At 43.4% G+C, this 1,153,433-nt stretch overlaps 1 protein-coding gene across 1 annotated transcript; it reads left to right on the forward strand.

The window, feature by feature from the left end:
- The first annotated feature begins 268,621 nt into the window (after positions 1-268,621).
- On the forward strand, positions 268,622-784,510 carry SHISA9 (shisa family member 9). Its single transcript, XM_073647698.1, has 4 exons — positions 268,622-269,413; positions 385,704-385,831; positions 718,123-718,275; positions 778,849-784,510. The coding sequence occupies exons 1-4, from the start codon at positions 268,896-268,898 to the stop codon at positions 779,379-779,381; spliced, it is 1,332 nt and encodes a 443-aa protein (XP_073503799.1). The 5' UTR covers positions 268,622-268,895; the 3' UTR covers positions 779,382-784,510.
- Positions 784,511-1,153,433: the final 368,923 nt, after the last annotated feature.

Raw genomic sequence — 1,153,433 nt, forward strand, 5'->3', positions numbered from 1 at the left:
AGTCTTGAATGCCGTCTTCCCCTCGTCTCCCTAGCGAATGCGGACCAGATTGTATGCCCCACGAAGATGGAGCTTAGTGAAGATCTTTGCGCCTTTTAGGCGGTCAAACAGCTCCCAGATGAGAGGCAGGGGGTGCTTATTTTTGAGGGAAATCTGGTTTAGGCCTCTATAGTTGATACAAGGACGAAGAGAGCCATCTTTCTTTTTGACGAAGAAGAATCCTGCTCCAACCGGAGAGGTGGATTTCTGGATAAATCCCCTAGCAAGATTTTCTTCAATGTGGTCAGACATAACATGGGTCTTGGCCAGCGACAAGGGGTAGATTCGCCTGCGAGGAGGTGAAGCACCAGGTATTAGGTCGATGGTGCAATCATACGGCCTATGAGGTGGTTGTTAGTGATGAGCGAGCACTAAAATGCTCGGGTACTCACTGCTCGGTTTGAGCAAATTGGAATACTCAGGTGCTTGACCCGAGCAACGAGCCCAATGTAAGTCTATGGGAAACTCGAGCATTTTTCAGGCGGCTCCCCCCGGCGGTCTGCAAAGGGACTAAAAATTGTCCCAAATCGATGGTAACAGTGCTCAAATGACATGGGAACAGCATGGGGAAGACCCCTGGAAGCATTTCTGACTCCCAGGTCAGTGATGTCAACAACGTTGTCAGAGTATTACGCCACTTTTACGGATTCACAATAAAACATACAAAAACAAAGCCAAAATGGATTTTCCTGGGAAATATATTAAGGAACATCCTTTCCAGGGTAATTACTTGTATATAAGGCAAAATAAATAACCAAAACCAAAAATACTCCTCCACACCTTGGGCTATGTTCACACGTAGCGTTTTTGATACGTTTTTGCACTTTTGCATTGCTTTCAACAAAGACAAATGCATTCACTGGGAAATGTCATTTTAACATTTTACAACCTTATCTGGCCATGTGGTGTGTGACACATCATCAGACACATGCATACAGTGCTGAAATGACATGGGAACAGCATGGGGAAGACCTCTGGAAGCATTTCTGACTCTCAGGTCACTGCCTAAAAGTGTGCCCATCATAAGTGATCCTTAGCGCATGCGAAGATGCCTCCCGTCATTCACCTGTTGTTGCAGACTTGCAACAATCACCGTCCACGTCCTTGTCCCAGTGCAGCGTTAAGTTTTCCCTACCCCATTCCTTGGAATGCAAGCGCAAGTATGCAGGCAGCCACCCACCCACCCACAGGCTGCAATACTATACTGCCAAATTTTTGACAGCTGCTTGCACTTGAAATGTGGCCTTTTAGGCTCGTGGAGGCGGAAGCTTTTCATAACCTCATGCCGGCGGCGGCCAGGTGTCCATACTTGGTCCCCAGCCGCCACTATTTCTCCAGGTATCGCCTCCGCCTTCCACAAGAACGGGTCCCACAACATTACCCATGCCCTCCCCAGTGCTCTTACTGGGAAGGACCGCCTAGCCACAAACACATGGACAGGTGATTGTGGCCAGGGACGGTACGGAGCCAGTGCACAGCTTTTTTTTCTGAGAGTTATATTTAGCTCGGTGAAAGGACTGGCATAGAGGTAAACCGTATCTACCCTGGGTGTCATTTCTCCCAGGAAGTCCTCTAATGCAGCTTGTTGCAGAAGCAATGGCAGCTCGCCCAACATCAACTCACACTTGTCGGTGGTGCTTTGACACACAAACATCTCTCTTTGCGCATTTAATTTCATGAATACAGAGTTTGACAATGGGCTGATCTGCAATGCGGTTTAAGAAATAACATGCATAAGCATGTCCGATCTACATTAAAAAAGCAGCCATAGAGTGTCCGGGAACCTTCCCCCACACTTTTCTTAGCCAGGGCTGCTTCTCGGCAGGGTTGGACAGGCCCACCAGAGAACGGGAGACTCCTCCGGTGGGCCCTGGTTTCTCCTTCAGGAGAGTTCATAGTGCCGAGGTGAGGCCATGATGATGATAGAGGCCACCATCTGCTTAGTTTTCTGTTACTTGGAATGCAAGCGCAAGTATGCAGCCAGCCACCCACCCACCGGTTGCAACACTAAACAGCCAGATTTCTGGGCAGTTGCTTGCACTTGAAATATGGCCTTTTAGGCTTGTGGAGGCTCGGTCCTCAGCCACCACTATTTCTCCCGGTATTGTCTCCGCCTTCCACAATCACGGGTCCCACAACATTACCCCTGCCCTCCCCAGTGCACTTACTGGGAAGGACCGCCTAACCACAAACACGTGGACAGGTGAATGTGGCCAGGGACCGTATGGAGCCAGTCCACAGCTTTTTTTGCTGAGAGTTGTATTTAGCTCGGTGAAAGGACTGGCATAGAGGGAAACCGTATCTTCCCTGGGTGTCACTTCTCCCAGGAAGTCCTCTAATGCAGCTCGTTGCAGAAGCAATGGCAGCCCATCCAACATTAACTTGCACTTGTCGGTGATGCTTTGAGACACAAACATTTTTCTTTGCGCATTTAATTTCATGAATACAGAGTTGTACTGATGAGCGAACGTGCTCGCCTCTACTTGGTACTCGCCTGAGCATCATGGTGCTCGACAAGCTCAGCGAGTATTTCCGGGTTGCTCGGGCGGGAACTCAGGTCCCCTCCCTGCATGTTTGGCGCTCTTTAGAGAGCCAATGAACATGCAGGGATTGCCTTCCATGCACAGTAATGCTGTAGCTATGTTGGTTGTGCGCATTACAGTGATTGGCTAGCCACACAGTGTCATCAGGTGTATATCAGACCTGGCACCGCCATGCTCGGCCCAGTCACTCCGGATCAGACAGTGTAGGGAGAGCTGCTGCTGTGTCAGGGAGAGATTTGCTTGTGTATTAGGTAGTGTAGGGAGAAAAACCGTACATTACACATATCCATCTTAACAAACAGTCCTTTTGAGTACTAACTAATCCATCTGCAGAGATATCAGGCAGGCAGTGTATATAGGCAGGCAGGCAGTATATATATAGCAGATTGCAGTGCACATAGCACAAGAGGCTCCATTCCAGTTCTGTCGGCTGCTGCTGTTAGATATTTCTGGAAATAGGCCCCGGTCTCAGGGGCCAGGAATAATTTTTTTTGCATCTTAATCCTCATTATTTGCTTAAAAAGCAATCCACAGAACACGGTTTTTCTGCGCCATTTGCTTGTTGGCACTGCAGAATACAGCCAGGTCCTTTCCATATTACAGCGCTAAAAATCCATCTATTTAAAACTGCGTTTTCTCCGTCACACGGATTGCATATACGTTTTCAAAAAATACTGCCATTTCTGGCCTCCATTAAAAAAAAATTTCAGTGTGTCAGTGAAGCAATTGACACAAGATTGCTGTTCACAATAGTTACCTACAGGCCAGGTATTTAAAACTGTGTTTTCTTCATCACAACGATCACATATACGTTTTTAGAAAATACTGTCATTTCTGACCTCCATTAAAAATTTGTTTCAGTGTGTCAGTGAAGCAATTGACACCAGTTTGCTGTTCAAAATAGTTACCTTCAGGCCAGGTATTTAAAACTGTGATTTGTCTGTCACACGGATCACATATAAGTTCGCTCCAAATTCATTCATTTGTAGTGAGCGTAGAAGATATTGTCCTCCATTTAAAATGGGCAAGGCATGTGCAAGGTACGGGGAACTGGACGTGATGGTGATGGTGCATGCAGAGGCCGAGGCCGTGGGCAAGCTGAAATTGTGCCACAACAAACACCCACATCTTCTCGTTCGACCTTCCTGTCCCAATTAATAGGGGACCGCAGAAAACCACTATTGAACACATAGCAGTGTGAAAAGGTTATTGGTTGGATAGCAGATAATGCTTCCAGTCACTTAGCCACCACCACCACCACCTTGTCTTCCACATGGTCACACAGATCACATATACATTTTCAAAAAATATTGCCATTTCTGGCCTCCATTAAAAAAAAAATTCAGTGTGTCAGTGAAGCAATTGACACAAGATTGCTGTTCACAATAGTTACCTACAGGCCAGGTATTTAAAACTGTGTTTTCTCCGTCACACGGCTCACATATACGTTGTCAGAAAATACTGCCATTTCTGGCCTCCATTAAAAATTTCTTTCAGTGTGTCAGTGAAGCAATTCATAGCAGTTTGCTGGTCAAACTACTTACCTACAGGCCAGGTATATAAAATTCTGTTTTCTCCGTCACACGGATCACATATAAATTCTCTCCAAACTCAGTCATTTGTAGTGAGCGTGGAAGAAACTGTCCTCCATTTAAAATGGGCAAGGCACGTGGCAAGGGACTGGGAACTGATGTTAATGGTGCATGCAGAGGTCGAGGACAAGGCGGTGGGCAAGCCGAAATTGTGCCACAACAAACACCCACATCTTCTCGCCTGACCTTCCTGTCCCAATTTCTAGGGGACCGCAACACACCACTATTGAACCCAGAGCAGTGTCAAAAGGTTGTTGGTTGGATAGCGGATAATGCTTCCAGTCACTTAGCCACCACCACCACCACCCTGTCTTCCACACGTTTAAGTCTCAGTAGCCGTGAGTCTGGACCGCATATTCCTCACCCTGATCCTTCTTCCTCCCACCATGCCGAGTACCCAGAGACAACTGATCCCACACTTGGACACTTTTCCATTTATAGCTGTTCACTTTTCCATTTATAGATTCGGGCCTCTTGCCTGGTCCACTTGAAGCGGGGCAAGAGGAGATCGCGTGTAGCGATGCACAAATATTTGAGCAGCCACGGTCACACAAAGGCGACGGTGGGAAAGTGTCACAAGAGGTGGACGATGATGAGACACAATTGCCAGAAAGTCAGGAGGAGGACCAGGGTGCGGAAGTGGAAGACGAGGTGGTGGATGATATAGTTACTGACCCAACCTGGCAGGAGGACATGCAGAGCGAAGACAGCAGCACACAGGGGGAGCGAGGCAGAGCACCACAACAGGCAGGAAGAAGCAGTGTGGTGGCTGCAGACAGAAGGCAGGCAACCAATCCCCGTAACACCAACATGAAGGAAGTTGCCAGTACAACTGTTAGGTCTTCCCGAGTCAGGTTGTTTTTTAAAGACTCTGTTGATAACCCCAAAAAGGCCATTTGCAACACCTGCCAGGCCAGCATCAGCAGGGGTGCCAAAACAACCAGCCTGACCACCACCAGCATGATCAGGCACATGGCAGCAAAGTACCCGACTTTGTCGGCCGAACCACAGGGTCCAGGAACAGTGTCTGCGGGTGGCACCATTGCTTCTTCCGCTGTTGTGCATGCAAGCCAATCCCCTGTCCATGGTGCATGCGAAGATGCCTCCTGCCCTTCACCTGTTGTTGCACACTCTCAAGTAGCAGCATCAGGAAGCACATCCAAGTCCTTGTCCCAGCGCAGCGTTCAGTTGTCCATACCCCAGTCCTTGGAATGCAAGCGCAAATATGCAGCCAACACCCCACAGGCCACACTACTAAATTCTCACATTTCACGACAGCTTGCGCTCGGAAAGTTGCCTTTTAGGCTCGTGGAGAGGGAAGCATTCCGCAACCTGATGGCGTCGGCCGTCCCTCGGTACTCGGCCCCCAGCCACCACTATTTCTCCCGATGTTCCGCCCCCGCATTACACAAGCACGTGTCCCAAAACATTAGCCGTGCTCTCAACAATGCAGTTACCGGTAAAGTCCACCTAACCACGGACACATTGACAAGTGCTTGTGGGCAGGGACGGTACATCTTGCTGACGGCACACTGAATTAACATAGTGGAAGCCGGGACCCAGTCGGACCTTGGGACGGAACACGGGGTTGCCCCCACGGTCTACAGCTCCTGCACCTCATAATCCTCAGCCTCCTCCTCCTCTTCAGCCTCCATCTCCGAAGTGACCACATCAGTCACAAGCTGGAAGTACTGCAGCACTGCCTTGGCCAAGCGGCAACAGGCTGTGCTGAAGCTAATATGCATAGGTGAAAAACCACACAATGCTGAAGAGTTGTGGACAGCTCTGAAAGAGCAAGCAGATCTGTGGCTCACACCGCTTAACCTACAGCCAGGCATTGTCGTGTGTGACAATGGCCGGAACCTGGTGGCGGCTCTGAGGCAAGGCGAGCTCACACTCGTACTATGCCTGGCCCATGTGCTTAACCTTGTGGTTCAGCGGTTTCTCAAATCCTACCCAGAGCAGCCGTATCTGCTTGTTAAAGTACGCCGCCTGTGTGTCGATTTTAGAAAATCAGCGACAGCTTCCGCCGCCCTTGCAGTGTTTTAGCAGCATTTGCAGCTTTCAGCTCACAGACTGGTGTGTGATGTCTCCACGCATTGGAACTCTACACTGCAGATGTTGGTAAGGATTTGTGAGCAGAAGAGGGCAGTTGTTGAGTACCAGCATCAACAAGGCCATCGGTATTCAGTTCAGACTCCACACATAATGCCTCAGGAGTGGACATGTATGTCAGACATATGTACCATCCTCCAAAACTTTGAGGACTGCACCAAGATGGTGAGCGGCAATGACGCCATAATTAGCGTCACCATCCCGCTTCTCTGTCTCCTGAAACGCTCTCTGCTCACAATCAAAGAAGATGCATTGCATGCGGACCACGATGAGATGGAGCAAGGAACCATATAGGGTGATTACACACAGCCAAGCCTCATCTCATCCCAACGTGGATTGGGTGACAATGAGGAAGAGGAGGAGGAGGAGGAAGGACAGTAGCTAGTTTCATGCACTATAGCCGGTACTACCTGCACAGTTTTCATACCGTCTGTTCAGCGTGGATGGCCAGAAGACAGAGAGGAGGAGGAGGAGGAGAGCATGGTCAGTGATCCTCTTGGTGAGGACACGGAAGTCTTGCCTGTTAGCAGTCTGGCACGCATGGCCGAGTTTATGTTACGCTGCCTTTCCCATGACCCTCGCATTCTCAAAATTTTGGGTGAAAGTCATTACTGGTTGGTGACACTTCTAGACCCACGCTACAAGGAGAATTTTATATCTCTTATTCCTGAGGCGGACAGGTCTACAAAAATGGGGCTGTACCAGAAGGCCCTTGTTGCGGAGCTATTAAAAAAATTCCCATCTGAAAACGCTGGCGGCAGAGGGCACACTTCGTTGGACAACCAAGAAGTACAGGCGAGAGAGACACAACTTCAATCCAGCAGAGGCAGGGGAACACTGTCAAAGTTTTCTCAGACCCTCCCATCGGACAGGACCCTCTCCTTTCTAATGGGAACATGTCGTACCTTGTTACTGTGGCCCTGCTCTGTGTCTTTAAATGCTTAGTGGGGTATTTCCTAAAATTGTCAGCCGTTGGACTCACTGCATGCCCTATAACTGTATAGCAGACCCTCTCCTTTCTAATGGGAACATGTTGTACCTTGTTACTGTGGCCCTGCTCCATGTGTCTTTAAATTCTTAGTGCTGTTTATACTAAAACTGGTCAGCCGTTGGACTCACTGCATACCCTATAACTGTATAGCAGACCCTCTCCTTTCTAATGGGAACATGTCGTACCTTGTTACTGTGGCCCTGCTGTATGTGTCTATAAATTCTTAGTGGGGTTTTTCCTAAAATTGTCAGCCGTTGGACTCACTGCATACTCTATAACTGTATAGCAGACTCTCTCCTTTCTAATGGGAACATGTCGTACCTTGTTACTGTGGCCCTGCTCTGTGTGTCTTTCAATTCTTAGTGTCGTTTTTACTAAAATTGTCAGCCGTTGGACTCACTGCATACCCTATAACTGTATAGCAGACCCTCTCCTTTCCAATGGGAACATGTCGTACCTTGTTACTGTGGCCCTGCTGTATGTGTCTTTAAATTCTTAGTGGGGTTTTTCCTAAAATTGTCAGCCGTTGGACTCACTGCATACTCTATAACTGTATAGCAGACTCTCTCCTTTCTAATGGGAACATGTCGTACCTTGTTACTGTGGCCCTGCTCTGTGTGTCTTTCAATTCTTAGTGTCGTTTTTACTAAAATTGTCAGCCGTTGGACTCACTGCATACCCTATAACTGTATAGCAGACCCTCTCCTTTCCAATGGGAACATGTCGTACCTTGTTACTGTGGCCCTGCTCTATGTGTCTTTAAATTCTTAGTGGAGTTTTTCCTAAAATTGGTCAGCCGTTGGACTCACTGCATACCCTATAACTGTATAGCAGACTCTCTCCTTTCTAATGGGAACATGTCGTACCTTGTTACTGTGGTCCTGCTCCATGTGTCTTTAAATTCTTAGTGGCATTTTTACTAAAATTGTCAGCCGTTGGACTCACTGCATACCCGATAACAGTATAGCAGTCCTCCTCCTTTCTAATGGGAACATGTCGTACCTTGTTACTGTGGCCCTGCTCTATGTGTCTTTAAATTCTTAGTGGGGTTTTTCCTAAAATTGTCAGCCGTTGGACTCACTGCATACCCTATAACTGTATAGCAGACCCTCTCCTTTCCAATGGGAACATGTCGTACCTTGTTACTGTGGCCCTGCTCTATGTGTCTTTAAATTCTTAGTGGAGCTTTTCCTAAAATTGGTCAGCTGTTGGACTCACTGCATACCCTATAACTGTATAGCAGACTCTCTCCTTTCTAATGGGAACATGTCGTACCTTGTTACTGTGGCCCTGCTCCATGTGTCTTTAAATTCTTAGTGGCATTTTTACTAAAATTGTCAGCCGTTGGACTCACTGCATACCCTATAACTGTATAGCAGACCCTCTCCTTTCTAATGGGAACATGTCGTACCTTGCTACTGTGGCCCTGCTCTGTGTGTCTTTAAATTCTTAGTGGGGTTTTTCCTAAAATTGGTCAGCAGTTGGACTCACTGCATACCCTATAACAGTATAGCAGTCCCCCTCCTATCTAATGGGAACATGTCGTACCTTGTTACTGTGGCCCTGCTCTGTGTGTCTTTAAATTCTTAGTGGGGTTTTTCCTAAAACTGGTCAGCCGTTGGACTCACTGCATACCCTATAACTGTATAGCAGACCCTCTCCTTTCTAATGGGAACATGTCGTACCTTGTTACTGTGGCCCTGCTCTATGTGTCTTTAAATTCTTACTTGGGTTTTTCCTAAAATTGTCAGCCGTTGGACTCACTGCATACCCTATAACTGTATATCAGACCCTCTCCTTTCTAATGAGAACATGTCGTACCTTGTTACTGTGGCCCTGCTCTGTGTGTCTTTAAATTCTTAGTTGGGTTTTTCCTAAAATTGTCGACCGTTGGACTCACTGCATACCCTATAACTGTATAGCAGACCCTCTCCTTTCTAATGGGAACATGTCATACCTTGTTACTGTGGCCCTACTCTGTGTGTCTTTAAATTGTTAGTGGGGTTTTTCCTAAAATTGGTCAGCAGTTGGACTCACTGCATACCCTATAACAGTATAGCAGTCCCCCTCCTTTCTAATGGGAACATGTCGTACCTTGTTACTGTGGCCCTGCTCTGTGTGTCTTTAAATTCTTAGTGGGGTTTTTCCTAAAATTGTCAGCCGTTGGACTCACTGCATACCCTATAACTGTATAGCAGACTCTCTCCTTTCTAATGGGAACATGTCGTACCTTGTTACTGTGGCCCTGCTCCATGTGTCTTTAAATTCTTAGTGGCAGTTTTACTAAAATTGTCAGCCGTTGGACTCACTGCATACCCTATAACTGTATAGCAGACCCTCTCCTTTCTTATGGGAACATGTCGTACCTTGCTACTGTGGCCCTGCTCTGTGTGTCTTTAAATTCTTAGTGGGGTTTTTCCTAAAATTGGTCAGCCGTTGGACTCACTGCATACCCTATAACTGTATAGCAGACCCTCTCCTTTCTAATGGGAACATGTCGTACCTTGTTACTGTGGCCCTGCTCCATGTGTCTTTAAATTCTTAGTGGCGTTTTTACCAAAATTGGTCAGCCGTTGGACTCACTGCATACCCTATAACTGTATAGCAGACCGTCTCCTTTCTAATGGGAACATGTCGTACCTTGTTACTGTGGCCCTGCTCCATGTGTCTTTAAATTCTTAGTTGGGTTTTTCCTAAAATTGTCAGCCGTTGGACTCACTGCATACCCTATAACTGTATATCAGACCCTCTCCTTTCTAATGGGAACATGTCGTACCTTGTTACTGTGGCCCTGCTCTGTGTGTCTTTAAATTCTTAGTTGAGTTTTTCCTAAAATTGTCGACCGTTGGACTCACTGCATACCCTATAACTGTATAGCAGACCCTCTCCTTTCTAATGGGAACATGTCATACCTTGTTACTGTGGCCCTACTCTGTGTCTTTAAATTCTTAGTGGGGTTTTTCCGGAAATTGTCAGCCGTTGGACTCACTGGATACCCTATAACTGTATAGCAGACTCTCTCCTTACTAATGGGAACATGTCGTGCGTTGTTACTGTAGCCATGCTCCATGTGTCTTTAAATTCTTAGTTGGGTTTTTCCTAAAATTGTCAGCCGTTGGACTCACTGCATACCCTATACCTGTATATCAGACCCTCTCCTTTCTAATGGGAACATGTCGTACCTTGTTACTGTGGCCCTGCTCCATGTGTCTTTAAATTCCTAGTGGCGTTTTTACCAAAATTGGTCAGCCGTTGGACTCACTGCATACCCTATAACTGTATAGCAGACCGTCTCCTTTCTAATGGGAACATGTCGTACCTTGTTACTGTGGCCCTGCTCCATGTGTCTTTAAATTCTTAGTTGGGTTTTTCCTAAAATTGTCAGCCGTTGGACTCACTGCATACCCTATAACTGTATATCAGACCCTCTCCTTTCTAATGGGAACATGTCGTACCTTGTTACTGTTGCCCTGCTCTGTGTGTCTTTAAATTCTTAGTTGAGTTTTTCCTAAAATTGTCGACCGTTGGACTCACTGCATACCCTATAACTGTATAGCAGACCCTCTCCTTTCTAATGGGAACATGTCATACCTTGTTACTGTGGCCCTACTCTGTGTCTTTAAATTCTTAGTGGGGTTTTTCCGGAAATTGTCAGCCGTTGGACTCACTGGATACCCTATAACTGTATAGCAGACTCTCTCCTTTCTAATGGGAACATGTCGTGCGTTGTTACTGTAGCCATGCTCCATGTGTCTTTAAATTCTTAGTGGGGTTTTTCCTAAAATTGTCAGCCGTTGGACTCACTGCATGCCCTATAACTGTATAGCAGACTCTCTCCTTTCTAATGGGAACATGTCGTACTTGTTACTGTGGCCTTGCTCCATGTGTCTTTAAATTCTTATTGGGTTTTTCCTAAAATTGGTCATCCGTTGGACTCACTGCATACGCTATAACTGTATAGCAGACCCTCTCCTTTCTAATGGGAACATGGCGTACCTTGTTACTGTGGCCCTGCTCCATGTGTCTTTAAATTCTTAGTGGCGTTTTTACCAAAATTGGTCAGCCGTTGGACTCACTGCATACCCTATAACTGTATAGCAGACCCTCTCCTTTCTAATGGGAACATGTCGTACCTTGTTACTGTGGCCCTGCTCCATGTGTCTTTAAATTCTTAGTCGGGTTATTCCTAAAATTGTCAGCCGTTGGACTCACTGCATACCCTATAACTGTATAGCAGACCCTCTCCTTTCTAATGGGAACATGTCGTACCTTGTTACTGTGGCCCTTCTCTTTGTGTCTTTAAATTCTTTGTTGAGTTTTTCCTAAAATTGTCGACCGTTGGACTCACTGCATACCCTATAACAGTATATCAGACCCTCTCCTTTCTAATGGGAACATGTCATACCTTGTTACTGTGGCCCTGCTCTGTGTGTGTTTAAATTCTTAGTGGGGTTTTTCCTAAAATTGTCAGCCGTTGGACTCACTGCATACCCTATAACTGTATAGCAGACTCTCTCCTTTCTAATGGGAACATGTCGTACCTTGTTACTGTAGCCCTGCTCCATGTGTCTTTAAATTCTTAGTGGGGTTTTTCCTAAAATTGTCAGCCGTTGGACTCACTGCATACCCTATAACTGTATAGCAGACTCTCTCCTTTCTAATGGGAACATGTCGTACTTGTTACTGTGGCCCTGCTCCATGTGTCTTTAAATTCTTATTGGGGTTTTTCCTAAAATTGGTCATCCGTTGGACTCACTGCATACCCTATAACTGTATAGCAGACCCTGTCCTTTCTAATGGGAACATGTCGTACTTTGTTACTGTGGCCCTCCTCCATGTGTCTTTAAATTCTTATTGGGGTTTTTCCTAAAATTGTCAGCCGTTGGACTCACTGCATACCCTATAACTGTATAGCAGACCCTCTCCTTTCTAATGGGAACATGTCGTACCTTGTTACTGTGGCCCTGCTCTATGTGTCTTTAAATACTTAGTGGGGTTTTTCCCAAATTTTGGCAGCCCTTGCAGTCACAGCATGGGCATTACCACTATAGCAGACCCGCTCCTTTATAATGGGAACATTTTTTTTACTGAGACCCTCCTCTATGTCTCTTCAAAGGGTTATTGGGTTGCGTCCAACTTTTTGGCAGCCCTTACAGTCACTGGATATGCAATTACAGTATAGGAGACCCACTTGTTAATAATGGGACAACAAAGCATAGCCGGCTGATGGCTTTCTAACAATAGCTAGGGCCGACAGCTGGCGTTTTAAGAATAGTAAGGGCTGTCTGATATTCCTATAAAAATTGGCTTTATTACTTTCAGAGTCCCTCCATCATAAATAAAACAGGATGTGTCTGATGATGTCACACACCGCATTGCCAGATAAGATTGTAAAATGTTAAAATGACATTTCCCGGTGAATGCATTTGTCTTAAAAAAAAAAGTAAAAAAAAAAAAAAAATAGGATCATTCTTCAGTATATAAAACAGCGTCACCAATTTAACCTCAATGTAATCACATTGTTCAGCTCTTGCACCTCCTCCTTCATCTCCGAAATGACCACATCAGTCACAAGCTGACAGCACTGCAGCACTGCCTTGGCCAAGCGTCAACAGGCTGTGCTGAAGATAACATGCTTAATGCTTAATTGAGAAACCATCCAGTGCTGTAGAGTTGTTGAAAGCTGTAACACAGCAGCCTGATCTGTGTCTCTCACCGCTGAACATACAGCCAGGCATGGTCGTGTGTGACAATGGGCGGAACCTGGTGACGGAGAAATGACAGCCGCAGTAGATACGGTTTCCCTCTATGCCAGTCCTTTCACCAAGCTAAAGAATATGGCTGTGGTGAAATACAACTCCCACTGAGAAGCTGTTTCAGATTGAAAAACATTGTGCCCACCAGAGGATTTGATTCTGATTGCTAACCTTTCTCCCCCGCTCAAGAGCCCCATAGCAGCTGCAAAGTTAGCGCTATCAAGAACTCTCCTGAGGTAGAAGCCAAGGCACACCAGAGGATTCTCTGGTGGGACCGTCCAACCCTGCCAAGAAGCAGTCCTGGCTAAGAAAAGGGTGTGGAAAGGTTCCCGGACACTCTAGGGCTGCTTATTTACTGAGGAGGAAACACACACAAACACGGGGAGAACATACAAAGTACTTGCAGATGTTGTCCTTGCTGGGATTTGAACCCAGGATCCCAGCGCTGCAAGTCTTCAGTGAAAACCACTGATCCAATGTGCTGCCATTCACCCTCTAATATCTAACAGGCTTGAGAAACTTGCACCTACTGCCACTCTATCTTTAGCTCCTTTGTGAGAAAATGTATTTGGGCAGCCACTCAGTCTACCAAATAAAATTCCTGAGAAGGAAATTGGGGATGGCTTCGCTACTGGTACTGGGGGCAGTGCTAATACCATGGCGACGTACCATAGTTTGCTGGAAATATTCCAGGCTGGTAGGTGGCAAGCAAATTCCCACAGAAAAGTACCAGTAGTAATGTTCAGGGACCCGTGCTTGTAGAAGACGGAGCAATAGTGACGGCTGGGGACCGAGTATGGACACGAGGCATGAGACATGTGGTTGTGAAAAGCTTCCACCTCCACAAGCCTAAAAGGCCACATTTCAAGTGAAAGCAGCTTTACAGGACTTCCTGTGAGAAATGACACGGTTTCCCTCTATGCCAGTCCTTTCACCGAGCTAAATACAACCGTCAGCAAAAAAAGTTGTAGACTGGCTCCGTACCGTCCCTGGCCACATTCACCTGTCCACGTGTTTGTGGTTAGGCGGTCCTTCCCAGTAAGTGCACTGGGGAGCGCAACGGGTAATGTTGTGGGTCCCGTGTTTGTGGAAGGCGGAGGCGATACCGGGAAATATAGTGGCGGCTGGGGACCGAGTATGGACACCGGGCCGCCGCCGATATGAGGTTGTGAAAAGGTTCCGTCTGCACGAGCTTAAAAGGCCACATTTCAAGTGCAAGCAGCTGTCAGTATAGTAGTAGTTGGCAGTATAGTATTTCAGCCTGTGAGTGGGTGGGTGTAAGGCTGCCTGCATACTTGCGCTTGCATTCCAAGGAATGGGGTAGGGACAACTGAAGTCTGCAGTGGGACAAGGACATGGACGGTGATTGTTGCAAGTCTGCAACGACAGGTTCATGGCGGGAGACATCTTCGCATGCGCCAAGGATCACTTATGATGGGCACACTTTTAGGCAGTGACCTGGGAGTTAGAGATGCTTCCAGGGGTCTTCCCCATGCTGTTCTCATGACTTTTCAGCACTGTATGCATGTGTCTGATGATGTGCCACACACCACATGGCCAGATAAGGTTGTAAAATGTTAGAATGAAATTTCCTGTTGAATGCATTTGTCTTGGTTAAAAGCAATGCAAAAGTGCAAAAACGCATCAAAAACGCTACGTGTGAACATAGCCCAAGGTGTGGAGGAGTATTTTTGTTTTTGGTTATTTATTTTGCCTTATATACAAGTCATTACCCTGGAAAGGATATTCCTTAACATATTTCCCAGGAAAATCCATTATTGTTTTGTTTTTGTATGTTTCATTGCGAGTCCGTAAAAGTGGTGTAATACTCTGACAACGTTGTTGACAGCAGTGATCTCGGAGTCAGAAATGCTTCCAGGGGTCTTCCACATGGTGTCCCCATGTCATCTGAGCACTGTTCTCATCGAGTTGGGCAATTTTTAGGTCCTCTGCAGACTGCCGGGGGGAGCCGCCTGAAAAATGCTCGAGTTTCCCATAGACTTACATTGGGCTCGTTGATCGGGTCGAGCACCCGAGTATTCCAATTTGCTCGAGCCGAGCAACGAGTACCCAAGCATTTTAGTGCTCACTCATCACTACAGAGTTGGACAATGGCCTGATCGGCAATACGGTTTAAGAAATAACATGCATAAGCATGTCCGATCCATATTACAAAAGCAATTATAGAGTGTCCGGGAACCTTCCCCCACACTTTTCTTAGCCTTGGCTTCTCCTTCAGGAGAGTTCATAGTGCCGAGGTGAGGCCATGATGATGATAGAGGCCACCATCTGCTTAGTTTTCTGTTACTTGGAATGCATGCGCAAGTATGCAGCCAGCCACCACCCACAGGCGGCAACACTAACTGCTAGATTTCTGGGCAGCTGCTTGCTCTTGAAATATGGCCTTTTAGGCTCGTGGAGGCGGAAGCTGTCCACAATCTTATGGCGGCGGCGACGGCGTATCCATACTCGGTCCCCAGTCGCCATTATTTTTCCCGGTATCGTCTCTGCCTTACACAAGCACAGGTCCCCAACATGACCCGTGCCCTCCCCAGTGCACTTACTGGGAAGGACCGCCTACCCACAAACACGTGGACAGGTGAATGTGGCCAGGGACGGTACGGAGCCAGTCCACAGCTTTTTTTGCTGAGAGTTGTATTTAGCTTGGTGAAAGGACTGGCATAGAGGGAAACCGTATCTACTCCGGCTGTCATTTCTCCGTCACCAGGTTCCGCCCATTGTCACACATGACCATGCCTGGCTGTATGTTCAGCGGTGAGAGCCACAGATCAGGCTGCTGTGTTACAGCTTTCAACAACTCTAGAGCACTGGGCGGTTTGTCAATTAAGCATTAAGCATGATATCTTCAACACAGCCTGTTGCCGCTTGGCCAAGGCAGTGCTGCAGTGCTGTCAGCTTGTGACTGATGTGGTCATTTCGGAGATGGAGGAGGAGGTGCAGGAGCTGAACAGTGTGATTACATTGAGGTTAAATTGGTGACGCTGTTTTTTATACTAAAGAAAGATCCTATTGTTTTGCTTTTTTTACGACAAATTTTTAAAACAAAGACATATGCATTCAGCGGGAAATGTCATTTTAACATTTTACAACCTTATCTGGCAATGTGGTGTGTGACACATCATCAGACACATGCAGTTTTATTTATGATGGAGGGTCTCTGAAAGTCATAAAGCCTATTTTTATAGGGACATCAGACGGCCCTTACTTTTCTTAAAAGGCCAGCAGTCGGCCCTTGCTATTGTTAGAGAGCCATCAGCCGGCTTTGCTTTGGTGGAACTTCTGTGCTGCGTTGCAAGGAGGGACCAGAGGGGCGTGACTAAGTATCTACTCGGCCTGACCAAGGTCGCACGGCGGCTCAGTCAACTCCGTGAACATGGGAGCGACCGAGCAGAGGGACCAGGTGCCACTCTGGGACCGACCTTGTATGAGAGCAGGTGACTCCCATGGGTCAGATGGCAGGAACTGACCGGTACTGCGGATGAGCACGGCAGGCAGGCTGACGGGTGGTCCGGGTAGACAAGCAGACTGATTCGACTGGTAGCCAGATGGGTGCTCCGGGTAGGCAAGCTGGCGGGCACAACGGGAAACTGGCAAGTGCTCCCAGGTAAGCAGGCAAGCGGGCACGGCTGGTAACTGGCAAGTGCTTCCAGGTAAGCAGGCTGGTGGGCACGGCAGGTAACAGGCAGGTGCTTCCAGGTAAGCAGGCTGGCGGGCACGGCAGGTATCAGGCAGGTGCTTCCAGGTAAGCAGGCAGGCAGAGCCTATAAGACAGACTGGCGAACTGGACTGTAGACAGACAGTCGGGCTGGATAGTAGTCAGACTGGTGGACTGGACTGAAGAACAGACTGGCGGACAGGACTAAATTGCCGAGGACCTGAGGGCTGAAGCAAAGTAAGTATAACAGAGCAACAACCTTGCACGGGCACCTCCATATTGGAGGAGGTGCCTTTTATAGAGAAAGTCCTCCGGCCATTGGTCGGGGACTTTTTAGGATGGCGCACAGTGCTAGGGAAGCTGCGTGCACCAGCAGCAGCAGGGAGGCCGAAAGACCCAGGAGCAGGACCGCGGTGGTAGGGGGGGTGGCAGCTCTGCCTGGCAGGGGGCAGAGACGCCGATGCTACAGTACCCCCCCTTTATGCCCCCTCTTTTTTAGGCCAGCAAGTAATTCTTTAAGAATAAGAGGGGCATGGATGTTCTCCCTGGGTTCCCAAGACCTCGACTCCGGGCCAAACCCCTTCCAATCCACCAGAACAAAGGTTTTTCCTCTTACCCTTTTGGTGGCCAAAATGTTCTCTTCCTCATAGACATCCTCAGCGGAGACAGGCGCTGGAGTGGTACCAGGATCATCAGAAAAAGAATTAAGAACAACTGGTTTGAGGAGAGATACGTGGAAGGAGTTGGGAATGCGTAAGGTGGCCGGGAGTTTTAGCTTGTAAGCCACGGGATTGATTTGCTTGAGAACCTCAAACGGCCCGATGAACTGCGGACCCAACTTATACGATGGTATTTTGAGCCGAACATGTTTGGAGGAGAGCCAGACCCTGTCTCCCGGACGGAATTGAGGCAGATCCAGACGTCTCTTATCGGCATGTTTCTTCATCCGCTCAGAGGACAGAAGAAGTGTGGATCTAGTGTTCTCCCAAATGGTAGAAAATTTGCTGACCAGAGACTCCGCGGCAGGATTGTCCACAGAAGCGGAGACGGGAAATGGAATCCGGGGGTGTTGGCCGTAGACCACAAAGAACTGGGATTTGGAAGAAGACTCATTCTCATGGTTGTTATGGGAGAACTCGGCCAAGGACAGGAGCTCAGCCCAATCGTTATGGTGAGCATTGACGAAATGCCGGAGAAAGCTGGTAAGGACCTGGTTGATACATTCCACTTGACCATTGGACAGGGGATGATAAGCAGAGGAGAAATCCAGAGTGACATCCAGCAGCTTACATGTAGCTCTCCAGAAGCGCAAAGTGAACTGAACCCCGCAATCAGACACAATTTGGAGGGGAAGGCTGTGGAGACGAAAGATGTGATGGATGAAGTCCTTAGCCACCTCAGATGTGGACGGAAGACCAGGCAGAGGGATGAAGTGGGCCATTTTAGAAAAGCGGTCAGCGACCACCCAAATGACAGTACAACCGGCAGAAACAGGGAGATCCGTAATAAAGTCCATAGCTATGTGTTGCCACGGGGCAGAGGGTACGGGTAAAGGCAGGAGACAGCCGGCGGGAAGATGCCTGGGAACTTTGTTACGGGCACAGGAAGAACAAGCCGTGACGAAATCTGCAACATCCTTGCGTAGAGAGGGCCACCAGTAATGCTGGGCGATGAGCAGGAAGGTCTTCCTCTGGCCTGCATGGCCGGCTAGTTTGGACGAATGACCCCAGAGAACCTTCTTACAATCCGGAACAGCTACAAAAGTCTTACCGGGTGGAAGACAAGACAGGTCAAGCGGGGCGACGGTCATTACTCTGGAGGGGTCGATGATATGCAGACGCTCCTTCTCTTGGTCGGAGGACAGGAATGAGCGGGATAGAGCGTTGGCTTTAATGTTCTTGTGTGCAGGGCGGTAATGTTGACTAAAGCAGAATCGGGCAAAGAACAGAGACCACCTGGCCTGACGTGGATTGAGTCTCTGGGCGTTTTGTAAAAAGGCTAGGTTTTCGTGGTCTGTGTAAATGATTACCGGGTGCAGAGCCCCTTCCAGCAGGTAGCGCCACTCCTCCAGGGCAAATTTGATGGCAAGCAGCTCACGATCTCCTATGGAGTAGTTGCGCTCGGATGAGGAGAAGAGCTTGGAGAAGAAGCCGCAGGTTACCATTCTTCCGGATGGGGATTTCTGGGTGAGCACCGCTCCGGCTACAGAGGAGGAAGCATCAACCTCCAGGAATAACTGCTTGTTGCAATCCGGACGGTGCAGCACAGGGGCGGAGGAGAAGGCTTGTTTTAGGGAGACGAAGGCCTCCTCCGCTTCGGAAGTCCATTCCTTGGGATTTGCTCCCTTACGGGTGAGCGCGGAGATGGGAACGGTCCGGGAGAAGAAATGAGGGATGAAGAGGTGGTAATAATTTGCGAAGCCCAGGAATCACTGAATCGCCTTCAAGCCCTCCGGTAGGGGCCATTTTAAGACAGCAGAAACCTTCTCGGGATCCATCCAAAGACCAGTCTCGGAGATAATATATCCCCGGAACGGAAGGGAAGTGTAGCATCAGCGTCTCTGCCCTCTGCCAGGCAGAGACGCCGTCCCTCTCACAGCCGCGCTCCCTGTCCCGCGTCCTCCAGCGCTCCTCTTCCTGCTTCTGCTGCCGGCGTGTGCAGCTTCCCGGACACTGTGCTTAGGGCATACTTGCACTCCCTTCCTCTTAAAGGGGCTGCGCACGCCGCCCTAAGGAGTCCCCGGCAAATTGCCGGAGGTCCTCCCATATATAAGGCACCTCTTCCAAAATGGAGGTGCCCGAGCAATAGTTGATGCACAGTGTTCTAACCTCTGCTTCAGCCCTCAGGTCCCGCTGCTAGCCTGACTACTAGTCCTGCCCACCAGCCTGACTATCAGTCCTGTCCGCCAGCATGACTACTCTTCAGTAGTGTTGAGCCACCCCCGTAGTGTTCGGGTTCGGTTTGGTTCGTCGAACACCGGGATGTTCGAGGAACTGTTCGTCGAACTGTCCGTCGAACACCTTAGAACACCGTCGAACACCGTTTAAACCAATGGCAGGCAAACAAAAACACATAGAAACACATAGAAAACACCTTCAAAGGTGTCCAAAAGCTGACAAACTGCTCAGAAGACGCTCTCTTTAAAAAAGCCGGCCGGCAATTCAGCAGCGGCATACACCGGTACCCGACATTTTAGACAAGAAGGAATAGAGCCTCACACATAGATTAGATAGATAGAAACATGTCAGTCACACATCTAAGAAGCACAGTGACTGTGTTGCTTACTGTACTTGTCATTTAGTGTAAAGGATTTATTTAAAAAAATAATAGTGTTTTCATGCACCATCTCTTTAAAAAAGCCGGCCGGCAATTCAGCAGCGGTACCCGACAATTTATAACAGAAAGAATAGAGCATCACACATAGATATAAACATGCCAATCACATATATAATAAGTACAGTGATAGTGTTGGTTACTGTACTTGTCATTTAGTGTAAAGAATTTATTTAAAAAAATATTAGTGTTTTCATGCACCGTCTCTTTAAAAAAGCCGGCCGGCAAATTCAGCAGCGGTACCCGACAATTTATAACAGACAGAATAGAGCTTCACACATAGATTAGATAGATAGAAACATGTCAGTCACATATATATGAAGTACAGTGACAGTGTTGATTACTGTACTTGTCATTTAGTGTTAAAATAAAGGATTTATTAAAAAAAAAATTGGCGTGGTGATCCCCGTAATTTTAGTCTCTAGCGGAGGTTAAGCAGACGGCTGGGGCAGATGTTTGAAGCCTGGGAAGGGGGTAATACCCACGGAGCTTCCCAGGCTACTAATATCAGCCCCCAGCTGTCTGCCTAGCCTTTACTAGCTATTAAAATGGGGGACCCCCCCAAAAAAATGACGTGGGGTCCCCCCTATTTTAATAGCTAGCAAATGCTAGGCAGACAGCTGGGGGCTGATATTAATAGCCCAGGAAGGGTGCCATGAATATTGGCCCCCTCCCAGGCTAGAAACACCAGCCGTCAGCCGCCCCAGAAATGGCGCATCCATAGGATGTGCCAATTCTGGCACTTAGCCTCGCTCTTCCACGCTGCCCTGGTGCGGTGGCAGGGGGTAATAGGGCTGGGGTTGATGTCAGCTTATAATGCCAGCTGACATCAAGCCCATGTTAGTAATGGAGAGGCGTCTATAAGACACCCCCATTACTAACCCCATAGTCAAAGTTAAAAAAAAAAACACAACACCCAGAATAAAGTCCTTTAATTGAAATAAAGACACAATCCTTTATTGTTCTAAATTAAACTCTACTTACCATCACGCCCATTCCAGCTGAAGCCAACGATCTCCTGCAATAAAAGAAAAATAATAAAGCAACCTCATCCTTACATTTCCATGGTTCCCACGACAGCTTCAGCTCTGCTACATCGAGATGACAGGCTGAACCGCAGCAGAACGCTGCCATCCAGCCTGTCATCCCGCAGACACTGAGAAGCGCAGGCATGCTTGCGCTCCTCAGTGTCTCTCTGTGACGGCATCCAGATGAGCCGACAATGAACTCGGCTCACCTCATGCACGTCACTGACAGCGTGGGAGAATTCTCACGCTGAAGCGCTGAGTGCAGGAGAATTTTCCCACGCTGTCAGTGACGTGCATGAGGCTGATATTTAAATTTGGCGCACAAATCGGTGATTGGTCGCGGGCAGCGTCCGCGACCAATCAGCACGGTAGTGTTTAACTTTGGCGGCAAGAGCAGTGATTGGTCGCGCGCCAAGACCGCGACCAATCTCCGATTTGGGCGCCACATTTAAATATCGGCCGCGACCAATCAGCACAGCGTTGTTTAAATGTGGATCCAAGATCGGTGATTGGTCGCGGCCGATATTTAAATGTGGCGCCCAAATCGGTGATTGGTCGCGGTCTTGGCGCGCGACCAATCACTGATCTTGCCGCCAAAGTTAAACACTACCGTGCTGATTGGTCGCGGACGCTGCCCGCGACCAATCACCGATTTGTGCGCCAAATTTAAATATCCGACCAATCAGCACAGTAGTGTTTAACTTTGGCGGCAAGATCAGTGATTGGTCGCGCGCCAAGACCTCGACCAATCACCGATTTGTGCCGCACATTTAAATAGCGGCCGCGACCAATTGGATGTCAGCGCCGCTCCCCGGTCCTCCCTTCACACCCTAGCCGCATGGATGTCAGCGGCGCTGCCTGTGCGGATACTTCCGCTGCGAGAACCCGGGACATGAGCGGGCGCTCGCAGCAGAAGTATCCCGACCCGCAGCGCCGCTCCCCGGTCCTCCCTTCACACCCTAGCCGCTGATGTCCCCACAGTATCCGCATGGTGTTACAAAGGTCCGGACATTTGTGTTAAAAATCGCTGATTGGTCGCTGGCGCTGCCCGAGACCAATCACCGATTTGGGCGCCAAATTTAAATATCCTCCGCGACCAATCACCCATCTTGGCTCCACATTTAAACACCGCTGTACTGATTGGTCGCGGACGCTATTTAAATGTGGCGCCAAAATCGGTGATTGGTCGCGCCCAGCGACGGCGACCAATCAGCACAGCGGTGTTTAAATGTGGAGCCAAGATTGGTGATTGGTTGCGGCCGATATTTAAATTTGGCGCCCAAATCGGTGATTGGTCGCGGGCAGCGCCCGCGACCAATCAGCGATTTTTAACACAAATGTCCGGATCTTTGTAACACCATGCGATACTGTGGGGGCATCAGCGGCTAGGGTGTCAAGGGAGCACGGGGGAGCGGCGCTGCGGGTCGGGATACTTCTGCTGCGAGCAGTCGCTCATCTCCCGGCTTTTCGCAACGGAAGTATCCGACCAGGCAGCGGCGCTCCCCGGTCCTCACCAATACGATTAGCTGATTGGTCGCGCTCTCCGCACGCGACCAATCAGTGATCTTGGCGCTAAAGTTAAACACCGCTCTGCTGATTGGTCGCGGACGCTGCCCGCGACCAATCACCGATTTGGGCGCCACATTTAAATAGCGGCCGCGACCAATCAGCGAGCTTGGCGCCAAATTTAAACAACGCTCTGCTGATTGGTCGCGGACGCCAGACGCGTCCAATCAGTGAGATTGGCGCCAAATTTAAACAACGCTCTGCTGATTGGTCACGGACTCCAGCCGCGACCAATCAACGAGATTGGCGCCAAATTTAAACCCCGCTCTGCTAATTGGTCGCGAATGCCGGCCGCGACTAATCAGCATTATTGGCGCCAAATTTAAACACCCTCTGCTGATTGATCGCGGTCGCCGTCCGCGACCAATCAGTAGTATTGGCGCCAAATTTAAACCCTGCTCGGCTGATTGGTCACGGTTGCCGGCCGCGACCAATCAGCAGTATTGGCGCCAAATTTAAACCCCGCTCTGCTGATTGGTCACAGTTGCCTTCCGCGACCAATCAGCGATTTTGACTCCAAATTTAAACACCGCTCTGCTGATTGGTCGCGGCCGGCGATTGCGACCAATCAGCATTGTTGCCGCCAAATTTAAACACCGCTCTGCTGAATGGTCGAGGTCGTGACCAATCACCATTATTGGCGCCAAATTTAAACACCACTTTGCTGATTGGTCGCGACCACAACCTATCAGCATTATTGGCGCAAAATTTAAACCCCGCTCTGCTGATTAGTCGCAACCGCCGGCCGTGACCAATCAGTGATATAGTCGCCAAATTTCAACACCGCTTTGCTGATTGGTCGCGGTTGCTGGCCGCGACCAGTCAGCGATTTTGGCGCCAAATTTAAACACCGCTCTGCTGATTGCGCCGGGTCTGCCGCATACATATTCTAGAATACCCGATGCGTTAGAATCGGGCCACCATCTAGTTTCATGAAATAATTAAAAAAAAAATTGACGTGGGGCTTCGCACTATATTTGTGTCCAGCCAGGTACAGCAGGCAGGAACGGGCTGCCCCCAACCACCAGCTGCCTATTTGTACCTGGCCGGACACAACAATATAGGGAAGCCCTTTTTTTCTTAATTATTTCATGAAATAATTAAAAAAAAAAAAATACGTGGGGCTTCGCCCTATTTTTGTGTCCAGCCAGGTACAACTAGGCAGCTGGGGGCTGGAATCCGCAGCGCAGGGAGGCCCAAGCTTTCAGGCCCCACCCGCTGCAAATTGCAGTCCGCAGCCACCCCGGAAAATGGCGCGTTCATAGAAGCGCCATCTTCTGGCGCTGTACCCAACTCATCCAGGGCCCTGGTGCGGTGGCTCACTGGGTAATAAAGGGGTTAGGGCCAGCTTGGCATTATCAGCTGGCCCTAAGCCCGAAATTCATGGGGTCACGCCAATATTAGACATGACCACTATGAATTTCTAGTAAAGTATTTAAAAAAAACACAACACCCAGAAAAAAGTCCTTTAATTGAAATAAACACACAATTCTTTATTGTTCTAAATTAAACCATACTTACCGTCACACCCATTCCAGCTGAAGCCAACGATCTCCTGCAATAAAAGTAAAATAATAAAGCAACCTCATCCTTACCTTTCCATGGTTCCCAGACAGCTTCAGCTCTGCTACATCGAGATGACAGGCTGGACCGCAGCAGAACGCTGCCATCCAGCCTGTCATCCTGCAGACACTGAGAAGCGCAGGCATGCTTGCGCTCCTCAGTGTCTCGCTGTTACGGCATCCAGATGAGCCGAGGTCATGTCCAATGAACTCAGCTCACCTAATGTACGTCACTGACAGCGTGGAAGAATTCTCCTGCACTCAGCGCTTCAGCGTGAGAATTCTCCCACGCTGTCAGTGACGTACATGAGGTCAGCTAAGTTCAATGGACATGAATGAGCTCACCTCATGCACGTCACTGACAGCGTGGGAAAATTCTCCTGCACTCAGCGCTTCAGCGTGAGAATTTTCCCACGCTGTCAGTGACGTGCATGAGGTGAGCTCATTCAAGTCCAATGAACTCGGCTCACCTCATGCACGTCACTGACAGCGTGGGAAAATTCTCACGCTGAAGCGCTGAGTGCCGGAGAATTCTCCCACGCTGTCAGTGACGTGCATGAGGTGAGACGAGTTCATTGTCGGCTCATCTTTATGCCGACACAGCGAGACACTGAGGAGCGCAAGCATGCCTGCGCTTCTCAGTGTCTGCGGGATGACAGGCTGGATGGCAGCGTTCTGCTGCGGTCCAGCCTGTCATCTCGATGTAGCAGAGCTGAAGCTGTCCTGGGAACCATGGAAAGGTAAGGATGAGGTTGCTTTATTATTTTACTTTTATTGCAGGAGATCGTTGGCTTCAGCTGGAATGGGCGTGGTGGTAAGTATGGTTTAATTTAGAACAATAAAGGATTGTGTCTTTATTTCAATTAAAGGACTTTATTCTGGGTGTTTGTGTTTTCTTTTAACTTTGACTATGGGGTTAGTAATGGGGGTGTCTTATAGACGCCTCTCCATTACTAACCTGGGCTTGATGTCAGCTGGCATTATAAGCTGACATCAACCCCAGCCCTATTACCCCACTGCCACCGCTACAGGGCAGTGGGAAGAGCGAGGCTAAGTGCCAGAATTGGCGCATCCTATGGATGCGCCATTTCTGGGGCGGCTGACGGCTGGTGTTTCTAGCCTGGGAGGGGGCCAATATTCATGGCACCCTTCCTGGGCTATTATTATCAGCCCCCAGCTGTCTGCCTAGCCTTTGCTAGCTATTAAAATAGGGGGGACCCCACGTCATTTTTTTTGGGGGGTCCCCCATTTTAATAGCTAGTAAAGGCTAGGTATTCCGCTGGGGGCTGATATTAGTAGCCTGGGAAGCTCCGTGGGTATTACCCACTTCCCAGGCTTCAAACATCTGCCCCAGCCGTCTGCTTAACCTCCGCTAGAGACTAAAATTACGGGGATCCCCACGCCAATTTTTTTTTAAATAAATCCTTTATTTTAACACTAAATGACAAGTACAGTAATCAACACTATCACTGTACTTCTTATATATGTGACTGACATGTTTCTATCTATCTAATCTATGTGTGATGCTCTATTCCTTCTATTCTAAATTGTCGGGTACAGATGCTGAAATGCCGGCCGGCTTTTTTAAAGAGACAGTGCATGAAAACACTATTATTTTTTTTAATAAATCCTTTACACTAAATGACAAGTACAGTAAGCAACACTGTCACTGTACTTCATATATATGTGACTGACATGTTTCTATCTATCTAATCTATGTGTGATTCTCTATTCTTTCTATTCCAAATTGTCGGGTACCGCTGCTGAATTGCCGGCCGGCTTTTTTAAAGAGACAGTGCATGAAAACACTATTATTTTTTTTAATAAATCCTTTACACTAAATGACAAGTACAGTAAGCAACACTGTCACTGTACTTCATATATATGTGACTGACATGTTTCTATCTATCTAATCTATGTGTGATTCTCTATTCTTTCTATTCCAAATTGTCGGGTACCGCTGCTGAATTGCCGGCCGGCTTTTTTAAAGAGACAGTGCATGAAAACACTATTATTTTTTTTGATAAATCCTTTACACTAAATGACAAGTACAGTAAGCAACACTGTCACTGTACTTCATATATATGTGGCTGACATGTTTCTATCTATCTAATCTATGTGTGAAGCTCTATTCTTTCGGTTCTAAATTGTCGGGTACCGGTGTATGCCGCTGCTGAATTGCCGGCTTTTCATGTTTCACTGTTGGCACTGTTCCCATCGATTTTGGGCAATCACTGTAATGCCACAACCACCATGGCTGTGGCATTACAGTGAGTGGCAGACAATCCCTGCATGATTGGTGCTCTAAATAGCGCCAGACATGCAGGACACGCTTTTGGTGCACGAACAGTTATCGAACATAACCTCGAACAGCCGAATTTTTTGCAAATCGTTCGGGTTCGTCGAACAACTCGAACACCGCCCAAAACAGCTCGAATTTGAGATTGGCGAACAGTTCTAGTCGAACACCGCTCATCTCTACTCTTCAGCCCGACAGACTGTCTTCCATTCAGTCTGCCAGTCTGTCTATGGGCCTCACCCGCCTGCTTACCTGGAAGCACCTGCCTGTTACCTGTCTGCCTAACCGGAGGCTCCTGCCCGTCACTTGCCGTGACCACCTGACAGCCTACCTAGAGGCTCCCACCTGTCACTTGCCGTGACCACCTGTCTGCCTACCCGGAGGCTTCTGCCCGTCACTTGCCGTGACCACATGTCTGCCTACCCAGAGGCTCCTGCCCGTCACTTGCCGTGACCACCTGACAGCCTACCTAGAGACTTCCGCCTGTCATCCGCTGCCTCTGCCAGTTCATCTACCCGGACCTCTCGTCAGCCTGCCTGCTGTGCCCATCTGCAGTATTGGTCAGTCTCAGCCATCTGACCCGTGGGAGTCACCTGCTCTCTTACAAGGTCGTCCCCAGAGTAGCACCTGGTCCCTCTGCTAGGTCCCTCCCTGGTCACGGAGTCGTTAGCTGCCGTACGACCAGGGTAGGTCTGGGTTGATACTTAGTTACGCCCCTCTGGGTCCCTCCATGCATCGCTGCACAGAGGTTCCACCACCCGGATCCGTAACAGGAAGACTGCTCGAAGAGACATTTCTCAAATTTTGCATAGAGATGATTCTGCCGGAGCCTTAGCAGAAGCTGACGAACACTCCTCTGGTGTGTGGGCAGATCCAGAGAGAAGACCAAGATATCATCCAGGTACACCACTACGCAAGAATACAAGAGATCTCGGAAGATGTCGTTAACCAGCTCCTGGAAGACGGCTGGAGCATTACAGAGACCAAAGGGTATCACGAGGTATTCATAGAGACCGTCCCGGGTGTTGAATGCTGTCTTCCACTCATCTCCCTGGCGGATCCGAACCAAATTGTACGCCCCATGAAGATCTAGCTTGGTGAAGATCCTCGCGCCTTTAAGACGGTTGAACAGCTCCAAGATGAGAGGCAGGGGGTACTTATTCTTGATGGTAATCTGGTTTAGGCCACTGTAGTCGATACACTGTCGTTGTGAGTAGTGTTGAGCAACCCCCGTAGTGTTCGAGTTCGGTTCGGTTCGTCGAACACCCTTGTGTTCGCCGAACTGTTCGTCGAACTGTTCGTCGAACACCTTCGAACACCGTTAAAACCAATGGCAGGCAAACAAAAACAAATAGAAACACATAGAAAACACCTTCAAAGGTGTCCAAAAGCTGACAAACTGCTCAGAAGACATAACTAACACATGGAAAAGTGACAAGTACATATAGTCATGCGAAAAGAAAAGAGTTGGAGGAGTAAAAGGAGGGGGAGACACAGATATAGGCATGTCATGCCCTTCTAAAATCCAAAAAGTGAGAAGCCGACAAGGCCAGTCCGTTCCTGCCCGTGCCACCTCCGTGTCGCCGGCCAGCCCCCCTCTCCCAATACTGGTGCTTGTCCGCTGGTGGGTCGAGCGAGCCCCCTGTGGTGGAGGCAGGTCTAAGCTTTTTAATTTAAATTGTCTCTCTAATTTGAATGAATACACTTTAAATCCTTTTACAAGGATCTCTTGGAGGGCAAGTCTCATGCTAGCAGCCGCGTAATTCCAGCTATAGTAGCGTCCAGTAAAGCTGCTGCAGTTAAAAAGCTTTTATAAAGATCGAGCTCGGCGGTCCACCGCAAGGCGTCCTACCGCCAGTCCCAATCCCTATGCCTTGGGGTGCCTCCTGATGCTCTTCACTGAGTATCCCGGGGTCCCGAAGCATTTCCTTTGAAAAAATTAAGTGTCCAAACTACAGGTGGTGTAGCTTGCTTAACAGCTGGGATAATCCGCTGACTAGCAGACACTGCTACTAGGCACAAAGTATTTCCTGGGCTAGATGCAGTTAAAAATTTGTAATTAGATACTCTCATTGGATGCTGAGAAAGCATTCCATAGAGTCTCCTGGCACGCCATATATTATTCTCATAAAAAGCTTGGGGTAGGGGTCTAGGGGACCCTTTTATAGCCAAAATCACGGCCCTGTATCGCAATACGTCACCTAGGCTGAAGATAAATGGAACTGTAGCACCCCGAGGGCTTAGTTGCTACAGAGGTATTGCACCTCACCCAGAGGTGTGATATCTCACTCTCAGGTAAGGATGGAGTGTGGATCAGGACCCCGACACCTGCATGCATTACACCACATTGCCGTGGGGCAGGGCGACCAATATGCCTCTGAGATGGGCACGACAGTCCCTGTCTCTGGGTGGAGTGGGGGGAGGGAACACTGAGGAAGGGGAACCCTGTAGTGCAGGAGCAGGGAGGAAGCAGTTCCTGGGTGCATTGAGAAGGAAGTATAAAAGGTGGACACCATCTTAGTTCAGTGCAGAGAAGTCTGAGCAGAAGTGACAGGGAGCAGGGGCTCTGCATGAGCTCTGCTCCGGAGGCGGGCCTAGTAACAGAGGCCCAGGCCTGGAAGAGGGAGAAGGAAGGAAGAGGAGCGGAGAAGGCTCCAGGAATGAGGACCGAAGGGATCCCAGGGGTGCGGACGGGCGAGTCGCCACCGCACGCCCGAATCCACCTGCGTGGAGGGGTCAGGCCAAAGGGGGAGACCGGTCCCCGAAACTAGTGGAGGCGGGAAACGACCCTCAGCTAGAAACCGGAGGCTCTGACATTTTATGTGGCGCAGCCCCTCGCTACACCCTCTAGGAAGGCACCACATAGGGTCAGGGAAACTGGCGCCAAGTTTACCAAGAGGAGGCCCGAGGCAGCCGGACAGAAGCGTTGGTAAGAAAGGCCAGACAAAGGACACACAAAGGGGGTCCTGTGAAGCGCTCCAAAGTTATCTGGGAGTTGTCTGAGCCCCTCACCTGGTGAGCACAGTACGACGTGGGCAGCCGTTACCTGCAGAAGTGGTCTGGATAATAAGAACTGTGAGTAAAGGCCCTGGACTGCATCACTGACTCCGTGTCATTACTGCTGCTGCCCTGCACCATCACCCCCATCCTCCGCATACACTGCCCTGAGGCTATACTCCTCCCGTGGGGAGTTATGCTACGCTCTGCTGCACCCACAACACCAGCCTCAGCGGTCTGTCCTGCAGCGGCGGTTCACTCTGACCGCAATCCACGGGTGGCGTAGTCGGACATTTAAACATCAAAACCACATAAATAGTTCTGCCACTGGTTTGACCGCCCTGAGCCACGGAACCGGGTTGCCGCCACGGAGACTACAACCACCAGCATACACTAAAAAGGTCCGGCTCTGGGTGTCCCAAGGCCCAGGGGGCGCGTCAGAACATTTTCATCACCTTTCATAATCACCAGTGGGACAAGGCAGGGATGTCCTCTGTCCCCTCTCTTATACATCCTAGTGACGGAGCACCTGCTCTCATCAATTCGCCATAACCCCAATATTAGGTGGATTGAGGTGGGAGGCACCGAGTACAAGTGCTCTCTATTTGCTGATGATGTCCTAGTATATATCACTCAATCACATATATCCATCCCTGCTGTTATGGCTGAAATAGATCACTTTGTTACATGGTCAAATTTTAAAATCAATGCAGCGAAGTCTGAGGCCCTCGATGTCTCCCTCCCAAAATCCATACAGGATTCCATCCAGTCCAACTTTCCCTTTGCCTGGCCCTCACAGGGTATCAAATACTTAGGAATTCCTATTCATAGAGACCTCTCCCGTCTATGTTATCTTAATTTTGGGCCCTTTATTGAAAAACTTCATACAGACCACGGTTGGCAAGTTAGAACTGTAAGATTCACTACGTGAACCACTGGTGTTTTGTGGAAAAGCACATGTACACTGTGTTCCAAATTATTATGCAAAAAGTGTTTAGGAGTGATAAGGGAAGAATTTGTTTGTTTATCAGTTAAACTCATTGATGGTGATGTGTGTCAGGGCTCTTTATATCACTGTAAGCAATTGCAGACACCTGTGCTAATTAGTTTGGCAGGTGTGTCCAATGAAAGGCAAGACTACTTAAGAAGGCTGTCCCACATTATTAAGCAGCCTACATTTTCTGCCAAAATGGGAAAGAAAAAGGATGTGTCGGCTGCTGAGAAGCAACAAATTGTGGAGTGTTTAGGTCAAGGCATGACTACAATCAACATTGTGCGATGATCAGGATGAAGTGTCTTGGCAATAAAGAAGTATGTAGCTGATTCACAGTAAACACGTGTGCGTGCTGATTAGGGCAAATTGAGGACTCTTTCCTACAAGCAATTACGTCAGGTTAAAAGAGCAGCGGCAAAAAAGCCTTGTCATAGCAGCAGACAAGTTTTTGAAGCTGCTGGTGCCTCCAACGTCCCCCGAACAACAAGATGCAGGGTCCTTCAGAGGTTTGCAGCTGTGCGTACGCCATCCTGTCGACCTCCTCTATCCACTTCACACAAGCAGAAACGGCTCCAGTGGGCCAAACATTACATGAAGACTGATTTCAAAACTGTTTTGTTCACGGATGAGTGCCGTGCAACGCTCGATGGTCCAGATGGATGGAGTGGAGGATGGCTGGTTGATGGACACCCCATGCAAACACGGCTACAACGCCAACAAGGAGGAGGTGGAGTAATGTTTTGGGCTGGAATCATGGGGAGAGAGATTGTCGGCCCCTTTAGGATCCCTGAAGGGGTAAAGATGAACTCCATAATGTATGTGGAGTTTCTCAAACAGCACTTCCTGCTATGGTTCAAGAAGAAGAACCGTGTATTCCACAGCAAGATCATTTTCATGCATGATAATGCACCGTCTCATGCTGCACATAATACATCTGCATCTCTGGCTGATATGGGCATAAAAGGGGACAAACTTATGCTGTGACCCCCATGCTCCTCTGACCTCTACCCCATTCAGAACCTCGGGAGCATCATCAAAAGGAGTGTCTATGATGGCAGGAGGCAGTTCATATCTAAGCAACAGCTCTGGGAGGGTATTCTGTCCTCATGCAAAACAATTGAAGCAGAAACCATCCAAAACCTGACAAATTCAATGGACGAGAGAGTTCAGAAGCTCCTTTCGAACAAGGGGTCCTATGTGCAAATGTAACATCACCTAGAATAAAGTTTTGAGTTGAAAACTGTTTGATTTCAGTTTCTAATAACCTGCTAATGCTTATAATTTCAAAAATGACCATTTTTTTGGTCTTTATTAAAATGAAAAGGTTGATCGAAGAGTGTGAGGGATCTAAGAGTGTGGCAACCCAGTAGTCAGGATTACTTCGAATTCTGACAATCTGATGGTCAAGTTGAAAGTAGTGCAGCAAGAAGGCACTTATATGTCTTGCGCATCTCGGATCCCCAAAATTATTTTCCGGGCTAGATGCAGCTAAAAATTATTATTAATTTTAAATCTGGTGGAGCTTAGTATAGATGGCCTTATAGAATCAGTACTGCACACTGCTACAAAGCCCAAATTATTTTCCAGCCAAGATACAGATAAACATGATTAGTAATTTTAAATCTGGTGGAGCTTAGTATAGATGGCCTATTAGAATCAGTGCTGCACACTGCTCCAAAGCCCAAATTATTTTCCAGCCAAGATACAGATAAACATGATTAGTAATTTGAAAGCTTAAAACGGTTGGTGAGGTGATTTTAACAAATCATCAAGCTTTTACTCTCCCCAGGATGACACAGGGGTAGAAAAGTCGTTTCGGATCCATGATTTGTTCATCTTTATGAACGTGAGTCTGTCTACATTATCAATGGAGAGCCGCGTGCGCTTATCTGTCAGCACACCACCAGCAGCGCTGAACACACGTTCAGACAGAACGCTGGCTGCGGGGCATGACAAGATCTCCAAGGCGTAAGTGGCTAGCTCCGGCCATTTATCCAGATTGGAAGCCCAAAAAGAGCAAGGGTCCAGTGACACAGTCATGGCTTCAATGTTTACTTGGAGATACTCCTGTACCATCGTCTCTAGGCGTTGACTATGTGTCAGACTTCTTGTCTCCTGTGGCCTTGCAAAGGATGGGCTAAAAAAGTGGTGAAATGATTCCGCAAAATTGATGTTACCAGCAGATACTGTGTTTCTGTTACGGTTTGAGTGCTGAACACTCGACGGTCCCACGGTTGGCAAGTTGGAACTGTGAGATTCACTACGTGCACCACTGGTGTTTTGTGGAAAAGCACATGTAAGATTCTGCAACAGTCTCTGCTGATACTCCTGCATGCGTGCATCCCTTTCTATGGCAGGAATAATTTCTGCAAATTTACTTTTGTACCGGGGATCTAACAGTGTGGCAACCCAGTAGTCAGGATTATTTCTAATTCTCACAATTCGAGGGTCATGTTGCAGGTAGTGCAGCAAGAAGGCACTCATGTGTGTTGCGCATCCAGGAGCACCAAGTCCCTGTTGTGTTGGTGGCGAGGTAACAATCATGCTTCCTTCCTCTGTCCTCTCCCCCCAACCTCGCACAACAGAAATGTGATCAAGGTCTCCCTCATCTGATGAGTCTTCCATCAGTTCGTCTTCCACTTCTTCCTGGGCTCCTGCACCTTCCTCACTTGTTTGGCTGCTACCATGTGCCCTGGTAAAACCATCTCCCCCACCCTCACATGCCTGCCGCCTTGGTGCTGCCGACCGTCTGGACCTTGCAGATGTTAGCCCTTCCGCATACAACTCCTCCTCCTCTACTTCCTCCACCTCCTCTTGTGCCACCACCTGACTCTGAATTCTGTTTAACATGTGCAACAGCATGTAAATCACCGGAATAGTCATGCTGATAATGGCATCATCAGCACTAATCATCTTCGTCGCCATTTAAAAACTGTGCAGAAGGGTGCATAGGTCCCTGATCTGAGACGACTCCTCCAGCATGATTTGCCCCAGCTCTGGATCTCGTTGGCCCAGGCTATACGTCAGAACGTATTGCACCAGGGCTTGTCGGTGCTGCCACAGTCGCTGCAACATGTGCAGAGTTGAATTCCACCGGGTAGGCACATCGTATTTTAGCCGGTGAAGTGGCAGGCCCAATGACTTCTGTAGAGATGTAAGTCGCTGAGCTGCGGGATGCGAACGGCGGAAGTGAGCACACAGCGACCGTGCCCTCTGCAGAAGGCCATCTAGTCCGGGATAGTGGGCTAAAAATTGTTGGACAACCAGGTTCAACACGTGAGCCATACAAGGCACGTGTGTGACATTGCCCCGGCGAAGGGCCGCACCCAGGTTTGCAGCATTGTCGCACACGGCCTTCCCTGGTTTCAGGTCCAGTGGAGACAACCATTCATGAAATTGGTTCTCCAGAGCTGACCACAACTCCTCAGCTGTGTGACTCACATTTCCCAGACATTTCAAAGTAAAAACCGCCTGATGACGTTGAGCCCTACTGCCAGCATAGTAAAGAGGTGTGCATGATCCCTTCTGCGCAGCTAGAAAGCTTGTGGCATGACCAGACAGGCTTTGGGTGCAGGTGGAGGACCGAGAGGAGGTTGAGGAGGCAGAAGCAGTGGAGGAACTTCTAGATAAAGAGGATTGACGCACAACTCGTGGGGACGGCAAGACTTGGACAGCAGCCCCTTGTCCTGCTGTCACCATAGTTACCCAGTGCCCAGTCAGCGACATGTAACGCCCCTGTCCATGCCTACTCGTCCAAGTGTCTGTGGTGAAATGCACCCTGTCACACACAGAGTTTCTCAAAGAAGCGGTGATGTTGTGTGCGACATGCTGGTGGAGCGCAGGCACACCTTTCTTTGAGAAGTAGTGCCGACTGGGCATCTGGTACTGGGGCACTGCGACGGACATAAGGTCTCGAAAATCCTCTGTGTCCACCAGGCGGAAAGGCAGCATTTCTGTAGCCAAGAGCATGCAGATGGTGAAATTCAACCTCTTAGCTTTCTCATGGCTAGGAGGAAATGGTCTTTTACTTGTCCACATCTGAGGGACCGAGGGCTGGCTATTGTGCTTAGACGGGGTTGATAAGGGTGTCACTGGCAAACTGCCAGTCTGTGAGGAAGATGCAGGCGGACATGTTAGGTTGCCTTGATCCAAAGGTGGTGCTATCGATGTCGGACAGCGCTCAACACCAGCTGGTGTTACCACCTCCAAAGAAAATGATGACCTGCCAATCACGCTGGCTGTTGCGGGTAAAGAGGTGGCAGGTCTGCGTCCCAAAACAGGTGTGACTGCTGTCCCCCCAGTCACAGAGGATGAAGAGGCCGCGGATGCACAAGATATGGCAGACGGTGGTTGGCCCAGCCGGCTAGGCCGCATTGTAGCACAGTGAGCTTCCCACTGCAACTTATGCTTCATGTCCATGTGCCGGTTCATGCATGAAGTACTCAAACTATGTATTTTTTGGCCTCTACTTAGCTTTTGCTGACAAATGATACAGATAACACGAGTTGGGTCATCTTTATCGATCTGAAAAAATGCCCAGGCTATGCAAGGTTTAGCACCCATGCGACCTGAAGAGCCACGACGACTTGTGGTGAGAGGCAGAGTTGTGTTTGAGGATGCGGTTGTTGACGTGCTTCCAGTACTACGTCTCTGTCCAGGAAGGCGCAACCTGACCTCGTCGTCACTAGCATTCTCCTCCACCTCCTCTGCTGACCTCATCTCTTGGCTGACTGTGGGTTGACAGCAAGTGGGATCTCCAACCTCATCATCATCACCCTGTGCGTTATCACACCCGTCGTCCTCAGAGCCAACCTGTTCCTGCCCTGACAAAAAACTAAAGTTGTCGCTCCAATCAGGTAGTTGAGTCTCATCATCGTCTTAAGAATCATAGAATCATAGAATGGTAGAGTTGGAAGGGACCTGCTGGGTCATCTGGTCCAACCCCCTGCTCAAAGCAGGATTCACTAGATCATCTCAGACAGATGTCTGTCCAGCCTCTGTTTGAAGACGTCCATTGAAGGGGAACTCACCACCTCTCGTGGCAGCCTGTTCCACTCATTAATCACCCTAACTGTCAAAAAGTTTTTTCTAATATCTAATCTGTGTCTCCTCCCATTTAGTTTCATCCCATTGCTTCTAGTCTTTCCTTCTGCAAATGAGAATAAAGATGATCCTTCTACAATGTGACAGCCCTTGACATATTTGTAGACAGCTATTAAGTCTCCTCTCAGTCTTCTTTTTTGCAAGCTAAACATTCCCAAATCCTGCAACCGTTCCTCATAGGACATGGTTTGCAGACCAGTCACCATTCTGGTCGCTCTTCTCTGAACTTGCTCCAGTTTGTCTATGTCTTTTTTAAAATGTGGTGCCCAAAACTGTACACAGTATTCCAGATGAGGTCTGACCAAAGAGGAGTAAAGACCGATAATGACTTCACGTGATCTAGACTGTATGCTTCTGTTAATACATCCCAGAATTGTATTTGCCTTTTTTGCTGCTGCATCACACTGTTGACTCATGTTTAGTCTATGATCTATTAGTATACCTAAGTCTTTTTCACATGTACTGTTGCTTAGCTCTATTCCTCCCATTCTGTATATGCTTTTTTCATTTTTATTGCCCAGATGTAGTACTTTGCATTTTTCCCTGTTAAAAACCATTCTGTTGGTTGCTGCCCACTGCTCCAGTTTATTTAGGTCTTTTTGAATCCTCTCTCTCTCTTCTCTAGTATTAGCTATCCCTCCTAGCTTTGTGTCATCAGCAAATTTAATCAGTTTACCCTCAATTCCTTCATCTAAATCATTGATAAAGATGTTGAACAATACAGGTCCCAGGACGGAGCCCTGTGGTACCCCACTTGAGACATTCATCCAGCTGGATGTGAAGCCATTTACAACCACCCTTTGAGTCCGATCACTAAGCCAGTTATGAATCCACCTAACAGTTGCCTGGTCCATTGCATACTTGGTCATTTTTTCAATAAGGATGGTGTGAGATACTTTGTCAAATGCTTTGCTGAAGTCAAGATATACTATATCTACAGCATTTCCCTGATCCACCCAGTCAGTGATTCTGTCATAGAAGGAAATTAAGTTAGTCTGACATGACTTGTTAGTTACAAACCCATGCTGACTCTGGTTAATCACTTCATTCTTATCCATGTACTTACATACATGTTGTTTAATAATTTGTTCAAAGATCTTTCCTGGTATAGAAGTCAGACTCACCGGCCTATAGTTCCCTGGGTCCACCTTCTTCCCCTTTTTGAAGATAGGAACAACATTTGCTCTTCTCCAGTCTTCTGGGACTTCTCCTGTTCTCCAAGAATTTTCAAAGATTATGGAGAGTGGTTCTAAAATTTCTTCTATGATCTCCTTCAGTACTCTGGGGTGTAATTCATCTGGACCTGGAGACTTGAACTCATTTATGTTAGCTAAATATTCCCGCACAATCTTTCTGTTTACAGATAACTTTGATTACTCTATTCCTTTAAAAGGACAGTGAAGATCAGTTGATGTTACATTTTCTTTCTGAGAGAAAACAGATGCAAAATAGGAATTAAAAAGTTCGGCCTTCTCAACATCCTCTCTTACCATTTCTCCATTTTCATCCTGTAAAAATCCTATAGCATCTTTGACTTTTCTTTTACTTTTGACATACCCCCAAAATCCTTTTTTATTGCTTTTGACATCTCTTGCAAGCCTTAATTCATTGTCAGCTTTAGCTAACCTGATACGTGCCCTACAGGATCTGCAGACTGCATTATAATCTTCTTTAGATATGCCTCCCTCTTTCCATTTAATAAACATTTCTTTCTTTCTTTTTAGCATGTGTTTAAGTTCTGTGTTCATCCATCCTGGTTTCCTTAAATGCTTCCCATTCTTCCTACTTTTCGGGATTGTTAACGATTGTGCTTTGAGAATCTCATTTTTAAAAATTTCCCATCCTTCGTGGACATTTTTGTCCTTAAGGACATCCAGCCATTGGATCCCTCCTATTCTCTTTCTGAGTCTCTTAAAATCTGCCTTTCTAAAATCTAACCTTGAAGTTTGAGTCTTCACATGTCTTCCTCCTCTAGTTATCCAAAATTCTATAATAGCATGATCACTGCCTCCTAGGGTCCCAGCCACCTTTACCTCCTCAACCATTTCCTCCCTGTTTATAAGGATTAGATCCAAAGTAGCAGATCCCCTTGTTTTCTCCCCTACCTTTTGGAAGATAAAGTTGTCAGCAAGAGAGGATAAGAATTTGCTTGACCTGTTAGTTTTACTTGAGAGAGATTCCCAACAAATGTCTGGATAGTTGAAATCTCCCATGACCACTACGTCATATTTTTTGGAGAACTTGGTCATTTGATACATAAAGAGTTCATCCATATCTTCAGCTTGCCCAGGTGGCCTGTAGTAAATGCCTACAATGGTGTCCTTTCCGTTGTTCTCTCCTTGTATTCTTACCCAAACAGTTTCCACAGAACTCCCAGTCTCTGAAGCTTCAATCTCTGTGCAGATATACGCTTTTCTAACATACAATGCAACACCTCCTCCTCGTTTATCAAGTCTGTTTCTTGCAAATAAGTTGTATCCTTTTAGCCTTTTATTCCAATCATGTGTATCGTCCCACCAAGTTTCAGTGATTCCAATGACATCATATTCCTTTTCCTGCGTTAGTAGTTCCAATTCTCCTTGTTTGTTGCCCATGCTTTGTGCATTTGTATAAAAACATTTTAGTTTGTGATTGGTTTCTCTTCCTCCCATATTTTTATTATTTAAATTGTTTTGTCTTTGTTCTTCCTTTCCACTTCCAGTAGCAGAGATCTCAATAGTATTTGTCAGCTGTATGGCTTTTTCTGGCCTTTTGCTTCCCTTCCCACATTGTTCTAGTTTAAAGCTCTCCTGATGAGTGTAGCAAGGCGACTTCCAAATACATGTTTTCCAGTCTTCGTAAGGTGCACCCCATCTCTAGCAAGTAGTCCATCGTATAGGTAATTCATTCCGTGATCCAGAAATCCAAATCCTTGTTGACGGCACCATCGACGTAGCCAGTTGTTCACCTGTAGAATCTTATTCCACCTCATTGTTCCATGGCCATCCACTGGGAGGATGGATGAGAAGACCACCTGCGCTCCCAATTCTTTCACTTTCTTGCCTAAGTCTTCAAAGTCACTGCAGATGGTTTCCAGGTCCTTTCTTGCGGTGTCATTTGTCCCCACATGTATTAGCAGGAATGGGTAGTGATCTGTAGGTCTGAAGAGTCTTGATATCCTGTCAGACACATCTTTAATTTTTGCTCCTGGAAGACAGCACATTTCTCTTGAGGTTATGTCTGGTCTGCAGATAGCGGCCTCTGTTCCTCTTAACAGGGAATCCCCCATGACCACCACTCTCCGTTTTTTCTTCACATCATTCTTCTTTCTCCATCTAGGAGGATTCTGAGGGCTTACAAGGTTATTCATTGCTGGCAAAGTCTTATTTTGCTGTATTTCTTCATGGTTCTCCTGTGTGAGAGCCTGGTACTGGTTCCTGAGCAGTATGGGTGCTGACTGCCTCTCGATCCTCCTGCTTCTGTGGGTCACATGCTTCCATTCCTCTGTTTCGTCAGGTGCAGTTCGAATTTCTTCTCTTTCTGAATCATGAAGAGATAATTCTGCTCTGTCTAAGAACTCTTCACCTTCCCTAATGATTTTCAAGGTAGTTAACCTCTCTTCTAGATTTCGCAACTTTTCCTCCAACAGGGACACAAGCTTGCATTTCTGGCATGTGAAGTTTGGCTTTTCCACTGGCAAGTCTGTGAACATGTAGCAGGATATCCAGCTCACCAAATGGCTCCTGGACTCTTCCATGTTCTTATTGTTAATGTTCTGAAAACAGTGAAAAAAGCTTAAAAAAAAAAGCTTCAAAAGGCGCGCGCCAGTAGGCGCGCGGTTTACCGATGTCCTCTTTTCAGCTCCAACAGCCAAAATCCAGTGTTCTTTGAGCTTGCGGAGACTCTTCACTTACCCCAAAATGCAGTGAGAATATGCAAATTATCTCCTCAGGACTCCTCCCCTGGTTTACCGATGTCCTCTTTTCAGCTCCAACAGCCAAAATCCAGTGTTCTTTGAGCTTGCGGAGACTCTTCACTTACCCCAAAATGCAGTGAGAATATGCAAATTATCTCCTCAGGACTCCTCCCCTGGTTTACCGATGTCCTCTTTTCAGCTCCAACAGCCAAAATCCAGTGTTCTTTGAGCTTGCGGAGACTCTTCACTTACCCCAAAATGCAGTGAGAATATGCAAATTATCTCCTCAAGACTCCTCCCCTGGTTTACCGATGTCCTCTTTTCAGCTCCAACAGCCAAAATCCAGTGTTCTTTGAGCTTGCGGAGACTCTTCACTTACCCCAAAATGCAGTGAGAATATGCAAATTATCTCCTCAGGACTCCTCCCCTGGTTTACCGATGTCCTCTTTTCAGCTCCAACAGCCAAAATCCAGTGTTCTTTGAGCTTGCGGAGACTCTTCACTTACCCCAAAATGCAGTGAGAATATGCAAATTATCTCCTCAGGACTCCTCCCCTGGTTTACCGATGTCCTCTTTTCAGCTCCAACAGCCAAAATCCAGTGTTCTTTGAGCTTGCGGAGACTCTTCACTTACCCCAAAATGCAGTGAGAATATGCAAATTATCTCCTCAAGACTCCTCCCCTGGTTTACCGATGTCCTCTTTTCAGCTCCAACAGCCAAAATCCAGTGTTCTTTGAGCTTGCGGAGACTCTTCACTTACCCCAAAATGCAGTGAGAATATGCAAATTATCTCCTCAGGACTCCGCCCCTGGTTTACCGATGTCCTCTTTTCAGCTCCAACAGCCAAAATCCAGTGTTCTTTGAGCTTGCGGAGACTCTTCACTTACCCCAAAATGCAGTGAGAATATGCAAATTATCTCCTCAGGACTCCTCCCCTGGTTTACCGATGTCCTCTTTTCAGCTCCAACAGCCAAAATCCAGTGTTCTTTGAGCTTGCGGAGACTCTTCACTTACCCCAAACTGCAGTGGGAATATGCAAATTATCTCCTCAGGACTCCTCCCCTGGTTTACCGATGTCCTCTTTTCAGCTCCAACAGCCAAAATCCAGTGTTCTTTGAGCTTGCGGAGACTCTTCACTTACCCCAAAATGCAGTGAGAATATGCAAATTATCTCCTCAGGACTCCTCCCCTGGTTTACCGATGTCCTCTTTTCAGCTCCAACAGCCAAAATCCAGTGTTCTTTGAGCTTGCGGAGACTCTTCACTTACCCCAAACTGCAGTGGGAATATGCAAATTATCTCCTCAGGACTCCTCCCCTGGTTTACCGATGTCCTCTTTTCAGCTCCAACAGCCAAAATCCAGTGTTCTTTGAGCTTGCGGAGACTCTTCACTTACCCCAAAATGCAGTGAGAATATGCAAATTATCTCCTCAGGACTCCTCCCCTGGTTTACCGATGTCCTCTTTTCAGCTCCAACAGCCAAAATCCAGTGTTCTTTGAGCTTGCGGAGACTCTTCACTTACCCCAAAATGCAGTGAGAATATGCAAATTATCTCCTCAGGACTCCTCCCCTGGTTTACCGATGTCCTCTTTTCAGCTCCAACAGCCAAAATCCAGTGTTCTTTGAGCTTGCGGAGACTCTTCACTTACCCCAAACTGCAGTGGGAATATGCAAATTATCTCCTCAGGACTCCTCCCCTGGTTTACCGATGTCCTCTTTTCAGCTCCAACAGCCAAAATCCAGTGTTCTTTGAGCTTGCGGAGACTCTTCACTTACCCCAAAATGCAGTGAGAATATGCAAATTATCTCCTCAGGACTCCTCCCCTGGTTTACCGATGTCCTCTTTTCAGCTCCAACAGCCAAAATCCAGTGTTCTTTGAGCTTGCGGAGACTCTTCACTTACCCCAAACTGCAGTGGGAATATGCAAATTATCTCCTCAGGACTCCTCCCCTGGTTTACCGATGTCCTCTTTTCAGCTCCAACAGCCAAAATCCAGTGTTCTTTGAGCTTGCGGAGACTCTTCACTTACCCCAAACTGCAGTGGGAATATGCAAATTATCTCCTCAGGACTCCTCCCCTGGTTTACCGATGTCCTCTTTTCAGCTCCAACAGCCAAAATCCAGTGTTCTTTGAGCTTGCGGAGACTCTTCACTTACCCCAAACTGCAGTGGGAATATGCAAATTATCTCCTCAGGACTCCTCCCCTGGTTTACCGATGTCCTCTTTTCAGCTCCAACAGCCAAAATCCAGTGTTCTTTGAGCTTGCGGAGACTCTTCACTTACCCCAAAATGCAGTGAGAATATGCAAATTATCTCCTCAGGACTCCTCCCCTGGTTTACCGATGTCCTCTTTTCAGCTCCAACAGCCAAAATCCAGTGTTCTTTGAGCTTGCGGAGACTCTTCACTTACCCCAAACTGCAGTGGGAATATGCAAATTATCTCCTCAAGACTCCTCCCCTGGTTTACCGATGTCCTCTTTTCAGCTCCAACAGCCAAAATCCAGTGTTCTTTGAGCTTGCGGAGACTCTTCACTTACCCCAAACTGCAGTGGGAATATGCAAATTATCTCCTCAGGACTCCTCCCCTGGTTTACCGATGTCCTCTTTTCAGCTCCAACAGCCAAAATCCAGTGTTCTTTGAGCTTGCGGAGACTCTTCACTTACCCCAAAATGCAGTGAGAATATGCAAATTATCTGCTCAGGACTCCTCCCCTGGTTTACCGATGTCCTCTTTTCAGCTCCAACAGCCAAAATCCAGTGTTCTTTGAGCTTGCGGAGACTCTTCACTTACCCCAAAATGCAGTGAGAATATGCAAATTATCTCCTCAGGACTCCTCCCCTGGTTTACCGATGTCCTCTTTTCAGCTCCAACAGCCAAAATCCAGTGTTCTTTGAGCTTGCGGAGACTCTTCACTTACCCCAAAATGCAGTGAGAATATGCAAATTATCTCCTCAGGACTCCTCCCCTGGTTTACCGATGTCCTCTTTTCAGCTCCAACAGCCAAAATCCAGTGTTCTTTGAGCTTGCGGAGACTCTTCACTTACCCCAAACTGCAGTGGGAATATGCAAATTATCTCCTCAGGACTCCTCCCCTGGTTTACCGATGTCCTCTTTTCAGCTCCAACAGCCAAAATCCAGTGTTCTTTGAGCTTGCGGAGACTCTTCACTTACCCCAAAATGCAGTGAGAATATGCAAATTATCTCCTCAGGACTCCTCCCCTGGTTTACCGATGTCCTCTTTTCAGCTCCAACAGCCAAAATCCAGTGTTCTTTGAGCTTGCGGAGACTCTTCACTTACCCCAAACTGCAGTGGGAATATGCAAATTATCTCCTCAGGACTCCTCCCCTGGTTTACCGATGTCCTCTTTTCAGCTCCAACAGCCAAAATCCAGTGTTCTTTGAGCTTGCGGAGACTCTTCACTTACCCCAAACTGCAGTGGGAATATGCAAATTATCTCCTCAGGACTCCTCCCCTGGTTTACCGATGTCCTCTTTTCAGCTCCAACAGCCAAAATCCAGTGTTCTTTGAGCTTGCGGAGACTCTTCACTTACCCCAAACTGCAGTGGGAATATGCAAATTATCTCCTCAGGACTCCTCCCCTGGTTTACCGATGTCCTCTTTTCAGCTCCAACAGCCAAAATCCAGTGTTCTTTGAGCTTGCGGAGACTCTTCACTTACCCCAAAATGCAGTGAGAATATGCAAATTATCTCCTCAGGACTCCTCCCCTGGTTTACCGATGTCCTCTTTTCAGCTCCAACAGCCAAAATCCAGTGTTCTTTGAGCTTGCGGAGACTCTTCACTTACCCCAAACTGCAGTGGGAATATGCAAATTATCTCCTCAAGACTCCTCCCCTGGTTTACCGATGTCCTCTTTTCAGCTCCAACAGCCAAAATCCAGTGTTCTTTGAGCTTGCGGAGACTCTTCACTTACCCCAAACTGCAGTGGGAATATGCAAATTATCTCCTCAGGACTCCTCCCCTGGTTTACCGATGTCCTCTTTTCAGCTCCAACAGCCAAAATCCAGTGTTCTTTGAGCTTGCGGAGACTCTTCACTTACCCCAAAATGCAGTGAGAATATGCAAATTATCTGCTCAGGACTCCTCCCCTGGTTTACCGATGTCCTCTTTTCAGCTCCAACAGCCAAAATCCAGTGTTCTTTGAGCTTGCGGAGACTCTTCACTTACCCCAAAATGCAGTGAGAATATGCAAATTATCTCCTCAGGACTCCTCCCCTGGTTTACCGATGTCCTCTTTTCAGCTCCAACAGCCAAAATCCAGTGTTCTTTGAGCTTGCGGAGACTCTTCACTTACCCCAAACTGCAGTGGGAATATGCAAATTATCTCCTCAAGACTCCTCCCCTGGTTTACCGATGTCCTCTTTTCAGCTCCAACAGCCAAAATCCAGTGTTCTTTGAGCTTGCGGAGACTCTTCACTTACCCCAAACTGCAGTGGGAATATGCAAATTATCTCCTCAGGACTCCTCCCCTGGTTTTCTTCTTTCTTCCTCATTGTCTCCACCAACAGGAGTTACAGTTTGGGAATGAGGGTCTACATAATGGTCAGAACCTTCAGCGTCTGGTCCTGGATCTGACTCATAAAGATTCTGGGCATCAGTGCAGATCATTTCCTCGTCTGGATTCACAGAAGCGCTGGAGCCGACCTCTGATTCCCAAGCTATAGTATGAGTAAACAGCTCTGCAGACTCAACCATCTGTTCTACCTCATACTCAGACGGGCAGCTGGAGATTTGGGAGCTGTGAGGAAGCAAGTGCGATTGGGGTGACACCTTTGAGGACTGGAGTATTTGTGATGTTGAAGTTGATGTGGAGGAGAGCCCACTTAAAGGAGCACTTGATATTCGTTGAAGCACCTGCTGTTTTTGTGCCTCATCTGGAATTTGCAACCTGATGGAGGTCAGTATAGATGGACTAATAGACCAAGTCCCACACACTGCTAGAAGCCCAAATATTTTTTCAGAGCTAGATGCAGAAAAAAATTATATTGAATTTGCAACCTGATGGAGGTCAGTATAGATGGACTAATAGACCAAGTCCCACACACTGCTAGAAGCCCAAATATTTTTTCAGGGCTAGATGAAGAAAAAAATTATTTTTAATTTGCAACCTGATGGAGGTCAGTATAGATGGACTAATAGACCAAGTCCCACACACTGCTAGAAGCCCAAATATTTTTTCAGAGCTAGATGCAGAAAAAAATTATATTGAATTTGCAACCTGATGGAGGTCAGTATAGATGGACTAATAGACCAAGTCCCACACACTGCTAGAAACCCAAATATTTTTTCAGAGCTAGATGCAGAAAAAAACTTTTTAATTTGCAACCTGATGGAGGTCAGTATAGATAGACTAATAGACCAAGTCCCACACACTGCTAGAAGCCCAAATATTTTTTTCAGAGCTAGATGCAGAAAAAAATTATATTCAATTTGCAACCTGATGGAGGTCAGTATAGATGAACTAATAGAACAAGTCGCACACACTGCTAGAAGCCCAAATATTCTTTCAGAGCTAGATGCAGAAAAAAATTATTTTTAATTTGCAACCTGATGGAGGTCAGTATAGATGGACTAATAGACCAAGTCCCACACACTGCTAGAAGCCCAAATATTTTTTCAGAGCTAGATGAAGAAAAAAATTATATTGAATTTGCAACCTGATGGAGGTCAGTATAGATGGACTAATAGACCAAGTCCCACACACTGCTAGAAGCCCAAATATTTTTTCAGAGCTAGATGCAGAAAAAAATTATATTCAATTTGCAACCTGATGGAGGTCAGTATAGATGGACTAATAGACCAAGTCCCACACACTGCTAGAAGCCCAAATATTTTTTCAGAGCTAGATGCAGAAAAAAAATATATTCAATTTGCAACCTGATGGAGGTCAGTATAGATGGACTAATAGACCAAGTCCCACACACTGCTAGAAGCCCAAATATTTTTTCAGAGCTAGATGCAGAAAAAAATTATTTTTAATTTGCAACCCGATGGAGGTCAGTATAGATGGACTAATAGACAAGTCCCACACACTGCTAGAAGCCCAAATATTTTTTCAGAGCTAGATGCAGATAAAAATTATTTTTAATTTGCAACCTGATGGAGGTCAGTATAGATGGACTAATAGAACAAGTCGCACACACTGTTAGAAGCCCAAATATTTTTTCAGAGCTAGATGCAGAAAAAAATTATATACAAATTGCAACCTTATGAAGGTCAGTATAGATGGACTAATAGAATGATGCTATGCCCAAAAGGTTTTACTTCACTAGGTGCAGTAAAAAAATTGGTATTCTATACACAGGTGGTGTAGCTTGCATCACAGATAGGCTACTCCACTGACTAACACACTCTGCAATAGGCCAAAAAGGATTAGCTTTGCTAGATTTAGCCAAATGCTGTGAAAAAAACTTGCACAGCACTGGCACAGACCTGCCTGTCAAAAACTGATAGGAACTGATGTAACTTAGTCCTGAAAAGGACTGCAATTACAATTAGTCTTTACTCCCAACCTATCTATTTAAGAGCACAGACCTGCCTGATAAAAGTCGTAGGAAATGCTGTAACCTAGTCCTTAAAAGGACTGCAATCACAACTCTTCCCTACTCCCAAGCTATCTGTAGATTTGTGCGAAAATTGGCTTTAAATTAACAAGGTATAGCGCACCCAGCAACAGCGGTGCCGTCTAACACGCAGCTGCAGCAGTGAGAAAATGGTGGCGACGGGGAAAATGGCTGGGTCTTATAGGGCAAGGACATGTGACATACACTGCCAATGACACATGCCCTTGCTTGTGTGAAAAAAAGCAGTTCGCTCCGTGTGTGCTCTGCTGATAGGCTGACAGATTGCACCTCCCCACTGTAAATGCAGGAAAGAGAAAAAAAAATGGAGATCTTCATTATTCCTGCAGAGATCCATCCCCTGCCCCTCCCCCCGCCCCGCTAAACACTCAAACTGCGTATTAACATTAATTTTCAGCATTACTGAGAAAAAATCCAGTTATGATTTTGGTCCACGAACAGTTATCGAACATAACCTCGAACAGCCGAATTTTTTTCAAATTGTTCATGTTCGCCGAACGGCTCGAACACCGCCCAAAACAGCTCGAATTTGAGATTGGCGAACAGTTCGAGTCGAACAACGCTCATCTCTAGTAGTGAGCCGTCTTTCTTTTTAACGAAGAAGAATCCTGCTCCGGCCGGGGAATTGGATTTCTGAATAAATCCCCTAGCAAGATTCTCCTCAATGTACTCAGACATGGCCCGGGTCTCAGCCAGCGACAAGAGGTAGATATGCCCGGGGGAGGAGATGCACCGGGTACCAGGTCGATTGGGCAATCATACGGCCTATGGGGTGGTAGAGTCTCAGCCTCCTTCTTATGAAAGACGTCCGCATAGGACCAGTAGGGTGGCGGCAGACCAGGTAGATTAGCCGGAGAAGACGGAGGTCGAGCCAGACGAACCGGAACCAGGCAGGTCTCATGGCAATCCTGCCTCCAACGGAGCACCTCAGCAGATTGCCAGTTCAGGACGAGTTCATGTCTCTGTAGCCATGGTAGACCTAGCAATAGGGAGTGAGAGTCCGGATAGCACATGAAAGGAGATCCTCTCCGAGTGCAGCATTCTCACCTGTAGGGTTACTGGCTGTGTGACGAGCAAGATGGTCTCTGGAAGGAGTCTCCCATCCACGGAAGCGACTGCCAATGGTTCGGCCAGACATTTGGTAGGAATCTGATACTTCTCCACAAGGACCTGAGAAATGAGATTCTCAGCGGCTCCGGAATCCAGGTGGGCGGTCTCAAAGAAGCGGGTCTCACCATTGGAAATAGAAACAGATAGAGTCAAGGACGGAGAGGATTTACTCTTGCCTAGGACGACCTCTCCCAGCGGTCCTAGACACTGGAGTTTCCCGGCTTCACCAGACAGGAACGGATCAGATGTTCCTTACTGCCAGAGTAGAAGCAGCTGCCCTCGGCTCTTGGCGAGACTTGACCATCATGGTCTGATCAATATGCATGGGTTCGGGCAAGCGTGACCGGGGAATTGCTGGTTGGGAGGCAAGTTTCTGGAATACAGGAGTGAGACGAGGAAATCTTCTCTCCCGGGTAGTCTTCTTAACTCGTTCCAAGAAACGGATGTTAATCCGGGTAGCTAGCTACACCAGGTCGTCCAGGGTGGAAGGGATGTCACGACCGGCTAACTCATCCTTGATCCGTCCGGAAAGACCCTCCCAGAAGGTAGACACCAGGGCCTCGTTGTTCCAGGCAAGCTCAGATGCGAGGGTACGGAACTGTATGGTATACTGGCCCACAGTGAGACTCCCTTGGCGAAGACGGAGAAGAGAGGAGGCAGTAAAAGTCTTTCGTCCGGACTCATCGAAGACCTTTCGGAAGGCAGTGAGGAAAGTCGGAAGAATGTACACCAGGGGATCCCCTCTCTCCCATAGAGGGTTTAGCCATACCAATGCTTCCCCAATAAGGTGAGACATGATGAACGCCACCTTGGCCCGGTCGGAGAGAAACTGACGTGCCAGGAGTTCAAAGTGCAGCATGCACTGGTTTAGAAAACCCCGACATAAGACGGGGTCATCACCAAAACGTGGAGATGCAGAGAGCCGGGGACCACGGCTGGATGCCATGACACTAGTAGGCTGAGGCGCTGCCGGAGCAGGTGCCGCTCGGCTAGAGACGGACACAGGTGGGATGGACAGCGTGTCCAGGCGGGAGTTGACAGACCGCAGGTAGGTCAGGATAGTTTCCTGTTGGGATCTCTGACAAGGAACCTCCTGGTACAGGTTTGAAAGAGAAGGAGCCTGGGAGCCACCAGGTTCCATGGCCCGTGCAAACTATTACGGATCCGGGTGGTAGAACCTCTGTGCTGCGGTGCAAGGAGGGACCCAGAGGGGCGTGACTAAGTATCTACTCGGTATCTACACAGCGGCTCAGTCGACTCCGTGAACCAGGGAGGGACCGAGCAGAGGGACCACATGCCACTCTGGGACCGACCTTGTATGAGAGCAGGTGACTCCCATGGGTCAGATGGCAGGAACTGTCCGGTACTGCGGATGAGCACAGCAGGCAGGCTGACGGGTGGTCCGGGTAGACAAGCAGGCTGATTCGACTGGTAGCCAGACGGGTGCTCCGGGTAGGCAAGCTGGCGGGCACAATGGGAAACTGGCAGGTGCTCCCAGGTAAGCGGGCAAGCGGGCACGGCTGGTAACAGACAGGTGCTTCCAGGTAAGCAGGCTGGCGGGCACAGCAGGTATCAGGCAGGTGCTTCCAGGTAAGCAGGCTGGCGGGCACAGCAGGTATCAGGCAGGTGCTTCCAGGTAAGCAGGCGGGCAGAGCCCATGGACAGACTGGCAGACTGGACTGTAGACAGACTGTCGGGCTGGATAGTAGTCAGACTGGCGGACTGGACTGAAGAACAGACTGGCGGACAGGACTGACTTGCAGAGTACCTGAGGGCTGAAGCAAAGTAAGTATAATAGAGCAACAGCCTTGCATGGGCATCTCCATATTGGAGGAGGTGCCTTTTATAGAGAAAGTCCTCCGGCCATTGGTCGGGGTCTTTTTAGGATGGCGCTCAGCCCCTTTAAGAGGGAGGGAGCACGAGCGCGCCCTAAGCACAGTGCCAGGGAAGCTGCGTGCACCAGCAGCAGCAGGGAGGCCAGAAGACGCCGGAGCAGGACCGCAGCGGTAGGCGGGACGACGTCTCTGCCTGGCAGGGGGTAGAGACGCCGATGCTATAGCTTTGTTGTTCCCATTATTAACAAGTGGGTCTCCTATACTGTTATTGCGGATCCAGTGACTGCAAGGGCTGCCAAAAATTTGGTCACAACCCAATACCCCTTTGAAGAGACATAGAGGAGGGTCTCAGTAACAAAAATGTTCCCATTATAAAGGGTATTGTGGTAATGCCCATGCTGTGACTGCAAGGGCTGACAAAATTTGGGAAAAACCCCACTAAGAATTTAAAGACACATAGAGCAGGGTCACAATAACAAGTACAACATGTTCCCATTAGAAAGGAGAGGGTCTGCTATACAGTTATAGGGCATGAAGTGAGTCAAACGGCTGACTAATTTTAGGAAAAACCCCACTTGGAATTTAAAGACACATAGAGCAGGGCCACAATAACAAGTACGACATGTTCCCATTAGAAAGGAGAGGGTCTGCTATACAGTTATAGGGTATGCAGTGAGTCCAACGGCTGACCAATTTTAGGAAAAACACCACTAAGAATTTAAAGACACATAGAGCAGGGCCACAGTAATGACAAATTCCATTTAGAAAGGAGAGAGTCTGCTATACAGTTATAGAGTATGCAGTGAGTCCAACGGCTGACTAATTTTAGGAAAAACCCACAAAGTATTTAAAGACACATAGAGCAGGGCCACAGTAACGACAAATTCCATTTAGAAAGGAGAGAGTCTGCTATACAGTTATAGGTTATGCAGTGAGACCAATGGCTGACCAATTTTAGGAAAAACCCCACTAAGAATTTAAAGACACACAGAGCAGGGCCACAGTAACAAGTACGACATGTTCCCATTAGAAAGGAGAGGGTCTGCTATACAGTTATAGGGTATGCAGTGAGTCCAGTGGCTGACCAATTTTAGGAAAAGCCCCACTAAGAATTTAAAGACACATAGAGCAGGGCCACAGTAACGACAAATTACCATTAGAAAGGAGAGTCTCCCATAGTGTTGTCCTATGCAGTTAATGCAAGGGCTGCCAAAAATTTGGAGGCACTTCAAGGCCCCTTCGAAGAGACGTGGAGGAGGGCCTCATAAAAAAATATTCCCATTAGAAAGGAGCGGGCCTCCTATACTTGTAATGCCCATGCACTTAGTGTATGGGCTGACAAACATTTACCCTTGGGGCGTATAGATGAACATACTGTATAAATTTTTTTTTTTACGGGCATCATAAGCACCCTTTAAAAAAATTATGTGGGTGTTGCATCACGGACCATGGTAACTCTGGTGATATGGTGGTGGAGGATGAGGAGAAGGAGTAGGACAAGAGGAAATAGCCAAAATCAGGAAGCGAATACCCATGTCTGGGTGTGAAAAGGTGCATGGGAATACACCTCCCAAGAAAAGACACTGGATTTGAGTTATGTTACGCTGCTATCATTCGGTGGTGTTGAGAAGTCTGGCCCAATCCAGCCCTTGTTCATTTTTATAAGAGTCAGCCTATCAGCATTTTCAGTTGACAGGCAGACGCGCTTGTCAGTTATAATTCCACCAGCGGCACTAAAAACCTTCTCTGATAAAACGCTGGCAGCAGGGCAGGCCAGGACCTCCAAGGCATAGAGAGGCAGTTCATTCCACGTATCCAGCATGGATACCCAATAATTATAAGGCACAGAGGAATCACGGAGGACGTTGGTATGGTCGGCAAGGTACTCCCTCAGCATCTTCCAAAACTTTTCACTTCTTGTGAGAGTACCCCACGCCTCAGGGCCTGTGCGATGGGAGGGTCTGAGAAAACTCTCCCAGAACTTTGACAGTGTTCCCCTGTTTCTGCTGGATTGAAGTTGTGACTCTCTTGCCTGTACTCCTTGGTTGTCCAATGAACTGTGAACTCTGCCGCCAGCGTTTTCAGATGGGAATTTTTTCAATAGTTCCGCAACAAGGGCCTTCTGGTACAGCCCCATATTTGTAGACCTGTCCGCCTCAGGAATAAGAGATATAAAGTTCTCATTGTAGCGTGGGTCTAGAAGTGAGACAAACCAGTTATGACTGTCACCCAAAATTTTGAGAACGCAAGGGTCATGGGAAAGGCAGCATAACATAAACTCAGCCATGCCAGACTACTAACAGACAAGAATTCTGTGTCCTCATCAAGAGGATAACTGACCATGCTCTCCTCCTCCTCTCTGTCCTCTGGCCATCCATGCTGAACAGACGGTATGACAGCTGTGCAGGTAGTACCGTCTATAGTGCATGAAACTAGCTCCTGTCCTTCCTCCTCCTCCTCTTCCTCATTGTCACCCAATCCACTTTGGGATGAGATGAGGCTGGGCTGTGTGTAATCACCCTGTATGGTTCCTTGCTCCATCTCATCGTGCTCCACCTGCAATGCATCCTCTTTGATTGTGAACAGAGAGCATTTCAGAAGACAGAGAAGCGGGATGGTGACGCTAATTATGGCGTCATCGCCGCTCACCATCTTGGTGGAGTCCTCAAAGTTTTGGAGGATGGTACATATGTCTGACATCCATGTCCACTCCTGAGGTCTTATGTGTGGAGTCTGAACTGAATACCGACGGCCTTGTTGATGCTGGTACTTAACAACTGCCCTCTTCTGCTCTGAAATCCTTCCCAACATCTGCAGTGCAGAGTTCCAACGCGTGGGGACATCACACACCAGTCTGTGAGCCGGAAGCTGCAAATGCTGCTGAAACACACGGCAAGGGCGGCGGAAGCTGTAGCTGACTTTCTAAAATGGGCACACAGGCAGCATACTTTAACAAGCAGATCCGGCAGCTCCGGGTAGGATTTGAGAAACTGCTGAACCACAAGGTTAAGCACATAGGCAAGGCATGGTACGTGTGTGAGCTCGCCTTGCCTCAGAGCCGCCACCAGGTTCCGGCCATTGTCACACACAACCATGCCTGGCTGTAGGTTCAGCAATGTGAGCCACAGATCTGCCTGCTCTTTCAGAGCTGTCCACATCTCTTCAGCATTGTGCGGTTTGTCACTTAAGCTTATTAGCTTCAGCACAGCCTGTTGCCACTTGGCCAAGGCAGTGCTGCAGTACTTCCAGTTTGTGAGTGATGTGGTCATTTCGGAGATGGAGGCTGAAGAGGAGGAGGAGGCTGAGGAAGATGAGGTGCAGGAGCTGTAGACCATGGGGGCAACCCTGATTGACCTAGGGCCCGCAATCCTTGGCGTCGGGAGGACGTGTTCCGTCCCAAGGTCCGACTGGGTCCCGGCTTCCACAATGTTAACCCAGTGTGCCGTCAGCGAGATGTACCATCCCTGCCCACGTGTCCCTGGTTAGGTGGACTTTCCCGGTAACTGCGTTGTTGAGGGCACGGCTAATGTTTTGGGACACGTGCTTGTGTAATGCGGGGACGGCACACTGGGTGAAATAGTGGCAGCTGGGGAACGAGTACCAGGGGACAGCGGCCGCCATCAGGTTGCGGAATGCTTCCGCCTCCACGAGCCTAAAAGGCAACATTTTGAGCACAAGCAGTCGTGAAATGTGAGAATTTAGTAGTGTGGCCTGTGGGGCGTTGGCTGCATATTTGCGCTTACGTTCCAAGGACTGGGGTATGGACAACTGAACGCTGCACTGGGACAAGGACATGGACGTGCTTCCTGATGCTGCTACTTCAGAGTGCACAACGACAGGTGCAGGGCAGGAGGCATCTTCGCATGCACCATGGACAGGGGATTGGTTTGCATGCACAACAGCAGAAGAAGCAATGGTGCCACCTGCAGACACTGTTCCTGGACCCTGGGGTTCGGCCCACAAAGTCGGGTACTTTTCTGCCATGTGCCTGATCATGCTGGTGGTGGTCAGGTTGGTCGTTTTGCCACCCCTGCTGATGCTGGCCTGGCAGGTGGTGCAAATGGCCTTTTTGGGGTTATCAGCAAAGTCTTTAAAAAACAACCAGACTCGGGAAGACCTAACAGTTGTACTGGCAACTTCCTTCGTATTGGTGTTACGGGGAACGGTTGCCTGCCTTCTGTCTGCGGCCACCACACTGCTTCTTCCTGCCTGCCTCCCTCCCCCTGTGTGCTGCTGTCCTCGATCTGCATGTCCTCCTGCCAGGTTGGGTCAGTTATTATATCATCCACCATCTCGTCTTCCACTTCCGCACCCTGGTCCTCCTCCTGACTCTCTGGCAAATGTGTCTCATCATCGTCCACCTCTTGTGACACTTTCCCACCGTCGCCTTCCTGTGACCGTGGCTGCTCAAATATTTGGGCATCGCTACACGCGATCTCCTCTTGCCCCGCTTCAAGTGGACTGGGCGAGAGGCCCGAATCTATAAATGGAAAAGTGAACAGCTCTTCAGAGTGTCCAAGTGTGGGATCAGATGTCTCTGGGCACTCGGCATGGTGGGAGGAAGGAGGATCAGGGTGAGGAATATGCGGTCCAGACTCACGGCTACTGAGACTTGACTGTGTGGAAGACAGGGTGGTGGTGGTGGTGGCTAAGTGACTGGAAGCATTTTCCGCTATCCAACCAACAACCTTTTGACACTGCTCTGGGTTCAATAGTGGTGTGCTGCGGTCTCCTAGAAATTGGGACAGGATGGTCAGGCGAGAAGATGTGGGTGTTTGTTGTGGCACAATTTCAGCTTGCCCACAGCCTTGTCCTCGGCCTCTGCATGCACCATTACCATCACGTCCAGTTCCCCGTCCCTTGTCACGTGCCTTGCCCATTTTAAATGGAGGACAGTATCTTCCACGCTCACTACAAATGAGTGAGTTTGGAGCGAATTTATATGTGATCCGTGTGACAGAGAAAACAGAGTTTTAAATACCTGGCCTGTAGGTAAGTAGTTTGAACAGGAAACTGCTGTGAATTGCATCACTGACACACTAAAGGAAATTTTGAATGGAGGCCAGAAATGGCAGTATTTTCTGACAACGTATATGTAATCAGTGTGCCGGAGTAAACAGAGTTTAAAATACCTGGCCTGTAGGTAAGTAGTTTGAACAGCAAACTGCTGTGAATTGCTTCACTGACACACTAAAGGAAATTTTTAATGGAGGCCAGAAATCGCAGTATTTTCTGACAACGTATAAGTGATCCGTGTGACGGAGAAAACTGTTTTAAATAGCTGGATTCCAGGTGCTGTTATATGGAAAGGACCTGGCTGTATTCTGCAGTGCCAACAAGCAAATGGCGCTGAAAAACGGTGTTCTCTGGATTGCTTTTTAAGCAAATAATGAGCATTAAGATTCAAAGAAAAGTATTCCTGGCCCCTGAGACCTGGGCTTTTGTATAGAAATATCTAACAGCAAAAGAAGGCAGAATTGGAAAGGAGCCTCTTGTGCTACATGCACTGCAGTCTGCTATATACCCTGCCTGCCTATATACACTGCCTGCCTGATATCTCTGCTGATGGATTAGTTAGTCCTCAAAAAGACTGTTTGTTCAGATGGATATATGTGTAATGTACTGTTTTTCTCCCTACACTACCTAATACACAAGCAAATCTCTCTCTTACGCAGCAGCACCTCTCCCTACACTGTCTGATTCCGGAGTGACTGTGACGAACATGGCGGCGCCAGGTCTGATACAGACCTGATGACACTGTGCGGCCAGCCAATCACTGTAATGCCACAACCAACATGGCTACGGCTTTACAGTGAGTGGCAGTCAATCCCTGCATGTTGATTGGCGCTCTAAAGAGCGCCAAACATGCAGGGAGGGGACCCGAGCTCCCGCCGAGCAACCACGGAAATACTCGAAGAAAGCCGAGCATCTCGAGCAGTGAGATGCTTGGGCGAGCACCGAGCAGTAGCGAGCATGGTCGCTCATCACTAGTGGTAGTGTCTCTGCCTCCTTTTTATCAAAGCCGTCCACATAGGACCAGTAGGGTGCTGACAGGCCAGGTAGGTTAGCCGGAGTAGACGGCGGTCGGGCAGGACGAACCGGAACCAGACAGGTCTTATGGCATTCCTGACCCCAACGGAGCACCTCACCCGAGCTCCAATTCAGGACGGGCTGATGTCTCTGTAACCAAGGTAGACCAAGCAAGAGGGGATGAGAGAGACCGGACAATACGTAAAAGGAGATCTTCTCCGAGTGCAGCATTCCCACCTGAAGAGTTACCGGCTCAGTGACCAACAAGATGGTTTCAGGGAGAAGCTTTCCATCCACAGAGGAAACTGCTAAAGGATCCGCCAGACGTATGGTAGGAATCTGAAAACGCTGCACAATGGCCTGTTGAATGAAATTCCCAGCGGCTCCAGAATCCAGATGGGCAGTCTTGAAGAAGCGTCTCTCACTACTGGTAACAGAAACGGGCAGAGTCAAGGGCGGAGAGGAAGAACTCTTGCCTAGGACAACCTCTCTGAGCAGTCCTAGACACTGGAGTTTCCCGGTCTCACCGGGCAGGAGTAGATCTGATGCTCAATATTGCCACAGTAGAAGCAACTCCCCTCGGCGTGGCGGGTCTCCTGGCGAGACTTGACCATCTTGACTTGGTCAATTTGCATAGGCTCTGGAGAAGACACCTGGGGGAGTGCTGGTTGCGAGACTGGACTTTGGAGGATTGGAGTGAGGCGCAGAGGTTTCCTCTCACTGGTTGTCTCCTTAGCACGTTCTAGAAAACGGATGTCAATCCGGGTAGCTAAAGACACCATGACACCAGGTCGTCCAGGGAGGGAGATATGTCAAGACTGGCTAAGTCATCCTTGATCCTTCCAGAAAGCCCCTCCCAGAAGGTGGACACCAGGGCCTCATTGTTCCAGGCAAGTTCAGATGTGAGAGTTCGGAAACGCACTGCATACTGTCCCACAGAGAGACTCCCTTGGCAGAGTATGAGAAGTGAGGAGGCAGTAGAAGACTTTTGTCTAGGCTCATCGAACATCTTCTGGAAAGCCGCGAGGAAAGCCTGGAGATTGGACACCAGAGGATCCCCTCTCTCCCACAGAGGGTTAAGCCACGCCAACGCCTCTCCGGTGAGGTGAGACATGATGAATGCCACCTTGGCCCGGTCGGAGGTGAGCTGGTGTGCCAGGAGTTCAAAGTGCAGGTGCACTGATTTATGAAGCCCCGACATAGGACAGGGTCACCACCAAAACGTGGTGGCGCAGAGAGCTGGGGTCCAAAGCCGGGTGCCACAGTGCCACTGGGTTGGGGTGCCGCCGAAGCGGGTGCCGCTCGGTTAGAGGCGGACACAGTCGGGATGGACAGCGCGTCCAGACGGGAGTTGACTGTCCGCAGATAAGACAGGATAGTATCCTGTTGGGATCTTTGGCGAGAGACCTCTTGATACAGGTCTGAGAGCCTGTGCAAACTGTTACAGATCCGGGTGGTGTAACCTCTGTGCAGTGATGCAAGGAGGGACCAGAGGGGTGTAACTAAGTGCCTACCCCGACCGACCCTAGCTACACGGCGGCTTAGTCAACTCTGTGAATCAAGGAGGGAACGGGAAGGTGAACTGTGGCACCCCCGAGGGTTCAGTCGACACAGAAGTACTGCACCTCACCCAGAGGTGTGGCATCTCATTCTCTCAGGTAAGGATGGAGTGCTGCCCGGGACCCTAACACCTGCACCCAACACTACACTACTCCAGACCGGCTGGAAGGGCAAAATGCACTGCTTTCTGCTGGCCCCGTCCCTGGCTGGAGTGGGGGGAACCAAAGTGAGGGGGAACCAAGTAGTGGGTGTGGGTGGAGGACGTAGAGCAGGGGAGCACTTGAAGAGGAAGATATAAAAGGGGGAACCATCTTAGAAACAGGGGGCAGTCAGAGGAGGAGAATCGAGAGGGGCATAGGCTCTGCAGTAGCTCTGCTCGGGAGGCGGGTCTAGCCTGTCAGGCCCAGGACTGAGCGAGGAGTGTGAGCAGGAGAAGGGCTCCAGGACCAGAAGGGATCCCAGGGGGTACGGTGAGTGCAGGACGGCACCCGTATGCCAGAATCTGCTAGACGGTGGAGGGATCAGGCCGCAAGAAGGGAACCGGTCCCTGGACTAGCCGAGTTACTTTAGGTCTCAGCTAGAAAACCGGAGGCTTCTGCACTTTCAAGGTGCAGTTGTGTCACCCCAGGCCTGGGTGCCACAAATATTAAAGGCTGTGTCTGAGAGCAGGAGGGAGGTTCCCTGGTCAGGGACAATTAGCATACAGCACCTCCTGTCCCAGGCCAGTAGGGGGAGCAGGCTGCCCCTATAAAAGCTGGAACTGAGGGCAGGGTTAGAGAGGACTGGACGACCTAGCTCAGGACTGAGACTAGTCCCAGAGAAGGAGGGACAGTTGAGCTGTAGCCAAGGAGTCCGTGAGGCAGTGGAGAAGCTGCGAGTCAGGGACAGAGGCGACGAGAGCCGGTCCTGTCTGAGAGAATCACCACCGGACATTGGGGTCCGAGGCTGTCAGGGTTGCAAGCCCTGCAGCAGATAACCAACCCGCAAGGGATTTCAGGTTCCTTGGCCTAAGAAGCCTGGAGGCTCCGCCACACAGAGGGACCAGTACAGCACGGAGAAGTAACAGGTACCTAAGGCCCGAGTCGCAAGCCATACAGGCGAAGTGCACGGCCAGCTCAGGGATGTGGGCTATCACACCACGAAAAGGGGGATAGTCAGCCATGGCAGAGAGAGAACGGTAGGCCTTCACACTCACCCTGACCAGTGGGGCTCGCCCGAATGTTCTCAGACACCCAGGCCCATTCCTACCCAGTACTCCTGTTGGGTCATTAGAAATACCTGCAATAAAGACCCTGGACTGGTTGAAGCGGTCTCTGAACTCTGATTATTGTGGCCTGCACTATCACTCCCAGCATTCACATATGCTGCCCTGAGGCTGCACTCTTCCCGTGGGGAGTTATCATATCCCTGTGCTGCACCCCAACATCAGCCTCAGCGGTCTGCCTTGCAGCGGCGGTCATCCCTGACCGCAATCCATGGGTGGCGTAGTCGGACATTCATAACCCTACAAATAGACTGCCACAGCATTTGGTCTGACCACCCTGAGCCACGGGATCGGGTTGCCACTACTACCCCCATCATCTCACTGAAGCCCGGTTCCGGGTGCTCCACGGCCCAGGGGGCGAGTCAGCTTTGGCGTAGTCGGCAGGATTGTGACCAACCCGCCACAAACGGGTATTGCGTGCCTGAAAAAGACTTTATACTAACCTGAAAAAGAGATTTTCCGCCAACCGGAGCCGTTTCCCGCCATCTTCAGCCATTTCCCGCCATCTTCAGCCGTTTTCCCGCCAACGGGCGCCATCTTCGGGACGCTGCGCGGGAAGAAGAGGGGCGTGGACGTCCAAACTGCGTTAGACCTGAAGCCCCGCCCTACGCACCGACGCTGCGCAAGGTCCTGGAAGGAGAGAGAGCGACGCTGACGTCACCAGGGCGCGACGCAAGGTCCTCGCCCGGAGCAGCACCAGCGGAGCCGCGGCCTACGGAAGAGGATCAACGGAAGGTAGGCCACGGTTAACTAGGGGGGAGGAAGATGACGGACGCGGAGGGACCTTCTACCACCAGCGTGGCTGCAGCAGCGGTGATGCCGTTCTCCATGCCCTACATACCCGGAGCAGCCTGGCTGCCCCAATACTCAGGGGAATCCCATACACTAACTGACTTTAAGGAAAGACTGCATAGTTTATTTGAAGTTTATCCCCTGACAGAAGAACAGAAAGTAAGCATTCTGACGGGGCAGCTAACCGGTGCAGCCCAGCGGGAAGTGAAATCATGGGCAGATGAGGAGAAAAGGACTGTAAAGGACATTCTGACCCGGCTCCAGAGTACCTTTGATACCCGCACCTCAGCAGAAATCAAAATGCGGTTCTATGGCTGTAAGCAGCGAGCCCAAGATAGTATCAGAGACTATGCCTTGAACCTACAAGAAGCTCTGGGAGCAATTAAACAAGCTGACCCTGGCAGCATGCATGACACCGATAAACTGTTGACTGACCAGTTCATAGAAGGTCTGCTGTCCAGCGCCCACAGAACCCAGCTGCGCCTCATGGCCCTACAGAACCCCGAGATGACTTTTGCGAAGTTCAAAGATAGGGCCATCCGGGTGCTTCGAGAACCCGCACCAGGTGGTGCTGTAGCTTCCCGGCGCCCTGCCATCACTTACCACCAGGGGGCGGCGCCCTACCCCGCAGACCTTGTGGGGGCTGATGCACAGGCCCTAAATCCATCCCAGCCTGCAACCCTGCACCATCAGGACCAAGAACTAACAAAGAGTGTGGCTGCACTGACCAGGACCGTACAGTCATTGCAGATGGAACAGTCAAGACTAATGAAGTTGGCTTCCAGTCCGGAGGATGTCCCATGGCATCGACAGAGGAGGACCCCGTCGTTCAGAGGGAGGCCCGCCGACCGTTACACCGAGGATGGACAGCCGATTTGCCGCCGTTGCAGGACACATAGCCAGGTACTGTACTTTAAATGGGTCCGACCTGGGGCAGAGGGCCAACCCCCAGGCATAAGGTCATCAGGCCCGTCTAATTGGCGTGATAAGTACATGGGGGGATGCCCGGTCTTACCCGTAGTGCTGGACGGTATCCCCATGAGTGCACTACTGGATACCGGGTCCCAAGTGACTACCATCCCCTACGTACTTTTCAAGCAGTACTGGAGTGACACTGATATAACACGCTATCCAGACGATGACTTAAGCATCATCGCCAGCAATGGCCAACCCGTGCTGCAGGTGGGGTTTAGAGAGATGACTATCAAGATTGGTAAGGTTGAACTGCCGGCACAGGGAGTGATCATTGTGGACATTGACCGTCGTGAAAGTCACCCTAAAATAACCTTGGGTACTAATGTGATTGAAAACTGTCTTTCAGAAGTAATTGTGATTTTGCAGCAGGTGGCGATGAATGCGAGTTCCAGCCAACAGAGGGTCCTCCAAAAGGAGATAAGAGCCCTGATGAGACGGCAACAGGTAGAACTGTCTGGTGGTGAGATCGGTAGAGTGAGGATGAGCGACCCGTTCCCCATTGCCATGCCTCCCAAAAGTGAAATGATGATCTGGTGTCGGACTGCAATCGGGTTAAGAGGGAGAGACTACCAAGCCATGGTAGTACCCGTGTACTCAGACAGCAGGCCCACCTTTTTGACAGCCAGGCGGGTGGTTGATGTCCGCCATGGAAGGGTGCCCGTCTGGATCTTAAACATCGGGGAAAGGGAAGTACACTTGCCCCGGTATGCTACACTAGCCAAACTGTTTGCCATCGAACACAATGCTATCAGGGTCGTGGAACCCTTGCCTCCATCTCCCAGGTGGAGGATAATGGCTCCCAGAAACACAAGGAGGACTGGTGCCAGAAACTCCATGTGGGTGCTGACTCCACTCCCCTGCACCAAAAACAAGGAGTCTACCGGGTGGTTCAGGAGTACGAGAGAATTTTTAGTAAGCACCCGCTAGACTTCGGCCGAGTAAAGGGAGTAGAACACCACATCCCCACGGGGAGCCACCCACCAATAAAAGAGAGACACAGACCTGTACCCCCTGCACATTATCAGAACGCAAAGGGCACGCTGAGAGAAATGAAAAAAGCCGGGGTCATTAGAGACAGCTGTAGCCCCTGGGCAGCCCCCTTGGTTCTGGTAAAAAAGAAAGACGGTACCATGAGAATGTGCCTGGTCTATAGACAAATCAATCGTATCACCCATAAAGACGCGTACCCGTTACCTAGGATAGAGAAGTCTATAGCCGCACTAAAATCAGCTAACTTCTTCTCTACTTTGGATCTTACTAGCGGGTACTGGCAGGTTCCTGTGGCAGAGGCTGACAAGGAGAAGACCGCCTTCACGACCCCGATGGGATTGAGCGAATTCAACTGTATGCCCTTCAGGCTCTGCAACGCACCAGGGACCTTCCAGAGGATGATGGAATGCTGTCTAGGGCACCGAAACTTCGAGACGGTCCTACTTTACCTGGACGACGTGATTGTCTATTCGAAGACTTACGAGGACCATCTAAAGCACCTGGCCGAGGTGTTCGAAGCCCTGGCAGGCTATGGCCTGAAGGTGAAACCCTCAAAGTGTCACCGGTTGAAACCGAAGGTCCAGTACCTAGGACAAGTGGTGAGTGCAGAGGGAGTAGCCCCTGACCCCGACAAGGTTGGTTACAGCCATCAAGAGCTGGCCAAGCCCCTCTAACATCAAAGAAGTGAGGCAATTCCTCGGGTTGGTAGGCTACTACCGAAGGTTCATCCCCGGGTTCACAAAGATGGCAGCTCCAATGCAGGACCTCCTGATAGGTCAATCCAATACCAGAAGCCAAAAGCCACCCTTCATGTGGGACAAGCAGGAAGAGGAGTCCTTCCGCCAGTTGAAGATGGCCCTAACGGGGGATGAGATCATGGCCTACCCCGATTATGGCCAGCCTTTTATCCTCCACACAGACGCCAGCAATGTGGGGCTGGGAGCCGTACTGTCACAGAACCAACAGGGCCGAGAAAGGGTGATCGCGTACGCCAGCCAGAAGCTGAGGCCCACTGAAAGAAACCCGGAGAATTACAGCTCCTTCAAGCTAGAATTCTTGGCAGTGGTGTGGGCCATCACAGAACGGTTTAAGCATTACCAGGCCTCCGCAAAGTTCACTGTGTACATGGACAACAACCCGCTAACACACCTGGACAATGCAAGACTAGGTGCCCTAGAACAGCGGTGGATGGCCCGGCTATCAAATTATGACTTCACCATCAAATACCGGGCAGGCAGAACCAACGCCAACGCAGACGCCTTATCAAGAATGCCCCACCTACCTGAAGGAGAAAAAGACTCGGAAGAGCTGGAGGAAGTAGAGCTCCCTGCGTTCCCCCGGTATGGGGCCACTCAGTATTCTCACCGGGTAAGAGACAAAGACCTAACCACCGTCATGTTCAACCCCTTACCCCACCACGGCTGGGCTGAAACGCAAGATAGTGACCCTGCAGTTCGCCTGGTGAAAGACCTGTTAACCCAGGCAGACGCTAGCCCTGGCCCAGACGCTCCAGAAGAAGCCAAGCAGTTATGGAAGGAGAAAAGCAGGCTATTCCTCTACGAGGGTAAGCTGTGCAGAAGGCTTGTCAATCACCGGACGCACGAGCTGACCTGGCAGGTAGTGGTCCCAAAGCGAGATGCAGCAATGGTCCTGGAGGCCTATCATGACAGAGCGGGACACTTCGGGTGGAAGAAACTAGAGTTCCTACTGAGAGAGCGGTTCTACTGGGTCGGTATGAGAGGGGCCATAGAGAAGTGGAGCAGGGACTGCGGCCCATGCCACCTCAGAAGGAAGAACCATACCAGCCGGAAGACACCCTTGAGGCCCATCGTCACAAGGCAGCCTCTTGAGCTAGTAGCTCTGGACCATGTAAAGTTGGCTCCAAGCCGGTCCGGCTACATCTATGCCCTCACGATTGTGGACCATTACTCCCGGTTCTTGGTGGTGGTCCCGGTTAAAGACCTGACAGCCCAAACAGCGGCCAGAGCCTTCCAGCAACATTTCTGCTGTCCACACGGGTATCCGAACAGGTCTTGACAGATCAAGGTCCAGCGCTTGAGGCTGAAGTATTCCAGGAGTTCTGCAACCTCTACGGCTGTAGGAAGATCCGGACAATGCCTTACCACCCGCAAACCAACGGGCTGTGTGAGAAAATGAACAATATCGTCATTGATCTCCTCAAGACGTTGCCCCTGGAAGAAAGCAGCCTGTGGCTGGAGAAGCTGCCAGACCTGATCGACTTGTACAACCATATCCCGGTGAATGCTACAAATTGCACCCCGGCTTACCTGATGCGAGCAAGACCAGGTAAGCTGCCTATAGACCTGGAGATGGGAGTCCTGACACCCGAGGACACCTCCCCAGACGCGGACTGGGATACGGAACGGCGGCTACAGTACAAGAGGGTACAGGAGAGTGTGGAGAGGAGTCTGGCTCAAGCGAGAGAAAAGCAAGAGAGGCTCTTCAACCAACAGGCCCCTGCTGGTCCCCTGGAACCTGTTGAGGAGGTCCTGAAGCGGAAGAGAAGGCTTCACAAGCTGGACGACCAGTGGGAGAGAGACCCGTACACAGTACTGCAGTCCGACCATGACAACCCGAAGGTATGTGTGATTACCAAGGATGGAGGAGAAACCACTAGCACCGTCTCCAGAGACCACCTAAAATGGTGCCCCGAGCAACTGCAGAGTCCAAGTGAAGATCAAGATGACCTTGAGCCCGCAGTGGACAAGGAAGAAATGGTCAGCACCGTTCTTGGAGAGTTCCCCTGGACCTCGACTCGAATAAACGATGCGATAGTGGTACCCATCCTACACTTCCTTCAGCCTACCCAGCAAGAGCCTACAGGAGAGCAGGAAGAACAAGAAGGACAAGCAGCCCCAGAGGCAGAAGAACCCATGCCAGCAGCCCAGGAGAGTCAACCCTCTGCTGACAGTGAGCCTGCCATGCCTGCGGTAAGCAAAAGGACCCGCAGAAAGCTGCCTGCCCTGCCTGTAAACCCAGCTAGTAGCTGTACCCTAAATGCTAGTGGGGAAAGCCAGGTTAGACCACCACCAGACAGTGGGTTACGGAGGTCAACCCGGAGCACTAGGGGTCAAATGCCAGCTCGCTGGAAGATCTAAAATGCACAGTGTATATATTTAATGTTTTATGTTTGTACCCTGGTTATTAATACTGTTTTCCCAGTTTTTCTAGATATATGGACTAACAGGTTATGAACTTTGAGTAACCGGGACTTCCTTGTAAATATGTTCGGAGCCTAACCAAAGGAGTGAATAAAGACTGTCAAGGACTCGGGGCAAGGACAGACCCCCACCTGGTTAAGGCTCCCGTTGTGTTTGTGAAATGGACACCTGGTCATGGATCATACTGTGACCCTCTTCTTTTGTTGGTGATATGGACACCCGGACACGGAAGCGCCGTGACCTTAAGGACAAAAAGCATTTGTATATATGTTATGTTATTGTTTATACCCTGTATTTGGGTTTCCTGTTTAGTCCCGGAGTACTAAATTTTACTAGAGGGGAATGTGTCACCCCAGGCCTGGGTGCCACAAATATTAAAGGCTGTGTCTGAGAGCAGGAGGGAGGTTCCCTGGTCAGGGACAATTAGCATACAGCACCTTCTGTCCCAGGCCAGTAGGGGGAGCAGGCAGCCCCTATAAAAGCTGGAACTGAGGGCAGGGTTAGAGAGGACTGGACGACCTAGCTCAGGACTGAGACTAGTCCCAGAGAAGGAGGGACAGTTGAGCTGTAGCCAAGGAGTCCGTGAGGCAGTGGAGAAGCTGCGAGCCAGGGACAGAGGCGACGAGAGCCAGTCCTGGCTGAGAGAATCACCACCGGACATTGGGGTCCGAGGCTGTCAGGGTTGCAAGCCCTGCAGCAGATAACCAACCCGCAAGGGATTTCAGGTTCCTTGGCCTAAGAAGCCTGGAGGCTCCGCCACACAGAGGGACCAGTACAGCACGGAGAAGTAACAGGTACCTAAGGCCCGAGTCGCAAGCCATACAGGCGAAGTGCACGGCCAGCTCAGGGACGTGGGCTATCACACCAAGAAAAGGGGGATAGTCAGCAAGGGCAGAGAGAGAACGGTAGGCCTTCACACTCACCCTGACCAGTGGGGCTCGCCCGAATGTTCTCAGACGCCCAGGCCCATTCCTACCCAGTACTCCTGTTGGGTCATTAGAAATACCTGCAATAAAGACCCTGGACTGGTTGAAGCGGTCTCTGAACTCTGATTATTGTGGCCTGCACTGTCACTCCCAGCATTCACATATGCTGCCCTGAGGCTGCACTCTTCCCGTGGGGAGTTATCATATCCCTGTGCTGCACCCCAACATCAGCCTCAGCGGTCTGCCTTGCAGCGGCGGTCATCCCTGACCGCAATCCATGGGTGGCGTAGTCGGACATTCATAACCCTACAAATAGACTGCCACAGCATTTGGTCTGGCCACCCTGAGCCACGGGATCGGGTTGCCACTACTACCCCCATCATCTCACTGAAGCCCGGTTCTGGGTGCCCCACGGCCCAGGGGGCGAGTCACAGTCGCCACATCCGCACCTAAGTCGCCGAAAAGGTCATTAAGTAAGATCCGGGAACTTCAAGTTGCCCAGAGGGATCCCAAGGTACCAGATCGGGACTTTGTTTGGCGGGGCGCAGGGCAAGAGGGAGAGACCCAGCGCGGGAAGTCGGCTAAGAAAGGAACATACAGAAAGGGGTCCCGTTAAGTGCTCTTGAGATACTTGAGGGAGTGCTGAACCCCTGCTTGGTGAACGCGACGTGGGAGGCTGTCACCTGTACAGTGCAACCTGAGGAACTTAACAACTGTGAGTAAACTCGGACGACTGCACCCCACTGTCTCTGTCAGTTATTGCTGCTACGCCATCGCTCCTGCACTACAACGCCCAGCATCACCATTTACACCTACACTGCCCTGGAGCTGAGCTCTGCCTGTGGAGAGCCGCACCAACCCAGCTGCACTAACATCTGTTCCAGAGGACCTGCTCCGAGCGGCGGCTCATTTTTGGCCGCATGCCACAGGTGGCGTCACGAGACAAAATTGTTATTCATCCCTTGAAGCAACAAACCCCTTTTAAAGAGTGACCCCAGGGTACGGGCCCGGGAGCCGACTGCCGTGACATCCCACAGAAGGTCAAGCCCTGGGTACCGAGTTTCCCCCATATCCCTCTGGGCGAGTCAGAACCAGGTGCCACTCTGGGACTGAACTAGTGTGAGAGCAGGCGACTCCCACGGGTCAGATGGCTGAAGCTGACAGGTACAGTGGATGAACACGGCTGGTAGACAGACAGGTGATGCGGGTAGGCAAGCAGGCGGGCATGGCTGGTAGCCTGACAGGTGATCCAGGTAGGCAAGCCGGCGGGCACGGCAGGTAAACTGACAGGTGATGAACGTAGGCAAGCCGGTTGGCACGGCAGGTAGACAGGCTGGTGGGCATGTCTGATAGACAGGCAGGCGAGCACGGCTGATAGACAGGCTGGCGGGCACAGCTGAAAGACAGGCTGGCAGGCACTGGAACCTGAGGCTGAGGAGAGTGTTAGCACACAAACAACAACCTTACACAGGCACCTCCATTTTGGAGGAAGTGCTTTAAATAGGAGTGGTCCTCTGGCCATTGGCCGGGGACTCTTTAGGACGGCATGCGGCCCCTTTAAGAGGGAGGGAGTGCGCCCGTGCCCTAAGCACAGTGCCTGGGAAGCTGCATGCGATGCGCGCACCCCGGGCAGCGACAGGGGAACTGAAGGACGCTGGACCGAGACCGCGGCGGTGAAGGGAACGGCATCTCTGCCTGGCAGGAGGCAGAGACGCCGATGCTACACGTTATTTCTACATTTTCAATGTATGTGGTTTTTCTGTGTTATTCCCATTTCTTTGCTTGTCGTACTTAATTGTGAATTTTCTTACAGGGACAACATCAGTAAAGTTTTTAGTGAGCTTTATGGGAAGGAGTATTGACAGTGCAGTCAGCCAATGACTGCTTTTCGGAAAGGCACATATTAAGGGGAGGAGCTAACTGTTATGGGGTGGTAAGATTTGAGTCAGTCAGAAAAGGATGGTGATGGCAGCAAGGACTGGTATGTGAGACTGTGACAGGAGACAGACCTCTAGAGGCCTCTTACACTGAGGTGTAACTGAGTGAGGATCTCCACAGCGAGAGAACCTAAAAGCAGCCAATATCACACTGAGAAACTGCCTGTCTGCAAGTGTTCATCTGTAAGGAATAGGCTGACCCGTATACCTCACACCTGTGTATAGTTATCCATGAACATCCCTGATTTGCTATGCTGTCACACAAATTCGCTCCACACTAATTACAATGCTGAAACTGCGGCTACATGGAGAAAATTAGCTTATTTTCTCCCAGGAGCTGCCGGCTTTAAGTCATGGAGCGGATACAATCAATGCTCACAGCACTGCTCACTATACTGTAGTGGTTGTAAACACACCCCAGCACTTTAACAGATGTGCTTCAGAGCTGGCTGTCAATCAAAGTCCCACAGCTTGTTACAGCCGCCACTCACAGTATAGTGAGCGGTGATGTGAGCATTGACTATAGTTGCTCCATGCATTTTCCCATGACTGAAAACTGGCAGCTCTTGGGAGCCGCACTTTCAGTAAGGTGGCCAAGCATTAGTAGAACACAATTTACCTGCAGATTAACCCTATATCTTCAGGTAAATAGAGTTTTCTGAGGTGACCAGTTCCCTTTAATAACCATATGTTTATTAGAATTAAGAAGTCCTCTGGGCATTCCTGGTATAGAAGGATTCTGATGTACTCATGACTTAGGCACACAACTTCTAATGTCTATTAACAGAATTATCCAAGAATGCCCTAATTCCCTTAAAGGGTGCCTGTCACATTTTAAAATAGACCCTACCTTATTAGATGCGTCTAACGAAATCCTGCTTCTGCTCCATATTTGGCTGTAAACCTGCACTGCTTCAATCTCTTACTGCCAAGCTGTGGAAGTGTGCTGTTCAGCTAATCCTCTGCAAAGGCTTTCAGCCATTACAGGGACATTTGCCAAATGTTATATGTCTTAATTCATTCATTTGTCATATATAGATATGATGGTACAGTGTTTGTTGTACTTTGCTGCCATCTACTAGCCATTGTTATAATATGTGTGGTAAAGCGACTTGCTCGGATCTCACAGAGGCAGACACAGGAAACACGTCTCGGGTTAATTTCCTGTAGGTTTATTGGGATAAGGCATAAATCTCAGCAGGGTTCCACAAAATAAACATGTCCTCTCCGGGATAATGAAAAGCAAAAAGATAAAGTATAAAGGGGTTTCGCCCGCTCCGGGTAGCATAATGAAGTTTCACCAAACAAAAGTCCTTCTGTGGAACTCTCTGGTTTCCACACACACAGTCTGGAAACTTCCTTCTCCAGACCACACACCAGAAAAAAAAAACAGTGACTGAGCATTTAACTTACCCAGCCACACTGAGGTGGAGATATGGTGAATGATCTCTTGACCTTCTCAATGTCATTCACAAAAAACACTCCCTTTGAAAATAGTGGTTTAACCCCTTTCTGACGTGTGACCTAATAGTACGTTATGGTGACCTGGGCCGATTGGACTAATGACGTACTATTAGGTCATATGGCAATCGCGCCCGCACACAAGCGGTGCGATCGCCGCCGGGTGTCAGCTGATAGTCATAGCTGAAACCCGGTGCTATGTGTCAGGAATGGTCCCGCACCGCTCCCGGCACATTAACCCCCTCAATGCTGCGATTTAAGTCGATTGCAGCATTGCGGGGGCAAGAGGAGGTGATCGTAATACTCACCTCCTCTCCCGACCTCCAGCGCTGTCTGCTGTGGCTTTCCGGATGTTGCCATGATGACCCGATGTCGTCAAGACAACATCCGGGTCACCAGACAGCAGGAAGATATCTTGGTCATGCGCAGTGCATGACCAAAGTATCTTCTGCATCTGCAGTGCTGACAGTCTGAATAGCACAGGGATGGTGCTCCATCCCTATGCTATACAGGTGATCAGAATAAAAAAAGTGAAAGTACCATAGTGGGACAAAGAATAAAAGTCCAAAAAGTGTTAAAAAATGAAAAAAAAAATTGTAAAAAGATAAAAAAATAAATAAAAAAATAATCCACCAAAAATAAAAATATAATGTACCCATCAATGAATATTGTTATGAAAAAAAACAAAACAATAAAAGTACACATATTTGGTATCGCCGCATCTGGAACGACCTGACCTATAAAACTGTCCCACTAGTTAGCCCCTTCAGTGAACACGGTAAAAAATAAAAATAAAAAACGAAGCAAAAAACAATGCTTTATCATCATACAGCCAAACAAAAAATGGAATAACACGCAATCTAAAAGATGAATATAAATAAAAATGGCACCACTGAAAACGTCATCTTGTCCCACAAAAAACAAGCTGCCATACAGCTCCATCAGCCAAAAAATAAAAAAGTTATAGCTCTCAGAATAAAGCGATACAAAAAAATATTTTTTTCTATAAAATATCTTTTATTGAGTAAAAGCGCCAAAACATAGAAAAACAATATAAATGTGGTACCACTGTAAACGTACTGACCTGAAGAATAAAGCTACCTTATCAATTTTACCACACTCGGAACAGCATAAAAAAAAAAAAAACAATTCCGAAATTGCTGTTTTTTGTTTATTCTGCTCCCAAAAATCGGAATAGAAGGCGATCAAAAAATGTCGAATGCCTGAAAATGGTACCAATAAAAAAGTCAACTCATCCCACAAAAAACAAGCCATCGCATGACTCTGTCGGCTAAAATATGGGAAAATTACAGCTCTCAAAATATGGCGATACAAAAACTAGATTTTACAAAAAAATGCGTCTTTTAGTGTGTGACAGCTGTCAATCATAAAACCCGATATGATTCTGGTATCGCTATAATCGCACAGACCCGAAGAATAAAGTCGTCTAATCACTTATACCGCACGAGGAACGGTGTAAAAAATAAACTCTAGGGTTAGGGTTGCGTTAGGGTTAGGGTTGGGGCTAGGGTTAGGGTTGGGCTAGGGTTAGGGTTGGGGTTGGGGTTGGGGTTGGGGTTAGTGTTGGAGTTAGGGTTGGGCTAGGGTTGGGGTTAGGGTTAGGGTTGGGCTACGGTTAGGGTTGTGCTAGGGTTAGGGTTGGGCTAGGGTTAGGGTTGGGGTTGTATTAGGGTTGGGGTTAAGGTTGGGATTTTTTTCAAAGGTAAAAAAAAAAAGATGACGATATAGCGACTAGTGTTGAGCCCAAGTGCTCGCTACTTGAGTTTACATCGGGTGCTTGGGTATGCACTGAGTATTGCGGGTGCTCGAGTAACATGCTCAAGTCTCCACCCCATATGCTTCATGGCCAAAAAAACCTTGTGGGGATTGCCTGCCATGCACGAGCGATCCCGCATGTTTTTTTTGGGTGTCTAATAACCGTGAAACATGCGAGCGGGGATTCGAGCTTGTCACTCGAGCACCCACGATACATGGTACATACCCGAGTACCCGATGCAAACTCAAGTAACGAGCACTTGTGCTCAAGACTAATAACAACTTATTCAATATGATGACCTAATGTTATCAAATTCTGTGTCGTACCTCTGGTTTCAAAATGTTCACTATACCCCTTGATAAAATGGGTCACTTGTGGGGGGTTTCCACTATTTAGGCACATAAGGGACTCTCCAAACGCAACATGGCGTCCGCTCTCAATTCCAGCCAATTTTGCGTTCAAAAAATCACACAGTGCTCCTTCTCTTCTGAACTCTGCCGTGCGCCCAAACACTATATTTTCCCCACACAAGGGGTATTGGCATACTCAGGAGAAATTGCACAACAGTTATTGGGGTCCATTTTCTCCTCTTACCCTTGTGAAAGTAAAAAAAATTAGGGCTAAAACATAATTTTTGTGGAAAAGTTAGATTTTTTTATTTTCCCTGCTCCATGTTAAAAACTTCTGTAAAGCACTTGGGGGTTCAGGGTGCTCACCTCAAATCTAGATAAGTTCCCTGAGGGGTCCAAGATGGTGTCACTTGTGGGGTTTTTCCACTGTTTAGGCACATCAGGGGCACATCTGCTAATTATTCAAGCAAATTTTACATTGAAAAAGTCAAATGGCGCTCCTTTCCTTCCGAACCCTGCCTGCGCCCAAACAGTGGTTTTCCCCCACATATGGGGTATCTGCTTACTCAGGAGAAATTGCAGAACACACTGCATGGTGCAATTTCTCCTGTTACTGACGCGCCCCCTGGGCCGTGGGGTACTCGGTGCCAGGCCGGTCGATGCAGGGGATGTCACGGTGGCAGTATCCTGGTCCTTGACCCAGGGCGGTCAATAAAAGAGGATTTATAGTTTTTATGTTTAATGTTCGTGATGCCACCTGTGGTATGTGGCTTTATGGAGCAGCCGCTGCGGAGCAGGTCCTCTGTGTAGCATCGGCGTCTCAGTCTCCTGCCAGGCAGAGACGCCGTCCCTCTCACTTCCTCTCTCCCCGCTCTCCTTCTCTTCCTGCTGTCGGCGCGCGCAGTCCCCCGGGCACTGTGCTTAGGGTGCCCTAAGGAGTCCCCGGCCAATAGCCGAGGGTCCTCCCATATATAGGGCACCTCCTCCAAAATGGAGGTGCCCGAGCAAAGTTGTTGCACAGTGTTACTTATCTCTGCTTCAGCCCTCAGGTTCCGCTGCTAGCCTGACTCCTCGTCCTGCCTGCCAGCCTGTTATCTGCCCATTACCTGCCGAGTCTGCCAGCCTGCTCACCTGGGAGCGCTCACCTGTTACCTGCCTGTTACCTGCCGTGTCTGTCAGCCCGCTCACCTGGGAGCGCTCGCCTGTTACCTGCCTGTCACCTGCCGTGTCTGTCAGCCCACTCACCTGGGAGCACCCGCCTGTTACCTGCCGTACCTGTCAGCCCGCTCACCTGGGAGCACCCGCCTGTTACCTTCCGTGTCTGTCAGCCCACTCACCTGGGAGCGCTCGCCTGTTACCTGCCTGTTACCTGACCGTCCATCTAGAGACTTCTGCCTGTCACTTGCCGTGACCACCTGACAGCCTACCCGGAGGCTCTCGCCTGTCACCTGCCGTGTCTACCAGTCCATCCTCCAGGACCACTCGTCAGCCTGCCTGCTGTGTCATCTGCTATACCGGTCAGTCCCAGCCATCTGACCCGTGGGAGTCACCTGCTCTCTTACAAGGTCGTCCCCAGAGTAGCACCTGGTCCCTCTGCTCGGTTCCTCCCTGGTTACGGAGTCGTTAGCCGCCGTACGACCAGGGTCGGTCCGGGTTGATACTTAGTCACGCCCCTCTGGGTCCCTCCTTACACCACAGCACAGAGGTTCCACCACCCGGACCCGTAACAGTTTGCTCGGGCCAAGAAACCCGGTGGGACCCAAGCTCCCTCGCTCTCTGACCTATTCCAGGAGGTGTCCCATCAGAGATCCCAACAGGAAACCATCCTAAACTACCTGTGGAGTGTCAACCCCCGCCTGGACACACTGAATGTTCCACCTGCGTCTGCCGCGAGTCGTACGACTCCTGCTCCGGCAGCGCCGCTGCCCATCAGTGCCATGGCATCCAGCCCCCGTCCCCGGCTTTCTGCACCTCCTCGTTTCGGAGGCGACCCCGCGCTAGCTCGGGGTTTCATAAATCAGTGCACCCTGCACTTTGAACTTTTGGCACACCAGTTTCCCTCCGATCGTGCCAACGTGGCCTTCATCATGTCCCACCTCTCTGGAGAAGCACTGGCATGGCTGAATCCCCTGTGGGAAAGAGGGGATCCCCTGGTGTCCGATCTGTCGTCTTTCCTCGATGCTTTCCGGAAAATCTTCGAAGAAGCTGGATGAAAATCCTCTTCAGCCTCCTCTCTGCTTCGTATCCGCCAAGGGAGTCTCACCGTGGGTCAATATGCCATACGGTTCCGTACCCTCGCTTCTGAGCTCGCCTGGGACAACGAGGCCCTGGTGTCCATCTTCTGGGAGGGCCTTTCCGGTCGGATTAAGGACAAGTTAGCCGGACGGGACATTCCTACCACCCTGGATGATCTGGTGTCGCTAGCTACCCGGATTGATATCCGTTTCCTGGAATGTGCTAAAGAGACTACCCGGGAGCGAAGATTTCCTCGTCTGGCTCCTACCTTACAGAGACCTGTCTCTCAATCAGCCACTTCCCTGGCACGCTCGCCCGAACCTATGCAGGTCGACCAGACCAAGATGGTCGAATCTCGCCAAGAGTCTCGCCGAGCCGAGAGGAGCTGTTTCTACTGTGGCAGTATGGAGCACTTCATCCGTTCCTGCCCGGTGAGGCCGGGAAACGACAGTGTCTAGGACCGCTCGGAGAGGTCATCCTAGGCAAAAGTAAATCCTCTCCTTCCCTGACTTTGTCTGTCTCTATCTCCTGAGGAGAGATCCGCTATTTTGAACTTGCACACCTAGATTCCGGAGCTGCTGGGAACCTCATCTCCCAGTCCCTGGTAGAGAGATATCACATCCCCACCAAACCTCTGGCTGAACCATTGGCTGTCACCGCCGTGGAACGAGGACTTCTTCCGGTATCCATCCTGCTCGTCACCGAGCCTATATCCCTGCAGGTTGGAATGCTGCACTCTGAGAGGATCTCCTTCCATGTGCTTTCCGGTCTCTCTCACTCCCTATTGCTGGGTCTACCCTGGCTGCAGAGACATGAACCCGTGCTGAATTGGCCATCCGGCGAGGTTCTCCGTTGGGGGCAGGAGTGCCATGGGACCTGCCTGGTCCCTCTCCGCCCGGTTCGCCCTCCACTCACCCCGGCTAATCTACCCGGTTTACCGGCACCTTACTGGTCCTATGCAGATGTCTTTGATGAAAAGGAAGCAGAGACACTGCCACCTCATAGGCCATATGATTGCCCGATCGACCTGGTACCTGGAGCCACTCCACCCTGTGGGCGTATTTACCCGTTGTCATCGGCCGAAACCCGGGCCATGTCAGAGTACATCGAGGAGAATCTGGCTAGGGGGTTCATCCGGAAATCTACCTCCCCGCCCGGAGCCGGATTCTTCTTTGTCAAAAAGAAGGATGGCTCGCTACTTCCCTGTATAGACTATAGAGGACTCAATCAGATCACGGTCAAAAATAAATACCCCCTGCCACTCATCTCTGAGTTGTTTGACCGCCTTAAGGGCACTAGGATCTTTTCCAAGATGGATCTTCGTGGGGCGTATAACCTGGTCCGAATCCGTCAAGCAGACGAGTGGAAGACGGCATTCAATACCCGGGACGGTCACTACGAATACCGTGTGATGCCCTTCGGTCTCTGCAATGCTCCCGCCGTCTTCCAAGAATTGGTCAACGACATCTTCCGTGATCATCTTTACTCCTGCGTGGTGGTGTACCTGGACGATATCTTGGTCTTCTCTCCGGATCTTCCCACACCCCGGAGGGATGTTCGTCAGGTCCTGCTTAGGCTCAGGCAGAATCACCTCTATGCAAAATACGAGAAGTGCCTCTTCGAGCAGACCTCTCTTCCATTCCTGGGCTATGTTATCTCCCAGACAGGCTTGTGAATGGATCCCGAGAAACTCTCTGCTGTCCTAAAGTGGCCCCGTCCTGAGGGGTTGAAGGCGATTCAGCGATTCCTGGGCTTCGCCAACTACTATCGTCTCTTCATCCCGCACTTCTCTTCCCGGACAGCTCCCATATCTGCGCTCACCTGTAAGGGAGCAAATCCCAAGGTATGGTCGCCCGAAGCTGAGGAGGCCTTCCTTTCCTTAACCCTAGAACGCATGACCATAAAAATCTACAATTTCACATACCTGGGGCCTTTTAAGCCAGTGTGCAAATAACATGGAATAACTCAAACAAAAATGACAAACAACTATATACCTGAGGAATACCTAGAGTTTCAAAATTCTAACTAAAGTAATCTTGCAGAAAATAGAAAACAATTAACAGGGCGGGCCTGCGAGGCCCCAGGTATGCATTCCAGGGTTAAAGCAAGCTTTCTCCTCTGCCCCAGTACTGCACCGTCCGGACTGCAACAAACAATTCTACCTGGAGGTTGATGCTTCCTCCTCCAGAGCTGGAGCGGTGCTCACTCAAAAGTCTTCATCCGGGAGAATGGTAACCTGCGGTTTCTTCTCAAAACTCTTCTCCTCGTCTGAGCGCAACTACTCCATTGGAGATCGAGAACTGTTAGTCGTTAAATTGGCGCTGGAGGAGTGGCGCTATCTGCTTGAAGGGTCTCTATACCCAGTGATCATCTATACAGATCACAAAAATCTGGCATATCTCCAAAATGCCCAAAGGCTCAATCCGTGTCAGGCCCGGTGGTCTTTGTTCTTCGCCCGCTTCGACTTCGTCCTACATTTCCGCCCGGCGGACAAGAATGTCAAAGCCGACGCCTTGTCCCGATCCTTCCTGTCCTCCGATCAAGAGGAGGAGCCTATGCACATCATCGACCCCTCCAAAGTGATGCATGTGGCCCCCTTGGATCTTACTCGTCTTCCGCCCGGTAAGACGTTTGCAGCAGTACCAGATCGTGAGAAGGTTCTTCACTGGGGTCATTCTTCTAAACTAGCCAACCATGCTGGCCAAAAGAAGACCTTCCTGCTCATTACCCGGGATTACGGGTGGCCTACCCTGCGCAAGGATGTGGTAGACTTCGTCTTGGCCTGTTCATCCTGTGCCCGCAACAAAGTTCCCAGACATCTTCCAGCCGGTCGCCTCCTGCCTCTTCCTGTACCTGCTGCCCCATGGCAGCACATTGCCATGGATTTTATTACTGATCTCCCAGCTTCTGCCGGTTGTACAGTCATTTGGGTGGTCGCCGACCGCTTCTCTAAAATGGCCCACTTCATCCCTCTGCCTGGTCTCCCGTCTGCATCTCAGTTGGCCAAGGATTTCTTCCATCATATATTCCATCTCCATGGTCTACCTCTCCACATTGTGTCGGATCGAGGGGTTCAGTTCACCTCACGTTTCTGGAGAGCTACCTGTAAGCTACTGGATGTCACCCTGGATTTCTCCTCCGCCTACCATCCACAGTCCAATGGCCAAGTGGAGTGAATCAACCAAATCCTTACCAGCTACCTCCGGCACTTTGTTAACGCTCACCATACCGACTGTGTGGAGCTCCTACCATGGGCCGAATTCTCCTACAACAACCATGAGAGCGAATCCACTTCGAAATCCCCGTTCTTCGTGGTCTACGGTCAACTTCCTCGGATTCAGTTTCCCATCTCCGCCTCGGTGGACAACCCTGCCATGGAGGCTCTTGTCAGCGAATTCTCCACCATTTGGGAGAATACCAGGTCCGCACTTCTTCAGTCATCCGAGCGGATGAAGAAACATGCTGACAAGAGACGTCTGGAGCCGCCTCAATTCCGCCCGGGAGATAAAGTCTGGCTCTCTTCCAAACATGTCCGACTCAAAATACCCTCCTATAAGTTGGGCCCTCTGTTCATCGGTCCATTTGAAATTCTCAAACAGATCAATCCAGTGGCCTACAAGTTAAAACTCCCGGACACCTTACAGATTCCCAACTCCTTCCATGTATCTCTCCTCAAACCAGTTGTGTTTAACTCTTTTTCCAACAATCCAGGTACTCCTCCTGCTCCGGTTTCCGCTGAGGACATTTTTGAGGTAGAGAACATTCTGGCCACTAAGATGGTAAGAGGAAAGACCCCTTTTCTTGTGGATTGGAAGGGGTTTGGCCCAGAGGAGAGAACTTGGGATCCCAGGGAGAATATTCATGCACCGCTTCTCCTTGAAAGATTCCTTTCTGGCCTAAAAAAGAGGGGGCGTAAAAGGGGGAGGTACTGTAGCATCGGCGTCTCTGCCTCCTGCCAGGCAGAGACGCCATCCCTCTCACCTCCTCTCTCCCCACACTCCCCGCTCTCCTTCTCTTCCTGCTGTCGGCGCGCGCAGTCCCCCAGGCACTGTGCTTAGGGCGCGCGCGCGCTCCCCCCTCTTAAAGGGGTCGTGCGCGCCATCCTAAGGAGTCCCCGGCCAATAGCCGAGGGTCCTCCCATATATAGGGCACCTCCTCCAAAATGAAGGTGCCCGAGCAAAGTTGTTGCACAGTGTTACTTATCTCTGCTTCAGCCCTCAGGTTCCGCTGCTAGCCTGACTCCTCGTCCTGCCTGCCAGCCTGTTATCTGCCCATTACCTGCCGAGTCTGCCAGCCCGCTCACCTGGGAGCACTCGCCTGTTACTTGCCTGTTACCTGCCTGTTACCTGCCGTGTCTGTCAGCCTGCTCACCTGGGAGCGCTCGCCTGTTACCTGCCTGTCACCTGCCGTGTCTGTCAGCCCGCTCACCTGGGAGCACCTGCCTGTTACCTGCCGTATCTGTCAGCCCGCTCACCTGGGAGCACCTGCCTGTTACCTTCTGTGTCTGTCATTCCGCTCACCTGGGAGCGCTCGCCTGTTACCTGCCTGTTACCTGACCGTCCATCTAGAGACTTCTGCCTGTCACTTGCCGTGACAAGCGGTCCTATGTGCAAATGTAACATCACCTAGAATAAAGTTTTGAGCTGAAAACTGTTTGATTTCAGTTTGTAATAACCTGCTAATGCTTATAATTTCAAAAATGACCATTTTTTTGTTCTTTATTAAAATGAAAAGGTTAAAAACTCTGCTGTGCATAATAATTTGGAACATGCATTTTGAGTGCAGTTTGAGTTTTTATTTTTTTAAAAATATACTGTTATCATAGGCAGTTTGTACAAAAACCTTTCAGTTGTACTCTAATAGTTATTTGACTGGAAAATTACAATGACTGCAATTCATATAGGTAATTTGGGAAAATCTGAGAAAATATTATTTGCATAATAATTTGGAACACAGTGTATGTACACACACACACACTGCCCCTCTTCAAAATATATACACACACATACTGCCCCTCTGAAAAATATATATATATATACACAAACACACCCTGCCCCTCTGCAAAATATATACACACACATACTGCCCCTCTGCAAAATATATATATACAGTATATACATGCACAGATACTGCCCCTCTGCAGAATCTATAATATAACCGCAAATGCGTCCCTCTATCCGAAGCCTCTATAGACTGCACAAGCGCGACGCGCCTGGGCAGTCTGGCTCCAGACAGAAGAAAACAGCTGCCGTTACAGGTGAGAGGGAGGAGGATGAGGCCAGGGTGAAGGACTGTGGTGCCGGAGATCGCGGTATGCGGAAGCGCTCACCGCATACCGCTATTTCCAGTGCCATTAGGTTACATAACTCGCACTCCGGTGAGTCCGGAGGAGGAGTGTGGCACCGGAGTTCGCGCCCGCGCGTAGCGCGATCTCCGGCGCCATTTTGTTGAAGACAAATTTGCAGTGTGCGCTGCAAGGGAGAGGGGAAAAGGTGAGCAGGAGGGTATTTTTTTATTTGTATGGAAGGGCAGCACATTACGGGATGGGGCACAGGATTGGGACAGCACATAAAGGGATGGGGGCAGCAGATAACGGGATGGGGCACAGGATGGGGGCAGCACATAATGGGATGGGGGCACAGGATGTTGGTAGCACACAACGGGATGGGGGCACAGAATGGGGACAGCACATAACGGGATGGGGGCACAGGATGGGGACAGGACATAACGGGATGGGGGCAGCACATAATAGGATGGGGGCATCACATAACGCGATGGGGTCTGCACATAACAGGATGGGGGCGCACATAATGGGATGGGGGAGCTGGATGGGGGTGCACATAACAGAATTGGGAAGCAGGATGGAGGCGCACATAACGGGATGGTGCCGCACATAACAGGATTGGGAAGCAGGATGGGGGGCGCACATAATGGGATGGGGTGCACATAAAGGGATGGGGGCACACATAACAGGATTAGGAAGCAGGATGTGGGGCGCACATAATGGGATGGAGGCACAGAATGGGGCACACATAACAGGATTGGGAAGCAGGATGGGGGGGCACACATAACAGGATGGGGCAGCACAAAACGGGATGGGAGCAGCACATAACAGGATGGGGGCAGCACATAACAGGATTGGGAAGCAGGATGGGGGGGCACACATAACGGGATGAGGGCGCACATAACAGGATTGGGAAGCAGGATAGGTTGCACATAACGTGATGGGGCGCACATAACAGGGTTGGGAAGCAGGATGTGGGGGCACACATAACAGGATGGGGGCGCAGGATGGGGGCATCACATAACAGGATGGGGGCATCACATAACAGGATGGGGTGCAGGATGGGGGCACAAGATAGGGGCAGTACGTAACAGGATGGGGCACAGGATGAAGCACAAGATAGGGGCAGCATGTAACAGGATGGGGCGCAGGATGGGGGCGCAAGATAGGGGCAGCACATAATAGGATGGGGGCAGCACGTAATACGATGGGGGCACAAGATAGGGGCAGCACGTAACAGAATGGAGGCGCAGGATTGGGGAACAAGATAGGGGCAGCACGTAACAGGATGGGGGCACAGGATGGGGGCACAAGATAGGGGTAGCACGTAACAGAATGGGGGCACAGGATGGGGGCACAAGATAGGGGCAGCACGTAACAGGATGGGGGCACAAGATAGGGGCAGCACAAATACCAGGATGGGGGCAGCACAAATACCAGGATGGGGAGCACATAACAGTATGGGGGAAGCACATAACGGGATGGGGCAGCACATAATGGGATGGGAGGCACTGGATGGGGGCAGCACATAGCAGGATTGGGAAGCGGGATGGGGCCACATATAACAAGATTGGGAAGCAGGATAGGGGCAGCACATAACGGGATGGGGGCGCACATAACAGGATGGGGGCTGCACATAACAGGATGGGGGCGCACATAACAGGATGGGGACAGCACATAACAGGATTGGGGAGCAGGATGGGGTGCACATAACGGGATAGGGGTGCACATAACGGGATGGGGGTGCAGGATAGGGGCAGCACATAGCAGGATGGGGGCGCAAGATGGGGGCAGCACAAATACGAGGATGGGGGCAGCACAAATACTGGGATAGGGGCAGCACAAATACCAGGATGGGGGCAGCACAAATACCAGGATGAGGAGCACATAACGGGATGGGGGGCGCATATAACGGGATGGGGGCGCTGGAAGGGGGCAGCACATAGCAGGAGATGGGCATACATTACAGGATTGGGAAGCAGGATGGAGGGCACATAACAGGATTGGGAAGCAGGATGGGGGTGCACATAATGGGATGGGGGCGCACATAACAGGATTGGGAAGTAGGAAGAGGGGCACACATAACAGAATTGGGGAGCAGGATGGGGGCAGCACGTAACAGGATTCGGGAGCAGGGTGGGGGCACAAGATAGGGACAGCCCGTAACAGGATGGGGGGCAGGATGGGAGCACAAGATAGGGGCAGCATGTAAAAGGATGGGGGCGCAGGATGGGGGCACAAGATTGGGGCAGCACGTAACAGGAAGGGGCGCAAGATAGGGGCAGCACGTAACAGGATGGGGCGCAGGATGGGGGCACAAAATAGGGGCAGCACGTAACAGGATGGGGCACAAGATAAGGGCAGCCCATAACAGAATAGGGGCAGCACAAATACCAGGATGGGAGCAGCACAAATACCAGGATGGGGGAAGCACAAATACTGGGATAGGGGCAGCACAAATACCAGGATGGGGTAGCACAAATACCAGGATGGGGAGCACATAACGGGATGTGGGCGCATATAACGGGATGGGGGCGCTGGATGGGGGCAGCACATAGCAGGAGGTGGGCACACATTACAGGATTGGGAAGCAAGAAAGAGTTTCCAGTTTGTCAGGGAGTGCTTCCAGGTGATTCATTACTTACTCCAAATCTTTCAGGAATAATCCAGTTTATTTTTATACAAACAACGCGTTTCGGCTATACATAAAATTAGCCTTCATCAGGTAAAATCATAATTGTCTTTTAAGGATACATTTATATAGAATAAAAAGAGGAGGAGGAACTAACCCAACCCCTGAATCAATTTTCATCAATTTAAAACACATGTGCACTTCTAGAAGGTATTAAGCAGTTAATTAAAAGTGAACTCTATATTGATTTAGAAAGGGGAAAAAAACACATCACTATATATCGTTCTTTCCTATTCAATAAAAAAAAAATTCTCTATAAAATTAATAAAATTATTTGTCATATGACTCCATTTACTATCCTATTTTCTACTTCACTGATAGGGGAAAAATATTTCTCCCGATTCTAGAATATAAAGATGTCATCAATATTAAGAACTCCCTTTTTTATCTTATCTACTACATCACCAATAAGGGAAAAATATTTCTCCCAATTCTAAGGTATAACAAATTTCTCACCAATAGATGAACCAGTATCTGCTGGGATTAGAACTTATACATTTAGATTCCCCATATCTACAATACTTGCGTATTTACTCCATTGAGCCACTCGCAGTTAGAGTCTCTGGCTGCTTAATTTTTCTTTTTATTCTCTTTAGCTTTTCTCCCTCTACCTCATTTACGAGGTTTGCAGACTTTGATTTTTAACCCCCAAAATTTAGCGGTATTATATGTTCTCTAATTTATCATTGAGGCCGTCTGGGTACAGAGTCCTCAATCTGTATATCCAGAAGGCCTCTTTTTTATTTAACTGTTGTATCCTGTGGGAAACATCTCTAGGGAGCTGTTCAATCGGTGTCAAAGTAACATTGAATTCTTTTTTATGTGTTAGCAAAAGGTGTCTTGATAGACTATGGATAAGGAGACCGACTCTGGCATTGTGTCTGTGGCCATTCAGTCGGGTTCGGACCATTTGTGTGGTCCTCCCCACATACTGGAGGCCACAATCACAATATATAACAAAGTCGCTTGTACATGTCAAATATTATTCTATCTGAAATATTTCACCTGTACTCTTGGAAACTATTTGTTGTTGTTTATCTGCTATATTATAGCAGCACTGACTTTTTTTCTGGTTGCATTTATATACTCCAGGATTATTCACCTTTTTTGAGCAATTGTGGGTTTTCATGAAGTTTTTCAATCGGCTGGGAGCTACCATGTTCCTTATTGTTTTTCCCCTTCTAAATGTCATATTGGGGAATTGTGGTAATACATTTCGTAGCAAGGGATCTTGTTTTAAGATATACCAGTGTTTTTTCAAGATTCCACAAATTTTTTCATTATCTTTATTATACGTTGTAATGAAATTGAGCTGCCATTTCTCATTAGATTTCAGGTGAGATTTAGTTATATCCATGACAGCATTTTCTCTCACGGTTTTTTCAGTGCTTTTTTTCTAGTATTTTCAAGCGCTTTTTTCAAACATTCACCCTGAGTTTTTGCTAAGTTTACCTTATAAGCTTGTTCTATTAGGGTTTTTGGATACTTTTTTTCCCGAAATTTGTTAGTCAGGATCTTGCCTTGTGTTATATATAGTGTTGAGCCACCCCCGTAGTGTTCGAGTTCGGTTCGTCGAACACCCGTGTGTTCGCCGAACTGTTCGTCGAACTGTTCGTCGAACACCTTCGAACACCGTTAAAACCAATGGCAGGCAAACAAAAACACATAGAAATACATAGAAAACACCTTCAAAGGTGTCCAAAAGCTGACAAACTGCTCAGAAGACATAACAAACACATGGAAAAGTGACAAGTACATATAGTCATGCGAAAATAAAAGAGGTGGAGGAGTAAAAGGAGGGGGAGACACAGATATAGGCATGTCATGCCCTTCTAAAATCCAAAAAGTGAGAAGCCGACACGGCCAGTCCGCTCCTGCCCGTGCCACCTCCGTGTCGCCGGGTTTGTGCCAGAGCCGCGGTGAACCCTGATGGCCAGCCCCCCTCTCCCAATACTGGTGCCTGTCCGCTGGTGGGTCGATCGAGCCCCCCTGTGGTGGAGGCAGCTCTAAGCTTTTTAATTTAAATTGTCTCTCTAATTTGAATGAATACACTTTAAATCCATTTACAAGGATCTATTGGAGGGCAAGTCTCATGCCAGCAGCCGCGTAATTCCAGCTCCAGTAGCGTCCACTAAAGCTGCTGCAGTTAAAAAGCTTTTATAAGGATCGAGCTCGGCTGTCCACCGCAAGGCATCCTACTGCCAGTCCCAGCCCCTATGCCTTGGGGTGCCTCCTGATGCTCTTCACTGAGTATCCCGTGGTCCCGAAGCATTTCCTTTGAAAAAATGAAGTGTCCAAACTACAGGTGGTGTAGCTTGCTTAACAGCCGGGATAATCCGCTGACTAGCAGAGTCTGCTACTAGGCACAAAGTATTTCCTGGGCTAGATGCAGTTAAAAATTTGTAATTAGATACTCTCGTTGGATGCAGAGAAAGCATTCCATAGAGTCTCCTGACACGCCATATATGATTCTCTTAAAAAGCTTGGGGTAGGGGTCTAGGGGACCCTTTTATAGCCAAAATCACGGCCCTGTATCGCAATACGTCACCTAGGCTGAAGATAAATGGAACTGTAGCACCTGAGGGCTCGGTTGCTACAGAGGTATTGCACCTCACCCAGAGGTGTGATATCTCACTCTCAGGTAAGGATGTAGTGTGGATCAGGACCCGACACCTGCATGCATTACACCACATTGCTGTGGGGCAGGGCGACCAATATGCCCCTGAGATGGGCACGACAGTCTCTGTCCCTGGCTGGAGTGGGGGGAGGGAACACTGAGGAAGGGGAACCCTGTAGTGCAGGAGCAGGGAGGAAGCAGTTCCTGGGTGCATTGAGAAGGGAGTATAAAAGGTGGGCACCATCTTAGTTCAGTGCAGAGAAGTCTGAGCAGAAGTGGCAGGGAGCAGGGGCTCTGCATGAGCTCTGCTCCGGAGGCGGGCCTAGTAACAGAGGCCCAGGCCTGGAAGAGGGAGAAGGAAGGAAGAGGAGCGGAGAAGGCTCCAGGAACGAGGAACGAAGGGATCTCAGGGGTGCGGACGGGCGAGTCGCCACCGCACTCCAGAATCCACCTGCGTGGAGGGGTCAGGCCAAAGGGGGAGACCGGTCCACGAAACTAGTGGAGGCAGGAAACGACCCTCAGCTAGAAACAGGAGGCTGTGACATTTTATGTGGCGCAGCCCCTCGCTACACCCGCTAGGAAGGCACCACATAGGGTCAGGGAAACTGGCGCCAAGTTTACCAAGAGGAGGCCCGAGGCAGCCGGACAGAAGGGTTGGTAAGAAAGGCCAGACAAAGGACACACAAAGGGGGTCCTGTGAAGCACTCCAAAGTTATCTGGGAGTTGTCTGAGCCCCTCACCTGGTGAGCACAGTACGACGTGGGCAGCCGTTACCTGCAGACGTGGTCTGGATAATAAGAACTGTGAGTAAAGGCCCTGGACTGCATCACTGACTCCGTGTCATTACTGCTGCTGCCCTGCACCATCACCCCCATCCTCCGCATACACTGCCCTGAGGCTATACTCCTCCCGTGGGGAGTTATGCTACGCTCTGCTGCACCCACAACACCAGCCTCAGCGGTCTGCCCTGGAGCGGCGGTTCACTCTGACCGCAATCCACGGGTGGCGTAGTCGGACATTTAAACATCAAAACCACATAAATAGTTCCGCCACTGGTTTGACCGCCCTGAGCCACGGAATCAGGTTGCCGCCACGGAGACTACAACCACCAGCATCCACCAAAAAGGGTCCGGCTCCGGGTGTCCCAAGGCCCAGGGGGCGCGTCAGAACATTTTCATCACCTTTCACAATCACCAATGGGACAAGGCAGGGATGTTCTCTGTCCCCTCTCTTATACATCCTAGTGACGGAGCACCTGCTCTCATCAATTCGCCATAACCCCAATATTAGGTGGATTGAGGTGGGAGGCACCGAGTACAAGTGCTCTCTATTTGCTGAGGATGTCCTAGTATATATCACTCAATCACATATATCCATCCATGCTGTTATGGCTGAAATAGATCACTTTGTTACATGGTCAAATTTTAAAATCAATGCAGCGAAGTCTGAGGCCCTCGATGTCTCCCTCCCCAAATCCATATAGGATTCCATCCAGTCCAACTTTCCCTTTGCCTGGCCCTCACAGGGTATCAAATACTTAGGAATTCCTATTCATAGAGACCTCTCCCATCTATGTTATCTTAATTTTGGGCCCTTTATTGAACAACTCCATACAGACCACGGTTGGCAAGTTAGAACTGTAAGATTCACTACGTGAACCACTGGTGTTTTGTGGAAAAGCACATGTACACTGTGTTCCAAATTATTATGCAAAAAGTGTTTAGGAGTGATAAGGGAAGAATTTGTTTGTTTGTCAGTTAAACTCATTGATGGTGATGTGTGTCAGGGCTCTTTATATCACTGTAAGCAATTGCAGACACCAGTGCTAATTAGTTTGGCAGGTGTGTCCAATGAAAGGCAAGACTACTTAAGAAGGCTCTCTCACATTATTCAGCAGCCTACATTTTCTGCCAAAATGGGAAAGAAAAAGGATGTGTCGGCTGCTGAGAAGCAACAAATTGTGGAGTGTTTAGGTCAAGGCATGACTACAATCAACATTGTGCGATGATCAGGATGAAGTGTCTTGGCAATCAAGAAGTATGTAGCTGATTCACAGTACACACGTGTGCGTGCTGATAAGGGCAAATTGAGGACTCTTTCCTACAGGCAATTACGTCAGGTTGAAAGAGCAGCGGCAAAAAAGCCTTGTCATAGCAGCAGACAAGTTTTTGAAGCTGCTTGTGCCTCCAACGTCCCCCGAACAACAAGATGCAGGGTCCTTCAGAGGTTTGCAGCTGTGCATACGCCATCCTGTCGACCTCCTCTATCCACTTCACACAAGCAGAAACGGCTCCAGTGGGCCAAACATTACATGAAGACTGATTTCAAAACTGTTTTGTTCACGGATGAGTGCCGTGCAGCGCTCGATGGTCCAGATGGATGGAGTGGAGGATGGCTGGTTGATGGACACCCCACGCAAACACGGCTACAGCGCCAACAAGGAGGAGGTGGAGTAATGTTTTGGGCTGGAATCATGGGGAGAGAGATTGTCGGCCCCTTTAGGATCCCTGAAGGCGCTAAAGATGAACTCCATAATGTATGTGGATTTTCTCAAACAGCACTTCCTGCCATGGTTCAAAAAGAAGAACCGTGTATTTCACAGCAAGATCATTTTTCTGCATGATAATGCACCATCTCATGCTGCACATAAAACATCTGCATCTCTGGCTGATATGGGCATAAAAGGGGACAAACTTATGGTGTGACCCCCATGCTCCCCTGACCTCTACCCCATTCAGAACCTTTGGAGCATCATTAAAAGGAGTGTCTATGATGGCGGGAGGCAGTTCACATCTAAGCAACAGCTCTGGGAGGGTATTCTGTCCTCATGCAAAACAATTGAAGCAGAAACCATCCAAAACCTGACAAATTCAATGGACGAGAGAGTTCAGAAGCTCCTTTCGAACAAGGGGTCCTATGTGAAAATGTAACATCACCTAGAATAAAGTTTTGAGTTGAAAACTGTTTGATTTCAGTTTCTAACAACCTGCTAATGCTTATAATTTCAAAAATGACCATTTTTTTGGTCTTTATTAAAATGAAAAGGTTGATCGAAAAGTTTGGGGGATCTAAGAGTGTGGCAACCCAGTAGTCATGATTACTTCGAATTCTGACAATATGAGGGTCATGCTGCAGGTAGTGCAGCAAGAAGGCACTTATGTGTCTTGCGCATCTCGGAGCCCCAAAATTATTTTCCGGGCTAGATGCAGCTAAAAATTATTTTTAATTTTAAATCTGGTGGAGCTTATTATAGATGGCCTAATAGGATCAGTGCTGCACACTGCTACAAAGCCCAAATTATTTTCCAGTCAAGATACAGATAAACATGATTAGTAATTTGAAAGCTTAAAACGGTTGGTAGGGTGATTTTAAACAATCATCAAGCTTTTACTCTCCCCAGGATGACACAGGGGTAGAAAAGTCGTTTCGGATCCATGATTTGTTCATCTTTATGAACGTGAGTCTGTCTACATTATCAGTGGAGAGCCGCGTGCGCTTATCTGTCAGCACACCACCAGCAGCGCTGAACACACGTTCAGACAGAACGCTGGCTGCGGGGCATGACAAGATCTCCAAGGCGTAAGTGGCTAGCTCCGGCCATTTATCCAGATTGGAAGCCCAAAAAGAGCAAGGGTCCAGTGACACAGTCGTGGCTTCAATGTTTACTTGGAGATACTCCTGCACCATCGTCTCTAGGCGTTGACTATGTGTCAGACTTCTTGTCTCCTGTGGCCTTGCAAAGGATGGGCTAAAAAAGTGGTGAAATGATTCCGCAAAATTGATGTTACCACCAGATACTGTGGTTCTGTTACGGTTTGAGTGCTGAACACTTGACGGTCCCACGGTTGGCAAGTTGGAACTGTGAGATTCACTACGTGCACCACTGGTATTTTGTGGAAAAGCACATGTAAGATTCTGCAACAGTCTCTGCTGATACTCCTGCATGCGTGCATCCCTTTCTATGGCAGGAATAATTTCTGCAAATTTACTTTTGTACCGGGGATCTAACAGTGTGGCAACCCAGTAGTCAGGATTATTTCTAATTCTCACAATTCGAGGGTCATGTTGCAGGTAGTGCAGCAAGAAGGCACTCATGTGTGTTGCGCATCCAGGAGCACCAAGTCCCTGTTGTGTTGGTGGCGAGGTAACAATCATGCTTCCTTCCTCTGTCCTCTCCCCCCAACCTCGCACAACAGAAATGTGATCAAGGTCTCCCTCATCTGATGAGTCTTCCATCAGTTCGTCCTCCACTTCTTCCTGGGCTCCTTCACCTTCCTCACTAGTTTGGCTGCTACCATGCGCCCTGGTAAAACCATCTCCCACACCCTCACATGCCTGCCGCCTTGGTGCTGCCGACCGTCTGGACCTTGCAGATGTTAGCCCTTCCGCATACAACTCCTCCTCCTCTACTTCCTCAACCTCCTCTTGTGCCACCACCTGACTCCGAATTCTGTTTAACATGTGCTCCAGCATGTAAATCACCGGAATAGTCATGCTGATAATGGCATCGTCAGCACTAAACATCTTCGTCGCCATTTCAAAACTGTGCAGAAGGGTGCATAGGTCCCTGATCTGAGACCACTCCTCCAGCGTGATTTGCCCCACCTCTGAATCTCGTTGGCCCAGGCTATACGTCAGAACGTATTGCACCAGGGCTTGTCGGTGCTGCCACAGTCGCTGCAACATGTGCAGAGTTGAATTCCACCGGGTAGGCACATCGCATTTTAGCCGGTGAAGTGGCAGGCCCAACGACTTCTGTAGAGATGTAAGTCGCTGAGCTGCAGGATGCGAACGGCGAAAGTGAGCACACAGCGATCGTGCCCTCTGCAGAAGGCCATCTAGTCTGGGATAGTGGGCTAAAAATTGCTGGACAACCAGGTTCAACACGTGAGCCATACAAGGCACGTGTGTGACATTGCCCCGGCGAAGGGCCGCACCCAGGTTTGCAGCATTGTCGCACACGGCCTTCCCTGGTTTCAGGTCCAGTGGAGACAACCATTCATGAAATTGGTTCTCCAGAGCTGACCACAACTCCTCAGCTGTGTGACTCACATTTCCCAGACATTTCAATGTAAAAACCGCCTGATGACGTTGAGCCCTACTGCCAGCATAGTAAGGAGGTGTGCAGGATCCCTTCTGCGCAGTTAGAAAGCTTGTGGCATGACCAGACAGGCTTTGGGTGCAGGTGGAAGACCGAGAGGAGGTTGAGGAGGCAGAAGCAGTGGAGGAACTTTGACATAAAGAGGATTGACGCACAACTCGTGGGGACGGCAAGACTTGGACAGCAGCCCCTTGTCCTGCTGTCACCATAGTTACCCAGTGCCCAGTCAGCGACATGTAACGCCCCTGTCCATGCCTACTCGTCCAAGTGTCTGTGGTGAAATGCACCCTGTCACACACAGAGTTTCTCAAAGAAGCGGTGATGTTGTGTGCGACATGCTGGTGGAGCGCAGGCACACCTTTCTTTGAGAAGTAGTGCCGACTGGGCATCTGGTACTGGGGCACTGCGACGGACATAAGGTCTCGAAAATCCTCTGTGTCCACCAGGCGGAAAGGCAGCATTTCTGTAGCCAAGAGCTTGCAGATGGTGAAATTCAACCTCTTAGCTTTCTCATGGCTAGGAGGAAATGGTCTTTTACTTGTCCACATCTGAGGGACCGAGGGCTGGCTATTGTGCTTAGACGGGGTTGATAAGGGTGTCCCCGGCAAACTGCCGGTCTGTGAGGAAGATGCAGGCGGACATGTTAGGTTGCCTTGATCCAAAGGTGGTGCTATCGATGTCGGACAGCGCTCAACACCAGCTGCTGTTACCACCTCCAAAGAAAATGATGACCTGCCAATCACGCTGGCTGTTGCGGGTAAAGAGGTGGCAGGTCTGCGCCCCAAAACAGGTGTGACTGCTGTCCCCCCAGTCACAGAGGATGAAGAGGCCGCGGATGCACAAGATATGGCAGATGGTGGTTGGCCCGGCCGGCTAGGCCGCATTGTAGCACACTGAGCTTCCCACTGCAACTTATGCTTCATGTCCATGTGCCGGTTCATGCATGAAGTACTCAAACTATGTATTTTTTGGCCTCTACTTAGCTTTTGCTGACAAATGTTACAGATAACACGAGTTGGGTCATCTTTATCGATCTGAAAAAATGCCCAGGCTATGCAAGGCTTAGCACCCATACGACCTGAAGAGCCACCATGACTTGTGGTGAGAGGCAGAGTTGTGTTTGAGGATGCAGTTGTTGACGTGCTTCCAGTACTACGTCTCTGTCCAGGAAGGCGCAACCTGACCTCGTCGTCACTAGCATCTTCCTCCAACTCCTCTGCTGACCTCATCTCTTGGCTGACTGTGGGTTGACAGTAAGTGGGATCTCCAACCTCATCATCATCACCCTGTGTGTTATCACACCCGTCGTCCTCAGAGCCAACCTGTTCCTGCCCTGACAAAAAACTAAAGTTGTCGCTCCAATCAGGTATTTGAGTCTTATCATCGTCTTCCTCATTGTCTCCACCAACAGGAGTTACAGTTTGGGAATGAGGGTCTACATTATGGTCAGAACCTTCTGCGTCTGGTCCTGGATCCGACTCATAAAGATTCTGGGCATCAGTGCAGATCATTTCCTCGTCTGGATTCACAGAAGCGCTGGAGTCGACCTCTGATTCCCAGGCTATAGTATGAGTAAACAGCTCTGCAGACTCAACCATCTGTTCTACCTCATACTCAGACGGGCAGCTGGAGATTTGGGAGCTGTGAGGAAGCAAGTGCGATTTGGGTGACACCTTTGAGGACTGGAGTATTTGTGATGTTGAAGTTGATGTGGAGGAGAGCCCACTTAAAGGAGCACTTGATATCCGTTGAAGCACCTGCTGTTTTTGTGCCTCATCTGGAATTTGTAGCGATTGGCGTGGCCGTAAGAAAGGGATCTTATCACATTGTCCGCTAAAAGAAGTAGACATTTTAGTTTGGCTGGAAGATGGTCTTTCTTCTGCAGATGTTACTGTTGCTTTAACACCTACCCCACGGACACAACCTTTTTTCCCCTTCCCAACACGCCTATTCCCCTTTCCACCAGCAGCAGGCCTTTTTCCACTCATTTTGGTGGTTAACTAATTCACAACTCTGGAGTTGTTTGCACAAAAAAACAATGGAGAGCTGAGTGGCCAAACTGTGGTATTAGGCCAAAACTATTGGCTGGGTTAGATGCAGAAAAAAATATATTCAGTTTGCAACCTGATGGAGGTCAGTATAGATGGACTAATACAACAAGTCCCACACACAGCTAGAAGCCCAATATTTTTTCAGAGGTAGATGCAGAAAAAAATATATTCAGTTTGCAACCTGATGGAGGTCAGTATAGATGGACTAATACAACTAGTCCCACACACAGCTAGAAGCCCAAATATTTTTTCAGAGGTACTGTAGATGCAGATAAAAATTATTTTTAATTTGCAACCTGATGGAGGTCAGTATAGATGGACTAATACAACAAGTCCCACACACAGCTAGAAGCCCAAATATTTTTTCAGAGGTACTGTAGATGCAGATAAAAATTAGTTTTAATTTGCAACCTGATGGAGGTCAGTATAGATGGACTAATAGAGAAAGTCCGACACACTGCTAGAAGGCCAAATATTTTTTCAGAGCTAGATGCAGAAAAAAATTATATTCAGTTTGCAACCTGATGGAGGTCAGTATAGATGGATTAATAGAACAAGACCCACACACAGCTAGAAGCCCAATATTTTTTCAGAGGTAGATGCAGAAAAAAATATATTCAGTTTGCAACCTGATGGAGGTCAGTATAGATGGACTAATACAACAAGTCCCACACACAGCTAGAAGCCCAATATTTTTTCAGAGGTAGATGCAGAAAAAAATATATTCAGTTTGCAACCTGATGGAGGTCAGTATAGATGGACTAATACAACAAGTCCCACACACAGCTAGAAGCCCAAATATTTTTTCAGAGGTAGATGCAGAAAAAAATATATTCAGTTTGCAACCTGATGGAGGTCAGTATAGATGGACTAATACAACAAGTCCCACACACAGCTAGAAGCCCAAATATTTTTTCAGAGGTACTGTAGATGCAGATAAAAATTATTTTTAATTTGCAACCTGATGGAGGTCAGTATAGATGGACTAATACAACTAGTCCCACACACAGCTAGAAGCCCAAATATTTTTTCAGAGGTACTGTAGATGCAGATAAAAATTATTTTTAATTTGCAACCTGATGGAGGTCAGTATAGATGGACTAATAGAGAAAGTCCGACACACTGCTAGAAGGCCAAATATTTTTTCAGAGCTAGATGCAGAAAAAAATTATATTCAGTTTGCAACCTGATGGAGGTCAGTATAGATGGATTAATAGAACAAGACCCACACACAGCTAGAAGCCCAATATTTTTTCAGAGGTAGATACAGAAAAAAATATATTCAGTTTGCAACCTGATGGAGGTCAGTATAGATGGACTAATACAACAAGTCCCTCACACAGCTAGAAGCCCAATATTTTTTCAGAGGTAGATGCAGAAAAAAATATATTAAGTTTGCAACCTGATGGAGGTCAGTATAGATGGACTAATACAACAAGTCCCACACACAGCTAGAAGCCCAAATATTTTTTCAGAAGTAGATGCAGAAAAAAATATATTCAGTTTGCAACCTAATGGAGGTCAGTATAGATGGACTAATACAACAAGTCCCACACACAGCTAGAAGCCCAAATATTTTTTCAGAGGTACTGTAGATGCAGATAAAAATTATTTTTAATTTGCAACCTGATGGAGGTCAGTATAGATGGACTAATACAACAAATCCCACACACAGCTAGAAGCCCAAATACTTTTTCAGAGGTACTGTAGATGCAGATAAAAATTAGTTTTAATTTGCAACCTGATGGAGGTCAGTATAGATGGACTAATAGAGAAAGTCCGACACATTGCTAGAAGGCCAAATATTTTTTCAGAGCTAGATGCAGAAAAAAATTATATTCAGTTTGCAACCTGATGGAGGTCAGTATAGATGGATTAATAGAACAAGACCCACACACAGCTAGAAGCCCAATATTTTTTCAGAGGTAGATGCAGAAAAAAATATATTCAGTTTGCAACCTGATGGAGGTCAGTATAGATGGACTAATACAACAAGTCCCACACACAGCTAGAAGCCCAATATTTTTTCAGAGGTAGATGCAGAAAAAAATATATTCAGTTTGCAACCTGATGGAGGTCAGTATAGATGGATTAATACAACAAGTCCCACACACAGTTAGAAGCCCAAATATTTTATCAGAGGTAGATGCAGAAAAAAATATATTCAGTTTGCAACCTGATGGAGGTCAGTATAGATGGACTAATACAACAAGTCCCACACACAGCTAGAAGCCCAAATATTTTTTCAGAGGTACTGTAGATGCAGATAAAAATTAGTTTTAATTTGCAACCTGATGGAGGTCAGTATAGATGGACTAATAGAGAAAGTCTGACACACTGCTAGAAGGCCAAATATTTTTTCAGAGCTAGATGCAGAAAAAAATTATATTCAGTTTGCAACCTGATGGAGGTCAGTATAGATGGATTAATAGAACAAGACCCACACACAGCTAGAAGCCCAATATTTTTTCAGAGGTAGATGCAGAAAAAAATATATTCAGTTTGCAACCTGATGGAGGTCAGTATAGATGGACTAATACAACAAGTCCCACACACAGCTAGAAGCCCAATATTTTTTCAGAGGTAGATGCAGAAAAAAATATATTCAGTTTGCAACCTGATGGAGGTCAGTATAGATGGACTAATACAACAAGTCCCACACACAGCTAGAAGCCCAATATTTTTTCAGAGGTAGATGCAGAAAAAAATATATTCAGTTTGCAACCTGATGGAGGTCAATATAGATGGACTAATACAACAAGTCCCACACACAGCTAGAAGCCCAATATTTTTTCAGAGGTAGATGCAGAAAAAAATATATTCAGTTTGCAACCTGATGGAGGTCAGTATGGATGGACTAATACAACAAGTCCCACACACAGCTAGAAGCCCAATATTTTTTCAGAGGTAGATGCAGAAAAAAATATATTCAGTTTGCAACCTGATGGAGGTCAGTATAGATGAACTAATACAACAAGTCCCACACACAGCTAGAAGCCCAAATATTTTTTCAGAGGTAGATGCAGAAAAAAATATATTCAGTTTGCAACCTGATGGAGGTCAGTATAGATGGACTAATACAACAAGTCCCACACACAGCTAGAAGCCCAAATATTTTTTCAGAGGTACTGTAGATGCAGATAAAAATTATTTTTAATTTGCAACCTGATGGAGGTCAGTATAGATGGACTAATACAACAAGTCCCACACACAGCTAGAAGCCCAAATATTTTTTCAGAGGTACTGTAGATGCAGATAAAAATTAGTTTTAATTTGCAACCTGATGGAGGTCAGTATAGATGGACTAATAGAATGATGCTATGCCCAAAAGATTTTACTTCACTAGGTGCAGTAAAAAAATTGGTATTCTATACACAGGTGGTATATCTTGCAACACAGATAGGCTACTCCACTGACTAACACACTCTGCAATAGGCCAAAAAGGATTAGCTTTGCTAGATTCAGCCAAATGCTGTGAAAAAAACTTGCACAGCACTGGCACAGACCTGCCTGGCAAAAACTGATAGGAACTGATGTAACCTAGTCCTGAAAAGGACTCCAATTACAATTAGTCTTTACTCCCACAACCTATCTATTTAAGAGCACAGACCTCCCTGATAAAAGTCGTAGGAAATGCTGTAACCTAGTCCGTAAAAGGACTGCAATCACAACTATTCCCTACTCCCAAGCTATCTGTATATTTGTGCGAAAATTGGCTTGAAATTAACAAGGTATAGCGCACACAGCAACAGCGGTGCCGTCTAACACGCAGCTGCAGCAGTGAGAAAATGGTGGCGACGGGGAAAATGGCTTGGTCTTATAGGGCAAGGACATGTGACATACACTGCCAATGACACATGCCCTTGCTTGTGTGAAAAAAAGCACTTCGCTCCGTGTGTGCGCTGCTGATAGGCTGACAGATTGCACCTCCCCACTGCAAATGCGGGAAAGAGAAAAAAAAATGGAGATCTTCATTGTTCCTGCAGAGATCCATCCCCTGCCCCTCCCCCCACCCCGCTGAACTGCGTATTAACATTAATTTTCATCATTACTGAGAAAAAATCCAGTTATGATTTTGGTGCACGAACAGTTATCGAACATAACCTCGAACAGCCGAATTTTTATCAAATTGTTCGTGTTCGCCGAACGGCTCGAACACCCCCCAAAACAGCTCGAATTTGAGATTGGCGAACAGTTCGAGTAGAACAACGCTCATCTCTAGTTATATAATCCTGTTCACTACTATTATTTTTCCTTATTCTTAAATATTGACTAAATGGAATATTATTCTTCCATTTAGTATAGTGTGCACTGTTATAATGTAAATATCCATTGATGTCTACTTTTTTAAAATGTGTTTTTGTTACTATTTTCTTTGTCATATGTGAAATCTCTAAATCCAATTAAACTATTTTTTCAGTGCTGATAGTGGACGTAAAGGAAATACCCCATGTGTTTTGATTCATTTCCCTCACCAGCAGATGGGCTTGTTCTATATCCCCCCTCCAGATGATTAATAAGTCATCTATAAAACGTTTATACATTATTATGTTGTCTTTGTATTTTTCTGAATTAAGTGGGGATAGGGACTCGAATAGCCCCATAAATAAATTTCAAAACTTGGGGCTACCCGAGTCCCCATTGCGGTACCATGCTGCTGCAGGTACAGTTGTCCATCAAACTCAAAGACATTATGACGCAAAATGAATTGCAAACCAGTCAGAAGGAATTCTACTTGTTCATCTGGCATTTATTCATTTTTCTCCAAATAAAATCTGGCAGCTCTTATACCCAAATTATGTTCTATATTTGAATATAATGCTACCACATCTAGGGTTAGAAATAAAAAATTCTCCTCCCAATCCATTCCCTTCAAGAGACTAATGAGGTGGTTCGAGTCTTTCAAATATGAGGGTAGTGATTTGACATGTGCTTGTAAATGTAAATCCAGATAGTGTGACAAACAGCTAGTGAGAGAATTAATCCCCGAAATAATAGGTCGTCCAGGTGGATTTACGAGGTCCTTATGGACTTTGGGGAGATGGTAAAAAAAAGTCATAGCCGGTTCTTTGTTAACTAAAAATTTTTTCTCTCTTTTTGTTATAATGCCTTTCTCAGAGGCCTCATTCAGAAATAGGTGATATTCTTTAGAGAAATCACCAGTAGGATCCTTTTCCAATTTTTGTAGTATTTTCGATTGGATAGTATTTTAACTGCCTCACTGAGATAATCCTTCCTATCTTGGATAACAGTACTTTATCAGCCTCTCTAATTATTATTTCGGTGTTCTCTCTTAGATTTTTTAAGGCTTTTCTTTCTTGGGGGGGTAATGTTATATTTAGCATTTTTTTGCCAGTTTTTGATTTCTTACATAGATTTTTAAATTTTTTTATCTTTGCTCTTTATTTTATCAATAGTATCCAACTTACAGAAATCATCACCTACTAGAGATAAAAATGTTTCAATATAACTACCCCTATGATGTATGGGATTAAAGGCAGATCGTGGTTTCACTTCCATATGTATATATGGTGTTTCATTTGTTATCCTTGCCGTTTGTTCCAACTCTTTCTTATTTTTTAAAGCAATGTTTTTGTCATTTTTCCCTTTATTACGATCTTGCAATACAAAGTGTCTTTTTAGGGTAAGACACATTATATAGTGATTAAGATCAATAAAAAGCTCAAAATTATTGCTATGTTGTGTGGGGCAAAAATTTAGCCTTTTACTCAAGACCTTTTCTTCATCTTGTGTAAGTACAGTGGTGGCCAAAAGTATTGTCACCCCTGCAATTCTGTCAGATAATACTCAGTTTCTTCCTGAAAATGATTGCAATCACAAATTCTTTCATATTATTATCTTCATTTAATTTGTCTTCAATGAAAAAACACAAAAAGAATTGTCCTAAAGCCAAATTGGATATAATTCCACACCAAACCTAAAAAAGGGGGTGGACAAAAGTATTGGCACTGTTTGAAAAATCATGTGATGCTTCTCTAATTCGTGTAATTAACAGCACCTGTAACTTACCTGTGGCACCTAACAGGTGTTGGCAATAACTAAATCACACTTGCAGCCAGTTAACATGGATTAAAGTTGACTCAACCTCTGTCCTGTGTCCTTGTGTGTACCACATTGAGCATGGAGAAAAGAAAGAAGACCAAAGAACTGTCTGAGGACTTGAGAAACCAAATTGTGAGGAAGCATGAGCAATCTCAAGGCTACAAATCCATCTCCAAAGACCTGAATGTTCCTGTGTCTTCTGTGCGCAGTCTCATCAAGAAGTTTAAAGCCCATGGCACTGTGGCTAACCTCCCTAGATGTGGACGGAAAAGAAAAATTGACGAGAGATTTCAACGCAAGATGGTGCGGATGGTGGATAAAGAACCTTGATTAACATCCAAACAAGTTCAAGCTGCCCTGCAGTCCGAGGGTACAACAGTGTCAACCCGTACTATCCGTCGGCGTCTGAATGAAAAGGGACTGTATGGTAGGATACCCAGAAAGAGCACACTTCTTACCCCGAGACATAAAAAAGCCAGGCTGGAGTTTGCCAAAACTTACCTGAGAAAGCCTAAAACGTTTTGGAAGAATGTTCTCTGGTCAGATGAGACAAAAGTAGAGCTTTTTGGGAAAAAGCATCAACATAGAGTGTACAGGAAAAAAAGAGGCATTCAAAGAAAAGAACACAGTCCCTACAGTCAAACATGGCGGAGGTTCCCTGATGTTTTGGGGTTGCTTTGCTGCCTCTGGCACTGGACTGCTTGACCGTGTGCATGGCATTATGAAGTCTGAACACTACCAACAAATTTTGCAGCATAATGTAGGGCCCAGTGTGAGAAAGCTTGGTCTCCCTCAGAGGTCATGGGTCTTCCAGCAGGACAATGACCCAAAACACACTTCCAAAAGCACTATAAAATGGTTTGAGAGAAAGCACTGGAGACTTCTAAGGTGGCCAGCAATGAGTCCAGACCTGAATCCCATAGAACACCCGTGGAGAGATCTCAAAATGGCAGTTTGGAGAAGGCACCCTTCAAATATTAGGGACCTGGAGCAGTTTGCCAAAGAAGAATGGTCTACAATTCCAGCAGAGCATTGTAAGAAACTCATTGATGGTTACCGGAAGCAGTTGTTCGCAGTTATTTTGGCTAAAGGTTGTGCAACCAAGTATTAGGCTGAGGGTGCCAATACTTTTGTCTAGCCCATTTTTGGAGTTTTGTGTGAAATGATCACTGATTTGATTTTTGCTTCATTCTCTTTTGTGTTTTTTCCTTGCAAGCAAATTAAATGAAGATAATAAGATCAAAGAATTTGTGATTGCAATCATTTTTAGGAAGAAACTGAGTATTATCTGACAGAATTGCAGGGGTGCCAATACTTTTGGCCACCACTGCACATGCGAGGACAAGTTGAAGATTTTTTGAGAGGATTTAGGGGAGATTTTATTTTTGAAAAAAGACCCTTTTGTTGAGTTAGTTATAATAAACTGATTTTTTATCTTTTTTGAATTGGACTCTTCTACCACCCCTGCAGCCCCTGGTACTTCTTTTCTTTTTTTGGTGGGCTATAAGTGTGGGGAAGAAGCTGGTTATTTGTCTTTGAGCAGCTATTATTTCAGGGGATATAGTCTCCAAATTCTGCGGCAGAAATTGAGCTATAGGTGTTAAGGAGGGGGCATGTAGGGATTTGGCTACTATTTTGGGTACTAATGTTTCTAACAGAGTGGGAGTTTGGAGAGGGCCTATTTCTAAAAAAGAAATCTGTGAGTTAAGGGATGAATGAGATGGGCCCAGAGCTTGTAAAGCTGTAATGGAGGGTACATTTGTCTCCTCAGTACTATGTGTAGTAAAGATACTAAGATCAAAGGAACATTCTCCCTCATTTTTCTCAGTATCACAAGTTATTGTGTTATTATCAGGATTAAATATCTCGCAGTCAGGGATATTTTTTAAGGAAAATTCTGAATTAATTATAGATGTGGATTCAATATTAATATTTTCATCTCCTATATAGTTGGAAGAAGGCATAGGATTATTACAATTTTTAGTTGTTTTATGTCCTGATTTATAGGTAAAATCAGGTCTAGATGGATTATAGAATTTATTTTTTGGTATAGCCCCCAAATTTTTATTAATGACATTCGTATTCATTCTTAAATCGATGTTTTTCTTATTAGAATTTGCTCTTGCTATTTTAGAGTTGTAAAAGACTCGTAGAATATCTACTGTGTCTCTTTGTTTTTTCGATAGACCTTCAATATTCCCTAATGGTTGTAAGTAGTGTTGAGCGATACCTTCCGATATCGGGAAATATCGGATCGGATTGGATCGGACTAATACCCAAAAAGTATCGGATATCGCCGATTCGGATACCGGAACCCAATGCAAGTCAATGGGACAGAAATATCGGAATAAAAATAAACCCTTTCTTTCCTTGTAGGTTAATTCTACATGAAGGAAAACAACTAAGAATAATGTAGAATGTATTGGGGGAGGTGGGGGAGACAATAAAGGCATAGAAGTTTAGCCCAATCAAATGGAATAGCAGGAATTAATATATTTTTTTTAAGACGTTCGGAGTTACAAAGATGTTGACTATGTTAAGCTTTTTTATATTTTGTCAGATATTTATGTTTCACTACTTCCATGCTCTTCACCTTCTTTTTTACTTCTCCCACACTTTCTCCTTCATCATCCTCAGCATCAGCATCTTTTTCATCAACTTCTTCGTCACCTTCTTCATCTTCTTCTTCTTCACCTTCTTCGTATTATTATTTTTTTTTACATTCTTCATATTCTTCTTATTCAACTATTATTCTTCTTCATATTCTACTTCTTCATCTTCTTCATATTCTTCTTCTTCATCATATTCTTATTTGTGACAGGCATTCCTGTAGTTGTTATCTATAAAAGCTTGAACATTACACCTTTCGTTCTGCCCGTCACAAAAGATTTACAACAGGATTTGTCCGCATTCAGTTTGGCCTGCAGCAGCAGGTCTTTTTCAGGGGCACCACAAGGAGGAACGGACTCACCCCCATACACTGCTTAGTCATCTTCTGCTTATAATTTAGATAATATCTTTTGCTCTGATTTTTAGTCTTATGCTTAATGTTCTTCCGTTTTTTGTTCTGCAGCTTTTTGTACTTCTGCTTCTTGGTTTTCTGTCTCTTGTTCTTCTGTATCTTGGTGGTTGTCTTCTTGTTCTTTGTCCTCTTGGTCAACTTCTTCAGGGTCATCTTATTGGTCTTCTTCGGGGTGGTCTTCAGGGTCCTCGTGTTCAGGGGCGTCGCCTTCGGGGTCCTCGACTTCTTTGGGGTGGTCTTCAGGGTCGTCGTCTTCAGGGTCGTCGTCTTCGGGGTCCTCGTTTTCTTCAGTGTGATCTTCAGGATCGTCGTCTTCAGGGTCCTCGTCTTCTTCGGGGTGGTCTTCAGGGTCCTCGTCTTCTTTGGGGTGGTCTTCAGGGTCCTCGTCTTCAGGGTCGTCGTCTTCGGGGTCCTCGTCTTCTTCGGGTTGGTCTTCAGGGTCCTCGTATTCAGGGTCCTTGTCTTCGGGGTCCTCGTCTTCTTCGGGGTTGTCTTCAAGGTCCTCATCTTCGGGGTCCTTGTCTTCTTCGGGGTGGTCTTCAGGGTCCTCATCTTCGGGGTCCTCGTCTTCTTTGGGGTGGTCTTCAGGGTCCTCATCTTCAGGGTCGTCGTCTTCGGGGTCCTCGTCTTCTTCGGGTTGGTCTTCAGGGTCCTCGTCTTCAGGGTCCTCGTCTTCCGGGTCCTCGTCTTCTTCGGGGTGGTCTTCAGGGTCCTCGTTTTCAGGGTCCTCGTCAGGGAGATCCAGAGTGATTACCAAGAACCATTTCAAAAAGCTTGTACTTGGAAATGTAGCAGAAGGTACAAGAAGGCTGAGGAACTGCCGAGAACCAGCTGATGGTACTGGAACCCGGATGTGTAGCAGAAGGTACAAGAGCCAATGGAATTACCGAGGACCAGCTGACGGTACTGGAACTCGGTTACTAAGCAGGAGGTACCTGTGCCAGAAAGCACTACCAAGGACCAGCAGACGTTGGTGGAACTTGGATACTGAGAAGGAGGCACCTAAGCCAAAGGCACTGCCGAGAACCAGCTGATGGTACTGGAACCCGTATGGGTAGCAGAAGGTACCCATGTAAAAAAAAGTTGCAAGGCCGCGAGCCGGCCGCAGTTACCAAAACCCACAGTCCTACAGGGGGTGCTTGTCTTATTGGCACTATGGAACAAGCCTTCATTGCCAGATCCTGCAGCCCACATAGGAGTCACCTAAACTGCAGGCACCATAGAGTCGGCTAACCCGACCGCAACACGACAGGACAACGCATTGGAGGCAAAGTGACGTTGACACTATCCGGAAACAGCTGGCGTGCTGGAACCAGGCTGGGCAGGAGGGAGTACCCATGCCAAAGACACTGCCGAGAACCAGCTGGCAGTCCTGGAACCTAGGGTAAATACTAAAAACAGAGTGGAGCCAGAGGCGTAATTGGAGCAACTTTAAAATCTGTAGTAGTGTGAATGTGGACAGAGCAGGAGAATTTGCCGGACACACAGCAGGGGAACAGCTGACGTTACTGAACCCCAATAACACTGCAACAAGCATTGGATGTGCAGACAGCACTTCTGAGCAGCAACTAGCGGTATTGGAGCCCAGGGTAAATACTAAAAACAGGGGAGCCAGAGGTGTAATTGGAGCAAGTTTTAAATCAGTAGTACAGTGGATGTGGACAGAGCAGGAGAATTTGCCGGACACACAGCTGGGGATCAGCTGACGTTACTGAACCCCAATAACACTGGAGCAAGCGTTGACTGTGCAGACGGCACTTCTGAGCAGCAACTAGCGGTATTGGAGCCCAGGGTAAATACTAAAAACAGAGGAGCCAGAGGTGTAATTGGAGCAAGTTTTAAATCAGTAGTACAGTGGATGTGGACTGAGCAGGAGAATTTGCTGTACACACAGCTGGGGATCAGCTGACGTTACTGAACCCCAATAACACTGGAGCAAGCGTTGACTGTGCAGACGGTACTTCTGAGCAGCAACTAGCGGTATTGGAGCCCAGGGTAAACACTAAAAACAGAGGAACCAGAGGTGTAATTGGAGCAAGTTTAAAATCTGTAGTAGTGTGAATGTGGACAGAGCAGGAGAAATTGCCGTACGCACAGCAGGGGAACAGCTGACGTTACTGAACCCCAATAACACGGCAGCAAGTGTTGACTGTGCAGACAGCACTTCTGAGCGCCAACTGGCGGTGTTGGAGCTCAGGGATAATACTGAAAACAGAGGAGCCAGAGGTGTAATTGGAGCAACTTTAAAATCTGTAGTAGTGTGAATGTGGACAGAGCAGGAGAAATTGCCGTACGCACAGCAGGGGAACAGCTGCCGTTACTGAACCCCAATAACACGGGAGCAAGTGTTGACTGTGCAGACAGCACTTTTTGAGCGCCAACTGGCGGTATTGGAGCTCAGGGATAATACTGAAAACAGAGGAGCCAGAGGTGTAATTGGAGCAAGTTTAAAATCTGTAGTAGTGTGAATGTGGACAGAGCAGGAGAAATAGACGTACGTACAGCAGGGGAACAGCTGACGTTACTGAACCCCAATAACATGGCAGCAAGTGTTGACTGTGCAGACAGCACTTCTGAGCACCAAATGGCGGTGTTGAAGCTCAGGGATAATACTGAAAACAGAGGAGCCAGAGGTGTAATTGGAGCAGCTTTAAAATCTGAAGTAGTGTGAATGTGGACAGAGCAGGAGAAATAGCCGTACACACAGCAGGGGAACAGCTGATGTTACTGAACCCCAATAACACGACAGCAAGTGCTGACTGTGCAGACAGCACTTCTGAGCGCCAACTGGCTGTTAGAACTCTCCTGTTAGGTTTTTTCTATCTTGCTTGTCACATGACCTTTTTTGCCTATTTAGTCCTGCTCCGCCCTCCTGGCCTTGCTGGACTTCTTTGTAATTTCTACTCTTAAGCTAGCCTGGTGCTTAGTTACCTTTCTCTGTCAGTTTAGCTAGGTCTTCGGACCTTTTATGTTCTATGTTGTGTGTTTGTCTTTTACTGCTACAATTTCTTCTAGGAGGTGTCCAACTTTATCCCAGTCCCTAGTTCTTGTAGGGATCCCTCCCTTGCATCTATAGGTCTTCGTACAGACTAGCCAAGGACTTTAGTGGGTCTGATCGCAGGATCAGGTTCCCCGTTACATTGTAGGGATCTAGCTTAGTTCTATTGTAGGGACAGATCTCCTTTCTTTCCTTAGTGCTTGTAGCAGATCATAACAGTAAGTCCAGCCCAAAAATATCTCTAAGGAAAGACTTCCAGTTTCCATCATGGTGTCAGTTCAGGATTTGGCTCAACGCCTGCAGGGACTCTCTCTGGAGATGGCCGAGCTCCAACAACACGTGAGTAGCTGTTCTGGAGCACATTTTGTGGAGCCAAAGGTACGTTTGCCTGATTTGTTTTATGGTGATCAACAAGAATTTTTTTCCTTTAAAAATGCTTGTTTGTTGTATTTTCGTTTGAGACCCAGATCCTCTGGTGATGAATCAGAGCGCATAGGGTTCATAATGTCACTTTTGCTCAAAGAACCTCAGGGATGGGCCTTTTCTCTGCAACCTAGTGATCCATGCTTTAGATCAGTGGACAGTTTTTTTTCTGCTTTGGGTTTGTTGTATGATGATCCCGATCGTGTCTCATCAGCTGAGACTGAATTGAGACGTTTGAGACAGGGATCAGGTAATGTGTAAAAATATTGTTCTTACTTCCGTCGGTGGTCTGCCCAGGTGGGGTGGAACGATTCAGCTTTGAAAAGTTTGTTTCTTGCGGGGCTAGGTGAAAGCGTTAAGGATTTTCTGATTGCTTATCCCACACCTGGAAACTTTCAGGAGGCAATGCAATTAGCTATACGGGTGGACAGGAGACTGCGTGCAAGGGTTAATGAGAGTAAATCATCTGCCATGTCAGCTCCGAGTCTTGAGAGGGTCTGTACTGACATTGGAGAGCCGATGGAGATTGGGGCTATGGCACCCCGCTCTCAGGAAAAAGACCGCAGGTCTTCTGAAGGTTTGTGCATTTATTGCGGGAAATCTGACCATTTTATTAAGAACTGTGTGCTTCGTATGAACAAAGAAAAAAAAAAGGTTAGTTACGCCCGTATAGCTTGTTTAAATACTAAGGGTGTATTTCTTTCTGCTACTACTGCTGCTCAGGAAGAATTAATTGAATTTCGGGTATTTGTGGATTGTGGTTCTACTCTGAATGTGATTGATGGGGGATTCTTGGAAAAACTTAAATTAAAACCCAAACCTTTGTCATCCCTTATTGCTGTGGTTTCTGTCGATGGCTCTCCCTTGAAGAGTGTTACTCACAAGGTCTGTGAATTTCCCCTCATTATTAATGGTCTTCACCAAGAGAATTTGGATTTGGTAGTATTAAATAATTTGCCTTCTCCAGTAGTTTTGGGGTTGCCCTGGTTAAAACTGCACAATCCTGTACTGGATTGGTCTACCAATGAAATTAAGTCCTGGAGCCCTAAGTGTTATGACAAGTGTTGTAACGGACGTATTGCTGCGGTGGAAAAAGGGGAATTACCTGTACCTATTCAGGATTTTTGGAGAGTTTTTTCTGAAGAGGAGTCACAAATTCTGCCTCCCCATAGAGACTATGATTGTACCATTGAATTTGTCCCTGGAGCGACTCTTCCTAAAAGTCGTTAATTTAATCTTACTATTCCTGAGAGAAAGTCTTTGGAGGAATACATACAGACAAGCTTGGCCGCTGGTCACATTAGGCCTTCCAAGTCTCCTGTGGCTGTTGGATTTTTTTTTGGTAAAAAAAGGACGGCGGTTTACGTCCTTGTCTGGATTTTCATGAGATTAATAAAATTACTGTACGCATTCCTTACCCACTGCCATTGATTCCTGATTTGTTTAACCAGTTAGTGGGGGCCAAGTGGTTCTCTAAAATTGATCTCCGGGGGGCATACAATTTGTTGCGCATGAAGGAGGGTGATCAATGGAAGACTGCTTTTAACACTCCTGTGGGTCATTTTGAGAATCTGGTTATGCCTTTTGGTCTTACCAATGCTCCAGCATTTTTTCAGAATCTTATTAGTGACATCCTTAGACCTTTGATCGTCAAAAATGTGGTTGTGTATTTGGATGACATTTTGATTTATTCACCGGATCTGGAGTCTCGTTGGCGGAGCGTACGTGAGGTATTGCAGTTATTGATTGACAATTCGCTTTTTGCTAAGCTGGAGAAATGTGAGTTCGCTGTACAGAGAATTAGTTTTTTGGGCAACATTATCTCCAGCGAGGGCTTTGAGATGGACCCGGTGAAAGTTCAAGCTGTGCAGAAATGGCCTAGGCCTATTGGTTTGAAATCGATACAGAGGTTTTTGGGTTTCGCCAATTATTACAGAAAATTCATTCAAAATTTTTCTATTATTGTCAAACCACTGACGGATCTCACCAGGAAAGGTGCTAATGCGGTTCAGTGGACTACTGAGGCCATTGAAGCTTTTGTGTTTCTAAAGGAGAGGTTCAGCTCTGCTCCCATCCTTATGCAGCCTGATGTGACTAAGCCGTTTTTGGTTGAGGTTGATGCTTCTTCGGTAGGGGTCGGTGCGGTGTTGTCTCAGAAAAACAAGGATGGAGTACATTCCTGTGCCTTTTTTTCAAAAAAATTTTCTGAGACTGAACTTAATTACGATATTGGTAATCGGGAATTGCTGGCTATTAAACTCGCATTTGAACACTGGCGTCATCTCTTGGAAGGTGCTGAATTTCCCATTCAGGTTTTCACTGATCATAAAAATCTGATCTATCTTGATGCTGCCAAGCTCTTGAATGCCCGTCAGGCTAGGTGGGCACTTTTTTTCTCGCGGTTTAATTTTTCCCTTACTTACATCCCGGGTACCAAGAATGTTAAAGCTGATGCTTTGTCTCGCAGCTTTTCTCCCATGGTCGGTGCTGAGGAGGAGGAGAGCATTTTACAAGAAGGTGTTGTGATTGCTGCTTTGGACTCTGTTTTGGAAGATGAGATTCTTAAAGCACAGGAGAATGCCCCATCTAACACTCCCCATGGGAGGTTGTTTGTGCCTAGGACCTTTAGGAGAGATTTGTTTGTCGAGTGTCATGAGTCTCGATTGGCAGGTCATCCAGGAATTTCTGAGACCAAGAGACTTGTGGGTCGCAGTTTTTGGTGGCCTGGATGGCAAAAGGAAGTCATTAAGTGGGTGCGTCAATGTACGGTGTGTGCTAGATCTAAGTCTTCACATACTCCTGCAGCGGGGTTGCTTTGCCCTCTGGAGGTTCCTAGTGCACCTTGGACACATCTGGCTATGGACTTTATTACTGACCTTCCCCCCTCTGAGGGTTTCACGGTCATCTGGGTGGTCGTGGACCGTTTTAGCAAGATGTGTCACTTGGTTCCTTTCATCAAACTGCCCTGCGCTAAGACACTCGCTAAGGCCTTTGTCAAGGAAATTGTCAGACTACATGGCGTTCCTACTGACATTGTTTCGGACAGGGGACCTCAGTTCGTGGCTCGTTTTTGGCGTGCTTTTTGTGACAGGTTGGGAGTTCATTTGTCGTTTTCATCCGGATATCATCCTGAGTCTAATGGCCAGACAGAAAGGAAGAATCAGGATGTTGAGCAGTTCTTGCATTGTTTTGTGGCAGACAATCAGGAGGGGTGGTCTGAGTTTCTGCCACTTGCTGAGTTTGCTCTTAACAACCATACATCCTCTTCTGCTGGTTGTTCGCCTTTTTTTTGTTGTTCTGGGAGACATCCGTCTTTTGGATCATTCTCCAAATTGGTATCGGCTGTGCCTGAGGAGGAGAGTTTTTCCGGTGATTTGGAGAGAGGTTGGATGGATGTACATGGTAATCTTCAGGAGGCTAACAAAAAATCTAAGAGGTACTTTGATAGGAAACGGCAAGAGGTTTTGTTTGCTATTGGTGACATGGTTTGGTTGTCCTCTAAGAATCTGCGGTTGAGGATTCCTTCTAAAAAATTGGGTCCCAAGTTTGTAGGGCCCTTTAAGGTGCTTCAGGTAGTTAACCAATCTGCTGTTAGGTTGGAGGTTCCTACCTCCTGGAAGATTAATCCGGTGTTTCATGTTTCTCTGTTGAAAAGAGCTTATGTGTCGGATGGAGACGCCTCTGCCACTGTTCCTCCGGTGGTGGAGGACGGGGAATACGAAATTTCCCGCATCCTAAATTCTAGACGGTATAGAGGGAGTTTGCAGTATCTCGTCGCTTGGAAGGGTTTCGGACCCGAGGATAACTCACAGGTGAGGGCGGATGATGTTTCTGCTTCCAGACTTGTCAAAGCGTTTCACAAGAGGTTTCCTGATAAGCCTGGGCCTAGGGGATCCGGAGGATCCTCATAGAAGAGGGGGTACTGTTAGAAGTCTCCTGTTAGGTTTTTTCTATCTTGCTGGTCACATGACCTTTTTTGCCTATTTAGTCCTGCTCCACCCTCCTGGCCTTGCTGGACTTCTTTGTAATTTCTACTCTTAAGCTAGCCTGGTGCTTAGTTACCTTTCTCTGTCAGTTTAGCTAGGTCTTCAGACCTTTTATGTTCTATGTTGTGTGTTTGTCTTTTACTGCTACAATTTCTGCTAGGAGGTGTCCAACTTTATCCCAGTCCCTAGTTCTTGTAGGGATCCTTCCCTTGCATCTATAGGTCTTCGTACAGACTAGCCGAGGACTTTAGTGGGTCTGATCGCAGGATCAGGTTCCCCGTTACATCGTAGGGATCTAGCTTAGTTCTATTGTAGGGACAGATCTCCTTTCTTTCCTTAGTGCTTGTAACAGATCATAACACTGGCGGTGTTGAAGCTCTGGGATAATACTGAAAACAGAGGAGCCAGAGGTGTAATTGGAGCAAGTTTAAAATCTGTAGTAGTGTGAATGTGGACAGAGCAGGAGAAATTGCCGTACGCACAGCAGGGGAACAGCTGACGTTACTGAACCCCAATAACACGGCAGCAAGTGTTGACTGTGCAGACAGCACTTCTGAGCGCCAACTGACGGTGTTGGAGCTCAGGGATAATACTGAAAACAGAGGAGCCAGAGGTGTAATTGGAGCAAGTTTAAAATCTGTAGTAGTGTGAATGTGGACAGAGCAGGAGAAATTGCAGTACGCACAGCAGGGGAACAGCTGACGTTACTGAACCCCAATAACACGGCAGCAAGTGTTGACTGTGCAGACAGCACTTCTGAGCGCCAACTGGCAGTGTTGGAGCTCAGGAATAATACTGAAAACAGAGGAGCCAGAGGTGTAATTGGAGCAACTTTAAAATCTGTAGTAGTGTGAGTGTGGACAGAGCAGGAGAAATTGCCGTACGCACAGCAGGGGAACAGCTGACGTTACTGAACCGCAATAACAAGGCAGCAAGTGTTGACTGTGCAGACAGCACTTCTGAGCGCCAACTGGCGGTGTTGGAGCTCAGGGCTAATACTGAAAACAGAGGAGCCAGAGGTGTAATTGGAGCAACTTTAAAATCTGTAGTAGTGTGAATGTGGACAGAGCAGGAGAAATTGCCGTACGCACAGCTGGGGATCAGCTGACGTTACTGAACCCCAGTAACCCTGGAGCAAGCGTTGACTGTGCAGATGGCACTTCTGAGCAGCAACTGCGACGGTCTGTAAGTACACCACCTGCGGCACTAAAGACGCGTTCCGATAATACACTAGCAGCAGGGCAAGCTAGCACCTCCAATGCATACTGGCTAAGCTCTGGCCATGTATCCAGCTTACAGACCCAAAACTTGAAGGGAGAAGAGCTGTCTGGGAGTACACTGAGAGGGCAAGACATGTAGTCTGTCACCATCTGACGGAAACGTTGCCTCCTGCTGACTGGAGCCGTCTGTGGTGGTGTAGACATTTGTGGCGGCGGGGACACAAAACTTTGCCACATTCGGGCCATACTGGTCTTGCCTTGTGCTGAGGCACTGCTTCTGCTCCCGCTTTGTGCAGAGCTTCCTCCACTGCCTCGACGCACTGAGCTGCTTTGTAAAGCACTAGCAGCACTGCTCTCGGTTGGAATGGAGAACATGATGGAATGCACCAGTGCGTCTTGGTACTCCCGCATTTTACGCTCCCGGTTCAACGGTGTTATGAGGCTTTGTAAGTTGTCCCGGTAGAGAGGATCTAGGAGGGTGAACACCCAATAATCAGCCGTGTTCAGAATGTGGGCGATGCGGCGGTCGTTTCTCAGGCACTGCAGCATCAAATCAACCATGTGCTGCAGACTGCCAACTGGCCAAGAAACACTGTCCCCTGCTTGAGGCGTGATCCCTGCCTGCTCTGCATCACCCCACCCTCGCTCTAGATACTGACTAGTGTTGAGCATTCCGATACTGTAATATCGGGTATCGGCCGATATTCGCGGTATCGGAATTCCGATACTTAATTCCGATACTTTTACAATATCGGATACCGGAATCGGAAGTTCCCATAATGCCTGCGCTCTGCAGTGTCTGTGAAGGATGACAAGTTGGATGGCAGCGCGATCCAGCCTGTCATCAGAATGCCATCCCAGCATGGGAGAATTCTCCTGATTGTTTAAAAGCCGGCGGGCGGTATAAAGCCGCCGGCTTTTAAACAATCACACAGCCCCATACTGCTTCCCCGCAGCCTCCCACCCCGATCCTCCGCTCCCCTCGCCACCTCCCATCCCGATCGTAAGTTAGGACCGGGCGGGGAGCGCAGCTCCAAGGAGCGGGGAGTGAAGGACCCGGGCGGGGAAGCCGGCAGTGAAAAGACTTCACCGCCGGCTTTCCCGTTCTGTGCTGCGCTTTCCCGCCGGTTATTTCAAATGAACAGCTGAGGTATCAGCTGATGCCGATCAGCTGTTCATTTGAAGTCGCCGCGTTGCCCTCAGAGGGTTCATGTGAGTTCATGCTTGACTGCATGAACTCACATGAACTTTCCCACGGCCGCACAGGTCAGCCTCACCTCCCAGACCATCAGCCCGTCATGATTAGTGTGTGTGCGGGGTGTGTGTGAGGGGTGTGTGTGCGCGGGGTGTGTGTGCGCGGGGTGTGTGTGCGCGGGGTGTGTGTGCGATATTTGTGCGGGTGTGCGCGGTGTCTGTGCGATGTGTGCGGGTGTGTGCGGTGTGTGTGCGTGCAGGCAGACATAGGCCGATGTGACACTACTACTCCCATCGGCCTATGTCTGTCCCCCGTCCACTCGTGCCAGCAGGATCAGCTCGATGGGAGCAGTAGTTCCCATCAGACTGATCCTGCTATATAAATTGCCCTACTGTGTCCCCAATAAATGTTAAATACATGTCATTGGTGGCCAGTGGTTACCTAAAAGAAATTAGTTCATACATTACCTGTCCCCGCCGATCGCCACCTAAAATAAAGTAAAAAATAAAAAACTACACCTATACTCACCTAGACACCTAATTCCCCGAAGCCATCGATCTCCTGTAATAAAATATAAAATAATAAACCACAACCTTATCCTTACCCCTCCGTAGCAGTCCACGAGTGTCCCACGAAGATCTCCAGTTCAGAGCAGCCACATAGAATGTGACCGCTCTGAACCGCTGCCGCCGCTAGAATGACGGGGCCGTAAGGGTTCACCGGAGTTCAGGCAGCGCTGCTCCGGTTAGCTCCTTTACGGCCCTGCTGTATCGTGAGAAATTCCCATGGTACAGCAGTGCCGTAAAGGAGGTCTCCGGAGCTGCGCTGCCTGAATGCACTCCGGTGACCTCAGTCAGTGGCTCCCGCTGCCGGGAGCGGACGTGTTCCCGGCAGCGTGAGCTTACAGCAGCCATGCACAGCTGTCACCATCTCCAGATGTGACAGCTGTGCATGGGAGATCAGCGCAGGAACGTGGACAGGTAACTATTATTTTTAGTAAACTAAGAATTAAATAAAATTGTGTGTTTTATTTCAAATAAATTATTTTTTTCTGGGTGTAGTGTGTTTTTTCTTTTTAACACTTTGTAGGTTAGTAATGGGGGTGTCTTATAGACGCCCATCATTACTAACCTGGGCTTCATGGCAGCTGGCGCTGACATGAACCCCACCACTATTACCCCCTGCCACCGCACCAGGGCAGCGTGGAAGAGCGAGGCTAAGTGCCAGAGTTGGCGCATCCTATGGATGCGCCATTTCTGGGGCGGCTGACGACTGGTGTTTCTAGCCTGGGAGGGGGCCAATATTCATGGCACCCTTCCTGGGCTATTAATATCAGCCCCCAGCTGTCTGCCTAGCCTTTGCTAGCTATTAAAATAGGGGGGACCCCACGTAATTTTTTTTGGGGGGGTCCCCCATTTTAATAGCTAGTAAAGGCTAGGTATTCAGCTGGGGGCTGATATTAGTAGCCTGGGAAGCTCCGTGGGTTTTACCCCCTTCCCAGGCTTCAAACATCTGCCCCAGCCGTCTGCTTAACCTCCGCTAGAGACTAAAATTATGGGGGATCCCACGCTATTTTTTTTTTAAATAAATCCATTATTTTAACACTAAATGACATTTGAGGAGTTAATAAAGATGCAGTCCCTAAATTATTATTTATTTTTTAATTAATTTTTCCCAAAACTTTTGACGTGGGCTTCGCCATATTTTTGTATGCCAGCCAGGTACAGCATCCAGCTTCTATGAACGCGCCATTTTCCGGGGCGGCTGCGGACTGCAATTTTCAGCGGGGGGCAGAAAGCTTGGGCCTCCCTGCGCTGCAGATTCCATCCCCCAGCTGCCTAGTTGTACCTGGCTGGACCCAAATATAGTGCAAAGCCCCACGTCAATTTTTTTTTAATTATTTCAGGAAATTCATGAAATAATTAAAAAAAAATTATGTGGGGCTTCGCCCTATATTTGTGTCCAGTCAGGTACAGCAGGCAGGAACGGGCTGCCCCCAACCACCAGCTGCCTATTTGTACCTAGCCGGACACAACAATATAGGGAAGCCCTTTTTTTCTTAATTATTCCATGAATTTCATGAAATAATTAAAAAAAAAAATACGTGGGGCTTCGCCCTATTTTTGTGTCCAGCCAGGTACAACAAGGCAGCTGGGGGCTGGAATCCGCAGCGCAGGGAGGCCCAAGCTTTCTGGGCCCCACCCGCTGCAAATTGCAGTCCGCTGCCGCCCCGGAAAATGGCGCGTTCATAGAAGCGCCATCTTCTGGCGCTGTACCCAACTCATCCAGGGCCCTGGTGCGGTGGCTCACTGGGTAATAAAGGGGTTAAGGCCAGCTTGGCATTATCAGCTGGCCCTAAGCCCGAAATTCATGGGGTCACGCCAATATTAGACATGACCACCATGAATTTCTAGTAAAGTATTTAAAAAAAACACAAACACCCAGAAAAAAGTCCTTTAATTGAAATAAAGACACAATTCTTTATTGTTCTAAATTAAACCATACTTACAGTCACGCCCATTCCAGCTGAAGACAAAGATCTCCTGCAATAAAAGTAAAATAATAAAGCAACCTCATCCTTACCTTTCCATGGTTCCCAGGACAGCTTCAGCTCTGCTACATCGAGATAACAGGCTGGACCGCAGCAGAACGCTGCCATCCAGCCTGTCATCCCGCAGACACTGAGAAGCGCAGGCATGCTTGCGCTCCTCAGTGTCTCGCTGTGACGGCATCCAGATGAGCCGAGGTCATGTCCAATGAACTCAGCTCACCTCATGCACGTCACTGACAGCGTGGGAAAATTCTCCTGCACTCAGCGCTTCAGCGTGAGAATTTTCCCACGCTGTCAGTGACGTGCATGAGGTGCGCCGAGTTCATTGGACATGAACTCACCTCATGCACGTCACTGACAGCGTGGGAAAATTCTCACGCTGAATCGCTGAGTGCAGGAGAATTCTCCCACGCTGTCAGTGACGTACATGAGGTGAGCCGAGTTCATTGTCGGCTCATCTGGATGCCGTCACAGCCAGACACTGAGGAGTGAAAGTATGCCTGCGCTTCTCAGTGTCTGCGGGATGACAGGCTGGATGGCAGCGTTCTGCTGCGGTCCAGCCTGTCATCTCGATGTAGCAGAGCTGGAGCCGTCGTGGGAGCCATGGAAAGGTAAGGATGAGGTTGCTTTATTATTTTTCTTTTATTGCAGGAGATCGTTGGCTTCAGCTGGAATGGGCGTGATGGTAAGTATGGTATAATTTAGAACAATAAAGAATTGTGTGTTTATTTCAATTAAAGGACTTTTTTCTGGGTGTTTGTGTTTTTTTTAAATACTTTACTAGAAATTCATGGTGGTCATGTCTAATATTGGCGTGACCCCATGAATTTCGGGCTTAGGGCCAGCTGAAAATGCCAAGCTGGCCTTAACCCCTTTATTACCCAGTGAGCCACCGCACCAGGGCCCTGGATGAGTTGGGTACAGCGCCAGAAGATGGCGCTTCTATGAACGCGCCATTTTCCGGGGCGGCTGCGGACTGCAATTTGCAGCGGGTGGGGCCCAGAAAGCTTGGGCCTCCCTGCGCTGCAGATTCCAGCCCCCAGCTGCCTAGTTGTACCTGGCTGGACACAAAAATAGGGCGAAGCTCCACGTTTTTTTTTTTTAAATTCATGAAATTCATGGAATAATTAAGAAAAAAAGGGCTTCCCTATATTGTTGTGTCCGGCTAGGTACAAATAGGCAGCTGGTGGTTGGGGGCAGCCCGTTCCTGCCTGCTGAACCTGACTGGACACAAATATAGGGCGAAGCCCCACATCAATTTTTTTTAATTATTTCATGAATTTCCTGAAATGATTTAAAAAAAATTGACGTGGGGCTTCGCACTATATTTGTGTCCAGCCAGGTACAGCAGGCAGGAACGGGCTGCCCCCAACCACCAGCTGCCTATTTGTACCTGGTTGGACACAACAATATAGGGAAGCCCTTTTTTTCTTAATTATTTCATGAATTTCATGAAATAATTAAAAAAAATAAATACGTGAAGCTTCTCCCTATTTTTGTGTCCAGCCAGGTACAACTAGGCAGCTGGGGGATGGAATCTGCAGCGCAGGGAGGCCCAAGCTTTCTGCCCCCACCCCCCCGCTGAAAATTGCAGTCCGCAGCCACCCCGGAAAATGGCGCGTTCATAGAAGCTGGATGCTGTACCTGGCTGGCATACAAAAATATGGCGAAGCCCACGTCAAAAGTTTTGGGAAAAATTAATTAAAAAATAAATAATAATTTAGGGACTGCATCTTTATTAACTCCTCAAATGTCATTTAGTGTTAAAATAAAGGATTTATTTTAAAAAAAATTGACGTGGGGCTTCGCCCTATATTTGTGTCCAGCCAGGTACAGCAGGCAGGAACAGGCTGCCCCCAACCACCAGCTGCCTATTTGTACCTGGCCGGACACAACAATATAGGGAAGCCCTTTTTTAAAAAAATTATTTCATGAAATAATTAAAAAAAAATTGACGTGGGGCTTCGCACTATATTTGTGTCCAGCCAGGTACAGCAGGCAGGAATGGGCTGCCCCCAACCACCAGCTGCCTATTTGTACCTGGTTGGACACAACAATATAGGGAAGCCCTTTTTTTCTTAATTATTCCATGAATTTCATGAAATAATTAAAAAAAAAATGCGTGGGGCTTCGCCCTATTTTTGTGCCCAGCCAGATACAACTAGGCAACTGGGGGCTGGAATCCGCAGCGCAGGGAGACCCAAGCTTTCTGGGCCACCCCCGCTGCAAATTGCAGTCCGCAGCCGCCCCAGAAAATGGCGCGTTCATAGAAGCGCCATCTTCTGGCGCTGTACCCAACTCATCCAGGGCCCTGGTGCGGTGGCTCACTGGGTAATAAAGGGGTTAAGGCCAGCTTGGCATTATCAGCTGGCCCTAAGCCCGAAATTCATGGGGTCACGCCAATATTAGACATGACCACCATGAATTTCTAGTAAAGTATTTAAAAAAACACAACACCCAGAAAAAAGTCCTTTAATTGAAATAAACACACAATTCTTTATTGTTCTAAATTAAACCATACTTACCATCACGCCCATTCCAGCTGAAGCCAACGATCTCCTGCAATAAAAGTAAAATAATAAAGCAACATCATCCTTACCTTTCCATGGCTCCCACGACAGCTTCAGCTCTGCTACATCGAGATGACAGGCTGGACCGCAGCAGAACGCTGCCATCCATCCTGTCATCCCGCAGACACTGAGAAGCGCAGGCATACTTCCACTCCTCAGTGTCTGGCTGTGACGGCATCCAGATGAGCCGAGGTCATGTCCAATGAACTCAGCTCACCTCATGTACGTCACTGACAGCGTGGGAAAATTCTCCTGCACTCAGCACTTCAGCGTGAGAATTTTCCCACGCTGTCAGTGACGTGCATGAGGTGAGCTGAGTTCATTGGACATGACCTCACCTCATGTATGTCACTGACAGCGTGGGAGAATTCTCACGCTGAAGCGCTGAGTGCAGGAGAATTTTCCCACGCTGTCAGTGACGTCCATGAGGTGAGCTGAGTTCAATGGACATGAACTCGGCTCATCTGGATGACGTCACAGAGAGACACTGAGGAGCGCAAGCATGCCTGCGCTTCTCAGTGTCTGCGGGATGACAGGCTGGATGGCAGCATTCTGCTGCGGTCCAGCCTGTCATCTCGATGTAGCAGAGCTGAAGCTGTCGTGGGAACCATGGAAAGGTAAGGATGAGGTTGCTTTATTATTTTACTTTTATTGCAGGAGATCGTTGGCTTCAGCTGGAATGGGCGTGATGGTAAGTATGGTTTAATTTAGAACAATAAAGAATTGTGTCTTTATTTCAATTAAAGGACTTTATTCTGGGTGTTTGTGTTTTCTTTTAACTTTGACTATGGGGTTAGTAATGGGGGTGTCTTATAGACGCCTCTCCATTACTAACCTGGGCTTGATGTCAGCTGGCATTATAAGCTGACATCAACCCCAACCCTATTACCCCCTGCCACCGCACCAGGGCAGCGTGGAAGAGCGAGGCTAAGTGCCAGAATTGGCGCATCCTATGGATGCGCCATTTCTGGGGCGGCTGACGGCTGGTGTTTCTAGCCTGGGAGGGGGCCAATATTCATGGCTCCCTTCCTGGGCTATTAATATCAGCCCCCAGCTGTCTGCCTAGCCTTTGCTAGCTATTAAATTAGGGGGGACCCCACGTCATTTTTTGGGGGGGTTCTCCCATTTTAATAGCTAGTAAAGGCTAGGTGTTCAGCTGGGGGCTGATATTAGTAGCCTGGGAAGCTCCGTGGGTATTACCCCCTTCCCAGGCTTCAAACATTTGCCCCAGCTGTCTGCTTAACCTCCGCTAGAGCCTAAAATTAAGGGGAACCCCACGCCAATTTTTTTTTAAATAAATCCTTTATTTTAACACTAAATGACAAGTACAGTAAGCAACACTGTCACTGTACTTCATATATATGTGACTGACATGTTTCTATCTATCTAATCTATGTGTGAAGCTCTATTCTGTCTGTTATAAATTGTCGGGTACCGCTGCTGAATTGCCGGCCGGCTTTCTTAAAGAGACGGTGCATGAAAACACTATTATTTTTTTAAATAAATCCTTTACACTAAATGACAAGTACAGTAAGCAGCACTGTCACTGTACTTCATATATATGTGACTGACATGTTTCTATCTATCTAATCTATGTGTGAAGCTCTATTCTGTCTGTTATAAATTGTCGGGTACAGATGCTGAATTGCCGGCAGGCTTTTTTAAAGAGACGGTGCACGAAAACACTAATATTTTTTTTAATAAATCCTTTACACTAAATGACAAGTACAGTAAGCAACACTGTCACTGTACTTCATATATATGTGACTGACATGTTTCTATCTATCTAATCTATGTGTGAAGCTCTATTCTTTCTGTTGTAAATTGTCGGGTACCGGTGTATGCCGCTGATGAATTGCCGGCTTTTCATGTCATTCTACATTATTCTTAGTTGTTTTACTTCATGTAGAATTAACCTACAAGGAAAGAAAGGGTTTATTTTCATTCCGATATTTGTGTCCCATTGACTTGCATTAGTTTCCGGTATCGGAATCGGCGATATCCGATACTTTTTGGGTATCGGCCCGATCCAATCCGATACGATATTTCCTGATATCGGAAGGTATCGCTCAACACTAGTGTTGAGCATTCCGATACTGAAATATCGGGTATCGGCCGATATTCACTGTATCGGAATTCCGATACTTAATTCCGATACTTTTATAATATTGAATACCGGAATCGGAAGTTCCCATAATGCCTGCGCTCTGCAGTGTCTGTGAAGGATGACAAGCTGGATGGCAGCGCTCAGCTGCGATCCAGCTTGTCATCAGAATGCCATCCCAGCGTGGGAGAATTCTGATTGTTTAAAAGCCGGCGCGCGGTAAAAAGCCGCCGGCTTTTAAACAATCACGCAGCCCCATACTGCTTCCCCGCAGCCTCCCACCCCGATCCTCCGCTCCCCTCGCCACCTCCCATCCCGATCGTAAGTTAGGACCGGGCGGGGAGCGCAGCACCAAGGAGCGAAGGACCCGGGCGGGGAAGCCGGCAGTGAAAAGACTTCACCGCCGGCTTTCCCGTTCTGTGCTGCGCTTTCCCGCCGGTTATTTCAAATGAACAGCTGAGGTATCAGGTGATGCCGATCAGCTGTTCATTTGAAGTAGCCGTGGTGCCCTCAGAGGGTTCATGTGAGTTCATGCTTGACTGCATGAACTCACATGAACTTTCCCACGGCCGCACAGGTCAGCCTCACCTCCCAGACCCGTCATGATTAGTGTGTGCGGGGTGTGTGTGTGTGCGTGTGTGTGTGCGGGGTGTGTGTGTGCGGGGTGTGTGTGTGCGGGGTGTGTGTGCGGGGTGTGTGTGCGGGGTGTCTGTGCGATGTGTGCGGGGTGTGTGTGTGCGGTGTGTGTGCGGGTGTGTGCGTGCAGGCAGACATAGGCCGATGTGACACTACTACTCCCATCGGCCTATGTCTGTCCCCCGTCCACTCGTGCCAGCAGGATCAGCTCGATGGGAGCAGTAGTTCCCATCAGCCTGATCCTGCTATTTACATTGCCCTACTGTGTCCCCAATAAATGTTAAATACATGTCATTGGTGGCCAGTGGTTACCTAAAAGAAATTAGTTCATACATTACCTGTCCCCGCCGATCGCCACCTAAAATAAAGTAAAAAATAAAAAACTACACCTATACTCACCTAGACACCTAATTCCCCGAAGCCATCGTTCTCCTGTAATAAAATATAAAATAATAAACCACAACCTTATCCTTACCCCTCCGTAGTAGTCCACGAGTGTCCCACGAAGATCTCCAGTTCAGAGCAGCCACATAGAATGTGACCGCTCTGAACCGCTGCCGCCGCTAGAATGACGGGGCCGTAAGGGTTCACCGGAGTTCAGGCAGCGCTGCTCCGGTTAGCTCCTTTACGGCACTGCTGTATCGTGAGAAATTCCCACGGTACAGCACTGCCGTAAAGGAGGTCTCCGGAGCTGCGCTGCCTGAATGCACTCCGGTGACCTCAGTCAGTGGCTCCCGCTGCCGGGAGCGGACGTGTTCCCGGCAGCGTGAGCTTACAGCAGCCATGCACAGCTGTCACCATCTCCAGATGTGACAGCTGTGCATGGGAGATCAGCGCAGGAATGTGGACAGGTAACTATTATTTTTAGTAAACTAAGAATTAAATAAAATTGTGTGTTTTATTTCAAATAAATTATTTTTTTCTGGGTGTAGTGTGTTTTTTCTTTTTAACACTTTGTAGGTTAGTAATGGGGGTGTCATATAGACGGCCATCATTACTAACCTGGGCTTCATGGCAGCTGGCGCTGACATGAACCCCACCACTATTACCCCCTGCCACCGCACCAGGGCAGCGTGGAAGAGCGAGGCTAAGTGCCAGAATTGGCGCATCCTATGGATGCGCCATTTCTGGGGCGGCTGACGGCTGGTGTTTCTAGCCTGGGAGGGGGCCAATATTCATGGCACCCTTCCTGAGCTATTAATATCAGCCCCCAGCTGTCTGCCTAGCCTTTGCTAGCTATTAAAATAGGGGGGACCCCAGGTCATTTTTTTTGGGGGGGTCCCCCATTTTAATAGCTAGTAAAGGCTAGGTATTCAGCTGGGGGCTGATATTAGTAGCCTGGGAAGCTCCGTGGGTTTTACCCCCTTCCCAGGCTTCAAACATCTGCCCCAGCCGTCTGCTTAACCTCCGCTAGAGACTAAAATTATGGGGGATCCCACGCCATTTTTTTTTAAAATAAATCCTTTATTTTAACACTAAATGACATTTGAGGACTTAATAAAGATGCAGTCCCTAAATTATTATTTATTTTTTAATAAATTTTTCCCAAAACTTTTGACGTGGGCTTCGCCATATTTTTGTATGCCAGCCAGGTACAGCATCCAGCTTCTATGAACGCGCCATTTTCCGGGGCGGCCGCGGACTGCAATTTTCAGCGGGGGGGGGGGGGCAGAAAACTTGGGCCTCCCTGCGCTGCAGATTCCATCCCCCAGCTGCCTAGTTGTACCTGGCTGGACACAAAAATAGGGAGAAGCTCCACGTTTTTTTTTTTTTAATTATTTCATGAAATTCATGGAATAATTAAGAAAAAAAGGGCTTCCCTATATTGTTGTGTCCGGCTAGGTACAAATAGGCAGCTGGTGGTTGGGGGCAGCCCGTTCCTGCCTGCTGTACCTGGCTGGACACAAATATAGTGTGAAGCCCCACGTCAATTTTTTTTTAATTATTTCAGGAAATTCATGAAATAATTAAAAAAAAATTATGTGGGACTTCGCCCTATATTTGTGTCCAGCCAGGTACAGCAGGCAGGAACGGGCTGCCCCCAACCACCAGCTGCCTATTTGTACCTAGCCGGACGCAACAATATAGGGAAGCCCTTTTTTTCTTAATTATTCCATGAATTTCATGAAATAATTAAAAAAAAAAATGTGTGGCGCTTCGCCCTATTTTTGTGTCCAGCCAGGTACAACTAGGCAGCTGGGGGCTGGAATCTGCAGCGCAGGGAGACCCAAGCTTTCTGGGCCCCACCCGCTGCAAATTGCAGTCCGCAGCTGCCCCGGAAAATGGCGCGTTCATAGAAGCGCCATCTTCTGGCGCTGTACCCAACTCATCCAAGGCCCTGGTGCGGTGGCTCACTGGGTAATAAAGGGGTTAAGGCCAGCTTGGCATTATCAGCTGGCCCTAAGCCCGAAATTCATGGGGTCACGCCAATATTAGACATGACCGCCATGAATTTCTAGTAAAGTATTTAAAAAAAACACAAACACCCAGAAAAAAGTCCTTTAATTGAAATAAAGACACAATTCTTTATTGTTCTAAATTAAACCATACTTACCGCCACGCCCATTCCAGCTGAAGCCAACGATCTCCTGCAATAAAAGTAAAATAATAAAGCAACCTCATCCTTACCTTTCCATGGTTCCCAGGACAGCTTCAGCTCTGCTACATCGAGATGACAGGCTGGACCGCAGCAGAACGCTGCCATCCAGCCTGTCATCCCGCGGACACTGAGAAGCGCAGGCATGCTTGCGCTCCTCAGTGTCTCTCTGTGACGTCATCCAGATGAGCCGAGGTCATGTCCAATGAACTCAGCTCACCTCATGCACGTCACTGACAGCGTGGGAAAATTCTCCTGCACTCAGCGCTTCAGCGTGAGAATTCTCCCACGCTGTCAGTGACGTACATGAGGTGCGCCGAGTTCATTGGACATGACCTCACCTCATGCACGTCACTGACAGCGTGGGAAAATTCTCACGCTGAAGCGCTGAGTGCAGGAGAATTCTCCCACGCTGTCAGTGACGTACATGAGGTGAGCCGAGTTCATTGTCGGCTCATCTGGATGCCGTCACAGCCAGACACTGAGGAGTGGAAGTATGCCTGCGCTTCTCAGTGTCTGCGGGATGACAGGCTGGATGGCAGCGTTCTGCTACGGTCCAGCCTGTCATCTCGATGTAGCAGAGCTGGAGCCGTCGTGGGAGCCATGGAAAGGTAAGGATGAGGTTGCTTTATTATTTTTCTTTTATTGCAGGAGATCGTTGGCTTCAGCTGGAATGGGCGTGATGGTAAGTATGGTTTAATTTAGAACAATAAAGAATTGTGTGTTTATTTCAATTAAAGGACTTTTTTCTGGGTGTTTGTGTTTTTTTTAAATACTTTACTAGAAATTCATGGTGGTCATGTCTAATATTGGCGTGACCCCATGAATTTCGGGCTTAGGGCCAGCTGATAATGCCAAGCTGGCCTTAACCCCTTTATTACCCAGTGAGCCACCGCACCAGGGCCCTGGATGAGTTGGGTACAGCGCCAGAAGATGGCGCTTCTATGAACGCGCCATTTTCCGGGGCGGCTGCGGACTGCAATTTGCAGCGGGTGGGGCCCAGAAAGCTTGGGCCTCCCTGCGCTGCGGATTCCAGCCCCCAGCTGCCTAGTTGTACCTGGCTGGACACAAAAATAGGGCGAAGCTAAACGTTTTTTTTTTTTAAATTCATGAAATTCATGGAATAATTAAGAAAAAAAGGGCTTCCCTATATTGTTGTGTCCGGCTAGGTACAAATAGGCAGCTGGTGGTTGGGGGCAGCCCGTTCCTGCCTGCTGTACCTGACTGGACACAAATATAGGGCGAAGCCCCACATCAATTTTTTTAAATTATTTCATGAATTTCCTGAAATGATTTAAAAAAAATTGACGTGGGGCTTCGCACTATATTTGTGTCCAGCCAGGTACAGCAGGCAGGAAGGGGCTGCCCCCAACCACCAGCTGCCTATTTGTACCTGGTTGGACACAACAATATAGGGAAGCCCTTTTTTTCTTAATTATTTCATGAATTTCATGAAATAATTAAAAAAAAAAAATACGTGAAGCTTCTCCCTATTTTTGTGTCCAGCCAGGTACAACTAGGCAGCTGGGGGATGGAATCTGCAGCGCAGGGAGGCCCAAGCTTTCTGCCACCCCCCCCCCCCCCCGCTGAAAATTGCAGTCCGCAGCCACCCCGGAAAATGGCGCGTTCATAGAAGCTGGATGCTGTACCTGGCTGGCATACAAAAATATGGCGAAGCCCACGTCAAAAGTTTTGGGAAAAATTAATTAAAAAATAAATAATAATTTAGGGACTGCATCTTTATTAACTCCTCAAATGTCATTTAGTGTTAAAATAAAGGATTTATTTTAAAAAAAATTGACGTGGGGCTTCGCCCTATATTTGTGTCCAGCCAGGTACAGCAGGCAGGAACAGGCTGCCCCCAACCACCAGCTGCCTATTTGTACCTGGCCGGACACAACAATATAGGGAAGCCCTTTTTTAAAAAAATTATTTCATGAAATAATTTAAAAAAAATTGACGTGGGGCTTCGCACTATATTTGTGTCCAGCCAGGTACAGCAGGCAGGAATGGGCTGCCCCCAACCACCAGCTGCCTATTTGTACCTGGTTGGACACAACAATATAGGGAAGCCCTTTTTTTCTTAATTATTCCATGAATTTCATGAATTAATTTAAAAAAAAAATGCGTGGGGCTTCGCCCTATTTTTGTGCCCAGCCAGATACAACTAGGCAGCTGGGGGCTGGAATCCGCAGCGCAGGGAGACCCAAGCTTTCTGGGCCACCCCCGCTGCAAATTGCAGTCCGCAGCCGCCCCAGAAAATGGCGCGTTCATAGAAGCGCCATCTTCTGGCGCTGTACCCAACTCATCCAGGGCCCTGGTGCGGTGGCTCACTGGGTAATAAAGGGGTTAAGGCCAGCTTGGCATTATCAGCTGGCCCTAAGCCCAAAATTCATGGGGTCACGCCAATATTAGACATGACCACCATGAATTTCTAGTAAAGTATTTAAAAAAACACAACACCCAGAAAAAAGTCCTTTAATTGAAATAAACACACAATTCTTTATTGTTCTAAATTAAACCATACTTACCACCACGCCCATTCCAGCTGAAGCCAACGATCTCCTGCAATAAAAGTAAAATAATAAAGCAACATCATCCTTACCTTTCCATGGCTCCCACGACAGCTTCAGCTCTGCTACATCGAGATGACAGGCTGGACCGCAGCAGAACGCTGCCATCCATCCTGTCATCCCGCAGACACTGAGAAGCGCAGGCATACTTCCACTCCTCAGTGTCTGGCTGTGACGGCATCCAGATGAGCCGAGGTCATGTCCAATGAACTCAGCTCACCTCATGTACGTCACTGACAGCGTGGGAAAATTCTCCTGCACTCAGCACTTCAGCGTGAGAATTTTCCCACGCTGTCAGTGACGTGCATGAGGTGAGCTGAGTTCATTGGACATGACCTCACCTCATGTATGTCACTGACAGCGTGGGAGAATTCTCACGCTGAAGCGCTGAGTGCAGGAGAATTTTCCCACGCTGTCAGTGACGTCCATGAGGTGAGCTGAGTTCATTGGACATGAACTCGGCTCATCTGGATGACGTCACAGAGAGACACTGAGGAGCGCAAGCATGCCTGCGCTTCTCAGTGTCTGCGGGATGACAGGCTGGATGGCAGCTTTCTGCTGCGGTCCAGCCTGTCATCTCGATGTAGCAGAGCTGGAGCTGTCCTGGGAACCATCGAAAGGTAAGGATGAGGTTGCTTTATTATTTTTCTTTTATTGCAGGAGATCGTTGGCTTCAGCTGGAATGGGCGTGATGGTAAGTATGGTTTAATTTAGAACAATAAAGAATTGTGTCTTTATTTCAATTAAAGGACTTTACTCTGGGTGTTTGTGTTTTCTTTTAACTTTGACTATGGGGTTAGTAATGGGGGTGTCTTATAGACGCCTCTCCATTACTAACCTGGGCTTGATGTCAGCTGGCATTATAAGCTGACATCAACCCCAACCCTATTACCCCCTGCCACCGCACCAGGGCAGCGTGGAAGAGCGAGGCTAAGTGCCAGAATTGGCGCATCCTATGGATGCGCCATTTCTGGGGCGGCTGACGGCTGGTGTTTCTAGCCTGGGAGGGGGCCAATATTCATGGCACCCTTCCTGGGCTATTAATATCAGCCCCCAGCTGTCTGCCTAGCCTGTGCTAGCTATTAAATTAGGGGGGACCCCACGTTATTTTTTTGGGGGGGTTCCCCCATTTTAATAGCTAGTAAAGGCTAGGTATTCAGCTGGGGGCTGATATTAGTAGCCTGGGAAGCTCCGTGGGTATTACCCCCTTCCCAGGCTTCAAACATTTGCCCCAGCTGTCTACTTAACCTCCGCTAGAGCCTAAAATTAAGGGGAACCCCACGCCAATTTTTTTTTAAATAAATCCTTTATTTTAACACTAAATGACAAGTACAGTAATCAACACTGTCACTGTACTTCATATATATGTGACTGACATGTTTCTATCTATCTAATCTATGTGTGATTCTCTATTCCTTCTATTCTAAATTGTCGGGTACAGATGCTGAATTGCCGGCCGGCTTTCTTAAAGAGACGGTGCATGAAAACACTATTATTTTTTTAAATAAATCCTTTACACTAAATGACAAGTACAGTAAGCAACACTGTCACTGTACTTCATATATATGTGACTGACATGTTTCTATCTATCTAATCTATGTGTGAAGCTCTATTCTTTCTGTTATAAATTGTCGGGTACCGCTGCTGAATTGCCGGCCGGCTTTTTTAAAGAGACGGTGCATGAAAACACTAATATTTTTTTTAATAAATCCTTTACACTAAATGACAAGTACAGTAAGCAACACTGTCACTGTACTTCATATATATGTGACTGACATGTTTCTATCTATCTAATCTATGTGTGATTCTCTATTCTGTCTGTTATAAATTGTCGGGTACAGATGCTGAATTGCCAGCCGGCTTTTTTAAAGAGACGGTGCACGAAAACACTAATATTTTTTTTAATAAATCCTTTACACTAAATGACAAGTTCTGTAAGCAACACTGTCACTGTACTTCTTATATATGTGACTGACATGTTTCTATCTATCTAATCTATGTGTGAAGCTCTATTCTGTCTGTTATAAATTGTCGGGTACAGATGCTGAATTGCCGGCCGGCTTTTTTAAAGAGACGGTGCACGAAAACACTAATATTTTTTTTAATAAATCCTTTACACTAAATGACAAGTACAGTAAGCAACACTGTCACTGTACTTCATATATATGTGACTGACATGTTTCTATCTACCTAATCTATGTGTGAAGCTCTATTCTTTCTGTTGTAAATTGTCGGGTACCGGTGTATGCCGCTGATGAATTGCCGGCTTTTCATGTCATTCTACATTATTCTTAGTTGTTTTACTTCATGTAGAATTAACCTACAAGGAAAGAAAGGGTTTATTTTCATTCCGATATTTGTGTCCCATTGACTTGCATTGGTTTCCGGTATCGGAATCGGCGATATCCGATACTTTTTGGGTATCGGCCCGATCCAATCCGATACAATATTTCCTGATATCGGAAGGTATCGCTCAACACTACTCAACACTAATACTGACTACTAAAGATTTGTGTACCTCCCTCCTCTGGACAGATGTCTTCCTCCTCCATTGACTCCTCCTCATCCTCCTCACAAAGTGTCCCCTGCCTAGGCTTTTGTGAGGAACCACGTTGCGCAGACTGTAGAGAAGCAGATGGCATTTGTGACTCCTCATCCTCCACCTCTTCCAAAACCTCATCCCTTAGTGCTTGCAGTGTTTTTTCAAGCAGGCAGATAAGCGAGATAGTCATGCTGACTAGTGCATCATCTGCACTCGCCATCCGCGTGGAATAATCGAAGGCACGCAAAACGTGGCAAATGTCCTTCATAGAGGCCCACTCAGTGGTGGTGAAGTGTGAACGGTGCGCACTGCGACTTGTTTGCGCCTGCTGCAGCTGGTACTCCATTACTGCTGCCTGCTGCTCACACAACCTCTCCAGCATATGTAACGTTGAATTCCACCTGGTGGGTAGGTCACATATGATGCGATGTTCCGGAAGACGTAATCGGCGCTGCAGAGCTGCAATGCTCGATCTTGCGTTGCTGGAACGCCGCAAGTGAGCGCACTCTATGCAGACCTTGTGAAGCAGTGCATCAAGATCCGGATAGTCCCTCAAAAAACTCTGCATGACCAAGTTGAGCACATGTGCCAGACATGGGATGTGAGTGAGGTTGCCTAGGCCGAGAGCTGCCACCAGATTTCGGCCATTGTCACACACTACCATGCCTGGCTGGAGATTCGCTGGCACAAACCACACGTCGCTCTGCTGATTGATGGCATTCCAGAGCTCTTGCACTGTGTGGCTTCGATTCCCCCCAAAAATTAATTTTAATACGGCCTGTTGACGTTTGGCCACGGCTGTGCTCATATCGGTCATCATAACAGGTAACCGTTCACAGGTCGATGTGGAGGTAGACCGTGACGGCTCCTGCAGCGCTGATTCAGAGGAACTGGAGTATGAGGAGGAGTCAATGTGTACAGACTGGATTCCTGCAATCCTTGGAGTTGGCAGAACACGTACAGCGCCACTCTCAAGATCTGTACCCGGCTCCACAACATTTACCCAATGGGCAGTGAGGGAAAGGTATCGTCCCTGTCCATGCTTACTGGTCCACGCATCGGTGGTCAGGTGGACCTTGCTACTGACGGCGTTTTGTAGCGCATGTTTAATTTTTCCCTCAACATGCTGTTGCAGGGCAGGGACTGCTTGCCTGCTGAAATAAAAGCGGCTGGGCACGTTGTATTGTGGGACTGCCAATGCCATAAAGTTACGAAAGGTGTCAGTCTCCACCAGCCTGAATGATAGCATTTCAAGGGCCAGTAGTTTAGCAATGCCAGTATTCAGAGCCTGTGCTCGGGGGTGGTTTGCCGAGTATGGGCGCCTTTTCTCCCATGCTTGTGCTAACGATAGCTGTAGTGGTGCTGTGGGTGGAATTACACTGTGTCTCTGTACAACAGTGCCAGAGATTCTTCCATGGCGATCCTGTGAGGAAGCCGAACCAGCTGTGTGCGAGCTGGAGGAAGAGGCTACAACACGAGCTGAAGAGGTGGTAGGTGGCGCTGTAGGTTGGCCTAGGTCCTCAGTGTGTTTTTGTAACTCCACCACGTGCTTGGTCCGCACATGTTTCCACATATTTGTGGTATTGAGGTTGCTGACACTTTTCCCTCTTTTCACCTTCTGATTACACAGCTTGCATTTGACCTTGCATTTGACAAAGCAAATGTCATCTGCAACTGTGTCAAAAAAAGACCAGGCACTGCAAGTCTTGGGAGCGCCTGCTTTGGATTTTGGAAGAGCCATGCTCCTAATGGGTGCCGAAGTGGAGGCTACAGGCAACCAAGTCTGCCCCCTCCCTCTCCCTCCTTTTTGGGCCATTCGGGGAATCTCTTCCTCAGAGCTGCTCCCACCACCTTCCTGTCCCTCATGCCACGATGGGTCAAGGACCTCATCATCTACACCACCCTCTTCAAACAACTGCTTCTCCTGGGTAGTCTCGACAGCACAGTACGTACCAGAAAGTGGCACCTGAGTCTCATCATCAGATGTGTACTGAGGTGTGCTGCTGACCATAGGCACTGGCCCACCCGCCTCTTCAGATTCAGAGAGACAAAATGGTTGCGGATCACTGCATACTACCTCTTCTTCAAATTCTCGAATTCTGCTTGGCTGGCCCCCTCTTTCCAAGCCAAGAGATTTAGAGAACAGAAGTAGAGATGGCTCCTGTCCAGGGCTCTTTGACTGCCTGGGCAATTTGGCAGGTGGTGAAGAGACAGATGGGTGCTCTTCAGTGCTCAGGACCTGAGAGGATCTGGAACTAATTGAAGTCGATGCGTTAGCTGCCATCCATCCGACAACGGCTTCAATTTGGTCCTCCCACAGCAGTGGGGTACGGCTAGCTCCTACAAAGCTGCGCATAAAGGACTGTTCCCTGGTAAAACTGTGGGATGCTGAGTCACTGGTGCCCGCAGCAGGCACAGAATCCCCACATTCTCTCCCTGCAGGCACAGAATCCTCACGTCCTCTCCCTGCAGAAACTCGACGCCCACGCCCACGACCATGACCACATGCCTTACTCCCTGCCTTCTTCATCTTGGTAGACTGATAAAGATAGGCAGAAAAGTACTAAGGGCTTAGTGTGCTTATTCCTGAACAGCTGCTAACAGGTATAAGAAACACTAATTTTATAAAGTGTGGACTAGACTTTAATATGAGCTAATGTGGCCTACACAACTGTAAAGTGGAGTGTTTGGTGAACTTTATTTAGGTTTTTTTTGTCACAAAAAGACACTGGATGTGCCCAAAGATGTAATACCAATAGTATCACAAACTTTTTGTAGCTATTACAATGTAGGAAGGTAACCTACAATGCAATAGATGAGGCTACAAAAAATAGGCTAATACTAATCTGGCTGGGGCGGCAGGGCACAATGCTGCAGAAAGGCTCCTCTATCTACTCCTATATAGTGTGTTTGGAACCAATGTAGCTGAATACGGATGGAACCACCACACTAATAAGAGATATCAGGAAAAATTATCAATTAGCAAAAAAGGATAATGTATGAGGCAGTGATGCATGCTGAGCGCACTACAACCAGACGTGGCTGAAGCACACACTACAGCGTGAGCTGCACTCACACACACAGACCTTGCAGACAGCGGTGAACAGTGCAGATGCAGTGCACTGTGCACTAGCGCTGCAAGACAAAAAAAATTCTCTATCTACTCCTATATAGTGTGTTTGGAACCAATTTAGCTGAATACGGATGGAACCACCACACTAATAGGAGATATCAGGAAAAATTATCAATTAGCAAAAAAGGACAATGTATGAGGCAGTGACGCACACTGAGCGCACTACAACCAGAAGTGGCTGAAGCACACACTACAGCGTGAGCTGCACTCACACACAGAGACCTTGCAGACAGCGGTGAACAGCACAGAGAACTGTGCACTAGCGCTGCAAGGCACAGCGATTTATAAAGTAGCTTGGGTAAAGCAGAATAGAGCAAATAGGTAGCTAAAACTGTCCCTCAGAACAACAGCGTCCTATCCCTAACTGAATTCACAGCAGAGTGAGCTCAAAATGGCGGCGGCGGCTTTTATAGTGCATCATGACATCATTTCAGCAGCCAATCACAGCCATGCCATTTGTTAACATGCCTACATGCCTAACAGGATGTGCCCACACTTCTTAGGATCCTCATTGGCTGAATAAAATGAAACTGGCTCATTGCATTATGGGAACTTCCGATTCCGGTATACGATATTCTAAAAGTATCGGAATTAAGTATCGGAATTCCGATACCGCGAATATCGGCCGATACCTGATATTTCAGTATCGGAATGCTCAACACTAGTTGTAAGGTATTCTTATTATTAATCATATTAGTTTTAGAATTATTTTTAGATTTTTTATCAGATGCGATTTCAAACATATCTCTCCGTAGTTTTTTAGTTTTTGTTTCCATTAAATTATTTTCATACATTTGAAGGTTACGATTTGTATGCTCATTTATAGTACGATAATAAACCAATTTTTCATACAGTTGCAATTTCTCCATTAGTTGTTCACATATATCAGTGGCTTTTATGGGGGGCGCACAGGATTGGGAAGCAGGATGGGGGGTGCACATAACAGGATTTAGAAGCAGGATGGGGGTGCACATAACGGGATGGGGGCGCACATAACAGGATTGGGAAGTAGGAAGAGGGGCGCACATAAGAGAATCGGGGAGCAGGATGGGGGCAGCACGTAACAGGATTCGGGAGCAGGGTGGGGGCACAAGATAGGGACAGCCCGTAACAGGATGGGGGGCAGGATGGGAGCACAAGATAGGGGCAGCACGTAACAGGATGGGAACGCAGGATGGGGGCACAAGATTGGGGCAGCACGTAACAGGAAGGGGCGCAAGATAGGGGCAGCATGTAACAGGATGGGGCGCAGGATGGGGGCACAAAATAGTGGCAGCATGTAACAGGATGGGGGCACAAGATAGGGGCAGCACATAACAGGATGGGGGCAGCACAAATACCAGGATGGGGGCAACACAAATATCAGGATGGGGGCAGCACAAACTACCAGGTTGGGGGCAGCACAAATACCAGGATGGGGGCAGCACAAATACTAGGATGGGGGCAGCACAAATACCAGGGTGGGGGCAGCACAAATACCAGGATGGTGGGAGCACATAACAGGATGGTGGGAGCACATAACAGGATGGGGGCTGCACATAACAGGATGGGGGCAACACATAACAGGATGGGGGCACAGAATGGGGGTAGCACATAATAGGATGGGAGACCATATACCAATAAAAATGCTCGCCACCCGGGCATAGAACGGGTTCAATAGCTAGTATATATACACACGTGGTCAAAATTGTTGGTACCCCTCGTTTAATGAAAGAAAAACCCACAATGGTCACAGAAATAACTTGAATCTGACAAAAGTAATAATAAATTAAAAATCTATGAAAATGAACAAATGAAAGTCAGTCATTGCTTTTCAACCCTGCTTCCACAGAATTTTAAAAAAAATTTAACTCATGAAATAGGCCTGGACAGAAATGATTGTACCCTTGAAAATAATGTGACAAAAGGGACATGTTAGTTAAATCAAGTTGTGTCCACTAATTAGCATCACAGTTGTCTACAATCTTGTAATTAGTCAGTTGGCCTGTATATAGGGCTACAGATACTCGCTGTGCTGTTTGGTGACATGGTGGGTACCACACTCAACATGGACCAGGGGAAGCAAAGGAAAGAGTTGTCTCAGGAGATTAGAAAGAAAATTATAGACAAGCATGTTAAAGGTAAAGGTTATAAGACCATCTCCAAGCAGCTTGATGTTCCTGTGACTACAGTTGCACATATTATGTGACCCAGGGGCGGAACTACCGCCCATGCAGTCCGTTCATTGAATGGGGGCCCCTAGGGAGAGGGGGCCCCTCCAGCCTCCAGCAGGGCCGCCATCAGTGCATGACTGCCCTGACTCCAGTATGGGGCCCAGCCGGTAGGGGCCCCCTCGGAGCCCCGTTGGGGGTCCCCCTCTTGTGCGTCTCTCTCCTCATGGGGCCCCCGGCCCCATGCTAAGCGCCGGGTCCGGGACATCTCAGCACTGCGCTGCTGCGGCAGCGCCTTCATGATTCCCCTGACTTCCGGTCATGTGACGGCGCCGTCACATGGCCGGAAGTTAGGAGAACCTGGTGTCAGCGATTTGGACGAGCGCCAGGATTCTGCAGGGATCGCATGGGGGTAAGTATAACAAGTTTTATTTTTTTTTAAATACAATTAACTAGGAGTGGGGGGAGATGAGAGATGCACATGTGGGGGGGGTGAGAGATGCACATGTGGGGGGGGGAGATGAGAGATGCACATGTGGGGGGGGAGATGAGAGATGCACATGGGGGGGATGAGAGATGCACATGGGGGGAGATGAGAGATGCACATGGGGGGGAGATGAGAGATGCACATGGGGGGGAGATGAGAGATGCACATGGGGGGGAGATGAGAGATGCACATGTGGGGGGGGGAGATGAGATATGCACATGTGGGGGGGGAGATGAGAGATGCGCATGGGGGGGATGAGAGATGCACATGGGGGGGAGATGAGAGATGCACATGGGGGGAGATGAGAGATGCACATGGGGGGGGATGAGAGATGCACATGTGGGGGGGGGAGATGAGAGATGCACATGTGGGGGGGGAGATGAGAGATGCACATGGGGGGGATGAGAGATGCACATGGGGGGGAGATGAGAGATGCACATGTGGGGGGGGAGATGAGAGATGCACATGTGGGGGGGGGAGATGAGAGATGCACATGTGGGGGGGGGGATGAGAGATGCACATGGGGGGGAGATGAGAGATGCACATGGGGGGGAGATGAGAGATGCACATGGGGGGAGATGAGAGATGCACATGGGGGGGAGATGAGAGATGCACATGGGGGGAGATGAGAGATGCACATGTGGGAGGGAGATGAGAGATGCACATGTGGGGGGGTGAGAGATGCACATGTGGGGGGGTGAGAGATGCACATGTGGGGGGGTGAGAGATGCACATGTGGGGGGGTGAGAGATGCACATGGAGGGGGGGTGAGAGATGCACATGTGGGGGGGAGATGAGAGATGCACATGTGTGGGAGGGGAGATGAGAGATGCAGATTTGTGGGGGGGAGATGAGAGATGCACATGTGTGGGGGGGAGATGAGAGATGCACATGTGGGGGGGAGATGAGAGATGCACATGTGGGGGGGAGATGAGAGATGGACATGTGGGGGGGGAGATGAGAGATGCACATGTGGGGGGGTGAGAGATGCACATGTGGGGGGGGATGAGAGATGCACATGTGGGGGGGATGAGAGATGCACATGTGGGGGGGATGAGAGATGCACATGTGCGGGGGGTGAGAGATGCACATGTGATGGGGGGATGAGAGATGCACATGTGATGGGGGGGATGAGAGATGCACATGTGGTAGGGAGGGATGAGAGATGCACATGTGGTGGAGGGGGATGAGAGAGGTGCACATGTGGTGGAGGGGGATGAGAGAGGTGCACATGTGGTGGAGGGGGATGAGAGAGGTGCACATGTGGGGGAGGGGGATGAGAGATGTGCACATGTGGGGGAGGGGGATGAGAGATGTGCACATGTGGGGGAGGGGGATGAGAGATGTGCACATGTGGGGGAGGGGGATGAGAGATGTGCACATGTGGGGGAGGGGGATGAGAGATGTGTACATGTGGGGGTGGGATGAGAGATGTGCACATGGGGGGTGAGAGATGTGCACATGAGGGGGGATGAGAGATGTGCACATGGGGGGGATGAGAGATGTGCACATGGGGGGGATGAGAGATGTGCACATGGGGGGATGAGAGATGTGCACATGGGGGGATGAGAGAGGTGCACATGTAGGGGAGGGGGATGAGAGATGTGCACATGGGGGGATGAGAGATGTGCACATGGGGGGAGATGAGAGCTGCACATGGGGGGGTGAGAGCTGCACATGGAGGGGTGAGAGCTGCACTTGGGGGGGTGAGAGCTGCACATGGGGGGTTTGAGAGCTGCACATGGGGGGGTTTGAGAGCTGCACATGGGGGGGATGAGAGCTGCACATGGGGGAATTGGGAGAAAATGAGCTGCACATGGGGGAATTGGGAGTAGGGGGATAATGAGCTGCACATAATGAATGTGGGGTGGGGGAGAGTAAATGATGATGGGGTGGGGAGAGCACGGACATGATATAATGAATTGGGGCAGGGGGTGCATGTAAATAATGAATGCGGGGAGCAGGAAGTATAGAGTAGGGGGCGTTGCGGATGCAGGAGTGTAACTGGTAACAAATTGGCGGAAAGAGTAGAGGTTCTAATTAAATTATATATTAAGTGCCTATTTACAGTTAATGGGGGCACCGTGGTGGATTACAATTTATATTTGGAATGGTAGGTTGTATAATAACTAACCATATATTGATTTTGGATGCACGTCTGTATTCAGCTGCGTAATGTAGAAGTTGGGGAATGTGCTCTAGATAACTGTGTTATTTTATGCAGAGACGAGTCCTGGCTGGAAGATGTGATGGCGGTCTGTGCTGGATGAAGGAGAAAAGCGTAGCTGAAGGACTTCACCTAGAGACGTCACCAGTGAGTCAGTGTATTACATGTACACTTACGCTATATACTATGTACCGGGCTCCTGTGTATATTGTCACTGGTGATCACTGTATTACCTGTACACTATATACAGAGCTCCTGTGTATAATGTCACTGGTGATCACTGTATTACCTGTACACTATATACAGAGCTCCTGTGTATAATGTCACTGGTGATCACTGTATTACCTGTACACTGACACTATATACAGAGCTCCTGTGTATAATGTCACTGGTGATCACTAGATTACCTGGACACTTACATTATACATACCATGTATAGAGCTCCCGTGTATAATGACACATATGGTAATATTAGTAATGTGGTGGTAATATTAGTAATGTGGTGGTAATATGTGGTCTGGTCATGGTGTGGCAGTTTTTCTCCCTTCTGTGTGGCATTATTCGGTCACTATGTTGTGGTAATATGTGGTCTGGTCATGGTGTGGCGGTATTCCCTGTATGTGGTATTATTGGTCATTTTAAAAAAAATGTATATGACACATTCCCTTAAAGAAAACTAAATAAAAATATATCTAAAAAGAGTATTGGATATTTTAAGAAAATTTTAATAGGTTAGAGTAGGGCCCGGCCAGAAGAGTCTACCTTATCGTGGTGGCGGCTTTAAAAATCTTTGGGCCAATACAAAACCTGCTGGCAATGCATGTGGCGCCGTCACATGGCCGAACGTCAGGAGAACCTGGTGGCAGCGACGTGGACGAGCGCCAGGATTCTGCAGGGATCGCATGGGGGTAAGTATAACAAGTTTTATTTTTTTAAATACAATTAATTAACTAGGAGTGGGGGGAATCAGAGATGCACGGGGGGGATGAGAGATGCACGGGGGGGATGAGAGATGCACAGGGGGATGAGAGATGCACAGGGGGATGAGAGATGCACAGGGGGATGAGAGATACACATGGGGGGGTGAGAGATGCACATGGGGGGATGAGAGATGCACATGGGGGGATGAGAGATGCACATGGGGGGGATGAGAGATGCACAGGGGGGGGTGAGAGATGCACATGGGGGGGATGAGAGATGCACATGGGGGGGATGAGAGATGCACATGGGGGGATGAGAGATTTACATGGGGGGATGAGAGATGCACATGGGGGGATGAGAGATGCACATGGGGGGGATGAGAGATGCACGGGGGGTGAGAGATGCACGGGGGGGATGAGAGATGCACGGGGTGGGATGAGAGATGCACGGGGGGGATGAGAGATGCACGGGGGGTGAGCTGCACATGGGGGGATGAGAGATGCACGGGGGGGATGAGAGATGCACATGGGGGGGATGAGAGATGCACGGGGGGGTGAGCTGCACATGGGGGGGATGAGAGCTGCACATGGGGGGGTGAGAGATGCACATGGGGGGGTTATGTTTACATAACTTTGTTGCCTTATGAAGGGCAGGGGGGGGCCCCCAAAAATTTCTTGCACAGGGGCCCACTACAGTCTGTGTCCGCCCCTGATGTGACCATTGTGGGTTTTTCTTTTATTAAACGAGGGGTACCAACAATTTTGACCACGTGTGTATATACACATACACACTGCCCCTCTGCAGACATATAAACACACACACACTGTTCTTCAGCAAAATACACACTCACACACATACACTGCCCCTCTGGAAAATACATATACACACAAACTGCCCCACTGAATAAAGCAGTTCCCCATCCCCACACACTGCCTCTAGCAAAACTAGATCCATCCACAATGATGCATTTAATGTTCAGCTCCTCCTGGAGCTCTTACCAGTGCCCGTGCTCTGTCTGTTCCTCTGCATTGCGGCCCCGGCGCAGGCAGCGGTGTGATGAGGTCAGTAGCTTGATGCCGTTATCACACTGCGGCACGTCGGACCCTGGGCTGACATACGCTCCTCTGCCTCAGTCTCGGCATAGCAGTGTTCAAATGTATTTGTGTCTAAAAGACGCAAATACATTTGAACATGAGAAATCAGTGGCGTGCGTGCGGCGGGCCTGGCGTGCATGCCCACAGAGAGGGGTCTGAGTGCCTGAGTTCACCACCGTTGCTCTACAGACTGTACCAGTGCACTGCACCTGTGCAGTGTGGCCGCAGACAGAAAGACACATCCACATCCCAGACAGGGAGGAGGAGTGTGGTGCCAGAGATCACGGTATGCATAGGTGCTGAGCGTATACCGTGATGTCCTGTGCCATAAGCACATACTGTCCCGCGCCATGACCACATACCGTAATCTCTAGAGAGGCCGGGGGAGGAGTGTGGCAACGGAATCAGCGCCTGTGCATAGCGCGATACCCAGCGCATAGCGCTATACCCAGCACCATTTTATTGAAGACAAATTTTCACAGTGTCTTTAACAAAATGGCGCCGGACAGCACGGTATGCGCGTGCGCTTTCTCTGACGCCATTTTGTTGAAGACACTGCACATTTGTCTTCAATAAAATGGCTCCGGATATCGCGCTATGCACAGGCGCTGATTCCGGCACCATACTCCTCCTCCGGAATCTCCTGAGATCAGTGTCACCAACAAAATGGCACCAGATAGTGCGGTATATGCAAACGCTGATTCGGCACCATTTTATTTAAATAGTGCAGGGGAGCTGTGGAAAGGTGAGTAGGAGTGGTTTTTTTTTATGGATGGATGGATGGGGAGCATATACAAGGATGGGGGAGCATATACCAGTATTGCGGCACATATACCAGGATGGGGGGTAGCATATACCATGATGGGGGAGCATGTTTCAGGATGGGGGAGCATATACCAGGATGGGGGACCAGGATTGGGGAGCATATACCAGGATGGGGGAGCATATACCAGGATGGGGGGAGCATATACCAGGATGGGAGAGCATGGACCAGGATGGGGGAGGATGTACCAGGATGGGGGACCAGGACTGGGGAGCATATACCAGGATGGGGGAGCATATACCAGGATGGGGGACCAGGATTGGGGAGCATATACCAGGATGGGGGAGCATATACCAGGATGGGGGAGCACATACCAGGATGGGGGACCAGGATGGGGGAGCATATATCAGGATGGGGACCAGGATGAGGGAGCATATACCAAGATAGAGGACCATATACCAATAAAAATGCTTGCCACCCGAGCCTAGAACAGGTTCAATAGCTAGTTACAATATAACTGAAAATCTACATATTAACTTATGCTTCATTCATATCATTTTAATGTGGTTTTTACTTTTTATCCAGTTTAGTATTTACACTGTTATCTGATAGGATGCCAGTAACGGAATAAAGAGGGTATGTAATGCCACTGTGTATCCATTTCTCTATGACCATGATTAAGGCTGTATGCCGAAACTAGTCGGTCGTGGCTCCATTTCTCTGTAGTCTGATCTGCTATTTGCTATCATTCCTGGTTTTAATGTTTTTGTGAAATAAACTTAAAGTTTTACTTACCTGAGGATGTTTCAATGGAGAATCTACTTTTTTCTACTTGCTGCTGCAGCCTTGGCGGCTCCGTGTGCTGTTCCACCTCGAGGCATAGGTGTTTTCATCGTTGGTGAGCTGACTTCTCCTGTTTTCTTTTACGTGTAAGAAAGAGTATAAAGTTTATCAAGCTCCCCTGCCATTTTTTTTGCAAACAACATTTTCATAAATATTGAAAAACGGGGCTTGAATCAAGCCATGCTACGACATTTATAGTTCATATATAAATCTATTTGTTCATCCACTGTGTTTTGGGAATATGGCACATCTCTTTGTGGACGGGTAAATAGAGGCAATACATTTGATGCCCAAAGAGAGATGTCACATTGATAATCAAGCAAGTCTAATGTTGACCGGTGGCAGCACTTACTGGTGGATGTAGTTCACTGATACTGTACCATCTTTTGATCATGACTATTCTTCTCTTTGTTGGACATGTCACATGGAGCAGAAGCAGCCGCAAAAGAGAAATGGCTAACGTCAATTGAATTTTAGACTTTATCCACATCTTATCAACAAACTGCTCTGTTACAAGCAAAGCCTCCATTTCAGGACGGTTGCAATCATCTCTAATAGCAGTCAGAAGTTTCACAGCAAGCAAAACAAAAATAACACAAAATCAATCATAGACCAACTGACACGCACAATATATCAGTCCCAGCTGTCTCCCAGGCTGCTTACAAGCTTTCCAAAATGAAATATCTCTCTTTTGCAACCTTGTGGCAACTGGCGATGAAAAGTATGGTTGATCTACATTTCAAAATGTGAAAAAAAGCCAAGGCTAGCACATACAATGTTCACAGTCATTTACTGCTGCTAAGCAACATTTTCCAAAAATTAGCACAAGTTTTTAATTAAAACAGTATCATCAGAACATAAAACATAATATGTTCAGAAATAAGTCAAAATGGGCCCATATAAATCAACTGGACACTCCAAACGTGGAATATAACATCGAGAACAAGGAGCAAAATAGTCCACCAACAAAAGTATGTTAATCTTTATTGAATCGTAACAAAAATTAGGCAAACACATCTATATATATAATTGTCTTATCCCGTCTGTCTGTCTGTCTGTCTGTCTGTCTTTCTGTCTGTCTGTCTGTCCAGGAAATCCCGTGTCGCTCATTGGTCCGGACGCTGTCTGTCCAGGAAATCCCGCGTCACTCATTGGTCCGGCCGCGGCCAATCAGCGACGCGGGATTTCAGAAAAAATATGGCGGCCGTTAGCGGCTCATCTGCCGCACGGAGGTCAGCGGCGATGCAGCCGGGAGATAAGCGGCGCTAGCAGCAGAACTACCTCGACCGGCGGCGCCACTGACCTCCATGCGGCTAACGTCGGGAGATCAGTGGCTTGGCCCGCTGATCTCCCGACGGCAAGTGTGAACAGAGGACCGGGGAGCGGCGCCGCCGGTCGGGATGCTTCTGCTGCGAGCAGCCGCTCATCTCCCAGCTGCTCGCAGCGGAAGTACCCGCACAGGCAGCGCCGCTCCCCGGTCCTCACTAATACGACGCTGATTGGTCGCAGCCGCCAGCCGCGACCAATCAGCGATATGGGTGGCAAATTTAAACGCTGCTCTGCTGATTGGTCGTGGCCGCCGCCCGCGACCCATCAGCGATTTGGGTGCCAAATTTAAACTCACTCTCCAGTACTCACTAACACGGTTCGCTGATTGGTCGCTGCAGCGACCAATCAGCGATATTGGCGCCAAGTTTAAATACCGCTGTGCGGATTGGTCGCGGCCGCTGCCCACGACCAATCAGCGATCATGGCGCCAAATTTAAACACCGCTGTGCTGATTGGTCGCGGCCGCGACTAATCACCGATGTTGCTGCAAAATTTAAAACCCACTTCTGTGATTGGTCACGCCCAGCCAGCTGCGATCAATCAGCGACTGCCGCAGCACGGCCGCAAATTGGCGCCGGATTTTAAACACGCAGGCCACCGTCGGGAGATCAGCGGCACTAGCCGCTGATCTCCCGACGGTAGCCGCATGGAAGTCAGCGGCGATGCAGCCGGGAGATGACTGGCGCTAGCCGTTCATCTCCCGGCTACTCACACCGAAAGTACCCGCACATCAACGCCACTCCCCGTTCTCAGTAACACCGGTCGCTGATTGGCCGCAGCCGCCGGCCGCGACCAATAAGCATTATTGGCGCCAAATTTAAATACCACTCTGCTGATTGGTTGCGGTCGCCGGCCGCGACCAATCAGCAGTATTGGCGGCAAATTTAAACACCGCTCTGGTCATTGGTCGCAGTCGCCGGCCGCGACCAATCAGCAGTATTGGCGCCAAATTTAAACCCCGCTCTGCTGAATGGCCGCGACCAATCAGCGATTTTGGCGCCAAATTTAAACCCCGCTCTGCTGATTGGTCGTGACCGTGACCAATCAGCATTATTTGCGCCAAATTTAAACACCACTCTGCTGATTGGCCGCAACCAATCAGCGATTTTGGCGCCAAATTTAAACACCGCTCTGCTGATTGGTCGCGACCGCCGGCCTCGACCAATCAGCGATTTTGGCGCCAAATTTAAACAACGCTCTGCTGATTGGTCGCGGTCGCTGGCCGCAACCAATTAGCATTATTGGCGCCAAATTTAAACCCCGCTCTGCTGATCGGTCACGTTCGCTGGCCGCGACCAATCAGCATTATTAGCGCCAAATTTAAACCCCGCTCTGCTGATTAGTCGTGACCGCCGGCCGTGACCAATCAGCGAAATAGGCGCTAAATTTAAACACCGATTTGCTAATTGGTCGCGGTCGCCGGCCGCGACCAATCAGCGATTTTGGCGCCAAATTTAAACACCGCTCTGCTGGTTGCGCCCCGTCGGCCGCATACATATTATAGAATACCCGATGCGTTAGAATCGGGCCACCATCTAGTAAAATACATATATAGGAACAAGATAAATAGTAGATAGACTCAGGTATTGAAGGGATGGGGTCCACATAAATTATAAGGGCAGGGGGAATAAATCACCTGAAAATATTATAAAGTGCTAGTGCATCTATAGTGTTGGCACATACTAGTATACGTATGATACAGCTATACTCATTTGAAAATACATACACAATGGGTAACTATTACTAACTAATCAATATAGCAATCTTGAGTATATGTTGATACATACAACATTGTAACATTGCAGTGTAAAGTAATGTATCTAAGTAAAGACCATACTGCATGAATCACCAGGTTAAACATTCATATCTTCCCCAGGGGCTGCTGGTATGGTATTCCAGAGGGGAAGACATGGGTAAGAATGGGTGAGAAATTAATTTCTCACTTGTCATCTGTGTGCTGTCCGTATGCAATCTGTTTTTTTACTCAGCAGCTATTAATCTTTTACAGGAACATTTACAGTTCCCTATGCTACAGAATTCGAAAAAAGGAGAAGCACTCATTTATAATAACAAATTATCTTTCTTCAAATATAAACAGACAGGCTTGATAAAAACACATTAATGCCTTAACAACCGCAGATATGCATTAAAACGGCAGCTGCTTAGTCCCTCATTGCCTTTTTAAATAAGGGTATAGCGCCCCGCAGAGTCAGAAAATCTCCGGGGTCTCACCTACTGGGGGTAGCTGTAACCCTGGAGAACATGATCAGGACTGAATTTTTTGACTTTGGGCGGCAAATTTAAACGCTGCTCTGCTGATTGGTCGCGGCCTTGAAACATGTGGTGCGAGCACTTGAGCATGCCACTCGAGCACCTGGTGCATACATGGTGCATACCCGAGCACCCGATGCAAACGGAGTAGCAAGCACTTGCGCTCAACAATTGTGATGACGTATTCAATATGACGACCTAATGTTATCAAATTCTGTGTTGTACCTGTGGGTTCAAAATGATTACTATACCCCTGGATAAAATCCTTGAGTTGAGAGGTGTCGTTTTCAAAGGCCACTTGTGGGGGTTTTCCACTGTTTAGACACATCAGGGGCTCTCCAAACGTAACATGGCGTCCACTCTCGATTCCAGACACTTCTGCATTCAAAAAGTCAAATGGCGTTCCTTCCCTTCCGAGCTCTGCCGTGCGCCCAAACAGTAGTTTTCACCCACATTTGGGGTATCGGCGTGCTCAGGATAAATTGCGCAACAAATTTTGTGATCCAGTTTCTCTTTTTACCCTTGTAAAAATAAAAAATTTGGATCTAAAGTAAATTTTTTTTGCTATTCATTAACTATTTTGTTTTAAGGCCATAAAAATTAAAAGTTTGAAAATTGTGAATTTTTTCAAATTTACGCCAAATTTTCATTTTTTTCACAAATAAATGCTAGTCATATGGAACAAATTTTACCACTATCAAGAAGTACAATATATCATGAAAAAACATTCTCAGAATCAGGGGGATCCGTTGAAGAGTTACCACAAAAAGTGACACTGGTTAAAATTGTAAAATTTAGCTTGGTCATTTAGGTCAAAATTGACTCCGTACAGTGACCTGTTGAAGCGCTTATATGCTCGAAACAGCCGTCGTCTATTAAATGTTCCACTGACTCCCTGCCTTGCTGTTTTAAAGAGATGAAATAAAGAAGAAATTTTAATCTACTGCTGAGCGCATGCTATATTCTTTTATATGATGTGCCACTGCCAGGACTCTGTTTTCAAGCAAAGCACCCGGTTCACAAGGGAGAGGTGTTTGTTCTGCTGAATCAGAGGTTGTGTAGGTGTGTTTTTTCTATTAACTGATATCTCTTATCAATTCACTTTCATTATTAACGTCAATGTGATTATTGCGTTTTATGTAATTTTATACTATATAAATCAATGCTTTTTATATTGTAGATATTTCTGATTAAACAGTTCAGATCTCTGAGGTTGCAGTAAACTTTGTATACGTAATTTCACTTTTCATTTTTTTCACCAGTTCAAGTGAAGATAAGAAACTTTGTAATATATCTCATTTTTAGAAAATGCTTCTTTCTCCTCTTATCACTCACTTCTTCACAAAATGAACTAATCATTCACTCTCAAAGACTGTCGAAGTCTGTCTACTGTTCTCTCTTTAGTTAGGAATGAAATTACACCTGGTGCTTATAGGAATCTATGGAGAGGGGAATGGGAGATGCTGGAGACAGAAAGAGAGAGCAAATAAGGAGATACTGCTGAGGTTTCTAGTGATTAGAATCTGCAGAAATAACAATACACGTTAATGGCCAAAAATTGTGTTATTGCTCATGTACACAAACACACAAACCACAACTTAAAATAAGATGTCACCTGAAAGTGGAGTTACACCTTAAGGCCATGTTCACACATTCAGTATTTGGTCAGGACAACTGAATAATAAGAGAGAGACATATGAACTTGTTAAAATTCTATTTATTGAGGTTTCCTAAAAACAACTAATTCTTAAAAGTAGAAATTCAAAATTTCCATCCATGGATATCCACAGGGGGTAGTAGAATCAGGAGGGGGTCCAAGGATGGATGATTCCCTGTAAAAGATGATATTAGGTCGGTATACAGTGACTATATAGAGAGTGGCAGATGCAAATAGGTATAGATTTACCTGTTATTGATAGAGGTCGGCGTATACAGAAGTATTTTATTTGAGGCAAGTAGTCAGATGGTGCGTCCTATTAAGTACTGATGTAAAATACTGACCAAATACTGAATGTGTGAATGTGGCATAAAAGGCGGTGTCAGTGTGAAGTCTTTCCCTTGCGGAGATTTCGATGTTTACCATATCAAGGATCAAACAGAAAAAATGTCGTCCTAAAACATCTTTGCACGCAATAACCAATATCAGTAATTCTCATTTTATAGCCTGAGTTGTCCTACTTTTTCACTTCTTTACATATTTTTGCATTTTTTGAAGGCAGCTAAATGGAATGGCATGCAGTATCCTCCGTTATCCATGTCCCTGCATTACATATCCCATAGATGAACCTAGATGTCAGCTCTTTCAGTCGAGATATACACATATTTAGTGTTTTATACAATTCTTCGCTTCCTTCATTGAAGGCACTCGGTTCATGACACTCGGTTCATGTCCGTACCTATCCATTGTGACAAAGTCACTGAAGAGGAGATATGTAGCACTGAGATTGTTAGCTCCAGTAATATAAACATATGAAAAATGTTCCAGCACACAAAGTGATGAGGGGTTAATCCTGTAGAGATGGAGGAGGTGAGAGGATAAATTTCCAGCCTTTTAGAGCATTTGTGTGGGGTGGGTCTGGAGGCACTAGCTCTGGAGCTGTTTTGTCATGTGAAGGAAAGCTAAACCTTGGGTTGTTTGTTCCTGAAGCGGGTGAATACCCAGAGCAACAAAGACAGTGACAAACGTTAAGTTTTGTTTTTCCTGTTAGTCCGGGAAGGCCGAGTTTGTTTTTACTAACATTGCTGTGGTTTATGCTGTTCCCTTAATAAACCACAAAGGAAGATTTAAAGAGACAGTGTTCCTGTGTTTACCTCTATGTGCAGCCGAGTGAGGCAATCTACCACACAATATACAGGAAACAGCTAATAGGAAATGTTTGATGTTGCAGATTTTCCTTTTTTTTTTCGCTTTATTTTTTGTTTATTTTCATTTGTCTTTTATTTTGTTTATTTCATCCTCTCATTCTAAGAACCACTTTTTTCTTTTTCTTTTGACACAGCCATACAAGGGCTTTATTTTAGGGACAACGTGTAGATTTGAAAGCCACCCTTTAATTTATCATATATTCTACAAAAACAATTTTTTATGTGTTGGATTGTGAAAGAAAACCTTCAATTCTCAATGACCTAGTAACTTTTTTTTCTGTGGTTGGTATGATTATGGCAGTAAGACATTTTTAGAGCCTTTTTAAGTTTTTCTGCTTTTATAAACAAAAAAATCTATTTGCTTTGTTATCTTAATTTGAGATCTATATTTTTTTTTATTTTTCCGTCAATAAAGCGGTATGAGGGCTTTTTAAATTTTGGGGTACATGGACATTTTTTTTTATCATATTTTTTCATTTTTTGGAGGAAGACGAAATGAGCGAAAGATGTCATTTTTTTTAAGTGTATGGTGTATGGGTTAAATATGTTATATTCTTAAACTCTGGACTTTTACAGACACAGGGATACCAAATTAGTCTATTTATTTTATTTTATTAATTTTATTATTTGTAGAATGGGAAGTTGGTTTGGTAATTTACACTTTAAGGTTTATTTTTAATAATTTAATAACATTCTTAAACTTTTTGTTTACATTTTTTTCAGTCCACTAGGGAACCTGAACCTGTAACCACTTCTAAATTGAAGGGTATTGTACATTTAACAATCTCTTATGAAGCCCTGTATGTGTTAGTAAACCACGACTACCCCACAGCATTCCACAATTTTTGTATTTTTGTCTAACCATTAGATGATGTAGTCCCTAAAGACCATGGCATGTAAGAGGTTAAACTGAGGCAGCTTTATTCACTACAGTTAAGGGCAGGAGCTAGCTGTATAACACAGCCAACACCCACCTTGTATAGAATGGCCTCTGCTCTTGTCTTGACTTGAGCTCTTTCCATACACTGGGACCTGACATGGGAGAGATTAGATACACACAGCTCAAAAAAACTCAAGGGAATACTCAAATATCACAGTATAATAGTCAAGTTAAACTTCAAGGATATCAATCTGTCCAGTTAGGAAGAGTAAGCAATTATGAATCAATTTCATCTGCTTTGATGCAAATGAAGGTGACAACAGTCGCACGGGAGAGACTGATGAAGCTGCTATTATCGAAGCCAAAATGCCTAGCATGGACATTAAGAATAATCAAGATTTCCTGATTAAATAACTTAATTGTTCAACTCTATTGAGCATTGCCATGACACAGTATTTCACCATATCGATTGCTACTATATGCACACTGATGATCATATAGGATGGTCCTCCATGTTGGACAAGAGTGGCTTGAATCGCTTTATATGCACTTTCTAGTGCAATGTTTGCATTGGAATTGTGCCCATCTGGGAAAGAACGGTTCAAGGTGAGCGTACTACCTTGCTGTTTGTTAGGCCAGTAACAATATACTCTGTTAATATAGTGAACTTAGCACAATCTTTCTCTTCCGCTTGCCTTGAGCTTTAGGGCATATATCTAATTCCTTCAAATTCCCTAAAAGAGAACCTGGTTTTGCAGGTTGTGGTCATAGACAAATACTTTGTCTTTATCATTCCTGATTGATTCTTCATAGATTTGTTTTGCTAGTGCCCTTGTCACTACTGGTAGCATGAGGCGGTGCCTACTGCCTATTCAGGTTGTATAGGTAGTCCAACTTCCCTAGGATGGTACATCCATATGTGCCGTCGCAAGAAATTTTGCTGTATCTACAGCACAATCTCAAGAGCTTGGTGCAGATTCCAGGACATGGGCCTTTATATGAGGAGAACCCGATGGGGATGCAGAAAGTCATCAACCCAACAGCAGGATTGGTATCTGCTCTTTTGTATGAAGATGATCAGGAGGAGCATTGCCTGATCATTGAATAATGGGATCCAGCTGCTTCAAGTATGCATATTTTTAACCAGTCTCTCAGAAACAGAATTCATGAGGGTGACATGGGAACCTATCATTTGTAATGAGACCTAAGTTCACAGTCCAGCACAGCTTAATTGCCATTTGCCAGAATTGTCAGGTTCCCATTTGTGCCGCGTTCTCTTTACAGATGAGAACAGGTTTACACTGAGCACTAGAAATTAGAATTTTTTTTTAAATGCAAATTTGCCGGCTTCACCGAATTTTCACCCAGAAGTCGCTTAGCTGCAAATAAGTTTGCGGGAATATCAAAACTTTAAAGCTTGTAATTGTGTGTGAAAATACATGTGAGGGAGCAGAGAATGAGGACCCTGCTGACCATAAAAGCTTACACTCTACAGAAGAGACAAACTTATCCAGTGACTCTGGAGATGTAAAATGACTCTGCTGAACAAACAATGCTCCACTGGGAACCATTGATCTATGATGTCCCAGGTACTGACCACCATCGTACAAGGGTGTGATAATCCACTAGATGTCATAGCTACAGGGCACTATGAGGAGACCCACGCGGTCACATAAAATGACACTAGCCTGCTCTCTGATGCTTCAGCAGTGTGGAAAATTGTGATGGGGGAGTTTTTTTTTTTTACGAACCGCGTATCAAATCTCAATATGTTTGAATTCAAGCAAAGCCATGAATTTCAGGAAATTCGACTTAAATTTGTTCCTCCGTGGATTGATCTGCTCATCTCTTCTGACCACATTTGACAGATGTGAAAATCTAGAGATGCAATGGTGAATGTTATCTAGCTTGCCACATCATCCAGCAAGATCAGTTGGATGGTGGATCACTGATGGTCTTGGAAGAGGTGCAAACCTCTACATAGACAGACTATGGTGAATAAGATGACGCGCCCCATGGGCCGTGCGGGGGATGCCCGGAGCCAGGCCTGTAGATGCTGGGGGTTGTAGTCACCGTGGCGGCGACCGGGTCCATGACCCAGGGCAGTCAAACCAGGGTAGTCTATGTGTATCTGTTTTAAATAGTTCGACTACGCCACCTGTGGGATGCGGTTATTGGGAACCGCCGCTGCGGAGCAGTCCACTGAAGCTGATGGTGTGTGCAGCAAGGTGATGTGACTCCCCACAGGAAGAGTGGAGCTTCAGGGCAGCGTGTATGGATGATGGTGGTGATTGTGCAGGGCGTTCTAGTGCTGTGAGTGCTGGCGCTGCAAGGAACACAGAGACAAGATAGTGCAGTCCCAGGGTCTTTACTCACTGTTGTTGTAGTTCAGATTACAGGTACCAAGCAATCTTCCCCCGTCGTGCTGTGAGTACTCAGTGAGGGGTTCAGTCCACCCTCAGGTATTTCCAGAGCACTTATCAGGACCCCGCTCTGTGTACCTTCCTCTGGCTTCTTCCTGCACCTCACACCCAGCGCCACTTCTATCCGGTACCCTCGGGTCTTGGCGGGCGATGTATGTTCCGTCCCCTGGGTCCTTTGTGGCTACCTTCTTAGTGCTACTGGTGTGGACTTGTGGCCTGCAGTACTTGAAATGCTGCAGCCTCCGGTTTCTAGCTGAGCCTTTGTGGTTTCTCTACTAGTTGAGGGATCCGGTTCCCTGTTCTGGCCTGACCCCTCTACCTCCTGGTAGCAACGGGCGTACAGGTGGCCTTCTGCACGGCCCGTACCCCTAGGGTCCCTTCACTCATTCCTGGAGCCGTCCTGCTCCCTCTCCTCTCTCTCAGGCTCAGGCCTCAGTGCTAGGCCCGCCTCCGGAGCAGAGCTCGTGCAGAGCCTCTGCTCCCTGACTTCTCCTCAGTCTGTCTGACTGGAACTCCACACACTGACTGACTGACTCTCTTGAACCAACTCCACCCTGAACCAAGATGGTTCCTTACTTTTATACCTCCTACTCAAGTGCTCCCAGGATCTACATCCTCCACCCCATCCACTACATAGTTCCCCCTCTCTAGGTGGTTCCCCCCACTCCAGCCAGGGATCAGGGACTGTGCTCTCCCATAGGAGCAATCTCGCCCTGTCCCCCGGAAATGTGGTGTAGTGAATGCAGGTGTTAGGGTCCTGAGCCATACTCCTTCCTTACCTGAGAGTGAGGGACCACATCTCTGGATGAGATGCAATAACTCTGTGGCAACCGAACCCTCAGGGGCGCCACACACCCCCCTGGTAAAACACAGCACGTCCGCGGGCTGAAACAGAGTAAAAGACAAATTTTAAAGACTTGCAAAATTTTAGGACTCGTCCGCATATAAGATCATAAACAACATTTCTTCCCTTTATGGGAGGCATACTTCTTTCAACGTTACTGGTTACGCTATACAACCATTATAAAACTCTCTTCTCATATATAAAACATTTCTTTTGCATATAAAACATTTTCTCATATAAACATTCTTCACACTTTGGCATTTTGTCATATAAAAAACAATTTTCACATAAAATCTTCAAGTAAACTTTTATCAACCGGTCACAGCAATGTCTGCAACCAGGCGTCCATTTTTCAATAAGGTGCAACTTGTGAACACGAATATGAGGGACCCATCCCAAACCCTCAACGGAGGCCCTGGGGTGGCTGCAGGGCTTAGACGATCCAGATGCTGGACCTCGTCTTCGGCCACCTCCAACGGGTTTTTGTTCTGAGGTCACTCGTTGTAGTTCTTATAAAACCAATAAGGGGCACCTCAAAAGGTGCAACTATTTACAAGAAGCGCCTGCTCCCAGTCCTCAGCCGGTCAGTCTTTGGACCCGTCACGGGTAACTAGGCAAACGGGTGAAAACACAAACGGTGAACCTGCAGTGTCCATTCTGCATGGGTACTGGTTACTACTGGCAGTCCTTAGTAGTATTGCTCCCTCTGGGGAGGCTCTAGTTCATGGTAAGCTGACCCATCCGGGTCTTCAGCTTCATACTGGTAGAAGCCGTGCTCTTCTTCCACCTTGTGGACATTTAAGGCATACCAGCCTCTGACTCCTTTGTGACGGGTATAGGTCAAGATGTCTCCGGGGTAGAGGTCCCTATCAGGGTGACCTGCTTTTAGGTGGGACTCCACGTCCCTCCTGCTGACGAACAGATCAATGTCCGTCTGCGGGTCCCGGATGAATCCCCATTCGGCCTCTAAGTTAAATTTAACTACAGTCCCTTCTTCCCTGGGACCGTGGGTGGCTTTGTGGGACTGACGGGCCCGAGTTTTCTCCTGCATATTCTGGGCCTCCAATCTCTCCCACCGCATGCGCCGTGAGCTGCGTTATTTTTCAAATTGGACCAGCTGCTGGCGGCAGAACTCCTTGCGGCGGGCTGCGGCTGCCCTAGTCTCCTGGGAGAACCCCATCAGATCCTCCCCAGCAGGGTCCCACTCAAACTGGGCCTCCTCCTCCGGTATTTGGGAGATGTCGGCCAGCTGCGAGGCGGGCAGGAGTGAGGGGCACTGGTCTTCTACCTCCGCGGACCAGTCCCACCGGCGGAGGCGGTACATCCACTCGGCTGGTGGGGAAGACGGCTCCTGTAGGGGGCCAGAAGCTGGCTGGATGCTTCCAGGATCTGGGGAGCATGCTGAGCGGATGCGCCTGGGGCTTGTAGGCCTTGCGGCGGGGCCTGGAGAGGGCCGCTGCTGATGACGCCCGGGGTCAGAGCGCGCGGCTTTGGGCCTGGGCGCGGGCTGGTGGTAGTAGTGCCCGGGGCTGGAGGGCTTGATCTTGGGCTTGGGCGCGGGCTGGTGGTAGTAGCACCCGGGGTCAGAGGACTTGGCTGCGGGGCTTGCTGCGGGATCAGGAACAGGCCGGTGCTGGCAGTGACCGAGATCAGTGGCTCCACCAGGGGGCCCAGGAGCAGGTCGACGCTGGAAGTGCCCGGAACAGGGAGACTCCTCTTACCTGCTCCCGCGGCCGCTCCTGCATCACGCGTTACCTCCTGGCGCTGGTCGGGATCCGCGACGGCTGGGGTACTGCCGGTACTGGGCAGCGTCCTCTGCTGCCGGTCCGCCATCCTCTGCTCCATCTCCCGCTTCCACCCGGCGATGGCGTCACGCTGGGCCTTCTCCATCCTCGGCCCAGGTCTTCCATCCCGGAGCAGAGGAACTCTGAGTCCTCCTGGGGCAGCTTTGCCACGAGCTCCTCCAGGGTGTAGGGTGCTGCAGGCTGCAGCAGGCCGCTGGCTGGGGCTACGGTACTGCCGTCCTCCATCTTCTCCACCGGGTGCGGTCTGTCTAGACTGATCCAGACCACACCCTGTCTGCTAGTTTTCCTCTCTCCCCTCCCCTGCTGGGGGCTGTCCCAGGGCAATTTTCGGCGGTCCCATGGCAGCCTGCTGTCGGTCACCTTCAGGGTCAGCCGCCCCACCTTGATGGACACACTTGCATACATGACCAGTGCTGTTTGGGGCGGGCTCCGCTTCTGGCTCCATTCTGGGACCTGGCCCACGATGGGAGGTGGTTTCTTGTCGTCTTTTAGCATGCACATAATGGCGCCCGTTCTTCTGGGGCGGGTGCCACTTTCAGTACAGTGAAACAGTCTCTAGGCGCGCGATACCCGGTGATAACGGGTTGGTTGCATATCCTGCCGACTGTGCCAAAGTTGACGCGCCCCCAGGGCCGTGCGGGGGATACCCGGAGCCGGGCCTGTAGATGCTGGGGGTTGTAGTCACCGTGGCGGCGACCCGGTCCGTGACCCAGGGCGGTCAAACCAGGGTAGTCTATGTGTATCTGTTTTAAATAGTCCGACTATGCCACCTGTGGGATGCGGTTATTGGGAACTGCCGCTGCGGAGCAGTCCACTGAAGCTGATGGTATGTGCAGCAAGGTGATGTGACTCCCCACAGGAAGAGTGTATGGATGATGGTGGTGATTGTGCAGGGTGTTCTAGTGCTGTGAGTGCTGCACAACTGCAAGAAACACAGAGACAAGATAGTGCAGTCCCAGGGTCTTTACTCACTGTTGTTGTAGTTCAGATTACAGGTACCAAGCAATCTTCCCCCGTCGTGCTGTGCGTACGCAGTGAGGGGTTCAGTCCACCCTCAGGTATTTCCAGAGCACTTATCAGGACCCCTTTCTATGTACCTTCCTCTGGCTTCTTCCTGCACCTCACACCCAGTGCCACTTCTATCCGGTACCCTCGGGCCTTGGCGGGCGATGTATGTTCCGTCCCCTGGGTCCTATGTGGCTACCTTCTTAGTGCTATTGGTGTGGACTTGTGGCCTGCAGTACTTGAAATGCTGCAGCCTCCGGTTTCTAGGTGAGCCTTTGTGGTTTCTCTACTAGTTGAGGGATCCGGTTCCCTGTTCTGGCCTGACCCCTCTACCTCCTGGTAGCAACGGGCGTACAGGTGGCATTCTGCATGGCCCATACCCCTAGGGTCCCTTCACTCATTCCTGGAGCCGTCCTGCTCCCTCTCCTCTCTCTCAGGCTCAGGCCTCAGTGCTAGGCCCGCCTCCGGAGCAGAGCTCGTGCAGAGCCTCTGCTCCCTGACTTCTCCTCAGTCTGTCTGACTGGAACTCCACACACTGACTGACTGACTCTCTTGAACCAACTCCACCCTGAACCAAGATGGTTCCTTACTTTTATACCTCCTACTCAAGTGCTCCCAGGATCTACGTCCTCCACCCCATCCACTACATAGTTCCCCCTCTCTAGGTTGTTCCCCCCACTCCAGCCAGGGATCAGGGACTGTGCTCTCCCGTAGGAGCAATCTCGCCCTGTCCCCCAGAAATGTGGTGTAGTGAATACAGGTGTTAGGGTCCTGAGCCATACTGCTTCCTTACCTGAGAGTGAGGGACCACATCTATGGATGAGATGCAATAATTCTGTGGCGACCGAACCCTCAGGGGCGCCACAAAGACCCATGATGAAATTTTCTGACCTTACATTGGTCTTGTGTGTCCATGGTTCCTCTTGGTGTGGGAAAACGCCCGGCCACATGTTTAGTGTGTAGACAGTTCATGGATAATAAAGGCATTCATGTCATTCACTGCCCCATGGATCTAAATCCAATCAAGAACCTCTGGTCATTATGTATCAGTACATCCAAAACCTGGTAATCCTGACTGTGGGTCCACCAGATTTTAAAATCTGATTGTTAGAAGTGCTTCTGGCAGGTTGACAGTATTCTTCCTGATGCAACAGTATGACGCATAACCCTCACCCACTACTGGAACATTCTCCTAACCCAAAAAACAGGGTTCCAATTGAATGCTACCCTCTCAATTGAAGTCCACAGAAGTTACAGACATAAGCTTCATTAGTATCTGGAAATCAGTGACGAGGTGTTAGTGTATTCCATAAATACTTGATATACAGTGCATAAACCTGCACAGAAATATATAATATATAAGATGATTAATAATATACAGATTCTACAGTTGAAATAAGCAAAAATACAAATCACAGTTGAAAAATTGTAGAAAATCACCAGGGGAGCATGTAGAAAAAAACAAGTTCCTCATTTAAAATGTCATTAATAGGAGCCTGGTGGACCTAATTTAATCTTGGAATGCTAATGAAGCTCAATGGTAGTTTTCCCTTTGGCCTACTAAGTAATGACAGCAGTTTACCTAGGCAAAATGGAGGCAAAAAAAAGAATTATACAATGCAAAACTATATATGAAACTATGAAAAATAATTTATGAAAAGTCTCTATCTTACAATGTGGAAAAGTCTTAAATGAATATTAACATTTCTTATTATATACATCGATAAAATGTGTTGGATGCTTGTCGAGCAATCATTAATTGAATCCCACGTAGACTTTACTTTTCAGGAGTTGGCAAATTACTGTAGACTTTAGATGCCGGTAAAGCCAATACAGGAGACAGACAGATCTAAGATTTTGTGTTGATAAATTTCTCAAGATTTCTTTATTGTGGTCAGATCATTGCTCTAGTACAAGGCTCCAAATTCCCTATATACACATTTAGCTAAATAGTTAAAAAGGTCCTTATAAAACATTATTATTTAAAGCAGCAGCATGGGGCACGTTAACATGCGATGCTCAGTGACAAGCTATGCATTTTGGTTAATATTGCCTGTCACATACTCCCAGATGGTGAGACTGCATCAATATAATAAGGGCATTGCTTGATGTACACAAACTTCCAAAAAATAGTGTGAAATCCCCAAGAGAGAGTGCTGCTTGCCAAATAAATGTGAATAATGACAACGAAATAGATAAGAACGTGCTATGTAATGGAATATGTATAATAAGACCATACAACTATGACAGAATTGACAAACCTTTGTGCCACAGCTGGATGTAAATCACTCATCTCTTAACAATTCAGATGGCCAGACAGGGACTTAAGATTTATTGCGTAGAAGATATAGTTTTTCATGCTTGGCCAGCAGATCTTTAGTTATACAATATAAAAAGCACACAGCTAAATATACAAATAACAAATAATAATACAAAAAATAACCATTTACAGATGATCTGGGAAAAAAATAAAATATACAGTACAGACCAAAAGTTTGGACACACCTTTTCATTTAAAGATTTTTATGTATTTTCATGACTATGAAAATTGTACATTCACACTGAAGGCATCAAAACTATGAATTAACACATATGGAATTATATACTTAACAAAAAAGTGTGAAACAACTGAAAATATGTCTTATATTCTAGGTTCTTCAAAGTAGCCACCTTTTGCTTTGATGACTGCTTTGCACACTCTTGGCATTCTCTTGATGAGCTTCAAGAGGTAGTCACTGGAAATGGTCTTCCAACAATCTTGAAGGAGTTCCCAGAGATGCTTAGCACTTGTTGACCCTTTTGCCTTCACTCTGCGGTCCAGTTCACCCCAAACCATCTCGATTGGGTTCAGGTCTGGTGACTGTGGAGGCCAGGTCATCTGGCATAGCACCCCATCACTCTCCTTCTTGGTCAAATAGCCCTTACACAGCCTGGAGGTGTGTTTGGGGTCATTGTCCTGTTGAAAAATAAATGATGGTCCAACTAAACGCAAACTGGATGGAATAGCATGCCGCTGCAAGATGCTGTGGTAGCCATGCTGGTTCAGTATGCCTTAAATTTTGAATAAATCCCCAACAGTGTCACCAGCAAAGCACCCCCACACCATCACACCTCCTCCTCCATGCTTCACGGTGGGAACCAGGCATGTAGAGTCCATCCGTTCACCTTTTCTGCGTCGCACAAAGACACGGTGGTTGGAACCAAAGATCTCAAATTTGGACTCATCAGACCAAAGCACAGATTTCCACTGGTCTAATGTCCATTCCTTGTGTTCTTTAGCCCAAACAAGTCTCTTCTGCTTGTTGCCTGTCCTTAGCAGTGGTTTCCTAGCAGCTATTTTACCATGAAGGTCTGCTGCACAAAGTCTCCTCTTAACAGTTGTTGAAGAGATGTGTCTGCTGCTAGAACTCTGTGTGGCATTGACCTGGTCTCTAATCTGAGCTGCTGTTAACCTGTGATTTCTGAGGCTGGTGACATGGATAAACTTATCCTCAGAAGCAGAGGTGACACTTGGTCTTCCTTTCCTGGGGTGGTCCTCATGTAAGCCAGTTTCTTTGTAGCGCTTGATGGGTTTTGCACCTGCACTTGGGGACACTTTCAAAGTTTTCCCAATTTTTCAGACTGACTGACCTTCATTTCTTAAAGTAATGATGGCCACTCGTTTTTCTTTACTTAGCTGCTTTTTTCTTGCCCTAATACAAATTCTAACAGTCTATTCAGTAGGACTATCAGCTGTGTATCCATCAGACTTCTGCACAACACAACTGATGGTCCCAACCCCATTTATAAGGCAAGAAATCCCACTTATTAAACCTGACAGGGCACACCTGTGAAGTGAAAACCATTTCCGGTAACTACCTCTTGAAGCTCATCAAGAGAATGCCAAAAGTGTGCAAAGCAGTCATCAAAGCAAAAGGTGGCTACTTTGAAGAACCTAGAATATAAGACATATTTTCAGTTGTTTCACACTTTTTTGTTAAGTATATAATTCCACATGTGTTAAGTCATAGTTTTGATGCCTTCAGTGTGAATGTACAATTTTCAAAGTCATGAAAATGCAGAAAAATCTTTAAATGAGAAGGTGTGTCCATACTTTTGGTCTGTACTGTATGTATATATACAGTATATATATTGTTACACATGTGGTTGTGGCACAACTGTGCCAAGGTCCGGGGAGAGCCTGGAGGGGTGAAACTAAGCAAAAACCTGGTTCTTCACTAGAGCCCCTGTGTGGTTAGACTTGAACCTAGGTGGACGCCAAGTGCTACACCAGGACAGATCCCATAGCCGTGGAAGGTGACCCCCAAAGGGGCAGGAAGCAGGACCGGCCAGGAACTGGAACACAAGAGGACGTGTGGTAGGTAGACAGGAGAGATACAGGAACGTACAGGGTTATTCAGGAACACAAGATGGCCTCAGGTGCAGGATCACAGGTGCAAATTCAGATTGGACTGGTGAGGGTAGCATTATAGGTACGGACAAGGCAGATCAGGTTCTGGACTGATTCCGTGTTCTGATGCTTACTTTGAGCCCTACTTTTTGGTTCAGTTTCAACACATTGAAAAGAGAAGGCTCAGTCAGTCACTTAACCAGTTTGGATTTCAAATGCAGCCTTCAATAAATGATGGATATTATCTAGAATACCATGGCAGTGCTGGATTCCTTCTTCCATTAAAGGGGTTGTTCGGCATGTTAACATTTATGGTCTATACTTAGGATAGGTCATCAATGTCAGATCGGTAGGGTTGCGACACCTGGCACCCCCATTGATCAACTGTTCCCGTGGTTGGCAGCAGCTGGATGTGATTAGTTTGAAGGTGCACAGCTCTGTTGACTGTATAGTAGCCGTGGCAGCAGCTGGATGTGATTAGTTGTGAAGCTGCACAGCTCTGTTGACTGTATAGTAGCCGTGGCCAGATACAGCATATCCATCACCTATTCAAATCAATGTGGGACAAATGTGCAGTACTCGGCCGTGGACAATATCCCGTCGACAGAGCGGTGCTGTGCAGCTCCAGCACTGAGCAGTTCCACCCGCTGCTGACACCGGGAACAGCTGATCAGCAGGGGTGGGGTGGTTGCACTCCCACCAATCAGACATTGAGGACCTAACTTGAGGATAAGCCATCAATGTTAATGTTATGATCTGCAACATGAACTAAGGAAAGATAGGGGATGGCTGTCCCTACAGTAAGACTAAGCTGAATCCCTACGATGTAGCAGGCTGCCTGTTCCTAGCAAACAGACCCGCCTTAGTCCTCGGCTAGTCTGAATGAAGACCTATAGCATAAAGGGAGGGGTCCCTAAAAGAACTAAGGACTTGGACAAAAAATGGGACACCTCCTAAACAGAGAAGTAGTTGCAGAACACAAAAAGACAAACTGACAAAAGGTACTAGGGGTCCCAGAAGGACCAAGCGAACTGACAGAGAAAGGAACAGAAGCACCTGGCAAGAGAAACAGTCAAACACTGAAGTCCAGCACAGCCAAAAGGGCGGAGCTGGAATATAAAGGCAGATGGTCACGTGACCGCAAAACACAAGATGGAAAAAACAAACAGGAGGGTTCTAACAGTACCCCCTCTTTTATAAGGATCCTCCGGATCCTCCAGGCCCAGGCCTATCCGGAAACCTCTTATGAAAAGCTTTAACAAGCCTAGGAGCAGAGACATCATCCGTTCATACCCAGGAGTTGCCTTCGGGACCGAAACCCTTCCAGGAGACGAGATACTGTAATCTTCCTCTATGCCATCTAGAATTCAAGATACGAGAAATTTCATATTCGCCGTCTTCCACCACAGGAGGAACGGTGACAGTGGCGTCCCCATCAGATACATCAGCCTTTTTTAACAAGGAAACATGAAACACAGGATTAATCTTCCAGGAAGTAGGGACATCCAACCTAACAGCAGACGGGTTAACAACCTGAAGCACTTTAAATATACCCACAAACTTAGGACCCAGTTTTTTAGAGGGAATCCTCAACTGCAGGTTATTCGAGGACAACCAAACCATGTCACCCACAGTAAACAAAACCTCATTACGTTTCCTGTCAAAATACTTCATGGACTTTGTTAAAGGGCGAGCTTCCCTCCAAAAATATCAGTAATTAATGGGGGAACTCTCCTACTCCTCTATTGAGGTCCAATATTAACTATCAACATCAAACTTGATTATTAATAATTAATATCCACTAACGTTATCTGTGCCTTATACTATATACCAACTGAGACAAAACCGTGTGCTAATAAAAGGTATTTATTACACAAAAGTCTACAGTTAATATACTACTATTTATCCCACTAACACAGTACACAATAATAATAACAATATATAATTCCCAATTACCTAATTTCCACCCATGTTTCCTAATCACTCATGCAATATCAGCCCACCCAACTATACAAACTTTCCCTATATATATATACAGATACAAGGATAGGGTTAGTACAGAGTATATAGGGCTAGTAAGTAAAGAGTTACAGGGGAAGAGAGATACTCAGCCATGTTTTGTGTCCATCCTCTCCAAGTGTCCCAAGAGCAAAGAGGCCAGCACATGAGTGCTCTGGGGTTTTATGTCCAGCACAGGAAATGATGTATTATTCCCCGCCCACTGGCTAAGGTCTTTGTTCATGTCCAGCCATACTCGCAAAACCTGTTTTAGTACATGGCTGGACATTTTGTTGATCCTGCCCCCAACAGCAGCAAGCAGACTGAAACACATAAGGAGATGGGGGCCAATATATACATGTATACTTATCTGCAAGCATGGCTAGTATGTAGATACATATATACATGTACAACCTAGGACACTTCCCTATACAATCCCCCTGTTATCGAGAACACGACAATGAAATTTGAGGGAAGTGTTGTACTGGGATTTATTTGCCTACTCAAGCCCCATTTATAAGTTGTGACAGTTCAGGATGGAATGAAGTATAATACTGCACTTAGGTACCTAGACATCAGCCATTACGGCCATCAACTCTTCCCTGCCTTTCACCGTAATCCAACGTATCCCTCCACAGAATACACTCTGCTTCTTTCTTGAATCTTTAATCAAAGTCTTATTGTTGTTAAAGTCTTTTTGCTGTGGTCCTGTCGTTGCTAGTCTTCAGGTATCTGCCTACCCCAAAGTCGTCTTGCTGGTCAGACTCTGGAATGGCTTTACCCTCAGTGTATAGGTTGGCCCGAGTCACTATCCTGTGTACACCCCTCACCCTGCCAGTCTTTCTAGTCCTCTCCCGCAGCTTGCTTCTGCGGGGTTATGAGTACTCCAGGCTGGCTCGCCATTGTTAAAGGGCAAGCTTCCCTCCAAAAATATCAGTAATTAATGGGGGAACTCTCCTACTCCTCTATTGAGGTCCGATATTAACTATTAACATCAAACTTGATTATTAATAATTAATATCCACTAACGTTATCTGTGCCTTATACTATATACCAACTGAGACAAAACCGTGTGCTAATAAAAGGTATTTATTACACAAAAGTCTACAGTTAATATACTACTATTTATCCCACTAACACAGTACACAATAATAATAACAATATACAATTCCCAATTACCTAATTTCCACCCATGTTTCCTAATCACTCATGCAATATCAGCCCACCCAACTATACTAACTTTCCCTATATATATATACAGATACAAGTATAGGGTTAGTACAGAGTATGTAGGGCTAGTAAGTAAAGAGTTACAGGGGAAGAGAGATACTCAGCCATGTGTTGTGTCCATCCTCTCCATGTGTCCCAAGAGCAAAGAGGCCAGCACATGAGTGCTCTGGGGTTTTATGTCCAGCACAGGAAATGATGTATTATTCCCCAGCCACTGGCTAAGGTCTTTGTTCATGTCCAGCCATACTCGCAAAACCTGTTTTAGTACATGGCTGGACATTTTGTTGATCCTGCCCCCAACAGCAGCAAACAGACTGAAACACATATGGAGATGGGGGCCAATATATACATGTATACTTATCTGCAAGCATGGCTAGTATGTAGATACATATATACATGTACAACCTAGGACACTTCCCTTTACAGACTTCTTGTTAGCCTCTTGAAGGTTGCAACATACATTAATCCAAACTCTCTCCAAATCACCGGAAAAATTCTCCTCCTCCGGCACCGCCGACCCCAATTTGGAGAACGAACCAAAAGACGGATGTCTCCCAGTACAACAAAAAAAAGGAGAACACCCAGCAGAGGAGGATGTATGATCGTTAAGAGCAAATTCTGCGAGAGGCAGAAACTCAGACCACACCTCTTGATTGTCTGCCACAAAACGCAAAAACTGTTCAACATCCTGGTTCTTTCTTTCAGTCTGTCCATTAGACTCAGGATGATGACCAGACGAAAATGACAAATGGACTCCCAACCTGTCACAAAAAGCACGCCAAAAGCGAGCCACAAACTGAGGTCCTCTATCAGAAACAATATCCGTGGGCACGCCATGGAGCTTGACAATCTCCTTAACAAATGCCTTAGCAAGTGTCTTGGCGCAGAGCAACTTAATGAATGGAACCAAATGACACATCTTACTAAAACGGTCCACGACCACCCAGATGACAGTAAAACCCTCGGACACAGGAAGATCAGTAATAAAATCCATTGTGAGATGCGTCCAAGGTGCACTAGGAACCTCCAGAGGGCAAAGCAACCCCGCAGCAGGAGTATGTGAAGCCTTTGACCTAGCACACACAGTACATTGATGCACCCACTTGATGACTTCCTTCTGCCATCCAGGCCACCAAAAACTGCGACTGATAAGTCTCTTAGTCTCCGAAATTCCTGGATGACCTGCCAACTGAGACTCATGACACTCCACAAACAAATCTCTCCTAAAGGCTCTAGGCACGAACAACCTCCCATGGGGAGTGTTAGATGGGGCATCATCTTGAGCATTCAGTATCCCATTCTCCAACACGGAGTCCTATGCCGCCACCACAACTCCTTTCAGTAAAATGCTCTCCTCCTCCTCGGCACCGACCGTAGGAGAGAAGCTGTGAGATAAAGCATCGGCTTTAACATTCTTAGTACCAGGGATATAGGTAACAGAAAAATGAAACCGAGAAAAGAAAAGTGCCCACCTAGCTTGACAGGCATTCAAGCGCTTGGCAGCATCCAGATAGATCAAATTTTTATGATCTGTGAAAACCTTAATAGGAAATCTAGCACCTTTCAAAAAATAACGCCAATGTTCAAATGCGAGTTTAATAGCCAGCATCTCCCAATTTCCAACATCATAATTCAGTTTGGTTTCCGAATTTTTTTTCGAAAAGAAGGCACAAGGATGTACTCCACCCTTGTTCTCCTGAGACAAAACTGCTCCGACCCCCACCGATGAAGCATCGACCTCGACCAAAAAAGGCTTGGTCTCATCAGGCTGCATAAGGATAGGGGGAAAACTGAATCTCTCTTTGAGATACTCAAACGCTTCAATGGCCTCAGTAGTCCACTGGGCCGTATTCGCACCTTTCCTGGTGAGATCGGTTAGAGGTTTACCAATTACAGAAACATTATTAATGAATTTCCTGTAATAATTGGCAAAACCCAAAAATCTCTGCATAGATTTCAAACCAATAGGCCTAGGCCATTCCTGCACAGCCTGAACCTTCACAGGGTCCATCTCAATACCCTCGCTGGAGACAATGTAGCCCAAAAAAATAATTTTCTGCACAGCGAATTCACATTTCTCCAGCTTAGCAAAGAGTGAATTATCACTCAATAACTGCAAAACTTCACGTACACTCTGCCAATGGGACTCTAGATCTGGTGAATAAATCAAAATGTCATCCAAATACACAACCACATTCTTACCAATCAAAGGTCTCAAAATGTCATTAATAAGGTTCTGAAAAAATGCAGGTGCATTGGTAAGACCAAAAGGCATCACCAGATTCTCAAAATGACCTACCGGAGTGTTAAAAGCAGTTTTCCATTCATCACCGTCCTTCACTCGTAACAAATTGTATGCCCCCCCCTAGATCAATTTTAGAGAACCACTTGGCCCCCACTAACTGGTTAAACAAGTCAGGAATTAACGGCAATGGGTAGGAATTGCGTACGGTAATCTTATTAATTTCACGAAAATCCAGACATGGACGTAAACCCCCGTCCTTTTTTTTAACAAAGAAAAATCCAACTGCCACAGGCGTCTTAGAAGGTCTAATGTGACCAGCAGCCAGGCTAGTCTGTATGTATTCCTCCAAGGCCTTTCTTTCAGGGATAGTAGATTAAACAAGCGACTCTTGGGAAGAGTAGCTCCCGGAACAAACTCAATGGCGCAATTATAATCCCTATGAGGAGGTAAAACGTGCGACTCCTCCTCTGAAAAAACCCTCCAAAAATCTTGAATAGGTACAGGTAATTCCCCTTTTTCCACCGCCGCAATGCGACCATTACAACATTTATCATAACACTTTGGACTCCAAGACTTAATCACATTAGTAGACCAGTCCTGTAAAGGATTGTGCAGTTTTAACCAAGGCAATCCTAGAACAACCGGAGAGGGTAAATTATCTAAAACAACCAAGTCCAAAATTTCTTGGTGAACTCCATTGATAATGAGGGGAAATGCAGCAACCTTGTGAGTAATACATTTCAAGGGAGTGTTATCAATTGCAATTACAGAAATAGGTGATGACAAAAGTTTGGATTTCAATTTAAGGTTTTCCAAAAACCCTTTATCAATCACATTAAGTGTTGAACCACAATCCACAAATACCTGAAATTCAATCAAATCTCCCTGCAGAGTAGTACTCCCAGAAAGAAATACTCCTGCAGAGCGTAAACAAGCTATACGGGCGTAACTGACCTTTTTTTTTTCTTTACTTAAACAAAGCTCACAATACTTAATCAAATGGTCAGCTTTACCACAATAAAGACACAATCCCTCGGCGAACCTCCGGTCTCTTTCCTGAGAGTGGAGTGACATCGCCCCAACCTCCATCGGTTCTCTGCCGTCTGAGCAGATTTTCTGGGGACTAAGAACTGACATTACAGGAGTCTTTACCTCATTCAGCCTGAACCTCAGCCTCCGGTCCACACGAACAGCTAATTGCATGGTCTCCTGCAAAGTCTCAGGTGCAGGGAATGCAATTAGCAGATCCTTAACCCTTTCACTCAGACCAGCAAGAAATAAACATTTCAGCGTAGGATCATTCCATTTAACTTCTGAGGCCCATCTCCTGAAGTGTGTGCAATAATTTTGAACATCATCTGACCCCTGATTCAAACGCCTGAGTTCTGCCTCAGCAGATGAGATTCGATCAGGATCATCATATAATAGCCCCATAACAGAAAAAAATTCTTCAACAGACCTTAAACACGGATCATTAGGTTGGAGAGAAAAGGTCCACCCCTGTGGTTCATTGCGCAAAAGTGACATAATAAAAACCAATGCGCTGTGATTCATTCCCAGAGAACCTTGGTCTCAAATGAAAATATAACAAACAAGCATTTTTAAAGGAAAAAAAATCTTGCTGTTTGCAATAAAAAACATCAGGCAGTCCTACCTTGGGTTCGACAAAATGCGCTCCAGAGCAGCTACTCACGTGTCGCTGAAGCTCGGCCACCTCTAGAGACAATCCCTGCAGGCGCTGAGCCAAATCCTGGATGGAAACCATACTGATCCCCGAATTTTTTTCCTTTTAGTTTTTTGGGCTGGACTTACTGTTATGATCTGCAACATGAACTAAGGAAAGATAGGGGAAGGCTGTCCCTACAGTAAGACTAAGCTGAATCCCTATGATGTAGGGGGCTGCCTGTTCCTAGCGAACAGACCCACCTTAGTCCTTGGCTAGTCTGAACGAAGACCTATAGCATAAAGGGAGGGGTCCCTAAAAGAACTAACGACTGGGACAAAAAATGGGACACCTCCTAAACAGAGAAGTAGTTGCAGAACACAAAAAGACAAACTGACAAAAGGTACTAGAGGTCCCAGAAGGACCAAGTGAACTGACAGAGAAAGGAACAGAAGCACCTGGCTAGAGAAACAGTCAAACACTAAAGTCCAGCACAGCCAAAAGGGCAGAGCTGGAATATAAAGGCAGATGGTCAGGTGACCGCAAAACACAAGATGGAAAAAACAAACAGGAGGGTTCTAACAGTTAAAATCCCAGAAAACCCCTTTAATCATTGCTATGCATCTGTATGTTAACACAGTTAACAGACTACAAACAAACTGTTGTGAAGGTGACACACTCACACATAAGTTAAGCCCCCGTCTCACATAGCGAGATCGCTAGCGAGATCGCTGCTGTGTCGCGGTTTTGGTGACGCAACAGCGACCTCACCAGCGATGTCGCTATGTGTGACACTTTGCAGCGATCAGGCCCCTGCTGTGAGGTCGCTGATCGCTGCAAAGTGTCCTGGACCATTTTTTGGTTGTTGGCCTCCCGCTGGCCAGCACACATCGCTGTGTGTGACCAGCAGGACCAACGATCAGGCTGGTATCCATGGTAAACATCGGGTTACTAGGGGCACGCGCGCACTTAGTAACCCGCTGTTTACCATGGATACCACTCTGCTACGGTGCGCGGGAGGTTACCGTTCACCTTAGCAGAGTCGTATCCATGATAAACATCGGGTTACTAAGTGCGCATGTGCCCCTTGTAACCCGATGTTTATCATGGATAAGACTCTGCTAAGGTGAACAGTAACCTCCCGCGCACCGTAGCAGAGTGGTATCCATGGTAAACAGCGGGTTACTAGGGGCACACGCGCACTTAGTAACCCGCTGTTTATCATGGTTACGAGCCTGCTCCTGCTTCAGCAGCAGGCTGGTAACCGGGAGCAGGACATCGTGGAAAGATCCTTTCCACGATGTCGCTGCACCCCTGATCGCTGGTGAGCCTGCCTGTTTGACAGCTCACCAGCGATGTATTAGCGACGCATCGCTTAGTGTGACGGGGCCTTAACAGCAATCAGAAAGACCTATTACAGAAAGAAACTGCACCCACACTCTACTAGTCCCTGTACGGACTAGACAATCCCAAGCCACACATCTAAAAACACCATCTCAGACCTGACTCCCTAAAAGGCTGTCAAGGGGTTTCTCCTGAGGAACAAGAGGGGAGGCCGTAACACACTGATAACAAGGGAAGAGCAAAGTGTGCAAGTGGACACTAAGATCCAGGGTGAGAAGACTAAAAGCACGTTCATAAAGGGGAGAGAGGGAAAGCAAAGAAGAACCAAAAATAAATGAAGCAAGAATAACCTCCCAAAACTGTAACTGTGGACAAAAGAAAAGGTGCTGTAAAGGTAAACAAACAGACACTCAGAAGGAAAATCCCATAATAGGGGGGCTGGAATTCTATAGCACAAGTCCACCAAGAAGTATAGCTAGAAAGAAAGTGCAGTGAAGGGTGCACATATAAAACCCCACCCAGAATGTTCTAGGGTAGACCAAAACGGGAAAATAAGAAACACCTGGAGAGGAGAAAATCAAGAAGGGAAAACAAAGACAATAGAAACCATCTGCATTTGGACAGGGAAGAAAGGGCAATAGCTCAGCAGACAAGGCAACCGACCACGCTGCAACAGGTCACCAGATCGAATCCCCAAACCAAGCCATGACACAATCTCTGTCTGAGTGATCCTGCAATCATACTTTCTTACATATGTCATTTACTGTTTACTAAATTGATAATTGTTGGTGAGGCAGAGTGATGGGTCTGTTACTGCATGATCAGACTATGCAGGGTTTGTTTGTAGTTTCTTACCATGGACAGTCTCCCCAGCTAGCCAGTCAGAAATACCCTGATTGCCCCCCAAACCAAGAAGTTTGAAAGCTCTACATTTGGTTTGCCAGGAAACTGAACCCCTTGAGAATAGCACAAGCTGTGGCAATGACTTGTAGACATCTTTCTTTGTCAGCAAGGGTCCTAAAGGCTCATTCAGACATTCGAGTAAATCAGTCTGAAGTCTGACCAGATTGCACGGACTGGCCATGGCTCTCTCAACGGGAACATGACAGCTTATTGGATTTTTATGAGGCTGTCACACTTGGGTCGGGAGATCCACAATCAATCTGTACATTAACAGGCTGTGCTCGGACCGGTTGCCACGGACGTCTGAATGAGCTGTAAGGGAGTGCTGTACCTCCCAAAGTATTTGCCCATACAGTACAGACCAAAAGTTTGGACACACCTTCTCATTTAAAGATTTTTCTGTATATTCATGACTATGAAAATTGTACATTCACACTGAAGGCATCAAAACTATGAATTAACACATGTGGAATTATATACTTAGCAAAAAAGTGTGAAACAACTGAAAATATGTCTTATATTCTAGGTTCTTCAAAGTAGCCACCTTTTGCTTTGATGACTGCTTTGCACACTCTTGGCATTCTCTTGATGAGCTTCAAGAGGTAGTCACCGGAAATGGCGTTCCAACAACCTTGAAGGAGTTCCCAGAGGTGCTTAGCACTTGTTGGCCCTTTTGCCTTCACTCTGCGGTCCAGCTCACCCCAAACCATCTCGATTGGGTTCAGGTCTGGTGACTGTGGAGGCCAGGTCATCTGGCGTAGCACCCCATCACTCTCCTTCTTGGTCAAATAGCCCTTACACAGCCTGGAGGTGTGTTTGGGGTCATTGTACTGTTGAAAAATAAATGATGGTCCAACTAAACGCAAACCGGATGGAATAGCATGCCGCTGCAAGATGCTGTGGTAGCCATGCTGGTTCAGTATGCCTTCAATTTTGAATAAATCCCCAACAGTGTCACCAGCAAACCACCCCCACACCATCACACCTCCTCCTCCGTGCTTCACGGTGGGAACCAGGCATGTAGTGTCCATCCGTTCACCTTTTCTGCGTCGCACAAAGACACGGTGGTTGGAACCAAAGATCTCAAATTTGGACTCATCAGAACAAAGCACAGAATTCCACTGGTCTAATGTCCATTCCTTGTGTTCTTTAACCCAAACAAGTCTCTTCTGCTTGTTACCTGTCCTTAGCAGTGGTTTCCTAGCAGCTATTTTACCATGAAGGCCTGCTGCACAAAGTCTCCTCTTAACAGTTATTGAAGAGATGTGTCTGCTGCTAGAACTGTGTGTGGCATTGACCTATTTTCTAATCTGAGCTGCTGTTAACCTGCGATTTCTGAGGCTGGTGACTCGGATAAACATATCTTCTGAAGCAGAGGTAACTCTTGGTCTTCCTTTCCTGGGGCGGTCCTCATGTGAGTCAGTTTCTTTGTAGCGCTTGATGGTTTTTGCAACTGCACTTGGGGACACTTTCAAAGTTTTCCCTATTTTTTTCACTGACTGACCTTCATTTCTTAAAGTAATGATGGTCACTCATTTTTCTTTACTTAGCTGCTTTTTTATTGCCAAAATACAAATTCTAACAGTCTATTCAGTAGGACTATCAGCTGTGTATCCACCAGACTTCTGCAGAACACAACTGATGGTCCCAACTAGTGTTGAGCGAGCACTAAAATGCTCGGGTGCTCGAAGCTCGGGCCGAGCTCATCGTGATTCTCGGGTGCTCAACCCGAGCAACGAGCCCAATGTTAGTCTATGGGAGACCCGAGCATTTTTGCGGCGGCACCCCCGGCAGTCTTTTAAAAGCCTAACAAGTGCCCAAAACGATAGTGACAGTGCTCAAATGACATGGGGACAGCATGGGGATCGCCCCAGGAAGCATTTCTGACCCCCAGGTCACTGCTGTCAACAATGTGGTCAGAGGTATTAAGCCACTTTTACGGGCTCACAATAAAAAGTTCAAAAATGAAACTGACACGGTTTTCCTGTGAAATATGTTAAGAAAGTTCCTTTCCAGGGTAAAGACTTGTGTATAAGGTAAAATAAATAACCCCCAAAAAAATACTCCTCCACACCTGGGCTATGCTCACAAGTAGCATTTTTTATGCATTTTTGCACTTTTGTATTGCTTTCAACCGTGACAAATGCATTCACAGGGAAATGTCATTTTAACATTTTACAATCCTATCTGGCCATGTGCTGTGTGACACATGCATGCAGTGCTGAAAAGACATGGGAACAGCATAGGGAAGACCCCTGGAAGCATCTCTGACACCCATGTCACTGCCTAAAAGTGTGCCCATCAGAAGTGATCCTTGCCGCATCAGAAGATGCAGACTTGCAACTATTCACGTGCAAGTCCTGGTCCCAGGGCAGTGTTCAATTGTACCTCCCCCATTCCTTGCAATGCAAGCGCAAATATGCAGCCAACCAACCCACCCGCAGGCTGCAATACCATACTGCTAGCTTTCACTTGAAATGGGGCTTTTTAGTTTGGAGGTGGCCGAAGCTGGCCACTACCTCATGGCTGCTTCGGCAGCGAGGTATCCATACTCAGTCCCCAGCAACCCGGCGGCCGGGTGTCCATGCTCAGTCCCCAGCCACCAGGGGCGGCCGGGTGTCCACACACGGTCCCCAGCCACCTGGGGTTGGCCGGGTGTCCATTAACGGTCCCCAGCCACCCCTATTTCTCCTGTTACCTTCCCACACACTTTTCTTAGCCTGGCCTGCTTTAGGGAAGCATTGGAGGAGCCCTCCAGAGAACTAGACTCCTCTGGTGGGCCCTGGCTTCTCCATCAGGGGAGTTGAGAGTGCCAAGGTGAGGAGCATGATAATGATAGAAGTTAGCATCTGCTTTGTTTTCTTGGAATGCAAGCGTAAGTGTGCAACCTGCCACCCACCCACCCCCAGGCTGCAATACCATACTGCTAGCTTGCATGCACTTGAAACTGGGCCTTTTAGGCATGTGGAGGCAGACGCCGGCCACCATGTCATGGCTGCGTCAGCGGCCTGGTTTCCATACTCAGTCCCCTGCTGCCCGGCGGCCAGGTGTCCACGCTCGGTCCCCAGCCTCCAGGGGGCGGCCGGGTGTCCATACTCGGTCCCCCGCCGCCCCACGGCCGGGTGTCCACACACGGTCCCCAGCCGCCTGGGGGCGGCCGGGTATTCATAAACGGTCCCCAGCCACTCCTATTTCTCCTGTTACCTTCCCACACACTTTTCTTAGCCTGGCCTGCTTTAGGGCAGCATTGGACGAGCCCACCAGAGAACCAGACTCCTCCGGTGGGCCCTGGCTTCTCCATCAGGGGAGTTGAGAGTGCCAAGGTGAGGAGCATGATGATGATAGAAGTTAGCATCTGCTTTGTTTTCTTGGAATGCACGCGCATGTATGTAGTAGCCGCTAGGCCTGAGGTGGTCAGCGTTTTGGCGCATATCCTACCTCTTCCGAGGATTGCTGGATGTTTTCCTGCTACCATCCCAGTTCTATGACTCCCGTTAAAACAAAGCTTCAGGTGATAAATGATGGATGAGGTGGTGGTAAAGGAGAAAGAGCAGTAGGAACAGGGACCATTCACATCAATATCAGGCCAGTCAACCACACATGTCTTGTAGGATATGTTTCTGTACCAAAAGGAGCGGTTCGGCTACACAGTTATAGGGCATACAGTGGGTGCAATGCCTACCAAAAATTTAGAGGCACTCCATTGCCCCTTGGAAGTGACATGGAGGTCAGAGGGCCTTAACTAAACCATTTTTTCCATTTATAGCAACTGGGTCTCCTGTGCACTGTTGGCCTAAGCAGTGAATGAAAGGCTTTCCAAAAATTATGAGGAACTGCAATGCCCCTTGAAACAGAGGTGGATTACAGCATACTAAAAACCTTCTACCCATTATTGGGGAGTGGGTCTTCCTTAGTGTTCGCCTATGCATTGAAAAGCAAAAGCTGACTAAAATTAGGAGGAAATGCAATGCCCGTTGGAAGAGTCGTGGAGGCCGCAGTAGCTTAACAAGACGGTTTTAATGCCCCTTGGAAGATACGTGGAGGTCGCAGTAGCTTAACATGACGGTTTAATGCCCCTTGGAAGAGACGTGGAGGTCGCAGTATCTTAACAAGACGGTTTTATTGCCCCTTGGAAAAGTGGTGGAGGTCACAGTAGCTAAACAGGATGGTTTGAATGCCCCTTGGAAAAGTGATGGAGGTTACAGTGGCTTAACAAGAAGGTTTTAATGCCCCTTACAAGAGCCATACAGTATAGCATCTTAAAAACATTATTCCCATTATTGGGGAGTGGGTCTCCCATAGTCTTTGCTTATGCCTTCCAAGCAAAAGCTGCCAAAAATTAGGACGGAGGAACTTGCAATGCCCCTTACAAGATCCATGCAGTACAGCATATTAGAAACATTATTCCCATTATTGGGGAGTGGGTCTCCCATAGTCTTTGCTTATGCCTTCCAAGCAAAAGCTGCCAAAAATTAGGACGGAGGAACTTGCAATGCCCCTTACAAGATCCATGCAGTACAGCATATTAGAAACATTATTCCCATCATTGGGGGGTGGGTCTCCCATAGTCTTTGCCTATGCCTTCCAAGCAAAAGCTGCCAAAAATTAGGACGGAGGAACTTGCAATGCCCCATACAAGAGCCATGCAGTACAGCATATTAATAACATTATTCCAATTATTGGGGGATGGGTCTCCCATTGTCTTTGCCTATGCCTTTCAAGCAAAAACTGCCAAAAATTAGGACGGAGGAACTTGCAATGCCCGTTACAAGAGCCATGCAGTACAGCATATTAATAACATTATTCCCATTATTGGGGAGTGGGTCTCCCATAGTCTTTGCCTATGCCTTCCAAGCAAAAGCTGCCAAAAATTACGACGGAGGAACTTGCAATGCCCCTTACAAGAGCCATGCAGTACAGCATATTAAAAACATTATTCCCATTATTGGGGAGTGGGTCTCCCATAGTCTTTGCCTATGCCTTCCAAGCAAAAGCTGCCAAAAATTAGGACGGAGGAACTTGCAATGCCCCTTACAAGATCCATGCAGTACAGCATATTAGAAACATTATTCCCATCATTGGGGGGTGGGTCTCCCATAGTCTTTACCTATGCCTTCCAAGCAAAAGCTGCCAAAAATTAGGACGGAGGAACTTGCAATGCCCCATACAAGAGCCATGCAGTACAGCATATTAATAACATTATTCCAATTATTGGGGAGTGGGTCTCCCATAGTCTTTGCCTATGCCTTCCAAGCAAAAGCTGCCAAAAATTAGGACGGAGGAACTTGCAATGCCCCTTACAAGATCCATGCAGTACAGCATATTAATAACATTATTCCCATTATTGGGGAGTGGGTCTCCCATAGTCTTTGCCTATGCCTTCCAAGCAAAAGCTGCCAAAAATTACGACGGAGGAACTTGCAATGCCCCTTACAAGAGCCATGCAGTACAGCATATTAAAAACATTATTCCCATTATTGGAGAGTGGGTCTCCCATAGTCTTTGCTTATGCCTTCCAAGCAAAAGCTGCCAAAAATTAGGACGGAGGAACTTGCAATGCCCCTTACAAGATCCATGCAGTACAGCATATTAGAAACATTATTCCCATCATTGGGGGGTGGGTCTCCCATAGTCTTTACCTATGCCTTCCAAGCAAAAGCTGCCAAAAATTAGGACGGAGGAACTTGCAATGCCCCATACAAGAGCCATGCAGTACAGCATATTAATAACATTATTCCAATTATTGGGGGATGGGTCTCCCATTGTCTTTGCCTATGCCTTCCAAGCAAAAACTGCCAAAAATTAGGACGGAGGAACTTGCAATGCCCGTTACAAGAGCCATGCAGTACAGCATATTAAAAACATTATTCCCATTATTGGGGAGTGGGTCTCCCATAGTCTTTGCCTATGCCTTCCAAGCAAAAGCTGCCAAAAATTACGACGGAGGAACTTGCAATGCCCCTTACAAGAGCCATGCAGTACAGCATATTAAAAACATTATTCCCATTATTGGGGAGTGGGTATCCCATAGTCTTTGCTTATGCCTTCCAAGCAAAAGCTGCCAAAAATTAGGATGGAGGAACTTGCAATGCCCCTTACAAGATCCATGCAGTACAGCATATAAGAAACATTATTCCCATCATTGGGGGTGGGTCTCCCATAGTCTTTGCCTATGCCTTCCAAACAAAAGCTGCCAAAAATTAGGACGGAGGAACTTGCAATGCCCCATACAAGAGCCATGCAGTACAGCATATTAATAACATTATTCCAATTATTGGGGGATGGGTCTCCCATTGTCTTTGCCTATGCCTTCCAAGCAAAAACTGCCAAAAATTAGGACGGAGGAACTTGCAATGCCCGTTACAAAAGCCATGCAGTACAGCATATTAATAACATTATTCCCATTATTGGGGAGTGGGTCTCCCATAGTCTTTGCCTATGCCTTCCAAGCAAAAGCTGCCAAAAATTACGACGGAGGAACTTGCAATGCCCCTTACAAGAGCCATGCAGTACAGCATATTACAAACATTATTCACATTATTGGGGAGTGAGTCTCCCATAGTCTTTGCTTATGCCTTCCAAGCAAAAGCTGCCAAAAAATTAGGAGGAAATGCAATGCCCGTTCAAAGAGTCGTGGAGGTTAGAGTTAATTAAAAACAACATTTCAATGCCACTTGGAAGAGCTGTGGAGTTCAGAGTGGTTTAACAAGATGCTTTTAATGCCCCTCAGAAGAGACGTGGAGGTCCCAGTAGCTTAACAAGACTGTTTTAATGCCCCTTGGAAAAGTGGTGGAGGTCACAGAAGCTTAACAAGATGGTTTTAATGCCCCGCGGAAGAGATGTGGAGGTCGCAGTAGCTTAAAAAGACGGTTTTAATGCCCCTTGGAAAAGTGGTGGAGATCACAGTGGCTTAACAAGACGGTTTTATTGCCCTCGGAAGAGACGTGGAGGTCCCAGTAACTTAACAAGACGGTTTTAATGCCCCTCGGAAGAGACGTGGAGGTCGCAGTAGCTTAACAAGGCAGTTTTAATGCCCCTTGGAAAAGTGGTGGAGGTCACAGTAGCTTAACAAGATGGTTTTAATGCCCCTCGGAAGAGACGTGGAGGTCCCAGTAGCTTAACAAGACGGTTTTAATGCCCCTCGGAAGAGACGTGGAGGTCGCAGTTGCTTAACAAGACTGTTTTAATGCCCCTTGGAAAAGAGGTGGAAGTCACAGTAGCTTAACAAGACAGTTTTAATGCCCCTCGGAAGAGACGTGGAAGTTGCAGTAGCTTAACAAGACGGTTTTAATGCCCTATGGAAAAGTGGTGGAGGTCACAGTAGCTTAACAAGACGGTTTTAATGCCCCTCGGAAGAGACGTGGAGGTCCTAGTAGCTTAGGAAGACGGTTTTAATGCCCCTCGGAAGAGACGTGGAGGACCCAGTAGCTTAACAAGATGGTTTTAATACCCCTCGGAAGAGACGTGGAGGTCGCAGTAGCTTAACAAGACGGTTTTAATGCCCCTTGGAAAAGTGGTGGAGGTCATAGTAGCTTAACAAGACGGTTTTAATGCCGCTCGGAAGAGACGTGGAGGTCGCAGTAGCTTAACAAGACGGTTTTAATGCCCCTTGGGAAAGTGGTGGAGGTCACAGTATCTTAACAAGATGGTTTTAATGTCCCTCGGAAAAGACGTGGAGGTCGCAGTAGCTTAACAAGACGGTTTTAATGCCCCTTGGGAAAGTGGTGGAAGTCACAGTAGCTTAACAAGACGGTTTTAATGCCCCTTACAAAAGCCATACAGTACAACATCTTAAAAATATTATTCCCATTATTGGGGAGTGGGTCTCCCACAGTCTTTGCTTATGCCTTCCAAGCAAAAGCTGGCAAAAATAAGGACAGAGGAACTTTCAATAATGGCATCACGGACCACGGTCACCCTGGTGATATAGTGGTGGTGGAGGCTGAGGATAAGGAGAAGAAGATAAAACAGCCGAAACGAGGAAGCGTATACCCATGTGTGGGTGTGAAGCGGTGCATGTGAATACACCTCCCGAAATAACACAGTGGATTTGACTTTATGTTACTCTGCTGTCATTTGGTGGTGATGAGAAGTCTGGCCAAATCCAGCCCTTGTTCATTTTGATAAGGGTCAGCTTGTCAGCATTGTCAGTTGACAGGCGAGTGCGCTTATCAGTTATAATTCCCCCAGCGGTACTAAAAACGCGCTCCGATAACACGCTAGCGGCAGGGCAGGCCAGGACCTCCAAGGCGTACAGAGCGAGTTCATTCCAAGTGTCCAACTTGGATGCCCAATAATTAAAAGGCACAAAGGAATCACGGAGGATGCTGGTACGGTCGGCAAGGTACTCCCTCACCATCTTTTGAAACTTTCCACTCCTTGTGAGAGTACTCCGCGCCTCAGGGTCCATCCGAAGGGAGGGTCTGAGAAAACTGTCCCAGAACGTTGACAGTGTTCCCCTGCCTCTGCTGGATTGGAGTTGCGTCTCTCTCGCATGTACGCCTTGGTTGGGCAATGATCTGTGACCTCTGCCGCTAGCGTGTTCAGATGGGAATTTTTTTAACAGTTCTGCAGCAAGGGCCTTCTGGTACTGCCCCATTTTTGTAGACCTCTCCACCTCAGGAATAAGAGAGTGAAAGTTCTCCTTGTAGTGGGGGTCTAAAAGTGTCACCAACCAGTAATGACTGTCACTCAACATTTCGACAACGCGAGGGTCACGGTTAAGGCAGCGTAACATAAAGTCAGCCATGCGTGCCAGACTGGTAACGGGCAAGACTTCCGTGTCCTCACCAAGATGACGACTGACCATGCGCTCCTCCTCCTCCTCCTCCTCCCCCCTGTCCTCAGGCCACCCACGCTGAACCGACGGTATGACAGTTGTACAGGTACTACCGTCTACAGCGCATGATACAAGCTCCTGTTCTTCCTCCTCCTCCTCCTCCTCTCCCTCATTGTCCCCCAATGCACGTTGGGATGAGATGAGGCTGGGCTGTGTGTAATCGACCGCTACGTCTTCTTGATCCATCTCATCATACTCTGGCTGCAATGCCTCCTCTTTAAAACTCTGCAGAGAGCATTGCAAAAGACAGACGAGTGGAATGCTGACGCTAATGATGGCGTCATTGCCACTCACCATCTTGGTGGACTCCTCAAAGTTTGTCAAGATGGAACATATGTCAGACATCTAGTTCCACTCCTGAGGTCTTATGTGTGGAGTCTGACCTGAATATCGACGGCCTTGTTGCAGCTGGTACTCCACAACTGCTTTCTTCTGCTCACATATCCTTTGCAACATGTGGAGGGTAGAGTTCCAACGTGTGGGGACATCACATACCAGTCGGTGTGACGGAAGCTACAAATGCTGCTGCAACACAGAAAGGGCGGCGGAAGCTGGAGCCGACTTGCGAAAATGAGCTGACAGGCAGCGTACTTTGACGAGCAGATCTGGCAACTCGGGGTACGATTTAAGAAACCACTGAACCACGAGGTTAAGCACATTAGCCAGGCATGGTACGTGTGATCTCGCCTCGCCACAGAGCCGCCACCAGGTTACGGCCATTGTCACACAAGACCTGGATGTAGGTTCAGCGGTCTCAGCCACAGATCTGCCTGCTCTTTCACAGCTGTCCACAACTCACAAGCAGTGTGAGGTTTCTCACCTAAGCTTATGAGTTTCAGCACAGCCTGTTGCCCCTTGGCGGAGGCAGTACTGCAGTGCTTCCAGCTTGTAACTGATGTGGTGATATCTGAGATGAAGGCTGAACATGAGGAGGAGGAGGAGGATGATGCGCAGGAGCTGTACACTGTGGGGGCAACTCTGACTGACATAGAGCCCGCAATCCTCGGTGTGGGGAGGATGTGTTCCGTCCCAAGGTCCGACTGGGTCCCGGCTTCCACTATGTTTACCCAGTGTGCCGTCAGGGAGATGTACTGTCCCTGGCCACAAGCACTTGTCCACATGTCCGTTGTCAGGTGGACTCTCCCAGAAACTGCGTTGTTGAGGGCACGGCAGATGTTTTTGGACACGTGCTTGTGTAGTGCGGGGATGGCACACCGGGCAAAATAGTGTCGGCTGGGGACCGAGTACAGAGGGACGGCCACCGCCATAAGGTTGCGGAAGGATTCCGTCTCCACCAGCCTAAAAGGCAGTATTTCCAACGCAAGCAGTCGTGAAATGTGCGAATTTAGGACTGTGGCCTGTGGGGCGTTTGCTGCGAATTTCCGCTTTCATTCAAAGGTCTGGGATATGGACAATTGAACGCCGCGGTGGGACGTGGACGTGGACGTTGATGCTGTTTCTTGAGAAACTGCCATAACAAGTGAAGACTGAGAGGAGGGGGCATCTTTGCATGCAGTATGGACAGGGGATTGCCTTGCACACACAACAGGGGGTTCTATTGCACACACAACAGCGGAAGAAGCAGTGGTGACACCCGCTGACACTGGTCGTGGACCCTGGGGTTCACCCCACAAAGTTGGGTGCTTTGCTGCCATGTGCCTGATCATGTTGTTGGTGGTCAAGCTGGTAGTTTTGTCACCCCTGCTGATGCTGGCATGGCAGGTGGTACAAATGGCCTTTTTGGGGTTATCAGCAGAGTCTTTAAAAAAATTCCAGACTCTGGAAGACCTACAGGTTGTACTGGCAATGTCCCTCGTGTTGGTGTTACGGGGAACTGTTGCCTGCCTTCTGTGTGCGGCCACCACACTGCTTCTTCCTGCCTGTTGGGGTACTCTGCCTCCCTCACCCTGTGTGCTGCTGGCCTCGCTCTGCATGTCCTCCTGCCACGTTGGGTCAGTTACTAGATCATCCACCACCTCCTCCTCTTCCACTTGCACACCACGATCCTCCTCCTCACTTCCTGGCAAATGTGTCTCGTCATCTTCCACCTCTTGTGACAAATTGCCAGCATCGACTTCCTGTGGCCGTGGCTGTTCAAATATTTGGGCATAGCTACATGGAATCTCCTCTTCCACCACTTCAAGCGGAGCAGGCGAGGGGCACAAATATGGAAATGGACCAGTGAACAGCTCTTCAGAGTGTCCAAGTGTGGGATCAGTTGCTGTCTGACGACACTCGGCATGGTGGGAGGAAGGAGCATCAGGGTGAGGAGGAGTATTCGGTCGAGACTCACGGCTACTAAAACTTGGCCGTGTGGAAGACAGACCGGAGGTCGTGGTGCCCAGGTAACTGGAAGTATTATCTGCTATCCAATTAATAACCTGTTCACACTGATCAGTTCGCAATACTGGTGTTGTTCTGTGCTTCCCTAGTAATTCGGTCAAGAAGTGGGAGCGAGAAGATGTGGCTGTTGGTTGTGGAACATTTTCACCTTGGCCACGGCCCCGTCCTCTGCACGCACCATCACCAGAACGTCCAGTTCCACGTCCCTTGCCACGCGCCTTGCCCATTGTAAAGGAAGTAAAATAGCTTACACTTGCACTATCAATGGAAAAAGGGTAATAAAAAGTAGATTAGAACCGTGGAAGAGGAAAACCACAGTTCTATTTCTCTGGCCTTCACCCGACTCTTTTAAACAATCTGAACAATCAAGGAGAAACTATTACTGTTTTTCTTTACGGAAAAAATACCAAAAGCTGAATAATAGAGATTTTTTTACCGTAGAATGGCAAAACCACAGTTATTGTTTACTGGGGTATACCAGACCATTATAAATAGATATATTTGTGGCTGAACAGTGAGCGACACACTCAAACAGTTTTTTTTTAAGGTAAAAATGGCCCAAAAGTGGATAATACAGAGGTTTGAACTGTGGAACTGCAAAACCACACTTCTATTTCTCTGGCCTTCACCAGAATATTATCAACAGATATATTTGTGTCTGAACAAAGGAGACACTATTACGGTTTTTCTTTACGACAAAAAATGCCAAAAGCAGGATAATACAGAGATTTGACCCGTGGAACTGCAAAACCACAGTTCTATTTCTTGGGCCTACACCAGACTATTTTACACAGTTATATTGGTGTCTGAACAATCAGGAGACACTATTATTGTTTTTCTTTACGACAAAAAATGGCAAAAGCAGGATAATACAGAGATTTGACCCGTGGAAATGCAAAACCACAGTTCTATTTCTCGGGCCTACACCAGACTATTTTCAACAGATATATATGTGTCTGAACAATCAGGAAACACTATTACTGTTTTTCTTTATGGCAAAAAATGCCAAAAGCAGGATAATAGAGATTTTTTACCGTGGAACGACAAAACCACAGTTATAATTTACTGGTGTATACCAGACTCTTTTAAACAGATATATTGGTGTCTGAACAATCTGGAGACACTGTTACTGTTTTTCTTTACGGAAAAAATACCAAAAGCTGGATAATAGAGATTTTTTACTGTGGGATGGCAAAACCATAGTTATAATTTACTGGTGTATACCAGACTCTTTTAAACAGATATATTGGTGTCTGAACAATCTGGAGACACTATTACTGTTTTTCTTTACGGAAAAAATACCAAAAGCTGGATAATAGAAATTTTTTAACGTGGAACGCAAAACCACAGTTATAATTTAATGGTGTATACCAGACTCTTTTAAATAGATATATGGGTGTTTGAACAATCAGGAGACACTATTACTGTTTTTGCTTACGGCAAAAAATGCCAAAAGCAGGATAATACAGAGATTTGACCCGTGGTACTGCAAAACCACAGTTCTATTTCTTGGGTCTACACCAGACTATTTTCAACAGATATATTTGTGTCTGAACAATCAGGAGACACTATTACTGTTTTTCTTTACGGCAAAAAATGGCAAAAGCAGGATAATACAGAGATTTAACCCGTGGAACTGCAAAACCACACTTCTATTTCTCGGGCCTACACCAGACTATTTTAAACAGATATATTTTTGTCTGAACAATAAGGAGACACTATTACTGTTTTCCTTTACGGCAAAAAATGGCAAAAGCAGGATAATATAGAGATTTGACCCGTGGAACTGCAAAACCACACTTCTATTTCTCGGGCCTACACCAGACTATTTTAAACAGATATATTTGTGTCTGAACAATCAGGAGACACTATTACTGTTTTTCTTTACGGCAAAAAATGGCAAAAGCAGGATAATACAGAGATTTGACCCGTGGAACTGCAAAACCACACTTCTATTTCTCTGGCCTTCACCAGACTATTTTTAACAGATATATTTGTGTCTGAACAAAGGAGACACTTACTGTTTTTCTTTACGGCAAAAAATGACAAAAGCAGGATAATACAGAGATTTGACCCGTGGAACTGCAAAACCACAGTTCTATTCCTTGGGCCTACACCAGACTATTTTACACAGTTATATTGGTGTCAGAACAATCAGGAGACACTATTATTGTTTTTCTTTACGACAAAAAATGCCAAAAGCAGGATAATACAGAGATTTGACCCGTGGAATTGCAAAACCACAGTTCTATTTCTCGGGCCTACACTAGACTATTTTCAACAGATATATTTGTGTCTGAACAATCAGGAGACACTATTACTGTTTTTCTTTATGGCAAAAAATGCCAAAAGCAGGATAATAGAGATTTTTTACCGTGGAACGACAAAACCACAGTTGTAATTTACTGGTGTATACCAGACTCTTTTAAACAGATATATTGGTGTCTGAACAATCAGGAGACACTATTACTGTTTTTCTTTACGGAAAAAATACCAAAAGCTGGATAATAGAGATTTTTTACTGTGGGATGGCAAAACCACAGTTATAATTTACTGGTGTATACCAGACTCTTTTAAACAGATATATTGGTGTCTGAACAATCAGGAGACACTATTACTGTTTTTCTTTACGGAAAAAATACCAAAAGCTGGATAATAGAAATTTTTTAACGTGGAACGGCAAAACCACAGTTATAATTTACTGGTGTATACCAGACTCTTTTAAATAGATATATTGGTGTCTGAACAATCAGGAGACACTATTACTGTTTTTCTTTACGGCAAAAAATGGCAAAAGCAGGATAATACAGAGATTTGACCCGTGGAACTGCAAAACCACACTTCTATTTCTCGGGCCTACACCAGACTATTTTAAACAGATATATTTGTGTCTGAACAATAAGGAGACACTATTACTGTTTTTCTTTACGGCAAAAAAAGGCAAAAGCAGGATAATATAGAGATTTAACCCGTGGAACTGCAAAACCACACTTCTATTTCTCGGGCCTACACCAGACTTTTTTAAACAGATATATTTGTGTCTGAACAATCAGGAGTAGTGTTGAGCCACCCCCGTAGTGTTCGAGTTCGGTTCGGTTCGTCGAACACCCGTGTGTTCGCCGAACTGTTCGTCGAACTGTTCGACGAACACCTTCGAACACCGTTAAAACCAATGGCAGGCAAACAAAAACACATAGAAACACATAGAAAACACCTTCAAAGGTGTCCAAAAGCTGACAAACTGCTCAGAAGACACAACTAACACATGGAAAAGTGACAAGTACATATAGTCATGCGAAAAGAAAAGAGGTGGAGGAGTAAAAGGAGGGGGAGACACAGATATAGGCATGTCATGCCCTTCTAAAATCCAAAAAGTGAGAAGCCGAGATGGCCAGTCCGCTCCTGCCCGTGCCACCTCCGTGTCGCCGGGTTTGTGCCAGAGCCGCGGTGAACCCTGACGGCCAGCCCCCCTCTCCCAATACTGGTGCCTGTCCGCTGGTGGGTCGAGAGAGCCCCCCTGTGGTGGAGGCAGCTCTAAGCTTTTTAATTTAAATTGTCCCTCTAATTTGAATGAATACACTTTAAATCCATTTACAAGGATCTATTGGAGGGCAAGTCTCATGCCAGCAGCCGCGTAATTCCAGCTCCAGTAGCGTCCACTAAAGCTGCTGCAGTTAAAAAGCTTTTATAAGGATCGAGCTCGGCTGTCCACCGCAAGGCATCCTACTGCCAGTCCCAGCCCCTATGCCTTGGGGTGCCTCCTGATGCTCTTCACTGAGTATCCCGTGGTCCCGAAGCATTTCCTTTGAAAAAATTAAGTGTCCAAACTACAGGTGGTGTAGCTTGCTTAACAGCCGGGATAATCCGCTGACTAGCAGACACTGCTACTAGGCACAAAGTATTTCCTGGGCTAGATGCAGTTAAAAATTTGTAAGTAGATACTCTCGTTGGATGCTGAGAAAGCATTCCATAGAGTGTCCTGGCACGCCATATATGATTCTCTTAAAAAGCTTGGGGTAGGGGTCTAGGGGACCCTTTTATAGCCAAAATCACGGCCCTGTATCACAATACGTCACCTAGGCTGAAGATAAATGGAACTGTAGCACCGAGGGCTCGGTTGCTACAGACGTATTGCACCTCACCCAGAGGTGTGATATTCACTCTCAGATAAGGATGGAGTGTGGATCAGGACCCGACACCTGCATGCATTACACCACATTGCCGTGGGGCAGGGCGACCAATATGCCCCTGAGATGGGCACGACAGTCCCTGTCCCTGGCTGGAGTGGGGGGAGGGAACACTGAGGAAGGGGAACCCTGCAGTGCAGGAGCAGGGAGGAAGCAGTTCCTGGGTGCATTGAGAAGGGAGTATAAAAGGTGGGCACCATCTTAGTTCAGTGCAGAGAAGTCTGAGCAGAAGTGGCAGGGAGCAGGGGCTCTGCATGAGCTCTGCTCCGGAGGCGGGCCTAGTAACAGAGGCCCAGGCCTGCAAGAGGGAGAAGGAAGGAAGAGGAGCGGAGAAGGCTCCAGGAACGAGGAATGAAGGGATCCCAGGGGTGCGGACGGGCGAGTCGCCACCGCACGCCCGAATCCACCTGCGTGGAGGGGTCAGGCCAAAGGGGGAGACCGGTCCCCGAACTAGTGGAGGCAGGAAACGACCCTCAGCTAGAAACCGGAGGCTCTGACATTTTATGTGGCGCAGCCCCTTGCTCCACCCGCTAGGAAGGCACCACATAGGGTCAGGGAAACTGGCGCCAAGTTTACCAAGAGGAGGCCCGAGGCAGCCGGACAGAAGTGTTGGTAAGAAAGGCCAGACAAAGGACACACAAAGGGGGTCCTGTGAAGCGCTCCAAAGTTATCTGGGAGTTGTCTGAGCCCCTCACCTGGTGAGCACAGTACGACGTGGGCAGCCGTTACCTGCAGACGTGGTCTGGATAATAAGAACTGTGAGTAAAGGCCCTGAACTGCATCACTGACTCCGTGTCGTTACTGCTGCTGCCCTGCACCATCACCCCCATCCTCCGCATACACTGCCCTGAGGCTATACTCCTCCCGTGGGGAGTTATGCTACGCTCTGCTGCACCCACAACACCAGCCTTAGCGGTCTGCCCTGTAGCGGCGGTTCACTCTGACCGCAATCCACGGATGGCGTAGTCGGACATTTAAACATCAAAACCACATAAATAGTTCCGCCACTGGTTTGACCGCCCTGAGCCACGGAACCGGATCGCCGCCACGAAGACTACAACCACCAGCATCCACCAAAAAGGGTCCGGCTCCGGGTGTCCCAAGGCCCAGGGGGTGCGTCAGAACATTTTCATCACCTTTCACAATCACCAATGGGACAAGGCAGGGATGTCCTCTGTCCCCTCTCTTATACATCCTAGTGACGGAGCACCTGCTCTCATCAATTCGCCATAACCCCAATATTAGGTGGATTGAGGTGGGAGGCACCGAGTACAAGTGCTCTCTATTTGCTGATGATGTCCTAGTATATATCACTCAATCACATATATCCATCCCTGCTGTTATGGCTGAAATAGATCACTTTGTTACATGGTAAAATTTTAAAATCAATGCAGCGAAGTCTGAGGCCCTCGATGTCTCCCTCCCTAAATCCATATAGGATTCCATCCAGTCCAACTTTCCCTTTGCCTGGCCCTCACAGGGTATCAAATACTTAGGAATTCCTATTCATAGAGACCTCTCCCATCTATGTTATCTTAATTTTGGGCCCTTTATTGAACAATTCCATACAGACCACGGTTGGCAAGTTAGAACTGTAAGATTCACTACGTGAACCACTGGTGTTTTGTGGAAAAGCACATGTACACCGCGTTCCAAATTATTATGCAAATAGTGTTTAGGAGTGATAAGGGAAGAATTTGTTTGTTTGTCAGTTAAACTCATTGATGGTGATGTGTGTCAGGGCTCTTTATATCACTGTAAGCAATTGCAGACACCTGTGCTAATTAGTTTGGCAGGTGTGTCCAATGAAAGGCAAGACTACTTAAGAAGGCTCTCTCACATTATTAAGCAGCCTACATTTTCTGCCAAAATGGGAAAGAAAAAGGATGTGTCGGCTGCTGAGAAGCAACAAATTGTGGAGTGTTTAGGTCAAGGCATGACTACAATCAACATTGTGCGATGATCAGGATGAAGTGTCTTGGCAATCAAGAAATATGTAGCTGATTCACAGTACACACGTGTGCGTGCTGATAAGGGCAAATTGAGGACTCTTTCCTACAGGCAATTACGTCAGGTTGAAAGAGCAGTGGCAAAAAAGCCTTGTCATAGCAGCAGACAAGTTTTTGAAGCTGCTTGTGCCTCCAACGTCCCCCGAACAACAAGATGCAGGGTCCTTCAGAGGTTTGCAGCTGTGCATACGCCATCCTGTCGACCTCCTCTATCCACTTCACACAAGCAGAAACGGCTCCAGTGGGCCAAACATTACATGAAGACTGATTTCAAAACTGTTTTGTTCACGGATGAGTGCCGTGCAGCGCTCGATGGTCCAGATGAATGGAGTGGAGGATGGCTGGTTGATGGACACCCCACGCAAACACGGCTACAGCGCCAACAAGGAGGAGGTGGAGTAATGTTTTGGGCTGGAGTCATGGGGAGAGAGATTGTCGGCCCCTTTAGGATCCCTGAAGGCGCTAAAGATGAACTCCATAATGTATGTGGATTTTCTCAAACAGCACTTCCTGCCATGGTTCAAGAAGAAGAACCGTGTATTTCACAGCAAGATCATTTTTCTGCATGATAATGCACCATCTCATGCTGCACATAAAACATCTGCATCTCTGGCTGATATGGGCATAAAAGGGGACAAACTTATGGTGTGACCCCCATGCTCCCCTGACCTCTACCCCATTCAGAACCTTTGGAGCATCATTAAAAGGAGTGTCTATGATGGCGGGAGGCAGTTCACATCTAGGCAACAGCTCTGGGAGGGTATTCTGTCCTCATGCAAAACAATTGAAGCAGAAACCATCCAAAACCTGACAAATTCAATGGATGAGAGAGTTCAGAAGCTCCTTTCGAACAAGGGGTCCTATGTGAAAATGTAACATCACCTAGAATAAAGTTTTGAGTTGAAAACTGTTTGATTTCAGTTTCTAACAACCTGCTAATGCTTATAATTTCAAAAATGACCATTTTTTTGGTCTTTATTAAAATGAAAAGGTTGATCGAAAAGTTTGGGGGATCTAAGAGTGTGGCAACCCAGTAGTCATGATTACTTCGAATTCTGACAATATGAGGGTCATGCTGCAGGTAGTGCAGCAAGAAGGCACTTATGTGTCTTGCGCATCTCGGAGCCCGAAAAATTATTTTCCGGGCTAGATGCAGCTAAAAATTATTTTTAATTTTAAATCTGGTGAAGCTTATTATAGATGGCCTAATAGGATCGGTGCTGCACACTGCTACAAAGCCCAAATTATTTTCCAGTCAAGATACAGATAAACATGATTAGTAATTTGAAAGCTTAAAATGGTTGGTAGGGTGATTTTAACCAATCATCAAGCTTTTACTCTCCCCAGGATGACACAGGGGTAGAAAAGTCGTTTTGGATCCATGATTTGTTCACCTTTATGAACGTGAGTCTGTCTACATTATCAGTGGAGAGCCGCGTGCGCTTATCTGTCAGCACACCACCAGCAGCGCTGAACACACGTTCAGACAGAACGCTGCCTGCGGGGCATGACAAGATCTCCAAGGCGTAAGTGGCTAGCTCCGGCCATTTATCCAGATTGGAAGCCCAAAAAGAGCAAGGGTCCAGTGACACAGTCGTGGCTTCAATGTTTACTTGGAGATACTCCTGTACCATCGTCTCTAGGCGTTGACTATGTGTCAGACTTCTTGTCTCCTGTGGCCTTGCAAAGGATGGGCTAAAAAAGTGGTGAAATGATTCCGCAAAATTGATGTTACCAGCAGATACTGTGGTTCTGTTACGGTTTGAGTGCTGAACACTTGACGGTCCCACGGTTGGCAAGTTGGAACTGTGAGATTCACTACGTGCACCACTGGTATTTTGTGGAAAAGCACATGTAAGATTCTGCAACAGTCTCTGCTGATACTCCTGCATGCGTGCATCCCTTTCTATGGCAGGAATAATTTCTGCAAATTTACTTTTGTACCGGGGATCTAACAGTGTGGCAACCCAGTAGTCAGGATTATTTCTAATTCTCACAATTCGAGGGTCATGTTGCAGGTAGTGCAGCAAGAAGGCACTCATGTGTGTTGCGCATCCAGGAGCACCAAGTCCCTGTTGTGTTGGTGGCGAGGTAACAATCATGCTTCCTTCCTCTGTCCTCTCCCCCCAACCTCGCACAACAGAAATGTGATCAAGGTCTCCCTCATCTGATGAGTCTTCCATCAGTTCGTCCTCCACTTCTTCCTGGGCTCCTGCACCTTCCTCACTAGTTTGGCTGCTACCATGCGCCCTGGTAAAATCATCTCCCCCACCCTCACATGCCTGCCGCCTTGGTGCTGCCGACTGTCTGGACCTTGCAGATGTTAGCCCTTCCGCATACAACTCCTCCTCCTCTACTTCCTCCACCTCCTCTTGTGCCACCACCTGACTCCGAATTCTGTTTAACATGTGCTCCAGCATGTAAATCACCGGAATAGTCATGCTGATAATGGCATCGTCAGCACTAAACATCTTCGTCGCCATTTCAAAACTGTGCAGAAGGGTGCATAGGTCCCTGATCTGAGACCACTCCTCCAGCGTGATTTGCCCCACCTCTGAATCTCGTTGGCCCAGGCTATACGTCAGAACGTATTGCACCAGGGCTTGTCGGTGCTGCCACAGTCGCTGCAACATGTGCAGAGTTGAATTCCACCGGGTAGGTACATCGCATTTTAGCCGGTGAAGTGGCAGGCCCAACGACTTCTGTAGAGATGTAAGTCGCTGAGCTGCGGGATGCGAACGGCGGAAGTGAGCACACAGCGACCGTGCCCTCTGCAGAAGGCCATCTAGTCTGGGATAGTGGGCTAAAAATTGCTGGACAACCAGGTTCAACACGTGAGCCATACAAGGCACGTGTGTGACATTGCCCCGGCGAAGGGCCGCACCCAGGTTTGCAGCATTGTCGCACACGGCCTTCCCTGGTTTCAGGTCCAGTGGAGACAACCATTCATGAAATTGGTTCTCCAGAGCTGACCACAACTCCTCAGCTGTGTGACTCACATTTCCCAGACATTTCAATGTAAAAACCGCCTGATGACGTTGAGCCCTACTGCCAGCATAGTAAGGAGGTGTGCAGGATCCCTTCTGCGCAGTTAGAAAGCTTGTGGCATGACCAGACAGGCTTTGGGTGCAGGTGGAAGACCGAGAGGAGGTTGAGGAGGCAGAAGCAGTGGAGGAACTTTGACATAAAGAGGATTGACGCACAACTCGTGGGGACGGCAAGACTTGGACAGCAGCCCCTTGTCCTGCTGTCACCATAGTTACCCAGTGCCCAGTCAGCGACATGTAACGCCCCTGTCCATGCCTACTCGTCCAAGTGTCTGTGGTGAAATGCACCCTGTCACACACAGAGTTTCTCAAAGAAGCGGTGATGTTGTGTGCGACATGCTGGTGGAGCGCAGGCACACCTTTCTTTGAGAAGTAGTGCCGACTGGGCATCTGGTACTGGGGCACTGCGACGGACATAAGGTCTCGAAAATCCTCTGTGTCCACCAGGCGGAAAGGCAGCATTTCTGTAGCCAAGAGCTTGCAGATGGTGAAATTCAACCTCTTAGCTTTCTCATGGCTAGGAGGAAATGGTCTTTTACTTGTCCACATCTGAGGGACCGAGGGCTGGCTATTGTGCTTAGACGGGGTTGATAAGGATGTCCCCGGCAAACTGCCGGTCTGTGAGGAAGATGCAGGCGGACATGTTAGGTTGCCTTGATCCAAAGGTGGTGCTATCGATGTCGGACAGCGCTCAAGACCAGCTGGTGTTACCACCTCCAAAGAAAATGATGACCTGCCAATCACGCTGGCTGTTGCGGGTAAAGAGGTGGCAGGTCTGCGCCCCAAAACAGGTGTGACTGCTGTCCCCCCAGTCACAGAGGATGAAGAGGCCACGGATGCACAAGATATGGCAGACGGTGGTTGGCCCGGCCGGCTAGGCCGCATTGTAGCACACTGAGCTTCCCACTGCAACTTATGCTTCATGTCCATGTGCCGGTTCATGCATGAAGTACTCAAACTATGTATTTTTTGGCCTCTACTTAGCTTTTGCTGACAAATGTTACAGATAACACGAGTTGGGTCATCTTTATCGATCTGAAAAAATGCCCAGGCTATGCAAGGCTTAGCACCCATGCGACCTGAAGAGCCACCACGACTTGTGGTGAGAGGCAGAGTTGTGTTTGAGGATGCAGTTGTTGACGTGCTTCCAGTACTACGTCTTTGTCCAGGAAGGCGCAACCTGACCTCGTCATCACTAGCATCTTCCTCCACCTCCTCTGCTGACCTCATCTCTTGGCTGACTGTGGGTTGACAGTAAGTGGGATCTCCGACCTCATCATCATCACCCTGTGCGTTATCACACCCGTCGTCCTCAGAGCCAACCTGTTCCTGCCCTGACAAAAAACTAAAGTTGTCGCTCCAATCAGGTATTTGAGTCTTATCATCGTCTTCCTCATTGTCTCCACCAACAGGAGTTACAGTTTGGGAATGAGGGTCTACATTATGGTCAGAACCTTCTGCGTCTGGTCCTGGATCCGACTCATAAAGATTCTGGGCATCAGTGCAGATCATTTCCTCGTCTGGATTCACAGAAGCGCTGGAGTCGACCTCTGATTCCCAGGCTATAGTATGAGTAAACAGCTCTGCAGACTCAACCATCTGTTCTACCTCATACTCAGACGGGCAGCTGGAGATTTGGGAGCTGTGAGGAAGCAAGTGTGAGTTGGGTGACACCTTTGAGGACTGGAGTATTTGTGATGTTGAAGTTGATGTGGAGGAGAGCCCACTTAAAGGAGCACTTGATATCCGTTGAAGCACCTGCTGTTTTTGTGCCTCATCTGGAATTTGTAGCGATTGGCGTGGCCGTAAGAAAGGGATCTTATCACATTGTCCGCTAAAAGAAGTAGACATTTTAGTTTGGCTGGAAGATGGTCTTTCTTCTGCACCTACCCCACGGACACAACCTTTTTTCCCCTTCCCAACATGCCTATTCCCCTTTCCACCAGCAGCAGGCCTTTTTCCACTCATTTTGGTGGTTAACTAATTCACAACTCTGGAGTTGTTTGCACAAAAAAACAATGGATGGTAACCGAGCAGAGCTGAGTGGCCAAACTGTGGTATTAGGCCAAAACTATTGGCTGGGTTAGATGCAGAAAAAAATTATTTTTAATTTGCAACCTGATGGAGGTCAGTATAGATGGACTAATAGACCAAGTCCCACACACCGCTAGAAGCCCAAATATTTTTTCAGAGCTAGATGCAGAAATTTTTTTTATTCAATTTGCAACCTGATGGAGGTCAGTATAGATGGACTAATAGACCAAGTCCCACACACTGCTAGAAGCCCAAATATTTTTTCAGAGCTAGATGCAGAAAAAAATTATTTTTAATTTGCAACCTGATGGAGGTCAGTATAGATGGACTAATAGACCAAGTCCCACACACCGCTAGAAGCCCAAATATTTTTTCAGAGCTAGATGCAGAAAAAAATTATATTCAATTTGCAACCTGCTGGAGGTCAGTATAGAAGAACTAATAGAACAAGTCCCACACACTGCTAGAAGCCCAAATATTTTTTCAGAGCTAAATGAAGAAAAAAATTATTTTTAATTTGCAACCTGATGGAGGTCAGTATAGATGGACTAATAGACCAAGTCCCACACACTGCTAGAAGCCCAAATATTTTTTCAGAGCTAGATGCAGAAAAAAATTATTTTTAATTTGCAACCTGATGGAGGTCAGTATAGATGGACTAATAGAACAAGTCCCACACGCTGCTAGAAGCCCAAATATTTTTTCAGAGATAAATGAAGAAAAAAAATATTTTTAATTTGCAACCTGATGGAGGTCAGTATAGATGGACTAATAGAACAAGTCCCACACGCTGCTAGAAGCCCAAATATTTTTTCAGAGATAAATGAAGAAAAAAATTATTTTTAATTTGCAACCTGATGGAGGTCAGTATAGATGGACTAATAGACCAAGTCCCACACACTGCTAGAAGCCCAAATATTTTTTCAGAGCTAGATGCAGAAAAAAATTATTTTTAATTTGCAACCTGATGGAGGTCAGTATAGATGGACTAATAGAACAAGTCCCACATGCTGCTAGAAGCCCAAATATTTTTTCAGAGATAAATGAAGAAAAAAATTATTTTTAATTTGCAACCTGATGGAGGTCAGTATAGATGGACTAATAGACCAAGTCCCACACACTGCTAGAAGCCCAAATATTTTTTCAGAGCTAGATGCAGAAAAAAATTATTTTTAATTTGCAACCTGATGGAGGTCAGTATAGATGGACTAATAGACCAAGTCCCACACACCGCTAGAAGCCCAAATATTTTTTCAGAGCTAGATGCAGAAAAAAATTATATTCAATTTGCAACCTGCTGGAGGTCAGTATAGAAGGACTAATAGAACAAGTCCCACACACTGCTAGAAGCCCAAATATTTTTTCAGAGCTAAATGAAGAAAAAAATTATTTTTAATTTGCAACCTGATGGAGGTCAGTATAGATGGACTAATAGACCAAGTCCCACACACTGCTAGAAGCCCAAATATTTTTTCAGAGCTAGATGCAGAAAAAAATTATTTTTAATTTGCAACCTGATGGAGGTCAGTATAGATGGACTAATAGACCAAGTCCCACACACCGCTAGAAGCCCAAATATTTTTTCAGAGCTAGATGCAGAAATTTTTTTTATTCAATTTGCAACCTGATGGAGGTCAGTATAGATGGACTAATAGACCAAGTCCCACACACTGCTAGAAGCCCAAATATTTTTTCAGAGCTAGATGCAGAAAAAAATTATTTTTAATTTGCAACCTGATGGAGGTCAGTATAGATGGACTAATAGACCAAGTCCCACACACTGCTAGAAGCCCAAATATTTTTTCAGAGCTAGATGCAGAAAAAAATTATTTTTAATTTGCAACCTGATGGAGGTCAGTATAGATGGACTAATAGAACAAGTCCCACACGCTGCTAGAAGCCCAAATATTTTTTCAGAGATAAATGAAGAAAAAAATTATTTTTAATTTGCAACCTGATGGAGGTCAGTATAGATGGACTAATAGACCAAGTCCCACACACTGCTAGAAGCCCAAATATTTTTTCAGAGCTAGATGCAGAAAAAAATTATTTTTAATTTGCAACCTGATGGAGGTCAGTATAGATGGACTAATAGAATGATGCTATGCCCAAAAGATTTTACTTCACTAGGTGCAGTAAAAAAATTGGTATTCTATACACAGGTGGTATATCTTGCAACACAGATAGGCTACTCCACTGACTAACACACTCTGCAATAGGCCAAAAAGGATTAGCTTTGCTAGATTCAGCCAAATGCTGTGAAAAAAACTTGCACAGCACTGGCACAGACCTGCCTGGCAAAAACTGATAGGAACTGATGTAACCTAGTCCTGAAAAGGACTCCAATTACAATTAGTCTTTACTCCCACAATCTATCTATTTAAGAGCACAGACCTGCTTGATAAAAGTCGTAGGAAATGCTGTAACCTAGTCCTTAAAAGGACTGCAATCACAACTATTCCCTTCTCCCAAGCTATCTGTATATTTGTGCGAAAATTGGCTTGAAATTAACAAGGTATAGCGCACACAGCAACAGCGGTGCCGTCTAACACGCAGCTGCAGCAGTGAGAAAATGGTGGCGACGGGGAAAATGGCTTGGCCTTATAGGGCAAGGACATGTGACATACACTGCCAATCACACATGCCCTTGCTTGTGTGAAAAAAAGCACTTCGCTCCGTGTGTGCGCTGCTGATAGGCTGACAGATTGCACCTCCCCACTGCAAATGCGGGAAAGAGAAAAAAAAATGGAGATCTTCATTGTTCCTGCAGAGATCCATCCCCTGCCCCTCCCCCCGCCCCGCTGTACACTCAAACTGCGTATTAACATTAATTTTCATCATTACTGAGAAAAAATCCAGTTATGATTTTGGTGCACGAACAGTTATCGAACATAACCTCGAACAGCCGAATTTTTCTCAAATTGTTCGTGTTCGCCGACCGGCTCGAACACCGCCCAAAACAGCTCGAATTTGAGATTGGCGAACAGTTCGAGTAGAACAACGCTCATCTCTAATCAGGAGACACTATTACTGTTTTTCTTTACGGCAAAAAATGCCCAAATCAGGATAATAGAGATTTTTCACCGTGGAACGGCAAAACCACAGTTATAATTTACTGGTGTATACCAGACTATTTTAAACAGATATATTTGTGTCTGAACAATCAGGAGACACTATTACTGTTTTCCTTTACGGCTAAAAATGCCAAAAGCAGGATAATACAGAGATTTTTTACAGTGGAACAGCAAAACCACAGTTATAATTTACTGGTGTATACCAGACTTTTTTAAATATATATATTTGCGGCTGAACAGTGAGCGACACACTCAAACTGTTTTTTTTTAGGTACAAATGGCCCAAAAGTGGATAATACAGAGGTTTGAACCGTGGAACTGCAAAACCACACTTCTGTTTCTCTGGCCTACACCAGACTATTTTAAACAGATATATTTGTGTCTGAACAATCAGGGAGACACTATTACAGTTTTTTTTTATGGCAAAAAATGCCAAAAGCAGGATAATAGAGATTTTTTACCATGGAACAGCAAAACCACAGTTATAATTTACTGGTGTATACCAGACTTTTTTCAATATATATATTTGCAGCTGAACAGTGAGCTACACACTCAAACTGTTTTTTTTTAGGTAAAAATGGCCCAATAGTCGATAATACAGAGGTTTGAACCGTGGAAATGCAAAACCACACTTCTGTTTCTCTGTCCTACACCAGACTATTTTAAACCGATATATTTGTGTCTGAACTGTCACAGACATACTTTTTTTTGGGGGGGGGGGATCACCAAAAGGTTAATAAGATGGGTATTTGTACAGTGTGAAGGAGGAAAAAAAAAGAGGATTTAGGTGAAAAAAAAAGGATTTATCCTGGCCCCCTAGGACCTGGAGCTAAGTCCAGAAATTTCAGCAACAGGAGCACAGAGGACTGTAATGCAGCGTTTGCTGGTATAACCATTGCGTCTCCTATACAGCCTGCCTGCCTGCCTGATATTTGGGATGGATATTAGTCCTGAGAAGGACTGTTTGTTTGATTTGGCAGCCTTTACAGACCCAACACTAACTATTTCGCAGTATAAATCTCTCCCTAGCTCAGCAGCGCTTTCCCTACACTAGCTGATCCAGAGTGACTGTGTCCAAGATGGCAGCGCCCGGTTTTAAATACTGGCCCTGTTTTAAAAATGGTCCAAAAGTGGATAATACAGAGGTTTGAGCCGTGGAACTGCAAAACCACACTTCTATTTCTCTGGCCTTCACCAGACTATTTTCAACAGATATATTTGCGTCTGAACAATCAGGAGACACTATTACTGTTTTTCTTTACGGAAAAAAATACCAAAAGCTGGATAATAGAGATATTTTACTGTAGGATGCCAAAACCACAGTTATAATTTACTGGTGTATACCAGACTCTTTTAAACAGATATATTGGTGTCTGAACAATCAGGAGACACTATTACTGTTTTTCTTTACGGAAAAAATACCAAAAGCTGGATAATAGAGATTTTTTAACGTGGAGTGGCAAAACCACAGTTATAATTTACTGGTGTATACCACACTCTTTTAAATAGATATATTGGTGTCTGAACAATCAGGAGACACTATTACTGTTTTTCCTTACGACAAAAAATGCCAAAAGCAGAATAATACAGAGATTTGACCCGTGGAACTGCAAAACCACAGTTCTATTTCTTGGGCCTACACCAGACTATTTTCAACAGATATATTTGTGTCTGAACAATCAGGAGACACTATTACTGTTTTTCTTTACGGCAAAAAATGGCAAAAGCAGGGTAATACAGAGATTTGACCCGTGGAACTGCAAAACCACACTTCTATTTCTCGGGCCTACACCAGACTATTTTAAACAGATATATTTGTGTCTGAACAATAAGGAGACACTATTACTGTTTTTCTTTACGGCAAAAAATGCAAAAGCAGGATAATACAGAGATATGACCCGTGGAACTGCAAAACCACACTTCTATTTCTCGGGCCTACACCAGACTATTTTCAACAGATATATTTGTGTCTGAACAATCAGGAGACACTATTACTGTTTTTCTTTACGGCAAAAAATGCCAAAAGCAGGATAATAGAGATTTTTCACCGTGGAACGGCAAAGCCACAGTTATAATTTACTGGTGTATACCAGACTCTTTTAAACAGATATATTGGTGTCTGAACAATCAGGAGACACTATCACTGTCTTTCTTTACGGAAAACATACCAAAAGCTGGATAATAGAGATTTTTTACCGTGGAATGGCAAAACCACAGTTATAATTTACTGGTGTATACCAGACTTTTTTAAATATATATATTTGCGGCTGAACAGTGAGCGACACACTCAAACTGGTTTTTTTAGGTACAAATGGCCCAAAAGTGGATAATACAGAGGTTTGAACCATGGTACTGCAAAACCACACTTCTGTTTCTCTGGCCTACACCAGACTATTTTAAACAGATATAATTTTGTCTGAACAATCAGGGAGACACTATTACAGTTTTTTTTTATGGCAAAAAATGCCAAAAGCAGGATAATAGAGATTTTTTTACCATGGAACAGCAAAACCACAGTTATAATTTACTGGTGTATACCAGACTTTTTTCAATATATATATTTGCGGCTGACCAGTGAGCGACACACTCAAACTGTTTTTATTTTAGGTAAAAATGGCCCAAAGGTGGATAATACAGAGGTTTGAACCGTGGAACTGCAAAACCACACTTTTATTTCTCTGCCCTTCACCAGACTATTTTCAACAGATATATTTGTGTCTGAACAAAGGAGACACTATTACTGTTTTTCTTTACGGCAAAAAATGCCAAAAGCAGGATAATACAGATATTTGACCCGTGGAACTGCAAAACCACAGTTCTATTTCTCGGGCCTACTCCAGACTATTTTACACAGTTATATTGGTGTCTGAACAATCAGGAGACACTATTATTGTTTTTCTTTACGACAAAAAATGCCAAAAGCAGGATAATACAGAGATTTGACCCGTGGAATTGCAAAATCACAGTTCTATTTCTCGGGCCTACACCAGACTATTTTCAACAGATATATTTGTGTCTGAACAATCAGGAGACACTATTACTGTTTTTCTTTATGGCAAAAAATGCCAAAAGCAGGATAATAGAGATTTTTTACCGTGGTATGACTAAAACACAGTTATAATTTACTGGTTTATACCAGACTCTTTTAAACAGATATATTGGTGTCTGAACAATCAGGAGACACTATTACTGTTTTTCCTTACGGAAAAAATACTAAAAGCTGGATAATAGAGATTTTTTACTGTGGGACGGCAAAACCACAGTTATAATTTACTGGTGTATACCAGACTCTTTTAAATAGATATATTGGTGTCTGAACAATCAGGAGACACTATTACTGTTTTTCTTTACGGAAAAAAATACCAAAAGATGGGTAATTGAGATTTTTTACTGTGGGAAGGCAAAACCACAGTTATAATTTACTGGTGTATACCAGACTCTTTTAAACAGATATATTGGTGTCTGAACAATCAGGAGACACTATTACTGTTTTTCTTTACGGCTAAAAATGTCAAAAACAGGATAATACAGAGATTTTTTACCATGGAACAGCAAAACCACAGTTATAATTTACTGGTGTATACCAGACTTTTTTAAATATATATATTTGCGGCTGAACAGTGAGCGACACACTCAAACAGTTTTTTTTAGGTACAAATGGCCCAAAAGTGGATAATACAGAGGTTTGAACCGTGGAACTGCAAAACCACACTTCTGTTTCTCTGGCATACACCAGACTATTTTAAACAGATATAATTGTATCTGAACAATCAGGGAGACACTATTACAGTTTTTTTTTATGGCAAAAAATGCCAAAAGCAGGATAATAGAGATTTTTTTACCATGGAACAGCAAAACCACAGTTATAATTTACTGGTGTATACCAGACTTTTTTCAATATATATATTTGCGGCTGACCAGTGAGCGACACACTCAAACTGTTTTTATTTTAGGTAAAAATGGCCCAAAGGTGGATAATACAAAAGTTTGAACCGTGGAACTGCAAAACCACACTTTTATTTCTCTGCCCTTCACCAGACTATTTTCAACAGATATATTTGTGTCTGAACAAAGGAGACACTATTACTGTTTTTCTTTACGGCAAAAAATGCCAAAAGCAGGATAATACAGAGATTTGACCCGTGGAACTGCAAAACCACAGTTCTATTTCTCGGGCCTACTCCAGACTATTTTACACAGTTATATTGGTGTCTGAACAATCAGGAGACACTATTATTGTTTTTCTTTATGACAAAAAATGCCAAAAGCAGGATAATACAGAGATTTGACCCGTGGAATTGCAAAATCACAGTTCTATTTCTCGGGCCTACACCAGACTATTTTCAACAGATATATTTGTGTCTGAACAATCAGGAGACACTATTACTGTTTTTCTTTATGGCAAAAAATGCCAAAAGCAAGATAATAGAGATTTTTTACCGTGGTATGACTAAAACACAGTTATAATTTACTGGTTTATACCAGACTCTTTTAAACAGATATATTGGTGTCTGAACAATCAGGAGACACTATAACTGTTTTTCCTTACAGAAAAAATACCAAAAGCTGGATAATAGAGATTTTTTACTGTGGGACGGCAAAACCACAGTTATAATTTACTGGTGTATACCAGACTCTTTTAAACAGATATATTGGTGTCTGAACAATCAGGAGACACTATAACTGTTTTTCCTTACGGAAAAAATACCAAAAGCTGGATAATAGAAATTTTTTACTGTGGGACGGCAAAACCAAAGTTTTAATTTACTGGTGTATACCAGACTCTTTTAAACAGATATATTGGTGTCTGAACAATCAGGAGACACTATTACTGTTCTTCGTTACGGAAAAAAATACCAAAAGCTGGATAATTGAGATTTTTTACTGTGGGAAGGCAAAACCACAGTTATAATTCACTGGTGTATACCAGACTCTTTTAAACAGATATATTGGTATCTGAACAATCAGGAGACACTATTACTGTTTTTCTTTACGGAAAAAATACCAAAAGCTGGATAATAGAGATTTTTTAACGTGGAACGGCAAAACCACAGTTATAATTTACTGGTGTATACCAGACTCTTTTAAATAGATATATTGGTGTCTGAACAATCAGGAGACACTATAACTGTTTTTCCTTACGACAAAAAATGCCAAAAGCAGAATAATACAGAGATTTGACCCGTGGAACTGCAAAACCACAGTTCTATTTCTTGGGCCTACACCAGACTATTTTCAACAGATATATTTGTGTCTGAACAATCAGGAGACACTATTACTGTTTTTCTTTACGGCAAAAGCAGGGTAATACAGAGATTTGACCCGTGGAACTGCAAAACCACACTTCTATTTCTCGGGCCTACACTAGTGTTGAGCCACCCCCGTAGTGTTCGAGTTCGGTTCGGTTCGTCGAACACCCGTGTGTTCGCCGAACTGTTCGTCGAACTGTTCGTCGAACACTTTCGAACACCGTTAAAACCAATGGCAGGCAAACAAAAACACATAGAAACACATAGAAAACACCTTCAAAGGTGTCCAAAAGCTGACAAACTGCTCAGAAGACACAACTAACACATGGAAAAGTGACAAGTACATATAGTCATGCGAAAATAAAAGAGGTGGAGGAGTAAAAGGAGGGGGAGACACAGATATAGGCATGTCATGCCCTTCTAAAATCCAAAAAGTGAGAAGCCGACACGGCCAGTCCGCTCCTGCCCGTGCCACCTCCGTGTCGCCGGGTTTGTGCCAGAGCCGCGGTGAACCCTGATGGCCAGCCCCCCTCTCCCAATACTGGTGCCTGTCCGCTGGTGGGTCGAGCGAGCCCCCCTGTGGTGGAGGCAGCTCTAAGCTTTTTAATTTAAATTGTCTCTCTAATTTGAATGAATACACTTTAAATCCATTTACAAGGATCTATTGGAGGGCAAGTCTCATGCCAGCAGCCGCGTAATTCCAGCTCCAGTAGCGTCCACTAAAGCTGCTGCAGTTAAAAAGCTTTTATAAGGATCGAGCTCGGCTGTCCACCGCAAGGCATCCTACTGCCAGTCCCAGCCCCTATGCCTTGGGGTGCCTCCTGATGCTCTTCACTGAGTATCCCATGGTCCCGAAGCATTTCCTTTGAAAAAATTAAGTGTCTAAACTACAGGTGGTGTAGCTTGCTTAACAGCCGGGATAATCCGCTGACTAGCAGACACTGCTACTAGGCACAAAGTATTTCCTGGGCTAGATGCAGTTAAAAATTTGTAATTAGATACTCTCGTTGGATGCTGAGAAAGCATTCCATAGAGTCTCCTGGCACGCCATATATGATTCTCTTAAAAAGCTTGGGGTAGGGGTCTAGGGGACCCTTTTATAGCCAAAATCACGGCCCTGTATCGCAATACGTCACCTAGGCTGAAGATAAATGGAACTGTAGCACCCTGAGGGCTCGGTTGCTACAGACGTATTGCACCTCACCCAGAGGTGTGATATCTCACTCTCAGGTAAGGATGGAGTGTGGATCAGGACCCGACACCTGCATGCATTACACCACATTGCCGTGGGGCAGGGCGACCAATATGCCCCTGAGATGGGCACGACAGTCAATGTCCCTGGCTGGAGTGGGGGGAGGGAACACTGAGGAAGGGGAACCCTGTAGTGCAGGAGCAGGGAGGAAGCAGTTCCTGGGTGCATTGAGAAGGGAGTATAAAAGGTGGGCACCATCTTAGTTCAGTGCAGAGAAGTCTGAGCAGAAGTGGCAGGGAGCAGGGGCTCTGCATGAGCTCTGCTCCGGAGGCGGGCCTAGTAACAGAGGCCCAGGCCTGGAAGAGGGAGAAGGAAGGAAGAGGAGCGGAGAAGGCTCCAGGAACAAGGAATGAAGGGATCCCAGGGGTGCGGACGGGCGAGTCGCCACCGCACGCCCGAATCCACCTGCGTGGAGGGGTCAGGCCAAAGGGGGAGACCGGTCCCCGAACTAGTGGAGGCAGGAAACGACCCTCAGCTAGAAACCGGAGGCTCTGACATTTTATGTGGCGCAGCCCCTCGCTACACCCGCTAGGAAGGCACCACATAGGGTCAGGGAAACTGGCGCCAAGTTTACCAAGAGGAGGCCCGAGGCAGCCGGACAGAAGTGTTGGTAAGAAAGGCCAGACAAAGGACACACAAAGGGGGTCCTGTGAAGTGCTCCAAAGTTATCTGGGAGTTGTCTGAGCCCCTCACCTGGTGAGCACAGTACGACGTGGGCAGCCGTTACCTGCAGACGTGGTCTGGATAATAAGAACTGTGAGTAAAGGCCCTGGACTGCATCACTGACTCCGTGTCGTTACTGCTGCTGCCCTGCACCATCACCCCCATCCTCCGCATACACTGCCCTGAGGCTATACTCCTCCCGTGGGGAGTTATGCTACGCTCTGCTGCACCCACAACACCAGCCTCAGCGGTCTGCCCTGTAGCGGTGGTTCACTCTGACCGCAATCCACGGGTGGCGTAGTCGGACATTTAAACATCAAAACCACATAAATAGTTCCGCCACTGGTTTGACCGCCCTGAGCCACAGAAACGGGTCAACGCCACGAAGACTACAACCACCAGCATCCACCAAAAAGGGTCCGGCTCCGGGTGTCCCAAGGCCCAGGGGGTGCGTCAGAACATTTTCATCACCTTTCACAATCACCAATGGGACAAGGCAGGGATGTGCCTCCAACGTCCCCCGAACAACAAGATGCAGGGTCCTTCAGAGGTTTGCAGCTGTGCATACGCCATCCTGTCGACCTCCTCTATCCACTTCACACAAGCAGAAACGGCTCCAGTGGGCCAAACATTACATGAAGACTGATTTCAAAACTGTTTTGTTCACGGATGAGTGCCGTGCAGCGCTCGATGGTCCAGATGGATGGAGTGGAGGATGGCTGGTTGATGGACACCCCACGCAAACACGGCTACAGCGCCAACAAGGAGGAGGTGGAGTAATGTTTTGGGCTGGAATCATGGGGAGAGAGATTGTCGGCCCCTTTAGGATCCCTGAAGGCGCTAAAGATGAACTCCATAATGTATGTGGATTTTCTCAAACAGCACTTCCTGCCATGGTTCAAGAAGAAGAACCGTGTATTTCACAGCAAGATCATTTTTCTGCATGATAATGCACCATCTCATGCTGCACATAAAACATCTGCATCTCTGGCTGATATGGGCATAAAAGGGGACAAACTTATGGTGTGACCCCAATGCTCCCCTGACCTCTACCCCATTCAAAACCTTTGGAGCATCATTAAAAGGAGTGTCTATGATGGCGGGAGGCAGTTCACATCTAAGCAACAGCTCTGGGAGGGTATTCTGTCCTCATGCAAAACAATTGAAGCAGAAACCATCCAAAACCTGACAAATTCAATGGACGAGAGAGTTCAGAAGCTCCTTTCGAACAAGGGGTCCTATGTGAAAATGTAACATCACCTAGAATAAAGTTTTGAGTTGAAAACTGTTTGATTTCAGTTTCTAACAACCTGCTAATGCTTATAATTTCAAAAATGACCATTTTTTTGGTCTTTATTAAAATGAAAAGGTTGATCGAAAAGTTTGGGGGATCTAAGAGTGTGGCAACCCAGTAGTCATGATTACTTCGAATTCTGACAATATGAGGGTCATGCTGCAGGTAGTGCAGCAAGAAGGCACTTATGTGTCTTGCGCATCTCGGAGCCCCAAAATTATTTTCCGGGCTAGATGCAGCTAAAAATTATTTTTAATTTTAAATCTGGTGGAGCTTATTATAGATGGCCTAATAGGATCAGTGCTGCACACTGCTACAAAGCCCAAATTATTTTCCAGTCAAGATACAGATAAACATGATTAGTAATTTGAAAGCTTAAAACGTTTGGTAGGGTGATTTTAACCAATCATCAAGCTTTTACTCTCCCCAGGATGACACAGGGGTAGAAAAGTCGTTTCGGATCCATGATTTGTTCATCTTTATGAAAGTGAGTCTGTCTACATTATCAGTGGAGAGCCGCGTGCGCTTATCTGTCAGCACACCACCAGCAGCGCTGAACACACGTTCAGACAGAACGCTGGCTGCGGGGCATGACAAGATCTCCAAGGCGTAAGTGGCTAGCTCCGGCCATTTATCCAGATTGGAAGCCCAAAAAGAGCAAGGGTCCAGTGACACAGTCGTGGCTTCAATGTTTACTTGGAGATACTCCTGTACCATCGTCTCTAGGCGTTGACTATGTGTCAGACTTCTTCTCTCCTGTGGCCTTGCAAAGGATGGGCTAAAAAAGTGGTGAAATGATTCCGCAAAATTGATGTTACCAGCAGATACTGTGGTTCTGTTATGGTTTGAGTGCTGAACACTTGACGGTCCCACGGTTGGCAAGTTGGAACTGTGAGATTCACTACGTGCACCACTGGTATTTTGTGGAAAAGCACATGTAAGATTCTGCAACAGTCTCTGCTGATACTCCTGCATGCGTGCATCCCTTTCTATGGCAGGAATAATTTCTGCAAATTTACTTTTGTACCGGGGATCTAACAGTGTGGCAACCCAGTAGTCAGGATTATTTCTAATTCTCACAATTCGAGGGTCATGTTGCAGGTAGTGCAGCAAGAAGGCACTCATGTGTGTTGCGCATCCAGGAGCACCAAGTCCCTGTTGTGTTGGTGGCGAGGTAACAATCATGCTTCCTTCCTCTGTCCTCTCCCCCCAACCTCGCACAACAGAAATGTGATCAAGGTCTCCCTCATCTGATGAGTCTTCCATCAGTTCGTCCTCCACTTCTTCCTGGGCTCCTGCACCTTCCTCACTAGTTTGGCTGCTACCATGCGCCCTGGTAAAACCATCTCCCCCACCCTCACATGCCTGCCGCCTTGGTGCTGCCGACCTTCTGGACCTTGCAGATGTTAGCCCTTCCGCATACAACTCCTCCTCCTCTACTTCCTCCACCTCCTCTTGTGCCACCACCTGACTCCGAATTCTGTTTAACATGTGCTCCAGCATGTAAATCACCGGAATAGTCATGCTGATAATGGCATCGTCAGCACTAAACATCTTCGTCGCCATTTCAAAACTGTGCAGAAGGGTGCATAGGTCCCTGATCTGAGACCACTCCTCCAGCGTGATTTGCCCCACCTCTGAATCTCGTTGGCCCAGGCTATACGTCAGAACGTATTGCACCAGGGCTTGTCGGTGCTGCCACAGTCGCTGCAACATGTGCAGAGTTGAATTCCACCGGGTAGGCACATCGCATTTTAGCCGGTGAAGTGGCAGGCCCAACGACTTCTGTAGAGATGTAAGTCGCTGAGCTGCGGGATGCGAACGGCGGAAGTGAGCACACAGCGACCGTGCCCTCTGCAGAAGGCCATCTAGTCTGGGATAGTGGGCTAAAAATTGCTGGACAACCAGGTTCAACACGTGAGCCATACAAGGCACGTGTGTGACATTGCCCCGGCGAAGGGCCGCACCCAGGTTTGCAGCATTGTCGCACACGGCCTTCCCTGGTTTCAGGTCCAGTGGAGACAACCATTCATGAAATTGGTTCTCCAGAGCTGACCACAACTCCTCAGCTGTGTGACTCACATTTCCCAGACATTTCAATGTAAAAACCGCCTGATGACGTTGAGCCCTACTGCCAGCATAGTAAGGAGGTGTGCAGGATCCCTTCTGCGCAGTTAGAAAGCTTGTGGCATGACCAGACAGGCTTTGGGTGCAGGTGGAAGACCGAGAGGAGGTTGAGGAGGCAGAAGCAGTGGAGGAACTTTGACATAAAGAGGATTGACGCACAACTCGTGGGGACGGCAAGACTTGGACAGCAGCCCCTTGTCCTGCTGTCACCATAGTTACCCAGTGCCCAGTCAGCGACATGTAACGCCCCTGTCCATGCCTACTCGTCCAAGTGTCTGTGGTGAAATGCACCCTGTCACACACAGAGTTTCTCAAAGAAGCGGTGATGTTGTGTGCGACATGCTGGTGGAGCGCAGGCACACCTTTCTTTGAGAAGTAGTGCCGACTGGGCATCTGGTACTGGGGCACTGCGACGGACATAAGGTCTCGAAAATCCTCTGTGTCCACCAGGCGGAAAGGCAGCATTTCTGTAGCCAAGAGCTTGCAGATGGTGAAATTCAACCTCTTAGCTTTCTCATGGCTAGGAGGAAATGGTCTTTTACTTGTCCACATCTGAGGGACCGAGGGCTGGCTATTGTGCTTAGACGGGGTTGATAAGGGTGTCCCCGGCAAACTGCCGGTCTGTGAGGAAGATGCAGGCGGACATGTTAGGTTGCCTTGATCCAAAGGTGGTGCTATCGATGTCGGACAGCGCTCAAGACCAGCTGGTGTTACCACCTCCAAAGAAAATGATGACCTGCCAATCACGCTGGCTGTTGCGGGTAAAGAGGTGGCAGGTCTGCACCCCAAAACAGGTGTGACTGCTGTCCCCCCAGTCACAGAGGATGAAGAGGCCGCGGATGCACAAGATATGGCAGACGGTGGTTGGCCCGGCCGGCTAGGCCGCATTGTAGCACACTGAGCTTCCCACTGCAACTTATGCTTCATGTCCATGTGCCGGTTCATGCATGAAGTACTCAAACTATGTATTTTTTGGCCTCTACTTAGCTTTTGCTGACAAATGTTACAGATAACATGAGTTGGGTCATCTTTATCGATCTGAAAAAATGCCCAGGCTATGCAAGGCTTAGCACCCATGCGACCTGAAGAGCCACCACGACTTGTGGTGAGAGGCAGAGTTGTGTTTGAGGATGCAGTTGTTGACGTGCTTCCAGTACTACGTCTCTGTCCAGGAAGGCGCAACCTGACCTCGTCGTCACTAGCATCTTCCTCCACCTCCTCTGCTGACCTCATCTCTTGGCTGACTGTGGGTTGACAGTAAGTGGGATCTCCAACCGCATCATCATCACCCTGTGTGTTATCACACCCGTCGTCCTCAGAGCCAACCTGTTCCTGCCCTGACAAAAAACTAAAGTTGTCGCTCCAATCAGGTATTTGAGTCTTATCATCGTCTTCCTCATTGTCTCCACCAACAGGAGTTACAGTTTGGGAATGAGGGTCTACATTATGGTCAGAACCTTCTGCGTCTGGTCCTGGATCCGACTCATAAAGATTCTGGGCATCAGTGCAGATCATTTCCTCGTCTGGACTCACAGAAGTGCTGGAGTCGACCTCTGATTCCCAGGCTATAGTATGAGTAAACAGCTCTGCAGACTCAACCATCTGTTCTACCTCATACTCAGATGGGCAGCTGGAGATTTGGGAGCTGTGAGGAATCAAGTGCGATTTGGGTGACACCTTTGAGGACTGGAGTATTTGTGATGTTGAAGTTGATGTGGAGGAGAGCCCACTTAAAGGAGCACTTGATATCCATTGAAGCACCTGCTGTTTTTGTGCCTCATCTGGAATTTGTAGCGATTGGCGTGGCCGTAAGAAAGGGATCTTATCACATTGTCCGCTAAAAGAAGTAGACATTTTAGTTTGGCTGGAAGATGGTCTTTCTTCTGCAGATGTTACTGTTGCTTTAACACCTACCCCACGGACACAACCTTTTTTCCCCTTCCCAACACGCCTATTCCCCTTTCCACCAGCAGCAGGCCTTTTTCCACTCATTTTGGTGGTTAACTAATTCACAACTCTGGAGTTGTTTGCACAAAAAAACAATGGATGGTAACCGAGCAGAGCTGAGTGGCTAAACTGTGGTATTAGGCCAAAACTATTGGCTGGGTTAGATGCAGAAAAAAATTATATTCAATTTGCAACCTGATGGAGGTCAGTATAGATGGACTATTACAACAAGTCCCACACACAGCTAGAAGCCCAATATTTTTTCAGAGGTAGATGCAGAAAAAAATATATTCAGTTTGCAACCTGATGGAGGTCAGTATAGATGGACTAATACAACAAGTCCCACACACAGCTAGAAGCCCAATATTTTTTCAGAGGTAGATGCAGAAAAAAATATATTCAGTTTGCAACATGATGGAGGTCTGTATAGATGGATTAATAGAACAAGTCCCACACACAGCTAGAAGCCCAATATTTTTTGAGAGGTAGATGCAGAAAAAAATATATTCAGTTTGCAACCTGATGGAGGTCAGTATAGATGGACTAATACAACAAGTCCCACACACAGCTAGAAGCCCAATATTTTTTCAGAGGTAGATGCAGAAAAAAATTATATTCAGTTTGCAACCTGATGGAGGTCTGTATAGATGGATTAATAGAACAAGACCCACACACAGCTAGAAGCCCAATATTTTTTCAGAGGTAGATGCAGAAAAAAATATATTCAGTTTGCAACCTGATGGAGGTCAGTATAGATGGACTAATACAACAAGTCCCACACACAGCTAGAAGCCCAAATATTTTTTCAGAGGTACTGTAGATGCAGATAAAAATTATTTTTAATTTGCAACCTGATGGAGGTCAGTATAGATGGACTAATAGAGAAAGTCCGACACACTGCTAGAAGGCCAAATATTTTTTCAGAGCTAGATGCAGAAAAAAATTAGATTCAGTTTGCAACCTGATGGAGGTCAATATAGATATACTAACAGAGAAAGTCCCACACACTGCTAGAAGGCCAAATATTTTTTCAGAGCTAGATGCATACAAAAAATTATTTTGAATTTGCAACCTGATGGAGGTCAGTATAGGTGGACTAATAGAACAAGTCCCACACACTGCTAGAAGGCCAAATATTTTTTCAGAGCTAGATGCAGAAAAAAATTATATTCAGTTTGCAACCTGATGGAGGTCTGTATAGATGGATTAATAGAACAAGACCCACACACAGCTAGAAGCCCAATATTTTTTCAGAGGTAGATGCAGAAAAAAATATATTCAGTTTGCAACCTGATGGAGGTCAGTATAGATGGACTAATACAACAGGTCCCACACACAGCTAGAAGCCCAATATTTTTTCAGAGGTAGATGCAGAAAAAAATATATTCAGTTTGCAACCTGATGGAGGTCAGTATAGATGGACTAATACAACAAGTCCCACACACAGCTAGAAGCCCAAATATTTTTTCAGAGGTACTGTAGATGCAGATAAAAATTATTTTTAATTTCCAACCTGATGGAGGTCAGTACAGATGGACTAATAGAGAAAGTCCGACACAATACTAGAAGGCCAAATATTTTTTCAGAGCTAGATGCAGAAAAAAATTATATTCAGTTTGCAACCTGATGGAGGTCAGTATAGATGGATTAATAGAACAAGACCCACACACAGCTAGAAGCCCAATATTTTTTCAGAGGTAGATGCAGAAAAAAATATATTCAGTTTGCAACCTGATGGAGGTCAGTATAGATGGACTAACAGAGAAAGTCCCACACACTACTAGAAGGCCAAATATTTTTTCAGAGCTAGATGCAGAAAAAAATTATATTCAGTTTGCAACCTGATGGAGGTCTGTATAGATGGATTAATAGAACAAGACCCACACACAGCTAGAAGCCCAATATTTTTTCAGAGGTAGATGCAGAAAAAAATATATTCAGTTTGCAACCTGATGGAGGTCAGTATAGATGGACTAATACAACAAGTCCCACACACAGCTAGAAGCCCAATATTTTTTCAGAGGTAGATGCAGAAAAAAATATATTCAGTTTGCAACCTGATGGAGGTCAGTATAGATGGACTAATACAACAAGTCCCACACACAGCTAGAAGCCCAAATATTTTTTCAGAGGTACTGTAGATGCAGATAAAAATTATTTTTAATTTGCAACCTGATGGAGGTCAGTATAGATGGACTAATAGAGAACGTCCGACACACTACTAGAAGGCCAAATATTTTTTCAGAGGTAGATGCAGAAAAAAATATATTCAGTTTGCAACCTGATGGAGGTCAGTATAGATGGACTAATACAACAAGTCCCGCACACAGCTAGAAGCCCAAATATTTTTTCAGAGGTACTGTAGATGCAGATAAAAATTATTTTTAATTTGCAACCTGATGGAGGTCAGTATAGATGGACTAATAGAGAAAGTCCGACACACTACTAGAAGGCCAAATATTTTTTCAGAGGTAGATGCAGAAAAAAATATATTCAGTTTGCAACCTGATGGAGGTCAGTATAGATGGACTAATACAACAAGTCCCACACACAGCTAGAAGCCCAAATATTTTTTCAGAGGTACTGTAGATGCAGATAAAAATTAGTTTTAATTTGCAACCTGATGGAGGTCAGTATAGATGGACTAATAGAGAAAGTCCGACACACTACTAGAAGGCCAAATATTTTTTCAGAGCTAGATGCAGAAAAAAATTATATTCAGTTTGCAACCTGATGGAGGTCAGTATAGATGGATTAATAGAACAAGACCCACACACAGCTAGAAGCCCAATATTTTTTCAGAGGTAGATGCAGAAAAAAATATATTCAGTTTGCAACCTGATGGAGGTCAGTATAGATGGACTAATAGAACAAGTCCCACACACTGCTAGAAGCCCAAATATTTTTTCAGAGGTACTGTAGATGCAGATAAAAATTAGTTTTAATTTGCAACCTGATGGAGGTCAGTATAGATGGACTAATAGAGAAAGTCCGACACACTACTAGAAGGCCAAATATTTTTTCAGAGGTAGATGCAGAAAAAAATATATTCAGTTTGCAACCTGATGGAGGTCAGTATAGATGGACTAATAGAACAAGTCCCAAACACTGCTAGAAGGCCAAATATTTTTTCAGAGGTACTGTAGATGCAGATAAAAATTAGTTTTAATTTGCAACCTGATGGAGGTCAGTATAGATGGACTAATAGAGAAAGTCCGACACACTACTAGAAGGCCAAATATTTTTTCAGAGGTAGATGCAGAAAAAAATATATTCAGTTTGCAACCTGATGGAGGTCAGTATAGATGGACTAATACAACAAGTCCCGCACACAGCTAGAAGCCCAAATATTTTTTCAGAGGTACTGTAGATGCAGATAAAAATTATTTTTAATTTGCAACCTGATGGAGGTCAGTATAGATGGACTAATAGAGAAAGTCCGACACACTAATAGAAGGCCAAATATTTTTTCAGAGGTAGATGCAGAAAAAAATATATTCAGTTTGCAACCTGATGGAGGTCAGTATAGATGGACTAATACAACAAGTCCCACACACAGCTAGAAGCCCAAATATTTTTTCAGAGGTACTGTAGATGCAGATAAAAATTAGTTTTAATTTGCAACCTGATGGAGGTCAGTATAGATGGACTAATAGAGAAAGTCCGACACACTACTAGAAGGCCAAATATTTTTTCAGAGCTAGATGCAGAAAAAAATATATTCAGTTTGCAACCTGATGGAGGTCAGTATAGATGGATTAATAGAACAAGACCCACACACAGCTAGAAGCCCAATATTTTTTCAGAGGTAGATGCAGAAAAAAATATATTCAGTTTGCAAAATGATGGAGGTCAGTATAGATGGACTAATAGAACAAGTCCCACACACTGCTAGAAGCCCAAATATTTTTTCAGAGGTACTGTAGATGCAGATAAAAATTAGTTTTAATTTGCAACCTGATGGAGGTCAGTATAGATGGACTAATAGAGAAAGTCCCACACACTACTAGAAGCCCAATATTTTTTCAGAGGTAGATGCAGAAAAAAATATATTCAGTTTGCAACCTGATGGAGGTCAGTATAGATGGACTAATACAACAAGTCCCACACACTGCTAGAAGCCCAAATATTTTTTCAGAGGTACTGTAGATGCAAATAAAAATTAGTTTTAATTTGCAACCTGATGGAGGTCAGTATAGATGGACTAATAGAGAAAGTCCGACACACTACTAGAAGGCCAAATATTTTTTCAGAGGTAGATGCAGAAAAAAATATATTCAGTTTGCAACCTGATGGAGGTCAGTATAGATGGACTAATACAACAAGTCCCGCACACAGCTAGAAGCCCAAATATTTTTTCAGAGGTACTGTAGATGCAGATAAAAATTATTTTTAATTTGCAACCTGATGGAGGTCAGTATAGATGGACTAATAGAGAAAGTCCGACACACTACTAGAAGGCCAAATATTTTTTCAGAGGTAGATGCAGAATAAAATATATTCAGTTTGCAACCTGATGGAGGTCAGTATAGATGGACTAATACAACAAGTCCCACACACAGCTAGAATCCCAAATATTTTTTCAGAGGTACTGTAGATGCAGATAAAAATTATTTTTAATTTGCAACCTGATGGAGGTCAGTATAGATGGACTAATAGAGAAAGTCCGACACACTACTAGAAGGCCAAATATTTTTTCAGAGCTAGATGCAGAAAAAAATTATATTCAGTTTGCAACCTGATGGAGGTCAGTATAGATGGATTAATAGAACAAGACCCACACACAGCTAGAAGCCCAATATTTTTTCAGAGGTAGATGCAGAAAAAAATATATTCAGTTTGCAATCTGATGGAGGTCAGTATAGATGGACTAATAGAACAAGTCCCACACACTGCTAGAAGCCCAAATATTTTTTCAGAGGTACTGTAGATGCAGATAAAAATTAGTTTTAATTTGCAACCTGATGGAGGTCAGTATAGATGGACTAATAGAATGATGCTATGCCCAAAAGATTTTACTTCACTAGGTGCAGTAAAAAAATTGGTATTCTATACACAGGTGGTATATCTTGCAACACAGATAGGCTACTCCACTGACTAACACACTCTGCAATAGGCCAAAAAGGATTAGCTTTGCTAGATTCAGCCAAATGCTGTGAAAAAAACTTGCACAGCACTGGCACAGACCTGCCTGGCAAAAACTGATAGGAACTCATGTAACCTAGTCCTGAAAAGGACTCCAATTACAATTAGTCTTTACTCCCACAACCTATCTATTTAAGAGCACAGACCTGCCTGATAAAAGTCGTAGGAAATGCTGTAACCTAGTCCTTAAAAGGACTGCAATCACAACTATTCCCTACTCCCAAGCTATCTGTATATTTGTGCGAAAATTGGCTTGAAATTAACAAGGTATAGCGCACACAGCAACAGCGGTGCCGTCTAACACGCAGCTGCAGCAGTGAGAAAATGGTGGCGACGGGGAAAATGGCTTGGTCTTATAGGGCAAGGACATGTGACATACACTGCCAATGACACATGCCCTTGCTTGTGTGAAAAAAAGCACTTCGCTCCGTGTGTGCGCTGCTGATAGGCTGACAGATTGCACCTCCCCACTGTAAATGCGGGAAAGAGAAAAAAAAATGGAGATCTTCATTGTTCCTGCAGAGATCCATCCCCTGCCCCTCCCCCCTCCCCGCTGTACACTCAAACTGCGTATTAACATTAATTTTCATCATTACTGAGAAAAAATCCAGTTATGATTTTGGTGCACGAACAGTTATCGAACATAACCTCGAACTGCCGAATTTTTATCAAATTGTTCGTGTTCGACGAACGGCTCGAACACCGCCCAAAACAGCTCGAATTTGAGATTGGCGAACAGTTCGAGTAGAACAACGCTCATCTCTAGCCTACACCAGACTATTTTCAACAGATATATTTGTGTCTGAACAATCAGGAGACACTATTACTGTTTTTCTTTACGGCAAAAAATGCCAAAAGCAGGATAATAGAGATTTTTCACCGTGGAACGGCAAAACCACAGTTATAATTTACTGGTGTATACCAGACTCTTTTAAACAGATATATTGGTGTCTGAACAATCAGGAGACACTATCACTGTCTTTCTTTACGGAAAAAATACCAAAAGCTGGATAATAGAGATTTTTTACCGTGGAATGGCAAAACCACAGTTATAATTTACTGGTGTATACCAGACTCTTTTAAACAGATATATTTCTGTCTGAACAATCAGGAGACACTATTACTGTTTTTCTTTACAGCTAAAAATGCCAAAAACAGGATAATACAGAGATTTTTTTACCATGGAACAGCAAAACCACAGTTTTAATTTACTGGTGTATACCAGACTTTTTTAAATATATATATTTGCGGCTGAACAGTGAGCGACACACTCAAACTGTTTTTTTTAGGTACAAATGGCCCAAAAGTGGAAAATACAGAGGTTTGAACCGTGGAACTGCAAAACCACACTTCTGTTTCTCTGGCCTACACCAGACTATTTTAAACAGATATAATTGTGTCTGAACAATCAGGGAGACACTATTACAGTTTTTTTTTATGGCAAAAAATGCCAAAAGCAGGATAATAGAGATTTTTTACCATGGAACAGCAAAACCACAGTTATAATTTACTGGTGTATACCAGACTTTTTTCAATATATATATTTGCAGCTGACCAGTGAGCGACACACTCAAACTGTTTTTATTTTAGGTAAAAATGGCCCAAAGGTGGATAATACAGAGGTTTGAACCGTGGAACTGCAAAACCACACTTTTATTTCTCTGCCCTTCACCAGACTATTTTCAACAGATATATTTGTGTCTGAACAAAGGAGACACTATTACTGTTTTTCTTTACGGCAAAAAATGCCAAAAGCAGGATAATACAGAGATTTGACCCGTGGAACTGCAAAACCACAGTTCTATTTCTCGGGCCTACTCCAGACTATTTTACACAGTTATATTGGTGTCTGAACAATCAGGAGACACTATTATTGTTTTTCTTTACGACAAAAAATGCCAAAAGCAGGATAATACAGAGATTTGACCCGTGGAATTGCAAAATCACAGTTCTATTTCTCGGGCCTACACCAGACTATTTTCAACAGATATATTTGTGTCAGAACAATCAGGAGACACTATTACTGTTTTTCTTTATGGCAAAAAATGCCAAAAGCAGGATAATAGAGATTTTTTACCGTGGTATGACTAAACCACAGTAATAATTTACTGGTTTATACCAGACTCTTTTAAACAGATATATTGGTGTCTGAACAATCAGGAGACACTATAACTGTTTTTCCATACGGAAAAAATACCAAAAGCTGGATAATAGAGATTTTTTACTGTGGGACGGCAAAACCACAGTTATAATTTACTGGTGTATACCAGACTCTTTTAAACAGATATATTGGTGTCTGAACAATCAGGAGACACTATTACTGTTTTTCTTTACGGAAAAAAATACCAAAAGCTGGATAATTGAGATTTTTTACTGTGGGAAGGCAAAACCACAGTTATAATTTACTGGTGTATACCAGACTCTTTTAAACAGATAGATTGGTGTCTGAACAATCAGGAGACACTATTACTGTTTTTCTTTACGGAAAAAATACCAAAAGCTGGATAATAGAGATTTTTTAACGTGGAACGGCAAAACCACAGTTATAATTTACTGGTGTATACCAGACTCTTTTAAATAGATATATTGGTGTCTGAACAATCAGGAGACACTATTACTGTTTTTCCTTACGGCAAAAAATGCCCAAAGCAGGATAATACAGAGATTTGACTAGTGGAACTGTAAAACCACAGTTCTTTATCTCGGGCCTACACCAGACTATTTTAAACAGATATATTTGTGTCTGAACAATAAGGAGACACTATTACTGTTTTTCTTTACGGCAAAAAATGGCAAAAGCAGGATAATACAGAGATTTGACCCGTGGAACTGCAAAACCACACTTCTATTTCTCGGGCCTACACCAGACTATTTTCAACAGATATATTTGTGTCTGAACAATCAGGGAGACACTATTACAGTTTTTTTTATGGCAAAAAATGCCAAAAGCAGGATAATAGAGATTTTTTACCATGGAACAGCAAAGCCACAGTTATAATTTACTGGTGTATACCAGACTTTTTTCAATATATATATTGGCGGCTGACCAGTGAGCGACACACTCAAACTGTTTTTTTTTAGGTAAAAATAGCCCAAAAGTCGATAATACAGAGATTTTTCACCGTGGAACGGCAAAACCACAGTTATAATTTACTGGTGTATACCAGACTCTTTTAAACAGATATATTGGTGTCTGAATAATCAGAAGACACTATTACTGTTTTTCTTTACGGAAAAAATACCAGAAGCTGGATAACAGAGATTTTTTACCTAGGAACGGCAAAACCACAGTTATAATTTACTGGTGTATACCAGACTCTTTTAAACAGATATATTGGTGTCTGAACAATCAGGAGACACTATTACTGTTTTTCTTTACGGCTAAAAATGCCAAAAGCAGGATAATACAGAGATTTTTTACAGTGGAAGAGGAAAACCACAGTTATAATTTACTGGTGTATACCAGACTTTTTTAAATATATATATTTGCGGCTGAACAGTGAGCGACACACTCAAACTGTTTTTTTTTAGGTACAAATGGCCCAAAAGTGGATAATACAGAGGTTTGAACCGTGGAACTGCAAAACCACACTTCTGTTTCTCTGGCCTACACCAGACTATTTTAAACAGATATATTTGTGTCTGAACAATCAGGGAGACACTATTACAGTTTTTTTTTTATGGCAAAAAATGCCAAAAGCAGGATAATAGAGATTTTTTACCATGGAACAGCAAAACCACAGTTATAATTTACTGGTGTATACCAGACTTTTTTCAATATATATATTTGCAGCTGAACAGTGAGCTACACACTCAAACTGTTTTTTTTTAGGTAAAAATGGCCCAATAGTCGATAATACAGAGGTTTGAACCGTGGAAATGCAAAACCACACTTCTGTTTCTCTGTCCTACACCAGACTATTTTAAACCGATATATTTGTGTCTGAACTGTCACAGACATACTTTTTTTTTGGGGGGGATCACCAAATGGTTAATAAGACGGGTATTTGTACAGTGTGAAGGAGGAAAAAAAAAGAGGATTTAGAGGAAAAAAAAAGGATTTTTCCTGGCCCCCCAGGACCTGGAGCTAAGTCCAGAAATTTCAGCAACAGGAGCACACAGGACTGTAATGCAGCGTTTGCTGGTATAACCATTGCGTCTCCTATACAGCCTGCCTGCCTGCCTGATATTTGCGATGGATATTAGTCCTGAGAAGGACTGTTTGTTTGATTTGGCAGCCTTTACAGACCCAACACTAACTATTTCGCAGTATAAATCTCTCCCTAGCTCAGCAGCGCTTTCCCTACACTAGTTGATCCAGAGTGACTGTGTCCAAGATGGCGGCGCCCGGTTTTAAATACTGGCCCTGTTTTAAAAATGATCCAAAAGTGGATAATACAGAGGTTTGAGCCGTGGAACTGCAAAACCACACTTCTATTTCTCTGGCCTTCACCAGACTATTTTCAACAGATATATTTGCGTCTGAACAATCAGGAGACACTATTACTGTTTTTCTTTACGGAAAAAAATACCAAAAGCTGGATAATAGAGACATTTTACTGTAGGATGGCAAAACCACAGTTATAATTTACTGGTGTATACCAGACTCTTTTAAACAGATATATTGGTGTCTGAACAATCAGGAGACACTATTACTGTTTTTCTTTACGGAAAAAATACCAAAAGCTGGATAATAGAGATTTTTTAACGTGGAGTGGCAAAACCACAGTTATAATTTACTGGTGTATACCACACTCTTTTAAATAGATATATTGGTGTCTGAACAATCAGGAGACACTATTACTGTTTTTCCTTACGACAAAAAATGCCAAAAGCAGAATAATACAGAGATTTGACCCGTGGAACTGCAAAACCACAGTTCTATTTCTTGGGCCTACACCAGACTATTTTCAACAGATATATTTGTGTCTGAAGAATCAGGAGACACTATTACTGTTTTTCTTTACGGCAAAAAATGGCAAAAGCAGGGTAATACAGAGATTTGACCCGTGGAACTGCAAAACCACACTTCTATTTCTCGGGCTTACACCAGACTATTTTAAACAGATATATTTGTGTCTGAACAATAAGGAGACACTATTACTGTTTTTCTTTACGGTAAAAAATGCAAAAGCAGGATAATACAGAGATTTGACCTGTGGAACTGCAAAACCACACTTCTATTTCTCGGGCCTACACCAGACTATTTTCAACAGGTATATTTGTGTCTGAACAATCAGGAGACAATATTACTGTTTTTCTTTACGGCAAAAAATGCCAAAAGCAGGATAATAGAGATTTTTCACCATGGAACGGCAAAACCACAGTTATAATTTACTGGTGTATACCAGACTCTTTTAAACAGATATATTGGTGTCTGAACAATCAGGAGACACTATCACTGTCTTTCTTTATGGAAAAAATACCAAAAGCTGGATAATAGAGATTTTTTATCGTGGAATGGCAAAACCACAGTTATAATTTACTGGTGTATACCAGACTCTTTTAAACAGATATATTGGTGTCTGAACAATCAGGAGACACTATTACTGTTTTTCTTTACAGCTAAAAATGCCAAAAACAGGATAATACAGAGATTTTTTACCATGGAACAGCAAAACCACAGTTATAATTTACTGGTGTATACCAGACTTTTTAAATATATATATTTGCGGCTGAACAGTGAGCGACACACTCAAACTGTTTTTTTTAGGTACAAATGGCCCAAAAGTGGATAATACAGAGGTTTGAACCGTGGAACTGCAAAACCACACTTCTGTTTCTCTGGCCTACACCAGACTATTTTAAACAGATATAATTGTGTCTGAACAATCAGGGAGACACTATTACAGTTTTTTTTTATGGCAAAAAATGCCAAAAGCAGGATAATAGAGATTTTTTTACCATGGAACAGCAAAACCACAGTTATAATTTACTGGTGTATACCAGACTTTTTTCAATATATATAATTGCGGCTGACCAGTGAGCGACACACTCAAATTGTTTTATTTTAGGTAAAAATGGCCCAAAGGTGGATAATACAGAGGTTTGAACCGTGGAACTGCAAAACCACACTTTTATTTCTCTGCCCTTCACCAGACTATTTTCAACAGATATATTTGTGTCTGAACAAAGGAGACACTATTACTGTTTTTCTTTACGGCAAAAAATGCCAAAAGCAGGATAATACAGAGATTTGACCCGTGGAACTGCAAAACCACAGTTCTATTTCTCGGGCCTACTCCAGACTATTTTACACAGTTATATTGGTGTCTGAACAATCAGGAGACACTATTATTGTTTTTCTTTACGACAAAAAATGCCAAAAGCAGGATAATACAGAGATTTGACCCGTGGAATTGCAAAATCACAGTTCTATTTCTCGGGCCTACACCAGACTATTTTCAACAGATATATTTGTGTCTGAACAATCAGGAGACACTATTACTGTTTTTCTTTATGGCAAAAAATGCCAAAAGCAGGATAATAGAGATTTTTTACCGTGGTATGACTAAACCACAGTAATAATTTACTGGTTTATACCAGACTCTTTTAAACAGATATATTGGTGTCTGAACAATCAGGAGACACTATAACTGTTTTTCCTTATGGAAAAAATACCAAAAGCTGGATAATAGAGATTTTTTACTGTGGGACGGCAAAACCACAGTTATAATTTACTGGTGTATACCAGACTCTTTTAAACAGATATATTGGTGTCTGTACAATCAGGAGACACTATTACTGTTTTTCTTTACGGAAAAAAATACCAAAAGCTGGATAATTTAGATTTTTTACTGTGGGAAGGCAAAACCACAGTTATAATTTACTGGTGTATACCAGACTCTTTTAAACAGATATATTGGTGTCTGAACAATCAGGAGACACTATTACTGTTTTTCTTTACGGAAAAAATACCAAAAGCTGGATAATAGAGATTTTTTAACGTGGAACGGCAAAACCACAGTTATAATTTACTGGTGTATACCAGACTCTTTTAAATAGATATATTGGTGTCTGAACAATCAGGAGACACTATTACTGTTTTTCCTTACGGCAAAAAATTCCCAAAGCAGGATAATACAGAGATTTGACCAGTGGAACTGCAAAACCACAGTTCTTTTTCTCTGGCCTACACCAGACTATTTTAAACAGATATATTTGTGTCTGAACAATAAGGAGACACTATTACTGTTTTTCTTTACGGCAAAAAATGGCAAAAGCAGGATAATACAGAGATTTGACCAGTGGAACTGCAAAACCACACTTCTATTTCTCGGGCCTACACCAGACTATTTTCAACAGATATATTTGTGTCTGAACAATCAGGGAGACACTATTACAGTTTTTTTTTATGGCAAAAAATGCCAAAAGCAGGATAATAGAGATTTTTTACCATGGAACAGCAAAGCCACAGTTATAATTTACTGGTGTATACCAGACTTTTTTCAATATATATAATTGCGGCTGACCAGTGAGCGACACACTCAAATTGTTTTATTTTAGGTAAAAATGGCCCAAAGGTGGATAATACAGAGGTTTGAACCGTGGAACTGCAAAACCACACTTTTATTTCTCTGCCCTTCACCAGACTATTTTCAACAGATATATTTGTGTCTGAACAAAGGAGACACTATTACTGTTTTTCTTTACGGCAAAAAATGCCAAAAGCAGGATAATACAGAGATTTGACCCGTGGAACTGCAAAACCACAGTTCTATTTCTCGGGCCTACTCCAGACTATTTTACACAGTTATATTGGTGTCTGAACAATCAGGAGACACTATTATTGTTTTTCTTTACGACAAAAAATGCCAAAAGCAGGATAATACAGAGATTTGACCCGTGGAATTGCAAAATCACAGTTCTATTTCTCGGGCCTACACCAGACTATTTTCAACAGATATATTTGTGTCTGAACAATCAGGAGACACTATTACTGTTTTTCTTTATGGCAAAAAATGCCAAAAGCAGGATAATAGAGATTTTTTACCGTGGTATGACTAAACCACAGTAATAATTTACTGGTTTATACCAGACTCTTTTAAACAGATATATTGGTGTCTGAACAATCAGGAGACACTATAACTGTTTTTCCTTATGGAAAAAATACCAAAAGCTGGATAATAGAGATTTTTTACTGTGGGACGGCAAAACCACAGTTATAATTTACTGGTGTATACCAGACTCTTTTAAACAGATATATTGGTGTCTGTACAATCAGGAGACACTATTACTGTTTTTCTTTACGGAAAAAAATACCAAAAGCTGGATAATTTAGATTTTTTACTGTGGGAAGGCAAAACCACAGTTATAATTTACTGGTGTATACCAGACTCTTTTAAACAGATATATTGGTGTCTGAACAATCAGGAGACACTATTACTGTTTTTCTTTACGGAAAAAATACCAAAAGCTGGATAATAGAGATTTTTTAACGTGGAACGGCAAAACCACAGTTATAATTTACTGGTGTATACCAGACTCTTTTAAATAGATATATTGGTGTCTGAACAATCAGGAGACACTATTACTGTTTTTCCTTACGGCAAAAAATTCCCAAAGCAGGATAATACAGAGATTTGACCAGTGGAACTGCAAAACCACAGTTCTTTTTCTCTGGCCTACACCAGACTATTTTAAACAGATATATTTGTGTCTGAACAATAAGGAGACACTATTACTGTTTTTCTTTACGGCAAAAAATGGCAAAAGCAGGATAATACAGAGATTTGACCAGTGGAACTGCAAAACCACACTTCTATTTCTCGGGCCTACACCAGACTATTTTCAACAGATATATTTGTGTCTGAACAATCAGGGAGACACTATTACAGTTTTTTTTTATGGCAAAAAATGCCAAAAGCAGGATAATAGAGATTTTTTACCATGGAACAGCAAAGCCACAGTTATAATTTACTGGTGTATACCAGACTTTTTTCAATATATATATTGGCGGCTGACCAGTGAGCGACACACTCAAACTGTTTTTTTTAAGGTAAAAATAGCCCAAAAGTCGATAATACAGAGATTTTTCACCGTGGAACTGCAAAACCACAGTTATAATTTCCTGGTGTATACCAGACTCTTTTAAACAGATATATTGGTGTCTGAACAATCAAGAGACACTATTACTGTTTTTCTTTACGGCTAAAAATGCCAAAAGCAGGATAATAAACAGATTTTTTACAGTGGAACAGGAAAACCACAGTTATAATTTACTGGTGTATACCAGACTTTTTTAAATATATATATTTGCAGCTGAACAGTGAGCGACACACTCAAACTGTTTTTTTTTAGGTACAAATGGCCCAAAAGTGGATAATACAGAGGTTTGAACCGTGGAACTGCAAAACCACACTTCTGTTTCTCTGGCCTACACCAGACTATTTTAAACAGATATATTTCTGTCTGAACAATCAGGGAGACACTATTACAGTTTTTTTTTTATGGCAAAAAATGCCAAAAGCAGGATAATAGAGATTTTTTACCATGGAACAGCAAAACCACAGTTATAATTTACTGGTGTATACCAGACTTTTTTCAATATATATATTTGCAGCTGAACAGTGAGCTACACACTCAAACTGTTTTTTTTTAGGTAAAAATGGCCCAATAGTCGATAATACAGAGGTTTGAACCGTGGAAATGCAAAACCACACTTCTGTTTCTCTGTCCTACACCAGACTATTTTAAACCGATATATTTGTGTCTGAACTGTCACAGACATACTTTTTTTGGGGGGGGGGGATCACCAAATGGTTAATAAGACGGGTATTTGTACAGTGTGAAGGAGGGAAAAAAAAGAGGATTTAGATGAAAAAAAAAGGATTTTTCCTGGCCCCCCAGGACCTGGAGCTAAGTCCAGAAATTTCAGCAACAGGAGCACACAGGACTGTAATGCAGCGTTTGCTGGTATAACCATTGCGTCTCCTATACAGCCTGCCTGCCTGCCTTATATTTGGGATGGATATTAGTTCTGAGAAGGACTGTTTGTTTGATTTGGCAGCCTTTACAGACCCAACACTAACTATTTCGCAGTATAAATCTCTCCCTAGCTCAGCAGCGCTTTCCCTACACTAGTTGATCCAGAGTGACTGTGTCCAAGATGGCGGCGCCCGGTTTTAAATACTGGCCCTGTTTTAAAAATGATCCAAAAGTGGATAATACAGAGGTTTGAGCCGTGGAACTGCAAAACCACACTTCTATTTCTCTGGCCTTCACCAGACTATTTTCAACAGATATATTTGCGTCTGAACAATCAGGAGACACTATTACTGTTTTTCTTTACGGAAAAAAATACCAAAAGCTGTATAATAGAGATATTTTACTGTAGGATGGCAAAACCACAGTTATAATTTACTGGTGTATACCAGACTCTTTTAAACAGATATATTGGTGTCTGAACAATCAGGAGACACTATAACTGTTTTTCCTTATGGAAAAAATACCAAAAGCTGGATAATAGAGATTTTTTACTGTGGGACGGCAAAACCACAGTTATAATTTACTGGTGTATACCAGACTCTTTTAAACAGATATATTGGTGTCTGAACAATCAGGAGACACTATTACTGTTTTTCTTTACGGAAAAAAATACCAAAAGCTGGATAATTGAGATTTTTTACTGTGGGAAGGCAAAACCACAGTTATAATTTACTGGTGTATACCAGACTCTTTTAAACAGATATATTGGTGTCTGAACAATCAGGAGACACTATTACTGTTTTTCTTTACGGAAAAAATACCAAAAGCTGGATAATAGAGATTTTTTAACGTGGAACGGCAAAACCACAGTTATAATTTACTGGTGTATACCAGACTCTTTTAAATAGATATATTGGTGTCTGAACAATCAGGAGACACTATTACTGTTTTTCCTTACGGCAAAAAATTCCCAAAGCAGGATAATACAGAGATTTGACCAGTGGAACTGCAAAACCACAGTTCTTTTTCTCAGGCCTACACCAGACTATTTTAAACAGATATATTTGTGTCTGAACAATAAGGAGACACTATTACTGTTTTTCTTTACGGCAAAAAATGGCAAAAGCAGGATAATACAGAGATTTGACCAGTGGAACTGCAAAACCACACTTCTATTTCTCGGGCCTACACCAGACTATTTTCAACAGATATATTTGTGTCTGAACAATCAGGGAGACACTATTACAGTTTTTTTTTATGGCAAAAAATGCCAAAAGCAGGATAATAGAGATTTTTTACCATGGAACAGCAAAACCACAGTTATAATTTACTGGTGTATATTTGCGGCTGACCAGTGAGCGACACACTCAAACTGTTTTTTTTTAGGTAAAAATGGCCCAAAAGTCGATAATACAGAGGTTTGAACCGTGGAAATGCAAAACCACACTTCTGTTTCTCTGTCCTACACCAGACTATTTTAAACAGATATATTTGTGTCTGAACTGTCACAGACACGCTTTTTTTGTTTTGGGGGGGGACGACACCAAAAGGTTAATAAGACGGGTATTTGTACAGTGTGAAGGAGGGAAATAAAAGAGGATTTAGATGAAAAAAAAGGATTTTTCCTGGCCCCCCAGGACCTGGAGCTAAGTCCAGAAATTTCATCAACAGGAGCACACAGAACTGTAATGCAGCGTTTGCTGGTATAACCACTGCGACTCCTATACAGCCTGCCTGCCTGATATTTGGGATGGATATTAGTCCTGAGAAGGACTCTTTGGTTGATTTGGCAGCCTTTACAGACCCTACACTAACTATTTTGCAGTATAAATCTCTCCCTAGCTCAGCAGCGCTTTCCCTACACTAGCTGATCTGGAGCGACTGTGTCCAAGATGGTGGCGCCCGGTTTTAAATACTCGAGGTGACGCTGTGCGGCCAGCTAATCAATATAATGCCCACAACCAACATGACTGCGGCATTACAGTGACTGGCTGGCAATCCGTGCATGTTCATTGGCTCTGTAAAGAGCGCCAAACATGCAGGGCGGAGACCCGAGCTCCCGCCCGAGTAACCCGGAAATGCTCTGTGCTCGCCGAACATCCCGAGTAGCGTAATGCTCGGGCAAGTACCGAGCAGTGTCGAGCATGTTCGCTCAACACTAGTCCCAACCCCATTTATAAGTCAAGAAATCCCACTTATTAAACCTGACAGGGCACACCTGTGAAGTGAAAACCATTTCCGGTGACTACCTCTTGAAGCTCATCAAGAGAATGCCAAGAGTGTGCAAGGCAGTCATCAAAGCAAAAGGTGGCTACTTTGAAGAACCTAGAATATAAGACATATTTTCAGTTGTTTCACACTTTTTTGTTAAGTATATAATTCCACATGTGTTAATTCATAGTTTTGATGCCTTTAGTGTGAATGTACAATTTTCATACTCATGAAAATACAGAAAAATCTTTAAATGAGAAGGTATGTCCAAACTTTTGGTCTGTACTGTTTATGTACATGGAATAAAACACCTTGGATAAGGATTGAATAAGTGCCACAGGTTATTTTCTCTTGGGGTCTATATAAGTGATTTTTTTTACTGCTGCACACTGTTGAAACAATACATGACCCTACTGGATCGCTACTGAGTGGAGATATTTAGGCTAAGTGCCCACGATGCAGAAATGCTGCATATTTTTTACGCTTCTCCCTGGCAGGAAAAACGCATGCGGATTTTACATGCGTTTCTCCCGCCAGGTGGAAGCGTTTGTCAAGCGTTTTTGCATGCATGTCTGCATGCGGGTTATCAAGCGCTTTTCCAAGTGATTTTAGCATCACTTGGAAAAGTGCTTGACAACTTGTTCACACTACATAAATAAATGCAACCGGCATCGATTTATAGTAGTGTGACCAAGTTAATAGTTAAAAAAAGAATAAGAATGGTAAAAAATAAAAAATAAAGATTATACTTGCCTTCCGATGTCCTCCCGGTGTTTTCTCCGCTCCGTCCGGTGTCTTGGGCGGCTCGCGGTGGTGTGAAGGACCTGCAGTGACGTCATTGAGTAACATGTGTCAGGTCACATAACTCAATGACGTCATGGCAGGTCCTTCACAACACCGCGACCCATACAGCAGACCAGATGGAGCAGAGAAAGCACCGGGAGGACATCAGAAGGTGAGTATAATCTTTATTTTTTATTTTAAATTCTTTTTTTAACAGGTTCTATGGTACCTGGGTCTGGAGGAGAGTCTCATCTTCTCCAAACCCGGGTACCATCCGCACATAGAAACGCATATTATCCGTGTGTACAAATGTACTGACACGAATATTATGCATTTCAATGCAAGTCAATGGCGGCAATTACGCTGCGTGTCCGCAAAATTAATGGACATGCTGCGTATTTTTCTGCAATAATAATCCGCAGCGGAAATTTCCACAGCATGTGCACAGCACATGCGGATTATCATTGGGGACCATGGGGCACGTATTACCAAGTGTTTTTTAAGCTTTTTCGCTGCGGAAGTTCCGCTGCAAAAACGCTTGAAAAACACATAGTGGGCACGCAGCCTTATGAAGCCCAAACCTAAAAGGATAGTGCAGTGCTGGTGAGGCAAAAAATTGGTTGCAAATTTGGACATAGCCATGAAGCCCAGATGTCCAACTTGTCCTTTTCTCTGCGATTTGAATAGACCATCTTCTCTCCAATTAATACAATTTTCCAATTTAAGGTAGACTAGACACTTCTTAAATGAAAAGGTGGCAACACCATCTCAGTGTCTTGGAATTAGAAGCTTGTTAGCTTCATTGGAATTTTACAAATCACCAAAAAAAGTAGGTGAACATATTGTTTACTATATTAAAATGTATTTCCCTGCAGTCAACTAATTTACATTCATGCTTGCACTGGTTCTTTTTAACAGCCTAATGTTAACGAATTTATCCCCAATTTTATTCAATGCTTAAAGGTGTATTTCAGTGTAAGCAAGTTATTAACTATCTACTGGATAGGTGATAACTATTAGATCACTACTTGGAACTCCATTGATAGCCAGAACAGAGGCACTTGCACTCCCCATTCTCCCCTAGTCCCCCCACTCATACCTAGCTCATTTCTGCTGCTCCATTCAAAGTTCATGGCACTGCGCAGCCCACAGCTACCATTGTCAGTGCCATAGACTTCAGTGGAATGGCACAGCACATGTGTGACTTCCTGCTCATTTCATTTAAAGAGGATGTCCACTACTTTTACATTGATGGCCTATCTTTAGGATAGACCATGAAAGTCTGATCGGCTGGGGTTTGACATCTGGCACCCTCGCTGATCAGCTGTTATCGGTGCCGGCAGCAGCCGGAAGTGGTAACTTGCGGAGCTGGCCGTCTACTTGTAGTGGCTGCTGTGGGGTACTACACAACCACCTCCTATTCACCGATAACAGCTGATCGGTGGGGGTGCCGGGTGTCGGACACTGGCTGATCAGACATTTATGGTCTATCCTAAAGATAGGCCATCAGTGTAAAAGTAGAGGACAACTTCTTTAACTGTATATGTGGACACTTCTCAAAATTGAAGTTGCAGCATCTAGAAGGTGAAAGTCTGTGGTTAATTCTACAGGATGATTGGAACAACCTCCCTGCCGAGTTCCTTCAAAATCTGGGTGCAACTGTGTGTCTCTATTTAGCTTAGTACCCATTTTGAATACATCTGGTCCCCATGCTGAATGTGATATGGAAACATAAAAAAATGACTAAACTATATGGAACATCAGTTGTGCAGTTTACGTCTCTGTCCAGAGTGCTGAATGTTACCATATTTTTCACAGAGTGTGCATTAGACCTTAGTAGGAACATTTCATGTCTTGCCAGTCAAGGCCCCTCCTTCACCATTTATTTAGGTTTAGATCAACTAGATGGAAAGCGTGTGTTTGTCAGTGATGGAATTTCATGAGACATGTTCCTTGTATCATTAAAGCTGTCTTTCTAATCGACTCAGCAAATAAATATTTAACCACTTATTGCTGCGGGGGAATTCAGTGTTCACTAATCCCTACAGCATAAGGAACTGCTGCAGAAGAAGGTTTTAATACCATGTGAATCATTTCAGCAACTGTAACAAGGATATAACATTGTTAACAAGAGAAAAGCATAAGTCATTTGTTTTATACTAGACTGAACATAGAGGTTACATTGTGCCACGCAAGAATGAAATGTAATGCACTGATCCGCTGCGTCTATAATAACCCTTGCTCTGTTTTGTGGTAAATGGTGTACGTATCAAAATGCCTGTGATAGGGTTTGACAGCAGAAAACACAACATTTACCATCATCTCGGAAAATATGAAATGATAATTTACTGCTATGTGAACAATAGGCATTAATTACCAGTTTTTATGATTTCCATGACAATTTAGCATGTATAGTTATAATGAATATATATATTGCCTATATACATACAATGCTGTGAAAAAGTTTTAGGCAGGTGTGGAAAAAATACTGCAAAGTAGAAATTCTTTAAAAAATAGAAATGTTAATAGTTTGTTTTTAACAATGAACAAAATGCAAAGTGAATGAACAAAAGAGAAATCTAAATCAAATCAATATTTGGTGTGACCGCCCTTTGCCTTCAGAACAGCATCAAAGCATCAATTCTTCTAGTACACTTGCACACAGTTTTGAAGAACCTTGGCAGGGAGGTTGTTCCTGGAAAGCCGTTGGCTTCACAGTGACAGACAGCACATGACAGTGACGTCATGCGCCGCCCGTGCCGGCATGCAGAAGTCAGCTGTCGGCTTCAGCGCTGGCTATAGAAGAGGAAGCCACACATCATGGGAGTGAGAGAAGGTAAGAATAATCATTTGTTTCTTTCTAAAATGTACTGGAGAAGAACAGAAGGGGCCCAGGATGGGGACATTATTACAAGACAGTGTACCTTATTACAGAATGGAGCCCCAGGTCAGGGAACATTATTACAGAAAGGGGCCCAGGATAGGGACATTATTACAAGACAGTGGACCTATTACAGAATGGAGCCCCAGATCAAGGGACATTAGTACAGAAAGGGGCCCAGGATGGGAGACGTTATTACAGGATGGAGGATATTATTATAGAACAGGGGACATTAAAACAGAATGGTGGCCCTATACAGGGGATATTATTAAATAACCTGGGTCATTAGTAGAGGATGGAAGGCATTATTACAGAATGAGGGCCAGGGCGAATGACATTATTACAGGATAGGGGCCAGGATGGAGGACATTATTATTACAGGATGGGAGCCAGGATGGAAGACATTATTACAGGTTTGGGAACATTATTACAGTATAGAGGCTATGATGGATGACATTATTACAGGATGGGAGCCAGGATGGAGGACATTATTACAGGATGGGAGCCAGGATGGAGGACATTACCACAGGATGGGAGCCAGGATGGAGGACATTATCACAGGATGGGAGCAAGGATGGAGGACATTATCACAGGATGGGAGCCAGGATGGAGGACATTATTACAGGTTGGGGAACATTATTACCGCATACAGGTTATGATTGAGGACATTATTACAGGATAGGGGCCATGATGGAGGACATTATTACAGGATGGGGAGCATTATTACAGGATGGGGAACATTATTGCAGGATGGGAGCGAGGATGGAGGGCATTATCACAGGATGGGAGCCAGGATGGAGGACATTATTACAGGTTGGGGAACATTATTACCGCATACAGGTTATGATTGAGGACATTATTACAGGATAGGGGCCAGGATGGAGGACATTATTACAGGATGGGGAACATTATTACAGTATAGGGGACATGAAGGAGGACATTATTATAGAATGGGAGTCAGGATGGAGGACATTATTACAGGTTTGGGAACATTATTACAGTATAGAGGCCATGATGGAGGACATTATTACTGTATGATTGTCCATCTGACCAACATGCTGGTGGGGTCCCAGGTCCAAATTATGCATTGGGGCCCATAGGACTTTACTTACGCCACTGTGTGGGGGCTATATCAACACTTCAAAACTCCTTGTTCTTTCCTATGATGAAGATAGCTCTTAATGTTTAAAGTTGTTGTCCTACTGTTGAATAAATTTGGAAAGCAATCTGACTTCTCCCTGGTGTTATTACATGATGGATACATATCTGCATGTATTTCTCAGCATTAAGGAGACTATTAATTCTGACCAAACCCCCCAACTCCTTTTTGCTGAAATGCAGCCACAAAAAAGCAAGGAGACTCCTCCATGCTTCACTGTCACCTGCATACACTCGTTATTGGACCACTTTCCATCCTTCCGGCAAACAAACTGTCTTCTGGACATCTTCCAGCCATAAAGGGAAGTAATCATGATCTGTCTTTCATCTGCTCAACTTTGTAGAAGAGCTTGGCTGTTCTTAACCCAATGTTCTGCCTCCGACACAACTGTTTCTTTTTTAGCTAATGACTGAGTTTCAACCACCATATGAAAATGATGATCATTATCACCTGTTTGGTATAATTGGTAACTCATACACCTGACTATAATCCTACAAAATCCATGAGTTAGCACAAGTGCACTTAGAAGAACTGATGCGACTTTGAAGGCAAAGGTTGGACTGATCCGATCAAATATTGATCTGATTTAAATTGCTGTTCTATTCATTCACTTTGTATTTTAAATGATAAAAATAAACTATTAACTTTTCTATTTCTGAATGTATTTTTTACTTTTCAGCATTTTTTCCTCTCCTGCCTAAAATTTTTGCACAGTACTGTATGTTATGGAAGTTGTAATTTCCTTATCTCGTCTAAGTTGTCTATTTTGGAGAACATCTTTCAACCAGTTTTTCAAGTTTAAATATCATTGATTAACAATACAAATATATTGCGTTAATTTTCTACTACTGCGTTACAGACTGTATTACAATCAATGACGTTATTCCCAATTCTGTAAACATATGAGCTGAAATCTTCCAGCTTTCCTTGCCTGCTCAATGTCTGCACAGAACCTTTTCTAGTAAATTACATTTTATGTCTGTACAGACAACAAGCTATTGATTTTTTTTTATAATTACAATTAGCAAAATGATTTATACAGCTCAGGTAGTAACTGAGACCTGTCCAAGGTAGGGAGTACAATGTTTTTACAAAATAAGTTAATGTTTTTATACGTATGAAGAGGTGTATGTAATATTTAATGTTTATGTATAAGGCCAGATTCACACCAGGTTTTGGTCTCATTGATGTATATACTATACTTTGTGATGTTTTTGGTTTATATATCAGTGTTCTCTTCCTACAAAACCTTCATATTTTAATGATAATAGTTGTGCTATGTTCATAGTGAACCATCTCATAGCCAGGCTAGGCAGATGTGTAATACAGCTAGCACATGTACGTAACAGCAGCAACTGGAACTAGCTCCAATTGGCAATGTTTGACCATATACAGTGGCTTGCAAAAGTGTTCACCCCCTTGGCTTTTTACCTATTTAGCTACATCACAACCTGTGTTTAAAGATTTTTGTAATCTAATTTGTCTGTGATGCATCAGCACTAAATAGTCTAAGTTGGTGAAGTGAAGTGAGAAAAATATAGGCATAAATTAAATTTATGAGATCAAATAACTTAAAATTGACATGTGCATATGTATTTACCCCTTTTGCAACAAAGCCCCTAAAAATTTCTGCTGCAAGCAATTACTTCCAAAAGTTACATGCTTAGTGAAAGGAAGTCCACCTGTGTGTCACATGGTCTGTCACAGACAGGCCACAGAGGCTGCAACACCATTAAGCAAGAGGCACCACTAACCAAACAACACTATGAAGACCAATGAGATCTCCAAAAAAGTCATCGACAAAGTTCAAGTACAAGTCAGGGTTGGATTATAAAAAAATATACCAATCCCTGATGATCCCCTGGATCACCTTTAAATTCATTATCATCAAATGAAAAGAACATGGTACCGCAACAAACCTGCCAAAAGAGGGCCGCTTATCAAAACTCTCAGCACGGGTAAAGAGGGAATTAATCAGAGAGGCAGCACAGAGACCAAAGGTAAGCCTGAAGTAGCTGCAGAGTCAATGTGGACTACGACAGACCGCAGTGGGACCTTGGAAGGGGCCAATATCCATGAACCTTCCCAGTCTATTAATATGAGCACCCAGCTGTGTGCTTTGCCTTAACTGGTTAATAAAGATAGCGGGGACCCCACGTCATTTTTTAGGGTCTTATTTTAATAACCAGCCAAGGCAAAGCAGGCAATATTCATATCATGTCAATATTCACACTACACAATTTGTTGTCTTCAGGGACAGGTATACAAAAGTCTCTGTTACACCCTAACATACCCCCCCTCTTTAAACATGGTTGTCCTCGACTATAACGAAACCTGCAATACAACAATGTATACCTAAAATGCATAAAATATACTTGCACATTAAATTTAACACTCCTTCCATCCAGGGGCAAAAAGTGACTTTCTACCGATCAACCTGAACCTCGGTCCCACTTGGTTGGGACCCTGGAACACAGAGTCCGAGTTCTTTTAATAACACCCTTTAGCCCACAAAAAAACATCTGCCCAACAGTCCATGGGCACACTCCAGTTTTCTTCAACTCGCCGGCACATCAGGTTGTCCATTTTTCACACGGGTCTGCATGACCCCGGTCCCACTACTTTGGGGACCATACCACAGAGTGTCCAAGTAATTTTCAACTTAATGGCCCATTGGCCAACATAACAACAGCTCCGACATTTCAGGAGCACAGTCCTTAGAGTCCTGACCCATCATGGTCCTTGGGTCATCCCCCATTTTTGTGAACAAAGATCCCTTTCAAAATGCAGAGTGCTGCCCCCATGTCAGGCTACTGTTAGACCTCCTGGCTGCATCTGCTCCTCCACCTGTGCAAACCTGTACTTCCACTCGGCCCGTCCGGGCCCACCATGGAGGGTCATGCCATAAAACCGGCTGTGGCGTTCAACTGGAATCAGGTAACGATAACTGTCCATCAGCACGCTCTTCCACTTGCTTGCTTTCTCTCACCATGGCGCCGTCCCACTAACCTCAGGGTGTACTCTTTCGAGACTCCACCCTTCCCTGGGTGGGGTTAGGTCCGGCTTCTCTGCCCATTTTGATGCGAGTTTCTACCCATTCTCCAGTCACTCGCAGCAATTGGCTGGGTTTTTTCTTCTGCTGCAGCGATCTGTGGCAGGCACCGCTCCCCAGACTCCCACACTGGGCGGAGCCTCCACTTGTTTTCGCGACATCGTCCACCATCTTGGGTCTTCCTGCGGTCACCATCTTAAACATTTCAGGGTTTCCTCTGCTTTCTTGGTGCGAGGACTCTTAATCCTGCCGATTACTCCAAGTTGTAAGGTCATGGTCAAGGGGCAGCTTTCCCATGCCCTGTGCACCTTACAAGAGCTGGAATGTTATAGGTCATTTATGGACATATCACTGCTCATCATTCTGGCATGGCTGCTGATCCAGTCTATAGAGCTTCGCTCTCCGAACACTGCTCCATACACTGGATGAAGAAGATGGGAATCATCATGGGACCTCCATTTGGATTATGGCAGTCTGCTGTGGATTTTTTTTTTTTTAATAAATGGGTGAAAGAGGGAAATTGTTGGGGAGTTATTTTTACAAATAAAAGACTTTTGTGTGTGTGTTTTTATTTCTTTGGACTACTGGGTTACTAATGGGGGTGTCTGATAGATGCTTATCCATTACTAACCCGTGGGCTTGAAGTCAGTGGACATTACATAGCTGACATCAACCCCAAAAACTATTACCGCGATTGCCACCACACTAGGGCAATCGGGAAGAGCTGAGGCTAAGCACCAGAATTGGTGCATCTAATGGATGTGCCATTTCTGGGGTTGCTGAGGGCTGGTGTTATTAGGGTGGGAAGGGGCCAATATCCATGGACCTTCCCAGCCTATTAATATCAGCCTCCAGGTGTTGCCTTACCTGGTTATTAAAAAGAGGGGGACCCCACATCCTTTTTTTTACGGTCCCCCCATGTTTAATAACCAGCTAAGGAAAAGCAGACAGCTAGGGGATATTAATAGGCTGGGAAGGTCCATGAATATTGGCCCCTTCCAAGCAAAATAAGACTAGCTCACAGCTGTCTTTTTACCTCGGTTGGTTATTAAAAATAGGGGGGATCCCACATTGTTTTTTTCATTTATTTATTAACAAATATAGTAAAATACAAAAGCAAGGCACTGCTCCACTCCTCCACTTGGACCTCCGCCTCTTGGTTCAAGATTATTTTATTACATTATATGTTATTTTAAGTAATTTCTCTATATACATTTGTTTGCAGAGAAATTGTCCTTCTCTTACTCCCTTTTTGCTTACATTTTCAGCCCCTAGCCCTTGCTATGACCATTTTACAGTACCAAAGTTTGGGTCCCCATTGACTTATATGGGGTTCGGGTACGGGGTCAAGTTCAGATCAAGTTCTGGTACCCAAACTGAACTTAATACCAAAGTTCGGCCGAACCCGACGAACCCAAACTTCCATGGGTCCGCTCATCCCTCTTAAAAAACAAGAACTTCTGGACTTTCAGCAGTACCCACCTGAGGATAACTGGTCATAGTTTTGCGAAGTCATTGACTGGAGAGAATGACGTTCTGGGCTGAAGTAGACCTAACGGACCTTGACTTTGCTATTGAGTCTTGCCCAAATACGTTTCTATCCCAATGTTTCCTCTAATTGCCAATCACACTCTCAGTCAAATGATACTACGGCTAAAGCCCCTATTGCTTCCTGTGATATCAGGTTAGTTTCATCCATGTTCAGGGCTATGGACATGCCATCACAAACACGTGAATATGTTTCATATTTCCTTGGATGCTGTTTCTGTCATTGCATGTCCCAGCTTCTGAGCATGTGCACAATGGTTCATGGGATTTGTAATTAAAATGTCAGGGAAGCTGGGGTTACTGTTGGGAAGTAACCACAATAAAAACAAAAGTTCTACTAGGGGTTCAACCAAAAAAGGAGAGGAAACAAGAAAATATCAGAAAAGTTATCTCGGGGTAATTGGGGGGAGGCTAAATGACATTTAGGGTAGATTTGCATAATGTTTTGGGTAATGGCTAACCTTTAAGTTTTTTAAGTTTGGATAAAAACTTTATTTTATATTTTCTTATTATGTCTAATTTTATTCAAAATTAAGACAAAACCAGGCACTGTACATGAACATGGCACTGGATATGTATTTAGAGAACTGCTCATGAATTCAATATGATGTCATTTTCTTTGGATAAGGGTATGTGCAGACTATCCGGAGCCGGCTGCGGCCCCGAGGCTGCGGAGAAACCGCCTCTGTCTTCCGTTCATTATGCAAATGAGCGCCGGCCTCTTTTTTTCTTTCTTCACATGCAAACTTTCCCCATAGAGATTAGGTCTATGGGGAAAGCCCGCATGCGGACCCGCTGGAGAAATTAACATGCTGCGGTCTGGAAAGACGCACCGCATTTCAATTTCCGCGGGTGTGCCACAGACGCATAGTGGACATGGGATTTGTATAAATCCCATCCACTGTGCTGTAACATCTGGACGCTGCAGATTGCACGCAATCCTCAGTGAACACTGATCGTGTGCACATACCCTAACTCAGTTTTTCAAGTAACTTTTCTCCTTTATTTTTTTGTTTCACTAACAAACTGTTTTTATCTTCTTTCCGTCAGTCATTTCTATGCATCTCTCAATACATTTCCCATTGTTCACATGGTAACCTGGAGCTTTATTCTGTCTGCTGTCACTCTGTCTTGATTAAACTGTTCACATGACACGATAGCTCTGAAAAGAATTACCATGAAGCCAGGGTGAAAAATGTCTTTAGCAGAGCTTGGTTACAAGAGTCAGTCTTCCTTGGTCTTTACTTGCTGCTCTTTATGTAGCCAGCTTTCCATTTAGTGCTGTTCACTAAAGCTAATGGTAACCACTGCATTCAATATAAGCTTGTATTTAACATGTATATCTTCAGATTTGCTACATTTGTGTCCATCATTCATAAGTATCAGACTATTTACAGAAGCTGGTATTAGTGTTGAATAAATACTTACTACATCTTAAGCATTACATATCAAGATATTACAGATTTTCCAACTACTAGGACTAGATCCGACCACCAAACTAAATACAAAAATGACACTGCAGAAATATTCCACAAGCTACTCTGCGTAAGATGAATTGAGAGATCATTGCCCTGTGGACGATGAGGATGTTTAGTATCCAGTGGTGGTGGCTGCTGGGTTCCTCGTTATCAGTGCGCCAGTAGCCTGTTGATCCCAGGCGATCTACTGGCTGTGTAATCCCTTTGGCTCAGAAGTTGTTTTAATAACATTTGGCAAAAATGCTTTTGGGATTACTGGTGGCATAGTGATCATTGTAATAATTGGTGACACAAGTTTTAGGCAGAATCAGTCAAATTCCGTCCATAATTCTTGAATAAAATAGCTTCAGTTATCTGACAATTTTATTAGGAAGCAATCCAAAAGATATTTCCAGGAGGTAATCTAATAGATATTCCTTAGATATGTTTTGTATCGTAAAGTAGAAAGATTTGGCTTTGTTTTTTACCTGCTGAATATATATCTGTGTCCTGACGGATGAGTCAACATAGAATCGCATTATGGTCCACAAGCTGTGTATCCCTAGTCTATAGGCATTGCACATATTGCACTGGTATTGCATCTGCTTCCGTCACCAGATAATGCCATATTTATTCTGAGGGCAGCAATGGTCTTGTAGAAGATGTCGAGATCAGAAGCTCTGGGCATTACCAGGTCAGTCCAGCCAAATCTGCTAGTGTGGCTGGAACCTGTAGTGCCACCCAATCCGTCAGTATGGGAGCATGTGCTGTTCAGCAGGCGTAATCAGCTCCCTCTTCTGGCCAATGGGACAGCACCAGAGCCTAATTTACCTCCAGCATATTGCTGCCAGTCAAAGTTTATACTTGCTCTGGTTCACTCTGTATATTCAGCCCCTGTTCAGTCTGTTTGATTTCTGTTTCTGACTTGAGCCCGTGTTTAGACTATCCTTCTGCCTGATGATTCTGCTCCTGTACGACACCTCTTGGTATTGATATTTCATGCTGACTATCCTCTGCCAGTCAGCTCCACTGGTTAGCGGCTACTCTGTGGACCCAATCGAGGGTCCACAGACTTTTGCAATCATGTAAATCTAGAATCTCTGTACAGGGGTAAAAGGGTAAACGCCAGGACAAAATCACTATTGCGTTGTCTTTTTCTTCTTCCTACCACCCAGAGATCAATGGTCAGACAGAACATATTTATCAGACGCTTGACCAATATCTCTGTTGTTATGTTTCACATCATCATCCGTCTGACTAGGTCGAGCATCTTTTTTTAGCTGAACTTGCTATTAATAATCAATATCAATAATAGATGGATATTCAATTTTTCTACAATCTTGGACATCATCCTCATTTTTGTTCCATTTTGGCTTCTGAGATGGATAGCCTGGAGGTAAAAAATCTGGATATAAGTTAAAGTTTATCTGGTCAGAAATCAGAGAGAACTTGAGAAAAGATGGTAGTCAGCCCTCATCTGCTAATAAGAGACATTCCAGTGACCCAAGCTGTGGAGTTGGGAACAAGGTGTGGTTGTACACTAGCGATGAGTGAACGTGCTCGGGGATACTTGGATATCACTCGTTACTCGGAGAGCATTGGGCGGTTCTCAATTTCTAACTCAAATCCCCGCCCCGCATGTTTGGCACCTGTTGCACAGCCAATAAGCATGCAGGGATTGCCTGCGAGTCACTGTAATTCTGTAGCCATCTTGGTAGTGGCATTACTGTGATTGGCTGGCCGAATGACATCATCAGGGATTATAAAAGAACAGGCACCATTGCATAGCTCAGTGACAGTTGTTATTGGAGGGAGAGTCCTGTAGTGTTGATACTGGTGCTGAAGCTGAACCATCATGCTAAGAGCCCTTGTCAGGGCTAATCCTTTGCCTTGCTGTTTGTATCACATACACACATTCTGCATTTAGTCGAAGGAGGGAGAGAGAGTTACATCAGCAGGGAGAGTGGCAGAATACAGTCTGTATGCAGGGATTAGGGCTTTGTAGTCCCTTGCAAAATATATAGCTGCGGCTTTTTTTTTTCTGAAAAAATTGAATATATCGTCGTGATCCATCAAGTAGAATGTGCTTTGTGGTACATTTTGGTGTTATAAAACACTACAAAAGAGTGCTGAAATTTTTTACCTTGATTGAATTACTCACTCATAGAGTATTCCGTTGTCTGGGGTACATTTCTGTGCCATATAACACTCCAAAAAAGCGTTGAAACATTTTTCTGGATTAAATTTATCATCCATACACGTTTGCATGCTTTCTTAATACATTAAGGTGGTATTAAACTCCCAAAAACCGCTTTGACTGCTGCAGGTGACCAAAATAAACTTGGTTTCAAAAGACCTCGCAATTAGAAGAGTAAGGCATGCGGTAAGGGGCGCAAAAGTGGAAGTGCTGATGATGGTACACTCAGACGCCGAGCAGGTGCGACTACACCTGTTGCTGGAGCACAAGAAACACACCCATTCACGACACATACAGTGGTGTGAAAAAGTGTTTGCCCCCTTCCTGATTTCTTATTCTTTTGCATGTTTGTCACACTTAAATGTTTCAGATCACAAAACGAATTTAAATATTAGACAAAGATAACACAAGTAAACACTTGTCTTTATTATTAAGCGAAAAAGAAATCCAAACCTACAGGGCCCTGTGTGAAAGAGTGATATCCCTCCCTTAAAACATTAATTAACTGTGGTTTATCACATCTTTGGGAAGCTGAATTCAATTTCCCTAGCCACACACAGGCCTGATTACTGCCACACCTGTTCTCAATCAAGAAATCACTTAAATAGGACCTATTTGACAAAGTGAAGTAGACCAAAAGATCCTCAAATGCTAGACATCATGCTGCAATCCAAAGAAATTCAGGAACAAATGAGAATTGATAATTCATAAGTCTGCAGTCACACAGTGACTGCAGATTTATCGATTTGGACAGGACAAACCATTTAAGCTCAATGTTTTAGTGTACAATAGAGATGAGCGAGCACTAAAATGCTCTTTACTCGAACCAAGCAATTTCTAATGCTCAGATGCTCGTTTTGAGTAACGAGTATAATGGGAGTCAATGGCAAATCTGAGCATTTTTCTGGCAGACCCTACAGGGAGGTCTAGGGGGCAGTGAAAATGTGGAAAAGATTGGAAAAAGTGCTGAATGGAAGGAGAACAGCATGGGGAAGACCTCTGGAAGCATCTCTGACTCCCAGCTCGCTGCTGAGAACAATGCTGTCACACTTTTACTCCACCTTAAGGATTAACAATAAAACATTCAAAATCAATGAAAAATTAGAGTTTACAGGAAAAAAATGTGAAACATTTTTTCCTGTATAATGGCTTGTATATAAGGCAAAATTTAAAAAGGATTTTAAAAAATATAATTTAAGTAAACCAAAATGTATTTTTTATTAAAAAAAATGGAAATTTCAGTATAATTTATGAAGGATGCAAGAAATGACAAAAATTAGGGACTTAGATACACCCTGTATTAGACATGAAGGAGGGCTTCATACACATTCTGCTCAAATTGTAATGTAGTGGTACTCATAAAGGCTATGCACTAAGTGCAAATCCTGCTCAAAATTACAAGCAGAGTCATCCATACACCCTTGAAAGCAACAACTGTAGTGCCTCAATCAAATATTGTGAACAAAGTTGTGTTACTCCTACACTCTCTCCTCCATACATCTCTGAACTAATCTCCCGATATATTCCCTTACGTAATCTCTGGTCCTCCCAAACACCTCCTTCTCTCCTCCACACTTATTCATTCCTCGCCCAATTGCCTCCAAGCTTTCTCCCGAATATCCCCCATCCTATGAAATTCTGTGCCTCAACACGTTCGATTTAGTGATGAGCGAGCATATTCGCAAGTACTCGCTACTCACCCGAGCATCTCAGTACTCGAGATGCTCGGAGCTCGCTGAGTACTTGCGAGATGCTTGAGCGGATGCTCGGGACCCCTCCCTGCATGTTTGTCGCTCTTTAGAGAGCCAATGAACATGCAGAGATTGCCTGCCACTCACTGTAATGCCATAGCCATGTTGGTTGTGGCATTACAGTGATTGGCTGGTCGCACAGCGTCATCAGGTCTATATCAGACCTGGCGCCACCATGCTCGTCACAGTCACTCCGGAATCAGGCAGTGTAGGGAGGGGTGCTGCTGAGTTAAGGAGAGATTTGCTTGTTTTTAGTTAGTGTAGGTGTACCAAACTATATTAGAGACACATATCAATCTCAACAAACAGTCCTTCTGAGGACTAATCCATCTGCAGAGATATCAGGCAGGCAGTGTATATAGGCAAGCAGGCAGTGTATATAGCAGACTGCAGTGCATATAGCACAAGAGGCTCCATTCCAGTTCTGTCTGCTGCTGCTGCTGTTAGACATTTCTAGACATAACCCAGGTCTCAGGGGTCAGGAATAATTTTTTTCGATCTTAATCCTCATTATTTGTGTAAAAATCAATCCAGAGAACACCGTTTTTCTGCGCCATTTGCTTGTTGGCAGTGCAGAATACAGGAGGAATGAGGAGTTTGGAGGAATGATGGGGGCAACCTAAATACATATTTCAGATAAGTCCTATTTTTGATCATGTTATTGTCTTGAAAAAGTATTTTGGAATGGAGTATCAGCTTATCGTATAAACTCAAACTGTGAGGGGGATTAGCACTGTTAACCTTGTGAATATCATACTGTAATATGTGTAAAGCATCTGATTAAGGACTCCATATATAGGGTTGAGCCCTTGACATGTATGTGGTATATTGATGCAGTTTGGGAAATAATAGATATGTATTCATAAGTCCCACCTACAATAACCTTCTCATGCTGATTTTAAGATTAGTGACCTATTATGTATAGGCTGTTTTTGTTCAAGTTCACACCTATATATTATATATCATGTAGCGAAAGATTATCGTCTTCAGTAAGAAGGTGTGAAAATAGGAAAAATTAATCATGATGAATGTATATTTCTGCCTGCACTAGGTCACTTTTTATGGGCACTTTATGTATGTTATATTTGTCAAATATGACTATTAAAGATTATCTTTCATAATAAATAGATAAAAGGGCTTTTTGTGTTAGTTGGTAAAAGATATTCCCTTTATATATGGAATCAAGACTTTGTGATCTTATCCAGTGCAGAATACAGCCAGGTTCTTTCCTTATTACAGTGCTAAAAATCCAGGTATTTAAAACTGTGGTTTCTCCGTCACACGGCTCACATATACGTTTTCAGAAAATACTGCCATTTCAGGCCTCCATTAAAAAAAAATTTCAGTGTGTCAGCGAAGTTTTGGACACCGGTTTGCTGTTCAAAATAGTTACCTACAGGTCAGCTATTTAAAACTGTGGTTTCTCAGTCACACGGATCACATATAACTTCGCTCCAAATTCAGCCATTTGTATTGAGCATGGAAGATATTGTCCTCCATTTAAAATGAGCAAGGCGCGTGGCAAGGGACGGGGAACTGGACATAATGGTGATGGCGCATGCAGAGGCCGAGGCCGTGGGCAAGCTGAAATTGTGCCACAACAAACACCCACATCTTCTCGCCCGACCTTCCTGTCCCAATTCCTAGGGGACCGCAACACACCACTATTGAACCCAGAGAAGTGTCAAAAGATTGTTGGTTGCATAGCGGATAATGCTTCCAGTCACTTTGCCACCACCACCACCCTGTCTTCCACACGGTCAAGTCTCAGTAGCCATGAGTTTGGACTGCATATTCCTCACCCTGATCCTCCCACCATGCCGAGTGCCCGGAGACAACTGATCCCACACTTGGACACTCCGAAGAGCTGTTCACTTTTGCATTTATAGATTCGGGCCTCGCGCCAGGTCCACTTGAAGCGGAGCAAGAGGAAATCGCATGTAGTGATGACCAAATATTTGAGCAGCCACAGTCACACGAAGGCGACGGTGGGAAAGTGTCACAAGAGGTGGACGATGATGAGAAACAATTGCCAGAAAGTCAGGAGGAGGACCAGGGTGTGGAAGTGGAAGACGAGGTGGTGGATGATATAGTAACTGACCCAACCTGGCAGGAGGACATGCAGAGCGAGGACAGCAGCACACAGGGAGAGGGAGGCAGAGTACCCCAATAGGCAGGAAGAAGCAGTGTGGTGGCCCCAGACAGAAGGCGGGCAACCGTTCCCCGTAACACCAACACAAAGGAAGTTGCCAGTACAACTGTTAAGTCTTCCCGAGTCAGGTTGTTTTTTAAAGACTCTGCCGATAACCCCAAAAAGACCATTTGCACCACTTTCCAGGCCAGCATCAGCAGGGGTGGCAAAACTAGCAGCCTGACCACCACCAGCATGATCAGGCACATGGCAGTAAAGCACCTGACTTTGTGGGCCGAACCCCAGGGTCCAGGAATAGTGTCTGCAGGTGGCACCACTGCTTTTTCCACTGTTGTGCATGCAAGCCAATCCCCTGTCCATGGTGCATGCGAAGATGCCTCCTGCCCTGTACCTGTCGTTGCACATTCTCAAGTAGCAGCATCAGGAAGCACGTCCACGTCCTTGTCCCACCGCAGCGTTCAATTGTCCATACCCCAGTCCTAGGAACGCAAAGGCAAATATGCAGCCAGCACCCCACAGGCCACATTACTAAATTCCCACATTTCGCGACTGCTTGCACTGGAAATGTTGCCTTTTAGGCTCGTGATGACGGAAGCATTCCGCAACCTGATGGCGGTGGCCGTCCCTCGGTCCCCAGCCGCCACTATTTGTCCCAGGGTGCCGTCCCTGCATTACACAAGCACGTGTCCCAAAACCTTAGCCGTGTCCCTCAACAACGTAGTTATCAGGAAAGTCCACCTAACCATGGACACGTGAACAAGTGCTTATGGCCAGGGACGGTACTTCTCGCTAACGGCACACTGGGTTAATATAGTGGAAGCCGGGACCCAGTCAGACCTTGGGACAGAACACGTCCTCCCGAAGCCAATGATTACGGGCCCTAGGTCAATCAGGGTTGCCCCCACAGTCTACAGCTCCTGCAACTCATCATCCTCAGCCTCCTCCTCCTCTTCAGCCTCCATCTCCGAAATGACCACATCAGTCACAAGCTGGAAGCACCGTAGCACTGCCTCGGCCAAGCGGCAACAGGCTGTGCTGAAGCTAATGTGCTTAGGTGGCAAACCGCACAATGCTGAAGAGTTGAGGATAGCTCTGAAAGAGCAGGCAGATCTATGTCTCACACAGCTGAACTTACAGCCAGGCATGGTCGTGTGTGACAATGGCCGAAACCTGGTGGTGGCTCTGAGGCGAGGCGGGCTCACACACGTACTATTAGACAAAAGTGGATATATAGATCCATAAGTTATATACAAGGAGTTACCCAAATAAATCAGAAACATCTATCATATCTCCCTTTGTTATATCTATAGAAATCACATAGAGTAATCATATAAGTTAGTTTAAATACTTTATTGAACACAGCACACAGAGAACTTTGTTATAAAATATCTTCATTCTGTCCCTAAAAACACCAGTTAAAAATTCCGGGCAGTGTGGTTTACATATATCCTTAAGGCATATGGATAGTTATGGATGCCAATATTTATCACTATATACAGAGTAGATAATAATATATCCCTTCAAAAATACAGGGAGTAGATACAATTCTCTCCAATCAGATATCAGTAAAACTTTTCATGAATAGTAATCCAATATATCATTATATGCAGGATAGACAACAGCATGTTCTTTCAAGGATACAGAGAGTAAGTACACATCTCTCAATTAAGGTATTTGCCATTATATGAAAAAGAAATAATAATATATCCTTTCAAGAAAGATATATATAAGGGATAAATACAAGTCTCTCTAATCAACATTAAAGCATTACATGAATGCATATAGTAATCCAATGTGTATCACTGTATGCAGAGTAGACAGCAACATATTCTTTCAAAAATACAGAGAGTAGATACACATCTCTCAAATCAAATATTAGTAAGACATTACATAGATGCATACCGCAATCAAATATCCCATATTAATCCTGTATATATAAAAGGATCACTATAGTTAGGCATCCAGATACAGACCATTAGCCATAGTGAAGGCCCCACACTGCCCAGCACCCCTACGCGCGTTTCGCGTGTTTGCTTCCTTGGGGGGTACTAGGACAAACTGCAGGCTGATCATATATAGCGATACAGGTGGACTGTATCCTGTTCCACATCCAATTAGGTGATGCTTATTTCTACACAATAGACAATGAGGGGGAGGTCACTCATACAAACCCTGTGCTATAGGGGTATAACGGCGCGTCCATGCTGCCCATACAGTGTCGCCAGCTGCGGTCGGCGTCCCAGAAGTCTGACCGTTCATGCGCGCGTATCAGAACCTCCGATTGGACGCCGAGCACAGGAGGAGAGGTCAGGGTGACACAGCATAGACGCGCTCACACCGGAAGCCATCAGGCGCCATGATGCTAATGGCCAAGATTTTGCCCTTACCTATATTAAGCAGAGAATACAGAGAAAGAAGCATAATATAATCATAATTATGTATAGTTTTCAATCTTTGGACAGTCAATCTTGATATAACTCCATTTTAGGATAATTCTTGTCCTTTTATTTAGAAAGTTTTTGTTGTATAGGTTTTCTTTCCCCTTTTCTTCCTTAATATCATAAATACATGAAGCGTTTTCAAAACTGTGATTGGTATTCCTCCACATGTTGCTGATATATCAAGCATCATCCAAACTATGATCAAAATAAACAGCTAATTAGAAAAAGGGTACAAAGTCTCCATGTTACAGGATATATTTACATGCATTTATTATTGAGCCAAAGTATCCAGTGTTTATTACATTAATTATATTATAATCACATTGTAACCTTATAATTAGCATCAGTTATCGAATGTATTACAATATATCACGTTATCATCATCGCTAAATATATCTAGCTGCTTTTAAAATTAATAAAAAATATATTATACATTCCTATCATGTAGTCGGATATCCACCTACAAACGTAGGTATCCCCAATAGCAGTGTCATGAGTTATGTCAAAAAAGGAGCAAAGCTTATCAAATCATTTAGCCCCTTTGGCTTAACTGTGTCCAGGATAGTAATCCATTTAATTTCCCTTTGTTCAAGTGTTCTTTTTAAATTGCCTACTCTTGCCCCAAGATTAACTTTATCTATACCTCTGAAACGTAGTAGTCTCCAATTGCAGTTATGATGTTCCCTGAAGTGTTTGGGTATATTTTTTAGTGCAGCGATTTCTTCAGGTTTTTGACATTTTTTTGCATTCTTTATATCTTTGACATGTTCCAATATTCTAACCCTAAATTCACGTGATGTCAATCCCACGTAAATTAATTCACATGGGCAAATTGCCCAGTAAATTATACCAGATGATCTGCAATTGATAAATTCAAAAATTTTGAATATTTTCTTTTTTGTTGAGTCAAAGAATTCTTTTGCTCTGTCAATTTGGGGGCAAGCTCCGCATGATCCACCGGAAAAACATCCCTGTGGTTGAGTGGTACCACCAGTAAGTATATTCTGTGGTTTTGGGGGGATGTAATGACTCCTTACCAAAATATCTGTCAGTGTTTTTGATCGTTTAGGTGTTATAGCGGGCTTTTGTGAAATGAACCGATTTAAACCAGGATCAGAGCGGAGAATAGGCCAATATCTACTATGTAATTGTCTTATCCCGTCTGTCTGTCTGTCTATCTGTCTGTCTGTCTTTCTGTCTGTCTGTCTCTCCTGGAAATCCCGCGTCGCTCATTGGTCCGGCAGCGGCCAATCAGCGCCGCGGGATTTCTGAAAAAAGATGGCGGCCGTTAGCGGCTCATCTGGCGGACGGAGGTCAGCGGCGATGCAGCGGGGAGATGAGCCGCACATGCAGCGCCGCTCCCGGGCCCACACTAATACGACGCTAATTGATCGCGGTGGCCGGCCGCGACCAATCAGCGAGATGGGCGGCAAATTTAAACGCCGCTCTGCTGATTGGTCGCGGTGGCCGGCCGCGACCAATCAGCGAGATGGGCACAAATTTAAACGCCGTTGTGCTGATTGGTCGCGGTGGCCGGCCGCGACCAATCAGCGAGATGGGCGGCAAATTTAAACGCCGCTCTGCTGATTGGTCGCGGCCGGCCACCGCGACCAATCAGCTAGATGGCCGGCAAATTTAAACGCCGCTCTGCTGATTAATCGCGGCCGGCAACCGCGACCAATGAGCGAGATGGGCCACAAATTTAAACGCCGCTCTGCTGATTGGTCGCGGTGGCCGGCCGACCACGACCAATGAGCGAGATGGGCGGCAAATTTAAACGCCGCCCTGCTGATTGGTCGCGGTGGCCGGCCGCGACCAATCAGCGAGATGGGCGGCAAATTTAAACGCCACTCTGCTGATTGGTCGCGGTGGCCGGCCGCGACCAATCAGCGAGATGGGCGGCAAATTTAAACGCCGCTCTGCTGATTGATCGCTGTGGCAGGCCGGCCGCGACCAATCAGCAAGATGGGTGGCAAATTTAAATGCCGCTCTGCTGATTGGTAGCGGCCGGCCACCGCGAACAATCAGCGAGATGGGCGGCAAATTTAAACGCCGCTCTGCTGATTGGTCGCGGTGGCCGGCCGCGACCAATCAGCGAGATGGGCGGCAAATTTAAACGCCGCTGTGCTGATTGGTCGCGGTGGCCGAAAATTCTCCTGTACTCAGCGCTTCAGCGTGAGAATTTTCCCACGCTGTCAGTGACGTGCATGAGGTGAGTTCATGTCCAATGAACTCAGCTCACCTCATGCACGTCAATGACAGCGTGGGAAAATTCTCCTGCACTCAGCGCTTCAGCAGGAGAATTTTCCCACGCTGTCAGTGACATGCATGAGGTGAGCTGAGTTCATTGGACATGAACTCGGCTCATCTGGATGCCGTCACAGCCAGACACTGAGGAGCGCAAGCATGCCTGCGCTTCTCAGTGTCTGCGGCATGGCAAGCTGGATGGCAGCTTTCTGCAGCGATCCAGCCTGTCATGTGAATGTAGCAGAGCTGGAGCTGTCCGGGGAACCATGGAAAGGTAAGGATGATGTTGCTTTATTATTTTACTTTTATTGCAGGAGATCGTTGGCTTCAGCTGGAATGGGCGTGATGGTAAGTATGGTTTAATTTAGAACAATAAAGAATTGTGCGTTTATTTCAATTAAAGAACTTTATTCTGGGTGTTTGTGTTTTTTTTTTTAACTTTGACTATGGGGTTAGTAATGGGGGTGTCTTATAGACGCCTCTCCATTACTAACCTGGGCTTGATGTCAGCTGGCATTATAAGCTGACATCAACCCCAGCCCTATTACCCCACTGCCACCGCTACAGGGCAGTGGGAAGAGCGAGGCTAAATGCCCGAATTGGCGCATCCTATGGATGCGCCATTTCTGGGGCGGCTGACGGCAGGTGTTTCTAGCCTGGGAGGGGGCCAATATTCATGGCACCCTTCCTGGGCTATTAATATCAGCCCCCAGCTGTCTGCCTAGCCTTTGCTAGCTATTAAAATAGGGGGACCCCATGTCATTTTTTTTTTGGGGTCCCCCATTTTAATAGCTAGTAAAGGCTAGGTATTCAGCTGGGGGCTGATATTAGTAGACTGGGAAGCTCTGTGGGTATAACCCCCTTCCCAGGCTTCAAACATCTGCCCCAGCCGTCTGCTTAACCTCCGCTAGAGACTAAAATTACGGGGAACCCCACGCCAATTTTTTTTTTAATAAATCCTTTATTTTAACACTAAATGACAAGTACAGTAAGCGACACTGTCACTGTACTTCTTATATATGTGACTGACATGTTTCTATCTATCTAATCTATGTGTGATGCTCTATTCTTTCTATTCTAAATTGTCGGGTATAGCTGCTGAATTGCCGGCCTGCTTTTTTAAAGAGACGGTGCACGAAAACACTTTTATTTTTTTAAATAAATCCTTTACACTAAATGACAAGTACGGTAAGCAACACTATCACTGTACTTCTTATATATGTGACTGACATTTCTCTATCTATCTAATCTATGTGTGATGCTCTATCTTTCTGTTCTAAATTGTCGGGTACAGCTGCTGAATTGCCGGCCGGCTTTTTTAAAGAGACGGTGCACGAAAACACTATTATTTTTTTAAATAAATCCTTTACACTAAATGACAAGTACAGTAAGCAACACTGTCCCTGTACTTCTTATATATGTGTCTGACATGTTTCTATCTATCTAATCTATGTGTGAAGCTCTATTCTTTCTGTTCTAAATTGTCGGGTACCGGTGTATGCCGCTGCTGAATTGCCGGCTTTTCATGTTTTACTGTGAGCACTGTTCCCATCGATTTGGGCAACCACCTCCCCCAATACTTTCTACATTATTGTTAGTTGTTTTCCTTCATGTAGAATTAACCTACAAGGAAAGAAAGGGTTTATTTTCATTCCGATATTTGTGTCCCATTGACTTGCATTGGTTTCCGGTATCGGAATCGGCGATATCCGATACTTTTTGAGTATCGGCCCGATCCAATCCGATCCGATATTTCCTGATATCGGAAGGTATCGCTCAACATTAGTTGCGAGCATTAAAACGTTTTCTCAGATCCGCGGCCTGTTTTTCAAATAGAGCATCGGTTGAACAGATGCGTCGAGCCCTGAGGAACTGACCTGTGGGTATAGATCTAATAACTTGCGGAAGATGTGATGATTTGGCATTTAAAATGGCATTTACAGCTGTATTTTTTCTGTAAATGTCCGTGGATATTCTTCCTCCATCCTCTCTCTTGATTTTTAAATCCAAAAAGTCAATTTCCTCAGTGCTCGAGGCATAGGTCAACCGAATGTTCTGCGTATTGATGTTTAGATTTTGAAAAAATTCTTCCAGAAGCTCTTTTTCCCCTTGCCATATGATGAATAAATCGTTGATAAATCTTACCCACATGTGGACCGCACCATTTTCTTCTGCTGGGAAGGTGATATTATGTTCCCAATACCCAAGGAAGAGGCACGCATATGCGGTCGCACAAGACGCTCCCATTGCGGTCCCTCTCTCTTGTAGGTAAATTCTATCTTTAAATAGAAAAAAGTTGTGTTTTAACACAAAGTCAAGTAAATGCAGAATTAGTTCGATTAGGTGAAGGTCCAGATGTGTTGTTTTTAGGAAAAACTCTACTGCCCTCAACCCATCCTCATGTTTAACCCCTTAACAACGTTTGATGTACTAATACGCGTCTGTGGCCTGGGACTTAAGAGCCAGACCCGTATTAGTACGTCATGGCGATCGCGCGCGCACACAGGCTGTGCGGGCGCGATCGCCGCCGGGTGTCAGCTGATTGTCACAGCTGACACCGGTACTATGTGCAGGGAGCGGTCACGCACCACTCCCAGCACATTAACCCCCGCGATGCTGCGATCGAAGACGATCGCAGCATTGCAGAGGCAAGGGGAGGTGATCGCAGATACTCACCTCCTCTTCCGGCTTCCAGCGCTGTCTGCCGTGGCTTCCAGGATGTTGCCATGATGACCCGATGTCGTCCTGACAACATCTGGGTCACCAGACAGCAGGAAGATTTTTTGGACATGCGCAGTGTATCTCCAAACAATCTTCTCCCTGTCCAGCGCTGACAGCATGCATGACACAGGGATGGTGCTGCATTCCTGTGCCATGCAGCGATCAGAGAAAAAAAAGTGAAAGTCCCATAGTGGGACAAAGTAAAAAAGTATAAAAACTATCAGAAAGTGAAAAAAAATATAAAAAAAAAAAATTGTAAAAATATAAAAAAAAAAATAAAAAAAATAATCCACCAAAAATAAAAATATAATGTACCCATCAATAAATATTATTATAAAAAAAAACAAAAAAAACAATAAAAGTACACATATTTGTTATTGCCGCGTCCGGAGCAACCTGACCTATAAAACTGTCCCACTAGTTAACCCCTTCAGTGAACACGGTAAAAAAATAAATAAAAAACGAAGCAAAAAACAATGCTTTATCACCATACCACCAAACAAAAAATGGAATAACATACGAACAAAAAGACAAATATAAATAAAAATGGTACCGCTGAAAACATCATCTCGTCCCGCAAAAAACAAGCCACCATACAGCTCCATCAGCCGAAAAATAAAAAAGTTATAGCTCTCAGAATAAAGCTATGCTAAAAAATAATTTTTTCTATAAAATTGCTTTTATTATGTAAAAGTGCAAAACATAGAAATACGATATAAATGTGGTACCGATGTAAACGTACTGACCCGAAGAATAAAGCTGCCTTATCAATTTTACCACACGCAGAACAGAATAAAAAAAAAATAAAAAAAAAACAATTCCTGAATTGTTGGTTTTTGTTTATTCTGACTCCCAAAAATCGGAATAGAAAGCGATCAAAAAATGTCACGTGCATGAAAATGGCACCAATAACAACGTCAACTCATCCCGCAAAAAAAAAAGCCGTCAAATGACTGTCTGCCAAAATCTGGAAAAATTATAGCTCTCAAAATATGGCGATGCAAAAACTAGATTCTACAAAAAATGCGTCTTTTAGTGTGTGACAGCTGTCAGTCCTAAAAACCGCATATGATTCTGGTATTGCTGTAGTCTCGCCGACCCGAAGAATAAGGTCGTCTAATCACTTATACCGCATGAGGAACGGCGTAAAAAATAAACTCTCAGGTTAGGGTTGTACTAGGGTTAGGGTTGTGCTAGGGTTAGGGTTGTGCTAAGGTTAGGGTTGTGCTAGGGTTAGGGTTGTGCTACGGTTAGGGTTGTGTTAGGGTTAAGGCTGGGGTTGGGGTTAGGGTTGGGGTTAGGGTTAGGGTTGTGATGGGGTTGGGATTTTTTTCAAAAGTAAGAAAAAAAGATGACGATATGGCGACTAGTGTTGAGCATAAGTGCTCGCTACTTGAGTTTGCATCGGGTGTTCTGGTATGCACTGAGTATCGCAGGTGCTCGAGTCTCCGCCCCATATGCTTCACGGCCCAAAAAACTTTGCGGGGATTGCCTGCCAATCACGAGTGATCACCGCATGTTTTTTTTTGGGTGTCTAATAAACGTGAAACATCCGGGCGGGGACTCGAGCATGTCACTCGAGCACACGCAGTACATGGTGCATACCTGAGTACCTGATGCAAACTCAAGTAGCGAGCACTTGCGCTCAAGACTAATGACAACTTATTCAATATGATGACCTAATGTTATCAAATTCTGTGTCGTACCTCTGGGTTCAAAATGTTCACTATACACCTTAATAAAATCCTTGAGGGGTATAGTTTCCAAAATGGGGTCACTTGTGGGGGAGCTCCACTGTTTAGGCACATCAGGGGCTCTCCAAACGCGACATGATGTCCGCTAACAAATTGAATGGAAAATCGGCTCAAATTGTTAGCGGACGCCATGTTGCGTTTAGAGATCCCCTGCGTGCCTAAACTTTGGAGCTCCCCCACAAGTGACCCCATTTTGGAAACTAGACCATGCAAGGCACCTATCTAGATGCATAGTGAGCACTTGGAACCCTTAGGTGCTTCACAAATTGATTCGTAAAAATGGAAAAGTATTTTTTTTCCACTTTTTCATTTTTACAAATCAATTTGTGATGCACCGTGGGGTTCCAACTGCTCACTATGCATCTAGATAGGTGCCTTTGGGGGTCAAGTTTCCAAAATGGGGTCACTTGTGGGGGTGCTCCAATGTTTGGGCACACAGGGACTCTCCAAATGCAACATGGTGTCCGCTAACAAATTGTCGGCTCAAATTGTTAGCGGACACCATGTTGCGTTTGGAGAGCCCCTGTGTGCGCAAACATTGGAGCTCCCCCACAAGTGACCCCATTTTGGAAACTAGACCCCACAAGGCACCTATCTAGATGCATAGTGAGCACTTGGAACCCCCAGGTGCTTCACAAATTGATTCATAAAAATGAAAAAGTGTTTTTTTTTCATTTTTACGAATCAATTTGTGAAGCACCTGGGGGTTCCAAGTGCTCACTATGCATCTCGATAGGTGCCTTGGGGGGTCTAGTTTCCAAAATGGGGTGACTTGTGGGGGAGCTCCAATGTTTGGGCACACAGGGGCTCTCCAAATGCAACATGGCATCCGCTAACAATTTGAGCCGATTTTCCATTCAATTTGTTAGCGGACATCATGTCGCGTTTGGAGAGCCCCTGATGTGCCGAAACAGTGGGGGGTCTAGTTTCCAAAATGGGGTCACTTGTGGGGGAGCTCCAATGTTTGGGCACACAGGGGCTCTCCAAACGCAACATGGCGTCCGCTAATTATTCAAGCAAATTTTACAATCAAAAAGTCAAATGGCGCTTCTTCCCTTCCGAGCCCTGCTGTGCGCCCAAACAGTGTTTTTTCCCCACATATGGGGTATCTGCGTGTCCAGGGGAAATTGCACAACAAATTTTGGGGTCCATTTTTTCTTGTTACCCCTGTGAAAATAAAAAAAAATTGGGTCTAAAGTAACATTTTTGTGAAAAAAGTTAAATGTTCATTTTTTTCTTCCACATTCCAAAAATTCCTGTGAAGCACCTGGTGGTGTCACTTTTGGGTATTTTCTGTCATAAAGACCTTTCAAAGTGACTTCAAATGTGATGTGGTCCCTAAAAAAGTGGTTTTGTAAATTTTGTTGGAAAAATGAGAAATCACTGGTCAATTTTTAACCCTTATAGCTCCCTAACAAAAAAAAATTTTGGTTCCAAAATTGTGCTGATGTAAAGTAGACATGTGGGAAATGTTATTTATTAACACTTTTGTGTGACATATCTCTCTGATTTAAGGGCATAAAAATTCAAATTTTGAAAATTGCTAAATTTTCAAAATTTTCGCCAAATCTCCGCTTTTTTCACAAATAAACGCAAGTGATATCAAAGAAATTTTACCACAATCATGAAGTACAATATGTCACAAAAAAACAATCTCAGAATCAGGGGGATCCGTTGAAGAGTTCCAGAGTAATTACCTCATAAAATGACAGTGGTCAGAATTGAAAAAATTGGCCTGGTCATTAACGTGCAAACCACCCTCGGGGGTTAAGGGGTTAATTTAGGTATAAAGGGACTCCACGTCCGCAGTAGCCATAATGATATTTTGATCAAAGGAAATATCTTGAAGTCTTATCAATAAATCAGTGGAGTCCCTAATGTAGGATGGTAGGTTTTGCATAAGGGGTTTCAGATAATAGTCCAGAAATTTGCATGTTGGTTCACAAAGACTATTGTTGCCCGAAACAATCGGTCGACCGGGTGGGTCAACAATGTCTTTGTGAACTTTGGGTAGAAGGTATAAAGTTGGTATTACACACACGTACTATGCCTGGCCCATGTGCTTAACCTCGTGGTTCAGCGGTTTCTCAAATCTCACCCGGAGCTGCCGGATCTGCTTATTAAAGTACACTGCCTGCGTGCCCATTTTAGAAAGTCACCTACAGCTTCTGCCGCCCTTGCCGTGTTTCAGCAGTGTTTGCAGCTTCCGGCTCCCAGACGGGTGTGTGATGTCCCAACGCATTGGAACTCTACACGGCAGAAGTTGGGAAGGATTTGTGAGCAGAAGAGGGCAGTTGATGAGTACCAGCATCAACAAGGCAGTCGGTATTCAGTTCAGACTCCACACATAAGACCTCAGGAGTGGACATGGATGTCAGACATATGCACCAACCTCCAAAACTTTGAGGACTCCACCAAGATGGTGAGTGGCGATGACACCATAATTAGCGTCACCATCCGCTTCTCTGTCTTCTGAAACGCTCTCTGCTCACAATCAAAGAGGATGCATTGCAGGCGGAGCACGATGAGATGAAGCAAGGAACCATACAGGGTGATTACACACAGCCCAATCTCATCTCATCCCAACATGAATTGGGTGACAATGAGGAAGAGGAGAAGGAGGAGGAAGAACAGGAGCTAGTTTCATGCGCTATAGATGGTACTACCCACACAACTGTCATACCGTCTGTTCAGCGTGGATGGCCTTAGGACAGAGAGGAGGAGGAGAGCATGGTCAGTAGTCCTCTTGGTGAGGACACAGAAGTCTTGCCTGCTAGCAGTCTGGCATGCATGGCTGAGTTTATGTTACGCTGCCTTTCCCATGACCCTCGCATTCTCAAAATTTTGGGTGACAGTCATTACTGGTTGGTGACACTTCTAGACCCACGCTACAAGGAGAACTTTCTATTCCTTATTACTGAGGCGGACAGGTCTACAATTAAAAAAAATCCCATCTGAAAATGCTGGCAGCAGAGGTCACAGTTCGTTGGACAACCAAGGACTACAGGCGAGAGAGACACAATTCCAATCCAGCAGAGGCAGGGGAATACTGTCAAAGTTCTGGAAGAATTTTCTCAGCCCCTCCCATCACACAGGCCCTGAGGCGCGGGGTACTCTCACAAAGAGTGCAAAGTTTGGGAAGATGCTGAGGGAGTACCTTACCGACCATATCAACATCCTCCGTAATTCCTCTGTGCCTTATAATTATTGTAATTATTCTCCAGGTGGTATGCGCTCCCGGAACACAGTAGGTAGGATGCAGTGATGTATTAAATAACCAAATTTTATTAACATAGCATACAGTGCGTTTCAGCTCTTATGGGCCTTCTTCAGATATTACATTTAGGCTACTACTGCTTTGTGCATTTTATATATAAAAAAGTCAGTGCATATCATTTTTGGGCGTGTGTTTTACCAAGGTTTTAACTCTTTCACTCCCATTTTACCAAGAGCTTTACAAGCATAGAAGTATAAACATTAAAAAAAAAAAAAAAGTTCCAATGTCATGTATAAAATACTGACATATGAATTTTATACATGACATTGTAAATTTTTTTTTTTTTTAATTGGATTCATTCAGATTAGTTTTTAATGTTTATACTTCTATGCTTGTAAAGCTCTTGATAAAATGGGAGTGAAAGAGTTTAAACCTTGGTAAAACACAAGCCCAAAAATGATATGCACTGACTTTTTTATATATAAAATGCGCAAAGCAGTAGTAGCCTATATGTAACACCTGAAGAAGGCTCATAAGAGCTGAAACGCGTTGTATGCTATGTTAATAAAATTTGGTTATCACCGCATCTTACCTACTGTGCTCCGGGAGCGCATACCACCTGGAGAATAATTACATATGTGGTTTCCTATTGAAACACCGCGAGTACTTTCACAAGTGCCCAGGATTGTGCTGCAAATTGTGAACAGGAGGAACCTACAACACTACAGCTAAGCCACCCAGTGGAATTATTGACAAGTTTATTATGACATCAAAAAGGTGAGTGCAACCAGCACTTATTTAATATATATTTGAATCTTGATACTGCACTTAGATTCTGCGCTCTCTCCCCTCTCTCCACTTTTCTTATTTTATATTTTACCTTACAATTATTGGATATCCAAGCATTCACTGCATAGGCCAACACTATGGGAGACCCACTTCCTAATAATGGGAACATTTTCTTTTCAGGAGGCCCTCCTCTACGTCTCTTCCAAGGGGCATTGGAGTAGGTCCAAATTTTTGGCAGCCCTTACATTCACTGCATAGGCAAACAGTATGGGAGACCCACTTCCTAATAATGGGAATAAGTTTCTTCAAAGGGGTATTGGGGTGCGTCCAAATTTTTAAAGGGGTGTTGGGGTGCGTCCAAATTTTTGGCAGACCTTCCACTCACTGATTACGCAATAACAGTATAGGACACCCACTCTTTAGTAATGGGAACAACAAAGCATAGCCGGCTGATGGCTCTCTAAGAATAGCGAGGGCCGATTGCTGGCCCTTTAAAAATAGTAAAGGCCGCCTGATGGCTCTATAAAAATAGGCTTTGTAACTTTCAGAGTCCCTTCTTCATAAATGAAACAGGATGTGTCTGATCATGTCTCACACACCACATGGCCAGATAAGGTTGCAAAATGTTAAAATGACATTTCCTGGTGAATGCATTTGTCATGGTGGAAAGCAATGCAAAAGTGCAAAAATGCATCAAAAACGCTTTGTGTGAACATAGCCCAAGGTGTGGAGGAGCATTTTTGTTTTTGGTTATTTATTTTGCCTTATATACAGTATATGTCATTACCCTGGAAAGGATATTGCTTAACATATTTCCCAGGAAAATCCATTTTGGTTTCGTTTTTGTATGTTTTATTGTGAGTCCATAAAAGTGGCGTAATACTCTGACCACGTTGCTGACAGCAGTGACCTGGGAGTCAGAAATGCTTCCAAGGGTCTTCCCCATGCTGTTCCCATGTCATTTGAGCACTGATCCCATCGATTTGGGCAATTTTTAGGCCCTCTGCAGACCGCCGGGGGGAGCTGCCTGACAAATGCTCGAGTTTCCCATACACTTACATTGGGCTCGTTGCTCGGGTCGAGCACCCGAGTACTCTAATGTGCTCGACCCGAGCATCGAGCACCCGAGCATTTTAGTGCTCTCCCATCACTAGTTTGATTAGCCTCCACATTTGGATCTTTCAGACGGAACCTGAAATCCCATCTGTTCAAACAAGCTTATAGCCTGCCATGACCTTGCTTGCTGCCACCTCAACAACGCCAGAGCTACTGCAACCCCTCAACCTACTGTATCCTTCCCCATTCCTGTAGAATGTAAGCCCGCAAGGGCAGGGTCCTCTTCCCTCTGTACCAGTCTATCATTGTTAGTTCATTTACTGTAAGTGATATCTGTATTTGGTATGCAACCCCTTCTTATGTACAGCACCATGGAATCAATGGCACTATATAAATAAATAATAATAATAATAAAGCTCTGCAGACAGTGCAAAGCCTGCCTATAATTACAAGCAAGGTCATCCATACACACTTGAAGGCATCAACTGTAGTGTGTCATAAAAAAAAATAATAAAGTGTAGTTGTGGTACTTCTACACTTATTAAGGCTTTGCACAAAGTACAAAAGCAGGAAAAAGTGGTAAGTAGGGTCATCCAGTCATTTATAGACCCTGGCTGGCCTCATTCTAATATTGAACATTAAAAAAACTTTATGTGCTGCTGTCAAGTGGTGGTGAGGAAAAGTCGGGGCTAATCCAGGCTTTGTTCATTATTGTTATCAGAGTGAGCCTGTCAGCACTTTCTATTGACAGGGGAAAGTGCCTGTCTGTTATGACCTTCCTGGTGGCACTAAAAACCTGCTCTGACAATATCCCAGTGGCAGGGCAGCACAACACCTTCAAGGCATAGAAGGACAGCTCATGCCAGGTGTCCATTTTTGAGACCTAATAGTTGAAAGTCACTGAGGAATTAGGGAGTACGCTGATTTGGTCAGCGAGGTATTGCTTGACCATTTTTAAAAACTTTTTCTTCCTTGTCAAAAATGCCCGGTCATCAGGCCCTGGATGCTGGACTGGTGTCATGAAATTGGCCCAGGCCTTTGACAGTGTACCCCTGCTTCTGCTGTGTGTCTCCCTCGCCTCTCCTCCTTGGTTGGGCAAGGAAGCTTACCATTTGCCGCTAGTGTTGTCTCATGGTAATTTTTTCAACATATTTTCCACAATGGCCTTCTGGTATAGCACCATTTTAGAACACCTCTCCCCCTCAGAAAGAAGAGATGCAAAGTTCTCCTTGTAGCGTGAGTCTGGCAGGGTGAGCAACCAGTACTCTTTTTTGTGCAAGATTAATGTTATGTGAGGGTCACGGTAAAGGCAGAGGTACATAAAGTCTGCCATATGTTCAAGGGTCACTACAGTCAATACTTCCCTGTCTCCACAATGATGGCTAGTCTCCATCTCCTCCTCCTCCATCTCTTCCTCATTTCCCTTCTGAGCCCATCGACGTAGGAGAGACAGGACGATGATTGTGTGGGTACTAGCCTCTTTCAGACAGCTTCTGTTCCTCTTCCTCTTCCTCAACCTCCACCGCCTCATTGTTACCCAATCTGTGCTGACTGAGCAGACGATATGAGGCTGGGCTGAGTAGTATCTCCCTGGCTCATTTCTTCCTCCATCTCCATATGGTCTGTATGCAAAGCTTAATGTTTAATTGTCAGCACTAACTGTTTAAATAGGCACAGAAGCAGGATTGTTGTACTGATGGTGGAATCATCGCCGCTCACCATCTTTTTGGAGTCCACAAAGTCTTGGAGAACCACAAAAATGTCAGACATCCATGCCCATTCTTCAGTTGTTATGTGTGGATGCTGACCAGAATACCATCGGGCGTGTTGGAGCTGCTATTCCATAACTGGCCTCTGCTGCTCACAAAGCCTTGCCAGCATGTGCAGTGTGGATTTCCAGCATGTGGTGACGTCGCACACAAGTCAGTGAGCTGGCCCTTGCATGTGCTTCTGCAGCACTGCCAGAGCGAAGGCAGCAGTAGCAGAGAGGTGATTTAGTGGCTCCAATCACTGTAGACCTGGATTTGAATCTGACCAAGAGCAACATCTGCATTTATGTTCTTCCCGATTTATGTGGGTTTTCTCCATGTACTCTGATTTTCTCCCACACTTCCCTGTATCTGTATAAGGGATTTAGATTGTGAGCCCAAATAGGGCCAGTGATTACAATTTGTATGTAATGTGCTGAAAAATATGTTGGTGCTGTATACAGTCAGCAGAATAAGTAAATAAAGGGAAAGTATCACAACATATTCTATAAAACTGTGTATGCCGAATTCTGTCTTTGTGTTATGGAACAAAACTACAAGGTTTTGTGGTTACTGGCACTGAGAGCACTTCTTGGTTTTGTAAATTACAGCCAAGAATGAATCAATATTGTTTGTACAATTTATATGTGAAACAAAGATTGAAGTACTGTCGTTGCATCGTGTGCACTTAGAGGAGTGAAAAACAGGATTTTCCTGAGTGACAGTCTTAGCAAGCCAAAAACCTGCGAATGATGACCATGGAAATCAATAGCAAAACAGCTCTTGCTAGAAAGGGGTATAATAATGTAGAGATGTGAACACAGTGAAAAAAAAATATGAGAAATTTTTGAGCTGTGATTTTGCTGTAAAATAAAAATGTCCTAATGGGAGAGAAGTTGCCTACAAATCTCAGATGCATGTAACTTGCATGGAAGTCTATGACAAGTGAGTGGCAAACAGCGATAGAAAATCAAAGACATTTGGAAACATTAGCGACTCTGTGTTGCTGTTGCAGGAAGCCGCAAAATTACACAATTGAAAATCATTAGATGCAGTGTTGCAATGAGATACTGCAATTTCAGAATTGCGTGATGCATGTCGCATGTAATACCAAAGAAAAGAGCCGGAGTATAACTTGGTTTACGTGCAATTATGGTTTTACGCTTTTTTGATCAAAATAGTGTTAACCAAGTACCCTATGTTATTTGCATGTACTATTACTATTTATTTACTACAGGGTGTATATTCATTTCGTTTTTTTTCTTGGGTTTTGTCTGTGAAATGGCCACAGTGTGAACGTGCTCATACACTTTGCACGTATACCAACTTATGCTCAGGCTCATTTCTTAGGTTTTGTTATAGTTTCTTGTACTTTGTAAAAAGTAAAAAATGGGATGGCATTTACACTTTTATGATCAAAATAGTATTCACCAAGTACCCTATGTTATTTAGATGTACTATTACTTTTTTTTTTAACTTACTGCAGGGTATATGCTCATTTTGTTTTTTTTTGGGGGGGCTTGTTTTTTTTAAATGTCACCATGTAACCATAGTATCAATCTGGCAGCAAGTGTTCTATTCCCCTGCAGTGCTACCACAGGGTAAATTACAGCATTTCATTATGTCAATTAAAACATATTGGCTGTCCATATAATGCACTGACATGCTGAGTCCCCCACAGGGCGTAATCATCTTTGTAGCAACTCAGTTTTAGTAAATAAAGGTCCTAATCAATTGAAGAAGACCTGTGGTCAAGTCAAAAGTGGACAGTTTTTGCTTTCATTTTATCCCTGCTGCATCCTTGAATATTCTGTTGTTTTTTTTTTTTATTAAATTGTGATACGGTTCTAGAGATGTGAATCTTTTTATTTAGTGCACCAAAAATGTAATGCATTTTTACATTGCTACTGCACCAGGGTAATCGGGAAGAGCCGGGCAATGTGCCAGAATTGGCGCATCTAATGTGTTTAGCCAATTCTTGGGCGGCTGTGAGCTTGTATTTTTAGGCTGCGAAGGGCCTAATAACTAAGGACCTTCCCAGCCTGATAATATAAGCTGTCTGCTGTACCTTGGCTGATTAACAAAAATGGGGGGGACCCCACATCATTTATTTATTTAAAACCAGGCTAAAATCACCTGCGTAAACGCATTTACAATGCATTTGCTTCTCTTTTAACTGTGAACCACATCTAATGCAAGTCTATGGGGAAATTCCGCATAGAAGACGGAGCATTCCCGCAAGAGAAATTGACTCTGAAACCCGCACCGCAGGTGAGCTTACACAGCATTAAAAAGAAGCACAGTGGTTATGGGATTTCTATTAACCCCAGCCACTGTACTTGTACTGTACAACATATTTTCGTTGCATCCAAACATTAGTAATCCTGATCGTGGGCATGTAGCCTTATATAAGACCCGATAACGCGATGCGGCGGGCCAATCACAGTAATGCTAGTAGCCAACATGGCTGTGCCATTACCGTGTATGGCAGGCAATCCAAGCATACCCTATCAAGTATGGAGCAGTGGTGAGCATGCTCGCTTATCACTAATAAAAATATTTGGGTATGACTCAAATCAGCTCATGCAGATGGATTATTGCAATGCCTGGTGCAAAATATTTCATAACTAAAATATAAATCCTTGGAACTACTGTCCATAGGAGCTTATTACTCTATGTTTGACATCCCTTGTTTCCCATTGACTCCAGCACCCACTATTTAGCTGATAGCTGTGTGTCTTTTTTTGAGAATTGAGAATCTGTTTTTTGAGAATTGTGCTGATGAGACCAATAAACTTATGAGACATATTCATTTTCCCATAAAAATATACAGTGCTCTACTAATTTCCATTACAAATTTTTTAATTGTCCATTGAGACAAATCTGGACACGATGGGGCATATTTATCATTACTGTCTAATTTTTAGTCAGTACAAACAAAAGCCACCTACACATTTATATGGCTGTTGGCCAAACCATGGTTTAGCCAATCGTTTGGCCAGCAGCTATCTTGGCCGTCTCTGCCCAGCACTCCTGTGTTCTCTATGAGAGCTGCTGCCGTCATCTCTAGCAGCAGCTTATCTCACTGAGAACAAAGCGATCATCTACCCTAAACAGACATGTTAGATCTGTAATCATCCGGGCCCCCATAAATATTAGACTCTCAGCTGTAACCATTAATATGTAGGTGGGTAGAAGAAGATGTCGAGTCAAGAAAACATAATATAAACAGTAATGAATATATGGTAAATGTTTTTATTGTTACATGTTTTTATAAAGTTTTGCATTTTATCCTTATGGACGGTTTGTGTCTTGGTTTTCCTTGAGGTTTTACCTCAAGGCCTTCCACAGGGAATGGGGAGGGCTGTCCACTAGGGCAACCATTACAAGGCATAGAGATTGGCATAGAGACAGTTTGCAGCACTCAGGGTAGCATATAGTTAACAGTTTGGGATTAGCCCATACATTGGAAGGGGTTAGATCAGATAAGAAGGGGAAGCACTTCCAGCTTCAAGTCAGTCATGGAGAGTTCTAGTGAGAGTAGCAGGAGTGACAGGTTCAAGCTCAGCAGGTGTAGAGGTGGCAAAGTGTCCTGTCAGTGTCACGTCTCCTATGCAGCATGAGGACACATCAGAAGTTTCGCACAGACTCCGGTGCAGTCCAGAGAATAGGACTCAGAAGAGGCATTGGTTTACATGACTCTTTCCACCCTTGGTGGAGGAGGCCTGTCAGATCAGAGCAAGAGGAAAAGATGGTGGGCCTCAGAGAAACTGTAGTCCCGGATAGGAAGTCCCTGCTACCAACAGAAGCTATTGAGGTGGGGCAGGTCGGGCAGAACGGAGGCAAGATCTGATAGTAAACTGGACAAGGGGAACATCACCAAAAAGGGCCTCTGGCTCAATCTATATGACACAACCGCATGTATCTGAATTGCACAGTAAAGTTGAACCTGTTGTACCGGACCTAAAGTCTCCTGTTGTGTGTGTAGCTGTATCCGGTCCCATGGACAGGGAGGTAAAAAGGACTCCCGTACAACAAGTGCGTACAGAACGAACCCCACAGCACAACCCACACATGTCAGATTCCTGTTTAGAAGAGGGATTTCAGGACAAAAAAAACTCAGCTCCAGCCCACAGGCACCGGCCCTGTGCCCCACTTCAGATATTTACGTGTATCGGTGCTTTAGACTAGACAGACTGGTAAATCTAGAATATTTTAAGGATATCTACTCGATTATTTCCTCTATTAGTACCTTCTTTTTTAGAGTAAACATCTGTTTTTTAGGCATTTTTATTTTGTGCCATATTCATTATGAAGAAATTTTTACTCAAATTTTTTAAGTCTTTGTCATTTTTTATGTTTGGTCAACAATGTGGATGCAGTTTTCATTATGATTTTATTATTATGAGATATATTCGGCTAATTCATCATTTGAAACTTGACACTAGACATTTTTGACACTCAAAATGTTGCAATATTCTTGTGCACTTGTACTCCAGTATCCTATTGGAATCTATCTGTCTCATATTATTTGTGTGAAGTTGAAGACTAATATGCAACATTTTAATGCTTATTGGAAGAGTCATATCACAAGTATAAAATAAAAAATAAACCACCTTTGAATCAGCACAAAATTCATCAAACGCTGTGCACTATTTGGACATATTTGGAGCAAAATACCCCAGGGTAAAAAGAAAGACAACAAAAAAAAACACAAATGATCAGTGATGACGTTTACAACACCTATTAGTTGATTTGCTTTGTGTCAGAAATTTGCAACTAAATGTTGGCACATTTTTTGTGCATGGTGTCACACCTTAGGTCACACGCACCCTTTCATAAAACCTCCACACCTGTTCAGCAAAGTCACAACTCCTTGTAGGAAAATCCATAGAAAGTGTCTAAAACAAATTTGGTGCAGGCAATAAAAGACAGGTTTTTTTGCAAATTATGTTAGAATTCTGAAGCATTTAGATTGATAAATATGCCCCATTGTCATTTATGTAATAATCTTACTCTTTACATACTATTATTGTAAGACATTTTTTCTGTACTGTATCACATTACCAACATTTTGCAAACTTCTTACAAACAAATCCTGAAATCTTCTATGGCAGTCATAGCTGTGATTGACAGATCTCTGCCAAAACAAGCTCTGCGTCAGCATGGGTTAAAATTATTGACATAAAGTCTCCAAATTTGACATAAAGTATTCCAAATGATAAAAACTGACACAAGCCTAGGGGATAAATGTCCTCATGCATACCACCAATCCTAACCCCTCTGTTCCATGCAGATATTGCTTAACATTGCTACGATATGACAAGGTGCCTCTGGTAACGCTGCTCTGAGCATCCTGCTCCATCTTTAGTTTGTTTAATCAGGCCTCCTCCACTCCTAAAATAAACTGGGCTGTCCTTATGTCTTTCCCAAATTAGAGAAAAATAGAATCTGTTCCCCGAGTCACTCTTCTAACAGATTTTTTCCATTTTCCTTCCATTCTTCAGGTTAAATTTAGAAATGATGAAACACTGGCTGGTGAATCACATGTATCTATGTGAGTATTTTTATTCTCATTGGAATGAGAATTGTGTTTTTGTTGCTGGAAATTGCCTGTTTATTGGAAATAACCAGCTCTGCGTATGATTATGAGACCCCTCCTTGTGCATGATCCTCACAGCTGGTAGTTTGCTGGTGGGTACCAGCCAAATGACTGTCAAAGGGCTGACAATATTTACATGTCCAATATCCACTGATTCAGAAGAATAGAAGACCTTTGGGCGTTCAACTGCATCGAACAATAATGTTTTGCACTAGCTCTTTCCTGTGCATACTGGGAGTAGTTGTGTGTGTGAGTGTATACTCGTGTATATATATATATATATATATATATATATATATATATGTGGGTATGTGTGTGCTAAATCAAGAAGGAAACGTCATAGTAATCACGGGATGGATAGACTTGTTAATTATATGCAAATTATGAAAAATATTAAAACCAAATTTTCAAAACATCTCCATTTATTCAGCATGAAGTATGACCACTATGTGCAGAATTCCCTGCACTTACACACCTTGGCTGCTATGAATCAAGTATATTAATGGTTGTCTGAGGAATGTTCTGCCAAGCTGAATGCACTTGGGCAAATCATCAAGATCCACTTCCGGATCCCTTTGGACTAGCTGAACAATGACGTCACAGAGGTGCTTAAATGGATACAAGTCTGAAGATGCTGCAGCCATAATAGCAAGTTTAGGCTATACACGCTGCTCACAGTAGAACTAGCAACCTGCTTCCAGACGTTGTCATCTTCAGAAATGGCTCCTGGGACACTTTGGAGAAATGGCCATAGCACTGGTTCCACGACCAAATCAATGTGGCGCCGAGCTGTTGGTGTACCTGGAATGAAGAAGACTAGAGGGGTCTGGCTACCATACACTATGTCACCCCACACCATAATCCTAAGACTACAACCGGTGTGCTGATCCCTTGTGATGGCCTCTTCACAGCGTTACCATTTCTGGTCTTCAGATCAATTACCGGTTACCATTACATTAAAGACAAAAGTAGTGGCGATGTGGCTGTGCTTGCATGTCTCTCTCCATTTATTTATATAGGAATTCCGAAAATTGCTAATAAAGGGCACATGCCAATTTTTATGCCAGCTTGGGATACAAATCTATGGCACATCTGTGATAGATACCAGCTAGATTAAATAGCTGCCATCTGTCTCTAATTGCTTCGGCCATAGATGAGCTCTGGTCATGGCTGTTAACCATGTAAACGCTGGTGTCATTGTCTGACAGTGGCATTTAAATCCAGCATACGCCTCTGTGCTTGTTTACCGTCTTCCATTGGCTCCCTGTGATGAGATTGCAGGGTGCCAATGGATCACTATTAGTGATGAGTGAGTATGTTCTGTTAACCCTTTCAGCAAGCATGCTTGGGTGCTCGCCGAGTATCTTCAGCATGCTCGGGTGTTACGTTTTAGTCCCTCCGTGCTCATGATTTGCGACTTTTTGACATCTTTAATACATGTGAGGAATGCCTAAGAAACAAGCATTCCTCTCAAGTATTAAAGCTGTCAAACAGTCGCAAATCATGAGCACGGAGTGACGAAAACATAACACCCGAGAACGCTGAAGATACTCGGAAAACACCTGAGCATGCTCGCAAATCTCGAGTAACGAGCATTCTCACTCATCACTAATCACTATGGCTTCAAAGGAGACCAAGATTTACACGGTATTGCAATACTGTGGTATTTCAGTATATAGTATATATGATCAGATGATCAAGTCCCCCCCTTTTCTTAAAGTAATTAAATTTATTGCTAATAATACATGTAAATTAAATGAAAGTAGTAAATAAAAAAAGTGTTTAAAAATATATAAAATATATATACAGTATATATATAAAAGTTGAAATCACCCCCCTTTTCCTCCATTGAAAATAAATAATATAAAACAATTAAAAAAGACACCTATGTGGTATTGCTGAGTTTATAAAAGTCAGATCTATCAAAATATAAGATATAAATATCCAGATCAAAAACTAGAAAAAAATCAAAGAGCCAGAAATGTGTTTTTTGGTCACTACTCCTCCCTAATAAAATACAATAAAAACAGATCAAAATGACATATATATACAAAGATGATATTAATAAAATCATCAGCTTGTTATGCAAAAAGCAAGCCCTCACCCAGCTCAATGAATGGAAAAGCAAAAATATTTTGGGGCTTGAAAAATGGCGACATAAACCAGAAAATGTTTTTTTTTTTTTTTTACAAATTTCTGTTTTTTTTCTCTACTTAACTACTGTATATACACTGCTCAAAAAATAAAGGGAACACTTAAACAACAGAATATAACTCCAAGTAAATCAAACTTCTGTGAAATCAAACTGTCCACTTAGGAAGCATCACTGATTGACAATCAATTTCACATGCTGTTGTGCAAATGGAATAGACAATAGATGGAAATTATTGGCAATTATCAAGACACCCTCAATAAAAGGAGTGGTTCTGCAGGTGGGGACCACAGACCACATCTCAGTACCAATGCTTTCTGGCTGATGTTTTGGTCACTTTTGAATGTTGGTTGTGCTTTCACACTCATGGTAGCATGAGACGGACTCTACAACCCACAGAAATTGCTCAGGTAGTGCAGCTCATCCAGGATGGCACATCAATGCGAGCTGTGGCAAGAAGGTTTGCTGTGTCTGTCAGCGTAGTTTCCAGAGGCTGGAGGCACTACCAGGAGACAGGCCAGCACACCAGAAGACATGGAGGGGCCCATAGGAGGGCAACAACCCAGCAGTAGGACTGCTACCTCCGCCTTTGTGCAAGGAGGAACCGGAGGAGCACTGCCAGAGCCCTGCAAAATGACCTCCAGCAGGCCACAAATGTGCATGTGTCTGCACAAACGTTTAGAAACCGACTCCATGAGGGTGGTTATGAGGGCCCGACGTCCACAGATGGGGGTTGTGCTCACAGCCCAACACCGTGCAGGACGCTTGGCATTTGCCACAGAACACCAGGATTGGCAAAGTTGCCACTGGCACCCTGTGCTCTTCACAGATGAAAGCAGGTTCACACTGAGCACATGTGACAGACGTGACAGAGTCTGGAGATGCCATGGAGAGCGATCTGCTGCCTGCAACATCCTTCAGCATGACCGGTTTGGCAGTGGGTCAGTAATGGTGTGGGGTGGCATTTCTTTGGAGGGCCCCACAGCCCTCTATGTGCTCGCCAGAGGTAGCCTGACTGCCATTAGGTACCAAGATGAGATCCTCAGACCCCTTGTGAGACCTTATGCTGGTGCGGTTAGCCCTGGGTTCCTCCTAATGCAGGACAATGCCAGACCTCATGAGGCTGGAGTGTGTCAGCAGTTCCTGCAAGATGAAGTCATTGAAGCTATGGACTGGCCCGCCCGTTCCCCAGACCTGAATCCGATTGAGCACATCTGGGACATCATGTCTCACTCTATCCACCAACGTCACGTTGCACCACAGACTGTCCAGGAGTTGGCGGATGCTTTAGTCCATGTCTGGGAGGAGATCCCACAGGAGACCATCCGCAACCTCATCAGGAGCATGCCCAGGCGTTGTAGGGAGGTCATACAGGCATGTGGAGGCCACACACAATACTGAGCCTCATTTTGACTTGGACATTACATCAAAGGTGGATCAGCCTGTAGTGTGTTTTTCCACTTTAATTTTGGGGGTGACTCCAAATCCAGGACTCCATTGGTTAATAAATTTGATTTCCATTAATGATTTTTGTGTGATTTTGTTGTCAGCACATTCAACTTTGTACAGAACAAAGTATTCAGTGAGAATATTTCATTCATTCAGATCTAGGATGTGTTATTTGAGTGTTCCCTTTATTTTTTTGAGCAGTGTACTTGAGTATAAGCCGACCTGAATATAAGCCGAGGCACCTAATTTTACCACAAAAAAACTGGGAAAACTTATTGACTCGAGTATAAATCTAGGGTAGGAAATGCAGCAACTACTGGTAAATTTCCCATCCTGGTAAGAATGGCCCCCTCATCCCCAATCCTGGTATGCATGGCCCCCTCATCCCTAATCCTGGTATGCATAGCCACCCTAATCCTGGTATGCATGGCCCCCTCATCCCAAATCCTGGTATGCATGGCCCCCTCATCCCAATCCTGGTATGCATGGCACCCCTCAAACCCATCCTGGTATGCATGGCCCCCTCATCCCTAATCCTGGTATGCATGGCCCCCTCATCCCCAATCCTGGTATGCATGGCCCCCTCATCCCCAATCGTTGTATGCATGGTCCCCTCATTCCCAATCCTGGTATGTTCTGCCAGCATCTCACCTCCGCATCTGAGCAGTGCATGAAGTCACTGCCATGCACCCTCAGACGCCGAGGTGAGGTGCCGGGATATTCACTCTTGTCCACACTGGGACTATGGTCGTGGAAAGGAGTGAAAATTCATTCTCCTTACTAGCACAGTGTGAGTTGCAGCCGCACTTCCTGCAGTGGCTCAGGGATCCTCTGTGCCTCTCTAATAGCAGGCACAGAAGATCGCTGAGTCGCAGCAGGAAGACTCAGCTGCGACTCACATTGCACTATTAAAGAAAATGAATTTTCACCCCTCTCCACTCCCATGGGCGTGGAGAAGAGTGAATATTAATTTTCTTTAGCAGCGGGCACACATAGCAGCTGCAACAACGGCTGCTGTCTGTGCCCACTGCTCCACCACCGCAACCCCCCCACGGTATGTACTGCATATATAAGTATATATAAAGTATATATCCGAGTATAAGCCGAGGGGGACTTTTTCAGCATAAAAAATGTGCTGAAAAAGTCGGCTTATACTAGAGTATATACAGTAAATACAAATCTATACAAGTTTGGTATCGCCATAATCATACTGACCTGGAGAATCATGATTCAGGTAGCTTTTACCACAGAATGCCGAAATAGCAAAGCACAAAAAACAATGGGGGAATTGCATTATTTTCCCGATTTCAACATACTTAGATTTTATTTTTTATTTTTCAGCACATTGAATAGTAAAATGAATGGTGACAGTCAAAACTTCAACTTGTCCTGCAAAAATCAATCCATCATACAGCTATGTGGAAGGAAAAATAAAAGAGTTATGGATCTTGGAAAAAAAGGAGAGAAAAATAAGTGCAAAAATGAAAATTGACAGCAGGGGTAAGGAGGTTTAAGAGGGTAGGTGAGAACAAAATTACTCTTCAAATCCAGCACTGTACCTTGTAGGGAAAAAACCCTAAACAAGATACTATCCATAGCTCCCAACTTTCAAAGAAGACAGAGAGGGACAAACTAAAATTTGAGCCACACCCTTAACCACACACATAAGTCATACCCATTTACCATTTCATCCTACACTGGTCACATACAGAAAATGTTAGAAAGAAAGGCTGTGTTCACACTACTGCTAAACCCTTCTGTTCTCCTGTTCACTTATGGGAAAGCTGACGGGGACTGATTAGTCTTTAGACGCACACCAATGGAACCCCATCATCCCCAATGACTATAACGAGCTCCACCAACTTTCTGGAAAGATTCCCAACATATTGCACACCTAAGTTCTTGTTTTTATAAGTCTACACTCAGACCATCTTAGCCATCTCAGCTCTTACCTTCAGCCATCAGACCAAAGCCTGTCATGACTTTGAATATCACTATGTACCCTGGACCAAAGGCAGCAGGGAGAATCTTAAAAGAGCTGTCTTCATAACTAACTATTTTAAGAGGTTTTCCACCTTTCAACCTTCTGTTCACCATCAGTATGCCTGTGTTAAAAAATAATGAATCAGCATTACTCACCTTCTCCAGTACCAGCTCTTTGCCACCATTCTGGTCTTTGTTTAGAGGCCGCATCGGTGACGTCATGTCTGTAGCAAATGTGACCGCTGAAGCAAATCACTGAGCTGACTAATCCAACATCAGTGCTGAGCCTTATGTCTTCCCAGGGGAAAGCAGAATGGGGACAATTTTTTAAGTGCCATTTTGTCAAACATGTATGTGTTAATTTTTTGTTACTTTTTTTCTGGCTTCATTTATGCTAATTAGGATTTAATCACGTTAATCACATCATTTTTTTACCGATCATCATAAATACATTTTTTACTGTATTGTACTGGTTGTTACAATTACAGGAATGCCAAATATGTTCACATTACTTACTGTTTAGTAATATTTATTAGTGAAAAAGTGCATTACAAAAAGTCATTATCGTAATTGTTTTGAGTATTTTTTAGTAATTTTATAGGTAAAAAATCTCTGACTTTTATTTTACCACAAATATACAGTTATATAGATGTTCTATACAACATTATTTATGCAACGTTATACAACATATGTATACAACAACATTATGTATACAACGTTATGTATGTTCTATACAACAGTACAATGTGCCTAAAATGAAGAGGAATACCATTTTCATATTCAAACATAAACCTCAGTGTGATCCATCACTCAGAATTTCAGTCACGTGAGTCAGAAGGACCAGAGATGAGCTGTAAACAAGAGAAGATGGCGATCGGTGAATTACTAAATGGTTTGAAAAAATTACAGGAGTGCTAAATATGTTCATATTATTTACTAGATTGTCATGTTTATTAGTAAAAAAAGTACACAAAAAATGTCCCATTACTGATATAGGAGATGAGAGCTGCTACTGATAAGATTCTATCTAGACACGAGGGGAAGGAGGAGGGAGGAGCTCTGCCTCCAGCTCCTCCCCCTTCCCCTCTACATAGAATCTCTTCAGTAGCAGCTCTCATCTCCTATCTCAGTAATCTGAAAGTCCGTCTTCACTGTATACAGATTTTACCTGTGGGAACTCTGCCATATACCACGGAATCTGGGAGGTGGAACCTACTACCTATGGAGGCTTGATAATACAAAGGGATTGGCAGTTGGAGGACCACTTAACAATATCCCTCCTTTGCCAGTCAATAATAGGGTTATGAGTGCGAAGCCAAGGAAGACCTAACACAACAGCAGTAGGAAGATCCTGTAAAATAAAAAAGCAAGCCTCTTCCTTATGCAGACATCCTGTGGTGATAGATACTAGTTCAGCAGTGCGATACCCAATACTCTGGGTAAGGGGAGAATTATCAAGAGAAGATAATGTTATAGAAGCATCCAAGGAGATAAGAGGAACCTCTAACTCCTTGGCCACGGTAGCATTTAAAAAATTTATCTCAGCCCCGCAAACAACAAAAACATAACCTTCCACACTCTTACCGCTAAATGTGATAACAATAGGTAAAAGTAATTTCTGTGCTAGGGGTACCTAAGCACCTAACTGGAGATCCCTGAACCCAGTTAGGTGCAGTTGTTTCCCTCCTGCTCCAGACGTGGACATTCACGAACCAGATGGGGCGAGGAAACACATAAAAGATACTGTCGCCAACGCCATCTTTGCTGCTTTGACTCGCGAAAGGTACCAACTCCACAAAGCTGCATAAGTTCTCCCTCAGCCTCAGGACTGGCAGAGGGTATGGATGAACTCAGCCCGAGAGACAATCTTTCCCGACATCTCTCCCGTCTTCTCCAATCAAGTCGAACAGCTAAAGTCATGGCGGCCTCTAATGAACAGGAAGGAGAGTGGTGCACTAGCATATCTTTAATGTGTGCATTAAACCCAGACAGTTAGGTACTACGAAGAGTGGCATCGTTCCACCTAGTCTCTATGGCCCACCTACGAAACTGGGAGCAGTAGTCTTCCGCAGTGAGGTCCCGCTGACACAATGCTTTAAGATGGGATTCAGCTAAGGCCATTCTGGTCGGTTCATCATATATCTGCCCCATAACCATAAAAAACTAATCCACTGACAAAAGTGTGGGTGAACTTGAGCGTAATGAAAATGCCCAAGACAGGGGATCCCGTCTAAGAAGGAAAATAACAAGACCCACTCGAGTACCTTCATTCCTGGAGGAAACAGGGCGAAGTTGGAAATATAATTTGCACCCCTCCTTAAAATTATTAAATAGTTTCCTATCTGCCCCCAAAAAATAAGAAAGGGGCATCTTAGGGGGAATGACCCCCCACTGCTGGACTGGGGTTAGAACTTGCCTGTGTCAGGGGGACCCCCTGAGCCAGGGCCTCGCTGTGCATATTCATGGTGCCCGCCAAATCCTGGAACATTCCCAAAAGACTTTTATTATGTCCTCACACATCCTACAATACCAGAACGCGATGCTCCATAAGATTGGGACAGTCTCCGTGCATGCGTAGTAACTCCGAGGTCAGGACAAAGGCGGCGCATGTGACTGGAGTACCTGCTTCATTCCCAGGTGGGAGCACAGAACCACGATTCCTAACAAATACATGGTCTGTAAACAACTTACAACACAGCAAAGGGAATTCATTGTTGAAAGTGATCAGCCAGGAGAAGGGTAGAACATTTTTTTCAAGGCATTAGAAATACAATGGAACATTGTGAAGATGGTTAATAATAAGTGGCTTAAATTTGGCAAAACAGTGACATTATTTAGAAATAGACATCCCTCAAAAATGTATGAAAAGACAAGAAGAAAATTGGTCAAGGAGCCTATCAGATGACCTACATTAACATTAAAGGAGCTGTAGGAATTTCTGACAAGTACTGGTTCTGTACTGCATGTGACAACAATCTCCTGTATTCTTCATATGTCTAGCCTGTGGAGTAGGATTACAAGACAGAAACATTTTCTTATAAAGAATAACATCCAAGCTTGGCTATGTTTTTCCAAAACTTACATCAAGTCTGCCAAAAGTATGTGACAAACTGTATTATGGTCTGCCGGGACAAAGGTCGAACTTTTTGACTATAATTTGAAAAAGTATGTTTGGTGCAAAACCAAAATTGCTCATCACCATAAGAACACCATACTCACAATGAAAGATGGTGTTTTAGGGCTGTTTTTTTGCCTATTGGAACTGGGTTGCTTTTTGAGATGGAGGAAATTATGAACAGTTCCAAATATCAGTCAATTTTTTGCTTCAAAACCCTCAGGCCTCTGCCAAAAGATAAAGATGAATTTTACCTTTCATCATCACAATGACACTAAGCATTCCACCAAATAATCAGATAAACAAAAGAATGGTTTTCCCAAAAGAAGATCAAAGTTTTGGAATGGCCAGCACGAACCCATACCGGAATCAAATTGAAATATGTAAGGCGACCTGAAGAGGGCGCTGTACACAAAAGATACCCTCACAATCTGCATTGCCAATTCTAGATGTGCCATGCTGATAGACTCCTACCCCAAAATACTGAATACTATCTTAAATTCAAAGGGTACTTAAACTAAGTTTTAGTTTAAAGCACCCCTCCGTTGTTGTTTTTTTTAAATTCACCACAGGAGTAGTATCACTAATGTAAGTTTCCTGTCTGTAGTAGAATACTTACCAGCCGTCATCTTCTGCTCTTCTCAGCGCCGCTCAAATCCTGTTCTGCTAGTTGTGCCTAGAAAGAGGCTCTCATAGACTTACATTGAGAGCTTGTGACCATTAGCGGCGACTTCCGGTCAGTCAGGAGCTGCGATCACAAGATGACAGAATGGGACCAGAGCAGCGACGGGAAGAGCAGAAGACGGCAGCTGGTAAGTATTTTACTACTAGCAGGGAACAGAAATAAAAAAAAATATCTGATAGGTGCTTTAAAGAGGTATATACTGTATTTATGCAACAACATTAATTCAGTTCTTTGCCTTATGACCATAAACCACCATTGAAATTGGACCTTGGAGTGATGCCTTCATTATTTAATACATATCGAGGTTTGGTTTTGACTGGGAGGCTTTGCATCAGCTGTTTTTCAGCTTATACTCATTTATCTAGCCAATATATCTATCTATCTATCTATCTATCTATCTATCTATCTATCTATCTATCTATCTCATATTTATATATCTCATATTTATCTAGCCAATACGTATCTATCTATCTATCTATCTATCTATCTACAGTATCTATCTCATATCTATCTATCTATCATCTATCTATCTATCCATCTACAGTATCTATCTCATATCTATCTATCTATCTATCTATCTACAGTATCTATCTCATATCTATCTATATATCTATTTCATATCTATCTATGTACAGTATATACTGTATCTAGCTACAGTATCTATCTAATGTATCTATCCCATATCTATCTATCCATCCATTATCTATCTATCTATCTATCTACAGTATCTATCTATCTATCTCATATCTATCTATCTATCTATCTATCTATCTACAGTATCTATCTCATATCTATCTATCTATCTCATATCTATATATCTCATATTTATCTAGCCAATATTTATCTATCTATCTATCTATCTATCTATCTATCTATCTATCTATCTATCTATCTATCTCATATTTATATATCTCATATTTATCTAGCCAATATTTATCTATCTATCTATCTATCTATCTATCTATCTATCTATCTATCTATCTATCTATCTATCTATCTATCATCTATCTATCTATCCATCTACAGTATCTATCTCATATCTATCTATCTATCTATCTATCTATCTACAGTATCTATCTCATATCTATCTATATATCTATTTCATATCTATCTATGTACAGTATATACTGTATCTAGCTACAGTATCTATCTAATGTATCTATCCCATATCTATCTATCCATCCATTATCTATCTATCTATCTATCTATCTATCTATCTATCTATCTATCCATTATCTATCTATCTACAGTATATACCTATCTATCCCATATCTATCTATCTATCTATCTATCTATCTATCTATCTATCTATCAGGGTTCCAAGGTTGCAGCCACACCTGGAATGTGACGGGGACATAAAGCCTCTCCGCCACTTTCTATTTTACAACAGGGTTAATAATTCTCATGTTTGTGAAAGCATAAATATTGTCATGCATAGTATTTACAGGGTAGTGATGACCTAGATATCCTTCACACATCTTGAGTCATGTACTGTGAGCATGTGAGAGCACCTGCTGAAATGTGCAGTGCTACTTCCATTGGAAACTTCATGTTGTCTGTCTCTTAGTTCCACAAGTTACTTTCTAGTTACATGATCTCAGTGCAGATCAGACTGCTAGAAGGCTGCACAATGTGTGCTGATTGTGATAAGTGTCTGGAGGATTGTAAACTTTGTGCACATGAAGGATGATTTGCTGCTGCTCACCTTGCACTCACTTAAATCCCATTCCTCCTCATCTCTTGCAGGCTCTCCCTCCTTACTCACGAGCCATGTCATCCCTCCCTCAGTCTCTACTCCTCCTATATCTATTCCTCCCCCTCCATCCTCCTCCTCCCCCATCCCTCTCTCTTTTTACACTACTCTAACAAAGCAGAATCCCCTCTGCTTTCCTCGATTCCACAAGTGCAGAGCAGAAACAGGCAGAGCTTACTGCAATAGAGAAGAGCATCACCACCATCATCCTCATCATCACACCTTCCAGGTGAGGACTGCACTCACACCACCTCTAGCACTGTTGATGGACCTGGTCTGATGGGCTGAGACCTCCTTCTCATCCTCATGGTTTTACCACTTTGGATCTTCCATATCAAGTTAAACTAAGGCAGCTACTTATCATGAAAGGAATTAGGGCAATATTATATTACTTCCTTGTGGATCTTTTTACTTTGCTGTGTGGCACCCAGGGCAAGACTGGACTTCACTTTGGGAGCACTGAAGTGGTATCAGATGTCAACCTGTCTAACCATGGAGATCTAGAGTCTTCAGAGCCTCCTCAGACGGCTGAGGGTTGCAGGGGGTATTTTGATGTCATGGGGCAATGGGACCCTCCATTCAACTGCAGTTCGGGGGATTTTCTCTACTGTTGTGGTACTTGTGGCTTCAGATACTGCTGTAAGTTCAAACAAGCTAAACTGGATCAAAGCGTCTGCACAAACTATGATAGACCTATCTGGCTCCTACCAGGAAAGACACCTCCAAAAATTGATGACCCCATGCACGACCCCACTAGGGATAAAACAAATTTGATTGTCTACATCATATGTGGAGTAGTAGCTGTAATGGTCCTTGTAGGGATATTCACTAAACTTGGACTGGAAAAAGCTCACAGACCTCAGAGGGAAAACATGTCAAGGTATGTCACTCTTGACCGGTCCATCTATATCATGATATCCAATGCTTGTCATTACTGTTGTCCTCAAAACTATCCGATGTAGTCACCCCTGACCATATACTCTAAGGCCACGGTTCACTTTACACCTACAGCTGTCCATTGTCTAGATCAATGATTATTATGCTTAAAATATTTACCAATATTGTATTTCCAATGAAAAGTATCATATCTCCTCAATATTTGGATAGGAGGTTACAATAACACAGATCTGTAATGCATACTCTGTAGTTCTGCACCCGTGTGTATACAGGTTAGTCCAGTGTGTATGATTATCTATTGTAAGCTGTGATACACACACTACACCACCCACACACTTGCTGCCAAAATCCCAGATTTTTAGGTTTAACTGAATCTTACACGCATCTTGGAATTTGGCTCAGCAGCCACAGATCCGTATCTTGAAAATGGAAAGTGCAGCAAACACCTGCTCAGTGGATGTCTGCGTGTATGTAGGTTAAACTCATTCTTCTTGTAGATGTTGGCTGTGTGCAAAGAGCTGTTCTTTTCTACGACGGGGCTAAAGCCATTAATACTGGCATCATGGCTTAATTCTGAATAAAGGATTTAAGAAGCCAAGTCTGTCTTGGCATGTGCATATGTTGCTGGTGGAAGATTGCCCCAATTTTCGTAGGTTACCCTTTCTTGAGCGATGATGATCAAGAGAAAGGGAGCGAGAGAGAGAGGGTGTCCAAAGTGGAGGGCACGGGGATGAGTGTGTGGAATAGGACAGATACATGGAAGGCCAGAGGGCTAGTACATTAGTGTGGACAGGTGCGATGGACGATAGCGAAGGCACCGGAGGAAAACTACAACGCACCAGCAACTGGCACTGAAGGAGATGGATACAGAGGGAGATTGTGTGGGCAGTGGGCGGGATGACAGTTTGGGATAAAAGCCCGTTTTTCCCATCTTCTCGACATTCAGATCATGTCAGTATCTGTGTGAAAACATAACATATTTTTAACTTCTCTGTTCTCTGTGATTCATTATGCTAATCTCAACCACATGATAGCAGATGGAGATGAAAGGGTCTGACTTTTCTCAACGAATCCTAAATTCGTCTATCTATCTATCCATCCATCCATCTATCTGTCTATCTATCCATCTTATCCTAAGACACTTATACAAACAGTACCATAAAGGTGTCCATAGAACTGCAGCTCATTCGGCTGATCCCATTGTTAACAAGTAGTCATATTGACAATCATAGCAACCAATGATCTTTTATGATCCACAAAAATCTATTTAATCAGTTGGAAAATATATACATGCTTCAAAATCCTTCTTGGTCTCTAGTCACTGTTACCTTTCTTTACAATCATTACCAATAAATATCAATAACTTCCCATTTGGGGAAATGCAAGTGTTAAATTGATCATTAGTGAAATCATTCTGATCATTATTTTTACATTCAGGCAACTTTTACTGGAGCATTCGGATAGGAGAAGGTTCTTTTGATTGTGGCCAAATCTGTACGTCTATGGCCATAAACGCATCAAAGGGCTGATGTATCTGACTGGTTCTAAGCTCCATGGAAATGAACAATCTATATTCTGCCTGCGCTGGAAACACATGTGATCACACTAGATCAGCTTAACCCTATGTTGTATGGAGCTAGATAAAATCTTCTAGAATGCTATTTATTAGCCGCCTGAAAATTAACAAACGCTTCGTAAGTTTATAATAAAGTGACATCTATTGTGCTGCAAGTGAAGATTATCTAGATGGCGGTTTTTCCTTCATTCATTCCACATCAATTAAAATAGATCCATTGATTTTCCCTTTAGATTGTTGATCCTATTCCTCCGGGAATCGTTTCCTTTTAGACATTTTGATAAATGCCTTTTCTTCTCAGTCTTACTCTTACCATTCAGGGGTTTCACTGGAGAGGAGAAGGAAATGTGTGGTGTGAATAGTTCTCTGTGGAATAGAAAAAAAAAGCATTTATATAGATGTGAAGTGCAATGGAGTGAGGTTTTCGAAGCGTAGTCCCCAGCATTTCAAATAAGCGTTCTTCCACTTACAAGTCTATTGAGCCTGTCATTGTTCCATATAACCAAAGCCAATGTGAAGTCTTATTGCATCGGAATCCTATTCCTTCGACATCTGGGGCATTTTCAAGTTTTCTATATGTTATTATCTACATGATGGCATTAAGCAAGGGAAACGTAGGGACTTAAAATAATGTGATTGCAGATGGGAAGAAGATCGTCAATTTGGTTAGCATTTAGAGAGCAGAGTGCGCAACGTAGTTAATTAATGATTTATGTAAATTATTACTGACACAACTGCTATGTTGGGCATAAAAGAGTGTAATATACAGCCCAGGTGACACATAAAGGTGATACAAGATGAATTATATCATTGGAAGATAGCAAAACCCTGTCTAATACATTCAATGGAAAATGTCCAGGATCTTCACTTAGAAGGGATACGAACCTAAGGGTGGAAAAGCAACTGGTACTCACTGATCAGTCAATATCAATGCTATCAATATTAGTCATGTGTTATGAGATGTTCCATTTATACCAAAACCAACCAACCTCTACGATTCATAGGAACATGTCTCAAGAAGACTTATTCTTGTGAGTCCAAAAATCTTAAAGTGCCTCTAGATCTAAATTTTAAACAGTTTTAGAACTATATTATAAACTATATCAAACAACTGAAATCTGTTTTACATTTACATTTGTTTTGAATTACATGAAAAAGCCCCAGCTGAAGACTGATAGGTTCAAATGTACATTGAAAAACAGGTTTGGAGTGTGGACTTGGTTTATGACTTTATTGATACCGATTAGTATTCCAAAACCCCGTCCTCGCAGCCCCCAACAGATCATGTTTTCAGGATTTCCTTAGTATTGGACAGGCGAAGGGACCTGTGGAAATTTCTAATGTTTTGATAATCATTTCATCACCTGTTCAATACTAAGGAAATCCTGAAAACATGATCTGTTGGGGGCTATGAGAACCAGATTTGGGAAACACTGATACAGATGAACAATTGGGAGGGAAATACATAGAAAAAGTAAGTAGAAGTATTGGGCATGCTACAAAGCATGAATTCTGTCAATAAACCCTATAATACCTAATACCATTAGTAGATCTTCCGAATCGAATAGTCATTGTGGACAATCACATTCTGCATTGCTGTACAGGAATCATTAACATTCAAATCCGTTATTTTCCCAATATGGCTGATAAACTATCTGTATATGGCTCCCTATTCCAAACATACACACTGGGGCCAATCTTATATAAAGGTAATTACAATATCTGTAGAGCGTATTTTTTGAGTACCTGGTGAAAAAACATTGCAGAACCTAGAAAGTTTACTCCATGAAGAGCGTAAGCAATGGGAGAACATACAAACTCCATGAAGAGTGTAAGCAATGGGAGAACATACAAACATACAAACTCCACGCAGATGGTAATCTGTGGGAGAACATACAAACACTATGCAGACAGTAAGCCATTGGAAAAGATAGTAATTCCATGCAAATAGTAAGCTAAGGGAGAATATACAGACTCCAAGCAGATAGTAAGCCATGGGACAACATACAAACTCCATGGGTCAGCCATGGGAGTGCATACAAACTCCATGAAGATAGTAAGCCATTGAGAACATACAGACTCCATGAAGAGAGTAAGCCATGGGAGAACATACAAACTAAATGCAGATAAAAGCCATGGGAGAACATATAAATAGAAAGACGCTCATAAGCCATGGGAGAGCATACAAACTCAATGAAGATAGTAAACTACTGGAGAACATACAAACTCCATTAAGATAGTAAGCCATTGAGAACATACAAACGCCATGAAGAGAGTAAGCCATGGGAGAACATACAAATTCCATGCAGATGGTAAGCCATGGGAAACCATAGAAACTCCACACAGATGGTAAGCCATGGGAGAACATACAAACACCATGCAGATAGTAAGCCATTTGAAAACATAGAAACTCCATGCAAATAGTAAGCTATAGGAGAATATACGAACTCCAAGCAGATGGTAAGCCATGGGACAACATGGACAACATGCAAACTCCATGGGTAAGCCATGGAAAAGCGTACAAACTCCATTCAGATAGTAAGCCATGGGAGAACATACAAACTCCATTCAGATAGTAAGTCATGGGAGAACATACAAACACCATTCAGATAGTTAAACATGGGAGAACATATAAACACCATTCAGATAGTAAGCCATGGGAGAACATACAAACTCCATGCAGATTATAAGCCATTGAAAAACAGATAAACAACATGTATATGTGTAAGCCATTGAGAACATACAAACACCACACAGCTGGTAAGCCATGGGAAAACATACGAACGCCACACAGCTTGTACCTGGTAAGCCATAGGACAACATACAAACGCCATGCAGATGGTAAGCCACGGGAGAACATACAAACGCCATGTAGATAGTAAGCCATAGGACAACATACAAACGCCATGCAGATAGTAAGCCATGGGAGAACATACAAACGCCATGCAGCTAGTAAGCCTTGGGAGAACATGCAAACGCCATGCAGACAGTAAGCCATGGGAGAACATACAAGCAACATACAGATTTAAAGCCATGGGAGAAGATACAAACGCCATGCAGATAGTAAGCCATGGGAGAACATACAAAACAACATACAGAGAGTAAGCCATGGGAGAACATACAAGCTCCATGTATATGTTATTCTTGATCATATCTAATCCCAGGATGCCAGTCTTGATTAACTTGTGCATGTATTCCTGAGTATTATTCTGCGGAGGAATGATGAAAGACTTGTGGCTGGTAAGCCATAGGACAACATACAAACGCCATGCAGATAGTTAGTCATGGGAGAACATACAAACTCCATGAAGGTAGTAAGCCATTCAAACATACAAACTTCAAGTGAGATAGTAAGCCATGGAAAAACATACAAACTCAATGAAGATAGTAAACTACTGGAGAACATACAAACTCCATTAAGATAGTAAGCCATTGAGAACATACAAACGCCATGAAGAGAGTAAGCCATGGGAGAACATACAAATTCCATGCAGATGGTAAGCCATGGGAAAACATAGAAACTCCACGCATATGGTAAGCCATGGGAGAACATACAAATACCATGCGGTTAGTAAGCCATTTGAAAACATAGAAACTCCATGCAAATAGTAAGCTATGGGAGAATATACAAACTCCAAGCAGATGGTAAGCCATGGGACAACATGGACAACATACAAACTCCATGGGTAAGCCATGGGAGAGCGCACAAACTCCATTCAGATAGTAAGCCGTGAGAGAACATACAAACACCATTCAGATAGTAAAACATGGGAGAACATATAAACACCATTCAGATAGTAAGTCATGGGAGAACATACAAACTCCATGCAGATTGTAAGCCATTGAAAAACATACAAACAACATGTATATGTGTAAGCCATTGAGAACATACGAACAACAGGCAGCTGGTAAGCCATGGGAAAACATACGAACGCCACACAGCTGGTAGCTGGTAAGCCATAGGACAACATACAAACGCCATATAGATAGTAAGCCATGGGAGAACATACAAACGCCATTAAGATAGTAAGCCATGGGAGAACATACAAACACCATGCGGATAGTAAGCCATGGGAGAACATACAAACACCATTTAGATAGTAAGCCATGGGAAAACATACAAACACCATGCAGATAGTAAGCCATTTGAAAACATAGAAACTCCATGCAAATAGTAAGCTATAGGAGAATATACAAACTCCAAGCAGATGGTAAGCCATGGGACAACATGGACAACATACAAACTCCATGGGTAAGCCATGGGAAAGCGTACAAACTCCATTCAGATAGTAAGCCATAGGAGAACATACAAACTCCATGCAGATTGTAAGCCATTGAAAAACATACAAACAACATGTATATGTGTAAGCCATTGAGAACATACAAACACCACACAGCTGGTAAGCCATGGGAAAACATACGAACGCCACACAGCTTGTACCTGGTAAGCCATAGGACAACATACAAACGCCATGCAGATGGTAAGCCACGGGAGAACATACAAACGCCATGTAGATAGTAAGCCATAGGACAACATACAAACGCCATGCAGATAGTAAGCCATGGGAGAACATACAAACGCCATGCAGCTAGTAAGCCTTGGGAGAACATGCAAACGCCATGCAGACAGTAAGCCATGGGAGAACATACAAGCAACATACAGATTTAAAGCCATGGGAGAAGATACAAACGCCATGCAGATAGTAAGCCATGGGAGAACATACAAAACAACATACAGAGAGTAAGCCATGGGAGAACATACAAGCTCCATGTATATGTTATTCTTGATCATATCTAATCCCAGGATGCCAGTCTTGATTAACTTGTGCATGTATTCCTGAGTATTATTCTGCGGAGGAATGATGAAAGACTTGTGGCTGGTAAGCCATAGGACAACATACAAACGCCATGAAGATAGTAAGCCATGAGAGAACATACAAACATCATGCAGATAGTAAGCCATGGGAGAACATACAAACGCCATGCAGATAGTAAGCCATGGGAGAACATACAAACGCCATGCAGCTAGTAAGCCTTGGGAGAACATGCAAACGCCATGCAGACAGTAAGCCATGGGAGAACATACAAGCAACATACAGATTTAAAGCCATGGAAGAAGATACAAATGCCATGCAGATAGTAAGCCATGGGAGAACATACAAAACAACATACAGAGAGTAAGCCATGGGAGAACATACAAGCTCCATGTATATGTTATTCTTGATCATATCTAATCCCAGGATGCCAGTCTTGATTAACTTGTGCATGTATTCCTGAGTATTATTCTGCGGAGGAATGATGAAAGACTTGTGGCTGGTAAGCCATAGGACAACATACAAACGCCATGCAGATAGTTAGTCATGGGAGAACATACAAACTCCATGAAGGTAGTAAGCCATTCAAACATACAAACTTCAAGTGAGATAGTAAGCCATGTAAAAACATACAAACTCAATGAAGATAGTAAACTACTGGAGAACATACAAACTCCATTAAGATAGTAAGCCATTGAGAACATACAAACGCCATGAAGAGAGTAAGCCATGGGAGAACATACAAATTCCATGCAGATGGTAAGCCATGGGAAAACATAGAAACTCCACGCATATGGTAAGCCATGGGAGAACATACAAATACCATGCGGTTAGTAAGCCATTTGAAAACATAGAAACTCCATGCAAATAGTAAGCTATGGGAGAATATACAAACTCCAAGCAGATGGTAAGCCATGGGACAACATGGACAACATACAAACTCCATGGGTAAGCCATGGGAGAGCGCACAAACTCCATTCAGATAGTAAGCCGTGAGAGAACATACAAACACCATTCAGATAGTAAAACATGGGAGAACATATAAACACCATTCAGATAGTAAGTCATGGGAGAACATACAAACTCCATGCAGATTGTAAGCCATTGAAAAACATACAAACAACATGTATATGTGTAAGCCATTGAGAACATACGAACAACAGGCAGCTGGTAAGCCATGGGAAAACATACGAACGCCACACAGCTGGTAGCTGGTAAGCCATAGGACAACATACAAACGCCATATAGATAGTAAGCCATGGGAGAACATACAAACGCCATTAAGATAGTAAGCCAATGGAGAACATACAAACACCATGCGGATAGTAAGCCATGGGAGAACATACAAATACCATATAGATAGTAAGCCATGGGAAAACATACAAACACCATGCAGATAGTAAGCCATTTGAAAACATAGAAACTCCATGCAAATAGTAAGCTATAGGAGAATATACAAACTCCAAGCAGATGGTAAGCCATGGGACAACATGGACAACATACAAACTCCATGGGTAAGCCATGGGAAAGCGTACAAACTCCATTCAGATAGTAAGCCATAGGAGAACATACAAACTCCATGCAGATTGTAAGCCATTGAAAAACATACAAACAACATGTATATGTGTAAGCCATTGAGAACATACAAACACCACACAGCTGGTAAGCCATGGGAAAACATACGAACGCCACACAGCTTGTACCTGGTAAGCCATAGGACAACAGACAAACGCCATGCAGATGGTAAGCCACGGGAGAACATACAAACGCCATGTAGATAGTAAGCCATAGGACAACATACAAACGCCATGCAGATAGTAAGCCATGGGAGAACATACAAACGCCATGCAGCTAGTAAGCCTTGGGAGAACATGCAAACGCCATGCAGACAGTAAGCCATGGGAGAACATACAAGCAACATACAGATTTAAAGCCATGGGAGAAGATACAAACGCCATGCAGATAGTAAGCCATGGGAGAACATACAAAACAACATACAGAGAGTAAGCCATGGGAGAACATACAAGCTCCATGTATATGTTATTCTTGATCATATCTAATCCCAGGATGCCAGTCTTGATTAACTTGTGCATGTATTCCTGAGTATTATTCTGCGGAGGAATGATGAAAGACTTGTGGCTGGTAAGCCATAGGACAACATACAAACGCCATGAAGATAGTAAGCCATGAGAGAACATACAAACATCATGCAGATAGTAAGCCATGGGAGAACATACAAACGCCATGCAGATAGTAAGCCATGGGAGAACATACAAACGTCATGCAGATAGTAAGCCATAGGACAACATACAAACGCCATGAAGATAGTAAGCCATGGGAGAACATACAAACGTCATGCAGATAGTAAGCCATGGGAGAACATACAAACGCCATGCAGATAGTAAGCCATGGGAGAACATACAAACAACATACAGGTAGTAAGCCATGGGAGAACATACAAGCTCCATGTATATGTTATTCTTGATCATACCTAATCCCAGGATGCCAGTCCTGATTAACTTGTGCATGTATTACTGAGTATTATTCTGCGGAGGAATGATGAAAGACTTGTGGCTATAGAAAATGTATTATATCCTTGACAGGTGCACCAGGTTATGTTTAGGTCCTTTTATATGGGCTGACCTGGGGTACTAAACGACCTCCAATCAGATGCTTGTTTGCTGATCCTGTCACTATTTAGCACTACTGATTTATCACTACTACTATTTGGCACTACTGATATATTGGGTATTATTGTACTTTAAATTGTGAATGTATGTATTTATTTGAGCGCTCTATTTTTGTATATGGATTTACATCATTTTTTATCATTAATTGACTGTTTACCTGTCACATGGGTCAATGTGGTCTTTGTGTCCCATACTCCCTTTTTATTGATTTAACCTCATCATGTCTGATTACTAATTAATAAAGATTGTTATTTTGATTTGGCATTTTGCCTCCATTGTTTAGCAGATTTTTGTAATCTATTATCTTTGTTAGCCCTTTATAGGTATTTATTGTTTTCTGGTGCCTGTTAGAAACCCTGTTTCCACAATGTGTGGAAATGAGTAAAATAACAGCAAACCAAAAAATAACAAATATGATTCGAAACTTTGGTCTAAGGCAATGATAAAATGTTGAGTTCAAGTTGTCCGATATCGTACTTCAGATGTAACCTTCACACATTGCTATAAACTAAGAATACGTAAAATAACATACTGAGTGATGTAAGGAAGAATCTTAGATGATTAACTGATTATTCCAAGAATTCTTTTCAATATATTCAAGACTTGATCATAGCAAGAACCATTAACTGTATGTTTACTTGAAAGCAAACACGTTCATGAATAGAAAACTCAATAAGGAGTTTACATTTCTAAGAAAATATTGTGATTTGTAAAAGAATAATGTACCTTGAATGTTCCTTCTCAAGGGGATGTATGCACTATATCAATCTCGTGAAGATATCTCCATAACATCTAATGAAGCTAGGTAGCATGTGTTAAAGAAACAGGTCATGAACTGATGTTTGATGAGTGATGGAGGAAGTATGGACAGAGATGTTTGACGGATAGTGCTCCCAGAGGATTTAATACATTTAATAAAATTAAGAGCTTGAGGTGTGGAAAAAATGGAAAGCCAATGCTCTTCCAGTTGTGATGCCCACAGGATTTCTGTATATTTTATGGAATTCCATTATCTTAATTCCTTATCTTAACTTGAACTCACACAGTCATGAGATGACCCATTTCGAATGAAAAAAAACAGATATTTGATACTTTATCTGGAGATGTTTTTGATATATGTGTCTACTTAGTGGATGCGATGTGAACGGTAGCCTGTCAAAGTTTTTGAAAGCATGTTATTTAATTTGCTCACTTATATCGCTGTGTCACGGGTGTGTCAGATGTGACAGACAGTCGCTCTGGAGCCGGCTGTAGAAGGTCACTGTGCTTGGCATTGCAGACGCTTTCTTGATTCCCTCATCTCTGTAGTATAGTTTTATCCTTCTTCCTTTAGGACCCAGCAGTGACTTCCACCTTCTGCTGCTGATTGACACACCCTTGCTGGGTATTCAAATAGTTTCAGTTTCTCCAGAGAGTCGCCAGTGATAATTCTATGTACCTCTATGTAGGCTTGGGGCATGAGCAGTCGGCTAGTTTCTTCTCTGGTGCCCTTGGAGGACAGTTTGTGTTATCTCTCTGGTGTCTACTCAAGCTAAGCGTATCCCCTTTGTTTGTCTACCATGTTGTCTTTAGTTTGTAGTGGGGCTTGACTAGTGCTCACCCTGTCTCCTCCCTATCTAGGCCCTAGCTCTAGGGACATTCAGGGCTTAGGTTCCTGCTCGGCGATAGGTGTGGAACCTATATAGGGACGATAGGGTAGGTAGGGTGATATTAGATCTGCCTAGGGGTCTCCACTCACCCTTTCCCCAGTGTTTGGGCTTCCTCCCCCTCTTCCCTTCTTGTTGCACTTAGTCTTTCCCTCACCTTGCATGACATGCTCCATCGTATTCCGCAGCGCTTTACATACATCGTCAACACTGTCCCCATTGGGGCTCACATTCTAAGTTTCCTATCAGTATGTCTTGGGAGTGTGGGAGGAAACTGGAGTGCCAGGAGGAAACCCACGCAAACACGGGGAGAACATAAACGCCTTGCCACCAATCCATATATGTTGCAATAAAGGTTATGAGTAAGTAAAGTGCAAAAAATTATTTCTTAAAGGAAATGCGTGAAAATGACCTATTGATTAAATTAGGTTTTTGTGTTGCATATATTTAAAAAAAATCCAATGTTTTTTTTCCCATTTCACAATCTGTTTTATAATAAAAATTAGAAATCTTGCTATTTTTTCACAGGCCACTGGGGCTATTTTAGACTCTAATTTCCTGGTGTTTCATGAAATCTACTTGTACATTTAGCAGCAATAGACTGGTTCAGACTCTATCTTTTGTATTTAAGCTTCTAATTAGTGTGTGCAAAGGTCATGGGCAAAATTGAAAAAAACCTTTTTAATAAAAAAAAAACTGATTTAAACTGTATAGATCATTTTATGGTGACACGTTAACTTTAATTAAATATACAGAATGGTAAAGGTGAACACATCTATCTATTAGACCAGAGGTCCCCAACCTTTCTTACCTTGAGGGCCATATTCAGATCTCAGAGATGCTTCTGAGCTACATACAAAGCCAATCCCCTGCTCCACACATACACATGCACACATCACAGTAGTGACACCCAGAGCTCACCATTACCAGTATATCAACCAATACTTCCACATAGAGAGTACAAATAAGAACCTCATAAGGACCAAGTGCTATAAATTTACGGCACTTGATCCTGGGATTTATTCCTATGCTATTGTAAATTTATGACGCAGAGTTAAAGCTCCTGCAATCTAGCAGGAGCAGGTCAGTTGGGAATCCTAGAAGACAGAAGCAGTTTATTACTACTTCTGTCTTCTATTTGGTGAATACATAATGCTTAATGAGTGCTATGTAATGTACAGAAGCATCCACATTGTCAATGCTCTTGTAGCACCTGGTGATCACATCATTTACCAGGTGTCTAATGGCAAATCAGAGCTGCTCGGTTATAGCAGTCCGATATAAGCTCTGCAAGTGACTTATGCCACTGTAGTGTTATGTATTCCCCTGTAACTGTGGCTCCTGTGGCTGCCCAAGTTACAGTTGAAAAAAATGATCAAAAAAGTAAAAAAAAAATGTTACCCTAAGATCTTTGATGATCTATTGGGCAACAGGTACAATAAAAAAATATATACACATACAAATACAGTATGTGCATAAAATAAATAAATAAAAATGTAGTAAAAGACACAATTGCAAAAAAACACTCCTTTTTTATATATTAAAGAAAAAAAAAACAACCAACACATATTAGGTATCTACACAACTGTAATAACCTAGAAAGATCACTCAATGGGTTATTTGGCAATTTCTCATATTTGTTGCCTGGTTTTAGCCAACACATTAAATACCAGATACTTATGGTTATGTCTATATCTTCTGTAAGACTGTACTGCTGTATTAAGCCACTGGTAGTCATCAAGAGAAAAACTTTGTCCAAGCTGATTCTTATACACAGCGATTTGCTGGAGGGTAGGTCTAAGTGCTTATAGGTACCAGCGTAAAGATATGTAAGCAAAGAGTAAAATATCAGCTATGCCAATCCAGCAATCAATGGGTGATTGCAAGTACGGTAGGTCTCATGTACAGTCATGGCCAAAAGTTTTGAGAATGACACCAAAATTATATTTTCACATGATCTGCTGGTCTCTGGTTTTTATTAGTGCTTGTCTGATGTTTATATCACATACAGAAATATAATTGCAATCATATTATGAGTACCAATAGGTTATATTGACAGTTAGAATGAGTTAATGCAGCAAGTCAATATTTGCTGTGTTGCCACTTCTTCTTCAAGACCTCTGTAATTCTCCCTGACATGCTCTCAATCAACTTTTGGACCAAATCCTGACTGATAGCAGTCCATTCTTGCATAATCAATGCTTGCATTTTGCCAGAATTTGTTGGTTTTTGTTTGTCCACCCGTCTCTTGATGATTGACCACAAGTTCTCAATGGGATTAAGATCTGGGGAGTTTCCAGGCCATGGACCCAAAATCTCTATGTTTTGTTCCATGAGCCATTTAGTTATCACCTTTGCTTTATGGCAAGGTGTTCCATCATGCTGGAAAAGGCATTGTTGGGCGCCAAACTGCTCTTGAACGGTTGGGAGAAGTTGCTCTTGGAGGACATTCTGGTACCATTCTTTATTCATGGCTGTGTTTTTAGGCAAAACTGTGAGTGAGCCGATTCCCTTGGCTGAGAAGCAACCCCACACATGAATGGTTTCAGGATGCTTTACAGTTGGCATGAGACAAGACTGGTGATAGCGCTCACCTCTTCTTCTCCGAATAAGCTGTTTTCCAGATGTCCCAAACAATCGAAAAGGGGATTCATCAGAGAAAATGACTTTGCCCCAGTTCTCAGCAGTCCACTCCCTGTACCTTTTGCAGAATATCAGTCGGTCCCTGATGTTTTTTCTGGAGAGAAGTGGCTTCTTTGCTGCCCTCCTTGAAACCAGCCCTTGCTCAAAGAGTCTCCGCCTCACAGTGCGTGCAGAAGCACTCACACGAGCCTGCTGCCGTTCCTGAGCAAGCTCGGCACTGCTGGTAGTCCGATCCCGCAGCTGAAACAGTTTTAAGATACGCTCCTGGTGCTTGCTGGTCTTTCTTGGGCGCCCTGGAGCCTTTTTGACAACAATGGAAGCTCTCTCCTTGAAGTTCTTGATGCGATAGATTGTTGACTGAGGTGCAGTCTTTGTAGCTGCGATACTCTTCCCTGTTAGGCCATTTTTGTGCAGTGCAATGATGGCTGCACGTGTTTCTTTAGAGATAACCATGGTTAACTGAAGAGAAACAATGATACCAAGAACCAGCCTCCTTTTAAAGTGTCCAGTGATGTCATTCTTACTTAATCATGACTGATTGATCGCCAGCCCTGTCCTCATCAACACCCACACCTGTGTTAATGGATCAATCACTAAAACGATGTTAGCTGCTCCTTTTAAGGCAGGACTGCAATGATGTTGAAATGTGTTTTGGGGGTTAAAGTTCATTTTCTGGGCAATTATTGACTTTGCAAGTACAGTAATTGCTGTTAAGCTGATCACTCTTTGACATTCAGGAGTATATGCAAATTGCCATTACAAAAAATGAAGCAGTAAACTTTGGAAAAATTACTATTTGTCTCATTCTCAATACTTTTGGCCATGACTGTAGGTTCAAAAGGTAAAGCCTATGCTCCTCCAGATGCCCACAGGATTTCTGTATATATTAGGAAATTTCATTATCTGAATCTCCCTAAGGACAGGAAAGCGGAAGGAAATCAAATTATGTGGCGCTTCTCAACAGCTTTTGAGCAGACTATGGATTATTGTTTTCTTCTCTATAGGTAAAGTATATACCAGATATATCAGGTGGAGTTTTCAAATGATAGTCACAAGGGCTTGGATTTTTTTTTCTGAACACCCTGTGGCAAGTCCAAAGTTTTTGGATTTCATTGTGTTTATCGTGTCAGTTTATTATCTATCTATCTATCTATCTATCTATCTATCTATCTATCTATCTATCTATCTATCCATGCATTAATCTATCCATTAATCAATAAATCTATTCATTAATCTGTCTACCTATCCATCCATCTATCTATCTATCTATCTATCTAAAGAACAAAAATGAAGTAGCACAAACAAAAGTGCAGGAATAGATGCCAGCCTAAAAGATGCAACCCACCAACCTAAGACACATAAAAAAAGCAATACAAGTGGGCAGCACCAAGAAGCAAAATTTCATGCATAAACTGGTGTATTTATTCTCCCACCTAAACAGGTGGCAACACTTTGGCTCAAGAGCAAGCGATCTGTTGAGCTGATACGTTGCCACTAGTGATGAGCGAGCATGCTCCTTTAACCCTTTAACCGAGCATGCTTGTTTAACTCTTTAACCGAGCATGCTTTGGTGCTTACCGAGTATCTTCGGCGTGCTCGTATATTATTTTCTAGTCCCTGCGTCTGTATGATTTACAGCTATAAGACAGCCTCATCACATACAGAGATTGCCTGTTTGGTAGGGAACCCTCACAAGTGTTGGGGCTATCTTACAGCTATAAATCATGCAGACGCAGGGACTCGAACATAATATACGAGCACTCCGAAGCTACTCGGTAAGCACCCAAGCATGCTCGGTTAAAAAGTTAAACGAGTACACTTGCTTATCACTAGTTGCTACCTGTTCACATGGACCAATAAATACATAATTTTTGCATGAAATTTGCTACTGAGTGCTGCCCTCTTTTTTGCCTATCTATCTATCTATCTATCTATCTATCTATCTATCTATCTATCTATCTATCTCTCTAAAAATAGAAAAGCAGGAGCAGCACCAGGATTAGGTGGGTGCAGAGCCTCACTGGCAAAAACCAAACCATCCACATAAAAAGTAACGCATGGACTAATAAACTACTGTTTTTTTTGCCTTATTGCTTGGTGTGCTGTCTCCATCCGTTACCTTTTTATCTATTAAATATTTATACAAGAACTCTGTCGTTCTTGCTCTCTCCTGCTCTCTCTTTCTCATCTTCATTTTTATCATCTTTCTTTCTCTCTTATCCCCTTTCAACAGTTTCTTTCTGTATCCACTTCATGATGATTTTTCGGCATTGCATACACAGTGCCCCCACACTGATGTGCCATCATGTACAGTACTCGCTTTGTGCTTCACAGCTGTGTGTTTATTGACCCAGAGCTGCTTCCCAGTACATTTCCCAAATAGCGCACTTCTGTTATATGTTAAATATATGTCTCCTTCCTATTATTGCTATGTTTCATGGAGTAGGTGGCAAAGATACAATATATTGTGTCCTTAGACATCTAAAATATGCATAGAATTGTACATTAACAGCAGAAAATCCCTTCTACATAGATGACATCAACCATAAATTAGCAGCTTAAAGTGGAAGCAGTTGCAGTCCGATGTGGCTTAGTGTACTAGTGATCTCTGAAGCTGCCAAACACAGAAGTGACTCATGTATTTATACCCTCCTCAGCTTACTTTGCTCACTTGTTAAATACAGTTTGGTTACGTTTATGTTTCATTCTCACCATCAACTCATAAACAAAGTAATGCAATTAAAAGCATTGTGAGATTCTCCCCAGCAAACCATTGTGATTTGGGACCTGCTCGAATTACTCAGATACTTCAATATCGATCCACTCACGCAGCTGTTAGTGTGTTATCTGTGGCAAATTACATCAGAGGGTTTCCGGCTCAAATTCCAATTGAAGATTTGCAAAGAATGTTGATCAAGCCGGTGACAATCAATTTAGTTTCCGTAGCCTTTCCTATTCTTCTCCAGTAAGACAGCATGAACTAAACAGAGTGATCATGAACTTATAATTTACCAGCCTATTCTTGACATCTGAAAGTTCTAGATGTACTACAAAGTGCGTCACTACAACTGTTATCATACTTCATACTGTCCAATATTTATGCCTTGCGGCTACACTTCTGAGAGCCCTGCCTCAGAAAAAATCATATTACGGTCACCATTACCTATCTATCATGGAATACCGTCAGGGAGGTGTCTAATTGGCTCCAAATTTATTCAAATAAATGCACCAAAAAGGGAGGTCTTTGAACAATGACTACAGGATGGGCCATTTATATGGATGCACCTAAATTAAATGGGAATGGTTGGTGATATCAACTTCCTGTTTGTGGCACATTAGTATATGTAAACTTTTCCAGATAGGTGGTGACCATGGTGGCCATTTTGAAGTCGGCCATTTTGGATCCAACTTTATTTTTTTAAATGGGAAGAGGGTCATGTGACACATTAAACTTATTGAGAATTTCATAAGGAAAACAATTGTGTGCTTGGTTTTAACGTAACTTTATTCTTTCATGAGTTTTTTACAAGTTTATGACCACTTATAAAATGTGTTCAAAGTGCTGCCCATTGTGTTGGATTGTCAATGCAACCCTCTTCTCCCACTCTTGACACACTGATAGCAACACCGCAGAAGAAATGCTAGCACAGGCTTCCAGTTTCCGTTGTTTCAGATGCTGCACATCTCGTATCTTCACAGCATAGACAAATGCCTTCAGATGACCCCAAAGATAAAAGTCTAAGCGGGTCAGATCGGGAGACCTTGGTGACCATTCAACTGGCCCACGATGACCAATCCACTTTCCAGGAAACTGTTCATGTAGGAATGCTCGGACCTGACACCCATAATGTGGTGGTGCACCATCTTGTTGGAAAAAATGAGGGAACGTGCCATCTTCAGTGCATAAAGAGGGCAACACATCATCATGTAGCAATTTCAGATATCCAGTGGCATTGAGGTTTCCATTGATCAAGAATGGCCCCACTATCTTTGTACCCCATATACCACACCAAACCATCAAGATACGAGATGTGCAGCATCTGAAACAATGAATACTGGAAGCCTGTGCTAGCATTTCTTCTGCGGTATTGCTATCAGTGTGTCAAGAGTGGGAAAAGAGGGTTGCATTGACAATCCAACACAATGGGCAGCACTTTGAACACATTTTATAAGTGGTCATAAACTTGCAAAAACTCATGAAAGATTAAAGTTACGTTAAAACCAAGCACACCATTGTTTTTCTTATGAAATTCTCAATAAGTTTAATGTGTCACATGACCCTCTTCCCATTGAAAAAAATAAAGTCGGATCCAAAATGACTGACTTCAAAATGGCCGCCATGGTCACCACCCATCTGGAAAAGTTTTCCCTCTCCCATATATTAATGTGCCACAAATAGGAAGTTGATATCACCAACCATTCCCATTTAATTTAGGTGTATCCATATAAATGGCCCACCCTGTACATAATTTTTTTTTAATCTATAAAGTGTTGTAAATATCAGTGGATACATTACAAAACAGTGAAAAAAACACATACAAAATAATTGGTGGGTATACCTGGATAATAATATATACACAATGGTAAAGATGCATATAAGGTAATGGCTACAATGACCCAATCAGATAATTTAGAAGCACAAGATGAATACACGATTAAAACATTTTTTGTGTGTCTAAATTAGCCACATAAATTTCAAGTCTGCAACAACAGAATAAAAAATAAAAATGATATTATATGAGTCTTCAAGCGTGCTGAGAGCTTAAATATGCAAGTACATAAGAACATTCATGTATATCAAAATAAAGTTCCTATAGTTCAATGTTACAGCAGCAGCAAAAGAAAAAAGGATCAGATACTGAGAGTCCACATATGTGTTGAGAAAATACTTTGTCCCAGTGAATAAGGTAAGTATTAGGGACTAAAGTGTTATAATGACCGTGGATCATCTATATTTATAACCAAAAATACATAAATGCACAGTGCAAAGTATGAATCCATCTATTCAATATGCATATGACAAAACAAAAAATCTATAGGGTTTAGTAACTAAAGCACATATTTACCTTGGAGTAATCCAGGAGCCCACCACACCCAACACACGTTTCGCCAAGAAATGCTTTGTCCAGGGGTGATTATTATTTATAAATATTATAAATGTATTCAGCAACAGGACATTGACCCCAAATACATAGACAATGTTGTTAAGAACTATCCTCAGTGTATTGAGGAACAAGGAGTTCTGAAAGTGATGATATTGCCCCCACAGAGCCATGATCTCAATCATCACAATCATCAAGTCTGTGTGGGATTATGTGAAGAAACAGGAAGATTTGTACTCCTACATCCCTACATCCAAAAGAAGATCTGTGGTTAGTTCTCCAAGATGTTTGGAACAACCTCCCTGCTGAAGTCCCTCAAAAACCGTGCACAAGTGTGCCTACAAGAATTGATACTTTGATGATGTTTTGAAGGCAAAGGATGGTCACACTGAAAATGGATTTAAAAAGTTTTTCGACGACTTTAACATCGATGACCTATATTTAGGATAGGTCATCAATGTCTGATTGGTGGGAGTGCAACACCTGGTACCCCCGCAGATAACTGTTCCCAGTCTCAGCGGCAGCTGGAACTGCTCACTTACAGATCTCCTCTCAAGCTGTCCCCCTAAGTCAATTTGATGCCTACTGTGATAAACTGTGAAATATATTGTCCTGCCTTATTATGCTTAAAAAAAGCTGTGACTGAGTCTGGCGAAGGACAGGCTGTGGGAGCAGTCATCATTATCCGCATTATCACCATCATGAGAAATGGTATAGATTGTGATGTGTAAGACCAGGGTCTGTGATATTTTTGTACTGTGATGTGTTTGCTTAGCTGTGTATTAAGGTTATGAACGTTGTGCCAATGATTTATCCCAGAAGATGACGATCACGAGAGCTAATTGACCAGCAAGTTGTCCCATGTGTAAACTATAACAATATACTCAATGATAGACACTGGCTTTAAATAATGGTCTATAAAACCAAATATAGTATCGAAAGCAGGAAAAAGTAATAGTAACATCTGAAAAAGAACTAATATAATTAATTTATGTCAAAGACTGTCTGTTACCATCTTACTGAGTCTATTAGTACATGTAAAAATATGTCCATCATACTCTATTTTACTCTTCGTCAGAAGGCTGGCATATTAAGGCCGACATGTTTCCCTAAATAAACTGACAAACATCATCCTAAACTCGATATGCAGCAATATACTGTGCATAAAGCCATCAGATTATGGAAGCAGATGTAGTGATGATAATGCCGCCTTTACACTATGTAATAGGTAGCCGTACACTGTAGGTTTTGCATTTTGTTGTCCTCTACTAGTCAGCTCCTTATTAAAGGGAATTTCTCACCAGATTTTTGCGACCTCATCTGAGATCAGCATAATGTAGTAAAAGAGACCCTGATTCCAGCGATGTGTCAGTTAGATTACTGGGTGCGGCAGTGGTGACACAGAGTTCTTAGATGTAGCATGAAGCAGAGCTGGGAAAGCGAACCCCTCCCACATCACTAATTAGCAGCTTTCTGTATACATTTTATATTGACAGCGAGCTGCTAATCAGTCCTGGGGGCGGAGTTGGACTAAGGCTCATGAGCACCAGTCCGGAAGTGATAATTTCCTGGTGATAAAACCTTCACTGTATAGAAAAACAGCACAAAGCCTAATAAGTGACACATCGTTGAAATCACTGTCTCAGCCCTTACATCCCGCTGTCCTCAGATTACATAGCAAAAACCTGCTGAAATTCCCTTTAATGCATCCAGCCTGCTGGTCTAAAGAGTTTATTAAACAACTGCTGATCGGAAAACATGTTACCGTTTAATGTCGCCAATTGGCTGGTGTAAACCCAAATTAAAGAGGATGTCTGGTCTTCTGATGAGAGTCTGCAGTCACTATATGTGACTGCAGACTTTTGAATCCAAACAGCGTGCACACCACACGCTGTTAGGATTCACCAGTGTTGCCATGAGAGTGTGCAGTCATATGACTGCAAGTATGTGATTTGCATATTTCCGGCCACATTCCGACTAGAAGTGCGTGGCCTCCCTCCATTCCCTTGTATTGAGCAAGGTCAAGCATGTCTAGTTGGCACGTGACCACATGTACGTGAATCGCAATACGGAGAATCCTGACAGCCAGTGGTGCGCAAACTAAGGATTCAGAAGTCTGCAGTAACATAGAGCGACTACAGACTTTCATTAACCCCTTTAAGATTCACGTAGGTGTTATCTTATTCAACAACTGCACCACAAAACCAAACACGGGGTTAAGAAAAAAGTCTTTAGTGCATAAATTACCAACAGCAACGGAAAAACCTCCTGGTTGATATAGTATTGTTCTCCAGTTATGCCTGGGCACCTATATCTGTGCTATTCTTGTTATATTTCTACTTTTTGACTTTGTGCTATACAGCCCTGCTATGATTTGTGTCTGATGAACAACGTGTGTCTGCTCACTGCTGAATGTGACAATTTCTTGAGCGTGGCAGCAATGCTTTATAGCGGGATGACGGCAGCCATGTATCAGGCGCACTGTTTGTAGAATAGGATGTCAGATAGTAAAGAACTTTCTCCTTCAGAATTTAGATTCATCTTCCCCAAATAGTTTAAAAACCAGTAAAAAAAAGATCAAATGCATACTCTGAGGCATAAAAGCATGGCAATAAAGCCAACAAACATCAGTCTGACACAGCATGTGATTACCAAACAGCTTTAATGTTTGACGACCTTCGTGTTTCACTTTGGAGACGAATGAATGAACTATTCCACAAACGATATTTCACTAATAGGCTTTAATTAATCTGAAATGAAGTTAGATGACCTTCAATAAAGACATTTTTTTGGGGGTGCAAGTTTGAGGAGTAGATCACATAGATTCCGACATTTTTAGTTTTCTGCTAATAATGAAAACATATTGTATGTCTCTTAAGATGTGAGTCCAGTGGCGTAACTTGAAGCTCATGGGTCCCAATGAAAAAGCTCCAATGGGGGCCTCAATTATTGCAAGTCTTTAATACTATTGGTCTTTTTATATAGGTCAAAGGGACTTTTTGGGCCCCTTAGGCACCAGGGTCCAGGTACGATTGCAGCCCCTGCACGTATTGTAGTTACACCCCTGCTAGTGATAAGTTCATTATCTCCTAGTCATTTTCAAATGGGTTATCTTCTGATGACCATCTGGGAAATATTTTTTTGATACAATGGTGTGCCAATCTTGCCATGTCAATACATTCTTTACCAATGTAGTAAAAATTGTTAAGCAGTTAGTTTCTTGTTATATTTTATGCAATGCTTCCAAAATTTGAATGCCTTAAAGGTTTTCTGTTAGCAGATGTAATCTGAGTGCAAGATATAGGGGCAGAGAGCCTGACTCCAGGGATGTATCACTTACTAGGCTGCTTGGTACAGTTTTGATAGAATACCTGTTTTATCTGCTGTATATGTAGCAGTGCTATCACTGCTGAACTCAGATTGGCTGATTCCTGTGTGCACTTTGCATTGTTAACAAGCTGCCAATCAGTCGTGGGGGGCGGGGTTACACAGATTAGCCTGACTGGCCTGCACATGAGACCTAGTCAGGCAGTGATAATCTCCTGCTGATGAAACACTACATTGAAACTACAACACACAGCCTAGTAAGTGACACATCATTGGAATCAGGCTCTCTGCCCCTATATTATGCTTTTCTCAGATTACATAGCAAAAACCGGCTATCAGATTCCCCTTAGAGAGTAACCGTTTTTTTCAATTTTAGTTCAGAACTCAACAGTACACAGGCAAATGAGCAACTATATAATATATTTTGGTAGAGAGATCTGCTTCTTTCTCTTCCTAGATTCATCTTTTACTCTCAATCTGTAAAATCTTCAGTGAATGCAGATTTTCACAGTAGTGAGATTTGAGATAACAGATGCTACTTTAAAAAAAGTTTAAATTTTAACTATTGCTTCATGGGAACTTGCAACAGAATGTCTGTGTCTGCCTCTAGCTCTTTCTTCCTCTTCTCCACTCCCTTCTCCAAAGAATATTATTGTAGCAATTGTCATCTCCTAACTCAGTAAGGGGAAAATCTGTCTTCACTGATTCTGATTTTACCACTGAATACAGAGTTTACAGAGTGAAACATCAGTCGGAGAAAGAAGAAGAGTTCTCCGATAAGATATATTACAAAGTTACTTATTTTCATGCGTATTATTATTATTGATTTATGAAAAAAAAATTAAAACAAAAATTACTCTTTAAAGGATATGGACACCTGTTTGGACATTTGTTTAGCTTCTACTTTGATTCTAATAAAGGATATGAAAAGTTTTGGGAGATTTTTTTTCAAATTTTTACTTAAAGGGGTTCTGCAGGAATAGAACAAAAAAATAATTAAAGAAAATATCAGTATAAATAAATTCCTAAATGCATTTAATTAGCAAATCACTGTTGTTTAATTTAAGGAGGTAATCGCGATAGAATTAAAATGGCCACCTGAGGGAACCCTGTCCTAGAATATTAGGACAGGGGCCTGTGAGCATGTGCAGTAGAAGCTCCCCCCTCCTTCATATGTAGGAAGATGTTCTCCACTAATACTACTGGAGATACCAGAGGTGCTGAGGTAAGAGACCTCTCAAACTTCTTTTTTCTTAAAGGAGTATTCCCATCTCCAAGATCCTATCCCAATATATAGGAGGTGTAATAATAATAATATTAGCAAATACCTCCAATTAGAAATGTAGTATAGTTTTTCTGATTCTCTATGTATCTTTCCTCATGTTCAGGCATTGCAGGACCTTAGGTATCCATGTTTTTGACCATTAGCAACTAGCTAACTAACTCTCACTATATCAGTGGATGTAACCATAGATACCTAAGGTCCTGCAATGCCTGCACATGAGGAAAGAGACATATCAAATTAGAGAATAGAATACAGATAAAGAGTAAACACTTGTTAATATGTACAATGCTACTGTAGGGGGGGTATTTTTTTTTTTCGTGAAGGAGTTAAAGGGTTTGCCCTGTATTCTGATAAGCCTGGAATCACTGTATGTGACTGCAGACTTCTGAATCTTTACAGCGTATGCAGCTCACACTGTCAGGATTCTGTAGTATTGGCGGCAAGAGCAAGTGGTCACACAGTTTGCATACATGCAGTCATGTGCCGACTAGACATGCTAAGCCTCGCTCAATACCAGTGAATTGAGTGACACCGAGCACGTCTAGTTGGAATGTGGAGTATGCAAATCACTCTCACCGGCAACACAAGGGAATCCTGACAGCGTGTGGTGCGCACACTGTACAGATTCAGGAGTCTGGAATCACGTAGAGTAACTGCAGAATTTTATTAGAAGACAGGACAACCTCTTAACATATTTCTAAATATATCTGCTTGTAAATCGTCTTATATCTGAAGAGCCCAAATATCTAAGAATCTGATCAGATATTACAATTTCTGCCGTTTAAGGAGTTGTCTGGGATTTTTCAAGATTTGGGGTAGTAAATGATATAAAATTCTAAAAAAGTTTTACTCACCTATACAAACTGTTGCATCACCACTCTGTTGGTCTCTTGCCCTGCAGCAATGATGTCACGTCCATCATTCATATGACCACTGCAGCTAATCACTGGTACAGCAGGTGACCCCTGATGCCAGTGATTAGCTGCAAGAGTCACATGAATAATGGACATGATGTCATCGCTGCAGGACTGGCAGGGGTCTGATTAGGTGAGTAAATGCTTTTTATTATTATTATTTTATGCCTATTTTATGCCCTTAGTCCATTTTTTTCTTTTAATCCCAGATTATCCCTTAAAGGGGGCACAAAGGTCTTGAGGGAATATAGACACATGAATCAGACTGCTAGTTGCACTACAACCCTTGGTGACAACTATATCAACATTAAAGATGAGGTCATCGTGGCCTTTACAGTGTGCCAGATTGCAAGCATGGTAGGCAATAGCCGGCTTTTGAGACAAACTGTGAGGCTTTGAGGAAATCCTATAAACGGATCATTGCTGAAAGAAATTGTATGTTTCCTATGAAGTTTACAATGACTCATTGTTTGCGCTGACACACTGGCACAGATCCAGAACTGCAGGTTCTCTGGATAGATTGTTTGCTTTGAAATTGAGTTTACCAAGTAAGCCATGTCTGACTTTGGTAAGTGAGATGGCACAATGGCATCTCCTGCTATAAGCTATATAAATAAATATATTTTACATGAGGAAAGCAGAAATCTATCAGAGGCGCAGAATTTCACGAAGTCTCATTTACCCTCTCTGAATCTTTCTTGTACATGTATGTAAAATTTGCCCAAGACAATTTTTCATATGTTGATGAATATGAATGTTAACATTATTTTATTCCTTCTTTTAATGATCACCATTCTTCATTGTATATTACTGTTTTGAACAATATGGGCCTAATTCATCAATTGCGGGTTCTTTTAAGCCACTTTTCTTTTTCTATGTTTGTGTTTATCTTTATTTTTCGCTGACATTTTTTTAGTGACAATTTCATCAAAACAGTTCATGAATTTTGCACAGTCAAAATGCTCTTTTTTTCTGTTTTTAAAGGGAACCTGTCACCAGTTTTGTCGCTTATAAACCCTGCCCATCACCTTTGAGATCATAAGAATGAGATTCCTGCAACCCCTTTATGTCCTCAGACGTGCCCCTGCATACCTCAGAAAAAGTGTTTTATACTTGTCCCGCGATGCATATAAATTGCTAGTCTGGACTGATGGGTGTTTCCAGATTGTGATCAGCGCCGCATCGGTCCCTTCAAATGTTATCTCCTCTAGCTGCATGTAAGCTGATGATGTCTCTCCATCATTCACGTAGTGCCCGAATAGGGCACAGTGGGGCATGCCTGCAAAGCTCTTCGATTACACTGAGCAGGCACTACGTACATGATGGAAAGACGTCATCTACTCACGTTTGAACGGACCGAGGTGGCGCTGATCACAATCTGGAAACACCCATCTGACCTAACCCTGCAATTTACATGCAGCGCCGGACAAGTATAAAACACTTTTCATGAAGTATGCAGTTGAACGTCTGAGGATATAAAGAGGTTGCAAGAATCCAATTTTTATGATCTTAAAGGTGATGGGCATAGTTTTCAAGCGAAAAAACTGATGACAGGTTCCCTTTAATCAGTTTTGCGACTTTTAGGTGGAAAAAATCACAAGCAAAAATTGTTCAAACTTTTGGGATTTACATCAAATCACTGAAAGGTATATATTTGCAACAAATTTTGAAACTTTTAAAAAGTTGCAAATGATGAATCAGATGAAAACATGTGGAAACCCTAAACCCTGCCCACAATGGCGAACTACAAAAACCAAACAGGCAAACACTTATAAAATAGACTTAAAAAATGCACAAATGGAAAGATGAGTTTGGCGTAAACAAAGCAAAGGTGCAAAACTCCACAAATGTGACAAACAGCAGGTGCACGTGCAATAATGAATTGGCCCCTATATGTTGTGGTTATCTGCTGTTGTGTGCTGCTGCCACTAGATGGCCCTGTTATATCAGACATATATAAAGGACTGCAGGAGGGAGAGGAGTGTGGAGTGTAGTAGAAACCGCATGAAGTGGTAGGAGATCCTACTGCTCCTACAGATGGCAATGTGTTTGATAAGAAAAGTGGTGAAGGTCACTTGGCATAGATTCAAGGTCACTAAGGCAGCCAAAGAGGGAGAGTTTTCTGCCGAGGGGACTGACTGACTGAGTCCCATTAAAGCCAGGGCAGCTTAGTGAGGAAGCCATATGCCATGGCAGTATCAAGTATGACGATTTTGACTTTGAGCTGAACAGGAGTAGGTTACGAAACCCCAATACCCATGTGTCAGGGAAGGGTAACAATTTGTAGCACATCATATAGAGATATTACCATTGTGATATAAACCGCACCGACTCAACACACTTTCTTCTGAGAGAGAAACTGTAGGCACAACTTGTGTCTGTGTATAACTTTTAAATCCATTACTCAATATTATCTGTTCAAACTGATTTAATTGCCCCTGCACTAAATGAGTGGTCTCCATCGAGATTCCCATTTTTCACCAAATTACGATCAAAGAGTCTGGACCAAATTGCATATTCTCAGGATAATCATAACCCTGCATCAATGGGTCCGTCATTGATATATTTGAAAAGTGGAAGGAGTAAAGTGTTGCGTAATATGTTGGCACCATATAAATAAAATTAGTATTAAGGAGTAGGGTTCAAATGATATCAAGATCTACTAAATCTCACCTGAAATCTCAAACAGTAAAAAGAGGAGGAACCATTGGTGGAACAATTCCTTCTCTATTCCCTGGAACTTATAGTACATACTGTCCTCGATCTGCAGAAATAAGTCTGCGTGCAATTAAAATGATCATGTGAGGAGACAGTTTCATTGGTGCGATGTAATAGAGATCTGCTTGGCTAATTCTCAATAAACCTGTCAACTGATTCCTGCTGCTCAAACCACGGGCAGCATGAATCAGAGACCGGCTCCTGCATTCAAAAAAGTTATTAGTCACTCTGAGATGCTGCAACATTTCAAAGAAAAATATAGTAAAAAACATGTCTTGGGATGAGCTGACTAGTCCAAGAGGCTTCTCCCTGCCCACTGAGCTAGACTGACAAGTCAGGTAGAGAGACCTGTCAGTCCAGCTGAGCTGGCTCCGAGAAGCCAGCAGGGACCTGCCTCTTGGACGAGTTAATTCATCCTCTTGACTATGTAAAACACAGAATTTTAGAACGTGAGAGCCGGCCTCTGACTCGTGCTGCCCGTGGTTTGGGCGCTATGAATCAGCTGCCAGATTCTTTTTAAACTGTAATGAACAAACAGCGGCTATTTCCAGCGGAGATCCTCAGGAGAAACTCCAGTGAATTTGATTATATGATTCATATAATATACAAACAGATATTTCTTAGCTCCTAAAATATTGCAAAGGAAATATTTATTCTGTGAAAGCCATCGCTGATTTCCTTGTGCAAGTTTCATATAAAACACACTGACCTTTATCCAGACAGAACTAATGAGTTTCTCTTATGCAGAATCACTCATGTACCAATTGTACTGTAGCAGCAAACAGCAAAATCCACGCTATGTACTGACAGATACGTGCTATCGGCTAAATATTGCATCGCTTTAACATAGCTGAAGATAATGACATACTTCATATATGCATGTAGCAATTATTTCTTAACTCCATTGTTTGGGGCAGCAGAAATATATAAAATACAGGTTAATACAGTGGGGAGAAAAAAGTATTTAGTCAGCCACCAATTGTGAAAGTTCTCCCACTTAAAAAGATGAGAGAGGCCTGTAATTGTCATCATAGGTAGACCTCAACTATGAGAGACAACATGAGAAAACAAATTCTGAAAATCACATTGTCTGATTTGGAAAGAATTTTTTTTCAAATTTTGGTGAAAAATAAATATTTGGTCAATTACAAACAAGCAAGATTTCTTGCTTTCACAGACCTGTAACTTCTAGTTTAAGAGGCTCCTCTGTCCTCCACTCATTACCTGTAGTACTGCCACCTGTTTGAACTTGTTATCAGTATAAAAGACACCTGTCCGCAACCTCAGTCACACTCCAAACTCCACTATGGTGAAGACCAAAGAGCTGTCGAAGGACACCAGAAACAAAATTGTAGCCCTGCACCAGGCTGAGAAGACTGAAACTGCAATAAGCAAGCAGCTTGGTGTAAAGAAATCAACTGAGGGAGCAATAATTAGAAAATGGAAGACATACAAGACCACTGATAATCTCCCTCGATCTGGAGCTCCACACAAGATCTCACCCCGTGGGGTCAAAATGATCTCAAGAACGGTGAGCAAAAATCTCAGAACCACACGGGGGGACCTAGTGAATGACCTGCAGAGAGCTGGGACCAACGTTACACAGGCTACCATCAGTAACATACTACGCTGCCAGGGACTCAGATCCTGCAGTGCCAGATGTGTCCCCCTGCTTAAGCCATTACATGTCCACGCTCGTCTGAAGTTTGCTAGAGGGCATTTGGATGATCCAGAAGAGTATTGGGAGAATGTCATATGGTCAGATGAAACCAAAGTAGAACTGTTTGGTAGAAACACAACTCGTCGTGTTTTGAGGTGAAATAATGCTGAGTTGCATCCAAAGAACACCATACCTACTGTGAAGCATGGGGGAGGCAACATCATGCTTTGGGGCTGTTTCTCTGCCAAGGGACCAAGACGACTGATCCATGTACATGAAAGAATGAATGGGGTCATGTATCGTGAGATTTTGAGTGCAAACCTCCTTCCATCAGCAAGGGCATTGAAGATGAAACATGGCTGAGTCTTTCAGCATGACAATGATCCCAAGCACACCACCAGGGCAACGAAAGAGTGGCTTTGTAAAAAGCATTTTAAGGTCCTGGAGTGGCCTAGCCAGTCTCCAAATCTAAACCCTATAGACAACCTTTGGAGGGATTTGAAAGTCAGTGTTGCCCAGCGACAGCCCCAAAACATCACTGCTCTAGAGGAGATCTGCATGGAGGATGGGCCAACATACCAGCACCAGTGTGTGCCAACCTTGTGAAGACTTACAGAAAACGTTTGACCTCTGCCATTGCCAACAAAGGATATATAACAAAGTATTGAGATGAACTTTTGTAATTGCCCAAATACTTATTTTCCACCAAAATTAAAAAAAAAATTCTTTCCAAATCAGACAATGGGATTTTCAGGATTTATTTTCTCATTTCGTCTCTCATAGTTGAGGTCTACCGATGATGTAAATTACAGGCCTCTCTCATCTTTTTAAGTGGGAGAACTTGCACAATTGGTGGCTGACTAAATACTTTTTTCCCCACTGTAAGTAACAAGGGTTGTTTCAATATTGCTATTTTGAAGTGCACAGCTCCACTGCTTCCCGGAGGCAGTGCACGCCTGAATGATTGACAGTTTTGGCCAGGAGCATCATTGTACTATTGCTCAAACTGTGCACTCTCCAATGTTGCTAACAGAAGTAGCTTTGCCTCTGCAGCATCAGTGGAGCACAGGGGCACTCTAGGTAGCTAGATCCAGATTTGGCCAGCTTCAGAGCAGTGCTTACAAATTTAGACATGAGCGGACCCGTGGAAGTTTGGGTTTGTCGTGTTCGACCAAACTTTAGTCCAAAGTTCAGTCCGGGCACCAAAACTGTACCTGAACTTGAGCCTGAGCCCAAGCCCCATAGAAGTCAATGGGCACCCGAACTTTGGAGCTGGGAAAAATCTCTCTCTCCTCTCCCAACGCCCGAACTGTAAAATGGATTTTCAGGGGAAGTCTGTTGTTGGAGTTCAGCACCGGACACTAGGTGTCTGGTATGAACCCTAAACTTTACAGTTCGAGTTTGCTCATCTCTACTTATAATCTATGTAAACAATAGCATGCAATCGATGCGCTCCTTGTGTAGAAGACCAGCTTCCACTGTAGACTGCAAAGTTAACCTAAACAGCAGTAAACATTAAAAGAGTTGTCCAGTATTTTTAAAAATATGCCAATATGTTTTAATGATAAATAGAAGCTTCTTTCTAATTACCTCCTGGTGCTGTTTCTGCTTGTGAGCGGCGCTATCGGTGGCCGCTCACAGGCAGCACATGACCCCCCACTGACGGCCGCTCACGTCAAGTGAGGCTTGACTCAGCGCTGGGGTCCCTGCGTTGGCTGCTGGGTTGTGGGCGGGGTTATTCCCCGTGTCACACCCAGCATCCACCACGCGCTTTCCCAATAAATGGGGACAGGGAGAGCGCGCGGTGGATGCCGGGTGTGATGCGCGGGATAACCTCGCCCACAACCCATCAGCCACCGGTGGAACGCAGAAGAGGAGACCCCCGGCTGCTGCTTGAACTTGTCGTGACATCAGCGGATGTCAGAGCCGGCTGCAGCCGGGGTTCACGTGCTGCCTGTGAGCGCCCACAGATATTGCCGCTCACAGGCAGAAACAGCACCAGGAGGTAATTAGACAGAAGCTTCTGTTTATCGTTAAAACACATTGGCATATTTTTAAAAGTATTGGACAACCCCTTTAACATAAAAAATCCTTCAGAGAACAGAGAGGATTTTTAATAAGAGGTAAATTGCAAAGTTTCTTGTTTTTACAAGTACTTTGCAATTTTACCTATTTAAAGATGAAGAGATGCAAATTGTCTCTTCAGAGAGCAAGCGGACTAGAACTCTAGTGCCATCTATAGAAAGTAGCGATCCTAAAAGTCAATATCGACTCTCTAACGAGCCTTGTCGCATGACTTAGGATAAAAGCCAAAACCAAAATCTCAATTTGCAGACATTGTGTTTTGGGGTACTGCCCTTCGTCAGTGCAAAGTGTGAGATCTGGTTTGGCTGGGTGAGAGGCATCTGACCAGAATCCAAGGGATAATGGTAAAAAGCCGCAATGCTCCTTTGTGAAATATGCAAATTGTCTCTTAAGAGAGGAAGAGGACTATAACTCTATTGCCACTAATAAGAAGAAGCAATCCTAAAAGTCAATATTGACTATAAGGATTGTGGCTTAAAAGTCTCCTCACCTTGGCATGCCAGGCTTAACTTGTCTCTCTCCGCAAGTAGAAACGTTATCCCTTGGATCCCAAAGATGAAGCGACAAACCCTTTAAATTGTTATCAGATCGGTTGGTCTCCTCCAAGACTGTTAGTTTCAGCAGCTTCTAGAAAATGGAAACCAACATATAGGCATATTTTATTTATTTATCTAATTATAGGCTGAGTGTTGCTTTAACACAGCGGGGTGGCTCAATTGTTAGCAATGTTGCGTTGCAGAGGTCTTGTGTTTGAATTTGAATACAGGCAAAATCTGCATGGAGTTTGCATGTTCTCCTCATGTTTGTGTGGGTTTCTAATAGGTACTACGTTTTTTTCCCAAACCCTATTTTTCCAGTCCAGCAATAAGTAATTTTTGGCTCTGTGGAAAGTTTGCTGTTGGGCATTATTTACATAAAATAACACAAGCGGCAAAATAAAGGGGAGGAGTCCTGAGGAGATAATTTGCATATTCCCACTGCATTTTGGGGTAAGTGAAGAGTCTCCGCGAGCTCAAAGAACACTGGATTTTGGCTGTTGGAGCTGAAAAGAGGACATCGGTAAACCAGGGGAGGAGTCCTGAGGAGATAATTTGCATATTCCCACTGCATTTTGGGGTAAGTGAAGAGTCTCCGCGAGCTCAAAGAACACTGGATTTTGGCTGTTGGAGCTGAAAACAGGACATCGGTAAACCGCGCGCCTACTGGCGCGCGCATTTTGAAGCTTTTTTTTTAAGCTTTTTTCACTGTTTTCAGAACATTAACAATAAGAACATGGAAGAGTCCAGGAGCCATTTGGTGAGCTGCATATCCTGCTACATGTTCACAGACTTGCCAGTGGAAAAGCCAAACTTCACATGCCAGAAATGCAAGCTTGTGTCCCTGTTGGAGGAAAAGTTGCGAAATCTAGAAGAGAGGTTAACTACCTTGAAAATCATTAAGGAAGGTGAAGAGTTCTTAGACAGAGCAGAATTATCTCTTCATGATTCAGAAAGAGAAGAAATTCGAACTGCACCTGACAAAACAGAGGAATGGAAGCATGTGACCCACAGAAGCAGGAGGATCGAGAGGCAGTCAGCACCCATACTGCTCAGGAACCAGTATCAGGCTCTCACGCAGGAGAACCATGAAGAAATACAGCAAAATAAGACTTTGCCAGCAATGAATAACCTTGTAAGCCCTCAGAATCCTCCTGGATGGAAAAAGAAGAATGTTGTGAAGAAAAAACGGAGAGTGGTGGTCATGGGGGATTCCCTGTTAAGAGGAACAGAGGCCGCTATCTGCAGACCGGACATAACCTCAAGAGAAATGTGCTGTCTTCCAGGAGCAAAAATTAAAGATGTGTCTGACAGGATATCAAGACTCTTCAGACCTACAGATCACTACCCATTCCTGCTAATACATGTGGGGACAAATGACACAGCAAGAAAGGACTTGGAAACCATCTGCAGTGACTTTGAAGACTTAGGCAAGAAAGTGAAAGAATTGGGAGCGCAGGTGGTCTTCTCATCCATCCTCCCAGTGGATGGCCATGGAACAATGAGGTGGAATAAGATTCTACAGGTGAACAACTGGCTATGTCGATGGTGCCGTCAACAAGGATTTGGATTTCTGGATCACGGAATGAATTACCTATACGATGGACTACTTGCTAGAGATGGGGTGCACCTTACGAAGACTGGAAAACATGTATTTGGAAGTCGCCTTGCTACACTCATCAGAAGAGCTTTAAACAAGAACAATGTGGGAAGGGAAGCAAAAGGCCAGAAAAAGCCATACAGCTGTCAAATACTATTGAGATCTCTGCTACTGGAAGTGGAAAGGAAGAACAAAGACAAAACAATTTAAATAATAAAAATATGGGAGGAAGAGAAACCAATCACAAACTAAAATGTTTTTATACAAATGCACAAAGCATGGGCAACAAACAAGGAGAATTGGAACTACTAATGCAGGAAAAGGAATATGATGTCATTGGAATCACTGAAACTTGGTGGGACGATACACATGATTGGAATAAAAGGCTAAAAGGATACAACTTATTTGCAAGAAACAGACTTGATAAACGAGGAGGAGGTGTTGCATTGTATGTTAGAAAAGCGTATATCTGCACAGAGATTGAAGCTTCAGAGACTGGGAGTTCTGTGGAAACTGTTTGGGTAAGAATACAAGGAGAGAACAACGGAAAGGACACCATTGTAGGCATTTACTACAGGCCACCTGGGCAAGCTGAAGATATGGATGAACTCTTTATGTATCAAATGACCAAGTTCTCCAAAAAATATGACGTAGTGGTCATGGGAGATTTCAACTATCCAGACATTTGTTGGGAATCTCTCTCAAGTAAAACTAACAGGTCAAGCAAATTCTTATCCTCTCTTGCTGACAACTTTATCTTCCAAAAGGTAGGGGAGAAAACAAGGGGATCTGCTACTTTGGATCTAATCCTTATAAACAGGGAGGAAATGGTTGAGAAGGTAAAGGTGGCTGGGACCCTAGGAGGCAGCGATCATGCTATTATAGAATTTTGGATAACTAGAGGAGGAAGACATGTGAAGACTCAAACTTCAAGGTTAGATTTTAGAAAGGCAGATTTTAAGAGACTCAGAAAGAGAATAGGAGGGATCCAATGGCTGGATGTCCTTAAGGACAAAAATGTCCAGGAAGGATGGGAAATTTTTAAAAATGAGATTCTCAAAGCACAATCGTTAACAATCCCGAAAAGTAGGAAGAATGGGAAGCATTTAAGGAAACCAGGATGGATGAACACAGAACTTAAACACATGCTAAAAAGAAAGAAAGAAATGTTTATTAAATGGAAAGAGGGAGGCATATCTAAAGAAGATTATAATGCAGTCTGCAGATCCTGCAGGGCACGTATCAGGTTAGCTAAAGCTGACAATGAATTAAGGCTTGCAAGAGATGTCAAAAGCAATAAAAAAGGATTTTGGGGGTATGTCAAAAGTAAAAGAAAAGTCAAAGATGCTATAGGATTTTTACAGGATGAAAATGGAGAAATGGTAAGAGATGATGTTGAGAAGGCCGAACTTTTTAATTCCTATTTTGCATCTGTTTTCTCTCAGAAAGAAAATGTAACATCAACTGATCTTCACTGTCCTTTTAAAGGAATAGAGGAATCCAAGTTATCTGTAAACAGAAAGATTGTGAGGGAATATTTAGCTAACATAAATGAGTTCAAGTCTCCAGGTCCAGATGAATTACACCCCAGAGTACTGAAGGAGATCGTAGAAGAAATTTTAGAACCACTCTCCATAATCTTTGAAAATTCTTGGAGAACAGGAGAAGTCCCAGAAGACTGGAGAAGAGCAAATGTTATTCCTATCTTCAAAAAGGGGAAGAAGGTGGACCCAGGGAACTATAGGCCGGTGAGTCTGACTTCTATACCAGGAAAGATCTTTGAACAAATTATTAAACAACATGTATGTAAGTACATGGATAAGAATGAAGTGATTAACCAGAGTCAGCATGGGTTTGTAACTAACAAGTCATGTCAGACTAACTTAATTTCCTTCTATGACAGAATCACTGACTGGGTGGATCAGGGAAATGCTGTAGATATAGTATATCTTGACTTCAGCAAAGCATTTGACAAAGTATCTCACACCATCCTTATTGAAAAAATGACCAAGTATGCAATGGACCAGGCAACTGTTAGGTGGATTCATAACTGGCTTAGTGATCGGACTCAAAGGGTGGTTGTAAATGGCTTCACATCCAGCTGGATGAATGTCTCAAGTGGGGTACCACAGGGCTCCGTCCTGGGACCTGTATTGTTCAACATCTTTATCAATGATTTAGATGAAGGAATTGAGGGTAAACTGATTAAATTTGCTGATGACACAAAGCTAGGAGGGATAGCTAATACTAGAGAAGAGAGAGAGAGGATTCAAAAAGACCTAAATAAACTGGAGCAGTGGGCAGCAACCAACAGAATGGTTTTTAACAGGGAAAAATGCAAAGTACTACATCTGGGCAATAAAAATGAAAAAAGCATATACAGAATGGGAGGAATAGAGCTAAGCAACAGTACATGTGAAAAAGACTTAGGTATACTAATAGATCATAGACTGAACATGAGTCAACAGTGTGATGCAGCAGCAAAAAAGGCAAATACAATTCTGGGATGTATTAACAGAAGCATACAGTCTAGATCACGTGAAGTCATTATCGGTCTTTACTCCTCTTTGGTCAGACCTCATCTGGAATACTGTGTACAGTTTTGGGCACCACATTTTAAAAAAGACATAGACAAACTGGAGCAAGTTCAGAGAAGAGCGACCAGAATGGTGACTGGTCTGCAAACCATGTCCTATGAGGAACGGTTGCAGGATTTGGGAATGTTTAGCTTGCAAAAAAGAAGACTGAGAGGAGACTTAATAGCTGTCTACAAATATGTCAAGGGCTGTCACATTGTAGAAGGATCATCTTTATTCTCATTTGCACAAGGAAAGACTAGAAGCAATGGGATGAAACTAAATGGGAGGAGACACAGATTAGATATTAGAAAAAACTTTTTGACAGTTAGGGTGATTAATGAGTGGAACAGGCTGCCACGAGAGGTGGTGAGTTCCCCTTCAATGGACGTCTTCAAACAGAGGCTGGACAGACATCTGTCTGAGATGATCTAGTGAATCCTGCTTTGAGCAGGGGGTTGGACCAGATGACCCAGGAGGTCCCTTCCAACTCTACCATTCTATGATTCTATGATTCTAAAGCAGGTAGTTGTTGACATCCACTTATCCATTCCGAACCTGGACTGCAGAATCACTATTATGCCCAGGGACTGGTACTTGGCACTCACTATTCCCACACCTGAATGTCTCTCAAATCACCTTTGGTGCTACATAATATGTTAACGACACTCTATAGAAAAAAATAAGAATAAATACAAGTTTTCCGCAACTAGAAATCCTTTATTAAGAAATATGTATATTGTTTTCTAAATCAAAGTTAAGCCACTCTTCATTAAAAATGTTCTACAATTTTGCTGCTGCGTCTTTGTCCTTTATCTATCTATTTCTTACACATTCCTCACATGTATTAAAGCTGTCAAACAGTCGCAAGTCATGCACACGGGAGTGATTCAAACATATCACCGAGCACGCTGAAGATACTTGGTACTCGCCCAAGCATACTCGCCGAAAGGGTTAACAGAGCATACTCTCTCATCACTACTCACAGCCATTTCTCCTCTGCTGGGTCTTGTTGAATTGGACAGCCTGACAACATATTGTTTTAAATGTGTTTCTGAAGAATATATGAACTTGTATTAATTTTTTTGCATATAAGGCATATTGACAGTTATTGTTGGCACCATAGCTTTCTGCAACCCTGGTGTCAGATTTGGACTGGGTCCTCCAATGCAGAGCCCATTGCAGTGCACCTTTGTCTATAACGTCCATTTGTCTTAACGGGAGTCTGTTATCCCCAAAAAGGCTAATTAAACTTATTATACTGGAATGTACGGGACTTAACTATACAAAAATTATACCTGTAGTATAGATTCTAGTGGCTTAGCTGCCAGAAAAAATATATGATTAATTTAGTATGCAAATGAGGGGGCTTTGGTGCATCCATGGCATGGTCAAGAGCTCAGCGCACCTTTGCGACCCATCACTTTGCATACTGAGCACTCTGTCATATCTTGATTGCTCAATGATTATCTCTGCACCTATGCATAAACACTGCATGAGCCCAGCTGCGCTCACATAGAGTCATTGCAAGCTCTTATCAATGAGTGGCAGCAATAGTCATGAGCCAGCAATGAGAGTTAACACTGACACTGCGTGTATGAGTGGCGTGCAGCTGTGCTCCTGTGCCCAGTGCTCAGTACTATACTTCAGACAGGAGTCAGTGTGACACCCTGCTGTTCACAGGTACCACAGGACACAAAAGGGTGCATGGACGGACTTCTCCACAAGAGGCCCTCATTACATACAAACACCTCCACCCTTCCACCTCATACCACAAGAGGGAGCCGTGATAGGGATATATATATATATGGAGGGTGGAGCCAAGCAGCTCAGTTTAGAGTCAGACAGAGTCAGAGAGTCTGAGAGCGTGCTGACGCTGAGAGCAGAGAAGACGCAGCACGTCTGCTGCTGAGTTCTGAGGGCCCCGAGTGTGGCCGACGGCAAGGAGGAGAGGAGTTGAGGGGGCAGAGGAGCATCATAGGCTCACCCCGAATATACAAACCGGACACCGGGTCCACGCCTACAGGGTCCTTTATACCCAGTAGGGATCAACGGCATACCAGGAGGACTACAAGTCCCGGGCAGACCTGAAGCTGAACCCTTAACAGGACCAGGAACCATGAAGGCCCCAGCGTTACCAGGGACAGTGATTGCCAGCAGAAGGTCCTACCACCAAGCGACAGGTGAAGGAATATCACGACACATAAGCTAGGCCCAGTTGCAGGCTGGCCAGGAGCATACAGAGAGGCAGACACGGACCAGGAGGCCTTATACCCGCTCACTGGGGAGAAGTCCTGAAGTGCACCCATCCTACTGAGTATCCTGGACCGTACCTGACATCCGCACCAGTAAAGGTATTGAAGTGAATCCCTTGTCTCTGTCAGTTACTCCTGCTGCGCCATCCCGCCTGCACTACAAGCCCCAACATCACCACCCACCATCCAACTCTACCCTGCCCCGGGGGCCCGCTCCACCTGTGGGGAGCAGAAACACCTCAGCTGCCATCCCAACACCCCCGGAGGTCTGAAGCAGCGCTGGTAACCCTTACCAGGTACCACAGGTGGCGTCACAACCTATTTTATTTTTATCCAAGTTTCAATCCCCTTTTGGGTTGACCGCCCTGGGCCACGGACCGGGCCAGCCACTGTGACTTATCCCTCCCAGCATCCATAGGCCCGGCTGCCGAGTACCCCATTGCCCCGGGGGCGTGTCACCAGCTATGAGAACGAACACTGACACAGCTATGATCCCACAGTGTCAGTGTGCACTTTCATCACTAGTTCCTATCTACACCCACTGCTCGATAATGTATGATGAGACTGCACACTGACACTGAGCTCCTGCAGTGTCAGTGTGGAGATTTAGAGCAGCTGATTGCCTTCAGGCAGTGCTGACTTGAAGGGGTGTAACATTGTGCTGATCTCTTGGCCTTGCCACTAAACCACTAAAATCTGTTTTATAGGTATTTTTGTTATAGGTGCTAGCTCCACTACATACCTGAATAAATGGTTTAATTACTGTTTTGGGGATGACAAATGCCCTTTAATAAGGAATATAAGAATGTGCTGTCTTAGTGGCAGGCAATTAAGACTTGTTATATTTTGTACATTTCTGAGCATTTACAGATGTTCCCTTCTATGTATAAATGTGATATATATATATATAAAAAAAGCATCAGCTGCATACCATTAATGCTGGGGAAGAATAGGTTAGGAATATGTGTTACAGGCGATATACTGCTAATAAATTACATAAACTGCTCTATGCTATATCGAGTACGGAAAAGGACAAATTCACTTTCTCTGATGATTAAAGTCAGCAGTTTTTATAGCACCTTGGTGTTTTCCAGCTATTTCCTATTCAGAGGACTCTACATGCAGGGGATCTCTGGAGCTTATCACCTTCCTGCTTCAGTACATGACCTCCTGCTCCAGCACTTGATTTTTTTCCGGAATTCATGATGCTGTGGTTTTCGGCTATTTACCGGGATGCCGCAGGGCTATAAACCAGAGACAGTTTCTGGATCATGGCTTTAAAAGATAATGCAAAAATGTATATTAGTACATATAATGGAAAATATTGTTAATACAACATAGGGATATGGCACTGATTATTTATATATAGATACATATACAGTATACTGTATATGCACTGTTCAAAAAATAAAGGGAACACTTAAACAACAGAATATAACTCCAAGTAAATCAAACTTCTGTGAAATCAAACTGTCCACTTAGGAAGCAACACTGATTGACAACCAATTTCACATGCTGTTGTGCAAATGGCATAGACAATAGATGGAAATTATTGGCAATTATCAAGACACACTCAATAAAGGAGTGGTTCTGCTGGTGGGGACCACAGACCACATCTCAGTACCAATGCTTTCTGGCTGATGTTTTGGTCACTTTTGAATGTTGGTTGTGCTTTCATGCTCGTGGTAGCATGATATGGACTCTACAACCCACAGAAGTTGCTCAGGTAGTGCAGCTCATCCAGGATGGCACATCAATGCGAGCTGTGGCAAGAAGGTTTGCTGTGTCTGTCAGCGTACTGTCCAGAGGCTGGAGGAGCTACCAGGAGACAGGCCAGTACACCAGGAGACGAGGAGGGGGCCGTAGGAGGGCAACAAGCCAGCAGCAGAACGGCTACCTCCGCCTTTGTGCAAGGAGGAACAGGAGGAGCACTGCCAGAGCCCTGCAAAATGACCTCCAGCAGGCCACAAATGTGCATGTGCCTGCACAGACGGTTAGAAACCAACTCTATGAGGGTGGTATGAGCGTCCGACGTCCACAAATGGGGGTTGTGCTCACAGCCCAACACCGTGCAGGATGCTTGGCATTTGCCACAGAACACCAGGATTGGCAAAATCGCCACTGGGGCCCTGTCCTCTTCACAGATGAAAGCAGGTTCACACTGATCACATGTGACAGATGTGACAGAGTCTAGAGATGCCGTGGAGAGCGATCTGCAGCCTGCAACATCCTTCAGCATGACCGGTTTGGCAGTGGGTCAGTAATGGTGTGGGGTGGCATTTCTTTGGAGGGCCGCACAGCCCTCCATGTATTCGCCAGAGGTAGCCTGACTGCCATTAGGTACCGAGATGAGATCCTCAGACCCCTTGTGAGACCAAATGCTGGTGCTTTTGGCCCTGGGTTCCTCCTAATGCAGGACAATGCCAGACCTCATGTGGCTGGAGTGTGTCAGCAGTTCCTGCAAGATGAAGGCATTGAAGCTATGGATTGGCCCGCCCGTTCCCCAGACCTGAAACCGATTGAGCACATCTGGGACATCATGTCTCGCTTCATGCACCAACGTCACGTTGCACCACAGACTGTCCAGGCGTTGGCGGCTGCTTTAGTCCAGGTCTGGGAGGAGATCCCACAGGAGACCATATGCAACCTCATCAGGAGCATGCCCAGGCATTGTAGGGAGGTCATACAGGCACGTGGAGACCACACACAATACTGAGCCTCAATTTGACTTGTTTTAAGGACATTACATCAAAGTTGGATCAGCCTGTAGTGTGTTTTTTCACTTTAATTTTGGGGGTGACTCCAAATCCAGCCCTCCATTGGTTAATAAATTTGATTTCCATTGATGATTTTTGTGTGATTTTATTGTCAGCACATTTATCTTTGTGCAGAACAAAGTATTCAATGAGAATATTTCATTCATTCAGATCTAGGATGTGTTATTTGAGTGTTCCCATTATTTTTTTGAGCAGTGTATATATATATATATATATATATATATATTTATATATACAGTGGGGAAAATAAGTATTTGATACACGGCCGATTTTCCAGGTTTTCCGAGCTACAAAGAATGGAGAGATCTGTAATTTTATCGTAGGTACACTTCAACTGTGAGAGACAGAATCTAAAAAGAAAAAACAGAAAAACTCATTTTATGATTTTTACATAATTAAATTGCATTTTATTGCATGAAATTAGTATTTGATCACCTACCAACCAGCAAGAATTCTGCTCTCACAGACCTGTTAGTTTTTCTTTAAGAAGCCCTCCTACTCTGCACTCATTGCCTGTATTAATTGCACCTGTTTGAACTCATTACCTGTATAAAAGATACCAGCCCACACACTCAATCACACTCCAACCTCTCCACCATGGCCAAGACCAAAGAGCTGTCTAAGGACACCAGGGACAAAATTGTAGACCTGCACAAGGCTGGGATGGGCTACAGGATAATAGGCAAACATCTTGGTGAGAAGGCAACAACTGTCGTCACAATTATTAGAAAATGGAAGAAACATAAGATGATTGTCAATCTTCCTTTGTCTGGGGCTCAGGAAACTACATGGGAGGACCTGGTCAATGACCTGAAGAGAGCTGGGACCACAGTCTCAAACATTACTGTTAGTAACACACTACGCCGTCATGGATTAAAATCCTGCAGGGCACACAAAGTGCCCCTGCTCACGCCAGCACATATCCAGGCCCATTTGAAGTTTGCCAGTGACCATCTGGATTATCTAGAGGAGGCATGGGAGAAGGTCATGTGGTTAGATGAGACCAAAATAGAACTCTTTGGTATCATCTCCACTCACCGTGTTTGGATGAAGAAGAAGAATGAGTACAACCCCAAGAACACTGTTCCAACTGTAAAGCATGGTGGGGGAAACATCATACATTTGGGCTGCTTTTCTGCAAAGGGGGCAGGATGACTGCACTGTATTGAAAGGAGGATGGATGGGGTCATGTATCGTGAGATTCTGGCCAACAACCTCCTTCCCTCAGTAAGATCATTGAAGATGGGTCATGGCTGGGTCTTGCAAAATGACAATGACCCAAAACACAAGCCAGGGCAACTAAGGAGTGACTCAGTAACAAGCATTTCAAGGTCCTGGAGTTGCCTAGCCAGTCTCCAGACCTAAACTCAATAGAAAATCTATGGGGGGAGCTGAAACTCAATGTTGCCTGCAGCTGCCCCAGAACCTGAAAGTGGAGTGGGCCAAAATCTCTGCTGCAGTGTGTGGAAAGTTGGTCAAGAACTACAGGAAATGTGTCACCTGTGTAATTGCAAACAAGGGTTTCTGTACCAAATATTAGATTCTGTTTTTCTATTGTAATAAATACTTATTTCATGCAATAAAATGCAAATTAATTATATAAAAATCATACAATGTAATTTTCTTGATTTTATTTTAGATTCTGTCTCCCACAGTTGAAGTGTACCTATGATAAAAATTACAGATCTCTCCATTCTTTGTATGTGGGCAAACTTGCAAAATCGGCATGGTATCAAATACTTATTTTCCTCACTGTATATACAGTACAGACCAAAATTTTGGACATACCTTCTCATTTAAAGATTTTTCTGTATTTTCTTGACTATGAAAATTGTACATTCACACTGAAGGCATCAAAACTATGAATTAACATATGTGGAATTATATACTTAACAAAAAAGTGTGAAACAACTGAAAATATGTCTTATATTCTAGGTTCTTCAAAGTAGCCACCTTTTGCTTTGATGACTGCTTTGCACACTCTTGGCATTCTCTTGATGAGCTTAAAGAGGTAGTCACAGGAAATGGATTTCACTTCACAGGTGTGCCCTGTCAGGTTTAATAAGTGGGATATCTTGCCTTATAAATGGGGTTGGGACCATCAGTTGTGTTGTGCAGAAGTCTGGTGGATACACAGCTGATAGTCCTACTGAATAGACTGTTAGAATTTGTATTATGGCAAGAAAAAAGCAGCTAAGTAAAGAAAAACGAGTGGCCATCATTACTTTAAGAAATAAAGGTCAGTCAGTCCGAAAAATTGGGAAAACTTTGAAAATGTCCCCAAGTGCAGTTGCAAAAACCATCAAGCGCTACAAAGAAACTGGCTCACATGAGGACCGCCCCAGGAAAGGAAGACCAAGAGTCACCTCTGCTTCTAAGGATAAGTTTATCCGAGTCACCAGCCTCAGAAATCGCAGGTTAACTGCAGCTCAGATTAGAGACCAGGTCAATGCCACACAGAGTTCTAGCAGCAGACACATCTCTTCAACAACTGTTAAGAGGAGACTTTGTGCAGTAGGCCTTCATGGTAAAATAGCTGCCAGGAAACCACTAAGGACAGACAACAAGCAGAAGAGACTTGTTTGGGCTAAAGAACACAAGGAATGGACATTAGACCAGTGGAAATCTGTGCTTTGGTCTGATGAGTCCAAATTTGAGATCTTTGGTTCCAACCACTGAGTCTTTGTGCGACGCAGAAAAGGTGAACGGATGGACTCTACATGCCTGGTTCCCACCGTGAAGCATGGAGAAGGAGGTGTGATGGTGTGGGGTTGCTTTGCTGGTGACACTGTTGGGGATTTATTCAAAATTGAAGGTATACTGAACCAGCATGGCTACCACAGCATCTTGCAGCGGCATGCTATTCCATCCGGTTTGCGTTTACTTGGACCATCATTTATTTTTCAACAGGACAATGACCCCAAACACACCTCCAGGCTGTGTAAGGGCTGTTTGACCAAGAGGGAGAGTGATGGGGTGCTACGCCAGATGACCTGGCCTCCACAGTCGCCAGACCTGAACCCAATCGAGATGGTTTGGGGTGAGCTGGAGCGCAGAGTAAAGGCAAAAGGGCCAACAAGTGCTAAGCATTTCTGGGAACTCCTTCAAGATTGTTGGAAGACCATTTCCGGTGACTACCACTTGAAGCTCATCAAGAGAATGCCAAGAGTGTGCAAAGCCGTCATCAAAGCAAAAGGTGGCTACTTTGAAGAACCTAGAATATAAGACATATTTTCAGTTGTTTCACACTTTTTTGTTAAGTATATAATTCCACATGTGTTAATTCATAGTTTTGATGCCTTCAGTGTGAATGTACAATTTTCATAGTCATGAAAATACAGAAAAATCTTTAAATGAGAAGGTGTGTCCAAACTTTTGGTCTGTACTGTATATATATATATATATATATATATATATACTGTATATATAATCTTTTATCACATAGGACTGATTGATTATCATGTTATTTTAGATACCACCACCTCTGTAAGCTGTGTAATAAAATATGGAGTTAATAGACAATGGGGTGTTCGTTAGTGCTCTGTTTCTGAAGGATTGCTGGCCTCTAGGTATACAGTGAATACCCATTTACTGCATGGAGCAAATTAAATATCTAAGGCTATGTTCACATGGAGGTTTTTTATTTACTGCAAAATCCTTCATAAAAACAACCAAACAAAAAAAGTGCTAAAAATGCTTGGGAAAACTCTTCCTATTCAGTTCTATGTGAAATCTAGGTTTAAAAAAATGCCTGGTGGAAAAATAAAGTGCATGTCACTTCTTTGAAGTGGATTCTGTTGGAATCTACTCCAAACTAGGCACTGTCCAATCAAAAGGCTGCTAAAAATGCTTTAGAAAAAAACCCTTTTAAATTTTAAGTTATGGAAAAGAAAAATTACTCCAAAAACTGCCCCCAATAGGAGTGTTTTCTGAATAGGATTCAGCTTGAAAAATTAGTTCTTAACCTGAGGCCAAAACAGCACAGCCACGGAGTTTTCCCAATTGAAGCCGCTTCCACTGAAGTTTTCTTGAAGCAGCTTCACAGTGTTTTTCTGTCACTCTTGCGGCGGTGCTGCCACAACATCTTCAAGATAAGTTCCCTGGAACCAATCTATAAAGGAATTTTTAGTTAAAGAGGTTGTCCCTTTATTTGCAAATGGATGTCATAGGCGATTGTGGGGATGATGAGTGGAGATATTCTGCCCTCACTCTGGAGGACTCAACTGAGAACTTTCAATGAACAGGAGAAGGACTTGGTTATTCTGGTTACAAGTAAGCTGAGCAGCAGTACTCAAGGTCAAGCAGCAGCCGCAAAAGCAAACAAGATTTTAAGATGTATAAAAAGAGATAAAATCCTGCGATCCCAATGTACTGTTACCCCTTTATAAATCACTCGTGAGGCCACATCTGGAACATGGGATCCAGTTTTGGGCTCCACATTTTAAAAAAGATATTCAAAAGTTAGAGTCAGTTTAAAGGTGGGCAATTAGATTACTACAAGGGATGGAAGGCCTCTCATATGATAAGAGGTTGGAAAAGTTGAGCTTTGTTTAGCTTAGAAAAATGACGCCTCAGAGGGGATCTCATTTATATGTATATGTATATATATATATATATATATATGTGTGGTCAGTAGAAAGGACTAGCACATGACTTATTCCTTCCAAAGACCATACTAAGGACCAGGGGACACTCATTATGGGTGGAAGAAAGGCGATTTCAGCACCTAAACAGGAAAGGGTTCTTTACAGTCAGACTGTGGAATGCCGACCACAAGAGGTAGTGATGGCCGACACTATAACAGCTTTTATTCAAGGGCTGGATGATTTCCTCAGTACACATAACATTGTGGGTTATAAATAGTTTAGCGATATAATGTACAATTGGTGGAGAAAGGTTGAACCTGATGGGCCTAGGTCTTTATTCAACCTACGTAACTATGTAGCCATGCAATACTACATTTTTCCTGTAGTGGCCGTTGCAGATGAAAGGTGCCACTGCCTGCAGTCTACAGATGATCGCCAGAGTAATATGGTTCTCCGCCTATACAAGTCAATGGATGGAGCCCTGTGTAATGTGCATTCTCAGAGACTATACTCAGGGATTCCAAAGGACTTGATGGAATGGCCCAGGGTTCACGCGCATTCTGTATTATTCTGCAACGTCTGTTACCAGCCAATTCGAAAGAAGCCCTTGACTTTATATGTTGCTTTATCTAGAAGAGGAAATATTTCTAAGATTATATTATGTTTTATGAAATAATTGGTGCATTATGAACCATGTGAGACAAACTGTGATCAGACTACCCCTTTTCTGTATGTTTCTTGACAAAACACAACTAACTGCTCTGACCTGAAGTGAAGGTTAGTTGATAAATCTTTATGAATTCCCTGTACAATATTTTACTCCGGGTTGCTATGGAACTGCCTGGACAGAAATGTGCTGTGAAAATAAACGATTTATAAATTACATGCACTATTTATTGGGGAAAACTAGAGGAAAAACTGTAGTAACACACTAACCTTGTCTTTGTCGCTCCGTGCTTGTGATTTAAATGAAATTATTGTTTTGGACATGTATATTAAAAAAAAAAAAGAGATTACAACGAAGATTTTTTATTTTATTTTTGTTCATTTTTTTGGGGTTAGAAAGTGTTCTACATTAATAGAATAAAAGGAGAGCATACGTAATATGTAGCAAGACGTCTGGATGGAGGTCTGCTCAGCCATTCTGTTGTTCATAGATCTGTAATGAACAGCAGTTCTTTCCAGAGGGCATCAAGCAGCAATCTCACACTCTTAAGGCTCATTCACACAACCATATTTTTGATCCGAGAGCTGTCAGTGCAGATGACCATTTTTTTTCACTGATCGGATCTGCGTGTGAAAAAATCACAGCATGGCACTAGTTTCTTCAGATGAGACTGACCCATAAAAGTCTATGGGTGTGTGATAAAAAAATCGGATGCCACAGTATAGCATCCAATATTTATGGATACATTGCTATTCTGTAACATAGGAAACTGTAAATGGTCTTGTAAATGATTAATAGCTGCTGTAAAAAATGGATTGTATACGGATGACAAGTGCGAAAAAAAATCATCCCATTTTTCTGGATGAAAATCTGATGAATTTTATAGGCTCAGGTGAACCCCCCATAGTCCTCATTCCAATGTATAATTTTCATTCACATGTTCTATTAATTATTTTTCATAGATAGAACAAACACTAATCATTTTCTACGGAACTGTTCACATGTCTATTTTGGTTATTTTTTTGCAGACCGTGTCCAAAAATAATCCAGGAAAATTTGTTGGGTTTTTAATCCAGTCATGGATTAAGATAATCCATATAAATCCAAGCCAGCCGTGTCTAAACCTTGTGTAGTCCAGTTTTAACATTACAATACATAGGATTGGCTTTGGATTTTTTTTTTTTATACGAAAAAAACACTGATGAAACACTGATGACACACTGACCAAAGACTGACACACTTACCATATACTGATCAAAATCTGATGCCAAACGTTGATCAAAATCAGTCAAACAGGACATCTGAATGAGTCCTTAGGTATACATGGCATGTTTCAATGTAATAACTTTTGTTTAAAGGCTCATGCAGACGTCCATGCAAATCAGATTACGCATGGACCCAAAGTATTTGGTCAGTATTTTCCATCAGTATTTGTAAGCCAAAACCAGGAGTGGGTGATAAATACAGAAGTGGTGACGTGGTTCTATTATACTTTTTCTCTGATTGTTCCATTCCTGATTTTGGCTTACAAATACTGATGTAAAATACTGAGCAAATACTGAACGTGTGAATGTGGCCTTATACATGGACTGGCCTTTGGTCTCCCATCCAGAGGGTGACAGCTTTATGTATTTCTATGAAGCTGTCACACTCGGGTCGGGAGAGCCGCGGTCAGTCTGTGCATTGCGGCCTGATCTCAGACCGATATACACGGATGTCTAAAGGGACATATCATTTCCAATTTCTGTGCCTCGGTTTAAAATATAGTTTAGTCAACTGAAATATTTTTTCAGCCGTTCTGCTAATGTAGGTGTAGCCATATGTCCAGCTCATACTTTACTAGAAATGTGTATCCTTCGAAAGAAATATCAACATACATAAATAGAATACACGGTGGATGGTATGTTTTGTACTGAATATTCGAAAGAGTAATTAAATTCCCTTTCATCAAAAAACTACTATCATATACTAACAGGTCAGATTTATCAAGACTATCTAAAGAAAAACAGTTTTTTTTTTTTATGCTCAACCAATTACAGCGCAGCTTTCATTTGCCAGATAAGTTTATAAAACCAGAGCTGTATTGTGATTGGCTGCTGTGGACAATAAAGACAATTTTTCTTTTAGACGCTTCTGATACACGAGACCCAATTTAATTTTTTTTGTAGGCAAATTATTACCACTAAATTGTGATAATCTGATTTGGTAATTTTGTATCTAGAAACAATTACAACCTTTGAGAAGAAAAACCTCACTGGATTTTTCTGTGATGCGTTTTTAATTTGCTTGTAATCCTTTGCACAGTAAGTTGGTTATGAAACAACCCATTTAAAGGGGACCTGTCACCAGGTCAAAAGTTTTTATTTTATTTTATTCCTGCTGATCGCATGATTGTTCAGTGTTTTTTTTTCTTTTTAAATCTTCCATACAGTTCCAGAAACATGGGCCTTTTATTTGATCAAATTTATATGGTTTTTACAAGGGGGCGTGGCTAATTGCTTCCTTTGTGGGCGTGTCTTTAGGCTTCTCTGCATTATTACCCAATGTGCATCACAGGTTCTCTTTAAAGGGAAGCTGTCAGCAGGGTTTTGTTCCTCATCTGAGAGCTACATAATGCAGGGAAAGAGTCCCTGAACCCAGCAATGTATCACTTAGTTTACTGAGTTCAGCCGTTGTGACACAATCAGAATTTCTAGATTTAGCATGAAGCAGAGCTGAGAAATCTATCCCCGCCCACACCAGGCTCTGTCTGTACATTATCTATTAACAGTGAGCTGCTTATCAGAGAAGGGGGCGGAGTCGGACTGCCAGTTGTGTGCACATCAGACCTGGCAGTGATAATGTCCTAGTGATAAAACCTTCAGTGTAAGTAAACAACAGCACACAACCTGACATGTGACACATCCCTGAATTCTGTGTTTTAACTCCTACCTAATGCGATCCTCAGATTTCATAGCAAAAGCTCCTGACAGATTCCCTTTAAGGTTCCGAAAGACTTATAAAAAGCAAGCAAACTTGTGAACATTTTTATATGGCTTCCAAAAGTCTTAATGACCATGAAATACCGTGATACTATCTGTCATATCGTTGCTGGTCTCTTTTTTTGCTCTTTAAACATAGTTGTCTTCTTTAATTAGCCGATGTTCTTCAAAATAAGATGACTTAATTGTAATATTTTATATGTCAAGTTGGAGAAGAGGCTGCAGTATGAATAATCATAAAATGAGAAATTCTTTCATCTTTAAAGATGTGCTCTACTTACATAGCCTTATTCCTGTCCAGATGATGCAGAGAGAGTAATTAAAATGAAGAGGAAACTTCTGCAGCTTTTGAATAAAATTTGTGTTTATTTTTAAGATTCAAGATCTCTGTTTGTTGTAGTGAATGAAAACATAATTTCTATCTATCCTAACCTAATTTTACTAGGTCTTTGTTCACACATGCCATTTTGTTTCTTTTTTTTTGTAATTGTGCCAAGGAACTGTGAATACAACTTAAGAGAGGATTCACATATAGCAGATTTAGTTGTAGAAATGTGTGTAATTGAAAATCAGTTCCATTCATCTTAATGGGGCTGATTTGGCAGCATGCACATGGATTTCAGCAACTTCCGATGAAAAGAACAGTGGCAGAGGTTTTCTATCACAAAATCAACCAAGTGAGGATCTACCCACTGCATAAAAAAATGTTCCTTGTTCTGGTGTTAAATGGTTTGTCCAGGATTAGAAAAAAGGACAGTTTTTTTATTTTCTAGAAACAGCGCCACATACCCCCATGGGTTACATCTGGTATTGCAGCTCATCGCGATTTTTACAAAATGGAGGTGAATTGCAATACCAAAGAAAACCCATGAAGAGATGTGCTGTTCTACGGAAAAAAAAGGCAGATAATTTTTAATCCTGTAATATATGAGAGAGCAGAACAAGCAGGTAGTTATCACTTACCTGCTGGTAAGTTCTGAGCCCCATAGAAAAAGAAAAAACAAAAGTCCTAGATAACTCCTTTAACTGTGAGAAGTATTAGGTTAAGGGTTGAAGCCTCTCAAGAATCTTTACATTCATTGATAGCAAATGGAAATGAAGAACTTTTCATTATAAAGAAATTATTTTTTATTATCAAGGACTGGAAACCCTTTTCAAAGGCACCAGTGACGAAGCTAGATATTACAGTTTGAGCATACAGTCCATTCCTTCTCCAAGGAATACCACAAGAAAGAACGCAATTCACATCTTCTGAACTATTTATAGTGTTACGTATGTGTAACCTGTTGCATGTTTAAAACGGTGGTCCGATTCCTAAAATGTTCTTTCTAAATATCTATCTTTACACCCTAGCCACTTTTGTAATTTGCCTTATTGCACAATACCCTACACTTCTCCCTATCTATCTAATCCCTAAATGTGTTTTCTTTTACTTCACTTCTGTGATGTTTTGTTTGAAAGGAGTCTCAAATGGGATGTCACAAGAGGCTGGGGCTGCAGTCACTTCCCTGCAGCGTCTATCACAGTGGGTCGTGTTGTAGTGATTTACTACAGTTTCTTGCAATACCCCACTCTGAAGATGTCCTGGATCCATGGTGATAGAAGCTGCGGGAGAGGTGAGAGCAGCGCCAGCACTCTGCTTCTATCTTCACTGCCGCTGCTTCTATCTGTAAAAAGACCTCATCAGGGGGTGAATATTGAAGGAGTTAGTGGCACCAGTGCCACCCCACAGCTTACAGCACTATCATCAAATGAATCGTCATCAAGGGGCAGTGATAGAAGCAGGGTGAGTGACAATTTGTTTCATGGCGGGATAGGAGCTGAGGGGCGATGCTTGTGTCACTCACTGCTTCTGTCTCCACCCTGGACATCATCTTCCACAGAAGATGTAGAGATAGAAGCAGAGTTCTGGCGCTGCACTCACATCTTCCACAGCGTCTATCACCATGGATCCATGACGTCTTCAGAGGGCAGTGATGCAAGAAACTATAGTAACTAACTTCAGTGCCGCCACCTGATGATGTCCTGTTCCAGGAGGGGAGATAGATGCTGTAGGGAAGTGAGTGCAGCCCCAGCCTCCTGTGATGTCACGTTTGAGACTCCTCTCCAACAAAACATCACAGGAAGTGAAGTAAAAAAACTCATTTAGGTAGTAGCAGGATAGGGGATTTTATAATGAAGTTAATTACAAAAGGGATTGGTATGTAAAAATAGATATTTATAAAAGGCATTTTAGGTACCGCCCCTTTAAACTTTCTGCAGAATAACTCAGAACTCAAACATTTTGGAAGAATTAACCATTTCACTTGGAACATACAGCAACTATAATATTTGTCATAACAACACGGAGGATTACAGGACAAACTAACACAAGCAAAAGTGAGAGAAATCCACAGAATGTGACAATGGAATTGCTCTTAAAGTGATGGATACAAGGTCACACTAGAAGGAATCTAGAGCATTTTTCAGATTCCACAAACTGGGGCTCTCAGAGAAAGACTACAATATGGAAAGCAGAACAAAAGAAACTGTTTGCAAAAGGGACTAAACATAAGGTCAAAGCTACAATCTTTGATCTTTGTGCAGATAATTGGAATGACACTGTTATTAAAGTGACAAATAATCAGACACAAAATTGGTGTATCGACTCTGGAGCAACAAGTCACATGACAATAGGTAGAAACTTTTTAATAGAACTTGATTTAAACCCTTCCCTTTACCTCAGAAAATAACAGCTGTGAGTCCCTGCTGTTTTGTCTGTATACTCACTTATCATAAGTGACTTATGCTCTCCACCCCAGCCAGTAGCTGTGGTATATGTCGACCATGAACTGGAGCAGCTCTGTATGGCCAGACAGAGCCATTACACAGTACATAGCAGGGACACATTTATAAGATTATATCATTACATCTAAATATTGAACTTATTATTCCAAGATCTATTATTTAAAATGTGCTTATTCATGGGACAACCCATTTTATAATAAATTATAATAAAAAAAAAACATATTTGGTATTTTCACATCTGTAAAAGTCAGATATATCAAAGTATGAAATTAATTAAATATGTTAAATGCTGTAAAGAAAAAAAAATTGAAATGCCAGAATTGCTTTTTCTGGTCGCCACATATCCTCTCCTCAAAAAATGCAATAAAAAGAGATCAAAATCTACTTAAAGGGAACTTGATAGCTAATGCATGCTGCCTAATCCACGGGCAGCATGTATCAGGCACTGGCTGCAAGATTTCAGCCATGTGTTTGTTTCAAAGAAAAACATAGTTTAATAGTCGCCAGAGACTAAGCTGCATGGAAGACTAGTCAGACAGGGGGTCCCCGGTGGCTTCTCACTGCCGTCCTGGAGTGACAGGTCTCTCTCTGCATGCATGTATTTGGGAAAGACCTATCACTCAAGGGCAGCGGGTAGGGAGAAGCTTCCACAGACTCACCTTTCCGACAAGTTTCCCGTGCGGCTCAGTCCCTGGTGTCCATTAAACTACGTTTTTCTGGGTCCACAGCACCTTTGATTACTACATTTCATGGGATTTTTTAAAATATATATCATATTATAAATTATTGAAATATCAAATGCAAAAATAACGTAAGGAAAACTGTTTTTTTTTTCCAGTGCACATAACATGAAATTATTCCAGAAAGTAGTTTTAGAATACTAGAATGATCCTGATAAAATCTCACCAGAATTTCATTGCAGAAACCATAACAACCAGGCTTCTTATGCTGCTTGTTATCCCTCTGTGATATCACCTGTAAATATGGAACATGTGAACAGTGGCCTGAGCACGAAGCATAACCATTATTTATGCAACAGAAAGCAATATCATCACCATAGATAATATGACAATTAATCTGCCTGAGAACTTTACTTGTGCCTATGACCACATTAAATTTGCGGAATAGCAGAGCTACATGCAATTCATTTTTCTCTAAATACTGTAACTCAAATATAAGACTTAGGTTCATTCTGCAGTGATACATTGAGGCCACAAACTGTATGTACTATTGTGCAGTGCCATACAAACTCTGCCTTTAATGGAGCCATTAATTTCTATGGGACCCCAATGTACCCCTGTATGACTCTAATTTAATATGGAGACATATAGTGGGATGTGGTATGTTCTATCTCTGTATTACAGAAGAAGAGCAATGTTTATAGGAAGGAAAAAATCCATGGCACAATGCATAGGCGCTATACATTGGCACACAGTGTATGCCTCTGTACAACCAACCAATGTACAACCACCTACAGGTTTATGGTTGCAACAATATGACCAACATCTGCTCAATTTTTGGTAAGAAACAAGAATTCCAGCAACATGACAACATTGGAGGTAACTACTATTGCCCTGACAAAGCCACCACCACTCCAACATTGATGTTCTGTCCATCCTTGATAGTTTGCTTTGCTGTTGTGGTGACATTCCCTGCATTCACATGCCTGCTGGAGCCAGATGCTTTAGTGGTGATGCTAGTGACGCGCCCCCTGGGCCTGTGTTGTGCAGGGAATACCCGGAGCCGGATCACTGGGGGTTGTAGTCTCCGTGGCGGTGACCTGGTCCGTGCCCAGGGTGGTCAATTCAGTGGCAGTCTTAGGTAATAACAATGTCCGACTACGCCACCCGTGGATTGCGGTCAGTGGGGACCGCCGCTGCGCTGCAGACCGCTGAGGCTGAGGTAATTTGCGCAGCCGAGTATGGAATAACTCCCCACGGGAGAAGTATTGCCTCAGGGCAGCTAGTGTGGATGATGGGAGTGATGGTGTGAGCGTCCCAGTACTGATGGTGCTGGTGCGGCGATGAAACACAGAGACTTGTGGTGCAGTTTCCAATGCTTTACTCACAGTTGTTATTCTGGTCACTTGTGCACATGAGGGACCGCCTGAGCCGTGCTGCGTTCACCAGGCAAGGGGCTCGACCAACTCCCAGGCAATTCCAGAGCGTGGCACAGGGCTCCCTTCCTTTCCTTTCTCTGGCCGTCCCCACTAGTGACCCACCTTTGTCCAGCTTCCTCGGGCCTTCTCTTGGCGAAACCTATCTCCGGTTTCCCTGACCCTATGTGGTATGCTTTCCTGGTGGATGTAGTGAGGGGTCGCACCAAGATGTGGTAACAACCTCCGGTCTTTGGCTGAGGAATTTGTTGCCTCCGCCAATTTGGGTTCCGGTACCCTGTTCTGCCAACCCTTCACCCTGTATCTCCTGGGCATATGGGGTTCCTTCTATCCTCGTGTCTCTGGGCCTTTCTCTGTGTTCCTTGCTTCCTTTCTCCTCTGTTCCAGTTCCTTCCTTACTTTCCTTTCTGTTCCTTCTCCTCTCTCTTTCTGCTGTTTCTGGCCTCCACTCCAGGCCTGCCTCTGGAGCTGGGCCCAGACTGAGCCACAGCTCCCTGTCAGCCCTCTCTGGATGAACTCCTCTCTGAACTGGCTCAACTGACTACTGTCCTAAGATGGTGCCCACCTTATATACCTCCCTCCATGTGTGAGCCCAGGTGACTAGCAACCAATGGGCTCCTACCTATGCCCAGAAACCCACCCCTATCTGCTCCTACTCCACTGGGTATTCCACCCCCCGCCCCACTCCAGCCAGGGACAGATGCTGTCGTGTCTGCACTTCTGTCTAGTGGGAGCACCGTTGACCTGTCCCTCGGAAATGGGGTGTGTGTGGTGCATGCAGCTAAACGAGTCCTGGTCCACACTCCATCCTTACCCGGGAGTGGAATATCACACCTCAGGTTTGAGGTGCAATACCCCTGTAGCAGCAGAGCCCTCGGTGTGCTACATTCCCCCCTGGTAAATCACAGCACGTCCTCGGGCTTTAACAGAATAAAACAATTTTAAAACATACAAAATTTTTAGAATGCATTCGCATATAAGACATTTTACCAACACTCATCCCTTTATGGGAGGTACTCTTTTTCCTTTTAACGTTACTGATTACATTTTACTAATGCCACCGGAACTCTTTTATAAAATACTATATAAAACTTTGGCATTATTATTTTAGCAGCATATTAAACTTTTCCATTTAAGACATTTTCAAGTAAAACATTCTTGAGCTCTGGCCGCCGTGCAACTTGCGACCAAGAAAAAGGTGCAACAGTCCATTTAATGCGCCTTGAGGTAGATGTTGCGGTTTTTGTATAAAACCAGTAGGGGGCGCTTTAAGAAGCGCAACTATTTACAAGGGGTTGGCCGCTCTCAGTCCTCGGCCAGTGGGGATAGGAGAATGGCTGCTCACAGTCCTCAGCCTGGTTAGGGATTAGGGGCAATTTTTAAACAGTCAACAGTTCACTATTTGTCCCAACGGGGACCACACTTTCACAAACGGTAACAGTTCCATTTTACCGTTTACTGGTAATGGTGTCCTCCTCGCTCTTCCGGGTAGTCTTTAGGTCCGTCCGAACCCTCAGGGTAGTCCATGTCTGGGCGGTACCGCATTTCCTCCTCCGTTAGACGGTGGACATGGAGGGCGTACAGTCCCTTTGCACCCTTGTGCCGGGTGTAGGTGACCACGTCGCCGGGGTACAGGTCACGGCCGTGATGTCCCTCTGGCAAGTGGCTTTCGTCGTCCCTTCTTGTGACGAAGACGTCGGTGTCAGCCTCCGGGTCTCTTATGAAGCCCCAGCTGTGCTCCAGCTGGAACTTTACTACGGTCCCGGTGGCTCGGGGACCGCGGATGGCTTGGGAGTCCTGTCGGGCCCTCCTCTTCTGTTCCGCGCTCCGGGCTTGGAGTCGCTCCTCCCTGATGCGCCTCTGCCGTCGCTCCCTTTCATAGGTGGCCAGCTGCTGACGGCAGCAATCCAGGCGCTGGGCTGCTTCCGCCCGGGTCTCCTGGGTGAACCCCATGAGATTCTCGCCGGCGGGGTCCCATGCAAACTGGGCATCCTCCGGCGGGGGTGGAGCGATGTTGTCAGGCTCCGGGGCCGGGATCAGAGGCTCGCTCAGGGGTTGTTCTCTCCGGAGACGGGGGTTGGCAAACTCCGGTGGCCATTCAAAGGGCAGCCCGTCCGGGCTGGTATGGTGGGCGTACAGGTCTGCACCCAGGGGTGGCACCGCGGGCTTCGGACGGGTGGCAGCGCCCAGGGGCACTCGGCTTTGCGACCAGGCCGGTGGTCGCTTGTTGGTCGCGCCTGGGGGTGGCACCGCCAAGGTAGGGGGCACTGGTGAGGCAGCGGCGCCCGGGTGTGCTGGGCCTTGCGTCCCGGCCTGTGACGTCTCCAGCTTTACGGCGCCCGGGTTCAGAGGGCACATCGCGGGGCGGGGCGTGACAGTGATGGTTGCAGCCTGAGGCCTAGCTGGCGGCGGTGGAGGCATGATGTCAGGTCCGGTCCCCGGGGCTTCGGGTCCCGCAGTGGAGGGTGAGGGCAGGCTGGTGTTCCCAGGGCTTGGGATGGTGGTATCCCCATTACCTGCCTCGGTCTCCGTGGCCTCCTCCGCGGCGTCGTCTGCAGCTGCCGTTCCCTCTTCACCGCACCCAGCGGTAAGCGCGCTGCCCGGTCCCGGCGGAGTCCTCCGCTGGCTGCCTTCGTGCTGCCGGGCCATCTCCTCTCTCCACCTGGCAAACACATCCCGCTGCGCCCGGACCATGCTCCTGTTCAGGTCTTCCAGCGCTGCGCGCGCACTGTCCGGGTCCCTGGGCAGCTGGGCTAACAACTCAGTCAGGCTGCAGGGTGGCTCAGCTTGCAGCAGGCTGTGGGCCAGGGTGCTGGTGGAGTTCTCTGCTCCCTCCATCTCCGGGTGCAGCAGGTCCAAACTGATCCAGGCCGCGCCCGGCCCCACAGTTGTCTTTCCTATCCGCCCCCATGGGGGGTGGTCCTGGGGGCATCTGCTGACAATCACCTTTAGGGGCAGCCCCCCCACGTTGATGGACATCTCCACTGCTGCATTCATGACTGGTGGGGGTGGGCTCCTTCTTTGGCGCCATTCTGGGACCTGGCCCACGATGGGAGGTGGCTTCCTGCTGTCTTTTGGGGCGCACATAATGGCGTCTGCTCTGCCAGGGCGGGAAAAACGGATGAAGATAGCGGGAAACGGTCCAAAATGGCGTCTGATGGCGGGAATAGGCTCCGGATGGCGGGAAACGACTCCGGATGGCGGGAAACTTCTGGAAATGGCGGGAGACTTCTTTTCAAGGTACATGCACAATCTTCTTCAGGCACGCAATACCTGCTTGTGGCGGGTTGGTAAAGATCCTGCCGACTACGCCAAAATTTACGCGCCCCCTGGGCCTGTGTTGTGCAGGGAATACCCAGAGCCGGATTGCTGGGGGTTGTAGTCTCCGTGGCGGTGACCCGGTCCGTGCCCAGGGTGGTCAATTCAGTGGCAGTCTTAGGTAATAATAATGTCCGACTACGCCACCTGTGGATTGCGGTCAGTGGGGACCGCCGCTGCGCTGCAGACCGCTGAGGCTGATGTAATTTGCGCAGCCGAGTATGGAATAACTCCCCACGGGAGAAGTATTGCCTCAGGGCAGCTAGTGGGGATGATGGGAGTGATGGTGTGAGCGTCCCAGTACTGATGGTGCTGGTGCGGCGATGAAACACAGAGACTTGTGGTGCAGTTTCCAATGCTTTACTCACAGTTGTTATTCTGGTCACTTGTGCACATGAGGGCCCGCCTGAGCCGTGCTGCGTTCACCAGGCAAGGGGCTCGACCAACTCCCAGGCAATTCCAGAGCGTGGCGCAGGGCTCCCTTCCTTTCCTTTCTCTGGCCGTCCCCACCAGTGACCCACCTTTGTCCAGCTTCCTCGGGCCTTCTCTTGGCGAAACCTATCTCCGGTTTCCCTGACCCTATGTGGTATGCTTTCCTGGTGGATGTAGTGAGGGGTCGCACCAAGATGTGGTAACAACCTCCGGTCTTTGGCTGAGGAATTTGTTGCCTCCACCAATTTGGGTTCCGGTACCCTGTTCTGCCAACCCTTCACCCTGTATCTCCTGGGCATATGGGGTTCCTTCTGTCCTCGTGTCTCTGGGCCTTTCTCTGTGTTCCTTGCTTCCTTTCTCCTCTGTTCCTGTTCCTTCCTTACTTTCCTTTCTGTTCATTCTCCTCTCTCTTTCTGCTGTTTCTGGCCTCCACTCCAGGCCTGCCTCTGGAGCTGGGCCCAGACTGAGCCACAGCTCCCTGTCAGCCCTCTCTGGATGAACTCCTCTCTGAACTGGCTCAACTGACTACTGTCCTAAGATGGTGCCCACCTTATATACCTCCCTCCATGTGTGAGCCCAGGTGACTAGCAACCAATGGGCTCCTGCCTATGCCCAGAAACCCACCCCTATCTGCTCCTACTCCACTGGGTATTCCACCCCCCGCCCCACTCCAGCCAGGGACAGATGCTGTCGTGCCTGCACTTCTGTCTAGTGGGAGCACCGTTGACCTGTCCCTCGGAAATGGGGTGTGTGTGGTGCATGCAGCTAAACGAGTCCTGGTCCACACTCCATCCTTACCCGGGAGTGGAATATCACACCTCTGGTTTGAGGTGCAATACCCCTGTAGCAACCGAGCCCTCGGTGTGCTACACTAGCATGTTTGGCACTGGTTAGTGATTATTGGCAGTGGTCATGATGTATGTATGTGAGGTCATTACTGCAGGACAAGGAATCAAAGACTGAAGGGGACTTCTTCCAGAGTGTCAAAATTGGAGTGACAGGGGATTTCATTGGTGAGTAATGGTAATTTTTTTTAAATGATCACATCTTATTCTCATTTTTACATTCCTGGAAAAGCCTTTCTGGGCGCAATGGGCACACTGGAGTTGATGTGTAAGGCCGGATAAGAGGTGTTGTGATGAACAAGCTTGGAGAATCAAGAGACAGCACACTTATAATAGTGTTCAGCAAGAGATTTTTCTTTAAAAGGAACCTAGAATCCTAGAATGTTAGAGTTGGAAGGGACGTCCAGGGTCATTGTGTCCAACCCCCTGCTCAATGCAGGAGTCACTAAACCTTCTCAGACTGATGTCTGTCCAGCCTCTGTTTGAAGACGTCCATTGTAGGAGAACTCACCACCTCTTGTGGCAGAAAACATGTCACCAGAAAACACACCATTAACCTGCAGATATGGCCTTAATCTGCAGGTTAATAGCATTATTAACCTTCTCGGCACCCGCACTTAGCTGAACAGTGCAGGGTGTTCCGGTTTCAGTCATGGGTGTGGCGCCAGCACTGGTTCAGTCACCGCTCTGAGAATACATAGCCGCACCCCCAGCCCTGACTGACACCTGGCTCTGCAGTGGGGTCGGCTGTCAGTCAGGGCTTGGGGTGCGGTTAGCTGCCCCCGTGACTGAAACCAGAACGCTGCCGGGGGGGGGGGGAATAAATTTAATTTTTCCCCTGCAGTGTTCAACTATGTGCAGGCACTGGGCAGGTTAGTAATGCTATTAACCTGAAAATTAACCCCATATCTACAGATTAATAGCATTTTTTCTTGTGACAGGTTGCTCCCTTTAATGGAATGCAGGTGGGGGTTATATTCACCCCTGAACAGAGAAGGATCTATGCCAAAAAGCACTGTAACGTAGGACGTAGCCACAGCAAATCCAATGGTGCAAATTTTTCCTTTGCACAGTAAAAGGGAAATCCATGTTGCAATACTGCAGCATAAATTGACATGCTGTGGATAAGAAATTTGCAGCCTTGGTCAATTTCTGCTGTCAATTTTCTCAGTATTCGTAGTTGAGATTTTATAAAATTTCACCCATAAAACTGATACAGTATTAAGCAGTTTATTATCCACCCAGAAAATAATGTAAGTACAGTGGCTAGTGCATCACGGTGGCTCTGTGGCTAGTGAATTCCAATCCCTAGTTCCAATACCACCATGGACAACATCTGCAAGGAGTTTGTATGTTCTCCCCTTGATTGCGTGGGTTTCCTCTGGTTTCTCCGGTTTCCTCCCACACTCCAAAAACATACTGATAGGGAATTCCGATTGTGAGCCTTCAGCTTGAGAATTTTCCCACGCTGTCAGTGACGTGCATGAGGTGAGCCGAGTTCATTGGACATGAACTCGGCTCATCTGGATGTCGTCACAGAGAGACGCTGAGCAGCGCAAGCAAGCCTGCGCTTCTCAGTGTCTGCGGGATGACAGGCTGGATGGCAGCGTTCTGCTGCGGTCCAGCCTGTCATCTCGATGTAGCAGAGCTGAAGCTGTCGTGGGAACCATGGAAAGGTAAGGATGAGGTTGCTTTATTATTTTTCTTTTATTGCAGGAGATCGTTGGCTTCAGCTGGAATGGGTGTGATGGTAAGTATGGTTTAATTTAGAACAATAAAGGATTGTGTCTTTATTTCAATTAAAGGACTTTATTCTGGGTGTTTGTGCTTTTTTTAACTTTGACTATGGGGTTAGTAATGGGGGTGTCTTATAGACGCCTCTCCATTACTAACCTGGGCTTGATGTCAGCTGGCATTATAAGCTGACATCAACCCCAACCCTATTACCCCCTGCCACCGCACCAGGGCAGCGTGGAAGAGCGAGGCTAAGTGCCAGAATTGGCGCATCCTATGAATGCGCCATTTCTGGGGCGGCTGACGTCTGGTGTTTCTAGCCTGGGAGGGGGCCAATATTCATGGCTCCCTTCCTGGGCTATTAATATCAGCCCCCAGCTGTCTGCCTAGCCTTTGCTAGCTATTAAATTAGGGGGGACCCCACGTCATTTTTTTTGGGGGGTCCCCCATTTTAATAGCTAGTAAAGGCTATGTATTCAGCTGGGGGCTGATATTAGTAGCCTGGGAAGCTCCGTGGGTATTACCCCCTTCCCAGGCTTCAAACATCTGCCCCAGCCGTCTGCTTAACCTCCGCTAGAGCCTATAATTAAGGGGAACCCCACGCCAATTTTTTTAATAATAAATCCTTTATTTTAATACTAAATGACAAGTACAGTAACCAACACTGTCACAGTACTTCATATATATGTGACTGCCATGTTTCTATCTATCTAATCTATGTGTGAAGCTCTATTCTGTCTGTTATAAATTGTCGGGTACCGCTGCTGAATTGCCGGCCGGCTTTTTTAAAGAGACAGTGCATGAAAACACTATTATTTTTTTTGATAAATCCTTTACGCTAAATGCAAGTACAGTAAGCAACACTGTCACTGTACTTCGTATATATGTGGCTGACATGTTTCTATCTATCTAATCTATGTATGATGCTCTATTCTGTCTGTTATAAATTGTCGGGTACCGCTGCTGAATTGCCGGCCGGCTTTTTTAAAGAGACAGTGCATGAAAACACTATTATTTTTTTAAATAAATCCTTTACACTAAATGACAAGTACAGTAATCAACACTGTCACTGTACTTCATATATATGTGACTGACATGTTTCTATCTATCTAATCTATGTGTGATTCTCTATTCTTTCTGTTATAAATTGTCGGGTACAGATGCTGAATTGCCGGCCGGCTTTTTTAAAGAGACGGTGCATGAAAACACTATTATTTTTTTTGATAAATCCTTTACGCTAAATGACAAGTACAGTAAGCAGCACTTTCATTGTACTTCGTATATATGTGGCTGACATGTTTATATCTATCTAATCTATGTGTGAAGCTCTATTCTTTCGGTTCTAAATTGTCGGGTACCGGTGTATGCCGCTGCTGAATTGCCGGCTTTTCATGTTTCACTGTGAGCACTGTTCCCATCGATTTGGGCAATCACTGTAATGCCACAACCACCATGGCTGTGGCATTACAGTGAGTGGCAGACAATCCCTGCATGAATGGTGCTCTAAATAGCACCAGACATGCAGGACACGCTTTTGGTGCACGAACAGTTATCGAACATAACCTCGAACAGCCGAATTTTTTGCAAATCGTTCGGGTTCGTCGAACAACTCGAACACCGCCCAAAACAGCTCGAATTTGAGATTGGCGAACAGTTCTAGTCGAACACCGCTCATCTCTATTCTGCATGTTCTATGCACATGCTGCGGATTTTTCTGCAGTGTTTATGCTGCGTACAAAAATCCGCAGCATGTCATTTAGTTTTGCGGAAGCCCCGCCATTGACTTGCATTGAGACGCATAGAATGCGCGTCTGTACATTTCTACAAGCGAATTCTATGCATCTCTATGTGCGGATGGTACCCAGTTCTGGAGGAGAGGAGACTCTCCTCCAGACCTGGGTACCATTGTACCTGTAAAAAAAAGAATAAAATAATAAATAAAGTTTATACTCACCTTTCCGAAGGCTTCTCTCTGAATGCCGGCATCGCTGAAGGACCTTCAGTGACGTCACAGTCATGTGACCGCAGGCCCTTCACCGCTCTGTCTCGCGATATGCCGACAGCCGGGAACCAGCCAGGAAGTAGTGCTGCAGCACATGCCGGGGCATCAGGGGTGAGTATAGCTTTATTTTATTTTATTTTTACGGTCACACTATATAAATCCATGTTGTTTGCATGGATTTATACAGTGTGACCTAGTTGTCAAGCACTTTCCAAGTGATGCTATCGCCTGGAAAGCGCTTGTCAATCTGCATGCGGAAACGCATGTGAATCCGCATGTATTCTGCAGGAAAAACGCATGCACAATCTGCATGCGTTTTTTCTGCCAGGGAGATGCAGAAATGCTGCAGAAATTTTCTGCTTCATTTCTGCATCGTGGGCACATAGCCTTATGCTGCGTACAAAAATCCGGAGCATGTCATTTAATTTTGCGGAAGCGCAGCAGAATGGCCGCCATTGACTTGCATTGAGACGCATAGAATGCGTGTCTGTACATTTCTACAAGCGAATTCTATGCGTCTCAATGTGCGGATGGTACCCAGTTCTGGAGGAGAGAAGACTCTCATCCAGACCTGGGTACCATTGTACCTGTAAAAAAAAGAATAAAATAATAAATAAAGTTTATACTCACCTTTCCGAAGGCTTCTCTGCATGCCGGCATCGCTGAAGGACCTTCGGTGACGTCATAGTCATGTGACCGCAGGCCCTTCACCGCTCTGTCTCGCGATATCCCGGCAGCCAGGAAGCAGCGCTGCAGCCACGCCGGGACATCGTGGGTGAGTATAGCTTTATTTTATTTTATTTTTACGGTCACACTGTATAAATCCATGCCGTTTGCATGGATTTATACAGTGTGACCTAGTTGTCAAGCACTTTCCAAGTGATGCTGTCGCCTGGAAAGCGCTTGTCAATCTGCATGCGGAAACGCATGTGAATCCGCATGTGGATCCGCATGTATTCCGCAGGAAAAATGCATGCACAATCTGCATGCGTTTTTTCTGCCAGGGAGATGCAGAAAAGCTGCAGAAATTTTCTGCTTCATTTCTGCATCGTGGGCACATAGCCTAACTGTTTATTTTTTTTTTTGTGGGCAGCGTGATGGGGATCAGTGGGTGCCATGCATGCCAGGATCAAGGGGTGACATGCATACCAGGATCAAGGGGTGCCATGCCTACCAGGATGGAGGGGTGCCATGCCTACCAGGATGGAGGGGTGCCATGCATACCAGGATGAGGGGTGCCATGCATACCAGGATGGAGGGGTGCCGAGCATACCAGGATCAAGGGGTGCCATGTATACCAGGATCAGGGGTGCCATGCATACTAGGATGAAGGTGTGCCATGCATACCAGGATGGGGGAATCAAGGGGTGCCATGCATATCAGGATGGGGCATCAAGGGGTGCCATGCATACCAGGATTAAGAAGTGCCATGCATACCAGGATCAAGGGGTGCCAAGCATACCAGGATCAAAAGGAGTCATGCATACCAGGATCAAGGGGTGCCATGCATACCAGGATGGGAGATCAAGGGGTGCCATGCATACCAGGATGGGGGATTGGGGTGTCATGCATACCAGGATGGGGATGAGGGCCAAGTATACCAGGATGGGGATTAGGGCCACGCATACCAGGATGGGGATGAGGGCCACGTGTACCAAGAAGGAGGGGCCATACATACCAGGATGGAGGATATTAACAGAATTGGGGGACATTACCCCAATACCAGTGTCAGCAGCAGACCCCCTCCCTCACAGCAGTGCATCATGACCACATTTTTTGCTTAATTTTTTTTCTATTTTCCTCCTCTAAAACCTAGGTGCGTCTTATGGTCCGGTGCGTCTTATAGTCCGAAAAATACGGTAGATTATTTCTTGGCAAACAGGTTTGAGAAACTTCATGTTCTAAAGTCCTACATTGGAGTATTGGAACCATCACATTCTCCAGTATGGCTCCATACGTTGCACCATAAAACAATACGTGGACTATCTGTGGCTCGACTTACCTCTATGAAGCTCTCTGCCTTTTGCCAAATACCTTTAGTTCCAGTTGAGTTGCATAAGCAAGAGCATGAGTTTATAGGCATCAACACATGAACCTTAGTTTGTGACTTAGATGTTGACCTACTCCTAACGTGGGTCATCCATATGAGATCGTTGGAGGTCTGACACATCCCACTGATTATCTATGACTGTCTGCAGTTTTTCTGGAGGCTGGATGTACACAGGGTACAAAGTCAGAACAACACAATTCTGAACACTGGTTAGTGGCCATTCTCAGCTCAGCACTGGACAACCCTTCAAGATTTCATTGCTCTTGTTGATTCCTCCAGGGAATTGCTTGAGAAATTTTACTTAGAGCCCAATAGGTAAACTTATTCATTAATTCATTTGTATGCAGTCAAAAATCTGTTTGCATGTTGCATACCTCTTACCAATGTGATTAGAATAAATCACAAAATAATAGCTATTGTTCAAGAAAAATGTGCAGTATACAATAAGGTGAATTATTTCAATTGCAAGTTATTATTAAGTCTTTGTATATTATATTAAAATAATTTTGCTTAGCTGTGACACCGTGGAGCTGTAATGGGAGACTGTACAAAATAATGATACACTATTTCATTATTTGCATTCAGGTGAAATATACTATTAAATACTCAAATAAATAATCCTATTACCATGCCTCACAAAAAAAAAGTAAAAATAGTGATGTATAGTACAGTATACTCTGATTTGTAGTATAAGGCTTTGTTCACAAATAGCGTTTTTGCAGCATTTTTTTCTGCAGCCATAACCAGCTCTCAAAAAATGCATTCAAAATGCAGATTTTGCTGCTCTTTTGCGGCATTTTTTCAGCGCTTAGCTGCATTTTTTTATGTGGATTTCATGTGTGATTTGTTTACAATTCTTGTTTAATGAAGTTAGTTTTAATCACAAAAAACACTGCAAAAACTCTGAAAGAAATGACATTTTACAGATTAAAAAAAGCTGCAATTTTCAAATTCAGCTAGGGAAAAAAAAATAAAGCGTGTGCATGAGATTTTTGAAATCTCATAGCTTTTGCAGCTTCTTATTTACATTAAAAAATGTTGCATCCAAACATAGACCTATTAGTTACATTAGGTTATTTGCCTATTTATTGCATTTTTGAGTGCTTTTTTTTTTGGTGCATTTTTATAACATTTTTGAAAATGCACTTTTTCTCTCTTTTAGCTGTGTCATGCTTTAACCTCTTTCTGACATTTGTGGTAATAGTACGTTCTTGTGCCCTGGGCCAATTGGCCAGGGACGTACTATTACGCGAAATGTGATCGCTCCCGCACACAAGCTGTGCGGAGCGATCGCCATCGGGTGTCAGCTGATTCTCACAGCTGACACCCGGTGCTATGTGCTAGGAGCGGTGCCGCACCCCTCCCAGCACATTAACCACCGGAATGCTGCGATCAAAGTCAATCGCAGCATTCCGGGAGCTAGGGAAGATAAGCGCCGTTACTTACCTCCTCTCCTCATGATGACATCCGAGTCACCAGACAGCAGGAAATTAGGTAGATCGTGCTCAGTGAGCAGTCTAACTAACTTGTGTGTGCAGGGCTGCAGCCTGCATAGTATAGAGATGCTGCTGCAGCTTCTATGCTGTGCAAGCGATCTGGGTTAAAAAAATAAAAATCCTATAGTGGGACAAAGTGTAAAAGTTAAAAAAGTGTCAGAAAGTGAAAAAAAAATTGTAAAAATATTTAAAAATAATGCTATAAACGTACTGACCCAATCTTAACACACGCAGAATGGCATAAAAAAGAAAAAAACAATTCCTGAATTGTTGGTTTTTGTTTATTTTGCCTCTCAAATATCGGAATAGAAAGCGATCAAAAAATGTCACGTGCCTGAAAATGGTACCATTAAAAACGTCAACTTGTCCCGCAAAAAACAAGCCATCACATGACTCTGTTGGCTGAAATATGGAAAAATGATAGCTCTCAAGATATGGAGATGCAAATACTAGTCTTTGCAAAAAAAAGGGTCTTTTGGTGTGTGACAGCTGTCAATCATAAAAACCCAATATGAATCTGGCATCGCTGTAACCGCACCGACCCGAAGAATAAAGTTGTCTAATAACTTATACTGCATGAGGAAAGGCGTAAAAAATAAACTCTAGGGTTAGGGTTCTGCTAGTTAAGGTTAGGGTTGTGCTAGGGTTAGGGTTGTGCTAGGATTAGGGTTGTGCTACGGCTAAGGTTAGGGTTGGGATTTTTTCAAAAGTAAAGAAAAAAAAATGATGACGATATGGCGACTAGTGTTGAGCGCAAGTGCTAGCTACTTGAGTTTGCATCGGGTGCTCGGGTATGCATCGAGTATTGCGGGTGTTCGAGTGACATGCTCAATTCTCTGCCCCATATGCTTTGCGGCCAAAAAAACCTTGCGGGGATTGCCTGCCATGCACGAGCGATCCCCGCATGTTTTTTTTTGGGTGTCTAACAACCGTGAAACATGCGGGGCGGGGACTTGAGTATGTCACTCGAGCACCCACGATACTTGGTGCATACCTGAGTACCCGATGCAAACTCAAGTAGTGAGCACTTGCGCTAAAGACTGATGACAACTTATTCAATATGATGACCTAATGTTATCAATTTCTGTGTCGTACCTCTGAATTCAAAATGTTCACTATACCCCTTGATAAAATCCTTGAGGGGTCTAGTTTCCAAAATGGGGTTACTTGTGGGGGGTTTACACTATTTAGGTGCATCAGGGGCTCTCCAAACGCGACATGCGCGTCCGCTCTCAAATCCAGCCAATTTTGCGTTCAAAAAGTCACACAGTGCTCCTTCCCTTCTGAACCCTGCCGTGCGCCTAAACAGTGTATTTTTCCTACATATGGGGAATCGGCGTACTCAGGAGAAATTGCACAAAAGTTTTTGGGGTCTATTTTCTCCTCTTACCGTTGTGAAAATAAAAAATTTGGGGCTAAAACATCTTTTTTTGTGGAAAATGTTTGATTTTTTTATTTTCATGGCTCCATGTTATAAACTTCTGTGAAGCACTTGGGGGTTCAGGGTGCTCACCACACATCTAGATAAGTTCTGTGAGGGGTCTAGTTTTCAAAATGGGGTCACATGTGGGCCTTTTCCACTGTTTAAGCACATCAGGGGCTCTTCAAAAGCAACAATTATTCAAGCAAATTTTACATTCAAAAAGTCAAATAAGGCTATGTGCCCATGATGCGGAAATGCTCTGGATTTTCCCTGAGCATTTCTGCATCTCCCTGTCATCAAAAACGCATGCGGATTGTACATGCATTTTTCCTGCCAGGGACATGCGGATGTGAAGCGTTCTTCACATGCATTTCCGCATGCAGGTTGACAAGCGCTTTCCAAGCGATTTTAGCATCACTTGGAAAGTGCTTGTCAACTTGGTCACACTATATAAATCCATGCAAACGGCATGGATTTATATAGTGTGACCGTAAAGAATGTTTAAAAGAAAAAAATAAATCTATACTTACCTTCCGATGGCCCCCGCAGTCTTGCTTCGCTCCGTCCTGGCTGCCAGCAAATCGCGGTACACTGAAGGACCTGCCGACGTCAGCATCGCGTGACCCGTCACATGACTATGACGTCAGCGCAGGTCCTTCAGTCCACCGCGATCTGCCGGCATGGGAGGACGAGCGCAGCGGGGGCCGTCAGAAGGTAAATATAACATTTATTTTTTATTTTATTCTTTTTTTCACAGGTTCTATGGTACCCGGGTCCGGAGGAGAGTCTCCTGTCCTCCACACCCGGGTACAATCCGCACATTGGAACATATGGAATGCGCATCTACATATACAGTGATGCGGAATCCATGCGTTCCAATGCAAGTCAATGGCGGCGAAAACGCAGCATTTCCGCAAAATAATTGGTAGTGCTGCGTTTTTTTCTGCAATGATAATCCGCAGCGGAAATTTCCGCAGCATGTGCACAGCACATGCGGATTATCATTGGGGAACATGGCAGGCCTTCTACCATGCGTTTTTCAAGCGTTTCTGCAGCGTTTTTGCCGCTGCGGAAACGCTTACAAAAAGGCATCGTGGGCACACAGCCTGACGCTCCTTCCCTTCCGAACCCTGCTGTGTATCCAAAAAGTGGTTTTCTCCTACATATGGGGTATCGGCTTACTCAGGAGAAATTGCACAACAAATCGTATGGTGTAATTTCTCCTGTTACCCTTATGAAAATGCAAAATTGGGGGTTGAAAAACATTTTTGTGGGAAAAATGTGAACATTTTATTTTTACAGCTCAATGTTATAAACTTCTGTGAAGCACCTGGGGGTTCAAGGTGCTCACCACACATCTAGATAAGTTCCCTAAAGGGTCTAGTTTTCAAAATGGTGTCACTTGTGTGGGGATTCCACTGTTTAGGCACATTAAGGGCTCTCCAAACGCAACATGGCGTCCACTAATTATTCAAGCACATTTTACATTCAAAAAGTCAAATGATGCTCCTTCTCTTCCGAGTGCCGAAACAGTGGTTTTCACTCACATATGGGGTATTGCCATGCTCAGGAGAAATTGCACAAGAAATTTTGGGGTCCATTTTTTCCTGTTACCCTTGCAAAAATAAAAGAAATGGGCTCTAAAGTAACATTTTTGTGAAAAAATTGAAATGTTAATTTTTTTCTTCCAAATTCCAAAAATTCCCGCGAAGCACCTGAAGGGTTAATAAACTTCTTGAATGTGGTTTTGAGCACCTTGAGGGGTGCAGTTTTTAGAATGGTGTCACTTTTGGGTATTTTCTGTCATAAAGGCCCCTCAATGTCACTTCAAATGTGATGTGGTCCCTAAAAAAATGCTTTTGTAAATTTTGTTGGAAAAATGAGAAATCGCAGGTCAACTTTTAACCCTTAGAACTTCCTAGCAAAAAAAATAAAAAATTGGGTTCCAAAATTGTGCTGATATAAAGTAGACATGTGAGAAATGTTATTTATTAACTATTTTGTGTTACATATCTCTCTGATTTAAGGGCATGAAAATTCAAAGTTTGAAAATTGCAAAATTTTTTACATTTTTGGCAAATTTACAATTTTTTCACAAATAAACGCAAGTGATATTGAAGAAATTTTACCACTATCATGAAGGACAATATGTCACGAAAAAACAATCTCAGAATCAGTGGGATCTGTTGAAGCATTTCAGAATTATTACCTCATAAAGTAACAATGGTCAGAATTGTAAAAATTGGCCTGGTCATTAACGTGCAAACCACCCTCAAGAGTAAAGTGGTTAAATAAAGCTGCTTTATTTTTGATTCTTCCTGATATTTGGCAGCAGAAACACACAAAAACGCATTATGCAATATGCATTTTTTCCCTGCAGATTTTCTGAATTTAATTAAATTCTATGGGGAAAATCTCCACATACAACTCATCGTACCCGCAAGAGAAATTGATATTTTGCATATTTAAAGCACGCACGACATGTCAGTTTACGCTGCATAGAAAAAGCACAGTGGGCAGGAGATTTCTATGAATTCCATCCACTTTGCTGGAATTGTAAGATGCTGTGTTTCGGGAACAGCAAAATTTTGCAGCTTCGAAAACTCAGCAAAACTCATTGTGGGAACGTAACCTTAGTTTTATTTTTGCATTTGTATCTGACACATATGGCTAGCACAGTGGCTCAGCAATTTGCACTGATTCCTTTAAGCATTGGTGTCCTTGGTTCAATTTCCACCAAGGACAACATCTGCAAGGAGTTTTGCATGGGTTTCCAATTTCTGTCATGGTGTGCAACGTTTTCCGGAATAAATAGAGGAGCATAAAGAAATGTTGGAATCTGCATCGTGGTCTAGTATCGGAAGCTAGAAACAAATGTGAACCTAGCCATAGAAGAAGCAAGCATCTGATAAGTTTGATTTCAACTTGTTCAATTAAAGGGGTTATCCAGTACTTTTGATAATGCCCCAAGGTATTTTTACGGTTAAAAGAAGTGTCTTCGTAAGTACCTTACGTTGCTGTTACTGGCTGTGAGCGGCGCTATCGCTGGCATCATGTGACCCCCCGCTGATGTCACGTCAAAGTGAGGCGTGACATTGGTGACACGGTCCCCGCGGTGGATGCTGGGCTGTGGGCGGGGTTACCCCGCGTGTCACACCTAGCATCCACCATGTGCTTTCCCAATGAATGAGGAGAGGGAAAGTGCACGTTGAATGCAGGGTGTGCCGCGCAGGGCAACCTCGCACCCAGCCCATCACTCACCATAGAACGCAGCAGAGAGAGACCCCCGGCTGCATCCGGAACATGACGTGACATCAGCGGATGTCAGAGTCGGCTGCAGCCAGGGGTCACGTGATGCCTGGTGAGCGGCCAGCGATAGCGCCACTCACAGGCAGAAACATCAGATGAAGGTATTTATAAAGAAGCTTCTATTCATCATAAAAATACATTGGGGCATTATCAATAGTACTGGACAACCCCTTTAAAGTTAGGCCAGAGGTGTTTGCAGTAAGGGCTCGGTCAGAAGAGTGAATAATGGGTTTGTGTGCAGTTGAAAGGCACACAAACACCTTATAGCCAGTGCACAAGGCCAATTTTGGAAAAATTGCAGCATGCATAATTCTAGATCATTTTAAGGACCAGAATAGTACATGCAATGTAAGGCCACTCTGCAATGCAGACAAGCACAAGGAGCGGCACAAAGAGCCAGTCAGATCTTGCCCTATTTTCAATATGGCTGTCTGTCACAGGGATGAATAATTTGCTGCATTATGACATACTAAAGCATCGCTGGGATGGAGAGTGTACAGGAGCTGTGCCCGTGCCATCTGCTTTAGGAGTTGTAACATACAGTTGAGTTCCTTTTGCAGAGGCCAGGATTGCAGCTATATGCCATCCAAAACAGTTAACTCCATAAATGCCATGGTCTATACTAACCGCTGCATTTATGGAACCTGACAGAAGAAGAACATCCATCTGTCACCCCATCATTTCCTCACCCCTCCAAATCGAGATATCAGGGTGCCCATGGGCTACAGTACTATAGCAGATGGAAGCTAACAATGGCCTCCAGATCTGTCAATTAGTAAAGAATATTATATTCTTCCAAGGCAGGAGATAATAAGCTGTCTGTCAGTAAAAGACCACATTTTCATGCCTGACTTTTACGTACATGTATTATCATTTTTCTGTAGCTGGAACATGTAGTTATTACTGCTTACGGCTCCATTCACACGTACTTTCCTTTCTGCGGACACACAGAATAAGATTAACATTTCTTTTGTGGAGCAAAGTGAAAAGCATAACATTTAAAATAGTAGAAAACAATAGCTGCCTTGCTAATTTTTTTTCATTATTCCTTTTGATGAAGGGTAAATAAAAATTTGCTAAAAATAATACCCATAGGAAGTTATATGTATGTCAAAATGGTGCTACAGACAAATACAACTCATTCTGCAAAAAAAAAAAAAACCTCATACGGCGTGGTAAATAGAAAAGCTAGGGCTCTTGGCATGCAATGAAGAAAAAAAAAGCTTCATTGTGAACGTCCACAATAGTCCCTACAGCAGTATTCCCATCTTCAAGATCCTATCCCAATATGTAGTAAATGTAATAATAACATTTGCAAATACCTCCAATTAGAAATGTAGTATAGTTTCTCTGATTCGCTAGGTCTCTTTCCTCATGTGCCGGAATTGCAGGACCTTAGGTTTCCATGGTTATGACCACTAGCAACTTGCTAACTAACTGTCACTATATCAGTAGCCATAACCATGGATACCTAAGGTCCTGCAATGCCCTGCTAATGAGGAAAGAGACATAGCGAATCAGAAAAACTATACTACATTTCTAATTGGAGGGATTTGCTAAAATTATTATTACACCTACTACATATTGGTATAGGATCTAGGAGATTGGAATACCCCTTTAATTCTGCGCACATCCAAATGCATAAATTAACACATTATTTCACATAAGTAGAAAAAGTACAACATAATTAAAGCAAATGAATAAACAGCATGACGTCTATCTCAATAATAGATGCCGGGGTGGATTAAGAGTAGCCAGGGCCCCAGGCAGTTTAGAAGGTGTGGGCCCCCCCAACAGGTACCCGATGTATCACGTGACATGTCACAAGATCCCCTTTGATAGATTATGTGATAGGTCATGTGACTAACACACAGATGCTTTGGTCACATCTGTAAATGGAAAATGCTAGAAATTTTTTTCCATTATGTACACAGCCCTATACATAACATAGCGCTATTTATAGTAGAGCAGCGGTGGGAGATTAATTTCCTTGAGGGGCCACATGAGAGACCATGACTGTTGTGGAGCCCCAACCAATAGGCTGAAATTAATTCTGCTCAATATTAATAATATTAACAAAATAATAAACTAAATATATTAACTGTATGACTTAATATTGAGCAGAATTAAGTATACTGACATCCCACTATATACAGTATGAGCCCCCACATAGCTCCCTAGATACAGTATAAGCCTGCACATAGCTCCCTAGATACAGTATGAGCCCCCACATAGCTCCCTAGATACAGTATGAGCCCCAACATAGCTCCCTAGATACAGTATGAGCCCCACACATAGCTCCCTAGATACATTATGAGCCCCACACATAGCTCCCTAGATACAGTATGAGCCCGCACATAGCTCCCTAGATACAGTATGAGCCCCCGCATAGCTCCCTAGATACAGTATGAGCCCTCACATAGCTCCCTAGATACAGTATGAGCCCCCACATCGCTCCCTAGATACAGTATGAGCCCCACACATAGCTCCCTAGATACAGTATGAGCCCCCGCATAGCTCCCTAGATACAGTATGAGCCCCCGCATAGCTCCCTACACACAGTATGAGCCCCACACATAGCTCCCTAGATATAGTATGAGCCCCCACATAGTCCCCTATATACAATATGGCCCGCACATAGCCTCCTATATATAGTATGTGCCCCCACATAGCTCCCTATATACAGTATGCGCCCCCACATAGCTCCCTATATACAGTAGGAGCCCTTCACATAGCTCCCTAGATACAGTATGAGCCCCCGCATAGCTCCCTATAGTATGAGCCCCCGCATAGTTCTCTATAAACAATATGAGCCCGCACATAGCCTCCTATATACAATATGAGCCAGTACATAGCTCCCTATATACAGTATGAGTCCCACACATAGCTCCGTAGATACAGTATGAGCCCCCGCATAGCTCCGTAGATACAGTATGAGCCCCACACATAGCTCCCTAGATATAGTATGAGCCCCCTCATAGTCCCCTATATACAATATGAACCCGTACATAGCTGCCTATATACAATATGAGCCCGTACATAGCTCCCTATATACAATATGAGCCCTTACATAGCTCCCTGTATACATTATGAGCCCGTACATAGCTCCCTTCTCTGATCGACTGTCGGTTCCACAGCCAGCTCAGAGAATGGTCAAATGCAAAATACAGCAGCCTGGGAGACACCTCTGACCACCGCATGAGGTGGCCCGGAGGCACCCCCCTGACGGCTGTACCCAGGTCACATGCTCACCCTGATTCCCCTAGGTATAGCCCTGTACAGTTTATATGACAATACATGACTGGTATCTATAGTATAATCAGGGATGTGTCCTTCTGTCAGAAGCCTCTATAGACTGCGCAAGTGCAATACCTGTGCAGTCTGGCCGCAGACAGAAAGACACATCCACATCCCAGACAAGGATGAGGAGTGTGACGCCGGAGATCGCAGTATGCAAAGGCACCATAAACCCATACCTGTTTGGTCCTGTCATCTCTGGAGAGGCCGGAGGAGGAGTGTGGCGCCGGAATCAGCGCCTGCGCATACTGCGATTTCCGGCGCTATTTTAATGAAGACAAATATGAACAGTGTGGTATGCGCATGCGCGTACTTTGGCGCCATTTTGTTGAATACACTCTTACACTCTGCACATTTGTATTCATTCAAATTAAACAGGATATCGCGCTATGTGGATATGAGGAGCATGGACCAGGGTGAGGGGGGGAGCATATACCAGGATGGGTGAGCATATACCAGGATGGGGGGGAAAGCATAGACCAGGATGGGGGAGCATATACCAGGATGGGCGGAAGCATGGACCAGGATGGACCTGCCTACAGGACCTCACATATCATATATGGAGCAGTATAGTATGTGACGTCCTGTAGGTTCAGGGTTGATCAGTCAGTGTATGATCTGGTCTGCTGATGCCTGTGGTCGCTCTGCTGGGGCTCAGTGTGATTTATTGCAGGACATTTTCCTGCAGATCTGGTGACGTTGGAGCCGATGACCTGGCACTGACAGCGCGACCTGATCTGAAGCAAAGGTCAGACTCTGGCTATAAGTCATACAGAGTCCCAGCAGAGCGGCCGCCGACCTGACACTAAGGGATCCATGTGAACTCATCAGGAGGGGAGCAGCATCCTGCAGCCCCCTCCTTACTCCAGACATCCTGCCCTGGGCCCGACCTTGCATTTGCTATTTACCGCCATCCACTGCTGCACGAGCTCCTCTCCGGCAGGCTGAAGAGAAGCAGCTCCAGGCACCGCTGTGTGACGTCAGTCCTGGAGACGCAGCATACAGCGTGCAGTGCAGGGGGCGTGTCTGCCTCCCTGTGATGTAGCCGGCCGGCATCTAAAAGGTACAGTGCAGTCCCCCAGCCTCTGCAGAAAACATTATAATGAGGATGATATGGCCATGGGCCCCAAGGAGCCACGGGCCCCGGGCGGTAGCCCAGATCGTCCTCATTATAATCCGCCTATGAATAGATGGCATCCTATAGTCCCAGCCCTCTATATATACGACTCAAAAAAATAAAGGGAACACTCAAATAACACATCCTAGATCTGAATGAATGAAATTTTCTCATTGAATACTTTGTTCTGTACAAAGTTGAATGTGCTGACAACAAAATCACACAAAAATCATCAATGGAAATCAAATTTATTAACCAATGGAGGGCTGGATTTGGAGTCACCCCCAAAATTAAAGTGGAAAAACACACTACAGGCTGATCCAACTTTGATGTAATGTCCCTAAAACAAGTCAAAATGAGGCTCAGTATTGTGTGTGGCCTCCACGTGCCTGTATGACCTCCCTACAATGCCTGGGCATGCTCCTGATGAGGTTGCGGATGGTCTCCTGTTCGATCTCCTCCCAGACCTGGACTAAAGCATCCGCCAACTCCTGGACAGTCTGTGATGCAGCGTGACGTTGGTGGATGGAGCGAGACATGATGTCCCACATGTGCTCAATCGGATTCCAGTCTGGGGCGGGCCAGTCCATAGCTTCAATGCCTTCATCTTGCAGGAACTGCTGACACACTCCAGCCACATGAGGTCTGGTATTCTCCTGCATTAGGAGGAACCCAGGGCCAACCGCACCATCATATGGTCTCACGAGGGGTCTGAGCGTCTCATCTCGGTACCTAATGGCAGTCAGGCTACCTCTGGCGAGCACATGGAGGGCTGTGCAGCCCTCCAAAGAAATGCCACCCCGCACCATTACTGACCCATTGCCAAACCGGTCATGCTGAAGGATGTTGCAGGCAGCAGATCACTCTCCACAACACCTCCAGACTCTGTCACGTCTGTCACATGTGCTCAGTGTGAACCTGGTTTCATCTGTGAAGAGCACAGGGCGCCAGTGGCGACTTTGCCAATCCTGCTGTTCTGTGGCAAATGCCAAGCGTCCTGCACAGTGTTGGACTGTGAGCACAACCCCCATCTGTGGACGTCGGGCCCTCATACCACCCTCATGGAGTCGGTTTCTAACCATTTGTGCAGACACATGCACATTTGTGGCCTGCTGGAGGTCATTTTGCAGGGCTCTGGCAGTGTTCCTCCTGTTCCTCCTTGCACAAAGGCGGAGGTAGCGGTCCTGCTGCTGGGTTGTTGCCCTCCTACGACCTCCTCCACGTCTCTTGGTGTACTGGCCTGTCTCCTGGTAGCGCCTCCAGCCTCTGGACACTACGCTGACAGACACAGCAAACCTTCTTGCCACAGCTCACATTGATGTGCCATCCTGGATGAACTGCACTACCTGAGCAACTTCGGTGGGTTGTAGAGTCCATCTCATGCTACCACGAGTGTGAAAGCACAACCAACATTCAAAAGTGACCAAAACATCAGCCAGAAAGCATTGGTACTGAGATGTGGTCTGTGGTCCCCACCTGCAGAACCACTCCTTGATAATTGCCAATAATTTCCATCTATTGTCTATTCCATTTGCACAACAGCATGTGAGATTGATTGTCAATCAGTGTTGCTTCCTAAGTGGACAGTTTGATTTCGCAGAAGTTTGATTTACTTGGAGTTATATTCTGTTGTTTAAGTGTTCCCTTTATTTTTTGAGCAGTTTATAAGCCAAGCATCTCTATCAGCTCTCCAAAACAAATGCATCAGACTACACGAGATAATTAATTTCCAATGGGGAGTGAAAATCGAAGAATGCAATAAATGAGAATATTAAGTAAAAAGAATACCCAAAGCAACAATACATATGTGTCAAGAGAAGAAACATTTCTAATGGGCAGCGGAGTGTAAACCCCACGTACATTGCTGTCCCCTAGTGCTGTATTGTTAGCAGATCATAGGCAGCAGCATTCTAAATGGGACAAAACAATCACAAAACATGTAAACTGGCAAAGGATCACGATAACATTACCATGGGTGATTGGAGAGTTTTTTTTTTCTTTTACTTTTCAAAGTGGTTTTTTTCTGCAGTTTCACCTCTATGGGTGATCTGCAGCAACATTTGCAAAAAAAATGTGGCTTGTTGCAGAATTTATGTAATTTGAACTCACCAGGAAAAATCCTCAAAAAATCTGCAACTGCTCTAGAGAATCAATTGTTACGGGCTGATTCACATTGCAGGTCAATTTCCATCTGGATTCTGAAAGGATTTTATCTGCCATTGGTGGATAAGTTTTGATAAATTCTCATCCACTTTGCTCCTGCTGTGATATAGACAGAATATCTGTAGGCTATGTTCACATGTTGCATTTTTGCAGTGTTTTTTTGCTGCGGTTTTTTTTTTGGAAATTTTCAGCTGCATTTTACAGTACCAGAAAGTATATGAGATTTCAGGAATCTTGTGGACACAGCTTGGTTTCTTCCTGTTTTGTCAAAGAGCTGTGTTTTTGCAAAATGCAGCATGTCACTTCTTGCATAACTTTTTTGCAGCATTTTTCACCCATACAAAGCAATGGGTAGTGCAAAAATGCTGCAAAAACACAGCAAAAAACACAGGTATCAGGTTTTGCTGCATTTTTGGTGCCAAAACTTGAGGAAGTTGAATCAGGTTTTATTTTTATGCACTAAACTTTATCAGCATGCACAAGAGACAAATGTACCATGACAAAAACGCAGAAAAATGCTGCAGAAAACTCAGCAAAAACTCAGCAAAACCTGCTTTTTTGATGTTGCTTCTTTACTGCCAAGAGAGTAGGTTTTGCCTGCTGAAAAAAACGCAGCAAAAACGCAACTTGTGAACATAGCCTAAAAGTTAAAAGTCATGGGAAACCTTGCGGTAATCTGATATTCAGCTCACCCACGGGCCAAGCATCTCCTCTGCATGGACAGTCATGTAGTATGACAAGAAATCAATGAAGAGGAAAAGAAGGTACATCCAGTGAGGGATTTAAAAAAAAATATTTTTTATTGCAAATCCATTAAAATCCAGACATAGAGTAGATGCAGACGCGTTTCAGACTATACAACCTTAGTCGTTGCATACATCTAATGATTAAGGACATATAGTCTGAAATGCGTCTGCATCTACTCCATGCCTGGATTATATTGGATTTGCAATAAAAAAATTTTTAGGATCCCTTGCTAGATGTACCTTCTTTTCCTCTTCATTGATTTCTTACACTAAAGTGTCTCTCAATTCTATTCTTTGTGTTTTTTCCACAAAGTGTATTGATAAAACATATACTAAGAACATATAATGCATATGTTATATGACATAAAAATATTTTTTGGTGTCACTGTAGCAGCACATACATTTCCACTGTTTAGGTGAGCATTTACCATAGGTGTGCTGATGTTTTTGAATGTGGGTCATATCTGGAATGCAATTATAAATAGAATAAATTACGTTAGCTGGGATTCAGTGTAGAACCCCTGATGTGACCTATTACTATGTATAAATAAATTCAAGGTCAGAACAATGTACTGGTAGGGGAGCTTTTTAATCCTACTGTCTGTATAGATCACAAAAAGACATACCTTGAGATTAGAAGACAGAATAGCCTTTTATATTAAAAGGAGTAGAGATATGGAATTTATTACCAGAGGAGGCTCTGTCTGGTGGTGAAGGTAATAACGTCAAGAAATGGTTGGATACCTTTTTTGTAAATGAGGACGTAGAAGGCAATATAGATAGAATTTAAACACAGGTGAGATGATGGTTTGAAGAAAAATCTCATTGCTTCTTAGCATCATAAACAGTTATTTTGTCTACCAGATTCTCCAAAAATTATTTTATGGATTGTATACATTTAGAATAAATATATGCATATACATATAAAATAAATAAGGAAATAATAATAATATACCATATAAACGCAAAAGGGGTAAATTTACTATTCAAATTGCACCATAATTCTGGCTCAAATGCTGCTCCCAAAAACTGTAAGGCTGAGTTCACACGATGCGTTTTTAATGCGCTTCCGCGGCGTTTTTGCAGTTGCGTAAACGCATTAAAAACGCATGGTAGAAGGGCAGCAATGTTCCCCAATTGAAATCCGCATGCATGTCAATTAATTTGGCGTAAACGCGGTGCTTTTGCCGCCATTGACTTGCATTAGAACGCGCCAATTCCGCAAGACTGCATTTGTACTTGCGTAATTGGCGCGTTCCAATGTGCGGATGGTACCCGAGTGTGGAGGAGAGGAGAGTCTCATCCACACCCAGGTACCATTAAAAAAGCTGTAAAAAAAGGATAAAATAAAAAATAAATGTATATTTACCTTCTGGCGGCCCGCGCAGCGCTCCTGCTTGGTTCCCGGCACTTTGCAGTGAGTTGAAGGACCTGCGCTGACGTCAGAGTCATGTGACGGGTCACGTGACACTGACGTCGGCAGGTCTTTCAATTCAAAGTTGCCGGCGAGGGAGAACGGAATGAGCGGGACACCGGGGGCCATCGGAGGTAAGTATGTACACTCTCTCGGGTCACACTATATAAATCCATGCCGGTTGCATAGATTTATATAGTGTGACCTAGTTGTCAAGCACTTTCCAAGTGATGCTAAAATCGCCTGGAAAGTGCTTGTCAATCCACATGCGGAAACGCATGGGGGAACGCATGTGAATCCGCATGTATTCCGCAGGAAAAACGCATGCACAATCTGCATGCGTTTTTTCTGCCAGGGAGATGCAGAAATGATGCAGAAATTTTCTGCTTCATTTCTGCATCGTGTGCACATACCCTAAAGGTGGAGAAGATCTCGAACACCCCCTCTGTAGACTTCTTTGTATTGCCTTGTGTGACCTGTATATATTTGTACACTCCAATAAGGTCCAATAATAATTGCTTCCCAATTATTTAATTACAACTAGAAACTAGTATTCTATTACACTAGTTTCAAAAGTAGGAAGATACAAAAGGTAACCAACATAACTTTAAAATGAATATCTTTATTTCAAACAATTTAAAATCAATGTTAAAATTCCAGGTACTTTCAAATTACAATCACCACCAACCACAAGCTGAAATCATAATGACTATTATAGATTTATACTCCATAGATAAATATTAATACTTTATTGCACCTATCCCCATATCAAAGGTGCAAAAAACCTATAAAGTGCAAATGCCAGATTCTTTAAACTCAATCACTGTTTCGTACCCCTCTGTACCAATGACCATTAAATAACAATTCCATATACAGATAAAGTGCAAGTGCCAAACTCTATTCCAATCCAAGTTATGGAGTAGTCAAGTATACAGCGGTAAGGCCGGGGTCCTTTTATTGGTATCTCTACTGTATTCTCATCTATATGGGTATTGGTATGGAATATATTTATGTTATGCTATCCTGATGTAGGCTGCAGTTTAACTGTGTTCAGGGTTAACAGGGTTATGTTACATGCACGCCGCTAGGTTCAGATAGGGGCGAGGCAGGTTACATAAATTCTTTGGAATCCTGGGGGAACCGTTACTCAGGGCAACCATAGACCATGTGCTGCAGCTTCTCTCAGGCACACAGGGGTATTGACACTCAGGCAGAGACACGTAGGTTGTTTCATTTGCTGACCAGACACACTTGACAAGAGTCCTCATAAAACGGTAGAACAGTAGCATTTAATAAGAAGCCGCACAGCCAGTGCAAGTTAAGTCTTATGAGCAACAGGCTCCAGTGACAAACAGTACAGTTTCCTTAGCAGCACAGCAGTTCACAGTCTTCCCAGTAGTACAGAACAGCACAGTTCTAATGCAAAGGCACATTAAGGAACACAGCATTCTTTACAGCACAGTAAGATGGAGGAGGGGGGAGGGTTTGCTGAGGGAGATGATCCCTGTGACACTCAGGGTTGTGTCTAAATTTTGCTACTTTTGGCGTCCAGTTGGGTTGAGATTTGGAGGGCCTGGGGCGCAGTGGGGGCGTGATGCCACAGCTCATTCATGACGAGCTGTGATGTTCCGAATGCCAGAAATCTCTCTTCAGTCACTACCCCTACCATAACAGTATCCCCAAAAAATACATTGTAGTTGTGATGTCCCTCTTAGTTCCTCCCAAACTCAATATAAATGTCTAGTGATGGGCGAGCACTAAAATGCTCGGGTGCTCGATGCTCGGGTCGAGCACATTGGAATACTCGGGTGCTCGACCCGAGCCACGAGCCCAATGTAAGTCTATGGGAAACTTAAGCATTTTTCAGGCGGCTCCCCCCGGCGGTCTGCAGAGGGCCTAAAAGTTGCCAAAATCGATGGGAACAGTGCTCAAATTACATGGGAACAGCATGGGGAAGACCCCTGGAAGCATTTCTGACTCCTAGGTCACTTCTGTAAACAACGTTGTCAGAGGTATTACTCCACTTTTAGGGACTCACAATAAAACATAAAAAAACGAAACCAAAATGGGTTTTCCTGGGGAATATGTTAAGGAACATCCTTTCCAGGGTAATGACTTGTATATAAAGCAAAATGAATAACGAAAAACAAAAATACTCCTCCACACCTTGGGCTATGTTCACACGTAGCGTTTTTGATGCGTTTTTGCACTTTTGCATTGCTTTCAACAAAGACAAATGCATTCACTGGGAAATGTCATTTTAACATTCTACAACCTTATCTGGCCATGTGGTGTGTGATATATCATCAGACAAATCGATTTTCATTTATTAAGGAGGGACTCTGAAAGTCACAAAGCCTATTTTTATAGGGCCATCAGGCAGCCTTTACTATTCTTAAAGAGGCCAGCAGTCGGCCCTCATTATTCTTAGCCATCAGCCAGCTATGTTTTATTGTTCCCATTACTAAAGAGTGGGTCTCCTATACTGTTATTGCGTATGCAGTGAGTGGCAGGGCGGTCCAAAATTTGGACACACCCTAATACCCCTTTGAAGAGACTTAGAGGAGGGCCTCCTGAAAACAATGTTCCCATTATTAGGAAGTAGGTCTCCCATTGTGTTTGCCTATGCAGTGAATGCAAGGGTTGCCAAAAATTTAGAGGCACCCCAATGCCCCTTGGAAGAGACGTGGAGGTCAGAGGGTCTCCTGAAAACAATGTTCCCATTATTAGGAAGTGGGTCTCCCTTTATATTTGCCTATGCAGTGAATGCAAGGGTTGACAAAAATTTGGAGTCACTCCAATGCCCATTGGAAGAGACGTAGAGGAGGACCTCCTGAAAAAAAATGTTCCCATTATTAGGAAGTGGGTCTCCCATTGTGTTTGCCTATGCAGTGAATGCAAGGGCTGCCAAAAATTTGGAGGCACTCCAATGCCCCTTGGAAGAGACGTGGAGGAGGGCCTCATAAAAAATGTTCCCATTAGAAAAGAGCGGGTCACCTATACTTGTAATGCCCATGCACTAAGTGTATGGGCTGACAAACATTTACCCCTGGGGGGTATACATGAACATACTGTATAAACATTTTTTTATGGGCATCATAAACACCCTTTAAAAAAATTATGTGGGTGTTGCATCATGGACCACGGTCACCCTGGTGATATGGTGGTGGAGGATGAGGATGAGGAGAAGGAGGAGGACAAGAGCAAATAGCCAAAATCAGAAAGCGTATACCCATGCTTGGGTGTGAAGAGGTGCATTGGAATACACCTCCCAAAAAAAGGCACTGGATTTGAGTTTATGTTACGCTGCTATCATTCGGTGGTGTTGAGAAGTCTGGCCCAATCCAGCCCTTGTTCATTTTTATAAGAGTCAGCCTATCACCATTTTCAGTTGACAGGCGGACGCGCTTGTCAGTTATAATTCCACCAGCGGCACTAAAAACCCGCTCTGATAAAACGTTAGCGGCAGGGCAGGCCAGGACCTCCAAGGCATAGAGAGCCAGTTCATTCCACGCATCCAGCTTGGATACCCAATAATTATAAGGCACAGAGGAATCACAGAGGATGTTGGTACGGTCGGCAAGGAACTCCTTCAGCAACTTCCCAAACTTTGCACTCCTTGTGAGAGTACCCCGCGCCTCAGGGCCTGTGCGATGGGAGGAGCAGAGAAAATTCTCCCAGAACTTTGACAGTGTTCCCATGCCTCTGCTGGATTGAAGTTGTGTCTCTCTCGCCTGTACTCCTTGGTTGTCCAATGTACTGTGACCTCTGCCGCCAGCGTTTTCAGATGGAAATTTTTTTAATAGTTCCGCAACAAGGGCCTTCTGGTACTGCCCCATTTTTGTAGACCTGTCCGCTTCAGGAATAAGAGATATAAAGCTCTCCTTGTAGCGTGGGTCTAGAAGTGTCACCAACCAGTAATGACTGTCACCCAAAATTTTGAGAACGCGAGGGTCATGGGAAAGGCAGCGTAACATAAACTCAGCCATGCGTGCCAGACTGCTAACAGGCAAGACTTCCATGTCCTCACCAAGAGGATGACTGACCATGCTCTCCTTCTCCTCTCTGTCCTCTGGCCATCCACGCTGAACAGATGGTATGACAGTTGTGCAGGTAGTACCGTCTATAGCGCATGAAACTAGCTCCTGTTCTTCTTCCTCCTCTTCCTCATTGTCACCCAATCCACGTTGGGATGAGATGAGGCTGGGCTGTGTGGAATCAATCTGTATGGTTCCTTGCTCCATGTCATCGTGCTCCGCCTGCAATGCATTCTCTTTGATTGTGAGCAGAGAGCATTTCAGAAGACAGAGAAGCAGGATGGTGACGCTAATTATGGCGTCATCGCTGCTCACCATCTTGGTGGAGTCCTCAAAGTCTTGGAGGATGGTACATATGTCTGACATCCATGTCCACTCCTGAGGTCTTATATGTGGAGTCTGAACTGAATACCGACGGCCTTGTTGATGCTGTTACTCAACAACTGCCATCTTCTGCTCACAAATCCTTCCCAACATCTGCAGTGTAGATTTCCAACGCGTGGGGACATCACACACCAGTCTGTGACCCGGAAGCTGAAAACTCTGCTGAAACACGGCAAGGGTGGCGGAAGCTGTAGGTGACTTTCTAAAATGGGCACACAGGCAGCATACTTTAACAAGTAGATCCGGCAGCTCCGGGTAGGATTTGAGAAACCACTGAACCACGAGGTTAAGAACATGGGCCAGGCATGGTACGTGTGTGAGCTCGCCTCGCCTCAGAGCCGCCACCAGGTTCCAGCCATTGTCACACACGACCATGCCTGTCTGTAGGTTCAGCGGTGTGAGCCACAGATCTGCCTGCTCTTGTAGAGCTGTCTACAACTCTTCAGCATTGTACGATTTGTCACCTAAGCATATTAGCTTCAGCACAGCCTGTTGCCGCTTGGCCGAGGCAGTGCTGCAGTGCTTCCAGCTTGTGACTGATGTGGTCATTTCGGAGATGGAGGCTGAAGAGGAGGAGGGGGATGAGGTGCAGGAGCTGTAGACTGTGGGGGCAACCCTGATTGACCTAGGGCCCGCTATCCTTGGCGTCGGGAGGATGTGTTCCGTCCCAAGGTCCGACTGGGTCCCGGCTTCCACTATGTTAACCCAGTGTGCCGTCAGCGAGATGTACTGTCCCTGCCCACAATCACTTGTCTACGTGTCCATGGTTAGGTGGACTTTCCCGGTAACTGCGTTGTTGAGGGCACGGCTAATGTTTTGGGACTCGTGCTTGTGTAATGCGGGGACGGCACACCAGGGGAAATAGTGGCGGCTGGGGACCGAGTACTGAGGGATGGCCGCCGCCATCAGATTGCGGAATGCTTCCCTCTCCACGAGCCTAAAAGGCAACATTTCGAGCGCAAGCAGTCGTGAAATGTGGGAATTTAGTAGTGTGGCCTGTGGGGCATTGGCTGCGTATTTTCGCTTGCATTTCAAGGACTGGGGTATGGACAACTGAATGCTGCGCTGGGACAAGGACGTGGACGTGCTTCCTGATGCTGCTACTTGAGAGTGTGCAACGACAGGTGCAGGGCAGGAGGCATCTTCGCATGCACCATTGACAGGGGATTGGCTTGCATGCACAACAACGGAAAAATCAGTGCTGCCACCCGCAGACACTGTTCCTGGACCCTGGGGTTCGGCCCACAAAGTCGGGTGCTTTGCTGAAATGTGCCTGATCATGCTGGTGGTGGTCAGGCTGATCGTTTTGCCACCCCTGCTGATGCTGGCCTGGCAGGTGGTGCAAATGGCCTTTTTGGGGTTATCGGCAGAGTCTTTAAAAAAAAAAACAGACTCGGGAAGACCTAACAGTTGTACTGGCAACTTCCTTCGTATTGGTGTTACGGGGAACGGTTGCTCGCCTCCTGTCTGCGGCCACCGCACTGCTTCTTCCTGCCTGTTGGGGTGCTCTGCCTCCCTCCCCCTGTGTGCTGCTGTCCTCGCTCTGCATGTCCTCCTGCCAGGTTGGGTCAGTTACTATGTCATCCATCCTCTCGTCTTCCACTTCCAAACCCTGGTCCTCCTCCTGACTTTCTGGCAATTGTGTCTCATCATCATCCGCCTCTTGTGACACTTCCCACCGTCACCTTCGTGTGACGGTGGCTGCTCAAATATTTGGGCATCGCTACATGCGATCTCCTCTTGCCCCGCTTCAAGTGGACCGGGCTAGAGGCCCAAATCTATAAATGGAAAAGTGAACAGCTCTTCGGAGTGTCCAATTGTGGGATCAGTTGTCTCCGGGCACTCGGCATGGTGGGAGGAAGGAGGATCAAAGTGAGGAATATGCAGTCTAGACTCATGTCTGCTGAGACTTGACAGTGTGGAAGACAGGGTGGTTGTGGTGGTGGTGGTGGCAAAGTGACTGGAAGCATTATCCGCTATCCAACCAACAACCTTTTGACACTGCTCTGGGTACAATAGTGGTGTGCTGCGGTCCCCTAGGAATTGGGACAGGAAGGTCGAGCGAGAAGATGTGGGTGTTTGTTGTGGCACAATTTCAGCTTGCCCACGGCCTCGGCCTCTGAATGCACCATCACCATCACGTCCAGTTCCCTGTCCGTTGCCACTCGCCTTGCCCTTTTTAAATGGAGGACAGTATCTTCCACGCTCACTACAAATGGCTGAATTTGGAGCGAAGTTATATGTAATCCGTGTGACGGAGAAACCACAGTTTTAAATACCTGGCCTGAAGGTAACTATTTTTAACAGCAAACCGGTGTCAAAAACTTTGCTGACACACTGAAAAAAAAACTTAATGGAGGCCAGAAATTACAGTATTTTCTGAAAACATATATGTGATCCGTGTGATGGAGAAAACACAGTTTTAAATACCTAGCCTGTAGTGAACTATTTTGAAAAGCAAACTGGTGTCAATTGCTTCACTGACACACTGAAGCAAATTTATAATGGAGGCCAGAAATGGCAGTATTTTCAGCGCAATTATATGTGATCCGTGTGACGGACAAACCTCAGTTTTAAATAGCTGGATTTTTAGCGCTGTAATATGGAAAGGACCTGGCTGTATTCTGCAGTGCCAACAAGCAAATGGCGCAGAACAACAGTGTTCTCTGGATTGCTTTTTAAGCAAATAATGAGGATTAAGATCCAAAAAATATATATTCCTGGCCCCTGAGACCTGGGCCTATTTCTTGAAATATCTAACAGCAGCAGCAGACAAAACTGGAATGGAGCCTCTTGTGCTATGTGCACTGCAGTCTGATATATATACCCAGCCTGCATGCCTATATACACTGCCTGCCTGATATCTCTGCAGATGTATTAGTCCTCAGAAGGAATGTTTGTTGAGACAGATATGTGTCTCTAATATAGTCTGGTACACCTACACTAACTAGAAACAAGCAAATCTCACCCTAGCTCGGCAGCTCCTCTCCCTACACTGTCTGATTCCGGAGTGACTGTGACAAGCATGGCGGCGCCAGGTCTGATATAAACCTGATGACGCTGTGCGGCTAGCCAATCACTGTAATGCCACAACCAACATGGCTATGGCATTACAGTGAGTGGCAGGCAATCCCTGCATGTTCATTGGCTCTGTAAAGAGCGCCAAACATTCAGGGAGGAGACCCGAGCTCCCGCCGAGCAACCCCAGAAATACTCGGCGAGCAGTAGCAAGCATTCTCGCTCATCACTATAAATGTCCCCATTATCCATTATGTCCCTTGCATCCCCCATTGGGCCAACACAAATTAACAATATCCTCCATTGTGCCTGCATACATTATTAACATCCGCCATTGTGCTTACACCCATCAACATTGTCCCCATTTGTGCCTCCACACATTAATAGTGTCCACCATTGTACCCGCAAACATAACTAATGTCCCTGCAAACATTATTCATGTTCCCCAGTGTGCCCGCATACATTCATAACATCCCTCATTGTGCCTGCACACATTAAAGGGCCCCCCCTTGTGGCCACACATGTTTATACCATCACCCATTGTGCCTGCACACCTTAATATCATTCCTCATTATGTCCACACATATTAACAACCTTAGCCATTGTGGCCACACACATTAATACTGTCCCTCATAGTGACTGCGCACGTTAATAGCATGCCCTATTGTGCCCGCACACATTAATAACACTCCCCATTGTGCTTAAATTCATTAATAACATCCATCATTGTGCCCGCACAAACTAATAACATTCCCCATTGTCCTTAAACTCATTAATAGCATCCTTCATTGAACTTGCACACAATAATGTCCCCCCATTGTGTTCCCATACATTAATAATGTCCTGACAGTGAGACCCTGTACATTCATGATGCCACGTATTTTGGCCCTACATAATAATAATAATATCTCCCATGTGGCCTTACATATAAAAAATGCTCCTTTATGTTGCCCCCTCATTGCTAATAATAGTGACCCTATAGGTCCATCACATATACCAATTAAAAAAACAACCCCACCTCTCTCTCCCATGATGAACATCTCTGTCACCCTCCTCTGCACTGACATTAATGAGCCAACTGTGATGGGGTGTTGACACCTTCTGCAGCTGTGGGCCTTTGCTAGATTGCTAACATGCAGAGTTAGTGCGGAGCAGGGAGCCAGTGGCTCTCTGCTCTACCATAGTTTTCAATTCACTGTGCTTCCTCTGATGCACATCCAGTTGAAAATATTACTGGTCCCAACTGGCCCCTCTCCCCCTATGGATCTGGTAATGATTTCACCTCCTGCGACCACATTTGTTATGGCTCGACTGAGGAGCATCTAAAATCCAAGACTTCATGAATGTTTCTAATTACAAGTCTATGAAGTCAAAAAAGCAAAGAATGTAAAAGGGATTGAAGGTCTATGAGTCACCAATCCCCCATGATGATGTTCCCCAACCTGCAGATCATCAGCTGTTGCTCTTTAGTTCCTTACATGACCTAATAGCATGTGTTTACCAGGGAATGATGAGTCGTAGTTTTGCAAAACCATAGGGTGGGGAACACTGCTTTATCACATTTAGGCTAGGGTCGCTTGATCGATTTTCTCTTATCTGACAAAATTGGTCCAATTACGCTAATCACACTCTGATCAGACTCTGATGATAGTTTGATCATAGTGTGATCTGATTTTCTCGGATGTGGAAAAAAAAAAGTTTCTCCATCTTCTACATACAGTGTGTCCATAAAAATCGAAATGCACTCGTATGTCAGCTGAGTGTGGTCTGATGTTTTTCCATGGACACATAGACGTGAATGGTTGAATGCCATCCAATTGTTGAAGACAACTCGTGCATGCTGCAATTTTTTTCCTCGGACCGAATCAGTCCGAGGAAAAAATTGAATATGTGCATTGCCTCATTGAATAACATGTGGACGATTGCTATCCATCAAGAAGACCGATAGCAGTCGTCCGGTTATTACGGTCGTGTGCACAAGCCCTTAGATATATTTTCAGTTAAAAATGTGAATTTTTGCTTTAAAGGTCCAACTGATTGCACCGTTCTAAACTTCGCTTAGTCTTTCTGTTGGGTTATATTGCCCACTACTTCATACATTTTCATGGGTGTTTCTTTTTTCCTGTATTTAATCCCAAGAGCTCAGAACAGAAGCCTTTAAAACAATAGTATACACAACAAGGCTCTGCCAGGCTTACTGTAGGGAATTCCCTTTGTTTGTGTGCACTTCATTGTAACCTTTATTTGGACCTACAACTGTATTATGAGCAATTCCCAGTACATACTAGCTAAATGGCAACACAGGCGAGATTGGCAAGAGAGAACCTGGCAGAAGAAAGGAATAATGGAAAAAACAGCCTAGCAAGAGAGATTGTTTTAGGTCTTTCACAGTGTGGTTGCCGAAAAAGATAACACTATGGAAACTGTTTTGATGGAAAATGCTATTTTTAACACATCAGTGCCTGGCTGTTTAGAGCATTGCTGCCATATCAATGGTAGAGGAAACATTCATTCTTCAAAGCTGAGACACAAAACATCCGCTCGACCGAAATGACACGGGTGTCCACGTTTGAATTAATGTAACAGATGATAAATTAGTTCATTGCCAAAGAATTTACGATTGCCCATTTTTTGAATACTGGTGTAGTGTTGCAATAACCTGTCATGCTGCCTTTGAAGCGCTACAATGTGACAGCATGTGACAGGTAACGAAATGCATCCACGACTATAATGTGGTGCCAGCCTGTAACACAATGTATTAAGACTGCGCTATGCTAGCACAGAAATTAAACTTCTCGAAAAAATCAAGGGAATAAAAACTTGCAAACTAAAGACTTATAGTGGGGTTTAGTATGACTTGACGGCAAAACAGTAATAAGGTTTTTTTTATCAGGCAATGTTTATCAGGCGAGTGCAACGCAATTTTAACATGAACTTTTACATAGAGGAATTCTCTATGTCATTTAGACTTAGTTTTCCAAGGAAATATTCTTCATCACGTACAGTATATATATATATATATATATATATATATAGATAGAAATATGCGATTGAGATAATCAGTGCTTTGCGTGTGTAGCTTACTGTACATGTATTTTAGTACAAAATAAATTATTTTCTTAAAAAAATGGCATGAGATCACCCAAAATTTTATTAACCAGCAGAGGGAAAGTAGACAGCTGCAGGCAGATATTTATAGCCTGGGAAGGGGTTAATATCCATGGAGGTTCCCAGGCTATTAAGAGCAGCTCATACCTATATACTTAGCCTTTACTGGTTATTAAAATGGTGGACCCCTCAAAGAAATTACATGGGGCCCCCCTATAATTAATAACCAGTAAAGGCTAGGCGGAGAGCTGCAGGCTGATATTAAAAGACTAGGAAGGGGCTATGGAAATTGGCCCCCTCCCAGACTAAAAACATCAGCTCTCAGCCGCCCCAGAAAAGGCACATCCACAAGATGTGCAAATTCTGACACTTAGCCTACACTCTTCCCACTTGCCCTGGTGCAGTGGCAAGTGGGGTAATAGGGTTGGGGTTGATGCCAGCTTCGTATTCACAGCTGACATCAAGTTTAGGGATTAGTAATGAAGAGGCATCTATAAGACACCCCATTACTAACCCCATAGTCAAATTGTTAAGAAAACTGAATTGCAAAAACGTTTGTTGCGTTAATTGCAGCATTTTTTCACTTTCGCATTGCTTTTTATGGGTAAAAACGCTGCAAAAACACTGAAAGAATTGACACTTTGCAGATTTCAAAAATCTCAAATTCAGTCAGAAAAAAACAAAAGTTTGCATGAGATTTCTGAAATCTAGCCTTTGCTGGTACTGTAAAAAGCAATTTTTAATTTGCATAACAGCAGAAATGCTGTTTGTGAACATAACCATAAAGCTGACGGGGCACAAAAGGGTAAAAGGCTCCTCAACGCTGGACTGAGCACTTAGATACTATGATAGAACACAGCCTCAACCTAGCAATCGCGGGTGCTCCATATGTTTCGCGGCTGTTATACAACCAAAAAACAAAAAACCTTGGGGGGGATTGCCTGCCATGCACGAGCGATCCCCGCATGTTTTTTTTGGGTGTCTAATGACAATGAAACATGCAGGGCGGGGACTCGAGCTTCCACGATACATGGTGCATACCCGAGTACTCGATGCAAACTCAAGTAGCGAGCACTTGCGCTCAAGACTAATGACAACTTTTTCAATATGATGACCTAATGTTATCAAATTCTGTGTTGTACCTCTGAGTTCAAAATGTTCACTATATCCCCCTGATAAAATTCTTGAGGGGTCTAGTTTCCACAATGGGGTCACTTGGGAGTTTCCACTGTTTAGGCAAATTATGGGCTCTTGAAATTGACATGGCGTCCGCTGTCGATTCCAGCCAATTTTGCGTTAAAAAAGTCATATAGTGTTCCTTCCCTTCTGAACGCTGCCGAGTGCCCAAACAGTGCATTTTCTGCACATATGGGTATCGGCGTACTCAGGAGAAATTGCACAATAGTTTTTGGGGTCTATTTTCTCCTCTTACCCTTGTAAAAATAGCAAAAATTGGGGCTAAAAGATCATTTTTGTGGAAAAAGTTTATTTTTCTTATTTTCATGGCTCTACGTTATAAACTTCTGTGAAGCACTCGGTGGTTCAGTGTGCTCATCACACATCTAGAGTAGTTCATTGAGGGTTCTAGTTTCCAAAATGGTGTCACTTTTGGGGGGTTTCCACTGTTTAGGAACATCAGGGGCTCCCCAAACGTGACATGGCATCCGCTAATTATTCAAGCAAATTTTACATTCAAAAAGTCAAATGGCACTCCTTCCTTTCCAAACCCTGCTGTGCTCCCAAACAGTGGTTTTCTCCCACATATGGAGTATCAGTTTACTCTGGAGAAATTGCACAACAAATTGCATGGTGTAATTTATCCTGTTATGCTTATGAAAATGCAAAATTGGAAGCTGAAATACACTTTTGTGGGAAAAATTTAAAAATTTTATTTTTACGGCTCAATGTTATAAACTTCTGTGATGCACCTGGGGTTTCAAGGTGTTCACCACACAGCTAGATAAGTTCCCTGAGGGGTCTAGTTTCCAAAAGGGTGTCACTTTTGGGGGTGTTTCCACTGTTTAGGCACATCAGGGGCTCTTCAAATGCAACATGGCGTCCGCTAATTATTCAAGCAAATTTTACATTCAAACAGTCAAATGGCGCTCCTTCCCTTCCGAACCCTGTAGTGTCCCCAAACATTGGTTTTACCCCACATATAGGGTATTAGCGTGCTCAGGAGAAATTGCACAACAAATTTTGGGGTCCACTTTTTCATGTTACTCTTGCGAAAATAAAACAATTTGGGTCTAATTTGGGTCTATTTGGGGTTTTTTTGTGAAAAAAGTTAAATGCTCATTTTTTTCTTCCACATTGCAAAAATTCCTGTGAAGCACGTGAAGGGTTAATAAACCTCTTAAATGTGGTTTTGAGCACCTTGAGGGGTGCAGTTTTTAGAATGGTGTCACTTTGGGGTATTTTCTGTCATAAAGGCCCATCAAAGTCACTTCAAATATGATGCGGTCCCTAAAAAATGGTTTTGTAAATTTTGCTGGAAAAATTAGAAATTGCTGATCAATGTTTAACCCTTATAAATTCCTAACAAAAAAAATTTTGGGTTCCAAAATTGTGCTGATGTAAAGTAGACGTGAGAAATGTTATTTATTAACTATTTTGTGTGACAAATCTCTCTGATTTAAGGGCATGAAAATTCAAAGTTTGAAATTTTTTTTCACAAATAAACGCAATTAATATCAAATAAATTTTACCACTATCGTGATGTACAATATATCATGAAAAAACAGTCTCAGAATCAGTGAGATCCATTGAAGGGTTCCAGAGTTATTACCTCAAAGTGTCAGTGGTCAGAATGGTAAAAATTGGCCCAGTCATTAACGTGCAAACCACCCTTGTGGGTGAAGGAGTTAAAAACAGGCAGTGAAATGTTTTGCCTCACGAAAAGAATCAGCTGTGATCCCCTGCTGTAATGTCTGTATACTCTTTTGCTTCCTCCACTGCCCAGGAGATGTGGTATGATCAGACCATGTTCCTGTACGGTCAGACACGGCCATTACACAGTACACAGCAGCGGCACATTTATAAGATTATCTCATCAAAGGAACATTTTTTTAAAACACATCCAATTGTGGAACTTATTATTAGGCAACAACCCTACTATCACTATTTGGTCAGTTTTCAGTCAGTATTTTTTCTCAGGAGTGGGAGCCAAAACCAGGTGAGGAACAATCAGAGAAAAGGTATAATAGAAACAAGTCACCAATTCTGCATTTATCACCCACTCCTGGTTTTGGCTCCTACTCTTTAGAAAAAATATTGATCGAATACTGACCAAATACTGATAGTTGGGCCGTGGCCTTATACAAAGATCTGTTGAATAAAATATACTTTATTTATGGGAAAATCCCTTTAACTTTGCAAATAGTCATGATGTAGAATTTGCTAAAGTTGTATACAGCTCCTATGCAATCATATATACCTCCCTGCTTACAGACAATAATTATTGCTTTTTGTAGCCTGATTCTGCACTTTTGCTTTCCTCCATCTGTCTCTACACTCATCCCTACGAATGTAAAAATAAGTGGGATAGATTTGATGGAGCATGAATGTAAGCTCTGATTGCAAATGGTTCGTAGTTTGTATCCATGAAGATACATAGGTCTGCATGGGAGCTGTAAACTCAGCCATACGCAACTCTACTTCATATTTTATTTGTGATGCATTGTAGCAATTAATGAAGGTTACACAAGTGCACGACGCGTTTCACTGGTGAAATTTTGAACATCATTACCTAAAATTACAGCTTCTTTAGCTCTAAATGAAAGCTGCTAGGGATCTATAAATGGCTAATGAGGGACAGGGTTAGCGGCTGTGATGAAGACGATATGTACAAGTATCAGAAGTCATGGATGATGAACTGTTACATAAAGATGGCAGGCACTTGAAGAATGGAGTAATTATCTGATTGTGGTCATGTGTGCATTGTTTTGTTAGAGGTGATCAGAGAAGGGCCCTTCACACAAACTTAGGATTTTTATTAGAAACTTGAATTTTCTGCTTTGTAAAACTTTTTTTCATAAATGTCTCTCAAGTTGTATGTAAAAAGTCAATGTCATTATGTATTTACTTAAAATGTTTCCTTGCATGACTTCAGCATCTAGTCAGAGCAGCTCGACAGGGGACACAGAGTTAGGTGTACAGTCAAATCCCAGCATGGGTTGGAAAACTATTCCCAGCTACAGGAGGTAGAAACACTTTGGTGCTTCTAGAAGAGGCTGTATAGAGACTTCGCTCAGCTATAAGAGTAGCGGTATCCAGATGAAATTCCTACAATACTTTTCTCACAACACTTACAACAAATCTAAAACTTGTAAAAATGTCTAGACAAAAGCCTATACTCATTTATTACTCTAAAAATCCAGCTTAGACAAGGTGTGAATGAGGGTTTGTTGTCATACCACACAATTGTCGACTAAGTTATTGGCCCTCCTGAATATTAACTCTTTCCCGTTGCAACCTGTTTTCACTTTCCTGACCAGGCCCGATTTTCAAAACAGACATTTGTCACTTTATATGGTAATTTCTATGTAAAGCTTCTAGATATCCCATTGATTCTGGAATATATTTTTTTCATGACACATTGCACTTTATGTTAATGGTAAATTTAGGTCATGAAAATATCTTAAATTTTGCAAAAATGTAGAAAAGTTAGCCATCTTTAAAATTAGAATTTTTATTTCCATTAAAAAAAAATAGTCAAACCAAACATAATAGATAACATTTACCATATGTCTACTTTACATCAGCACCATTTATAAAGGTTATATTTTTCTATTAGGATGTTAGAAGAGTTAAAAATTTAGCAGCAATTTTTCTTTTTTTTTCTCAACAAAATTTAGAAAGCCTACTTTGTTAGGAACCACTTCAATTTAAAGTGATTTTCAGGGTCGTGTAAGTCAGAAAAACCCAAACAATTGCAAAAAAACTGCACCCATGGAAGAATTCAAAACTGCATTCAGGGTGTTTGTTAATCCTTCAGATGCTTTGTAGAAATGAACTCAAAGTGAACAAAAAATAGAATGAACATTTAAATTTTTTCCACTTAAATGTTGCTTCAGCCTCAATTTTTTTTCTTTTCACAAGTGGTAAAAAGACAAAACAGACCAAACTATTTTTTGCACACTTTCTACCAAAGGATGCAATACCCCATATGTGCTTGGAAATGACTACTAGGTACACAACAAGGATTGAGGAATTTTTGGAGCGCAAATTTGGATGGAATAGATTGTGATCACCATGTCATGGTCATGAGGTGCTAAAACAGCAGAAAAAATACACAAGTGACCCAGTTTTGGATGCTACACCTCTCATGAAATTCATCTGATTTTGATCCCGCAGGTGCTTTAGGAAATTTTAGAATGCTGTGACATATTTTTCACCCTCTAAAATGTTGCTGTGGATCCAAAGTTTTCATTTGCACAAGGGTTAATAGAAGAAAATGGACCACACGATTTGTAACACAATTTCTCCTGGGTGTAACAATAACCTATATGGGGCCAGAAACTAGTATTCAGGCACAGTGCAAAGTCAGAAGGGAAGGAACGCCATGTTGTAGTGCAGATTTTATTACAAATGGTTTACAGGTGCCATGTCACATTTGCAGAGTCCCTGAGGTGACAGAACAGCAGAATCCCACCAAAAAGTGACCCCCAGTTTACAAACCACACCACTCAATGAATTTATGTAGGAGTGTAGTGAGAATCTTGACAGCACAAGTGTTTCAAAGAATGTATAACATTGGGCCATGAAAATAAAAAATATAGTTTTTCCACTGAAATAAGGTCTTAATACCAGATTTTCACATTTTTTAATGTTCACCGGGGGCTTTAGGTGACAATTTCGCCCAAACATGGCAATACCCCACTACTGTTTGGGCACATGCAGAGCTCAGAAGTAAAAGTGCTATTTGCCTTATATTCTGTAGATCTTTCTGGAATAGAGTGCGGGTTACATTTACAGCGTTCCTAAAGTGCCAGTATTTGGTCAAATGTTCAAGCCTGGTCAGTAATGTAGATAGCAAGAGTATAATACTTTAGTGGAACACTATTACTTAAAGGATCTGGTTACTAAGGTCCACATGGAAGTTCCCATATTAAACCCAGGACAACTTGCTAATGATGGTTGCTGCAATTACCACCACTGTCCTTCTAAGGCTACATTCCCACAATGAGCTTTTGGTTAGTTTTTGAAGTTGCAGATTTTCTACACCATTTCATCACCCATTAAGCAATATAGGCCACTTGCATTTTTTTGAAAATGTGCAGCGTGAAAAACTCACCAAAAACTCATCATGGGAAAGTAGCCTAAGAATCGTAAGTCTGAGCAAGGGCTTGATTCCCAACAAAGTTGTGTGATTTTGGAGCACAAAGGTGAGGAGAAGAAAGATGTCAAAAGCAAGAATAAAAGAGGTAATTCACAGTTTTAGGGCTCATACCCATCACCTTGACAAAAAAACCTGTCCGATGTTGTTCCCGAAAAGTCGGACGAGTGTCATACAAGTGTGATGCGTTTTCCATGCGAGTACAATGCGATTTTTCACACCTAGCATCCGAATGACATGCGAATGCAATCTAAATGCAATGCAATTTTAACATTAGTTTTTACATAATAAGTAATTCTCTGTCATTTAAAGATAGTTTTCAAAGGACATATTCTTCTAAACATATATAGATAGATATAAATATGTAAGTGAGATATATAATCATTGCTTTGCGTGTGTAGCTTACTATGGCGTGGGATTCCCTGAAATTTTATTAACCAGCAGAGGGAAAGCGGACAGCTAGCGGCAGATGTTTATAGCCTGGGAAGGGGGTAATACCCATGGAGCTTTCCAGGCTATTCATTTCCGCTCACAGCTGTATACTTAGCCTTTACTGGTTATTAGAATAGGGGGACCCCCCAAAAAATGACATGGGGTTCCCCCTATTTTAACAACCAGCAAAGGCTAGGCAGACATCTGTGGGCTGATATTAATAGCCTAGGAAAAAGCCCCCTCCCAGACTAAAAATATCATCTCTCAGCCTCCCTAGAAAAGGCACATCCTTAAGATGCACCAATTTTGGCACTCAGTCCCTGCTCTTCCCACTTGCCCTGGTACGTTGTTAAGTGGGATAATAAGGTTGGGGTTGATGTCAACTTTTTTGGTTTTTTTTACAGAGGACATTGGCTTCTGTGGATTATCTTCAGGTGAGTATAAGTTTGCTTTTTTCTTTTTCTTTTTTCCTAAATAAAAAATGGAAAAAGAGGGTGCAGTGTGTTTATTGTGTTTATTTCAATAAAGGAGTATGTGTCATTATTTCAAATAAAGGACTTTATTCTAGGTGTGTTTTTTTTTACAATGTGACTATGGGGTTAGTAATGGGGGCGTGTTATAGATGCCTCTCCATTACTAACCCCTGACCTTGATGTAAGCTGCCAATATAAAGCTGACATCAACTCCAACCCTTTTACCCCACTTTCCAATGTACCAGGGCAAGTGGGAAGAGAGGAGGCTAAGCGCCAGAATTGGCACATCTTATGGATGCGCCTTTTCTGGGGTGGCAGAGAGCTGATGTTTTTAGTCTGGGAGGGGGCCAATATCCATGGCCCCTTCCGAGGCTATTAATATCAGCCCGCAGCTGTCTTCCTAACCTTTGCTGGTTATTAAAATAGAGGCGATACCACACCATTTTGATTTCAGAAATGTATTAATTTATTAATTAAATACACATATAGTAAGCTACACACGCACTGTACTAATTATATACGTCACTGACATCTTTATATCTATCTATTCTATGTATATATATGTATTCTATCTATTCTATTCTGACTTGTCGTGCTGTGATTTTACTGTATGCGGCAGATGAAATGGGTTTTCAAGGAGCTGGGTGCATACAAATCGGAAGGCACTCGCATGGTTCGAGTGGCGTGCGATTTTTTTTTTCTCTCGCACCCATTGACTTGCATTTGCGAGTTCCGTCCAATATATGAGGAAAATCCCAGCATCCTGCGATTTTTTTTCTCAGTCCGATCTCAGCTGAGAAAAAAAATCCCAGCATCCTGCGATTTTTTTTCTCAGTCCGATCTGAGCTGAGAAAAAAAATCGCAGATGAGTAGGCGATCATAGAATAACATTAGTCAGAGTGAAATCCGATTTTTTTATCCATTTTTCTCGCAGATGAGTATGAGCCCTTAGATGGTCCTTGGTCTAGCAGTATCGAAAAGTGCTTTTTATTCCACAACTTAAAAACCAACTTTACCGGTATAGTTGGTTTTTACATTTGAGATAAAGATGCCAGCCCAACGTTGAAACGTGAAATAAAAAACGCTTATCTCTATCGCTGGATCCAGGATCATTATTTCGGTAGCACAGTCTAAAACTGTGAATTGTCTCTTCTTGGAAAGTATCCTGGCGGAGTTCTTCCCCCATGGGGCAGCAGCAACCGATTTTGAGCTTTAACAGGAGTTTTACCTACACAACTCGCTCAGGTGAGCATATTACCTGGATCCATTATATCTTTTTACCATGGTATCACCCTATAGCCTGGTGCACTCTGTTTCTCTATAGCTTTTATCTAAAAGTAAGATTAAGTCGTCCATGGATCATGACATATACTGTACGTCATTGAACTGATTCAAAATTAATTTTATTCCTCAATTTTATTTTTAATCTGATTTTTTTTTGCTGTAATGAATGTAATAATTCATGTTCTGACGATATATTAACAACTTGAAAATATAAAGATAATACATTATTAACTAGCTAATAATACAATCTGTATAATAACCTGCCTGTTATTCCAGCGCATCTCAGCTTACAAAAAACGACTCCATATTATGAGAAAATACAGCTGTATTATTTCTCACATGTTGCATAAAAATTCTGAAGACAAAATCAAATTGAGGCAATCTGAAAGCTTTATGAATCAGAAAAATAGCTCATCAGAAAATTAGCACTGCAGTATACTTGAAATTATTCTGTTTATTTTATTCGAGCTCCGAAAGGTTTGGACTCGGAGGAATAAAATAATGATGAATATGTTGAATAGTGTTTTTTTTTATAAGCATTGGACTTGAATGAACGTAGGTGGAAAATGAAGGGTCACTGGGTAGGTTCCTCTCCATTCTTAAAGGCTGGGTCACACATTAATATTGATGAGTTTATCAGCTTTCACCAAGAAAAGAAGTTTACTTTGTGTATTGAAATAAGGCATTAGTAGAGGAGACCATTACTCTTAGAACCTGCTCAACGGGAATGAGGAGGATGTTTAATTGGATTTACATTTTCCTTGATGTATCCTCATTATATCAAAATGAGCTGCATTAATTACAATGGCTTATGGTTAAATGAGACCCTTTAATATAAGACAATTAGAGGATTTCATTAATTTATTTTCGATAACTAACATTGCTTCAACTATTTGACTTTCTGCAAAATGTTGAGAGGAAGTATTCAAAATCTGCTAATAAAAATAAGAGATGTGGACAATATAGGATACTATTTAAAGAAATCTCTAGGAACTAATCCTCAGAAACAGGTATTACTATGTTGGTAAGCATTTTAAAATCTTAAATGGAATCTGTCTGCACTGCACTAACAAAAATCGAATCGTAAATTCACTGGACATATTTTAAAAAATTACCAGAAATTTCTACATGGTATTCAAGTATTAACCCCTTAATGACCACCAATATGTCTTTTTACTGACCTGAAATATAAGTGAATAGCATCCCCCGATGGGTGAAAATCCAGCAGCTGTCAGTACACTGTAGCAGACAACTTGCTGCAACAGCCATGATCAGTGTTGGCACCAACCATAGCCGTTTACCCCCTTAGATGCTGCTGTCAATAGTGACTACAGCATCTAGATGGTTAACAGAGTATGGGGGGCTCCCTTTTTAACCTCATCGGCACCCTGAGATTATGAATGAGTGATACTGATGTTAGCCATGGCAATTCACAGCCAAATAATGGCCTTACTGTCTGCCGGTTATAGTGACCTGTTCAGAAGTTAGCATTATTTAGGTGGTAAAAATATATTTTTTTCATTCCTGTCATGCCATTTTGCATTAATTCCTGAAAAGCACCTGAAGGGTTAATAAACTACCCGAAAGTGGTTTTGAACATGTTGAGGGGCGCTGTTTTTAACATGGTATCACTTTCTAAAATGCTAACAAATTTAAAAGAACATTTTACAAATGGTGCTGGTGTAAAGCAAAGATATGGGAAATGTTATTTATTAATGTTTTTGTGTGGTATGACTATCTGAATTAAAGGGATAATCATTCAAAGCTTGAAAATTGCAAATTGTTTGAAATTTTTGTAATACTTCTGATATTTTTTGTAAATAAACACAAAACATGTCGACCTAAACTTACCGTTTAAGTGCAATGTGTCACGAAAAAACAATCTCAAAAGCACTGGGTATCATGAAGCATTCCAGAGTCATTACTACTTAAAGTGACTCTTGTCAGATATAAAATATTTGGCCCTGTCAGTAAGGGGTTAATCATGGTCTTCAAGTTTTAGTCAAACATATTAAAGGAGTTGTCCATTATTTGGACAACCATTTCTCATTTCTCATGTTTGGCCCTGTTAAAATAAAAACACCTATACTCACCTTAGTGGTGTCGACACGCGTTCCCGCGGCTCACGGGAGGTTTTTTCATGAGCCCTGTGCCCAATCAGTGCTGGCTTTACTAGCCCCATCTCCGGCATTGCTGTATATAGCACAAGTGAACAGATGATCGCAGCTTCAAGGCCCCTAAAGGGAACTAATAAGTACGGTGAAAATTTTTAAAAAAAAAAAGTGTTTTAAAAAATAAAATAAAAAACGTTCAAATCACCCCTCTTCCCCCATTAAAAATAAAGGTAATAAAAAAATTTAAAAAATTCACATATGTGGTATCGCCGCGCTCAGAAAAGTCTGATCTATCAAAATTTAAACATAACTAACTTGATCAGTAAATACTGTAAATGGAAAAAAATTCAAAAAAGCCAAAGTTAAGTTTTGTTTGTTTCTGTAATACCACAAAAAATGCTGTAACAAGCAAACAAAACGTCATATCTATTCCAAAATGGTATAAAGAAAAAAACGTTGTTTCGCCCCAGAAACTGTAAATCATCATATAACTGAAAAATGAAAACATTATGGGTCTCGGAAAATGGCAACAAAACCCGCAAAAATGTATTTTTCAAAATTAAGATTTTTTTTTCACCACTGAAATAATAAAAAAACTGGACATGTCTGGTATCGCCATAATCATACTGATGAGCAGAATCGTATTGCTACGTCATTTTACCATACAATGAACACCGGAAAAAAAAATTCCCAAAAAACAATGTCATCATTTTTTTTTACAATTTCAACGCACTTAGAATTTTGTTCGCGTTTTCTAGTACACTATGTGGTAAAATGAATGGTGTCATTCAAAAGTACAAATCGTCCCACAAAGAACAAGCCTTCATATTTCTATGTGGACAGAAAAATAAAAAAGTTAGGGCTCTGGGAAGAAAGTGATGAAAAATCGAAAATGCAAAAACGGATATTGTCCGCATGTGGAAGGGGATAAAGCATACATTTTCCTATAGCTTATTCAAACAAGTGTCAGAAAATATATTCATTTTGCTAGACAAAGATTTGGTTGGATACAATTAGCATCTATGTTATAACAGCTTGGTAGTTTCTGCACGAAAATACAAGCTAAAATAATATTATAGCAGAATAATACTTCCTTGTAGATATGATATTATCTAAGATGATAAGCCAAAATGCTTTTAAATAATATTTACATTCTGAAATCATCATGAAATAAATATGAAACTTAACATGAGTGACCATGAAAAAAATATTTTTTAGATTCTGAATTTCATTAAAGGGAATCTGTCTGCAGGTTTTTGATATGTAATCTGACAGCATCTGACAGAGACCCTGATTCCAGCGATGTATCACTTAGTTTACTGGGCACAGCAGTTGTAATAGAATCACACTTTTCTCTGCTGAATGCTGAGCTCTGTATAACCCCACCCACACCACTGATTGGCAGCTTTCTGTGTACACTTTATATAGACAGAAAGCTGATCAGTGGTGGGGGCGGGGTTACACAGAGCAGTTGACCAGGAGGCACCAGACACCTAGTCCTGTAGTGATAAAACACTGATTGTATTGAAATAACAGCACACAGCCTAGCAAGTGACACATCGCTTGAATCAGGATCTCTGTCCTTACATAATGCTGCTCTCAGATTAGATAGCAAAAACTGCTGAAAGATCCCCTTTAATATGTTTTGAATATGGATCTCTCGCACAAACTATGCTCCTCTGGGAAATACTGATCTGTGATGGCCCAGGTACTGACCACCTCTGTACAAGGTATGATCATCCACTAGTTGTCATTGCTGTCGAGGATTATTGGGAGGCCCGTGTAGCCATGCAAAAAGACATTAGCCTGCTCTGATGATTCAGCAGTGTGGGAAATGGTGAAAGTCAAGTTTTCAGTCAATTCAACCCAAACTCGTTACTTTGCAGATTGATCCTCTCATCTCTAATCATTATGGCCCTTTTCAAATTAAAATTCCAAAACTGTAATGAAAATTTCCCAATTTCATAACAGGTCATACATTTCATAGTCTCAATATTGTTATTTCTCTAGTTTGGGCTAAAGTCTTATGTTTTTGATATGTTGCCTGTTTTCCAAATTTTCCTGTTAAAGAAAGCCCATCATAGTGGAAATTGCTTGGATTTACCAGTTAATTGACAAAAGGCACCTGATACTATTAGAGGGCTATAAATGGTTTTGTTCTATAACTATATGACTTACCATTTCCTAATGCCATCTCCATCTACCATCCTGATAGCTTTATTTGAAGTGTTACAACCTACAGCAATTCTAAACACATGGTGATTAGGTAAGTGCATATAATTACAAAATTGCCACGATTGCGTTCCTTAGGCACATTCTGCTCGAGCAATTACAACTAATTGGCAAAACAGATAACTTCATTTTCTCAATGAGATGCAGAAAACTAATGTTTAAATGTTATTTTCTAGTAAATCACTTATAGAAATGTTGACATTCATTTCCAATTATCGAGTAAGATACAATGTGTCTACAACATTCCCAATGAACTGTATCATATAATAAAGAATTCTAACTTATTTAGGGCATGATATGTCACAAATGTCTGAGATGGGAATTCCCTTTAACTCTTTCCCAACATGTTTAATTTCTGTTTTTGCGTTTTCATTTTTTCCTCCCCTTTTTTAAAGGGCCATAACCTTTTCATATAGAAGTATGGGGGCTTGTTTTTTTGTGGAATGAGTTATACTTTTGAATTACCCAATTTAATTTACCATGTAGTGTATTAGAAAATGGGAAAAAATATTCAAGTGCAGTAAAATTGCAAAAAAAAAAATTGTCATTATTTGTGGAGAATTGTTTTTATGGTGTACATTTAGTGGTAAAAATGACCTGGAATACTGTTTGTCCAGGTCAGTACGGTTACATCGATAACAAACTTGTCCAGGTTTTTTATTATTTTAGCGGTAAAAAAAATGTGAATTTGTAAAAAAAATGTATTTTGATTGTGTTACCATTTTCTGAGACCCGCATAGTTTTCATTTGTGGGTCAATGGAGCTATTGGAGGGCTTTGTTTTTGCTAGTCAAGCAGATGTTTTTGTTGATACTGTTTTTCGAAAGATAGGATGTTTTTTGCAACATTGCAGTGACCCAAAAATGCAATATGGGTGTTTTCTTTTTTTTATTTTTATGGCGTTTACCGATCAGGTTAATTCATTTTATATTTTTATAGGTCGGTCTTTTATAGATCTCGTGATACCTTATGTGTGTATTTTAAGTTTTTTCTAATATCTTACATTTTAAAGGTGGAAAAAAGTGTGAGAATCAAATTTTTATGTTTTTTTTTACATTTTTTTTAAAATCTTTTCATTTTAACTTTTTAGTATATTTGTTCGTACCCTTAGGGGATGTGAACCTGCGATTGTCTGATTGGGGGTTTAAACAAAACTCCATAACAGCAGACACAAGGGTCTTCAACAGAACCCTATCATAGCAACCCATAAAATGATATGCCCCTATGCAGACATGCTGTTCATGCCAGTGTCAGAGATAGACAGCGGCATTTCACAGGATAACAGTCACAGGTGGATCTCCACTCCTCCTGCGACTGTAATAGGCCGATCCTGGCTGTGACACGCAGAATCCTATGCACAGAAATCGCGGCTTACACCTGCGCGCTATGCTTTATCTTACTGCGGGCAGAGCCAAAAACATTAGTACGCATGTGCCCGCAGTAAGGCAAAGAATAGTGTGCAGGCACGAGCCTCGATCTCTGTGCTCAGGCACAAGATTTTGGATCCTCCAGGTCAATTAAAGAAGGAGAACAGTGAGCAGCTGCTGGGGGGAGGGATGGAGAGGCTCGAAACCTCGCCCATCATACCGGACCGACGAGATTTCCATACAGTGCGGGAGAACTTAAAAAGTTTTTGGGGGTTATACAGGGGGAGTCAGGGGGTTATTTAAGCATTTATGGACTGCAGTACAGGCACTGAATAAAGTCATAGTTTTAGTTGTTATATAAAAAAACTGGTGACAGGTTCCCTTTAAGTCCATTGACCTTTTGGGAGCACAGGATAAGTCACTCTGTGGGTTCCATGTGGTATAAATGTGTTGCCTTGACCAAAGGTATATTTCCTTTTGGAATGATAGAACAGATAATGATCTGTTCATGACTCCTCTTCATGATTATAATTTTCCTTTAAGATATCTCGACTCTATAATTACATTTTCTGTTCGCTGTTTTAGTAACAGAAGACATTCTATTAGTTCCTACCGGTACGATTCAAGTAATTTATTACATGACAGCAACAATCACATTGTGACATGAACTCCAAGACCTTGCAATTCCTCTCTCTACCATATAATAAATAACAGATCTGAACATTGTGATACAAGGCATACTCACTGCTGGAGAGAACAGGACATAACTTACTGGTGTTTCCCTGCAGATAGTGGACAACAGTGTGTCTAATAGCTAATTATGTGCTTGGATATATCGACCCTGATATTTCTATACTTAGTGGTCGTTTTTGATTATTTACTTGAATGTATGTGTGATTCTGAATGTCATCACTGTGACATTACTGCAATATAGAGACCATACCGTAATACTGAACATACAGAGCACATATCTATTGCATGGTATCCATTAAGGATAATGTATTATCCTTCTGCGCTTCTCTATTATCCTTCTGCAGTGTACTGTGATTTTCACTATGTTTAATAATCTTTTATTATGACTTTGCAGTATTTATTTCTCATGTACTATGACATCACTGCTGAGTGATTATCTGTGTGCTGTGTTATCTCTATGAGCATGATCCTAGTATTGTGATGCGTTTTTGTTTTTTTTCATATCTGTACTGGGACATTAACTACAATATCCCTTTTATTATGTAGATAATTTATGCACTGTGACATCACTGCGTTTGTATTTCTCACACTGTGACATTTGACAGTTGAATGTACTCTTTCCTATGACTTTGCAGTGTGGATTATCCATGTACTATCACTGTGCCTGTTATTTCTGTTGTCTAATGTCACACTAATCATTATATTTATTCACTGTATTATACAGTAATACTATGGGATCTTGATTAATGTGACATAAATGTTTGCATCACTCCTGCACTTATGATTGACTGTGTTTGTTATCTATATAATATGAACTCTTTTATTCCTGTGTAGATTTATCATTGTTTATTATATCTGATTTTGTACTGTCATATCACCATTTCTAAAATCTCTGTATTGTGACATCACTCGATTTGTACTATTACATACCTGTGTTTATTATTCATGTATTGTTACATCCCCATTAGATGAGTGGTGAATTTATCCAAGACTGCCCACCCTGCAAAAATAATGTGGTTTTAATTGCCTCAGAGCTCTTGGACAACTTAGATCATATATTTACATAATGTCTATGGAGAAACACAATGTACTAGAGGCTACAGAGTGGAATAAATCATGTTTTTTTATTTCGGCTCTATGTTGTGGATTTATTAGCATTCAAAATGTTTGGCTCCTCATTAGTTAACTTTTGTTAAGTCCAAGTGGGTGTTATCAGAGAGTTTGAACTGGGGGCGTGTACTTCTTCTACCTGTATGGTGTTGACCAATAATAAGAAGGTACATACAATCAGCAGAAAAAGAACCTAGCCCCAGCATACCTTAGAGAAGGTTTCTCAGTGTATGAGATGTAATCACAAGTATGTCTATTGTGCTTAAGCAACTTGTAATTACTCTGCAGTGATCATTACATTTCACACCGGAGCAATCAATTCTGGGCTACTCCTGTGTGGGATATAATGACACCCTGCTCTGCTTTCACTGCAGAGAGGGTTTTTAATGTGACACATCTAAACTCAGCTGCACGACCCGTCTTCCTCATGCATGAGGTTAGACAAGGAGATCAGAACTGTCTGACATTATACAGTATCTCTCACACACTGAGAGACCTGATCCAGGATATTGTGCGTTTTGTTTTTTCCCTTGAGTGTTGTTGCCTGCTTATGATTGGTTAGAACCATACAGGGAGAAGAAATACACAACCCTAGTGAAAACTATTTGATAACACCCACTTGGACTTAGCGGAAATTATCTCATAAGGGCCCACATACTTTGATTACTAATATATACTTAACGGAGAGGCAAAATAAAGAAAAAAAAACAAAAACATTTTATTCAGCTCTGCATCCGCTATTACTTTGTATGTCCAGTTCATCATGATACATTTGGTGAAAGGTCCTCTTTAAAAGGAACCTGTCATTTGAAAAAATGCTATTAACCTGCAGATATGGAGTTAATCTGCAGGTTAATAGCATTTTGAGCCTGCCAACACTTAGACCCTCACTGCAGGGAGGAAATTAACTTTATTCCTCCTGGTAGCATTCGGCTTTCAGTCACGGGAGCAGCGCTGGCTCGGGTTCAGGCACTGCTCTGAGTATAGAGAGCGGCGGCTGTAATCACACCCCCAGCACTGACTGACAGCAGCTCAGCATTAGGGCCAGCTGTCAGTCAGTGGGGGAGCACAGTTACAGCCGATGCTTTCTATACACAGAGTGGCGATTGAACTCACGCTGGCGCCACCCCCGTGACTGAAACGCAAATGCTACTGGAGGAAAAAAGTTCATTTCCTCCCGGCAGCCAGGCTTTAAGTACGGCCACTGGACAGGTTCAGAACGCTATTAACCTGCAGATTAACCCTATATCTGCAGGTAATTAGCATTTTTCCACATGACAGGTTCCCTTTAAGGAATCTCAACATAGCCTAGAAGAACTATCACAGATTCATGAGAGAGTAACAACTCCTGCTACCCTAGATCTATGCTTCCCCTAAAGGCTCTTTGTAGCCATTTTATTAGACAAAAAGTTAATTCAATCAGTCACCAAAAATGATAAAAATGTAGATGGAACCATTTGGGGAATATACATTACTGAACCTCCTTCCCTGAATATTCAGACTTGACTATTGCAGGAGGTTGGGTTGTTTGTAGAGATGAGCGGTGTTCGACTAGAACTGTTCGCCAATCTCAAATTCGAGCTGTTTTGGGCGGTGTTCGAGTTGTTCGACGAACCCGAACGATTTGCAAAAAATTCGGCTGTTCGAGGTTATGTTCGATAACTGTTCGTGCACCAAAAGCGTGTCCTGCATGTCTGGTGCTATTTAGAGCACCAATCATGCAGGGATTGTCTGCCACTCACTGTAATGCCACAGCCATGGTGGTTGTGGCATTACAGTGATTGCCCAAATCGATGGGAACAGTGCCAACAGTGAAACATGAAAAGCCGGCAATTCAGCAGCGGCATACACCGGTACCCGACAATTTAGAACCGAAAGAATAGAGCTTCACACATAGATTAGATAGATATAAACATGTCAGCCACATATATACGAAGTACAGTGACAGTGTTGATTACTGTACTTGTCATTTAGTGTAAAGGATTTATCAAAAAAAATAATAGTGTTTTCATGCACCGTCTCTTTAAAAAAGCCGGCCGGCAATTCAGCATCTGTACCCGACAATTTAGAATAGAAGGAATAGAGAATCACACATAGATTAGATAGATAGAAACATGTCAGTCACATATATATGAAGTACAGTGACAGTGTTGCTTACTGTACTTGTCGTTTAGTGTAAAGGATTTATTAAAAAAAATAATAGTGTTTTCATGCACCGTCTCTTTAAGAAAGCCGGCCGGCAATTCAGCATCTGTACCCGACAATTTATAACAGACAGAATAGAGCTTCACACATAGATTAGATAGATAGAAACATGTCAGTCACATATATATGAAGTACAGTGATAGTGTTGGTTACTGTACTTGTCATTTAGTATTAAAATAAAGGATTTATTATTAAAAAAATTGGCGTGGGGTTCCCCTTAATTTTAGGCTCTAGCGGAGGTTAAGCAGACAGCTGGGGCAGATGTTTGAAGCCTGGGAAGGGGGTAATACCCACGGAGCTTCCCAGGCTACTAATATCAGCCCCCAGCTGAATACATAGCCTTTACTAGCTATTAAAATGGGGGACCCCCCCAAAAAAATGACGTGGGGTCCCCCCTAATTTAATAGCTAGCAAAGGCTAGGCAGACAGCTGGGGGCTGATATTAATAGCCCAGGAAGGGAGCCATGAATATTGGCCCCCTCCCAGGCTAGAAACACCAGCCGTCAGCCGCCCCAGAAATGGCGCATTCATAGGATGCGCCAATTCTGGCACTTAGCCTCGCTCTTCCACGCTGCCCTGGTGCGGTGGCAGGGGGTAATAGGGCTGGGGTTGATGTCAGCTTATAATGCCAGCTGACATCAAGCCCAGGTTAGTAATGGAGAGGCGTCTATAAGACACCCCCATTACTAACCCCATAGTCAAAGTTAAAAAAAACACAAACACCCAGAATAAAGTCCTTTAATTGAAATAAAGACACAATTCTTTATTGTTCTAAATTAAACCATACTTACCATCACACCCATTCCAGCTGAAGCCAACGATCTCCTGTAATAAAAATAAAATAATAAAGCAACATCATCCTTACCTTTCCATGGTTCCCACGACAGCTTCAGCTCTGCTACATCGAGATGACAGGCTGGACCGCAGCAGAACGCCGCCATCCAGCCTGTCATCCCGCAGACACTGAGAAGAGCAGGCATGCTTGCGCTCCACATTGTCTCTCTGTGACGGCATAAAGATGAGCCGAGGTCATGTCCAATGAACTCGGCCCACCTCATGCACGTCACTTACAGCGTGGGAGAATTCTCACGCTGAAGCGCTGAGTGCAGGAGAATTTTCCCACGCTGTCAGTGAGGTGCATGAGGTGAGCTGAGTTCATTGGACATGAGCTCACCTCATGCACGTCACTGACAGCGTGGGAGAATTCTCCTGCACTCAGCACTTCAGCGTGAGAATTTTCCCACGCTGTCAGTGACGTGCATGAGGTGAGCCGAGTTCATTGGACATGACCTCGGCTCATCTGGATGCCGTCACAGCGAGACACTGAGGAGCGCAAGCATGCCTGCTCTTCTCAGTGTCTGCGGGATGACAGGCTGGATGGCAGCGTTCTGCTGCGGTCCAGCCTGTCATCTCGATGTAGCAGAGCTGAAGCTGTCGTGGGAACCATGGAAAGGTAAGGATGAGGTTGGTTTATTATTTTTCTTTTATTGCAGGAGATCGTTGGCTTCAGCTGGAATGGGCGTGATGGTAAGTATAGTTTAATTTAGAACAATAAAGAATTGTGTGTTTATTTCAATTAAAGGACTTTATTCTGGGTGTTGTGTTTTTTTTAAATACTTTACTAGAAATTCATGGCGGTCATGTCTAATACTGGTGTGACCCCATGAATTTTGGGCTTGGGGCCAGCTGATAATACCAAGCTGGCCCTAACCCCTTTATTACCCAGTGAGCCACCGCACCAGGGCCCTGGATGAGTTGGGTACAGCGCCAGAAGATGGCCCTTCTATGAACGCGCCATTTTCCGGGGTGGCTGCGGATTGCAATTTGCAGCGGGGGGGGGGCCCAGAAAGCTTGGGCCTCCCTGCGCTGCAGATTCCAGCCCCCAGCTGCCTAGTTGTACCTGGCTGGACACAAAAATAGGGCGAAGCCCCACATATTTTTTTTTTAATTATTTCATGAAATTCATGAAATAATTAAGAAAAAAAGGCCTTCCCTATATTGTTGTGTCCGGCCAGGTACAAATAGTCAGCTGGTGGTTGGGGGCAGCCAGTTCCTGCCTGCTGTACCTGGCTGGACACAAATATAGTGCGAAGCCCCACTTCAATTTTTTTTAATTATTTCATGAAATTCATGAAATAATTAAGAAAAAAAAGGCCTTCCCTATATTGTTGTGTCCGGCCAGGTACAAATAGGCAGCTGGTGGTTGGGGGCAGCCCATTCCTGCCTGCTGTACCTGGCTGGACACAAATATAGTGAGAAGCCCCACTTCAATTTTTTTTAATTATTTCAGGAAATTCATGAAATAATTAAAAAAAAATTGACGTGGGGCTTCGCAATATATTTGTGTCCAGTCAGGTGCAGCAGGCAGGAACGGGCTGCCCCTAACCACCAGCTGCCTATTTGTACCTGGCCGGACACAACAATATAGGGAAGCCCTTTTTTTCTTAATTATTTCATGAAATAATTTAAAGAAAATTGACGTGGGGCTTCGCCCTGTTTTTGTGTCCAGCCAGGTACAACTAGGCAGCTGGGATGTGGAATCCGCAGCGCAGGGAGGCCCAAGCTTTCTGGGCCACACCCGCTGCAAATTGCAGTCCGCAGCCACCCCGGAAAATGGCGCGTTCATAGAAGCGCCATCTTCTGGCGCTGTACCCAACTCATCCAGGGCCCTGATGCGGTGGCTCACTGGGTAATAAAGGGGTTAGGGCCAGCTTGGCATTATCAGCTGGCCCTAAGCCCAAAATTCATGGGGTCACGCCAATATTAGACATGACCACCATGAATTTCTAGTAAAGTATTTAAAAAAAACACAACACCCAGAAAAAAGTCCTTTAATTGAAATAAACACACAATTCTTTATTGTTCTAAATTAAACCATACTTACCATCACGCCCATTTCAGCTGAAGCCAACGATCTCCTGAAATAAAAGAAAAATAATAAAGCAACATCATCCTTACCTTTCCATGGTTCCCATGACAGCTTCAGCTCTGCTACATCGAGATGACAGGCTGGACCGCAGCAGAACGCTGCCATCCAGCCTGTCATCCCGCAGACACTGAGAAGCGCAGGCTTGCTTGCGCTCCACAGTGTCTCTCTGTGAGGGCATCCAGATGAGCCGAGTTAATGTCCAATGAACTCGGCTCACCTCATGCACGTCACTGACAGCGTGGGAAAATTCTCCTGCACTCAGCGCTTCAGCGTGGGAGAATTCTCACACTGAAGCGCTGAGTGCAGGAGAATTCTCCCACGCTGTCAGTGACGTGCAGGAGGTGAGCTGAGTTCATTGGACATGAGCTCACCTTATGCACGTCACTGACAGCGTGGGAAAATTCTCCTGCACTCAGCGCTTCAGCGTGGGAGAATTCTCACGCTGAAGCGCTGAGTGCAGGAGAATTCTCCCACGCTGTCAGTGACGTGCAGGAGGTGAGCTGAGTTCATTGGACATGAACTCGTCTCATCTTTATGCCGTCACAGCCAGACACTGCAGAGCGCAAGCATGCCTGCGCTTCTCAGTGTCTGCGGGATGACAGGCTGGATGGCGGCGTTCTGCTGCGGTCCAGCCTGTCATCTCGATGTAGCAGAGCTGAAGCTGTCGTGGGAACCATGGAAAGGTAAGGATGATGTTGCTTTATTATTTTTCTTTTATTGCAGGAGATCGTTGGCTTCAGCTGGAATGGGCGTGATGGTAAGTATGGTTTAATTTAGAACAATAAAGGATTGTGTCTTTATTTCAATTAAAGGACTTTATTCTGGGTGTTTGTGTTTTCTTTTAACTTTGACTATGGGGTTAGTAATGGGGGTGTCTTATAGACGCCTCTCCATTACTAACCTGGGCTTGATGTCAGCTGGCATTATAAGCTGACATCAACCCCAGCCCTATTACCCCCTGCCACCGCTACAGGGCAGCGTGGAAGAGCGAGGCTAAGTGCCAGAATTGGCGCATCCTATGAATGCGCCATTTCTGGGGCGGCTGACGGCTGGTGTTTCTAGCCTGGGAGGGGGCCAATATTCATGGCTCCCTTCCTGGGCTATTAATATCAGCCCCCAGCTGTCTGCCTAGCCTTTGCTAGCTATTAAATTAGGGGGGACCCCACGTCATTTTTTTGGGGGGGTCCCCCATTTTAATAGCTAGTAAAGGCTTTGTATTCAGCTGGGGGCTGATATTAGTAGCCTGGGAAGCTCTGTGGGTATTACCCCCTTCCCAGGCTTCAAACATCTGCCCCAGCTGTCTGCTTAACCTCCTCTAGAGACTAAAATTAAGGGGAACCCCACGCCAATTTTTTTTAATAATAAATCCTTTATTTTAATACTAAATGACAAGTACAGTAACCAACACTGTCACTGTACTTCATATATATGTGACTGACATGTTTCTATCTATCTAATCTATGTGTGAAGCTCTATTCTGTCTGTTATAAATTGTCGGGTACAGATGCTGAATTGCCGGCCGGCTTTTTTAAAGAGACAGTGCATGAAAACACTATTATATTTTTTAATAAATCCTTTACACTAAATGACAAGTACAGTAAGCAACACTGTCACTGTACTTCATATATATGTGACTGACATGTTTCTATCTATCTAATCTATGTGTGAGGCTCTATTCCTTCTTGTCTAAATTGTCGGGTACCGGTGTATGCCGCTGCTGAATTGCCGGCCGGCTTTTTTAAAGAAAGCGTCTTCTGAGCAGTTTGTCAGCTTTTGGACACCTTTGAAGGTGTTTTCTATGTGTTTCTATGTGTTTTTGTTTGCCTGCCATTGGTTTTAACGGTGTTCGAAGGTGTTCGACGAACAGTTCGACGAACAGTTCGGCGAACACACGGGTGTTCGACGAACCGAACCGAACTCGAACACTACGGGGGTGGCTCAACACTAGTTGTTTGTACATTATCCTTGACAATTATATAACATTTATTTAGCATTTTTTTGTTTTTTTATTTGATACTTAATCATTTTTTTCAAATGAACTCAGATAGAGTCATATAATTCTGAGAGTCCAATGAGTGCTCCATTTTTTGGAAACGCTGTAAAGCAAAACCCCAATAGAAAAAAAATCTTATGAAATAAAACTTTGTGCAACATCGAAACCATAATGTAACACTGAATATAAAGGGTACACAGCCACGATAGGTTGCAGGTAAGAAGCATATACATGATGAGAGTTTTCTTTTCATAATTATTAACTAGGAATTTACTTACACATTATTCTCCTTTTCAATAAAAAATAGCTAAACTGAGTTGGGGGGGTATTTCACAGCTCATGCTTCTGTCAGACAAACACCCTTTGCAGAACACAATAGTTTATACAGTATTCTTTCAGCACAATGAGGACAAGTCTGCCTTTATATGGAATCATGCTACACATCATGACAGACTATATTGGTACTACTCCTACATGAACTTTGTTGTTATCATTGCACACACAGGACCTACAATCAATAGGGTCAAGTAGGTCACTAATCCATAAGAAAGAGATCTTAGTAACAAGTGGTTGTCTCCAACATCATATTTGGATGAAGTTGTCCTCTGATGGACCTTTGGGGGACCTTATTTATCAGAGCCTGCTTGCCTAAGAGGATCCTCTTGTGGTCTAATGACCCAGGCCAGTCCAATCATGCACTAAGGGAATCCTAGCTGACATGATAAACATCTGCAGTATACTGCTCTGCCTGAGGGAGTGCTGCAGGGAATTTGAACTTCTGTAGCAGTTATAACATTATACACAAGATTACCTTTTCCCCATGTCCTAGTGTTAATATTTAAATAGTCTATATATTTTCTCACCATAATATATTGCTTTCTGTCAGTAAGAAAGCATTTAGCTTTTAATATAATGTATATCAGTATACTGGCACATGCATCTATTGATAGATTTACACTAATTACATAAAGCTATTCAATATTACTACCACATTAACAAAATGAGTGTTTCATGGCTAAGACCAGAGCAGAACTCAGAGAACTAGAGAATCTTCTGTGCCCGGGGTGGCTGCTACTACCCCTAAAAGACCAGTCCTTTGTATAAAATATTCTGATTCGTTGTGACTCATGTGTCAAGTTATGTTGAGTTTTATTAAATCATGAAATGTGGCTTATTGAAATAACTTAATATAATATGACAGATGCATTGTTTTGTGTTGGAAATAGAGAAAAAAAATTACGTTGGCCTATGAAATTGGGTCAGAACAAATTACATGAATGAGTGTGCAAATAGTGATTATTAGATAATATCTACTTGTCAAATCAACAAAGAGTTTTATGTGCTTTTATTGCGTTATTAACTTTTCATTAAGGTTTCCTTACTTATTTATACTATTTCAGTCCAAAAGAAACAAATGGGTTTTGCTATATTTATGAAACTTTAATTACTATTTATCTATCTATGTATCTAAATAAAAAGAAAGCGCAGCAGCACTCCATTATGGCCAAGATACCTAAAGACAATAAAAACATTTGATCTAAACTGTGTTATCACTCAGTAAGCTTTACTTTAAAAAAATGGAGGTTCTTAGCGCATAAATTGGCCAATTCATGTGTGCCCATCAACCATGGCAAGGTGAACTCCCATCTGATGGGTACTACTCTGTCTACATGACCCTCTTGGGCTACAAGCCTACAACTCTGGATAAAACATGTCCATCTTTTTATACTGTATATATTGTGCAGTTTCTGCAGCTAGCACCTGTTCACACTTAGGATGTGCTGGTCAGTTTTCTTTTTACATATTACTATAGGAGGTTGTAACTGCCTCCTGTCTGATCTTGCACTCTTCCCATTTAACCAGCAGGTGATGTATATTCTATTCTACCAGCCCATTTAAATTCTGGGTGTTTTAGCCCAGAAGTGACATGTTTTGTCCAGAGTTGTAGGCTTGTAGTCCCAGGGGAAGCATGTAGGCAGAGTAGTACCCATCAGATGGGAGGTCACCTTGCAGCGGTTGATGGGCACACATGAATAGGCCAACTTATGCGCTAAGAACCTCCATTTTTTGTAAGTAAAGCTTACTGAGTAATAACACAGTTTAGATCAAATGTTTTTATTGTCTTTATGCATCTTGGCCATAATGGAGTGCTGCTGCGCTTTCTTTTTAGATATATTGTGCTGTTTCTGCAGCTAACACCTGTTCACACTTAGGATGTGCTGGTCAGTTTTCTTATTCTATCTATCTATCTATCTATCTATCTATCTATCTATCTATCTATCTATCTATCTATCTATCTATCTATTACCCCACTGTTCTGTATCTAAATATACCACAAGAGAAAAATGGCATAAATTGGCATTTCAGAATAAGGAAAATAGCAATGTGCCCAGTTCTCATGCAGGTACCATTAGACCTATAGTACTGCCAAAATACTAATGGATCCTTTGGTTAGACCCAAGTTATTAAAAAACAAAAAATTCCAAGACTTTAGCAAAAACAAACCAGCACAGACTCAAATAAAGGAAATAGTGATTATGTGCATGTCCTGTAAGCGGATCATCAGAATTATTTTCTTTGTTTCTCTAAATGTAATGAAGTCTGAAAGAAAATGTTATTTTGTCCATGGGGGGGTTATGCTTCTTTATGGTAAATGGAAGCCTTCAGTCACAAAACACTTTTACCATGGAAAGTCAACCATGTAAACCAGTCATTATACACTTATACATACATGCAGTAAGTTAAAATATTTTGGTTCATGAGCCATTAGGTCATATTTTATGAGGTTACCATTCCTTACACAGGATCTATATTCAAGAAGATGAACTGTTAGCAGAGCTTTTTTTGGTATCATGCATTTACATTATGTTTCAAGAGGTATAAGATAATGTTCACACATTGCATTTTTTTGCTGTCATCTCTGCAAAAACGCATTATTTTGGAATGATTTCCAATAGCGTGGCTATATATATATTGTGGTGTCAAAAGACACAACTTTGCTACAATGTGTGGATGCAGCCTAATGAGATGACTCTCTGACAATCTATACAGAAAAGCTGAAATGTAAGCTGCAGAAAACAGATTTTTTATTCTTAAAAGTTGAGAAAAAATAAAGACTCCCCAAAATGTAAAATAATTTTTTAGAATAAACAGCTAATTTCTGATGGTACATTCTGATGCCCCCAAAGGTTACAGTTAAACATACTTATTTTATTATCTCTAATATAATCTCTCAGCTTTACCAATACTCCTAGGACAAAGCTCAAGGGCATGCTCGCAATTTGGTAACTAAGACCACAATGACAGCAGCATAAAATTCATAGAAAAAATGTAACTCAACTTGAGGATCATTCCCTGATTACTCTACACTTGGTTACTATATGCTGTTGTTTATGTTTCTATATTATCATATCTGGATCACATTAGAGGAAATAATACAGCTTATTAGAGGAATAATACAGCTTTCTGTGTACATAGTATTGTCAGTGAGCTGCTTATCAGAAGAGGGGCTTGGTCGGACCAGGTTGCGTGTGAGCTGTAGTCCAGGCAGTGATAATCCTCTGGTGATAAAACATTCATTGTATTGAAACAACAGCACACAGTCTAATAAGTGACACATCCCTGAAATCTGTATCTCATCCCCTACCTCATGCTGTCTATAGCAAAAACTTGCTGACAGATTCCCTTTCATTGGGACCCCCCCCCCCCAGTTTATAAGATGACTATTCACACTTATAGGGAAATTATAGCAAATGACCTCAAATTCCAATGTATGGATGGAACTAAACGTGTTAATAATCTCTCAGTTGGGCCTTTGTATTTTATAGCAATGCTGATATTAATGACAGTTCAACTTTCTTCTGGTTCTCAGGGCTCTAGCTGACGTGATGAGACAACAGGGCCACTGCTCGACAGACCACATGGAGAGAGATGCAAACCTCGTCGTTCATATGCAGCACTATGAAACCATGCAGTCCCGGCCATCTGCAAATAACTTACGTGAGTCTTATTGCATGACGTGAAGTGTTTGGTTATAGTCCCACAACTGGATGTGTTATCAGATAACTGTTTTATTAATTTCTTCATGTAGTTGAATTTCTCTTCCACTGGCAATTATATAATTGCTGGATCAGAGAAGTATTTATATGTGACATAATGTTGTGGTGCTTTGTGTCCTCTTGGTGGCTTGAGGACTGGGAAGTCAATTGAGGTCATCTTCACGTTGATATTTTGAGCATATCTGTATTTTTCATTATCTGGATTTTATCCTTGGTTGATAACAGAAAGTCCATAACTTAAGTGATTTGTCTCTTAAAGGGAACCTGTCATCACAAAGTGACCTGTTTAAATAATTTTTTAATGTTAAAGAATAAGTAAACCTTTGTAATGTTTTCTTTTTAGATCTGAGCATCTTTTTATAGGCTATGAAGCTTTTACTTTTTATTAAATCCATATCCCACTTTGTATGCGTGTTCAGGCAAGAGTTGTGTGCTCCTGTTACTTGAGCTGCTTACCTCTGCGAGGTGGTTTTAGAGATTGTTGGGGGTCTCAGGACCTGGACTCCCACTGTTTGCAATTAAAAGGGCACTTAAATATATATAAAAAAGTTAGAAAGGTTCAGTTACTCTTTAAATGTGTTTTTTGTCAATTTTTTGTGTGTTACAATCTGTATTAAACAATCATATAAATCTTGCAATTTTCACACTGGCCACTGGATCGATTTTACACTCATACTTCCTTTTGTTTCAAGAAATGAGCATGTACATTAGCAGCAATAGACTGAGACCATGTCTTTTGTATTGAAGCATCTAATGAGCATGTGCAAATGGCATTGTGAAGGCAGCGAGATTGGGGGGAACCTATGTGAATGGTGGATTTTTGGTTATCAGCTGTGTTTAGAGGTGTTACCTGTCATTGTAATCCTATCTGTAATGATACTGAGATTGCTGAAAAGTCGTCTGTAAAACAACAACACTAGTTATGAATCTAAAATCGCTCCAGTGGCCAGTGTGAAAATTTAAATATTTCAAATTTTTATTAATACATATTGTGATATGTAATAAAACATCTAGAATTTTGAAAAAATTACATTTAACGCAAAAAAGTGGTTTAAACAATAGATCATTATCTGAAGATTCATTCCTTTTAAAATTCGCTTGTTTTCTGATAGGAATCTGAATTGTTCCTGAGCTGTTAAAAGTGATGCATAATCAGTAGGATTATTTATCTATATTGGTTTTGCTGCCGTTACTTTAAGTGTATGCAGAATGTCTGGATTCTTCTTGTTCATATGCAGAAGATAATTCTGCCATCTATACCATTTTATAAAATGACACGCAACAGTTTAAAGTGGACTGAAGTATATAGCTTTTCTACCTATATATCTATATGTTGTCACAACTGTATATGACTCCTGATGTCTTGAGTAGGATATGCACAATGATTGCATAGTAATGAAAAAAACTGTAGGGTCAAATCGGCTTTAAAGCTTCCATATTCATTCCACAATATATGTCAACATTGTCAGTAATGCTAACCCCTACAGGTCCATATTACTAACCTAAGTAATAAATTGCAGACGTGACTGCTCTGTGTGCAGCTCCTTGTGCTCGTCCATGTATCCAAGTGCAGGAGCTGCCTGCTATTTACATGCACTAGTCTGGCCCATAAATTGGATTAAAGTAGTTCATGTTGTAATTTTTTCCATTTAGACCATTGGTCATTGTACAGTAGAAAGTTGGCCATGTGCACTGGCACTTTGTTCATAATCAGTGCATATGTTCTCTGTGTGCGGTCTATGGCGCATACAGACAGCACACATTGGTATAATACACGAGCCCTTGGGTATAGGGATGAGCGGACCTGTGGAAGTTAGGGTTCTGGTACCCGACCTTTAGTCCAAAGTTCAGTTCGGGTGCCAGAACTGTACCCGAACTTGAACCAGAACCCAAACCCCTTTGAAAACAATGGAAACCCGGACTTTGGATCTGGAAAAAAATTCTCTCACTCTTTCCAATAGACTTTCCCCGGAATTCCGAACTTTGCGAATCCGTGTACGGAGTTTAGTACTGGACACTAACTGTTCGGTACAAACCCCGAACTTTTAAGTTCGAGTTCGCTCATCTCTACTTAGGTACTGTGGCCACATGTTGCCGCCATGACTTAACCTTTTCCCCGCTAGGGGCAATGACAATTTTTGACAATCTTTGACATTTTATGTCAATTGTTGCCAAGAAATCCATGTTAAAAAAAAACACATTTTTTTTAAATAGTATTTTTTGCCAAATCTTTTCATTTCAATTTTTTCCAAGAAATTCATGTATTTCTTTTTTTTAAATAGAATTTTTTGGCAAATATTTTCATTTTAAATAATGTTGTTTTAGTGCCTGCATTTTTGTATGATGTTTTTATTTAATGCATTAAAATATGTAAAAAAAAAATTATGTGATTTTAGATTTCAAGATTCTTCTTGGAGTCCCGTGATTTGTAAAAGAAAAAAAAACGCAACAAAAGCATCGCAAAACAATAAAAGAAACATTAAAAGTTGTTTTTAACACCCATGGCCAATAAACCAATAGATGTCTTTCTCTAGAAAAAAATGTCACAAACTGGTTCAGAATACAACAGGCCGACAGCATACTGCACAGTGGTGGACACAAATCAAGAGGGCCCATTTGCAATAACAGTACATAGGCCCCTTTATGTGTCTGTGACAAAAGCTGGTTTGGAGGTGGGAGTGGGCCCCTTTATCTTTTGAGTCCCCTATGCGAGGACAGATAAATAAAAACTGTCTAAGTGAAATACTGTCTCTGTTGCTCATAGCAACCAATCACATGGCTGCTTTCATTTTACCAGAGCTGTTTAAGAAATGAAAGCTGAGCTCTGATTGGTTGCTATGGGAAACAATTTTTGATAAATGAGGCCTACTGGTTTTAGTGCATTTAATATTTCCCAATTTGACTTACAGCTAATATGTGTCTGCAGGGATTTTTAATTTGTGAAAAAATAATGGCTAAAAATGCCAGTTTTCCTAAAAATTCTGTTTCTGAAGGCACCAGTTTCACCTGAGCTTAATATGCCTGTGTGAAACTGATGTTATATACCATGTGAGACCGTAGAAATATTTTTTTTCTTCATTTGACTCCATTGATGGGTACTATACTATACCATTTAATTATCCAATTAAAGTACCTTTATGTTTTGTGTAAAATTCATTTTTCCGGTTAAACTTTTTTTATTAGGACTTTATATTAATTTTACCATAAAGGACGCCAATTTTTATTAGTGTCAACAAATGGAGCACATTCTGCAAGATCTTTTACAAATTTGTTGAAATTACTTCAACACCTAAAAAGAATAAATTTTTGCTATTGTGAATCATGATAATTAGGTAATTATGCTACAGGCCTTAAACAATGCCCACATAAATGTGAGAAAAACAATGCATTAAACAACTAAAAAGAGAATTGATAGTAGAAGACAAGGACAAAACTTTTATTTTCTCGGTGCCTATGATGTTTTTCTTTTATCTTTTTTTTTTCTGTTTTGTTGCTTTCCAAGCACTCTACCATCAATTTACGACAGTCCCTTCCATCATCCTGAGTATTTATTAACTACATAAAAGATGGTTCCCCCTGAACTGTCTATCCACATTGCAGCTGCTATGCTACTCAGGTAGTTATACAGGTGGCAAAAAGTTGATAAATAATTTGTTACTATCATTCTAAAATGACATAAAAAAAGACATCTATAAGATGCCTATAAACTGTTAATGGGTTTTTTTCAGGGCTTAAAGGGGTTTTCCCATGAACAAAAGTTCATTTTAATCAATAGATCTTGGAATAATAATAACTTCCACAATTGGATGTGTTTAAATAAAATGTTCCTGTGCCGAGATAATCTTATAAATGTGCCCCTGCTGTGTCCTGTGTAATGGCTGTGTCTGACCGTGCAGGAACATAGTCTGATCAGGCCATGTGCCCACATAGCGTTTTTGTAGCGTTTTTGCGGCGTTTTTACGGCCGCGAAAACGCTTGTAAAACCGTCTGCCATGCAAAGCAATGTGAATGCCATGCAAAACGCAGCATGACCATTTCTACCGCGATTACGCCGCAAATTCGCAGCCATTGAGGAACAATGAAATGCAGCAAACCCGCAGGTATATGTGGATTTGCTGCATTTCAATTAAATTCAATGGCCGTGAATTTGCAGCGTAATCGCGGTAGAAATGGTCATGCTGCGTTTTGCAATGCAATGCGAATTCGGCAGACTACAACTCCTCTTCATGCCAGCTACCACGCGGTGAAAAAAAGAAATAAAAAAGTTAAAAATAAAAAAAACCTGTATACTCACCTCTCCGGTCTCCTCCCAGCTGCGTCCTCTCTCCTCGGCGTCCCGCGGTATACTTCCAGGACCTGCGGTGACGTCATTTAATCAGCTGATAGTCACGCGACCGCTGACGTCAGCAGTCAGGTGATGGTCTCGTGACCATCAGCTGACTAAATGACATCACCGCAGGTCCTGCAAGTACACCGTGGGACGCCGAGGAGAGAAGACGCAGCCGGGAGGAGACCGGAGAGGTGAGTATACAGGTTTTTTTTATTTTTAACTTTTTAATTCTTTTTTTTTTTACTGTAGATGAACCATTTAAAGCATCTAAGTCGGTCACACAATATAAATCCATGCCAGTTGCATGGATTTATATTGTGTGACCAACTTGTCAAGCACTTTTCCAAGTGATGCTCAAAATCGCTTGGAAAAGTGCTTGAAAAAACGAATGCGAAAACGCATGTAAAAACTCTGAAAAAAATGCTTCTCCCTGGCAGAAAAAATGCGTGTAAATCTGCATGCTTTTTTTTTCTGCCAGAGAGAGGCAAAAACGCTCTGCATCAAATCTGCATCGTGGGCACTAACCCTCATACCACAGCTCCTGAGAAGGGGAGAAAGAAAAAGACTATACAGACACTAGAGCAGGGGATCACAGCTGATTTTTTCTGTGAGGTAAAACATTTCCCTACCTGTTTTCTAAATAATATTTTACTTAGTGAGCAGCATATGGTACTTATGGAAACAATGACCCCAGACTGTTCCAGGTTGGCCTTCAGGTCTTTGGATGTTTGACATGGTGTTTTTTCCACCATTCGCACCAACCTTCGAAGACCTCTCTTGTCAATTTTCCCCTTTCCTCCACATCCAGGGAGGTTCTTGACGGTTCCATGCATGGCAAACTTCTTAATAACATTGCACACTGTTGAAGCTGTAATACCAAGGTCTTTGGAGATGGCCTTATACCCCTTAGAAGTCTTGTGTTTGCTAATAATAGCAGTTATGATGTCCTCAGACAGCTCCTTTGTCTTCACCATTGTGACAAAGGAACAGGGCCTACCATGTGGCTTTTTAATTACTCACAGAAAATTACTCACAGGAGAATATCTTTTGTGATTTACCACAGGCGAGTCAAAATGTGTTTCCATACTAAATAAATGTAAAGGGTGCTAATACCAGTGACACAGCAAACTTTAGGTTTTTCTATTGTTCCCTCCCATTGTTTTTTGTTTTAAATTATTGTTTATCATTTGCTCTTTTGTATTTAACACGAGTGCTCTATGCAAAAAAACTTTCACTTGATTCATTTTTTTCAGTAGATATTCCACATTATGTACTTAAACTTCATGGGTGCCAATAATGATGAGCAGGACGGTATGTACTTGGTATCGCCTTAATTATACTGACCTGGAAAATCTTGTTACCAGGTAATTTTTACTGCACAATGGATGCTGTAAAAATAAAACCCCAAAAAGCTATGGCTAAATTGCGTTTTTTTTTTCACCTTTTTTTTGTCATTTTTCCTGATATTATATGATGAACTGAATGGTGACTTTTCAAACAACATCTCATCTCGCAAGAAACAAGCCATCATGCACCTATGTTGGCAGAAAAATAAAAATGTTATGGCTATTTGAAAATGGGAAGTTGCAAAAATGAAAAATTGTCTGCTTCCTTAGGGTGTAATGGGAGTAGCAGTCAGTTCGGGATGTTGTTGAAGGTCCCAACTTGTGGATATTGGTGTGACAATAATAGGTATTTTGATTTATATGTCATTTAATTATATTTTTACACCACTGCTTTAATCGAGCCATCGTCTATATATGTTGCACTGAGAAGTGACATTAAGATCAAGAGTAAGCATGTCTGTAAGTTAGCGGGTGAAAGATACAGCACCTTGTTTATTGTTTTAGAATACGACTGTGCCGTCCATCTGTGACAGAGACAGAGGTCATACATCATGCCTGGCATTACTGAAAATGACATGAGACAGGACATGCATCTAACAGCATCATTTCATTAGGTTCTTTCCTGTCCGTGATATATGTATAGCTTGCAGCAAGTGGTTAAGGTCGGTAGGCACTGGTTGGATATATTATAAATCGGATGATTCTCTGCTTCTGGCGGCATTTTATTCTCTTTTATCTGCAGAAAAATAATCTGTTGAAAAAGAATTTGGGTGAATGTCAGTGTGAACAGATCAGTGTCACAGTGAAGAGATGTTATTAACAACCACTAGAGCAGAGAATAAAACATATCAATATAATCATACAGTGGGCTTTTATACCTCGCTTCTTAGCTTCTGTGTCTGTGATTATAGCCAATTATTAGTTTCAGAGCAAACGCTGGTTATACATTTCATGGACATAATTGTTTTCTTTAATATAAAATATTGGGAAATATCTGTTAGCCATACAATGTGTATGGTACAAATGACATGGAGTAACTCAATAGAACATATGTATGAAAGGGTTTGCGGCATAGCTAGATATTGTAATCTCTATTGTGTGCCACAAGTAAAGGTCGTAACTATAGTGGGTGCAGGGGTTGCACTCCCACCTTGGCCATAGATATTTGGGAGCTGAAAATGTCCCTTTCGCCCATATAAGACCAATGCTATTAACTACTTTTTAACCGTCTTTAGACTTTAAACACCAGTGCAGTTCACATATTACTCTGCATTGATATTCTAAAGGATCATTGCATAGTAAGCAGCTGCATGAGTGGGAAGCAGGCTCTCAAACACAGCCAGACTCCCCATAGAAAAGTCAGAGATTGTTTACTACTATCTCTTCCATCCTGATTAATATGAAAGAGAGCTGTGTATACAGATTAGGAAGCACTGACAGTGCTTCCACCACTGGACCCAGAGATAATGTGATCACCAGGTGCCACCAGCAGCAAGAGCTGCTGAGTCCTAACAGGCCCAGATCAGGTTTACAATGCAGTCAGAGGGCTGAATTTGCCTGTACCTGGGGCTAAAATGCTATCACCAGTTACAGGAAATTCATTTATATAAATAAAATGCATTTGAATGTTGAAATGCCACCGTAAGGCTTTTTATGACCTTATGGCATGCACAGTATGTGAAATTGATGAAAACCTAAATAAATTAATTATATAAAGCAGGACAAAAAATGAAGTTGCTGCTAATCGCTGTTTCTATCTATGCCCCATAGCAAAAGAACCCACATGTCTGATATAATAAAAAATACTGCACTTTTGTTACATGATGATTTAAACATCTCAATGCATATAAAATACTGGGTCCCATCAAAACCATTTGTGAACCATGGCGACCAGTCAAAGCTTAGCTTTCATTATTTGATATGACGAATCTAGTGTGTTCCTAATGGACCTCTTTGGCTTATCATTGGGTCTGTTCCAGTTCTACTCTGGTGTACATCATTTGGATGGTAGGAACATTACATTGCTGCACAAGTCCAGTTGCAGTGTGTACAGGATCATACTGAAAGGGATTTTACCAATCATTAAATTTATCACCTATCCCATGGAATATGTATGTAAAATATATAATTTCTTGGAGTCCAACCTCAGATCCTCTAATGGGTTCAAGATCAGGGGTCCCAGATCGTCCTATGTGAATGGGGCAGTACTGTGAATGATTGACTTCTATGAGACTACCGAATGGTTATTTTCATCAATCTCATTGAAGTTAATGGAGCAGTGGTCAAGCATGTGTAAGAGGGTGATCGGGACGCTCATGCGCCTCTTCCCTCTTAATGCACATAATGCTGTGTTCTATGTTTATATATGAGCATTCATATGATCTAATGTCTTATGGGTTACTGATAGGGTCAGTATAGGTTAGTTCGGGTAGACTATTAGCTTAATAGAAGAAGTAGTGCAGAGGTGGGCACTGTAGCACACAGAGTATGCAGTTATGGTTGGGAAAGAGTTAAGGGGTTTACAAACTGCTCCAGTGTGGGAGTGGCAGGTTTAGTGAAGAAAGGAGTCACTTTTTGATTGCAGGCAGAGTGAGTTGAGTGAGGGACAGTGACTAGTGAGGACGTGTCAGGAGGACACAGGAGAAAGTACAGGAGAAGGGTGTGTGTTTGGCACAGTCTAGGAGTTTTTGGATAACCTTATCTGGAAGGTGAATCCGAACAGTCTAGACAGTGGGGACAACAGGAACAGAAGTACATGGAGAGGTCAATGTGGGAACTTCACCTTACGTGCCAAGACAGGACAGCCTCATCAGGGAGGTGGATCCAAGCAGATCAGGCAGTGGGATAGAGTTACCCAGAGAGCTGGCGCGATCGGCGTTGGTCTTCATGTCAAATTCGGTGTCCGTGTCTTTCATCGCTGGTAAAGTGCCGCTGTATGTGAAAAGATCACATTGAGACTGTATCACTTGTTACTCCCTGTATGTGAGTGTGGCTGCAAGTAAAGAAGTTTTTACGTGTTTAAGCTGGTCTGGTTTTCTCCTTCTGAAGGTTAAAAGACCCAACACCCGGGACGGCGGGTCAGAAGTGACTATGGAGTTCCCCTCCACGGAAGCACCACAACACACACACACCCAGTGATTCTCAGCGTCCCCTTTTTCTGTAGCGGGCCAGGGTGAGGATTTAATCACTGAAACTGACGTGCCACTCGCCACCGACTGCCACCCTGTCCCCTGTTACACATGCATACAGCCATCCTAAGACCATGTACATACGTTCAGTATTTGGTCAGTATTTTACATCAGTATTTGTAAGCCAAAATCACGAATGGAACAGTCAGAGGAAAAGTATAATAGAAGCACGTCACCACTTCTGTATTTATCACACACTCCTGGTTTTGACTTATAAATACTAATGTAAAATGCTGACCAAATACTGAACATGTGAACATGGCCCAATGCTGTGTGTGAATTGTTTAATCGTTTACATTCAATCAATGGACTTCTGAAGAATTCCTTTTAAACATTTTTGGCTAAAAGCTGTATGGGATGGGTCCTTGTATTACCCACTAACTAAACCATTCCAATTGGATTATTTCCTAGACTCTACAAAATTCTGAAAAGGACTTTCTCTTTTTGCTAGTTTAACATTTTATGTGCTGCTGCCTAGAGCACACATCTAGAGCAGAATGCAACATTTAAATTGTGTGAATAATGTAAAATTAAGTAGAATGTCATGTAGCTAAGCCTATTGATGTTGGAGGTCTGCCAACTGAATAGCTGAAATGTCTGTAATATACAGTGTAAGTCCATGTGACATGACATTTGCTAGGGCCATAAAAGCCACTTCTTCAAATGCGAAAGCTGGTAAAATAATTGAAGAATCTCTTATTTTTTTCTGTTTGTGCTAAGTGACACATTGTGGCAAAATAATTACAAAAAGCTTAATGCATTCAGGAGAAAGACTCATGGGGCACACATGAGAAGTAAGTATATTGTGTTTGATTGCTTATCATAATGTGTAATTCCAGGGGAATAATAATAGTGGATGCAGAAGTAAAGTCACAAATGGGCCTTGTTACTTTCGGGGATGTAATGATCCCTATACCACATAGGAAGACAAAAGTATTACAAATGGAACATAATAGGCAATGGCCCTGTATGAGATATTGCATTGGAACTTGTGAGGTGCACGTTACACCCTTGCATAGTTCCATCATGTTACTTTAATCACAGCTTACCAATTCTTTAAAACTTTCATCTGAAATACATATTACACTGTTCTATATATTTCAAAAGTTGTCAGGTTCAGTTATGAAATTAGCCATTTATTAATGATTTTGACCTCCTGAACTCAAATCTGACAATAAAATTTTTTAGTTGGCTCTTGTTTCTATGATATTAGAGAGTTTTCCTTTGACTGCTACATATAATTAATGCATAAAAGTTTCAGTACTTTGAAACATTATTATATTTGCAAATATAAAAATGACAAATATTTTGTTATGACAATTTTCTGACATTTATTTAGAGGAAACTTAGCAACAATTCAAATAACTAAAACATGTCTAAGCACTATTGCGAATTATAATCAGTTACGGAAATTGCACTACAAAATTTGGGTCTTTTTCAGTGACAACTCTTTTTTGCTTGTCTCTTGTACTCCTGCATTGGATCATCTCTTACAATTGTTCAACAGTAATCTGCAAGCATTGACAAATTCCGTTTTCCATAGCCACAATGTCTTGGTGAAATCTCTCACCATGCTCGTTGCTCACTGCTCCGCAGTTTGGTGGAAAAAAAGTCTAGATGTGAATGTAAGAAATTAATCTTTAATGACATGTTACATCCAAGATCCTAATATGTTTTAAAGAGATTTTCCACCAACTCTCCATAGTTATCTACTCTTGAGTTTCCCAAAAAATTAGTTCCCACTAATGTGAATGCTACTCATGGAGCCTTTTCCTTGCCCTGCAACAAACAGAGAAATTACTCATCTGGAAGAAGCTTACAAATCTGAGGTCCAATAAAGACTCTTTCCTTTAACTTTGCTTCACTCAACCTCGATGCAGGACACTTTTACACCCTGGCTGAAGTGAATGTCGGAGAGGCCAGTCTCTTTTTTTGCAGTGATACTCTCTTGCACGATTATCCCATTCATACAGAAGGCAGCAGTACTTTGTGTATCCACCTTGGAGACCAAGTAACAGGGCAACAACTTTTAAGTCACCACAGAGGGGCCAGAAATGTTGGTCATAGTTCATGCACCTCAACAGCTGTTGTCATAGGTTTCTTTCATGTCGACTGCATAGCCAACTGGAATTGAAAGTAGTGCATTAACATTATGCAGCGAGATGGCTTTTAGGCTTATCTTGGACTAATTGATGAAGAGCCTCCTTTCCTCTGGATTATGACTTATCGTCAGTGCTTCCATTAAACTGTTGATGTTGTTGCATGCCACAAGATCGCCCTCCATGAAGAAGTATTGAACAAGATCTTTATCACCGTTGCAGAACAAAGAAATCTGAACATTGCCCTCTAGGAGATTACAGTGCTGTAGCCTGGAACCTACATGCTCAACCTTACTCTTGGGCAGATCCAAATCTCTAACAAGATCATTCTGTTCACTTTATGTTAAAAGGTGTGGTTCAGTTGAGGTTGCTGACAGAAAGTGACGTGCCCCCTGGGCCGTGGGGTACTCGATGCCGGGCCGGTCGGTGCAGCAATTTCTCCAGTATCTCGACCCTCCAAATGGTAACGGCAGCCTGCTGGGCCTCCTCCATCCGCTGGCCCAGCTCCTGTACCTCGTCACGGAGGAAGCTCGTATCCTCCAGGGATAGTTGAGTCAGTACCCCTTCCAGGTTGAGGAGTGCAGCTGCAGGCTGCAGGCCACGAGCCGGAGTCACCGCTTGGTCTGCCTCCATCGTGCCTGCCGGGTGCAGTCTGTCTGCACTTCTGGAGACCCCGCCCTGTCTGCAAGGTTTCTCTTCTCCTCTCCCCTTTCTGGGGCGGTTCCATGGCTGCTTTCTGTCGGCCACACCTGGAGGCGGTTTCCTCAGACTGATGGACATGTCTAACTATATGGCCACAGGTGCATGGGGCGGGCCCCGCTTTTGGCGCCATTCAGGAATCCGGCCCATGATGGGAGTTTTCTTGTCGTCCTTGATAACGCACATAATGGCGCCCTTTCTTCTGGGGCGGGCGCCACATTCAGTATACAACACAGTCTCTAGGCGCACAATACCCGGTTATAACGGGTTCATTCATATCCTGTTCGTGATGCCAAATATGACGTGCCCCCTGGGTTGTGGAGTACTTGGTGCCGGGCTGATCGGTACAGGGGATGTCACAGTGGCAGTGACCCGGTCCGTGACCCAGGGCGGTCAATAAAAGGGAATTATAGTTTTTATAGTTTAAATGTTCGTGACGCCACCTGTGGTATGCGGCTATATGGAGCCGCCGCTGCGGTGCAGATGCCCTGGAGCTGATGGTGACACAGCAGAGTTGGTTCAGCTCTCCACAGGTAGAGCTAAGCTCCAGGGCGGTGCAGTGATGATTAATGAGGTAGATGTTGCTGTGCAGTGTAGTGCAGGGGATGGCGCAGATAATAATTCCAGTGGGGTGCAGTCTTCAAGGTTTACTCACAGTTGTTGAACTCCATTCTACCAGGACCAGGGTAACCTCCCATGCCATCCTGTGTTTACCAAGGCAGGGGTTCAGCAAGCTCCTAGGTGTTTCAAGAGTACATAACGGGACCCCATTCTGTGTGCCTTCCTCGGTCATCTGCCTGCGCTGGCTCTCACCCTCCAGCCTTTCGCCTCACAACCAGTGTCCCAAGCCGGTAGCCTCGGATCTTGTCTGCAACACCTTTTTAGCGATGTAGTTGCGGTTGTGAGCAGCTGCACCCTGAAAGTACAGAAGCCTCCGGTTTGTAGCTGAGCCTTGTAATTCTCCACTTGTTAGGGGTCGGTCCCCTTTGCGGCCTGATCCCTTCACGTCCTTGTAGATTCGGGCACACGGGTGGCTTCCTGCACTTCCCATGCCCCTGGGATCCCCTCACTTCTGGAGCCTTCCCTCTGCTCCCTTCTTCGTCCTGCCAGTCCTCCTGGGCCTCTCACTCTAGGCCCGCTCCTCTGAGCAGAGCTCCTACAGAGCTCCTGCTCCCACTCCTTCTCCTCAGGCTGTCTTCTCTGACTGGACCCCACTGTCTGACTGACTTCCTACAAGATGGTTCCCCTTTTTATACTCCTACTGAAGTGCTCTCCTAGGCTACTTCCTCAACCCACACCCACTACATGGTTCCACCCTCCAGCTAGAGACCAGGTCCTGTGCTCTCCCTTAGGAGCAATCTTGCCCTTCCCTCTGAAGTGGAGTGTAATGGATGCAAGTGTGTGGGTCCCGGGCAGTACTCCATCCTTACCTGAGAGTGGGATACCACACATCTGGGTGAGATGCAGTACCTGTGTGGCGACTGAACCCGCAGGGGCGCCACAAAAGTCTGGGTCGTGAGGGTAAGATGCTTCATGACACCAAGTGCCCTCTTCTTCTTCACTTGATTAGACTGAAAATGTTTCTGGTGCTTTTGGGACTGGCAGTTCTTCTGTATGTGGTGTGGGGCACATTGGAGATGGAATGTTTGGATACTGTACAGTCCATTCTTCTTTCTTGAAACTCCTTTCCTAATGGGGGGCACCATGCAGAAATAGCAATTAGTACTGTGATCGGTTGGTTTTCTCCAGATCATTGAGACTGCAAAAGGCATAGATTGCCTCTTCCCATGAAACCACTGGGTAAGATGTGATGCACATCTATTGCAGCATATGTGTGGAGCCCAACTCTTGTCCTGATCTCCTATTCTTCAGCCAAAATTCAGGTTGTAGGCTTTCCTTATCATGATAGTGAAGTTTCGACTTTGTGACGCAAAAGTGACTTCTCTGTATATGTACCAAAAACTTTGCTAATGCAAGAATGAAGCATATCTGAAAAAACATATAGAAACATGTCAATATGCTAAGAAACTAAGCTAAGAAATCTTAAAACTGTATACCCAACACAGAGAGCATTTATAAAAGTAGGTGATGTAACTGTAATTTTGATTGTCATCGGAGCTGAGTTGGCATTTTTTGATTGGTCACCCCAACATGATAGAATACTGAAGGCTCAATAGACTAAATAGATGATGTAGTAGACTAGTTATTAACAATGCAGTAATGATGATGAAATAATAAATACGCAATTTTTCTCTATGCCTGCATGAATGGTGTCATAAGTAATTACGACCTCCTCTGGAGTTTGAAATTAGAGCCAATCAGCAAATTATTGCATCATATTCGTTTTCAGCTCCATAAAATTAGTTAAGTTCAACTGTTTTCATCTTTGAACCAATTTAGCAGTAGAACAGCGTTATCAGTACTATAAACATATACATTATTCCAATGAAGTTAAACTTTTTCTTCTAAAAATTTTTTTATTTCCCATTGCTAATTTTATATTTTGATGACACTTGTTGGAAGGTTTCATTTCTTTTATTTTTTTTTACCAAATTTTCCTCTTTAAACTAAATTAATGGATTAAAATAGGAGAGTCCTGATGTGGACGTATCAGTTGACACTTTTGGCATTGTCATCAAAGAGGCCAATTTATTATGAGTGTGAAAGCAGCTTATGTTGGCATAGGCAATACAAAAAGATCATTCATTCAATGATTATTGTCTACTAGTACAGCTGCTTCATGTGACCCTTATAAGTCTTTAGAGACTGACATTTAATGGCCTTGGCTTCCTTAAAAACCTTCTAGGGCCAAAAAATCTAGACTGCTAGACTGTACCTTAAGCCGCATGCACTGAGTACATTGTGTACTGCTGTATGGTACCCCAACAGAGTTATCGTCTGCTCGAAGAAATGATCTTCACCAGTTTCAAGCAGAAAATGTGACATGCCCAGATATGTCTCCATATTAAATAGAGAGCATATAGAGGTAAATTAGCATGGCAAAGAAGACCATAGAATTATAGCTCGGTACAACTTTTAGGTGGTACCAAGGAGTGATACAGTGGTACGCATTAGAACCTTGTGAAATTAGTACTTATTAGGATAGGTTCACATAAGAGTATAAAAATCGTTGAGCTTTTCATCCAGAAAAGTGGGATGATTTTTTTTCTCACTTGTCATCCGTATGCAATCCATTGCTTTACTACAGAAGCTATTAATCATTTACAAGGGAATTTACAGTTCCTATGTTGCAGAATTTCAATGCATCCGTAAAAAATCGGATGCTATACTGTGGCTCTGTATTGCATTTGATTTTTTTTGCGTACCCATAGACTTGAATAGGTGATTCTCATCCAGTTTACAGAACAAATTAGTGCATGCTGTGATTTTTTTCACACGCAGGTTCAGTCAGTGAAAAAAATAATTTATCTGAACTGCCCCATTAAATAACATTGGTTCTATTGCTGTTTGCTTTTTCATTGACAGCACTCAAGCCAAAAATATGGTCATGTGAACTAGCCCTTAGTAATATGCATAAGTGCACAATCATAAAACATGCAAATGCTTCATAAAGATTTGAAATGCATTAAAAAGGGTATAGATTCATATATGAAAAAAGAATGGAAATCTCTAGATACATAAAATATTTACATTTGTTATTTTAGGACTGGCAATGTACTGAAATCATCAGGAAAACCATAAAGAAGTTTCATAGTTTCGTAGTTTGATAATTTTAAGGTTGAAGGTAGACTTAAGTCCATCGAGTTCAACCTATAGCTTAAAATGTTCATCCAAAGGAAGGGAAAAATCCCATAGAGCAGATATAAATAGCTCCATATTAGGGGAAAAATTCCTTTCTACTCCTTTTGCAATCAGACTAGTTCCCTGCATCAATGAGCCATCATAGAATCTAGTGCCCATAATCTGTAATATTATATTTATCAAGAAAGGCATCCAGACCCTTCTTGAATTTTAGTAGTGAATCACTCATTACAACATCATGCGGCAGAGAGTTCCATAGTCTCACTGCTCTTACGGTAAAGAATCTGCATCTGTGATTATGATTATCCTCTGTGTTGATTACCCTGCAGAGTTTAGTATCATGTGAAAATATTGTAATTCTATTCTGTATGCCCACTAAAGTTATTAAAATATATGTTAAAAAGAAGGGGGCCCAATACCGACCCCTGTGAAAAAACTGTGACCCAATCTAAATGTGTTCCATTAATTAGCACCCATTGTTTCCAATCACTGAGACAGTTGTTAACCCAGCTAAACATATTTTCCCCTAGTCCCATTTTTCTCATTTTATATCCTATTTTTGAGGGGGTCAACACTTTCATTTTTCAGTTTCTTACTGTTTATACAGTTGAAGAATATTTTTGGATAATTTGTACATTCTTTGGCAGTGAGTCTCTATGTCTCAATCTTTGTTGCCTTGATTTGATTTTTGCACAATTTATTTTTTTCTATGATTATTTAATGCTTCAGCACTACACTCTTGCTTTAATTCTCAAAACGCTTTCTTTTTGTCATTTATTGTGTCCATTACAGCTCTATTTAGCCTTTGTGGTTTCCTCCTATTTCTAGCTTGTTTATTCCCAGAAAATAAGCTAAAGGGGTTGTACTGTCTAAAACTATAAGTCTGCAGTCACTCCATGCATGCTTCCTCTCACATTCTGACTAGACTGAATCCGGCCTTGCTCAATGCATTTGCATTGTGCGAGGCTGGATACAGTCTAGTCGGCATGCAAATCGCTTACATGTGGTCAAGCTCTCTCCTCTTCCAACGCCAGCACTTGAGAATCCTCACAGCGGGCAGTGCACGTGATGTGAGGATTCACGTGTCTGCAGTAATATGGAGGGACTGCAGACTTGTAGTTTTAGGCCGGACAACCCCATTAACACCTATCCGCAGTATATGTGATATTACATTATAGATCAGTTGAGGTCTAAATGCTGGGACCTGCATTGATTGTCAGTAAGGGGAACTTTTATCCTGTTAGAACGGCGTGGCAGTGTACATGCCCAAGACTCCCTATGAATAGACCGGCGATGCCACTCCAAGCTAAGTCCTCCATCATCAAGTATTTGGCCCCCCACTGATCTAGAAGTTATACTACAGATAGATGATAACTTACCTTGACTGGACAACCCCTTTAAGGTATTGCGGTATAATTTGCTGAAAATGGAACATTCAACTTTGTTTTCTCCATTAAAAAAAAAAGCAGAAGCACACATGTTCAGCAATTTCCTCTCATAGAAACATGTATATGTCACTTATCATAATGTTTACTGTGCACATACAGGGAGGTTCAAAAGCAATATACCAATATAACAAGCTACGCCGTGTACACAAATACTATATTAGTTGATTGCCAGTTATTGTTTTTCTGGTTAATTCCTGTTTGTAGATACAATTTGTAAGTTAACAAGAAAAAAATTATCTTTAATTGTAATGAATTTATTAAGTAGAATACGATTTTAATTACATTTTTATTAATGTTACATTTTGTACAACTAGCAGATCTGATATAACAAATTCACAATGTGTCCTGCTTTGCCCTTAGAAACAAGTCAGGTTTCTTGTTGCATTGTCACTGGGAAAATGAAATCTGTGCTCTGCTTACTTCCCATAGGCAACAATATCCACAGTTTTGCTGCAAGGGTCTGTTTCTCTGTTGAATAATGATATTTTTTTCTACATTTACAATGGGCTATATATTGTATTCCAATTTTATGACTTTTTAGAATTCATGTTGTTTGACATATAACCATAGCATTCACTGGTAATTTTTCAGATTCACCTTTTGCTATGACCTTTTTCAAACTGAGCTATCTCTTATGAGAGGAGTGGGTATTTAAAGGGTTGTCAGGTTTAGAAAATCCATTTGCTAATTCTTTCTTAGAGAGTTTTTCATCTTTTGCTCAGGTGGACCTGTCATATTCTTACACAGGACAAGCCATTGATTTCTATAGGAACTGTAATATTTCTTCAATGTGGTGGTTCCTGCAGAGCAATTCAATGCTTGCTCTTTTCTTTAGATTACAGGTGATTACTTTGGGTCCAACTGTAGGACAGCCTGTGATCAGATTATTGTAAAATTGCACAACACCTTTAAAGGCCGCCAATGTGCCCACCTTTACCTTTCTGGGAATTTTAAGCGCATCAGTTTCTCATGATCAATATATTTTCGCAACATATTAACAAAACTCTGAAAGGGCTGCAATTCACATCACAACCACTGCATAGCTACATATAGGCACATATAGCATAAACATCTCCTGACAAAGTATTGCAAAATCATGTTTATTATGCTATTCATCTCGTACCACTCATTGAGGAATATTTTCAGCTAAATAGGACAGGTGAAGAAGGACTGCCTCTGTCACAATACAAATTTGTCTCTAAATGTACAATGATGACTGTACATGCTGCCAATGATAGCAGAATGGCTGGATAGTGCAATGCCCTCAGTCCAGATTCATGTGGCTATGATTTGTGTCTGCAGTCCAACTTAATTGGACAGATGTATGGGATTGTATATAAGAAGGTCTTGGCCATTACCTTTATCAGAAAGGCTTAATTCAGCCAATTAGAGGATGAAGTTTACAGTTGCCTCCCCATCAAGGAGTGGGCACTCTATGAAACGCCCTCAAGGTTGTCCCATTTTGAATATCTCATAGTGACCAGTATTTACAAGTAACCTGTTTCAGTTAGCTTTAAGTTTTGTAAAACCAACTAGTAGATCATTTTAAATGTTAAGTAATAATGTTAAATGGACCAAAAAAAGAGAAAAAAGCAACAAAACCAAAAATATATATGTACTCTATATGTATATATAATGTACATATAATATATATACATATGTATGGACAGTGGGGAAAAAAGTATTTGATACATTGCTGATTTTGCAAGTTTTCCCACCTACAAAGAATGGAGAGGTCTGTAATTTTTATCGTAGGTACACTTCAACTGTGAGAGACAGAATCTAGAAATAAAAGCCAGAAAATCCCATTGTATGATTTTTAAATAATTAAATTGAATTTTACTGCATGAAATATGTATTTGATCACCTACCAACCAGCAAGAATTCTGTCTCTCACAGACCTGTTAGTTTTTCTTTAAGAAACCCTCCTACTCTGCACCCATTCCCTGTATTAATTGTACCTGTTAGAACTCGTTACCTCGTATAAAAGACACCTGTCCACACACTCAATCACACTCCAACCTCTCCACTATGGCCAAGACCAAAGAGCTGTCTAAGGACACCAGGGACAAAATTGTAGACCTGCACAAGGCTGGGATGGGCTACATGACAATAGGCAAGCAGCTTGGTGAGAAGGCAACTGTTGGCACAATTATTAAAAATGGAAGAAACACAAGATGACTGTCAATCTTCCTCGGTCTGGGGCTCCAAGCAAGATCTCGCCTGGTGGGGTAAGGATGATTCTGAGAAAGGTCATTAATCAGCCCAGAACTACATGGGAGGACCTGGTCAATGACCTGAAGAAAGCTGGGACCACAGTCTCAATCATTACCGTTAGTAACACACTACACCATCATAAATTAAAATTCTGCTGGGCACGCAAGGTAGAGACAGCAGACAAACAATCCCTGATATTTTGTATTAAAGTGGGGGTGAAGTCAGGAGAAGGGATGTATAATTGGGTGTCATGACTCAAAGTTAATATCCACGTAAACGATTTTACGACCTATTTCGACACCTATATAGGCAATAGCATTTATCGTTCATGTTTTCCACAATTCAACAATGTAACATATTACTAATTTCCTATACTTAAAGGGGCTGTCTCGTCCTGTAGTGAAAATCTGCAGCCACTCTGTGACTGCAGACTTCTGAGTCCTTACAGCATACGCACTGCATGCTCTCAGGAATCTCCGACATTGCGGGTGAGAGCGGGCGACCACAAGTATGCGATTTACACAATGCCGGCCACATTCCAGCTGGATGTGCTCAGCCTCACTCAATTCACTTGGATTGAGCAAGGCCAAGCACGTCTGGTCTGCACATTACCGCATTTATGCAAATTGCTTCCAGTCAAGTGACTGCACGCTATTGTCAGCAACACCAAAGAATCATGACAGGGTCTGCAGTCACACTGAGACTTTCACTACAACCCCTTTAATATACTTATAAAATGACAACATTACACCTTGTTAATATGAAACAGGTAGGCAATCTAACTCAATAGGGGGAAGAATCAATGAACATAGTTCCAACATTACAACTGAAGTTATTAATTGCAGATGATCAAACCACTTTAAAGATTTGTTTGAGTCATCCTTCAGGCTTGACATTTTCACATTGAGATTGTCTCCAAAGACTAAAGAGGTGGGAATTCTTTATCAAAGATGTCAAGAATAGAAACTCACTTTATTTCTGAATTTGAGTCTCTAGCACTGAGAAGTTTCAACGCAGATTATGAAATGTTTGACTTTTTGAATTAGAATATAATTAGATATTGTCCTTGTTTTACCTTCCCTGACTGGATAAGGATAGCCCCCAAAGTTTTTGCAATGAAAGTTCCTTACAACTGTTCTCTTTTATTGTTTTCAGCTTTATAACTATACTTAATAAAATGTTATATAAACCTGTCAGTGTGTAATGAGCATTAAGAAAAGGGCCAATGAACACAATAACATAACAAAACCTATAGGAGGTAGTGCAAGGCACGCTAATACAAAGTATAAAATGATATAATTTTTATTAAGTATTGATTACAATAGTAAATACAAAAGTTAAGACACCGGAATAACAATGACATCCAGGGGTGGACATACCATTGGTGCAACCTGTGCAGTCGCACAGGGGCCCAAGAGGTAAGGGGGCCCATTTCCACCTCCAAAATATGTGGAATTCTGCATTATGATGAGCTACTGGACCGTAAAGGGCCCATATATTGCTCCTGCACAGGGGCCCTCTTCTGTCTGTGTCTGCCAGTGTTGACATCAAATAAGTAAATGCATAAATCAATGCAAAAAGTACATGGTAACTAAGACAATCACCATATTGCAAACAGATTCCTAAAATCCTCCAGATTCCAAATGGATGTTGCACAGAACATGCTAGTAAACCAGCCAGATCAAGTATCGATAAAAGATGTCAAAAGTAAAGTGCACAGTGGCATATAAATAACCTCACCAGTCAGGAAACTACATCCAACACGCGTTTCGCACCTAGCTTAGTCAAGGGGTGAGGAAGAACTGGACAACCTAGGCTTTTTACATGAGTAAGGATCAAATGATATTAATATTAATCTAGGCAATTAGACAGAACCCGTGTTGGAACCATTTGCTATAATGAGACAGACTGAGTCACTTTGTACTTTGGCCTCTGTTCTAGTAGTTTTACTGTTCTAGTAGTGTCCGGAGACCAGGAAAAGTACAAAGTGACTCCAATTGGCTCATTATACTGAATGGGCTTTATTGAGGTTCCATCTGAATCCCATTTTTTGGCCATTTAGAAACCCCAACACAGTGCTCAGTGTAAAGCACAGTACAATTATAATCCTAGACTATCACATCCTATGAACCTGTAATGATAATCCAAAGGAAGACAAATCAACCCTTTTAAAGAAAAGTCCAATATTAGAGGAACATTCCAAAATATGATACTAAGAATAAATTCCAGATCAGAGTTCCATCTCTAGTAATCAAGTATCTATACCTTAAATGTACTTAATATACTTACGGTGAATATGTTTTTTAAGAAGCCATCCAAAACCTGTTAAAATTAATTCAGTGCAAGACCATTGTTAGGCAGGATGGTGTCCTCCAGAGTACTCCCTTTTATGCACTCCCCTCATGATGTTCCGTATAGTGCCCACAAATTAATGATGTAATGTACAAGTAAATACAATAATAATAAACTAGGGAATGTAGTATTGCTTTTCCATAGTGGGGAATCGGTCGTGTAAACTCAGGGCCAAATGTCACCCAAAGCATCATTTTTACAAACTGAACACATTTTCTATTGTTTTTTAGCGCACATTTTCCTGGAATTCATTTGGCTGACCTCTTTTGAACCTGCTCCAGTTCTCTAGTTCTGCTATATCTTATAAAAAGAAGTCCAAAACTGTGCACAGTAACCCAATTTCCTTTATTCCCTTCTAGTTGAAAACACGTGTATCAAAAATGGAGCACATATTTAATCAACATTTCTTGGCCAGGACCTGCCAGTGTAAACATAAAGGTATATAAAACACATATATGGGGCATTTCACATGCTTCAATTTTTATGTAACTTATGAATTTGGGAATTTAAATTTCCCATAAAAACATAAGGTTATATGCCCTTTTCCCTTTTTTGTGAAGCTTGGTATTTTTTTTATATAATTTTTATGTTTTAGATACGAACTTTTGTTAAGATAACATTTATAAATTTATGAAAATATTTGTAGAAATGTTTTTTTTTAAATGCACTATTTGCCTAAATTCTAAATTAAAATATACCATAGATTTTTAATATATGCCTTCTTTACACTAATATTTGCCCCGTTTTACATTGTGCTTTTCCCCAGTCTGCAGGCAACTGTTTAAAGAGGAATTTTCTTAGTTAAAATGCTCCATTTAGGCAAAGGACTCAGTGTGGCTATAACTACAGACAGCAGCCAAATTTCTAATAGCAGGCAGCCAAATATTTAAAGGGAAACTGTCATGTGAAAAAAGCTGCAGTTATGGAGTTAATCTGTAGATTAATAGCATTCTGAAACTGCCTGGCGCCCTCCCCTAAAAACCCCGCTACCTGGAGGAAATGAACCCGGCACAGGTTCAGTTACTGCTCAGTATATAGAAAGTGCGGCTATAACCACGCTACCGGCTCTGACAGCAGCTCAGTATCAGGGCTGGCTTTCAGTTTGTGCCGGAGGCATGGTTACAACCACTGCTTTCTATACACTGAGCGGTGACTGAACCTGTGTCGGCGTCACCCCCGTTACTGAAACGCAAATGCTGCTGGTAGGAATAAAGTTAATTTCCTCCTGGCAGTGAGGCTCTAAGTGCAGGCCCTGGGCAGGTTCAGAAAGTTATGAACCTGTAGATTAACCCCATATCAGCAGGTTATAGCTGTATAAATCGGTTTCTATTTAGATATCTCATATTTGCTGTCACGCTCCTAGGTGGCGCACATGGTTCATGGACCCACTGTGCCATGGGCCAGACTTACCATGGAGAGGCATGACTAAGCAGCTACCTTGGTGTTCACTGGAGCCTCTAGTGGTGAGGTCAGGCTTGTGCGGCAGGTAGCTGCCAGGTACCACTCCGGGGCGACGTTTGGCAGTAGCAGCTGACCCCAAAGGGCAGAGACATTACGTCTGATCCTCAATAGGGCAGGACGATCACTTGGGACAAGTTCAGACTGTGCCGACAGAACAGCCACCAGGACAGGTTCACACTGTGTAGACAGATCGGCCACTGGAACGGGTTCACATTGTGCCAACAGGTCGGTCACTGGGACAGGTTCCACACTGTGCAGACAGGTGGCCACTGGGATGGGTTCAGGCTATGCCGACAGGATGGCCACTGGGATGGGTTCAGGCTATGCCAACAGGACAGCCACTGGGATGGGTTCAGGCTATGCCAACTGGATGTCCACTGGGATGGTTTAAGATTTCTGGCCTGAGTATTCAGCCCCCAGTGTGGCAGACAGGTACCAACAATGCGGCCATGGGGTACAGATACCGCAGATGCGGTATTGGGATTCGGATCCCACTTGAAGCGGACACGGGTAACAAGGACTAACAGAACACAGGATATAGGATATGGGATACTATAACTGACTAGGGACATACAGTTGCATACACACCAACCAATTAACACAGAACTATAGAGGTTGCTCAGGCACCTCCCAATTGGGGAGGGTGCCTTATATACAAGATGTCTCCCAGCTTTTGGCTTGGAGACACTTTACCGGTGATCACATTAAGTAAATGGCTCCCAACTGTTAGCTGGGGTCATATACCATGTACGCACGCTGTTCCTTTAAGAACAGCGTAGCTTGCGCACTAGGCATGCCACCGGGGACTTCAGCACACACATAGTAGAAGAGGAGGAAGCAGGAGCATTCCGGGGGACCGTGCCAAGGAACTGGGCAGTGAGTAAGTCGGTATCCCTGCATGAAGGGAGAAGGGGACACCATGGCAATGGCGCTACATTTGTTCACAAAAACTTTACATAGAAGTTACAGATAATTGAAATAATTGCCATTTATCAAAAAGTCAAATTTAATATATGCACAGACTTGCTTACCCATAAATACAATAATTCACGGAACATAAAGAAGTGAACTCTAAATTCTGTAATCCACAGATTTATGATTTGGAAAATATCAATTTGTGGACATATTCCCAAAACCAATCAAGTTTTATTTGATATTCTTAAATTGTGAGAATGCAGTTTAAGAAATTCAAGGACTGAAATTCTTGGTTGAAGTTAGCATGGCAGGCTGCAGTGTGAAAAAGCATTGGATGCACAAAATGTGACCTAATTAAAGACCTGATGACCATAAAAATCTGTTTAATGGTAATATATAAGTTTTAATGAACCATGTAACAGTCACTTATGTGGATTGAAACATCATTTCAGACCATATTTAGTGAGTCACAAATTCCACATGTAGTTACGATATGATAACAGACCAAGGCAGAAGTGGACGAGCATACTGCCCTGTGAAACCTTCAGCAGAAGACAGGCATCCGTTTTCCGCATTGTGTGTTATCTTTAGGCTTAAATCCTAATCTCATGCTCACATTTGGATAACTTATTTTGTTTTTTTTAAATATATTGCTTTTTTATTTTGTAATTTGCCATAAATTTTACTCTATTTTATGTACTGCAATGATAAAATGTGCTGACAAATCCTTATCCAGAACATGCAGATGTGCAACTACAATATAGGATTTTTTTGCCAAAATTTTGCATCTACAGGAAGTTTATGACACCCCATTCTAAATCCATAGGCATTAATATGGAGTTAAGTTGGTCTCCTTTCAATTATTACATCATGGGAGAGTGTTTTTGCTGTCTTTAAGTGTTTTTAAGTGTGTGTGTACCGTTATATTTCTTCAATAAAATATAATTAGTATTGTTGATAGTTTGGGTGATTTTCCTGGTAGAATCCCAGGAAATGAGTAACATTACTTATTTCTTTCTTTTTTTTTGCTTGTTTTAAAAAGATATCCGCCTGCATTTTTCCTATTGTATGTAACTGGGGTTGCATATACCTTATTCAAATTCTTTTTTTGCAGATTTTTCTGTGATTTACATGGATTTTGGCACAGAATCTGTGCCGAAATCTGTTTAAATTTGATACATGTGAATGGGCCCTAAAAATGGTACAGATATGTTAATTTTACCAATTGTTTGGCCTAGAAGATATTGAAAATTGATAATCAAATACTTGAGTTACCTAAAATACTAAAAAGACTTAATTTGCTAAGAAAAATCCCCTCCATTTATACCTACTGTGGCTTACAAAAGTATTCAACCTCCCCTCCACACACCCCCAGCATTTTTCGTGTTTTGCTACTTCACAATCTGGAATCTCAGGGTTTGTTTTGAGGGGTTGCATCAGTTCATGTAAAGAACATGCCTACAACTGTGAACATTTGGTTTTATTTTTATTGTGAAGAAAACAACAAATACGACAAAATAACTGAAAACTTTAACGTGTATAACTATTCACCCCCCTAAAGTCAGTACTTTGTAGAGCCTCCTTTTGTGGCAATTACAGCTGCAAGTTGCTTTGGATAAGTCTCTATGAGCTTGCCAAATCTTGCCACTGGGATTTTTGCCCATTCATCAAGGCAAAACTGCTCCAGCAGCTTCAAGTTAGATGGTTTCCTCTGGGGAACAGTAATCTTCAGGTTTGACCACAGTTTCTGAATTGAATTAAGGTCTGGGCTTTGACTAGTCCACTCCAAAATATTTACACGTTTCCAATTAAACCACTCAAGTTTTGCTTTAGCAGTATGCTTTGGGTCATTGTCTTGTTGGAAGGTGAACCTCAATCCCAGTCTCAAATCACTGACAGACTGAAACAGGTTTTGCTCAAGAATATCCCTGTATTTCACACCATCCATCTTCCCCTCGACTCGGGTCCATTTCCCTGTCCCTGCTGCCGAAAAATATCCCCACAGCATGATCCTGCCACCACTATGTTTCACTTTGGGATGGTCTTCTTGGGGTGATGAGCTGTGTTGGTTTGGCGCCAGACATAGTGTTTACCTTGGTGGGCAAAAAAGTTCAATTTTGATCTCATCTGACCACAGCACCTTCCTCCATACATTTGGGGAGTCTCCCACATGTCTTTTGGCAAACTCAAAATGAGCCTTACAATTTTTGTGTGTAAGTAAAGGATTTTTTTCTGCCCACTCTTCCATAAAGGCCACCTCTATGGAGTGTATGGCTTATTGCGGTAGTATGGACAGATACTCTAGTCTCTGCTTGGGAACTCTACAGCTCCTTCAGGGTTACTTTTGGTCTCTGTGCTGCCTCTCTGATTAATGCCCTCCTTGCCCGGGCTGAGAGTATTGGTTGGCAGCCCTCTCTTGGGAGGTTAATTGTGGTACCATGTTCTTTCCATTTGATGATAATGGATTTGATGGTGCTCCAGTGGATCATCAGAGATTGGGATATTTTTAAAAACCCAACCCTGCCTGGTACTTCTCAACAACTTTGTCACTGCTTATTTGGAGATCTCCTTGGTTTTCATGGTGTTGTTTGGTTAGTGATGCCTTTTGCTTAATAGTGTTGCAGCCTCTGTGGCCTTTCAGGAAAGATGTGTATATACTGACAGACCATGTGACACTTGAATTGCACACAGGTGCAAGCATGTGATTTATGAAGGTATTTTCTTGCATCAGAAATTTTTAGGGGCTTAATCTCAAAAGAGGTGAATATATATGTACATACCAATTTTTAGTCATTTGATCTCATAAATTTAATTTATGCCTATATATTTCTCACTTCACTTCACCATCTGATGATGCTGATGCATCACACACAAATCGAATTACGAAATTATTTAAACACAGGTTGTAATGTAACAAAAAGGTAAAAAGCCAAGGGGGATGAATACTTTCGCAAGCCACTGTAAACGTAAAAAAAGTGACTAGATGATGAATAGTTTTTGCATTTCATTTTTATGTGAGGCAATTCCACCTGCAGTGTTCTTTACTCGGGTTTTCCTGGTAAAGGAATAGAATCAATGTACCAACCTGAGTTTTGTCTTGGCTTGTTATATTGGAATAAAGCTACAGTGAATGGTAAATTTATAACAACGTCTCTATAGACTCACCTTGTTGATGAATTTGGTGACCCTTTCAATGAGGTAGAGACTTGATTCGATAGGTGTATGGTGCTCTTGTTGTTATTTTAGTGCTTTAGGAAAATATTTAAGAATGTATATAAGTTGTGCTATAGGAGTAAAGTGATTTTCAATTGTCTATTTGCAAAATTGCTTCATTTTTTATTTTACACCGTTGCAACAGAAAAATTAGCTTTGAATGTGTGTTTGACCTTTTAGAGAAATCTCTGAAACGTTAACCCCATTTTATTATATTTCTTCGTTAACTTTGAAATTGTTTACTGCATTTGCAAATGGTCTAATTAGATATTTATTGAGAAAAAATATATTTTAGCGAAAACAATATTTATACTTGATTAGTGAAGCAGAGATGAGGTCTGTAATATGTTATTGTGTATTGATGCATACAGAAAAGATTATGTGGGGAGGATGATCTGCTGTATTGAAACTAGGGATGAAATTAAAACATTCTTGTTAATGTTAAATACCAAGAAATTACTGAGCCTAAAGGTAAAGGGTGGCATGTGTATAGGTTATTTATCATTCTTTTGTATTTCAGTTTTACTTCTACAAAGCATCTCAGGTTTTCAAATTTTCTAAATTTATGTCATCACTTTTTGATTGGTGTTGGTCCAACCTCTGGGCTCTCCACTGATTCTGTGAACTAAGGGGAAGCATCTCATCTCCGATGACATATTTTCTCTGTGCTGCAAATTTTGGTTTTGGCTTTAATCCTAAGTCATGTGACAAGGCTTGTTAAAGGGTCAATATTGACTTTTAGAATTGTTACTTCCTATTGGTGGCTCTAAAGTTCTTGTCCTCTTCCTCTCTGAAGAGACAATTTGCACATTTCCCAGAGGAGCATTGCGGCTTAAAAGTCTCCCCACCTCAGCATGTCTGCCTTGACATGTCACTCTCCCCAAGGAGAAATGTTACCCCTTGGCTCCCGGTCAGATGCCTTTCACCCAGCCAAACCAGGTCTCACACTTTGCACTGATGAGGGGCAGTACCCCGAAACACAGTGTCTGCAATTTGAGATTTTGGTTTTGGCTTTAATCCTAAATCATGTGACAAGGCTCGTTAGAGAGTCGATATTGACTTTTAGGATTGCTACTTCCTATAGGTGTCACTAGAGTTTTTGTCCTCTTCCTCTCTGATGAGACAATTTGCAAATTTTACAGTCACCTTTCTATGCAGGGGACTGCAATCAGCCCCTTTAGCATGAATATGGCTGCACCACAGTTCCATGCAGCAGATGGCGAGGGCACCACTGTGCAAGAAAAAGAGTGAAGAGCTGCACCATTTCTGTGTCAATTTCATTTTCATGTCAGACATCATTTATCAATTGATGGCTCATCCTAGTGATGTGCCATCACTTTTCTAAGAGATGGAAAAATTCCTGTAACAGATTGTTTTCAAGAAATACTCCAGGATTAAATCTCTTTTTGGTATTTACCTATTAGCAAAAATTAATTAAACAATGGGCTAAAATTTGTTAAAAATCAGGAATAATGTATCAATTTATCTACGTCTGTGTATTTAAATGATCTATTTATCTAGCATTTATTTAGCTATCATTAAAAACAGTTAAAGCTCTTGTACACATTAGATTACAGTCAAATCTACAGCTATAACTCCTCTCTAGAATTGTTACTACAGTTTCTACTCCGACTCCTTTTTGCAGCAATTTTCAAGTTTTTTTGAGACTTTGTAAAAAGTTACAATTGAACGCTAAGTTACACCCACTTTATCTAAAAAGAAAAACTAATGGAAATGTGTAGCAAATGTAAGCACCTCAGAAAGCATTTATCTATCTACAGTGACTTGCGAAAGTATTCACCCACTTGGCTTTTAATCTATTTTGTTACATTACGACCTGTGTTTAAATATTTTTGTAATCCGATTTGTGTGTGATGCATCAGCACTAAATTGTCTAAGTTGGTGAAATTAAGTGAGAAAAATATAGGCATAAATTAAATTTATGGGATGAAATAACTGGTGCAAGCAAATACCTTCACAAGTCACATGCTTGGTGAAAGGAAGTCCACTTGTGTACAATCTAAGTGTCACATAGTCTGTCAGTATATACACATCTTTTCTGAAAGGCCACAGAGGCTGCAACACCATTAAGCAAGAGACACCACTAACCAAACAACACCATGAAGACCAAGGAGATCTCAAAACAAGTCAGGGCCAATGTTGTTGAGAAGTACAAGTCAGGGTTGGATTATAAAAAAGTATCCCAATCTTTGATGATCCCTTGGAGCACCATCAAATCCATTATCATCATGAAAGAAAATGGTACCACAACAAACCTACCAAGAGAGGACCATCCACCAAAACTCTCAGCCCGGGCAAGGAGGGCATTAACTAGAGAGGCAGGACAGGGATTAAAGGTATAACACTCAAGGAGCTGCAGAGTTCCCAAGCAGAGACTGGAGTATCTGTCCATATGACCGCAATAAGCCGTACACTCCATAGAGGTGGTATTTAAGGAAGAGTGGGCAGAAAAAGGCCTTTACTTACACACAAAAATTGTAAAGCTCGTTTTGAGTTTGCCAAATGACATGTAGTAGACTCCCCAAATGTATGGAGGAAGGTTCTGTGGTCAGATGAGACTAAAATTGAACTTTTTGTCCACCAACGTAAATTCTATGTCTGGTGCCAAACCAACACAGCTCATCACCCCAAGAACACCATCCCCAGAGTGAAACATGGTGGTGGCTGGCATCATCATGCTGTGGGTACGTTTTTCGGCAGCAGGGAAAGGGAAAATGGTCCGAGTCGAGGGGGAGATGGATGGTGCGAAATACAAGGATATTCTTGAGCAAAACCTGTTTCAGTCTGTCAGTGATTTGAGACTGGCATGGAGGTCCACCTTTCAACAAAACAATGACCCAAAGCATACTGCTAAAGCAACACTTGTGTGGTTTAAGGGGAAACATGTAAATTTGGAGACTTGTCCAAATGATGTGCAGCTGTAATTACTGCAAAAGGAGGCTCTAAAAAGTGCCGAATTTAGGGGGGTGAATAGTTATGCACACTGAAGTTTTCAGTAATTTTGTCCTATTTGTTGTTTCTGTCACAATGAAAAGAAAACCAAATGTTTACAGTTGTCGGCATGTTCTTTTACATGAACTGATGTAAACCCTCAAAATAGCAGTGAAATTCCAGGTTGTGAGGTAGCAAAACACAAGGGGGTGAATACTTTCGCAAACCACTCTATATCTATCCATCCATTTTTAGAGTAAGTAGATAAAGTTGGTGAATCTGTAAGAAATCATCTTCTTTTAAATAACACTCTAGTCCTTTCTATTGTGAAGCAAAAAGACAAATTGGCTGTATAAATGTAAGCGTTTGAAAATCCGATATGACAATCTTTATCTACAGGAAATACGCATTAATATTTGATGTGGCCATGAAAATGAATTACAGAATTAGATTTGAAAAATCCAAATCGTGTTTGCTAAGCTTTTGTCTTTTGTGTACAGAATCAATAGATCAAAGGCATTTCATTCTAAAAAAGCTCAACAAATTGATGGACTACATTTAAATGAGAATCCGCCAGTTAATACGAGGAAATAATTAGGTCTCCATACAGGGTTCAGCTAAAGGTGGCACATTAGTGCCAGAGCAGCTCTCCATGGTGCTGAAATCTTGCGTGTCACTTGTGATTAATTCATAAAGCTCACTAGTAAATTAGAGGGAACGATCCCACGGAGACCACTGTAGTTTTATGACTTCAGCAATTGTGAAATTATAATTTACCAGTCCTAAATTAGCTTAAATATTTCGTAACCATCATGTTTTAAACAAAAAAAAAAACACAATTGGGGCAAAATAAATAAAATATATGTCCCCTATATCCTGTGTTTGCTCAATCTACTAATATCTTGTCTATATTAATTTAGAAAGCTTTAATAGCTTCTCTGAACTGGTCAAACCCTTGAAGGAGTTGTTTGATGCCACTAGCTTCCTACATTAAGAGGTGAGCAGCGCCAATGATGTCCATTCTACACATGCTTACTGCGAAGTATGTACACCTTCAGGCAGATATGTATAGATGTGACATCATGGATTGCCGATCACCTCCCGATATGGACAACCCCCTTTAAAATGCTGATAATAATCTCAACCTGTTTGAGCCTTATGCATTCCTTGAACACTCATGCATTTACATATTGTAAACTTATGGATGATGCGATTACAAGATTATTTTACATGACCTCCAAAAAAATACTCAAGTGATCGATAAAATAAGCCAACTATAGCATCAAATTCATATATTGGGTGATAACTTTGAACGATGTTCAATAAATGGAAACTTGACAGAAAAAAAAACATCGATCTGTTAAATCATTTGGCTTAAAATGCCAGTGCCAGGCAGAGGCTGCTGGGAATCCAATAAACTGAAGACACATCTGTTGCTTAACTTTGTTGTTGAAATTATGGATTATACGTAGACTTGATGGGATGAAGACCCTTTGCAATGTATGGGTCCTGTTTTTGGTTTCTCATCATCATTTTCTACTTTGGCTGTATAGCTATTATTATTAACAATAACAATTGTATGTTAGGTTTATGCTATGTAATCTGAAAGCAGAATAATGTAGGGTCTGAGACCTTGATTCCAGAAATATGTCACTTGCTGGTCTGCATGCTGTCATCTTGAAACAATTACTGTTCTCTCTGCTGTAGATCCAGCAGTGCTCGGAATTCTGAGCTGTGTATAGCCCCGCCCACACCACTGATTGGCAGCTTTTTGTGTACACCGTACATTGACAGAAAGCTGCTAATCAGTGGTGGGGGCGGGGTTACACAGAGCAGTTGACCAGGAGGCAGGAGACATGAAGTCCTGCTGATAAAACACTGATTTTATTGAAAAAGCAAGACACAACCTTGTAAGTGACACATCGGTGGAATCTAGCTCTCAGCCACTCAGATTACATAGTGAATCCTGCTGACAGATTCCCTTTAATTATGTAATAAACTGATTCTACATTGGAATATAGTATCTTCATTGTTTATAGGTAATTAACATTGTGGTGCTCTATTTACAGCAATTCTCTAATAAACATGAATTGCTTTACCCTGCAGCTGTTTTCCATTGTGCCCTCCATTATTTATAGTATATATATTCTGTCAACAAAAAAGAGTAGAGAACTTGCTCTATTAAGAGGCTAATAGTAATACCATATTTTTCAGACTGTAAGACGCACCGGACCATAAGACGCACCCCAAATTTTGGGGTGGTAAATAGGAAAAAAAATATTTTTTATAAGATGGGGTCCGTCTTATAGTCTGAATAGGTATCTTACCTGGGGGGTGGTGGAGTTATGGGGTCACAGGAGTCAGGGTCCTTCAAGAAACCGTCCCGGCGGAAGTGGAGGAATGCTGCGGACCCTGGATACATGAAGCCGGTGCTCCAGCAGCTGTGAGTTGATGTGGTAGTGGAGCAGGATCGCAGGTCCCTCCGTTCCCTGCCTCAGGAACCCGGCGGCAGCAGAAGAAGTGAGATGCTGCGGGGCCAGTGTCTGACTGGGGCTGGTGTCTGGCTGGGGCCTGTGGCCTGGCTGGGGCCTGTGGACCTGCTGGGGCCTGTGGCCTGGCTGGGGCCTGTGGACCTCCTGGGCCCTGTGGACCTGCTGGGGCCTGTGGCCTTGCTGGGGCCTGGTGACCTGCTAGGGCCTGTGGCCTGGCTGGGGCCTGAGGGCTTGCTGGGGCCTGTGGCCTGGCTGGGGCCTGTGGACCTGCTGGGGCCTGTGGCCTGGCTGGGGCCTGTGGACCTGCTGGGGCCTGTGGCCTGGCTGGGGCCTGTGGACCTGCTGGGGCCTGTGGCCTGGCTGGGGCCTGTGGACCTGCTGGGGCCTGTGGCCTGGCTGGGGCCTGTGGACCTGCTGGGGCCTGTGGCCTGGCTGGGGCCTGTGGACCTGCTGTGGCCTGTGGACCTGCTGAGGCCTGTGGCCTGGCTGGGGCCTGTGGACCTGCTGGGGCCTAGACCTGTGAGCGGCGTTCAGCGGTGAAGCAGAGGAGCCGGGGCTGTGCTTTGGCTTAGGCGGCCATTTTTCCTGTAGATAACGGCCTCAGGAAAATGGCAGGGGCCACCATAAGCCGCACATGCTTCTCTGCCGCCCCGCCGGATGCCGCTCACAGCCTGGCACAGGCCCCCGCTCCTCTGCTTCACCGCCGGACGCTAGCCACTCCAGCACAGGTACAGGCCCCGGCTCCAGCCGCATCTCACCTCTGCCGCCGCTGGAAGACCCTGCGATTCCCACTCCACCACCACCGGTAAAGTAACATTCAGACCATAAGATGCACCCCCCATTTTCCTTCCAAATTTAGGGGAAAAAAGTGCATCTCATGGTCCGAAAAATACGGTATACAGTTGAAACCAGAAGTTTACATACACATATGCATGTTTTTCTCTGACATGAAATCAGAATAAACCTTTTTCGCTTTAGGTCAATTAGGATTACCATAATTTTTAATATTTGCCAAATGCCAGAATAATGAGAGAGAGAATTTTTTAAGGCATTTTTATTACTTACTGCAAAGTAAAAAGTTTACATACATTTCATTAGTATTTGGTACCATTGCCCTTAAACTGAATGACTTGGGTCAAACATTTGGGATATCCTTCCACAAGCTTCTCACAATAGTTGGTCTGAATTTGGGCCCATTCCTCCTGACAAAACTGGTGTAACTGATCCAGGTTTGTAGGTCTCCTTGCTCGCACCTGCCTTTTTAGCTTTGCCCATAAATTTTCAATAGGATTGAGATCAGGGCTTTGTGAAGGCCACTCCATAACATTGACTTTGTTATCCTTAAGCCACTTTGTTACCATTTTGGCAGTATGCTTCGGGTCATTGTCCATTTGGAAGACCCATTTCCGCCCAAGCTTTAACTTCCTGGCTGATGTCTTGCGATGTTGCTTCAGTCTTGCCACATAATCTTCTTTTATCATAATGCCATCTATTTTGTGAAGTGCACCAGTCACTCCTGCAGCAAAACAACCCCACAACATGATGCTACTAACCCCGTGTTTCACAGATGGGATGGTGTTCTTAGGCTTCCAAGCTTCTCCCTTTTTCCTCCAATCGTAGCAATGGTCATTATGACCAAAAAAGTAAAATTTTAGTTTCATCAGACCACAGAACATGTCTTAAAAAAATAAGGTCTTTGTTCCTGTGTGCATTTGCAAACATTATTCTGGCTTTTTTATGTTTCTTTTGGAGTAATGGCTTCTTTCTGGCAGAGTGGCCTTTCAGCCCATGTTGATACAGTACTCGTTTCACAGTGGATATTGACACAATCTTACCAGCTTCTGCCATCATCTTCACAAGGTCTTTTGTTTTTGTCCTTGGGTTGATATGCACATGCCGGACCAAAGCACGTTCATCTCTGGGACACAGAACCCATCTCCTTCCTGAGCGGTATGATAGCTGGATATTCCCATCTTGTTTGTACTTGCGTATAATTGTTTGTACAGATGAATGAGGCACCTTCAGGTATCTTGAAATTGTACCCAAGGATGAATCAGACTTGTGCAAGTCCACAATTCTCTTCCTGATATCTTGGCTGATTTCTTTAGACTTTCTCATGATGCTACACAAAGAAGCAGTGTGTTTCAGGTGTGCATTAAAATACATCCACAAGTGTGTCTCTAATTAGCTCAGATGTTGCCAAAAAAAACTATCATCAGAAGCTTCCAAACACATGACATCATCATATGGGCAGTCCAGAATTGTTTAAAGGCATAGTAATCTTAGTGTATGTAAACGTTTGACTTTGTAGTAGGTAATAAAAATGGCTTAAAAATTCTCTCTCTCTCATTATTCTGGAATTTGGCAAATATTAAAAATTATGGTAATCCTAACTGACCTAAAACGGGAAAGGTTTATTCTGATTTCATGTCAGATATATTGAGAAAAACATGCATATGTGTCTTTTTATATAGTGTATGTAAACTTCTGGTTTCAACTGTATGTAAACTGGATGCAAAGTAGGAGTAACAGGAACACACTGTATGGTCTGGAACCTGGTGTAATGAGTAACAGGAACGCACTGTATGGTAAGGGACCTGGTGTAAGGAGTAACAGGAATGCACGGTATGGTCAGGGACCTGATCTAAGGAGTAACAAGAATGCATTGTATGGTCAGGGACCTGGTGGAAGGAGTAACAAGAACGCACTGTATGGTCAGGGAAGGAGTAACAGGATTGCACGGTATGGTCAAGTACCGGGTGGAAGGAATAACAGGAACACATTGTATAGTCAGGGACCAGGTGAAAGGAGTAACAGGATTGCACTGTATGGTCAGGGACCTGGTGGAAGGAGTAACAGGATTGCACTGTATGGTCAGGTACCTGGTGGAAGGAGTAACAGGAACACATTGTATGGTCAGGGACCAGGTGAAAGGAGTAACAGGAATGCACTGTATGGTCAGGGACCTGCAAGGAATGAGTAACAGGAACGCACTGTATGGTCAGTGACCAGGTGGAAGGAGTAACAGGAACGCACTGTATGGTCAGGGACCTGCAAGGAATGAGTAACAGGAACGCACCGTATGGTCAAGGACCAGGTGGAAGGAGTAACAGGAACGCACTGTATGGTCAGGAATCCTGCGGATAGGAGTAACAGGAACGCACTGTATGGTAGCTGACCTGGGAAAAAGTGTAACAGGAACATGAATGCACTGTATTGTGACAGACCTGCAAGGAATGAGTAATAAGAAAGCATCGAATAGTCAGGGACCTGGGGAAGTAGCAACAGAAATGCACTTTATGGTTGAGGACCTGCAGGGAAGGGGCAGCATGAACTTACTTCATGATTGAGGACCTGCAGGGAAGGGCTAACAGAACATGCAGAGAGGGAGTAACACATAAATGCACTACAGTTGGGGACATGCAGGGAGGAAGTAATACATGCTGTACATGCATAAAGCAGTATTGAGCAGTGCTGTGAGCGGTGACTATAGCCTCTCTGTGCACGCCCCTATGATTGAAAGCCAGCGACTCCCAAGAGGAAATAAGTTAGTTTTTTCCTGTTAGCCACACTTTCAGTAAAACAGTCGGACAGCTTTGATTAACCCTATATCTGCAGGTAAATAGCATTTTCTGAGATGACAGGTTCCCTTTAAGAGTATGAGTCTGAGCTTTTACTGCCATTTTACACTGTTCTGCCTACAGACAGCCAACTATCATGTGAAATCTTGTGCTGGGTTACGCTCAATGGAACAAAAGTAAGCAAACATTACAGCAAATGCCTTTAAGGGGCTAATATGTGCATGAGTGAAATAGATATAAATTAAGTAATATTTGCATGCTGTTAATCAGAGCATTGCAGCTTCTCTACCTTCACAAACCTAGTAAAAAAGCAGGACAATGACTTTCAATCAATCCATTATTCTCCTGGAAGCATAGCGGCCTCTGAAGCCGGTGTAGAAAGCATTCATCTGCAGACTCTCAGGCAATGTTTTCATGTCTAGCTGAGAAAATTGAATTAAATTGATTATTATTGAGTTTTTGCCATTTCATTTCTATATTTTAGTCATCACTCTGTCGCTTGGCCTGTCATTTTTTAATTCCATTTTTACCATATTACAATAAATGAAATGGAAGCGAATGTTTAATATTTATTATACGGCCCGGTTGCCATAGACACCAGCACATAATAGCACTAAACACTTGAGGATTGGTGGTAATGCTGGAAGTACTGTGTAATTATCTTCTCATTATTCTTACTACTTGTTATTTGGTACATTATTAAACTATTAAATAACATTTTCAAACACAAAAATAACCCGGAATGGGTAAAAACATATGCATTATCTTCATAATTAGGAAGGTGGGAACATCATATAATTAACTTCATAATTGTGTTTTCCTCACCCCATGGGTTGGGTGACAATGTTTAGACTTATGCAGTCTCTTTTTAACCCTTTAAGCAGCCAATTTCACCATTTTTTACATGGTAAACTAGTTACCTCATGATAAAGTGGCTGAAGAGCTGAATAAATAATAATATGTTTTTGTTTATTTATTTATTTTTTGTTTCTCCTCACCATTTTGGATGTATTGGCTTCTAAAGTTTTGGTGCTTAATAGGCTAAAAACACCTTCAACCAAGGAGGGAGTTAATAGAGATTCTTCTTTGGAGGCGTTTACTTTTTCTCCTGTATGACGCTGCCCAACCACAAGAAAGCAGTAACATACAGGGGAAAAAATGCAAATGCCCCAGAGATGGTCAGAACAGAATTTTTCAGTGTGATCTGGTAAGACTCCATTGTCTAACCTTATGACACTGAGATCTTCTCATTTCCGACAATTACTGAATTTACAAACTGCGGGAGGAAAAGAGACCTGTGCTGTAATGTCATTGCATACAATGCTCTGGATCTATCCTAGGTATGGGGGAATAAGCATAGATCCAGTGCATTGTATGTGACATATGGAGACCCAAATAATCGTAAGCTATTTAGATCTGCTACTTAAAGGCGATATTCTCATTTATGGAAGCTATCCCTTATCTATAAGATAGAAATAACTTTACAATTGCTGGGGGTTCAATCCCTGGGACCTCCACTGATCCCGAGAATCAGGGTTCTGAAGAACCTGGTGTAAATGGAGCGATGATCAATTATGTGCATTGCTGATCCAGCCTGGCTACAGCTGGCTATGCTATTAAGGATGAATGGAGCAACGGTGTGCATGATCGACCACTGCTTCATTCACATGCGGCTCTTCGGAAAACCTGGTTCTCTTGATCAGTGGGAGTTCCAGCGTTTAGACCCCCAGTGATTGAGGAGTTATTCCCTATACTGTGGATAGGGAATCATTTCTAAAGTTGAGAATAGCCATTTAAAGGAAACCTGTAATCGAGTTTTTGTTACCCCATCTGAGAGTATCATGATGTAGGGGCAGAGACCATGTTTCAGTGATATGGCCAAGGGGTTTCCTAGCATTTAATGCCAAATTAATGTATGAAAGTCAGATGTATCAAATCGGCCTTATGTAAATGTGGCCAACAAGGCTATTTACAAAATAAGGTTATATAATGTAGGAACACCAGTCAACAAGGAAGCAACAATGCCTGTGTCTTCCACTTTTCCAGTCCCTTTACTAGATATAACACAGCATATCAGTTTTTCCTGAGTGTTCCTTTAGGAAAACCAAATGTTTAGCAGTTAAGACCATTAATTCACATTTCAAATGAATTGCGAGGAGACCTTGTTGTGCGGACAGTAATCTAATATATTCTACCAATTGTAGAAATCTATGGAATAATGAGGCTGCAGTGGATGGACTGCCTGCACAGATTAAGTGTGTGGGGGATTCTTGTAAGAGGTGATTTGTACGCGTCACCTATTGCAATCTGTTTATTACGTTCTGAAGTGGAAATAGCAGAAAAGAGCCTTTAGAGCTGAGGCTTTAGGCTAATTTGATTGGCTGCCATAGCACCTTGCTGTGGAGAGCACTTAACTTCTGTCATACAGGAGATTTTCAGTTTGTCTTCTTCAAGTGAATGTGGTGTCAATAGATCAATGTAACCCACCAGCAATTACTTTTAATAATGTGTTGACCTATTTAACCTTCTTTCTTTAGGTTTATATTTTTATATTATTTATTTCTTTTGGGATTTTAAAGGCCACATCTTGAGTGATTAAAAGGTTTTGTGCCGAATGTAATTACTATTATTAAAATGTTAATAACTGAGAAAGGGACCCTTATGATTAATGAGAAATCTTGTATATAATTACCTAAAAAGCAAATGAGGTCCTAGCTTTTTAAATTTTTTTTATAGTAATTTTGATTTAGTCTTGATTTCAAAGTAAGTTTTTGGTGTTTCAAAGGACAACATAGGGGACATTTTTTGGGCTCTAGTGACACCTTCTTATATTCTATTTATCTGATCATCTATCTATCTATCTATCTATCTATCTATCTATCTATCATCTGTCTGTCAGTCCTGTGGGTTTAAAGAGGATTTCTATTTTTTTTTTAAATTAATATCTCACCCTTAGCTTTGGCCATCAAGATCAAATTGTTGACTGTCTAACTTTTGGCAACCTAGTTGTATAATATGGCCGTGTCATGTGACTGTTTCAGAAGCCCTTCAGCATTCCGTCAGAATGAACATCTGCTTTCCTTATCCATGTAGTAAGCTTGCTTCTGTAAATTGAACTTCATAGTAAACTTGGTTCTGCTATCGGATCTATGTAGTAAGCTTGCTTCTGTTTATGTATCTATATAGCAACATGGGTTCTGTTCCTGTATCTATGTAGAAAACTTGGTTTTGTTTCTGTATCTATGTAGCAATCTTGGTTCTCTTTTTGTATCTATGTAGTAAGCTTCATTCTGTTCCTGTACCTATGTAGTAATCTCTTTCTGTTATCGAATCTATTTAGTAAGCTCAGGTCTGTTCCTGTATCTATGTAGTCAGCTTGGATCTGTTATTGAATTTATGTAGTAAGTTTGTTTTTGTTATCATATCTATGTAACCTGCTTTCTTATGTTGTAGGATATAGAGTATGTAATAAGCTTTGTTCTGTTCCCATATCTATATATACACTTGCTTCTGTTATCCAATCTAGTATGTGGAAACCAGCTAGTATGATGCCTCTTATACACCAAACACACAGATACAGAAATTCCTGCTCTTTTTTTCTCTCTTTAGAACATGTTCAGAAGTAGCAGCACCATGGTGGATATTATACAGCAGTATTGAGCATTGTAGACTACCCCTTAAAAGCTTTTTTTTGCCATATCTTCATTCCATAGCTCCAAGGCATATTCGATTCTTTTCACACATTTACAATTGCTCTGCAGTTTTTCCATGGAATCCACTTCTCATTTGGGTCATAAAAAATACACAATGCTTGTAATGGTGCTCTGTAGGAATTATATTTGTGCTTGTCAGGTCTGTTGCAGAAAATACTGCATGAGTTTGGTCTAAAGGATAACACAGCTCTTCTCAGTAGCTAACAAGCCACATTGGCTACCTATGTAAAAAACATTGTTATTGGGGCCTCTAAAATGTTTGAAGTGTTAATCATCATATTTAATATACTCTAATTATACATTATTTATATGAGAATTTTTTTCCTGCTTTCTTTCATACACAGCTGATTTGTTCACAATGTTGTGGTAAATTGTGGCATTATTTCACAACAATAAATGCTGAAATTTCCTTAATTCAGTAACAACGTATTGGAAAACAAAATTGTATCTGACAGCAGCATATGCATCCAATCACCAAGAATGAATTAGCAGATGTTTGATTTTCACAAAAAAAATTATAACTTGCATTTTGATGATAATTTATTGTTCTGTAAATATTATCTACATTTTTACAGCAAAGAGTGAAAATAACATCTAATCATTGCACAAAACAATAAATATATTGTGTAGTGATGGGGATGTGTCCCCTGATATCACTGGACTGACTCCCCCTCGCTACTCCATTGTTTGTGTTTTGGCTGCACTGGTGACATCACAACTACAGTGCGCTTCAACGCTGCAGCCAATCACTGAGCTCGGTGGATTGTGCTATCAACTACAGCAGATGTTACCAATGTAATGTCACCGCTGCAGAGGGAGGGTTAGTGTTATCTCTATTTGTCTTTTATGCTACTATATGATCTGTTGTTGTCCACTTTTTTAAAGGAGGAAGAACCCCTTTGATATATGGATTGCAGTATTACTCAATTTTGTGGTATTTTTCCCATTTCAGAGATTGTTTCCCTAACTACCAGAAAAGTGAATGGAGAAGGTTGCAGACATGTGCAGCCAATTCTCCATTGATTCTCCATGCACTCAGAGCCATGTAACCAGATGGAAAAAGAGGAGGGAGACTTCCATTTTGGAGATGTGTGTGGGTACCAGTGATTGGCAGCAAGGCGTCTACCTGCATATATTTTTCAATTTGGATAAAGACACCAATTTTCCACAAAGCTACTTTGCACATGTAGTCTGTTTGGAGCAAAAACTGAGCAGAAACTCTCCAAATCCTTCTGTAAAAGTCAAAACTCCTCCAAATCTTCCTCTCAGTTTCTGTTCTGGAAACACTGCAAAAAGACTGTGTGCACATAGTCTAACAAAATCTTTCACAACAAGCAGTACACATTACTAGTGATGGGCGAACCCAAACACTAATGTTCGGGTTCTGTACCGGACATCTAGTGTCCGTGCATGGACTCCGAACACAGACTTTTCAAGGAAGTCCGTGTTACTGTTCAGGTTTGGGCTGAACAAAGCCCGAACAAAGCTTGTTGAAAGGCTGCAGCCGCGCCAGAATTGGTGCATCTAATTGATGCCACCTAGAGGTTACTACTATGAATATTTTACAGCCATTTTGCAGCCTGAAGTTCAGGTCTCCATTGATATATATAGGGTTCAGGTCCGTGGTCAAGTTCGGGTCAGGTATGGGTCCCGAGCCAAACTTTGTACCGCAACTTCCGCGGGTCGCCCATCACTACACATTACAACTGCTGGGTGGCCACACACTGGAACATATGGCATACACATCTCTTGACTGCAGCAATATTTTGGGATACGTTAAGTCAAGATATATCTGTAGATGGCCTAGTATCTCATAAGTCATGCTAATAAATGCAACCATTGGGAATTACTTTCTTCATTATCATTTACAGAGGTCTAGATTCACTTGGACTTGAAGGGTTAAACATTTTTGGAATGTTGACATGGCAACAAAATGTTCCTACTTAATCAAGAATACCAGGCTACAACATTAAATAGATCAGAAAGTGGAACGAATAGACAGGCTGGCTGTTTTCTTTCTTGTTTCTATTATGCCACATGCTGAATAAAGAAGCATTTCCCCCCAATGGCACAAATAGCCCTGAAAAAATGAAAGACTAGATAATTTACCTTGAAATAAAAAAAAATCAAAAGCACCAGAAATGTTTCAGATGAAGTCTACTTTATATCTGCAGCAACAAATCAATCTGCTTTACAGAATGTTCTGGATACATTCATACCTGATAAAAACAATAGCGCTACTACTGTAAAGCGTGACACCATGTGCAATATAGAACAAAAGCTCTGGAAAGTCTGTCCAGAAACATCTCATTACATAATAGGCAGATCTGCCGCTCAGCAGCTTTAGAAAACCATATACAGTTGAAACCAGAAGTTTACATACACTATATAAAAAGACACATATGCATGTTTTGCTCAACATCTGACATGAAATCAGAATAAACCTTTCTCGTTTTAGGTCAATTAGGATTACCATCATTTTTCAATATTTGCCAAATGCCAGAATAATGAGAGAGAATTTTTAAGGCATTTTTATTACTTAGTTTAAAGAGAAAAGTTTACATACATTTCATTAGTATTTGGTACCATTGCCTTTAAACTGAATGACTTGGGTCAAACGTTTGGGATTTTCTTCCATAAGCTTCTCACAATAGTTGGTCGGAATTTGGGCCCATTCCTCCTGATAAAACTGGTGTAACTAATCCAGGTTTGTAGGTCGCCTTACTCACACCTGCCTTTTCAGCTTTGCCCATACATTTTCAATAGGATTGAGATCATGGCTTTGTGATGGCCACTCCAAAACATTGACTTTGTTATCCTTAAGTCACTTTGTTACCATTTTGGCAGTATGCTTCGGGTCACTGTCCATTTGGAAGACCCATTTCTGCCCAAGCTTTAACTTTCTGGCTAATGTCTTGAGATGTTGCTTCAATATTGCCACATAATCTTCTTTTCTCATGATCCCATCTATTTTGTGAAGCGCATCAGTCCCTGCTGCAGCAAAACAACCACACAACATGATGCTGCCACCTGCCTGTTTCACAGTTGCGATGGTGTTCTTAGGCTTCCAAGCTTATTCCTTTTTACCTCCAAACGTAACAATGGTCATTATGCCCAAAAAATAAAATTTTAGTTTCATCAGACCACAGGACATGTCTCCAAAAATTAAGGTCTTTGATTCTGTGTGCATTTGCAAACATTAATCTGGCTTTTTATGTTTCTTTTGGAGTAATGGCTTCTTCCTAGCAGAGCGGCCTTTCAGTCCATGTTGATACAGTACTTGTTTCACTGTGGATATTGACACAATCTTACCAGCTTCTGCCATCTTCACAAGGTCTTTTGCTTTTGTCCTTGTATATGCACATGTCGGACCAAAGCACGTTCATCTCTTGGACACAGAACACATCTCCTTCCTGAGCGGTATCATGGCTAGACATTCCCATCTTTTTGTACTTGCGTATAATTGTTTGTAAAGATGAATGAGGCACCTTCAGGTATCTTGAAATTGTACCCAAGGATGAGCCAGACTTGTGCAAGTCCACAATTCTCTTCCTGATATCTTGGCTGATTTCTTTAGACTTTCCCATGATGCTACACAAAGAAGCAGTGTGCTTAGGTCTGCATTAAAATACATCCACAGGTGTGTCTCTAACTAACTCAGATGTTGCCAAAAAAACAATCAGAAGCTTCCAAACACATGACATCATCATATGGGCAGTGCAGTATTGTTTAACCGGTTCAGGACCGCCCACTGTACATAAACGTTGGCGCTGCCTGGGCTCTGTGCAGCGCCGACATTTAAAAATTTTGGGTGGTCCCGCAGCGCTCAGGACCCCCAGGGTCCTGCAAGCGCTGCGGTTCCAGTGCAGAGCGGTAGCTCTGACAGGGGACATCATCGGGACCTGATTGGATCAGGTCCCAATGATGTTAACCCTTTGCTATCTTCTATATGCCGCGATCTATAGTGATCGCGGCATATAGAAGATAGTGAGGGGAGAGGGGGTCGTCAACTTACTTCTCCGACGGCCCCCTGATGTCTTCCAGGACCTGTCGTTGTTATGGCAGCCGGAGGTCACATGACCGCCTCCGGATCTGCCATATATGGTGTCCTGCTAGGCTCAGCCTGCAGCTGAACTTTAGCAGGAGACAGACAGTGTAAAACTGTCAGCAAAGATCTCATCCAATGCAATACATGTCTATTACATTGCATGAGATCAGTGAGTAGAAAAATAAAAATTAATGTCCCATACAGGGACTAAGTAAAAATGTAAAAAAAAGTCAAAAAAAGTTTTCAAACTGTTAAAAAAAATCACAAAATAAATAAAAATAAATAAATAAAATATTAAACCAATAAATTCGTATATTTCTGCAAAAACAAAAAAAGTACACATATTTGGTATCACCGCATCCGAAACAACCCGATCTATAAAACTGTCACACTAATTAATTCCTTCTTTGCACACCGTAATAAAAATAAATAAAAAACGGAGCAAAAAACTATGCTTTTTCATCATATCGCCAAACAAAAAGTGGAAAAAAATGCCATCAAAAAGCAAAATGGAAATAAAAATGGTACTGCTGAAAACATCATCTTGTTCCGCAAAAAAAAAAAGCCGCCATACAGCTTCATACCGAAAAATAAAAAAGTTATAGCTCTCAGAATAAAGCGATGCAAAAAAAATATTTTTCCTATAAAATTGTTTTATTGTGTAAAAGCGCCAAAACATAAAAAAATACAGTAAGTGTAGTATCACTGTAAACGTACTGACCCGAAGAATAATGCTGCCTTATCACTTTTACCACACGCAGAACGGCATTAAAAAAAAAACTCAAAAAACAATTCCTGAATTGTTGGTTTTTGTTAATTTTACCTCCCAAAAAACGGAATAGAAAGCGATCAAAAAACGTCACGTACCCAAAAATGGTACCAATAAAAATGTCAACTCATCCCGGAAAAAACAAGCTGTCGCATGACTCTGTCGGCCGAAATATGGAAAAATTATAGTTCTCAAAATATGGCGATGCAAAAACTAGATTTTGCAAAAAAAAGCGTCTCTTAGTGTGTGACAGCTGTCAATCATAAAAACCCGATACAAATCTGGTATCTCTGTAATCGCACCGACCCGAAGAATAAAGTAATCTCATCACTTATACCGCACGAGGAACGGCGTAAAAAATAAATAAAACCAATTCTTCACCTGCTACTGATTTGTTTATTATGTCTCCCAAAGATCGCAGTAAGGCTCTGCTCACATTTATCCTGCGCTCTGCCCTCAGCACTTACACCAGAGTTTCCTTGTAAATCTCTGAAATACGTGATTCAGACGGAACCCATGACTGAAGATTCCCTGTAATGAGGCAGATATAGGCCACTGTGGATGCCGTCTGGCCTGTGATCCCACGGTGTCAGTTTTTTTAGGCGTGCATAAAAGTGCGGTTGGCCACAGTTTTGTGCACTTCTGAAAAAAGGGACACCGCTAAACAGAGGCCAGACGGAGTCCAGAGTAACTCTGCTGCCTCATTACAGTGAATGGATCCCACAGGGGTTTCATCTGAATTACATCACTTGGAAATTTAGATGGAAACCCCGATGTAAGTGCTCAGCCTTGAGCGCCGGATAAATGTTACGTAAAATGTTCCCAATAAAAGCTTCAACTCAGTCCTCAAAAAAAGCTAGTCCCCACTCAGGTCCATCATCTGTTAAAAATATTCCAAGTTACTGGTAGCAGAAAGGCTCTGGAAAAGTGAAATGGCCCTTGCCCCCCAAAAGAAATTCAGAAAATTTTGTGCTCCCAAATCTAAATGCCTATTCTACAATAATTTGTTCTCCAATTGTCAAATAGCGCTCCGTCCCTCCCAGATCTCGCCGTATGGCTAAGCGGTACGATACAGCCACATATGGGGTATTGCCACTTTTAGAAGAAATTGTGTTACACATTTCGGCACCATTTTTACCCATTGCCCTGTGTGAAAATGTAAAATCTGAGGGTAAAACATTTTTTTGTGGTAAAAATATAATTATGTTTTCTTCACTGCCCAATGGTATAAATTTAAAAATTAAAAAATACTCACTACTTCCCTAGATGAATTCTTTGAGAGGTGTAGTTTACAAAATGGGGTCACTTGTGGGGGTTTCTGCTGTTTCGGCATGTCAGCGACTCTTCAAATGTGACATGGTGTCTGCAACGTATCCCAGCCAACATAGCTCTCCTTTCTCTTCCGAACCCTGCCGTACACAAAAGCAGTGGTTTTCCCCCACATATGGGGTATCGGCGTACTCAGGAGAAATAGCACAACAAATTTCATGGCGCAATTTCTCCTGTTATCCTTATGATAATGCAAAATTAGGGAATGAAAAACATTTTTTGTGGGAAAAATGTGAAAATTTTATTTTTACGGCTCAATATTATAAACTTCTGTGAAGCACCTGGGGGTACAAGGTGCTCACCACACATCTAGATAAGTTCCCTAAGGGATCTAGTTTCCAAAATGGTGTCACTTGTATGGGGTTTCCACTGTTTAGGCACATCAGCGGCTCCCCAAATGCAAGATGGCGTCCGCTAATTATTCAAGCACATTTTACATTCAAAAAGTCAAATGGCGCTCCTTCCATTCCAAACCCTGCCGTGCACCCAAACAGTGGTTTGCCTCCACATATGGGGTATCGGCGTGTTCAGGAGAAATTGCACAACAAATTTCATGGTTCAGTTTATCCTATTACCCTTATGATAATGCAAAATTAGGGATGAAAAATGTTTTTGTGGGAAAAATGTGAAAATTTTATTTTTACAGCTCAATATTATAAACTTCTGTGAAGCACCTTGGGGTTCAAGGTGCTCACCACACATCTAGATAAGTTCCCTAAGGAATCTAGTTTCCAAAATGGTGTCACTTGTGTGGGGTTTCCACTGTTTAGGCACTTCAGGAGCTCTCCAAACGCAACATGGCGTCTGCTAATTATTCAAACAAATTTTACATTCAAAAAGTCTAATGGCGCTCCTTCCCTTCCGAACCCTGCAGTGCGCCCAAACAGTGGTTTTCCCTCACATATGGAGCATCAGCGCGCTCATGAGAAATTGCACTACAAATTGTGTATTCCATTTTTTCCTGTTACCCTTGTGAAAATAAAAAAATTGGGTCCAAAGTAACATTTTTGTGAAAAAAAGTTAAATGTTCATGGTTTTCTTCCACATTCCAAAAATTCCCGTGAAACACCTGAAGGGTTAATAAGCTTCTTGAATGTGGTTTTGAGCACCTTGAGGGGTGCAGTTTTTAGAATGGTGTCACTTTTGGGTATTTTCTTTCATAAAGGCCCCTCAAAGTCACTTCAAATAAGATGTGGTCCCTAAAAAAATGTTTTTGTAAATTTTGTTGTAAAAATGAGAAATCGCTGGTCAACTTTTAACCCTTATAGCTTCTTAACAAAAAAAAAATTTGGTTCCAAAATTGTTCTGATGTAAAGTAGACATGTAGGAAATGTTATTTATTAACTATTTTGTGTGACATATCTCTCTGATATAAAAGCATGAAAATTCAAAGTTTAAAAATTGCTAAATTTTCGCCAAATTTCCGATTTTTTCACAAATAAACACAAATGATATCGAAGAAATTTTACCACTATCATGAAGTACAATATGTCACGAAAAAACAATCTCAGAATCAGGGGAATCCATTGAAGCGTTCCAGAGTAATTACTTCATAAAGTGACAGTGGTCAGAATTGAAAAAATTGGCCCGATCACGAAGGTAAAAACAGGCTCTGGCGTGAAGTGGTTAAAGGCATAGTAATCTTAGTGTATGTAAACTTTTGAAGTAATAAAAATGCCTTAAAACATTCTCTCTCATTATTCTGGCATTTGGCAAATATTAATAATTATGGTAATCCTAATTGACCTAAAACGGGAAAGGTTTATTCTGATTTCATGTCAGATATTGAGAAAAACATGCAGAGATGGCGGGGGGTCAGAAAGAAAGGCATCATGTACCCCATGCAGCTGCTGAGCCATAGGTTGTGGACCTCTGGTTTAAGTGATTAGTGAGGGTCACAGCACCCAGATCACCTGCTCTGTTGTTAACCAACTCCTTTTTAGTCTTTTCTTTTAAGTCCTTTTTCAAAATTCTATTTTCCCTCCCTCTCTCTCTTTTGTTTCCTTAGTTTAATCCCTTGATCTAGATATTTTTTTTCTTTTGATAAGTCATCTCATCTCATTTTAATTTTTCCTCTTAAATCTTTCTCTTTTTCTTTTCATCTATGGCTCAATCACTGTTGGTGACTCCCACTGATTCACTTGCTGTATCGGTGAGATGTGTGTGTGTATATATAAATACATATATATGAGATATTGAGATTGAATTGGTCATATTGTGATTAATTTTGAATGAATGGATTAAAGTAAATTCCCACATTAATTTGACACCATGAAATTATGCCTTTATATTTAAATAATAAATCTCTATAGATATTTCGATGATATAATAAGATGTATTTTTTCTAATAAAAAAATCCTTTTTCATTGGATGAATAATACTTTATTGATATACAATATATATTATGATCATAATAATATTATGTGTTTTTTTGGGTTTTTGTAATATTAATTTCCTTGTTTATTTAATTTATGTCACAGTGTTTGAAAAAGGCCCCTTGCACAGAGCCGAAGCATGCCGAATATGCTATTGTCTCTGGCATACTGCATTTTTGTGGTCACACATGAAATTTCTATCTGCAAGTTGTGTTCTACTAATCACTTACTTTTGAGTGGTTTAAACAGTCTTTTTTGAATTTTTCATTTTTTCAATTGAGATAATCACTCCATGCAAGACTGAACAAAAGTGACACAAGTCTGCCTACCTGTTGTTGTTATTATATCATACATATTTTTTTGAGCTTCAGTTCTTCCTTGTTACCAGTATTTATTCCTGATTTTAATTGTTTTTTTTTTTTTATTATTTTGCAATAAAAATTGTTTTTATGATTATTTTTTGTGTCACTTTTAGTTGATGCCAGGAGATATTTGACACTTTGGTAAGTCTCTGATTCAATATTTGCTATTAAGAAGTGCTACCTTATCAATAGAAAGGACAATTTTTGATATAAGGTATGAAATCTGTTGATGTCATAGCCACAAGGCATTATGGGGAAGCCCGTGTGGCGACGCAAAATGACATTAGGCCGCTCTCTCATGCTTTAGAATTTATGGAAATGGTGCAGAGTAAGTTTTTAAGTTTTAATTAATAATTTTTAATGAACTGCAAATCAAATTTCCAAAAGTTTCAATTTGCATGAAACCGCAAATTTCAGCAAATTCGACTCAAACTCGATCGTCCGCGAATCGGTACGCTTGTTTCCATTTCCTGTACTTCGAAATAATCTTCCATATATATACATACGTATATACATATACAGTTATATGAAAAAGTTTGGGCACCCCTATTAATCTTAAGCTTAATGTTTTATAAAAATTGGTGTTTTTGCAACAGCTATTTCAGTTTGATATATGTAATAACAGTTGGACACAGTAATGTTTCTGCCTTGAAATGAGGATATTGTACTAGCAGAAAATGTGCAATCTGCATTCAAACAAAATTTGACAGATGGATAAGTATGGGCACCCTTATCATTTTCTTGCTTTAAATACTCCTACCTACTTTTTACTGACTTACTAAAGCACTTTTTTTGGATTTGTAACCTCATTGAGCTTTGAACTTCATAGCCAGGTGTATGCAATCATGAGAAAAGCTACTTAAAGTGGCCACTTGCAAGTTGTTCTCCTGTTTGAATCTCCTCTGAAGAGTGGCATCATGGGCTCCTCAAAACAACTGTCAAATGATCTGAAAACAAAGATTATTCAACATAGTTGTTCAGGGGAAGGATACAAAAAGCTGTCTCAGAGATTTAACCTATCAGTTTCCACTATGAGGAGCATAGTAAGGAAATGGAAGAACACAGGGACAGTTCTTGTTAAGGGCAGAAGTGGCGGGCCAAGAAAAACATCAGAAAGGCAGAGAAGAAGAATGGTGAGATCAGTCAAGGACAATCCTCAGACCACCTCCAGAAAGCTGCAGCATCAACTTGCTGCAGATGGTGTCACTGTGCATCGGTCAACTATACAACGCACTTTGCACAAGGAGAAGCTGTATGGGAGAGTGATGCGAAAGAAGCCCTTTCTGCAAGCACGCCTCAAACAGAGTCGGCTGAGGTATGCAAAAGCACATTTGGAGAAGCTAATTTCTTTTTGGAAGAAGGTCCTGTGGACTGATGAAACCAAGATTGAGTTGTTTGGTCATACAAAAAGGCGTTATGCATGGCGACAAAAAAACACAGCATTCCAAGAAAAACACTTGCTACCCACAGTAAAATTTGGTGGAGGTTCCATCATGCTTTGGGGCTGTGTGGCCAATGCCAGCATCGGAAATCTTGTTAAAGTTAAGGGACGCATGGATTCCACTCAATATCAGCAGATTCTTGACAATAATGTTCAAGAATCAGTGACAAAGTTGAAGTTACGCAGGGGATGGATCTTTCAGCAAGACAATGATCCAAAACACCGCTCCAAATCTACTCAGGCATTCATGCAGAGGAACAATTACAATGTTCTGGAATGGCCATCCCAGTCCCCAGACCTGAATATCATTGAACATCTGTGGGATCATTTGAAGAGGGCTGTTCATGCTCGGCGACCATCAAACTTAACTGAACTGGAATTGTTTTGTAAAGAGGAATGGTCAAAAATACCTTCATCCAGGATCCAGGAACTCATTAAAAGCTACAGGAAGCGACTAGAGGCTGTTATTTTTGCAAAAGTAGGATCTACTAAATATTAATGTCACTTTTCTGGTGCGGTGCCCATACTTATGTGACGCGCCCCCTGGGCCATATTCTTTAGGGGAATATCCGGAGCCGGATCAGATGGGAGTTGTAGTCTTCCGAGTGGCTGTGACCCGGTCCGTGCCCAGGGTGTCAAGCTCAGAGTATGTGGCAGTCCTACAGATGTTATAAAGTTCTTAATGTCGACTACGCCACCCGTTGTATTGCGGTCACTATGGCCGCCGCTGCAGCAGGGTCCGCTGAGGCTGATGGTGTTGGTGCAGCTTTTGGTAGTATAACCCCCAACGGGTGGGGTATAGCCTCAGGGGGTCAGGTGCAGAGGATGGGGGTTGTGGTGGTGCAGCATAGATGTTAAGTGAAGACAGAGTCGGGTTGTGCAGTTTAAGGTATTTACTCACTGCTGATGTTCCGGTCACTCCAGCTTCAAGTGACCACCCGAGCCGTGCTGCGTCCACCAGGTCCTGGATTCAGCAAACCCCCAAACAAGTCCGGAGCGTGACCCTGAGCTCTCCTTCTGTCCTTTCCTCTGGCCGTCCCCACTAGTGATCCACCTAGGTCCAGCTCCCTCGGGCCTTCTGTTGGGAGACCCTTGGCCTTGGGTTCCCTGACCCTCCACGTGGTTTGCCTTCGGGGTGGATGTGGTGGGTGGCCGTGGCAGATCCTGCCCACGGCCTCCGGTCTCTGGCTAGGGTGTGCTTTTGCCCCCACCAGTTTGGGATCCGGTACCCTATTGCCGACTCTTCACCCGGGGATTGAATTTGGGTTCTCAGAGTCCTTTTTTTCCCTCTCTGGGTCTTTCCTTCTCTGCTCCACTCTCTCTCTGCAGGCTCATCTGGACCTCTGCTTCTTACTGACTCTGACAGACTGACCCTGATCTTTGATGGTGCCCACCTTATATACTCCCTCTATGTGTGAGCTCAGGTGACCAGCACCCAATGAGCTCCTATCTTTACCCAGGCTGCTCCCCCTATCTGCCCCTACACTACTTGGGATGTTCCACCCCCCTCCCACTCCAGCCAGGAACAGACTCGGTCGTACCTGCACATTTCTAAGTGGGAGTACCGTCGGCCTGCTCCTCGGAAATGGGATGTGTGTAGTGCATGCAGCTTTCCGAGCTCAGTTCCACACTCCATCCTTACCCGGGAGTGGAATATCACACCTCTGGGTTGAGGTGCAATACCCCTGTAGCAGCCGAATCCTCAGGGTGCTACATTCCCCCCTGGTAAATCACAGCACGTCCTCGGGCTGTAAGACATAACACCAAAAACATACAAATTTTTTTTTGCATAAACATATAAAACAACATATATTAGCATAAAACTTTTCATATAAAACATTCTCGTCGCCTCTGGCTCCTCCTCCGGTCACTGTGCAACGTGTGACCGGGTAAAGTGCGACAGTCTTTGGAACTCGTGGCTTTCCTATAAAACCGGTAGGGGGCGCTTTAGGAAGCGCAACTATATACAAGGGATATGGCCGCTCTCAGTCCTCGGCCAGGTATTAGGGAGGAATGACCGCTCTCAGTCCTCGGTCAGTGGGATTTAAGGGAAATACGGGTAATAGTTCACACTTACTGGTCCCAACGGGGACTATATTATCAACAGTAACAGTTTCAGTTTCAGTTTATGGTGCCCCGACGGGCAACTATATACAGCTTCTGCTTCGCTGTACTTAACGACGGCGTCCTCCTGCTCTTGCTTTATGGTTACCTTTGGCTTCAGACCCGTCCGGGTCCTCTTGCTCTTCCTCCTCACACCGCAGCTCTTCCTCTGTCAGGCGATGCACATGGAGGGCGTAGGGTCCTTTGGCACACTTGTGCCGGGTGAAGGTGACCTCGTCCCCGATGTAAAGGTCACGACCTCTGTGTCCCTCCGGTAGGTGGGACTCAACGTCTCTCCTGGTCACGAAGACGTCGCCTAGGGTGCGGTGGTCTCGGATGAAGCCCCACCCATGCTGCATGTTAAACTTTATCACAGTCCCGGTGGTGCGGGGACTATGCGCTGCACGGGGGTCTCTCCTGGCCCGGCTCTTCTGCTCCGCGCTCCTTATTTGAGCTTGCTGTTCCCGGACCCGCCTCTCTCTCCGCTCCCTCTCAAAGTCCTCGAGCTGTTGGCGGCAGCACTCAGCACGCTCCGCTGCAGCTGCCCGAGTCTCTTGAGTGAACCCCATGAGATCTTCTCCAGCGGGGTCCCACTCAAACTGCGCTTCTGCTAGCGGGGGCGAGATCCTCTTTACGGGCTTTGGAGCCGGGATCAGGGGTTCATCCAGGGGTCTCTCTTTCCGGAGTCGGGGATGGTGAAACTCCGGTGGACATATAAATGGCTGCCCATCCGGGCACGTATGCTGGGCGTACAGGTCCTCTCCCAGATGCGGCACTCTTGGTCTTATGGGCGCGGTGGTGTTAGCGCCCGGGTTGCCCGGGCCTTGCGGCCAGGCCTGGGGTATCTGGAAGGTAAAGGGCACCGTAAGGACGGCGGCGCCCTGGGCTACTTGGCCCTGCGACCAGGCCGGGGGCTCCGCGGAGGTAGGGGGCGCTGTTGGTATTGCGGCGCCCGGGGGTACTAGGCCTTGCGACCAGGCTGGTGGTACTTCCTGCTTGGTCACGCTCGGGGTCGAGGCGTGTGACGTCACAGGGGTCGCGGCTCCCGTTTGAGGCCTAGTCTGCGGCGGTGACGTTGCAGCGACGGGCACGGCAGGATAGACTTCGGGCTCTGCGACGGGGAGCTGGGGCAGGTACGTGGTTTCCCGGTTTGGGGTATAGACGTCCCCTTTACCTGCCTCCTTTCGTTCGGCTCCCTTCTCGGCGCCGTCTCCGGCCTTCAGTCCTCCCGCGCCATCCTCAGAGGCGGTCTGTTTCCTCGTCTTGGGTGGCGTGCTCCGCTGACAGGTCTCGGTCTGCTGGGCCATCTCACGGCTCCACTCCGCCAACGTCTCTCGCTGCACCCGGGCCATCCTCCTTGCGAGGCCCTCCAGAGCGGTCTGTGCACACTCCCGGTCTCGGGGAAGCTGTGCTAGGACCTCCACTAGGCCTAGTGGGGTCGTTGTTTCCAGCAGGCTCCTGACCAACGGGTCGGTGCTGCTCTGCTCTCCTTCAGTTGTCTCCAGCAGGCTCCTGACCAACGGGCCGGTGCTGCTCTGCTCTCCCTCTTCTGTTTCTAGCAGGCTCCTGGCCAACGGGCCGGTGCTGCTCTGCCTTCTCGCCATCTCCGGGTAAGCTCCTCCGATATTCTTCTCCAGGCTTCTTGCCTCCGGGTGCGCTCGCTCCAGACTGCTCCAAGCGACACCCATCTTTGTTCTCTCCTTTCGTCTCCTCCCACCTCGAGGGCGGTCCCGGGGCCACTTGGTGACTGTCAGCTCCAGGGGCTGTTCTTTCACGCTGACAGACACCTCTAGCATCACAGTCTCTGTTGGTGGGGGCGGTTTCCACTTTTGGCGCCATTTTCGGTCCTGGCCCACGATGGGAGGCGGCCTCTCACCACCCTCTGGCACGCCCATAATGGCGTCCGCTCTTCCAAGGCGGGAAACCTTTGGAAATGGCGGGAATCGCTTCCCAGTGGCGGGAAACTCTGCAGATGGCGGGAAAACGCTGTTAATGGCGGACAACCGGCTGGAATCGACTGGTGATGGGGTCCGATGGCGGGGACCCTCCGGAACCGGCAGGAGACTTCTTTTTGAGGTAAACTCATTCTTTTCTTCAGGCACGCAGTACCCGGGTGTTGCGGGCACGTAATCCTGCCGACTACGCCAAAGTTGACGCACCCCCTGGGCCATATTCTTTAGGGGAATATCCGGAGCCGGATCAGATGGGAGTTGTAGTCTTCCGAGTGGCTGTGACCCGGTCCGTGCCCAGGGTGTCAAGCTCAGAGTATGTGGCAGTCCTACAGATGTTATAAAGTTCTTAATGTCGACTACGCCACCCGTTGTATTGCGGTCACTATGGCCGCCGCTGCAGCAGGGTCCGCTGAGGCTGATGGTGTTGGTGCAGCTTTTGGTAGTATAACCCCCAACGGGTGGGGTATAGCCTCAGGGGGTCAGGTGCAGAGGATGGGGGTTGTGGTGGTGCAGCATAGATGTTAAGTGAAGACAGAGTCGGGTTGTGCAGTTTAAGGTATTTACTCACTGCTGATGTTCCGGTCACTCCAGCTTCAAGTGACCACCCGAGCCGTGCTGCGTCCACCAGGTCCTGGATTCAGCAAACCCCCAAACAAGTCCGGAGCGTGACCCTGAGCTCTCCTTCTGTCCTTTCCTCTGGCCGTCCCCACTAGTGATCCACCTAGGTCCAGCTCCCTCGGGCCTTCTGTTGGGAGACCCTTGGCCTTGGGTTCCCTGACCCTCCACGTGGTTTGCCTTCGGGGTGGATGTGGTGGGTGGCCGTGGCAGATCCTGCCCACGGCCTCCGGTCTCTGGCTAGGGTGTGCTTTTGCCCCCACCAGTTTGGGATCCGGTACCCTATTGCCGACTCTTCACCCGGGGATTGAATTTGGGTTCTCAGAGTCCTTCTTTTTCCCTCTCTGGGTCTTTCCTTCTCTGCTCCACTCTCTCTCTGCAGGCTCATCTGGACCTCTGCTTCTTACTGACTCTGACAGACTGACCCTGATCTTTGATGGTGCCCACCTTATATACTCCCTCTATGTGTGAGCTCAGGTGACCAGCACCCAATGAGCTCCTATCTTTACCCAGGCTGCTCCCCCTATCTGCCCCTACACTACTTGGGATGTTCCACCCCCCTCCCACTCCAGCCAGGAACAGACTCGGTCGTACCTGCACATTTCTAAGTGGGAGTACCGTCGGCCTGCTCCTCGGAAATGGGATGTGTGTAGTGCATGCAGCTTTCCGAGCTCAGTTCCACACTCCATCCTTACCCGGGAGTGGAATATCACACCTCTGGGTTGAGGTGCAATACCCCTGTAGCAGCCGAATCCTCAGGGTGCTACATATGCACCTGTCAAATTTTGTTTGAATGCAGATTGCACATTTTCTGTTAGTACAATAAACCTCATTTCAAGGCAGAAACATTACTGTGTCCAACAGTTATTACATAGATCAAACTGAAATAGCTGTTGCAAAAACACCAATTTTTATAAAACATTAAGCTTAAGATTAATAGGGGTGCCCAAACTTTTTCATATAACTGTATATGTATATATATATCTGCATATAAAATCAGAAATGAATAATGTAAGCCTAGCACATGTATGATCCACTATCAGCAGACACGTGGATATGTCTGTACATTTACTGCGAAGATTTTAGGAACAAACCCTTTTCCGAATGTCGGACTGATTCACGATGTCCAAGGTAATACTGTTATGAAGGTAAACACTGAGAGAGGCACTCAGGGCAGCCAGGATAATTAGTGGTTTCATGTCTACGATTCTAAGATACACAGCACAGAAATATAACCTAAGAGGTAAATTATATCATGAAGTTGCACAGCAAAGAAGTTAATAATAGATTATTAGTCAAGAAAAAGCCTTAGGTGGAATGTACAAGCACGAGACTGTTATATAGAAATCTAAAGGCAAAAAAAAAAACATTTCTTAAACTAAAAATGTATTATGCTTGTGTAAGTGCATCTAAGACTCCAATGGAATAATTTGACAAATACTATAGGCCTCCAAAAATTCTCACACTACATAGTAACGTTTTTTTTCATGATGACCCTCTGTATAGAAAACAACAAAACACTACTTAGTTAAATATATGATATTGATGCATACAAACCTGACAAAGGCCCAAGGAACAATATTTTATCCCCTGTTGGGTGAATGGAGCCATGTGGATAATTGTAACCTTTTCCCGGATTATATGCTGATTTGCTGCAGTAAATGGATCTCTGAATAAACACACGTAGCAGTGTGAGTTGCTATTATGCACATTTGTTGTCTGTGGTTTTCCACTATTCTGATCATAAGAGGATTTTTCAAAAACAAATTATGACCTATCCCTAGGCGTGTATGAGGCTGAGCTGCAGTACCAGGCTTAGTCACTTATACGGGGATATGCGATGTGTAATGCCAACATTGAAAGTGTTGTAGTGCTACAGCTAGAATCAAAGTCCCATTCTTTTCCTTGGTGGGAGATAGACCATCAGTATGTATTCCTGGAAGACCCCTTTAATTTAAGCCAAACTCAGCCATTTGAACATTGTGAAATCTGTACCAGGACCTTCTCCTGCCACGTCTGCTTCTGTCACCAGGCGCTGCTGTATTCAATCTGTGGGCGGCATTGGTGATAGAAGAGACGTTGGAACCAGAAGCTCTGGACAGGGCAGGCTCTGTCCAGCCACTAAGGTTGGGACCTGCAGTGCCATCTAGTCTGACAGTATGGGTGTATGTCCTTTCCAGCTGGAGTTACCAGCTTCCTTCAACAACCAATTTTAGAGCACCACACCCTACTTAAGCTTCCAGTTTGCTGCTGGAAGATGCCAGATATAGTCTTGTGTGTAGCGCTGGCGTCCCTGCCCTCTGCTAGGCAGGGACGCTGCTCCCCTCACCGCTCTGCTCCGTGCCCGGCGTCCTCTCCCCGCTCTGCTGTCAGCGCGCGCTCCTTCCTGGCGTCCTCCTCCCGCTCTGCTCTCAGCGCGCGCTCCTTCCCGGCCCCTGTGCTTAGGGCGCGCGCGCGCGCGCTCCCCTCCTCTTAAAGGGGCCGCGCGCGCCGTCCTAAGGAGTCCCCGGCCAATGGCCGGAGGACTTCATCATATATAAGGCACCTCCTCCAAAATGGAGGTGCCCGAGCAATGTTGTTTGCACCTGTGTCTCACCTGTGCTTCAGCCCTCAGGTCCCGTTGCCAGTTACCTGCCAGTTACCTGCCAGTTTCCTGCCAGTTTCCTGCTAGTTACCTGCCTGATTCCTGCCTGAATACTTGTTACCTGCCTGCCTGCCTGAGGTCCGACGGTCTGCCTTACAACTCCGGTCAGTCTGTCTAAGGACCAACTTGTCCGCTCACCTGGGAGCGCACATCAGCTACCTGCCTGCTTGCCTGAGGTCCGACGGTCTGCCTTACAACTCCGGTCAGTCTGTCTATGGACCAGCTTGCCCGCTCACCTGGGAGCGCTTCTCCGCTACCTGCCTGCTTGCCAGCCCGGAGGCTCCGTTGTCACGTGCTGTGACCACCAGCTATCTCAGAGACTCTTGCCCGCTCACCTGGGAGCGCATCTCCGTTACCTGCCTGCTTGCCAGCCCGGAGGTCCCGTTGTCACGTGCGGTGACCACCAGCTATTCCAGAGACTCTTGCCCGCTCACCTGGGAGCGCTTCTCCGTTACCTACCTGCCTGCCAGCCCGGAGGTTCCGCCGTCATGTGCCGTGACCACCTGCTATTCCAGAGACTCTCGCTTGCTCACCTGGGAGCACACATCTACCATCTGCCTGCTAGCCTACCCGGAGGCTCCGCCATCACAGGTCGTACCTACCCCTTACCCAGAGACTGCCCTGATCACTTGCCGTAACTCCCTGTCCGTTCACCCAGAGACTGCCACCCGCTCCCTTACAAGGGCCGCCCCCTTGTATAGTAGCTCAGAGGTTCCGCCTCCCGGACCCGTTACAGTTTGCTCGGGCCATGGAACCCGGTGGCACCCAAGCTCCCTCGCTCTCGGACCTCTGTCTTGAACTGTCCCGTCAGAGGTCCCAACAGGAGGCCATCCTGGGTCACCTGCGGAATGTTAATACTCGCCTGAACACTCTGTCTGATCCACCAACAACCTCCGCCAGTGCCATATCTTGCAATCCGGCAGCTCCGCTGCCCACTAATACTATGGTATCCTACCCCGGACCCCGGCTCTCTGCACCTCCTCGCTTCGGAGGCGACCCCGTCCAGGCTCGGGGCTTCATAAATCAGTGCACCCTGCACTTTGAACTTTTGTCCCATCAGTTTAATTCCGACCGGGCCAAAATTGCCTTTATCATGTCCCATCTCACCGGGGAGGCCCTGGCCTGGCTAAATCCTCTATGGGAGAGAGGAGACCCCCTGGTGTCCAACTTGCCTGCTTTTCTCTCGGCTTTCCGGAAAGTCTTCGACGAACCCGGACGGAAGACCTCATCCGCATCCTCTCTGCTACGCCTCCGTCAGGAGGGTCTCACCGTGGGCCAATATGCCATACGGTTCCGCACCCTTGCCTCGGAGCTGGCCTGGGATAACGACGCTCTGGTATCCGTCTTCTGGGAGGGTCTGTCCGGTCGTATTAAAGATGAACTTGCTGGTCGGGACATTCCTACCTCTCTCGATGATCTAATAACCCTTGCCACCCGGATTGACCTACGGTTCCAGGAGCGTGCCAAAGAGGTCACCCGTGAGAGAAGGATTCCACGTTTAGCTCCTACTTTCCAGAAACCCGTCATTCCCTCCATCTCTCCCCAGGTACACTCTCCTGAGCCTATGCAGGTCGACCAGACCAAGATGGTCAAAACCCGTCAGGACTCACGCCGTGCCGAGGGGAGCTGCTTCTACTGTGGCAGTAAGGAGCACCGGATCCGTGCCTGCCCGGAGAGGTCGGGAAACGCCTGTGTCTAGGTTCGCTCAGAGAGGTCCACCTAGACAAGAATAAATCCTCTCCATCCCTGCTGTTGTCAGTTTCGATCATCTACGGGGAGAACCGTTATTTCGAACTAGCCCAACTTGACTCTGGAGCAGCCGGGAACCTTATTTCACAGTCCCTGGTTGAGAAATACCGCATCCCCACCAAACCTCTGGCTGTACCCTTGTCTGTTGCTGCCGTGGATGGGGGCCTCTTACCTCGCCCCATTCAACTCATCACCGAATCCATTACCCTGCAGGTGGGAATGCTGCATTCTGAAAGTATCTCCTTTCATGTTCTGCCTGGACTCTCTCACGCCCTCTTGCTAGGTCTGCCCTGGCTCCAGAGACATGCACCTGTGCTAGACTGGCAAACCGGAGAGGTCCTTCGCTGGGGACAAGATTGTCATAAAACCTGCCTGGTTCCCGTCCATCCCGTCCGTCCCTCTCCTACCCCAGCTAATCTACCTGGACTTCCGATTCCTTATTGGTCTTATGCAGATGTCTTTAATAAAAAGGAGGCAGAGACATTACCACCACATAGACCATACGACTGTCCCATCGATCTGCTACCCGGTACTACTCCTCCCCGTGGGCGTATCTATCCTTTATCCGCTGCTGAGACCCGGTCAATGTCCGAATATATTGAGGAGAATCTGGCCAGAGGATTCATCCGGAAATCTACCTCCCCGGCGGGAGCAGGCTTCTTTTTCGTCAAAAAGAAGGACGGCTCTCTCCGTCCCTGTATAGACTATAGAGGCCTAAACCTGATCACGGTGAAGAATAAGTACCCCCTTCCGCTCATTCCAGAATTATTTGATCGCCTGAGGGGGGCTAGGATCTTCACCAAACTGGACCTTCGTGGGGCGTACAACCTGGTTCGTATTCGTCAGGGGGATGAATGGAAGACGGCATTCAACACCCGGGACGGTCACTATGAATACCTGGTAATGCCCTTTGGTCTCTGTAACGCTCCTGCCGTCTTTCAAGAGTTGGTCAATGACATCTTCCGGGACCTTCTCTACTCCTGCGTAGTGGTGTACCTGGACGACATCTTGGTCTTCTCTCCGGATCTCCAGACTCACCGGAGGGACGTTCGTCAGGTCCTGCTCAGGCTAAGGCAGAACCATCTCTACGCTAAATTTGAGAAGTGCCTCTTTGAGCAGACCTCGCTTCCGTTTCTGGGCTACATTATCTCTCAGACCGGCCTACAAATGGATCCTGAGAAACTGTCTGCCATCGAGAAATGGCCCCGACCGGAGGGGTTGAAGGCCATTCAGCGATTCCTGGGCTTCGCCAACTACTACCGCCTCTTCATACCACACTTCTCTTCCCGGACGGCCCCAATTTCTGCGCTCACCCGTAAAGGTACTAATCCCAAAGAGTGGCCACCCGAAGCAGAGGAGGCCTTTCTTTCCCTTAAACAGGCCTTCTCTTCTGCCCCGGTGCTGCATCGCCCAGATGGCAACAAACAGTTCTTCCTGGAAGTTGACGCCTCCTCCTCTGGAGCCGGAGCGGTACTTACTCAAAAATCATCTTCCGGGAGGATGGTAACTTGTGGCTTCTTCTCTAAACTCTTCTCCTCCTCTGAGCGCAACTATTCCATAGGAGACCGAGAGTTATTGGCCATCAAACTGGCATTGGAGGGGTGGCGTTACCTGCTCGAGGGGGCTCTTCACCCAGTAATAATTTACACTGACCACAAGAACTTGGCTTACCTCCAGCATGCCCAGAGACTTAACCCGCGCCAAGCCCGGTGGTCCTTGTTTTTTGCTCGTTTTGATTTTGTCCTTCATTTTCGCCCGGCTGACAAAAACGTCAAGGCGGACACCTTGTCTCGGTCCTTTCTGGTGTCTGATCTCGAGGAGGATCCGAAACATATCATCGATCCCGCCAGAGTAATGCAGGTGGCTCCCGTGAGTCTAAATCGTCTTCCTCCTGGTAAGACGTTCGTACCAGTACCTGATCGGGAGAAGATCCTACACTGGGGTCATTCGTCTAAACTAGCTGGCCACGCCGGTCAGAAAAAGACCCTCCAGCTTATTACCCGGCACTACTGGTGGCCTAACCTGCACAAGGATGTAATAGACTTTGTTTCTGCCTGTGTGTCCTGCGCCCGCAACAAAGTTCTGAGACACCTGCCGGCCGGCCGCCTCCTACCTCTGCCAGTACCTGCTGCCCCCTGGCAGCATATAGCGATGGACTTCATTACTGATCTACCCGTCTCTGCCGGTTGTACGGTCATTTGGGTGGTCGCTGACCGCTTCTCCAAGATGGCTCACTTCATTCCACTGCCAGGTCTTCCGTCTGCACCCGAGCTGGCTAAAGACTTTATCCGCCACATCTTCCGTCTTCATGGCCTGCCCCGTCACATCGTGTCGGATCGTGGGGTACAGTTCACTTCCCGTTTCTGGAGAGCCACTTGTAAATTGCTGGACGTCACCCTGGACTTCTCCTCCGCTTACCACCCACAGTCTAATGGTCAAGTGGAGCGGATCAATCAGAACCTGACCAGTTACCTTCGGCACTTCGTTAATGCCCACCATTCTGACTGGGTGGATCTCCTGCCATGGGCCGAATTCTCGTACAACAATCACGAGAGCGAGTCTTCCTCCAAATCCCCGTTTTTTGTAGTCTACGGTCAGCATCCTCGGATCCCGTTTCCCGTCTCCACCTCGGCGGACAATCCGGCTGCGGAATCTCTTGTTAACAAATTTTCCTCCATATGGGAGAGTACCCGGTCCGCACTCCTTCTGTCATCCGAGCGTATGAAAAGACACGCTGACAAAAAATGTCTGGACCCTCCTCAATTCCGCCCTGGGGATAAAGTCTGGCTCTCGTCCAAATATGTCCGGCTCAAGATCCCTTCCTATAAGTTAGGGCCTCGGTTCATCGGCCCACTGGAGGTCATCAGTCAGATCAACCCGGTGGCCTATAAATTGAAACTCCCGGCCAACTTACGGATCCCTAACTCCTTCCATGTGTCTCTCCTCAAACCTGTGGTGCTTAACTCTTTTTCCAAGTCTACAGGTACGCCTCCTGCTCCGGTTTCTGCTGAGGACGAGTTTGAGGTAGAGAACATTCTTGCCACCAAAAGGGTAAGAGGAAAGACCTTTTTTCTGGTAGATTGGAAGGGGTTTGGTCCTGAGGAGAGAACGTGGGAGCCCCGGGAGAACATCCATGCCCCTCTCATCCTAGCTAAATTTCTGTCTGGCCTAAAAAAGGGGGGGCCTAAAGGGGGGGGTACTGTAGCGCTGGCGTCCCTGCCCTCTGCTAGGCAGGGACGCTGCTCCCCTCACCGCTCTGCTCCGTGCCCGGCGTCCTCTCCCCGCTCTGCTGTCAGCGCGCGCTCCTTCCCGGTGTCCTCCTCCCGCTCTGCTCTCAGCGCGCGCTCCTTCCCGGCCCCTGTGCTTAGGGCGCGCGCGCGCGCGCTCCCCTCCTCTTAAAGGGGCCGCGCGCGCCGTCCTAAGGAGTCCCCGGCCAATGGCCGGAGGACTTCATCATATATAAGGCACCTCCTCCAAAATGGAGGTGCCCGAGCAATGTTGTTTGCACCTGTGTCTCACCTGTGCTTCAGCCCTCAGGTCCCGTTGCCAGTTACCTGCCAGTTACCTGCCAGTTTCCTGCCAGTTTCCTGCTAGTTACCTGCCTGATTCCTGCCTGAATACTTGTTACCTGCCTGCCTGCCTGAGGTCCGACGGTCTGCCTTACAACTCCGGTCAGTCTGTCTAAGGACCAACTTGTCCGCTCACCTGGGAGCGCACATCAGCTACCTGCCTGCTTGCCTGAGGTCCGACGGTCTGCCTTACAACTCCGGTCAGTCTGTCTATGGACCAGCTTGCCCGCTCACCTGGGAGCGCTTCTCCGCTACCTGCCTGCTTGCCAGCCCGGAGGCTCCGTTGTCACGTGCTGTGACCACCAGCTATCTCAGAGACTCTTGCCCGCTCACCTGGGAGCGCATCTCCGTTACCTGCCTGCTTGCCAGCCCGGAGGTCCCGTTGTCACGTGCGGTGACCACCAGCTATTCCAGAGACTCTTGCCCGCTCACCTGGGAGCGCTTCTCCGTTACCTACCTGCCTGCCAGCCCGGAGGTTCCGCCGTCACGTGCCGTGACCACCTGCTATTCCAGAGACTCTCGCTTGCTCACCTGGGAGCACACATCTACCATCTGCCTGCTAGCCTACCCGGAGGCTCCGCCATCACAGGTCGTACCTACCCCTTACCCAGAGACTGCCCTGATCACTTGCCGTAACTCCCTGTCCGTTCACCCAGAGACTGCCACCCGCTCCCTTACAAGGGCCGCCCCCTTGTATAGTAGCTCAGAGGTTCCGCCTCCCGGACCCGTTACAGTGTGCTCCTCTGGTTTAGTCCCTCTGTTCAGCTCCTGTGTAGTATCTTTCTTTCCTGTTTTGATCTCGGCTTGTTTTACTGACTATTCTTGTATATTCTGATTTTGTACTTTTCCTACCCTTTTGGTTCTGACGCAGCCACCTGACCACTCCTGTCAGCCTTCACCACTGAAAATAAGCTTATTCCTTGGCCCCAGCTCAGGGGTCCCTGTTTAAATCCATATTCCTGCATAGGTGTTAAAGGGTGAAGGCCAGGGCAACTCTTGGGATCTGGTAAGCACAGTGGCTTACACTAAGCCTGTCCGTGGGAGGGATTTTAGAGCTGCCAGGTGACCATTGACAAATAGAGCCCCATTAAAGATATAATTGTAATTGGTACTATCTACTGAAAGTTAGCAAATTTAATTTCTTTGTTCCCATAACAGCCTTGGTGACTACAATTTTTGGATAGAGTAGCAGTATTTTTATTTTTGTGTAACAGAGGATGTTCTGGTAGGCTCAAGCTTTGACATAATAAAATGCTCTAAATGACTTGTCAGTCCCTTGCCACTAGGGTTTCTTTTTCATAGGGTTATTATACAAATACCTATAAGATTATAGTCATGTGTCCTGTAAGTACAGTAATTAAAAAAAAGTTTATGATGCTATTAAAGAGGTTGTCCAGGATCAGACAGGTATATAAATAAAGAAGTAATACTCACCTTCACCAATCTCCTTGCAGATGCCAGTCTGTTGATTAACTAGGTGGACATTTCCTGCCATTTCTGGTGTGCAAAGATAAGACCAAGAAGTAGAGAGCAGTGGAGACAGTTACTGTAAGTGTTGAAAGAGGATCTGCACGGATGAGTGAGGGTGAGTATTGCTTCAGTTTTTTCCTTATACCAGTCTAAGCCCTTTAAAGGGAAACTGTCACCCCCGTGGTACCTATCAGACCGCTAATATGGGCATGCAGGTGATAGAAATGTGAATCTATACTTACCTGTATGGCCCATATTAGTGGTCTGATTGCTTTGTAATACCTTTTTATTAAATTAGTTTTGCCAAGCTCCGGGAAACGCCAAAAAATGCCTGCCTACTAGCTTCGTTTCCATACTCACCCCACCTCCCCTGCACAGGGCCCTGTGACGTGCAGTTCCCGGCTGGATCCCGCGCCTGAGCAGTTTCCTCTGTACAGAAGTCGCTCTTATTCATGCCGTCTGTATAACCTTGTCGAGCAGGGAACTTGTGCGCAGGCATCGGTGAGTCACTCTGTCTTCCTAGCGCCTGCGCACATGTTTCCTGCTGCACAACACTACACAGACGGCAGGGAGAAGAGCGCCGTCCTTACAGAAGAAACTGCGCAGGCGCGGGATCTGGCCTGGAACTGCACATCACAGGGCCCTGTGCAGGGGAGGTGGGGTGAGTATGGAAACAAAGCTAGTAGGCGGGGATTTCTTGACGTCCCCCGGAAGCTTGGCAGAATTAATTTAATAAAAAGGTATTACACAGCAATCAGACCACTGGGCCATACAGGTAAATATAGATTCACAATTCTATAACCTGTATGCCCATATTAGCGGTCTGAAAGGTCCCAGGGGGTGACAGATACCCTTTAAAGATAGCCTGAACAACCCCTGCCGAGATCATCTGCCTCAATAGAAGAGAAGCATGGTAGCATTGCAGTTCTGGGGTCCTGGGCTCAAATCCCACCATGGACAACATCTGAATCAAGTTTGTATGTTCTCCCCGTGTTTGCGTGGGTTTCCTCTGAGGTCTCCAGTGTCCTCAAACATTCCAAAGACATACTGATAGGGAATGTAGATTGTGAGCCCCAGTGGGGACCATGATGATGACATTTGTAAAGTGCTGTGGAATTAATAACGCTTTTAAATGAGATAAATAAATAAACGAGTACACTTTTTTCTATTGTAACAAGTGGCATATCGATACGCTATGACATTAAAACCTAATAGATATAGTTATGATGCTCAAAATGAGGGGCCACATTTCTAGTTTATTGCTGCTCTCCTTCACTAATTTTCCCTGTACAGTGTCATTTCCATCCACCTGTTGTGTGGGAAACTGTGACATGGTCCTATTTGGATGCATAAAGCTGCACTGCAGCACTACTCAGTGGGTGGCCATGTGCCGCTGGGCAGGAGAACAAAAGACTCATTGGGGCCCCAGAGGTGAGACCCTCACTGCATGAAATGCAACTACAGAGCATAACATGACTAGTAATTGCTACTAGGCTCAAAAACGCTTCACCGCCTCAATAAAATATTATTTTAATTATTAGTGAAAGTCAACATATAATGGCTATTGAATATCCATGTACTGTGTAATAGCAGCCTCAGTCCTAAGATAAATCTATTGATTCTAATCATTTATTATACCCATTTTAAGATGGAAGAATGATTTTAACAGTTTTGTGCAGCGGAAGAAGCTCTACAACACTCTTCTTGCCTATTATACTATATTTCTGCATCATTATATGAAATGTATAAAATTCTGGGATGCAGATAAAGAACTAGGCAGCTACTTATGTGGAGCCTCTAGGCAGCAGGTAGGTCACCATAGGTCTAAGACAACTAAAACAACTAATTAGAATTACAGATTTCTGCTTTTTCAGACGTTGCATACATAATATTTGCCATCGCAGCATTTCCTCTCCACTCCACATATACACAGTGTCAAATATGAAATAGGATTTTATGTTGTTTTTTTTTTCTCCTCCTTATTCTGGATAAGTAGTCTCATTTATCTGTGTTTATCACGCAGATACATTTCCATTTTCACAGGATTTGCAGTTTATTCAGGTTCTGACAAGGGAAATACCTTCTGCTAATGTTTAAGGTTGCCATAGTAACTATTAAAACACTTATTTTCTTGACCCTAAAGGAAGCCTCACAAAACTGGTATTAAGCAAAAAAAATGTATATCTTGTTGCTAGGGTAACTTCTTTTTAGGGAGCAGAGAACATATTTGATTTATGCAAGGCTGCAATAATACCAAATATGAAGGGTTTATGAGTTTTCTTTGTAATCCGTGAGTGTCGGAGTGATTTGTGAAGAGCAGAAGCCTCTGTTTAGACCAATAGGATTTTACAAAAGTCTGTGTACACTGTAACCCTGTCTAATGTCCCAGTACTGTGCAAAAGATTTAGGAAGGCTTGGAAAAATGCTGCAAAGCAAGAGTATGTGCATACCTGAGGAAGGCTGGATACAGATGAAATGAGTTGTGTTTTTAAATACATTTTTATTTTATTCTTCTGGTACTCTTTTGGTAATTTTGGGAGCGCCCTTAACCTGGTAACTTCACCCTCATTGCACACTTTCAAAACTCCCTTGGTGGAATTTCCATCAGCACACCAGGTCAGCTGCACCTACTAGATTTATTTCATGCATTTTTAGGAGTTGTGGTCAAATATGCACTACTCCATCAGGTGGGCAAATTCTCTGTTTTTGATTTTAATCTTTCTTTTTTTTTAAATTACTACACTCAGAAAGTGCCATCTTCTCTCCTTTTTCCCTTAAAGGGAACCTTTCGCCAGAAAGAACGCTAATAACCTGCTGTGATGAATCCACACCTCACCACCCCACCTGATGCCACTATTATGTCAGCAGGATCACATGGTACAATCTCCCAACTTGCACCAACGTGATATTCTGCACCACCTGGGGACACGTAAGGTCAGCTTGGCACAGTTTTACACAGACACCCCCTGTCTACACAGGCCCAGGGAGGCACGGGGAGTGAGAGGATGTGGCCCAAGCAGACAGTGACGTGGCACCACACTCACCCACAACCCTGACAATCTGAGAGGCCCCTCTCGCTAGCACCAGTGTAACAGCGCCTGATCAACCCAGTAGGACTGACACCAGTTCCTCGTTTGATATAAGCCCGGTCCGTTAACGAGATTATATCTGCCTAGAAACCAGCCCGGTAGCATGGAAAGTTAAGCAGAAAATACAGATGTCTGGATTCGCGGATTGAGAAAAAAGAGGATCTCAAGGTTAAATTCTATATTTACTCACCTTAAGGGCACTCTAGACAATACACTATATACATAATGATTATATATATATATATATAAAATGGTCAGATATGCAAATACAAATGGTGGTAGTACAAAGTATGCAGGAGTTAAGAGTAAGCTACCAGTCAGATGAAAGGCCTGGCTTGTGGGGGAGAAGCTGCCACATGGGAGGCTTGTGGTTCCTCTGCCTTGACTTCTCATACGATATGTCGTTGTAACCTCCCCGGAAAAAAGCACTAGGCCATGCTTTATATCAGCCTTTAACCCCTTGGTTGGTCACACCTTTTTCCGCCAACAGGATAGTCCTTATCCTCCTCCCCTGGAGGTTTGTAGCTAAATTTCCAAAACCTTATGAAAGATCGTAACTCCCCACTGGCTGGCCCTAGGGCGGCGGTTCTGACACCATCGGATCCGGCCGTGCCCCTGCTATGCATTGAGACCAAACATGGCTTTGCTACCTGGCTTCTACTAACTATTCTATGTATCTCCCTACCCCAGGGTGCTATAATGGTTCAAGACCCAGACAGGTTTTTGCCATGTTCTGGAGATCTCAAAAATATAACCAGTGTGTGGCTATCATGTATGATAACTCCATATTCTTCTTATGAAATCCTATCTGAGTGAACTAAACAGTTACACAGGAAAATTCCCTGTGAATACTAGGTAAGCTGGTGAGGGTGTGAGTTTTGACTTTGCAACTGAGAAGGCTGGACCCCCAGCGGAGCCACGTGTCTTGTTATAGCTACACATCCTTTCAGGATGATTGTAATCTGCCATTACATCCCCCCATCCCTCACACCTGTAGATAAGGGGTTATTCTGCAGGTTAATAGCATTACAAACCTGCCTAGCACCTGCACGTAGCTGAACACTGCGGGGAATAAATAAACTTTATTCCACACATCAGCGTTCTGTCTTCATTCATGGGGCGGCATCGGTGCAGGTTCAGTCACTGCTCTGAGAATAAAGAGCAGCAGCTGTAACTGCGCCCCCAGCCATGACTGATAGTCGGCCCTAATGTAAAGCCAGTGTCAGTCAAAGATGGGGGCGCAGTTACAGCTGCCGCTCTGTATTCTCAGAGTGGTCACTGAACCAGCAGCGGTGCCACCCCTGTGACTGAAGCCGGAACGCTGCTGAGGAGAATACAGTTCATTTTCTCCCTGCACTGTTCAGCTAAGTGCATGTGCAGGGCAGGTTAGTAACTCCGGGCTCCTATCAGAATGAATGGAGTGGCAGAGCATATGATTGATCACCGCTCCTTTCAGACAGGCCTCTTCAGAGCCACAGCGGTTTCACCCCCAGTGATTGGGAAGTTATTCCTTATCCTGCGGAAAGAGATAACTTTGAAACTTGAGAATACCTCTTCAATGATGTTGACTGTATGTTTGGGGTCATTGTCTTCCTGCAAAATAAAGTTGGATCCAATCATACGCCTCCTTGAGGGAATTGCATGATAGAAAAGTACCTGTCTTTCTCAGCAAGGAAACTTAGGGCAGCAGATGCTTGAGACCTGTGCTCTACATTATATGGTGCATCTTGACATGGACAACCAAACGGGAAGACTTTATCAAGGAGCAGAGATGTTGTTCAAAGTGGAGTTTTACCATTGCCCAAATACAGTGAAGGAAATAAGTATTTGATCCTTTGCTGCTTTCAGTCTATAATTTTAAGGGAAGGTTAATTTTAACATTGAGAGAATATAAAAAAAAAATCAAGAAAATCACATTGTATAAATTAGATTTTTTTTTTTGCATTTTGCAGTGAGAAATAAGTATTTGATCCTCTACAAACCATTATGAGTTCTGGCTCCTACAGACCAGTTAGACGCTCCTAATCCACTCGTTACCTGCATTAAAGACAGCTGTCATACATAGTCACCTGTATAAATGACTCGTGTCCACAGACTCAATTAACCAGTCAGACTCTAACCTCTACAACATGGGCAAGACAAAAGAGCTTTCTAAGGATGTCAGGGACAAGATAATAGATCTGCATAAAGCTGGAATGGGCTACTAAAGAATAAGTAAGACACTGGGTGAGATGGAGACAACTGTTGGTGCAATAGTAAGAAAATGGAAGAAATACAAAATGACTGTCAATCGACATTGATCTGGAGCACCATGTAAAATCTCTCCTTGTTGGGTATCCTTTATCATGAGGAAGGTGAGAGATCAGCCTAAAACTACACGGGGGGAACTTGTTAATGATCTCAAGGCAGCTGGGACCACAGTCACCAAGATAACCATTGGTAACACATTACACCTTAAAGGTTTAAAACCCTGCAGTGCCCGTAAGGTATCTGCTCAAGAAGGCACATGTGCAGGCCCGTCTGAAGTTTGCCAATGATCACCTGGAGGATTCTGTGAGTTACTGGGAGAAGGTGCTGTGGTCAGATGAGACAAAATTGAGCTCTTTGGCATTAACTCATCTCGCCGTGTTTGGAGGAAGAAGAAGGATGAGTACAACCCTAAGAGCATCATCCCAACCATGAAGCATAGTGGGGGAAACATTATACTTGGGGGTGCTTTTCTGCAAAGGGGACATGATGACTTCACTGTACTGAAGGGAAGATGGATGGGGTCATGTATCGCGAGATTTTGGCCAACAACCTCTCTCCCTCAGTAAGAGCATTGAAGATGGGTCGTGGCTGGTTCTTCCAGCAAGACAATGACCCAAAACATACAGCCAAGGCAACAAAGGAATGGCTCAAAAAGAATCAAAGTAAGGTCATGGAGTGGCCTAGCCACTCTCCAGACCTTAAACCAATAGAAAACTTATGGAGAGAGTTGAAGCGACAGCCTAAAAAAAATCTTAGTGATTTAGCAATGATCTGCAAAAAGGAGTGGACCAAAATTCCTCCTGACTAGTGATGAGCGAACGTGCTCGGCAGTGCTCGGTACTTGCCCGAGCATCACTGTGCTCAACGAGCTTGCCGAGTATTTGCGGGTTTCTTGGGTAGGAACTCGAGTCTCCTCCCTGCATGCTTGGCGCTCTTTAGAGAGCCAATGAACATGCAGGGCTTGCCTGCCATGCACTGTAATGCCATAGCCAGGTTTTTTGTGGACATTACAGTGATTGGCTGGCCGCACAGCATCATCAGGTGAATATAAGATGGGGCGCCGCCATGCTCATCACAGTCTACTCCGGAACCAGGCAGAGTAGGGAGAGCTGTTCCTGCGTCAGGGAGAGATTTGCTTCTTCATAGTTAGTGTAGGTATTCCACAACATATATATATCCAACTGAACTAGCAGTCCTTCTGAGGACTAATCCAGCTGCATATATTCAGTGGTGATAGCAGGAGTTAGGCAGGCAGGCAATGTATGTGCCGGACTGCAGTGCATGATACAGCACAAGAGGGTCTATTGAACGTCTTGTTAGTATAGGTATTCCACAACATATATATATATCCATCAAAACTAACAGTCCTTCTGAGGACTAATCCAGCTACATATATTCAATGGTGATAGCAGGAATTAGGCAGGCAGGCAGTGTATGTGGCAGACTGCAGTGCATATAGTGCAAGAGGGTCCATTGAATGATCCTGCTGTTTCTGTTCTTACAGATATTTGTAGACATAGCCCCAAATATCAGGGGCCAGGGAAAAAAATATTTTATCTTAATCCTAGTTATTTGCTTAAAAAGCAATCCAGATTACACAATTTTTCTACTCCATTTGCTTGTTTTCACTGCAGAATAAAGCCAGATCTGTTCCATATTTCAGCAATAAAAATCCGGAAATTTAAACTGAACTTGGAAATTATTGGCCTCCTTTTCCATTCTGTTGCAGTGTGTCAGTCAAGCTATTCACACTAGGTGTCTGTGAAGGATAGCATTAGAAAATAACAGGCTTGCTATTTAAAACCATGGTTCTCTGTCAGACATAACACCTATAAGAGTGTTCCAAAATCTGACATTTCTGTCATTTTCATTCCGTTGCTGTGTGACGGTCAAGCTATTCACACTAGTTGTCTGTCAAGGATAGCATTAGCAAATAACAGGCTTGCTATTTAAAACTGTGGTTCCTTGTCAGACATAACACCTATAAGAGTGTTCCAAAATCTGACATTTCTTCCATTTTCATTCCGTTGCAGTGTATCAGTCAAGCTATTCACACTAGGTGTCTGTGAAGGATAGCATTAGCAAATAACAGGCTTTCTATTTAAAACCGTGGTTCTCTGTCAGACATAACACCTATTAGAGTGTTCCAAAATCAGACATTTCTTTCATTTTCATTCCGTTGCAGTGTGTCGGTGAAACTATTCACACTAGGTGTCTGTGAAAGATAGTATTAGCAAATTACAGGCCTGCTATTTAAAATTGTGGTTCTCTGTCAGACGTATCACATATAACTGCGTTCCAAAATCAGCCATTTCTAATGAACGTGAAAAATATTCTCCTCTATTAAAAATTGGAAAGGTGCGTGGCAAAGGATGGGGAAGTGGACGTGATGGTGATGGTGCATGCAGAGGCCGAGGCCAAGGACGTGGCCATGGGCAAGCTGAAATTGTGCTACAACAAATACCCACATCTTGTCACTCGACCTTCCTGTCCAAAATACTAGGGGACCGCAGAACACCACTATTGAACACAGGGCAGTGTCAAAAGGTTGTTGGTTGGATAGCAGATAATGCTTCCAGTCACTTTGCCACCACCACCACCACCCTGTCTTCCACATGGTCAAGTCTCAGTAGCCGTGAGTCTGGACCACATATTCCTCACCCTGATCCTCCTTCTTCCCATCATGCTGAGTGCCCGGAGACAACTGATCCCACACTTGGACACTCAGAAGAGCTGTTCACTTTTCTATTTGTAGATTCGGGCCTCTAGCCTGGCCAGCTTCTAGCAAATTAAGAGAAGAATGCGTGTAATGATGCCCAAATATTGGAGCAGCCACGTTCACATGAAGGCGATGGTGGGAAAGTGCAATTACTGTCGCAAGAGGTTGATGATGATGATGATGAGACACAATTGCCTGAAAGTCAGGAGGAGGACCAGGGTGCGGAAATGGAAGACATGGTGGAGGATGATATAGTACCTGACCCAACCTGGCAGGGTAACATACAGAGTGAGGACAGCAGCACACAGGGGGAGAAAGGCATAGCACCACAACAGGCAGGAAGAAACAGCGTGGTGGCTGCAGACACAAGGCGGGAAAGCGTTCCTCATAAGGCCAACACGACGGAATTTGCCAGTACAACTGTTAGGTCTTCCCGAGTCTGGTTATTTTTTAGTGACTCTGCAGATAACCCAAAAAGGCCATTTGCACCACCTGCCAGGCAAGCATCAGCAGGGGTAGCAAAACTAGCAGCCTGACCACCACCAGCATGATCAGGCACATGGCAGCAAAGCACCCGACTAAGTGGGCCGGACCCCAGGGTCCAGCAACAGTGTCTGCAGGTGACACCACTGCTTGTTCCGCTGTTGTGCATGCGCGCCAATCTCCTGTCCATGGTGCATGCCAAGATGCCTCCCGCTCTGCACCTGTCGTTGCACACTCTCAAGTAGCAGCATCAGCAAGCACGTCCACGTCCTTGTCCCAGCGCAGCATTCAGTTGTCCCTACCCCAGTCCTTGGAACGCAAGCGCAAATACGCAGTCAACACCCCACAGGCCACACTATTAAATTCACACATTTCTCAAATGCTTGCGCTCAAAATTTTGCCTTTTAGGCTCATGAAGACTGAAGCTTTCCGCAACCTGATGGCGGTGGCCGTCTCTCGGTACTCGGTCCCCAGTCACCACAATTTCTCCCCGTGTGCCATTCCCGCATTACACTAGCTCGTGTCCCACAACATTAGACGTGCCCTCAGCATTGCAGTTACTGGGAATGTCCACCTAACCATGGACACGTGGACAAGTGCTTGTGGGCAGGTACAGTACATCTCGCTGACGGCACACTGGGTTAATATAGTGAAAGCTGGGATCCAGTCGGACCTTGGGACGGAACACGTCCTCCCGATGCCAAGGATTTCGGACCCTGCGTCAATTAGTGTTGCCACCACATTCTACAGCTCCTGCACCTCCTCCTCCTCTTCAGCCTCCATATTCTAAATGACCACATCAGTCGCAAGCTGGAAGCACTGCAGCACTGCCTCGGCCAAGCGGCAACAGGCTGTGCTGAAGCTAATATGCTTAAGTGACAAACAGCACAGCACTGAAGATTTGTGGACAGCTCTGAAAGAGCAGGCAGATCTGTGGCTGACACTGCTGACCCTACAGACAGGCATGGTTGTGTGACAATGGCCGGAACCTGGTGGTGGCTATGAGGCGCGGCGAGCTCACACATGTACCATGCCTGGCCCATGTGCTTAACTTCGTGGTTCAGCGGTTTCTCAAAACCTACCCGGATCTGTCGAATCTGCTTTTCAAAGTACGCCGCCTGTGTGCCCATTTTTGAAAGTCAGCTACAGCTTCCCTCACCCTTGATGTGCTTCAGCAGTGTTTGCAGCTTCCAGCTCACCGACTGGTGTGCGATGTCCCCACGCGTTGGAACTCTACATTGCAGATGTTGGGAAGGATTTGTGAGCAGAAGAGGGCAATTCTTGACTACCAGCTTCAACAAGGCTATCGGTATACAGGTCAGACTCCACACATAAGACCTCAGGAGTGGACATGGATGTCAGACATATGTACCATCCTCCAAAACTTTGAGGACTCCACCAAGATGGTGAGCGGTGATGACACCATAATTATCATCACCATCTTGCTTCTCTGTCTTCTGAAACACTCTCTGCTCACAATTAAAGAGGATGCATTGCAGGCGGAGCATGATGAGATGGAGCAAGGAACCATACAGGGTAATTCCACACAGCCCAGCCTCATCTCATCCCAACATGGATTGGGTGACAATGAGGAAGAGGAGGAGGAGGAAGAACAAGAGCTAGTTTCCTGCGCTAATGATAGTACTACTTGCACAACTGTCATACCGTCTGTTCAGTGTGAATGGCCTGGGAGGAGGAAGAAGAGGAGGAGGATGACAGCATGGTCAGTCGTCCTCTTGGTGAGGACATGGAAGTCTTGCCTCTTTGCAGTCTGGCACACATGGCTGAGTTTATGTTACGCTGCCTTTCCTGTGACCCTCGCGTTGTCAAAATATTGGGTGACAGTCATTATTGGTTGGTGACATTTCTAGACCCACGCGACAAGGAGAACTTTCTGCCTCTTATTCCCTTGCAAGACAGGTCTAATAAAATGTTGCAGTACGAGAAGGCACTTGTTGCGGAATTATTAAAAAATTCCCATCTGAAAACGCTGGCGGCAGAGGTCACAGTTTGTTGGACATCCAAGGAGTACAGGCGAGAGAGACACAAAGGCAATACAGCAGAGGCAGAGGAACACTGTCAAAGATCTGGAACAGTTTTCTCAGACCCTCCCACCGCACAAGCCCTGAGGCGCAGGGTACTCTCTCAAGGAGGGAAAAGTTGCGGAGGATGCTGAGGGAGTACCTTGCCGACCTTACCAACATCCTCCGTGATTCCTCTGTACCTTATAATTATTGGGTATCCAAGCTGGACACGTGGCATGAATTGGCTCTAAACGCCTTGGAGGTCCTGGCCTGCCCTGCCCATAGCATTTTGTCAGAGCGGTTTTTAGTGCCGCCGGTGGAATTATAACCGATAAGCGCATCCGCCTGTCAACTGAAAATGCTGACAGGCTGACTCTTATAAAAAATGAACAAGGTCTGGATTGGGCCAGACTTCTCAACACCACCAAATGATAGCAGCGTAACATAAACTCAAATACAGTGTCTTTTTATTGGGAGGTCTAACTCTATTCCCATGCACCTCTGTCTTCACATCCAGACATGGGTATACGCTTCCTGATTTTGTCTATTTGCTCTTGTCCTACTCCTCCTTCTCCGCATCCTCATCCTCCACCACCATATCACCACTAGTGTTGAGCGATACCTTCCGATATCAGGAAATATCGGATCGGATTGGATCGGGCCGATACCCAAAAAGTATCGGATATCGCCGATTACGATACCGGAAACCAATGCAAGTCAATGGGACACAAATATCGGAATGAAAATAAACCCTTTCTTTCCTTGTATGTTAATTCTACATGAAGGAAAACAACTAACAATAATGTAGAATGTATTGGGTGAGGTGGTTGCCCAAATCGATGGGAACAGTGCTCACAGTGAAACATGAAAAGCGGCAATTCAGCAGCGGCATACACCGGTACCCGACAATTTAGAACAGAAAGAATAGAGCTTCACACATAGATTAGATAGATAGAAACATGTCAGTCACATATATATGAAGTACAGTGACAGTGTTGCTTACTGTACTTGTCATTTAGTGTAAAGGATTTATTAAAAAAAATATTAGTGTTTTCATGCACCGTCTATTTAAAAAAGCCGGCCGGCAATTCAGCATCGGTACCCGACAATTTAGAATAGAAAGAATAGAGCTTCACACATAGACTAGATAGATAGAAACATGTCAGTCACATGTATATGAAGTACAGTGACAGTGTTGCTTGCTGTACTTGTCATTTATTGTAAAGGATTTATTAAAAAAAATATTAGTGTTTTCATGCACCGTCTATTTAAAAAAGCCGGCCGGCAATTCAGCATCTGTACCCAACAATTTAGAATAGAAAGAATAGAGAATCACACATAGATTAGATAGATAGAAACATGTCAGTCACATATATAATAAGTACATTGACAGTGTTGCTTACTGTACTTGTCATTTAGTGTAAAGGATTTATTTAAAAAAATATTAGTGTTTTCATGCACCGTCTCTTTAAAAAAGCAGGCCGGCAATTCAGCATCTGTACCCGACAATTTAGAATAGAAAGAATAGAGAATCACACATAGATTAGATAGATAGAAACATGTCAGTCACATATATATGAAGTACAGTGACAGTGTTGATTGCTGTACTTGTCATTTAGTGTTAAAATAAAGGATTTATTAAAAAAAAAAATTGGCGTGGCGTTCCCCGTAATTTTAATAGCTAGCAAAGGCTAGGCAGACAGCTGGGGGCTGATATTAATAGCCCAGGAAGGGTGCCATGAATATTGGCCCCCTCCCAGGCTAGAAACACCAGTCGTCAGCCCCCCAGAAATGGCGCATCCATAGGATGCGCCAATTCTGGCACTTAGCCTCGCTCTTCCCACTGCCCTGTAGCGGTGGCAGTGGGGTAATAGGGTTGGCGTAGATGTCAGCTTATAATGCCAGCTGACATCAAGCCCAGGTTAGTAATGGAGAGGCGTCTATAAGACTCCCCCATTACTAACCCCATAGTCAAAGTTAAAAAAAAACACAAACACCCAGAATAAAATCCTTTAATTGAAATAAACACACAATTCTTTATTGTTCTAAATTAAACCATACTTACCATCACGCCCATTCCAGCTGAAGCCAACGATCTCCTGCAATAAAAGAAAAATAATAAAGCAACATCATCCTTACCTTCCCATGGTTCCCAGGACAGCTTCAGCTCTGCTACATCGAGATAACAGGCTGGACCGCAGCAGAACGCTGCCATCCAGCCTGTCATCCCGCGGACACTGAGAAGCGCAGGCATGCCTGCGCTCCTCAGTGTCTGGCTGTGACGGCATCCAGATGAGCTGACAATGAACTCAGCTCACCTCATGCACGTCACTGACAGCGTGGGAGAATTCTCCTGCGCATGCGGTGAGCGTGAGAGACTCGGCTCATCTGGATGCCGTCACAGCCTGACACAGAGGAGCGCAAGCATGCCTGCGCTTCTCAGTGTCTGCGGGATGACAGGCTGGATGGCAGCGTTCTGCAGCGGTCCAGCCTGTCATCTCGATGTAGCAGAGCTGAAACTGTCCTGGGAACCATGGAAAGGTAAGGATGATGTTGCTTTATTATTTTTCTTTTATTGCAGGAGATCGTTGGCTTCAGCTGGAATGGGCGTGATGGTAAGTATGGTTTAATTTAGAACAATAAAGAATTGTGTGTTTATTTCAATTAAAGGACTTTATTCTGGGTTTTGTGTTTTTTTTTAAATACTTTACTAGAAATTCATGGCGGTCATGTCTAATATTAGCGTGACCCCATGAATTTCGGGCTTAGGGCCAGCTGATAATGCCAAGCTGGCCCTAACCCCTTTATTACCCAGTGAGCCACCGCACCAGGGCCCTGGATGAGTTGGGTACAGCGCCAGAAGATGGCGCTTCTATGAACGCGCCATTTTCCAGGGTGGCTGCGGACTGCAATTTGCAGCGGGTGGGGCCCAGAAAGCTTGGGCCTCCCTGCGCTGCGGATTTCAGCCCCCAGCAGCCTAGTTGTACCTGGCTGGACACAAAAATAGGGCGAAGCTCCACGTATTTTTTTTTTTAATTATTTCATGAAATTCATAAAATAATTAAGAAAAAAAGGGCTTCCCTATATTGTTGTGTTCAACCAGGTACAAATAGGCAGCTGGTGGTTGGGGGCAGCCCGTTCCTGCCTGCTGTACCTGGCTGGACACAAATATAGTGCGAAGCCCCACGTCAATTTTTTTTTAATTATTTCATGAAATGATTAAAAAAAAAGGGCTTCCCTATATTGTTGTGTCCGGCCAGGTACAAATAGGCAGCTGGTGGTTGGGGGCAGCCCGTTCCAGCCTGCTGTACCTGGCTGGACACAAATATAGGGTGAAGCCCCACATCAATTTTTTTTTAATTATTTCATGAATTTTCTGAAATAATTAAAAAAAAATTGACGTGGGGCTTCGCACTATATTTGTGTCCAGCCAGGTACAGCAGGCAGGAACGGGCTGCCCCCAATCACCAGCTGCCTATTTGTACCTGGTTGGACACAACAATATAGGGAAGCCCTTTTTGTCTTTATTATTTCATGAATTTCATGAAATAGTTTAAAAAAAAAAATACGTGGGGCTTCTCCCTATTTTTGTGTCCAGCCAGGTACAACTAGGCAGCTGGGGGATGGAATCTGCAGCGTAGGGAGGCCCAATCTTTCTGGGGCCCCTCCCGCTGCAAATTGCAGTCCGCAGCCACCCCGGAAAATGGCGCGTTCATAGAAGCGCCATCTTCTGGCGCTGTACCCAACTCATCCAGGGCCCTGGTGCGGTGGCTCACTGGGTAATAAAGGGGTTAGGGCCAGCTTGGTATTATCGCTGGCCCTAAGCCTGAAATTCATGGGGTCACGCCAATATTAGACATGACCGCAATGAATTTCTAGTAAAGTATTTAAAAAAAAACAACACCCAGAATAAAGTCCTTTAATTGAAATAAACACACAATTCTTTATTGTTGTAAATTAAACCATACTTACCATCACGCCCATTCCAGCTGAAGCCAATGATCTCCTGCAATAAAAAAATAATAAAAAACCAACATCATCCTTACCTTTCCATGGTTCCCAGGACAGCTCCAGCTCTGCTACACCGAGATGACAGGCTGGATGGCAGCAGAAAGCTGCCATCCAGCCTGTCATCCCGTGGACACTAAGAAGCGCAGGCATGCTTGCGCTCCTCAGTGTCAGGCTGTGACGCCATCCAGATGAGCCGAGTCTCTCACGCTCACCGCATGCGCAGGAGAACTCTCCCACGCTGTCAGTGACGTGCATGAGGTGAGCTGAGTTCATTGTCGGCTCATCTGGATGCCGTCACAGCCAAACACTAAGGAGCGCAAGCATGCCTGCGCTTCTCAGTGTCTGCGGGATGACAGGCTGGATGGCAGCTTTCTGCTGTGATCCAGCCTGTCATCTCGATGTAGGAGAGCTGAAGCTGTCCTGGGAACCATGGAAAGGTAAGGATGATGTTGCTTTATTATTTTACTTTTATTGCAGGAGATCGTTGGCTTAAGCTGGAATGGGTGTGACGGTAAGTATGGTTTAATTTAGAACATTAAAGAATTGTGTGTTTATTTAAATTAAAGGACTTTATTCTGGATGTTGTGTTTTTTTTAAATACTTTACTAGAAATTCATGGCGGTCATGTCTAATATTGGCGTGACCCCTTGAATTTCGGGCTTAGGGCCAGCAATAATACAAAGCTGGCCCTAACCCCTTTATTACCCAGTAAGCCACCACACCAGGGCCCTGGATGAGTTGGATACAGCGCCAGAAGATGGCGCTTCTATGAACGCGCCTTTTTCTGGGGTGGCTACGGACTGCAGTTCGCAGCAGGGTGGGGCCCACAAAGCTTGGGCCTCCCTGCACTGTGGATTCCAGCCCCCAGCTGCTTAGTTGTACCTGGCTGGACACAAAAATAGGGCGAAGCCCCACGTATTTTTTTTTTTACTTATTTCATGAAATTCATGAAATAATAATAAAAAAGGGCTTCCCTATATTGTTGTGTCCGGCCAGGTACAATTAGGCAGCTGGGAGTTGGGGGCAGCCCGTTCCTGGATGCTGTACCTGGCTGGCATACAAAAATATGGCAAAGCCCACGTCAAAATTTTTGGGAAAAATTAATTAAAAAATAAATAATAATTTAGGGACTGCATCTTTATTAACCCCTCAAGTGTCATTTAGTGTTAAAATAAAGGATTTATTAAAAAAAAAATTGGCGTGGGATCCCCCATAATTTTAGGCTCTAGCAGAGGTTAAGCAGATGGCTGGGGCAGATGTTTTAAGCCTGGGAAGGGGGTAATACCCACGGAGCTTCCCAGGCTACTAATATCAGCCCCCAGCTGAATAGCCTTTACCAGCTATTAAAATGGGGGACCCCCCAAAGAAATGACGTGGGGTCCCCCCTATTTTAATAGCTAGCAAAGGCTAGGCAGACAGCTGGGGGCTGATATTAATAGCCCAGGAAGGGTGCCATGAATATTGGCCCCCTCCCAGGCTAGAAACACCAGCCATCAGCTGCCTCAGAAATGGCGCATCCATAGGATGTGCCAATTCTGGCACTTAGCCTCACTCTTCCACGCTGCCCTGGTGCGGTGGCAGGGGGTAATAGTGGTGGGGTTCATGTCAGAGCCAGCTGCCATGAAGCCCAGGTTAGTAATGATGGGCGTCTATAAGACACCCCCATTACTAACCTACAAAGTGTTAAAAAGAAAACACACACTACACCCAGAAAAAAATAATTTATTTGAAATAAAAAACACCATTTTATTTAATTCTTAGTTTACTAAAAAAAAATAGTTACCTGTCCATGTTCCTGCGCTGATATCCCATGCACAGCTGTCACATCTGGAGATGGTGACAGCTGTGCATGGCTGCTGTAAGCTCACGCTGCCGGGAACACGTCCGCTCCCGGCAGCGTGAGCCCCTGACTGAGGTCACCGGAGTGCATTCAGTCAGCGCTGCTCCGGAGACCTCCTTTACGGCACTGCTGTACCGTGGGAATTTCTCACGCTACAGCAGGGCCGTAAAGGAGCTAACCGGAGCAGCGCTGCCTGAATTCCGGAGAACCTGCTTATGCAATGATGGGGCTGCTTTACGGCCCCATCATTCTAGCGGCGGCAGCGGTTCAGAGCGGTCACATTCTATGTGGCTGCTCTAAACTGGAGATCATCGTGGGACACTCGTGGACTACTACGGAGGGGTAAGGATAGGTTGTGGTTTATTATTTTACATTTTATTACAGGAGATCGATGGCTTCGGGGAATTAGGTGTCTAGGTGAGTATAGGTGTAGTTTTTTATTTTTTACTTTATTTTAGGTGGCGATCGGCGGGGACAGGTAATGTATAAACTAATTTATTGTAGGTAACCACTGGCCACCAATGACATATATTTAACATTTATTGGGGACCAAAAAAAACATGTATAGGGGCAAAAATAGCACATGGGGCAGTTTAAATAGCAGGATCAGGCTGATGGGAACTACTGCTCCCATTGAGCTGATCCTGCTGGCACGAGTGGACGGGGGACAGACATAGGCCGATGGGAGTAGTAGTGTCACATCGGTCTATGTCTGCCTGCACGCACACACCCGCAGACATCGCACAGACACCGCGCACACACTCGCAGACATCGCACAGACACCGCGCACACACTCGCAGACATCGCACAGACACCGCGCACACACTCACAGACATCGCACAGACACCCCGCACACACTAATCAAGACGGGCTGATGGTCTGGGGGGTGAGGCTGACCTGTGCGGCCGTGGGAAAGTTCATGTGAGTTCATGCAATGCAGTCAAGCATGAACTCACATGAACCCTCTGAGGGCACCACGGCTACTTCAAATGAACAGCTGATCGGCATCAGCTGATACCTCAGCTGTTCATTTGAAATAACCGGCGGGAAAGCGCAGCACAGAACAGGAAAGCCGGCGGTGAAGTCTTTTCACTGCCGGCTTCCCTGCCCGGGTCCTTCGCTCCCAGCTCCTTGGTGCTGTGCTCCCCGCCCGGTCCTAACTTACGATCAGGATGGGGGGAGCGGAGGATCGGGGTGGGAGGCTGCGGGGAAGCAGTATGGGGCTGTGTGATTATTTAAAAGCCGACGGCTTTTTACCGTCCGCCGGCTTTTAAACAATCAGGAGAATTCTTTCAAGCTGGGATGGCATTCTGATGACAGGCTGGATCGCAGCTGAGTGCTGCCATCCAACTTGTCATCCTTCAGAGACACTGCAGAGCGCAGGCATTATGGGAACTTCCGATTCCGGTATTCGATATTGTAAAAGTATCGGAATTAAGTATCGCAATTCCGATACCGCAAATATCGGCCGATACCCGATATTTCAGTATCGGAATGCTCAACACTAATCACCACCATATGTACCATATCTATCAACATATCTACGTCTCTTGCAAGGGGCATTGGAGTTCCTCCAAATTTTTGGTAGCCGTTGCTTCACTGCATAGGCAAACAGTATGGGAGACCCACTTCCTAATAATGGGAACATTGTTTTCAGGAGGCCCTCTGACCTCTACATCTCTTGCAAGGGGCATTGGAGCTCCTCTAAATTTTTTGCAGCCGTTGCTTCACTGCATAGTCAAACAGTATGGGAAACACACTTTCTAATAATGGTAGCATTTTTTGCAGGAGGCCTTCTGACCTCTAAGTCTCTTGCAAGGGGCATTGGAGTTCCTCCAAATTTTTGCCAGCCGTTGCAGTCACTGCATACGCAATAACAGTATGGGAGACCCACTCGTCAATAATGGGAACAACAAAGCGTAGCCGATTGCTGGCCTTTTAAGAATAGTAAGGGGCGCCTGATGGCCCTATAAAAATAGTCTTTGTGACTTTCAGAGTCCCTCCATCATAAATGAAACAGGATGTGTCTGATGATGTGTCACACACAACATGGCCAGATAAGGTAGTAAAATTGTTAAAATGACATTTAAATGTTTTTTCACCATTGAAAGCAATGCAAAAGTGAAAAAACGCATCAAAAACGCTATATGTGAACATAGTCCAAGGTGTGGAGAAGCATTTTTGTTTTTGGTTATTTATTTTGCCTTATATACAAGCCATTACCCTGGCAGTGATGTTCCTTAACATATTTCCCAGGAAAATCCATTTTGGTTTTGTTTTTGTATGTCTTATTGTGCGTCCGTAAAAATGGCGTAATACCTCTGACAACGTTGTTGATAGCTGTGACCTGGGAGTCAGAAATGCTTCCAGGGGTCTTCCCCATTCTGTTCCCATGTAACTTGAGCACTGTTCCCATCGATTTGTGCAATTTTTAGGCCCTCTGCAGACCGCCGGGGGAAGCCGCCGGAAAAATGCTCGAGTTTCCCATAGAGTTACATTGGGCTCGTTATTCGTTCCGAGCATTCGAGCATTCCAATTTGCTCGACTCGAACAACGATTACCCAAGCATTTTAGTGCTCGCTCATCACTACTCCTGACAAGGGTTTTGCCACCAAGTATTAAGTGTTGTTTGCCAGAGGGATCAAATACTTATTTCTCACTGCAAAATGCTAAAAAAATTCTCTAATTTATACAATGTGATTTTCTTGATTTTTTTTTGGATATTCTATCTCTCAATGTTAAAATTAACCTACCCTTAAAATTATAGACTGTTCATGTCTTTGTCAGTGGGTAAACTTACAAAAACAGCAAGGGATCAAATACTTATTTCCTTCACTGTACATTTTCTCTTCCCTTTGACCTGTTACAGGAAATTATAGAGTTAGAAATGCAGGTAAAGTTTAATTCAACTTATTGGCCTCATTATTATGATCTTTAAATGTTACATTTCCGGTGTGCATTACTTAGAGGGAAGACTTGCCATACACAGGGGATCTTTGAATTCCTGTGCAGCCTGTGTTCACTTTCACTCACAGCGCTGCATTCTGGCTAGAACCAGAGGGGTTAATATAATGCTTATACATCAAAAACTTTCTTTATTCTGTTGTCTTCAGTAATTGTTTCCAAAAGTACTGTCATTTCAACTGGCACAATTGCCTGAAATTTCTTAGAAGCAAGTACAATTCTTCACATTGTTTGATTTTAAATTGAAATTCTGCATATAGTAAATTGGCAACTCTCATGGCACCTGGGGGCTTTGATAATATTTTTGACTAAATTTTTTATGCTATGTAAAAAGTGTTATGCTGTAGTTCTTCTTTTAAACAATGGTCTGGTGCAATTTAGACTTCAGCATCAAGAGGACCGAATGTATAATACATCAAAGTGTTTTTCTTCTCTCTTCTGGCCGGGGTTGTCACTCTAAAGGCTGATTTAGGATGTCCGAAAAAGAGGAGTCTTGAAAGTGACTACACGTAGATTTGGTAACAGGTGGTCATACATATAGAGAAGGCGGTACTGCTAATTACGTATCACAGTATATGTATTAGATAATTATAATGTTGAAAACACACAAATATATATAAAGTATATATAATTACATATATTTAAGATAATCTATCACTAGGCATTTGCTGCCCCATCTAAAAGTAGCAAAAAGTAGAAACAAAAAAGTTGCTAACAGAGATGAATCAATTACTGGGCTACTGCTGTAGTTTTGAGAAAACACTGTGTTAACACCTGTAGCTCTGCTAGTCCTCTTGATGATAAGCATTTGCTTCAATATTCATGAGCTCTGGCTATCCCCACTGCCTACCACTTATTTTCAGCAATTTGTCAATGCATATTGTAGGCAGTAAGCTGTCAATCAATAGTGTGGACGGCATTTGCAGAGTTCATCACTGAGAGGACTAGCAGAGGTGCAGCAGATAAAGCAGTTACTATATCAAATCAGTGTAATCAAGGCTCTTTAACTATTTTATGCTTCCCACAGATTGAGGTCATACACCTATCGACAGATTCCAACTTGCAGCAAACTTGCAGCCAACTTGCAGCATTCAATGACCACTGATCAAATATTTGTCTTTTAATAGCCTATTTATGCAGACTGAGCACAAATTCCGTTCCACTGATGCAAGCGCCGCGACGTGACCGGAAGTGATACAGCCGCGTGCTGGAATGCAAGGATGCGCTCCAGCATGAAAAAGCAGATGGAACACAGATTGAGTTCCACTGATAACAGCGCAACACATCACATACTGTTTAGTATTTTACAGATCTACCGCTTCATTACACCATCAAAAGACTTCAGGAGCGCTGCTACGGGTAGTATATATGCCACCAGACAATTTGCTAACTGCAAAAAACATGTGGTTGTATATTTGTGCACATGTACTTGTCAGATGAACTATGTGAGCAAATCAAAAAGACAACTTGGGGTCCGTATTAGCGAACACCTGGGGGACATTAGAAATGGCAGGGACACACCACTTGCATGTCACATCATACAGAAACATATTAGTGACATCAATCCCATTTTTTTAGTGTTCTTGAAGTGGTTCCTCCAGTAAGGCTGGGTTACTGGGGCAGAAAGATCTTACAACGGGACGCTAGGTAGATCTTTTGGCTTGAGTCAATGACCCTTAGGGGACTAAACAAACAGTTGAGCTTTGTCAGTTTCATTTGATCAGTTTTGCTTCTTATTGTTTTTACTCATATATGGTCTTAGTATTTACGGAACACAAGTTGTAGTGTATAGGTGCTGATGGGGCTGCACTCTTTAAATTAGGCATTTGGTTTGCATTATTCTTATTTATTTGTCAATTTCTGTTGGGGTAATTTGATACTACACAAGTGAAGACACCATTTACCCCTGTGGTTTTTTTTTCAAATTTTTCCCTACACTTTTGGGCCTATATCATTGGCCAGTTTTTACCCCATCCATGCAATCTGACCTGTAAAATACTAAACAGTATGTGATGTGTTGCGCTTTCATCATTGGAGAGAAATTTATGCCCTCAAGCCACGTCACTTCCGATCACACCGATGGGCTTCCGATTACACCAATGGGTGGTTATGACTGTAGCACATCATGTGGAAGTGACATAATTTCCCCTGCTTTATTTATACCTAGCACTCTGGGAATGGAGGGCACGCAGCGTTCCACTGGGCCTACCATCAGCACCACTTCATCTTGCCTGTTTCCCCTGATGAACCCTGTGGTAGATCGCTCACTCAGTTGCACATGGAGGTAGACACAGGTACACTGTCTCTTTAAATTTCTTGTTGGTTTATTAAAGTGCAGCATAAACCAACATTGAGTACATAAAAGAAAACACAGCCCGCTGACTAAAAAAAATACAAGCAAAGCAAAATGGTAACACAAAGCACAGTCCTTGTGGTAGCAGGAATCCGCCTGCTCAAAGTTTAGCAATTCCACATGGTTTAGGTCAGCTCACCACAAACATGTCTGGAGTTCCTCTCTCCAGACCTACTGAACACTGAATGCCTGAGCAGGCCAAGTATTTAAACACCCCAGACCACACCCTGAGGTAGAGATAAGGTGAATGGCCTCCCGCCCGTCACAATGGCCATTCACAAAAACTATTTCCTTTTACAAATGGACTTAACCCCTCTCAGCAAATAACATGCTGGAGGAAACTTAATGGTTTTAATTCACTGAAGCTAATAGCCTCAGGGAAACATATCTCCCCTCCAGCACTTTACCAGTGACTTTGTCACAACCACTAGAATGAAGAAGGGGAAAATGCGTTGGAAATCTGGGACTGCCTATGAGATGTTATACACATAAGTGTGAACTATATGGAACATCCTTACTGCACTGTCAGAATCTCTGCTGTGATTAAGGGACATTGTTGCCCGTTTAATATGCTGGGTATTAATGTTAAGCAAGCGTGCTCATTTTATCCTTATACGAGCACGCTCGGGTGCTCGCCGAGTATTTGCAGCATGCTCGGCATCTAGGTTTGATCGCCGCAGCTGCATTGTCACGGCTGTTAGACAGCTGTGACACGTACAAGGATTGCCTGTTTGTTTTTGAGCCTGCTTACACTGCCCCATTATCACATTATCATTAAACAATTGTTTCAAGGAACGCTTCAAGTGGGTCAGTGTAAATCCAGCTTAAGGGAAGTTTATTACAGCTACAGGTCTCTACTCCAAGTGCACAAAATGGTGAAACAATATGTGCAATGTGGTCACTAGATCGCTGAAAGAATACCCTACACTCTGTTATGAGTTAAAACTAACCTGTTAACAGGTTTTTGCTAAGTAAACTACAGGCAGTGACATGATGGGGCTGCTGCACTGATTAATAAGATACCAGAGGTGAAAAAATCCGTCTTGTGGTTCTTGTGTAATCAGTGTTTGCAGTTTTGCGTTAATGATATGCCCGTGCTCCAGGCGGGACTGTAGGCAGGGTTTTACCTTGGTGCTCTAGGCCAAATCAGCAGGGATAAGACCTGCCAACAGCCCGCCCCAAAGCACAAGTATGTTCCTCATCATAGAGCCAGCCTGTAGGCAGGGTATTATCCTGGTTCTCTAGGCCAGATCTGCAAGAAAAAACCTGCCCACAGGCCCGCCGCTGTCTCTCTGGCTGGCTCTATGATGAGGAACATACTTGTGCTTTGGGGCGGGCTGTTGGCAGGTCTTATCCCTGCTGATTTGGCCTAGAGCACCAAGGTAAAACCCTGCCTACAGCCCCGCCTGGAGCACGGGCATATCATTAACTCAAAACTGCAAACACTGATTACACAAGAACCACAAGATGGATTTCTTCACCTCAGGTATCATATTAATCAGTGCAGCTGCCCCAACATGATGATGCTTATAGTTTACTTAGCAAAATACTGCTGACAGTTTAGCTTTAAGAGTATTTTTGAGGAAAACACCTCTTTACATGTTGTAGACAGACTGCTGTGTACGCAAGTACAGGTGTGTCCTTCCTAACCTTTCGTCTTTACATAGCATATGCCAATATGAAATATTAGGTTTAAAATATATATATGATTCCATGATACCCTCTTGGGAGATGCTTATTGTATTTGGGTCTGAATGTGGCCTCTAGTTTTTCTAGCATGTTGTGAACAGTTTGTGTCATGAAAAATTTAACTTCAATGGAAATTAAGCCACAATACCAGGCACAACCTGTTGACAGGTGTAGTTCTCTTTTTGTAAGAAATTGGCAATGACTATTTAATCCAGTACAACGTAACTAAATTTGGCGAAATTTAAGAGTAAACTCGTCTGTATACACAGTAGCCTGTCATTTACTACAAAAAGACAAGACCAGGGAAAAGTGGGAGAAAGTGAGAGGGAGTTTTCTCCCCTAAAATACACTGAACTCATAAACCATGTGTCCAGTGTATTCTCTTAAATTAGCAAAAGCAGAGAACAACTAGAAAGAATGTCTTCTCAGGTGTCCTTTAATGTAAAGAACTATTTATTACTGTTACTGAAAAACATAAGTACAAAATGATGTCATCTAAGGGTGATTTCACATTGCGTTCTGTGTCCCCGTCGGGGCATACGTCCTAAAATTCCCAACAAAACGGGGTCTGGACTTATGCTGTGACGGGGGCCATAGATCGCAATGGTGATGGCAGAGCGAACGTGTGCTCTACCATGCACTTTTTTTCGAGAGTATACACCCACAGGAGGCGGACACTTAGATGTAGGCTGCTGTGTGTGAGTGTCCGCCTCCTGTGTGCGTACAGTCCCGAAAATAGTGCACGACAGAGGTCACGTTCTCTCAGCCGTCACCATTGCAGTGTATAGCCCTCATCACAGCATACATCCAGACCACGTTTTGTGGGGAATTTTAGGAGGTATGCCCCGACGGGGACACAAAACGCAATGTGAAAGCACCCTTAGAAGCATTTATAGGGTCCTATATTATGATTGCTTCATACAGGGCTTGGCTGGGCAGTTTTGTAGAGGAGCAGTTTGCTCATTAGCAGACTTTTTTTTACCATTCGGAAAGGAAGGGGAAAAAAGGTCTTTTGCCTTCTGAAGCTGCCATTGTTAAGAATTATCTATCAGTATAGTAATTCTTCCACTTGTACAGATTTAACCACGTACTGAAATGTTATTCTAAGTAATTTGAGTAATCTTACATCGCAGTGTCCCCCCTTATGCAGGAATGGGCCACCTTATGTGCCTGCAGTGTTGTTAGAAGTACACTTCTACTTATCATGGATTTTATCCAATGCAACGTCTGGGCTCGGGTCCAGGCGTCATTTAAATAGTGTGAAGTTACTTTTATTCCTATATCATTTTGCTTCTGTGAACTAGTTTGTCCCCTGGAGAAGAATCTGACTTGTCTGGGTTGCTCTTTTCTGGGAACTAAGCTAATTGCTATGTGTCATCACTATTACCAGTGGTTCCTTTTCCCCTGTGTCTGATTTCAACTGCAGTGGAAATAATTAATATATGAATAATTCTAACTTAAGGACTAACTTAATCGAGCAGTATGTTTCTGTCTTACAGTCCAGTGGAAGCGGCCTCCTATTTGGCATAAGGACATATGTCTATGGCTATAGCTGTAGGACAAATATTCACATAGGGTCTGTCAAGGCTCAATGTCATTACATTGTCATTGGTAATATTTCCAGGCATAGGAAAGTGAAATAAAACATTTTTATGGCCTTTAAATTTGCAAAGTATCAGACGAAAAAACTCCTGTATTTATGGGAAAATCACCTAAAACCTGGAGCAAAGAAAAGATGAGATTTGGTGCCAAAGATGGTGACAATGGTGGGATTTCAAACGCTCTTTCCTTTCTTTGCATGATAGCTGCTAAATGGTTGATGTTTCAACCTTCCCCATTGTTCATTTTGCCACTAATCCCTAGCATTTTAACACAAAAAAAATTGTCAAAGCAGAAAATTGCTTTTCACTTTTTATTGGAAAATGATAGATTGCCCCCCTACACAACTGGCCACTTTGCCAATCCCTCTTCCTGGCGTTGACCTGTGCTTAGAAATTAATTTAGCAAGGCATCAATGCTTGTGATCAAGTCAACTCCATATATGATACAAGCATTAAAAAATTAGAATTTTCTCCTCTTTGATTACAATTTTTCATTTTGTTCATTAATTTTACCATGCTGTACATTACAAATAATGCCCTCCACACTTTACCTGCAATCTTCCTTAAAAAGTCTTCTCTTCTATATCATCTAATGTGTAATTTTTGGCCAAGTATTAGAAGTTAGAGTGCCTGACAAATTTGCTAATAATTTTATCTGTGCTTATAGGGATCATCAGCAACAGTTTAGGCTGTGACGGCTGTAGTTTAGCACATGCAATTTTCAACAAAAGCTCCTAACTTGAGATGAGCGAACCTGAACTGTAAAGTTCGGGGTTCGTACCGTGGTGAACTCCTAACATGGACTTCCCATGGATGTCTGTTTTACAGTCTGGAAAAGAGAGAGTGAGAGAGAGATTTTCCAGCTCCAAAGTTCACGTCTCCATCTTCTAATTGCCCAGCAAATACATGTATAACATTCAAAGCATCTCATAGGTGTGTGCTGAAGCCGATTTAGCGCTTTAATGCAAACAGAACCATATTAATGTCCAAGTGACCTGAACCTATCTTCTTAAGGGAAAACGGATGGCTACTGGTGATAACCAACAGTGGTATTTGGGTGGCGTGTTTGGGTCTAATACTGGACTACAAAAAGGAAGTGTGCAAAAAAACAAAAATATTTTTTCACAACACGCACACTCTGTAAGGTAGACAGTTGTGCTTAAATTTTTGGATTATTAACGTTTTTGAATTATGGAGTGGGAAATCAGTGAGATTGGGTATTATATATAATATTATTTTTAATTGGCTTGAGCCCTTTTATAAATATTTTTTATCAGTTGGAAAATATCTTTTTTAATAGATTGCTAACAGTAATGCATCGGGGAAGTCCATAATGAAGTCTCTTGTACAGTTTTATGTTGTGCTACATATTTATTTCCTATGTAACTCTGGGTGCTATTTCTATGCACTGATTTACGCCATGTCTCACCTTTTAATGAAATATTTTTCCAGTATGATATTGCTTTCTATCATACTCAAATACAAGAAAAAGCTGTTTACTTGATTTCCCATGAATCAAAAATACAGCAAAGCATCCATTTGCCCTTAAAAGACATGTATAACACTCTGAAGTCGCCATGAACTGTATCAAACCCCTTTCAATCATTTTAGTACAAACACCGCCTTAGTAATGGCAAAGTGATCTCAACATATTTGTCTATAAGTAAATAGATGATAACTATTTGTGCTATGACATAAACTGTACAGTCTTTTCAGTGTTTTATGGCTTTCTCTCCCTATCTCTATGGCTAAGCCATGAACTGTGACGTTTTCTCACTATCCAGATTCACTATAAAATGACTGCTGCATTCCTTGCTTCTGCTTTCAAACAGGCCATAATATTGTTCCCTGACTGGCTGTGCTATACCATGTGATGTGCTAGCTGCAAACATGGAAGCCTACTGGCTGCACTTGAGGTCATGTCATTCTTCTCTGGCTAATGCAATCTTCTGCAATATATAAAATGGTGGTGGTCATTTTAGGCAATTTGCACAAATCAAATCACAAATTGTTCAAATTAATCAGATTAATTGAATTCCTAAATATTTGCTATGAGCTTGATTCGCATCAAATCGATTTTCTCATCTGTACACACCAGACATAGCTCAGTTATCAGCATTAGCCAGTAATTAGTTGAGGGAATATTTTCAGCCATTTCTGGTGTGTTGAAGAGAAGAACTAAGAAGCACAGACCGGCATGGATTGAGTAGTTGTGAAGTATTAGTGACGGTATTTTTTTTTTTAACCAGTTTGAGCCTTTTAAGTATTTTTGATTATCTGAAAATCACCTTTAAAGGGGTTGTCCAGCCTTAGGCTACAAGTTTATAGTCACTCTATGTGACTGCAAGCTTGTGAATCCTCACATCGAACACACTGCGCGCTGTGAGGATTCTCCGGTTTCAGGAGTGGGCAGTCACCTGATTGCAAGTATACGATTTTCATACTTCCGGACACATTCCAACTAGACTTGTCTTGCCTCGCTCAATACACTTGCATTGAGCAAGTCTGCACCTATTTAGTCAGCATGTGACCGCATGTATGTGCATCACATACCCGGGATCATGTACCCTCGACTCCTGGTGCTGGCAATGGAGAATCCACACATCGCACACACTGCGCACTGCACAAGTCTGCAGTTATATAGAGTGACTGCAGACTTGTAGCCTAAATCCGGCAACCCCTTTAATTAACTATTATAGATGGTTACATTCTCTGGTCTGTCAGGCACACCAATGGTCAAAACATTTCAAAAACATTTGGTTATTGATGCCAGATTATGTTTCACACCCTATGCAAAAAAAGTGGAAGGATTCTTGAAAATGGAATGTGTTTGGCTTTCAGATATAGCAGACAGAAATATCATGGAAACATTCATAATTAATAGGAATAATAATCTTGGAGAACTCTAGCTATAGGTATTTCCTTACATCTACACGTTGTATTGTCAAACGTAATGTATAATGAAGAAGCAGTAATTTTGGTAATTGATACTTCTGTTAATATGATGTGGGCAGCAGCCATAGGCGAGGTACTCGTCTCTTACGGCCCGGCACGCTACATGATGATGGGGGTCCTGACTGGATGTGTGGGCTTTGTCTGTTCGTCTATGGGAGCGCTACACCTTTGCAAGCCACATGATGCCTGTGACTTTATCTGGCCAGGACCAGATGTTAAACAGTTCAATGAGGGAGACCACCACTCGAAAATAAACAGTCTTTTACTTAACATTATCTTGGTGGGAACGATGTACAATAGTTAGCAGGTGCATAACTTCATGAACGTTTCCTTTATAATACGGAGCATCTTCGCACACAGTCTCTCTACTTCTTCCAAACTTACTTGTTTCTGCCTCAAGTTGCTCTGGCTTCACCACAACCCAGCATAATACTACAGTCCAGTAACTGAGTGTCCTATTCTTTAACCCGCCGTTCCGCTTTCTGTTTTTCCTTAGGGGAGTTAGCTTGCCACTATGGCCTTTATTTAGCTTCTCTGCTTGCTGACGCCTTAAAACTCTCAGCCGGGGCACTCTTTTCGTCTCACGCTCCCTTCTCCCTCCTGGCCCGGTACCTCTCTGTCTGGCAAACTCAGGGCCATACTGCTTGGCATCCTATCCCAGGACCCGTCTCCAATACATCACTCTGTCCTTTGATCACTTTTCCTTCCTTTATTCTGGATCTCGCTATCCACTGCCTTGGTCTCCACTCATGTCAGGGACACTCCTGTATTGCAACTCTGCTGACTAATCAGACCTTAGTTCTGCTTCTGTTGCACACTGGGCCCTGATTTCCTGACAGGAAACTGTCTCTGTCCCTGCACTTTATTCCCTCCCACTCTGGGCAAGTCTCAATCATTAACCCTAACTCTCCCTACTGTCGATCAAACTACAGCGCCATCACTAATAACGCATCTCACAATACACATTACACATCATAATGATACGCATGTCCTCAAGGGGAAACGTGGACAGTATGCCATCTCCTTACACTTCAATAATTCTGGTCCCTAACAACATTTTTCTATTCACAAAACTTCTGCTGAAAATTTTACACCTTACAATTTTCTTTTTAATAAAATTTAACCAATTAGAAACACAAAATAATGTTATGTATATTCACAGGAGCTTTTCCCATCTCTTACTCTTGTCAAACAAATTACAATTAGAGACGGCAAGCTACCACGATACACAAAGTGACATTCTCTGTGTCTCTGTATCATTTTCAAAATTAAAGATACTGAACTAAATTATCTTGGACAGAACGCAAAGGGCAAGCAGGACAATATTTATTGCTTCTAGCCGAAGGCTACAAACCTGTGTGGCTGGTAGGAGTTGTAGAATGTATTTATGTCTGATAAGTATCAAGGCTTGCTAACTAGTGTGTGTAACTGATTCTAGATATATATCTAGCTGAAGGGTTTCTAGAAGTATATATTTACATAAGATCATGTATTGTTCTAATTTCCTATATGTGAGTTACATAGGAGACAAGTACATAGTACAATATAAATGTGTACAGGAGACTTGGTCATGGACTTCCGCAATGCACTGCCTTTAGCAATCTCTTGCAAAGAGATTTTCCAGTCAATAAAATATTTATAAAAGGGCTAAAGCCAGTTAAAAACAAGTTATAAGTGATACCATCCCTCACCAATTTCCAACTCACCTGGTCCCTACTGCTCTTTTTTTCTTGGTCCAATCCTCAACACACCAAAAACAACCACTCAGCCAATCATGGGCCAAGGCCATGACTCACCTCAGCAAATGATTGCATTTTGGGCCATTTTCAGGGTGACAGTGAGTATTTTGAAACCAGTCTGAAGCCATATAAATATAATTTTTATCGGCTTGACAAGTCCTTTAACATTTATACTTAGCAGATATGAATGGCAACAGATGACTCCATAGCAAAATCAAAAAATGTCCCCATCATGGTGTCAGGTTTTCACACCCAGAACAGAAGAGTGTAAAGGACCAATCCCCAGCCTGTCAAATAGCTAACAATGCATTTCATCCTGAGGTCCTACACAAGTTTTTACTGCCAGGTAGCAAGGGCATGGGATAATTCTCTCCAAAGGTCACATACTGGTTGCATATAATGATGGGAGAATTTGTTTAAGTTGAATTGAATTCCACCCGTCTTAGAGAAAATGGTAGTCCAAATGAAGCACTACAGATATACGCGTGCAGCTTCCAGGGGTTCTCTGAAGAAGTCACAACTGCTACTAGAGGTGATGGACACGTGCCGGAGTCTGTAGAACATGCCGTGAGTATTGCAGAAAATGGGTTCAGACGGCGTGTTAACGCCGGAGATAGAGGGTTGCAGAGACTCTCAGAGACTCGGGCTTTCAGGTACATGCAGCCGTTGCACTAGGTGGATACAGGGATGAAGATCTTGGGTGAGAAGAACTGCAGGCAGGCTGATAGGTGTGCCGGCCGGTCACACCTGCAGGACAGCTGATAATCAGGGATGTGAGCGCTTAGTATCTATGTGACGTCACAACAGCTGGGGTATTCCACTGAGGGAAAAACAGTCCAGCGATTATCCAACGCGTTTCCGAGGTCACGGCCTCCTTCGTCAGGGATTTGCAGACACAGGGCGCTCCCTTGTATATATAGGTGGATAATCATCCAATAAATTAGCAAAACCAAAAAAAACTCGAAAAGGGAAAAAAGAAAAAAATTTTTTTTTTTTAATTAAAGCCAAAAAGCTCGATCTCACTGTTGAGGCCATGTGATTTCAGTGAGTTCATTCTGAATATCCATCTGCTTTCTGCTTTGGACATTAGTTTAACATAATCGCCACCTCTCCAATGTTTTTTAATTTGTTCAATTCCCCAGAATTTATTGCCTATTAATTTACCTTTATGGGCCATTTTGTAATGTAAAGAAAGCGGATGACCTGTATATTGTTTTATAATATTGTTTGCATGTTCTTTTAATCTCACCTTTAATTGTCTTTTTGTTCTCCCTATATAGTGCTTATTACAAGGACATTGTATACAATAAATTATTCCTCAAGATATGTGTGTATAAATACTGATTGTTTCTTCATCATTAGAAAAAGATAGTACTGATTCTTTCGCCTTAGTTCCTTTGCACACAGTACACACCTTGCAAGGAAAGGAAAAAAAACTTTTGTCCGTTTCTCTTTTATTACCCTATTTTCTTTATATACCACTGTAGGGGCTATCTTACTTGCCAGATTTTTTGTCCTCCTATATACAAAACTAGGTTTAGGAGGAACGTACTCTCCAATAATTTTGTCCTCCAATAATAACGGTCAAAACTTTTGGACAATTCTTTTTAATTTACCACATTCGTGATTATACTGCGTGATTATTGGGATTTTAAAAACATCATTATTGCTCTTTTTTTTAAAATCACTTATTTTTTGTTTAGCAAGCAGCTGATTTCTAGGAATTTTCCCTACCTGTTCTCTCAGATTCTCAAGGTCTGTATGATTATAGCGTTTTTGGGTGAATTAGTCTATCATCTTTTCAGATTCATTCTGGTAATCTTCATAATTAGTACAGTTCCTCCTTGTCCACATAAATTGGCCTTTAGGAATATTTCTGAGCCACGTAGGTAAATGGCAACTAGTTATGTCAATATAACTGTCACACCTGTCCTGCAGGTGTGACCGGCCGGCACACCTATCAGGCTGCTTGCAGTTCTTCTCTGAGAGTCTCTGCCGCCCCCTATCTCTGGTGTTAACACGCCGTCTGAACCCATTTTTTGCAATACTCACGGCTTGTTCTACAGACTCCGGCACGTGTCCATCACCTCTAGTTGCAGTTGTGACTTCTTCAAAGAACCCCTGGAAGCTGCACGTGTATATCTGAAGTGCTTCATTTGGACTACCATTTTCTCTAAGACAGGTATTAATCACTCTTTTTGTATTATTTGAGTGGTTTGCAGCGCATCTCTTTTCTTTTAATCATTTCATTATTATTTGCACCAGGGCATATGGTGCATTGAGATTGCGGCTCTTTGCTTATCAGATCTTACTATAGCAGCAACGCTACTGCTGTTTTTTACATTTTACTTTGGAATTGAATTCTACTCGAATTTTGCAAAAATCTGTATTCTCCAGAATATGGATTTTTTTGTAATTGCTTCATGCAAACTCAGCAAGATTGCGGTTGGCTGGCCAACATTTTGTTGACCCATAAAAGATTGGCAAAAGGTTAAAAAGAAAAAAATAATACCCACCTCACAGCTCACCTCTCCGGCCAATTCCACTGCTCGCTCTCCTCTGTACGATTCTCAGCGCATCTTCTATCAGTCACGCATTGCATGTCCATATCAGTGACCTCACAACGTACATGCACAGAGATTTCCTGGGTCTAGTCGCGGCCCGAAGTCCCACTCTAGAGTGCGTATGCGTGTTCTGCAACATTACGATTTGCACTCTAGGTTGGGACTTCCGGCCGCGCCTAGGCATGGGACAATCCTCCACATATGCAGTTGTGATCAAAAGTTTACATACCACGGCAGAATTACTACTATGTTTTCTCTTTTTAAATCTTAATGACAACCAAAAACATCAAAATGACCCTGATCAAAAGTTCACATACCCTGGTGATTTTGGCCTTACAACATACACAGAATTTGACACAAATGGGTTTGAATGGCTACTAAAGGTAACATCCTCACCTGTGACCTATTTTGCTTGTAATCAGTGTGTGTGCGTAAAAGCTAAGTGAGTTTATGGGATCCAGACAGACTCTTGCATCTTTCATATAGCTACTGACGTTTCTGGATTGTGAGTCATGGGGAAAGCAAAAGAATTGTCAACGGATCTACAAGAAAAGGTAGTTGAACTGTATAACACAGGAAAGGGATACAAAAAGATATCCAAGAAATTGATAATGCCAGTCAGCAGTGTTGAAACTGTGATTAGCAAATGGAAAAACAGGGGTTCTGTAAAAACCAAACCACGGCCAGGTAGACCAACAAAAATTTTGGCCACAACTGCCAGGAAAATTGTTCAGGATGCAAAGAAAAACCCACAAATAACATCAGCTGAAATTCAGGACTCTCTGAAAACTAGAGGTGTGGCTGTTTCAAGATGTACAATAAGGAGGCACTTTAAGAAAAATGGGCTGCATGGTCGAGTCGCCAGAATAAAGCCATTACTGTGCAAATGACACAAAGTATCTCACGTACAATATGCCAAACAGCACAGAGACAAGCCTCAAAACTTCTGGAACAAAGTAATTTGGAGTGATGAGACCAAAATTGAACTTTTTGGCCACAACCATAAACGTTACATTTGGAGAGAGGTCAACAAGGCCTATGATGAAAGGAACACCATTCCTACTGTAAAGCATGGAGGCAGATCGCTGATGTTTTAGGAATGTGTAAGCTAAAAAGGCACAGGAAATTTGGTAAGGTTATGTGCCCACGATGCAGAAATGCTCAGGATTTTTTCCTGAGTGTTTCTGCATCTCCCTGGCCGAAAAAAACGCATGTGGATTGTACATGCGTTTTCCTGCCAGGGACCTGTGGAAATGAAGCGTTATTCACTGGCATTTCCGCTTGCGGGTTGACAAGCGCTTTCCAAGCGATTAGCATCACTTGGAAAGTGCTTGTGACAACTAGGTCACACTATATAAATCCATGCAAACGGCATGGATTTATATAGTGTGACCCGAGAGAGTGGTTAAAAATAAAAAAATAAACCTATACTTACCTTCCGATGGCCCCCGAGACTTTCTGCGCTCCTGTGCTGGCTTCCGGCAGATCGCAGTATGCTGTACTGAAAAGACCTGCCGTCACATGACTGTGACGTCACCGCAGGTCCTTCAGTCCTGCGCGATTGCCGGCAGCCAGCACAGGGAAGGAGTCCGGGGGCCGTCGGAAGGTGAATATAATCTATTTTTTACTTTATTCTTTTTTTTATGGTACCTGGGTGTGGAGGAGAATCTCCTGTCCTCCACACCCGGGTACCATCCGCACATTAGAACGCGCCAAATACGCAAGTACAGATGCAGTCTTGCGGAATTGGTGCATTCTAATGCAAGTCAATGGTGGCGAAAATGCAGCGCTTCCGCAAAATTAATGGACATGCTGCAGATTTTTGAGCGCCGCATAAACGCTGCGGAAAAATCCGCAGCATGGGCATTGAAAGTGCGGAATTGCATTGGAGACCATGGGGGAAGGTTTACCAAGCGTTTCCCAAGCGTTTACGCTGCGGAAATTCCGCAGCGTAAACGCTTGAAAAACGCATCGTGGGTACACAGCCTAAAAGTTGAAGGAAAGATAAATGCAGCACATTATCAGCAAGTACTGGAGGCAAATTTGCACTCATCAGCCTGGAAGCTGTGCATGGGACGTACTTGGACGTTCCAACATGACAATGATCCAAAACATAAGGCCAAGTGAACCTGTGATTGGCTACAGCTGAACAAAATGAAGGTTCTGGAGTGGCCATCTAAGTCTCCTGTCCTCAATATCATTGAGTCACTCTGGGGAGATTTCAAGTGCGCAGTTCATGCTAGACAGCCCAGGAATTTACAGGAACTGGAGGCTTTTTGCCAAGAAGAATGGGCAGCTTTACCATCTGAGAAAATAAAGAACCTCATCCACAACTACCACAAAAGACTTCAAGCTGTCATTGATGTTAGAGGGGGCAATACACGGTATTAAGAACTGGGGTATGTGAACTTTTGATCATGGTCATTTGGATGTTTTTGGTTGTCATTAAGATTTAAAAAGAGAAAACACAGTAGTTTGACAATAAATGGCTTCATCCAACCAATAATCATGAGTGTTATCATTCATATTCTCTGAAACAAGGTCAATAAAGCAAAAAATTCTGCCGGGGTATGTAAACTTTTGAGCACAACTGTAAGTATCACAGGTGAGCGGTGAGGTGAGTATTAGATTTTTTTTTTCAACATTTTACGTCTATTATGCCCTAAGGTCTCTCTAGAACAAAACCCAGAGAATAAATTTGCTGCAAATTGAATTTCCTGTTAAAATCCATGCGATTTGGCAAATTTGAATCTCATCGAATCTCATCAAATGATGAATAAATGTATAATGCAAAAGAAACAAAAAACGCATCAGCACTCCATAAAAGGTCAAAATACATGAGTGCATTGAAAGTATTGAATCTAGATTGTTTAGTCACTTAATGAAATGTACTGGGCACACATGAATTGGCCAAATTACGCACTAAAAACCTTAATTTTGTAAGTACATTTCAGTAAGTGGCTAAATGGTATAGATTCGATGCACTCATGTATTTTGACCTTTTATGGAGAGCTGCTGCATTTTTTGTTTCTTTTGCATTATCCGTAGTCATTACAGCAGGTATGTGTTCATATTATAAGATATGCTGGTCCGTTTTTTGCTTCACTTAGCTATTTGAGTAAATGTATAACTTTGCATTGCGGCCAGTCATTCTTTTGTCTACTTTAATTTATTTTGAGTTCACTTTTTCTCAGTATAGAAAATCTTGTGTTGCTACCTGGAAATTATTGACAAGCAGCAGCTGATTATGGATCCTATTATGATTTTATTAAACTTACAAAACAAGAAAATTCATGAGATGTTCCTCTAAAGTCTCCACTTCACAACCTGATACCCCAATATGCCATTATTATCAGACCCTGCTGATCACTCGAATTAATTTTCCCCTACACAGCATCTCTCTTTCATGTCCATTCTCATGATCAGTGGGAATCCCTGTAGTTTGAAACACCATAGATCAGCAAGTAATCACATATCCTAGTAATAAGCCATTACTTGCTGAGTTGGGAAAAAAGACATAAAGTGCTATGTATCTCTAATTAAAAATGCTGTTAACTACCAAATAAATATTTTTTTTTCTGGTCGACTTGAAATAAAATCTTATATTCATCTAATATTCACACTCTCTTTTATTTTAGAAAGTTAAATTTTTAATGTAAATGTAATCAAATGATACTAAATTTAAAGGGTTTTTCCCACGAACAAAAGTTCATTATGATCAATAGATCTTGGAATATAATAATTTCCACAATTGGATGTGTTTAAATAAAATGTTCCTGTGCTGAGATAATCTTATAAATGTGCCCCTGCTGTGTACTGTGTAATGGCTGTGTCTGACCGTACAGGAACATGGTCTGATCATACCACATCTCCAGGGCAGGGGAGGAAGCAAAAGAGTATATAGACAGGACAGCATGAGATTGCAAACAATTGTTTCTTTGAAGTAAAATATTGTTTAGAAACAGACAGGAAAATGTTTTACCTCAAAGAAATAATCAGCTGTGATCCCGTGCTGTCCTATCTGTATACTCTTTTGCTTCCTCCTCTGCCCAGGAGATGTGGTATGATCAGACCATGTTCCTGTACGGTCAGACATTACACAGTGCACAGCAGGGGCACATTTATAAGATTATCTCAGCACAGGAACATTTTATTTAAATACATCCAATAGTGGAACTTATTATTATTCCAAAATCTATTGATCAAAATTGCTTTTGTTCGTCGGAAAACCCCTATAATACCAGTGCCACTAGAATCTGGTTCTACCCTCTTGACATATATGGTGGATCTGGTAAAATACTGAGGCCATAGAGTAACCTTTAAAGATGCAGCAGGCATATTTCAGATGACTAATTATAGCAGCTAAAAGTGGACCTATCACTGGCTCAAAAAATACATTGCAAAAATTCCTGACCTCCCCTGTCTCTGCTGCTCTTTTTTGTTTTGTTGCCCCTTTCCAGAGATATTTCCATTTGTTGATTTTTGAACGCAGCATGTGAAATCTCTGCTTGTAGTGCAACTCAGCGTTTCTTCACAGTCTTCTTCTTGTTCTTTCACCCCTCCCTTCTAGACGCTGCCAATCACAGTTTAGCAACTGGTCTAGCAGTTTAGCAATCACAGATTGATCCTACTGACAGATTCCCTTTAATTCAATTTTTTTGAGCAATTGACAGGTCCTCTTTAACTTGGATACATAGATTCCCAGTATAGCCAATATAACATCTCTATATTGTTGCCTTGTGAGGAACTTTTAGCTTCCTGAAAGTGAATTATAAATTGATGATCTTATGGGGAAAAATTGTATTTTAAAAGACGACATATATGTGGTTTGCATTGACCTTGGTTTTAGAGTTCTGCACTATGAACCAGAGAACCATAATACTTAAAAATTTAAATTGTTATTATTTTTCTTTTTTCTTTATTTTATTTTCTTCCTTTTTTTAAAAAAGAACATATTGTAAGGGAATCAACTAGCTCAGAAATGCTCTGCCATCTATAGGTAGAACGTAATAGAGTAAGAGAAGCCGAACAGATTGATTTATAGGTTTAGTTGTAAAAGATTCAGTATAACGTGCATTTTATGTATTGTAATCCATGAGCAGCATATGGTAAGAGCTGAGCAGATTGATACATATCTGTTTTTTTTTTTGTTTTATTTTTAAGATTCAGTATAACTTCTATTTTATTCCTGGAAATTTACTGCTCATCCTAGGCTTAGGAGACCAATAGATGATTGACAGCTATGTAAGTATACCCACGTATACAGGGAAGGCTGTCAATCACTTCTTAGGGCCACCCACTTGACTCCTAAGTTCAGAATTAGCAGGGAGTTAAATTAATATATAACAATGCAAAAAAAAGGAGTATAGACCGCACCTCCAAAAAAATCATACATTGATCTAATGGCTCTCGGCAAAAATATATATATCTGAACATGAGGTTCTTACAGTAGTTTAACATTCTGATTAGTGGTTAGCACACTACACTGCTCCCTTAAGGCAGTAAAAGTTAGGAACCCACTAAGAGGTTCACTGTGACATGGCAGTGGGCTTCATACAGTCTGATCTGAATGTTAAACTAAGAGCCTTATGTTCAGTTTGTAAATTTTTGCCGAGAGGCATTAGATCAATGTATGATTTTGGAGGTGCGGTCCATGGTCTTTTTTTTGTGTGCAGTTCAATGAATAAAATACAAGTTATAATATAAATCTTTCCCCAACAAAAAACACTTACATCAACCTACTCTGTAACATTAATGAATCTTGAATAGTGATGAGCGAGTAAGTTCAGTTAATCCTTTCGGCGAGTATACTCGAGTGAGTACTGAGTATCTTCAGCGTACTTGGTGATATGTTTGAATCACTCCCGTGTGCATGATTTGCGACTGTTTGATCGCTTTAATACATGTGAGGAATGCGAAAGAAACAAGCATTCCTTACATGTATTAAAGATGTCAAACAGTCGCAAATCATGCACACGGGAGTGATTCAAACATATCACCGAGTACGCTGAAGATACTCGGTACTCACCTGAGTATACTCCCCGAAAGGGTTAACCGAATATACTCGTTCATCACTAATCTTGAACAAAGGTAAATCATCTAAATGTTGTGTCACCCTTAAATTATTGTGTACCTACAAGTAGATTCACAACGTAATCGAGAAATTCAGAAACACTTTATTGAAATAAACAATAATAAAAACAGGAAAACAAGGGAACAGACCCACACAGGCGGGAATAGAAGCGGACGGTATGTACTGTTATAGTCAATCAACACTGGTTACTACAAATCACATAATAATCAGTAGCAGCATAATGCATAAATAAACATGTTAATAAGATAACCACTGAGGAATAAATAGGGTGGAATCAATTCATCAATAAAGTATGGCAATCCGCACAGAAAAATATCACACATTGTATAAAATAATGATTAAAAATATATCAAGTCAACTACAACCCAAAATGAATAGATGGCCAGAAATGTAAAAAATAAAGTGACAGAGCATATCATAGGAGCCTGACATATAAATGTAGGATGGTCACACATAAAGTACCATGGTCAGTGAATCAGACCTCTAGGTAAGTATAAATAAAGTAGGTTAAAGTAACAGTGCATGAAAGGAAGTAGTATGACCCATAAGAGTGATCCAACTGTACTAAAAATATGTTCATTAGGGTAAAAACAGTGCTAAGATATCAGAGTGCTAAAGTAAGGATGAGCAAACCTACCACAACAGTAAAGTGCTCAATACACCCCCGCCGAGGTCTCCCAATGCGCGTTTCGCCATCTGGTCTTTAACGAGGGACATGTTGCTGCTCTATAACATGTTGCTCTTAGATAGGACTGCATGTTTAAAGTGGTTGTCCATTCATGGGTACATTTCTTTTACTTGTATAGGTGTATGTATGTATGTATTTGGGATGAAAATAATGTTTGCAATAAGGTTTCATTAACATTTTTGCATCATTTGGCTTTTACTGGCTCTTTATTTCCATACACAATCAAGTTTGATGTAGTCTGTGGTCATAAATAAACTGAGGAGAGCTTAGAAAAAGTTAATAAATTCCCTTGAGATTGTCATAGATGGCTGATTGATGGATTCTAAGTTAACTCATTTTACAGCCAGCAATAAATAGTGTAACCCACAGGCTGTAGAAGGCAAACCATGTAAGCTTTTTAATTGATCCCAATTTCAAAAATGATATTTAGCCCAGATGCATGCAGTTCAGTGAAAAGAAAATTTTCCCCAAAGGTAGACAATCTCTTTAATGTGACAGGTACCTTTCAAAACAAATATGTCAGCATAATATGCTCTCCTAAGTTCAGATCTTAAAGAGGTTGTCCACTACTTTAACATTGATGGTCTATTGTTAGAATAGTCATCAATGTCTGATCGGTGTGCTGAGCAGCTCCGTTCCTGTGTATTTCTGGCCTCCGCCGACACCGAGAACAGCTGATTGGCGTGGGTGCAGGCTGTCGCACCTCTACTGATCAGACATTGATGACCGATCCTAAGTTAGGCCATCAGTGTTAAAGTAGTGGACAACCTCTTTAAGTTTTACTATGACAATTAGCACAAAAATATCTTTTGCAAAGAATATTCTGGACTCATTTTTATGAATATGCCATATTCATGAGGAGATGGGGAAAGCTATGCACATGCCTTTCCCCAACACTGTCCCGTGCAGGCCACCAGTGTCGAACAGGGGTGGTAAGGGCCCACCAGTAAAATTAACCCTGAGGCCCCTACTGTTCAGTTACAAGCAAATATTACATTACCAACATTCACAAATGTACCTCGGCTTCCATATAATAATAAACTGGGTAGGTTGTTGAATGAATGATGAGATGCTGTATATACTGTATCTACACATAGAGAGTCAAATGTATTGGGCCAACTACTGCTCTTCTTGGAGATATTTGGCTTACTCCTGTATAGGGGCCCACTGGGGGATTCACCTTTTCCACCGGGGGCCAGTCTGAGCCTGCAGGCCACCATGGTAGAGGTTCAACTGTGTTACGGATCTGGGTGGTGGAACCTCTGTGCTGCGGTGCAAGGAGGGACCAGAGGGGCGTAACGGCGGCTCAATCGACTCCGTGACCAGGGAAGGACCGAGCAGAGGGACCAGGTGCTACTCTGGGACTGACGTTGTATGAGAGCAGGTGACTCCCATGGGTCAGAAGGCAAGGACTGACCGGTACAGCAGATGAGCATGGGAGGCAGGCTGACGGGTGATCCGGGTAGACGGACTGACAGACACGGCAGGTAACAAGCAGGAGCCTCCAGGTATGCTGGCTGGTAGGCACGGCAGGTAACAGGCAGGTGCTTCCAGGTAAGCGGGCTGGCAGGCACGGCAGGTAACAGGCAGGTGCTTCCAGGTAAGCAGGTGGGCAAGGCCCATAGACAGACTGGCAGACTGGACTGTAGACAGACTGTCAGGCTGGAGAGTAGACAAGCTGGCAGATAGGACCGGTAGTCAGGCTGGCGGACTGGACTGGTAGTCAGGCTGGCGGACAGGACTGGTAGTCAGGCAGCCGGACTGGACTTGTAGACAGGCTGGCGGGCTGGACTGGTAGTCAGGCTGGCAGCGGGACCTGAGGGCTGAAGCAGAGTTTAACACACAAAGCTACAACCTTGCATGGGCACCTCCACTCTGAAGGAGGTGCCTTCTATATGAGAGGTCCTCCGGCCATTGACAGGGGACTCCTTAGGACGGCGCGCGGCCCCTTTGGGAGGGAGGGAGCGCGCGAGCCCTAAGCACAGTGCCCGAGAAGCTGCGCGCGCCGGCAGCAGCAGATGCAAGAGCGCCAGAGAACGCCGGGCAGGGAGCGCGGTGGTAAGAGGGACGGAGTCTCTGCCTGTCAGGGGGCAGAGACGCCAATACTACAGTACCCCCCCTTTACGCCCCCTCTTTCTTGGCCTCAAAGAATTTTTTTACGGAGAAGAGGGGCATGGATGTTCTCCCTGGGTTCCCAAGTTCTCTCCTCTGGGCCAAACCCCTTCCAATCCACCAGAAAAAAGGTTTTTCCTCTTACACTCTTGGTGCCCAGAATGTTCTCTACCTCATAGACGTCCTCAGCGGAGACCGGAGCTGGGGAGGTACCAGGATTGTCGGAAAAAGAATTAAGCACAACTGGTTTGAGGAGAGATATGTGGAAGGAGTTGGGAATTCGTAAGGTGGCCGGGAGTTTTAACTTGTAGGTTACTGGGTTGATTTGCTTGAGGACCTCAAATGGACCAATGAACCATAAATCCAACTTATAGGAGGGTATTTTGAGACGAACATGTTTGGAGGAGAGCCAAACCTTGTCTCCCGGACGGAATTGAGGCAGATCCAGACGTCTCTTATCAGCATGTTTCTTCATCCACTCGGAGAATAGAAGAAGTGCGGATCTAGTGTCCTCCCAAATAGTGGAAAATTCGCTGACCAGAGACTCCGCGGCAGGGTTGTCCACTGAAGCGGAAACGGGAAACAGAATCTGGGGATGTTGACCCTAGACCACAAAGAACAGGGACTTGGAAGAAGATTCGCTCTCATGGTTGTTATAGGAGAACTTGGCCCATGGTAGGAGCTCCATCCAATCGGTATGGTGAGCCTTGACGAAGTGCCGGAGGAAGCTGGTAAGGATCTGGTTGATACGTTCCACTTGGCCATTGGACTGTGGATGGTAAGCAGAGGAGAAATCCAGGGTGACATCCAGCAGCTTACACGTTGCTTTCCAGAAGCGCAAAGTGAACTGGACCCCCCGATCAGACACAATGTGGAGGGGTAGGCCGTGGAGACGAAAGATGTGATGGATGAAGTCCTTAGCCAACACAGATGCAGACGGGAGACCAGGCAGAGGGATGAAGGGGGCCATTTTAGAAATGCGGTCAGCGACCACCCAAATGACCGCACAACCGTCAGAAACAGGAAGATCAGTATAAAGTCCATAGCTATGTGTTGCCACGGGGCTGCAGGTACGGGAAGAGACAGGAGACGGCCGACTGGAAGATGTCTGGGAACCTTGTTGCGGGCACAGGACGAATAGGCCGTGACGAAGTTTACAACATCCTTGCGCAGGGTGGGCCAGCAGTAATGCCAGATAATGAGCAGGAAGGTCTTCTTCTGGCCAGCATGGCTGGCTAGTTTGGATGAATGACCCCAGTGAATAACCTTTTTACGATCCGGAACCGCTACGAACGTCTTACCGGGTGGGAGACGAGACAGGTCCAAAGGGGCCACATTCATCACTTTAGAGAGGTTGATGATATGCATAGGCTTCTCCTCTTGATCGGACGACAGGAAGGATCGGGACAAGGCGTCGGCTTTAACGTTCTTGTCCGCCGGGCGGTAATGTAGGGTAAAGTTGAAGCGGGCAAAGAACAACGACCACCGGGCCTGACGCTGATTGAGTCTTTGGGCATTCTGTAGATATGCCAGGTTTTTGTGGTCAGTATAGATGATCACCAGGTATAGAGCCCCTTCAAGCAGGTAACGCCACTCCTCCAGCGCCAATTTGATGGCTAGCAGTTCTCGGTCTCCTATGGAGTAGTTGCGCTTAGACTAGGAGAAGAGCTTGGAGAAGAAGCCGCAGGTTACCATCCTCCCGGACGAAGATTTCTGGGTGAGCACCGCTCCGGCTCTGGAAGAGGAAGCATCAACCTCCAGAAAAAAATGTTTGTTGCTATCCGGACGGTGCAGCACAGGGGCAGAAGAGAAGGCTTGTTTTAAGGAGAGGAAGGCCTCCTCCGCTTCGGACGGCCATTCTTTAGGATTTGCTCCCTTTCGGGTGAGCGCAGAGATGGGAGCAGTCCGGGAAGAGAAATGTGGGATGAAGAGACGGTAATAATTGGCGAATCGCCTTCAGCCCCTCCGGATGGGGCCACTTTAAGACGGTAGAGACCTTCTCGGGGTCCATCCGTAGACCGGTCTTAGAGATAATATAGCCCAGGAACGGAAGAGAGGTCTGCTCGAAGAGGCATTTCTCAAATTTTGCATATGGGTGATTCTGCCTGAGCCTAAGCAGGACCTGACGAACATCCCTCCGGTGTGAAGGAAGATCCGGAGAGAAGACCAAGATGTCGTCCAGGTACACCACTATGCAAGAATATAAGAGGTCACGGAAGATGTCGTTAACTAGTTCTTGGAAGTCGGCGGAAGCATTACAGAGACTGAAGGGCATCACACGGTATTCATAGTGACCGTCCCGGGTATTGAATTCCGTCTTCCACTCGTCTCCTTGGCGGATCCGGACCAAGTTATACGCCCCCCGAAGATCGAGCTTGGTGAAGATGTTCGCGCCTTTAAGGCGGTCGAACAGCTCAGAGATGAGTGGCAGGGGGTATTTGTTTTTGATAGTAATTTGGTTGAGTCCTCTATAATCGATACAGGGGCGTAGTGAACCGTCTTTTTTTTTTACGAAGAAGAATCCGGCTCCAGCCGGGGAGGAAGATTTCCAGATGAATCCCCTAGCCAGATTTTTTTCGATGTACTCCGACATGACCCGGGATTCGGCCAACGACAACGGGTAAATACGCCCACGGGGTGGAGTGGCACCAGGTACCAGGTCGATAGGGCAATCATATGGCCTATGAGGTGGCAGTGTCTCTGCCTCCTTTTCGTCAAAGACATCAGCATAGGACCAGTAAGGTGCCGGTAGACCATGTAAATTAACTGGAGTAGATGGAGGTCGAGTCGGGCGAACCTGGAACCAGGCAGGTCTCATGGCAATCCTGCCCCCAACGGAGCACCTCTCCGGATTGCCAATTCAGAACGGGTTCATGTCTCTGTACCCAGGGTAGACCTAGCAAAAGGGGGTGAGAGAGTCCAGAAAGCACATGGAAGGAGATCCTCTCTGAGTGCAGCATTCCCACCTGCAGGGCTACAGGCTCTGTGACGAGCAAGATGGTCACCGGAAGGAGTCTTCCATCCATGGAAGTGACTGCCAATGGTTCAGCCAGAGGTTTGGTAGGAATCTGATACTTCTCTATAAGGGACTGGGAAATGAGATTCCCAGCGGCTCCGGAATCCACTTCTGCGGTTTCAAAGAAGTGGTTCTCTCCACAGGAGATAGAGACTGACAGAGTCAAGAACGGAGAGGATTTACTCCTGCCTAGGATGACCTCTCCGAGCGGTCCTAGACAGTGGAGTTTCCCGGCTTCACTGGACAGGAACGGATCAGGTGCTCCTTACTACCACAGTAGAAACAGCTCCCCTCGGCTCGGCGTGTTTCTTGGCGAGACTTGACCATCTTGATCTGGTCGATCTGCATAGGTTCGGCCGAGCATGCCCGGGGAGTTGTTGGTTGGGAAGCCGGTTTCTGGAAAACAGGAGCAAGATGGGGAAATCTTCTCTCCCAGGTAGTCTCCTTAGCACGTTCTAGGAAACAGATGTCAATCCGGGTAGCTAGTGACACCAGGTCATCCAGAGTGCTAGGAATGTCCCGGCCGGCTAACTCGTCCTTCATCCGACCGGAAAGACCCTCCCAGAAGGTGGACACCAGGGCCTCGTTGTCCCAGGCAAGCTCAGAAGCGAGGGTTCGGAACTGTATGGCATACTGGCCCACGTTGAGAATCCCTTGGCGGAGACGGAGCAATGAGGAGGCAGTAGAAATCCTTCGTCCGGGTTCATTGAAGACCCTACGGAAGGCAGTGAGGAAATCTGGAAGATCGGACACCAGGGAATCCCCTCTCTCCCATAGAGGGTTTAGCCAAGCCAATGCTTCCCCGGTGAGGTGGGACATGATGAAAGCCACCTTGGCCCGGTCGGAGGGAAACTGATGTGGCAGAAGCTCAAAGTGCAGAGTGCACTGGTTTAGAAAGCCCCAACATAAGACGGGGTCACCTCCAAAACGAGGAGGTGCAGAAAGCCGGGGTCCTAGGCTGGATGCCGTGGTATTGGGGGGCAGTGGCGCTGCCGGAGCGGGTGTCGCTCGACTCGAGGCGGGCACAGGTGGGACAGACAGTGTGTCCAGGCGAGAGTTAACAGACCGCAGGTAGGACAGGATGGTTTCCTGTTGGGATCTCTGACGAGAAACCTCCTGGTACAGGTCAGCAAGCGAAGGGGCCTGGGGGCCACCGGGTTCAATGGCCCGTGCAAACTGTTACGGATCCGGGTGGTGGAACCTCTGTGCTGCGGTGCAAGGAGGGACCAGAGGGGCGTAACTGGGTATCAACTCGGACCGACCAAGGTCGTACGGTGGCTCGATTGACTCCGTGACCAGGGAAGGACCGAGCAGAGGGACCAGGTGCTACTCAGGGACCGACCTTGTATGAGAGCAGGTGACTCCCATGGGTCAGAAGGCAAGGACTGACCGGTACAGCAGATGAGTACGGGAGGCAGGCTGACGGGTGATCCGGGTAGACGGACTGACAGACGCGGCAGGTAACAAGCAGGAGCCTCCAGGTATGCTGGCTGGTAGGCACGGCAGGTAACAGGGAGGTGCTTCCAGGTAAGCGGGCTGGCAGGCATGGCAGGTAACAGGCAGGTGCTTCCAGGTAAGCAGGTGGGCAAGGCCCATAGACAGACTGGCGGACTGGACTGTAGGCAGACTGTCGGGCTCGAGAGTAGACAAGCTGGCGGACAGGACTGGTAGTCAGGCTGGCGGACTGGACTGGTAGTCAGGCTGGCGGACAGGACTGGTAGTCAGGCAAGCGGACTGGACTTGTAGTCAGGCTGGCAGGCTGGACTGGTAGTCAGGCTGGTGGGCTGGACTGGTAGTCAGGCTGGCAGTGGGACCTGAGGGCTGAAGCAGAGTTTAACACACAAAGCTACAACCTTGCACGGGCACCTCCACTCTGGAGGAGGTGCCTTCTATATGAGAGGTCCTCCGGCCATTTACTGGGGACTCCTTAAGACGGCGCGCGCGGCCCCTTCAAGAGGGAGGGAGCGCGCGCACCCTAAGCACAGTGCCCGGGAAGCTGCACGTGCCGGCAGCAGCAAATGCAGGAGCACCAGAGGATGCCGGGTGGGGAGCGCGGCGGTAAGAGGGACGGCGTCTCTGCCTGTCAGGGGACAGAGACGCCGATACTACAAACTGCAGTAACTTCACAGTCAGGAGAAGGCAACTCAAAGGTAGTAGGTCAGTACCCATCCTTCTATCCTTTGTAAAAGGTTATTTTATAAAATAGTACAATATACTTCTAAGAAGTATCAGCAAATTATTTTGTCCACATTTCCCCTTTAAAAGAAGATGTTTTCATCTACCAATAAACCAATTATGGGAATTAAGAGTGAACTGCAGTAAGTAACTGTATTAGTACGAACAAAACACATGTATTTCTAAGGTCTAGAAAACTGAAATATAAAATCCTAATAAAAACTGCACTATAAAATGGCATAGATGAGCGTTTACTTCCTGAGGCATATCATCGTAATACAGTTATCTATCTGAACAATCACATTTTACATTATTGGTAATATTTTTCACTGTAGTTCGAATTGTCTTTAAAGTTACAGTAAGTCAGCATGTAAAGAATAAAGAACTTGTCTTGTATATTGTTCTTTTCATAGCTAACTCCTATTAGAGAGAACCCAATATTGAGTCATTAAAGGGATTTCCCATCCTAAACATTTATGTAGAACTAGATGGTGGCCCGATTCTAATGCATCGGGTATTCTAGAATATGTATGCGGCCGACCGGGCGCAATCAGCAGAACGTTGTTTAAATTTGGCGCCAAAATCACTGATTGGTCGCCGCCGGCAACCGCGACTAATCAGCAAAATGGTGTTTAAATTTGGCGGCAATATCGGTGATTGGTCACGGGTGGCGGCCGCGACCAATCAGCGAACTGTGTTAGTGAGGACTGGAGAGCTTGTTTAAATTTGGCGATAAAATCAGCAGAGCGGTGTTTAAATTTAGCGCCAATCTCGCTGATTGGTCGCGGTCGGCCACCGCGACCAATCAGCAGAGCGGCAATTAAATTTGCAGCCTATATCGCTGATTGGTCACGGCCGGCCACCGCGACCAATCAGCAGAGCGGCGTTTAAATTTGCCGCCCATCTCGCTGATTGGGCGCGGCCGACCACCGCAACCAATGAGCAGAGCGGCGTTTAAATGTGCCGGCCATCTCGCTGATTGGTCGCGGCCGGCTACCGCGACCAATCAGCAGAGCGGCGTTTAAATTTTCCGCCCATCTCGCTGATTGGGCGCGGCCGACCACCGCAACCAATCAGCACAGCGGTGTTTAAATTTGCCGCCCATCTCGCTGATTGGTCGCGGTGGCCGGCCGCGATTAATCAGCGAGATGGGCGGCAAATTTAAACGCCGCTCTGCTGATTAATTGTGGCCGGCCACCGCGACCAATCAGTGAGATGGGCGGCAAATTTAAATGCCGCTCTGCTGATTGGTTGCGGCCGGCCACCGCGACCAATCAGCGATATCGGCGGCAAATTTAAACGCCGGCACAGCGGCGTTTAAATTTGCCGCCCATCTCGCTGATTGGTCGCGGTGGCCGGCAGCGATTAATCAGCAGAGCGGCGTTTAAATTTGCCGCACATCTCGCTCACTGGTCGCGGCCGGCCACCACGACCTATCAGCAGAGCGGCGTTTAAATTTGCCGCCCATCTCGCTGATTGGTCGCGGTCGGCCGGCCACCGCGACCAATCAGCAGAGCGGCTTTTAAATTTGTCGCCCATCTCGCTCATTGGTCGTGGTGGCCGGCCGCGATTAATCACCAGAGCGGCGTTTAAATTTGCCGGACATCTCGCTGGTTGGTCGCGGTGGCCGGCCGCGACCAATCAGCAGAGCGGCGTTTAAATTTGCCGCCCATCTCGCTGATTGGTCGCGGTGCCTGGCCGCGATTAATCTGCAGAGCGGCGTTTAAATTTGCCGCCCATCTCGCTCATTGGTCGTGGCCGGCCATCGCGACCAATCAGCAGAGCGGCGTTTAAATTTGCCGGCCATCTCGCTGATTGGTTGCGGTGGCCGGCTGCGACCAATCAGCAGAACGGCGTTTAAATTTGCTGCCCATCTCGATGATTGGTCGCGGCCGGCCACCGCGACCAATCAGCAGAGCGGCGTTTAAATTTGCCGCCCATCTCGCTGATTGGTCGCAGTGGCCGTCCGCTACCAATCAGCAGAGCGGCATTTAAATTTGCCGCCCATCTCGCTGATTGGTCGCGGCCAGCCACCGCGACCAATCAGCGTCGTATTAGTGTGGGCCCGGGAGCGGCGCTGCTTGTGCAGCTCCGTATTAGCAAGGACTGGGGAGCGGCGCTGCCTGTGCGGCTCCTTCTGCTGCGAGAAGCAGGGAGATGAGCGGCTGCTCGCAGCAGAAGCATCCCGACCGGCGGCGCCGCTCCCCGGTTCTCCGTTCACACTTGCTGTCAGGAGATCAGCGGGCCAAGCCGCTGATCTTCCGACGTTAGCCGCATGGAGGTCAGCGGCGCCGGTCGGGGTAGTTGTGCTGCTAGCGCCGCTCATCTCCCCGCTGCATTGCCGCTGACCTCCGTCCGCCAGATAAGCCGCTAACGGCCGCCATCTTTTTTCAGAAATCCCGCGGCGCTGATTGGCCGCTGCCGGACCAATGAGCAACGCGAGATTTCCAGGACAGACACAAAGACAGACAGACAGACGGGATAAGACGATTATATATATAGATATCTGCTCAGTTTTCTCCCTAACATAGACTTCCATAGAGAAGGCCACACAAAGGTGCAGCTACATCAACATTAAACTGTGCCACCTGAGAATTGGTAAGCCAGGTCTATAGACCCCATTCTGCCGATAGATAAGCATCCTAAAGGTGGGACCTACATTTACTTGGTACTTATAATGATTAAAATGGGAGCACCCTTTTAAATGAAGTGGTTGTACGTGTGTCTGACCACCAATCTGTTCACTAATTATGTGAGCGGTGGTTACACTTGTTTATCTCCAATACACCTGTAGAAGTGAATGGAGTGGTGGTCACCTATTTACACTACCCCTTCAATCCCAATGGACTTTAGTACTCCAGTTCTTGAGATGGGTGGAAGACCCCAAGATCATAGATTTATAACCTATTCTATGGTTTTTAAAGGGAACTTGGTATGTAAAATAATGCTACTAAACTGCAGATATTGGGTTTATCTGCAGGTTAATAGCGTTCTGATACTATACGGCACAAGCACTGAGAGCCCCACTGCCAGGAAGAAATTAACTTTATTCACCCAGCAGCATTCAGCTTCCGATCATAGGAGAGGTGATGGCACAGTTTAAGTCACTGCTCTGTGTATAGAGAGTGGCGGCTGTAATCCCGCCTCCAGCACTGACTGACAGCTGCTCAGTATTAGACCCGGCTGTCAGTCAGTGCTTAAGGCAAGGCAGGGCTACAGCTACTGCTCACTATACAAAAAGTGGTGGCTGAAACCGTGCTGGCCCCACTCGTATGACTGGAAGCCGAACCCTGCCGGGTGGAATGAAGTTCATTTCCTCCTGGCAGCGGGGCTCTCACTGATGCGCCGTGCAATATCAGAATGCTATTAACCTGAAGATCAAGCCCATGTCTACAGGTTAATAGAGTTATTTTACATGACAGGTTCCCTTTAATATTAGTAATGTGACAGCTTTAATGCCACCATAATATTGTCATTTACAAATGTTTAATCCTATGAATACCAAACAAGCAATCACTTAACTTATAGACATAATTATTCTATATTACTTTTTAAGTCTGACAGACTTGGCATAAAGTAGCTTGTTTCAATTAGTGAAAGTCTTTGGTGAACAATAGCTTCTTTTTTGTTCCATCCGTATTAGTTTCATCATATACCGGTGTTGTACCTTGTAATAAAAAAGTTTATACTCCAACGCAGGCGTGGGCATACCAATGGTGCAACCTATGCAGCTGTACAAGGCCCAAGAGGAAAGGGGGCCAACTACTGCTTCTAAAGCAGATGAAATTGTGCATTATTAAGAATTGTTAGACTGCAAAGGGCACATATCCTTTTTTTACACACAGGCCTTTTTCTGTCTATGACCACAACTGTTCCATCAGTCTAAGAGATGTGCAGTCCAAATTATAAGTACAGTAATCAGATAGAGTCTGTTAGCACTAAATAACTGTCCAAACCAAGCACAAGTACACACTTGGTGCAGCCAAGTAGTTCAAGGCACCTTCCCATCTACTTTATCATCTATTTCCTCTTATTTCTCCATCTATCTCTGCCCCCTCTTCTATTCTTCTGTGATTGACAGCTCTGGCTTTACCAGATTCCGCAGAGAGTGCAGATACCTGAAAAACAAAGAGATATGAAGGTGTTCTGAGCTGCCAATGGTGCACCCATTGCCTTTGCTTGGTTTGAACAGTCATGTTGTGCTGACAGACTCTCAGCATACATTGCTGTGTAATAAATCTGCATGGCATCATAGTGATTTGTGCCTGATGTTTCTATCTAAGTTGCTCTTTCTATGTCATTGCCATTGTACATTATATTGTAAAGTTTAAAAAAGGTCAGAATGTCGCCTGTTCTAACATTTCTTCACATCTCCAAACAATTCTGGATCATCTTTTCTTAGTATTCTCCATTGTGTTGTTCCTCCCTGAAATCTATAAATACATTCACATCAGCTGGAGGTATTTCCCAACTCACTAATGTTGTCCAATCAAACCCTATAGTGACACACCCCTTTTGACAATGAGAATGTTAAAATCTTACCAATTTATCCATGAATTTCCTTAAAGGAGTTTTCCACTGCTAGGACAACCCCTTCCTATGCCCATGTTTGACTTCAATAAAATAAAAACACCTATACTGTTAGGCTTTGGGTGTTTGCTGTATCCAAAATGGGTTCAGAACCATCAGTGGATTCTGTGGTCTCCCATTCTGGTCCAGCTGGGGCTGATGCTGCTCAGCATCATCGTCAGTCCAATGCCTAGCTGGTGCACGAGATGTACAAGTTGTCTCTTGGGTCTTTGTTCCTAGCAACATGAAGCGTTGGTTGCGGAGGGAAACAGGGCTGCTATAGCCTAAGTCCAGGATTCACTGCACTGAGCATTCGTGGTTTGGGAGTCAGCTGATCTGGTGACCTGGCACCGCCTGATTGGTCACGGGTGACGTCACCAATAGTGCGACAGTGGGCAGGGCTTAATCTTTATATAGCCCGCCCACAAACATGGCAGCGCGCTCTGATCATTGAGCTGTGATGGTGTTATTGTGTGGACGCTTGGTCGTTTGGGCTGCACGTGTGCTTTAGCTTCTGGCAGGCAGGTTTTGCGGGGGAAAGGCAGCCTTAGATGGAGGGAGGCAGGTAGCTTCGTCTGACAGTCTGGCTCCGACAGAGGGGTCGCCATACACCCCGAGCAGTCTGCAGACGCCGTATTCCCGGCACCGCCTGTAAGCCACGTGGAGAGATACTCCTCAGTCCGGTAGCACACCGACTGGGAGCATGTATACGCCGGCGTGAATCACACACGCATCCTAGCGCCTGCTGTGTAGTCCCTGTGCTGTAAACAGGGCTACAGATACATTGTTTGTCGCACATCTCTCGTGCAGTTAACGGAGATAGTGCGAATCCCTATTCCCGTTCCGCTGTGCAGTAACACGGAAGGGATTGTTATTTCAGTTGGTTGTTTTAGCTTCTTACCCGGAAGGTGTTCGGCCGCAGTCCTCCAGGCTGCATCGCGGACCCCGGGTTCGGTTGCTTTCCATTATTAATAAAGTTGTTGGCAACCGTCCCCTTAACATATACTCACCTCTCGTCTGGCGTCTTTCCAGCGGTATCTGTGACGCACCCCCTGGGCCATGTTCAGGGGATACCCGGAGCCGGATCTGGATAGGGGTAGTAGTCCTTGTGGCGGTTACCCGGTCCGCGCCCAGGGTGTCAAACTAAGTGGCAGTCTATGGCAGTAGATGTTAACTTGGATGTCGACTACGCCACCCGTTGAGTACGGCTTTGCAGCCGCCGCTGCAGAACAGTCCGCTGAGGCCGGTGGTATGGGTGCAGCGATGATGGTATAACCCCCAACGGGAGGGGTATGGCCTCAGGGCAGCAGGTGAAGATGATGGGGGTTGTGACGGTCAGTAAGAAGAGTCAGATTCAGGAGATGCAGTTTCAGGGGTTTTACTCACAAGTGTTCTCTCAGTCACTCTGGCCTTGAGTGACCACCCGAGCCGTGCAGCGTCCACCAGGTCCTGGACTCGGCTAACCCCCAGGCAGTTCTGAAGCGTGGTCCTGAGCTCCCTTCTCTCTCTCTGTCTCTGGCCGTTCCCACCAGGGATCCACCTTTGGCCGGCTCCCTCGGGTCTCTTAGTGGTCAAACCTCCTTTGGGTTCCCTGACCCTATGCTTGGTGTGCCTTTCTGGTGGATTTGGTGAGGGTCGTGGCAAATCTTAACCACGACCTCCGGTTCCTGGCTGAGGATAAGTGGCCTCCACCAGTTCGGGTTCCGGTACCCGTGTCCGCCAAGCCTTCACCCTTTCTGGTCTGTTTCTGGGTTCTTGGGGTTCCCTCTGTCTTTCTCTCTGGGTCCTTCTTTCTCCTCTCTCCTCTGCAGGCTTAGCTCTGGAGCTGGGCCCAGCCGGAGCCACAGCTCCCTGTCAGCCCTCCTGGCTGAACTCCTCTGCTCTGCTCCTCAGGCTAAAAAGACCCTGTCCTAAGATGGTGCCCACCATATATACTCCCTCTATGTGTGAGCCCACGTGACTAGCACCCAATGAGCTCCTAGCTTTACCCAGACTACTCCCCCTATCTGCCCCTACACTACTGGGATGTTCCACCCCCCTCCCACTCCAGCCAGGGACAGACGCTGTCGTACCTGCACATATACTGGTGGGAGTACCGTAGTTCTGTCCCCCGGAAATGGGATGTATGTAGTGCATGCAGCCTACTGAGCTCAGTCCCACACTCCATCCTTACCCGGGAGTGGAATACCACACCTCTGGAGTGAGGTGCAATACCCCTGTAGCAGCCGAATCCTCAGGGTGCTACATTCCCCCCTGGTAAATCACAGCACGTCCTCGGGCTGTAAAAGAGCAAGAACATAAAACATACAAGCTTTTTAAAGTGCACTACATATAAAATATATAAACAGTAACCTTCAATCATCCCTTTATGGGAGGTACTTCTCTTTTAAAATGTTACGGACACATCATAAAATAATATTAACTCTTTCATCATAATAAAACTTTTCATATACAACATTTTTGACCTCTGGCCACTTGTGCAAATTGTGACCAGGTAAGTGCCACAGTCTCTGGTAGAAAAAAAAAAAACAGTTTCCTATAAAACCGGTAGGGGGCACTTTAGGAAGCGCAACTATATACAAGGGGATATGGCCGCTCTCAGTCCTCGGCCAGTGGGAAAAAAGGGATGGCTGCTCACAGTCCTCAGCCTGTGGGGAGATGGGACACACTGGAACAGTTCACTGGTCCCAACGGGGACTATAATGGTAACAGTTATTGTACCTTCACGGGTAACTATTTACAGTGCTCCTACTGTACATCAGTGGCGACGTCCTCCAGCTCCTTCCTCCGTGTACCCTTCAGACCCGTCCGGGTCCTCTTGCTCCTCCTGACACCTCAGCTCTTTCTCTGTCAGTCGGTGTACATGAAGGGCATAGGGTCCTTTGGCACATTGGTGCCGGGTGAAGGTGACCTCATCACCCAGGTAAAGGTCACGACCTCTGTGTCCCTCCGGTAGGTGGGACTCGACATCTCTTCTGGTCACGAAGACGTCGCCGGGGGTGTGATGATCTCTGATGAAGCCCCAACCGTGCTGCAGTTGGAATTTGATTACAGTCCCGGTGGCACGGGGACCGTGGGCTGCACGGGGGTTCCTTCGGGTCCGGCTCTTTTGTTCTGCACTCTTTACTTGCAGCCGCTCCTCGCGGACCCGTCTCTCTCTCCGTTCTCGCTCAAAGACTTCCAACTGCTGGCGGCAGCACTCCGCACGCTCAGTTGCAGCCGCCCGGGTCTCTTGAGTGAACCCGATGAGGTCTCCTCCTGCGGGGTCCCACTCAAACTGCGCCTCCTCTAACGAGAGCGGGGTCATCTTGACGGGCGCCGGAACCGGGATTAGGGGCTCATCCAGGGGTCTTTCTTTCCGGAGTCGGGGATGGTAGTACTCCGGTGGCCACGCAAAGGGCTGCCCATCCGGGCAAGTGTGCTGGGCAAACAAGTCTTCACCCAGGTGCGGCACAGTGGAAGTTGAGGGCGCGGTGGTGGCAGCGGCGCCCGGGATCACTAGGCCTTGCGACCAGGCTTGGGGTACCCTGAAGGTAAAGGGCACCGTGAAGACGGCGGCGCCCGGGGGCACTCGGCCTTGCGACCAGGCCGGTGGCGTCTCCTGCTTGGCCGCGCTCAGGGTTGAGGCGCGTGACGTCACAGGGGGCGTGGTCGCGGCTCCTGCTTGGGGCCTAGTCTGAAGCGGTAGCAGTGCGGCAACGGGCACGATCAGTGGGACTTCGGGCTCTGCGACGGGGAGCGGGGGTAGGCTTACGGTGGCTGGGCTCGGGGTAGTAACGTCCCCTTTACTTGCCTCCGTCTCTTCAGCTCCCTCTGCGGCGTCGTCTCCGGCCTCCGTCCCTTCTGCATCCTCTTCAGGGGCAGGCGTGCTCCTCGTTGCGGGTGGTGTGCTCCGCTGGCGGGTTCCAGCCTGCTGGGCCATCTCCCTGCTCCACTCCATCAGCGTTTCTCGCTGCACTTGGGCCATCCTCCGTGCGAGGCCCTCCAGCGCGGTCTGTGCACGCTCCCGGTCTCGGGGGAGCTGTGCCAGGATCTCCACCAGGTCTTGTGGAGTGGTTGCTTGCATCAGGCTCCTGACCACAGGGTCGGTGCTGCCTGCCTCTCCCTCCATCTCCGGGTACGGCTCCTCCAGACTTCTCCAAGCTGCTCCCATCTTCTCTCTTTTGTTCTGTCTCCGCCCACATTGAGGGCGGTCCTCGGGCAACTTGGTGATTGTCAGTTCCAGGGGCAGACCCCCCACGCTGATGGACATCTCAATCATTGCAGTCTCTGCTGGTGGGGGCGCTCTTCGTTTTTGGCGCCATTCTTGGTCCTGGCCCACGATGGGAGGTCGTCTCTTACCACCCTCTGGCACGCCCATAATGGCGTCCGCTCTGCCAGGGCGGGAAATCTTCTTAGATGGCGGGAATCGCTTCCCAGTGGCGGGAAACACTGCAGATGGCGGGAAAAGACTGCAGAGGACGGGCAAATGGCGGGAACCGATCCGAGATGGCGTCCGATGGCGGGGACCCTCCGGAACCGGTGGGAGACTTCTTTTTGAGGTAAATGCGAACTTTTCTTCAGGCACGCAGTACCCGATGGTTGCGGGCACGTGATCCTGCCGACTACGCCAAAATTGACGCACCCCCTGGGCCATGTTCAGGGGATACCCGGAGCCGGATCTGGATAGGGGTAGTAGTCCTTGTGGCGGTGACCCGGTCCGCGCCCAGGGTGTCAAACTAAGTGGCAGTCTATGGCAGTAGATGTTAACTTGGATGTCGACTACGCCACCCGTTGAGTACGGCTTTGCAGCCGCCGCTGCAGAACAGTCCGCTGAGGCCGGTGGTATGGGTGCAGCGATGATGGTATAACCCCCAATGGGAGGGGTATGGCCTCAGGGCAGCAGGTGAAGATGATGGGGGTTGTGACGGTCAGTAAGAAGAGTCAGAGTCAGGAGATGCAGTTTCAGGGGTTTTACTCACAAGTGTTCTCTCAGTCACTCTGGCCTTGAGTGACCACCCGAGCCGTGCTGCGTCCACCAGGTCCTGGACTCGGCTAACCCCCAGGCAGTTCTGAAGCGTGGTCCTGAGCTCCCTTCTCTCTCTCTGTCTCTGGCCGTTCCCACCAGGGATCCACCTTTGGCCGGCTCCCTCGGGTCTCTTAGTGGTCAAACCTCCTCTGGGTTCCCTGACCCTATGCTTTGTGTGCCTTTCTGGTGGATTTGGTGAGGGTCGTGGCAAATCTTAACCACGACCTCCGGTTCCTGGCTGAGGATAAGTGGCCTCCACCAGTTCGGGTTCCGGTACCCGTGTCCGCCAAGCCTTCACCCTTTCTGGTCTGTTTCTGGGTTCTTGGGGTTCCCTCTGTCTTTCTCTCTGGGTCCTTCTTTCTCCTCTCTCCTCTGCAGGCTTAGCTCTGGAGCTGGGCCCAGCCGGAGCCACAGCTCCCTGTCAGCCCTCCTGGCTGAACTCCTCTGCTCTGCTCCTCAGGCTAAAAAGACCCTGTCCTAAGATGGTGCCCACCATATATACTCCCTCTATGTGTGAGCCCAGGTGACTAGCACCCAATGAGCTCCTAGCTTTACCCAGACTACTCCCCCTATCTGGCCCTACACTACTACGATGTTCCACCCCCCTCCCACTCCAGCCAGGGACAGACGCTGTCGTACCTGCACATATACTGGTGGGAGTACCGTAGTTCTGTCCCCCGGAAATGGGATGTATGTAGTGCATGCAGCCTACTGAGCTCAGTCCCACACTCCATCCTTACCCGGGAGTGGAATACCACACCTCTGGAGTGAGGTGCAATACCCCTGTAGCAGCCGAATCCTCAGGGTGCTACATCTGCACTCGCATTCCCGGGGCCCTTGTGTGGTTGTTATGACACGTAAGCCCTGTGCCCAATCACCGCTGGCATTACTGTCCCCACCTTTAGACATATTAGTACTCAAGAGGAAGTGAGCGTCCAACCGCAGCTCTAACTTCGTCTTGATTACTTATATGTCAGAAGGAGGAGACAGTAACCCCAGTGCTAATTGGGCATCATAACAACCCCCTTGAGCCACGGGAATGCGAGTGCTGACACCTCCGGAACGGTGCCGGAGGTGCACACTGGCCAACAATCCTTTCGTTTTCAGAAACAGTCTGGGCAAATTCCCAAATTGTCATGGGCCGAAGAGCGGTGGGATTTACAGAAACTTCACCCAAAAATGGGTGTTCCCTTTGGGATTGTAGGCATTTACAAGTGAAACTAAGGCCACGTTCACATGTTCAGTATTTGATCAGTATTTTAGATCTGTATCTGTAAGCCAAAACCAGGAGTGGGTGAAAAATGCTGAAGTGGTGCACAAGTTTCTATTATACTTTTCCACTGATTGCTCTTCTCCTGGTTTCAGCTTACAAATACTGATGTAAAATACTGACCAAATACTGTTAGTGTGAACGTGGCCTAATCGTGATGTTATAATGTTCTTAAATTGCCAAAAGCAATGGTAGTATAGAGTGTGAAACGCGTCAGCCGGTAAATCTGTATCTTTCAAAGCCACGTTAATATTTTTAGCAGTAAATATGTTAATATGAATAAAAAAATACTTCTCTGTATCTTTTCATTGCATTGACAATGCACAATGGAGAGCAGGAATATCTATCTGCACTTGTCAAATATGTTTACATTCTGTTCTAAATCTACAGTTGTGTTTGCTTTATGATTTCGGAGCCACTCCACAGGTAAATGTAATTTGAACGGCCTCCTGTCTAAACCTCACGGACAAAATAACATTTTAGGCTGCACAGCTGTCAGCCTCCTGATAAGTTAGTCTGACATTACTGTCACACCAATGTGCTATGGCTGAGATTAAACCTCTTCATTCCTTCATAATATTACAAGAAGTAACTAGAAATGTTTAGCAAGAGATTAGAATAGTTCAAGCCAATATGAATTATTTTACAGCCAGCAGCAAAAGCTGATTTTTTTTCTTCCAATTATTACCTACACACTGAAGCCTTAATAGGGAGATATGTATATGAAATACAAGTGGTGTGAAAAAGTGCTTGCCTTCTTCCTGATTTCTTATTCTTTTGCATGTTTGTCACACATAAATGTTTCAGATCACAAAACAAATTTAAATGTTAGACAAAGATAGCACAAGTAATCACAAAATGCAGTTTTGAAATTAAGGTTTTTATTATTAAGGGAAAAAGTAATCCAAACCTACAGGGCCCTGTGTGGAAAAATGATTGCCCCCTAAACCTAATAACTGGTTAGCCCAACCTTAGCAGCAACAACTGCAATCAAGCATTTGCGATAACTGGCAATGAGTCTTTTACAACGCTCTAGAGAATTTTGGCCCACTCATCTTTGCAAAATTGTTGTTATTCAGCCACATTGGAGGGTTTCCGAGCATGAACTGCCTTTTTAAGGTCATGCCACAGCATCTCAATCAAATTTAGGTCAGGACTTTGAATAGGCCACCCCAAAATCTTAATTTTGTTTTTCTTAAGCCATGCAGAGGTGGACTTACTGGTGTGTTTTGGATCATTATCCTGCTGCATAACCCAAGTGTGATTCAGCTTGAGGTCGCGAACATATGGCCGGACATTCTCCTTCAGGATTTTTTGGTAGACAGCAGTATTCATGGTTCCGTTACCACAGCAAGTCTTCCAGGTCCTGAAGCAGTAAAACAGCCCCAGACCATCACGCTACCACCACCATATTTTACTGCTGGTATGATGTTCCTTTTCTGAAATGCTATGTTACTTCAGATATAATGGGACATACACCTTCCAAAAAGTTCAACTTTTGTCTCGTCAGTCCACAGAATATTCTCCCAAAAGTCTTGGCGATCATCAATATGTTTTCTGGCAAAACTGAGACGAGCCTTCATGTTCTTTTTGCTCAGCAGTGTTTTTCATCTTGGAACTCTGCCATGCATGCCATTTTCGCCCAGTCTCTTTCTTATGGTGGAATCATGAACACTGACATTAACTGAGGCAAGTGAGGCCTGCAGTTGTTTGGATGTTGTTGTGAGGTCTTTTGTGACCTCTTGACTGAGTCGTCGCTGCACTCTTGGGGTAATTTTGGTCGGCTGGCCACTCCCGGAAAGGTTGACCACTGTTACATGTTTTTGCAATTTGTGGATAATAGCTCTCACTGTGGTTTTCTGGAGTTCCAAAGCTTTAGAGATGGCTTCATAACCTTTTCCAGACTGATAGATCTCAATTATTTTGTTTCCGATTTGTTACTGAATTTCTTTGAATCACAGCATGATGTCTAGCTTTTGAGGATCTTTTGGTCTACTTCACTTTGTCAGGCACGTCCTATTTAAGTGATTTCTTGATTGAGAACAGGTGTGGCAGTAATCAGGCCTGTGTGTGGCTAGGGAAATTGAACTCCGCTTCCTAAAGATATGATAAACCCCAGTTAATTCATGCTTTAAGGAAGGGAGCAATCACTTTTTCACATAGGGCCCTGTAGTTTTTGATTTCCTTTTCCCTTAATAATAAAGACCTCCATTTAAAAAGTGCATTTTGTGTTTACTTGTGTTATCTTTGTCTAATATTTAAATTTGTTTTGTGATCTGAAACATTTAAATGTGACAAACATGCAAAAGAATAAGAAATCAGGAAGAGGGCAAACACTTTTTCACACCACTGTATAAGCTTTTATGCTGGACACTGATATCCCTAATAGTGAAATATAACATAATTGTGTGAACTGATAAAACTTTACAAAGCTGAGCATGCAAATGTCTTCATAAATACTCAACATTTTATTACCTTGTCCAGCCATTTCAAGTAGGAAAGGTATAACATAAAGAATGCTTAAAATCATGACTGATTTTAAAGCCCTCATGCACATCAGACTATATCCCGATATCAGCGGGTTCGGCGGATGGCCTAATGTGTATGGGGGATGTCGATTGGACATGTCCAATTTCGGACTGCTGATTGCACCCAGAAACAAGACGCCAGCCAACTTGTCAGAATTTCAGCTTTCTCATTAAGAACTCAGGATTAGGGAAGAGCGGACCCATGGAAGTTCGGGTTCTGGTACCCGACCCGAACTTTATTCTAAAAACATGCGGGGATTGCCTGTGTTTGTCAGGCAATCCCCGCATGTTTTGTGGCTGTCTAACAGCTGCGAAACATGCGGCTGTGGGGATGCAAACATGTCACTTGGACACCCGTGATACTCGGTGCACCCTACGCAAACTCGAGTAATGAGCACTTGCGCTCATCACTAGTGGTGATCATATGTCAAGGAGAGAGTATCTAGTCTATCTTCAGCAAGAGGCGATGATCTGATGTGGAGGAGAAACTATTCAACTGACTGCTGAGGAGGAGGAGGGGGGCTAGTGGCCATTCATTCCCGCCTACTAAGTAGTTTACCAACTCAGTATTTTGGGCAAAACTATTTGTGGTGGTGTCGGCTGGCGCTCGTTTGTTTTTTCTGTTTAGGTCATGTTTACACGTTGAGTATTTGGTCAGTACTTTACATCAGTACTTGTAAATCAAAATCAGAACAGCAGGAGTGGAACAATCACAAGAAAAGTATAATAAAAACACGTCACCACTAGTGTCTAGCGAATTTGTTCAGCATTTCAAATTTGGGTTCGTGTTCGGGGTTTCCGGCTTGTTCACGCCAAAAAATCGGCTCTGCCCATGAACATCCCTGATTTGCCATGCTGTCACACAGATAACAGGCATGACAGCGTGGCAAATCAGGGATGTTCGTGGGCGGAGCCGATTTTTTGGCGCGAACAAGCCGGAACCCGAACACGAACCCGAATTTGAAATGCCGAACAAATTCGCTCAACACTTGTCACCACTTACTGTATTTTTCACTCCCTCCCGGTTTTGGCTTACAAATACTGATGTAAAATACTGACCAAATACTCAATGTGTGAACGAGGCCTAAGTTGGATAAAAACAATACATGCTGATTTGTTTTTCCCATAAGGATATGTAAACATGAACGTCTAAAAAGCAGCCGACAGATGTTTTCCTAGACTAAGTCACTTTAGGAAAAAGCCGGTGGTCTTTTTTGCTGAAGTGGCTTCCCTGGCGATTTTGCTGTCATTTTAACAGTGGCTTCACAGTTAATGACTTTTTTTCTATAGTTTAAACTGTAACTATTGTTTAAAAGAAGTAACAAAAAGGTGGAATCTACTAAAAAAGATGTTGTGTGCTCATACATTGAAAGACTTCTACAATTGTCCTGCCCAAGTTGTCTTGTCCTATAGAAATAAATTGGGCACATTTGTATCTAATGTGACCAGGCACATTTACCATTCCTTTTCTCAATAGGGTGTTTACCTTCACAGTCTGATGTCTGATCCGATAGGACATTGGAAGATACTTAGGTACAGTTCCCATTGAAAAACGGAATAGTAACACCCAGGTGTGAAATTATTTATACATTTCCTAGAGGAATATAAGGTGAATGGTAGAAACATTGGCTACGATTCATCATGGTTGGTGTTTTGTGTGCCAGCCTTGATGCAGAGTCCACTGGTGTAAGATGCAAAATGAATTTGGCACATTTTTTCAACTACTTTATGTAGCATACATGCCTGTCGTAGTGTACGCTACACAAAAATTATGGTGAACTTGTTGGATGTTTGGCCAAGTCCTGTCCTGCTTGACTTCTGCCCACTTTTCAAAAAGTAGGTGAAGCAAGCCGAGAGTGGCATAAGAACTTCAAAAGTTGAAACATTTTTGCTCCATTTCAAGTAGTTCTATGCCAGAATTCTGGCAAAAACTCCATGATGAAGCAAGGGTCATAGAGTTCTAAGTAAAGATGTTCCAGAAATAAATGATATAATAAAACAGACATGCCAGGCAGAAAAGCTACCTCCTTAAGTCTTGTATCAGCTGACAAGGTTTTTTACCTTTGCATTTAATAAGAAGGAGCAAGTTTTAGTAATATGTTCATTGTAATCCCAGTATACTTGACATTTCTCCATCTTTACTTGAAGTGGAAGAAAATAACATGTCAATAGAGTTCATTGTTCCTTAATAACAGTGTTTTCTGGTTTTATACAAATAAAGTTTGTAAGTTTCTGCAACTTTTCTTCTCTCTCATAATTTTATCTGTTTGTTGTCAGAGAATGAAAATATTTTTTGCTTACATCCAGAAGATACAAACATCAGATATTCCATAAATGTGTGATAAGTGCAAGTGTCAGCCTCCGAGATCTGCACCTTCAGAATCTCTAGAACATACAAGTGTGTGTGGCTATTTTCTTCTGGGAACCCCTGTTCTTGAGGAGGATAATGGTGGGGCCCATACCTGCAGTAACACGCATCTATGGTTTATCCTGTGGAGGGGGAGACGAACATCAAAGTTCCTTTTTTGGATCATCAAAACTCCAGCTCCAGAAAATGGACTATTTGAAAGTTTGCTTTTGTGCTATTATATATTGTATCTCTTTGCTGTAACATTTTTTCTTTTTATTCTGAATTAAACATCAGCTAGATTTCATGTTTCTTTCAAGACCTGTAAAGATATAAAGAGTGAAGGTAACACATCATTTAGAAATACCTTGTTAGCAAAGTTGTTTCAGACTTTTGACCTTTACCTCTCACACATTGTAAATCCCTGAGGTTATACACTTGACATCCATGAACATATTCCCTCTCTATCACGCAGTAACTGATCTTAAAGGGTTTTTCCCAGCAATGAAAGTTATTAGCTATCTTTACGATAGGTGATAACATTTGACTAAGGGGGTCTGACTACCGGTAACCCCATCCCATCGATCTGATAATGGGGCTTTGAAATAACCCAACAGAATGCAGTGGTAGCTTCGTATATGTGCCACCGCTTCATTTATTATTTGTGAGGTTGCAAGAGGAGATTGAGCACTATACAAGCACATCTCTGTTAGACCTGGAAAGTGAGCAGATCATTGCTTGGCTACTTCTCCATTCCCACGTGTCCCTTTCTTGGGATACGTGGAAGTCCCAATGGTTGGACCTCAGTGATCAGCAGCATTCAGCCAGTGCTTGTTCTGGTAAGTGAGCACTGTTAATTAGAAGTGGAGGATGGCCCCTAATATGCAAATATGCCCCCTCATTTGCATACAAATCGAAGGTTATTTTCTCAGACCCTATACAAGTAACAAGTACAGTGCTAGTTTGTTTTTATAAGGGTTAAGTCCTCTACAACACTGTATAGGCCAGTTAAAATACATTTTGGGGTGACGGTCTTCTTTTAATATTCTCTAGACCCCTAAAAATTTACCACCATTACTTACTCTTAGCTAAAATTAAATTCAAACAAACACCAAACTCGTATATATTTCTGTGACTAGCTGACTTTCAACCTCTAAGATTGCTTAAAATCTGTATTCCTGTTACATTTGTTTATTTCTCCTTTATCTCTTCTTCTTTTTCTCTTCCCTTGTCTACTTGCTATTTGCTATCTGCCTAGATGAATTGTGCATGAGATTTTCTTGAACAGTATGTACCTCTTCTCTGTATTTTCTATATGTTCTTGTCAAGTATAATTATGTTATTTGATGTAGAACAATCTTATCTAGCTTTTGATAGAAGTTGTAAAGGTTTAGCATGTCAAATAATACTAAAGAAAGGTTAAACGGCACAAAAAAATCATGAGAACAGCAGACTTCAGAAACAGTATCATGTAAACAAATGCTAACTTAAAGGGGCTGGTTCCATAAACACACTTATCAGGTGTTAAATGTTATGATGTTAGGGACCAGGCTCCTAAGACTCCCACTGAACCCGAGAGCAGGGGGTCAAATATCCCCAAAGTGAATGGAGTAGTAGTGAGCATGTGCAACCATCAGTCTTTTAGAAAATGAATGGACCAGTAAATGCTCATGCTTGCTTTCACTCCCCCATTCACATCGGGGACTTTGGATTCCTCGTTCCCATGATCAGTGGGATTCCCATAAGTTGTTCTTCCAGTGATCACCCATTTATCATCATCAATGGGTCTACTCTCTCACTGTCAGCCAATGAACTTGTTCCCATTAACAACATGGGAAGACAGAAAGATATAGAGGTAAAAGTCAAGCCATCTTGAAGCTAGATATGTTTGAGCAAGGTGGGAGAAAACTGCGTGGAGAAGGTCACTTGGTAATTCCCATTGTTTGCCCTCCTTGGCCTGAAATATACTACTTTTATATTGAGTATCTGATCGTACAAACAGTATTATATTTAAAGGATTTTTAATATATGTGTGTTATAGCAGCCCTATCTCCAACTTAGAAGTGTCTAGGATTCAGTTGACAGCTGGTGAGAACAGAAGAAATACAAAAGCTTGCGATTTCCTGCAATCTCCAGGGTTGTTCATTTATTTTATAACCTCGATGAATATAGGCATTCTGTACATAAATTTAGTTTATACATAATAGCAAATGCAGAATTCATAGCTGTTTAGTAAGCAAAAAACACTAGTCATACCCCTCAACATTTTTTTTTCAGTGTACACCCTCATAATGGATACCACCCCTGTGAGATTTGGCAGGCATGAAGTCATTAAACCCTTCATTACTCTAACATTTTCCTCTCTTTTCCATAAAATAACCCTGTTTCATCCTAATGCATGAAGTTGTCTAAATCACCCCTATTTCACACACTAAAGGGATAGGCTCTTAACTACATGACGTGGACCATTCATTGTGGAAGTCATCATCCCTTTCCTGTCCTAACTACAGATTTCACAGTATTTGCAGTGGGTGACATTCTGTGGATTGGTTTGAATGCTCCCGTGACATACGTATATTGGTCAAATGTGGTTCAGATGCTGCATTAGAAGGACAGGAGTGTTTTCATTGTTTGCAAGATCAGGTAATACAACATTAGATTTCTGGAGACTTCCATTAGCCTTTTTGCAAGGATGGTAGACAGATAGGGCAGCATGGTGGCTCAGTGGTTAGCACTGTAGACTTGCAATGCTGGAGTCCTGGCTTCAAATCCCACCTAGAACAGCAACTACAAGGAGTTTGTATGTTCTCCCCGTGTTTGCGTGGGTTTCCTCCCACACTCCAAAGACATCCTGATAGGGAATTTAGATTTAGAGCACCAATGGGGACAGTGATGATAAAGTCTGTAAAGCGCTGTGGAATAAATGGTGCTATATAAGCAAATAAAGTAAATGAACATATCTCATTTTGAATGACCTATGATCACATTCACTGTTTACCGGTTTGTTCTTTCCCTGGGCGGAGAAACTCACTTGACTGAACCAGATATTTTACCCACAGTTATATTAATTCATTGACTGTTAAACTTCGTCCACTCAAACCAGTTTCCCCTTTTCCTTGTGAGGGTAACTTGCCACTACCAGTTCTTGCCCACCTAGCCACTGGGAGTGCTACTACCGCATGTTGCTGAACTTACCCCTAAAATTATATCTGTTATGTTCCAACAATCAGGAAAAAGCAACTCCTTTTGTGTTAGCAGGACAGCTATATAGGGCATTGACTTGGATGACGTAGGAGAATGAGTAGAAAGCCTACAGTCAGTAAAATTAGTCAGCCCAACTGTAGTCTGATGGTGTTTTATGAAATTATTATCTCAAAAGTCTTGGAGATACTTGTGTAGAACCTCAATTGTGATCAGAACTAATAACCACTTATCTGAAACACACGAATGATGTAGTTTAACTCGTATTGACCATGAACTGAGGTTGGGATGGTTAATTGGACGTGGAAAAGTCTCTCAAACCTAGACTCCAAACTGTTCCTGTCTTGCTTCTCACTTGAATGACACCCCCTCTAGTTCTTCTGGGTCTGATGTGGAAGAGTAAGCACAGTGATGAATTTATGAAATTGTTGTAAGGTACTGACATATCCTGTCTGGTCACTATGTAGATGCTGTAACTGCTGAAGAAAAAAAACTGTTTTAGAGGGGCTCCCAAAAAGCATCCGATAGAAAAAGAGCCCTGTGTTTCTCCTAGAGGAAGGGAGAGGACGGTTCTGGCTGAATACAAAGCTGTTGGCCGACAATCAGTCTGTGGCTTCCCTATTTGTGCAAAAGTTTATAGTCAGACTTTAAATATTGAAAATATGTCTGACATCTTTTTTAGGTTTAGCACTTACAGTTATAACAGTATTAAGAGCTTAATGTGAAATTAAGTGAAGACATAAGCACTACTGCGCTTAATTACCATATAATTATTTTTGACAACTTAAGACCCTTGGCAAATGTAATAATAATAAAAATACTAAGCTGATAAAAGCAAAGACTTGTGTTCATGCTAGAAATATTCTGTGAATTTAAAGATGACCTGTTACCAAGTCAGAAGTGGCCAGTTTTTGCTTTTTGCTTGAGTATTAATGAGAATCTGTAAGCAGGTATTTGCTATGTAATCTAAGAGCAGCATAATACAGGTCAAGAGAGCCTGATTCCAAACATGTAACACTTGCTGGACTGCTTGGTGCAGTTTTGATAGAATCCCTGTTTTATTTGTTGTATATGTTGCAGTGGTCAGAATGCTGAGCTCTGTATAACCCCACCCACACCCCTGATTGGCAGTGGCAGCTTCCTGTGTACACTTGTCAAAAAGCTGCCAATCAGCTGTGGGGGCGGGGTTATACAGAATAAAGACCGGAAATTGTAATCTAAGTGAATAATAAATTTAAATGTCTCCATTGGGCACTGATACAACAAGTACAACCAAAAAAAAGAAAAAGTATGTGCCAGGAAAAAATATGGTAAATAAATTACTATGACATCAGTATAGACAAAGTCTAAAATTGGTGGGTGGATATCTCCTCTGTAGGTTACATAGATACATAAAAGATGCTGAATATCTATGCATGTACTACATGCATGTAACTATCCAATAGTTGGAAGAATCACTTACCTATTAAATCAGTAGAAGGTAACGCTGATGTTCCTCTACTTGGTGTTAGGACATGGGTTCTGTGTGAGAAGTTCCAAATAATCCCATATGCTAGCATAGTGTCAGGACTCGAACCCAGCACCTCTTGTGCATCATAGAATCATAGAATCATAGAATCATAGAATGGTAGAGTTGGAAGGGACCTCCTGGGTCATCTGGTCCAACCCCCTGCTCAAAGCAGGATTCACTAGATCATCTCAGACAGATGTCTGTCCAGCTTCTGTTTGTAGACGTCCATTGAAGGGGAACTCACCACCTCTCGTGGCAGCCTGTTCCACTCATTAATCACCCTAACTGTCAAAAAGTTTTTTCTAATATCTAATCTGTGTCTCCTCCCATTTAGTTTCATCCCATTGCTTCTAGTCTTTCCTTGTGCAAATGAGAATAAAGATGATCCTTCTACAATGTGACAGCCCTTGACATATTTGTAGACAGCTATTAAGTCTCCTCTTAATCAGGTGGCAGCTCTTCCCACTGAGCTGTTCAGCTCACTGGTCAGTTCCTGGCTAACCTAGATTCTACTACCTGTATTGTTCCTGAGTAGCTCCACCCTATGTTGTAACTGATTGGCTTCATCCTGATTGAACACCCTACTTAAACCTGGCCTGGAACCTCCCTCCTTGAGATTATTGAGCTCCCTGCCTCTAGTCAAGTTCTTCTTTCTCCTGCTGCTTCCTACAAAGACAATACTGCTTTCCTGACTATGCTACATGAAAAAACCCTTCAAGATAATACTGCCTTTCCTGTGTACCGATTCCTGGCTTCCCTGACTACACTCCCGACTGGTGCTGCCCCTAGTGGTTGCAATATCACGACTTCAATCCAGGTCAGTTCCTAACACATAGTCAACACTAGTTCTCTCATAAACCAATGAATTTTTCCACTACACCACTTCTCAAACTCATGGATATAAAACTTGGCTTTCTCGAGTTTTAAGAGTCACATTTATTTGTGAGAACTTTTGTCTCATTTGTAAAAGAAAACATTTCACTCACTGTGGTGGTGACTGAAAAATATCCATATTCAATAAATATTTCAGTTTCTCTATAAAATTATGTAAATCAAATTTTCTCGCTTCCACATCCAACACACCTCTTCTCAGAACTATCCCGATGTGTTTGCCAGCTGACAATAAAAATGGATGTGTCTAAACCTTAAATAAAGGTGTCTCATAGATTGGCTTCCCAGGTGATTAATATTCAGGGGGTAGGATGAAGCCGGATATTTTGGATCTCATATAAATGACATTGCATCTGTAATTTCCAACAAAGACTCCTTGATTGTTAGTTCTTTAAAATTAAAATGAATTATTTCTAAACTGTTTGTCTCATGCCAAGAGCAGTACTTGATAGCACAATGTTCATTTATCTGCATACATTAGTGGTAAACATGAAGTGCTAAGCTGAGTGCAACCCTAATCCTGGCACTACATCACTGCTAACAGAATGGGTATTATTACTATTCCATCGGCAACATTACATCTCATTCCAGCACTCAGCTCCAAAAATTCCCATCACTGAAATAGATATTGTATCTATCCTTGCAGGTAGAGAACATGCAGCCTGGGAACATATAACACTTTATTTTTTATTATTCTTATTATTTTAGACTTATTCTTCTAATGCATAATACAGTACCCTGCATATAGGATTGCAATACTTTACCCTTATTGTTCCCAAAAACATTATATTAAAACTGTAAAAAAAAATGCCATCTTTATGATATATTCTCATTCTGAGGCCAAGTTCATAAGAGCGTGTAAAAATTTGTCTCGAAAACTTGGATGATTTTTTTCTCATTTGTCATCCATATGCAATCTGTTTTTATACATCAGCAGTTATTACAAATTTACAAGACAAAATACAGTTTCCCATGTTTAAGGGAACCTGTCATATAAAAAAGTGCTATTAACCTTCAGATATGGGGTTAATCTGCAGATTATTAGCGTTCTGACATTGTGTGGCCTCTGCACTGAAAGCCCCACTGCCAGGAGGAAATTAACTTTATTCCCCCAGGCTGCGTTCGGCTTCTAGTCATAGGCGTGGTGCCAGCATGGTTTCAGTGATTGCTCTGTGTATAGAGAGCAGTGACTGTAGCCATGCCCCGGTACTGACTGACAGCCGGCTCTAATGCTGAGCTGCTTTCAGTCAGTGCTGGGGGCTTGGTTACAGCCACCGCTCTCTACAGTATACACAGAGTGATGACTGAAAACGTGCCGACGCCACCCCCATGACTTGAAGTTCAATGTTGCCGGGAAGGAGGGGGGGTTCATTTCCTCCCTGCAGTGGGGCTCTCAGTGTCTGTGCCACACAATGTCAGAACACTATTAATCCCATATCTGCAAGTTAATAGCATTATTTTACATGACAGGTTCCTATTAAAGAATTGGATGCTATATGGTTGTTCCATATGGAATCCAATTTTTTTGGACTCCCATAGGGCAAGTCTTGTTTGATAAATTTAAGAAACTAGTGCAGGCTGCCATTTTTTCACTTACAGAATCAGTAAATTGAATACATGTGTCTGTCATCCAAAGCATTCTAGAATAAAAAGTCATATTTTGTAATATTCACATTTGCTGTTTCATTTTTAATTCCTATAGGAAGCTTAGAAGCAAAGGTTCTGCCTCTTCGGATATAAGTGTTGAGCGTCTTGGCGGCAAGGATGACCTGAATGTGCCCTCTACAAGTGTTCTGTGACAGTATGAAATTATTGTGCAGGCACAGAGTTTTTCTTCACTCATTTGAGAGTTGGCATGTAGTGACATAATCTTGTAAAATTACTCGTTACGCTCCGGATTCTGTATACTGAATCAGACCAGCAAAAGCACTTTACAGAGATAAGAATTACAGAGTAGATCACTAAGAAATGGAGACATGTTTTATCAAAATAAATATTCTTAGGTAAAGGCTGAATACAAGATACTTGTCCTGCGTGATGCCTGGTGTCAGACAACTTGAGACATATAGTGAGACTATGGTGTAATGTGAGTTATTATCTTATGGAATTGCATAGAAATGTCATGCAACATTATTAATCTACATTGAGTTAACTAGAGTTTGTCCTAAGCAGTCTCTGATTGTACACAATTTACTGGCAACTGCAGTTTTGTTAAAGGGAATCATGTCACCAGATTTTTGCTATTAATTCTGAGAGCAGCATAATAGGGACAAAGACCCTGATTCCAGCAATGTATCACTTACTGGGCTGCTTGCTGTAATTTTGATAAAATCACTGTTTTCTCTGCTGCAGATCTAGCAGTTCTCTGAATGCTGAGCTCTGTATAACCCCGCCCACACCACTGATTGGCAGTTTTCTGTGTACACTGTGCATTGGCAAAAAGTGGGCAATTAGTGGTGGGGGCAAAGTTATACAGAGCAGGGGACTACATGGCACAAGACAACTAGTGATAATCTCCTATTGATAAAACATTGATTTAATGAAACTGCTACAAGCATCACAGTAAGTGACACATCGCAGGAATCAAGGTCTCTGACCTTACATCATGCTCCTCTCTCTGATTTTTTTTATTTTTTTGCTCTATATTTATTATGTTTTTGTGTTCGAGGAGACCTCAAAACATAATAATGAACTTTCGATTTGCATCAAATAACTGAACAAATTCAAACTTCGGCAGATTCGATCATCACTACAGTAAAGAATTAATTATGTATGTCTGCATTCGTAGATATCCATTTTTTTAAACAGCTACCTAGGTTTAGAAATACATGATTGATTTTTTACTAAACCAAGCCAGGCTGTGTGTGGAAGTTTAGATCAGCATCATTCATTTCTAAAGGAACCAAGCTGCAATAACAATTATAACCTGTGGACAGGAGTGGCACTGTTTATGGGAAAAGCAAACTAGTTTTTTCTAAACTTGGACAACTTTTTTAATCACTGTCAAATAATTTTGAATCCCGGTATGTTGTATGACTGCCATTGATATATGGATTTTCATGATAGCTTGTTTTTATGTTTTTCTTATGTAGTGAAGCTACAATACAACAAACAGAATATTCTTTAATACCTTGTTCTTTGAAATCTGGTTCCAATATCCCTTAAAAATGCAAAAACAAAATGGATCTCAAAAAAAAATTGTGGTTCTTGTCTCTTTTCGACTGGTGGAATTCTTGTTTGACTTTTTAAAATGTAGCAGGACTTATTTGTTTCACTACATTTTATAATCTTTCAATTGTTGGATAATTCTGAATTTAAATATTTTATAACTATCGGTATATTCAGTTGACCTTTATCTTTATCCAAAAATAGTTCTAGATCTTTTATCCCTATTAAAATGTTTGTCTTTGTCTACACTATGGACCTCATGAAGAAATCTGCACAGTTCAAAATGCATTGTCTTAAAGGAAATCTGTCATTAGGTGTTTTTTTTATGTAATTTGAAGAAATCAGGAGATAGCGGCTGAAATGCAGATTTCAGGGATGTATCACTTATTAGGCTGTATGCTGTTGTTTACTTAAAATGAAAGTTTTATCACCAGGAGGTTATCACTTCCTGGACTACAGCTCTTGTGATTGCTACTCTGACCACGCCCCTCTGATAAGCAGCTCACTGTCAATAGTCAATGTACATAGAATGCTGTGATGTGGACTTTTGGAGCTCTGCTAGATGCTATAACTAAAATCTCTGATTGTGTCACAACTGCTGCACCCAATAAGCTAAGTGATACATCACTGGAAACAGGGTCTTTTTTCCTACATCATGCTGCTCTCAGATGAGGTAGCAAAAACCTGCTGACAGATTCTCTTTAACAGGGCAGATGGACAAGGGTTTTCTTTAAAAGTCAACCCCTTTTAACAGTAAGCTTGAGAGCCCTTCAGAAATACTGTAATAGTAGTATAATTCACTTGATATTCTTTGTTTTCTAGAAGGCAGCAATATCACAGTTGAGAAATATTTGGTGTAGGAGCGATAAATTAATTCCAAGATTCTCCCAGCAGGATATCAGCCTCTGCTTGGGAATTCTTCCCAATTAACATGTACATTTTTTGCAAAGCTTAAATAAATATTGAAATATCCTGGTTATTCTTTCTTGAGATAATCTTAGCAATTATTGAAATATGATGAAACGCTGGATGAAATCAAAGACTACAATAAACATTTTGTATTAATTTAATCTTCATGTATTACTAAGACTTGTTAGTAGACACTGATAGTCTGATAAATAATTGTGCAGGTGTTTAAGAATCTTTATTTATATATGAAAAATGCTCATTTATGGATCAGTATAATAAAGGCAGAAATATGGCTCGGTGAATAGCACTATTGGCTTAAGGCCCCCATATAAATTAGATTAACGTCAGCCGAGCCTGTCAATATTTAATGGTTCTGTTTACAGTCTAATGTGTATGGGGGCTCTTGACTTTCCCTTCGACTAATGATGTGGAGGAGACGAGGGCTCGTCATGTCCGATTTTGGAAAGCTGATAATTTGTTTTATAAGAGATGAGCCACTGGCCATAGAGAACACAGGAGCACTCGGCAGAGTGAACGGATCTGTGTATTGGAGAGTCAAGTGAGATAGTTGCCGGCCGACAGATTGACTGAACCATCATTAATCTGACAGCTATCTAAATTGTATGGGGTGGTTTATAGCCCTGGGGTCCTTGTTTCAAATCTGACAAAGGATAACACATGCGTAGCAAAGGCTTTCCTACGACACCTAAAAATTACTAATAGTCCCTGAAGAAAGATTAGACCATGAGAGCAGTGAGAATGGGTGTAGTAACTCACCACTTCTTGCTCCTCAGGTTTTTTCTACTTCAGGCACATCCTACTGTAATAGTGGGGAAGGGTGTAGCCTTCCTTTGGCACTGATGTAGTTAAAAAGTGAATGTTCCCGGAGATAGACCTCCCTGAACTGTTGTTAGGCCACGTTAAGGGGTTAGCTGCAGTGGTCCAGTCAGTAGAGTGGAGGGGGAACTTAGTACCATGATCAAACATCGAGTGTTTATAAAGCTTGTTTATGATATAATTCCTTGTGGGCTGTAGTATTGGTAACGAGCCACAAGATGCCACTCTCCCAGGTGCAGATGCCAGGTTGGGTCTGCAAGCAGTATTGCAGACAGTGATGGGGTTAATAGTTTTGATGACAACCCACAGAGGGTGGGCACTCTAGGAAACCTGTGGTGAGTTTTCCAGAACAAGTCAGAAAGAGTTGGGACAGTGAACCGTACGGGCAGCCTGATTATATGGTGGCTGCTAGTGTAGACGGGAGCTCCATACCCTCAGACAGTAGGATCGCCAGTGTGAAGATCTCCCTATGCAAGAGTCCTGTTAGCCGGCTGGAGAAACTCAACGGAGGTATTGAGGACCCGGGGCACTTTCAGTCTGCAAGCAGCAGAGGAAGATAGGACTCCAGGCTAGGACATGGGGGAGATTTAGGATCCGGATACACTGTTGATATTGAGTAAGATTCTCTTGGGCTAGAGATTAGGGTCACAGAGATGCTTCACTTAAAGAAGGAACCAGGGCTGAAGATGTTGCCAGCGCCTGTGAGGGAGATGATAACCTGTCAGGCCTTATCCATTATATCTGCCTGTAAATACTGTATATATTCCTCTTCCCCAAGTAAAGTCCAAGTTATGGTTATGAACCTCATGTCCTCTGAATTTATTGCTGCCCTGGTCCCAGAAGAGAAATGCCTGGAGACAGCCGCGATCGGATGGTCTGAAGTAAGTGGAGTGCACCACATGCACAGCCACACATCAGAGGCAGGACACGTATTGTCTGTAGGGTGCCAGAGTGAGCAGGGGCTACAGCTTGCCCACGACTATCTCGCTGAGGCACCTTACACTACCCTGGGTCGTGACACTGCCCTTCATCAGAATTTAAAAGTGCAGTGGTGCACTCAACATCCTCTTACTGGTGTCAAAATCTGATGTATAGCAAGCAGCCCTTGAAGCACTAGAGGACAAGAGGATAAGAAACAATTTTGCCAAAGAGGGATCTGATCTGTAATCTGAATTTTTTTTTCTGGTCTGGTCTCTGATTTGTTCCAGGGTTTAACCTGGTTTGACCTGTAGTCTAACTATGTTAGAGGTTTTGTCTGTGGTCTGATTATTTTAGAAATTCATTTAGAAATTGATGGTAGCAGCAGATCTCAAAAAAGTTGGGACAGGCTGAAAAAGCAATTGGTACTACTGAAAACAGCTAGAGGGTCAATTTTTAACTAGGTCACATGATTGTGTATAAAAAGAGCATGTTAGAGAGGCAGAGTCTCTAAGAAGCAAAGATGGTCAGAGGTTCACCAATCTGTGAGCAACTGTGGTAGAGGTGACCTGTGTGTAGTAGATATATGCATAATATGACAGATACAGTATGTACCATCCTGTCCTTGATTCAGTCATGCACGTCCAGCCAACGACCGTAATTTCACAGGGTGTTACAATAATCAACGGGTCATTTCTTTTATTAAATTCACTTTGTTTCAGCTGTGAAGGTGAAAGCTATTTTAATTAGAACCGTGATTAATGTAGATTACCCTGGAGGCATTCAAAGGAGCAAAATTAGCTGAACCTTATCCTAAGAAAAGCCAAACTAAACATTGATACGCAAATATATATTTAAAGATGCGTCCATCATTTCTGTAATATTATTCCTACAGTAAAAAAAAATGAAATAAAAGCTCAACTTATGTGACTCATGTTCCTTTCTCAAGTGCAGAGAAATGTTGCTTCTTTAGATTTAAGTCTTTAGAATGAAATGACTAAGCTTTACACTTTGTCTGTATTTATGTGACATATTGTGCTTTTTGTGTAAAGATTTTAAACACAAATGGCATCTTTTTAATAGTCCTTGACTGTATAGATACAACCATGATTAAGTAAAGTAGTGATGACGCCAAATCAAGTGTTTCAATCAGCAAATAGGAGGGAACGAACTCTAAAGTGTAGATAGTATTTATCAGTTTTTTGGCTCTACTGAATACAGACAGTACAGTAATGGGCAAAAGTTTTGAGACTGGTGAAAATTTTGGTTTTCACAAAGTTTGCTGCTTTAGTGATTTTAGATCTTTTAGTCAAGTCTTTCAATGGTTACTGAAGTACAATTATAGGTTTATAAACTCTTGTTGACACATTTTGTCCTTGATGTTTTTCTTGAAGATAAGTAGCTTCTTTTCTGCCATTTTTTATTTCAGGCCAGCCTCTAAAAGCCTTTGCCTCACTGTGCATGCAGATGCACTGACACATGTCTGGTGCCATTCCTGAACAAGTTCTGCACTGGTGCTAAATCCTCTTTAGGAGATGACCTTGGCTCCTCCTGGACTTTTTTGGGCACCCTGAAGGCTTCTTCACAACAATTCAACCTTTCTCTTTGAAGTTGTTGCTGATCCGATAAATGGTAAATTTAGTGGCAATCTTACAAGCAGCAATGTCCTTGCCTGTAAAGCATTTTTTATACAAATCAATAATGACTCCACAAGTTTTCTTGGAGTTAACCATGATGGCAATGAATTCAAGCACCAGCCATTTCTTAAATCAAACAGTCTGCTCTTATAATTCAATCACCAAAGCAGAATGATATTAGCTGCCGTGTCTTTGTTCATACTGCCTCCTGAGCAAACAAGAAGATCACTGAAATCATGTAAGCAGGTCATTTTGCGGCAGTGCTGAAATTCAGAGGAAAAGGTTTTTAGTAATTAAGTTCATTTTCATGGCAAGGAATGATTTTGCAATCTTTTGCAATTCATCTGATCACGCTTCATAACAATCTATAGTAATGCAAATTGTCATAATAAAAACTGAAGCAGCAAACCTTGGGAAAAACTAAATTTATGTCAACCTGAGAACTGTTGGCCATGACTGTATTTATGTCTATTATGATCGCTGACTATGGGGATATTATTTAATACTGTCATACGGTGCATCACTTTATGAGATGGCCAGTTTTTACGCAAATTGACCAAATCAAAACAGCTCATGCAGCATGATAAATTAAGTGCAGCTCTTTTTTTTCCATATTTCTTTGCCATAAATCAGTTGCCTGGAATTAGAAAGGTAATCTGTTTTTTTTAGAAACATTACAGCTCACTTAAATTTAGATATATTAATTAATACTAGCATTTGGAGTTGGGGTAATAAAAGTCCCGCCAAAAAATGCAATTTAAATAGTTATAAAAAAGGATAAGGTTATTTAACATCTAGAGATCTTACAGGCTCAATCAAGATCCTTAAAAAAATAGACAGAGTGTCACAAAGAGTTTAATTACAGATCAGTAGCAATAGGAGGCCCCCAAGAACCAATTTATCAAAAAAGAAGCTGTAAGTAATATAAATGATGTGCGGTAGTTGGGAAATTAATTACACACATTGCATTGGGGCACAGGAACTTCTAGTTATGTCTTTGTTATTGCTCTTCAGAAGCTAGTCGGAACTTAATGGGGTTTTCTGGGAGTTTTCCAAAGTTTTTAAAGATTAAAGCATGTTAAAAAAAATATATATATATATATATTTTCTTACCTATTGAATCCCCCTCTGCTGGTCCACACCTGTTCTGTAGTGATGGTGTCTGGCCCAGTATTCATCTGAGCACTGCAGCTAATCAATGCCCTCAGAGGTGATGTTTACATGTATGAGACATGACTGTTGAAGCCAGAGATTAGCAGCAGGGTGCAGGTGAATGGTGGATAGGATGTTATTACTTCTGAATTGGCATGGACCACTGCAGAGACATTGGTAGAATAGCAGGGTAAGAACACTTAAAGATATGGGGCTTCTTTGCAAAGGGCTAAAAAATATCTTTATTACAGACTACAAAAAAAATATATAAGCACAATATCACAATAAATCAACAAGAATGGGGGATACAAATGCAATAAAAAAAGAAATGGATACACCTGGGTAATGTAACGTATAATACACTGTATAGTTCATATGAGGTCAATTAAGTACAATAATGCATTGTATCAGAAAATAGAGACATTGTGTCACATCATATATTAAAATTAACAGATCAAAATAATGCTACATAATGTGTGAGCAAGTCACGACAGCCATCCTGCATAACACAATACTTATTAGCAGCATATAAATCACACACATGGAACCAATAGTAAAGGTAACGTTGCCTGCAGTGTATAAGACCAGGGACCCACCACACCCAACGCGCGTTTTGCAATAAAATGCTTCGTCCAGGGGTAGCAGAGTATTTGTAATGCTTATTTTATAATATTAACTACTTTTTGTAACTTTGAAAAGAAATCAGAAAACTTCTTTAAGATATAAACAGTTGACAAGAAATGATGCTGCACTTCTGTCAGGATAAGAAGAACATAATGGGTTAAATGTCGGCTGATGTATTGAATGATTTTGGAATCTTTAAAGGTTATCTGGGCTACAATTTACTCACAAGTGCTTCAAATGTATCTGTCCGGCAAAAAATACTCTTAATTTTTGATAATTACAAATGTTGACATTCTGAACTCTGACTATGGAAAAGGTTCTCAAGTGATTTTAAAGTGTTACATAATTGAAAGGCTCAATCATGTATTCCTAGTCACCTAAAGTCTACTTACATAGTGCCTTAATACATTGCTAAAATTAAGTTCTAGAGCAGAAGAAAGAACATACTCTTTCTTTTTATTATTTTCCTCTAATCAAAGACATTGTACTATTAAATCAAAATCTGCTAATGATTTCTTGATGAGTGACCTTTTACTTGAAATGGATTTTTTTTTTTGTGCATAACACAATCTACTGAAATATATGTACTGAAATCCTCAAATTGATGTAATCCATTCTTCTGGCATTGCATAATTAACAATTTTGCAAACCCAACAAAAAAAAATGAACCCCCATCCAAAATATAAATCTAATAAGTTATCTGATTGCACAGAACATACATAGAAGATGTAATAATTTTCCTGTAATCAAAGACATTGTACAATTAAATCACGGTTTGCTGATGATCTCCTGATGAGCAGCCTTTTGCTTAAAAAATAACTCCTCCTCCCATCAAAATTGTTATCCTCTAAATATATCGCAATCATCATATTATATAGCACTGTGTACTTACAATTGCTCATTTTGCCATTCTACCCAGTTATTTTTTCTCTTTTCCATTAGGTCTATGACATCACGTGATTAAAAACAGACTAACCGAATCCCTCTAAGCTCTTAGTAGAAACAGGAAGCCTCCTTTCCCTGCATGAGTCATCATTAGAACTACAATTCTATTCACTGCAAAGTCCCTGCATTTGCATTAGTCTACCCCCTTGCCGATTTTCTCTCTTAATTTGCAATTGACTGAACTAGTGGGAAGAGACTATACTGTCTCCCATATACAGCACAGCACACAGAGTTAGCCCTACTCTTCATCCCATAGTTCAGGGCAGCTCCTGCCATGAGCTTCAGGCAGTGGCAAAATGTTCCTGCTCCCCTGTCAGACAGAGATGTTGAGTACTGGTCAGAATGAAGTGAACAGTTGCACTGTCTCTGGCAGTGTTGAGAGCAGCGAAGATCCGAAATGGAGAGGAGCCCGCCAGTGTCAGCTCTATTCCACTGGATGTGCGTCCTCGGATGCACATTCAGTTGAAAACTATTACGAACCAGAGAGCAACTGGCTCCCAGCCCCGCAATACCTATTCACCCCACTGATATGTCAGAGGACTTCAACATCCTGCCACAAGATGTGCAATAACCTCACTGCTTTGCGCTGCCTTTGACAGACAATGGGGGAGAAAGAATGAGCTGGTCATGAAAGTGGGGTGAATAGGGCCACAATATATTATACTGTATTGGGGCCAGGATGGAGGACATTACTACTATTCTGGGGGCAGAACAGAGGAAACGATTACTATATTTTGGGTAAAATATGGAATATTATTACTATATTGGGGTCAGAATGGGGAACATTATACTGCAAGGGGGCCACAATGGGGGACATTATATTGTATGGGGGCCAAAATGGGGAACATACTGTATTGTAAAGTCTGTAGCCACATAAAGCGTCTAGTTGGCGCATGACCACAAGTATGCAAAATGCATACATGCAGTCACGTAACCGACCACTCACACTGGCAATATTGGGGAATTGTCACAGCGTGCACAATGCATGGTGTCAGGATTCATCTGTCTACACAGTCACATAGCATGATTGCAGTCTCTTGTCCCAAGCCAGATAACCCCTTGAAATTATGACATTAGTTCCAGCTGTGCTAAACATAAGCATTAACATAGGCAATAAAAATATGAGTTTCATTTGTACAAAGGATTTCTTTAGAAATTAATGGTTGCTCTATTTGAGGGTAGATATAGATCTTTGGTGGAAGGAAATGTTTCTACTGTCTGGTTAATTATATCCACGTAGAAGTCAGACCTCGAAAACTTCACTAATGCTAGTAAATTGATTTACACATAGCAGATAAATATGATAAACTAGTCTCAGCTTGGTATTTCTGCAGGTGGGAAATTGGAAAATCTAGCACAGTTTCCCATTCCTCCTGCTATCTTATCTTGTCTCATGGCTAACCTAGTAGATTTCTGCAGTCTGTAAATTTGTATCTTTCTCACAAGTTTTCCATTTATATTTGCATTATGAGTAAAATATTAGATTAGTCCTGTCCATCTGTTCATCATCTGCCCGCAGTGTGGAAGGAAATTATTGATGTGAAAATGGGGAAATGTTTATTTTATTTTTAAGCAGAGATATTGGTAATTGTGTTTGCAAACTGCCTCTGTAATTGACAGCGAGATAGATGGTCCCTTGTATCAAATCTGACTTCTAGGTTCTATTAGGAGAAGCGAGCTCGAAGAAGGCCATCACAAAGATCTGCGAGGATATAAGGATGTAAGAATCCTGCTGAGCCATGAAATGGATACATGTTTATTTTATTACGTACCGTATTTCTTAATTATGTGACGAGTAATATGTATTCTCTTCACAGTATGTTTTAATCTGTAATATGTTCATTAATATTTTAAAAGTGGTCACCTTGGCTATGTTATCAACATCAGATTAGTGGGCATTCCATAGCCAGCCCCCCAACAGCTCTGCTATTAACAGGTGTTACCACTGGAGGAAATACAGAATGTAAGGAGATGGAACACCACCGCTCTGTACACCATGTAGTGGCCAATTTTGGGTATTGCAGTTCAAGTGATTGATAACTTGGCTGCAGTCCCCAAGCATGACCACTATACAGTGTATGGAGCAGTGGTGTTCCAGCTCCATACACTATATACTTTTGTTGGCCACAAGACCTGCTAACAGCTGTCAGGTTCTAACTGATCTGATATTGATATTGTATTTAAAGGAACACTTTGGGCCTCTTGTTTACAGAAAAGAGATGGAGCAGTATGTAAAAAAAAATTAATTTTCCACCATTGGTGCCACCCAGGAGAAATGGGTCTGTTGCTTATCTCACCCTTCATTCACTTTTCAATTAGGAACAAAAGGCTATGAGATAGACATACAGGTGCATCTCACTAAATTAATGGAGGTGATCAGCCTGTGGCACTGCTGAGGTGTTATGGAAGCCCAGGTTGCTTTGATAGCAGCCTTCAGCTCGTCTGCATTGTTGGGTCTGGTGTCTCTCATCTTCCTCTTGACAATACCCCATAGATTATCTATGGGGCTAAGGTCAGACGAGTTTGCTGGCCAATCAAGCACAGTGATACTGTTGTTATTAAACCAGATATTGGTACTTTTGGCAGTGTGGACAGGTGCCAAGTCCTGCTGGAGAATGAAATTTCCATCTCCAAAATGCTTGTCAGCAGAGGGAAGCATGAAGTGCTCTAAAATGTCCTGGTAGACGGCTGCGCTGACTTTGGTCTTGATAAAACACTGTGGACCTACACCAGCAGATGACATGGCTCCCCAAACCATCACTGATCAAGGCCGTAACTATAACTGGGGCAGCTGGGGCACTGATGGTAAAAAATTGTATTTTAATACTTTAATTTCTCATAAAATACCCAGCTCCTATATTCCTGTCAGACAATGTCACCCGGAGGACAGTAGAGACTATAATTTTAATAATTTCCAGGAGCTCTGCCAGCTGTCAATGAATGGAAACCTGCACTGGCCGGGAGAGTCTCATAGCACAAGATTTGTAACAATATGTTAGTCTGTAGATCACAGAGAGTTGGCAAGGCCGGCACAGTGCACACTGACTGTAACAAACTCTCAGCATCATTGAGAGGAGACAGTCTCAGCAGACACAAATATCTCTGTGACAAACTGTGAGAAGCCCTGCTATTTAATAAACATATACAGTTATTTGAAAATTGTGTAATATTTGGAATTATTCACCTTATTAATTTTCCAAACATATTCACTGAATATTTAACTTCTAAAACTTGCATCATAAACAACATAATCTATTAAAGGTCTTGTGGAACGTGGTGAAGCCTGTGTGTTGTATACAACAATGCGTAGCAGGCTTCACCACGTTCCGCACAACCTCTAGTGATTGAAATGTTGAGGGGCCCCACTATGAAGTTTTGCCCCGGGGCCCCGAAGTTTATAGTTACGGCACTGTCACTGATTGTGGAAACTTCACACTAGACCTCAAGCAGCTTGGTTTGTGGCCTCTTCACTCTTCCTCCAGACTCAAGGACCTTGATTTCCAAATGAAAATTGGAACTCTAGGACCTTGTGGAGTGTTTCAATGACTGCCTTCTGGACATCTGTCAAGTCAGCAGTCTTCCCCATGATAGGGGAGCCTACTGAAACAGACTAAGGGACCTTTTTAAATGCTTAGGAAGCATTTGCAGATGTTTTTTGTTAATTATTGTAATGTACTGAGATAATGACTGTTGTGTTTTCATTGGTTGTAAGCCATAATCATCAACATAAACAGAAATAAACACTTGAAATAGGTCACTCTCTTTGTAATGACTCTAAATAATATATGAGTTTTACTTTTTGTATTGAAGGACTGAAATAAATTAACTTTTTGATGATATTCTAATTTAGTGAGATACACCTCTACCTCTCAGTCTTCTACAGAGGTCCACTAAACAGAAGATGCTGATGATGATGCCTAGGTCTTGCCATTGATCAAGTCCATGCTAAAATCTACCTCAATTTATCTTAAAATTTGGAGTTAGTGGTGTTATGGTTCAACTTGTGTACAACCAAAATAGATACCGATTGCTAGAGTCTCTTTGAAGCCCCTTGTAACATTTCTGTTTCTGACATATTCTGACTGGTGGAATGCTGATTATGGTATATCTGTTTAGTGAACCTTGATGGTGTCACATGGGCCCACCCTATTTTGCTAACCTTCTGATTCCTCATTATAAGGAACTTATTACATGTCTATGATACTTCCACCGTTACGCCTATCCTGGTCTTTTTTACTCCTTTTTGTGTGTGTTGAACCTTTATTAAGTGGTTTGTTTTAAGGCATACCTAATAAGACTGTACATGCGTATTTAACTCCGGATGACCTGTCCTAGCGTGAACAGTGGGCTGGAGATGTGACACGAGAGGAGCGAACGGCCGGATTGTAGGCAGGGAGCATCTGGAGGTCCAGAGAGGTAAGCAGTGAAGCGAGTACAAGTATTTTTTTTTTTTACATCTTAAGCTTATTATACTCTGGGGTCTGGAGAGATCACAGAGCATTATAAGGGACATTAAATTTAAGAAGAATAACTTTGATTTTTCCCCAAAATTCTGCATGAACAGGCGTTTTAGAATTCTGCCTGACTCGCCCATCTTTTGTCAACACCTCCGTGTCAGCTAAACATTTTTCTGAATCGTACAATGGTAGTTTGGATTTTTGGGGCCTTTTGGTATCGAAAATGGGTTTGTGATTGGAGGAGATTTATATTAAATAAAGAAGCATTCTGGATATTAAAAGCAAACACCAGATGACCTAATAGCATTAATTACAGCAGTGATTTTATGTAAATGTATTGATTCCATTTGTTCTACTTTGTTATATACATTTAAATCTATATAATTATTTTATTTTTGTGTGATGATATCATTGGGGGGAGTAGTTTTAAAAGAAGTGTTGTATGTTACGACTTAGACCGACAACTGGTCAAAATGCATCAAATTTCAAACTGCTCCTCTGATGTGATATATTAATATGAATATAAAGTTTTATTTTTATATATGCTACATTTGTCTATTTTTTATTGTGGAACTGCAGGAGATTGACAAACTAAGAGGAAAAGAAAATGTAAGGCTTGTACTGAGCACTGCTGATTATCCAACTGTGCAGCTAAGGAATGGCAGGAATAGCCTTTATTTCTTTGCATTTTGTGACTTGGTATCCCAAGAGAAGCATAACTTGCATACAGCAACTTCTAAAATGGCAGATTATGGTTGTAAAGTTCTCTTTGGAGAACAAACTGTTGTTCGAACATGTGAAATAAGAAGGACTAAGAGAAAGGAATATTTTTGAGCACATACAAAATGTAAAAAGAATTTTACAGCAGGAAGACGAATCAAATGCCTCTATGTTTATATCTTATTTATGGCATGCCATCATTTGCATACCAGTGTGGGTCCGAATCCTGGGACACCACTATTTCTAGATCTTAAGGACTTGCAAAGGACTGCAATAATTTTTTAATTCTTCCCTGCAAAGTGCTAGGCTTCTGGTACTGTACAGCTATGACTACTCAACTCCATACTCTTGAATGGTCCTAGGTTTCTGTCCTTTGCACTTGGAAGGGAACCCTACCATGCAAGAAAGGGCCTTTACCCCTCCACTTTCATGATCTCAGTTGGTCCCTGTTGTTGGGCACTTATGGTTCAGCTAATGATGGCACATTTTTGTATTGTGCATTGATTAAAGGAGTTAGTAATTTTCATTTGTTAGTGTGGCTTTCCTCACAAATAGACCAGCTCTTCGGTCCATATGACCCACATTTGACCAGAACAGTCCATCCATCTCAGATGGGAAAGCTATTCTTGTATTGAAGGAGGTTGATGGACTGATTTGGTCACATGCTAGTCCATCAGCTGTTATTTTATTGACTATTTGAAGAAGTTTCACCAAAATGGGAGGCCAAGAACCCGAGTAGGACAGGGTGTAGGGTTGCTGGCAGTAAAAGTAATTCTGGCACACTGGATATTCATGCCACTGAGAAAATGCGCTGAAATCAGTAAGTGGCGTTCACCCCTGAATAAATTTGACATTTCATACACCCACCTCTCTCCTGGTCAGTTTGTAAGATAAGCTGAACTAACAAGAGAAAGTGGGCAATTACTTTTATTTACCAGAATGTGAGAAACCCTTTTAAAGGGTTATCCCCATTTTTCAACTCACTGCCTATTCTGAGTACAGCTTGTTACTTTGGGGACCTGCCACCACTATGACCAAGCAGTGGTCGTCAAACATATGCAGTGCTTACAAGCTCTTTTCTATTGAGCTTGTATGCCTGGTACTGAAAATAGCTGGAATGACTCAATGATGATGATGATTCTGGTTGACAATCAATCAGGAAAGCACAACCATCCAGCAATCAGAAAGACAACTGGCTGGAGATCGGTGTGCTCCTGATGTAAGAAGGCAGGAATAACTCATTAAGGAAACATGTAGTTTTTGTTAATTTTATACCAATTACATTGCTCATTTTGATGGGGTCTCTTATTGTAAAAACTTTAATAAACCCAATTATTCTTGCTGGCGATTGTTTACAAGTTCTCTCTTCTGAAACTGAGCATTAATGACTTTTAACGATATAATTGTTCCTCTGATAAGTTTTCTAATTATTTGTTCTATTCTAAATTATTATGCCATTTTTTGCGGTGATAAAGAAGATTGCAAATTAGCAAATCATTCCATTTGTTATGCTTTTTAATTATTTCAAAAATTTAAATATTTTAATGTAGTTACATCTCACAATACAGTGCTTTATTATAATTACATATTTTGACCTTAGTATATTCATTTTCATTATATTTTAGGTTTTTTTTTTATTGCTAAACTTTTTCAATGTCCTCAGGGCTGTACAAGCAAAGAGCAAAGTTTGAGTCAGAGCCAAATTTAGAAAGCCTTGTATAGAAGAACATATAGCCTAGAACAGTGATTCTCAATGTTTCTAAGCCAAATGCCACCTACTCAAATAAATGGTATCCAAGTACCCTCAAGACTATATTGTACATGTTAAGTACAGAATAAGTACTCACAAGAAATATATCCATTGGGGTACAAGTGCCACAGGTTGAACACATAGGATGTAGCACTAGCGGACAGACAAGTGTAAGAACAATATATAGGCAATTTGTAGCCCAAGAGCTCCTAAAATTTCAAAACTGTACCTGATTTGGAGGTAGAAATGGGTTCCCTTATCTCTTGGGCCCCTGTGCGGCCACACAGGTTGCACCAATTATCTGTCCACTCCTGGGATGTAGAACATATAGAGGGTGATTCATCAAAAGCTTTTACTGGTGTAAAACTATTTGAAAAGTCAAAAAGTTTTTTGTGTAATGTGGAATTTCACAAAAATATTGTGAGTTTTGGGTTTTCACACAAATTTGAAGCAGCTCTACCAAATTTGGAGGGACTGGGGAAGAAACTGAGCCGGACGGGGTATGGTGTCTCTAACTGGATTAGCATTTATGGCGAAGCACAATGGAAGCACAAACCACTTAGAATACGAGCCAAATTCACTAAGAGGTGTTTACCCGTTAATGAATTTGTTGCATTGTAATCCAGCTAACCTTTCATTGAGACTTGCTTGTGTAATGCCAGTCTTAATAAATTCGCTCATTATAAAACTAGTCCAAGGAAACACAGCAACTTTAGGGACCCAAAGATGCACAATAGCTATAAGGGTCACTACTAGAGATGAGCAAATTGGTTTGTGCAACCCCGGTCCATGGTCCAGGTCAGTGCTCTTTGGCTGTGCACAAGAACTGTGCGAATTTCCTAACCCTTTGGGATCACAGGCTCGGCCAATGATTAGCCGGGCTACAAGACTTCACCTGTGTGCCAGACACCGCACAAATGCCGGTATGCAAGCTTCATGTTGAAGAACCAAGATGCTCAGGAATTTGCTCAGCTCCTGTCCATGGCCTCTAAAAGCTACAGATGATCCCAACTTTTATGCATTACTCTGGCATAATACAAAAGTCACCGTCGAATAATAACAAATCAATGCAAAAATCATTTGACTGTGAAATAAAGTTCAATTTTGTGACGTCAGGAGCCAGGAAATAGTCAGGTCTTGAAGGTTAAAAATGTTTTCTTGGTAACTGTTGATCTAGTCGTGCATAGCAGGTAGTGCTCTTCGAATATATTACAATTTAGCTTTATATAATTGGCTTGATTCTGTTTAGGTTATTTCATCTAGTAATCAATGTAAAAGAGTTATATAAAAAAAAAAATAGTTCATACAATTTTGAAAAATGAGGGGTCCAACTGCACATCCTTTTGTCAGTTCTAATATGGGGCTCTGAAATGCACCATCAGAATAGAGTGGTTAGAATGATTGATGGGAATAGTAGTCCCATAAACAATAAATGGAGCGATGGAGCGCATTTTCAGCCACCTGTCTATTTTGATGTGGCATTTCTGAGCTCTGCTTTCAGGATCTTTGGAAAGACCCCCAGCAATATGAAGGATAAGTGATAATGTGGGTCTGATAATTGAAACACCCACTGATCCTGAAATGCCACATCAAAATAGAGTGGTCAGAATTATGGTTGTGACTGCCAGGAGATGCAGAACTATATTTTGCATTCGCGTTGGCAATGAAAGGATTGGTGATGCAGATGTGTAGCCACTATTACAGTCTATCCAGGCATTTCTGAGTTCATTCTCAGGAACTGTGTGGGCAGTTGTCAGATCCTCACTGTTCCACAGGATAGGTGATAACTTTTATTGTTAAGAGTTACTCTTTAAGAAAAATAATCCTTTTGGCTGTGTGTATATGTTGCATTTTTGTCGCATTTTTGTCACATTTGTTACAAAACTTGAAAGGTTTCCTCTTGCCAGCAAAATGAATGAGAATACTGAAGTTTCATGCACACATTGCTTATTTTTGACTTGCAGGTTTGGTGCAAATTTAAATCTGCAGCATGTCAATTCTTTCAGCATTTTTGCTGTAGATTTCACCTATAGTAATGAGTGTTGAAAAAGTTTCACTAAAACGAATGTGAAAAATGCATCAAAACGTGGCAAAAACGCTCCTATTTTAATCTGTGTTTTGCTTTTTTTCCTTCCAAGAGATGCAGAAATGGTGCATATATTTCTGCACCAAATACTTAACTTGTACACATATGTATAAGTGGATTTCATTACAGATTTCACTTGTTCTTTCCCATTTTTTAGTATACTTGATACAAAGTGCTGCCTATTTTTCTACTGTGACTGTGAATTAGGCCTAGGTCAAAGAGGAAATGCCAGCTCACCTTTCCAGCCCTTGTAGACAATTTTACATCAAGCATTTGATTAAAGAGAATGGCCCACCACCAATGTGTATTTTACCACAGATTTTAAAGAAACTTTCTAATTAAAAGATGAAGATGTTTTACATCCAGTGTTTATTATGTTTTGGTGTCTGGAAAGGAACATTAAATTCGCAGAGGCTAACTTTGCTTCAAATTTCCCTATAAAATTCTCGTGATTTTTCCAAATTCGAAAAATAGGCAGACCCGCTTATCTCTATACAGCACACATTACGTAGGATCTCTTTGAAGAAAGAATACAACCGAGATTAATTATTCTGCACAAAACAATTTTATCTTCATCTCTATGTTAATCTTTGCTAAATGCTTTTAGAGCTTAAGAATTCATACACAGGTAATGTAATCTTCAAGAAAATTGTTAAAGAGTCAATTCTGAGTAAACTGTCACCTCGAGTGTTCTGGAAGTGGTGCATTGTGATGCCAAATTTGTTATCATTGCTCATCAAAGTAATCTGTCAGCTATAATCACAAGGGCATGCTGATGACAGGCTTTCATACCAAACATTCATTGCTTTTGTTGTATCTTGTAAGAACTTTACTCATTAAATGTTACATGACAAGTATTCTTTGTAAATTATTAATCTGAATTTAAATTGCCTGCCTTTAATTGTTAAGTAGCACGGAGCTGCGAGTGGATCACTTTAATAAATGCTAAACTCTTGTTACCTTTACGCATGCAGAGGGCATAGTTTAACAATGGCTCCAGGGATCGATGTCCTCATTTGTATTGCTGCCGGCCCTTAGTGGCATGATGTGCTTATTGTTTCTTAATGTCAGGAATGCCTCTCAGCGCCTTTCATCTCAGTCAAGCTCTTGTCAATCCCTGACATAAGAGGAGGCTTGACATGATGATGGCAGATATGCTCTTATATTCTCTTCTTATTGATGGAGTTCAATATACTGGATGGAGTTTCTTATAGTTCTTCAGACCAGATCTATGTAGTCAAAGGTATTTTATTGTTATATTAATAAATATCCATTGGGGGAACATGGATTAAAGAGAATGAATTGCAACCTGTTGATCCCATTATTTTTGTTAAGATCATCTCTGATTTATCTGGCACCTTCTTATCTCACTCATTCCAAAGCATGAGTGCTTTTGTTAACTCCTTGTGAATTTTTCCTATCATTGAAGAATACTTCTGTTTATTTATTTGCATTTATTTTACTTTCATAGCGCCATTAATTCCACAGCACTTTACAGACATTATGGGCACTGTCCCCGTTGAAGTTCACAATCTAGATTCCCTATCAGTATGTCTTTGGAGTGTGGGAAGAAACCGGAGGACCCATGCAAACACGGGGTGTACACACAAACTCCTTGCAGATGTTGTCCTTGGTGGGATTTGAACCCAGGACCCCAGTGCTGCAAAGCAACAGTGCTTACCACTGAGCCACCATGCTGCCCATAAGATGTTATTTATTTGTATATCTTACCTTTTACTTTCTGTTGACTCAGTGATCACATCACCATTGAAGACTACTCATTCAATCTTTAGCCAGTTTTGTCATAAAGTCTAATTATTTATCTCAGCTTCATGGTTCTCGAGTGGACTATTAATCATTTAATTGTCCTCTGTTGTACCTTTCTCCATTAATACATACAGTTCTTATTTTAGTCAGAACTGTCCTTTAAAGTGAACCTAACGCTTTATTTCTTTCACTTGAAAAAAAGATGCCAGTTCGGTGTCAAAATGCATAGCAGTAGCTGGTGCTCTATTCTCATACAGTGGTTGTGTCTCACGCAACCACATCAGGTGAACACCACCGGATGTCAATTCATCCTCCTCAATTAAGGTTTTACGCTATGTGTGCTCTCTATCCTCTTTACAGCTTTAATTCTTTCTATGTGCTCATATTGGAAGAGACCTATCTATACGGGCATGTCGTGTCTCCCGCTTTGATGTTTGCTTTGGCACTGAGCCCACATCTTTCCCAGCACATGACAGCTCATGTGCCCCTAACAGCAGCTAGCGGAATCGTGATCCACCAGCGGCTGTTAACATGTTAAATGCCACTGTCAATCTCCGACAGCGGCATTTAAAATGGCAGCTCCAGAAGCGCTTCACAAAACATGCCCATCGGCGCGCCCATCGCATGATCGCGGGGGGGACAATGGGTTGGCATGACAGCCCAGGGTCTGCAGGAGACCTCTGTGGTTGTCATTGTTAGAACCTTGCTCTTAGGTTTTTTCCTTTGCTGGTCACATGACCTTGTTGGCCTATTTAATCCTGCTCCGCCCTTCTGGATTTGCTGGACTTCATTGTATAACTACTTTCTAGCTAGCCTGTGCTCTGTATCTAACTCTGTTAGTTTGCTTGGTCTACGGACCTCTATGTTCTATATATTTTGTTTGTTCGTCTGTCTGCTACTATTTCTGTTAGGAGGTGTCCCATTTTCCTCCCAGTCCTTAGTACTTGTAGGGATTCCTTCCCCACATCTATAGGTCTCCGTACAGACTAGCTTAGGACTTTAGCAGGTCTGATCGCAGGATCAGGTTCCCTGTTACATCGTAGGGATTCAGCTGAGTTCTATCGTAGGGACAGATCTCCTCTCTTTCCTTAGCTCTGGTAGCAGAACATAACAGTAAGTCCAGCCTGCAAATTCTCTAAGGAAAGATTTTTCTGTTCCATCATGGTGTCGGTTCAGGATTTGGCTCATCGCCTGCAGGGACTCTCTCTGGAGGTGGCCGAGCTCCGTCAGCACGTGAGTAACTGTCCTGGAGCACATTTCTTGGAGCCTAAGGTATGTTTGCCGGATTTATTTTTTGGTGAACACCGAGAATTTTTTTCATTTAAAAATGCTTGCTTATTGTATTTTCGTTTGAGATCCAAGTCCTCTGGGGATGAATCCCAGCGCATAGGGTTCATAATGTCACTTTTGCGCAAAGAGCCTCAGGAGTGGGCCTTTTCTTTGCAACCTAGTGATACATGCTTCAGATCAGTGGATAGTTTTTTTTCTGCTTTGGGACTATTATATGATGATCCTGACCGTGTCGCATCAGCTGAGACTGAGTTGAGACGTTTGAAACAGGGATCAGGTAATGTGGAAAAATATTGTACTCATTTCCGTCGTTGGTCTACTCAAACAGGGTGGAACGATTCTGCTCTGAAAAGTCTATTTCTTGCTGGGCTCAATGAAAGGGTTAAAGACCTGCTAATTGCTTATCCTACACCTGAAGATTTGCAACAGGCTATGCAATTAGCTATACGGGTGGATAGGAGACTGCGTGCAAGGGTTAATGAGAGCAAATCCTCTGCTATGTCAGTTTCTGGTTATGAGAATGTGTGTACTAACAGTGGTGAACCGATGGAGATTGGATCGGTGGCACCTCGCTCTCAAGAAAAAGACCGTAGATTTTTTGAAGGCTTGTGTTTCTATTGCGGAAAATCTGGTCATTTGATTAAAGGCTGTGAGCTTCGTATGAAGAAAGAAAAAAAAATGGTCAGTCATGCCCGTATTGCCTGTTTAAATTCCAAGGGTGTATTTTTAGCTGCTTCCACGATTGCTCAGGAAAAATTAATGGAATTTCGGGTGTTAGTTGATTGTGGGTCTACTCTGAATGTAATTGATGGGGGATTCTTGGAAAGACTCAATTTAAAACCCGAACCTTTATCATCCCCCATTGCTGTGGTTTCTGTGGATGGTTCCCCTTTGAAGAATATTACTCTCAAGGTCTGTGAATTTCCTCTCACTATTAATGGTGTTCACCATGAGAAATTGGATTTGGTAGTTTTGAATAACTTGCCTTCTCCAGTAATATTGGGATTGCCCTGGTTAAAATTTCACAATCCTGTACTGGATTGGTCTACCAGTGAAATTAAATCCTGGAGCCATAAATGTTATGACAAGTGTTGTAACGGGCGTATTGCAGCTTTGGATAGGGGAGAATTGCCTGTTCCTATTCAGGATTTTTGGAGAGTTTTTTCTGAGAAGGAATCGCAGGTTTTGCCTCCCCATAGAGACTATGATTGTTCTATTGAATTTGTCCCTGGAGCGACTCTTCCTAAAAGTCATTTATTTAACCTTACTATTCCTGAGAGGAAGGCTTTGGAGGAATACATACAGACAAGTTTGGCCGCCGGTCACATTAGGCCTTCTAAGTCTCCTGTGGCGGTTGGATTTTTTTTTGTAAAAAAAAAGGACGGCGGTTTACGTCCTTGTCTGGATTTTCGTGAGATTAACAAAATTACTGTACGCAATCCTTACCCACTGCCATTGATTCCTGATCTGTTTAACCAGTTAATGGGGGCCAAGTGGTTCTCTAAAATTGACCTTAAGGGGGCATACAATCTGTTGCGCATGAAGGAGGGTGACGAATGGAAGACTGCTTTTAACACTCCTGTGGGTCATTTTGAGAATCTGGTTATGCCTTTTGGTCTTACTAATGCTCCTGCATTTTTTCAGAATCTTATTAATGACATCCTTAGACCTTTGATCGGCAAAAATGTGGTTGTGTATTTGGATGACATTTTGATTTATTCACCGGATCTGGAGTCTCATTGGCGGAGCGTACGTGAGGTATTACAGTTATTAATGGACAATTCGCTTTTTGCTAAGCTGGAGAAATGTGAGTTCGCTGTACAGAGAATTAGTTTTTTGGGTTACATTATCTCCAGCGATGGTTTTGAGATGGACCCGGTGAAAGTTCAAGCTGTACAGGAATGGCCTAGGCCTATTGGTTTGAAATCGATACAGAGGTTTTTAGGTTTCGCCAATTATTACAGAAAATTCATAAAAATTTTTTCTAGTATTGTCAAACCTCTGACCGATCTCACCAGGAAAGGTGCTGATGCGGTTCAGTGGTCTTCTGAGGCCATTGAAGCTTTTGTGTATCTCAAGGAGAGGTTCACCTCTGCTCCCATCCTTATGCAGCCTGATGTGACTAAGCCGTTTTTGGTTGAGGTTGATGCTTCCTTTGTGGGGGTTGGCGCAGTATTGTCTCAGGATAACGGGGATGGATTACATCCCTGTGCCTTTTTTCAAAAATTTTTTCGGAGACTGAACTGAATTACGATATTGGTAATCGGGAATTATTGGCTATTAAACTCGCATTTGAACACTGGCGCCACTTCTTGGAAGGTGCGGAATTTCCCGTTCAGGTTCTTACGGATCATAAAAATCTGATATATCTTGATGCTGCCAAGCGCCTGAATGCCCGTCAGGCTAGGTGGGCACTGTTTTTCTCGCGGTTTAATTTCTCCGTTACTTACATCCCTGGTACTAAGAATGTTAAGGCGGATGCCTTGTCTCGCAGTTTTTCTCCCATAGTCGGTGCTGAGAAAGAGGAGAACATTTTACAAGAAGGTGTTGTGATAGCTGCTTTGGACTCCGTTTTGGAAGATGAGATTCTTAAAGCACAGGAGAATGCCCCATCTAACACTCCTCATGGGAGGTTGTTTGTGCCTGGGACCTTTAGGAGAGATTTGTTTGTTGAGTGTCACGAGTCTCGGTTGGCAGGTCATCCCGGAATCTCTGAGACCAAGAGACTGGTGGGTCGCAGTTTTTGGTGGCCTGGATGGCAGAAGGAGGTCATTAAGTGGGTGTGTCAATGTACTATATGTGCTAGATCTAAGTCCTCACATACTCCTGCTACGGGGTTGCTTTGTCCTTTGGAGGTTCCCAGTGCTCCTTGGACACATTTGGCTATGGACTTTATAACTGACCTTCCCCCCTCTGAGGGTTTTACTGTCATCTGGGTGGTCGTGGACCATTTTAGCAAGATGTGTCACTTGGTTCCCTTCGTCAAACTGCCCTGCGCTAAAACTCTCGCTAAGGCCTTTGTCAAGGAAATTGTCAGACTTCATGGCGTTCCTACTGACATTGTTTCTGATAGGGGTCCTCAGTTCGTGGCTCGTTTTTGGCGTGCCTTTTGTGACAGGTTGGGAGTTCATTTGTCGTTCTCGTCCGGATATCATCCTGAATCTAATGGCCAGACAGAAAGGAAAAACCAGGATGTTGAGCAGTTCTTGCGCTGTTTTGTGGCAGACAATCAAGAGGGGTGGTCTGAGTTTCTGCCACTTGCTGAATTTGCTCTGAACAATCATACATCTTCTTCTGCTGGTTGTTCGCCTTTTTTTTGTTGTTCTGGGAGACATCCGTCGTTTGGGTCGTTCTCCAAGTTGGGATCTGCCGTGCCTGAGGAGGAGAATTTTTCCGGTGATTTGGAGAGAGTTTGGACGGATGTGCGTGGTAATCTTCAGGAGGCCAACAGAAAATCTAAAGACTACTTTGATAGGAAACGACAGGAGGTTTTGTTCACTGTTGGTGACATGGTTTGGTTGTCCTCTAGGAATCTGCGGTTGAGGATTCCTTCTAAGAAATTGGGTCCCAAGTTTGTAGGGCCCTTTAAGGTGCTTCAGGTTGTCAACCAATCTGCTGTTAGGTTGGAGGTTCCTACCTCCTGGAGAATTAATCCGGTATTTCATGTCTCTCTGTTAAAAAAAGCTGTTGTTTCGGATAGTGACGCCTCTGCCTCTGTTCCTCCGGTGGTGGAGGACGGGGAATATGAAATTTCTCGCATCCTTAATTCTAGACGGTATAGAGGTAGTTTGCAGTATCTTGTGGCCTGGAAAGGTTTCGGACCCGAGGATAACTCTTGGGTGAGGTCAGATGATGTTTCCGCGTCCAGACTTATCAGAGCGTTTCACAGGAGATTTCCTGATAAGCCTGGTCCTAGGGGATCCGGAGGATCCTCTTAGAAGGGGGGGTACTGTTAGAACCTTGCTCTTAGGTTTTTTCCTTTGCTGGTCACATGACCTTGTTGGCCTATTTAATCCTGCTCCGCCCTTCTGGCTTTGCTGGACTTCATTGTATAACTACTTTCTAGCTAGCCTGTGCTCTGTATCTAACTCTGTTAGTTTGCTTGGTCTACGGACCTCTATGTTCTATATATTTTGTTTGTTCGTCTGTCTGCTACTATTTCTGTTAGGAGGTGTCCCATTTTCCTCCCAGTCCTTAATACTTGTAGGGATTCCTTCCCCACATCTATAGGTCTCCGTGCAGACTAGCTTAGGACTTTAGCAGGTCTGATCGCAGGATCAGGTTCCCTGTTACATCGTAGGGATTCAGCTGAGTTCTATCGTAGGGACAGATCTCCTCTCTTTCCTTAGCTCTGGTAGCAGAACATAACAGTCATAGCCGATCTGCTATGAGTGCAGCCCAGCAGTCGGCGTTCATAGCAGATGAGCATTTTTGTTACACATAGCAGGGCAGAAGATCACTATTGAAGCAAGTAAAAAGTAGAAAAAAAAGTTTTAAAAATATAAAAAAATGTAAAAAAATATAAAAGTTCAAATCACCCCCCTTTCGTCCCATTCAAAATAAAACAATATAAAAAATACACATATTTGGTATCGCCATTTTCTGAATGGCTGATCTATCAATACATGAAAATAATTAATCCAATTGGTAAATGGCATAATGAGAAAAAAAAATCAAAACGCCAGAATTATAAGTTTTTTTGGTCGACACAACATAAAAATTGCAATAAAATGCAATAACAGATGATCAAAACAACATTTCTACCCCCAAATGGTATCAATAAAAGTGTCAGCTGGGCGCGCAAAAAATAAGCCTTCACCCAGCCCCAGATCCCGAAAGATGGAGACGCTACGGATCTCAGAAAATGGTGCCATTTATTAATATTTTTATCAAACTTTGGATTTTTTTTCACCACTTAAATAAAAAAGAACCTATACATGTTTTGTATCTATGAACTCGTAATGACCTGGAGAATTAGAATGGCAGGTCAGTTTTAGCATTTAGTGAACGTGATAAAACAAACAAACAAAAAACCATTGCGGAATTGCACTTTTTTTGCAATTTCACCGCACTTGGAATTTTTTTCCCGTTTTCCAGTACACCATATGGTAAAACCAATGGTGTCGTTCAAAAGTACAACTTGTCCCGCAAAAAACAAGCCCTCACATGGCCATATTGACGGAAAAATAAAAAAGTTTTATCTCTGGGAAGAAGGGGAGCAAAAATCGAAAACGCAAAAACGGAAAATGGCCGGGTCATGAAGGTGTTAAATGAAGCCTTCAGCATATGTATGGTGGAGGGTTGTCATGTGGTTTGCTATATAATTTACAAGCAACTGCAGTATTACACGGCTCATTTTCAGTAAGTATACTCATTCACTATGCCTCATTAAGGTATTCACTTTGCTTGATCAAGAAAATGTAATCCTGGGAATATCCCTTTAAGTGTTCCTTGCATTCAAAATCTTGCTATATAGTATAGCAGCATATAGTTACTCAGCATTTTGGTATTATGGCTGCACAGCAGTTACATGTCTTTTTTTTCACATTACAACAAGGTGGTCATTTCAGGACACGGTTTTGATATTTAAATGAACTTCTCAGTTTTAGGAAACTGTTAAATAATTAAAGCAGTTAGACTCAATGCCCTGAAATTGTAACAAAAGTGATGTAAGCACATTCAGCTGATTTAGTAAAGGAAATGAAATATAATGTATCCTTGGCAAGATATAAATTTACCTGAAAGTACTATCTCAACATAGTAAACATTTTTTTATGAGCATTCTAATATTTTTATTCAGTGCTGTGAATAAAGTTGAATTCAATACTTTAAAAAAAATAAACAAATGTGAATTTTAAGAATCTCAAGTTTTTTGCCTGGAGATATTACTATACTATACTTTGAAATGTTAATGTATAGCCTAAAATAGGTAGTCGGAAAATAGATGTTTAATGAAGATTCATGATGTAAGAAATACTCTTTTCTTATCAGAGTGCACAGAGAAAGGAAAAAGTTCTCTTGGTGGCCAAAGTAGAGATACAGAATGCACCCTCACCTTGGTCTATGAAGTTATAGCTGTCAGATGGTCAATTTAAAAGGTCACTTTAAAGGGAATCTGTCACCTGGCTTTTGCTACCTGATCTGAGAGTAACAGAATGTAGGAAACGAGACTCTGGTTCCAATGATGTGTCACTTTGATTACTGGGTGCAGCAATTGGATACAGAGTTTTTAGATATAGCATGTAGCAGAGCTCAGAATGCTACCCCCCCCCCACACCACTGAGTTACAGCTTTCTGTGTACAGTACTTTGTATAGTGACAGCGAACTGCTAATCAGGTCTGGGGGTGGGGTTGAACCAGGAAGCAGGAAAGCTGTATTATGGCAGTGATAATCTCATGCTGATAAAACACTAATTGTATTGAAACAACAGCACACAGTCTAATAAATGACACATCGCTGAAATCAGTGTCTCAGTCCCTACCTCATGCTGCCCTCAGATTACATAGTAAAAATCTGCAGACAGATTCCCTTTAAATGGTATGTTTAACAAACTTTTCATAAAGCAATAGTACAAGCGAGTATAAGAAACTTTGTAATGTCTTATTAGAGAAATGTATCTCTTTCTCAAATTTGCTTCTCCTACCCTCTTCCTCCTGAACTGAGGACAACATCTAAAATCCACCTTGCTCAAAGAAATATGGACTGTTAGCTCACTAAGGGATCAGATTACAGCTGTCCATTGAAGTCTATGGAGAGCAAAGGAGGAAAGAGGAGCAGAATGAGAGAGGCACGGAGACACAAAGTCCCCTAGTGCTGCATTTTAATGAGTGTTCATCTCACCCAGAGCTGCACTGCTGTATAATGTTCTCCATGCTGCAGTGCTACATGAGTACAGGGGAAGAGTAATTCCTTTTCTTTGTGTACTATGAATGGGAGATATTGTACCAGCTAGTCTTCTCCACCCACTAGCTTAGAGACATCTGTTAAATTTGTGTCTGCAGAGAAAAAAAAAGGGTATAAAATACAGAGTATAAGTAATATAATTGCCCCAGAAATTGTATTCCTCATGTACACATATATGCAGTTTATTTAGAAAATTCACTGGAAACACTGGAAATTTTAATTGCCTCCTATCACAGTGGAGCGAAGTGCTTATGGTTCTTCTGGTTCCTACAAAATTATCAGCAGCTCAGACACAATATTGTTAGTTTTACAAAGAAAATGTATCCTGAGACCAATGTAAAGGTAATCCATTTAGCGCAATGACAAAGGATAAAGAAATCGTGGATTATACAGTATGTATTTCTCTGATAAAGATTGATAGCTGCACACTCATCTTACTCTGGGCATGTGTCTATGGGCCACCTTTAGGGAATGTGTCATAGAAAATGACCTACTGCTTAAATCAGGTTTTTAATTACATTCTGTTTAAAAAAAATGTTTGCAATTTCTTTCTTTATCTATCAATATCTGTATAAAAAAACTGTAAAAAATCTTGCAGTTTTGACTCTGGCCACTGGGATTATTCTAAGCTCATACTTCCTGTTTCTTCAGGAAATCTACTTGTACATTAGCAGTAATAGACTGGCTCATATCTTAGTCCATTGTATTGAAGCATCTAATGAGCTTGTGCTAAGGTTATAGAGGGGTTGCTGTGAGATCACTTTCTGAGAATGGTGAATCCTATGTTGTCTGCTGTGTATAAAGATGTTAGCTTTCATCGTATTCCTGCCTATGATGATTATGAGACCTCTGAAAAGTCTTTCTTAAAAACAGGAAGTGTGAGTTTTATATAGCCCAAGTGACCAGTGTGAAAACTGCAAAAATTCTGATTTTGTTTTACAGATCGTGATATGGAAAATAAAATAAATAAAAAATTGTAAAAATGCATTTAACATAAAAACATAATTTTAACAATTGGTCATTTTGACACATTTCCTTTAATACTATTTTATGAACCTGTGCTTACAGATGCATAATATAGATGTTTCCTTATCTTAGCTCCTGACCCAACATATTCCAAAATGTGTGGTGAGAGATTGCTAGCTTTAAAATATAAACCTTGACTTCGTAATACTCTGTTTATGCTACTTGTATCTGTGTGTACGCATAGTGAGAATGACTGCAAGAGCGGACATACTGTATCTGTGGGGTGTCCAAAGTTTGCTATGAGCCCAAACTGCACCTCTGTTTTTTTTTTTTTGCTAGCAAAACAGAGGAATCTAAGCAAATCGAATATTGTGGTATGCTCTAATGGGCGGATATTTTCTAATAAAATCTTTGCTATTAAGGGAGAGTATGGTTCCTCAATGTGAAATATGTTCAATAGGAATTTAACATTCTTTCTGTGACATGCAGGAAAAGTGCTGTTGCCTTAAAAGCATTAAGCAACTATTAGAAGTAACACGAGCACATGAGACAGGAAGTGTCGTGCTCCAGAAGCATCCAGCAACTAGAGGGGTTAACACAGTCACAGAAGAAGGGGAGAGTTTTAGCAGAGCCCCAGGGGGATTGTGGGGAAGTTGTTTACTGTCTGGCTGGAGCTGAAAAGAAAGGTGGTGTGTGTGTTCTTCATCTCACTGAAGAGCCCCTTCAAGTGAAAAGGATTCAAGTCAGAAGTGAAGCTAAGCAGTGCACAGGTCAGGCAGAGTTCCTGAACTAGCAGTGCAGAGTATTGCCAGGCATAAAGATAAGGAGTGGAAGAAATGGTGTCACAGGGATCATGTCCCTCAGCAAACCCCCCCCTCCTCCATCTCACAATGCTGTAAAGAATGCTGTGTTCATTAATGTGCCTTTGCATTAGAACTGCGCTGTCCTGTACTACTGGGAAGACTGTGAACTGCTGTGTTGCTAAGGAAACTGTACTGTTTGTCACTGGAGCTTGTTGCTCATAAGACTTAACTTGCACTGGCTGTGCGGCTTCTTATTAAATGCTACTGTTCTACCGTTTATGAAGACTCTTGTCAAGTGTGCCTGGTCAGCAAGTGAAACAACCTACATGTCTGTGCCTGAGGGTCAATACCCCTCTGTGCCTGAGAGAAGCTGCAGCACATGGTCTATGGTCGCCCTAAGTAATAGTTCCCCCAGGATTCCAAAGAATTCATGTAACCTGTCTCTCCCCTATCTGAACCTAGCGGCGTGCGTGTAACATTTTTGCTGTACATGAGCCTTTTGTTGTGTGCAACTCCCTGTATAATATAATTTGAAAAATTAAAGGAACCTGTCATTTCTGATAATGCTACATACCTGCATACAGAAAAGGACTTGGCACTCAAAAGGGTTGCAATGAACAGAAAAGATGTTAATTCAGGCAATCATAAATGGTTAAACGTTTTCGGTCCTATATTTGGACCTTCGTCGGAACTGATTGCCGGTGGGCCTGGGATAAGCTGCCTCAAGGTAGCGCTGTGCGGCATACCCTGCAGCGACGTGTGTCGCATACACAGCGCTACCACGAGGCAGCTTATCCCAGAACTACCGGCAATCAGTTCTGATGAAGGTCCAAATATAGGACCGAAAACGTTTAACCGTTTACGATTGCCTGAATAAACGTCTCTTCTGTTCACTGCAACCCTTTTGAGTGCCAAGTCCTTTTCTATATTGACTTCGAGTTGGAACACTGCTTGAGCACCTCACAACACACGATGAGTGCTATATATCTATCAATGCTGCATACCTGCAGATATAGAGTTAATCTGCAGGTTGATAGCATTATGAAGATGCTTGGCCACTGTCCTGAAAATGTGACACGTTTCCGGCTTTCAGTTATACAGGTGTGCCGATGCGGTTACAGTCATTGTTCACTATACTGTGAGTGATGACTATAAGCCGGCACTTTGACTGACAGCTCACTCAGCAGGGCATCAGTGCTGGCTGTCAGTCAAAGTGCCGGGTCATGCTTACAGTTACCACTCATAGTATAGTAAGCATTGACAGGAGCCATGCTGACACACCTGTATAACTGAAAGCTGGCGGCTCCCTGTAGAAATAAAGTTAATTTTCTCCCGGATGCCACACCTTCAGTACAGCAGCTGGGCAACTTCATTACGCTATTAACCTGCAGATTAACCCTATATCTGAAGATTAATAGCATTATGTGACCCAACAGGTTCCCTTTAAAATTATTTAAAAATATACTAAGATGTAACAAACTACACAGCTAAAAGTTTTTCACTTTCCTTGATACACAAGCAAATAAGTAACTAAAAAAGTAAAGCATTTAAGTTGCATCATTTCTTTTCCCATTAGAGTTTTATGGTAAATATTTTAATGCTGATTTATATCATTATCCTGATTGTTCTTCTTGATCTCTATAGTTCTCCTGCCACACACCTGCTGATATCTTCAATTTTCAATCTTAGGAGACTGCTATTTATAAGGCCATTAACAGGAAGAACAATCTACGGGCAGACCATCCTCCGTCTCTCTGCAGTAACTGAATTTTTACAACTTATTAGTCACGGAACATACTGGGAAGGAAGAGAACAGTCTAATTTCCCATTGTAAACCACTTTGTAAAATATGTGAATAGCCTTATTGGATTTATATAAAACCTCAGGTGTTCTTTTCTAATCTCAGTCTGTGTTTTGTCAACAGCATTAATTCACTGTTTAATGAAACTGTCAACTCTAATTACAATTTTAAAATTATGATTGTAACTCTTTAACTCCGCAACGCTTTAGGAGAATAACAAATTATCCATCTGACCGCAGTAGAGCATCTGCTTCTCTCATTGGTTAAGCGAGAGGAGTCTTTTCTTTTAGAATGTTGACAGTTTAGTTTGACGGAAACGCATTGTTAGTCTAACAGACTGTAAATATTTTATTTGATACAAGATTTAATTGAAATCTAATTTATAATGAAGAACTTGATTTGGTTATTCAGGATCACTAAATCTGAATGCAGACATGAATACCCCTACGTGTCATACTTCATCACGTTTCTCATTTTTGTTGATAATTATGTTATTGAATTTGACAGCTACTGTTTGAAAAGTAACCCAGAAGTAATATTATTAGCTTGACTCGATGCTAGTATAGTGCCCATGGCAAGTAGTACCAATCAAATGTTAGTGCAGCTATGGCAATATCCACCCCCCCTGCAATATTCCATGAGATTTGCCTTGTTGAGATGTAATATGAACAGAGAAGAAAATTGTTTGACCTGTTAGGTGGTATATTCTGCATTTATAGACTAACTACTAATGTATTAAGCAGATGTAAAACTTTCAGTGTAGGTCCACACAGGATAGATTTCCTGCAGATTTTTCCGCACCAGTTAATTTGCAGTAAAATTTGCAGAATGAAATCCACAGTGAAAATCCACAGTACCGGTCTATTTTTACTGTAGATTATATCTCTATGAGATGAGGATTCAATTTTGTAAAATCTCATCCACAATGCTGATATTATAAAATCTGGACAGAAAATTTGTTGCATATACTATTTAGTTGATTGATTGGTTCTGTTGGTTCTAGGTTTGAATTAAACCAGATCAATCTTTGCATATTGTTTGCTAGTTCTCACATGGGGTAACCTCGCTTGCTATCACACACTGTCACAGGTGTGTCAGGTGTGACAGTCGCTCTGGTGCCGGCTGTAGAAGGTCACTGCGCTTGGCATTGCAGACGCCTTCATGATTCCCTCATCTCTGTAGTATAGTTTTATCCTTCTTCCTTTAGCACCAACAGCGACCTCACCTTCTGCTGCTGATTGACACACCCTTGCTGGGTAATTAAATAGCCTCAGTTTCTCCAGAGAGTCGCTGGTGATAGTTCTTGTACCTCTGTGTAGGCTTGGAGCACTAGCAGTTGGATAGTTTCTTTTCTGGTGCCCTTGGAGGACAGTTGCCATTATTTCTCTGGTGTCTGCTCAAGCTAAGTGTATCCCCTTTGTTTGTCTACCTTGTTGTCTTAAGTATGTAGTGTGGCTTGACTAGTGCTTACCCTGTCTCCTCCCTATCTAGGGCCTAGCTCTAGGGACATTCAAGGCTCAGGTTCCTGCTCGGCGATAGGTGTGGAACCTATATAGGGATGATGGGGTAGGCAGGGTGATATTTGATCTGTCTAGGGGTCTCCACTCTCCCTTTCCCTAGTGTTTGGGATTCCTCCCCTCTTCCCTTCGTATTGCACTTAGTTTTTCCCTCACCTTGCGTGACACACCCTGAAGCTAATTGGAATCTGTAATAAAAATTTAAGTAGGTGATGAATAATGTTAAAACATAACTTTTACTCAACCATTGTAAAAAAATCACATCAATTAATGCTGCTCAAAGTAAAAACATACAGAAAAGACGACACTGAACTCCAGCCGGGATCCCATGCATGTAAAATATGGAGCAATTGAAATTTCTTGTGGTCGGATAAATGACTGATAGAAAGAATGGGATCAGGGATGATTCAGGCGCAAAGGCCTGCACTAGAATCAAATCCAGGAGGTCAGACTGGGGTTGCATCTGAGCCACCAGTAGATCCCAGTCACTTATCGATCTGTCTCAATAGTCCAATAGAGGGATAGCTGGACAGTGAGAGACTGATTGAACCAGTAGAGCAAACTCTAGTGTTGATCCGCTGAATCTGGACCACTATGCATATCTAAACTCTTGGAGCGCCTGGTCTACTCCTGCCTTACCAATTACCTCTCCACTCACTCTATTCTAGACCCATCACAGTCCGACTTCCGCCCCTACATTCTACAGAAACTGCACTCATCAAAGTAACCAGTGATTTTCTGACAGCAAAACGTAATGGTGACTACTCTCTGCTCATTCTTCTTGACCTCTCTGCAGCTTTTGACACATTTGACCACCACCTCCGACTCTCTATGCTCCACTCAATCAGCATAAAAGACACTCCTCTCTCTTGGTTCTCCTCCTACCTATCTGACCGCTCTTTCAGTGTATCATTCGCTGGCTCCACTTCTTCCCCCCTTCCTCTCACTATTGGGGTTCCTCAAGGTTCAGGCCCACTTCTCTTCTCTCTCTACACAGCCCCAATTGGACAGACCATCCGCAAATTTGGTTTTCAGTACCATCTTTATGCTGATTACACACAACTATACACCTCATCCTCTGACCTTACCCCCACTGTACTACAGAACACCAGTGACTGTCTGGCCGCAGTTTCTAACATCATGTCCACTTTCTATCTGAAACTCAACCTTTCCAAAACTGAACTTCTTCTGCTCCCACCATCTACTCACATCTGACATCTCTCTCTCCGTGTGTGGCGCCACAATAACGCCAAGCCAGCAGGCGCATTGTCTGGGCGTTGTGTTTGACAGCAATCTTTCCTTCACCTTCCATATACAATTTCTTGCCCGCTCTTGTCGCTTGCACCTGAAGAACATCTCTAGAATCTGCCCCTTTCTCACCTTGGTGTTGCAGGTCTGGATGGTGGAACATCTGTGCTTTAATGCAAGTAAGGGACCAGAGGAGCGTAACTAAGTGCCTATGACTCGCCCCCTGGGCCGTGGGGCACTCGGATCCGGGCAGTAGGGGAACGATGGGAGTAGTAGTGGCAACCCGGTTCCGTGGCCAGTGGTAGTCCGTTATGCGCTGATGATTATGTCCGACTACGCCACCCGTGGATTGCGGTTATTAGGAACCGCCGCTGCATGCAGACCGCTGGGGCTGATGAGGTGTGCAGCTAGGGTAGTGTGACTCCCCATGGGAAGAGTGCGGCCCCAGGGCAATATAATGGATGGTGGGAGTGATGGTGGTGAGAGTCCCAGTACCGGTAGTGCTGGAGGCGCGAAGGAGCACACAGACAACAGGTTGCAGTCCAGGGCCTTTACTAAAACAGGTAAACTGACCCATAAACAGTCCCGGCTAGGAGGGGACCTTGATGTCTGAGAGCAATGGGGAAATTGGCCCTGGTCAGGGTGAGGGTGTAGGCCTACCGTGCTTTCTGTGCTCCTTCTGGCTATCTCCTCCTTATAGGGTAACAGCCACGTTTCCGAGCTTTCCGTGTACTCTCGCCTGTATGGCCTGCGACGTGGGTTCCTTTCTGCTCCCGGCCTGGTACGGCTTTACTGGTCCCTTCTGTTGTGGCAGAGCCTCCAGGTTTCTTAGGCCAAGGAACCTACAGTCCCCTGCGGACTGGTTATCTGCTGTGGGATGTGGAATCCTCCCAGCCTCAGACACCAAAGTCTGGTAAATTAAGTCCTTTATCTGCTAAGACAGGCTCACTTCGCCTCTTGTCTCTGGCTTGTGGCTCTCCTCCTGCCACACTTCCTCTTAGGTGCAATACAACTTTCTGTCCCTGCTCTGCTCCGGGACAAGTCTCAGTACTGAGACAGGTCATCCAGTTCTCCCTAACCCTGCCCCCAGCACTAGCTTTTATAGGGGCAGCCTGCTCCCCCTACTGGCCTGAGACAGGAGGTACTGCATGCTAATGTTCCCCTGACTAGAGAACCTCCCCCTTGCTCTCAGACACAGCTTTATTACATTTTGTGGCATCCAGGCCAGGGTGACACATTCCCCCCTAGTAAAATTTAGTACTCCGGGACTAAACAATAAACAAAGACAATATGCATAACCATAAAACATTAACAGACAGACGACGCACAGCTTGAGTTCTTAAGGTCACTGTGTGGTCTGTGACCGGGTGTCCATATCACCAATACAACGGGGAGCCTTAACCAGGTGGGGGTCTGTCCTACCCCAAGTCCTTCACAGTCTTAGTTCACTCCTTGGTTAGGCTCCGAACGCAGTCCATACAAGATTCCGGTTATAAAAAGTCCATAACCTTCGAGTCTGTACGGCAACTGTAAGGAACTGAAATACACAATTACTAATCACGCAGGTAACTTGGCAAACAATTCAACATTTGGCAACAGGGTTATTTACAATTTTAGCGCGCTCTATATTCTCCAGCGAGCGGGTATCTGCCCCTTTGTGCTCCTGGTTGATCTCCTTAACCCACTGTCTGGTGGTGGACCGACTTTGCTTTCCCCACTAGCGTTAGGGGTACAGCTACCAGCTGGGTGTACAGGTAGGGCAGGCAGCTGTCTGCGCGTTCTTTGGCTTACCGCAGGCATGGCAGGCTCACTGTCAGCAGAGGGTTGACTCTCCTGGGCTGCTGATACAGGCTCTTCTGCCTCTGGAGCCGCTTGCTCCTCTTCACCTTCCGGCTCTGGTGTTGGTTGTTGCTGTGCCGGTTGCAGGAAATGCAGGACGGGTACCACTATGGCATCATTTATTCGAGTCCAGGACTGAGGGAACTCTCCGAGAACAGTGCTGATCATTTCTTCCTTGTCCTCTGCGGGTTCAAGGTCACTCTGATCCTCTTCTGCACTACGGAGTTGCTCGGGGCACCTTTTGAGGTGGTCTCTGGAGACGGTATTAGTGGTTTCTCCTCCGTCCTTGGTGATCACGCACACCTTCGGGTTGTCGTGGTCAGACTGCAGTATGGTGTAGGGTTCCCTTTCCCACTGGTCGTCCAACTTATGTAGCCTTCTCTTCCGCTTTAGGACTTGCTCACCAGGTTCTTGGGGACCAGCAGGGGCGTGTTGGTTGAAGAGTCTTTCTTGCCGTTCTCTCACCTGGGCCAGGCTCCTCTCCACACTCTCCTGTTCCTTCTTGTACTGCAGTTGCCTTTCCGTATCCCAGTCCGCATCCGGGGAGGTGTCCTCAGGCGTCAGGACTCCCTTCTCCAGGTCTACGGGCAGCTTACTTGGTCTGGCTCGCATCAGGTAAGCCGGGGTGCAGTTGGTAGCATTCACCGGGATATGATTGTATAAGTCTATCAGGTCCGGCAGTTTTTCTGGCCCAGGCTGCGTTCCTCCAGGGGCAACGTCTTCAGGAGATCAATGACTATATTGTTCATTTTCTCACACATCCCGTTGGTTTGTGGATGGTAAGGCGTTGTCCGAATCTTCTTACAGCCATAGAGGTTGCAGAACTCTTGGAAGATTTCAGCCTCGAACGCTGGACCCTGGTCTGTCAGGACCTGTTCCGGATACCCGTGTGGACGGCAGAAGTATTGCTGGAAGGCTCTGGCCGCTGTTTGGGCTGTCAAGTCCTTTACCAGGACCACCACTAGAAAACGGGAATAGTGGTCCACGATTGTCAGGGCATAGATGTATCCTGACCGGCTTGGAGCCAATTTGACGTGGTCCAGAGCTACCAGCTCAAGAGGCTGCGTGGTGACGATCGGCCTCAAGGGTGTCTTCTGGCTGGCACGGTCCTTCCTCCTTAGGTGACAAGGGCCACAGTCTCTGCACCACTTTTCTACAGCCCCTCTCATGCTGACCCAAAAGAACCATCCTCTTAGCAGGAACTCCAGTTTCTTCCAACCGAAGTGCCCCGCTCTGTCATGGTAAGCCCCCAGGACCATAGCTGCATCCCGCCTTGGGACCACGACTTGCCAGGTCAGCTCGTGCGTCCGGTGGTTGACAATCCTTCTGCACAGCTTGCCTTTGTAGAGGAACAGCTTGCTCTTCTCCTTCCACAGCTGCTTGGCTTCCTCTGGAGCATCCGGATCCATGCGAGCGTCCTCCTGGGTCAGCAGATCTTTCACCAGGTGGATGGCAGGGTCACTATCTTGGGTCTCAGCCCAGCTGTGGTGAGGTAGGGGATTGATCATCACGGTTGTTAGATCCTCCTCCTTCACGCGGTAGGAGTATTGAGCGGCTCCATACCGGTGAAACGCGGGGAGTTCTACCTCCTCCAGCTCTTCTGGGTCTTCGTCACCTTCAGGTAAGTGAGGCATCCGCGATAGGGCGTCAGCGTTGGCATTGGTTTTGCCGGCCCGGTACTTGATCACGAAGTCATAGTTGGAGAGACGGGCCATCCACCGCTGTTCTAGGGCACCCAGTCTTGCATTGTCCAGGTGTGTCAACGGGTTGGTGTCCGTGTACACGGTGAACTTTGCGGAGGCCAGGTAATGCTTGAAGCGTTCTGTCACGGCCCACACCACCGCCAAGAATTCTAGCTTGAAGGAGCTGTAATTCTCCGGGTACCTCTCGGTGGGCCTCAGCTTCCGGCTGGCGTACGCGATCACCCTTTCTCTGCCCTGTTGGTTTTGGGACAGTACTGCTCCCAGTCCCACATTACTGGCGTCCGTGTGGAGAATAAAAGGCTGACCATAATCAGGGTAGGCCAGGATCTCATCCCCCGTGAGGGCCATCTTCAACTGGCGGAAGGACTCCTCTTCCAGTTTATCCCACTTGAAGGGCGGCTTTTGGCTCCTGGACTTAGACTGTCCGATTAGGAGGTCCTGCATAGGAGCTGCCATCCTAGTGAACCCGGGGATGAGCCTTCGGTAGTAGCCTACCAATCCGAGAAACTGTCTCACCTCTTTGATGTTCGAGGGGCTTGGCCAGCTCTTGATTGCCGTGACCTTGTCAGGGTCGGGGGCCACTCCTTCCGCGCTTACCACGTGCCCTAGGTACTGGACCTTTGGTTTCAGCAGGTGACACTTCGATGGTTTCACCTTCAGGCCGTAGCCTGCCACCAGGGCTTCGAACACCTCGGCCAGGTGCTTTAGATGGTCCTCGTAGGTTTTCGAATAGACGATCACTTCGTCCAGGTAAAGGAGGACCGTCTCGAAGTTTCGGTGCCCTAGACAGCATTCCATCAGCCGCTGGAAGGTCCCTGGTGCGTTGCAGAGCCCGAAAGGCATACAGTTGAACTCGCTCAGTCCCATCGGGATGGTGAAGGCGGTCTTCTCCTTGTCAGCCTCTGCCACAGGAACCTGCCAGTACCCGCTAGTAAGGTCCAAAGTAGAAAAGAAGTTAGCTGATTTTAGTGCGGCTAAAGACTCCTCTATTCTAGGCAGCGAGTATGCGTCTTTATGGGTGATACGGTTGATTTGTCTATAGTCTACGCACATTCTCATGGTGCCGTCCTTCTTTTTCACCAGAACCAAGGGGGCTGCCCAGGGGCTACAGCTATCTCTAATGACCCCAGCTTCTTTCATTTCTTTTAGCATGCCCTTTGCGTTCTGATAATGTGCAGGGGGTACAGGTCTGTGTCTTTCTTTTATTGGTGGGTGGCTCCCTGTGGGGATGTGGTGTTCTATCCCCTTTACTCTGCCGAAGTCCAGCGGGTGCTTACTAAAGACTCTCTTGTACTCCTGTACCACCCGGTACACTCCTTGTTTTTGGTGCAGGGGAGTGGAGTCAGCACCCACATGGAGTTTCTGGCACCAGTCCTCCTTTTGTTTCTGGGAGCCATTACCCTCCGCCTGTGGAGATGGAGGCAAGGGTTCCACGGCCCTGATACCTTTGTGTTCGACATCAAACAGTTCGGCGAGTGTAGCGTACCTGGGTAAGTGTACTTCCCTCTCCCCAATGTTGAGGATGCGTACGGGCACCCTCCCATGACGGACATCAACCACCCCCCGGGCTGTCAAAATGGTGGGCCTGCTGTCTGAGTACACGGGTTCTACCATGGCTTGGTAGTCTCTACCTCTCAACCCGATTGCAGTCCGACACCAGATCATCATTTCACTTTTGGGAGGCATGGAAATGGGGAATGGGTCACTCAGTCTTACGCTACCGATCTCACCACCAGACAGTTCTACCCGCTGCCGTCTCATCAGGGCTTTTATCTCCTTGTTGAGGACTCTCTGTTGGCTGGAACTAGCATTCACCACCACCTGTTGTTGAATTACAATTACCTCTGAAAAACAATTTTCTATCACGTTAGTACCCACAGTTATTTTAGGGTGACTTTCACGACGGTCAATGTCCACAATAATTACTCCCTGTGCCGGCAGTTCAACTTTACCAATCTTAATGGTCATCTCCTTGAACCCCATCTGCGGCACGGGTAAGCCATTACTGGCGATGATGCTCAAGTTACTGTCTGGATACCGTTTGATATCAGCATCAGTCCAATACTGCTTAAAAAGTACATAAGGGATAGTGGTTACTTGCGACCCAGTATCCAGCAAGGCGCTCATGGGGATACCGTCCAGCACCACGGGTAAAACCGGGCGCCCCCCAACATACTTATTACGCCAATTGTAAGGGCCTGGTGATCTTATGCCTGGGGGTTGGCCCTCTGCCTCAGGTTGGACCCGTTTAAATTACAGTACCTGGAAATGTGTCCGGGCTGGTTGCATCGGCGGCAAATGGGCTGTCCATCCTCTGCGTAGCGGTCCGTGGGCCTCCCTCAGAACGACGGGATCCTCCTCGGTCGACGCCACGGGACATCCTCCGGACTTGAAGCCAGCTCGATGGGTCTTGACGGGTCCACTTGTAACGCCTGGACTGTCCTGGTCAACGCCGCGACGCTCCTGGTCAGCTCCTGGACTTGGTGGTGCAGATCTTTCGACGGGGCTTGGTTCAGGGCCTGTGCATCAGCCCCCACGGAATCCAAAGAGGAGGGCGCCGCCTCCTGGTGGTAGGTGAGAGCAGGGCGCCGGGAGTTTATAGCGCCACTTGTTGCGGATTCTCGGAGCACCCTTATGGCCCTGTCCTTGAATTGGGCAAAGGTCAGATCAGGGTTCTGAAAGAACATGAGGCGCAGCTGGGTCCTGTGGGCGCTAGACAGCAGACCTTCTATAAACTGTTCTGTTAGTAGCTTATCCGTTTCCTGCACGCTGCCAGGGTCAGCTTGTTGGATGGCCCTCAAGGCTTCCTGCAAATTTAGGGCATAGTCTCTGATGCTGTCCTGTGCCCGCTGCTTACATCCATAGAACCTCATTTTAATTTCAGCGGAGGTACGTGTGTCAAAGGTACCCCGCAGCCGGGCCAGAATACCCTTCACGGTCCTTTTCTCCTCAGTGGGCCATGATTTTACCTCCCTTTGGGCTGCACCAGTTAACTGCACTGTTAAAATGCTGACCTTCTGTTCCTCTGTCAGGGGGTAGACTTGGAACAAACTGTACAGCCTTTCCTTAAAGTCAGTTAGGGCATGGGGCTCCTCTGAGTACTTGGGCAGCCAGGCCGCTCTAGGGATGTAGGGCAGGGAAAATGGCATCACCGCTGCTGCAGCTGCGTTGATGGTAGTGGGCGCCTCTGTACCCGACATCTTCCTCCCCCCTAGTTAAGCGTGGCCTACCTTCCGACGATCCTCTTCTGTAGGCCGCGGCTCCGCTGCTGCTGCTCTGGACGAGGACCTTGCGTCGCGTCCTGGTGTCGTCAGCGTCACTCTCTCTCCCTTCCAGGACCTTGCGCAGCGTCGGTGCGTGGGGCGGAGCTTTGGGTCTCGCGCGGTTTGGATGTCCACGCCCCTCTTCTTCCTGCGCGGCGTCCTGAAGATGGCGTCCGATGGCGGGAAAACGGCTGAAGATGGCGGGAACCGATGGAAGATGGCGGGAGACGGCTGGAAATGGCGGGAAACGGCTCCGGACGGCGGGAAACCTCTTTTCAGGTAAGTGCAAAGTCTTTTTCAGTCACGCAATACCCGTTTGTGGCGGGTTGGTTGCAATCCTGCCGACTACGCCAAAGCTGACTCGCCGCCTGGGCCATGGGGCACTCGGATCCGGGCAGTAGGGGAACGATGGGAGTAGTAGTGGCAACCCGGTTCTGTGGCTCAGGGTGGTCAGGCCAGTGGTAGTCCGTTATGCGCTGATGATTATGTCCGACTACGCCACCCGTGGATTGCGGTTATTAGGAACCGCCGCTGCATGCAGACCGCTGGGGCTGATGAGGTGTGCAGCTAGGGTAGTGTGACTCCCCATGGGAAGAGTGCGGCCCCAGGGCAGTATAATGGATGGTGGTAGTGATGGTGGTGAGAGTCCCAGTACCGGTAGTTCTGGAGGCGCGAAGGAGCACACAGACAACAGGTTGCAGTCCAGGGCCTTTACTAAAACAGGTAAACTGACCCATAAACAGTCCCGGCTAGGAGGGGACCTGGATGTCTGAGAGCAATGGGGAAATTGGCCCTGGTCAGGGTGAGGGTGTAGGCCTACTGTGCTTTCTGTGCTCCTTCTGGCTATCTCCTCCTTATAGGGTAACAGCCCATGTTTCCGAGCTTTCCGTGTACTCTCGCCTGTATGGCCTGCGATGTGGGTTCCTTTCTGCTCCCGGCCTGGTACGGCTTTACTGGTCCCTTCTGTTGTGGCAGAGCCTCCAGGTTTCTTAGGCCAAGGAACCTACAGTCCCCTGCGGACTGGTTATCTGCTGTGGGATGTGGAATCCTCCCAGCCTCAGACACCAAAGTCTGGTAAATTAAGTCCTTTATCTGCTAAGACAGGCTCACTTCACCTCTTGTCTCTGGCTTGTGGCTCTCCTCCTGCCACACTTCCTCTTAGGTGCAATACAACTTTCTGTCCCTGCTCTGCTCCGGGACAAGTCTCAGTACTGAGACAGGTCATCCAGTTCTCCCTAACCCTGCCCCCAGCACCAGCTTTTATAGGGGCAGCCTGCTCCCCCTACTGGCCTGAGACAGGAGGTACTGCATGCTAATGTTCCCCTGACTAGAGAACCTCCCCCTTGCTCTCAGACACAGCTTTATTACATTTTGTGGCATCCAGGCCAGGGTGACACACCTACTCGGACCGACCCAGGTCACATGGTGGCTTAGTCTCTGGGTAGGTAGACTGGCGGACACAGCTGATAGACAGACTGGCGGGCAACACTGTTAGACAGACTGGCGGACAGGACTGTTAGACTGGCGGGCAGGACAGTTAGACAGACTGGCGGGCAAGGAACCTGAGTGCTGAGGAGAATGTTAGGACACAAACAACAACCTTGCACAGGCACCTCCATTTTGGAGGAGGTGCATAATATAGTGGCAGTCCTCCGGCCATTGATCGGGGACTTTTTAGGGTGGTGCATGCAGCCCCTTTAAGAGGGAGAGAGCGCGTGCGCATGCGCCCTAAGCACAGCGCCCCGGAAGCTGCACGCAGTGCGCGCCTCAGCAGCAGGAGTACAGGAAGATGCCGGACCGGGACCGCGGCGGTGAGGGGAACGGCGTCTCTGCCCGGCAGGAGGCAGAGACGTCGATGCTACACTTGGAAACAACAAAAACCCTCACTGTTGCCCTGATCCACTCCCGCCTTGTCTACTATAACTCTCTATTAATTTGACTCCCCTTCACTCGACTTTCCCCTCTCCAGTCCATCCTTAATGCTGCAGCAAGGGTCATCTATTTGGCTAACCGTTACTCAGACTCCTCCGCTCAGTGCAAGTCATTGCACTGGCTGCCCATGAATTATAGGATCCAATTTAAATTGCTTGTTTTCACCCACAAAGTTCTCCACAGTGTGGCACCCCCCCTACATCTCTTCCCTCATTTCTGTTTATCGGCCTACCCGTTCTCTACGCTCTGCAAGTGACTTTCGACTAGCATCCGCACTAATCCGTACCTCCCAATCCCGGCTTCAAGACTTCTCCTGAGCTGCACCTATACTTTGGAATGCTCTACCCCAAGACATTAGGATGAACCACAACTTACACAGTTTTAGGCGCTCCCCAAAAACACACCTGTTTAGGGCTGCCTATCACGTTCTCTAATCGAAGTCCTTTTATATTCTTATAGCCCAGGGGTGGGCAATTAATTTTCCCGAGGGGCCACATGAGAGACTGTGACTGTTGGGGAGGGCCGAACCAATAGGCTGAAATTAATTCTGCTCAATATTAATATTAACATATTAATTCTAATTATTATTATTAATGATTACATAAATATGAATTGTGTAACTTAATATTGAGCAGAATTAAGTGTGCTGACATCCCCCTATATACAGCTTGAGCCCCAACACAGCCTCTCTATATACAGCATGAGCCCTACACAGCCCCCCATGTCCATTATGAGTCCCACACAGCCCCACAAGGCCAGCATGAGCCCCACACAGCCCCCCCATGTTCAGCATGAGCCCCACACAGCCCCGCCCGTGTTCAGCATGAGCCCCACACAGCCAACCCGTGTCCAGCATGATCCCCACACAGCCCCACTGTGTCCAGCATGAGCCCCACACAGCCCCCCATGTCCAGCATGAGCCCCACACAGCCCCCCCGTGGCCAGCATGAGCCCCACACATCCCTCCCGTGTCCAGCATGAGCCCCACACAGCCCCCTCATGTCCAGCATGAGCCTCACACAGCCCCCTCATGTCCAGTATGAGAGCCCAAGAGCCTCCCCAGTGTCCAGCATGACAGCCCTCCCCAGTGTCCAGCATGACAGCCCTCCCCAGTGTCCAGTATGACAGCCCTCCTTAGTGTCCAGCATTAAAGCCTCCCAGTGCCCAGCATTAAAGCCCCCCAGTTTCCAGTATGAGAGCACCCCTGTGTCCAGCATGACAGCCCTCCTTATTGTCCAGCATGAGAGCCCCCCAGTGTCTCCAGCATGACAGCCCTCCCCAGTGTCCAGCCTGACAGCCCTCCCCAGTGTCCAGCATGACAGCCCCCCCTGTGTCCAGCATGACAGCCCCTCCTGTGTCCAGCATGAGAGCCCCTCTGTGTCCAGCATGAGAGAGCCCCCCTGTGTCCAGCATGAGAGCCCCCCCCTGTGTCCAGCATGAGAGCCTCCCTGTGTCCAGCATGAGAGCCCCCCTGTGTTCAGCCTGAGAGTACCCCCCCTGTGTCCAGCATTAAAGCCCCCCCTTCGTCCAGCATGAGAGTGCCCCCCCTGTGTCCATCATTAAAGCCCCCCCTATGTCCAGCATATACTTACCTCACTCCCTGTTCCCCTGGCGCTCCTGTCTGAGAAGCACTGACTCTCCGCAGTGCACAGGCTGACGCCATCGCGTCAGCTGTTTCTAATGCTGATTGATGGAAGAGCGAGGTAGCGGCCCCTCCTCCACCAATGCATTCACAGCGGATTGAGACCGTGGATTGAGACAGCGGTGACGGCGTGTGGGCGGGCAGTGACGGCGGGCAGTGACGGCATGTGTGTGAGCTGGGAAGGGCATAGTGCGGCCCGTGGGCCACTGTTATCAGCCCCTTGGCAGTCTTGGTCCACGGGCCGGACTGGAGCAGCCAGAGGGCCGCATGTGGCCCGCGGGCCGCACTTTGCCCAGGTCTGTTATAGCCCATCCCTTACTTCTCCTAACATAAATCTCCACCAAACCCAAAAGCACTACGTATACTGGCTGGTGATGAGCTCATGCAGCCTTTATCTATCCCTCATCCCCTCAAGATGGCTGGACCATCATTGTAAATAAGCCCCTGTAGTTTGTGTCACCCCCACCTCATTGCAGATCGTAAGCTCTTACGAACAGGGCCTTCATTATTTTTGCTTTAATTATTGTATTATCTTTAACTGTTACTTATGACTGATGTATGTGAACCTCTGAATTGTAAAGCACTGCGGAATATGTTGACACTATATAAATAAAGATTATTATTATTATTATTATTATTATTATTAATATGAGCGAATATGGAATACATGTGACAGTGGTCAACATATTCCTATATAGTGGTGAGATATAAGGAAAATAGGGAATAAAAAGGAGTATCCTCACCCATTAGGCATTGAATCAAAGGTAGGCAGGTTCTGGGGCATTTCATTCCTCAGTCACTTTTCAGAAAGTCCAAGGTATATCCGAGTAGTGCTATAGATTTGTATGATGGGCTACAATAACCTGTAAGGGCAGCCCACAACTAGCCCTCTTAAAGTGGTCCTGCTCTCTCCCTAAGTGCATCTCCAGAGAATAAATAGGGGCATATAATTTGCAGAAAATAAATTTGCTGGGAATCAAATTTCTAGGGAAAATTCATGCAATTTGACTTTGAATTTCATCACATCTGCTAAACTCTATATGTAATAAAGTAAAAGCTAAAATCTGTGCCCTACATAAAAAAATAAGTAATCAACTAAAGAACATGAACTGTTATGGTGACCAGTTTCAGTTTCATTGACTAATTTTTATTGGGTTTCTTATTTTCCCTCAACAAATAAAAGAAGGATTGCGCATGTTGGATTCAACATGCCCAATATTTTATTTTCAAGGTAAATAAAAAGCTGCCGGAGAATTTTGGTATCAGATTATTATTTTCTTTCTTTTAAAAAGACATGTCCATGATGCTAGGCCAATTCTGCAAGTTTACAATGGAGGAATAGCTGTTCATATGAACATGTTTATGGCATGCAGCTTTTTATATGTTAGTGCCACAATTATTTCCTGTCTGGAAAAATATTCATATCTGTTATCATCAGTTTTCATCTTTGACAGTAAATGATGAATCTTTACATTCACATACTGTAAATAATACCGATACAATAACAATCCAGTGCAAAATTCATATAAAATAGATGAAAACACTGCTGTTTCCTAAATTATTTAGCCTCTTCATCTATGTTGTCAGCAATGTTCATGTAATATAGTATATTACTTTACAACATTTTTTGGACATCCATCTACCTAGAGGCTCTGTAATCAGATTTACTGTTTTGATCCATGCCTACGGCAACAAACATAGCCCATGGGTGAACAACTTCTCCTGCATTGTTGCCGTAGATAATAATAGATACTAAAACACAACAAAGCACAATAGTTTGTATTATTGCAATAGAAAGACGGAAATAAATTGCTGAATTTTGTGAGTTGGTTATTTGTAATAATTGTGTACAAAAACTACAGCGACATCCAACTCAATTAAATTACAATTCCTTATTGTCTATACTTATTACTCCTGGAAATTAAAGGGGTTGTGTGGCCTTAGTCTACAAGTCTGCAGTCACAGTATGTGACTGCAGACTTCTGAATCCTCACAGAGTGTGCACTGCACACTGGGAACAGTGGGTGCATGCCTGCAAGTATATGATTTGCACACATGCGGTCACATCCCAACTAGACTTGCATTGAGTTAGGCTGGACACGTCTAGTCGGGATGTGTCCGGAAGTAGACAAATGGCATACTGATGGTCACATGACAATGGAGAATTCTCACACCACTATGAGGTCTCACAAGTCTGCAGTCACATGGAGTGACTGCCGACTCGTAGCCTAAGGCCAGGCAACCCCTTTAATGAACACTTTTAAGACTGGGTGTTATAGTTTCAATTAAATCTGCTGAACATACATTCTGAAGCTGTCCAATCTATGTTGACAGTATCTGTCTGCAGAGGAACCCACCCCACAAGATAAATTATTCTACCCAGTTGCCAATTTATTCATAGATTCCCAGGAGTAATAAAATAATTTCATATGTTAAATCCACAGGACTGAGCTCTGCTTTTTGTAACCACTGTAGAACTACTCAGCCTGTTCATGACCTCCCCTCTTAGTCTGTGCAATGTAGGTGAGGATGATCTATGGACTGAGCGCCAATGTTTACATGCAGCGGTGCTCATTTTGTTTTCCAGTCTATTAGTTTAAGACATATAATTTGATAGCCTTTGTATTCATAAGAGATACATTATTATTTTTTTAATTTATTATATTTTTGTAAATCTTGTATGCATTTTCAGTATCTATCTAGCCATATTGGCTGCAGACAAGTGATACATTCTATTTCCTGACTTGTTTCTTAACATCTTGTCTTTAAGCACAATCCTTACAAATGTTCTTAATTAATTTCTTTCTGTGTTTACATTCAATAAGCATGAAAACTAAGAAACAGATGAAAATTCTCAATAAAACTGTTCTACTTCTAGTGATAACAACCATCAGTTAATTTCAGTAAAACTATGAATAACCTTTAGAAATTCCTCTGATTTATATAGTTGGTTCTGAAGAAGAATTTAGCTGTAAATAAGCAGATGAGTGGAAGGAGGGTATTACCTTGTATTACTATGTAATGGAGCATAGTAAAGTCTTTGGCATTGTCAATATGTCCCATCTGTATCTACCCACACTCCACACTCTCCATCTCTACATACTGAACTGTTTGGTGGAGATTAGAAAGAGTATTTCTTTTTTCCTTTTATGGTGTTCTGTGCATAGATACAAATTACATTAAAATACGAAAAAGGCTGAATAAAAAAGAAAAAAAAATGTGATTGAATAACTCAAAAATTGGCAGCCACATTTTTACACATTTCAGGCAATTGCATAAATCACAGAAGGCTGACCTGACCTCAGGCGTGACTGCACGGGCTTTCCTATACGGAATTGAAGCTATAATATTGCATGGAGTCACAGTCAATTATGCAGTCAAACAGGAGGGACTATTGTAGCCTGTATAAAAGTCTAAGCAAGGAATGCAGCAGCCATTTTTGTTTGATTTTGGATAATAAGAGGACCATGTTATAGTTCACAGCCTAGCAATAAAAATGAGGTATTAACACTTATATTTTTGAAAGCATTCTTTAATTTTCAGCATTTGTTCCACACCTGTCTAGAACTTTTGCACAGCACTGTATACATATATATGTAAATATGCAGTGATGAGCAGAAGGTTAACAATGTTTGGAACTTTTGACTTTCAGGCTCCATATCTCACTATCCATTACTGATTTGAGCGTGAGACTACCATCATTTTATAGAAAATCATCTTGGCTAGCTCATACATATATTTGACTTGTAACTATTTAGCATATGATTAGTTATGCAGATTCTTGTCACTGTTTTGTTTTCAATGTTTTATTTATTGAGAAATAATCAGAAACAATTACAAGCATCAACATTATCTTGGTAAAAATGCAAAAGAAGAACATGTTTGATGAAAGATTGAAACAGCAATAAAGGATAAAGAAGAAGTATTCATAAATTTCTTTTCAGAAATAAGTCGTTATTTCTTCCGGTAGTTAGATAATGATGCTAATCATAAAAAACTAAGTATTATCTCTCCTTTTTATAATTTTCAAACTAGAGTAGACAAATCAAAGACTTAAATGATCTATTACTAGAAATCTAATAGTCAAAAAAGATGGGAAAATCTTAACCATAACTGAGGGGGAGTGAAGGGGTAGGATACGGGGGAAGGGGATTGTTGTTTAGAGAATAGAGGACTGCAGGGCCTCAGTGGGGTCTAAGTTACCGAAGAAATGTAGTTAGCTGAGTGTCTGAAAACCTGCCATGGAGCACAAACCTGATGAAAAGTGAAAAGTTTGTGCATTGACAGGGCTGTCAGCTCTTCAATATGAAATAGTTGGTCAATTTTTATGAGTAAGTGTTTTCTACTTGGTATGTCTGTTGTACGCCAAAGTGGCGGTATAAGAAGTTTGCCCGCTGCTAAGACGAAGGAGACAAGTTTAAATAGCGATTTTTTTGTTTGGTTTTATTGGGAAATGTAGGAAATGTAAAAATATATGTTCTGGAGACAGATCTAGACGTGTGTGTAGAAACTCTGATAGGGTTTGGGAAACCATTTTCCAAAATTTCTGAATGGATGGGCAAGACCACTATATGTGGAGGAAGGAACCTTTGTCTTTTTCACATCTCCAGCAAAAGTCAGGGGTGGAGGGAAACCACCTGTGAGTCTGAATAGGTGTGGTATACCAGTGGGTGATTATTTTATAGGAATTTTCCTGAATTCTGACGCATTGTGATGGACCATGTGAAAATTTGTAAATGAGCTTGATTTGTGGTTCTGTAAATGAGAACCCCAGTTCTTTTTCCCATTTTAGTAGGAATGCTCTTTTCGGGGGTATATCTATTGTGAGTAGAGTATTGTAAAGAGAAGAGAATATTTTTCTTGGAGGTCTTGTCTTTGAGCATAATGATTCATATGCAATGAGTGGTCTAAAGAGATCTCCTTTGGTCATGACTTGATGTACTGACTTTTTTAGGGATTCATAATGGATAAAGGAGAGGTTGGACAATGTGAGTAGGACCTTCATCTCCTGATAGGATATACACTGTGTTCCAAATTATTATGCAAATAATATTTTCTCAGATTTTCCCAAATTACCTATATGAATTGCAGTCATTGTAATTTTCCAGTCAAATAACTATTAGAGTACAATTGAAAGGTTTTTGTACAAACTGCCTATGATAACAGTATATTTTTAAAAAAATAAAAAGCTCAAACTGCACTCAAAATGCATGTTCCAAATTATTATGCACAGCAGAGTTTTCAACCTTTTCATTTTAATAAAGAACAAAAAAATGGTCATTTTTGAAATTATAAGCATTAGCAGGTTATTACAAACTGAAATCAAACAGTTTTCAACTCAAAACTTTATTCTAGGTGATGTTACATTTGCACATAGGACCGCTTGTTCGAAAGGAGCTTCTGAACTCTCTCGTCCATTGAATTTGTCAGGTTTTGGATGGTTTCTGCTTTAATTGTTTTGCATGAGGACAGAATACCCTCCCAGAGCTGTTGCTTAGATGTGAACTACCTCCCGCCATCATAGACACTCCTTTTGATGATGCTCCAGAGGTTCTCAATGGGGTTGAGGTCAGGGGAGCATGGGTGCCGCACCATAAGTTTGTCCCCTTTTATGCCCATAGCAGCCAGAGATGCAGATGTGTTATGTGCAGCATGAGACGGGTTTCTCTATGTTTAGAGCTAAGAAACCTGAAACGTGGGATAGCGGGGATAGAGGAGGTGAAAGGGAATCTGTGACTGATCTCCAACATTTGACCGTTGTTCAGGTTAGAAGATTTTGGAATGTATTTTTGTGTGTTAAGGTGGGAGAAGAGAGGATTAATGAGCGTAATGGGATGGGGGACATATGTTCTGTCTATTGTAAGGCGGCGGTGTTCACACCATGCAGTATCTGAGGCAGTTACCCAAGCAAATCCAACATAGGCAGCTTTAACACTCACGGGTAAAACAGAAAGTCCGCCGGTTTGCAGCCGGGTTAACATAAGTCCATAACAACGGTTGCTATGGGCAACGGCCACGCCGGGCCGCTCAGAGCCTGACGGGTGCAGAGCCTTACCAGGCATAGGTTCAGCTACACACAGTCCCGCCAAGCTTTCCTGCTATTTTCCTAGCAGGTCCTAACACTGAACAACACTAATCCTTAATGCAGGGTTTTTTAAAGGACCTGTGGCAAGAGCCACTGGAAAACCCGGGTTGGAGGCAGGAGGCCGCCCCACTGCCTCCTGTGACCTCCTCCAAGAAATGAAGGCCATGCCGGGTTTTACTAATCTGCCTTAGCCAGATAGCCTGACCAGGTCAATGCTCACCTTCATTCCTGCATTGCAGCCGCAAGTGTATCTGTGACTGCAATGCACTTCAACAGGTTTAATAGGTCTCTGTACACATTCTGGGGCATATATACCGTCCCTCGTATATGATCCCCGTCACTGCCTCACACTATAGAGAGCCAGAGTTTCCCTTTTGGTCAGATTCTTGTCACTGTGTTGTTACTGTTTTGCTCCTGGTGGTGTAAAAATCTTTTTCTTCCTGTGTACTACACAATACAATCAGTTCTCACATTCCATAATAGCTCAGTGTGTTATTAGGTTGATTCCCAAGCGAAAGGTAACTGGTTTGAATCGAGGAGCAGCTAAGAAGATTTCCCAAGAAAAGAGAAACAGCATCATCCAGCTCATTGATAGCAGTCTCTCGGCCTAAAAATTTGCCAAACTGCATCATGTGAGTGCCATGACAGTTGTAAGAATGCGAAATGAACTCTGTCCATTCATTCAAAAGCCAAGAAGTGGACGTCCAGGCAAAATATCGGAGTCAACAAGTCGGATCATCACAAGGTCTATCAGTTCTGGAGCAACAAAAACGGCAGTGGAGGTGGCTCGTATACTTCATAATAGTGAGATTGCAGATGCACGTTACACAAGTCGGGAATGGTGGTTCGAAAAAAGGTGAAGCCTCAATTTCAATATCATCATAAGATACTTCACCAGAAATGATGGTGGTCTCAATGCTGAGCTATATGTGAGTATCCTACAAGATGAGTTACTTCATTCACTCCAGTACTATGGGTATAAAAAGGACAACATAGTGTTCCAGCAGGACAACGACACAAAGCATTAGTCAAGATTGGGGAAGAAATGGTTCAATCACAATAAAGTAGAGATTTTGGATTGGTCCCCACGGTCCCCAGACCTCAACCCAATTGAACACTTGTGGGTAGAGTTGAAGAAAAAACTGTATAGATACCCAAGTGAGTCGATCAGTATATACCAACTTTGGGAACGTGCAGAAGAGACCTGGGATCAGATTTTGATTGAAACATGCTTGAATCTGATCGAGAGCATGCCCAGAATGATTCAGGCAGTGCTGATAACCAAAGGTAGATTTACAAAATACTAACAAAATAATAAAAATTAAAATGTAGATTTTAATTGTAACAATGCAGTGACCTGACAAGAATCTGCATAACTAATCATATACTAAATAGTTGCAAGTTAAATTTATGTATGAGATAGCCAAGATGATTGTCTACAAAATGATGGTAGTCTCGCGTTCAAAGAAGTAGTGGATGGTGAGATATGTAAAAAGTTCAAAACATTGTTACCCTTTTGCTCATCACTGTTAAATGGAGTAGCACTAAAATAAATTAGTTATATTTTCTTTAAACCAGCCTCAGGACCTAAGGTTGCGAATTTTCAAATATTTAGGATTATTGTATGGTTATGTAAAAATATATAACACTCTCTTGTTTCCATTCTGGCAACAATTATTCATGATTTATTAAAAATCATTCTACCTTTTCTGAAAACTTTGGATAACTTTGTCGTTTATGCTTTATAATACAGACACCGGTATCTATGAGGTTCAGAAAATTTGTGCAATTATTTTAACTGACAGATACTGAAATCCGTAACTGCAATATCTTTTTTTTTAAACTTTTCTTCTCTTACAAAAAGGCAAATCAGTCAATCCTCAATAAGTTGTTTGGCTTTCCTGCTTTTCTCATTAATTGTAAAGTATATGTTTACTATAGTCTTTTGCCTTGGTATTTCTTTTTTTATCCCACCTTTGAATAGTATTAACAATAACAACGTCAGAAATATGCCTTGCAATGAATGTAGGTAACATCTTTTACATTGGTAGTCAGGAACGGGCTGAGAGTGACCTGAGCTCACTAAGGTGGCAAAAACATGGTGACTGATTTCCTTTAGGGCCCGTTCACACTAGCATATATTCTCTCATGCAAGAGAATCGGGCCGATTATGCTACTGACAGAGTCAGAGTTTGAGCTGAGTGTCTTCTTAGTGTGATCTGATTCTCTCAGATGAGAGAATTACAGCACAGGTACAGAGAAGATGGAAAACTTAATTTCTCCATCCTCTCTATTGTCTCTGTGTGTGTATATCGGACTGCACTTGAATGACCTCCGAGTGCAGTCTGATGCGTCACACTCACCCATAAACTTGTATGGGTGTGCGTGGTCCAATTAGCGGAGCCACTCGCAGCATGCTGCAATTGTTTTCTCATGTTGATTTGGCGTGAGAAAAAAATCACAGATCTGCACTGCCCCATAGTATAACATTGGGCTGAGTGCTATGCGATAAAACATTGCATAGTTGTCATCTGAGTTATATGCTAGTGTGAGCCCTAGCCCCTTAACCCTTACTGCCCTTAACCCCTTACTGGCCCAGGGCGTATTAGTACACCCCCGGCCATCACCCCCGGTTCAGTGAGGGCTCCGGCTGTGAGCCCACACTGAACCCGGCACATGTCAGCTGATTGTTACAGCTGACCTGTGCCCCCAACAGCCGCAGGTGGAATCATGTTAAATGCCACTGTCAATCTCTGACAGCAGCATTTAACATCGCCGCGCCGGAAGCGCGGCATTAGCCCTGCCCATCGGTGACCCCGTCACGTGATCGCGGGTCACCGATGGGTGGGCATGACAACCCTGGGTCTGCAGCAGACTCGAGTGGTTGTCATGTAAAATTACTATGAGCACCACCTAGTGGTTGGCGCTCATAATACAGGAGTATTTCTGCTACATAGAGGTGATCTGCTCATCACCTCTATGTAGCAGAGGTGATCGGACAGTTGCTGCTTCTAGTCTCCTATGGAGACTATAGAAGCAAGCAAAAAGTTTTAAAAAATATTTTTAAAAATATTTAAAAAATATAAAAGTTTAAATCACCCCCCTTTTGCCCCATTCAAAATAAAATAATAAAAAATAAACCCACATACACATATTTGGTATCGCTGTGTTCAGAATCGCCCGATCTATCAATATAAAAAAAGAATTAATCCGATCGGTAAACGGCATAACGATAAAAAAAAGCAACATTGCAGTAAAATGCAATAAAGGGCGATAAAAACATTGTATCTACCCCAAAATGGCATCAATAAAAACGTCAGCCTGGCGCGCAAAAAATAAGCCCTCACCCGGCCCCAGATCCCGAAAAATGGAGTCTCGGAAAATGGCACCATTTTTTAATTTTTTTTTTAGCAAACTTTGGATTTTTTTTTCACCACTTAAATAAAAAAGAACCTGTACATGTTTGGTATCTACAAACTCATAATGACCTGGAGAATTAGAATGGCAGGTCAGTTTTAGCATCAAGTGAACGTGGAAAGAAAAAAAAAACAACAACTGTGGAATTGCATTTTTTTTTTGCAATTTCACCGCACTTGGATTTTTTTTCCCGTTTTCCAGTACATGATATGGTAAAACTAGTAATAGCGTTTAAAAGTACAACTCGTCCCACAAAAAATAAGCCCTCACTTAGCCATATTGCCTAAAAAATAAAAACGCTATGGCTCCGGGAACAAGGGGAGCCAAAAACGAAAATGCAAAAGCAGAAATTCCCAAGGTCGCGAAGGTGTTAATAACCGACCTTGGAATCTGTACCCAATCTCCAAATGGTGAATGTTGCAATCTACAAATTTAGCATTAGGACCGTGCTGAAGGGTGACTATAATGTAATATTATAATTTTTAATATTTCTGTAAAGAGAAAAAAATCGAGACTCCAGAGTTGCGGTTTTTCAGTTGCTGCAATTTTGCAAAAAAAAATGCAATAAGAGAGAAAGCAAAATGTTATATTTCCTACAGAATGGTATTAATAAGTGTCAGCTCACCACGCAAAAAAGAAGCTCTCATGCAGCTCCATTGACCAAAAAATGTAACACATTACAAATTTTTATTTTTTTACAACTCTCCTAATTTTTTATCACTTAAACCTAAAATAACAAGATTTGTATCACCGTAATCGTACTGACCTTGGTAAAGCTTTTTTAACAGGCAATGAATACCGTGAAGACAAATCTTAAAAACACTATCCCGGAATTGTTTTTTTTTTTATAAAACAAATGATCACCAACCAGGTCCGTACTTCGTGTTCACGCTGCAATTTTAAGCGGTCATATCTTTAAATAGTTAAGTCCACCATAAACATTAGACTAATGTCGGCCAAACACGCCATTATTGACTGCCAACATTATGTGTATGGGGCTCCTGACAGATAATTGTTAGGGGAGATAATTGTTAGACGATTTTGGAATGCTGATCCTTTTGTTCTCAAGAGGTAAGCTACCACCAGAGATGTCTGGCTGCAGGTCTCTGATAGAAAGCACAAAAGCAGAGTGAACACTCTTGTGTATGAGAGATTTGGATATCTACTAGCCAAACAATAAACAAAAGCATCCTTTGGCCAACAGCTATCTAAAGTGGGCTTTAGTCAAGTTCTTGATCGATTGATATTTATGACCTCATTCAGATGGCTGTATTTTCAGCCTATGTGTTGTCTATGAGTGCGACGGACCACACACTGACTCTATATTGACTTAATTTCAACAATTTAACAACTAATACTTCTACATTAATACAGGATTCGAACCACCATCTGTACAGAAATATATCAAGAGAACCACCATCAGTAAAGGAGAACATCACCAGAAGCATTATCAGAACATGAAGACAGCACTAGAACCACAATAAGTACATGAATACAGGACAAGGACCATCATCAGTATAGGAATATATCACCAGAATCATCTTCTGTACATGAATACAACAAAGGAACCACCATTAGTGCATAAATAAATCATAAGAACCACTATCAGTACATAAATACAGCCTCAGAACCATCATCAATACATGAATATGACACCAGTACAAACATAAGTGCTGAAATACGCCTCTAGAGTCACCATCAGTACATGAATACAGCACCAGAACCATCACCATTATATGCATTCAGCACTAGGACCATCATCAGTTCATGAATATTTCACCAAACCACCATTCACACATGAATTCACACTAGAACTCTCATAAGAGATTATGTGAGTTGTTGTTACCAGCCATTGTCATACTGCAGACCATACATGGACTATAGTACTGATTAAATGTAAGCAGTACCACTATTAAACATTTAAAGAGTAACTTAACTTTTGGGTATTATCTTTTATTTTTAGACCCTTTAATTCTGAGCAGATGATTCCTGAGAATCCCTCCAATTATTTAAAAGACCTCTTAGAAATGCGTAGCTCGAGACAGGAGCCTATGACTTTGTTCTGCTTCCATAAATTTCATAAAACATTTAAAGAAAAATCTCCCAACATATTAGTTACTTATTAGATATTAGATGCATTTACACTTCCTGATTATTGACCTATCTAAACAGGCTTTCAATCACCCGATGCACAAGCAAAACTTACGTTTATCGGGTGATATGATATCTAAGCTTCCTTAAATATCATCGTTATTGGCAGCAGATCACCCTATATAAACAGAAACAAAGCAATCATGTTAACAATCATTCCGTGAACATGGCCTGCTTAAACAGGCTATTAAACAACTGCCATTAAACAATTTACACACTACCTCTTTTATGAACTACACCCACCGCATCATCCTCCCTTATGAACTATGGCCTTCACACTGGCTTTACTTCACAATATCCTTATCTCCACAATGCTCCCCCACACTGCTTCCTTCCCATACTAAGCCCCCTTTTCATGCCACCCCCATGCCTCCCCCTTTACATACTATGCCGCCTCCTCACACTGTCTCCACAAGCTGCCCCCTTTCCATACTGTGACCACTCCTCGGAATTTCTCCAATTCCACTCCCTCTTCACACAATCCCACCCAAGATACCCACTCTCCATACTGTGCCCCTTCTTCATACTTTCCCCTCTACTCTGCCCCATCTCCATACTGTGCCCCATCTTCACTCTTTCTCTACCACACTGTCACCTCTTCAAACTGTCCCCCAGACTCTCCCTCTTGATACTGTGCCCCCTCTTAACTCTGTTCCCCCATTGAACTGCCTCTTCTTCATACAGTGCCCCCTCTTTGTACTTCCACTCCATGCTGCCCCCTTTCCAGCAAGTAAGAAGCTTGCAGAATCTCCCAGATTACTCTTCTCCCAGTTCACGGTCTATTTTTAAAGTCATTGGTCGTCAATGAATCACATTACAAGCTTGCTTTAAGAATATTTCACATTTCATCCTGTCATTTACTGATACTGGAACATCTTAAAATGAAGTCTTAATTGTATTTTAATCTCATATGTTATATTATTTTCAGGAGTGTTTTATGATATTTTCTTTTCTTTGTCCTTAGCTGCAAGTGCGACCTCTATTCAAATGAAAGGGATGAGGCACATTCCATAGCAGCAATCATTTAGACATAAAGATGGTTGCTGCCATTGTAGCTTTAGGCAGAGGAAGGCAATAAAGTTTCCTTTTTTTCCATTTTTAACACATTGTCATTGAAACACCAATGTGAGCTTTATCGAAAATGACAAGTCCACTAAACCTTAAATGCAAACTGATCCAAAATGAAATTCCTTAGTGCTAAATCACAAATAAGCAATACAGAATATTAGGTTTCAATAGAATGCACACATAGAAGTTGTCATGACACTGCTTATATAATAACTTAGGAGTTTGTAGAATTATTATTTTCCTTTATATGATAATAAGTTATGTCTGGTGGTCAGGGACAGGTTTACTAATAGACACAGTAGGCCTTCATCTATAAGTGACCTTGACGGAAAAGCATTGACTGTAGGGAAAACAATGTGCATTTGTATAGAAATAATGTGTATTTATACTGTATGTTAGATACTCACAGTGCTGTAGGAATGAGAGGAAGACACCCAGGAGGAAACAAAGGGAAGCCTTCATAGAGTGCTAGATGTTACGAGTACCTCGCAGCAATGTTCTGCTGTATTTTGTAAATATGTAATGGCACAAATGACAAAGTGTGACCTAGCTGAAGAGTGTGTTCAAAAGGCGTTCTTATCGTTTTCCATATCCAGAGTCTCTGGGTAAGTCTTTCTCTTCTGTAGAGTGTAAGCTCTTATGATCAGCAAGGTCCCCTGTCTCTCACTCTTCTGTAGAGTGTAAGCTCTTGGGATCAGCAGGGTCCTCACTATCTCGCCTGTAGAGTGTAAGCTCTTATGGTCAGTGGTTCCTCTCTCTTTCGCTTATAGAGTGTAAGCTTTTTGGTCAGTGGGGTCCTTTCAGTCTCTCACCAGTAGACTGTAAGCTGTATGGCCAGTGGTGTCCTCTCGGTCTCTCACCATAGACTGTAAGCTGTATGGCCAGTGGTGTCCTCTCGGTCTCTCACCATAGACTGTAAGCTGTATGGCCAGTGGTGTCCTCTCGGTCTCTCACCATAGACTGTAAGCTGTATGGTCAGTGGGGTCCTCTCGGTCTCTCGCCTATTGTTGGAAAAATATAACACTTTACTTTTTTTAAGTAAGTGCAGAAAGGACATTCAGTATAGAATTGTGTGCATGAAACAAATTGGTTTAATGTTCATTCAAACATGGTTACAAAAATGAAGAAATATAAGTTCATAGCACACAAAAATAAGTTTTCGATTACAAAAGTGAAAACAAAACATTCATTGGTACTTAGTCACATATGGTCTATGAGGCTTGAGGCTTGATATGGCCCGTGGTGAAGATTCCCAAAGAATGAGAGATCTGACCTCCAACAATTTTTAGGCCGGTTTAAATACCATTTTCTCCCATAGACTTACATTAGTTACAATTTTTTTATGTTTCATTGCCTCATATGGTGGCATGCTTCTGTCCTGGTAGCTACTACCATGTAAGAAGAACTCCTCTGACTTGTGGAACATGCATTTCAGTTATTTGCATATTACCTCATTTTGGGGCACTTAAAATCTATAGCTATGACATTTGAGTACTGTATTTGTTATCCTCAAATAGCCACATTGACATTTGAGTCCTATAGTTCTGACATACAGAACAGATGTCTCAGCTAAAATTCTCAGAATAACTCAGTCACTCACTAAAACCAAAGTATTTGCTTGAGACCCTAAGCATATAAGACTTGGATTTTTTTTTTCATTAGAACATTAATATTTTACCATCCTCCCTAATTATGATTTGATAAATATCATAATTAATCCTAAACTCATTCTCCCACCATTCATATCACATTCATTCTTTATTCTGAAGACCTTGTATCAACATCTGTGTTGAATGCCATCTCAGTTCCCGAAAACTACTGAAAAATAAAAATGTAATCAGAGTTATATTTTTCCGTTTTAACATTTCTATTATAATATCATCTTCCTTTTTCATTTCTGACTTTACCTTTTTATATATTTTCCTAATTTTACACATAATAATTTAATATATTATAGACAGCCAAACCAAAATAAATATGATAACAATTAGATTAGATAATACATTTAGTGCTGCCATTGAAGACTGAGACCAACTAGTTAATGATTTTCCAAAATTTCTCCACCAAGATGAACCTGACATACTTGTCCATTCAAGTTCAATATAATTTAAATTACGCTGTTCATGTCTGAATACAATTTCAGATTCTTTTAGTTGTTTTATTAACAAATGTAATAAACCCCTGTCTTTCTTTATCTCATTTGTCCATATATCCCAAGGAAAATTATATACTCGTATTTGTGACAAATTGAGCTGTACTTAAAGGATTTTCAGATTTCTTGTACTTATTGATGCAATATTAATACTTCCTTCCTTCTTTCAGATAGTTTTCACATTTTCCTCAATACAATATAAACCTATTGTCAGATTTTCGAAAGTACACAAGATGAAAAGAATGCAGAAAGAACTTATTTTTCAGACATAACTCAGAAACGAATTTTCTTAGGGCTTATTAGTGTCACCAAGTCATATATTGTGTGTACATACTCAACTCTGGCATGACATGAGGCATGATTATGGAAACATGAATGATAAATAACTTTATCTTGTCCAGGTAGACATATTACCTTAGAAACAAAATGAAAGCATGAAGAAATGTCTAATAGTTCAGTGTTTGAACCATCAAATGGAAAGTCTGTGTTATGTAATTGATAAACTTGTTTTTTATTAGGTTTATGGTGCTGATTAAGACTATGGCTTCGGTATTGCCAGTTTAGTTTCTGAGATATTTAATAGTTTATTAATTACAGTAAAATTCTGGCTTCAAAAAGTCGCTTTTATAGCATTGTAAGCCTGCAAATTGAAATGCCAAATAATTATATGGAAAACAAGAACAAGAGCGCACTATGTGAAAGACCTGGTGGTCCGATGGATTGTAAAAAACTGGGGCCAACTGGCCACTCACCTAATGTGGCTGTGCACCCCTACACAACCCCAGTGTGCGCCTAAGTGTGGAGAGGCTGATTCTCACTCAGTACACTGCTCACCGCCGCCTGTCGCTAGCGCTTTCGCATTCCGGTCACGCAGTTGGGAGCTGGCTGTGCGTCACCGCATGTCCTACGGGCAGGGAATGTGAGTCCCGATCACTGCAGGTCCTCTCGTTTCTCCGATATGGGATAGCATCCACCCAAAGCTGCTACTGCCACTTGCCCTCAAAATGAGAGAAAGAACGGAAATAGAATATGAAAGCGGTCTGTGGAGCGCTAGGGTAATGATCACTGGTGGAGAGGGATAATAAAAGGCTGTTATAGCCCTAGTTTTGTCCTTATAGTGATCATTACCCTAGCGCTCCACAGACCGCTTTCATATTCTATTTCCCAATAATTATATGGGATATTTACATTTCCTAAGACACTGTTAAAGAGTAGGGATGAGCGGACACATGGAAGTTCGGGTTCTGGTACCTGACTGGAACTTTAATCCAAAGTTCGGTTAGGGTACCAGAAATACCCAAACTTGAACCTGAACCCAAATTCAATTGAAAACAATGGGGACCAGAATTTGGAACTGGGAACTTTTTCTCTTTCTCTCGACCAGACTTCCCCCGGAACTCCGAACATTAAAACAGACTTCCAGGAGAAGTCAGTGTTTGGAGTTTTGCACTGGACAATGAATGTCCAGTACAAGCCCCAAACTTTTAAGTTTGGGTTCGCTCATCTCTATTAAAGAGTCAAAAGACAGACCAAAATACCAAAAGCTGTTACATTTGTTATCACAAACAAGTCACATTGGGGGAATGCATTATTTTCATGTATGAATTATCTCAAAAACTAGAACCAATTCAGCAAAAGTAATGGGATTTTTGAATTCAGCACCCTCAATATACCCTAAATCCATTCAAAAAACCCTTGCACCTGAAAAAATTTGATGTACCTGTTTCTGACACCGCCCTCAGTAATTTCATGCACTGCCACTTCAAGTGCCCAGATATACCACAAAAATAACAATGTATTTTGTTCCTTTGTATTGTATTTTTTACCCCTATTATTAGTGTACTCTATGTTCCAAGGTGTTAATGTGAACCTAGGTTTCTAAGGATCTAAGTACTTGAACTTTTTTACAAAAAAAATGTAATTATGAATGTTGGCTCTTGATCAGACCCAAAACACTTCACCATCCTATAGGCCTGTTCAAATTTCCCTAAAAAGCAAAAGGATCTTCTTGTATCGTGGTTTTGAGATTGTCTAAAATCTCTACCATGCAAGAATCCTCACCTGTGGTGAACAAAATTAGCTGTCTACGTCTATCTTCCCTCAGACTGTGTACCAATTCCCTTACCTGATCTAATCTGGGTGTGGTTTGTAGCCTTTTTGCCATATGTGAGGGTAGCCATACTTTGAATGTCTTATTTTTTTGTTCATCAGTAAGACTGAATTTGCCTGTGTGATTCAAAAATGTCCGCATTATAAAAGGCATCAATCTTGTCATTATTGGCAGGAAAGTCCTTTATCAATTTCATTAATTGCTCTTGTATTTTAAGATTAAAGAGGTTGTCCACTACTATATATTACCCTCCCAATATATCCCCCAGGGGCCCCTAACACTTTTTGTAAGTACCTTATGTTGCAGATACTGCCTGTGAGTGGCACTATCACTGGCCACTCACAGGCATCACGTGACCCCCCGCTGCATTCGGCTCTGACATCCGCTGATGTCACGACTAGTGCTGGCAGCAGCTGGGGGTCTTTGTCTTCCTGGTTCCTCGGTGGATGCCAGGCTGTGGGTGGGGTTACCCTCCGCATCACACCCGGCATTCCCATCGCGCTCTGCCTCTCCCCATTCATTGGGAAGCGCACGATGGATTCCGGGTGTGAGGTGGGGGTAACCCCGCCCACAACCCAGCAGCCACCGCGGGGACCCCAGTGCTGAGTCATGCCTCACTTGTCGTGACGTCAGCGTGGGGTCACATGACGCCTGTGAGCAGCCACTGATAGCGCCGCTCACAGGCATTATCTGCAACATAAGGTATTTACAAAAAGGCTTAGGGGCCTTGGGGGGATACATTGGGGGGGGTATTATAAAATAGTGGACAACTTCTTTAAGTAGTGTTGCTCTGTCATGTAATTCTTTTTCCATTGTAGTTCTTCTACCGTTAAACATTCTTCTGTAACATCTGGATTTTGCGTGTCTGGTAAAAATGATGTACCAGCATTATCTTACGTTTGGCTACTTGTTCATGTAACAGAAGCCTTTTTTTATATCATGGTGCAATTTAGACAATAACTCTGTTCGAGTATCAATTTGATCTTCCAATTGTTCAATATGTTCTGACAATATCAAACAATTTGGAGAATCAAAGTAATCACTGTCAGTCTCTTGTGTGTCACCCTCTTTGTCAGTATGACTGGTGTCTTGTGTATTTCTGTTCTCTCAAAGACTAAAATATTGTACACATGGACCATATGCATTACATTTTGAAGATTTCTCTGTAATCTTTCGACTAAGAAAAAATTCTTATTAGTGATGAATGAGCGTGTTCTGTTAACCCTTTCATCGAGCATGCTCGTGTTCTCACCAAGTATTTGCGGCGTGCTCGAATGTTATGTTTGAGTCACTGTGTGTGCATGATTTGCGACTGTTTGACAGCTTTGATACATGTGAGGAATGCCTAAGAAACAGGCATTCCTCACATATATTAAAGCTGTCAAACAGTTGAAAATCATGCACACACAGTGACTCAAACATAACATTTGAACAAGCAGAAGATACTCGGAAAACACCCGAGCATGCTCGTAAATTTCGAGTAACGAGCATGCTCACTCATCAATACTTTTTATCCATTCTTACATTCTCTGCTTCACATTGGCTATACAATCTAGACCGTGATTGTGCATCTGTATGGCTATGAACACACTTAAACTCTATATTACTTTTCTTAGCATAATCATGAATAAAATAAATTTTCTCACTGATGGAACGTCTTTTCCTTTCCTGGATTGATTGTTTTTTACTCTATTCTTGAATACAATTGTGGTGATGTCATTACTGAGTGTATATTGCATTGCTTTCACTGGTGACATTTAAAGAGAAAATGATGAAAATTGTACTTTTTCCAATGTGGATTCAAGTACCTTTGAGCAGTATTGTTTTTAATACGCTGACAAAAGCCATTGCAGTGTAATGAGAGTGACATTTTGGCTTGCCCTGAGTTGTGTCATACCGTTGGTAAGTTACCGTCTTCATGTGGCTCAAGCCGTTGAATTAAGGTAAGGCAAAACAGGTGATATTATCTTCTAGAACCTTTAAAGGGGAAATGGTCCAGTATTCCACTTCATGGTTAACAGTCTCTATAGTGAGTTTTCGGGCTATTTTACTGTTGCTATTTCTCTAACTCCTTGGGTCTTACCTAGCATGCTTGTCTTCACTTGACCTGACTATCCATAAATCAACTGCATGCCTATCCTTCTGACCCCACCCTTTGATATTGAGCTTGGATCTGAAATCTCCTAATGCAAACTCAGATATGTCTGGACTACATCTTTAGTCTTGCTCACTGGGGACTATTCTGGAGATAGCCACCTGGATACCTCTTTGTGGTGGTTAATGGTGAAGAATGTCGGATACTTAGATCTCTAGTTAGCATGTACTGTAGAAATCCAATAATGGTCTCCCAAACTGTATTTCTGCCTCACTGCCACGATGCTTATAACATCCCCAAATTTGACTTTGGTCTCCAGAAAAAGGTGCCCCTGTCCTAATAAAATAATCTATGAATTGGTTCAATTGATGTACACAACAATGTGTGTAAATAGCTAAGGTATCATAATAGGTGTCATTTGTAAGGAACATAAGTTTTACTTGTCCATATAAAATAATAAGAAAGCGAGAAGAGATCTCTTGTATACAGTAATTAATACACTTCCTAGTAAGATTACAATACTTATACACCAGATGCTTCTAAATATATACAGTACAGACCAAAAGTTTGGACACACCTTCTCGTTTAAAGATTTTTCTGTATTTTCATGACTATGAAAATTGTACATTCACACTGAAGGCATCAAAACTATGAATTAACACATGTGGAATTATATACTGTACTTAACAAAAAAGTGTGAAACAACTGAAAATATGTCTTATATTCTAGGTTTTTCAAAGTAGCCACCTTTTGCTTTGATGACTACTTTGCACACTCTTGATGAGCTTTAAGAAGTAGTCACCGGAAATGGTCTTCCAACAATGTTGAAGGAGTCCCCAGAGATGCTTAGCACTTGTTGGCCCTTTTTCCTTCACTCTGCGGTCCAGCTCACCCCAAACCATCTCGATTGGGTTCAGGTCTGGTGACTGCGGAGGCCAGGTCATCTGGTGTAGCACCCCATCACTCTCCTTCTTGGTCAAATAGCCCTTACACAGCCTGGAGGTGTGTTTGGGGTCATTATCCTGTTGAAAAATAAATGATGGTCCAACTAAACGCAAACTGGATGGAATAGCATGCTGCTGCAAGATGCTGTGGTAGCCATGCTGGTTCAGTATGCCTTCAATTTTGAATAAATCCCCAACAGTGTCACCAGCAAAGCACTCCCACACCATCACACCTCCTCCTCCAGGCTTCACAGTGGGAACCAGGCATGTAGAGTCCATCCATTCACCTTTTCTGCGTCGCACAAAAGATCTCAAATTTGGACTCATCAGACCAAATCACAGATTTCCACTGGTCTAATTTCCATTCCTTATGTTCTTTAGCCCAAACAAGTCTCTTCTGCTTGTTGCCTGTCCTTAGCAGTGGTTTCCTAGCAGCGTTTTTACCATGAAGGCCTGCTGCACAAAGTCTCCTCTTAACAGTTGTTGAAGAGATGTGTCTGCTGCTAGAACTCTGTGTGGCATTGACCTGGTCTCTAATCTGAGCTGCTGTTATCCTGCGATTTCTGAGGCTGGTGACTCGGATAAACTTATCCTCAGAAGCAGAGGTGACTCTTGGTCTTCCTTTCCTGGGGCGGTCCTCATGTGAACCAGTTTCTTTGTAGTGCTTGATGGTTTTTGCAACTGCACTTGGGGACACTTTCAAAGTTTTCCCAATTTTTTGGACTGACTGACCTTCATTTCTTAAAGTAATGATGGCCACTCGTTTTTCTTTACTTAGCTGCTTTTTTCTTGCCATAATACAAATTCTAACAGTCTATTCAGTAGGACTATCAGCTGTGTATCCACCTGACTTCTGCACAACACAACTGATGGTCCCAACTCCTTTTATAAGGCAAGAAATCCCACTTATTAAACCTGACAGGGCACACCTGTGAAGTGAAAACCATTTCCAGTGACTACCTCTTGAAGCTCATCAAGAGAATGCCAAGAGTGTGCAAAGCAGTCATCAAAGCAAAAGGTGGCTACTTTGAAGAATGTAGAATATAAGACATATTTTCAGTTGTTTCACACTTTTTTGTTAAGTATATAATTCCACATGTGTTAATTCATAGTTTTGATGCCTTCAGTGTGAATGTACAATTTTCAAAGTCATGAAAATACAGGAACATCTTTAAATGAGACGGTGTATCCAAACCTAAAATCTATACTGATTGCATAGATTTTAGAATGAATGTAATTTTGCCATCAGCATATGAAACTTCAGTATCCAAAATTAATTTCTCCTTTGGAGTTTGCTTACATTTCTTCAGGGTTCACATTATTAAATGTGTTTGATGGAGAACGGTGCAAAGATTAATAATTAACTTGGAAATAAGAAAATTTACCTCCATTGTTAATACATTTAAATGTCAGCGTAGATGATGAGTAATTGTTCATTGTTTAATAGAAAGTGGGTTTACATTACATTACAATGAAGAATTTTTACGCCGACTACTCAGTAACAAGTCATGGCTCACATTTTAGGTGAAATGCTGGTTTTATGTTTTATTTGCCTTTAAGTAGGATTCATAATGCCATAATCATTTGTGAAATGCTCTAGAAAAATCCAAGTAAATGTCAATTACTGCATTAGATATGACATACGTGTAAAACTTTCTAAAGGTTACAAGGAAATAAATTTTATACGGAGTATACTGTGTAGATCATATGCATTGGAGACAATTTCTTAGAATCTATTAAACTTGATTTACCTTGTCTTGACTGAGCAGGTATTTACCATGCCATGTTTATAAGATAAACCACAGCAACTGGAAATTATTATTATCTGACACTTTTTGTGCCTTAATTGACAAGTGGTATGACTCTGCAGGAGTTATGTATGACTTTATAGATAGTAGGCACTAGACATGAGCAAATAAATTAAAGTAGAATTGAATTCTTCTCAAATTTTACAAAAATCTGTATTCAACAACATTTGTATGTTTTCTAGTTCTCAGCTGGCCATCAAAAGGCTAAAAAAAATAAAAACCCTTTTAGTCATCTTACCACTCACCTCTTCAACCCCTCCGCTCAGCAACATCACCCGTATGCTCCTCATTACATCTTCTGATCCCCACAGCTCATTCTAAATTTCACACTGAGCTGAGACTTCCAGTTCTGATGAAGCCTGGGAGGGTTCAATGCATGCACGCACAAGTTCACAGCGCATGACATCATTACGCAGAACCCTCCCAGGACTCATCGGAGCTGGAAGTCCAACTCAATGTGAGAGACTTGAGGATTTTAGGCTGAGCAGCAAGGATCAGAAGATGCGGTGATGAGCCAAGAGGCATTGTAAGTGCTAAGATGAGTATAAGCATTTTTTTTTATCTTACATTTATTATGCTCTGGGGTCTAGAGAGACCCCAGAGCATAATAAGGGACATTAAATTTGTGCAGGATAACTTTGCCACAAATTGAATTTCCTGGAAAAAACAGGCAAATTTGAATCTCTAGTAGAGATACCTTAAGATGTGACAATGGTGGCCAAAAGTTGATGCGACATTACTTTGGTTTAAAGTAAGCCAAATAATTGGTCATGTAAACGTGCACAAAAGTTTCTGGACAGGCCCTGAAGGTGTCACCCAGCATGAGCCAATGTGATAAATATGGAACATTTTAAGACTTTTGACTGAAACTTTACAATGTCTAAAAATTATCCAGAATATTAAATCTGCCCAATGTAAATACCATGTAAATTCAACAGGAAACCAGAAAGGTTAGGTTTATTGCTGGAGCAGAAAAATATGTGGTGGAGAATTGTAGCTGATTTGTTTCCTATACTCTCTTAAAGAGTTATTGCCATAAATGTGCCACCGCATATACCATAAATGTGTGACAAGTATGGGAGAACATGAATTCCATGACCCCCATTAGCCGACTGTCTCCATTAAATTATATTAGAAATACAAGGCAAGGGTTGAGGGTTCCTGTTAGTCAAAATACAGGCAGCATTGCAAAAAGTTCCTTTACTGGAGCGGAACTATAGCTGTATCAGCTGCTGTAGCTGCTACGGAGCCCACAATCGGAAATGCACAGCACTGTCGGGTCCTCCTGCAGTTCTTCAAGTACAGACCAATCCCTTACTCATTATTGCTCAGCCATCCTACAGTGCCACTCTTGCATAGTTGGGAGGGGGGAGAGCAAAAAGACCTGCCATTAATGAGCAATAGGGGGGGGGGATAGCACAGCAGGAGGGTCAAACAGTGATGAAGGGGCCCCTCATTCAAAAATTTGCTATGGGACCAAGGCGAGGACTAGTGGTAGGCAGAGCTAGGCACCCTGCTACGGTGCCTCTAGACCTCATACACAGGGGATCACAGGTTTAAAACAATATCTCTACATTTCATGTTCAGTTGCTCAGCCCTACATCCCTACATCTGAACATCTGGCTATACTTGATTGCTGGGGTCTCATGACAATTTCCCATGTACTGCAGGTGATGCATTTGTGAATTATAGTGCCTGTTACACAGATAGAGTCCAGATCTGTGTGCTAGGCACCTGCTTCAGCTACTCAGAAAGCTTAAGAGGTGGGGCCACGGGGCCAGCGGTGTGAGTGCAGGGAGATCAGGTTTGGCGCTATAGCATCTTCAACCTGCACACTTATTAAGAAAACCAAGTGAAGTAAAGATTAGGCAAAGTGTTCCTGTTGAATTATTTGTGACCTAAAATCATCTGGAGCGACCTGGAGCAGTTTGCAAAATAAGAGTGGTCCAAAATTCCAGTTGAGAGGTGTAAGAAGCTTGTTCATGGTTATAAGAAGCAATTGATTGCAGTTATTTATCCCAAAGGATGTGCAGCAAAAAATTAAGTTGAGGGTGCCAATAATTTTGTCTGGCCCATTTTTGGGGTTTCGTGTGTAATTATGTCCATTTTGCATTTTTTTTCTCTGTTTTTGTGTGTTGTTCCAATATACACAAAGGAAATAAAAATGCGTATAACAAAACATGTGTAATCGCAATAATTCTCTGGGAGAAATACTTCTTTTTCTGGAACAATTTCAAAGGTGTGAACTCCTTTGGCCATGACATTATGGAGGCAAGGAGCTGCATGCTGTGAGATATTTATGCACTGTCTCACCCTTTCACCCTAGGCTAGCTCTCCTTTGCTTTCTATGGACCATACTCTTCCAGCCTCACTGATACAATAAATAAAAGATGTGAAATCTACCAAACTCAGCCTCTGTGGTGAGCTGATTAATCATTTATTGCTATAGCTAGTATTAAGGGGGTTGTCTCAACATGATAAATGGTTAATATTGCAAAGTGCCTGAAAAAAACAAGCAACTTTGCAATTTACTTGTTATTAAAAATCTTCTCTGTTCTCAATAATGGAGAGATTTAGTTAATCTTTTCTTTACTGTTCAGTGCGAAGTTCTCGGCAACCTGTTCAGTCTATCAACAGTGGTTGGTCTCCTAGGCAAGGAGCCCAGCACTTATCTATAAAAGTTTGCCAGCACAGTTCCCAAGAAGTTCAGTGACCCTAAACTTTTTCGATGATCCGCTTGCAGCAAGGGAGAGCAGTTAGATCGAGCAAATAGTTCAACCATGTCACTGACCCAAACTGTCAATCTTTAGGTGTGTAGAATCAATCGACAAGCAGAAAGCTTGGAGGTTGGAGAACGGCATGCTCAAGATACATATATACATATAAAGGAGAAAAAAGGGAAGCCTGCTTTTTGGATATGGTTTTGCTATGCCCTACCTGATTTGTGGTCTAGTTTGGGGTATTGTCCCAGAGTTGGGACTGTTGTCAAGTATGGCAAAGCATAGGTGTATGCCATCACACGGAATAATAGAAAAGTTGGTGGCGGCACATCTTGAAGCCTTTGCCTTTCGAGCCAAGACAGCTTGTCCCACACCTGTATGGGCCTTAGATTTTTATGACCCTGTTCCTTTAGTAATGGGTAACAGATACACCCTTGTTTATCTACTGCTTATGTCACCCCAGATTCGTACAATAAGGATAAATTGTATTTATGAAGATCTATACTTCTCATAAGCATCATCATTTTACACTGAAATCCCACCCTACACAGAATGTGCAAAGTCATGAGTACACCATCAACGGAAACAAAATAATTATGACAGCTCTGACCTCACTGCTGAACGCATCATCTCATTAATTTACAACGCTTTCTAAAAATCAATTAACTATCATTATTTATTACATGCAAGAATTATATTTACCATATGGAAATGTAAGGGAACAACCATTCATGGGTGTCGCGGTATGAAGGATGATAGCGTTTACAGATGGCTAGACAGAACTAGAGACTTAAAAAATAATTATTCTCTCCTTTAAATGCCTTAAATGAAACATTATCAAAAATAGCACATTTGTTCCTAAATCCGATATAAAAGGACAGTTTAATCGAACATATGTTCATGGTATTCACTTTGAGAATAATGATCCTCATTCAAATCTATTAGCTCAAATTCCATATAAAGATTTCCCTCCTCCCCTGGCTTCGTATTTATAGCACCTTAATGACACGTTATCTCTGAAACTCTTTTTTTCCCTCTCTAATATTTTCCAATTTGCTTAGCATAAAAATACTTAAAGTATACCCAAAGGTTCTGCTAACAGAAGTGTATTGTATAGATGGTACTTAAGACATTCTTTTTATCTGCTGCTGTTCTTTTATTGTATTTAATGTAAGGAATTGATAAACAATATACACCCAATTCACACATCCCTCGACTAGCAGAATTTTGGTGGACCATGACTTTCTCACCATAGAATAAACCATTCATGATGAAATACAATACAAAGAATAGAAAAACAAAAATATTTTTTATTTGATAAAAGTAAACTAGGGTTAAAAAACATATTAAAATTTCCCTTTAGGAAATTCTGGGTTAATAGCTGGAAATTAGGTAAATCCGTCCTATTCCGAAACCTTTCTAGGAAAACAGCTAACAATGGTGGGACCGATTCATTATTGATTTTGCACATTTTTTCTAAAGTAAAAATTGTTCTAATAGCGTCTTTTTTATTTGTACCTTAATCATTATTTAATAAATTATTTAAGACAATGGATTGTACATAGTGAACTACCCTTTTAAAAAAACATTACGTGTTTTATAATGTGTAAATCTAAATTGCTGTATTTCTTTTATTTATTAAAAATAACATTTATTTGTTTATTTTACTCACTTATCTAGCGCCATTAATTCCACAAGGCTTTATAGACATTATGGGCACTGTTCCCATTGGGGCTCACAATCTACATTCCCTATCAGTATGTCTTTGAAATGTGGGAGGAAACTGGAGAACCCAGAGGAAACCCACACAAACACAGGGAGAACATACAAACTCCTTGCAGATGTTATCCTTGGTGGGATTTGAGCCCAGGACCTCAGTGCTGCAAGGCTGCAGTGCTAACCACTGAGCCACCAGTGCCGCCCAACATTGAATCAAAGTAAGGGTATTATTAGGTAGGACTAGCTTGAAGCTGTTGAATCTAGTTGCTATTGTTGGAAGCCCAGGCCACTTTTCACCTGCGTCCTCTGAACCACTACCAAGGCCATATCTGTCGCTAGGCACTAAAGGTCCATTGCCTAGGGTGGCAGGTTGTTGTGGGCGGCAACAGCTGGCAAGAAAAAATATTTAAACCCTGAATTAAAATATATATTTTTTTAAACCCTAAACTGCTTTTTACATGAACAGCATATTCCGGGATGTTAAAAGGTCACTATCCGTTTCCCACTGCCATTGGCAAAGAAGGGAAACATATAATGCTCCTTCTCTGTACTCTGATTTGCTGACTAGCAGAGCTGCTCCACAAATCAGAGCCTGCTGTAGACACCCCCCACACCGCTCTGAAAGACTGCACTGTCAGTATTTGGCTCAGAAAACAAGACCACTGGAAAATTATATAAGTGTATTAAGATCCAGTCTCCGACATGAAATCCAAATTAAGGAAGTCAGCACAAGGACCATAGAATGGCAGACCATTCGGTAAGAATACATGGAAAAAGGAGAACAACCGAACATATGGTCCCCAAGCCAATAGAAAACGGCAGAGTAAAAATGAGTAATTAATAAAATACCTTTATTAAATAGAAAAAATGGTACACCATACAAAAGAAAAAAGAAAAAGAAATATACCCCAAATATGGGGTATACGTGGCTCAGTTGACTACTAACAAATGGGTATGTCTGGAGACCTTAATTAAGATTAGCCTTCCTCCTTCTTCTCCTCCTCATTTTTAGGACATGTCTTTCCAGCGCAGGCATTGTTGGAGATATGTGTTACTGCACAAACTTGTGAGGCATCTTGTGTGATATATACATCGGATTATGGATTTGATACATACATATTTTTGTTTATGAGATTATAATTAACTTTTCAGTATAGCATCTTTAATCATTTAACAATCTAATGTATTACAATCATTTGTATGTACTTACTTATATTAAGGAGGAGCTGATGGACATTAAGGCAGGTCCATGATAGGACAGATTGCCATGTATTATTTGTCTACCTGTTAAGCTATCTATTAATCTTGTATTATTTATGAATGTCATGTGCTGCGCACGTATATTTATTTTTCTTTTTTCTTTTGTATGGTGTACCATTTTTTCTATTTAATAAAGGTATTTTATTAATTACTAATTTTTACTCTGCTGTTTTCTATTGGCTTGGGGACCATATGTTCAGTTGTTCTCCTTTTTCCAGTATTTGGCTCAGTAGAACCAAATACAGATATATGGTGTAAGGAACTAAGCTGGTGGTGGGGGGATGAAAAAGCGCTGACACCCTGTACATGGGTTCCATTGTTAAGTTTGAGTACTATTTGCGGCTGTTCACATTTGTACCTGAACCATCTCTCAGTGGTTTCAGCTGTGGAGGAATGGCACATTGCATTTGGTAATAAGCATGCTCACCTGCCTAGACAGGTGGATGTTGCCCCTAGTTTGCCCTGTACTTGGCTGTAACTCCAGTGGTAATGTAGGGGCACCCGGTCATTGAAGGGGGCAGCCTGTATATTAGGATGTGCCTTTTTTGAGGCAGGCTATGAGTGGGGGAGGAGTGTTATGTTAAGAATGTCACTGTTTATGGCTCTCTGCTCCTCTGGTTTACAGAGGTCCCAGTACAATCAAGGTCAAGAGCAGATCGGCAAGAAACTTTGTCAGCAGTGCAACAGAGGTCCTGTTCAGGGAGAAGTTTTGGGTCCAATGTTGAAGACTGCTGTTACCTATTACCCAAAAGATGAGTTCTTACCTCTGCTAGAGAGAGTGCTGGATGACATTGGGGAGTGCAAACATTTTGGAAGACAAGTTGTTGTTGGAGGATATGCACCATGATCAAGGGAACACATGATCTCCTTTGGATATGCCGAGAGTAGGTTTACTGCACTAACTGCAGTAACATTGACAAATCATACCTTGGAAAATGCAGAGAATTTGTGACAAACTTCTACAAATGCTACTAATAGAAAAATCCCAATGAAAGCTAAGTGAGAAGAAAGCATAATACACAGAATAGGAAACCTTAAAAAATAAACATGAAAAGAGAGACTACAAAAAATACATTGATTATATGGTTGTCTATTTAATATTACTATGCATGATTGCCCAGCATTACTTATATCCCCTGGAGAGTTGGCACAGTTAAAATGGTTGACCACCTCTGAACTTGTATAACTTAAAAAAAAAAACCTCTGCAACATGCTCACAGCCCCATCCAAAAAAAGCAATCGCCCACTCTCTTCCCACACTGCCTAGCTCACCCGCCCTTTAGGTCCCCCACAGTTTTTCAAAGAAACATATCTAGCTGCAATTGTGCTGTCAAGCTCTGATTCATGCTGCCCGTAATTTGCTGCCCTGATTCAGAAGCCTCCCTCGTTTGCCCAGTGTGCAGTAAGACAACTGGCTGCAGCAGAAGCATCCCTGCTGTGCCTAGTCTGCAGTAAGTCAACTGGCTTCTGTAGAAGGCTTCCTGCTATGCCCATTCTGCAGTAAGACAACTGGCTGCAGCAGAAGCCTCCCTGCTGTCCCCAGCCTGCAGTAAGACAACTGGCTGCAGCAGAAGCCTCATTGCTGGGGCCAGTGAAAAGTTAGGCAACTAGCTGCAGCAGAAGCCTCCTTGCTGTGCCCAGTTTGCAGTAAGACAACTGGATGCAGCAGAAGCCTCCCTGCTTTCCCCAGTCTGAAGTAAGACAATTGGCTGCAGCAGAAGCCTCCCTGCTGTGCTGAGTGTGCAGTAAGACAACTGGGTGCAGCAGAAGCCTCCCTGCTGTGACCAGTCTGCAGTAAGACAACTGGCAGCAGTAGAAGCCTCCCTGCTGTGCCCAGTCTACAGTAAGACAACTGGCTGCAGCAGAAGCCTCCCTTCTGTGCCCAGTCTGCAGTAAGACAACTGGCTGCAGCAGAAGCCTCCCGGCTGTGCCCTGTCTACAGTAAGACAAATGGCTGCAGCAGAAGCCTCCCTGCTGTCCCCAGTCCGCAGTAAGACAACTGCCTGCAGCAGAAGCCCCCCTGCTGTGCCCACTCTGCAGTAAGACAACTGGCTGCAGCAGAAACCTCTTTGCTGTGCCCAGTGTGCAGTTAGACAACTGGGTGCAGCAGAAGCATCCTTGCTGTGCCCAGTCTGCAGTAAGACAACTGGCTGCAGCAGAAGCTTCCCTGCTGTGTCCAGTGTGCAGTAAGACAACTGGGTGCAGCAGATGTCTCCCTGTTGTGCCCAGTGTGCAGTAAGACAACTGAGTGCAACAGAAGCCTCCCTGCTGTGCCCAGTGTGCAGTAAGACAACTGGCTGCAGCAGAAGCCTCCCTGCTGTGTCCAGTCTACAGTAAGATAACTGGCTACAGCAGAAGCCTCCCTGCTGTGCCCAGTCTGCAGTAAGACAACTAACTGGCTGCAGCAGAAGCCTCTTTGCTGTGCCCAGTCTGCAGTAAGACAACTGGCTGCAGCAGAAGCCTCTTTGCTGTGCCCAGTCTACAGTAAGACACAAAGAAAGCTAAGCCACAGCCCCTGTCTAAAGGGATGGAGCCCCGATCTGATCCCACTCAAAGATGGAACTGATCATCATGAGATTAACCCATGCAAAATTTCTGCTGGACTGATTATTTCAGGATCATGCATAAAATGCTGTAGACTAACAAACAGTGAAGACAACAATATTGTTTAATTTGTGAACAGTGGAAACACAGGGTTTTTTTTCCTCCAAAATATTGAGTGTAAATATAACAAATGGACAATCTTCCTGCAGTTAAAATAGAGTGAAGACGACTGATACACATTTTCACTCTTGGAAATCGAAAAACAAGAAACCAACCAGAATTTTTTTCCTGTTGATATTCTTTAAGGGAGGATATAATGGTTGCTGTGACAACCCTGGAATCCCCGGTGACACCCACACTTTGTTCCTGGTCCAGTTCTTTTAAGGAAGTCGGACACCATATGTATCAAAGACTCCCTTGTAATTTCAATCTTCTGAATCCCTGCTGTGCGCTGTGGTTTGGATTCATAACGCTGTATACATTAGATATATTTGTAACCTTTCTTTGCCATTTCCTTTTAACCCTTTTTCGCTATTATATCTAATCTCCAGCTTACATTACAGGGTGTGAGTAGCTGAATGTTAACAAGAAACAGATTTTGTTATAATTGATTCTTTGGAAATGTAGCCATATGTTAGTTTATTATGTGGCATTAGTACTGTCTGCCTTCAAAATCACATTAACATATTAAGAGCTGACATTTTGAATTTTAGAGGGTAATGTTGGGGATGGAATATTCTATAGAAAATTAATACTTTTTGCAGTTTTGTAGTCACGTGGGTTGCCAACTGTCCAGAAATTATAGTACAGGGCGTAAAAATAGGGCACTTTTTTGCCGTATGTCTTTATATAAAATTTAAGGCGTCAGTGATTTTTTTGAGGCTGAATAAACTTATACAGATTATTTTGACCGTAATTATCATCATTTTACAGTGAATACAGCTGATGTCTTTATATCAGAATTATGGGCTGTAGACATGGATCACTTGTAATCATAATGATTTATAATGGTTTTCCAATGTGTTTGTAAAAATATTGTCTGTCTGATTTTTTTATAAGCTGTCCAGAAAAAAAAAAAAAAAGTCAAGTTGGCAACCTTGGGGGGTCACCTGATTGACCAATAGGGTGTCTACTCAATCTATCATAGCCTCATATAATACTAGTGATACTCATAGCAGAGAGCAGAACTTTTAGGATATGGTTTCCGAAGACTTTAATATTTCCACTTCAATTTTTATTCTGATCATTTTAGTTCATTTTGTTGCCTATAAAGCTAAAAACCTTAGAAAGGGATGGGGGGTAGATGGAGAAGGGTTTTTTACCTTGCTATCCCATTGTCCATGGTCTCTGACATGTAGACCACCATTGCTATACATTTGGATCATGGCTAAAAAAAAATTAATGATGGTTACTTTTAAATGAGTTTAACTAATTTTCCAAAATTACTTACCAGCTTTCAGAGTGAGATGAAAATGCAGGCTGATATCTAAGGAACATGTATAAAAGCTTTCTGAACAGCTTTGATGCTGAAGTTGAATCTTATACTACGCCTTATACTACTCATTTTCTACATGTTTAATAAAGTCACGTACTACACCACATGTTTAATAGAAAAATCAACTAAATTTTAACCTCATAAGGACCAAACCCATTTTTTTAACTATCTGAATTCCATCAGTTATGACTCGTTTTTATTTTTGCTTCTTTTTATGTAGAATAAGTTTCAATGGTGTCGGCATAATTTAATTTACATATAATCTAGCCTTTAAAGCAAGGTAGTGCCAGTATTATTCAGAATAAACTGTCATGTCTGTGTGGGAACATGAGGAACCTCACTATTTCTTGAAATTATACTAGTTATAATAGTTATAATAGTTTTCCACCTCTGTGGGCTTTGTCTCCAGTTTTCAGTTCTCTTTGATCTAGTGTGAGGAGATGAGATGCTCTAATGCAGGGAGCAAACTACTGTATAGTGAGTGGGAGGAGAGGTGGCATCTGTGCTCTGGAACTTAAGAGATCCAAAACTCACCTTGACCTATATGAGAAGAGAAATACTATTAAAAACTTATGATAGTTGGGGATTTTGCATTGGGACCCACAGGCTTCACGTTACACCACTACTATAATGTCCTCCTATATACAGTGTTCATGCAAATTGTCTCTTCAGAGGGGAAGAGGTCTTGAACTCTAATGCCACCTATTGGAATTAGTGATCGTAAAAGTCAATAATCACCCTTTGGATCCAGTTGGATGAACACGTAAGTGGGCTGCGCTGCTGAAGTGAGTCAGTTCTTCAGAGATGATGATGAAGAAAAGGCTTTTTATTAACAACGCGTTTCAACGCCGTACCGGTGTCTTTTTCAAGTAAAAAAAGCAAATGTTGACCCTTTAACGGCATTTTACTCTCCTCAAGAAGAAACGTTACCCCTGAGTTCCCAGTCAGAAGCCTCTCATACAGCCAAATCAGGTCTCATGCTTTGCACTGAGGAGGGACAACACCTGAAACACTGTCTGTCTGCAAATTCAGATTCTAGTTTGTCTTTTATCCTAAGTCATGTAGCAAGGCTCGTTAAAGAGTCTATATTGACTTTTCGGATTGCTACTAACAGGTGGCACCGGAGTTCAAGTCCTCTTCCTCTCTGAAGAGACAATTTGCATATTTAATTTACCAGAGGAGCATTACAAGACTTGCAAGCCTCCTCACATTGGCATGCCAGGCATGTCACTCTCCACAAGGAGAAACTTTACCATTTAGATCCTACGCGCAGCATGCAGAAACAGAGGTATCCCTGCTCTTTCTATGTGTACCATGTCCAAAAGCAGCAACAGCATGAAAGACATTACACAGCAGCATAGAAGACTTGACACAGAAGTACTGAACTGTGTGGCTGTTAATCCAGCACTGGCCTCAGCTGGCTATCATTTTGATGAATTAGCACTGAGGAAAATTACAAAATGTTCATATTCTGGAAGTAACGTATTTTTATAGAATTCAAGGACAATTCAATTCCACTTAAATAAATTGGTTCACCACTAGCAGCAAGCAATACTGCTAAAATAAAAAATGTATACTCAACCTCCATTCCAGCACTGCATCACTGAAAGCTCCACGTTGGTATATTTTTTACATTGGCTGTAGATGTTACAGCCAGTATACTGCTGCATCCATTACTAACCTCAGTGGTATATCTTATCGCAAGCTTCTATGGAGGCCAATGATTGTTCCTCTGTGGTCACATGCTGTATACTGGCTGTGACATTTGCTGCTAATGTAAACAATATGACAGTGGTGATCATTGGGGATGCATCTTTGGAAGAGAGGGTTAGTTCAGTATAGATTGCTTAATCACTATAGGAGTCTATGCTCGTGGGACAATCCCTTTAAGATAAATCTCATGGGAACACAGTGGATCCACTCTCTGTCCATGGGCCTGTCAATGACAAAATGTAGTGACTTAGGATTTATTCTCTCAAACTACAATACACCAGAAGACCTACAGTGGGGAAAATAAGTATTTGATACACTACTGGTTTTCCCACCTACAAAAAATGGAGAAGTCTGTATTTTTTTATTGTAGGTACATTTCACCTGTGAGAGTTAGAATCTAAAAGTAAAAAACAGAAAATCACATTGTATGATTTTTAAATAATTAAATTGCATCTTATTGCATGAAATAAGTATTTGATACAATAGAAAAACAGAACTTAATATTTGGTACAGAAACCTTTGTTTGCAATTACAGAGGTCAGACGTTTCCTGTAGTTCTTGACCAAGTTTACACACACTGCAGCTGGGAATTTGGCCCATCCTCCATACAGATCTTCTCCCGATCTTTCAGGTTTCGAGGCTGTCACTGGGCAACATTGAGTTTTCGTTCCCTCGAAGATTTTCTATTGGATTCAGGTCTGGAGACTGGCTAGGCCACTCCAGGACCTTGAAATGCTTCTTACGGAGCCACAAATTAGTTGTCCTGGCTGTGTGTTTCAGGTCATTGTCCTGCTGCAAGACCCAGCCACCATCCATCTTCAATTGTCTTACTGAGGGAAGGAGGCTGTTGGCCAAAATCTTGTGATACATGGCCCCATTCATCCTCCCTTCAATACGGTGCAGTCGTCCTGTCCTCTTTGCAGAAAAGCATCCCCAAAGTATGATGTTTCCCCCACTATGCTTCACGGTTGGGACAGTGTTCTTGGGGTTGTACTCATGCTTCTTCTTCCTCCAAACATGCAAGTGGGGTTGATACCAAAAAGTTCTATTTTGGTCTCATCTGACCACATGACCTACTTCCATGCCTCCTCTGGATCTTCCAGATGGTCATTGGTGAACTTCAAATGGGCCTGGACATGTACTGGATTTAGCAGGGGGACCTAGCAGAGGGCTAAGGATAGGTCATCAATGTAAAAGTAGTAGACAACCTCGTTAAAGGGATTTGATTACAATGACAACCACAGTCCATATACCCTCTTATTGAATTCACAAGACATAACCCCCCATTTGAGTAGTCACAGCATGCAATGCTACTTTTCCCCTGCTGTATGTATAGCTGTACAGTTTGGTGTGTGAATTGCTTTTCAGATATAAATGGTATACATGGTATGAGAGCTGCAAACAATTTTGCACATATATGATAAATGATTTTACTTTTGCTGTTCATTAAAAATGAGGGGACAAAAAAAAATGATTTGGGGTCTCCCCTATTTTTAATAACCAGCTAAGGCAAGCAAACAGCTGGGGACTGATATTAATAGTCTGGGAAGGTCCATGGATATTGGCTCCTACCCAGCCTAATAAGACCAGCTCTCAGCCACCCCAGAAATGGCAATCTTTCCAATTGTCCTGGTGCGTTGGAATCAGGGTAATATTTTTTGGGATTGGTGTCAGTTGTATAATGTCAACATCAAGCCCAGGAGTTAGTAATGGAGAGGCGTCTATCAGACACCCCCATTACTAACCTCATATTTAAAAATAAAAAGACAAACACAAGAAAAACAAAGTTTATTTGAATAAAGACTCCCTCACACATTCCCTGGTTTACCCATTCATTAGTAAAAAATAATCCTAGAAGCTCTGACGTAATTCATTATGGGTTCCGATGACGTCCAGTAATTCCCTCCTGTAACCTATGGAGTGTCGTTCTGGGAATGACGCTCCATGGGTTACTTGCAGTCATGTCTCATGAGCAATGACGTTCTCGGTGAGACTTGACCGCGAATGACCTATTGAGCTTCGTTCTTGAGGCTGCATAGGTCCCTGCCAGTCATGCTTCCCAGAACGACGCATAGGTTGCAGGAGAGAATCACTGGACATCGTAGGGACCCAGAATGGATTATATCAGAGCTGCTGGGATTATTTTATAATAAATGGGTAAACCAGGGAATGTGTGTGGGAGTCTTTATTCCAAAACCTTTTTTTCCTCTTGGTGTGTCTTTTTATTTTTAAAGTACAGGAAAGGGTGGAGCATAATATTCAAGCTCTGCATGACAGAGCAGGCCATATGTAATTTAAATTGAATTTATCAGTAAACTCAATTACCCCCCACGCCCCACCCCAACAGCATATACAGGCATGCAGGTATTTGAAATATAAATCCATTGACATCTTTATATCTTCTATCTGATGCTGCATTCTTGGGTAATTACCAGTTTCATTCATATGCAAATGAGATGTTAAATGCTGTGGTTGTGGTTAACTGCATCAGCATTCTCTCCATAGAATTACTGTATATGTGAAAGTCTGTATTCACTAAAGACAGTTTTAACATGTAAATTGATATTATTGAGAGTTAAATATCGGCCCAAGAGTAGAAAAAAAAGCATCTTTCTCTGATAAAACATATTACAAAGATTCTTATATTCATTAATACTGTTGATTTTATGGAAAAAATGTAAACAACAATTATTATTTAAGAAGTCACTGACTCCCAAACTTGTTTCCCCATCCTGCTCCAGCCTCTTTGGCTTGATGCCAGACAAGGAAAGTAAATCAGACAGGGAGCTATCAATCAAGCTAAAGAAGCTGATGCTGATGGGGTGAACAACTTCAGGAGGCAGTGACTTGGTAAATGCTCAATCACTGCCCAGAGCACTTAACATCTCATTTCCATGTGCATGAAAATGCTAATTACTCGGTAATGCAGCAACAGATAGAAGATATAAAGACTTCATTCCCATATAAGCAATTTTGGGGGGGTTGATCTTACTGACAGATTCTTTTTATGTAACAAGTTGAAACTAATGGCATACCATACAACTTCAGTCCCACAACATAAGAAAAGGATCCTCAATGGCAACATAATTTTAATGCTGAAAAAATATGAACATGTTTTTCAGGTATAAATGTAATTTCAGGGTTTTTTTCATGAATTTCCCATATCAGCGGCATTTTCTGTAGTCTACCCATGCTCATTTGACCCATACCTGGGTATACTATAACAACCTTTATATGATATAAAAGAAATGTACGGTAATTAGATCAGCTTTGCACTTATTCTATATAAAAGCATATTTCTCTGACTTATTTATTAATAATGAAAGGCTGTCTTTTCCTCTAATGGCTGTACAATCCAAGGCTGCATTGTTCTGTCTGTCCTCAACCAAGGTCACCTTTAACATGCCTCGGGTCTGCATGTAAACCACAGGGTTATGGAAACTGGTGTCAAACGGGATCTTAATCAGAATTGTAAAAATAATAATAATTTGATTCAAAGCAAAAAAATGTGCATTTCTTAGTAATACATGTTGGCTATATAATCTGGAACACATAATGCGGGCATAATGTAGTAATTATTGAAAATGATGAAACAAGCATTGAAGCCATGAAATTCTGGATGGATTCTAGCTCCTGTCATTTTGTAAATTTATTGCCCTCAGTTTGTCTTCGTTTAGTACAATAGTTTGCATTTATAAGTAAATTGGGAACGTATAGGGGACATTGACACACGCAGATCTGACAACCCGTTGTTACATCTTTACTAAGCAGCATTCGTCCATTAAGTTCAACCTTTCATAACATACGGAACCTTTCTAAGTCACCATCTAATTTTCTTTTCAAGAACTTTCTTTCACACCCCATGTTAGCATTCGGACAGATCCTTAGGTGCCACATTGCTCTATTAATTCTGTTAACCCTATCGGATCTGCTCCTCTCCAACCTTTTCTTTAAAAAATCAACATTTTCTGCTTTTACCAATTCCTGTGAGATGACATCCCAGAGCTTTATTGCCCCATCAAGTGACAAGTGGCCTCGGGTGATGCAATAAGCATAATAGGAATGTTCCTGTATGGAGGATTCACAGTGATATCCCTTGTGGGTACAATCTATTATTTGCCTATAGAGTGTCAAAAAAAACAGCCCTCTGACACGCTGAAGGACATGCATGAGGAATCTGATTTCCTTGCGGCTTCTAGCAATAGCAAGTTTGAGATAAAGAAGATATCAGGTTATTGCAGGTAATGCAATTCCCAGGACAATTCCAACCTGATGTCCTGAGGTTTTTGGGTTTATGTGAAGACCAGAAATGTAATGTTATGCAATTTTATAAAAGTATGGAGTCTGATCACTAATCAAGAGAGCTTGGCAATTTTCTCCTTAAATTGGGTCAATGGAAAAAAGAAGTCTTGGCTTAGGATGGTCACAATCTTTTACCCCCATACATGAATCTGCATAGGGACCTTCTTATCTTCAAGCACCAGAAATGGTTGGCATCCAATGATTTAAGAAAACAAGTTCTAGGCTTCTCATATGTGGGATATAATGGGTAAATAGACCACAAACAAAAAACTTATTGATCATTACAGGAGACAGTTATACTCCCCAGGCAGTGGTGTAACTCGAGTCCTTGGGCCCCCAGCGCAAAATTTGAACCTGAGCCCCCACGTTAGTCAGATGTTTGGACCCTTGAGCATTTTAGATCCTATAAAGACATAGATGTTCGCCTCCCATGCAATAATGTCCCCCATCTTGACTCCTTCTTTTAATAATCTCCTACATTCTGGGCCCGATTATATAACATTTTTGCACATCCTGGGCACTTTCCTTGTATAATGTCCACTTTCAGGTATATTGTCCCCATCTTGGAATAATTCCCCCATCCTGAGTTCCTCCACTCTTCTCCAGCACATTTTTAAAAATATATAAATGATTCTACACACCCTCCACCGCTCCCATGCCACGCGGCATCCTCTCTGTAGCCGGCACAAGAGCCAGTAGGTGATTTTGGCATGCCGGTATGGGCAGTGCATGAAGTCACTGCCATGCGCCACACGTCACTGGCAAGCCAACATCAGCTGCCAACCTCTGATTGGCTGGCAGCGTCTATTGCAGCGCAGGGAGCCTTCGGGTCTCTGCGACGCAATACATTTCAACTGAATGTGCGTCCGAGGATGGGCCCCCTCCCAGCATGGGCCCATCAATGCCCGTCAGGCCCATTACACCCCTGCCACCAGGATACAATCTGAATTTTTTAGTGATTGTGCAATAACAAACAGCCAAAATTCCTAATATACTGGCTACTTATGGGATTGCTTTGGTCTTGAAATAGATATGAAAGATAAATTCTATCTTCATATTACACTGTGTTCCAAATTATTATGCAAATAATATTTTCTCAGATTTTCCCAAATTACCTATATGAATTGCAGTCATTGTAATTTTCCAGTCAAATAACTATTAGAGTACAATTGAAAGGTTTTTGTACAAACTGCCTATGATAACAGTATATTTAAAAAAAAATAAAACACTCAAACTGCACTCAAAATGCATGTTCCAAATTATTATGCACAGCAGAGTTTTCAACCTTTTCATTTTAATAAAGAACAAAAAAATGGTCATTTTTGAAATTATAAGCATTAGCAGGTTATTACAAACTGAAATCAAACAGTTTTCAACTCAAAACTTTATTCTAGGTGATGTAACATTTGCACATAGGACCGCTTGTTCGAAAGGAGCTTCTGAACTCTCTCGTCCATTGAATTTGTCAGGTTTTGGATGGTTTCTGCTTCAATTGTTTTGCATGAGGACAGAATACCCTCCCAGAGCTGTTGCTTAGATGTGAACTGCCTCCCGCCATCATAGACACTCCTTTTGATGATGCTCCAGAGGTTCTCAATGGGGTTGAGATCAGGGGAGCATTGGGGCCACACCATAAGTTTGTCCCCTTTTATGCCCACAGCAGCCAGAGATGCAGATGTGTTATGTGCAGCATGAGACGGGGCACAATCCAAAACCTGACAAATTCAATGAATGAGAGAGTTCAGAAGCTCCTTTCGAACAAGGGGTCCTATGTGCAAATGTAACATCACCTAGAATAAAGTTTTGAGTTGAAAACTGTTTGATTTCAGTTTGTAATAACCTGCTAATGCTTATAATTTCAAAAATGACCATTTTTTTGTTCTTTATTAAAATGAAAAGGTTGAAAACTCTGCTGTGCATAATAATTTGGAACATGCATTTTGAGTGCAGTTTGAGTGTTTTATTTTTTTTTAAAATATACTATTATCATAGGCAGTTTGTACAAAAACCTTTCAATTGTACTCTAATAGTTATTTGACTGGAAAATTACAATGACTGCAATTCATATAGGTAATTTGGGAAAATCTGAGAAAATATTATTTGCATAATAATTTAGAACACAGTGTATATACTTACATTATGTTCCCCAATGACATTTATACTTATCACATTTTTGTCTATTTATCTAAGCTTTTTAATAAAGCATGTATCCAGTGTAAGCTGGGCATTTTGCAGAGACGTATCTGTCTATTTGGGTCATAATGCCCCTACATCATCTGAAGAGCTGGGTTTCCTTCTGTCAAAACCCATTAAATGACTACAGAGCTCTGGCAGTGCAGCTGGCACACCCGTTACTCTACCTTTTTCAATTGTCAATGTTAATATGGTTACTGTAATAGTGACGCTGCGTCCTGTTCAAGATTACAAATAAAAAATTGACACAAAATAAACCCAGGCAAACCTTGCTCATGGCAATTGCAATTTTTCTTTTCTCCCAGTATAAGAGACTGTGTTCTTTAATATAATGTAGCACTGCTACTTTCTACCCATACTTAGGCTAAAATATTGTATCACACGTGATTGCTGTTAAAGGAAAAAAATATATGATTTTAGGGGAAGAAGTAACTTTCCCATCAGTGACATTATTGGCATTTCCAATTTATAAACTTTACATGCAGGAAATCCTAGCAGATACCACCAGAAAGGATTATGGAAATTGATTTTTGGACAACTTCAGAAAAGCTAATCTATGCTCTAAGGCTACATTCCCATGATGAGCTTTTGATGAGTTTTTGACGCTGCATATTTTCGAAAAAGTGCAAGTAACCTATATTACTTAATGGGTGCAGAAATGATGCAGAAAACCTGCAGCATCAAAAACTCACCAAAAATTTGTTGTGGGAGCATAGCCTAAATGTTCACATTCTCCTTCCGACTGGGTTCACACTAGCATATGGAAAATTTTCCATTTTACGCCCAGAAAAGAATGACAATTTTTCTTCCATATTAGCATCTGTTTGCCATCCGTGTCTATTTTGTTCATCCCTATGACATCTGTTTTTTACATGAACAGTTTATATAAATTATAAATGTCAAATACAGTTTCTGATCTTTATAACAGATGGTAATCCATATGTCATCCGTTTTTTGTGTGGCCAATTGGGCAAGTTTGATCTGGAATACAGATCGAAGTAGTGCATGCTGCGATCTTTTACATGCAGACTATTAGTCTATGTGTAACTGACGTTCATTGGTCAATGTGCTGTCCATATGTGGAATGTTTTTCATAAGGGCAACACACAGACGTTTAATACATTCATTTGAATGAACCCTTAGGCCACTGTTTGCCAACTCCAGTCCTCAAGGCCCAACAACAGGTCATGTTTTCAGGATTTCCTTAGTATTGCACAGGTGATAATTACATCACCCACACAGGCAAGAATTCCATCACCTGAGCAATACTAAGGGAATCCTGACAACATGACCTGTTGGTGGACCTGGAGGACTGGAGTTGGGGAATACTGCCTTAGGCCATGGTCAAATGTTCAGTATTTGGTCAGTATTTTGCATTAGTATTTGTAAGCCAAAACCAGGAGTAGGTGATAAATACAGAAGTGATGACGTGTTTCTATTATACTTTCTGGTCATTCTTCAACTTCTGATTTTGGCTTACAAATACTGATGTAAAATACTGGCCAAATACTGAATGTGTGAACGTGGCATCAGGCTAAGTTTACACAAGTGATTGTATCCTCCCAAAACATCGCATTCCTAGGAATATCATGCAGACTTGGCATACCTACTGCTAATTTGTGTTACCGCTTTTGGCTCCTTTTCAATAAATGTCAGGTCTATGTTCGATGAAGACTACAGTACGTGAGTAGCTCATTTAAGTTGCCTTTGCATTTGTTGGGCTTTGATAGCCTGGGTGTTGGCTGTTGGCTGTATTATCATTATTCTCCTGGTGGTTTGAACTATTACCTGGATCATGGATCTACATTTTAGGGCTCATACCCATCTGTGTTAATAAAATCGGTTCGATGTTGTTCCTGAAAAGTCAGACAAGTGTCAATGCAAATACAATGCGATTTTTCTCACCTAGCATCCGTATAACATCCGTATGACATGCATATGCAATCCGTATGCAATGCGAATTTAACATTAAGTTTTACATAGAGTAATTCTCTATGTCATTTAAACCTAATTTTCAAAGTAAATATTCTTCAAAACATATTTATATATATAGATAGATAAATAGATAGAAATATGTGAGTGAGATATATAATCAGTGCTTTGCGTGTGTATCTTACTGTATATGTATTTAAATAAATAAATTTAAGAAAAAAATGGCGTGAGGTCCCCCGAAATTTTAATAACTAGCTGAGGTAAAGCTGACAACTGGGGGCTGGTGTTTATAGCCTGGGAAGGGTCTAATACACATGTAGCTTGCTAAGCTATTAATATCATCTCCCAGCTGTTTGCTTAGCCTTTACTGGTTATTAAAATAGGGGACCCTCCCAAAAAAATTGTTGGGCCCCTCCTAGAATTAATAACCAGCAAAGACTAAGCAGACAGCTGCAGGCTGATATTAATAGGCTAGGAAGGGGCCATGGATATTGGCCCCCTCCCAGATTAAGAAAATCAGCTCTCAGCTGTCCCAGAAATGGCGCATCCATTAGATGTGGAAATTCTGATGCTTGGCCTCTGCTCTTCCCACTTGCTCTGGTGCGGTGACAAGTGGGGTAATAGTATTGGGGTTGATGTCAGCTTTGTATTGGCAGCTTACATTAAGCCCAGGGGTTAATAATGGAGAGACATCTATAAGACGCCCCCATTACTAATCCCATAGTCCAATTGTAAAAACTACACATCCAGAATAACGTCCTTTATTTGAAAGAAAGACATTGACACCTTTATTTGAAATAAACAGCCCCCACTCGCTTTACCCATTTATATTGAAAAATGAAAAATAACCAGCCACCATATTCCTCACCTGTCTGACGAGAAGATAATCCATTTGTCCCTTGACGAGTCTAGCTCTGCTACATCTATATGCCTTGCTGAATGGTGTCATGATGTGACCGTTTAGCCTGGCATCCAGAAGAGACAATGAGCTGCGCGTCAGTGCCTTGCGGTGCCGTGAGAAAGGTCACCAAAGTTCATAGCTGTTGAACCCCGGTCACCTCACTGATATCAGCGCCAGCAAAAGTAAAAAAAAAAGTAAACTATAGCAGTGGCATTCACTTCAATTTAGCAGTGTCGCAGTTCCCTACACAGTGCACCAATGTACAAGAAGAGACCCACATAAGTTGTCTGGGGCCAAAAGGACCATTATATTATGTTATGTTCCTTGAAAACATTTTTTTTTTTGCAAAAAGAAAAAAAATTCTCCATCCATTTTTTTTCACAGACTCATAGACTTGAACGCCTAAGTGCAAGGCAAATCGTGCATTTTATTCCCTCAAGCCACTCGGTCTGTGGAAAAAAATTGGACATGTGCACTGGTCCAATGAATAACATTGGTCCAACAGCAATCTGATGTTTTGTCGGATAGCATTCGGACTGAAGCTACGGTCGCCTGCACGAGCCCCAATATAAATTTATTTATATATATTTATTAATATTGGGGCTCGTGCAGACGACTGTAGTTTCAGTATATATTTATATATATATATATATATATATATATATATATATATATACTGTATATATATATTAGATTTTAACATATATATAATTGTTTTAGAATATATATAATTATTTTGGAATATATATATATAAAAATAATAATAATAATAATTTGTTGTATATAATATATAATAATATTCATGATTCCTAATAAATTTCTACCCCTATTCATTACTTCTAATAGTAGCAGTGATATATCATAAGAGTAAGAATGATGACTTCACCACTGCCCTGTCCCCAGTTTTCCTGAGATGTGTTCCTCACATGAAATTTGATGATTTGGAACTAGAGAATGTTAGAATGGACAGAGTGATTACCAAGTATCTGCAAATAATTATTTGTATCCTTTTCTTATAATGGGAAAAGTTTTACATCAGTGATCTGAAATGAACTGAGAAAAAACAAATACTGTAAATATCCCTGAGCAACTCTACATCCGACACTGAATGTATTACTGCTCTGTAAAAGGATGCTATAACTCAGACGGTACATAGCTGAATATCCTTATAATTGATATGAATGAAGAAACTGATTTGACTGATTTTGAAGCAAAATTTCAGTAAAGAAAAAAAATACTCAATGCACAAAGCAACAGTATTAGTAGAGGTGAACACCACATACATTGTGTAGTGGATGTTCTTGGGCACTGCAGCTTGGCTCCTATTGAAGAGAATGGGAGCTGAGCTAGAGCACCTGGACTGGCCACTACACAGTGAATGGTGCTTTAGTGTTTCAGATCCGTATACTGTGTTACCGAGCCGCCATGGGATCTGCTAACAGCTTATCAATGGGGGTGCTGGCAGTCAGTATCAACTACCCATTTAACATGAATTCTCCAATCTTTATCATATCATAGAGGACAGAAGTGAATCTCCCTGTGGTTGAAGAATGTCAGTAGTTTGAACAGTTCCTCTTGCCTGTCAATTGTAAAAATTATATATCATTCCAAGCAATTCCCTAATTTTGATGTCAAGTGGAGGTAAAGAAGGTAAAGAGACTGAGCTGCAATACTCAATACAACCAATGGAAATCAGTCTACAATTCTTTCTAATTCTGGACTGTTTAAAATGTATTCACATGTTGCAGATTTGCTATGGATTTTACATCTGATTTTGCGGATGGAAAATCTGCAGCACATTACATTATCAGCATTTCAACCTTGACAAACATATAAAATGTCTGTGTGCTGTCTGTTAGCAAAACCGTTGACACATTGATCATGCACAGATGATCCTCGTGAAAGAAATCGCAGCATGAACGAGTTATTCTAGATTAGGCTCACCCATTATAATTCTATGGGCTTGTACACACGGCCGTGAAAGAGAACCCGTCAGCACGATTTAGTGATGTAAAGTACAGACATGGCTGTAATAGTGCTGGAATAATGATTACATTGATACCTTTAGTGAAGAAATCTGATTAGTGGTTCTTCTTTAATCACCATCTGAAGTTTATGTTAGCCTTAGGTTAAGTTCCCACAATGAGTTTTTGATACTGTGTAATTTTGCTGCCCAATAAACGCAGCATCTTACAGTACCAGTAAAGTAGATGGGATTTATAGAAATTTCATACCCACTGTGCTTTTATTTTCTACTTGCATAAACTGACCTATGGTGCCTTTTTTCAAAGCTGAACATGTCAATTTCTTTTGTGGGTGCGCTGATTTTTATGTGTGGATTGCATTACAAGCATAAATGTTGTATAAAAATCGCAATACTCATTGTGGGAACGCAGTCTTATCAATGCATATGGTGAAATCTTAATTACAGCAAATTCCTGTGCGGAGTCTTATGAGCAAAATACAGGGTGGACCATTTATATGGATACACCTAAATTAAATGGGAATGGTTGGTGATATCAACTTCCTGTTTGTGGCACATTAGTTTATGGGACGTATTTCTATGGCTAAATTATAAATGTAGGTTAATCAAAAGCAGCAGCAAGTTTAAAAGGGAAATATAAAATCCAATTAATTGATGAAACTGTCTAATATCGATGAAAATATATTTCTAGAGGGAACTTAACCCCTTAAGCCCCGCGGGTGGTTTGCACGTTAATGACCGGGCCAATTTTTACAATTCTGACCACTGTCACTTTATGAGGTAATTACTCTGGAACGCTTCAACGGATCCCCCTGATTCTGAGATTGTTTTTTCATGACATATTGTACTTCATGATTGTGGAAAAATTTCTTCGATATCACTTGTGTTTATTTGTGAAAAAAATGGAAATTTGGCGAAAATTTTGAAAATTTTGCAATTTTCAAAATTTGAATTTTTAAGCCCTGAAATCAGAGCGATATGTCACACAAAAGAGTTAATAAATAACATTTCCCACATGTCTACTTTACATCAGCACAATTTTGGAACCAAAATTTTCTTTTGTTAGGGAGCTATAAGGGTTAAAAGTTGACCAGCGATTTCTCATTTTTCCAACAAAATTTACAAAACCATTTTTTTAGGGACCACATCATATTTGAAGTCACTTTGAGAGGTCTTTATGACAGAAAATACCAAAAAGTGACACCATTCTAAAAACTGCACCCCTCAAGGTGCTCAAAACCACATTCAAGAACTTTATTAACCCTTAAGGTGCTTCACAGGAATTTTTTGAATGTGGAAGAAAAAAATGAACATTTAACTTTTTTCACAAAAATTTTACTTTAGACCCAATTTTTTTTATTTTCACAGGGGTAACAAGAAAAATTGGACCCCAAAATTTGTTGTGCAATTTCCCCTGGGCACGCAGATACCCAATATTTGGGGAAAAAACACTGTTTGGGCGCACGGCAGGGCTCGGAAGGGAAGGAGCGCCATTTGACTTTTTGATTGTAAAATTTGCTTGAATAATTAGCGGACGCCATGTTGTGTTTGGAGAGCCCATGTGTGCCCAAACTTTGGAGCTCCCCCACAAGTGACCCCATTTTGGAAACTAGACCCCCCAAGGCACCTTTCTAGATGCATAGTGAGCACTTGGAACCCCCAGGTGCTTCACAAATTGATTCGTAACAATGAAAAAGTGAAAAAAAAAAACACTTTTTCATTATTATGAATCAATTTGTGAAGCACCTGAGGGTTCCAAGTGCTCACAATGCATCTAGATAGGTGCCTTGGGGGGTCTAGTTTCCAAAATGGGGTGACTTGTGGGGGAGCTCCAATGTTTGGGCACACAGCGACTCTCCAAACGCAACATGGTGTCGCTAACAATTTGAGCCGATTTTCCGTTAAATTTGTTAGAGGACACCATGTTGCATTTAGAGAGTCCCTGTGTGCCCAAACATTGGAGCTCCCCCACAAGTGACCCCATTTTGGAAACTAGACCCCCCAAGGCACCTATCTAGATGCATAGTGAGCACTTGGAACCCCCAGGTGCTTCACAAATTGATTCGTAACAATGAAAAAGTGAAAAAAAAAACACTTTTTCATTTTTATGAATCAATTTGTGAAGCACCTGAGGGTTCCAAGTGCTCACTATGCATCTAGATAGGTGCCTTGGGTGGTCTAGTTTCCAAAATGGGGTCACTTGTGGGGGAGCTCCAATATTTGGGCACACAGCGGCTCTCTAAATGCAACATGGTGTCCGCTAACAAATTTAACGCAAAATTGACTCAAATTGTTAGTGACACCATGTTGCGTTTGGAGAGCCGCTGTGTGCCCAAACATTGGAGCTCCCCCACAAGTGACCCCATTTTGGAAACTAGACCCCCCAAGGCACCTATCTAGATGCATAGTGAGCACTTGGAACCCCCAGGTGCTTCACAAATTAATTTGTAACAATGAAAAAGTGAAAAAAAAAACACTTTTTCATTTTATGAATCAATTTGTGAAGCACCTGAGGGTTCCAAGTGCTCACAATGCATCTAGATAGGTGCCTTGGGGGGTCTAGTTTCCAAAATGGGGTCACTTGTGGGGGAGCTCCAATGTTTGGGCACACAGCGGCTCTCCAAACGCAACATGGTGTCGCTAACAATTTGAGCCGATTTTCCGTTAAATTTGTTAGAGGACACCATGTTGCATTTAGAGAGTCCCTGTGTGCCCAAACATTGGAGCTCCCCCACAAGTGACCCTATTTTGGAAACTAGCCCCCCCAAGGCACCTATCTAGATGCATAGTGAGCACTTGGAACCCCCAGGTGCTTCACAAATTGATTCGTAACAATGAAAAAGTGAAAAAAAAAACACTTTTTCATTTTTATGAATCAATTTGTGAAGCACCTGAGGGTTCCAAGTGCTCACAATGCATCTAGATAGGTGCCTTGGGGGGTCTAGTTTCCAAAATGGGGTCACTTGTGGGGGAGCTCCAATGTTTGGGCACACAGCGGCTCTCCAAACGCAACATGGTGTCGCTAACAATTTGAGCCGATTTTCCGTTAAATTTGTTAGAGGACACCATGTTGCATTTAGAGAGTCCCTGTGTGCCCAAACATTGGAGCTCCCCCACAAGTGACCCCATTTTGGAAACTAGACCCCCCAAGGCACCTATCTAGATGCATAGTGAGCACTTGGAACCCCCAGGTGCTTCACAAATTGATTCGTAACAATGAAAAAGTGAAAAAAAAAACACTTTTTCATTTTTATGAATCAATTTGTGAAGCACCTGAGGGTTCCAAGTGGTCACAATGCATCTAGATAGGTGCCTTGGGGGGTCTAGTTTCCAAAATGGGGTCACTTGTGGGGGAGCTCCAATGTTTGGGCACACAGCGGCTCTCCAAACGCAACATTGGGGCACGTACACTTCACCAAACTTGTTGTTGAAGTGTTCGATGACCGGCCGAACTTTGAAAAGACGATCAAAGTTCGGGTCATCGCGTGCAGGACACCTTGCATTATCTTGGTAATGCAAGAACTTGTAGATGGCCTGAAAACGTGTCCGGGGCATGACCATTCGGAACACTGGAGTGTTATACAATACGTCAACACTCCAGTATTGCCGAAGCTCGGGCTTCTTCAAGATCCCCATAAGAAGGACCAGGCCCCAAAACTTCATCATTTCTACTGCGTCTACAGCAGACCAGTTAGAAAATGATGAAGAGGGGTTTTGTTCTAAAAATTGATGAGCGTATAAATTAGTTTGGCCCACCATGAGGTTTATAAAATCCTCAGAGAAAAAGACTTTGAAAAGGTCTATTTCTGTGAGGCCAGTGGTGTCAAACTTGATTCCTGATTCCGCTATGAAATCAGGAATCAGCGGCTCATAATTTTCGGGGGGCGAAGTCCATATAGGCTCAGTAGTGGGGGGCGCTGGAACATCTCTCCTGCGACGACGGCGGGGCGGGCCAGCAGAACCTGAGGAAGAGGAGGAAGAAGAGAAGGAGGAAGACGACGAGGAGTCGGAAAAACAAAGAAATGTGGGATCCTCACCCTCACTGTCAGTGTCGGAGGCAAGAATAGCGTATGCCTCCTCCGCTGAATAATGAGTTTGGGATGAGCAGGACATTGTTTGTTATGTATGTGGTGCGTGTGTGTCAATTCTTTGAGAGTGTGTGTGTGTCAGTACTATATTTAGAGTGTGTGGAAAAAGGAAATACTGTATGTGGTGCAAACAGCGAGCACGAGTGTGGATTGGTGAACTATGCCACCGATCAATACTCGGCGGCTGCTGGATGTGCGCACAAATGTGTGGGGAGTGGGAAGAGGGGAATTGGGTTGGATGAGGGGAGATCAGGAGACCGGGAGCCCGGAGCAGGAGACCGGGAGCCCGGAGCAGGAGACCGGGAGCACGGAGCAGGAGACTGGTACTGGAGCTGGAGATCAGAAGCAAAAGAATTAACAGGGACACTGGGGTGAGGCGGATTGGGATGGGAAGGGGGGTAAAAAGACAGGAGAGTGGGAAGAGGGGGATTGGGGTGGATGAGGGGAGATCAGAGATGGACTTACCAAAGGGTCAGCAGGACTGGAACAGAAGACCCAAAGCAGGAGCCCGGGAGCCCGGAGCAGGAGACCAGGAACCCGGAGCAGGAGACCAGGAGCCCGGTGCAGGAGACCAGTAGCCCGGTGCAGGAGACCAGGAGCCCGGTGCAGGAGACCGGAACTGGAGCTGGAGATCAGAAGCAAAAGAATTAACAGGGACACTGGGGTGGGAAGGGGGGGTTAAAAGACAGGGGAGTGGGAAGAGGGGTAAAAAGACAGGGGAGTGGGAAGAGGGGGAAGAGGGGGATTGGGGTGGATGAGGGGAGATCAGAGATGGACTTACCAAAGGGTCAGCAGGACTGGAACAGAAGACCCAGAGCAGGAGACCAGGAACCCGGAGCAGGAGACCAGGAGCCCGGAGCAGGAGACCAGGAGCCCGGTGCAGGAGACCAGGAGCCCGGTGCAGGAGACCAGGAGCCCGGTGCAGGAGACCAGGAACCCGGAGCAGGAGACCAGGAGCCCGGAGCAGGAGACCAGGAGCCCGGAGCAGGAGACCAGGAGCCCGGTGCAGGAGACCAGGAGCCCGGTGCAGGAGACCGGTACTGGAGCTGGAGATCAGAAGCAAAAGAATTAACAGGGACACTGGGGTGGGAAGGGGGGTTAAAAGACAGGGGAGTGGGAAGAGGGGTAAAAAGACAGGGGAGTGGGAAGAGGGGGAAGAGGGGGATTGGGGTGGATGAGGGGAGATCAGAGATGGACTTACCAAAGGGTCAGCAGGACTGGAACAGAAGACCCAGAGCAGGAGACCAGGAACCCGGAGCAGGAGACCAGGAGCCCGGAGCAGGAGACCAGGAGCCCGGTGCAGGAGACCAGGAGCCCGGTGCAGGAGACCAGGAACCTGGAGCAGGAGACCAGGAGCCCGGAGCAGGAGACCAGGAGCCCGGAGCAGGAGACCAGGAGCCCGGTGCAGGATTCCAGGAGCCCGGTGCAGGAGACCGGTACTGGAGCTGGAGATCATAAGCAAAAGAATTAACAGGGACACTGGGGTGGGAAGGGGGGTTAAAAGACAGGGGAGTGGGAAGAGGGATAAAAAGACAGGGGAGTGGGAAGAGGGGGATTGGGGTGAATGAGGGGAGATCAGAGATGGACTTACCAAAGGGTCAGCAGGACTGGAACAGAAGACCCAGAGCAGGAGACCGGGAGCCCGGCGCTGGTGACCAGGAGCCCGGCGCTGGTGACCAGGAGCCCGGCGCTGGTGACCAGGATCCCGGCGCTGGTGACCAGGAGCCCGGCGCTGGTGACCGGGAGTGGAGCTGGAGACTCGGACCAGAGCTGGAGACCGCTGCAGGACGCAGAAAAAAAAGGTAAGGGGGGGTAAAAAGAGGGGGGAGGGGGGATTGGGGTGGATGAGGGGAGAACAGACTTACCAAAGTCTTCTCTGCAGGATCAGCAGCAGGCTCTGGAGCAGGAACCACAGCAGGTCAGGAGCAGAAGATCCAGGAGCTGGAGCAGAAGATCCAGGACGCTGGAACAGAAGATCCAGGAGCAGCGGCAGCAGCAGCGACTGGAACAGTGAGAAGATGGTCTTGTGGTGTCACAGAATATTCTGTGGCACTACAAGGCCCAGCACAGACACATCAGATGTGATCGCTCTGTAGAAATCCTCACCAAATGTGAGGGTCTGCAGGGCGGTCACAGGGTGATGATGGGGTGTTGACAGGTGGAGGTAATCTGATTGGAGCAATCATTGATGACATCGATCGCTCCAATCAGAGTACCTGAATACAGGTGACCAGGCGGTCACAGGGAGGTGTCACCCCTCTGTGACCCCCTGTGGTGCATGTTGTGCCCCAGCCATCTGATTGGTGACACTGATTGCACCAATCAGACATGGCTGGAGCAGAGCATGCACCACAGGGGGTCACAGAGGGGTGACACCTCCCTGTGACCGCCTGGTCACCTGTATTCAGGTACTCTGATTGGAGCGATCGATGTCATCATCGATCGCTCCAATCACAGCAGTCTGGGGGCTTGAGTCACATTACAGGGGGTCATGGGGCGGTGACAGGCAGGTCACACGCCGGTCACCGCCCCATGACCGCCCTGTCACCGCGCGGTCGCGCTACGATCGGTGCGATCGATGTGATCGGCGATCGCACCGATCATAGCAGTCCGGGGCCAGGGCTGGGGTGTCCTAGCAACAGTCTAGGATCGGTGCTCATAGGAGCACCGATCCTAGGCTGCAGATCACTGTTTCCGGCAATCACATTGCCGGAAACAGTGAGAAATGCTGTGATTGGCTGTTCAGATTTGAACAGCCAATCACAGCGATCGCTGGTGCGGGGGGGCGGCGACAGCCCCCGGGATGATGACGCCATCTACCAGGAGGTAAGATGGCACCGTAACTTTAATGCTGTCACCGCGACTTAAGTCGCGGTGCCGCATTAAAGATATGACGTACTAATACGGGTCTGGCTCTTAAGTCCCAGGGCACAGACGCGTATTAGTACGTCAGATGTTATTAAGGGGTTAATATATGCTATGTTTAATCACAGTTCAATACATTGTTTTCAAGCAAGCACCCTCTATATACAGTACAGACCAAAAGTTTGGACACACCTTCTCATTTAAAGATTTTTCTGTATTTTCATGACTATGAAAATTGTACATTGACACTGAAGGCATCAAAACTATGAATTAACACATGTGGAATTATATACTTAATAAAAAAGTGTGAAACAACTGAAAATATGTCTTATATTCTAGGTTCTTCAAAGTAGCCACCTTTTGCTTTGATGACTGCTTTGCACACTCTTGGCATGCTCTTGATGAGCTTCAAGAGGTAGTCACCGGAAATAGTCTTCCAATAATCTTGAAGGAGTTCCCAGAGATGCTTAGCACTTGTTGGCCTTTGTTGGCGTATCACCCCATCACTCTTCTTCTTGGTCAAATAGCCCTTACACAGCCTGGAGGTGTGTTTTGGGGTCATTGTCCTGTTGAAAAATAAATGATGGTCCAACTAAACGCAAACCGGATGGAATAGCATGCCGCTGCAAGATGCTGTGGCAGCCGCTGGTTCAGTATCCCTTCAATTTTGAATAAATCTCCAACAGTGTCACCAGCAAAGCCCCCCACACCATCACACCTCCTCCTCCATGCTTCACGGTGGGAACCAGGCATGTAGAGTCCATCCGTTCACCTTTTCAGCGTCGCACAAAGACACGGTGGTTGGAACCAAAGATCTCAAATTTGGACTCATCAGACCAAAGCACAGATTTCCACTGGTCTAATGTCCATTCCTTGTGTTCTTTAGCCCAAACAAGTCTCTTCTGCTTGTTGCCTATCCTTAGCAGTGGTTTCCTAGCCACTATTTTACCATGAAGGCCTGCTGCACAAAGTCTCCTCTTAACAGTTGTTGAAGAGATGTGTCTGCTGCTAGAACTCTGTGTGGCATTGAACAGGTCTCTAATCTGAGCTGCTGTTATCCTGCGAATTCTGGGACTGGTGACTTGGATAAACTTATCCTCAGAAGCAGAGGTGACTCTTGGTCTTCCTTTCCTGGGGCGGTCCTCATGTGAGCCAGTTTCTTTGTAGCGCTTTATGGTTTTTGCAACTGTACTTGGGGACACATTCATAGTTTGCCCAATTTTTTACACTGACTGACATTCATTTCTTAAAGTAATGATGGCCACTCTTTTTTCTTTACTTAGCTGCTTTTTTCTTGCAATAATACAAATTCTAACAGTCTATTCAGTAGGACTATCAGCTGTGTATCCACCAGACTTCTGCACAACACAAGTGATGGTCCCAACCCCATTTATAAGGCAAGAAATCCCACTTGTTAAACCTGACAGGGCACACCTGTGAAGTGAAAACCATTTCCGGTGACTACCTCTTGAAGCTCGTCAAGAGAATGCCAAGAGTGTGCAAATTAGTCATCAAAGCAAATGATGGCTATTTTGAAGAACCTATAATATAAGACATATTTTCAGTTGTTTCACACTTTTTTGTTAAGTATATAATTCCACATGTGTTAATTTATAGTTTTGATGCCTTCAGTGTGAATGTACAATTTTCAAAGTCATGAAAATACAGAAAAATCTTTAAATGAGAAGGTGTGTCCAAACTCTTGGTCTCTACTGTATATAGAATTATATGGGGACAAAATTCATTAGAACTGCACAGTATACATACAGGCTCTATTGCAGTTCATGTTCACAATATATAAATGCTAAAGTCCAATGTGCTGTTTATACATATCATGTACTTAAATCCATAGCCAGAAATATAACATGGAAAACAAAGAATTAGTGCTGTTACTTACAAACAAAACCACAAAATTGTTCACCCTGCAGCCCCAACGCGCATTTTGCCCATTATCTTCGTCAGGGGGCGAATTATATACAGTAGGTGCAATCTGTTATTTCTTATACTGTTTTTAAATTGTGTTCTAATAAAGATTATTTGAGGATAAATTGCTCATTGTATCTAGGGCCTTATTAAGCCTGGGATTTTGTTTTTGTATATGGTGAAATCTGCAGCAAATCAGCCACAAAATCTGCAGCAAATCAGCAACAAAATCTACAGCAGAATCCTCATGTTACCAATCTTTTGCAACAGAACTTGTGACAAAATCCATAGAGATTTTTTTTTGCCTTTTTTGCCATGACTTATGAACATCCCCTAACTGAACGGTCTACTTTTGGAGAATGTCATACCACTAAAGGTACAGAATACTGGAGTTACATATTCATTGTAACATTCTTTTAGCCTTATTAATCATACATTCTGTGTATCAGGAATCTCTGACTATGTAATCAGAGAATTGTATAAGCTGGTCAAGGAAGAGGACTTTATGGAGAAATGGCATCAGTACTCACTGTCCAGTTCCAGCTGTGAGACGTCATTTTGCATCTTTTTGGATCATCTACCTGAATAATTCATCTCTCCTGCTGTGGTGAAGTTTATTTTTACCTATTTTTAATAGGTTGATCATAATCCATAAAATATATAAAAAAAGACATAAAATTAGTGGCATATTATAAAATTATATATTTATTTTACTTACAGTATATAGCACCATCATATTTCAAAGCACATTACAGACATTATATATGATTTTTATTTATTTCCTAGACTGATACATTTCATGGCATATAGCAGAAAATGTATAAATCATTATGACCCTGGACCTGTTTTCTCCTTCAAAATAAATTGTGATATACACGTTTAGAGATAGACTGCCTTAAAACCAGGCATTTCATTTTTATTTTCTAGACTGGTTAATGAAACACATGATAATTCCCCTGTGCTCCAGGCAATTCTGTATATGTATGTCTTCTTTATTTTTCCGATCAGCTGCCTAACACATGCAAGGAGAATGTGAGAAGGTGGCGAAAATGTCATATAATGCTGTGAATATCTTTATACAAATATAGAGTAACTTCCAAAGTCGTTCAGTAATGTGTATTTGGAAGAAGATGACAAGTGATATAAACATTTTGAGCAATAAGTTTTGATGTTATAAGACAAGTTTTAAAGAGACACATCAGTAACAAGTGAAGGTTCCCATCGTTACGGAGCATATGGTTGTGCTTTTGCCTATCAGGTGACTTCTTACCACTATGGTGAACAGTCTTCCCACTCACCATTCCGTGAAGTAGACATATGACAACCATAGATAGAATAGTTAAGTATACAAGCAAAAGATCAGATCCAACTTTACACCATAATATTGCCTATAATATGGAAAAACAAGATGACAGAGTAAATAGGGAAACAAAATAAATACGAGTACTGAAGAAGAGGGCATTATAGGTGGTACTTATATAGAAAAAGGATAAACCAACTCAACCCATTTATGGTGTAATTGTTCCTGGGTGCATGGAAACTTCATGTCCAGTTATAGAGATTTGAAGGAAGTCCAGAATCACCGGATATGCTGCAAAAAGGGTTGACCCTAATTCAAAAGTGCATCAAGATGAAGAATAAAATTCACTTGGATTCCAAAAGGCAATAGTTCGTTCGAAACGTGCTGCCTTTTGGAATGCCAATGAATTTGATCTTTTATCTTGTTACACTTTTTATAAAATCGCCACTCTTTTGCAAGCATGTCTGGTGTTGCTGGACTTTCTTTAAATCTCTGTACTGTTATGTAAGTACCAAGCCTGACTCAGCTATGCATGTAGAATGCTTTACATTTGCACTATGCCCTTCTCCGATATACAAGCTAAGTCTTGTACTGTAACTTATATGGGAACAGGGGCATAATGATGCAGGAGGAGGGTCTGCTGATGCCGGAGCCTATTTCGGCTGGATGTGGGTCTGATTATGCATATGAATCTTAAATGTATTGCGGCGCAGAGAGCTGCTTGCTCCCTGCACTTCAATACACGTCGCCGGCAACTCAGAGGCCTGCAGCTGACATCGGTGTGCCCGTCACAGGCGGTGCATGGCAGTGACATTAAGCGCTGACTTTGTCTTGCATGCCGCCAACGTCAGCTTCCGACCTCTTCCCCACCTATGGAAGAGGATGCCTCACATTGTGGGAGCAGGGGAAGATGAGAAGAATCTTTTTTGTAAATGTGTTGGAAAAGAGCAGCAGAGGATGGGGGACGTAACACCAAAAAGGGGCCCAGAATTGGGGACAATAAACCAGGAAGTTGTCCAGGATGGGGTATAATTTACCAGGAAGCAGCCCAGGATGGAAGACATTATACCAGAAAAGGGCACAGAAAGGGGGAAATTATACAGGAAGGGGCTTAAGATGGGGGACATTATACCAAGAAAGGGCTCACGATGGGTGACATTATACCAGAAAAGTACCAAGGATGTGGGACATGGTTACAGAAAGGGGCCCAGGATGAAGGACATTATTACACGAAGGGGCGCAGGATGGGGACATTATTACAGGAAAGGGCCCAGGATGAAGGATCCTATTACAGGAAGGGGCACAGGATGGGGGACAACATCACATGGAGGTTAAACACGTATGTCTTTATAGGATATAGAAGGCTGCCAGGGGCAGGGCACATACATTTGACCAACATGCAGGTGAGAGCCCAGGTCCAAATTTTATACCAGGGCCCAGCGGACTCTATGGGAATTATAATTGTTATCAATTACATACCTCCTAATAACCCTATTAATGAGACAACCCAATACACCGACAAAACATCACCAGAACAACCCCTTAATTAGCTATGATTTGGTGTTTTCATATGAATTACTATTACCATAAACTCTGTATAAAAATCGCCATTGAATGAGCAAATATTGGGATTTTAGTAAATCACTTACTATACTTCTCTTGTTTCTACGACATGTAAGTGAAATGTATATAATTGTAAATCAAGTCTCACGCTTTATGAATCATTCAATTAATTAATGTTAACATTTGTAAAATGGAGACTAGAATATATCTCCGAAACTTAGAATATTCATTAGCTGTTAAATGTAAAATATAATCCTCTTAGCAATGAATGATCTCTTAGATCTGTTAGAACAGACAGCTGTGAAACAAAAGGGAGGAATTAAAGCCAAATTTTATTATATAATTGCATATTGTAAGTTTTGTATCAGTGCTACACATTTATGTACTACTCTTCATGGATGCTGTAATAATACAAATCCTTTATGGCTCCATATGTTGCCCATACCTACTATGGGCCCATATTGAACCTCCAAATGTCTCTGATTTTATTATGACATGGACCATCAAATATCATATTTAAGCAAGCAAACTGGCTATCTGGGCATATAATATTGATGCATATCCATGAGATAGGTCACCAATATCAGATTGGTGTGGGTCTGACACCTAACACCCCCACCAACATCAGCCAGATGTACACAGGACAGCTTATCTGCAGCACGCTCCAGCGGCCACTACACGATTAACAAAGCTGTGCTGTTCAGCTCCAAAACTGTTTACATCCGGCCACCGCCAGAGCTGAGAACAGCTGATTGGTAGGGGTCCTGGATGTTGGTCCACCACCAATCTGATGTTAGTGATCTATCCTATGGAAACATGCTTTTGACTCATGGACTTCCTTTTACAGTGTCTTTTAAATTTTGCAAATTTTGTGTTTTAAATTTTGCTAATTATTCAATGAAAATTTTCGTAACAGAAACTTTTAAATACTATGGACAGCTTTGTCTTAATGCAATTTCTTTAACTAATAGTGACGGAAATCTAGCAAATGTAAAGACATTTTTCTAAGTCTCAAGCTGTAGTCTTCATTCTTTCATTAATTTTTAAACCCCTGATATATAGCTTATAGTATCCTTCTAGTTTCAGATTGATGTCTTGTATATCACTCCCAGTTATGCATAATAAAAGTAAGGTCTGTGTGTTCACAATTTTGCCAGCTTCAATAGCTCTTATGTATCAGCACAGCTTCATTTTTGGAGTGATTTCCTCATCATGTGGTTTCCTCCTTATCTACGGCCTTTTTACTTTGCCCTTGATAAAAATATAGATGTTTTCCTCACTCTCCACACTCATCTGTGTACAACCCTTGGGTAAAGGTTTCTCCTATCTCTAAGGCAGAAAGAAGGGAGAGCACAAAGAGCTGTCTGAGAAAGGGGTAGACGTGATAGTTTTGCATAAGAGTTTGAAGAACAGCCAGTTAGGTGAAAGATTTATACAGATTGACAAAAAAAATTTTTGTCCAGCAAAAAGAAAATGATTTCAACTGGATCAGTTTTTAAAATATTGAAGTCTATAGAAAATTGATCCGTTAAATAGCCATCTGTTTTTCTTTCATTTGAAAAAGATAATTTTTTTGCTTACTGGATCAGTTGCATTTGGAAGGCAACAGATGGCTTTTTAATGGATCCTCTCTCTATAGACTTCAATGTTAAAAAACGGATCCAGTTGAAATCAGTTTTTTTTTTGTGCGCACAACTTTTATGTCTAACATAACAAACAACCCCCAAATAAAATATACAATTTATTAATACTGGTTAAAAAGCACAAATTTGAAGGAACTCAGCACAGATGTTGTTACAAACATCGTAGAGAACTAACCACAGATATTCTATGAATGCAAGCTTGTTCAAATCCTTCTGTCTCTTCATGTAATCCCACAAAGACTTGATGGTGTTGAGATCAGGGCTCTATGGAGATCGTATCATTACTTCTAGGGCTTCTGTTCCTTCTTTTCTCTGAAGATAATGATATTGACTGAATGTTTGGAATCGATGTCCTGCTGCAGAATAAATTTGGAGCAAATCTGATGCCTCCCTGATAAAATTGCTTTATAGGTAAGCATCTACCTGTATTTATCAGCATTGCAGACACCAAGAAACGTGCATCATGCTTACTTGCCTAAAATCTGAAGATGTTCAGCAGTTCCATTAGCTCAGAACTGGCACCAACCAATGGGACCCAGCTACTGTTTAGAAAAGTCTTGTCAGAGCTGGTGCTCATTGAAGAAAACCATACTTTCGACAAGGAAACAAGGCCAAGTGACTTAACTGTGCATGAAAACATAGGAACTGGGGTGCAGTAAAACAGTGGCAGGTGCTATGGAGTGATGAGTCAAAATTTAAAATGTTTGGCTGTTACAGACTGCAGTTTGTCTTCCAAAGGGCTGGTAAGCAGAACAATAAAAAGTGACTGCAGGCAACAATGAAGCATGGTGGAGGTTCCTTGCAAAATTTGAGCTGTATTTCAGCAAATGTAGTTGGGAATTTTGTCAAAATTATTAGTGTCTTCAATGCTGAGAAATTCAGGCAGATACATGACTGGTTCAAATTTTATACTGCAGCAGGACAATGACCTTGAACATATAGCCAATGTCAATAATAACTATCTTCAGAGTAAAGAAGAACAAAAAGTCCTGGAAGTCATGATATGGCTGACACAGCCCTGACTTCAACATCATTGAGTCTGTCTGAGATTATATGAAGAGACAGAAGGATTTGCACAAGCGACACCCACAGAAAATCTGTGGTTAGCTCTCCAAGATGTTTGGAAAAACCTCACTGCTGAGTTCCATCAAAAACTGCGTGCAAGTGTATCTAGAAGAATTGATGCTGTTTGGAAGACAAAGGCTGGTCACACCAAATATTGATTTGATTTACATTTCTCTTTTGTTCGATCATTTTACATTTTATTCATTGATAAAAATAAACTATTAACACTTCTATTTTTAAAAGTATTCTTACTTTGCAGTATTTTTTTCCATACCTGCCTAAGGCTATGTGCACACTGTGCGTTTTTGATGCGTTTCGCGGTGTTTTTATGCATGGAAATGCACCAACAATGCTAGCTAATCCATGTGCCAGCTAATGCAATGACAATCCTTATGTGCTGTGCACATGATCAGGAATTTTCCTGACAGGATTGTCACTGCATTTAAATCCGCAGCATGTCCATTCTTTTTAGTGTTTCTGCAGCGTTTTACGCCAATTGAGTTCAACTGAACTGCAGCAAACCCGCAGGTATAAATATATCTGCGGATTTGCTGCGGATGTTTGCTGCATATTTGACTGACTCAATTCAAGTTAATGCGTCAAATATGCAGCAAAAAGCCGCAAAAACGCACAAAGAATGGTACCCGGGCTGGGGAAGAAGACTACTCCTCCCATCATCCGACCGGCACTCTCGCTGATAACAGCAGGAGCAGGCGTAGCTGAGGGGAGAAGTAGTCTCCTCAGCTGGCGCCTGTATGCAGTGTTTCAAAAAAAAAGTAAAAATCTACATTAAAATAAAAAACACCTTTCATTCTCACCTGTCCGCCTATTAGAACCATCCTGTTAGTTTTTTCTATCTTGTGTTTTGCGGTCACGTGACCATCTGCCTATATATTCCAGCTCCGCCCTTCTGGCTTTGCTGGACTTCAGTGTTGTTTGACTGTTTTGCTAGCCTGGTGCTTTGGTGCCTATTTCTGTCAGTTCGCTTGGTCCTCTGGGACCTCTAGTACTTTTTGTCAGTTTTTCTTTTGTGTTCTCCAATAACTTCTGTTTAGGAGGTGTCCCATTTTTGTCCCAGTCCTTGGTCCTTTTAGGGACCCCTCCCTTAATTCTATAGGTCTTCGTTCAGACTAGCCGAGGACTAAGGCGGGTCTGTTCACTAGGAACAGGCAGCCCGCTACATCGTAGGGATTCAGCTTAGTCTTACTGTAGGGACAGCTTTCCCATATCTTTCCTTAGTACTTGTTGCAGATCATAACAGTAAGTCCAGCCCAAAAAAAAACTAAAAGGAAGGAAATTCAGGGATCAGTATGGTTTCCGTCCAGGATTTGACTCAACGCTTGCAGGGATTGTCTCTGGAGGTGGCCGAGCTCCAACAACACGTGAGTAGCTGTTCTGGAGCGCATTTTGTCAAACCCAAGGTAGGACTGCCTGATGTTTTTTATGGTAAACAGCAAGATTTTTTTTCCTTTAAAAATGCTTGTATGTTATATTTTCGTTTGAGACCAAGATCCTCTGGGAATGAATCACAGCGCATTGGTTTTATTATGTCACTTTTGCGCAAAGAACCACAGGGGTGGGCCTTTTCTCTCCAACCTAATGATCCGTGTTTAAGGTCTGTTGAAGAATTTTTTTCTGCTATGGGGCTTTTATATGACGATCCTGATCGAATCTCATCTGCTGAATCAGAACTTATACGTTTGAATCAGGGGTCAGATGATGTTGAAAATTATTGCACACACTTCAGGAGATGGGCCTCAGAAGTTAAATGGAATGATTCTGCGCTGAGATGTTTATTTCTTGCTGGTCTGAGTGAAAGGGTTAAGGATTTGCTAATTGCATTCCCTGCACCTTAGACTCTGCAGGAAGCTATACAGTTAGCTGTTCGTGTGGACAGGAGACTGAGGTCCAGGGTGAATGATGTAAAAACTTCTGTAACGTCAGGTCCTAGTTCCCAGAAAATCTGCTTTGACAGCGGAGAACCAATGTAGGTTGGGGCGATGTCACTCCGCTCTCAGGAAAGAAACCGGAGATTCGCCGAGGGTTTGTGTCTTTATTGCGGTAAAGCTGACCATTTGATTAAGTATTGTGAGCGTCATTTTAGTAAAGAAAAAAAAAAGGTCAGTTACACCCGTATAGCTTGTTTACTCTCTGCAGGAGTATTTCTTTCTGGGAGTACTACTCTGCAGGGAGATTTGATTGAATTTCAGGTATTTGTGGATTGTGGTTCAACACTTAATGTGATTGATAAAGGGTTTTTGGAAAACCTTAAATTGAAATCCAAACCTTCGTCATCACCTATTTCTGTGGTTGCAATTGATAACACTCCTTTGAAATGTATTACTCACAAGACTGCTGCATTTTCCCTCACTATCAATGGAGTTCTCCAAGAAATTTTGGACTTGGTTGTTTTGGTTAATTTGCCCTCTCCAGTTGTTCTAGGATTGCCTTGGTTAAAACTGCACAATCCTTTATTGGACTGGTCTACTAATGTGATTAAGTCTTGGAGTCCGAAGTGCTATGATAAATGTTGTAATGGTCGCATTGCGGCTGTGGAAAAAGGGGAATTACCTGTACCTATTCAAGATTTTTGGAGGTTTTTTTTCGGAGGAGGAGTCGCAAGTTTTACCTCCTCATAGGGATTATGATTGCGCCATTGAGTTTGTTCCGGGTGCTACTCTTCCCAAAAGTCGCTTGTTTAATTTAACTATCCCTGAAAGAAAGGCTTTGGAGGAGGACATAGAGACTAGCCTGGCTGCTGGTCACATTAGACCTTCTAAGTCGCCTGTCGCAGTTGGATTCTTCTTTGTTAAAAAAAAGGACGGCGGTTTACGTCCATGTCTGGATTTTCATGAAATTAATAAGATTACCGTACGCAATTCCTACCCATTGCCATTAATTCCTGACTTGTTTAACCAGTTAGTGGGAGCCAAGTGGTTCTCCAAAATTGATCTCCGGGGGGCATACAATTTGTTATGAGTGAAGGAGGGTGATGAATGGAAAACTGCTTTTAACACTCCAGTAGGTCATTTTGAGAATCTGGTGATGCCTTTTGGTCTTACCAATGCACCTGCATTTTTTCAGAACCTAATTAATGACATCCTGAGACCTTTGATTGGTAAGAATGTGGTTGTGTATTTGGATGACATTTTGATTTATTCGCCAGATCTGGAGTCCCATTGGCAGAGTGCACGTGAAGTTTTGCAGTTATTGAGTTATAATTCACTCTTTGCTAAGCTGGAGAAATGTGAGTTCGCTGTGCAGAAAATTAGTTTTTTGGGCTACATTGTCTCCAGCGAGGGCTTTGAGATGGACCCTGTGAAGGTTCAGGCTGTGTAGGAATGGCCTAGGCCTATTGGTTTGAAATCTTTACAGAGATTTTTGGGTTTTGCCAATTATTACAGGAAATTCATTAAGAATTTTTCTGTAATTGTTAAACCTCTAACCAATCTCACCAGGAAAGGTGCGAATACGGCCCAGTGGACTACTGAGGCCATTGAAGCGTTTGAGTATCTCAAAGAGAGGTTCAGTTCTGCCCCTATCCTTATGCAGCCTGATGAGAACAAGCCTTTTTTGGTCGAGGTCGATGCTTCATCAGTGGGGGTTGAAGCAGTTTTGTCTCAGGAGAACAAGGGTGGAGTACATCCTTTTGCCTTCTTTTTGAGGAAATTTTCGGAAACCGAACTGAATTCTGATGTTGGAAATCGGGAGTTGCTGGGTATTAAACTTGCGTTTGAACATTGGCGTCATGTTTTGGAAGGCGCTAGATTTCCTATTCAGGTTTTCACAGATCATAAAAATTTGATCTATCTGGATGCTGCCAAGCGCTTGAATGCCCGTCAAGCTATGTGGGCACTTTTTTTTTCTGGGTTTCATTTTTCTGTTACCTATATCCCTGGTACTAAGAATGTTAAAGCCGATGCTTTATCTCGCAGCTTCTCTCCTATGGTCAGTGCCGAGGAGGAGGAAAGCATTTTACAGAAAGGAGTTGTGGTGGCGGCTTTGGACTCCGTTTTGGAGAATGGGATACTGAATGCTCAAGATGATGCTCCATCTAACACTCCCCATGGGAGGTTGTTCGTGCCTAGAGCCTTTAGGAGAGATTTGTTTGTGGAGTGTCATGAGTCTCGGTTGGCAGGTCATCCAGGAATTTCGGAAACCAAGAGACTTATCAGTCGCAGTTTTTGGTGGCCTGAATGACAGAAGGAAGTCATCAAGTGGGTGCGTCAGTGTACTGTGTGTGCTAGGTCAAAGGCTTCACATACACCTGCTGCGGGGTTGCTTTGCCCTCTGGAAGTTCCTAGTGCGCCTTGGACGCATCTCACAATGGATTTTATTACTGATCTTCCTGTGTCCGAGGGTTTTACTGTCATCTGGGTGGTCGTGGACCGTTTTAGTAAGATGTGTCACTTGGTTCCATTCATTAAGTTGCCCTGTGCCAAGACACTCGCTAAGGCGTTTGTTAAGGAGATTGTCAAACTCCATGGCGTTCCCACAGATATTGTTTCTGATAGAGGACCTCAATTTGTGGCTCGCTTTTGGCGTGCTTTTTGTGACAGGTTGGGAGTCCATTTGTCATGTTCGTCTGGTTATCATCCTGAGTCTAATGGACAGACTGAAAGAAAGAACCAGGATGTTGAACAGTTTTTGCGTTGTTTTGTGGCAGACAATCAAGAGGTGTGGTCTGAGTTTCTGCCTCTCGCAGAATTTGCTCTTAACAATCATACATCCTCCTCTGCTGGGTGTTCTCCTTTTTTTTGTTGTACTGGGAGACATCCGTCTTTTGGTTCATTCTCCAAATTAGGGTCGGCGGTGCCGGAGGAGGAGAGTTTTTCCGGTGATTTGGAGAGAGTTTGGACTAATGTATGTTGCAACCTTCAAGAGGCTAGCAAGAAGTCCAAGAAGTATTTTGACAGGAAATGTAAAGAGGTTTTGTTTACTGTGGGTGACATGGTTTTGTTGTCCTCGAAGAACCTGCGGTTGAGGATTCCCTCTAAAAAACTGGGTCCTAAGTTTGTGGGTCCATTTAAAGTGCTTCAGGTTGTTAACCCGTCTGCTGTTAGGTTGGATGTCCCTACTTCCTGGAAGATTAATCCTGTGTTTCATGTTTCCTTGTTGAAAAAGGCTGACGTATCTGATAGGGACGCCACTGTCACAGTTCCCCCTGTGGTGAAAGACAGCGAATTTGAAATTTCGCGTATCTTGAATTCTAGATGGCATAGAGGGAGATTACAATATCTTGTCTCCTGGAAGGGTTTCGGTCCCGAAGACAACTCCTGGGTAAGCACGGATGATGTCTCTGCTCCTAAGCTTGTTAAAGCTTTCCACAGGAGGTTTCCGGATAGGCCTGGGCCTGGAGGATCCGGAGGATCCTCATAAAAGAGGGGGTTCTGTTAGAACCCTCCTGTTAGTTTTTTCTATCTTGTGTTTTGCGGTCACGTGACCATCTGCCTATATTTTCCAGCTCCCCCCTTCTGGCTTTGCTGGACTTCAGTGTTGTTTGACTGTTTTGCTAGCCTGGTGCTTCGGTGCCTATTTCTGTCAGTTCGCTTGGTCCTCTGGGATCTCTAGTACTGTGGGGGTCGTGATGACATTCCACTCGTCCTCCAGTCACTCCAAATTCAAACTATGAGCATGGGTCAACCATTCAAAGAATGAGTCAGACAACAAGCTGGTTCAAGCTCAGAGCATGCTCAGAAGACTACTACAGTCAACGTCCTCAGCAATGTTCTGCATTTATTTTTTTACATGCACAAATCTAAATACACTACATAATGGGAGGGGAAAGGGGTTGTCCGGGGCGGGGTAAGCCATGAAAGTCCAATGTCTGGCCACTCCTGATTGGTCCACATCTCCTTATCTCAGTCTCTGGGCAGATATTGCAGCCGTCAGCTTATAATCTTGTTTCGTTTCTCTGAAATAAGTCTTGGCAACGCTGGAAATGTCTTAGTTTAAGTTTCGATTTGAGTATTACGTAGCAAGGAAAGCTTATTGTTATATGACACAAAATGGTGGTTAGTACATTAGCAAAAAAGCGTATAAAAGTTACAAAAGTATAAAAGTTACAAATATATATATTCTCTTTTTCCCCGACATTCCCCCCTAAACACTAAGCTTTCCTTTGCTTCGGGGCCTTTGAGACTGTCCATGTGTGGGGAGAGGGGAGGTGGATTTCTTCACCCAATCATCTTAGAAGCTGCCCCCTTATGGGACGCCCCCAGACAATCGAGCCCTATCCTGGGTGACACATGGAGTTCTCCCAACTGATCTTAAACTGAATCTTTCAATTGGACTTTATCATGGGGGGGGGTCTGGTCAGGCTTGTTCAAAGGAGTATATTTCTCTATATAAGGGGACTGTGCAGCACAGGACCACCAGGCCCAATACTAGTAGGCCTCCTATTACTAGACAAACTTGTTGGAAGAATCCCTTGACCCCTCCCAACCATCCTGAGAAGAAGGAGGTATCTACCCCTGTGTGGTAGCTGTCCACCCTGGGACAGACAGTAAGCATATGGAAAGGATATAGAAGAAGGTAGTCATCTTTTATAGACTCGTTCTGTCTCTCGTGCAGTGGGAGGCGTGAATCCAGGTGCTCTTGCCCTCAAGCTTCAGAGCCGTCGGGGTGGTGAGAAGCACAGTGTACGGTCCCTCGAACCGCGGCTGGAGGCAGTCTTTCCGGACAAACTTCTTCACATACACTAGATCGCCTGGGATGAAATCATGTACTGCATCACCTGTAGATTCTGGGAGAGAAGCAGATACTGGAGAGCGGGTGTTAGTCAATTCTCTAGACAAAACAATCACAAATTTTACCACTCTATCATGTGTTTCAGACAACTCTTGGGGCCTAATCTCTCCTATCTTGGGTGGGGTCCCAAACAAAATTTTATAGGGAGTCAGCCCATGTTTGGCCTGAGGAGTGTGTGTGATATGATACAATACTATGGGGAGTGGGTCGGGCCAGGGGAGGGGATGATCTTAGGTCATTTTCAAGAGCTGGGTCTTGAGTGTGGAATTCATTCTCTCCACTTTGCCTGAACTGGCAGGATGGTATGGAGTGTGGAGGCCCAAATCTGTTCCCAACATGTTCCAGAGTTCTTCGTAGATATTTGCTGTGAAAGCTGGTTCTTGATCCGATTCTATGACTTGGGGAACTCCAAATCTGCAGGCAATTTCGGTGATCAGTTTCTTGGCTGTGACTTTAGCAGTCATGTTGACAACCGGGTAGGCCTCGGGCCAGGCTGAGAACATATCCACGGCTACCAAAACGTACTCCTATTTTCCTGCTTTAGGCATTTGGATATGGTCGACTTGTATTCTCTGCCAAGGGTAGTCTGGTTTAGCCAGATGTTGGAGAGGGACCCGTGCCGTACACGTTGGGTTGCAGGTAGCGCAGACAGAGCAGAATTTTGAGTATGCAGTCACAGTGGAAGAGATTCCGGGTGCAAAGTACAGTTTCTTGATACATGCCAAGGCTTGATTCTTTCCTCTGTGTGTAGGCCCGTGAGCCCATGCTGCCACAGCTGAGTACATGCGTCTAGGCAAGCAAGGCTTCCCATCCACTTGGTAAAGAGTCGAGTTGACCTTTGAATCTTTGCGACCTGCCAGCACGGCTCCTGCCGCTTTCCATTGCTTGACTTCTTCAGTGGGGGGTCTTCCTTTGTTCCTCACACAATTTTTCTTTAGGCATCCTGACCCCCCTGGATTCCACTCGTGTCTCCGCTGGACTTGTATGGTCTTCCGCCGGCTGTTCCTTGGCTCTTGCTCTAGTGAGCGCCACAGCTACGGTTTGCAGAGTCTCTCCCATCTCTTCTTCCTTTTCCTGCCACTTTGATGACACATTCTCCACTGCTGCAGTCTTGGCTGCTTGGTCAGCTAGGTGATTGCCCCTGGCTTCTCTGGATTCTAGTCTTCCATGAGCCTTGACCTTCATAACAGCAACCTGAATGGGTAGTTCCAGGGCCTTCATTAGGGCCTTAATCCATGAGACATGTTTCACTGGTGTACCTGCAGCTGTGATGAATCCTCTAGACTTCCACAAGAGTCCAGAATCATTGCAAATTCCATGTCCATACCTGGAATCGGTATATATATATATTCACCTTTGTTCCTACTGCCAGGTGGCAGGCCTCTGTGAGAGCCACAAGTTCAGCCTCTTGTGCAGACATGTATGGTGGTAGAGCTTCAGCCTTCAGAACTGTTAGGTCTGTTGTAACAGCATATCCCGTGTGGAACTTCCCTTGAGGGTCTGCGAAACGGGATCCATCAGTCCATAGGTGCAAGGCAGGGTCTGCGAGCGGATGTGCCACCATATTCTCTGGAGCAGAAGTCTCTTCCTGCAAAATTTTTATACAATCATGAGGTTCCACCAATGGATCTTCACCCTCTTCACCTTCCCCCCTAGAAGGTGGAAGCAAAGTGGCAGGATTGATAGTCAGACATCTGGTCAGCTGACTTGTCAAAGAGGATGTGAGCAGCGTGGACCGCCTTAAGGCACGTGGAGGCAGTTCGGGCGACAGGGTCCAGGCGGGCTGAGTAGTAGCCCAAAGGCCGATACTTATGATCATAGCGTTGTGCTAGAACTCCAGAGGCATGACCTTCCGATTTCGAGACAAAAAAGTGAAATGGCTGAGTATAGTCTGGTAAGCCCAAGGCCGGGGCAAAAACAACAGCCTGTTTAAGGCGGTCAAAACATAGTCTGTGTTGATGAGAAACACGTGGATTTTCAGCATGAAACCAAACTGAGCCTTCATCCCTGAGACAGTCGTACAGAGGTTGCATGAGCTTTGAGGCATCAGGGATCCATTGCCTGCAGTAAGTGATGAGGCCCTGGAAAGTCTGCATAGTGGAATAGGTGGTTGGGAAGGTGATATCCATGATGGCTTGTTTTCTTTCTTCAGTCAGATGTCTAGCACCTTGTGATATACAATGTCCGAGGAAAATGACCTTGGGCAGACACCATTGGACTTTGCCTTTCGAGACTTTACAGTTAGCTGAGTGAAGAGACCAGAGAAGGGATACTGACATCTCTGGCAAATTTTCTTCAGTGCCACAGAGTAAAAGATCATCCACATACTGTAGAAGGGTGACCTGAGGGTTCTCTTGAACCCATGGCTCCAGAATAGACTTCATAGAATGAGTGAATTGGTTAGGAGAGTTCTGGGCTCCTTGTGGAGTCCTGGTCCATGTAAACTGTGCTCCTTGAAAGGTGAAGGCAAAAAGAAACCACGAATCTTCATGTAAGGGTATACTGAAGAAGGCGTTGGCCAGATCTAACACCGTAAACAAGGTGGCCGTTGGAGGCACCTGAGACAAAAGGGTGTTTGGGTTGGGTACCACTGGAGTTTCTAAAATGGTAGCTGCATTGACGGCTCTGAGATCCTGAACCAACCGGTATCTTGGAGGCTCTCCCGGAGCGGTTTTCTTTTTTACAGGAAAGAGGGGTGTATTGCATGGAGATACACATCTGACAAGGACTCCTGATTCCAGGAGGGAAGCGACTTGGGTACTCAAGCTTTGTTCTTGTGCAGCCTTGAGGGGGTATTGTGGCAACCGTGGGTACCTATGTCCAGGCTTGAGGTGTACTCGGACCGGGGGAACCTGCAGGAGGCCAACGTCCTCTGGCCCGCTGGACCACAGAGAGTGAGGGAACTGTGAGGTTGTATGGTCATCATCATGAGAGGGAAGGCTTTAAGAACACCGCGGTCTTCAGTCCCTTGTTTGGAATGAGGGTCCCGCAAAAGAAGCTCCATACCATGGTTTCCGAAAGTAATTGTTGCCTTCATCCGCTCTAAGAGATCGGCTCCCAACAGATTGACAGGGCAAGTTTCAGAGACCAAGAATCTTGTGAGTACTCCGGTGAACGGTCCTGCAGACACAGGGACTGTGAGTGGAGAGGAAATATGTTGGCCTTCCACCCCAACACAGGTGAGGGTATCCGGTGATAGGGATACAGAAGGAGGGAGCTGTGCAGAGGAAATGACAGATGTGGCCGCCCCAGTGTCCACCTGTAACTCCAGTGGTTGATGGTCCACCTGTAAAGTGACAGTCTCTGAGGATGTGGTCAAGGCTACCACACTCCCAACATAACATTCGTCCTTCAGAATCACGAGATTGTCTTCTGTTTCTAGATGATCCCTTGTCATCTCTTCTGTCTTGTTTTCTATATGTGGGAGGAGTATCATCACCTGTGCCTTTAACCATTACCCACTTGATTCCATGTTGGTTGCCAGGGGGTGGGTAGCTTTCTTGAAGTTGATATAGCATGGCAGGTGCGGCTTTCTTCTTTGGCTTAGTATCTTTTTCCATTTTTAGCATTGATTTTTGGAAAGCTTTAACGATGTCCACCGCGTCGTTGAAAGAAGAAGAACGAATCTCGGGCCGTACTCTCAGGACTTCATCTCTGAGAGCGTCTTGTAGGCCATCTACTAGGGCCTGAACCAACAGGGCGGCCTGCGTCCTGACGTGAAGACTGTATCCGAGATCCTTAAAATGCATGCTGAGTCTTGCAGCAGATCTTTCCACAGATTCATCAGGGTCTTGTTGAACATCTTGTACAGACCCAGCTTGATCTGACAAGCGATTCTGAGCCCAGGCTTTTAACTGTTTCATGTATTCTAGGCCGGATTCATACGTACTAAGGGGTCCTGCTTTTGTGGAAACCATGGCCTTTTGAAAGCTTTCCGTTTTCGGCTAAGTGAGCCTGGCATTCTGCAGCCAGAGTAGAACCAGCAGCAAGGGAAATTTTGCGAGCCAATCCTCCAACATGGCTCATACAGGTGTTTGCAGGGTTGACTTTGGCCCCCACCCGATGTGTAAGGATGTCACCATAGCCTATTGACAGAGTGACAGGGCGTCCTGATGGGTCTACTAGATTCCGGGAGCGGCAGGGGTCCTAGACTTCTGAGGGGCTGGAGGGGGGGGTGGTGCTCTTTCAGCAGTTGCTTGGAGCAAGGGCCGGAGTACGGGTAATGGATGTGGGGTGAAGGATGCCATAGGAGACGTATGGGGTAAAGGGGGGGGGGGCTGGAGTATCTTGAGCCCATCCCTCATCTGGCTCCGTATCGTCTTGAGTAACAGTATGTTGGCGGAGGGAGAGCAGTCTGGCCTGAAATTCTGGGGAGTTGAGGAGAATATCCCCAGGGTTGTGGGTGACTCCCATAGGAAACAGGGGAAGCGTCTCAGCATCGTGGACTGGAGCAGAGGGTGTCACATTAGTTTCAGATGGGTGCTCTGGGACTGCGGGCTTTTCCACCTGTGCTGGTGGCTGGTAATATGCACCGGACGGATCTAGTAGTGGATATAGGCCGGATTGGGGCTTTCCGGGCCTCCCACAACAAGTAAGAGGTGTAGCAGGATGGCCGTGGGAGGGAGGAGTTGGAGTGGAAATGGGATAGTTCTTGGAGGCAGGAAAAGGTGTAGTAAGATGGCCGTTGGAGGGAGGAGGGGGGAGTGGGGGTGGGATTGTTCTTGGGGGCAGGCTGGGCATCGTGCCATGGGCGGCCCCCCCCCCCACAGACACAGCAGAACTTCGGGTTCTGCTGTCAGCACATACGACACATCCATCCTTCCGATGATTTAGCGTCGGCGCCATTATAGGGTGGTGGCTGAGGGCTCGGTGTAGTGACAGGCATCAACGGGGTTACGGCCAATTTAGGGTCACATAACAAATCACATTCTGCAGCTTTCATGTATCCGAGCAAAGGCTCGGCATTCTCTGTTCCCCCCTGCACCATCTACTCTAAGATGTGCTTGAGTCTGGTGCAAAAATCCTCACCCAACTTTCCCAACTTCTGTGTAACACATTCTTTCCAAACTGAAGACTAAAGCCTGCCTGTACTGGATAAGCTTATCATATTCTACAAATTCCTAACATTCTTCTTGCCTTCTTGCCTTCCCGTAACTCCACTAATTGGCTTAACTCCCACAGCAGCATTCCACAACTTACGAGATCTTTCAAATTTGAATATACTCAACATTTTCTTATAGAATGCAATGATCTGTCGCGACTCAGATCACTGGTGCAGTCCACAGGTCGCCATTCCTCAGTGTAGAGCACACCTCAATACACTGATGAGATAGAGAGACACCTCAATCTAACTCCTTTCCTAGCCTTGAATGGCGACTTTACAGTGCGACTCACCACGGCACCCTGACTACAGGTCACCACCCGTCAGTGTAGAGACACCTCGATACACTGATGAGATAGAGAGACACCTCAATCTATCTCCTTTCCTACCACGGTACCACCCGACAGTGTAGAGACACCTCGATACACTGTTTAGATAGAGAGACACCTCAATCTATCTGCTTTCCTACCACGGTACCACCCGACAGTGTAGAGACACCTCAATACACTGTTTAGATAGAGAGACACCTCAATCTATCTGCTTTCCTACCACGGTACCACCCGACAGTGTAGAGACACCTCAATACACTGTTTCCTAACCTTGACTTTACAGCAGTCTCTGTGTTAGACGAAGAGCACTCCTCAATTCGTCACAGATTCTGACAGCACAACACCTCCTTTACACTACAATTCAGGAATGCTTTGAAACTTCGACTATCAGTTACGGGAGGCAGCTATCTAAGAAAAGTACAGTGACCGGGGGAGGAGGAGGTGGTGTTCACACGAGCACGCGCAGGCATGCGACGTCACTCGTTTTAACACTTGCTGGTTCAGGACGTGGTGCGGGACGCCCAAGGTCTCACCACTCGACCGGTCACCCACCCAGATCCAACCTGACAACCCAACAGGAACCGCTGCGGCTGACACACAGGCAAGTGAGACATATAAAATACATCTCAACTTACCGTGTTCGATGGAGGTTGATCAGGCCTCAAATTCAGCCACCGCGGTCACCACCAGGGAAGTCAGCAATATGGGTCCGGGAGGGCGGCGTACCGCTAGCCACGCCGCACGTTGAGCGCCATTTGTGGGGGTCGTGATGACATTCCACTCGTCCTCCAGTCACTCCAAATTCAAACTATGAGCATGGGTCAACCATTCAAAGAATGAGTCAGACAACAAGCTGGTTCAAGCTCAGAGCATGCTCAGAAGACTACTACAGTTAACGTCCTCAGCAATGTTCTGCATTTATTTTTTTACATGCACAAATCTAAATACACTACATAATGGGAGGGGAAAGGGGTTGTCCGGGGCGGGGTAAGCCATGAAAGTCCAATGTCTGGCCACTCCTGATTGGTCCACATCTCCTTATCTCAGTCTCTGGGCAGATATTGCAGCCGTCAGCTTATAATCTTGTTTCGTTTCTCTGAAATAAGTCTTGGCAACGCTGGAAATGTCTTAGTTTAAGTTTCGATTTGAGTATTACGTAGCAAGGAAAGCTTATTGTTATATGACACAAAATGGTGGTTAGTACATTAGCAAAAAAGCGTATAAAAGTTACAAAAGTATAAAAGTTACAAATATATATATTCTCTTTTTCCCCGACAGTACTTTTTGTCAGTTTTTCTTTTTTGTTCTGCAATAACTTCTGTTTAGGAGGTGTCCCATTTTTGTCCCAGTCCTTAGTCCTTTTAGGGACCCCTCCCTTAATTCTATAGGTCTTCGTTCAGACTAGCCGAGGACTAAGGTGGGTCTATTCACTAGGAACAGGCAGCCCGCTACATCGTAGGGATTCAGCTTAGTCTTACTGTAGGGACAGCTTTCCCCTATCTTTCCTTAGTACTTGTTGCGAATCATAACACCGCTGTCCTCCCGATGTCCCACGGCGACCCGATCACCTGGCAGCCGGCAATACACTGACGGGAGCACGATCGCTCCCGGCAGTGTACATTGCTGCGCTGCCAGGACTGAGTTCACCTGAGTTCATCAGCTGAAGATCAGGTGACGTGCTCCGGGACCTCCCTTTACGACACCGGTGCAACACTGATGCAGTAAATGAGGTCACCAGAGCTGATCAGTTAATCTTCAGCTGATGAACTCTGGTGAACTCAGCCCCAGCAGCACAGCGATGTACAGTGACAGAAGTGATTACACTCCTGTCAGTGTATAGTGTTGTCTTCTACTGCTGTCACATCAGTGATTGATGTGGCTGCTGTAGAAGTCACCCGGATCACCGTGGGACACTGCGATTACATCATGATGGTGGACAGGTGAGGATTATGGTTGTTTTTTATTTTCGTTTTTTTTACAGGAGAAGAGGGATTCAGGGTTTAGGCGTTAGGTGAGTATGCAGTGTTTTTTATTGTCAAATAAATTATTCTAACTGTGTGGAATTTTATTTAAGTAAAAGACTTTATTCTGGCCGTGTATTTATTGACAAACCGTTAAAAAGCTTACTACAGGTTTAGTAATGGGGGCTGTTATGTTCTGCTACCAGAGCTAAGGAAAGAGAGGAGATCTGTCCCTACGATAGAACTCAGCTGAATCCCTACGATGTAACAGGGGACCTGATCCTGCGATCAGACCTGCTAAAGTCCTAAGCTAGTCTGTACGGAGACCTATAGATGTGGGGAAGGAATCCCTACAAGTACTAAGGACTGGGAGGAATATGGGACACCTCCTAACAGAAATAGTAGCAGACAGACGAACAAACAAAATATATAGAACAAAGAGGTCCGTAGACCAAGCAAACTAACAGAGCAAGACACAGAGCACAGGCTAGCTAGAAAGTAGATATACAATGAAGTCCAGCAAAGCCAGAAGGGCGGAGCAGGCTTAAATAGGCCAACAAGGTCATGTGACCAGCAAAGGAAAAAAAACCTAAGAGCAAGGTTCTAACAGTACCCCCCCTTCTAAGAGGATCCTCCGGATCCCCTAGGACCAGGCTTATCAGGAAATCTCCTGTGAAACGCTCTGATAAGTCTGGACGCGGAAACATCATCCGACCTCACCCAAGAGTTATCCTCGGGTCCGAAACCTTTCCAGGCCACAAGATACTGCAAACTACCTCTATACAGTCTAGAGTTAAGGATGCGAGAAATTTCATATTCCCCGTCCTCCACCACCGGAGGAACAGAGGCAGAGGCGTCACAATCCGATACAACAGCTTTTTTCAACAGAGAGACATGAAATACCGGATTAATTCTCCAGGAGGTAGGAACCTCCAACCTAACAGCAGATTGGTTGACAACCTGAAGCACCTTAAAGGGCCCTACAAACTTGGGACCCAATTTCTTAGAAGGAATCCTCAACCGCAGATTCCTAGAGGACAACCAAACCATGTCACCAACAGCGAACAAAACCTCCTGTCGTTTCCTATCAAAGTAGTCCTTAGATTTTCTGTTGGCCTCCTGAAGATTACCACGCACATCCGTCCAAACTCTCTCCAAATCACCGGAAAAATTCTCCTCCTCAGGCACGGCAGATCCCAACTTGGAGAACGACCCAAACGACGGATGTCTCCCAGAACAACAAAAAAAAGGCGAACAACCAGCAGAAGAAGATGTATGATTGTTCAGAGCAAATTCAGCAAGTGGCAGAAACTCAGACCACCCCTCTTGATTGTCTGCCACAAAACAACGCAAGAACTGCTCAACATCCTGGTTTTTCCTTTCTGTCTGGCCATTAGATTCAGGATGATATCCGGACGAGAACGATAAATGAACTCCCAACCTGTCACAAAAGGCACGCCAAAAACGAGCCACGAACTGAGGACCCCTATCAGAAACAATGTCAGTAGGAACGCCATGAAGTCTGACAATTTCCTTGACAAAGGCCTTAGCGAGAGTTTTAGCGCAGGGCAGTTTGACAAAGGGAACCAAGTGACACATCTTGCTAAAACAGTCCACGACCACCCAGATGACAGTAAAACCCTCAGAGGGGGGAAGGTCAGTTATAAAGTCCATAGCCAAATGTGTCCAAGGAGCACTGGGAACCTCCAAAGGACAAAGCAACCCCGCAGCAGGAGTATGTGAGGACTTAGATCTAGCACATATAGTACATTGACGCACCCACTTAATGACTTCCTTCTGCCATCCAGGCCACCAAAAACTGCGACCCACCAGTCTCTTGGTCTCAGAGATTCCGGGATGACCTGCCAACCGAGATTTGTGACACTCAACAAACAAATCTCTCCTAAAGGTCCCAGGCACAAACAACCTCCCATGAGGAGTGTTAGAAGGGGCATTCTCCTGTGCTTTAAGAATCTCATTTTCCAAAACGGAGTCCAAAGCAGCTATCACAACACCTTCTTGTAAAATGTTCTCCTCTTTCTCAGCACCGACTATGGGAGAAAAACTGCGAGACAAGGCATCCGCCTTAACATTCTTAGTACCAGGGATGTAAGTAACGGAGAAATTAAACCGCGAGAAAAACAGTGCCCACCTAGCCTGACGGGCATTCAGGCGCTTGGCAGCATCAAGATATATCAGATTTTTATGATCCGTAAGAACCTGAACGGAAAATTCCGCACCTTCCAAGAAGTGGCGCCAGTGTTCAAATGCGAGTTTAATAGCCAATAATTCCCGATTACCAATATCGTAATTCAGTTCAGTCTCCGAAAAATTTTTTGAAAAAAAGGCACAGGGATGTAATCCATCCCCGTTATCCTGAGACAATACTGCGCCAACCCCCACAGAGGAAGCATCAACCTCAACCAAAAACGGCCTAGTAACATCAGGCTGCATAAGGATGGGAGCAGAGGTGAACCTCTCCTTGAGATACACAAAAGCTTCAATGGCCTCAGAAGACCACTGAACCGCATCAGCACCTTTCCTGGTGAGATCAGTCAGAGGTTTGACAATACTAGAAAAAATTTTTATGAATTTTCTGTAGTAATTGGCGAAACCCAAAAACCTCTGTATCGATTTCAAACCAATAGGCCTAGGCCATTCCTGCACAGCCTGAACCTTAACCGGATCCATCTCAAAACCTTTGCTGGAGATAATGTAGCCCAAAAAACTAATTCTCTGTACAGCGAACTCACATTTCTCCAGCTTAGCAAAAAGCGAATTGTCCATTAATAACTGTAATACCTCACGCACGCTCCGCCAATGAGACTCCAGATCCGGCGAATAAATCAAAATGTCATCCAAATACACAACCACATTTTTGCCGATCAAAGGTCTGAGGATGTCATTAATCAGATTCTGAAAAAATGCAGGAGCATTAGTAAGACCAAAAGGCATAACCAGATTCTCAAAATGACCCACAGGAGTGTTAAAAGCAGTCTTCCATTCGTCACCCTCCTTCATGCGCAACAGATTGTATGCCCCCTTAAGGTCAATTTTAGAGAACCACTTGGCCCCCATTAACTGGTTAAACAGATCAGGAATCAATGGTAGTGGGTAAGGATTGCGTACAGTAATTTTGTTAATCTCACGAAAATCCAGACAAGGACGTAAACCGCCGTCCTTTTTTTTTACAAAAAAAAATCCAACCGCCACAGGAGACTTAGAGGGCCTAATGTGACCGGCGGCCAAACTTGTCTGTATGTATTCCTCCAAAGCCTTCCTCTCAGGAATAGTAAGGTTAAATAAACGACTTTTAGGAAGAGTTGCTCCAGGGACAAATTCAATAGAACAATCATAGTCTCTATGGGGAGGCAAAACCTGCGATCCCTTCTCAGAAAAAACTCTCCAAAAATCCTGAATAGGAACAGGCAATTCTCCCCTATCCAAAGCTGCAATACGCCCGTTACAACACTTGTCATAACATTTATGGCTCCAGGATTTAATTTCACTGGTAGACCAATCCAGTACAGGATTGTGAAATTTTAACCAGGGCAATCCCAATATTACTGGAGAAGGCAAGTTATTCAACACTACCAAATCCAATTTCTCATGGTGAACACCATTAATAGTGAGAGGAAATTCACAGACCTTGAGAGTAATATTCTTCAAAGGGGAACCATCCACAGAAACCACAGCAATGGGGGATGATAAAGGTTCAGGTTTTAAATTGAGTCTTTCCACGAATCCCCCATCAATTACATTCAGAGTAGACCCGCAATCAACAAAAACCCGGATTCCATTAATTTTTCCCGAGCAATCGTGGAAGCAGCTAAAAATACACCCTTGGAATTTAAACAGGCAATACGGGCGTGACTGACCATTTTTTTTTCTTTCTTCATACGAAGCTCACAACCTTTAATCAAATGACCAGATTTTCCGCAATAGAAACACAAGCCTTCAGAAAATCGACGGTCTTTTTCTTGAGAGCGAGGTGCCACCGATCCAATCTCCATCGGTTCACCACTGTTAGTACACACATTCTCATAACCAGAAACTGACATAGCAGAGGATTTGCTCTCATTAACCCTTGCACGCAGTCTTCTATCCACCCGTATAGCTAATTGCATAGCCTGTTGCAAATCTTCAGGTGTAGGATAAGCAATTAGCAGGTCTTTAACCCTTTCACTGAGCCCAGCAAGAAATAGACTTTTCAGAGCAGAATCGTTCCACCCTGTTTGAGTAGACCAACGACGGAAATGAGTACAATATTTTTCCACATTACCTGATCCTTGTTTTAAACGTCTCAACTCAGTCTCAGCTGATGCGACACGGTCAGGATCATCATATAATAGTCCCAAAGCAGAAAAAAAACTATCCACTGATCTGAAGCATGTATCACTAGGTTGCAAAGAAAAGGCCCACTCCTGAGGCTCTTTGCGCAAAAGTGACATTATGAACCCTATGCGCTGGGATTCATCCCCAGAGGACTTAGGTCTCAAACGAAAATACAATAAGCAAGCATTTTTAAATGAAAAAAATTCTCGGTGTTCACCAAAAAATAAATCCGGCAAACATACCTTAGGCTCCAAGAAATGTGCTCCAGGACAGTTACTCACGTGCTGACGGAGCTCGGCCACCTCCAGAGAGAGTCCCTGCAGGCGATGAACCAAATCCTGAACCGACACCATGATGGAACAGAAAAATCTTTCCTTAGAGAATTTGCTGGCTGGACTTACTGTTATGTTCTGCTACCAGAGCTAAGGAAAGAGAGGAGATCTGTCCCTACGATAGAACTCAGCTGAATCCCTACGATGTAACAGGGGACCTGATCCTGCGATCAGACCTGCTAAAGTCCTAAGCTAGTCTGTACGGAGACCTATAGATGTGGGGAAGAAATCCCTACAAGTACTAAGGACTGGGAGGAATATGGGACACCTCCTAACAGAAATAGTAGCAGACAGACGAACAAACAAAATATATAGAACAAAGAGGTCCGTAGACCAAGCAAACTAACAGAGCAAGACACAGAGCACAGGCTAGCTAGAAAGTAGATATACAATGAAGTCCAGCAAAGCCAGAAGGGCGGAGCAGGCTTAAATAGGCCAACAAGGTCATTTGACCAGCAAAGGAAAAAAAACCTAAGAGCAAGGTTCTAACAGGGGCGTCTTAGAGACGCCTCTCCATTACTAACCTGGGCTTCATGTCAGACGCCAATACAAGGCTGACATGAACCCTAAGCCTATTACCCCACTCGCCATCGCTACATGGCAGTGGGAAGAGCGGAGGCTAAGCTCCACATTTGGAGCACCACTTTTTGGGCAGCTGAGAGCTGATATCATTAGCCGCAGAGGGGGCTAGTATCCATGGCCCCTTCCCTGGCTATTATTATCAGCCCGCAGCTGTCTGTTTAGCCTTTTCTGATTAGATTTTATAGGGGGACCCTACATTAATTTTTTTCTGGGGTCCCCCTGTAATCTAGCCAGTAAAGGCTAAGCAAACAGCTGTGGGCTGTTATTAATAGCCAGGGAACATTTTTGGCTAATGGCCCCTTTCCCGGATACTAATATCAGCTCCCAGCAGTCAGCTTTCCCTCTGTTTATTAAGAAAATGACGCGGGAGCCCACGTCATTTTTTTTAATTTTAGGGTATGTGCCCATGATCCGGACGTAGCAGCGCTTTGGAAACAGCGCTTTGGAAACAGCATATTTTTGTTGTGTCCAAAACACTGCATTCTATTGAATGCAGGAAAATCCACATGTGTTCACTGAACCATGCGGATTTACCGCATTCAACACATTCTAGTGGTCAAATTTCTGTGGCGGAGACTAGTGACTCCGCAAGAGAATTTCACATGCTGCGGTCCTGAAAGACGTGCCGCATGTCAGTATCCACAGGTGATCCGCAGCCTCAGATGCATGCATAGTGGACATGGGATTTTTAGAAATACCATCTACTATGCTGTAACATCTGGACACTGTGGGGTTGCCGCTGCATAAATAAACAGCTTCAAACCCGCAGCAGCTCCTGATCGTGGGCACGTAGCCAAACTCACCCGCAGCATGTCAATTTCTGTAGCAGACACGCTAGTCTCCGCTGCAGATTTTGACCGTTTGAAATGTCATTATATACGGTGGATCAGCATGTATTGAAAACAAAAGTGCGACTTTGAAACACAGCGTTTTGGACGCAGCTAAAATATGCTGTGTTCAAAGCTCTGCTGGTTGCTGATCTTGGGGACATAGTGGCTAAACAAACAGCTGTGAGCTGTTATTAATTGCCAAGGAACATGTTTGCCTAATGGCACCTTCCTAGGCTAAAAATAGCAGCTCTCAGCTGCCCCAGAAATGACATGAATGGGAATGCTAATGACATTGGGTTTATGGGATTAACTGACACCTAGCCCTTTTGTTTGGTGATAAAAAGGTGTCAATCAGACCCTTTCATTTCTAACCCTAAGTAAAGTAAAGTAAAGAGTTAAATAAACACACACAGAGTAAAACACTTTATTTGAAATACAACAGACACATTCTTTAATCATTTAAATTAACCAATATACTCACCCCAGGTCTGAAGGTAATCTAAGGGCTAAAGTGATGTCCCATGTTTCTTTTTTCAAATATCTTTATTTAGCTCCAAAAAGCATTCATTGATGTACAAAAATGCACCAAAAAATGCATAAAAAAGAATCAAAAAATGCATCAAAATCGCGGCAAAATGCATGTTTTTTTTCTGCTGCGTTTTTCCAGCCAAGAGATGCAGAAACCTTAAGGAATTTTCTGCATTCAAATCCTGAACGTGCACACATAGCCTAAAACTTTTGCACAGTACTGTGTATCGGCAAATGAGCCCTTGCATTTAAGATAAGAAAATCACATTGCGATATGACATATGGCAGTCACTATACTGTGTTCCAAATTATTATGCAAATAATATTTTCTCAGATTTTCCCAAATTACCTATATGAATTGCAGTCATTGTAATTTTCCAGTCAAATAACTATTAGAGTACAATTGAAAGGTTTTTGTGCAAACTGCCTATGATAACAGTATATTTAAAAAAAAATAAAAAACTCAAACTGCACTCAAAATGCATGTTCCAAATTATTATGCACAGCAGAGTTTTCAACATTTTCATTTTAATAAAGAACAAAAAATGGTCATTTTTGAAATTATAAGCATTAGCAGGTTATTACAAACTGAAATCAAACAGTTTTCAACTCAAAACTTTATTCTAGGTGATGTAACATTTGCACATAGGACCGCTTGTTCGAAAGGAGCTTCTGAACTCTCTCGTCCATTGAATTTGTCAGGTTTTGGATGGTTTCTGCTTCAATTTTTTGCATGAGGACAGAATACCCTCCCAGAGCTGTTGCTGTTGCCATCATAGACACTCCTTTTGATGATGCTCCAGAGGTTCTCAATAGAGTTGAGGTCAGGGGAGCATGGGTGCCACACCATAAATTTGTCCCCTTTTATGCCCATAGCAGCCAGAGAGGCAGATGTGTTATGTGCAGCATGAGACGGGGCATTATCATGCATGAAAATGATCTTGCTGCGGAATGCACGGTTCTTCTTCTTGAACCATGGAAGGAAGTGCTGTTTGAGAAACTCAGCATACATTATGGCGTTCATCTTTACCCCTTCAGTGATCTTAAAAGGGCTGACAATCTCTCTCCCCATGTTTCCAGCCCAAAACATTACTCCACCTCCTCCTTGTTAGCGCCGTAGCCATGTTTGCATGGGGTGTCCATCAACTAGCCATCCTCCACTCCATCCATCTGGACCATCGAGATAATTTCATGCATGATAATGCCCCGTCTCATGCTGCACATAACACATCTGCATCTCTGGCTGCTATGGGCATAAAAGGGGACAAACTTATGGTGTGGCACCCATGCTCCCCTGACCTCAACCCCATTGAGAACCTCTGGAGCATCATCAAAAGGAGTGTCTATGATGGCGGGAGGCAGTTCACATCTAAGCAACAGCTCTGGGAGGGTATTCTGTCCTCATGCAAAACAATTGGAAGCAGAAACCATGCAAAACCTGACAAATTCAATGGACGAGAGAGTTCAGAAGCTCCTTTCGAACAAGGGGTCCTATGTGCAAATGTAACGCCACCTAGAATAAAGTTTTGAGTTGAAAACTGTTTGATTTCAGTTTGTAATAACCTGCTAATGCTTATAATTTCAAAAATGACCATATTTTTGTTCTTTATTAAAATGAAAAGGTTGAAAACTCTGCTGTGCATAATAATTTGGAACATGCATTTTGAGTGCAGTTTGAGTTTTTTTTTTTTTTTAAATATACTGTTATCATAGGCAGTTTATACAAAAACCTTTCAATTGTACTCTAATAGTTATTTGACTGGAAAATTACAATGACTGCAATTCATATAGGTAATTTGGGAAAATCTGAGAAAATATTATTTGCATAATAATTTGGAACACAGTGTATACAGCAGTGTAGAATGTATTGTTGCCATATAAGCTTCCTAAAATAATTGTTTGATCCTTTCTGTTATAACATAGCTGTGGACACCTTAGAGAGCTCTCAATGCTAGTTTAATTTTAGCAAGCAATTGAAAATGGATTATTTCCCTTTTAACATGTTCTCAAAGTTATACAGAAGACACACAGTGTAGGATAATAGTGCGGCGTATCCAGGGACAATTTATTATTGTCACATAATAGAGTTTTCTGGTCTTTTATCCTTCATGCTGCCTCATTATCAGCCTCAAACTCTTTTTTCTTTTTTTTATAATTAAAATTAAATTTGCATCACCAAACTAGATGAGTATATAGCAAATCTAATACTTTTTTTTCCCTAAATCCCTGACTGAGGGAAAAAAACAAGAAATTATCAGCTTATCATTTTTTATATTTGCAGGAATATATTTTGGTTTATATCTATCTGGGAATTTTGTATATTGCTCCCGGGCAGTATGTTGTTTGGAGACTGTAATACTTATCACTTACAATGTGTCATGCGAACATTAATTAGGAGCTAATGACTCTCTTCAAGGAAATAATTGTCAAATGGTGTTTTATGCCATCAGAAACGGATATGCAGCTGGCCTTGAAGCTATTAAATGGATGGATGTGTTTGTCCTTATGTAACAATAGCTTATGTATATTATAATACTGTAATGCTCAGAAGTAGACAAGATTGTAAATCTACAAAATTCTACTTGAGAATAGAATAAAAAGAGAATGAAAAAAAATATTATTGTGTATATGTTAATCTTATAATTAACAAACAAATATTTAATAGAGTATACCACTGCTGGAAATCTTAGCAACCATCTGTAATTTCTAAGAAATTCAAAAGCAAGAGTTCAGTTTTCCTACAGTGCCTCCGCAGGGGAAAGGAGGCATTACACTGTTTTGTTCGTTATCAATGAGCTGTCTGTGTAATGCACAGATGTGCTGGATTTTCCAGTAAGAGATATTGTTGGTAGTTGCTTCTCACTCTAGCTATTAGTTGAGAGAGTTAAGTCATGGATTCAGAATTTCCATAGTGAGATATTTGAAAACTGTTTTTCTAAATTAGATTGTCCCTGTGAATATATGTTTCCTATTATATTGTTTTTTACTTTTGATAATCAAATCATGTTACCCTGAATTAACTGTTTTCATACTTTGAAGGTCTTCAACTGTCTTCCTGTTTTTTTATTGTAAATATTAGTTGATAAACTCATTAAAAAATAACTAAAAAATATAAGAAATCAGATCATTCATGGTTGGTTACTTCAAAAAAAGTTTCGAGATCGTTACTTATAAAACAAATTTCAAAAACCCAGTAAATATGATCATACTTTTTCTACAGGGATGGTACCTTTCATTGAATGCATTTTACATATAGCCTTAAAGTGGTCCTTACACCTAATACATGATGACCAATCCGTGGGCAGCATGTATCAGGCACTGGCTGTAGTATTCCAGACATGTATGTTTTACTCTGATACTTTTAATAGCTGCAGGGAACCGGGCCGTGATGTACACCAGTCAGACAGATGGGTCCCCCGCTGCTTCTCCCCGTCCGCTGCCCTGGATTGACGGGTCACTGCCTACGTGCCGCAGTGTTTCAGAGTAAAACATACATGGCTGAAATTATACAGCCAGTGCCTGATACATACCGCCCATGCATTGGGCAGCACATATCAGGTGTCAAATTCACTTTAAGACAGCCTCTGTAATTTTCATGGGTATAATTACCTCCCAAAAAAAAATAATAATAATAATCTTTATATATATAGCGCCAACATATTCCACGGTGCTTTACAAGTCAGAAGTTCATATACAACAGTCATAAGTAACATAGCTAAAGATAATACAATAATTAAAGCAAAAATAATGACGACCCTGCTCGTAAGAGCTTACAATCTACAATAAGGTGGGGGTGACACAAAGTACAATGGCTTATTTACAATGATGGTCCAGCCATCTTGAAAGGATGAGGGATAGATAAAGGCTGCATGAGCTTGTCACCAGCCATTTGTAGTGCTTTTGGGTGCGGTGGAGTTTGGTGGAGACTTATGTTTGGAGAAATAATGAATGGGCTGTAATAATATAAAGGACTTCGATTAGGGAACGTGATAGGCCTCCCTAAATAGGTGTGTTTTTAGAGAGCACCTAAATCTGTGTAAATTGTGGTTCGTCCTAATTTCTTGGGGTAGAGCATTCCAAAGAATAGGTGCAGCTCGGGAGAAGTCTTGGAGCCGGGAGTGTGAGGTACGTTTTAGTGTGGATGTTAGTCGAAAGTCTTTTGCGGAGCGTAGAGAATGGGTAGGCCGATAAACAGAAATTAGGGAGGATATGTAGGTGGGTGCCACACTGTGAAGATCTTTGTGGGTGAGAACAAGCAATTTAAATTGGATCCTATAATGTATTGGCAGCCAGTGCAATGACTGGCATAGAGCGGAAGAGTCTGAGTAACGATTAGCCAGATAGATGACCCTGGCTGCCGCATTAAGGATGGACTAGAGAGGGGAAACTCGAGTGAGGGGGAGGCCAATTAATAGAGAGTTACAGTAGTCAAGGCGGGAGTGGATCAGGGCAATAATGAGGGTTTTTGTTGTTTCTAAGGTGAGAAAAGGGCGGATTCTAGAGATGTTCTTCAAGTGCAAGCGACAAGAGCAGGCAAGAGATTGTATATGGGAGGTGAAGGAAATATTGGTGTCAAACACAACGCCCAGAGAGCGCGCCTGCTGGCGCGGCGTTATTGTGGTGCCACACACGGAGAGGGAGATGTCAGATTTAGGGAGGAGAGTAGATGGCGGGAGCAGAAGTTCAGTTTTGGAAAGGTCGAGTTTGAGATAGAGAGCGGATATGGTGTTGTAAACTGCAGCCAGACAGTCACTGGTGTTCTGTAGTATAGTGGGGGTAAGGTCAGGGGATGAGGTGGAAGCCGGACTGTGATGGGTCTAGAAGAGAGTAAATGTTTATGCAAAAACACAGGTCAAAATTCACATGGCAAAATCGTTCAGATCTAGTGTAAAAAATTGATGACCATCCAGTTCCATTGTTTAATAGCATGTTTATACCTGTGCTTAAACCAGGTCAGTTACCGGATCTCACAGCACAAACTGTACCTAGTATGTAGTAGATCTTAGAACTGCTCAGTAAAAGCTGCAGCTGTCAGTCAGGCTGGGTAGGCAAAGATTGATTTCACTTGGACTTATGAGCTTTTTCCCTCTATAGCTCGACTCATAAAATGCTCATTTTAATATTAAGATTATGCAATAATTCTCATGTGGCTTTTTTTTAAGGTAAGTACAACTTCCCACGCCACGCCAATGACAGATGACCATTGGGGGTACCGGGTGTCGCACTCCCACTAATCAGGTATTGATGACCCATCCTAAGGATGAGCCATCAGTAAAACAGTAGTGGCCAACCTTTTTAATATTGATAAGGGTTTGTTTGCATTAAAGAACTTGACATTAGAGTTGAATGAGTTTATTTGAGTGGAATTGAATTCTTTATGAATTTTACAAAAATCTGTGTTCTCAAAAATGTGGACTTTTTGTAATTTGATTTACATAAATTCAGCACAATGGCGGCAAAGTTTTGATATTGTTGTGATGACGTGCAGCACGATCTTACCACTCACACTCTAGGCCAGGTGAGCAGTGAGGTGTGGATTATGTTTTTTTTTTTTTTACATCTTACATTTATTATGTTTTCTAGTCTCTCCAGACCCCAGGGCAACATAACGTATATTAAATTCATTCACAATTATAAGTTGTTTTTATCTACTGCTGAGTGTTTGGAGTTCTGTGGCTTCTACAATGACAGAACAATTGTCTAACAAATGTTTATTCAAGTATACAAACTAAGTTTTTCAATAAATCCAACAAGTATGAGAAAAAGTTGTTTGAGCATTAGAAACTAAGAGACAATAATGTAAGAATAAAAAGCACAAAAACAACATAAATACATTATACCTAAAAGCATCAAGACTGAACAAGTTTTCTTTATGTACAAGTCATGGAAAAAACAAATAGCTTAGAAAATCTAAATATTTTGAAGAACAAAAAGTGAAAGCTCTCCAACCTACCATATTTTTCAGACTATAAGAGGCACTTTTTTCCCCAAAATTTGGGAGGAAAATGGGGATGCATCTTATAGTCCGAATGTAGCTTACCGGGGGGAGCGGCAATGGTGGAGCATGATCACAGGAGGCAATTCTACGGGCCCGGTGTCTGCCGTGAGCAGAGCGGAGTGCATTGCTTTCCCGGTGGCCATTTTCCTGAAGCCGTGGGCTGTCAGAGGCGGCGCGTGTACAGATTGGGTTCTTGGCCCAGCTGAGATCTCAATCCTCACATGCGCCGCCTCCGACGGCCATTTCCCTGAAGCCCACGGCTGCAGGGAAATGGCCACTGGAGGAGGCGCATGCGCAGTTTGAGATCTCAGCTGAAGCCCACCGCCGGGAAAGCAATACACTCCGCTCTGCCTCACCGTCAACACTGAGCCCGCAGCATCGCTCTGCTGGGACACCCCCTCCTCCCACACTGGGCCTTCAGCATTGTTTCACTTCTGCCGCTGCCTTCCTGCAGCAGGGATGATGCCTTCTGTGACCCCTCTCCACCACTGCCGCCACCCCCCCAGGTAAGATACCTTAAATTCGGACCGCTTTCTTATAAAAATGTTGTTACTATTTTCCTCCCAAAATTTGAGGCACCTATTATGGTCTGGTGTCTCTTATAGTCTGAAAAATATGGTAATCAAAGACACAATGTTATATGTACAGTTATATGAAAAAGTTTGGGCACCCCTATTGATCTTAAGCTTAATGTTTTATAAAAATTGGTGTTTTTGCAACAGTTATTTCAGTTTGATATATGTAATAACTGTTGGACACAGTAATGTTTCTGCCTTGAAATGAGGTTAATTGTACTAACAGAAAATGTGCAATCTGCATTCAAACAAAATTTGACAGGTGCATAAGTATGGGCACCTCACCAGAAAAGTGACATTAATATTTAGTAGATCCTCCTTTTGCAAAAATAACAGCCTCTAGTCGCTTCCTGTAGCTTTTAATGATTTCCTGGATCCAGGATGAAGGTATTTTTGACCATTCCTCTTTACAAAACAATTCCAGTTCAGTTAAGTTTAATGGTCGCCGAGCATGGACAGCCCTCTTCAAATGATGCCACAGATGTTCAATGAAATTCAGGTCTGGGGACTGGGATGGCCATTCCAGAACATTGTAATTGTTCCTCTGCATGAATGCCTGAGTAGATTTGGAGCGGTGTTTTGGATCATTGTCTTGCTGAAAGATCCATCCCCTGCGTAACTTCAACTTTGTCACTGATTCTTGAACATTATTGTCAAGAATCTGCTGATACTGAGTGGAATCCATGCGTCCCTCAACTTTAACAAGATTCCCGATGCCGGCATTGGCCACACAGCCCCAAAGCATGATGGAACCTCCACCAAATTTTACTGTGGGTAGCAAGTGTTTTTCTTGGAATGCTGTGTTTTTTTGCCGCCATGCATAACGCCTTTTTGTATGACCAAACAACTCAATCTTGGTTTCATCAGTCCACAGGACCTTCTTCCAAAAAGAAATTGGCTTCTCCAAATGTGCTTTTGCATACCTCAGCCGACTCTGTTTGTGGCGTGCTTGCAGAAATGGCTTCTTTCGCATCACTCTCCCATACAGCTTCTCCTTGTGCAAAGTGCGTTGTATAGTTGACCGATGCACAGTGACACCATCTGCAGCAAGTTGATGCTGCAGCTCTCTGGAGGTGGTCTGAGGATTGTCCTTGACTGATCTCACCATTCTTCTTCTCTGCCTTTCTGATGTTTTTCTTGGCCTGCCACTTCTGGCCTTAACAAGAACTGTCCCTGTGTTCTTCCATTTCCTTACTATGTTCCTCACAGTGGAAACTGACAGGTTAAATCTCTGAGACAGCTTTTTGTATCCTTCCCCTGAGCAACTATGTTGAATAATCTTTGTTTTCAGATCATTTTACAGTTGTTTTGAGGAGCCCATGATGCCACTCTTCAGAGGAGATTCAAACAGGAGAACAACTTGCAAGTGGCCACTTTAAGTAGCTTTTCTCATGATTGCATATACCTGGCTATGAAGTTCAAAGCTCAATGAGGTTACAAATCCAAAAAAAGTGCTTTAGTAAGTCAGTAAAAAGTAGGTAGGAGTATTTAAAACAAGAAAATGATAAGGGTGCCCATACTTATGCACCTGTCAAATTTTGTTTGAATGCAGATTGCACATTTTCTGTTAGTACAATAAACCTAATTTCAAGGCAAAAACATTACTGTGTCCAACAGTTATTACATATATCAAACTGAAATAGCTGTTACAAAAACACCAATTTTTATAAAACATTAAGCTTAAGATTAATAGGGGTGCCCAAACTTTTTCATATAATTATATGGGATATAACATTCAAGTATTTTCAAAGAGCAGCAAGTAAAATTAGATAATTTGCGGGAGATAACTAGAGATGAGCGTTGTTCTACTCGAACTGTTCGCCAATCTCAAATTCGAGCTGTTTTGGGCGGTGTTCGAGCCGTTCGGCGAACACGAACAATTTGAGAAAAATTCGGCTGTTCGAGGTTATGTTCGATAACTGTTCGTGCACCAAAATCATAACTGGATTTTTTCTCAGTAATGATGAAAATTAATGTTAATACGCAGTTTGAGTGTACAGCGGGGTGGGGGGAGGGGCAGGGGATGGATCTCTGCAGGAACAATGAAGATCTCCATTTTTTTTTCTCTTTCCCGCATTTACAGTGGGGAGGTGCAATCTGTCAGCCTATCAGCAGCGCACACACGGAGCGAAGTGCTTTTTTTCACACAAGCAAGGGCATGTGTCATTGGCAGTGTATGTCACATGTCCTTGCCCTATAAGACCAAGCCATTTTCCCCGTCGCCACCATTTTCTCACTGCTGCAGCTGCGTGTTAGACGGCACCGCTGTTGCTGTGTGCGCTATACCTTGTTAATTTCAAGCCAATTTTCGCACAAATATACAGATAGCTTGGGAGTAGGGAATAGTTGTGATTGCAGTCCTTTTAAGGACTAGGTTACAGCATTTCCTATGACTTTTATCAGGCAGGTCTGTGCTCTTAAATAGATAGGTTGTGGGAGTAAAGACTAATTGTAATTGGAGTCCTTTTCAGAACTAGGTTACATCAGTTCCTATCAGTTTTTGCCAGGCAGGTCTGTGCCAGTGCTGTGCAAGTTTTTTTCACAGCATTTGGCTGAATCTAGCAAAGCTAATCCTTTTTGGCCTATTGCAGAGTGTGTTAGTCAGTGGAGTAGCCTATCTGTGTTGCAAGATATACCACCTGTGTATAGAATACCAATTTTTTTACTGCACCTAGTGAAGTAAAATCTTTTGGGCATAGCATCATTCTATTAGTCCATCTATACTGACCTCCATCAGGTTGCAAACTGAATCTAATTTTTTTCTGCATCTAGCTCTGAAAAAATATTTGGCCTTCTAGCAGTGTGTCGGACTTTCTCTATTAGTCCATCTATACTGACCTCCATCAGGTTGCAAATTCAAAATAATTTTTATCTGCATCTACAGTACCTCTGAAAAAATATTTGGGCTTCTAGCTGTGTGTGGGACTTGTTGTATTAGTCCATCTATACTGACCTCCATCAGGTTGCAAACTGAATATATTTTTTTCTGCATCTACCTCTGAAAAAATATTGGGCTTCTAGCTGTGTGTGGGACTTGTTGTATTAGTCCATCTATACTGACCTCCATCAGGTTGCAAACTGAATATATTTTTTTCTGCATCTACCTCTGAAAAAATATTGGGCTTCTAGCTGTGTGTGGGACTTGTTGTATTAGTCCATCTATACTGACCTCCATCAGGTTGCAAACTGAATATAATTTTTTTCTGCATCTAGCTCTGAAAAAATATTTGGCCTTCTAGTAGTGTGTCGGACTTTCTCTATTAGTCCATCTATACTGACCTCCATCAGGTTGCAAATTAAAAATAATTTTTATCTGCATCTATAGTACCTCTGAAAAAATATTTGGCCTTCTAGCTGTGTGTGGGACTTGTTGTATTAGTCCATCTATACTGACCTCCATCAGGTTGCAAATTCAAAATAATTTTTATCTGCATCTATAGTACCTCTGAAAAAATATTTGAGCTTCTATCTGTGTGTGGGACTTGTTGTATTAGTCCATCTATACTGACCTCCATCAGGTTGCAAACTGAATATATTTTTTTCTGCATCTACCTCTGAAAAAATATTGGGCTTCTAGCTGTGTGTGGGACTTGTTATATTAGTCCATCTATACTGACCTCCATCAGGTTGCAAACTGAATATATTTTTTTCTGCATCTACCTCTGAAAAAATATTGGGCTTCTAGCTGTGTGTGGGACTTGTTGTATTAGTCCATCTATACTGACCTCCATCAGGTTGCAAACTGAATATATTTTTTTCTGCATCTACCTCTGAAAAAATATTTGGCTTCTAGCTGTGTGTGGGACTTGTTGTATTAGTCCATCTATACTGACCTCCATCAGGTTGCAAATTGAATATAATTTTTTTCTGCATCTAACCCAGCCAATAGTTTTGGCCTAATACCACAGTTTGGCCACTCCGCTCTGCTCGGTTACCATCCATTGTTTTTTTGTGCAAACAACTCCAGAGTTGTGAATTAGTTAACCACCAAAATGAGTGGAAAAAGGCCTGCTGCTGGTGGAAAGGGGAATAGGCGTGTTGGGAAAGGGAAAAAAGGTTGTGTCCGTGGGGTAGGTGTTAAAGCAACAGTAACATCTGCAGAAGAAAGACCATCTTCCAGCCAAACTAAAATGTCTACTTCTTTTAGCGGACAATGTGATAAGATCCCTTTCTTACGGCCACGCCAATCGCTACAAATTCCAGATGAGGCACAAAAACAGCAGGTGCTTCAACGGATATCAAGTGCTCCTTTAAGTGGGCTCTCCTCCACATCAACTTCAACATCACAAATACTCCAGTCCTCAAAGGTGTCACCCAAATCGCACTTGCTTCCTCACAGCTCCCAAATCTCCAGCTGCCCGTCTGAGTATGAGGTAGAACAGATGGTTGAGTCTGCAGAGCTGTTTACTCATACTATAGCCTGGGAATCAGAGGTCGACTCCAGCGCTTCTGTGAATCCAGACGACGAAATGATCTGCACTGATGCCCAGAATCTTTATGAGTCGGATCCAGGACCAGACGCAGAAGGTTCTGGCCATAATGTAGACCCTCATTCCCAAACTGTAACTCCTGTTGGTGGAGACAATGAGGAAGATGATGATAAGACTCAAATACCTGATTGGAGCGACAACTTTAGTTTTTTGTCAGGGCAGGAACAGGTTGGCTCTGAGGACGACGGATGTGATAACACACAGGGTGATGATGATGAGGTTGGAGATCCCACTTACTGTCAACCCACAGTCAGCCAAGAGATGAGGTCAGCAGAGGAGGTGGAGGAAGATGCTAGTGACGACGAGGTCAGGTTGCGCCTTCCTGGACAGAGACGTAGTACTGGAAGCACGTCAACAACTGCATCCTCAAACACAACTCTGCCTCTCACCACAAGTCGTGGTGGCTCTTCAGGTCGCATGGGTGCTAAGCCTTGCATAGCCTGGGCATTTTTTCAGATCGATAAAGATGACCCAACTCGTGTTATCTGTAACATTTGTCAGCAAAAGCTAAGTAGAGGCCAAAAAATACATAGTTTGAGTACTTCATGCATGAACCGGCACATGGACATGAAGCATAAGTTGCAGTGGGAAGCTCAGTGTGCTACAATGCGGCCTAGCCGGCCGGGCCAGCCACCGTCTGCCATATCTTGTGCATCTGCGGCCTCTTCATCCTCTGTGACTGGGGGGACAGCAGTCACACCTGTTTTGGGGCGCAGACCTGCCACCTCTTTACCCGCAACAGCCAGCGTGATTGGCAGGTCATCATTTTCTTTGGAGGTGGTAACACCAGCTGGTGTTGAGCGCTGTCCGACATCGATAGCACCACCTTTGGATCAAGGCAACCTAACATGTCCGCCTGCATCTTCCTCACAGACCGGCAGTTTGCCGGGGACACCCTTATCAACCCCGTCTAAGCACAATAGCCAGCCCTCGGTCCCTCAGATGTGGACAAGTAAAAGACCATTTCCTCCTAGCCATGAGAAAGCTAAGAGGTTGAATTTCACCATCTGCAAGCTCTTGGCTACAGAAATGCTGCCTTTCCGCCTGGTGGACACAGAGGATTTTCGAGACCTTATGTCCGTCGCAGTGCCCCAGTACCAGATGCCCAGTCGGCACTACTTCTCAAAGAAAGGTGTGCCTGCGCTCCACCAGCATGTCGCACACAACATCACCGCTTCTTTGAGAAACTCTGTGTGTGACAGGGTGCATTTCACCAAGACACTTGGACGAGTAGGCATGGACAGGGGCGTTACATGTCGCTGACTGGGCACTGGGTAACTATGGTGACAGCAGGACAAGGGGCTGCTGTCCAAGTCTTGCCGTCCCCACGAGTTGTGCGTCAATCCTCTTTATGTCAAAGTTCCTCCACTGCTTCTGCCTCCTCAAACTCCTCTCGGTCTTCCACCTGCACCCAAAGCCTGTCTGGTCATGCCACAAGCTTTCTAACTGCGCAGAAGGGATCCTGCACACCTCCTTACTATGCTGGCAGTAGGGCTCAACGTCATCAGGCGGTTTTTACTTTGAAATGTCTGGGAAATGTGAGTCACACAGCTGAGGAGTTGTGGTCAGCTCTGGAGAACCAATTTCATGAATGGTTGTCTCCACTGGACCTGAAACCAGGGAAGGCCGTGTGCGACAATGCTGCAAACCTGGGTGCGGCCCTTCGCCGGGGCAATGTCACACACGTGCCTTGTATGGCTCACGTGTTGAACCTGGTTGTCCAGCAATTTTTAGCCCACTATCCCAGACTAGATGGCCTTCTGCAGAGGGCACGGTCGCTGTGTGCTCACTTCCGCCGTTCGCATCCCGCAGCTCAGCGACTTACATCTCTACAGAAGTCGTTGGGCCTGCCACTTCACCGGCTAAAATGCGATGTGCCTACCCGGTGGAATTCAACTCTGCACATGTTGCAGCGACTGTGGCAGCACCGACAAGCCCTGGTGCAATACGTTCTGACGTATAGCCTGGGCCAACGAGATTCAGAGGTGGGGCAAATCACGCTGGAGGAGTGGTCTCAGATCAGGGACCTATGCACCCTTCTACACAGTTTTGAAATGGCGACGAAGATGTTTAGTGCTGACGATGCCATTATCAGCATGACTATTCCGGTGATTTACATGCTGGAGCACATGTTAAACAGAATTCGGAGTCAGGTGGTGGCACAAGAGGAGGTGGAGGAAGTAGAGGAGGAGGAGTTGTATGCGGAAGGGCTAACATCTGCAAGGTCCAGACGGTCGGCAGCACCAAGGCGGCAGGCATGTGAGGGTGGGGGAGATGGTTTTACCAGGGCGCATGGTAGCAGCCAAACTAGTGAGGAAGGTGCAGGAGCCCAGGAAGAAGTGGAGGACGAACTGATGGAAGACTCATCAGATGAGGGAGACCTTGATCACATTTCTGTTGTGCGAGGTTGGGGGGAGAGGACAGAGGAAGGAAGCATGATTGTTACCTCGCCACCAACACAACAGGGACTTGGTGCTCCTGGATGCGCAACACACATGAGTGCCTTCTTGCTGCACTACCTGCAACATGACCCTCGAATTGTGAGAATTAGAAATAATCCTGACTACTGGGTTGCCACACTGTTAGATCCCCGGTACAAAAGTAAATTTGCAGAAATTATTCCTGCCATAGAAAGGGATGCACGCATGCAGGAGTATCAGCAGAGACTGTTGCAGAATCTTACATGTGCTTTTCCACAAAATACCAGTGGTGCACGTAGTGAATCTCACAGTTCCAACTTGCCAACCGTGGGACCGTCAAGTGTTCAGCACTCAAACCGTAACAGAACCACAGTATCTGCTGGTAACATCAATTTTGCGGAATCATTTCACCACTTTTTTAGCCCATCCTTTGCAAGGCCACAGGAGACAAGAAGTCTGACACATAGTCAACGCCTAGAGACGATGGTACAGGAGTATCTCCAAGTAAACATTGAAGCCACGACTGTGTCACTGGACCCTTGCTCTTTTTGGGCTTCCAATCTGGATAAATGGCCGGAGCTAGCCACTTACGCCTTGGAGATCTTGTCATGCCCCGCAGCCAGCGTTCTGTCTGAACGTGTGTTCAGCGCTGCTGGTGGTGTGCTGACAGATAAGCGCACGCGGCTCTCCACTGATAATGTAGACAGACTCACGTTCATAAAGATGAACAAATCATGGATCCGAAACAACTTTTCTACCCCTGTGTCATCCTGGGGAGAGTAAAAGCTTGATGATTGGTTAAAATCACCCTACCAACCGTTTTAAGCTTTCAAATTACTAATCATGTTTATCTGTATCTTGACTGGAAAATAATTTGGGCTTTGTAACAGTGTGCAGCACTGATCCTATTAGGCCATCTATAATAAGCTCCACCAGATTTAAAATTAAAAATAATTTTTAGCTGCATCTAGCCCGGAAAATAATTTTGGGGCTCCGAGATGCGCAAGACACATAAGTGCCTTCTTGCTACACTACCTGCAGCATGACCCTCATATTGTCAGAATTCGAAGTAATCATGACTACTGGGTTGCCACACTCTTAGATCCCCCAAACTTTTCGATCAACCTTTTCATTTTAATAAAGACCAAAAAAATGGTCATTTTTGAAATTATAAGTATTAGCAGGTTGTTAGAAACTGAAATCAAACAGTTTTCAACTCAAAACTTTATTGTAGGTGATGTTACATTTTCACATAGGACCCCTTGTTCGAAAGGAGCTTCTGAACTCTCTCGTCCATTGAATTTGTCAGGTTTTGGATGGTTTCTGCTTCAATTGTTTTGCATGAGGACAGAATACCCTCCCAGAGCTGTTGCTTAGATGTGAACTGCCTCCCGCCATCATAGACACTCCTTTTAATGATGCTCCAAAGGTTCTGAATGGGGTAGAGGTCAGGGGAGCATGGGGGTCACACCATAAGTTTGTCCCCTTTTATGCCCATATCAGCCAGAGATGCAGATGTTTTATGTGCAGCATGAGATGGCGCATTATCATGCAGAAAAATGATCTTGCTGTGAAATACACGGTTCTTCTTCTTGAACCATGGCAGGAAGTGCTGTTTGAGAAAATCCACATACATTATGGAGTTCATCTTTAGCGCCTTCAGGGATCCTAAAGGGGCCGACAATCTCTCTCCCCATGATTCCAGCCCAAAACATTACTCCACCTCCTCCTTGTTGGCGCTGTAGCCGTGTTTGCGTGGGGTGTCCATCAACCAGCCATCCTCCACTCCATCCATCTGGACCATCGAGCGCTGCACGGCACTCATCCGTGAACAAAACAGTTTTGAAATCAGTCTCCATGTAATGTTTGGCCCACTGGAGCCGTTTCTGCTTGTGTGAAGTGGATAGAGGAGGTCGACAGGATGGCGTATGCACAGCTGCAAACCTCTGAAGGACCCTGCATCTTGTTGTTCGGGGGATGTTGGAGGCACCAGCAGCTTCAAAAACTTGTCTGCTGCTATGACAAGGCTTTCTTGCCGCTGCTCTTTTAACCTGACGTAATTGCCTGTAGGAAAGAGTCCTCAATTTGCCCTTATCAGCACGCACACGTGTGTACTGTGAATCAGCTACATACTTCTTGATTGCCAAGACACTTCATCCTGATCATCGCACAATGTTGATTGTAGTCATGCCTTGACCTAAACACTCCACAATTTGTTGCTTCTCAGCAGCCGACACATCCTTTTTCTTTCCCATTTTGGCAGAAAATGTAGGCTGCTTAATAATGTGAGAGAGCCTTCTTAAGTAGTCTTGCCTTTCATTGGACACACCTGCCAAACCAATTAGCACAGGTGTCTGCAATTGCTTACAGTGATATAAAGAGCCCTGACACACATCACCATCAATGAGTTTAACTGACAAACAAACAAATTCTTCCCTTATCACTCCTAAACACTTTTTGCATAATAATTTGGAACGCAGTGTACATGTGCTTTTCCACAAAACACCAGTGGTTCACGTAGTGAATCTTACAGTTCTAACTTGCCAACCGTGGTCTGTATGGAGTTGTTCAATAAAGGGCCCAAAATTAAGATAATATAGACGGGAGAGGTCTCTATGAATACAAATTCCTAAGTATTTGATACCCTGTGAGGGCCAGGCAAAGGGAAAGTTGGACTGGATGGAATCCTATATGGATTTGGGGAGGGAGACATCGAGGGCCTCAGACTTCGCTGCATTGATTTTAAAATTTTACCATGTAACAAAGTGATCTATTTCAGCCATAACAGCAGGGATGGATATATGTGATTGAGTGATTTATACTAGGACATCATCAGCAAATAGAGAGCACTTGTACTCGGTGCCTCCCACCTCAATCCACCTAATATTGGGGTTATGGCGAATTGATGAGAGCAGGTGCTCCGTCACTAGGATGTATTAGAGAGGGGACAGAGGACATCCCTGCCTTGTCCCATTGGTGATTGTGAAAGGTGATGAAAATGTTCTAACTCACCCCCTGGGCCTTGGGACACCCGGAGCCGGACCCTTTTTGGTGGATGCTGGTGGTTGTAGTCTTCGTGGCGGCGACCCGGTTCCGTGGCTCAGGGCGGTCAAACCAGTGGCGGAACTATTTATGTGGTTTTGATGTTTAAATGTCCGACTACGCCACCCGTGGATTGCGGTCAGAGTGAACCGCCGCTACAGGGCAGACCGCTGAGGCTGGTGTTGTGGGTGCAGCAGAGCGTAGCATAACTCCCCACGAGAGGAGTATAGCCTCAGGGCAGTGTATGCGGAGGATGGGGGTGATGGTGCAGGGCAGCAGCAGTAACGACACGGAGTCAGTGATGCAGTCCAGGGCCTTTACTCACAGTTCTTATTATCCAGACCACGTCTGCAGGTAACGGCTGCCCACGTCGTACTGTGCTCACCAGGTGAGGGGCTCAGACAACTCCCAGATAACTTTGGAGCACTTCACAGGACCCCCTTTGTGTGTCCTTTGTCTGGCCTTTCTTACCAACACTTCTGTCCGGCTGCCTCGGGCCTCCTCTTGGTAAACTTGGCGCCAGTTTCCCTGACCCTATGTGGTGCCTTCCTAGCGGGTGTAGCGAGGGGCTGTGCCACATAAAATGTCAGAGCCTCCGGTTTCTAGCTGAGGGTCGTTTCCTGCCTCCACTAGTTTGGCCTGACCCCTCCACGCAGGTGGATTCGGGCGTGCGGTGGCGACTCGCCCGTCCGCACCCCTGGGATCCCTTCATTCCTCGTTCCTGGAGCCTTCTCCGCTCCTCTTCCTTCCTTCTCCCTCTTCCAGGCCTGGGCCTCTGTTACTAGGCCTGCCTCCGGAGCAGAGCTCATGCAGAGCCCCTGCTCCCTGCCACTTCTGCTCAGACTTCTCTGCACTGAACTAAGATGGTGCCCACCTTTTATACTCCCTTCTCAATGCACCCAGGAACTGCTTCCTCCCTGCTCCTGCACTACAGGGTTCCCCTTCCTCAGTGTTCCCTCCCCCCACTCCAGCCAGGGACAGGGACTGTCGTGCCCATCTCAGGGGCATATTGGTCGCCCTGCCCCACGGCAATGTGGTGTAATGCATGCAGGTGTCGGGTCCTGATCCACACTCCATCCTTACCTGAGAGTGAGATATCACACCTCTGGGTGAGGTGCAATACGTCTGTAGCAACCGAGCCCTCAGGGTGCTACAGTTCCATTTATCTTCAGCCTAGGTGACGTATTGCGATACAGGGCTGTGATTTTGGCTATAAAAGGGTCCCCTAGACCCCTACCCCAAGCTTTTTAAGAGAATCATATATGGCGTGCCAGGAGACTCTATGGAATGCTTTCTCAGCATCCAACGAGAGTATCTAATTACAAATTTTTAACTGCATCTAGCCCAGGAAATACTTTGTGCCTAGTAGCAGTGTCTGCTAGTCAGCGGATTATCCCGGCTGTTAAGCAAGCTACACCACCTGTAGTTTAGACACTTAATTTTTTCAAAGGAAATGCTACGGGACCATGGGATACTTAGTGAAGAGCATCAGGAGGCACCCCAAGGCATAGGGGCTGGGACTGGCAGTAGGATGCCTTGCGGTGGACAGCCGAGCTCGATCCTTATAAAAGCTTTTTAACTGCAGCAGCTTTAGTGGACGCTACTGGAGCTGGAATTACCACGGCTGCTGGCATGAGACTTGCCCTCCAATAGATCCTTGTAAATGGATTTAAAGTGTATTCATTCAAATTAGAGAGACAATTTAAATTAAAAAGCTTAGAGCTGCCTCCACCACAGGGGGGCTCGCTCGACCCACCAGCGGACAGGCACCAGTATTGGGAGAGGGGGACTGGCCGTCAGGGTTCACCGCGGCTCTGGCACAAACCCGGCGACACGGAGGTGGCACGGGCAGGAGCGGACTGGCCGTGTCGGCTTCTCACTTTTTGGATTTTAGAAGGGCATGACATGCCTATATCTGTGTCTCCCCCTCCTTTTACTCCTCCACCTCTTTTATTTTCGCATGACTATATGTACTTGTCACTTTTCCATGTGTTAGTTATGTCTTCTGAGCAGTTTGTCAGCTTTTGGACACCTTTGAAGGTGTTTTCTATGTGTTTCTATGTGTTTTTGTTTGCCTGCCATTGGTTTTAACGGTGTTCGAAGGTGTTCGACGAACAGTTCGACGAACAGTTCGGCGAACACACGGGTGTTCGACGAACCGAACCGAACTCGAACACTACGGGGGTGGCTCAACACTAGAGATAACATTCAAACATTTGCCCTGGGCAGCAAATAAAATTAGATAGTTAATTACAATTATGACTTCTGCCAATAGTCAAGTCATTATTTTGTTAAGGCCACGGCCCCACTATCAGTATCAGTCAATATTTTTTCTCAGGAGAGAAAACCAGGTGAGAAACAATCAGAGAAAAGGTATAATAGAAAAAAGTCACCAATTCTGCATTTATCACCCACTCCTGGTTTTGGCTTCCACTCCTGAGAAAAAATACTGACCGAATACTGATAGTGGGGCCATGGCCTTAGGCTTTATATCTGGGCAGGTTTTTACTCATAAGAGTGCTTACTTACTAAAGCATATGCATATTGAGGGACGATGTCTTGCTCAGGACCACCCTGTGTTACCCAAAACAGATGACTATAATTAAAAAGATGAGCCATGAGCATATTTAAGCAAACTGATCCTATACAAAACAAAATTGGTACGCTAGCTGTTTGCTTTTTTATTTGTGTTGCCACTTGCTGCATCTGTGATAATTAGTGTTGAGCATTCCGATACTGAAATATCGGGTATTGACCGATATTCGCGGTATCGGAGTTCTGATACTGAGTTCCGATACTTTTAGAATATCGAATACCGGAATCGGATGTTCCCATAATGCCTATGCTCTGCAGTGTCTCTGAAGAATGACAAGCTGGATGGCAGTGCTCAGCTTACTGTACTTGTCATTTAATGTTAAAGGATTTATTTAAAAAAATAATAGTGTTTTCATGCACCGTCTCTTTAAAAAAGCCGGCCGGCAATTCAGCATTGGTACCCGACAATTTAGAATAGAAAGAATAGAGCATCACACATAGATTAGATACATAGAAACATGTCAGTCACATATATAAGAAGTAGAGTGATAGTGTTGATTACTGTACTTGTCATTTAGTGTTAAAATAAAGGATTTATTAAAAAAAAAATTGGCGTGGGGTTCCCCGTAATTTTAGTCTCTAGCGGAGGTTAAGCAGACGGCTGGGGCAGATGTTTGAAGCCTGGGAAGGGGGTAATACCCACGGAGCTTCCCAGGCTACTAATATCAGCCCCCAGCTGAATACCTAGCCTTTACTAGCTATTAAAATGGGGGACCCCCAAAAAAATGACGTGGGGTCCCCCCTATTTTAATAGTTAGCAAAGGCTAGGCAGACAGCTGGGGGCTGATATTAATAGCCCAGGAAGGGTGCCATGAATATTGGCCCCCTCCCAGGCTACAAACACCAGCCGTCAGCCTCCCCAGAAATGGCGCATCCATAGGATGCGCCAATTCTGGCACTTAGCCTCGCTCTTCCCACTGCCCTGTAGCGGTGGCAGTGGGGTAATAGGGCTGGGGTTGATGTCAGCTTATAATGCCAGCTGACATCAAGCCCTGGTTAGTAATGGAGAGGCGTCTATAAGACACCCCCATTACTAACCCCATAGTCAAAGTTAAAAAAAAACACAAACACCCAGAATAAAGTCCTTTAATTGAAATAAACGCACAATTCTTTATTGTTCTAAATTAAACCATACTTACCATCACGCCCATTCCAGCTGAAGCCAACGATCTCCTGCAATAAAAGTAAAATAATAAACCAACATCATCCTTACCTTTCCATGGTTCCCAGGACGGCTCCAGCTCTGCTACATTCACATGACAGGCTGGATCGCAGCCGAAAGCTGCCATACAGCTTGCCATGCCGCAGACACTGAGAAGCGCAGGCATGCTTGCGCTCCTCAGTGTCTGGCTGTGACGGCATAAAGATGAGCCGAGGTCATGTCCAATGAACTCAGCTCACCTCATGCACGTCACTGACAGCGTGGGAGAATTCTCCTGCGCTCAGCGCTTGAGCAGGAGAATTCTCCCATGCTGGGATGGCATTGAGATGACAAGCTGGATTGCAGCTGAGCGCTGCCATCCAGCATGCCATCCTTCATAGACACTGCAGAGCGCAGGCATGCTTGCGCTCTGCAGTGTCTCTGAAGGATGACATGCTGGATGACAGCGTTCAGCTGCGATCCAGCCTGTCATCTCAATGCCATCCCAGCGCGGGAGAATTCTCCTGCTCAAGCGCTGAGCGCAGGAGAATTCTCCCACGCTGTCAGTGACGTGCATGAGGTGAGCTGAGTTCATTGGACATGACCTCGGCTCATCTTTATGCCGTCACAGCCAGACACTGAGGAGCACAAGCATGCCTGCGCTTCTCAGTGTCTGCGGCATGGCAAGCTGGATGGCAGCTTTTGGCTGCGATCCAGCCTGTCATGTGAATGTAGCAGAGCTGGAGCCCTTGTGGGAACCATGGAAAGGTAAGGATGATGTTGGTTTATTATTTTACTTTTATTGCAGAAGACATTGGCTTCAGCTGGAATGGGCGTGATGCTAAGTATGGTTTAGTTTAGAACAATAAAGAATTGTGTGTTTATTTCAATTAAAGGACTTTATTCTGGGTGTTTGTGTTTTTTTTTTTACTTTGACTATTGGGTTAGTAATGGGGGTGTCTTATAGACGCCTCTCCATTACTAACCTGGGCTTGATGTCAGCTGGCATTATAAGCTGACATCAACCCCAGCCCTATTACCCCACTGCCACCGCTACAGGGCAGTGGGAAGAGCGAGGCTAAGTGCCTGAATTGGCGCATCCTATGGATGCACCATTTCTGGGGCGGCTGACGGCTGGTGTTTGTAGCCTGGGAGGGAGCCAATATTCATGGCACCCTTCCTGGGCTATTAATATCAGCCCTCAGCTGTCTGCCTAGCCTTTGCTAGCTATTAAAATAGGGGGGACCCCACGTCATTTTTTTGGGGGTCCCCATTTTAATAGCTAGTAAAGGCTAGGTATTCAGCTGGGGGCTGATATTAGTAGCCTGGTAAGCTCCGTGGGTATTACCCCTTTCCCAGGCTTCAAACATCTGCCCCAGCCGTCTGCTTAACCTCCGCTAGAGACTAAAATATCGGGGAACTCCACGCCAATTTTTTTTTTAAATAAATCCTTTATTTTAACACTAAATGACATGTACAGTAATCAACACTATCACTGTACTTCTTATATGTGTGACTGACATGTTTCTATGTATCTAATCTATGTGTGAAGCTCTATTCTTTCTATTCTAAATTGTCGGGTACCGATGCTGAATTGCCGGCCGGCTTTTTTAAAGAGACGGTGCATGAAAACACTATTATTTTTTTTAATAAATCCTTTAGCACTAAATGACAAGTACAGTAAGCAACACTGTCACTGTACTTCTTATATATGTGACTGACATGTTTCTATCTATCTAATCTATGTGTGATGCTCTATTCTTTCTGTTCTAAATTGTCGGGTACCGGTGTATGCCGCTGCTGAATTGCCAGCTTTTCATGTAATACTTTCTACATTATTCTTAGTTGTTTTTCTTCATGTAGAATTAACCTACAAGGAAAGAAAGAGTTTATTTTTATTCCGATATTTGTGTCCCATTGACTTGCATTGGTTTCCGGTATCGGAATCGGCGATATCCGATATTTTTTGGGTATCGGTCCGATCCAATCCGATCCGATATTTCCCGATATCGGAAGGTATCGCTCAACACTAGTGATAATACATTTCTCCTGCAATAGCCACTTTAGGTAAAAAGTTGCTGCCAGTCTTAGCTTCTCCAAGTGATAATAGCAGATTGTCAAGGATTTCAAATGCCTCAATTATTGAAGGATTTGTCCAGATGAGGCAACGCCTTGTTAAAATCATTTGGATATCTGTTTTTTTCCTGAACTACTGTTTTATAAAGCCTTTCATTTTTCCACTTATTGTAATTTTAGATACTTTCATCTATAAGGATAATGATGGCCGTTCTCTTCAATGAGACAATGTTACAATATTCTGCACTAGTGCTAATAAGTACCTATTTACATGAGCCGACCATAGCTATCCGCCAAGCGGCTACATGCCATCTCTGCCCGTATAGAATTATTGTTAATATGATTGTTCTGTGTGCATAGAATGTCATCTAGGTTAACAACACATTAACTGTAAAGTAGCTCTGTCTGTTGTTGCCTGGCAGCTCTAAATAGGTCTTCCAAGGAGAGGCTCGGCCCTAAATTCTGCAGCTATCAGGTAGCGAGAGGTGGTGTGACCCCTGGGCCGTGGGGTACTCGGTGCCGGGCCGGTCGTTGCTAGGGGAGATGTCACAGTGTCAATGACCCGGTCCGTGACCCAGGGCGGTCAATAAATGGGGTTTTAAAGAAAAGGATTATAGTTTTTATGTTAAACGTTCATGATGCCACTTGTGGTATGCGGCTATATGGAGCAGGTCCTCTGGAGCTGTTGGTAATACAGCAGAGTTGGTTCAGCTCTCCACAGGTAGAGCTAAGCTCCAGGGCATTGCTGTGGTGATTATAGATGAGGTAGATGTTGTTGTGCCGTGTGGTGCAGAGGATGATGGCACAGAAATAATTCACAGAGACAGTGGGGTGCAGTCTTCAGGGTTTACTCACAATTATCACGTTGCTCCTGGTTACAACTGCAGATTATAACCACCCACGTCATCCTGCGTTCACCACGGGAGGGGTTCAGCAATCCCTCAGGTAATATAAGAGCACTTAACGAGACCCCTTTCTGTGTGCCTTTCTCAGTCATCTTCCTGCACTGGCTCTCACCCTCCTACCCTGCGCCTCGCAAACAGTGTCGCAAGCCAGTAACCTCAGATCTTGGCGGGTAACCTGGAGTTCCCTGGATCCTGTGTGGCTACCTTTTTGACAATTAATTGCGGCTGTGGCTACTACACCCTGGAAATGTAGAAGCCTCCGGTTTCTAGCTGAATATTGCAATTCTCACTAGTTAGGGGCCGGTCCCCTCTGCGGCTTGATCCCTCCATGTCCTGGTAGATTCGGGCGTATGGGTGGCCTCCAGCACTTCCCGTACCACTAGGATCCCCTCTTTCCTTCTGGAGCCTTCCTTCCTGCTCCTCTCCTCTCTTCAGTCTGTCTCACCTCCTGGGCCTCTCTCACTCAGGCCCGCTCCTCATCAGCAGAGCTCCTGCTCCTTTCACTGTCCACACTCTCTGTTCTCTCAGACTGTTCTGAACTCCCAAGATGGCTTCCCTTTTTATACTCCTTCTGAAGTGCTCCCCTAAACTACTTCCTCCACCCACACCCACTACATGGTTCCCCCTCTCTTGGTTCCCCCCATTCCAGCCAGGGGCAGGGCTCAGCAGTGAGCAAGGTGCGTCTTGCTCTGCCTGCTGGTCTGGAGTGGTGTAGTGTTGGACCCAGGTGTTTGGGTCCCGGGCAGTACTCCATCCTTACCTGAGAGTGAGATACCACACCTCTGGGTGAGATGCAGTACCTCTGTGGCGACTGAACTCGCAGGGGCACCACAGGTGGGCTTGGCCTTCACCCTTTAACTCCTGTCCAGTGATTTAGATTTGCACAGGCACTGGATTGAGTCCTCAGGGTAGCCGCTGGTCGGTGGAGCAGGCTGGTAGGAATTGTCATGTAACTGGGTCAAAACCCAGGGGGAAGACAAGAGACAAAATCATAAATTAGAAGAATCATTGTTAACCAGGCTGAGGTCAGAACTAGAATAAAACATGCAGAACACAAGCTGAACAATTGAAGTGAATTAGAGCTGGTAAAGCAAAAACTTGTGATGCTGTCCCACTGGACATAGCAGGGAGCTAATTACTCCTGCATATCTGTCCAAACTAATAAAATATCAGAAGATTTATCCCATGTGATGAAGGCTCAAAATAATGGACAGACAAAATATCTGTTTTCTGATTTAAGTTTGCCTCCTAAAAAAATTACCGTAAGTCAAAAGTGATCAGAAAAAAGTAGTATGGACTGATAAATGGCAATGATTAAAACTACAGCTCCTAGTGCAAAAACCACTCCGTATATAAAAAATAAATAAAAAAGTTATAGCTCTTGCAGGGCAAGGAGGAAAAATTGAAAGCAAAGAGAGGCATACTGTGTCTCTGTCACCCAAGGACCTGCATGAACCTCGAGCTAGTTCTGATATCACACTTGTGAACAGCTCTGTACTAGGGCATGTGATGGAAAATACCACTCATTTTTTGCACTTCTCTGAGTTCACAGATAGAGAGGTATTTCTATAGTGCTGTATTATACTGTAGTTCTGTGCAGGATGAATCCACAATAGGGCCATGAATCCTTGCTTCAACTCTTGTGATACCTGTGTTAAATCAACCTTGTAAAGTATGTGCATCCACTATCCTGCGAGGACAATATAATTGATATACACTGCTCAAAAAAATAAAGGGAACACTGAAACAACAGAATATACCTCCAAGTAAATCAAACTTCTGTGAAATCAAACTGTCCACTTAGGAAGCAACACTGATTGACAATCAATTTCACATGCTGTTGTGCAAATGGAATAGACAATAGATGGAAATTATTGGCAATTATCAAGACACACTCAATAAAGGAGTGGTTCTGCAGGTGGGGACCACAGACCACATCTCATTACCAATGCTTTCTGGCTGATGTTTTGGTCACTTTTAATGTTGGTTGTCCTTTCACACTTGTGGTAGCATGAGACGGACTCTACAACCCACAGAATTTGCCCAGGTAGTGCAGCTCATCCAGGATGGCACATCAATGTGAGCTGTGGCAAGAAGATTTGCTGTGTCTGTCAGCGTAGTGCCCAGAGGTTGCAGGCGCTTCCAGGAGACAAGCCAGTACACTAGGAGACGTGGAGGGGGCCGTAGGAGGGCAAGAACCCAGCAGCAGGACCGCTACCTCCACCTTTGTGCAAGGAGGAACAGGAGGAGCACTGCCAGAGCCCTGCAAAATGACCTCCAGCAGGCCACAAATGTGCATGTGTCTGCACAAACAGTTAGAAACCGACTCCATGAGGGTGGTATGAGGGCCCGATGTCCACAGATGGGGGTTGTGCTCACAGCCCAACACCATACAGGACGCTTGGCATTTGCCACTAGTGTTGAGCCACCCCCGTAGTGTTCGAGTTCGGTTCAGTTTGTCGAACACCCGTATGTTCGCCGAACTGTTCGTCGAACTGTTCGTCGAACACCTTCGAACACCGTTAAAACCAATGGCAGGCAAACAAAAACACATAGAAACACATAGAAAACACATAGAAAACACTTCAAAGGCGTCCAAAAGCTGACAAACTGCTCAGAAGACACAACTAACACATGGAAAAATGACAAGTACATATAGTCATGTGAAAAGAAAAGAGGTGGAGGAGTAAAAGGAGGGGGAGACACAGATATAGGCATGTCATGCCCTTCTAAAATCAAGAAAGGCTGGAGTAAAAATCTAAAATCAGCCTACCAACACCCAGACGTCGTGACAAGGAAATTAAAAAAAGAAATATCTTTAGGTAGAATGGCGGTTCCATTCAGAACACTTTCCTTACAAGACGTAGTGGTATCCCCGTTGTGAGTTGTGCCAAAAACGGAACCCAATACATTCGGACTAATCCACCATTTGTCATATCCAAGGGACAGGTCCGTAAACGACAACATCGACGCGGAACCAAGTACAGTAGTATATACTGTACATCCTTTGACAAGGCAATCAGGCAGATCAAGAAGTTGGGAAGGGTCACCCTAATAGCCAAAGCAGACATTGATGCGGCGTTCCGGTTACTTACTACCTGTGCCTCTGAATAGTGTCCACCTATTGTGCTGCTTCTGGGAAGGAGCATACTATATAGATCGCTGTTTGCCCATGGGGTGCTCCAGATCCTGCTCACTATTTGAACGCTTTAGTTGCTTCCTCAAATGGGTTGTAATGGACTTTTCTAAGGGGGCTCATATTATCCATTACCTCGACATCTTCTTATTCCTGGGCCCAAAAGATTCGCCACAGTGTGAATACACGCGGTAGTCCACCTGTGAGAAGGAGAGAGCTGGAGGGAGAGCGGACACCACAGAGCTGAGGGGTTAGATGGAGAACGGAAGAAGGAAAGAGGGCGAGGGAGGTAAGGGAGTACAGTGGAAGGCCGACCTGAGCTCCCCCACGTTCCTGCTGTGCGGGGAACAGCCCTGGGAAGAAAAGCCGCTTGCGCATCCCTTTGAGGTTACCGGCGCGAGCGGGCAGAGGGACCCTGCTGGAGTGCCAAGCCGACACGGCCAGTCCGTTCCTGCCCGTGCGACCTCCGTGTCGCTGGGTTTGTGCCAGAGCCGCGGTGGACCCTGGCGGCCAGCCCCCCTCTCCCAATACTGGTGCCTGTCCGCTGGTGGGTCGAGCCCCCCCGCGGTGGGGGCGCAGTAACATCTGCAGAAGAAAGACCTTCTTCCAGCCAAACTAAGATGTCTACTTCTTTTCGTGGACAATGTGATACGATCCCTTTCTTACGGACATGCCCATCGCTACAAATTCCAGATGAGGCACAAAAACAGCAGGTGCTTCAATGGATATCAAGTACTCCTTCAAGTGGGCTCTCCTCCACCTCAACTTCAACATCACAAATACTCCAGTCCTCAGAGGTGTCACCCCAATCGCACTTGCTTCCCCACAGCTCTCAAGTCTCCAGCTGCCCGTCTGAGTATGGGGTAACACAGATGGTTGAGTCTTCACAGCTGTTTACACATACTATAGCCTGGGAAACGGAGGTCTGCTCCAGAGCTTCTGTTAATCCAGATGAGGAAATGATCTGCACTGATGCCCAGAATCTTTATGAGTCGGATGCAGGACCAGAGGAAGAAGGTTCTGAGTATAATGTAGACCTTCGTTCCCAAACTGTAACTCCTGTTGGTGGAGACAATGATGAAGATGATGATGAGACTCAAATACCTGATTGGAGCGACAACTTGACTTTTTGGTCAGGGCAGGAACAGGTTGGCTCTGAGGACGACGGGTGTGAGAACACACAGGGTGATGATGACGAGGTTGGAGATCCCACTTACTGTCAACCCACAGTCAGCTAGTCGATGAGGTCAGCAGAGGAGGTGGAGGAGGATGTGACTAGCCCAGGGGATGGGGATGACTCGGTACCCGGGCCTTTGCCTGGCCTTTGGGATGTTGCGGTGGTCGGCTCCCGGGCCCGTACCCTGGGGTCACTCTTTAAAAGGGTGGATAATTGTTAATTTTATAAGAGTTCGTGATGCCACTGTGGTATCTGGTGAGAAGCACCAGCGCTGCAGCAGTCCACTGAGGCCGGTGATAAGGCAGCTCGATAGTATAGCTCCCCACAGGTGGAGCTAGGCCTCAGAAATGCGTATGCAGGGGGAATGCAGGACAGGCGAGACCCAGCTGGGTCAGAGCAAGAACGGGAACGGACACGGTAGTCACTTCAGTACCTTTTACTGGTGGAAATTCAGGCACATCCCGGAGCACTGTAGGGTGAAGGGTGCATATCAGGATCCTCCCCAATGAGCGGGTGTAGGGCCTCCTGTTTCTTGCCTCTGCGTAGTAAGTTTCTGACCTGCCTGGAGCTAGGCCTAACTTTGTCTCTGTCCTGCGCTGGCTGACCTTGTGGTAGGGCCTTGTCTTGGAGTTCACGCTCCCAGTATGCGGGGCTTAAGCGTCTCCTGGCTCTGTTACGTATCAGCACTTTAGCGATCCTGGGACTTGTAGTTCTCCAGGGATTCCGGTTATGCCTTACTGGGTCATAGAGATCCCAGTAAGCTCGGATCCGGTGTCCGGTAAATGCTTCGGGGTGAGCTGGTTAAGCTCCTCTGCCCCCTATGTACTAACTCTCCACTCGCCTTCGGCCTACTCGGGCCCTCACTAGGCTATATATACTAACGGCAGCTTGCCGCGCCTCACCGATCTAATGGCGCTGGCACACATTAAGCTCTAACTGGGCTCCCTGAATCTAGCTAACAGGAGCCTCGTACTCCACTGCTGAACTATTAACTGAGTTCTCTAGACTAGACTGAGCTCCACTGCAGACTGACCTCTCTTAGGCTTCTCTACTGCAGGAACTCTTCAGAGGAACTGAACTGCCTAGCTCCACCTTCCCTATTTATATCCCTAACGGTCTCCCTCTGCTGGTCTGAGGTGGAAGTTGGAGATGTGTGAATGTTTATGGGGGCCTCTTGTGGAGGATTCCATCAATGCACTCTTCTAGGATCTGTGATACCAAGCGCAGCTGGGCGTCACAGATGCTATTGACGACGAGGTTAGGTTGCGCCTTCCTGGACAGAGACGGAGTACTGGAAGCATGTCAACAACTGCATCCTCAACCACAACTCTGCCTCTGACCACAAGTCGTAGTGGCTCTTCAGGTCGCATGGGCTCTAAGCCATGCATAGCCTGGGCATTTTTTCAGATCGATAAGGATGACCCAACTCGTGTTATCTGTAATATTTGTCACCAAAAGCTAAGTAGAGGCCAAAAAATCCATAGTTTGAGTACTTCATGCATGAACCGTCACATGGATATGAAGCATAAGTTGCAGTGGGAAGCTCACTGTGCTACAATGCGGCCTAGTGGGCCGGGCCAACCACCGTCTGCCCCATCTTGTGCATCCGTGGCCTCTTCATCCTCTGTGACTGGCAGGACAGCAGTCACACATGTTTTTGGACGCAGACCTGCCACCTCTTTACCCCCAAGAGCCAGTGTGATTGGCAGGTCATCATTTCATTTCGAAGTGGAAACACCAGCTGGTGTTGAGCGCTCTCCGACATCGAGAGCACCACCTTTGGATCAAGGCAACCTAACTTTTCCGCCTGCATCTTCCTCACAGACCGGCAAGTTTGCCGGGGACACCCTACGACACCCCGTCTAAGCACAACAGCCAGCCCACGGTCCCTCAGATGTGGACAAGTAAAAGACCATTTCCTCCTAGCCATGACAAAGCTAAGAGGTTGAATTTCACCATCTGCAAGCTGTTGGCAACAGAAATGCTGCCTTTCCGCCTGGTGGACACAGAGGATTTTCGAGACCTTATGTCCGTCGCAGTGCCCCAGTACCAGATGCCCAGTCGGCACTACTTCTCAAAGAAAGGTGTGCCTGCGCTCCACCAGCATGTCGCACACAACATCACCGCTTCTTTGAGAAACTCTGCATGTGACAGGGTGCATTTCACCACAGACACTTGTGCGAGTAGGCATGGACAGGGGCATTACATGTCGCTGACTGGGCACTGGGTAACTATGGTGACAGCAGGACAAGGGGCTGCTGTCCAAGTCTTGCCGTCCCCACGAGTTGTACATCAATCCTCTTTATCTAGAAGTTCCTCCACTGCTTCTGCCTCCTCAACCTCCTCTCGGTCCTCCACCTGCACCCAAAGCCTGTCTGGTAATGCCACCCGCTTTCTAACTGCGCAGAAGGAATCCTGCACACCTCCTTACTATGCTGGCAGCAGGGCTCAACGGCATCAGGCGGTGTTTACTTTGAAATGTCTGGGAAATGTGAGTCACACAGCTGAGAAGTTGTGGTCAGTTCTGGAGACCCAGTTTCATGAATGGTTGTCTCCACTGGACCTGCAACCAGGGAAGGCCGTGTGCGACAATGCTGCAAACCTGGGTGCTGCCCTTCGCCGGGGCAATGTCACACACGTGCCTTGTATGGCTCGCGTGTTGAACCTGGTTGTCCAGCAATTTTTAGCCCACTATGCCGGACTAGATGGCCTTCTGCATAGGGCACGGTCGCTGTGTGCTCACTTCCGCCGTTCACATCCCGCAGCTCAACGACCTACATCTCTACAGAAGTCGTAGGGCCTGCCATTTCACCGGCTGAAATGCGATGTGCCGACACGGTGGAATTCAACTCTGCACATGTTGCAGCGACTGTGGCAGCACCGACAAGCCCTGGTGCAATACGTTCTGACGTATAGCCTGGGCCAACGAGATCCAGAGGTGGGGCAAATCACGCTGCAGGAGTGGTCTCAGATCAGGGACCTATGAAGTTGACGCGCCCCCTGGGCCATGGGGTACCCGGAGCCGGGACGGTAGACGCTGGGGGTTGTAGTCACTGTGGCGGTGACCCAGTCTGTTACCCAGGGCGGTCAATCCAAGGGTAATTTGCATATATGGGTTTTATAATGTCCGACTACGCCACCTGTGAAGTGCGGCCAAAGGGGCCGCTGCTGCGGAACAGTCCTCTGAAGCTGGTGTTTTTGCAGCAATGGTATTATTACTCCCCACAGGAAGAGTGTAGCTTCAGGGCAGTGTGGGTGGATGATGGTGGTTGTAGTGCAGGGAGTCAGTAATGAACACAGAGTCCGTGTGATGCAGTCCCAAGATCTTTACTCACAGTTGTTGCAGTCCAGATTAAAGGTACCAGAGCAATCTCCCCAGTCGTGCTGTGCGTACTCAGTGAGGGGCTCAATCCACCCCCAGATAGCTCCGGAGTACTTAGCAGGACCCCCTTCTGTGTGTCCTTTCTCTGGCCTTCTCCCTGCACCTCACACACAGTGACACTTCTATCCGGTATCCTCGGGCCTTGGCGGGCGACGTGTGTTCCGTCCCCTGGGTCCTATGTGGCTACCTTCTTAGTGAGACTGGTGTGGACTTTGGCCTGCAGTACATGAAATGCTGCAGACTTCGGTTTCTAGTTGAGCCTTGCTGTTTCTCCGCTAGTTGAGGGACCGGTTTCCCTTATCTGGCCTGACCCCTCTACCTCCTGGTAGCAGCGGGCGTACGGGTGGCCTTCTGCACGGCCCGTACCCCTAGGGTCCCTTTGGTTCCTGGAGCCTTCCTGCTCCCACTCCTCTATTCTCTCCTTCAGTCCTGGGCCTCCCAGGCTAGGCCCGCCTCCGGAGCAGAGCTCATGCAGAGCCTCTGCTCCTGTCACTTCTCCTCCTCTGACTGGCTTGCTCTTTCTAAATGGCTTCCTATTTATACTCTCCCTGTCATGTGCTCCCCTAAGCTGCTTTCTCCACCCACACCCACTACATAGGACCCTCCCGCCAGCTAGGGACCTGGGACTGTGCTCTCCCTTAGGAGCAATCTCGCCCTACCCACACTGCGGGTATGTGTTGGATGCAGGTGTTAGGGTCCCGAGCCATACTCCTTCCTTACCTGAGGGTGAGATACCACACCTCTGGGTGAGATGCAGTACCTCTGTGGCGACTGAACCCTCAGGGGTGCCACACACCCTTCTGCACAGTTTTGAAATGGCGACGAAGATGTTTAGTGCTGACGCCGATGCCATTATCAGCATGACTATTTCGGTGATTTACATGCTGGAGCACACGTTAAACAGAATTCAGAGTCAGGTGGTGGGATAAGAGGAGGTGGAGGAAGTAGAGGAGGAGTCGTATGCAAAGGGATAACATCTCCAACGTCCAGACGGTCGGCAGCACCAAGGCGGCAGGCATGGGAGCGTGGGGGAGAGGGATTAACCAGGGCACATGGCAGCGGCCAAACTGTTGAGGAAGGTGCAGGAGCCGAGGAAGAAGTGGAGGACGAACTGGCGATGGGCATGTAAGACTCATCAGATGAGGGAGACCTTGATCACATTTCTGTTGTTTGAGGTTGGGGGGAGAGGGCAGAGGAAGGAAGCATGATTCTTACCTCGCTACCAACACAACAAGGACTTGGTCCTTCTGGATGCGCAAGACACATGAGTGCCTTCTTGCTGCACTACCTGCAACATGACCCTTGGATTGTCAGAATTCGAAGTAATCCCGACTACTGGGTTGCCACACTCTTAGATCCCCGGTACAAAAGTAAATTTGCAGAAATAATTCCTGCCATAGAAAGGGATTCACGCATGCAGGAGTATCAGCAGAGGCTGTTGCAGAATCTTACATGTGCTTTTCCACAAAACACCAGTGGTGCACGTAGTGAATCTCACAGTTCTAACTTGCAAACCGTCGAGTCTTCATCACTCAAACCATAACAGTAACAAAGTATCTGCTGGTAACAGCAATTTTGTGAAATCGTTTCACCACTTTTTTAGACCATCCTTTGCAAGGCCACAGGAGACAAGAAGTCTGACACATAGTCAACGCCTAGAGAGGATGGTACAGGAGTATCTCCAAGTGAACATCGAAGCCATGACTGTGTCACTGGACCCTTGCTCATTTTGGGATTCCAATCTGGAAAGTGGTCCGGAGCTCGCCATTCACGCCTTGGAGATCTTGTCATGCCCTGCAGCCAGCGTTCTCTCTGAATGTGTGTTCAGCGCTGCTGGTGGTGTGCTGACAGATAAGCGCACGCGGCTGTCCACTGAGAATGTAGACAGACTCATGTTCATAAAGATGAACAAATCATGGATCCGCAAAGACTTTTCTACCCCTGTGTCATCCTGGGGAGACTAAAAGCTTGAGGATTTGGTAAAATCACCTCACCAACCGTTTTATGCAACTCTGGGGCAATTGATGCCACTTAAGTGGTGTCTGTGCCACAATTTTTGGAAAAAATGGAGACTCTTTTTGGAGTCCACTTGCTGTGTTTTACGTGACGTTGGCATCGTCAATTCCAGGTGGGTTGGGTCGCCACCTGGACTTTTAACTGTAAGAAACTACATACACTATGGCTTGGGGTAACAAAGATGGTTGAGCCTGAAGAGTTGTTTACTCAGAGGTCTGCTCCAAAGCTTCAGTGTCTGCTAGTCAGCGTAGAATTTTTAACTGCATCTAGCCTAGGCAATACTTTGGGCTGCGAAGCAAGCTGCACCGTCTGTGTATAAGAATTTTTAACTGCATCTAGCCTAGGCAGACTGTGGGGAACCCCAAAGAAACCCAGACGCTCAGCCCCCCCTACCGCCCCCCTTTCCTTGACAAAACAATAATGTAACTCTTACAACTGGATGGGTGAGGATCGGTCACAGCTTTATTAACTCTTTATACTCATTCCATTTGAAAGGCATTTTATTTCTAAAATAATTCAGCTTGTTGCAGCATGCCCTGGGTCTCCACACCGGCAAGTTGGCCAACAAGTGTAACTCTCCAACATGTCCTTTCTATTTCCAGGCCACGGAGGATCCTGCGTACTCGTATGCCGGACTCTGACCCCCATCCATCACTCTTAGCGCTTGTTCCACTCCGTCCTGGAATCCTGACAGGAATATGTCCAGTCCAATATCCATTAAGTGAACACCGTCGGGTCGTATGAGGCCTGCTTTATCTCCTTCCAGTTGTCGGTGTTGTATCACTACACCACCTCTGTCTCTTCTAAATTTTGCCATCCGAATATTTATTACCCGCCTTGTCCGTTCGATGGCCATGATGTCTCACGCACCTTGCCATACCGCTATCGGCACAATCTCTGACCATACTATAGTTAGTTTTGTGAAAAATTCTCTGAAGCGCTCAGTGTCTAGTTTCATTATTGCCATTAGTTATGCGCTCTTGTGATGACCTAGGTCATTTCCCCCGGCCTGTATAACTATGATGACCAGACCTCTTGCCTCTCTCCCTACCTGGATTACCTCCATTAGTACCTGTGGCCATAGCAGGCCTCTAATACCTCTCCAGTTGAAATATGTGTTATGAAACTCTAATTTCCTCCCGCCTGGGAGGACTTTCGCCCTTTTTTCTGCCCAATATATATACGAGGGGCCTATCACCCACACTGTTGGCTTAGCGTCACCTGTAAAAGAAACAAACCATGTTAGGATAACAAGTCCGGTCTTATGTATCTCGCCAAACACGTGGATCGCCATCTCCCTATCCTCTGAACTTCCGTTTCTGACAGTCCTGCTCTTGCTGCTTCCGTGGCCACGCCTATGCGGAATGAGTGTGTCCCATAATCTTTGGGGTGGTTCCCTGCCGATGTTATGCATTTATTAAATATAGCTTGGAACTGGTATCTTGATAATGGCATTCCATCAATGTGTGATAGGAAGAAATTACTTTGTGATCTGATGGTTATTTATGTTTTTACTATTGTTACCCGACTCAGTGTACCGTTTGTGGGTTGTAGAAGTACCCAAGTGCCCCTGCCCGCTGGAACTGTTTTCGATTGGCGTATGCTTAGACGTATTGCATTATTGGCTATGACTACGTCCTGGTGTAGTAAGCCTCGACTGGTGGTAATTTTGGATTGAGGGACTAATTCGCTTATGCATAGCGCCTCGAAGAAGGCGATCGCAAATGCAGTAGACAGTAGTGTTGCTTCAAATTGTGAGTGTCATGTTAATGGTGTTAGGGATATGATGTGAGAAATCAGTTTTAGTGACACGGGATGGGACGTCTACACTCCTGACTTGGCTGACCCCTTTTCCACCCTTTTATGGATTATCTGATGATGAATCTCTTTGTCACATCTCCCCAATTCAGTAGTTGGAAGTGAAATGCTATTCCGGTCAGACACCGCAGCGCTGACGCCCCTGATATGCCCCTCATCATTAGCTGGTGGAGAAATTCTATGGTGACTTGTGATCTGGCTTGTTCACATTGTTCTACCCATCTGCCTGCTACTCGTCGTGTCCACTCTTCCCATGCCTTACCGTATGCTTGCCACGTCGAAGGGGCAACTGACGCTCTGATTAATGGCATCAACTATTCGCCACTAGTTCCCACAGGGAGGGTGGGCACCTGTTGCTCGATGGGTGGGCGTTGGGGAGGAGCTCTGTGAAAATCTGCCAATTGAATTGTGATAAAGCGTTAGCAGCAGCTTTAGACCACTCAGCATCGTGGCTAGCGCGGACCCATACATTGTGTTTTAGGCACAGGAATGCTAGCCGGCATAGTAGGCTTAGCACTGGGAGAGACGATGATGCCATCTTATTAATGCAGTGCGCTAGGCTGGTGTTTTTTGTTATGAAGCGTATATTTTTGTTAGCCAGGCGCGAGCCCCATATTTCTATTGCTACCACTATTGGGAAGAAAAATTATTTTCTGGGCTAGATGCAGATAAAAATTATTATTAATATCAAAGCTGGTGGAGCTTGGTATAGATGGCCTAATACAATGAGTACCACACCCTGCTACAAGCCCAAATATTTTTTCAGAGCTTGATGCAGATAAAAATAATTTTTAATTTGCAACCTGGTGGAGGTTAGTATAGATGGACTAATATAACAAGTCCCACACACTGCTACAAGCCCAAATATTTTTTCAGAGCTAGATGCAGATAAAAATTATTTTTAATTTGCAACCTGGTGGAGGTTAGTATAGATGGACTAATAGAACAAGTCCCACACACTGCTACAAGCCCAAATATTTTTTCAGAGCTAGATGCAGATAAAAATTATTTTTAATTTGCAACCTGGTGGAGGTTAGTATAGATAGACTAATAGAACAAGTCCCACACACTGCTACAAGCCAAATATTTTTTCAGAGCTAGATGCAGATAAAAATTATTTTTCATTTGCAACCTGGTGGAGGTTAGTATAGATGGACTAATAGAACAAGTCCCACACACTGCTACAAGCCCAAATATTTTTTCAGAGCTAGATGCAGCTAAAAATTCTTATTAATTTCAAAGCTGGTGGAGTTTGGTGTAGATTGCCTAATACAATGAGTACCACACACTGCTACAAGCCCAAATATTTTTTCAGAGCTAGATGCAGATAAAAATTATTTTTAATTTGCAACCTGGTGGAGGTTAGTATAGATGGACTAATAGAACAAGTCCCACACACTGCTACAAGCCCAAATATTTTTCAGAGCTAGATGCAGCAAAAAATTCTTATTAATTTCAAAGCTGGTAGAGCTTGGTATAGATGGCCTAATACAATGAGTACCACACACTGCTGCAAACCCAAATATTTTTTCAGAGCTAGATGCAGATAAAAATTATTTTTAATTTGCAACCTGGTGGAGGTTAGTATAGATGGACTAATAGAACAAGTCCCTCACACTGCTACAAGCCCAAATATTTTTTCAGAGCTAGATGGAGATAAAATTTATTTTTAATTTGCAACCTGGTGGAGGTTAGTATAGATGGACTAATAGAACAAGTCCCACACACTGCTACAAGCCCAAATATTTTTTCAGAGCTAGATGCAGATAAAAATTCTTATTAATTTCAAAGCTGGTGGAGCTTGGTATAGATGGCCTAATACAATGAGTACCACACACTGCTACAAGCCCAAATATTTTTTTCAGAGCTAGATGCAGATAAAAATTAATTTTAATTTGCATCCTGGTGGAGGATAGTATAGATGGACTAATAGAACAAGTCCTACACACTGCTACAAGCCCAAATATTTTTTCAGAGCTAGATGCAGATAAAAATTATTTTTAATTTGCAACCTGGTGGAGGTTAGTATAGATGGACTAATAGAACAAGTCCCATACACTGCTACAAGCCCAAATATTTTTTCAGAGCTAGATGCAGCTAAAAATTCTTATTAATTTCAAAGCTGGTGGAGCTTGGTATAGATTGCCTAATACAATGAGTACCACACACTGCTACAAGCCCAAATATTTTTTCAGAGCTAGATGCAGATAAAAATTATTTTTAATTTGCAACCTGGTGGAGGTTAGTATAGATGGACTAATAGAACAAGTCCCACACACTGCTACAAGCCCAAATATTTTTCAGAGCTAGATGCAGCAAAAAATTCTTATTAATTTCAAAGCTGGTAGAGCTTGGTATAGATGGCCTAATACAATGAGTACCACACACTGCTGCAAACCCAAATATTTTTTCAGAGCTAGATGCAGATAAAAATTATTTTTAATTTGCAACCTGGTGGAGGTTAGTATAGATGGACTAATAGAACAAGTCCCTCACACTGCTACAAGCCCAAATATTTTTTCAGAGCTAGATGGAGATAAAAATTATTTTTAATTTGCAACCTGGTGGAGGTTAGTATAGATGGACTAATAGAACAAGTCCCACACATTGCTACAAGCCCAAATATTTTTTCAGAGCTAGATGCAGATAAAAATTATTTTTAATTTGCAACCTTGTGGAGGTTAGTATAGATGGACTAATAGAACAAATCCCACACACTGCTACAAGCCCAAATATTTTTTCCGAGCTAGATGCAGATAAAAATTATTTTAATTTGCAACCTGGTGGAGGTTAGTATAGATGGACTAATAGAACAAGTCCCACACACTGCTACAAGCCCAAATATTTTTTCAAAGCTAGATGCAGATAAAAATTCTTATTAATTTCAAGGCTGGTTGAGCTTGGTATAGCTGTCCTAATACAATGAGTACCACACACTGCTACAAGCCCAAATATTTTTTCAGAGCTAGATGCAAATAAAAATTATTTTTAATTTGCAACCTGGTGGAGGTTAGTATAGATGGACTAATAGAACAAGTCCCCCACACTGTTACAAGCCCAAATATTTTTTCAGAGCTAGAAGCAGCAAAAAATTCTTATTCATTTCAAAGCTGGTGGACCTTTGTATAGATGGCCTGATACAATGAGTACCACACACTGCTACAAGCCCAAATATTTTTTCAGAGCTAGATGCAGATAAAAATTATTTTGAAATTGCAACCTGGTGGAGGTTAGTTTAGATGGACTAATAGAACAAGTCACACACACTGCTACAAGCCCAAATATTTTTTCAGAGCTAGATGCAGATAAAAATTCTTATTAATTTCAAAGCTGGTGGAGCTTGGTATAGATGGCCTAATACAATGAGTACCACACACTGCTACAAGCCCAAATATTTTTTCAGAGCTAGATGCAGATAGAAATTATTTTTAATTTGCAACCTGGTGGAGGTTAGTATTGATGTACTAATAGAACAAGTCCCACACACTGCTACAAGCCCAAATATTTTTTCAGATCTAGATGCAGATAAAAATTATTTATAATTTGCAACCTGGTGGAGGTTAGTATAGATGGACTAATAGAACAAGTCCCACACACTGCTACAAGCCCAAATATTTTTTCAGAGCTAGATGCAGATAAAAATTATTTTGAATTCGCAACCTGGTGGAAGTTAGTATAGATGGACTAATAGAACAAGTCCCACACACTGCTACAAGCCCAAATATTTTTTCAGAGCTAGATGCAGATAAAAATTATTTTTAATTTGCAACCTGGTGGAGGTTAGTATAGATGGACTAATAGAACAAGTCCCACACACTGCTACAAGCCCAAATATTTTTTCAGAGCTAGATGCAGATAAAAATTATTTTTAATTTGCAACCTGGTGGAGGTTAGTATAGATAGACTAATAGAACAAGTCCCACACACTGCTACAAGCCAAATATTTTTTCAGAGCTAGATGCAGATAAAAATTATTTTTCATTTGCAACCTGGTGGAGGTTAGTATAGATGGACTAATAGAACAAGTCCCACACACTGCTACAAGCCCAAATATTTTTTCAGAGCTAGATGCAGCTAAAAATTCTTATTAATTTCAAAGCTGGTGGAGTTTGGTGTAGATTGCCTAATACAATGAGTACCACACACTGCTACAAGCCCAAATATTTTTTCAGAGCTAGATGCAGATAAAAATTATTTTTAATTTGCAACCTGGTGGAGGTTAGTATAGATGGACTAATAGAACAAGTCCCACACACTGCTACATGCCCAAATATTTTTCAGAGCTAGATGCAGCAAAAAATTCTTATTAATTTCAAAGCTGGTAGAGCTTGGTATAGATGGCCTAATACAATGAGTACCACACACTGCTGCAAACCCAAATATTTTTTCAGAGCTAGATGCAGATAAAAATTATTTTTAATTTGCAACCTGGTGGAGGTTAGTATAGATGGACTAATAGAACAAGTCCCTCACACTGCTACAAGCCCAAATATTTTTTCAGAGCTAGATGGAGATAAAATTTATTTTTAATTTGCAACCTGGTGGAGGTTAGTATAGATGGACTAATAGAACAAGTCCCACACACTGCTACAAGCCCAAATATTTTTTCAGAGCTAGATGCAGATAAAAATTCTTATTAATTTCAAAGCTGGTGGAGCTTGGTATAGATGGCCTAATACAATGAGTACCACACACTGCTACAAGCCCAAATATTTTTTTCCGAGCTAGATGCAGATAAAAATTAATTTTAATTTGCATCCTGGTGGAGGATAGTATAGATGGACTAATAGAACAAGTCCTACACACTGCTACAAGCCCAAATATTTTTTCAGAGCTAGATGCAGATAAAAATTATTTTTAATTTGCAACCTGGTGGAGGTTAGTATAGATGGACTAATAGAACAAGTCCCATACACTGCTACAAGCCCAAATATTTTTTCAGAGCTAGATGCAGCTAAAAATTCTTATTAATTTCAAAGCTGGTGGAGCTTGGTATAGATTGCCTAATACAATGAGTACCACACACTGCTACAAGCCCAAATATTTTTTCAGAGCTAGATGCAGATAAAAATTATTTTTAATTTGCAACCTGGTGGAGGTTAGTATAGATGGACTAATAGAACAAGTCCCACACACTGCTACAAGCCCAAATATTTTTCAGAGCTAGATGCAGCAAAAAATTCTTATTAATTTCAAAGCTGGTAGAGCTTGGTATAGATGGCCTAATACAATGAGTACCACACACTGCTGCAAACCCAAATATTTTTTCAGAGCTAGATGCAGATAAAAATTATTTTTAATTTGCAACCTGGTGGAGGTTAGTATAGATGGACTAATAGAACAAGTCCCTCACACTGCTACAAGCCCAAATATTTTTTCAGAGCTAGATGGAGATAAAAATTATTTTTAATTTGCAACCTGGTGGAGGTTAGTATAGATGGACTAATAGAACAAGTCCCACACATTGCTACAAGCCCAAATATTTTTTCAGAGCTAGATGCAGATAAAAATTATTTTTAATTTGCAACCTTGTGGAGGTTAGTATAGATGGACTAATAGAACAAATCCCACACACTGCTACAAGCCCAAATATTTTTTCCGAGCTAGATGCAGATAAAAATTATTTTAATTTGCAACCTGGTGGAGGTTAGTATAGATGGACTAATAGAACAAGTCCCACACACTGCTACAAGCCCAAATATTTTTTCAAAGCTAGATGCAGATAAAAATTCTTATTAATTTCAAGGCTGGTTGAGCTTGGTATAGCTGTCCTAATACAATGAGTACCACACACTGCTACAAGCCCAAATATTTTTTCAGAGCTAGATGCAAATAAAAATTATTTTTAATTTGCAACCTGGTGGAGGTTAGTATAGATGGACTAATAGAACAAGTCCCACACACTGTTACAAGCCCAAATATTTTTTCAGAGCTAGAAGCAGCAAAAAATTCTTATTAATTTCAAAGCTGGTGGACCTTTGTATAGATGGCCTGATACAATGAGTACCACACACTGCTACAAGCCCAAATATTTTTTCAGAGCTAGATGCAGATAAAAATTATTTTGAAATTGCAACCTGGTGGAGGTTAGTTTAGATGGACTAATAGAACAAGTCCCACACACTGCTACAAGCCCAAATATTTTTTCAAAGCTAGATGCAGATAAAAATTCTTATTAATTTCAAGGCTGGTTGAGCTTGGTATAGCTGTCCTAATACAATGAGTACCACACACTGCTACAAGCCCAAATATTTTTTCAGAGCTAGATGCAAATAAAAATTATTTTTAATTTGCAACCTGGTGGAGGTTAGTATAGATGGACTAATAGAACAAGTCCCACACACTGCTACAAGCCCAAATATTTTTTCAGAGCTAGATGCAGATAAAAATTATTTTGAATTCGCAACCTGGTGGAGGTTAGTATAGATGGACTAATAGAATGATGCTATGCGCAAAAGGTTTTTCTTGGCTAGGTGCAGTAAAAAAATTGTATTCTATACACAGGTTGTGTAGCTTGCAACACAGATAGGCTACTCCACTTACTAACACACACTGCAAGAGGCCAGAAAGGATTTGCTTAGCTAGATTTAGCCAAATGCTGTGAAAGAAACTTGCACAGCACTGGCACAGACCTGCCTGGCAAAAAGTGATAGGAACTGATGTAACCTAGCCCTCAGAAGGACTGCAATCACAACTATTCCCTACTCCCAAGCTATCTGTAGATTTGTGCGAAAATTGGCTTGAAATTAACACTCAAAGTATAGCGCACACAGCAACAGCGGTGCCATCTAACACGCAGCTGCAGCAGTGAGAAAATGGTGGCTACGTGGAAAATGGCTGGGTCTTATAGGGCAAGGACATGTGACATACACTGCCAATGACACATGCCCTTGCTTGTGTGAAAAAAAGCAGTTCACTCCATGTGTGCGCTGCTGATAGGCTGACAGATTGCACCTCCCCACTGTAAATGCGGGAAAGAGAAAAAAAAATGGAGATCTTCATTATTTATGCAGAGATCCATCCCCTGCCCCTCCCCCCGCCCTGCTGTACACTCAAACTGCGTATTAACATTAATTTTCAACATTACTGAGAAAAAATCCAGTTATGATTTTGGTGCACGAACAGTTATCGAACATAACCTCGAACAGCCGAATTTTTTTCAAATCGTTCGGGTTCGTCGAACGGCTCGAACACCACCCAAAACAGCTCGAATTTGAGATTGGCGAACAGTTCGAGTCGAACACCGCTCATCTCTATTTGCCACAGAACACCAAGATTGGCAAAGTCGCCACTGGCGCCATGTGCTCTTCACAGATGAAAGCAGGTTCACACTGAGCACATGTGACAGACTTGACAGAGTCTGGAGACACCGTGGAGAGCGATCTGCTGCCTGCAACATCCTTCAGCATGACCGGTTTGGCAGTGGGTTAGTAATGGTGTGGGATGGCATTTCTTTGGAGAGCCACACAGCCCTCCATGTGCCCACCACAGGTAGACTGACTGCCATTAGGTACCGAGATGAGATCCTCAGACCCCTTGTGAGACCATATGCTGGTGCGGTTGGCCCTGGGTTCCTCCTAATGCAGGACAATGCCAGACAACATGTGGCTGGAGTGTGTCAGCAGTTCCTGCAAGATGAAGGCATTGAAGCTATGGACTGGCCCGCCTGTTCCCCAGACCTGAATCCGATTGAGCACATCTGGGACATCATGTCTCACTCCATCCACCAACGTCACATTGCACCACAGACTGTCCAGGTGTTGGCGGATGCTTTAGTCCAGGTCTGGCAGGAAATCCCACAGGAGACCATCCGCAACCCCATCAGGAGCATGCCCAGGTATTGTAGGGAGGTCATACAGGCATGTGGAGGCCACACACAATACTGAGCCTCATTTTGACTTATTTTAAGGACATTACATCAAAGTTGGATCAGCCTGTAGTGTGTTTTTCCACTTTAATTTTGGGGGTGACTCCAAATCCAGGCCTCCATTGGTTAATAAATTTGATTTGCATTGATGATTTTTGTGTGATTTTGTTGTCAGCACATTCAACTTTATACAGACCAAAGTATTCAATGAGAATATTTCATTCATTCAGATCCAGGAAGTGTTATTTGAGTGTTCCCTTTATTTTTTTGAGCAGTGTATATAAGACACTGGAAATGAATAGAAATGACCAATAGAAAAAAGAGAGGGGTCGCTCACTGGTCTATTCGGGTGCTCTGAAGAAAATAGTAATCTAAATTGCAAAAAGAACTTCGGCACTCCATACATGAATATATAAGAAACATTGTATCTAGACTGATGTCACTTTGAAAAATGAAGGTTTTTTTGCGCATAATTTGGCCAATTTATGTGTGCCCGTCAACCATGACAAGGTCACCTTCGTATGATGGGTAACTACGCTACGCTACGACTGGATATGCCACTCTTCCCTCCCACTAATTCCTTCTATTCATTCTCAGGTGGTTTTAACTAGCACTACCAGCCCATACATTGTAGGTTTAAAGCCCAGCAGACATATTGTCCATAAAGGCTTACAGCCCAAGAGTGGCATATCCAGTGGCAGCGTAGCGTAGTTACCCATCATACGAAGGTGACCTTGTCATGGTTGATGGGCACACATAAATTGGCCAAATTATGAGGAAAAAACCTTCATTTTTCAAAGTGACATTAGTCTAGATACAATATTTCTTATATATTCATGTATGGAGTGCCGAAGTTCTTTTTGCAATTGAGATTACTTTTTTCTTCAGAGCACCCGAATAGACCAGTGAGCGACCCCTCTCTTTTTTCTATTAATCATTTTTGGGATCCCGCTCCTGGAACATTGCAGCAGGTACGTGTTCACACTACTAGAAGTTTGACAGCCTTTTTTCTGACCATGTGTCCCTCCCATTCAGTCACAGGTGGTTTTAACTAGCTCTACCAGCCCATACATTGTAGGTTAAAAGCCCAAGCAGAGGCATATTGTTCATACAGGCTTACAGCCCAAGAGTGGCATATCCAGTGGTAGCGTAGCGTAGTTACCCATCATACGAAGGTGACCTTGTCGTGGTTGATGGGCACACATAAATTGGCCAAATTATGCGCAAAAAACCTTCATTTTTCAAAGTGACATCAGTCTAGATACAATATTTCTTATATATTCATGTATGGAGTGCCGAAGTTCTTTTTGCAATTTAGAAATGACCATTAATCACAAAAAAGCAGAACATATATTTATATAGAAATAAATGCAGAAAAATAAAGAAGAACTGTAGAAATAAATCATGGAACATTTCTGTGTTCTATGTCATTATCAAGGCAGAATTGCTTCATTTCCTATATTATTGTGTTATTGTGGACTCTCAATCATTCTGTTCATTTAGCTTGACATCCTTAGGTATTCATGCATGAGGTTATCTATCCACATCCCTTATCATACAGTTTGCTTGGCATGAGCTGTGCATTGTTCTAGAATAACAGGAAATTACATTAGTGATGTTACTGACACAAACGTCGACTGATTCTTTGTTACTGTCTGCACTGTATAATTATTACAAAGTTGTCTATAATCTTGTGCCATCTGTAATTTAGATATGGTTAAATGGGCATGTGCTGTCGTAAAATATAAAGGATGCAAATCTGGATGTTAATATGAATGTTTTTAAGACTTTTTAAAATGCAAAGGATGTACATACAGTATATAGGAAAGCCAAATGTGTCAGCGTATAGAGGTACTACTTTGGACTTGTATAATTAAAGATGAGCTAGATGAACCTTTTTGGGTTGAAAATAGACTCAAAATCAATTACCACACCTACTGCCAATTTTAAGAAGATATTTACTTCAAACAATGGTACAGGAAAAAGTTTGCACCTTTCTAAGAATACCCATATTTTTATGCAGGACAATGCATTATCGCAGGCATCAAAGCCTCCACTGCTCGGCTTCCAGTAAAGGGCTTAAAGGGAACCTGTCACCAGGTTTGTCCCATGTGAGATAAGGCCACCACCTTTCAGCCCTGATATACAGCATCTTAATATGCTGTATATATGCACCCAATCCAGTCTGCAAGACAAGAAAAAGACCTTTTATAATACTCACCTACGGGGCAGTCAGGTCTGATGGGCGTCACTGTCTTGTTCGGACCTCTTATTTTCTTGTGATGCTGTCCTCCTTCTGTGGTTTGTCTGGATTACGTGTCCTACGTCATCCACACAGTGTCCCCCAGCATCGCTCACCTGAGCAACCATACATTTCTCTGCCCTGTCTAAGCTAGAGAAAAGTACTGCAGTGCCCTTGCGCCAGGAAAGGTCAAAGAGCCCCAGCATATGCGCACTGCAGTACTTTACTCTGCCCTGGTCAGGGCAGAGAAGTACCCCTGCGCAGGAGCGCGATGCTGGAGACACTGTGTGGATGATGTAGGATGCGTCATCCACACGAACCACACAAGCAGGACGGCATCGCAAAAAGAGAGGAGGCTCTGGACCGAGACAGTGGCACCCACTGGACCCGACCACTCTGCAGGTGAGTATTATAAGAGGTCTTTTTCTTGTCTTGCAGGCCAGATTGGGTGCGTATATACAGCATATTAGAATGCTATATATCAGGGCCGAAAGGTGGTGGCCTTATCTCATATGCACAAAATAATAAGCATCTAGTGCCTTTTTGGACGCTTTTTCTTCCATCCAAAAAGGCGCTGGATGCTTAATATTTTGTGCATATCGACTTTCACCCAGTGGATCCGTGCAGCCCAGAGGACGCGGTAACCAAAGGAGGAGGTGAGCTGACAATCTCATCTTATATATATAGCCTTATCTCAGGTGACAGGTTCCCTTTGTAAGACCTAAACACTATTGAGAATCTGTGGGCCCTTCTTAAACTGGAGATTTACTGTGAAGGAGAACAGTCACCTCTCTGAACAGTGTCTGGAAGGCTGTGGTTGGTGCCGTCCAAAAAATTGATTGTCAACAGATTAAGAAACTGGCAGACTCTATGGATGTAGCTTATGACTGTTAGTGAAAAGAAGGGCAGCTATATAGGTTACTGATATTTTTTTGAATTTCGAGTTGGTTATTATTCTCACTTTTACAAATGAAAATAAAAAATTGAGATGTAAAATTTTACATTTTTCATTTAGTTGTCTAATAATCCTATACACTAATAGTTGCCCAATAATTCTGCACACTGAGATATTATTATTATTTATTATTATAGCGCCATTTATTCCATGCCACTTTACATTTAAAAAATGGGGTATATATGGCAATAACAATTACAATAATTTTGAACAATACAAGTCAGCGACTGGTACAGGAGGAGAGGGTATCCTGCCTGCGAGAGCTCACAATCTCATAAAAGGGATAGGTGATACAGTACATCAGGGAAGAGCTGTTCGTGCAGAGGAATGATGAAGCGAGGGTTACTTAAGGTGGTAGACTTGTCAGAAGAGGTGGGTCTTCAGGCTCCTTTTGAAGGTTTCCACGGTAGGTGAAAGTCTGAGGTGTTGGGATAGAGAGTTCCAGAGTAGGGGGGATGCACGGGAGAAATTTTGTATGCGATTGTAGGAAGAGGAGAGAGGGAAATCTTGTGAAGATTGGAGGTTGCGTGCAGGTAAGTACCGGGAGACTAGGTCACAGATGTATGGAGGAAACAGGTTGTGGATGCCTTTGTATGCCAAGGTTAAGGTTTTGAACTGGAGTCTCTTGGTGATGGGGAGCCAGTGAATGGATTGACAGAGAGGAGAGGCTGGAGAATAGCGGGGGGACAGGTGGATTAGTTGGCCTGCAGAGTTTAGAATAGATTGGAGGGGTGCGAGAGTGTTAGAGGGGAGGCCACAGAGCAGGAGGTTACAGTAGTCGATGCGGGAGATGATGAGGGCATGCACTAGTGTTTTTGCAGATTCTTTGTTAAGGAATGTGTGGACCCGGGAGATATTTTTGAGTTGGAGTCAACAGGAAGTGGAAAGGGCTTGGATATGTGGCTTGAAGGAGACATCCGAGTCCATGGTTCCCCCAAGGCATCGAGCTTGTGGGACTGGAGAGAGTGGGCAGCCATTGACTTTGATGGATAGGTCAGATGGGGGGGTTGAGTGAGATGGGGGAAAGATGATGAATTATGATTTGTCCATGTTAAGTTTTAGAAATCTAGCAGAGAAAAAGGATGAAATAGCGGGCTGACATTGTGGGATTCTGGTTAGTAAGGAGTTGATATCGGGACCAGAGAGGTAGATCTGTGTGTCATCAGCATAGAGGTGATACTCAAAGCCGTGAGACTCTATGAGCTGTCCTAGGCCGAAGGTGTAGATGGAGAAGAGCAGGGGAATGAGAACTGAACCTTGGGGGACACCGACAGATAGGGGGCGGAATGAGGAGGTGGGGTCAGAGTGGGAGATGCTGAATTTCCGGTCTGTTAGGTATGGGGAGATCCAAGATAGGGCCAAGACTGTGGTGCCAAGAGATGAGAGAGTCTGTATTCTCCTAAGAAAGACAAAACCTCACTTTTACTTTCTGAAATATTCAAGTTTTTTAACCTTTTAGATTTACCAACAGCGCTGTAATTGTTCAATAATAAAATTAATCATGAAAAATACAAATTGCCTAATAATTTTGCACACTGTATATGTTCTTCTTGATCGAGTCTTAAGGAAGAACTGGTCCCAAGTGGAAGAGCCACATATATTATATCCATATGATTTCACAGTACATTTTGAATGTGATTGCCTGTAAGGAAATCAGTCATCAGAAAAGTGGACATTTTTCATAATTTTTTTTACATTTGTCTTATTTTTAGCTCTATTTATAATATCTTTACAATTCTGCAATCTTTGTCCTGGTCACTAAGCCTTATATTATGCAGATACATCCTGTTCTGTAGAGATTGCTTTTCAGCTTTTCACTATTTATCTCAATATAATCACAGGCAGGGATACAATGAAATCTATCATCTCCATATAGGAGATAATAAAGGATCACATAATTCACAATAGGTGACAACCATGGCTCATCTCCATGAGCACAATGACCTCTCTACCGGTTTAAGAACATGACCACAAAACTCAATAAACATCTCCAGATTTTTGCTGTCTATGGTCCATGTAGCGGCTGGAAAGCAAATCTCTAAATGCTGGTAACAGATGGGGTATACATGGAATTTTTGCTATGTTTTTTACCCAGCGTATTTGGTGCATAAAATACGCAACGTTTTATAATACCAGATAACCGATGAAATGTGTTAAATCTCATGCACACGCTGTTTCTTTTTTACACAAGTATTTTGAGCCCGACTGTGTTTTTGCCAAGATGTAGCATGTCAATTATTTCAGCTTATTCGCAGCACCTTCATCCATTCAAATGAACGAGTGAAGAACACAAGTGAAAACGCAGCAAAAACAATTACATAAAAATGCAACAATAAATTTGTGTAATGTTCGCAGCATTTTTCCTGCCACATTTGAACATACCCGGACAGCCCCCCGTAGAGAATAGGATAAAAAATCTACAAGCATAAAATAAAACACAAGTAAAAAAAAAACCATCATAAAATAAAACAAATTAACGATGTGGAATATGTTTACTAGCTGGATTTTCCATTGGTGGGGAGTTGTGAAATTATGTGTCTTTTAAAGTGAAATTTTATTTTTGCACAGATTTTTGCTAGTCAGACAGGTTTATCTAGTCATTTTTACTATTCAGTAGAATCGCCATATAATACAATAAATCAAATAGAATTTAAAATTTGATAATTATTTGGTTTACTACTATAGCTAAAACATAATGATATCATAATAAGTTATGTGAAATGACTCAAGGTGCCCATATGACTTAGATAATGGACAACAGCTATCTCCCCTGACCACCCATACATATGCATGCTTAGTTTGGGGAGTGTGCATGAGTTTTTAATGGGGAGATTGAATTCATCTGTTGACAGACACCTCAGCAGGACCAAAATGATTTGTTGTTGTAATTCAACAGGCACAATCCTTCTTTCCCCTCCGACTTCATCAGTCAGAGGAGAGTCGGAAACCCCTTTAAATGGTCTGCCATTCCTGCAGAAATCTTTGGGTTTGGCCGATATTTGTGCAGATATGTAGTGGTGGCCTTCATTCAGCTCTGTCACAGCTGTACTTCTCTGAAATTAAGACAGGGTCTTATATTTATTTTTTGCACTGAAAGGTGGGTTATGGCTTATTTTCAAGGGATGTCTTGTTTTTTTTCCATGAACAACTATCCACATTTATTCTTGAATAAAAAATATACATTTATTCAAATATAATCATGTAATAAAACACATTGCACATAAACACACACTCTGCACATACACATGTATATACACACACACACGTAAATGTACACACACTGTGCATACATGTTGTCATGCTCCTGAACTCCTGGATTCGATCCCTTGAGTTTGTGTTCTGCCATGCCACAGGAAACATACCTTTTCTCTTGGTATTTGGGTTCTGCTTTTCTGGCTGCAGTCTGCATAGCTTAACACACGTGTTTTCATTTGTGTGCCTATCACCTTTTGGGTGCAACTTTATATTCTGTCGCCCTGGTGGTGTTTCCTGCTGGTGATTCATTTGGATGTTCTCACATTCTATTGATGTTTGAAGCCAGTCCGTGAGATTCCAGCTAAGGATTTTTTGCCTTGCTGTTTTTTTGCTATACTTTGCACCTATCTTCTGTTTACCATTAGGAAGTAGGCAGTATATTTATTAACAGTACTTACTTTATTCTTTGTTTGGTATTTTGTTACTGTACTCACTCTGGAATCTATTATTTGTTCAGCACACATCTCTACTTGTAGGTAATTCACACTCTGCTCTGCCCTCCTGTTCTTTAGGAGGAATGTGAAGATACTCCTCTGCCTTTTTTGGTAGCTTAGGCCAGAGTTGCCACCTAGTCTGTGGTTAGGTAAATCTCTGAACCCACAGTCACCACTAGGGACTGCAGAGTAAGTCTATCTAGTCTGTACAGGAACCAGCAGTGTCAGTTGCAGTTTTATAGTGTATAACCTATTTTTCCGAGTTGCTACACCAGCAAGAAGATGTTAGGGGCATTGAGGGTTAGCTGCCCTCCAGTGGGGGTGCCATTGCATTATCTTAGTGTTGATTTTGACTTGGATAAAGGGTAGCAGCATTCTTTTGTTCTTCTGCACTCACTCCTTTCCAGTAAGAGCTATTTTCATCCACCTACAACCCAGCATCTTATTTTTTTGCATAGAATTTCTTGTTCTTGTGTCCAAAATAAACATAAATGAGCAGTATTACACATATTCTTTGCTTCTTCATTTAAATGTGTTGCTAACTTTCTGAAAATCTTGATCCAAAGTGACGTTCATTGTAGAAAAAGCAAACAGTGCTTTACTCATCTCCCGATGTCTGATATTGGCTACAGTGCTGAAGTCATGTTCACAGTGCAGCAGCCAATCAGTGAGCCCAGCGGCTTTGAGTGGGGAATTTTCTCCACATGGGCAGAGCTACTCACTCAGTCGATGTGATTTCAGTGCCGCAGCCAATGCCTGAAACCAGAAGCAACAGCAGGAACTCAGCGCTAGACCCTGGCATGGTAAGTAAATGTAGTTTGATTTTATATAACAAATTGTGATAGGGGGCCGACATTTTCTAAAAGGAGACAACTACTTTTAATGCCACAAAGTGTCCTATGAGGTTTTCTCTTGCAATGTTTTGTCATTTTAGTACATCTTTATTCACTGGTGTCAATTTCAGTTAAAGTTGTTTTTTCCTGGTTTATTAGTTTACATGTTGTTATTGTTGTGCTTTCTGAGCCTTCCTGACTTCTCGACATGCTTCTCTTTTCCATTTTTCCATATTACCCTTGTTCCTACATTTTAAGACTTTGTACAGTATATTTGTCTTTGTCTAGCAGCTGCACCATGAACAACTATCATCTAATTCTATCCAAAGAAACAACCACCAGATCAGCTAAAGGCAACTAAGTCATGGGCAAGAAAGTACTACAACTATAATCATAGAATAAGGGGGTGCTATATATATAATCATGCCATATAAACTTGATATTTCACTGAGCACTAGAGGAATCAGATCAATACTTATAGTTATTTTATGAAGATATATGTAATAAGTTTTAGATTTTACCATGTAATATTAAAGTAGGTGACGGAATTATTTTGGCTTGCAAAACAACCAATGTCATAGCTTTTAATTTGAGTAGTAGAAATAGAAATTATGCACAAAGTTTTCTGCCTCCATTTATACAAGTAAAACCTAGTGTTAGGTGTTCATTGTGGAGCTTTATATATTGAAAGTCTAATGCCAGTCTATAAAAAACTTAAGTAGAAGTTGAACTTCAAATTTATTTATGCCCCAAAGTACTGCATGGTATTCTCTGATTTAAGAATGTTCAAAACCAAATATTTTTGAAATATAATATATTGGAGTGAAGTATATTATTATTCTCTGATTTACATTGACTGTGAGGAAACAAATAGATTTTACTTCCCAGTGAGGTAAGTTAATATTCGAAGCTCAGGCTGAGATTATTTTGTATTAGGATTTACTGTTATATATTATGAATGCCCCTGATGGTTATGTCTTATACAAAGGGGGACGCTTCAGAAAACAAAACATCAATCTGTAGTGCTTCTCTATTGTTGACCCTAGAAAATCTATATTTGAAAAACGTTTGGAGACTTTCAATTGACCTTGTTCTTGGCTAAGGAAGGCGGACACTTTTTGCTCCCGCACTCCCTCATGGGTGTTTGGTTGTGAGTTTCATGCTTCTATTCTCTGCTGTCATCTTCTACTTTAGGCACACATCATGTGCCCAGTTTACAAAAGATGACCTGATAAGGTGACTAGTGATCTTCTGCACCTTTCCCTATATATGTTATTTTTGGAATTTGGTGGCTGAACAATATATATATTATCAAGTCTTACTCTTAACGTATCTACTTTCCTAAGTACCCAAATTGACTTCCAGCTTGTACTCTGCTTTTGATCTTTCTTCCTGACTATTTTTATGCCTCCTGAAGCTATTCCTGGTTTTGCCCTCAGATACCATTCCCAGCATACTTTGTTGTTTTTGGATATAAATTTATGCAAATTATACATAGAGATCATTTGCATTAAGGTAAGTATATTAGGCCTAAAAAGATAATGTAGTGTATCCACACTGGGCAACTTACAAAACCTGATGTGGAGCACAACAGAGTGCAGCGGACCCAGGGGAAGAAAGCGGAGCCTGGAATACTCAGAACAGGTGTGTAACACAAATACATTAGCACACCAATTACATGAACTGAGAGGTTGGTTCTTACTCTGACAATTTTGCTTTCTTACTTCTTCTACTCACCTCTTTCAATTCCATATTTTGGATACATTGTATATATCAGCAGAATTGGCATTAAGTTGTGCCTTGTAGAGCATCCTAGCCTCATTCACTTTGTGCATGGGTATGCCTTGTTCCTTCTGTTTATTAGTGGTTTAGTGAGGTTGAATCCCCAATAACAAATTCATTGCTTGCCTAAGGATTTCTTAAAAATGGACCTCGTACTAGGTGTGCAACATTAGTTTTCCCAAATGTTTGCCTTGAATCAGCCTAATTACCTCTATATCTCAGACTGAATGCCAAACATTTTCAGAATTTTTATAGAAAATTATAAAGATACGAAAAAAAGTTGTATACCCATGTTGTAAAATAATTTACTTTGCTCGTCTTATAAAATAAGTATGTGTCAATCTTTTTTTACAAATTTATTTAAATATATTCTTATGAATTCACCAAGATGCTCCCTATACAGTTCTAGTAAAAAAAAAACATTTAGAAAAACATCATTTTAGCAATTTAAAGCATGTTTGTGCTCAGTGGATAATTCATGTGGAAAAATACATGCCAGAATAACTAGTTAACTTTATGAAAAGGAGACATTTCCTTGAGAAATCTTTTCCAGCAACATCAGCTATCATACAATTTACAGAGATAAACTGGATCAAGTTTGCATGTCCTACTTTTACCTCTTCTGGTTTTACAAGAAATGAAGGAATATTAATTCTTTATACCTTAATTTATTGAAATGTGGAGCTATAGTTCAAGGCAGTGCTAATTGTACAGCAGATGCACTATTGTTATGTTTGTTGCTTTTTTGTGTTTTTTGGTGTGCTCACTGGTTGACAAATATTTTCCTCTAAACTCTGTAAGGTTGCCTGACGTTTTGTATTTTCAATGCAATCATTTTCTAGGAATATATAATATTCTCCATTTTTGGAAAAAATAACTTCCACAACTTACATAAAGCTTCTACTTTGTAGTGGATAAAGAAGCACTCCTGCCATCAAAATTTGTATCCTCTTAATACACTGCAATCATCATATTATATAGCACTGTGTACTTACAATTGCTCATTTTGCCTTTCTACCCAGTTAATTCTTCTCTTTTCTCTTTTTTTTCTGCTCTATGTGGAAACAGGAAGTCTCTTTTCCCTGCATGACTCATTCCCCTTTTTCAACTCCTGACCCAGCTGATCCCTCCTCCCCCTGCCAGGTACTTTTGCAGTGATGACTCATGCAGGGAAAATAGACTTCCTGTTTCTACATAGAGCTTAGAAGGATTCAGCTAGTTTGTTTTTAATCACGTGATCTCATAGACCTAATGGAAAAGAGAAGAATTAGCTGGTAGAAAGGCAAAATGAGCAATTGTAAGTATGCAGTATTATAAAATATGATGATTGCAATATATTAAGATGATAAAAATTTCCATGGGAGGAGTGCTTCTTTAAGGGGTATTTTAATGGCCACCTTTAAAAAAGCTTGTTTGTCTCAATCTATTTCTGCAACTTCTTGATAATCTTCTAATTAGTTTATGTCATTCCCAAACATTCTGTATTTACAAATCTTCTAGCTTGCAATGTAGATTCCCATTTACTAAAGACTTTTCCAGCACGGAGCACTGATTTTCGTCGATCTTATTATTGTGTTGTATTAGTAATTTCTTGCTGTGTTTTATTGTTCTGCTTGCTCATCAGTATGTGCACTTATTTCACTTGTGCTTGTACCTATGCACAACAGCCAATCTGAATAATCTGAGCTGCAATAAGATGCATAGAGGATGGGCAAAGTAATATTTGAGTTCCAATGTACAATGCCATTAAACTGCATTTAATGATCATCTATTTGTTCTATTTGTAATAAAGGAAATCCTTCAAACAACCAAGAATGAAGAAAGTAAAAAGCAGATATCTAGCATACACATTTTTTTAAGACCAAAACTACAATTGCTATTTCATGTTATAGCTTACAGAATAGGTATACCCCTTTATTTAAAGTTTAACCTTTATTATGACTAATTAAAAGTCTACCAAAACAACAAAAAAAGTGATAATGTGATACACCATGAATAAATAGTATAAGAAATATGGATAGAACCACAGAGATTGAATATTATTATTTATTACCTATACCTTAAAGTAAACTTGTATCTATCCCTGTAAGGCCCTATAGAATAACCCTACCTACCCATGGAGGTTGGCACCCTAATAAACACATCAGTGGCGCCCTCGCTCGGTGACAGCTGATGCTGTTTTATCCTAGTACATACTCAATATGTCTAACTGTTAGTCATGACCCTTTGATACAATTGTGACTGTGGCTCACTGTACTAAGAAAATGATGGATTCATTCCCTGGAGTGTGAATGAGTTAAAGAGCTTGACCACTACTTTTTTATTGATGACCTTAGGATAGGTCATCAATGTCTGTTTGGCTGAAGTCTGACACCCGACACCCCACCGATCCACCGTTATTGGAGTCGGCGGCGGCCTCCGGAAGTACTCACTTGTGGAGCTGGCCATCTTCTGATAGTGGCTGAGGCTTGGTGCTACACATCTGTCTCCTATTCAAATCAATAAGAGGCGGATGTGTAGCACCCTGCCGCGGCTACTACCAGAAGACGATCAGCTTATCAAGTGAGCATTTCCGGCCCGCAGCCTCCACCACCGACACTGATAGAAGCTGATCGGCGGGGTGCCAGGTGTTGTACTCCAGGCGATCAGGCATTGATGGCCTATCCTAAGGATATGTCATCAATGTAAAAGTAGTGGACAACCTCTTTAATATTAATACTTTGAAAAGGGTGGGACTAAGTGCAATAGGGTCTGATCTGGTGGAGAAATTGGTTAGGTTAGAGGTAAAGCAATTGCACACCCTTTGGGATTGTTTTACCCACAACTGAGGAATCAAGGTGTGACAGATGCTGAAGTACTCTTAGGTCGGGAAATCCTAATATGTAGAACAATTGGTAGGGGGATAGGAGTGATAGACTGCGTTGCTCTGCTAGTTTCAAGATATCCGGAAGACGTGATGTTGTATTAGATCATGCTTTTTATTCTCAGCATGTTTAGAAGATGAACCAATTGTGGTTCTCCTGATGAAGAAGTTGGTTCAACTTCTAAACGGGCTGAGAATAAACCGCATGATCTAATAACCCATCATGTCTTCTGAATTTCTTCAATCTAGCACAGCAGTGCAAACTATCACTCCTATCCTTCACCAGTTGTTAATATTAATACTTTAGTACTGTATGGATTTGACTTTTCGGTAGGTACCTATCAAACTTGCACCCTGATAAATCTTGCTTTTTGCTTTACAAACTTCTCTTAAATATTCATGCAAAAGTTTCCCTTTAAATTGTCTCTACTTAGAGCAAAATGTTTGTCATTATGACCTGAAATGTTACTGCAGAATTGAAAGCATTGGCAACTACATAGAAGCCTTATAAATTATTAGTCACAAAACCAAAACAATCTCTGAAGCCAGCGGCTTTCCTTTAAGAAGGTTTAAATCCTCTGTACTGCAGAAACGCAAGTTATAAATCTCTCCAGAGATTCACCACTTGTAAAAAAAATGGAATTAGTCATGATATTTTTTTCCTACACTGAAAAAAAATGGAATCAAACTTTAATAAATTTTCTTTATCACCGCAATTTTTAACTTTACTTCAGTTTCCTAAATATTTGAGCTTGCAGTGAGTTTTAAATAAGTGTTCCTATATTCTGTTTCTGGGGGTCAAAAAATTATTAACCATTTAATCTTATTTGGAAAAAAAATCTTAGATCTACCATTTCAATATTTTTTTAAATTATCCATATAAATGTAAATTTAAAAAAAAATGAAGCAACTTTGTGCTTAGTCTTAATTAAAATTATTCTATTGTTCTTTGCATGTTTTAGGCAGACACATTCTGCTGTTGCTACAGATTGCAATTACACCCTGTGTAGTCTCATTCTGCATTTATATTCTCTTCTGTCCCCTATTGTTTGTTACATAAATATATTTGGTAAATTACAAAAAGTAGAGTAAGACTACAGGATAAGACTACCATCGGTTTGTTTGCAGTAACCCTATAAACTCGAAGGTCAGCATACGAGTTGTAGTAGACACAAATCTTTAGGGGAGAGCTAACCATTTTTAAAATTGAGTTTCAGTGTTGAAGAAGCACTTCCATCAAAATTGTTATCCTCAATATTTTGCAGTCATCATATTATATAGCACTGTCTACTTACAATTGCTCATTTTGCCTTTCTACCCTATTAATTATTCTCTTTTCCATTAGGTCTATGACATCACATGATTATAAACAGACTAGCTGAATCCTTCTAAGCTCTACGTAGAAAGAGCCTGCATGAGTCATCACTGCAAGAGTCCCTTGCGGGGGGGGCGGAGGGAGCAGCAGGGTCACGAGTTGAGGAGGGGGGTAACTCATGCAGGGAAAAGAAACTTCCTGTTTCTACATGGAGCAGAGAAAAGAAAATTAACTGTGTCCGTCATGAGCACAAAACATACTATTCACAGTATTCTTTTATGCAATGCCAGGAATTGAGGCTATAACTGTTACAATGCCCCGAAATACAGTAGCCTCTTCTCCTATTACCAGCCTCTTCTATTTTTCATATACCAGTTTTGTCAACTCTGCAGTCCAATGATAGTGTCAAGAATCCTGTTGCGATACTGGCGTAGTACTGCTGGAAACCAGTGACCGAAGGAGCACAAGCAGGAAAAGCAAGCGGTAGAAAAAGTTCTTGGAGATAGCAAGGAGTTGTAGGAAATAATCCGTAGATAAAATAGAACAGACTGGGTAAGAATGTTCAGGAGCTGGAGACTGAACACAATACTCAAACAATGAGTGAGAGATAAAAGTGGCTTTAAGTAGGCCCAAATAGGAAACAAGATGGATTCCATAGATTCAGAATCTGTCATCTTGGAAAAGGGCAATTGTAGAACACAACAACAGCCTCCAGTGGTAAGGACTGAAACTGCAGCACAATTATTAAAGTGAACAGCAGCAGCCACTAGTGGTCAAACTGTAGAAGGCAACAGAATTCCTGACAAATAGACACAAGTGGGCAGCTAATCTGTAGCCCACCTACATGTATCTCTTATTCCTGTTCTAAAGTTTGGCACATTAGGGGAACTCCTATAACAGGTCTCTACCAGGTCTACCAGGAAATAGGAGTAGAGTGCCTGTGTAGATCAGATTATCTCTGTGCATTTTGATCAATATACGGTTTCTAATAACTTACATGTCATTGATTACTAAATATTTTTTCTATTTTGCTGAACATGTAAAATGAAGGATTTGGGGTGATGGATACGCAGCAGTAAGGTCTGGGATATTTTATTCCCATTACACTATAGTATATTGGATTTGCTAGTGGGATAAGACTGTATCCAGGTGGTCTTCAATGAGTATTAGGCGTGCAACCTTTATGGCTATTAAAAGCTTTTTATAGCTCTATTGGATAGACTCAGAAAAAGATAATGTGCAATGATTTACTCTAACAGTTCAGGGAACTAATGCTCAATGTAATTAATTTGCTTAGGAAAGCAGTGCAATTTCCTTAGTTAATGTCATGTGAATCATAGACTAAGCATCTTTCAGCTAAATAATAGCCATAATTAACGTGCAATTTATTTTATAACTGGTAAAAAAAAAGTATTTTTTTTTTCAATTCTTAGTAAATCAAGGTGATCTACAACTATATTATATGATATTATCAATAATTTTATAGTTTTCATATAGTACTATGCATGAACAGTTCTGTAGCTTTGCATATTTCAAGTCTGATTACATCTCACCTTTTTAAAAGCAACTTTTACAATTCAGAAAACTGCTTGTTATGGATCAGATTCTGGATCACTGAGAGAACATTTTTTATTATGCCACACGTTTTATCTATATCATCTCTTTCCTGTGGTTTTACTTCGAGTCTTGGTAATCTATTGCCTGCCATGTCTGACCCCTATTGATCAGCTGTTTTGCTGGGGAAAGTCACTTTTAGCCATACATTGTACATTTAAAGAATAGCTTACAAATAGTGTATAGATAGACCAAGTCCACCTAACAGAATTCACTATTATAGAGTTACTCTCTGTTCTGGCACATATAAGGTATCCAAGCAGGTGGCCCTCCTTTGTGACATCCATATGCACTGTTAGGCACCACATGGACAGAGGTTGTCTTAATGAGACATCCCCTTTAAGTGTGTAATGGTTGTTTAATAGTTAAATGGGTAGTCCACTGCTCCTTCTGGGGCTCCCAACCAATCATCAGAATGGAGGACTTGTGTTTCCTGTACTCCCCTACTTCTCTCCTGACCACAAGACCATGACCAAAAGGATTTGAACAGAGCAGATCACTCACAGTGAATATAGGAGTGGTGATGATAGCCAAGTATAGCACTTATCTACAGTACATTTTTTAAACAAAATTCCACCCACCTTTCCTAAAAATGACATAATGAGAAATTCTAGGTAGGTACACATTCAAAACCCCAGCACCTGCAATGGGGCACTGTATTGGTGAGGTGTGTAAAGATGTAAAATGTAACTAGTAAAACAAATATGCAAGAAAAATTGTTTACAACATACCTTGTGAAGTAAACAGTTGTCATTAAATGTCTTTATTGTAGGTAGTTTTCTTTTGTATTTTGAAAAAAAAATATTCCCCTCTTCACAAATAGGATTGCCAAAGGAATGCACAAATTCAGTACAAGAAATTTTGACTAGCAGATTGTTTTTCTGTAAAAATATTGTAATGTCTTCCTGCTGCATTCTAGTGCTTTAATAATGGAGAAAACAATGTGGAATTGCAATTAAAACATAGCAGAACTAATGGCAGCTGTACGTCATCACATATCAATCACACTGAGTCTAACACTGCTGCTGGCATCTCTGATATCTCATTCTTACCCTATCAATTAAATCTCTGAATTAGTCATATACTACTACACTCATCTTTTTCAGTGGTACAGTAGTACAACATATTACAATCTGGAAATTTTGTTGAATGTTTTAGAGCTTTATCGTACTCATTTATCTCATTTGCTGAGCCGTGAGCTTTGACATCCTCTCTCTATTCTAAATCACGCTACAATGGTTATGTCATTCCCTGCCTTGGCTTTTATTCTCAGCTATGGTAATCCCTCCTGATTGGTTGCTCTATACCATGTAATGTCCTTATGCTTTCGAATGCATTAAGAATAAAGAAAGAAAAATCTGTAATTGTAATTGAAATGAAGTAGGGCAGAGAAATTCCAGCTACACCATATCACTGATCAATCACACAGAGTCTGGTATTGCTGCTGGCACCTTTCATATCTTTCTCTCCCCTCTAAATATTGAATTTCTCTATTATACCCACAATACTACTCTCATCACATGCAACCAGTGGGTAAGATGTGATGCACATCTTTTGCAGCATTTGTGTGGAGCCCAACTTTGTCCTCATCTCCAATTCTGCAGCCAAAATACAGGTTGTAAGCTTTCCTTATCATGGAAGTCAAGTTTTGCCTTTGTGACGCAAAAGTGTCTTCTCCACATATGTATCAAAAACTATTTACTTTGTTAATGCAAGAATGAGGCATTTGTGAAAAAAACATATAGAAACATGTGAATATGCTATTAAATTAAGCTAAGAAATCCTAAAACTGTATACCTTACGCAGAGAGCATTTATAAAAGTAGGTGATACAACTGTAATTAGGATTAAGTCATCGGAGCTGAGTTGGCGCTTTTTGGTCACCCTGAGATGATAGAATACTGAAGGCTCAATAGACTACATAGATGATGTAATAGATGAGCTACTAACAATGCATTAATGATGATGAAATAATAAAGACACATTTTTTCTATAAGCCTGCATGAAAGGTGTCCTAAGTAATTACAACCTCCTCTGGATCTTGAAAATTAGAGCCAATCAGCAAATTTAAGCATCATATTCATTTTCAGCACCACAAAATTAGTTGAGTTCAATGTTTTTGTCTCTGAACCAATTTGGCTGTAGAACAGTGTAATTGGTACACTTATTTCAAACTCTATAGTTCCCAGTTGTCAAACCCCTCCAAGTCAAGAAGTTGCCTGAAACAGGGGTTATCTCATATTGGGTATATTTAGAGAAGCCCAGTTCACTAATAAGCTGGTCTAAGGGAGATAAAGTCTATTATTATGGTAGTGTAGCAGCTCTTTGGGAAAATATGCAACACACTAAAACTGCAACTGACCATGCCGGATCCTGTACAGACTAGAGAACCTAAGCTGCCTAACAGGCCGTCGAGCACTTCATATTCCTCCTAGGGAGCCGGAGGGCAAAACAGAGTGCAAATTACCTACAGAAGGGAAAGTGTGCCGAAATAGAAAGAGATCCCAGAGTTAGTAAACCAAACCACGAAATATAAAATAAAGGATTAAGTATGTACTGCTGGAGAATATGCCACCTACTTCATAAAAAGAAACAGAAGATACGTGCAGGGTAAAGAACATAAACAGCAGAGAGATAAACCCTAACTGGTCTTTCACTGACTGGCTTAAACTACAGCAGTATAGCTGGATATCCAAATGAGACTATCACCAACAGGAAATACCAGCAGAGGGAAAGTATATAAAACCGCACCCAAAAGAAGATAGGGCAGACAAATGAGTAAATTAAAACACCTGTTACCCTTAAAAACTGAAACAAGGATAACTGAAACTAAACACCAGGAGAAAAGGTGTATCTTCGGTGGCTCGTTGGACTGAGAAGCCGACCACAAAGCACAGGCTCAAGGGTTCGAACCCAGGCGCATGACATCTACACAAATATAATATGCATTGAATCAATTGTTTCATCTATTAATAAATAGTTTTGTGGTAATTAGGACTTTTGAGGTCATTCAGAATCCAGCTAAGAGGGCATACATTTATATATGGTCTGTAACCATACAGTGAGAAAAACCTGCAGAAGTACAGAGAGGTCAGACAAGTGTCATAATTGTCCTGATTGCTTGGTGAGTTGGGAGGGGGACAGTGATAGAAGTTCAATGGAGCACAAACATTTTTTACTCTAGGAACTCTGCTAATATGTTGTGATGTGGCTTCTGGCAAATGGTTTACTGGTTCCTAAAGCAACCAGCAGATCTGTAAATGCAGTTCTGTGCAATAATGCAAGCTATAAATTAGAAATTGTAACATGAAACGTATGAAAAAAAATCCAGTGCATCTGCAAGGTTCCTCAATGTTTTATGTAGATATTCTTTTCTATTAATTGTATTATGATAGTTGGATATGAAGATATGCTTCATTGTTAGCTGCTAAAACATAAGACTGTCAGGAGTAGAAGTTCATGCAAACTGTACTGTTCGATCCTCATAACAATGTTCTACTATTGATTAAATTATTAGAGTATGCAATAAAACGTTAAGGTTTTCAGTCTAAAATCAAGAAAAGTAATAAAGGAGGCTGTAGTGTAGTTAAAAAGAATGGTAAATACGATAAGGAATCGTGTTGCTTTAGTCGACGTTTCTATAGCATTGTGTTTTTTTCCAAGAACAGTTTGTTCATTACCCTTATCAAATATTGGCTAGTACTTGTCCTATTTCATGTTCACAAAACATCTTGATTGTCAATGCAAAGGTAGCACACTGCCTATATTTTATGAAATTACTAGAATTGTGTAATCTACAATACAAAAAACTATGCATCTTAAAGGAATAGTAAACATTAACATAAAAATAAAAAATAGAAATCTTTGTCAACTCATGGCTCTATGGCTACTATAGCTCGCACTGGTTTTGAGGCAAGGACTTTGTACATTTCCCATACTTCCTTTTTCATAGGAACTAGTAATGGAGTAAATAGATAAGTTTCTTTCAAACAAGCAGATTATGTGTTTTAAGTTTACTATATATTATACTGGTAGCATTGGTATTACCGTATTTAGCTTATGGGGAATCTGTCACCAGGTTTTTGCAACTTCATCTTACTTTACTGGGTGCAGCAGTTGCGATACAATCAGAGTTTTTTAGATGTAGCATGTAGCAGAGCTGAGAAAGCAGCCCCAGCCCACACCACAGCTCTCTGTGTACACTATCTATTGACAGTGAGCTGCTTATCAGAGGAGGGGGCGTGGTCGGACCATTGCTCATGCCAGCTGTAGTCTAGGCAGTGATAATCTCCTGGTGATAAAACCTTCATTCTTAGTAAACAACAGCAGACAGCCTAATAAGTGACACATCCCTCAAACTATATCTCAGCTTCTACCTCATGCTGCCCTCATATTACATAGCAAAAACCTGCTGAGTCGATTCAAAATGCATTCATTGACCTACTCTACCATTGAAAGACATTATTAGTGTGGACAAACTGTAGAGAAAGTAGGCAGCTGCACAGTGCTGCACTAAAGGTAAAGCAATAAATGCATAATTTAAAAATCTCTGACATTAAAAGTAATTTATTCAACCATGTACGCAATGGTCAGAACTACCATAGTAGCAGACAGTAACTCTTTCTATGAGCCCCAACAACTAAGAGGGTCTGTTTCCACTCGGCCATCAGGTGCAGTTAGTGATGACTATGGACATTTAATGTAGTTTAGAAAATAAAATATGGCCCCATTCTAAGTTTTATTTTGAAGTCCATTGGTTAGCACTGCTATGTGTATTATCTTCTTGCTGCATTACTTTTGCATTATTCTTGTGGAGTGGCATCTTATGTGTGTTATACGTCCTCTAGGTGTCATTATTGTAAGTTGTGGTTGGTGACCATACTTGTGCTATTACAATGCTATTATAATATGGTTTACTGTATCTCTGCAGTGTAACATCACTGTGCATTCTATCTGTGTGCAATATCTTCACCATGAACCTTATTCCATTATTGTGACATCACTGTGTATTTTCTCTGTACATTGATGTCAATATTTATATTATCCCTAAACTATGATGTGATTGTGATGTCACTGTGATATACTGTGATGTCACAGTGTGCATTATCTCAATACAGTGCTGTCATTTTACTTATTGTTTCCATACTGTGATATTTGTTTGGTATCCCTGTACTGGGACATCATTTTGTTCATTATTTCTTTACTGTGATATTGTAAAGTGTCCAGGGCTGTAGTCATGGATGAGGGACTGTATTCGCACACCCTGGCACCCCCCAAATAAACAGTGTCCCTGTCCAACAATTTTATGATCTGTACAGTGTTGTGTATTTACATTCAGGCCAGAGGCCTCCGCTGTATCCACGTCCTTTGGTTCAGCATCAGCTGCACATAAATCAGGGGACACTTGCTTTTTATCAACCAGTTCAACTGTACTTAACAGTCCGAGTTCAATTGATGACAAAGCACAGTACGTTTCAATGTTCTATGCCATTTCTTCAGGCTGTACTATCTGTTCGCATTCTCGCCTCTTCAGACCCTGGGATCTTTCGTTAGACTCCGCAGTATTTTTGAGACCCGCCCGTCTCCCTCACACATTTCCCCACCTGGCTTCCCCTTGTTGGAAAGGAATAAGGCATCCTTCCCAGTGCCTAGTTCGAGCAGAAGGACCCGGACATTACAGGAATGTCTGAAGAAAGCTGCCGACGTTCTCATACTGCCAGAACAATACGTATATTTTGTGTTTCTAGTCCTTTGGCCTTGAACTCTCACTAAATCTATCTCTATCTGATCTAACCGGGAAGCGCTTTCCCTTTTAGCCTGACCACCCTTTCCCATTCTGGGGCTGATCTCAAACATATTAACTGTATCCTAACCAGTACACTACTTCCTACTACTAATATGCACACCACTGCATATTTTGCTTTCTTTACTTAACCTCTAAGCCCTATACTCAACCTTATATCCTAGGTCTAACTCTATACTGCCCCTATTCACTATACATTACTCACATTATACATTAGCTACATTACATTACAATAACCACATCAATTAATGTCTATAAGGTTCTATGGAATTTCACATTTTACCCCACTCAACAAAATACAATAAAACCACATGTTATAGCTCGCATTTGCAAATGCTGTCTTTCAGGACGGAAGACACATGCCAGTCCCTGTCACCCTCTTACGATATCACTGTGCTTATTCTCTCTGTGCTGTGACTCTTTGACATCACTGTGTGCATTGTGGACATATTTCAACTGATTTACGTTTTGTCTGATTCGCTACTAATTGGAATAAATTACTGAATGTATCAGAAAAGTAAGTGACTTTTTTTCGTCCATATTGTTTCTATTGATCAGTGAATTGCCAGAGTGATAAAATAAGCTAAATCCTGCCAAATCTAAGCACAAGGCTCCCGTTTGCCCCTTAGATTCTGTATAGAATCACCCCTGCCCTCACATTTGGTACCTCCAAGAAAAATGAGTCTCACTAGATTTTGCTTTCACTATGGAAAATTGAAAATAACATATATTTCTCTGTAGTACAAAGAGAAAGCATCTTATTTGCTAATCTAATATATAAAGCTGAATGTGTGTGTGTATGTATGTATGTATGTATGTATGTGTGTGTGTATGTCCGGGATTGGCATCTGCACCGTCGCAGCTACAGTCACAAAATTTTGCACAGTCACACGTCTGGACCCCGAGAGTTTCATAGGCTATGTTGTGAGGCGAAATTTTAACCCCGCGCGTTCCAATTCACCAAACAATTTTGCCTCTATCTACATAATGGGAAAAAAGTGAAAGGAAAAGTGTTGGAGGCAAATTGACAGCTACCACATGTGAACATGGGAGAATTAAAGAATGAGAGCGATGGCGCCAAAGAGTATATACCGTACAGTTGCTAAGGTGGGGCCCCGACATGGGATACTCATACTCACCACACACGGGGATATGAACACACACATAAAATGCGCCACACACTACCACGTGCTTGAACACATATACCACCCTCAGCACACACAAAACTCATCTCACTAAGATTTATCAGGCTGCCAATAGCAACCAATCACAGCTCAGCTTCTATTTTGCTACAGCTAATTAATCTGAGCTGTGATTGGCTAATATAAGCAACAAAGGACATTCTCAGTATAACAAAGCTTGTGTAAGGTAATAAGATGTCAGTTAGGGTGTGTTGGTGGAAAGGCTGATGAGAGGATATAGAAACTGCCAGTTACAGACTATTTTTACCACAATAATGCCTCATAAGAAAAGGAATTTCATGGCACGAATGTCAGCTGATGCGAAAAGAAAAGCTGCATTACGGGCCAATGAAAAATGTGAAGACCGAGAAACAAGGCTGACACACATGAGAACAGCAGCTGCCTCCTCAAGAGCCAATGAACTTTCTGAGCAGAGGGAAGCGAGGCTTGAAGACAAGAGAACAAGAGCTGCTTCCTCAAGGGCCAATGAACTTTCTGAGGAGAGGGAAGCGAGGCTTGCAGACATGAAAACAAGAGCTGCTTCCTCAAGAGCCAATGAACTTTCTGAGGAGAGGGAAGCGAGGCTTGAAGAGATGAAAACAAGAGCTGCTTCCTCAAGGGCCAATGAACTTTCTGAGGAGAGGGAAACGAGACTTGCAGACATGAAAACAAGAGCTGCTTCCTCAAGAGCCAATGAACTTTCTGAGGAGAGGGAAGCGAGGCTTGCAGACATGAAAACAAGAGCTGCTTCATCAAGGGCCAATGAACTTTCTGAGGAGAGGGAAGCAAGGCTTGCAGACAAGAGAACAAGAACTGCTTCCTCAAGAGCCAATGAACTTTCTATCTATTTGTTTTGTGGTTTTTGTGTGGAGAATAAATTTTTGTTAACACATTCTATTTTGCTAACAGCAGTTATTAACCCGGGCGAAGCCGAGTAGTACAGCTAGTGACATATATTTGAGGAAAGCCTTAGAATTTCATCTGCTGTCACTTTTTATGTTTTTTCTCATAACCAATAGGTCCACTTTCAATTAATAATAAGCAATCTGAAAACTATCATCTTCATCCTTGAAGTGTGTGCCTTCAAGCTAATAATTCATCATTTTCAAAACTGTAAAGCAGTAAAGATTAGGGCTCATTCAGACATCAGGTTTTTTTACGTACGTGAGAAATGGACCCAGTTTCATCAAATTTTCAGCATAGTTTGGTCAGAGTTTCATCAGTATTTTACATCAGAATTTCTAAGCCAAAATCAGGAATGGAACAAATAGAGGAAAAATATAATAGAAACACGTCACCACTTATGCATTTTTCATCCACTCCTGGTTTTGGCTTACAAATACTGATGTAAAATATTGACCAAATACTGAACGTGTGAACATGGCCTAAACCATAGACTTGCATTGTCTATTTTGATCCAACACTTATTGATCAGACATGTTTCTGTGATTTCACACGGACCACTCGGTCGGAGGAAAAAGTCTGACGTGAACAGCCCCACAGACTGTCATAGGTACTCATACGCACAAATCAGGAGTTTGAGTGGGCCTTTAGAAGAAGGGTTTGCCTTCTTTTCCCAAAAGCTAAATGCAAGGTAAAAACAAAATAAGCATATACTCTACAGTAAATAAATAACAATAGTGCATGAAAATAACATAAGGTACTTAGTTAACATAATTTTGATAAAAAAAATGTAAAAGTCATCCCACCACATCAAGGTGACCCTATTCGGGACGGTCCTAACCTATAGTATTAAAACCTTATCGTTTATCAAGTGACGTAAAATGTGAATAAGGGCTGAGAAGGACTGAGACCCGGCTAGTGAACACGCAGCCATGGGAAACAACATGAACATAATGTCGAGCTCAATAAAAAGGGAGGCCACATCCCTATTTGCACACAGTGCAAAAAACCTGAAACAAAAACCTAAAGTGATGAACTGGAATATAAGTTGATGTGCCTGCAGGGTGTAGGTGCATATTCACACTTGCCTGTTAACACTGTCATGTCTAGTATTTCCAGACCCATTACAAGACCCTTCTTTTAATATCAAACTTTGTTCCATTGTCAAAGTAAAAAAATATGCAAACAGGTCAGATGAGCCCCCTTTTCAGAAATAGGTTATATGATGCAACCATTATCTATTCAATATGAATTGTTCCTCTGTGGATTGGCAAAGTTAAACACAATATAACATAAAAAAAAATAAAACTTTTTATTTTCCTTGTTTTTTTTCTCCAGATTTTATTTGTAACTTAGCTGTTATTTGTGTAACATTACACCAATTTGGTAACTGAGAGAGCTTGACATAGCATGATTATAAATTGCCTGTTTATAGCAGAGTTCCATCAGCTCCATTATTTTCTATCTGCTGCACACGCTGTGACTCATTTGGAAATAGCAGCTAACACCTTGTATTTTGTAAGTCAAACTGCATTGATTTGTTTCATCTGCTGTGAATTTGTAAATATGAGAGGGTGTTATTTACAGCATACTGTATATCAAATAATTAGTGACCCCGCTGATGCAAATGTGTCTCCTACATAAGGAATTTACTGCTATGGGTAATGCCGCTGAAGGTAATTAAGGGTTGTTCTAAAATGCTATATTTGCCTCATTACAGATGATTTTGCAGAGATTTGCTTTTTGTGCTATAATGTCTTAATGTTCATTTGCTTAAATATGATGGAAACAATTGTAGGGAGGAAATATAAAGGTTCATGTATAAAATTCTACATTTTGCATCTTGATGGGAAACTTGTCGATCCATGAGCAAAAGGAAATGCCCATCATTAGTAGGTTTGTTTTTACCTTGAGTTTTGTTTTTGGGAAAGAAGGCAAATCCTTCTTCTAAAGGTCCATTCACAAGGCCGATTTTCGCCAGCTAGCGTTTTTATTTTATTTCAGTGCTGGACTGATGCTACTAACCTAAGTCCCCTGCCCCTAGTATTTTAGTCACCAGCCACCACCTTCAGCTATTCATGGTCCCACGGCGCCATCTTGTGACTCCAACTTCTGACTGACCGTAAGTCAGAGGTAACAGCCACAAGTAGAGATGAGTGAAGCCGAACTGTAAAGTTCAGGGTTCGTACCAGACACCTAGTGTTCAGTGCTGGACTCCAAACAAGGACTTCTCCTGGAAGTCCGTTTTACAGTTCAGGAGAGAGAGATATTTTCCAGCTACAAAGTTCGAGTCCCCATTGATTTCTATGGGGTTCAGTTCAGGTTCAAGTTCAGGTACAGTTTGGACTAAAGTTCAGTGGAACCCGAACTTCCACAGGTCCGCTCATCCCTAGTCGCAAGCTCTCAATGTAAGTTTATGAGAGTCTCGTCCGGGCTTCATTCTGGCTTTCATAGACTTACATTGAGTTGTGAACTCTGAATTACTCCAGCAAACTTTGGAGCAATCCAGAAGGTCAAAAACTGCTGGAGACGGGAGTGGTGCTGATAAAAGAGGAAGACAGCAGCTGGTAAGTATCAGACTAGGGGCAGGGAACTTATGTTAATAGCTCTGAAATAAAAAAAAACGCTGAAGTAGTGCTTTAACTTTCTAGAATAGTCACTGTGGTTATGTTCTCAGCTTCTCCTATTTGACTGTCTGACCTGGAAGACAATGTAAAAGCTTCCAGCATCAAATTAAAGGGAATGTGTTATAAGAAAATGGCCTTTGCTTAGGTCATCAATATTTGATCTGTAGGAGTGCGACACTCGGCATTCCTGCTGATCAGCTGTTTCCGATGCGGCGGAGGCCAGATGTGCTCAGATGCAGAGCTGGAAAACACAAGGAAATTATAGGGGGTGCATTTTCAATACATGGCCATGGTCACTATGCAATTGACAGATCAGAGACACTCCGCAAATGAGCACATCCAGCCGCCTCCAGCATCAGGAAGAGCTGATTAGTGGTGATGCAGAGTGTCGCACTCCTACAGATCAGATATTGATGACCTATTCTAAGGAAAGCTGTAGAAATATACGGCACTCCGTCAGAAAGAATATGGTGCTTGAGTAGGGGTCCAGTCCATAAATATAATGAGAAAAACTCGGCCCTCGATTTTGCAGTGAATGAACAAAAAGTTTTTAATGGCAATCCAAACTAATATTTTAACATTTTGGTCCTAATCCGGACCTTTGTCAGAAGCTGATTGCCGCAGAATAGGGGATCATGATCATACTGGCAGCACAGTGGAAGTACGTCCTAGATCACCTATGTGCAGCGCTATACATAGGCGAACTAGGACACACTTCACTGCGACAAGCAGTTTTTAGCGAAGGTCTAGATTAGGACCGATACTTTAAAATATTATTTTGGATGCCATTAAAAAAATTTTGTTCGTTCACTGCACATTCAAGTGCCGACTTTTTCTCATTTGTATTCTAAGGATAGGTCATCAATATAAAAGTCCCAAGCAACCCCTTTAATGACTGTCCCAGACAACCCCTTTAATATACTGAGAAGCCGTCATCTAGGTATGGGATGGACCCAGCGTACGGTGATGGGAAAGGGGGGTAAGCCCAACAACAAGGGAAAGGGAGAGTGGAGACCCCTAGGCAGATCTAAGAACACCCTGACTTTCCTATCGTCGCTAAATACTGTAGGTTCAGCACCTATCGCCGAGCAGGATACCTAATCCCTGACTGACCCTAGAGCTACGCCCTAGATAGGAAGGGGACGGGGTGAGCACTAGTCTGCCCTCATTGCAACTAAAGACAACAAGGCAAACAGACAAGGGATACACTAAGCTTTGAAAAGACACCAGAGAGATTATAACAACAATCCATTGAGTAACTCCAAGATGAAGCTAGCCGACTGCTAGAACTTAAGGCCTGCACAGAGGAAAATACTTCTTTCACCGACAACTCTCTGGAGACACTGAGGGTTTTTAAATATCAAGCAAGGGTGTGTTAATTAGCAGCAGAAGGTGGAGATCACTGCTGGGTCCTAGTGAGAGAAGGATGATGCAAAGATCAAGAAGGTGTCTGCAAAGCCAAGCACAGCGACCTTCTACAGCTGGATCCAGAACGACGGTCTGTCAAACCTGATACACCTGTGAGAAAAGCTTTGGGCTTTCACAAGATTAACTTCAAACAAGTTACTAAACCCTCATATGTCATACAATTACATATTTTGCCCATTTCATTGATCTTAAAAAAAAACCTTTTTCACGGATCCCTTTGTATTTAAAAGTGGAGAATATACTTTCCAACACAATAAAGGGTAAAAATATAACGTAGTCCCATTAAATGTTTTAATATGTCCACCAAATATGTTATCAACATTTTCCAGTATTACGTTGAACATACGCCACAAATGTGATGTAAACATCAACATAACCTCATATTTTCCTGAAGCAATTTCTACAGTCTACAAATAGACAGCATGAGTATTATTTGTTTAGTCCAAGGTCAAGCCCAGACACACATACACAGATAAACATATACACAACAATGCAATTTATCAGCGTTTTATTTGATGCTTTTATGACTAAGATATTAGTATTGAATTGGCAATCAGGACATTTCAGTCCCCTGGAATAGTTAAGAGATGTGCTCATTTATTGATTTATGCAGAATAAAAGGCAGCTCATTTGAAGCACTCTGCATTTTGCATGCAATTACATGTGATTATCTGCTTCTTTTCCTTGCCTTTCTTCTTCTTTTCTTCTAAAGACATTAGGTGATGTCTAATTGTCAATTCAAAGTAAAGGCATTTTGTAAATTTCCCACTTCTCTGCTGTAATATATCGCTGTTTGTCCTGTCCCTGTAATCACTTTTGTGCAGTAATCTTTTTGATGTAAGCATCAGTAAAACTAACCACTGTGTGTCCTTTGCTGTCACCGGTGCTTTATTGTGAACAAGGTTGCAGCAAACAAGTAAATTGCTCAACAAAAATGTAGTCACCGCTAATTACCCTAGAAAATATCACTTTGATTTCAATGTAAATTATCAAGCCAAATGCTGTTGGTTTTTCAAAATTGAAGGAAACATTTCATAAGAGGGAAATAAAATTTGATGATAGAAATAAATAGTGGACTACATGGACTGATAAGAAAAATGAAAGGAAATTTGTACCAGGTTTTTGACTTCTAATCTGAGAGCAGAATGATGTAGAGACAGAGAGCCAGATTCCAGGAATGTGTCACTTACTGGGCTTGACAGTCATACCTATGATTGTCACCAGAGTGAATGAGTCCTAGCTGCAGTAATTGGGGTGGAGGAATCCTACCATGGACAGCGAAATGTGCTTTTGTGGCTAATATAACAGTGAATGGCCCATTAGATGGTATAAATAGGAGCTAGATCGAAACGCAAAGCTAAGACTGGCCAAACCGTTCGTGATAGCTGCACAGAAATATGAAGATGTCCCCAATCAGTCTGAACATTGCATTGTGATCTCAGAGTTTGATCAGAGTCTGATCATAGTGTGATCCAGTTTTCTGGATGAGAAGATGGGAAAAAAATGTCTCCATCTTCTCTTCTCTGAAAATCATTCCGAACTCAGATTTAATCTCGTTGGAATCCGATAGGTTCCACGGATTCATTGACTTGCATGGCTGAGTGAAATCCGAATATCTGGTGCAAATCATGTATGTATATCATGTATATAAGATTCTGTCCAAGGAAAAAAATTAGACGTGTGCACGGCCACATAGAATACCATTGATCCGAGTGCAAAGCACTGTTTTGTCAGATCGCACTCTGACCAAAAATACGGTCGTCTGCAAGAGCCTTTAAAGGGGTTTTCCCATAAACAAAAGTTCATTTTGAAAATTGTCTGTGTCTGACCGTGTACGGAGCATACCACATCTCCTGGGCAGGGGAGGAAGCAAAAGACAATACAGACATTACAGCCGGGGATCACAGAGGATTCATTTTGTGAGGTAAAATATTTCACTGCCTGTTTTTAAACAATGTTTTACCTCACAGAAAGAATCAGCTGTGATCCCCTGCTGTAATATCTGTATACTCTCTTGCTTCCTCCCCTGCCCAGGAGCTGTGGTATGATCAGACCATGTCCCTGCACGGTCAGACACAGACAATTTTTTAAAATTAACTCTTCTTTGTGGGAAAACCCCTTTAAGATAAACTATCAATATCTGGTAAGTTGGATTTTATCTCAAAGAAACCTTACCTGAAAGGTGACTAAGGGGCACATGGTTGGTGGCTCCATCCTTTATATTTGAGCTGGAATACCAGGCATGGGTGTGCATGTCACTGTGCCTAGGAAGCTGTAAAGAAACATGATGGGTAGAACTCTAACCGATGGGTAGAACTCTAACCCCCATCAAATATATGTATTAACCTCTTAAAAACTGGGCAATTTTACATTTTTGCGCTTTCTTATTTTCCTCTTCTTCCATGAGCCATAGCTGTTTTTTTTCTTTTGGCAAAGTCGTAAGAGGGTTTGTTTTTTTGTAGGATAATGTAGTTTTCATTGACAACATTCATTGTTCCATGAAGTGTACAGAAAAACAGAAAAAAATATTTCAATTGGGTAAATAGGTGAAAAATGTTGCCATTGTTTTCTGTATTTCATTTTTACCTTGTTCATTGTGTGTTAAAGTGACCGGATAATATGATTGTATGACAGTATAGTTGCAATGATACCCAATTTAGGGTCAGTTTACATGGACCGACCTGGGGCAATAAATGACCGCTGACCAGTTTGTTTACAATGGCGGATTGCGCCGGTGAACGATGCGAACTGAGTGATCTGTAGTAGATTGTTCAGTGCTCATAGGCTGCCATTGTTCTTGGCAGCGCGAGTCCAGTACACTGCAGAGAACTGCAGAGAACGAGGATCATTTGCACTACAGACTGTTTATACTGAATGATTATCAGGGAATGAACCTTTTCTAGAGCTTTATACTTTTTTTTATATATTTTAGATGTTAAAAAAATGTCAAAATTTCGTAAAAAAATAGTTTCATTTCCCCATTTTCCGAGACTCATCATTTTTTTATCCTTTCATTGTTGGACCTGTGTAAGGGCTTGTTTTTTTGCATGTTGAGCTGACATTTTTATTGATACCATTTTTGGGTACATACAATGTTTTAATTCCTTCTATTGCATTTTTTGTGAGAATTTTGGCAAACAAATAAATGCAGATTCTGGTGTTTATTTTTTTTTTCCTGTTTTGGTGTTTACCATACAAGTTAAAAACTTTTATATTTTATTACTTTAGGCAATTATGCACACAGCAATAAGGAATATATTAATCTCTTTTATTTTTTACATTTTGCTATTTAAATTTGGAGAAAATTGTGTGACTTAATCCTTTATGTCTTTATTAAAAAATAGTTTGTCATGTTTTTCCCATTTTTAAATAGTCCCCTTAGGGCACTTGAATATGTTTTTCCTTTACCGCCTATGCAATATTATAGTATTTCAGTGTATTGTGAAACTGATGATCTGTAAAACCAGTTTCATAGGAGATCGCACATGACAGACACGGGGGCCGTCAGAAGGAAACTGTTTGGCCCCTGTGAACGTGTCGTGCCGGGTTCCAATGGCTCTCAGGAGTGATGGCCTCAGTGTTGAAGCCTCTTAAATGCCACTGTCACACTTGACTTCGGGATTTCAGAGGTTAAACTGATGCGATGGAGCAAGCTCAAGATGTACTGATTGGTGCTGGACTATGTAACACAGCCTGTACCTTCATTATAGTCTTTAATGTGCAAATTAAGTATCAACTGAAAGGATTACTCATATCCTGCATTGATTAATAAAGACTAGATAGATTTTTACTATGTCCATCAATGACTAAATAGTGGGAGAGTTTATCAGACGTACAATGTTTATCATCTGTCCACAGGATAGGTGAAAATGCAGGCTCGGACTGGCCCACAGGAGAACCGGAGAATCCTCCGGTAGGCCCTTGTAAAGGAGTGCTAATGAGTAGAATGAGTAGTCCTATTCAATTTGATTCACAATTTGCAGAAAAAGGTATAATCTAATCATTCATTAAACAAGTTAGCCAACTTATTATTACATAGAAGAGAATGTAAATTTGTGTACTAGGGTCAGGTTATCTTTGCATGTAGCTGAACAGTGGACCACAAGTATCAATGTCACTGGTGGGTCTTTGCCAACTCAGTCTGACACTGGACAAATGCATACTAACTTGGTGGTCCCACTTCTGGGACTCCCACAGTTCCCACTTCTGGGTCCCCCACAGTCCACAAAAATAGTGCTTCTATGTTCTCTGTTTAAATACAGCAATAGTCATACATGTGCAATATTTCACTCAAAATCTATGGGACTGACAAAGATTGTGGAGTGCTGAAGTGGACTATGTTGCAGTAGTGCTCATGTGGCCACCACTCCCTTTAAATGGGGTTTACAAGACCCTCAATATCGGATTAACAAAGGATTCCCAGTGATCATATATTTATGGCTTATCCTGTGTAAAGAAGATAAATGTTAGTTATGGGTTATCTTATTTGAACTAATTTTTATTCCATAAACCATGACTAAATGGAGGTAAAATATGAATATATAGTAGTAGAAACCCCTTGATAATGGGGTTTTGTCTACAGCTACAGTATATGTAACACTAAAAAGTGCTGTCAGTCTTACTCTCTCCTTGAGTCACATTTTACTAAATATTATTCTCAAAATTTAGATTTCTTACAGTTTCATGCTAATATTCAAATTTATTTCCTTATATTATAGTAATAGGACATGAGTATACCACACTGTTCATCATATTCCTAAAGTTGCAGGATGTCAGCTCTCTAATTAATACCATATCTTTTTCTCTACAGATACTTCAAAAATGAATAATGTTCCAACATCGCCACACCTTCCACAGATGGCACATCCACATTCCTTTCCAACCATGGGACAGATTTCAAATCCATATGAGCAGCAGCCTCCTGGAAAGGAGCTTAACAAATATGCCTCTCTGAAAGCAGTTGGTGAGTAGCGGTTCACTCTTCCTTGTTATAGCCATGAATGTCTGAAATATGCATTATATTTCTATAAAATTGTTAGTGAAGATCTTCATAATATCTTTGATTTGATGTCAGAATATTCAGACAGTGCCATGCAAAATATCTTCCTCTATTCAAACTATTCTAAATGTATATCTCTATTTTGTGTTCTACTTCTTTTAAAGCAATGTTAACAATCCACAGTTAAGCCTCAAAGAAAATGCTATATTTTGCATAATGCAAAACCAATAGACTTTTATGGTAAGGAGAGATATTATAAATCTACTCTTATGAGAAAATCTAAGTGCACCCTTTTGGAATTGTGAGATTTTATGTATCAGGACATAATACACATATGATCCTTAGGAGGTTTTAAAGTTAGGTAAAGGCAACTTTAGATGAATAACAACAGCAATTATTTATTTAGCAAGAACTAAATCAAAATGTAGAAGCAGTGTGTAAAAACAATAGGTACACCCTTCCTGCTGCTATAGGAAATTAAAGGGGTATTCCCATCTCCAAGATCATATCTCAAAATGTAGTACGTGTAATAATAATAATATTAGCAAATACATCCAATTAGAAATGTAGTATAGTTCTTCTGATAAGCTATGTCGCTTACCCTATGTGCAGGGTATTGCAGTAGCTTAGGTATTCATAGTGATGACCACTAACAACAAAGTACCTAACTATCACTATATAAGTGGCACGCAACGTGAGGGAAGGAATAAGTGTACAACAACGGAAAGAGGGGGAAGGGAGCCCAACAACTAGGGAAAGGGGGATTGTAGACCCCTAGGCAGATCTAATTTCACCCTGACTACCCTATCATCCCTATATAGGTTCTGCAGCTATCGCCGAGCAGGAACCTAAACCCTAAATGTCCCTAGAGCTAGGCTCTAGATAGGGAGGGGACGGGGTGAGCACTAGTCAGGCCCCACTACAAACTAAAGACAAGAAGGTAATCAAACAAAGGGGTTACATTTAGCTTGAGCAAACACCAGAGAGATAACGCCAACTGTCCTCCAAGGGCACTGCCAGTACTCCAAGCCTGCACAGAGGTAAATAGAACTATCACTGGTGACTCTCTGGAGAAACTGAGAGAGTTTAACTAGCATAGTTTTTAACTATGTGGTGAATTCACATGTACCAACAATAAAAGTGCGGCATTAGAACACCGTGTTTTGGATGCAACAAAAATACTCAGCGTCCAAATCACTGCTGAGTGTTGATCGGGGGGACATAGTGGCTAACGAAACAGCTGTGAGCTGTTAATTATGGCCAGGGACCATGTTTGCAAATGATACCTTCCCAGGCTAAAAATAGCAGCTCACAGAAGCCGCATAAATTACATGAATGGAAATTCTAATGAAGATTTGGTTAATGGGAATAGCTGACACCTTGCTCTTTTGTTTGATGATGTCAAGGTGTCAATCAGACCTTTTCATGACCAAACCTAATTAAAGTAAAGTAATGAGTTAAATAAACACACAGACACAGAGTAAACACTTTATTTGAAATACAACAGACACATTATTTAATCATTAAAATTAGCCAATATACTCACCCCAGTTCTGATGGTAATCCAAGGTTTAAGGAATGTCCCACCAAATAACTTTATTTAGCTCCAAAAAGCATTCATTGATGTACAAAAACGCTTAAAAAAACTCTTCAAAAAACGCATGCAAAAAATACATCAAAAACGCATCAAAAATGCGTGGAAAATCCACATGCGTTTTTCCAGCCAAAGAGAGGCAGAAATGCACAGGAAATTTCTGCTTCAAATCCTGACTGTGCGCAAATAGCCTAAGAACGAAGTTTAAAATATAATCTGCAAGCTTCTTTGAACTCAAAACTTGTCCCTACCTCCTGAAAACCTGTCCAGGAGGGCAATTTTTGTTCAAGCTGGACCGGCCTACCTGCAGAGACCCCAACATTAGGGACCTGCAGCCGCTGCTGCTGCTGAACCTCAGAGCGAAGATCAGTCACCTCCAGAGACAGCTTGTGCAGCTGCTCTGCCAGCATTGCAACAGGATCTAAGAACCAAGGGAGAGAAAAAAAAACACACCCCAAAAAAACACACACACACACACACACAAAAAAACCCCAACGAGTTAGTTTTTATCTTCTTTTTTATGCATGGCCGGGGATAATGTCGCGCAACATGAGGGAAAGAATAAGTGTACAACAATGGAAAAAGAGGGAAGGGAGCCCAACAACTAGGGAAAGGGGGAGTGGAGACCCCTAGGCAGATCTAATAGCACCCTGCCTAACCTATCATTCATATATAGGTTCTGCACCTATCGCCAAGCAGGAACCTAAACTCTGAATGTCCCTGAGCTAGGCCCTAGATAAAGAGGGGGCGGGGTGAGCACTAGTCAGGCCCCACTACGAACTAAAGACAACAAGGTAAAGAAACAAAGGGGATACACTTAGCTTGAGCAGACACCAGAGAGATAACACCAACTGTCCTCCAAAGGCACCAAAGACGAGACTAGCTTACTGCCAGTACTCCAAGCCTGCACAGAGGTACATAGAACTATTACCAGCGACTCTCTAGAGAAACTGAGAGTTTTTAACTACCAAGCAAGAGTGTGTCAATCAGAAGCAGAAGGTGGAGGTCACTGCTGGGTCCTAAAGGTAGAAGGATATAACTATACTACTGAGATGAAAGGATCAAGAAGGCGTCTGCAATGCCAAGCGCAGTGACCTTCTACAGCCGGATCCAGAGCGACTGTCTGTCACACCTGACACATCCGTGACAATAAGTGGTTGTAACCATGGATACCTAATCTACTGCAATGCCCTGCACATGTGGTAAGCGATGTAGGTTATCAGAAAAATTATACTACATTTCTAAAAACAGGAGGTATTTGCTAATATTGTTATTATTACACCTACTACATATTGGGATAGGATCTTGTAGATGGAAACTCCTCTTTAAGTGTATAAGTATCAGCCAGAAACTGGTAATCAAATGTCCTTGATTTATTGCTAATCAGCAAATGTGACCACCCTCAGTGATCAGTAAATTATTCCCTTTCTTATGGATTGGGGATAGCTTGCTGACTTGAAAATAAAAATTTCAAAGTATTATTATAAGAAAATGGTCCACCAGATTTAAAAAGAAGCTATTTCAATATTGAAATGGAATTAAGAAATTTCTATTCATGCAACTATCTTTTATATTTTTAATCATTAATTCTTAAAAAGTAGCAGTACTGACCCCCTTCCTAAGGTTATTAACAAGGAGGAGTATATCCACCTTAGTTGAATGGTGTTCTCATTGCTAAAGTCGATGTTTTGTAGCAGATTGTGAGAAAATAGAAACATCTTTTTCATGTTTTCTTGGAGCTTTCTTCTTTTCAAACAGCCAAAAAGTTCCTGCTCCTTTTATGAGGGAGACTGTAAACATAGAATAATCAAAGCAATTAACAAGTGGAAATATTCCCCTCGTCTACATCCTACAATTTGTACCTGCAAATGGAAGCAGAAAATACTGTAATTATCTATACTTAAAAGACTGTTTCCAAGGTAAAGTAACTGCCGAGGCTCTTAGTATTGGTTTGTCGTTGTGGAATTTATTGATTATTCCTGCTGAATGTTTCATTATCTGGTTCACATAAGGTAATAGAAAAGCGAAGACAATTTCTAATTTTAGAAACTTTGCTGGCCGTTTTGGATACATTCATCAACAATTCTACCCATTGGCACGGCTTTATAGAGCAAAATGATGGCACAAGGAGTACTAGCATCTTACTGCCCTGTGATTGTCTGCATTAAACGGTCTCAATGTATTGCATTGACAGCAAATATTGTGAATTTTTGTGCTCTGGATTACTAAAGTTCATATACTGCTTGACTGTAAAGCAGCACCATCCCATAGTACAAGACAGTGAAACACTATGTGCTATTTGTCTATAGTACACAGACTTGGACTGGCCGACAGGAGTATAAGTGAATCTTCCGGTGGGCCCCTGTGCAGGAAGTGGTCCTAAAACACCCTATACAAGCAGTGATTGGCACAATATACTTGATTTACTTTGAAGAAACAAAGGCAGCATCTCATCAATCATTTAACAAACTGCCCAGTTTATTACATGATAAATTTGTGAATGCAGATAATGTATGTGTTAGGCGTCGGTCTAGTGCTGGATTTGAAATAGGTCCAGGACCTTCTGTGGTCTTCCATTTCAGTCCAGCCAGGGCTGATGCTGCTCAGCATCATCATCAGGCCCAACGCTTAGCTGGTCCGCGAGCACTGGTTATCTCCCTGGTAGTTGTGCCTAACAATGTTAAGCCTGGGTTGCAGAGGGAGACAGTGCTTGCGGAGTCTAAGTCCAGAGTTTGCCGTTCTAAGCATGTCCGTGACCTGGCGGATCATGATTGGTGGTTTGGCACCCACCTGACCCAGTGATCTGGCACCACCTGATTGGTCACGGGTGTCGTCACCAATGGTGCGACAGTGGGGCAGGGCTTAATCTTTAAAAGGCCTGCCCACAAACATGGCGGCGCGCTCAGATCATTTGAGCTGGTTGTTTGTGGTGTGCACGCTGAAACTCTTGGGCTCCTCTAAGAGCCATAGTTTTATGCAGGCAGGTAGCCATATAGAGCGGGTCTGCTCAGTCCGGTAGCTCGCCGGCTGAGTGCACAAATACCCGGTGGGTATCACACCCACCTACTAGCGCCGACTGCTTTAGCGTAGCGCCTGTACCGAAGACAGGGCTACTGCTCCTAGTCCGGTCACACGTCTCCCTGCGGTTCTTGGAGATTGTGTGAACCGCTTTAGCGCCAATCCCCATAGCGTAGCGCCTGTGTCAAAGACAGGGCTACTGCTGTTCCCACGGTCGCACGTCTCCCTGCGGTTCTTGGAGATTGTGCGAACCGTCTTACCCTTCCGTGTGCCTTAACACGAAGGGTTAAGATAATTGTAAGGTGCGTCGGCGGTCGCTCTCTCCTCCGTGCAGTTAACGGAGATAGAGCGTACCGCTTTACCCGGTCCGGTGTGATGTTAACACGGACGGGTTATCTGTTTAGTTGTCGCTTTTCCTTTCCATCCGGAAAGTGTTCGGCAGCAGTCCATTTGGCTGCATTGCGGACCCCGGGGTCGGTTACGTTCCATTTAAAGTTGTCTGCAACTGCCCTCCTAACAGTATGTATATGTATAGTGGGCCCCCAGAGTCAATATTACTGGAGGGCCCTTGGTACCCCAGTCTGACACTGGTAGTACATGCACAGTAACGCTCTGTTCTCTACCTGTAGATACCTGTGTGGTACTGCTATCTACCCATACTGTTCCCTTTTTAACCTGTACTAAATATATTTTACTGCTCTCGTTTTGCTCTACATCTATTTTTCAGTTATCTACCTACGTTAAATGTACTTTCTTGCTCTCTACCTGCAGATTGTTGTTGTACTGCTTTCTACCCATACTATCAGTGGCATAACTTGAAGCTTGTGGGCCCCATTGCAAAAGTTCCAATGGGACCCCCAATTATTGAACATTTTTAATAGTATTGGTCTTTTCATATAAGTTATAGGGGCCTTTAGGGTCCCCTAGCCCCCAGGCCACAGATGCGATTGCAACCCCTACACCTATTATAGTTACACTCATGCATACTATATGTACTGTAATATTTTTAAAGGGAATGTGCCACCTGATTCTTGAATTTAATCCTGACTGCATGATTGAAGCCAGGTATATTTTCTTCTGAAATGTTCTCATCTTTCAAGGAAAAATAACTTTAAAGATCCAACTGGCGACTACAGACGGAGACCAGGATAGGATGCTGCTGCCCCTGGCCAAATTTTCCCAGCGCTGCTGCAGATGATTGATGGGTCCCTCCCTATGTACACATGAAAGAGAAACCTGTCAATCACCTGGAGCGGCGCTAGAAGAACCCGGCCTGGAGTTGCGTAGGACTAGTCTCATCTCTGGCTATGGTTTCTGGCTGGATCTTTAAAGAAGCCCTCCCATCAAACTTGTCATCCTCTTATTATATTGCAATAATCATATTATATAGCACTGTGTACTTACAATTACTCATTTTGCCTTTCTACCCAGCTAATTTTTCTCTTTTCTCTGTTCTACATAGAAACAGGAAGTCTCCTTTCCCTGCATGAGTCATCCCCCTCTTCCACTTGTGACCCAGCTGTTCCCTCCTCCCCCTGCCAGGGACTTTTGCAGTGATGACTTGACTCATGTAGGGAAAAGAGCCTTCCCGTTTCTACAAAGAGCCTAGAAGGATTCAGCTAGTCTGTTTTTAATAATGTGATATCATAGACCTAATGGAAAAGAGAAGGTCAATATTTCAATTGGAGTCATTTTAAAAAATATTCTTGTGTCTAGAAATTGTTTTTATAGTTATTATGGACCCCTCCTCTGTTCCTACTGTGTCCTGTTTGGATAAGAAAACAATGTTTTTATCATGCCATTCTTATTGGCTGTTTTGTACAATAGGAAGAATCACTCGGATACTCATGTTCAAGTGGTCGGAATGAGCTACTGGACTTATGTGGCCACCAACATTGGATATATTGGGTGGACAAACGAACACCACTAGGGGCACTATATTTGTAACAGCTATTATTTCAACATAGGTGCATTTATTTTTAATGATACTAGAATATTACTTTTGCATGATCTAACAGATATATATAATCTGTCTTTGTAGTTCATCTGCTTTAGTTTTGACAAAGTGGCACATATAATTAATTACCATGCATTTATTAAAATTGACTAGGCTCATTCAAATGCATTACACAGACCATGAAAGCATGCCAGCTCAAAACTATATCAAACACACTTTGTAACCAATGTCCTCTAGGCATATCACCTGTTCCAACAGCTATTGGGAAGTAGAACAAAACTTATACTGTTCGCTGAAAACATGAGTTACACGAGCATGAGTTGCAATTCAATATTTTTGGAAGGCAATATATAGAAATACACTAATGCAAAAATCTCACGGATGCTATGATTCTACTGACTTAACAGAGAAGGTTTTTTTTCAAACAGGGATGCTTTTTTTTTCATTTATACATAAATGATAGACCAAATAGAAAAAGAGGCATGTACTATATTCATAGAAATGTATTGTATTAAACACTTATGTCACCAAAGATGCTTCTAAATAGAGATCATACAGATAACTATTAGTCATTAAGTAAGACCGTCTTAATTCTTAAACAAAAATTTATACTGAATCTTTTCGTACAAAACTATATATCAATCTGCTGAGCTTCCCCTGCTCCATGTTACCCACACTAGGACTGCAATATTAATATGAACAGTTTTAAATGGGTTGTCCAGGACTATATTTTTTTATAATTGTCCTAAAAAGTAACAGCCAGGTGTAATGCACACGCCCGGACTGACTGGCGTGTGCGTGTTTAGTGGTTCCACTGTGCCATGAACCGGAGAGTGCCTGGAGGGGCGTAACTAAGTATCTGCCCGATCTGACCAAGGTCGCACGACGGCATACGACGCCAGTGCACCAGGGAGGAACCGAGCAGAGGAACCAGGGTCTACTCCAGGTCAGACTCCGGACACGGCTGTTGACCCACACCTGGGAATACAGGAACAGGCAGACTAGAGCGCAGGCTAGGTAGGGTCCAGTACAGACTGGGAGACAAATTCAGAGTCGCTGATATGGTAAACAAACAGAGTAAAGTGAAACCGCAGGTGCGGTAGACAAGGCTGAGCAGAGCAGAACCGCAGACGCGGTAGACAAGGCTGAGCAGAGCAGAACCGCAGACACGGTAGACAAGGCTGAGCAGAGCAGAACCGCAGACGCGGTGGACAGGGCTGAGCAAAGCGAAACCGCAGACGCGGTGGACAGGGCTGAGCGGGCAAGAGCCGCCGGAGCGGTGAGCAAGGCAGAGCAGGAGGGACAGGGCTCTGTACACGCGGAACAGACAGGAAGGGAAAGGCAGAACCAGATACCCACAGGGTACTTGCAGTGAAGTAGTGAGTGGACCACAAACTCACAAACGGAAGTACAGTGACAACGAGCAGGAGTTAGGTACGAGTTCAGACTCTGCAGAAAAAGGGAAGGTACGGACATAGAGAAAAACAGGAAACAGGCTAAGAGAGTATTCAGACAAGAACAGACACAGCAGCAAGATACAGGAACGGGTCTAGGTATGCGGACCCTAGAAGGCGGAACGAACAGGCTAGGAGCGTGTTCAAACAGGAACAGGCAGGATACAGGAACGGGTCTAGGTATGCGGCCCCTAGAAGGCGGAAAGAACAGGCTAGGAGCGTGTTCACACAGGCCTGGAAATATAGCCTCCAGGATAGGCAGAAGACAACAGGCTAGAAGATAATACAGACAGGACTCAGTTCAGACACGGGAACTGATACCGAAGGCAGGAAACATAAACGGGACCTGGCATATCAGTGACCAGAAGCCAACTGACAGAACACAATGCTCAGGCCGGGTTTCTTGGGAGGAGCTGTGTTAAATACCAGGTGTCAGACAGGAATAGGCTGAGGACGCACAAGGGGTGTGCCCGCAGCAGGTACAAGAAACAGGAAGTGATCAGGCGCCGCCCTTAAGCAGCAGAAACAGAAGCAAACAGACAGCATGGAGGGAAGCCAGGCTAGCAGACTGGACTGGAGATCAAGTGCGCGCTCTTGCACAGTGGGAGATGGGCCACTATGCAAGGACGCCGCCAGGTATGTTACAGTACCCCCCCCTTACGCCCCCTCTTCTTCAGGCCTGCCAGAATGTTCCGCAGGGAATTCGAGGGCCAATCCTTCACTTTAAGGAGATCACTTCCACTGTCCACAGGAAAAACTGGTCTCATCTGGGTAGCTAGGATGCTACCTCCTATCCAGCCATCCTCAGCAACAGATGAAATGGGTGGAGTACCAGGAACAGCACACAAGGAAGTCTCTCTCCACTTATTATCAGGTAGCACCCCAGAGGGTTCAGGAGACAACTGGAAGTCCTCTGCCGGGTTGGAGGGGTGCAGAGACTCGGGGGTAACCTCTGCTTCGGAGTACACTAGGTCGGACTCACTGGAAGAAGCGGCCGAGGTATCAGGTACCGAGTATAGGAGAGTCTCTGTCCATTCGCTATCAGGTAGCACCCCGAAGGGTTCAGGAGACAACTGGAGGTCCTCTGCCTGGTCGGAGGGGTGTAGAGACTCGGGGATAACCTCTGCTTTGGAGTACACTAGGTCGGACTCACTAGAAGAAGCGGCCGAGGTATCAGGTACCGAGTATAGGAGAGTCTCTGTCCATTCGCTATCAGGTAGCACCCCGAAGGGATCAGGAGACAACTGGAGGTCCTCTGCCTGGTCGGAGGGGTGTAGAGACTCAGGGATAACCTCTGCTTCGGAGTACACTAGGTCGGACTCACTGGAAGAAGCGGCCGAGGTATCATGTACCGAGTATAGGAGAGTCTCTGTCCATTCGCTCTCAGGTAGCACCCCGAAGGGTTCAGGAGACAACTGGAGGTCCTCCGCCTGGTCGGAGGGGTGTAGAGACTCGGGGATAACCTCTGCTTCGGAGCACCCTTGGACAGGCTCACCAGTTAAAGTGGGTGAAGTATCAGATACCGGGTGCAGGCAGTCCTCCTGTGTGGATTCTGGGTGGGCAGTAGTCTCTTCGGGCAGGAGAACTGGAGCGCTACCCACGCACATTACCCATCGGGGCTGCTACGGGATACTGGAAAATGAAGCTTCAGCAGGAACCTCAAGGTTGGGATCAGGAGGTCTTTGGGAGGACAGACCCTGGCGTGACGGCTTGCCTCTACGCTTAACACATCTGGACTGCCTCTTGAGGTTGGGAGAAGTATTCCGGAGAGCGTAGTCATCCTGTGTGGATTCTGGGTGGGTAGTAGTCTCTTCGGGCAGGAAGACTAATGCGCTACCCACACACATTACCCATCGGGGCTGCTCCGGGATTTTGGGAAGTGAAGCTTCAGCAGGGGTCTCCGGGTTAGGGTCATCGAAGACCATTAGAAAGGCCACCAGGAAGGCCTGAAGGTCCAGGAGGATAGGATCCTGTGTCTCCCATAGGGGGTTGATCCATTCCAAGGCATCACCCGCTAGGTTAGACATAATGAATCCCACCTTAACCCGATCGGTGGGAAAGCAAAGAGGGTAGAACTTGAAGTGTAGCAAGCATTGCTCCACAAATGCACGGCTTTGTTTTGGATCCCCATAATACCGTGGCGGATCCGCAGGAACGAGTGCTGATAGATCCATCTGGACGGTTGCGTAATTCGCCTGGAACTCAGCTGGTAGCAAAAAAAAAAAAAAAATTTCCTCTAGATGCACATATTCGCTGGAAAAAGTCTCAGAGAGCGAAGGCCGTGGGGCTCAACGGGAACCATGGCCTGAGCATGCTGTAATGCACACGCCCGGACTGACAGGCATATGCGTGTTTAGTGGTTCCACTGTGCCATGAACCGGAGAGTGCCTGGAGGGGCGTAACTAAGTATCTGCCCGATCCGTCCAAGGTCGCACGACGGCATACGACGCCAGTGCACCAGGGAGGAACCGAGCAGAGGAACCAGGATCTACTCCAGGTCAGACTCCGGACACGGCTGTTGACCCACACCGGGGAATTCAGGAACAGGCAGACTAGAGCGCAGGCTAGGTAGGGTCCAGTACAGACTGGGAGACAAATTCAGAGCCGCAGATACGGTAAACAAACAGAGTAAAGCGAAACCGCAGGTGCGGTAGACAAGGCTGAGCAGAGCAGAACCGCAGACGCGGTAGACAAGGCTGAGCAGAGCGGAACCGCAGACACGGTAGACAAGGCTGAGGAGAGCAGAACCGCAGACACGGTGGACAGGGCTGAGCAAAGCGAAACCGCAGACGCGGTGGACAGGGCTGAGCGGGCAAGAGCCGCCGGAGCGGTGAGCAAGGCAGAGCAGGAGGGACAGGGCTCTGTACACACGGAACAGACAGGAAGGGAAAGGCAGAACCAGATACCCACAGGGTATTTGCAGTGAAGTAGCGAGTGGACCACAAACTCACAAACGGAAGTACAGTGACAACAAGCAGGAGTTAGGTACGAGTTTAGACTCTGCAGAAAAAGGGAAGGTACGGAAATAGAGAAAAACAGGAAACAGGCTAAGAGAGTATTCAGACAAGAACAGACACAGCAGCAAGATACAGGAGCGGGTCTAGGTATGCGGACCCTAGAAGGCGGAACGAACAGGCTAGGAGCGTGTTCAGACAGGAACAGGCAAGATACAGAAACGGGTCTAGGTATGCGGCCCCTAGAAGGCGGAAAGAACAGGCTAGGAGCGTGTTCACACAGGCCTGGAAATACAGCCTCCAGGATAGGCAGAAGACAACAGGCTAGAAGATAATACAGACAGGACTCAGTTCAGACACGGGAACTGATACCGAAGGCAGGAAACATAAACGGGACCTGGCATATCAGTGACCAGAAGCCAACTGACAGAACACAATGCTCAGGCCGGGTTTCTTGGGAGGAGCTGGGTTAAATACCAGATGACAGACAGCAATAGGCTGAGGACGCACAAGGGGTGTGCCCGCAGCAGGTACAAGAAACAGGAATTGATCGGGCGCCGCCCTTAAGCAGCAGAAACAGAGGCAAACAGACAGCATGGAGGGAAGCCAGGCTAGCAGACTGGACTGGAGATCAAGTGCGCGCTCTTGCACAGTGGGAGATGGACCACTATGCAAGGACGCCGCCAGGTATGTTACAGCAGGTAGTTGCTAACTGGGGCAACTACCTGCCTGTTTTACTACGGCACTGTAGACGGGGCGTTACTGCCGATGCCTTGCTGATTGACAGCTGGCTCCCTGCAGTTAAGCAGAGGAGAGCCAGCGGTTAATGTTTTTGTGAGGTAAAACATTTCATTGCCTGTTTTTAAACAATATTTTACTTTAAGGGAAGAATCAGCTGTGATCCCCTGCTGTAATGTCTGTATAATGTTTTGCATCCTGCTCTGCCCAAGAGATGTGGTATGATCAGACCATGTTCTGTACACCGTAAGACACAGCCGTTAGACAGTACATAGCAGGAACATATTATTTACATACATTCAATTGTGGAAGTTATTAACATTCCAAGGGTCTATTGATTAAAATTAACTTTTGTTTGTAAGAAAACCCATTAAATACTTTGTACAAAAGCTTTTGTTGGTGATGACAGATTCAAGAAAAGCCTCCTATATGGAGAAACAAGTCTCACACATTGCTCAGGTGTGATTTTGACCCATTCTTTCACACAAACACTTTTCAAAACCTGAAGGTTTCGTGGGCTCCTTCTATGAACGCTGAATTATAGTTCCTTCCATAAATTTTCTATTGGGTTCAGGTCAGGTGATTGGCTCAGCCTTTCTAGCAGCTTTATTTTCTTTCTCTGAAACCAATTGAGTTTTCTTGGCTGTGTATTTGGGATCATTGACTTGCTGAAATGTCCACCCTCGTTTCATCTTCATCATCCTGGTAGATAACAGCAGATTTTTATCAAGAATGTCTCTATACATTTGTCCATTCATCCTTCCGTCAATTATATGAAGCTTTCCAGTGCAATATGCTGAAAAACAGCCCCACACCATGGTGTTCCCTACACTAAACTCCACAGTTGGTATAGTGTTTTTGGGGTGATATGCAGTGCCCTTTAGCCTCCAGGCATGGTGTTTTATGGCATCCAAAGAGTTCAATTTTGGTTTTACCTGACCAGACTATATTCTCCAGTATTTCACAGGCTTGTCTAAATGTTATTGCGCAAAATTTAAACGCACTTGAAAATGCTTTTTGTTCAGCAATGGAGTCTTGCGTGCATACAAGCCATGGAGGTTGAGTGAATTACTTATAATATTCTTTGAAATAATTATACCCTGCTAATTCTAGTTCTTTCTGTAGCTTTCTACAGATGGTCCTTGGCTCTTGAACAACTCTTCTGATAATACTTTTCACTCCTGTGTCTGAAATCTTGTGGGGAGCACCTGGTTATGTCCGGTTTATGGCGAAATTATGTTCTTTCCACTTCCGGATTATGGCCCCAACAGTGTTTACTGGAACCTTCAGTAGTTTAGAAATTCTTTTGTATCCAATGCCATCAGTATATTTTTCAACAATAAGGTTGTGAAGGTCTTGAGACAGCTGACTGCTTTTACCCATCATGAGATGTTTCTTGTGTGACACTTTGGTAAGGAGACACCTTTTTAATTAGACAGCTGGTTCATCATTTGAACAAGCTGATATTGTTTTTAAATAAGTGGCAGGATTCCTTTCTAATTTCTGATAGATTTCAGCTGGTGTCATGACTTCTCATGGCTTTTATACCTCTCTTTCTTCTGGTATCATGACTTTTCATGGATTTTTGCACCTCAATTTCTTCATGTGTTCAATACTTTTTCCCTGTGTTATTTCTCATTATTACACATAAGTTATAACTTAATTTATGGACAGCTATGGTTTGATTTCTTTGCCGGTGTGGATTGGATGGGTTGTTACTGACATCTGGTGAGAATTTCATGTCAATAGCACCTTTAGAAATGTATTTACATAGAAAATTGGTGACATGTTTAATACTTATTTCACCCACTGTATGTAATGTGTGCAGTCTTTGCAATACTGCAAATATTTGTTCATGGTATAAAAGACCAATATCTAAAATCGTTTAAATAATTTTTATTTAATATTAAGGTTTGGTTAACCGGTTCAGGACCGCCCACTGTACATAAACGTCGGCGCTGCCTGGGCTCTGTGCAGCGCCGACGTTTAAAAACGGTGGGTGGTCCCGCAGCGCTCAGGACCCCCAGGGTCATGCTAGCGCTGCGGTACTGGTTCAGAGCGATAGCTCTGACATGTGGCATCATGGGGACCTGATTGGATCAGGTCCCCATGATGTTAACCTGTTCCTATCTTCTAGATGCCGCGATCCATAGCGATCGTGGCATTTAAAAGATAGGGACAGCCGGTGGTCGGCAATCGGGACCCCCCACATACCTGTCAGTGGCGGGGATCCCGGTGCTGTGACCTCTGACATCATCGAGACCTGATTGGCTCAGGTCTCGATGATGTCAGCGTCACACCAGCCAATCAGAGAGATCACCAGGGAAGTTTGTTTTAGCAACAAACTTTCCCGGGCGATCTGCCTGATAAATGCAGTTTCTCCTCCGATCTCAGTGAGAGAGCAGAGGAGAAACAGTGTGACAAGAGCTGTGTCAGCCTTGCCACTGTGAAAGTAAAAAAAAAAAAATAAATAAAAAAGAAAGTAAGAGTTAGGGTTAGTGAGTCTGTCAGATCAGTCAGTCCTGTCAGATCAGTCCAGTCATATCTGTCAGTCCTGTCAGATCTGTCAGTCAGATCTGTCAGTCAGATCTGTCAGTCCTGTCAGATCTGTCAGTCCTGTCAGATCTGTCAGTCAGATCTGTCAGTCCTGTCAGATCTGTCAGTCAGTCAGTCCTGTCAGATCTGTCAGTCAGTCAGTCCTGTCAGATCTGTCAGTCAGTCAGTCCTGTCAGATCTGTCAGTCAGTCAGTCCTGTCAGATCTGTCAGATCTGTCAGTCAGTCAGATCTGTCAGTCCTGTCAGTCCTGTCAGATCTGTCAGTCCTGTCAGATCTGTCAGTCAGTCAGTCCTGTCAGATCTGTCAGTCAGTCCTGTCAGATCTGTCAGTCAGTCAGTCCTGTCAGATCTGTCAGTCAGTCAGTCCTGTCAGATCTGTCAGTCAGTCAGATCTGTCAGTAAGTCAGTCCTGTCAGATCTGTCAGTCAGTCAGATCTGTCAGTCAGTCAGATCTGTCAGTCAGTCAGTCCTGTCAGATCTGTCAGTAAGTCAGTCCTGTCAGATCAGTCAGTCAGTCCTGTCACATCAGTCAGTCAGTCCTGTCAGATCAGTCCGGTCAGTCCAGTCCGGTCCCGTCCTTTCAGTCCGGTCCGTTCAGTCCAGTCAAAAAATATAAAAATAAAATGGCCCGTCAGACTTATACCGCAGAGGAGGTGTATGCCCTGCTGTGTTCTGACACTGATGACAGCGCAATCTCAGATGGAGATATGGATTTTGAGGGCTTTAGTAGCGGCGACACTGAGAGCCCAGAAATGAGCAGTGATTCTGTTCCATCCTCAAGCCCAAGGACCAGTACAACAATAGGGGCAAATAGAGCTACTGGAGAAACGTCTCCAAATCAGGGAACACTGCCCAGTACAAGCGCTGTCCCTGCTACTAGTGAATTGGCGCACGCCAGTGTACAAGGGGCGTTGCCACATGATCTAGCATTTCCCAGATGGGAGGCTTCAGATTCGGCTGCTCCATTCAGCCCTGATTTCAACGCCATTCCTGGTATAAATGTGGAGGTGGAAGATTTTGGACCAATTCATTTTTTTAATTTGTTTTTTACAGACAGCTTGCTAGAGCATATTGTCGTGCAAACAAATTTATACGCGTCCCAATTCATAAGCCAGAATCCCCGATCTTACTATGCTAGGGCAAATTTATGGACACCAACTAATGTCCCGGAAATAAAAAATTTTTTAGGACTTACATTTGCCATGGGGCTTGTTAAAAAACCGAGCATTCGATCCTACTGGTCCAACCACCCTGTTCAAGCCACCCCTATGTTTTCAGTCATTCTGCCTAGGACCCGTTATGAAATGCTCATGCGGTTTTGGCATTTTAACGACAATAGTCAATGCCTGCCCAGAAATGCCCCAGAACATGACAGGTTATATAAAATTAGACCCATCATTGAAAATTTGTCAGAAAAATTCTTAAGCCTCTACACCCCAACACAAAATATTTCTATAGACGAGTCCCTTGTAAAATTCAAAGGAAGACTGCACCTCAAGCAATTTATCCCATCTAAAAGGGCAAGGTTTGGAATAAAGCTCTATAAAATGTGTGAAAGTTCAACCGGATACACATCCGCTTTTCGCATATATGAGGGGAAAGATAGCCAACTAAACCCACCAGGATGCCCTACTTATCTGGGGACATCTGCAAAAATTGTTTGGGAGCTGATAAGTCCATTTTTTCAAAAAGGCTACAATCTATATGTGGACAATTATTACACCAGCATACCCCTATTTAAAAGTCTGGTTGAACACAACATCGGGGCTTGTGGGACCATCCGTAAAAACCGTCAGGGGTTTCCACAACCATTGGTCAACCAAAAGTTTCAAAAGGGGCAGTCAGGGGCTGCACGCAACGGAGAGCTGCTTGCCCTGAAATATAGGGATAAGAGGGATATTTTTGTCCTCAGCTCGATCCACACAGATGCCACAAGGGCCACTGTAGAACTAGGATCCACCACTCCGAAGCAAAAACCTGTGTCAGTCATTGACTACAACAAACACATGGGGGGTGTGGACCTTGCAGACCAGGTTCTACAGCCATACCAGGTATCAAGAAAGTCCTATACCTGGTATAAAAAGTTGGTTATTTATTTGTTTCAGGTGGCCACATACAATTCTTTTGTGTTGTACAAAAAAGCAGGAAATTCAGATCCTTTTCTTGATTATCAAGAAAAGGTAATTGAAAATCTTGTCTTTCAAAGTGTTAGCCCCGCTCATCCATTAGAATCTGAGGATGTGAAAAGACTCACTGAGCGACATTTTATTGCACTTATTCCAGCAACGCAAACAAGAAGGAACCCCCAGAAAAGATGTCGTGTATGTACTAAGAGAGGAATGAGGCGTGATACCCGCTACTATTGCCCACAATGCCCCTCATTGCCAGCCTTATGCGTCACTGACTGCTTTAAAATCTTCCACACAGAACCACGTTTTTAAACTGTAAAAATGTATCCCAATTTGTCATTCAAACATTTGGTTCATTTAGTGAATGACACATTCGAGTAGAGCTCACTTAATTTCCAGGGGGGGTTCTCCAGAATCTAAACCTTCCATTGCGTGCTTGTTTCTGGAAATCATCCATTGAGTTAAAATGGTCACTAAACCCATAGATGAATTCCCAGAGGGGTTTCATTTCCAAAATGGGGTCACTTCAGGGGGGATTCTTTAGCTCTGGTACTCTGAAAAGTGCCAGAACAGCATAATCCCCCCTGAAGTGACCCCATTATAGAAATGACACCTCTGTGGGAATTCATCTATGGGTTTAGTGACCATTTACCTATCTACTTATTTTCCCACCACTAGATTAATTTATAAAGAGGAGTAGATTGTAAAATTCGGTCACTTGTTGTGGGTTTCCTCTGTTTAGGCACCTCAGGGGCTCTCCAAATACAACATGGCGTCCGCTATCCATTCCAGTCAAATTTCCATTCCAAAAGTCAAATGGCGCTCCTTACCTTCCAAGCCATGCCGTGCGCCCAAACAGTGGCTTTGCACCACATATGGGGTATCAGCGTGCTCAGGAGAAATTGCACAACACATTTTGGGGTCCATTTTTTCTGGCTGCCCTTGTGAAAATTAAAAATTTGAGGCTAAAGTAGCAGTTTTGTGTTAAAAATGTGTTTTTTTATTTTCACACTTCAACATTATAAAATTCTATGAAGCCCCTGGGGGTTCAAGGTGCTCACCACACATCTAGATAAGTTCCTTGAGGGGTCTAGTTTCCAAAATGGGGTCACTTGTTGGGGGTTTCCTCTGTTTAGACACCTCTGGGGCTCTCCAAATGCAACATGGCGTCCGCTATCCATTCCAGTCAAATTTCCATTCCAAAAGTCAAATGGCGCTCCTTACCTTCCAAGCCATGCCGTGCACCCAAACAGTGGCTTTGCACCACATATGGGGTATCAGCGTGCTCAGGAGAAATTACACAACCCATTTTGGGGTCCATTTTTTCTGGCTGCCCTTGTGAAAATTAAAAATTTGAGGTTAAAGTAGCAGTTTTGTGAAAAAAAGTTAAATGTTCATTGTTTTCTTCCACATTCCAAAAATTCCTGTGAAGCACCTGAAGGGTTAATAAACTTCTTGAATGTGGTTTTGAGCACCTTGAGGGGTGCAGTTTTTAGAATGGTATCACTTTTGGGTATTTTCTGTCATAAAGGCTCCTCAAAGTCACTTCAAATAAGATGTGGTCCCTAAAAAAAATGTTTTTGTAAATTTTGTTGTAAAAATGAGAAATCGCTGGTCAACTTTTAACCCTTATAGCTTCCTAACAAAAAAAAATTTTGGTTCCAAAATTGTGCTGATGTGAAGTAGACATGTGGGCAATGTTATTTATTAACTATTTTGTGTGATATATCTCTCTGATTAAAGGGCATGAAAATTCAAAGTTTGAAAATTGCAAAATTTTCAAAATTTTTGCCAAATTTCCGATTTTTTCACAATCAAACGCAAGTGATATCAAAGAAATTTTGCCACTATCATGAAGTACAATATGTCACAAAAAAACAGTCTCAGAATCAGGGGGATCCGTTGAAGCGTTCCAGAGTAATTACCTCATAAAGTGACAGTGGTCAGAATTGAAAAAATTGGCCCGGTCACGAAGGCAAAAACAGGCTCTGGCGCGAAGTGGTTAAGATAACCTTTGGGGAAATGATGTTAAAGAAATGACTGGTCCATAGTATGAATGTAATTGCAGGAGTTATTTATCAAAGTCATGTTATTATTTATGATCCAAGGGCAACATGTGAATCAGCATGATGTACTATTCCTTAACCTTTCTGAAATTGTTCCTATCTCGGAATGTTTTTTTTCAAGAATAGAAGGATTTTTTCCAGCTCAGCAAACATTATGTGGTCTTCAAATTAATTTGAATTCATTTTGTTAGAAGACCATCGGGGTGTAATGTAAATGTCTTCAGGCTATATTTAATCCACTAGTCATCAAATTAAAAACCTGAAGTAAATCACTGAAGTAATAATAAAAGATACGGCAACTAAGTGTTCCTATTGTGAAAGACAAAGTGAAGTGAAGGTACCAAGTGGAAAAAATTATCCTTTCCTTATGAGAGAAGGTGTGTTATTCAATTTAAACCTCTGAATTTACTTGATTTGTAAAACTCTACCTACTGTACATTGATATTTAACTTGCAGGGATATCAAACCTTTTACTCTGGTCTCCCAAATGCAATTTTCCAAGGAAATAAAGATACTGTAGCATGTAAAAGTTTGGGCACCATGTGAACAGTTAAGCAAGTTGAAGATGAAATTATCTCTAAAAGGCCTACATTTAAAGATGGCACATTTCCTTTGTATTTTAGGCAAAATAAAATATTTTTATCTTTTACATTTTAAAAATTACAAAAAGGAAAATGGGCCGATGAAAAAGTTTGGGCACCCTGCATGATTGGGCACCCTGCATGATTAGCACCCTCTTTTGAAAGTATCACAGCTTGTTAACCTTTTTTGTAGCCAGCCAAGAGTCTTTCAATTGTTGTTTAAGGGATTTTCATCCATTCTTCCTTGGAAATTTCTTCCAGTTCTGTGAGATTCCTGGGTCGTCTTGCATGCACTGCTATTTTGAAGTCTAGCCACACATTTTCAATGATATTCAGATTAGGGAACTGTGAGGGCGATTGTAAAACCTTCTTCTTGCACCTTTTGAGGTAGTCTATTATGGATTTTGACTTGTGTTTAGGATCATTATCCATTTGTAGAAGTCATCCTCTTTTAAACTTCATCTTTTTTACAGATGGTGTTATATTTGCATCAAAAATTTGTTGAAATTTCATTGAATCAATTCTTCCTTCTACCCGTGAAATGTTCCCCGTGCCATTGGCTGCAACACAACCCCAAAGCATGATTCAACCACCACCATGCTTAATAGTTGGCGACATGTTCTTTTCCTGAAACTCTGTGCCCTTTTTTCTCCACACATACGATAACTTGTTTCCAAAATGCATCAGGCTTGTTTAGATGTTCTTTTGCATACTTCCGACGCTGAATTTTATGGTGAGGATGCCGGAGAGGTTTTCTTCTGATGACTCTTCCATGAAGGCCATATTTGTGCCGGTGTCTCTGAACAGTAGAAAAACTCCAGAGTCTGCTAAATTTGTTGCAGTCAAGCGAGGGTTCTGATTTGCCTCTCTAGCAATCCTATGAGCAGCTGTCACTGAAATTTTGCTTGGTCGTACAGACCTAATCTTGACTTCCACTGTTCTTGTTAACTGCCATTTCTTAATTACATTTTGAACTGAGGAAAGGGCATCTTGAAAACGTTGTTATCTTCTTATAGCCTTCTTCTGCTTTATGGGCCTATACCATTTTCATTTTCAGAGTGCTAGACAGCAGCTTAGAAGAACCCATGGCTGCTGTATTTCGGCACAAGGTTAGAGGAGGCTGAGTTTTTCATAAGGTTGGAAAATTTGCATCACCTAGCCTTTCCTAACTATGATAGTGAACAAGCCAAAACACTAACAGGCTAATTAAAGTCTGAAAGCTTGGTCAAAGTTATCTGAGCACACAAATCTCTAAGGATGCCCAAACTTTTGAATGAGCCCATTTTCCTTTTTGTAATTTTTAAAATGTAATAAATGACAATATATTTATTTTTGCCTAAAATACAAAGAAAATGTGTCATCTTTAACATTAGGCCTTTTAACTGTTCACAATAACAGTCATTTTGTCAAGGGGTGCCCAAACTTTTACATGCGACTGTATGGCAGTATGTTGCTGGCCTTCACAAAAGAAGTAGCTGAATTGAAAACCACATTTGAGGGACTAGAGTGAAAGAATGAACCCCCCTGGAATGTACATCCATTTCACAAACTCCAAAAATCTGACAATTTCCCCATAAAGGGGTATTCCCATCTCCAAGATCCTATCCCAATATGTAGTCGGTGTAATAATAATATTAGCAAATACTTCCAATTAGAAATGTAGTATAGTTTTTTTGATTCGCTATGTCTATTTCCTCATACTCAGGCATTGCAGGACCTTAGGTATCCATGGTGTAACGGGTCTGGGAGGCGGAACCTCTGAGCTACTATACAAGGGGGCGGTCCTTGTAAGGGAGCGGGTGGCGACCAGGGTAGACGGGCAGGCAGTCACAGCAGGTGACTGGGACAGTCACTGAATGAACGGACAGGAGGTCACGGCAAGTGACCGGGGCAGTCTCTGGATGAACGGGCAGGAGGTCACGGCAAGTGACCGGGGCAGTCTCTGGATGAACGGGCAGGAGGTCACGGCAAGTGACCGGGGCAGTCTCTGGATGAACGGGCAGGAGGTCACGGCAAGTGACCGGGGCAGTCTCTGGATGAACGGGCAGGAGGTCACGGCAAGTGACCGGGGCAGTCTCTGGGTAAAGGATTGGTACGACCTGTGGCGGCAGATGATAGACGTGAGCTCCCAGGTGAGCAGGCGAGAGTCTCTGGACAGGCGGGTGGTCACAGCACGTGACGGCAGAGCCTCCTGGTAGGCTAGCAGACAGGCAGCAGATGAGCGCTCCCAGGTGAGCGGGCAAGCTGGTCCTTAGACAGACTGACAGGAGTTGGAAGGCAGACCGTCGGACCTCAGGCAAGCAGGCAGGTAGAAGATGTGCGCTCCCAGGTGAGCGGGCAGGCTGGTCCTTAGACAGACTGACAGAAGTTGGAAGGCAGACCGTCGGACCTCAGGCTAGCAGGCAGGTAGCAGGATATCAGGCAGGAATTAGACAGCAGACTGGCAGGAATCTGGCAGGTATCTGGCAGGTAACTGGCAACGGGACCTGAGGGCTGAAGCAGAGTAGTGAACAGTGCTACAACATTGCTCGGGCACCTCCATTTTGGAGGAGGTGCCTTTTATATGGGAGGTCCTCCGGCAATTGGCCGGAGACTCCTTAGGACGGCGCGCGCGGTCCCTTTAAGAGAGGGGGAGCGCGCGCGCGCGCCCTAAGCACACTGCCGGGGAAGGAGCGCGTGCCGGAAGCAGCGGGGAGAGAAGCGCTGGAGGACGCCGCGCCAGGAGCGGGGAGGTGAGAGGGACGGCGTCTCTGCCTAGAACGGGGCAGAGACGCCGATGCTACACATGTTTACGTCCACTGATAAAGTGACGGTTAGTTATCTAGCTGCTAGTGGTCATAACCATGGATACCTAAGGTCCTGCAATGCCTTCATATGAGGTAAGAGAGATAGCGAATCAAAAAAACTATACTACATTTCTAATTGGAGGTATTTGCTAATATTATTATTATTACACCTACTACATATTGGGATAGGATCTTGGAGATGGGAATACCCCTTTAAAAATTGTATAGGTGAATGAACAAATTGTAGCATCTGTCTTTGCAACATCTAATCTGTTGAATAAGTTGAGCCACTTTTAGATTATTGGGGACCTGGACTGTGCTATTTTAGGAAAACTAGCCTTTAAGTTTTGTTTGGAGGCTACACTTTAATAGAGACATAGTCATATTGAAAAGCCAAAGGGAGATTTTAGTATTGATCAAAGTAATATTATACATCCAATCTCTCTTGATATATGAGTTTGGCTGGATGCATAAGTCACTCTTGAAGAAGAGTTGGGGAGGGAGTGGCTCTTCTTACAGAGACCAGTTTTATTTGGAGTCTTTTTGGCAATACTCCATGGGAAACATATGCATATTAGCTTTCTTTTCAGAAAGGAAACCATCTGACAAGTACCACTTATTGGAGGAAGTTCCCTATAAATTAGCCTGCCAAACACTGCTTTAAACCGATTATTTTGAAACACACCAAAGCAGTTGTCTGTAGATGGTTTATAGCTTAGAAAAATATCTCTAGTCATGTTACAAGGCATTTTTCAAACATTAGTTTCTCCAATAGGTAGCATGAGATAGTTTCTTTCCTTCAGAGAAAAATAATTTGCATTTTTTCCCATATAGCAGTGCCAATATGCCCTTACGCTGCTGGTGTCCTTAAGGGGAACCAATTTCTCCCCCAAGGAGTATAATTGGGAATTTTAAAGATATTAATTTTCTAATATAATGCTGTATTGGGAAAAAGAGAGAAAAGCACTTCTTGGTGTGAAATCTTCTAAAGTAGATACAATTATAAAACATATTTGTTGTGGACTCTAACCTTATAGTATTGTGGTGGGGCACAACACCAGATGATCACATGTGACATAATACACCATTACTCTCCTGCTGCATTCAACTGTGGTTAGTGGTTAAAAAGTGAAAAATATGTGTATTATACACACTGGTTCTAGATGGACCTATGTGTGTAGCGCAATGAGGACCTAGGAAAACTGTGCTGTAAAAATGCTGGATGGACACCCCTTGCAGATTTCAAATATGTATAGTGGTGGAATTGTGTCAAACATGAACTAAAAGATACTGCAGTGGATGTAAAAATGTTTACTCCCTATAAAAGCAATAGCAACACCTTTCAACCACCTTCCATGGTCTTCATCAGGCATATATAGAGTAACTCATCTCTCCCCTCTTATATAGCCTCCCCATACCCCATAAAAAGCTTATAAACAGTTTTGTAAATCATTGGAACATAAACGAAAGCAGAATTACCTCAAAAGGTAAATAAAACTTACCCAGACATCATTCTCCACCAAATATGTGTCCCCCGAATAAACCCTCTGCGGATCTTTATCCAGGGCAAAATGAGTAGAAACGTCTAAAATGAAACCCGTGTCCCTAGTTGCCTTAGCAATCCGAGACTTATGATGCATTCTGCCATGGGGGCATGTTCCTTGCAGAGGTGTCCATCTACAGGACCTTAAGTGAGGGAACATAGGTGGCATACATCTCCAATGTTCATCCAGTGCAGTTTCCCCAGACACTTATTGAGCTGAACACAGTGGTCAATCTGGACCTAGTATGTATCATACACATATTTTTATGAAAGAATGTTGTGAGAAAAGGTCTGCGTAAGAGCTGTATACACAAAATGGGAGGATAATAAATAAATATAATACAAAAACTGGTTAAAGAGGTGACCATAGCCTTAAAAATGATTATCCCCATAATATCAATCACAGCTCAGTGACTTCAAGTCCTAATGTAAATAATGTTGTCAAATAGCCTCAATTTCTAAAAGTACTTGCTGTTCCAAATATCACCCCTGAAGATCTGCATGACAGAGGCTTTTGCCTAAAAGATACGTCCTGTAATTTTATCATAATAGGTCGCACATGCTCAGTAGATGCCTGCACGGTAGTATGTTTCCACGTCTGTGGCCACGTGCAGATCACAGCACAGTTGGAGGAGTAATTAATGAGATCTGTGCAGGCGGAGAGTAGGGAGCCTGGAGAAAAAACAGGGCCTTGTGGGAAATGTAGTCACATGGGCAGCCTTGAAGGACCGCCCACATCACACTGATTACAGAGATAAAATGATGGAGGAGATGGAGCCAAAAAAAAAAGTATGAAATTTGCCAGTAAGATTTGTGAAGACATAGCGGGGTTACTTTAGAGAGGTTAGGGAGTTTGAATAAAAACGTAGTAAATTCTGGAATAACCCTTTTAATAATAAACTTTTAAAGGTTTTTTTACTGTAGTTGTAAAATAAAAATATATAACACACCATGATATAACAGATTACTTTCTATCTTTTTATCCCCAAAAAAGTGTCTAAAAAAATAAATAAATAAAAAGTTTGATTATTAATATATTACTTTATTACAAATAAAGGCCACAATTAAAAAACATATAAGACACATCAGACAGACTAAAATACAAGGTCCTGGGGCATAGACTGAACCCAAATCACCAGAACACTAATAGAGTAAGAAGCAAGTAGTGAATATAAAAAAAATCCATAGTTTTATATGATGTTGGATTGCTGTACCCCAAAAGTGATGATTAATTGTAATAATCAATATGTTAGAAAAATCTTGGCAAAAACAGAAACAAATGGGCATAAAAATGTGTAAAAAGGCAATAAAAGATTGAATAAAATATATTTTGTCAGCCCAATAAATATATAATTTGCAAAATATATTCATGATTTAAAGAATAAAGATGATAAAAATAGTTGGGTTTTATTTAACCAATTCACGATGGGCCAATTTCCATTTTTGCATTTCTGTTTCTTCCTTCACTTCTTCCCAGAGCCATAACTTTTTTATTTTTCTGTCCACATAGGCATATGAGTTCTTGTTTTTTTGCGGGACAAATTGAACTTTTGAATGACACAATTCATTTTACCACGTAGTGTACTGGAAGATGGGGAAAAAAATGAAGAGAAGTTGTGAAAAAAAAGCAATTCTGACATTGTTTTTAGGGACTTGTTTTTAACCCCTTAGTGATGGAGTCAATGATATCCTTAATGACCAGGTCAAATTTTACAATTTTGACCACTCTCACTTTATGAGGTAATAACTCTGGAATGCTTCAACATATCCCGCTGATTCTGAGAATGTTTTTTCATGACATATTGTACTTCATGATAGTGGTAAAACTTATTTGATATGACTGACGTTTATTTGTGAAAAAAATGGAAATTTGGCTAAAATTTTGAAAAATTTGCAATTTTCAAACTTTTAATTTTCATGCCCATAAGTCAGAGAGTTATGTCACACAAAATAGTTAATAAATAACATTTCCCACATGTCTACTTTACATCAGCGCAATTTTTGAAACACATTTTTTTTGGTAGGAAGTTATAAGGGTTAAAAATTGACCAGTGATTTCTAATTTTTCCAACAACATTCACAAAATCATTTTTTTTATGGACCACATCACATTTGAAGTGACTTTGAGTGGTCTATATGACAGAAAATACCCAAAAGTAACGCCATTCTAAAGACTGCACCCCTCAAGGTGCTCAAAAACACATTCAAGAAGTTTATTAACCCTTCAGGTGCTTTACAGGAATTGAAGCAACGTAAAAGGAAAAAATGAACACAACTTTTTTTCACAAACGTTTTACTTCAGACCCCTATTTTTTTATTTTTAGAAGGGTAACAAGAGAAAATGAACTACAAAATGTATTACACAATTTCTCCTGAGTATGCCAAAACACCATACATGGGGGAAAACCACTGTTTGGGCACATGGCAGGGCTTGGAAGGGAAGGAGCGCAATTTGACTTTTTGAAAGCAAAATTGGCTGAAATCTACAGCGGACGCAATGTCGTGTTTGGAGAGCCCCTGATGTGCCTAAACAGTGGAAGCTCCCCAAAAGTGACGCTATTTTGGAAACTAGACCCCTCAAGGAACCTATCTAGATCTGTGATGAGCATCTTGAACCCCCAGGTGCTTCACAGAAGTTTCTAATGTAGTGCTGTGAAAATAAAAAATCTAAATTTTTCTACAAAAATTATCTTTTAGCCCCAAACTTTTTATTTTTACAAGGGTAACAGGAGAAAATGGACTACAAAATGTATTACGCAATTTCTCCTGAGTACACCAAAACACCATACATGGGGGAAAACCACTGTTTGGGCACACGGCAGAGCTCAGAAGGGAGGAGCAACGTGTGACTTTTTGAATGCAAAATTGTCTGGAAGCGAGAGCGGCGGCCATTTCGTGTTTGGAGAGCGCCTGATGTGCCTAAGCAGTGGAAACCCCCCACAAATGACACCATTTTGGAAACTAGAACCCTCAAGGATTTTATCAAGGGGTATAGGGAGCATTTTGAATGCAGAGGAACGACACTGAATTTGATAACATAAGGTCATCATATTGAATACGTCGTCATTAGTGTTGCTCGCTGCTTGAGTTACATCAGGTGCTCGAGTATGCACCGAGTATTGCGGGTGCTTGAGTGACATGCTCAAGTCGCTGCCTCACATGTTTCTCAGCTGTTATACAGTCAAAAAAAAAACATGCGGGGAGTGCCTCTGTATGGCAGGCAATCCCCACATGTTTTTTTTTGGCTGTATAACAACACTAATTGCCATATCGTCATTATTTTTTTTTCTTTACTTTTGAAAAAATCCCAATCCTAACTCCAACCCTAACACAACCCTAACCCTAATCCTAACCCTAACACAACCCTAATCCTAACCCTAACCCTAATCCTAACCCTAACACAATCCTAATCCTAATCCTAACACAACCCTAACACAACCCTAATCCTAACCCTAACACAACCCTAACCCTAATCCTAACCCTAACACAACCCTAACCCTAATCCTAACCCTAACACAACCCTAATCCTAACCCTAACATAATCCCAACCCTAACACAACCTTAACACTAAGCCGAAGCCTAACAACAAAGAATGGAAAAATATATATATTTTTATTTTATAATTTTTATCTAACTAAGGGGGATCACAAAAGGGGATTTGATTTACTATTTTTTTGCTTTTGATCACTGTGATAGGGTGATCACAGTGATCAAAAGGAACCAATAGGGAAAATTACCTATTGTTGCCGGGTACCTGCCAGCAGATCTCGGTGGGCGCACTGCGCTTGCGCCCGCTATTTTTTTTCCCGGAAGAGGACGGAGGGCCGGGGGATGGATCAGGAGATCTGTGGTATGGCGGAGGTACTGGAGGGGCTCAGGGGGCTTCATTTCTCTATCCTCTAACATGTATATCATTTCACAGGAGAGAGAAATCATTGCAACTGTGGGCACAGTTTTTTTTCCGTGATCGCCGTTATTCACTGAATAACGGCGATCATGTGATCAGGGACTGGAAAAACCAGCCGTGATCATGTTCTCAAGGGTCTCAGCTACCGTCGGTAGCTGAGACTTCCGAGAATATCTGACTCTGGGGGGCGCTACAGCTTTATTCCTGATTGTCATTTTAAAATGGCAATGAGGGAATAAGGCCCCTTAACGACCATCGTTTTAATGTGTATTGGCCATCGTTAAGGGTTTAAGGTGTACATTTTATGGTAAAAATGACGTTACGATATAATTCTGTTCATCAGTATGATTACAAAGATACCAAACATGTCCAGTTCTTTTATTATATTAGTAGTGAAAAAATATCAGAAGTTTGCAATAAAACTATTTTGGAGTTGTGTTGCCATTTTATGAGACCCGTAACGTTTTCATTTTTTGGTCGATGGAGCTTTGTAATGTTTTTTTTTTTTGAAGGACAAGACATTTTTATTGATACTATTTTGGGATAGATATGACATTTTGATCATTTGTTACAGCATTTTTTGTATTGCAGCAACCAAAAAACCATAATTTTGGCATTCTTGATTTTTTTTTCGTTTACAGTGTGTTTACCAATAAGCTTTATTATTGTTATATTTTGATAGAACTGTATTTTCTTGACACAGCGATACCACATATGTGTATTTTTTAAACTTTTTTATAACCTTTATTTTTAATGGAGGAAAAGGGGGCGATTTGAAGTTTTATGTTTTTTATATTTCCTTCACTTTTTTTGTAACGGTTTACTGTTCTCAATAAGGGGACTTGAAGCTGCGACTGTCTGATCACCTGTGCTATATACAGCAATGCAACAGCATTGCTGTATATAGTAAAAAATCACTGTCTCCTTAGAAAGCCCGCCACAAACAGGGTTTCAAAGGAGCTCTGTATTGACAAGCACGAGGGTCTTCAGCAGACCACCGGCTGTCATAGCAAGCCATACATTTGTGAAGATAATGGATTTAATATGAAAGGGGGTAACTAGAGTTTAGATACAATTTGATGTTATTCAGTTGACATTCTCTTCAATCAAACATTTGTTATGCAAATCATAAGAAATCATATTTTGTATTTTGGAAGATTTAGTAATTTCTTTTCAACCATTTGTTCTTCTATTAATCCTTGATGCTGAATACATGGGCTACAAAACATTGGAGCATATGTGTATGCAGAAAACAGAACATGTCAGCTAAACACACTCAGACACAGTCTGTACAAACATACGTTAAATGATGTACAGATTCAGACAAACATCGTAAAGCCCAAACAAATAAACATACACTGGTATAGTAAAACATTGGGCCATGTGTTCTGTTAAATTAGGAATTTTAAGAGTTTGCTTTTACTATCAAAGGTATCAACTGTTTCCAATTAAAAATCATTTTAAAGGTCATGACAATATGACATATTCTTTAAATCGGATTTATTACATTTTTTTTTTAAATTGGCAATTTTTTTTTCACATCACAATCTTTATTTAAAAACAAAATTAGTAATCTTACAATTTTCACTCAGGCAACTGGGTCTATTTTACACTCATACTTCCTTGCCTTTTAAGTAGAGTTTACAACAGTTTCCTAATCATCAGAGTCAGCATTACAACTGATTACGCCTCCATACACAGCTGATAATACAGGATCCACCAATCTCAATAGATGATGTCACAGCTGCGCCTGCTCCCTCTCCATTCACAATTAATTTTGCACACGCTCATTAGATGCTTCAGTACAAAAGAAAAGGTTAAATTCAGTTAATGTGCATCTAAATTTATTGAAACAACAGGGAGCTTGAGTCTAAAAAAAAGCTCCAGTGACCGGAGAGAAAATTGCTAGTTTTCTGTTTTTTTTTATAAAGATTGAGATATGGAGGAAAAAAAATGATTGCCAATAATTTAACCTAAAAAACTACATTTAACTCAAAAATCTGATTTAAACAATATTTAATAATATTGTTATTATTATTAATAACAAGTATTTTCTGATGACACATTTCCTATAAGGAAATTGCAGACGGGAATGTGAATATGCAGCAAGTTTTCAGAGCAAAATTTTGAAGTTTTTAGAGTTTAAGTACAAAGAATATCAATAAATAATGTATACAGTGTTACAAATCTCTACTTTTTTCCATGTTAGAATGATATGGTCTATTACTAATATGTAATAGCATTAGGATCACAGGGGGCAGATCTCTTGGGGAATCCTGTGAACGCTCATATTCCTTAGGGTTTTTACCTGCACATTGGCACTGCTGTCTAACTATGCAGGGAACTGCTATATGGCTCCATTTAAATGAAAATGACTGAGTTGTGGTTGCCTGCATAATGGCTGGATGAGAAAACAATTGTTCAAGGATAAAATGTATTATCCTGTATTTGAGGCTCAAAGGGAATACCTAAAGTCAGACAGCCAATAATCATTAAAGGGGTCATCCGATACACAAATCATTTTTATTTTAAATGCCTATCTATTTTATGCCATATTCTAATATATTGTCTAATATACTATAATTAAAAAGTCCCTACCATAAAAGGTCACTACACTGCTTTATTTTTTCATTTTGCTACTTCCTTTTTTGATAACGCTTTGTTTGAGAATCCCAGTGCATGATGGGATACTGAAAGGAAGCGCCATCAGGGGGCAGAGGCTGCCATCACTGTCGCAGCATCTGCCCCTATCTTTGAAACAGAGCATCATCAGTAATGTCTATTTCAAGGGTTATACTATTCCTTGCTCTACTGAGCATGCATCATTAGTCAATTTCGACGGATGGTCACTAGACTCTTGTTACTGTGCAATATGAACATGACAGTGCTCTCCCTCACCAGCTATGATCAGAAGTAAAGAGCCGGCAAGAGAGCGTACTGTCAGTGCATGTTGTAACAATACCTGGCATGCAGAGATCACCACTGTCTCCAGTTGCAATTTGTTTTGTGCTATATTTTTTGTTTCTAACCACTCCTTTAATATCTGATATGTGATTTCTTATAACAGTGGAAAAAAACCTTTTCAGGGCAACATCAGTGGACTTATTTGGTCCCTTTAACAAGTAAATCCATGGATAGTTGTACATCTCATTATTATACAATCTGTTGCTCTCAAAAAATGTTGAAGAAGTCAGTGTTTGAGACATCTGTAAACAGATCAGCTTAGCTGTGAAATATAAGATCATTACTGGATGTTCAAATGTTTAGTGAATACTAAAATACTCTATAAAACCGGAAGAGAAAATTTCCATGGTACTCATAATTTATGAAACAGCTGTCTTTATTTTCCGGAGTGCCATTCCAATGTTGCTGACTGACCAGAAATATCCAATGCAAAAAAGAGGTGGACAGGCACATCCAATAATAAAAAATCTTCAAGCTTTATTCCAAATACATATCTTTAAAAATCCATACAAAGATGATGTGGTACAGGAACCGCTCTGATGCGTTTCTGGCATCTACTGCGCCCTTAGTCATAGAGCATTATTATTATTGTCCACCTCTTTTTTGCATTGAATACTAAAATACTATGCTTAGATCTTTTAGTAGTTCTGCATAGTTGAGCTTATGGGGAGCTCAGGTAGCGTAAAAATGGCATGTTCTCCAGTCCAAATCGATTAGTCTGCAGTCACTCTGCGTGACTGCAGATTTATGAATCCCCCCAGCACCTGCACTGTATGCTACGAGGATTCACCTGTTTCTGAGCCGGGAGCGGAGGGTAAGTATGCATTATACATACTCCCTGCCAGAGCCCACCCATTGGGCATGGCCTCGCTCCATACATTTGTATAGAGCAAGACCGCAACCCGACTAGTGATGGGGCCATCCAGTGGGTGTGGCCAACTAGAAGGCATGACTTCACTCCATTCAAGGGAGATTCATAAGTCTGCAGTCACACAGAGTCACCGCAGACTTATTAATTTGGACTAGACAATCCCTTTAACCATGCAACTAATGCATACAAAAAGGATCACAATAAGGTTATAATAAACAAATACCCCTAAACCTCTAATTGCCCATAAATGTAGTAGAGAAGATAAAATAAGTCGCCCTAAGGGAATATGCACAGATCAATGACCCACAGAGAAACAAAATACAAGATTTAAGTCATTGGTTGTGTCATGATGAAAAATCATACAATAAACTGCAAGTGCTATACCTAAACACAAGTGACCAGAAACATATATGATCAAAGATAAATAATGAATCGATAAGGAAACCAATAAATAAATTAAATAAATGGGAAGCAACCACTGATAAAGTGCAAAATATGAGCATTATATGCATATAACCTGGGAAAAGGATGATGAGGCAGGAGGAAAGGGGAGGAAAAAAAAACACGTATATCGCCACTAGTGTTGAGCCACCCCCGTAGTGTTTGAGTTCGGTTCGGTTCGTCGAACTGTTCGTCGAACACCTTCGAACACAGTTAAAACCAATGGCAGGCAAACAAAAACACATAGAAAAACATAGAAAACACCTTCAAAGGTGTCCAAAAGCTGACAAACTGCTCAGAAGACATAACTAACACATGGAAAAGTGACAAGTACATAGTCATGCGAAAAGAAAAGAGGTGGAGGAGTAAAAGGAGGGGGAGACTCAGATATAGGCATGTCATGCCCTTCTAAAATCCAAAAAGTGAGAAGCCGACACGGCCAGTCGGTTCCTGCCCGTGCCACCTCCGTTTGTGCCAGAGCCGCGGTGGACCCTGACGGCCAGCCCCCCTCTCCCAATACTGGTGCCTGTCCGCTGGTGGGTCGAGCGAGCCCCCCTGTGGTGGAGGCAGCTCTAAGCTTTTTAATTTAAATTGTCTCTCTAATTTGAATGAATACACTTTAAATCCTCTTACAAGGATCTATTGAAGGGCAATTCTCATGCCAGCAGCCGCGTAATTCCAGCTCCAGTAGCGTCCACTAAAGCTGCTGCAGTTAAAAAGCTTTTATAAGGATCGAGCTCGGCTGTCCACCGCAAGGCGTCCTACCACCAGTCCCAGCCCCTATGCCTTGGAGTGCCTCCTGATGCTCTTCACTGAGTATCCCGTGGTCCCTAAGCATTTCCTTTGAAAAAATTAAGTGTCCAAACTACAGGTGGTGTAGCTTGCTTAACAGCCGGGATAATCCGCTGACTAGCAGACACTGCTACTAGGCACAAAGTATTTCCTGGGCTAGATGCAGTTAAAAATATGTAATTAGATACTCTCGTTGGATGCTGAGAAAGCATTCCATAGACACTCCTGGCACGCCATATATTATTCTCTTAAAAAGCTTGGGGTAGGGGTCTAGGGGACTCTTTTATAGCCAAAATCACGGCCCTCTATCGCAATACGTCACCTAGGCTGAAGATAAATGGAATTGTAGCACCCCGAGGGCTCGGTTGCTGCAGAGGTATTGCACCTCACCCAGAGGTGTGATATCTCACTCTCAGGTAAGGATGGAGTGTGGATCAGGACCCGACACCTGCATGCATTACACCACATTGCCGTGGGGCAGGGCGACCAATATGGCCCTGAGATTGGCACGACAGTCCCTGTCCCTGGCTGGAGTGGGGGGAGGGAACACTGAGGAAGGGGAACCCTGTAGTGCAGGAGCAGGGAGGAAGCAGTTCCTAGGTGCATTGAGAAGGGAGTATAAAAGGTGTGCACCATCTTAGTTCAGTGCAGAGAAGTCTGAGCAGAAGTGACAGGGAGGAGGGGCTCTGCATGAGCTCTGCTCTGGAGGCGGGCCTAGTAACAGAGGCCCAGGCCTGGAAGAGGGAGAAGGAAGGAAGAGGAGTGGAGAAGGCTCCAGGAACGAGGAATGAAGGGATCCCAGGGGTGTGGGCGGGCGAGTCGCCACCGCACGCCCGAATCCACCTGCGTGGAGGGGTCAGGCCAAAGGGGGAGACCGGTCCCCGAAACTAGTGGAGGCGGGAAACGACCCTCAGCTAGAAACCGGAGGCTGTGACATTTTATGTGGCGCAGCCCCTCGCTACACCCACTAGGTGGGCAGCACATAGGGTCAGGGAAACTGGCACCAAGTTTACCAAGAGGAGGCCTGAGGCAGCCGGACAGAAGGGTTGGTAAGAAAGGCCAGACAAAGGACACACAAAGGGGGTCCTGTGAAGCGCTCCAAAGTTATCTGGGAGTTGTCTGAGCCCCTCACCTGGTGAGCACAGTACGACGTGGGCAGCAGATACCTGCAGAAGTGGTCTGGATAATAAGAACTGTGAGTAAAGGCCCTGGACTGCATCACTGACTCCGTGTCGCTACTGCTGCTGCCCTGCACCATCACCCCCATCCTCTGCATACACTGCCCTGAGGCTATACTCCTCCCGTGGGGAGTTATGCTACGCTCTGCTGCACCCACAACACCTGCCTCAGCGGTCTGCCCTGCAGCGGCGGTTCACTCTGACCACAATCCACGGGTGGCGTCGTCGGACATTTAAACATGAAAACCACATAAATAGTTCCGCCACTGCTTTGACCGCCCTGAGCCACGGAACCGGGTCGCCGCCACGGAGACTACAACCACCAGCATCCACCAAAAAGGGTCCGGCTCCGGATGTCCCAAGGCCCAGGGGGCGCGTCAAAACATTTTCATCACCTTTCATAATCACCAATGGGACAAGGCAGGGATGTCCTCTGTCCCCTCTCTTATACATCCTAGTGACGGAGCACCTGCTCTCATCAATTCGCCATAACCCCAATATTAGGTGGCTTGAGGTGGGAGGCACCGAGTACAAGTGCTCTGCATTTACTGATGATGTCAATCACATATATCCATCAGCAGGCTGTTATGGCTGAAATAGATCACTTTGTTACATGGTCAAATTTTAAAATCAATACAGCGAAGTCTGAGGCCCTCGATGTCTCCCTCCCCAAATCCATACAGGATTCCATCCAGTCCAACTTTCCCTTTGCCTGGCCCTCACAGGGTATCAAATTCTTAGGAATTCCTATTCATAGAGACCTCTCCCATCTATGTTATCTTAATTTTGGGCCCTTTATTGAACAACTCCATACAGACCACGGTTGGCAAGTTAGAACTGTAAGATTCACTACGTGAACCACTGGTGTTTTGTGGAAAAGCATATGTACACTGTGTTCCAAATTATTATGCAAAAAGTGTTTAGGAGTTATAAGAAGAATTTGTTTGTTTGTCAGTTAAACTCATTGATGGTGATGTGTGTCAGGGCTCTTTATATCACTGTAAGCAATTGCAGACACCTGTGCTAATTAGTTTGGCAGGTGTGTCCAATGAATGGCAAAACTACTTAAGAAGGCTGTCCCACATTATTAAGCAGCCTACATTTTCTGGCAAATGGGAAAGAAAAAGGATACATTGGCTGCTGAGAAGCAACAAATTGTGGAGTGTTTAGGTCAAGGCATAACTACAATCAACATTGTGCGATGATCAGGATGAAGTGTCTTGGCAATCAAGAAGTATGTAGCTGATTCACAGTACACACGTGTGCGTGCTGATAAGGGCAAATTGAGGACTCTTTCCTACAGGCAATTACGTCAGGTTAAAAGAGCAGCGGCAAAAAAGCCAAGACAAGTTTTTGAAGCTGCTGGTGCCTCCAACATCCCCCGAACAACAAGATGCAGGGTCCTTCAGAGGTTGGCAGCTGTGCGTACGCCATCCTGTCGACCTCCTCTATCCACTGCACACAAGCAGAAACGGCTCCAGTGGGCCAAACATTACATGAAGACTGATTTCAAAACTGTTTTGTTCATGGATGAGTGCCGTGCAACGCTCGGTGGTCCAGATGGATGGAGTGGAGGATGGCTGGTTGATGGACACCCCACGCAAACACGGCTACAGCGCCAACAAGGAGGAGGTGGAGTAATGTTTTGGGCTGGAATCATGGGGAGAGAGATTGTCAGCCCCTTTAGGATCCCTGAAGGGGTAAAGATGAACTCCATAATGTATGTGGAGTTTCTCAAACAGCACTTCCTGCCATGGTTCAAGAAGAAGAACCGTGTATTCCACAGCAAGATCATTTTCATGCATGATAATGCACCGTCTCATGCTGCACATAACACATCTGCATCTATGGCTGATATGGGCATAAAAGGGGACAAACTTATGGTGTGACCCCCATGCTCCCCTGACCTCTACCCCATTCAGAACCTCTGGAGCATCATCAAAAGGAGTGTCTATGATGGCGGGAGGCAGTTCACATCTAAGCAACAGCTTTGGGAGGGTATTCTGTCCTCATGCAAAACAATTGAAGCAGAAACCATCCAAAACCTGACAAATTCAGTGGACGAGAGTTCAGAAGCTCCTTTCGAACAAGGGGTCCTATGTGAAAATGTAACATCACCTAGAATAAAGTTTTGAGTTGAAAACTGTTTGATTTCAGTTTCTAATAACCTGCTAATGCTTATAATTTAAAAAATGACCATTTTTTTGGTCTTTATTAAAATGAAAAGGTTGATCGAAGAGTATGGGGGATCTAAGAGTGTGGCATCCCAGTAGTCAGGATTACTTCGAATTCTGACAATCTGAGGGTCATGTTGCAGGTAGTGCAACAAGAAGGCACTTATGTGTCTTGCGCATCTCGGAGCTCCAAAATTATTTTCCGGGCTAGATGCAGCTAAAAATTATTATTAATTTTATATCTGCACACCACCAGCAGCGCTGAACACACGCTCAGACAGAACGCTGGCTGCGGGGCATGACAAGATCTCCAAGGCGTAACTGGCGAGCTCCGGCCATTTATCCAGATTGGAAGCCCAAAAAGAGCAAGGGTCCAGTGACACAGTCATGGCTTAAATGTTTACTTGGAGATACTCCTGTACCATCGTCTCTAGGCGTTGACTATGTGTCAGACTTCTTGTCTCCTGTGGCCTTGCAAAGGATGAGCTAAAAAAGTGGTGAAATGATTCCGCAAAATTGATGTTACCAGCAGATACTGTGTTTCTGTTACAGTTTGAGTGCTGAACACTCGACGGTCCCACGGTTGGCAAGTTGGAACTGTGAGATTCACTACGTGCACCAATGGTGTTTCGTGGAAAAGCACATGTAAGATTCTGCAACAGTCTCTGCTGATACTCCTGCATGCGTGCATTCCTTTCTATGGCAGGAATTATTTCTGCAAATTTACTTTTGTACCGGGGATCTAACAGTGTGGCAACCCAGTAGTCAGGATTATTTCTAATTCTCCCAATTCGAGGGTCATGTTGCAGGTAGTGCAGCAAGAAGGCACTCATGTGTCTTGCGCATCCAGGAGCACCAAGTCCCTGTTGTGTTGGTGGCGAGGTAACAATCATGCTTCCTTCCTCTGTCCTCTCCCCCCAACCTCGCACAACAGAAATGTGATCAAGGTCTCCCTCATCTGATGAGTCTTCCATCAGTTCGTCCTCCACTTCTTCCTGGGCTCCTGCACCTTCCCCACTAGTTTGGCTGCTACCATGCGCCCTGGTAAAACCATCTCCCCCACCCTCACATGCCTGCCGCCTTGGTGCTGCCGACCGTCTGGACCTTGCAGATGTTAGCCCTTCCGCATACAACTCCTCCTCCTCTACTTCCTCCACCTCCTCTTGTGCCACCACCTGACTCCGAATTCTGTTTAACATGTGCTCCAGCATGTAAATCACCAGAATAGTCATGCTGATAATGGCATCGTCAGCACTAAACATCTTCGTCGCCATTTCAAAACTGTGCAGAAGGGTGCATAGGTCCCTGATCTGAGACCACTCCTCCAGCGTGATTTGCCCCTCCTCTGGATCCCGTTGGCCCAGGCTATATGTCAGAACGTATTGCACCAGGGCTTGTCGGTGCTGCCACAGTCGCTGCAACATGTGCAGAGTTGAATTCCACCGGGTAGGCACATCGCATTTTAGCCGGTGAAGTGGCAGGCCCAACGACTTCTGTAGAGATGTAAGTTGCTGAGCTGCGGGATGCGAACGGCGGAAGTGAGCACACAGTGACCGTGCCCTCTGCAGAAGGCCATCTAGTCCGGGAAAGTGGGTTAAAAATTGCTGGACAACCAGGTTCAACACGTGAGCCATACAAGGCACGTGTGTGACATTGCCCCGGCGAAGGGCCGCACCCAGGTTTGCAGCATTGTCGCACACGGCCTTCCCTGGTTTCAGGTCAAGTGGAGACAACCATTCATGAAATTGGTTCTCCAGAGCTGACCACAACTCCTCAGCTGTGTGACTCACATTTCCCAGACATTTCAAAGTAAAAACCGCCTGATGACGTTGAGCCCTACTGCCAGCATAGTAAGGAGGTGTTCAGGATCCCTTCTGCGCAGTTAGAAAGCTTGTGGCATGACCAGACAGGCTTTGGGTGCAGGTGGAGGACCGAGAGGAGGTTGAGGAGGCAGAAGCAGTGGAGGAACTTTGACATAAAGAGGATTGACGCACAACTCGTGGGGACGGCAAGACTTGGACAGCAGCCCCTTGTCCTGCTGTCACCATAGTTACCCAGTGCCCAGTCAGCGACATGTAACGCCCCTGTCCATGCCTACTCGTCCAAGTGTCTGTGGTGAAATGCACCCTGTCACACACAGAGTTTCTCAAAGAAGCGGTGATGTTTTGTGCGACATGCTGGTGGAGCGCAGGCACACCTTTCTTTGAGAAGTATTGCCGACTGGGCATCTGTTACTGGGGCACTGCGACGGACATAAGGTCTCGAAAATCCTCTGTGTCCACCAGGCGGAAAGGCAGCATTTCGGTAGCCAAGAGCTTGCAGAGGGTGAAATTCAACCTCTTAGCTTTCTCATGGCTAGGAGGAAATTGTCTTTTACTTGTCCTCATCTGAGGGACTGAGGGCTGGCTGTTGTGCTTAGATGGGGTTGATAAGGGTGTCCCCGGCAAACTGCCGGTCTGTGAGGAAGATGCAGGCGGACATGTTAGGTTGCCTTGATCCAAAGGTGGTGCTATCGATGTCGGACAGCGCTCAACACCAGCTGGTGTTACCACCTCCAAAGAAAATGATGACCTGCCAATCACGCTGGCTGTTGCGGGTAAAGAGGTGGCAGGTCTGCGTCCCAAAACAGGAGTGACTGCTGTCCCCCCAGTCACAGAGGATGAAGAGGCCGCAGATGCACAAGATGGGGCAGACGGTGGCTAGCCCGGCCGGCTAGGCCGCATTGTAGCACAGTGAGCTTCCCACTGCAACTTATGCTTCATGTCCATGTGCCGGTTCATGCATGAAGTACTCAAACTATGTATTTTTTGGCCTCTACTTAGCTTTTGTTGACAAATGTTACAGATAACACGAGCTGGGTCATCTTTATCGATCTGAAAAAATGCCCAGGCTATGCAAGGCTTAGCACCCATGCGACCTGAAGAGCCACCACGACTTGTAGTCAGAGGCAGAGTTGTGTTTGAGGATGCAGTTGTTGACGTGCTTCCAGTACTATGTCTCTGTCCAGGAAGGCGCAACCTGACCTTGTCGTCACTAGCATCCTCCTCCACCTCCTCTGCTGACCTCATCTCTTGGCTGACTGTGGGTTGACAGTAAGTGGGATCTCCAACCTCATCATCATCACCCTGTGTGTTATCACACCCGTCGTCCTCAGAGCCAACCTGTTCATGCCTTGACAAAAAACTAAAGTTGTCGCTCCAATCAGGTATTTGAGTCTCATCATCGTCTTCCTCATTGTCTCCACCAACAGGAGTTACAGTTTGGGAATGAGGGTCTACATTATGGTCAGAACCTTCTGCGTCTGGTCCTGGATCCGACTCATAAAGATTCTGGGCATCAGTGCAGATCATTTCCTCGTCTGGATTCACAGAAGCGCTGGAGCCGACCTCTGATTCCCAGGCTATAGTATGAGTAAACAGCTCTGCAGACTCAACCATCTGTTCTACCTCATACTCAGACGGGCCGCTGGAGATTTGGGAGCTGTGAGGAAGCAAGTGCGATTGGGGTGACACCTTTGAGGACTGGAGTATTTGTGATGTTGAAGTTGATGTGGAGGAGAGCCCACTTAAAGGAGCACTTGATATCCGTTGAAGCACCTGCTGTTTTTGTGCCTCACCTGGAATTTGTAGCGATGGGCGTGTCTATAAGAAAGGGATCGTATCACATTGTCCAAGAAAAGAAGTAGACATTTTAGTTTTGCTGGAAGATGGTCTTTCTTCTGCAGATGTTGCTGTTGCTTTAACACCTACTCCACGGACACAACCTTTTTTCCCCTTCCCAACACGCCTATTCCCCTTTCCACCAGCAGCAGGCCTTTTTCCACTCATTTTGGTGGTTAACTAATTCACAACTCTGGAGTTGTTTGCACAAAAATACAATGGATGGGAACCGAGCAGAGCTGAGTGGCCAAACTGTGGTATTAGGCCAAAACTATTGTCTGGGTTAGATGCAGAAAAAAATTATATTCAGTTTGCAACCTGATGGAGGTCAGTATAGATGGACTAATAGAACAAGTCCCACACACAGCTAGAAGGCCAAATATTTTTTCAGAGCTAGATGCAGAAAAATATTATATTCAATTTGCAACCTGATGGAGGTCAGTATAGATGGACTAATAGAACAAGTCCCACACACTGCTAGAAGCCCAAATATTTTTTCAGAGGTAGATGCAGAAAAAAATTATATTCAGTTTGCAACCTGATGGAGGTCAGTATAGATGGACTAATAGAACAAGTCCCACACACTGCTAGAAGGCCAAATATTTTTTCAGAGCTAGATGCAGAAAAATATTATATTCAATTTGCAACCTGATGGAGGTCAGTATAGATGGACTAATAGAACAAGTCCCACACACTGCTAGAAGGCCAAATATTTTTTCAGAGCTAGATGCTGAAAAATATTATATTCAATTTGCAACCTGATGGAGGTCAGTATAGATGGACTAATAGAACAAGTCCCACACACAGCTAGAAGCCCAAATATTTTTTCAGAGGTAGATGCAGAAAAAAATTATATTCAGTTTGCAGCCTGATGGAGGTCAGTATAGATGAACTAATAGAACAAGTCCCACACACTGCTAGAAGGCCAAATATTTTTCAGAGCTAGATGCAGATAAAAATTATTTTGAATTTGCAACCTGATGGAGGTCAGTATAGATGGACTAATAGAACAAGTCCCACACACTGCTAGAAGGCCAAATATTTTTTAAGAGCTAGATGCAGAAAAACATTATATTCAATTTGCAACGTGATGGAGGTCAGTATAGATGGACTAATAGAACAAGTCCCACACACAGCTCGAAGGCCAAATATTTTTTCAGAGCTAGATGCAGAAAAAAAGTATATTCAATTTGCAACCTGATGGAGGTCAGTATAGAGGGACTAATAGAATAAGTCCCACACACTGCTAGAAGCCCAAATATTTTTTCAGAGTTAGATGCAGAAAAATATTATATTCAATTTGCAACCTGATGGAGGTCAGTATAGATGAACTAATAGAACAAGTCCCACACTGCTAGAAGGCCAAATATTTTTTCAGAGCTAGATGCAGATAAAAATTATTTTGAATTTGCAACCTTATGGAGGTCAGTATAGATGGACTAATAGAATGATGCTATGCCCAAAAGGTTTTACTTCATTAGGTGCAGTAAAAAAATTGGTATTCTATACACAGGTGGTGTAGCTTGCAACACAGATATGCTACTCCACTGACTAACACACTCTGCAATAGGCCAAAAAGGATTAGCTTTGCTAGATTTAGCCAAATGCTGTGAAAAAAACTTGCACAGCACTGGCACAGACCTGCCTGGCAAAAACTGATAGGAACTGATGTAACTTAGTCCTGAAAAGGACTGCAATTACAATTAGTCTTTACTCCCACAACCTATCTATTTAAGAGCACAGACCTGCCTGATAAAAGTCGTAGGAAATGCTGTAACCTAGTCCTTAATAGGATTGCAATCCCAACTATTCCCTACTCCCAAGCTATCTGTAGATTTGTGCGAAAATTGGCTTGAAATTAACAAGGTATAGCGCACACAGCAACAGCGGTGCCGTCTAACACGCAGCTGCAGCAGTGAAAAAATGGTGGCGATGGGGAAAATGGCTGGGTCTTATAGGGCAAGGACATGTGACATACACTGCCAATGACACATGCCCTTGTTTGTGTGAAAAAAAGCACTTCGCTCCGTGTGTGGGCTGCTGATAGGCTGACAGATTGCACCTCCCCACTGTAAATGCGGGAAAGAGAAAAAAAAATGGAGATCTTCATTATTCCTGCAGATATCCATCCCCTGCCCCTCCCCCCGCCCCGCTGTACACTCAAACTGCGTATTAACATTAATTTTCATCATTACTGAGAAAAAATCCAGTTATGATTTTGGTGCACGAACTGTTATTGAACATAACCTCGAACAGCCGAATTTTTTTCAAATCGTTCGTGTTCGCCGAACGGCTCGAACACCGCCCAAAACAGCTCGAATTTGAGATTGGCGAACAGTTCAAGTCGAACAACGCTCATCTCTAATCGCCACACACTGGTGGCTTCCTCAGGGATATAGTGATGTGATGGTCAGATGTGTCTTAAATAGGGTTGATGATTTATGGACGCTATTGTTATTTCCTTCGGAACAGCTGCCTGTCATGTATGTTCCCAACACTTCTGGTCACTATTATACAAATATCTACACATATGTTTGTATATATATAAATATATATATATATATATATATATACACTTCTCAAAAAAATAAAGGGAACACATCCTAGATCTGAATGAATGAAATATTCTCATTGAATACTTTGTTCTGTACAAAGTTGAATGTGCTGACAACAAAATCACACAAAAATCATCAATGGAAATCAAATTTATTAACCAATGGAGGCCTGGATTTGGAGTCACCCCCAAAATTAAAGTGGAAAAACACACTACAGGCTGATCCAACTTTGATGTAATGTCCTTAAAACAAGTCAAAATGAGGCTCAGTATTGTGTGTGGCCTCCACGTGCCTGTATGACCTCCCTACAATGCCTGGGCATGCTCCTGATGAGGTTGCAGATGGTCTCCTGTGGGATCTCCTCCCAGACCTAAAGCATCCGCCAACTCCTGGACAGTCTGTGGTGCAACGTGATGTTGTTGGATGGAGCGAGACAAGATGTCCCAGATGTGCTCAATCGGATTCAGGTCTGGGGAACGGGTGGTCCAGTCCATAGCTTCAATGCCTTCATCTTGCAGGAACTGCTGACACACTCCAGCCACATGAGGTCTTGCATTGTCCTGCATTAGGAGGAACCTAGGGACAACCGCACCAGCATATGGTCTCACAATGGGTCTGAGGATCTCATCTTGGTACCTAATGGCAGTCAGGCTACCTCTGGCGAGCACATGGAGGGCTGTTCGGCCCTCCAAAGAAATGCCACCCCACACCATTACTGACCCACTGCCAAACCAGTCATGCTGAAGGATGCTGCAGGCAGCAGATCGCTCTCCACGGTGTCTCCAGACTCTGTCACGTCTGTCACATGTGCTCAGTGTAAACCTGCTTTCATCTGTGAAGATCACAGGGCGCCAGAGGTGACTTTGCCAATCCTGGTGTTTTGTGGCAAATGCCAAGCGTCCTGCACGGTGTTGGGCTGTGAGCACAACCCCCATCTGTGGACATCGGGCCCTCATACCACCCTCATGGAGTCGGTTTCTAACCGTTTGTGCAGACATATGCACATTTGTAGCCTGCTGGAGATCATTTTGCAGGGCTCAGGCAGTGCTCCTCCTGTTCCTCCTTGCACAAAGGCAGAGGTAGCGGTCCTGCTGCTGGGTTGTAGCCCTCCTTAGGCCCCCTCCACGTCTCTTGATGTACTGGCCTGTCTCCAGGTAGCAACTCCAGCCTCTGGACACTACGCTGACAGACACAGCAAATCTTCTTGCCACAGCTCGCATTGATGTGCCATCCTAGATGAGCTGCACTACCTGAGCAACTTCTGTGGGTTGTAGAGTCCGTCTCATGCTACCACGAGTGTGAAAGCACAACCAACATTCAAAAGTGACCAAAACATCAGCCAGAAAGCATTGGTACTGAGATGTGGTCTGTGGTCCCCACCTTCAGAACCACTTCTTTATTGAGGGTGTCTTGATAATTGCCAATAATTTCCATCTATTGTCTATTCCATTTGCACAACAGCATGTGAAATTGATTGTCAATCAGTGTTGCTTCCCTAAGTGGACAGTTTGATTTCACAGAAGTTTGATTTACTTGGAGTTATATTCTGTTGTTTAAGTGTTCCCTTTATTTTTTGAGCTGTGTATATACATATATATACAGTGTGGAGAAAAAGTATTTGATACACTGCTGATTTTGCAAGTTTTCCCACCTACAAAGAAAGGAGAGAACTGTAATTTTTATCGCAGGTACACTTCACCTGTGAGAGACAGAATCTAAACATAAAAAAACAGAAAATCACATTGTATGATTTTTACATAATTAATTTGCATTTTATTTCATGAAATAAGTATTTGATACAATAGAAAAACATAACTTGATATTTGGTACAGAAACCTTTGTTTTTTATTACAGAGGTCAGACATTTCCTGTCAGTCTTGACCAAGTTTGTACACACTGCAGCAGGGATTTTGGCTTTCTCCTCCATACAGATATTCTCCAGATCTTTCAGTTTTCTGGGCTGTCACTGGGCAACATTGAGTTTCAGCTCCCACCAAAGATTTTCTATTGGGTTCAGGTCTGGAGACCGACTGGGCCAATCCAGGACAATGAAATGCTTCTTATGGAGCCACTCCTTAGTTGCCCTGGCTGTGTATTTCAGGTCATTGTCATGCTGGAAGACCCAGCCATGACCTATCTACAATGCTTTTACAGAGGGAAGGAGGTTGCTGGTCAAAATCTTGCGATACATGACCACATCCATCCTCCGTTCAATATGGTGCAGTTGCCCTGTCCCCTTTGCAGAAAAGCAAAGGGGACAGGACATGGTTGGGACTGTGTTCTTGGGATGGTACTCATCCTTCTTCTTATTTCAAACACAGCAAGTGGAGTTGATGCCAAAAAGTTCTATTTTGGTCTCATCTGACCACATAACCTTCTTCTATGTCTCGTCTGGATCATCCAGATGGTCAATGGTGAACTTCACACGGGCCTGGACATGTGCTGTCTTGAGCAGGAGCACTATGCGTTCACTGCAGGATTTTAATCCATGACGGCGTAGTGTGTTACTAATGGAAATGTTTGAGACTGTGGTCCCTGCTCTGTTCAGGTCACTGACCAGATCCTACCATGTAGTTCTGGGCTGATTCCTGACCTTTCTCAGAATCATTCTTACCCCATGAGGCGAGAGCCTGCATGGAGCCCCAGACTGAGGAAGATTGACAGTCATCTTGTGTTTCTTCCATTTTCTAATAATTGTGCCAACAGTTGTTGCCTTCTCACCAAGCTGCTTGCCTATTGTCCTGTAGCACATCCCAGCCTTGTGCAGGTCTACAATTTTGTCCCTGGTGTCCTTACACGGCTCTTTGATTTTGGCCATGGTGGAGGGTTTGGACTGTGATTGATTGAGCATGTGGACAAGTGTCTTTTATACAGGTAACAAGTTCAAACAGGTGCAATTAATGCAGGTAATAAGTGCAGAGTAGGAGGGCTTCTTAAAGAAAAACTAGCAGGTCTGTGAGAGCCAGAATTCTTGCTGCTTGGTAGGTGATCAAATACTTATTACATGCAATAAAATGCAATTTAATTATTTAAAAATCATACAACGTGATTTCATTTTTTTTTATTTTTAGATTCTGTCTCTCACTGTTGAAGTGTACCTACATAAACTTGTAAAATCGACAGTGTATCAAATACTTATTTTCCCCATTGTATATATATATATATATATATATATATATATATATATATATATATATATACCTATATATATATATATATATATATATATATATATATATGCATGCATGCATGACACTATATGGACGGGCAAATCTTTTACCTTTTTGTTCACTGAGTTCCAAACATTCTACAAATACCAACTTAAATGAATATTTACTGTATAGATAAATAAATAAAATGTTTGTGATGCTTGTTTTCAAGGGCCTTCACAAGCACGTCTCCATTGTACGATAAATCCATTGAGTAGTCTTTTACCAGTAACTAAAAGCTTTGAGCATTTTTGACTAGCTTTGTATGTATTGCATAATAATTTTGGAGAGAAAAAAACATTAATGACTGATAGATAATGTGTACATTCCATAGCTAGCAGAATAAAGGTAACATTCGCTGCAATAATAAAATACTATACTTTCCTAACGCTTGTGGGTGGACTAACGTTTTAAATAATGTCTGGAAAGAAGCAAGATTATGCAATCTCTCAGTGCCAGCGAATGCTTTTTGTGTAAGTTACAGCACGGATAAAATACAAAAGAAGTGGGAGGCAGAGACAGTGAAGGCACATAAACAGCTGCCTATTATTTTTCTGCTAGATGTTACAAGTGCTGGATTAAAGCAGACCATAACATGGAGCTCTTTACTTTCCTGTGCCCAGACTGCACTGTTCAGAAGTGCACATACACTTTACATGCAGCAGCTAAGGGAATAAGTATATTGCAATTTGAAGTCTAGAGAGATGAGAATTTCATTGGCTATGCATAAAATCAGCAGTAATGAAAATAATATGGGTTATTGCTCTCCACAGCGCTGTGATGCTCCGGTGTACATACTGTAATTACAGATAGATGAGAAAATAATAATTAATGGAAAACAAATAGGGGTGATGTATTAATCATCATACTCCATAAAAGTGCATATACCCATCGAAAATAATCTATGTCTCAGATTACAGAAGAGTTATATATATATATATATATATATATATATATATATATATATACACTGCTCAAAAAAATAAAGGGAACACTTAAACAACAGAATATAACTCCAAGTACATCAAACTTCTGTGAAATCAAACTGTCCACTTAGGAAGCAACACTGATTGACAATTTCACATGCTGTTTTGCAAATGGAATAGAGAATAATTGGAAATTATTGGCAATTATCCAGACACCCTCAATAAAGGAGTGGTTCTGAAGGTGGGGACCACAGACCACATCTCAGTACCAATGCTTTCTGGCTGATGTTTTGGTCGCTTTTGAATGTTGGTTGTGCTTTCACACTCGTGGTAGCATGAGACGGACTCTACAACCCACAGAAGTTGCTCAGGTAGTGCAGCTCATCCAGGATGGCACATCAATGCGAGCTGTGGCAAGAAGGTTTGCTGTGTCTGTCAGCGTAGTGTCCAGAGGCTGGAGGTGCTACCTGGAGACAGGCCAGTACATTAAGAGACGTGTAGGGGGCTGTAGGAGGGCTACAACCCAGCAGCAGGACCGCTACCTCTGCCTTTGTGCAAGAAGGAACAGGAGGAGCACTGAAAAATGACCTCCAGCAGGCTACAAATGTTCATGTGTCTGCAAAAACAGTTTGAAACTGACTCCATGAGGGTGGTTTGAGGACCCAATATCCACAGATGGGGTTGTGCTCACAACCCAACACCGTGCAGGCTGCTTGGCATTTGTCACAGAACACCAGGATTGGCAAAGTCGCCACTGGCGCCCTGTGCTCTTCACAGATGAAAGCAGGTTCACACTGAGCACATGTTACAGACGTGACAGAGTCTGGAGACGCTGTGGAGAGCGATCTGCTGCCTGCAACATCCTTTAGCATGACCGATTTGGCAGTGGGTCAGTAATGGTGTGGGGTGGCATTTCTTTGGAGGGCCGCACAGCCCTCCATGTGCTCGCCAGAGGTAGCCTGACTGCCATTAGGTACCGAGATGAGATCCTCAGACCCAGGGCCGGCGTCAGCACCCGGCGCACCCGGGCAAATGCCGGGGCCCTGAGCAGGCAGAGGGGCCCACTGGCGGTCGCGCACCCCGCTGGGCTATGGGCGGAGGAGATTGGTGTCAGCGCCCGCCCTTCTCCACCGCTTGCTCAGGGCCCCGGCAGCCCGATACTTACCTCTCCCCATGCCTCCGCAGATCAGCTGTCTTCCTGCTCTGCGCCCCCTGTGACGTCTCAGGTCAGAGGGCGCGGTGACGTCTTTACACCGCGCCCTCCCCTGAGCCGTCACAGGGAGCGCTGAGTGGGACAACGCCGACAACGCTGGAGTTCGGAGCCGAGCAGCGAGCGGCGGTCAGCAGGCAGCAGGCAGCGGGCAGCAGGTAGCAGGTGAGGAGAAGGGAGGTGAGTATTTGATTTTTTTTTTTTTTTAATGTATGGAGGCATGGGGCATTATAAAGAGGGGAGGGGGGGGCATCCTGCATGGGGCATTATAAGGTGGGGAACAGCCTGCATGGGGCATTATAAAGAGGGGGGGATTCCTGCTTGGGGCATTATAATGAGGAGGGGTGACAGCCTGCATGGGGCATTATAAGGTGGGGACAAGCCTGCATGGGGCATTATAAGGTGGGGAACAGCCTGCACGGGGCATTATAAAGAGAGGGGGGAACATCCTGCATGGGGCAGTATAAAGAGGAGGGGTGACAGCCTGCATGGGGCAGTATAAAGAGGAGGGGTGACAGCCTGCATGGGGCATTATAAAGAGGAGGGGTGACAGCCTGCATGGGGCATTATAAGGTGGGGAACAGCCTGCATGGGGCATTATAAAGAGGGGGGGATTCCTGCTTGGGGCATTATAATGAGGAGGGGTGACAGCCTGCATGGGGCAGTATAAAGAGGAGGGGTGACAGCCTGCATGGGGCATTATAAGGTGGGGAACAGCCTGCATGGGGCATTATAAGGTGGGGAACAGCCTGCACGGGGCATTATAAAGAGAGGGGGGGACATCCTGCATGGGGCATTATAAAGAGGAGGGGTGACAGCCTGCATGGGGCAGTATAAAGAGGAGGGGTGACAGCCTGCATGGAGCATTATAAAGAGGAGGGGTGACAGCCTGCATGGGGCATTATAAAGAGGGGGGGCAGCCTGTATGGGGCATTATGTGGGGGGCAACAGCCTGCATGGAGCATTAAAAGGGGGGTGCCTGTATGGGGCATTATGTGGGGGGGGACAGCCTGCATGGAGCATTAAAAGGGGGGGCCTGTATGGGGCATTATGTGGGGGGTAACAGCCTGCATGGAGCATTATAAGGGGGGGGCAGCCTGTATGGGGCATTATGTGGGGGGTAACAGCCTGCATGGAGCATTAAAAGGGAGGGGCCTGTATGGGGCATTATGTGGGGGGTAACAGCCTGCATGGAGCATTATAAGGGGGGGACAGGCTGTATGGGGCATTATGTGGGGGGTAACAGCCTGCATGCAGCATTATATGGGGACCGGTATCCTGTATGGAGCGTTATATGGGGGCCATTATTCCATATGGAGCCTTATATAGGGGCCAGTATTCCGTATGGGGCCTTATATGGGGGCCAGTATTCCGTATGGAGCCTTATATGGGGGCCAGTATTCCGTATGGAGCCTTATATGGGGGCCAGTATTCCGCATGGAGCCTTATATGGGGGTCAGTATTCCGCATGGAGCCTTATATGGGGGTCAGTATTCCGCATGGAGCCTTATATGGGGGTCAGTATTCCGCATGGAGCCTTATATGGGGGTCAGTATTCCGCATGGAGCCTTATATGGGGGTCAGTATTCCGCATGGGGCCTTATATGGGGGCCAGTATTCCGTATGGGGTCTTATATGGGGGCCAGTATTCCGTATGGGGTCTTATATGGGGGCCAGTATTCCGTATGGGGTCTTATATGGGGGCCAGTATTCCGTATGGGGTCTTATATGGGGGCCAGTATTCCGTATGGGGTCTTATATGGGGGCCAGTATTCCGTATGGGGCCTTATATGGGGGCCAGTATTCCGTATGGGGCCTTATATGGGGGGCAGTATTCCGTATGGGGCCTTATATGTGGGCCAGTATTCCGTATGGGGTCTTATATGGGGGCCAGTATTCCGTATGGGGTCTTATATGGGGGCAAGTATTCCGTATGGGGCCTTATATGGGGGCCAGTATTCCGTATGAAGCGTTATATGGGGGCCAGTATTCCGTATGGGCGTTATATGGGGACCAGTATTCCGTATGGAGCCTTATATGGGGGCCACTATTCTGTGTGGAGCGATTCACCGGTTTCTGAGCTATTGTGGAATTTACAATAGATATCACTCATGAAGTGAAATCTTTGCATTGTACTATATATATATATTTCTCCGCCGTATCTCTGCATCATGAATCGTGGTATGTGTTAAAGGGGCCCACTGAGACTCTTTCGCCCGGGGCCCAGAAAAACCTGGAGCCGGCCCTGCTCAGACCCCTTGTGAGACCATATGCAGGTGTGGTTGGCCCTGGGTTCCTCCTAATGCAGGACAATGCCAGACCTCATGTGGCTGGAGTGTGTCAGCAGTTACTGCAAGATGAAAGCATTGAAGCTATGGACTGGCCCGCCCGTTCCCCAGACCTGAATCCAATTGAGCACATCTGGGACATCATGTCTCGCTCCATCCACCAACGTCACCTTGCCCCACAGACTATCCAGCTTTAGTCCAGGTCTGGGAGGAGATCGCACAGGAGACCATCCGCAACCTCATCAGGAGCATGCCCAGGCATTGTAGGGAGGTCATACAGGCACGTGGAGGCAACACACATTACTGAGCCTCATTTTGACTTGTTTTAAGGACATTACATCAAAGTTGGATCAGCCTGTAGTGTGTTTTTCCACTTTAATTTTGGGGGTGACTCCAAATCCAGGCCTCCATTGGTTAATAAATTTGATTTTCATTGATGATTTTTGTGTGATTTTGTTGTCAGCACATTCAACTTTGTATAGAACAAAGTATTCAATGAGAATATTTCATTCATTCAGATCTAGGATGTATTATTTGAGAGTTCCCTTTATTTTTTTGAGCGGTATATATCTATGTATATATATGTGTAAGTATATATATATATATATATATATATATATATATATATACTGTTTATGTTTACAGGTATACATAGGTATATATATATGGATAGTGCCTTGAAAAAGTATTCACTTTTCCTCATTTTTTTCACAAACTTAAAGGTACTCTATTGGTATTTCTGATGATGTACCAAGACAAAGTAACAAGTATTTGTGAAGTTTAAAGGAAATGATACATTGTTTTCTAAATATTTTAAAAATGTAAGTCTGAAAATTGTGATGTACATTTGTTTTTAGCCCCCCTGAATTAATACTTTGTTGGACCACCTTTCACTGCCATCACTGTTGCAAGTCTTTAGGGGTATGTCTCTACCTGCTTTGCACATCTAGAGGTTGGAATTTGTGACCATTCTCTGCAAACTAGCTCTAGCTCAGTGAGATTGGATGGAGACGTCTGTGAACAGCAATTTTCAAGTCTTGCCACAGATTCTCAATGGGATTTAGGTCTGGACGTTGACTGGCCCAATCAAACACATGAATATGCTTTGATCTAAACCATTCATTGTAGCTCTGGCTGTATGCTTAGGGTCTGTGTCCTGCTGGAAGGTGAACCTACACCCCAGTCTCAAGTCTTATGCAGTCTCTAATAAGTTTTCCTCCAGGATTTTCCAGTATTTAGCTCAATCCATCTTCCCATCAACTCTGACCAGCTTTCCTGACATTGCTGAAGAAAGCATCCTCACAACATGATGCTGCCACCACCATGTTTGACGGTGGGGATAGTGTTTTCAGGGAGCTGTGCAGAGTTAGGTTTCTGCCAGACATAGCATTTTGCATTTAGCGCCAAAAGTTCTATTTTGGTCTCATCTGACCAGAGTACCTTCTTCCACATGCTTGCTGCTTCCTCCTACATGGCTATTTGCAAACTACAAGCAGTTCTTCTTATGGCTTGCTTTCAAAAATGGCTTTTTTCTTGTGCACTCTTCCATAATAGGCACATTTGTGATCTATGTTACTAATCTACTGGTTGACAATATTTTTTTTTTTCATTTACAAAAACAAAATTAACTGTATTTTAATATATTTTTCGTGCTGAATTTAAATATGCATTCAGATTTTTTTCTAACAGGCAGGGTTTCTTATGACACACATTTCAAGTTTTATGGAAATATTAAAAAATAATACTTATGTCAACATTATATTCGGGATTACTTGTAGCAGGATGTCTCTCTTCTTTGGCCAAGCAATAGTCAGCCAACATACTGGGGCTCTACTTGCATTGGTACCTCCATTTCATTCTAGAAATCTGTTGATGAAAACGTTCTCCATGCTGGTCACTGAAAGCAGCAAGATTTTCTGGGAAGAAGTCCAAGAAATTAAGTTTCAAGGACATCTTGCATCCCATAGCTTGGTATGATTTCACAAGATCACTCACTATATCCCCATAGTCTTCTGCTTTATGATTTCTGAGAAGAGAAGAGGAGACATCTTTGAAAGACAGCCAGGCTGCTTTTTGCAATAGATTTAACAGTTCCTGAAATTGTTCATCATCCATCACTGATCTTATTTGTGGCCCTAAAAAATGCCTTTTTTCAGTTTTGCATTACTAACTTTGGGAAATTTACATTTCAAATGCATAAATGCAGCAGATTTTTTATTAAGTGCCTTTACAAATTCTTTCATCAATCCTAGTTGAATATGCAGTGAAGGTAAATATACTTTTTCAAGATTCACTAAAGTTACATTTGAGATTTTTTTTGGCCAGGAACAAGAGATTCACATTTAGGCCATTGTTTTGGAATGAAGTGAGGCTTCCTATCCCTGCTATCCCATTGACATAAAAAACAGCAGAATCTAGTGTACCCAAGTTGCAATCCAAGCAATAAAACAATCACCTTCAAATCTCCACAGATATTCCAGTTATATTTTTCATACTGGATTTTTTCTAACTGCAGTTTCATATTTTGTTATGTCTGTTTCATATCCGCAGGATGTGCAACAGATATTGATTGGAGTTTATTACCATTTTACAAAAGAACGGCCTTCAATCTAAGTTTTGATAAGTCCACAAACAATTGACACTCATCTGCCCAGTCTTGGGGCCTCCATAATCATACAAAATTATTGCAAAAAAATACTCCTTTTTCTTCAGAGAAATAGTTTTTGAAATCACTCTCTCGGCTATGATACCTGCATATTCTCAAGTCTTCCAGAGCAGATTCCATCCTTTGAGCTTGGAACTTAGAAGCTCTGATTGCTGTTTAGACAAATCTACGTCACCGATAAGGTCACTCAGATCTGTTTGAGATAAGAAGTAAGGTTCTGACTAACCGAAAAAAACTCACAGCTAATATAAGAATGGGTGCTTTAAGGGGTCGTCCAAAGGCAAAGTCATTTTCTTCCTAAATCCCTATCTATTTGATGCCATACTCGAAACGAATTTCTAATATACTTGCTTTAAAAATTCCCTACCGTTCCCTAACTACACTATCTAATTGCTATTGTATTTTTCCCTACTTCCTGTCTGATGACTCTTCATTTGAGAATCCCACTGCATGCTGGGATACTCAAACAAAGCCTCCTCAGGGGCAGAGGCAGCGGTCACTGCCGCAGCCTCTACCTCCTCCCTAAAACGAAGGTTATTTCAGTGACTGTTCCCTGCACTTTCTCCTGCATGCTGTCCCCTGTCTCCTGTGTGCTGTGCCCTGTCTCCTGCGCATTGACCCTGTCTCTTGCGTGCTGTCCCCTGTTTCTTGCATTCTGTGCCCTGCGCAAAGCAACCGCTCTGTTGTTGGAGTAGGTGAATAGTGATAAACCGGCAGCAGAGAGGTGTCAGAATACCCAGCGTACAGAGACCAGCGCTGCCCCCGCAAATGATGTCACTGTTGTCTGCCAGTTTAGTCTAAGACTAAGTCTAAGAATGTTTAATCTAAGTTAGCGCTGTCTAAGAATTAGCATTGATAAATTTGCTCCAATGTGTTTATTGTCCCTGTGATATCAATTATCCTTTATCTCTGACATATCTCTTCCTATCTGAGCATTCTTTGGGTGTAAATATATGGGATAAACATTTTGCAGCCCCAACTTGGATCTTGCGCCTGATGATCACGTAAAGCGTAACCGGCGTTTTTAATTTTATTTAATAAATCAATAGGACACATGAAAATAAAAACTTTGTAATATAACTTATTAAAACAATCTGCTTCTTTCTCTGCCAGAATTGATCAGTCATTATACAAATTAAAAAATCTGCATTCAGTGAAGACAGGCTTTCCTATTACTGAGATAGGAGATGGCAGCTGTTACTGATAAGATTGTAGCAATTGCCATCTCCTACATCTGTAATGGGAAAGTTTGTCTTCATTGAATACAGATTTTACATCAGAATTGAAAATTTTGATAATGACTGATCAATTTTGGCAGAGAAGCAAATTTTTCTGATGAGATATATTACAAATTTGCTTATTTTCATGTGTACTATTGATTTATGAAAATAAAAATTAAAACAACGCTTACTCTTTAACGGTTCTTCTGTGACATCAAATAATAAAAGTTTTATAAATTGTATGTAAAATTCATTTTTTTGTTAAACATATGGATGTTTTCTTCCAGAAACAGCACCGTCAGCAATATCTGGTATTGCAGCTTACCTTTATTCACTGCACTTCATCAACTGCTATGATCGTAGTGCCAAGCTCCAGTAGTGCTGACATTTCCAATATCATATATGCTTAATAATATTCACAATTGTCAACACCTGGTTAACCATATGCAAGCAGCCTGAGCATCTAGATAGCGAAAATTGATATTATGTATATTGGCCTGGTATTATGTTTTCACCTTGTCTTTGTTCTTTTATTATATGACTTTTACAATTACAAAGAAAAATATCAAATCAGCTCACCCTGTCCAGGTATCCTTCAATCTAATAAGGTGCGGTGCATAGACAGAAACCACAGTCTGATTCCCAGGTGAAAATGATCAGGAAGAAGGCTGGAAGACATCCAGCAACTGCAATGGAAAGGACTATCAAAACATTATTTTTTGTAACTATTAAAATATCAAAAAGGAAAACATTTTATAATAAACACACTAGGCCTACGCGTTTTGAGCTCAAGGCTCTTAATCATGAGCTTGGAAGTAATAGCATACTGACAACATGCACTTATTTACTGTATTTTTCATCAAACTGTTTGTCATTACCTAAGTGAAAACTAACTAATCTGCAATAATTCCACATTCACACCAGATTTTAGGTGGTGGTGGTGGTGGTTTACATACAATTCCATTTTTTAATTCCATTCTAAAAGTTGAATTCATGAAGAGGACAGGTCCAGCAAATGACAAATTTTCATCATGATCATTGTGGTTTGGTCCTGATGAAGCAGTTTGAAAACCTTGAAACGCGTTGACACAAAAAAACACATTCATAGTTCAGCTTTGTATGTGATCGTACCTTTGAACTTTGGGCAACGCGGACTCCGAACCACCGTATTCCTCATTTACTGCAAATTTCCATCATGTTGTCAATTGTATTACCAAAAAAATAATATCATAGCACGATGTACACCAATGGTTCCTAAAGGAGCCTACTGACTATGATGGCATTATTCAGGTTCCATTCATTGTATCTATCAACTTGCTGGAAAAAGGTCACCATGATGGAAACCCAACTCAAGTTGATATAATGAACTAGGTCATTCAGGTGTTATTGGTGTCTGTTATTTAATGGATTCATCCCCTGATCAAATTCCATTTTCTACTCCAAAAATGGAAAAGAGAAACAACAGAATACTGGAAAGCTAATGTGAACCTTGCCTACGATGGCGTCCGTCATGTGAACATATTTTGAATAATTCACAAATACTGGAAAACTGCTAGCACATTGTTTTCATGGTTAGATTCTCCAACTAGTCATGGGAGAATCTCCAGATCAGTCAGACAGATACAAATTAGGTGTTGAAAGGGTGTAAGTAATGTGCTTCATTACCATGAGGTGTCATTCCTAATTTCAGGATTAAGAGCAGCGTTCTCAACTTTCCACTGGCAATGTGTCACAGTCGAGAGTTGTATTAGTGTCATTTTGCACCACACTTTAGACAACCAAATTCAAACAGACTTTCAGCAATCATCTACCTCTGGACAAATCATCAGAAACATTATCACTTACAACTGGCCAGTGTATTTTTATGACAAGTTACAAACCAGCAATGCGGCATTTCTATTCTGAAAAGGTCAAGTAGCTGGATAATTATTATTCAAGACCACATTTAGATGCCTAAGAGAGTTATTCTTACATATTAAAGTATCTCTTCTAGGCAGCTCTGATATACACAAAAACACAATAGCTACCATCAGTATCTCACATGTCATGCATCTAAAGAATATACAACCCCTGGCAAAAATTGTGGAATCACCGGGCTCGGAGGATGTTCATTCAGTTGTTTAATGTTGTTGAAAAAAAGCAGATCACAGACATGGCACAAAACTAAAGTCATTTCAAATGACAACTTTAGGGCTTTAAGAAGCACTAAAAGAAATCAAGATTAAAAATGTGGTACTCAGTAAGGGTAATTTTTTTCAGACCAAGCAGAGGGAAAAAATGATGGAATCACTCAATTCTGAGGAAAAAATTCTGGAATCACCCTGTACATTTTCATTTCCAAAACTAACACCTGGATCAAATTAGATCTGCTCGTTAGTCTGTATCTAAAAAGGAGTGATTACACCTTGGAGAGCTGTTACACCAAGTGGACTGACATGAATCATGGCTCCAACATGAGAGATGTCAATTGAAACAAAGGAGAGGATTATCAAACTCTTAAAAGAAGGTAAATCATCACGCAATGTGGCAAAAGATGTTGGTTGTTCACAGTCAGCTGTGTCTAAAATCTGGACCAAATACAAACAACATGGGAAGGTTGTTAAAGGCAAACATATTGGTAGACCAAGGAAGACATCAAAGTGTCAAGACCGGAAACTTAAAGCAATATGTCTCTAAAACAGGAAATGCACAACAAAACAAATGAGGAACGAATGGGAGGAAACTGGAGTCAATGTCTGTGATCAAACTGTAAGAAACCTACTAAAGGAAATGGGATTTACATATAGAAAAGCTAAACATAAGCCATCATTAACACCTAAACAGAAAAAAACAAGGTTACAATGGGCTAAGGAAAAGCTATCGTGGACTGTGGATCACTGGATGAAAGTTATATTTAGTGATGAATCGCGAATCTGCATTGGGCAAGGGGATGATGCTGGAACTTTTGTTTGGTGCTGTTCCAATGAGATTTATAAAGATGACTGCATGAAGAGAACAATCAAATTTCCACAGTCATTGATGATTTGGGGCTGCATGTCAGGTAAAGGCACTGGGGAGATGGCTGTCATTACATCTTCAATAAATGCCCAAGTTTACATTGATATTTTGGACAGTTTTCTTATCCAATTAATTGAAAGAATGTTTGGGGATGATGACATCATTTTCAAGATGATAATGCATCCTGCCATAGAGCAAAAACTGTGAAAACATTCCTTGAAAGAAGACACTTAAGGTCAATGTCATGGCCTACAAATAGTCCGGATCTCAATCCAATTGAAAATCTTTGGTGGAAGTTGAAGAAAATGGTCCATGATAAGGCTCCAACCTGCAAAGCTGATCTGGCAACAGCAATAAGAGAAAGTTGGAGCCAGATTGATGAAGATTACTGTTTATCACTCATTAAGACCATGCCTCGGAGACTGCAAGCAGTTATTAAAGCCAGAGGTGGTGCAACAAAATACTAGTGATGTATTGAAGTGTTCTTTTGTGTGTTTGTTTTTCGTGATTCCATAATTTTTTCCTCAGAATTGAGTGATCCATAATTTTTTCCCTCTGCTTGGTCTGAAAAAAATACCCTTACTGAGTACCACATTTTTTATCTTGATTTCTTTTAGTGTTTCTTAAAGCCCTAAAGTTGCCATTTGAAATGACTTTAGTTTTGTGCCATGTCTGTGATCTGCTTTTTTTCAACAACATTAAACAACTGAATGAACATCCTCCGAGCCCGGTGATTCCATAATTTTTGCCAGGGGTTGTATATCTGTCTTCAGGCATGTTGTAAATCCAGGTAAAAAACCTGTTCAGTAGAGATGAGTGAAGCAATTCAAAGTGAATCGAATTTGCTTCAGATTTTTTTTTAAAAATTGGATTTTCTAGAACCTGTATTTGCCATTCAATTCGCTGGAATGTTGGCCACAATATTCCTTGATACTTTTTAGGGCTGGGAAGATGTAAAAAACTGAAAGAACATTATACTTATCTTGTTCTTCCACTTTTCTGGTGTATGTGTATTGCTGTTAAATTTTTTAAGGGTTAAATGGAAAAATAACAATTACGCCATTTTTTATGCCATATACTAATCAATATAAGTAATCAGTTCACTGTATAATATGTTGTTCCAATTCCAAGGATACTAAAAAAAGTGTATAAAAATATGATTATTGCAATTGTTTTCATTATTTTTTAGTAAATTTATAAGAGAAAAAACCTTGACTTTTATTCCACACCTAATATACAGGTATAGAGATGTACTGATGCATACAGATGTATGTACAATGTGCCTGTAAAGAAGAATACTAAATAAATATTTATCAACACAGCATAGAGAGATGTTGGAGTCCCTCCCACAAGGTCCTGAATTGGAGGAAGAGAAACCATACGATCACAGCAGCATCCAAGACACATGCAGAGATATTGGGTCCACCTACCTTGTATGTTAGCGGAGATAGACTGACTTAGTGTTATATGTTTGACAGTGTCTTGCTCTCAGGGTCAAGACAACTGTGATATACATCAAGTAGACATTGCCGTTTTGTTGCACCAAGAGATGTACTTCGCCTGAGGCGAAATGTTCATCTTACCTCATGGCTGATGGAGCTCTGACTGTCATAGTATACTAAATCTATGCCAACTAAAAAGTTCTGACCAAGCTTTACCATTCTCGGGTATGTACAATAACAAGCACAATGAAAGACACTACTTTTTAGAAACAAGCAAAAATCTTCTATGCTCTGAGGTCCATCTCTGTATTGTATCTATCTTTTGGCCACCACGGTGCGTTTTTTTTTTCTCACTTAGAAAGAATCTCTTAGCCAGTTTTTGCTATGTAATCTAAATAGAATAAATAAGAATAAATAGGATTGTAATCCCAAACGGGGTGAGTGTCCTAAGTGCACAAAGATTCAGCAACCAATAAAGAAAAAAGAAGTACTAGGACAAATGTAAATACAAATAATATCAATATTTTTTAAGGAATATTGTTGAAAGCAAGGAAAGGGGAATCAATATCCAACTTGGCAAATGCAAATAAAGAAGGTGAATGAGCTGAAAAGGGGAAAAAAGTATAATAATCACCTGAAGATGTAAAATTATGTAAACCAGTGCATATACAAGAAATGACAGAACATTGCTAATCTGTGGTGGGATTGTGGTTGGACCAGAAGGTATGGGTCGCCTAGTCCTGTACTGATAATCTCTTGCTGATAAAACACTGATTTTATTGAAGAAGAAAAACATAGCCTAGTATGTGACACATTGCTGAAATTGTGGTCTCAGCCCCTGCATCACGCTGCTCTCAGATTACATGGCACTTTAATTAGGAAACCAACTTACTAAATATGTAATTCTAAATTTACACGCCTTTAGAACTAACCTTTGTTTTGTCATTTTGTGCCACTTTTTCTACCAAATATTTATTTTCTTTATAAAATATTTTACTATTACGCCATGAATTATTCTTGCACAATCTGGCCATTAACTTTAGATAGCTGGCCAAACCCTCCCCACACAATCACATTCATCACACTAGTGTTCTAAATGAGAGTGGAGTAAGGAGCCTGGTAAGCCACGATGATGGCAGCTAATCTAACCTGGTAGCAAAATAATCAGACATATTGAAATCCAGAAGCCCAATCCCACTTCCCCACATATCTGCCAAGTTATGGCACCATCATACAAATGAAAGGGGTCCACTACTGGACAACTGCAGCTTAATCACTTCACAACCCCATTTACAATAAAAAAAAGGATGCACACCACACAGAGTGGCGCCCTTCCAGCGATGTCAGCACCAATATTTCTTGGAAGATTAAATTACATTGTTTTGTCACGAGGGTGCATCAGCCAATCAACGGCCATAGATCCACTGCAGCCTTTACTATTTCATCTGAGCAGATGATTGCTCTGACGGAATATTGATTAGCTACAGACGATCAATGGCTACTTATTGGCTGCAGTGGGCATGTGACACAACAATGTCATGAGATCTGCTAGGAATAGCGGCACCAACATCACTAGAATGGCACCACTGCGGCAGGTGAGTATCCACTGTTTTTATTTTAAATGGGACCCTGAAGTGATTAAGTAGTGGACAACCCCTTTAAGATAGTTGATTGGTCCTACCAAAATCTAATGTCTATGGCCATTTTTAGCTACCCCTCTACATGGTCTCATGGGATAGAGGCACTTTTTTACCTTTGCTGTTTGTTAAGTCTAGAATTAAGGCAAACCTGTAGTGAAGTTGAGTGAAAAATACACATTTGCGTGTCATTTGGCTGTAGCATTACAAGGGTGGAGGGTATCTTTTATTTAAACTTGATCTAGGTAGATAATGCAAAAGTACAACTTTATATTGATATACAAGTACAGATGTTACATAGTTACATAGGCTGAAAAAAGACAGGTCCTTCAAATTCAACCTTTCTCCACCAGTTATATATACTCTATCACTAGATTATCCATAACCCACAACGCCATTTGTTGTGAGGAAAGCATTGAGCCCTTTTTTAAATACTGAAAAAACAAGGGGAAAGGGAAAGGGAAAACGTATGTCAGCTCACCATGTAATAGCCAGACTCATCCAGTCCCAACGAAGTCTTGCAGCGGAGACGCCCAGGTCACGGGCTACCAAAGTTCAAGTAATGAGAAAGCAAGCAAAGATGTCTCCAGCAGGACCAGGGTTGTGGTCCTGCTGGAGACATCTTTGCTTGCTTTCTCATTACTTTTTTAAATACTGTTACACTTAATGTGGTTGGCCATTCCATCCATCCTTTCCTATTTAGCTTCCGGAATTGCTTTTCCACCACACTTTCGTGTTTTTATGTACTTTCATAAATCATACAGATGTAAGATCAGCTTGTGTAATTTCAGAGCTTAACAGGAATCTTGGTAAGTATAGCCCCCATAAAATAAAAACCTTCACACAATGTAGTAAATAAGTTCAAGAGACAATATTTGAAAAAGCTTGTTCCCTTTTCAAATCAACATGAAAATACTCATATTTTGACTTTTAAGATACTGTGCTATGTTTTATTTTTTTTTCTGTGGTTATTACATCTTTATTTTTATTATATAGCACTCACATATGTTTTTGTTTTCTTTACAGCGGAAAAGGGAAATGAAGACTTCTATTCAAAAAGGAGACACCTTGCAGAACTTGCAGCAAAGGGAAGCCTTCCTTTACATCCTGTCCGAGTGGAACAAGAAAGATCCTACAGTCCTGAAGGTGGCACTCATGGTGGCACAATGAGTGGTACTCTTGGTGGCACTCTTGGTGGATCAATGGGAGGCACCCTTGGTGGCTCAATGGGTGGCACTCTAAGTGGGTCAATGGGTGGAACCCTTGGTAGTGGTACACTGGGTGGCACCCTTAGTGGTGGTACATTAGGTGGCACACTTAAATTAAATGGACAGAAATCCAAAGTCACCAAAATACATAATCATCCATTGGCCTCATCATACAATCCTGACTACAAAACCTGGGACCACTCCGAGCATTCCCTGCGGAGGCAGGCCTATGCAACAAAGAAGCATTGCCCAGTGGAGTCAGTAAATGAACAGATTCCATCACAAAATCAGCACTATGTTCCTCCACAGCCATACTTTGTAACAAACAGCAAAACAGAAGTAACTGTCTGAAACCTATGGAAAGTTCACCCTACTGGAATCAAACACCATTGAGGGTATAGAGGTGGGTGTCCTTGTATGCTGAAGATCTTGAAGAGGAGATTGGGTTTTTCATGACCAGCAATACAGTTGAGGAAAGCAATTAGGGATTCCATTTTCTACTTCACAGTGAAGGTTAAGAAAACAACTTTTACCTATGCTTTTTTTAACAAAAGGAAAACAAACAGAAAAACTAGTGATTTCAATTTTATGATATGGAGTAGCACAACAGAGCCGCCACCTCTGCAAAAATTAACATGGTTGTTCTTAACTGCCGAAGAGGACGTGCTGAAGTGGAAGTTATAGGGGCCAATATTTTTGTAAAAAAATAAAATAAAGTAATAAAAAAAAGGGAAAATGTTATGAGTGATTATTTTCAGTATCATCTCTTTGCACATCTGTGAAAATCCATCTGAACCAAGGCCTTTCCATCTATAAGAAGCAAAAAAACAAACAAAAACAAATGGTCAAGAACCTCAATAAGACTGTTACATAAAAAGGGAACGGAGCCTTTCTTATTGATGGAAAGTGCACAGTGAAAATTGACTATTTTACACAATAAGGTGAGAGAAACTTTCAGCAAAAAGACAAGACTATAGGAATTTATCGATTTGAGAAGAGATTTCGGAAGATGAAAAAAAAATCAATATGTTCTTCCTTTCCTTGCGTTCCACATGTAAACAGTTGGGGAAAGTATTCTGCACTGTCTGTTATAACTTCTTTATCAGTCTATGTTTGCCTATTTTCACTTACTTATGACTGGAAAAATACAAAGTGGGCGGTGCCTTTAATGTATTTCTATCGTTCAATGAAAAAGTCTTGTTTGATCCTTTCTTTTATTATTTTGCTTAATTACTTACATTTTTTCTGAGTACTAGTCTTTTGTTTGTAACCTGGTTCAAAATGAGTCCTTCTTTAGTTATGTTGTGCATATCTGGTAAATATATTTAGCGTTTTATGTTTATGTTATAAATATGTTTGCTTTTTATGTTTTTTTTTCTTTTTCTTTCTGTTTTTTTTCACCTTTGGATCAGCAAAAAAAGATTAAGAAAACAAGAAAAAAAAAAGAAATATAGTTTACCTATTTGAGTCATCATGTGAATGTTTTGCTTCAAAATGCATGGGGCTGCCACATCTGATATATTCAGTGTACAGATATCCCTTCAACTATATAATAAGAAATAAAAAATGTAAATCACAGCCATAAAGTATATTCCCTTCATTTGCCAAAACACTGAAAATGTAGCTTTTATTATTTGTGTTGTGCTACCAAATATTACAAATGCCCCCAGTAGATGAACTTGTACTGTTGACATTTTTAGTTGTGCATTTGGGCATAAATGTGCCCCAAAGAAGACCTTCCATCAAAGTTATTATCCTCCCAATATATTGCAATCATTATATTATTTAGCACTGTGTCCTTACAATTGCTCATTCTGCCTTTCTATCCAGCTAACTCTTCTGTTTTCCATTAGGTCTGCGACATAATGTGATTGAAAACTGACTAGTTGATTCATTCTAAGCTCTATGTAGAAACAGGAGGTCAATTTTCTCTGTACAAGTCATGAATCACTGCAAAAGTCTATGGCAAGAGGGAGGAATTGATCAGCTGGGTCAAGAGTTGAAGAGGTAGTTGATAAATGCAGGGACCAGATACTTCTTGTTTCTACCTAGAGCAAAGAAAACAGAAGAAATAGCTGGGTAGAGGGGCAAAAATGAGCAATTCTAAGTAATGATTGCAATGTATTAAGAGGACAAAAATTTTGATGGGAGTGCTTCTTTAAATTATGTAAACATTAAAGGTGTTTTCCACTACTTGGACAATCCCTTCTCAATCGGTATGTTGCCCCTGGAAAATATTAATTCTTATTCTCAACTCTGCAGCTGGCATCTTTCCAGTGGTATCAGCACTGGCTCTCCTGAGGATAGCATGATATTATGTCATGCAATCCCTGCAGCTAGTCAGCACTGGTTTCTCTCTTCCCACCTTCAGGCAAATTAAGAAGAAGTCAAAGCTGCGGCTGGTCGATCATTTCCTCTTGATGTCTGATTCATCATAAGATGAGGAGGGTAAAGCCTGCACTGATTGGCTGCAGGGATTGCATAACATAACAATGTGACGTGAGTCCTGGGAGAGTGAGTGCCGACACCACTGGAATGGCCCAGGCACTGGAAGTGAGTGTAAGCATTATTTTACAGGGGACAAACATGCAGATTGAGGCTGAGTTGTCCGAGTACTTGACAACCCCTAAAAATTTGGCCATGCACTTCATTTCTCCATGATAGACTTGTTGACCCTTACAGAATTAACTAAGTTAAATAAAAATATGCCGAGATGTATTAAAACATAATTTCATAAAGACATATGTAGAGTAATACAAAACATAAAACATTACAACTCTTCCGGTTGCTTTCTATGAAGCATTTTTGAATTCACTATTTTCAAATCATTATTATTTATTTCCATTCAATGATTTCTGTCAACATGGAATAAGTTGTCAGACTAACTTTTTTCTATACCTATGAGACATCAATCACATTTTCATCTCTATTTCGTCAGTGATGAACAATATTCTATTGTTCATTGTTGATAATTATACTCATTTACATAAGGCAATTATCGTTACTAATGCTTTTACTTGTTCTTATCAGAGTGTTAGTTGCTTTATGCAAATTGATCTCTGAAAGTAAATGACAATATTGGCCTGTGAAAGGGAACATTTAATCATTTAGTAAAAAAAAAAGTGCCTGAAAGCAAACAAAAAGCTGATAACCTCATCATAAAGGTCTTGTTATTAATTATAGGTCTATATGATTAAATTAGGTTGCAAACTAAACATATTTGGGGGTCAATATGGTTTAAAACATTTATCACAGACTTTAGTATTTTTTTTTTTTTAAATAGAAGTGTGTCAAGAGGGTAACTCCTTATATTATCTTGATGCCATGTGTTTGGATGAAAATGTAACGTAGTCTATAGAAACAAAAACATGTTTATTATTAGAAAAGGTAAAACTATGCATTCAGACTTGTACTTTTTAATTTTACAAGTTGCTCACCAATGATAGTTAGAGCTCAAATTTACTTAAAGAGAATGTGTCATCAGTAAAAAATGACATAAGTTTTTATGTTAAGTATATTTTTAAATATTTTTGTTTATGTTCGTATTTCATTTAAATATTAATATCTACGTTAAAAAAAAAAAATCATTGTGACCACTAAGCTTAAAGTGGTTGTTCACTACTTTAACAGTGATGACTTATCATAAATGTCTGATTGGTGGGGTGCGACACTCTGCACCCCCACCGATCAGCTGTTCTCGGTGCTTGCGCCGTCCAGAAGTGTTCAGTTATGGAGCTGCTCCGTCTGCTGATAGTGGTCGCTGCTCGGTACTGAACATTCGCCACTTATTGATTTGGATAGGGGGCAGATGTGCAGTATCTGGCAGCGACCACTATCAGATGGAGCAGCTCTGTAACTGAGCACTTTTGGCCGGCGGCAGCACCGATGATAGCTGATGGATGGAGGCGCAGCATGTACCCCCCCTACCGATCAGACAATGATGACCTTTCTTAAGGATAGGTCATCAATGTTAAAGTAGTGGACAATCTCTTTAATGCTAGGCTCATGCTTCTTATTCTGTAGAAGTCACTTTTCGGTAGTCATATTATTATCACGGGCAATATAATATCTAAACTGTCTATAGATAGCACAGAATCCACATGCACATTGGGTGATGGTCACAGATCACGTTCCCGCACTCAACCCACAATGATGCCCAAACATAGTACAGGGCTTATCTAGAAAGCTCTCCTATAGGAGTTGAGTATGAACCTGTCTATTGCTATCTATGGAGGCTGCAAAGCTCTGAATCATGTTAGCCTATTCTTATCCAAGATGACTGCTCCCATAGCCATGTTCAGAGTGTAGAAAGCAAAACTCTACAATCATAAAATTAAAAGTGATTAAAAAAAATGTTTTACTTTCTGATTTTAATTAAAACAAACTCATATAGATGATACATTTCCTTTAATTTTTAAATGTATATCTAACCAACCTAATATAATAATATCTGATATTATTTTCACATCATCTGATATAATGCCACACTACTATGGAGCCATGAAGTTTTCTAATTTATTCTTATTGAAAACATGAATTATAAAGAAAAGATGTTATTTCATGCTTGTTTATGTCTTATGTACTGTATGTGCAGTAAAATATAAAAATGAAATTCTACAAATGATATCCTTTCAGCTGCTGATATTTTCAGCAAATTAGGAGCTAATATCCAATACATTTATACATGATAAGAAATCTACATATATGTGAGGCTTGTGCTAAATCAACATTTTTTAATCTGCGCATAATATTTGCCATATTTTTAATCAACCTTATGCAGCCCATTTAAATGAAGTCAGCAGATCCTCCTGGTCTCATACTGCACATTATGTAAGTCTTTACATAACTATTGCTCTTTCTCATAGGATGGATTGTCTATACTAAATTCAAATTAAGGGGGCAAAATAAGGGCACAGAGGTACAAAAATTATTTTTTTGCTATAGAATCCAGAATTTTAAACTTTACCATCTTGAAACAACGAATGCTCACAAATCAACAAAAACTTTGTATATTGTGCATTAAACTCCCATGAATTATAAATACTAATTAAAGGGGCTGTCAGGTACCTAAAATGTCCTTTCTATCTATCTATCATTATTACCCAACACCCTACACTTCTCCCTATCCAGCTAATCCCTAAATGTATTTTTTCACTGCACGTACTGTAATGTTTCATTTAAGAGGAGTCTCAAACAGAATGTCACAGGAGGCTGAGGCTGCACTCACTTCCCTGAATCATCTATCACCCCTCCTGGAACAGGAGTTCTGTACTCACATCTCCCATGAATTCTATCAACATGACCATAGATCCAGGATATCTTCAAAAAGCAGTGATGCAAAAAACTGTATTAAGTAACATCAGCGCTGCCCCCTGATGGCGTCTTGTTCCTGGAGGGTTGATAGACACTGCAGGAAAGGAAGTGCAGCCCCAGCCTCCTGTGACATCATGTTTGAGACTCCTCTAAAACGAAACAAGAAGTACAGTAAAAAAACACATTTAGGGATTAGCTAGATAGGAAGAAGTGTAGGGTGTTGTGTAATAAAGCAAGTTACAAAAGTGATTAGTAGGTAAAGGTAGATATTTATAAAGGACATTTTAGGTACCGGACCACCGCTTTCATTCAAATTTCATACATTTTACTGAAGCTGGAAAAATTGTAACTATTTTCTTTTGACATATTGTAGAAATCCAGACCATTCAAGCTTTTCTTAACAAGAATTTTTAAAAACAAAAGGGGTTCATCAGGAATCAAACAGAAGAGCCTAAGTTAGGTTTCATAGTTAAAACTCCCCATACCCAACAGATAGCTGTTGGCAAATAGGTGTCTCACCCTAATCCCTCTTTACAGGAATACTAAGTTATGCCTAATGCTCTTATACTCTAAGATAGCCGATGCCAGACTCCTCTGGTGGTGACTTATCTTCTGGAGAACAAAATGATTGAGCACCCTGAATCCTGGAATAATACATACAGATTTTTTTATTTTTATAGCATAGGTTGTCTTGATCCTAGAATTTGAAATTGTAATCAATCATACTCCAAATCTTTTATAAGCATTAATATAAAACTAATGTTATATTCTCTTCTACTGAGTTGAAAGAAAAATGTCTCTATTTTCAAAATGTTTTAAGCACAGTTTTTTTTATACTATTCACATTTATTACATAGAACGGCAAGCAAAATACATATATATATGTGTTAAATTTGGTATATCATATGGATATGCCACATATGAGTCACCTTGCCCCTCAGCAACTTTACCCTCTTTTTAACACATTTTCCAAATTATTATTTTTTTTATCATTATTTTCTTAGTCATAAATAATTATCAAGTAATAAAAAAATAAATAAAAAGCTGCAATTAAAGCTGGCTAAGGATATGTACTCTAGAGTCTTTATCTGCTGATAGCATGAGATGTACAGTATCTATGAGATGAGGTAGGTCTGTCAAAAGTTGGACCCTCCCTAATGGTTTTTGGGATCTTACATAATGTTCCTAATCTTCAATAGCCAAAAGCACCCTCAAGTTACCATACTGAAAAATAAGGAGATTAGTTGGTTAAAGTTTTATACCACCCTTTTCACCTACAAATATGTACCAAGGAAGAAAGAAGCTCTGACCCCTCCTGTATTAAGATGCCTATATACCTTATACAGCTATTGGCCAAAATCCATACATATGAATGCTCAACTTTGCTATGCGTTAATGTGTTTTCAAATAGGAGAGAGAAGTCGGCTGCTACCAAACACCTCTGGCAGCACCGTATCTTCTAGAGGACTAAAGAATGGGGTATTGAAGTTCAACAAGTCTGATCCTTCTTCTGACATAGTCTGTCAGAAGGCCCATATACATTAGATGGTTGACTGGTTTTGTTATTATCAGGTTAGTTCACTTTTTTCTAATGTATATGGTGGCCTTTAGAATTACAGCTATCAGACTAAAATTTTGACCAATGGGGCTTTCCAGCCTTGTATTTTTTCTAAATGCACCATCTCCTTTAAGAGGTAAAGTTTCTCACTGGTGTAAGGAGACTTATAGGCCATGCAATGTTCACCTGAGAAATTTTATATGTAAATAGCTTATTGACAATGGAAAACAGCAGAAACTCTCGTGACATCTGTTGGAAGTAACAATTCTAATAGTTAATATCAACCCTTTAAGGAGCCTTGCCACATAAGTTAAGATATACTTCCAAACCAAAACCTCCATTTGCAGACACTTTTTTCTTGTTTCATTGCCCCTCGTCAGTGTAAAGCAAGAGAGCTAGTTGATTGTGTGAGAAGTATTTGACAGAGGGTGTAAGGGGTACAATTTTACCTTGTGGAGAGTTGGGTAGTGAGAATTATAGGCTCAGCAATTCTATCCTAATGCTATTCTAAGAGTTTAAATATGCAAATAGCCTCATTACAGAGGAATAGATAATAGACTTTAGTGACAACTAGTTATGTCCCAATGAAAAACAAAACATTATAAACTGGGTACCACAATAAATGTATGTACCTTCAGAATAAAGTTAATATGTCAATAATCCTGCACAGTAACCTATGTAAAAGCTAGAATAAAAAAAAAACAAACAAAAAAAACAATTCCCGATAAATTGTTTTGTCCTTGACTAATGTTGAAAAAAAAAATAGTGATTAAAAATTCATATGTAGTCAAAGCCAGTAGAAACCACAGCTTGTCCTACCAAAACAAGTTCTGATACAGTGCCATCAAAAGGAAAATGAGAAAGTTGTAAGTATCAAAATATGGTTACCTAGAAAATGATTATTATTTATTGAATTTATTAATAATTATTATTATTATTGAAAATTATTTTGGGTGCAAAAGTAGCAAAACATAAAAATAAAAAAATTTATTTGGTCTTTTCGTGATCATATTGAGACCCACATAATAAAGATAATATGTAAACTATAACTAACAGTAAATGTTTTTAAAAAAATTAAATTGCTGTTTTTTGATAATTTTTCCTCCTAAAGACTTAAGTAAAAAGTGATCAAAAACTTACAGGTGCCACAAAGTGAAAAACTACCACAAAAAAATAAGCTCTTATATGGCTTCGCAAATGAAAATGGCTCTCAGAAAATGGTGACACAAATAAAAATTTTTTTTTTTTGACAAATGAATTTATTGTAATAATAATAAAAAAAGAAATAAAACTATAAGAATTTGTCATCACTATAATCATACTGACCTACAGAATGAAGCTAACATTCTGCTGGTGAATAACATAGAATTTAAAGCACAAAAAACAATGGCAGAATTGCTGTTTTCTTTATATTCCTTACTAAAAAAGCATTAATAAAAGTTTGTTAATAAGTTATTCGCACTCCAAAATGATCAAAATGAAAAATGGAGGATCGGGCTCAATGGACTGTGAACAAACTTTTATTCATGAAAGGCCTTGATAGAGGATAAGACAAAATCAGCATTACAGCTTACATCATATGCGACATCAACGCGTTTCAGGTGGCTGCGCAATATTAAGCACGACTAAAGGTGTGCAGCCACTTGAAACGCGTCAATGTCGCATATGATGTAAGCTGTACAGCTGATTTTGTATTATCCTCTATCAAGCACTTTCATGAATAAAAGTTTGTTCACAGTCCATTGAGGCCGATCCTCCATTTTTCATTTTGATTGCCTCACGCCTTGACGCTGCATTTTTTTGAGCTCCAAGCACTACCATGATGTCTTCAACGGTGAGCTAGACTTAATGTTGACCCCAAAATGATGTCATTGACAAATTCAACTCATCCCTAAAATATGGTGTGAAACATTAAAAATAGTAACAGCAAGAATAAAAAAGTAAAAAAAAAAAAATAAAATTTGCCTTGTAGATTAAAATTGGCTGTGACGCCAAGCGGTAAAAGTCCAAGCCTTCCCCTCTTTGCTAGGAGACTAGCCCATAGAAATAGCAAGATAATACACGAGCGGTAAAAGTCCAAGCCTTCCCCTCTTTGCTATGAGACTAGCCCATAGAAGTAGCAAGATAATACACAAGGCTTTCCATCATTACTCTATTGCACCAAAGGTTCGCCCGGTGTTCTATATTTGTTTGTTTCCACCCAGATCTCTGTACGCCCTGTAATTTAGTGTATGCATATCTGTTAATAAAATATTTGGGACCTTTTAGCTGTATACATTCATTCTTGCCCTTGAAGCAACCTACAGTGATCAAAGCTCTTAGTAATTATATTAGTTCACATTCTGCCTATGTAATTTTGTTCTATTCATATAATTAAAGCAAATTAATGTTTATTTCTCACATCAAGATAAAGGTTCCATAAATGCAAAATGCTAATGTTCAATCAACTAATTAAAAAGTCATTTTCCTGGAAAGACTATGCATCTATAAATATTGCTTTCATGTAAACGGTACACGCTTGTAATGAACATATCAATTGTATGATATGCAGTGTTCTGCAGAAATCTCTTCAGCTGATCTCTAATCTGCATTTTAAATCTGTAGGGCCATCTGCATTATAGTAGATTGAATTTTTTTTTCTTTCATCATTATAAATGCAAGCTGATTAGACACTAATTGTTTTAGTACCGCATCAAACGACAATTTTCTCGCGTAAAAGGAAAAAAAAAACAGGGAGGTGATCTCTTTTTTTTCCATTAGAGAGTCATCTTACATCTATTTTCTAAATATTATATTATTCCCTCCCTGAAATAAGAACTATATTAAAATTCATATATTATAATTTGTGCATCTTGTATTATGGCCTTAAAGTAACAGAACACTGCAAAATGTATGCACTGTGCTATGCCTAGTGGAGAACCTGGATAGGAAGGGCATTACTTAGGAAATCCCTATTTCACTGCCCACTCAGGCTCCACTCTGGCCAACAGACATTGCGTCCATAGTGATTTGTTCGTATGACATTTTTACATTTTATGACCAGAAGGCAAAGACTCTACATGTTTAGAGAGTGAAGGAACCCAATAGTCAGGGCGGACATAACCATTGTTGAACCTGGACAGTCACACAAGGCCAAGAGGTAAGGAGGCCCCACTTCTATGTTCAAATCAGGTGGACACTTATGGCTCTCAGAATATCATAGAATCATAGTATGTTAGAGTTGAAAGGGACCTCCAGGGTCATTGTGTCCAACCTCCTGCTCAATGCAGGAGTCACTAAACCATCTCAGACAGATGTCTGTCCAGCCTCTGTTTGAAGACTTCCATTTAAGTTGAACTCACCACCTCTCGTGGAAGTCTGTTCCTCTCTAGTTCCACTCCAATTCCTGTTCCACACCACTTCCAATATGGTGACAACAAAAGAAATGTATGGGTTGGTGCAATGCAAAGGACCCTTATACTGTTCTTGCCCAGGGGCCCTCTTCAGTCTGTGTCCGCTCTTCTTAGATCTATTCAAACTAAGTGTTGCTTGTAGTGGCAATCATGCCGCTTAAGAGCCACAAAAATAAAGTAATTAATGGACAAATTTCATTGGAGAGACCACACAAACCCGAAATCTGAAATAAGGCAACCCTTTAAAGAGATCTGTTAGAATAATATTATCATTATGTTCTTTTTTGGTCACTCTCTATTGAAAACTGAGTCTCTTGAAAATCATGAAAATCATGTTTTACTGGTAGTTCACATAGGAAATAAGCTATATAATATATTTTAAAATTATTTTACTATTTTTATGCTAAATTTCTCACTTCAAAATATAGTGGTAGATAAGGATAAGCAACTTGATTTTTAATTAAACTAATTTTCTATGAATTTTCAATACCCCAACATTTTTGGATTTGATTCGCAAGAATCCAGCAAAAAGGCAATCAGCCAGCTGCCCTTTTGCTGGAATATTTATAGAGCTGAGAAAGAGATTAATTAATACTAAAGTATTATACTGACCTATGCTAGGCCCACTCCTTCTGCCGGTACATCTCCCCATCTAGTTCTGTGCTCACTCCTCTGGATCCTCTCTAGGCAGGGACAGGTGAGGGGTGGACCTAGGACCTAGGACAGATCAGTATAATCTTGTTTTACTTTATCCCATCCAGATCTTCTATTTTTGGATTATAGATAGACCTCAGAGCATAATAAACACTTTTTTTAATAACACTTTTAATTTAGACCGCACTTTATTGGGACTAAAATTAATTGGTCAATGTTTGCAAAATGAATTTTGGGAGTTTTGACCATCTCTAGTGGAAGAGATTTGATGTAAAATAATTTTGATTACTAATTAAACTGGACAATATGGTTACAAAAGAACCCCTACTGTAGAAGGTTTATTAAAAATAGTTGGTGCCAAGCACAGATTTTTGTTTTTTCACTAAATCTGCTTTCCTACTGTACTTTATAGAAATGGATCATGACAGAGATTGTAAAAGGGCCTGATCTAGATTAGTTTCTGGAGCTAAGTACCTCCTATATAAAAGTATCCTCAATGTAATGATCATAGACTATGCTCTATCCATAAACAGTTTGAGGACACTGTGAGTATTATTTTAAGATATGGCATGTAACTCCTAGAGTATAGTACCATAGACTGATAACCTATGATCTAGAGAAAGGATGTCAGAAGGATCTGACTGGTCTCATAAGGGCACAAGTAATACAATTGTATTTAAAGAGCTATCACTTGCTGCAAAAATTAGGGGCTAAATACCTTAGAGAAATCCACGAGCTCCCTGGATTCTGCCACTTTTTTCCCTTTTGTGCTGCGTCACTCCATTGCAGAGATATTTACATTTGTTGCTTTTGAAGTGCAATATCTGAAATCTCTGCTTGCAGACCAACTGGAGTTTTCTCTGGGTGTGTGCACTTTCTCCCCTCCCTCCCAGATGCTACCAATTGCAGCATCTGAAAAAGCTAGACAGTTAGATCAGCTCTGAGCTGTGATTAGCAGCGCCTGGGAGGGAGAAGTAAAACAGGTAAAAAATGTGGATATCTTTGCAATGGAGTGAAGCAAAGCAAAACAGAAAAGAGCAGCAGAATCAGGGAAGTTTAGGAAATTTTACAAGTTATTTAACTCATACTCATTTTTTTAGCAAGTTGTAGGTCCTCTTTAAGTGGCTTTTAATTTGGAGTTAGAAGTTATCGAAACAATGTACCCTAATCTGGACAAAATCCAGATCTAGATGAGTAATCCTCCACAGATGTGCGTGCAAAATATTTTACTTTACATAATGACTGCCTCCACAATATGTAAGTGATTTTAGTAACAAAATATATTCACAAAATAATAATAATAAACACATACACCTAACATATTGTAGCAATATCTTTGTGCCTCTTAATGATTTTAGTGTAGATATGGTATTGAAACAAATGTGAAAGAAAGCCTCTAAAATTGTATGCAAATGAGGGAATTTTATAAGATTAAATTTATGTGATTATTAATTTGTTATATTATATAGCAACCCAAGTTTTCGTATTCCCATATCAACTGAATTGACATAATATATTGCAATTGATTAAAAATTAAAGACTTTTGTCTTGAATTTTTTGTTCTTCGGTAAAATAAGGAATTGGGGCAAACATATTTCTTATATATAATATCCTTGCTACTTGCTACATACAGTAAGTAACAATTTCATCACTGTTTTAAGAGATAGTATGGTAACTCTTGTCATCCTGTGATATCTATTATATAAGTTAGTAATTTTATTCAAAAACATATGTAGGAAACAATAAGTATCGGAAAAAAATACTAAGCATGAGACTCTCAGTACCTTCTTTATTTACTTCTTGTTAAAATGTGGGGACCATTTTTCAATTGATACCATTTCATCAATAAATATGGAAGGGTTAATAAAAATCTATTTATGTACCCTACATCCATTAATGAAATAGATGAAAAAAATAGTACCCCTCCAACATGATCAGAACAAAAAAAGTACGTTTTGGCAACAGCTCTGTAAATTTAGCATATTTATGTTTTTTCCTGAGAGTCCAGTTAAAGGGAATCTGTCAGTAGGATCAACAATCATAAGCCTTCTACATGAGCATGCAGGTCATAGGAAGCTGAATATAATGATACCTTGATAATTGCAATATGATGTCTTATTCCAGACAAATCCACATTTTTCTGATATGTAGATGATCTGTTAAGATCTATGGGCTGAACATAGATCTCCTTGAGAATCTGCCTCCAAAGATTATTTTAACTAAAAGGAGGCGTTACCAGTGTGATGAGTAACGGCCGCTCTTTGCTCTCCTGATCTCACTGCAGAGCTGTGTGTGATTATACCTGACATATCTGCAGGTTCCTCTCCGCTTCCATCTCACAGGCAGCCAGGGTTGCAATACAGCAGAGCTGTGAGAGCTGCAACTGCTACGTATTTGCTATGAGACAAAGTTCAGTTCTACTGTACTGTATTAGTTACATGTCTCACACTGGTACTTCCCCATTTTATTAAAAAATAAGCTCTGGAGGCAGATTCTCAGGGAGAGCAGTGTCCCGCCCATAGCTTAGAACAGTTCATTTAATGTTCAATGTTGGAAAGAGACCTGGAATATCGGGCAATACCTTTCCACCACTTATTTTTTACCCATTAAGCATAACAAATTTACATAAAGTATTTTCTGAACAGTGGGAAATTTTTGTCCACTTCTGATAGTCATATAAAGGCCTTTTTGGCACATTATTGCAGATTTTAACACATTCTTTTGGATTGATACATGGAAGAGTATGAACATTTTTATTAAATCCAGATGTACTTTTTATGTAATTGTTGAAATTCCATTTAACACTATACTTCATGGTATTAATGGTGAGGTACTTTATGCAATCAAATTCACCAGTTGTCTTTCAGACATTACATTAACTATTACCATAATGATTATAATGACTATTTCAAGTTGGGCTAAATCAATGATTTGCAGCCTGCTCCTCTTCAATGACTGTAAAACTGCAACTCTGCTAGGGCGTACATACTATATCAACAAATTATGTGATTATTCTTGGGCACCAGGAGACAAGATGCTGAAACCGCATTGGCTGCATCCTTTATTGTGATTGTGAGCACTTGTGCAGGGATTGTCTCCCCACAGATCTCATAATGTTTGCAAAATAGAGTAGGAAGAATTAACCCAAGGGTCATGGAGAAGAGATGGGGCAAAAAAGTCTTCGCGTCTCAGGGGTTAAAGTAAAAAAGTATCGAAAGAGAAGCCTATTTAATTCTTTCTTATAGATCTTCTTCACTTCCATGTATGGCCCTGATAAGCCAACATTCAGGCGGTTGTAGTTTCACAACAGATGAAGAGTTGCAGGGTACAGACAACAATGCTAAACGAGTTTAAGTGTATTTTAGTTACAAAAAAGCAGTAATTGCACATAAAGTATGTTTCTATTAAATGCAACGTTGGTATCCTATTGTTTTTGAGTTCATTGCCCTCTTCTAGAATGTTGCTTTGTTTTCTTATGCTTTCCTTACAAATGCCGTGGACATATTTTATGTGATAATACTTTAGTATATGTATGTTCTATAAGTAGGTCGGTGTTCACACTTGTTAACAGCAAAGTTTAAGACACCGTCCATACCTACAATTGCATATTTGTGTTTCCTTTTAATCTTTTTATATGAAGAATGTTTGTTTTGTTTACATATGTACTCGTTCTATATTATAGGAATTTCTTACCTGGCAATAAAAAGGATTATATGTTACCTGATATTTTGTTTTTGTGACTCGTTGCAATGAGTGAAAATATTTTTTTAGAGTGAAAACAAAAAAATGCATAAAAAAAACAACAAAATCTACAACACAATTTTATTGTGAAAAAAAAGTGTTTTTTTTATCAGCTTTCTGCTACTGTTGTATCTTCTATATGCAGGAGAAACAAGGGAGTGTTTTATAAAAAGACATAAACATTATTGGATCTAGATAAAAACAGAAATGAGAACAGAACAGGCTAAGTGGCAGCCGACGACAAACAATGGTGGAGAAAACCCATGCACCATGGGGTAACTAGAACATGGTACTACAAAAGCGCAGGTGGGAATTAACATGAATAGACTTCATTCATTTATCATATGTTTCATTGTAAGGAACATGCATGAAAAAACCCACCGAGTGTGCTCAGTTATGTTTGTAAGGTCAGGTGCACAGGAAAGTCCTGGCCCGTTCCACGTGAAATAATCACAGAAGATAATTTCAAGTTTTCCAGCACCACAGTAAAAGGTTAAAAATACAAATCATTCCAATCTATTAACATTTTTAGAGTGTTCACCTATAAGATAGCACAGCTTAGGCTTTTCATGTACAGGAGTGCCTTAATCATAGCATAGCAATTTGTTACAAAAAACATAAAAAACAGACAGAATGTGAGTGGCTTGAAGTTCCTTAGAACAGTGACACTAAACACTGTGCATTATCTGTACCTTTAAAGGGAATCTGTCAGCAGGATGAACCTTCCTAAAATATCATGCAGCTGGGGCTCGTAGGTCATAGGAATAGTCACTAAAATGCTCGGGTGCTCGGGTCGAGCACAATGGAATACTCGGGTGCTCGACCCGAGCCACGAACCCAATGTAAGTCTATGGGAAACTTGAGCGTTTTTCAGGCGGGTCCCTCCGGCGGTCTGCAGAGGGCCTAAAAATTGCCCAAATCGATGGTAACAGTGCTCAAATGGCATGGGAACAGCATGAGGAAGACCCCTGAAAGCATTTCTGACTCCCATGCCACTGCTATCAACAATGTTGTAAGAGTATTACGCCACTTTTACAGACTCACAATAAAACATACAAAAAACGAATCCAAAATGGATTTTCCTGGGAAATATGTTAAGGAACATCCTTTCCAGGGTAATGACTTGTATATAAGGCAAAATAAATAACCAAAAGCCAAAATACTCCTTCACACCTTGAGCTATATTCACACGTAGCATTTTTGATGCGTTTTTGCACTTTTGCATTGCTTTCAACAAAGACAATTGCATTCACTGGGAAATGTCATTTTAACATTTTACAACCTTATCTGAACATGTGGTGTGTGAGACATGATCAGACACATCCTGTTTCATTTATGAAGGAGGGACTCTGAAAGTCACAAAGCCTATATTTATAGGACCACCAGGAGGCCTTTACTATTCTTAAAGGGCCAGCAGTCAGCCCTCACTATTCTTAGAGAGCCCTTAGCCGGCTATGATTTGTTATTCCCATTACTAAAGAGTGGGTCTTCTATAATATTATTGTGTATACAGTGAGTGGCAGGGCTGCCCAAAATTTGGATGTACCCCAATACCCCTTTGAAAATTTGGGCGCACCCCAATACCCTCTTGAAGAGGCTTAGAAGAGGGCCTACTGAAAACAATGTTCCCAATATTAGGAAGTGAGTCTCCCATTGTGTTTGCCTATGCAGTGAATGCAAGGGTTGCCAAAAATTTGGAGGCACTCCAATGCCCCATGAAATAAATGTGGAGGTCAGAGGGCCTCCTCAAAACAATATTCCCATTATTAGGAAGTGGGTCTCCCATTGTGCTTGCCTATGCAGTGAGTGCAAGGGTTGCCAAAAATTTGTAGGCACTCCAATGGCTCTTGGAAAAGACGTGGAGGTCAGAGGGCCTCCTGAAAACAATATTCCCACTATTAGGAAGTGGGTCTCCCATTGTGTTTGCCTATGCAGTGAATGCAAGGGTTGCCAAAAATTTAGAGGCACTCCAATGCCCCTTGGATGAGACATGGAGGTCAGAGGGCCTCCTCAAAATAATATTCCCATTATTAGGAAGTGGGTCTCCCATTCTGTTTGCCTATGCAGCGAGTGCAAGGGTTGCCAAAAATTTGGAGGCACTCCAATGCCCCTTGCAAGAAACGTGGAGGTCAGAGGGCCTCCTCAAAACTATGTTGCCATTATTAGGAAGTGGGTCTCCCATTGTGTTAGCCTATGCAGTGAATGCAAGTTTTTTTTTGGGATACTCACATTTCCAAGGATTGCAAATTTTGGTAGCTGATATGTGAATGATAAAAATATGGAACCAACACTTTTAGAACATATTTATTTATTCATTATCTAGTATTAGCGCTACATGGAGAAATACACGCACATACACATCAAATTTTCCTCCATGCTGAATGCACTTTGGGAAAATCATCAAGATCCGTTGCTGGTAGCTCCCCGTGTAATTGTCGACCAATGACATCATAGATGTGCTCGATGAAAGACGAGTCTGGAGATGGTGCAGGCCATGGAAGCATATTTAGGCCATGCAAACTGTTCACAATAGCACCAACCAGCAACATGTGTCCTGATGGAGGGTATAGAGCCAGCGGTTGGTGAAGCAGTGGATCGGGGACGTCATACAACTCCTCTGTCCTTGTCCATATGTATGTCACTTGACAAATGGTAAGGTTTTTAATATTAGAGTTAGGACTGTCCCACAAGGGATGCCGTGACGTGGCGGGACAGCTTTTACATTATTTTGATCAAAATTATGTTAACTAAATACCCTTTATTATTTATTATTATTTTTGCACTGTGCGATTTATATATTTACTTTTAATTATTTGGGTATTTTTCTTGTCTTTGGTTTCTCTTTGTTTAATGGCCTTGTGTGAACATGCATTTACATTTTGCATGCACATCAATTTATTTTCCAGTTCCCACCTTCAGGTTTTTTCTTTGAAGTTAGTATGCTTGAGTGCATATAAAAGGGTGTGGCCGCCCTTTGTCTGGGCTGGGATGCTGATCCTGCCTCGGTTTTATGCTTGCACCAGGGATCCAGTCTCTCTGTCCTTGTCCATATGTATGTCACTTGACAAATGGTAAGGTTTTTAATATTAGAGTTAGGACTGTCCCACAAGGGATGCCGTGACGTGGTGGGACAGCTTTTACATTATTTTGATCAAAATTATGTTAACTAAATACCCTTTATTATTTATTATTATTTTTGCACTGTGCGATTTATATATTTACTTTTAATCATTTGGGTATTTTTCTTGTCTTTGGTTTCTCTTTGTTTAATGGCCTTGTGTGAACATGCATTTACATTTTGCATGCACATCAATTTATGTTCCAGTTCACACCTTCAGGTTTTTTCTTTGCAGTTAGTATGCTTGAGTGCATATAAAAGGGTGTGGCCGCCCTTTGTCTGGGCTGGGACGCTGATCCTGCCTCGGTTTTATGCTTGCACCAGGGATCCAGTCTCTCTGTCCTTGTCCATATGTATGTCACTTGACAAATGGTAAGGTTTTTAATATTAGAGTTAGGACTGTCCCACAAGGGATGCCGTGACGTGGTGGGACAGCTTTTACATTATTTTGATCAAAATTATGTTAACTAAATACCCTTTATTATTTATTATTATTTTTGCACTGTGCGATTTATATATTTACTTTTAATCATTTGGGTATTTTTCTTGTCTTTGGTTTCTCTTTGTTTAATGGCCTTGTGTGAACATGCATTTACATTTTGCATGCACATCAATTTATGTTCCAGTTCACACCTTCAGGTTTTTTCTTTGCAGTTAGTATGCTTGAGTGCATATAAAAGGGTGTGGCCGCCCTTTGTCTGGGCTGGGACGCTGATCCTGCCTCGGTTTTATGCTTGCACCAGGGATCCAGTCTCTCTGTCCTTGTCCATATGTATGTCACTTGACAAATGGTAAGGTTTTTAATATTAGAGTTAGGACTGTCCCACAAGGGATGCCGTGACGTGGTGGGACAGCTTTTACATTATTTTGATCAAAATTATGTTAACTAAATACCCTTTATTATTTATTATTATTTTTGCACTGTGCGATTTATATATTTACTTTTAATCATTTGGGTATTTTTCTTGTCTTTGGTTTCTCTTTGTTTAATGGCCTTGTGTGAACATGCATTTACATTTTGCATGCACATCAATTTATGTTCCAGTTCACACCTTCAGGTTTTTTCTTTGCAGTTAGTATGCTTGAGTGCATATAAAAGGGTGTGGCCGCCCTTTGTCTGGGCTGGGACGCTGATCCTGCCTCGGTTTTATGCTTGCACCAGGGATCCAGTCTCTCTGTCCTTGTCCATATGTATGTCACTTGACAAATGGTAAGGTTTTTAATATTAGAGTTAGGACTGTCCCACAAGGGATGCCGTGACGTGGTGGGACAGCTTTTACATTATTTTGATCAAAATTATGTTAACTAAATACCCTTTATTATTTATTATTATTTTTGCACTGTGCGATTTATATATTTACTTTTAATCATTTGGGTATTTTTCTTGTCTTTGGTTTCTCTTTGTTTAATGGCCTTGTGTGAACATGCATTTACATTTTGCATGCACATCAATTTATGTTCCAGTTCACACCTTCAGGTTTTTTCTTTGCCGTTAGTATGCTTGAGTGCATATAAAAGGGTGTGGCCGCCCTTTGTCTGGGCAGGGACGTTGATCCTGCCTCGGTTTTATGCTTGCACCAGGGATCCAGTCTCTCTGTCCTTGTCCATATGTATGTCACTTGACAAATGGTAAGGTTTTTAATATTAGAGTTAGGACTGTCCCACAAGGGATGCCGTGATGTGGCGGGACAGCTTTTACATTATTTTGATCAAAATTATGTTAGCTAAATACCCTTTATTATTTATTATTATTTTTGCACTGTGCGATTTATATATTTACTTTTAATCATTTGGGTATTTTTCTTGTCTTTGGTTTCTATCAACAATGTTGTAAGAGTATTACGCCACTTTTACAGACTCACAATAAAACATACAAAAAACGAATCCAAAATGGATTTTCCTGGGAAATATGTTAAGGAACATCCTTTCCAGGGTAATGACTTGTATATAAGGCAAAATAAATAACCAAAAACCAAAATACTCCTCCACACCTTGAGCTGTATTCACACGTAGCATTTTTGATGCGTTTTTGCACTTTTGCATTGCTTTCAACAAAGACAAATGCATTCACTGGGAAATGTCATTTTAACATTTTACAACCTTATCTGAACCTGTGGTGTGTGAGACATGATCAGACACATCCTGTTTCATTTATGAAGGAGGGACTCTGAAAGTCACAAAGCCTATTTTTATAGGACCATCAGGAGGTCTTTACTGTTCTTAAAGGGCCAGCAGTCAGCCCTCACTATTCTTAGAGAGCCCTCAGCCGGCTATGATTTGTTGTTCCCATTACTAAAGAGTGGGTCTTCTATAATATTATTGTGTATACAGTGAGTGGCAGGGCTGCCCAAAATTTGGACATACCCCAATACCCCTTTGAAAATTTGGGTGCACCCAATACCCTCTTGAAGAGGCTTAGAAGAGGGCCTACTGAAAACAATGTTCCCATTATTAGGAAGTGAGTCTCCCATTGTGCTTGCCTATGCAGTGAGTGCAAGGGTTGCCAAAAATTTGTAGGCACTCCAATGGCCCTTGGAAGAGACGTGGAGGTCAGAGGGCCTCCTGAAAACAATATTCCCACTATTAGGAAGTGGGTCTCCCATTGTGTTTGCCTATGTAGTGAATGCAAGGGTTGCCAAAAATTTAGAGGCACTCCAATGCCCCTTGGAAGAGACGTGGAGGTCAGAGGGCCTCCTCAAAACTATGTTCCCATTATTAGGAAGTGGGTCTCCCATTGTGTTAGCCTATGCAGTGAATGCAAGTTTTTTTTTGGGATACTCACATTTCCAAGGATTGCAAATTTTGGTAGCTGATATGTGAATGATAAAAATATGGAAACAACACTTTTAGAACATATTTATTTATTCATTATCTAGTATTAGCACTACATGGAGAAATACACACACATACACATCAAATTTTCCACCATGCTGAATGCACTTTGGGAAAATCATCAAGATCCGTTGCTGGTAGCTCCCCATGTAATTGTCGACCAATGACATCATAGATGTGCTCGATGAAAGACGAGTCTGGAGATGGTGCAGGCCATGGAAGCACATTTAGGCCATGCAGACTGTTCACAATAGCACCAGCCAGCAACATGTGTCCTGATGGAGGGAATAGAGCCAGCGGTTGGTGAAGCAGTGGATCGGGGACGTCATACAACTCCTCCAAGAGTATGCTTATTTAGTAGAGCGGTGAAGCTTCTGCCTGGTGATGGTGTGTAGGTGACAGTTGCTGTGATAGCTGATCAGAAGAATTCTACATTTTGTATGCTATAGCAGTGTTCTGCCTGTCCAGCACAATAAGTGAAGGTGAGAAATATTTACTTGGAACGTGTCATATGTGGTTGCCGATTCACAGAAGGAGTGCTTACTCCTTTTTTTACTTCCATGTACTAGTTGTTTTTTCCAGTCACCACCCCGCATATGTGGGATGACACGATCAATATCGTGGACATGTATCAATTTGTCATAACATCAGTGGACTTTCCGAAGTGCCTGGGAATTGGCTTTAAGTCAGATCTTGTAGTAGCCTCTTTTGCCGCATTAATATCTCAAGTGTTCTCTGACTCTTTGTCTCAGCTCATTCATGGTGATGTCTACATAAATCTTTTTACAGGGGCAAGTACTGTAGTATAGTAAATGACCTCACTTATACAGAAATGAATTTAATTCATAATTTTAAATGTTGTTGTATCCGAAGAGTCTTGAAAGTCAGGTGCATTGACCATATTTGGGTAAGCGACACATCGGCCACATGAGGAACTACCCCATTCTGGTCCATGACAGCCAAAGATATGAGCGGACTTAATAGCCAGGAGGTGTCTATGGACTTAAAGGTTACCAAGATTTATGGACCGTCAAAAAGATATAGAAAGATAGCTGGAAAGATGTTTGTGCCAGGTGGTATCGCACATAAGAATTGGCCAATGTTTAAGAAGAATACTCCATGCCTGGTCATGGTGAGAATGAAAATCACAAATTAATCTGATTTTCTCCGAGTCGTCATCTTGCTTCTTTTTAGGTACAAGGAGATCCATTTGTTTAGTTTGTCTGAGCTTGGCTCATTAAGTACATCTTGTACTATATCCACGTTCCACGTTACTACACATGCTTATCCCCATAGCACATTTATGTTTTCATTTTTCACTTCACTATTATTTTTCTCATTTTTCTTTTTTCCTTTCTCTTCATATATTGTAATTTTTATAATTCACATTACCCCACCTCACCTTGCTTTAAAAAACAATCTGCTTTATCTTGCACACTTTTTTTCACAATATCTGTATTGTGTTTTGCAGTACTTTTTATTTTTTATTACCTTCATTTAGAATCTTTTTCATTACTTACGTGTATACCCATGTACATTCACTGGTTTCATAGCTTCTACACCATTTTTTATTTGCTCACTTCTGTGTATGTTTTCACATGCATATGTGTGTTTGTGTACACATTTATGTGTACATACATATATGTGTAATTGCAGTTATGTGTATTTCCTTACATATATGGTTATCATGTGTGAATCTGTGTTCCCATGGCAATATACAGGGTGGTCCAAAAGTAGGTGGACAGAAAATAATAACATTTGAATTAGGCTGCTGCTGTAACTGGGGAACAACTTGATTCATTAGAATTTTGAATTACTTATCTCCAGTCAATGTTCCATCAAAAAATATTGGTCCTAAAACACTAAAACTTGAAATACCACCACAAACATTGACACCAGGCTCATTTAGTTGTTGCTCTAATGTTAAATGCATGTTCTCATTATACCAGTAAATACAATTATGTCTGTTAATATGGCCGGAGAATTTGAAAGAAGTTTCATCACTCCACATAATGTTATCTAAAATTACTGGATTTTCTTCAATTTCATTAATCATAATCTCACTAAATTGCAGCCGCCTGTCTGGATCATCCTCCAATAAACCATGAATTAGATGTGGACGATAAGCTTTCCACCCAATAGATTTCAGGATTCGCATGATAGAAGCTCGTGAAATTCCCAATTCCAAAGAGGCTCTTCTGGTGGACTTTTTTGGACTCTGAACAAATGTTTCAGCAACAAGTTGTTTATTATCTTCTGTACTGACTGTTTTGGGTCGACCAGTTTTTGGAGCATTAAGGATTGAGCCAGTGGCATTGAATTTGTAACGAATGCGGTAAATGGTTTGTCTCTTTGGGGCTTGAGTACCAAATGTTTCAACACAATGTGCTCTAACGGTCTCAGCATTTTGAGATTTCCAATACTCTGTTAAAATCCATTTTCTTTGATCTGTATTTAAATTATTTGCCATTATGTGTTTTCTGAATTATCTGAAAAGAAAACATATTTGGGGGAGATCTATCTGTGAAAACTAGATCTGTGAAACTGGCTCAGTTGCCCTTAGCAACCAATCAGATTCCACCTTTCGTTTTCCAAGGAGTCTGTGAGGAATGAAAAGTGGAATCTGCTTGGTTGCTAAGGGCAACTGAGCCAGTTTTACTTTACACCATGTTTGATAAATCTCCCCCTTCATAACCTTATTACACTTTGTCCACCTACTTTTGGACCACCCTGTACTTTCTCCTTTTACACGTGCTGTACATACCGCTCATTTTCTTCTTTTTCCTTTTCTTCTTTTCTACTTTACCGCTTATCTCTTTTAGTTCCCTCTTTCTTTTTACATGTGCATGCATCATTTTTTAGATATTTTCATTCTTCAAGTGTTTTTATTTTTTCCCCTTCTCCCATGACAGCACCACCTGAGAGAGGGTATCCGCCCACCAAGGACAGGAACCTACTGAATAAAAAGGCGGTACCTCTCCTCCGCATCAGTTTTTGGTTCCTGTCCCTGATGGGAGCCTCACCAGGTGGTACCTCACGTACCTGGATTATGGACGGTGCGGCCTGGAGGCCGTGAAAGCAACAGATGGTCCCTGTTCCCAGCCCGTCTGGCTGCTGCCCGGGTCTGCGTGTGGGGAGGAGGTGCTGCTTTTTTGGATTCCTCCCCGCGTGCACCAGGGCCTGCAGCCGAGTCTGCGCCTCGCAAAGACGAACTGAGCGCGCCGGCCGGCAGGTATTCCAGGCTGCGCACGCGCGGGGTGCTGACGCGCCCTATCACGGAGTGGGCCGGAAGCCGGGTCTGCGCATGCGTGGGTGGGAAGCTGTCATCCCGCTGCAAGCGCGCCGGGTGCCGCTGGGCTGCGCACGCGCAGAAGCGAGTGGATCTGCGGGTAGCGCGCCAGCTGGCTAAAATTAAAATAAAAAAAAAAAAGAAGAGTGATTGAAATGAGCACGCTGCCGGAAGGGGAGGAGTCTAAAGGAGGTGGAGCCCTACTGCTTTTTAAGGATGGGGAGCAATCAGGATGGCGGTGTCTGCATCCCCGCCATGATGGATGAGGAGCCGCAGTCACCTGGGCAGCAGCTGTCACCGCCACAGGAAGTACAGCAGCAGCCACAGCCATCAAAGCAGCGCAAGCAGCTTAAACATATGGAACGAGAATCTTCCCATCGACAAAGTCACAGCAGTGGAGGGCATACAAGTTCCAGCAAGACTGGTCAAAAAAGACTTCGTCAGTCCACCTCCGCCAGATGGGAGCCCTCATGTGAACGGCAACCACCGCCTCCGGTACCCTAGTCTGAACGGCAGTGTGGTGAGTGATCTTCGTGAAAGTCTCACCCTGAATAATGTGCTCTTCTCTCTCTCTTTTCCTCCTTCTTCTCCTTTCATTTCTTGGGGCAGGAGGCGAAGAAGTGTAGTGCTAAAAGTAAAAACAGGGAGTGTGCTTTATGCAAAATCGGTCTTCCCACCTCCTATGCCAAAAACCTTTGCTCAGAGTGTATTCAGAAAACTATTGCAGAGGAGTCCCCCAGGTTTTCTTTAGAATTAAAGGATCTAATCCAGACAGAGGTCAGAGAGTCTTTAAGAGGCTTAACCTCACTCAAAAAGAAGAAGCGAAAACTAGTTTCTTCAGAATCAGAGGAATCAGTGGAGTCCCGTGTTATGAGAGAACTGCCTTCCTCCTCTAATCACTCCTCATCGTCATCGGAGTCTTCGGATGATGATGGGGGGGGCAGACCTTGTTTTTCGGTTGATAATACTGAGAAACTAGTTAAAGCCGTCAGAGGAACTATGGGTATTACCGATACCAAGGTGCCCAGAACCGTCCAGGATGTTATGTTCGGGGGCTTAGACCAAAGGAGGAGACGCTCATTCCCGGTCAATGACAGGATTAAATCTCTGATAGAAAGGGAATGGAAGAAACCGGAGAGGAAGGGTCAGCTGCCGTCATCCTCCAAGCGGAGGTACCCCTTTGAGGATGAGGATGCGGCTAAATGGGACAAAACCTCTAAGATTGACGTGGCCATTTCAAAATCTTCAAAAAAATCCACTCTGCCCTTTGAGGATTTAGGAGCCATAAAAGACCCGCTGTATAAAAAAGCGGAGTCCTTCCTTAAACAAGCCTGGGAGTCGTCAGCAGGGGCCCTTAAACCGGCAGTAGCAGCGACCTGCACAGCTAGATCTATGATGATCTGGCTTCAACAATTGGAAGACCAGATCAGGGGGAATGTGTCCAGGGAGAAAATTCTATCAGACCTTCCTCTTGTGCAGGGAGCGGCTGCATTCCTGGCAGATGCATCGGCAGATTCAGTTAGGCTGGCTGCCCGGTCTGCAAACCTCTCTAATGCAGCCCGTAGGGCGCTATTGCTCAAGAGCTGGCCAGGGGATGTGCAGTCAAAGTCTAAACTGTGCTCAATCCCTTGTGAGGGGGACTTCTTGTTCGGCAAAGGTCTAGATGACATCCTAGATAAAGCCGCAGACAAAAAACATGGATTTCCCACGGTGTCTGGTTCCCGATTTAACAGTTCCTTTAGGAAGAGAAAATACAGCCGCAGTAAAGCTCCCAGAGACCAAAGTAACTGGAAAGACCGAAAGCCGTATAACAGAGGCTTCATGTTCGGGGGTCCCTCCTCCGAGAATAAGAAAGCCCCTAAGTGACAGTTCCCCCCAGGTGGGAGGAAGATTGTCCCACTTCCTGCCTGCCTGGAAGGAAATTTCATCCAATTCTTGGATCTTAGGGATAATCAGGAGGGGGCTCACATTAGAGATCAAAAGCAGGCCCAAGAACACTGTCAAAATATCAGCCCCCAGAGGTTTAGCGGAACAGATAGCCTTACAGCAGGAAGTTCTCTCTCTGCTCATGAAAGGAGTTCTGGTGGAAACATCTGCACCCAAGCAAGGAAGAGGATTCTATTCGACTCTCTTCCTAATAAAGAAGCCGGACGGCTCCTTCAGGACCATTGCGAACTTAAAGAGGCTGAACGACCATTTAATCTACAGGCCGTTCAAGATGGAAACAATAAAATCGGCCATAAAGATGGTATTTCCGGACTGTTTTATGTGCGTCCTCGATCTGAAGGACGCCTACTACCACGTCCCGATTTTGCCAGATCATCAACAGTTTCTAAGAGTAGCTGTACAATTCGGCAGGCACGTAAGGCATTTTCAGTTCGCAGCTCTTCCCTTTGGCATTTCCATGGCGCCGAGAGTCTTCACAAAAATTATTCTGGAGGTCACGGCGCACTTGATGGAAAGAGATATCCTGGTCATCCCTTATCTGGACGACTTCTTAGTAGTGGGCAGATCAAGTCAACTCTGTGCTCTAGCCCTGGTGGACGTCATGGCCAGTCTAAGACGCCTAGGTTGGCTGTTAAATCTGGAGACGTCAAGGCTGGAACCAAAGAGGGTTCAGTTTTTCCTGGGTCTCATTCTGGACTCAGAAAACCAAACCTGTCGTCTGCCAGAGGAAAAGAAGCTGAAGATCAGATCCCTAATATCTCAGGTTGTCAGCAATCCAACCATGACCCTGAGGAGTGCAATGTCTCTGTTGGGTACAATGACATCTGGCATCCCGGCGGTTCAGTGGGCCCAGCACCATTCCAGATGTCTTCAACAGGAGATTCTGGCAGCGGACAGGCGGCTCAAAGGTCGCCTGAATGGGAAAATATCTCTTCCAGATGTCGTGATCAACTCCCTGGACTGGTGGACATTCCCGGTCAACCTATCTTTGGGGGTTCCTTGGACCTCCCAGGTGTCGGATACAATTACAACAGACGCAAGTGCGGAAGGTTGGGGAGCTCACCTAAGGGATCGTTCTGTACAAGGCCTCTGGTCGGACAGCGAGACAAGTCTCTCTTCCAACATGAAAGAACTGTTGGCAGCCAGAAACGCTCTAAAAGAATTCAGTTCTGTTCTTCAGGGTCCTCACGTCAGGATAATGTCAGACAACAGATCAACAGTCGCCTACATCAATCATCAGGGGGGTACCAGGTCTCTCCCTCTGATGTTAATAGCGGATCAGATCTTCAGGTTTGCCGAGAGTCGGCTGGTTACGCTCTCGGCACTGCATATAAAAGGGGAAGAGAACATAAAGGCCGATTTCTTGAGTCATCACATCCTGAAACAAGGAGAGTGGGAGTTGAATCCAGCCGTTTTTCAGCAGATTGTGGATCGGTGGGGACAGCCCCAGATAGATCTATTTGCAAACACACACAATCGGAAGACCGAAACCTTTTGCTCCCTGAATCCAAAAGAGGGGGCGTTTGCGGTGGACGCGCTGCAGATTCCGTGGGATTTCACTCTAGCTTATGCCTTTCCCCCTTTAGTACTGATCCCTACTATCCTGAGGAAGATCCGAGAGGAACGGGCGAGGGTTATATTGATCGCCCCGTTCTGGCCCAAGAGACCATGGTTCACTTGGATGAAGAGAATGTCCCAAGCAGATCCATGGGTTCTTCCGGACATCCCGGATCTCCTCAGGCAGGGCCCAGTCTGTCATCCCCAAAGAGCGGGCCTGCATTTGACAGCTTGGATTTTGAGAGGTCGCTATTGACGCAAAGGGGGTTTTCTCCGAATCTTGTTACTACCCTTCTAGCAAGTAGAAAACCGATAACAACTAGAATCTATGGTAGAACCTGGGCTAAGTTCTTGTCTACCTCGGGTCAGTCCGCCAAAGGGAGGATTCCTATTGAGGCCATACTAGAATTCCTCCAGAAGGGGTTAAACATGGGACTAGCCACCAGTACTCTTAAGGTACAGGTATCAGCTCTGGGGGCACTGTATAATTATGACTTGGCAGCAAATAGATGGATCATTAGATTTATTAAAGCCTGTCATAGATCCAGACCTATTCCTGTTCCAAGAATGCCTCCTTGGGACCTTAATTTAGTTCTGGAAGCATTAACCAAACCTCCCTTCGAGCCCTTAGAGAAGGTTTCAGAAAAAATCTTAACTTTAAAGACTGCTCTACTGGTGGCCCTGACATCAGCTCGTAGAGTCAGTGACTTACACGCACTATCCGTTAACCATCCATTCACTCAAGTATGTATGGATAGAGTAATCTTAAGACCAGACCCGGCCTATCTTCCAAAGGTAGCCTCCAAGTTCCATAGGACGCAAGTAATCACTCTCCCTTCCTTCTATCCTAATCCTTGGGATTCTGAGGAACATAAGCTTCACACCTTAGATGTTAGGAGGGTGTTAGTCCAGTATTTGGAAGTGACAAAAGCCTGGAGAAAGAGTGACGCTTTATTTATATCCTTTCAGGGGGCTAGGAAAGGACTTAAGGTTACAAGGGGGACCATAGCTAGATGGGTCAGGGATACTATTACCTTAGCCTACTCTTCTAGCAATCTGCCGGTTCCTGAGAACCTGAAGGCCCATTCCACCAGAGTGGTAGCTGCTTCCTGGGCTGAGAAGGCGGATGTGCCCATCGACATCATATGTAAGGCGGCAACTTGGTCATCCCCCGCTACATTTTATAAACATTACCGTCTTGACCTTTCCTCTTCTACTGATCTGTCCTTTGGTAGAAGGGTGTTGCAAGCGGTGATCCCTCCCTCTGGTATTTCATCTCTATAAATCTCTCAGGTGGTGCTGTCATGGGAAAAGGGGAAAAGATCCTAGTTACTTACCGGTAACGGGATTTTACAGAGCCCATGACAACACCCTATTAATTCCCTCCCCTTTATCACTGTGGTGTGCACTTTTTAAGGTGTTTAGTACAAATGTTGAGGTGGTGGTTATGTATTAACCTGTCTTTGGAGGCCCTCTCATGCTCTGAAACAAAACTGATGCGGAGGAGAGGTACCGCCTTTTTATTCAGTAGGTTCCTGTCCTTGGTGGGCGGATACCCTCTCTCAGGTGGTGCTGTCATGGGCTCTGTAAAATCCCGTTACCGGTAAGTAACTAGGATCTTTCTCCCTTCTGTGTCGTTTTTTCTAATTTAGGCAATTCTATTTTGCACTTTATTTACACTTTACATTTGCACTTTCTTCGTGCTTTATCTCACTTATGTACTTCTTTTTGTTCTAACATGCACACTTGCAGTCATATGTACATACTTGTGATGTAAACAATAAATGGCGCTATAATAATAAATAATAATAATAATAATAAACATGATTCACTCTGCTTTGGTAAAAATTATGGTTATTGTGAACAGTTAAGCAAGTTGAAGATGAAATGATCTCTAAAAGGGCTAAAGTTAAAGATGACACATTTCCTTTGTATTTTAGGCAAAAAATATATATATTTTCATTGTTTACATTTTTAAAATTACAAAAATGAAACTGGCTAATACAAAAGATTGGCCACCCTGCATGGTTAGTACCTAATAAGACCCCTTTATGTAAGTATCAAAGCTTGCAATTGTAACCGTTTTTGTAGCCAATCAAGAGTCTTTCAATTCTTGTTTGAGGGATTTTCATCCATTCTTCCTTGCAAAATACTACAAGTTCTGTGAGATTCCTGGATCGTCTTGCATGCACTGCTAGTTTGAGGTCTTGCCACAGATTTTCAATGATGCTCAAATCAGGGGACTGTGACGGCCATTGTAAAACCTTCAGTTTGCACCTTTTGAGGTAGTCTATTGTGGATTTTGACTTGTGTTTAGAATCATTATCCATTTGTAGAAGCCATCCTCTATTCAACTTCAGATTTTTTACAGATGGTGTTATATTTTCATCAAAAATTTGTTGAAATTTAATTGAATCCATGCTTTCCTCTACTCAAGAAATGTTTCGTGCTATTGGCTGCACACAACCCCAAAATATGATTGATCCACCCCCTTGCTTAATGGTTAGCGAGATGTTCTTTTACTAAAATCCTGTGCTCTTTTTTCTCCACACATACCTTTTGTTCATTGCGGCCAAAATGTTCTATTTAAACCTCATTGGTCCACAGGACTTGTTTCCAAAATGTATCAGGCTTGTTTAGATGTTCTTTTTCATACTTCTGAAGCTGAATTTTATGGTGAGGACACAGGAGAGGTTTTCTTCTGCTGACTCTTCCATGAAGGCCATATTTGTGCAAGTGTCTCTGAACAGTAGAACAATGTACCACAACTCCAGAGTCTGCTAAATCTTTCTGAACGTCTTTTGAAGTCAAGCGGGTTTCTGATTTGCCTCTCTAGGAATCCTATGAACAGCTCTCACCAAAAATTTGCTTAATCTTCCAGACCATTTCTTGAACTCCACTGTTCCTGTTAGATGCCATTTCTTAATTACTTTTCAAACTGAGGAAAGGGCAGCTTGAAAACACTTTGCTATCTTCTTATAGCCTTCTCCTGCTTTGTTGGCCTCCACCATTTTCATTTTTAGAGTACTAGGCAGCTGCTTAGAAGTTCCCATGGCTGCTGTTTTTTTGGTACAAGGTTAGAGGAGGCTGCGTTTTTATAAAGCTGGAAAATTTGAATCACCTGGCCTTTCGTAACGTTGATAGCGAACAAGCCATAACTCTAACTTGCTAATTAAGGTCTGAAACCTTGGTCAAAGTTATCTGAGCACACAAATCTACCAGGCTGCACAGCGCATCAGCCCATTTTCCTTTTTGTAATATTTAAAATGTAAAAAATTACAATATTTTTTATTTTGCCTAAAATACAAAGGAGATGTGTCATGTGGATGTGTCATCTTTAACTTTAGAGATCATTTAATCTTCAACTTGCTTAACTGTTCACTATAACAGTAATTTTGACCAGGGGTGCGCAAACTTTTACATGCCACTGTATGTGTTTATTTCACCTGCTAGTTTTCCTTTCATCATTTTCATTGATCATCTGAACTTTAAATACTCATGTAACCTCCACACCAATCACCCCTGACAAAGCATTTATGAAACTCTTGTTGGATGTTAGGTGGCCGAACTTAGCAAAATTGGCTATTTATACTTGTTACCGAGTTCTGGTCCTCTTCCTCTCTGAAGAGACAATTTGCATACATGTTACCCTGTAATTTACTGTGGGTTACACAAGTCTTTCTTAGAATTGAAATTTATAATTAGACCTTTTATTATTATACCTATTGTACTACTCATTATTATACCTTGTACCATTGGGATTCCCACAGGTGCTCACGCACCAAATTTTAAATCCTTGTCTGTATTGTTTTTCTTTATTTTGTTTTTATCAATTATATCCAAGAAAATTTAGTACATTTTAACTATTGGTATGGTTTATTTTGTCCTGCCACACATCCCTTTGCTTTTAGTTTTCATTTGCATATCATTAACATGTCTGTTCATCCTGTGCTTTTCAGAATTCTTTGTCTTCTTCTTGGTGTCAAAATGTTGAGGTGTATGTATATATTTAGATAGATAGAAAAATAGATTTTTTTAATCTATCTATCTATCTATCTATCTATCTATCTATCTATCTATCTATCTATCTATCGTATTTTGCTGACTATAAGACTCACTGAGCCATAAGACACACCCCAAATTTTTTGGAGGAAAATAGTAAAAAAAAATGTTTTTAATAAAATGGTGTTGAGTCTTACAGTCCGGTTTTACTGTAGCTTACTGGGGGTGGGCGGCTGCGATGGAGTGGGGTCAAAGGAGGCAGGTTGGCTGCTGCAGGAGGCCGGTAGCGGCAGGAGTGGAGTGATGTTGGGGGCCATTCGCTTTGAGAAGGGTGTGTCCCAGCGCTGCACAGCTGCTTCTCTGAGATGTCAGAATATGTCGGCATTGAGACAAGGCATTGAAATTGTCTGCGTTGTCGGAGTGGAGGAAGCCAAGATCTCTGGCGGCCATTTTCCTGAAGCTCACCACAGGGAAGTCAATGGGAAAATACAGTACAAGGTCTCTGATCAATGCCAACATTTTTTGGCAGCCCAGGGCTCTTCAATGTCGGGACACCACATCCTTCCAGCCTGGGGCCTGTAGCATCGCTACTCTCCTGCTGGCACCGGCCTCCTGCAGCAGCGACTCCGCCATCTGTGACCTTGCTCCACCTCAGTCGCGCCCCGGTGAGCTACATTTGAATTATAAGATGAAACCACATTTTCCTCCCAAATATTGGGGGTGGGGAAGTGAGTCTTATTATCCAAATATACGGTATCTATCTATCTATCTACATATATTTGTTTAAATATTTATATATATATATACAGTACAGACCAAAAGTTTGGACACACCTTCTCATTTAAAGATTTTCTGTATTTTAATGGTTATGAAAATTGTACATTCACACTGAAGGCATCAAAACTATGAATTAACACATGTGGAATTATATACTTAACAAAAAAGTGTGAAACAACTGAAAATATAAGTGTAATGCGCATGGCCGGTGACGTCACGAAGTGGGCGGACTATGTTTGCCCCGATCATGTGACGAGATAATGTGGATCTCCTGGGAGACATGCGCAGATGGATTTCTGAGACGCCGAGGACAGAGTGGAGGAAGTAGGGAACATGGTTATGCATGATTGCTGCAGGGTGAGTCGCACACTCAAATATATTATTATTTATAATGTACACCTGGGACTAATAAATATTAATCAAAGCATTTATCACTTTATGAGAGTTATAGATCATGATATTGATGTTAATAATATATCTGTCTAAAAATGTTATCACTATGTATGTAACTGAATAGTATTTTGTGATATGCACTACTGCACTTTCCTTGTGAAATCATGTTTTTGTATAAATTAATTGTAATTATGGAATCACTGTTTGTAACTATATATATTGCACCATATGCACTTGAACTCTGCTTGAGAAAGGTTCACGAAACGTTTCCTTTTGGGCTCATTAAAGTCCATTTTTTCTAAAGTATTTTTGGAGTGCTGCGTTTTTCTTTTCTATTGATATGCAGCAGTTTGGACAGACGGTTTGGAGGCCTGGCACCCATTAGTGAGTAAGATGAAATGGTGCTGTCTTTAATATACATTTTATATATATATATATATAAAATGTATATATATATATACAGTACAGACCAAAAGTTTGAACACACCTGTTCTGTATTTTCATGACTATGAAAATTGTACATTCACACGGGATGGTTTGGGGTGAGCTGGACCGCAGAATGAAGGTAAAAAGGCCAACAAGTGCTAAGCATCTCTGGGAACTCCTTCAAGATTGTTGGAAGACCATTTCCGGTGACTGCCTCTTGAAGCTCATCAAGAGAATGCCAAGAGTGTGCAAAGCAGTAATCAAAGCAAAAGGTGGCTACTTTGAAGAACCTAGAATATAAGACATATTTTCAGTTGTTATCTATATGTCCAGAAAGACGTGCACATTTTTCTTTTTTCTAAAATAAATTTTTATTGTGATCTTGAGTAATGGACGGTATAGAGCCTGATGTCTTTTCATATACTGCTGAGGAGGAAGAACAGATCCTGGGTGCGCTAAAGGATGATGGGACTTTTTTGAGTACACCTTCCTTGGTGGATCTTAAGCGTAAATATGAAAGTGATTCTAAAAGGATGACTATTTTGCAACTGCATTTGGTGACTTTGGGACAGTATCATAAAGCTCGGAAAATTCCACGAGGCTTACGCTCAAATATAAGACCCAATCTTTTTGGAAATAACGTGACCTTTTGTTCCCGTTTCTGTCAAATTTCCAACAGATATGCTCTGGATATAATTCTGTTGAATATTGATTTTTTACAACAGGAAATATTGAAAATGACAACCTGCATTGTGGACACTGAGGAAAAATTGAAATCATTGCTCAAAATTGAGGAATGAGATTCCTTCAAGGATTTAATAGAGACTAAGGTACAGAGTTTGCGAGTGGAATTGGAAGATGTAAAACGCCGCAAATGGAATCGAGATATGGAGGATTATCAAACTGGTCACATTTATAACTGGCAGAAGGGTGGATCCAACTCAATATGGAGTAAAAGAGGTTATTTACGGGCTGATAGAAGGCCTAACAGCTATAATAAAAAAGGACATTTACAATTGTGTGATAATTTTTTCTTTAGATCTAGATAAGGAACAACAGAAAGGATCAAATGGAAAAGAAGAGGGGGCCAACGGCACCGAAGACAACAGAAAAAAACAAGACAAAACCAAACCACGACAGCAGAGACAAATGATGACACGGAAAAAAGAAATGAACTTGTGGTAAATATTTCTAAAAAAATTTTGACTCCATCACAGATGACTGTCTTAAATAAGGGTTTGTCATTTAGTATGAGCAAACATGTGGACTGGTTTCAGCTGGAGCTAGATCTCCAAAAATTTTTTAGAAATGTCAAATTGAAAAATTGGTTCTCTAGCAGTGTGACTGTTCCTAAACATATAACTAGTGAACTTAATTTGCAACAGGTTCATGTGGCTAAAGGAAGTACTTTTACGCCACCTGTGAACCCTCCGGTGATTAAAGCATTTATGGAAGCGGTACAGAGGGATATGAAAGCACTGAAAGTGAACTCAAATAAAGTGTTGAAATCTCCAAATTTTAGTACAGAGGAGATATGGGCTTTGAAGGACCTTGTCCATGACGTCGACATTATTATAAAACCCGCTGACAAAGGTGGGGCTGTCGTCGTTATGGACAAGGTCATGTATATTGAAGAGATTAGAAGACAGTTGAGTGATAGTGAAGTTTATGCCAAGTTGGAAAGGGATCCAAGATTTCTATTTTTAAATTCTTTGAGAACCATTTTGGATGGGGCTTTGGAAAATAGTATAATTGATAGAGATCTTTATGACTATCTATATGTGGAGAAACCAACTACTCCTGTAATATATGTACTTCCTAAAATACATAAAAATCTTGATCATCCCCCGGGACGGCCCATAGTCTCTGGGGTAAATTCATTAACGAATAAAATTGGAATCTACTTGGACAAAATACTAAATCCATTGGCAAAAAATACTAAATCTTTCATGAGAGATACGACAGATTTTTTATTAAAAATACAGGAAGTTGAATTAAAAAATGAGGTCATTTTGGCCTCATTTGATGTGCTGTCTCTATACACCTCCATTGATAATATTAGGGGGATAGAAGCGATTGAACGGAGACTGTCCTATACAGATCTTAGTGAAAATAGTAGGAAATTTATTATTTAATTATTGGAGTTCATATTATATCATAATTATTTCCTATTTGGTGATGAATATTTCCTCCAAAAACGTGGAACCGCGATGGGGGCCAATATGGCCCCTGCTTATGCAAATATTGTTATGGCTACATTGGAGGAAGACCTCATCTATGCGTCCCACCACTTTAGACATGTTATGGCGGGGTGGCGATACATAGATGACGTCTTCCTTCTCTGGACAGGAGCACAAGGGGAACTGGAGGATTTTTAAGGATATTTGAATCGGATTGACAGGACTATTAAATTTACAATAGTGAGCTCATGTAAATCTATTCAGTTTTTGAATGTTTTTGTTACACAGGAGAATGGAAAATTATTGACCTCCCTCTTTACTAAACCAACGGACCGAAATGACTTCCTGAGGTATAATAGCCACCACCCAAAACGCATGATAGAATCATTACCTTTCAGTCAATATCTAAGAATTAAGAGAATAGAGAGTAATGAGGAGGGCCTGCATAAAAGTACACAGAAACTTACGAAAAAACTCAGGTCAAGAGGTTATCCTCAGAGACTGTTAAATAAACAGGAGTAAAAGTAAGTGGATTAAAAAGGGATATTATTTTGAATAAAATGATCAAAAATAATAAAAATGATAGAATACCTATGGTGTCGACATTTGGTGAAGAGAGTGAACAAGTGGCAAATATAGTTAGGAGTCATTGGAAAATGTTAAATAGGTGTTTACCAGATGTGCCAGAATTTAAAAAAAACCCTCTTTTTTCTTATAGAAGAAATAAAAATATTAAGGATGTATTAGTGTACTCAAATATAGGCCCTTCTAAAACTGTGACTCAGACATTCATTACGGGTAGAGGTAGAAAAGGTTGTTATCCATGTTTGTCATGTGTTAACTGCCAGTTTATGTTTAAGGGTGATCAGTTTGTTCATCCAAAAACTCAAAAAGTATATAACATAATTTTTTTTTTACATGCGACTCTGATTATATAATATACCTGTTGGAGTGCCCTTGTTCACTTTGGTATATAGGAGAAACTACGTGCGATTTTAAAACTCGTATGAATAGTCATAGACATTCCATTAGAAAAAAGAGGATGGATTTACCTGTATCAAAGCATTTTGTGGAGGCGGGACATACTGTAACACAATTGAGATTTAGAATTATAGATGCTGTCCCTGTGCAAAGACGAGGTGGGGATAGAATACGATTATTAAAAAGAAAGGAACTTGAGTTGATTCATAACTTGAATACGTTGAAGCCAAATGGATTGAATGTTGAATTTAATATAGCAAGTATCACCTGAGGAGTATGTTCAGACTTAGCAATATATGAAATTTGGAGTATTTTAGAATTTTAATATATTTATATATGGATTTTTCTGGTTTCTTGCAGATCAATCACTCTCACTTTGGTGGTTTGTGGAGGCGACTTGACCTGCAGCAACATGAGTATAAAGAGAGAGAGACTTCCTCTGGGAATGGATTTTTTCTTAAAAAATTGTTCTTCTATACATATATAATAATTGAAAATATTCAAGTCTCAATCTAATGAAGTTATAAAAATATATTCTTACATTATGAAGTGGTATTCCTACTTATGGAGGGAATTGGATTGTAGTGTATTCCCAATTAAACACCTGAGATTGGCAAGGAGGTGGGGACCTGTTGAAGGTTCCTCCTCTGACCTAATCTCACTCCATGGATGAACCTAGGAATAGGGAATTCCATGGAAGGGTGTTTGGGTTATGTAATAATATATTATCCCTCCGTTCACTTATGGACACAGGAATTACTATTTGGATACTGTTATTGTAATGCAAATATATTGAGAAACTGTTAACAGGATTTTGTCCCTAATAATAAGGAATAGTGCGTTTTTATTATTAATAGGGGATAAGAGAAATCATTGAAGTACATACTTTGTTTATATTTGAAGAAAATTCTTTGGTGGGGCTTGCCAATTTGAAAGATGGCGACCGTAGCATTAGAAGTGTAATGCGCATGCCCAGTGACGTCACGAAGTGGGCGGACTATGTTTGCCCCGATCATGTGATGAGATAATGTGGATCTCCTGGGAGACATGCGCAGATGGATTTCTGAGATGCCGAGGACAGCGTGGAGGAAGTAGGGAACATGGTTATGCATGATTGCTGCAGGGTGAGTCGCACCCTCAAATATATTATTATTTATAATGTACACCTGGGACTAATAAATATTAATCAAAGCACTTATCACTTTGAGAGTTATAGATCATGATATTGATGTTAATAATATATCTGTCTAAAAATGTAATCATTATGTATGTAACTGAATAGTATTTTGTGATATGCACTACTGCACTTTCCTTGTGAAATCATGTTTTTGTATAAATTAATTGTAATTATGGAATCACTGTTTGTAACTATATATATTGCACCATATGCACTTGAACTCTGCTTGAGAAAGGTTCTATGAACTGAAACGTTTCCTTTTGGGCTCATTAAAGTCCATTTTTTCTAAAGTATTTTTGGAGTGCTGCCTTTTTCTTTTATATATATATATATATATATATATATATATATATATATATATATATATATATATAGTAGTATTCAAAAAAATAGCAGTCCAATAAGACTAACCAGATTAATCACTGTTTTTGGTACAAATTATATTACCACATGTTAAACAATTTACCAGTTGGTGCAGTAGATTCTAAGAAAACCAACAAACTCAGCATTCATGATTCATGATCTGCATATTTTTAAGTTTGAGTATTTGAATAATTAATTGAAAGGGGGTGTGTTCAAATTATTAGCAATGTGGAGTTCAATTTGTGAGGGCAATCATTCTGTGAAGAAACAGGTGTGAATTAGGTAGCCCTTAAATGTGGAAGAAAACAGAAGACTACCATTCAAATGGATCAAAGAATAGCCAGAATGACAATGGCTCAGCCAATGATCAGCTCCAGGATGATCAAAGACAGTCTCAAGTTACCCGTGAGTACTGTGACAGTTAGAAGACACCTGTGTGAAGCTAATCTCTTAGCAAGATGTCTCGACAAAGTCTCACTGTTAAAGAAAGACATGTACTGAATCGGATACAATTTGCCAAAGAACATATCAACTGGCCTAATGAGAAATGGAGAAACATTTTGTGGACTGATGAAAGTAAAATTGCTCTTTTTGGGTCCAAGGGCCACATGCAGTTCGTCAGACGACCCCCAAACTCTGCATTCAAGCCACAATACACTCTGTAGACAGTGAAGCATGGTGGTGCAAGCATCATGACATGGGCATTTTTCTCTTACTATGGTGCCAGACCTATTTACCGCATACCAGTTTGCATATATTAAAATACTTGAAGAGGTCATGTTTCGTTATGCTGAAGAGGCCCTTTAAATGGGTGTTTCAACAAGACAATGACCCTAAACACACCAGTAAATGAGCAAAATCTTGGTTACAGTCCAACAAAATTGAGGTTATGGAGTGGCCAGCCCAATCCCCTGACCATAATCCAATAGAACACTTGTGGGGTGACATCAAAAATGCCATTTCTGAGGCAAAGTCATTAAATCAATAAATACCAAAAAATTGTGGAATGTAGTCAAAGCATCCAGGGCTGGCATGACAGTTGACATGTTCCAGAAGTTGGTTGACTCTATGCAACATAGATGTGAAGCAGTTCTAAAAAATTGTGGGTATACAACTAAATATTAGGTTAGTGATTCACAGATATGCTAAATCCTCAAAATAAGAGACATATTGTGAGTTTGGAAAGACAAATGCAGACACTGCTATTTTTTAGAACAGCCCAATGTTCATTTTTTGTTATTTTCTGTAAAGTAGTTAAAACTATATACATTTCTCTTCATGTTTTGAATTAGAAAACAGTGTGCAACGTTCCCAATGCATGGAAATAAAAACTAGAATAAAGATTTTGTGCTTAACTCATGTTTTTGAACACACTGCTATTATGTTGAACACTACTGTACATATAGCAGTATAGCTGAACAATGAGCCTGTGAATTATTTAAATGTAAAATTATAAACTATAAAGAAACTTCACATACATCTTCAACAAGAGTGAGAAAATTTCATGTCACTCATTTAGCAATATGCTACTTGCAAAGGTCAGTAGAGCATGAAGTCAGCAGGAAGGAAATTAATCTATGTCACAATAAGATCCATGCATTATATTTATTCGGATAATAATTTCATTTTCTTGCACCTTGTCTAGTTTGTTGGGTATGATATTTTCCTTCCTTGCTTAGCAGAATCACTTTCACTTAAATTACAACGGGGCTTTGCTTGTTAACAGGAGTTGACATTTCATTAGGAAATCTCATTTTCTGAAGTCACACAATATGCTGTGCACATTCATAGTATTGAGTAAAGCCCAGAGAGAGGGAGGAATCTGCGTTGCAGAGCCTGAGAGTCAGAGGAGCTGCAGTGACAGCACGGTCGCCACAGTAATATGTTCTTATTTCGAAAAGCAATAAAATATTTTCCATTTTTTCTTTAGTCTGCGCTTTAGCTATCCAAATACAAACTAAAATTGAAGTAAACAGTATAAAGCTAAGCTTTGATTTTTTTTTCTCATTTTATTATATTTTTCCCAAAGTGGAAGTTCAGAAAACGCTGTAAAAGAAATCATGCAGGGATGATTAGTAAAAGCTTGTTTCTGCCTTTTGAAAGTTATATTCACTTCATCTTTAAAGCCACAAAGCCATTTTATGGCTTCACAATACAGTCAAAACTAAGCCTCATATCTTGGGCAATTTATTCTTGTTTTTTTAGAAATATTAAATTATACAGCACAGTATCTTATCTATGATATACCAGGGATTAACAATACTGTGCAAAATTTTTTAGGCAGGTGTGGAAAAAAATGTTTCAAAGAAGGAATTCTTTCAAACATGGAAGTGTTATTAGTTTAATTTTACCAATTAGCAAAATGCAAAGTGAATGAAGAAAAGATAAATCTAAATCAAATCAATATTTGGTGTGAATGTCCTTTGCTTGGAAAACATCATAAAAGCATCATAAAATTCTTCTAAGTACAATTACCCACAGTTTTGAAATAACTCAGCAGGGAAGTTGTTCCAATATAGTTGTGACCAATATAGCCATCCTTCTTTTTAATAACAGTCATAAGACTGTCATTGTTATTACTCTTTCATCTTTAAAGGGAATCTATCAGCAGGTTTTTGCTATGAAAGCTAAAGACAGCATGCTGTAGGGGTTAAAACACAGATTTCAGTGATGCCTCTCTTATCAAGTTCTGTGGTTTTGTTTGCTTGCAATAATTGTTTTAACACCAGGAGCTTATCACTGCTGGGACACAGCTGGTGTGCCTCCTGGTCAACATGCTCCCTCCTGTGATAAGTACCTCACAGTCTATGGACATTGTATATACAGAGCCTGGTGTGGGCAGGATCAGCTTCCTTAGTTCTGCTGTATTGCTGTATCTAAAAACTCTGATTGTGAGAAAGGCTGTACCCAGTAAACTAAGTGATACATAGTTGGATTCAGCTTCTCTTTGCCTCCATTATGCTGCTCTCAGATGAAGTAGCAAAACCTGCTGACAGATTCCCTTTAAGACCTTTACTGGCTAGTCAAACAGTGGAGACTTTGATGCATGCAATGGAGAACTATCCTGCATAAAAATCATAGTTTCTTGAAAGATGGAAACTGCTTCCTGTACCACTGCTTGAAGAAAGTGTCTTCTAAAATCTGGAAGTAGGTTTTGGAGTTGATTTTGAGTTCATCTTCAACCCGAAAAAGCCCAACTAGCTCATCTTTAATAATAATAGCCCGTAGTAGTACCCTCATCCCCTTCACCTTGCTGGCATCTGAATTGAAGTGGAGGTCTGTGCCTGTTACTGATCCAACCACAGGTCCATCCATCTGGTCCAGCAAGAGTCGCTCTGACCTCATCAGTCCATGAAACATTTGAAAAATCTGTTTTCAGATATTTCCTGGCCCAGTCTTGACGCTTCTCCTTCTGTGTCTTGTTCAGTGGTGGTCAGGTTTCATCCTTCCTTAACATGGCCAAGTCTCTGAGCACTGAACACCTTGCACTTCTGGGCACTCCATGTGTACTATTGACTTATGAAATAAAAATTAAAATGACAGTTACTCTTTAAACAATAGATAATGTTCTAATAGCTTCCTTTCCAGTAATAGACAACCTCTTTAATTTTCCTACAGCCCGCAAATATAAAGGTACTCTTTGCAATATTAGAAATAAACTTACAATCTGTTCTTCTTATATCAAATGGACTGGTAATCTAGAAATGAAATGAAAGTTTGTTAAGAAAAACATTTCAAAGGCATTAGTCAGGTCAGCAGAGCAGCCAAAGACAGGGCAAAAATAATGCCGCCCACCATTTCTAAATAGTAAATATTAAATACTTTTTTTGTTAGAACATACATAAAAATTATCATTTCCAAATGTACAGGGTGATTCTAAAAGATTCATGGGTTTTGCATGTATATTATGCCAAAGATATAAATGTCATCCTAACGTATCGAAAGGTTACTTTAGAGCTTGAGAAGTGTAAATTAATTGTTACCGTGCAGCGAGCGTTTCGAAGACAGTATGAAAATGACCCACATAGTCACCAGAGCATTTTACGATGGTATCGACAATTTAAGGACATGGGATGCTTGTGTAAAATGTAATTGTCCTGAACGACCAAGTGTTACAGGCAACACAGTGGAGAGGGTTCGACAGACCTTTGCACGAACCCCACAGAAATCAACACGTCGCGCAAGTCGTGAACTTGGTATTCCCCAGCCGAGTGTTTGGAAGATTCTGTGAAGGCGACTGCGGCAGAAACCATATCACATACAGCTATTGCAATATTTACTGCCGAAATTAGAGTTGGAACCAGCTCAACACACCGGAGTAATTAAAAATTCACAATATATTTATTGGAAATCCTTTAAAAATAAAACTGCTGAAAAATTGGGCATCTCAGACAACAAAGCAATAAAGAGGGGTGGTGTGTATAACAGGAATCAGTCCATACGCGTTTCGAGCAGATGGCTCTTGAACACTGGATCATTCAGTGTTATTTCCAATAAAGATTTTGTGAATTTTTAATTACTCCGGTGTGTTGAGTTGGTTCCAACTCTAATTTCTTCAATTACCTTCAGCGCTGTGCAGCAGCGTGGATACCGTGCTCCTCCCGGATTGGAACAGCATCTCAGGGGTGAGCTGAATTTTTTCCCATTATTTATTAATATTTACTGCCAGCTGATATGAATTCTATGCACTTTTTCTGGCAGCATTGGAGGATGAGCTCCGAGACAGCATTACCGCCACTCTAATGACCATCCATAGGGACATGCTGTAGCATGTTTGGGTCTAGCTGGATTACCGCATAGATGTGTGTCGTGTGACAAAAGGAGGATACATAGAACATTTGTAAACATTATGTCCTAAACTTGGAGAGTTTATGCTCCTTATCTTGTGCCATTGTGCATGTAATACATTTTGAAATATACCTCTTTGAAACCCGATGTATCTTTTATAATCACCCTGTATTTAAAATATTCGTCATCAAGATTTTGTGTAAATATTTACCTTGCTGCTTAGTAATATATACAGCACACGGTTCTTTAATAGCAGCATAGGGATTTTCTAGTTTTATTATTTGTAGTGACAAGGGATTGCTTATTAACACATGAGAGGGAACAGAAGGAAGCAGATGGGAATGTTCCTTATATAATATGGTATTTTCCACCAGCAGAGCACTGCATTTATATTGCTATGCTGTCTCAGCATTGAAACTGAATGAGTTCAGTTCCTAGTAGTTATAATTATATTTCATCAGTCAACCACTCATCATTATATATTGTTAGCCTAGAATCCTGTGCGCAATAATATTGCATAATGCTGTGGGGAATTATGATGGATCTAACTTTTTCAGCAATAAGTGAACTATTGATGCATTGTCAAATTTAGGCAGAAGAGGACTTGCAGAGATGTTGGTCATGAGAACAAGCAGAAAAAGAGGCCTTTTACAGCCAGATTGCTGAAAATGGAGTCCCAAGTTCATAAACTTTGTGTTATGTCCTTTTTATACATTGCAGAAGATTGTATCAGCCACAGAAGGCTCACACAACTACTGGTGTGACTGTGTGGACTTCCCCATAATACCATGCAACTATCACATCAAATGATGTAAAGCAGGCAATCAAGAGGAACTATCATAGCCAGTATAAGAGTCGAAGCAGAGAGTGCAGCAGCTATTTTACAGTCCTGCTCATCGTTATTCGCACCCATGAAGTTTAAGTGCATAATGTGGAATATCTCCTTAAGAAAATGAATCAAGTGAATCTGTTTTTTTGTATAGAGCACTCGTGTTAAATACAAAAGAGCAAATGATAAACAATAATTTAAAACAAAAAACCATTGGAGGGAAATAGAAAAATCTAAAGTTTGCTGTATCACTGGCATTGGCACCCTTTACATTAATTTAGTATGGAAACACATTTTGACTCGCCTGTGGTAAATCACAAAAAATATTAATCTGTGATTAATTTTTGGTGCCCATGTGACATGAATTAGCCAATGAATGATGATTTCAGTGTTTAAAAAAGCCACATGGTAGGCCCTGCTCCTTTGTCACAATGGTGAAGAAAAAGGAGCTGTCTGAGGACATCAGGACTGCTATTATTAGCAAACACAAGACTTCCAAAGGGTATACGGCCATCGCCAAAGACTTTGGTATCCCAGTTTCAACAGTGAGCAATGTTATTAAAAAGTTTGCCAAGCATGGAACTGTCAAGAACCTTCCTGGACGTGGGGAAAAGAGGAAAATGAAAAGAGAGGTCTTCAAAGATTGGTGCGAATGGTAGAAAAAACACCACGTCAAACATCCAAAGACCTGAAGCATTTCTGCATCTCCCTGGCAGAAAAAACGCATGCAGATTGTGCATGCGTTTTCATGCAGAATACATGCGGAATACATGCGGATTCACATGCGTACCCACATGCGTTAACGCATGTGTTTCCACATGCGGACTGACAAGCACTTTCCAAGCGATAGCATCACTTGGAAAGTGCTTGACAACTAGGTCACACTGTATAAATCCATGCAAACAGCATGGATTTATACAGTGTGACCGTAAAAATAAAAAAATAGCTATACTTACCCCCGATCCCCCGCCGCATGTGCTGTCGCGCTCGTCCTTGCTTCTTCCGGGTTGCCGGCATCTCGCGAGACAGCCTGCGGTCACATGACCGCGCCGTCATCTCAGGTCCTGGAAGATAAGCGCTGCAGGGGCCGCCGGACAGTTGAATATAAACTTTATTTATTATTTTATTCTTTATTTTACTGGTACAATGGTACCCAGGTCTGGATGAGAGTCTTCTCTCCTCCAGAACTGGGTACCATCCGCACATTGAACGGCATATAATCCGCTTGTACAAATGTACAGACATGGATTCTATGCGTCTCAATGCAAGTCAATGGCGGCGCTTCCGCTGCGCTTCCGCAAAATTAATGAACATGCTGCGGATTTATTTGCGCTGCAGAAACGCTGCGGAAAAATCGCAGCATGTGCATTGACATTGCGGAATGCCATTGGGGACCACGGGGTGCGGATTACCAAGCGTTTTTGATGCGTTTCCGCTGCGGAAATTCCGCAGCATAAACGCATGAAAAACGCATCGTGTGCACGCAGCCTTAGAAAGGAGCTGGTCTCCTATACTTGTAATGTACATGCACTAAGCGTATGGGCAGACAAACATTTACCCCTGGGGGGTATACATGAACATACTGTATATATATTTTTTTTTACGGGCATCATAAACACCCTTTGAAAAAATTATGTGGGTGTTGCATCATGGACCCTGGTGATATGGTGGTGGTGGATGATGATGAGGAGAAAGAGGAGGACAGGAGCAAATAGCCAAAATCAGGAAGCGTATACCAATGTGTGGGTGTAAAAAGGTGCATGGGAATAAATCTCCCAAAAAAAGACACTGGATTTGAGTTTATGTTACGCTGCTATCATTCAGTGGTGTTGAGAAGTTTGGCCCGATCTAGCCCTTGTTCATTTTTATAAGAGTCAGCCTGTCAGCATTTTCAGTTAACAGGCGGATGCGCTTATCAGTTATAATTCAACCAGCGGCACTAAAAACCCGCTCTGATAAAACGCTAGCGGCAGGGCAGGCCAGGACCTCCAAGGTGTAGAGAGTCAGTTCATTCCACGTGTCCAGCTTGGATACCCAATAATTATAAGGCACAGAGGAATCACGGAGGACATTGGTAAGGTCGACAAGGTAGTCACTCAGCATCTTCCCAAACTTTGCACTCCTTGTGAGAGTGCCCCGCACCTCAGGGCCTGTGCGATGGGAGGGGCTGAGAAAACTCTCCCAGAACTTTGACAGTGTTACCCTACCTCTGCTGGATTGGAGTTGTGTCTCTCTTGCCTGTACTCTTTGGTTGTCCAACGAACTGTGACCTCTGCAGCCAACGTTTTCAGCTGTGGAATTTTTTTAATAGTTCCGCAACAAGGGCCTTCTGGTACTGCCCTATTTTTGTAGACCTGTCTGCCCCAGGAATAAGAGATATAAAGTTCTCCTTGTAGCATGGGTCTAGAAGTGTCACAAACCAGTAATGACTGTCACCCAAAATTTTGAGAACATGAGGATCACGGGAAAGGCAGCCTAACTTAAACTCAGCCATGCGTGCCAGACTGCTAAAAGGCAAGACTTCCGTGTCCTCACCAAGAGGGCGACTGACCATGCTCTCCTCCTCCTCCCTCTCCTCCCCCCTGTCCTCAGGCCATCCACACTGGACAGACAATATGACAGTTGTACAGGTAGTACCATCTATAGCGCATGAAACTAGCTCCTGTTCATCCTCCTCCTCCTCCTCCTCTTCCTCATTGTAACCCAATCCACATTGGGATGAGATGAGGCAGGGCTGTGTGTAATCACCCTGTATGGTTCCTTGCTCCATCTCATCGTGCTCTGCCTGCAATGCATCCTCTTTCATTGTGAGCAGATAGCGTTTCAGAAGACAGAGAAGCAGGATGGTGACTCTAATTATGGCGTCATCGCCGCTCACCATTTTGGTGGAGTCCTCAAAGTTTTTGAGGATGGAACAGATGTCCACTCCTGAGGTCTTATGTGTGGAGTCTGAAGTGACTGCCTTGTTGATTCTGGTAGTCAACAACTGCCCTCTTCTGCTCACAAATCCTTCCCAACATCTGCAATGTAGAGTTCCAATGCGTGGGGACATCACACACTAGTCAGTGAGCCGGAAGCTGCAAATGTTGCTTAAGCATGGCAAGGGCGGCGAAAGCTGTAGCTGACTTTCTAAAATGGGCACACAGGCGGCATTCTTTGACAAGCAGATCCGGCAGCTCCAGGCAGGTTTTTAGAAACCACTGAACCACGAGGTTAAGCACATGGGCCAGGCATGGTACATGTGTGAGCTCGCCTCGCCTCAGAGTCCCCACCAGGTTCCGGCCATTGTCACACATAACCTTGACAGGCTGTAGGTTCAGTGGTGTCAGCTACAGATCTGCCTGTTCTTTCAGAGCTGTCCACAACTCTTCAGCATTGTGTGGTTTGTCACCTAAGAATATTAGCTTCAGCACAGCCTGTTGCCGGCTTGGCTGAGGCAGTGCTGCAGTGCTTCCAGCTTGTGACTGATGTGATCATTTCATAGATGGAGGTTAAAGAGGAGGAGGAGGCTGAGGAGGATGAGGAGCAGGAGCTGTAGACTGTGGGGGCAATCATGATTGACCTAGGGCCCGCAATCCTTGGCGCTGAGAGGATGTGTTCCGTCCCAAAGTTCGACTGGGTCCCGGCTTCCACTATGTTAACCCAGTGTGCTGTCAGCAAGATGTACCATCTCTGCACACAAGCACTTGTCCACGTGTCCGTGATTAGTTGGACTTTCCCTGTAACAGCATTGTTGAGGGAATGGCTAATGTTGTGGGACACGTGCTTGTGTAATGCGGGGACGGCACATCGGGAGAAATAGTGTCGGCTGGGGACCAAGTACCGAGGGACAGCTGCCTCCATCAGGTTGTGAAAAGCTTCCGTCTCCAAGAGCCTAAAAGGCAACATTTCTCGCGCAAGCAGTCGCGAAATGTGGGAATCTAGTAGTGTGGCCTGTGGGGCGTTTCTCTGCCTGTTTGCACTTGCGTTCCAAGGACTGGGGTATGGACAACTGAACGCTGCGTTGGGACAAGGACATGCTTGCTGACGGTGCTAGTTGAGAGTGTGCAATGTCAGGTGCAGTGCAGGATGCATTTTCGCATGCACTATGGACAGGGGATTGTCTTTAACGCGCAACAGCGGAAGAAGCAGTTGTGTCACCCGCAGACACTGTTCCTGGACCCTGGGGTTCAACCCACAAAATTGGGTGCTTTGCTGCAATGTGCCTGATGATGCTGGCCTGGCAGATGGTGCAAATGGCCTTTTTGGGATTATCGGCAGAGTCTTTAATAAACAACCAGACTCGGGAAGACCTAACAGTTGTACTGGCAACTTCCTTCGTGTTGGTGTTACGGGGAGTGGTTGCCCGCCTTCTATCTGGGGCCACCACACTGCTTCTTCCTGCCTGTTGGGGTGCTCTGCCTCCCTCCCCTTGTGTGTTGCTGTCTTCGCTCTGCATGTTCTGCTGCCAGGTTGGGTTAGTTACTTTATCATCCACCTCCTCGTCTTCCACTTCCGCACCTTCATCCTCCTCCTGACTTTCTGGCAATTGTGTCTCATTATCGTCCACCTCTTGTGAAACTTTCCCACCATTACCTTCATATAACCGTGGCTGCTCAAATATTTGGGCATCGCTACATGCGATCTCCTCTTGCCACGCTTAAAGTGGATTGGACAAGAGGCCCGAATCTATAAATGGAAAAGTGAACAGCTCTTCGGAGTGTCCAAGTGTGGGATCAGTTGTCTCTGTTCACTCGGCATGTTGGGAGGAAGGAGGATCAGGGTGAGGAATATGCGGTCCAGACTCACGGCTACTGAGACTTAACAGTGTGGTGTGGAAGACGTGGTGGTGGTGGCTAAGTGACTGGAAGCATTATCTGCTATACAACCAATAACCTTTTCACACTGCTCTGTGTTCAATAATGGTGTTCTGCGGTCCCCTATTAATTGGGACAGGAAGGTCGAGCGAGAAGATTTGGGTGTTTGTTGTGACAGAATTTCAGCTTGCCCACGGTCTCTGCCTCTGCATGCACCATCACCATCATGTCCAGTTCCCCGTCTCTTGCCACGTGCCTTGCCCATTTTAAATGGAGGACAATATCTTCCACGCTCACTACAAATGGCTGAATTTGGAGCAAATTTATATGTCATCCATGTGACAGACAAACCACAGTTTTAAATAGCTGGCCTGTAGGTAACTATTTCTAACAGCAAACTGGTGTCAATAGCTTCACTGACAAACTGAAACAAAATTCCAATGGAGGCCAGAAATGGCAATACTTTCAGCACAATTATATGAATTATATGTGATCCATGTGACGGACAAGCCATAGTTTTAAATAGCTGGCTCTAGGTAACTATTTTTAACAGCAAACTGGTGTCAATAGCTTCACGGACACACTGAAAAAAATTTCAATGGAGGCCAGAAATGGCAATATTTTCAGTGTGATTATATGTGATCCATGTGATGGACAAACCACAGCTTTAAATAACTGGCCTGTAGTTAACTATTTTTAACAGCATACTGGTGTCAATAGCTTCACTGACACACTGAAACAACATTTCAATGGAGGCCAGAAATGGCAATATTTTCAGCGCAATTATATGTGATCCGTGTGACGGACAAGCCAGTTTTAAATAGCTGGATTTTTAGCACTGTAATATGAAAAGGACCTGGCTGTATTCTGCAGTGCCAACAAGCAAATGGCGCAGAAAAATGCTGTTCTCTGGATTGCTTTTAAGCAAATAATCAGGATTAAAATTAAAAAAATATATTCCTGGCCCCTGATACCTAGGGCTATTTCAACAAATATCTGTAAAAGCAGCAGACAGAACTGGAATGGACACTCTTGCTATGTGCACTGCAGACTGCTATATACCCTGCCTGCCTAGCACTGATATCTCTGCAGCTGGATTAGTCCTCAGAAGGACTGTTAATTGAGATGGCTATGTGTCTTTATAGTCTGGTATACCTACACTAACTAGAAGCAAGCAAATCTCTTGGCTGCGGCAATACAGTGTGTGGCAGACATTCCCTGCATGTTGATTGGCGCTCTAAAGAGAGCCAAACATGCAGGGAGCGGACCCGAGATCCCGCCGAGCAACCTCAAAAATCCTCGGCGAGGGCCGAGCATCACAAGCAGTAAGATGCTTGGGCGAGAACCGAGCATGCTCGCTCATCACTAATTACCTGGTGTCATTCTGTTAAATTAAATGTAAATTGTTGTTCTGTAATACCACTGGAGACCAGCAGGTGGTAGCATAAGGGTCGGTAATGGACTGTATTGGAGGATGTCTGACCAACATCCTCTATAGTCTGGTCACTATGGTGACCAGGGGGAGTTGGTAATTGGCGGTTAGAGAGTGTCAAGCCTGTCTAGAGATGAATCGTAGGGTACAAGGGCTGCTAGGATTAAGAATCTTGCCAGAAAATCTTTTTAGAGCCCATCGCAGCAAAGCCAAACTTTTTACCATATCAGAGTATCAGTCCCATTGCCATCCAGCTGGCACCTGTATGAAAAAACAGTATTGCAGCTAGTTGCTGAAGAACCTGCAGTGGAGAATTGCATTGCTGAAGAACCTGCAGTGGAGAATTGCATTGTTGCAGCAGAGGAACCTCCAGTGGATAATTGCAGTGTTGAAATAGAAGAACCTGAAGTGGAGAACTACAATATTGAGGCTGAAGAATCTACAATGGAGAATTACAATGTTGAGCCTGAAGAATTTAAAATGGAGAATTGTGTTGTAGTAGCAGAAGAAACTATAATGGAGAATTGTGATGTAATATCAGAAGAGAAGAACCTATAATAGATAGTTCATCATCATCAGAAGAAGAATTGATAAATGAAAATATTGTTGAATCAGAGATCCTTGAAGAATTGCTCCTCCTCCTCCTCCTCCTCAAGATAACCGCTTAATATCGCAGTCTTTTGAAGATGTATCTGACAGCACTGAGAAGAATGCATCTCTAAAATTTTCTGATATTTGCTTTATAGTAAATACAGGAAGCGTACAGTGGGTACGGAATGTATTCAGACCCCTTTAAATGTATCACTCTTTGTTTCATTGCAGCCATTTGGTAAATTCTAAAAAGTTAATTTTTTACACTCTGCACCATATCTTGACTGAAAAAAAACAGAAATGTAGAAATGTTTGCAAATTTATTAAAAAAGAAAAACTGAAATATCACATGGTCATAAGTATTCAGACCATTTGCTCAGACACTCATATTTAAGTCACATGCTGTCCATTTCCATGTCCATTGTGATCCTCCTTGAGATGGTTCTATTCCTTCATTGGAGTCCTGCTGTGTTTAATTAAACTGATAGGACTTGATTTGGAAAGGCACACACCTGTCTATATAAGACCTCACAGCTCACAGTGCATGTCAGACCAAATGAGAATCATAAGCTCAAAGGAACTGCCCAAGGAGCTCAGAGACAGAATTGTGGCATGGCACAGATCTGGCCAAGGTTACCAAAGAATTTCTGCATTACTCAAGGTTCCTAAGAGCACAGTGGCCTCCATAATCCTTAAATGGGGGAAGTTTGGGACCACCAGAAGTCTTCCTAGACCTGGCCGCCCAGCCAAACTGAGCAATTGTGGGAGAAGAGCCTTGGTGAGAGAGGTAAAGAAGAACCCCAAGATCACTGTGGCTGAGCTCCAGAGATGCAGTATGGAGATGGGAGAAAGTTCCACAAAGTCAACGATTACTGCAGCCCTCTACCAGTCGGGCCTTTATGGCAGAGTGGCCCGACGGAAGCCTCTCCTCAATGCAAGACATATGAAAGCCTGCATAGAGTTTGCTCAAAAACACACGAAGGACTCCCAGACTATGAGAAATAAGATTCTCTGGTCTGATGAGACGAAGATAGAACTTTTTGGTGATAATTCTAAGCCGTATGTGTGGAGAAAACCAGGCACTGCTCATCACCTGCCCAATACAATCCCAACAGTGAAACATGGTGGTGGCAGCATCATGTTATGGGGGTGTTTTTCAGCTGCAGGGACAGGACGACTAGTTGCATCTGAAGGAAACATGAATGCGGCCAAGTACATATATATCCTGGATGAAAACCTCTTCCAGAGTGCTCTGGACCTCAGACTTGGCCGAAGGTTCACCTTTCAACAAGACAATGACCGTAAGCACACATCTAAAATAACAAAGGAGTGGCTTCAGAACTCTGTGACCATTCTTGACTGGCCCAGCCAGAGCCCTGACCTAAATCCAATTGAGCATCTCTGGAGAGACCTGAAAATGGCTGTCCACTAACGTTCACCATCCAGCCTGACGGACCTGGAGAGGATCTGCAAGGAAGAATGGCAGAGGATCCCCAAATCCAGGTGTGAAATACTTGTTGCATCATTCCCAAGAAGTCTCATGGATGTACTAGCTCAAAAGGGTGCTTCTACTCAATACTGAGCAAAGGGTCTGAATACTTATGACTAGTGATGAGAGAAACGTGCTCGCAACTACTCGTTACTCGCCCGAGCATCATGGTGCTCGACAAGCTTGGCGAGTATTTCCGGGGAACTCGGGTCCCTTCCCTGCATGTTTGGCGCACTTTAGAGAGCCAATGAACATGCAGGGATTACCTGCCATGCACTGTAATGCTGTAGCCATGTTGGTTGTGGGCATTACAGTGATTGACTGGCCGCACAGCATCATCAGGTCTATATCAGACCTGGAGCTGCCATGCTCGTCACAGTCACTCCGGATCAGACAGGTGTAGGGAGAGCTGATGCTGTGTCAGGGAGAGATTTGATCGTGTATTAGGTAGTGTAGGGAGAAAACCATACATTACACATATCCATCTTAACAAGCAGTCCTTCTGAGGACTAATCCATCTGCAGAGATATCAGACAGGCAGGGGGTGTATATAGCAGACTGCAGTGCACATAGGAATAGAGGCTACATTCCAGTTCTGCCTTCTGCTACTGTTAGATATTTCTGGAAATAGGCCCAGGTCTCAGGGGCCAGGAATAATTTTTTTTGCATCTTAATCCTCATTATTTGCTTAAAAAGCAATCCAGAGAACACGGTTTTTCTGTGCCATTTGCTTGTTGGCACTGCAGAATACAGCCAGGTCCTTTCCATATTACAGCGCTAAAAATCAATCTATTTAAAACTGTGTTTTATCCGTCACGCGGATCACATATACGTTTTCAGAAAATACTGCCATTTCTGGCCTTCATTAAAAAAAAATTTCAGTGTGTCAGCAAAGTTTTTGACACTGGTTTGCTGTTCAAAACAGTTACCTACAGGCCAGGTATTTAAAACTGTGTTTTCTCCGTCACACGGATTACATATACGTTTTCAGAAAATACTGCCATTTCTGACCTCCATTAAAAAAAATTTTCAGTGTGTCAGTGAAGCAATTGACACCAGATTGCTGTTCAAAATAGTTACCTACAGGCCAGGTATTTAAAACCGTGTTTTCTCCATCACACGGCTCACATATACGTTGTCAGAAAATACTGCCATTTCTGGCCTCCAATAAATTTTTTTACAGTGTGTCAGCAAAGTTTTTGACACTGGTTTGCTGTTCAAAACAGTTACCTACAGGCCAGGTATTTAAAACTGTGTTTTCTCCATCACACGGATTACATATACGTTTTCAGAAAATACTGCCATTTCTGGCCTCCATTAAAAATTTCTTTCAGTGTGTCAGTGAAGCAATTCACAGCAGTTTGCTGGTCAAACTGCTTACCTACAGGCCAGGTATTTAAAACTCTGTTTTTTTCGTCACACGGATCACATATAAATTCGCTCCAAACTCAGTCATTTGTAGTGAGCGTGGAAGATACTGTCCTCCATTTAAAATGGGCAAGGCACGTGGCAAGGGATGGGGAACTGGACATGATAGTAATGTTGCATGCAGAGGCCGAGGACAATGCCGTGGGCAAGCCGAAATTGTGCCACAACAAACACCCACATCTTCTCGCCTGACCTTCCTGTCACAATTTCTAGGGGACCGCAGCACACCACTATTGAACCCAGAGCAGTGTCAAAAGGTTGTTGGTTGGATAGCGGATAATGCTTCCAGTCACTTAGCCACCACCACCAGCCTGTCTTCCACACAGTCAAGTCTCAGTAGCCGTGAGTCTGGACCGCATATTCCTCACCCTGATCCTCCTTCCTCCACTATGCCGAGTACCCAGAGACAACTGATCCCACACGTGGACACTCTGAAGAGCAGGTTCACTTTTCCATTTATAGATTCGGGCCTCTCGCCCGGTCCACTTGAAGCGGGGCAAGAGGAGATCGCGTGTAGCGATGCCCAAATATTTGAGCAGCTACGGTCACATGAAGGCGAGGGTGGGAAAGTGTCACTAGAGGTGGACGATGATGAGACACAATTGCCAGAAAGTCAGAAGGAGGACCAGGGTGCGGAAGTGGAAGACGAGGTGGTGGATGATATAGTAACTGACCCAACCTGGCAGGAGGACATGCAGAGCGAGGACAGCAGCACACAGATGGAGGGAGGCAGAGCACCACAACAGGCAGGAAGAAGCAGTGTGGTGGCCCCAGACAGAAGGCAGGCAACCACTCCCCGTAACACCAACATGAAGGAAGTTGCCAGTACAACTGTTAGGTCTTCCCGAGTCTGGTTGTTTTTTAAAGACTCTGCCGATAACCCCAAAAAGGCCATTTGCAATACCTGCCAGGCCAGCATCAGCAGGGGTGGCAAAACAACCAACCTGACCACCACCAGCATGATCAGGCACATGGCAGCAAAGCACCCGACTTTGTGGGCCGAACCCCAGGGTCCAGTAACAGTGTCTGCAGGTGGCACCATTGCTTCTTCCGCTGTTGTGCATGCAAGCCAATCCCCTGTCCATGGTGCATGTGAAGATGCCTCCTGCCCTGCACCTGTCTTTGCACACTCTCAAGTAGCAGCATCAGGAAGCACGTTCATGTCCTTGTCCCAGCGCAGCATTCAGTTGTCCATAACCCAGTCCTTGGAACGCAAGCACAAATATGCAGCCAACACTCCACAGGCCACACTACTAAATACTCACATTTCATGACTGCTTGTGGTCGAAATGGTGCCTTTTAGGCTCGTGGAGACGGAAGCATTCTGCAACCTGATGGCGGCGGCCTTCCCTCGGTACTCGGTCCCCAGCCACCACTATTTCTTGCGGTGTACCGTCCCCGCATTACACAAGCACGTGTCCCAAAACATTAGCCGTGCTCTCAACAACGCAGTAAAGTCCACCTAACCGTGGACACGTGGACTAGTGCTTGTGGGCAGGGACGGTACATCTCGCTGATGGCACACTGGGTTAACATAGTGGAAGCCGGGACCCAGTCGGACCTTGGGATGGAACAAGTCCTCCCGACGCTGAGGATTGCGGGCCCTATGTCAATCAGGGTTGCCCCCATGGTTTACAGCTCCTGCATCCTCCTCAGCCTCCTCCTCCTCTTCAGCCTCCATCTCCGAAATGACCACATCAGTCACAAGCTGGAAGCACAGAAGCACTGTCTCGGCCAAGCGGCAACAGGCTGTGCTGAAGCTAATATACTTAGGTGAAAAACCGAACAATGCTGAAGAGTTGTGGACAGCTCTGAAAGAACAGGCAGATCTGTGGCTCACACAGCTGAACCTACAACCAGGCATGGTCGTGTGTGACAATGGCCGGAACATGGTGGTGGTTCTGAGGCGAGCTCACACACGTACCATGCCTGGCCCATGTGCTTAACCTCGTGGTTCAGTGGTTTCTCAAATCCTACCCGGAGCTGCTGGACCTGCTTGTTAAAGTAAGCCGCCTGTGTGCCCATTTTAGAAAGTCAGCTACAGCTTCCGCCACCCTTGCGGTGTTTCAGCAGCATTTGCAGCTTCCGACTCACAGACTGGTGTGTGATATCCCCACGCATTGGAACTCTACACTGCAGATGTTGGGAAGGATTTGTGAGCAGAAGAGGGCAGTTGTTGAGTACCAGCATCAACAAGGCTGTCAGCATTCAGTTCAGACTCCACACATAAGGCCTCAGGAGTGGACATGGATGTCAGACATATGTACTATCTTCCAAAACTTTGGTGACTCCACCAAGATGGTGAGCGGCGATGACGCCATAATTAGCGTCATCCTCTGTCTTCTGAAATGCTCTCTGCTCACAATCAAAGAGGATGCATTGCAGGCAGAGCACGATGAGATGCAGCAAGGAACCATACAGGGTGATTACACACAGCCAAGCCTCATCTCATCCCAACGTGGATTGGGTGACACTGAGGAAGAGGAGGAGGAGGAAGAGCAGGAGCTAATTTCATGCGCTATAGACGGTACTACCTGCACAGCTGTCATACCGTCTGTTCAGCGTGGATGGCCTGAGGACAGAGAGGAGGAGGAGGAGGAGAGCATGGTCAGTCATCCTCTTGGTGAGGACACGGAAGTCTTGCCTGGCACACATGGCTGAGTTTATGTTATGCTACCTTTCCCATGACCATTGCGTTCTCCAAATTTTGGGTGACAGTCATTACTGGTTGGTGACACTTCTAGACCCATGCTACAAGGAGAATTTTATATCTCTTATTCCTGAGGCGGACAGGTATACAAAAATGTGGCTGTACCAGAAGGCCCTTGTTGCGGAACTATTAAAAAAATTCCCATGTGGAAACATTGGCAGCAGAGGGCATACTTCGTTGGACAACCAAGGAGTACAGGCGAGAGAGATTCAACTTCAATCCAGCAGAGGCAGGGGAACACTGTCAAAGTTCTGGGAGAGTTTTCTCAGACCCTCCCATCGGACAGGCCCTGAGGCGCGGGGTACTCACACAAGAAGTGCAAAGTTTGGGAAGATGCTGAGGGAGTACCTTGCCGACCGTACCAACGTCCTCCGTGATTCCGCTGTGCCTTAGAATTATTGGGTATCCAAGCTGGATACGTGGAATGAACTGGCTCTCTATGACTTGGAGGTCCTGGCCTGCCCTGCCGCTAGCGTTTTATCAGAGCGGGTTTTTATTGCCGCTGGTTGAATTATAACTGATAAGCGCATCCGCCTGTCAACTGAAAATGCTGACAGGCTGACTCTTATAAAAATGAACAAGGGCTGAATTGTGCCAGACTTCTCAACACCAGTGAATGATAGCAGCGTAACATAAACTCCAATCCAGTGTCTTTTCTTGGGAGGTGTATTCCCATGCACCTTTTCACACCCACACATGGGTATACTCTTCCTGATTTTGGCAATTTGCTCTAGTCCTCCTCCTTCTCCTCATCCTCCACCTCCATATCACCAGGGTGACTGTGGTCTGTGATGCAACATCCACCTAATTTTTTTAAAGGGTGTTTATGATGCCCGGAAAACATTTTTTTTATACAGTATGTTCATGTATACCCCCCAGGGGTAAATGTTTGTCTGCCCATGCACTTAGTGCATGGGCATTACAAGTATAGGAGGCCCGCGCCTTTCTAATGGGAACATTTTTTTATGAGGCCCTCCTCCATGTCTCTTCCAAGGGGCATTGAAGTGCATCCAAATTTTTGGCAGCCATTGCATTCACTGCATTGGCCAACACTATGGGAGACTCTCTCCTTTCTAATGAGAATTTGTCATTACTGTGTCCCTGCTCTCTGTGTCTTTAAATTCTTACTGGGGTTTTTCCTAAAATTGTCAGCCGTTGGACTCACTGCATACCCTATAACTGTATAGCAGACTCTCTCCTTTCTAATGGGAACATGTCGTTCCTTGTTACTGTGGCCCTGCTCTGTGTGTCTTTAAATTCTTAGTGGGGTTTTTCCTAAAATTGGTCAGCCGTTGGACTCACTGCATACCCTATAACTGTATAGCAGACCCTCTCCTTTCTAATGGGAACATGTCGTACCTTGTTACTGTGGCCCTGCTCCATGTGTCTTTAAATTCTTAGTGGTGTTTTTACTAAAATTGGTCAGCTGTTGGACTCACTGCATACCCTATAACTGTATGGAAGACCCTCTCCTTTCTAATGGGAACATGTCGTACCTTGTGACTGTGGCCCTGCTCCATGTGTCTTTAAATTCTTAGTGGTGTTTTTACTAAAATTGGTCAGCTGTTGGACTCACTGCATACCCTATAACTGTATGGAAGACCCTCTCCTTTCTAATGGGAACATGTCGTACCTTGTTTCTGTGGCCCTGCTCCGTGTGTCTTTAAATTCTTAGTGGGGTTTTTACTAAAATTGGTCAGCCGTTGGACTCACTGCATACCCTATAACTGTATAGCAGACCCTCACCTTTCTAATGGGAACATGTCGTACCTTGTTACTGTGGCCCTGCTCCATGTGTCTTTAAATTCTTAGTGGTGTTTTTACTAAAATTGGTCAGCCGTTGGACTCACTGCATACCCTATAACTGTATAGCAGACCGTCTCCTTTCTAATGGGAACATGTCGTACCTTGTTTCTGTGGCCCTGCTCCGTGTGTCTTTAAATTCTTAGTGGGTTTTTACTAAAATTGGTCAGCCGTTGGACTCACTGCATACCCTATAACTGTATAGCAGACCCTCTCATTTCTAATGGGAACATGTCGTACCTTGTTACTGTGGCCCTGCTCTATGTGTCTATAAATTCTTAGTGGGTTTTTTCCCAAATTTTGGCAGCCCTTGCAGTCACAGCATGGGCATTACCACTATAGGAGACCCGCTCCTTTATAAGGGGAACATTTTTTTTTTACTGAGACCCTCCTCTATATCTCTTCAAAGGGGTATTGGGTTGCGTCCAAATTTTTGGCAGCCCTTGCAGTCACTGGATACGCGATAACAGTATAGGAGACCCACTTGTTAATAATGGGAACAACAAAGCATAGCCGGCTGATGGCTCTCTAACAATAGCTAGGGCCGACTGCTGTCCTTTTAAGAATAGTAAGGGCCATCTGATGTCCCTATAAAAATAGGCTTTATAAGTTTCAGAGTCCCTCCATCATAAATAAAACAGGATGTGTCTGATGTTGTGTCACACACCACATTGCCAGATAAGGTTGTAAAATGTTAAAATGACATTTCCCGGTGAATGCATTTGTCTTAAAAAAAAGCGTAAAAAAAGCAAAACAATAATAGGATCTTTCTTTAGTATAAAAAACAGCATCACCAATATAACAACAATGTAATCACATCGTTCAGCTCATGCACCTCCTCCTCCATCTCCGAAATGACCACATCAGTCACAAGCTGACAGCACTGCAGCACTGCATTGGCCAGGCGGCAACAGGCTGTGCTGAAGATAACATGCTTAATACTTAATTGACAAACCGCCCAGCGCTGCAGAGTTGCTGAAAGCTGTAACACAGCAGCCTGATCTGTGGCTCTCACCGCAGAACACACAGACAGGCATGGTCGTGTGTGACAATGGGCGGAACCTGGTGACGGAAAAATGAATGCCGGGGTAGATACGGTTTCCCTCTATGCCAGTCCTTTCACCGAGCTAAAGAATATGGCTGTGGTGAAATACAACTCCCACTGAGAAGCTGTTTCAGATTGAAAAACATTGTGCCCACCAGAGGATTTGATTCTGAGGGCTAACCTTTCTCCCCCGCTCAAGAGCCCCATAGAAGCTGCAAAGTTAGCGCTATCATGAACTTTCCTGAGGTAGAAGCCAAGGCACACCAGAGGATTCTCTGGTGGGAAGGTCCAACCCTGCCTAGAAGCAGTCCTGGCTAAGAAAAGTGTGTGGAAAGGTTCCTGGACACTCTATGGCTGCTTTTTTACTGAGGAGGAAACACACGCAAACACGGGGAGGACATACAAAGTCCTTGCAGATGTTGTCCTTGCTGGGATTTGAACCCAGGATCCCAGCGCTGCAAGGCTTCAGTGCTAACCACTGTTCCAATGTGCTGCCGTTCACCCTCTAATATCTAACAGGCTGGAGAAACTTGCACCTACTGCCACTCTATCTTCAGCTCCTTTGTGAGAAAATGTATTTGGGCAGCCACTCAGTCTACCAAATAAAGTTCCTGAGAAGGAAATTATGTATGGCTTCGCTACTGGTACTGAGGGCAGTGCTAATACCATGGCGTCATACCATAGTTTTCTGGAAATATGCCAGGCTGGTAGGAGGCAAGCAAATTCCCACAGAAAAGTACCAGCAGTAATGTTCAGGGATCCGCGCTTGTACTCTTGTAGAAGACGGAGACAACACCTGGAGAAATAGTGATGGCTGGAAACGGAGTATGGACACGAGGCATGAGGCATGTGGTTGTGAAAAGCTTCCACCTCCACGAGCCTAAAAGGCCACATTTCAAGTGAAAGCAGCTTTACAGGACCTCCTGTGAGAAATGACATGCAGGGTAGATAGGGGTTCCCTCTATGCCAGTCCTTTCACCGAGCTAAATACAACTGTCAGCAAAAAAAGTTGTGGACTGGCTCTCTACCGTCCCTGGCCACATTCACCTGTCCACGTATTTGTGGTTAGGCGGTCCTTCCCAGTAAGTGCACTGGGGAGGGCACGGGTAATGTTGTGGGACCCGTGCTTGTGGAAGGCAGAGGCGATACTGGGAAATATAGTGGCGGCTGGGGACCGAGTATGGACACCTGGCCGCCGCCAGCATGAGGTTGTGAAAAGCTTCCGCCTCCACGAGCCTAAAAGGCCACATTTCAAGTGCAAAAAGCTGCCCAGAAATCTGGCAGTTTAGTGTTGCGGCCTGTGGGTGGGTGGGTGTCTGGCTGTATACTTGCACTTGCATTCCAAGTAACAGAAAACTATGCAGATGGTGGCCTCTATCATCATCATGGCCTCATCTCAGCGCTATGAACTCTCCTGAAGGAGAAGCCAGGGCCCGCTGGAGGAGTCACCGGTGGGCCCGTCCAACCCTGCTGAAAAGCAACCCTGGCTATGAAAAGTGTGGGGGAAAGATCCCAGACACTCTATGGCTGCTTTTTTAATGTGGATCGGCCATGCTTATGCATATTATTTCTCAAACCGCATTACAGATCAGGCCATTGTCCAACTCTGTATTCAAGAAATTAAATGCACAAAGAAAGATGTGTGTGTGTCAAAGCACCACCGACAAGTGCGAGTTGATGTTGGATGTGCTGCAATTGCTTCTGCTACAAGCTGCATTATAGGACTTCCTGTGAGAAATGACATGCAGGGTAGATAGGGTTTCCCTCTATGCCAGTCCTTTCACCGAGCTAAATACAACTGTCAGCAAAAAAAAGTTGTGGACTGGCTCTCTACCGTCCCTGGCCACATTCACCTGTCCACGTGTTTGTGGTTAGGCGGTCCTTCCCAGTAAGTGCACTGGGGAGGGCACGGGTAATGTTGTGGGACCCGTGCTTGTGGAAGGCGGAGGCGATACCGGGAAATATAGTGGCGGCTGGGGACCGAGTATGGACACTCGGCTGCCGCTGGCATGAGGTTATGAAATTCTTCAGCCTCCACGAGCCTAAAAGGCCACATTTCAAGTGCAAGCAGCTGTCAAAAAGTTGGCAGAATGTGACGTCCAGCTGCCCTTGGTATCACAGATCCTAGAAGAGTGCATTGATGGATTCCTCCACAAGAGGCCCCCATAAACATTCACACATCTCCACCTTCCACCTCAGACCAGCAGAGGGAGCCCGTTAGGGATATAAATAGGGAAGGTGGAGCCAGACAGTTCAGTTCCTGCAGTAGAGAAGCCTGAGAGAGGTCAGTCTGCAGTGGAGCTCAGTGATTCAGCAGTTCCTCTGGAGAGTTCAGCAAGTACAGGTCTGAATGCAGAGTTGAGCTCAATTGAGTTGTAGCTCAGAATAGTGAGCTTTAGGTGTGCTGGCGCAATAAGATCGGTGAAGCGCGGCAAGCTGCCGTTAGTGTGTATAGCCTAGTGAGGGTCCAAGTAGGCCGAAGGAGAAGTTAGTACATAGGGGGCAGAGGAGCTTAACTAGCTCACCCGGAAGCATTACCGGACATCGGGTCCAAGCTTACCGGGATCGCTATGACCCAGTAAGGCATAACCGGAATCCCTGGAGAACTACAGGTCTCAGGATCGCTAAAGTGCTGATACGTAACAGAGCCGGGAAACACATAGGCCCCGCAAGCCGAGGAGCGTGTATTCCAAGAAAAGGCCCTACCACAAGGTCAGCCAGTGCATGACAGAGACAAAGTTAGGTCTAGCTCCAGGCAGGTCAGAAACTTACTACGCAGAGGTAAGAAACAGGAGGCCCTACACCCGCTCATTGGGGAGGATCCTGATATGCACCCTTCACCCTACAGTGCTCCGGGATGTGCCTGAATTTCCACCAGTAAAAGGTACTGAAGTGACTATCGTGTCAGTCCCTGTTCTTGCTCTGACCCGACTGGGTCTCGCCTGCCCTGCATTCCCCCTCCTACGCTGCCCTGAGGCACTGCTCCACCTGTGGGGAGCGATACCATCTAAGCTGCCACAACACCGGCCTCAGTGGACTGCTGCAGTGCTGGTGATCCTCACCAGACACCACAGGTGGCGTCACGAATTTTAATAGAACTAATAAACAAACCGATCCCTTTTTAAAAGCTGACCCCAGAGTACGGGCCCGGGAGCCGACCACCGTGACATCCCCAAGGTCAGGCAAAAGGCCTGGGTACCGAGTCGTCCCCATCACCCTGGGCGAGTCAAGTATAGCATTGCAGCCTGTGGGTGGGTGGCTGGCTGCCTGCATACTTGCGCTTGCATTCCAAGGAATGGGGTAGGGACAACTGAACACTGCAGTGGGACAAGGACGTGACGTGGACGGTGATTGTTGCAAGTCTGCAATGACAGGTTCATGGCGGGAGGCATCTTCGCATGCGCCAAGGATCACTTATGATGGGCACACTTTTAGGCAGGGACCTTGGAGTCAGAGGTGCTTCCAGAGGTCTTCCCCATGCTGCTCCCATGACTTTTCAGCACTGTATGCATGTGTCTGATGATGTGTCACACACCACATGGCCTGATAAGGTTGTAAAATGTTAAAATGAAATTTCCTGGTGAATGCATTTGTCTTGGTTGAAAGCAATGCAAAAGTGCAAAAACGCATCAAAAACGCTACATGTGAACATAGCCCAAGGTGTGGAGGAGTATTTTTGTTTTTGGTTATTTATTTTGCTTTATATACATTGTACATGTCATGGAAAGGATGTTCCTTAACATATTTCCCAGGAAAATCCATTTTGGTTTCGTTTTGGTATGTTTTATTGTGAGTCCGTAAAAGTGGCGTAATACCTCTGACAACTTTGTTGACAGAAGTGACCTGGGAGTCAGAAGTGCTTCCAGCGGTCTTCTCCATGCTGTCCCCATGTCATTTGAGCACTGTTCCCATCGATTTGGGCAATTTTTAGGCCCTCTGCAGACCGCCGGGGGGAGCCGCCTGAAAAATGCTCGAGTTTCCCATAGACTTACATTGGGCTCGTTGCTCGGGTCGAGCACCCGAGTATTCCAATTTGCTCAACCTGAGGTTTTAGTGCTCGCTCATCACTACTTATGACCATGTGATATTTCAGTTTTTCTTTTTTAATAAATTTGAAAAAATTTCTACATTTCTGTTTTTGCTTTCAAGTCAATATGGGGTGCAGAGTGTACTTTAATGAGAAAAAAAAATGAACTTTTTAGAATTTACCAAATGGTTGCAATGAAACAAAGAGTGAAAACTTTAAAGGGGTCTGAATACTTTCCGTACCCACTGTAAGTAAAAGGAAAAGTATGATCGCTGGTCTTAAACTTCTGATGAAGATATTGAATATATACATTCATATACAGAACCTCTCTCACATCAAAAAGATTTCCAGGAAGATATTCCTGAGCCTCACAGATTATTTATTATAAGAGGAAGTGAAACATCATCAGGAACTGACTCCCGCAAATAGGACAAAGAAGTCCTTTAGGAAGCACTCTAGTTCAAATAGTGATCTATATGAAGCTGATGAAAATATGTTACGGCATCTAAAGGATCGTGAATATAACTGTAGTAGAGGGCAATGAACCATCAGGAGAATTCTTGCAGGATGTGCCAGAGATGAGAAAAGATTTCCATCTGTTAGCCATGCGAACCAAGCTGTGCTAGGAGAGTTGAAGGGGGAGCAAATTCAGATGCCGGACCTGATCAGGTGACCCCCAGGAAAAATTTCCTGGATATAAAAGTCCAGCGCACCAAGACATAGGCAGATATGGCGCCAGGCTGCAGAGTGGAGCAGACAGGCTCCAGAGTAGAGATGAGCGTTGTTCGATTCGAACTGTTCGCCAATCTCAAATTCGAGCTGTTTTGGGCGGTGTTCGAGCCGTTCGGCGAACACGAACGATTTGAGAAAAATTCGGCTGTTCGAGGTTTTGTTCGATAACTGTTCGTGCACCAAAATCATAACTGGATTTTTTCTCAGTAATGCTGAAAATTAATGTTAATACGCAGTTTGAGTGTACAGCGGGGCGGGGGGAGGGGCAGGGGATGGATCTCTGCAGGAATAATGAAGATCTCCATTTTTTTTTCTCTTTCCCGCATTTACAGTGGGGAGGTACAATCTGTCAGCCTATCAGCAGCGCACAAAGCGAAGTGCTTTTTTTCACACAAGCAAGGGCATGTGTCATTGGCAGTGTATGTCACATGTCCTTGCCCTATAAGACCAAGCCATTTTCCCCGTCGCCACCATTTTCTCACTGCTGCAGCTGCGTGTTAGACGGCACCGCTGTTGCTGTGTGCGCTATACCTTGTAAATTTCAAGCCAATTTTCGCACAAATCTACAGATAGCTTGGGAGCAGGGAATAGTTGTGATTGCAGTCCTTTTAAGGACTAGGTTACAGCATTTCCTACGACTTTTATCAGGCAGGCCTGTGCTCTTAAATAGATAGGTTGTGGGAGTAAAGACTAATTGCAATTGCAGTCCTTTTCAGGACTAGGTTACATCAGTTCCTATCAGTTTTTGCCAGGCAGGTCTGTGCCAGTGCTGTGCAAGTTTTTTTCACAGCATTTGGCTGAATCTAGCAAAGCTAATTCTTTTCGGCCTATTGCAGAGTGTGTTAGTCAGTGGAGTAGCCTATCTGTGTTGCAAGATATACCACCTGTGTATAGAATACCAATTTTTTTACTGCACCTAGTGAAGTAAAATCTTTTGGGCATAGCATCATTCTATTAGTCCATCTATACTGACCTCCATCAGGTTGCAAATTGAATATAATTTTTTTCTGCATCTAGCTCTGAAAAAATATTTGGGCTTCTAGCAGTGTGTGGGACTTGTTCTATTAGTCCATCTATACTGACCACCATCAGGTTGCAAACTGAATATAATTTTTTTCTGCATATACATCTGAAAAAATATTTGGGCTTCTAGCTGTGTGTGGGACTTGTTCTATTAGTCCATCTATACTTACCTCCATCAGGTTGCAAACTGAATATAATTTTTTTCTGCATCTAGCTCAGAAAAAATATTTGGCCTTCTAGCAGTGTGTGGTACTTGTTCTATTAGTCCACCTATACTGACCTCCATCAGGTTGCAAATTCAAAATATTTTTTTGTCTGCATCTAGCTCTGAAAAAATATTTGGCCTTCTAGCAGTGTGTGGGACTTTCTCTATTAGTCCATCTATACTGACCTCCATCAGGTTGCAAATTAAAAATAATTTTTATCTGCATCTACCTCTGAAAAAATATTTGGGCTTCTAGCTGTGTGTGGGACTTGTTCTATTAGTCCATCTATACTGACCTCCATCAGGTTGCAAACTGAATATAATTTTTTTCTGCATCTAACTCTGAAAAAATATTTGGCCTTCTAGCAGTGTGTGGGACTTTCTCTATTAGTCCATCTATACTGACCTCCATCAGGTTGCAAATTAAAAATAATTTTTATTTGCATCTAGCTCTGAAAAAATATTTGGCCTTCTAGCAGTGTGTAGGACTTTCTCTATTAGTCCATCTATACTGACCTCCATCAGGTTGCAAATTAAAAATAATTTTTATCTGCTTCTAGCTCAGAAAAAATATTTGGCCTTCTAGCAGTGTGTGGGACTTTCTCTATTAGTCCATCTATACTGACCTCCATCAGGTTGCAAATTAAAAATAATTTTTTGTCTGCATCTAGCTCTGAAAAAATATTTGGCCTTCTAGCAGTGTGTGGGACTTTCTCTATTAGTCCATCTATACTGACCTCCATCAGGTTACAAACTGAATATATTTTTTTTCTGCATCTACCTCTGAAAAAATATTTGGGCTTCTAGCTGTGTGTGGGACTTGTTCTATTAGTCCATCTATACTGACCTCCATCAGGTTGCAAATTGAATATAATTTTTTTCTGCATCCAACCCAGCCAATAGTTTTGGCCTAATACCACAGTTTGGCCACTCAGCTCTGCTCGGTTCCCATCCATTGTTTTTTTGTGCAAACAACTCCAGAGTTGTGAATTAGTTAACCACCAAAATGAGTGGAAAAAGGCCTGCTGCTGGTGGAAAGGGGAATAGGCGTGTTGGGAAGGGGAAAAAAGGTTGTGTCCGTGGGGTAGGTCTTAAAGCAACAGTAACATCTGCAGAAGAAAGATCATCTTCCAGCCAAACTAAAATGTCTACTTCTTTTAGCGGACAATGTGATAAGATCCCTTTCTTACGGCCACGCCAATCGCTACAAATTCCAGATGAGGCACAAAAACAGCAGGTGCTTCAACGGATATCAAGTGTTCCTTTAAGTGGGCTCTCCTCCACATTAACTTCAACATCACAAATACTCCTCAAAGGTGTCACCCCAATCGCACTTGCTTCCTCACAGATCCCAAATCTCCAGCTGCCCGTCTGAGTATGAGGTAGAACAGATGGTTGAGTCTGCAGAGCTGTTTACTCATACTATAGCCTGGGAATCAGAGGTCGACTCCAGCGCTTCTGTGAATCCAGACGAGGAAATGATCTGCACTGATGCCCAGAATCTTTATGAGTCGGATCCAGGACCAGACGCAGAAGGTTCTGACCATAATGTAGACCCTCATTCCCAAGCTGTAACTCCTGTTGGTGGAGACAATGAGGAAGACGATGATGAGACTCAAATACCTGATTGGAGCGACAACTTTAGTTTTTTGTCAGGGCAGGAACAGGTTGGCTCTGAGGACGACGGGTGTGATAACGCACAGGGTGATGATGATGAGGTTGGAGATCCCACTTACTGTCAACCCACAGTCAGCAGAGGACGTGGAGGAGGATGCTAGTGACAACGAGGTCAGGTTGCGCCTTCCTGGACAGAGACGTAGTACTGGAAGCACGTCAACAACTGCATCCTCAAACACAACTCTGCCTCTCACCACAAGTCGTGGTGGCTCTTCAGGTCGCATGGGTGCTAAGCCTTGCATAGCCTGGGCATTTTTTCAGATCGATAAAGATGACCCAACTCATGTTATCTGTAACATTTGTCAGCAAAAGCTAAGTAGAGGCCAAAAAATACATAGTCTGAGTACTTCATGCATGAACCGGCACATGGACATGAAGCATAAGTTGCAGTGGGAAGCTCATTGTGCTACAATGCGGCCTAGCCGGCCGGGCCAACCACCGTCTGTGATATCTTGTGCATCCGCGGCCTCTTCATCCTCTGTGACTGGGGGGACAGCAGTCACACCTGTTTTGGGGCGCAGACCTGCCACCTCTTTACCCGCAACAGCCAGCATGATTGGCAGGTCATCATTTTCTTTGGAGGTGGTAACACCAGCTGGTGTTGAGCGCTGTCTGACATCGATAGCACCACCTTTGGATCAAGGCAACCTAACATGTCCGCCTGCATCTTCCTCACAGACCGGCAGTTTGCCGGGGACACCCTTATCAACCCCGTCTAAGCACAATAGCCAGCCCTCGGTCCCTCAGATGTGGACAAGTAAAAGACCATTTCCTCCTAGCCATGAGAAAGCTAAGAGGTTGAATTTCACCATCTGCAAGCTCTTGGCTACAGAAATGCTGCCTTTCCGCCTGGTGGACACAGAGGATTTTCGAGACCTTATGTCCGTCGCAGTGCCCCAGTACCAGATGCCCAGTCGGCACTACTTCTCAAAGAAAGGTGTGCCTGCGCTCCACCAGCATGTCGCACAAAACATCACTGCTTCTTTGAGAAACTCTGTGTGTGACAGGGTGCATTTCACCACAGACACTTGGACGAGTAGGCATGGACAGGGGCGTTACATGTCGCTGACTGGGCACTGGGTAACTATGGTGACAGCAGGACAAGGGGCTGCTGTCCAAGTCTTGCCGTCCCCACGAGTTGTGCGTCAATCCTCTTTATGTCAAAGTTCCTCCACTGCTTCTGCCTCCTCAACCTCCTCTCGGTCCTCCACCTGCACCCAAAGCCTGTCTGGTCATGCCACAAGCTTTCTAACTGCGCAGAAGGGATCCTGCACACCTCCTTACTATGTTGGCAGTAGGGCTCAATGTCATCAGGCGGTTTTTACTTTGAAATGTCTGGGAAATGTCAGTCACACAGCTGAGGAGTTGTGGTCAGCTCTGGGGAACCAATTTCATGAATGGTTGTCTCCACTGGACCTGAAACCAGGGAAGGCCGTGTGCGACAATGCTGCAAACCTGGGTGCGGCCCTTCGCCGGGGCAATGTCACACACGTGCCTTGTATGGCTCACGTGTTGAACCTGGTTGTCCAGCAATTTTTAGCCCACTATCCCGGACTAGATGGCCTTCTGCAGAGGGCACGGTTGCTGTGTGCTCACTTCCGCCGTTTGCATCCCGCAGCTCAGCGACTTACATCTCTACAGAAGTCGTTGGGCCTGCCACTTCACCAGCTAAAATGCGATGCGCCTACCCGGTGGAATTCAACTCTGCACATGTTGCAGCGACTGTGGCAGCACTGACAAGCCCTGGTGCAATACGTTCTGACGTATAGCCTGGGCCAACGAGATCCAGAGGTGGGGCAAATCACGCTGGAGGAGTGGTCTCAGATCAGGGACCTATGCACCCTTCTGCACAGTTTTGAAATGGCGACGAAGATGTTTAGTGCTGATGATGCCATTATCAGCATGACTATTCCGGTGATTTACATGCTGGAGCACATCAGGTGGTGGCACAAGAGGAGGTGGAGGAAGTAGAGGAGGAGGAGTTGTATGCGGAAGGGCTAACATCTGCAAGGTCCAGACGGTCGGCAGCACCAAGGCGGCAGGCATGTGAGGGTGGGGGAGATGGTTTTACCAGGGCGCATGGTAGCAGCCAAACTAGTGAGGAAGGTGCAGGAGCCCAGGAAGAAGTGGAGGACTAACTGATGGAAGACTCATCAGATGAGGGAGACCTTGATCACATTTCTGTTGTGCGAGGTTGGGGGGAGAGGACAGAGGAAGGAAGCATGATTGTTACCTCGCCACCAACACAACAGGGACTTGGTGCTCCTGGATGCGCAACACACATGAGTGCCTTCTTGCTGCACTACCTGCAACATGACCCTCAAATTGTGAGAATTAGAAATAATCCTGACTACTGGGTTGCCACACTGTTAGATCCCCGGTACAAAAGTAAATTTGCAGAAATTATTCCTGCCATAGAAAGGGATGCACGCATGCAGGAGTATCAGCAGAGACTGTTGCAGAATCTTACATGTGCTTTTCCACAAAACACCAGTGGTGCACGTAGTGAATCTCACAGTTCCAACTTGCCAACCGTGGGACCGTCGAGTGTTCAGCACTCAAACCGTAACAGAACCACAGTATCTGCTGGTAACATCAATTTTGCGGAATCATTTCACCACTTTTTTAGCCCATCCTTTGCAAGGCCACGGGAGACAAGAAGCCTGACACATAGTCAACGCCTAGAGACGATGGTACAGGAGTATCTCCAAGTAAACATTGAAGCCATGACTGTGTCACTGGACCCTTGCTCTTTTTGGGCTTCCAATCTGGATAAATGGCCGGAGCTAGCCACTTACGCCTTGAAGATCTTGTCATGCCCCGCAGCCAGCGTTCTGTCTGAACGTGTGTTCAGCGCTGCTGGTGGTGTGCTGACAGATAAGCGCACGCGGCTCTCCACTGATAATGTAGACAGACTCACGTTCATAAAGATGAACAAATCATGGATCCAAAACGACTTTTCTACCCCTGTGTCATCCTGGGGAGAGTAAAAGCTTGATGATTGGTTAAAATCACCTCACCAACCGTTTTAAGCTTTCAAATTACTAATCATGTTTATCTGTATCTTGGCTGGAAAATAATTTGGGCTTTGTAGCAGTGTGCAGCACTGATTCTATTAGGCCATCTATAATAAGCTCCACCAGATTTAAAATTACTAATCATGTTTATCTGTATCTTGGCTGGAAAATAATTTGGGCTTTGTAGCAGTGTGCAGCACTGATTCTATTAGGCCATCTATACTAAGCTCCACCAGATTTAAAATTACTAATCATGTTTATCTGTACCTTGGCTGGAAAATAATTTGGGCTTTGTAGCAGTGTGCAGCACTGATTCTATTAGGCCATCTATACTAAGCTCCACCAGATTTAAAATTAATAATAATTTTTAGCTGCATCTAGCCCGGAAAATAATTTTGGGGCTCCGAGATGCGCAAGACACATAAGTGCCTTCTTGCTGCACTACCTGCAACATGACCCTCATATTGTCAGAATTCGAAGTAATCCTGACTACTGGGTTGCCACACACTTAGATCCCCCAAACTTTTCGATCAACCTTTTCATTTTAATAAAGATCAAAAAAATGGTCATTTTTGAAATTATAAGCATTAGAAGGTTATTAGAAACTGAAATCAAACAGTTTTCAACTCAAAACTTTATTCTAGGTGATGTTACATTTTCACATAGGACCCCTTGTTCGAAAGGAGCTTCTGAACTCTCTCGTCCATTGAATTTGTCAGGTTTTGGATGGTTTCTGCTTCAATTGTTTTGCATGAGGACAGAATACCCTCCCAGAGCTGTTGCTTAGATGTGAACTGCCTCCCGCCATCATAGACACTCCTTTTGATGATGCTCCAGAGGTTCTGAATGGGGTAGAGGTCAGGGGAGCATGGGGGTCACACCATAAGTTTGTCCCCTTTTATGCCCATATCAGCCAGAGATGCAGATGTTTTATGTGCAGCTTGAGATGGTGCATTATCATGCATAAAAATGATCTTGCTGTGGAATACACGGTTCTTCTTCTTGAACCATGGCAGGAAGTGCTGTTTGAGAAACTCCACATACATTATGGAGTTCATCTTTACCCCTTCAGGGATCCTAAAGGGGCCGACAATCTCTCTCCCCATGATTCCAGCCCAAAACATTACTCCACCTCCTCCTTGTTGGCGCTGTAGCCGTGTTTGCGTGGGGTGTCCATCAACCAGCCATCCTCCACTCCATCCATCTGGACCATCGAGCGTTGCACGGCACTCATCCGTGAACAAAACAGTTTTGAAATCAGTCTTCATGTAATGTTTGGCCCACTGGAGCCGTTTCTGCTTGTGTGAAGTGGATAGAGGAGGTCGACAGGATGGCGTATGCACAGCTGCAAACCTCTGAAGGACCCTGCATCTGGTTGTTCGGGGGACGTTGGAGGCACCAGCAGCTTCAAAAACTTGTCCGCTGCTATGACAAGGCTTTTTTGCCGCTGCTCTTTTAACCTGACGTAATTGCCTGTAGGAAAGAGTCCTCAATTTGCCCTTATCAGCACGCACACATGTGTACTGTGAATCAGCTACATACTTCTTGATTGCCAAGACACTTCATCCTGATCATCGCACAATGTTGATTGTAGTCATGCCTTGACCTAAACACTCCACAATTTGTTGCTTCTCAGCAGCCGACACATACTTTTCTTTCTCATTTTGGCAGAAAATGTAGGCTGCTTAATAATGTGGGACAGCCTTCTTAAGTAGTCTTTTCTTTCATTGGACACACCTGCCAAACTAATTAGCACAGGTGTCTGCAATTGCTTACAGTGATATAAAGAGCCCTGACACACATCACCATCAATGAGTTTAACTGACAAACAAACAAATTCTTCCCTTATCACTCCTAAACACTTTTTGCATAATAATTTGGAACACAGTGTACATGTGCTTTTCCACAAAACACCAGTGGTTCACGTAGTGAATCTTACAGTTCTAACTTGCCAACCGTGGTCTGTATGGAGTTGTTCAATAAAGGGCCCAAAATTAAGATAACATAGATGGGAGAGGTCTCTATGAATAGGAATTCCTAAGTATTTGATACCCTGTGAGGGCCAGGTAAAGGGAAAGTTGGACTGGATGGAATCCTGTATGGATTTGGGGAGGGAGACATCGAGGGCCTCAGACTTCGCTGCATTGATTTTAAAATTTGACCATGTAACAAAGTGATCTATTTCAGCCATAACAGCATGGATGGATATATGTGATTGAGTGATATATACTAGGACATCATCAGCAAATAGAGAGCACTTGTACTCGGTGCCTCCCACCTCAATCCACCTAATATTGGGGTTATGGCGAATTGATGAGAGCAGGTGCTCCGTCACTAGGATGTATAAGAGAGGGGACAAAGGACATCCCTGCCTTGTCCCATTGGTGATTGTGAAAGGTGATGAAAATGTTCTCATGCACCCCCTGGGCCTTGGGACACCCGGAGCTGGACCCTTTTTGGTGGATGCTGGTGGTTGTAGTCTCCGTGGCGGCGACCCGGTTCCGTGGCTCAGGGCGGTCAAACCAGTGGCGGAACTATTTATGTGGTTTTGATGTTTAAATGTCCGACTACGCCACCCGTGGATAGCGGTCAGAGTGAACCGCCGCTGCAGGGCAGACCGCTGAGGCTGGTGTTGTGGGTGCAGCAGAGCGTAGCATAACTCCCCACGGGAGGAGTATAGCCTCAGGGCAGTGTATGCGGAGGATGGGGGTGATGGTGCAGGGCAGCAGCAGTAACGAGACGGAGTCAGTGATGCAGTCCAGGGCCTTTACTCACAGTTCTTATTATCCAGACCACGTCTGCAGGTAACGGCTGCCCACGTTGTACTGTGCTCACCAGGTGAGGGGCTCAGACAACTCCCAGATAACTTTGGAGCGCTTCACAGGACCCCCTTTGTGTGTCCTTTGTCTGGCCTTTCTTACCAACCCTTCTGTCCGGCTGCCTCGGGCCTCCTCTTGGTAAACTTGGCGCCAGTTTCCCTGACCCTATGTGGTGCCTTCCTAGCGGGTGTAGCGAGGGGCTGCGCCACATAAAATGTCACAGCCTCCGGTTTCTAGCTGAGGGTCCTTTCCTGCCTCCACTAGTTTCGGGGACCCGTCTCCCCCTTTGGCCTGACCCCTCCACGCAGGTGGATTCGGGCGTGCGGTGGCGACTCGCCAGTCCGCACCCCTGGGATCCCTTCGTTCCTCGTTCCTGGAGCCTTCTCCGCTCCTCTTCCTTCCTTCTCCCTCTTCCAGGCCTGGGCCTCTGTTACTAGGCCCGCCTCCGGAGCAGAGCTCATGCAGAGCCCCTGCTCCCTGTCACTTCTGCTCAGACTTCTCTGCACTGAACTAAGATGGTGCCCACCTTTTATACTCCCTTCTCAATGCACCCAGGAAATACTTTGTGCCTAGTAGCAGTGTCTGCTAGTCAGCGGATTATCCCGGCTGTTAAGCAAGCTACACCACCTGTAGTTTGGACACTTAATTTTTTCAAAGGAAATGCTTCGGGACCACGGGATACTCAGTGAAGAGCATCAGGAGGCACCCCAAGGCATAGGGGCTGGGACTGGCAGTAGGATGCCTTGCGGTGGACAGCCGAGCTCGATCCTTATAAAAGCTTTTTAACTGCAGCAGCTTTAGTGGACGCTACTGGAGCTGGAATTACGCGGCTGCTGGCATGAGACTTGCCCTCCAATAGATCCTTGTAAATGGATTTAAAGTGTATTCATTCAAATTAGAGAGACAATTTAAATTAAAAAGCTTAGAGCTGCCTCCACCACAGGGGGGCTCGCTCGACCCACCAGCGGACAGGCACCAGTATTGGGAGAGGGGGGCTGGCCAGCGACACGGAGGTGGCACGGGCAGGAGCGGACTGGCCGTGTCGGCTTCTCACTTTTTGGATTTTAGAAGGGCATGACATGCCTATATCCGTGTCTCCCCCTCCTTTTACTCCTCCACCTCTTTTCTTTTCGCATGACTATATGTACTTGTCACTTTTCCATGTGTTAGTTGTGTCTTCTGAGCAGTTTGTCAGCTTTTGGACACCTTTGAAGGTGTTTTCTATGTGTTTCTAAGTGTTTTTGTTTGCCTGCCATTGGTTTTAACGGTGTTCGAAGGTGTTCGACGAACAGTTCGACGAACAGTTCGGCGAACACATGGGTGTTCGACGAACCGAACCGAACTCGAACACTATGGGGGTGGCTCAACACTACTCCAGAGGGACCAGAGAGCCCAGTGCGCTGCAACAGAGTCGGACACCGCCTGAGAAGCTCCGAACTTCTCACAGAAGCTCCTGAGGCCTGCTCATGTTGGTCAGAGTCAGGACCTGCTCTTCAAACTGATTAAGTTCCGGGACCCGACGCCACCTGTCAAGAGCCGAGGTCTGGATCCCCTTACCCCAAGCATGAGAGACTAGCATCGATGGTCCAGCCGATAAGAGCTGAGAGAGGACTGCGACAGGAGAGATGCTCCAGCTACAGGAATTGTGCAATTGAACAGGGCCGTCACCTCCAACTCTCAACTACGTGACCCCCGCTAGGGCCATACAAAGAGAACTCATGTAGTGACTTCCACGACTGGGTGCATCACACTTTTGCAAAGAACTTTACTGTTATTCATTCACTGAAACTATTTCTTATTGTTATTCCAAGTTGCTGTTTATTATACGTGTTACTAACCCCCTTGCATAATAGTTGTTATACATATAAAGTGATTTTATCAATCCTTGACTGTTCCCGCCTTGTATCTCTGCGCCTTGCATACCGGCACCTGTTGTTACACAACAGCAAATCAGACAAATCATGGTAATGTTACTGTAACTAGAAATATTTAAGACCCTGAATGTGCTACAAGAACAATCCGCAAAGAGATTTCTAGGTCTGTCTTCGACCAAGTCTTCTCTGGTAACAGAACAGTGTAAGATGATCTTACTCAGAACACTCTTGACATGGAAAATGTAAGGTTTACTTATAATTTAAAGGAAATTTTATGAAAGTCGTTGAAAGAAAAGTATATATATGGACCTCGTTTTCAGACTATGTTCGACTCCAGGAGGATTCCTAGCTGTTCACTGTGCATTGGCCTACCGCAGGACAGACTTTAGGAGATCTGACAGCAGACACTCAAGCATATACAATACTTCATCCTACTATGAGGGTGAATTATGGGATGAACCAGTTACCTATTCAAGGACTATAAGAAAAGTTAGAACTTGAAGATATTCTCCATTTCACTTCAGTCGATTAAGGTATGAAACGCTGTCGGACAAATCAAATTCTGACATCTCTGTCATCCTTAATGAGTGTGTTGAATCCAAGCACTTAACGTTGAATAGTGTTGTCTTGGGTAACGCTGCAGTAGATAGAACTTCAGCTGGTCAGCTAGCAGAGGAGGGTGGCCAGCAGGCAAGAACATCTGTACCAGTTTCCTCCAAGTCCCAATCTTTTAAGAACTTTATATCAGATCTGTGTACGAGTCTGCACTCAAGGTAACAGAATGTTGCCTGACAGACTGAGCACAAAATGTCTTGTTACATATACAGTTATTGCGTATGCAGTGACTGCAACGGCTGCCTAAATGTAGAAAAAGCCCCAATACCAATTTAAAGACACATAGAGGAGGGCCTCAGTAGCAACATGTTCCCATTAGAAATTAGTGGTTCTGCTATACAGTTATTGTGTATGCAGTGAATACAACGACTGCCTAAATTTTGGAAATACCTCAATACCAATTTAAAGACACATAGAGGTGGGCCTCAGTAACAAAATGTTCCCATTATAAAGGAGCAGGTCTCCTATACTGTTCTTGCATATGCAGTGATCGCAAAGGCTGCCAAAAATTTGGACGCACTCCAATGCCCCTTGGAAGAGATGTAGTGGAGGACCTTATTAAATTTTTTTTCCCATTATTAGGAAATGGGTCTCCTATACTGTTATTGCTTATGCAGTGAATGCAAGGACTACCAAAAATTAGGATGCACTCCAATGCCCCTTGCAAGAGAAGTAGAGGAGGGCCTCATGAAAAAAATGTTCCCATTAATAGGAAGTGGGTCTCCTATACTGTTATTGCCTATGCAGTGAATGCAAGGGTTGCTACAAATTTTTGAGGCACTTCAATGCCCCGTGCAAGAGATATAGAGGAGGGCCTCATGAAAAAAAATGTTCACATTATTAGGAAGTGGGTCTCCCATACTGTTATTGACTATGCAGTGAATGCAAGGGCTGCCAAAAATTCTGAGGCATTCCAATTAGTGATGAGAGAGTATGTTCGGTTAACCCTTTCGGCGAGTATGCTCGGGCGAGTACCTAGTATCTTCAGCGTACTCGGTGATATGTTTGAATCACTCCCGTGTGCATGATTTGCAACTGTTTGACAGCTTTAATACATGTGAGGAATGCTTGTTTCTTTCACTTTCCTCACATGTATTAAAGCTGTCTGTAACATCCCTGGCGGCGTGCTTGCATGGCTTACCATCTCCCACCATGCAAGACCGCAATCTTACCTATCAGGCCAGGCTGCACACTTTGCTCCAGTACCTGCTGTTTGTATGTCTATTGTCTGCTGGCTTAGGGCGTCGGCGCTGTTGCTTCCTGATTCTTAAATCTACAGTGTGCGCAGTCCTAATGCATCCCCAGCCTATTGGATACTTAAACCCCCTCCACCCAGTAGGAGGTGCCTGAGCAACACTTTCTTACAGTGTGTTCTGTGCAACTGTGAGTTGCCAGGTCCTGTCTTGACTCTAGTCTGTTTCCGCCACCCTGGGGGCTGAGTACCCAGGACCGCTACCTGTATCTCTGACTTCTAGTCTGTTTCCGCCACCCTGGGGGCTGAGTTCCCAGGCTCGTTCCTGTATCTTGTTCCCAGTTCAGTTCCTGTCTGAACAGTGTCCTAGCCCGTTTCCTGTTTGTCTCTATGTCCGAACCTTCCCTTTTCCTGCAGTGTCTGAACCTGCACCTAACTCCAACTCGTTGTCTCTGTACTTCTGTTTGTGAGTTTTGTGTCCACTCGCTACTTTATTGTAAGTACCTTGTGTGTATCTGGTTCTGCTTGTCCCCTTTCTCTTCCTCCGTATCTACCTCCTGTGTTCTAACCATCTTCCTGTATTTTCCAGTCTGTTCCATGTGAACAGAGCCCTGTCCTGTCTGCCTGCACCTTCTGCTCTGTTCTGCTCTGCTTGTTCACCGCACCTGCGGTTCCGCTCTGCTTCTTCACTGCACCTGCGGTTCCGCTCTGCTCTGCTTGTTCACCACACTGGCGGTCTTGCTCCGCTCTGCTTGTTCACCGCACCTGCGGTTTTTCTCCGCTCTGCTTGTTCTCCGCACCTGCGGTTTTGCTCCGCTCTGCTTGTTCACCGCACCTGCGGTTTTGCTCCGCTCTGCTTGTTCACCGCGCCTGCGGTTTTGCTCCACTCTGCTTGTTGACCGCACCTGCTGTTTTGCTCGCTCTAATTGTTCACCGCACCTGCGGTTTTGCTCCACTCTGCTTGTTCACTGCATCTGTGGTTTCGCCCTGCTCTGTTTGTTCACCGCTCCGGCAGTTCTGCTCTGCTTGATCACCGCACTGGCGGTTTTGCTCTGCTCGGCTTGTTCACCGCATCTGCAGCTCCATTCCTGTATTGTACTGGTCCCCATCCTGCCTGCGTTCCTACCTGCCAGTACCCGCCTGTCTGCATACCAGCCGTGCCTGCCAGTGCCCACCTGTCTGCATGCCAGCCGTGCCTGCCAATACCCACCTGTCTTCATACCAGCTGTGCCAGCCAGTACCCACCTGTCTGTATGCAGGCCTAACCTGCCTGTTCCAGCATTCCCTGGTGTGGGTCTACAACTGTGACCGGGGTCTGACCTGGAGTAGCACCTGGTCCCTCTGCTCGGTTCCTCCCTAGTTCACGGAGTCGACTGAGCCGCCGTGTGACCTTGGTCGGACCGAGGTGATACTTAGTTACGCCCCTCCAGGCACTCCTCGGTTCATGGTACAGTGGGATCACTAATCACGCTCACGCCAGTCAGTCCGGGCGTGAGCGTAACACTGTCAAACAGTCGCAGATCATGCACACGGGAGTGATTCAAACATATCACCGAGTACGCTGAAGATACTCTTTACTTGCCGAAAGGGTTAACCTAACATACTCACTCATCACTAATTCCAATGCCCCTTGGAAGAGACGTAGATATGGTGATATGGTAGATATGGTGGTGATATGGTGGTGGAGGATGAGGATGAGGAGAAGGAGGAGGACAACAGCAAATAGACAAAATCAGGAAGTGTATACCCATGTTTGGGTGTGAAGAGGTGCATGGGAATAGACCTCCCAAAAATAAGACACTGGATTTGAATTTATGCTATGCTGTTATCATTCACTGGTGTTGAGAAGTCTGGCCCAATTCAGGCCTTGTTAATTTTTATAAGAGTCAGCCTGTCAGCATTATCAGTTGATTGGCGGATGTGCCTATCAGTTATAATTCCCCCAGTGGCACTAAAAACCCGCTCTGACAAAACTCTAGCGGCAGGGCAGACCAGGACCTCCAAGGCATAGAGATCCAGTTAATGCCACGTGTCCATACCAATAATTATAAGGCACAGATGAATCACAGAGGACGTTGGTACGTCGGCAAGGTACTTCAGCATCTTCGTAAAATTGTCCCTCCTTGTGAGACTATCCCACACATCAGGGCCTGTGCGATGGGAGGGTCTGAGAAAACTCTCCCAAACCTTTGACAGTGTTCCCCTGCCTCTGCTGGATCATATTCTTGTCTCTCTCTCTTGTACTCCTTGGTTGTCCAATAAACTGTGACCTCTGCAGCCAGTGTTTTCAGATGGGAATTTTTTTTAATAATTCCGCAACAAGGGCCTTCTGGAACTGCCCCATTTTAGTAGACCTGTCCACCTCAGAAATAAGAGATATAAAGTTCTCCTTGTAGCGTGGGTCTGGAAGTGTGACAAACCAGTAATGACTGTTACCCAAAATTTGGAGAACGCGATGGTCATGGAAAAGGTAGCATAACATAAACTCAGCCATGTGTGCCAGACTGCTAACAGGCAAGACTTCCGTGTCCTCACAAAGAGGACGACTGACCATGCTCTCTTCTTCATCCTCCTCCTCCCACCTCTCTTCAGGCCATCCATGCTGAACAGACGGTATGACAGTTGAGCGGGTAGTACCATCTATAGCGCAGGAAACTAGCTCCTGCTCTTCCTCCTCCTCCTGTTCCTCATTGTCACCCAATCCATGTTGGGATGAGATGAGGCAGGGCTGTGTGGAATCACCCTGTATGGTTCCTTCCTCCATCTCATCATGCTCCGCCTGCAATGCCTCCTCTTTGATTGTGAGCAGTGGGATGGTGATGCTAATTATGGCATCATCACTGCTCACCATCTTGGTGGAGTCCTCAAAGTTTTGGAGGACTGCACAGATGTCTGACATCCATGCCCACTCCTGAACTCTTATGTGCGGAGGCTGACCTGAATACCGATGGATGTTTTGAAGCTGGTACTGAACAACTGCCCTGTGCTGCTCACAAATCCTTCCCAACATCTGAAAGGTTGATTTCCAAAGCAGAGGGGATATCACACACCGGTCGGTGAGCTGGAAGCTGCAAATGCTGCTGAAGCATGGCAAGGGCTGCAGAAGCTGGAGTTGACTTTCTAAAATGGGCACACATACGGAATATTTTGACAAGCAGATATGGCAGATCTGGGTAGGTTTTGAGAAACCACTGAACCACGAGATTAAGCACATGGGCAAGGCATGGTACGTGTGTAAGCCTGCCTTGCTTCAGAGCCGCCACCAGGTTCGGGCCATTGTCCCACATGACCATGCCTGGCTCAGGTTCAGCGGTGACAGCCACAGATCTGCCTGCTGTTTCAGAGCTGTCCACAACTCTTCAACCGTGTGTGGTTTGTCCCCTAAGAATATTAGCTTCAGCACAGCTTGTGGCCGCTTGGCCGAGGCAGTGCGGCAGTGCTTCCAGCTTGCGACTGATGTGGGCATTTCAGAGATGGAGGCTGAAGATGAGGATGAGGAGGAGGAGGTGCAGAAGCTGTAGAATGTGGGGGGCAACCCTGATTGACCTAGGGCCTGCAATCTTCGGCATCGGGAGGATGTGTTCCATCCCAAGGTCTGACTGGATCCCGCCTTCCACTATATATTAACCAGTGTGCCATCAGCGAGATGTACTGTCCCTGCCCACAAACACTTGTCCACGTGCCCGTTGTTAGGTGGACCTTCCCAGTAACTGCGTTCTTGAGGGCGCGGCTAATGTTCTGGGACACGTGCTTGTGTAATGCAGGGAAGGCACACCAGGAGAACTAGTGGTGGCTGGGCATCAAGTACCTAGGGATGGCCGCTGCCATCAGGTTGTGAAAAGCTTCCATTTCCATGAGCCTAAAAGGCAACATTTCAAGTGCAAGCATTCGCGAAATGTGTGAATTTAGTAGTGAGGTCTGTGGGGCGTATTTGCGCTTGTGTTCCAAGGACTGGGGTAGGGACAACATCCACCTCTTGCGACAATAATTGCACTTTCCCATCGTCACCTTTGTGTGACCGTGTCTGCTCAAATATTTGGGCATCACTACACGCGTTCTCCTCTTGCCCCACTTGAATCTGGCCGGGCGAAAGGCCTGAATCTATAAATGGAAAAGTGAACAGCTCTTCGGAGTGTCCAAGTGTGGGATCAGTTATCTCCGGGCACTCGGTATGGTGGGAGGAAGGAGGATCAGGGTGAGGAATATGCGGTCCACACTCACGGCTACTGAAACTTGACCGCTTGGAAGACAGGGTGGTGGTGATGGTGGCAAAGTGACTGGAAGAATTTCTGCTATCCAACCAACAACCTTTTGACACAGCTCTGGGTTCAATAGTGATGCACTGCAGTCCACTAGTAATTGGGACAGGATGGTCGGGCAACAAGATGTGGGTGTTTGTTGCTGCACAATTTCAACTTGGCCTCTGCATGTGACGCGCCCCTGGGCCTGAGTCGTGCGGCATCGCGCGCACGGGGGTTTACCCGGAGCCGGATCAGATAGGGGTAGTAGTCTCGTGGCGGTGACCCGGTCCGTGCCCAGGGAGTCAAACTGAGTGGCAGTATTTAGCAGTAGATGTTAGAATGTTCGACTATGCCACCCGTGGATTGCGGTCATGAGACCGCCGCTGCAGGGCAGACCGCCGAGGCTGGTGTTGTTGGTGCAGCTGAGAATGGAACGACTCCCCACGGGAGGAGTATTGCCTCAGGGCAGCTATTGTAGAGTTGATGATGGGGGTGATGGTGCGGGTGTCCCAGTGCTGAGAGTGCAGGTGTGACGGCAGGAACACAGAGGCGGGAAGTGCAGTTTCAAAAGCTTTACTCACAGTTCTTTATCAGATCCTTGTGCACAGTAGGACCACCCGAGCCGTGCTGCGTCCACCAGGTCAGGGACTCGGCCAACTCCCAGGCGATTCCGGAGCGTAGTCCAGAGCTCCCCTCTCTTCCTTCCTACTGGCCGTCCTCACCCACCTATGTCCGGCTTCCTCGGGCCTTATGGGGCAAAACCTCTCTCTGGCTTTCCTGACCCTATGTGGCGTGCCTTCCTGGTGGATGTGGCGAGGGGTCGTGCCAAAGCTTGACCACGACCTCCGGTTCCTGGCTAAGGATGATTGACCTCCACCAGTTTGGGATCCGGTACCCTTCTCTGCCAACCCTTCACCCGTTTTAGTTCACTCGTGGGATCTCAGGGTTCCTTCTGCTTGCGTCTCTGGGCCTTTCCTTGTGTTCCTCTTCTTCCTTCCCTCTCTTTGCTTCAGGCCTGGCTCTGGAGCTGGGCCCAGACGGAGCCACAGCTCCCCCTCAGCCCTCTCTGGCTGAGCTCCTTTCTCCACTCCTCCAGGCTGAAACGACCGACCCTGTCTAAAGATGGTGCCCACCTTATATACTCCCTCTGACACCCGAGCCCTGGTGACAATGCAACCAATGGGCTCCTACCTATGCCCAGAGTCCCTCCCCTATCTGCTCCTACACTACTGGGATGTTCCTCCCCCCCCCCCCACTCCAGCCAGGGACAGACGCTGTCGTACCTGCACATCTATCTGGTGGGAGTACCGTTGTTCTGTCCCCCGGAAATGGGGTGAGTGTAGTGCATGCAGCTATCTGAGCTCTGTCCCACACTCCATCCTTACCCGGTAGTGGAATACCACACCTCTGGTTTGAGGTGCAATACTCCTGTAGCAGCCGAGTCCTCGGGGTGCTACACATGCACCATCATCATCACGTCCACTTCCCCATCCCTTGTCACGCGCCTTGCCCATTTTAAATTGAAGACAATATTTTACACGGTTGCTACAAATGGCTGTATTTATACCGCAGTTGTATGTGATACGTCTGACGAACGCTCATGGTTTTAAATAGCGGGCTTGTAGTTTCTTATTATTCACAGTGACCACATGTGAATAACTTCAGTGACATGCTGCTACAAATTGTAATTGGAAGACAATATTTTCCACGGTCTCTACAAATGGCTGGATTTGTACCGCAGTTACTGTATATGTGATACGTCTGACAGACGCCCACGGTTTTAAATAGCGGGCTTGTAGTTTCCTATTATTTACAGTAACCATGTGTGAATAGCTTCACTGACATACTGCTACAAACTGTAAATGAAGGAAAATATTTTCCACGTTCACTACAAATTTCTGGATTTTTATCGCTGTAATATGGGATTATGTCTGATGATGGAAAAGATCTGGCTGTATTCTACAGAGCTAACAAGCAAATGGAGCAGTAAAATGGTGTTCTCTGGATTGCCTTTTAAGCAAATATCAGGATTAAGATAAAAAAAATAGTCCAGGCCCCTGATATCTGGGGCTATGTCTACGGATATCTGTAACAGCAGGAGCAGACAGAACATGCAATGGACCCTCTTGTTCTGTATGCACTGCCACAAACCCTGCCTGCCTGCATAACTCCTGCTATCAGGATTAATATATGCAACTGGATTAGTCCTCAGAAGGACTGTTAGTTCAGATAGATATATATACTCCTGGAGTGCCACTACCTACAGTATATCTAACTATTACACCGCCAATTCTGTCCCTCACACAGCAGCAGCTCTCCCTACTCCGCCGGTTTCCGGGATAGACTGTGACGAGCCTAGCATCACCAGGTCTTATATAGACATGATGATGCTATGCTGCCAGACAATCACTGTAATGCAGTGCTGGGACCCGAGCTCCCGTCTGAGCAACCCATAAATACCCGCCGAGCATTTGAGCAGTGGATGCTCGGGCGAGTACTGAGCGGTGGCGAGCATGATCGCTCATCACTAGACACCACCTTATGGTCTTGAAATATTAAAGGAGTTATCCAGGAATAGAACTATATGTATGCTTTTTATTCAAAAAGAACACCTCACCTTTTCACATTTTGTGTCTGCAATAACTCGGCTTCATTTAATTCAGTGCAGATACTGTATAATACACATGTAGAGGTATAATGTTCTTTTTATGTAACCAAAAATGTATTAACCCCCCCCCCAGGAATGTTAAATGCAGCTTGACATTTGAAAATGCTTCACAATACTTACTTTTCAAGTTATTAGTCAGAGTTGATTTTTATATCAAATAAACTAGTATCATAAATGTCATTTTTCATCATTAACATTCAGAGCAGTGATAGCAGATTGCAGCGAATACAAATACCTATTGATGCGTAGGTGATCCGATGCAAATGTCTCACCTTTAGCAATTATTTACTTATATCAAATTAATTGCTTAGTTAACAACATATACAAACAACATGCATTCATGTCTCAAAAAATGAAATATTAGTAAAGTGCAAAGTTTCTGATGAGCAATACACTAAATGTTTTACCATATATCTATCCATTTAAGTAGGTCAACCCAGGGCCATTTCTAGAAATTCTGCTGCCAGAAGTGAAAAATTAATATGGAATTCTTTCAAAAGAAATCATTGGTAACAAATTAAAAAAAAAAAAGTCAATTTGTTATTCTCTAGCTTTAATACATATTATAAAAAATAAACCACACCTAACTATATAGCAGCAGTGAATAAACGTCATACATAAAAATATTCCAGCAGTGAATAAACTGTATAAGTTATTATACTATATGCTGCATACATAAATATATAACAGCAGAACAGCAGTATATTTACGCCAATACATTCATACACATGTAGTGTTTATACAACCTTAGTTCCAAAAATATTGAGCCGCTGTGTAAATTGTAAAGAAAACAAAAATGCATGATCAGGAAATTTCATATAGCCATATTTTATTCACAACAGAACACATATTAGAAATTGAAAGTTAGACACCTTTCATTTTATTTGAAAAAAGTAACAAATTTCAAAATATGGTTGCAGCAACACATCTAAGAAAAAATTGCGACAGAGCCATGTCTACAGTTGTGTAGCCTTTAGTGATTAGCGAGCATGCTCGCTACTGCTTGGTTCTTTTTCGAGCATCTCACTGCTCGAGATGCTCGACGCTCGTCGAGTATTTCTGGGGTTACTCGGCGGGAGCTCGGGTCCCCTCCCTTCATGTTTGGCTCTCTTTAGAGTGCCAATCAACATACAGGGATTGTCTGCCACACACTGTAATGCAGCAGCCATGTTGGTTGTGGCATTATAGTGATTGGCTAGCTGCACAGTGTTATCAGGTCTATATCAGACTTGGCGCCGCCATGCTCGTCACAGTCACTCAGGAATCAGACAGAGTAGGGAGAGGTGCTGCTGAGCTAGGGAGAGATATGCTTGTTTCTAGTTAGTGTAGGTATACCAGACTATAAAGACATGTATCCATCTCAACTAACAGTCCTTCTGAGGACTAATCCAGCTGCTGAGATATCAGCGCCAGGCAGGCAGGGTATATTGCAGACTGCAGTGCACATAGCAAGAGGGTCCATTCCAGTTCTGTCTGCTGCTTTTACAGATATTTGTTGAAATAGCCCCATGTATCAGGCGCCAGGAATAATTTTTTTTTTTTGCTTTAATCCTGATTATTTGCTTAAAAAGCAATCCAGAGAACACCGTTTCTCTGCGCCATTTGCTTGTTGGCACTGCAGAATACAGCCAGGTCCTTTCCATATTACAGCGCTAAAAATCCAACTATTTAAAACTGTTTTGTCCGTCTCACGGATCACATAAAATTGCGCTGAAAATATTGCCATTTCTGTCCTCCATTAAAATTTTGTTTCATTGTGTCAGTGAAGCTATTGACACCTGTTTGCTGTTAAAAATAGTTACCTACAGGCCAGCCATTTAAAACTGATGTTTGTCCATCACACGGATCACATATAATTGCGCTGAAAATATTGCCATTTCTGGCCTCCATTGAAATTTTGTTTCATTGTGTCAGTGAAGCTATTGACACCAGTTTGCTGTTAAAAATAGTTACCTACAGGCCAGCTATTTAAAACTTTGGTTTGTCCATCACATGGATCACATATAAGTTCGCTCCAAATTCAGCCATTTGTAGTGAGCATAAAAGATATTGTCTTCCATTTAAAATAGGCAAGGCACATGGCAAGGGACGGGGGAACTAGGCATGATGTTGATGGTGCATGCAGAGGCCGAGGCCGTGGGCAAGCTGAAATTGTGCCATAACAAACACCCACATCTTCTTGCTCGACCTTCCTGTCCCAATTAATAGGGGACCGCAGAACACCACTATTGAACAAAGAGCAGTGTGAAAAGGTTATTGGTTGGATAGCAGATAATGCTTTCAGTCACTTAGCCACCACCACCACCACCACCCTGTATTCCACACGGTCAAGTCTCAGTAGCAGTGAGTCTGGACGCATATTCAACACCCTGATCCTCCTTCCTCCCACCATACTGAGTGTTTGGAGACAACTGATCCCACACTTGGACACTCTGAAGAGCTGTTCACTTTTCCATTTATAGATTCGGGCCTCTCGCCAGGTACACTTGAAGCGGAGCAAGAGGAGATTGCATGTAGCAATGTCAAATATTTGAGCAGCCACGGTCATACGAAGGCAACGGTGGGAAAGTGTCACAAGAGGTGGACGATGATGAGACACAATTGCCAGAAAGTCAGGAGGAGGACGAGGGTGTGGAAGTGGAAGACAAGGTGGTGGATGATATAGTAACTGACCCAAACTGACAAGAGGACATGTAGAATGAGGACAGCAGCACACAGGGGGAGGGAGGTAGAGCACCCCAACAGGCAGGAAGAAGCAGTGTGGTGGCCGCAGACAGAAGGCGGGCAACCGCTCTCCGTAACACCAACACGACGGAAGTTACCAGTACAACTGTTAGGTCTTCCCGAGTCTGGTTATTTTTTAAAGACTCTGCCGATAATCCCAAAAAGGCCATTTGCACCACCTGCCAAGCCAGCATCAGCAGGGGTAGCAAAACTACCAGCCTGACCACCACCAGCATGATCAGGCACATGGTAGCAAAGCACCCGACTTTGTGGGCCGAACCCCAGGGTCCAGGAACAGTTTCCGCGGGGGACACCACTGCTTCTTCCGCTGTTGTGCGTGCAAGCCAATCCCCTGTCTATAGTGCATGCGAAGATGCCTCCTGCCCTGCACCAGATGTTGCACACTCTCAACTAGCACCATCAGCAAGCACGTCCTTGTCCCAGCGAAGCGTTCAGTCTTCTATACCTCAGTCCTTGGAACGCAAGCGCAAATACACAGCCAACGCCCCACAGGCCACACTACTTCATTCCCACATTTCGTGACTGCTTGCGCTCGAAATGCTGCCTTTTAGGCTCGTAGAGACTGAAGCTTTCCGCAACCTGATGGCGGTGGCCGTCCCTCGATACTCAGTCCCCAGCCACCACTATTTCTCCCTGTGTGCCGTCCCCACATTACACACCCCACGTGTCCCACAACATTAGCCGTGCCTTCAACAATGCAGTTAAGGGGAAAGTCCACCTAACCACAGACACGTGGACAAATTTTTGTGGGCAGGGACGGTACATCTCGCTGACGGCACACTGGGATAACAAAGTGGAAGCCGAGACCCAGTCGGACCTTGGGACGGACCACATACTCCCGACGCTGAGGATTGCGGGCCCTAGGTCAATCAGGGTTGCCCCCACAGTCTACAGCTCCCGCACCTCATCCTCCTCAGCCTCCCCCTCCTCCTCTTCAGCCTCCATCTGCTGAACCTACAGCCAGGCATGGTCATGTACAGTACAGACCAAAAGTTTGGACACACCTTCTCATTTAAAGATTTTTCTGTATTTTCATGACTATGAAAATTGTACATTCACACTGAAGGCATCAAAACTATGAATTAACACATGTGGAATTATATACTTAACAAAAAAGTGTGAAACAACTGAAAATATGTCTTATATTCTAGGTTCTTCAAAGTAGTCACCTTTTGCTTTGATGACTGCTTTGCACACTCTTGGCATTCTCTTGATGAGCTTTAAGAGGTAGTCACCAGAAATGGTTTTCACTTCACAGGTGTGCCCTGTCAGGTTTAATAAGTGGGATTTCTTACCTTATGAATGAGGTTGGGACCATCAGTTGTGTTGTGCAGAAGTCAGGTGGATACACAGCTAATAGTCCTACTGAATAGACTGTTAGAATTTGTATTATGGCAATAAAAAAGCAGCTAAGTAAAGAAAAACGAGTGGCCATCATTACTTTAAGAAATGAAGGTCAGTCAGTGCGAAAAATTGGGCAAACTTTGAAAGTGTCCCCAAGTGCAGTTGCAAAAACCATCAAGCGCTACAAAGAAACTGGCTCACATGAGGACCGCCCAAGGAAAGGAAGACCAAGAGTCACCTCTGCTTCTGAGGATAAGTTTATCCAAGTCATCAGCCTCAGAAATCGCAGGTTAACAGCAGCTCAGATTAGAGACCAGGTCAATACCACACAGAGTTCTAGCAGCAGACACATCTCTACAACAACTGTTAAGAGGAGACTTTGTGCAGCAGGCCTTCATGGTAAAATAGCTTCTAGGAAACCACTGCTAAGGACAGGCAACAAGCAGAAGAGACTTGTTTGGGCTAAAGAACACAAGGAATGGACATTAGACCAGTGGAAATCTGTGCTTTGGTCTGATGAGTCCAAATTTGAGATCTTTGGTTCCAACCACCGTGTCTTTGTGCGACGCCGAAAAGGTGAACGGATGGACTCTACATGCCTGGTTCCCACTGTGAAGCATGGAGGAGGAGGTGTGATGGTGTGGGGGTGCTTTGCTGGTGACACTGTTGGGGATTTATTCAAAATTGAAGGCATACTGAACCAGCATGGCTACCACAGCATCTTGCAGCGGCATGCTATTCCATCCGGTTTGCGTTTAGTTGGACCATCATTTATTTTTCAACAGGACAATGACCCCAAACACACCTCCAGGCTGTATAAGGGCTATTTGACCAAGAAGGAGAGTGATGGGGTGCTACGCCAGATGACCGGGCCTCCACAGTCACCAGACCTGAACCCAATCAAGATGGTTTGGGGTGAGCTGGACCGCAGAGTGAAGGCAAAAGGGCCAACAAGTGCTAAGCATCTCTGGGAACTCCTTCAAGATTGTTGGAAGACCATTTCCGGTTACTACCTCTTGAAGCTCATCAAGAGAATGCCAAGAGTGTGCAAAGCAGTCATCAAAGCAAAAGGTTGCTACTTTGAAGAACCTAGAATATAAGACATATTTTCAGTTGTTTCACACTTTTTTGTTAAGTATATAATTCCACATGTGTTAATTCATAGTTTTGATGCCTTCAGTGTGAATGTACAATTTCATAGTCAGGAAATTACAGAAAAATCTTTAAATGAGAAGATGTGTCCAAACTTTTGGTCTGTACTGTATGACAATGGCCGGAACCTGGTGGCGGCTCTGAGGCGAGGCGAGCTCACACATATGCCATGCCTGGCCCATGTGCTTAACCTCGTGGTTCAGTGGTTTCTCAAAACCTACCCAGAGCTGCCGGATCTGCTTGTCAAAGTACGCCGCCTGTGTGCCCATTTTAGAAAGTCAGCTACAGCTTCCGCCGCCCTTGCAGTGCTTAAGAAGCTTTTGCAGCTTCCGGCTCACCGACTGGTGTGTGATGTCCCCACGCGTTGGAACTCTACACTGCAGATGTTGGGAAGGATTTGTGAGCAGAAGAGGGCAGTTGTTGAGTACCAGCATCAACAAGGCCATCGGTATTCAGTTCAGACTCCACACATAAGACCTCAGGAGTGGTCATGGATGTCAGACATCTGTACTATCCTCCAAAAGTCTGAGAACTCCACTAAGATGGTGAGCGGCGATGACGCCATAATTAGCGTCACCATCCTGCTTCTCTGTCTTCTGTAAGGCAGCACTAGTCATCATTATGGGGGATACTCGCTGCACCAGGTAAATTAAGCACACGTGCAATGTCCTTCCGGTATTTTCTCAATACAACAGTTTATTATATTATCATAAACCGCATATCACACAGTCCTTCTTAGTTTATCACCGACATGTTTACACACTTAACATCCGGGAGTCTCTCAAGTATCAGACAGGCCCAATTGGCCCAAGTTACAGCCTTCAGCAAGGTAATACTATAGCAATGTCTATATAAGTGTCCATATAACAAAGTGTATTACCTTTGCCGGGTTTAGTTGCTGCTGCAGTCCTTTTAATCCGCCACCACTGTGGCTTTGCGGCTTCCCAGGTCGGGGTCTCTAGCCGTCGTCCCTCGAAGGCTACTGGTATGTCTTCACTCACATCCAGCCTGCGCCTTTCAGGACTCTTCCGCAAGCCTCTGCCTTCCAAGGCCACTAGCATTCACTCACAGGATCCAGTCTCGGCCTTTCAGGCTGCCAGGCTTCACTCAGCCTCACTACCCCTCACACGAACGGTGTACCACACACATGGGGAACAGGCCTCATGCCTCTCTCACCGAACACACCTGTCTCCCATCAAGCAGGGTTTATATATCCATCCTGTGCACACACACACACCCACACACACAGACAGGACCTTGCTGATGTCACATTCATGTGATTAGACAGACATTCTGTGCGCGCAGGACCTGTGCTATATCACAGTCATGTGACCAGTTACCTGAGGGGGAAGGTACATGGTCAGGTAAAACACATCCTGGACCATTACCGTAAAGCCAGCAAGTCGCTGCATTACATATCCCCCCTCTATTCAAACTTGTGGGGTTGAACTCATAATATGCACAATCACTATAACCCCCAGCTCTGTTCAAACTTGTGGGGTTGAACACATAATATACACAATGACATTATAACCCCCAGTTCACATAGAGACCATGTACTTTACAATTGTGCTACTCAGCCCCTGGAACATTAGTCAATGACATTAGCCCATTCCTTAGGGACCTACCATTTGTCACTGTCACTGTCTTCGTCAGGTCACCTTTCCGGGTCGTAACCTTGTCAGAGCTCCCCCGCTCCCAGCGGTCAGTTGTAACCTTGTCAGGTCTCCCCCAATCCCAGCGGTCAGTCGTAACCTTATCAGGTCTCCCCCACTCCCAGCGGTCAGTCATAATCTTGTCAGACCTCCCCCGCTCCCAGCGGTCAGTCGCACAGCGGTGTGACTCACATGCCCTGGTATCTAAGGTCCGGTTCGACTCCGTACTGTCCCGTCCTCTATTGGCTCGTTTGTATGGGCTGCTCAAACCTGAGTTACTGGTGGTCTCACTACCTCTAAACCCACACCCACTACTCTCAGGATATCTTGAAAGGTCCCTAACTCCAGCTATAGCTGTTCTGTTATTTAGGGGGCCCTTTCTCTGTCTGGTCTCATAATTTCTAGACGGCTGCCATCTTCTGCTACTTAGATGATGCTGTCTATCCACTCGCAGTCTAGCGAGATTCAACTGTTCTACCTCTCGCAGGTAGGTCACTCGGTACTCCAACAGCATGCGCATATATCCCAGGCTTTCTTCTGTTCCTACAGCGGAGAATGATACCATGCCATCTTCGTCTGGTATCCAGTCCTGACGATCACGTGGACTGCTTACTTTCACCACACCAGACTTCTTGACCATCATCTGCATGGCTCAACCATTTCTCACCATTTCCTCACCAGAACATGAGGCTCCCGGATGACCTCTTCACGCATACTGTGAGCTTTCCTCATCAACTCCAGTTGTCTAACGGCTTGTTCCGTCTTCAACCGGAGAAACCGCTTCGTGCGAATACATCGCCAGGGCATGTCACTTAGGATAGCCACCCTCTTCACTGTGACTTCGGTCGTGGACAGGACCACCAGCTGTTTAGCTTCTGAGGTCAAGTACACCTTACAGGCTCCCACGGCCTTCTTAAACTCCTCATGCACGGACTCACTGGTGCATTCTTCCCTCAAATCCTCGGGCACATCTACGAGGCACTTGTACCAAGACGTTTCGGTCTCACCAGTGGTTTCCATACGATCAACCAGCTCAGGGTTCAGTGACAACTGACTTTCAGCTTCTTCCCCCTTTACTCTTCCCCTGAGCTGACTCACAGCTATAAATTCACCAATTTTCGTCTTGACCACTTCCATCTCATATTTATCTGTGGTTAACACTCTCTTAGCTCTCCTCAGGCCCACCCTCTCTTGGTATAAGGGAGTGAGTGCAACGTGTTCGCCCTTTTCCTTCTCCAAGAAGGCCTCGTTCACTGAGTGATGCTTTGTCAGTCGACTTTTGAGCCCGGAAACTTCTTCCTCTAGCTCCGCCACTCGCCTCTCAGCGGCCCGTCTCTGAAGCTCCTCTTGCTTCAAATGGGTTTGTAGCGACTCCTTGAGCTCCTTGATCTCGGCTCCTACATCCACCAAATCATCCAAGCTCACATCACTTGAGTAGGTATCTGCTTTATACCTCCCATCTCCAGTGACCAACTCCTGGCCCTGGTCTGTGGCTTCTCCAATAGACTCCATCATCTTTTTCCGCTCAGCTTCCATCTTGCTGACCGTTTCCTTAAGGCACGTCACCGCCCTCTGGAGAGTATCACAGGACATCTGTAGCTCCTTCACCTGAGCTTCCAGACCTAGGGTCTTCCTGCGGAGATCACCATTTTCATCACGGGTGTCCTGCAGGGTGGTCTCAACCACTTGGCGCAAATTTTTGGCAACCCTTGCATTCACTGTATAGGCAAACACAATGGAAGACCCACTTCTTAATAATGGGAACATTGTTTTCAGGAGGCCATCTGACCTCCACGTCTCTTCCAAGGGGCATTGGAGTGCCTCCCAATTTTTGGTAGCCCTTGCATTCACTGCATAGGCAAACAGTTTGGGAGACCCACTTTCTAATAATGTGAGCATAGTTTTCCTCTAAGTCTCTTCCAAGGGGTATTGGGGTGCGTCCAAATTTTCAAAGGGGTATTGGGGTGCATCCAAATTTTGGGCAGCCCTGCCACTCACTGCATATGCAATCACAGTATAGGAGATCCACTCTTTAGTAATGGGAACAACAAAGCATAGCTGGCTGATGGCTCTCTAATAGTGTTGAGCGAGCACTAAAATGCTCGGGTGCTCGAAGCTCGGCCCAAGCTCGCCGTGATACTCGGGTGCTCGACCCGAGCAACGAGCCCAATGTTAGTCTATGGGAGACCCGAGCATTTTTGCGGTGGCATCCTCGGCAGTCTGTAGAAAGCCTAAAAAGTGCCCAAAACGATAGTGACAGTGCTCAAATGACATGGGGACAGCATGGGGATCACCCCAGGAAGCATTTCTGACCCCCAGGTCACTGTTGTCAACAACGTGTTCAGAGGTATTAAGTCACTTTTACAGGCTCATATAAAAGCGTTCAAAAACGAAAGTGAAACTTTTTTCCTGTGAAATATGTGAAGGAATTTATTTTCCAGGGTAAAGACTTGTGTATAAGGTAAAATAAACAACCAAAAACAAAAATACTCCTCCACACCTTGGGCTATGTTCACAAGTAGCATTTTTTATGTGTTTTTGCACTTTTGTATTGCTTTCAACTGTGACAAATGCATTCACCGGGAAATGTCATTTTAACATTTTACAACCTTATCAGGCCATGTGCTGTGTGACACATGCATACAGTGCTGAAAAGACATGGGGACAGCATGGGGAAGACCCCTGGAAGCATATCTGACTCCCAGGTCACTGCCTAAAAGTGTGCCCATCAGAAGTGATCCTTGCCGCATCAGAAGATGCAGACTTGCAACTATCCCCGTGCAAGTCCTTGTCCCAGAGCAGTGTTCAGTTGTACCTCAACCATTCCTTGCAATGCAAGCGCAAATATGCAGCCCAGGCTGCAATACCATACTGCTAGGTTGCACTTGAAATGGGGCCTTTTAGTTTTGAGGAGGCTGAAGCTGGCCCCTACCTCATGGCTGCTTTGGCAGCGAGGTATCCATACTCAGTCCCCAGCCGCCCGGCGGCCGTGTGTCCACGTTCGGTCTCCAGCTGCCAGGGGGCGGCCGGGTGTCCACACTCGGTTCCCAGCCGCCCAGTGGCCAGGTGTCCACACACGTTCCCCAGCCGCCAGGGGGCGGCCGGGGGTCCACACACGGTCCCCAGCCGCCAGGGGGCGGCCAGGTGTCCACACACGGTCCCCAGCCGCCAGGGGGCGGCCGGGTGTCCACACTCGGTCCCCAGCCGCCCCACGGCCGGGTGTCCACACACGGTCCTCAGCCGCCTGGGGGCGGCCAGGTGTCCATAAACGGTCCCCAGCCGCCCCGATTTCTCCGCGGAACATCCCCACACACTTTTCTTAGACTGGCCTGCTTTAGGGCAGCATTGGGCGAGCCCACCAGAGAACCCTACTCCTCCGATGGGCCCTGGCTTCTTCATCAGGGGAGTTGTTTGTGCCAAGGTGAGGAGCATGATGATGATAGAAGTTAGCATCTGCTTTGTTTTCTTGGAATGCAAGCGTAAGTGTGCAACCTGCCACCCACCCAACCCCAGGCTGCAATACCATACTGCTAGTTTGCTTGCACTTGAAATTGGGCCTTTTAGGCATGTGGAGGCAGATGCCGGCCACCATGTCATGGCTGCGTCGGCGGCCCTTTTATCCATACTCAGTCCCCAGCCGCCCGGCGGCCGGGTGTCCACGCTCGATCACCAGCCGCCAGGGGGCGGCCGGGTGTCCACACTTGGTCCCCAGCCGCCCCGTGGCCGGGTGTCCATAAACGGTCCCCAGGCGCACCGATTTCTCCGCGGAACATCCCCACACACTTTTCTTAGACTGGCCTGCTTTAGGGCAGCATTGGACGAGCCCACCAGAGAACCCGACTCCTCCGGTGGGCCCTGTCTTCTCCATCAGGGGAGTTGAGAGTGCCAAGGTGAGGAGCATGATGAGGATGATAGAAGTTAGCATCTGCTTTGTTTTCAAGGAATGCAAGCGCATGTATGTATTATCGGCTAAGCCTGAGATGGTCAGCGTTTTGGCGCATATCCTACCTCCTCCGAGGATTGCTGGATGTTTTCCTGCTACTATTCAAGTTCTATGACTCCCGTTAAAACAAACCTTCAGGTGATAAATGATGGATGAGGTAGTGGCAAAGGAGAAAGAGCTGGAGGAACAGGGACCATTCACATCAATATCAGGCCAGTCAACCACATATGTCTTGTAGGATATGTTTCTGTAACAAAAGGAGCGGTTCGGCTACACAGTTATAGGGCATACAGTGAGTGCAATGCCTACCAAAAATTTTGAGGCACTCCAATGCCCCTTGGAAATGACATGGAGGTCAGAGGGCCTTAATTAAACCTTTTTTTCCATTTATAGCAACTGGGTCTCCTGTGCACTGTTGGCCTAAGCAGTGAATGGAAGGCTTTCCAAAAATTATGAGGAACTGCAATGCCCCTTGAAACAGACGTGGATTACAGCATACTAAAAACCTTCTACCTATTATTGGGGAGTGTGTCTCCCTTAGTTTTCACCTTTGCATTGAAAAGCAAAAGCTGACTAAAATTAGGAGGAAATGCAATGCCCGTTGGAAGAGTCGTGTAGATTAGAGGTAAGATAATTAAAAACAACATTTCAATGCCCCTTGGAAGAGCTGTGGAGTTCAGAGTGGCTTAAGAAGACGCTTTTAATGCCCCTTTGAAGAGACGTGGAGGTCACAGTAGCTTAACAAGATGGTTTTAATGCCCCTTACAAGAGCCATTCAGTACAGCATCTTAAAAACATTATTCCCATTATTGGGGAGTGGGTCTCCCATAGTATTTGCTTATGCCTTCTAAGCAAAAGCTTCCAAAAATTAGGACGGAGCAACTTGCAATGCCCCTTACAAGAGCCATGCAGTACAGTATATTACAAACAAAAGTCCCATTATTGGGGAGTGGGTCTCCCATCGTATTTGCTTATGCCTTCCAAGCAAAAGCTTCCAAAAATTAGGGCAGAACAACTTGCAATGCCTCTTACAAGAGCCATGCAGTACAGCATATTACAAACATAAGTCCCATTATTGGGGAGTGGGTCTCCCATAGTATTTGCTTATGCCTTCCAAGCAAAAGCTTCCAAAAATTAGGATGGAGCAACTTGCAATGCCTCTTACAAGAGCCATGCAGTACAGCATATTGCAAACATAAGTCCCATTATTGGGAGTGGGTCTCCCATAGTATTTGCTTATGCCTTCCAAGCAAAAGCTTCCAAAAATTAGGATGGAGTAACTTGCAATGCCCCTTACAAGAGCCATGCAGTACAGCATATTACAAACATAAGTCCCATTATTGGGGAGTGGGTCTCCCATAGTATTTGCTTATGCCTTCCAAGCAAAAGCTTCCAAAAATTAGGATGGAGCAACTTGCAATGCCTCTTACAAGAGCCATGCAGTACAGCAAATTGCAAACATAAGTCCCATTATTGGGAGTGGGTCTCCCATAGTATTTGCTTATGCCTTCCAAGCAAAAGCTTCCAAAAATTAGGACGGAGTAGCTTGCAATGCCTCTTACAAGAGCCATGCAGTACAGCATATTACAAACATAAGTCCCATTATTGGGGAGTGGGTCTCCCATAGTATTTGCTTATGCCTTCCAAGCAAAAGCTTCCAAAAATTATGAGGAAATTCAATGCCCGTTGGAAGAGTCATGGAGGTCCCTGTAGCTTAACAAGACGCTTTTAATGCCCCTCAGAAGAGACGTGGAGGTCAGAGTGGTATAACAAGGCGCTTTTAATGCCCCTCAGAAGAGACGTGGAGGTCAGAGTGGTATAACAAGACGCTTGTAATGCCCCTCAGAAGAGACGTGGAGGTCAGAGTGGTATAACTAGACGCTTTTAATGCCCCTCAGAAGAGACGTGGAGGTCAGAGTGGTATAACAAGACGGTTTTAATGCCCCTCCGAAGAGACATGGAGGTCAGAGTGGTATAACAAGACGCTTTTAATGCCCCTTGAAAGAATGATGGAGGTCCCAGTAGTTTAACAAGATGCTTTTAATGCCCCTCGGAAAAGTGGTGGAGGTCCCAGTAGCTTAACAAGACGCTTTTAATGCCGCTCAGAAGAGACGTGGAGGTCAGAGTGGTATAACAAGACGGTTATCATGCCCCACAGAAGAGTCATGGAGGTCAGAGTGGTATAACAAGACGCTTTTAATGCCCCTTGAAAGAATGATGGAGGTCCTAGTAGCTTAACAAGACACTCTTAATGCCCCTCGGAAAAGTGGTGGAGGTCCCAGTAGCTTAACAAGATGCTTTTAATGCCCCTCTGAAGAGACGTGGAGGTCAGAGTGGTATAACAAGACGCTTTTAATGGCCCTCAGAAGAGACGTGGAGGTCAGAGTAGTATAGCAAGACGCTTTTAATGACCCTCAGAAGAGAAGTGGAGGTCAGAGTAGTATAAAAAGATGCTTTTAATGCCCCTTGAAAGAATGATAGCGGTCCCAGTAGCTTAACAAGATGCTTTTAATGCCCCTCAGAAAAGTGGTGGAGGTCCCAGTAGCTTAACAAGACGCTTTTAATGCCCCTCAGAAGAGACGTGGAGGTCAGAGTGGTATAACAAGACGCTTTTAATGCCCCTCAGAAGAGACGTGGAGGTCAGAGTGGTATAACAAGACGCTTTTAATGCCCCTCAGAAGAGACGTGGAGGTCAGAGTAGTATAACAAGACGCTTTTAATGCCCCTTGAAAGAATGATGGAGGTCCCAGTAGCTTAGCAAGACGCTTTTAATGCCCCTCAGAAGAGACATGGAGGTCAGAGTGGTATAACAAGACGCTTTTAATGCCCCTCAGAAGAGACGTGGAGGTCAGAGTGGTATAACAAGACGCTTTTAATGCCCCTCAGAAGAGACGTGGAGGTTAGAGTGGTATAACAAGACGGTTTTAATGCCCCTCAGAAGAGACGTGGAGGTCAGAGTGGTATAACAAGATGCTTTTAATTCCCCTTTGAAAGAATAATGGAGGTCCCAGTAGCTTAACAAGACGCTTTTAATGCCCCTCGGAAAAGTGGTGGAGGTCCCAGTAGCTTAACAAGACGCTTTTAATGCCCCTCAGAAGAGATGTGGAGGTCAGAGTGTATAGCAAGACGCTTTTAATGCCCCTCATAAGAGACGTGAAGGTCAGAGTGGTATAGCAAGACGCTTTTAATGTCCCTCAGAAGAGACGTGGAGGTCAGAGTGGTATAACAAGACGCTTTTAATGCTTCTTGGAAGAGCCATACAGAACAGCATCTTAAAAATATTATTCCCATTATTGGGGAGTGGGTCTCCCACAGTCTTTGCTTATGCCTTCCATGCAAAAGCTTACAAAAAACAGGATGGAGGAACTTTCAATAATGGCAACACGGACCACGGTCACCCTGGTGGTATAGTGGTGGTGGAGGCTGTGGATAAGGAGAAGAGCATAAAACAGCCGAAATGAGGAAGCGTATACACATGTGTGGGTGTGAAGCGGTGCATGTGAATACACCTCCCGAAATAACACAGTGGATTTAACTTTGTTACTCTGCTGTCATTTGGTGGTGATGAGAAGTCTGGCCCAATCCAGCCCTTGTTCATTTTGATAAGGGTCAGCTTGTCAGCATTTTCAGTTGACAGGCGAGAGCGCTTATCAGTTATAATTCCCCCAGCGGCACTAAAATCACGCTCCGATAACATGCTAGCGGCAGGGCAGGCCAGGACCTCCAAGGCGTACAGAGCGAATTCATTCCAAGTGTCCAGCTTGGATACCCAATTTTTAAAAGGCACAGAGGAATCACGGAGGACGCTGGTACGGTCGGCAAGGTACTCCCTCACCATCTTTTGAAACTTTCCACTCCTTGTGAGAGTACCCCGCGCCTCAGGGTCTTTCTGAAGGGAGAGACTGAGAAAACTGTCCCAGAATGTTGACAGTGTTCCCCTGCCTCTGTTGGATTGGAGTTGCGTCTCGCTCACATGTATGCCTTGGTAGGGCAACAACGAACTGTGACCTCTGCCGCTAGCGTGTTCAGATGGGAATTTTTTTAACAATTCTGCAGCAAGGGCCTTCTGGTACTGCCCCATTTTTGTAGACCTCTCCACCTCAGGAATAAGAGAGTGAAAGTTCTCCTTGTAGCAGGGGTCTACAAGTGTCACCAACCAGTAATGACTGTCTCTCAACAATTTGACAACGCAAGGGTCACGGTTAAGGCAGCGTAACACAAAGTCAGCCATGCGTGCCAGACTGGTAATGGGCAAGATTTCCGTGTCCTCACCAAGATGACAACTGATCATGCTCTCCTCCTCCTTCTCCTCCTCCTCCTCCCCCCTATCCTCAGGCCACCCACGCTGAACCGACGGTATGACAGTTGTAGAGGTACTACCGTCTACAGCGCATGATACCAGCTCCTGTTCTTCCTCCTCCTCCTCCTCTCCCTCATTGTCCCCCAATGCACATTGGGATGAGATGAGGCTGGGCTGTATGTAATCGCCAGCTACGGCTTCTTGATCCATCTCATCATACTCTGGCTGCAATGCTTCCTCTTTAATTTTCTGCAGAGAGCGTTGCAAAAGACAGACAAGTGGGATGCTGACGCTAATGATGGCGTCATCGCCACTCAGCATCTTGGTGGCCTCCTCAAAGTTTGTCAGGATGGTACATATGTCAGACATCCAGGTCCACTCCTGAAGTCTTATGTGTGGAGTCTGACCTGAATATCGACGGCCTTGTTGCAGCTGGTACTCCACAACTGCTCTCTTCTGCTCACAAATCCTTAGCAACATGTGGAGGGTAGAGTTCCAACGTTTGGGGACATCACACACCAGTCGGTGTGCCGGAAGCTGCAAACGCTGCTGCAACACAGCAAGGGCGGTGGAAGCTGTAGCTGACTTGCGAAAATGAGCTGACAGGCAGTGTACTTTCACGAGCAGATCAGGCAACTCAGGGTACGATTTAAGAAACCGCTGAACCACGAGGTTAAGCACATGAGCCAGGCATGGTACGTGTGTGATCTCGCTTCGCCTCAGAGCTTCCACCAGGTTACGGCTATTGTCACACACGACCATGCCTGGATGTAGGTTCAGCGGTCTCAGCCACAGATCTGCCTGCTCTTTCACAGCTGTCAACAACTCACAAGCAGTGTGAGGTTTCTCACCTAAGCTTATGAGTTTCAGCACAGCCTGTTGCCGCTTGGCGGAGGCAGTACTGCAGTGCTTCCAGATTGTAACTGATGTGGCGATATCTGAGATGGAGGCTGAACATGAGGAGGAGGATGATGCGCAGGAGCTGTACACTGTGGGGGCAACTCTGACTGACATAGGGCCCGCAATCCTCTGTGTGTGGAGGATGTGTTCCGTCCCAAGGTCCGACTAGGTCCCGTCTTCCACTATGTTTACCCAGTGTGCCGTCAGGGAGATGTACCATCCCTGGCCACAAGCACTTTGTAACATACCTGGCGGCGTCCTTGCATTGTGGTCCATCTCCCACTGTGCAAGAGCGCGCACTTGATTTCCAGTCCAGACTGCCACTCTGGCTTCTTTCCATACTGTCTGCTTTGCTCTGCTCTGGCTGCTTAGGGCGACGCCCGCTAAACTTCCTGTTTCTTGTAGCTGCTGCAGACACACCCCCAATGCATCCTCAGCCTATTGCTGTCTGTCATCTGGTATTTAAACCAGCTCCTCCTTGGAATCCATGCCTGAGCATCTTGTTCTGTCAGTTGGCTTCTTGTCACTGATGTGCCAGGTCCTGTCTATGTTTCCTCCCTTACGGTATCAGTTCCCGTGTCTGAACTGTGTCCTGTCTGTGCACTCTAGCCCGCTGTCTGTCTGCCTTCCTGGAGGCTGTATTTCCAGGCCTGTCTGAACAAGCTCCTAGCCTGTTCATCCCGCCCTCTGGGGGCCGCATACCCAGACTCGCTCCTGTATTTGTTGCAGTACAGTTCCTGTCTGAACTGTCTCCTAACCTGTTTCCTGTTTTTCTCTATGTCCGTACCTTCCCTTTTTCTGCAGAGTCTAAACCTGCTCCTAACTCCTACTCGTTGTCGCTGTACTTCCATTTGTGAGTTTAGAGTCCACTCGCTACTTCATTGCAAGTATCTTGTGTGTATCTGGTTCTGCCTTTCCCTTCCTGTCTGTTCCATGTGAACAGAGCCCTGTCCCCTCTGCTCTGCCTTGCTCACCGCTCCGGCGGTTCTTGCCTGCTCTGCCTTGCTCACCGCTCCTGCGGTTTCCGCTCTGCTCTGCCTTGCTCACCGCTCCGGCGGTTTCCGCTCTGCTCTGCCTTGCTCACCGCTCCTGCAGTTTCCGCTCTGCTCTGCTTTGCTCACTGCTCCGGCAGTCTCGCTCTCCTCTGACCCTTTGCTCACTGCTCCGGCAGTCTCACTCTCCTCTGACCGTGTGCTCACTGCTCCGGCAGTCTCGCTCTGCTCTGACCCTTTGCTCACTGCTCCGGCAGTCTCGCTCTGCTCTGACCCTTTGCTCACTGCTCCGGCAGTCTCTCTCTGCTCTGACCCTTTGCTCACTGCTCCGGCAGTCTCGGTCTGCTCTGACCCTTTGCTCACTGCTCCGGCAGTCTCGTCCTGCTCCACTCTTGCTCACCGCTCCAGGCGGCCTCGTCCTGCTCTACTCTCGCTCACCGCTCCTGGCGGTCTCGTCTTGCTCTGCTCTTGCTCGCCGCTCCGGGCGGCCTCACTCTGCTGTGTTTGTCCATCGCATCTGCGGTTCTGTTCCTGAGTCCCAGTCTGTACTGGGTCCTATCCACTCTGTGCTCCGACCTGTCATACCTGCCAGTACCTCCCTGCCTGCATACCAGTTGTGCTTACCAGCATCCACCTGCCTGCATACTGGCCGTGTCTGCCTATACCCACCAGTCTGTCTGCCAGCCTAACCGGCCTGTTCCTGTATTCCCCGGTGTGGGTCAACAGCCGTGTCTGGGGTCTGACCTGGAGTAGCACCTGGTCCCTCTGCTCAATTCCTCCTTGGTGCACTGGCGTCGTATGCCGTTGTGCGACCTTGGTCGGATCGGGTGGATACTTAGTTACGCCCCTCCAGGCATTCATTCTCCGGTACGGTCCAGTGGAATCACTACATATACACGCACACGCCAGTCAGTCCGGGCGCGTGCATTACACACTTGTCCACGTGTCCGTTGTCAGGTGGACTCTCCCAGTAACTGTGTTGTTGAGGGCACGGCAGATGTTTTGGGACACGGGCTTGTGTAGTGCGGGGATGGCACACCGGGCAAAATAGTGTCGGCTGGGGACCGAGTACCGAGAGACGGCCACAGCCATAAGGTTGCGGAAGGATTCCGTCTCCACCAGCCTAAAAGGCAGCATTTCCAACGCAAGCAGTCGTGAAATGTTTGAATTTAGGACTGTAGCCTGTGGGGCGTTAGCTGCGAATTTCCGCTTTCATTCAAAGGTCTGAGATATGGACAATTGAACGCTGTGGTGGGACGTGGACGTGGACGTTGATGCTGTTTCTTGAGAAACTGCCATAACAAGTGAAGACTGAGAGGAGGGGGGGGGGGCATCTTTACATGCAGTATGGACAGGGGATTGCCTTGCACACACAACAGGGGGTTCTATTGCACCCACCACAGCGGAAGAAGCAGTGGTGACACCCGCTGACACTGGTCGTGGACCCTGGGGTTCGCCCCACTAAGTCGGGTGCTTTGCTGCCATGTGCCTGATCATGCTGGTGGTGGTCACGCAGGTAGTTTTGTCACCCCTGCTGATGCTGGCATGGCAGGTGGTACAAATGGCCTTTTTGGGGTTATCAGCAGAGTCTTTAAAAAAATTCCATACTCTGGAAGACCTACCGCTTGTACTGGTAAACGTCCCTCATGTTGGTGTTACGGGGAACAGTTGCCCGCCTTCTGTGTGCGGCCACCACACTGCTTCTTCCTGCCTGTTGGGGTACTCTGCCTCCCTCCCCCTGTGTGCTGCTGGCCTCACTCTGCATGTCCTCCTGCCACGTTGGGTCAGTTACTAGATCATCCACCACCTCCTCCTCTTCCACTTGCGCACCACGATCCTCCTCCTCACTTCCTGGCAATTGTGTCTCGTCATCGTCCACCTCTTGTGACAAATTGCCAGCGTCGACTTCCTGTGGCCGTGGCTGTTCATATATTTGGGCATCGCTACATGGGATCTCCTCTTCTACCACTTCAAGCGGAGCAGGCGAGGGGCACAAATATGGAAATGGACCAGTGAACAGCTCTTCAGGGTGTCCAAGTGTGGGATCAGTTGCTGTCTGACGACACTCGGCATGGTGGGAGGATGGAGCATCAGGGTGAGGAGGAGCATGCGGTCGAGACTCATGGCTACAAAGAGTTGACCGTGTGGAAGACTGACCAGAGGTGGTGGTGCTCATGTAACTGGAAGTATTATCAGCTATCCAATTAATAACCTGTTCACACTGATCAGTTTGCAATACTGGTGTTGTTCTGTGATTCCCTAGTAATTCGGTCAAGAAGTGGGAGCGAGAAGATGTGGCTGTTGGTTGTGGCACATTTTCACCTTGGCCACGGCCCCGTCCTCTGCACGCACCATCACCAGAACGTCCACTTCCACGTCCCTTGCCACGCGCCTTGCCCATTGTAAAGGAAGTAAAATAGCTTACACTCGCACTATCAATGGAAAAAGGGTAATAAAAAGTAGATTACAACCGTGGAAGAGGAAAACCACAGTTCTATTTCTCTGGGCTACACCCGACTCTTTTAAACAATCAGAACCATCAGGGAGAAACTATTACTGTTTTTCTTTACGGAAAAAATACCAAAACTTGAATAATAGAGATTTTTTACCGTGGAATGGCAAAACCACAGTTATTGTTTACTGGGGTATACCATAAAATTTTAAATATATATATTTGCGGCTGAACAGTGAGCGACACACTCAAACTGTTTTTTTATAGATACAAAAGGCCCAAAAATGGATACTACAGAGATTTGACCCATGGAACTGCAAAACCACATTTGGATTTGCCGGGCCTGCAGCAGACTATTTTCAACAGATATATTTTTGTGTCAGAACAGTCAGGAGACACTACTGGTTTTTTTAAGGCAAAAAATGCAAAAAAAAAGGATAATAGAGATTTTTTACCGTGGAATAGCAAAACCACAGTTATAATTTACTGATGTATACCAGACTTTTTTAAATATATATATTTGCGGCAGAACTGTGAGTGACACACTCAAGCTGTTCTTTTTTACAAACAAAAGGCCCAAAACTGGATACTACAGCGATTTGACCCATGGAACTGCAAAACCACACTGGGATTTGTCGGGCCTACAACAGACTATTTTCAACAGATATATTTTTGTGTCAGAACAGTCAGGAGACACTACTGGTTTTTTAAAGCCAAAAAATGCGAAAAACAGGATAATAGAGATTTTTTACCGTGGAACAGCAAAACCACAGTTATAATTTACTGGTGTATACCAGACTTTTCTAAATATATATATTTGCGGATCAACAGTGAGTGACACACTCAAACTGTTGTTTTTTACATACAAAAGGACCAAAATTGGATACTACAGCGATTTGACCCATGGAACTGCAAAACCACACTGGGATTTGTCGGGCCTACAACAGACTATTTTCAACAGATATATTTTTGTGTCAGAACAGTGAGGAGACACTACTGTTTTTTTTAAAGCCAAAAAATGCGAAAAACAGGATAATAGAGATTTTTTACCATGGAACAGCAAATCCACAGTTATAATTTACTGGTGTATACCAGACTTTTTAAAATATATTTGCGGCTGAACAGTGAGCGACACACTCAAACTGTTTTTTTTACATACAAAAGGCCCAAAACTGGATACTACAGAGATTTGACCCGTGGTAATGCAAAACCACACTTGGATTTGTCGGGCCTACAACAGACTATTTTCAACAGATATATTTGTGTCTGAAAAATCAGGGAGACACTATTATTTTTTTTTTTACAGCAAAAAATGCCAAAAGCAGGATAATAGAGATTTTTTACCGTGGAACAGCAAAACCACAGTTATAATTTACTGGGGTATACCAGACTTTTTAAAATATATACATTTATGGCAGAACAGTGAGTGACACACTCAAACTGTTTTTTTTATATACAAATGGCCCAAAAGTGGATAATACAGAGGTTTGCACCGTGGAACTGCAAAACCACTCTTCTGTTTCTCTGGCCTACACCAGACTATTTTCAACAGATATACTTGTGTCTGAAAAATCAGAGACACACTGGGTTTTTTTTGGGGTGGGGGGGTGACACCAAAAGGTTAATAAGACAGGTATTTGTACAGTGTGAAGGAGGAAAAACAAAAGAGGATTTAGATGAAAAAAAAAAGGATTTTTCCTGCCCCCCCCCCCCCCCCCCGAGACCCGGAGCTAAGTCCAGAAATTTCAGCAACAGGAGCAGCACACAGGACTGTAATGCAGCGTTTGCTGGTATAACCCCACTCCCTCTCCTATACAGCCTGCCTGCCTGCCTGATATCTGGGATAGATATTAGTCCTGAGAAGGACTGTTTGTTTGATCTGGCAGCCTTTAGAGACCCTACACTAACTATTTTGCACTATAAATCTCTCCCTAGCTCAGCAGCGCTTTCCCTACACTGTCTGATCCCGTGCGTCTGTGTCCAAGATGGCGGCGTCCAGTTTTAAATACTCGAGGTGACGCTGTGCAGCCAGCCAATCAATGTAATGCCCACAACCAACATGGCTGCGGCATTACAGTGACTGGCTGGCAATCCCTGCATGTTCATTGGCTCTGTAAAGAGCGGCAAACATGCAGGGCGGAGACCTGAGCTCCCGCCCGAGTAACCCGGATATGCTCGGTGCTCGCCGAACATCCCGAGTAGCGTGATGCTCGGACGAGTACCGAGCAGTGTCGAGCATGTTCGCTCAACACTACTCTCTAACAATAGTGAGGGCCAACTGCTGGCCCTTTAAGAATAGTAAAGGCCACCTAATGGCCCTATAAAAATAGGCTTTGTGACTTTCAGAGTCCCTCCTTCATAAATGAAACAGGATGTGTCTGATGATGTGTCACATACCACATGGACAGATAAGGTTGTAAAATGTTAAAATTACATCACCCGGTGAATGCATTGGCATGGTTAAAAGCAATGCAAAAGTGCAAAAACGCATCAAAAATGCTGCGTGTGAACATAGCCCAAGGAATGGAGGAGTATTTTTGGTTTTGGTTATTTATTTTGCCTTATATACAAGTCATTACCCTGGAAAGGTTATTCCTTAACATATTTCCCAGGAAAATTCATTTTGGTTTCTTTTTTGTATGTTTTATTGTGAGTCCATAAAAGTGGCATAATACCTCTGACAGCGTTGTTGACAGCAGTGACCAGGGAGTCAGAAATGCTTCCAGGGGTCTTCCCCATGCTGTTCCGATTACATTTGAGCACTGTTCCCATCAATTTGGGCAATTTTTAGACCCTCTGCAGACCGCCGCGGGGAGCCACCTGAAAAATGGTCGAGTTTCCCATAGACTTACATTGGGCTCGTTGCTCGGGTCGAGCACGAGAGTATTCCAATTTGCTTGACCCGAGCATCGAGCACCCGAGCATTTTAGTGCTCGCCCATCACTAGTAGCCTACCGTCTTTTTACAACAGACTATAAACATTTCTGAAGTGAGGAAACCAATTGCTGGTGTTTTGGAGAGGAATATTGTCCAATTCTTGCTTGATGTAGCATTCTAGCTGCACAACAGTCCGGGGTCTTTAGAGGATTTGTGCTTCATAATGTGCCAAATGTTTTCTATTAGTAAAAGGTCTAAACTGCAGGTGGTTGGTTCATCCTTCGAACTCTCATTCTGTAAAGCCATGCTGTTGTGATGGATATAGTATGTGGTTTAGCATTGTCTTACTGAAATATGCAATACTTTCCCTTAAAGACATGTTTATTTTCGATGTAAGCATACAGTACAGACCAAAAGTTTGGACACACCTTCTCATTTTAAGATTTTTCTGTATTTTCATGACTTTGAAAATTGTACATTCACACTGAAGGCATCAAAACTATGAATTAACACATGTGGAATTATATACTTAACAAAAAAGTGTGAAACAACTGAAAATATGTCTTATAGTCTAGGTTCTTTCTGCTTTGAAAACTGCTTTGCACACTCTTGGCATTCTTTTCATGAGCTTCAAGAGGTAGTCACAGGAAATGGTTTTCACTGTCACGGGTGTGTTGCCACGAAGATCGTCACGAGTACACAGCCTGACTTCTCGCAGCTGACTTGTTGGTGCTTTGTGTCTCTCGGCAGTGAGGGAGTTAATTCTCTCTCTCTCTGGGCTAGATGAGGTCCAGCCTCGCCCAGCTGCAATCAATACTTCTGTAGTGAGACTCCTTCATATACCTGCTGGTCTGTTTGGGAGGTGTCGGTGAAAGCATTTCATTCAGACTGACAGAGCGGATCGTGGTGTTTGGAGTTGCTGAGATAAGTGTATTTGGAAGTGTTTTTCCCTTTCCTCGCTTTATCATTTATCTCCTTTCCCGTTGGTTTTCCCTCTGTTGTAGTTGAGTAGTTGTTTGTATGCAAGGTGGTTTTGGTTTGTCCCTTGTACTGTCTCGTTCGTCTAAGTATTGTGTTTGGGCATATTATGTCTTGTTCCCTTTGGTTGTGATCGGGGTCCTTCTCAGGACTAGATTACTGTGGTGCAGGGATCTTCAGGAGGTAGGGGTTACGCTGGCGGCCTGGACCTCTGTACCTTTAACAGTACCTCCAGGTTGAGGGATTAGTCAGGGCCCCAGCTTAGGGTCAGCTTAGGCCCCCTACCTCCAGTATACGGAGACAGCGTGACATTTTCACCGACCCAACTTAGTTTTTCTCCAGCTACCATGGATCCAGTAGCCGGTCTAGCTCGGCAATTGCAGAGTTTGTCCATGGAGCTGGCGGACGTTAGGTCCAAGGTCTGGCATCCTCAGGAGCAAGCCGGACCAGAACCTAAAGTAGCTCTCCCTGATAGGTTCGCTGGGGGGCGGGACAAGTTTTTTGTTTTCCGGGAGGCATGCAAATTGTACTTTCGGCTGCGGCCTCGGTCATCGGGGAGTGAAGAACAAAGGGTGGGAATTGTCATCTCGCTCCTACAAGGGGACCCACAATCCTGGGCGTTCTCTCTTCCCCCGGGTTCCCCGGCTCTCCAGTCAGTGGATAGGTTTTTCGCTGCTCTGGGACTCGTATATGATGACCCAGATCGGATCTCCCTTGCTGAGTCTAAGTTACGTAGGATCCAGCAGGGAGATCGTCCGGCGGAGGAATTCTGTTCGGAGTTCCGTAGGTGGGCCACGGACACCCAGTGGAATGACCCGGCTCTTAGGAGCCAGTTTTGTCATGGTTTATCCGACAAATTACAGGATGTGTTGGCACAGTATGACTCTCCCGTGTCACTGGAAGCCGCTATGGCCCTTGCTATTCGCGTGGACAGACGGCTTCGGGAGAGGTGCGGGATAATTCTACCCCCTGTGATGACTCCACCTCCTACAAGGTCCCCTCATATGGTGGTTCCCCTGGTCAGTCCAGAGGAGCCTATGCAATTAGGAGGGACATCATTTCGGGGGAGGGGACCGGTGGTACGCCATAAGGCAGGAAGGTGTTTCTTCTGCGGGAGAAAGGGACATTTTATTGGGGGGTGTCCATCCCGTCCCTTGCAGAGTGAAGAGTCGTCGGAAAACTGTTAATCCCAGGTTGTGTGGTGGACGGCAATCTGGGAGTAGGTATTTCGTCCCTAGGTTCGTCTCAGTTTCTCGTACCGGCGGAGGTGGTGGTGGGTACGAGAACTGAGAGGATATCTGTTCTTCTGGATAGTGGGGCCGGGGCTAATCTGGTTGATGCTCGGTTTGCCCGGGTCCAAGGTATGCGGTTGAGTGAGTTGGCTAAACCCATCCCCATATTCTCGATCGATGCCAGGCCTCTCGGTCAGGGAAGTTTTTTGCAAGCTGTGCATGACGTAAAACTTCAAGTGGGGGCAATACATAAAGAACTGTTGTCTTGCTACGTGTTGGAGGGACTTCCCACTCCTATTGTGTTGGGCCTTCCTTGGTTAGCTAAGCATAACCCGGTTATTAATTGGCAAACCAGGGAGATAAGCCAATGGAGTAAATTCTGTAATAAAAACTGCATGAACACGGTCATTGGTGCGGTTACTCCTTGGGTCTTACCTCCATTTCTGGCGGACTTTGAGGATGTATTCTCGGAGAAAGGGTGTCAGGAACTACCTCCTCATCGCGTGTATGACTGTTCTGTAAAACTGCTCCCTGAGGCCAAGTTACCTAAAGCTAGGTTGTATAACCTTTCTGGTCCTGAGAGGCAGGCCATGAAGGATTATATCTCAGAAAGTCTGGCTAAGGGGCATATTAGACCTTCATCTTCACCGGTGGCTGCGGGGTTCTTCTTTGTTAAGAAGAAAGATGGAGGCCTACGCCCTTGCCTGGATTTCCGTGAACTTAATCGGATTACGGTCCGAGATCCGTATCCGCTCCCACTTATTCCCGATCTCTTTAATCAGATCGTGGGCGCCAAATGGTTCTCTAAGTTGGATCTCAGGGGGGCGTACAATCTGATTAGGATGAAAGAGGGGGATGAGTGGAAGACGGCGTTTAACACTCCGGAGGGGCATTATGAGAACCTTGTCATGCCATTCGGTCTGACTAATGCCCCGGCGGTGTTTCAACACTTTGTTAATGACATCTTTCGCCGCCTGGTGGGACAGTTTGTTGTCATATATCTGGATGATATCTTAATTTACTCGCCGGATCTGGTGTCTCATCAGGAGCACGTTAGGCAGGTGTTACAGATCTTGCGGGATAATAAACTGTATGCCAAGTGGGAAAAGTGTGTGTTCGCCGTACAGGAACTCCAGTTTTTAGGCTTCCTGGTTTCAGCGTCCGGTTTTCGTATGGACCCTGGGAAAGTGCGGGCAGTTCTTGAGTGGGATCGGCCAGAGAACCTTAAGGCACTACAACGTTTCCTGGGGTTTGCTAATTATTACCGGAAGTTCATTCGTAATTTCTCGTCCATGGTTAAGCCTCTCACAGACATGACTAAAAAGGGGACGGATTTTTCTAGGTGGTCTGACAAGGCTTGTCAAGCATTCTCCTCTTTGAAAAAATGTTTTGCCTCGGCGCCCATACTCATTCAACCTGATGCGTCTCAGCCATTCATTGTAGAGGTAGACGCTTCCGAGGTAGGGGTGGGAGCAGTATTGTCACAGGGTTCGTCCCCTGGTAAGTGGCATCCGTGCGCCTTTTTCTCTAAAAAATTGTCGTCCGCTGAGAGGAATTACGATGTCGGCAATAGGGAACTCTTGGCCATTAAGTTAGCTTTTGAGGAGTGGCGCCATTTTTTGGAGGGGGCAGTTCATCCGGTCACCGTCATCACCGATCACAAGAACCTGCTATATCTGGAGTCCGCGAAACGTCTGAATCCCAGACAAGCTAGGTGGTCATTGTTTTTTACCAGGTTTAATTTTGTCGTTACATATCGTCCTGGGTCAAAAAATGTAAAGGCGGATGCCTTATCTCGTAGTTTCCCGGGGGCCGGGAATACGGACGACCCGATTCCTATCCTTCAGGAGGGGGTGGTGGTTTCGGCAGTATGCTCTGAGCTGGAGGAGGAGGTATTGGAGGCTCAGGGGGACGCCCCTGTTGGACCTCCAGGGAGACTGTTTGTTCCAGATCAGTTGCGACAAAAGGTGATCGAGGCACACCATAACTCTGTTTTTGCAGGACACCCGGGGAGTAAAGCAACTGTGGATCTCCTCTCGCGTCGGTTTTGGTGGCCTAACTTACATAAGGAGGTGGTAACTTTTGTCGCGTCCTGTGGGGTTTGTGCGCGCTCTAAGACCTCACATACCCGTCCGTCTGGGGCCCTTTTACCTTTGAAGATCCCGGAGCGTCCTTGGACTCATCTGTCTATGGACTTTATTACGGACCTCCCTCCGTCTTCGGGTAAAACGGTCATACTCGTTGTAGTGGACAGGTTCAGCAAGATGGCACATTTTATCGCTCTTCCGGCTCTCCCTAATGCTAAAACTCTTGCGCAAGTGTTCATTGGGGAGATTGTGAGGCTTCACGGGGTACCCTCCGAGGTGGTGTCTGATCGGGGGTCTCAGTTTGTGTCTAAGTTCTGGAAGGCGTTTTGTGCACGGCGGGGGATGCAGTTGTCATTCTCTTCGGCTTTTCATCCTCAGACCAATGGTCAGACGGAACGTATGAACCAGAGCTTGGAGACATATCTCCGGTGTTTTGTGTCAGAGAACCAGGAGGACTGGGCTTCTTTCTTACCTCTGGCAGAGTTTGCTCTTAATAATAGGCGGAGCGAGTCCACTGGTAAGTCCCCGTTTTTTGGGGCATATGGTTTTCACCCCCAGTTTTGTACTTTCAGTAGGGGGGGCTCTTCGGGGGTTCCTGAGGAGGAACGATTTTCCTCATCACTCGCTTCAGTATGGAGAGGGGTGCTGAAGAATCTGAATACTATGGGGAACCGATACAAACGTATGGCTGATAGGAGGAGAGTGTCTGGTCCGGACCTAAGTGTGAACGATCGGGTATGGTTGTCTACCAGGAATATTAAACTTAAGGTTCCCTCCTGGAAATTGGGTCCCAGGTTCATCGGGCCGTACAGAATCAGTTCTATTATTAATCCGGTGGCATTCCGTCTTGATCTTCCCCCTACGTTTAAAATTCACAACGTGTTTCACAGATCATTGCTTAAGAGGTATGTGGCGCCGGTGGTACCGTCACCTTTACCTCCCCCTCCAGTGGTTGTCAATGGTAACTTGGAGTTCCAGGTATCGAGGGTCATTGATTCACGCTTTAATCGCCGGTCCCTTCAGTACCTGGTTCATTGGAAGGGGTATGGTCCTGAGGAGAGGATGTGGGTTCCTGCGTCGGATATTAACGCAGACCGATTAGTTCGGGCCTTCCACACGACTCACCCGGATAAACCTGGCCCTGAGGGTCCGGAGGCCCCTCGTAGAAGGGGGGGTACTGTCACGGGTGTGTTGCCACGAAGATCGTCACGAGTACACAGCCTGACTTCTCGCAGCTGACTTGTTGGTGCTTTGTGTCTCTCGGCAGTGAGGGAGTTAATTCTCTCTCTCTCTGGGCTAGATGAGGTCCAGCCTCGCCCAGCTGCAATCAATACTTCTGTAGTGAGACTCCTTCATATACCTGCTGGTCTGTTTGGGAGGTGTCGGTGAAAGCATTTCATTCAGACTGACAGAGCGGATCGTGGTGTTTGGAGTTGCTGAGATAAGTGTATTTGGAAGTGTTTTTCCCTTTCCTCGCTTTATCATTTATCTCCTTTCCCGTTGGTTTTCCCTCTGCTGTAGTTGAGTAGTTGTTTGTATGCAAGGTGGTTTTGGTTTGTCCCTTGTACTGTCTCGTTCGTCTAAGTATTGTGTTTGGGCATATTATGTCTTGTTCCCTTTGGTTGTGATCGGGGTCCTTCTCAGGACTAGATTACTGTGGTGCAGGGATCTTCAGGAGGTAGGGGTTACGCTGGCGGCCTGGACCTCTGTACCTTTAACAGTACCTCCAGGTTGAGGGATTAGTCAGGGCCCCAGCTTAGGGTCAGCTTAGGCCCCCTACCTCCAGTATACGGAGACAGCGTGACATTCACTTCACAGGTGTGCCCTGTCAGGTTTAGTAAGTGGGATTTCTTGACTTATAAATGGGGTTGGGACCATCAGTTGTGTTGTGCAGAAGTCAGGTGGATACACAGCTGATAATCCTACTGAATAGACTGTTAGAATTTGTATTATGGCAAGAAAAGAGCAGCTAAGTAAAGAAAAACGAGTGGCCATCATTACTTTAAGAAATGAAGGTCAGTCAGTGCGAAAAATTGGGCAAACTTTGAAAGTGTCCCCAAGTGCAGTTGCAAAAACTGGCTCACATGAGGACCGCCCCAGGAAAGGAAGACCAAGAGTAACCTCTGTTTCTGAGGATAAGTTTATCCGAGTCACCAGCCTCACAAATCGCAGGTTAACAGCAGCTCAGATTAGAGACCAGGTCAATGCCACACAGAGTTCTAGCAGCAGACACATCTCTTCAACAACTGTTAAGAGAAGGCTTTGTGCAGTAGGCCTTCATGGTAAAATAGCTGCTAGGAAACCACTGCTAATGACAGGCAACATGCAGAAGAGTCTTGTTTGGGCTAAAGAACACAAGGAATGGACATTAGACTAGTGGAAATCTGTGCTTTGGTCTGATGAGTCCAAATTTGAGATCTTTGGTTCCAACCACCGTGTCTTTGTGCGACGCAGAAAAGGTGAACGGATGGACTCTACATGCCTGGTTCCCACCGTGAAGCATGGAGGAGGAGGTGTGATGGTGTGGGGGTGCTTTGCTGGTGACTGACGCGCCCCCTGGGACATATTCCTTTTTGAGGGGAATACCCGGCACCGGATCAGATGGGGGGGGGGGTTGTAGTCTCCGAGCGGCTGTGACCCGGCCCGTGCCCAGGGCGTCAAGCTCAGTGTTATGTGGCAGTCCTACAGATGTTATTAAGAGTTCTTTTGTGTCGACTACGCCACCCGTTGTGATGCGGTCACTGTGGCCGCCGCTGCAGCAGGGTCCGCTGAGGCTGATGGTGGGTGCGCAGCTTGGTGGGATAACCCCCAACGGGAGGGGTATAGCCTCAGGGGGGACAGGTGCAGAGGATGGGGGTTGTGGTGGTGTAGTGCAGCCGGCAATGAAGACAGAGTCGGGTTGTGCAGTTAAGGGTATTTACTTACTGCAGATGTTGTACTGGTCACTCCAGCTGCGAGTGACCACCCGAGCCGTGCTGCGTCCACCAGGTCCTGGATCCAGCCAACCCCCAAACAAGTCCGGAGCGTGGCCCTGAGCTCTCCTTCTGTCCCGTTCTCTGGCCGTCCCCACCAGTGATCCACCTAGGTCCAGCTCCCTCGGGCCTTCTGTTGGGACACCCTTGGCCTTGGGTTCCCTGACCCTTCATGTGGTGTGCCTTCGGGGTGGATGTGATGGGTGACCGTGGCAAACGCTGCCCACGATCTCCGGTCTCTGGCTAGGGTGTGTTTTCTGCCCCCACCAGCTTGGGTTCCGGTACCCTGTGCCGACTCCTCACCCGGTGCTTTAATTTGGGTTCTTGGGTCCTCTCTGTTTTCCCCTCTGGGTACTCCTTCTCTGCTCCTCTCTCACTCAGGGTCTCTCTCTTGCTGCAGGCTGACTTCCTCTCTGCTTGCTGTCTGCTCCTCTGCAGCTGTCTTGCTGTCTCCAACTGACTTGTTCTCTGCATCTGACCCTGTTCTTAGTTGGTGCCCACCTTATATACACCCTCTATGTGTGAGCTCAGGTGACCAGCACCCAATGAGCTCCTATCTTTACCCAGGCTGCTCCCCCTATCTGCCCCTACACTACATGGGATGTACCACCCCCCTCCCACTCCAGCCAGGAACAGACTCGGTCGTACCTGCACATTTCTAAGTGGGAGTACCGTTGGTCTGTTCCCCGGAAATGGGATGTGTGTAGTGCATGCAGCCTACCGAGCTCAGATCCACTCTCCATCCTTGCCCGGGAGTGGAATATCACACCTCTGGGTTGAGGTGCAATACCCCTGTAGCAGCCGAATCCTCAGGGTGCTACATTCCCCCCTGGTAAATCACAGCACGTCCTCGGGCTGTAAGACATAAACAACACCAAAACATACAAAATTTTTTTTCATAAACATATAAAACAACATATATTAGCAAATAAAACATTCTCGTCGCCTCTGGCTCCTCCTCCGGTCACTGTGCAACGTGTGACCGGGTAAAGTGCGACAGTCTCTCTGGAAAAATGGTTTTTCCTATAAAACCAGTAGGGGGCGCTTTAGGAAGCGCAACTATATACAGGGGAAGTTGGCCGCTCTCAGTCCTCGGCCAGGTAAAGGGAAGGGAATGGCTGCTCACAGTCCTCAGCCTGGTATGGATTACGGAATAACGGGTAAACAGTTCACTCAGCTGGTCCCAACGGGGACTATATATTTGTAGCAACAGTTTCTTTAGTACCCGGTCGGGTAACTATTTACATCTCCAGCTCTGCCGCACTCAACGGCGTCTTCCTCCTGCTCTTTGCTTATAGCTGGTTGTAACTTCAGACCCGTCCGGGTCCTCTTGCTCCTCCTCCTCGCACTGCAACTCCTCCTCCGTCAGGCGGTGTACGTGGAGGGCATAAGGTCCTTTGGCACACTTGTGCCGGGTAAAGGTGACCTCGTCTCCGATGTAGAGGTCACGACCTCTGTGCCCCTCCGGCAGATGGGACTCCACGTCTCTGCGCGTGACAAAGACGTCGCCGGGGGTGTTGTTGTCTCTAATGAAGCCCCACCCATGCTGCTGGTTGAACTTGATCACTGTCCCGATGGTGCGGGGACAATGCGCTGCACGGGGGTCCCTCCTGGTCCGGCTCTTCTGCTCGGCGCTCCTTATTTGGGCCTGTTGTTCCCGGACCCGCCTCTCTCTCCGCTCCCTCGCGAACTCTTCGAGCTGCTGTCGGCAACACTCAGCGCGCTCTGCTGCAGCTGCCCTAGTTTCCTGAGTGAACCCCATTAGATCTTCTCCGGTGGGGTCCCACTCAAACTGTGCTTCCGCTAGCGGGGGCGAGATCCGTGCCACGGGCTTCGGAGCTGGAATCAGGGGTTCATCCAGGGGTCTTAGTCTCTGCTGCCGTTCCAGCTCATGGTATTCTTCGGGCCAGATGAAGGGCCGCCCGTCCGGCCATGTGAGCTGGCTGAACAAGTCCTCCCCCAGGTGTGGCACCCTTGGTTTTACGGGTGCGGGCGCGGTGGTGGTGGCGCCCGGGTTGCCCAGGCCTTGCGGCCAGGCCTGGGGCACCTGGAAGGTGAAGGGCACCGTTAGAACGGCGGCGCCCTGGGCTACCTGGCCTTGCGGCCAGGCCGGAGGCTCCGCGGAGGTAGGGGGCGCTGTTGGTGATGCGGCGCCCGGGGGTACTAGGCCTTGCGACCAGGCTGGTGGTGTTTCCTGCTTTGTCACGCTCCGGGTCGAGGCGCGTGACGTCACAGGGGTCGCTTCGGCGGCTTCCGGTCGGGGCCTAGTCCATAGCGGTGACATGGCGGCTACGGGCACAGCAGGGGGACTTTCGGGCTCTGCGACGGGGAGCTGGGGCAGGTGGGCGGTTTCTCGGCTTGGGGTATAGGCGTCCCCTTTACCTGCCTCCATGCGTTCGGCTCCCTTCTCGGCGCCGTCTCCGGCCTTGGGTTCTCCCGCGCCATCCTCAGAGGCGGTCTGTTTCCTCTTCCAGGGTAGCGTGCTCCGTTGACTGGTCTCAGCTTGCTGGGACATCTCCCGGCTCCATTCCGCCAATATCTCGCGCTGTACCCGGGCCATCCTCCGTGCGAGGCCCTCCAGTGCAGTCTGTGCACACTCCCGGTCTCGGCGGAGCTGTGCAAGGACCTCCACTAGGCCTAGTGGGGTCGTGGTGTCTAGCAGGCTCCTGACCAACGGGTCGGTGCTGCTCTGCTCTTCTTCCAGCAGGCTCCTGGCCAGCGGGCCGGTGCTGCTCTGCTCTCCTTCCTCGGTCTTTAGCAGACTCCTGGCCAGCGGGCCGGTGCTGTTCTGCTTTCTCTCCATATCCGGGTAAGCTCCTCCGCTACTCCTCGTTAGACTTCTTGCCTCCGGGTGCGCTCGCTCCAGACTGCTCCAGGCGGCACCCATCTTCGTTCTTTTCTTTCGTCTCCTCCCACTTAGAGGGCGGTCCCGGGGCAACTCGGTGACTGTCAGCTCCAGGGGCAGTTCTTTCACGCTGACAGACACCTCCAGCATCACAGTCTCTGTTGGTGGGGGCGGTTTCCACTTTTGGCGCCATTTTCTGTCCTGGCCCACGATGGGAGGTGGCCTCTTGCCCTCCTTTGGCACGCCCATAATGGCGTCCGCTGCTCTTCCAAGGCGGGAAATCTGCGGATTTGGCGGGAAGCGTCGCCCAGTGGCGGGAAACTCTGCAGATGGCGGGAACAAGCTGGAAATGGCGGACAATCGGCGGGAAACGACCTGTGATGGGGTCCGATGGCGTGGACCCTCCGGAACCGGCGGGAGACTTCTTTCTGAGGTAAACTTGCACTTTTCTTCAGGCACGCAGTACCCGGGTGTTGCGGGCACGTAATCCTGCCGACTACGCCAAAGTTGACGCGCCCCCTGGGACATATTCCTTTTTGAGGGGAATACCCGGCACCGGATCAGATGGGGGGGGGTTGTAGTATCCGAGCGGCTGTGACCCGGCCCGTGCCCAGGGCGTCAAGCTCAGTGTTATGTGGCAGTCCTACAGATGTTATTAAGAGTTCTTTTGTGTCGACTACGCCACCCGTTGTGATGCGGTCACTGTGGCCGCCGCTGCAGCAGGGTCCGCTGAGGCTGATGGTGGGTGCGCAGCTTGGTGGGATAACCCCCAACGGGAGGGGTATAGCCTCAGGGGGGACAGGTGCAGAGGATGGGGGTTGTGGTGGTGTAGTGCAGCCGGCAATGAAGACAGAGTCGGGTTGTGCAGTTAAGGGTATTTACTTACTGCAGATGTTGTACTGGTCACTCCAGCTGCGAGTGACCACCCGAGCCGTGCTGCGTCCACCAGGTCCTGGATCCAGCCAACCCCCAAACAAGTCCGGAGCGTGGCCCTGAGCTCTCCTTCTGTCCCGTTCTCTGGCCGTCCCCACCAGTGATCCACCTAGGTCCAGCTCCCTCGGGCCTTCTGTTGGGACACCCTTGGCCTTGGGTTCCCTGACCCTTCATGTGGTGTGCCTTCGGGGTGGATGTGATGGGTGACCGTGGCAAACGCTGCCCACGATCTCCGGTCTCTGGCTAGGGTGTGTTTTCTGCCCCCACCAGCTTGGGTTCCGGTACCCTGTGCCGACTCCTCACCCGGTGCTTTAATTTGGGTTCTTGGGTCCTCTCTGTTTTCCCCTCTGGGTACTCCTTCTCTGCTCCTCTCTCACTCAGGGTCTCTCTCTTGCTGCAGGCTGACTTCCTCTCTGCTTGCTGTCTGCTCCTCTGCAGCTGTCTTGCTGTCTCCAACTGACTTGTTCTCTGCATCTGACCCTGTTCTTAGTTGGTGCCCACCTTATATACACCCTCTATGTGTGAGCTCAGGTGACCAGCACCCAATGAGCTCCTATCTTTACCCAGGCTGCTCCCCCTATCTGCCCCTACACTACATGGGATGTACCACCCCCCTCCCACTCCAGCCAGGAACAGACTCGGTCGTACCTGCACATTTCTAAGTGGGAGTACCGTTGGTCTGTTCCCCGGAAATGGGATGTGTGTAGTGCATGCAGCCTACCGAGCTCAGATCCACTCTCCATCCTTGCCCGGGAGTGGAATATCACACCTCTGGGTTGAGGTGCAATACCCCTGTAGCAGCCGAATCCTCAGGGTGCTACATGACACTGTTGGAGATTTATTCAAAATTGAAGGCATATTGAACCAGCATGGGTACCACAGCATCTTGCAGCGGCATGCTATTCCATCCGGTTTGCATTTAGTTGGACCATCATTTATTTTTCAACAGGACACTGACCCCAAACACACCTCCAGGCTGTGTAAGGGCTATTTGACCAAGAAAGAGAGTGATGGGGTGCTACGCCAGATGAACTGGTCTCCTCAGTCACCAGACCTGAACCCAATCGAGATGGTTTGGGGTGAGCTGGACCGCAGAGTGAAGGCAAAAGGGCCAACAAGTGCTAAGCATCTCTGGGAACTCCTTCAAGATTGTTGGAAGACCATTTCCGGTGACTACCTCTTGAAGCTCATCAAGAGAATGCCAAGAGTGTGCAAAGCAGTCATCAAAGCAAAAGGTGGCTACTTTGAAGAACCTAGAATATAAGACATATTTTCAGTTGTTTCACACTTTTTTGTTAAGTAAAGAGAAGGTGTGTCCAAAATTTTTGTCTGTACTGTATATTGTTCTAAAACCTCTATATAATGCCATATAATACAACCACACACCATCAGAAATGCAGGAACTGTGGGCTGATAATAAACTGGATGTCCCCCTCCACTTGAGTTCACAGGACACGGTATGGTTTTCCTGAAGAATTTCACATTTTGATTTTTCTGACCAAAGAATAGTTTTGCATTTTTCCTCAGTCCATTTTAAATGCACTTTGGACCTGAGAAGACAGCAGCATTTTTAAATTGATGTGATATATGGCTTCTTCTTTGCAGGATTGCAGGATAGAGCTCTTACTTGTATTTGTGGATTTCCTTGAGAACTCTGTTTACAGACAATGATTTCTTGAAATATTCCTGAGCCCATGAAGTGATTTGCATGATTGAATCATGCCAGTTTTTAATGCAGTGCTTGAAGGCCTGTAGATCACAAGCATCCAATCGAATCGTCGGCCTTTTCTCTTGTGCACATGGAATTCTCAAGAATCTCTGAGTCTTTTGATGATATTATGTCCCGTAGATGATGGGATATTCAAAGTCTTTACGTTTAGGACTATTTTTCTGAAACTGTTCCACAATTTTTAGATATAGTTGTTCACAAATTGGTGGACATTCAACAATCTTTGCTTCTGAGAGGATGCTATTTTCTTTGAGATATGTTGCTGCCTTCAAAATCTAAATTATTTAATTTTTTATAATGAAATGGAAAAATGTCTAACTTTCAACTTCTGAAATGTGTTTTATTCTACACTGTGTGCAGAATTATTAGGCAAGTTGTATTTTAGAGGATTATTTTTATTATTGATCAACAACTATGTTCTCAATCAACCCAAAAGACTCATAAATATCCAAGCTTAATATTTTTGGAAGTTGGAGTGTTTTTTTTAGATTTGGCTATCTTAGGAGGATATCTGTTTCTGCAGGTAACTATTACTGTGCAGAATTATTAGGCAACTTAATAAAAACCAAATATAATCCCATCTCACTTGTTTATTTTCACCAGGTAAACCAATATCAGTGCACAAAATTTAGAAATAAACATTTCTGACATGCAAAAACAAAAAACAAAAAAATTAGTGATGAATATAGCCACCTTTCTTTATGATGACGCTCAGCAGCCTTCCATCCATAGATTCTGTCAGTTGCTTGATCTGTTTTCGATCAACATTGCGTGCAGCAGCCACCACAGCCTCCCAGACACTGTTTCGAGAGGTGTACTGTTTTCCCTCCCTCTAGATCACACATTTTATGATGGACCACAGGTTCTCTATGGGGTTCAGATCAGGTGAACAAGGGGGCCATGTCATTATTTTTTCTTATTTTAGACCTTTACTGGCCAGCCATGCTGTGGAGTAGTTGGATGCATGTGATGGAGCATTATCCTGCATGAAAATCATGTTTTTCTTGAACGATACTGACTTCTTCCTGTACCACTGCTTGAAGAAGTTGTCTTCCAGAAACTGGCAGTAGGTCTGGGAGTTGAGCTTCACTCCATCCTCAACCCGAAAAGGTCCCACAAGTTCATCTTTGATGATACCAGCCCATACCAGTACCCCACCTCCACCTTGCTGGCGTCTGAGTCGGAGTGGAGCTCTCTGCCCTTTACTGATCCAGCCTCTGGCCCATCCATCTGGCCCATCAAGAGTCACTCTCATTTCATCAGTCCATAAAACCTTTGAAAAATCAGTCTTAAGATATTTCTTGGCCCATTCTTGACGTTCTATCTTATGTTTCTAGTTCAAAGGTGGTCGTTTTTCAGCCTTCCTTACCTTGGCCATGTCCCTGAGTATCGCACACCTTGTGCTTTTTGATACTCCAGTAATGTTGCAGCTCTGAAATATGGCAAAACTGGTGGCAAATGGCATCTTGGCAGCTTCACGCTTGATTTTGCTCAATTCATGGACAGTTATTTTGCGCCTTTTTTGGCCAACACGCTTCTTGCGACCCTGTTGGCTATTTGCCATGAAACGCTTCATTGTTCGGTGATCACGCTTCAAAAGTTTGGAAATTTCAAGACTGCTGCATCCCTCTGCAAGACCTCTCACAATTGTGGACATTTCAGAGCCCATCAAATCTCTCTTCTGACCCATTTTGCCAAAGGAAAGGAAGTTGCCTAATAATTAAGCACACCTTATATAGAGTGTTGATGTCATTAGTCAACACCCCTCACCCCTGCACATCACCAGATTTACTTAATTGGTAGTTGGCTCTCAAGCCTATGCAGCTTGGAGTAGGACAACATGTATAAAAAGTATCATGTGATCAAAATACTAATTTGCCTAATAATTCTGCACACAGTGTAGTGTGAATAAAATATGGCTATAAAAGTTATCTAAATCATTACATTCTTGTTTACTTTACAAATTATCACTGCATCCCAACTTTTTTAGATTTGAGGTTTTACTAACAGTAAGTCAACTACATGTGTAAATGTTGTCAGGTCTGAGAAAAATGTCTACATGCACTCTACGTAACTGCACACTTCCAAATCATGACAGTTTGAAATTCCACTGCATCTCTCATGAGGGTGGGCAGTCACATGGATGTATGCATGTGATTTACATTCTTGTGGGCACAAGCTGACTAGATGCTCCTCCACTTCATTCTATTCTCTGTTATTGAGAGAAATCGAGTGAGACAAGTTGGCACATTAGTATGTAAATTACATACCATACATGCAGTCATTTGGCCATGCACCTGTATGAGAACTACAGGGGAATCGTGACAGTGTGCACATCGCACACTGTCCATAATTGGTAGCCTCCTGTTACGGGTCAGGGTTGTGGAACCGCTGTGCCGCGGTGCAAGGAATCATAGAATCATAGAATCATAGAATGGTAGAGTTGGAAGTGACCTCCTGGGTCATCTGGTCCAACCCCCTGCTCAAAGCAGGATTCACTAAATCATCTCAGACAGATGTCTGTCCAGCCTCTGTTAGGAGGGACACAGAGGGGCGTTACTAAGTATCAACTCAGACCGACCCTGGTCGTACGGCGGCAAACGACTCCGTGACCAGGGAGGGACTGAGCAGAGGGACCAGGTGCTACTCTGGGGACGACCTTGTAAGAGAGCAGGTGGCTCCCACGGGTCTGCAGACTGGGAATGCCCTGTATAGCGGATGGGCACAACAAGCAGGCAGAAGTCTCTGGGTTGGTAGACGGGTGGTGACGGCACATGACGGCAGAGCAGGCTGAAGTCTCTAGGTTAGCAGATGGGTGGTCATGGCAAGTGACAGCAGGAGCCTCCAGGTAGGCTATCAGGTGGTAACAGGCAGGTAATAGGCGAGTGCTCCCAGGTGAGTGGGCTAGCAGGCACGGCAGGTAGCAGGCAGGTAACTGGCAGGTGCTTCCTGGTAAGCAGGCGGACTTGCCCATAGACAGACTGGCGGGTTGAATGGAAGACAGACTGTCGGGCTGGAGAGTAGTCAGACTGGCGGACTGGAACAGTAGTCAGGCTGGTAACTGGACGTGAGGGCTGAAGCAGAGGTAAGTAAACTGTGCAACAACTTTTGCTCGGGCACCTCTATATTGGAGGAGGTGCCTTATATATGGGAGGTCCTCCGGCTATTGGCCGGGGACTCCTTAGGACGGCGCGCAGAGCCCTTTTAAGAGAGAGGGAGTGCGCGCGCCCTAAGCACAGTGCCCGGGAAGCTGCACGCGCCGGCAGCAGCAGGAAGAGGAGCGCAGGAGGACGCCGCGCAGGGAGCAGGGAGGTGAGAGGGACGGCGTCTCTGCCTGTCAGGGGGCAGAGACGCAAATGCTACAGTACCTTCTCCTTTACGCCCCCTCTTTTTTAGGCCAGAAAGAAATTTTTCAAGGAGAAGCGGGGCATGGATGTTCTCCCTGGGTTCCCAAGTTCTCTCCTCTGGGCCAAACCCCTTCCAATCCACCAGAAAAAAGGTTTTTCCTCTTACCCTTTTGGGGGCCAGAATATTCTTTACCTCAAAAACATCCTCAGTGGAAACCGGAGCAGGGGAAGATCCTGGATTGTTGGAAAAAGAATTAAGCACAACTGGTTTGAGGAGAGATACGTGGAAGGAGTTGGGAATCCGTAAGGTGGCTAGGAGTTTCAACTTGTAGGCCACTGGATTGATTTGTTTAAGGACTTCGAATGGACCGATGAACCGAGGACCCAACTTGTAGGAGGGTATTTTGAGCCAAACTTGTTTGGAGGAGAGCCAAACCTTGTCTCCCAGAAGGAATTGAGGCGGATCCAGACGTCTCTTGTCAGCATGTCTCTTCATCCGCTCGGAGAACTGAAGAAGTGCGGACCTAGTATTCTCCCAAATGGTGGAAAATTTGCTGACCAGAGACTCCGCGGCAGGATTGTCCACAGAAGTGGAGACGGGAAACGGAATCCGAGGATATTGACCATAGACTATAAAGAACGGAGACTTGGAAGACGATTCGCTCTCATGGTTGTTGTAGGAGAATTCGGCCCATGGCAGGAGATCCACCCAATCAGAATGGTGAGCGTTAACAAAGTGCCGGAGGTAGCTGGTAAGGATCTGGTTGATCCGCTCCACTTGACCCTTGGACTGTGGATGGTAAGCGGAGGAGAAATCCAGGGTGACATCCAGCAGATTACACGTAGCTCTCCAGAAGCGTGAGGTGAACTGAAGACCTAGATCCGACACGATGTGGAGGGGTAGGCCATGGAGACGGAAGATGTGAAGGAAGAAGTCCTTAGCTAGCTCTGATGCAGACGGGAGACCAGGCAGAGGGATGAAGTGAGCCATTTTAGAGAAGCGGTCGGCGACCACCCAAATGACTGTACAACCGGCAGAGACCGGGAGGTCTGTGATAAAGTCCATAGCAATGTGTTGCCATGGGGCATCAGGTACGGGGAGAGGCAGGAGATGACCGGCTGGTAGATGTCTGGGAACTTTGTTGCGGGCACAGGACAAACAGGCTGAGACAAAGTCTACCACATCCTTGCGCAGGGTAGGCCACCAGTAATGCCGGTTGATAAGCAGGAAGGTCTTCTTTTGGCCAGCATGGCCGGCTGGTTTAGATGAATGACCCCAGCGAAGAACCTTCTCACGATCTGGTACTGCTACAAACATCTTACCGGGAGGAAGACGAGTCAGATCCAAGGGGGCCACCTTCATCACCTTGGAGGGGTCGATGATGTGCATAGGCTCCTCCTCTTGATCGGAGGACAAGAAGGCTCGGGACAAGGCGTCGGCTTTGACATTCTTGTCCGCCGGGCGGAAATGTAGGACGAAGTCGAAGCGGGCAAAGAACAAAGACCACCGGACCTGACGCGGATTGAGTCTTTGGGCATTTTGGAGATATGCCAGATTTTTGTGATCCGTATAGATGATCACCGGGTATAGAGCCCCTTCAAGCAGGTAGCGCCACTACTCCAGTGCCAATTTAACGGCTGACAATTCTCGGTCTCCAATGGAGTAGATGCGCTTAGACGAGGAGAAGAGTTTGGAGAAGAAGCCGCAGGTTACCATACTCCCAGAAGAAGACTTTTGGGTGAGCACCACTCCGGAGGAGGAAGCATCAACCTCCAGGTAGAATTGTTTGTTGCAGTCCGGACGGTGCAGTACCAGGGCAGAGGAGAAGGCATGCTTTAAGGAGAGGAAGGCCTCCTCAGCTTCAGACAGCCATACCTTAGGATTTGCTTCCTTACGGGTGAGCGTAGATATGGGAGCAGTCCGGGAAGAGAAGTGCGGAATGAAGAGACGATAGTAGTTGGTGAAGCCCAGGAATCGCTGAATCGCCTTCAACCCCTCCGGACGGGGCCACTTTAGGACAGCAGAGAGCTTCTCGGGATCCATTCGTAAGCCTGTCTGGGAGATAACGTAGCCCAGGAATGGAAGGGAGGTCGCTCGAAGAGGCACTTCTCGTATTTTGCATAGAGGTGGTTCTGCCTGAGCCTAAGCAGGACCTGACGAACATCCCTCCGGTGTGTAGGAAGATCCGGAGAGAAGACCAAGATATCGTCAAAGTATACCACCATGCAGGAGTAAAGAAGATCACGGAAGATGTCGTTGACCAATTCTTGGAAGACAGCGGGAACATTGCAGAGACCGAAGGGCATCACACGGTATTCATAGTGACCGTCCCAGGTATTGAATGCCGTCTTCCACTCGCCTCCTTGACGGATTCGGACCAGGTTATACGCTCCACGCAGATCCAGCTTGGAGAAGATCCTGGCTCCCTTAAGGCGATAAAACAACTCGGAGATGAGCGGCAGGGGATATTTGTTTTTTACCGTGATCTGATTGAGTACTCTATAATCAATACAGGGGCGTAGCGAGCCATCCTTCTTCTTGACAAAGAAGAATCCGGCTCCAGCCGGGGAGGTAGATTTCCGGATGAATCCCCTAGCCAGATTCTCCTCTATGTACTCGGACATGGCCCGGCTTTCGGCCACCGACAACGGGGTGGAGTGGCGCCAGGTACCAGGTCGATTGGGCAATCATATGGCATATGAGGTGGCAGTGTCTCTGCTTCCTTTTTACCGAAGACATCCGCGTAGGACCAGTAAGGAGCCGGTAGACCGGGTAGATTAGCTGGAGTAGGTGGTGGACGAGTCGGGCGAACCGGAACCAGGCAGGTCCTATGGCAGTCCTGCCCCCACCGGAGTACTTCACCGGATTGCCAGTTCAGCACGGGTTCATGTATCTGGAGCCAGGGTAGACCTAGCAATAGGGAGTGAGATAGTCCGGACAGCACATGGAAGGAGATTTTCTCTGAGTGCAGCATTCCCACCTGTAGGGTAAGGGGCTCAGTGACGAGCAGGATGGTCACCGGAAGGTGTCTTCCATCCATGGAGGCGACGGACAATGGTTTAGCCAGAGGTTTGGTGGGAATATGGTATCTCTCTACCAGGGACTGGGAAATGCGGTTTCCAGCAGCTCCAGAATCCATATGAGCAATTTCAAAGAGACAGTTTTCTCTTTGAAGATAGAGACTGACAAAGTCAGGGATGGAGAGGGCTTACTTTTGCCTAGGACGACCTCTCCGAGCGGTCCTAGACACTTGAAGTCTCCCGGCCTCTCCGGGCAGGAACGGATCAGGTGCTCTTTACTGCCACAATAGAAACAGCTCCCCTCGGCTCGACGTGACTCTTGGCGAGATTTGACCATCTTGGTCTGGTCGATCTGCATGGGTTCAGGCGAGTGCTCCCGGGGAGTGACTGGTTGAGAGGCAGGTCTCTGGAAAGTGGACGCAAGGCAGAGGAGCTTTCTCTCCCGGGTGGTCTCTTTGGTGCGTTCTTGGAACCAGATGTCAATCCGGGTAGCGAGTGACACCAGGTCATCCAGAGTGGTAGGAATGTCCCGACCGGCTAGCTCATCCTTAATCCGACTGGAAAGACCCTCCCAGAAGACGGACACTAGAGCCTCATTATCCCAGGCAAGCTCAGAAGCGAGGATACGGAACCATTTGGCATATTGGCCCACGGTGAGATTCCCTTGGTGGAGACGTAGCAGAAAGGAGGCTGAAGAGTTTTTTCGCCCAGGTTCATCGAAGACTTTCCGGAAAGCAGCGAGGAAAGACGACAGGTCGGACACCAGGGGATCCCCTCTCTCCCACAGGGGATTTAGCCATGCCAGTGCTTCCCCAGTGAGATGGGACATGATGAATGCCACTTTGGCCCAGTCGGAGATGAACTGATGTGCCAAGAGTTCAAAGTGCAGGGTGCACTGGTTTATGAAACCTCGAGCTAAGGCGGAGTTGCCGGCAAAACGTGGAGGTGCCGAGGGCCGGCGTCCATAGCCGGATGCCATGATAGGACTAGGTTGTGGTGCCGCGGAAGCAGGTGCTGCCTGACCAGAGATGGACACAGACGGATTGGACAATGCCCCTAGGTGAGAGTTTAACAGACCGCAGGAAGGACAGGACCGTCTCCTGTTGAGTCCTCTGACGTAAGACCTCCTGGTGCAGCTCGAAGATTGAGGGGTTCTGGGGGCCATCGGGTTCCATGGCCCGAGCAAACTGTTACGGGTCAGGGTGGTGGAACCTCTGTGCCGCGGTGCAAGAAGGGACCCAGAGGGGCGTGACTAAGTATCAACTCTAACCGACCCTGGTCGTACGGCGACTAACGACTCCGTGACCAGGGACCGAGCAGAGGGACCAGGTGCTACTCTGGGGATGACCTTGTAAGAGAGCAGGTGGCTCCCACAGGTCAGCAGACTAGGACTGCCCGGTAGAGCGGATGGGCACAACAAGCAGGCAGAAGTCTCTGGGTTGGTAGATGGGTGGTCACGGCACGTGATGGCAGGGCAGGCTGAAGTCTCTAGGTTAGCAGATGGGTGGTCACGGCAAGTGACAGCAGGAGCCTCCAGGTAGGTTATCAAGTGGTAACAGGCAGGTAACAGGCGAGTACTCTCAGGTGAGCGGGCTAGCAGGCACGGCAGGTAGCAGGCAGGTAACTGGCAGGTGATTCCTGGTAAGCAGGCGGACTTGCCCTTAGACAGACTGGCGGGTTGAACGGAAGACAGACTGGCGGGCTGGAGAGTAGTCAGACTGGCGGACTGGAACAGTAGTCAAGCTGGTAACTGGACCTGAGGGCTGAAGCAGAGGTAAGTATACTGTGCAACAACTTTTGCTCGGGCACCTCCATTTTGGAGGAGGTGCCTTATATATGGGAGGTCCTCCGGCTAGTGGCCAGGGACTCCTTAGGACGGCGCGCGCGGCCCCTTTAAGAGAGAGAGGGAACGCGCCCTAAGCACAGTGCCCGGGAAGCTGCGCGCGCCGGCAGCAGCAGGAAGAGGAGCGCAGAAGGATGCCGCGCGGGGAGCAGGTAGGTGAGAGGGACGGCGTCTCAGCCTGTCACATAGAATGGGACGGGACAACCCCTTTAATCAGAAACATTTACAGTAAATACAACGGATAAACTATATACATAAATATATAATGCATAGATTATAATATGTCAGCAGTGTATATAATGTGTATTAGTATATAAGTGATATGTACAAACAGGGGGGGTTTATAAGAATCTCCATGCAGGGAGCAATAAGGAAAATATGGGGGGGGGGGGGACAAGGAAAATAGCAGGTGAAAGTCTATAACTAACAGTTCACAGTCTGACAAGATGTAGCAGAGACGAACCGGTTGTAAACGTCATTTTGTACACTTAGCTGACTCTGGCTCATCACGAGTCAGTCGCCAGCGGATGCAGGTGATGATTTCTTCAGGCTTCCCCGCCCAAACAATGCTCCATCTTCTGGCGGTAGCGGGCGGTCTCCGGTTTTACCCACTGAGCCCCTAGTCCATAACACGGCACCTCACATGCCTCGGCTCCACGGACCCTGCGTCCCTTGTCTCTATAGTGGGGCTTGACTCCTCCGGTCCACTGCACCCGACTCCTGCTTCCAGTACTCGAACCAGGAGCCTGGACCCTCTCACACTGTTCTCCTGCGCAGGACTCAGCTCCGCTTTCCCGCGCAAAATGTCCTCATCTCTTCCTCTCTCCAGTCACACCAGGAGTCCCTCGGTCACCTGACTTCCCAGCTCTGTCTTTGGACACACACCCAACTTCCCAGTCACATGACTCCTGTGCTCGCAGTCTGTCTCCTCCCTGCAACAGGAGTTACGGCCCCGGCAGTTCTGGATCCCTTGCTCTGAAAGCACTTACACCCCTGTCTTCCCCCTTACATTCCCGCTCTCCTTTAACTCGCCATTCCACGGGCGAGAGTTCCTTCATCAAACGTTCACACTCTTGGACTTACTGGACGATACGGTGCCATATAAATTGATCTTGTTCGTAACGTTGAGGAGGCCCTCCTGCTGTTGTCCGTTCTGATCGGCGTAACTCAGTTTGACCGATGGGGGGTGCAGAGTCACTCGGATTCCCAATCTCCGCCTGCCGGGTGGCTTCAACCGATGTTGTTCCCTCGCCGCCTGCACTGGGGACTGCAGGTAATCGAGTGCTGGGGCTCGGAGGTAGAATCAACAATTCTTCTTCACTTGGTGCGGGGGCCGTTCCCTCCGCTTACTCAATTTGCCCGGGGCCGCCTGTCCCGAACCAACACCCGCTCCCCGAGCCTCAGAGCTGTCCCTCGAAGAGGCAATGTCTCATGATGTTTGAGTTCCTGAAACTTTTGTTGTACCAACTGTCGGAGGGTCTACAGTCGATGTTCCCAGACCCAGGAAGACATCCCCATCTGTGGGTAGTCCTCCTCGGGGTCCAGCTCTAACTCGGTGATCTCTCGCCCCTTTCGCCCGAACAGTAAGGTATAAGGAGTGAACCTCGTCGTACTATTCACTCGGTTGTTGTAGACCCACACCAGCTCGGCCACAAACTCAGGCCATCGTACCTTCCAATCTTCCTCCAACGTGCGGAGCATTTGGATCAATGTCCGATTAAAGCGTTCAGAGGCCCCATTTACTTGAGGGTGTTAAGGAGTAGTCCGTGACTTCTCAATCTTGTACAACCGATGCAGCTCTTCCATTACCCGGCCTTGGAAGCAGGCCCCTTGATCGGAATGGATCCTCTTTGGCAGCCGTACACCCGAATGAAGTCTCGGCAGATGGCCTGCGCAGCTGACTCGGCGGTCTGGTCCCTGGTCGGGGTCACTACCACAAACTTTGTGAAGTACTCTGTCATTACCAGGCAATGTTTATACCCGAGATGCGCCGGTCCAACAGCAAAATAGTCGATCATCAGCACCTCCAAGGGGGCAGAAGTCACAATGGTTTGTATGGGGACCCGCTGCTCCGGGGGCTTAAGCAGCTCACAGCTCCGATATCTTCGACAAGTGTCTTCTATTGTTACTCGCAGTCGGGGATGATACACCAGCCTGTGCAACCACTGAAATGTCTTCTCTGGTCCGAAGTGAGCCCCTCTTTCATAAGCCTCCTTGGCCACTACTCCGACCAACTTCTCTGGGATCACCACTTGCCAGGTGGTCCCGAACTCTCGCAGTAACTGCACCCGTCGGTACAGCAGCCCGTCTCGCAAACACAGTCTCTCCCATTGTCCCAGCATTTTCAGTGCTCCCAGGGACAGGGTACTCCTCTCTTCTCGACTGGGGACTTGCCGCAAAGCCACCCTTTGACTTAATTGAGCAACTTCTCTGTCAGTCTGTTGAAGTCGGATCCAGTCATCTCTAGGCCGCCCTAGCACTTGTTCTTCCAACGTCTCTCCGATCTGTCCCTGCGCCGCGGTCAGCGGTCCCACGAAACTTTGGAAGCTAGGGGTCTCATCCGCCTCCAAATCTTCATCGCGGTCATGATCAGGCCGTTCATATGTCACTCTGGAGAGGGCGTCGGCGTGAGTATTCTCTGCCTTAGGCCGGTAGGCAATCTTATACCGGTACCTGGCCATGCGGGCCACCCACCGCTGCTCCAGGGCTCCCAAATTCGCATTCTCCGGGTGGGCCAGCGGGTTGTAATCTGTTCTCACCAGTACTTCGGACCCGGACAAATACTCTGCAAACTTCTCGGTCATTGCCCAAACCAGAGCCAGCAACTCTAATTTGAAAGAGCTATAATTATCTGGGTTCCTCTCGGAGTCGTGAAGGGAGCGACTTGCGTACACAATCACGCGCTCTTTCCCCTCCTGTGCTTTGGATAACACGGCTCCTAGACCATGTAGGCTCCCATAAGTGTGGAGTATGAATGGTTGGGAGAAATCCGCATAGGTAAGTATTGGGGCCTCGGTCAGGGCCATTTTTAGGACACGGAAAGCGTCTTCCTGGCTGCTTCCTCACCGAATCGCCTGATTCTTGGAGCCCACCGGCCCTCCCTTAAGTAGCTCCAGCAATGGGTTGGCTATGCGGGTGAAGTTCTTCACGAATCTTCGGTAGTACCCGGCAAGTCCAAGGAAGGCCCAAACGTCCTTTACTGTCTTCGGGGTAGGCCACTCCTGTATGGCGGCCACCTTCTCCCGGGTGGGCCTGACTCCTTCACCGGATACAGTATGACCGAGTTTTTCGATCTGTTTGCGGAACAGGTGGCACTTCTGGGGCTTCACCTTTAGGCCATGACTCTGTAGGCGACTCTGTACTTGCTCCAGTCACTGGAGGTGCTCCTCGAAGGTGGTGGCATAGACAATTATGTCGTCAAAGTAAATCAGTGTTGCCTCGAAGTTCAAATCGCCCAGGCACCTCTCCATCAGATGCTGGAACGTCCCGGGGGGGGTTAGTAAGGCTGAAGGGCATCCGATTGAACTCGAACAGTCCCATGGGTAATATGAACGCCATCTTCGCACGGTCATGTTCGGCCACGGGCACCTGCCAGTACCCACTGGCCAGATCCAAGGAGGAGAAGTATCTTGCCTTCCCTAAGGCCGACAGAGACTCTTCGATTCGAGGTAGTGGTTAAGAGTCCCGTACTGTACAGGCATTCAGTCATCTATAGTCCACACAGAACCGCAGGGTCCCATCTTTCTTCCGGACCAGGACAATCGGGGCTGCTCACGGACTCTGACTCTCCAATATCACACCATTCTGTAACATATGGGCTAGCATCTCGTTAACCTCTTTATACATCTGGGGAGGTATCTGCCGGTATCTCTTCCGCACAGGGGCAGCGCTCCCCCTGGGAATCTCGTGGGTAATGGTTTCTGTGCAACCAAAATCATCCTCATGGCGAGCAAAGACTTCCGGGTACCGCTCCAGTACCTCCTCAACCTGCTGCACCTGTCGAGGTGTAAGTCCCGTCAATTCAGCCCGCATTCATTCTAGGATTCTTCGTCCCCCCTTCGCACTAGCCCGCCAGAGTCCAGGGATCACCTCGTACAGCGGACAGCTGTACCACATCAGGTCGCACCAACTTGTCTGGCATTCCCAGAATCTGAGCTATTTCTGCCCTGGGAGGGAGTGTGAGATCATCTACGCCCAGATTAACACACCGCACTATAACATTGCCACCCTGGATGGTGGTCAGTGTCTGTGCCACCAAGAGTCCGGGGGGTACTTTGTCCATCGATGTTGGTTCTATCTGAACTTCGACTCCCTCAAGAGGTGTGCAGGCCCGTGCGGGTAATGTGAGTACAGTTTGTCCGGGGGGTAAGGTGAGCGCCGTAGCTGCTGGCACTATTATTTTTCCCAGGACCTTCCCTTTACTCGACGTCTCCTGAGCCTGGGCAGCTCGGATTAGTTGTTGAAAGACTCTCCTTTGGGGGATTCGTGGGTCCCACTGGTCTAGAGGAATCTCCCTCGGCTCACTAATCAGGATTTGCCCGATCTCTTTCAGCACATTCATTCCGAGGGTCACCGGGGGTCCACTTCCCGTACCCTCTGCGACTAAGACGATTCCTTTTTTCCTCACATCTTTTCCACATACTCAGATCTTCATCCACACCACCCCTGTGACTGGGATGGGTAATTGATTAGCTGCCGTGAGTCTAATTACTGGTCCCCATTCAGGCCACGCTATCTCTGGGAATCGCTGTTGGAAGTAGGCGTCTGTCATCGTAGTCACCTGGGATCCCGTGTCAATCAGGCAGTGAACAGCCCGACCGCTTATTTCGGCCCAGACAGTCGGGCTGGTGGAAACCAGGTCCTTGGGACTTCCTTTTCTTCTTTCCTCTTCCTCAGGCTCCGGGTTGTGTCCCCCAAACAGGGAGCCTGCTAGTTTAATGGCTGCTGCGACAGGGGCCGCCCTCGGCTAGCACAGCCCCTGGCGTAATGTCCAGCTCCTCCACACTTCCAGCAGGTCGCGTCTCTGTCTGTGTAGGGCTGCCTCACTCCTAAACGGAACTCTCCTGCAGGGGGGGGGCCTGAATTAAATTCTTTCCATAACTGGGGCAATCGATCTGGGTATCTCTGGTGTCGGGGCAGGGGTCTTCTTGAGACTGGACCATTCATCCCGCATCTCCCATATCTCCTTTCGCATCTCTCGAACCCATTCTGGTTCAGCTGCAGGCGGGGTGGGTACCTCATTACTCCGGACCATCCCTGCCAGGGCCGTCACCCCCATCTCCAGCTCACTCACTCGAGCCTCTGCCCCCACTTCTAGAAAAGTCAAACGTGGGTTGGCGCGCAGGCGCTCCCGCAAGGCCTGCTTCAGTTGCACATCCCTGAGGCCTGCCACAAACTGGTACCTCAAGATCAAATTCCCAAATTCCCCATGTCGTCTTTTCTAGTGATATAGGCATGCACCCTCTGTAAGGCATTAACATACTGCGTCACAGTCTCCCCCTCCTGCTGCACTTGGTGAAGCAGCCGTATCCTCAGCTCACCTACATTGGTGGGATCCCCATGCATCTCCTCCAGTATCCGCACTACTTTTTCTACAGTATCCCTGTCATGGGGAAGGCAGTACATCACGGATTGTTGGGCATCGCCGTCCAGGGCCAGTAAGACTATTTCGGCTTGCATAGCTGGGGTCATCGGATGCATATGTAACATACTCCTAACTCTCTCAACCCAGTCCCACAGCATCATATTGTCCCCGTTGAACTTTGGGAGATTGCTGAGCATGTCCCCCAGTGACAAGCTAGATTTTGGAGCACCCAGGATGGGCTGCTCTGCAGTGTCTGTGTCTAACGACTGCATACTGCCGACTACGCCAAATGTAACACAGATACTTTAGATGCAGTGACACAGAAACACAGAGCAGCGAATACGGGGTTAATAAACAGGGGGGATTTATAAGAACAAGGTCAATCTCCAGGCAGGGAGCAACAAGGAAAATATTGGGGGAAAACAAGGAAAATAGCAGGTGAAAGTCTATAACTAACAGTTCACAGTCTGACAAGATGTAGCAGAGCCAAACCAGTTGTAAACGTCAGTTTTTACACTTAGCTGACTCTGGCTCATCACAAGGCAGTCGCCAACGGATGCAGGTGATGATTTCTTCAGGCTTCCCCGACCAAACAATGCTCCGTCTTCTGGCGGCAGCCGGCAGTTTCCGGTTTTACCCGCTGAGCCCCTAGTCCATAACACGGCACCTCACGTGCCTCGGCTCCACGGACCCTGCGTCCCTTGTCTCTATAGTTGGGCTTGACTCCTCCGGTCCACTGCACCCGACTCCTGATCCCAGTACTCGAGCCAGAAGCCTGGACCCTCTCACACTCTTCTCCTGCGCAGGACTCAGCTCCGCTTTCCCGCGCAAAACGTCCTTGTCTCTTCCTCTCTCCAGTCACACCAGGAGTCCCTCGGTCACCTGACTTCCCAGCTCTGTCTCTGGACACACCCCCAACTTCCCAGCCACATGACTCCTGTGCTCGCAGTCTGTCTCCCCCCTGCAACAGGAGGTACGGCCCCGACAGTTTCGGATCCCTTGCTCTGAAAGCAGTTACACCCCGGTCTTCCCCCTTACAACTGTATACATTTTCAAGGGGTTTTACAGGCATATTTTTTTTTAGTGAGTTCTTTAATAAATTCAGAAGTTACTACCTTCCCCGGTTCCTGCAATGCCCCTCTAATCCTGTTTCAGTCTATTTTGATAGGCTACAACAGTGACGTCATGACTACAGTACACATGACCACTGAGATCAGTGATTGGCCTCAGTAGTCTTGCAGGCAGTAGGGCTGTAGACATGATGTCACTGCTCTAACCTGTAAACAAAGACCTGCTTTTGGAACACATATGGAAACAAAAGAATCAATTGTAAACAAAACAGAATATGTGTTAAACCTTAGATTCCTCAAAGTACCCCACTTTTACTTTGATATCAATTTTACGCACCTTTAACATTCTCTTGGACTTGCCAACCGCAATTCCAAGTGCACAGAATGATTGTTAAAGGGTTCCTGTCACTCGATTCATGTTGCCCAAATTACTGGCAGAATCAATTAGAGCCTGGCTGTGTGATTGCTGTCAGGTATATTTTCATCTGTCAGAGAAAACATAATTGTCAAATCCAGTAAGGGATTAAAGGGGGGAGAGAACTGACTAGTCTGACTTCTTCCTGTCTTCCTTCAATTGATTGACATCTTTTCCATGTGTGCTTTTTGAACTATATTTTCTCTAGTGACAGCTTTCCTTTTAATACAATCATTTTGTCCCCATAGAATATCAGGGATGATTGCATTTAGATTGCAAATAGTGAAAATTATTTATTTCTCAATCTCCAAAATTAAAAGACCGTAAAATAAATAAGAATTCAAAATCGCTACAGAGACCAGACTCCAAACTAAATATATTCCTCTTAGTTCAAGAGAAATATGGACCTCAGACTGCATCCAAAAACTACATATCTCAAATACATAAAAATCCCAGACCAAACTCCAGAGTATTTAGAGAATGAACAACCTAAACTGTTACAAGCCCCAGTACCAATACCCTAAATAAAATCTTCAATCAGACCCCATAAACGTAGAAAAGACATCAAACCAAACCTACTAACTACTGACCCCACATCAGAACATAGTCACACAGAATAAGTGAAATTTTGATTCTCTCCTCCTCTGGGAAGCCCTGCAGCTTTGTTTCAGGATATGAACACATACAGTAAGGCCATGAAACCTTATCTGGGAAGGTTGTTCTACAGAAACAGATCCTGCACATATTTGTGCCTTCACGGATTATTGCACATTCCAGTTTTGCCACTCTTTTTGTTGTGATTTGCATCAAATAATGTGGAAAAACTACAATGTGCATCAAATGTTGGGCAACACGGGGGTTCAATGGTTGGTACTCCTGTGTTACTGTACTGGGTTCAAATACCACTTAAAGACAACATCTGCAAAGAGTTTGCTTCTCCTTAGTGCTGCAGAGCCCTCCCACCTCTCCAAGATATCATCAAGTTAATTTGATTGTAGATTTCACCTTATACTTCTGTGCACTCTCTGCTCCTATACCGTTCCTTGTCTGACCGACATCTTTTAGCTTCTACATCAGTATATCTGCTTGTGTGTTTTTTAGATCCTTAGCTGGTTATAGCAGAGCTCAATTCTCCTGTACTCTTTCCTTCATAATGGAAGTGCTGAGCTGTGTTTGCTGCCTGTGATGTGAAACTGCAAATACCGCTTTTTTGATGCATATGTCATAAAGTAATGCTGGAACTACTAAGTGAAGATGGTAAAATACTATAGTGGGAATTTCTAGATGAAAGTATACGAAATTCTCGGGTAGCGTGTAATGTGTTTTAATGTATCTTTAATAAAAAAAAAACCTCATCAAGTATCTGCAGGTATACAAGCAAATGTAGTATGCTGCTGCGTAATATTGATCGAAGCTTGATTCAAACATTTGAAGACATAATTAGAGATCAAACTGCAAATCTGTGTTTTTTGACACTTCAGGCTGAATATTTATGCAATCAACATAATCATTATTTTCCTTACAGATTTCATTTTTTTTGCTATGTATCTTTCAAGTATTGATAGGAGATGTAAGAGTATGTTCACAGAGAGTTTTTTGACATTTTTTGACTTGAGTGTGAACAGACCATATCTATATCTTGCATGGCCAACACACACTGAGCCTCAGTTACCTTGCTGCCCATGGCAATTAGTCTGAGATCAGTTTATATTTCTAAAACTGCTCTGGAAAAATGGAAGCTGAGCTCTAATTGGTCGCTATGGACAAATAGACATATTTTTCCATCAGACAGTGTTTATAAATAAGGTTCATTGAGAGATACCAGCATATCTTGCCCTGTTTTCACCAACAGGACACATACCCTGTTAATAAATCTGGGTAAACTCAAAACAATATCAGATGAAGCTCTGGTATTGTTTTACCACCATATTTCTAAATAGAAAAGTGGGGGTGTCGCCCACCCGATCCAAAGACAATCTGATTGTGGAGGTTTTCCCATGGAGCAGATCGTTGACATGCTAATGCTGCTTTTGTTCATGTGTGCCATACTTCGACTATGTACACACAGAGTCTTTTGGCAGATTTTTTTTTATCAGAAACTGTGAATACAGCGATTTTCTAGGAGTTTATGGAGGGGAAACTGAGCAGAAACCCTCCAAATCCTCCAAATCTCCAAACTCTTCAAAAACCTGGAATTTAACCTCAGTTTCTGCTCCAAAAACTCAGCAATAAAATACTGTGCACTGCGCAATATATGCACATAGCCACTGAGCAGAATCTTCAAGACTTAAAGAGGATTTAAAGAGCTTTCGCTCAGTTTCTGCTCAGTTTCTTCTCCAAAACCTCCTAAAAAAAACAGGATAATTGCAAGACATTCTTTAATGGATTGTCTCAGATATTTTTCTCGAATTTATACCAGACCTGTAAAATCAATTTATAGTGTTTTGAAATGCATGCTGTATTACAGAAGAAAATGTACCCTGTATTGCTAATCCATTGGCACTGAATGTACAGCCACACATGGTCTGTGCATATGGTTCAGATGCCACCGAAATTGTAAAAACCAAGGTGTAACTTTAAACTTCTGGTCACTAATTTAATATCTTTAACAGGACCTTTTTATCTACAGCAGGTTGTAGGACCAGGCTATGACACCTACCAGAGATTTATGGTATTCTATTCTAAATCCATAGGCATTACTATGGAGCAGGTCCCCCCTCTGCAACTATAACAGATTGCCTGTCACATAATTACAAGGGACTGGGTGCACCTACCCAATCCCTCGAACTAGGGGTGCCCTAGGCTATCCCTGTCCCCCTTGATTACCCTGGATGGTGGACATGTCAGGGTCTCTTATCTTGCTATTCTCCTATCTTAGCCGTATCTGTTCCCTTCTCCACCCAGGGAGGTGTGAGGCTGAAGTGTATAGGCAAACAATAACCAGACAGACAGGGGGTTAACAGACAGGGATAAAAGAAAACTACAATAATACAAATACACTCACAAAACAAGAGTGGGAAACAAGGGAGGAATAGGAAGGAGGAAACCAAATGGGAGAGGAAACAAACTCCCCCAGCAATCTCCTGAAAAACTCTCCAACCGCCTACTCCAAACACTGAACTTTCTCCTTCAGCTCCAAACCAGGTAGTGGTAACTATCACTAGCAAGCTCAGAAGCAAAGAGAAGGGTTCTTATACCTGCTTGGAGTAACAAACTCACAACAGCTGATACAACCCAAGACAGAGAACTCCAGGAGTCCAACTAAGCAGTTTAACCATTTCAGCACTAGAGCAAAGAAAGCCAGAACTGCTAATAGGACGGTAAAGCCGTTCTAACTACCGCAGGTGTATGTGTCACCAGATTCTACGAACGTCTGACACCACTCTGTCGCTGCTATCCCCGTGACCTTACCCTTTTCAGGGAAAGATTTCTACAAGATTTTGGAGATTGTCTGTGAGAACTGTTGTTCATTCATCTTACAGAACATTTGTGATTTCTGACTCTTATGCTGGATGAGGAGGTCTGGCTTGTTATCTTTATTGTAGTTAAACTCAAAGGCATAAGATGGGGTTGAGATCATGGCTCTGTGTGACCAGTCAAGTTCTTACATACCAAATCCACCCAACCATGTCTTTATGGACCTTGCTTTGTGCATTGGGCCCAAACTGTTCCCACAAAGTTAAAGCATACAATTGTTCAAAATGTCTTGATATGCTGCAGCTGAAAGATTTCCCTTCATTGTAACTAAAGTGCCTAGGCCAAACCCTGGAAACAACACCATAGCTTTATCCCTCTTTCACCAAACATTACAGTCGGCACAGTGTAGTCGGGCAGGTAATGTTCTCTTGGCATTACACAAACGGAGAGTCGTCAATCAGATGCCAGGTAGAGAAGATTCATCTAGTATTCACTACTACAGAGTCCAGTGGCGGAAAGCTTCACACCAATCCTGTCAACGCTTGGAATTGTACTTGATGATGTACAGGTGCATCTCACTAAATTAGAATATCATCAAAAAGTTAATTTATTTCAGTTGTTCAATACAAAAAGTGAAACTCATATATTATATAGAGTCATTAAAAGCAGAAAGATCTATTACAAGTGTTTATTTCTGTTAATGTTGATGATTATGGCTTACAGTCAATTAAAACTCAAAAGTCATTATCTCAGTAAATTAGAATACTCTATAACCACAGCTTGAAAAATGTTTCTAAAATCTGAAATGTTGGCCTACTGAAATGTATGTTCAGTAAATGCACTCAGTACTTGGTCGGGGCTCCTTTTGCATCAATTACTGCATCAATGCGGCGTGGCATGGAGACGATCAGCCTGTGGCACTGCTGAGGTGTTATGGAAGCCCAGGTTGCTTTGATAGCAGCCTTCAGCTCGTCTGCATTCTTGGGTCTGGTGTCTCTCATCTTCTTGACAATACCCCATAAATTCAGTTTGCTGGCCAATCAAGCACAGTGATACTGTTGTTTTTAAACCAGGTATTGGTACTTTTGGCAGTGTGAACAGGTGCCAAGTCCTGCTGGAAAATTAAATTTCCATCTCCAAAAAGGTTGTCGGCAGAGGGAAGCATGAAGTGCTCTAAAATTTCCAGGTAGATTGCTGTGCTGACTTTGGTCTTGATAAAACACAGTGGACCTACACCAGCAGATGACATGGCTCCCCAAACCATCACTGATTGTGGAAACTTCACACTAGACCTCAAGCAGCTTGGATTGTGTGCCTCTCCACTCTTCCTCCAGACTCTGAGACCTTGATTTCCAAATGAAAATTGGAACTCTGGGACCTTGTGGAGTGTGTCAATGACTGCCTTCTGGACATCTGTCAAGTCAGCAGTCTTCCCCATGATTGTGGAACCTACTGAAACAGACTGAGGGACATTTTTAAATGCTTTGGAAACCTTTGCAGGTGTTTTTTGTTAATTATTTTAATTTACTGAGATAATGACTTTTGTGTTTTCATTGGCTGTAAGCCATAATCATCAACATTAACAGAAATAAACACTTGAAATAGATCACTAGTTTGTAATGACTCTATATAATATATGAGTTTAATTTTTTGTATTGAAGAACTGAAATAAATTAACTTTTTGATGATATTCTAATTTAGTGAGATGCACCTGTATCTTTTGTATGCAGCTGTTCAACCATGGAAACCCATGCCATGCAGCTATGGCGCCCGTGTCTGTAGTGCCACAAAGTGCCTGCATATAAAATATAATTTTATATATATTGCCAGCTATGGTGAGGGTTGCTTTTACTGCTGGGAAACTGCATCCACACATTGTACCCAATCCCTTACTGAAGGATTGTGCACTTTTGTCTAAACCAGGAAGTTGTGCACGATCCCTCAGAGGGAAGGAGGTGCTTCTGAAGTTCTAGTGTGAGGAAAATTCAGCAAAATGGAGGTCCATGTGTAGGAAAGTAGCTTGCTTTCTGCAGAGGACATAAACACTATTTTCCAAAGGCAACAAAAACCCCAACCTAAAGACTTTAAAATATAACTTTTATTTGACTAGTATAAAGGAATATAACTTTAAAAGTTTGCAGAGGTCAGTATAACAACTAGCTAACTATCGAGGATCCATTGATCTCTCATTTCTTCTATCTGTATGACTACTATATATCCTAAGGTAAGCAAGGTGCGGCCGCTACCTATACTCTCCTATGCTTATGCATGACTTTTGTATACTGACTACTGCCATTAAAACAAAACACAGAGGACAAGCTGCATGAAGCAGGCTATCAGTCCCTAGAGCACAGAGCATTCCAGAGTCAGTGCTATACTGAGAGAGTGCTCAGTCTATATATATTTAGCAGAAGAGTACTTTTGCCCAGGGACTCAGCAGCTGCATAGAATCAAGAATACTGTTGCAAGAAGAAGGAAGTGTTCTGACAGGATTCACATTGATTGCTCGCTGGAAGGGATCACGGATCCAGTAACTGTTCACTTTTAGCCCCTGGGGATCAAAGGAATCGTTTATCAGAGATGTAATTTTCAGCAGGAAGGCTACACAACCTCACAGCAAAGAAACTGAACCCTCACCTTGCAAGTCCGTCCAAAATCCTTTGTTAGAGTTATATGGAATCTTCTGGAACTGTTTGTAAAACTTCAGTAAAAGGTACAAACTGATTATCACGCCGTCTAACGCTAATTATTCCCTGCTGCACCATTCCTGCTCCAACTCCCTTTGGAGCCAGACCTGGTTGGGAAGGGATAATCATCTGGCACTGTTCATCACCACCTAACTCCCAGGGGCCTTCATCAGTGCCTGGCCTTACCAGGCCGAACATCCCAACTGGCGTCATGAACCTTTTTATTATTTTATTATTAACCCCCACAATTGACAAAGACTGTTGCTTGCTCTCGGTCGGGCCTGACCTGCACTCGGACTGCCGTGCACCAGCACCGTGACCACAGCGGTCAGCAGGGGCGGCGCAAATCTCTCACTGCTTTTGTGCTAAAAGTAACTTAGGACAGTATGAGCTATGGTAAAATGATCTATGGAGAAATTATTGCAATGTTTCCATATCAGCAGCTCATATCCTAAAGAAGGCTACAGAATGGGAGACATTATACTGTGTGCGGGCCAGAATGGGGTACATTATTCTGTAAGGAGGACAGAATGTGGGGGGGTAGTATTGCACTGCGTGGGGGCTATAATGAGGAACATTATACTGTGTGGAAGTCACAGAACTGTAGTCACTAAACTGTATGGGGGCAACAGAAAAATACTTTTTACTGTATGAGGGCCACAAAAGAGTACATTATACTGTATGTGGTCCAAAATGGGGGTATTATACTGTAAGCAAGCTACAATGGGCGACACTGTATTGTATGGTAGTAAACGTGGAAAACATTTTTCTATATTGGGGTCAAAATGGGAGCATTCTACTATATAGGGGCCACAAGAGTGGATATTACACTGTACGGGGGCAAGAATGGGGGGCATTGTTTCTGTATAGAGGCAAGAATGGGGAAATTGTACTCTATGGGGGCTATAATTGGGGCATTATATTGTATTAGGGCCACAATACTGTATGTAGGCCAAAATGGAGGACATTATAACTGTACAAAGGCCAGAATGGGGAGCATTGTAATATATAGGAGTCACAATGGGGGACATTATATTTTATGGGAGCCAGAACGGGGGACATTATTGCTGCATTGGGGCAAGAAAGGGGGACATTATTGGTGTATGTGGGCCAGAATGAGGGGTCATTATTGCTGTATGGAGGCAACAATAGGGGACATTAATACTATTTGGGGGTTGCAATGTATGTTGATCACAATAGGGGACATTTCTAATGTCAGGGGGAAATAAAGGGGGACTCCACTACTCTAATATATATATTTTTTTAGGATACTGTCACTGTAGTGGAACAAAAGTTGTTCTGTGCAGCCAGGACAGTAGTTTCCCCTGGCTCATGATGCATAAGATGCTTATGCGCAGCAGGAGGTTCAGTATACATGACCAATCAGGGTACCCCAACCCGTAGATATAATAAAGCCCCCTACAAACCTCACCATAGACAGTAATAATGGCATGAGTTGCTCTCCATTTAATAAGATCATAATAATAATCTGCATTATTTTTATGAGACTATTAAATGTAGTGCAGCTCTGGGCCGGCTCCAGGTTTTTCTGGGCCCCGGGCGAAAGAGTCTCAGTGGGCCCCTTCAACACATACCACGATTCATGATGCACAGATACCACAGAGAAATATATATATATATATAGTACAATGCAAAGATTTCACTTCTTACATTACATGAGTGATATCTATTGTAAATTCCACAATATCTCAGAAACCGGCGAATCGCTCCACACAGTATACTGGCCCCCATAAAATGCTCCATACAGAATACTGGCCCCCATAAAATGGTCCATACGGAATACTGGCCCCCATATAACACTCCATACAGAATACTGGCCCCCATATAACGCTCCATACAGAATACAGGCCCCCATATAACGCTCTGTACAGGATACTGGCCCCCATATAACGCTCCGTAAAGGATTCTGACTCCCATATAAGGCTCCATACAGGATACTGGCCCCCATATAATTCTCCATGTAGGCTGTTCCCCCACATAATGCCCTATGCAGGCTGTTCCCCCCTTATAATGCCTCATGCAGGCTGTACCCCCCCTTATAATGCCCCATGCAGGATGTCACCCCCCATATAATGCCCCATTCAGGATGTTACCCCCAATATAATGCCCTATGCAGGATGTCACCCTCCCCCATATAATGCCCCATGCAGGATGTCACCCCCCACATAATGCCCCATGCAGGATGTCTCTCCCCATATAATGCCCCATGCAGGATGTCACCCCCCATATAATGCCCCATGCAGGATGTCACCCCCCATATAATGCACCATGCAGGATGTCACCCCCTATATAATGCCCCATGCAGGATGTGACTTCTCCTCCCCATATAATGCCCCATGCAGGATGTCCCTTTCCCCCCATATAATGCCCAATGCAGGATGTCACCCCCCATATAATGCCCCATGCAGGATGTCACCCCCCCATATAATGCCCCATGCAGGATGTCACCCCCCTATATAATGCCCCATGCAGGATGTGACTTCTCCTCCCCATGTAATGCCCCATGCAGGATGTCCCTTTCCCCCCCATATAATGCCCCATGCAGGATGTCACCTCCCCCCATATAATGCCCCATGCAGGATGTGACTTCTCCTCCCAATATAATGCCCCATGCAGGATGTCCCTTTCCCCCCCATATAATGCCCCATGCAGGATGTCACCCCCCCCATATAATGCCCCATGCAGGATGTCCCTTTCCCTCACCATATAATGCCCCATGCAGGATATCACCCCCCCTCTCTTTAAAATGCCCCATGCAGGATGTCACCCCCACCCTTATAATGCCCCATGCAGGATGTCACCCCCCCCCATATAATGCCCCATGCCTCCATACATTAAAAAAAAACAAAAAAATCAAATACTCACCTCACTCCTCCTCACCTGCTGCCTCTGCTCTGGTCCAGACTCCAGCATCGATGGCGTCTTCCCACTCTGCGCTGCCTGTGATAGCTCAGGGGATGGCATGGTGGAAAGACGTCACAACACCCTCTGACCTGAGATGTCACAGGGAGCTTACAGCAGGAAGACAGCGGATCTGCGGAGGCACGGGGAGAGGTATGTATCTGGCTGCCGGGACCCTGAGCAAGCGGGGGAGAAGGGTAGGCGCTGGCACCGTTCTCCTCTGCCCATAGCCCGGCGGGGTGCCTGACTGCGAGTGGGCCCCCCGCCTGCTCAGGGCCCCGGCACTTGCCTGGGTGCGCCAGGTGCTGACCCCGGCCCTGGTGCAGCTCATACTGTGGGTATTGTTGGTGGGATTAAAAGCATATAGTAATGGATGATTATTTACTGCTTATCAAGGTTACTGTCTTACTTAGCCCCCCAGACAATAATTATATTTTGCTATAAATAATGTTACATTATAGTCTCTTAGCAAAGCTAGGCTAAGAGTAGGTCTACACCAGGGGTTCTCAAACTTTTTAAACAGGGGGCCAGTTCACTGTCCCTCAGACCATTGGGGGGCCGGAATATAGTTTTTAAAAAAAAACTATGAACAAATTCCTATGCACACTGCACATCTTATTTTGAAGTAAAAAAAGCAATACAGGAACAAATACGATATTTAAAAGGAAGAACAAGTAAAGTTAAATCAACCGGTATTTCAATAGGCAGGTAAATGTCCCCAATAGGCAGCATAGGTCCCCAATAGGCAGGTAAATATCCCCAATAGGCGGCATAGGTCCCCAATAGGCAGGTAAATGTCCCCAACAGGCAGCATAGGTCCTCAATAGGCAGCATAGGTCCCCAATAGGCAGGTAAATGTCCCCAATAGACAGCATAGGTCCTCAATAGGCAGGTAAATGTCCCCAATAGGCAGCATAGGTCCCCAATAGGCAGGTAAATGTCCCCAATAGACAGCATAGGTCCTCAATGGGCAGGTAAATGTCCCCAATAGGCAGGTAAATGTCCCCAATAGGCAGGTAAATGTCCCCAATAGGCAGCATAGGTCCCCAATAGGCAGGTAAATGTCCCCAATAGGCAGCATAGGTCCCCAAAAGGCAGGTAAATGTCCCCAATAGGCAGCATAGGTCCCCAATAGGCAGGTAAATGTCTCCAATAGGCAGCATAGGTCCTCAATGGGTAGGTAAATGTCCCCAATAGGCAGCATAGGTCCTCAATGGGCAGGTAAATGTCCCCAATAGGCAGCATAGGTCCTCAATAGGCAGGCTGTTTCCCCCATATAATGCCCTATGCAGGCTGTTCCCCCCTTATCATGCCCAATGCAGGCTGTTCCCCCCTTATAATGCCCCATGCAGGCTGTTCCCCCTTATAATGCCCCATGCAGGATGTCACCCCCCATATAATGCCCCATGCAGGATGTCCCTTTCTCCCACCATATAATGCCCCATGCAAGATATCACCCTCCTGTCTTTATAATGCCCCATTCAGGATGTCACCCCCCATATAATGCCCCATGCTGGATGTCACCCCCCATATAATGCCCCATGCAGCATGTCACCCCCCCATATAATGCCCCATTCAGGATGTCACCCCCCCATATAATGTCCCATGCAGCATGTCACTCCCCCATATAATGCCCCATGCAGCATGTAAACCCCCATATAATGCCCCATGCAGGATGTCACCCCTAATATTATGTCCCATGCAGGATGTCACTCCCACATGTAATGCCCCATTCAGGATGTCACTCCCCCATATAATGCCCCATGCCTCCATACATTAAATAAAAAAAAATCCAATACTCACCTCACTTCTCACCTGCTGCTGCTGCTCAATTCCGGACTCCAGCGTCGCCGGCGTCTTCCCGCTCAGCGCTGCCTGTGACGGCGCAGGGGAGGGCGCGTTGTAAAGACGTCACTGCACCCTTTGATGTCGCAGGGAGCGCAGAGCAGGAAGACAGCTGATCTGCGTAGGCACGGGGAGAGGTAAGTATCCGGCTACCGGGGCCCTGAGCAACCGCTCTCCTCTGCCCACAGCCCGGCGGGCCGGATACAAATCCTCCGCGGGCCACATGTGGCCCGCGGGCTGTAGTTTGAGGACCCCTGGTCTACACTATCCAACTTGTGGTGTTTAATGACCGCAAGTTAGCTACATGTTTGTAACCTGTTTAAATTGACCACATTGAATATATGCACAGAAACAATAGATCACAAATGTATTTTACTCCCTTTTATAGCGCCTTTAATTCCACAGCGCTTTACAGACATTATCATGACTGTCCCCATTGGGGCTCACAGTCTAGATTCCCTAACAGTATGTCTTTGGAGTGTGGGAGGAAACCGGAGAACCTGGAGGAAACCCACACAAACACGGGGAGAACATACAAACTCCTTGCAGATGTTGTCCTTGGTGGGATCACTAATAAATCGTTCTGTGTACAGAGACTGTCCTAGTTCTCGACAGCACATGCACTGTTTACAAGAGAGAATGTACTGCTGAGAATAATGATTTTTAAACCAGCCTAAAAATAATTTTGCCTGATAATTGAGTGATGAATGATTATAAATTCTCCGTAGCGGCATGTAATAGATGATTAATACATGTTATCATGATTACTGTTGTGGGTTGTGGGGCAGTGAGAATGACAAATGATAACTGAAAATTATTATGTTAACTGGGGGGGGGGTATGGATGATTACTGTAATAATTACAATGATTATAATGTGGGGGGAGATGATGCATGATTGATTACTATGATTGCATATGTGTTTTATTCACTACAGTCTGTCGACATATATTTATGTGTGCAGTTTAGTCATTGATGGATGCTTGTATATATTTATGTATATTGTTTCCACACTTCTGATATATACTTAAGTGTACAGTTTCTTCATGCTGATATATATTTGTTTGTACAATTTATTAATTGCTGGATACTTTGCTTCGAGGGGCATTATTTCAATTTTCGCCTAAGGCAGTAGAAAGGCTAGAATCGATCCTGGTTGCTCAAGTACTGGTGGCAACCCACTGTAGTGAGGAGATAATCAGCTTAATATCTATTTCAAACTACAATTACTGATGTAAATATTTCAATTTGTATGGAAGATAGGTGAATCAGTATGTCAAAATGGCAGATTTTGCAACTTTATGAGAAAACATAATATTCCCTGTAGCAATAGTTTTCCCAAAAGCCTGTAATAGCTGAGTAAAGCACTGCTTTTTATTGCGATCATTTACTTCTTTCCAAGAGATGACAGTGTCATCAAAATTCCTCCACTTTTCTATATTTTGATCCACATATTTCTAATACACTTTCTCGACACACTTGCCTTTAAATGATATTTGCATAAACATCACATTCTGATGTCAGACCCTGATAATTTTACAGAGATGCTGCCTGCTGCACATTGCAAATGTAGTATTTGCTACAACTCACACAATAGATCGTTTCCACCATAACAAGACTTGCACTTTATTAGCAGATCTCTATCCTGGAATCTACTGTATAATGTGCACTTGCTTAAATAGGGTATTTTGGAAAGGTCGTGTCAAGATGACACATCAACAAAAAAATCCCCAAATTGAAGATTATTGCCAAAAGAACATACGGCGCGTGAAAAAAGTGTTGAACATGTCACCAATTTTCTAAGTAAATATATTTCTAAAGGTGCTATTGACATGAAATTCTCACCAGATGCCAGTAACAACCCATCCAATCCACACAGGCAAATAAATCAAACCATAGATGTCCATAAATTAAGTTTTGTGTAATAATGATAAATGGCACAGGGAAAAAAAAGTACAAAGTATTGCACACATGAAGAAAGAGGTCCAAAAAGCCATGGAAAGTCATGATACCAGCTGAAATCTATCAGTCATTAGAAAGCAATCCTGCCACTTAGTGAAAAATAATGTCAGCTGGTTCAACTGATGGCCTATAAAAACGTGTTTCATTACCAAGGTGCCACAAAAGAAACATCTCATGGTGGGTAAAACCAGTGAGCTGTCTCAAGACCTTTGAAACCTTATTATTACAAAACATACTGATGGCATTGGTTACAGAAGAATTTCTAAACTACTGAAGTCTCCAGTGACCACTGATGGGGCCATAATCCGGAAGTAAAAAAAACATCATTTCACCATAAATCGGCCACCACCAGGTGCTCTCTAGAGTGAAAAGTATTATCAGAAGAGTTGTTTAAGAACCAAGGATCACCTGTGGAGAGCTACAAAAAGACCTGGAAACAGCAAGTAGAAATGTTTCAAATAAAACAATAAGTAAGGCACCTAACATCCATGACTTGTATACATGCTCAGCATGCAAGATTCCATTGCTGAATAAAAATCATGTTCAAGCGCATTTAAAGTTTGCTCAACAACATTTAGACAAGCCTGTGAAATACCGGGAGAATATAGTCTTGCTGGATGAGACCAAAATTTAACTCTTGGATGCCATAATACACACCATGTTTGGAGGCCAAAGGGCACTGCATATCACCCCAAAAACACAATACCTACTGTGAAGTTTGAAGGTGAGAACAACATGGTGTGGGGTTGTTTTTCAGCATACAGCACTGGTAAACTTCATATACTTGAAGGAATGATGAATGGACAAATGAACCGAGACATTCTTGCTAAAAATCTGCTGTCATTTACTAAGATGATGAAGATAATAATAATAATAATAATAATAATGTTTATTTCTATTGCGCCAACATATTCCACAGCACTTTACATTTCAGAGGGTACTTGTACATGCGATAAAGACATAACAGAGTAAACACTTTATTCAACAGATACGAAGAGGACTAAGGGCCCTGCTTGCAAGCTTATAATCTATGAGGAAATAAGGGAGACACAAAAGATAAGTAGTAAAAAGTGCTTGCATGGTATGGTCCAGCCATCAATATATTAAATAGGGTATTCAAATAACACTGCATGGACCAGTCACCAGCCAGTATCTCTTTATTGTAAGTACAGATACAAAGTGCTATTAAGGGCATGGAGGGTATGTAAACATATGCTATGAGGGATGAAAAATTTTGGACTGGCAAACATGGAATAGTTCCATAAATGAGGAGAGGCGATAGGCCAGTCTAAACAAGTGCATTATTAGGGCATACTTAAAACTGTGGGTATTGGGAATTAACTGGAGATGGGAGTGGGAGGTTTGGATTGAGGATGTTAATCTTAGTTCATTAGCAGAAAGGAGGTCATGGGTAGGGTGACAGACAGAGATGAGGAAGGAGATTTACGGAGGTGCAGAACTGTGGAGGACTTTGTGGGTGAGAGTGATAAGTTAATATTGGACTCTGTAGTGGATGGGCAACCAGTGTAATAACTGGCACAGGGTAGAGACATCGGTGTAGCAGTTGGAGAGGAATATGATCCTGACTGCTGCATTCAGGATGGATTGGAGAGGGAAGAATTTAGTAAAAGGGAGACTGATGATAATTTAATTAGTAGAGAGTTGTAGTAGTCCAGACGAGAATGAATAAGAGCAACAATAAGAGTTTTTGCAGAGTCAAAGGTAACAAAAGGTTGATTTATAGAGCTGTATTGAGGAGTAGGTGACATGAGCAAGTGCATGATCGGATGCGAGGAGTGAAGGAAAGATCTGAGTCAAATAACACCCCATGAAAGCGGGCGCGTGCTCAGAGGAGTAATGGTAGAGCCTTATAAGGAAATGGCAATATTTGGTTTGGGATAGGTTAGTAGAGGGACTAAACACAAGGAGTTCAGTTTTTGACAGATTCAGTTTTAGATAGAGGTAGAATATGATGTTAGAGACAGCAGAAACATAATCACTGATATTTTGTAGTAATGCAGGGGTGATGTCAGGAGACAATGTGTATAATTGAGTGTCATCAGCATATAGATGGTACTGAAAACCAAATCTACTGGAAGTGTTTGTGTGGAAGAATAGGCCAAAATCATACCTGAGAAATGCATGCGACAGCAGGCATTCTTGAAGCTGTCATCACCAACAAAGGCTTTTGTGCGGGTGAAATAAATATTGAAATTTTGAAGTATTGGGCAGAATTCTGCCATATAAGCTTTAAAAGGTTGAAAAATTTAAGGGCAATTCAGGGTTGTACCTAAATTTTGTGACTTTTTTGTAGACTTTTTGGACCTAAAGATCATCTTGTATGGAACACCTATAAAAACCACTCTCTAGCAAAAAATTACAGCTACCAACAGCCTTTTGCACTTTACAAGTTTCCATCCTCCACATATATGGAAAGGTATTTCAAAAGGACAATTCCTCCGTTTAAGGAGAAACTGCAGGACAATTAAGGATTTTAAAGTACAGGCCCGTCATCTGACAGAAAGATTTATAACCAGGGGCTACCCACGGAAATTAATTTCTAAAGCCTATCAATATTCTTATAGAATTGATCGAAAGGACACGTTACAACCAAGAATAAGAGAAAGACCAAGGACGATTGATTTGATCATGACTTATAACAACCAGTGTCAGGACATTAGACAAATTTTTGAGAAAAATTGGGGGATATTTCTAAGTGACTGAAGTCTACAACCTTTTATTTCATCACGTCCAAGGATGATTGCTAGGAGGTCAAGAAACCTAAAAGATTATCTAACCGTAAGTCACTTTTCACAACCAACTATTCCTCTTAATAGGCTAACGAAACTTAAGGGGTCTTACCCTTGAGGTAACTGTACCATTTGCCCATTTATGACGTCAAATGAACAGATCTCACCACCCACTTCTCCTGTACAGGTTTGCCAATGTGGTTATTTCAATTGTAAGACAAGAAAGTTGGTCTATGCTTTGATTTGTGAATGCCCAAAAAGGCAGACCACACAGGAACTCAGATACCATATACAACAGCATTTCTCAAATATCAGGAGAGCCAGGAATGACATGGACAAACGTAATGGCAAAAATTGGAAGCTAGGACATTTAGGCGGGCTGTGCTGCGGGAATGAAGAGGCTTGGGATTCCATTTGGTCTTTATGCCTTGAGAAAGGCGCCGGTCCTGCGCAGAAACGCGTTGGTATTAATAAAAACCATCTTGGAATCCCAAGCCTCTTCATTCCTGCAGCGCAGCTCGCCTAAACGTGCCAGTTTCCAATTTTTGCCATTACCTCTGGAACAACCATTTCCTCCAGCCATGGGGCATCAGTAGCGGCTTTTGATGCATTTATAGGTGTTGTGCCTGCACACAGCACCTTTAGGTGAGCGCTACCATCGATTATACCTATCCCTTGCCAGACGGTATTGCCCTATTTTGTGTGCACTTTTGTCCCTCTCCAGAGCTTCTCATGGATAAACGTAAGTTACTTACCTCTGTGGCGGCACTTTACCTAAAACATTGTGGTAGTAAAATTAAATGGATGCATATTTTGGAATTGGAAGGGATTACTAATATTCGTGGTAAGGATACCACCTTGAAAATCTTACAATTTGAATCCAGGAAGATATTTGAGCTACAGAGTCTATCTCCTCACAGCCTCAACAAGGAATTATTATTTACAGGCTTCTATAAACAGATTTAATTGTTGGGACCTTTGTATTCAATGTGCATGATACAGGTGCATCTCATTATATTAGAATATCATCAAAAAGTTAATTTATTTCAGTTCTTCAATACAAAAAGTGAAACTCATATATTATATAGTGTCATTACAATAGAGAGTGATTTATTTCAAGTATCTATTTCTGTTAATGTTGATGATTATGGCTTAAAGCCAATCAAAACACAAAAGTAATTATCTCAGTAAATTAAAACAATTAACAAAAAAGACCTGCAAAGGCTTCCTGAGCGTTTAAATAGGTCCCTTAGTCTGTTTCAGTAGGCTCCACAATCATGGGGAAGACTGCTGACTTGACAGATTTCCAGAAGGCAATCATTGACACACTCCACAAGGTCCCAGAGTTCCAATTTTCATTTGGAAATCAAGGTCTCAGAGTCTGGAGGAAGAGTGGAGAGGCACACAATCCAAGCTGCTTGAGGTCTAGTGTGAAGTTTCCACAATCAGTGATGGTTTGGGGAGCCATGTCATCTGCTGGTGTAGGTCCACTGTGTTTTATCAAGACCAAAGTCAGCACAGCAATCTACCTGGAAATTTTAGAGCACTTCATGCTTCCCTCTGCCGACAACCTTTTTGGAGATGGAAATTTCATTCTCCAGCAGGACTTGGCACCTGTCCACACTGCCAAAAGTACCAATATCTGGTTTAATAACAACAGTATCACTGTGCTTGATTGGCCAGCAAACTCGTCTGACCTTAGTCCCATAGATAATCTATGGGGTATTGTCAAGAGGAAGATGAGAGACCAGACCCAACAATGCAGACGAGCTGAAGGCTGCTATCAAAGCAACCTGGGCTTCCATAACACCTCAGCAGTGCCACAGGCTGATCGCCTCCACGCCGCATTGATGCAGTAATTGATGCAAAAGGAGCCCGACCAAGTATTGAGTGAATTTACGGAGCATACATTTCAGTAGGCCAACATTTAGGATTTTAAAAAGATTTTTCAAGTTGTTGTTATAAAGTATTCTAATTTACTGAGATGATGACTTTTGTGTTTTCATGGGCTGTAAGCCATATTCATCAAGATTAACAGAAATAAACACTTGAAATACATCACTCTGTTTGTAATTAGTGTTGAGCCACCCCCGTAGTGTTCGAGTTCGGTTCGGTTCGTCGAACACCCGTATGTTCGACGAACTGTTCGTCGAACACCTTTGAACACCGTTAAAACCAATGGCAGGCAAACAGAAACACATAGCAACACATAGAAAACACATAGAAAACACTTCAAAGGTGTCCAAAAGCTGACAAACTTCTCAGAAGACACAACTAACACATGAAAAAGTGACAAGTACATATAGTCATGCGAAAAGAAAAGAGGTGGAGGAGTAAAAGGAGGGGGAGACACACATATAGGCATGTCATGCCCTTCTAAAACTAAAAAAGAGCGAAGCCGACACGGCCAGTCCTTTCCTGCCCGTGCGACCTCCGTGTCACCGGGTTTGTGCCAGAGCTGCGGTGGACCCTGACGGCCAGCCCCCCTTTCCCAATACTGGTGCCTGTCCACTGGTCGGTCGAGCGAGCCCCCCTGCGGTGGAGGCAGGTCTAAGCTTTTTCATTTAAATTGTCTCTCTAATTTGAATGAGTACACTTTAAATCCTTTTACAAGGATCTATTGGAGGGCAAGTCTGATGCCAGCAGCTGCGGGAATTCCAGCTCCAGTAGCGTCCACTAAAGCTGCTGCAGTTAAAAAGCTTTTATAAGGATCGAGCTTGGCGGTCCACCGCAAGGCGTCCTACCGCCAGTCCCAGCCCCTGTGCCTTGGGGTGCCTCCCGATGCTCTTCACTGAGTATCCCAGGGGCCCGAAGCATTTCCTTTGAAAAAATTAAGTGTCCAAACTACAGGTGGTGTAGCTTGCTTAACAGCTGGGATAATCCGCTGACTAGCAGACACTGCTACTAGGCACAAAGTATTTCCTGGGCTAGATGCAGTTAAAAATTTGTAATTAGATACTCTCGTTGGATGCTGAGAAAGCATTCCATAGAGTCTCCTGGCACGCCATATAATATTCTCTTAAAAGCTTGGTGTAGGGGTCTAGGGGACCCTTTTATAGCCCAAATCATGGCCCTGTATCGCAATACGTCACCTAGGCTGAAGATAAATTGAACTGTAGCACCCCGAGGGCTCGGTTGCTACAGAGGTATTGCACCTCACCCAGAGGTGTGATATCTCACTCTCAGGTAAGGATGGAGTGTGGATCAGGACCCCGACACCTGCATGCATTACACCACATTGCTGTGGGGCAGGGAGACCAATATGCCCCTGAGATGGGCACGACAGTCCCTGTCCCTGGCTGGAGTGGGGGGAGGGAACACCGAGGAAGGGGAACCCTGTAGTGCATGAGCAGGGAGGAAGCAGTTCCTGGGTGCATTGAGAAGGGAGTATAAAAGGTGGGCACCATCTTAGTTCAGTGAAGAGAAGTCTGAGCAGAAGTGACAGGGAGCAGGGGCTCTGCATGAGCTCTGCCCCGGAGGCGGGCTTAGTGACAGGGGCCCAGGCCTGGAAGAGGGAGAAGGAAGGAAGAGTAGCGGAGAAGGCTCCAGGAACGAGAAATGAAGGGATCCCAGGGGTGCGGACGGGCGAGTCGCCACCTCACGTCCGAATCCACCTGCGTGGAGGGGTCAGGCCAAAGGGGGAGACCGGTCCCCAAAACTAGTGGAGGCGGGAAACGACCCTCAGCTAGAAACCGGAGGCTGTGACATTTTATGTGGCACAGCCCCTCGCTACACCCGCTAGGAAGGCATCACATAGGGTCAGGGAAATTGGCGCCAAGTTTTCCAAGAAGAGGCCCGAGGCAGCCGGACAGAAGCGTGGTCACTGGTGGGGTAAGAAAGGCCAGAGAAAGGACACACAAAGGGGGTCCTGTGAAGCGCTCCAAAGTTATCTGGGAGTTGGCCGAGCCCCTCACCTGGTGAGCACAGTACGACGTGGGCAGCCATTACTTGCAGAAGTGGTCTGGATAATAAGAACTGTGAGTAAAGGCCCTGGACTGCATCACTGACTCTGTGTCGTTACTGCTGCTGCCCTGCACCATCACCCCCATCCTCCGCATACACTGCCCTGAGGCTATACTCCTCCCATGGGGAGTTATACTACGCTCTGCTGCACCCACAACACCAGCCTCAGCGGTCTGCACTGCAGCGGCGGTTCACTCTGACCCCAATCTACGGGTGGCATAGTCGGACATTTAAACATCAAAACCACATAAATAGTTCCGCCACTGGTTTGACCACCCTGAGCCACGGAACTGGGTCGCCGCCGCGGAGACTACAACCCCCAGCATCTACCAAAAAGGGTCCGGCTCCGGGAGTCCCAAGGCCCAGGTGGCGCGGCAGAACATTTTCATCACCTTTCATAATCAGCAATGGGACAAGGCAGGGATGTCCTCTGTCCCCTCTCTTATACATCCTAGTGACGGAGCACCTGCTCTCATCAATTCGCCATAACCCCAATATTAGGTGGATTGAGGTGGGAGGCACCGAGTACAAGTGTTCTGCATTTGCTGATGATGTCCTAGTATATATCACTCAATCACATATATCCATCCCTGCTGTTATGGCTGAAATAAATCACTTTGTTACATGGTCACATTTTAAAATCAATGCAGCGAAGTCTGAGGCCCTCGATGTTTCCCTCCCCAAATCCATACAGGATTCCATCCAGTCCAACTTTCCCTTTGCCTGGCCCTCACAGGGTATCAAATACTTAGGAATTTGTATTCATAGAGACCTCTCCCGTCTATATTATCTTAATTTTGGGCCCTTTATTGAACAACTCCATACAGACCACGGTTGGCAAGTTAGAACTGTAAGATTCACTACGTGTACCACAGGTGTTTTGTGGAAAAGCACATGTACACTGTGTTCCTAATTATTATGCAAAACGTGTTTAGGACTGATAAGGTAAGAATTTTTTTGTTTGTCAGTTAAACTCATTGATGGTGATGTGTGTCAGGGCTCTTTATATCACTGTAAGCAATTGCAGACACCTGTGCTAATTAGTTTGGCAGGTGTGTACAATGAAAGGCAAGACTACTTAAGAAGGCTGTCCCACATTATTAAGCAGCCTACATTTTCTGCCAAAATGGGAAAGAAAAAGGATGTGTCGGCAGCTGAGAAGCAACAAATTGTGGAGTGTTTAGGTCAAGGCATTACTACAATCAACATTGCCAAGACTCTTCATCCTGATCATCGCACAATCAAGAAGTATGTAGCTGATTCACAGTACACACATGTACGTGCTGATAAGGGAAAATTGAAGACTCTTTCTACAGGCAATTACGTCAGATTAAAAGAGCAGCGGCAAAAAAGCCTTGTCATAGCAGCAGACAAGTTTTTGAAGCTGCTGGTGCCTCCATCGTCCCCCGAACAACAAGATGCAGGGTCCTTCAGAGGTTTGCAGCTGTGCGTAAGCCATCCTGTCGACCTCCTCTATCCACTGTACACAGGCAGAAACGGCTCCAGTGGGCCAAACAATACATGAAGACTGACTTCAAAACTGTTTTGTTCACCGATAAGTGCCGTGCAACGCTCGATGGTCCAGATGGATGGAGTGGAGGATGGCTGGTTGATGGACACCCCATGCAAACACGACTACGGCGCCAACAAGGAGGAGGTGGAGTAATGTTTTGGGCTGGAATCATGGGGAGAGAGATTGTCGGCCCCTTTAATATCCCTGAAGGGGTAAAGATGAACTCCATAATGTATATGGTGTTTCTCAAACAGCACTTCCTGCCATGGTTCAAGAAGAAGAACCGTGTATTCCGCAGCAAGATCATTTTCATGCATGATAATGCACCGTCTCATGCTGCACATAACACATCTGCATCTCTGGCTGATATGGGCATAAAAGGGGACAAACTTATGGTGTGACCCCCATGCTCCTGTAATGCACACACGCGGACTGACTGGCGTGTGCGTGATTAGTGATTCCACTGTGCCATGAACCGCAGAGTGCCTAGAGAGGCGTAACTAAGTATCTGCCCGATCCGACCAAGGTCGCACAACGGCATATGACGCCAGTGCACCAGGGAGGAACCGAGTAGAGGGACCAGGTTCCACTCCAGGTCAGACCCCGGACACGACTTTTGACCCACACCGGGGAATACAGGAACAGGCAGGCTAGAGCACAGGTTGGGTAGGGTCCAGTACAGACTGGGCGACTGGTTCAGAGCCGCAGATGCGGTAAACAAGACTGAGCAGAGCGAAACCGCAGACACGGTAGACAAGGCTGAGCAGAGCGAAACCGCACACGCGGTAAACAAGGCCGAGCAGAGCGAAACCGCAGATGCGGTAAACAAGGCTGAGCAGAGCGAAACCGCAGACGCGGTGGACAAGGCTGAGCAGAGCAAAACCGCAGACGCGGTGGACAGGGCTGAGCAGAGCAAAACCGCAGACGCGGTGGACAGGGCTGAGCAGAGCAAAACCTCAGACGCGGTAGACAAGGCTGAGCAGAGCGAAACCGCAGACGCGGTAAACAAGGCCGAGTAGAGTGAAACCACAGACGCGGTAGACAAGGCTGAGCAGAGCGAAACCGCAGACGCGGTAGACAAGGCTGAGCAGAGGAAAAACCGCAAGTGCGGTGGACAAGGCTGAGCGGGCAGGAACCGCCGAAGCGGTAAGTAAGACAGGACAGAGATAAATTGCCGAAGCGGTAAACAAAGACAAAGCAAAGGGGACAGGGCTCTGTTCACACGGAACAGACTGGAAAAGAAAGGCAGAACCAGATACACATAAGATACTTGCAAAGAATTAGCGAAAGGACTCCAACTCACAAACGGAAGTACAATGACAACGAGTAGAAGTTAGGTGCAGGTTCAGACTCTACAGAAAAAGGGATCAAACGGACATAAAGACAAAACAGATAAGAAGCTAGGAGACTGTTCAGACAAGAACAGTTACTGCAACAAAATGCAGGAACGAGCCTAGGTAAAGACAAGTGCTGGTTCAGACTGCAGAAAAAGGGAGCAAACGGACATAAGGACAAAACAGGTAAGAAACTAGAAGACAGTTCAGACAAGAACAGTTACTGAAGCGAGATACAGGAGCAAGTCTGGGTAAGCGGCCCCCAGAGGGCGGGACAAACAGGCTAAGAGCGTGTTCACACGGGCCTGGAATTACAGCCTTCAGGAAAGGCAGAAAGACAGCTGGCTAGAGTGCACAGACAGGACACAGTTCAGACACGGGAACTGATACCGCAAGGCAGGAAACATAGACAGGACCTGGCACATCAGTGACTAGAAGCCAACTGACAGAACAAGATGCTCAGGCATGGATTCCAAGGAGGAGCTGGTTTAAATACCAGGTGACAGACAGCAATAGGCTGAGGACGCATTAGGGGTGTGTTTGCAGCAGCTACAAGAAACAGAAAGTTCAGCGGGCGTCGCCCTAAGCAGCCAGAGCAGAGCAAAGCAGACAGTATGGAAAGAAGTCAGAGTAGCAGTCTAGACTGGAAATCAAGTGCGCGCTCTTGCACAGTGGGAGATGGACCACTATGCAAGGACGCCGCCAGGTATGTTACAGCTCTACTGACCTCAACCCCATTGAGAACCTCTGGAGCATCATCAAAAGGAGTGTCTATGATGGTGGGAGGCAGTTCACATCTAAGCAACAGCTCTGGGAGGGTATTCTGTCCTCATGCAAAACAATTGAAGCAGAAACCATCCAAAACCTGACAAATTCAATGGACGAGAGAGTTCAGAAACTCCTTTCGAACAAGGGGTCCTATGTGCAAGTGTAATATCACCTAGAATAAAGTTTTGAGTTGAAAACTGTTTGATTTCAGTTTCTAATAACCTGCTAATGCTTATAATTTCAAAAATGACCATTTTTTGGTTCTTTATTAAAATGAAAAGGTTGATCGAAGAGTGTGGGGGTTCTAAGAGTGTGGCAACCCAGTAGTCAGGATTATTTTGAATTCTGACAATCTGAGGGTCATGTTGCAGGTAGTGCAGCAAGAAGGCACTCATGTGTTTTGCGCGTCTAGGAGCCCCAAAATTATTTTCCGGGCTAGATGCAGCTAAAAATTATTATTAATTTGAAAGCTGGTGGAGCTTAGTATAGATGGCCTAATGGAATCAGTACTGCAAACTGCTACAAGGCCCAAATTATTTTACAGCCAAGACACAAATAAACATGATTAGTAATTTGAAAGCTTAAAACGGTTGGTGAGGTGATTTTAACAAACCATCAAGCTTTTACTCTCCCCAGGATGACACAGGGGTAGAAAAGTCCTTTCGGATCCATGATTTGTTCATCTTTATGAACGTGAGTCTGTCTACATTATCAGTGGAGAGCCGCGTGCGCTTATCTGTCAGCCCACCACCAGCAGCGCTGAACACACGTTCAGACAGAACGCTGGCTGCGGGGCATGACAAGATTTCCAAGGCGTAAGTGGCGAGCTCCGGCCATTTATCCAGTTTGGAAGCCCAAAAAGAGCAAGGGTCCAGTGACACAGTCATGGCTTCAATGTTTACTTGGAGATACTCCTGTACCATCGTCTCTAGGCGTTGACTATGTGTCAGACTTCTTGTCTCCTGTGGCCTTGCAAAGGATGGGCTAAAAAAGTGGTGAAATGATTCCGCTAAATTGATGTTACCTGCAGATACTATGTTTCTGTTACGTTTTGAGTGCTGAACATTTGACGATCGCACGGTTGGCAAGTTGGAACTGTGAGATTCACTACGTGCACCACTAGTGTTTTGTGGAAAAGCACATGTAAGATTCTGCAACAGTCTCTGCTGATACTCCTGCATGCGTGCATCTCTTTCTATGGCAGGAATAATTTCTGCAAATTTACTTTTGTACCGGGGATCTAACAGTGTGGCAACCCAGTAGTCTAATTCTCACAATTCGAGGGTCATGTTGCAGGTAGCGCAGCAAGAAGGCACTCATGTGTCTTGCACATCCAGGAGCACCAAGTCCCTGTTGTGTTGTGGCGAGGTAACAATCATGCTTCCTTCCTTTGCCCTCTCCCCCCAACCTCGCACAACAGAAATGTGATCAAGGTCTCCCTCATCTGATGAGTCTTCCATCAGTTCATCCTCCACTTCTTCCTGGGCTCCTGCACCTTCCTCACTAGTTTGGCTGCTACCATGCGCCCTGGTAAAACCATCTCCCCCACCCTCACATGCCTGCCGCCTTGGTGCTGCTGACCGTCTGGACCTTGCAGATGTTAGCCCTTCCGCATACAACTCCTCCTCCTCTACTTCCTCCACCTCCTCTTGTGCCACCACCTGACTCCAAATTCTGTTTAACATGTGCTCCAGCATGTAAATTACCAGAATAGTCATGCTGATAATGGCATCGTCAGCACTAAACATCTTCGTCGCCATTTCAAAACTGTGCAGAAGGGTGCATAGGTCCCTGATCTGAGACCACTCCTCCAGCATGATTTGCCCCACCTCTGGATCTCGTTGGCCCAGGCTATACGTCAGAATGTATTGCACCAGGGCTTGTTGGTGCTGCCACAGTCGCTGCAACATGTGCAGAGTTGAATTCCACCGGGTAGGCACATCGCATTTTAGCCGGTGAAGTGGCCGGCCCAATGACTTCTGTAGAGATGTAAGACACTGAGCTGCGGGATGCGAACGGCGGAAGTGAACACACAGCGACCGTGCCCTCTGCAGAAGGCTATCTAGTCCGGGATAGTGGGCTAAAAATTGCTGGACAACCAGGTTCAACACGTGAGCCATACAAGGCACGTGTGTGACATTGCCCCGGCGAAGGGCCGCACCCAGGTTTGCAGCATTGTCGCACACGGCCTTCCCTGGTTTCAGGTCCAGTGGAGACAACCATTCATGAAACTGGTTCTCCAGAGCTGACCACAACTCCTCAGCTGTGTGACTCACATTTCCCAGACATTTCAAAGTAAAAACCGCCTGATGACGTTGAGCCCTGCTGCCAGCATAGTAAGGAGGTGTGCAGGATCCCTTCTGCGCAGTTAGAAAGCTTGTGGCATGACCAGACAGGCTTTGGGTGCAGGTGGAGGACCGAGAGGAGGTTGAGGAGGCAGAAGCAGTGGAGGAACTTTGAGATAAAGAGGATTGATGCACAACTCGTGGGGACGGCAAGACTTGGACAGCAGCCCCTTGTCCTGCTGTCACCATAGTTACCCAGTGCCCAGTGAGCGACATGTAACGCCCCTGTCCATGCCTTCTCGTCCAAGTGTCTGTGGTGAAATGCACCCTGTCACACACACAGTTTCTCAAAGAAGCGGTGATGTTGTGTGCGACATGCTGTTGGAGCTCAGGCACACATTTCTTTGAGAAGTAGTGCCGACTGGGCATCTGGTACTGGGGCACTGCTACGGACATAAGGTCTCAAAAATCCTCTGTGTCCACCAGACGGAAAGGCAGCATTTCTGTAGCCAAGAGCTTGCAGATGGTGAAATTCAACCTCTTAGCTTTCTCATGGCTAGGAGGAAATGGTCTTTTACTTGTCCACATCTGAGGGACCGAGGGCTGGCTGTTGTGCTTAGATGGGGTTGAAAAGGGTGTCCTCGGCAAACTGCCGGTCTGTGAGGAAGATGCAGGCGGACATGTTAGGTTGCCTTGATCCAAAGGTGGTGCTATCAATGTCGGACAGCGCTCAACACCAGCTGGTGTTACCACCTCCAAAGAAAATGATGACCTGCCAATCACGCTGGCTGTTGCGGGTAAAGAGGTGGCAGGTCTGCGTCCCAAAACAGGTGTGACTGCTGTCCCCCCAGTCACAGAGGATGAAGAGGCCGCGGATGCACAAGATGCGGCAGACGGTGGTTGGCGCGGCCGGCTAGGCCGCATTGTAGCATAGTGAGCTTCCCACTGCAACTTAAGCTTCATATCCATGTGCCGGTTCATGCATGAAGTGCTCAAACTATGTATTTTTTGGCCTCTACTTAGCTTTTGCTGACAAATGTTACTGATAACACGAGTTGAGTCATCTTTATCGATCTGAAAAAATGCCCTGACTATGCAAGACTTAGCACCCATGCGACCTGAAGAGCCACCACGACTTGTGGTCAGAGGCAGAGTTGTGTTTGAGGATGCAGTTGTTGACGTGCTTCCAGTACTACGTCTCTGTCCAGGAAGGCGCAACCTGACCTCGTCATCACTAGCATCCTCCTCCACCTCCTCTGCTGACCTCATCGACTGGCAGACTGTTGGTTGACAGTAAGTGGGATCTCCAACCTCGTCATCATCACCCTGTGTGTTATCACACCCGTCGTCCTCAGAGCCAACCTCTTCCTGCCCTGACAAAAAACTCAAGTTGTCTCTCCAATCAGGTATTTGAGTCTCATCATCGTCTTCCTCATTGTCTCCACCAACAGGAGTTACAGTTTGGGAACGAGGGTCTACATTATGGTCAGAACCTTCTGCGTCTGGTCCTGGATCCGACTCATAAAGATTCTGGGCATCAGTGCAGATCATTTCCTCGTCTGGATTCACAGAAGCTCTGGAGCCGACCTTTGATTCCCAGGCTATAGTATGAGTAAACAGCTCTGCAGACTCAACCAACTGCTCTACCCCATACTCAGACGGGCAGCTGGAGACTTGGGAGCTGTGAGGTAGCAAGTGCGATTGGGGTGACACCTCTGAGGACTGGAGTATTTGTGATGTTGAAGTTGAGGTGGAGGAGAGCCCACTTAAAGGAGCACTTGATATCCGCTGAAGCACCTGCAGTTTTTGTGCCTCATCTGGAATTTGTAGCGATTGGCGTGGCCGTAAGAAAGGGATCTTATCACAATGTCCTCTAAAAGAAGTAGACATCTTAGATTGGCTGGTAGATGATCTTTCTTCTGCAGAAGTTACTGTTGCTTTAACACCTACCCCACGGACACAACCTTTTTCTCCCTTACCAACACGCCTATTCTCCTTTCCACCAGCAGCAGGCCTTTTTCCACTCATTTTGGTGGTTAACTAATTGACAACTCTGGAGTTGTTTGCACAAAAAACAATGGATGGGAACCGAGCAGAGCTGAGTGGCCAAACTGTGGTATTAGCCCAAAAGTATTGGCTGGGCTAGATGCAGATAAAAATTATTTTGAATTTGCAACCTGGTGGAGGTTAGTATAGATGGACTAATAGAACAAGTACCACACACTGCTACAAGCCGAAGTCAAAATAATTTTTCAGAGCTAGATGCAGATAAAAATTATTTTGAATTTGCAACCTGGTGGTGGTTAGTATAGGTGGACTAATAGAACAAGTCCCACACACTGCTACAAGCCAAAGCCAAAATATTTTTTCAGAGCTAGGTGCAGATAAAAATTATTTTGAATTTGCAACCTGGTGGAGGTTAGTATAGATGGACTAATAGAACAAGTCCCACACACTGCTACAAGCCGAAGCCAAAATATTTTTCAGAGCTAGATGCAGATAAAAATTATTTTGAATTTGCAACCTGGTGGAGGTTAGTATAGATGGACTAATAGAACAAGTCCCACACACTGCTACAAGCCGAAGCCAAAATATTTTTTCAGAGCTAAATGCAGATAAAAATTATTTTGAATTTGCAACCTGGTGGAGGTTAGTATAGATTGGCTAATAGAACAAGTCCCACACACTGCTACAAGCCGAAGCCAAAATATTTTTTCAGAGCTAGATGCAGATAAAAATTATTTTGAATTTGCAATCTGGTGGAGGTTAGTATAGATGGATTAATAGAACAAGTCCCACACACTGCTACAAGCCGAAGCCAAAATATTTTTTCAGAGCTAGATGCAGATAAAAATTATTTTGAATTTGCAACCTGGTGGAGGTTAGTATAGATGGACTAATAGAATGATGCTATGCCCAAAAGGTTTTACTTCACTAGGTGCAGTAAAAAAATTGTATTCTATACACAGGTGGTGTAGCTTGCAAAACAGATAGGCTACTCCACTGACTAACACTCACTGCAAGAGGCCAAAAAGGATTTGCTTTGCTAGATTTAGCCAAATGCTGTGAAAAAAACTTGCACAGCACTGGCACAGACCTGCCTGGCAAAAAGTGATAGGAACTGATTTAACCTAGCCCTCAAAAGGACTGCAATTACAATTAGTCTTTACTCCCAACCTATCTATTTAAGATCACAGACCTGCCTGATAAAAGTCGTAGGAAATGATGTAACCTAGTCCTCAAAAGGACTGCAATCACAACTATTCCCTCCTCCCAAGCTATCTGTAGATTTGTGCGAAAATTGGCTTGAAATTAACACTGAAAGTATAGCGCACACAGCAATAGCAGTGCCGTCTAACACGCAGCTGCAGCAGTGAAAAAATGGTGGCGACGGGGAAAATGGCTGGGTCTTATAGGGCAAGGACATGTGACATACACTGCCAATGACACATGCCCTTGCTTGTGTGAAAAAAAGTAGTTCGCTCCGTGTGTGCGCTGCTGATAGGCTGACAGATTGCACCTCCCCACTGTAAATGTGGGAAAGAGAAAAAAAATTGGAGATCTTCATTATTTATGCAGAGATCCATCCCCTGCCCCTCCCCCCGCCCCGCTGTACACTCAAACTGCGTATTAACATTAATTTTCTGCATTACTGAGAAAAAATCCAGTTATGATTTTGGTGCACGAACAGTTATCGAACATAACCTCGAACAGCCGAATTTTTTTCAAATTGTTCGTGTTCGCCGAACGGCTCAAACACCGCCCAAACCAGCTCGAATTTGAGATTGGCGAACAGTTCGAGTCGAACACCACTCATCTCTATTTGTAATGACTCTATATAATATATGAGTTTCACTTTTTGTATTGAAGAGCTGAAATAAATTAACTTTTTGATGATATTTTAATCTAGTGAGATGCACCTGTATCTTTACAATCTATTCCTCCCATGCACACTTCTTTCTTTTTTCTTTCTTATTTTCATTTATGACCCCCTGACGAAGGCTGGGCACTGAAACACGCGTCGGGTTGGGCGCCATTGTGGAGCAGGAGCCATAGTTATTAGGCTGTGAGTATTTAGTATACTTCTCTGACTGCTATGTCACATTATCAAGGCTTTGAACATTGTGTACATTGTCAAACTACCTACTCACAGAACCATACACTATGCCACTCCATTGAAGCATGATCACACTCTGCATCATCGTAATGTCATAGGATTATACAGTGGGTACGGAAAGTATTCAGACCCCTTTAAATTTTTCACTCTTTGTTTCATTGCAGCCATTTGGTAAATTCTAAAAAGTTCATTTTTTTCTCATTAAAGTACACTCTGCACCCCATCTTGACTGATAAAAAACAGGAATGTAGAAATTTTTGCAAATTTATTAAAAAAGAAAAACTGAAATATCACATGGTCATAAGTATTCAGACCCTTTGCTCAGAGACTCATATTTAAGTCACATGCTGTCCATTTCCTTGTGACCCTCCTTGAGATGGTTCTACTCCTTCATTGGAGTCCAGCTTTGTTTAATTAAACTGATAGGATTTGATTTGGAAAGGCAAACACCTGTCTATAAAAGACCTCACAGTTCACAGTGCATGTAAGACCAAATGAGAATCATGAGCTCAAAGGAACTGCCCAAGGAGCTCAGAGACAGAATTGTGGCACGGCACAGACGTGCCAAGGTTACAAAAGGATTTCTGCATTACTCAAGGTTCCTAAGAGCACAGTGGCCTCCATAATCCTTAAATGGAAGAAGTTTGGGACCACCAGAAGTCTTCCTAGACCTGGCCGTCCAGCCTAAATGAGCATTTGAGGGAGAAGAGCGTTGGTGATAGAGGTAAAGAAGAACCCCAAGATCACTGTGGCTGAGCTCCTGAAATGCAGTATGGAGATGGGAGAAAGTTTCACAAAGTCAACTATCACTGCAGCCCTCCACCAGTTGGGCCTTTATGGCAGAGTGGCCCGATGGAAGTCTCTCCTCAGTGCAAAACATATGAAAGGCCGCATAGAGTTTGCTCAAAAACACATGAAGGTCTCCTAGACTATGAGAAATAAGATTCTCTGGTCTGATAAGACAAAGATAGAACTTTTTGGTGATAATTCTAAGCGGTATGTGTGGAGAAAACCAGGCACTGCTCATCACCTGCCCAATACAACCCCAACAGTGAAACATGGCAGTGGCAGCATCATGCTATGGGGGTGTTTTTCAGCTGCAGGGACAGGACGACTGGTTGCAATTGAAGGAAACATGAATGCGGCCAAGTGCAGAGATATCCTGGATGAAAACCTCTTCCAGAGTGCTCTGGACCTCAGAACTGGCCGAAAGTTCACCTTCCAACAAGACAATGACCCTAAGCACACAGCTAAAATAACAAAGGAGTGGCTTCAGAACAACTCTGCGACCATTCTTGACTGGCCCAGCCAGAGCCCTGACCTAAACCCAATTGAGCATCTCTGGAGAGACCTGAAAATGGCTGTCCACCAACGTTCACCATCTAACCTGATGGAACTGGAGAGGATCTGCAAGGAAGAATGGCAGAGGATCCCCAAATCCAGGTGTGAAAAACTTGTTGCATCATTCCCAAGAAGACTCATGGCTGTACTAGCTCAAAGGGGTGCTTCTACTCAATACTGAGCAAAGGGTCTGAATACTTATGACCATGTGATATTTGAGTTTTTCTTTATTAATAAATTTGCAAAAATTTCCACATTTCTGTTTTTTATCAGTCAAGATGGGGTGCAGAGTGTACTTTAATGAGAAAAAAAATGAACTTTTTAGAATTTACCAAATGGCTGCAAAGAAACAAAGAGTGAAAAATTTAAAGGGGTCTGAATACTTTCCGTACCCATTGTGCCTATACACTATTTCCTAGTGTATGTCTCATCGGATATATTTTGCACTGGACACTTTATATAATCATTTATGCATGATTTATAGATACAGTGAGCACAAAGTGCTTTATGAACTATTTATTAAATAGTCATGTATTTTATTATGGCTATTTTAGTACATGTGATCATGTTATAATTAGGATGATCATTTCCCTTTTTATATTCCTCCTGTGGTGCTCTTTTTCTTGTCATTTTCTATCCCGTTGTTTGTTACCCATGTTGTCACTTGTATTAATTGATTAATAAAATATATCCACATTTGTTATTGGACTTTTGTTTCAAAGTTTTTTTTTTTTGTTTTTTTCACTTATGCAGATGCTACTTGGAATGAAAATTCGGAAGACCTTTATTAAAATGATGGTTTTCTTCTTTTGCATAATTATGTATGGGTGTACACCAGTTTTCACTAATGGCTATGTTCACTTCTCATGGGTAACAAAAAAAAAAAAAAACTCCCGTTTTATATTGCTGGCACAATTGGTATGAATTAATTAATATGACTGAAAACGGTAGTGGTTTTCCTGCAAATGGGAGATTAACATAGGTTTTTTTTGACAAATACCAACAGAATGTGGTTATACACTATTGCATGTCTTGAATAATATCATGTATATGTATTAATATATACATTACTAGTGTATCCTCCTCATAAGTTTATATAGGGCGATTCCCTATTTATGTACTATTAATATCTAACGAATAATAATAAAAATGCAACATATCTCTCTAATTGAGGCCCACTTGTAAACCCTATGTATTTGAATACCTGAATTCTATATGTGCTTTATGTGTTGACAATATGGGACGCCCCCTTTCCTTCCCCTACCCCTCCTTGCTGCACAGGTCAATGCATGTCCAGGTGATACTTGATACGCTTTTTTGCGTTTAACCTGGGTCATTTCCGGTATATCTTCTGTGAAAAAATGTCGTTTTTGTGGTTTAAACAATTTTTGCATTATTCTTTGCTTATTTGTGCTCCTTTTGTTTGTATACTGTGAAATATGATTTTTATTTCATGGGTTTACTTCTTATTCGCAATTTTAGCTAATTAATAGTGATGATTGAGCACTAAAATGCTCGGGTGCTCGTTGCTCTGGTCGAGCAAATCGTAATGCTCGGGTGCTCAACCCGAGCAACGAGCCCAATGTAAGTCTATGGGAAACTCGAGCATTTTTCTGGCGACTCCCCCCGGAAGTCTGGAGGGGGCATATAAATTGGCCAAATCGATGGGAACAATGCTCAAATGACATGGGAACAGCATGGGGAAGACCCCTGGAAGCATTTCTGACTCCCAGGTCACAGCTGTCAACAACGTTGTCAGAGTATTACGCCACTTTTACGGACTCACAATAAAACATACATTAAAACATTTATTATATGTTATAGCAATATCATTATTTAGTCATTACCCTGGAAAGGATGTCCCTTATCATTTTTTCCAGGAAAATCCATTTTGGTTTAGTTTTTGTATGTTTTATTGTGAGTCCGTAAAAGTGGTGTAATACCTCTGGCAACATTGTTGACAGCAGTGACCTGGGAGACAGAAATGCTTCCAAGGGTCTTCCCCATGCTGTTCCCTTGTCATTTGAGCACTATTCCAATCGATTAGGGCAGTTTTTACGCCCTTTGCAGAGCACCGGGGGGAGCCGGCTGAAAAATGCTCGAGTTTCCCATAGACTTACATTGGGCTCGATGCTCGGGTCGGGCACCCAAGCATTATGATTTGCTCGACCCGAGCAACGAGTACCCGAGCATTTTAGTGCTCGCTCAACGCTCATCACTATAATTAAACTAATAGTAACAACTAACTTATGTAATAATCATTTTTTACATGTGAAAGATGTCCATTGCCTTTAATGATCATAGCCTAAAAATACAGTTCTGAATTCATTATTGTACTTTCAAATACTGTACAAGAGCCGCAGTTACCTTAAATACAGCTGGAAATTGCACAATATATGCTTTCTTGAGACTTATTTTTATTTAGTCTTAGTATTTGATACTTGCAGAGGTTTGATGGTATTTGGAATTAATGGTAAAATTGCTCAGGTTTCACATTATTAATCTCTGATTAAGCTGTGCAAACTGAGATACATCCCATCTTGAATATTATAGTTTTTCACATCCCCTAGTCCCACGTGTTACTGCAACCTCTCTGCACGCACTCTTGAGCAAAGTGTCAATTTATCCTGTGTACTTCAGTAGGATCCTGTTTTTCTAACAGTAACTCAACAGTCCACTTCATTCCCCTTGCCCACTTGTGAAATTTTCCAGCCTCACAACGCCCAACTTCGCTGTTCAAATGAAAGAAAGAAAGCTTCTAAATGTACACTGTTATCAGCATTCTTCTGACATTAGAAGTCATCATTTAGCATTGATGAAGACTTCTAGTAAAGTAGTTTACTGTTGATTTTAAAACTGTCCTAACACTTGCCTTTATGTAATGGTATAAGAATATCGTAACCTCATTTACACCATGCCACCTGTATTCATTACTTCTCATTATTATCGCCTTCACACGCAGTGTAATGCTATAAACGTTGCAGGAAGCATTGTTCTTGCTTCTGATACAGGAAATAAAAATACTAAATGAGGTCAGCTTTCTTCTTCAGCTGTGTGGATAGTACTGTATAGCTAAAAAATGGATTTTATGTATGCAATTTACAGCACCCAAACAGTTGGCTTAATTTGTACTACCATTGTATCATAACACAACCAGTGGGGTACCCATCAAATAGGCATTGCACTATAGGGTCCATAGTGGAAAGGGTCCATAGTGGCTATCTGCTGCTGGCACTAAAGGAAGTTTAATTTTATATAGTGTTGTTCCAAATATTACAAGATATCATAAGAATTGAGCAAATCGTTTCGAAAGGACCAGCAGCCAGGTCTGTGGTCCATGGCAGCTAAACCAAAGTGCTATAAACTTCCTACATTATGATCTCGCTGTTGCAGGACCAACTAATCAGAAATATGTCAGCAGATAGAATACTCTACCATGGAGTACCGATATGGCCATTGGACTATGCTCCTGAGAATCGTTTTGCTCAATTCTACTTATCACCTATCCATCTAACTTGTTGATGGATGTGGGTCCAATTGCTGGGACCCTAACTCTATCCTGAGCATGGGGTTCTGAAGTGCCCTGTTCCAATGGAGCAATGACTGTGAATACACTGGGGTATGTCCATCAATTCAAAGACAAAGAATGTAGCTGTAATGTACGTGGATGATGACAACTTCATTTTGATGAGGTGTTTTTAAAGTCCCATTTATGGGAATGGTGAGGGGTCCATCAGTAAGACCTTAAAGGGATTGTCCATTACTCGGACAATCCCTTCTCAATCTCTATGTTTCCCCCATGTAAAATAATAACACCTATTCTCACCTCCGGTGCTGACGCCATTCCAGCAATGTTGCCCTGGCTTTCCTGGGGATCATGTGACATTATTATGTCACATGATCTATGTGGCCAATCGGTGCTTCTCCCCACCTTTGGACAAGTCGGACGTTCGGTGGAAGTGAAAGACCACAGCTTTCACTTCCGGATGTGTGCAATTTGTCCAAAGATGTGGATGCCAGAGCTGATTGGCCTCAGGGATTCCGTGACATAACAATGTCACCTGATCTGCAGGAGAGCCAGTGCTGACACTGCTGGAACAGCCCCGGCTCTGGAAGTGAGTATAGATTTTATTATTTTACAAGAGCGAAACAGGGATTGGAAAGTTGAGAAGGGGTTGTCTGAGTAGTGGACAACCTCTTTAACTGGTTAGCAAGTATCAGCTATCCAATGAACATGTGATAACTTGCAATGTTGGGAATAATCCTTTAAGCACTAACTGTGCTTAATTCTAGCTGGATATTTTTAACTCAAATATGGAATAGTGTATGCTTACTTTGTATAGGTGTGGACTGGAGTTCTTCATATTTACAATACATGATCTGAGGCTGATCAGCTACATGGAGAAGATAGGAGGACAAGACAGACAACCTGGTATGAAATGTACAAATTCATTTTATTAAGTTATATTATTAAAAAGAGTTTATAATGACAGTATTCAAGGTGGAAGCAAAACCGGATATATATAACAGTTTATAGCCCTAAATCTGGGCGGTTAACAGAAAAGGTTTAAATATGCTAGCTACAAATAGATCTAGAAAATACCCTATCACAGACATATATAATCATAATCTCCCATTATTACACTGTGCCCCAATGGCCTCAAACATTTCACAGAAGCATGGGTAGCTAGTGAAAAATACATAAGGGCTCAATGGCCCATCATATATTACAAGAGCACAATGCACAGGAGGCATCAATATAGCAGACAGGGAAGGTCTAAAGGAAAAACTTCTTAGAGCGGTATGATGACCAGAATGCTTACCAAGGATGGGGGGGGTAGGAAAAAGGATGCGCCCGATGCGCGTTTCGCGGCACGGCTGTCCGCTTTCTCAATGTTTGCCATTTGGCGGTCATCTAATAACCTCTTTAGACATGCCAAATGTACATATGATGTCTATATATAATGAGCAGTAACAGATTATTCAGTCTGCATAGGTGCCAAAAGGTTACACAAAGTAAGCCAACCAAGAGGTTAAGTAAATGCAGACAAAATGTCCATTATCAAGCATGAGCCATTGTGATAAATAATTAATTAGTCATACTGTCTAGTCTAACGTTTATACTGTATAAAATTGCTAGTAAATCTGTCCCAGTATATTAAATTTCCTTGGAGTGTTCCTTTAATATTCATGCAAGGATTTAAAAAAAAAAACAGCAGTTTCCAAAAGCAACCATTATTCTAGAAAAGAGCTTTCCAGATGCTATCTCTCTCCACTATTTGCCCAGAATGTCACGTGGATCCACTGCTGCAGTACATGTATCTACCAGCGAAGTAAGCACCTTGCATCTTCAGCTCACATTAAGCGAACTCCTGATGTACTTTGTATAATTATAGAAATGTATGTAATCTGTTCAAGCCTTGACATACTAATCCTCATTATTTTGGAAATAAACACAGACTGAGCTGCAGCATGACATTCTCGGCGTGATACATCAGTCGCATTTGCCTATCAGGCCTGGAAAATCCCTGGAGCTTCTGGCTGCAAAAAAAGCAAATCTAGACCAAATTGGATTATGGTTTGCAGGGACTTGCCCACAGGGTCAGAAAAATCAATTTAGTATCACTTCCTTATCATTCTGCAGGATCAATTATAATCAATTTTACTTCACTGCCTGTAGTGTATGTCATTCCTCTTTCATTTAAGGAGGCTGTCGCCATGTAGAGAAGGAAATTGCAGTCCATGTAGAAGATTTGATGTGCTTTTATTTCTGCACCTCTCACAGTTTATTTAAAGATTTGGACCAGTCATTTGTCTTATGTCCAAATGGTTATTGCACATTTCTTACTGATTCCCCTGAAAATACAATTAATTTTTTATACAATTAATGATAAAATTCATGTATCAGAGCTGAGTTGTGATGTAGCACAGTTTACGGTAATGTGGCAATGTATTTTCTATGCTTTTATGTTATGCCAAAATGAAATCTACTGAAGCATCTTAAAGGGGTATTCTTATATTGGAAAGCTATGGTATTGCTGGGATATAATGTAATATTCAAATCTGTGGGGTTCAAATTCAAATATCGCCGACATAAAAAACTAAGAGATGAAAGTTCCTTTTTCATTTCTCCATTAGTCTTTACTGAACGGAGCTGTGCAGTAGTTCCTTGCAAAGTACAATGTAAAGGAGACTGCAAGGCAGCTCCACTGAAGTGAAGACATCAATGAAGAAGCAGCAGTGCCTAAAGGGGTTGTTCCATTAAATATACAGTACAGACCAAAAGTTTGAACACACCTTCTCATTTAAAGATTTTTCTGTATTTTCATGACTATGAAAATTGTACATTCACACTGAAGGCATCAAAACTATGAATTAACACATGTGGAATTATATACTTAACAAAAAAGTGTGAAACAACTGAAAATATGTCTTATATTCTAGGTTCTTCAAAGTAGCCTCCTTTTGCTTTGATGACTGCTTTGCACACTCTTGGCATTCTCTTGATGAGTTTCAAGAGGTAGTCACCGGAAATGGTTTTCACTTCACAGGTGTGCCCTGTCAGGTTTAATAAGTGATTTCTTGCCTTATAAATGGGGTTGGGACCATCAGTTGTGTTGTACAGAAGTCAGGTGGATACACAGCTGATAGTCCTACTGAACAGACTGTTAGAATTTCTATTATGGCAAGAAAAAAGCAGCTAAGTAAAGAAAAACGAGTGGCCATCATTACTTTAAGAAATGAAGGTCAGTCAGTGCGAAAAATTGGGAAAACTTTGAAAGTGTCCCCAAGTGCAGTTGCAAAAACCATCGAGCGCTACAAAGAAACTGGCTCACATAAGGATCGCCCCAGGAAAGGAAGACCAAGAGTCACCTCTGCTTCTGAGGATAAGTTTATCCGATTCACCAGCCTCAGAAATCACAGGTTAACAGCAGCTCAGATTAGAGACCAGGTCAATGCCACACAGAGTTCTAGCAGCAGACACATCTCTTCAACAACTGTTAAGAGGAGACTTTGTGCAGCAGGCCTTCATGTTAAAATAGCTGCTAGGAAACCACTGCTAAGGACAGGCAACAAGCAGAAGAGACTTGTGTGGGCTAAAGAACACAAGGAATGGACATTAGACCAGTGGAAATCTGTGCTTTGGTCTGATGAGTCCAAATTTGAGATCTTTGCTTCCAACCACCGTGTCTTTGTGCGACGCAGAAAAGGTGAACGGATGGACTCTACATGCCTGGTTCCCACCGTGAAGCATGGAGGAGGAGGTGTGATGGTGTGGGGGTGCTTTGCTGGTGACACTGTTGGGGATTTATTCAAAATTGAAGGCATACTGAACCAGCATGGCTACAACAGCATCTTGCAGCGGCATGCTATTCCATCCGGTTTGCGTCTAGTTGGACCATCATTTATTTTTCAACAGGACAATGACCTCAAACACACCTCCAGGCTGTGTAAGGGCTATTTGACCAAGAAGGAGAGTGATGCCTCCACAGTCACCAGACCTGAACCCAATCGAGATGGTTTGGGATGAGCTGGACCGCAGAGTGAAGGCAAAGGGCCAACGAGTGCTAAGCATCTCTGGGAACTCCTTCAAGATTGTTGGAAGACCATTTCCGGTGACTACCTCTTGAAGCTCATCAGGAGAATGCCAAGAGTGTGCAAAGCAGTCATCAAAGCAAAAGGTGGCTACTTTGAAGAACCTAGAATATAAGATATATTTTCAGTTGTTTCACACTTTTTTGTTAAGTATATAATTCCACATGTGTTAATTTATAGTTTTGATGCCTTCAGTGTGAATGTACAATTTTCATAGTCATGAAAATACAAAAAAATCTTTAAATGAGAAGGTGTGTCCAAACTTTTGGTCTGTACTGTATATGTCACCTATCTGTAAAGTATGGCCGAGCGGTAGTCACAACCAAGCTGCTGCCCGGTTTTGCTCTGGTACTTTACAGACAAGGGGTGTTCCAGTCCTAGTATGCTGTAGGGTGTGGGGTGCCTCACACTCACTTGTAGGCCACAAGCCTTCACTGCCTTCAGGCTTCCGTCCTCTGGAGCCACTGCACATAATGCATGGGATGGCAAGTTTTTTGCAACAGTCAAACTTTTACTAAACAGTCCAAGTTCATCAGGTGGGTACATATAGCATAGGGCACAGCAATTCACATTTTTCTCCTTCTTAGCACAGCTCCACTTCAGTCCTGTCGCTAGCTCATTCTGGACTACCCCCAAATCCACTGATTCTGTCAGTCTCAGGGATTTCTTGTCCACCTCGACAGTGCACCTAGGACCGGCATTCACCTTCTGTCTATGCAGGTCCTTTTCCATCTTCCACTGTGTTTCAGAGGACATGATGTGTCTGGCAGCCACCGGGCCAGATCTTAGGCTCCGGATGTGACAGGAGCAACCACTCAGGATCCCAGTAATGCCTCCCACTGCCTGGAACAAGCAACACATGCTGCTCCTACCAACCCACCTAACCTGAACTTTGTCTTCACTAGGCACTTCACTTACTCTCACTGAACTCCCTCTAACCAGGAAGTGCCCCCTTCCTTTATTAACACTAGTGCCCACCCAATGGGCTAGTTCTATCCTTAACCATTTCCTATCTCATATGCTAAACCTACCATCCTTATTCTATATCTTATGCTATCTCAAGATTATCCTATACTATACTCACATTATGCATTAAAATGTCACATGCTGTACATCACTATCACACATGGCATAAGACACACATCACTTTTACATATAAAACCACACCACAGTATTCACATGAAGCGTTTGTTGTCTTCAGAGGCAGGAACAGAGTAAGACAGTCCACATCCCTACATTCCTCCCCTCTTTAAACATAGTCGACTTTGACGATTCTGGGGCCGGAAAGACAATACACAGCATTTAGCACTTAGATAAAACATCTAAAACCGTTAGTCTCCTCTCTTCTGGGGTACAGAGTGTCCATTGCAGTGAGTGCACTGACCCCGAAATCAAAGAGCACAAGTTCCTGGGACCGTAGGCCAACATAACAACCGCCCAACAGCCCTTGAGCGCATACCATGTTCTTCTCCGCACACAAAACTTTAAGTAGGCGGTTCTCTCGGTCAGAACCGCAGACCAATGTCTATCCAAGTCCATGTCCCAGAAAAACAATGGCCCTTAGGCCCACACATTAACAGTTGCCCGACAGTCCATGGGCATAGTCCAGTTCCTTCATGGGTCTGCATGACCCTGGTCTCACCAATTTGGAGACCCTGACACAGTGTGTCAAAGTTTATTGTAATCACAGGCCAGTTGGCCAACACATTCTGACCCGGCTCGAATCTTCGGGTCATCCCTTTCCTCCCCTACCCCTCTGTTAACAACCGTCCCTTCAGCTTACACAGTCCATAAGAAAGAAAGGTTTTGAGACCCTTAGTAGTTTACAGTCCCTTAATGTAGCAAGGGGGTATGGAACCGTGCGTAATAACAACTGGAAGTAGGGGGGGACACAAAGCTTTGGCCACCCTCGCCAACATCCAAGGGTTTCTGGTTATTCCTGAGCCTCTGGCCCTCTGGAATGCAGAACAGTTCCTTTTTGTGGTTCCTCTTTATTGCAACAGGCACAACTGAACTTTTTGGGCTGCATCTTTCCTCACAGCCACCTCATATCAGGTCCTCCCTTCTAGTTCAGGCATCAGCACCTTCTTCTTCCACAGGGGGATCCGGGGATCACCTTCATCGAATACCTGAAGCCGGATTCCCAGGTGCCTGGACCGCAAGTGACCCAGTTTCAGGTAACGCACCCTATTGCAAGCTTCATCTATGTGCAGTTTTAGTGCTAGGCACTCACCCTCTCCATGGAGTGAGAGGTTGAAAGTGGTTGTTCATCAGCATTCTGCACCTGTATTACCTCCTTATAACAAAAGGGGGACTGCTGCATTCTGTGCATTTTCCTTGACACATTGGCTGGTAACTAGCATTGCCTTTTTGCTATTTTCTAATCCCTATATATCCACATCATGATTGGGGAACTCACTTCTTGGACATGATCAATCATGAGAACAGGGATCTCAAAGTCCCCTGATGGAATTGAGCTGTAGTGAGTATGTGCAACTAGTGCACCATTCATTCTCTGATAAATTAGAGGTCGCACATGCTCACTTTACACAGGGGACTTTGGACTCCTCTGAACCAGTGGAGGTTTCAGCAACAGGACCCCAAGCCATCATACATTTATTATCTATCCTCTGGATAGGTGATAAATGTTATTTGTGCGACAACCCTTTAGAGAGTAACAGCCCCTTAATTATCAATATCTGTGGAAGGTCAGACAGTTGGACCCCAATTGATCAGTAATTATTGGTAAATAACTGTATTCTGACAAGTTCAGATTGTAACTGCCATATGTAAGACTAGTTTCTTTTAGACTTTACCTCTAGTAACACTTTTTAGATGTATGCAGCCAAATTGGCTAATTTGCTTCTATTCATTCCATAATGCAATTTATTAACAATGGAGGACTTATTAACATTGCAGTTTGATAAAAGAGTTAAATAATCCCTTTTCTACATGGAAAACATTTGGTAATAGGTTGATAGGTCCAACTCACTGATGACCAATGTTTATCTCCAGGAGAAACTGTAGTAGAGAACACATTTGTCAAATTGCTTCAGTTATATCTTTTTAAAGTCCTTAGAGGGTTATAATTGGATAAATTGGATTCAAAAGTTGGATAGGTGATTACTATTAATGTTGGAAATAATCCATTAACTGGGGACTATTCTTTGCAATTGCTCTCTGCTATGGATAAAGGACAAATTTGCAAAGCTGTGTACTACCATTTAGAAAATGAATTCGTAAGAAATAAAATTTGCTGCGACATTCCTAAAAATTTTGGATTCTAATCTGAAATATTTGAAGGAAAAGACAATTCACGGTTTGGACTGCACTAAACGAAATGAAGATCCTTCATCCAATAATATAAAGAAGTGTTTTTTATTCTACAATACATTTCCACGCCGGATAGTTATCTTTCTTAAGTCTATAAACCAACTGTACCCAACCAACGGTATAGATTGTTTTTACACTTGAGAAAGATGCCAGCCCACAGTGGTAACACATTGTGGACCAAAAAACGCTCCTTTATATTATTGGATCGAGGATTTTCATTTCGGTTAGTGCAGTCTAAACCGTGAATTGTCTTTTCTTTTAAGCATCCCGGTGAAGTTCATCCTCCAATCACAGGGCATCAGCGACCATTTATGAGCTTTCACAGGAGTTGTTCCTACACAACTTGATCAGGTGAGCTTATTACTTGGATCTAATATATCTTTTAATAAAGGTATCACCCTATGGTCTGGTGTGAATTGTTTCCCTACAGTGTTTATCTAATACGAATTTTTTTCCTTCGGACTTGGAGGAATCCAGCAAAATGACACGGAGCTGGCCACCAACTTGCTACTTTTTTTTGAGGTCCAGGAAGGGTTAAAGTAAAAATAAAACATTATAGTCACATCCCCTATGCCCTCACTTGACTCGCTATGCCGTCCATGTCACTGCCACAGTCTGTCCCCAGTCCAACAGTTCTGTTTCCCCTGCAGTAAATTGGAAATAATGCACCTTATTTAGGTCAATGACATGTCATCCCCCTCCATTATTGTTTGGGCTTCATTCATCGGAAGAACCATAGACCTGCCTGGAGAACCAGGAACAAGCAGCCATTATGATAGAGGGCCTTGGGAACATTGGTATATCGTCATTTATTGTCAAACCCTAACCCAAACCCTAATCCATCCTTTCCTTTTATTATAATTTGAAGCGGGCGAAAATGCAAAGCATAATAAACATATTTTCAATGCAATTGGGACACTTTCGTTTTGGACATGAATTTTGGAAGTTTCACTCATCTCTACTCCCATTTATTATGTCCATTTTGTATGATGCATTATATCAATATTTGGAGTTCTGTTGTGCTTATTTAAAGTTTCAGTGCACCAGACCGCTTCATACATACAGTAATTAGGATTTTTAAAACAGCATTCCCAAGAATGTTTTTATTTCCTAAATTTGTAACCGATTAGTGCCTTGTCAGTGGCGCCCGCATGAAGACCGGAGCAGAAGAAAGGCTGCTCCGGAGAACAAAGAAGAGGAGCCTATGGGAAGAAGAAAGACTTGAGGGCATCAACAGGCATGAGTAGTGTCAAGGAGAGGTGGGTGTAAGAGTTTATTTTTTTAACCCCTTCCCAGCAGATTTTTATCTCTCTGAACTGAGTGAATCAGCCTAAATTTGGAGATTTGCTCATGATGAATTCTAATGGTGATGGTACTTTGTGTTATCCAGGTTAAAAAATAAATATGCGAATGATCATCTAGTGGAGAAAACTGCAGAAAAGAAGCTGTTTATTTGAAATTCTCTTGTAAGCCTTTTAAAGAGAACCAAATGGCCAGGTTTTGCCCTTACTTCATTCCGGTTGCTTCCCTGAGTATTCCATTTCATTTTTTCGTGTTTTTTTTTTAAATGTGCCATACGGTTCCAGAGTTAGAGTCCTATTATTTTGTGCACCCATTTTGCTAACTTTTATGGTTTTTACCAAGGTGACATTACTCACATGCAGAGCAGCCTAAATAAATGCCCTAGAGAATCTTGTGAGCAACACCCATTTGATAATCATAAATAATATCACTAAACAGGACCAAAGAAACACCTAGCTATTCAAGAGATCAGCAGGAATAAAGTAAGACCAAAAACTGGACACTTGACATGGCGATACTCCGTAAACCTGGAGTGGGCTGATATCTATGTATGTGGCTTATTTTTAGTGTTGAGCCACCCCCGTAGTGTTCGAGTTCGGTTTGGTTCGTCGAACACCCGTGTGTTCGCCGAACTGTTCGTCGAACTGTTCGTCGAACACCTTCGAACACCGTTAAAACCAATGGCAGGCAAACAAAAACACATAGAAACACATAGAAAACATCTTCAAAGGTGTCCAAAAGCTGACAAACTGCTCAGAAGACACAACTAACACATGGAAAAGTGACAAGTACATATAGTCATACGAAAAGAAAAGAGGTGGAGGAGTAAAAGGAGGGGGAGACACAGATATAGGCATGTCATGCCCTTCTAAAATCCAAAAAGTGAGAAGCCGACACATTCAGTCCGCTCCTGCCCGTGCCACCTCCGTGTAGCCGGGTTTGTGCCAGAGCCGCGGTGAACCCTGACGGCCAGCCCCCCTCTCCCAATACTGGTGCCTGTCCGCTGGTGGGTCGAGCGAGCCCCCCTGTGGTGGAGGCAGCTCTAAGCTTTTTAATTTAAATTGTCTCTCTAATTTGAATGAATACACTTTAAATCCATTTACAAGGATCTATTGGAGGGCAGGTCTCATGCCAGCAGCCGCGTAATTCCAGCTCCAGTAGCGTCCACTAAAGCTGCTGCAGTTAAAAAGCTTTTATAAGGATCGAGCTCGGCTGTCCACCGCAAGGCATCCTACTGCCAGTCCCAGCCCCTATGCCTTGGGGTGCCTCCTGATGCTCTTCACTGAGTATCCCGTGGTCCCGAAGCATTTCCTTTGAAAAAATTAAGTGTCCAAACTAAAGGTGGTGTAGCTTGCTTAACATCTGGGATAATCCGCTGACTAGCAGACACTGCTACTAGGCACAAAGTATTTCCTGGGCTAGATGCAGTTAAAAATTTGTAATTAGATACTCTCGTTGGATGCTGAGAAAGCATTCCATAGAGTCTCCTGGCACGCCATATATGATTCTCTTAAAAAGCTTGGGGTAGGGGTCTAGGGGACCCTTTTATAGCCAAAATCACGGCCCTGTATCACAATACGTCACCTAGGCTGAAGATAAATGGAACTGTAGCATCTTGAGGGCTCGGTTGCTACAGAGGTATTGCACCTCACCCAGAGGTGTGATATCTCACTCTCAGGTAAGGATGGAGTGTGGATCAGGACCCGACACCTGCATGCATTACACCACATTTCCGTGGGGCAGGGCGACCAATATGCCTCTGAGATGAGCACGACAGTCCCTGTTCCTGGCTGGAGTGGGGGGAGGGAACACTGAGGAAGGGGAACCCTGTAGTGCAGGAGCAGGGTGGAAGCAGTTCCTGGGTGCATTGAGAAGGGAGTATAAAAGGTGGGCACCATCTTAGTTCAGTGCAGAGAAGTCTGAGCAGAAGTGACAGGGAGCAGGGGCTCTGCACGAGCTCTGCTCCGGAGGCGGGCCTAGTAACAGAGGCCCAGGCCTGGAAGAGGGAGAAGGAAGGAAGAGGAGCGGAGAAGGCTCCAGGAACGAGGAATGAAGGGATCCCAGGGGTGCGGACGGGCGAGTCGCCACCGCACGCCCGAATCCACCTGCGTGGAGGGGTCAGGCCAAAGGGGGAGACCGGTCCCTGAAACTAGTGGAGGCAGGAAACGACCTTCAGCTAGAAACCGGAGGCTGTGACATTTTATGTGGCGCAGCCCCTCGCTACACCCGCTAGGAAGGCACCACATAGGGTTAGGGAAACTGGCGCCAAGTTTACCAAGAGGAGGCCCGAGGCAGCCGGACAGAAGGTTTGGTAAGAAAGGCCAGACAAAGGACACACAAAGGGGGTCCTGTGAAGTGCTCCAAAGTTATCTGGGAGTTGTCTGAGCCCCTCACCTGGTGAGCACAGTACGACGTGGGCAGCCGTTACCTGCAGACGTGGTCTGGATAATAAGAACTGTGAGTAAAGGCCATGGACTGCATCACTGACTCCGTGTCGTTACTGCTGCTGCCCTGCACCATCACCCCCATCCTCCGCATACACTGCCCTGAGGCTATACTCCTCCTGTGGGGAGTTATGCTACGCTCTGCTGCACCCACAACACCAGCCTCAGCGGTCTGCCCTGCAGCGGTGGTTCACTCTGACCGCAATCCACGGGTGGCGTAGTCGGACATCAAAACCACATAAATAGTTCCGCCACTGGTTTCACCACCCTGAGCCACGGAACCGGGTCGCCGCCACGAAGACTACAACCACCAGCATCCACCAAAAAGGGTCCGGCTCCGGGTGTCCCAAGGCCCAGGGGGTGCATCAGAACATTTTCATCACCTTTCACAATCACCAATGGGACAAGGCAGGGATGTCCTCTGTCCCCTCTCTTATACATCCTAGTGACGGAGCACCTGCTCTCATCAATTCGCCATAACCCCAATATTAGGTGGATTGAGGTGGGAGGCACCGAGTACAAGTGCTCTCTATTTGCTGATGATGTCCTAGTATATATCACTCAATCACATATATCCATCCATGCTGTTATGGCTGAAATAGATCACTTTGTTACATGGTCAAATTTTAAAATCAATGCAGCGAAGTCTGAGGCCCTTTATGTCTCCCTCCCCAAATCCATATAGGATTCCATCCAGTCCAACTTTCCCTTTGCCTGGCCCTCACAGGGTATCAAATACTTAGGAATTCCTATTCATAGAGACCTCTCCCATCTATGTTATCTTAATTTTGGGCCCTTTATTGAACAACTCCATACAGACCACGGTTGGCAAGTTAGAACTGTGAGATTCACTACGTGAACCACTGGTGTTTTGTGGAAAAGCACATGTACACTGTGTTCCAAATTATTATGCAAAAAGTGTTTAGGAGTGATAAGGGAAGAATTTGTTTGTTTGTCAGTTAAACTCATTGATGGTGATGTGTGTCAGGGCTCTTTATATCACTGTAAGCAATTGCAGACACCTGTGCTAATTAGTTTGGCAGGTGTGTCCAATGAAAGGCAAGACTACTTAAGAAGGCTGTCTCACATTATTAAGCAGCCTACATTTTCTGCCAAAATGGGAAAGAAAAAGGATGTGTCGGCTGCTGAGAAGCAACAAATTGTGGAGTGTTTAGGTCAAGACATGACTACAATCAACATTGTGCGATGATCAGGATGAAGTGTCTTGGCAATCAAGAAGTATGTAGCTGATTCACAGTACACACGTGTGCGTGCTGATAAGGGCAAATTGAGGACTCTTTCCTACAGGCAATTACGTCAGGTTAAAAGAGCAGCGGCAAAAAAGCCTTGTCATAGCAGCAGACAAGTTTTTGAAGCTGCTGGTGCCTCCAATGTCCCCCGAACAACAAGATGCAGGGTCCTTCAGAGGTTTGCAGCTGTGCATACGCCATCCTGTCGACCTCCTCTATCCACTTCACACAAGCAGAAATGGCTCCAGTGGGCCAAACATTACATGAAGACTGATTTCAAAACTGTTTTGTTCACGGATGAGTGCCGTGCAGTGCTCGATGGTCCAGATGGATGGAGTGGAGGATGGCTGGTTGATGGACACCCCTCGCAAACACGGCTACAGCGCCAACAAGGAGGAGGTGGAGTAATGTTTTGGGCTGGAATCATGAGGAGAGAGATTGTCGGCCCCTTTAGGATCCCTGAAGGCGCTAAAGATGAACTCCATAATATATATGGATTTTCTCAAACAGCACTTCCTGCCATGGTTCAAGAAGAAGAAGCGTGTATTTCACGGCAAGATCATTTTTTTGAATGATAATGCACCATCTCATGCTGCACATAAAACATCTGCATCTCTGGCTGATATGGGCATAAAAGGGGACAAACTTATGGTGTGACCCCCATGCTCCCCTGACCTCTACCCCATTCAGAACCTCTGGAGCATCATAAAAAGGAGTGTCTATGATGGCGGGAGGCAGTTCACATCTAAGCAACAGCTCTGGGAGGGTATTCTGTCCTCATGCAAAGCAATTGAAGCAGAAACCATCCAAAACCTGACAAATTCAATGGACGAGAGAGTTCAGAAGCTCCTTTCGAACAAGGGGTCCTATGTGAAAATGTAACATCACCTAGAATAAAGTTTTGAGTTGAAAACTGTTTGATTTCAGTTTCTAATAACCTGCTAATGCTTATAATTTCAAAAATGACCATTTTTTTGGTCTTTATTAAAATGAAAAGGTTGATCGAAAAGTTTGGGGGATCTAAGAGTGTGGCAACTCAGTAGTCATGATTACTTCGAATTCTGACAATATGAGGGTCATGTTGCAGGTAGTGCAGCAAGAAGGCACTTATGTGTCTTGCGCATCTCGGAGCCCCAAAATTATTTTCCGGGCTAGATGCAGCTAAAAATTATTATTAATTTTAAATCTGGTGGAGCTTAGTATAGATGGCCTAATAGGATCAGTGCTGCACACTGCTACAAAGCCCAAATTATTTTCCAGTCAAGATACAGATAAACATGATTAGTAATTTTAAATCTGGTGGAGCTTATTATAGATGGCCTAATAGAATCAGTGCTGCACACTGCTACAAAGCCCAAATTATTTTCCAGCCAAGATACAGATAAACATGATTAGTAATTTGAAAGCTTAAAATGGTTGTAGGGTGATTTTAACCAATCATCAAGCTTTTACTCTCCCCAGGATGACACAGGGGTAGAAAAGTCGTTTCGGATCCATGATTTGTTCATCTTTATGAACGTGAGTCTGTCTACATTATCAGTGGAGAGCCGCGTGCGCTTATCTGTCAGCACACCACCAGCAGTGCTGAACACACGTTCAGACAGAACGCTGGTTGCCGGGCATGACAAGATCTCCAAGGCGTAAGTGGCTAGCTCCGGCCATTTATCCAGATTGGAAGCCCAAAAAGAGCAAGGGTCCAGTGACACAGTCGTGGCTTCAATGTTTACTTGGAGATACTCCTGTACCATCGTCTCTAGGCGTTGACTATGTGTCAGACTTCTTGTCTCCTGTGGCCTTGCAAAGGATGGGCTAAAAAAGTGGTGAAATGATTCCGCAAAATTGATGTTACCAGCAGATACTGTGGTTCTGTTACGGTTTGAGTGCTGAACACTTGACGGTCCCACGGTTGGCAAGTTTGAACTGTGAGATTCACTACGTGCACCACTGGTGTTTTGTGGAAAAGCACATGTAAGATTCTGCAACAGTCTCTGCTGATACTCCTGCATGCGTGCATCTCTTTCTATGGCAGGAATAATTTCTGCAAATTTACTTTTGTACCGGGGATCTAACAGTGTGGCAACCCAGTAGTCAGGATTATTTCTAATTCTCACAATTCGAGGGTCATGTTGCAGGTAGTGCAGCAAGAAGGCACTCATGTGTGTTGCGCATCCAGGAGCACCAAGTCCCTGTTGTGTTGGTGGCGAGGTAACAATCATGCTTACTTCCTCTGTCCTCTCCCCCCAACCTCGCACAACAGAAATGTGATCAAGGTCTCCCTCATCTGATGAGTCTTCCATCAGTTCGTCCTCCACTTCTTCCTGGGCTCCTGCACCTTCCTCACTAGTTTGGCTGCTACCATGCGCCCTGGTAAAACCATCTCCCCCACCCTCACATGCCTGCCGCCTTGGTGCTGCCGACCGTCTGGACCTTGCAGATGTTAGCCCTTCCGCATACAACTCCTCCTCCTCTACTTCCTCCACCTCCTCTTGTGCCACAACCTGACTCCGAATTCTGTTTAACATGTGCTCCAGCATGTAAATCACCGAAATATTCATGCTGATAATGGCATCGTCAGCACTAAACATCTTCGTCACCATTTCAAAACTGTGCAGAAGGGTGCATAGGTCCCTGATCTGAGACCACTCCTCCAGCGTGATTTGCCCCACCTCTGGATCTCGTTGGCCCAGGCTATACGTCAGAACGTATTGCACCAGGGCTTGTCGGTGCTGCCACAGTTGCTGCAACATGTGCAGAGTTGAATTCCACCGGGTAGGCACATCGCATTTTAGCCGGTGAAGTGGCAGGCCCAACGACTTCTGTAGAGATGTAAGTCGCTGAGCTGCGGGATGCGAACGGTGGAAGTGAGCACACAGCGACCGTGCCCTCTGCAGAAGGCCATCTAGTCTGGGATAGTGGGCTAAAAATTGCTGGATAACCAGGTTCAACACGTGAGCAATGCAAGGCACGTGTGTGACATTGCCCCGGCGAAGGGCCGCACCCAGGTTTGCAGCATTGTTGCACACGGCCTTCCCTGGTTTCAGGTCCAGTGGAGACAACCATTCATGAAATTGGTTCTCCAGAGCTGACCACAACTCCTCAGCTGTGTGACTCACATTTCCAAGACATTTCAAAGTAAAAACCGCCTGATGACGTTGAGCCCTACTGCCAGCATAGTAAGGAGGTGTGCAGGATCCCTTCTGCGCAGTTAGAAAGCTTGTGGCATGACCAGACAGGCTTTGGGTGCAGGTAGAAGACCGAGAGGAGGTTGAGGAGGCAGAAGCAGTGGAGGAACTTTGACATAAAGAGGATTGATGCACAACTCGTGGGGACGGCAAGACTTGGACAGCAGCCCCTTATCCTGCTGTCACCATAGTTACCCAGTGCCCAGTCAGCGACATGTAACGCCCCTGTCCATGCCTACTCGTCCAAGTGTCTGTGGTGAAATGCACCCTGTCACACACAGAGTTTCTCAAAGAAGCGGTGATGTTGTGTGCGACATGCTGGTGGAGCGCAGGCACACCTTTCTTTGAGAAGTAGTGCCGACTGGGCATCTGGTACTGGGGCACTGCGACGGACATAAGGTCTCGAAAATCCTCTGTGTCCACCAGGCGGAAAGGCAGCATTTCTGTAGCCAAGAGCTTGCAGATGGTGAAATTCAACCTCTTAGCTTTCTCATAGCTAGGAGGAAATGGTCTTTTACTTGTCCACATCTGAGGGACCGAGGGCTGGCTATTGTGCTTAGACGGGGTTGATAAGGGTGTCCCCGGCAAACTGCCGGTCTGTGAGGAAGATGCAGGCGGACATGTTAGATTGCCTTGATCCAAAGGTGGTGCTATCGATGTCGGACAGCGCTCAACACCAGCTGGTGTTACCACCTCCAAAGAAAATGATGACCTGCCAATCACGCTGGCTGTTGCGTATAAAGAGGTGGCAGGTCTGCGCCCCAAAACAGGTGTGACTGCTGTCCCCCCAGTCACAGAGGATGAAGAGGACGCGGATGCACAAGATATGGCAGACGGTGGTTGGCCTGGCCGGCTAGGCCGCATTGTAGCACACTGAGCTTCCCACTGCAACTTATGCTTCATGTCCATGTGCCGGTTCATGCATGAAGTACTCAAACTATGTATTTTTTGGCCTCTACTTAGCTTTTGCTGACAAATGTTACAGATAACACGAGTTGGGTCATCTTTATCGATCTGAAAAAATGCCCAGGCTATGCAAGGCTTAGCACCCATGCGACCTGAAGAGCCACCACGACTTGTGGTGAGAGGCAGAGTTGTGTCTGAGGAGGCAGTTGTTGACGTGCTTCCAGCACTACGTCTCTGTCCAGGAAGGCGCAACCTGACCTCGTCGTCACTAGCATCTTCCTCCACCTCCTCTGCTGACCTCATCTCTTGGCTGACTGTGGGTTGACAGTAAGTGGGATCTCCAACCTCATCATCATCACCCTGTGCGTTATCACACCCGTCGTCCTCAGAGCCAACCTGTTCCTGCCCTGACAAAAAACTAAAGTTGTCGCTCCAATCAGGTATTTGAGTCTCATCATCGTCTTCCTCATTGTCTCCACCAACAGGAGTTACAGTTTGGGAATGAGGGTCTACATTATGGTCAGAACCTTCTGCGTCTGGTCCTGGATCCGACTCATAAAGATTCTGGGCATCAGTGCAGATCATTTCCTCGTCTAGATTCACAGAAGCGCTGGAGTCGACCTCTGATTCCCAGGCTATAGTATGAGTAAACTGCTCTGCAGACTCAACCATCTGTTCTACCTCATACTCAGACGGGCAGCTGGAGATTTGGGAGCTGTGAGGAAGCAAGTGCGATTGGGGTGACACCTTTGAGGACTGGAGTATTTGTGATGTTGAAGTTGATGTGGAGGAGAGCCCACTTAAAGGAGCACTTGATATCCGTTGAAGCACCTGCTGTTTTTGTGCCTCATCTGGAATTTGTAGCGATTGGCGTGGCCATAAGAAAGGGATCTTATCACATTGTCCGCTAAAAGAAGTAGACATTTTAGTTTGGCTGGAAGATGGTCTTTCTTCTGCAGATGTTACTGTTGCTTTAACACCTACCCCACGGACACAACCTTTTTTCCCCTTCCCAACACGCCTATTCCCCTTTCCACCAGCAGCAGGCCTTTTTCCACTCATTTTGGTGGTTAACTAATTCACAACTCTGGAGTTGTTTGCACAAAAAAACAATGGATGGGAACCGAGCAGAGCTGAGTGGCCAAACTGTGGTATTAGGCCAAAACTATTGGCTGGGTTAGATGCAGAAAAAAATTATATTCAATTTGCAACCTGATGGAGGTCAGATGGACTAATAGAACAAGTCCCACACACAGCTAGAAGCCCAAATATTTTTTCAGAGCTAGAAGAAGACAAAAAATTATTTTTAATTTGCAACCTGATGGAGGTCAGTATAGATGGACTAATAAAGAAAGTCCCACACACTGCTAGAAGGCCAAATATTTTTTCAGAGCTAGATGCAGAAAAAAATTATATTCAGTTTGCAACCTGATGGAGGTCAGTATAGATGGACTAATAGAACAAGTCCCACACACAGCTAGAAGCCCAAATATTTTTTCAGAGGTAGATGCAGAAAAAAATTATATTCAGTTTGCAACCTGATGGAGGTCTGTATAGATGGATTAATAGAACAAGTCCCACACACAGCTAGAAGCCCAAATATTTTTTCAGAGGTAGATGCAGAAAAAAAATATATTCAGTTTGCAACCGGATGGAGGTCTGTATAGATGGATTAATAGAGCAAGTCCCACACACAGCTAGAAGCCCAATATTTTTTCAGAGGTAGATGCAGAAAAAAAATTATATTCAGTTTGCAACCTGATGGAGGTCAGTATAGATGGACTAATAGAGAAAGTCCCACACACTGCTAGAAGGCCAAATATTTTTTCAGAGCTAGATGCAGACAAAAAATTATTTTTAATTTGCAACCTGATGGAGGTCAGTATAGATGGACTAATAGAGAAAGTCCCACACACTGCTAGAAGGCCAAATATTTTTTCAGAGCTAGATGCAGATATAAATTATTTTTAATTTGCAACCTGATGGAGGTCAGTATAGATGGACTAATAGAGAAAGTCCCACACACTGCTAGAAGGCCAAATATTTTTTCAGAGGTAGATGCAGATATAAATTATTTTTAATTTGCAACCTGATGGAGCTCAGTATAGATGGACTAATAGAGAAAGTCCCACACACTGCTAGAAGGCCAAATATTTTTTCAGAGCTAGATGCAGACAAAAAATTATTTTTAATTTGCAACCTGATGGAGGTCAGTATAGATGGACTAATAGAGAAAGTCCCCCACACTGCTAGAAGGCCAAATATTTTTTCAGAGCTAGATGCAGATATAAATTATTTTTTATTTGCAACCTGATGGAGGTCAGTATAGATGGACTAATAGAGAAAGTCCCACACACTGCTAGAAGGCCAAATATTTTTTCAGAGCTAGATGCAGATATAAATTATTTTTAATTTGCAACCTGATGGAGGTCAGTATAGATGGACTAATAGAGAAAGTCCCACACACTGCTAGAAGGCCAAATATTTTTTCAGATGTAGATGCAGATAAAAATTATTTTTAATTTGCAGCCTGATGGTGGTCAGTATAGATGGACTAATAGAGAAAGTCCCACACACTGCTAGAAGGCCAAATATTTTTTCAGAGGTAGATGCAGATAAAAATTATTTTTAATTTGCAGCCTGATGGAGGTCAGTATAGATGGACTAATAGAGAAAGTCCCACACACTGCTAGAAGGCCAAATATTTTTTCAGAGCTAGATGCAGACAAAAAATTATTTTGAATTTGCAACCTGATGGAGGTCAGTATAGATGGACTAATAGAGAAAGTCCCACACACTGCTAGAAGGCCAAATATTTTTTCAGAGCTAGATGCAGACAAAAAATTATTTTTCATTTGCAACCTGATGGAGGTCAGTATAGATGGACTAATAGAGAAAGTCCCACACACTGCTAGGAGGCCAAATATTTTTTCAGAGCTAGATGCAGATAAAAATTATTTTTAATTTGCAACCTGATGGAGGTCAGTATAGATGGACTAATAGAGAAAGTCCCACACACTGATAGAAGGCCAAATATTTTTTCAGAGCTAGATGCAGAAAAAAATTATATTCAGTTTGCAACTTGATGGAGGTCAGTATAGATGGACTAATATAACAAGTCCCACACACAGCTAGAAGCCCAAATATTTTTTCAGAGGTAGATGCAGATAAAAATTATTTTTAATTTGCAACCTGATGGAGGTCAGTATAGATGGACTAATAGAGAAAGTCCCACACACTGCTAGAAGGCCAAATATTTTTTCAGAGCTAGATGCAGACAAAAAATTATTTTGAATTTGCAGCGTGATGGAGGTCAGTATAGATGGACTAATAGAGCAAGTCCCACACACTGCTAGAAGGCCAAATATTTTTTCAGAGCTAGATGCAGAAAAAAATTATATTCAGTTTGCAACCTGATGGAGGTCAGTATAGATGGACTAATAGAATGATGCTATGCCCAAAAGATTTTACTTCACTAGGTGCAGTAAAAAAATTGGTATTCTATACACAGGTGGTATATCTTGCAACACAGATAGGCTACTCCACTGACTAACACACTCTGCAATAGGCCAAAAAGGATTAGCTTTGCTAGATTCATCCAAATGCTGTGAAAAAAACTTGCACAGCACTGGCACAGACCTGCCTGGCAAAAACTGATAGGAACTGATGTGACCTAGTCCTGAAAAGGACTGCAATTACAATTAGTCTTTACTCCTACAATCTATCTATTTAAGAGCACAGACCTGCCTGATAAAAGTCATAGGAAATGCTGTAACCTAGTCCTTAAAAGGACTGCAATCACAACTATTCCCTTCTCCCAAGCTATCTGTAGATTTGTGCGAAAAGTGGCTTGAAATTAACAAGGTATAGCGCACACAGCAACAGCGGTGCCGTCTAACACGCAGCTGCAGCAGTGAGAAAATGGTGGCGACGGGGAAAATGGCTTGGTCTTATAGGGCAAGGACATGTGACATACACTGCCAATGACACATGCCCTTGCTTGTGTGAAAAAAAGCACTTTGCTCCGTGTGTGTGCTGCTGATAGGCTGACAGATTGCACCTCCCCACTGTAAATGCGGGAAAGAGAAAAAAAATTGGAGATCTTCATTATTCCTGCAGAGATCCATCCCCTGCCCCTCCCCCCACCCCGCTGTACACTCAAACTGCGTATTAACATTAATTTTCATCATTACTGAGAAAAAATCCACTTATGATTTTGGTGCACGAACAGTTATCAAACATAACCTCGAACAGCCGAATTTTTCTCAAATCGTTCGTGTTTGCCGAACGGCTCGAACACCGCCCAAAACAGCTCGAATTTGAGATTGGCGAACAGTTCGAGTCGAACAACGCTCATCTCTACTCTTTACCTACACATTCAACTTCTGCTATCTAGGTATGCTTCCTTACTGCTCCCCTATTGTGGGCTATATTTTATATCCCCTATTCACCCTTTCATATATATACATATATATATATATATATATATGTACAGTACAGACCACCTTCTCATTTAAAGATTTTTCTGTATTTTCATGACTATGAAAATTGTACATTCACACTGAAGGCATCAAAACTATGAATTAACACATGTGGAATTATATACTTAACAAAAAAGTGTGAAACAACTGAAAATGTGTCTTATATTCTAGGTTCTTCAAAGTAGCCACCTTTTGCTTTGATGACTGCTTTGCACACTCTTGGCATTCTCTTGATGAGTTTCAAGAGGTAGTCACCGGAAATGGTTTTCTCTTCACAGGTGTGCCCTTGTCAGGTTTAATAAGTGGGATTTCTTGCCTTATAAATGGGGTTGGGACCATCAGTTGTGTTGTGCAGAAGTCACAACTGACAACTGATGGTCCCAACCCCATTTATATGCCAAGAAATCCCACTTATTAAACCTGACAGGGCACACCTGTGAAGTGAAAACCATTTCTGGTGACAACCTCTTGAAGCTCATCAACAGATTGCCAAGAGTGTGCAAATTCGAGGTTATGTTCGATAACTGTTGGTGCACCAAAATCAAAACTGGATTTTTTCTCAGTAATGCAGAAAATTAATGTTAATACGCAGTTTGAGTATACAGCGGGGCGGGGAGAGGGGCAGGGGATGGATCTCTGCAGAAATAATGAAGATCTCCATTTTTTTTTCTCTTTCCCGCATTTACAGTTGGGAGGTGCAATCTGTCAGCTTATCAGCAGCGCACACACGGAGCGAACTGCTTTTTTTCACACAAGCAAGGTCATGTGTCATTGGCAGTGTATGTCACATGTCCTTGCCCTATAAGACCCAGCCATTTTCCCCATCGCCACCATTTTCTCACTGCTGCAGCTGCATGTTAGACGGCACCGCTGTTGCTGTGTGCACTATACCTTGTTAATTTCAAGTCAATTTTTGCACAAATCTACAGATAGCTTGGGAGTAGGGAAGAGTTGTGATTGCAGTCCTTTTAAGGACTAGGTTACATCATTTCATACGACTTTTATCAGTCAGGTCTGTGCTCTTAAATAGATAGGTTAGGAGTAAAGACTAATTGTAATTGCAGTCCTTTTCAGGGCTAGGTTACATCAGTTCCTATCACTTTTATCAGGCAGGTCTGTGCTCTTAAATAGATAGGTTGGGAGTAAAGACGAATTGTAATTGCAGTCCTTTTGAGGGCTAGGTTACATCATTTCCTATCACTTTATGCCAGGCAGGTCTGTTTTAGTGCCGTGCAAGTTTTTTTCACAGCATTTGGCTAAATCTAGCAAAGCAAATCGTTTTTGGCCTCTTGCAGTGTGTGTTAGTCAGTGGAGTAGCCTATCTGTGTTGCAAGCTACACCACCTGTGTATAGAATACAAATTTTTTTACTGCACCTAGTGAAGTAAAACCTTTTGGGCATAGCATCATTCTATTAGTCCATCTAAACTAACCTCCACCAGGTTGCAAATTCAAAATAATTTTTATCTGCATCTAGCTCTGAAAAAATATTTCGGCTTGTAGCAGTGTGTGGGACTTGTTCTATTAGTCCATCTATACTAACCTCCACCATGTTGCAAATTCAATATAATTTTTTTTTGCATCTAGCTCTGAAAAAATATTTCAGCTTGTAGCAGTGTGTGGGACTTGTTCTATTAGTCCATCTATACTAACCTCCACCAGGTTGCAAATTCAAAATAATTTTTATCTGCATTTAGCTCTGAAAAAATATTTTGGCTTCGGCTTGTAGCAGTGTGTGGGACTTGTTCTATTAGTCCATCTATACTAACCTCCAACAGGTTGCAAATTCAATATAATTTTTTTCGGCATCTAGCTCTGAAAAAATATTTCGGCTTGTAGCAGTGTGTGAGACTTGTTCTATTAGTCCATCTATACTAACCTCCACCAAGTTGCAAATTCAAAATAATTTTTATCTGCATCTAACTCTGAAAAAATATTTCGGCTTGTAGCAGTGTGAGGGACTTGTTCTATTAGTCCATCTATACTAACCTCCACCAGGTTGCAAATTCAATATAATTTTTATCTGCATCTAGCTCTGAAAAAATATTTCAGCTTCGGCTTGTAGCAGTGTGTGGGACTTGTTCTATTAGTCCATCTATACTAACCTCCACCAGGTTGCAAATTCAATATAATTTTTTGTGGCATCTAGCTCTGAAAAAATATTTCGGCTTGTAGCAGTGTGTGGGACTTGTTCTATTAGTCCATCTATACTAACCTCCACCAGGTTGCAAATTCAATAGAATTTTTATCTGCATTTAGCTCTGAAGAAATATTTTGGTTTCGGCTTGTAGCAGTGTGTGGGACTTCTTCTATTAGTCTATCTATACTAACCTCCACCAGGTTGCAATTCAATATAATTTTTTTCTGCATCAAGCTCTGAAAAAATATTTCGGCTTACAGCAGTGTGTGGGACTTTTTCTATTAGTCCAACTATACTAACCTCCACCAGGTTGCAAATTCAAAATAATTTTTATATGCATCTAGCTCTGAAAAAATATTTCGACTTGTAGCAGTGTGTGGGACTAGTTCTATTAGTCCATCTATACTAACCTCCTCCAGGTTGCAATTTCAATAGAATTTTTATCTGCATCTAGCTCTGAAAAAATATCTTGGCTTTGGCTTGTAGCAGTGTGTGGGACTTGTTCTATTAGTCCATCTATACTAACCTCCACCAGGTTGCAAATTCAAAATAATTTTTTTCTGCATCTAGCTCTGAAAAAATGTATTGGCTTCACCTTGTAGCCGTGTGTGGGACTTGTTCTGTTAGTCCATCTATACTAACTTCCACCAGGTTGCAAATTCAAAATAATTTTTATCTGCATCTAGCTCTGAAAAAATATTTTGGCTTGTAGCAGTGTGTGGGACTTGTTCTATTAGTCCATCTAAAATAACCTCCACCAGGTTGCAAATTCAATATAATTTTTTCCTGCATCTAGCTCTGAAAAAATATTTTGGCTTGTAGCAGTGTGTGGGACTTGTTCTTTTAGTCAATCTATACAAACCTCCATCAGGTTGCAAATTCAATATTATTTTTATCTGCATCTAGCTCTGAAAAAATATTTCGGCTTGTAGCAGTGTGTGGGACTTGTTCTTTTAGTCCATCTATACTAACCTCCATCAGGTTGCAAATTCAATATTATTTTCATCTGCATCTAGCTCTGAAAAAATATTTCAGCTTCGGCTCATAGCAGTGTGTGGGACTTGTTCTATTAGTCCATCTATACTAACCTCCACCAGGTTGCAAATTCAAAATAATTTTTCTCTGCATCTAGCTCTGAAAAAATATTTCGGCTTGTAGCAGTGTGTGGGACTTGTTCTATTTGTCGATCTATACTAACCTCCACCAGGTTTCAAATTCAATATAATTTTTATCTGCATCTAGCTCTGAAAAAATATTTCGGCTTGTAGCAGTGAGTGGGACTTGTTCTATTATTCCATCTATACTAACCTCCACCAGGTTGAAAATTCAATATAATTTTTATCTGCATCTAGCTCTGAAAAAATATTTCGGCTTCAGCTTTTAACAGTGTGTTGGACTTGTTCTATTAGTCCATCTATACTAATCTCCACCAGGTTGCAAATTCAATATAATTATTTTCTGCATCTAGCTCTGAAAAAATATTTCGGCTTGTAGCAGTTTGTGGGACTTGTTCTATTAGTCCATCTATACTAACCTCCACCAGGTTGCAAATTCAATATAATTTTTATCTTCATCTAGCTCTGAAAAAATGTTTTGGCTTCGGCTTATAGCAGTGTGTGGGACTTGTTCTATAAGTCTATCTATACTAACCTCCACCAGGTTGCAAATTCAATATAATTTTTTTCGGCATCTAGCTGTCAAATAATATTTCGGCTTGTAGCAGTGTGTGGGACTTGTTCTATTAGTCCATCTATACTAACCACTACCAGGTTGCAAATTCAAAATAATTTTATCTGCATCTAGCTCTGAAAAAATATTTTGGCTTGTAGCAGTGTGTGGGAATTGTTCTTTTAGTCCATCTATACTAACCTCCATCAGGTTGCAAATTCAATATTATTTTTATCTGCATCTAGCTCTGAAAAAATATTTCGGCTTGTAGCAGTGTGTGGGACTTGTTCTTTTAGTCCATCTATACTAACCTCCATCAGGTTGCAAATTCAATATAATTTTTATCTGCATCTAGCTCTGAAAAAATATTTCGGCTTGTAGCAGTGTGTGGGACTTGTTCTATTAGTCCATCTATACTAACCTCCACCAGGTTGCAAATTCAATAGAATTTTTATCTGCATTTAGCTCTGAAGAAATATTTTGGTTTCGGCTTGTAGCAGTGTGTGGGACTTGTTCTATTAGTCTATCTATACTAACCTCCACCAGGTTGCAATTCAATATAATTTTTTTCTGCATCTAGCTCTGAAAAAATATTTCGGCTTACAGCAGTGTGTGGGACTTTTTCTATTAGTCCATCTATACTAACCTCCACCAGGTTGCAAATTCAAAATAATTTTTATATACATCTAGCTCTGAAAAAATATTTCGGCTTGTAGCAGTGTGTGGGACTAGTTCTATTAGTCCATCTATACTAACCTCCTCCAGGTTGCAATTTCAATAGAATTTTTATCTGCATCTAGCTCTGAAAAAATATCTTGGCTTTGGCTTGTAGCAGTGTGTGGGACTTGTTCTATTAGTCCATCTATACTAACCTCCACCAGGTTGCAAATTCAAAATAATTTTTTTCTGCATCTAGCTCTGAAAAAATATATTGGCTTCACCTTGTAGCCGTGTGTGGGACTTGTTCTGTTAGTCCATCTATACTAACTTCCACCAGGTTGCAAATTCAAAATAATTTTTATCTGCATCTAGCTCTGAAAAAATATTTTGGCTTGTAGCAGTGTGTGGGACTTGTTCTATTAGTCCATCTAAAATAACCTCCACCAGGTTGCAAATTCAATATAATTTTTTCCTGCATCTAGCTCTGAAAAAATATTTTGGCTTCGGCTTGTAGCAGTGTGTGGGACATGTTCTATCAGTCCATCTATACTAACCTCCACCAGGTTGTAAATTCAATATAATTTTTTTCGGCATCTAGCTCTTAAAAAATATTTCGGCTTGCAGCAGTGTGTGGAACTTGTTCTATTAGTCCATCTATCCTAACCTCCACCAGGATGCAAATTCAAAATCATTTTTATCTTCATCTAGCTCTGAAAAAATATTTCGGCATGTAGCAGTGTGTGGGACTTGTTCTATTAGTCCATCTATACTAACCTCCACCAGGTTGCAAATTCAAAATAATTTTAATCTGCATCTAGCTCTGAAAAAATATTTCAGCTTGTAGCAGTGTGTGGGCTTGTGCTTTTGGTCCATCTATACTAACCTCCACCAGGTTGCAAATTCAATAGAATTTTTATCTGCATCTAGCTCTGAAAAAATATTTTGGCTTCGGCTTGTAGCAGTGTGTGGGACTTGTTCTATTAGTCCATCTATACTAACTTCCACCAGTTTGCAAATTCAAAATAATTTTTATCTTCATCTAGCTCTGAAAAAATATTTCGGCTTGTAGCAGTGTGTGGGACTTGCTCTATTAGTCCTTTTATACTAACCTCCACCAGGTTGCAAATTCAATATAATTTTTTTCTGCATCTAGCTCTGAAAAAAATATTTCGGCTTGTAGCAGTGTGTGGGACTTCTTCCATTAGTCCATCTATGCTAACCTCCACCAGGTTGCAAATTCAATATCATTTTTATCTGCATCTAGCTCTGAAAAAATATTTCAGCTTCGGCTCATAGCAGTGTGTGGGACTTGTTCTATTAGTCCATCTATACTAACCTCCACCAGGTTGCAAATTCAATATATTTTTTTTCTGCATCTAGCTCTGAAAAAATATTTCGGCTTGTAGCAGTGTGTGGGACTTGTTCTATTAGTCAATCTATACTAACCTCCACCAAGTTGCAAATTCAATATAATTTTTATCTGCATCTAGCTCTGAAAAAATATTTTGGCTTCGGCTTGTAGCAGTGTGTGGGACATGTTCTATTAGTCCATCTATACTAACCTCCAACAGGTTGCAAATTCAATAAAAAAAATTTCGGCATCTAGCTCTGAAAAAATATTTCGGCTTGCAGCAGTGTGTGGGACTTGTTCTATTAGTCCATCTATACTAACCTCCACCAGGATGCAAATTCAAAATCATTTTTATCTGCGTCTAGCTCCGAAAAAATATTTCGGCTTGTAGCAGTGTGTGGGACTTGTTTTATTTGTCCATCTATAATAACCTCCACCAGGTTGCAAATTCAAAATAATTTTTATCTGCATCTAGCGCTGAAAAAATATTTCGGCTTGGAGCAGTGTGTGGGACTTCTTCTATTAGTCCATCTATACTAACTTCCACCAGGTTGCAAATTCAAAATAATTTTTATCTGCATCTAGCTCTGAAAAAATATTTTGGCTTCAGCTTGTATCAGTGTGTGGGACTTGTTCTGTTAGTCCATCTATACTAACTTCCACCAGTTTGAAATTCAAAATAATTTTTATCTGCATCTAGCTCTGAAAAAATATTTCGGCTTGTAGCAGTGTGTGGGACTTGTTCTGTTAGTCCATCTATACTAACCTCTACCAGGATGCAAATTCAATATAATTTTTTTCTGCATCTAGCTCTGAAAAAATATTTCGGCTTGTAGAAGTGTGTGGGACTTGTTCTATTAGTCCATCTATACTAACCTCCACCAGGTTGCAAATTCAAAATAATTTTTATCTGCATCTACCTCAGAAAAATATATTTCGGTTTGTAGCAGTGTGTGGGACTTGTTCTATTAGTCCATCTATACTAACCTCCACCAGGTTGCATATTCAATATAATTTTTTTCTGCATCTAGCTCTGAAAAAATATTTCGGCTTGTAGCAGTGTGTGGGACTTGTTCTATTTGTCCATCTATACTAACCTCCACCAGGTTTCAAATTCAATATAATTTTTATCTGCATCTAGCTCTGAAAAAATATTTCGGCTTGTAGCAGTGTGTGGGACTTGTTCTTTTAGTCCATCTATACTAACCTTCATCAGGTTGCAAATTCAATATTATTTTTATCTGCATCTAGCTCTGAAAAAATATTTCAGCTTCGGCTCATAGCAGTGTGTGGGACTTGTTCTATTAGTCCATCTATACTAACCTCCACCAGGTTGCAAATTCAATATAATTTTTTTCTGCATCTAGCTCTGAAAAAATATTTCGGCTTGTAGCAGTGTGTGGGACTTGTTTTATTTGTCCATCTATAATAACCTCCACCAGGTTGCAAATTCAAAATAATTTTTATCTGCATCTAGCGCTGAAAAAATATTTCGGCTTGGAGCAGTGTGTGGGACTTCTTCTATTAGTCCATCTATACTAACTTCCACCAGGTTGCAAATTCAAAATAATTTTTATCTGCATCTAGCTCTGAAAAAATATTTTGGCTTCAGCTTGTATCAGTGTGTGGGACTTGTTCTGTTAGTCCATCTATACTAACTTCCACCAGTTTGAAAATTCAAAATAATTTTTATCTGCATCTAGCTCTGAAAAAATATTTCGGCTTGTAGCAGTGTGTGGGACTTGTTCTATTAGTCCATTTATACTAACCTCCACCAGGTTGCAAATTCAATATAATTTTTTTCTGCATCTAGCTCTGAAAAAATATTTCGGCTTGTAGAAGTGTGTGGGACTTGTTCCATTAGTCCATCTATGCTAACCTCCACCAGGTTGCAAATTCAATATAATTTTTATCTTCATCTAGCTCTGAAAAAATATTTTGGCTTGTAGCAGTGTGTGGGACTTGTTCTATTAGTCCATCTATACTAACATCCACGAGGTTGCAATTTCAAAATAATTTTTATCTGCATCTAGCTCTGAAAAAATATTTCGGCTTGTAGCAGTGTGTGGGACTTGTTCTATTAGTCAATCTATACTAACCTCCACCAGGTTGCAAATTCAATATAATTTTTATCTGCATTTAGCTCTGAAAAAATATTTCGGCTTCGGCTTTTAACAGTGTGTGGGACTTGTTCTATTAGTGAATCTATACTAACCTCCACCAGGTTGCAAATTCAATATAATTTTTAGCTGCATCTAGCTCTGAAAAAATATTTTGGCTTCGGCTTGAAGCAGTGTGTCGGACATGTTCTATTAGTCGATCTATACTAACCTCAACTAGGTTGCAAATTCAATATAATTTTTTTCGGCATCTAGCTCTGAAAAAATATTTCGGCTTGAAGCAGTGTGTGTGACTTGTTCTATTAGTCCATCTATACTAACCTCCACCAGGTTGCAAATTCAATATAATTTTTATCTGCATTTAGCTCTGAAAAAGGATTTCGGCTTCAGCTTTTAACAGTGTGTGGGACTTGTTCTATTTGTCCATCTATACTAACCTCCACCAGGTTGCAAATTCAAAATAATTTTTTCTGCATCTAGCTCTGAAAAAATATTTTGGCTACTGCTTGTAGCAGTGTGTGGGACTTGTTCTGTTAGTCCATCTATACTAACCTCCACCAGGTTGCAAATTCAATATAATTTTTTTCTGCATCTATCTCTGAAAAAATATTTCGCCTTGTAGCAGTGTGTGGGACTTGTTCTATTAGTCCATCTATACTAACCTCCACCAGGTTGCAAATTCAAAATAATTTTTATCTGCATCTACCTCAGAAAAATATATTTCGGTTTGTAGCAGTGTGTGGGACTTGTTCTATTAGTCCACCTATACTAACCTCCACCAGGTTGCATATTCAATATAATTTTTTTCTGCATCTAGCTCTGAAAAAATATTTCGGCTTGTAGCAGTGTGTGGGACTTGTTCTATTTGTCCATCTATACTAACCTCCACCAGGTTTCAAATTCAATATAATTTTTATCTGCATCTAGCTCTGAAAAAATATTTCGGCTTGTAGCAGTGTGTGGGACTTGTTCTTTTAGTCCATCTATACTAACCTCCATCAGGTTGCAAATTCAATATTATTTTTATCTGCATCTAGCTCTGAAAAAATATTTCAGCTTCGGCTCATAGCAGTGTGTGGGACTTGTTCTATTAGTCCATCTATACTAACCTCCACCAGGTTGCAAATTCAATATAATTTTTTTCTGCATCTAGCTCTGAAAAAATATTTCAGCTTGTAGCAGTGTGTGGGACTTGTTCTATTAGTCCATCTATACTAACCTCCACCAGGTTGCAAATTCAAAATAATTTTTCTCTGCATCTAGCTCTGAAAAAATATTTCGGCTTGTAGCAGTGTGTGGGACTTGTTCTATTTGTCCATCTATACTAACCTCCACCAGGTTTCAAATTCAATATAATTTTTATCTGCATCTAGCTCTGAAAAAATATTTCGGCTTGTAGCAGTGAGTGGGACTTGTTCTATTATTCCATCTATACTAACCTCCACCAGGTTGCAAATTCAATATAATTTTTATCTGCATCTAGCTCTGAAAAAATATTTCGGCTTCAGCTTTTAACAGTGTGTTGGACTTGTTCTATTAGTCCATCTATACTAATCTCCACCAGGTTGCAAATTCAATATAATTATTTTCTGCATCTAGCTCTGAAAAAATATTTCGGCTTGTAGCAGTGTGTGGGACTTGTTCTATTAGTCCATCTATACTAACCTCCACCAGGTTGCAAATTCAATATAATTTTTATCTTCATCTAGCTCTGAAAAAATGTTTTGGCTTCGACTTGTAGCAGTGTGTGGGACATGTTCTATTAGTCTATCTATACTAACCTCCAACAGGTTGCAAATTCAATAAAAAAAATTTCGGCATCTAGCTCTGAAAAAATATTTCGGCTTGCAGCAGTGTGTGGGACTTGTTCTATTAGTCCATCTATACTAACCTCCACCAGGATGCAAATTCAAAATCATTTTTATCTGCGTCTAGCTCCTAAAAAATATTTCGGCTTGTAGCAGTGTGTGGGACTTGTTTTATTTGTCCATCTATAATAACCTCCACCAGGTTGCAAATTCAAAATAATTTTTATCTGCATCTAGCGCTGAAAAAATATTTCGGCTTGGAGCAGTGTGTGGGACTTCTTCTATTAGTCCATCTATACTAACTTCCACCAGGTTGCAAATTCAAAATAATTTTTATCTGCATCTAGCTCTGAAAAAATATTTTGGCTTCAGCTTGTATTAGTGTGTGGGACTTGTTCTGTTAGTCCATCTATACTAACTTCCACCAGTTTGAAAATTCAAAAGAATTTTTATCTGCATCTAGCTCTGAAAAAATATTTCGGCTTGTAGCAGTGTGTGGGACTTGTTCTATTAGTCCATCTATACTAACCTCCACCAGGTTGCAAATTCAATATAATTTTTTTCTGCATCTAGCTCTGAAAAAATATTTCGGCTTGTAGAAGTGTGTGGGACTTGTTCCATTAGTCCATCTATGCTAACCTTCACCAGGTTGCAAATTCAATATAATTTTTATTTTCATCTAGCTCTGAAAAAATATTTTGGCTTGTAGCAGTGTGTGGGACTTGTTCTATTAGTCCATCTATACTAACATCCACGAGGTTGCAATTTCAAAATAATTTTTATCTGCATCTAGCTCTGAAAAAATATTTCGGCTTGTAGCAGTGTGTGGGACTTGTTCTATTAGTCAATCTATACTAACCTCCACCAGGTTGCAAATTCAATATAATTTTTATCTGCATTTAGCTCTGAAAAAATATTTCAGCTTCGGCTTTTAACAGTGTGTGGGACTTGTTCTATTAGTGAATCTATACTAACCTCCACCAGGTTGCAAATTCAATATAATTTTTAGCTGCATCTAGCTCTGAAAAAATATTTTAGCTTCGGCTTGAAGCAGTGTGTCGGACATGTTCTATTAGTCCATCTATACTAACCTCAACTAGGTTGCAAATTCAATATAATTTTTTTCGGCATCTAGCTCTGAAAAAATATTTCGGCTTGAAGCAGTGTGTGTGACATGTTCTATTAGTCCATCTATACTAACCTCCACCAGGTTGCAAATTCAATATAATTTTTATCTGCATTTAGCTCTGAAAAAGGATTTCGGCTTCAGCTTTTAACAGTGTGTGGGACTTGTTCTATTTGTCCATCTATACTAACCTCCACCAGGTTGCAAATTCAAAATAATTTTTTCTGCATCTAGCTCTGAAAAAATATTTTGGCTACTGCTTGTAGCAGTGTGTGGGACTTGTTCTGTTAGTCCATCTATACTAACCTCCACCAGGTTGCAAATTCAATATAATTTTATTCTGCATCTATCTCTGAAAAAATATTTCGCCTTGTAGCAGTGTGTGGGACTTGTTCTATTAGTCCATCTATACTAACCTCCACCAGGTTGCAAATTCAAAATAATTTTTATCTGCATCTACCTCAGAAAAATATATTTCGGTTTGTAGCAGTGTGTGGGACTTGTTCTATTAGTCCATCTATACTAACCTCCACCAGGTTGCATATTCAATATAATTTTTTTCTGCATCTAGCTCTGAAAAAATACTTCGGCTTGTAGCAGTGTGTGGGACTTGTTCTATTTGTCCATCTATACTAACCTCCACCAGGTTTCAAATTCAATATAATTTTTATCTGCATCTAGCTCTGAAAAAATATTTCGGCTTGTAGCAGTGTGTGGGACTTGTTCTTTTAGTCCATCTATACTAACCTTCATCAGGTTGCAAATTCAATATTATTTTTATCTGCATCTAGCTCTGAAAAAATATTTCAGCTTCGGCTCATAGCAGTGTGTGGGACTTGTTCTATTAGTCCATCTATACTAACCTCCACCAGGTTGCAAATTCAATATAATTTTTTTCTGCATCTAGCTCTGAAAAAATATTTCGGCTTGTAGCAGTGTGTGGGACTTGTTCTATTAGTCCATCTATACTAACCTCCACCAGGTTGGAAATTCAAAATAATTTTTCTCTGCATCTAGCTCTGAAAAAATATTTCGGCTTGTAGCAGTGTGTGGGACTTGTTCTATTTGTCCATCTATACTAACCTCCACCAGGTTTCAAATTCAATATAATTTTTATCTGCATCTAGCTCTGAAAAAATATTTCGGCTTGTAGCAGTGAGTGGGACTTGTTCTATTATTCCATCTATACTAACCTCCACCAGGTTGCAAATTCAATATAATTTTTATCTGCATCTAGCTCTGAAAAAATATTTCAGCTTCGGCTCATAGCAGTGTGTGGGACTTGTTCTATTAGTCCATCTATACTAACCTCCACCAGGTTGCAAATTCAATATAATTTTTTTCTGCATCTAGCTCTGAAAAAATATTTCGGCTTGTAGCAGTGTGTGGGACTTGTTCTATTAGTCCATCTATACTAACCTCCACCAGGTTGCAAATTCAAAATAATTTTTCTCTGCATCTAGCTCTGAAAAAATATTTCGGCTTGTAGCAGTGTGTGGGACTTGTTCTATTTGTCCATCTATACTAACCTCCACCAGGTTTCAAATTCAATATAATTTTTATCTGCATCTAGCTCTGAAAAAATATTTCGGCTTGTAGCAGTGAGTGGGACTTGTTCTATTATTCCATCTATACTAACCTCCACCAGGTTGCAAATTCAATATAATTTTTATCTGCATCTAGCTCTGAAAAAATATTTCGGCTTCAGCTTTTAACAGTGTGTTGGACTTGTTCTATTAGTCGATCTATACTAATCTCCACCAGGTTGCAAATTCAATATAATTATTTTCTGCATCTAGCTCTGAAAAAATATTTCGGCTTGTAGCAGTGTGTGGGACTTGTTCTATTAGTCCATCTATACTAACCTCCACCAGGTTGCAAATTTAATATAATTTTTATCTTCATCTAGCTCTGAAAAAATGTTTTGGCTTCGGCTTATAGCAGTGTGTGGGACTTGTTCTAAAAGTCTATCTATACTAACCTCCACCAGGTTGCAAATTCAATATAATTTTTTTCGGCATCTAGCTGTCAAATAATATTTCGGCTTGTAGCAGTGTGTGGGACTTGTTCTATTAGTCCATCTATACTAACCACTACCACGTTGCAAATTCAAAATAATTTTTATCTGCATCTAGCTCTGAAAAAATATTTTGGCTTGTAGCAGTGTGTGGGACTTGTTCTTTTAGTCCATCTATACTAACCTCCGTCAGGTTGCAAATTCAATATTATTTTTATCTGCATCTAGCTCTGAAAAAATATTTCAGCTTCGGCTCATAGCAGTGTGTGGCACTTGTTCTATTAGTCCATCTATGCTAACCTCCACCAGGTTGCAAATTCAATATAATTTTTTTCTGCATCTAGCTCTGAAAAAATATTTCGGCTTGTAGCAGTGTGTGGGACTTGTTCTATTGGTCCATCTATACTAACCTCCACCAGGTTGCAAATTCAATATAATTTTTATCTGCATCTAGCTAAGAAAAAATATTTTGGCTTCGGCTTGTAGCAGTGTGTGGGACTTGTTCTATTAGTCAATCTATACTAACCTCCACCATGTTGCAAATTCAATATAATTTTTATCTGCATTTAGCTCTGAAAAAATATTTTGGCTTCGGCTTGTAGCAGTGTGTGGGACATGTTCTATCAGTCCATCTATACTAACCTCCACCAGGTTGTAAATTCAATATAATTTTTTTCGGCATCTAGCTCTTAAAAAATATTTCGGCTTGCAGCAGTATGTGGAACTTGTTCTATTATTCCATCTATCCTAACCTCCACCAGGATGCAAATTCAAAATCATTTTTATCTTCATCTAGCTCTGAAAAAATATTTCGGCATGTAGCAGTGTGTGGGACTTGTTCTATTAGTCCATCTATACTAACCTCCACCAGGTTGCAAATTCAAAATAATTTTAATCTGCATCTAGCTCTGAAAAAATATTTCAGCTTGTAGCAGTGTGTGGGACTTGTGCTTTTGGTCCATCTATACTAACCTCCACCAGGTTGCAAATTCAATAGAATTTTTATCTGCATCTAGCTCTGAAAAAATATTTTGGCTTCGGCTTGTAGCAGTGTGTGGGACTTGTTCTATTAGTCCATCTATACTAACTTCCACCAGTTTGCAAATTCAAAATAATTTTTATCTTCATCTAGCTCTGAAAAAATATTTCGGCTTGTAGCAGTGTGTGGGACTTGCTCTATTAGTCCATTTATACTAACCTCCACCAGGTTGCAAATTCAATATAATTTTTTTCTGCATCTAGCTCTGAAAAAAATATTTCGGCTTGTAGCAGTGTGTGGGACTTCTTCCATTAGTCCATCTATGCTAACCTCCACCTGGTTGCAAATTCAATATCATTTTTATCTGCATCTAGCTCTGAAAAAATATTTCGGCTTGTAGCAGTGTGTGGGACTTGTTCTATTAGTCCATCTATACTAACCTCCACCAGGTTGCAAATTCAATATTATTTTTATCTGCATCTAGCTCTGAAAAAATATTTCAGCTTCGGCTCATAGCAGTGTGTGGGACTTGTTCTATTAGTCCATCTATACTAACCTCCACCAGGTTGCAAATTCAATATAATTTTTTTCTGCATCTAGCTCTGAAAAAATATTTCGGCTTGTAGCAGTGTGTGGGACTTGTTCTATTAGTCCATCTATACTAACCTCCACCAGGTTGCAAATTAAAAATAATTTTTATCTGCATCTAGCTCTGAAAAAATATTTCGGCTTGTAGCAGTGTGTGGGACTTGTTCTATTAGTCAATCTATACTAACCTCCACCAAGTTGCAAATTCAATATAATTTTTATCTGCATCTAGCTCTGAAAAAATATTTTGGCTTCGGCTTGTAGCAGTGTGTGGGACATGTTCTATTAGTCCATCTATACTAACCTCCAACAGGTTGCAAATTCAATAAAAAAAATTTCGGCATCTAGCTCTGAAAAAATATTTCGGCTTGCAGCACTGTGTGGGACTTGTTCTATTAGTCCATCTATACTAACCTCCACCAGGATGCAAATTCAAAATCATTTTTATCTGCGTCTAGCTCCGAAAAAATATTTCGGCGTGTAGCAGTGTGTGGGACTTGTTCTATTTGTCCATCTATACTAACCTCCACCAGGTTGTAAATTCAAAATAATTTTTATCTGCATCTAGCGCTGAAAAAATATTTCGGCTTGGAGCAGTGTGTGGGACTTCTTCTATTAGTCCATCTATACTAACTTCCACCAGGTTGCAAATTCAAAATAATTTTTATCTGCATCTAGCTCTGAAAAAATATTTCGGCTTGTAGCAGTGTGTGGGACTTGTTCTATTAGTCCATCTATACTAACCTCCACCAGGTTGCAAATTCAATATAATTTTTTTCTGCATCTAGCTCTGAAAAAATATTTCGGCTTGTAGCAGTGTGTGGGACTTGTTCCATTAGTCCATCTATGCTAACCTCCACCAGGTTGCAAATTCAATATAATTTTTATCTTCATCTAGCTCTGAAAAAATGTTTTGGCTTCGGCTTATAGCAGTGTGTGGGACTTGTTCTGTAAGTCTATCTATACTAACCTCCACCAGGTTGCAAATTCAATATAATTTTTTTCGGCATCTAGCTGTCAAATAATATTTCGGCTTGTAGCAGTGTGTGGGACTTGTTCTATTAGTCCATCTATACTAACCACTACCAGGTTGCAAATTCAAAATAATTTTTATCTGCATCTAGCTCTGAAAAAATATTTTGGCTTGTAGCAGTGTGTGGGAATTGTTCTTTTAGTCCATCTATACTAACCTCCATCAGGTTGCAAATTCAATATTATTTTTATCTGCATCTAGCTCTGAAAAAATATTTCAGCTTGTAGCAGTGTGTGGGACTTGTTCTTTTAGTCCATCTATACTAACCTCCATCAGGTTGCAAATTCAATATTATTTTTATCTGCATCTAGCTCTGAAAAAATATTTCAGCTTCGGCTCATAGCAGTGTGTGGCACTTGTTCTATTAGTCCATCTATGCTAACCTCCACCAGGTTGCAAATTCAATATAATTTTTTTCTGCATCTAGCTCTGAAAAAATATTTCGGCTTGTAGCACTGTGTGGGACTTGTTCTATTGGTCCATCTATACTAACCTCCACCAGGTTGCAAATTCAATATAATTTTTATCTGCATCTAGCTAAGAAAAAATATTTTGGCTTCGGCTTGTAGCAGTGTGTGGGACTTGTTCTGTTAGTCCATCTATACTAACTTCCACCAGTTTGAAAATTCAAAATAATTTTTATCTGCATCTAGCTCTGAAAAAATATTTCGGCTTGTAGCAGTGTGTGGGACTTGTTCTATTAGTCCATCTATACTAACCTCCACCAGGTTGCAAATTCAATATAATTTTTTTCTGCATCTAGCTCTGAAAAAATATTTCGGCTTGTAGCAGTGTGTGGGACTTGTTCCATTAGTCCATCTATGCTAACCTCCACCAGGTTGCAAATTCAATATAATTTTTATCTTCATCTAGCTCTGAAAAAATGTTTTGGCTTCGGCTTATAGCACTGTGTGGGACTTGTTCTATAAGTCTATCTATACTAACCTCCACCAGGTTGCAAATTCAATATAATTTTTTTCGGCATCTAGCTGTCAAATAATATTTCGGCTTGTAGCAGTGTGTGGGACTTGTTCTATTAGTCCATCTATACTAACCACTACCAGGTTGCAAATTCAAAATAATTTTTATCTGCATCTAGCTCTGAAAAAATATTTTGGCTTGTAGCAGTGTGTGGGAATTGTTCTTTTAGTCCATCTATACTAACCTCCATCAGGTTGCAAATTCAATATTATTTTTATCTGCATCTAGCTCTGAAAAAATATTTCAGCTTGTAGCAGTGTGTGGGACTTGTTCTTTTAGTCCATCTATACTAACCTCCATCAGGTTGCAAATTCAATATTATTTTTATCTGCATCTAGCTCTGAAAAAATATTTCAGCTTCGGCTCATAGCAGTGTGTGGCACTTGTTCTATTAGTCCATCTATGCTAACCTCCACCAGGTTGCAAATTCAATATAATTTTTTTCTGCATCTAGCTCTGAAAAAATATTTCGGCTTGTAGCAGTGTGTGGGACTTGTTCTATTGGTCCATCTATACTAACCTCCACCAGGTTGCAAATTCAATATAATTTTTATCTGCATCTAGCTAAGAAAAAATATTTTGGCTTCGGCTTGTAGCAGTGTGTGGGACTTGTTCTGTTAGTCCATCTATACTAACTTCCACCAGTTTGAAAATTCAAAATAATTTTTATCTGCATCTAGCTCTGAAAAAATATTTCGGCTTGTAGCAGTGTGTGGGACTTGTTCTATTAGTCCATCTATACTAACCTCCACCAGGTTGCAAATTCAATATAATTTTTTTCTGCATCTAGCTCTGAAAAAATATTTCGGCTTGTAGCAGTGTGTGGGACTTGTTCCATTAGTCCATCTATGCTAACCTCCACCAGGTTGCAAATTCAATATAATTTTTATCTTCATCTAGCTCTGAAAAAATATTTCGGCTTGTAGCAGTGTGTGGGACTTGTTCTATTAGTCAATCTATACTAACCTCCACCAGGTTGCAAATTCAATATAATTTTTATCTGCATTTAGCTCTGAAAAAATATTTCGGCTTCGGCTTTTAACAGTGTGTGGGACTTGTTCTATTAGTGAATCTATACTAACCTCCACCAGGTTGCAAATTCAATATAATTTTTAGCTGCATCTAGCTCTGAAAAAATATTTTGGCTTCGGCTTGAAGCAGTGTGTCGGACATGTTCTATTATTCGATCTATACTAACCTCAACTAGGTTGCAAATTCAATATAATTTTTTTCGGCATCTAGCTCTGAAAAAATATTTCGGCTTGAAGCAGTGTGTGTGACTTGTTCTATTAGTCCATCTATACTAACCTCCACCAGGTTGCAAATTCAATATAATTTTTATCTGCATTTAGCTCTGAAAAAGTATTTCGGCTTCGGCTTTTAACAGTGTGTGGGACTTGTTCTATTTGTCCATCTATACTAACCTCCACCAGGTTGCAAATTCAAAATAATTTTTTCTGCATCTAGCTCTGAAAAAATATTTTGGCTACTGCTTGTAGCAGTGTGTGGGACTTGTTCTGTTAGTCCATCTATACTAACCTCCACCAGGTTGCAAATTCAATATAATTTTTTTCTGCATCTATCTCTGAAAAAATATTTCGCCTTGTAGCAGTGTGTAGGACTTGTTCTATTAGTCCATCTATACTAACCTCCACCAGGTTGCAAATTCAAAATAATTTTTATCTGCATCTAGCTCAGAAAAATATATTTCGGCTTGTAGCAGTGTGTGGGACTTGTTCTATTAGTCCATCTATACTAACCTCCACCAGGTTGCATATTCAATATAATTTTTTTCTGCATCTAGCTCTGAAAAAATATTTCGGCTTGTAGCAGTGTGTGGGACTTGTTCTATTAGTCCATCTATACTAAGCTCCACCAGGTTGCAAATTCAATATAATTGTTTTCTTCATCTAGCTCTGAAAAAATATTTCGGCTTGTAGCAGTGTGTGGGACTTGTTCTTTTAGTCCATCTATACTAACCTCCATCAGGTTGCAAATTCAATATTATTTTTATCTGCATCTAGCTCTGAAAAAATATTTCAGCTTCGGCTCATAGCAGTGTGTGGGACTTGTTCTACTAGTCCATCTATACTAACCTCCACCAGGTTGCAAATTCAATATAATTTTTTTCTGCATCTAGCTCTGAAAAAATATTTCGGCTTGTAGCAGTGTGTGGGACTTGTTCTATTAGTCCATCTATACTAACCTCCACCAGGTTGCAAATTCAAAATAATTTTTCTCTGCATCTAGCTCTGAAAAAATATTTCGGCTTGTAGCAGTGTGTGGGACTTGTTCTATTAGTCCATCTATACTAACCTCCACCAGGTTGCAAATTCAATAGAATTTTTATCTGCATTTAGCTCTGAAGAAATATTTTGGTTTCGGCTTGTAGCAGTATGTGGGACTTGTTCTATTAGTCTATCTATACTAACCTCCACCAGGTTGCAATTAAATATAATTTTTTTCTGCATCTAGCTCTGAAAAAATATTTCGGCTTACAGCAGTGTGTGGGACTTGTTCTATTAGTCCATCTATACTAACCTCCACCAGGTTGCAAATTCAAAATAATTTTTATATGCATCTAGCTCTGAAAAAATATTTCGGCTTGTAGCAGTGTGTGGGACTAGTTCTATTAGTCCATCTATACTAACCTCCTCCAGGTTGCAATTTCAATAGAATTTTTATCTGCATCTAGCTCTGAAAAAATATCTTGGCTTTGGCTTGTAGCAGTGTGTGGGATTTGTTCTATTAGTCCATCTATACTAACCTCCACCAGGTTGCAAATTCAAAATAATTTTTTTCTGCATCTAGCTCTGAAAAAATATATTGGCTTCACCTTGTAGCCGTGTGTGGGACTTGTTCTGTTAGTCCATCTATACTAACTTCCACCAGGTTGCAAATTCAAAATAATTTTTATCTGCATCTAGCTCTGAAAAAATATTTTGGCTTGTAGCAGTGTGTGGGACTTGTTCTGTTAGTCCATCTAAAATAACCTCCACCAGGTTGCAAATTCAATATAATTTTTTCCTGCATCTAGCTCTGAAAAATTATTTCGGCTTGTAGCAGTGTGTGGGACTTGTTCTTTTAGTCCATCTATACAAACCTCCATCAGGTTGCAAATTCAATATTATTTTTATCTGCATCTAGCTCTGAAAAAATATTTCGGCTTGTAGCAGTGTGTGGGAATTGTTCTATTAGTCCATCTATACTAACCTCCACCAGGTTGCAAATTCAATATAATTTTTATCTGCATTTAGCTCTGAAAAAGTATTTCGGCTTCGGCTTTTAACAGTGTGTGGGACTTGTTCTATTTGTCCATCTATACTAACCTCCACCAGGTTGCAAATTCAAAATAATTTTTTCTGCATCTAGCTCTGAAAAAATATTTTGGCTACTGCTTGTAGCAGTGTGTGGGACTTGTTCTGTTAGTCCATCTATACTAACCTCCACCAGGTTGCAAATTCAATATAATTTTTTTCTGCATCTATCTCTGAAAAAATATTTCGCCTTGTAGCAGTGTGTAGGACTTGTTCTATTAGTCCATCTATACAACCTCCACCAGGTTGCAAATTCAAAATAATTTTTATCTGCATCTAGCTCAGAAAAATATATTTCGGCTTGTAGCAGTGTGTGGGACTTGTTCTATTAGTCCATCTATATTAACCTCCACCAGGTTGCATATTCAATATAATTTTTTTCTGCATCTAGCTCTGAAAAAATATTTCGGCTTGTAGCAGTGTGTGGGACTTGTTCTATTAGTCCATCTATACTAAGCTCCACCAGGTTGCAAATTCAATATAATTGTTGTCTTCATCTAGCTCTGAAAAAATATTTCGGCTTGTAGCAGTGTGTGGGACTTGTTCTTTTAGTCCATCTATACTAACCTCCATCAGGTTGCAAATTCAATATTATTTTTATCTGCATCTAGCTCTGAAAAAATATTTCAGCTTCGGCTCATAGCAGTGTGTGGGACTTGTTCTATTAGTCCATCTATACTAACCTCCACCAGGTTGCAAATTCAATATAATTTTTTTCTGCATCTAGCTCTGAAAAAATATTTCGGCTTGTAGCAGTGTGTGGGACTTGTTCTATTAGACCATCTATACTAACCTCCACCAGGTTGCAAATTCAAAATAATTTTTCTCTGCATCTAGCTCTGAAAAAATATTTCGGCTTGTAGCAGTGTGTGGGACTTGTTCTATTAGTCCATCTATACTAACCTCCACCAGGTTGCAAATTCAATAGAATTTTTATCTGCATTTAGCTCTGAAGAAATATTTTGGTTTCGGCTTGTAGCAGTGTGTGGGACTTGTTCTATTAGTCTATCTATACTAACCTCCACCAGGTTGCAATTCAATATAATTTTTTCCTGCATCTAGCTCTGAAAAAATATTTCGGCTTACAGCAGTGTGTGGGACTTGTTCTATTAGTCCATCTATACTAACCTCCACCAGGTTGCAAATTCAAAATAATTTTTATATGCATCTAGCTCTGAAAAAATATTTCGGCTTGTAGCAGTGTGTGGGACTAGTTCTATTAGTCCATCTATACTAACCTCCTCCAGGTTGCAATTTCAATAGAATTTTTATCTGCATCTAGCTCTGAAAAAATATCTTGGCTTTGGCTTGTAGCAGTGTGTGGGATTTGTTCTATTAGTCCATCTATACTAACCTCCACCAGGTTGCAAATTCAAAATAATTTTTTTCTGCATCTAGCTCTGAAAAAATATATTGGCTTCACCTTGTAGCCGTGTGTTGGACTTGTTCTGTTAGTCCATCTATACTAACTTCCACCAGGTTGCAAATTCAAAATAATTTTTATCTGCATCTAGCTCTGAAAAAATATTTTGGCTTGTAGCAGTGTGTGGGACTTGTTCTATTAGTCCATCTAAAATAACCTCCACCAGGTTGCAAATTCAATATAATTTTTTCCTGCATCTAGCTCTGAAAAAATATTTCGGCTTGTAGCAGTGTGTGGGACTTGTTCTTTTAGTCCATCTATACTAACCTCCATCAGGTTGCAAATTCAATATTATTTTTATCTGCATCTAGCTCTGAAAAAATATTTCAGCTTCGGCTCATAGCAGTGTGTGGGACTTGTTCTATTAGTCCATCTATACTAACCTCCACCAGGTCGCAAATTCAATATAATTTTTATCTGCATCTAGCTAAGAAAAAATATTTTGGCTTCGGCTTGTAGCAGTGTGTGGGACTTGTTCTGTTAGTCCATCTATACTAACTTCCACCAGTTTGAAAATTCAAAATAATTTTTATCTGCATCTAGCTCTGAAAAAATATTTCGGCTTGTAGCAGTGTGTGGGACTTGTTCTATTAGTCCATCTATACTAACCTCCACCAGGTTGCAAATTCAATATAATTTTTTTCTGCATCTAGCTCTGAAAAAATATTTCGGCTTGTAGCAGTGTGTGGGACTTGTTCCATTAGTCCATCTATGCTAACCTCCACCAGGTTGCAAATTCAATATAATTTTTATCTTCATCTAGCTCTGAAAAAATGTTTTGGCTTCGGCTTATAGCAGTGTGTGGGACTTGTTCTATAAGTCTATCTATACTAACCTCCACCAGGTTGCAAATTCAATATAATTTTTTTCGGCATCTAGCTGTCAAATAATATTTCGGCTTGTAGCAGTGTGTGGGACTTGTTCTATTAGTCCATCTATACTAACCACTACCAGGTTGCAAATTCAAAATAATTTTTATCTGCATCTAGCTCTGAAAAAATATTTTGGCTTGTAGCAGTGTGTGGGAATTGTTCTTTTAGTCCATCTATACTAACCTCCATCAGGTTGCAAATTCAATATTATTTTTATCTGCATCTAGCTCTGAAAAAATATTTCAGCTTGTAGCAGTGTGTGGGACTTGTTCTTTTAGTCCATCTATACTAACCTCCATCAGGTTGCAAATTCAATATTATTTTTATCTGCATCTAGCTCTGAAAAAATATTTCAGCTTCGGCTCATAGCAGTGTGTGGCACTTGTTCTATTAGTCCATCTATGCTAACCTCCACCAGGTTGCAAATTCAATATAATTTTTTTCTGCATCTAGCTCTGAAAAAATATTTCGGCTTGTAGCAGTGTGTGGGACTTGTTCTATTGGTCCATCTATACTAACCTCCACCAGGTTGCAAATTCAATATAATTTTTATCTGCATCTAGCTAAGAAAAAATATTTTGGCTTCGGCTTGTAGCAGTGTGTGGGACTTGTTCTGTTAGTCCATCTATACTAACTTCCACCAGTTTGAAAATTCAAAATAATTTTTATCTGCATCTAGCTCTGAAAAAATATTTCGGCTTGTAGCAGTGTGTGGGACTTGTTCTATTAGTCCATCTATACTAACCTCCACCAGGTTGCAAATTCAATATAATTTTTTTCTGCATCTAGCTCTGAAAAAATATTTCGGCTTGTAGCAGTGTGTGGGACTTGTTCCATTAGTCCATCTATGCTAACCTCCACCAGGTTGCAAATTCAATATAATTTTTATCTTCATCTAGCTCTGAAAAAATATTTCGGCTTGTAGCAGTGTGTGAGACTTGTTCTATTAGTCCATCTATACTAACCTCCACGAGGTTGCAATTTCAAAATAATTTTTATCTGCATCTAGCGCTGAAAAAATATTTCGGCTTGTAGCAGTGTGTGGGACTTGTTCTATTAGTCAATCTATACTAACCTCCACCAGGTTGCAAATTCAATATAATTTTTATCTGCATTTAGCTCTGAAAAAATATTTCGGCTTCGGCTTTTAACAGTGTGTGGGACTTGTTCTATTAGTGAATCTATACTAACCTCCACCAGGTTGCAAATTCAATATAATTTTTAGCTGCATCTAGCTCTGAAAAAATATTTTGGCTTCGGCTTGAAGCAGTGTGTCGGACATGTTCTATTATTCGATCTATACTAACCTCAACTAGGTTGCAAATTCAATGTAATTTTTTTCGGCATCTAGCTCTGAAAAAATATTTCGGCTTGAAGCAGTGTGTGTGACTTGTTCTATTAGTCCATCTATACTAACCTCCACCAGGTTGCAAATTCAATATAATTTTTATCTGCATTTAGCTCTGAAAAAGTATTTCGGCTTCGGCTTTTAACAGTGTGTGGGACTTGTTCTATTTGTCCATCTATACTAACCTCCACCAGGTTGCAAATTCAAAATAATTTTTTCTGCATCTAGCTCTGAAAAAATATTTTGGCTACTGCTTGTAGCAGTGTGTGGGACTTGTTCTGTTAGTCCATCTATACTAACCTCCACCAGGTTGCAAATTCAATATAATTTTTTTCTGCATCTATCTCTGAAAAAATATTTCGCCTTGTAGCAGTGTGTAGGACTTGTTCTATTAGTCCATCTATACTAACCTCCACCAGGTTGCAAATTCAAAATAATTTTTATCTGCATCTAGCTCAGAAAAATATATTTCGGCTTGTAGCAGTGTGTGGGACTTGTTCTATTAGTCCATCTATACTAACCTCCACCAGGTTGCATATTCAATATAATTTTTTTCTGCATCTAGCTCTGAAAAAATATTTCGGCTTGTAGCAGTGTGTGGGACTTGTTCTATTAGTCCATCTATACTAAGCTCCACCAGGTTGCAAATTCAATATAATTGTTTTCTTCATCTAGCTCTGAAAAAATATTTCGGCTTGTAGCAGTGTGTGGGACTTGTTCTTTTAGTCCATCTATACTAACCTCCATCAGGTTGCAAATTCAATATTATTTTTATCTGCATCTAGCTCTGAAAAAATATTTCAGCTTCGGCTCATAGCAGTGTGTGGGACTTGTTCTATTAGTCCATCTATACTAACCTCCACCAGGTTGCAAATTCAATATAATTTTTTTCTGCATCTAGCTCTGAAAAAATATTTCGGCTTGTAGCAGTGTGTGGGACTTGTTCTATTAGTCCATCTATACTAACCTCCACCAGGTTGCAAATTCAAAATAATTTTTCTCTGCATCTAGCTCTGAAAAAATATTTCGGCTTGTAGCAGTGTGTGGGACTTGTTCTATTAGTCCATCTATACTAACCTCCACCAGGTTGCAAATTCAATAGAATTTTTATCTGCATTTAGCTCTGAAGAAATATTTTGGTTTCGGCTTGTAGCAGTATGTGGGACTTGTTCTATTAGTCTATCTATACTAACCTCCACCAGGTTGCAATTAAATATATTTTTTTTCTGCATCTAGCTCTGAAAAAATATTTCGGCTTACAGCAGTGTGTGGGACTTGTTCTATTAGTCCATCTATACTAACCTCCACCAGGTTGCAAATTCAAAATAATTTTTATATGCATCTAGCTCTGAAAAATATTTCGGCTTGTAGCAGTGTGTGGGACTAGTTCTATTAGTCCATCTATACTAACCTCCTCCAGGTTGCAATTTCAATAGAATTTTTATCTGCATCTAGCTCTGAAAAAATATCTTTGCTTTGGCTTGTAGCAGTGTGTGGGATTTGTTCTATTAGTCCATCTATACTAACCTCCACCAGGTTGCAAATTCAAAATAATTTTTTTCTGCATCTAGCTCTGAAAAAATATATTGGCTTCACCTTGTAGCCGTGTGTGGGACTTGTTCTGTTAGTCCATCTATACTAACTTCCACCAGGTTGCAAATTCAAAATAATTTTTATCTGCATCTAGCTCTGAAAAAATATTTTGGCTTGTAGCAGTGTGTGGGACTTGTTCTGTTAGTCCATCTAAAATAACCTCCACCAGGTTGCAAATTCAATATAATTTTTTCCTGCATCTAGCTCTGAAAAAATATTTCGGCTTGTAGCAGTGTGTGGGACTTGTTCTTTTAGTCCATCTATACAAACCTCCATCAGGTTGCAAATTCAATATTATTTTTATCTGCATCTAGCTGTGAAAAAATATTTCGGCTTGTAGCAGTGTGTGGGACTTGTTCTATTAGTCCATCTATACTAACCTCCACCAGGTTGCAAATTCAATATAATTTTTATCTGCATTTAGCTCTGAAAAAGTATTTCGGCTTCGGCTTTTAACAGTGTGTGGGACTTGTTCTATTTGTCCATCTATACTAACCTCCACCAGGTTGCAAATTCAAAATAATTTTTTCTGCATCTAGCTCTGAAAAAATATTTTGGCTACTGCTTGTAGCAGTGTGTGGGACTTGTTCTGTTAGTCCATCTATACTAACCTCCACCAGGTTGCAAATTCAATATAATTTTTTTCTGCATCTATCTCTGAAAAAATATTTCGCCTTGTAGCAGTGTGTAGGACTTGTTCTATTAGTCCATCTATACTAACCTCCACCAGGTTGCAAATTCAAAATAATTTTTATCTGCATCTAGCTCAGAAAAATATATTTCGGCTTGTAGCAGTGTGTGGGACTTGTTCTATTAGTCCATCTATATTAACCTCCACCAGGTTGCATATTCAATATAATTTTTTTCTGCATCTAGCTCTGAAAAAATATTTCGGCTTGTAGCAGTGTGTGGGACTTGTTCTATTAGTCCATCTATACTAAGCTCCACCAGGTTGCAAATTCAATATAATTGTTGTCTTCATCTAGCTCTGAAAAAATATTTCGGCTTGTAGCAGTGTGTGGGACTTGTTCTTTTAGTCCATCTATACTAACCTCCATCAGGTTGCAAATTCAATATTATTTTTATCTGCATCTAGCTCTGAAAAAATATTTCAGCTTCGGCTCATAGCAGTGTGTGGGACTTGTTCTATTAGTCCATCTATACTAACCTCCACCAGGTTGCAAATTCAATATAATTTTTTTCTGCATCTAGCTCTGAAAAAATATTTCGGCTTGTAGCAGTGTGTGGGACTTGTTCTATTAGACCATCTATACTAACCTCCACCAGGTTGCAAATTCAAAATAATTTTTCTCTGCATCTAGCTCTGAAAAAATATTTCGGCTTGTAGCAGTGTGTGGGACTTGTTCTATTAGTCCATCTATACTAACCTCCACCAGGTTGCAAATTCAATAGAATTTTTATCTGCATTTAGCTCTGAAGAAATATTTTGGTTTCGGCATGTAGCAGTGTGTGGGACTTGTTCTATTAGTCTATCTATACTAACCTCCACCAGGTTGCAATTCAATATAATTTTTTTCTGCATCTAGCTCTGAAAAAATATTTCGGCTTACAGCAGTGTGTGGGACTTGTTCTATTAGTCCATCTATACTAACCTCCACCAGGTTGCAAATTCAAAATAATTTTTATATGCATCTAGCTCTGAAAAAATATTTCGGCTTGTAGCAGTGTGTGGGACTAGTTCTATTAGTCCATCTATACTAACCTCCTCCAGGTTGCAATTTCAATAGAATTTTTATCTGCATCTAGCTCTGAAAAAATATCTTGGCTTTGGCTTGTAGCAGTGTGTGGGATTTGTTCTATTAGTCCATCTATACTAACCTCCACCAGGTTGCAAATTCAAAATAATTTTTTTCTGCATCTAGCTCTGAAAAAATATATTGGCTTCACCTTGTAGCCGTGTGTTGGACTTGTTCTGTTAGTCCATCTATACTAACTTCCACCAGGTTGCAAATTCAAAATAATTTTTATCTGCATCTAGCTCTGAAAAAATATTTTGGCTTGTAGCAGTGTGTGGGACTTGTTCTATTAGTCCATCTAAAATAACCTCCACCAGGTTGCAAATTCAATATAATTTTTTCCTGCATCTAGCTCTGAAAAAATATTTCGGCTTGTAGCAGTGTGTGGGAATTGTTCTTTTAGTCCATCTATACAAACCTCCATCAGGTTGCAAATTCAATATTATTTTTATCTGCATCTAGCTCTGAAAAAATATTTCGGCTTGTAGCAGTGTGTGGGACTTGTTCTTTTAGTCCATCTATACTAACCTCCATCAGGTTGCAAATTCAATATAATTTTTATCTGCATCTAGCTAAGAAAAAATATTTTGGCTTCGGCTTGTAGCAGTGTGTGGGACTTGTTCTGTTAGTCCATCTATACTAACTTCCACCAGTTTGAAAATTCAAAATAATTTTTATCTGCATCTAGCTCTGAAAAAATATTTCGGCTTGTAGCAGTGTGTGGGACTTGTTCTATTAGTCCATCTATACTAACCTCCACCAGGTTGCAAATTCAATATAATTTTTTTCTGCATCTAGCTCTGAAAAAATATTTCGGCTTGTAGCAGTGTGTGGGACTTGTTCCATTAGTCCATCTATGCTAACCTCCACCAGGTTGCAAATTCAATATAATTTTTATCTTCATCTAGCTCTGAAAAAATATTTCGGCTTGTAGCAGTGTGTGAGACTTGTTCTATTAGTCCATCTATACTAACCTCCACGAGGTTGCAATTTCAAAATAATTTTTATCTGCATCTAGCGCTGAAAAAATATTTCGGCTTGTAGCAGTGTGTGGGACTTGTTCTATTAGTCAATCTATACTAACCTCCACCAGGTTGCAAATTCAATATAATTTTTATCTGCATTTAGCTCTGAAAAAATATTTCGGCTTCGGCTTTTAACAGTGTGTGGGACTTGTTCTATTAGTGAATCTATACTAACCTCCACCAGGTTGCAAATTCAATATAATTTTTAGCTGCATCTAGCTCTGAAAAAATATTTTGGCTTCGGCTTGAAGCAGTGTGTCGGACATGTTCTATTATTCGATCTATACTAACCTCAACTAGGTTGCAAATTCAATGTAATTTTTTTCGGCATCTAGCTCTGAAAAAATATTTCGGCTTGAAGCAGTGTGTGTGACTTGTTCTATTAGTCCATCTATACTAACCTCCACCAGGTTGCAAATTCAATATAATTTTTATCTGCATTTAGCTCTGAAAAAGTATTTCGGCTTCGGCTTTTAACAGTGTGTGGGACTTGTTCTATTTGTCCATCTATACTAACCTCCACCAGGTTGCAAATTCAAAATAATTTTTTCTGCATCTAGCTCTGAAAAAATATTTTGGCTACTGCTTGTAGCAGTGTGTGGGACTTGTTCTGTTAGTCCATCTATACTAACCTCCACCAGGTTGCAAATTCAATATAATTTTTTTCTGCATCTATCTCTGAAAAAATATTTCGCCTTGTAGCAGTGTGTAGGACTTGTTCTATTAGTCCATCTATACTAACCTCCACCAGGTTGCAAATTCAAAATAATTTTTATCTGCATCTAGCTCAGAAAAATATATTTCGGCTTGTAGCAGTGTGTGGGACTTGTTCTATTAGTCCATCTATACTAACCTCCACCAGGTTGCATATTCAATATAATTTTTTTCTGCATCTAGCTCTGAAAAAATATTTCGGCTTGTAGCAGTGTGTGGGACTTGTTCTATTAGTCCATCTATACTAAGCTCCACCAGGTTGCAAATTCAATATAATTGTTTTCTTCATCTAGCTCTGAAAAAATATTTCGGCTTGTAGCAGTGTGTGGGACTTGTTCTTTTAGTCCATCTATACTAACCTCCATCAGGTTGCAAATTCAATATTATTTTTATCTGCATCTAGCTCTGAAAAAATATTTCAGCTTCGGCTCATAGCAGTGTGTGGGACTTGTTCTATTAGTCCATCTATACTAACCTCCACCAGGTTGCAAATTCAATATAATTTTTTTCTGCATCTAGCTCTGAAAAAATATTTCGGCTTGTAGCAGTGTGTGGGACTTGTTCTATTAGTCCATCTATACTAGCCTCCACCAGGTTGCAAATTCAAAATAATTTTTCTCTGCATCTAGCTCTGAAAAAATATTTCGGCTTGTAGCAGTGTGTGGGACTTGTTCTATTAGTCCATCTATACTAACCTCCACCAGGTTGCAAATTCAATAGAATTTTTATCTGCATTTAGCTCTGAAGAAATATTTTGGTTTCGGCTTGTAGCAGTATGTGGGACTTGTTCTATTAGTCTATCTATACTAACCTCCACCAGGTTGCAATTAAATATATTTTTTTTCTGCATCTAGCTCTGAAAAAATATTTCGGCTTACAGCAGTGTGTGGGACTTGTTCTATTAGTCCATCTATACTAACCTCCACCAGGTTGCAAATTCAAAATAATTTTTATATGCATCTAGCTCTGAAAAATATTTCGGCTTGTAGCAGTGTGTGGGACTAGTTCTATTAGTCCATCTATACTAACCTCCTCCAGGTTGCAATTTCAATAGAATTTTTATCTGCATCTAGCTCTGAAAAAATATCTTGGCTTTGGCTTGTAGCAGTGTGTGGGATTTGTTCTATTAGTCCATCTATACTAACCTCCACCAGGTTGCAAATTCAAAATAATTTTTTTCTGCATCTAGCTCTGAAAAAATATATTGGCTTCACCTTGTAGCCGTGTGTGGGACTTGTTCTGTTAGTCCATCTATACTAACTTCCACCAGGTTGCAAATTCAAAATAATTTTTATCTGCATCTAGCTCTGAAAAAATATTTTGGCTTGTAGCAGTGTGTGGGACTTGTTCTGTTAGTCCATCTAAAATAACCTCCACCAGGTTGCAAATTCAATATAATTTTTTCCTGCATCTAGCTCTGAAAAAATATTTCGGCTTGTAGCAGTGTGTGGGACTTGTTCTTTTAGTCCATCTATACAAACCTCCATCAGGTTGCAAATTCAATATTATTTTTATCTGCATCTAGCTGTGAAAAAATATTTCGGCTTGTAGCAGTGTGTGGGACTTGTTCTATTAGTCCATCTATACTAACCTCCACCAGGTTGCAAATTCAATATAATTTTTATCTGCATTTAGCTCTGAAAAAGTATTTCGGCTTCGGCTTTTAACAGTGTGTGGGACTTGTTCTATTTGTCCATCTATACTAACCTCCACCAGGTTGCAAATTCAAAATAATTTTTTCTGCATCTAGCTCTGAAAAAATATTTTGGCTACTGCTTGTAGAAGTGTGTGGGACTTGTTCTGTTAGTCCATCTATACTAACCTTCACCAGGTTGCAAATTCAATATAATTTTTTTCTGCATCTATCTCTGAAAAAATATTTCGCCTTGTAGCAGTGTGTAGGACTTGTTCTATTAGTCCATCTATACTAACCTCCACCAGGTTGCAAATTCAAAATAATTTTTATCTGCATCTAGCTCAGAAAAATATATTTCGGCTTGTAGCAGTGTGTGGGACTTGTTCTATTAGTCCATCTATATTAACCTCCACCAGGTTGCATATTCAATATAATTTTTTTCTGCATCTAGCTCTGAAAAAATATTTCGGCTTGTAGCAGTGTGTGGGACTTGTTCTATTAGTCCATCTATACTAAGCTCCACCAGGTTGCAAATTCAATATAATTGTTGTCTTCATCTAGCTCTGAAAAAATATTTCGGCTTGTAGCAGTGTGTGGGACTTGTTCTTTTAGTCCATCTATACTAACCTCCATCAGGTTGCAAATTCAATATTATTTTTATCTGCATCTAGCTCTGAAAAAATATTTCAGCTTCGGCTCATAGCAGTGTGTGGGACTTGTTCTATTAGTCCATCTATACTAACCTCCACCAGGTTGCAAATTCAATATAATTTTTTTCTGCATCTAGCTCTGAAAAAATATTTCGGCTTGTAGCAGTGTGTGGGACTTGTTCTATTAGACCATCTATACTAACCTCCACCAGGTTGCAAATTCAAAATAATTTTTCTCTGCATCTAGCTCTGAAAAAATATTTCGGCTTGTAGCAGTGTGTGGGACTTGTTCTATTAGTCCATCTATACTAACCTCCACCAGGTTGCAAATTCAATAGAATTTTTATCTGCATTTAGCTCTGAAGAAATATTTTGGTTTCGGCTTGTAGCAGTGTGTGGGACTTGTTCTATTAGTCTATCTATACTAACCTCCACCAGGTTGCAATTCAATATAATTTTTTTCTGCATCTAGCTCTGAAAAAATATTTCGGCTTACAGCAGTGTGTGGGACTTGTTCTATTAGTCCATCTATACTAACCTCCACCAGGTTGCAAATTCAAAATAATTTTTATATGCATCTAGCTCTGAAAAAATATTTCGGCTTGTAGCAGTGTGTGGGACTAGTTCTATTAGTCCATCTATACTAACCTCCTCCAGGTTGCAATTTCAATAGAATTTTTATCTGCATCTAGCTCTGAAAAAATATCTTGGCTTTGGCTTGTAGCAGTGTGTGGGATTTGTTCTATTAGTCCATCTATACTAACCTCCACCAGGTTGCAAATTCAAAATAATTTTTTTCTGCATCTAGCTCTGAAAAAATATATTGGCTTCACCTTGTAGCCGTGTGTTGGACTTGTTCTGTTAGTCCATCTATACTAACTTCCACCAGGTTGCAAATTCAAAATAATTTTTATCTGCATCTAGCTCTGAAAAAATATTTTGGCTTGTAGCAGTGTGTGGGACTTGTTCTATTAGTCCATCTAAAATAACCTCCACCAGGTTGCAAATTCAATATAATTTTTTCCTGCATCTAGCTCTGAAAAAATATTTCGGCTTGTAGCAGTGTGTGGGAATTGTTCTTTTAGTCCATCTATACAAACCTCCATCAGGTTGCAAATTCAATATTATTTTTATCTGCATCTAGCTCTGAAAAAATATTTCGGCTTGTAGCAGTGTGTGGGACTTGTTCTTTTAGTCCATCTATACTAACCTCCATCAGGTTGCAAATTCAATATTATTTTTATCTGCATCTAGCTCTGAAAAAATATTTCAGCTTCGGCTCATAGCAGTGTGTGGGACTTGTTCTATTAGTCCATCTATACTAACCTCCACCAGGTCGCAAATTCAATATAATTTTTTTCTGCATCTAGCTCTGAAAAAATATTTCGGCTTGTAGCAGTGTGTGGGACTTGTTCTACTAGTCCATCTATACTAACCTCCACCAGGTTGCAAATTCAAAATAATTTTTCTCTGCATCTAGCTCTGAAAAAATATTTTGGCTTGTAGCAGTGTGTGGGACTTGTTCTATTTTTCCATCTATACTAACCTCCACCAGGTTTCAAATTCAATATAATTTTTATCTGCATCTAGCTCTGAAAAAATATTTTGGCTTGTAGCAGTGAGTGGGACTTGTTCTATTATTCCATCTATACTAACCTCCACCAGGTTGCAAATTCAATATAATTTTTATCTGCATCTAGCTCTGAAAAAATATTTCGGCTTCTGCTTTTAACAGTGTGTTGGACTTGTTCTATTAGTCCATCTATACTAATCTCCACCAGGTTGCAAATTCAATATAATTATTTTCTGCATCTAGCTCTGAAAAAATATTTCGGCTTGTAGCAGTGTGTGGGACTTGTTCTATTAGTCCATCTATACTAACCTCCACCAGGTTGCAAATTCAATATAATTTTTATCTTCATCTAGCTCTGAAAAAATGTTTTGGCTTCGGCTTATAGCAGTGTGTGGGACTTGTTCTATAAGTCTATCTATACTAACCTCCACCAGGTTGCAAATTCAATATAATTTTTTTCGGCATCTAGCTGTCAAATAATATTTCGGCTTGTAGCAGTGTGTGGGACTTGTTCTATTAGTCCATCTATACTAACCACTACCAGGTTGCAAATTCAAAATAATTTTTATCTGCATCTAGCTCTGAAAAAATATTTTGGCTTTTAGCAGTGTGTGGGAATTGTTATTTTAGTCCATCTATACTAACCTCCATCAGGTTGCAAATTCAATATTATTTTTATCTGCATCTAGCTCTGAAAAAATATTTCGGCTTGTAGCAGTGTGTGGGAGTTGTTCTTTTAGTCCATCTATACTAACCTCCATCAGGTTGCAAATTCAATATTATTTTTATCTGCATCTAGCTCTGAAAAAATATTTCAGCTTCGGCTCATAGCAGTGTGTGGCACTTGTTCTATTAGTCCATCTATGCTAACCTCCACCAGGTTGCAAATTCAATATAATTTTTTTCTGCATCTAGCTCTGAAAAAATATTTCGGCTTGTAGCAGTGTGTGGGACTTGTTCTATTGGTCCATCTATACTAACCTCCACCAGGTTGCAAATTCAATATAATTTTTATCTGCATCTAGCTAAGAAAAAATATTTTGGCTTTGGTTTGTAGCAGTGTGTGGGACTTGTTCTATTAGTAAATCTATACTAACCTCCACCATGTTGCAAATTCAATATAATTTTTATCTGCATCTAGCTCTGAAAAAATATTTTGGCTTCGGCTTGTAGCAGTGTGTGGGACATGTTCTATCAGTCCATCTATACTAACCTCCACCAGGTTGTAAATCCAATATAATTTTTTTCGGCATCTAGCTCTTAAAAAATATTTCGGCTTGCAGCAGTGTGTGGAACTTGTTCTATTAGTCCATCTATCCTAACCTCCACCAGGATGCAAATTCAAAATCATTTTTATCTTCATCTAGCTCTGAAAAAATATTTCGGCATGTAGCAGTGTGTGGGACTTGTTCTATTAGTCCATCTATACTAACCTCCACCAGGTTGCAAATTCAAAATAATTTTAATCTGCATCTAGCTCTGAAAAAATATTTCAGCTTGTAGCAGTGTGTGGGACTTGTGCTTTTGGTCCATCTATACTAACCTCCACCAGGTTGCAAATTCAATAGAATTTTTATCTGCATCTAGCTCTGAAAAAATATTTTGGCTTCGGCTTGTAGCAGTGTGTGGGACTTGTTCTATTAGTCCATCTATACTAACTTCCACCAGTTTGCAAATTCAAAATAATTTTTATCTTCATCTAGCTCTGAAAAAATATTTCGGCTTGTAGCAGTGTGTGGGACTTGCTCTATTAGTCCATTTATACTAACCTCCACCAGGTTGCAAATTCAATATAATTTTTTTCTGCATCTAGCTCTGAAAAAAATATTTCGGCTTGTAGCAGTGTGTGGGACTTCTTCCATTAGTCCATCTATGCTAACCTCAACCAGGTTGCAAATTCAATATCATTTTTATCTGCATCTAGCTCAGAAAAATATATTTCGGCTTGTAGCAGTGTGTGGGACTTGTTCTTTTAGTCCATCTATACTAACCTCCACCAGGTTGCATATTCAATATAATTTTTTTCTGCATCTAGCTCTGAAAAAATATTTCGGCTTGTAGCAGTGTGTGGGACTTGTTCTATTAGTCCATCTATACTAAGCTCCACCAGGTTGCAAATTCAATATAATTTTTTTCTTCATCTAGCTCTGAAAAAATATTTCGGCTTGTAGCAGTGTGTGGGACTTGTTCTTTTAGTCCATCTATACTAACCTCCATCAGGTTGCAAATTCAATATTATTTTTATCTGCATCTAGCTCTGAAAAAATATTTCAGCTTCGGCTCATAGCAGTGTGTGGGACTTGTTCTATTAGTCCATCTATACTAACCTCCACCAGGTTGCAAATTCAATATAATTTTTTTCAGCATCTAGCTCTGAAAAAATATTTCGGCTTGTAGCAGTGTGTGGGACTTGTTCTATTAGTCCATCTATACTAACCTCCACCAGGTTGCAAATTCAAAATAATTTTTCTCTGCATCTAGCTCTGAAAAAATATTTCGGCTTGTAGCAGTGTGTGGGACTTGTTCTATTTGTCCATCTATAATAACCTCCACCAGGTTTCAAATTCAATATAATTTTTATCTGCATCTAGCTCTGAAAAAATATTTCGGCTTGTAGCAGTGAGTGGGACTTGTTCTATTATTCCATCTATACTAACCTCCACCAGGTTGCAAATTCAATATAATTTTTATCTGCATCTAGCTCTGAAAAAATATTTCGGCTTCAGCTTTTAACAGTGTGTTGGACTTGTTCTATTAGTCCATCTATACTAATCTCCACCAGGTTGCAAATTCAATATAATTTTTTTCTGCATCTAGCTCTGAAAAAATATTTCGGCTTGTAGCAGTGTTTGGGACTTGTTCCATTAGTCCATCTATACTAACCTCCACCAGGTTGCAAATTCAATATAATATTTATCTTCATCTAGCTCTGAAAAAATATTTTGGCTTCAGCTAGTAGCAGTGTGTGGGACTTGTTCTATTAGTCCATCTATACTAACCTCAACCAGGTTGCAAATTCAATATCATTTTTATCTGTATCTAGCTCTGAAAAAATATTTCGGCTTGTAGCAGTGTGTGGGACTTGTTCTATTAGTCCATCTATACTAACCTCCACCAGGTTGCAAATTCAATATTATTTTTATCTGCATCTAGCTCTGAAAAAATATTTCAGCTTCGGCTCATAGCAGTGTGTGGGACTTGTTCTATTAGTCCATCTATACTAACCTCCACCAGGTTGCAAATTCAATATAATTTTTTTCTGCATCTAGCTCTGAAAAAATATTTCGGCTTGTAGCAGTGTGTGGGACTTGTTCTATTAGTCAATCTATACTAACCTCCACCAAGTTGCAAATTCAATATAATTTTTATCTGCATCTAGCTCTGAAAAAATATTTTGGCTTCGGCTTGTAGCAGTGTGTGGGACATGTTCTATTAGTCCATCTATACTAACCTCCAACAGGTTGCAAATTCAATAAAAAAAATTTCGGCATCTAGCTCTGAAAAAATATTTCGGCTTGCAGCACTGTGTGGGACTTGTTCTATTAGTCCATCTATACTAACCTCCACCAGGATGCAAATTCAAAATCATTTTTATCTGCGTCTAGCTCCGAAAAAATATTTCGGCTTGTAGCAGTGTGTGGGACTTGTTCTATTTGTCCATCTATACTAACCTCCACCAGGTTGCAAATTCAAAATAATTTTTATCTGCATCTAGCGCTGAAAAAATATTTCGGCTTGGAGCAGTGTGTGGGACTTCTTCTATTAGTCCATCTATACTAACTTCCACCAGGTTGCAAATTCAAAATAATTTTTATCTGCATCTAGCTCTGAAAAAATATTTTGGCTTCAGCTTGTATCAGTGTGTGGGACTTGTTCTGTTAGTCCATCTATACTAACTTCCACCAGTTTGAAAATTCAAAATAATTTTTATCTGCATCTAGCTCTGAAAAAATATTTCGGCTTGTAGCAGTGTGTGGGACTTGTTCTATTAGTCCATCTATACTAACCTCCACCAGGTTGCAAATTCAATATAATTTTTTTCTGCATCTAGCTCTGAAAAAATATTTCGGCTTGTAGCAGTGTGTGGGACTTGTTCCATTAGTCCATCTATGCTAACCTCCACCAGGTTGCAAATTCAATATAATTTTTATCTTCATCTAGCTCTGAAAAAATATTTCGGCTTGTAGCAGTGTGTGGGACTTGTTCTATTAGTCCATCTATACTAACCTCCACGAGGTTGCAATTTCAAAATAATTTTTATCTGCATCTAGCGCTGAAAAAATATTTCGGCTTGTAGCAGTGTGTGGGACTTGTTCTATTAGTCAATCTATACTAACCTCCACCAGGTTGCAAATTCAATATAATTTTTATCTGCATTTAGCTCTGAAAAAATATTTCGGCTTCGGCTTTTAACAGTGTGTGGGACTTGTTCTATTAGTGAATCTATACTAACCTCCACCAGGTTGCAAATTCAATATAATTTTTAGCTGCATCTAGGTCTGAAAAAATATTTTGGCTTCGGCTTGAAGCAGTGTGTCGGACATGTTCTATTAGTCGATCTATACTAACCTCAACTAGGTTGCAAATTCAATATAATTTTTTTCGGCATCTAGCTCTGAAAAAATATTTTGGCTTGAAGCAGTGTGTGTGACTTGTTCTATTAGTCCATCTATACTAACCTCCACCAGGTTGCAAATTCAATATAATTTTTATCTGCATTTAGCTCTGAAAAAGTATTTCGGCTTCGGCTTTTAACAGTGTGTGGGACTTGTTCTATTTGTCCATCTATACTAACCTCCACCAGGTTGCAAATTCAAAATAATTTTTTCTGCATCTAGCTCTGAAAAAATATTTTGGCTACTGCTTGTAGCAGTGTGTGGGACTTGTTCTGTTAGTCCATCTATACTAACCTCCACCAGGTTGCAAATTCAATATAATTTTTTTCTGCATCTATCTCTGAAAAAATATTTCGCCTTGTAGCATTGTGTGGGACTTGTTCTATTAGTCCATCTATACTAACCTCCACCAGGTTGCAAATTCAAAATAATTTTTATCTGCATCTAGCTCAGAAAAATATATTTCGGCTTGTAGCAGTGTGTGGGACTTGTTCTATTAGTCCATCTATACTAACCTCCACCAGGTTGCATATTCAATATAATTTTTTTCTGCATCTAGCTCTGAAAAAATATTTCGGCTTGTAGCAGTGTGTGGGACTTGTTCTATTAGTCCATCTATACTAAGCTCCACCAGGTTGCAAATTTAATATAATTTTTTTCTTCATCTAGCTCTGAAAAAATATTTCGGCTTGTAGCAGTGTGTGGGACTTGTTCTTTTAGTCCATCTATACTAACCTCCACCAGGTTGCAAATTCAATATAATTTTTATCTGCATTTAGCTCTGAAAAAATATTTCGGCTTCGGCTTTTAACAGTGTGTGGGACTTGTTCTATTAGTGAATCTATACTAACCTCCACCAGGTTGCAAATTCAATATAATTTTTAGCTGCATCTAGCTCTGAAAAAATATTTTGGCTTCGGCTTGAAGCAGTGTGTCGGACATGTTCTATTAGTCGATCTATACTAACCTCAACTAGGTTGCAAATTCAATATAATTTTTTTCGGCATCTAGCTCTGAAAAAATATTTTGGCTTGAAGCAGTGTGTGTGACTTGTTCTATTAGTCCATCTATACTAACCTCCACCAGGTTGCAAATTCAATATAATTTTTATCTGCATTTAGCTCTGAAAAAGTATTTCGGCTTCGGCTTTTAACAGTGTGTGGGACTTGTTCTATTTGTCCATCTATACTAACCTCCACCAGGTTGCAAATTCAAAATAATTTTTTCTACATCTAGCTCTGAAAAAATATTTTGGCTACTGCTTGTAGCAGTGTGTGGGACTTGTTCTGTTAGTCCATCTATACTAACCTCCACCAGGTTGCAAATTCAATATAATTTTTTTCTGCATCTATCTCTGAAAAAATATTTCGCCTTGTAGCAGTGTGTGGGACTTGTTCTATTAGTCCATCTATACTAACCTCCACCAGGTTGCAAATTCAAAATAATTTTTATCTGCATCTAGCTCAGAAAAATATATTTCGGCTTGTAGCAGTGTGTGGGACTTGTTCTATTAGTCCATCTATACTAACCTCCACCAGGTTGCATATTCAGTATAATTTTTTTCTGCATCTAGCTCTGAAAAAATATTTCGGCTTGTAGCAGTGTGTGGGACTTGTTCTATTAGTCCATCTATACTAAGCTCCACCAGGTTGCAAATTTAATATAATTTTTTTCTTCATCTAGCTCTGAAAAAATATTTCGGCTTGTAGCAGTGTGTGGGACTTGTTCTTTTAGTCCATCTATACTAACCTCCATCAGGTTGAAAATTCAATATTATTTTTATCTGCATCTAGCTCTGAAAAATATTTCAGCTTCGGCTCATAGCAGTGTGTGGGACTTGTTCTATTAGGCCATCTATACTAACCTCCACCAGGTTGCAAATTCAATATAATTTTTTTCTGCATCTAGCTCTGAAAAAATATTTCGGCTTGTAGCAGTGTGTGGGACTTGTTCTATTAGTCCATCTATACTAACCTCCACCAGGTTGCAAATTCAATATCATTTTTTTCTGCATCTAGCTCTGAAAAAATATTTCGGCTTGTAGCAGTGTGTGGGACTTGTTCTATTTGTCCATCTATAATAACCTCCACCAGGTTTCAAATTCAATATAATTTTTATCTGCATCTAGCTCTGAAAAAATATTTCGGCTTGTAGCAGTGAGTGGGACTTGTTCTATTATTCCATCTATACTAACCTCCACCAGGTTGCAAATTCAATATAATTTTTATCTGCATCTAGCTCTGAAAAAATATTTCGGCTTCAGCTTTTAACAGTGTGTTGGACTTGTTCTATTAGTCCACCTATACTAATCTCCACCAGGTTGCAAATTCAATATAATTTTTTTCTGCATCTAGCTCTGAAAAAATATTTCGGCTTGTAGCAGTGTTTGGGACTTGTTCCATTAGTCCATCTATACTAACCTCCACCAGGTTGCAAATTCAATATAATATTTATCTTTATCTAGCTCTGAAAAAATATTTTGGCTTCAGCTAGTAGCAGTGTGTGGGACTTGTTCTATTAGTCCATCTATACTAACCTCCAACAGGTTGCAAATTCAATATAATTTTTATCTGCATCTAGCTCTGAAAAAATATTTTGGCTTCGGCTAGTAGCAGTGTGTGGGACTTGTTCTATTAGTCCATCTATACTAACCTCCAACAGGTTGCAAATTCAATATAATTTTTTTCGGCATCTAGCTCTGAAAAAATATTTCGGCTTGTAGCAGTGTGTGGGACTTGTTCTATTAGTCCATCTATACTAACCTCCACCAGGTTGCAAATTCAATATAATTTTTATCTGCATCTAGCTCTGAAAAAATATTTCGGCTTCGGATTGTAGCAGTGTGTGGGACTTGTTCTATTAGTCCATCTATACTAACCTCCACCAGGTTGCAAATTCAATATAATTTTTTTCTGCATCTAGCTCTGAAAAAATATTTCGGCTTTTAACAGTGTGTGGGACTTGTTCTATTAGTCCATCTATACTAACCCCCACCAGGTTGCAAATTCAATAGAATTTTTATCTGCATCTAGCTCTGAAAAAATATTTTGGTTTTGGCTTGTAGCAGTGTGTGGGACTTGTTCTATTAGTCCATCTATGCTAAACTCCACCAGGTTTCAATTCAATATAATTTTTTTCTGCATCTAGCTCTGAAAAAATATTTCGGATTATAGCAGTGTGTGGGAATTGTTCTATTAGTCCATCTATACTAACCTCCACCAGGTTGCAAATTCAAAATAATTTTTATATGCATCTAGCTCTGAAAAAATATTTCAGCTTGTAGCAGTGTGTGGGACTAGTTCTATTAGTCCATCTATACTAACCTCCACCAGGTTGCAATTTCAATAGAATTTTTATCTGCATCTAGCTCTGAAAAAATATCTTGGCTTCGGCTTGTAGCAGTGTGTGGGACTTGTTCTATTAGTCCATCTATACTAACCTCCACCAGGTTGCAAATTCAAAATAATTTTTTTCTGCATCTAGCTCTGAAAAACTATTTTGGCTTCACATTGTAGCCGTGTGTGGGACTTGTTCTGTTAGTCCATCTATACTAACTTCCACCAGGTTGCAAATTCAAAATAATTTTTATCTGCATCTAGCTCTGAAAAAATATTTCGGCTTGTAACAGTGTGTGGGACTTGTTCTATTAGTCCATCTATGCTAACCTCCTCCAGGTTGCAAATTCAATAGAATTTTCATCTGCATCTAGCTCTGAAAAAATATTTCGGCTTGTTGCAGTGTGTGGGACTTGTTCTTTTAGTCCATCTATACTAACCTCCATCAGGTTGCAAATTCAATATTATTTTTATCTGCATCTAGCTCTGAAAAAATATTTCAGCTTCGGCTCATAGCAGTGTGTGGGACTTGTTCTATTAGTCCATCTATACTAACCTCCACCAGGTTGCAAATTCAATATAATTTTTTTCTGCATCTAGCTCTGAAAAACTATTTCGGCTTGTAGCAGTGTGTGGGACTTGTTCTATTAGTCCATCTATACTAACCTCCACCAGGTTGCAAATTCAAAATAATTTTTCTCTGCATCTAGCTCTGAAAAAATATTTCGGCTTGTAGCAGTGTGTGGGACTTGTTCTATTTGTCCATCTATACTAACCTCCACCAGGTTTCAAATTCAATATTATTTTTATCTGCATCTAGCTCTGAAAAAATATTTTGGCTTGTAGCAGTGAGTGGGACTTGTTCTATTAGTCCATCTATACTAACCTCCAACAGGTTGCAAATTCAATATAATTTTTATCTGCATTTAGCTCTGAAAAAATATTTCGGCTTCGGCTTTTAACAGTGTGTTGGATTTGTTCTATTAGTCCATCTATACTAATCTCCACCAGGTTGCAAATTCAATATAATTATTTTCTGCATCTAGCTCTGAAAAAATATTTCTGATTGTAGCAGTGTGTGGGACTTGTTCTATTAGTCCATCTATACTAACCTCCACCAGGTTGCAAATTCAATATAATTTTTATCTTCATCTAGCTCTGAAAAAATATTTTGGTTTCGGCTTGTAGCAGTGTGTGGGACTTGTTCTATAAGTCGATCTATACTAACCTCCACCAGGTTGCAAATTCAATATAATTTTTTTCGGCATCTAGCTGTGAAATAATATTTCGGCTTATAGCAGTGTGTGGGACTTGTTCTATTAGTCCATCTATACTAACCTCCACCAGGTTGCAAATTCAAAATAATTTTTATCTGCATCTAACTCTGAAAAAATATTTCGGCTTGTGGCAGTGTGTGGGACTTGTTCTATTAGTCGATCTATACTAACCTCCACCAGGTTGCAAATTCAATATATTTTTTATCTGCATCTAGCTCTGAAAAAATATTTCGGCTTAGGCTTGTAGCAGTTTTTGGGACTTGTTCTATTAGTACATCTATACTAACCTCCACCATGTTGCAAATTCAATATAAATTTTTTCGGCATCTAGCTGTGAAATAATATTTCGGCTTGTAGCAGTGTGTGGGACTTGTTCTATTAGTCCATCTATACTAACCTCCACCAGGTTGCAAATTCAATATAATTTTTATCTGCATCTAGCTCTGAAAAAATATTTCGGCTTAGGCTTGTAGCAGTGTGTGGGACTTGTTCTATTAGTCCATCTATACTAACCTCCACCAGGTTGCAAATTCAATATCATTTTTTTCTGCATCTAGCTCTGAAAAAATATTTCGGCTTGTAGCAGTGTGTGGGACTTGTTCTATTAGTCCATCTATACTAACCTCCACCAGGTTGCAAATTCAATAGAATTTTTATCTGCATCTAGCTCTGAAAAAATATTTCGTTTTCGGCTTGTAGCAGTGTGTGGGACTTGTTCTATTAGTCCATCTATACTAACCTCCACCAGGTTGCAATTCAATATAATTTTTTTCTGCATCTAGCTCTGAAAAAATATTTTGGCTTATAGCAGTGTGTGGGACTTGTTCTATTAGTCCATCTATACTAACCTCCACCAGGTTGCAAATTCAAAATAATTTTTATATGCATCTAGCTCTGAAAAAATATTTTGGCTTGTAGCAGTGTGAGGGACTAGTTCTATTAGTCCATCTATACTAACCTCCACCAGGTTGCAATTTCAATAGAATTTTTATCTGCATCTAGCTCTGAAAAAATATCTTGGCTTCGGCTTGTAGCAGTGTGTGGGACTTGTTCTATTAGTCCATCTATACTAACCTCCACCAGGTTGCAAATTCAAAATAATTTTTTTCTGCATCTAGCTCTGAAAAAATATTTTGGCTTCACCTTGTAGCCGTGTGTGGGACTTGTTCTGTTAGTCCATCTATACTAACTTCCACCAGGTTGCAAATTCAAAATAATTTTTATCTGCATCTAGGTCTGAAAAAATATTTGGCTTGTAGCAGTGTGTGGGACTTGTTCTATTAGTCCATCTAAAATAACCTCCACCAGGTTGCAAATTCAATATAATTTTTTTCTGCATCTAGCTCTGAAAAAATATTTCGGCTTGTAGCAGTGTGTGGGACTTGTTCTATTAGTCAATCTATGCTAACCTCCTCCAGGTTGCATATAAAATATAATTTTTATCTGCATCTAGCTCTGAAAAAATATTTTGGCTTGTAGCAGTGTGTGGGACTTGTTCTTTTAGTCCATATATACTAACCTCCATCAGGTTGCAAATTCAATATTATTTTTATCTGCATCTAGCTCTGAAAAAATATATCAGCTTCGGCTCATAGCAGTGTGAGGGACTTGTTCTATTAGTCCATCTATACTAACCTCCACCAGGTTGCAAATTCAATATAATTTTTTTCTGCATCTAGCTCTGAAAAAATATTTCGGCTTGTAGCAGTGTGTGGGACTTGTTCTATTAGTCCATCTATACTAACCTCCACCAGGTTGCAAATTCAAAATAATTTTTCTCTGCATCTAGCTCTGAAAAAATATTTCGGCTTGTAGCAGTGTGTGGGACTTGTTCTATTTGTCCATCTATACTAACCTCCACCAGGTTGCAAATTCAAAATAATTTTTATATGCATCTAGCTCTGAAAAAATATTTCGGCTTGTAGCAGTGTGTGGGACTAGTTCTATTAGTCCATTTATACTAACCTCCACCAGGTTGCAATTTCAATAGAATTTTTATCTGCATCTAGCTCTGAAAAAATATCTTGGCTTCGGCTTGTAGCAGTGTGTGGGACTTGTTCTATTATTCCATCTAAACTAACCTCCACCATGTTGCAAATTGAATATAAATTTTTTCGGCATCTAGCTGTGAAATAATATTTCGGCTTGTAGCAGTGTGTGGGACTTGTTCTATTAGTCTATCTATACTAACCTCCACCAGGTTGCAAATTCAATATAATTTTTATCTGCATCTTGCTCTGAAAAAATATTTCGGCTTAGGCTTGTAGCAGTGTGTGGGACTTGTTCTATTAGTCCATCTATACTAACCTCCACCAGGTTGCAAATTCAATATCATTTTTTTCTGCATCTAGCTCTGAAAAAATATTTCGGCTTGTAGCAGTGTGTGGGACTAGATCTATTAGTCCATCTATACTAACCTCCACCAGGTTGCAATTTCAATAGAATTTTTATCTGCATCTAGCTCTGAAAAAATATCTTGGCTTCGGCTTGTAGCAGTGTGTGGGACTTGTTCTATTAGTCCATCTATACTAACCTCCACCAGGTTGCAAATTCAAAATAATTTTTTTCTGCATCTAGCTCTGAAAAAATTTTTTGGCTTCACCTTGTAGCCGTGTGTGGGACTTGTTCTGTTAGTCCATCTATACTAACTTCCACCAGGTTGCAAATTCAAAATAATTTTTATCTGCATCTAGCTCTGAAAAAATATTTCGGCTTGTAGCAGTGTGTGGGACTTGTTCTATTAGTCCATCTAAAATAACCTCCACCAGGTTGCAAATTCAATATAATTTTTTTCTGCATCTAGCTCTGAAAAAATATTTCGGCTTGTAGCAGTGTGTGGGACTTGTTCTATTAGTCCATCTATGCTAACCTCCTCCAGGTTGCAAATTCAATATAATTTTTATCTGCATCTAGCTCTGAAAAAATATTTCGGCTTGTAGCAGTGTGTGGGACTTGTTCTTTTAGTCCATCTATACTAACCTCCATCAGGTTGCAAATTCAATATTATTTTTATCTGCATCTAGCTCTGAAAAAATATTTCAGCTTCGGCTCATAGCAGTGTGTGGGACTTGTTCTATTAGTCCATCTATACTAACCTCCACCAGGTTGCAAATTCAATATAATTTTTTTCTGCATCTAGCTCTGAAAAAATATTTCGGCTTGTAGCAGTGTGTGGTACTTGTTCTATTAGTCCATCTATACTAACCTCCACCAGGTTGCAAATTCAAAATAATTTTTCTCTGCATCTAGCTCTGAAAAAATATTTCGGCTTGTAGCAGTGTGTGGGACTTGTTCTATTTGTCCATCTATACTAACCTCCACCAGGTTTCAAATTCAATATAATTTTTATCTGCATCTAGCTCTGAAAAAATATTTCGGCTTGTAGCAGTGTGTGGGACTTGTTCTATTAGTCCATCTATACTAACCTCCATCAGGTTGCAAATTCAATATCATTTTTATCTGCATCTAGCACTGAAAAAATATTTCGGCTTCGGCTTTTAACAGTGTGTTGGACTTGTTCTATTAGTCCATCTATACTAATCTCCACCAGGTTGCAAATTCAATCTAATTATTTTCTGCATCTAGCTCTGAAAAAATATTTCGGCTTGTAGCAGTGTGTGGGACTTGTTCTATTAGTCCATCTATACTAACCTCCACCAGGTTGCAAATTCAATATAATTTTTATCTTCATCTAGCTCTGAAAAAATATTTTGGCTTCGGCTTGTAGCAGTGTGTGGGACTTGTTCTATAAGTCTATCTATACTAACCTCCACCAGGTTGCAAATTCAATATAATTTTTTTCGGCATCTAGCTGTGAAATAATATTTCGGCTTGTAGCAGTGTGTGGGACTTGTTCTATTAGTTCATCTATACTAACCACTACCAGGTTGCAAATTCAAAATAATTTTTATCTGCATCTAGCTCTGAAAATATATTTTGGCTTGTAGCAGTGTGTGGGACTTGTTCTTTTAGTCCATCTATACTAACCTCCATCAGGTTGCAAATTCAATATTATTTTTATCTGCATCTAGCTCTGAAAAAATATTTCAGCTTCGGCTCATAGCAGTGTGTGGGACTTGTTCTATTAGTCCATCTATGCTAACCTCCACCAGGTTGCAAATTCAATATAATTTTTTTCTGCATCTAGCTCTGAAAAAATATTTCGGCTTGTAGCAGTGTGTGGGACTTGTTCTATTAGTCCATCTATACTAACCTCCACCAGGTTGCAAATTCAATAGAATTTTTATCTGCATCCAGCTCTGAAAAAATATTTCGGCTTCTGCTTGTAGCATTGTGGGGACTTGTTCTTTTAGTCCATCTATGCTAACCTCCACCAGGTTGCAAATTCAAAATATTTTTTTTCTGCTTGTAGCAGTGTGTGGGACTTGTTCTTTTAGTCCATCTATACTAACCTCCACCAGGTTGCAAATTCTATGGAATTTTTATCTGCATCTAGCTCTGAAAAAATATTTTGGCTTCGGCTTTTAGCAGTGTGTGGGACTTGTTCTATTAGTCCATCTATACTAAGTTCCACCAGGTTGCAAATTCAAAATAATTTTTATCTGCATCTAGCTCTGAAAAAATATTTCGGCTTGTAGCAGTGTGTGGGACTTGTTCCATTAGTCCATCTATGCTAACCTCCACCAGGTTGCAAATTCAATATAATTTTTATCTGCATCTAGCTCTGAAAAAATATTTCTGCTTGTAGCAGTGTGTGGGACTTGTTCCATTAGTCCATCTATGCTAACCTCCACCAGGTTGCAAATTCAATATAATTTTTATCTGCATCTAGCTCTGAAAAAATATTTCGGCTTGTAGCAGTGTGTGGGACTTGTTCTATTAGTCCATCTATACTAACCTCCACCAGGTTGCAAATTCAATATAATTTATATCTGCATTTAGCTCTGATAAAATATTTTGGCTTCGGCTTTTAACAGTGTGTGGGACTTGTTCTATTAGTCAATCTATACTAACCTCCACCAAGTTGCAAATTCAATATAATTTTTTTCTGCATCTAGCTCTGAAAAAATATTTTGGCTTCGGCTAGTAGCAGTGTGTGGGACATGTTCTATCAGTCCATATATACTAACCTCCACCAGGTTGTAAATTCAATATAATTTTTTTCGGCATCTAGCTCTAAAAAAGTATTTCGGCTTGCAGTAGTGTGTGGAACTTGATCTATTAGTCCATCTATCCTAACCTCCACCAGGATGCAAATTCAAAATCATTTTTATCTGCATCTAGCTCTGAAAAAATATTTCGGCATGTAGCAGTGTGTGGGACTTGTTCTATTAGTCCATCTATACTAACCTCCACCAGGTTGCAAATTCAAAATAATTTTAATCTGCATCTAGCTCTGAAAAAAAATTTCAGCTTGTAGCAGTGTGTGTTTACTTGTTCTTTTGGTACATCTATACTAACCTCCACCAGGTTGCAAATTCAATAGAATTTTTATCTGCATTTAGCTCTGAAAAAATATTTTGGCTTCGGCTTGTAGCAGTGTGTGGGACTTGTTCTATTAGTCCATCTATACTAACCTCCACCAGGTTGCAAATTCAATATAATTTTTTTCTGCATCTAGCTCTGAAAAAATATTTCGGCTTGTAGCAGTGTGTGGGACTTCTTCCATTAGTCCATCTATACTAACCTCCACCAGGTTGCAAATTCAATATAATTTTTATCTGCATCTAGCTCTGAAAAAATATTTCAGCTTCGGCTCATAGCAGTGTGTGGGACTGTTCTATTAGTTTATCTATACTAACCTCCACCAGGTTGCAAATTCAATATAATTTTTTTCTGCATCTAGCTCTGAAAAAATATTTCGGCTTCTAGCAGTGTGTGGGACTTGTTCTATTAGTCCATCTATACTAACCTCCACCAGGTTGCAAATTCAATAAAATTTTTATCTGCATTTAGCTCTGAAAAAATATTTCGGCTTCGGCTTTTAACAGAGTGTGGGACTTGTTCTATTAGTCAATCTATACTAACCTCCACCAAGTTCCAAATTCAATATAATTTTTATCTGCATTTAGCTCTGAAAAAATATTTTGGCTTCGGCTTGTAGCAGTGTGTGGGACATGTTCTATTAGTCCATCTATACTAACCTCCACCAGGTTGCAAATTCAATAAAAAAAATTTCGGCATCTAGCTCTGAAAAAATATTTCGGCTTGCAGCAGTGTGTGGCACTTGTTCTATTAGTCCATCTATACTAACTTCCACCAGGATGCAAATTCAAAATCATTTTTATCTGTATCTAGCTCTGAAAAAATATTTCGGCTTGTAGCAGTGTGTGGGACTTGTTCTATTTGTCCATCTACACTAACCTCCACCAGGTTGCAAATTCAAAATAATTTTTATCTGCATCTAGCTCTGAAAAAATATTTCGGCTTGTAGCAGTGTGTGGGCCTTGCTCTATTAGTCCATCTATACTAACTTCCACCAGGTTGAAAATTCAAAATAATTTTTATCTGCATCTAGCTCTGAAAAAATATTTTGGCTTCAGCTTGTAGCAGTGTGTGGGACTTGCTCTGTTAGTCCATCTATACTAACTTCCACCAGTTTGCAAATTCAAAATAATTCTTATCTGCATCTAGCTCTGAAAAAATATTTCGGCTTGTAGCAGTGTGTGGGACTTGTTCCATTAGTCCATCTATGCTAACCTCCACCAGGTTGCAAATTCAAAATAATTTTTATCTGCATCCAGCTCTGAAAAAATATTTCGGCTTGTAGCAGTGTGTGGGACTTGTTCTATTAGTCCATCTATACTAACCTCCACCAGGTTGCAAATTCAATATAATTTTTATCTGCATCTAGCTCTGAAAAAATATTTCAGCTTCGGCTCATAGCAGCGTGTGTGACTTGTTCTATTAGTCCATCTATACTAACCTCCACCAGGTTGCAAATTCAATCTAATTTTTATCTGCATCTAGCTCTGAAAAAATATTTCGGCTTGTAGCAGTGTGTGGGACTTGTTCTATTAGTCCATCTATACTAACCTCCACCAGGTTGCAAAATCAAAATAATTTTAATCTGCATCTAGCTCTGAAAAAAAATTTCAGCTTGTAGCAGTGTGTGGTTACTTGTTCTATTAGTCCATCTATACTAACCTCCACCAGGTTGCAAATTCAATATAATTATTATCTGCATTTAGCTCTGAAAAAATATTTTGGCTTCGGCTTGTAGCAGTGTGTGGGACATGTTCTATTAGTCCATCTATACTAACCTCCACCAGGTTGCAAATTCAATAGAATTTTTATCTGCATTCAGCTCTGAAAAAATATTTTAGCTTCGGCTTGTAGCAGTGTGTGGGACTTGTTCTATTAGTCCATCTATACTAACTTCCACCAGGTTGCAAATTCAAAATAATTTTTATCTGCATCTAGCTCTGAAAAAATATTTTGGCTTCAGCTTGTAGCAGTGTGTGGGACTTGTTCTGTTAGTCCATCTATACTAACTTCCACCAGTTTGCAAATTCAAAATAATTTTTATCTTCATCTAGCTCTGAAAAAATATTTCGGCTTGTAGCAGTGTGTGGGACTTCTCCTATTAGTCCATCTATACTAACCTCCACCAGGTTGCAAATTCAATATAATTTTTTTCTGCATCTAGCTCTGAAAAAATATTTCGGCTTGTAGCAGTGTGTGGGACTTGTTCCATTAGTCCATCTATACTAACCTCCACCAGGTTGCAAATTCAATATAATTTTTTTCTGCATCTAGCTTTGAAAAAATATTTCGGCTTGTTGCAGTGTGTGGGACTTGTTCTATTAGTCCATCTTTACTAACCTCCACCAGGTTGCAAATTAAAAATAATTTTTATCTGCATCTAGCTCTGAAAAAATATTTCGGCTTGTAGCAGTGTGTGGGACTTGTTCTATTAGTCCATCTATACTAACCTCCACCAGGTTGCAAATTCAATATAATTTTTATCTGCATTTAGCTCTGAAAAAATATTTCGGCTTCGGCTTTTAACAGAGTGTGGGACTTGTTCTATTAGTCAATCTATAATAACCTCCACCAAGTTGCAAATTCAATATAATTTTTATCTGCATCTAGCTCTGAAAAAATATTTTGGCTTCGGCTTGTAGCAGTGTGTGGGACATGTTCTATTAGTCCATCTATACTAACCTCCACCAGGTTGCAAATTCAATAAAAAAAATTTCGGCATCTAGCTCTGAAAAAATATTTCGGCTTGCAGCAGTGTGTGGGACTTGTTCTATTAGTCCATCTATACTAACTTCCACCAGGATGCAAATTCAAAATCATTTTTATCTGCATCTAGCTCTGAAAAAATATTTTGGCTTGTAGCAGTGTGTGGGACTTTTTCTATTTGTCCATCTATACTAACCTCCACCAGGTTGCAAATTCAAAATAATTTTTATCTGCATCTAGCTCTGAAAAAATATTTCGGCTTGTAGCAGTGTGTGGGACTTGTTCTATTAGTCCATCTATACTAACTTCCACCAGGTTGAAAATTCAAAATAATTTTTATCTGCATCTAGCTCTGAAAAAATATTTTGGCTTCAGCTTGTAGCAGTGTGTGGGAATTGTTCTGTTAGTCCATCTATACTAACTTCCACCAGTTTGAAATTCAAAATAATTTTTATCTGCATCTAGCTCTGAAAAAATATTTCGGCTTGTAGCAGTGTGTGGGACTTGTTCTATTAGTCCATCTATACTAACCTCCACCAGGTTGCAAATGCAATATAATTTTTTTCTGCATCTAGCTCTGAAAAGATATTTCGGCTTGTAGCAGTGTGTGGGACTTGTTCCATTAGTCCATCTATGCTAACCTCCACCAGGTTGCAAATTCAAAATAATTTTTATCTGCATCTAGCTCTGAAAAAATATTTCGGCTTGTAGCAGTGTGTGGGACTTGTTCTATTAATCCATCTATACTAACCTCCACCAGTTTGCAAATTCAATATAATTTTTATCTGCATCTAGCTCTGAAAAAATATTTCAGCTTGGGCTCATAGCAGCGTGCGTGACTTGTTCTATTAGTCCATCTATACTAACCTCCACCAGGTTGCAAATTCAATATAATTTTTTTCGGCATCTAGCTCTGAAAAAATATTTCGGCTTGTAGCAGTGTGTGGGACTTGTTCTATTAGTCCATCTATACTAACCTCCAACAGGTTGGAATTTCGAAATAATTTTTATCTGCATCTAGCTCTGAAAAAAAAATTGAGCTTGTAGCAGTGTGTGGGACTTGTTCTATTAGTCAATCTATACTAACCTCCACCAGGTTGCAAATTCAATATAATTTTTATCTGCATTTAGCTCTGAAAAAATATTTCGGCTTCGGCTATTAACAGTGTGTGGGACTTGTTCTATTAGTGAATCTATGTTAACCTCCACCAGGTTGCAAATTCAATATAATTTTTATCTGCATCTAGCTCTGAAAAAATATTTTGGCTTCGGCTTGTAGCAGTGTGTGGGACATGTTCTATTAGTCCATCTATACTAACCTCCACCAGGTTGCAAACTCAATATAATTTTTTTCGGCATCTAGCTCTGAAAAAATATTTCGGCTTGCAGCAGTGTGTGGGACTTGTTCTATTAGTCCATCTATACTAACCTCCACCAGGTTGCAAATTCAAAATCATTTTTATCTGCATCTAGCTCTGAAAAAATATTTCGGCTTGAAGCAGTGTGTGGGACTTGTTCTATTGGTCCATCTATACTAACCTCCACCAGGTTGCAAATTCAGTATAATTTTTATCTGCATCTAGCTCTGAAAAAATATTTTGGCTTCGGCTTGTAGCAGTGTGTGGGACCTGTTCTATTTGTCCATCTATACTAACCTCCACCAGGTTGCAAATTCAATATAATTTTTTTCTGCATCTATCTCTGAAAAAATATTTCGCCTTGTAGCAGTGTGTGGGACTTGTTCTATTAGTCCATCTATACTAACCTCCACCAGGTTGCAAATTCAATATAATTTTTATCTGCATCTAGCTCTGAATAAGATATTTCGGATGGTTGCTGTGTGTGGGACTTGTTCTATTAGTCCATCTATACTAACCTCCATCAGGTTGCAAATTCAAAATAATTTTTATCTGCATCTAGCTCAGAAAAAAATATTTCGGCTTCTAGCAGTGTGTGGGACTTGTTCTATTAGTCCATCTATACTAACCTCCACCAGGTTGCAGATTCAATATAATTTTTATCCTCATCTAGCTCTGAAAAAATATTTTGGCTTCGGCTTGTAGCAGTGTGTGGGAATTGTTCTATTAGTCCATCTATGCTAACCTCCACCAGGTTGCAAATTCAAAATAATTTTTATCTGCATCTAGCTCTGAAAAAATATTTCGGCTTGTAGCAGTGTGTGGGACTTGTTCTATTAATCCATCTATACTAACCTCCACCAGTTTGCAAATTCAATATAATTTTTATCTGCATCTAGCTCTGAAAAAATATTTCAGCTTGGGCTCATAGCAGCGTGCGTGACTTGTTCTATTAGTCCATCTATACTAACCTCCACCAGGTTGCAAATTCAATATAATTTTTTTCGGCATCTAGCTCTGAAAAAATATTTCGGCTTGTAGCAGTGTGTGGGACTTGTTCTATTAGTCCATCTATACTAACCTCCAACAGGTTGGAATTTCGAAATAATTTTTATCTGCATCTAGCTCTGAAAAAAAATTTGAGCTTGTAGCAGTGTGTGGGACTTGTTCTATTAGTCAATCTATACTAACCTCCACCAGGTTGCAAATTCAATATAATTTTTATCTGCATTTAGCTCTGAAAAAATATTTCGGCTTCGGCTATTAACAGTGTGTGGGACTTGTTCTATTAGTGAATCTATGTTAACCTCCACCAGGTTGCAAATTCAATATAATTTTTATCTGCATCTAGCTCTGAAAAAATATTTTGGCTTCGGCTTGTAGCAGTGTGTGGGACATGTTCTATTAGTCCATCTATACTAACCTCCACCAGGTTGCAAACTCAATATAATTTTTTTCGGCATCTAGCTCTGAAAAAATATTTCGGCTTGCAGCAGTGTGTGGGACTTGTTCTATTAGTCCATCTATACTAACCTCCACCAGGTTGCAAATTCAAAATCATTTTTATCTGCATCTAGCTCTGAAAAAATATTTCGGCTTGAAGCAGTGTGTGGGACTTGTTCTATTGGTCCATCTATACTAACCTCCACCAGGTTGCAAATTCAGTATAATTTTTATCTGCATCTAGCTCTGAAAAAATATTTTGGCTTCGGCTTGTAGCAGTGTGTGGGACCTGTTCTATTTGTCCATCTATACTAACCTCCACCAGGTTGCAAATTCAATATAATTTTTTTCTGCATCTATCTCTGAAAAAATATTTCGCCTTGTAGCAGTGTGTGGGACTTGTTCTATTAGTCCATCTATACTAACCTCCACCAGGTTGCAAATTCAATATAATTTTTATCTGCATCTAGCTCTGAATAAGATATTTCGGATGGTTGCTGTGTGTGGGACTTGTTCTATTAGTCCATCTATACTAACCTCCATCAGGTTGCAAATTCAAAATAATTTTTATCTGCATCTAGCTCAGAAAAAAATATTTCGGCTTCTAGCAGTGTGTGGGACTTGTTCTATTAGTCCATCTATACTAACCTCCACCAGGTTGCAGATTCAATATAATTTTTATCCTCATCTAGCTCTGAAAAAATATTTTGGCTTCGGCTTGTAGCAGTGTGTGGGAATTGTTCTATTAGTCCATCTATACTAACCTCCACCAGGTTGCAAATTCAATATAATTTTTTTCTGCATCTAGCTCTGAAAAAATATTTCGGCTTGTAGCAGTGTGTGGGACTTGTTCTATTAGTCCATCTATACTAACCTCCACCAGGTTGCAAATTCAATATAATTTTTTTCTGCATCTAGCTCTGAAAAAATATTTCGGCTTCAGCTTGTAGCAGTGTGTGGGACTTGTTCCATTAGTCCATCTATACTAACCTCCACCAGGTTGCAAATTCAATATAATTTTTTTCTGCATCTAGCTCTGAAAAAATATTTCGGCTTGTAGCAGTGAGTGGGACTTGTTCTATTAGTCCATCTATACTAACCTCCACCAGGTTGCAAATTCAATATAATTTTTTTCTGCATCTAGCTCTGAAAAAGTATTTCGGATTGTAGCAGTGTGTGGGACTTGTTCCATTAGTCCATCTATACTAACCTCCACGTGGTTGCAAATTCAATATAATTTTTTTCTGCATCTAGCTCTGAAAAAATATTTCGGCTTCTAGCAGTGTGTGGGACTTGTTCTATTAGTCCATCTATACTAACCTCCACCAGGTTGCAAATTCAAAATAATTTTTATCTTCATCTAGCTCTGAAAAAATATTTTGGCTTCGGCTTGTAGCAGTGTGTGGGACTTGTTCTTTTAGTCCATCTATACTAACCTCCACCAGGATGTAAATTCAATATTATTTTTTTCGGCATCTAGCTCTGAAAAAATATTTCGGCTTGTAGCAGTGTGTGAGACTTGTTCTATTAGTCCATCTATACTAACCTCCACCAGGTTGCAAATTCAAAATCATTTTTATCTGCATCTAGCTCTGAAAAAATATTTCGGCTTGAAGCAGTGTGTGGGACTTGTTCTATTAGTCCATCTATACTAACCTCCACCAGGTTGCAAATTCAATATCATTTTTATCTGCATTTAGCTCTGAAAAAATATTTCGGCTTCTGCTTGTAGCAGTGTGGAGGACTTGTTCTTTTAGTCCATCTATGCTAACCTCCACCAGGTTGCAAATTCAATATAATTTTTTTCTGCGTCTTGCTCTGAAAAAATATTTCGGCTTGTAGCAGTGTGTGGGACTTGTTCTTTTAGTCCATCTATACTAACCTCCACCAGGTTGCAAATTCTATAGAATTTTTATCTGCATCTAGCTCTGAAAAAATATTTTGGCTTCGGCTTTTAGCAGTGTGTGGGACTTGTTCTATTAGTCCATCTATACTAAGTTCCACCAGGTTGCAAATTCAAAATAATTTTTATCTGCATCTAGCTCTGAAAAAATATTTCGGCTTGTAGCAGTGTGTGGGACTTGTTCCATTAGTCCATCTATGCTAACCTCCACCAGGTTGCAAATTCAATATAATTTTTATCTGCATCTAGCTCTGAAAAAATATTTCTGCTTGTAGCAGTGTGTGGGACTTGTTCCATTAGACCATCTATGCTAACCTCCACCAGGTTGCAAATTCAATATAATTTTTATCTGCATCTAGCTCTGAAAAAATATTTCGGCTTGTAGCAGTGTGTGGGACTTGTTCTATTAGTCCATCTATACTAACCTCCACCAGGTTGCAAATTCAATATAATTTATATCTGCATCTAGCTCTGAAAAAATATTTTGGCTTCGGCTTTTAACAGTGTGTGGGACTTGTTCTATTAGTCAATCTATACTAACCTCCACCAAGTTGCAAATTCAATATAATTTTTATCTGCATCTAGCTCTGAAAAAATATTTTGGCTTCGGCTTGTAGCAGTGTGTGGGACATGTTCTATCAGTCCATCTATACTAACCTCCACCAGGTTGTAAATTCAATATAATTTTTTTCGGCATCTAGCTCTAAAAAAATATTTCGGCTTGCAGCAGTGTGTGGAACTTGATCTATTAGTCCATCTATCCTAACCTCCACCAGGATGCAAATTCAAAATCATTTTTATCTGCATCTAGCTCTGAAAAAATATTTCGGCATGTAGCAGTGTGTGGGACTTGTTCTATTAGTCCATTTATACTAACCTCCACCAGGTTGCAAATTCAAAATAATTTTAATCTGCATCTAGCTCTGAAAAAAAATTTCAGCTTGTAGCAGTGTGTGGTTACTTGTTCTTTTGGTCCATCTATACTAACCTCCACCAGGTTGCAAATTCAATAGAATTTTTATCTCCATTTAGCTCTGAAAAAATATTTCAGCTTCGGCTTGTAGCAGTGTGTGGGACTTGTTCTATTAGTCCATCTATACTAACTACCACCAGGTTGCAAATTCAAAATAATTTTTATCTGCATCTAGCTCTGAAAAAATATTTTGGCTTCAGCTTGTAGCAGTGTGTGGGACTTGTTCTGTTAGTCCATCTATACTAACTTCCACCAGTTTGCAAATTCAAAATAATTTTTATCTTCATCTAGCTCTGAAAAAATATTTCGGCTTGTAGCAGTGTGTGGGACTTGTTCTATTAGTCCATCTATACTAACCTCCACCAGGTTGCAAATTCAATATAATTTTTTTCTGCATCTAGCTCTGAAAAAATATTTCGGCTTGTAGCAGTGTGTGGGACTTGTTCCATTAGTCCATCTATACTAACCTCCACCAGGTTGCAAATTCAATATAATTTTTATCTGCATCTAGCTCTGAAAAAATATTTCAGCTTCGGCTCATTGCAGTGTGTGGGACTTGTTCTATTAGTCAATCTATACTAACCTCCACCAAGTTGCAAATTCAATATAATTTTTATCTGCATCTAGCTCTGAAAAAATATTTTGGCTTCGGCTTGTAGCAGTGTGTGGGACATGTTCTATTAGTCCATCTATACTAACCTCCACCAGGTTGCAAATTCAATAATAAAAATTTCGGCATCTAGCTCTGAAAAAATATTTCGGCTTGCAGCAGTGTGTGGGACTTGTTCTATTAGTCCATCTATACTAACTTCCACCAGGATGCAAATTCAAAATCATTTTTATCTGCATCTAGCTCTGAAAAAATATTTCGGCTTGTAGCAGTGTGTGGGACTTGTTCTATTTGTCCATCTATACTAACCTCCACCAGGTTGCAAATTCAAAATAATTTTTATCTGCATCTAGCTCAGAAAAAATATTTCGGCTTGTAGCAGTGTGTGGGACTTGTTCTATTAATCCATCTATACTAACTTCCACCAGGTTGAAAATTCAAAATAATTTTTATCTGCATCTAGCTCTGAAAAAATATTTTGGCTTCAGCTTGTAGCAGTGTGTGGGACTTGTTCTGTTAGTCCATCTATACTAACTTCCACGAGTTTGCAAATTCAAAATAATTTTTATCTGCATCTAGCTCTGAAAAAATATTTCGGCCTGTAGCAGTGTGTGGGACTTGTTCTATTAGTCCATCTATACTAACCTCCACCAGGTTGCAAATTCAATATAATTTTTTTCTGCATCTAGCTCTGAAAAGATATTTCGGCTTGTAGCAGTGTATGGGACTTGTTCCATTAGTCCATCTATGCTAACCTCCACCAGGTTGCAAATTCAAAATAATTTTTATCTGCATCTAGCTCCTAAAAAATATTTCGGCTTGTAGCAGTGTGTGGGACTTGTTCTATTAATCCATCTATACTAACCTCCACCAGGTTGCAAATTCAATATAATTTTTATCTGCATCTAGCTCTGAAAAAATATTTCAGCTTGGGCTCATAGCAGCGTGTGTGACTTGTTCTATTAGTCCATCTATACTAACCTCAACCAGGTTGCAAATTCAATATAATTTTTTTTCTGCATCTAGCTCTGAAAAAATATTTCGGCGTGTAGCAGTGTGTGGGACTTGTTCTATTAGTCCATCTATACTAACCTCCACCAGGTTGCAATTTCAAAATAATTTTTATCTGCATCTAGCTCAAAAAAAATATTTGACCTTTTAGCAGTGTGTGGGACTTGTTCTATTAGTCATTCTATACTAACCTCCACCAGGTTGCAAATTCAATATAATTTTTCTCTGCATTTAGCTCTGAAAAAATATTTCGGCTTCGGCTTTTAACAGTGTGTGGGACTTGTTCTATTAGTGAATCTATACTAACCTCCACCAGGTTGCAAATTCAATATAATTATTATCTGCATCTAGCTCTGAAAAAATATTTTGGCTTCGGCTTGTAGCAGTGTGTGGGACATGTTCTATTAGTCCATCTATACTAACCTCCACCAGGTTGCAAATTCAATATAATTTTTTTCGGCATCTAGCTCTAAAAAATATTTCGGCTTGCAGCAGTTTGTGAGACTTGTTCTATTAGTCCATCTATGCTAACCTCCAATAGGTTGCAAATTCAAAATCATTTTTATCTGCATCTAGCTCTGAAAAAATATTTCGGCTTGAAGCAGTGTATGGGACTTGTTCTATTAGTCCATCTATACTAACCTCCACCAGGTTGCAGATTCAATATAATTTTTTTCTGCATCTATCTCTGAAAAAATATTTTAACTACTGCTTGTAGCAGTGTTTGGGACTTGTTCTGTTAGTCCATCTATACTAACCTCCACCAGGTTGCAAATTCAATATAATTTTTTTCTGCATCTATCTCTGAAAAAATATTTCGCCTTGTAGCAGTGTGTGGGACTTGTTCTATTAGTCCATCTATACTAACCTCCACCAGGTTGAAAATTCAATATAATTTTTTTCTGCATCTAGCTCTGAAAAAATATTTCGGCTTGTAGCAGTGTGTGGGACTTGTTCTATTAGTCCATCTATACTAAGCTCCACCAGGTTGCAAATTCAATATAATTTTTTTCTGCATCTAGCTCTGAAAAAATATTTCGGCTTGTAGCAGTGTTTGGGACATGTTCCATTAGTCCATCTATACTAACCTCCACCAGGTTGCAAATTCAATATAATTTTTTTCTGCATCTAGCTCTGAAAAAATATTTCGGCTTGTAGCAGTGTGTGGGACTTGTTCTATTAGTCCATCTATACTAACCTCCACTAGGTTGCAAATTCAATATAATTTTTTTCTGCATCTAGCTCTGAAAAAGTATTTCGGATTGTAGCAGTGTGTAGGACTTGTTCCATTAGTCCATCTATACTAACCTCCACGTGGTTGCAAATTCAATATAATTTTTTTCTGCATCTAGCTCTGAAAAAATTTTTCGGCTTCAGCTTGTAGCAGTGTGTGGGACTTGTTCCATTAGTCCGTCTATACTAACCTCCACCAGGTTGCAAATTCAATATAATTTTTTTCTGCATCTAGCTCTGAAAAAATATTTCGGCTTGTAGCAGTGTGTGGGACTTGTTCTATTAGTCCATCTATACTAACCTCCACCAGGTTGCAAATTCAATATAATTTTTTTCTGCATCTAGCTCTGAAAAAGTATTTCGGATTGTAGCAGTGTGTGGGACTTGTTCCATTAGTCCATCTATACTAACCTCCACGTGGTTGCAAATTCAATATAATTTTTTTCTGCATCTAGCTCTGAAAAAATATTTCGGCTTCTAGCAGTGTGTGGGACTTGTTCTATTAGTCCATCTATACTAACATCCTCCAGGTTGCAAATTCAAAATAATTTTTATCTGCATCTAGCACAGAAAAACTATTTCGGCTTCTAGCAGTGTGTGGGACTTGTTCTATTAGTCCATCTATACTAACCTCCACCAGGTTGCAAATTCAAAATAATTTTTATCTTCATCTAGCTCTGAAAAAATATTTTGGCTTCGGCTTGTATCAGTGTGTGGGACTTGTTCTTTTAGTCCATCTATACTAACCTCCACCAGGATGTAAATTCAATATTATTTTTTTCGGCATCTAGCTCTGAAAAAATATTTCGGCTTGTAGCAGTGAGTGAGACTTGTTCTATTAGTCCATCTATACTAACCTCCACCAGGTTGCAAATTCAAAATCATTTTTATCTGCATCTAGCTCTGAAAAAATATTTCGGCTTGAAGCAGTGTGTGGGACTTGTTCTATTAGTCCATCTATACTAACCTACACCAGGTTGCAAATTCAATATCATTTTTATCTGCATTTAGCTCTGAAAAAATATTTCGCCTTCGGCTTTTAACAGTGTGTGGGACTTCTTCTATTAGTGAATCTATACTAACCTCCACCAGGTTGCAAATTCAATATAATTTTTATCTGCATCTAGCTCTGAAAAAATATTTTGGCTACTGCTTGTAGCAGTGTGTGGGACTTGTTCTGTTAGTCCATCTATACTAACCTCCACCAGGTTGCAAATTCAATATAATTTTTTTCTGCATCTATCTCTGAAAAAATATTTCGCCTTGTAGCAGTGTGTGGGACTTGTTCTATTAGTAAATCTATACTAACCTCCACCAGGTTGCAAATTCAAAATAATTTTTATCTGCATCTAGCTCTGAAAAAACATATCGGCATGTAGCAGTGAGTGGGACTTGTTCTATTTGTCCATCTATACTAACCTCCACCAGGTTGCAAATTTAATATAATTTTTATCTGCATCTAGCTCTGAAAAAATATTTTGGCTTCGGCTTGAAGCAGTGTGTGGGACTTGTTCTATTAGTCCATCTATACTAATCTCCACCAGGTTGCAAATTCAAAATAATTTTTATCTGCATCTATCACTGAAAAAATATTTCGGCTTGTAGCAGTGTGTGGGACTTGTTCTATTTGTCCATCTAAACTAACCTCCAACAGGTAGCAAATTCAATATTATTTTTTTCTGCATCTAGCTCTGAAAAAAATATTTCGGCTTGTAGCAGTGTGTGGGACTTGTTCCAATTGTCCATCTATACTAACCTCCACCAGGTTGCAAATTCAAAATAACTTTTATCTGCATCTAGCTCAGAATAAATATTTTGGCTTCGGCTTGTAGAAGTGTGTGGGACATATTCTATTAGTCCATCTATACTAACCTCCACCAGGTTGCAAATTCAATATAATTTTTTTCAGCATCTAGCTCTGAAAAAATATTTCGTCTTGCAGCAGTGTGTGGGACTTGTTCTATTAGTCCATCTATACTAACCTCCACCAGGTTGCAAATTCAATATAATTTTTATCTTCATCTAGCTCTGAAAAATTATTTTGGCTTTGGCTTGTAGCAGTGTGTTGGACATGTTCTATTAGTCCATCTATACTAACCTCCACCAGGTTGCAAATTCAATATAATTTTTTTCAGCATCTAGCTCTGAAAAAATATTTCGGCTTGAAGCAGTGTGTGGGACTTGTTCTATTAGTCCATCTATACTAACCTCCACCAGGTTACATATTCAAAATCATTTTTATCTGCATCTAGCTCTGAAAAAATATTTCGGCTTGAAGCAGTTTGTGGGACTTGTTCTATTAGTCCATCTATACTAACCTCCACCAGGTTGCAAATTCAATATAATTTTTATCTGCATTTAGCTCTGAAAAAATATTTCGGCTTCGGCTTTTAACAGTGTGTGGGACTTGTTCTATTAGTGAATCTATACTAACCTCCACCAGGTTGCAAATTCAATATAATTTTTATCTGCATCTAGCTCTGAAAAAATATTTTGGCTACTGCTTGTAGCAGTGTGTGGGACATGTTCTGTTAGTCCATCTATACTAACCTCCACCAGGTTGCAAATTGAATATAATTTTTATCTTCATCTAGTTCTGAAAAAATATTTTGGCTTCGGCTTGTAGCAGTGTGTGGGACTTGGTCTATTAGTCCATCTATACTAACCTCCACCAGGTTGCAAATTCAATATAATTTTTTTTGCCATCTAGCTCTGAAAAAATATTTCGGCTTGTAGCAGTGTGTGGGACTTGTTCTATTAGTCCATCTACACTAACCTCCACTAGGTTGCAAATTCAATATAATTTTTATCTTCATCTAGCTCTGAAAAAATATTTTGACTTCGGCTTGTAGCAGTGTGTGGGACTTGTTCTATTAGTCCATCTATACTAACCTCCACCAGGTTGCAAATTCAATATAATTTTTATCTGCATCTAGCTCTGAAAAAATAGTTCGCCTTCAGCTTGTAGCAGTGTGTGGGGCTTGTTCTATTAGTCCATCTACACTAACCTCCACTAGGTTGCAAATTCAATATAATTTTTATCTTCATCTAGCTCTGAAAAAATATTTTGGCTTCGGCTTGTAGCAGTGTGTGGGACTTGTTCTATTAGTCCATCTATACTAACCTCCACCAGGTTGCAAATTCAATATAATTTTTATCTGCATCTAGCTCTGAAAAAATATTTCGCCTTCGGCTTGTAGCAGTGTGTGGGGCTTGTTCTATTAATCCATCTATACTAACCTTCACCAGGTTGCAAATTCAATATAATTTTTTTCTGCATCTAGCTCTGAAAAAATATTTCGGCTTGTAGCAGTGTGTGTGGCTTGTTCTATTAGTCCATCTATACTAACCTCCACCAGGTTGCAAATTGAAAATAATTTTTATCTGCATCTAGCTCTTAAAAAATATTTCGGCTTGTAGCAGTGTGTGGAACTTGTTCTGGAAGTCCATCTATACTAACCTCCACCAGGTTGCAAATTCAATATAATTTTTATCTTCATCTAGCTCTGAAAAAATATTTTGGCTTCGACTTGAAGCAGTGTGTGGGACTTGTTCTATTAGTCCATCTATACTATTCTCCACCAGGTTGCAAATTCAAAATAATTTTTATCTACATCTTTCTCTGAAAAAATATTTTGGCTTGTAGCAGTGTGTGGGACTTGTTCTATTTGTCCATCTTTACTAACCTCCACCAGGTTGCAAATTCAGTATAATTTTTTTCTGCATCTAGCTCTGAAAAAAATATTTCGGCTTGTAGCAGTGTGTGGGACTTGTTTCATTTGTCCATCTATACTAACCTCCACCAGGTTGCAAATTCAATATAATTTTTTTCTGCATCTAGCTCTGAAAAAATATTTCGACTTGTAGCAGTATGTGGGACTTGTTCTATTAGTCCATCTATACTAACCTCCACCAGGTTGCAAATTCAAAATAACTTTTATCTGCATCTAGCTCAGAAAAAATATTTTGGCTTCTAGCAGTGTGTGGGACTTGTTCTATTAGTCCATCTATACTAACCTACACCATATTGCAAATTCAATATAATTTTTATCTTCATCTAGCTCTGAAAAAATATTTTGGCTTCGGCTTGTAGCAGTGTGTGCGACTTGTTCTATTAGTCCATCTATACTAACCTCCACCAGGTTGCAAATTCAATATAATTTTTTTCGTCATCTAGCTCTGAAAAAGTATTTCGGCTTGTAGCAGTGTGTGGGACTTGTTCCATTTGTCCATCTATACTAATCTCCACCTGGTTGCAAATTCAATATAATTTTTTTCTGCATCTAGCTCAGAAAAAATATTTCGGCTTATAGCAGTGTGTGGGACTTGTTCTATTAGTCCATCTATGGTAACCTCCACCAGGTTGCAAATTCAATATAATTTTTATCTTCATCTAGCTCTGAAAAAATATTTTGGCTTCGGCTTGTAGCAGTGTGTGGGACTTGTTCTTTTAGTCCATCTATACTAACCTCCACCAGGTTGTAAATTCAATATGATTTTTTTCAGCATCTAGCTCTGAAAAAATATTTTGGCTTGTAGCAGTGTGTGAGACTTGTTCTATTAGTCCATCTATACTAACCTCCACCAGGTTGTAAATTCAATATAATTTTTATCTTCATCTAGCTCTGAAAAAATATTTTGACTTCGGCTTGTAGCAGTGTGTGGGACTTGTTCTTTTAGTCCATCTATACTAACCTCCACCAGGTTGTAAATTCAATATGATTTTTTTCAGCATCTAGCTCTGAAAAAATATTTCGGCTTGTAGCAGTGTGTGAGACTTGTTCTATTAGTCCATCTATACTAACCTCCACCAGGTTGCAAATTCAAAATAATTTTTATCTGCATCTAGCTCTGAGAAAATATATCGGCATGTAGCAGTGAGTGGGACTTGTTCTATTTGTCCATCTATACTAACCTCCACCAGGTTGCAAATTCAATATAATTTTTATCTGCATCTAGCTCTGAAAAAATATTTCGTTTTCGGCTTGTAGCTGTGTGTGGGACTTGTTCTATTAGTCCATCTATACTAACCTCCACCAGGTTGGAAATTCAATATAATTTTTTTCAGCATCTAGCTCTGAAAAAATATTTCTGCTTCTAGTAGTGTGTGGGACTTGTTCTATTAGTCCTTCTATACTAACCTCCACCAGGTTGCAAATTCAAAGTAATTTTTATCTGCATCTAGCTCTGAAAAAAGATTTCGGTTTGTAGCAGTGTGTGGGACATGTTCTATTAGTCCAACTATACTAACCTCCACCAGGTTGAAAATTCAATATAATTTTTATCTTCATCTAGCTCTGAAAAAATATTTCGGCGTCGGCTTGGCGCCGTGTGTGGGACTTGTTCTATTAATCCATCTATACTAACCTCCACAAGGTTGCAAATTCATTATCATTTTTTTTTCATCTAGCTCTAAAAAAATATTTCGGCTTGTAGCAGTGTGTGGGTCTTGTTCTATTAGTCCATATATACTAACCTCCACCAGGTTGCTAATTCAATATAATTTTTATCTGCATCTAGCTCTGAAAAAATATTTTGGCTTCGGTTTGAAGCAGTGTGTGGGACTTGTTCTATTAGTCCATCTATACTAACCTCCACCAGGTTGCAAATTCAAAATAATTTTTATCTGCATATAGCTCTGAAAAAATATTTTGTCTTCAGCTTGTAGCAGTGTATGGGACTTGTTCTATTAGTCCATCTATACTAACTTCCACCAGGTTGCAAATTCAAAATAAATTTTATCTGCATCTAGCTCTGAAAAAATATTTCAGCTTGTAGCAGTGTGTGGGACTTGTTCCATTAGTCCATCTATGCTAACCTCCACCAGGTGGCAAATTCAATATAACTTTTTTCTGCATCCAGCTCTGAAAAAATATTTCGGCTTGTAGCAGTGTGTAGGACTTGTTCTATTAGTCCATCTATACTAACCTCCACCAGTTTGCAAATTCAAAATAATTTTTATCTGCATCTAGTTCTGAAAAAATATTTCGGCTTGTAGCAGTGTGTGGGACTTGTTCTATTAGTCCATCTATACTAACCTCCACCAGGTTGCAAATTCAATATAATTTTTATCTGCATCTAGCTCTCAAAAATATTTTGGCTTCGGCTGGTAGCAGTGTGTGGGACTTGTTCTATTAGTCCATCTATACTAACCTCCACCATTTTGCAAATTCAAAATAATTTTTATCTGCATCTAGCTCTGAAAAAATATTTTGGCTTCAGCTTGTAGCAGTGTGTGGGACTTGTTCTATTAGTCCATCTATACTAACTTCCACCAGGTTGCAAATTCAAAATAATTTTTATCTGCATCTAGCTCTGAAAAAATATTTCGGCTTGTAGCAGTGTGTGGGACTTGTTCTATTAGTTCATCTATGCTAACCTCCACCAGGTTGCAATTTCAATATAATTTTTTTCTGCATCTAGCTCTGAAAAAATATTTCGGCTTGTAGCACTGTGTGGGACTTGTTCCATTAGTCCATCTATGCTAACCTCCACCAGGATGCAAATTCAATATAATTTTTTTCTGCATCTAGCTCTGAAAAAATATTTCCGCTTGTAGCAGTGTGTGGGACTTGTTCTATTAGTCCATCTATACTAACCTCCACCAGGATGCAAATTCAATATAATTTTTTTCTGCATCTAGCTCTGAAAAAAATATTTCAGCTTGTAGCAGTGTGTGGGACTTGTTCAATTTGTCCATCTATACTAACCTCCACCAGGTTGCAAATTCACTATAATTTTTTTCGGCATCTAGCTCTGAAAAAATATTTCAGCTTGTAGCAGTGTGTGGGACTTGTTCTATTAGTCCATCTATACTAACCTCCACCAGGTTGCAAATTCAAATAACTTTTATCTGCATCTAGCTCAGAAAAAATATTTCGGCTTCTAGCAATCTGTGGGACTTGTTCTATTAGTCCATCTATACTAACCTCCACCAGGTTGCAAATTCAATATAATTTTTATCTTCATCCAGCTCTGAAAAAATGTTTTGGCTTCGGCTTGTAGCAGTGTGTGGGACTTGTTCTATTAGTCCATCTATACTAACCTCCACCAGGATGCAAATTCAATATAATTTTTTTCTGCATCTAGCTCTGAAAAAAATATTTCGGCTTGTAGCAGTGTGTGGGACTTGTTCAATTTGTCCATCTATACTAACCTCCACCAGGTTGCAAATTCACTATAATTTTTTTCGGCATCTAGCTCTGAAAAAATATTTCAGCTTGTAGCAGTGTGTGGGACTTGTTCTATTAGTCCATCTATACTAACCTCCACCAGGTTGCAAATTCAAATAACTTTTATCTGCATCTAGCTCAGAAAAAATATTTCGGCTTCTAGCAGTCTGTGGGACTTGTTCTATTAGTCCATCTATACTAACCTCCACCAGGTTGCAAATTCAATATAATTTTTATCTTCATCTAGCTCTGAAAAAATGTTTTGGCTTCGGCTTGTAGCAGTGTGTGGGACTTGTTCTATTAGTCCATCTATACTAACCTCCACCAGGTTGCAAATTCAAAATCATTTTGATCTGCTTCTAGCTCTGAAAAAATATTTTGACTTCAGCTTGTAGCAGTGTGTGGGACTTGTTCTATTAGCCATCTATACTAACTTCCACCAGGTTGCAAATTCAAAATAATTTTTATCTGCATCTAGCTCTGAAAAAATATTTCGGCTTGTAGCAGTGTGTGGGACTTGTTCTATTAGTTCATCTATGCTAACCTCCACCAGGTTGCAATTTCAATATAATTTTTTTCTGCATCTAGCTCTGTAAAAATATTTCGGCTTGTAGCAGTGTGTGGGACTTGTTCTATTAGTCCATCTATGCTAACCTCCACCAGGATGCAAATTCAATATAATTATTTTCTGCATCTAGCTCTGAAAAAATATTTCGGCTTGTAGCAGTGTGTGGGACTTGTTCTATTAATCCATCTATACTAACCTCCACCAGGTTGCAAATTCAATATAATTTTTTTCTGCATCTAGCTCTGAAAAAAATATTTCGGCTTGTATCAGTGTGTGGGACTTGTTCAATTTGTCCTTCTATACTAACCTCCACCAGATTGCAAATTCAATATAATTTTTTTCGGTATCTAGCTCTGAAAAAATATTTCGGCTTGTAGCAGTGTCTGGGACTTGTTCTATTAGTCCATCTTTACTAACCTCCACCAGGTTGCAAATTCAAATAACTTTTATCTGCATCTAGCTCAGAAAAAATATTTCGGCTTCTAGCAGTGTGTGGGACTTGTTCTATTAGTCCATCTATATTTAACCTCCACCAGGTTGCAAATTCAATATAATTTTTATCTTCATCTAGCTCTGAAAAAATGTGTTGGTTTCGGCTTGTAGCAGTGTGTGGGACTGCTTCTATTAGTCTATCTATACTAACCTCCACCAGGTTGAAAATTCAATATAATTTTTTTCGCCATCTAGCTCTGAAAAAATATTTCGGCTTGTAGCAGTGTGTGGGACTTGTTATTTTAGTCCATCTATACTAACCTCCACCAGGTTGCAAATTCAATATATTTTTTTTCTGCATCTAGCTCTGAAAAAATATTTCGGCTTGTAGCAGTGTGTGGGACTTGTTCTATTAGTCCATCTATACTAAGCTCCACCAGGTTGCAAATTCAATAAAAAAAATTTCTGCATCTAGCTCTGAAAAAATATTTCGAATTGTAGCAGTGTGTGGGACTTGTTCTATTAGTCCATCTATACTAACCTCCACCAGGTTGCAAATTCAATATAATTTTTATCTTCATCTAGCTCTGAAAAAATATTTTGGCTTCAGCTTGTAGCAGTGTGTGGGACTTGTTCTATTAGTCCATCTATACTAACCTCCACCAGGTTGCAAATTCAATATAATTTTTTTCTGCATCTAGCTCTGAAAAAATATTTCGGCTTGTTGCAGTGTGTGGGACTTGTTCTATTAGTCCAGCTATACTAACCTCCACCAGGTTGCAAATTCAATATAATTTTTTTCTGCATCTAGCTTTGAAAAAAATATTTCGGCTTGTAGCAGTGTGTGGGACTTGTTCAATTTGTCCATCTATACTAACCTCCACCAGGTTGCAAATTCAATATAATTTTTTTGGGCATCTAGCTCTGAAAAAATATTTCGGCTTGTAGCAGTGTGTGGGACTTGTTCTATTAGTCCATCTATACTAACCTCCACCAGGTTGCAAATTCAAATAACTTTTATCTGCATCTAGCTCAGAAAAAATATTTCGGCTTCTAGCAGTGTGTGGGACTTGTTCTATTAGTCCATCTATACTAACCTCCACCAGGTTGCAAATTCAATATAATTTTTATCTTCATCTAGCTCTGAAAAAATGTTTGGCTTCGGCTTGTAGCAGTGTGGTACTTGTTCTATTAGTCCATGTATACAAACCTCCACCAGGTTGAAAATTCAATATAATTTTTTTCGCCATCTAGCTCTGAAAAAATATTTTGGCTTGTAGCTGTGTGTGGGACTTGTTCTATTAGTCCATCTATACTAACCTCCACCAGGTTGCAAATTCAATATAATTTTTTTCTGCGTCTAGCTCTGAAAAAATATTTCGGCTTGTAGCAGTGTGTGGGACTTGTTCAATTTGTTTATCTATACTAACCTCCACCAGGTTGCAAATTCAATATAATTTTTTTCGGCATCTAGCTCTGAAAAAATATTTCGGCTTGTAGCAGTGTGTGGGACTTGTTCTATTAGTCCATCTATACTAACCTCCACCAGGTTGCAAATTCAAATAACTTTTATCTGCATCTAGCTCAGAAAAAATATTTTGGCTTCTAGCAGTGTGGGACTTGTTCTATTAGTCCATCTATACTAACATCCACCAGGATGCAAATTCAATATAATTTTTATCTTCATCTAGCTCTGAAAAAATGTTTTGGCTTCGGCTTGTAGCAGTGTGTGGGACTTCTTCTTTTAGTCCATCTATACTAACCTCCACCAGGTTGTAAATTCAATATAATTTTTTTCGGCATCAAGCTCTGAAAAAATATTTCGGATTGTAGCAGTGTGTGAGACTTGTTCTATTAGTCCATCTATACTAACCTCCACCAGGTTGCAAAATCAAAATAATTTTTATCTGCATCTAGCTCTGAAAAAATATATCGGCATGTAGCAGTGAGTGGAACTTGTTCTATTTGTCCATCTATACTAACCTCCACCAGGTTGGAAATTCAATATAATTTTTTTTTCGGCATCTAGCTCTGAAAAAATATTTCTGCTTGTAGTAGTGTGTGGGACTTGTTCTATTAGTCCATCTATACTAACCTCCACCAGGTTGCAAATTCAAAATAATTTTTATCTGCATTTAGCTCTGAAAAAATATTTTGGCTTCGGCTTGTAGCAGTGTGTGGGACTTGTTCTATTATTCCATCTATACTAACCTCCACCAGGTTGCAAATTCAAAATAATTTTTATCTGCATCTAGCTCTGAAAAAATATTTTGGCTTCAGCTTGTAGCAGCATGTGGGACTTGTTCTATTAGTTCATCTATGCTAACCTCCACCAGGTTGCAAATTCAATATAATTTTTTTCTGCATCTAGCTCTGTAAAAATATTTCGCCTTGTAGCAGCGTGTGGGACTTGATCCATTAGTCCATCTATACTAACCTCCACCAGGTTGCAAATTCAATATAATTTTTATCTGCATCTAGCTCTGAAAAAATATTTTGGCTTCGGCTTGAAGCAGAGTGTGGGACTTGTTCTATTAGTCCATCTATACTAACCTCCACCAGGTTGAAAATTCAAAATAATTTTTATCTGCATCTAGCTCTGAAAAATATTTCGGCTTGTAGCAGTGGGTGGGACTTGTTCTATTACTCCATCTATACTAACCTCCACCAGATTGCAAAATCAAAATAATTTTTATCTGCATCTAGCTCTGAAAAAATATTTCGGCTTGTAGCAGTGTGTGGGACTTTTTCTATTAGTCCATCTATACTAACCTCCACCAGGTTGCAAATTCAATATAATTTTTATATGCATCTACCTCTGAAAAAACATTTTGGCTTCGGCTTGTAGCAGTGTGTGGGACTTGTTCTATTAGTCCATGTATACTAACCTCCACCAGGTTGCAAATTCAAAATAATTTTTATCTGCATCTAGCTCTGAAAAAATATTTAGGCTTGTAGCAGTGTGTGGGACTTGTTCTATTAGTTCATCTATGCTAACCTCTACCAGGTTGCAAATTCAATATAATTTTTTTCTGCATCTAGCTCTGAAAAAATATTTCGGCTTGTAGCAGTGTGTGGGACTTGTTCCATTAGTCCATCTATGCTAACCTCCACCAGGTTGCAAATTCAATATAACTTTTTTCTGCATCTAGCTCTGAAAAAATATTTCGGCTTGTATCAGTGTGTGGGACTTGCTCTATTAGTCGATCTATACTAACTCCGCCAGGTTGCAAATTCAATATAATTTTTATCTGCATCTAGCTCTGAAAAAATATTTCAGCTTCAGCTCGTAGCAGTATGTCGGACTTGTTCTATCAGTCCATCTATACTAACCTCCACCAGGTTGCAAATTCAATATAATTTTTTTCTGCATCTAGCTCTGAAAAAATATTTCGGCTTGTAGCAGTGTGTGGGACTTGTTCTATTAGTCCATCTATACTAACTTCCACCAGGTTGCAAATTAAAATAATTTTTATCTGCATCTAGCTCTGAAAAAATATTTAAGCCTGCAGCAGTGTGTGGGACTTGTTCTATTAGTCCATCTATACTAACCTCCACCAGTTTGCAAATTCAAAATAATTTTTATCTGCATCTAGCTCTGAAAAAATATTTTGGCTTCTTCTAGTAGCAGGGTGTGGGACTTGTTCTATTAGTCCATCTACTAACTTCCACCAGGTTGCAAATTCAAAATAATTTTTATCTGCATCTAGCTCTGAAAAAATATTTTGGCTTGTAGCAGTGTGTGGGACTTGTTCCATTTGTCCATCTATACTAATCTCCACCTGGTTGCAAATTCAATATAATTTTTTTCTGCATCTAGCTCAGAAAAAATATTTCGGCTTATAGCAGTGTGTGGGACTTGTTCTATTAGTCCATCTATGGTAACCTCCACCAGGTTGCAAATTCAATATAATTTTTATCTTCATCTAGCTCTGAAAAAATATTTTGGCTTCGGCTTGTAGCAGTGTGTGGGACTTGTTCTTTTAGTCCATCTATACTAACCTCCACCAGGTTGTAAATTCAATATGATTTTTTTCAGCATCTAGCTCTGAAAAAATATTTTGGCTTGTAGCAGTGTGTGAGACTTGTTCTATTAGTCCATCTATACTAACCTCCACCAGGTTGTAAATTCAATATAATTTTTATCTTCATCTAGCTCTGAAAAAATATTTTGACTTCGGCTTGTAGCAGTGTGTGGGACTTGTTCTTTTAGTCCATCTATACTAACCTCCACCAGGTTGTAAATTCAATATGATTTTTTTCAGCATCTAGCTCTGAAAAAATATTTCGGCTTGTAGCAGTGTGTGAGACTTGTTCTATTAGTCCATCTATACTAACCTCCACCAGGTTGCAAATTCAAAATAATTTTTATCTGCATCTAGCTCTGAGAAAATATATCGGCATGTAGCAGTGAGTGGGACTTGTTCTATTTGTCCATCTATACTAACCTCCACCAGGTTGCAAATTCAATATAATTTTTATCTGCATCTAGCTCTGAAAAAATATTTCGTTTTCGGCTTGTAGCTGTGTGTGGGACTTGTTCTATTAGTCCATCTATACTAACCTCCACCAGGTTGGAAATTCAATATAATTTTTTTCAGCATCTAGCTCTGAAAAAATATTTCTGCTTCTAGTAGTGTGTGGGACTTGTTCTATTAGTCCTTCTATACTAACCTCCACCAGGTTGCAAATTCAAAGTAATTTTTATCTGCATCTAGCTCTGAAAAAAGATTTCGGTTTGTAGCAGTGTGTGGGACATGTTCTATTAGTCCAACTATACTAACCTCCACCAGGTTGAAAATTCAATATAATTTTTATCTTCATCTAGCTCTGAAAAAATATTTCGGCGTCGGCTTGGCGCCGTGTGTGGGACTTGTTCTATTAATCCATCTATACTAACCTCCACAAGGTTGCAAATTCATTATCATTTTTTTTTCATCTAGCTCTAAAAAAATATTTCGGCTTGTAGCAGTGTGTGGGTCTTGTTCTATTAGTCCATATATACTAACCTCCACCAGGTTGCTAATTCAATATAATTTTTATCTGCATCTAGCTCTGAAAAAATATTTTGGCTTCGGTTTGAAGCAGTGTGTGGGACTTGTTCTATTAGTCCATCTATACTAACCTCCACCAGGTTGCAAATTCAAAATAATTTTTATCTGCATATAGCTCTGAAAAAATATTTTGTCTTCAGCTTGTAGCAGTGTATGGGACTTGTTCTATTAGTCCATCTATACTAACTTCCACCAGGTTGCAAATTCAAAATAAATTTTATCTGCATCTAGCTCTGAAAAAATATTTCAGCATGTAGCAGTGTGTGGGACTTGTTCCATTAGTCCATCTATGCTAACCTCCACCAGGTGGCAAATTCAATATAACTTTTTTCTGCATCCAGCTCTGAAAAAATATTTCGGCTTGTAGCAGTGTGTAGGACTTGTTCTATTAGTCCATCTATACTAACCTCCACCAGTTTGCAAATTCAAAATAATTTTTATCTGCATCTAGTTCTGAAAAAATATTTCGGCTTGTAGCAGTGTGTGGGACTTGTTCTATTAGTCCATCTATACTAACCTCCACCAGGTTGCAAATTCAATATAATTTTTATCTGCATCTAGCTCTCAAAAATATTTTGGCTTCGGCTGGTAGCAGTGTGTGGGACTTGTTCTATTAGTCCATCTATACTAACCTCCACCATTTTGCAAATTCAAAATAATTTTTATCTGCATCTAGCTCTGAAAAAATATTTTGGCTTCAGCTTGTAGCAGTGTGTGGGACTTGTTCTATTAGTCCATCTATACTAACTTCCACCAGGTTGCAAATTCAAAATAATTTTTATCTGCATCTAGCTCTGAAAAAATATTTCGGCTTGTAGCAGTGTGTGGGACTTGTTCTATTAGTTCATCTATGCTAACCTCCACCAGGTTGCAATTTCAATATAATTTTTTTCTGCATCTAGCTCTGAAAAAATATTTCGGCTTGTAGCACTGTGTGGGACTTGTTCCATTAGTCCATCTATGCTAACCTCCACCAGGATGCAAATTCAATATAATTTTTTTCTGCATCTAGCTCTGAAAAAATATTTCCGCTTGTAGCAGTGTGTGGGACTTGTTCTATTAGTCCATCTATACTAACCTCCACCAGGATGCAAATTCAATATAATTTTTTTCTGCATCTAGCTCTGAAAAAAATATTTCAGCTTGTAGCAGTGTGTGAGACTTGTTCAATTTGTCCATCTATACTAACCTCCACCAGGTTGCAAATTCACTATAATTTTTTTCGGCATCTAGCTCTGAAAAAATATTTCAGCTTGTAGCAGTGTGTGGGACTTGTTCTATTAGTCCATCTATACTAACCTCCACCAGGTTGCAAATTCAAATAACTTTTATCTGCATCTAGCTCAGAAAAAATATTTCGGCTTCTAGCAATCTGTGGGACTTGTTCTATTAGTCCATCTATACTAACCTCCACCAGGTTGCAAATTCAATATAATTTTTATCTTCATCCAGCTCTGAAAAAATGTTTTGGCTTCGGCTTGTAGCAGTGTGTGGGAATTGTTCTATTAGTCCATCTATACTAACCTCCACCAGGATGCAAATTCAATATAATTTTTTTCTGCATCTAGCTCTGAAAAAAATATTTCGGCTTGTAGCAGTGTGTGGGACTTGTTCAATTTGTCCATCTATACTAACCTCCACCAGGTTGCAAATTCACTATAATTTTTTTCGGCATCTAGCTCTGAAAAAATATTTCAGCTTGTAGCAGTGTGTGGGACTTGTTCTATTAGTCCATCTATACTAACCTCCACCAGGTTGCAAATTCAAATAACTTTTATCTGCATCTAGCTCAGAAAAAATATTTCGGCTTCTAGCAGTCTGTGGGACTTGTTCTATTAGTCCATCTATACTAACCTCCACCAGGTTGCAAATTCAATATAATTTTTATCTTCATCTAGCTCTGAAAAAATGTTTTGGCTTCGGCTTGTAGCAGTGTGTGGGACTTGTTCTATTAGTCCATCTATACTAACCTCCACCAGGTTGCAAATTCAAAATCATTTTGATCTGCTTCTAGCTCTGAAAAAATATTTTGACTTCAGCTTGTAGCAGTGTGTGGGACTTGTTCTATTAGCCATCTATACTAACTTCCACCAGGTTGCAAATTCAAAATAATTTTTATCTGCATCTAGCTCTGAAAAAATATTTCGGCTTGTAGCAGTGTGTGGGACTTGTTCTATTAGTTCATCTATGCTAACCTCCACCAGGTTGCAATTTCAATATAATTTTTTTCTGCATCTAGCTCTGTAAAAATATTTCGGCTTGTAGCAGTGTGTGGGACTTGTTCTATTAGTCCATCTATGCTAACCTCCACCAGGATGCAAATTCAATATAATTATTTTCTGCATCTAGCTCTGAAAAAATATTTCGGCTTGTAGCAGTGTGTGGGACTTGTTCTATTAATCCATCTATACTAACCTCCACCAGGTTGCAAATTCAATATAATTTTTTTCTGCATCTAGCTCTGAAAAAAATATTTCGGCTTGTATCAGTGTGTGGGACTTGTTCAATTTGTCCTTCTATACTAACCTCCACCAGATTGCAAATTCAATATAATTTTTTTCGGTATCTAGCTCTGAAAAAATATTTCGGCTTGTAGCAGTGTCTGGGACTTGTTCTATTAGTCCATCTTTACTAACCTCCACCAGGTTGCAAATTCAAATAACTTTTATCTGCATCTAGCTCAGAAAAAATATTTCGGCTTCTAGCAGTGTGTGGGACTTGTTCTATTAGTCCATCTATATTTAACCTCCACCAGGTTGCAAATTCAATATAATTTTTATCTTCATCTAGCTCTGAAAAAATGTGTTGGTTTCGGCTTGTAGCAGTGTGTGGGACTGCTTCTATTAGTCTATCTATACTAACCTCCACCAGGTTGAAAATTCAATATAATTTTTTTCGCCATCTAGCTCTGAAAAAATATTTCGGCTTGTAGCAGTGTGTGGGACTTGTTATTTTAGTCCATCTATACTAACCTCCACCAGGTTGCAAATTCAATATATTTTTTTTCTGCATCTAGCTCTGAAAAAATATTTCGGCTTGTAGCAGTGTGTGGGACTTGTTCTATTAGTCCATCTATACTAAGCTCCACCAGGTTGCAAATTCAATAAAAAAATTTTCTGCATCTAGCTCTGAAAAAATATTTCGAATTGTAGCAGTGTGTGGGACTTGTTCTATTAGTCCATCTATACTAACCTCCACCAGGTTGCAAATTCAATATAATTTTTATCTTCATCTAGCTCTGAAAAAATATTTTGGCTTCAGCTTGTAGCAGTGTGTGGGACTTGTTCTATTAGTCCATCTATACTAACCTCCACCAGGTTGCAAATTCAATATAATTTTTTTCTGCATCTAGCTCTGAAAAAATATTTCGGCTTGTTGCAGTGTGTGGGACTTGTTCTATTAGTCCATCTATACTAACCTCCACCAGGTTGCAAATTCAATATAATTTTTTTCTGCATCTAGCTTTGAAAAAAATATTTCGGCTTGTAGCAGTGTGTGGGACTTGTTCAATTTGTCCATCTATACTAACCTCCACCAGGTTGCAAATTCAATATAATTTTTTTGGGCATCTAGCTCTGAAAAAATATTTCGGCTTGTAGCAGTGTGTGGGACTTGTTCTATTAGTCCATCTATACTAACCTCCACCAGGTTGCAAATTCAAATAACTTTTATCTGCATCTAGCTCAGAAAAAATATTTCGGCTTCTAGCAGTGTGTGGGACTTGTTCTATTAGTCCATCTATACTAACCTCCACCAGGTTGCAAATTCAATATAATTTTTATCTTCATCTAGCTCTGAAAAAATGTTTGGCTTCGGCTTGTAGCAGTGTGGTACTTGTTCTATTAGTCCATGTATACAAACCTCCACCAGGTTGAAAATTCAATATAATTTTTTTCGCATCTAGCTCTGAAAAAATATTTTGGCTTGTAGCTGTGTGTGGGACTTGTTCTATTAGTCCATCTATACTAACCTCCACCAGGTTGCAAATTCAATATAATTTTTTTCTGCGTCTAGCTCTGAAAAAATATTTCGGCTTGTAGCAGTGTGTGGGACTTGTTCAATTTGTTTATCTATACTAACCTCCACCAGGTTGCAAATTCAATATAATTTTTTTCGGCATCTAGCTCTGAAAAAATATTTCGGCTTGTAGCAGTGTGTGGGACTTGTTCTATTAGTCCATCTATACTAACCTCCACCAGGTTGCAAATTCAAATAACTTTTATCTGCATCTAGCTCAGAAAAAATATTTTGGCTTCTAGCAGTGTGGGACTTGTTCTATTAGTCCATCTATACTAACATCCACCAGGATGCAAATTCAATATAATTTTTATCTTCATCTAGCTCTGAAAAAATGTTTTGGCTTCGGCTTGTAGCAGTGTGTGGGACTTCTTCTTTTAGTCCATCTATACTAACCTCCACCAGGTTGTAAATTCAATATAATTTTTTTCGGCATCAAGCTCTGAAAAAATATTTCGGATTGTAGCAGTGTGTGAGACTTGTTCTATTAGTCCATCTATACTAACCTCCACCAGGTTGCAAAATCAAAATAATTTTTATCTGCATCTAGCTCTGAAAAAATATATCGGCATGTAGCAGTGAGTGGAACTTGTTCTATTTGTCCATCTATACTAACCTCCACCAGGTTGGAAATTCAATATAATTTTTTTTTCGGCATCTAGCTCTGAAAAAATATTTCTGCTTGTAGTAGTGTGTGGGACTTGTTCTATTAGTCCATCTATACTAACCTCCACCAGGTTGCAAATTCAAAATAATTTTTATCTGCATTTAGCTCTGAAAAAATATTTTGGCTTCGGCTTGTAGCAGTGTGTGGGACTTGTTCTATTATTCCATCTATACTAACCTCCACCAGGTTGCAAATTCAAAATAATTTTTATCTGCATCTAGCTCTGAAAAAATATTTTGGCTTCAGCTTGTAGCAGCATGTGGGACTTGTTCTATTAGTTCATCTATGCTAACCTCCACCAGGTTGCAAATTCAATATAATTTTTTTCTGCATCTAGCTCTGTAAAAATATTTCGCCTTGTAGCAGCGTGTGGGACTTGATCCATTAGTCCATCTATACTAACCTCCACCAGGTTGCAAATTCAATATAATTTTTATCTGCATCTAGCTCTGAAAAAATATTTTGGCTTCGGCTTGAAGCAGAGTGTGGGACTTGTTCTATTAGTCCATCTATACTAACCTCCACCAGGTTGAAAATTCAAAATAATTTTTATCTGCATCTAGCTCTGAAAAATATTTCGGCTTGTAGCAGTGGGTGGGACTTGTTCTATTAGTCCATCTATACTAACCTCCACCAGATTGCAAAATCAAAATAATTTTTATCTGCATCTAGCTCTGAAAAAATATTTCGGCTTGTAGCAGTGTGTGGGACTTTTTCTATTAGTCCATCTATACTAACCTCCACCAGGTTGCAAATTCAATATAATTTTTATATGCATCTACCTCTGAAAAAACATTTTGGCTTCGGCTTGTAGCAGTGTGTGGGACTTGTTCTATTAGTCCATGTATACTAACCTCCACCAGGTTGCAAATTCAAAATAATTTTTATCTGCATCTAGCTCTGAAAAAATATTTAGGCTTGTAGCAGTGTGTGGGACTTGTTCTATTAGTTCATCTATGCTAACCTCTACCAGGTTGCAAATTCAATATAATTTTTTTCTGCATCTAGCTCTGAAAAAATATTTCGGCTTGTAGCAGTGTGTGGGACTTGTTCCATTAGTCCATCTATGCTAACCTCCACCAGGTTGCAAATTCAATATAACTTTTTTCTGCATCTAGCTCTGAAAAAATATTTCGGCTTGTATCAGTGTGTGGGACTTGCTCTATTAGTCGATCTATACTAACTCCGCCAGGTTGCAAATTCAATATAATTTTTATCTGCATCTAGCTCTGAAAAAATATTTCAGCTTCAGCTCGTAGCAGTATGTCGGACTTGTTCTATCAGTCCATCTATACTAACCTCCACCAGGTTGCAAATTCAATATAATTTTTTTCTGCATCTAGCTCTGAAAAAATATTTCGGCTTGTAGCAGTGTGTGGGACTTGTTCTATTAGTCCATCTATACTAACTTCCACCAGGTTGCAAATTAAAATAATTTTTATCTGCATCTAGCTCTGAAAAAATATTTAAGCCTGCAGCAGTGTGTGGGACTTGTTCTATTAGTCCATCTATACTAACCTCCACCAGTTTGCAAATTCAAAATAATTTTTATCTGCATCTAGCTCTGAAAAAATATTTTGGCTTCAGCTAGTAGCAGGGTGTGGGACTTGTTCTATTAGTCCATCTACTAACTTCCACCAGGTTGCAAATTCAAAATAATTTTTATCTGCATCTAGCTCTGAAAAAATATTTTGGCTTGTAGCAGTGTGTGGGACTTGTTCCATTAGTCCATCTATGCTAACCTCCACCAGGTTGCAAATTCAATATAATTTTTTTCTGCATCTAGCTCTGAAAAAATATTTCGGCTTGTAGCAGTGTGTGGGACTTGTTCTATTAGTCCATCTATACTAACCTTCACCAGGTTGCAAATTCAATATAATTTTTATCTGCATCTAGCTCTGAAAAAATATTTCAGCTTCGGCTCGTAGCAGTATGTCGGACTTGTTCTATTAGTCCATCTATACTAACCTCCACCAGGTTGCAAATTCAATATAATTTTTTTCTGCATCTAGCTCTGAAAAAATATTTCGGCTTGTAGCAGTGTGTGGGACTTGTTCTATTAGTCCATCTATACTAACCTCCACCAGGTTGCAAATTAAAAATAATTTTTATCTGTATCTAGCTCTGAAAAAATATTTCAGCTTGTAGCAGTGTGTGGGACTTGTTCTATTAGTCCATCTATACTAACATCCACCAGGTTGCAAATTCAATATAATTTTTATCTTCATCTAGCTCTGAAAAAATGTTTTGGCTTCGGCTTGTAGCAGTGTGTGGGACTTGTTCTTTTAGTCCATCTATACTAACCTCCACCAGGTTGTAAATTCAATATAATTTTTTTCGGCATCAAGCTCTGAAAAAATATTTCGGATTGTAGCAGTGTGTGAGACTTGTTCTATTAGTCCATGTAGACTAACCTCCACCAGGTTGCAAATTCAAAATAATTTTTATCTGCATCTAGCTCTGAAAAAATATATCGGCATGTAGCAGTGAGTGGGACTTGTTCTATTTGTCCATCTATACTAACCTCCAACAGGTTGCAAATTCAATATAATTTTTATCTGCATCTAGCTCTGAAAAAATATTTCGGCTTCGGCTTGTAGCTGTGTGTGGGACTTGTTCTATTAGTCCATCTATACTAACCTCCACCAGGTTGGAAATTCAATATAATTTTTTTTTCGGCATCTAGCTCTGAAAAAATATTTCTACTTGTAGTAGTGTGTGGGACTTGTTCTATTAGTCCATCTATACTAACCTCCACCAGGTTGCAAATTCAAAATAATTTTTATCTGCATTTAGCTCTGAAAAAATATTTTGGCTTCGGCTTGTAGCAGTGTGTGGGACTTGTTCTATTAGTCCATCTATACTAACCTCCACCAGGTTGCAAATTCAAAATAATTTTTATCTGCATCTAGCTCTGAAAAAATATTTTGGCTTCAGCTTGTAGCAGTGTGTGGGACTTGTTCTATTAGTCCTTCTATACTAACTTCCACCAGGTTGCAAATTCAAAAAATTTTTATCTGCATCTAGCTCTGAAAAAATATTTCGGCTTGTAGCAGCGTGTGGGACTTGTTCTATTAGTTCATCTATGCTAACCTCCACCAGGTTGCAAATTCAATATAATTTTTTTCTGCATCTAGCTCTGAAAAAATATTTCGGCTTGTAGCAGCGTGTGGGACTTGTTCCATTAGTCCATCTATGCTAACCTCCACCCGGTTGCAAATTCAATATAATTTTTTTCTGCATCTAGCTCTGAAAAAATATTTCGTCTTGTAGCAGTGTGTGAGACTTGTTCTATTAGTTCATCTATACTAACCTCCACCAGATTGCAAAATCAAAATAATTTTTATCTGCTGCATCTAGCTCTGAAAAAATATTTCGGCTTGTAGCAGTGTGTGGGACTTGTTCTATTAGTCCATCTATACTAACCTCCACCAGGTTGCAAATTGAAAATAATTTTTATCTGCATCTAGCTCTGAAAAAATATTTCAGCTTGTAGCAGTGTGTGTGACTTGTTCTATTAGTCCATCTATACTAACCTCCACCAGGTTGCAAATTCAATATAATTTTTATCTGCATCTAGCTCTGAAAAAATATTTTGGCTTCGGCTTGAAGCAGAGTGTGGGACTTGTTCTATTAGTCCATCTATACTAACCTTCACCAGGTTGAAAATTCAAAATAATTTTTATCTGCATCTAGCTCTGAAAAAATATTTTGGCTTGTAGCAGTGTGTGGGACTTGTTCTATTAGTCCATCTATACTAACCTCCACCAGATTGCAAAATCAAAGTAATTTTTATCTGCATCTAGCTCTGAAAAAATATTTCGGCTTGTAGCAGTGTGTGGGACTTTTTCTATTAGTCCATCTATACTAACCTCCACCAGGTTGCAAATTCAATATAATTTTCATCTGCATCTACCTCTGAAAAAACATTTTGGCTTCGGCTTGTAGCAGTGTGTGGGACTTGTTCTATTAGTCCATCTATACTAACCTCCACCAGGTTGCAAATTCAAAATAATTTTTATCTGCATCTAGCTCTGAAAAAATATTTCAGCTTGTAGCAGTGTGTGGGACTTGTTCCATTAGTCCATCTATGCTAACCTCCACCAGGTTGCAAATTCAATATAACTTTTTTCTGCATCTAGCTCTGAAAAAATATTTCGGCTTGTAGCAGTGTGTGGGACTTGCTCTATTAGTCGATCTATACTAACCTCCACCAGGTTGCAAATTCAATATAATTTGTATCTGCATCTAGCTCTGAAAAAATATTTCAGCTTCAGCTCGTAGCAGTATGTCGGACTTGTTCTATCAGTCCATCTATACTAACCTCCACCAGGTTGCAAATTCAATATAATTTTTTTCTGCATCTAGCTCTGAAAAAATATTTCGGCTTGTAGCAGTGTGTGGGACTTGTTCTATTAGTCCATCTATACTAACTTCCACCAGGTTGCAAATTAAAATAATTTTTATCTGTATCTAGCTCTGAAAAAATATTTAAGCTTGCAGCAGTGTGTGGGACTTGTTCTATTAGTCCATCTATACTAACCTCCACCAGTTTGCAAATTCAAAATAATTTTTATCTGCATCTAGCTCTGAAAAAATATTTTGGCTTCAGCTAGTAGCAGGGTGTGGGACTTGTTCTACTAGTCCATCTACTAACTTCCACCAGGTTGCAAATTCAAAATAATTTTTATCTGCATCTAGCTCTGAAAAAATATTTCGGCTTGCAGCAGTGTGTGGGACTTGTTCTATTAGTTCATCTATGCTAACCTCTACCAGGTTGCAAATTCAATATAATTTTTTACTGCATCTAGCTCTTAAAAAAATATTTTGGCTTGTACCAGTGTGTGGGACTTGTTCCATTAGTCCATCTATGCTAGCCTCCAACAGTTTGCAAATTCAATATAATTTTTTTCTGCATCTAGCTCTGAAAAAATATTTCGGCTTGTAGCAGTGTGTGGGACTTGTTCTATTTGTTCACCTATGCTAACCTCTACCAGGTTGCAAATTCAATATAATTTTTTTCTGCATCTAGCTCTGAAAAAATATTTTGGCTTGTAGCAGTGTGTGGGACTTGTTCCATTAGTCCATCTATGCTAACCTCCACCAGGTTGCAAATTCAATATAATTTTTTTCTGCATCTAGCTCTGAAAAAATATTTCGGCTTGTAGCAGTGTGTGGGACTTGTTCTATTAGTCCATCTATACTAACCTCCACCAGGTTGCAAATTCAATATAATTTTTATCTGCATCTAGCTCTGAAAAAATATTTCAGCTTCGGCTCGTAGCAGTATGTCGGACTTGTTCTATTAGTCCATCTATACTAACCTCCACCAGGTTGCAAATTCAATATAATTTTTTTCTGCATCTAGCTCTGAAAAAATATTTCGGCTTGTAGCAGTGTGTGGGACTTGTTCTATTAGTCCATCTATACTAACCTCCACCAGGTTGCAAATTAAAAATAATTTTTATCTGTATCTAGCTCTGAAAAAATATTTCAGCTTGTAGCAGTGTGTGGGACTTGTTCTGTTAGTCCATCTATACTAACATCCACCAGGTTGCAAATTCAATATAATTTTTATCTTCATCTAGCTCTGAAAAAATGTTTTGACTACGGCTTGTAGCAGTGTGTGGGACTTGTTCTTTTAGTCCATCTATACTAACCTCCACCAGGTTGTAAATTCAATATAATTTTTTTCGGCATCAAGCTCTGAAAAAATATTTCGGATTGTAGCAGTGTGTGAGACTTGTTCTATTAGTCCATCTATACTAACCTCCACCAGGTTGCAAATTCAAAATAATTTTTATCTGCATCTAGCTCTGAAAAAATATATCGGCATGTAGCAGTGAGTGGGACTTGTTCTATTTGTCCATCTATACTAACCTCCAACAGGTTGCAAATTCAATATAATTTTTATCTGCATCTAGCTCTGAAAAAATATTTCGGCTTCGGCTTGTAGCTGTGTGTGGGACTTGTTCTATTAGTCCATCTATACTAACCTCCACCAGGTTGGAAATTCAATATAATTTTTTTTTCGGCATCTAGCTCTGAAAAAATATTTCTGCTTGTAGTAGTGTGTGGGACTTGTTCTATTAGTCCATCTATACTAACCTCCACCAGGTTGAAAATTCAAAATAATTTTTATCTGCATTTAGCTCTGAAAAAATATTTTGGCTTCGGCTTGTAGCAGTGTGTGGGACTTGTTCTATTAGTCCATCTATACTAACCTCCACCAGGTTGCAAATTCAAAATAATTTTTATCTGCATCTAGCTCTGAAAAAATATTTTGGCTTCAGCTTGTAGCAGTGTGTGGGACTTGTTCTATTAGTCCTTCTATACTAACTTCCACCAGGTTGCAAATTCAAAATAATTTTTATCTGCATCTAGCTCTGAAAAAATATTTCGGCTTGTAGCAGCGTGTCGGACTTGTTCTATTAGTTCATCTATGCTAACCTCCACCAGGTTGCAAATTCAATATAATTTTTTTCTGCATCTAGCTCTGAAAAAATATTTCGGCTGGTAGCAGCGTGTGGGACTTGTTCCATTAGTCCATCTATGCTAACCTCCACCCGGTTGCAAATTCAATATAATTTTTATCGGCATCTAGCTCTGAAAAAATATTTCGGCTTGTAGCAGCGTGTGGGACTTGTTCTATTAGTTCATCTATGCTAACCTCCACCAGGTTGCAAATTGAATCTAATTTTTAGCTGCATCTAGCTCTGAAAAAATATTTCAGCTTGTAGCAGTGTGTGGGACTTGTTCTATTAGTCCATCTATACTAACCTCCACCAGGTTGCAAATTCAAAATAATTTTTATCTGCATCTAGCTCTGAAAAAATATTTTGGCTTCAGCTTGTAGCAGTGTGTGGGACTTGTTCTATTAGTCCATCTATACTAACTTCCACCAGGTTGCAAATTCAAAATAATTTTTATCTGCATCTAGCTCTGAAAAAATATTTCAGCTTGTAGCAGTGTGTGGGACTGGTTCCATTAGTCCATCTATGCTAACCTCCACCAGGTTGCAAATTCAATATAATTTTTTTCTGCATCTAGCTCTGAAAAAATATGTCGGCTTGTAGCAGTGTGTGGGACTTGTTCTAATAGTCCATCTATACTAACGTCCACCAGGTTGCAAATTCAATATAATTTTTATCTGCATCTAGCTCTGAAAAAATATTTCAGCTTCGGCTCGTAGCAGTGTGTCGGACTAGTTCTATTAGTCCATCTATACTAACCTCCACCAGGTTGCAAATTCAATATAATTTTTTTCTGCATCTAGCTCTGAAAAAATATTTCGTCTTGTAGCAGTGTGTGGGACTTGATCTATTAGTCCATCTATACTAACCTCCACCAGATTGCAAAATCAAAATAATTTTTATCTGCATCTAGCTCTGAAAAAATATTTCGGCTTGTAGCAGTGTGTGGGACTTGTTCTATTAGTCGATCTATACTAACCTTCACCAGGTTGCAAATTCAATATAATTTTTATCTGCATCTAGCTCTGAAAAAATATTTTGGCTTCGGCTTGAAGTAGAGTGTGGGACTTGTTCTATTAGTCCATCTATACTAACCTCTACCAGGTTGCAAATTCAAAATAATTTTTATCTGCATCTAGCTCTGAAAAAATATTTTGGCTTCAGCTTGTAGCAGTGTGTGGGACTGGTTCTATTAGTCCATCTATGCTAACCTCTACCAGGTTGCAAATTCAATATAATTTTTTTCTGCATCTAGCTCTGAAAAAATATTTCGGCTTGTAGCAGTGTGTGGGACTTGTTCCATTAGTCCATCTATGCTAACCTCCACCAGGTTGCAAATTCAATATAATTTTTTTCTGCATCTAGCTCTGAAAAAATATTTCGGCTTCGGCTCGTAGCAGTATGTCGGACATGTTCTATTAGTCCAATTATACTAACCTCCAGCAGGTTGCAAATTCAATATAATTTTTTTCTGCATCTAGCTCTGAAAAAATATTTCTGCTTGTAGCAGTGTGTGGGACTTGTTCTATTAGTCCATCTATACTAACCTCCACCAGGTTGCAAATTAAAAATAATTTTTATCTGTTTCTAGCTCTGAAAAAATATTTCTGCTTGTAGTAGTGTGTGGGACTAGTTCTATTAGTCCATCTATACTAACCTCCACCAGGTTGCAAATTCAGTATAATTTTTTTCTGCATCTAGCTCTGAAAAAATATTTCGGCTAGTAGCAGTGTGTGGGACTTGTTCTATTAGTCCATATATGCTAACCTCCACCAGGTTGCAAATTGAATATAATTTTTATCTGCATCTAGCTCTGAAAAAATATTTCAGCTTCGGCTCGTAGCAGTGTGTGGGACTTGTTCTATTAGTCCATCTATACTAACCTCCACCCGGTTGCAAATTCAATATATTTTTTTTCTGCATCTAGCTCTGAAAAAATATTTCGGTTTGTAGCAGTGTGTGGGACTTGTTCTATTAGTCCATCTATACTAACCTCAACCAGGTTGCAAATTCAATATAATTTTATCTGCATCTAGCTCTGAAAAAATATTTCAGATTCGGCTCGTAGCAGTATGTCGGACTTGTTCTATTAGTCCATCTATACTAACCTCCACCAGGTTGCAAATTAAAAGTAATTTTTAGCTGTATCTAGCTCTGAAAAAATATTTCAGCTTGTAGCAGTGTGTGGGACTTGTTCTATTAGTCCATCTATACTAACCTCCACCAGTTTGCAAATTCAAAATAATTTTTTTCTGCATTTAGCTCTGAAAAAATATTTCGGCTTGTAGCAGTGTGTGGGACTTGTTCTATTAGTTCATCTATGCTAACCTCCACCAGGTTGCAAATTCAATATAATTTTTTCCTGCATCTAGCTCTGAAAAAATATTTCGGCTTGTAGCAGCGTGTGGGACTTGTTCTATTAGTCCATCTATACTAACCGCCACCAGGTTGCAAATTCAATATAATATTTATCTGCATCTAGCTCTGAAAAAATATTTCGGCTTGTAGCAGCGTGTGGGACTTGTTCTATTAGTCCATCTATACTAACCGCCACCAGGTTGCAAATTCAATATAATATTTATCTGCATCTAGCTCTGAAAAAATATTTCGGCTTGTAGCAGTGTGTGGGACTTGTTCTATTAGTCCATCTATACTAACCTCCACCAGGTTGCAAATTCAAAATAATTTTTATCTGCATCTAGCTCTGAAAAAATATTTTGGCTTCAGCTTGTAGCAGTGTGAGGGGCTTGTTCTATCAGTCCATCTATACTAACTTCCACCAGGTTGCAAATTCAATATAATTTCTTTCTGCATCTAGCTCTGAAAAAATATTTCGGCTTGTAGCAGTGTGTGGGACTTGTTCCATTAGTCCATCTATGCTAACCTCCACCAGGTTGCAAATTCAATATAATTTTTTTCTGCATCTAGCTCTGAAAAAATATTTCGGCTTCTAGCAGTGTGTGGGACTTGTTCTATTAGTCCATCTATACTAACCTCCACCCCGTTGCAAATTCAATATAATTTTTATCTGCATCTAGCTCTGAAAAAATATTTCAGCTTTGGCTAGTAGCCGTATGTCGGACTTGTTCTATTAGTCCATCTATACTAACCTCCACCAGGTTGCAAATTCAATATAATTTTTTTCCGCATCTAGCTCTGAAAAAATATTTCGGCTTGTAGCAGTGTGTGGGACTTGTTCTATTAGTCCATCTATACTAACCTCCACCAGGTTGCAAATTCAAAATAATTTTTATCTGCATCTAGCTCTGAAAAAATATTTCGGCTTGTAGCAGTGTGTGGGACTTGTTCTATTAGTCCATCTATACTAACCTCCACCAGGTTGCAAGTTCAATAGAATTTTTATCTGCACCTAGCTCTGAAAAAATATTTTGGCTTTGGCTTGTAGCAGTGTGTGGGACTTGTTCTATTAGTCCATCTATACTAACCTCCACCAGATTGCAAATTCAAAATAATTTTTATCTGCATCTAGCTCTGAAAAAATATTTTGGCTTCAGCTTGTAGCAGTGTGTGGGACATGTTCTATTAGTCCATCTACGCTAACCTCCACCAGGTTGCAAATTCAATATAATTTTTTTCTGTATCTAACTCTGAAAAAGTATTTCGGCTTGTAGCAGTATGTGGGACTTGTTCCATTAATCCATCTATGCTAACCTCCACCAGGTTGCAAATTTAATATATTTTTTTCTGCATCTAGCTCTGAAAAAATATTTCGGCTTGTAGCAGTATGTGGGACTTGTTCCATTAATCCATCTATGCTAACCTCCACCAGGTTGCAAATTTAATATAATTTTTTTCTGCATCTAGCTCTGAAAAAAATATTTCGGCTTGTAGCAGTGTGTGGGACTTGTTCTATTATTCCATCTACACTAACTTCCACCAGGTTGCAAATTCAAAATAATTTTTATCTGCATCTAGCTCTGAAAAAATATTTCGGCTTGTAGCAGTGTATGGGACTTGTTCTATTAGTCCATCTACACTAACCTCCACCAGGTTGCAAATTCAATATAATTTTTTTCTGCATCTAGCACTGAAAAAGCATTTCGGCTTGTAGCAGTATGTGGGACTTGTTCCATTAATCCATCTATGCTAACCTCCACCAGTTTGCAAATTTAATATAATTTTTTTCTGAATCTAGCTCTGAAAAAATATTTCAGCTTGTAGCAGTGTGTGGGACTTGTTCTATTAGTCCATCTATACTAACCTCCACCAGGTTGCAAATTCAATATAATTTTTTTCTGCATCTAGCTCTGAAAAAATATTTCAACTTCGGGTCGTATCAGTGTGTCGGACTTGTTCTATTAGTCCATCTATACTAGCCTCCACCAGGTTGCAATTTCAAAATAATTTTTATCTGCATCTAGCTCTGAAAAAATATTTTGGCTTCGGCTTATAGCAGTGTGTGGGACTTGTTCTATTAGTCCATCTATACTAGCCTCCACCAGGTTGCAAATTCTAAATAATTTTTATCTGCATCTAGCTCTGAAAAAATAGTTTGGCTTTAGCTTGAAGCAGTGTGTGGGACTTGTTCTATTAGTCCATCTATACTAACCTCCACCAGTTTGCAAATTCAATATAATTTTTTTCGGCATCTAGCTCTGAAAAAATATTTCTGCTTGTAGTAGTGTGTGGGACTAGTTCTATTAGTCCATCTATACTAACCTCCACCAGGTTGCAAATTCAATATAATTTTTATCTGCATCTAGCTCTGAAAAAATATTTCGGCTTCGGCTTGTAGCAGTGTGTGGGACTTGTTCTATTAATCCATCTATACTAACCGCCACCAGGTTGCAAATTCAATATAATTTGATTCTGCATCTAGCTCTGAAAAAATATTTCGGCTTGTAGCAGTGTATTGGACTTGTTCTATTAGTCCATCTATACTAACCTCCACCAGGTTGCAAATTCAAAATAAATTTTATCTGCATCTAGCTCTGAAAAAATATTTCTGCTTGTAGCAGTGTGGGGGACTTGTTCTATTAGTCCATCTATGCTAACCTCCACCCGGTTGCAAATTCAATATATTTTTTTTCTGCATCTAGCTCTGAAAAAATATTTCGGCTTGTAGCAGTGTGTGGGACTTGTTCTATTAGTCCATCTATACTAACCTCCACCAGGAAGAAAATTCAAAATAATTTTTATATGCATCTAGCTCTGAAAAAATATTTCGGCTTGTAGCAGTGTGTGGGACTTGTTCTATTAGCCCATCTATACTAACCTTCACCAGGTTGCAAATTCAATATAATTTTTATCTGCATCTAGCTCTGAAAAAATATTTTGGCTTCGTCTTGTAACAGTGTGTGGGACTTGTTCTATTAGCCCATCTATACTAACCTTCACCAGGTTGCAAATTCAAAATAATTTTTATCTGCATCTAGCTCTGAAAAAATATTTTGGCTTCAGCTTGTAGCAGTGTTTGGGACTTGTTCTATTAGTCCATCTATACTAACTTCCACCAGGTTGCAAATTAAAAATAATTTTTATCTGCATCTAGCTCTGAAAAAATATTTCTGCTTGCATCAGTGTGTGGGACTTGTTCTATTAGTCCATCTATACTAACCTCCACCAGGTTGCAAATTCAATATAATTTTTTTCTGCATCTAGCTCTAAAAAAACATTTTGGCTTGTAGCAGTGTTTGGGACTTGTTCCTTGGGTCCATCTGTGCTAACCTCCACCAGGTTACAAATTCAAAATAATTTTTATATGCATCTAGCTCTGAAAAAGTATTTCGGCTTGTAGCAGTGTGTGGGACTTGTTCTATTAATCCATCTATACTAACCTCCACCAGGTTGCAAATTCAAAATAATTTTTATCTGCATCTAGCTCTGAAAAAATATTTCGGCTTGTAGCAGTGTTTGGGACTTGTTCTATTAGTCCATCTATACTAACCTCCACCAGGTTGCAAATTCAATAGAATTTTTATCTGCACCTAGCTCTGAAAAAATATTTTGGCTTTGGCTTGTAGCAGTGTGTGGGACTTGTTCTATTAGTCCATCTATACTAACCTCCACCAGATTGCAAATTCAAAATAATTTTTATCTGCATCTAGCTCTGAAAAAATATTTTGGCTTCAGCTTGTAGCAGTGTGTGGGACATGTTCTATTAGTCCATCTACGCTAACCTCCACCAGGTTGCAAATTCAATATAATTTTTTTCTGTATCTAACTCTGAAAAAGTATTTCGGCTTGTAGCAGTATGTGGGACTTGTTCCATTAATCCATCTATGCTAACCTCCACCAGGTTGCAAATTTAATATATTTTTTTCTGCATCTAGCTCTGAAAAAATATTTCGGCTTGTAGCAGTATGTGGGACTTGTTCCATTAATCCATCTATGCTAACCTCCACCAGGTTACAAATTTAATATAATTTTTTTCTGCATCTAGCTCTGAAAAAAATATTTCGGCTTGTAGCAGTGTGTGGGACTTGTTCTATTATTCCATCTACACTAACTTCCACCAGGTTGCAAATTCAAAATAATTTTTATCTGCATCTAGCTCTGAAAAAATATTTCGGCTTGTAGCAGTGTATGGGACTTGTTCTATTAGTCCATCTACACTAACCTCCACCAGGTTGCAAATTCAATATAATTTTTTTCTGCATCTAGCACTGAAAAAGTATTTCGGCTTGTAGCAATATGTGGGACTTGTTCCATTAATCCATCTATGCTAACCTCTACCAGGTTGCAAATTCAGTATAATTTTTTTCTGCATCTAGCTCTGAAAAAACATTTTGGCTTGTAGCAGTCTTTGGGACTTGTTCCTTGGGTCCATCTATGCTAACCTCCACCAGGTTGCAAATTCAAAATAATTTTTATATGCATCTAGCTCTGAAAAAGTATTTCGGCTTGTAGCAGTGTGTGAGACTTCTTTTATTTGTCCATCTATACTAACCTCCACAAGGTTGCAAATTCAATAGAATTTTTATCTGCATCTAGCTCTGAAAAAATATTTTGGCTTCGGCTTGTAGCAGTGTGTGGGACTTGTACTATTAGTCCATCTATACTAACCTCCACCAGGTTGCAAATTCAAAATAATTTTTATCTGCATCTAGCTCTGAAAAAATATTTTGGCTTCAGCATGTAGCAGTGTGTGGGACTTGTTCTATTAGTCCATCTATACTAACTTCCACCAGGTTGCAAACTCAAAATAATTTTTATCTGCATCTAGCTCTAAAAAAATATTTCTGCTTGTAGCAGTGTGTGGGACTTGTTCTATTAGTCCATCTATACTAACCTCCACCAGGTTGCAAATTCAATATAATTTTTATCTGCATCTAGCTCTGAAAAAATATTTTGGCTTCGGCTTGTAGCAGTGTGTGGAACTTGTTCTATTAGTCCATCTATACTAACCTCCACCAGGTTGCAAATTCGAAATAATTTTTATATGCATCTAGCTCTGAAAAAATATTTCGGCTTGTAGCAGTGTGTGGGACTTGTTCTATTAGTCCATCTGTACTAACTTCCACCAGGTTGCAAATTCAAAATAATTTTTATCTGCATCTAGCTCTGAAAAAATATTTCGGCTTGTAGCAGTGTGTGGGACTTGTTCTATTAGTCCATATATACTAACCTCCACCAGGTTGCAAATTCAATATAATTTTTATCTGCATCTAGCTCTGAAAAAATATTTCGGCTTCGGCTTGTAGCAGTGTGTGGGACTTGTTCTATTAATCCATCTATACTAACCTCCACCAGGTTGCAAATTCAATATAATTTGTTTCTGCATCTAGCTCTGAAAAAATATTTCGGCTTGTAGCAGTGTATTGGACTTGTTCTATTAGTCCATCTATACTAACCTCCACCAGGTTGCAAATTCAAAATAATTTTTATCTGCATCTAGCTCTGAAAAAATATTTCGGCTTGCAGCAGTGTGTGGGACTTGTTCTATTAGTCCATTTTACTAACCTCCACCAGGTTGCAAATTCAATATAATTTTTTTCTGCATCTAGCTCTGAAAAAACATTTTGGCTTGTAGCAGTGTTTGGGACTTGTTCCTTGGGTCCATCTATGCTAACCTCCACCAGGTTGCAAATTCAAAATAATTTTTATATGTATCTAGCTCTGAAAAAATATTTCGGCTTGTAGCAGTGTGTGAGACTTGTTCTATTAGTCCATCTATACTAACCTCCACAAGGTTGCAAATTCAATAGAATTTTTATCTGCATCTAGCTCTGAAAAAATATGTTGGCTTAGGCTTGTAGCAGTGTGTGGGACTTGTTCTATTAGTCCATCTATACTAACCTCCACCAGGTTGCAAATTCAAAATAATTTATATCTGCATCTAGCTCTGAAAAAATATTTTGGCTTCAGCATGTAGCAGTGTGTGGGACTTGTTCTATTAGTCCATCTATACTAACTTCCACCAGGTTGCAAACTCAAAATAATTTTTATCTGCATCTAGCTCTGAAAAAATATTTCTGCTTGTAGCAGTGTGTGGGACTTGTTCTATTAGTCCTTCTTTACTAACCTCCACCAGGTTCCAAATTCAATATAATTTTTTTCTGCATCTAGCTCTGAAAAAACATTTTGGCTTGTAGCAGTGTTTGGGACTTGTTCCTTGGGTCCATCTATGCTAATCTCCACCAGGTTGCAAATTCAAAATAATTTTTATATGTATCTAGCTCTGAAAAAATATTTCGGCTTGTAGCAGTGTGTGAAACTTGTTCTATTAGTACATCTATACTAACCTCCACAAGGTTGCAAATTCATTAGAATTTTTATCTGCATCTAGCTCTGAAAAAATATTTTGGCTTAGGCTTGTAGCAGTGTGTGGGACTTGTTCTATTAGTCCATCTATACTAACCTCCACCAGGTTGCAAATTCAAAATAATTTATATCTGCATCTAGCTCTGAAAAAATATTTTGGCTTCAGCATGTAGCAGTGTGTGGGACTTGTTCTATTAGTCCATCTATACTAACTTCCACCAGGTTGCAAACTCAAAATAATTTTTATCTGCATCTAGCTCTGAAAAAATATTTCTGCTTGTAGCAGTGTGTGGGACTTGTTCTATTAGTCCATCTATACTAACCTCCACCAGGTTGCAAATTCAATATAATTTTTATCTGCATCTAGCTCTGAAAAAATATTTTGGCTTCGGCTTGTAGCAGTGTGTGGGACTTGTTCTATTAGTCCATCTATGCTAACCTCCACCAGGTTGCAAATTTAATATAATTTTTATCTGCATCTAGCTCTGAAAAAATATTTCGGCTTGTAGCAGTGTGTGGGACTTGTTCTATTAGTCCATCTATACTAACTTCCACCAGGTTGCAAATTCAAAATAATTTTTATCTGCATCTAGCTCTGAAAAAATATTTCGGCTTGTAGCAGTGTGTGGGACTTGTCCTATTAGCCCATCTATACTAACCTCCAACAGGTTGCAAATTCAATATAATTTTTATCTGCATCTAGCTCTGAAAAAATATTTCTGCTTGTAGTAGTGTGTGGGACTAGTTCTATTTGTCCATCTATACTAACCTCCACCAGGTTGCAAATTCAAAACAATTTTTATCTGCATCTAGCTCTGAAAAAATATTTCGGCTTTTAGCAGTGTGTGGGACTTGTTCTATTAGTCCATATATACTAACCTCCACCAGGTTGCAAATTCAAAATAAATTTTATCTGCATCTAGCTCTGAAAAAATATTTCAGCTTCGGCTCGTAGCAGTGTGTGGGACTTGTTCTATTAGTCCATCTATACTAACCTCCACCAGGTTGCAAATTCAATATAATTTTTATCTGCATCTAGCTCTGAAAAAATATTTCAGCTTCGGCTCGTAGCAGTGTGTGGGACTTGTTCTATTAGTCCATCTATACTAACCTCCACCCGGTTGCAAATTCAATATATTTTTTTTCTGCATCTAGCTCTGAAAAAATATTTCGGCTTGTAGCAATGTGTGGGACTTGTTCTATTAGTCCATCTATACTAACCTTCACCAGGAAGAAAATTCAAAATAATTTTTATATGCATCTAGCTCTGAAAAAATATTTCGGCTTGTAGCAGTGTGTGGGACTTGTTCTATTAGCCCATCTATACTAACCTCCACCAGGTTGCAAATTCAATATAATTTTTATCTGCATCTAGCTCTGAAAAATATTTTGGCTTCGGCTTGTAACAGTGTGTGGGACTTGTTCTATTAGCCCATCTATACTAACCTCCACCAGGTTGCAAATTCAAAATAATTTTTATCTGCATCTAGCTCTGAAAATATATTTTGGCTTCAGCTTGTAGCAGTGTGTGGGACTTGTTCTATTAGTCCATCTATACTAACTTCCACCAGGTTGCAAATTCAAAATAATTTTTATCTGCATCTAGCTCTGAAAAAATATTTCGGCTTGCAGCAGTGTGTGGGACTTGTTCTATTAGTCCATCTATACTAACCTCCATCAGGTTGCAAATTCAATATAATTTTTTTCTGCATCTAGCTCTGAAAAAATATTTTGGCTTGTAGCAGTGTTTGGGACTTGTTCCTTGGGTCCATCTATGCTAACCTCCACCAGGTTGCAAATTCAAAATAATTTTTATATGCATCTAGCTCTGAAAAAATATTTCGGCTTGTAGCAGTGTGTGAGACTTGTTCTGTTAGTCCATCTATACTAACCTCCACAAGGTTGCAAATTCAATAGAATTTTTATCTGCATCTAGCTCTGAAAAAATATTTTGGCTTCGGCTTGTAGCAGTGTGTGGGACTTGTTCTATTAGTCCATCTATACTAACCTCCACCAGGTTGCATATTCAAAATAATTTTTATCTGCATCTAGCTCTGAAAAAATATTTCTGCTTGTAGCAGTGTGTGGGACTTGTTCTATTAGTCCATCTATACTAACCTCCACCAGGTTGCAAATTCAATATAATTTTTATCTGCATCTACCTCTGAAAAAATATTTCGGCTTGTAGCAGTGTGTGGGACTTGTTCTATTAGTCCATCTATACTAACTTCCACCAGGTTGCAAATTCAAAATAATTTTTATCTGCATCTAGCTCTGAAAAAATATTTCGGCTTGTAGCAGTGTGTGGGACTTGTTCTATTAGCCCATGTATACTAACCTCCACCAGGTTGCAAATTCAATATAATTTTTATCTGCATCTAGCTCTGAAAAAATATTTTGGCTTCAGCTAGTAGCAGTGTGTGGGACTTGTTCTATTAGTCCATCTATACTAACTTCCACCAGGTTGCAAATACAAAATAATTTTTATCTGCATCTAGCTCTGAAAAAATATTTCGGCTTGTAGCAGTGTGTGGGACTTCTTCTACTAGTCCATCCATGCTAACCTCCACCAGGTTGCAAATTCAATATAATTTTTTTCTGAATCTAACTCTGAAAAAATATTTCGGCTTGTAGCAGTGTGTGGGACTTGTTCCATTAGTCCATCTATGCTAACCTCCACCAGGTTGCAAAGTCAATATAATTTTTTTCTGCATCTAGCTCTGAAAAAATATTTCGGCTTGTAGCAGTGTGTGGGACTTGTTCTTTTAGTCCATCTATACTAACCTCCACCAGGTTGCAAATTCAATATAATTTTTATCTGCATCTAGCTCTGAAAAAATATTTCAGCTTTGGCTCGTAGCAGTGTGTGGGACTAGTTCTATTAGTCCATCTATACTAACCTCCACCAGTTTGTAAATTCACTATAATTTTTTTCTGCATCTAGCTCTGCAAAAATATTTTGGCTTGAAGCATTGTGTGGGACTTGTTCTATTAGTCCATCCATACTAACCTCCACCAGGTTGCAAATTCAAAATAATTTTTATCTGCATCTAGCTCTGAAAAAATATTTCGGCTTGTAGCAGTGTGTGGAACTTGTTCTATTAGTCCATCGATACTAACCTCCACCAGGTTGCAATTTCAATATAATTTTTTTCGGCATCTAGCTCTGAAAAAATATTTCGGCTTGTAGCAGTGTGTGGGACTTCTTCTATTAGTCCATCTATACTAACCTCCACCAGGTTGCAAATTCAATAGAATTTTTATCTTCATCTAGCTCTGAAAAAATATTTTGGCTTCAGCTTGTAGCAGTGTGTGGGACTTGTTCTATTAGTCCATCTATACTAACCTCCACCAGGTTGCAAATTCAATATAATTTTTATCTGCATCTAGCTCTGAGAAAATATTTTGGCTTCGGCTTGTAGCAGTGTGTGGGACTTGTTCTATTAGTCCATCTATACTAACCTCCACCAGGTTGCAAATTCAATATAATTTTTTTCGGCATCTAGCTCTGAAAAAATATTTCGGCTTGTAACAGTGTGTGGGACTTGTTCTATTAGTCCATCTATACTAACCTCCACCAGGTTGCAAATTCAATATAATTTTTATCTGCATCTAGCTCTGAAATAATATTTTGTCTTGAGCTTGCAGCAGTGTGTGGGACTTGTTCTATTAATCCATCTATACTAACCTCCATCAGGTTGCAAATTCAATATAATTTTTTTCTGCATCTAGCTCTGAAAAAATATTTCGGCTTGTAGCAGTGTGTGGGACTTGTTCTATTAGTCCATATATAATAACCTCCACCAGGTTGCAAATTCAATATAATTTTTATCTGCATCTAGCTCTGAAAAAATATTTCAGCTTCGGCTCGTAGCAGTGTGTGGGACTTGTTCTATTAGTCCATCTATACTAACCTCCACCCGGTTGCAAATTCAATATACTTTTTTTCTGCATCTAGCTCTGAAAAAATATTTCGGCTTGTAGCAGTGTGTGGGACTTGTTCTATTAGTCCATCTATACTAACCTCCACCAGGAAGAAAATTCAAAATAATCTTTATATGCATCTAGCTCTGAAAAAATATTTCGGCTTGAAGCAGTGTGTGGGACTTTTTCTATTAGCCCATCTATACTAACCTCCACCAGGTTGCAAATTCAAAATAATTTTTTTCTGCATCTAGCTCTGAAAAAATATTTTGGCTTCAGCTTGTAGCAGTGTGTGGGACTTGTTCTATTAGTCCATCTATACTAACTTCCACCAGGTTGCAAATTCAAAATAATTTTTATCTGCATCTAGCTCTGAAAAAATATTTCGGCTTGCAGCAGTGTGTGGGTCTTGTTCTATTAGTCCATCTATGCTAACCTCCACCAGGTTGTAAATTCAATATAATTTTTTTCTGCATCTAGCTCTGAAAAAATATTTTGGCTTGTAGCAGTGTTTGGGACTTGTTCCTTGGGTCCATCTATGCTAACCTCCACCAGGTTGCAAATTCAAAATAATTTTTATAAGCATCTAGCTCTGAAAAAATATTTCAGCTTGTAGCAGTGTGTGAGACTTGTTCTATTAGTCCATCTATACTAACCTCCACAAGGTTGCAAATTCAATAGAATTTTTATCTGCATCTAGCTCTGAAAAAATATTTTGGCTTCGGCTTGTAGCAGTGTGTGGGACTTGTTCTATTAGTCCATCTATACTAACCTCCACCAGGTTGCAAATTCAAAATAATTTTTATCTGCATCTAGCTCTGAAAAAATATTTTGGCTTCAGCATGTAGCAGTGTGTGGGACTTGTTCTATTAGTCCATCTATACTAACTTCCACCAGGTTGCAAATTCGAAATAATTTTTATCTGCATCTAGCTCTGAAAAAATATTTCGGCTTGTAGCAGTGTGTGGGACTTGTTCTATTAGTCCATCTATACTAACCTCCACCAGGTTGCAAATTCAATATAATTTTTTTCTGCATCTAGCTCTGAAAAAATATTTCGGCTTGTAGCATTGTGTGGGAGTTGTTCCATTAGTCCATCTATGCTAACCTCCACCAGGTTGCAAATTCAATATAATTTTTTCTGCATCTAGCTCTGAAAAAATATTTCGGCTTGTAGCAGTGTGTGGGACTTGTTCTATTAGTCCATCTATACTAACCTCTACCAGGTTGCAAATTCAATATCATTTTTATCTGCATCTAGCTCTGAAAAAATATTTCAGCTTCGGCTCTTAGCAGTGTGTGGGACTTGTTCTATTAGTCCATCTATACTAACCTCCACCAGATTGAAAATTCAATATAATTTTTATCTACATCTAGCTCTGAAAAAATATTTTGGATTGTAGCAGTGTGTGGGACTTGTTCTATTAGTCCATCTATACTAACCTCCACCAGGTTGCAAATTCAATACAATTTTTATCTGCATCTAGCTCTGAAAAAATATTTTGGCACTGCTTGTAGCAGTGTGTTGGACTTGTTCTATTAGCCCATCTATACTAACCTCCACCAGGTTGCAAATTCAAAATAATTTTTATCTGCATCTAGCTCTGAAAAAATGTTTTGGCTTCAGCTAGTAGCATTTCGTGGGACTTGTTCTATTAGTCCATCTATACTAACTTCCACCAGGTTTCAAATACAAAATAATTTTTATCTGCATCTAGCTCTGAAAAAATATTTTGGCTTGTAGCAGTGTGTGGGACTTGTTCTATTAGTCCATCCATGCTAACCTCCAGCAGGTTGCAAATTCAATATAATTTTTTTCTGCATCTAACTCTGAAAAAATATTTCGGCTTGTAGCAGTGTGTGGGACTTGTTCCATTAGTCCATCTATGCTAACCTCCACCAGGTTGCAAATTCAATATAATTTTTTTCTTCATCTAGCTCTGAAAAAATATTTCGGCTTGTAGCAGTGTGTGGGACTTGTTCTTTTATTCCATCTATACTAACCTCCACCAGGTTGCAAATTCAATATAATTTTTATCTGTATCTAGCTCTGAAAAAATATTTCAGCTTTGGCTCGTAGCATTGTGTGGGACTAGTTCTATTAGTCCATCTATACTAACCTCCACCAGGTTGCAAATTCACTATAATTTTTTTCTGCATCTAGCTCTGCAAAAATATTTTGGCTTGAAGCATTGTGTGGGACTTGTTCTATTAGTCCATCCATACTAACCTCCACCAGGTTGCAAATTGAAAATAATTTTTATCTGCATCTAGCTCTGAAAAAATATTTCGGCTTGTAGCAGTGTGTGGGAGTTGTTCTATTAGTCCAGCTATACTAACCTCCACCAGGTTGCAAATTCAATATAATTTTTTTCGGCATCTAGCTCTGAAAAAATATTTCGGCTTGTAGCAGTGTGTGGGACTTCTTCTATTAGTCCATCTATACTAACCTCCACCAGGTTGCAAATTCAATAGAATTTTTATCTGCATCTAGCTCTGAAAAAATATTTTGGCTTCGGCTTGTAGCAGTGTGTGGGACTTGTTCTATTAGTCCCTCTATACTAACCTCCACCAGGTTGCAATTTCAATATAATTTTTTTCGGTATCTAGCTCTGAAAAAATATTTCGGCTTGTAACAGTGTGTGGGACTTGTTCTATTAGTCCATCTATACTAACCTTCACCAGCTTGCAAATTCAAAATAATTTTTATCTGCATCTAGCTCTGAAAAAATATTTCGGCTTGTAACAGTGTGTGGGACTTGTTCTATTAGTCCATCTATACTAACCTCCACCAGGTTGCAAATTCAATATAATTTTTATCTGCATCTAGCTCTGAAATAATATTTTGGCTTCAGCTTGCAGCAGTGTGTGGGACTTGTTCTATTAGTCCATCTATACTAACCTCCATCAGGTTGCAAATTCAATATAATTTTTTTCTGCATCTAGCTCTGAAAAAATATTTCGGCTTGTAGCAGTGTGTGGGAATTGTTCTATTAGTCTATCTATACTAACCTCCACCAGGTTGCAAATTCAATATAATTTTTTTCTGCATCTAGCTCTGAAAAAATATTTCGGCTTCTAGCAGTGTGTGCGACTTGTTCCATTAGTCCATCTATACTAACCTCCATCAGGTTGTAAATTCAATATAATTTTTTTTTGCATCTAGCTTTGAAAAAATGTTTCGGGTTGTAGCAGTGTGTGGTACTTGTTCTATTAGTCCATCTATACTAACCTCCACCAGGTTGCAAATTCAATATAATTTTTATCTGCATCTAGCTCTGAAAAAATATTTCTGCTTCGGCTCGTAGCAGTGTGTGGGACTTGTTCTATTAGTCCATCTATACTAACCTCCACCAGGTTGCAAATTTAATAAAAAATTTTTCTGCATCTAACTCTGAAAAAATATTTCGGCTTGTAGCAGTGTGTGGGACTTGTTCTATTAGTCCATCTATACTAACCTCCACCAGGTTGCCAATTCAAAATAATTTTTATCTGAATCTAGCTCTGAAAAAATATTTTGGCTTGTAGCATTGTGTGGGACTTGTTCTATTAGTCCATCTATACTAACCTCCTCCAGGTTGCAAATTCATTATAATTTTTATCTGCATCTAGCTCTGAAAAAATATTTTGGCTTCGGCTTGTAGCAGTGTGTGGTACTTGTTCTATTAGTCCATCTATACTAACCTCCACCAGGTTGCAAATTCAATATAATTTTTTTCGGCATCTAGCTCTGAAAAAATATTTCGGCTTGTAACAGTGTGTGGGACTTGTTCTATTAGTCCATCTATACTAACCTCCACCAGGTTGCAAATTCAAAATAATTTTTATCTGCATCTAGCTCTGAAAAAATATTTTGGCTTGTAGCAGTGTTTGGGACTTGTTCTATGAGTCCATCTATACTAACGTCCACCAGATTGCAAATTCAATATAATTTTTTTCTGCATCTAGCTCTGAAAAAATATTTTGGCTTCTAGCAGTGTGTGCGACTTGTTCCATTAGTCCATCTATACTAACCTCCACCAGGTTGTAAATTCAATATAATTTGTTACTGCATTTAGCTCTGAAAAAATATTTCTGCTTCGGCTCGTAGCAGTGTGTGGGACTTGTTCTATTAGTCCATTTATACTAACCTCCACCAGGTTGCAAGTTTAATATAATTTTTTTCTGCATCTAACTCTGAAAAAATATTTCGGCTTGTAGCAGTGTGTGGGACTTGTTCTATTAGTCCATCTATACTAACCTCCACCAGGTTGCCAATTCAAAATAATTTTTATCTGCATCTAGCTCTGAAAAAATATTTCGGCTTGTAGCAGTGTGTGGGACTTGTTCTATTAGTCCATCTATACTAACCTCCAGCAGGTTGCAAATTCAATATAATTTTTATCTGCATCTAGCTCTGAAAATATATTTTGGCTTCGGCTTGTAGCAGTGTGTGGGACTTGTTGTATTAGTCCATCTATACTAACCTCCATCAGGTTGCAATTTCAAAATAATTTTTATCTGCATCTAGCTCTGAAAAAATATTTTGTCTTCAGCTTTTAGCAGTGTGTGGGACTTGTTCTATTAGTCCATCTATACTAACCTCCACCAGGTTGCAAATTCAAAATAATTTTTATCTGCATCTAGCTCTGAAAAAATATTTTGGCTTGTAGCAGAGTGTGGGACTTGTTCTATTAGTCCATATATGCTAACCTCCACCAGGTTGTAAATTTAATATAATTTTTTTCTGCATCTAGCTCTGAAAAAATATTTTGGCTTGTAGCAGTGTGTGGGACTTGTTCTATTAGTCCATCTATACTAACCTCCACCAGGTTGCAAATTTAAAATAATTTTTATCTGCATCTAACCCATCCAATACTTTTGGGCTAATACCACAGTTTGGCCACTCAGCTCTGCTCGGTTACCATCCATTGTTTTTTGTGCAAACAACTCCAGAGTTGTCAATTAGTTAACCACCAAAATGAGTGGAAAAAGGCCTACTGCTGTTGGAAAGGGGAATAGGCGTGTTGGGAAGGGAAAAAAAGGTTGTGTCCGTGGGGTAGGTGTTAAAGCAACAGTAACATCTGCAGAAGAAAGACCATCTTCCAGCCAAACTAAGATGTCTACTTCTTTTAGCGGACAATGTGATAAGATCCCTTTCTTACGGCCACGCCAATCGCTACAAATTCCAGATAAGGCTCAAAAACAGCAGGTGCTTCAACGGATATCAAGTGCTCCTTTAAGTGGGCTCTCCTCCACCTCAACTTCAACATCACAAACACTCCAGTCCTCAGAGGTGTCACCCCAATCGCACTTGCTTCCTCACAGCTCCCAAGTCTCCAGCTGCCCGTCTGAGTATGGGGTAGAACAGATGGTTGAGTCTGCAGAGCTGTTTACTCATACTATAGCCTGGGAATTGTAATGCACACTCCCGGTCTGACTGGCGTGTGCGTGTTTAGTGGTTCCAATGTGCCATGAACCGGAGAGTGCATGGAGGAGCGTAACTAAGTATCTGTTCCATCCGACCAAGGTCGCACGACGGCATAAAACGCCAGTGCACCAGGGAGGAACCGAGCAGAGGGACCAGGGTCTACTCCAGGTCAGACTCCGGACACGACTGCTGAACCACACCGGGGAATACAGGAACAGGCAGGCTAGAGCGCAGGCTCGGTAGGGTCCAGTACAGACTGGGAGACGAGTTCAGAGCCGCAGATGCGGTAATCAAACAGAGGAAAGCGAAACCGCAGGTGCGGTAGACAAGGCTGAGCAGAGCGAAACCGCGGATGCGGTAGTCAGGGCTGAGCAGAGCAAAACCGCAGATGCGGTGGACAAAGCTGAGCAGAGCAAATCCGCAGACTCGGTGGACAAGGCTGAGCAGAGCAAAACCGCAGACGCGGTGGACAAGGCAGAGCAAAGCAAAACCGCAGACGCGGTGGACAAGGCTGAGCAGAGCAAAACCGCAGACGTGATAGAAAAGGCTGAGCAGAGCAAAACCGCAGATGCAATAGACAAGGCTGAGCAGAGCAAAACCGCAGACGCGGTGGACAAGTCTGAGCAAAGCGAAACCGCAGATGCGGTGGACAAGGCTGAGCAGAGCGAAATCGCAGACGCGGTGGACAAGGCTGAGCAGAGCGAAACCGCAGACGCGGTGGACAGGGCTGAGCAGAGCGAAACTGCAGACGCGGTGGACAAGGCTGAGCAGAGCAAAACCGCAGACGCGGTGGACAGGGCTGATCAGAGCGAAACCGCAGACGCGGTGGGCAGGGCTGAGCAGAGCGAAACTGCAGACGCGGTGGACAGGACTGAGATAAATCGCCGAAGAGGTAAAAAAGGACAAAGCAAAGGGGACAGACCTCTGTTCACACGGAACAGACTGGAAAAGAAAGGCAGTACCAGATACACACAAGGTACTTGCAAAGAAGTAGCGAAAGGACTCCAACTCACAAACGGAAGTACAATGACAACGAGTAGAAGTTAGGTGCAGGTTCAGACTCGGTGGACAAGGCTGAGCAGAACAAAACCGCAGACGTGGTGGACAAGGCTGAGCAAAGCAAAATCACAGACGCGGTGGACAAGGCTGAGCAGAGCAAAACTGAAGAAGCGATAGACAAGGCTGAGCAGAGCAAAACCGCAGATGCGGTGGACAAGGCTGAGCAAAGCGAAACCGCTGACGCGGTGGACAGGGCTGAGCAAAGAGAAACCGCAGACGCGGTGGACAAGGCTGAGCAGAGCGAAACCGCAGACGCGGTGGACAAGGCTGAGCAGAGCAAAACCGCAGACGCGGTGGATTGGGCTGAGCAGAGCGAAACTGCAGACGCGGTGGACAAGGCTGAGCAGAGCGAAACCGCAGACGCGGTGGACAAGGCTGAGCAGAGCGAAACCGCAGACGTGGTGGACATGGCTGAGCAGAGCGAAACCGCAGACGCTGTGGGCAGGGCTGAGCAGAGCGAAACTGCAGACGCGGTGGACAGGACTGAGATAAATCGCCGAAGAGGTAAACAAAGACAAAGCAAAGGGGACAGAGCTCTGTTCACATGGAACAGACTGGAAAAGAAAGGTAGAACCAGATACACACAAGGTAATTGCAAAGAAGTAGCGAAAGGACTCCAACTCACAAACGGAAGTACAATGACAACGAGTAGAAGTTAGGTGCAGGTTCAGACTCTACAGAAAAAGGGAGCAAATGGACATAAAGACAATACAGGTAAGAATCTAGGAGACAGTTCAGACCAAAACAGTTACTGCAACAAAATGCAAGAACGAGCCTAGGTAAAGCCAAGTGCTGGTTCAGACACTGCAGAAAAAGGGAACAAACGGACATAAAGACAAAACAGGTAAGAAGCTAGGAGACAGTTCAGACAAGAACAGTTACTGCAACAAAATTCAGGAACGAGCCTAGGTAAAGCCAAGTGCTGGTTCAGACACTGCAGAAAAAGGGAACAAACGAACATAAAGACAAAACAGGTAGGAAGCTAGGAGACAGTTCAGACAGGAACTGTACTGCAACAAATACAGGAGCGAGTCTGGGTATGCGGCCCCCAGAGGGCGAGATGAACAGGCAAGGAGTGTGTTCAGACAGGCCTGGAAATACAGCCTCCAGGATGACAGACAGACAGCTGGCTACAGTACACAGACAGGACACAGTTCAGACACGGGAACTGATACCGCAAGGCAGAAAACATAGACAGCACCTGGCACATCAGTGACAAGAAGCCAACTGACAGAACAAGATGCTCAGGCAAGGATTCCAAGGAGGAGCTGGGTTAAATACCAGGTGACAGACAGCAATAGGCTGAGGACACATCAGGGGAGTGTCAGCAGCAGCTACAAAAAACAGGAAGTTCAGCGGGCATCCCCCTAAACAGCAAGAGCAAAGCAAAGCAGACAACATGGAAAGAAGCCAGAGTGGCAGTCTGGACTGGAGATCAAGTGCACACTCATGCACAGTGGGAGATGGACCACTATGCAAGGACACCGCCAGGTATGTTACAGGAATCAGAGGTCGGCTCCAGAGCTTCTGTGAATCCAGACGAGGAAATGATCTGCACTGATGCCCAGAATCTTTATGAGTCGGATCCAGGACCAGACGCAGAAGGTTCTGACCATAATGTCGACCCTCGTTCCCAAACTGTAACTCCTGTTGGTGGAGACAATCAGGAAGACGATGATGAGACTCAAATACCTGATTGGAGCGACAACTTTAGTTTTTTGTCAGGGCAGGAAGATGTTGGCTCTGAGGACGACGGGTTTGATAACACACAGGGGGATGATGACGAGGTTGGAGATCCCACTTACTGTCAACCCACAGTCAGCCAGTCGATGAGGTCAGCAGAGGAGGTGGAGGAGGATGCTAGTGACGACGAGGTCAGGTTGCGCCTTCCTGGACAGAGACGTAGTACTGGAAGCACGTCAACAACTGCATCCTCAAACACAACTCTGCCTCTGACCACAAGTCGTGGTGGCTCTTCAGGTCGCATGGGTGCTAAGCCTTGCATAGCCTGGGCATTTTTTCAGATCGATAAAGATGACCCAACTTGTGTTATCAGTAACATTTGTCAGCAAAAGCTAAGCAGAGGCCAAAAAATACATAGTTTGAGTACTTCATGCATGAACAGGCACATGGATATGAAGCATAAGTTGCAGAGGGAAGCTCACTGTGCTACAATGCGGCCTAGCCGGCCGGGCCAACCATCGTCTACCACATCTTGTGCATCCGCGGCCTCTTCATCCTCTGTGACTGGGGGGACAGCAGTCCCACCTGTTTTGGGACGCAGATCTGCCACCTCTAAACCCGCAACAGCCAGCGTTATTGGCAGGACATCATTTTCTTTGGAGGTGGAAACACCAGCTGATGTTCAGCGCTGTCGGACATCAATAGCACCACCTTTGGATCAAGGCAACCTAACATGTCCGACTGCATCTTCCTCACAGACAGGCAGTTTTCTGGGGACACCCTTCTCAACCCCGTCTAAGCACAACAGCCAGCCCTCGGTCCCTCAGATGTGGACAAGTAAAAGACCATTTCCTCCTAGCCATGAGAAAGCTAAGAGGTTGAATTTCACCATCTGCAAGCTCTTGGCTACAGAAATGCTGCCTTTCCGCCTGGTGGACACAGAGGATTTTTGAGACCTTATGTCCGTCGCAGTGCCCCAGTACCAGATGCCCAGTCGGCACTACTTCTCAAAGAAAGGTGTGCCTGCACTCCACCAGCATGTCGCACACAACATCACCGCTTCTTTGAGAAACTCTGTGTGTGACAGGGTGCATTTCACCACAGACACTTGGACAAGTAGGCATGGACAGGGGCGTTACATGTCGCTGACTGGGCACTGGGTAACTATGGTGACAGCAGGACAAGGGGCTGCTGTCCAAGTCGTGCCGTCCCCACGAGTTGTGCGTCAATCCTCTTTATCTCAAAGTTCCTCCACTGCTTCTGCCTCCTCAACCTCCTCTCGGTCCTCCACCTGCACCCAAAGCCTGTCTGGTCATGCCACAAGCTTTCTAACTGCGCAGAAGTGATCCTGCACACCTCCTTACTATGCTGGCAGCAGGGCTCAATGTCATCAGGCGGTTTTTACTTTGAAATGTCTGGGAAATGTGAGTCACACAGCTGAGGAGTTGTGGTCAGCTCTGGAGAACCAGTTTCATGAATGGTTGTCTCCACTGGACCTGAAACCAGGGAAGGCCGTGTGCGACAATGTTGCAAACCTGGGTGCGGACCTTCGCCGGGGCAATGTCACACACGTGCCTTGTATGGCTCACGTGTTGAACCTGGTTGTCCAGCAATTTTTAGCCCACTATCCCGGACTAGATGGCCTTCTGCAGAGGGCACGGTCGCTGTGTGCTCTCTTCCACCGTTCACATCCCGCAGCTCAGCGACTTTCATCTTTACAGAAGTCGTTGGGCCTGCCACTTCACCGGCTAAAATGCGATGTGCCTACCCGGTGGAATACAGCTCTGCACATGTTGCAGTGACTGTGGCAGCACCGAAAAGCCCTGGTGCAATACGTTCTGACGTATAGCCTGGGCCAACGAGATCCAGAGGTGGGGAAAATCACGCTGGAGGAGTGGTCTCAGATCAGGGACCTATGCACCCTTCTGCACAGTTTTGAAATGGCGACGAAGATGTTTAGTGCTGATGATGCCATTATCAGCATGACTATTCCGGTGATTTACATGCTGGAGCACATGTTAAACAGAATTCGGAGTCAGGTGGTGGCACAAGAGGAGGTGGAGGAAGTAGAGGAGGAGGAGTTGTATGCGGAAGGGCTAACATCTGCAAGGTCCAGACGGTCGACAGCACCAAGGCGGCAGGCATGTGAGGGTGGGGGAGATGGTTTTACCAGGGCACATAGTAGCAGCCAAACTAGTGAGGAAGGTGCAGGAGCCGTGGACGAACTGATGGAAGACTCATCAGATGAGGGAGACCTTGATCACATTTCTGTTGTGCGAGGTTGGGGGGAGAGGGCAGAGGAAGGAAGCATGATTGTTACCTCGCCACCAACACAACACGGACTTGGTGCTCCTGGATGCGCAAGACACATGAGTGCCTTCTTGCTGCACTAAGTGCAACATGACCCTCGAATTGTGAGAATTAGAAATAATCCTGACTACTGGGTTGCCACACTGTTAGATCCCCGGTACAAAAGTAAATTTGCAGAAATTATTCCTGCCATAGAAAGAGATGCACGCATGCAGGAGTATCAGCAGAGACTGTTGCAGAATCTTACATGTGCTTTTCCCCAAAACACTAGTGGTGTACATAGTGAATCTCACAGTTCCATCTTGCCAACCGTGGGAACGTCGAGTGTTCAGCACTCAAAACGTAACAGAAACACAGTATCTGCTGGTAACATCAATTTTGCGGAATCATTTCACCACTTTTTTAGCCCATCCTTTGCAAGGCCACAGGAAACAAGAAGTCTGACATATAGTCAACGCCTAGAGACAATGGTACAGGAGTATCTCCAAGTAAACACTGAAGCCATGACTGTGTCACTGGACCCTTGCTCTTTTTGGGCTTCCAATCTGGATAAATGGCCGGAGCTTGCCATTTAGGCCTTGGAGATCTTGTCATGCCCCGCAGCCAGCGTTCTGTCTGAACGAGTGTTCAGCGCTGCTGGTGGTGTGCTGACAGATAAGCGCACGCGGCTCTCCACTGATAATGTAGACAGACTCACGTTCATAAAGATGAACAAATCATGGATCCGAAATGACTTTTCTACCCCTGTGTCATCCTGGGGAGAGGAAAAGCTTGATGATTGGTTAAAATCACCTCACCAACCATTTTAAGCTTTCAAATTACTAATCATGTTTATCTGTATCTTGGCTGGAAAATAATTTGGGCCTTGTAGCAGTGTGCAGTACTGATTCTATTTGGCCATCTAAGCTAAACTCCACCATATTTAAAATTACTAATCATGTTTATCTCTATCTTGGCTGGAAAATAATTTGGGCCTTGTAGCAGTGTGCAGTACTGATTCTATTAGGCCATCTATACTAAACTCCACCAGATTTAAAATTACTAATTATGTTTATCTGTATCTTGGCAGTAAAATAATTTGGGCCTTGTAGCAGTTTGCAGTACTGATTCTATTAGGCCATCTATACTAAGCTCCACCAGCTTTCAAATTAATAATAATTTTTTTGCTGCATCTAGCTCGGAAAATAATTTTGGGGCTCCTAGATGCGCAAGACAAATGAGTGCTTTCCTGCTGCACTACCTGCAACATGACCCTCAGATTGTCAGAATTCAAAATAATCCTGTCTACTGGGTTGCCACACTTTTAGATCCCCCACACTCTTCGATCAACCTTTTCATTTTAATGAAGAACAAAAAAATGGTAATTTTTGAAATTAAAAGCATTAGCAGGTTATTAGGAACTGAAATCAAACAGTTTTCAACTCAAAACTTTATTCTAGGTGATGTTACATTTGCATATAGGACCCCTTGTTTGAAAGGAGCTTCTGAACTCTCTCGTCCATTGAATGTCATGTATTGGATGGTTTCTGCTTCAATTGTTTTGCATGAGGACAGAATACCCTCCCAGAGCTGTTGCTTAGATGTGAACTGCCTCCCGCCATCATAGACTCTCCTTTTGATGATGCTCCAGAGGTTCTGAATGGGGTAGAGGTCAGGGGAGCATGGGGGTCACACCATAAGTTTGTCCCCTTTTATGCCCATATCAGCCAGAGATGCAGATGTGTTATGTGCAGCATGAGATGGTGCATTATCATGCATGAAAATGATCTTGCTGCGGAATACACGGTTCTTCTTCTTGAACCATGGAAGGAAGTGCTGTTTGAGAAACTCCACATACATTATGGAGTTCATCTTTACCCCTTCAGGGATCCTAAAGGGGCCGACAATCTCTCTCCCCATGATTCCAGCCCAAAACATTACTCCACCTCCTCCTTGTTGGCGCCGTAGCCATGTTTGCATTGGGTGCCCATCAACCAGCCATCCTCCACTCCATCCATTTGGACCATCGAGCGTTGCACGGCACTCATCGGTGAACAAAACAGTTTTGAAGTCGGTCTTCATGTATTGTTTGGCCCACTGGAGCCGTTTCTGCTTGTGTACAGTGGATTGAGGAGGTCGACAGGATGGCTTACGCACAGCTGCAAATCTCTGAAAGACCCTGCATCTTGTTGTTCGGGGAACGTTGGAGGCACCAGCAGCTTCAAAAACTTGTCTGCTGCTATGACAAGGCTTTTTTGCCGCTGCTCTTTTAACCTGACGTAATTGCCTGTAGGCTACATACTTCTTGTGCGATGATCATAATGAAGTGTCTTGACAATATTGATTGTAGTCATGCCTTGACCTAAACACTCCACAATTTGTTGCTTCTCAGCAGCCGACACATCCTTTTTCTTTCCCATTTTGGCAGAAAATGTAGGCTGCTTAATAATGTGGAACAGCCTTCTTAAGTAGTCTTGCCTTTCATTGGACACACCTGCCAAACTAATTAGCACAGGTGTCTGCAATTGCTTACAGTGATATAAAGAGCCCTGACACACATCACCATCAATGAGTTTAACTGACAAACAAAAAAATTCTTACCTTATCACTCCTAAACACTTTTTGCATAATAATTAGGAACACAGTGTACATGTGCTTTTCCTCAAAACACCAGTGGTTCACGTAGTGAATCTTACAGTTCTAACTTGCCAACCGTGGTCTGTATGGAGTTGTTCAATAAAGGGCCCAAAATTAAGATAACATAGATGGGAGAGGTCTCTATGAATACGAATTCCTAAGTATTTGATACCCTGTGAGGGCTAGGCAAAGGGAAAGTTGGACTGGATGGAATCCTGTATGGATTTGGGGAGAGAAACATCGAGGGCCTCAGACTTCGCTGCATTGATTTTAAAATTGACCATGTAACAAATTGATCTATTTCAGCCATAATAGCAGGGATGGATATATGTGATTGAGTGATATATACTAGGACATCATCAGCAAATGCAGAGCACTTGTACTCTGTGTCTCCCACCTCAATCCACCTAATATTGGGGTTATGGCGAATTGATGAGAGCAGGTACTCGGTCACTAGGATGTATAAGAGAGGGGACAGAGGACATCCCTGCCTTGTCCCATTGGTGATTATGAAAGGTGATGAAAATGTTCTGACGCGCCCCCTGGGCCTTGTGACTCCCGGAGCCGGACCCTTTTTGGTGGATGCTGGTGGTTGTAGTCTCCGTGGCGGCGACCCGGTTCCGTGGCTCAGGGTGGTCAAACCAGTGGCGGAACTATTTATGTGGTTTTGATGTTTAAATGTCCGACTGCGCCACCCGTGGATTGCGGTCAGAGTGAACCGCCGCTACAGGGCAGACCGCTGAGGCTGGTGCTGTGGGTGCATCAGAGCGTAATATAACTCCCCATGGGAGGAGTATAGCCTCAGGGCAGTGTATGCGGAGGATGGGGGTGATGGTGCAGGGCAGCAGCAGTAACGACACGGAGTCAGTGATGAAGTCCAGGGCCTTTACTCACAGTTCTTATTATCCAGACCACTTCTGCAGGTAACGGCTGCCCACGTCGTACTGTACTCACCAGGTGAGGGGCTCGGCCAACTCCCAGATAACTTTGGAGCGCTTCACAGGACCCCCTTTGTGTGTACTTTCCCTGGCCTTTCTTACCCCACCAGTGACCACGCTTCTGTCCGGCTGCCTCGGGCCTCCTCTTTGTAAACTTGGCACCAGTTTCCCTGACCATATGTGGTGCCTTCCTAGCGGGTGTAACTAGGGGCTGCGCCACATAAAATGTCACAGCCTCCGGTTTCTAGCTGAGGGTCGTTTCCCGCCTCCACTAGTTTCGGGGACCGGTCTCCCCCTTTGGCCTGACCTCTCCACACAGGTGAATTCGGGCGTGCTGTGGCAACTCGCCCGTCCGCACCCCTGGGATCCCTTCGTTCCTCATTCCTGGAGCCTTCTCCGCTCCTCTTCCTTCCTTCTCCCTCTTCCAGGCCTGGGCCTCTGTTACTAGGCCCGCCTCCGGAGCAGAGATCATGCAGAGCCCCTGCTCCCTGTCACTTCTGCTCAGACTTCTCTGCACTGAACTAAGATGGTGCCCACCTTTTATACTCCCTTCTCAATGCACCCAGGAACTGCTTCCTCCCTGCTCCTGCACTACATGGTTCCCCTTCCTCGGTGTTCCCTCCCCCCACTCCAGCCAGGGACAGGGACTGTCATGCCCATCTCAGGGGCATATTGGTCGCCCTGCCCGACGGCAATGTGGTGTAATGCATGCAGGTGTCGGGGTCCTGATCCACACTCCATCCTTACCTGAGAGTGAGATATCACACCTCTGGGTGAGGTGCAATACCTCTGTAGCAACCGAGCCCTCTTGGTGCTACAGTTCCATTAATCTTTTGCCTGCCATTGGTTTTAACGGTGTTCGAAGGTGTTCGACGATCAGTTCGACGAACAGTTTGTCGAACATTCGGGTGTTCGACGAACCGAACCGAACTCGAACACTACGGGGGTGGCTCAACACTACTAAAATCATCTTCAGCTTTCATCTCACAGCCTTCAGTGTGATGGGGAGAGGCAGCAGAGCTGAGCTTTGTGTCATTACAAACATGTTTGCAGCTGCAGCTTTCCTCTCATAGTGCTGTCAACTCTGCTATATCCCCCACCTCCCACACTGACTGACATGAGATGAAAGCTGAAGGCATTCATAATCTATGATGTACTCAAGTCCCTTTGTAACCACAAATCGTTTGAAGTGAGACCAGTGAGGGTATAACGAGAATTTTGAACCCACAGGTGTGACACAGAATTTGATAACATTAGGTTGTTATATTGAATTTGCCGTCATTAGTGTTGAGTGCAAGTGCTTGCTACTCAAGTTTGCATCAGGTGCCCTTGTATGCACCGAGTATCGTGGGTGCTTGAGCGATATGCTCAAGTCTCCGCCCTAAGGTTCGTGGCTGTTAGACACCCAAAAAACATACGGTGATTGCTCATGTATGGCAGGCAATCCCCGCATGTTTTTTGGCTGTGAAACATGTGGGGCAGAAACTTGAGAATGTCACTCAAGCACCCATGATACTCGGTGCATACCCGAGCACCCGATGCAAACTCGAGTAACGAGAACTTGCACTCATCACTAGTCATCACATCGTCATCAATTTTTTCTCTAACTTTTGAAAAAAAGCTGACCCTAAGCCCAGCCCTAATCCTAAGCCCAACCCTAATCCTAAGCCCAACCCTATCCCTAACCCCCAAGCCTAACCCTAACTGCAAAGAATAAAAATTCTTAAGTAAAAAAAAAAATATCTGACTAAAGGGATGACACGGGGGGAAGAGAGGTGGCTGTGACATAATAATTATTGGCTTTTGATCACTGTGATAGTGTCTATCACAGTGATCGAAAGGAACCAATAGGAAAATTCCCTGCTGTTGCTGGGTGCCTGCCGGTAGATTTTGGAGGGTGTACTGCACATGTGCACTCCGTTTTTTTTCATAAAGAGGAGGTGGAGGGCCAGAGTACGGAGCAGGAGGGACCCAAGGATGGCGGAGGTAACAGGAGGGGGGGCTTGGTAGACATTATTTCTCTCTCTTATCAAATGTATATCATATCAGAAGAGAGAAAAATGTTTTTAATTGAGCGCACTCTTTTTTTAACGTGATCACCTCTATTCATTGAATAACTGCGATCACGTGATCGGGGATGGAAAAATCCGGCACTGTTCGTGTTCGCCAGGGTCTTTCATACTCTGGGGTGGGAGCTATAGGTTTATTTCTGATCGTCGTTTTAAAACGGCAATGAGGGAATAAGGCCCCTTAATGGCCGCCGTTTTAATGCATATCGGCGATTGTTAAGTGGTTAAATTGTTCTTTTTGCAAACTTTGCATAAATTAATAGTACGATAACATAAAAGAAACTGTGTGATATATCTTGCCAGATAAAAATGCTTCTTTCTCCTCTTATATGCTTCTTCTTTCAGTTTAAAATACAGCTAAACTCCATCTTGGTCTAAATAAGATGGACTGCAAGTTCTCTGAAATATTATGTTACTGATCCATATTGAAATTTATGGGGAGTGGAGGAGGAGGGACTAGCAATGAGAGGCATAAACACAGACAGATCACGCTGCAGCTTTCTAGTAAGTGTTTATCTTACCCTAGTTCTCAATTCACAGCTACACTTCTCAGTACTGCCAGTATCCTCCATGTCACTTTTGCACAGTCCTGTGAAAAGATGAGTACTATGGCCTTCAAGTCAAAAGCTTTAACCCTTATCTTACTCATGCAACATAAAAGAAAAAATGAAAGATGTAGTTTTTACACCAGGTAAAGGTGAGGAGGCCCACTCAATTGCCAATCTGCAACCTAACTAAATATAAATGAATCGTATTTTTCGGACTATAAGACGCACTCTTTTCCTCCAAAATTTTGGAGGAAAGTGGGGGGGTGCGTCTTATAGTCGGAATAATGTCTGAATACTGTATTCTGTGGGTATACTGTGTTTCGCTCGCGCCCGGACTGACTGGCGTGAGCATGGTTAGTGATCCCACTGAACCATGAACCGAGGAGTGCCTGGAGGGGCGTGACTAAGTATCAACTCCGTCCGACCAAGGTCGCACGGCGGCTCAGTCGACTCCGTCAACCAGGAAGGAGCCGAGCAGAGGGACCAGGTGCTACTCCAGGTCAGACCCCGGTCACAGCTGTTGACCCACACCAGGGAATGCAGGAACAGGCAGGTTAGACTGGCATATAGACAGGTAGGTACTGGCAGGCACGGCTGGTATGCAGACAGGTTGGTATTTGCAGGCACTGCTGGTATGCAGACAGTTGGGCACTGGCAGGCACGGCTGGTATGCAGACAGGCGGGTACTATCAGGCATGACTGGTATGCAGACAGGCAGACACTGGCAGGTATGAACGCAGGCTGGATAGGGACCAGTACAGACTGGGATACAGGAACAGAGCCGCAGGTGTGGTGGGCTAGCAGAGCAGAACCGCAAGCGCAGAGGACAAGCGGGGCAGAGCAGAGTGAAACCGCAGATGCAGTGGACAAGCAGAGCGGAGCGAAACCGCAGGTGCGGTGGACAAGGAGAGCAGAGTGTAACGGGTCTGGGAGGTGGAACCTCTGAGCTAATATACAAAGGGGCAGTCCTTGTAAGGAAGCGGGTGGCTCCCAGGGAAGGCGGGCAGGTAGACACGGCAAGTGACAGGAACAGTCTCTGGGTAGAAGGGCAGGTGGTCACGGCAAGTGACGGGGAAAGTCTCTTGACAGGCGGGTGGTCATGGCAAGTGACAGCAGGGTAAGAGTCTCTAGACAGGCAGGTGGTCACGGCAAGTGACGGCAAAGCTTCCAGGTAGGCTAGCAGGCGGGTAGCAGGTGAGCGCTCCCAGGTGAGCGGGTAAGAGTCTCTCGGCTGGCTGGCAGGTGATCACGGCAAGTGACGGCAGAGCCTCCAGGTAGGCTAGCAGGCGGATAGCAGGTGAGCGCTCCCAGGTGAGCCGGTAAGAGTCTCTCGGCTGGCTGGCAGGTGGTCACGGCAAGTGACAGCAGAGCCTCCAGGTAGGCTAGCAGGCGGATAGCTGGTGAGCGCTCCCAGGTGAGCAGGTAAGAGTCTCTCGGCTGGCTGGCAGGTGGTCACGGCAAGTGACGGCAGAGCCTCCAGGTAGGCTAGCAGGCGGATAGCAGGTGAGCGCTCCCAGGTGAGCAGGTAAGAGTCTCTTGGCTGGCTGGCAGGAGGTCTCAGACAGGTATCAGGCAGGTGCCTCCTGATCCACAGGCGGACTGGTCCATAGACAGACTGGCAGATGCTGGTAGACAGACTGTCCGACCGCAGGGAATGCAAGCAGGTAGACAGAGCTGGAAAACAGACTGGCAACGGGACCTGAGGGCTGAAGCAGAGGTGAAAGGCTTGCAACAACTTTGCTCGGGCACCTCCATTTTGGAGGAGGTGCCTTATATATGGGAGCTCCACCGGCAATTGGCCGTGGACTCCTTAGGATGGCGCGCGCGGCCCCTTTAAGAGAAAGGGAGCGCGCGCACGCGCGCCCTAAGCACAGTGCCCGGGAAGCAGCGAGCGCTGCCAGCAGCGCGGGAGGAGGACGCCGAGGACGGAGCAGGGAGGTGAGGGGAACGGCGTCTCTGCCTAGCAGGAGGCAGGGACGCCGATGCTAATTTCCCCCCCCCCTTTAGGCCCCCCCTTTTTTAGGCCAGAGAGAAATTTATCAAGGATGAGCGGGGCATGGATATTATCCCGGGGCTCCCACGTTCTGTCCTCAGGACCAAACCCCTTCCAATCCGCTAGAAAAAGGTCTTTCCTCTTACCCTTTTGGTGGCCAGAATGCTCTCTACCTCAAACTCGTCCTCAGCTGAAACCGGAGCAGGAGGCGTACCTGTAGACTTCGAAAAAGAGTTAAGTACCACAGGTTTGAGGAGAGACACATGGAAGGAGTTAGGGATCCGCAAGTTGGCCGGGAGTTTCAATTTATAGGCCACCGGGTTGATTTGTTTGATAACTTCCAGTGGGCCGATGAACCGAGGCCCTAACTTGTAGGAAGGAATCTTGAGCCGGACATATTTGGACGAGAGCCAGACTTTATCTCCAGGACGGAATTGGGGCGGATCCAGACGTCTTTTGTCAGCCTGTTTCTTCATCCACTCGGAGGACTGAAGAAGTGCGGACCTGGTACTTTCCCAAATGGAGGAGAATTCGCTAACAAGAGATTCCGCGGACGGATTATCCACCGAGGCGGAGACGGGAAATGGGATCCGAGGACGTTGACCGTAGACAATAAAAAACGGGGATTTGGAGGAAGACTCGCTCTCGTGATTATTATAGGAAAATTCGGCCCACGGTAAAAGATCCACCCAGTCGGAATGGTGGGCATTAACAAAGTGCCGGAGGTAACTGGTTAAGATTTGGTTAATCCGCTCTACTTGACCATTGGACTGTGGGTGATAAGCAGAGGAGAAGTCCAAGGTGACCCCCAGCAGTTTACACATGGCTCTCCAGAAGCGAGAGGTGAACTGAACTCCTCGGTCGGATACGATGTGGAGAGGGAGACCATGGAGACGGAAAATATGATGGATAAAGTCTTTAGCCAACTCAAATGCAGACGGAAGACCCGACAGGGGAATGAAGTGAGCCATCTTAGAGAAGCGGTCAGCGACCACCCAAATGACCGTACAACCGGCAGAAACAGAGAGATCCGTTATAAAGTCCATGGCTATATGCTGCCACGGGGCAGCAGGTATGGGAAGAGGCAAAAGGCGGCCGGCTGGCAGATGTCTAGGAACCTTGTTGCGAGCGCAGGACGCACAGGCTGAGACAAAGTTTATTACGTCCTTGTGCAGGGTAGGCCACCTGTAATGCCGGGTAATAAGCAGGAGGATCTTTTTCTGGCCAGCAGTCCAGCTAGCTTAGACGAATGTCCCCAGTGTAGAACCTTCTCACGATCAGGTACTGCTACGAACGTCTTACCGGGTGGAAGATGATTTAGATCCACGGGAGCCACCTGCATTACCTTGGCGGGGTCGATGATGTGCTTTGGCTCCTCCTCTAGATCGGAGAACAAAAAGGATCGGGACAAGGCATCAGCTTTGATATTTTTGTCTGCCGGGCGAAAATGAAGAATGAAATCAAAGCGGGCGAAGAACAAGGACCACCGGGCTTGGCGCGGGTTAAGTCTTTGGGCACTCTGGAGATAAGCCAAGTTTTTGTGATCCGTGTAGATTATTACCGGGTGAAGAGTCCCCTCGAGCAGGTAACGCCACTCCTCCAGTGCCAACTTAATGGCTAACAATTCTCGGTCTCCTATAGAATAATTGCGCTCAGATGAGGAGAAGAGTTTGGAGAAGAAGCCGCAGGTTTCCATTCTTCCAGAAGATGACTTTTGGGTGAGCACCACTCCGGCTCCAGAGGAGGAAGCGTCTACTTCTAAGAAGAATTGTTTGTTGCTGTCCGGACGGTGCAGCACAGAAGCGGAAGAGAAAGCTTGTTTCAAAGACAGGAAGGCCTCCTCTGCCTCGGGCGGCCATCCTTTGGGATTAGCGCCCTTACGGGTGAGCGCAGAGATAGGGGCAGTCCGGGAAGAGAAGTGCGGAATGAAGAGGCGGTAGTAGTTGGCGAAGCCCAGGAACCGCTGGATAGCCTTCAACCCCTCCAGTCGGGGCCACTTCTGGATGGCAGAAAGTTTCTCAGGATCCATTCGTAGACCGGTCTGAGAGCTGATGTAGCCCAGAAATGGAAGCGAGGTCTGTTCAAAGAGGCACTTCTCAAATTTTGCGTAGAGGTGGTTTTGCCTGAGCCTGAGCAGGACCTGACGAACGTCCCTCTGGTGTGTGTGGAGATCCGGAGAGAAGACCAAGATGTTGCCAGGTATACCACCACGCAGGAGTAGAGAAGGTCACGGAAGATATCATTGACCAACTCTTGAAAGACGGCGAGAGCATTACAGAGACCGAAGGGCATTACGAGGTATTCATAGTGGCCGTCCCGGGTGTTGAATGCCGTCTTACATTCATCCCCCTGACGGATACGAACCAGGTTATAGGCCCCATGGAGATCCAGCTTGGTGAAGATTCTAGCACCCCTCAGATGATCAAATAATTCAGGAATGAGCGGAAGGGGGTATTTATTCTTCACCGTGACCTTTTTAAGGCCTCTATAGTCTATGCAGGGACGGAGTGAGCCGTCCTTCTTTTTAACGAAGAAGAAGCCTGCTCCCGCCGGGGAGGTAGATTTCCGGATAAATCCCCGGGCCAGGTTCTCCTCGATATATTCAGACATGGACCAGGTCTCAGCAGCGGACAAAGGGTAGATACGCCCTCGGGGCGGAGTAGCTCCAGGTACCAAGTCGATAGGGCAATCGTATGGTCTATGAGGAGGTAATGTCTCTGCTTCCTTTTTATTAAAGACATCAACATAAGAACAATAGGGTACCGGCAGGCCGGGTAGATTGGCTGAGGGAGGAGAAGGACGGGCAGGACGAACGGGAACTAAACAAGTCTTATGGCAGTCCTGTCCCCAGCGAAGGACTTCTCCAGTCTGCCAATCAAGCATGGGTGCATGTCTCTGGAGCCAAGGAAGGCCTAACAAAAGGGCGTGAGAGAGTCCAGGTAGAACTTGGAAGAAGATCCTCTCAGAGTGCAGAATTCCCACCTGCAGAGTTATGGGTTCGGTGATAAGTTGGAAGGGATGCTGTAAGAGACCCCCATCCACGGAGGTAACAGATAAGGGTTCAGCCAGAGGTTTGGTGGGAATGCGGTATTTCTCTACCAGGGACTGAGAAATGAGATTTCCAGCAGCTCCAGAATCAAGTTGAGCTAGTTTGAAGTAACGGTTCTCCCCGCAGATGATAGAGACCGACAGCATCAGAGATGGAGAGGGTTTATTCTTGTCTAGGACAACCTCTCTGAGCGATCCTAGACACAGGCGTTTCCCGACCTCTCCGGGCAGGAACGGATCCGGTGCTCCTTACTGCCACAGTAGAAGCAGCTCCCCTTGTCTCGGCGTGATTCTTGACGGGTTTTGACCATTTTGGTCTGGTCGACCTGCATAGGCTCGGGTGAGTGCGCCTGGGGAGTAACAGAGGAAGTGACGGGATTCTGGAAGGTAGGAGCAAGGTGAGGAAACCTCCTCTCACGGGTGACCTCTTTGGTACGCTCCTGGAACCATTGTGGATGAGGTGCCTTATATATGGGAGCTCAACCGGCAATTGGCCGGGGACTCCTTAGGATGGCGCGCGCGGCTCCTTTAAGAGAGAGGGAGCGCGCGCCCTAAGCACAGTGCCCAGGAAGCAGCGAGCGCTGCCAGCAGCGCGGGAGGAGGACGCCGAGGACGGAGCAGGGAGGTGAGGGGAACGGCGTCTCTGCCTAGCAGGAGGCAGGGACGCCGATGCTACACAGAGAGAAACCGCAGGTGCAGAGACTCGGGGGTAAGAGACTCGGGGGTAACCACCACCTTGATGTACACTTTGCCAAGCTTACTGGATGAAGTGGGCGAAGTACCAGGTACAGGGTGCAGAAAAGTCTGTCTCCATTTGTTATCAGGTAGCACCCTGGAGGATTCAGGAGAGAACTGGAAGTCCTCCGCCTGGTTGGAGGGGTGCAGAGACTTGGAGGTAGGTGCTGCCTTGATGGACTTATTGCCAGATTTATTAGAGATGGAGGATCCTTGCTTAGGGACCAACCTCAGTCTGGTTTCTAAGATAACATGTCTGCGAGACGGGGTGGTACCTGAAGCCAGATCATTGGTACAATCGTCGAGACTTAGTGGGGACAATGCCTCCGCTTCCCTTCCTTCGGAGACTTCAGCGCACAGTGAGTCAGCGACTAGCAGATCTGGGGAAGAAGAAGATACTGCTGACTGTCCTGAAGATATGGGGACTGGACACCCCTTGTACCACAGCAGTCCCCCAGGAAACGCCATGCAGGATCTCCAGACCTGAGCGGGCACTAGATCTCTCGGCTCTGGACGACCTGTGGGTAAACCAGACAGCACCTGGAATGTGAACTTCTTCATGTGTAATGCTCCAATCTGGAGCTTAATTTGTACAGACATATTTTGACTGTTTCTGAGTAGGGCTCGTCCTTCCGCTGACAATGCCCAAACCGGATTCTGGAGTTGTCAGACGGGAATCAGACACCAACTCTTCAAGGCTTTATGCCCGAAACTTCCGGTTAATCCGAGGCCTTCACTTGCCACGGAGACAGTCACGGTCATCTGTGGAGAGGAAACATTAACGCCAAGGGCAGCCTCTCCTATAGGCCTAATGTATTGGGATTCTCCAACCTTTGCTGGACAAAGACCATCAGGGTGTCCCAAACAACCGCAGCGGGACCGCAATCCGATTTTGTGACTGAGTTCCGGCCTCTGCTTTGCCTGATGAACATGGTCATCCTTCAAGGATTCTGTGCAGGTAGCTGCCTCCACAGGCTGGGGAACAGGAGGTCTTTGGGAGGACAGAACCTGGCGTGACTGTTTACCTCTACGCCTTGCACGTCTGGACTGCCTCTTGAGGATAGGAAGAGAAGTATTCTGGGGAGCATTGTCATCCTATGTGGATTCTGTGTGGGCTGCAGCCTCTTCTGGCTGGGGAACTGGTGGGCTACCTACACGCATCACCCATCGGGACTGCTCCAGGATGTTGGGAAGGGAAAATTTTGCAGAAGCTTCAAGGTTAGAGTCATCCAAGACCATTAGAAAGGCCACCAGAAAGGCCGGCAGGTCAGAGACGATAGGATCCCATGCTTCCCATAGGGGGGTGATCCAATTCAAGGCATCACCCGCTAGGTAGGACATCAGAAATGCTACTTTAACCGGATCAGTGGGAAAATAGTGAGCATAGAATTTGTAATGCAGCATGCATTACTCCACAAATGCACGGCTTTGTTTTGGATCCCCATAGTACTGTGGTGGATCCACAGGGACGAGTGCTGATAGTTCCATTTGGGCTGGTGCGTAAATCGCCTGGACTTCAGCTTGAGAAAAATTTTTTCCTTGGTTCATGTATTCGCCAGACAAGGATTCACATGTCTCCGAGAGCGAAGGGCCGTGGGGCTCAACGGGGACCATTGCCTGAGCAAGCTGTTACGCTCGCGCCCGGACAGACTGGCGTGAGCATGGTTAGTGATCCCACTGGACCATGAACCGAGGAGTGCCTGGAGGGGCGTGACTAAGTATCAACTTGGTCCGACCAAGGTAGCACGGTGGCTCAGTCGACTCCGTGAACCAGGGAGGAACCGAGCAGAGGGACCAGGTGCTACTCCAGGTCAGACCCCGGTCACAGCTGTTGACCCACACCGGGGAATGCAGGAACAGGCAGGTTAGACTGGCATATAGACAGGTAGGTACTGGCAAACACGACTGGTATGCAGACAGGTGGGTATTGGCAGGCACGGCTGGTATGCAGACAGGTGGGCACTGTCAGGCACGGCTGGTATGCAGACAGGCGGGTACTGGCAGGTATGAATGCAGGCTAGATAGCGACCAGTACAGACTGGGATACAGGAACAGAGCCGCGGGTGCGGTGGACTAGCAGAGCAGAAGTGCAGGCGCGGAGGACAAGCGGGGCAGAGCAAAGTGAAACAGCAGGTGCGGTGAACAAGCAGAGCAGAGCGAAACCGCTGGTGCAGTGAACAAGCAGAGCAGAGCGAAACCGCAGATGCGGAAGACAAGCAGACTAGAACAGAAGGTGCAGACAGACAGGACAGGGCTCTGTTCACATGGAACAGGCTGGAAAATACAGGAAGATAGTTAGAACACAGGAGGTAGATACGGAGGCAGGGAAACGGGACAAGCAGAACCAGATACACACAAGGTACGTACTATGAAGTAGCGAGTGGACACAAAACTCATGAACAGAAGTACAGAGACAACCAGTTGGAGTTTGGTGCAGGTTCAGACACTGCAGGAAAAGCAAAGGTTCGGACATAGAGACAAACAGGTAAGGGGCTAGGACACAGTTCAGACAGGAACTGAACAAGGAACAAGATACAGGAATGAGCCTGGGAACTCAGCCCCCAGGGTGGCGGAAACAGATTAGAAGTCACAGATACAGGCAACAGGCCTGGGTATACAGCCCCCAAGGTGGCGGAAACATACTTGAAGTCACAGATACAGGTAACAGGCCTAAGTATACAGCCCCCAGGGTGGCAGAACAGACTAGAAGTCACAGATACAGGTAACAGACCTGGGTATACAGCCCCCAGGGTGGCGGAAACAGCAAGATACAGGAAAGGACCTGGCAACTCAGTTGCACAGAACACGCTATAAGAAAGTGTTGCTCAGGCACTTCCTACTGGGTGGAGGGGGTTTAAGTATCCAGTGACTCACAGCAATAGGCTGGGGAGGCATTAGGAGTGCTCACACAGTAACTATAAGAATCAGGCAGTAACTGCGCCGCCGCCCTAAGCAATCAGACAAGAGACACAGCAGGTACTGGAGCAAAGTGTGCAGCCTGGACTGATAGGTAAAATGGCGGTCTTGCATGGTGAGAGGTGGTAAGCCATGCCAGCATGCTGCCAGGGATGTTACATTCTGTATGGCTGTTCGTGGTGGTGGGTGTGGGGGAGTGGCAGCAGGGGATGAGCGGGGCACAGGAGGCAGCAGCCGCCTGCTGCAGCCTACCCTGTGCCCGCTACTAAAAAATGAATATTCCCTGCTTCCCATGCCCATGGGCATGGAGAGCAATGAATATTAATTTTCCTTAAAAGTCGTCACACTGTAGCCGCAGCGCGGCTCCTGCTGCTGCTCTGCGGTCTGTGTGACCGCTATTAAAGCTCATGAATATTCCCTACAACCCACTCCCTTGGGTTGTAGTGAATATTCATGGTCTTTAATAGTGGGTACACTGACCACAGAGCGACAGCAGGAGTATCGCTGCTGTACACTGTGCCGGCTATTGAAGAGACTGAATGGTCACTGCTCCCCACGCACACAGTCCTGGCACGGGGAGCAGGGACTATTCTGACACAGCATCTCACACTGTGTGAGGGCGCATGGCACGGACGCCATGGGCACCCTGCCATGTGCGGCTCACACAGTGAGAGTGTCGGCAGCAGAGCGGGACAGCGCTGGAGGAGAGAGGAGGTGAGTATGATTGTTTATTTTTATTGTGGGCAGCGTGATGGGGGCTCAAGGAGTGCCATGCATACCAGGATGGGGGATAAAGGGGTGCAATGCATACCAGGATGGGGGATCAAGGGGTGCCATGCATACCAGGATGGGGGATAAAGAGGTGCCATACATACCAGGATGGAGGATCAAGGGGTGCCATGAATACCAGGATGGGGGATAAAGGGGTGCCATGTATACCAGGATGGGGGATTAAGGGGTGCCATGAATGCTAGGATGGGGACCAGGGGGTGACATGAATTCCAGGATGGGGGATCAAGGGGTGCCATGCATACCAGGATGGGGGATCAAGGGGTGCCATGAATACTAGGATGGGGGATCAAGGAGTGCCATGCATACCAGGATTTGGGATGAAGTGGTACCATGCATACCAGGATGGGGATGAGGGCCTCGTATACCAGGATGGGATGTGGGCCACATATACCAGAAAGGAGGGGCCATGCATACCAGAATGGAGGATATTAACAGAATTGGGGGACATTACCCTAATACCAGTGTCAGCAGCAGACCCCCTCCACCATAACAGGGCATCATGACCACATTTTTTGGTTATTTTTTTTTCCTATTTTCCTCCTCTAAAACCAAGGTGCGTCTTATGGGCCTGTGCATCTTATAGTCTGAAAAATACAGTAAATGTTACTACTATTAAATATTTTTTTTAACTATGTGTAATATATGTAATAGTTTTGTTGCTGTTTAATTAAAAAAAATCAATCTTCATTTTACAAAACTGTATTTCTATTGTGCACAAAGGAGAATTGTTTCAAAAGATCCCTTTTAGTGCTTAGAACTAATGTTCTGTTTCATGCTTAATCTTGCCTGAAACATTGGCTTTACAAAATCATAAATGCTATAACATTTACAATAGCAAATACATTGAATTAATTTCTGTTCTATAATTCAGTTTCTTATTCACTATGGACCATTTGCCATTTTTTTTGTATTTGCAGTTCAGTATGCTTAAGTACAGTAAATCATAATCTAACCTCAAGGACAGCATGCAGAAACATGGATTAACCTTGTGGTCCATCATCTTTGCTGTATTCAAATTTTAATTGTACAATTTTAGGTAAATAATTTCAAAAAACTTCCCATTGTATAATGACCTGTACCACAGTGTTGCAGAAAGCCATTTAGCATTGCCTTTAATCAGCCATTTCTGTAACTTTCCTGTACATTAGCAAATCTATAAATTTCCACAATATCCAATATTTTTTAAGAGTCATTGTTTGTTGAGATCTGCCAATTTAGTTATAGATATGACTTATACTTATAGTAAATATAGGAAATATACTGTCATTAAATAGAAATGCAAATATCATACAAGTGTACAGTCCAAGTGATAATGTACACAGGGAGGCTAAGGTCACACCAGTATTTTCTGTCATCTGAGAGAATTAGGCCGATTATGCTAATCACACTCTGATCAGAGTTTGATCTGATTTTCTCAGGTGAGGAAAAGATGGCAAAAAAAATGTCTCCATCTTCTTCATAGTGTGAGTCCATGGAAATCGGACTGCACTCAGATGTTATCTGAGTGCAGTCCAATGGTTTCCACGGACTCATTTACTTCCATGACCGAATGCAATCCAATAATCAAATCCAATCCAACTCGGACATGGAGCGATTTTCTCTTGAAACAGCTCAGTCCGAGGAAAAAGTTGGACATGTGCACGGCCCCTTATAGAATAACATTGGTTCGAGTGTGAACTGATGTTTTGTCGGATCGCACTCGGACTGAAAATATGGTCATGTGCAAAAGCCCATAAACAGTTACATTTTGCTTTCACATCTCAGATTTGAAACGTACTATTTGTTTCAAAAGATCAAGATGGTGAAGCAACCACTGTGTCATTAAAAACCACTCCAGTGGTGCAGAGATTAAAGGCACTCTTAAACTTTAAATAGTAATTACACTTTAACCCTCCGTCACATACAATATCGGTTCTAAAGAGTTCACATACAATGTGACTGTCAGGCGCAGGCTAGAAAAATACCTATAATATCTAATGTTTTCAATTTCAGTGCTCTAAAAGTGATCAGTGACCTTCATAGGGATGTAATAAAAGAGACTACACATAATTAGGTGCAACAAAAACTCATTTACTTAACATAAAACTAATAACTCTGAAATACAAACATTTCAAAACTCCCGCCAAATAGTCCCCAGTTCGACTCTGTCAAAAAACTCTACAAAGAAAATTTATGGAAACAAACTTAATTTTAAGGTACCTTAAGTACTATTAAACACATATTCAATCAGAATTAGATCCTGAAGTTTCCCCAGAAAAATTACACTTGCAGAGCAAAGAGCAAGAATTACACATCACTTTTGCATGTGTCAGGCAGATTGCATTATGACATTTGTGACATTCATAATTAGAAAGCCTTCTGATTCCGCTTTCCGTGGAGCAGGTGGTGCATCTCCTTCTTTTGGGAGGTGGTGCAGGTGGTGAATTTTCACTATCATCTTCTGGGCGGAATCTTTTGAGCTGAACTTGAAGGCGAGAGGGGATACCGATTGTTTTCATACTTCTCCTGCGTAGCTCTCCAAGCACTAGTTCATGGGCCAATTTTTTCAGATAGAATCGTCTACGGAGTGGTTCAAGCTTGTTTTCAAGGTAAATGACTTGTGAATTTATACCACCCAAATTCAACATAGCAAAAAATATGACCATTGGCCAGCGTTTGGTGTTACTGCTGACGTTGAAAGTTGAGCACATCTGATCAGCTGTATCAGCACCCCCTTTGATTGCATTATAAAATGTAATTATCTCCGGGTTTTTTTGTGCCTCAGTCCCAGGATCGATGACATCATCATCATGAAGTGTTGATAGAAGAAGTACAATTTTTTTTGCTTGTGGTACATAGGAAGCCAAAACCTTTCCATTATAGAATGCAAACATACTGCTGTACTGTTGTCTCCCTTTCACACTTACAAACTGTGTAGGCAATTCTTTTTTATTTTTTCTTACAGTTCCTACATATGAAAGCTTCTGCATTTTCAGATAATCAATCAGATCACAATTTGAAAACCAATTGTCAGCTGTTATATTGCGACCCGATCCAAATAAGGGCTCAGCCAGTCTTTTTACAACATCACTGGGTTTGTTGCTGACACAGTAAGGACCATCTGGTTGTTTTCCTGCATAAACTTCCAGGTTGTAAGTGTAGGTCTTACTGGCATCAACAAGGGCATACATTTTTATTCCATATTTGTTAGGCTTTGATGGAATATATTGACAAAAGGCACATTTACCACGAAAACCAGGGAGCATTTCGTCAATAGTGAGATTCTCCCCAGGGCAATAGCTTTTTTTACAGTTTTCAACAAATTTTTGGAATATATCACGAATTGGAGCAAGTCGGTCATGTGTTTTATGTTCAGTTCGGGTAGTTCTGTCGTCAAACCGAAGGCAACGAATTAGAAGCTTGAATCTGTTTATGGACATAACAAGGCCAAATTTTTCAACTCCATCCCCATCTTTACTCCAAAGTTCCTCCAAACTTTGTCTATTTGCCCAAAAACTCATGCAAGGTATAATAATCCAAAAAAAGCACGCAGTTCTATTTCATCTGTGGCCTTGATGGTTCTGTTGCAGATGAACTTGTCCTTTATAATGTCTATATATTGGTTGGTATATGTGACAATAGAGTCCAGAATGTTATCTGTGAATAAACTATTCCAGCATTCAACTGCAGTTTTTGCATTACTTGCAGTTCCTATAACTGCAGGAAGGTGAGTAATAATGTTTTGAGGTTCCCTACATTTTTTCTGGAGTGGCTTCTTGTTCCATTGCTTTTTTTTATCTTTTCCCATATAATAAGATTCTACATCTTCATTCTCATCACTGTCACCATCTTGCTCTGTTTCAGAATCCACTTCACATACTTCCACCTCATCATGAGAATCAATCTCACTTTCCTCTCCTAAATCCTCATTCAGTGTGGGGTCTGCATCATCTAACAGCATGTTTGTTACTTCCTCAACATCAAGGTTTTTTGATAAATTGTACATTTTCCTATCCATTTCAGCAGATAATCTGAAGCAAGAGAAGGAATATGTGTTAGGGAACTACTGTATATGCCTGAGCAGCACACTTTCTTTTTAATCTGCCTTATTTCCATGAAATATCCTCACACTTTGTGCTATACATTCATAAAACAAGCTAAATAAACAATTGTGATGAATAAAAACATAAAATACCCACCTTATTGAGTGTGACGTGTTCACATACAATGAGCCTGAGAGATTAGCGCAGTTATATCTGTCCTCCTGAAGCTTTGCAATCCAACTGTGGTATGAGGTTTCACAGAGCTGCTAGAGACAGGAGACTACCTGGAGGGAGGGGATTTCCTCACAATCTGGTGAGGAAGGAGAAATGAAAGTAAAAGAGTTGTGCCTGTCAGGCCTATTGTATGTGACGGAGGGTTAATTTATTTATTTTTAATGAATCAAAAGTATAAATTGTTTTCTACAAAGATTATTAACACTCAAAAATGCGTCTATTATGTTTATAAATCTGTCTGCACTGAGGGATCAAATTACACCTACTGTCTTTTAAAATTTTATGGAGTTGGGAGACCGGATAAGCTAGATGGAAACAAAAGCAGAGAGGATCAAGGAGAAATTACCGAGGTTAGGCAGATTAGGCACATGTTGATCTACACCGTTGCAATTGTAAGTAATATTACTTTGAAATTACCCATTTATACTTTCCACGTATATCTTATTGGACAGTGAAATGAATTTTGCCCTACTTCTTTTGTGGAGATGTCTTTGTGTTGTCCCATATGCACTTACACTTGCTGGAATCCAATGAAGGACTAGAACCATCAGAAGGAGAATCACAAGGAAATGGACAGCATGTGACTTAAATATGAGTGTCTGAGCAAAGGGTCTGAATACTTATGACCATGTGATATTTCAGTTTTTCTTTTTTAATAAATTTGCAAAAATTTCCACATTTCTTTTTTTTTCAGTCAAGATGGGGTGCAGAGTGTACTTTAATGAGAAAAAAAATGAACTTTTTAGAATTTACCAAATGGCTACAATGAAACAAAGAGTGAAAAATTCAAAGGGGTCTGAATACTTTCCGTACCCACTGTATATATGAATATTGCAGGCCCTCAGGAAGTGTTTAACTCTTTTCGTTTTAGGTTGATTGTTCACTTGCCTTGTATATGGCTACAGGATGGACTGGTGCCTTTCTTCATCCAGATTGAACGGATGGATTAATGTTTACTTGTTTAAATGTGTTTGTGGGGTTTTTGTTTCTATAACTTGTTGTCTGGTTCTGCAAATTCTAGCGGTCAAGCCGACTAAGTGGAAATACTGTAAAGAGGGTTTTAAAAGAGAAGAGAAAGGTGAGATACCGTACAAGTCACCTGTATTTTTCAATCCCTATATAGCTAGATATAATGGCTGATAAAGTAAAATTCCTTTCATGGAATGTCAGAGGTCTGGGGGACTCCTTAAAGAGATCGGCAGTCATCTAACATATCCGGGATCACCTGCCTGCAGGAAACGAACTTTGGGAAAAACAGTGTTGTGGGCATGAAATATTCATGGATAGACCACAGCTTCCTCTCTACCTTCTCCACATATTCTAGTGGCGTTGGCATCCTATTACATAGGACTATCCCTTTTGAATTAATTGATTCCAAGATAGATGGAGAAGGCAGATTTATGGGCATACACTGTAAAATGTATACAAAATAAATTTTTCTGACAGTCTATGTTCCTCCTCCATATAACAACATTACTCTGAAAAATATTGCTTCACTAATGAATAAGATATCGGGAGTTCCAATCCTTTGCATGGGAGATTTCAATAATGTTGTTCATCCCTTTTGGGATACATATAAATCAGACATTACTATAAAAACTGCCCCCATAACTAAGTTTGGAGAAATACTATAAGAACTATCATTAGTGAAAATATGGCATCTCAAATATCCTAACATTAGACAATTTTACTGCTATTCTAAGACACATAAAACATTATCGCGTATTGATATGGTATTGGGCACAGAACATATTTCTCCCTTGGTAAGAACAGTGGAATATTTGCCCAGAGCGCTATCAGATCATTCACCCTTGCTGACTACTCTTTGTTTTTTACCCAGGCCGCTAGATTCTCTGACTACGTGGGCCAGGAATCCCTTCTGGCTTCAAATTATAGATATTACACTGATCACATCTACCTTGGAATACTATTTTAAAGGAAAACGACAAATAAGTGTCGCAAAACACATTATGAGATGCCATGAAAGCGTGCTTACGAGGAGTCTTAATACAGACCATTAAAAGATCTAAAACCAAAACAAAACAGTTCGGGGAGTTTTTAAGAGATAGAGTTAGATCTACAGAAGAGAAATTTATATTAACCGGCGTAAAAGAGGACCTGATGGTGTGGGGAGACAAGAAGCATATGCCACATATATTAGGGAAAAAGCTAAAAACAAAAGCATAATTGCTCAGACACACTTCTTTAAGGGGGGGGGGGGAGAAAGCAGGACACTTATTGGCCGTGATAGCAAGAGCCCAGATGGGGAGTTCTTTGCTTTGAAGGATAAGGAAAGAGTGGTAGTAAACCAGACTGCCCAGATCTCAAACACTCTGCTAGAATTTTATAAAGATCTATATACAGTGGGGGAAATAAGTATTTGATCCCTTGCTGTTTTTGCAAGTTTGCCCACTGACAAAGACATGAACAATCCATAATTTTAAGGGTAGGTTAATTTTAACTTTGAGAGATAGACTATCCAAAAAAAAATCAAGAAAATCACATTGTATCAATTAGATATTTTTTTTGCATTTTGCAGTGAGAAATAAGTATTTGATCCCCTACAAACCGTTATGAGTTCTGGCTCTTACAGACCAGTTAGACGCTCCTAATCAACTCGTTACCTGCATTAAAGACAGCTGTCTTACCTTGTCACCTGTATAAAAGACTCCTGTCCACAGACTCAATTAATCAGTCAGACTCTAACCTCTACAACATGGGCGACACCAAAGAGCTTTCTAAGGATGTCAGGGACAAAATCATAGACCTGCACAAAGCTGGAATGGGCTACAAAACCATAAGTAAGATGCTGAGTGAGAAGGAGACAACTGTTGGTGCAATAGTAAGAAAATGGAAGAAATACAAAAGGACTGTCAATCGACATAGATCTGGGGCACCTTGCAAAATCTCACCTCTTGGGGTATCCTTGATCATGAGGAAGGTGAGAGATCAGCCTAAAACTATACGGGGGGAAATTGTTAATGATCTCAAGGCAGCAGGGACCACAGTGACCAAGAAAACCATTGGTAACACATTACGCCTTAAAGGTTTAAAATCCTGCAGTGCTAGCAAGGTCCCCCTGCAGGCCCATCTGCAGTTTGCCAGTGAACACCTGGATGATTCTGTGAGTTATTGAGAGAAGATGCTGTGGTCAGATGAGACAAATATTGAGCTCTTTGGCATTAACTCAACTCGCCGTGTTTGGAGGAAGAGGAAGGATGAGTACAACCCTAAGAACATCGTCCCAACCGTGAAGTGTGGAGGGGGAAACATTATACTTTTGGGGTGCTTTTCTGCAAAGGGGACATGATGACTGCACCGTACTGAAGGGAAGATGGATGGGGTCATGTATCGCGAGATTTTGGCCAACAACCTCCTTCCTTCAGTAAGAGCTTTGAAGATGGGTCATGTTCAGCAAGACAATGACCCAAAACATACAGCCAAGGCAACAAAGGAGTGGCTTAAAAATAAGCACAGTAAGGTCATGAAGTGGCCTAGCCAGTCTCCAGACCTTAATCTCATAGAAAACTTATGGAGGGAGTTGAAGCTCCGAGTTGCCAAGCAACAGCTTCAAAATCTGAATGATTTAGAGATGATCTGCAAATAGGAGTGGACAAAAATTCCTCCTGACATGTGCGCAACCCTCATCATCAACTACAAAAAATGTCTGACTGCTGTGCTTTCCAACAAGGGTTTTGCCACCCAGTATTAAGTGTTGTTTGCCAGAGGGATTAAATACTTATTTCTCACTGCAAAATGAAAATAAATTTATCTAATTTATACAATGTGATTTTCTTGATTTTTTTTGGATATTGTATCTCACAATGTTAAAATTAACCGACCCTTAAAATTATAGACTGTTCATGTCTTTGTCAGTGGGCAAATTTACAAAAACAGCAAGGGATCAAATACTTATTTCCCCCACTGTACATCAAACTGCAATTTAATAGAGAACAAATCTTATCCTACTTGAGGGAACCATTCAGTGGTAAAGATCAAGAATTTTTGAACAGACCACTACAGCTGGAGGAGTTACAAATAGCAGTAGCCTCTATGGCTAATAAGTCACCAGGACTAGACGGGCTTGCTACAGAAATATATAAGAAATTTGGAGATATTTTACTTCCCCACTTACTGGCTACCTTCGAGGAAACGATAAGGGGGGGAACCGTATCCCATTCAATGCAAGAGGCAGTGATAGTAGTCATACCTAAGCCAGGTAAAGATCCTTTAATGTGAACAAGCAAATCAGCTCACCTGGACAGTTTTTAGAAAAAACACTAGTGTGTGTTTAAAACATGTCACTCTGCTATGTGAGATTATCTTATGCATGGAGCTTTTTAATTGTGTGAAGCTACTTTTTTATCAATAAACTTTGGATTTTTGGAAGCTGGATTATTTTGTCTCTTTGCTAAAGACCATTCAATCCCTGACTCATACAGGCCCATATCTTTATTGTCAACTGATGTTAAAATCATTGTGAAGGTTCTGACGTCGAGACTCAATACAGTAATTTCCATAGTTATCCATACTGACCAGTCAGGCTTCATGCCTGCTAGATCCACAGCTGTTAATATCCGGAGAGTGTTTCTTAATCATCAGTTGTCGGTGGATGGTGATGGGGAAAGAGCTGTATGTTCTCTGGACGTCGCTAAGGCATTCAATTCTGTTGAGTGGGAATATTTATGGGCAGTGTTGGAAAAGTTTGGTATAGGACCTAGTTTTATTTCATGGGTTAAATTGCTGTATGGTAGGCCGGTGGCTAGAATACGGGTAAATGGACACCTCTCCCCGGCTTTTGGACTGAGTAGAGGTATGAGGCAGGGGTGCCCATTGTCCCCCCTGCTCTTTGCACTGGCCATTGAACACCTGCAATCAGTTATCAGGGAGCATCCAGGAATAGTTGGGTTTCGTAGAGGGAATAGTGAAGAGAAGGTCGCTTTATACACTGATGACACTTTATTATTTCTGGCTAAAACTTCTGAGTCCCTTTCTATAGCAATGGAAACGATAGAAACATTTGGAAGATACTCTGCTCTGAAGGTAAACTGCAGTAAATCAGTCATACTTCCATTGGATAATACAGATGAGAATGCTCCCCACTATATTAATTCGGGTTTACAAGTGGTATCGGAGTTTAAGTATTTAGGCATCAATATATCGGCAAAAATAAATAATTATGAGAAGTTGAATCTTGATCCAGTCTTAATTAAATTTAGAGGTAAACTAGGTGCCTTGTTTAAGTTACCGTTGTCAGTGGTGGGCCATGCTAATCTGGTCAAAATGATCAGGATGCCACAATTGCTGTATGTTCTACACAACTCCCCAATATGGATAAATTGGAGGTTTTTCTTGGAGGTTTTTCTTTAAAGTCAGTCAGGAGTTTAGAAAATTTATATGGGGCAAACAGACTCCGAGAATTAAACTGGAAACATTGCAAAGAAACAAAACAATGGGAGGGCTTTCATTTCCTAACCCATGGGTATATTATGTGGCATCTGAGTGTAAGGTGCCTCAGCGAGGTAGTCATGGGCGAGCTGTAGCCCCTGCTCGCTCTGGCACCCTACAGACAATACGTGTCCTCTCTCTGATGTGTGGCTGTGTATGTGGTGCTTTCCACTTTCTTCCAACCATCCGATCACGACTGTCTCCAGGCATTTCTCTTCTGGGACTAGGGCAGCAATAAATTCAGAGGACACGAGGTTCTTAACCATAACTTGGGGAAGAGGAATATGTACAATATTTACAGGCAGATATAATGGATAAGGCCTGACAGGTTATTATCTCCCTCACTGGCGCTGGCAACATCTTGAGCCCTGGTTCCCTCTTTAGGTGAAGCATCTCTGTGACTCTAATCTCTAGCCCAAGAGACTCTTCTGCAATACCAGCAGTGTTCCAGATCCAATATCTCCCCCATGTCTTAGCCTGGAGTCCTATTTATCTTCCTCTGCTACCTGCAGACTTGAAGTGCCCCTGGTTCTCAATACCTCCGTTGAGCTTCTCCAGCCGGCTAACAGGACTTTTGTGTAGGGAGATCTTTACACTGATTATCCCACTATCTGAGGGTATGGAGCTCCCGTCTACCCTAGCAGCCACCATATACTCAGGCTGCCCGTATGGTTCACTGTCCTAACTCTTACTGACTCATCACTTCCTGCTTCTGGAAACTAAGCGAGATTTTCCTGATGTGCTCACCCTCTGTGGGCTGTCATCACACACCTTTAACCTCTTCACTGTCTGCAATACTGCTGGCAGACTCAACCTGACATCTGCACCCGGGACAGTGGCATCTTGTGGCCGATTACAAGTACTGCAGCCCACAAGGAATTATGTCAGGAACAAGCTCTATAAACACTCCAGGCTTGATCAGGGCACTAAGTTCCCCCCCTCTACTCTACTGACTGGACCACTGCAGCTAACCCCCTTAGCTCGGCCTAACAACAGTTCAGAGAGGTCTAACTCCGGGAACATTCCTTGTTTTAACTACATCAGTGCCAAAGAAAGGCTAGGTCCTTCCCCACTATTACATCTGCTTCAACATATTCGGGGATGGGACGACCCTGGGGGAGGGGTGGAGCTCAGCGTATGTTGCGACAGCATTATTTCCAATCAGACTTAACCATTCTGACAGCTGCAAAATGAATATGGGTTACCTCCCACTGAGTTCTATAAATACTTACAATTTAGACACGCATATCAGGCAGAAGGCAGTGTTCTGGAAGGAGGGGTACCCCAAAACTCAATAACACAGAGAATAGCTAATCTACACAGTTCTTGTGGACTGATCTCATTACTTTATAACATTCTCTTAGACATTATATTGACAAACCAGCCGATGCGATAAAAAGAGAAATGGGAGAGTGGGACCCATAGAGGAAAATCACTGGTCAGATATACTGGAAAGAGTTCCACAACTGTCTTTAAGTGAATCCCATAGACTATCTATATATGTGATACACCAGGTATACAGGACATCTCAATTCTATTTAACATAGGATTTGGTTCAAGTCCCCACTGTCCTAGATGCAAAACTAGCATAGCAGATACAGATATGCTTCATATGATGTGGAACTGTCCTAACCTGGTGTCCTTTTGGAAGAGTGTTGTAGCAATGATTAACAGGGTTTATTCAATTAATCTAGAGCTTTCACCATTAGTATGTATACTGGGCAATATTGAAAATCTGACTATTGATGAGTACAGGAAAATTGCGGCGGCACGTATGTTATATATGGCAAGAAAATTGATAGCCCAAAAATGGGTAGCAGATCAGGAGTCTATGATATCAGGATTTTTTGATAAAGTTAACTGGCTAGTAAATCTGGAAAAAGGTATATACCTAAAATAGATGCTATCTTTAAATTTGACAAGTTATGGTGTCTATGGATTGATGGTCTTGGTTTGACATCTAGAGAACTGAGGAAATTTTGCCTCGGCTAGCTTTGAGTTCCGTTTATATGATGCCTCAAATTAAACTTCTTTGAAAATTAATAAAAATGTTGTTAGCACTTCCACAAGTTATATGTAATTGGATTTACTACTGTTACTATGTTCAAATATTTGTTCATCTAATTATGCTGGTTTTGCAGAGCCAAGATGTATAAATAACTCATGTTTAATGCTTCTTAAGGTTGGGGGGTGGAGAACTGTAATTCTCCAATGTTTGTCTGGTTGATGTTTTTTTTTCCTTTGTGTAAATCTTTACAAAAATCAAAAAAAATATTTGATTTAAAAAGAAATGAAAGAACACAGTACTTCTAGTCAAAAATGGTGGAGGTTCAAAGATAGTTAGGGGTTGTATTGCTGACTCTGGCACAGGGCGCCTTGACTGTGTGCAAGACATCATGAAATGTGAAGATTTTGGTTTGCAATGTAGTGCCCAGTATCATAAAGCTGGCTTTGCATATTAGGTCATGGGTGTTCCGGCAGGACAATAACCCCAAACATACTTCAAGAAGCACCCAGAAATGGATGGAAACAAAGCACGGGAGAGTTCTGAAGTGGTAAATCCAGCTACAGTAGCATCGAGTCTCCCACCATTACCTCTTTCATACAGAAGCTACAAAGAAACTGCAAATGTACACATTAAATCAGGAAAATTTTCTAAGTTTGATTAATTTTTGTCAAATTTGAAAAATTTCTGCCAAGTTCGATGAATTTCTGTCAACTATGATACCTTTCTGTCAACATTGATTCATTTCTCAGTACAGATCACTGTAGAAATTATGTTTCAGCCACTCAGTGCATGAGAAAAAATCATTCAAGTTATGCACAGTGGAAGATATGTATGTGACCAGAATATGATCACTCATCACCACCTGATGATACCACCTAGCACGTGTTCCTATTCTAAAAGCAGCTAACAGCGGTATCAATAGGGAATATAATTTTTTTTTCAGTATGGAGTATAATGCAATAATCCCTGACTAGATACCTGTAAGATGCTATTAATACTGCTATAGGTCACCCGTACACGAATCTCAGATAAGAGAGGTAATATTGTACAATGAAAAATAGAATTTAACTGGCTCTGAAGAGGTTTTTTTTTGTAAGTTGTAGCACCAAACTGTAGAGGAAAGCAAGCAACCCTGCCTGCTTTGATGAATTTCTAATTACAGATCACCATTAAAAATTATGAATCAGTCAACGAGTGCATGGAAAGAAATCAATCAAGTTATGGATTGTTTTAGTGATGTATGCGACCAGAATGAACACTCATTTCCAGCTGATGATACCACCTAGCACCTGTCCCTATTCTAAAAGCTGCAAACAGCGGTATCAATAGGGAATAGAATTTTTTTCAGCACGTAGTATAATACAATAATCCCTGACTAGATGCCTGTAAGATGCTATCTCAACTTCTATAGGTTACTCGTACATGAATTTCAGATAAGAGAGATAACATTGTACAATAAATTTTTTTTTTAACCAGCTTTGAAGAGGAGTTTTTGGGCTGTAGCAGAACCAAACTGCAGGAAAGCAAGCAACCCTGTCTGCTTTGAAGAATTTCTGAGTGTAGATTGTATTAAAAAACATGAATCTGTCAATGATTTTTGGAAAAAAACAATCAAGTTATTAAACGGTGTAAGAGATCTTTGCAACTAGAATGAACACTAATTTACAGCTGATGATAGCTGCATTTAGAATAGGGACAGGTGCTAGGTAACAGCGGTATCAATAGGGAACAGATTTCTTTTTGCTTGCTTGCAACAGCAAGAGTATGAGGCAATAATCCCTGATTGGATGCATGTAATACACTATTCATACTGCGATAGCTCACCCGTACATGCATTTCAGATAAAAGTTAATATTGTAGAATATAGAATAGATTTGAATTGCCCTTCCCATTATTTAGAAGTTGGTTTCCTATACTGTTATTGAATATGCAGTAAGTGCAAGGACTGCCAAAAATTAGGAAGCACTCCAATACCAATTTAAAGAGACAAAGTGAAGGGCCTCAGAAAAATTGTTTTAAAAATTATTTAGAAGTGGGTCTCCTACACTGTTATAGTGTATGCAGTAAGTGCAAGGGCTGCCAAAAATTAGGACGCATTCCAATACCAATTTGAAGAGACGCAGTGAAGAGCCCCAGAAAAATTGTTTTAAAATTATGAAGGAGTGGGTCTCTTAGACTGTTATTGCGTATGCAGCAAGTTCAAGGGCTGCGAAACATTAGGATGCACTTTAATACCAATTTGAAGAGATGTAGGGGAGGGCCTCAGTAAAAAAAAATATTTTCCATTATTAAGGAGTGGGTCTCCAAGACTGTTATTGCGTATCCAGCAAGTTCAAGGGCTGCCAAAAATTAGGACGCACTCCCATACCAATTTGAAAAGAAGTAGTGGAGGGCCTCAGTAAAAAAATGTATTTTCCATTATTAAGGAGTGGTTCTACTAGACTGGTAATGCGCATGGGCTGAAAAACATTTACCCCTGGGGGGGTTTACTTATATATTATATTGAATGTTGAAGGTAGGCCTCTAAAAATACTTCCTAGGGGCATCATAAACGCCCTTAAAAAAATTATGTGGGCGCTGCATGATGGTCACCCTGGTGATATGGTGGTGGAGGATGAGGAGAAGGACAAGGAGGAAGACGATATAAAATAGACGAAATCCTGAAGCATATTTTCCCATGTCTGGATGTGAAGGGGTGCATGGGAATAGACCCTCCAAACAAAACCACTGGATTTGAGATTATGTTCCGCTGCTATTATCTGGTGGTATCGAGAAGTCTGTCCCAATTCAGCCCTTGTTCATTTTGATAAGAGTCAGCCTGTCAGCATTTTCAGCTGACAGGTGGATACGCCTGTCAGTTATAATACCCCTGGCAGCTCTAAAAACCCTCTCTGACAAAATGCTAGCGGCAGGGCAGGCCAGGACCTTCAAGGTGTAGAGAGACAGTTCATGCCATGTGTCCAGCTTGGATACCCAATAGTTGTAAGGCACAGTGGAATCATGATACGGTCAACAAGGTACTCCTTCAGCATCTTCCAAAACTTTTCCCTCCTTGTCAGAGTACCTGGGCGTTGGGAGGGTCTGAGAAAACTGTCCCAGACCTTTGACAGTGTTCTCCTGCCTCTGCTGCATCTGGTTTGTGTCTCCCTCGCCTGTACTCCTTGGTTGTTCAAGTAACTGTGACCTCTGCCGCCAGCGTTGTCAACTGGGAATTTTTTTTATTAATTCTTTAACAAGGTCCTTCTTGTACTGCAACATTTCATTAGACCTGTCCACCACGGGAAGGAGAGATAGAAAGTTCTCCTTGTAGGTCAAGTCTAGAAGTGTGACCAACCAGTAATTACTGTTACCCAAAATGCGTACAACGCGAGGGTCACAGGAAAGGCAGTGGAACATAAACTCAGCCATGTGTGTCAGACTGCCAACAGCCAAGACTTCACTGTCCTCACCAAGAGGACACTTGTCCATATTCTCCTCATCATCCTCATCCTGGTCCTCCTCCGTCGTTAGCGCAGGAAACCAGCTCCTGTTTCACCTCCTCCTTCTCCTGCTCCTCCTCTTTATTATCACCCAATCCGCATTGAGATGAGATGAGGCTGGACTGTGTAGCATTACCCTGTATAGTTCCTTGCTCAATCTCATCGTTCTCCTCCTGCAGTGCCTCTTCTTTACTTGTGAGCAGCGAGCATTTCGATAGACAGAAAAGTGGGATGGTGATGCTAATTATGGCGTCATCACCGCTCACCATCTTGGTCGAGTCCTCAAAGCTTTGGAGAATGGCACAGATGTCAGACATCCATGCCCACTCATCAGCTCTTATGCACTGAGGTTGACCAGAATACCAACGGACGTGTTGATGCGGGTAATCAAGAATTGCTGTCTGCTGCTCACAAATCCTTCCCAACATATGCAACATTGAGTTCCAATGTGTGCTGTTATTGCACACAAGTGGAAGCTGCAAACTCTGCTGAAGCTGCTGAAGCACTGCCAGGGTGTCAAAAGCTGTAGCTGACTTTCAGAAATTGGCAAACAAGCGGTGTACCTTCACAAGCAGCTCAGGCAGATCTGGGTAGGTTTTGAGAAACCGCTGAACCACTAACTTGAGCATATGGGCCAAGCATGGTATGTGTGCGAGGTTGCCAAGCTACAGAGCTGCTCCGGCCATTGTCACACATGACCATGACTTGGCTGTAGGTTCAGCGGTAAGAGCGACAGATCTGCCTGCTCAGTTTTGGGTTAACTGGACAGTCTTTTAAAAAGAGCCAGACTCGTGAAGACCTAGCAGTTGGACTGGCAAGTTCCCTCGTATTGGTGTTTAGGGGAACAGTTGCCCGCCTTGTGTCCATGGCAACCACACTGCTTCTTCCTGCCTGTTGTGGTGCTATGCCTCCCTCTGCCTCTGCACTGCTGTCCTTGCTATGCATGTCACCTTGCCAGGTTGGGTCAGTGACTTCATTGTCCACCACCTCGTTTTCCACGTACGCACCCTGGGCATCCTCCTGACTTGCTGGTAATTGTGTCTCATCATCATCCACCTCTTGCAACAGTAATTGCATTTTCCACCTTCACCTCAAATATTTTGGGCATCGCAACATGCGTTCTCCTCTTCCCACCCCTTGAAGTGGACCGAATGAAAGGCCAGAATGTACAAATGGAAATGTGAACAGCTCTTTGGAGTGTCCAAATGTGGGATCACTTGTCTCCGGCCACTTGGCATAGTGAGAGGAAGGAGGATCAGGGTGAGGAATTTATGGTCCAGACTGGCGGCTACTGAAACTGGACTGTGTGGAAGACAGGATGGTGGTGGTGGTGGCAAACTAACTGGAAGCATTATCTGCTATAAAACCAACATTCTTTTCACACTGGTCTGGCTTCAAGGGTGGTGTTCCGTGGTCCCCTAGAAAGTGGGACAGTAAGGTAGATCGACATGGTGTGGGAGATTATTGTGCTCCCTCAGCAGGCACAGTTTCATCTTTCCTGCGGCCTCGACCTCTGCATGCACCATCAGCATCACATCCACTTCCCCATTCCTCACCACACGCCTTGCCCATTTTAAATGGAGTTTAATATTTTGCAACTTGCAAAAATTGTCACGGTTATTACCGCAGCAATATTTGATCACGTCTGATGACCAATATTTTTAAGCAGTGCTGGTATACCGATGCTATTGGTCAGAGACCAAGTGTGGATACCTTTTGAACACACAACTCGCAGACTTTAAATGGAGTATAATATTTTGCAGCTTGTAAAAAAAATATCAAGATTAATACCGCAGTAATATTTGATCAAGTGAAGACCAATTTTTTTTTGCAGTGCCAGTATAATGATGCTATTGGTCAGCGACTAAGTGTGGATATATTTTGAACGCACAACTGCACACTTTAAATTGAGTATAATATTTGTCAGCTTCCATAAAAATTCAAGTTTAATACTGCAGTAATATTTGACCACTTGAGATGATGGACAAGTTTCTCTGCTTGCACAATACAGAAATGCTATTCATATCAACCAAATCGGGCTGTATGCTGGTAACAAGCAAATGTAGCAGTAAAAATGGTGTATTATATTGCTTTTCACCAAAATTATCAGGATTAAGAGCAAAAAGAATATTATTAGTCCTGATATCTAGGGCTATTGATAGTAGTTTCAGCAGCAGAAAGAATGTGCAATGGACCCTATTCTATACCATACTATAAATAACTAATAGTGTTGAGCGAGCATGCTCGACACTGCTCGGTACTCGCCCGAGCATCACGCTACTCGGGATGTTCGGCGAGCACCGAGCATTTCCGGTTTACTCGGGCGGGGGCACGGTTCTCCGCCCTGCATGTTTGGCGCTCTTTACAGAGCCAATGAACATGCAGGGATTGCCAGCCAGTCACTGTAATGCCGCAGCCATGTTGTTTGTGGGCATTACAGTGATTGGCTGGCCGCACAGCATCACCTCGAGTATTTAAAACCGGGCGCCGCCATCTTGGACACAGTCGCTCCGGATCAGACAGTGTAGGGACAGCGCTGCTGATTTAGGGAGAGATACAGTACAGACCAAAAGTTTGGACACACCTTCTCATTTTAAAGATTTTTCTGTATTTTCATGACTATGAAAATTTGAAAATTGTACATTCACACTGAAGGCATCAAAACTATGAATTAACACATGTGGAATTATATACTTAACAAAAAAGTATGAAACCACTGAAAATATGTCTTATATTCTAGGTTCTTCAAAGTAGCCACCTTTTGCTTTGATGACGGCTTTGCACACTCTTGGCATTCTCTTGATGAGCTTCAAGAGGTAGTCACCGGAAATGGTTTTCACTACACAGGTGAGCCCTGTCAGGTTTAATAAGTGGAATTTCTTGCCTTATAAATGGGGTTGGGACCATCAGTTGTGTTGTGCAGAAGTCTGATGGATACACACCTGATAGTCCCACTGAAAAGACTGTTAGAATTTGTATTATGGCAAGAAAAAAGCAGCTAAATAAAGAAAAATGAGTGGCCATCATTACTTTAAGAGATGAAGGTCAGTCAGTCTGAAAAATTGGGAAAACTTTGAAAGTGTCCCCAAGTGCAGTTGCAAAAACCATCAAGCGCTACAAAGAAACTGTCTCACATGAGGACCGCCCCAGGAAAGGAAGACCAAGAGTCATCTCTGCTTCTGAGGATAAGTTTATCCGAGTCACCAGCCTCAGAAATCGCAGGTTAACAGCAGCTCAGATTAGAGACCAGGTCAATGCCACACAGAGTTCCAGCAGCAGACAAATCTCTACAACAACTGTTAAGAGGAGACTTTGTGCAGCAGGCCTTCATGGTAAAATAGCTGCTAGGAAATCACTGCTAAGGAGAGGCAACAAGCAGAAGAGACTTGTTTGGGCTAAAGAACACAAGGAATGGACATTAGACCAGTGGAAATCTGTGCTTTGGTCTGATGAGTCCAAATATGAGATCTTTGGTTCCAACCACAGTGTCTTTGTGAGACGCAGAAAAGGTGAACGGATGGACTCTACATGCCTGGTTCCCACCGTGAAGCATGGAGGAGGAGGAGGTGTGATGGTGTGGGGGTGCTTTGCTGGTGACACTGTTGGGGATTTATTCAAAATCGAAGGCATACTGAACCAGCATGGCTACCACAGCATCTTGCAGTGGCATGATATTCCATCCAGTTTGCATTTAGTTGGACCATCATTTATTTTTCAACAGGACAATGACCCCAAACACACCTCCACGCTGTGTAAGGGCTATTTGACCAAGGAGGAGAGTGATGGGGTGCTACGCCAGATGACCTGGCCTCCACAGTCACCAGACCTGAACCCAATCGAGATGGTTTGGGGTGAGCTGGACCGCAGAGTGAAGGCAAAAGGGCCAACAAGTGCTAAGCATCTCTGGGAACTCCTTCAAGATAGTTGGAAGACCATTTCCGGTGACTACCTCTTGAAGCTCATCAAGAGAATGCCAAGAGTGTGCAAAGCAGTCTTCAAAGCAAAAGGCGGGTACTTTGAAGAACCTAGAATATAAGACATATTTTCATTTGTTTCACACTTTTTTGTTAAGTATATAATTTCACATGTGTTACTTCATAGTTTTGATGCCTTCAGTGTGAATGTACAATTTTCATAGTCATGAAAATACAGAAAATCTTTAAATGAGAAGATGTGTCCAAACCTTTGGTCTGTACTGTATATCCTGTGAAATAGTTAGTGTAGGGTCTGTAAAGGCTGCCAGATCAAACATACAGTCCTTCTCAGGACTAATATCCATCCCATATATCAGGCAGGCAGGCAGGCTGTATAGGAGATGCAGTGGTTATACCAGCAAACGCTTGCACTACAGTCCTGTGTGCTCCTGTTGCTGAAATTGCTAGACTTAGCTCCAGGTCTCAGGGGCCAAGAAAAATCCTTTTTTTTTCCCTCCTTCACACTGTACAAATACCCGTCTTATTAACCTTTTGGTGTCCCCTCCCCCCCACCCCCAAAAAAATGTGTCTCTGATTTTTCAGACACAAATATATCTGCTGAAAATAGTATGGTGTAGGTCAGAGAAATAGAAGTGTGGTTTTGCAGTTCCATTGGCCATTTGTATCTAAAAAAAACAGTTTGAGTGTGTCGCTCACTGTTCAGCCGCAAATATATATACTTAAAATATCCTGCGCTGGTAACATTTAGGCCGTATAGAAGAAGAGGGAAGGATTTTTAGGGACAAAGTATGAACAGTAGGAGAGGATGATAAAAATGTGTTTATTTTTATTTAGGATAATAATCTCACATAAAAATGACATTAAATAACATAGACATTTAAAATATTAAAATAATAAAAGAGGGGTTGATGGTGGGTCTTTTGTTGTAGAGGCTCTGTATGTATTCTTGTACTAGTGGCCTCGTGGGTTTCCAGGCCAATTTTAGAGGGGTTGTAGTCTGGATGATACCTGGGTGTAAAAAAGGCGGGGGGGGGGAGAGGGGGAAAGGAGGGGTTAATGACTAGATAGTGACCAGTATGATTGGAATGGCTAATCTCCCTAGTGGAAGAGGTGATTTACCTGTTGTCGGTCAGATAAGATATCCAAGTGTCGATGGCTGGTACTTTGGGTGATGATCGTTGCTGGTTAAGGCAGCGGGGTTAGGAGTAGCCGCTATTGGATATAGAGTATTGTTAGTTAAACCTATAACACAGTAAAGAGGGTCAAAATGGACCATAAGAAGAAGTGCAGTATTTACCTGTGAAGAAGGAGGACTCTGTGTGGGTGACAGGGCTGCACTTGATGGTGTCTGCCGTCTTGATGGTTGTCCGTTTCCGGGCAATGGACGGCTGTTGTGAATCGCAGTGCCTGAGGCTGCTTGCTGCTGTTGGCGAATAGTAGATAGGTGTGTACGTGTATGGGGTCTGTGGGGCGCAGCTAAGAAAATACGCATTTACCTGTAGGAGGTGCTGTGTAGGTCCCAGGGTAGCCGTGCTGGTAACTGGGCTCTTGATTGATGCTGTCCTATGCTGGGTGATGGACCGCTGTTTATATATCAAGAGACTTTAAAGGGTGCTATGGAATTAAATGTAAGTCAAAAAAGGCAAATCTTTTTAACCCCTCCTTTCCCCCTCTCCCCTCCCCCGCCTTTTTTACAACCAGGTACCATCCAGACTACAACCCCTCTAAAACTAGTACAAGAACACATACAGAGCCTCTACAACAAAAGACCCACCATCAACCTCTATTTTATTATTTTAATATTTTAAGTGTCTATGTTATTTAACGTCATTTTTATGTGAGATTATTATCCTAAATAAAAATAAACACATTTTTATCATCCTCTCCTACTGTTCATACTTTGGCCCTAAAAAACCCTCCCCCTTCTTCTATACGGCCTAAACGTTACCAGCGCAGGATATTTTAAGTAGAGATGAGCGTTGTTCTACTCGAACTGTTCGCCAATCTCAAATTCGAGCTGTTTTGGGCGGTGTTCGAGCCGGTCGGCGAACACGAACAATTTGAGAAAAATTCGGCTGTTCGAGGTTATGTTCGGTAACTGTTCGTGCACCAAAATCATAACTGGATTTTTTCTCAGTAATGATGAAAATTAATGTTAATACGCAGTTTGAGTGTACAGCGGGGCGGGGGGAGGGGCAGGGGATGGATCTCTGCAGGAACAATGAAGATCTCCATTTTTTTTTCTCTTTCCCGCATTTGCAGTGGGGAGGTGCAATCTGTCAGCCTATCAGCAGCGCACACACGGAGCGAAGTGCTTTTTTTCACACAAGCAAGGGCATGTGTGATTGGCAGTGTATGTCACATGTCCTTGCCCTATAAGACCAAGCCATTTTCCCCGTCGCCACCATTTTCTCACTGCTGCAGCTGCGTGTTAGACGGCACCGCTGTTGCTGTGTGCGCTATACCTTGTTAATTTCAAGCCAATTTTCGCACAAATATACAGATAGCTTGGGAGTAGGGAATAGTTGTGATTGCAGTCCTTTTAAGGACTAGGTTACAGCATTTCCTACGACTTTTATCAAGCAGGTCTGTGCTCTTAAATAGATAGATTGTGGGAGTAAAGACTAATTGTAATTGGAGTCCTTTTCAGGACTAGGTTACATCAGTTCCTATCAGTTTTTGCCAGGCAGGTCTGTGCCAGTGCTGTGCAAGTTTTTTTCACAGCATTTGGCTGAATCTAGCAAAGCTAATCCTTTTTGGCCTATTGCAGAGTGTGTTAGTCAGTGGAGTAGCCTATCTGTGTTGCAAGATATACCACCTGTGTATAGAATACCAATTTTTTTACTGCACCTAGTGAAGTAAAATCTTTTGGGCATAGCATCATTCTATTAGTCCATCTATACTGACCTCCATCAGGTTGCAAATTAAAAATAATTTTTTTCTGCATCTAGCTCTGAAAAAATATTTGGGCTTCTAGCAGTGTGTGGGACTTGGTCTATTAGTCCATCTATACTGACCTCCATCAGGTTGCAAATTAAAAATAATTTTTTTCTTCATTTATCTCTGAAAAAATATTTGGGCTTCTAGCAGCGTGTGGGACTTGTTCTATTAGTCCATCTATACTGACCTCCATCAGGTTGCAAATTAAAAATATTTTTTTTCTGCATCTAGCTCTGAAAAAATATTTGGGCTTCTAGCAGTGTGTGGGACTTGGTCTATTAGACCATCTATACTGACCTCCATCAGGTTGCAAATTGAATAAAAAAATTTTCTGCATCTAGCTCTGAAAAAATATTTGGGCTTCTAGCGGTGTGTGGGACTTGGTCTATTAGTCCATCTATACTGACCTCCATCAGGTTGCAAATTAAAAATAATTTTTTTCTGCATCTAGCTCTGAAAAAATATTTGGGCTTCTAGCAGTGTGTGGGACTTGGTCTATTAGTCCATCTATACTGACCTCCATCAGGTTGCAAATTAAAAATAATTTTTTTCTTCATTTAGCTCTGAAAAAATATTTGGGCATCTAGCAGTGTGGGACTTGTTCTATTAGTCCTTCTATACTGACCTCCAGCAGGTTGCAAATTGAATATAATTTTTTTCTGCATCTAGCTCTGAAAAAATATTTGGGCTTCTAGCGGTGTGTGGGACTTGGTCTATTAGTCCATCTATACTGACCTCCATCAGGTTGCAAATTAAAAATAATTTTTTTCTGCATCTAGCTCTGAAAAAATATTTGGGCTTCTAGCAGTGTGTGGGACTTGGTCTATTAGTCCATCTATACTGACCTCCATCAGGTTGCAAATTAAAAATAATTTTTTTCTTCATTTAGCTCTGAAAAAATATTTGGGCTTCTAGCAGTTTGTGGGACTTGTTCTATTAGTCCTTCTATACTGACCTCCAGCAGGTTGCAAACTGAATATAATTTTTTTCTGCATCTAGCTCTGAAAAAATATTTGGGCTTCTAGCGTTGTGTGGGACTTGGTCTATTAGTCCATCTATACTGACCTCCATCAGGTTGCAAATTAAAAATAATTTTTTTCTGCATCTAGCTCTGAAAAAATATTTGGGCTTCTAGCAGTGTGTGGGACTTGGTCTATTAGTCCATCTATACTGACCTCCATCAGGTTGCAAATTGAATAAAAAAAATTTCTGCATCTAGCTCTGAAAAAATATTTGGGCTTCTAGCGGTGTGTGGGACTTGGTCTATTAGTCCATCTATACTGACCTCCATCAGGTTGCAAATTAAAAATAATTTTTTTCTGCATCTAACCCAGCCAATAGTTTTGGCCTAATACCACAGTTTGGCCACTCAGCTCTGCTCGGTTACCATCCATTGTTTTTTTGTGCAAACAACTCCAGAGTTGTGAATTAGTTAACCACCAAAATGAGTGGAAAAAGGCCTGCTGCTGGTGGAAAGGGGAATAGGCGTGTTGGGAAGGGGAAAAAAGGTTGTGTCCGTGGGGTAGGTGCAGAAGAAAGACCATCTTCCAGCCAAACTAAAATGTCTACTTCTTTTAGCGGACAATGTGATAAGATCCCTTTCTTACGGCCACGCCAATCGCTACAAATTCCAGATGAGGCACAAAAACAGCAGGTGCTTCAACGGATATCAAGTGCTCCTTTAAGTGGGCTCTCCTCCACATCAACTTCAACATCACAAATACTCCAGTCCTCAAAGGTGTCACCCAAATCGCACTTGCTTCCTCACAGCTCCCAAATCTCCAGCTGCCCATCTGAGTATGAGGTAGAACAGATGGTTGAGTCTGCAGAGCTGTTTACTCATACTATAGCCTGGGAATCAGAGGTCGACTCCAGCGCTTCTGTGAATCCAGACGAGGAAATGATCTGCACTGATGCCCAGAATCTTTATGAGTCGGATCCAGGACCAGACGCAGAAGGTTCTGACCATAATGTAGACCCTCATTCCCAAACTGTAACTCCTGTTGGTGGAGACAATGAGGAAGACGATGATAAGACTCAAATACCTGATTGGAGCGACAACTTTAGTTTTTTGTCAGGGCAGGAACAGGTTGGCTCTGAGGACGACGGGTGTGATAACGCACAGGGTGATGATGATGAGGTCGGAGATCCCACTTACTGTCAACCCACAGTCAGCCAAGAGATGAGGTCAGCAGAGGAGGTGGAGGAAGATGCTAGTGACGACGAGGTCAGGTTGCGCCTTCCTGGACAGAGACGTAGTACTGGAAGCACGTCAACAACTGCATCCTCAAACACAACTCTGCCTCTCACCACAAGTCGTGGTGGCTCTTCAGGTCGCATGGGTGCTAAGCCTTGCATAGCCTGGGCATTTTTTCAGATCGATAAAGATGACCCAACTCGTGTTATCTGTAACATTTGTCAGCAAAAGCTAAGTAGAGGCCAAAAAATACATAGTTTGAGTACTTCATGCATGAACCGGCACATGGACATGAAGCATAAGTTGCAGTGGGAAGCTCAGTGTGCTACAATGCGGCCTAGCCGGCCGGGCCAACCACCGTCTGCCATATCTTGTGCATCCGCGGCCTCTTCATCCTCTGTGACTGGGGGGACAGCAGTCACACCTGTTTTGGGGCGCAGACCTGCCACCTCTTTACCCGCAACAGCCAGCGTGATTGGCAGGTCATCATTTTCTTTGGAGGTGGTAACACCAGCTGGTCTTGAGCGCTGTCCGACATCGATAGCACCACCTTTGGATCAAGGCAACCTAACATGTCCGCCTGCATCTTCCTCACAGACCGGCAGTTTGCCGGGGACACCCTTATCAACCCCGTCTAAGCACAATAGCCAGCCCTCGGTCCCTCAGATGTGGACAAGTAAAAGACCATTTCCTCCTAGCCATGAGAAAGCTAAGAGGTTGAATTTCACCATCTGCAAGCTCTTGGCTACAGAAATGCTGCCTTTCCGCCTGGTGGACACAGAGGATTTTCGAGACCTTATGTCCGTCGCAGTGCCCCAGTACCAGATGCCCAGTCGGCACTACTTCTCAAAGAAAGATGTGCCTGCGCTCCACCAGCATGTCGCACACAACATCACCGCTTCTTTGAGAAACTCTGTGTGTGACAGGGTGCATTTCACCACAGACACTTGGACGAGTAGGCATGGACAGGGGCGTTACATGTCGCTGACTGGGCACTGGGTAACTATGGTGACAGCAGGACAAGGGGCTGCTGTCCAAGTCTTGCCGTCCCCACGAGTTGTGCGTCAATCCTCTTTATGTCAAAGTTCCTCCACTGCTTCTGCCTCCTCAACCTCCTCTCGGTCTTCCACCTGCACCCAAAGCCTGTCTGGTCATGCCACAAGCTTTCTAACTGCGCAGAAGGGATCCTGCACACCTCCTTACTATGCTGGCAGTAGGGCTCAACGTCATCAGGCGGTTTTTACATTGAAATGTCTGGGAAATGTGAGTCACACAGCTGAGGAGTTGTGGTCAGCTCTGGAGAACCAATTTCATGAATGGTTGTCTCCACTGGACCTGAAACCAGGGAAGGCCGTGTGCGACAATGCTGCAAACCTGGGTGCGGCCCTTCGCCGGGGCAATGTCACACACGTGCCTTGTATGGCTCACGTGTTGAACCTGGTTGTCCAGCAATTTTTAGCCCACTATCCCAGACTAGATGGCCTTCTGCAGAGGGCACGGTCGCTGTGTGCTCACTTCCGCCGTTCGCATCCCGCAGCTCAGCGACTTACATCTCTACAGAAGTCGTTGGGCCTGCCACTTCACCGGCTAAAATGCGATGTGCCTACCCGGTGGAATTCAACTCTGCACATGTTGCAGCGACTGTGGCAGCACCGACAAGCCCTGGTGCAATACGTTCTGACGTATAGCCTGGGCCAACGAGATTCAGAGGTGGGGCAAATCACGCTGGAGGAGTGGTCTCAGATCAGGGACCTATGCACCCTTCTGCACAGTTTTGAAATGGCGACGAAGATGTTTAGTGCTGACGATGCCATTATCAGCATGACTATTCCGGTGATTTACATGCTGGAGCACATGTTAAACAGAATTCGGAGTCAGGTGGTGGCACAAGAGGAGGTGGAGGAAGTAGAGGAGGAGGAGTTGTATGCGGAAGGGCTAACATCTGCAAGGTCCAGACGGTCGGCAGCACCAAGGCGGCAGGCATGTGAGGGTGGGGGAGATGATTTTACCAGGGCGCATGGTAGCAGCCAAACTAGTGAGGAAGGTGCAGGAGCCCAGGAAGAAGTGGAGGACGAACTGATGGAAGACTCATCAGATGAGGGAGACCTTGATCACATTTCTGTTGTGCGAGGTTGGGGGGAGAGGACAGAGGAAGGAAGCATGATTGTTACCTCGCCACCAACACAACAGGGACTTGGTGCTCCTGGATGCGCAACACACATGAGTGCCTTCTTGCTGCACTACCTGCAACATGACCCTCGAATTGTGAGAATTAGAAATAATCCTGACTACTGGGTTGCCACACTGTTAGATCCCCGGTACAAAAGTAAATTTGCAGAAATTATTCCTGCCATAGAAAGGGATGCACGCATGCAGGAGTATCAGCAGAGACTGTTGCAGAATCTTACATGTGCTTTTCCACAAAATACCAGTGGTGCACGTAGTGAATCTCACAGTTCCAACTTGCCAACCGTGGGACCGTCAAGTGTTCAGCACTCAAACCGTAACAGAACCACAGTATCTGCTGGTAACATCAATTTTGCGGAATCATTTCACCACTTTTTTAGCCCATCCTTTGCAAGGCCACAGGAGACAAGAAGTCTGACACATAGTCAACGCCTAGAGACGATGGTACAGGAGTATCTCCAAGTAAACATTGAAGCCACGACTGTGTCACTGGACCCTTGCTCTTTTTGGGCTTCCAATCTGGATAAATGGCCGGAGCTAGCTACTTACGCCTTGGAGATCTTGTCATGCCCCGCAGCCAGCGTTCTGTCTGAACGTGTGTTCAGCGCTGCTGGTGGTGTGCTGACAGATAAGCGCACGCGGCTCTCCACTGATAATGTAGACAGACTCACGTTCATAAAGATGAACAAATCATGGATCCGAAATGACTTTTCTACCCCTGTGTCATCCTGGGGAGAGTAAAAGCTTGATGATTGGTTAAAATCACCCTACCAACCGTTTTAAGCTTTCAAATTACTAATCATGTTTATCTGTATCTTGACTGGAAAATAATTTGGGCTTTGTAGCAGTGTGCAGCACTGATCCTATTAGGCCATCTATAATAAGCTTCACCAGATTTAAAATTAAAAATAATTTTTAGCTGCATCTAGCCCGGAAAATAATTTTGGGGCTCCGAGATGCGCAAGACACATAAGTGCCTTCTTGCTGCACTACCTGCAGCATGACCCTCATATTGTCAGAATTCAAAGTAATCATGACTACTGGGTTGCCACACTCTTAGATCCCCCAAACTTTTCGATCAACCTTTTCATTTTAATAAAGACCAAAAAAATGGTCATTTTTGAAATTATAAGCATTAGCAGGTTGTTAGAAACTGAAATCAAACAGTTTTCAACTCAAAACTTTATTCTAGGTGATGTTACATTTTCACATAGGACCCCTTGTTCGAAAGGAGCTTCTGAACTCTCTCGTTCATTGAATTTGTCAGGTTTTGGATGGTTTCTGCTTCAATTGTTTTGCATGAGGACAGAATACCCTCCCAGAGCTGTTGCTTAGATGTGAACTGCCTCCCGCCATCATAGACACTCCTTTTAATGATGCTCCAAAGGTTCTGAATGGGGTAGAGGTCAGGGGAGCATGGGGGTCACACCATAAGTTTGTCCCCTTTTATGCCCATATCAGCCAGAGATGCAGATGTTTTATGTGCAGCATGAGATGGTGCATTATCATGCAGAAAAATGATCTTGCTGTGAAATACACGGTTCTTCTTCTTGAACCATGGCAGGAAGTGCTGTTTGAGAAAATCCACATACATTATGGAGTTCATCTTTAGGGCCTTCAGGGATCCTAAAGGGGCCGACAATCTCTCTCCCCATGATTCCAGCCCAAAACATTACTCCACCTCCTCCTTGTTGGCGCTGTAGCCGTGTTTGCGTGGGGTGTCCATCAACCAGCCATCCTCCACTCCATTCATCTGGACCATCGAGCGCTGCACGGCACTCATCCGTGAACAAAACAGTTTTGAAATCAGTCTTCATGTAATGTTTGGCCCACTGGAGCCGTTTCTGCTTGTGTGAAGTGGATAGAGGAGGTCGACAGGATGGCGTATGCACAGCTGCAAACCTCTGAAGGACCCTGCATCTTGTTGTTCGGGGGAGGTTGGAGGCACAAGCAGCTTCAAAAACTTGTCTGCTGCTATGACAAGGCTTTTTTGCCGCTGCTCTTTCAACCTGACGTAATTGCCTGTAGGAAAGAGTCCTCAATTTGCCCTTATCAGCACGCACACGTGTGTACTGTGAATCAGCTACATACTTCTTGATTGCCAAGACACTTCATCCTGATCATCGCACAATGTTGATTGTAGTCATGCCTTGACCTAAACACTCCACAATTTGTTGCTTCTCAGCAGCCGACACATCCTTTTTCTTTCCCATTTTGGCAGAAAATGTAGGCTGCTTAATAATGTGAGAGAGCCTTCTTAAGTAGTCTTGCCTTTCATTGGACACACCTGCCAAACTAATTAGCACAGGTGTCTGCAATTGCTTACAGTGATATAAAGAGCCCTGACACACATCACCATCAATGAGTTTAACTGACAAACAAACAAATTCTTCCCTTATCACTCCTAAACACTTTTTGCATAATAATTTGGAACGCGGTGTACATGTGCTTTTCCACAAAACACCAGTGGTTCACGTAGTGAATCTTACAGTTCTAACTTGCCAATCGTGGTCTGTATGGAATTTTTCAATAAAGGGCCCAAAATTAAGATAACATAGATGGGAGAGGTCTCTATGAATAGGAATTCCTAAGTATTTGATACCCTGTGAGGGCCAGGCAAAGGGAAAGTTGGACTGGATGGAATCCTATATGGATTTAGGGAGGGAGACATCGAGGGCCTCAGACTTCGCTGCATTGATTTTAAAATTTTACCATGTAACAAAGTGATCTATTTCAGCCATAACAGCAGGGATGGATATATGTGATTGAGTGATATATACTAGGACATCATCAGCAAATAGAGAGCACTTGTACTCGGTGCCTCCCACCTCAATCCACCTAATATTGGGGTTATGGCGAATTGATGAGAGCAGGTGCTCCGTCACTAGGATGTATAAGAGAGGGGACAGAGGACATCCCTGCCTTGTCCCATTGGTGATTGTGAAAGGTGATGAAAATGTTCTGACGCACCCCCTGGGCCTTGGGACACCCGGAGCCGGACCCTTTTTGGTGGATGCTGGTGGTTGTAGTCTTCGTGGCGGCGATCCGGTTCCGTGGCTCAGGGCGGTCAAACCAGTGGCGGAACTATTTATGTGGTTTTGATGTTTAAATGTCCGACTACGCCACCCGTGGATTGCGGTCAGAGTGAACCGCCGCTACAGGGCAGACCGCTAAGGCTGGTGTTGTGGGTGCAGCAGAGCGTAGCATAACTCCCCACGGTAGGAGTATAGCCTCAGGGCAGTGTATGCGGAGGATGGGGGTGATGGTGCAGGGCAGCAGCAGTAACGACACGGAGTCAGTGATGCAGTTCAGGGCCTTTACTCACAGTTCTTATTATCCAGACCACGTCTGCAGGTAACGGCTGCCCACGTCGTACTGTGCTCACCAGGTGAGGGGCTCAGACAACTCCCAGATAACTTTGGAGCGCTTCACAGGACCCCCTTTGTGTGTCCTTTGTCTGGCCTTTCTTACCAACACTTCTGTCCGGCTGCCTCGGGCCTCCTCTTGGTAAACTTGGCGCCAGTTTCCCTGACCCTATGTGGTGCCTTACTAGCGGGTGGAGCAAGGGGCTGCGCCACATAAAATGTCAGAGCCTCCGGTTTCTAGCTGAGGGTCGTTTCCTGCCTCCACTAGTTCGGGGACCGGTCTCCCCCTTTGGCCTGACCCCTCTACGCAGGTGGATTCGGGCGTGCGGTGGCGACTCGCCCGTCCGCACCCCTGGGATCCCTTCATTCCTCGTTCCTGGAGCCTTCTCCGCTCCTCTTCCTTCCTTCTCCCTCTTGCAGGCCTGGGCCTCTGTTACTAGGCCCGCCTCCGGAGCAGAGCTCATGCAGAGCCCCTGCTCCCTGCCACTTCTGCTCAGACTTCTCTGCACTGAACTAAGATGGTGCCCACCTTTTATACTCCCTTCTCAATGCACCCAGGAACTGCTTCCTCCCTGCTCCTGCACTGCAGGGTTCCCCTTCCTCAGTGTTCCCTCCCCCCACTCCAGCCAGGGACAGGGACTGTCGTGCCCATCTCAGGGGCATATTGGTCGCCCTGCCCCACGGCAATGTGGTGTAATGCATGCAGGTGTCGGGTCCTGATCCACACTCCATCCTTATCTGAGAGTGAGATATCACACCTCTGGGTGAGGTGCAATACGTCTGTAGCAACCGAGCCCTCGGTGCTACAGTTCCATTTATCTTCAGCCTAGGTGACGTATTGTGATACAGGGCCGTGATTTTGGCTATAAAAGGGTCCCCTAGACCCCTACCCCATGCTTTTTAAGAGAATCATATATGGCGTGCCAGGAGACTCTATGGAATGCTTTCTCAGCATCCAACGAGAGTATCTACTTACAAATTTTTAACTGCATCTAGCCCAGGAAATACTTTGTGCCTAGTAGCAGTGTCTGCTAGTCAGCGGATTATCCCGGCTGTTAAGCAAGCTACACCACCTGTAGTTTGGACACTTAATTTTTTCAAAGGAAATGCTTCGGGACCACGGGATACTCAGTGAAGAGCATCAGGAGGCACCCCAAGGCATAGGGGCTGGGACTGGCACTAGGATGCCTTGCGGTGGACAGCCGAGCTCGATCCTTATAAAAGCTTTTTAACTGCAGCAGCTTTAGTGGACGATACTGGAGCTGGAATTACGCGGCTGCTGGCATGAGACTTGCCCTCCAATAGGTCCTTGTAAATGGATTTAAAGTGTATTCATTCAAATTAGAGGGACAATTTAAATTAAAAAGCTTAGAGCTGCCTCCACCACAGGGGGGCTCTCTTGACCCATCAGCGGACAGGCACCAGTATTGGGAGAGGGGGGATGGCCGTCAGGGTTCACCGCGGCTCTGGCACAAACCCGGCGACACGGAGGTGGCACGGGCAGGAGCGGACTGGCCGTCTCGGCTTCTCACTTTTTGGATTTTAGAAGGGCATGACATGCCTATATCTGTGTCTCCCCCTCCTTTTACTCCTCCACCTCTTTTCTTTTCGCATGACTATATGTACTTGTCACTTTTCCATGTGTTAATTGTGTCTTCTGAGCAGTTTGTCAGCTTTTGGACACCTTTGAAGGTGTTTTCTATGTGTTTCTATGTGTTTTTGTTTGCCTGCCATTGGTTTTAACGGTGTTCGAAGGTGTTCGACGAACAGTTCGACGAACAGTTCGGCGAACACACGGGTGTTCGACGAACCGAGCCGAACTCGAACACTACGGGGGTGGCTCAACACTAATTTTAAGTATTTTCATTTTAACAATTGGACTCTTCCAATATTGTCAACCTGTGGTTGGTTGTCTATCCCTTGCAGCAGGTAATATCCAGGCCCACCTACCAAGTGCCTACACACAATTCTATTCGCAAATATATATATTTAAAAAATTCTGGTATACACCAGTAAATTATAACTGTGGTTTTGCTGTTCCATGGTAAAAAATCTGTATTATCCTGTTTTTGTCATTTTTTGCCGTAAAAAAAAAAATAATAGTGTCTCCCTGATTTTTCAGACACAAATATATCTGTTGAAAATAGTCTGGTGTAGGCCAGAGGAACAGAAGCGTGCTTTTGCTGTTCAACGGTAAAAAATCTCTATTATCCTGCTTTTGGCATTTTTTGCCGTAAAAAAAAAATAATAGTGTCTCCCTGATTTTTCAGACACAAATATATCTGTTGAAAATAGTCTGGAGTAGGCCCAAGATATACAAGTGTGGTTTTGCAGTTCTACGGTTCAAACCTCTGTATTATCCACTTTTGGGCCATTTGTATCTAAAAAAAACAGTTTGAGTGTGTCGCTCACTGTTCAGCCGCAAATATATATATTTAAAATGTCTGGTATACAACAGTAAATTATAACTGTGGTTTTGCTGTTCCACGGTAAAAAATCTCTATTATCCTGCTTTTGCCATTTTTTGCCATAAAAAATAAATAATAGTGTCTCCTGATTGTTCAGACACAAATACATCTGTTGAAAATAGTCTGGTGTAGGCCCGAGAAATACAAGTGTGGTTTTGCAGTTCCTTGGGTCAAATCTCTGTATTATCCTGCTTTTGGCATTTTTTGCCGTAAAAAATAAATAATAATGTCTCCTGATTGTTCAGACACAAATATATCTGTTGAAAATAGTCTGGTGTAGGCCCGAGAAATACAAGTGTGGTTTTGCAGTTCCACGGGTCAAATCTCTGTATTATCCTGCTTTTCGCAATTTTTGACGTAAAAAATAAATAATAGTGTCTCCTGATTGTTCAGACACAAATATATCTGTTGAAAATAGTCTGGTGTAGGCCCGAGAAATACAAGTGTGGTTTTGCAGTTCCACGGGTCAAATCTCTGTATTATCCTGCTTTTGGCATTTTTTGCCGTAAAAAATAAATAATAGTGTCTCCTGATTGTTCAGACACAAATATATCTGTTGAAAATAGTCTGGTGTAGGCCCGAGAAATACAAGTGTGGTTTTGCAGTTTCACGGGTCAAATCTCTGTTTTTTTTTTAAACAAATGGCCCAAAAGTGGATAATACAGTTTGAGTGTGTCGCTCACTGTTCAGCCGCAAATATATATATTTAAAAAAGTCTGGTAAACACCAGTAAATTATAACTGTGGTTTTGCTGTTCCACGGTAAGAAATCTCTATTATTCAGCTTTTGGTATTTTTTCCGTAAAGAAAAACAGTAATAGTTTCTCCCTGATTGTTCAGATTGTTTAAAAGAGTCGGGTGTAGGCCAGAGAAATAGAACTGTGGTTTTCCTCTTCCATGGTTCTAATCTACTTTTTATTACCTTTTTCCATTGATAGTGTGAGTGTAAGCTATTTTACTTCCTTTACAATGGGCAAGGCGCGTGGCAAGGGACGTGGAAGTGGACGTTCTGATTAGTGTTGAACCACCCTGGTAGTGTTGGAGTTCGGTTCGTCGAACACCCGTGTGTTCGCCGAACTGTTCGTCGAACTGTTCGTCGAACACCTTCGAATACCATTAAAACCAATGGCAGGCAAACAAAAACACATAGAAACACATAGAAAACACCTTCAAAGGTGTCCAAAAGCTGACAAACTTCTCAGAAGACGTAACTAACACATGGAAAAGTGACAAGTACATATAGTCATGCGAAAAGAAAAGAGGTGGAGGAGTAAAAGGAGGGGGAGACACAGATATAGGCATATCATGCCCTTCTAAAATCCAAAAAATGAGAAGCCGACACGGCCAGTCCGCTCCTGCCCGTGCCACCTCCGTGTCGCCGGGTTTGTGCCAGAGCTGCGGTGAACTCTGACGGCCAGCCCCCCTCTCCCAATACTGGTGCCTGTCCGCTGGTGGGTCTAGCGAGCCCCCCTGTGGTGGAGGCAGCTCTAAGCTTTTTAATTTAAATTGTCTCTCTAATTTGAATGAATACACTTTAAATCCATTTACAAAGATCTATTGGAGGGCAAGTCTCATGCCAGCAGCCGCGTAATTCCAGCTCCAGTAGCGTCCACTAAAGCTGCTGCAGTTAAAAAGCTTTTATAAGGATCGAGCTCGGCTGTCCACCGCAAGGCATCCTACTGCCAGTCCCAGACCCTATGCCTTAGGGTGCCTCCTGATGCTCTTCACTGAGTATCCCGTGGTCCCGAAGCATTTCCTTTGAAAAAATTAAGTGTCCAAACTACAGGTGGTGTAGCTTGCTTAACAGCCGGGATAATCCGCTGACTAGCAGACACTGCTACTAGGCACAAAGTATTTCCTGGGCTAGATGCAGTTAAAAATTTGTAATTAGATACTCTCGTTGGATGCTGAGATAGCATTCCATAGAGTCTCCTGGCACGCCATATATTATTCTCTTAAAAAGTTTGGGGTAGGGGTCTAGGGGACCCTTTTATAGCCAAAATCACGGCCCTGTATCGCAATACGTCACCTAGGCTGAAGATAAATGGAACTGTAGCACCCTGAGGGCTCGGTTGCTACAGAGGTATTGCACCTCACCCAGAGGTGTGATATCTCACTCTCAGGTAAGGATGGAGTGTAGATCAGGACCCGACACCTGCATGCATTACACCACAGTGCCGTGGGGCAGGGCGACTAATATGCCCCTAAGATGGGCACGACAGTCCCTGTCCCTGGCTGGAGTGGGGGGAGGGAACACTGAGGAAGGGGAACCATGTAGTGCAGGAGCAGGGAGGAAGCAGTTCCTGGGTGCATTGAGAAGGGAGTATAAAAGGTGGGCACCATCTTAGTTCAGTGCAGAGAAGTCTGAGCAGAAGTGACAGTGAGCAGGGGCTCTGCATGAGCTCTGCTCCAGAGGCGGGCCTAGTAACAGAGGCCTAGGCCTGGAAGAGGGAGAAGGAAGGAAGAGGAGCGGAGAAGGCTCCAGGAACGAGGAACGAAGGGATCCCAGGGGTGCGGACGGGCGAGTCGCCACCGCACGCCTGAATCCACCTGCGTGGAGGGGTCAGGCCAAAGGGGTAGACCGTTCCCCGAAACTAGTGGAGGCGGGAAACGACCCTCAGCTAGAAACCGGAGGCTGTGACATTTTATGTGGCGCAGCCCCTCGCTGCACCCGCTAGGAAGGCACCACATAGGGTCAGGGAAACTGGCGCCAAGTTTACCAAGAGGAGGCCCGAGGCAGCCGGACAGAAGGGTTGGTAAGAAAGGCCAGACAAAGGACACACAAAGGGGGTCCTGTGAAGCGCTCCAAAGTTATCTGGGAGTTGTCTGAGCCCCTCACCTGGTGAGCACAGTATGACGTGGGCAGCCGTTACCTGCAGACGTGGTCTGGATAATAAGAACTGTGAGTAAAGGCCCTGGACTGCATCACTGACTCCGTGACGTTACTGCTGCTGCCCTGCACCATCACCCCCTTCCTCCGCATACACTGCCCTGAGGCTATACTCCTCCCGTGGGGAGTTATGCTACGCTCTGCTGTACCCACAACACCAGCCTCAGCGGTCTGCCCTGCAGCGGCGGTTCACTCTGACCGCAATCCACGGGTGGCGTAGTCGGACATTTAAACATCAAAACCACATAAATAGTTCCGCCACTGGTTTGACCGCCCTGAGCCACGGAACCGGGTCGCCGCCACGGAGACTACAACCACCAGCATCCACCAAAAAGGGTCCGGCTCCGGGTGTCCCAAGGCCCAGGGGCGCGTCAGAACATTTTCATCACCTTTCATAATCACCAATGGGACAAGGCAGGGATGTCCTCTGTCCCCTCTCTTATACATCCTAGTGACGGAGCACCTGCTCTGATCAATTCGCCATAACCCCAATATTAGGTGGATTGAGGTGGGAGGCACCGAGTACAAGTGCTCTCTATTTGCTGATGATGTCCTAGTATATATCACTCAATCACATATATCCATCCCTGCTATTATGGCTGAAATAGATCACTTTGTTACATGGTCAAATTTTAAAATCAATGCAGTGAAGTCTGAGGCCCTCCATGTCTCCCTCCCCAAATCCATACAGGATTCCATCCAGTCCAACTTTCCCTTTGCCTTGCCCTCACAGGGTATCAAATACTTAGGAATTTATATTCATAGAGACCTCACCCATCTATGTTATCTTAATTTTGGGCCCTTTATTGAACAACTCCATACAGACCACGGTTGGCAAGTTAGAACTGTAAGATTCACTACTTGAACCACTGGTGTTTTGTGGAAAAGCACATGTACACTGTGTTCCAAATTATTATACAAAAAGTGTTTAGGAGAGATAAGGGAAGAATTTGTTTGTTTGTCAGTTAAACTCATTGATGGTGATGTGTGTCAGGGCTCTTTATATCACTGTAAGCAATTGCAGACACCTGTGCTAATTAGTTTGGCAGGTGTGTCCAATGAAAGGCAAGACTACTTAAGAAGGCTGTCCTACATTATTAAGCAGCCTACATTTTCTGCCAAAATGGGAAAGAAAAAGGATGTGTCGGCTGCTGAGAAGCAACAAATTGTGGAGTGTTTAGGTCAAGGCATGACTACAATCAACATTGTGCGATGATCAGGATGAAGTGTTTTGGCAATCAAGAAGTATGTAGCTGATTGACAGTACACACGTGTGCGTGCTGATAAGGGCAAATTGAGGACTCTTTCCTACAGGCAATTACGTCAGGTTAAAAGAGCAGCGGCAAAAAAGCCTTGTCATAGCAGCAGACAAGTTTTTGAAGCTGCTGGTGCCTCCAACGTCCCCCGAACAACAAGATGCAGGGTCCTTCAGAGGTTTGCAGCTGTGCATACGCCATCCTGTCGACCTCCTCTATCCACTTCACACAAGCAGAAACGGCTCCAGTGGGCCAAACATTACATGAAGACTGATTTCAAAACTGTTTTGTTCACGGATGAGTGCCGTGCAACGCTCGATGGTCCAGATCTATGGAGTGGAGGATGGCTGGTTGATGGACACCCCACGCAAACACGGCTACAGCGCCAACAACGAGGAGGTGGAGTAATGTTTTGGGCTGGAATCATGGGGAGAGAGATTGTCGGCCCCTTTAGGATCCCTGAAGGGGTAAAGATGAACTCCATAATGTATGTGGAGTTTCTCAAACAGCACTTCCTGCCATGGTTCAAGAAGAAGAACCGTGTATTCCACAGCAAGATCATTTTTATGCATGATAATGCACCGTCTCATGCTGCACATAACACATCTGCATCTCTGGCTGATATGGGCATAAAAGGGGACAAACTTATGGTGTGAACCCCATGCTCCCCTGACCTCTACCCCATTCAGAACCTCTGGAGCATCATCAAAAGGAGTGTCTATGATGACGGGAGGCAGTTCACATCCAAGCAACAGATCTGGGAGGGTATTCTGTCCTCATGCAAAACAATTGAAGCAGAAACCATCCAAAACCTGACAAATTCAATGGACGAGAGAGTTCAGAAGCTCCATTCGAACAAGGGGTCCTATGTGCAAATGTAACATCACCTAGAATAAAGTTTTGAGTTGAAAACTGTTTGATTTCAGTTTCTAATAACCTGCTAATGCTTATAATTTCAAAAATGACCATTTTTTTGGTCTTTATTAAAATGAAAAGGTTGATCGAAGAGTGTGGGGGATCTAAGAGTGAGGCAACCCAGTCGTCAGAATTACTTCGAATTCTGACAATCTGAGGGTCATGCTGCAGGTAGTGCAGCAAGAAGGCACTTATGTGTCTTGCGCATCTCGGAGCCCCAAAATTATTTTCCGGGCTAGATGCAGCTAAAAATTATTATTCATTTTAAATCTGGTGGAGCTTAGAATAGATGGCCTAATAGAATCAGTACTGCACACTGCTACAAAGCCCAAATTATTTTCCAGCCAAGATACAGATAAACATGATTAGTAATTTTAAATCTGGTGGAGCTTAGTATAGATGGCCTAATAGAATCAGTACTGCACACTGCTATAAAGCCCAAATTATTTTCCAGCCAAGATACAGATAAACATTATTAGTAATTTGAAAGCTTAAAATGGTTGGTGAGGTGATTTTAACCAATCATCAAGCTTTTACTCTCCCCAGGATGACACAGGGGTAGAAAAGTCGTTTCGGATCCATGATTTGCTCATCTTTATAAACGTGAGTCTGTCTACATTATCAGTGGAGAGCCTCGTGCGCTTATCTGTCAGCACACCACCAGCAGCGCTGAACACACGTTCAGACAGAACGCTGGCTGCAGGGCATGACAAGATCTCCAAGGCGTAAGTGGCTAGCTCCGGCCATTTATCCAGATTGGAAGCCCAAAAAGAGCAAGGGTCCAGTGACACAGTCATGGCTTCAATGTTTACTTGGAGATACTCCTGTACCATCGTCTCTAGGCGTTGACTATATGTCAGACTTCTTGTCTCCTGTGGCCTTGCAAAGGATGGGCTAAAAAAGTGGTGAAATGATTCCGCAAAATTGATGATACCAGCAGATACTGTGTTTCTGTTACGGTTTGAGTGCTGAACACTCGACGGTCCCACGGTTGGCAAGTTGGAACTGTGAGATTCAGTACGTGCAGCACTCGTGTTTTGTGGAAAAGCACATGTAAGATTCTGCAACAGTCTCTGCTGATACTCCTGCATGCGTGCATCCCTTTCTATGGCAGGAATAATTTCGGCAAATTTACTTTTGTACCGGGGATCTAACAGTGTGGCAACCCAGTAGTCAGGATTATTTCTAATTCTCACAATTCGAGGGTCATGTTGCAGGTAGTGCAGCAAGAAGGCACTCATGTGTGTTGCGCATCCAGGAGCACCAAGTCCCTGTTGTGTTGGTGGCGATGTAACAATCATGCTTCCTTCCTCTGTCCTCTCCCCCCAACCTTGCACAACAGAAATGTGATCAAGGTCTCCCTCATCTGATGAGTCTTCCATCAGTTCGTCCTCCACTTCTTCCTGGGCTCCTGCACCTTCCTCACTAGTTTGGCTGCTACCATGCGCCCTGGTAAAACCATCTCCCCCACCCTCACATGCCTGCTGCCTTGGTGCTGCCGACCGTCAGGAGCTTGCAGATGTTAGCCCTTCTGCATACAACTCCTCCTCCTCTACTTCCTCCACCTCCTCTTGTGCCACCACCTGACTCCGAATTCTGTTTAACATGTGCTCCAGCATGTAAATCACCGGAATAGTCATGCTGATAATGGCATCGTCAGCACTAAACATCTTCGTCGCCATTTCAAAACTGTGCAGAAGGGTGCATAGGTCCCTGATCTGAGACCACTCCTCCAGCATGATTTGCCCCACCTCTGGATCTCGTTGGCCCAGGCTATACATCAGTACGTATTGCACCAGGGCTTGTCGGTGCTGCCACAGTTGCTGCAACATGTGCAGAGTTGAATTCCACCTGGTAGGCACATCGCATTTTAGCCGGTGAAGTGGCAGGCCCAACGACTTCTGTAGAGATGTAAGTCACTGAGCTGCGGGATGCGAATGGCAGAAGTGAGCACACAGCGACCGTGCCCTCTGCAGAAGGCCATCTAGTCCAGGATAGTGGGCTAAAAATTGCTGGACAACCAGGTTCAACACGTGAGCCATACAAGGCACGTGTGTGACATTGCCCCGGTGAAGGGACGCACCCAGGTTTGCAGCATTGTCGCACACGGCCTTCCCTGGTTTCAGGTCCAGTGGAGACAACCATTCATGAAATTGGTTCTCCAGAGCTGACCACAACTCCTCAGCTGTGTGACTCACATTTCCCAGATATTTCAAAGTAAAAACCGCCTGATGACGTTGAGCCCTACTGCCAGCATAGTAAGGAGGTGTGCAGGATCCCTTCTGCGCAGTTAGAAAGCTTGTGGCATGACCAGACAGGCTTTGGGTGCAGGTGGAGGACCGAGAGGAGGTTGAGGAGGCAGAAGCAGTGGAGGAACTTTGAGATAAAGAGGATTGACGCACAACTCGTGGGGACGGCAAGACTTGGACAGCAGCCCCTTGTCCTGCTGTCACCATAGTTACCCAGTGCCCAGTCAGCGACATGTAACGCCCCTGTCCATGCCTACTCGTCCAAGTGTCTGTGATGAAATGCACCCTGTCACATACAGAGTTTCTCAAAGAAGCGGTGATGTTGTGTGCGACATGCTGGTGGAGCGCAGGCACACCTTTGTTTGAGAAGTAGTGCCGACTGGGCATCTGGTACTGGGGCACTGCGACGGACATAAGTTCTCGAAAATCCTCTGTGTCCACCAGGCGGAAAGGCAGCATTTCTGTAGCCAAGAGCTTGCAGATGGTGAAATTCAACCTCTTAGCTTTCTCATGGCTAGGAGAAAATGGTCTTTTACTTGTCCACATCTGAGGGACCGAGGGCTGGCTATTGTGCTTAGACGGGGTTGATAAGGGTGTCCCCAGCAAACTGCCGGTCTGTGAGGAAGATGCAGGTGGACATGTTAGGTTGCCTTGATCCAAAGGTGGTGCTATCGATGTCGGACAGCGCTCAACACCAGCTGGTGTTACCACCTCCAAAGAAAATGATGACCTGCCAATCACGCTCGCTGTTGCGGGTAAAGAGGTGGTAGGACTGCGCCCCAAAACAGGTGTGACTGCTGTCCCCCCAGTCACAGAGGATAAAGAGGCCGCGGATGCACAAGATATGGCAGACGGTGGTTAGCCCGGCCGGCTAGGCCGCATTGTAGCACAGTGAGCTTCCCACTGCAACTTATGCTTCATGTCCATGTGCCGGTTCATGCATGAAGTACTCAAACTATGTATTTTTTGGCCTCTACTTAGCTTTTGCTGACAAATGTTACAGATAACACGAGTTGGGTCATCTTTATCGATCTGAAAAAATGCCCAGGCTATGCAAGGCTTAGCACCCATGCGACCTGAAGAGCCACCACGACTTGTGGTGAGAGGCAGAGTTGTGTTTGAGGATGCAGTTGTTGACGTGCTTCCAGTACTACGTCTCTGTCCAGGAAGGCGCAACCTGACCTCGTCGTCACTAGCATTCTCCTCCACCTCCTCTGCTGACCTCATCTCTTGGCTGACTGTGGGTTGACCGTAAGTGGGATCTCCAACCTCATCATCATCACCCTGTGAGTTATCACACCCGTCGTCCTCAGAGCCAACCTGTTCCTGCCCTGACAAAAAACTAAAGTTGTCGCTCCAATCAGGTATTTGAGTCTCATCATCGTCTTCATCATTGTCTCCACCAACAGGAGTTACAGTTTGGGAATGAGGGTCTACATTATGGTCAGAACCTTCAGCGTCTGGTCCTGGATCCGACTCATAAAGATTCTGGGCATCAGTGCAGATCATTTCCTCGTCTGGATTCACAGAAGCGCTGGAGCCGACCTCAGGCTATAGTATGAGTAAACAGCTCTGCAGACTCAACCATCTGTTCTACCTCATACTCAGACGGGCAGCTGGAGATTTGGGAGCTGTGAGGAAGCAAGTGCGATTGGGGTGACACCTCTGAGGACTGGAGTATTTGTGATGTTGAAGTTGATGTGGAGGAGAGCTCACTTAAAGGAACACTTGATATCCGTTGAAGCACCTGCTGTTTTTGTGCCTCATCTGCAATTTGTAGCGATTGGCGTGGCCGTAAGAAAGGGATCTTATCACATTGTCCGCTAAAAGAGTAGACATTTTAGTTTGGCTGGAAGATGGTCTTTCTTCTGCAGATGTTACTGTTGCTTTAACACCTACCCCACGGACACAACCTTTTTTCCCCTTCCCAACACGCCTATTCCCCTTTCCACCAGCAGCAGGCCTTTTTCCACTCATTTTGGTGGTTAACTAATTCACAACTCTGGAGTTGTTTGCACAAAAAAACAATGGATGGGAACCGAGCAGAGCTGAGTGGCCAAACTGTGGTATTAGGCCAAAACTATTGGCTGGGTTAGATGCAGAAAAAAATTATATTCAATTTGCAACCTGATGGAGGTCAGTATAGATGGACTAATAGAACAAGTCCCACACACTGCTAGAAGGCCAAATATTTTTCAGAGCTAGATGCAGACAAAAAATAATTTTTAATTTGTAACCTGATGGAGGTCAGTATAGATGGACTAATAGAACAAGTCCCACACACTGCTAAAAGGCCAAATATTTTTTCAGAGCTAGATGCAGATAAAAATTATTTTTAATTTGCAACCTGATGAAGGTCATTATAGATGGACTAATAGAACAAGTCTCACACACTGCTAGAAGGCCAAATATTTTTTCAGAGCTAGATGCAGACAAAAAAATATTTTTAATTTGCAACCTGATGGAGGTCAGTATAGATGGACTAATAGAACAAGTCCCACATACTGCTAGAAGGCCAAATATTTTTTCAGAGCTAGATGCAGACAAAAAATTATTTTGAATTTGCAACCTGATGGAGTTCAGTATAGATGGACTAGTAGAAAAAGTCCCACACACTGCTAGAAGGACAAATATTTTTTCAGAGCTAGATGCAGAAAAAAATTATATTCAATTTGCAACCTGATGAAGGTCAGTATGGATGCACTAGTAGACCAAGTCCCACACACTGCTAGAAGGCCAAATATTTTTTCAGAGCTAGATGCAGACAAAAAAATATTTTTAATTTGCAATCTGATGGAGGTCAGTATAGATGGACTAATAGAACAAGTCCCACACACTGCTAGAAGCCCAAATATTTTTTCAGAGGTAGATGCAGAAAAAAATTATATTCAGTTTGCAACCTGATGGAGGTCAGTATAGATGGACTAGTAGAACAAGTCCCACACACTGCTAGAAGGACAAATATTTTTTCAGAGCTAGATGCAGATAAAAATTATTTTTATTTTGCAACCTGATGGAGGTCAGTATAGATGGACTAATAAAACAAGTCCCACACACTGCTAGAAGCCCAAATATTTTTTCAGAGCTAGATGCAGATAAAAATTATTTTTAATTTGCAACATGATGGAGGTCAGTATAGATGGACTAGTAGAACAAGTCCCACACACTGCTAGAAGGACAAATATTTTTTCAGAGCTAGATGCAGAAAAAAAATTATTTTGAATTTGCAACCTGATGGAGGTCAGTACAGATGGACTAGTAGAACAAGTCCCACACACTGCTAGAAGGCCAAATATTTTTTCAGAGCTAGATGCAGAGAAAAATTATATTCAATTTGCAACCTGATGGAGGTCAGTATAGATGGACTAATAGAACAAGTCCCACACACTGCTAGAAGCCCAAATATTTTTTCAGAGCTAGATGCAGACAAAAAATTATTTTTAATTTGCAACCTGATGGAGGTCAGTATAGATGGATTAATAGAACAAGTCTCACACACTGCTAGAAGGCCAAATATTTTTTCAGAGCTAGATGCAGATAAAAATTATTTTTAATTTGCAACCTGATGGAGGTCAGTATAGATGGACTAATAGAACAAGTCCCACACACTGCTAGAAGGTCAAATATTTTTTCAGAGCTAGATGCAGAAAAAAAATTATTTTTAATTTGCAACCTGATGGAGGTCAGTATAGATGGATTAATAGAACAAGTCTCACACACTGCTAGAAGGCAAATATTTTTTCAGAGCTAGATGCAGATAAAAATTATTTTTAATTTGCAACCTGATGGAGGTCAGTATAGATGGACTAATAGAACAAGTCCCACACACTGCTAGAAGGCCAAATATTTTTTCAGAGCTAGATGCAGACAAAAAAATATTTTTAATTTGCAACCTGATGGAGGTCAGTATAGATGGACTAATAGACCCAGTCCCACACACTGCTAGACGGCCAAATATTTTTTCAGAGCTAGATGCAGCCAAAAAAATATTTTTAATTTGCGACCTGATGGAGGTCAGTATAGATGGACTAATAGAACAAGTCCCACACACTGCTAGAAGCCCAAATATTTTTTCAGAGCTAGATGCAGATAAAAATTATTTTTAATTTGCAACATGATGGAGGTCAGTATAGATGGACTAGTAGAACAAGTCCCACACACTGCTAGAAGGACAAATATTTTTTCAGAGCTAGATGCAGAAAAAAAATTATTTTGAATTTGCAACCTGATGGAGGTCATTACAGATGGACTAGTAGAACAAGTCCCACACACTGCTAGAAGGCCAAATATTTTTTCAGAGCTAGATGCAGAGAAAAATTATATTCAATTTGCAACCTGATGGAGGTCAGTATAGATGGACTAATAGAACAAGTCCCACACACTGCTAGAAGCCCAAATATTTTTTCAGAGCTAGATGCAGACAAAAAATTATTTTTAATTTGCAACCTGATGGAGGTCAGTATAGATGGATTAATAGAACAAGTCTCACACACTGCTAGAAGGCCAAATATTTTTTCAGAGCTAGATGCAGATAAAAATTATTTTTAATTTGCAACCTGATGGAGGTCAGTATAGATGGACTAATAGAACAAGTCCCACACACTGCTAGAAGGTCAAATATTTTTTCAGAGCTAGATGCAGACAAAAAATTATTTTTAATTTGCAACCTGATGGAGTTCAGTATAGATGGATTAATAGAACAAGTCTCACACACTGCTAGAAGGCCAAATATTTTTTCAGAGCTAGATGCAGATAAAAATTATTTTTAATTTGCAACCTGATGGAGGTCAGTATAGATGGACTAATAGAACAAGTCCCACACACTGCTAGAAGGCCAAATATTTTTTCAGAGCTAGATGCAGACAAAAAAATATTTTTAATTTGCAACCTGATGGAGGTCAGTATAGATGGACTAATAGACCCAGTCCCACACACTGCTAGACTGCCAAATATTTTTTCAGAGCTAGATGCAGACAAAAAAATATTTTTAATTTGCGACCTGATGGAGGTCAGTATAGATGGACTAATAGAACAAGTCCCACACACTGCTAGAAGCCCAAATATTTTTCAGAGCTAGATGCAGACAAAAAATAATTTTTAATTTGCAACCTGATGGAGGTCAGTATAGATGGACTAATAGAACAAGTCCCACACACTGCTAGAAGGCCAAATATTTTTTCAGAGCTAGATGCAGATAAAAATTATTTTTAATTTGCAACCTGATGGAGGTCAGTATAGATGGACTAATAGAACAAGTCCCACACACTGCTAGAAACCCAAATATTTTTTCAGAGCTACATGTAGATAAAAATTCTTTTTAATTTGCAACCTGATGAAGGTCATTATAGATGGACTAATAGAACAAGTCCCACAAACTGCTAGAAGGCCAAATATTTTTTCAGAGCTAGATGCAGACAAAAAAATATTTTTAATTTGCAACCTGATGGAGGTCAGTATAGATGGACTAATAGAACAAGTCCCACACACTGCTAGAAGGCCAAATATTTTTTCAGAGCTAGATGCAGACAAAAAATTATTTTGAATTTGCAACCTGATGGAGGTCAGTATAGATGGACTAGTAGAAAAAGTCCCACACACTGCTAGAAGGACAAATATTTTTTCAAAGCTAGATGCAGAAAAAAATTAGATTCAATTTGCAACCTGATGGAGGTCAGTATGGATGGACTAATAGACCAAGTCCCACACACTGCTAGAAGGCCAAATATTTTTTCAGAGCTAGATGCAGACAAAAAAATATTTTTAATTTGCAACCTGATGGAGGTCAGTATAGATGGACTAATAGAACAAGTCCCACACACTGCTAGAAGCCCAAATATTTTTTCAGAGGTAGATGCAGAAAAAAATTATATTCAGTTTGCAACCTGATGGAGGTCAGTATAGATGGACTAGTAGAACAAGTCCCACACACTGCTAGGAAGACAAATATTTTTTCAGAGCTAGATGCAGATAAAAATTATTTTTAATTTTCAACCTGATGGAGGTCAGTATAGATGGACTAATAAAACAAGTCCCACACACTGCTAGAAGCCCAAATATTTTTTCATAGCTAGATGCAGATAAAAATTATTTTTAATTTGCAACCTGATGGAGGTCAGTATAGATGGACTAGTAGAACAAGTCCCACACACTGCTTGAAGGAAAAATATTTTTTCAGAGCTAGATGCAGAAAAAAATTATTTTGAATTTGCAACCTGATGGGGGTCAGTAAAGATGGACTAGTAGAACAAGTCCCACACACTGCTAGAAGGACAAATATTTTTTCAGAGCTAGATGCAGAAAAAAATTATATTCAATTTGCAACCTGATGGAGGTCAGTATAGATGGACTAATAGAACAAGTCCCACACACTGCTAGAAGGCCAAATATTTTTTCAGAGCTAGATGCAGATAAAAAATATTTTTAATTTGCAACCTGATGGAGGTCAGTATAGATGGACTAATAGAACAAGTCCCACACACTGCAAGAAGGCCAAATATTTTTTCAGAGCTAGATGCAGACAAAAAAATATTTTTAATTTGCAACCTGATGGAGGTCAGTATAGATGGACTAATAGACCAAGTCCCACACACTGCTAGAAGGCCAAATATTTTTTCAGAGCTAGATGCAGACAAAAAAATATTTTTAATTTGCGACCTGATGGAGGTCAGTATAGATGGACTAATAGAATAAGTCCCACACACTGCTAGAAGCCCAAATATTTTTTCAGAGCTAGATGCAGACAAAAAATTATTTTGAATTTGCAACCTGATGGAGGTCAGTATAGATGGACTAGTAGAACAAGTCCCACACACTGCTAGAAGGACAAATATTTTTTCAGAGCTAGATGCAGAAAAAAATTATATTCAATTTGCAATCTTATGGAGGTCAGTATAGATGGACTAATAGAATGATGCTATGCCCAAAAGGTTTTACTTCACTAGGTGCAGTAAAAAAATTGGTATTCTATACACAGGTGGTGTATCTTGCAACACAGATAGGCTACTCCACTGACTAACACACTCTGCAATAGGCCAAAAAGGATTAGCTTTGCTAGATTCAGCCAAATGCTGTGAAAAAAAACTTGCACAGCACTGGCACAGACCTGCCTGGCAAAAACTGATAGGAACTGATGTAACTTAGTCCTGAAAAGGACTGCAATTACAATTAGTCTTTACTCCCACAACCTATCTATTTAAGAGCACAGACCAGCCTGATAAATGTCGTAGGAAATGCTGCAACCTAGTCCTTAAAAGGACTGCAATCACAACTATTCCCTACTCCCAAGCTATCTGTAAATTTGTGAGAAAATTGGCTTGAAATTAACAAGGTATAGCGCACACAGCAACAGCGGTGCCGTCTAGCACGCAGCTGCAGCAGTGAGAAAATGGTGGCGACGGGGAAAATGGCTGGGTCTTATAGGGCAAGGACATGTGACAAACACTGCCAATGACACATGCCCTTGCTTGTGTGAAAAAAAGCACTTTGCTCCGTGTGTGCGCTGCTGATACGCTGACAGATTGCACCTCCCCACTGTAAATGCGGGAAAGAGAAAAAAAAATGGAGATCTTCATTATTCCTGCAGAGATCCATTCCCTGCCCCTCCCCCCGCCCCGCTGTACACTCAAACTGCGTATTAACATTAATTTTCATCATTACTGAGCAAAAATCCAGTTATGATTTTGGTGCACGAACAGCTATCGAACATAACCTCGAACAGTCGAATTTTTCTCAAATCGTTCGTGTTCGCCGAACGGCTCGAACACCGCCCAAAACAGCTCGAATTTGAGATTGGCGAACAGTTCGAGTCGAACAATGCTCATCTCTAGTTCTGATGATGGTGCGTGCAGAGGACGGGGCCGTGGCCAAGGTGAAAATGTGCCACAACCAACAGCCACATCTTCTCGCTCCCAGTTCTTGACCGAATTACTAGGGAAGCACAGAACAACTCCAGTATTGCGAACTGATCAGTGTTAACAGGTTATTTATTGGATAGCAGATAATACTTCCAGTTACCTGGGCACCACCACCTCTGACCTGTCTTCCACACGGTTGACTCTTAGTAGCCGTGAGTTTCGACCGCATACTCCTCGTCTCCCTGATGCTACTTCTTCCCAACATGCCGAGTGTCGTCAGACAGCAACTGATCCGACACTTGGACACTCTGAACAGCTGTTCACTGGTCCATTTCCAGATTTGTGCCCCTAGCCTGCTCCGCTTGAAGTGGTGAAAGAGGAGATCCCATGTAGCGATGCCCAAATATTTAAACAGCCACTTCCACAGGAAGTCGACGCTGGCAATTTGTCACAAGAGGTGGACGATGACGAGACACAATTGCCAGGGAGTGAGGAGGAGGATCGTGGTGCGCAAGTGGAAGAGGAGGAGGTGGTGGATGATCTAGTAACTGACCCAACGTGGCAGGAGGACATGCAGAGTGAGGCCAGCAGCACACAGGGTGAGGGAGGCAGAGTACCCCAACAGGCAGGAAGAAGCAGTGTGGTGGCCGCAGACAGAAGGCGGGCAACTGTTCTCCGTAACACCAACACGAGGGACGTTGCCAGTACAAGCGGTAGGTCTTCCAGAGTCTGGAATTTTTTTAAAGACTCTGCTGATAACCCCAAAAAGGCCATTTGTACCACCTGCCATGCCAGCATCAGCAGGGATGACAAAACTACCAGCCTGACCACCACCAGCATGATCAGGCACATGGCAGCAAAGCACCCGACTTTGTGGGGCGAACCCCAGGGTCCACGACCAGTGTCAGCGGTTGTCACCACTGCTTCTTCCGCTGTTGTGCGTGCAATAGAACCCCCTGTTGTGTGTGCAAGGCAATCCCCTGTCCATACTGCGTGCAAAGATGCCCCCTCCTCTCAGTCTTCGCTTGTTGTGGCAGTTTCTCAAGAAACAGCATCAATGTCCATGTCCCACCGCAGCGTTCAATTGTCCATATCCCAGACCTTTGAATGAAAGCGGAAATTCGCAGCTAACGCCCCACAGGCCACAGTCCTAACTTCGCACATTTCATGACTGCTTGCGTTGGAAATGCTGCCTTTTAGGCTGGTGGAGACGGAATCCTTCCGCAACCTTATGGCGGTGGCCGTCCCTCGGTACTTGGTCCCCAGCCGACACTATTTTGCCCGGTGTGCCATCCCCGCACTACACAAGCACGTGTCCCAAAACAGCTGCCGTGACCCCAACAACACAGTTACTGGGAGAGTCCACCTGACAACGGACACGTGGACAAGTGCTTGTGGCCAGGGACGGTACATCTCCCTGATGGCACACTGGGTAAACATAGTGGAAGCCGGGACCCAGTCGGACGTTGGGACGGAACACATCCTCCCCACACTGAGGATTGCGGGCCCTATGTCAGTCAGAGTTGCCCCCACAGTGTACAGCTCCTGCGCATCATCCTCCTCCTCCTCCTCCTCATGTTCAGCCTCCATCTCAGATATCACCACATCAGTTACAAGCTGGAAGCACTGCAGTACTGCCTCTGCCAAGCGGCAACAGGCTGTGCTGAAACTCATATGCTTAGGTGAGAAACCTCACACTGCTTGTGAGTTGTGGTCAGCTGTGAAAGAGCAGGCAGATCTGTGGCTGAGACCGCTGAACCTGCATCCAGGCATGGTCATGTGTGACAATGGCCGTAACCTGGTGGCAGCTCTGAGGCGAGGCGAGGCGAGATCACACATGTACCATGCCTGGCTCATGTGCTTAACCTCGTGGTTCAGCGGTTTCTTAAATCGTACCCCGAGTTGCCAGATCTGCTCGTGAAAGTACGCCGCCTGTCAGATCATTTTCACAAGTCGGCTACAGCTTAAGCCACCCTTGCTGTGTTGCAGCAGCGTTTGCAGCTTCCATCACACAGACTGGTGTGTGATGTCCCCACACGTTGGAACTCTACCCTCCACATGTTGCAAAGGATTTGTGAGCAGAAGAGAGCAGTTGTGGAGAACCAGCTGCAACAAAGATGTCGATATTCAGGTCAGACTCCACACATAAGACCTCAGGAGTGGACCTGGATGTCTGTACCATCTTGACAAACTTTGAGGAGTCCACCCAGATGGTGAGTGGCGATGACGCCATCATTAGCATCAGCATTCCACTTGTCTGTCTTTTTTTCAATGTTCTCTGCAGAGAATTAAAGAGGAGGCATTGCAGCCAGAGTATGATGAGATGGATCAAGAAGCCGTAGCTGTCGATTACACACAGCCCAGCCTCATCTCATCCCAACGTGCATTGGAGGACAATGAGGGAGAGGAGGAGGAGGAGGAAAAACAGGAGCTTGTATCATGCGCTGTAGACGGTAGTACCTGTACAACTGTCATACCTTCGGTTCATCGTGGGTGGCCTGAGGACAGAGGGGAGGAGGAGGAGGAGGAGGAGCGCATGGTCAGTCATCATCTTTGTGATGTCACGGAAGTCTTGCCCGTTACCAGTCTTGCACGCATGGCTGACTTTATGTTACGCTGCCTTAACCGTGACCCTCGCGTTGTCAAAATGTTGGGTGACAGTCATTACTGGTTGGTGACACTTTTAGACCCCGGCTACAAGGAGAACTTTCACTCTCTTATTCCTGAGGTGGAGAGGTCTACAAAAATGGGGCAGTACCAGAAGGCCCTTGCTGCAGAACTGTTAAAAAAGTTCCCATCTGAACACGCTAGCGGCAGAGGTCACAGTTCGTTGACCAACCAAGGCGTACAAGTGAGAGAGAGGCAACTCCAATCCAGCAGAGGCAGGGGAACACTGTCAACGTTCTGGGACAGTTTTCTGAGACCCACCCAGCTTACCGACCCTGATGTGCGGGGTACTCTCACAAGGAGTGGAAAGTTTCAAAAGATGGTGAGGGAGTACCTTGCCGACCGTACCAGCGTCCTCCGTAATTCCTCTGTGCCTTTTAATTATTGGGTATCCATGCTGGACACTTGGAATGAACTCGCTCTGTACGCCTTGTAGGTCCTGGCCTGTCCTGCGGCTAGCGTGTTATCGGAGCGTGTTTTTAGTGCAGCTGGGGCAATTATAACTGATAAGCGCACTCGCCTGTCAACTGACAATGCTGACAAGCTGACCCTTATCAAAATGAACAAGGGCAGGATTGGGCCAGACTTCTCATCACCACCAAATGACAGCAGAGTAACATAAAGTCTGATCCACTGTGTTTTTTCGGGAGGTGTATTCACATGCACCGCTTCACACCCAAACATGGGTATACGCTTCCTCATTTCGGCTGTTTTATGTTCTTCTCCTTATCCTCAGCCTCCACCACCATTATACCACAAGGGTGATCGTGGTCCGTGTTGCCATTGTTGAAAGTTCCTCCGTCCTTATTTTTGTCAGCTTTTGCTTGGAAGGCATAAGCAAAGACTGTGGGAGACCCACTCCCTAATAAAGGGAATAATATTTTTAAGATGCTGTACTGTATGGCTCTTGTAAGGGGCACTGCAAGTTCCTCCGTCCTAATTTTTGGCAGCTTTTGCTTGGAAGGCATAAGCAAATACTATGGGAGACCCACTCCCCAATCATGGGAATAATGTTTGTAATATGCTGTACTGCATGGCTCTTGTAAGGGGCATTGCAAGTTCCTCCATCCTAATTTTTGGCAGCTTTTGCTTGGAAGGCATAAGCAAAGACTATGGGAGACACACTCCCCAATAATGGGAATAATGTTTGTAATATGCTGTACTGCATGGCTCTTGTAAGGGGCATTGCAAGTTCCTCCATCCTAATTTTTGGCAGCTTTTGCTTGGAAGGCATAAGCAAAGACCGTGGGAGACACACTCCCCAATAATGGGAATAATGTTTGTAATTTGCTGTACTGCATGGCTCTTGTAAGGGGCATTGCAAGTTCCTCCATCCTAATTTTTGGCAGCTTTTGCTCTGAAGGCATAAGCAAATACTATGGGAGACACACTCCCCAATAATGGGAATAATGTTTTTAAGATGCTGTACTGTATGGCTCTTGTAAGGGGCATTAAAAGCTTCTTGTTAAGCTACTGGGACCTCCACCACTTTTCCGAGGGGCATTAAAACCATCTTGTTAAGCTACTGGGACCTCCACGTCTCTTCTGAGGGGCATTAAAAGCGTCTTGTTAAGCTACTGGGACCTCTACCACTTTTCTGAGGGGCATTAAAAGTGCCTCGTTAAGCTACTGGGACCTCCACGTCTCTTCTGAGGGGCATTAAAAGCGTCTTGTTAAGTTACTGAGACCTCCACCACTTTTCTGAGGGGCATTAAAAGCGTCTTGTTAAGTTACTGGGACCTCCACGTATCTTCTGAGGGGCATTAAAAGAGTCTTGTTAAGCTACTGGGACCTCCACCACTTTTCCGAGGGGCATTAAAACCGTCTTGTTAAGCTACTGGGACCTACACGTCTCTTCTGAGGGGCATTAAAAGCGTCTTGTTAATCCACTCTGAACTCCACAGCTCTTCCAAGGGGCATTGAAATGTTGTTTTTAATTAACTCTAACCTCCTCGACTCTTCGAACTGGCATTGCATTTCCTCCTAATTTTTGGCATCTTTTGCTTGGAAGGCATAATCCAAGACTATGGGAGACCCACTCCCCAATAATGGGAATAATGTATGTAATATGCTGTACTACATGGCACTTGTAAGGGGCATTGCAAGTTCCTCCATCCTAATTTTTGGCAGCTTTTGCTTGGAAGGCATAAGCAAACACTATGGGAGACACACTCCCCAATAATGGGAATAATGTTTTTAAGATGCTGTACTGTATGGCTCTTGTAAGGGGCATTAAAAGCTTCTTGTTAAGCTACTGGGACCTCCACCACTTTTCCGAGGGGCATTAAAACCGTCTTGTTAAGCTACTGGGACCTCCACGTCTCTTCTGAGGGGCATTAAAAGCGTCTTGTTAAGCTACTGGGACCTCCACCACTTTTCCGAGGGGCATTAAAAGCGCCTTGTTAAGCTACTGGGACCTCCACGTCTCTTCTGAGGGGCATTAAAAGCGTCTTGTTAAGTTACTGAGACCTCCACCACTAGAGATGAGCGTTGTTCTACTCAAACTGTTCGCCAATCTCAAATTCGAGCTGTTTTGGGCGGTGTTCGAGCCGTTCGGCGAACACGAACAATTTGAGAAAAATTCGGCTGTTCGAGGTTATGTTCGATAACTGTTCGTGCACCAAAATCATAACTGGATTTTTTCTCAGTAATGATGAAAATTAATGTTAATACGCAGTTTGAGTGTACAGCGGGGTGGGGGGAGGGGCAGGGGATGGATCTCTGCAGGAACAATGAAGATCTCCATTTTTTTTTCTCTTTCCCGCATTTGCAGTGGGGAGGTGCAATCTGTCAGCCTATCAGCAGTGCACACACGGAGCGAAGTGCTTTTTTTCACACAAGCAAGGGCATGTGTCATTGGCAGTGTATGTCACATGTCCTTGCCCTATAAGACCAAGCCATTTTCCCCGTCGCCACCATTTTCTCACTGCTGCAGCTGCGTGTTAGACGGCACCGCTGTTGCTGTGTGCGCTATACCTTGTTAATTTCAAGCCAATTTTCGCACAAATCTACAGATAGCTTGGGAGTAGGGAATAGTTGTGATTGCAGTCCTTTTAAGGACTAGGTTACAGCATTTCCTACGACTTTTATCAGGCAGGTCTGTGCTCTTAAATAGATAGATTGTGGGAGTAAAGACTAATTGTAATTGGAGTCCTTTTCAGGACTAGGTTACATCAGTTCCTATCAGTTTTTGCCAGGCAGGTCTGTGCCAGTGCTGTGCAAGTTTTTTTCACAGCATTTGGCTGAATCTAGCAAAGCTAATCCTTTTTGGCCTATTGCAGAGTGTGTTAGTCAGTGGAGTAGCCTATCTGTGTTGCAAGATATACCACCTGTGTATAGAATACCAATTTTTTACTGCACCTAGTGAAGTAAAATCTTTTGGGCATAGCATCATTCTATTAGTCCATCTATACTGACCTCCATCAGGTTGCAAATTGAATATAATTTTTTTCTGCATCTAGCTCTGAAAAAATATTGGGCTTCTAGCTGTGTGTGGGACTTGTTGTACTAGTCCATCTATACTGACCTCCATCAGGTTGCAAACTGCATATATTTTTTTCTTCATCTACCTCTGAAAAAATATTGGGCTTCTAGCTGTGTGTGGGACTTGTTCTATTAATCCATCTATACAGACTTCCATCAGGTTGCAAACTGAATATATTTTTTTCTGCATCTACCTCTGAAAAAATATTTGGCCTTCTAGCTGTGTGTGGGACTTGTTCTATTAGTCCATCTATACTGACCTCCATAAGGTTGCAAACTGAATATAATTTTTTTCTGCATCTACCTCTGAAAAAATATTTGGCCTTCTAGCTGTGTGTGGGACTTGTTCCATTAGTCCATCTATACTGACCTCCATAAGGTTGCAAACTGAATATAATTTTTTTCTGCATCTACCTCTGAAAAAATATTTGGGCTTCTAGCTGTGTGTGGGACTTGTTCTATTAATCCATCTATACAGACCTCCATCAGGTTGCAAACTGAATATATTTTTTTCTGCATCTACCTCTGAAAAAATATTGGGCTTCTAGCTGTGTGTGGGACTTGTTCTATTAATCCATCTATACAGACCTCCATCAGGTTGAAAACTGAATATATTTTTTTCTGCATCTACCTCTGAAAAAAATATTGGGCTTCTAGCTGTGTGTGGGACTTGTTGTATTAGTCCATCTATACTGACCTCCATAAGGTTGCAAACTGAATATAATTTTTTTCTGCATCTACCTCTGAAAAAATATTTGGCCTTCTAGCTCTGTGTGGGACTTGTTCTATTAGTCCATCTATACTGACCTCCATAAGGTTGCAAACTGAATATAATTTTTTTCTGCATCTACCTCTGAAAAAATATTTGACCTTCTAGCTGTGTGTGGGACTTGTTCTATTAGTCCATCTATACTGACCTCCATAAGGTTGCAAACTGAATATAATTTTTTTCTGCATCTACCTCTGAAAAAATATTTGGCCTTCTAGCAGTGTGTGGGACTTGTTCTATGAGTCCATCTATACAGACCTCCATCAGGTTGCAAATTGAATATAATTTTTTTGTGCATCTAACCCAGCCAATATTTTTGGCCTAATACCACAGTTTGGCCACTCAGCTCTGCTCGGTTCCCATCCATTGTTTTGTTGTGCAAACAACTCCAGAGTTGTGAATTAGTTAACCACCAAAATGAGTGGAAAAAGGCCTGCTGCTGGTGGAAAGGGGAATAGGCGTGTTGGGAAGGGGAAAAAAGGTTGTGTCCGTGGGGTAGGTGTTAAAGCAACAGTAACATCTGCAGAAGAAAGACCATCTTCCAGCCAAACTAAAATGTCTACTTCTTTTAGCGGACAATGTGATAAGATCCCTTTCTTACGGCCACGCCAATCGCTACAAATTCAAGATGAGGCACAAAAACAGCAGGTGCTTCAACGGATATCAAGTGCTCCTTTAAGTGGGCTCTCCTCCACATCAACTTCAACATCACAAATACTCCAGTCCTCAAAGGTGTCACCCCAATCGCACTTGCTTCCTCACAGCTCCCAAATCTCCAGCTGCCCGTCTGAGTATGAGGTAGAACAGATGGTTGAGTCTGCAGAGCTGTTTAGTCATACTATAGCCTGGGAATCAGAGGTCGACTCCAGCGCTTCTGTGAATCCAGACGAGGAAATGATCTGCACTGATGCCCAGAATCTTTATGAGTCGGATCCAGGACCAGACGCAGAAGGTTCTGACCATAATGTAGACCCTCATTCCCAAACTGTAACTCCTGTTGGTGGAGACAATGAGGAAGATGATGATAAGACTCAAATACCTGATTGGAGCGACAACTTTAGTTTTTTGTCAGGGCAGGAACAGGTTGGCTCTGAGGACGACGGGTGTGATAACGCACAGGGTGATGATGATGAGGTTGGAGATCCCACTTACTGTCAACCCACAGTCAGCCAAGAGATGAGGTCAGCAGAGGAGGTGGAGGAAGATGCTAGTGACGACGAGGTCAGGTTGCGCCTTCCTGGACAGAGACGTAGTACTGGAAGCACGTCAACAACTGCATCCTCAAACAAAACTATGCCTCTCACCACAAGTCGTGGTGGCTCTTCAGGTCGCATGGGTGCTAAGCCTTGCATAGACTGGGCATTTTTTCAGATCGATAAAGATGACCCAACTCGTGTTATCTGTAACATTTGTCAGCAAAAGCTAAGTAGAGGCCAAAAAATACATAGTTTGAGTACTTCATGCATGAACCGGCACATGGACATGAAGCATAAGTTGCAGTGGGAAGCTCAGTGTGCTACAATGCGGCCTAGCCGGCCGGGCCAACCACCGTCTGCCATATCTTGTGCATCCGCGGCCTCTTCATCCTCTGTGACTGGGGGGACAGCAGTCACACCTGTTTTGGGGCGCAGACCTGCCACCTCTTTACCCGCAACAGCCAGCGTGATTGGCAGGTCATCATTTTCTTTGGAGGTGGTAACACCAGCTGGTGTTGAGCGCTGTCCGACATCGATAGCACCACCTTTGGATCAAGGCAACCTAACATGTCCGCCTGCATCTTCCTCACAGACCGGCAGTTTGCCGGGGACACCCTTATCAACCCCGTCTAAGCACAATAGCCAGCCCTCGGTCCCTCAGATGTGGACAAGTAAAAGACCATTTTCTCCTAGCCATGAGAAAGCTAAGAGGATGAATTTCACCATCTGCAAGCTCTTGGCTACAGAAATGCTGCCTTTCCGCCTGGTGTACACAGAGGATTTTCGAGACCTAATGTCCGTCGCAGTGCCCCAGTACCAGATGCCCAGTCGGCACTACTTCTCAAAGAAAGGTGTGCCTGCGCTCCACCAGCATGTCGCACACAACATCACCGCTTCTTTGAGAAACTCTGTGTGTGACAGGGTGCATTTCACCACAGACACTTGGACGTGTAGGCATGGACAGGGGCGTTACATGTCGCTGACTGGGCACTGGGTAACTATGGTGACAGCAGGACAAGGGGCTGCTGTCCAAGTCTTGCCGTCCCCACGAGTTGTGCGTCAATCCTCTTTATGTCAAAGTTCCTCCACTGCTTCTGCCTCCTCAACCTCCTCTCGGTCCTCCACCTGCACCCAAAGCCTGTCTGGTCATGCCACAAGCTTTCTAACTGCGCAGAAGGGATCCTGCACACCTCCTTACTATGCTGGCAGTAGGGCTCAACGTCATCAGGCGGTTTTTACATTGAAATGTCTGGGAAATGTGAGTCACACAGCTGAGGAGTTGTGGTCAGCTCTGGAGAACCAATTTCATGAATGGTTGTCTCCACTGGACCTGAAACCAGGGAAGGCCGTGTGCGACAATGCTGCAAACCTGGGTGCGGCCCTTCGCCGGGGCAATGTCACACACGTGCCTTGTATGGCTCACGTGTTGAACCTGGTTGTCCAGCAATTTTTAGCCCACTATCCCAGACTAGATGGCCTTCTGCAGAGGGCACGGTCGCTGTGTGCTCTCTTCCGCCGTTCGCATCCCGCAGCTCAGCGACTTACATCTCTACAGAAGTCGTTGGGCCTGCCACTTCACCGGCTAAAATGCGATGTGCCTACCCGGTGGAATTCAACTCTGCACATGTTGCAGCGACTGTGGCAGCACCGACAAGCCCTGGTGCAATACGTTCTGATGTATAGCCTGGGCCAACGAGATTCAGAGGTGGGGCAAATCACGCTGGAGGAGTGGTCTCAGATCAGGGACCTATGCACCCTTCTGCACTGTTTTGAAATGGCGACGAAGATGTTTAGTGCTGACGATGCCATTATCAGCATGACTATTCCGGTGATTTACATGCTGGAGCACATGTTAAACAGAATTCAGAGTCAGGTGGTGGCACAAGAGGAGGTGGAGGAAGTAGAGGAGGAGGAGTTGTATGCGGAAGGGCTAACATCTGCAAGGTCCAGACGGTCGGCAGCACCAAGGCGGCAGGCATGTGAGGGTGGGGGAGATGGTTTTACCAGGGCGCATGGTAGCAGCCAAACTAGTGAGGAAGGTGCAGGAGCCCAGGAAGAAGTGGAGGACGAACTGATGGAAGACTCATCAGATGAGGGAGACCTTGATCACATTTCTGTTGTGCGTGGTTGGGGGGAGAGGACAGAGGAAGGAAGCATGATTGTTACATCGCCACCAACACAACAGGGACTTGGTGCTCCTGGATGCGCAACCCACATGAGTGCCTTCTTGCTGCACTACCTGCAACATGACCCTCGAATTGTGAGAATTAGAAATAATCCTGACTACTGGGTTGCCACACTGTTAGATCCCCGGTACAAAAGTAAATTTGCAGAAATTATTCCTGCCATAGAAAGGGATGCACGCATGCAGGAGTATCAGCAGAGACTGTTGCAGAATCTTACATGTGCTTTTCCACAAAATACCAGTGGTGCACGTAGTGAATCTCACAGTTCCAACTTGCCAACCGTGGGACCGTCAAGTGTTCAGCACTCAAACCGTAACAGAACCACAGTAACTGCTGGTAACATCAAGTTTGCGGAATCATTTCACCACTTTTTTAGCCCATCCTTTGCAAGGCCACAGGAGACAAGAAGTCTGACACATAGTCAACGCCTAGAGACAATGGTACAGGAGTATCTCCAAGTAAACATTGAAGCCACGACTGTGTCACTGGACCCTTGCTCTTTTTGGGCTTCCAATCTGGATAAATGGCCGGAGCTAGCCACTTACGCCTTGGAGATCTTGTCATGCCCCGCAGCCAGCGTTCTGTCTGAACGTGTGTTCAGCGCTGCTGGTGGTGTGCTGACAGATAAGCGCACGCGGCTCTCCACTGATAATGTAGACAGACTCACGTTCATAAAGATGAACAAATCATGGATCCGAAACGACTTTTCTACCCCTGTGTCATCCTGGGGAGAGTAAAAGCTTGATGATTGGTTAAAATCACCCTACCAACCGTTTTAAGCTTTCAAATTACTAATCATGTTTATCTGTATCTTGGCTGGAAAATAATTTGGGCTTTGTAGCAGTATGCAGCACTGATTCTATTAGGCCATCTATAATAAGCTCCACCAGATTTAAAATTACTAATCATGTTTATCTGTATCTTGACTGGAAAATAATTTGGGCTTTGTAGCAGTGTGCAGCACTGATCCTATTAGGCCATCTATACTAAAGCTTCACCAGATTTAAAATTAATAATAATTTTTAGCTGCATCTAGCCCGGAAAATAATTTTGGGGCTCCGAGATGCGCAAGACACATAAGTGCCTTCTTGCTGCACTACCTGCAGCATGACCCTCATATTGTCAGAATTCGAAGTAATCATGACTACTGGGTTGCCACACTCTTAGATCCCCCAAACTTTTCGATCAACCTTTTCATTTTAATAAAGACCAAAAAAATGGTCATTTTTGAAATTATAAGCATTAGCAGGTTGTTTGAAACTGAAATCAAACAGTTTTCAACTCAAAACTTTATTCTAGGTGATGTTACATTTTCACAAAGGACCCCTTGTTCGAAAGGAGCTTCTGAACTCTCTCGTCCATTGAATTTGTCAGGTTTTGGATGGTTTCTGCTTCAATTGTTTTGCATGAGGACAGAATACCCTCCCAGAGCTGTTGCTTAGATGTGAACTGCCTCCCGCCATCATAGACACTCCTTTTAATGATGCTCCAAAGGTTCTGAATGGGGTAGAGGTCAGGGGAGCATGGGGGTCACACCATAAGTTTGTCCCCTTTTATGCCCATATCAGCCAGAGATGCAGATGTTTTATGTGCAGCATGAGATGGTGCATTATCATGCAGAAAAATGATCTTGCTGTGAAATACACGGTTCTTCTTCTTGAACCATGGCAGGAAGTGCTGTTTGAGAAAATCCACATACATTATGGAGTTCATCTTTAGCGCCTTCAGGGATCCTAAAGGGGCCGACAATCTCTCTCCCCATGATTCCAGCCCAAAACATTACTCCACCTCCTCCTTGTTGGCGCTGTAGCCGTGTTTGCGTGGGGTGTCCATCAACCAGCCATCCTCCACTCCATCCATCTGGACCATCGAGCGCTGCACGGCACTCATCCGTGAACAAAACAGTTTTGAAATCAGTCTTCATGTAATGTTTGGCCCACTGGAGCAGTTTCTGCTTGTGTGAAGTGGATAGAGGAGGTCGACAGGATGGCGTATGCACAGCTGCAAACCTCTGAAGGACCCTGCATCTTGTTGTTCGGGGAACGTTGGAGGCACAAGCAGCTTCAAAAACTTGTCTGCTGCTATGACAAGGCTTTTTTGCCGCTGCTCTTTCAACCTGACGTAATTGCCTGTAGGAAAGAGTCCTCAATTTGCCCTTATCAGCACGCACACGTGTGTACTGTGAATCAGCTACATACTTCTTGATTGCCAAGACACTTCATCCTGATCATCGCACAATGTTGATTGTAGTCATGCCTTGACCTAAACACTCCACAATTTGTTGCTTCTCAGCAGCCGACACATCCTTTTTCTTTCCCATTTTGGCAGAAAATGTAGGCTGCTTAATAATGTGAGAGAGCCTTCTTAAGTAGTCTTGCCTTTCATTGGACACACCTGCCAAACTAATTAGCACAGGTGTCTGCAATTGCTTACAGTGATATAAAGAGCCCTGACACACATCACCATCAATGAGTTTAACTGACAAACAAACAAATTCTTCCCTTATCACTCCTAAACACTTTTTGCATAATAATTTGGAACGCAGTGTACATGTCCTTTTCCACAAAACACCAGTGGTTCACGTAGTGAATCTTACAGTTCTAACTTGCCAACCGTGGTCTGTATGGAGTTGTTCAATAAAGGGCCCAAAATTAAGATAGCATAGATGGGAGAGGTCTCTATGAATAGGAATTCCTAAGTATTTGATACCCTGTGAGGGCCAGGCAAAGGGAAAGTTGGACTGGATGGAATCCTATATGGATTTGGGGAGGGAGACATTGAGGGCCTCAAACTTCGCTGCATTGATTTTAAAATTTGACCATGTAACAAAGTGATCTATTTCAGCCATAACAGCATGGATGGATATATGTGATTGAGTGATATATACTAGGACATCATCAGCAAATAGAGAGCACTTGTACTCGGTGCCTCCCACCTCAATCCACCTAATATTGGGGTTATGGCGAATTGATGAGAGCAGGTGCTCCGTCACTAGGATGTATAAGAGAGGGGACAGAGGACATCCCTGCCTTGTCCCATTGGTGATTGTGAAAGGTGATGAAAATGTTCTGACGCACTCCCTGGGCCTTGGGACACCCGGAGCCGGACCCTTTTTGGTGGATGCTGGTGGTTGTAGTCTTCGTGGCGGCGACCCGGTTCCGTGGCTCAGGGTGGTCAAACCAGTGGCGGAACTATTTATGTGGTTTTGATGTTTAAATGTCCGACTACGCCACCCGTAGATTGCGGTCACAGTGAACCGCCGCTACAGGGCAGACCGCTGAGGCTGGTGTTGTGGGTGCAGCAGAGCGTAGCATAACTCCCCACGGGAGGAGTATAGCCTCAGGGCAGTGTATGCGGAGGATGGGGGTGATGGTGCAGGGCAGCAGCAGTAACGACACGGAGTCAGTGATGCAGTTCAGGGCCTTTACTCACAGTTCTTATTATCCAGACCACGTCTGCAGGTAACGGCTGCCCACGTCGTACTGTGCTCACCAGGTGAGGGGCTCAGACAACTCCCAGATAACTTTGGAGCGCTTCTGTCACACTGTCACAGAATACTGGAGGTAGGGGGCCTAAGCTGACCCTAAGCTGGGGCCCTGACTAATCCCTCATCCTGGAGGTACTGTTAAAGGTACAGAGGTCCAGGCCGCCAGCGTAACCCCTACCTTCTGAGGATCCCTGCACCTAAGTAATCTAGTCCTGAGAAGGACCCCGATCACAACAATAGGGAACCAGAAATAATATGCCCACACACAGTATTTAGACGAACGAGACAGTACAAGGGAAAAACCAAAACCACCTTGCATACAACTTCTAAACAACTACAACAGAGGGAACACCAACGGGAAAGGAGATAAATGATAAAGCGAGGAAAGGGAAAACACACTTCCAAATACACTTATCTCAGCAACTCCAGACACCACGATCCGCTCTGTCAGTCTGAATGAAAAGCTTTCACCGACACCTCCCAAACAGACCTGCAGGAATATAAAGGAGTCTCACTAAAGAAGCATTGATTGCAGCTGGGCGAGGCTGGACCTCAGCTAGCCCAGAGAGAGAGAGAATTAACTCCTACACTGCCGAGAAAACACAAAGCACCAACAAGTCAGCTGCGAGAAGTCAGGCTGTGTACTCGTGACGATCTTCGTGGCAACACACCCGTGACAGTACCCCCCCTTCTACGAGGGGCCTCTGGACCCTCAGGGCCAGGTTTATCCGGGTGAGTCGTGTGGAAGGCCCGAACTAATCGGTCTGCGTTAATATCCGACGCAGGAACCCACATCCTCTCCTCAGGACCATACCCCTTCCAATGAACCAAGTACTGAAGGGACCGGCGATTAAAGCGTGAATCAATGACCCTCGATACCTGGAACTCCAAGTTACCATTGACAACCACAGGAGGGGGAGGTAAAGGTGACGGTACCACCGGCGCCACATACCTCTTAAGCAATGATCTGTGAAACACGTTGTGAATTTTAAACGTAGGGGGGAGGTCAAGACGGAATGCCACCGGATTAATAACAGAACTGATTCTGTACGGCCCGATGAACCTGGGACCCAGTTTCCAGGAGGGAACCTTAAGTTTAATATTCCTGGTAGACAACCATACCTGATCGTTCACACTTAGGTCCGGACCAGACACTCTCCTCCTATCAGCCATACGTTTGTATCGGTTCCCCATAGTATTCAGATTCTTCAGCACCCCTCTCCATACTGAAGCGAGAGATGAGGAAAATCGTTCCTCCTCCGGAACCCCCGAAGAGCCCCCCCTACTGAAAGTACAAAACTGGGGGTGAAAACCATATGCCCCAAAAAACGGGGACTTACCAGTGGACTCGCTCCGCCTATTATTGAGAGCAAACTCTGCCAGAGGTAGGAAAGAAGCCCAGTCCTCCTGGTTCTCTGACACAAAACACCGAAGATATGTCTCCAAGCTCTGGTTCATACGTTCCGTCTGACCATTGGTCTGAGGATGAAAAGCCGACGAGAATGACAAATGCATCCCCCGCCGTGCACAAAACGCCTTCCAGAACTTGGACACAAACTGAGACCCCCGATCAGACACCACCTCGGAGGGTACCCCGTGAAGCCTCACAATCTCCCCAATGAACACCTGCGCAAGAGTTTTAGCATTAGGGAGAGCCGGAAGAGCGATAAAATGTGCCATCTTGCTGAACCTGTCCACTACAACGAGTATGACCGTTTTACCCGAAGACGGAGGGAGGTCAGTAATAAAGTCCATAGACAGATGAGTCCAAGGACGCTCCGGGATCTTCAAAGGTAAGAGGGCCCCAGACGGACGGGTATGTGAGGTCTTAGAGCGCGCACAAACCCCACAGGACGCGACAAAAGTTACCACCTCTTTATGTAAGTTAGGCCACCAAAACCGACGCGAGAGGAGATCCACAGTTGCTTTACTCCCCGGGTGTCCTGCAAAAACTGAGTTATGGTGTGCCTCGATCACCTTTTGTCGCAACTGATCTGGAACGAACAGTCTCCCCGGAGGTCCAACAGGGGCGTCTCCCTGAGCCTCCAATATCTCCTCCTCCAGCTCAGAGCATACTGCCGAAACCACCACCCCCTCCTGAAGAATAGGAATCGGGTCGTCCGTATTCCCGGCCCCAGGGAAACTACGAGATAAGGCATCCGCCTTTACATTTTTAGACCCAGGACGATATGTAACGACGAAATTAAACCTGGTAAAAAACAATGACCACCTAGCTTGTCTGGGATTCAGACGTTTAGCGGACTCCAGATATAGCAGGTTCTTGTGATCGGTGATGACGGTGACCGGATGAACTGCCCCCTCCAAAAAATGGCGCCACTCCTCAAAAGCTAACTTAATGGCCAAGAGTTCCCTATTGCCGACATCGTAATTCCTCTCAGCGGACGACAATTTTTTAGAGAAAAAGGCGCACGGATGCCACTTACCAGAGGACGAACCCTGTGACAATACTGCTCCCACCCCTACCTCGGAAGCGTCTACCTCTACAAAGAATGGCTGAGACGCATCAGGTTGAATGAGTATGGGTGCCGAGGCAAAACATTTTTTCAAGGAGGAGAATGCTTGACAAGCCTTGTCAGACCACCTAGAAAAATCCGTCCCCTTTTTAGTCATGTCTGTGAGAGGCTTAACCATGGACGAGAAATTACGAATGAACTTCCGGTAATAGTTAGCAAACCCCAGGAAACGTTGTAGTGCCTTAAGATTCTCCGGCCGATCCCACTCAAGAACTGCCCGCACTTTCCCAGGGTCCATACGAAAACCGGACGCTGAAACCAGGAAGCCTAAAAACTGGAGTTCCTGTACGGCGAACACACACTTTTCCCACTTGGCATACAGTTTATTATCCCGCAAGATCTGTAACACCTGTCTAACGTGCTCCTGATGAGACACCAGATCCGGCGAGTAAATTAAGATATCATCCAGATATATGACAACAAACTGTCCCACCAGGTGGCGAAAAATATCATTAACAAAGTGTTGAAACACCGCCGGGGCATTAGTCAGACCGAATGGCATGACAAGGTTCTCATAATGCCCCTCCGGAGTGTTAAAAGCCGTCTTCCACTCATCCCCCTCCTTCATCCTAATCAGATTGTACGCCCCCCTGAGATCCAACTTAGAGAACCATTTGGCGCCCACGATCTGATTAAAGAGATCGGGAATAAGTGGGAGCGGATACGGATCTCGGACCGTAATCCGAT

Source organism: Phyllobates terribilis, unplaced genomic scaffold (genome assembly GCF_046119375.1).
Source record: "Phyllobates terribilis strain yellow unplaced genomic scaffold, ASM4611937v1 Scaffold_9__5_contigs__length_417890890, whole genome shotgun sequence".
Lineage (NCBI taxonomy): Eukaryota > Metazoa > Chordata > Amphibia > Anura > Dendrobatidae > Phyllobates > Phyllobates terribilis.

Bases quoted from the DNA above. Each gene is read 5' to 3' on its own strand.
- SHISA9 (XM_073647698.1), top strand. From the start codon at position 268,896: ATGAAAGGAATTAGGGCAATATTATATTACTTCCTTGTGGATCTTTTT. The intron at 385,832-718,122 runs GTGAGTCTTATT...TTTTCTCTACAG, and splicing joins GCCATCTGCAAATAACTTAC to ATACTTCAAAAATGAATAAT. The intron at 718,276-778,848 runs GTGAGTAGCGGT...TTTTCTTTACAG, and splicing joins TGCCTCTCTGAAAGCAGTTG to CGGAAAAGGGAAATGAAGAC.